The sequence below is a fragment of the Schistocerca nitens genome, chromosome 2, assembly GCF_023898315.1.
Source record: "Schistocerca nitens isolate TAMUIC-IGC-003100 chromosome 2, iqSchNite1.1, whole genome shotgun sequence".
In the NCBI taxonomy this organism is placed as follows: domain Eukaryota; kingdom Metazoa; phylum Arthropoda; class Insecta; order Orthoptera; family Acrididae; genus Schistocerca; species Schistocerca nitens.
In genome coordinates, this window is record NC_064615.1 from 27,102,201 (window position 1) to 28,255,633 (window position 1,153,433).

General features: G+C 42.6%; 2 protein-coding genes and 2 pseudogenes across 7 annotated transcripts; 1 reads left to right on the forward strand and 3 right to left on the reverse strand.

The window, feature by feature from the left end:
• Window positions 1–2,526: 2,526 nt before the first annotated feature.
• Window positions 2,527–136,588, reverse strand: LOC126235686 (uncharacterized). The gene is made up of 5 exons (XM_049944428.1): window positions 136,479–136,588; window positions 116,476–116,595; window positions 80,955–81,068; window positions 10,312–10,468; window positions 2,527–2,850 (listed from the first exon to the last, which is right to left on the reverse strand). The coding sequence occupies exons 2-5, from the start codon at window positions 116,536–116,538 to the stop codon at window positions 2,819–2,821; spliced, it is 366 nt and encodes a 121-aa protein (XP_049800385.1). The 5' UTR covers window positions 116,539–116,595; window positions 136,479–136,588; the 3' UTR covers window positions 2,527–2,818.
• Window positions 136,589–144,208: 7,620 nt separating this feature from the next.
• On the reverse strand, window positions 144,209–144,326 carry LOC126238688 (5S ribosomal RNA; annotated as a pseudogene).
• Window positions 144,327–199,322: 54,996 nt separating this feature from the next.
• Window positions 199,323–959,935, reverse strand: LOC126235685 (ankyrin repeat and fibronectin type-III domain-containing protein 1). 6 transcript variants are annotated; one of them, XM_049944424.1, is made up of 18 exons: window positions 959,562–959,935; window positions 646,850–646,943; window positions 408,179–408,286; window positions 390,873–390,951; window positions 373,100–373,203; window positions 331,946–332,254; window positions 323,978–324,091; window positions 305,634–305,822; window positions 295,500–295,725; window positions 295,015–295,147; window positions 276,887–277,000; window positions 267,002–267,214; window positions 266,576–266,742; window positions 265,323–265,541; window positions 258,197–258,452; window positions 254,267–254,834; window positions 205,943–206,274; window positions 199,324–200,033 (listed from the first exon to the last, which is right to left on the reverse strand). In XM_049944424.1, the coding sequence occupies exons 3-18, from the start codon at window positions 408,267–408,269 to the stop codon at window positions 199,698–199,700; spliced, it is 3,450 nt and encodes a 1,149-aa protein (XP_049800381.1). In that variant the 5' UTR covers window positions 408,270–408,286; window positions 646,850–646,943; window positions 959,562–959,935; the 3' UTR covers window positions 199,324–199,697. The 6 variants fall into 6 exon arrangements, with proteins under 6 accessions (XP_049800379.1, XP_049800381.1, XP_049800383.1 ...); XM_049944422.1 differs by lacking the exons at window positions 646,850–646,943; window positions 959,562–959,935 and adding an exon at window positions 462,513–462,604 and having other exon boundaries at window positions 199,323–200,033; XM_049944426.1 differs by lacking the exon at window positions 646,850–646,943.
• On the forward strand, window positions 394,304–394,421 carry LOC126238039 (5S ribosomal RNA; annotated as a pseudogene).
• Window positions 959,936–1,153,433: the final 193,498 nt, after the last annotated feature.

Here is a 1,153,433-nt window from a genome sequence, read left to right on the forward strand (position 1 = left end):
ACCCATTTGTATTTTTCTAGCACAATATGTTTGCTGCCTGTTTGGTCTGATTAGTTGTGGTAACTATTTCCACCATTTCATTGATTAATGGTTGATGTTTAAAAACTGTCTATTGGCTGCTAAATTATGTCTGCGGTAGAGTTCAATGTTATGTATAAGAGCAAAACTGTTTGCTGTCAAATTTAATTTACTGACCATGGTACACCATTGCAGTGTTAATGGTGACCCTCAGGTCTTTGTAAATCTCAGTAATCTAAGAAGTACTTTGATTCATTTACTTAGTTCCACCAGCTCTGTTCTTGAAACTGTTGTTGTTATTTAAAAGGGTTGTTTCCTGGACATATACTGTGAATGTGTACTACCACTATATGTGTTACACGAACTTTGGTTATTTTCGATAAAAATAAGTATTATTATGAATTTCTCAGAATGCTAATTGATGCATATTTATGATGTCTGTTTTTGGGTTGTAATGATTAAGTTTTGGAAATCTAACAGTTCACTGCCTTGTACTCAAGTAGTCTTGTATCCTAGCAAACCCACACAAAAGGCAAGGCAGCCAAATCTTGTCCCACTACCCTTTCACATATAGTAGAGCTTGCAAGGTTACAAGGGATACTGTAATAGTATAACTAATTTTCTGGCTGTGGTAATGTTTACTGTTGAAGAACAGTTGGTGTGTAGCAAGCACAAGTCAATATATTTATGGAGTCACCTTCTTGATAAAGAGAGGAGGCAGCTTATAACAGTTTCACATTGGATTACTTAGTTACATAATTGCCTATGTCTCAGTGCATAACTTGGTACATATGTTAATAATGTAAGGTGTGCTTGTCTTGCTAATCATTGGATTTGCTGGGTATCTGATCACTGAAATAGGAGTACTCCATAAATATAAGAGCTCTTCAAAATAGTTCAAAAACTCAAATTTAAAGCGTAGTAGCAGGGATAATATTTTGGACATTAAAAAACATGTTTTATATAAAAATTAAGTTGTAAGGATGTTTGAGAACCTCTGCATAATAAGTTATTGTCTTTTATTGTGAAGGTACTGTTCAGTTTTCGATTTATGTAGAGTATTCGTATGCCACACCTTTTAAGCAAAGACGTGATTAAACAAAAGAAGAGGGGTGAAACTGCCAAAAAATGGAGTGCCTTTAAATATGTAAATAATCTGACGATTGTCTACAAAATAATATAAGGTATTTAGTTTTACATATTATAATATTGTAACATTGTAAATGCATGATGGACATGTTTAGAAATAATACATTTGATTCATGTAGTGTCACGTGACTAGACACAGGACAGAGGATAGGGGACAAAGGTCGGGGTCTTTTGATCGTGGTCCGTCGGTGCGGTTAGGTCAGTGCCGCTAAGAGCTGCCGACATAGTATCACGTGGCCATCAGTTTGTTTTTTAGATGTGATTTAGTAAAATAAAAACATTTTCATTCTAAACTGTTGTCAGTGTAAATCATTTGTGAAAGATCGTGATTTAGACAAATACTTGAATTCATTCACTGCTGTACTTAGGCTGGCTATTTACTCAATATAGGGCGTGAATGCAACTGTGCACAACCAAACCCCTTTTGCAGACGAGTCATGATAAAAGGTTGTGTACAAGCCCGAGTGAAGTTGCAAGCTGCTTGCCCTTGGGAAAAAGAACCACTATAGTCTTTTCCCCCTTGTATTCAGTTATTTGCAGTTCCAGCACAGCAGGGCTGTGTTAGTTGATGCTACAAGACCAGATCAATCAATCATGCAAACTGTTGTCCCTGCAAAACTGAAAAGGCTGTTGCCCTTCTTCAGGAACTACATGTTTGTCTGGCCTCCAGACAGATACCCCTCAATTGTGATAGAATCTACAGTGAGACTATCAATAATGTTGAGGGATGCAAGCCACTCCACCATAGCAAGGACATCCGCCCCCCGGTAGCTGAGTGGTCAGCGCGACAGAATGTCAATCCTAAGGGCCCAGGTTCGATTCCCGGCTGGGTCAGAGATTTTCTCCGCTCAGGAACTGGGTGTTGTGTTGTCCTAAGCATCTTCATTTCATCCCCATCGACGCACAAGTCGCCGAAGTGGCGTCAAATCGAAAGACTTGCACCAGGTGAACGGTCTACCCGACGGGAGGCCCTAGTCACACGACATTTTTTTAAAATTTATAGCAAGGTCCATGATTTGTAGGGCTGGTAAAATATATTACTGTAAATTTGAACTCCCAGTCTTTATAATAAATGGTGATACTTATTTTACAAATGGATATTAGCTCACATGATGTTGGCAAAATCATATGACAGTAAGAAATTCAACTCTCAATATTTTTGTGACTAACATGCCGTAAGTGATTACTAATCATACTGCTGGACTCAGTGCAATGAAAGTAAATAAATGAGTAATGGGTTTAGGGGTAACGTAGTCTAATACACAGTTTCAAGTGTTTAGGTACATGTCGCATACATACAAAATACATAACTGTGTAATAATTACTATAACAAGTAGCATAATTACTGGGAAGAAAAATTATTAATCATCAATGGTGCAAGTCACAACAGATCGAATAGTTCCAAATCACTATTTCACAGCCTCCTCTCTGCAGTGTAGCAAACACCAACTGTCTTTATCACCAAGATTGACTCTCATATAACTATTGAAGCCCCAGGTGTGAGCAGCTAGAATAAATGATAGTTTATGTTGGAGTCTTGAAGAAGACGATGGAGAAGCTGATGTCTGTGTGTGCTCTCACCCGCTGCTGTACTCAGTTTCCCCCAACTGCTCAGACAGATTCAATGCCCCACTGATGGTCTCCACAGCCTTCAAGCAGCATCAGTTCCTCTTCGCTGCCCCCCTGAAAAACATTCTCATTGGTGGATTTTCATATAACACTTTTCCTTCATTACATATCTAGCAACATTCACGTTCTTACAAAATCTCTAGTAGTTTCATACTTTAACAAAAAGAAATCAAAATAGTGTTTGTCCATAGATAACTACCAGTAGTGTAAAGGTTTACTACAATAACAAAATACTCACACTGCAGATTTGCCCTGTAGAGACTCCACCATCAGATTTTCTTGTTGGTTTAAGTGAAGCTCACCCCACTATTTCTATAGATGTTTCATGAAAGACTCAAATCAAAGGAGAACAGCACTGGGTTAGGATCGAAGAAAAGCCATCAGACAAAAAACAAATCTCCCATGCCTTATCTTTCCAGTCTCCCACCACCTCCCAGAGCCCCACCGTCCAGCCACAGAGGATCATTCTCCTCATAACTCAGTACCACACAGGGCTGGAGCAACTGAATTACATTCTCCACCAGGGTTTTGAATACCTCTCGTCATGCCCTGAAATGAGAATTTCCCTTCCCACCCCTCCCACAGTGGTGTTCCGCCATCCACTAAACCTACATAATATACTCATCCATCCTTACACAACCCCTGCTCCCACTCCCTTACCTCATGCCTCACACCTCTGTAATAGACCTAGATGCAAGACCTGTCCCATACATCCTCCCACTACCACCTACTACAGTCTGGTCACAAACATCACCTATCCCATCAAAGCCAACACTACCTGTGAAACCATTCACGTGATCTACAAGCTAAGCTGTAACCACTGTGCTGCATTCTATGTGGGCAAGACAACCAACAAGCTATCTGTCCACATGAATGGCCACTGACAAACTGACCAAGAAACAAGTGCACCACCCTGTTGCTGAACACGCTGCATGATATCCTTCATTTCAATGACTGCTTCACAGACTGTGCCATATGGATCCTTCCCACCAACACCAGCTTTTCTGAATTGTGCAGATGGGAACTTTGCCTGCAATACATCCTACATTCCCGTAATCCTCCTGGCCTCAACCTTCGTTAGTTGCTGTCCTCTCCCATCCAGCCCCTTCCCTGCTCCCATTCCAGCACTATGCAGCCGTCATTCCATCAACACACCCAGTCTTTTTATTTCTCTCCTTTTCCACCACTCCCCCCCCCCCCCCTCCCCACCTCTCCCCTGCCCACTGGATACTATACCTACCCCTCCCCATCACAGCCTCCTCATTACCCCCACCCAGTCGCCACTCTCATCATGCATTGGTGCTGCTGCTCGCAGTGTGGTTTCAGTTTCCTGAGGGGTGTGTGTGTGTGTGTGTGTGTTGAAGAAGGCCTTAACGGATGAAAGCTATAACGGTGATAATCTTTTTGTTGTGTCTATCTATGACTCAGCATCTCCATAGATTTATCTTTAAAAATACTTTAGTAGTTCTTCAGTAATGATTTAGTTTCAAAATAGCTTTCCACCCACCATTTCACCCCCATAGATATTAAAATTTCCAATAATTCTGAAACACATGTTTCTTTTTTGGAGGTATGTACCGTCTGTGCAACTAAATGAAGGCAGTTTGTTTGTTGCCATACGCGTTTTGCTTCATTCATTTGGGAAGCATCATCAGTGGCAATTTCCAGCACTGTTAACACATGTGTGTTCCTGGAGATGTATTTGTTGTTCTTCATACTCCAGCTGGCCGATTTCCGGCACTGTTTCATACACACTTGTCACATGACATGTTTCACTTTCACTTCCCTTTGGTGATCAACGTATGTTGAATACCAAATGGAAGTGAAAAATGAGATGTGACAAGATGCGGCTGGGTAGGTTCGTTCTGTCGTCCTTTCGTCTCCGTACTCTCGTTCAGTCACTTTCATCGAACAGTTCATCCAACTCTATATTTCTTCCTTCCAACGTCCCTTCACTCTGCAGTAGTAGATACATGCTAGGCAGTGTAAAGCAGCATTGATGAAACCACTACCTAATACCTACGACACAGAGACTGTGTAACTCAAGTTGCAGATCAGTTCCTGTAACTTCATATTCAAACATTTCGGGTGTTCGGAGGATGAAGTTTAATTTCAGTAAGCATTTGAAAATTCTATTGAAACGGCTTTTTATTCTTAATAGAGCACATGAAATGGCTATCAAGTCCATATTTAATAAGGCAAAGGCTCAATCATTCCAAGTTCACAGTCTATACAACATATTTTCACACAAAAAAGCAGCCAGAAATTCTGCAAGTCTGACCCGATTAAATTTGCAATCTTACAGTCACTGACCCACCACTATTAGTGAATAGAACATTCGGTCATTTCAGAGGTCTTCTACGTCAGAAGTGCTCGCCAAAGTATTTCATGCCACGCGAAATTGTCTCTACGACCAAAAGATCACACGCTTATAAAACTTCAACTAACTAATTCAGAGACATCACACTTTCCTCAAAATGTTCATAACTTAAACTGCTTTAGTCATGACACGTTCTATCTGAAATGATCTCACTAACTCTTCATTTTCATACTATTTTCACTGAGCCATCTAGCATGGTGTTACTCGGAAGTAGGTTAGCGAGCAACTATCTCTATGCTCCTCTCCTCTTTGCCTATTTAACTACCTGCATGAGGGAACCACTTAGTTCTGATTGGCTACTGATCTGAACGACCAATCAGAATGATCCTTCTAGATCATTCTCGCTGCAAAACTTGCCTTAGCCAACCACTAATCACATAGTCATTTACGTCATTACAATTTCAATTCCTAATATATTTTTTAATAAAATAGAAGGAAGTGCACAATATTCTTTAAATTAATATAGAAACTTTTTCTGCTTCAGACTTTTGTTCTGGCTGCTCTCTTACAAAAGCAAGCACACATCGACATACGTCATCAGCCTCGTGGTTGCAACACAATATTCTCATGGTTCAATTTTATAATGTTTTACATAAAATGACATTAAGTTTTAACGTATGTCCTGCATACAGTCTCTCATGCATTCCCATTTATTGACACAAAAATATTAAGCAAATAATAATTTGGAATGATTTTTATACTACATAATGTAGAGTAATTAGAGTTTTGAAAAGAAAATTCCAATTAAGTGATTTTATATACTGTGAGCTTTGTTATGACTTCAGATGATAATAAAAGACATTTTGTTATTGTTCCTAGCTGAGTTTTGAAACATAAGTGTCAGTTTTAGGACATTAAGTAATTTTCTCAATCTCTGTAACTATAATAGATAAAAATCTGAAATTTTAACAGGATCACTTCCTTAAGAACAAAAGATTGCGTACCAAGTTTGAACAAAATTGGATGATAATTACAATGGTTTATTTAGATTCGTAGGGGGTATGAATTTGTGTACCAACTGAATGTTACTTGAGACCATTCTCACGGCTGGTAACATCAACTGCGCTGTGAGTCAGAACGAAGGAAAAATGTAGCCATCCTGAAGCCACCGTGCTACATGGCAGTGTGCCTTATTGTATCGAATGTTATTTCATAATAACTTACTATGTTACATAGTATGTATGAAACAGCGCCAGAAATCGGCCAGCTGGAGTATGAAGAACAACAAATACATCTCCAGGAGCATACACACGTGTTAACAGCGCTGTAAATTGCCACTGATGATGTTTCCCAAATAAATGAAGTGAAACGCACATGGCAACAAACAAACTGACTTCATTTAGTTGCACAGGTGGTACATACCTCCATGAATTTAAAGAAACTAAGGGAAAGACGGAAGACGGAAAACATAAAAATGACATGTTTCTTTATTTCTGACTGAGGTATCACATACCAGCTTTCGTAGATCTAGCTCAAAAATTGCTATAATAGTGATATATTTTCAGTAAAACATTTCATCCCCTATTTCACCTCATTAGGGGTGGAATTTTGAAAAATCCCTTCTAAAATAATGCCTACAGTATAAGATGAACACACACTGCAAATTTCAAAGTTTCTGTCCTTAGTGGTTTGTGCTGGGCAACTATGAATCAGAGAGTGAATGAGCGAGTTAGTCAGTTGGGACATTGCCTTTTGTATATAGAAATGAACTGAAAGTCTGCAAACTGAGATCTGTAGTTGTTGGGCATGTGACGGATGGTAAAGCACTGATAAATTCAGGGAAAGAACATCCACTACAATGATGCAAAACAGTTCCAGGAGACAAAATGGGGCAGAGAAATGAAAATCCCTTAGAAAGTCAGCCCCTAATAATGGTATGCTGACACCAGTGATGAAAAATTTCCAAGAAGCCTTCTCTGCTAACCCAAAGTGCCTAAATGTTCACTGTAGATAAGTTGATATAGTTGCTATTCCAGTGTTCTGGTGAAAAACTGAATGAATGCAGACTTCACTGCATCACATTTGTTGATGGCTGGGGAACAATATAACATCACTGATAAGTTTTGCATGCTCTTTGAGGTGGCACAGTAAACTGATGGGCTTTTAACTGTCATCAGAAATGTCATGATTATGTAAAATGCACTTGGTGACAGCAAACAACATGTTTGTTGTCCAGGGTGGAAGGGTGGCAGCTTATGGGATGAACTGAGCTGCACAGGGCTGCTATGAAATTTCTGAGGTCCAAGTAGCACTGTATTTGGTTGTAAAGTGGTGACAGATGAGCACTCGTGTGGAGGCCACAGCTTGTCTGTAAAATCTGGGAATGTGTCCATGCACCGCCCAACTGGATTGGCTGCGTATTATGATGCACCATCTGGTTGTAAGAAATTTGTGCAATAATGTTCTATCTTAACATGAGGTATGTAAAATGTTATTTATGCATGCAATGCATGCAGACAATGTAGGACTTTTCCATGTTGGATTTACAAGTGCTTCATAATGACAAGTAGTTGAAATTAACTAATCGCATGATTAAATAAAAATCATGTTACAACTACTACAGACCATGTTTACGTTTATGATTCAAGCATGTTCACCAACATAGTATATGATGTAGAGGTGCGACAAGATTGAAGATAATCAGTCCCTGTGTCTATGGTAAGTTGTTGACAAGCATCTTGTTTGGTTGTGACAGGGTGGCATTCATATCCAAAGTTACACAGAAGGTAAGTAACTGGTACATATTGAACATAATTGCTGATACCACCAGCAATGCACGAGAGAATGACCCTTCCACATTTAACCAAAGGCAAGAGTTGTTGCTGTCATTGTAAAGCAATGAACTCAACACCGAATAGCTCACTGTCCTGTAATTGCTAGTGTTTAGTTGTAGGGTTGCATGGTGGCTTCAGTGTTGTTGCAAGCAAGATGAGTCAAATAACCTACAATAGCTGTAGCTGGTAGCGTCACTAGATTCAGAGTCACCAGTGCAGTGTAGGCACACATAGTGATACTCCAGATAGAATGAAGTAGATCATAGATACCAAATATCTACAGGGTGTTTCAAAAATGACCGGTATATTTGAAACGGCAATAAAAACTAAATGAGCAGCGATAGAAATACATCGTTTGTTGCAATATGCTTGGGACAACAGTACATTTTCAGGCGGACAAACTTTCGAAATTACAGTAGTTACAATTTTCAACAACAGATGGCGCTGCAAGTGATGTGAAAGATATAGAAGACAACGCAGTCTGTGGGTGCGCCATTCTGTACGTCGTCTTTCTGCTGTAAGCGTGTGCTGTTCACAACGTGCAAGTGTGCTGTAGACAACATGGTTTATTCCTTAGAACAGAGGATTTTTCTGGTGTTGGAATTCCACCGCCTAGAACACAGTGTTGTTGCAACAAGACGAAGTTTTCAACGGAGGTTTAATGTAACCAAAGGACCGAAAAGTGATACAATAAAGGATCTGTTTGAAAAATTTCAACGGACTGGGAACGTGACGGATGAACGTGCTGGAAAGGTAGGGCGACCGCGTACGGCAACCACAGAGGGCAACGCGCAGCTAGTGCAGCAGGTGATCCAACAGCGGCCTCGGGTTTCTGTTCGCCGTGTTGCAGCTGCGGTCCAAATGACGCTAACGTCCACGTATCGTCTCATGCGCCAGAGTTTACACCTCTATCCACACAAAATTCAAACGCGGCAACCCCTCAGCGCCGCTACCATTGCTGCACGAGAGACATTCGCTAACGATATAGTGCACAGGATTGATGACGGTGATATGCATGTGGGCAGCATTTGGTTTACTGACGAAGCTTATTTTTACCTGGACGGCTTCGTCAATAAACAGAACTGGCGCATATGGGGAACCGAAAAGCCCCATGTTGCAGTCCCATCGTCCCTGCATCCTCAAAAAGTACTGGTCTGGGCCGCCATTTCTTCCAAAGGAATCATTGGCCCATTTTTCAGATCCGAAACGATTACTGCATCACGCTATCTGGACATTCTTCGTGAATTTGTGGCGGTACAAACTGCCTTAGACGACACTGCGAACACCTCGTGGTTTATGCAAGATGGTACCCGGCCACATCGCATGGCCGACGTCTTTAATTTCCTGAATGAATATTTCGATGATCGTGTGATTGCTTTGGGCTATCCGAAACATACAGGAGGCGGCATGGATTGGCCTCCCTATTCGCCAGACATGAACCCCTGTGACTTCTTTCTGTGGGGACACTTGAAAGACCAGGTGTACCGCCAGAATCCAGAAACAATTGAACAGCTGAAGCAGTACATCTCATCTGCATGTGAAGCCATTCCGCCAGACACGTTGTCAAAGGTTTCGGGTAATTTCATTCAGAGACTACGCCATATTATTGCTACGCATGGTGGATATGTGGAAAATATCGTACTATAGAGTTTCCCAGACCACAGCGCCATCTGTTGTTGAAAATTGTAACTACTGTAATTTCGAAAGTTTGTCTGCCTGAAAATGTACTGTTGTCCCAAGCATATTGCAACAAACGGTGTATTTCTATCGCTGCTCGTTTAGTTTTTATTGCCGTTTCAAATATACCGGTCATTTTTGAAACACCCTGTACATTGTATTAACTGATGGAGGCTCATACAAAACAAATGTTTACACAACAACAGGCTACGGCCGAGTGAGTCAGAGATTTGTCGGAGCACTTGACTGCTGCAAGATCACCACAGTCTTAATATACAAATGGGGACTCACATCCATATTGTAAGTGATGTTACAAAGTATTATAAAGAACTTGTACTGTTAAAGGTTCCACATTGCTTTACTTGAAAAGAGGGATTAATTACTTTTTGCTGTTCAGGTACAACATATCACTGTTGCCAATGCAAGCCAGAATCTATTGTTAACAGTATTTCTCTTTTCAATAGCATTAAATTCACAATTGTGAGAGATTATCACTTCTCAAAATTTGCAAAGCTAAAATTGATTCAGCTGTACTGAAGTAGCTGGGGATAGCTGAATTATATGTGCAGTACAATGCTGGATTGCTAACAATATGTCCCCTAACTAGACTTCTTATCAACAATAGTATACAAACATGTAATGGCAATAATGAAACAGACTGATGTTATCTTTGGAAACAAGTACCGTGTGTCTCTTCTTTTGCCTCAGAAATGTCTTCTTTTGATGTAGTATCTTCTTTTACCTTGGGAATACCTTCTTTTGACTTCTTGAAAGAAACAACAGGTAACTGGTACTCCTGGAGCCTTACAGATGGTCTGGGAGATGACTGTTTAACTAATGTCTGAAACAAATTATTTATATAATTAATGTATACGAGACTTCAGTGAAATGATCAAATAAATACAGAAAACTTAAAACTATAATGTAATACCCTTCTCTAGAATATTACTGTTAAGAAAAATAAGGCAATATGTCTTTTTTCCTAATAATACTATTCAAGTAAGCAGTTCAGTGTTCAGGTAGCAAACAAAAATAAGTAAAGGTGTCTGCAGTTTAGTGATATATATACATGATTGGTCAGGAGCAGAGGAATCCTCTGTGTGTGCAAGATCTGGTCATTCACAGAGGGTGGGATTACTGAGAGTTGGGAGCTCCAATGTTAGGCCCCTTAGAGACCCCTTAGTGATATGCCTGCTAAGGAGGGGAAGGAATCCCGAGTGCACTCTATGTGCATACTGGAAGGGGTCATTCCAAGTGAGGAACAGGTGCTTTCAGATGCCACGACAAGCAGAGGGTGCAGCCAGCTGTAGGTGGTGGCTCATATTGGTATTAACGATGTGTGTCGCTTTGGGTCAGAATGGATTCTCTCCGGTTTCAGGCAGCTAGCTGAAGTAGTAAGGACTGCCAGTCTTGCTTGCAAGATGAAGGCAAGTGGAGGGTCTGAATCAGAGACTCAGATGGTTCTGCAATGGCATAGGTTGCAGATTACTTGACTTGCACCATTGGGTAGCTGTTTTCCAGGTTCCGCTAAATAGGTCAGGAGTCCACAACACACAGGAAATGGCTATATGGGTAGCGGGGCTGTGTGAACAGAACCGGGCAGTTTTTTGAGGTTAGAGTGTCTCAGGCTATTGCAGAAAGGGCTTCAGTTTCAAAGGGCACAGAACAAACACAGGAAGAGGTAGACATAGGAACAATCAATATTGTAGTTGTAAACTGTTGTACCTGTGTTGGAAAAGAATCTGAGCTCTGAGCACTAAATGAAAACACTGAATCTCACATTGTTATAAGTATGGAAAGCTGGGTAAAGCCAGAAATAAGTTCAGCCAAAATTTTTACACAGGACCTAACTGTGTTCAGAAAGAATAGATTAAATATGGTTGGTAGTGGAGTGTTTATTGCTGTCAGAAGTAATTTACCTGTTATTGAAATTGAAGTAGATAGCTCCCATGATGAGTTTGGGTAGAGGTTATAGCTGACAACTGGAATAAATTAATAACTTGTTTCTTTTACCGACTTCCCGGACTCAGATGATACACTGCTGACAGTTCGAAGAAAACTTAAGTGTCATTCCAAATAGGTACCCAACTTATACAATTCTAGTTGGTGGTAAATTCAACTTACCCTCAATATGGTGGTGAAAATACATGTTTAAAGTCGCTGGTAGGCATAAAACATTGTCCGAAATTGTTCTGAATACCCTCTCAGAAAATAATTTTGAATGAAAAGTTCAAGCACCCAGTTGAAAAGTAAATGGATTTGAAAACATATTTGACCTCTTAGCAACAAATAATCCTGATAAAATAGCGGGCATCATGACAGATACAGGGATTAGTGACCACAAGATTGTTTTACCTACAGTGAATAGTGTAACATTCATACCCACCAAAAATAAACACAAAATAAATCTATTTAAAAAAGCTGCTAAAAATTCCCTTCCTAAGAGACAGCCTCCACTCTTTCCAGTCTGACTATGTAGGCACACTCCAGATGTGGTTTAAGTACACAAACCAGGTCAGAACACTATTGCAGAAGCAATGACAAAAGCATACTAAATCCCCAAATTGGTGGAGTTTTACAGAAGCTCAAAATTTAGCATGAACTTCAGTGTGAGATGCATCTGGTAGTTTCTACAGTGAAACTCTGTCATGAAATCTGGCAGAAAACCCAAAGAGATTCTGGTAGTAAGTAAAGAACATCAGCATCAAGATGCAATCGATACCTTCACTGCATGATAACAATGGTTATGTTATTGATGACAGTGCAAATAAAGCAGAGTTTCTAAATATGGTTTTCCAAAATTCCTTCACAAAAGAAGATGAAGTAAATATTCCAGAATTTGAATCAAGAACAACTGCCAACATGAGTAACTTAGTGATACGAGGGCATTTCAAAAAGTAATTATACAATGGCTCACAGTCCATAAATAGAACAATTATTTAGAAAATGTCAGTTACATCTTATTAACTGGATAATTTGTTATTTTTCGACATTATCACCCCTGTTATCCAAACATTTGTTAAGTCGGTGCACAAGCTTTTGTATCCCACAGTCATAGAAGGTTGCTGCCTGTTGTTGGAACCACATTTCAACTTCATCTTTGATCTCTTCATCGTTGTGGAATGATTTTCCACCAAGATGTGACTTCAGGTAACAGAAGACATGGAAGTCGGTGGGCGCAAGGTCTGGCCTGAATGGTGGATGGTCCAATACGTCCCATTTGAATTGTTTGAGTAGTGCTTTGGTTACGAGTACTGTGTGAGGCTGAGCATTGTCATGAAGCAAGTGGACTCCACTTGTCAGCATTCCCCAGCGTTTGTTTTGAATTGCCCTTTGAAGACGTTTCAAAGTCTGGCAATATGCAGCAGCATTAATTGTCATTCCAGTAGGCATAAACTCCAACAGAAGAATGCCTTGTCTGTCCCAAAAAACAGAAGCCATGATTTTCTTTGGTGAATTCGAATGGCGCCATTGCATTCATTGTTGCTTGGATTCAGGTGTATGGTGATAAACGCACGTCTCGTCACATGTCACAATGTGATCAAGGAACTCACTCATCACCTGCTTCAGCACAGCGTGTGAGGAAGTTGAGTGCAAAGCCCATACTTTTCTTTTTGTGTTCTTCCGTTAACAGTTTTGGAACCCAGCGCACATACAATTTCATGTACCTCAACTTGACAGTCACAACGTCATAAAGAGTTGTCATTGACATGTCCGGTATGATCTGATGCAATTCTTTCAATGTGAGACATCTATTCGCAAGAATTGCTCTCTCCGTTCTCTGAAGAAGGGCATCAAAGATCACAGATGGCCAACCTGTTCTTTGTTCGTCATGAACATTGGTCCTACCTTCAGAGAAATGACGACACCATTTCGTTACAACAATTTCGTTACATTTTGTCTATTCATAATGTTCCCATAAACAGAAACAATTTCTTTGTGAATATCCACTGGTCGCTGACTTTTTGCATGAATAAAACGTATGAGAGAGCGCACTTCGCATTTGGAGGGATTCTGAATCGGTGCAGCCATTTTAAACACAACCTACTCCAACCAGAAGTAACGTTCAACTGCCGAACGACCGCGAGGAGAAAGCTAACGGTTCAATTTTAACACCAGTGTTGCCAACTTGCTCGCCAAAACTCTTCTGTTACTCTGGCGTACAGTGTATCTTTACTTTCCGAAATACCCTCGTAGATATTCTCGGTGTATCAAAGCATCTTAAAGCACTTCAGAAGGGTAAGGCTTCTGGTCCAGATTGTATACCATCAGGATTCTTTCAGAGTATGCTGATACAATGACTCTGTACTTAGCAGTCATATGCATTCATTTGCTTCTAACAAGATCCGTTCCTAAAGACTAGAAAGTAGCACACCTCACATCAATACCAAGGGAAGGAAAGAAGAATAATCCGCAGAATTACAGATTCATATCTCTAATGCTGATTTTCAGCAGAGTTCTGGAACATATGTTGTGCTCAAACGTTATTAATCGCCTCAAAGAAAATGATTTATTGACAAATAACCAACATGAATTGAGAAAATATCAGTCTTGTGAAACACAACTAGCTCTTTATTCTCACGAAGTAATGAGTGCTATCAACAGGGGACATCAACTTGATTCCATATTTTTAGATTTCCAGAAGGCTTTGGGCACCATTCTTCACAAGTGACTTCTAATCAAATTGGGTGCCTATGGGGTATCATCTGAAAAGTTCAACTGGAACTACGATTTTCTCTTAGAAGTGTTACAGTTTGTAGTAACTGACAGTGAGTCATTGAGTAAAATAGAAGTAATATCTGGCATTCCCTAAGGAAATGTTGTAGGCACTCTGTTGTTCTTGATCTACATAAACAATTTAGGAGACAGTCTTAGCAGCCCACTTAGATTATTTGCAGATGATGCTGTCATTTACCATCATGTAAAATCATCAGATGATCAAAACAAATTGCAAAATGATTTAGACAAGATATCTGTATGGCAACTGACGCTGAATCATGAAACATGTGAACCAATCCACATCAGCGCTAAAAAGAATCTTCTAAATTTTGGTCACATGATAAACCACATAAATCTAAAGGCTATAAACTCAATTAAATACTTAAGAGTTATAGTTATGAGTACTTAAAGTGAAGGACGACATTGGTAATGTTGTTGGGAAACCAAGCCACGATTGCGATTTTTTGGCAGAATTCTTAGAAAATATATCAGATCCACCGAAGAGGCTGCTTACACTATGCTTGTTCAAGCTCTTCTGGAGTATTATTGTGCAGTGTGGTATCCACATCAGATAAGAGTGGCAGAAGATGTCAAAAATTTCAAAGAAGGGCAGCTCATTTTGTATTTTCATGAAATAAGGGAAAGAGTACCATGGATATGATACATGAATTCGGGTGGCAGTCATTAAAAAAAGGAGTTTTTCAAAGCAGCTGAACCTCCTCAAGAATTTTCAATCGCCAACTTTCTCCTCAGAGTTTGAAAATATTTTGTTGGTGCCCACTTACATAGGGAGAAATAATCATCATAATAAAATACGAGAGATCAGAGTTTGCACTGAAAGATTTAAGTTTTTGTTTTTTGTGCTCTTTTCAAGTTTGGAATGGTAAAGAAGTAGCTTAAAGATGGTTCGATGAACCCTCTGCCAGGCACTTAATTGTGAACTGCAAAGTAATCATGTATGTGCAGATGTAGAAAAGCTTGCAAGAGTGTTGCAGGATAGGTTATTCTATGGCTGTCAGGAAAAAAAATTGATATGCACCATTTCTGAGTTAATTAGTACTGAAGTTGCCAATCAGGCCACTGTATGTGCAGATTCAAGTGGTTCGCCATATACAATTACTATCAGTTATACTCACAGCATACATGATAACATGTGAGACTTCTCCAATTCAGCATGGGTTTGACCCTTACTACCATCCCATGTCCAGTTTTTGTTATCACTCTCTTGCTCAGCTTTAGGAAAGCAAACAAAGAGCATGTTTGGTGCCACTCTCTGGCATGCCCCTGGAATTTGCATGTGCAATGGTTTAATTGGCTAACTTCAACACTACTTAACTCAGAAATGGCGTACCATATTGAGTATTTTTCTTAAGAAGTATTTGTCAGCACAACCTACCGTATTTACTCGAATCTAAGCCGCACTCGAATCTAAGCCGCACCTGAAAAATGAGACTCGAAATAAAGGGAAAAAAATTTCCCGAATCTAAGCCGCACCTGAAATTTGTTACTCGAAATTCAAGGGGAGAGAAAAGTTTAAGGCCGCACCTCCAAATCGAAACAAAGTTGGTCCATTGTAATATGAGACACAATTTAGGTCGAATGAAAGACGATACAGCTACAGTAGTTTGGTTCGAGTCGACAGCTTAGCAGTTAAGCTTTACCAGGTAGCCATTGCTATGCGTCAGGCGCTCCGTCCGTATTTATACGGGTACCCTTCCTTTTTCACGTGCTTCGTCTGGTTTGAATCGATTGCTTATTTTGCTTTGGTCTGATAAGTGCCGTTTTCTTTGTTATAGGTGTTTACGTCACTCTAAGCTGAAAATGCATTACTGTACTGTGTAATGCATTGTTTGTCGCATTTTGATAGTGCGTGTTTACGGCCTGTCGCCGCTCGCGGCATGACTTGATTTTGTGCGCGCTACCGCCGCTTAAAAAAAAAAAAAAAAAAAAGAGGAATCGTCTCATTAGCGAAACAATGGCAAGAGACTGCTATTTGTTGTTACTTACACTGCTACTTTCTTTGATAATGATCAACAAGAACCAAATGCGTATGATAGAACATTCGTATAATAGAACATGTTCTGAACGAGAGTTTTGCGAAAATTTTCCTCCGTTTGAAAATCTTTGCGGCCGCTTCTTTAGTACATCAAATTCTGCACAGAAATTAGTCGTCTTACATTTAAAATCTAGTCAGTTGCCGTGCTTCATTTCTGACTGTATCACTATTAGGCATAAGAATAATACGAATATAAACATGACCGATACGTATATTCTTCCGCGTTTGCTGTTGTCTCACTCAAGTTTCGTAGTTTATTACGCAGACAGGATTTAAATGAGATAGCAGCAAACACGAAAGAATACATGGCAAAATGTTTATATTCGTATTATTCTTATGGTGAAGAGAATACTGCATGTGATTCACATTTCATCAGGTTCCTATTAGCAACCATCTCTTGTCACAGGTAGGAAAAAACTCGGAACGTAGAGTTGGCCATATTGACAAACATCCCTAACAGTCTTGCCAGTCGGATTTTCGTAGTACATTGAAATTCTGCTACATTCGAAGATGAACAATACGGAATTTGTATTTACTTCGTTGGATAATGTATGAAAATGCAGTGGTCGAAACGCGGGGTGGAGAAAAAAAAGCTCGTCTTCTACCTTTTTTTTAATTTATTTACTGATGCAGAGGTTTTGGCGCCAGTATTTATCTTTGTGCCCACATTGTGTAGCACTACATATATTCGAAGACAGAAGTTAGTTGTGGCGGCACCTATCAACATTTTTCAGAACTTCCGCTTGCTTTGCACTCGATTCTAAGCCGCAGGTGGTTTTTTGGATTACAAAAACCGGAAAAAAAGTGCGGCTTAGATTCGAGTAAATACGGTACCTTGCAACACCCTTACAAGCTTTTCACACTCATAAAAAAAATCTACTCACCAAGCGGTGGCAGAACACACACATAAAAGACCGTTGTGAATGGCAAGCTTTCAGAGCCAGTGGCTTCTTCTTCAGGCAGAAGGGTTGAAGGGGAAGGAAAGTCCTGAGGTCTGCTAGGAAAAGGGGTTGATTTTGGGAAAGTCACCCAGAATCACACGTCAGGGGAGACTTACTGTACAGGATGAGAAGGAAAGACCTGAAAGCTACTGCAGTTTTCTTAATCATTATGTGTCTGTGTGACAGCTATCCATCAGTTACAATTAATTGATTATATTTCCTTATTTTTGTTTCTTCTTTCTTTCCCAGAATTTACATTAACATAATACGTAGAGCAATGTATTTGTGGTAATGTACTTTTATACTGCTAATTCATCACTGTAATACATTAATAGATATCTACCTATAGATGTTTTATCCAGAAAAAAGTATCTCAATTTTCATATAAATTATGTATCTTGGAATTATTATTTATCTTATTCAAACTCACCAACCTGGGCCTGACACTGGCAAAACAAGGCTTTCCTGTCACAACAAAACAAAAACTATATGGGATATAGTGAAGACAGAGACAGGTGGGGCCAAGAATGAAGAGGAACAGATAGCTCTAAAAATGAAGGAGACACTGGTAACAAGTGCAGGTAGTGTTGCAAACTTCTTAAACAAGTACTTTGTGTCTGTTATTGACAGCTTGGGGTTATCAGGTTCAGTAAACAGTTCAATGATATATCTGAGAGCAGTCTCTATGGATAAATGGAAATGACAGTCACTTCTCCCAAAGAAGTTGCATCCATCATGAAATACCCAAAATTATTTGAAAAGATTCAAATTTCTTCTTAAGCATCTGACTGTAGATAATATATTGTTCAAGTCGCAGTTTGGGTTTCTAAAAAGAGTTCTAATATATAGAAGACTATTTACACATACAGTGAGAATGTACTTAATTCATTCAACATCCTCTTAAGTAAATTAGAATGTTATAGTGTCATGACAGTACTGTAAAATGGTCAAGTCTTACGTAACTAACAGGAAAGAAAGGATTCACTGCAAAATACCTGTGGAGTAAGCAATCAGTCTTCATCTTATTGGCCTCTCATTTGTTACATTGCCAGATGCTAAGTTTGCTTTGTTTGTTGATGATGTAACATTGCAATAAATAGCAAGTCAAATACAGATTTAGAAATGGCTGCTAAAAAAATTTTTACTGGCATTAATTAATGGTTTAAAGCAGATTCACAGTCATTAAACTTTGAAAAGTATTTAAGAAGAAATTAAAAGAATTTCTGAATGACAACTCCTTCTACTCCATAGCGGAATTTTTAGATATAAATTAAGAAAAAAAAGAAAAAAAATAAAGTTGTTATATTAACTTAAGTATGTTGTTAAATTAACCTAATTATGTCATGCATTGGAAAATTCGACTCGTTCCACATCATTACGAAATATCGTATTCATGATCCATGGAACTAATATTAATCTAATCTAATCTAATCTAATCTAACATGCAATTCAGAACCTGTAAGCTATTTCCATCCAGCATGTGCATAACATATGAAGACTTGCAGATAGAAGAGGTTGACAGTGTTAAATTTCTGGGACTACAACTCAACAATAAATTCAGTTGGAAAGGGCACACCAAAGAATTGCTGCTGTTCCAAAACAAATTTGTATTTGCAATATGAATGATGTCAGATGTAGGAGGTACAAATATAAAACAAACTTGCATACTTTGCTTACTTTCATTCTATTATGTCATATGGGATGATATTTTGTGGTTACTTGTCAAACCAAGAAAAAATTTTTAGAGTGCAAAAGCGTGTAATGAGACTCATTTGTGGTGTAAGTTCAAGAACATCATGTAGAAACCCATTTAAGGAACTGGCATTCTAACCACTGCTTCTCAGTCTATTTATTCCTTAAAGAAATCTTTTGCAAATAATATGTCTCTATTTCCAACCAATAGCTCAATACATAGTATCAGCACTAAGAATAAGAACAATCTACATGAAGACCTAGAGTCACTTACCTTGGTCAAGAATGGGTTCAATATTCAGGAACACACATTTTCAATAAATTGCTACCAACTATTAAATTCAGATAAAGCACAGTTTAAGCAGAGTTTGAAAGACTTTTGGGTGGGCAACTCTATGTACTCTATGGATGAATATCTTAATAGGGATTATTGAACCAACTTAGGTGAAAATGTATATTAGATTTCAGGTTAAACAGCATTTGGTCATAACAGCCAAGATTAGGTGCTTTGTGTATGATAAATTTATTAAAAGTGCGTAACTATTTTCATTCTGACAGTGTATTAATTCTGTAAATATTAGTAGTTCCAGTTTACTGTAATGTATTCACATATTTTGACAACCTTCTGACAAATAATCAGGAAAGTGAGTCTTATATTCATATGTTCTATTTTTTACATTATATGAAGGTAGTATCTAGTCCTGAAAGAACAGATACCACTGATGAACGTGCACCTTCTGTAAAGAGAAATGATAATTAAATTGACACCCTAGCTACAGATGGGAGTTATATAAATCATTGGGGACATGTTGAAAATGTGTACCCCAACTGGTACTCGAACCCAGGATATCCTGCTTACATGACAGACGCTATATCCATCTGAGCCACCGAGGGCACAGAGGATAATGTGCCTGCAGGCGCACTACAAATGTAGTGGTGTGGACATGTTGGGAATGTGGGTCTCATGGGGAGCATCCAAGGGATAGTCCCTGCAGGTGCACTATCGTCTGTGCCCTCGGTGGCTAAGATGGACAGAGCGTCTGCCATTTAAGCAGGTCCCAGGTTTGAGTCCTGGTCAGGACACACATTTTCAACGTGTCCCCAATGATGTATATCAATGCCTGTTTGCAGCTAGGGTGTCTATTTAATTATCATTTCATTTTATGTTATACTTATTGGTGTGCCAAGGGGACAGAAGATGAACACCTTTCTAGGGGGGGGGGGGGGGGGAATAAATAAATAAATAAATAAATAAAACCACCAAAGATAGAAAAGGACCATGAGTCCCAACAGTGGATAAAATCGAAGCTTACAAGCTCGATTCTACTATCATGTAGGAGCAAACTGGTTCCCCTATCATGTAGGGGCTAACTGACCCCTATCCCTCTAAAAAAAGAAACATAATGAAATGTTGTCAAAAAGAAGATACCACCCAAGATGGCACTAACTCTCTGCATGAATCTACCACTCTTAGGAAAGCACGTAGGCCTTTGGATTCTAGGAAGTCCATACCCAAATGCTTAAGCAAGCCAGAGACACTTGCAACTTCTGCATGTAGAAAACAGAAACAGAAATATTACTTCAGTACAATGAATGTCAACTCATTATTCAAAGTTGGTAAACACAAAATATGATGGATGACCACAACATAATCCTGACATTGAAAAATTGTTATCAGGATGAAGATGCAATGTACATTGAGAGGTTGTTGTTGTTGTGGTCTTCAGTCCTGAGACTGGTTTGATGTAGCTCTCCATGCTACGCTATCCTGTGCAAGCTTCTTCATCTCCCAGTACCTACTGCAACCTACATCCTTCTGAATCTGCTTAGTGTATTGATCTCTTGGTCTCCCTCTACGATTTTTACCCTCCACGCTGCCCTCCAATGCTAAATTTGTGATCCCTTGATGCCTCAAAACATGTCCTACCAACCGATCCCTTCTTCTAGTCAAGTTGTGCCACAAACTTCTCTTCTCCCCAATCCTATTCAATACCTCCTCATTAGTTACGTGATCTACCCACCTTATCTTCAGCATTCTTCTGTAGCACCACATTTCAAAAGCTTCTATTCTCTTCTTGTCCAAACTGGTTATCGTCCATGTTTCACTTCCATACATGGCTACACTCCATACAAATACTTTCAAAAACGACTTCCTGACACTTAAATCTATACTCGATGTTAACAAATTTCCCTTCTTCAGAAACGATTTCCTTGCCATTGCCAGTCTACATTTTATATCCTCTCTACTTCGACCATCATCAGTTATTTTACTCCCTAAATAGCAAAACTCCTTTACTACTTTAAGTGTCTCATTTCCTAATCTAATTCCCTCAGCATCACCCGATTTAATTTGACTACATTCCATTATCCTCGTTTTGCTTTTGTTGATGTTCATCTTATATCCTCCTTTCAAGACACTGTCCATTCCGTTCAACTGCTCTTCCAAGTCCTTTTCTGTCTCTGACAGAATTACAATTGTCATCGGCGAACCTCAAAGTTTTTACTTCTTCTCCATGAATTTTAATACCTACTCCGAATTTTTCTTTTGTTTCCTTTACTGCTTGCTCAATATACAGATTGAATAACATCGGGGAGAGGCTACAACCCTGTCTCACTCCTTTCCCAACCACTGCTTCCCTTTCATGCCCCTCGACTCTTATAACTGCCATCTGGTTTCTGTACAAATTGTAAATAGCCTTTCGCTCCCTGTATTTTGCCCCTGCCACCTTCAGAATTTGAAAGAGAGTATTCCAGTTAACGTTGTCAAAAGCTTTCTCTAAGTCTACAAATGCTAGAAACGTAGGTTTGCCTTTTCTTAATCTTTCTTCTAAGATAAGTCGTAAGGTTAGTATTGCCTCATGTGTTCCAACATTTCTACGGAATCCAAACTGATCATCCCCGAGGTCCGCTTCTACTAGTTTTTTCATTCGTCTGTAAAGAATTCGCGTTAGTATTTTGCAGCTGTGCCTTATTAAACTCATCGTTCTGTAATTTTCACATCTGTCAGCACCTGCTTTCTTTGGGATTGGAATTATTATATTCTTCTTGAAGTCTGTGGGTATTTCGCCTGTCTCATACATCTTGCTCACCAGATGGTAGAGTTTTGTCATGACTGGCTCTCCCAAGGCCATCAGTAGTTCTAATGGAATGTTGCCTACTCCCGGGGCCTTGTTTCGACTCAGGTCTTTCAGTGCTCTGTCAAACTCTTCACGCAGTATCTTATCTCCCATTTCATCTTCATCTACATCCTCTTCCATTTCCATAATACTGTCCTCAAGTACATCGCCCTTGTATAAACCCTCTATATACTCATTCCACCTTTCTGCCTTCCCTTCTTTGCTTAGAACTGGGTTGCCATCTGAGCTCGTGATATTCATACAAGTGGTTCTCTTCTCTCCAAAGGTCTCTTTAATTTTCCTGTAGGCAGTATCTATCTTGTCCCTAGTAAGACAAGCCTCTACATCCTTACATTTGTCCTCTAGCCATCCCTGCTTAGCCATTTTGCACTTCCTGTCGATCTCATTTTTGAGACGTTTGTATTCCTTTTTGCCTGCTTCATTTACTGCTTTTTTATACTTTCTCATTTCATCAATTAAATTCAATATTTCTTCTGTTACCTAAGGGTTTCTATTAGCCCTTGTCTTTTTACCTACTTGATCCTCTGCTGCCTTCACTACTTCATCCCTCAAAGCTACCCATTCTTCTTCTACTGTATTTCTTTCCCCCATTACTGTCAATTGTTCCCTTATGCTCTCCCTGAAACTCTCTACAACCTCTGGTTCTTTCAGTTTATCCAGGTCCCATCTCCTTAAATTCCCACCTTTTTGCAGTTTCTTCAGTTTCAATCTGCAGTTCATAACCAGTATATTGTGGTCAGAATCCACATCTGCCCCTGGAAATGTCTTACAATTTAAAACCTGGTTCCTAAATCTCTGTCTTACCATTATATAATCTATCTGATACCTTTTAGTATCTCCAGGATTCTTCCAGGTATACAACCTTCTTTTATGATTCTTGAACCAAGTGTTAGCTGTGATTAAGTTATGCTCTGTGCAAAATTCTACAAGGCAGCTTCCTCTTTCATTTCTTCCCCCCAATCCATATTCACCTACTACGTTTCCTTCCCTCCCTTTTCCTACTGACGAATTCCAGTCACCCATGAATATTAAATTTTCGTCTCCCTTCACTACCTGAATAATTTCTTTTATCTCGTCATACATTTCATCGATTTCTTCATCATCTGCAGAGCTAGTTGGCATATAAACTTGTACTACTGTAGTAGGCATGGGCTTTGTGTCTATCTTGGCCACAATAATGCGTTCACTATGCTGTTTGTAGTAGCTAACCCGCACTTTTTTTTTTATTCATTATTAAACCGACTCCTGCATTACCCCTATTTGATTTTGTATTTATAACCCTGTAATCACCTGACCAAAAGTCTTGTTCCTCCTGCCACCGAACTTCACTAATTCCCACTATATCTAACTTTAACCTATCCATTTCCCTTTTTAAATTTTCTAACCTACCTGCCCGATTAAGGGATCTGACATTCCACGTTACGATCCGTAGAACACCAGTTTTCTTTCTCCTGATAACGACGTCCTCTTGAGTAGTCCCTGCCCGGAGATCCGAATGGGGGACTATTTTACCTCCGGAATATTTTACCCAAGAGGACGCCATCATCATTTAATCATACAGTAAAGCTGCATGTCCTCGGGAAAAATTACGGCTGTAGTTTCCCCTTGCTTTCAGCCGTTCACAGTACCAGCACAGCAAGGCCGTTTTCGTTAATGTTACAAGGCCAGATCAGTCAATCATCCAGACTGTTGCCCCTGCAACTACTGAAAAGGCTGCTGCCTCTCTTCAGGAACCACATGTTTGTCTGTGCCTCTCAACAGATACTCCTCCATTGTGGTTGCACCTACAGTACGGCCATCTGTATCGCTGAGGCACGCAAGCCTCCCCACCAACGGCAAGGTCCATGGTTCATGGGGGGTTCATTGAGAGGTATAGGATATATAAAGGAAAGTGAGAAACGAAAATAGGCAAGAACATATCACTATTTGGGACAGCTTTCACTGTGATTAAGAATCAGTCTTTCACTTTTCACTGCAGTAACAAAGGCTACCGAGCAATGTATGTGCACATAATAAAAGGTGGCGACAGACATAACCCAGAGAAAGTTGAACAATTTTGGAACTTTTTAGAGGAAAATAAGGAGAAAATACTGATGAAGATTATTAATATTTTACTGTGTGACTGCTTTGCTGGAAATAAAAGCACAATATAGAAAGTAATGTACCAATTTGACTCTTTAAACAAAATGACTGTTTTGATGCTAATTTTTCTATGAAGATTTTAATGTCTTCATAGTCTTTTGAAAATATGCAATATTTGGTTTGATACACTGTAGTACTTCTAAGTTTCCTTATCTGTCTGAAGTTAACAAGAACATTTTGTAGGGTTGTAATTCAAAAACATCATGAGAATTTGATGTCAGGAACAGAGAAAGCTAACTAGGAACTTAATTTTGGAAAAATATAGTTTTGAAAAAATATTGTAGTAGTATATCATTCATGTCAGTGGGATATTTCCTATAAAAGTACTCATTTCATAGGTGGCACTTTATGTTCTTTGCAAGCAGTTTGTAATTTAGTTGTTTTGTACATATGCCTTTGGTTATGAAGAAAATCAAAAATGGGCAAGATGGAAGTCAGGTTTCTTGCACCAGACTCACAAGGAACCCCTAGAGTGCAAGGTCAGAAGTTCAGCTTTAAGTAAGGCTCATTTGAAAGCAGATGAATATTAGCTGTAATGATTCCTCATGTGCATCAGGAGGGTGAAGGAAGATAATTGTTTGTGAGATGCAGAGATCAACCCTCTATGGCATGTATTTATACAAAATGGACATCATCAACAATCAAGAAATAGATAGAAGCTGAAGCAATGAATTAAAATTTGTGCCACAGCCAGGACTTGAACCCAGGTCTCTTGCTTATTGTGCATATGTGCTAATCACTACCTCGCCACAACTTGGAGGCTGTCACAGCTGCATGGACTACCAAAATCAAATGCCCTCCCTAACACAAACTTCAGTTCACACGTTCAGCCCTTTTCCCCTCCTTTTCCTTTTTTGTTAGGGAAGGCATTGGATTACGGTACTACAAGCAGGTATGGTAGCCGTAGTGTTATGGTGTTGTAGTGGTTAGTACATCTACATAGTAAACATGAGACCTCAGCATAAGTCCCAGCAATTGGCACACATTTTAATTCAGCTGGGACTTGTATGTCTCCAAGAAAATGTAACTCCATCAGATTCAAGAAATGTTCAAAACAAACCTTTAGTTATGTAATTTGAAGGTGGAGGGGACAGGAAGGAAAGGAAAGGGAAGGAACTATTGACATAAGGGAAGGAACTATTGACATCAGATGCATCGGGACTTTTTGTGGAATGAGCAGCGGCAAGTGGAAATGTTTGCTAGATGGGGATTCGAACCCAAGATCTCCTGCTGACAAGGCAGTTGCGTTAACCATGCCCAGATTCAGTGTTTATCACAATTGCAGGGACTATCTCTGCACATCTGATCACTGAACCACATTCCCACCTAGTGTCATCTAGATGCAGCCCTGTCCACGTCCTCAAAACTTGCTACTTTACAATTCCCCCAGGAGATCGAATGTACTTTTGCATCCACACTGAAGGTGGTGGATACATTGCCCAGTGAGGTGAATCAATTATATGAATGCATTCAAACAAACCCTTAACTTGCACCATGAACACTGAACAGAAAATGGCATTCCAAAGTGATCACAAACACTCATACCATCAAGATTGAAGGTGAACTTCTTGAGAGTTACAAACCATGCAGGACATTCAGCAAAGTATCCACTGTTAAAGAGTGCACATGGAATCATATTGTGTAACAGGGTAATGAGAACACAAAGGTAATGAGAACTGATGGAATGTGATGGCATGCAACCAAATTTGAAACAGCGTGTTGCAGAGTTTATAGTGAAACTGGCAATCCTTTAAGTTATTACTCAGATTGTGCAATATGTTTTATAGGCACAGAAAATACAAACATCCAGAGGTTGACAGTCAATACAATTTCTATGGGTTTGTGACTTCATAGTCAATATATAAAACTACTGACAGTTTGGTCTGCAAATGATCTTCTTCAGGGTGTTTTTGTTTACTGCTGCATGATAAAACTTTGCTTGTTATATACCTGCAGATGTGACTGTTATCTAAATCTGATAGGCTGTTAAGGATGAAGGTGAGGTATGTTAGAAGTTTCTATTATTTCTTTTCATTCGTGGAAACCCAACGTTTTGACTGGTGTTCTCATTACTGTTTGTGATTGGTGGAAATCGGCGAATGGAAAACCAGATGCCAATTGTGATGTCATGCTGTTTTCCTGCTTTCTAGTGTTGGCTGAGGCATGCCAGTACTCTATGTATCTGCAGGACGTCTCCTGTGTACCTGTGTATTGTTTCACATGAACTGTCATCCCATAATTCTGTTACTGCTGGCAGCCAAAACGTCAGAAGTCAGTACCCATCTTCTCTGTTCATGTTGGCTGGTCACTTGGCTATTTCTATTGCCTCTCTAATCTTCCTCCTGAAGGTAAGAGGCTGTTTCGCCAATACATGAGCTTCACCAAAATTAATCTGTTTGCCAGACTCATCCTGGTGTTCTGCACCGCTGACTTGGTGTGTTGTCTTAGTCAGATATATCTTTTGTATTCAGATATCTGTGTGCTTATGGGTCACCCCGTCTCACCTACATACACTAATCCACATTCCCATCTGATTTTGTAAACTCCAGTAGCATGAAGTTTGTCAACTGCACCTTTGATTGTGTGAAGAACATCTTTTATTCTGTTACTGTTCCGAAAATTGGCTTGACGCCTGCTTGACAAAGAATTTTGCCCACCTGGTAAATGACACATTGAACATAAGGTAGAAGGGTGATATTTTGCGCTTCCATCTGCTCTCCTCTATTGCCTTCATTCTTTGTCACCATAGTTTTATCTATTAGTTTCACCCAATAACAACTGGCACCAAAAATTGACTTGAGATGTTTTAGTTCACCCTTTAGATGTTCCTTATCACTGATCCTATGAACCTTCTTGGTTAAAGTGTGCAGGGCAGATTTCTTCAGCTTAGATGATGATGATGATGAGAGGAGGCATATAGGCCTTGGGTTTCCATATACTCTATGACCCAGTTTACTGATCAAAATGTCTGGTTTCCACCACTGAAAATTAATAAAAACACTAAAAAGGAACATCCCTCCCCTTCATCCTTAACAGCCTACCAGAGTTAGATAATAGTCACATCTGCAGGTATATAAGAAACAAAGTTTTCTCATTCAGCAGTAAACAAAAACACCCTGAAGAAGGTCACTTGCAACAGTGACTGAAACATTGGTAGTTTTATATATTGACAATGCGATCACAAACGCAGAAAAATTTTACTGACTGTGACAATGGTCATGGAAGCCTAAGTTTATATTTATCCAGAGGTTGAATTTGTCCAGTGGTTACAGGTGGTATGAACTGCAATGTCACACACTTTTCAGAAGGGATAGCTTGCCTTAAGGGAGTATGGTTTTTTTACTCTGAATAGGAATCAAGCCAAAGCAAGTTATTTTGTCCAGGTACAGGCCAAATGCAGTGCTCATACCACAGTTATAGTTCTCTTATGCCCATTTTTCTACTGTTATTTGCTGTGATATAAATGTTCCCTACTGACCTTACAAGATCATTAACACGAAAAAGGATCATAGGGGGCACAGCACTTCCAACATCTTGCAGTGCAGTAAATAACTTTACAGCCAACTTACCATTCAGATTAACAGTAGGCATACTTGTATATGAAAGCATTAAGGCATTGATGCTAGTTGATCTTGATACAACTCCTTTGCTACCTCTTTCAGGGTTCCTTTCATATGCATTTCCTCTTCAGACCCCGATTGCTCACAGCTGAAAACAAATTCCTTACTGAATGATAGGAATAATTTGTTTATCTCATCTACACATTTTTGGGCATATTTCACAGTTCGCTGTGCATAAAAAAGTTGAAGCATTGTTTGAAATCTCACTATCTTACATCTTCTGATTCTGTAGCACTGTTTGAAGTTATGTAACCATCCACTGCTTCCCTTGAAACCACTGTAACCTACGTTGCATGCAATTTGATGTGCATAACATAGTAGGTATCTATCACTCAAATCCTGTAAATTCTGTAGTGCATCCCTGCAACATGCAAACACCAGTTTTTGTAACAAGTGTGCCTTGTCCTCCCTTGAATATCCATGGTTTTTCTTATGAAATGCATGGTCAAATAGCTGCAGATTTATTCAAAATCTGTTCATAATAGTTTTTTTTCTATGCTGCATATGATCTTCCATGTATATAATTATATTTAGTACCTGCTTCTTGGACAAAAACTGTCCTTTATTACATTTCACTTGAGATGGGATTTGCGGATTCCTGTCTGACAAGGACTCATCTTGCAGAAATGCTAATATTTCATCCACCACTTCTTTCTCACTCTATGAAATTACTTGGGTTCCTTCATGATGAAATGTCAACTTCAGCAACTGTTGTTGTAGATAATGTCATGTTTACTTTGTTTATAGTTGCCATTTCTCTGTTTTGTAAGAACACCATCAGCGCTGCATCACCGTTGTGAGTTACTCATTGACAAAAAAGTTCAACTACGCTCCATAGCCTCGTGCTGTGCTCATGATTGGGTACCTCCAGTTCCGCTCCCTGTTGCCAATACTGTGGTTGATGGTACACAATATGTGGGGTGTCGAAAGCCATCAACATAATTGGCCTTTCACAACCTCACCCTCAAGGTGTTCCTTGTCACAGTTATTGCATTCTGCCACGTTGTGCAGTAAAAGCAGTTCAAATGATTTTGCTCATCTGAAAAATGCATATATATTGACACAACTCTGTAATAATATATTTGACTGGCCTTAAAAATATGATGGACTGAAGTTCAGTTCTGTTTGTGATGCAGTGTGAAGCCTTGTAATTGTGACATTTTATTTTGACAAGGAAACATACTTCCATGTTTATGTGAAAATATACAGTGTATCATGAATGTACAACTCATATGTACTTTTAAGGAAATAAATCAAAGGATGTATAAATGTCTACATACCGCATCCATTTCTAGAATATCAGCTGCGCATACACTGTAGACAAATGAGAGTAAATATTTATTTACTTTGTACCAGCCAGCCGAAGTGGCCGTGCGGTTCTAGGCGCTGCAGTCTGGAACCACAAGACCGCTACGGTCGCAGGTTCGAATCCTGCCTCGGGCATAGATGTGTGTGATGTCCTTAGGTTAGTTAGGTTTAACTAGTTCTAAGTTCTAGGGGACTAATGACCTCAGAAGTTGAGTCCCATACTGTTCAGAGCCATTTGAACTTTGTACCATGTTTCACACCCATGCATGTTAGTTACTCTAAAATAGTGATTTATCAGCCAAATGAGTGCTCTGGAACAAATTGACAGTTTCCATCATTTCATAAATTGACAATGTATATTCATGTATTATCAGAGAGAGAGAAGTTACAATATTGCTGGCTACATCCAGGGATCTTTGGTGAAAAAAAATTGATGCTTTTGTTGGCTTATGTGTTTCAGAGAAGCAGAAATTGCTTACAATGTCTATGTTAACCCTTAACTCACGAGGTGTGGTCTCTCAGACCACGCAAAAATTTTCGATCTTGCTCTCCAAGTCCAGTTGTGATGGGATGCTTCTATACTCCCCCTACCCTCCTTAAATTGCCAAACCTATGATGTTTCATTGTTGGTTGCATTATTGTCTTCTGTTTTTATTGTTGACATGTGTTATTGATAGGTGTTGGAGTCTCCTAGATCGTGCCTCATGAACTACATACCTGTTTTCTTCAGCACGGTACTGTATAGCTCAAAGTATGTTTCCCAAGTTTGATGAAATTGTTGGTCAGTCTATGGAGGAAGGTGTCAGTGATGTAGATCACGAAATAAATGAAAAAGATGACAATTTCACATCAGCCAGTGATCACAGTGCTGCTATTGAACAAGAGTATCATTCACAGGAAGAGTTTCAGGAAAGCTGCGATGGTTATCCGCCTGTTTCTTCAATGAAATACTTAAAGTGTCGGTTAAAATCGAATGTGTTCTGAGTGGTGATAAAAATGTAGTTTCCAGCAATGAATGTCAATTTGACAGACTTTGTTTTTGTACCTGTCAGGTGGAATTTTTATGCGCAAATTTAAACCCTGGAATTGAGTTTTATTTGGAAATTTATTTGCTACAGAGATTGTATAATTTTTCAGATTGTAAAATTCAGTACTCTAATAGTCTATTTATGTGTTCTATTTTAAAGAACCACAAAAAATTATGTGATTTTGTGTGATTAATAGTAAGATGCTGCAGGCTTTGTTTAGTGCAATGAAATAAACTAGAAGCATTTCAACAACACTTAATTGTACAAATAAATGTTATATTGACTAAATTAAAAATTTCAAATTATTTTGCCTTAAATCTCGATTTAAACATAGGAGTCCCAGAGATCCCACCTCATGGTATACAGAAAAGCCACCTCACGAGTTAAGGGTTAAAGGCAGCATCAGCAAAGTTAGTTTCAAAAATGACAAAAGCTGTAATAAGAAAAGAATTAGATGATAGTGGGGTTCCAGGAGATGTGCTAGATCAATCTGTAGGTAGTTGAGAAGAAGTAAGGAATCCATACATGGCAGATATGTTGAGGACACTTTCCATTTAAATGAACAGTTTGAGTTAAAACCTAAAAGAAAATAGTACACAGATGGAATGAAGATTAGAACTAAAGTTAGATAAAACTAATAAACAACTCCAAAACAATATGAGCAGTTTCAGGTTTTCTGAGTAGAAAACAGTGATTAGTTTCAGGATTTCAAAATAAAATATAGTAACCAGTTTCAAGATTTCAAAATGTAAATTCATGATCAGTTAAGAAATAGTGAGAAACTTAGTAAAACTGACAGTTAGCTTGAAGTTAATAGTGAGAAAATTTCAGAACTGAAAACGTGTACTGAAACTGAATTTAGTAATACAACAGATAGGAAAAGTAAAAGTGACATCAAAGGTAGTTTTGTTGTTGAAGGAGAAAATTCAATTGAGGAAATCAGCAATATCCTAATTACACAAGATGAAGTTTCGAACTGTAATGAGTCATTAATAACATATAGTAACACCTTTGACATGATTTTATTTACTAGAGAATTAGTTATTGCCCAGAAGAATGAAGCGCTGAATGAAAATTATAAAGCAGTGGCTAAATGTAAAAAGCTTAGCAAGCAAATTTTGAAGAAGTTTGTGAAGACAGTGGTGGAAAGATTATGTTTATTTTCTGTTATGTTAAACTTGTGCCAATCTTAACTGACTTTGGAACATTCCATCTTTATAATGATTTGAAAGTGGTAGACATTTCAGTAAGGAAAAGGTTAAGCAAAGATGCAACTTATGTACATATTTGGAATGCTTCAAGGCAATTTATTAAGCAGCATCCATTTTGAGTGTCAGTGGTGCACTGTGTATCAGAAAACTAAAACAGATTAGATTAGATTAATACTAGTTCCATGTATCATGAATACGATGTTTCGTAATGATGTGGAACGAGTCAAATTTTCCAATACATGACATAATTAAGTTAATTTAACAACATACTTAAGTAAATATAGCAACTTTTTTGTGTTTTTTTATTTTTTTTATTTTTATTTTTTAAAAATCTTTTCGTTTTTTCCCCCTTTTTTCTTAATTTATATCTAAAAATTCCTCTATGGAGTAGAAGGAGTTGTCATTCAGAAATTCTTTTAATTTCTTCTTAAATACTTGTTGGTTATATGTCAGACTTTTGATACTATTTGGTAAGTGACCAAAGACTTTAGTGCCAGTATAATTCACCCATTTCTGTGCCAAAGTTAGATTTAATCTTGAATAGTGAAGATCATCCTTTCTCCTAGTATTGTAGTTATGCACACTGTTATTACTTTTGAATTGAGTTTGGTTGTTAATAACAAATTGGATAAGAGAGTATATATACTGAGAAGCTACTGTGAATATCCCTAGATCCTTAAATAAATGTCTGCAGGATGATCTTGGGTGGACTCCAGCTATTATTCTGATTACACACTTTTGTGCAATAAATACTTTATTCCTCAGTGATGAATTACCCCAAAATATGATGTCATATGAAAGCAATGAGTGAAAATAGGCATAGTAAGCTAATTTACTAAGATGTTTATCACCAAAATTTGCAATGACCCTTATTGCATAAGTAACTGAACTCAAACATTTCAGCAGATCATCAATGTGTTTCTTCCAATTAAATCTCTCATCAACGGACACACCTAAAAATTTGGAATATTCTACCTTAGCTATATGCTTCTGATTAAGGTCTATATTTATTAATGGCATCATACCATTCACTGTACAGAACTGTATGTACTGTGTCTTATCAAAATTCAGTGAGAGTCCGTTTACAAGGAACCACTTAGTAATTTTCTGAAAGACAGTATTGACAATTTCATCAGTTAATTCTTGTTTGTCAGGTGTGATTACTATACTTGTATCATCAGCAAAGAGAACTAACTTTGCCTCTTCATGAATATAGAATGGCAAGTCATTAATATATATTAAGAACAACAAAGGACCCAAGACTGACCCTTGTGGAACCCCATTCTTGGTAGGTTGGTTTGGGGAAGGAGACCAGACAGCGTGGTCATCGGTCTCATCGGATTAGGGAAGGACGGGGAAGGAAGTTGGCCGTGCCCATTCAGAGGAACCATCCCGGCATTTGCCTGGAGTGATTTAGGGAAATCACGGAAAACCTAAATCAGGATGGCCGGACGCGGGATTGAACCATCGTCCTCCCGAATGCGAGTCCAGTGTCTAACCTCGCGCGGTCCATTCTTGATAGTTCCGCAGTTTGAGGAATGTGCTGATCTTTGCATATTAGGAGAACTGCTTATTTCAACTTTCTGCACTCTTCCAGTTAGGTACGAATTAAACCATTTGTGCACTGTCCCACTCATGCCACAATACTTGAGCTTGTCTAGCAGAATTTAATGATTTACACAATCAAAAGCCTTTGAGAGATCACAAAAAATCCCAATGGGTGGTGTTCAGTTATTCAGATCATTCAAAATTTGATTGGTGAAAGCATATATGGCATTTTGTGTTGAAAAACCTTTCTGGAAACCAAACTGACATTTTGTTAGTACTTCATTTTTACAGATATGTGAAGCTACTCTTGAATACATTACTTTCTCAAAAAGTTTGGATAAAGATGTTAGAAGGGAGATTGGACGGTAATTGTTGACATCAGATCTATCCCCCTTTTTATGCAAAGGTATAACAATAGCATATTTCAGTCTATCAGGGAAAATGCCCTGTTCCAGAGAGCTATTACACAGGTGGCTGAGAATCTTACTTATCTGTTGAGAACAAGCTTTTAGTATTTTGCTGGAAATGCCATCAATTCCATGTGAGTTTTTGCTTTTAAGCAAGTTTATTATTTTCCTAATTTCAGAGGGAGAAGTGGGTGAGATTTCAATTGTATCAAATTGCATAGGTATGGCCTCTTCCATTAACAGCCTAGCATCTTCTAATGAACACCTGGATCCTACTACATCCACAACATTTAGAAAATGATTATTAAAAATATTTTCAACTTCTGACTTTTTGTTTGTAAAGTTTTCATTCAATTTGATGGTAATACTGTCTTCCTGTGCTCTTGGTTGACCTGTTTCTCTTTTAATAATATTCCAAATTGTTTTAATTTTATTATCAGAGTTGCTGATTTCAGACATGATACACATACTTCTGAATTTTTTAATAACTTTTCTTAATATAACACAGTAGTTTTTATAATGTTTGATAGTTTCTGGGTCACTACTCTTTCTTGCTGTCAGATACATTTCCCTTTTCCGGTTACAAGATATTTTTATACCCTTAGTAAGCCATGGTTTGTTACAAGGTTTCTTATGAGTATATTTAACTATTTTCTTGGGGAAGCAGTTTTCAAATGCATTTACAAAAATGTCATGAAATAAATTATATTTTAAATTGATATCAGGTTCACGGTACACCTCATCCCAGTCTAACCGCTGTAGGCTTTCCCTGAAATTTGCAATTGTAAAATCGTTGACTGAACGTACTACTTTGGAGGACTGTTTAGTATTGCTGAATGGAGCTATGTCATATATTGTAACTAGCTGTGCACCATGATCAGAAAGACCATTCTCAACAGGCTGAACATTTATCTGGTTAAACTTATCTTGGTCTATAAAGAAGTTATCTAGCAGTGAGCTGCTATCCTTTACCACCCGAGTAGGAAAATCAATAACGGGTGTCAAATTGAAAGAACCGAGTAATACTTCAAGGTCATTTTTCCTATTACCCTCTTTCAGAGAATCTACATTGAAGTCCCCACAAATAATAATTTGCTTCCCCCTGTCTGACAGATAGCACAACAAGGAGTCCAAATTTTTCAGAAATAGATGAAAATTTCCTGATGGGGACCTATATACAGTTACAATTATAATTGTGCCTTTATTTAATTTAAGTTCACAGGCACATGCTTCTATATGTTTCTCTACACAAAACTTTTTTCTTTCTATACTTTTTGCACAATGATAACTTTTGACATATATGGCAACTCCTCCTTTCTCCATATTTTCTCTCATTACATGTGCAGAGAGCTTATATCCACTTACATTTACCTTATCCATATCAGTAACAATGTGATGCTCAGACAGGCATAGTATATTTATTTCATCCTCAGCTTCTAAATCTTCTAAACAAACCAGAAGCTCATCTATTTTATTCTTTAAACTCCCAATATTTTGATAAATATACTTACATTATTTCCTGTTGAGATGTAGGCCGTGCCTGATATAGTCCCACCTACTGAGAGAATCAACAGGAACCACACCAATATGAGCCCCTGCACCCGACCCAAGCAGCCCTTCCAACTCCAAATTAACTCTCCCAACAGAAGAGTTCAAATGAGGCCGGTCACTGCGTCTCAGGACAGATACAAATTCAACATTGGTGTGTCTCGATGCCGACGCAATCTTTACCAGGTCACACTCTATGCTGTACCCAGGATCTCTGTCGATGCTGTTCCCTGGCCCTCCCACAATAACCACGGTGTCTTCCCTGGTAAATCCTTTACAGAGTGAACCTAAATCCTCTGTCACCTGATCAAGACTAGCACTTGGTTTGAAAAAATTTGTGATCTGGTATTCTGGTTCTAATTCCTCCTGCAGAAGTTGGCCTACACCTCTGGCATGCGAACTGCCTAACAACAAAACTTTCTTCCTTTTCGATGACTTCCCTACATTCATTTCCTATTGAAAGTTTGTTGTGTCCTGTCTACACCTACCTCTGCTTGAGGCTCATCAGTTTCTAACTGAAGCAACAGGTCAAACTTATTTTTGACATTCACCACAAAACTGTCAGACTTAGTTCTATGCCTGTTCCTTCTGTTACCTGTTGCCACTTCCCACCTCTCTTTGCCCTTCTCCCTCCTTAACCTGTCCAGATCTTCCCTTGCCTGATCTAGCTCAGCCTGAAGGGCAGCAATTTTCCCCTCCTGTTCCACTATCTTCCTATCTCTGCTGCAAATCCTACATAACCACTGATGAGCCTGATCCATTTCCCCGACACCCACGCCACTGCAGTCCCCCCAGTGAAAAAAACTACCGCATCCATCACACCAAACCCCGGAACTAACAATTCTATAGCAAGTCAGGCACTTCTCACTCATGGCAAAAATAATACTTAAGCTAGAATAAATCAATTAAATTACCGAAAATCAAAAAAGACGTTACAAGAATTAAGCCTATTCACAAATGTATATAAGCAAGTTTCTGATATAAAGTTACGCTGTTTTTCTGAAATCTGTATTAAAACAATGAAGTTATACGCTATTTACGGTAGTTTACTTATTTGTTACCGAGAAACTAGTTAAATTACTGTGAAACAAGAAACAAACACATTTACAAAATTTAAGCCTAAACGCGACTTCGCGAAGTTACGATCTTTTTGTGTTTTCTTATGTAAGTGGAAAAATGTGTGTTTGTGAAATGGCAGGACTGGTTCAAACACATTTTTCCAAAGAAGTGACTTTTCTTTTACCCCTCCTCTTCCCTCAAACATTTTCAAATGTGTAAGTTTTCAGTATTAATTGCAGTACACACTTCAAACAAACCTTGCACTTGGGTGCTCCTCTCAGCTTGGCACACCAAGCACTAATTGTGATCTGTCCTGTATGTGGTGCCTCCGGAGCCTCTCTCAGCTAGGTACCTTAAGTGGTGGTTTGTGTCACCTGGGCCTTAAAATGGCCCTGTGAAGTGCATGTACTATGAAACTGTGATAATGATAAAAAATATTAATATTCGAGTCCAAAGATGGTCATAAATTCTCTTCATAATTTGTGCACAGCAAACACAGGGCATTAAGCACATGCAGCACTATTACTGAAAGTTACATTCTTCAGTGCTGCACGTTTTCTCCAACTTATCTCTCCATATTTACTTGTTTTCTTCCATCATCAACCTGTCTTCTCTCCATCAGATAAGAAACATTTTTGTTAGATCATAAGCATGGTTAGAGCTAAAGTGTAATCACATAGTATGGGAAAAAATCATCTACATTTTATGTCTTTGTAAGAAAAGAATGTGTTCCTTATTATCTATGTATGAAAATATTGCTGCATGAAGTAAGAATTACTGTGTATTTCTTTATCTTTAGTGTGTGTGAAGCCAAGGAAGTTCATATGATGGAACATTGATTGTATCTGAAAATTACTAAGCTGTGTTCATTAAATATTAGCAATGTTAAGGAATAGGCATCATTTATTGTTGAAATGTAACTAGTTTTAAAGAAATATTTTACTTTTTTGAGACTATTTTGGGTCTTTTCTGAATTATTTACATGAAAAGTGGACGTCTTGAATTTTAAATCTTTTGACTACATAGCGGCAAAGATACATAAATTTTGGTGTGCATAGGAAACTACAGTAAATTTTTCAAGAAATATGGATATTTGCTGAGTTATTTGCTGAATTATGGGAAGTCAGACTTTTTAAAACTTCGCTATAATATTGTGGGTGTAGTCATCTGTTGAATATGGTTATTGCATTCAACTGAGGCATTTATGAGAAATCTTGTTGAGAATGGAGAGCTTAGAATTGTATTTTCTAAATTGTGTCAGCTCTGTTTATTATGCCTATGACAGCTTGGGATGAATCTTCTCATTAGTGGAAAGGATTTTGTTTTGAAGCCACATGACTGGGAAGATTTTGAGAACTATGTGTCATGAATATTTATCACATAAATTTGAAGAAAAGGTAAAATGGTAATGGGAAGGAACTTTTTGGAAGATGTAGTGTAGGACATAAATTAGTTATGAATACTACAGTCAGAGCAGTTACGTAACTGACATATAATTTTTATGGAGTACTTTGGAAATTATGTTAAAGCATTTTGTGGAGTTTGTCAAAATTTGTAAGGAGAGTGGGAGTAATAGGCGTATTTGAGTTAATGAAGAAGTTATAGTGATGATTTTGAGGATAATGATGATGAAGTTGATGTTGTGAAACTGATGGTGTGTTGGGGATTTCTCCTGCTCTGAATTGCAGTGTTTTGCGTTCATTGTATCAACATAGTATGTGTTTGGAACAAAAAGTAAGTTCATTTTGGGCTATCTATTGTGGTATTTTTGTCAGTCAATGCTATGATGACTTTGTGAAGTGGCAGTTGTGGATGTGATGGTTATGAAGTAGGGAGATTTGAGTTAAGAGCTCTGTAATGATATCATGTAGGTGGGATAGTGAAATCAATGTGGATAACTGCTAGATATGTTGAATAAAGTAGTACTGAAGCTGATTATGAATAAATATGTCGGTATGATGATAAATAATCACTTGCACTCCTGTCACTTACTATGAATACTTTAATTCACACAGCATATACACTATGCGTATATCACGGGTAGGGCAGCAATATTATTGGGGGGGGTTGAACCAGTGGTTCTATGTTCCCACAAAGCCTCCCCCCCCTCCCCCCATGATGCATTTTCTCGCTGGTGATGGCAAGGTCCTGGGCTGCCGTAAAGGGTGGCCAGCCTGTGAGATCAGCGGCAGTGTTGATGGGATGGTACGAGTGTCCATTGAGGTGTTGGTGGCAGGTGGTGCATTGTTCGGTGTTGGTGAGGCTGTCAGTCCACCAGTGGCAATGTCCAGTGTGGCTGTCATCATTATGAAGTGCTCCGAGACTGACATGAGCAGGTAGCCATCCAAAAGAGTGGATTTCAGACCTGCTGTGTTGATCATAGATGCATGGAATGCTCTAATGGCCTCAAGACCTTGCTGTAGCCTGACTGTCTATTGTTGAATTTGGCAACAACCCCAAGTAGTGAGTCCTGCAGTGTTATGGAAATGTCTTCTACGAGGTAGTCCCACAGGTCTAGGCCAACTGTAAATTGGCTTGAGGGACCTGGAGCTGGGGCCAGTGGAGGGAAAACACCAGGTGTGTCTGCTAAAGTCCACGCCAGTTTTACTCAGTTCAGTGATGCTGTTGTTCTTTCTCCAGCTTGCAAGATATCAAAAGAGTTTGGCCCTCATTTCAACATCTTGTACAGGCTACTGTATGCATGGTGGAGGGTGAGTTTGATGGCAACAGTTGTGAGCATGACATGTGTATACAATTAGAGGTCCTTGTGCACAAAGATGGTTGGTTTGGCGTGGGATGTGGACATGGTGGACGTGGTCCTCAGCACGTTTTACTAGGTCCGGCAGGTTGATGTCCATGGGGTCAGTGGTTTGTGACATAAACTCTACTGGGAAGGTGATAAGTTCCCCATGGAGCACCTCTGCCAGCAAGGTGTCCAGATCTTCTTTGTAAGCAGCTCGTATGTCCAGCTGCACCCAGGGGCATATGAGTGCTGTCTTAAGGGTGCGGTGTCACCATTCCAAAAGTCCGTTGGATTGAGGATGGTAGCCCGTGGAATGTGTGGCACCCACAGAGGCGGTAGAGCTTGGAGAACAGAGCCGATTCGAACTGCCAGCCTTGGTCAGTTGTCAGGGACTCTGTACAGCCAAAGCATGCAATCCATACAGTGATGAAAGCTTGGGAAATGGTGTCAGCTGAGATATCAGTCGAAGGTGAGGCCTCCACCTATCGTGTTGTCCCGTCTGTAGCTGACAAGATGTACTTATATCAGTTTGAATCTGGGAATGGCCCCACCAGGTCTATGTGGACATTTTGGAAACAGCCCTTTGGGATGGAGAATTTCCCGAAAGGCGTTTGGGTGTTATGTCCTGTGTTAGCCCATTGGCATTGGATGCAGGCTCTCGTCCACACAGCACAGTCCAGTTTAATGTTAATCCAAATGAAAGGTTACATTATGAGTTTCAGTGTTGGGCGTACTCCGAGGTGAGACAAGAAGGTCGAAAACTGCCTTCTTGAAGTTCTGTGGGATGACTGGTCATTGCCTACCACGGGATACATTGCACTAAACTAGTTTGCTTGTGGCTGCAATGCTGCAATGCTTGAGCTGGAGGCCCGTTGTGTGTCCAGATAGCAAGTTTTGAAGGTCAGTGTCCATTGCTTGTGCCTCCACTAGTTGGTTGAAGTCAGGGTGTGCCAATGTGGTGGCATGTTGTAAGAGGTTGTCATCTACCGAGTTTTCTGCTCCCCATACATAGTGGACTCCATAGTAAATTGTGAAATCAAGTCCAGGTGGCAGAATCATCCAGGGGAGGTATCAGCTGGCAGGCTTTTAGTAGCATAAGCCGGAGGGTGGTGGTCTGTGTAGATAGTAAGCGGCCAGCCCTTGATTTCATCTCTGAAGTACTGAACTGTGTCATATATCACCAAAAACTCACGATCAAAGGTTGACCACATTTTCTGGGAGTTGGTAACTTTCTGCGAGAAAAGTCATAGGGGTTGGGTTGCACCAGGGACTACCTGTTGTAGCACCACCCCAATAACCCGGTCGCTGGCATCAGCCATTATAACCATATGAGCATCCGGTGATGGGAGTGCCAGAGTGGTGGTCTGAATGAGCTTGGTTTTGATGTTTTTGAAAGCTGCTTGCATATCACCAATGAGCTTATGTTCATCCGATGTGTTCTTGCTGCCGAGTGACTCCATCAGCGGTAGAAGTGTTTCTGCAGCATGGGGGAGGTGTTGTCGGTGAAAATTAATTACCCCTAAAAAATGACACAACTCTTGATAGTCTGTTGGGGGTGGTAGGTTATGGATTTGGTCTATCTTTCCCGGGGTGGGGCAGAAGCCCAAAGCATCAACGAGGGGGGCCTATGAATGTAACACATTTTTGCCGGAGTTGGCATTTGTCCTTGTTGACCACAACACCATGCTCTGCTAGTTTGTCAAATATCACTTTGAGATATTTCTCATGATCTTGAGCTGTTTGTGAGAAGATAATCACATCATCCAAGTAACAATAGCAAAAGGGCATGGTAAAAAACAAGTCGTCAATGAACTGTTGCCAGATCTGGGCTGCTTTCTTTAGTCTGAAGGGCATAAAGAGGAATTCAAATAGGCCAAATGGTTTAATTATTGCCTCATAGGGATGTTCTCCATGGCCACTGGGATATGCAAATAAGCTCTTTTGCAGTCACTAATGCTAAAGATGATTGCACCAGCAAGTTCCTGGGAGAAGTCCTGAATATTGGGCACGGGGTAACAATAAATGATGGTGACCCCATTCAAATGTATATAGTCCCCACACAGGCATCACATTTTATCTTTTTTCATTCTCACAGTAACTGTTGAGCACCACACACTGTCTGATGGCCTCATGATGCCTTCGCATAACATTTCCTCGATCGCGGCCTTGACCGCCTTTGGTTTGTGAGAGGCGAGGCGGTGGGATAGGTGTCAGACCGGTGGACCAGGGTTAGTATTAATTTTGTTTAAAGTACCATCATGTATGATGTTAAACTTTTTATGGGGCTGATGTCGCATAGCACATGACGCACATGATCTGCTCACAGAGGCAATATCGCTGTGTACACTCGACCTGAGCAACATCACTGTTTTTGTGCGGCCCTCTCGCACGAGCATTGTCATCAGAACTAAGAGGCACTGGACTGACCTGTAGTTTTCAAGAGCCTGATGGCATCTCTGGAGGGTGGCTCTCATTGTTGCTGGTGCGATGACAGCTGTTGCTTTGTGATGTGCAGCTGTGCCATGAGCTCAGAGCAGTGGTCACAGAGTTGGTTGTTAGCTGCTCAGAGCTGACATTGGTGTAGCGGAGTTTGGTGTACTCAGTAGTCACAGTTTTAAGCTCCTTGAACAATGCCTGGGACTGAAGCATGAGGTCCAGTACTGTTTCAGAGGTAGGAGGAGCAGGCAGTGGAGTCTCGTCCACCGGTAGTTGGTCACTGTTTACTCCACTGATCATTGTGATGTAGTACTAAGACCCTACCCAGGTCCAGCAGAAGATAATAATGCCTCAAAAATCTGCGTCTAACACTGGGTCTATGGTGTCAGCCATGAAAAATGTCCACGGGTGAGGGGTGCGGTTGTCCAGTTGAACTGTGATAGTAACTGTGCCTATCACAGGAATCACTGAACAGTTCATGGCGCATAGTTGTATAGCAGATGGTGTACATTTTCCAGGTGCCAGCTGAGGTGGCAGTGTGCTAATGTTGGCACCCGTGTCGACTAGCTAGTGAGCTCTAAGATGGTTGTCATAGAGAAAGAGGCGTATGCCATTAGAATGCTGACATGGGATATGATGAGTGTTGTCATGTTTCGTAGTGAGGCAGCTTGAAGCAGGGGAGTGACCTGATGCACCTGTGTCAGGCCACTGTACTAGTTTGGGTAGCTGCAGGGTGGATGACAGCAGCGAGCATTGGCACTGAGCCAGCAGGAGTGGTGCAGCCAAGCAGGCACAGCGTCGTGGCTGGGTGAGTTGTTGTGATGGTTAGGCATGGGTCAATGGCCAGGTATGAATGTGGCAGGTGGTTGTTTACATTCCACTACAAATGTGGCACCAGGTTCTGTCATGGTACCTGATTGCTGGTGCTTCGCTGCAGCGGAGTCTTGGCGAGGCTGCTGCAGGTGCGGCATTGAAGGGCTCGTTATAGGTTGGAGCACCTTGGTGACTGTCAGTTGGCCAGATGCTATGCAGTGAGTGCTGCATGGTGGTCTCCATGGGTGCGGCCTGTGTGCAGGTTGGCCTGGACTGGCTGTAGATGCAACTGGTGTTGATGTCGGTGCCGGAACCGATGCGAATGTTCATCAAGGTGTGATGTTGCGCAAGGGCAAGCATCCAGTCGGCAAGGTGTAACTGGGTTTGTTCTTGTGTATTAGCATGGCCATCTGTACATTTTCTGGTAGCTTGAGAATCCATAGTGACCAGAGAGCCTGATCTGGCAAAAGGTTTGTGTCGATTTGGAGATGTAACATGTGCCAGAGTGCTGAAGGGGTATTGTCGGCCAGAGAAGTCTCAGTGATGGCTAGGTGGAGTTGTTGTTCAGTAAACACGACAGGCACTGTAGTATGGGTGTCTTTGCTGTCTTGTACCTGTCAGTGGTTGGTGTGTGCAATAGGAGGTCGCTGATAAGATCAGTGTTGGTGTGGAGGTGGTTTAAAAGCACCAGAAACTTGTCATGGTCATCTATGATCCCAGCCGACTGCATCATGCACTCACAGAATGCAAACAATACTTGTGGAGAATCAACTTGTAGCAAAGGCAGATGTAACTTGATGTATAGCCAGTGGTAATCCGGCTGGTGATGAGGGGTCAGGACCAGTATGAAGTTGTTGTAATTGTGTGAAGTACATGGTGCGTGTTTGTGAACATCATCTGGTGGTGCTGATAGAGGCGGCAGCTTGTGTCATGGAATGGTAGTCATGGTAGGTGTGTCGGTAATGTGGGTGTCATGAGTGATTATCATAGGATGTGAAACAATGGGAACATTGTTGACTATTCAAGAACCACAGTTACACTGGTTATATTGTCTGGGAATCGGCAAGAACACCAAATAGATGCACAAATAAATTGTCTGTAGTGATGCCAGGTGATGTATTCTTCGCAGCATGAATTCTGTATCCCATGCTGATTGGCAGTGTGCTGGTGTGGGTATAACTTGCTATTTTGTGGCGCAGCTGAAAAGAAAATAATGGGGTCGGCACTGTAGGTTGGTGGAGAGTGGGCATGGTAATTATGATAATGGTAATTATGATAAATAATCACTCACACTCCCATCACTTACTATGAATACTTTTATTCTCGCAGTGTATACACTATGCATGTAGTGTAGAGAGTGTACTACACATAACTCATCTGGCAAAGATACAGCTGTTCTTGCTGCAGTAGGGCAGTGATATTATTGGGGGCTAGAGCCAGTGGTTCTATGTCTCCACAAGTGCCACCAGAAAACAAAATGTCCAACATATTTAATGAATAATTTAAAGTAAAATTAACAATAAACGGAAATGGAGTCAAAAAACTAGAACAGTCATAAAAAAAAGGTATGGGAAGGAAGGGGGATGTAGCTATTAGAAAATGTTAGAAATCTTGCAGTTTAACTGAAATGGAGATACCATATTTTTGTGAAACTTGGCTGTTGGTTATATTTTGAAACAATCTCTGGAAAATTACTGTGGGATATAATTGAGAATTTATGTACAGATTAATGAAGATAGGATGATTCTTTATGATTTCCTAAGATGCTAAGTGAAATGTGCCTCTAGACTGCAAAGTTCAATGGGAGGTACCTACTCTATTTTTAAAAAAATTGAGCAAACATTTTGAACTGACAGTGGAAATACTCCTCTATCGACAAAAATAATCAATTTTTGAAAATATAGTGTAATTGGATACATAAAAAATCTACTCACCAAGCAGCAGCAGGAGAAAGCACATATAACATTACTGAAACTTTCAAGCTTTCAGAACCAATGGCTCCTTCTTCAGGTAAAAAGGTTGAAGGAGAAGGAAGAGGGGTGAATGGAAAGGATTGATGGGATTTAGAAATGGGGAAAATTCAAAAAAGGGATCCAGAACCCCAGCACAGGAGACTTAGTGGACAGGATGAGAAGGAAAGACTGTTTGTTGGGAACTGCAAGAGATGAGAGTTGGAAACCTGAGAACTTAAAACTGGAAGATAGAGTAATTCCCAATACAGAGATTACTGACAAAACTTCATGTATGAGGCAATAAGAGCAGAAAGTCAAGGCAGAAATGTAAGTGCATTGCATGTGGTAGAGATGGGGGAGGAGAAAAATAGACAGGTCAGAAAATAAAAGATACAGAAAAACAAAAGGGAATGAAGGAAGGAATACTTATTGACAAAGAATGCTGAAACCAAAGGCATTAACATAAATTACGGTCAGGTGAGAGAGCAGAACCAAGGACACATTGTAACACTAGTTCCAAACAACAGAGTTCTAAGAAATTGGTGTCTGGAGGAAGAATAGAGATGTACATGTGGTGAAACATGGACTGGGATCATGACTGTCATATTGTACAGCACACTCGGCAGCAGGATATTGTGTGTCACCAGTATACATCCTCTGCCTATGCCCATTCTCCCTAACTGATAACTTTGTGGTAGTCATGCCAATATAAAAGGCTGAACAGTGTTTATATAACAGCTGGTACATGACAGATGTCATTTTACAGATGGCTCTTCCTTTGATAGTATATATTTTGCCAGTTACAGAGCTGAAATAGATGGTGGTAGGAGTTTGTGTAGGGCAAGTCTTACATTGAGGACAGTTACAGGGGTAGGAGCCCTAGGGTAGGGAAATGGTGGCAGAAGGAGCATAAAGTCTGACAAGCATATTGTGGAAATTGGGAAGGTGAGAAAAAACTATTCTAGGAGTGGTGAACAAAATGCAGCAGATTAATATATTCAAGACCAGTCTATGACTTCCTAAACTCATGCCCTAAAATTTTGCCCACCACATGTCTTCTGGAGTCTTCCTCCAGACACAAGTTTCTGAGTATTCAGTAGGTGGGAACTGTCATTACAACACATCTTTGGTTCTTGCCACCTATTTGGCCTTGATTTATATTGATTTTATGGGAACAGGATATGAATAGTGGTATACAGAATAAACTGTCCCCACTAATATCTACACATACATATATTTCGATAATTATCATACACATGCACACAGCACAAGGTATAACAACAGACTGAATTAACAGAGCAACTCGGATGAGTGAGTCCCAAAGATTAAAGTTGTCTATGGTCGATATGACCTATTGACGCCACACAGCCTCCCCTCTTCCCCTCCCCCTCCCCCATTGCTGTATGGAGTACCGCATGTGAGCCTTGAGGGAAGACCATGTGGGCATCGACGCTGTTGGTGGTCGTATGAGCTGGTAGACACATGACTGGGACCTCCACCTGACCGAGGCGGGGTATGGAGGCAGAGCAATGGGAGGCAGTTCTACCTCGAAGTCGTTGAGCCATCAAGGATGGACGATGCGGCAACCAGCCCGAGAGCAGGTGGGCTGAATGGAGGATGGTGGGGTGTAGGTGTGGCAAGCCCAGATGCTAATCGAGCTGTCTGGCGAGATGAAGTCACAAATTGTTGTTGGGTCGCACTCATGAGGGAGGGTGAGGCTATGCACAACACTTGACGTTTAACTGGTCGCTGGGTGGCGGGGCCACTGTGTCTGTGAGCAGAATGAGAACTCGGTCGTCAAGAGTGACGATTGAAATGTCGTCCACATGGTGTGAAGGTATGTTGCAGAGCGGGAGAGGGTGTCTCCGTAATCAATGAGGTAGCAGCGAAACCCTCACACGGGGTGGAGGGAGATGTGTGAGAAACCCGCAAAAGGTGACGGGGAAGCATCAAGTGAACAAAACGGCATGGTGGCCTGAGGAAAAACATTGTCGGACTCCACAGTGGGAGGGAGATTGGCAGGAGAGTCATTAGGAGAATCAGACTGAGCTAGCAGAGGGATGTCGGGGTCCCCGAATGCTGGTTTGAGTCGGTGTAACAAAACAGTTTGCGGACTGTCTTTGACGATGATGTCGTAAGTTGTATCGCCCCACCAGAGGACTTTAAAGGGGCCAAGATAAGGTGGTTGCAGAGGTTGTCAGACCGAATCGTCTCTCAGCATTACAAGGGAGCAAGTGTTGGGAGCGGTTGGCACGTAAGTGTCCAGCGGGGAGTGGCTGATAGGTGGGTGCAGGCGTGCACGTTTGAAATGGGTGCGTATGCGACTTATGAAATCCGGGGAGGGCGGCGAGTCTTCATGTACTTGAGGCTGAATGTGTTCCCCTGGTAGGACAGAGTTCTCCCCAAAAACGAATTCTGAGATAGTTCCCTGTAAGTCAGGCTTGAAAGTTGAACAGAGGCCGAGCAATACCCATGGAAGTGCTTCAGACCAGAGGCAGTTGTGGCACCTGAGTGCGGTGCCACCGTTCCACTAACCCGTTGCTTTGTGGGTGGTAGGCTGTGGTGTGAATTTTCTTTATGCTGCAGAAGTTACATAAAATAGTGAACAGGGAAGACTCAAACAGCTGACCAAACCTAGCAGTCCATGAGGAGATAAAACCCTTGGCCACAGTCTCGGCAGTGATGTGCCTCTATACAGCGGGACATGTGGTCAATTGTGGATAGAATGTATCTGTGGCCCTCCAACGGTGGAAGAGGACTGATGAGATCGATGTGTACATGATGAAATCGTCCTGGAGGGATGTAAAACTTGCCTAGCGGTGGGGGGGTGTGGCGGCCGATTTTGTTGCGTTGGCAGGGGACGCAGCTGCATGCCCAGGTCTGACAGTCCTGTTTTATATTTTTCTAAACAAAACACTCAGAGACAAGCCACATTGTGGCACGGACGCCAGGCTGAGTGAGGTTATGCAGAGTGTCGAAGGCCTGGCGGCGCAGGGGAGGGGGGGGGGGGGGGGGGAGTAATGGGCATAAGGTATCAGTAGAAGAGTTGCAACACACCTCGTCCACAATGCTGGGGAATTATTTAGCTTTAGTTAACACAAGGGATGTTTGAGGGTCCGATTGGAGAGCTTGAGACTCCTAATCAGAGGCTCGTAGGGCGGCCAGGTTGGATAAGTCAATGATGTGTGAAATAGTATTGATCTGAGAAAAAAATCTGTGGCGATGTTGTCCCAGCATTTGATGTAGTGAACATCTGTTGTGAATTGGGAGACTAGATCAAAGTGATGGAAACACCAAGGGAGTGGGTCCTCGGCATCTGCGAGTAGTGGTTTGTGATCCGTGAGGATGAAGAACGAGTGACCCTCCATGTCAGGGCGGAAGTGTTTCACGGGCTCATAGACCACATCGAAAGCAGAGTATTACTTCTGAGCTGTTGATAGTTCTTTAGAGAAGAAATGAAGAGGGGAAACCGTGTCTGCCTTGCGTTGCTGTAGTACCGCTCCCACTGCGATGTCACTGGCGTCCGTAGTGATGAACAACTCGACGGAGGGGTCGGGGTGGAGGAGTGTCACAGCGTGAGCTAAAGAAGTCTCTAATGCATTGAAAGCCTCCAGCATAGGTGCAGTCCAACGAACGGGTTTGAGTCCTAAGTCTGTTTACCCGACAGCAAGTCTGTCAGTGGGGCCTGCACAGTGGCAGGGCAGGTGACGACGGTAGTAACTTATTGTGCCCAGAAAACGTCGGAGTTCTTTGTAACTAGCTGGGGGCAGCAGTGAAGTGATGACCTGCACGCAAGATTTGGGAGGCTGTATTCCGTCGGTGGAGACGGTGTAACCCAAGAAAGTCACAGAAGGCTGATGCAACTGGAATTTATCTTTGTTGACCTCGACACTGTTGGAGTTCGAGGTCTGGAGGACCACGGATAAATGATTTTCACATTCCTCAGCTGACTTGCTGAAAATCAGTATGTCATCCAGATATGCGAAGCAAAACTTGAACTGTTGTAAGATGGAGTCAATGAAACGCTGCCACATTTGTGCCATGTTTTTTAGGCCGAATGGCATGAAGTTGTATTGCAACAAACGAAGTGGTGTGATAATAACTGTTTTAGGGATGTCATCCGGCACTACGGGAATCCAGCGGTACGCACGTTTAGAGTCAATAGCAATGAAGATTGTAGCACCCAATAACATATGAGTGAAATTGTTTATGTTAGGCACAGGGTAATTGTCCATGACAGTACGAGCGTTTAAATGTCTGTAGTTGCCGCACATTCAGAAAGAACCGTCATGTTTGAGGACGAGGTGGATCGGTGAATACCAGTTGCTGCCTGACGGTTGCAGGATAACTGCCTCCAAAAGTTTGTTAATTTGCTGTCAGGCTGCATGCAACTTAATAGGGTTGAGGCATCTAACCTTGAGCCTAACAGGAGGACCAGCAGTGGCAACAATCTTGTGTGTCGTTCCGTCAGTGGTGTAAGAAACTGAGATCTGCACATGAGACTGATCAATGTCCTGATGCAAAGTTTTTGGACAGGTAGAGCGCAACGAGGTGTAGCCATTAGTGCGAGTGGGAAAAGGCAACATGAAAGTCACATGTCGAGAACGTGAGCGCGGTGTGCACTTGTTTGGAGAGGGCAGCTGCGCACGCAGCGTGGAGCAGGTCGGAATGTGCAGCAACTGTCTGTTGTCAACCTTGCACTTGGTACCGGGCACGTGGAACAGCGATGGTCACTGAGTCACATGGCTGGCGCACGAGAGAGGGGGACTGTTTATCAACACACAAGGCAGCTGTTCACACGGTGGGCACGGTCGTATTGCACGCATGACTATTATTAGAAGCACTGTCTGACACATATGGCAGTGAACGTGGCGGGTGCATTGAGGATGCGGAGTCTACCGAACGTGAATCGTCACACGCAATTAATGTTTTTGGACTAACACGATGAGCGTCTGCGCTGGTGTCTGATAGAGAAACACGATTAGGTGGCAGGACTGTGGACTGCAGTTTCAGCAGTGAGGTACAAGCCATGGTAAGCTCATTGTAAGTGTGTGCTATTCATTGTTTCAGCTCGTCATTTTCCCAGTGAAGTTGTGCCGCCGAGTCGCATTGTGACAGTAGGTTAGTGGCACAGGTCACAATGTCGCCCGCGAGGGTGAAGCACTCGCGTACCAACTCACATGTCGTGAGAGAAACAGAACGTGGAACATAAGTGCGGGAGCACAGTATCTGAGTGTTAGTGGGATGATGTAGCACTGAGCCCTGAACTATGTTTGGAGAGAATTTGTAATGGGACAAAAAATCCATACCGAGAACTCGTTCATCATGTCGGCAATGTGGAAAGTCCACGGAAAACACAGAGAAGGAGATAGGTGCACCGTAACTTTCACAGAGCCTGAGGTTTGTAACAGAGCCATTGATGTAGGTATGATAGACATGTCAGCACCAGTGCAGACTAGGAAAACGAGCCATGACGAAATGTCAGTCACGTACAAATGACTGCTCGGTCGGGCGGATGAGTGGACAGAGTGCAATGTATCTGGACACCTGTGAGGTTCCCCACAGGACCTTGCGTCTTAAGGTCCTGTGGTCAGCGTTTGGGTGCTGGCAAGGCAATCATCACTTCTTGGGATTATCACTGAAAATCTTGTGGTACCAGCAGTACGGATGAGCTGGATGCAGTGGTGGGGGTGACTGCGGCAGCAGAGGAGGCTTTTCCTTGTTGATTTGTTCCGGCACGTATACCGGCACGTACGGTGTGTGGGCTATCTGTGAGTGCTCGGATGATGGAGAGAGCGAGTGGATACTGCAAGGCAATGTAGAAGGCACGGAGGCGGAGCGAGCCCTGCCTCTGCCAGCAGACAGCTGGTAAGCAGGAGCAGTTGTGCCAACTAGCGGTGAGTGGTGAGCTGGTTGGTGTTGTCGTAGCAATGAATACATTTGGTCTGCGATGCAGAGACGAGAGCCGATTGACTCAAAGGAGTGCAGTGGCAGGTGGATCTGTAGGTCGGTAGGCAATCTGGCATACCACACTGCCCACAGAGTGACGTCCATCATGGTATGCTCACTCACAAGTAACTGAAGGTGGCGCCAGAGTTGTGATGGAGTTTGGTCCCCCAGGTGTTCCTCGTACAAGATATTGATGATTAATTCTTGTGGTGAGCAGATGAGTCGTTCCATGATTGTTTTCTTCGCGAACTCGTACTTCGGTGGAGGTGGTGGTGAGAGAAGTAGATCAGAAATTAAGCCTGAGTGATCATGGAGGTGTGTGACGAGACACAGGAATTTACAGTTGTGATGAAACTCGAAAAGATGCTTTGTCTTCATATAAAGGTGGCAGCTTCAGCAGATGACCTGGGGCAGGGAATGAAGGCGGCTTCGGTGTCTCCTGGAAAACTGGCTGGTCTGTGGCAGGAGAGGCCGTACAGTAGGCATGGGTGTGTTACTAGCAAGAACATCCATAGCAACGACGGGTTGCATTGTCCTCGACATGTCGCGAAAACACAACATGGCTGGCACAGTCGGTACCGTGTGAACAATTGGTTGCATGATACGTGTAGGGTCTCGTAAACTGGACCATAGGATACAGGTACTGATTTGAATTTGCCCACCTTGGAAATAACGCGGAAGACACATGGCAGACACATGCGGAGCTGGGCGAGAGGCGAGTGGCTGAGCGGTCAGAACTGGGGACTCCTGCGAGTGTGGGGCAAGGAGGGGGGGGGGGGGGGGTTAGTAACTCATGTGACAAAAGTATGAGTTCTCCACAAACGTTAAAAACATGTCCGGTGGGGTCGGACTATAGATTACCAGTGGAACTTGTGGAAGATCACTGCGATGTGGTAAGACACCCCTGGAAGACGAAATGCTGAAAGATGTACTCAAACCCATATGGTTGTAATGTTGAGCAACAGGTCGGGGGGGGGGGGGGGGGGGGTGAGCAAGGACAATTTTGCGCATGAAAATGTCCATCTTTAGTCTGCAAATGTGGCGAAACCGGAACAGGTCATGATTGGTAGTGGCCGGGGGCGTTTTGCACAAATGGCGGCATTGAACACAGCACGACAGTAAATGTTGTTGTGGCCTGTTGAGAGTCAAAGTACGTGTGGGAATGTAGATTGATTTGAACATTATACGATCAATCAGTAAGTACACAGTTCTGAATATTATCCACTTCACACTTCACATATTGGCGAGCACAGTCCGGTGAAACAAATCTGAGTGCATTGTTTGAGTTAACGGTGTAGCACTCGACCATTGTAGAACAACAAAGTTTGATGTTAACATGGTTGTAGATTGCGAATCACTATGGAGTAATGGAGAGCTGGCCATTGCCAAAGGATTGAAGGGGCCCGGAGATCATAGGTGGGCTTCCAAATCTTCGAACAAAGCATTGGCTGAGGTGGCCATGGTGGTGTGCGCATAACCTGTTGATTTACAACACCTGGTGCGGAAGATGTAGAAACTTTGGGGCCACCAGTATGGAAACAGGATATGAATAGCAGTATACAGAATAAACTGTCCCCACTAATATCTGCACATGCATATATTTCAACAATTATCATACACGTGCACACAGTACAAGGTATAAGAACACTGAATTAACATGGCAGCTCAGATGAGCGACCTGAGTCCCAAAGATTAATGTTGTCTATGGTCGATATGACCTATTGACACCACAATTTCTTCAGTCTTCTTATTTCTTCTGTTACTATTCCTTTCTTCACTCCCTTTTAGTTATCTATATTTTTTTCTGAACTATCTATTTATTCCCACTCCCTCCACTACCATGTCCAATGCACTTAGCTTTCCACTCTTAGTAACTCATACACAATGTTTGTCAGTAAGCTCTGTCTTGTGTATTACCCTATCTTCCACCTTTAAGCTCTCAGTTTTCAAATCTCATCCAGTGCAGTCCACAACAATCTGTCTTTCCTTCTTATCCTGTCCAGTAACTCTCCCCTGACCCACGCTTCTGGGCGGCTTTTCCCAACTGTCCCCATTTTCTAAACCTCACCAGTCCTTTTCCTTTATACCTCTTCCTTAACCTTCAACCTTCTGCCAGAAGAAGCCAATAGCTCTGAAAGCTTGCAAATTACAATACTTTTATACGTGTGTTCAACTGCCACTGCTTAGGGTACTCTGAAGTATTGATGTTTTGTTTTACCATTTTTGAATATGAGTTGGAAATTATATTTATGCTTTTATAGGGAATGAAGACAGAGTTTTCCAGATTCAAGATTTGATGTTAAGAAAACTTCTTGGGAATTAATGAAGAAGTGTGTATTTGTGTGTGTGTGTGTGTGTGTGTGTGTGTGTGTGTGTGTGTGTGTGTGTTAAATACTGTACTGTGTGAATTCCGAAGGAACCAAACTGCTAACGTCATTGGTCCCAGGACTCACACACTACTTAAGCTAACTTATGCTAAGAATAATGCACACACCCACACCTGAGGGAGGACTTGAACAACCGGTGGGAGGGCCCACACAATCCATGACATGGCACCTCTAACCGAGCAACGCAGGCCACTCCGCATGGCTCTGTGTGTGTGTGTGTGTGTGTGTGTGTGTGTGTGTGTGTGTGTGTGTGGCAGGGGGACTGAGAAAGCCAAATTTTTGAAAACCATACAATTTTAATCTGCACTTTCGTGACATATGTTAAAAGTAGTGTGCTCCTTTGCGAGAGTTTATTACCACCTTAGAAGAATGCAGGAATTAACTGAATTTTCTTAGTACTAATTTTTGCCATATATGCTCAGTAGTGCTTCTGAAGAAAGCAAATACTTTGGTGCCATTTTGGGATAAATTACTTCTGTTAAGATGTTGTTGTTGTGGTGGCCTTCAGTCCTGAGACTGGTTTGATGCAGCTCTCCAGGCTACTCTATGCTGTGCAAGCTTCTTCATCTCCCAGTACCTACTGCAACCTACATCCATCTGAATCTGTTTAGTGTATTCATCTCTTGGTCGCCCTCTATGATTTTACCCTCCACGCTGCCCTCCAATACTAAATTTTTGATCCCTTGATGCCTCAAAACATCTCCTACCAACCGATCCCTTCTTCTAGTCAAGTTGTGCCACAAACTTCTCTTCTCCGCAGTTCTATTCAATACCTCCTCATTATTTATGTGATCTACCTATCTAATCTTCATCAATCTTTTGTAGCACCACATTTCGAAAGCTTCTATTCTCTTCTTGTCCAAACTATTTATCGTCCATGTTTCACTTACATACATGGCTACATTCCATACAAATACTTTCAGAAACGACTTCCTGACACTTAAATCTATACTCGATGTTAACAAATTTCTCTTCTTCAGAAACGCTTTCCTTGCCATTGCCAGTCTACATTTTATATCCCCTCTACTTCGACCATCATCAGTTATTTTGCTCCCCAAATAGCAAAACTCCTTTACTACTTTTAAGTGTCTCATTTCCTAATCTAATTCCCTCAGCATCACCAAACTTAGTTCGAGTACATTCCATTATCCTCGTTTTGCATTGGTTGATGTTCATTTTATATCCTCCTTTCAAGACACTGTCCATTCCGTTCAACTGCTCTTCCAAGTCCTTTGCTGTCTCTGACAGAATTACAATGTCATCGGCGAACCTCAAAGGTTTTATTTCTTCTCCATGGATTTTAATACCTACTCCGAATTTTTCTTTTGTTTCCTTCACTGCTTGCTCAATATACAGATTGAATAACATCGGGGATAGGCTACAACCCTGTCTCACTCCCTTCCCAACCACTGCTTCCCTTTCATGCCCCTCGACACTTATAACTGCCATCTGGTTTCTGTACAAATTGTAAATAGCCTTTCGCTCCCTGTATTTTACCCCTACCACCTTCAGAATTTGAAAGAGAGTATTCCAGTCAACATTGACAAAAGCTTTCTCTAAGTCTACAAATGCTAGAAACGTAGGTTTGCCTTTCCTTAATCTTTCTTCTAAGATAAGTCGTAGGGTCAGTATTGCCTCACGTGTTCCAATATTTCTACGGAATCCAAGCTGATCTTCCCCAAGGTCGGCTTCTACCAGTTTTTCCATTCATCTCTAAAGAATTTGCGTTAGTATTTTGCATCCGTGAATTATTAAACTGATTGTTTGGTAATTTTCACATCTGTCAGCACCTGCTTTCTTTGGGATTGGAATTATTATATTCTTCTTGAAGTGTGAGGGTATGTCGCCTGTCTCATACATCTTGCACACTAGATGATAAGAGTTTTGTCAGGACTGGCTATCCCAAGGCCGTCAGTAGTTCTAATGGAATGTTGTCTACTCCCAGGGCCTTGTTTCGACTTAGGTCTTTCAGTGCCCTGTCAAACTCTTCACACAGTATCGTATCTCCCATTTCATCTTCATCTACATCCTCTTCCATTTCCATAATAATATTCCTCAAGTACATCGCCCTTGTATAGGCCCTCTATATACTCCTTCCACTTTTCTGCTTTCCCTTCTTTGCTTAGAATTGGGTTTCCATCTGAGCTCGTGATATTCATACAAGTGGTTCTCTTTTCTACAAAGGTCTCTTTTAATTTTCCTATAGGCAGTATCTATCTTACCCCTAGTGAGATAAGCCTCTACATCCTTACATTTGTCCTCTAGCCATCCCTGCTTAGCCATTTTGCACTTCCTGTTGATTTCATTTTTGAGACGTTTGTATTCCTTTTTGCCTGCTTCATTTACTGCATTTTTATATTTTCTCCTTTCATCAATTAAATTCAATATTTCTTCTGTTACCCAAGGATTTCTACTAGCCCTCGTCTTTTTACCTACTAGATCCTCTGCTGCCTTCACTACTTCATCCCTCAAAGCTACCCATTCTTCTTCTACTGTATTTCTTTCTCCAATTCCTGTCAATTGTTCCCTTATGCTCTCCCTGAAATTCTGTACAACCTCTGGTTCTTTCAGTTTATCCAGGTCCCATCTCCTTAAATTCCCACCTTTTTGCAGTTACTTCAGTTTTAATCTACAGTTCATAACCAACAGATTGTGGTCAGAGTCCACATCTGCCCCTGGAAATGTCTTACAATTTAAAACCTGGTTCCTAAATCTCTGTCTTACCATTATATAATCTATCTGATACCTTTTAGTATCTCCAGGGTTCTTCCACGTATACAACCCTCTTTTATGATTCTTGAACCACGTGTTAGCTATGATTAAGTTGTGCTCTGTGCTGAATTCTATCAGCCGCCTCCCTCTATCATTTCTTAGCCCCAATCCATATTCACCTACTACGTTTCCTTTTCTCCCTTTTCCTACTACCGAATTCCAGTCACCCATGACTATTAAATTTTGTCTCCCTTTACTATCTGAATAATTTCTTTTATTTCATCATACATTTCTGCAATTTCTTCATCATCTGCAGAGCTAGTTGGTATATAAACTTGTAGTACTGCAGTAGGAGTGGGCTTTGTGTCTATCTTGGCCACAATAATGCGTTCACTATGCTGTTTGTAGTAGCTTAGCCGCACTCCTATTTTTTTTATTCATTATTAAACCGACTCCTCCATTACCCCTATTTGATTTTGTATTTACAACCATGTATTCGCCTATCTGTTAAGATAAGATGAGATATTACTTGATGTGTTGCAAAACTTTGGCAACAAGTTTCAAGCTCTCACTTTACAAGCATATTTATACAACTTGTATGATTTAATATTTGTATATCATTCAATTTTTTTGACATGCATGATAAATAGTTAACTTTGACATTTTCCATATCATGGGGAGCAGAGAACTTTCTGTAACTTGTATCTAATGGGACTAATTATTCATCATATTTGTCATTTTTCTTTACTGTAGTGGATAGAGAGACCTTGCGTCTTAAGGTCCTGTGGTCAGCGTTTGGGTGCTGGCAAGGCAATCATCACTTCTTGGGATTATCACTGAAAATCTTGTGGTACCAGCAGTACGGATGAGCTGGATGCAGTGGTGGGGGTGACTGCGGCAGCAGAGGAGGCTTTTCCTTGTTGATTTGTTCCGGCACGTATACCGGCACGTACGGTGTGTGGGCTATCTGTGAGTGCTCGGATGATGGAGAGAGCGAGTGGATACTGCAAGGCAATGTAGAAGGCACGGAGGCGGAGCGAGCCCTGCCTCTGCCAGCAGACAGCTGGTAAGCAGGAGCAGTTGTGCCAACTAGCGGTGAGTGGTGAGCTGGTTGGTGTTGTCGTAGCAATGAATACATTTGGTCTGCGATGCAGAGACGAGAGCCGATTGACTCAAAGGAGTGCAGTGGCAGGTGGATCTGTAGGTCGGTAGGCAATCTGGCATACCACACTGCCCACAGAGTGACGTCCATCATGGTATGCTCACTCACAAGTAACTGAAGGTGGCGCCAGAGTTGTGATGGAGTTTGGTCCCCCAGGTGTTCCTCGTACAAGATATTGATGATTAATTCTTGTGGTGAGCAGATGAGTCGTTCCATGATTGTTTTCTTCGCGAACTCGTACTTCGGTGGAGGTGGTGGTGAGAGAAGTAGATCAGAAATTAAGCCTGAGTGATCATGGAGGTGTGTGACGAGACACAGGAATTTACAGTTGTGATGAAACTCGAAAAGATGCTTTGTCTTCATATAAAGGTGGCAGCTTCAGCAGATGACCTGGGGCAGGGAATGAAGGCGGCTTCGGTGTCTCCTGGAAAACTGGCTGGTCTGTGGCAGGAGAGGCCGTACAGTAGGCATGGGTGTGTTACTAGCAAGAACATCCATAGCAACGACGGGTTGCATTGTCCTCGACATGTCGCGAAAACACAACATGGCTGGCACAGTCGGTACCGTGTGAACAATTGGTTGCATGATACGTGTAGGGTCTCGTAAACTGGACCATAGGTTACAGGTACTGATTTGAATTTGCCCACCTTGGAAATAACGCGGAAGACACATGGCAGACACATGCGGAGCTGGGCGAGAGGCGAGTGGCTGAGCGGTCAGAACTGGGGACTCCTGCGAGTGTGGGGCAAGGAGGGGGGGGGGGGGGGGGTTAGTAACTCATGTGACAAAAGTATGAGTTCTCCACAAACGTTAAAAACATGTCCGGTGGGGTCGGACTATAGATTACCAGTGGAACTTGTGGAAGATCACTGCGATGTGGTAAGACACCCCTGGAAGACGAAATGCTGAAAGATGTACTCAAACCCATATGGTTGTAATGTTGAGCAACAGGTCGGGGGGGGGGGGGGGGGGGTGAGCAAGGACAATTTTGCGCATGAAAATGTCCATCTTTAGTCTGCAAATGTGGCGAAACCGGAACAGGTCATGATTGGTAGTGGCCGGGGGCGTTTTGCACAAATGGCGGCATTGAACACAGCACGACAGTAAATGTTGTTGTGGCCTGTTGAGAGTCAAAGTACGTGTGGGAATGTAGATTGATTTGAACATTATACGATCAATCAGTAAGTACACAGTTCTGAATATTATCCACTTCACACTTCACATATTGGCGAGCACAGTCCGGTGAAACAAATCTGAGTGCATTGTTTGAGTTAACGGTGTAGCACTCGACCATTGTAGAACAACAAAGTTTGATGTTAACATGGTTGTAGATTGCGAATCACTATGGAGTAATGGAGAGCTGGCCATTGCCAAAGGATTGAAGGGGCCCGGAGATCATAGGTGGGCTTCCAAATCTTCGAACAAAGCATTGGCTGAGGTGGCCATGGTGGTGTGCGCATAACCTGTTGATTTACAACACCTGGTGCGGAAGATGTAGAAACTTTGGGGCCACCAGTATGGAAACAGGATATGAATAGCAGTATACAGAATAAACTGTCCCCACTAATATCTGCACATGCATATATTTCAACAATTATCATACACGTGCACACAGTACAAGGTATAAGAACACTGAATTAACATGGCAGCTCAGATGAGCGACCTGAGTCCCAAAGATTAATGTTGTCTATGGTCGATATGACCTATTGACACCACAATTTCTTCAGTCTTCTTATTTCTTCTGTTACTATTCCTTTCTTCACTCCCTTTTAGTTATCTATATTTTTTTCTGAACTATCTATTTATTCCCACTCCCTCCACTACCATGTCCAATGCACTTAGCTTTCCACTCTTAGTAACTCATACACAATGTTTGTCAGTAAGCTCTGTCTTGTGTATTACCCTATCTTCCACCTTTAAGCTCTCAGTTTTCAAATCTCATCCAGTGCAGTCCACAACAATCTGTCTTTCCTTCTTATCCTGTCCAGTAACTCTCCCCTGACCCACGCTTCTGGGCGGCTTTTCCCAACTGTCCCCATTTTCTAAACCTCACCAGTCCTTTTCCTTTATACCTCTTCCTTAACCTTCAACCTTCTGCCAGAAGAAGCCAATAGCTCTGAAAGCTTGCAAATTACAATACTTTTATACGTGTGTTCAACTGCCACTGCTTAGGGTACTCTGAAGTATTGATGTTTTGTTTTACCATTTTTGAATATGAGTTGGAAATTATATTTATGCTTTTATAGGGAATGAAGACAGAGTTTTCCAGATTCAAGATTTGATGTTAAGAAAACTTCTTGGGAATTAATGAAGAAGTGTGTATTTGTGTGTGTGTGTGTGTGTGTGTGTGTGTGTGTGTGTGTGTGTGTGTGTGTTAAATACTGTACTGTGTGAATTCCGAAGGAACCAAACTGCTAACGTCATTGGTCCCAGGACTCACACACTACTTAAGCTAACTTATGCTAAGAATAATGCACACACCCACACCTGAGGGAGGACTTGAACAACCGGTGGGAGGGCCCACACAATCCATGACATGGCACCTCTAACCGAGCAACGCAGGCCACTCCGCATGGCTCTGTGTGTGTGTGTGTGTGTGTGTGTGTGTGTGTGTGTGTGTGTGGCAGGGGGACTGAGAAAGCCAAATTTTTGAAAACCATACAATTTTAATCTGCACTTTCGTGACATATGTTAAAAGTAGTGTGCTCCTTTGCGAGAGTTTATTACCACCTTAGAAGAATGCAGGAATTAACTGAATTTTCTTAGTACTAATTTTTGCCATATATGCTCAGTAGTGCTTCTGAAGAAAGCAAATACTTTGGTGCCATTTTGGGATAAATTACTTCTGTTAAGATGTTGTTGTTGTGGTGGCCTTCAGTCCTGAGACTGGTTTGATGCAGCTCTCCAGGCTACTCTATGCTGTGCAAGCTTCTTCATCTCCCAGTACCTACTGCAACCTACATCCATCTGAATCTGTTTAGTGTATTCATCTCTTGGTCGCCCTCTATGATTTTACCCTCCACGCTGCCCTCCAATACTAAATTTTTGATCCCTTGATGCCTCAAAACATCTCCTACCAACCGATCCCTTCTTCTAGTCAAGTTGTGCCACAAACTTCTCTTCTCCGCAGTTCTATTCAATACCTCCTCATTATTTATGTGATCTACCTATCTAATCTTCATCAATCTTTTGTAGCACCACATTTCGAAAGCTTCTATTCTCTTCTTGTCCAAACTATTTATCGTCCATGTTTCACTTACATACATGGCTACATTCCATACAAATACTTTCAGAAACGACTTCCTGACACTTAAATCTATACTCGATGTTAACAAATTTCTCTTCTTCAGAAATGCTTTCCTTGCCATTGCCAGTCTACATTTTATATCCCCTCTACTTCGACCATCATCAGTTATTTTGCTCCCCAAATAGCAAAACTCCTTTACTACTTTTAAGTGTCTCATTTCCTAATCTAATTCCCTCAGCATCACCAAACTTAGTTCGAGTACATTCCATTATCCTCGTTTTGCATTTGTTGATGTTCATTTTATATCCTCCTTTCAAGACACTGTCCATTCCGTTCAACTGCTCTTCCAAGTCCTTTGCTGTCTCTGACAGAATTACAATGTCATCGGCGAACCTCAAAGGTTTTATTTCTTCTCCATGGATTTTAATACCTACTCCGAATTTTTCTTTTGTTTCCTTCACTGCTTGCTCAATATACAGATTGAATAACATCGGGGATAGGCTACAACCCTGTCTCACTCCCTTCCCAACCACTGCTTCCCTTTCATGCCCCTTGACACTTATAACTGCCATCTGGTTTCTGTACAAATTGTAAATAGCCTTTCGCTCCCTGTATTTTACCCCTACCACCTTCAGAATTTGAAAGAGAGTATTCCAGTCAACATTGACAAAAGCTTTCTCTAAGTCTACAAATGCTAGAAACGTAGGTTTGCCTTTCCTTAATCTTTCTTCTAAGATAAGTCGTAGGGTCAGTATTGCCTCACGTGTTCCAATATTTCTACGGAATCCAAGCTGATCTTCCCCAAGGTCGGCTTCTACCAGTTTTTCCATTCATCTCTAAAGAATTTGCGTTAGTATTTTGCATCCGTGAATTATTAAACTGATTGTTTGGTAATTTTCACATCTGTCAGCACCTGCTTTCTTTGGGATTGGAATTATTATATTCTTCTTGAAGTGTGAGGGTATGTCGCCTGTCTCATACATCTTGCACACTAGATGATAAGAGTTTTGTCAGGACTGGCTATCCCAAGGCCGTCAGTAGTTCTAATGGAATGTTGTCTACTCCCAGGGCCTTGTTTCGACTTAGGTCTTTCAGTGCCCTGTCAAACTCTTCACACAGTATCGTATCTCCCATTTCATCTTCATCTACATCCTCTTCCATTTCCATAATAATATTCCTCAAGTACATCGCCCTTGTATAGGCCCTCTATATACTCCTTCCACTTTTCTGCTTTCCCTTCTTTGCTTAGAATTGGGTTTCCATCTGAGCTCGTGATATTCATACAAGTGGTTCTCTTTTCTACAAAGGTCTCTTTTAATTTTCCTATAGGCAGTATCTATCTTACCCCTAGTGAGATAAGCCTCTACATCCTTACATTTGTCCTCTAGCCATCCCTGCTTAGCCATTTTGCACTTCCTGTTGATTTCATTTTTGAGACGTTTGTATTCCTTTTTGCCTGCTTCATTTACTGCATTTTTATATTTTCTCCTTTCATCAATTAAATTCAATATTTCTTCTGTTACCCAAGGATTTCTACTAGCCCTCGTCTTTTTACCTACTAGATCCTCTGCTGCCTTCACTACTTCATCCCTCAAAGCTACCCATTCTTCTTCTACTGTATTTCTTTCTCCAATTCCTGTCAATTGTTCCCTTATGCTCTCCCTGAAATTCTGTACAACCTCTGGTTCTTTCAGTTTATCCAGGTCCCATCTCCTTAAATTCCCACCTTTTTGCAGTTACTTCAGTTTTAATCTACAGTTCATAACCAACAGATTGTGGTCAGAGTCCACATCTGCCCCTGGAAATGTCTTACAATTTAAAACCTGGTTCCTAAATCTCTGTCTTACCATTATATAATCTATCTGATACCTTTTAGTATCTCCAGGGTTCTTCCACGTATACAACCCTCTTTTATGATTCTTGAACCACGTGTTAGCTATGATTAAGTTGTGCTCTGTGCTGAATTCTATCAGCCGCCTCCCTCTATCATTTCTTAGCCCCAATCCATATTCACCTACTACGTTTCCTTTTCTCCCTTTTCCTACTACCGAATTCCAGTCACCCATGACTATTAAATTTTGTCTCCCTTTACTATCTGAATAATTTCTTTTATTTCATCATACATTTCTGCAATTTCTTCATCATCTGCAGAGCTAGTTGGTATATAAACTTGTAGTACTGCAGTAGGAGTGGGCTTTGTGTCTATCTTGGCCACAATAATGCGTTCACTATGCTGTTTGTAGTAGCTTAGCCGCACTCCTATTTTTTTTATTCATTATTAAACCGACTCCTCCATTACCCCTATTTGATTTTGTATTTACAACCATGTATTCGCCTATCTGTTAAGATAAGATGAGATATTACTTGATGTGTTGCAAAACTTTGGCAACAAGTTTCAAGCTCTCACTTTACAAGCATATTTATACAACTTGTATGATTTAATATTTGTATATCATTCAATTTTTTTGACATGCATGATAAATAGTTAACTTTGACATTTTCCATATCATGGGGAGCAGAGAACTTTCTGTAACTTGTATCTAATGGGACTAATTATTCATCATATTTGTCATTTTTCTTTACTGTAGTGGATAGAGAGACCTTGCGTCTTAAGGTCCTGTGGTCAGCGTTTGGGTGCTGGCAAGGCAATCATCACTTCTTGGGATTATCACTGAAAATCTTGTGGTACCAGCAGTACGGATGAGCTGGATGCAGTGGTGGGGGTGACTGCGGCAGCAGAGGAGGCTTTTCCTTGTTGATTTGTTCCGGCACGTATACCGGCACGTACGGTGTGTGGGCTATCTGTGAGTGCTCGGATGATGGAGAGAGCGAGTGGATACTGCAAGGCAATGTAGAAGGCACGGAGGCGGAGCGAGCCCTGCCTCTGCCAGCAGACAGCTGGTAAGCAGGAGCAGTTGTGCCAACTAGCGGTGAGTGGTGAGCTGGTTGGTGTTGTCGTAGCAATGAATACATTTGGTCTGCGATGCAGAGACGAGAGCCGATTGACTCAAAGGAGTGCAGTGGCAGGTGGATCTGTAGGTCGGTAGGCAATCTGGCATACCACACTGCCCACAGAGTGACGTCCATCATGGTATGCTCACTCACAAGTAACTGAAGGTGGCGCCAGAGTTGTGATGGAGTTTGGTCCCCCAGGTGTTCCTCGTACAAGATATTGATGATTAATTCTTGTGGTGAGCAGATGAGTCGTTCCATGATTGTTTTCTTCGCGAACTCGTACTTCGGTGGAGGTGGTGGTGAGAGAAGTAGATCAGAAATTAAGCCTGAGTGATCATGGAGGTGTGTGACGAGACACAGGAATTTACAGTTGTGATGAAACTCGAAAAGATGCTTTGTCTTCATATAAAGGTGGCAGCTTCAGCAGATGACCTGGGGCAGGGAATGAAGGCGGCTTCGGTGTCTCCTGGAAAACTGGCTGGTCTGTGGCAGGAGAGGCCGTACAGTAGGCATGGGTGTGTTACTAGCAAGAACATCCATAGCAACGACGGGTTGCATTGTCCTCGACATGTCGCGAAAACACAACATGGCTGGCACAGTCGGTACCGTGTGAACAATTGGTTGCATGATACGTGTAGGGTCTCGTAAACTGGACCATAGGTTACAGGTACTGATTTGAATTTGCCCACCTTGGAAATAACGCGGAAGACACATGGCAGACACATGCGGAGCTGGGCGAGAGGCGAGTGGCTGAGCGGTCAGAACTGGGGACTCCTGCGAGTGTGGGGCAAGGAGGGGGGGGGGGGGGGGTTAGTAACTCATGTGACAAAAGTATGAGTTCTCCACAAACGTTAAAAACATGTCCGGTGGGGTCGGACTATAGATTACCAGTGGAACTTGTGGAAGATCACTGCGATGTGGTAAGACACCCCTGGAAGACGAAATGCTGAAAGATGTACTCAAACCCATATGGTTGTAATGTTGAGCAACAGGTCGGGGGGGGGGGGGGGGGGTGAGCAAGGACAATTTTGCGCATGAAAATGTCCATCTTTAGTCTGCAAATGTGGCGAAACCGGAACAGGTCATGATTGGTAGTGGCCGGGGGCGTTTTGCACAAATGGCGGCATTGAACACAGCACGACAGTAAATGTTGTTGTGGCCTGTTGAGAGTCAAAGTACGTGTGGGAATGTAGATTGATTTGAACATTATACGATCAATCAGTAAGTACACAGTTCTGAATATTATCCACTTCACACTTCACATATTGGCGAGCACAGTCCGGTGAAACAAATCTGAGTGCATTGTTTGAGTTAACGGTGTAGCACTCGACGATTGTAGAACAACAAAGTTTGATGTTAACATGGTTGTAGATTGCGAATCACTATGGAGTAATGGAGAGCTGGCCATTGCCAAAGGATTGAAGGGGCCCGGAGATCATAGGTGGGCTTCCAAATCTTCGAACAAAGCATTGGCTGAGGTGGCCATGGTGGTGTGCGCATAACCTGTTTGATTTACAACACCTGGTGCGGAAGATGTAGAAACTTTGGGGCCACCAGTATGGAAACAGGATATGAATAGCAGTATACAGAATAAACTGTCCCCACTAATATCTGCACATGCATATATTTCAACAATTATCATACACGTGCACACAGTACAAGGTATAAGAACACTGAATTAACATGGCAGCTCAGATGAGCGACCTGAGTCCCAAAGATTAATGTTGTCTATGGTCGATATGACCTATTGACACCACAATTTCTTCAGTCTTCTTATTTCTTCTGTTACTATTCCTTTCTTCACTCCCTTTTAGTTATCTATATTTTTTTCTGAACTATCTATTTATTCCCACTCCCTCCACTACCATGTCCAATGCACTTAGCTTTCCACTCTTAGTAACTCATACACAATGTTTGTCAGTAAGCTCTGTCTTGTGTATTACCCTATCTTCCACCTTTAAGCTCTCAGTTTTCAAATCTCATCCAGTGCAGTCCACAACAATCTGTCTTTCCTTCTTATCCTGTCCAGTAACTCTCCCCTGACCCACGCTTCTGGGCGGCTTTTCCCAACTGTCCCCATTTTCTAAACCTCACCAGTCCTTTTCCTTTATACCTCTTCCTTAACCTTCAACCTTCTGCCAGAAGAAGCCAATAGCTCTGAAAGCTTGCAAATTACAATACTTTTATACGTGTGTTCAACTGCCACTGCTTAGGGTACTCTGAAGTATTGATGTTTTGTTTTACCATTTTTGAATATGAGTTGGAAATTATATTTATGCTTTTATAGGGAATGAAGACAGAGTTTTCCAGATTCAAGATTTGATGTTAAGAAAACTTCTTGGGAATTAATGAAGAAGTGTGTATTTGTGTGTGTGTGTGTGTGTGTGTGTGTGTGTGTGTGTGTGTGTGTGTGTGTGTGGCAGGGGGACTGAGAAAGCCAAATTTTTGAAAACCATACAATTTTAATCTGCACTTTCGTGACATATGTTAAAAGTAGTGTGCTCCTTTGCGAGAGTTTATTACCACCTTAGAAGAATGCAGGAATTAACTGAATTTTCTTAGTACTAATTTTTGCCATATATGCTCAGTAGTGCTTCTGAAGAAAGCAAATACTTTGGTGCCATTTTGGGATAAATTACTTCTGTTAAGATGTTGTTGTTGTGGTGGCCTTCAGTCCTGAGACTGGTTTGATGCAGCTCTCCAGGCTACTCTATGCTGTGCAAGCTTCTTCATCTCCCAGTACCTACTGCAACCTACATCCATCTGAATCTGTTTAGTGTATTCATCTCTTGGTCGCCCTCTATGATTTTACCCTCCACGCTGCCCTCCAATACTAAATTTTTGATCCCTTGATGCCTCAAAACATCTCCTACCAACCGATCCCTTCTTCTAGTCAAGTTGTGCCACAAACTTCTCTTCTCCGCAGTTCTATTCAATACCTCCTCATTATTTATGTGATCTACCTATCTAATCTTCATCAATCTTTTGTAGCACCACATTTCGAAAGCTTCTATTCTCTTCTTGTCCAAACTATTTATCGTCCATGTTTCACTTACATACATGGCTACATTCCATACAAATACTTTCAGAAACGACTTCCTGACACTTAAATCTATACTCGATGTTAACAAATTTCTCTTCTTCAGAAACGCTTTCCTTGCCATTGCCAGTCTACATTTTATATCCCCTCTACTTCGACCATCATCAGTTATTTTGCTCCCCAAATAGCAAAACTCCTTTACTACTTTTAAGTGTCTCATTTCCTAATCTAATTCCCTCAGCATCACCAAACTTAGTTCGAGTACATTCCATTATCCTCGTTTTGCATTGGTTGATGTTCATTTTATATCCTCCTTTCAAGACACTGTCCATTCCGTTCAACTGCTCTTCCAAGTCCTTTGCTGTCTCTGACAGAATTACAATGTCATCGGCGAACCTCAAAGGTTTTATTTCTTCTCCATGGATTTTAATACCTACTCCGAATTTTTCTTTTGTTTCCTTCACTGCTTGCTCAATATACAGATTGAATAACATCGGGGATAGGCTACAACCCTGTCTCACTCCCTTCCCAACCACTGCTTCCCTTTCATGCCCCTTGACACTTATAACTGCCATCTGGTTTCTGTACAAATTGTAAATAGCCTTTCGCTCCCTGTATTTTACCCCTACCACCTTCAGAATTTGAAAGAGAGTATTCCAGTCAACATTGACAAAAGCTTTCTCTAAGTCTACAAATGCTAGAAACGTAGGTTTGCCTTTCCTTAATCTTTCTTCTAAGATAAGTCGTAGGGTCAGTATTGCCTCACGTGTTCCAATATTTCTACGGAATCCAAGCTGATCTTCCCCAAGGTCGGCTTCTACCAGTTTTTCCATTCATCTCTAAAGAATTTGCGTTAGTATTTTGCATCCGTGAATTATTAAACTGATTGTTTGGTAATTTTCACATCTGTCAGCACCTGCTTTCTTTGGGATTGGAATTATTATATTCTTCTTGAAGTGTGAGGGTATGTCGCCTGTCTCATACATCTTGCACACTAGATGATAAGAGTTTTGTCAGGACTGGCTATCCCAAGGCCGTCAGTAGTTCTAATGGAATGTTGTCTACTCCCAGGGCCTTGTTTCGACTTAGGTCTTTCAGTGCCCTGTCAAACTCTTCACACAGTATCGTATCTCCCATTTCATCTTCATCTACATCCTCTTCCATTTCCATAATAATATTCCTCAAGTACATCGCCCTTGTATAGGCCCTCTATATACTCCTTCCACTTTTCTGCTTTCCCTTCTTTGCTTAGAATTGGGTTTCCATCTGAGCTCGTGATATTCATACAAGTGGTTCTCTTTTCTACAAAGGTCTCTTTTAATTTTCCTATAGGCAGTATCTATCTTACCCCTAGTGAGATAAGCCTCTACATCCTTACATTTGTCCTCTAGCCATCCCTGCTTAGCCATTTTGCACTTCCTGTTGATTTCATTTTTGAGACGTTTGTATTCCTTTTTGCCTGCTTCATTTACTGCATTTTTATATTTTCTCCTTTCATCAATTAAATTCAATATTTCTTCTGTTACCCAAGGATTTCTACTAGCCCTCGTCTTTTTACCTACTAGATCCTCTGCTGCCTTCACTACTTCATCCCTCAAAGCTACCCATTCTTCTTCTACTGTATTTCTTTCTCCAATTCCTGTCAATTGTTCCCTTATGCTCTCCCTGAAATTCTGTACAACCTCTGGTTCTTTCAGTTTATCCAGGTCCCATCTCCTTAAATTCCCACCTTTTTGCAGTTACTTCAGTTTTAATCTACAGTTCATAACCAACAGATTGTGGTCAGAGTCCACATCTGCCCCTGGAAATGTCTTACAATTTAAAACCTGGTTCCTAAATCTCTGTCTTACCATTATATAATCTATCTGATACCTTTTAGTATCTCCAGGGTTCTTCCACGTATACAACCCTCTTTTATGATTCTTGAACCACGTGTTAGCTATGATTAAGTTGTGCTCTGTGCTGAATTCTATCAGCCGCCTCCCTCTATCATTTCTTAGCCCCAATCCATATTCACCTACTACGTTTCCTTTTCTCCCTTTTCCTACTACCGAATTCCAGTCACCCATGACTATTAAATTTTGTCTCCCTTTACTATCTGAATAATTTCTTTTATTTCATCATACATTTCTGCAATTTCTTCATCATCTGCAGAGCTAGTTGGTATATAAACTTGTAGTACTGCAGTAGGAGTGGGCTTTGTGTCTATCTTGGCCACAATAATGCGTTCACTATGCTGTTTGTAGTAGCTTAGCCGCACTCCTATTTTTTTTTATTCATTATTAAACCGACTCCTCCATTACCCCTATTTGATTTTGTATTTACAACCATGTATTCGCCTATCTGTTAAGATAAGATGAGATATTACTTGATGTGTTGCAAAACTTTGGCAACAAGTTTCAAGCTCTCACTTTACAAGCATATTTATACAACTTGTATGATTTAATATTTGTATATCATTCAATTTTTTTGACATGCATGATAAATAGTTAACTTTGACATTTTCCATATCATGGGGAGCAGAGAACTTTCTGTAACTTGTATCTAATGGGACTAATTATTCATCATATTTGTCATTTTTCTTTACTGTAGTGGATAGAGAGACTTTTTGATATTTTTTTCTATTAGACTTAATAAGCAGTTTTTAAAAGTGTTCATGTTATGCTGTGAATCAGGCAGAATAAATTTTCTAACTTTTATCTTTTGTAGCTGTTTTACTATAAATTTATTAACAATGAGGCTATTTGACAGTTTATTTAATGCAGATGTAAAAATTAGATTGATCTTAAATTCTTGAATTACTAAGTAGCCACATTGCATAACAATATTATCAGTAAATTAGAATTGTGATTCTTTTGTGCTATGTCCTTTTGAATATGCATTATTTTGCTATACATGTGTTAGAATATGCTTGAACTTCCTCTGATTTGCTATACATTTTTCGCACCGGTATAAATATGTACAGTTAATTACTTGTCCATTTTTCTTTAGATGTAAGTTGTCTTGAGATTTTTCTTGTCTATGTCATACACGATCTTGATGAAAATTTACAAATAATTTGAAAAGTCTTTTATTTTTGAATCTATTGCAATCACTGACATATAGCGTTTATTATTACAATTTCATGATTTTCTCTAAAAGTTTTTAGTAATTCAGCTCACGTAATTATTTATTCAAGTTTTTCTAAATACAAGGCTGTTTTATGATTTCCTTTTTCATGAAAGGTATTTTGGATCAACTGTGTAAACTTTTGTTAAATAAAAAGCATATGCATTCTGCTGTTTTTGTATGTTTCATTTGAGGATAATTGTTTTTGCCATGTCTTATACATTTTTAGATCTTTGTCTTTTGTATCTTGAACACCCATACAGCAATAACAAATGGTTATGTACAGTTAATGATTGTGTAATCTGCTTTCACTTTTAATGCCACATTCATTCAAAGGAAAATTTTTCAGAAATCGGGTTTAAATTAAGAATTCTGTATTGCTCCATAATATTACTGCTAGATGTTTTTATGTATTTATAAACACAGTTTTCACTCCATTTAATATTAATGGACAGATTGCTTTGAAAAAATCTGATATCTATTTTTTTTTTCTTTGCATGAAATTCTTAATATCACAATAATTTGAGATGACTTTTACAGTGGAAAAAAAAAAACATTCTCAGGTTTATGTGAAAATGTGCTACTGATCATGAACACAGCAAGATAGAAAGGATGTATAAATGTCTACATACTGTGTTCATTTCTAAACTATTGGCCCGGCATACCCTATGGTGATGCACTTACTTGAATGTTAAGACGAAGACAAAAGTGTGGAATATCTTATGTTTTTATTACTGATTAGATCTCTGGTGTATTCTGTTTGTTTTTCCACAATTTTCTTCTTGCTTTATGTCATAAGGTGTATCCTGTGTTGTGTGTCACTTGTTTTATTCTGAGAAATTAATAATGTGTAACTAATACTATTCACACGTACAAAGAAAAAAAGACTCACAGAAATGTGTCTCTCCAATGTTTAAAGAAGATTCACAGCTATCTGCCACAAATTCTGAAAGTCATAACAATGCACAGCCCCAGTGTGACAAATCACGAAAAAGTAACATAAAATTTATTGTCCTTGCTGACAGTCATGGTCATGGGATTGCTACACCGATCAGTGACAGAATATCTGAAAAAGCAACAGCATTTGTTAAGCCTGATGCTCCCATGTCTGAAATAGGAAATCTCGTCCATCTGCCTGAAGTCGGCAAATTAACTCATAATGATTTTGTGTTGTTTGGAGAAGCAAGTGACGTATTTAAAAATGAAACTCCAAAAGCTACTGATGAATTAAAGAAGAGTTAGGACACTTGACTCATACAAATGTCCTGTTAATGACTACTCCATATCGATATGACCTACCACCATGCTCATGTGTAAACAGAGAGATAAGTGCTGCAAATGTGTTACTGTCACAGTGTTATGTACAGAATATGAAAACATAGAAGCCATTGATCTGAGTGGTATAGGACGTAGATTCCATACTAGACATGGACTACACCTAAACAGGCTAGGGAAGCAGCTTGTTGTGGAAAAAATAAACATATGTGTTGACAAGAAATCAGAGATAAGACGTACAGCATCAAAGAAAACAGATACATCACCACATATTCTCTGTTCGCTAAAACAGCACTCATCTCCCTGTTATGCAGAAGTGGTGCACATCACATTGGAAGAAAAGAAACAGACTCCATCAATGCAGAAGAAGACTCCAATGCAGAAGAAGACTCCAGGCTCCCATACAGATGGTTTTTAGGGACAGATCCTTACCAAGCAAGAATGAGGTCAGTGATACAATAAAAATGCCCTTAGGAATCTCAACTTTAAATGTAAATCCTGGTACTGGTAATCAAATAAATTACAGCAACAAACATCTTTCTGTTTGCCATCAAAATATTCAGTCAATAACAAAGTTTTAGATGTAGAGATCTTACTAATTGTAGAACTTAACCTTATTAATGTTCTGTGCATTACGTAACACTGGCTAAATAATGACCAAATTGACTCTTTTTCTACACCAGGATACACATCAGCAAATTATTTATGTAGAAACAGCTATAAAAATGGAGGTACCACAATTTTCATCAAGCATGGGTTGAAATATAAATCAATCAATAAGTTTCAACATCTCAGTGCAGAAAGGGACTTTGAGCTGCCACTCATTGAAGACAGCGAGGCAGTTGTAGCATGTATTTATCACTCCCCAAATGTAAATTTTGACTCATGTCTAAATAAGCTTGAATATGTACTAAACAAGTTTCATCTAGACAAAAATCAATAGTGCTTTGAGGAGGCTTCAACATTGATTTTCTTGGAACCAGTTAAAGAAAAGAACTATTGCTTAACCTCACGGATACTTTCAAGTTAAAACAGACTATGACAATCCCAACAAGAAGAACAAAAACTACTGCTACTGCCTTGGCTCAGATATTTGTGAATATAAGTTAGTGTAAATGTACAAGAACAAGCATTAGTGATCACGGAGCTCAAGTTGTCACCATCCAAAGCCACTTACTGCCCAATCAGAACTATAAAAGAACTATAACAGCAAGACAGTTTAATACATAAAATATAGAAACATTCAACTCCCTGTTATCAGGAGAAAGGTGGGAAGAAGACACCAGCAAAAAGTGTGAGAAATTCTCTAGCATCTTCATTGATTACTTTGAAATTGCATTCCATTTCAAAACACAAGAAATAAGAGGCACAACTAAAAAAGCAAAGCTATGGATAACAACAGGGATCAAAATATCAAGTGCGAGGAAAAGAGAATTACTCAATACAGGAAAAACAATAACTCTTCTAAACAGTTACATACATGAATACATTCAAATCTACAGAAGAGTGATATGACAGGCAAAAAAAAAAATAATAATAATAATAATAATAATATTAAAAAAAAATTTAAAAAAGGGGGCAAATGATAAGTACATAACAGAATCAGCAAATAAAAACCAAGCAGTATGGAAAGTCATAAAGAAGGAAGCAAATAAAGAGTCCCATAAATGGAAAATATCACTCTTAACCATGAGAACAAGAGTATAACTGATCCCCAACGCATCGCAAATCTTTTTAAATGGTGCTTTGCAGAGATCACAAATAATTTAATAGTCAGTGACAAAACAGAAACTAGAAAGAAACATAAAAGCAAAGTGCACTCATGTTCCTCTTCAATCTACATTGATGGAACAACCCCAGATGAAATCATCAGTGCCGGCCGCGGTGGTCTCGCGGTTCTAGGCGCGCAGTCCCGAACCGTGTGACTGCTACAGTCGCAGGTTCGAATCCTGCCTCGGGCATGGATGTGTGTGATGTCCTTAGGTTAGTTAGGTTTAAGTAGTTCTAAGTTCTAGGGGACTGATGACCACAGCAGTTGAGTCCCATAGTGCTCAGAGCCATTTGAACCATTTGAACCAAATCATCAGTGCTGAATCAGCTCATAGGAAAATGTCATCAGGGATTGATGGTATTCCTGATTACAGCATAAAGCAATGAATTAAAAATATATCACTTCCTCTTGCAGATATAGTAAATTCATCTTTTCTGACAGGCACATTTCCAGATAGTTTAAAACTTGCTAAAGTGGTCCCTATCCATAAGAAAGGAGACAAAACAAATATAGAAAATTACAGACCAGTTTCATTATTAAAAGGCTTCAGTAAAACCACAAAAAAAAGTAATGTGTAATAGGTTAATGAAATTCTTAGAGAGAAACAAAATTCTCACTGAGTCTTAGCATGGATTTATGAAAAATAAATCAACAACCAGTGCAATTTATGATTTTATAGAAAATGCCCTGCAAGCAATAGACAAAAAACAAAGAGCCTATGGCATTTTTTTAGACTTAAGTAAAGCCTTTGACATACTGGACCACAACATACAGTTGGAGAGCTCCAAGTATATGGCAGTAGAGGCACTGCACTAAAATGGTTCACATCATGCTTGGTGAACAGGAAACAAAAAATACAAATAAAACATGAACTAAAGGAAAACACCAGGACATGCTTCTCATATGCAGAAGTTTGAAATAAAGTAGACCCTCAGGGACCCATTCTTGAGCTAATTCTCTTTCTACTGTATATAAATGATCTACACCTGAACATGAGTCACTTTTTTTGCACATGACACAAGCATCCTAGTTACAGGAAATACCCTAAGTCAGCTTCAAACAGTTGTTAATAAGACTACAGAATAGCTAAATAGATGGTTTGAGGGGAATAAACTTATGATAAAAACAAACAAAAAAAACATTCCTAAATTGCCGTTTAAAAGGTGATGCATGCTGCATCAGTGTGAAAAATAAACTCTAACAAAATTTCATCTTCTCCGGAAACAAAGTGTTTAGGCTTATGGCTTCAAAATATCTTCAAATGCACACACATATAAACATAATTAATGGAACAGTAAAGAAAATATGTTACAGTCTGCGTTTACTCTCTGTCAAAGCGAGTTATAGCACTGTTCAAACTGCCTACTTTGCCCAATTCCACAGCATCCAACTGTACGGAATTATTTTCTTGGGTAATACACCACCTAGTTCAGTCATCTTCTTAACTCAAAAAAGAACTGTAAGAGCAATGCAACATGCTCAACAAACAGATTCTTGCTAACCCCCCCTTTCAAAAGTCATCAATTCTCCATCTTCCCTGTCTGTATATATTAGAAATCTGTAAATATGTTAGAAAGAATTTAAAAGATGTAAATGAGAATTTCAATATCCATGAACATGATACAAGACAAAAGGAAAAGTTTCATGTCCAGTCAATAAGGACATCAGCCTATAAAACCTCCACAGTAAACAGTGCTATACAAATTTACAATAGTCATCCGTATAAAGTAAAAGACATATCATCTTTCTTACTCTTTTGTAAAACCCTAAGGGTATTCTTATTGGATCATTGCTTCTATTCAGTAGCAGAATTTCTAGATCATTTAAGGTACAAAAGACTTGAAACAAAACAGTGTAGCTACTGCAAGAACCTTTGTGGATAAAGAAAAAATTCATGTATCTGCTGAAATAGTTACTGTATATATTTGTGTGTGTGTGTGTGTGTGTGTGTGTGTGTGTGTGTGTGTGTGTGTGTGTGTCACAATCTGGAAAGATTTATAGGATGAATCAATAAAAAAACCTTAATCATTGATAATCATTCCCACAAGTGGCAGTGCCGGCGAGTGCAGTGGACGTGTGATTTGTGGCTCATGGACAATTCACCAATACATGGCATCTTTCATGCCATGAGGAAAATTTGTCAGCCTGCTGTACATGCTGCGACAACCAAATCTATAGTTTCAACTCCTAGAACATTCATTTGCTACCTATGGAGCATAAGACTCTCAAACCTTGTTGTTATTTCTCATATCAAGCAAAACATGGCACAGATGTGCAAATACGCACACCTTAAGGACAATGTGCTTCGTCAAGGGCATAAGCCAATAGATCAAATTCAAAAAGGTTTGACAAGTGAAGTTATGAATGAAAAATTACTTTATGTATTTATCATCTCTGGCCACTAGTTCTCACATCTGAAGTGTCAGAGGAACACCGAAACAAGTGCAAATTAACAAATTGCCTTTCCCAGTGGGAAGTGTTGTCCAACAGCAGAACAGTAATTAAGTACAGGAATAAAATTTTGTTGGGACCAGCTGGGATGAGGGTAAGTGGAGCATGCCTGTTGAGTACGCAACAATGGCATAACTTGTGTCAACACTCAGAAGAGCCACAGTACAAGCAAGATCTCTACCTCAGACTTCGTGAAAGAGAACATCAGGAACACCCGATTCAGCATTTAGATGACAGTGTGGAACAGATACAACTCTTCAGTAATGGAGCTACATATACTAACTTCGTCTAAGGATGCCACAAGAGTGCCTTTCAGGCTGCAAACTTTGCATAACAGAAAGCTCTAAGGCTCTGAAGTTAAACATTAGGCTAGCCAAGAGCACTGACAGGCTCACAGAATGGGAGCACTTTCAGTCTTCAATACAGGGGTATCAGATCATCAACTGTTATAAAACCCTCATCTTCCTTTCCACTCATTCTCAGAGTCTGGTCACTCCATTTGCATTACTGATACCAACAGAATGCCAGCTCTAGTAGTTGTAGGACGATTTGGCGAATATGATGAAATGTTAACAGCCACCTCCAGCTTGGAGTCTACTGCTACGAACTAGTAACCATTCAGCTGTGAAGGGAACTTCAACTCTGCAAGCAGCATTCCTACTGGTCACACATGCGACTTTCTGAAGATGAGGGCTTCGCCGATCTTCCGTGGATGAGGAATGGGAACACCTCTTGGGCTGTCCTCTGTGTCACTGTTATGTCTCCTGCGTACATGCGAGCCTGACAACCGACAACAGGGGCATGCACATTTCTGGGGATGAGCCATAGCGCAGCTTCCCTCAGTAATAGTTCTGAGGCTCCGACAGACCCCACAGTCATTCCAGGCTGCAGTTGCATGCTGGCCACCATACCCTTCTACAGCTGGACCATGTCACTGATCTCAGACAGTGCAAGGATCAGACCAGCAAATTCCTCACAGGGTGCTGATGTGTTACCTGACACCTCTGTGCATTGCAGACATAGCCTGGCCTCCACCTGGCTGCACTGGGAAGAAGACAGACTGATTGTAAAACTCTAGTAAATAAATAATTGTTAATTAAATTATGTCTTGTTAGCAACCTGTGCACCATTGAACCACACCTCCACTCACTATCCTACACTCGTATAGGAGGTCATATGTGGCGGACTCCTACAATCCTGTTGTGCGAGGCTGTGATTTCTGATGCCCTACAAATTAGGCATCAGGTGTGCTGACTTCAGCTGGTGGCATCATTAAGGAGCCATTCCTGCACATTAACAGCCTTTGACATCTGTCCATATGCAGTTCAGTGAGTAACTAGTTTCTGCTGGCCATTTTTTTTCTTTTTTCTTTTGTTTTGGGACACTGTTGAGTCAGAAGGATCAGCATATGGACTTGAAAGTGACATTTTTAGACTACAAGAACCTGCAGACCAGTAATGGTTCTGAGGTAACTAGAGATGACTAGGTGCCAGTGATGTAATTTATCAGGGCACAAATTACCATGTCCTAAGGGAATGCCAGTAATGTGTGGAACTTGTAGATGTCTGACCATGAAGCACATCTGTGCAATGATCCCAAAGGAGCCATGATATGCAGAAAGATAAATACAATTGATTTTGCTTATTGATATTGTATCAGTATTCTAAGTTCCCATTTGTTCTGTAGTATAGTTCAAAATGAAAGATACGCAACAACTAGAAATGTGTGCAGCAACTTTTTAAATGGGGATATTGAAGTTTTGAAGGGTCAGGTAGCCACATAATTCAAGGATGAAGCAGAATGAAGTAAGGTTAGTGACGGGATGAGGAGGGAACTACAAGCTTTACATGTTGTGATTGGGTTGACCTAATAGCAGGGAGGGGATACCAAGACAGGAGTGAAAGTACTTGTCCCACCCATTGGTCTTATGGTAGGTAGTCTCATTATGCACTTTTCTGGGAAAACATCTGAGGATGTAATCTGCCTTACTAGGTGATGCGAGGAAAGAAACTCAGTTAGGGAATTGATCTGAAGTGACATATATGTCTACGCTTAATTTATGGTTAATGGGCAATGCAAAAATGTATGTCACATATCATGAAACCCTTAGTAAAACATAGATGTTTGAACAGGTGGCTGAAGTGCTTAACCAACAATAGATTGTGTTAGCTAAATTTCTCAGGGAAAATCTCATGGAATTAACACAGAAGCACATTGAACTAGTAGAGGCATCATCTGATAGAGTTCATAAAGTAAACTCATAGACTTACAGTTTGATGTACACTGCAGTGGCGGAGGGAATCCTCTAGTGGGAAGCAGAGGTTTTTTCTGAACAAAATTAGGATTTCTTTAAAACACCTAGATTTAACACGTGTAAGAATAAAATTCAAAATACATCAGAGTACTAAATTTTACCTTGTGATATTCCTGCTTGCTTCTCAACCTCATTAGTAGGATCTTCCTCATTCCCCATCAAGAAAAATATGAAACTGCAGGCACATAAATGAGTAAATAATTTTCAGCATTTATTCAGCTTTTAATGTAGCCATTGACAAATGGTTTCTCTCAGCTCATGAACTGTTTCTTATGATGCTGAAAATTCTTTCTGGAGCAGTACTGGAATGAGGTATAGAAAACATGAAACAGACATCTTTGAACAGGTTTTCACAGTTTCCATTATGACAAAAACATTTTATCCACTTATCATCAGACTTCAGCTTAAAACATTTCCTCTTCATCCTTGAAAATGTTGTTTAATTGTGCACATTCTTCAAACATCAAATCCTCGTCTGTATGACTTTCATATCGAGAAGCCACTTCTATGAACTCTGAAACTGATCACTGTTTCCCTGTTAACAAAAATGGTTTCAAAGCTTTGTACATGCTCAATCCAAATTCAAATTGTTTGTCAAGATAATCTACATGATGCTGTAAGTAATCAGCTGCTTCTGTTTTGAATGTTTTGACAAGATTATCATTTACTGACTTCAAGACTCAAGGTGTCACAGAGCCATCAAACTGATTTTCCTTTCTGTGTTTCAGAGAGATCTAGAGTGGTTCAAATGGTCAAATAATTCATTATAAGTGGGTCATCATACTGAAGTTTTTCATTTAATGACACAAAATAACTGTCAGTGTTCATCAGAAAGCCCAGGTAGGTCAAAGATAATTCATCTTCAAAAAAGTCTCTGAGAGGAAGTGCAATTTGATTGATTCAAAGTTTCTCTATGGCTGGAATGAGAGATGGCCAGTGTGTTGGTATGTGCTTTAAAATCTCCAGCCATTCAATGTCCATTCAAGCAAACTATTCCTTTAGTTCACTGACTTTTAATAGACTGATGGAATAGATTATATATCTTCATAAAAATGGCTTCTACATAAATTCAAACTGCAGTTTCAGCTTGCTTTGTGACAGTATTCAAAAGATGACACTAAGCTATATACCATTGCAACAAGTTTGGATTTTCTTTGTGTAGCTCAATGTATACCTTTTTATTCTTTCCACAATTAACAGAGGAACTGTCAGCAGAAAAACTGCTGATATTCTTCAGAATGCTTTGGTAAGCTTACTTTTGATTTCTGCTACAGTTGTGTCTGATGTTTCACTATCATTGTGATAAAATAAGAGATGTTTAGTACATACAACCTCTTCACATAAAAAATAATGTACTGCTTATTTAATGTGTTCTTTGTTGGATGCACCCAAAGTAACTGAATAAAAAACAGAACTGTCCAACTTCTTAACTGCTTGTTTTTTTAATGCAGGCTTAGTAGTGATAAAATCATTTTCATTATCTTTGTTTCTCAGATATTTTTTGAATCTGAAACAACTGCAAGAACAAACTGCTGCAGCAGTTCTCAGAAACATAACTACGGCTATGTTCAACTGAGTGAAACAAAAAGGATACCTCCACAGATACTACTTTTTCTTCCTCAACATTTGCTTCAGAGACAAAAGAAGTACTTACTTTCATTTTGTTTTTGAGGCCAACTGTTGAATAGAAGTTCTGTGTGTGTGCAGTGTTTGCAAGTTTTTTAACGTCATTTTTGCCTTCTTGAGAAAGACTAAAATCTGAAGAGCACAAAGTACTGTGAGCTTCATGATCATTTTTACCTTTTTGAAACTATGAGTAAACTTTACAACCATCACTCTTGATATTAAGTTTTCAACTTTTATTTCTCTTTTTGCACTGACACTTCTTTAGTTTCTGTGTCTGATCACAAATCCATATTTGTAAAAAAAATTATAAAGGAAACTAAACAACACTTTTTAGTTGTTATTTCAGAGAATGACTGAACACTGTTACAGCTCATTTCTGTCTCCTACTAAAAGACCATTGCTGCTGAGTCCTATTCATCAATTTAGCTCTCTTATCATAACTAAAGGTTGAACTTTAAATTTCGGTAACTTTTTCAAGATTGCCCTTCAGTTTTAAACCCATACTGAACAGTTTCAAGTGTAGACCATAATATTATAAGAAATATTGTCCACTTTTGAGTGATCAGGATTTTTACCTATCGCAACAAGGTTTACTGATCCTGACAAGGTTTAATTGGGAGATGGGTTTTCAAATGGAAATTAGGGGCAATCCCACTGAAATGGAGGTACCTGGAAACCCTGGTTACATTGGATGAGGATGAAAAATCCTAGTGATTTGTGGTCAGCTATCAGAATTGCCACACACTGGAAGAGATAGATATTGCGACTCAGAAAAGGAGTGACCATAGTATGTTCTCCTCTGACATCAAATGCTATATATGTTCACAAGGAGACCACTTGAAGAAGCAATGTCACCAACCACAGTGCTTTGAATATGGTGATACCGGGCTTAACGCACTAGACTCCAAAAATATAAAGCAGGATAAGCAGAATAAAAAGAAGCATTTGTTAAATCAAATGAGAGTGCCTTCACTGTCAAATATCTTCCCAATAAAATGGTACACTGCAAGGATATGTGCAGAGCCAGATTGTTGGACATGTGCAGAGATGGATTGTTGCTTGATTGGTACAGTAAACAATAAGGAACATAAATTCTTGGTAGACATGGATGCACATGCGTCAGTTGCTGGTCTGGACATATTAGGTGGGAAGAGATTTCAGTCTGTATGGTGTTGGTTAGGTTGTGGTTATAGTGGAGCAGTGCAGCATGGTCAGAGCACTGTTGAGTGATGAGCACAGCAGCACTGGCAAAACAAACCAGTACTGCTCAATGTTCATGATTATAATGGTGCTGCAAGCAGATTGGCATTGAGCGGAGTGGCACAGGGTGGTGATAAGCAAATCAAACATGTTTGTTTTTGAGAGCAGCAACCAGAGTGCTATGGTGAGTCTGGCTGCATTTGGGCAATGCCAGGAGCATTCAGCTGTTGTTGCTGGTAGCAGAGACAGTAGTGTTGCTGGTGGTTGTGTTTCTTTTGTTGTACTGTTGAGAAGCCTTGATAGTAGCTGTTTTTACTCGGCATACTTTATGGAACCAGCAAAACAAGCAACATCACAACTGATTCATTTTAGATGAGTTATCTGATGTGGTGGCAGCAGTACTACAAACTACAAGTACAGAATACATTTCCTTCGTCTCTTATTCCTTTTACTGTCTTAAAGTGATACGTGATAATAAAGCTGAAGTAGGATAGCATTTTATAAGAATATCTGAAATGGTAAGTGTCTCATAGTTATTCTAATTTATGTAGCATGCATGTCATTGTGCAGGTGTCACACACAAAGTCACAGCCATTTCTCACCAGATAGTTTAGAAGTAAACTCCTTAGTCATCTTCAACTAGCACAGTCACTATGTTGTTACAATATGAAAAGGAATGCTGCTACTCACCATATAGTGGAGATGCTGAATTTATATTGGGCACAACTAAAAGACTGTCACAATATAAGCTTTCAGCCAACAAGACCTTTGTCTCACACATTTGGCTGCAGCTGCTGGCTGCTGATGCCAGAGGCTGCAGTCATGTGTGTGAGTTGCGTCTGCTTGTGTGTGTGTGTGTGTGTGTGTGTGTGTGTGTGTGTGTGTGTGTGTGTGTTGTCTATTTTCAAGACAGGCCTCATCAGCTGAAAGCTTACATTATGATAGTATTTTTGCTGTGTCTATCTGCGACTCAGTATCTCTGCTATATGGTGAGTAGCAACTTTACTTTTCATAATATTGTTACATTCCATCCTAGATTTTTCATTAAGCTGTTAGTCAGTCAGCATTTTGTGTCTGTCAGTCTGTGTCCAGAAGTAAATATTTAAGTTTTACTTGTGTTGCTACTTACTGATGTTCACTAGACTAATAACAGCCTTTGTAGCTTACTGGCCTGGGACGCAAAACTGAAGCTATTCATGACAAAAAAGCTGATCATACAAAGTGCTTATGAACAATAAACATGAAAAAGTGGAAGCTAATGTCAACTGTGTCATGTACATCATTTTATAATGATTCAAAGTTACTAATAATCATGTAAAAAAGGTGAAGCGAATAAAAAAAAATGAGGCTCAAAAGATATATGCAACAAGACAGTAAGTTAAAAGTTGTGGCCATCTCTGAATGCCTGAATGTTCTTTCATTTTCAAAATAATTTATTTCAAAACTTGAGTTTGTTGAACAATAGAAAGATCAGTTTCATGCAAAGAAAATAATACCCAAAACCAATTGTGATTCTTAAAGGCACTAAAAATAACTTTAAAGTCATAAAAAGTTTGACAGGGAAAAATGTCAATTTCAATTGATTGCTGTAAGAGAAAGACAATGGTTGTGATACCCTGCTTAAGAGTGAAACTTTCTTGAGACCTGAAACAGTAAAATGCAGAGACTGTGGATATTCCTTGGGAGTGTAATGAAGTAACAGAATCAATTCATTCTCAAAACTTTCAAAATGACTCTCATATTAATTACATTAATTCTATAATGTAATACCTCGAGACGGTCAGCATCATGTCCCTTAAATTCAACTTGTGTTTCATACAGGTGTGTTTGTTGTACTATAACATGCAACACAGAATGTAAAATGTTGAAATTAACAGCACCAATCTGAAACACACAGAATGAAATTATTAGTTCTTGCCATGGCTCTTCACCATCACAAATGAATAGTATATTGTTATTTAACTGACATCTTAAAAAATACCTACCAAAAGTAGGCTACATCAATTAACGTAGGTTAATTCTTACAGAGTAGAAAACAGCAACCAGTCACTATTAATACTGCTATTTATTTAGGTAAATAGCGCCATTACCGGTTTCGAACTGGCAAGTTCATCATCAGATGGCTGTTCACATGATTTTCAAGACACACTTTTCATTATCGTCCGTTTTTGATTTTTATTATAATTATTCCACTGTGACGAAGTATTTTTCGACGGCAATAGCACACCAAAAATACTTCACCACAGTGGAATAATAAAAATCGAAAACAGATGATAATGTAAAGTGTGTCTTGAAAATCATGTGAACAGCCGTCTGATGATCAACTTGCCAGTTCGAAACCGGTAACTGCGCTATTTACCTAAATAAATAGCAGTATTAATAGTGGCTGGTTGCTGTTTTCTTCTCTGTAAGAATTAACCTACATTAATTGTACACACCCTCAGTCTCACCATGTCAGTTTTAGCCAAAATAGCATTAGCCTACATCATTTTTTACTTAAAAAGAGCTCTGCTATGTAGACAGTATGTTTATAACTTTCATTGACCCAGAGACAAGAAGAATTTTTCAAGTAGCAAGAGGAGCTAATTCCTGAAGGAATAAGTGATGATATACATTGTAGTTAGAAACTGAAAGAAATGTAAATCTCCACATCACATCAATGGTAGAAAAAAAATTACGGGTACATGAATAAAGTTTCATAATTAAAAAAGTGGTTTAGGTGATAATCAAACATGAATATGTTGCACAGTACATTACAATTAAGTGAGCAATGTTTTAAAATCACTGGCTGATACACAAGCATACTGAGATCTGTTCTCTGTTCATTAAAAATATATAACATCAAAACAATTTAAAGTCTGCTTGATTCATTTGTCATAAAGCTATGACAGTAGTGTAGTTAAACTTATCAAAGGTTAGCTCAAGAGTAAGAGCTGAAAATCTCAAAACAAAGGAAACTGACAATTTACTGTGTTTCATATCAGTATAGGTACTTTCGAGGAAAAGTCTGAGACAGAAATACTTTTATCATTATTATCATCATGAGAAGCCTGCCTACACTGTGAAGCTTTCTATGTGGGAATGACCAGCAACAAACTGTCCATTCGCATGAATGGACACAGGCAGACAGTGTTTGTTGGTAATGAGGATCACCCTGTGGCTAAACATGCCTTGGTGCACGGCCAGCACATCTTGGCACAGTGTTACACCGTCCAGGTTATCTGGATACTTCCCACTAACACCAACCTGTTGGAACTCCGGAGATGGGAACTTGCCCTTCAGTATATCCTCTCTTCTCGTTATCCGCCAGGCCTCAATCTCCGCTAATTTCAATTTGCCGCCGCTCATACCTCACCTGTCTTTCAACAACATCTTTGCCTCTGTACTTCCGCCTCGACTGACATCTCTGCCCAAACTCTTTGCCTTTACAAATGTCTGCTTGTGTCTGTGTATGTGCGGATGGATATGTGTGTGTGTGCGTGAGTGTATACCTGTCCTTTTTTCCCCCTAAGGTAAGTCTTTCCGCTCCCGAGATTGGAATGACTCCTTACCCTCTCCCTTAAAACCCACATCCTTTCGTCTTTCCCTCTCCTTCCCTCTTTCCTGATGAGGCAACAGTTTGTTGCGAAAGCTTGAATTTCGTGTGTATGTTTGACTATACATATATATAGACCTATATATCTGACGTCGATCTGTTGTAGAATTTTAGAACATGTTTTTTGTTCGCGTATCATGTCGTTTTTGGAAACCTAGAATCTACTCTGTAGGAATCAACATGGATTCCGGAAAAAGCGATCATGTGAGACCCAACTCGCTTTATTTGTTCATGAGACCCAAAAAATATTAGATACAGGCTCCCAGGTAGATGCTATTTTCCTTGACTTCCGGAAGGCGTTTGATACAGTTCCGCACTGTCACCTGATAAACAAAGTAAGAGCCTACGGAATATCAGACCAGCTGTGTGGCTGGATTGAAGAGTTTTTAGCCAACAGAACACAGCATGTTGTTATCAATGGAGAGACGTCTACAGACGTTAAAGTAACCTCTGTCGTGCCACAGGGGAGTGTTATAGGACCATTGCTTTTCATAATATATATAAATGACCTAGTAGATAGTGTCGGAAGTTCCATGCGGCTTTTTGCGGATGATACTGTAGTATACAGAGAAGTTGCAGCATTAGAAAATTGTAGCGAAATGCAGGAAGATCTACAGCGGATAGGCTCTTGGTGCAGGGAGTGGCAACTGACCCTTAACATAGACAAATGTAATGTATTGCGAATACATAAAAAGAAGGATCCTTTATTGTATGATTATATGATAGCGGAACAAACATTGGTAGCAGTTACTTCTGTAAAATATCTGGGAGTATGAGTGCGGAATGATTTGAAGTGGAATGATCATTTAAAATTAATTGTTGGTGAGGCGGGTACCAGGTTGAGATTCATTGGGAGAGTCCTTAGAAAATGTAGTCCATCAACAAAGGAGGTGGCTTACAAAACACTCGTTCGACCTATACTTGAGTATTGCTCATCAGTGTCGAATCCATACCAGATCAGGGTGACGGAGGAGATAGAGAAGACCCAAAGAAGAGTGGCGCGTTTCGTCACAGGGTTATTTGGTAATCGTGATAGCATTCCGGAGATGTTTAGCAAACTCAAGTGGCAGACTCTGCAAGAGAGGCGATCTGCATCGCGGTGTAGCTTGCTCGCCATGTTTCGAGAGGGTGCGTTTCTTGATGAGGTATCGAATATATTGCTTCCCCCTACTTACACCTCCCGAGAAGATCACGAATGTAAAATTAGAGAGATTCGAGCGCGCACGGAGGCTTTCAGACAGTCGTTCTTCCCGCGAACCATACGCGACTGTAACAGAAAAGGGAGGTAATGACAGTGGCACGTAAAGTGCCCTCCGCCACATGCCGTTGGGTGGCTTGCGGAGTATAAATGTAGATGTAGATCATTCATGGTCCAACTTCAACAGTCTGTGCAATGATATAAATGAAGAAGGGCAGTTTGATCCTCTCCCCGTGAGATAAATACATAGGAACAAGCAATATATGGGCTGATTCTTCTAGGAATCTGTGCTCTCACACCTTCACAGTAAACAACATTATTATGAAGACCTCTCTTGCAGTGTCTGCCACTGGAACTGGTTGAGCCTCTCTGAGATACTTTTGTCATTGCTAAATAAATCTGTAGATAAAGGCATTCCTCTTCTTTGGAACTGGTGTGAATCCCAGACAGATGAGCAATATTCAGGTATATGTCAAACAATGATTCTGTAAGCCACCTCCATTGCTGGTGAACTACACTTCTTGAGGATTCTTCCAATGAATCTCACTCTGGCATCTGCCTCACCTTTGATTAGTTTCATGTGGTTGTTCCACTTTAAATCACTCTGTGCAACTTCCCCTAAATATTTTACAGATATGAATGCTTCCAGTGCTTGCTCTGCAATTGTGTAATCACAATATAATGGATCTTTCGGTCTACTTATGCAAAATATGTTAAACCAATTTATGTTGAAGATCAGATGCTAATCTCTGAAACAAGTGGCAATACTCTGCAGTTTTTTTTCCGAATTTCACTGTAGATTTCTAGCATTGTCACTTAATGTGTAATAGGATCATCCACAGAAAGTCTCTTTAAACTTCCTACATTATCCACTTGATCATTTATTTATATTGTGAAAAGAAATGGCACTATAACAGGCCCTTGTGGTACACCCAAAGTTAATTTTAAATCTGAATATTTCTCTCCAATGAGGATGACATGATGTATTCTGTTTGCTAGAAACTCTTTAGTCCAATCACACAGCTGGTATGATAATCCATACGCTCATATTTTGTTCATTAGCCAACAGTGTTGAATTGTATCAAAGCCTTCCAGAAGTTAAGGAACGTGGTATCAATCTGGACAGCAGTATTGCTGCTTTCAGGGTGTTGTTAATGGATTTCACACAATCATCATTTTTGGAACCCATGTTGATCCCTACAGAGGAGATTTTCTGCCTCCAGAAATGTCATAATATGCAAGCATAAAACATGCTCCACAATCCTACAATAGACCAGCATCGGAGTTATAATCCTATAGATTTGTGTGTCTGTTCGAAAATCCTTCTTTAAAATGCAAATGACTGCAATTTCTTCCAATAAACAGGAACACTTCACTTATTCCGTGACCTATGGCACAATGCTGCTAGAAGACAATCAAATTTTTTCACTTATGCAGTCTAGAATCACAGCAGTTTTCAATCAGATCCAGTGGCCTTTCTTCTGTTGAATGATTTCAGTTGCTTATCTATCCTGTGGTCACTTATTTTGATATCTGTGATTTTGATGTTCATGCAATGATTTACAGGACATACCAAAGTGCAATCTTCCTCAGAGAAACAGTTTTGGAAAAGGAGATCCAGTATTTTGGCCTTTTCTCTGTCATCATCCATTTCAGTGAAATTATTGTCACAGAATGTCTGGACAAATGGCTTCAATCCTGATTTAACGTAAGACCAAAACATCTTAGGACATTTTGTTAAGCCATTGAACAAAATTTTAGTTTCAAATTCATTGAATAGTTCATGCACAGGCTGGTTTTTGCCTCATTCAATTTTCATATGTCCATCAGGTTTTGGCTACCTTTAAATCTGCAGTGAAGCTCTCTTTGCTTTGGTATCAGCTTGCAATATGACATCCAAAGGATGATGAGTGTTTTCCCTTTGCTCAGCATATGCCTGTCCAAAACATGTTATACAATACTCTTGAAACCTGTCACTTGGCACTCAACATTTTCAGTGCTGCAGATGAAATTTTCATGTTGACCCTCAGATAATTTAAAACCTGTTTTTTATCTCTCCTGTTAAGCAGAAACACTTTCCTATCTTGCTTTATATTCCTGTTTACAGCCATATGTATCATCCCTGATCTATACTGAGTTGGAAATTTTGGGCCTTTTGGCAAGCAGGAAATCTAAGATGCTACCTTCATGAGTCTGTTCTCTGATAAGCTGCTCACGATAATCTTGGGTAATTTATTTACTACAATTTCACATGAGTCCCTGTCCCTTACTGTCTCTCTTACTAGCTTGACTCTTCCAGTCTACAGCTGGGAATTTGAAATCTCCGCCAAATAGTGTAACATGACCGGAAAATTTACATGAATTTTTTTTTACAGTTTTAACTCAAATGTTACCCCGCTACTGTTCCTGTGGCAGTACGTTTATAAAAGCATACAAGGACCATGTTTGAGCCACCTTTAACATTTATCTTTACTCAAATTATTTTGCATTTAGAATCTGAACTGATCTCACTAGATATTGTATTTTTTCCTGCTATAAACATACCTTCACCGCTGGTCTTAAGCCTACCTTTTTGATATGTGTTACAATCAGAATTTAGAATTTGAGTACTATAAACACCTTGTTTCAGCCAAATATATGTCCCTAGTACTGAGTGGGTATTGTTATTGTTTATAAGTGATACACATTCTGGGACCTTTCCATAGATGCTAATGCAGTTACCTACTACAGTATTAACATTTTCTTTCTTTGCTATGTGATGATGAATGCTACTCTCTTCAGGTAATGGGGATAGTATTCTTCCCTGTTTGAAATCAGAACATATCCTGTCAAGCCTGTGGAGGGATCCCTCTATCGTAAAAAAAAAAAAAGAAAAAAGAAAAAAAACAATGCTTGCCACATGTATTTCGATACATTAGTAGCTGCTTCCTGCATATAGTGCAAACATGAGCCATTAAGAGCGAGTAGGGTTTCTCCAATTGATAGTGGAGTTTGAGAAATCCACATCCAGTATCATCACAGAATCATCTGAGCCTCTGGTTTAAGCTTCCCACTCAGCTCAAAACTAGAGGACTGCAATTGGTTCTGGAAATGATGCTACAAAATGCTATCTCCACTTATAAGCCACAACTAAAGCTAGTCATTTTCACCAAAGCTGCCAACCACCTGCAGAAATCAAGGACAGCCTCTGAACCCAGATGGCAGGCATCATATATTCCAACATGGGCCACAATTTGCAGTTGGGTGCACTCAGTTTGCTCAATCACTGCTGACAAAGACTCCTCCACATCACAGACAATGCATCCCCCCTCTACCCCTCCCCACCTCCCCCAGCAAGCAAACAGAGAGGACACTGTCCTTTTTCCCAACCTGCCCACTATTCCCTGAGGGTCTTCATCCTCCGCCTAATGCTGGAGCTCCCAATGCAATGACAAGGAGTCACACATTCTGTGATTGTCTGGGCCTCTCACGAAGAACAGCCACAGTCCCTACAAGCGAGGCACCTCTTTCAGCAGTAGGCAATACCTCAAATCTGTTTTTAATATGTAATAGGACATGTGTGCCACTAATATCCACTTTTGTCTTCTGCCCATAAATTCCCAATCCCTCCAGAAATATCAGTTCATATTGCAACTTCAGACTGTGTTACCATAAACGACCAATAAGCTAACACATTATGAGGTGAAAAGTTCTCCAAAATGGTAGCTAATGAACATTAAGTGTGGTCAACATGACCAATGGCAACAGTAAACCATGCTTGACCAGCAGTAGCTCATGCATAAGTTGAAGGGAATCAGTATGACTGCCATGAACAACTGTTTGGGCATGTAGCACTTAAATTAATTTCAATGTATTAACACTCATATTATAGTCATCTGTTTTTGTCACCTGTTTTTGATGCATAAGGGGACACCTGAGCTGCCAGTACACACTTCCACTTTCCACCTAGAGATTCACAACCCCACCACAGTTCTCTATTCACTGTCATGTAGGTGTTGACCAGCCAGGGTGAGGAATCAGAAGGTGTTGCACCATCAGGGATCCCAAATGACACTATATGCACACAAATGTCATAACAATATTTCCATGTTCCTCAGCTCCACCACACTCCAGGACATTGGCCTCCATCCTATTGACGGTGGCCAGTTTCCATCTGGTACAGACTGTGGCCAATTCCCCTGCAACTGTACACAAGAGGAACAGTCCCTGTCCTCCTTTAATCAATGTCTGCCTATACCACAAAACATATAACACTATTCCAAAGAGTTGCTGGATGCAGTTTAAATACTGCTGCTACTTTCCTGGTTTTTAGTACACTCAACAGTCAGCTTGAAATGCACCAAACTTCATGCAAAACCTTAGAATAGATTAGTGAAGTTTGTCAACACAGTTAAATACACAGATATAATTATTTCTTTCACAGAGGCATATATGAACAAAACCTAAACTAAATGCTGTGTACAAGTTGTGACATAGTCATGAAAAAGTTTCTGGCAATTCAGGAAAATATTTGCTTAATTATATGTCCAGCCTTGGTACCTGATTACAAATAAACTGTTTGATCAAAGATTGGAATTATAATAAAATACATATGCTGTACACAAACAGAAATTCCTAAAGCTGCAGGCACCTCCATTGGACTCCACAGCTGTGGCTACAATGACTATGTAGCAAAGAGAAGATGTAGTTCTGGAAAGAGTAATACACAAGCAGCAACAGCTTACACTTGAATATTCAACAGAAAGATCTTGCTATGGACAGTGTCTCAGATAAGCATAATTAGACCCCCATCCACCATAGTTTTAGCCTCAGGAGACAAACTGTAAAGTACCAAGATGGAATTGGAAAGTTGAAGAAGTCTTGAGGTCATATTTTCATTTCTTGCAGGCATATAACAGCTAATAATGGATCATATTATTTTTTATTTCTTCGTCCTTTTCTTTTTATACATGTACAAAGCCAAACATAAATTACTGAGTAGCTTTGTGGCAGAGATAATGTTTTGATACAAAGAAAAAGGAGAAAAGATATGCTCTTCTATTGCTTAACTTCTGTATATTCACCTTTTTTTTTTTTTTTTTTCTGTAAGTGATAGTGGGTGGATGAATGCCTACCCTATTGTACCAGTATTGTTTAAAAATGTGTATTCCAATCATATATTAAAAAGTGTTATAAAAGGTATTAGAAAGGCCAAAAAGGAAAAGAGATATGACGCACAATGGTTCAAATGTGAGGCACTGCATAACCCAACAATCTGAATATTGATCTTAAATATATTGACATTGAAGGTCTGTTGATATTAGTACCAGTTACAGTTCACCCACAATATGTATACAAATTTATAAATTACCTTCCAATTTCTTTCAATTATTATTTCGAATCATTTTTTTTAATTATTCAAGCAGCAATTATTAATTAGGTTCTAATTATTTTGCCTGCCTACTCATATAACACTATCCAATGGCGACTGTTTAAAGGATGATGCCAAGCGGAATACCTGTTGAGCAAGCACAATTGCCATATGCAACACCACCAGCGAACACAAACATACCTGTCACTGACAGCACGATGTGTTTGTCAACATCACTTGCAGATGAGGGATTACTTAGGCATCGACAATTTCTGGTGTTATCTCTGAATTATGAAGAACAAACCCCATGGTCTTTATCAGAGCATTTTCAAATGTTTTACCTAGAACTTGGACAGAAGCCCCAAAAATTAGATTTGTTGCTGGATACACACAGGGTGACATTCTGCTATGGGCTATGGACATGATGGAACATTGATACTACTATGAACAGTTTGAGAGAGCCTTTCTGGATAAATATTGGTCTGAGGCTGTACAAGAGAGGCTCAGACATGAAGTATTCAACCAAGCTCCATTAAATAGCAAACATGGAAGCTTAAGGGGCTATTCTGAAAAATATTTGAATAAAACCAGATACCAGATGAACCCGGTATCTCAAGCAGACATGCTGAAAATTTTACAGAGCTGTCTTGCTGCCCAGTACTGGACTCAATAGATTTGATATATGAAGAGAGACCAGTACAACCTATGCCTGTTAATACACAGATAGTGCCACAGAGATATATGGACCAACAAGTGAACAACAGATTTGTAGTACAACACAGATGGCAGCCCTACCCCACACAGACCTATTGTAATGGTAACAGTAATCACAAAGCTAATGGAAAAAGCCATAAATTCAAGGATGGATATAAAAGAAATGGGCAAACATTTAGCAAAAACAACCACAACATGCAAGTAGTGTATGGCCAGCCTGTACAGTGCGTGCAGACACAAGCTACCAGCAATAATCAGCCGATCATTCGGCAAACACAAAACAATAACAGACAGCTGGATAATCTACAGACAGCAGGCCTCAGCCAGAAAAGTAACGCACATATGATGAATAATGTGCAAAGGCAAAGAGACTTTTAGTCTAGAGCCTCACAGGATACTAATTGGGGTAATCAAACACCAAAAGTCCATATAGTAGAAATTACGCCTAACCCAGAGACCAATGCCATTGCAATGCAGGAAAACTTGAACCGGTCACAGCAGACTCCTGTTCTGTGACCTTGGAGGAGAGTGGAGGCAAGAGCTTGATGGACACTTGCTTTATCAGATACGGTCAAGGTAGGTATACCCTCTAAGTTGTATATATAATACGAGGGTAATCCCAAAAGTAAGGTGTCCTATTTTTTTATAAGTACATAGACTGTTTATTTCTACAATGGTTTACATCAGTTTACAGCTTGAACATTTAGCTATTTTTCGACATAATCACCATTTCTGTTGATGCATTTTTGTAAACGCTGTGGCAGTTTTTGTACGCCCATGTCATACCAGCTCGCCGCCATGCTGCGAAGAAGGATGCCGCTACTGACGTGATTGTTGCTTGGTCTCTGGTGTGAAGTGGAATGCCCAGCTTTCGTCACCCATGACAATTGAATCCAGAAAGTCGTCCTGTTCAGCTGCAAGGTGGTGAAGAAATGCTCGGGAAGCATCAACTCATTGCCGCATGTGGTCCTCAGTAAGCATGCGTGGCACCCATCTTGCGCACACCTTCTGGTAGTTCAATGTTTCCATTAAAATTCTGTGAGCTGTGCATCGGCAAACCTCAGGAACCATGTGCAGAGATCATTCAGGGTGATCCACCGATTTTCACACATGCTTTGCTCAACCTTCAACACTGTCTCCTCAGAAATTGACAGTCTCCTGCTCCTTTGTTCATCGTGAATTTCACTCCGACCAGCTGCAAACTCTCTACACCACTTATGAACATTTTTGACATCCATGCACGACTCACCATACACTCTCGTCAATTGGCAATGGATTTCAATCAGCACAGTGCCCTTTGCGTTCAAAAACCGAATAACTGCGTGCAATTCACACTTGGCGGTAACATCCAATGGGAGCTCCATTTTCAACGGCTGCCAAGCCAAGACTGAGCGCCTCAGCGTGGCGTGGGCATGTTTACACACAGTGCATGAAGCACTCTTTATAACAGTGTGACCAACTGCCACACAAACAGAATTCTGTACTTATAAAAAAATAGGAGACCTTACTTTTGGGATTACCCTCGTATTATTATTATTATTATTATTATTATTATTATTATTATTATATTAGATTTAGAATGCTGGAAAATTGCACTTCAGGATTTATGTTGTTAGTTGATAAGGATAATTTTTGTTAGTGTTTTTTTCTTATATATCAAATGTGTAAATGATAAAATGAGTGGATGAAACAAGGAAGAATTTTACTTTTATGTGTCTAGAGACGACAATACTGTAAACACAATGCTTCGTATTGTGTGTGCCCCAGTTGTAAACATATAAATGAACTTGTGAAACACACAGTAGTGCACAATGCAATACACAACTCGGCATGATGTAAGTGGTATCAGAGTGATGCAGCGCATGCACATTGGGGAACAAGCTACTCAACAAACTGCAAGTGCGTGTGTGCTAGACAGATACAGCTGGGAGTGTTGGAGCACCCAAAACAAACACATCATATGAGCTACAGCCTGTACTAGCATTTGTAAAGCCTATTGAATGAACAGGGGCATAGAAAATTAAGGGTGAGTCTATACTACAACTATGACTATCTACACAATACACACATACAAAGATAGGCTAAGAGATTATGTTCATGAAAGTGACCCTAAACTACAAGATATTTACTTAAGTTACACTACTATACACATTATATCTATATATGTATAATGTTTACAAATTTAATCATTGAAAGCACACACACTAATTATATTTGATGGACCAGAAAAGTCTTGCTGCAGATAAACAAGCAAGTACAATATAAGTGGCAAACTGAATAAGAGGTCGCACCACACCTATAATACACTTTATCTTTCAGATTTATAAGGCAAGTAGAGACACACACATGACATTAAATAAGTTTTGTGATAGCATGACTGAACACTGAAGTGAATGAATACACAGTTGAATATATGAAAAAGGTATTAGTAGCCATAGAGCCACTATACACTTATTTACTAAGATTTAGTTTTAAGTTAGTATTAAGTTTTTCTTCTAGGGAACGATGAGCTGACACGTCCTAAAGTGAAGAAAGATAAATGCTTGTGGATTGTTAGGTACCATATAAAAATAAGAAAGGACTGCACTGCAAGATAAATATAGTTATAAGTTTATGATACATCTGAATATGATAGTGTGAAAATATGTGGAAGAGAAAACAGTTGCAGTATGTCACATACCATGATGCTGAACTAAGGTTGGGCACTACCAAATAATTAAGGAGTTGAAACCTAACTACTATGAGTGTCGACTACCCATGAAAGTGTCAAACACCTGATTATATTGAAATTTGTATGCACGTTTGTTACTTATGCAAACACTGATTTACACTCATTGTACATAACATGTTGTATTGATGACACAACTCTGTACACCTCAGCATATGAAATGAATACCCTTTATACAATGAACGTAACAAGTAAATACTGAGCTGCACTTTTAAACACTGAGTAAGTATTTGATACAATTAGTATCATCAGAGTTGAGTTGTGTTTATAAACAACACAATTCAGTCTAGCAATGAGATGTAACTCAGCACGTAAATGCTTTCCGCAGAATTTCCTTAACCCACAGTGTGTAGCTCCTTCCTGGAGAACGCTAGAGAGATGAGGCCATCCATAGTTATCTGAGAGGTGCATAGTATCTATTGTAGCAACTATTTTTTACTTCTTTAATTCTTTGGAACTGATAAATATGCTCCAACAAGAAGTCACTGTGAATTGAAATGAAACGTATGTCAATTTATGCCATAAAGGAAAACAGAATCTATTATTGTATATATGTTATATGAAGAATGAGTAAAATGTGTACACACATATTTGGAATTGAACAATGTAACAAAATTATAATTTAACAAAGAGTACTGAAACAAAACGACAAGCAGACTATAATGTATATAAGCGACATTAATGACATGTCAGCAAATGAACAGATAAGTGTATTTTGTAATTGTATTTGTATTTTTTTATGTTATGTGTATAGTATGTGGAAAGAACACTACAGAAACTTTATTTAATACAACTGTATGAAAGACGCAAAAAAATAAAGTGCAAAAACATACAAAATCTGTCTGCTACGTGTTAAGTGTGCATGTGATATACTTGGGTGTGCATGTGATAAACTAAAGGTGGCAATACTTCGTGTAACATGAATTTTCGTAAAAGCAGCAAGAAACTTACTTTGTTGATGGGATGTCAGATGTACGGCTGGTGTCCCCACTGAATAATGAGAGTGAAGAGGTGAAATAAATTCCTCGGGCTGTTGATATGGAAACCAGTTGTCACCTCATCAAAGATTTCAGAAAGGATCATACCACTGAACACAAGATTCATGAATTTATGCAGTGAAAGCTACTGTAAATGCATAACACAGACACATTGGCATTGTATTGAACATGTGAGCACAAACTGGGATGATAACAATGTCAAGCTGCATGCTGTTCAGATACCGACTAACAAGAATGGGACTATGCTGTTACAGCAAGCACTTTGTTAGGAAAGAAAACTTATGTATGTATGTGTTAAAAGGAGCTGACATGCCCATATAAATTGAGAACCATACAGGATAACTCCGATGGCTGAAAATAAAGGTTATGCCCATACCAGCCAGGGTTATCAACACTCAAAAAGGGAAATAAGCTCAGACACTGTGCACCTCTGTATGATATCAGTGCGCTGTTGGGGGCAACTACAATGGATCATATTATTTTTTCTTTCTTTGTTCTTTTCTTTTTATACATATACAAAGCCAAACATAAATTAACAAGTATCTTTGTGGCAGAGATTATGTTTTGATATGGAAAAAGGAGGAGAGATACACTTTTCATTTGATTAAGCTTTCCGAATACCATTAGTAATGTTCCTGATCGTACCGTTCTAATAGGGGGTGACTTCAACTTCCCAGGTATAGATTGGGAGTGTTATGCCATCAAAACTGGTGCCAGAGACAGGGAATCATGTGGCATTGTTTTGGATGTTTTGTCCGAAAATTACCTTGAGCAGATAGTTAGAGAACCAACTCGTAAGGGTAACCTCTTTGACCTCCTGGCAACAAACAGACCTGAACTTATTGAATCTGTTAATGGAGAGGAAGGTATCAATGATCATAAGACTGTGACAGTGTCTATGACGACGGGTCCTACAAGGAATGTTAAGAAAGGTAGGACGATATATTTGCTCAGCAAGGGTGACAGGATACAAATTTCAGAATATCTCAGCAGTCAGCATCAAATACTCTGTGATAAGGATGAAGATATGGAGAACAAATGGAAAAAATTCAAAGGCATCATTCAATATGCCCTAGACAAGTAAGTTCCGAGTAAGGTTTTAAGAGATGGGAAAGATCCATCATGGTTTAATAGCCGTGTAAGTAAGACATTCTCAATCAACCTGAGTAAAAACTCTAAGAGATTTTGGTCGTGTGTAAAACCAGTAAGTGGGTCAAAATCATCTATTCATTCTCTCAGCGACCACATCGGCACAGAAAGGGAAGATAACAGAGAGAAGGCCGAAATATTGAATTCGGTCTTCCAAAGTTGTTTGACCGCGGAAGTTCGTAACACTGTCCCTCCTTTCATTTGTTGTGCAAATGTCAAAATGACAGATATTGAGATAATGATCATGTAATTGAAAAGCAGCTGTAATTGCTTAGTAGTGGAAACATTTTGGAACCAAATAAGATACCTATAAGATTCTATAAAGATTATGCGAAAGAACTGGCTCCCCTTCTAGCAGTAATTTATCATAGATCGCTTGAGCAACGAAAGGTACCTAATGACTGGAAAAAAGTGCAGGTCATTCCCGTTGTTAAGAAAGGCCGTAAGACAGATCCACACAATTATAGACCTATATCATTGACGTCAATTTGTTATAGAATTATGGACATGTTTTATGCTCAATAATTATGACATTCTTAGAAAATGAACAGCTCCCCTATAGAAATCAACATGGATTCTGCAAAGAGAGATCCTGCAAAACTCAGCCCACTCTGTTCCTCCATGAGATCCACAGTGCAGTGGACAATGGCTCTCAGGCTGATGCCATGTTCCTTGATTTCAGTAAGGCATTTGACACCATCCTGCATTAACCATTTAATGAAAAAAAAAACGAGCTTATGGAGTATCAGAGCAAGCCTGTGATTGGATTCAAACTAAATTGACAGTTGTAAAAGTAATATCTGGAGTACCACAGGGAAGTGGCCCTATCAGGACCGTTGCTGTTTACAATATATATAAATGATCTAGTAGAAAGTGTCTGATGCTGTTTAAGGCTATTCGCAGATGATGCAGTTGTTTATACCAAAGTAGCAATGCCAGAAGATAGTAATAATTTGCTGAACGACCAGCAGATAACTGACGAATGGTGCACACTCTGGCAGTTGACCCTGAAAGTAAATAAATCTAACATATTATGCATACATAGGAAAAGAAATCCACTAAGTACTTGTGGAGTATGATGTAGATGTAGATTTCCGTATCTTCACTTGTTTTTTCTATAAGTGGTAGTGGGCAGATGTATGACTAGCTCCATCATACCAGTATTGTTTAAAAATGTGTAAGCCAATTGTATATTAAAAAGTGTTATAAAAGTTTATTCATATATGCATTTACATCAATCACACCCATCTGTTCATCACACAATTGATGACAAACAGCTGGAGACAGTGTCTGCCATAAAATATCTATGTGTAGCTATCCAGAGTGACCTTAAGTGGAATGACCATATAAAACAAATAGTGGGAAAAGCAGAAACAGGACTCACATTCATTGGAAGAACCTTAAGGAAATGTAACTCATCCACAAAAGAAGTGGCTTATAAGGCACTTGTTCGTCCGATTCTTGAGTACTGTTCATCTATCTGGGATTCCTATCAGGTAGGGCTGATTGAGGAGATAGAGAAGATCCAACGAAGAGAGGTGTCTTTTGTCATGGGATCATTTAGCTGGTGATAGAGTGTTACAGAGATGCTAAACAAACTCCACTGGCAGACATTACAAGAGAGACGTTGTGCATCACAGAGAGATCTAGTGTTGAAATTTCATGACAGCACTTTTCAGGAGGAGTGAAACAACATATTACATTCCCCCCACATACATTTTACATATTGACCATGAGGAGAAAATTCGAGAAATTAGAGCCAATACAGAGGCTTACCGACAATCATTCTTCCCACGTACTATTCGCAAGTGGAACAGGGTTGGAGGCATCAGATAGTGGTACCGAAAGTACCCTCCGCCACACACCATTAGGTGGCTTGCGGAGTATGATGTAGATGTAGATTTCTGTATCTTCACTTGTTTTTTTTTTCTATAAGTGGTAGTGGGCAGATGTATGACTAGCTCCATCATACCAGTATTGTTTAAAAATGTGTAATCCAACTGTATATTAAAAAGTGTTATAAAAGTTTAATCATATATACATTTACATCAATCACACCCATCTGTTCATCATTTCACCCGTGCCAAGAATACTGCATCAAGAGGTTCAAAGCAGACAAGAGGAATTTGCATGTGTAGTGGAGGAGCGATCCTGCGCTGGTATTGTCATAATCAGCACTACGCACAGTGGTACCAATGTGAAGAAGTGCATAACCCAAAAATCTGAAGGTCTGCTGATATTAGTACCAGTTAAAGTTCATCAACAACATGTATACAAATTTATAAATTACCTTCCAATTTCTTTCAATTATTCTTTCCAATCATTTTTTTTAAATTATTCAAACAGCAATTATTAATCAGTCTCTATTAGTTGTTCCTCCCATAATGTGACACTATTCAAGCTGAGGATTTTGAATGTAGTAGCAGTTGAAGTTCTGATGCTATGAACATTCTACTGAGGGATAGCAACAGTTGCAATCACTTTGGCAGCTTCGGGAAACCTGGTTTCATATGTTTTGGCCTACAGCATTTAGAAGTAGGAGAATCTTGGACCATTATTTCTTCACATGTAGGGTTTCCCTCCCTGGGTCAGTCATGTATCCCTAAGGTAGAGGGTCAGTTGATGATTCATGCTGCTGAAGTACAGGTTGGTTGAGTGATGATTTTGCACAGAATTGTCATTGAGGACAATCTCAAAGCTGGTTAATAAGAAGAAAGTTAGAAAGTTTCTTTATTTTTCTTCTTTGCTCGTTTTTATTTGTTGGATGAGGACCCATAATTTTGCAGATCAGAGATAAACAAGAAATCTTCTTGGAAGTAGTTCCTCTTAAATTTCTAGTCTTCTGTTTGAGTCACAAGAGACTTCCCATGTGTGGATGAGGATTTGATAGTAAATTCTGCATGTACAATAGTCATAGATAAGGAAGCTACTTTAGTACTTGGGAAGCTTATACTTGTGGCACTGAATTGGAAGTCACAGGTTTGTGCCAATATCCTTTTTGTGTTGTGCTTCAGCCACAGTTGTGGTGTAACAGCCAGTTGATGGTACAGAAGACTTCCAGATGTCAAATATTTTCCAAGCTAAAGTAGAGAAACCCTTTCTTCAGCTAGATCTGCTGTGTAGCCGATTCGTTAAGGTACACAGGGCACTGCATAACAAAGCTGCATGGCCTCCTGAGCAGCATGTGCTATCTTCCTCATGTGCACCTCTGTTCACATATTTGGCTGCATTTTCACAGGACATGCAAGTGTAACTGAAATGTGACACTAGTAGGAATGTACCAAGTCTGACATTGATGATGTTACAAATAGCCTTGCTTTGTGAGCAGGGCTTCATTTAACTGAAAGTAAAAAAACAGGGTACAGGCAGGCACCAATTCATTGCCTATACTCTTCATAACGATGGACTGCTCTTACACCCTGATCAGAAAGGTGTGCAATGAGCCTGTAAATGAACAGGGTATTCATGGACGAGTACAGACCTCAATGGGTTTTTGTTTGAAATGAACTTTCTCTCTCGATTAGCAAAGCTCAGTTACAGAGGCAAGATCACAATTTCACTAGGCCTGCAACTACAGTCAGTCCTTGCTGACTCAGGAACAGAGTTACACTAATGAAACTCTGACCCACTACTAACGTGTTGAGGTGCAGCCTGTGGTCATCATAGCCATAGTGAAGAACGTTCCCTCTCCAAATATTCCAAGGATCTCGCTGAGACTTTCATCAACCAAAATTACCCTCCCAGAAACAGACCTCCTGTGATTAGTCTCTCCAGTCAGCTACCACCCCCTAAATACCAACTGTCCAGCATCAAATGAGCACTCCACCTGTGACTCACTACCAACCAGGACTGGAACAAATGAATTGTATTCTCTGTCAGGGATTTGATTATCTCTCATCTTGCCTTGAAATGAGAAATGTCCTCCCCACTCCTGCCACAATAATAGTCCATTGCCCACTGTACCTATACAACATCCTTGTCCATCCTTACTCCAGTGTTGCTCCCAACGCTTTGCCTCATGGCCCATATACCTGGAATAGACCTAGATGCAAAACCTGTCCCATACGTCCTCCCATTACTACCTACTCCATTCCTGTCACAGGCTTATCCTATCCCATCAAATGCAGAGATACCTGAGAAGCAGCCATGTAGTCTACAAACTAAGCTGCAACCAGTGCACCACAGTCTACATTGGTATGACAACTAACAAACTGTCTGTCCACATGAATGGCCACTGCCAAATTGTAGCCAAGAGACAGCTGGACCAACAAGTTGCTGAACATTCTGTACAACATTATGTGCTTTGCTGTAATGATTGTCTCAAAGCCTGTGCGGTCTGGATTCTTCCTGCCAACAACAGCTTTTCTGAACTGAACAGGTGGGAACATTCACATAGGGGCCACTGCTGTTGCATTGTCATCCTGGAGAGGGGTCAGTCAGCATGCAATTGGCTATGTCTTCGCACAGCCCTCTCTGCTCTGCCGTTCCTGACTGAAGTGCTGGCATTTGACTTTACACCATAACAATCCTGTCATTGGTTATTCAATCTTTTTCTCATGATCACCTCCCCCTTGGCAGTCCGCTCCCAGAGATCTGAATGTGAGACTAGTCTGGAATCCTTTGCCAATGGAGAGATCATCATGACTTTTTCATTTATAGGTGGTATGTCCTGTGAACACACATTAAGTGTCTTTAATGCAGTGGTTCCCATTTCTTCTGCATCCTCATGCCATTTATCACTGCTGATTCTTCTGCCCTTAGGAGCAGTTTTCCACCCTATGGGCAAGGGAGTGCCCTGAACTTCTGTCTGCTTGTCTGCCCTCTACGACAAGGCCATTCTTATTCGAAATCTAAGTGGTGCAGGAGTTCAGATCCTGGACCAAAGACAGTTTGATTACTAAAAAAGACAGTACTCTTAGACTACGGGCTGTATGGACAAGCTAGGTAGGACATTATATGTCAATAAAGATTCTGGTAAATTTATCCCAGTATTCTTTGACTTCCTTGTTATCCACTACAGATGTGGTGTCCACAAGTGGTTTTGGCATGGGCGACAGCTGTCAAAGGGAGGTATTGTTGGTAGTTGATGCACTTGACACAAAGAGATGTTATTTTTTATGAATTCCTCATTTCTGACCTGGCCTCACCTTCCTTTCCTAAATCCATCCCCAGTGATTCCAACATCATCACACCTATGGGACACAGCGCTGTACCTAACCTGAAAACCAATCCAGACCTTACCATTGATAGTGACCGGGCCAAATATCTCACGAAATAAGCGTCAAACAAAAAAACTACAAAGAACGAAATTTGTCTAGCTTGAAGGGGGAAATCAGATGGCACTATGGTTGGCCTGCTAGATGGCGCTGCCACAGGTCAAACGGATATCAACTGCATTTTTTAAAAATAGGAACCCCCATTTTTTATTACATATCACTGTAGTATGTAAAGAAATATGAATGTTTTAGTTGGACCACTTTTTTCGCTTTGTGATAGATGGCACTGTAATAGTCACAAACATATAAGTATGTGGTATCATGTAACATTCCACCAGTGTGGAAGGTATTTGCATCATGATACATTGCCGTATTAAAATGGACCGTTTACCAATTGCAGAAAAAGTCAATATCATGTTGGTGTATGGCTATTGTGATCAAAATACCCAACGGGCGGGTGCTATGTATGCTGCTTGGTATCTAGGATGACATCATCCAAGTGTCCAGACTGTTCACCACATAGTTACATTATTTAAGCAAACAGGAAATGTTCAGTCACATGTGAAATGTCAACCACGACCTGCAACAAATGATGATGCCCAATTAGGTGTTTTAGCTGCTGTCGTGGCTAATCCGCACATCAGTAGCAGACAAATTGCACAAGAATCGGGAATCTCAAAAACATCGGTGTTGAGAATGCTACATCAACATCGATTGCACCTGTACCATATTTCTATACACCAGGAATTGCTTGGCGATGACTTTGAACGTCATGTACAGTTCTGCCACTGGGCACAGGAGAAATTATGGGATGATGACAGATTTTTTGCATGCGTTCTATTTAGCGACGAAGCGTCATTCACCAACAGCGGTAATGTAAACCGGCATAATATGCACTATTGGGCAACAGAAAATCCATGATGGCTGCGACAAGTGGAACGTCAGAGACCTTGGCGGGTTAATGTATGGTGCGGCATTATGAGAGGAAGGATAATTGGCCCCCATTTTATCGATGGCAATGTAAATGGTGCAATGTATGCTGATTTCCTACGTAATGTTCTACCGATGTTACTACAAGATGTTTCACTGCATGACAGAATGGCAATGTACTTCCGTCACTGAAAATGATGTTGCAAAAGCCCTCAGAGAGTTAAAAAATTCATATTCAGCTGGAATTGGTGGTATCCCAGCAGCTGTAATCAAAAATTGTGAACACACAATTGCTGTAACTGTTCTTTCCAGGCAGGTATCTTCCCTGAAGCTCTGAAACTTTCTAAAGTAATTCCTGTCTTCAAAAAAGGTGATAGTAAAGATTTGAATAACTACAGGCCTATCTCAATCTCATCCTGCTTTTCTAAAGATTTTAAAAAATAATGTCCAAAAAAATGATGGACTTCATTGAAAAAAAAAAGATTTACTAAGTTTAGCTCAACATGGGTTCAGAAGCAACAGATCTACTGAAACTGCAGTATATGATTGCATAAATACGCTTTTAGAACTGTTAGATAGAAAACAACCCATAACAGGCATATTTCTGGATCTGTCAAAGGCTTTTGACACTGTTGACCACAAAATATTACTGGAAAAATTAGAACACTACGGTATCAGAGGAATTGCAAACAACTGGATTGCTACATTCCTAACCAATCAGATGCAGAGAGTCAGCATGAAATATACTAATAGACAAAGCAACTCAATAACCGAAATACTATCAAGTAATAAAACTGTTAAGCAAGGTGTCCCACAGGGCTCAGTATTGGGACCCCTACTTTAATGACTTGAGCCTGAATGTTGATGCACACAAAACAATAATATTTGCTGATGACACTACTGTACTCCTCAAAGGGGAGAATACAGAGGCTGTGCAAAAAGCTGTGAACTTGGCTAATGATCAACTCAGCAACTGGGCAAAAATCAACAGATTAACTATCAACACCAAAAAGACAGCTTCCGTGAACTTCCACACAACACAAAATGCAAATTCCTCTCAGCCATTTGTCACTATAAATAACCAGTCAATAGATACCAACACTGTTTTCAAATTCCTAGGTCTGTGGGTTCAAGATAACCTGAAATGGAATACACAAACAGGAAAGGTAAATGCCAGGATTTGTACTGGCTGTTATGCATTGAGTGTACTGAAAACATGTGCTAGCCTGAAAACATTAACCAGTGCATACTGCACTTACATACAAGCCCACCTAAAATATGGTGTAATATTCTGGGGAAATTCTCCAACTGCTCTGAGCACATTCAGAAACCAGAAGAGAGCAATGAGGATTATTACTGGGAGCAAACCCAGAGACTCCTGCAAACCCATCTTCAGAAAGTTGGAAATCCTTACACTGCCTTGCCTCTACATTCTTGAGACTCTAAAATTTTTCAGAAAACACATAGTGCCAACTGACCCCAGAGTCATAAAAAATAATGAAATACATGAACACAACACCCGGAAAAATGCAAACCTGCATGTTATGCATACAAACATTCAACTGTGTAAAAAGGGAGTTTTCCACATGGGCCTCCAGCTGTTCAACAATCTTCCCACTAGTATAAGTCCATCGAAGACAACATAAAATTTAGCAAAGTCGTGAAGTCATATTTGTTGTGTCACTGTTTTTACTCTGTAAATGAATACTTAGAACAGTAATCTTGCTGTTTGTGTTAAATTGAAAACATTGAGCAATATAATACATTAGGATACTATAGGCCTACATTAATGTATGTTAACAATGTTAAATGATATTTTCCGACATCTGCAACACACTGTGTACCATCAGATCACATGGAATAATAATAAATAAAAGAATGCAACATGACGGATGTCTGGCACATAGCTCATGTGCGGTTGAAGCGGTATTGAATAGCATATTTCATGACAGGTGGATTGGTTGTCAAAGCACCATACCATGGCCCGCACATTCACCGTATCTGATGTCCCTGGATTTCTTTCTGTGGGGAAAGTTGAAGGATATTTGCTATTGTGATCCACCGACAATGCCTGACAACATGCGTCAGCACATTGTCAATGCGTGTGCGAACATTACGGAAGGCAAACTACTTGCTGTTGAGAGGAATGTCGTTTACATCTACTGCCAAATGCATTGAGGTTGATGGACATAATTTTGAGCTTGTATTGCATTAATGTGGTTTTACAGGTAATCACGCTGTAACAGCATGCGTTCTCAGAAATGATAAGTTCACAAAGGTACATGTATCACATTGGAACAACCGAAACAAAATGTAGCCAACGTACCTATGTTCTTTATTTTAATTTAAAAAAACCTACCTGTTACCAACTGTTCAACTAAAATTGTGAGTCATTTGTTTGTGACTATTACAGCACCATCTACCACAAAGCGAAAAAAGTGGTCGAACTAAAACAATCATATTTCTTTACGTACTACACGAATATGTAATAAAAAATGGGGGTTTCTATTTTAAAAAATGCAGTTGATATCCGTTTGACCTATGGCTGCGCCATCTAGCGGGCCAACCATAGCGCCATCTTGTTTCCCCCTTCAAGCTAGGTAAATTTTGTTCTTTGTAGCTTTTTCGTTTGATGCTTATTTTGTGAGATATTTGGCCCGGTCACGATCAATGGACCATCCTGTATACAACCACTTGCTCACAGAAAGATCTGTACTTAAAGACTGGAAAATTGCTCAAGTCACACCAATACCCAAAAAGGGAAGTAGGAGTAATCCATTGAATTGCAGACCCATATTAACCTAACATTGATTTGCAGTAGGGTTTTGGAACATATACTGTATTCAAACATTATGAAGTACCTCGAAGAAAATGATTTACTGACACATAGTCAGCACTGATTCAGAAAATATCGTTCTTGCGAAACACAACTAGCTCTTTATCCTCATGAAGTAATGAGTGCTATTGACAGGGGATGTCAAACTGATTCCATATTTTTAGATTTCCAGAAGACTTTCGACACTGTTCCTCCCAGGTGTCTAACCAAACTGCGTGCCAATGGAATATTGCCTCAGTTGTGCAACTGTATTCATGATTTCCTGTCAGAAAGGTCACAGTTCATAGTAATGGATGGAACGTCATAGAGTAAAACAGAAATAATATCTGGCATTCCACAAGGCAGTGTTATAGGTCCTCTATTGTTTCTGATCTTTATTAATGACATAGGAAACAATCTGAGTATCTGTCTTAGATTGTTTGCAGATGATGCTGTCATTTACTGTCTTGTAGAGTCATCAGATGACTGAAACAATTTAGATAAGAAATCTGTATGGTGCGAAAAGTGGCAATTGACCCTGAATAATGAAAAGTGTGAAGCTATTCACATGAGTACTAAAAGAAATCCGTTAAATTTCAATTACACGATAAGTCACACAAATCTGAAGGCTGTAAATACAAGTAAATACTTAGGGATTACAATTACAGACACTGTAAATTGGAACAATCACATAGATAATGTTGTGGGTAGAGCCAACCAAAGATGGCAGTTAATTGGCAGAACGCTTAGAAGGTGCAACAGGTCTACTAAAGAGACAGCTTAAACCACATGTGTCCGCCCTATTCTGGAGTATTACTATGCGGTGTGGGGTCCGTATCAGATGCGACTGACGGATGACATCGCAAAAGTACAAAGAAGGACAGCTCGTTTTGTATTATCACAAAGTAGGGGAGATAGTGCCACAGACATGACACATGAATTGGAGTGGAAATCATTACAACAAAGGCATTTTTCGTTGTGACGGGATCCTCTCACGAAATTTCAATCACAGGTTTTCTCTTCTGATTCCGAAAACATTCTGTTGGCACCCACCTACATAGGGAGAAATGGTCATTATGATAAAATAAGAGAGACCAAGGCTCGCACAGAAAAATTTAAGTGGTTGTTTTCCCCGCGCACCCTTCAAGAGGGGAAAGGTAGAGAGACAGCTTGAAGGTGGTTCATTGAACCCTCTGCCAGGCACTTTATTGTGAATAGCAGAGCAATCACATAGATGTAGATGTAGACCATTATCCCATCCCAGAAGTCCAACAGGACCTCAAGCAGCTCCTCAGTGCCTTAGGTCCACCCCAAAATCTGACCCCTAAATCCATTGCTCTCCTCACTCCAGCAACCTCCACATCCTACCTTTTACCTACTCCTCAAACCCAAAGTAACATACTTCCCATTGATCATTCCATTGTGACTGGGTACAGCTCTCCCACAGAATTAAATTGTTCTTTTGTATGCTAACACCTCCAAAAAATTGTCCTCAACCTCCCATACTACAGTCAAGAGACTGATGACTTTCTTCAGTGCCTTTCCACAGTTCCTGCCATTACCTACGCTTCTAGCTGCTTACTGTACACATTATGTCCTTGTAAATCAATATTGCACATGCCATGGACTTGTGGCCTAGGAACACTGTATCTGCAAATGTCCTCCTAATTACAAGACCACCACATCTTTCCTAATCCTCCTCCCCAACCACACCCTGATGCACAATAACTTCACTTTCAAAGACCAAATCTTGAAACAAATTTGTGGCACTACCATGAGTACTCACATTGTACCATCCTTTGACAACTTATTTATGGATCATCTGGAGGAATCCTTTTGATCCAGTCAGCACTTAAAACTAGATGATTTATTGAAGACGTTTTGATGATATGGACTCAAGGCATGCACAACCTTTGCTCTTTCCTGCATAACCTCTACATCTGTTCCCAAATATGCTTCACCTGGTCCTTCTCAACTCAATCAGCTCCCTTCCTAAATGTAAGTCTCCAGCTCTTTGATGGCTGCATAAATAAGTTTCTTTAAAGCAAGCACACCAATCACCCGCAGTACTCCCACTTCGACAACTGTCACCTGTTCCATGTCATGTTCAATGTTGTCTACAAAGGTTTCTTTGGTGCTTCTAGTAAATAAAATCCTGGTGTCATTTGCAAATTGATATTGTTTTCTGTTTCCAGATATAGTTTTCTGCTTCCACTGTTGATATCTGCATCATTTACATATATGGAGACATGATTAGAACCAGTAAGAAACCTAAGGGGACTCTGTGTTTGAAGTATAATTAAATCCAGTTATGCACTGCTTCACTAATACCCTAGTTCTGAATCTCACTAACCAATTTATCATGACTGATAGTATCAAAGGCTTTTGATGAGTCCAGAAGAATGCTCTAGGTATGTTCCTACATATCTAGGTCCTGCAGAATTTCATATAGAGAAAAAGATCACTGTTTCAGTTGAGCAACTTTTTTTCTAAAACCATGTTGTGATTCTATCAGTATTTTACATTTATTTAAGAAATTTCATTCTTTTCTCAATAAGTTTTCCTAGAAATTTTGAAAGTACAAACAGTAGAGAAACAGGTCTACACTTATGCATCTCTTCTTGGCTTCCTTTTTTATGAAGTGGTTTCATTTTAGCAATTTTTAAGCATGTTGAGAAGTTGCCATTTGAGAAAGACAAGTTTACAAGATAATTCAGTGGTTCAGAGAAGAGATCAGAAATGGAGATAGCATGAACCCTATGTTGAGGATTTTTTACATTAGAAATCAAGACCCCACTGATATGTCAAGTGTTGTACTGGCTTCATTACAGATGTAGTTCCACAAGTATGATGAGTCTTAGAATGGTAGAAGTGCATTCACTTCCTATTCATCAACTCATTCCCTCTTACTCAAGCATGCAAGAGTTTAAACGTGTGACATAGCACGGAAACTGAGTGAACAATCTAGCTGTTATAGTGTAGTAGTTACAGGACAAAAATGATGAACTTTCAGGATCAGATGGCTTCTAACGAAGCTGTGTTTGGTAAATCTGTAGAAGTTTTAAGACAAAAATTAATTGATGCAGTGTACATAATTGCAAATTGCTCCATAAGATGAAAGGTGATACCTGGAAAAAAGTTTGATGCTATTACCCACCCTTCAGATGGAAAACATAATGTCCATCCAATGCAAAAGATAATAAATTTAGAGCAGAACTAATTTTTTTTATATCTAAATGTATATAAATACATCTAAAAACAAAGATGATGTGACTTACCAAATGAAAGTGCTGGCAGGTTGATAGACACACAAACATGCCTTCGCCCTAGCCAGATTACGCTCCCATATTTTATTTTCTCAGGCTTGTCTGACATTTGGCATTACCCCCAAAGGCCTCACACTTAAAGTTCCCATCTCTGGCTGCACCCCTTCTTTCCATCAGTCGCTATACCAGTTCCAAACTGAACAATCCATTGCCCTCACCCACCTAATCCTTCACCTACACATCAACTCAGCCAACGAACACACCCGTCAACTCCTATCCTTAATAAAAGTCCTCAATCTTTCCTCTCCCACATCCACACCGGCTGTTCAGAGCATACTCCTACAGGCCAACCGCAAATTAGAACAGCATGCCACCCTCCACCTCAAAAAACTACCCAATCTCCTGGTTTCCCACCTCTGGAAAGGCAACTCACTCACCCTTCACAACCTTTCCAGCAAACCTCAACCTCCTCTCATTGCACACAAACCCAGTCTCTCCCATCTACTCAATCTCTCACTTCCAGCTCCACTCCCCCCAAAACCTCAAAATTCCAATCAACACAATCTGGAACCACAACACCCTAATTCAGTAGTTAACCTTTCCTCCAAACCTCTCTCCCAATCCGAAACCTCTGTCCTATCCAAAGGCCTCACCTTCAGCCCCACTCCCAGATTCAACCAAACAGCCCTCGTCAAAGATTTACTGTCCTACACTCGTACTCTCTGCTGGAAATATCACTTTGCCATGAAGAAAAATGATCCTAATACTACTCCTAATGATCCAACTCCCCAAGACACTATCCAAATTGAACCCTGCCTGGAACAGTTCCGTCCTCCGTCACAGTGGGACCCACCTCCTCTTCCTCAGAATCACCCTCTCCAAACCTTCCAGGAATTTCTCACTTCCAGCCTTGCCTCTCATTCCTTCTTTAAAAACCTTAATCCTACTCCCAACATCACCACTGCTGAAGACCAAGCTATCCATGATCTGAAGGCTGACCGATCCATTGTCTTTCTTCCGGCGGACAAGGGTTCCACGACTGTGGTACTTGATCGTCGGGAGTACGTGGCTGAGGGACTGCGTCAGCTTTCAGACAACACCACATACAAAGTTTACCAAGGTAATCCCATTCCTGATGTCCAGGCGGAGCTTCAAGGAGTCCTCAGAACCTTAGGCCCCCTACAAAACCTTTTACCTGACTCCATCAACCTCCTGACCCCACCGACACCCCGCACCCCTACCTTCTACTTTCTACCCAAAATTAAGTAATATTAAATGGCTACACTATGATATTGCAATAGGAGGTGATTTGAATGCTGATTTTGATGTTACTAAATGTAAGGGTAGTGTTGCAGATCTGGAAAACTTACTAAGACAATACAATTTACATCATGTTAATAACAGGCCCACAAGAAACAAAGCATGTTTAGATAACATCTTTGTAAACTTCAAGACCACTGAAAACACATGCGAAGTTGTAGTGTTCCCATTCTCTGACCATGACTCCGTATCTCTAAATTATGCAAGTAAAATTCCCCTCAGTAGGAGCAATGCAAACAGACCTGTCCCAACAGTTGTGATTACTAGACCCATAACTGAGGATAAAATTAACACATTTCGTAATTCCCTTGCTGACAGAGACTGGTTTGGCCATTGTAGTGTCGATGGACATTACACATCAAGTAATGACCTGCCAGCCAAAATAATATTTGATAGATTTTTTAATGCATTCTTGACCCTATTTAACCACAGTATTCCCATAAAGAAAATCAAAATAATGGGCAGCAGCCATAAATCCAGATCTGAAAACAGACAAAATATATGGTACACTAAACAGCTGACAGATCTAGAGAAACAAGTTTTGTTACTGTACAACATATACAATAGTATGAAGTCTGACTGTGCCAAATCAGCCTATGTGGAATGCAGGAATGAATACAAAAAAGCCATCCTGCAAGCCAAAAAAACCTACAATGCCAACAGCATACATAATTCCACCAATAAATGCAAAACTGCTTGGAAAGTAATTAACAGTGCTGCCAGAGATACTAAAAAAGACAACATTAATATCCCACCACAAACACTCAATGAGTTTTTTATTAATTCTGTGAAAGAAATAGGAGACGCAATTATCAAACCAGACATTAGTCCATCAGAGTTACTCTCCCAAAACTGGGGTAGACAGTCACTAAATACAAGCATGGTAACCTTCTCCGAAGTATAGCCTAGATATGTACAAGGGGTCATAAAACAACTGAAATCATCTGATAGCTTAGATATATATGGCATATCATGCAACCTGCTAAAAAAAGTGTGTGACCGCATTCTCTACCCCTTAACCCATTGCATAAACAAGTGCTTACTTGAGGGATATTTTCCTGATGAGTTAAAACTGTCTAGGATCGTCCCAGTATACAAAAAGGGAGATAAAGACTCTCCATCTAGCTACAGGCCTATTTCAATAGTACCCGCATTCTCCAAGGTAATAGAATGCATCATGTACCAACAATGATCATCTCACTTTGAGAATCTAGGAATAATTAATGCTACACAATACGGGTTTAGGAAGAATCTGTCGGCCATTGATGCAATCAACACGGTAGTCAGTTACATCCTGAAAGTTTTTGAGAACAAAGGCTTTGCTCAGGTCTCATTCTGTGACCTAAGCAAGGCCTTCGACTGTGTTGAGCACATGCCACTACTAGAGAAACTAGAATTCTACGGCATCAAAGAAAACAGTCTCAGACTATTAAAAGCTTATCTCAACAACTGTAAACAGGTAGTTTGTGTTGGTAAGAAAATGTCAAACAGAAAATGTTGAAGTAGGTGTGCCTCAGGGATCTGTACTGGGGCCCTTCCTGTTTCTGATAATGATCAATGACTTCCCCTCGTTTATTAGATCCACCACTGTATTGTATGCAGATTATATGACTTTTCTCCATAGCAGTAACAATCTTAATGATCTTAAAACCTGTGCTGAAAATACACTCACTCATGCAGCATATTGGTTCAGAGCAAATGGTTTCCTGCTAAATGAAAATAAAACTCAGCAGATAATCTTCACTCTAAGAGACAAGCCACTATCTGATGACCCTAGTTCTGTTAAATTCCTGGGAGTTTATTTAGATGAAAAGTTATCCTGGGGCCAACATGTAAACTATATTAGTAGTAAACTATCTAGAGTAATTTATTTATTAAGACAACTCAGAAATTGTGTACCTGAGACATACATCAGATCATCTTATTTTGCATTTTTCCAGAGTATAATATCCTATGGCATTATCTTGTGGGGTAACTGTAGTCATATACATGACATCCTATTATTGCAGAAGAAAGCCATTAGGATAATAACAAATTCTTCACATAAGGCTCACTGCAAACCGTTATTTACTAAACAAAAAAGTATGACTGTAATAAACCTCTATATATACAATGTCTTAATCTTTACGAAGAAGAACCTACAAGATGTGAAACGTAGAGAAAATGTACACTGTTACAACACAAGAAGCATCAAACACATATACACACCTTACCACAGACTATCAAAATCAATAAATAGCTATGAAGTCACAGGCCACAAGCTATTTAATAAGCTGCCACATGCCATACAGGATCTTCCTGAACATACATTCAAAGAAAGACTGCATGAATGGTTTATTGCCCACCCATGAATTCTTCAACTGTAAAATGCAGTAATCCAACAGATGACCCACTGTACATTTATTGTAATATAAGCTAAAATATTTCTGTAGTCAATACCTTATCACGCTGTATTATAAACTGTAACTTCATTTGACGTTGTCAGTTGCTGTAGTGGCCTAAAGACAATAAAATCTTTATTATTATTATTATCATAAACCCAATCATCCCGGCCGCCCCATTGTAGCTGGTTACCAAGCCCCCACAGAACGTATCTCTGCCTACGTAGATCAACACCTTCAGCCCATTACATGCAGTCTCCCATCCTTCATCAAAGACACCAACCACTTTCTCGAACGCCTGGAATCCTTACCCAATCTGTTACCCCCGGAAACCATCCTTGTAACCATTGATGCCACTTCCTTATACACAAATATTCCGCACGTCCAGGGCCTCACTTCCTTTCCCGCCGATCACCTACCACCCTACCTAAAACCTCTTTCCTCATTATCTTACCTAGCTTCATCCTGACCCCACAACTTCTTCACTTTTGAAGGCCAGACATACCAACAATTAAAGGGAACAGCCATGGGTACCAGGATGGCCCCCTCGTACGCCAACCTATTCATGGGTCGCTTAGAGGAAGCCTTCTTGGTTACCCTGGTCTGCCAACCCAAAGTTTGGTACAGATTTATTGATGACATCTTCATGACCTGGACTCACGGTGAAGAAGAACTCCAGAATTTCCTCTCCAACCTCAACTCCTTTGGTTCCATCAGATTCACCTGGTCCTACTCCAAATCCCATGCCACATTCCTTGACGTTGACCTCCATCTGTACAATGGCCAGATTCACATGTCCGTCCACATCAAACCCACCAACAAGCAACAGTACCTCCATATGACAGCTGCCACCCATTCCACATCAAACGGTCCCTTCCCTACAGCGTAGGTCTTCATGGCAAACGAATCTGCTCCAGTCTGGAATCCCTGAACCATTACACCAACAACCTGAAAACAGCTTTCGCATCCCGCAACTACCCTCCCGATCTGGTACAGAAGCAAATAACCAGAGCCACTTCCTCATCCCCTCAAACCCAGAACCTCCCACAGAAGAACCACAATAGTGCCCCACTTGTGACAGGATACTTTCCGGGACTGGACCAGACTCTGAATGTGGCTCTCCAGCAGGGATACGACTTCCTCAAATCCTTCCCTGAAATGAGATCCATCCTTCATGAAATCCTCCCCACTCCACCAAGAGTGTCTTTCCGCCTTCCACCTAACTTTTGTAACCTCTTAGTTCATCCCTATGAAATCCCCAAACCACCTTCCCTACCCTCTGGCTCCTACCCTTGTAACCGCCCCCAGTGTAAAACCTGTCCCATGCACCCTCCCACCACCACCTACTCCAGTCCTGTAACCTGGAAGGTGTACACGATCAAAGGCAGAGCCACGTGTGAAAGCACCCACGTCATTTACCAACTGACCTGCCTACACTGTGAAGCTTTCTATGTGGGAATGACCAGCAACAAACTGTCCACAGGCAGACAGTATTTGTTGGTAATGAGGATCACCCTGTGGCTAAACTTGCCTTGGTGCACAGCCAGCACATCTTGGCGCAGTGTTACACCATCCGGGTTATCTGGATACTTCCCACTAACACCAACCTGTCAGAACTCTGGAGATTGGAACTTGCCCTTCAGTATATCCTCTCCTCTCGTTATCCTCCAGGCCTCAACCTCCGCTAATTTCAAGTTGCCGCCGCTCGTACCTCACCTGTCTTTCAACATCTTTGCCTCTGTACTTCCGCCTCGACTGACATCTCTGCCCGAACTCTTTGCCTTTAGAAATGTCAGCTTGTGTCTGTGTATGTGCGGATGGATATGTGTGTGTGTGCTAGTGTATAACCGTCCTTTTTTCCCCCCAAGGTAAGTCTTTCCGCTCCCGGGATTGGAATGACTCCTTACCCTCTCCCTTAAAACCCACATCCTTTCATCTTTCCCTCTTTCCTGACGAAGCAACCGTTGGTTGCGAAAGCTTGAATTTTGTGTGTATGTTTGTGTTTGTTTGTGTGTCTATCGACCTGCCAGCACTTTCGTTTGGTAAGTCACATCATCTTTGTTTTTAGATATATTTTTCTCACGTGGAATGTTTCCCTCTATTATATGTATATAAATACATGCATACATACATACAGACATACATACATACATACATACATACAGACATATACACAAACAGCATATACAACAGACTCTCGACTATGTGGCCTCATGTGGTGAAAGGTCAAGCCAGATACCAAATAGCTGCATAGACCAGAGTTCTATAAATTCTCACTTCCAGCCCCAGACATACCATTCAAAACACCCATTTTCATACCAAAACCCAGTTTTATTAAATCTTGAGTGGGTGTGTCATTTTTCATAACATGATTGTGTGTGCACCTCGCTTTGTACACATTAAAGAATAGTTGTAACTTACCAAACGAAAGCGTTGGTATGTTGATACACACACAAAATTCAAGCTTTCGCAACCCACGGTTGCTTTGAAAGCTTGAATTTTGTGTGTGTGTTTATGTTTGTTTGTGTGTCTATAAACATACCAACGCTTTCGTTTGGTAAGTTACATCATCTTTGTTTTTAGATATATTTTTCCCACGTGGAATGTTTCCCTCTATTATATTAAAGAATAGTTGTCTTCATATTACCGAGGTAAACATGTATGAACAAAATTACAGATTAATCTTAGTTTAATTAAACAAAGACAAAATAAACTAATATTATATGAGCTAAATCATCATTTACCATCCATTCTGTAACATCCTCTGGATCAACAGCCTCCTAGCCCCAGTACACTTTTAAGCACTGAAATGATATCATCATTTCCATCTTTGACTTTGTTTCATACATGGATTCAAAATTAAAATGTCCACCTTCATGGTCTAAAAACTTCTGAAGAGCTTACAAGTGATGTGTTTGGAATCTCTTCCCATACTTTGAAAACATGTAAAATGTTTTACTGTTTAAAAGTGTACAACATGTTGTGTGTGATGTTTAGTATGTGTGAGACTCTGCACAAAAGGACCATAAGGAAACTTAAAGTCAACAAAATGAAGCACTCTTACACAACAACATCACCACATTGAAATAGCATAACAAACACAAATGGTAGCAGATGAGTTATTTATAAACAAACCTATTGTTTTCAGAGTGACAGGCTTTCAGAACCATTTATAATGGATCAAATCAGAGTTTTCAGTTAAATAGGCAGTGTTGGAGACTAGAAAGTGAAGTCTCTGAGCTTACAGAAGAGATGAGTTCAGAGATGATGTCATAGGACCCACTGGCGATTTTCAAGTGAGTATATGGACCTAATTTCTGATCTGTAATTCAGAAATTATGTCTGCATGTTTCTTACAACAAAATCAGGTATGTTATTTACTGTAGGTGAGTTTTTTTTATTTTAGTAGCTTGAACAGCAATGAACTCCTTTCATATTGGAGAACATCATTCACACTCGGGCTTCAATGCATTGTTATGAAGAGATTGGCTTGACAGAATCAGCAAAATTCTTCTAGAAAAATTCTTCTAGCATGAATTCTGAACCAATTAAGATTATGTGTGAGTAGTTTCTGTGGTGGTACAAATGAACTACACAAGTAATATATTTCACAATTTCCTGCAGCTCATTTCCATCATATGGCCATGTACAGTGTGTCTAAGAGGTCCCCATACCCCAGGTCAAAACAGGTTATTGAATATTGGGGATTAGATCAGATTTACTTTCATTCCAATTGATCCACAGTGAGGAGGTCCTCCAGGATGTAGAACATGTCAGAAAAACAATAATACATAACAAATACTTACAACTAAAACAAATAAGCTAACGTACCTTCCACAGGTCCCAAGTGGAATGATCGTCAATTTTTTTTTTTTTTTTTTTTTTTTTAAATGAACACTGTATGAAAGGATCATGTTACAACATCTATTTATTAAGTTTGCATTAATGCACTGAATTTAAAATTTAAAAAATGCTTTTTTTTATTTATGAGGTAATAAACATATAATAGAACGACTACAATACTTATTTACAATGAACACATTACTGCACTGAAATGGTGCAGAAGTTAGATTGCACTTTTTATAGACACACACACATACACACACACACACACACACACAAATCAGTTAGTTCTACTGCGAAATTCATCAATGGAGTAGGAGGAGTTGGCCACCAATAAATCCTTTAGGCTTCTCTTAAACTGGATTTCATTGGTTGTACTTTGTATAAAAACTATGAATGCAGCAGGTCTGTACAGACACCATGATGCATTACATATAAATCTGTGCAACTCTAGGTCCCCCTTGACATATTATGGAGCATCTCATCTCAGGAGCTCTGCTTTGAAAGGCTCCCTCAGCACTTTTGTGCAATTCTTGATTAGTCTTGTACTGATGCTGAGCCACATGGGACTCAATTATTCCCCCTAAAGAGTTATCTGGCGTGGTAAGTCCTGGCTTCATGGAGGCCATTTCAATGAGGCTGAAGGTGTTGCAGAAGTATGCTCAATCCACTGGCCTTGGAATTTTTTATCGATGAATTCAGTCACTGGAATAGCAAAGTATACTGAAGCTCTGTCCTGTTGTAACCACACATGATCCATGACTCCTTTGTCTTTGAGCTGTGGGATTAACCATGTCTGCAGCATGTCCAGATAAGAATTTCCATTCCCACCTATCAAACAACATGATCTGAACAGGCATCATGATGATATCGTGGCCCATATTGTAATAAAAATCAGGTTCCATTCATCTAACAAGGATTTCTCTCAGATCATAGAGCCATATTCCTCCTATCAGTACTGCATTCACATTCATCAGAAAATAACATTGGTGAATGAAACATGATATTTGGGAATTGCGCCTACAAGCACAGCACACTGCAACTCGGAGAACAATGTTGTTGTCAGATAATTCACTGACAAACTTTGGGCTACATCCTTTCATTTTCAAATCTTTTTCAATGGGGTCTTGCGTTGTGGGCTATAGTATTTGAAGCTCAACTCCTCTTTTGGAAATGGTATCAAGCCAAGACTTCTCAGACGTGCTGTACAAGCTCCATTACTACTGTAATAGGACATGGAGCAATGAAATCATTTATTTACGATATATTTACTAAGTATTTAATGTGTGATAGCTCTCACACTGCTTCTGTATCTGTACTGCCCACACCAGCTAAAATCACTACACTCTGCAGTGGCCGTGTGTGTGTGTGTGTGTGTGTGTGTGTGTGTGTGTGTGGTTTTCTTCCTTTATCTGATGGATGACCTTGTCCAGTAGCTGAATAATATTGAATAGTATATTTTTAATGGACCTGTCTGCCACTCAATGCCTCTTCTATATAGTGAGTAGCAATCTATCTAAATTCATATTATCATATCATTTGCATATTATATTGCAGATGTTAAACCCAATCTTCATTACTTAGATTGCAGAATGAGTAATGTTGCTTCACACACATTTCTCCCATGAGACAAGCAACAAACTAGGTACTACAGTTACGTTGTGACTACTGATTAGTATTAAAGATGATGATAAATAAAATGGGTGTGTCACAAGTATGCATATATTTTTATCAGTTACATTTACACTACAATATGACAGGCATGGAACAAAATTCAATTTGTATTACCTCAGGAGTCCCCAGTGCAAAATCAATAAGTGCTGGTAATGGAACAAGTGCATCTGATGGCATTTTTGTTGATAAACTTTTCTGTACAGCTTGAAAAAATGTATCTCAAAGTTTTCATGTCTGTAAACAGTGAAAAATATTAGAAGCATTAAAAATTGCAATTAAGTAACAATTAAGATCTTCCATTATTTCTCTCTAAGATCTAATCATACTGCAGAAGGTTGTGTAAACTCTTAAGGCCAAGAAGAAAATGTAATCAACTTAAATCAAAATAAATAACTTGAATAAGAACATTAAAATGAATAAGAACTACCTTATTACAAATGAATGAACATAGTTTTGCTTTTTATTTTGCAAAAAGACTGAAGTCCCTGTCATCAACGAGAGTCATGTACTACATGTTTTCTAATATTTGTTGAAAAAAGACCTACAAACTATTTTAAATGTGTGGCTGGTATTGCTGTATTCATTATAAATAAAACTGAGATCAAAACAGAACTGTATTATTCCAAACCAAAACGACTTTTCAAGGCATAATTACTTTCAGCTACTGCTGCTAAAGAGTAACAGGCTTTCTAATTAATTTCATCAAAAACATATTTGAGCATTTTTTGTCTTTAAATTTAATACATTTGCTCCAGTGTTGTAACACCCCCCCCCCCCCCCACACACACACACAGTGGCTGGTCGCTCTCTCTCTCTCTCTCTCTCTCTCTCTCTCTCTCTATTTCTCTCTTTGTGTGTGTGTGTTTTGTTTACTTCAGATGAATATGAAGATAGTATCCATTCCTTCGGACATGTCCAAAAGAACAGATACCATTGGTGATCTTGCAGCTCTCAAAGAACGAAATTACACTGAAATCCAGACCTTTAGCAGCTTACAGGCATTGATAAATATCAATGGGGACAGTTGAAAATGTGTGCCCCAACCAGGACTCGAACACGGGATCTCCTGCTTGCATGCCAAACACTCTACCCGACTGTGTCCCTGCCCACTATACTCATTACTCGCAGCAGTCAATCTGCCAATTCCTGTGAGAGTTTGGGCAATGTGAGTGCATCCACACTGAAGAGCATTGGCCAGTAAGCCTTATCTATATGAAGATGGTATCTGTTCTTTCGGACATGTCCGAAGCGGTAGACTGACTGCCACAAAATTTAGTGCGTGGACAGTAAGTTGGAAATGTGGGTCTCATGGTGAGCGTACCAGAGATAAATCCCTGCAGTCGCACTGTCCTCTGTGTCCTCAGTGGCTCAAATGGGTAGGGCATCTGCCATGTAAACAGGAGATCCCGGGTTCGAGCCCCGGTCGGGTCACACATTTTCAACTGTCCCCATTGATATTTATCTATGCCTGTAAGCAGCTAAACGTCTGGATTTCAGTGTAATTTCATACTTCAGATGAAGGTCTTTTTGCGACAAGCTCATTTATTTAGCGGCTTTTTGTTGTGTCTGTCTGGGACTAAACATCCCCACTATATGGTATGTAGCAATCTATTTTTTTCATAATATTGTCATTATTCCATATCTGATTTTGCATAGTTTAATATTCAACTTTTTGTACTTGTTCCTGAATACTTCTTAACACCTCCTCCACATGGTGATGGGTCACTTCCACTCATTTCATTGTTGTAATCCATTATAGTGTTTAGTGCAATTCAGACTGTTTACCAGAAGATCTTGGTATAGAAGGAAATATAGTTATTAGGATAGAGGAGGGCAGAGAGAACAAGAGTGAATGCTACCTACTTTTGAAATAATCATTGCCAAAGAACATTTCTAAGACTGTGCTGTCCCATGTAAATTGGTATAGAAAAAGATCAAATAGGAAATATAGCAGTAATACAATTTTAGAGAAAGACAGGAGGTGATGTAGGGATCCTAATGTTGTCAGCAGTATTTTTAGAGAATATTATTTTGAAGTAATAGAAAAACTCAAAAAGAAAACAATATCTCACAAAAATCAAGAAATATAAATAATGTATCCAATGCATAGAATATATTTTTCTGCCACCAGCAAGTGAATCGGAGGTAGCAAGTATAATACACAGCCCAAATCCCAAAAACACAGAACATATTGATGGAATACAAACATGTGTAATAAAGTACTGCACTCATTGGCTAATGAGACAGCTGACTGATTTGATTAACCAACTTTGGAGAAAAAGAGTATAATTCTGCCCTCAGGATGTGAGAAATGTATTATAGGGTGTATATGTGGACAAGTAAAAAAAATTCCCAGATTTTTCCCAGATTTCCCGGTTAAAAATACACTTTCTCCCGGATGAAAACAGACTTTTTCCATGTTATTAAGTGATAGTATATTTTCCCTTGGAACTGTAAAACTTATCAATCCTTTGAATGGTTATGTTTTTATACGCGGGCATTGAATTTCCCGGCACTTTAGAAAACGAAACTCAGGGAAGAAAACTCCTTTTGGAAAGATTTTTGATGTGCAGCAACATGTCCACTGCATATTTTCTTATTACGAAAGTATAAATTTGAATTCCACCGAACACTGCATGTTACTTTCCGAAACATTGTAATCGAGATTGCAATGCACTTTTGTAAGCCAGTCATAGCTCATGTCATGTGATCCCGCCAGCCAATGATAGTGGATATTCAGACCACAGGACACGTGATGTAGTCAGCTAATAGCAACATCACTGTTAAGCAGCGCGCATACACAAACAGGAAAAGTTAATGTTTTAAATTAATATACATAGTTTTGCTACAAGAAAAGCAAAGCTTTCACATATAGTATTGGTCTCTAAGGTTAATAAGCTGACAGAGAAGCTAAGTTTTCACATATAATGTTGATATTTTTTGCGCATGTTACACTTTAAGAGATATCACACAAATGTGCCAGTAAAATTTTTAGCCAAGTCCAGTGACTTGTCCTCAAGTTTTCCACAACTAAATTGGCTACCGCAGAGGAGAGAGAGCTTCCCGTAGCACTACATCAATTTGCTCATAGTAATGACATGAATGTCTGATCTTCTGGGCTCAAAATACTTCTAAATGACTCGTCATCAAACACTCTGTGATTTAAGAAATTCATCGTACATTCTCGCACATAGTTCAACTTGCGTAAAAGGAAATTTACTTTTTTATTTATTTATTTTGAAAGCAACACTTTTCAAACCACCATACAAAATATCTTCCTGCGACCTGTTAGAAATAGGTTCATTTCAGCAGTCGTCAGAGAGCGCCAGATAACAGGTGCCACCGCACTTTGGCAGCTGCTATGACACAAGGAGCCCGTATGTTCATACGCATAAAACATTAAAAGATCTTACATTATGTCATAAAGGAAAAAAAATACATCAGAGGATACTCCAAGAGCATCAGAATTTTGTGAACCATACTAAAATGACATATTGAAAGTGCATACTTACAGAGCACATTCGTATGTCCAGATTCCCAATGAAGTAGGCCTCAACCTGATATTAAGCTTTTCAGTGTGGGTTTCGGGATGTAAATTTTCTGGGGGAAGAGGGAACAGTGCTGTCTGGCGGAGCATGCAGGGCCTAGAGGTAGCAGACAAGCTACCGGTAAAGGGTCAAGAGGCTGTGAGGGTGGGAAAGATGGGAAAAAAGGGAGTGGAAAGGAGAGTAGCAGAGAAAAGGAAAAGATTCATGGGTGCATTGGCAGAGAGCTGTGCACAATGAGGGTGAAGGGACATGAGTAGGGAGGAGGTAATAGGATGGAAGGGGCAAAAACTGTTGGGTGGAGGGTGTCATGTCAATAGTTTACCCATCTGCTCAGTTCAGAAAAGCTGGAAGTGAAAGGGACGATCCAGATGCCCCTGGTTGTGAAGCTACCACCGAAATTAAGTATGTGATGTTCAGCTGCATACTGTGTTACAGGGTGATCCACTTGGCTCTTGGCAACAGTTTGGCAGTGGCCATTCATCCTGTTGGATAGATGGTTGGTAGTCATACCAATATATAAAGCTGAGCAATGATCGCAGCGGAGCTGGTACACGACATGATTGCTTCATCAGGTGGCCCAGTCTCTGATGGGGCAGAATAAGCATGTGACAGAACTGGAATAGAAACTGTTGTATGGGTGGATTGAGCGTGTCTTGCACCTGGATCTCCACAAGGATATAAATCCCTGTGGCAAAAGATTGGGGATGGGAGGGGCATAGGCATGGACTAGGCTGTTGGCGAGGTAGAATAAATGATGGAACACCACTTTAGGAGGAGTGGGAAGGATTGTGAGTGGGATGCCCCTCATATTAAGCCATGGTACTAACTAGGTAAAAATGCATCTACTGTTGATGATAGTTGGTGAGATTAATTTGGATGTAGGTCTGGATGGAGCCCTCTTAGGGGAGGAGGTCGATGTTCAGAAAGGTGGAACACTAGGTTGGGGAGGACCAAGTTAAGGGGGTGGAAGAGAAGGTATGAGTTTGTGAAGGTATAAGGATAGGGTGTCTTGGCCATGAATTCAGATCATTAAGATATCATCAATGAATCTGGAACAATCTAGGGTTTGGGGCTTTGGGAGGATAGGAGGATTTCCTCTAGAAAGCCCATAAATAGGTTGCCATAGGAGGGTGCCACATTGGTGCCCATGGCTGTACCACATATTTGCAGTGTTCCTCCTTGCCAGCCCCTCATGGCACCCAGATGCTGTGTAGCCAATATTTTCAGCCTGCCACAACCCTGAAAAATCCCTGGCAGTACTCCACTATATCCAGAGCCAAAACAATCTCAGAACACTTTCCAATAAAATCCTCCACCCCACAGAAGTTTCAGTTCTATCCGAAGGCCTCATCTTCACCCGTCGCCCAAATTCAGCCATGTTGGACTTGTCAAAGCTCTACTCTCCTTTTCCCAGTTCCTGCAATGGAAACACTTCTTTGAAGCCAATCCTTCCAACTAAAGCCAAGCCAACCTAACTGCAATGTTGAACCTTGCCTCTCCCAGTTCATACCACCATCTAACTATTATTCTCCATCCTCCCTTCCACACCACCCCCTGGCTACCTTCCAGGAATTCTTTACTCCAACTTGGCTCTACTATCCCTCCTCAGGTTCCTTCCTAAGAACACCAACCTTTGAGCAGAAGAGAGGACAGCCATACACAGCCTCAAAACAAATCCTGACCTGTTGTTATGGTCTTCAGTCCAGAGACTGGTTTGATGCAGCTCTCCATGCTACTCTATCCTGTGCAAGCTTCTTCATCTCCCAGTACTTACTGCAACCTACATCCTTCTGAATCTGCTTAGTGTATTCATCTCTTGGTCTCCCTCTACGATTTTTACCCTCCACACTGCCCTCCATTGCTAAATTTGCGATCCCGTGATGCCTCAGAACAAGTCCTACCAACTGGTCCCTTCTTCTTGTCAAGTTGTGCCACAAACTCCTCCTCTCCCCAATTCTATTCAATACCTCCTCATTAGTTATGTGATCTACTCATCTAATCTTCAGCATTCTTCTGTAGCTCCAAATTTCGAAAGCTTATATTCTCTTTTTGTCCAAACTATTTATCGTCCATCGCCCATGTTTCACTTCCATACATGGCTACACTCCATACAAATACTTTCAGAAACAACTTCATTTCACTTAAATCTATACTCGATGTCAACAAATTTCTCTTCTTCAGAAAAACTTTCCTTGCCATTGCCAGTCTACATTTTATATCCTCTCTACTTTGACCAACATCAGTTATATTGCTCCCCAAATAGTAAAACTCCTTTACTACTTTAAGTGTCTCATTTCCTAATCTAATTCCCTCAGCATCACCCGATTTAATTCGACTACATTCCATTATCCTTGTTTTGGTTTTGTTGATGATCATCTTATATCCTCCTTTCAACACACTGTCCATTCCGTTCAACTGCTCTTCCAAGTCTTTTGCTGTCTCTGACAGAATTACAATGTCATCGGCGAACCTCAAAGTTTTTATTTCTTCTCCATGGATTTTAATACCTACTCCGAATCCTGATCTAAGAACCTATTTTCAGACAAAGGTCCCACCACTGTCATAATGAACTGCAGTGACTACCAGGTGGAATGCGCCTAACAATTGTCTCACCCCCTCCACCTATCAAATGTGCCACAGTGATCCCTTGCCAGAAGTCCGACATAACCTCCAGTCCCTGCGTATAGCTTTAGGCAGTTCCCAGAACCTTTCCAATGGATCCATTTCCCTCCTCGGCCCTATTACAACCAACACATCGATCTTCAAAGTGTTCCCCAAAGTCTACAAACCCAACAATCCTGGACACCCGATTGGAGCTGGTTATTGTGCTCCTACTGAAAGAATTTTGGCCATTAGTAACCAACGCCTCCATTCTATTGCCCAAAATATAGCCTTCCACATGAAAGATACCAACGACTTCCTTCGCCGACTCTCCACTAGCCCCCCCCCCCTCCCCTTACCCAATGGATACCTACTCATCTCCACTACTTGCCTGTACACCAACATCCCTCATGCTCATGGTCTTGCCACTGTTGAGCACTAACTCTCCCAACATCCTTCCGATTTCAAACCCAGCACCTCATTCCCCATACACATTACTAACTTTGTCCTGACACATAACTCTCCTTCGAAGGAGAGATACACAAACAAATCCCGTTCGGCACCTCCTATGCCAACCTGTTTATGGGCCGTATAGAGAACACCTTTCTAGCCCCCCCACAACCCCAAAAAGCTCTGACCTAATTCAAGATCATTGATGATATCCTCATGATCTGGACTCTGGGCTGAGACATTCTGTTCTCATACCTTCACAACCTCAACACCTTCTCTCCAATCCACTCCAATTGGTCCTTCTCAACCCAGAGTTGCACCTTCCTGGACATTGACCTCGTCCTCTTTGAGGACTCCATTGACACCTCTGTCTCCATTATACATTAAGACCACCAACAATACCTGCATTTTTGACAGTTGCTATCCCTTCCACACACACAAAAAAAAAAAAAAAAAAAATATCCTTCCATACAGCCTAAAGACCCGAGGAGTGTGTATCTACAGTGACAGCAGCTCCCTTGGCCAGCATTACTGATGGTCTCACAAAGGCCGTCACAGACAGGCACTACCCCAGACCTAGTTCACAATCAGATTTCCCATGCCATAACCCCATACACCTCAAAAACCTCCCTCCCCTACACAGAACCAGCTACAAAGGAGAATCCCCCTCGTCACCATACCATCCTGGACTGGTACACTGAACCACATCCTTCACCTGGGATTTGATTATTTATCATCATGATTTGACAAAAGGGGCATACTACTCAAGATATTTCCCACTCCTCCTAAAGTTGTGTTCCACTGCCAACTTAACCTCCACAAGATCCTTGTCCATCCCTATGCCACTTCCAGTCTCAACCCTCTGCCACACAGATCACATCCCTGTGGAAGATCCCGGTCTAAGACATGCCCAGTCCACCCACTCAACAGTTCCTATTCCAGTCCTGTCACAGGCTTATTCTATGCCGTCAGAGGACAGGCCACCTGAGAAAGCAGCCATGTTGTGTAAGAGCTCTGCTGCAATCATTGCTCAGATTTCTATGTTGGTATGACTACCACTAGGATGAATGGCCACTGCCAAACTGTGGCCGAGAGCCAAGTGGACTACCCTGATACACAATGCAGCTCAACGGAACAAGCTTGATTTCAGTGGCTACTTCAAAATCCAGGCTATCTGGATCCTCTCCTCCATCACCACTTTTCCTGAATGGAAGAGAAGGGAGTTATCCTTACAACACATTTTTGGCTTCAAAAATCATCCTGGCCTCAACTTAACACTCTGCCAGTGCACTCACCAATTCCTCCCCCCTCCCCCACACTCACGTCTCCATCCTCATTGTGTACTGGACTCTGCCAGTGCACCCTCCAATATTTTTGCCCTCTTTGTTCCTCTCCTTTCTGCTCCCTTTTCCCTTTCCCTCCCTCCCCCACAGCCTCCCAACACTGCACTGTATAGCCTTGTCTACCACCTGTAGCCTCTGCAGGCTCTGAAATGCAGCACTGTTTCCTCTTGTCCCCATCCACACCCTTTATTCCCCAACTTTCCCCACTCCACTAAGGATTGTTGCTCCTGTTGGACACATTTCAGTTTTAGTCTGGCCTGAGCAGCCAGAGATAGGGGTCGTGTAGATGAGAAGTATTTGCCTGTGTGAAAGCATCTGTGTTTCTCTTTTCTAAGTAAGTCATAGCTGTAAGATTAATGTGTAACTGTAAGGGTCTACAGGTTGCATGCAGCCGTACCGTAAGTAACACACTCACGCCAGCCGACCTATCTGGAATGCTGACTATTTGCTTGGTCAGTACACGTGTGTCCAGCCGCAGTGCGATTCAGGCAGTAAGCCACAGGCTGCCATCCATAGTGTGCTGTATTAACTAGTGTGGCCTCAAGCATGAAAATGTCTCTTTTCTTAGCTCACCATGGAGTGTTTCGATATGACCATAATTAGGATGTCAGGCACAGTGATGATGGGTGCACGTAGCATGTGTGTTTTATAATCAGCCTTTGTTAATAAATCTACTTTAACTTACTTATCGTGTACGCATATTGCCGTACCTCAAGGACCCACTGCTTACAAATCCTGAGAAATATTTTGTCTAATTATCATCTGGGGCAACAACACAAACAAACCCCTTGTATAAATGGTGTCAGCATGGGGATAATTATGGAAAATCTACAGTCCTGAAGAGGTGCAGCACAATGTGAACTTCGAGCAGCAGCTGCAGCGGCAGAACGAACATCTTCCGACAACGCGGGGACATCCAACGCTGGAATTCAGGTTGGTCTACTGCAGTTTGGACGACTGAAAGCAAGGGGAAACTACAGCCGTAATTTTTCCCGAGGGCATGCAGCTTTACTGTATGGTTAAATGATGATGGCGTTCTCTTGGGTAAAATATTCCGGAGGTAAAATAGTCCCCCATTTGGATCTCCGGGCAGGGACTACTCAGGAGGATGTTGTCATCAGGAGAAAGAAAACTGGCATTCTACGGGTCGGAGCATGGAATGTTAGATCCCTTATTAGGGCAGATAGATTAGAAAATTTAAAAAGGGAAATGGATAGGTTAAAGTTAGATATAGGGGAATTATTGAAGTTTGGTGACAGGAGGAACAAGACTTCTGGTCAGGTGATTACAGGGTTATAAATACAAAATCAAATAGGGGTAATGCAGGAGTAGGTTTAATAATGAATAAGAAAAAGAGGAATGCGGGTAAGCTACTACAAACAGTATAGTGAATGCATTATTGTGGCCAAGATAGATACGAAGACCACGCCTACCACAGTAGTACAAGTTTATATGCCAACTAGCTCTGCAGATGACGAAGAAATTGAGGAAATGTATGATGAGATAAAAGAAATTGTTCAGATAGTGAAGGGAGAAGAAAATTTAATGGTCATGGGTGACTGGAATTCGATAGTCGGAAAAGGAAGAGAAGGAAATGGTGAATATGGAATGGGGGTAAGAAATAAAAGAGGAAGCCGCCTGGTAGAATTTTGCACAGAGCACAACTTAATCATAGCTAACACTTGGTTCAAGAATCACGAAAGAAGGTTGTATACATGGAAGAAGCCTGGATATACTGACAGGTTTCAGATAGATTATATAATGGTAAGACAGAGATTTAGGAATCAGGTTTTAAATTGTAAGACATTTCCAGGGGTAGATGTGGACTCTGACCACAATCTATTGGCTATGAACTGTAGATTAAAACTGAAGAAACTGCAAAAAGGTGGGAATTTAAGGAGATGGGACCTGGATAAATTGAAAGAACCAGAGGTAGTAGAGAGTTTCAGGGAGAGCATTAGGGAACGATTGACAAGAATGGGGGAAAGAAATACAGCAGAAGAAGAATGGGTAGCTTTGAGCCATGAAATAGTGAAAGCAGCAGAGGATCAAGTAGGTAAAAAGATGAGGGCTAATAGAAATCCTTGGGTAACAGAAGAGATACTGAATTTAATTGATGGAAGAGAAAATACAAAAATGCCGTAAATGAAGCAGGCAAAAAGGAATACAAACGTCTCAAAACGAGATTGACAGGAAGTGCAAAATGGCTAAGCAAGGACGGCTAGAGGACAAATGTAAGGATGTAGAGGCATACATCACTAGGGGTAAGATACGAGGTGTGGCTAGAAAAAAACCGGACTAGTACTGGTGAAACAATAAAACGAATGCAATAAGGCTGAAAGTCGCGTGGCCTGTCACGTGACTCTCGCTCCGCCTACTGCTCGAGTTTCATCTGCCTCCTGCACTCAGTCTGCCTGTGGCGTCTGTTTTAAGTAGTTGACGTTTTGTCTGTGCGTCGGAAAATGTTGAGTGTACAGAAAGAACAGCGTGTTAACATCAAAACAGCATGTTAACATCAAATCTGCAAGTGAAACGTTTGTAATGTTACAACAAGTGTACGGCGATGATTGTTTATCACGAACACAAGTGTTTGAGTGGTTTAAACGATTTAAAGATGGCCGCGAAGACACCAGTGATGACACTCGCACTGCCAGACCATTGTCAGCAAAAACTGATGCAAACATTGAAAAAATCGGTAAACTTGTTTGACAAGATCGCCGTTTAACAATCAGAGCAGATTGTTAAACGGCGATCTTGTCGAACAAGTTTACCGCTTTTTTCAACGTTTGCATCAGTTTTTGCTGACAATGGTCTGCCAGTGTGAGTGTCATCACTGGTGTCTTCGCGGCCATCTTTAAATCGTTTAAACCACTCAAACACTTGTGTTCGCGATAAACAATCATCGCCGTACACTTGTTGTAACATTACAAATGTTTCACTTGCAGATTTTCCTAGTTTGAAACAAAATTTGATGTTAACACGCTGTTCTTTCTGTACACTCAACATTTTCCGACGCACAGACAAAACGTCAACTACTTAAAACAGACGCCACGGGCAGACTGAGTGCAGGAGGCAGATGAAACTCGAGCAGTAGGCGGAGCGAGAGTCACGTGACAGGCCACGCGACTTTCAGCCTTATTGCATTCGTTTTATTGTTTCACCAGTACTAGTCCGGTTTTTTTCTAGCCACACCTCGTAGATACTGCCTACAGGAAAATTAAAGAGACCTTTGTAGAAAAGAGAACCATTTGCATGAATATCAAGAGCTTTGATGGAAACCCAGTTGCCGGCCGAAGTGGCCGTGCGGTTAAAGGCGCTGCAGTCTGGAACCGCAAGACCGCTACGGTCGCAGGTTCGAATCCTGCCTCGGGCATGGATGTTTGTGATGTCCTTAGGTTAGTTAGGTTTAACTAGTTCTAAGTTCTAGGGGACTAATGACCTCAGCAGTTGAGTCCCATAGTGCTCAGAGCCATTTGAACCATTTTTTTGGAAACCCAGTTCTAAGCAAAGAAGGGAAAGCAGAAAGGTGGAAGGAGTATATAGAGGGTCTTGAGGACAATATTATGCAAATGGAAGAGGATGTAGATGAAGATGAAAGGGGAGATATGATACTGCGTGAAGAGTTTGACAGAGCACTGAAATATCTTAGTCGAAACAAGGCCCCGGGAGTAGACAACATTCCATTAGAACTACTGACAGCCTTGGGAGAGCCAGCCCTGACGAAACTCTACCATCTGGTGAGCAAGATGTATGACACAGGTGAAATACCCTGACTTCAAAAAAGAATATAATAATTCCAATACCAAAGAAAGTAGGTGTTGATGGATGTGAAAATTACAGAACTATCAGTTTAATAAGCCACAGCTGCAAAATACTAAAAGGAATTCTTTACAGACGAACGGAAAAACTGACAGAAGCCGACCTCAGGGAAGATCAGTATGGATTCCGTAGAAATGTTGGAACACATGAGGCAATACTGACCCTACGACTTATCTTTGAAAATAGATTAAGGAAAGGCAAACTTACGTTTCTACCATTTGTAGACTTAGAGAGAGCTTTTGACAATGTTAACTGGAATACTGTCTTCCAAATTCTGAAGGTGGCAGGAGTAAAATACAGGGAGTGAAAGGCTATTTACAATTTGTACAGAAACCAGATGGCAGTTATAAGAGTCAAGGGGCATGAAAGGGGAGCAGTGGTTGGGAATGGAATGAGACAGGGTTGTAGCCTATCCCCAAAGTTATTCAATCTGTATATTGAGCAAGCAGTAAAGGAAACAAAAGAAAAATTCAGACCAGGAATTAAAATCCATGGAGAAGAAATAAAAACTATGAGGTTCGCTGATGACATTGTAATTCTGTCAGAGACAGCAAAGGACCTGGAAGAACAGCTGAACGGAATGGACAGTGTCTTGAAAGGAGGATATAAGATGAACATCAACAAAAGAAAAACAAGGATAATGGAATGTAGTTGAATTAAATCAGGTGATGCTGCGGGTATTAGATTAGGAAATGAGACACTTACAGTAGTAAAGGAGTTTTGCTATTTGGGGGGCAAAACAACTGATGATGGTCGAAGTAGAGAGGATATAAAATGTAGACTGGCAATGGCATGGAAAGCGTTTCTGAAGAAGAGAAATTTGTTAACATCGAGTATAGATTTAGGTGTCAGGAAGTTGTTTCTGAAAGTATTTGTATGGAGTGTCGCCATGTGTGGAAGGGAAACATGGACAATAAGTAGTTTAGACAAGAAGAGAATAGAAGCTTTCGAAATGTGGTGCTACAGAAGAATGCTGAAGATTAGATGGGTAGATCACATAACTAATGAGGAGGTATTGAATAGAATTGGGGAGAAGAGAAATTTGTGGCACAACTTGACTAGAAGAAAGGATCAATTGGTAGGACATATTCTGAGGCATCAAGGGTCACCAATTTAGTATTGGAGGGCAGCTTGGAGGGTAAAAATCGAAGAGCAAGACCAAGAGATGAGTACACTAAACAGATTCAGACAGATGTAGGTTGCAGTAAGTACTGGGAGATGGGGAAGTTTGCACAGGGTAGAGTAGCATGGAGAGCTGCATCAAACCAGTCTCTGGACTAAAGACCACAACAACAACAACTCCAGTTTGGCTAGAATATGAAAGGCAGTGATGGATTTTTATTTTACATTTTAGTGTGTCACTGGCGTTAAATTAGACGAAATGTCACAATCCATTCAGAGTAACGTTGTCGATCTACAAACTGTTCCTAATGAACTGCAAGAAGAGATTCGGCAGTTAGAAGCAGAAAGAAGCAAGCATAAGATTCCGAAAGACTTGGCAAATGATAGTTCATGCAGTACAGGTACAACTACAATTAAGAATTTTTCATTATTGCCATCAGTTCCAGCGTTTAGCGTGAAACCTGAAGATGATGTGAAGGTGTTTTTTTTTGTAAACTTGAAGGTGCCGCCCTGTTGGGATCCTGGACTGATGCCGATAAGCTAGTGGTTGCCAAATTAAGAATTCTGGGAGCAGCACAAGATTTCATTATCGCGGAGCCTGCTTGTGTGAAAACAGAAGATTACAATGAGTTTAGAGCGATTGTTGTTCAGAGATTTAAACCGATAAACGTGATCAGATTTTACAGAGAGAAGCTTTACAGTTTGCAAATGTGACGAGACGAATCTATCGAGCAGTTTTCTGAGAGAATTCGAAACATCAACACTCAAACGTACGAGTGAGTAGAAGATGAAAATGAAAATTGCATTCAGTTGTTCGAAGCCGACCAGAGAGCCTTGGGCGCATTCATTCATAGGTTGCACGGAAAGGAAGTAAGCAAAGCTGTTCAATTGGCGCGATGTAAAATGTTTCAGGAAGCAGTAGAATCAGCTGTTGGTTTCATTGAAGTAGAGTTTTCAACACAACAGTACAATGCTACAGATGCAAAAAGCTGGGTCACAAGTGTAAGGATTGTAAAGAGAGCCAATCTGCTATCATTGCAGAATTCAGGGTCATGTTTTGAGAGATTGTCGCAACAAGAAGAAAGGTAATGCGAACAACTGACAATCTGCCAGAGCTTTAAACGAGTACGGGGACGTACGTGCCACCACTCCGTCCGCCCCTTGCCAAAGACAGTGATTCCTGTTAGTTCCAGCAAAAATCAGACAGAAAATGACTTCGTGACAGGTGCTCTATAGCGTGGGAGAAACATCAAACCACTTATTAACACAGGAGCACAGACCTCATTAATGTGATGTGGCATAATAAACGGGATAAACTGAAACCGCCACTATTAAAAGTGCGAGGGTTAAACGGAGGAAAGCCACGTAACTATGGAGAAGAATTAGACTTAGACTTAGAATTAGACTTAGAATTAATTCTTGGCCAAGGCCAAGATGGAGGTGAAAATAAAGATAAATACACAGCAGGGGTGCAAGTGGTTTCAAATAACTAAATGCGTTATGATGGTGTACTCGGATTTGATTTCTTGTCCACTAACGAGGCAGAGATATTTGCCGCAGTAAGAAAGAGCAGACTAGGCCATAGCTACTAGAACCTAGGAAATCATTCTTCAGATCGTACTCAAAGGAGTAGCAATACTGACGTCGTGGGAATTGACCACCCAAACAATGCAACATTCCAAACCGTCTGAGTCGATGTTCAAATTGATCAGCCTCGGCAAATTCCCATGGGAGCAGGAAAGACAATCTACGTTGAAGTTAAGTCACCCCGAAGCAAGGAAGAAACTTTGTTATTAACTGAGCAATCCGAGAAAAGTGAGTTACTGGATACAATGCATTGTTATGTTGCTAGAAGTGTAGGTGCCGCTACAATGGTGAGACAGAATGTCGCAAAAGTCCCAGTTACAATAATGAATATGAGCGATGAGGATGTTGTTTTGCCACAAGGAACAAATGTTTCACAAGTGTCGAGCACAAGTAATACGAACGTAATACAGTTTCCAGATGAGGTAACAAACGCTGCAGTTATAAACACAGATTTTCGTAACAGTGCCGCAAAATTACGAGGAAATGAAGTTAATAATGAACTGATGCGCAAGATTTGGAAGAAGATAAAACATTTGACAGCTGATGAACAGAAGATTTTAGAGCCTGTTTTGTTGGAGTATGCAGATTTACCCTTCACTCATTCAGTTCAGTACCGTATTCATACAGGGAACACAGTCCCAATCACACAGAAACCTTACCGAATACCATTTAGTCAAAGAGAGTTGGTAGAAGACATGATTAAAGAACAATTAGAAGCCAGAATTTTAAAACCAAGAGATCCTTTAGACCCACCGTGGTGTTCGCCTGTCGTAATTGTAAATAAGAAATCAATTTCTGGAGAACCACAGTTCCATTGTTGTGTGGATTACTGATCTTTGAATGCTGTGACCACACCCAACATTTACCCCTTACCAAATTTAGTGGAAATCTTGGATTACTTGGGCAGATGTTGAATTTTTTCAGTATGTGATTTAACAAGTGGTTATCACCAGTTAACAGTGCATCCAGATGATCAAGCAAAAACTTCATTTGTAACAGCAGCAGGAGTATACAAGTATCTTCGTATGCCGTTTGGACTTCGTAATGCTCCACCTACATTTCAATGCCTGATGGATTCAGTTTTACGAGGGCTTACCCCAGCACAAGCACTTATTTACCTTGATGATGTAATGATTTTTGGTGAAAACATGAAGCAGCATACTGAGAGACTACAAGCTGTTTTTGAGCGTATAAGAAGAGCAAACCTGTCTGTATCAATAGATAAATGTCATTTTGCACAAAGTAAAGTTAACTATCTTGGTCATGTTATAACCAGTGAAGGTGTTCGACCTAATCCAAAATTAATTGAAGATGTAAAGAATTTTCCTGAACCACAGAATTTGAAATAACTATAATCATTCTTTGGATTGTCAAATTTCTACAGACGATTTACAGACGGTTATGTGAATATAGCACGTTTAATGACACAGCTACTGAAGAAAGGAGCCACATTTAATTGGTCAACAGAATGCAAAAAGGCAATGGAAGAACTTAAAACTGCTCTAACCACAGCCCCAGTGTTTGCCTATCCAGATTTCAGTAAATCTTTTATTCTTTCAACAGATGCATCCAATTTTGCCATAGCTGCAATCTTGTCTCAAGAAGTTGATGGTCATGAACATCAAATCTCATTTGCTTCCAGACGATCAAACAAAGCAGAATGTAATTATACTACTACTGAGAAGGAGATTTGTGCTTTGGTTTTTAGTATAACACATAACAGATGTTTCTTAATGGGAAGAGAATTTACAGTTATTACAGATCATGCCGCACTTAAATGGTTACTGAGCTTAAAGTATCCAAGTTCCAGATTAACAAGATGGGCATTAAGACTGAGTGAGTACCAATTTAAGGTTATTCACCGACCTGGTAATCAACATGGGAATGCTGATGAAATGAGTCAAAAAGTCAATGTTTGTGTTACAATAAGTCAAGAAGAAGAGTTAAAGGCAGCTCAAAAAGAAGATCCACTATGCAAATTATGGAAAAATGATCAATGTTTTGTCAAAATAGATGGATTATTGTACAAAATCACTAGTAAAGGAAACTGCCTAGTTATTCCAGAAAACATGAAAGAGCAAATCATGAGAGAACAACACGATTCTTTATTATCAGAAGAGTGCGGTAAAAAAGCAACAAACATTAAAATAGCTCAAATATTTAGGTGGTCGAGTCGCAAAGCTGACGTTTTCGAGTTTGTTTCACAATGTGATTCCTGTAACAGACGGAATAATGTAGGAAAAAGTAGAGCACCATTGCAATAACTGCCAGAGACAAGTGAACCATTTGAACGAGTAGGACTAGATGTCGTAGGACCATTTAAAACTAAAGACGTCAACAAATATATATTGACAATGTTAGATCATTTCTCTACATACCTTCTCATGATACCAATACCTGATCAGATTGCTGAGACTATAGTTAAAGTTTTTGTAAAAGAATGGATTCTTAAGTTTGGATCACCATTAAGTATAATTAGTGATCAAGGAACGAATTTTATGAGTGAATTACTTAAACAGACCTGAAAGCTCATGCAAATAACTCAGTTAAGGACTACACCAGCACACCCGGATGGAAATGGAAGAGTCGAGCGAGTCCACAGAAATATTATTAAAATGGTTAGCCAATATTTGAGCAGCAAACACGACAACTGGGGTGTCTGTTTACCATACTTTGTAAGTTGTTACAATGCCAAAATGCACAGCTCAACTGGCCTAAGTCAATATGAGATCGTCTACAGAAGAAGAATGCATTCACCCTTGGACTTTGCACGATCAACTGCCGGAATCAGCAATGAACACTTAAGGGTTCTAACACACAAGCTAAAGGAAGCATTGACGCGAGTGAAACAGCGAAATCATCCACCCTTTCTTCAGCAAGCAAGACAACACGACTGCCAAGCAGCAGTTCCACAGTATCGGGTTGGAGATCTTGTGTATCTGAGCAACGTGGTGTTAAAGAAGAGTCAAGTCAAGAAGTTTAAGAAGTTTCGGAAAGAACCACATCCAATCTTGGAGGTGTTGTCGCCAGTTACTCTTAAGTTCCAATTGCTCTTTCATTTGATTGTCATCCATGTTAGTCATGCAAAGCCATTTGTGGATAGACTTCCTGTAGTATCGCAAGATGACGAGGATCGACCGAGAGGCAGACTTGCTGTTCTCAAACCCAGGAAGTGAGAATCGTGAGGTCACAGTCCAGACTTCGAGGCCGAGGCATCGCCATGTTCTGAGCAATCCTGTTCCAGACACCCCTACAATCTGCATAAATGTGTGTAGTGTTTGAGAATGCAATGCATGTGGTTATTTCAGCCATTTGCTTATGTGAATATGTTGTGAAAATTTAGTATTGAAGCTACTGGACAAGTGCACAGCGAAACTAAACCTTTTATTCCACAGGTTACTGCGATAAACTCATTTAGTTTATGTTCATTGTTAACTCTTGTATTTAGAACTAATTAACCATGTTCATTTTTATTCTAATGTTTGCTATGATAGCGTACTCTAATAATGCTGTAGTAATAGTATCACAGGGTACAGGTGGTTTGTTTGAACCACGATCAAACATGGTAGTTTCAACAAGTAATGCAGAACTTGTCCTCAAGTACAATCTGAGTGAAATCCAACAACAGTTCAATTCTGTAAAGAAGCAAATTGATCTAGTCCAGTACAGATTAAACTTACCTATCTAATGAAATTATCATATTAAAGAATATGCAAATAACCATTACTAACCACACAGTTTTCATTGAACAGATTGTAAAGCAATTTATCTCACATTTCCATGTAATTCGTAATGAAACGAATGCAAATATCCAGAACTATTCCAAGGATTAAATGCTGTGGGAGCACACTTAGATTTAAGCACTCTTTTGTTAAGGATTACTGATAGTTTATCAAATGCTAGAATTGATGCCCTTAACTTAAGAACAGCCTTAGAAAGTAGTTCAAATGATTGTCTGAGCAGTGTACTACTACATCCAGAACAATTTTTATAGATCCTACTATCAATTGAGCAGAAGCTAGATGCAACCTAAACTACGATTTACCCTGTTAACTCTTACAATTTATACAATTACCATAAGTTAACAACCACACACTCCTTAATGATTAAAGATGAATTAACTGTTATTGTTTCTCTACCCATTGCTAGATCAAAGCATAATTTTGAAATGTATAAGATTTATACTTACCCTGTGAAATGGAGACAGGCAGGTATTCATGTAAAGTATGTGCTGAATGATTACCTACTGATCAGCAGGGATCGAAGATATTTTGTGTTCCTAAATGAAAATTATTTGCATACGTGTAAACGTAGTCATAAGTTAATTTGCCCCGCATCAGCAGTATTCTTAGACAGTAGTGTGTACAGCTGTGAGAAAGAATTGTTTATGAATAGGGACAAGAAAAAATCGGTGTTATTTTATGGCCAAAATCGGTGTTATTTTTTGCACTTTTCGGTGTTATTTGTCGGAGTTATTTTATGGCAAGCTTTTTCTATTATCAGTTATCTAGTTTTGTCATATTTGACCATTTTTCAATGCTATGTAGAAAATGGAACTATTCCTAAGATAGGATGGGCCAAACATGAGGCAAGTGTAGAGAAACATTATTTTAACAAAAATTTTTGACACAAATAATTATTTAAAAACAAACACCAAAGGTAAAAATGAAAACAGCAGTATGATGCAGATATTTGAATGACATGTTTCCCGCTTCTTCATATTGTTCTTGAGCCATGGAGACCACAGAAGCCGGTCTCCACAGCTCAAGAATGATCTGAAGATCCGCTGGGAGAGTGAAACGTGTCATCAATTAAGTACCTGCAACAGAGACTATTATTTAAATTTTTAACATTTGTATATTGTTGCTGCACTTGGCCACAATGGTGTGGAGTGTTACACGTATTTTAAATACTGGGAAAAAATTATTTATCAATGATGTATCCAGAAGATTAAAAAATACACAGAACTTCCTTTTTTTCAGGTCCGCAATCAGTTTATGACACTCAATAATTTTTCTCGACTTAAATATGTATGTTAAATGATTAAAATTTCTTACGAAATAGCAATAATGAAACTTAGAAGAAAATCTTTTACTGTAAAGAAAAATCTCTGCCTTTGCAATGCTATTCTTAATAAATAAAACGTCTTGGCTGCATCCCCAAGAGATTTTTCTGTATGACTATCACCAAGAAAGCTTGGAGGTTATTTTGTAAGTATTCCTATGTAACAAAATATTTATAAACATTTACAAAAGGTATTTAACTTTGTTAAAAAGAAAACAAAATTTAATTTTCTTAATTTTTTTTTTTTTTAATGTTCACTCAGATGTTGCTTGGAAACAAATTTTATTATATGTTTCAGTACACGTTTTGAGTTTTAAATTCCATTCTACATCAGTAACACAGTATTTTAATAGAAATTGACGTACATATACAACTAGTAGTAAGACTCATTTATGTAATGCATTTTCAGCTGTAATTACCAAAATCTGGATAAACGGGATGAAAACAGACAAAACATCTGATATTCTTATCTTACTAATAACAATGAAGCGTAAATGTAAAATATCGGAACGCGGGAACTGCATTAGCTTCGAAACGATTGAAAAACGCGCCACAAACAAAACACGAGTCAACTGAAGTGTACCCCCACTCTTAGCTGTGCGCATCCGGGAATCTGGCAGCTTGGCAGCGTAAGAAAAATTTTTCAGGGTAGATGCTGGCTGCTTCCTCTCACTGTTCATGCACCAAACAGCCACACTCCAAGTAGCCAGAAGAAGGAGTAGGCGCTGCTTATACGCGATTTCAGTACTGCGCATGCGCGGCAAGCTTTCTGGTAACTGCTTAAACGAACTATATTTCAACGACATTTGAAAACAATCATATCGATATTAATTAAAATTTTCGTAAGTTAATTAGTGTAGAAAAATACGCACTCATTGGCAAGGTTTGGCAGTGGGCATACGCAAAACAGTTGTCCTGCAAATGAATGGTCTCTGTAAACTTGACTAATGGCTTCAACACAGTCATGTACAATATTAACTTGGTTTGCGTACTATCACGGAGTACACCTTTGTCTTTGTTTGGATGATTTGAGAAAGGGTTCTGACACGTGAAACCGATCATCAATTAAGCAAAAGTAACTGAATTTTGCAACTTTCGCTGTTATCTACATCAAAATGATTAACTAAAGTTGCTGTCCTTTTATTAATCCAGCGTGCTAGAAACCCAAAAGGATGACTTCTATAGCTGCTCGTTTCCGTCGTAGAAATTAACGCTGTCCTGTAAGATACCTGCCGCACCAACCATTCGGAACTCATCACATATTCGGAAGAAAACACCGAAATAGTTATTTCATTCTTCGACCTGTAATCAGACGGAAATGCGTCATTTATTGCAGAACATTGTGGTAGAGTTGTAAGCTCAATGACTGATAACGGTGTTAGCAGTTTTCGCGCTCACCCTCCTTCCAAATACTTGAATTACATTCATAACAAAAGACCCAGACTGTGTGGACAATATTACGATCGAAGAAAATATATATTAGCATGCAGTGGAACCACGAAACTATCCGTTACGTCATGGCTTACTCATTTGGCTACTGTCTTGTCTCAATGATCACATTTCATCAAGCCTTATATCGTTGCTGCGTTATTAACCGCATGTAATAAGCATTGGTGAAGTGTTTGTGATAGATTGTCATTGCGCCATTGCTTTGAAACGGCACACCGCGAAAGAAATAAATAATCAAAATTCACACAGAGGTCGATTGTACGCGCTCGCAAAAGTCGATAGTCGAAAGGTCCTAGTAACGTCACGACTGCAAAAAGTAGTGCGACAGTTGAACATCAAACGTCGTTAGATTTACGACGCTTCTTACAAAGACACGCAGAAATTTTCTTGAAAAACTCCAATTTTGCGTTACTTCCTTAAAAACCGCCGAATTCGCGTTACCTCCTTAAAAACATCTGAATTCGCTTTATTTCCTTAAAAACCACCAAATTCGCGTTATCGTTTAAACGAATTTTTCATGTCCTTATTTATGAATCATCCCCTAAGAGATGATTGCCCTAGAATTTTAATGCGTCTCTATCACCCATTTCTTAAACGATGTTCTGAAGGTATAATTTTCTCATTTAACTCCACCTTTGATGTCACATTTACATATAAAAACTATGATACACCTGAGCTACCCGTTACACTAAACTTCATTAATAGTGGATTCATCTTGAATGCCACACATTGTGAACTATTTGATATGCCTAGTGTATTGCCAACTACATTTCATGCAACTGGACATTTGCCGTCAATAAGAATGTTATCCGTTTATTACAATGATTCATACATATTAACATATGGAAAGCATTCCTTATCAAGTTTTTCTGAAGACAATGATTTAATTAAGGACATCCATGAAAATTTTATTTCTTCCAATAATGAGTTAAACTTCATTGAAGTAGCAAACAGAATTAAGTCCTTCAACTCATTCAGTAATGTTAACGCATACTTGGTTGTCAGTATTGTATTTTTATTTTTATTGCTTTTATTAATTTGTCTTTTATCAACAGCATTTGTCATGTATGAAATTGCCATCCGGAAGGCACGCTTCTCTGTACTGAACGCTACTGTGTCTGAAAATGAAATACATGTTTCAATGCCTTCTGATGTCACGAATGGTGAAATAGATTCATAACACCCAGGAGGTCGTTTTGACCCACCCATGGTTGTCTGGGGAAAGTGATGTAAGGATCTACTGGTTGCACACAGCCATACGGTACATAACACACGCTTGCCATCCAACCTATCTGGAATGCTGACTATTTGCTTGGTTAGTACACGTGTGTCCGGCTGCAGTGCAATTCAGGCAGTAAGCCACTGGCTGCCATCCATAGCGTGCTGTATTAACCAGTGTGGTCTCGGGTGTGAATATGTCTCTTTTCTTAGCTCACCAGGGAGTGTTTCGATAAGACCGTAAATAGGATGTCAGACACAGTGATGATGGGTGCGCGTAGCATGTGTGTTTTATAATCAGCCTTTGTTAATAAAACTACTTTAACTTACTTCTCGTGTTCGTGTATTGCCGTACCTCAAGGACTCACCGCTTACAAATCCTGACAAATATTTTGTCTAATTATCATCTGGGGCAACAACACAAACAACCCCCTTATATAACAATCTTTCCATTGTGCCTGTTGAAAGCAACATTAAGAGAGTGGTAGGAATTCAGTTGTTACGCAGGCAATAGTGAAGGTGACAAAGAATATTATTATAAAATTATCAGTAGCAAGACTGATGATCATCACTATATACTGGACACTTACAGAATACATTTTGTGTATAATTGCTAACATATTCAATTTTGTTTGCAGTTGGATATGAGTCTATGATTACTTTATCATCTACTAGGCTTGTTTTTTGCTTTTACTTCAACCGATAGAGGTACTTAAAGTACCCTCCACTACACACCGTCAGGTGGCTTGCGGAGTATGGATGTCGATGTAGATGTAGATTATTATATGTAAATTTAATCTCATAGAAAATTTCAGAAAAACTGGCATGACATCAGTCCATGACTTGATTTTCTAATTTATTTACTCTATAAGTGACACATAAATAACGTTCATTACTAAATTAAGATTCAATTTAAATGTCAACTTGCAAACAAAAATAACATTTATATTTTTAATTTAATTACTACTACTTGATGGATGAAATTTTATATAGAACAACGTACTCAACTACAATTTAAAGTATGTTGTAGAATTTTTTTCATTACTTGAACTTAAGTAAAAGTTTAAACTTGTTTAAGAACTATTTTGCAATAAAAAATCTGATTTATGGTATGAGATAAATATAAGCCTGTGACAGAATCCGCCACAGGACAGGTTTGGCAGTATTTTTCCAGACACTGTATTGCTCAGCATCAGTTGTAACCATTTTTCAGTTCTATTGAAGATTTTATTAGCAATCTGTGAAAGTTTGTATGGAGTTACATTGCTGAAATTATTGAGGGAAGAGCCAACCAGATGGGTATTCAAACTGGTATTTAGAATCTGTGATACTCGAGACATACTGTCAGACTTTCAGGAAAATATCATCCACATAGTTCATGAATACAGCAAGATATATGTGAGAACAATTGCACAATCAGCTTAACAGCCGTTACTAGAACATCCAAGTTGCTGGCAAGAGTAACACATAGAAGAATGGAATGGAATATTGAGGATTGGTTACGTGGCAATCAGTTTTGCTTTTGGAAAGGTAAAGGCTGCAGAGAGGAAATTTCACTTGGAAGCACTTACACATGCTTCTTACAGTCATGATCACCATGCAATTTCTATATTTTTGGAGCCCCGAAAAAAAAGATATTTGCATCCTTGAAAAAAGGCATTTGTTACCATTGACTTGCTTTGGATGAAGAGGTGCATGCCTGGGTACAACCATGATTCCATAAGCAACCACAAACATTTTTCCATGAAGGCAGTCACTGTCTTGTTTCTCAGTGGGATAATTATATTAAAAGTTATGTTGATTACTTAATTTGATACCCTTGCATGAGTCAGTGGATATCAGACCTAGATGAATGTGGAATGGCCCTTTTTTAATTACAGCAAAAAGTACTGAGGTATCCAATTTATTTGTGTGTCAATTTGTAGAAAACCCATTAATATTTTTGTTTTGTTAAAACGTTTAGTATCTTGGGAATTATTTAAGACCAAAACTAGGTTCCAGGTAGGTTGGAGAAATGTGATACACTCGTTTTCCAATGCCCTTGTAATTTTTCCAGAAACTGGAAAGTGATGTGCATTAATATTTTTTGTAATTCTGTTAGCTATGTGCCCCTCTTAACTTCACGAAAAAAAAAAAAAAATTGAAATCAAAAGCTTCATAAAGACCTGAGCTATAAGTATTTCGTATGTAAGGACCACTTTGCATGGAGAGTCTTTCAGACTCAAATTATCAGAACATCACTATATTGAGAACTGAATATAAAAAGAAGTTTTAATGGGAGCCAACAAAAATGTGCTAATGTTCTTATAAGGATAAGCAAGTGTACAAAGTTTCATAAAAACCTGAGATAATGGGTGACATGCTATGACCCGGTAAATGTTTTAATTTAGATTCTAGGTTGTCACAATCTGAAATAGTCGATGTTCCATATATTAAAGTGCTCTATAATTCTGCATGGTCGTAACTGTGTTCATAGATAAAGGACTGTGTACGTTGGCTGTCTATAAATAGAGTGGTGGGTCACTGGTTTCTGTTCAGTCAACAACTACAGAAAAGACAACTTCACTTTTTTCTGTTTCTGTCATAAACCTGATACTTAGTTACATGAAATTCTAAAGACCAAAACTGATGTAGTTCATTCGTTCTGTGAGGACAGATTAATAATGTGTCATTCATATATTGAGAAAAATATGTTGGCCTTAGGAAAATGAAGTTTAAAGCATGTTCATCAAAATCTTTCATGAGAAAGTTGTCAGTGGGTGGTGATAAAGGAGATCTCATAATTGTGCCGTAATTCTTTTAGTAATATTTACCATTTTACAGAAAATAACTGATTGTTAAAATGTTTTGAAAAATGTTTGATAATGCCAAGAGAAAAATATCTGGCTGGAAGATACAACATGGCTATTGTTCGCACTTTAATAAATTAAGATGCCAAGTGTAGGTTCAGCTTAGTGTCATTTGGGGTTAACTGTGTGCCCTTGGTTATAGCAGAGAATGCTTTAGTCAAGTACAGATGAAAGTGTTACAGAGGCTAAATGTAGTCACCAATATCTTATTAGGATGTTTCACCAGACTGTAAGTAGAAGTCTCAATAGCACTGATGAATACTATGCCACCTTAACATATTTTAGGGACATTATATAATCTTGGTTTTATTATGTTCATGACATATGGAGATTAACTTTTTGCACAAACGACACAGCTTGAACACCACTAAAGTTTTATCTAGCAAACTTATATTCAGTATTTCCATAATGCTATCAAGTGATACAGATAATTTCTTTCTGCAGCAACAAAATGCCCCTGGCATAAGTAATATATTTTTCTGTTTCTGAATAGGCTGTAAACAGTATGTGGGATACTATGTGGCAACCAAACTAGCATGAGAAAAGTTGTGTTTTATAAGTAAGATAGCTAACTTCAGTTCTTCCTGCAACAGTTTTGTAAAGAATTACTTACAGAATTTTATGCTAAAATTCGTAACTTTTTCAACTCTTCATCTTTCATTACAAAGTAGCATTTCAGAAACCCAGTGGTCACTCTCATAAATATTTCAGTATTCTTTTGTTTTTGTTCTCTTTATTCTGTGTAATCTGAGAACTGTGAAAAGGGAAACCATTAAAAAACTAGTATTCAATGAAAATCTTTTTTGTGGTATTGTTATATTTTAATATATTGACTATTTACATGTGACTAATGGTACTGGAAAATGATTTTTTGCAGGATGTGTCTTCCTCTCACAGCAAAAAAGCAGGCTGTTAAAAACAAATAATTTAAAGGCAAGGATCTGAATTAATGTGAAACCTTCAGAAGAAATGTAATATTTGAATATAACACAAACTTTTTATAGTGTTGGTTGATTTATGATGAGGTCTACATTACATTATCATTATATATCCTCTCAAATAATGTTATAATATCTTATGCACATTCTTGAAAAATTAACAGAATTACAGCGCACATATATGCACCAGTTATACAGAAATAGTGGATTGTTTTGTATTTTGAGCAATATTATTTTCATTGCTTTGGACATCAAATAGGTCACAACAAAATGGAGTGAGCCCAGTTTATATGAAAGTGAATTACAATTAAGACATTAGATCAAACTACAATACAGCATTTTATGATAAAGATTACATAAATAATACAAAGCATTAGGAACACAACAGCATTACTATCAAGTAATGGATTATTGAAATGTGTGAAAATAAATTGCACTTTTGATTACTGCCCAGTTATTGAAGAAAAATGAATTATCGAGCACAGCCATTTTAAACTTTTGATTAGATGTATTTAATTAATAGAATAATGACAGTCTCCATATACTGACATGTTTATGACACCAATATGCTAAATTAGGCCCTATACAAATTTAAAAGTGCATCATACCCAAAAGCTCAGTCATACATAAAAATGTACACAAGTTTGAAACTTCCTGATAGATTGCAACTGCGTGTTGGACAGAGACTAAAACCTGGGTCCTTGCCTTTTGCTTTAAAACTATGCTAAGAGTTTATATTTTTTAGGTGTATCTTAAATAGTACTACTACATTAATAACATTTAAATGCCTGTTGGAGATGAACTGAAAATATTTCTCTAAAAATAATTAATTCCTTTAAGCCTACATTTTTTTATATCTCTATGTAGGCAGTTTTTTGTGATCATGGAAATTACTATTCGTTTTGCTGTGAAAATTGTTTCTGGCACCAAAGAGGTGTAATGTAGCTTCTGGTATTATTACATAAAATAAGGGAAAGGCAATTGCTCACCTGCAGCAGACCAATGCATGGAGCACAGAAATGCATAACAGGTAATACCTGGGGTTTGCTAATATTGACGTTTAGACCTTGATCATGGAAGTAGTTATTTGACTTAAGCCATCATGTCTGCAACGTGGATGGTTGATGCCTCACTTGTCATCATCTTCCAGATACCATTGTTGTTGCTTTGTGGGCTTGTATAAAATGTGGGAAGAAAGAGATTTTGGCTCTTTTGAACCTATTGGCATACATTTTTTTTAACATTTCCACACAGCTGTACACTTATTTTTGACAACTACAGTGACGTACAAAAAGCTATTCTACAGTGGCTATTTTGTTATGTATGGACATTATAGTATGGTATAGGTTCACACACAGCTTAATTGCATCTGATAGGTCTTAAAACAGTTGTCCATATGTAGACAAACATTGCACTGATCACTTCGAAAGCAGGATTCTCTGCATTGTCCTCTTGTTACTATGTACCCATCATCTTATCATCTTCCGGTAGGGGTTGGTTTTTTGTTTTCTGTGGTATTTTTCTAGAAAATGGCCCCAGTCTCTTCAATGGAGTCACAGTTTCCTCATTAACTGAGTGTCCTGATCTGAAACTGCAACATTTTTCTTAAAGGGCACTGCCATGTTGAGACAAAAATCAGTGAACCTAATTCTTCTTTTTGTTGAAGCACTCCATCCTCAGGCCACAAGTGGCCCATCAGGGCCATCCGACCACTGTGTCATCCTCAGCTGAGGATGCGGATAGGAGGGTTGTGTGGTCAGCACACTGCTCTCCTGGTCATTATGATGGTTTTCTTTGCCCGGAGCTGCTACTACTCAGGTGAGTAGCTCCTCAATTGGCATCACAATTGGCATCACAAATGGCAACGGCACATGGCGGCCAGGATGGTCACCCATCCAAGTGCCAGCCATGCCCAACAGTGCTTAACTTCGGTGATCTGACAGGAACTGGTGTATCCACTGAGGCAAGGCTGTTGCCCTTCTTTTTGTTGAGTTTACCATATTTACATTACACTTGATTTGAGAATTTCCATTTGTAATATACAAAAATACAATTTTTATATTCCTTCATATACCTTCTCATGAATGGACATGATAAACATTGATCATGTGCATCAGCACCACCCATTCCTTTATTGTAATCAGTGATACACTTAGATTTTTGGCTTAGTCTTCCCATTCTTTCTCTGTACTTCATAGTCTGGTCTATAATGAATGGTTGTGGTTGGCAGCATATGCACTGATTTTTTTTCAATTCATTTGACTGCTAAAATTTTATTTGCTGATACAAAAACCAGTTCACCTCTTTGGGCACTGCATTCTTGAACCTGTGGCAGCCATACCACAGAACTGTGTGGATGCCAGCTCACCAGTATTCACCTGTCAGTGCAGATTTTACCGTAGGGCCAACATCTGGCATTGGTGCAGTGCTCATGGGCATGGGAGACACAGAAGCAAAGACCAGTGGAAGCTAGACCTCCTTGCCTTGTGGACATATACGCCAATTGCAGATTCTGTCAGCCACGAACCATGTGGGTTGAGTACAACACATGCTCCCCACCATTATGTATGTGAATTGGAACAGTTGCCAATCATTCACTCTGTCCTGTCATGTCTGCAAATTAAATGGTGCCCCCCTGAGACAAGAGGTAATTTATGTGTTTGGCTGCATGTGCATCATTTGTCTCTCTGTAGCTGCGGGACCATACTACACATTCAATTACTGAGGAGTGTGCACCCTCTGGGATCAGTGCTCAAGCTATATACTGAAGTCACACAACCACAGCATGTGACCATTTCAGACAGTACTTCTGCAAGTTCTTTAGTGTACCATTCATTGACAGTAAATGTATTATTATGTAATCATGTGTTTGATCAGTTACCATTGCCTCAGTCTACACCCTGAACTTAGTGCATGGAGGCAGCAGTATGAACTGACTCACTGCACGATGGACTTGAAAGCGGGAAAAACCACTGATTTCCTGCTTCACTGGTGACCCCGACATGATCTGTAGGCAAAACACATGGTGACGAACGTGATCAGCAGAGGTATGCAGAACTGTGAGTGGACTCGCGGGCAAATGTTTCTGTGCTTGCCTGTAGTCATGAGTGCATGTGGTTTGATGTTGAACGTTTATTCTTTTTGAGTGTGTGTTTTCTTTGTTTGTGTCATGTTGCCCTTAGTGTGTGTTGTCTCCTGTGTGTGAGAATTTAGCCATTGCATTATGATAACTATGGGGGAATTCCAGAAGGCAATAGAAGAGCTTTTGGCATGCAGTCAGCTCCTGGAGGGCGATCTACAGATAAGGCCTGCACACATAGACCTGGCTCACCTGGAACCATCTCATGGAAATTTGCATGCACAAAATAGCATCACAGTGATGCCACATGTTGTCACTGGGTCAACGACTAGTGCTGGATGCTTGCTAGTTAGGCTGCCCCCCCCCCCCCCCCCTTTGGCCCTGTGACCCACTCATGTGGATTAGCCAAGTGGAGACAGTTTTCCCAAGTAAGAATGTCACTTGCGAGCACTCCAAATCTGGTCTCGTCATGAGCCAGCTTGATAAAAACCACACAGCCGAAGTGCGGGACATAATCACTGCTCCACCGACACAGTCCTCGTATAAATGACTGAATGAAGAATTGATCCGATGGATTTCATCATCCAAAGAACAGCGGGTGCACCAGTTGCTGCACCAAGAGGAATGCAGTGCTGGACACCTTCTCAGTTTCTGCGGAGCCTCGCATAGTTTGACATGATCCCAGAAACACTGTTACACACTATTTGGATGGGCAGCAAGTGGTAATAGCTGAGCTGATAGATATGCAGCTGAACACCTTTGCAAACTTGGCTTATCAGGTACTTGATGCAATGACCACAGTGCCTAGTACCGCAGCCACGACATTCTGTGGCATTGTGCCCCCACTTCTGCGGTAACACGCACCTCCTGCAACCACTGACTAAGGCTTCAACGCACACCACCCAGTGTAGAACTTGTCTGTCCAGGTGCCAGCACTTAACCACACAGGTTGATTGGTTGGTGCACTCACTGACAGAGGGGAGCAAACATCACAGCAACTGCAGATCAGGCTAAAGGCCACCCGGCTTACACAATTGGCAGCAGCCATTCTAACGGTATCCTGCTGGCAGTGGAACAGTCATCGAGTAGTTACTTTTGTAGCCACACCCATTTCGGCAACAAAGCAACCAAGTGTTGTTCATCGTGCTCACACCCAAATGTCAGCTGCAATGAGGCCAAGATGCACTCAGCTACAGTGCAGTATTGAAGCTTCTGTTCATAGCAGAACAGGTTGGGGCATGAGATACCTGGTTAGCACTGGTTCAGATTCATCCATTTTCCCTTAGACAATGTTAGGAAACTGCAGTAAGGCTGAAACATTGTGTCTCATGGTGGCAAACAATTATGTCATATAAACATGTAGTACTCATCACCAGAATGTGGCTCTCAGATTGCACTGCACATTTGCTTGGAAATTCACTGCGGCTGATGTTAACTAGCCGATCCTGGGAGCAGATTTCTTCGGCCACTGCAAGCTGCTTGCGGACACTGCAAACAACCAAACTGTTCAACTCCACAATGAGTTTTAGGTTAGCGGTGGGGTGACATCAGGCAGTGATCTTCAGCATAAAACTCGTGGCATGCTCTGGACCATACAGAGACATCCTGGAGACATTTGTGGAGCTTACTCACCTGTCTGGGGCACTGAGGGATGTCAAATATATGATTCTCCACCACATTATCACTTCACTCAGCTGTCTCACTTTGTGCTGCCCACGTCACTTCACATTTGATAGGCTTGCAGTAGCAAAGGATGAGTTTGAGACCAGGCTGTGACAAGGCATTGTGCAACCATTGAGCAGTCTGTGGTCTTCCGCCGTATACTTAGTGCTGAAATAGGACAATTTGTTGTACCCATCTGTGGACTACTGCACAGTGGATTCAAGGACGATGCCAGACAGATACCAGGTGCTGCTCCTGCTGGATTTTAGTTATGCCTTGGCGGGCTCAACCATATTCAGTAAGATCAACTGTGCGAAGGCATACCCACAGATCTCTGTGGCACCTGAAGAAATACAAAAAATCATGACCTTCACCCCATTTGGGATCTGCAGTAGTATGTATATGATGGATGTTTGACCTTCGGAGTGCTGGCCATGCTTGTCATAGTTTCCTGGATGGGGTTTTTCAAGGCTTATAAGGTTGTTTTGCATACCTTGACGACATCCTTGTGTTTTTGAAGTTGCCTGGGCTCCACCACAGACACCTAATTACCACCTGTTTGCGCCTTAGCAAGGCTGGCATCTTTATAAACCCACTGAAATTCATATCAAGGTAATGGAAATTGAATGTCTAGTGCATCTAATCACCCCTGCTGTATCCAAGCCTTTACTGGACAAGGTGTATACGATCTTGAAACATGTCATGTCCACAGATCCACAAAGGCTTCCGCTGATACTTTGGTATGACCAGCTTTTATCGGTACTGTCTGCATAATGCTTCTGCAGTGCTGTAACCCCGACTGCAGTGCTATGTGGCCCCACTGACAAAGGAAGGTTTCTCATTACCTGAAGAGACACAATGGAACAAATCTCTGCTGAGTCCAAAGGAGCCCTGCTGAAATGACACTGCTCACCCACCCAATACTTGACTTGGAATTAGCAATAGTTGTGGACTCCAGCCAGACCACTATGGGTGCAGCACTCCAACAACGCATTGGCGGCAGCTGGCTGCCACTCGCTTTCTTTTTGCGCAAGTTATTGGTGTCACAGTACTCTTGGAGTGCGTATGACTGGTTTCTTTTTGTGCAAGTTATTGGCGTTGCATTGCTCATGGAGTGCATATGATAGCGATTTGCTTGTGGTGTACCATGCAGTTAAATACTTTCAATCATCAGTGAAAGCCCAACCTTTTATTATTTTCACACACCACAAGCTGGTAAATCAAGTGGTGCAGAGCAACAACGTCAACTGTACTCCACACGAACGACAGAACCTGGAGTATGTGTTGCAGTTAACCACGGTCATTCACCACATTTCCAAGATGGACAATTTTGTCACCGACTGCTTGTCCTGCAATTTTGCTGTTATCTCCCCCGCCCCCATCCCTCCACCCCCATGAGTTTTGAGAGCAGGAGAGTGATGAACAATTGGACAGCTTCCACCATGACATCTTCAGTGGCCTGTAACTGGAACTAGTGCTCATTCTTGGTTTCTCCCACAACATTTGGTGCAATGTTTTGACAAGTGCACACCACCCGTATTTCCCAGACAAATTCCAGCACATCACATTTGACTGTGTCCATGGGCTGTCACACCCTGGTGTAAACACCACTGTGACGCTCATGGCTGTGCATTTTGTCTGACTGGCACACTGGAAGGACTGCCACCAATGGGCACACACCTGTGCTGCATGTCAAAGTTGGGAGAAATACCTTTGAACCCATTGACACCTTCCCTGACGTGACATGGTGCTTCGCACACATCCGTGCATGCATTGTGGGCTCCCTTCCTCTGTTGCAAGGCAAGTAGTATCTACTGACAATTGTGGGTCATTTCACACACTGGCTAAGAGGCAACACCAATAGCGGGCATCATCACCGAGACCATCACCACTGCCTTCATCGACACCTACCCCAATCATTTAACAACAGACCATGGCAACCAGTTTTACAGCTCACTGTTTACACGTCATCTGATGGTGTGGCGTGTGACTACATCAAACAACCAGCTATCACCTAGTGTCTAATGGCATGGTCAAGCGGCTCCATCAGACGCTGAAAGCATCCCTGATATGTCATGACATCACCTGGATGGAGGCACTTCCACTCGTACTCCTTGACCTGCAGGTGTCACTGAAGGATGAGATCAACATTTCACCTGAGACCTTGTCCACAGTCAATCGCTCACCATCCCCAGTGAACTCATGGAGGAGGTACCACCACCAAACAACATCTTAGCCCCACCTCAGGCAGACTGTCTGCACAGTCACACAGCCGGCCTCTTGAGTGCACGCACTGCAGCACATGGCATGGGCAGAATATTTATTCGTGCTTATTTACAGCAATGCAAGTGTGTTATGTTGTGCATAGACGTAATGGAGCCATCACTTAGGCTGCCCAACTCGGGACTGCACTACGTGGTCACCAGCGATGAGAAAACTCTGCAGATTGAATGTAAAAGTAAGCCGACTAAGGTTTCGATTTTGAATGATTTCAAGTTGGCTTACGTTTACTTCTTCAACATGGTGGAGGATCTGTCAATGGACGACACTCCCCATGCAACCGTTCAGGCAGAGCCCACTCCCGTAGTTGCCAGCAATGTGCAGACGCCACCAGTTGTCACCACACAGCCACATAGTCAGATGCATCAGCCACCCCCACCACAGCAGCTAGTGGACTATGTCACACAAGTCGGCTACCACATCCATTTGAAACACCCGTGCTGCATCATAATGTGTCATACCACATAACGCAGCCAGCACGCACCCCACTTGCTATCTGCTATTGCAAAACTATCTCTGGTGGAGTGCCTCACCAGTTGCAGTCTTGTCTCCAGTCAAGCTCTCGATGGATGTCACCTCTCATCTCTGTGGCTGTTTGTCTGTTGCAACTTCTGGATCCACTGGCACGCCTCTGTGCTTCTAATGCGTCGAGCATTGAGGCTGGATTGACACCCCCAAGTGCCTCCACTTTGAGCTCCAGACACCATCTCCCACACTGCCAGGCTTGTCAGTCACAGTTCTGAGACAAGTGTTTGAGTCTCAATGGCACGCATTCACATGAGTGTAGACTCTCCGTGTCTCTGTGCTCCCACTGCTACAGGTGTCGAGGCCGCATCAAGTGCCATGCCAAAGTTCTGCATTAGGTAAATCAAGAACTCAGTGCCCTATGAGCAGAACATCTATGTGAACATTTTGTTTGGTGTCTTTTATTCGCATTTAACCAGATGCCATTGTTCTCCAAGGTTACATCTGTGCATTGAACATTTCCAGCCACACATCGCCACTGACAGCTCCCAGACATCACTGCCTGTCACTGCTGTCACTAGTGGGCCATGTGAGGACACACCCAGCCAGCCTTGCATAATGTCATGCACCAATGCACAGTCACTCCTGTCTGGCCCACCACTGTTGCATTCACACTGACATCAGCAGGAAGTGCACAAGGCCCGAACATATGTTGGCCACAGATGGATTCGCTTCTTGTGGTTGCAGAGCCATTGTCATTAGAGGTAGAAGTTGTAAAATCACTGTTTTTGGAATCTGTTTCTTCACTTAATTCATTTTTGTCAAGCAGTTAGAGTATTCTTTCAGCTTCAGTTTCATATAGATCAGATATCATGCATGCTACTGAAGCATTGAAATCGCAGCGAGCTTAACACCATAAAAATTGCCTGCTCAGGAAAACCACTGACCTTTTTCAACATAGAGAGCTTCTGCCATCTGTTGGCAGTGCATGTGAACTAATGTCAGAGTGGCCTGTAAAGCAGAACCCTGCTAAAGTGGCCCGTTAAGAGTCAGCTACATGGTGATGGAAATGTTGTTGTACATTAATACACATAAGTACAATGATGTATACATTGAGCATTCTAAGGCAATGAGTTAATTCCATGTCATGGTGCTAAGAAGCTTCATTACGGTGTATGGTAGTTGTACACCATACTACGTCCAAGTCAGAGTTCTGTTGCCTTAATTATTTGTTATATCACATACTTAACCCCCCACCCGTCCCCATAAAAAATTAACCTTGCCAGGATGTAATGGCTTGCATGCATCAATGATACAGTAGTCATACCTTATGTATAACCACAAGCTATCCGAGGAGAGGCCAGACAAAGCTGTGGTTACTGAAGAGGGGGAGTACCCTTGCCTTCAAGAGTAACAGTGGGTGACTGACTGGTCTTGTAACATTTATCAAAATGGCCTTTCATATTGGTACTGTGAACTGAAAACGAGGTGAAACTACAGCTATTATTTTCTATGAGCGCAAGCAGCTGTACTGTATGGCTAACATGATCACATCCTTTTGGGTAAAATATTCTGGAAATGAAACAGTGCTCCATTTTGATCGCTGGGTGGGATTATTTAGGAGGCTGTGGTCATCAGGAATAACAAAACTGATATTCTGTATGTAAAAGTTTGAAAGTTAGATCAAATAATAGGGTAGATAGTTTAAACAATTTAAAAATGGAAATGGATAGGTTGAAGTTAGATATGGTGGTAATTAGTGAAGTGCAGTTGCAGGAAGAATGGGACTTCTAGCCAGGTGGGAACAGGTTATAAATGCAAAATCAAATAGATGTCATGCAGGAGTACATCTGTTAATAAGAAAATAGAAATGCAGATATACTACTCTGAAGAACACAGTGAATGCATAATCATACCCAAGATGGACATGTCAACGCCCACCACTGTAGTACACATTCATATTCTTACTAGCCCTGCAGATGACGAAGAAATTGAAAGATTGCATGGTGAAATAAAATAGGTTGTTCGGATGGTTAATGGAAATGAAAATTTAATTGTAATGTAAGACAGGAATTCAATAGTAGTAAAAGGAGGAGAAGAAAATATTGTTGTAAAATATTAACTGGAGGATATGAATGAATGGTGGAAGCTACTTTGTACAAATTTGAACAGAGCGTAACTTCCCCATGCAAACATTTGGTTTAAGAATCATGAAAGAAGGCTGTATACATTGAAGAGCCCTGGGGACTATGGAGAGTTTCGGATTAAATTATATGACGGTAAAACAGAGATTTTGGAATCAGATTTTAAACTGCAAAACATTTCCAGGAGCAAATGTAGACTCTGATCATAACTTGTTGATTATTGACTGCAACTGAAAAATTACAGACAGGTAGGAAATCAATGATAAATTGAAGGAACTGGAGGTTTTTGAAATTTTCAAGATTACCATTAGGCAGTAATTGGTTGAAACAGGGGAAAGGAACACAATAAAAAATGAATGGGTAGCATTGAGAAATCTACAGCTTCCTCTATATTCTGCAAACCACTGTGACGTGCATGGCAGAGGGTATATCTTGTACCAGTTATAAAGCCTCTTCCTCCTTCCATTCATGTAGGGAGCACAGGAGAATGTGTGTACTGTAATTAATCTTGTCCTCACAATCCTTCAGGAGTGATATGTAAATGGTTAAGACGAACTCACAGTTAAAGTGAAAAAAATATTGGGCCAGACAGCAGTACATTAGTTCTTATGGGAAGTTCTATCGGTAACACAAATTTCGGTTAAGATGAATTACGAACTCATTTTTCAGTACCTGTAATTAAATTTCATTTTAATACAAACTTTTGTAGTTACATTTTCTTATACTAATTTTGGAAAAAAATTAACACTTAAAAATACTGTAACATCAAAGTTTAATGAGAGCCCATTTGCAGAGAACCACTTAATGGTTTTCTGAAAAACATCGTTTACAATTTCATCAGTTAATTCTTGTCTGTTGGGTGTGATAGCTATACTTGTATCATTGGCAAAAATTACCAGCTATGCATCTTTGTGAATATAGAATGGCAAGTCATTAACATATATTAAGAACAGCAGAGGACCCAAGACCGAACCTTGCGGCACCCCATTCTTGATTGTTCCCCAGTTTGAGAAATCACCAGTTTTTTCCATATTATGTGAACTGCTTATTTCTACTTTCTGCACTCTTCCAGTTAGGTATGATTTAAACAATTTGAGCGCTGTCCCATTCACACCACAGTACTTGAGCTTATCTAGAAGTATTCCGTGATTTACACAATCAAAAGCCTTTGAGAGATCACAAAAAATTGCAATGGGTGACTTCCGGTTACTTTTCTATAAGGCAGTCAGAAGAGAGATTGGGCGGTAGTTGTTGACATCAGACGTATCCTCTTTTTTATGCAGTGGTTTAACAATGGCATACTTCAGTCTATCTGGGAAAATACCCTGCTTCAGAGAGCTATTACATATGTGGCTAAGAATCCCAGTTATCTCTTGGGAACAAGCTTTTATTATCCTGCTGGAAATGCCATCAATTCCATGTGAGCTTTTATTCGTAAGAGAGTTTATTAGCGTCCTAATTTCAGAAGGAGAGGTGGGTGGAATTTCAGTTGTATCAATTGATGTGGGTAAGGCCTCTTCCATTAACTGACTTGCGTCTTCTAATGAAAATTTAGATCCTATTTTCTCTACAACATTTAAAAAATGATTATTCAAAATGTTTTCGACTTCTGGCTTGTTGTTTGTCAAGTTTGCATTCGCTTTGATGGTAATGCCATCATCCTGCACTCTTGGTTGCCATATCTCCCTTGTAATAATATTCCAAATTGTTTTGATTTTGTTATCAGAGGTATTAATCTCAGACATGATGCACATGTTTCTGGACTTTTTAATAACCTTTCTTAATGTAGCCCAGTAGTTTTTATAATATTTGGCTGTTTCTGGGTCATTACTCTTTCTTGTTGTTAGATACAGTTCCCTTTTGTGGTTACAAGATATTTTTATTCCTTTTGTAAGCCAAGGTTTTTTGCATGGTTTCTTATAATTATTTTTAATTACTTTCTTGGGGAAACAGTTCTCAAATTCTCTTACAAGTGTGTCATGAAATAAGTTATATTTTAAATTAGCATCGGGTTCCTCGTACACCTCATCCCAGTCTAACTGCTGAAGATTTTCTCTGAAATTTCTAATTGTTGAGTCATTAATTGAATGCTCAACTTTGGAGGGTAGTTTTGAATTACTGAATGGAGCTATGTCATATACTGTAACTAGCTGAGCACCATGATCAGAAAGGCCATTCTCAACAGGATAAGAATTTATGTTTTTAAACTTATCTTGGTCTATAAAAGTGTTATCTATCAATGTGCTGCTGTCCTTTACTACCCGAGTAGGAAAATTAATGTCAAATTGAAAGAACCGAGCAAGACTTCCAGGTCATTCTTCCTATTACACGCTTTTAGTGAATCAGCATTGAAGTCCCCACAAATAATAATTTGCTTTCCCCATCTGACAGATAGCACAACAAGGCATCCAGGTTTTTGCAGGAATAAATGAAAGTTTCCTGAAGGGGACCGATATACTGTTACAATTATAAAAGAGCACTCCTTCAGTTTAAGTTGACAGGCACATGCTTCTATTGCTCTAGACAAAACTTTTTTGTATCTAAGCTTTTTACACGGTGATAACTTTTGACATATGTAGCAACTCCTCCTCTCACCTTATTCTCTCTATTCGTATGTGTAGCTAGTTTATAACCACTGATATATACCTTTTCCATATCAGACACAATGTGATGCTCAGACAGGCATAGTATATCTATTACATTATCAGATTCAATGTCATCTAAACAAACCAGGAGCTCATCTACTTTATTCTTCAATCCCGGAATACTTTGGTCAAAAATGGTAACATTATTTTTTACTTTACTTTTGTGAGAATCTACTTTTTTCTTTAATCCACCAATATTTTGGTTAAATACAGTAACATTGTTATTTACTTTACTGTTCTGAGAATCTTGGGAGTTTTGGACCTCTTTAGCACCTGCCTGCCTGAACTTCTCATTGGTCACTGACATTAGTCTAAAAAAAGAGGTACATCCATGAGTACTAGTGTCCCCTCTTATGGATTTCACTAACAACCCTGCCAGTTTACCCTTCCCTTTCCTATTGAGGTGTAGGCCATGCTTTGTGAAATCCACCCTATCAGTAGCCTCGACAGGAACCAACACAACGTCTGACAGAGTGGCTGCCCTACGCAACTGATGCAACTCCATATTTACCATCTTGACAGAGCAGTTCAACTGGGGCTGATCATGCTGCACGAAAGTAGGCACCAGCCCAACATTGGTATGGGTCGTTGCAGAGGCTATTTTCACCAGGTCACACTCAATACTGTAGCCCTGATCCCTATCAATACTGTTTCCCACTCCACCCACTATCATCACATGATCCTGCTTTGAGAAACCCTTGCACAAGGAACCTATATCCTCTACCACCTAGCTAAGACATGCACTTAGCTTGAAAAAGTTTGTGGCCTGGTACCTGTCACCTAAATTTTCCTGCTTTTTCTGGCCCACACCTCTTCCATGGCTGCTACCTAGCAATCTTTACTTCTATCAGAACTTGACTTCGTTCTGTCCTACATATCCTAGAAAAGGTGCTGCTCCAACACCTATGACCACTGGTACATTACCACTCATGGCAGTGCCTCCCCCCCCCCCCCCCCCCTACAATTTCCTGCTATTAGCCCAGCCAGTTTACCCTTCCCATTCCTCTTGAGGTGTAGGCCATGTCTAGTATAATATCAAACTTGTATGTGTGAGAGAGATGGTGACTGGACATAGTTAAGTATAAAACCATAATATGTAAAAAAAAGTATGAGGTAATTATGTAAATGCTCATTATGTTGTCTTACTCTTCACTGAGAAAATGTGTGATTTGTAATTGTTAAGCTGAATCATACAGTTCATGGCTAGATGTTGCAATTATGATCAGTGGAATGGACAAACAACTATACTAACCTAGAAGAGTAATGGAATAACAGAATAACAGCATTTTTCTACTGGGAGAAGAGTCAGATTGTGTCTATGCATTAGTCATAACTACAATTACTCCAATGTACACATTCTGTTTGTATCCCACTGATAAGTATGTATTTTGATCTACTATCTTTGTTTCCTTACTGTATACAGGGTGTTACAAAAAGGTACGGCCAAACTTTCAGGAAACATTCCTCACACACAAAGAAAGAAAATATGTTATGTTGGCATGTGTCCAGAAACGCTTACTTTCCATGTTAGAGCTCATTTTATTACTTCTCTTAAAATCACATTAATCATGGAATGGAAACACACAGCAACAGAACATACCAGCATGACTTCAAACACTTTGTTACAGGAAATGTTCAAAATGTCCTCCGTTAGCGAGGATACATGCATCCACCCTCCGTCGCATGGAATCCCTGATGCGCTGATGCAGCCCTGGAGAATGGCGTATTGTATCACAGCCGTCCACAATACGAGCATCAAGAGTCTCTACATTTGGTACCGGGGTTGCGTAGACAAGAGCTGTCAAATGCCCCAATAAATGAAAGTCAAGAGGGTTGAGGTCAGGAGAGCATGGAGACCATGGAATTGGTCCGCCTCTACCCATCCATTGGTCACCGAATCTGTTGTTGAGAAGTGTACGAACACTTCAACTGAAATGTGCAGGAGCTCCATTGTGCATGAACCACATGTTGTGTTGTACTTGTAAAGGCACATGTTCTAGCAGCACAGGTAGAGTATCCCATATGAAATCATGATAATGTACAGTGATGATGATGATGATGATAAGTCCCATACTTCTTTACAGAGCATAGGGGAGCCACGCGGGAGATCCGCGCCGCCTTACTAGGCAAGGTCCTAGCGGAGTTGGTTTGCCATTGCCTTCCTCCGACCGTAATGGCAATGAATGATGATGATGAAGATATATAATCTTATGGTACATTTTTGTCATTTTATATATGGGTATTATTTGTTTAATTTGGAAAATGTACTATATTTCCTTTTTAGGTATTGTTTTATATTACTTGAGCTATACCTTTGATTTGATTTTAACCTACAAACTTATTCATAATCTTATGGTACATTTTTGTCATTTTATATATGTGTATTATATCTGTTGTAATGGAATACGAAATAAATAAATAAATAAAAAAAATAAAAATAAACACAACAACACCCAGTCATCTCGAGGCAGGAAAAATCCCTGACTCCGCCGGGAATCGAACCCGGGACCCCATGCTTGGGAAGCGTGAATGCTACCGCGAGACCGCGAGCTGCGTATTGTACATACTGACAAAACTAAAATGAGCTCTAACATGGAAATTAAGCGTTTCCGGACACATGTCCACATAACATCTTTTCTTTATTTGTGTGTGAGGAATGTTTCCTGAAAGTTTGGCTGTACCTTTTTGTAACACCCTGTATGTGATGCTTTTGGAGACATTATTGGTAAAATAGATAGTATTACCAAAGACTTTTTGTTGCCTTTTTAACAGACGGCAGGTCTACATGGAGTTAGTGCTATTTAGTTCTGATCTCATTTGTCAATGTAGAATACCCATCAGGGAAAATGTGGTGTGAGAACACTTCACAACTTACTTTAAAGTAAAATTCATCATTAGTGATTTAGAGGCTATAGTAGTAATGATGGAATGGTTGTCTGTCCATAATGGTAAAAAAAAAATCTTGTAAGCTGTTTATGGGTAAAAAAGAAAGATGCCAAATGCTTTTTCAAAATCTTTAGCATCATATTTACAACAGCATTGCTTTTACTCTAGTGATGAATATTTGAATGTGTAAAATTATTTAATGGCAACTATAATTGTATATGTATGATCTTGTCAACAGAGAGAGCTCTCAGACGTTCTGCTGTTTATTTTGAGAATGATCTCCACCTGTTATTTTAAACTCATTATTTAAACATTACTTTTCTAACTTGTTTTGTACTGGCCTGGAACTTGAACTCTGAAACTTGCCTTCCACAGACAATGCTCTTACCAGCGGAGTTATGCATACATGAATCAATACACAACCATACAGCTTTACTTCTGTTGCAAAGTAAAACATTCATTTTGGAAATAATTTTATGGATTTTTCCATATTTCATTTATTAACAGGCATCATGTGACATAAATATGCCACCTGCTAAAAAAAGTGAACCACCCAGAAGACACAGTCAAATGTCAATGCAGTTTCATACATGTGACACAATATCAGCAGGTATGTAAATTCTCTGTGATACATAGAATGGTCACCAGAGCACATTAGTTTTGCTCAGACTTAGTGTTGGCACTCCACCTGGTAGGACATACAAGTGGCCTAAACAGCAACAGATATTGAATTATCACTGTGAAGGAAATAGAAATGCCGCATTTTCGTGAGAGACAGTGCTATCAGCAACTGATGAAGTTTGAAAGGAGCCTCATTTTGGATCTCCTTATGTCTGGCTGATCATATCTTTCAATCTACAGAATTTGTGGGACATTTGAATGTGACAGTAGCTCGATGTTGACTGCATGGGATCTTAAGTGGTGACATACTTGTCATCAAGGTTCTGGTCAATTATGTCTGACCACAATGAGACACAACAACTTGGAATTACTGCATCTGGTATGATTTTAACTCCTGAAATGGCTGATATTTTTTCTCTGATATTTATCCTATCTTGAAACAGTTAGTTATGTAGCTTACATGCAGTATATACCTAAATATTTAAAAATATTATACATGCTGAATTTCATTCAGATTCATTGTTCAGATTGTTATTTTTAATGTGCTGCTTATTCTAATGTTTGTAGTTCTCATTAAAGTATTATTAATCAAAAGATATGAATAAATAGACATTTTACTGCAGTGCGGCATAGTAAATATTGTGTGAGCCAACACATTTGTGGGCTTAGTGACGCCACTCATTACAAATATGAATAATTAAACTTTTTACTATAGAGTGATGTAAATGCTGTATTGTGTGAGCTCTTACATATTTATGGGATTAGTGCCACCACTCATTATAAATACTGGCATTCCAGCTTTTTAGTAACATAGTTCAAATTGTATGAAACTAATTAACTTACAAGATAAATAACAGTAAAGTTCAGGACCTATTACATTTGACATTGCAGATTTTGTCGCTGTGCTTGTTTGATTCAAGTGTTTTCATTATACTTTTGTTTGCCTGAGCATAATGCACAACCACATTGTACGTGAAATACTGATTGTTCAATGTTTACTGTTCTAAATGCTTGAATTTGAAGAGTAAATTGCAGGTTTTTTGCAAAGTTCATTGTTAGGCACTCCAAGTGGAAGATTGAGCGTAGTTGTGCTTCACATTTTACAAAATTTTTTGATATACACTGATGCTGTTGTGTTCTCCTTTGGCATGTGAGAGTAAAGGGCAACAAGAAATAAACCAAGTGCAAATTGTGTAAACTGTGTGTAGTTCACACATTTATTTACTTTTATTTATCTACATAAGCCAACTTCCTGTTTTTCCTTTGTGTTTGAGTAAAATCATGTGTGTCTGATAAATTCCTCTTGACAACTAAAAACTTGATTGACATAACATTTAAATGTAGTTTTCGTGTTTATTGTATCAAAACATATGTGTGACATGATATATTACATATTTTTGTACATAGTGTGCCATGGAGAAAGTATTTAGTGCTATAGCTTTAGTTGTAATCAGTATTTGTGCTTTATAAATTTTAGCAGTAACATTCAAACACTGTAAAGTCCAGCATGGAATAACAGCGATGTTACAAAAGGATACATCACTACTCAGTATGTGAAGGAGGTGCTGAGTCACAAACAGGCACAGTGAAAAGACTGCTAAACATTCAAGCTTTCAGACAATAAAGTACTTCTTCAGAAATAGAAAACACACACACACATTCACACAAGCAAATTCTCTCTCTCTCTCTCTCTCTCTCTCTCACACACACACACACACACACACACACATGGCCACTATAAGGCCACTGTGGCCCACCTGTGACTGTGTCTGACATGAGTAGCAATCTGGGATGGGAGGTGGGGCTAAGGAGGGAGGAGGCATGGGGCAGAGAGGAGCATTGGTAGCTGCTTGAGAGAGTGTGTAGCAGTGTGGTGGTGACAGTATAGGTTTTCTAGGTGCCAAGTTGGATGGCTGTGTTGGGGGAGACGAAGGGGGGTGGAGAGGGTGTGGAGAGAGAGTAGAGAAGTAGAAAAGACTGTAACTGAGTTGAAATCGAAGGCATGTGTAGTGGTAGACTGGAGGCAGGGAAGTGGGTAGGTAGGTGGAGGACAGGGACTATCAAAGGTTAAGGTCAGTGGGTTATGGGAACAAAGGGCATGTTGTAGGAACAGTCCCCACGTGTGCAATTGAGAAAAGTTGATGTTGGTAGGAAGAATCTAGATAGTACAGGCTGTGATGTAGTCATTGAAGTGGAGCACACCACATTGGACAGCATGTTCAGCAGCTGTGTGGTCTAGCTATTTCTTGGCCACAGTTTGGCAGCGGCTGTTCATATGAACAGGCAAATTGTTGTTTGTCATGCCAATGTAGAAAGTAGCATAGTTTGTAGATCATGTGGCTGTTTTCAGAGGTAGACCTGTCTTTGATAGCATAGTATATGCCAGTGACAGAACTGGAGTGTTGGTGATGGGAGAATGTATGATACAGGTCTTTCATCTAGGGTTGTTGAAAAGATATGGGCCATGAGTTGAGGGGTTGGTAGCAGGACTAGAGTAGAGATGGACAACAATACTGCATAGGTTCGGTGAGCAGTGGAATACCAATGGGTAGAATATTCCTCATTTCAGGGCATGACAAGAGGTAATCAACCCTGGTGGAGAATGATGTGATTCAGTTGCTCCAGTCCTGGATTGTATTGAATCACCAGAGCTGTGTTTCTTTGTGGTCAGATAGTGGGCATGTGGGAGGTTACTGGAAAACAAGGCATGAGAGATCTGTCTCTGAACAAGTATGGGAAGCTAATTTCAGTCTGTAAAGGCCTTAGTGAGATCCTTGGCAACTACAGTTGCAGTGGCTAGGCTGAATGGAAGGGACTTCCTAGTATGGAATGGTTGTCAGCTCTCAAAGTGGAGGTATTGTTGGTGGTTGTTTGATGTGGTTGGAGGTACTGATGTTGCCATCCATGAGGTGGTGGTCAACATCAAGATAGGAGGCTTGTTAGGTTGAGGAGGACCAGGTAAAATGAATGGGAGAGAAGGTGTTGAGGGTCCAGAGGAATGTGGATAGAGTGTCCTCACCCTCGGTCCAGCCTGTATTCCAGAGTTTATCACTATGTATAAAGGTACATTATTGAGATTATTCAGAAGTTCCATGTATTGTGTATAATGTATTCTGTAACAAATTGATATTTATGATTTAGTTACTGTAGCACGCCTCGTAAGTAACATATGTGCTATATTTCATCTACATCTACATCATACCCACAAGCCACTTCGTGGTGTATGGCAGAGGGCACATCTGGTAACACTAACTAATCCCCCCCCAACCTGTTCCACACACAAATGGCATGGGGAAAGAGTGATTGTCAGTAAGTCTCTGTTGGCTCTAATTTCTCGAGTTTTCTCTTCATGGTCATTACACAAGGGAGGAAGTAATATGTTGTCCAACCCTTCCTGGAAAGCACTCTCTCAAAATTTCAATTGTAAACCTCTCCATGATGCGGAATGCCTCTCTTGTAATGTATGCTGATTGAGTTTGTTGAGAATCTCTCTAATGCTGTCGCACCAACTAAACAACCCTGTGATGAAACATGCCACACTTAATTGGATCTTCTCTATCTCTTCTATCAGTCCTACCTGGTAAGGATCCCATGTTGATGAACAATATTCAAGAATCGGTTGAACAAGCACCTTATATGAGAATTATTTCATGGATGAGTTATATTTTCCGAAGATTCTTCCTTTGAATCTCAGTATGGCACCTGATTTTTCCTATATTTGTTTCATCTGATCATTCCACTTAAGTCGCAATGGATGGTTACTCCTACATATTTTATGTTAGATACTGTTTCCAGCAGTTTCTCAACAATATAATTTTTTCTTTCATCAGGAGTGTATATTGTGTACAATACCCTAAATGAATGCAGTTTTCAAATTTATTAGCACCTGTAATCTCTAAAAACTTCAGGAAATTAGTAACTTTTATCCCAGAGCTTTCTATTGCTTTAATAAAAATTTCATTTTGTGTTCTAATTACTCCAGTTATTAAAGAAAAATAGTATTGCTTTTAGCTTAACAGGTCCAGAAATTAATAGCAAATCAGCAAGCTTATCTTAAAGATATTTATTTATTGTTCTGCAAAATATTACACCAGCCACAATGCAACACGACTGTGAACAGTGTTCTCAAGTGCAGGATGAGTTAGTTGATGTTCATAAGCAGCTGGAAACCACAACTAACTACTCTCAAATAGTCGGAAGCTGCTGCAAATGGGTGTGTTGGAAGAACTATCAAGAGTTGTTTGACAGAGATACCAAAGCTACCTCTACTCCTACCCTCTCTTGTGCTTCCTGTCTTCTGTACTGGAAGTATTGGATCTGTCACTACTCATACACTTTACTGTAAGTGGCATGTCAATGGTAGAGCTACGTGCTCATTACAGGGGGACATGAGCCAGGGACAACTAGAGTGCTGAAGCCATTCCAATGACTAGCAAGTTCGAGGTGCTGACTTGCATTGAAACCAAAATTGAGTCAGTGAGACTCACTTCACATGTTAGAAAACTTACTGTGTTGTGTTTCAAGAGGAGGCAAATGCAAAGGGTAGGGGTCTGTTAATCACTGGCAGCTCAAGTGTGTGGTGAATAATGGTACCCCTTAGGCACATGGCAACAAGGGTGTGGAATGAACACCAGGTGCCTCAGTGTGTGTACCTGAGAGCCTCATTCAACATGTTGAAGAGGTTATAGCAGCAGCCATGGCACATGCTGGAACAAACTATGCCTGTCTTTCTGGACATTGATGTCATACTTTGATCATTCCATTGACTAACAGAGAAGTCTGAGAAGACCAGCACTGCTTACGGAGTTTCAGTGAACTCATAATTTGCAGCATTATTCCTGGAACTGATCATGCCCCCTGACTCTGAATCGAGTGGAAGGAATGAGCCAGAGACTTCAGAGATTATTTGACGAGCTAGGTTGTGGCTTCCTAGACTTGTGCCATAAGTTTGAGAACTGTAGGGTCCCCCTGAATGGGTCATGTGTGCACTATGCGTCAGAGACCACTACCCAGGTAGCAGACTGTGTATGGGGTTCACACAAGGCTTTTTCATGTATTTTTTTTAGTTTCATCCAGTCAAGATATGATAGCTGTAGGGGACCTGGAAGTATCAGTTTAAAATCCAAAGAAATGCCAGGTACAGGAAAGAGCATTAAAATTCTAGTGATTAACAGCTGAAGTGTTCACAACATAGTTTGAAGCACTCCTAAAATGCAATGGAGCTCACAAAGTACTAGGTACAGAAAACTGTTTAACACCCAAAATTGAAGGCAGTGAGATTTTTGGGAAAAATTTAAGCCTAAATCAAAAGCATAGGCCAATGGTAAATGAAGATGGTGTATTTGTCACAGTAGACAAGAAACTCAAATCGACCAAGATAGAAACTGAAACTGCATGCATGTGCAATTGTTTAGGCAAGACTCGTATCAAAGTTCTGCATAAATTTATAATCAGCTCCTTCTATCAACCAACAAACTCACCTTGAGTTGTAATTGAAAATTGTAGAGAAAAGTTAACTAGTATGTAAGGTCTGCAGTCATGTTGTCATCATTGAAGAAATTTTAATTATCCAACAATCAATTGGAAAAATTTAATAACAGTTTTGTAAGTGGTGGACATGACAACACATCCTGCAAATCCGTACAAAATGTTTTCACTGATAACTACAGCTACATGTACATGACTACCCTGCAATTCACAGTAAAGTGCTTGTCAGAGAGTTCTTCGAATCTCCTTCAGACTATTTCTCTGCCATTCCACTCTATAACAGCATGTGGGAAAAATGAACCCTTAAATCTTTCTCTAGGAGCTCCAATTTCTCTTATTTTAGTATGATGATCATTTCTCCCTATGTAAGTTGGCGACAAAAAATATTTTCACATTCACAGGAGAAAGCTGATGATTGAAATTTTGTGAAAAGATGCCACAATGAAAAATGCCTTTGTTTTAATGATTGCCAACCCACCTTGCCTTCCATCCCTCTGACACACTCTCTCCCATTTTCCAATAATACAAATCGAACCACCCATTTTTGAACTTTTTCAATGTCCTCCATCAATTCTATCTGGTAATTATCCCATACAATACAGCAACATTCTAGCAGAGAATGAACAAGCATAGTGTAGACAGTCTCTTTAGTAGACCTGTTGCATGTTCTAAGTGTTCTGTCAATAAAACATAGTCTTTGGACCACCCACCCGAATATTTTCTATGTGATCATTCCAGCTTAAATTGTTTGTAATTGTAATCCCTTGGTATTTAGTCAAATTGGTGGCCTTTAAATTTGTGTGATTTATCTTGTACTCCAAATTTAACAGATTTCTTTTTGTACGAGTGTGTGTAATCTCTCGCTTTTCCTTATTGAGAGACAATTGCCACTTTTTGCACAATTCAATGGGGAACACCCAATTTTGCTTCTGTTTTACTCAATGACTTTCCATCGATTACTATGTTCTGTGACCCTTCTGAGAGGAAATCACAAATCCAGTTGCACATTTGAAGTGATACTCCATAGCACACAATTTGATTAGAAGACGCTTATGAGAAACAGTGTTAAAAGTGTTCTGGAAATCTAGAAATATGGAATCAATATGAGATCTCCTGTCTATAGCACTCATTACTTCATGCAGATAAAGAGCTAGTTGTGTTCCACAAGAATGATATGTTCTGAATCTGTGATGACTGTGTGTCAATAGACCGTTACCATTGAGGTGATTCATAATGTTCAACATAGAATATGTTGCAAAATCCTGCTGCAAATCAGTGTTAACTCTTTTGGTACAAATCTTTCATCTAGCAAACAATTGAATATGATTGCTAAGTATGGGGCTAGTTTCTCATGTTGGCAATTGTTCCCAATTCGAATTCTGGAATATTTGTGTCCTCTTCTTTTGAGAAGGGAGTTTGGAAAACTGTGTTTAATAACTCTGTTTTAGTGGTGCTGTCATTGGTAATATTACCATTGGTAATATAATGCAGGTATTGATAGTGTCTTGCCACTAGCATTCTTTACATACCACCCAAATCTCTTTTGATTTTTTGTCAGATTTTGAAAAAAAAGAGTTTTGTTGTGGAAGCTGTTAAAAGCGTCTCACATTGAAGTCTGTGCTGAGCTTCAGTAAAACATTGCCAATGTTGGAGATTTTGCATTCTTTTAAATTTGGCAAACTTGTTTTGTTGCATATGCAACAGTGTTCTGACCTGTTTTGTGTGCCATGGGCGATCAGCACCATCTATTATTAATTTATTTGAATAAATCTCTCAATTGTTTTAAGATAATATTTCTTTAAATTTAAGCCACATCTTGTCTGTATTTATGTAGTTAGTTGGGAAGGAATGGAGGGTCTCTCTTAGAAAGGTGTCAAGCAAATTTTTATCTGCTTTTTTAAATAGCTATAGTTTGCATTTACTTTTGGTGAACTTAGATGTTGCGGTGGTCAGTCTTACTACAAAGATCTTGTGATCACCAGTCCCTGTATCTGGCATAACATTCCCTGTTTGCTCAGGATTATTTGTTGCTAAGAGGTCAAGTATGTTTTCGCAACCATTTACACTTTGATTGGGCTTCTGAGCTAACTGCTCAAAATAATTTTTGGAGAAAACGTTTAACACAATTTCTGATGATGTTTTATACCTTCCGCTAGCTCTGAATACATATTTTTGCTGACAAATAGAGGTTAGTTGAAATCAATACCAACTATAATTGAATGAGTGGGGTAACTATTTGTGATGAGACTCAAGTTTTCTTTGAACTATTCAGCAACTGTTATCATCAGAGTCAGGGGGTCAGTAAAGGAAGCAATGTTCATCAGTGCTTTCTGTTAACATTTGGAGCTGTGGTTCTTTCCAAACACATAATCAATTATTCAAAATGACAGTCACAATTGCATTATTTATTTTGTTGCCAACTGGTTTCAACCCACGATGGGGTCATCTTCAGGGCAATTTACACCATTTGGTCACTCGCTGGAGTAGTCACCCTGCCTGTGCACGGTTGGTAACCGTGCACAGGCAGGGTGACGACTCCAGCGAGCGACCAAATGGTGTAAATTGTCGTGAAGATGACCCCTTCGCGGGTTGAAACCGGTTGGCAACAAAATAAATAATGCAATTGTGACGGTCATTTTGAATAATTGATTATAAGTAAAAACCAATCGTTGTTATCTCCACGCAACTATGTTGTCTAAAGATTTTTCCTAACACAGCTACAACAGTTTACGGCTACAATGCTGATTGTTACTATGTCAGTCCTCTTCCTGTGTTAGTCCTGCACCCTTTGAAACTGAGGCTCTTTCTGCACTACATTAGAACATATTGTCTGAAAGTCCACTAATGATGGAGATATATCGGTCTAATAGGAGCAAACACATTTGACCTCTCGGATGATGTCCACATGGGTACTGTTACCGGTGACTATGAGGCTATTGTAGATGATCATGATTACCAAAGTACAAATAGCAGCTAAAACAAGTAGAAGAATTTATATGTGCAGTAAACTAGATAAAGAGGCAGTGCTGTCATATCTCAAGAAGAAACTTAAAACATATAGCTATAGGCAGGAGCATGTAGAAGATTGTATGAATGCTTGGTGTCTGTTCTTTTGGACATGTAGCTGTGAAACATTGTGTGTGAATTAAAGGGGATCACTGCTATCAGCTGCAGCAGGAAATTTCACAGAATTAGCAGTGACAAGTAAAAATGTGTACCAGATCAGGATTTGAACCAAGGATCTCCTTATTACTAGGCAGTAGTTAATGCACCTGCCTAGTAAGCAGGAGATCCTGGATTTGAATCCCAGTCCAGTACACATTTTCTCTATTCGCTGCTGATTCTATGTAACATCCCACTGCAGCTGACAGCAGTGATCCCCTTTGAATTTACATAGCATGTAGAAGAACTGTGGCTCAGGTTTAGAAGAATATTTGACCATGCACTTGATACACTTGAATTTAGTAAAACAGTTCATGATTGGAGGGACCATCCATGGTATTCAGTCACTGTAAAGAAACTTCTCATTAGAAGCTGTAAAAGAAAGTATATCGCTATAGATAGGGAGATATTGGATGAAATGTGTTCAGCTTTTAAGAGAGAAATTTGTGAAGCATTTAATGACTACTGTAGCAGAACATTACTGAAAGATCTCTCTCAAAACCTGAAGAAATTCTGGTAGAATGCAAGGGCTGGTACCAAAGTTAGTGTACAGGCACCCTGGACAATACAGAGACTGAAACTGTGGGTGGCAAATCAGAAGCAGGGATGCCAAACTTATTTTTCAAAAGTTCCTTTCAAAAATGAAAATCCAGGGATATTGCCTCAATCTAAATCTACACCACTAGAAAGATGAGTGATGTGGAGATTAGTGTCAGTGTCATTGAGAAACAACTGAAATAGCTATAACTGAACAAAGCTCCAGGGTCTGATGGAATCCTTATCAGAATATATACGTAGATCCCTCCCACCTGTTGGAAGGAAAGGAAGTGTAGGTCACCCCTGTCTACAACAAGGCTAGCAGCAGTGATCTCCAAAACTATTCTCCAGTACCCTTTTTTCGTAGAATCTTAGAACATGTTCTGAGCTCAAGGATCAGAGTGACCACCTCCATGCCAACCCACATGGATTCTGAAAGCATCAGTTATGTGAAACCCAGCTTGCACTTTTCTCACATGACATTTTTAAAGCCATGGAGCAAGGCAGTTGCGTATGGGCAGTACTTACTGATTTCAGAAAGGCGTATGATTCACTATGACATCTGTGCTTATTATCAAAAGTATGTTAGTATGGGGTATAAAATGAAACTTATAACTGGACTGAGGATTTCTTGGTAGAGAGGATGAAGCATGTCATCTTGGATGGAGAGACATCGACAGAAATACTTTGGGTGTGCCCCAAGTATGTCTGTTGGGACCCTTGCAGTTAATGTTGTATATTTATAACACTGCAGACAGTATAAATAGTAACCTCAGACTTTTTGCAGATGATGCAGTTGGGCCATTCTATATCAACTGAACCTCTACGTGCAACCCACTGACTCAAATTTTCATGAAATTTGGTACACTTGGTTTGTTTACATATATAATGACTAGTTTAAACTGTCAGGCCTCTACCTTAAACCATTCCTGAACTAGATCAATCTGATTTACAGCCTAAAATGCTAAAAAAAAATCATCTGTGGGTGTCACAAATTCAATAAGTAGTTTGAAATTTATTTAATTTATTCCAAAATTGAGGTAGGCAAGATCTGAAATTTTCCATACCTACGTAAAACTTTCTGCAGAATTCAAATATTGTATCAGATATGCTGTAGTCACATTTTAAGTGTCATTTGAGCATTAACAATAGAAATGTCACTTTCTTTTAACTGTCCAAAACTTAAATTACAAGTTACTGTTTACAACTATAGTTATATTGTCTCAACATGATGGCTAGTATCATTGGAAAGAGAAAAAAAATCCCTTAAAATAGACTTAAAAATCTTTGGAGAAATGACAACAAGGACTGTGACAGAACTGAACATGGTAAATATATACACCATATGGTCAAAAGTAGCTGGACACCCCGAAAAACATACCTTTTCATATTAGGTGCATTGTGCTGCCACCTGCTGCCAGGTACTCTATACCAGTGACCTCAGTAGTCATTAGACATTGTGAGAGAACAGAATGCGGCACACCGCAGAACTCACAGACTTCAAACATGGTCAGGTGATTGGGTGTCACTTCTGCCATATGTCTGTACGTGAGATTTCCACACTCCTAAACATCCCTAGGTCCACTGTTTCCGATGTGATAGTGAAGAGGAAACAAGAAGGGACGTGTACAGCACAAAAGCATATGAGCCTACCTCATCTGTTGACTGACAGAGACTGCCGACAGTTGAAGAGGGTAATAATGTGTAATAAGCAGACATATATCCAGACCATCACACAGGAATTCCAAACTGCATAGGATCCACTGCAAGTACTATGAGAGTTAGGCGGGAGGTGAGAAAACTTGGATTTCATGGTCAAACAGCTGCTCATAACCGCACATCATGCCGGTAAATGCCAAATGGTGCTTCGCTTGGTGTAAGGAGCATAAACATTGAACAATTGAACAGTGGAAAAACATTACGTAGAGTGACAAATCGCAGTACACAATGCAGTGATCTGATGGCAGGGTATGGGTATGGGTATGGCGAATGCCCAGGGAATGTCAACTGCCAGCATGTGTAGTGGCAACAGTAAAATTCATAGGCAGTGGTATTATGGTGCAATTGTGTTTTTCATGGAGGGGGCTTGCACCCCTTGTTGTTTTGCATGGAACTATCACAGCACAGGCTGTGCACCTTCATGCTTTCCACTGTTGAAGAGCAATTCAGGGATGGCAATTGCATCATTCAACACAGTTGGGCAACTGTTCATAATGCACGGCCTGTGGCAAAGTGGTTACACAACAATAACATCCCTGTAATGGACTGGCCTGCACAGGGTTCTGACCTGAGTCCTATAGAACACCTGTGAGATGTTTTGGAATGCCTATTTCGTTCCAGGCCTCACTGACTGACATCAATACCTCTCCTCAGTGCAGCACTCTGTGAAGAATGGGTTACCATTCCCCAAGAAAACTTCCAGCACCTGATTGAACGTATGCCCATGGAGAGTGGAAGCTGTCATCAAGGCTAAGGATGGGCCAACACCCCATTGAATTCCAGCATTACTAATCATCTTGTGGTGCAGTTCTTCTTGTTGTCTCCGTGCTTGCTAAGAAAATGGGATGAGAAGTTCCGCCTTATGCAAGACACCTTTTTTCTTTTGTTTCACCCATACATGTTTCAGCACCTCTGTGCCATCATCAGTGGGTTTTATTCCGTTCGTAAATACATAACAAATAGAAAATAAATTATGTTTTCTGTTTGCAGATGACATGTTGTATATTGTGTAGCATAACAGCTACCAAAACAAGAGGACAATAATATAATGTAAGGTATGTTACTTTTCGCCAATTAAGTTATAAATGCAACCTTTACATAATGTTGTAAATGACAAAAATGTTAATATGTTAACAACAAATTTACAGTTAAAAATAAAAATAAAACCCACTGATGATGGCACAGAGGTGCTGAAACATGTATGGGTGAAACAAAAGAAAAAAGGTGTCTTGCATAAGGCGGAACTTCTCATCCCATCCAGCATTACTGATGGAGGGTGCCATGAACTTGTAAGTAATTTTCAGCCAGGTGTCCGAATACTTCTGATCATATATATACAGACACACACACACTATCAAATTTCCCTCCCACACCAGGTGTCACTAGTGATCATGCATCTTTTAAAATGTATGTCATAGCTAGTGTGGTTAGTGCACAATCTGATCATTATATTTCAATTACACTGGTAAGTTACAATTGAATACTTGTAAAGCAGCTTGGTAATTTACTGTTGTTCACTCCACCATAGAAATAAACTGTTGTAAAAATTTAACTTACTTGGAGGAGTATGACAAGTAGACCTGTAGATTGCACCAGTTACCCATCACACTACTTTGGTACTTTCCTGCAAGCAAAGTGCCATAAGACTATCTATTTGGCTGAAAGTAACGGTGAAGACTACATCCAATGAAGACAGTGATGTGACGACTACATCTGATGAAGATACGGCAGAAGGGGAAACAACAAAAGATAGGGAAGAACTGTATAACATTACTACAGTTTAACAGGTATGGATGGATCACCAGTGAAAATGCATTCTCCAGCTGTGCACCTAAATGAAAGTTATATGAAATGTAAAATAAAGGCAGCTAGGCGACATCTACAAAAGAAAGTGGCTTATCTGCTTCATGTTCAAGAAGAAGAAATACATAAAGACAGTAGGTCGGTGTCTGAAAGTATAGCAACTAAACATGAGGAAAAACAAAAGGTTAATGATTTAGATGGACTGGTTGAATTAATGAAAGAAAAATTACCAACTGTAAGTAGGTGGGAAAAAGATTCATATTCTTACTTTAGCTTCTCCATCATCAGAAGAGAAAAAATTCAAAGAACTTTTGATGTATCACAAAGAACAGTATTTGAAGCTAGGAACATTTGTAATATAAAAGAAATCTGTTCACTGCCGGACCCAAAGGAAGGGAGAAAGTTACCTGAAGAAGCTGTATTACTTGTAAGGAATTTTTATGAAAATGATAAGTATAACCGACTGATGCCTGTTGCAAAAGCATATGTCAGCATAAAAAACAATGTTCATGCTCAGAAACATTTAACACGTAGCAATTTTGAGGAGTTGTATGCAGAATTTAAGTAAATTCGTTCTGACATTAAACTAGGATTTTCAAAATTTTGTGTGTAGTTGCTGGTTCATCAGAAAATGCTGTCTGTGTATGCACTACACACCTGAATGTTGTCTTGCTTTTATGTGGCCTAAATTTAAATGTTAAGGATGATGTAAACTCTTTCATAGATAAAATTGTTTGTAGAGAAAAAGGTGGACTGCATGTTAAGAATTTATAATACATGTCCTCCTTCAACAAATTTAACAGATTACACAGAAACTAAATTTCAACTTGAGGAAGACAATGAAATAAATTTCCAGTAGTGGGTATCAGGTGGCAGATCTCAGCTTATTGATATGACCGTACCATTTAATGAATTTACTGACATGTTAGTAACTAAACTAGAAACTTTAGTACCACACAGATATATACAAAAAGTCAAGTTGCATATTTGAAAGAGAAAAAAAATAATATAAACTAAAATGAGGCGAAAGTATTAATGGATTTTGCTGAGAATTATGGTTTTGTGCTACAAGATGCAGCACAAAGTTACCATTAGACTCATATATTCTGCGCTACACATCCTGCTGTTATGTACTACAAAAATCATCACCCTTAAGAATTATGCTACTTATGATTATTTTGTATTTCTGATGATTTAAATCATGATGTTGCTTTTGTGTGTAACATTCAGTCAAAAATTGTAGAGTCAATCACATACCACAGCCCTAATAAAATAGAGCATTTTACAGATGGGCACAGTACTCAGTAACAAAAATTAAAAAAGTTTTTAAATTTCGTCATCACAAAGTTGATTTTGGAATACTGCCATGTGGTCTTTCTTCGCAACAAGCCTTGGATAATCACCTTGTGGCATTGGGAGCAATGTGAAATGGATGGTGACAAAGGCCAGTTTACAGAGGCCATTTAAGGAGCAAATTTCTGATCCTAAAAATATGTTCAATTTTTGCAGAGGAAAATTTTCTAAAAATCCATTTTTTTATTTAGAAGAAAAAGAAGTAAGTTCCAAAAGAAGTAATCTGCAACAGCGATTTACAAAATCAAGAACTGTGACTGGCATCAGAAGTATCCACCAATTTGTAGCTTTATCAACCAAGCAAAAAGAGCTAGCAGTTACAGTAACTATGCTTTACAATTTAACTTTTCTGATGTGCAAACACATATTGTAGATTCCTTGAAACTAAATTCATTTGTTTGCTGTAAATAAAATTCCAATTGGTATACTGCTCTTATAAAAATTATAAATTTAGATCAGGGAGATGCCAGAATTAGATTTATACATCCAGCAGTTCCAACAGTATCTTTTTACTTGCCATTTAATGTGTGCTGGATATTGTTTCAGAATATATTCTGTACTATAGAACAACCAACAACAATGACAGGCAGTCAATATCAAATTTCAGTAGAGTAGCAAAAATTGATAAATGAGAAATGGAGTAGTTTGTAGCTAATTTATTTTTTAGAATAATTTTTAGTATTAACTGTTTTTTTTAAATAATCAGTTGAATAAATTTCTATTCCTGCACTTTTACAAGTATTATTTGCAGTAAATTTTTGATTATGTGTGTAAACTTGGAATAATTTGTTAACATTCCCTAAATACTGTTTTTTATGACTATTAGTGTAGTTGCCATTTCCCCAAAGATTTTTTTAAGTCTGTTTTAAACGAAATTTTCTTCTCTTTCCATTAACATCAGCCAGAATATAGGGACACTGTAACTACAGTCTGCACACAGTAATATATAATTTACATTGTGGGCATTTAAAAGAAAGTGATATTTCTATTTTCAATGCTCAGATGCCCATTATAATGTGACTGCAACAAATCTGATAGAATATTTGAATTTGCAGAAAATTTTACATAGGTGCAGAAATTTTCAAATCTTTCCTGCTTCAATTTTAAGAGAAATTAAGTAAATTTAAAACTACTTATTGAATTTGTGACATCCGTGGATGATTTTATTATATATATATATATATATATATATATATATATATATATATATATATATATATATATTGAAAATTAGGCTGATCTAGTTCTGGGTCAGCTTTAGATAGAGGTCTGAAATTTTAAACCAGCCATTATATGTGTAAACAAACCATGTGTACCAAATTTCATAAAAATCCAAGTTGGTGAGCTGCATTTTGCAAATGATCATAGATTTGTGTGACCCATGGAAGACTGTCACAAGAATGCTGAAGAAATTGATCTGGCAGGCACTTGAAGACAGCTGCAAACTATCCTGAGAAACCCAAGTTGCAACATTTCAAGAAACAACTTGAAATAATCAGTTGAGGAATATATTACATATCACTCTCATAGGGACTGCGAGGACAAGAATAGATTACTTACAGCACACATGGAGGCATTAAACAGTCATCCTCCTCACACTCCATTTGTGAGTGGAAGAGAAAGTAGCCTTAATAACTGATACAATGGGAGGTACTCTCTGCCATGCATTTCCCAGTGGTTTGCAGAGTAGGTTTAGATGTAGAGTGAAGTTGAAATTTTGCCGTCCTTCTGGGGTAGAGCACTGTCATAGCTTTTTGGCAATTCCAGATTTTCAGAAGCTAGAGTTTATGGTCTATAGTGAACAAGAGAATCCATGGAAGTACCATGTCTTTGTGATTCTTTTCAAACATACATGTGAAAGAAGCCGTGAGAGGGACAGTCATCTTTGGCCATAGTTTTTAGTACTTGCCATTGGTAGTGGGGTATTAGGTTTTTAGAGCTAATAGAAGGCTAAAAAATTCTTTCATCAAAGAGGTGTACTTGACTACATTTAGTTAAACTGACAATAAAGCATGTTGTTTCAGAACAAACTCTTGTGTTTGCATTCATGTTACTGGGGCTTCTTGTTCTTTTAACTATTATCCTGGGACTTAATAACCCATGAATTCATGGACATTAATGGAATTCATTAAGATGTTAAGTGTAGACAGCAAGAAGTGATCAAATATGGGGTTTTGTTAGCACAATCTGACAGCCACAGGACTCGGTGCCTGACCAGTTAATCTTACCTTGCAGATCAAAGTGAGAGCCGCATCCCTTATTAAAATAATTTGATTGGCATAGCGAAACTAGTGACTAGAGTGGTAGAGTGCAGCCCTGGAGGTCTATGGTACAAGTGACAAATTTTCCTCATTCCAGTCCCTCCAGGATGGCATCTTGGTGCTGTACTAGCATCAGGTTTCACCTTTTCTGTTCTCTCATCATCATTCTGCACAAACACAACACCAAACTATATGCTCATCCATTACAGTCAGCTACACTCTGCCTGCTATCAGAGTTAGTAAGGGAGTTTTTTTGTGGATGTAAAAGATGGCTGGGGAATGGGCTCACCACACTCCCCCTCCTAGTGCTGCAGAAAACAAAAGGCTGCACTCTATCTGCTGTTAGGACAAAAGCCCAGTCAGGGTTGAGCACCACAGCCTTTACTTCCTTCCAAAATGCACACACAAATTTTGTTTATTGGCTTCAGTAGTCCATAATGCTCCTGTAGTAGGAATCTTGAGGATACGTTCACTTTGCCAAGTCCTGACATGGCCATCGATTATGAAGCACAATGGCACCTTTCCATGTTGTGTGTGTGAGTTGTGAATATTGACCTGCTTTATAGTCATATGGAATGATCTTATGGATGCTCTACGCCAAGAACATGGCAGATTTGAGTATAGTATAACTTACAATATTATAAAAGGATAGAGTGTTACTCACCACCTGTGTTGCAGACAGGCACAACAAAAAGAATTTTACAAAATGAACTTTCAGCCAAAGCCTTATTCAGAAAGAAAACACACATTCACACAAGAAAGCACACTAAGCACCAATTTAAACAAATTATGTAAACTAATAGAGGGAAACATTCCACGTGGGAAAAATATATCTAAAAACAAAGATGATTTGACTTACCAAACGAAAGCGCTGGCAGGTCGATAGACACAAAAACAAACACAAACATACACACAAAATTCAAGCTTTCGCAGACATGTCTGCTTGTGTCTGTATATGTGTGGATGGATATGTGTGTGTGTGCAAGTGTATACCCGTCCTTTTTTCCCCCTAAGGTAAGTCTTTCCGCTCCCGGGATTGGAATGACTCCTTACCCTCTCCCTTAAAACCCACATCCTTCCGTCTTTCCCTCTCCTTCCCTCTTTCCTGATGAGGCAACAGTTTGTTGCAAGAGCTTGAATTTTGTGTGTATGTTTGTGTTTGTTTTTGTGTCTATCGACCTGCCAGCGCTTTCGTTTGGTAAGTCAAATCATCTTTGTTTTTAGATAAATTATATAAACTGTTTGATACAATAATAATAATATGTTATTATTTTTGCAATTGTAGGCATCCATGGCTTATTAAAAGGGAGGGTGATAGCAGACTATATTAGGAAGGAAGAGAGAGGGCAGTAACAAACTGTGAACCCCACCTCCCAGACCCAGACCCTAGGTCCCTGCCTGCTCAGCCTCCCAACCACAAGTTCCTCAGTTTGTTCAAAAATTTTGTTTCATGCCCATTTTATCATACTTATGTTAGTAAAAATTGATGGGATACTGAGTCAAAAGCTTTTTGGGAGTCAAGAGATGCTGCATCCACCAGACTGTCTTTATTCATGGCTTGCAGAGTGTCATGTGAGGAACGTGCGAGTTGGGTTAAGAATGACTGGTGTTTTCAGAATCCATGCTGGTTGGCATGCAGATTGTTCTGTTCATGGTATCACATACTGGATGAGTTCAGTATATGTAATGAAATAATAAGCAACCAGTTGCAGCTAGTTTTTTTTATAGGAATATACAATAGATGGCAGTTGGTGAGATTGGATGGTGGTTTTATCAGTGCTTTCCTCCAATTACTGGGCACACTTTTTGAGCTAACTCATCTGTGAATTCTGTACAGAATGTGACAGAAATTCCATCAAGTTCAGGAGACTGATTTAATTTTAGCTGTTTCGCAACACCTGTGATGCTAATTTCTGTATCGCTCAGTGATTTGGGGATTAAATTATGGCAGTACTTCTGCATCTCCCTTTGTAAAGGAACATTAAATGCTTCTTCACAGAGACTGCATATCACGGAAGGTCTCTCCCACCATGAGCTGTTCTACTAGATACATATCTATCCAGTGCTTTGTCAGCTACTACAGGTTGAGTTACAATTCCTGCAATTGCTCCTGCCAAGTAATAAATATCTTGAGTTTCTCTGCGATATATGAGATGATTGCCTCTGCATCTAACTTACTAATTGTGTAAATGTTTCCACTTGTTTAAGTTGTCCTTTGTATTTTAGTAATCATTGTTGCTACAATTGTCTCATTATCACTGATACCTGTTTCAGTATGGACATACTGAAAGAGTTCATATCTGTTGATGCCATTATATCTAATAAACTGTATTTTCATCAAATATGGGCTTCTGAATTGTTTGTTCCAAGTATTTATGGCACTGGATGTATGCAATATAATGCAGTCGTGTGCATAGCACATTGTTTGAACCACATCAACATTGAAAGTTAACTCTTTTCTTAAAATGTGTGGAGGAAGGAAACATTCTTGATGATCAGACAAATGATTTAGGAGGAACTGAAAATATGAAAGTTTTATGCTACACATCTCCAAGAGTTTAAATGGTTTTGAGTTTGGGGAAAAAGTATGAGATGATACACAGATCACGGATGTGCAGACAACACAGGCAAAAATTACATGCCAGGGCTGGTAGCCAGAGGTTTCAAAAGCTCAAATAGGTGCCCTTGCTAGGTTATAGTGAAGAAATGAGATTGCCATAAAATGTTCACAGATTTTATGTTAGTAAACATGAGATTACTTGTATTTGTAAGTCCAGTGCAGGGGTCAGGAAATGTGAAATGAGATTTGGTTTATTTGAGGAAAGATCATGTAACCATCCCCCCACCCTCCACCCCTCAGGAACCACGGACCTTGCCATTGACGGGGAGGCTTGCATGCCTCAGCGATACAGATAGCCGTACCATAGGTGCAACCACAATGGAGGGGTATCTGTTGAGAGGCCAGACAAACGTGTGGTTTCTGAAGAGCGGCAGGAGCCTTTTCAGTAGTTGCAGGGGCAAAAGTCTGGATGATTGACTGATCTGGCCTTGTAACATTTACCAAAACAGCCTTGCTGTGCTGGTACTGTGAATGGGTGAAAGCAAGGGGAAACTACAGCCATAATTTTTCCTGAGGGCATGCAGCTTTACTGTATGGTTAAATGATGATGGTGTCCTCTTGGGTAAATTATCCCGGAGGTAAAATAGTCCCCCTTTCGGATCTCCAGGTGGGGACTACTCAAGAGGACGTCGTTATCAGGAGAAATAAAACTGGCGTTATATGGATCGGAGTGTGGAATGTCAGATCCCTTAATCAGGCAGGTAGGTTAGAAAATTTTAAAAGGGAAATTGATAGGTTTAAGGTTAGATATAGTGGGAATTAGTGAAGTTTGGTGGCAGGAGGAACAGGACTTCTAGTCAGGTGAATATAGGGTTATAAATACAAAATCAAATAGAGGTAATGCAGGAGTAGGTTTAATAATGAATAAAAAAATAGAAGCACCAGTAAGATACTATGAACAGCATAGTGAACGCATTATTGTGGCCAAAATAGACACAAAGCCAACGCCTATAACAGTAGTACAAGTTTATATGCCAACTAGCTCCGCAGATGACAAAGAGATTGAAGAAATGTATGATGAGATAAAAGAAATTATTCAGATAGTGAAGGGAGATGAAAATTTAATAGTCATGGGGGACTGGAATTCAATAATAGGAAAAGGAAGAGAAGATAAAGCTGTAGGTGAATATGGAATGGGAGTAAGGAATGAAAGAGGAAGCCATCTGGTAGAATTTTGTACAGAGCATAACTTAATCATTGCCAACAATTGATTTAAGAATCATGAAGGAAGGTTGTATACATGGAAGAGGCCTGGAGATACTGGAAGGTTTCAAATAGATTATATAATGATAAGACAGAGATTTAGAAACCAGGTTTTAAATTGTAAGACATTTCCAGGGGCAGATGTAGACTGGCCACAGTCTATTGGTTATGAACTGTAGATTGAAACTGAAGAAACTGCAAAAAGATGGGAATGTAAGGAGATAGGATCTGGATAAACTGAAAGAACCAAAGGTTGTAGAGAGTTTCAGAGAGACAATTAGGGCACGATCGACAAGAATGGGGGAAAGAAATAGTAGAAGAAGAATGGGTAGCTTTGAGTGATGAAATAGTGAAGGCAGCAGAGGACCAAGTATGTAAAAAGACAAGGGCTGGTAGAAATCCTTGGGTAACAGAAGAAATACTGAATTTAACTGATGAAAGGAGAAAATATAAAAATGCAGTAAATGAAGCAGGTGAAAAGGAATACAAGCATCTCAAAAATGAGATCAACAGGAAGTGCAAAATGGCTAAGCAGGGATGGGTAGAGGACAAATGTAAGAACGTAGAGGCATATAGGTTGGTAGGACACATTCTGAGGCATCAAGGGATCACCAATTTGGTATTGGAGGGAAGCGTGGAGGGTAAAAATCGTAGATGGGGACCAAGGGATGAATACACTAAGCAGATTCAGAAGGATGTAGGTTGCAGTAATTACTCGGAGATGAAGAAGCTTGTACAGGATAGAGTAGCATGGAGAGCTGCATCAAACCAGTCTCTGGACTGAAGGCCACCACCACCACCACAACAACAACAACAATATGTAACTATAATCTGACAAGCAGCCAAAACGTTGTTGCATAACCTCATCTTTGTCTATGGTTAGCTCACAGGCTACCATGACATCAGAAACTTCGTAGGGAACTAACTGTCAAAAGCATTGTATGTTGTATCTTTTGAATATGTAAATGGAGAGCCAGGAGAATTGATATGTTTGGTGGAATAATCACACATAATATGACTAATGGAACATACTATAGTTAGTCATATCACATGTGATGTGATTCTCATCTGAATGCTTCTGGTCAGAAAATAGCGGCAGGCCAACTGTCAAATAGTAGCATATCTATAAGTTTGTAGGCTTCCACAGCTAGTGTCGTTTAGAATAAAATTGTCTTGGGTATTAGGCAATGTCACCAATGGCCTTGCCACAGTGGTAACACCAGTTCCCGTCAGATCACCGAAGTTGAGCGCTGTTGGCCTGGGCTATCACTTGGATGGGTGACCGTTCGGTCTTCCGAGCACTGTTAGCAAGCGGGCTGCACTTAGCCCTTGTGAGGCAAACTGAGGAGTGACTTAATACAGAAATAGTGGGTCCTGTCTCATAAACTGACATACGGCCAGGAGAGCAGTGTGCTGACCTGCTGACCATATGCCCCTCCATATCTACATCCAGCGATGCCTGTGGGATGAGGATGACACGGCAGCCAGTTGGTACCATTGGGCCTTCATGGCCTGTTCGGGTGGAGTTTAGTTAGTTAATTAGGCCATGTCATTGTAAAACACAAAAGCAACTAAACTGACAACATTTCAAATGATTTGCTGCAGTCCTCTTCAGGGTGGGGGAAGAATGTTACAAAAAATAAACTGTTGGTATCACATTGATAGTCAGACAATTACAACACATTCTTTTCAGTTACATTTGTGTACCAAAATGAAAATGCACTTATCAGCACCTGAATTAATAATAGCTGTTATGTTGGAAAGAGACAGTTGTGTCACCACAACAAATGGGATAGTTCAGTGTGTCACATCTATATCCATATCTGCATACATACTCCACAAGCCACTTTACATTGTGTGGCAGAGGGTACCCTGTACAACTACTAATCATTTCCTCTCCTGTTCTACTTGCAAACAGACCAAGGGAAAAAATGACTGTGTGTATGTCTGTGTATTATCCCTGATTCCTCATATCTTATTTTCATACCAAGTGAGGTGCCACACTGGTTATCACACTGGACTCACATTCAGGGGGACAAAGGTTCAAACTCGCATCCAGCTCTCCTGCGCAGGAGAGCTTTTGTGAAGCTTCGAAGGTAGGAGACGAGGTAGTGGCAGAAGTAAAGCTGTGAGGACGGGGCGTGAGTCGTGCTTAGGAATCTCATACTTGCCCGTGAAAGGCAAAGGTCCCAAGTTCGAGTCTTGGAGACGAGGTACTGGCAGAAGTAAAGCTGTGAGGACGGGGCATGAGTCGTGCTTAGGAATCTCATACTTGCCCGTGAAAGGCAAAGGTCCCAAGTTCGAGTCTTGGTCCGGCACGCAGTTTTAATCTGCCAGGAAGTTTCATTATGGGTTTGTTTTCCCTATTCATCTGCATTAACTTACATGTTTTTACATTTAAAGCTAGCTGCTGTCTAAGTCATCTGTATTCTCCTACAGCCACTCAATTTCGACACCTTCCTGTACACCACAGCATAATCAGCAAACAGACAAAGATTGATGTCCACACTATCCAACAGATCATTTATATATATAGAAAATAATAGCAGTCCTATCAAACTTTCCTGGGTCACTCACAACAATACCCTTGTCTCAGATGAACACTCGCAATCAAGAACAACATACTATATTCCATTGGGTAGATCACATAACTAATGAGGAGGTATTGAATAGAATTGGAGAGAAGAGAAATTTGTGGCACAACTTGACTAGAAGAAGGGATTGGTTGATAGGGCATATTCTGAGGCATCAAGGGATCACCAATTTAGTATTGGAGGGCAGCGCGGAGGGTAAAAATCAAAGAGGGAGACCAAGAGATGAATAAACTAAACAAATTTAGAAGGATGTAGGTTGCAGTAGGTACTGGGAGATGAACAAGCTTGCACAGCATAGAGCAGCATGGAGAGCTGCATCAAACCAGTCTCTGGACTGAAGACCACAACAACAACAACAAGAAGTCTTCAAGCCATTTCCACATCTGTGAACCTATTCCATATGCTCATACTTTTATTAAGTGGGGCACAGTAGCAAATGCTTACCGAAAATCTAGAAATATGGTATCTGCCTATTGCCCTTCATCTGTAATTCGCAAGCAGCAATAAGGGCAAGCAGGATTTTACATGAACGATGTTTTCTAAGCCTGTGCTGATACGTGGACATAAGCTCCTTGTTCTCAAGAAAATTTATTATTTTTGAACTGAATGTTCAAATCTATGTTGGTGTGTAATTTTGCAGGTCCATTTTTTTACCCTTCTTATAGACAGGAGTCACCTGCAAATTTTTTTTCAGTCACTTGAGTTTGCACTGGGCAAGAGATTCATGATAAATGCAAGATAAGTAAGGGACTAATGCTGCAGAGAATTCTTTGTAAAACCAAAATGCGATTCCATCTGGACCTGGCAACTTAACCTCAACTCTTTCAGTTGTTTCTCTATGTCACACATGCTTATTACTATGCCATCCATATGGGAGTCTGTTCAGTGGTCAAACAATGGTATATTTGTACAGTTCTCCTTCATTGATGATTTCTTAAATGCAGAATTTAAAACTTTGGCCTTCATTTTGCCATCTTTAATTGCCATACCAGAGTGGTCAACAAGTGACTGGATGGAAACCATAAGACCCACTTACTAATTTTGCATAGGACCAGAGTTTTCTTCGATTTTCAGCCAGACTTTTTGTTAAGGTATGACTGTATTAGCTCTTGTATGCTTCACACATAGATATTTTCACAGATGAATGAATCTCTGCTAACCTTTCTCTGCTGTCATCTTCACATTCTCTTTTGAACCAAGAGTACAACAAGCCTTTGCTTCCTCAGCATTTTCCAAATTTCGCTGTTAAACCATGGTAGGTTTTTTCCGTCTTTAATCCACTTACTAGACCCATAGTTCATCGGACCGTGATTTACGATCTGCTTAAACTTTGCTCATAATTCCTCTACGTCCATCTTACTGGAACTAATTGAAGTCAGGCTGGTGTCAGGTGAGATGCTACCAACTGCTTTATCTGCTCTTTCTGGTAGATACTCTCTCCAAGCCTTCTTGACTGATTTATTAACTTTTCTGCTTATACTTGATATAATGACATCATGATCACTAATCCCCATTTCTACACTGACACTGTCGATAAGGTCCATTTCTGTAGCTGCAGAGTCTAAGATATTCTACATCTACATACATACTCCACATTCCACCATACGGTGCGTGGCGGAGGGTACCTCGTTCCACAACTAGCATCTTCTCTCCCTGTTCCACTGCCAAACAGAACGAGGGAAAAATGACTGCCTATATGTCTCTGTACGAGCCCTAATGTCTCTTATCTTATCTTTGTGGTCTTTCCACAAAATGTACGTTGGCGGCAGTAAAACTGTACTGCAGTCAGCCTCAAATGCTGGTTCTCTAAATTTCCTCAGTAGCGATTCACAAAAAGAACGCCTCCTTTCCTCTAGAGACTCCCACCCGAGTTCCTGAAGCATTTCTGTAACACTCACGTGATGATCAAACCTACCAGTAACAAATCTAGCAGCCCGTCTATGAATTGCTTCTATGTCCACCCTCAACGCTCGAGCAGTACTCAAGAATAGGTCATATTAGTGTTTTATAAGTGGTCTCCTTTACAGATGAACCACATCTTCCGAAAATTCTGCCAATGAACTGAAGACGACTATCCGCCTTCCCCACAACTGCCATTATATGCTTGTCCCACTTCATATCGCTCTGCAATGTTACGCCCAAATATTTAACCGACGTGACTCTGTCAAGCGCTACACTACTAATGGAGTATTCAAACATTACAGGATTCTTTTCCTATTCATCTGCATTAATTTACATGTATCTATATTTAGAGTTAGCTGCAATTCTTGACACCAATCACAAATCCTGTCCAAGTCATCTTGTATCCTCCTACAGTCACTCAACGAAGACACCTTCCTGTACACCACAGCATCATCAGCAAACAGCCGCACATTGCTATCCACCCTACCCAAAAGATCATTTATGTAGATAGAAAACAACAGTGGACCTACCACACTTCCCTGGGGCACTCCGGATGATACCCTCACCTCCATTGAACACTCACCATCGAGGACAACGTACTGGGTTCTATTACTTAAGAAGTCTTCGAGCCACTCGCATATTTAGGAACCAATTCCATATGCTCGTACCTTAGTTAGGAGTCTGCAGTGGGGTACCGACTCAAACGCTTTCCGGAAGTCAAGGAATATGGCATCCGTCTGATACCCTTCATCCATGGTTCGCAAGATATCATGTGAAAAAAGGGCGAGTTGCGTTTCGCAGGAGCAATGCTTTCTAAAGCCGTGCTGATGCATGGACAGGAACTTCTCTGTCTCAAAGAAATTCATCATATTCGAACTGAAAATATGATCGAGAATCCTGCAACAAACCGATGTTAAGGATATTGGTCTGTAATTTTGAGGATCCGTCCTTCTACCCTTCTTATATACAGGCGTCACCTGCGCTTTTTTCCAGTTGCTTGGGATTTTACGTTGGGCAAGAGATTTGCGATAAATGCAAGCTAAGTAAGGAGACAATGCAGTAGAGTACTCTCAGTAAAACCGAATTGGAATCCCTTCAGGACCTGGCAATTTATTTATTTTCAACCCATTCAGCTGCTTCACAACCCCAGGGATGTCCTCCATACGGGAATCTGTACGAGACTCAAACGGCAGTATGTTTGTACGATCCTCCTGCGTGAAAGATTTCTCAAATGCTAAATTTAAAATTTCAGCTTTCGTTTTGCTGTCTTCCATTGCCAGGCCAGACTGATCAGTGAGTGAATGGATGGAAGCCTTTGACCCACTTACCGGTTTTACGCAAGACCAGAATTTCCCTGGGTTTTCAGCAAGATCTTTTGCAAAGGTATGACGGTGGTAGTGGTTGAATGCTTTGCGCATCACTCTTTTTACAGCAGCACGAGTCTCTACTAACTTTTGCCTGTCCTCATTCTCCTGGTCTTTCTAGTACCACAAGTGCAACTGTCTTTGCTTCCTGAGCATTCTCCGAATTGCGCTGTTAAACCACAGTGGGTCTTTTCCGTCCGTAACCCACTTTTTCGGCACATACTTGTCCAATGTGTGATTTACAATGTGTTTAAAATTTGCCCATAATTCTTCCACATCCATTGTACTGGAAGTAAATGAAGTCGATTCATTTACTAAGTGGGACGCTAACAACTGCTTATCTGCTCTTTCTACTAAGAATACTCTCCTAGCCTTCTTGACCGACTTTTTAACTTTCATAACCATAGTCGTAATGACAACATCATGATCACAAATCCCTGTCTCAACACTCACACCGTCGATGAGGTCTAGTCTGTTCGTGGCTACCAGATCTAAAATATTTCCATTACGTGTTGGCTGCCAATTTAGCTGCTCAAGTCAGTTTTTGGATAATGTGTTCAAAAGTAATTCACACGACGGCTTGTCTGTACCACCTGTAATAAATCCATAGACATCCCAGTGTATAGTAGGTAGGTTGAAGTTGCCTCCGACTAATATAGCGTGATCCGGGTACTTCTGTGATACAGAGTGCAGACTCCCTTTGAATGATTCTAGAATTGTCACCATGGAACCTGGTGGCCGGTAATAACACCCAACAATTAACTTTATTTCTCCTAGCCCTGTTAAACGTGTCCAGATAACTTGCCATTGTGTGTGGGCTGCCGACCTAGGTGCTCAAGACAGTTTTCAGAAAACATGTTCAAAAGTATTTTGCAAGAGTGCCTGTCTCTACCCCATGCAATGAATCCACAGATGTCCTAGTCTGTACTTGGTAGGTTAAAGTCACCTCCCGACTATTATTGCATGATCTGTGTATTTACTCACTAATAACCAAAGATTTTCTTTGAATAAGTCTAGAATTGTCATGGCAGAATCAGGTGGTCAGCAAAAACATCCAGCAACTAACTTGGTTTTACTTAGATCTGTTATACGCAACCAGGTCACTTGACTGTCACAATCAACTTCAAACTCAATAGAGACAATATTTTGTCAACTCCAATGAACACTCCCCATTCTATGACATTTAATCTGTCTCTCCAATACACATTCCATGACTTGCTAAATATCTTGGAGCTTTCTACTTCAGGTTTCAGCCAGCTCTTGGCCCCAAAAATAATTTGAGTGTGAGAACTTTCCTGGAGGAGTAAATTTGGAAACTTTGTTATGAATACTTTGACAATTTACTCACAAAATTTTGACAGTAGAAGTGTCTTTCATCTGAATGTGGTCTGACTTTCTTTACTGCATATTGACTGGCGAGTGTTCATCAGAGTACCTCAAACTTCCACCCAGTCAGAAAATCCCCAGTTGCTCTGCACAAGTAGTCTGCTACCTCTTCCTTTGTGTAGTTCACCCCCCGATCTATTAAGGAGAGTCCTGCAAATCCCCACCCGATAACACCAGTCTATAAATCCCAGCCAAGACTGTCACAGAGTCATCTAAAACATCGTTGGACTTTTTGATGCAGCAAGAAGTCCGAGAATGTTTTGTAAAACAATGACGTCATGAAAGTTGCGAGCTCTGCTTGCACCACATGGTGCAAGGCCAGCAGCTTTCACCACCTCTGGCAGCTGTCTGTATGAACCAAGGATGGCCTCAGAACCCAAATGATAGCCATCATTGATGCTGACATGAGCCACAACTTGTAGACGACTGCACCCGGCCAACTCGATAATGACAGGCGAGGCCACCTCTACAACTGGTATGAGGCCTCACCAGCAGAGATACTCAGTGCATATTGGCTTCTTTTCTAGCCCTTAATGGTATGTTTCTAAGCGAATAATAATAGAAATGGGAAACTAATGTGTTTACCAAAACATGCTATCATAATAACAGACAGCAATGACTCTAAGGCTGCAATAGTAATTTTAAATATAACTTATAACATAATTATCTAAAAACAAAGATGATGTGACTTACCAAATGAAAGTGCTGGCAGGTCGACAGACACACAAACAAACACAAACATACACACAAAATTCAAGCTTTCGCAACAAACTGTTGCCTCATCAGGAAAGAGGGAAGGAGAGGGAAAGACGAAAGGATGTGGGTTTTAAGGGAGAGGGTAAGGAGTCATTCAAATCCCGGGAGTGGAAAGACTTACCTTAGGGGGAAAACAGGACGGGTATACACTCGCACACACACACATATCCATCCACGCATATACAGACACAAGCAGACATATTTAAAGACAAAGAGTTTGGGCAGAGATGTCAGTCGAGGCAGAAGTGCAGAGGCAAAGATGTTGTTGAATGACAGGTGAGCTATGAGTGGCGGCAACTTGAAATTAGCGGAGATTGAGGCCTGGTGGATAACGGGAAGATATGATATATTGAAGAGCAAGTTCCCATCTCCGGAGTTTGGATAGGTTGGTGTTAGTGGGAAGTATCCAGATAACCCAGACGGTGTAACACTGTGCCAAGATGTGCTGGCCGTGCACCAAGGCATGTTTAGCCACAGGGTGATCCTCATTACCAACAAACACTGTCTGCCTGTGTCCATTCATGCGAATGGACAGTTTGTTGCTGGTCATTCCCACATAGAATGCGCCACAGTGTAGGCAGGTCAGTTGGTAGATCACGTGGGTGCTTTCACACGTGGCTCTGCCTTTGATCATGTACACCTTCCGGGTTACAGGACTGGAGTAGGTGGTGGTGGGAGGGTGCATGGGACAGGTTTTACACCGGGGGCGGTTACAAGGGTAGGAGCCAGAGGGTAGGGAAGGTGGTTTGGGGATTTCATAGGGATGAACTAAGAGGTTACGAAGGTTAGGTGGACAGCGGAAAGACACTCTTGGTGGAGTGGGGAGGATTTCATGAAGGATGGATCTCATTTCACGGCAGGATTTGAGGAAGTCGTATCCCTGCTGGAGAGCCACATTCAGAATCTGATCCAGTCCCAGAAAGTATACTGTCACAAGTGGGGCACTTTTGTGGTTCTTCTGTGGGAGGTTCTGGGTTTGAGAGGATGAGGAAGTGGCTCTGGTTATTTGCTTCTGTACCAGGTCGGGAGGGTAGTTGCGGGATGCGAAAGCTGTTGTCAGGTTGTTGGTGTAATGCTTCAGGGATTCCGGACTGGAGCAGATTCGTTTGCCACGAAGACCTAGGCTGTAGGGAAGGGACCGTTTGATGTGGAATGGGTGGCAGTTGTCGTAATGGAGGTACTGTTGCTTGTTGGTGGGTTTGATGTGGACGGACGTGTGAAGCTGGCCATTGGACAGGTGGAGGTCAACATCAAGGAAAGTGGCATGGGATTTGGAGTAGGACCAGGTGAATCTGATGGAACCAAAGGAGTTGAGGTTGGAGAGGAAATTCTGGAGTTCTTTTTCAAAGGTTACAAACATAGTTATGCAGTCACCATGTAATTACCATAGAAATAACCAATGGGAACATTACATGGGTAGTGTATGCCCATTACAGCCACCAATATGTAGATCATGTCGGAGACCTAGCAGTGTATGCCAGAGTCAAAAAATTAGTGATACGTGCTGACATTATTTCGAGATACACCTTCTGGAACTCAAACAAAACAGATGACAGAGGATGCATAATTACTGACCGAATGTAAGAAACACAATTACATGTAATGAACACAGAGGGGTCTATACCAACATACACAGGGTTCAATGGTATGAGCAGACATATCGACTTTACTCTAGCACACAATGCAGCAACGGCATGCATAAGAAACTGGGCCATACACAGTAATACACAGGAGGGGAAAATTGCTGCCCTTCAGGCTGAGTTAGATGAGGCTAGGCGAGAAATGGGCAGGTTAAGGGGGGAGAAGGGTAAACAGGGGTGGGAAGTGGCAATAGGCATAAGGAACAGGCCAAGAAATTCTTCTGACTGCTTTGTTATTAATCTACAAAATAGGTTTGACCTGTTGCCTCAGTCAGAAACTGATGAGCCTCTCACAGAAGTAAATGTAGACAGGGCTCAACAAGCTTTCAGCAGCAAATTGAATAAGAATGTAGGGAAGTCTGCAAAGAGAAAGAAAGTCTTGTTGCTAGGTAGTTCACATGCTAGGGGTGTGGGCCAACTTCTGCAGGATGAATTAGGGTCAGAATACCAGGTCACAAGTTTTTTCAAACCTAGTGCTGGACTGGGGCAGGTTACAGAGGATTTAGGTTCACTATGTAGAGGCTTTACTAAGGAAGATACCGTGGTTATTGTGGGTGGGCAACAGTATTGACAGAGATCTGGGGTACAGCATAGAGTGTGACCTGGCAAAGATTGCATCAACATCGAGTCATACCGGTGTTGGGTTTGTGTCGGTTCTGGAGTGCCACAACCGACCTCATTTGAGCTCTTCTGTCAGGAGAGTTAATTTGGAGTTGGAACGGCTACTTGGATCTGGTGCAGGGTCACACATTGGTGTGGTTCCTGTTGATTCACTCTGTACGTGGGACTATACTAGACATGGTCTACACCTCAACAAGAAAGGGAAGGGTAAACTGGCTGGGCTGATAGCAGGAAATTTAAAGGGGGGGGGGGGGGAGGAACTACATCTCATGGTGGAAACTCTTTTTTAGTGTAAGATCAGTGTCCAGTGGGAAACTCAGCCAGGCAAGTACTAAAGATGTTAAAAAAGTTCAAGATACTCACAAAAGTAAAGTGAAAAATAATGTTAGTATATTTCATCAAAATATTGGGGGATTGAAGAATAAAATTGATGAGCTTCTACTTTGTTTAGAAGATACAGAAACTGAGAATGTAATAGATGTACTATGCCTGTCTGAGCATCACATTGTCACTGATATGCAAAAGGTTAGCATCAATGGGTACAAATTAGCTGCACATGTAAGTAGAGATAATATGATGAGAGGAGGAGTTGCCATATATGTCAAAAGCTTCCACAGTGTAAAAAATTTAGAAACTAAAAAATTTTGTGTAGAGCAACATATGGAAGCATGTGCCACTGAACTAAAACTAAATGATGGCACTTTCATAATTGTAACAGTGTATAGGTCCCCCTAGGGAATTTCCAGCTATTTCTAGAAAACTTGGATGCTTTATTGTGCTATCTGTCAGGCAGGGGGAAGCAAATTATCATTTGTGAGGATTTCAATGTTGATTCCCTGAAAGAGTTTAATAGGAAGAATGACCTAGTAGTATTACTCAGTTCTTTCAATTTGAGCTCCGTCATTGATTTTCCTACTTGGATAACAAAGAACAGCAGGACATTGATAGATAACTTTTTTATAGACCAAGATAAGTTTAAGGACATAAATGCTTATCCTGTTGAGAATGGTCTTTCAGATCATGGTGCACAGCTAGTTACAGTACATGACATAGCTCCATGCAGTATATCAAATCAAAATTTCAAAGCAGTGCATTCAATTAACAATATAAATATTGCAAACTTTAGGGAAAGCCTACAGCAGCTAGACTGGGATGAAGTGTATAAGGAACCTGATGCAAACTTGAAATATAACTTACTTCACGATACATTTTTAAGGGTATTTGAAAATTGTTTTCCCAAGAAAATAGTTAAACATAATTCCAAGAAAACATATAAAAAAACCTTGGCTAACTAAAGGAATAAGAATATCTTGCAACCATAAAAGAGAACTGTATCTAACAGCAAGAGGGAGTACTGACCCCGAAATTGTTCAATATTATAAAAACTGTTGTGCGGTACTAAGAAAAGTTATTAAAAAGTCCAGAAGCATGTGTATGATGTCTGAGATCAGTAACTCTGATAATAAAATTAAAGCAATTTGGAATATTATTGAAAAGGAAACAGGGCAACCAAGAGCACAGGAAGACTTTAGTGCCATAAAACTGAATAACAAGTCTACTAACAAACAATCAGAAACTGAAAATATTTTCAATAATCATTTTTTAAATGTTGTGGAGAAAATAGGATCTAGATCTTCACTAGAAGAGGCAAGGCTAATAATAGAAGAGACCATGCCTGTGCAGTTTGAAACAACTGTATTTCCACCAACCTCTCCCTCTGAAATCAGTAAAATAATAAACTCACTGAAAAGTAAAAGCTCTTACGGAATTGATGGTATTTCCAGCAAGGTACTTAAAGCTTGTTCCCCACAGATAAGTAGGATTCTCAGCCACGTATGTAATAGCTCTTTGGAGCAGGGTGTTTTCTCCGATAGACTGAAATATGCCATTGTAAAACCATTGCATAAAAAGGGGGATACGTCGGATGTCAACAACTACCACCCAATCTCTCTTCTGACAGCTCTATCAAAAATTTTTGAGAAAGTAATGTATTCATGAGTAGCCTCCCATATTTGTAAAAATAAAGTACTAACAAAATGTCAGTTTGGTTTTCAGAAAGGCTTTTCAACAGAAAATGCTATATATGCTTTCACTGATCAAATATTAAATGCTCTGAATAACCGGACATAACCCATTGGTATTTTTTGTGATCCCTCAAAGGCCTTTGATTGTGTAAATCATGGAATTCTTTTAGATAAGGTACATCATTATGGTTTGAGGGGGGCAGTGCACAAATGGTTTAATTCATACGTAACTGGAAGAATGCAGAAAGTTGAAATAAGTGGTTCATGTAATGTTAAAAGAACAGCTGATTCCTCAAACTGGGGGGCTATAAAGTACAGGGTCCCACAGGGTTCGGTCTTAGGTCCTTTACTGTTCTTGATATACATTAATGACTTACCATTCCACATTGATGAAGATGCAAAGTTAGTTCTTTTTGCTGATGATACAAGTATAGTAATAACATCCAAAAACCAAGAACTAAGTGATGTAATTGTAAATGATGTTTTTCACAAAATTATTAAGTCATTCTCAGCAAACAGACTCTCTTTAAATTTTGATAAAACACAGTATATACAGTTCTGTACAGTAAATGGCACAACTCCAGTAATAAATATAGACTTTGAACAGAAGTCTGTAGCTAAGGTAGAATTTTCAAAATTTTTAGGTGTGTCCATTGATGAGAGGTTAAACTGGAAGCAACACATTGATGGTCTGCTGAAACGTCTGAGTTCAGCTACGTATGCTATTAGGGTTATTGCAAATTTTGGTGATACGAAACTCAGTAAATTAGCTTACTATGCCTACTTTCATTCACTGCTTTTGTATGGCATCATATTCTGGGGTAATTCATCATTGAGTAGAAAAGTATTCATTGCTCAAAAACGTGTAATCAGAATAATTGCTGGAGCCCACCCACGGTCATCCTGCAGACATCTATTTAAGGATCTAGGGATCCTCACAGTAACCTCACAGTATATATATTCACTTATGAAATTTGTTGTTAATAATCCAACCCAGTTCAAAAGTAATAGCAGTGTGCATAGCTATAACACCAGGAGAAAGGATGATCTTCACTATACAGGGTTAAATCTGACTTTGGCACAGAAAGGGGTAAATTATGCTGCCACAAAAGTCTTTGGTCACCTACCAAACAGCATCAAAAGCCTGACAGATAGCCAACCAACATTTAAAAATTAATTAAAAGAATTTCTAGATGACAACTCCTTCTACTCATTGACTGAATTTTTAGATATAAATTAAGGAAAAAAAACCAACCTCAACATTAGTGTCATGCAATATTTTGTGTAATGTAATATCTTGTACAGACATCTTTTATTAACCTGACACGTTCCACATCATTACGAAGTGTCGTATTCATGATCTATGGAACAAGTATTAATCTAATCTATAACCAGTAGTGATGACAATGTCATAAAACACACATTAACACACATTTGGAACACAACTACCAAAACGTACACCAGACACTTATTGTCCCACAAAGCAGACTGGAAAAAGTAACAGGAATTATCTAACAACATGACTTAGAAAACATCAATGGATGTATTGATTACAGAGCACACAAACCAACACAGGTAATACAACATCCACAAAACACATCAATACCATTGACAAAAAACTCAAAACATTCACCAGCACCATGGCCCAATGAACTCATGAGGTGCAAACAAGATGCCATATGCAGACAAAAATTATATCAAAGGATGTACTAAATAGAGACTTGAAGCATATAGGCATGTATCTGGAAATTATTTGTAACAACATAAATAGAACAGAATACATGGGGGAACCATACAAAATACTGACACAGAAGATAAAGACCCCCCACTAATGCTGGGAATGCAAAGACAAGATGATGGCATGATGATGAGGGGATGGAGGAATACAGTGGAGATTCTGCTGTATAAACTGCTCCCTGATGATTCATTGATACAGACACCCAGTATCGTACAACACACACCATACAACTCTGCAACTGTCACCTGGTCTTTTGTGCTAGAAGAGGTTGCACTAGCAATCTCAGAGCTCAAAAACAGAAAAGTACCTGGAGCAGATGGTATGCACTCAGAAAGACTGAAAAAATAGGACCTCAGATCACCCCACTCCCAACAACATTACTGAGCAATGCCTTACCCCTGCACACGGTACCTACAGTATGGAAAACCTCCAAAGCAGTCATCATTAAGAAATCAGCAGACAGGGATCCAAAGACTCACAGGCAAATATTTCTAAAAAACACCCTAGCAAAGATTCAAGAGAAGCTACTGTGTAAGCACTTGCAAACCCACAGGGTTCTCAGGAGCATGAGCCAACACCAGTTTGGTTTCAGAACCAGCAAATCCATAGATGATGTCATCAACCATGCTCTAATCATAGTTAACACTATAACACAGAAGTACACGATGACAATAATGACTGACATTGCTGGGGCATTTGATAATCTCTGGTTTCCAAGGTTAAGACACCTGTAGGTACCACAATGAGTGTACAACAGTTTCCTAGATTACTGTAAAGACAGAGTAGTTAAATGACAGGAGGACAGCTGAAAAGTAATTAAAAGAATTACCAAAGACTGTCCTCGAGGGTCCATCTGGGGGGCCCATCTCCTGGGACCTAACAATCGAACCCATCCTACAACTTCTAGATGCAGATCACAGATCAGACAGAATTGTCACCAACACAGATGATGTAATAGTTGTAGTCATTGCAAACAACAGACCTCAGCTAGAAGAGGAAGCAGAATACTACAAACAATTACACAGTGGCGTCACAACAACAAACTCAGATTAGCTGAAAACAAAACAATGTACACTTTATGAAAGGATCACTCCAAAAGCATCTTTCAACAAAAGGGGGGGCAAACATCAAATGAGCACATGTTACATGCTTTCATGGGGTGCGCATAGATGAGAAATTAAAGTTCCGTGAACATATAATGCTAACAAAAGACAAAGCAGAAAAAAATACTATGCAAACTGGTAAGACTAAATTAAAAACATTACAGACTACCTCTACCAGTCATGTGGACATACCACTGTGCAGTCTTTGAACTAGTACTCAGCTTCACAGCTAGCATGTGGACACACAGACTGAACCAGTGAAGCATTAGCCAGAGGATGGGAGAGAAGTTTCCTACTTAGTCTGTCTGGAGCCTTCAGTACCAGCTCAGCAGATGGACTGTGTGTGGTACTCAGAATATGCCCATAGATATCACAATCAAATGCAGAGCTGCAAGGTACTTATTAAAGATGGGAAGACTAGATAAGGTACACACAATATCTGGTGTGCCAATACATATGACATGTAACATTAAAAGTTGGCAAAGTGAGTGGGATGTAAGTGATAAGAGACATGGGCTGCATGGCTTCCTCCCTCACATAGGGAGTGGTTGAGAATGAAACATATTGATCCCAGCTGTGGTATGGTAGATTTCTTAACTGGACACGGACCTTATCCCACACACTTAAACTGCAAGAGACTAAGACACAACATACATGCACGTGCAGGAAAGAAGGTTCCCCAGAACACACTGTCTTTCTCTGCAGACAATATGTGAACATTAGACATACACTCCAGACATACATAATGTATACACAGCAATAAGAGATTAAGAACAATGGGTACAGCTGAAATGGATTAACAAACAATATTTCAATAACAACAAATGAAGAATACCTGCAGACCTGACATAATTGACATGCCTATATGCAACGTAGACAAACTGTACGTGTCAGTCAAATAATAAGAATAGTGAATACTAGAGAAAATGTAGTATAAGGTTCTGACTATCTAGCCAAGTAAGCACCCAATGTTGTACACGGATAAGTACCTAATGTTAATGCACATGATTAGCAATACTATTTTTCTGCTACTAACTAAACTTTTTTTTCTTGTTGTGACTGGCAGTCAACAGCTTGAGGAAACCATTCCAAGGTGTTCACCAGAGCCATAATCAGTTATGACACTGGTAAATCTCTCCTCTATCCTATTACCATTTTACGTTACTCTTAAAACAACAAAATGTTATTTATATTTCAACCTCAAATTATTGTTATTTTAAGAAAGTATCAGTCTTCATCAAATGTTGCAGATAAAATGAAAAACTACAAAAAGACGACAAATGAAAACCTGTTTGAAGACATCAGGTAACAGGTTTGAACAGTTCTTGGGTACCCGACCGGGTAGCTTCGTAATTTCGCTACAATATTTCGGCAGACGTACACGCTGCCATTTTCAGGTGGTTCCTGATTAATGCTGTGCTGTTCCTCTCAGTGCACTATATATACTAGCCGTTACCCCCTCCAACATTCCTCTCCTGGTGTCTGCGTAACAGCTAGTATATATAGGGCACTGAGAGGAACAGCACAGCACTCGTCAGGAACCACTTGAAGATGGCAGTATGTACATGTGCCGAAATATTGTGGAGAAATTACGACGCTACCCGGTCGGATACCCGAGAACTGTTCAAATTGGAAATACACCGGGAAAACTTCAGATCGCACATCAGGTAACAGGTCTTTAAATTTGCAATTAATAAATAAATGTCTTCCTGAGGGGCTCTATGATGTGCCCAATGCTCCTGATGACTGGCCTGTCATCAGTTCTTGTACTGGCCACTGATTTGACTGTTGATTGCTGGAGGAGCAAGATGGTCAGTGTCAGCCAATGTGATCATGCCCATATCACTGAAGCCTGTTGCAAGGGATGGTTCATCTGTGAGGTAAAGCAAACAATGGGTCTTTCATATGTCACCATTTCAAGGATATAATGTGAGTACCTCAGTTCAGGGAATACTGCTATCCTGTGTTAACATTGCACTATGCACTTGAAAAATAAAATTCCAAAGAACACAGAACAATCCTCGAAAGAAAATGCCATTCGTAATCAGTACGTGAGTTGGAACATGAACAAAAATAAGACAGCATACACTTCTGTAGATATTGAAGGAAAAGTGAGAACAGTGCCTGACACTCCTGTAATAGCTGCACAAGATAAGGTTTTAAAAATGAGTCTGTGAAAAAGTAATCATGAAAAGGACTTAGAATGATCGAGTCTGGCGTTGTGGGATCCACTCATAAACTGTTGAAAATATAAAATCAGGCTAGCAGTCTTGTGAAGGAACAAATATTTGAAGAGACACAATAACATATGCTCATGTATCTCAGCAGACATACAGAGAGGCCTTACAAAACCAAATCTCTCCATTAAATGATACAGTCACCCATACACAGCAATAACAACAATTGCACCCAACACAATCTTAATACAATCAAGTGACTGCACCAGTGCATAAATTTAGAGAACCAGCTAAACTGAGTAACAAAGCTACTGCCTCCATCGAATATCTTATATGAGAATAAAATATAAGAAATCAGGTTGCAGACAAAGACATACAATCATTTTTCATCTGTTAACATGCACGAACAGAATGGCTAATACTGTACTAACTAGGACAATATTTCATATTTAAGTCAGTGGCAGTTTATAAACACTCACCCACAATTATCTAATAAATGGCTTATTTCACCAATGTCAGTTTTCACTAATGATTATGATATGACCTGTATAAAAAATCATGTGCAAAATTCCTCAGCAGTCAGCTGGGCAGCAACAAAAATGGAATCAGCAGACAGATAAACTAACCAGAAGGCACGTGTACTCACGAGTCTCTGTCATTTGATGTGAAGGCAGGACACCAGCTTATTTTACATACTTTCACCAACTTTTGTCATGTGGAAGTATCTACTGAAGTAATACTGCTCAAGTGAATGAAGTACATATTCAGCTGAATGGAGCATCAATAAAATTGTGTAAAGTAGATCACATCAGAAGGCTCCACAAAGGTTTTGGAATTCTTACACTCATTGCTTAGTACATGCAGTCTTTAACAGCATTAGTCACTTTCAAATGAACTCTGATTCTCACAACCATAATACAAGGTACCAATACACTTCTAACGTAGCCTTTGTTTTCTTGTCTGGGCTCAAGAATGTTTCTTTATTTTAGTAAAAGTTTTCAACAACCTCCCATCAGACAAAAAGCAAGGAATTGGTAGTTCTTATAAATCCAAAAAGAAAATAAAAAGGTTGCCTTCCCAGCCATTCCTTAAACAAATTATGTGATAGTATGGTTTCAATAATTGAAAATTTGTCTTAGCAGCATGGCAAGAAATGGGACTCATTGTAAACAGGCCTCTAGTCTTAAAAATGTAGATACTATTATCCTTGGACAATACAAGTCTAGTCAAGTAAATATTGACAAAGGTAGCAGACAAACAGCAGCTGCTTATTATTATTCTAGAACCAGCAGTTTCTTATCTCTCTTATTTATTTTCCCAGTGGAAACTTTTCTGCCAACTATAATATATTAATTTTGATATTCTGTTTAAGTTCAAATACAAGTATGAACAGTTTGATTATAGTTAACTGTTGTTAGAGGGAAATATGAATGAAGTTTACTCAGAATCACAAAGATTGCCAAGCAGATATTTGAAAAATGAGAACCTGTAGCTCAAACTTCAAAAGCTAATGTAAATAGCCAAAGGGTTTATTAATAACCATGTGACAGTACAATGACACTTCTAAATGGAGCAGGGTGGTTGGTGCATCATACTGTTTCTAGTGATAGTGACTGATTAAAATAAAAAAAAAAGTGTGACAGATGTTCAGTTACTAATCCAGTTGCCATCCACTTGCCAAAACTGCGCATCAATGCAAATAGAGGAGGAATTTCCTGTCTGCGAAGTTCCCAAAAGCGTACTGTGTGATTGAAGCAGTTTATATGTTGTACCAATGATTTTCAATGTTTATGCTAAGACTTTTTTTTAAAATAAATGTTGCAAAATAACAACAGCAGTTGTAGACATGCCAACAGGTGTTTAACATTGCACAACATGCTTTAGGTACAGAGAGAATTATAGGCATATATCAACTTACCCTTACCAAGGTTTATCAAAATATGAACTTTTTAGATATAAAGATGAAGTTTTCATTGTCAGTTGAAGGATGTAAAAGCACAAATTCACTTCAGAGCTGGTATGTTTATAAGAACACTGCTGTGAGATCACAAAAACTGAAGGAGCATGCCTTGAGGTATGTAACGTAGTAGAAGAAACAGAGCAGTTCTGAACACAAAAAGTAAAGTAAAAACTCAAATCTTACATATTAATGACACTGAATTAAACCGATCTTATACCAAGTGATGTGTAACATGCAGAACTTGCAATCAGGAAGAACAGGTTTATCTCCTCATCAGAATTCCAAACCCAAGATTTCCATTATTTCTCTAATTTGCTGAAGATAGTTTTTTTGAAAAGGTCTTGGCCTATTTGATGGCACTATCCCACACCACAAACCAACCAACAAACAAATCAGCCTTATTTAATCTGAACTTGTATTTTTCTAATTGTCACATTGTTGATGGGACATTAAACTCCTATCTTCCTTTCATTTTAAACAGGTCTTTGAGTGCTGTGCTGTATTAACTGATTTTGCGTAACACAGACTAGTAGTTCTGGCAGTATATACCTACTAGCAGAAAATATTTAAAATGTTTAGAAACTACAGAAACTTTGTAGAAACAGCTGTGAAGACATTGTAGAACTCATCTTAAAAGTTGATTTATTGCTGACAGCAATGCTTTAGAGTATCTAGTACTGCTGATATCTACGTACAGTTTGTAACAGTAATGGACACAACAAGAGCAGAAGTACATAGCACAATGACAGTAATTAACCTTATCTTAGATCCAAACTGTGTTTAGTGAGTTATTTATAAATGCGATAATAAACAGTCTGTTTCACCATGCTGCCCTAAAGATGATATCCTGGTCAGTTATGTTTGGAGGAAAGTATATCTTGAACTAGGAAAAAAAAAGAACAATGTTTAATTTCATGGATCAGCTGTCATGAAGAACTAAAACTATACTACAAACAGCACTATAGAATCCTAAATTCTGACATTACAAAAATGAAAGCCATAATCTATTAGAAATTTGGGGAATTGGGGGGGGGGCAGAGAGGAGGGGGGGATAATGCTCATAGTAAAGCAACCATTCCCACATCACATAAATAATTATTTTTGTTTGACAACAAAAAAATAAATGTGAAATGTACTTCAGTAAATGAACAATGATTGACTAAGTTTGATGTGTTACCTATCATGTGATGTCATTTTAAATATAAATATAGTAAAGCAAATTTCCTTGATTAATATCACAGAAGCATACTACAGTTAATGATAGCTAGTAGCTAGAGGTGCATTCAGAATCAGTTTAATGTATGACTCAAGAGTTCTACATTCTTGAATATTCTCACTCGTGGTCAAACACATGAAAACACATATTTCAATTTATGAACAAATGTCATCGATTTCCTCTGTTCATTATTCATGAGTTCAGTTCTAAGATAAGTGGCAGCCCATCAGTTCTACAAGGACACAAAATTAAAATGTTTCTATACACATTGTAATGTATGTTATAAGTGTAGCAAAGTAAGCAACTTTCAGTGTTTAACTGGTAACAGAAGAAAATTCAGTTAAGAATATGGTGCTTGCTGTGAACTGATACTAGAATCTGCAGTCATACATGAAATTATAATTCAAATAGTAATTCACAGGTCAACAATGTTAGTAATAATTACAGAACAGTGTATCCATGTAGAATGAAAATTTATAACTGTCCATTCTGACTGAAAGTGTTGAATGAAGGAAGCATTCACTTTTCTGCAAAAATATTTAAAAAATAAATAAATCGATTTTATTACTCATTTTTAAAAGTTTCTCCTCAAGAGACACACAGAGTTTCTAGAGATCTGATGAGATATTACATTTATTCTTACATACATATGTGTGTGGTTGTGTGAACCAATTCTCATAATAATCTGCACAATATATACAATTCTTAATGATGCACACTCCTGTAGGAAACTAACAGATGCTTTTGAGTGCAATTCATTTAAATTTATAAAATAATATATCTGTATTTATAATAATTTTTCAACATATACTATTTACAACAGAATAATTTTTTGCTATTAAACATTTATTTAAGTCATTCTCTCCACATTTGTAAGTATTTTCTTTCATTTTATAATTGGAAATATCACTGTCGCTCCTTTATGGATCATGAATTACTACTAGAGATAAGCGGTGTGCCTTGAACTTTGCTCCAATGCTGCCAAGACATCGTGTTTTTGACGAACATATAGTCTGCCTTTTTTCCATGGATTCTGCAATTGAAGTGGTTTGAAATCATCTCTTAAACACCTTTCCCTGGCACCTATAACGGCAACAAGACAAAAATTCTTTAGCTTGTCATTAGGGTATATAGGCCCATCTTTCCCTTTTAATACCACGGCCATATTTAACTGCTTCACGACCAAATCTACCACTTCACGTGCTGTTGTCCTTGGTGTAATGTGTATTTTTAGACTTGTTCCACTAGCAAGACCGGTTTCATATGCCGCATACACCTGTGAAGAAAGTTATTTAGTGAATAATTGTGGATGGTATGATGTCTACATTCACCTTCCAGACATTTAATTTAACAACAAATGTTTTACATTGCATGTAATAACAATATATGAAATTTTTCAGTAAAGCTACAAATGTTTATGAATATAAACAAAAATAAGAAAATGCAAACCATCACCTGTAGTTGACTGACCCAAAGCGCATATATGCACACATATAACAGCACAGAAATGTTACTCAGCTTTCAGACTACACACACACACACACACACACACACACACACACACACACAATTTAATGGACATTTAAACACATCAGTGTGTGTCCTCCATACATGAGTGGTTGGTTGCCTTTCCTCGTTTTTGTTTATTGTTTCTATTCTAGAATTTCCACTAGTGTAGAATATATGAATGTAGTCTACAAAACAGCTATTTAGTAAAGCTCACATGCTGCTGTTCATTAACAACAGAGCTACACAAGAAAACATCAAGTTTGACAAGGAACAAGACAATGGAAAAATTGACATTAACAGTATATACGAATCAAGTACTCAAATAAATAACAGTAATAACATGAACATCAAGCATGCTCTTACCACACATTTAATAAAGCTCCACTCAACTGAAAGTGATATGCAGAAATTTAGGTACCAGAAGTTATAAGGAAACATGAGCAAAGGCAATTATATCATAGCTCCACACCTCATTTGTTCTTCGAACACTCAGTCAGTAGTGGCATATGAAAAGAAAATGTATGAATAGTTGTGCTGTGTTCTTGTACGTGCAAAAGAAAGTAGACGTTTACTGGAATTATAAAATAATACCCTTGGCAAACAGTTACAATAGATATGGCATCATCATACCACTTAAGTGGAAGTTAAATACATATGGATAAAAACTAACAAAAAAAACTCTTATTACTTACTAATTTTTGAGCTAGCTGGCCTGCATCTGTTCTGTGTTACAACCATTATAATGATTCCCCAGATACTTAACTGTCTTTTCTTCTGCATTTGTGATAATGGTAAGTCCTCGTAGAATGTAAATAATTCAGGAGCAGAGATAACAACCCACTGAATAGTAGAGGCAATGAGTCATCGATAGACAGCATGTGTCCAAGAAAATGAAAAGGAAAACACTGGGAAAGATGTGAATGGACACCAAACAAAAGATAGAACAGGTAAAGGATGGACAGTGCAACTTTTAGGATGAAAGGGAGTATGTGTGTGTATGTGTATTGTAGCCTGAAAGAGTTATCATCCCCATTCTTGTTTATGTACCTGTCACAGATTCAACACATCTACTATTTGGTGAGTTGTTAATTTTAAGAGCTTCTGTTTTAGCCTGGATTTTACTTAATTGTAAGCCTTACTCATTTCTGTGACATTATATTCTGTGTTCTTCCCATACTTATTTTATTCTCATCACCTCTTCATGTTTTACACAAAGGCTCATTTTTCCTCTTTTTCCTGAGGAAAAAATACCTTGGCTATAAAAGGGTGAATTTCTGAAGTGTTGTGCATGGCTCTCGTGTCTTTTACACTGCTCATTTATAGTACTAGTCATTAACCTTTTGAGTGCAGTTTGCAGCCTTCACCTTTAGCTTTTACATATTGTAACTAATACACAGTATTTTATAAGCTGCATTTGCTACTATTTTAAGTAGAGAGATAATCTGAAATAAGCATTGCCATAATAAAAAAAAACTTCTATTGAATAAATGAATAACAAACTCACCACAAAGCAAATTCAAATTATAACATAGAAAAGCTAACCTTACCACAACAGTAATTTACTGTTGGCAGTTATCATCCTGGTTCAGATGAAGAGAAGTGCTGTCATTTTCCTGTCAACCACACAATTACAACACATTCACATTCTGTCTCTATCAGTCATGCAGCTACTTAAATGACAACGTCACAGTTCATCAAAGTTTCACAGAAATTTTCAGCATTTTTGGGATTCAATTTTTGAGCTCTTTTACATGATTTCATTTTAAAATTCAGCTATGAAGGCAAAGAGCAAGAAATGTATGGCCATCTCTTAAACTGCTCTAAGGCCCTGTTGCTGACAGGAGGAACATATTATCTAATTGCAGTAGGCTTGCTCGAAAATGAATTTTCCTTTTAATTTAGTCTGAAAAAAAAATTTATATTGATAATGGCAGTAAAAGTCTAAATGTAAGATCAAAATGAAAATGTGGGAATACTGTAATTGGAATTCATGTGTTCTCAATAAGACAAAATTTGCAGCACCCTTTTTCCTCATGACTGACAGTGAAAAATGTGTAAGGGATACGATAATGAAATTTACAACACACTAAAAATATTCACCAACTCAAAAGGAAGTAAGTTTACCTGGTACTGAAAGACAGAAGTAGAGTATACGGTGTGGGTCAATGAAGTTATTTTGGCGTTCAAGTAACAGAATGTGCGAAAGTAACAGAAAGCAATCAATTCTGTACAGACAAGTAATATAAAATTTTAATAACAAAATGTGTGTTTATATAAAGGAGACACATGAAGACTTTCAGATGGAGTGTGCTGCTATAGAGCTGTAAAAACTCGACAATGTTGATAAAAATGGGAAAGCACACAAGTACAATGCAGATGTGGTTGTAGAGAAGACTGGTGGATTCCAGTTGGACAGTAAGGAATACACTTTTGGGCCCACTGGTGTGGCCTTAATTGTATCAACAACAATGTCAGAATTAAACAACGGAAAGTCTAAGTTGGAATGTCCACAATGTAATGAAAAAAAAAAATAGATTGCTACTCACTGAAAAGATGACATGGTGAGTTGCAGACAGGCACAATGAAAAGACTGCTACATATAACATTTCGGACAAAGCATTTTTCAAAAAAAGAGAAACACACACACATTCACCAAACAAGCATACCTCATACATGCAACTGCTACCTCCAGCCAGACTGCAACAGAAATGCATTGAATGGGAGCAACAATCCAGAGTGGGGCAGAGAAGGAGGAGTATGGGTGGGGGATAAGGAATTGGCACTGTCTAGTATAGCATGCAGGGCTAGAGGTGGTGGACAGGCATAGCATTGGGAGGCTGTGGGTGAGATAGAGGAGGTGGAAAAAACAGGGAGCAGAAAGTAAAACAGCAGGAGAGGGAAAAGACCAGTGGATGAGTGCTTGGAGAGAGCAGCACACAAAGAGGGCAGTGGGGGCAGAAACAGTTGGGGGTAGGGTGTGAGGACAATACATCACCATAGGTTGAGACCGTGATAACTTCAGGAGTGGAGAATGTGTTGGAAGGATATCTCCCATCTGTGCAGTTCAGAAAAACCTGGTGGTGGAGGGGAGAATTCAGATATCCTGGATTGTGAATCAGGCACTGAAACTGACTATGTTATGTGCAGCTGCATGATGTGACACAGGGTGGTCAACTTTGCACTTGAACACATCTGTCAGTGGCCACTCACCCTTCTGGACTGCTGATTGATAGTCTTACCAATATAAAAAGCTGAACAATGGCTGCAGCAAAGCTGCTCTCTGGTGTTGCATGCACTATTTTTCCCCTTCTATGCTCCTCTCCTTTCCGCCAGCCATTTTGCTTCCCTCCTCTCCCTTCCCCACAGCCTCCTGATACTGCACTTGTCAGCCCTGTCCTGTCATCTCTCTTCCCTGTGTGCTCTGTCAGGCACCACCAATTCTTCTTCCCCCTTCTGTATCCTGCTATCCTTACCCCTTCTCCACCCTGCTCCAGACTGTTGCTCCTGTTCAACTTGTTTCTGTTGCAGGCTGGCTGGAAGGAATGGAGGTAGGAGTCATGTGAGTGTGAGGTGTGGTTGCTCGGGTCAATGTGTGTGCACTTCTATTGTTTGAAGAAGGTTTTGGCCAAAAGCTTATATGTAACAGTTTTTCATTGTGGCTGTATGCAACTTCATGTGTCATCTTTATGGTGAGCACAATTTATGAATGACTACACATTAAAAAAAGACATATGAATGCTAACTGAAAGTAAGTGGTCCCATCAGTAATTGAGTTCGCTGTAATTGCTTATTGTCACTTTATACCAGGAAGTAAATTGATACTAAATTATTACAGAGTACTCTTATTATGAACATCTTGAATTGTTTAGTTTGTTGTTATTACATACAGGTGAAACTTCCTTTTGTCTCTCAGATCAGAATGTAATCATTGACAGATAAATTAATAATGACCCTTAAAAGTAATAGCTCAGGTGAAGTTTAGACTCAAAGACTGTTCAAAAAAGATGTTAAATATGAATAGTTATATTTCAAAACTGTTGTTTAAATACTGAATACATTCACACAGTGACACTGAATTGTCCTGAATCTCTAACTTTTTGAAACATCGTATGTTGGAAGCCACTAAACTGATATGCCTCAACAGCAATTCTATCTACGGCAGTAATGTAAAGCCACAACAGATTTGTTTAGCTTACACCAAACACATTTTGTGATTACTGTTTTCTTTTTTCTTTCTTAAAAATATGAATATGTAGTGTAAAACAATCTGATCCCTTTATCTCACATTTTACATACGGAATCATCAAAATTAAAACCCAAGCACTGATGATATAACATACTTTAAATCAAGCATATAGATTGGACCTGCTTATTTTAGCTTAACGTGCGGTGCACTAGCTTGTGATAGCAGAAGATGAACCAGACCCAAACTGAATCTGCAAGGAGGATTAACTATCCTTGGTCTGGTATCCTTAGCAGCCTGAGAAGCTTTGGAGCTAGTTTTCCATACTTGTTTAGACAAATGCTGGGCTCATCTCAAACTCTTATGTTTGAAAATATGACAGATAAACAGTTAAAATACAATAACATACAGAACAAAGTTCACACAATTCACAGACAGGCTGTGCATATGGCTATCCTCTCATAGGTTAACCAATGATTGTGGCAACATGTAAAGCATCAAACCACAATTAAATAACGTAAAGTTGTTAAATCATGAAAACAGAGGACCCTACATAATAGGATAAAAGCTAGGAAAGAAAGAGAGAGACATATCCGAATAATTTATGAAAATAAATAGAACTGAGAAATGATAATGTTACAGTCTGGCTGGAATACGATCAATGGAGTGAGTGAAGACATTCACTCATCGCATAGTGAAAATATTGAGAAGCTGATAGGCAATGAATTGTTAAGCAGGAGTAACATAAGAATTGAGCAACATATTTACCCACTTGTGTGAGAGGCAGAGTACCAGCAGTCAGTCTCTCTCTCTCTCTCTCTCTCTCTCTCTCTCTGTGTGTGTGTGTGTGTGTGTGTGTGTGTGTGTGTGTGTGTGTGTGTGTCTGCATAAAAAGTAGTAGAAATTGATAAATTCGCAGACTATGGCACTCTACCAACACAGTTCAAATGGAAGGTAGGCTCTTGATCATCCTAACTTGAAGTACTGATTTTTGGGCTCTGTTTTGTGACATCTTTATTTCTGAATGACCCAAATTCTGGGATATGAATAAATTTCTGTGTAGCAACAACAAACACGTAATATACGTCATTACAGTGTTATACTTTATATAAAAGTAAACAATCTGCATTCATTGTAGATGGTAGAAGCAAATATCTGTACAATAATCTGCCATTAACAATACAGTTTATGGGATAAAATATCAGTTCAAAATATAGGCTATACACATTTATGGCCGACATTGTTTTATGTGATGTAGTGTAATGTGGTGACATCCATTTTTGTAAAGGATTAATCTAGGTTCACAGATATCAGTGCTGTTTTACCTTGTCACTTGAACTCTTCTGTATGCCTGTGCTGATATGAATACATTAATGTAAAGGCTTTGAAATTACATTCTTTTAATGTATATGTTATTTATGATACTTTTTATTAAATGTAATGAAAATCTATATTCAGCCATTGCATATCATGCTAGAGCAGGAAATACAAACCTGTATAATACCAGGAGCAGGAGTGGGCACAACTGCAGTGGAAGCAGCAGCTGATTCGTCCTCATCATCTTCGCCTTCACAGTGATCAGCAATAGTGGAAGGTGGTTTGGCTGGTGAGGAAGAAGATTCATCCCCAGATGACACAGAATGCATGCTGAGAAGGCTCCCACCATAAGCACCAGGTCGAACAGACAGAAGAGGGCTCGTTGAAGCAGATACTGATGCAGTGATAGTTGATGAGCGAGATCGGGTGTGTGTCTTCATGTGTGATGGCTGTGCATGCTGCAGGAGTGTGTCCTCACTGCGGGACGGAGGTAGCCGGTTTCCTACACCTGTATATGACAAACTGCTAAATGAAGTGACTGCTCTGTTACTCCAAAATTTTCAGTTATTATGCAAAATGATTATTAATTAGTAGCACGATTTGTCTGTACTATGATTGTTAGTAAGTTATGGGGTTCCTCTTGTATGTTCACAACAAATACATACAGATATAAGAGGCAATGACGAATATCAGGTCCCTAACCCAATCCTTACTGAGATGAAACTAAAGATTTAAAATCATAGTTATTTGCACACTCACTGGCATTTACATTATAAATTTTCATTATCAGTCTCAACAGTATCCAGGATTTGGACTTGAATTCTCATCTCTGCTTTCAATTGATGATGCACGGTAACTATGTTGTCCAAGTATCTGTCAAGGATCCATAGTAAATTCAAGGCTGCAGCTACCTCTCTTGTACTCATCAGTTCTTCCAAAAAGATTGCATCAAATACCCATCAAGACCGAAATGCTTTTTTTCTTTTTATATTTCATATACTTTGAATTGTAGTTATTAATAATGTTGTTTTCATTGTTTTTTGTTTTGCAGAATTTGAATGATCATGGGTGCCAAGAACGCAGAAGGAAGATATATGCAAATCAGTCACTGATTACTGCACAGTAAAACTGTTAGTTTCTATATCTACAAGTATTCTTTCTTTCACCACCTCAAGTGTAAATGTCATTAAATAGAAGGAGATATGAATAATCTCTCACCAGTGGAGAAACAACTGACTATTTTCAAAAACGATTCAAGTAATATGTTTTAATTCAACAGTTTTCTTCAGAAAAGCAGGTGTCAGCCATTGACAAAATATATATGATGTGAGCTCATGCCCTGAAAGCTGACAAGATTCATTTTTAGCTGCACATATTGCATGTCTGTTGGAGAGGAACAGCCCCTGTTGGAGGGAAGGGCATGGGAGCTGGGTAGGGGGAGGGTGGATGGAGAACACTCTTCCCATAACTTACTCATTGTTTCCCCAAAAGGAAGAACCATAGTTGAACATTACTTTCCAACAAGATTGAGCATACTCCAATAGAACCAGGCATTGTAGGAATATTACGAGTGAAACATTCTGTAATAGACAATTCATAGATGTAAGACTTACTGACCATGTAAAAGGTGATATTGCCAGGATGTTTGTTCGTACATGGCCAGAAATTGAATAACATCTGTAATGTTTTTTGATTATGAAAGAAGGCTAACTTTGATGTGGTTTGACTTCATAAATTAGGCATTTTAGAACTGTTTTCCAACAACTAGTTGTCTGTTATCCACAACTTCCACATCCTAATGGTTTGTAAAGCCAAAAGTGGATAACGGGGAACACTATATCCTGTGACTATGGTATCAATGAGTCACAGCTGGAATCAGGTAACTCATACAAATACCTGGGTGTAACACTTTGTACATTTATGAAATGGAATAATTACATATGATCAAACAATGGAAAATCCAGGATGGAATGTAACAATACCAGAGAAGGAAAGTTGCTGCTCACCATATAGCAGAGATGCTGAGTCGCGATAGGCACAACAAAAAGATTCACACAATTAGAGCTTTCCGCCATTAAGGCCTTTGTCAGCAGTAGACACACATGCACACACACACACACACACACACACACACACACACACACACACACACACACATGCAAACACAACGTGCACACACGTCTGCAGTCTCAGAGAGCTGAAAACACATTGCGAGCAGCAGCACCAGAGCATGATGGGAGTGGCGACTGGATGGGGGTAAGGAGGATAATGGGGTGGGGAGGGGGAGGGATAGTGTGGCGGGAATGACGGACAGTGAAGTGTTGCAGTTCAGACGGAGGGCAGGAGAGAAGGTGTGGAGGGGGGAGGGGGTAAGTAGCGGAAAGGAGAGAAATAAAAATAAAAAGAAATTAAAAGACTGGGTGTGGCAGTGAAATGACAGCTGTTTAGTGCTGGAATGGGAACAGGGACGGGGCTGGATGGGTGAGGACAGTGACTAATGAAAGTTCAGGCCAGGAGGGTTATGGGAACGTAGGATGTACTGCAGGGAAAGTTCCTACCTGCTCAATTCAGAAAAGCAGGTGTTGGTGGGAATTATCCATATGGCACAAGCTGTGAAGCAGTCATTGAGATGAGGGATATCATGTTTGGCAGCGTGATCAGCAACAGGGTGGTCCACTTGTTTTTTGGCCACAGTCTTTTAATTTATTTTTATTTTTCTCCTTTCCGCTACTTACCCCCTCCCCCCTCCGCACCTTCTCTCCTGTCCTCATCTAAACTGCAACACTTCACTGTCTGCCACTCCCACCATACTATCCCTTTCCCTCACTGCCCCAGCCTCCTCCTTACCCCCACCCAGTCGCCACTCCCATCATGCACTGGTGCTGCTGCTCGCAGTGTGGTTTCAGCTCTCTGAGACTGCAGACGTGTGTGCACGTAGCGCTTGCGTGTGTGTGTGTGTGTGTGTGTGTGTGTGTGTGTGTGTGTGTCTACTGCTGACAAAGGCCTTAATGGCTGAAAGCTATAATTGTGTCAATCTTTTTGTTGTGCCTATCGCGACTCAGCATCTCCAATAATAACATATGTTTAGTCATAGTTCAAAGCAGGTGGCAGACTTGGGTTTATTGATAGAGTGCTAAGGGAAATGCAACCAATCTAAAAAGGATATCGCTTGCGAACGACTCATGCGACCCATCCTGAAATATTGCCTAAGTTCGTGGGACCCGTACCAAATAGGATTAACAAGATATATTGAAAGTATACAGAGAAGGGCAGCACAAATGGTCACACATTTGTTTGACTCACAGGAGAGTGTCCTAGAGAGGTTGAAAGAACTGAACTGGCGAACTCTTGATGATATATGCAAATTGTCTGGAGAGCATCTACTAACGAAGTTTCAAAAACTCTAGGAATTTAGTACAACCCCCTACATATCACTTCCATAGGGATCATGAGGACAGGATTAGATTAATTACAGCACATGCAGAGGCATTTAAACAATCATTCTTCCCATGCTCCATATGTAAGTGGAACAGGAAAAAGCTCTAATAACTGGTAAAGTGGGACGTACCCTCTGCCATGCACTTCACATTGGTTTTCAGAGCATAGATGTAGATGAGGATGTAGATGTAGATTCTTCTTGATTTCTTAACTGCCTATTTTGATAACAGCTATGTAAACAAATGTGTTTACATGTCCTTAATCTCCTGCACATACTATGCAATATGGTTCAATGTGCAGAGAATGTTTTCAAAAATGCAATTTGAAGTGAAGAAACTATGCTACATTTCTGTGCAAAAAGTGAAGAAAACTTGCACAATAAACATATAACAGCAAAAGAACTGAATAAGGAATCAGTCACGTGAGCAGTGCTAGCTATCTTGAATGATCAGTTGCAAAAAGCGACCAAACCTTTATAGTTGTAGAGATCTTAGGTGAACATGCATAGCATACTGTACTTAAAGTCTTAGGTTATGAAGTAATGTCTAGGAAGATGGACCACTTACTCACCCCAGATGCACTGTACTCAGATTCATACCACAATATTATTGCACTTGGCTGTTATTGGATACTTGGGGTGGTGCTGCAGTAAACAAGTACACTGACAACTAAGGAAAATGTATCACTTGGTCAATGCTTTCTGGTCACTTATGCATATACTATCAATCCTGATTACTTGCTGACTGATGATAATCCGACTGAATCACCCTCAATCTCAGGTGCAATAATATTGTGTTTGACTGGTACTAATCAACCTGAAGATATATTCAATTACTTTCCTCAAAAAATACTTAAAAATTGAATGTTGGTGATATTGTAATAGATTAACACACAGTAAACATAGATAAAAAGTTAATTTTTTAAACATTTAATTATTTGTTTGTGAACTTCGTATTTCATTTGCAGCAGTGACATTTGTTACAGTAAAAAAAAAAAAAGAGGTGAGGCTTTCTATATATCCTTTATAAGAAAACTGTGTCATAAATTCCTCACTGTAAATCAGGAAATAAACAGAAAGTGCATTAAATTGTACAAATTATTACTTTTGATTAAACACATTACTGGCAGACAACATAAAACATAAATAACAAAATTACATAACATAACTGGTATATAAACACTGTTCAGCCTTTTACATCGGCATGACTACCACCCAGTTATCACTCAGGATTTATAGGCATCAGCAGAGGCTGTATACAGGCAACACACAATATCCTGTTGCAGAGCATGCTGTACAACAAGACAGTCACGACCCCGGTACCTGTTTCACCACAAGTGCCATTTGGATTCTTCCTCCAGACAGCAGTTGCTCAGAACTCCACAGGTGGGAACTAGCCCTACAACATGTCCTTGGTTCTCACCACCCACATGGCCCTAATTTACGTTAATTCCTTCCATCTTGGCATTTCTCCACAGTAACTACTCCTTTTTCCACTTCATTTTGGTTTTCTACATCTTTCATTTTCTGACCTTCTATTTTTCACCATCTCCCCCCCCCCCCCCCGCCCCCCCTCCCGTGTTACATGCAATGCATTTAGCTTTTCACTCTCAGTAACTTGTGCACGATGTTTTAGTAGTAATCTTTGTCTTGCATACTACCCTGTCTTCCACCTTTAAGCTCTCGGGTTTTCAAATCTAGTCCGGTGCAGTCCCAAACAATCAGTGTTTCCTTCTCATCCCATCTGGTAAGTCCCCCTGGCCCTGGATTCTGGGCAACTTTTCTGAACTGTACCCCTTTCCCTGCACCTCTCTTGTCCATTTCCTTCACCCATCTTCCTTCCCCTTCAACTCTTCTGCCAGATGGGGCCACTGACTCCAAAACTGGTAAAAGCTAAATTCTTTTGTGTGTTCCCCTGCTGCCACTTGGTAAGTAGATTTTTTTATCTACCCATTTACATTACATTGTCAATAATTGATTTTTATGATCATCTTTTTACTCAGAAATGTACTAAATAAGCAATCTTAACCAACTGTGAGTAATTCTGTGTGACAGTCCCTTTCTTAATTTCTGGCACACAGTGCGTGGATGTAGAGGAGTGAGGTTAAATGTATTTTCATAGTGAGCCAGTATCTGGTTGCAAGATGATGCAAAATGACTAAAAACATTCATTCAAATTTTCATCTCCACTTGTAGACTGACCTAAAGTGTATTGTTGAAATGGGCTGATGTCATACTTTCATCTCTGTCTCTGTCTGTCTGTCTGTCTCTCTCTCTCTCTCTCTCTCTCTCTCTGCACTTCATCTAACTGGGGTGAAATTACATTAGGTGTTACACAGGGTTCAATCTTGGGTCTCCTTCTGTTTTTGATATAAGTGAACAACATCCCTTCCTATCTGAAACAGGAACCTGAACTGACACATTTTTGCTAATGATACAGGCATCATTATTAAGCCATTAAAAGAAACTCCAATTGAAAATAATACAAAAAAAGGTCTTTGGAAAAGTCATTAATTGGTTTTCTGCAAATGGGCTTGCTCTAAACTTTGAAAAAACACAGTACATCCAATTTTCTGCTGCAAAAAGTACACTTTCTTCAATAAATATAACACATCAACAAAAGTCAGTAGACGGGGTAGAGCATACTAAGTTTTTGGGTGTACATACAGATGAGAATCTTAATTGGAAATTCATATTTTGGATCTTCTAAAGAGACTAGGTTCAGCAACTTTTGCAATCAGAATAATTGCCAATTTTGAGGATATATAAAATAGTAAGCTAACACTTTGCCTACTTTCACTCTCTGATGTCATACAGAATAATATTTTGGGGTAACTCAACATTTAGACAAAAAGTATTCACTGCTCAAAAGAAAGTGGTTAAAATAATGTGTGGGGTTCATAGTCGCACATATTATAGGCATCTTTTTAAAAGATTGGGAATTCTTACAATAGCCTCACAGTACATTTACTCACTAATGAAATTTGTTCTCAACAACATGGACCAGTTTAAAAACAACAGTGACATTCATCATTATAATACCAGAAAAAAGAAAGACTTACTATCCTTTACTCAACCTATCTTTGGTTAGGAAAGGGGTAAAATATGCTGCTATAAAAATTTTCGACAAATTACCAGATGAAATAAAATGTCTCACAGACAGCAGTAATAGCTTCAGAAATAAATCTTGAACAGGAATAAATAAATCTATAAATATAGTATATGCATTTTGTGCCATTTAAGGGAATAAGGCAATTAATACAAATATTAATCTTTAACTCTGTATTGTAATATATATATATATATATATATATATATATATATATATATATATATATATATATATATATATATATATATATATATATATATAACAGAGAGAAACATTCCACGTGGAAAAAATATATCTAAAAAGAAAGAAAGTGATGAGACTTACCAAACAAAAGCGCTGGCAGGTCGATAGACACACAAACAAACACAAACATACACACAAAATTCTAGCTTTCGCAACAAACGGTTGCTTCGTCAGGAAAGAGGGAAGGAGAGGGAAAGATGAAAGGAAGTGGGTTTTAAGGGAGAGGGTAAGGAGTCATTCCAATCCCGGGAGCGGAAAGACTTACCTTAGGGGGAAAAAAGGACGGGTATACACTCGCACACACACACATATCCATCCGCATATATGTGTCTGTGTATATGCGGATGGATATGTGTGTGTGTGCGAGTGTATACCCGTCCTTTTTTCCCCCTAAGGTAAGTCTTTCCGCTCCCGGGATTGGAATGACTCCTTACCCTCTCCCTTAAAACCCACTTCCTTTCATCTTTCCCTCTCCTTCCCTCTTTCCTGACGAAGCAACCGTTTGTTGCGAAAGCTAGAATTTTGTGTGTATGTTTGTGTTTGTTTGTGTGTCTATCGACCTGCCAGCGCTTTTGTTTGGTAAGTCTCATCACTTTCAATATGGGCAGACATGTTTACATATGTCTGCTTGTGTCTGTATATGTGCGGATGGATGTGTGTGTGTGTGCTAGTGTATACCTGTCCTTTTTTCCCCCTAAGGTAAGTCTTTCCGCTCCCGGGATTGGAATGACTCCTTACCCTCTCCCTTAAAACCCACATCCTTTCGTCTTTCCCTCTCCTTCCCTCTTTCCTGATGAGGCAACAGTTTGTTGCGAAAGCTTGAATTTCGTGTGTATGTTTGTGTGTCTATCGACCTGCCAGCACTTTCATTCGGCAAGTCACATCATCTGTGTCTCATACCTCACCTGTCATTCAACAACATCTTTGCCTCTGCACTTCCGCCTCAACTGACATCTCTGCCCAAACTCTTTGCCTTTTAATATGTCTGCTTGTGTCTGTATATGTGTGGATGGATATGTGTGTGTGTGTGCGAGTGTATACCAGTCCTTTTTTCCCCATAAGGTAAGTCTTTCCGCTCCCGGGATTGGAATGACTCCTTACCCTCTCCTTTAAAACCCACATCCTTTCGTCTTTCCCTCTCCTTCCCTCTTTCCTGACGAAGCAACCGTTGGTTGCGAAAGCTAGAATTTTGTGTGTATATTTGTGTTTGTTTGTGTGTCTATCAACGTGCCAGTGATTTCATTTGGTAAGTCACATCATCTTTGTTTTTAGATATATTTTTCCCATGTGGAATGATTCCCTCTATTATATTAATATCATTAATTTGAACCCAACAATTACGTTTGTTATTGTCACTGTTGCATTTCGAAATATTTTCTGTCGTCTTAATTTCTCTTTCTGTTTTTGCCAGTAGTTTCACTTTGTATTCACCTTCTCCTTTTTACCGTAATCTACTATACAATTTTATCCCGCCTATATATACTCAATAATACGTCACCCACTTCCAAACCATAACCAAAAAAAAAATTACTTTTTTTTCCGCTTTAAACACTACCGCTGCTATAAAATCCACCGTTTCTGGTTCACAAACAGTTCCTTTCACCTATTTAACAACCATTTCGGCTAGTTCTGATAACTTTTGCTTTATTTCCATTTCCGTTTTTCCCACATCATTGATCATTTTTAGCCGTGCGGTTAAAGGCGCTGCAGTCTGGAACCGCAAGACCGCTACAGTCTCAGGTTCGAATCCTGCCTCGGGCATGGATGTTTGTGTTGTCCTTAGGTTAGTTAGGTTTAACTAGTTCTAAGTTCTAGGGGACTAATGACCTCAGCAGTTGAGTCCCATAGTGCTCAGAGCCATTTGAACCATTTGATCATTTTTAGCAGCTTCCCACAGGTTTTAACATCATTATTTCTGCGCCAGACAATTGTTAGCCTCTTTCTCATAATCTGCCACCACAAAACCACTCCTTTTAATACATTTACACGTAGTTTTTTCGAAATTTTCCCGAATTTCTCCACCCTTTAACGTGTTTTGGCGGCAACACAACCACCTAACCTTTGTGCACATCGTGGTCTACCAACCCAAGTTCACCACAGGATCAACATAGCCCAGCTTTCACCAATACTTTTTCGCCTTTTCGCCTTTTTTCTAGTTCACCTTTATCTCTCCCCATATATTTTTATTTTCATTGTCATTTCAGCCTCATGTTACACTTTCCACCTTCTAATATCATGTCACCCTCACAACACCCCCACAACGACCCCATTAAGTTTTATTTACATTCCCTCCACAAACATGCCTTCACCCTAGCCAGATTACGCTCCCATATTTTATTTTCTCAGGCTTGTCTGACATTTGGCATTACCCCCAAAGGCCTCACACTTAAAGTTCCCATCTCTGGCTGCAACCCTTCTTTCCATCAGTCCCTATACCAGTTCCAAACTGAACAATCCATTGCCCTCACCCACCTAATCCTTCACCTACACATCAACTCAGCCAATGAACACACCCATCAACTCCTATCCTTAATAAAAGTCCTCAATCTTTCCTCTCCCACATCCACACCGGGTGTTCAGAGCATCCTCCTACAGGCCAACCGCAAATTAGAACAGCATGCCACCCTCCACCTCAAAAAACTATCCAATCTCCTGGTTTCCCACCTCAGGAAAGGCAACTCACTCACCCTTCACAACCTTTCCAGCAAACCTCAACCTCCTCTCATTGCACACAAACCCAGTCTCTCCCATCTACTCAATCTCCCACTTCCAGCTCCACTCCCTCCAAAACCTCAAAATTCCAATCAACACAAACTGGAACCACAACACCCTAATTCAGTAGTAAACCTTTCCTCCAAACCTCTCTCCCAAACCGAAACCTCTGTCCTATCCAAAGGCCTCACCTTCAGCCCCACTCCCAGATTCAATCAAACAGCCCTCGTCAAAGATTTACTGTCCTACACTCGGACTCTCTGCTGGAAATATCACTTTGCCACGAAGAAAAATGATTCTAATCGTACTCCTAATGATCCAACACCCCAAGACACTATCCAAATTGAAACCTGCCTGGAACAGTTCCGTCCTCCGTCACAGTGGGACCCACCTCCTCTTCCTCAAAATCACCCTCTCCAAACCTTCCAGGAATTTCTGACTTCCAGCCTAGCCTCTGAATCCTTCTTAAAAAAACTTAATCCTACTCCCAACATCACCACTGCTGAAGCCCAGGCTATCCGTGATCTGAAGGCTGACCGATCCATCGTCATTCTTCCGGCGGACAAGGGTTCCACGACCGTGGTACTTGATCGTCGGGAGTATGTGGCTGAGGGACTGCGTCAGCTTTCAGACAACACCACATACAAAAATAGCCAAGGTAATCCCATTCCTGATGTCCAGGCGGAGCTTCAAGGAATCCTCAGAAACTTAGGCCCCCAACAAAACCTTTCACCTGACTCCACCAACCTCCTAACCCCACCAACACCCCGCACCCCTACCTTCTACCTTCTTCCTAAAATTCACAAACCCAATCATCCCAGCCACCCCATTGTAGCTGGTTACCAAGCCCCCACAGAACGTATTTCTGCCTACGTAGATCAACACCTTCAACCCTTTACATGCAGTCTCCCATCCTTCATCAAAGACACCAACCACTTTCTCGAACACCTGGAATCCTTACCCAATCTGTTACCCCTGGAAACCATCCTTGTAACCATTGATGCCACTTCCTTATACACAAATATCCCGCACGTCCAGGGCCTCACTGCGATGGAGCACTTCCTTTCACGCCAATCACCTGCCACCCTACCTAAAACCTCTTTCCTCATTACCTTAGCCAGCTTCATCCTGACCCACAACTTCTTCACTTTTGAAGGCCAGACATACCAACAATTAAAGGGAACAGCCATGGGTACCAGGATGGCCCCCTTGTACGCCAACCTATTCCTGGGTCGCTTAGAGGAAGCCTTCTTGGTTACCCCGGCCTGCCAACCCAAAGTTTGGTACAGATTTATTGATGACATCTTCATGATCTGGACTCATAGTGAAGAAGAACTCCAGAATTTCCTCTCCAACCTCAACTCCTTTGGTTCCATCAGATTCACCTGGTCCTACTCCAAATCCCATGCCACTTTCCTTGACGTTGACCTCCACCCGTCCAATGGCCAGCTTCACACGTCCGTCCACATCAAACCCACCAACAAGCAACAGTACCTCCATTATGACAGCTGCCACCCATTCCACATCAAACGGTCCCTTCCCTACAGCCTAGGTCATCATGGCAAACGAATCTGCTCCAGTCCGGAATCCCTGAACCATTACACCAACAACCTGAAAACAGCTTTCGCATCCCGCAACTACCCTCCCGACCTGGTACAGAAGCAAATAACCAGAGCCACTTCCTCATCCTCTCAAACCCAGAAACTCCCACAGAAGAACCACAAAAGTGCCCCACTTGTGACAGGATACTTTCCGGGATTGGATCAGACTCTGAATGTGGCTCTCCAGCAGGGATACGACTTCCTCAAATCCTGCCTTGAAATGATATCCATCCTTCTTGAAATCCTCCCCACTCCACCAACAGTGTCTTTCCGCCGTCCACCTAACCTTCGTAACCTCTTAGTTCATCCCTATGAAATCCCCAAACCTTCTTCCCTACCCTCTGGCTCCTACCCTTGTAACCGCCCCCAGTGTAAAACCTGTCCCATGCACCCTCCCACCACCACCTACTCCAGTCCTGTAACCCGGAAGGTGTACACGATCAAAGGCAGAGCCATGTGTGAAAGCACCCATGTGATTTACCAACTGACCTGCCTACACTGTGACGCATTCTATGTGGGAATGACCTGCAACAAACTGTCCATTCGCATGAATGAACACAGGCAGACAGTGTTTGTTGGTAATGAGGATCACCCTGTGGCTAAACATGCCTTAGTGCACGGCCAGCACATCTTGGCACAGTGTTACACCGTCCGGGTTATTTGGATACTTCCCACTAACACCAACCTATCTGAACTCCGGAGATGGGAACTTGCTCTTCAATATATCCTCTCTTCCCGTTATCCACCAGGCCTCAATCTCCGCTAATTTCAAGTTGCCGCCACTCATACCTCACCTGTCATTCAACAACATTTTTGCCTCTGCACTTCCGCCTCAACTGACATCTCTGCCCAAACTCTTTGCCTTTTAATATGTCTGCTTGTGTCTCTATATGTGTGGATGGATATGTGTGTGTGTGCGAGTGTATACCAGTCCGTTTTTCCCCCTAAGTAAGTCTTTCCGCTCCCGGGATTGGCATGACTCCTTACCCTCTCCTTTAAAGCCCACATCCTTTCGTCTTTCCTTCTCCTTCCCTCTTTTCTGACGAAGCAACCGTTGGTTGCGAAAGCTAGAATTTTGTGTGTATATTTGTGTTTGTTTGTGTGACTGTGACCTGCCAGCACTTTCTTTTGGTAAGTCACAACATCTTTGTTATATATATATATATATATATATATATATATATATATATATATATATATATATATATGATATGAATATAACAGAGGGAAACATTCCACGTGGAAAAAATATATCTAAAAAGAAAGATGATGAGACTTACCAAACAAAAGCGCTGGCAGGTCGATAGACACACAAACAAACACAAATATACACACAAAATTCAAGCTTTCGCAACAAACTGTTGCCTCATCAGGAAAGAGGGAAGGAGAGGGAAAGACGAAAGGATGTGGGTTTTAAGGGAGAGGGTAAGGAGTCATTCCAATCCCGGGAGCGGAAAGACTTACCTTAGGGGGAAAAAAGGACAGGTATACACTCGCACACACACACATGTCCATCCACACATACAGACACAAGCAGACATATTTAAAGACAAAGAGTTCGGGCAGACAACTCTTTGTCTTTAAATATGTCTGCTTGTGTCTGTATGTGTGGATGGACATGTGTGTGTGTGCGAGTGTATACCTGTCCTTTTTTCCCCCTAAGGTAAGTCTTTCCGCTCCCGGGATTGGAATGACTCCTTACCCTCTCCCTTAAAACCCACATCCTTTCGTCTTTCCCTCTCCTTCCCTCTTTCCTGATGAGGCAACAGTTTGTTGCGAAAGCTTGAATTTTGTGTGTATATTTGTGTTTGTTTGTGTGTCTATCGACCTGCCAGCGCTTTTGTTTGGTAAGTCTCATCATCTTTCTTTTTATATATATATATATATATATATATATATATATATATATATATATATATATATATAGAGAGAGAGAGAGAGAGAGAGAGAGAGAGAGAGAGAGAGAGGGAAACATTCCACGTGGGAAAAATATATCTAAAAGGAAAGATGATGTGACTTACTATACGAAAGCACTGGCATGTCGATAGACACACAAACAAACACAATCATACACACAAAATTCTAGCTTTCGCAACCAACGGTTGCTTCATCAGGAAAGAGGGAAGGAGAGGGAAAGACGAAAAGATGTGGGTTTTAAGGGAGAGGGTAAGGAGTCATTCCAATCCCGGGAGCGGAAAGACTTAGCTTTGGGGGAAAACAGGACCGGTATACACTCGCACAAACACCAATATCCAACCACACATACACAGACACAAGCAGACATTTATAAAGGCAAAGAGATTCGGCAGAGATGTCAGTCGAGGCAGAAGTACAGAGGCAAAGATGTTGTTGAAGGCCAGCTGAGGTATGAGCGGCGGCAACTTGAAATTAGCGGAGGTTGAGGCCTGGCGGATAACGAGAAGAGAGGATATACTAAAAAGCTACTTCCCATCTCTGGAGTTATGACAGGTTGGTGTTAGTGGGAAGTATCCAGATAACCCGGATGGTGTAACACTGTGCCAAGATGTGCTGGCCGTGCACCAAGGCATGTTTAGCCACACGGTGATCCTCATTACCAACAAACACTGTCTGCCTGTGTCCATTCATATGAATGGACAGTTTGTTGCTGGTCATTCCCAAATAGAAAGCTTCACAGTGTAGGCAGGTCAGTTGGTAAATCACGTGGGTGCTTTCACACATGGCTCTGCCTTTGATCGTGGACACTTTCCGGGTTACAGGACTGGAGTAGGTGGTGGTGGGAGGGTGCATGGGACAGGTTTTACACTGGGGGCGGTTACAAGGGTAGGAGCCAGAGGGTAGGGAAGGTGGTTTGGGGATTTCATAGGGATGAACTAACAGGTTACGAAGGTTAGGTGGACGGCGGAAAGACACTCTTGGTGGAGTGGGGAGGATTTCATGAAGGATGGATCTCATTTCAGGGCAGGATTTGAGGAAGTCGTATCCCTGCTGGAGAGCCACATTCAGAGTCTGATCCAATCCCGGAAAATATCCTGCTCCAAGTGGGGCACGTTTGTGGTTCTTCTGTGGGAGGTTTTGGGTTTGAGGGGATGAGGAAGTGGCTCTGGTTATTTGCTTCTGTACCAGGTCGGGAGGGTAGTTGTGGGATGTGAAAGCTGTTTTCAGGTTGTTGGTGTAATGGTTCAGGGATTCCGGACTGGAGCAGATTCGTTTGCCACAAAGACCTAGGCTGTAGGGAAGGGACCGTTTGTTGTGGAATGGGTGGCAGCTGTCATAATGGAGGTACTGTTGCTTGTTGGTGGGTTTGATGTGGACGGATGTGTGAAGCTGGCCATTGGACTGATGGAGGTCATCGTCAAGGAAAGTGGCATGGGATTTGGAATAGGACCAGGTGAATCTGATGGAACCAAAGGAGTTGAGGTTGGAGAGGTAATTCTGGAGTTCTTCTTCACTGTGAGTCTAGATCATGAAGATCTCATCCATAAATCTGTACCAAACTTTGGGTTGGCAGGCCTGGGTAACCAAGAAGGCTTCCTCTAAGCGACCCAGGAATAGGTTGGCGTACGAGGGGGCCATCCTGGTACCCATGGCTGTTCCCTTTAATTGTTGGTATGTCTGGCCTTCAAAAGTGAAGAAGTTGTGGGTCAGGATGAAGCTGGCTAAGGTAATGAGGAAAGAGGTTCTAGGTAGGGTGGAACTGAGCGGCGTAAAAGGAAGTGCTCCATCGCAGTGAGGCCCTGGACGTGCGGAATATTTGTGTATGAGAAAGTGGTATCAATGGTTACAAGGATGGTTTCCGGGGGTAACAGATTGGGTAAGGATTCCAGGTGTTCGAGAAAGTGGTTGGTGTCTTTGACGAAAAATGGGAGACTGCATGTAATGGGTTGAATGTGTTGATCCACATATGCAGAGATACGTTCTGTGGGGGCTTGGTAACCAGCTACAATGGGGTGGCCGGGATGATTGGGTTTGTGAATTTTAGGAAGAAGGTAGAAGGTAGGGGTGCGAGGTGTCAGTGGGGTCAGGAGGTTGATGGAGTCAGGTGAAAGGTTTTGTAGGGGGCCTAAGGTTCTGAGGATTGCTTGAAGCTCTGCCTGGACATCAGGAATGGGATTACCTTGGCAAATTTTGAATGTGGTGTTGTCTGAAAGCTGACGCAGTCCCTCAGCCACATACTCCCGACGATTAAGTACCACGGTCGTGGAACCCTTGTCCGCCGGAAGAATGACGATGGTTCGGTCAGCCTTCAGATCACGGATAGCTTGGGCTTCAGCAGTGGTGATGTTGGGAGTAGGATTAAGTTTTTTTAAGAAGGATTGAGAAGCAAGGCTGGAAGTCAGATATTCCTGGAAGGTTTGGAGAGGGTGATTTTGAGGAAGAGGAGATGTGTCCCACTGTGATGGAGGATGGAACTGTTCCAGGCAGGTTTCAATTTGGATAGTGTCTTGGGGAGTTGGATCATTAGGAGTACGATTAGGATCATTTTTCTTCGTGGCAAAGTGATATTTCCAGCAGAGAGTACGAGTGTAGGACAGTAAATCTTTGACGAGGGCTGTTTCGTTGAATCTGGGAGTGGGGCTGAAGGTGAGGCCTTTGGATAGGACAGAGGTTTCGGTTTGGGAGAGAGGTTTGGAGGAAAGGTTAACTACTTAATTGGGGTGCTGTGGTTCCAGATTGTGTTGATTGGGATTTTGAGGTTTTGGAGGGAGTGGAGCTGGAAGTGGGAAATTGAGTAGATGGGAGAGACTGGGTTTGTGTGCAATGAGAGGAGGTTGAGGTTTGCTGGAAAGTTTGTGAAGGGTGAGTGAGTTGCCTTTCCTGAGGTGGGAAACCAGGAGATTGGATAGTTTTTTGAGGTGGAGGGTGGCATGCTGTTCTAATTTGCGGTTGGCCTGTAGGAGGATGCTCTGAACACCCGGTGTGGATGTGGGAGAGGAAAGATTGAGGACTTTTATTATGGATAGGAGTTGATGGGTGTGTTCATTGGCTGAGTTGATGTGTAGGTGAAGGATTAGGTGGGTGAGGGCAATGGATTGTTCAGTTTGGAACTGGTATAGGGACTGATGGAAAGAAGGGTTGCAGCCAGAGATGGGAACTTTAAGTGTGAGGCCTTTGGGGGTAATGCCAAATGTCAGACAAGCCTGAGAAAATAAAATATGGGAGCGTAATCTGGCTAGGGTGAAGGCATGTTTGTGGAGGGAATGTAAATAAAACTTAATGGGGTTCGTTGTGGGGGTGTTGTGAGGGTGACATGATATTAGAAGGTGGAAAGTGTAATATGAGGCTGAAATGACAATGAAAATAAAAATATATGGGGAGAGATAAAGGTGAACTAGAAAGCAACTGGAGATCTGGTGTGAAAAAAGGCGAAAAACTCTTGGTTAAAGCTGGGCTGTGTAGATCCTGTGGTGAACTGGGGTTGGTAGACAACGATGTGCATAAAGGTTAGGTGGTTGTGTTGCCGCCAAAACACGTTAAAGGGTGGAGAAATTCGGGAAAATTTCGAAAAAACTACGTGTAAATGTATTAAAAGGAGTGGTTTTGTGGTGGCAGATTTTGAGAATGAGGCTAACAATTGTCTGACGAAGAAATAATGACGTTAAAACCTGTGGGAAGCGGCTAAAAATGATCAATGATGTGGGAAAAACGGAAATGGAAATAAAGCGAAAGTTATTAGAACCAGCCGAAATGGTTGTTTAATAGGTGAAAGGAACTGTTTGTGAACTAGAAACGGTGGATTTTATAGTAGCGGTAGTGTTGAAAGCAGAAAAAAAAATTTTTTTTTTTGGTTATGGTTTGGAAGTGGGTTACGTATTATTGAGTATATATAGGCGGAATAAAATTGTATAGTAGATTACGGTAAAAAGGAGAAGGTGAATACAAAGTGAACCTACTGGCAAAAACAGAAAGTGAAAATAAGAAGACAGAAAAGATTTCGAAATGCAACAGTGACAATAACAAACGCAATTGTTGGGTTCAAATTAATGATATGAATATAATAGAGGGAAACATTCCACGCAGGAAAAATATAGCTAAAAACAAAGATGATGTGACTTACCATACGAAAGCGCTGGCAGGTCAATAGACACACAAACAAACACAAATATACACACAAAATTCTAGCTTTCGCAACCAACGGTTGCTTCATCAGGAAAGAGGGAAGGAGAGGGAAAGGCGAAAGGATGTGGGTTTTAAGGGAGAGGGTAAGGAGTCATTTCAAGCCCGGGAGTGTAAAGACTTACCTTAGGGGGAAAAAAGGACAGGTATACACTTGTACACACACCCATATCCAACCTCACATACACAGACACAAGCAGACATTTGTAAAGGCAAAGAGATTCGGCAGAGATGTCAGTCGAGGCAGAAGTACAGAGGCAAAGATGTTGTTGAAAGACAGGTGAGGTATGTGCGGCGGCAACTTGAAATTAGCGGAGGTTGAGGTCTGGCGGATAATGAGAAGAGAGGATATACTGAAGGGCAAGTTCCCATTTCCGGAGTTCTGACAGGTTGGTGTTAGTGGGAAGTATCCAGATAACCCAGACGGTGTAACACTGTGCCAAGATGTGCTGGCCGTGCACCAAGGCATGTTTAGCCACACGGTGATCCTCATTACCAACAAACACTGTCTGCCTGTGTCCATTCATGCGAATGGACAGTTTGTTGCTGGTCATTCCCACATAGAAAGCTTCATAGTGTAGGCAGGTCAGTTGGTAAATCACGTGGGTGCTTTCACACATGGCTCTGCCTTTGATCGTGTACACCTTCAGGGTTACGGGACCGGAGTAAGTGGTGGTGGGAGGCTGCATGGGACAGGTTGAAATGTCTGCTTGTGTCTGTGTATGTGCGGATGGATATGTGCGTGTGTGCGAATGTATACCTGTCCTTTTTCCCCCCTAAGGTAAGTCTTACCGCTCCCGGGGTTGGAATGACTCCTTACCCTCTCCCTTAAAACCCACATCCTTTCATCTTCCCCTCTCCTTCCCTCTTTTCTGACGAAGCAACCGTTGGTTTTGAAAGCTTGAATTTTGTGTGCATGTTTGTGTTTGTTTGTGTGTCTATCGACCTGCCAGCACTTTCGTTTGGTAAGTCACATCATCTTTGTTTTTAGATATATTTCTCCCACGTGGAAAGTTTCCCTATATATATATATATATATATATATAAAAACAAAGATGATGTGACTTACCAAACCTCTACAGAGGGAAAGATTCCATGTGGGAAAAATATATCTAAAAACAAAGATGATGTGACTTACCAAACGAAAGTGCTGGCAAAGTCGATAGACACACAAACATACACACAAAATTCAAGCTTTCGCAACCAACGGTTGCTTCGTCAGGAAAGAGGGAAGGAGAGGGAAAGACGAAAGGCTGAGGGTTTAAGAGAGAGGGTAAGGAGTCATTCCAATCCCGGGAGCGTAAAGACTTACCTTAGGTACCCCTAAGGTAAGTCTTTCCGCTCCCATATATATGTTGTGAATTGGCAGGAGCCAATTCATGGGGTTTGGATGAAGCCGAAAGGCACGCGTTTAAGCTCACGCAGGCTGGCGTGAGGTCTGGAACAGGTAAAGTAATTATACTATCAAGAAAAGTACGTAGCTGCTGGAATACTTAACTTTAATCCATAATTGGTGAACATTGGTCTGACAGTACATGCATCCCAAGATAAATAACAAATGATAATGGCGCCTTGCTAGGTCGTAGCAAATCACGTAGCTGAAGGCTATGCTAACTATCGTCTCGGCAAATGAGAGCGTAATTTGTCAGTGAACCATCGCTAGCAAAGTCGGCTGTACAACTGGGGCGAGTGCTAGGAAGTTTCTCTAGACCTGCCGTGTGGCGGCGCTCGGTCTGCAATCACTGACAGTGGCGACACGCGGGTCCGACGTATACTAGCGGACCGCGGCCGATTTAAAGGCTACCACCTAGCAAGTGTGGTGTCTGGCGGTGACACCACAATATATATATATATATATATGGCTGTAACCCTTCTCTCCATCAGTCCCGATATCAATCAGTTCCAAACTGAACAATCCATTGCCCTCACCCACCTAATCCTTCACCTACACATCAACTCAGCCAACGAACACACCCGTCAACTCCTATCCTTAATAAAAGTCCTCAATCTATCCTCTCCCACACCCACACTGGCTGTTCAGAGCATCCTCCTACAGGCCAACCGCAAATTAGAACAGCATGCCACCCTCCAACTCAAAAAACTATCCAATCTCCTGGTTTCCCACCTCCGGAAAGGCAAATCACTCGCCCTCCACAACCTTTCCAACAAACCTCAACCTCCTCTCATTGCACACAGACCCAGTCTCTCCCATCCACTCAATCTCTCACTTCCAGCTCCACTCCCCCCAAAACCTCAAAATTCTAGCCAACACAATCTGGAATCACAACACCCCAATTCAGTAGATAACCTTTCCTCCAAACCTCTCTTCAAATCCGAAACCTCTGTCCTATCCAAAGGCCTCACCTTCAGCCCCACTCCCAGATTCAACCAAACAGCCCTCATCAAAGATTTGCCGTCCTACACTTGTAGTCTCTGCTGGAAATATCACTTTGCCACAAAGAAAAATAATCCTAATCCTACTCCTAATGATCCAACTCCCCAAGACACTATCCAATTTGAACCCTGCCTGGAACAGTTCCGTCCTCCATCACAGCGGAACACATCTCCTCTTCCTCAAAATCACTCTCTCCAAACCTTCCAGGAATTTCTCACTTCCAGCCTTGCCTCTCAATCTTTCTTGAAAAACCTTAATCCTACTTCCAACATCACCACAGCTGAAGCCCAGGCTATCCATGATCTAAAAGCTGACCAATCCATCATCATTCTTCCGGACAACAAGGGTTCCACGACCGTGGTACTTGATCGTCGGGAGTATGTGGCTGAGGGACTGCGTCAGTTTTCAGACGACACTACATACAAAGTTTGCCTAGGTAATCCCATTCCTGATGTCCAGGCAGACCTTCAAGGAATCCTCAGAACCTTAGGCCCACTACAAAACCTTTCACCTGACTCCATCAACCTCCTGACCCCACCGACACCCCACACCCCTACCTTCTACTACTTCCGAAAATTCACAAACCCAAACATCCCTCACTGCGATGGAGCACTTCCTTTTACGCCGCTCACTTCCACCCTACCTAAAACCTCTTTCCTCATTACCTTAGCCAGCTTCATCCTTACTCACAACTTCTTCACTTTTGAAGGCCAGACATACCAACAATTAAAGGGAACAGCCATGGGTACCAGGATGGCCCCCTCGTACTTCAACCTATTTATGGGTTGCTTAGAGGAAGCCTTCTTGGTTACCCAGGGCTGCCAACCCAAAGTTTGGTACAGATTTATGGATGACATCTTCATGATCTAGACCCACAGTGAAGAAGAACTCCAGAATTTCCTCTCTAACCTCAACTCCTTTGGTTCCATCAGATTCATCTGGTCCTACTCCAAATCCCATGCCACTTTCCTCGACGTTGACCTCCATCTGTCCAATGGCCAGCTTCACACATCCGTCCACATCAAACCCACCAACAAGCAACAGTACCTCCTTTATGACAGCTGCCACCCATTCCATATCAAATGGTCCCTTCCCTACAGCTTAGGTCTTCGTGGCAAACGAATCTGCTCCAGTCCCGAATCCCTGAACCATTACACCAACAACCTGAAAACAGCTATCGCATCCCACAACTACCCTCCCAACCTGGTACAGAAGCAAATAACCAGAGCCACTTCCTCATCCTATCAAACCCAGAACCTCCCACAGAAGAACCCGAAAAGTGCCCCACTTGTGACAGGATACTTTCCAGGACTGGATCAGACTCTGAATGTGGCTCTCCAGCAAGGATATGACTTCCTCAAATCCTGCCCTGAAATGAGATCCATCCTTCATGAAATCCTCCCCACTCCACCAAGAGTGTCTTTCCGCCACCCACCTAACCTTCGTAACCTCTTGGTTCATCCCTATGAAATCCCCAAACCACTTTCCCTACCCTCTGGCTCCTACTCTTGTAATCGTCCCCAGTGTAAAACCTGTCCCATGCGCCCTTCCACCACCACCTACTCCAGTCCTGTAACCCAGAAGGTGTACACGATCAAAGGCAGAGCCACGTGTGAAAGCACCCATGTGATTTACCAACTGACCTGCCTACACTGTGAAGCCATCTATGTGGGAATGACCAGCAACAAAATGTCCATTCACATGAATGGACACAGGAAGACAGTGTTTGTTGGTAATGAGGATCACCCTGTGGCTAAACATGCCTTGGTGCACGGCCAGCACATCTTGGGACAGTGTTACACCATGTGGGTTATCTGGATACTTCCCACTGACACCAACCTATCAGAACTCTGGAGATGGGAACTTGCCCTTCAATATATCCTCTCTTCCCGTTATCCACCAGGCCTCAACCTCCACTAATTTCAAGTTGCCGCCCCTCGTACATCACGTGTCACTCAACATCATCTTTACCTCTGTACTTCCACCTCGACTGACATCTCTGCCCGAACTCTTTGCCTTTACATATGTCTGCTTGTGCCTGTATTCGTGTGGATGGATATATGTGTGTGTGTGTGTGTGTGTGTGTGTGTGTGTGTGTGTGTGTGTGTGTGTGTGTGTGTGTGTGTGTGCGCAAGTGTATACCTGTCACTTTCTCTCCCTAAGGTAAGTCTTTCTGCTCCCAGGACTGGAATGACTCCTTACCCTCTCCCTTAAAACCCACATCCTTTCGTCTTTCCCTCTCCTTCCCTCTTTCCTGATGAAGCAACCGTGCATTGCGAAAGCTTGAATTTGTGTGTGTGTTACTCTTTCTTGGATGGAAAGCACAGATATGAAGGGGTTACGGTGTATTTAGTGCACAATACAGGAATTCTCCCTAGTGGTGTAACTGAACTTAGGTTAAGTAGATGCATAGTTTTTTTCAGTAACTGTAAAATTTTACCATGAGTGAGAAGTGTGGGGTCTTGTCGTAGGTTTGTGAGTAGTGGGTTATGGTGTGGGATATGTTAAGTATTGAGATCCTCTCCTGGGAAAGCAGAATCTGTAGTAGAAATAAGTTGATAGAGGAGCAGGAGTGTAAGATCTGTACCCTTCAGGTACAGTTACATCGCACAAAGGAGGAACTAGATAGGTTGAGGAGGGTGATGGGTGGTGGGGAATGGGAACTGACAGTTGCTTGTGTGTAATAGATTTGACCAACTGTCAGAGATGAGCGGAGAGGGGTGTCATGTAGCTGTAGATGTAGGGAAGGGAACAAGCAGCAGTCCTCATCAGTTAGGAGGCCTAGGTCAGTTGCAAAGTCTAACAGAAAGAAGAAGGTTCTGCTGCTAGGTAGTTCGCACAGTAGAGGTGTGGGCCAACAGTTGCAGGAAGTGTTGGGGAGTGAGTACCAGGTCACCAGCATTATGAAGCCTAGTGCAGCGTTGCTCAGGTGACTGACAGCATAGGGGAGTTATGGAGGAATTTTACGAAGGAGGATCAGGTAGTGACAGTGGGTGGAGCAGGGAACAGTCTTGATAGGGGTGGGGGAATATGATGTAGGTGATGATCTGGTGAAGACAGCTACTACCACTGGTGGCACTAACGTGCATTTTGTGCAACTGTTCAGCATCATGATTGGCCTCATCTTAACGCAGCTGTTAAGAGCATTAACATGGGGCTGGAGAGGGCGCTGATGGCAGAGGGCATGGGTCGCATTTCGGTGGTGCCAGTTGGGTCTGTCAGAAGATAGGGTTTCACTAGGCATGGCTTGCACCTCAATAGATATGGGAAGGGGAGGCTGGCAAAGCTTATAGGTGACAGTGTAGTGGGTGGTTGTGGGATTACTCATGGAAAAATTTCTGTAGTAGTTGGTGTTAGAGTTGCACCTTTTTTAGATTGAAGTCAGCTGATAGGTATACCTGCTTAAAGGAAGGCCCTCTAACTAAGGGCTCACCTTCAGAGGATGTCATGTTTCCAAGCAGAGAAGGAATTAGCATATTTCTTCAAAATATAAGAGGTATTAGAGATAAAATTAGTGAAGTGCTTATAGATGATGACTCTGAAATTTTTGGTATATCGGAGCACCACTTAAATAATTTGACAATTCAGAGGCTTCCTTTACCAGGATACAGATTAGCTGGCTGTTTTTCGAGTAGTTTCTTGCAGGGTGGGGGAGTGGCTATGTACGTAAAAAAACAGTATTCCATTTTAGTCCATAGACGTATCCCGGCACTGCACTGAACAGGTATTTGAATGTTGCGCAGGGGCAGTTGAATTTAATGAAACTAAACTTACAATTGTTGTTGTTTATAGTTCCCCTAACTCTGAATTCAGAGTATTTCTGCTCAAGCTAGGGAAGATTCTTGATTCACTTTGTAGGAAATACCAGAAATTAATTATATGTGGTGACTTCAATATAAATTTTGCATGTGATGGTGCAAGAAAAAGGATGTTGGTATATCACCTAAATTCATATGATCTGATACAAACTATGTTTCTTCAACTGGGGTGCAGGGGAACAGCAGCACAGCCATAGACAATATTTTTATACATTCTTCATTACTAGGTGGGCATTCTGTTAGTAAAAGGGTGAATGGCCATGATGCACAAATTTTAACACTAAAAGGCTTTTGTACTCAAACAAATGTCACATATAATTACAAACTATGTAGGAAAGTTAATCCAACAGCAATAGAGAGTTTTTTAAATCTTGTCAAGGAACAAGAGTGGCAGGATGTTTATAGTGCCAATAACAGATTTGCTTTCCATTAGAACGTTCTAAACATTGTACTAGCAGTAGTAGGCAGCCCTGGTGGCTGACTAGTGGGATAAGGATATCATGTAGCACAAAGTGGAATTATATCAAAATGTTAGAAGTAGTCACAATCAAGCCCATTACAAACAGTACTGAAAGGTGTTTAAAAATGGTATGTGGTACAAAAGTAGAATAGCTAATTCACAGGATAAAATTAAAACCATGTGGTCAGTTGTGAAGGAAATGTCTGGTCCGCAGCACAAGGTCGACAATATAAATTCAGTTCATATTAAAAATATTTCTGTTACTGATAAATGAGATATATGCACAGTATTTTACAATCATTTTCTGAGCATTGCTGGTGAATTAAATAAACATTTAGTTTCTACAGGGAATCATATAGCTTTCTTGGCAAATGCCTCCCTGAGATTTATGTCTGAAATACTCCTCTGTGATACAGATAAGGGGGAGATTGAGTCAATAATTAAATCACTAAAAACTATGGACTCTCATGGATATGATGGAGTGCCTAGCAGAATATTAAAGTACTGTGCTGCACATATTAGCCCTGTATTTAGCCACATTTGTAATTTTTCCTTTAGGAATGGTCAATTTCCTGAATGATTAAAGTACTCAGTAGTAAAGCTGCTTTATAAAAAGGGAGAAAAGGATAATGTAGACAATTTTTGACCAATTTCTATGCCATCAGTGTTTGCTAAAGTTATTGAAAAAGCTGTGATATAAGGATAATTTATCATTTTTATCACACAATTTGCTATCAAATGTGCAGTTTGGCTTTAGAAGTTGTTTAACAACTGATAATGCTGTATTCTCTTTTCTCTGTGAGGTCCTGGATGGGTTAAACAAAAGGTTTTGAATGCTAGGCATATATTTTGATTTAATTAACGTGTTTGATTGTGTTGATCACAAAATATTGTTCCAGAGGTTGGACCATTACGTTATATGGGGAGTAGCTCACAACTGGTTCACCTCTTACTTTAGCAACAAACAGCAAAAGGTCATTATTCACAATGTTGAGACTGGCTGTGATGTGGGGTCTGTGTAGGGTACAGTCAAGTGGGGGGGGGGGGGGGGGGGGTCGTCCAGAGATATATTTCTGTTTGCTGATGACATTAGCTTGGTAGTAAAGATAGTGCAGTTCATGACCTAAGTTCATGGCTTGTAGAAAATAAACTAACGCTAAATCACAGTAAGACACAGTTTTTAACACAAAATTCAACAAAACCTGACGTTCTAATTTCACAGAATGGGCATATGTTTGGTGAAACTGAACAGTTCAAATTTCTAGGTGTTCAGATAGATAGTAAAGTGTTGTGGAAAGCCCACATTCAGGCTCTTGTTCAAAGACTTAATACTGCCATTTTTACTATTCGAACAGTATCTGAAGTGAGTGACTGTTCAACACAAAAATTAGTCTACTTTGCTTATTTTCATTCACTTATGTCATATGGTATTGTATTTTGGGGTAATTCTTCCCATTCTAAAAGGAAATCTTTGGCTCAGAAATGGACAGTTTGGGCAATAAGTGGTGTGGTTCACGAACCTCTTGTTGACCCCCTGTTCACGAGTCTGGGTATTTTGACATTAGCCTCTCAATTTATATATTCCTTACTGTCATTTCTTGTTAACAATATCAGCTTATTCCCAAGAATAAGCAGCTTTCACTCAGTTAATACTCAGCAGAAATCAAACCTGCATATGAATCACTTCCTTAACTCTCGTGCAGAAAGGTGTGCAGTATACTGCTGCATCCATTTTCAATATGCTGCCACTTGAATTTAAAAAAGCTTAGCTGTACTCCACACGCTTTCAAATCAAAACTGAAGAGTTTCCTCATGGGTCACTTCTTCTATTCTGCTGAGCAAATTAAGCTGATTATTGTTGTATTATTGATTGCATTTACTTAAACTTATGGATTGACTTTTCTCAGGTTCATAAACATTTTATTTTTATCTGTTATTACTTTTATGTCGTAATTTCATGTACTGACGTGTTCCATGACCTTGGAGATTTGCTCCTCAATTTGGTCCTATGGAAATTAATGTGTAAATAAATAAATAAATATAGTTGACCAGAACTTTGAGGATGTGTATGCCTGCCCTCATGCTGCTGTGCAGTCCACCATCAGACCATTCTAACATCTGAAAGCCCCACAAATCCACAGCTGGCCACATGAGACCCACAATAAAGCCCATATCAAACTCTGTCATGTGCTGATAATGCTGTGCCACATCAATACACTGCATCTCTGTGTCCTTCACAGTGATCACTAAACATCTGACACTGTTCACACCCTTTATATATTCCAGCATGCCTGGCAACAACACCAACGCTGAATAACACTAATGCACTCTGGTGGCCATCTTACCAGTCACAGAGGACTGCAACCTCAAATCATTTACATATCTGCTGAAGGTCTATAGGTTTACAAAGTCATGCTGTCATCCAGCCATGTCTTCTGTATACTTCACTTTTTTTGTCAGGCAGTGTACATGAAAACATTACATAATAGAGAATCTTAACACACCTTACCAATGATTATTAACCTGTACGTCTACATTAGAAACTGGAGGATAACTGTTCCTCTTCCATCTTAAATGTCGTTACTGTTTATGTTTTTATTTGAAATCAGTTTGGAAATTATTTTCAGACTAAACTCAAACTACATTCCTTTTACCTGAAATTAAATTAATGTAGTCAATTTCAAAGCTGACAAAACTAATATACGAGGACTATCCAGAAAGTAACAGATGTTTTGGTCTGTTGCAGTTGTGGGCAGGGCTACAGCTGCCATCTTGGTGCCATAACATTCCTACTTTCAGTACACATCCAGCAGTGATAGCATGTGGCCTGTGTCTCTGCTACTTTGCTTTCTGTGAAGTGTTAAAATGTTCGCTGGAATAGAAAATTTTGCCACTTGTGAGGTGCTTTCTGTGATTAGGTTTTTGTTAGCAAAAAACTGCAATTTATTGTGAACTTTATGATGCACGAGGAAAAGGAATAATGGGTCAAGTTGAGAGAGGCAATGGTGAACTGATTTTCAAAATGGCTGTACCAATGTTCAAGATGAGGACCGCAGTGGTAGGCCTAACCTCATGTGATTGACAAATTGGTGATGAAAACCAACAACAAAATTTTGTGGAAATTGTCATTTCACAGTTATGGAACTTTCATAACATTTTTCTCAAATTTCGCAGAATGTGGTGCATTAAATTGTGACAGAGAAGCTTGGTTACCACAAATTTTGTGCTAGATGGGTTCCCAAAATCCTAACAAAAGACCACAAAAATAGAGACTTGTTGCAGCGCTGACCTTCCTCAAAGATTATGAGAAAAATTGTAACAAATTTATCATGTATACTGTACCGGGATGAGACTTGGATGAAACACGTCAGTTGCGAAACAAACAGGCGATCAATGGAATGGAGACACATAGATTGTCCCAAGAAGTCAAGGAAGTGTTTGCAAATGCTGTCAACAAGAAAGATCATGGTTACTGCATTTTGGGACTCTTAAGGAATGGATTCTCATTGATGTCCTTGAACGTGCCACAAAAGTTCACTCTGAGAGTTATTGTTAAACATTGACAAAGTTAAGGCTGGTGATACAAAACAATCATTGGGGGAAACTTACCACATGAGAATGCACCCCCCCCCCCCCCCCCACACACACACACACATGGCCAATTGTACCTGAGAGCTCCTATTTTGGAGGGGAGGTGTTTGATCATCCATCATACAGCCTGGATTTCGTGCAGAGCAATTATCACCTCTTCGCATAATGAAGACATTGCTTGCTATACAGCACTTTGATACTGATGCCGAACTGCATGTAGTATTAAACCAGTGTTTGCAAATGCAAGCGACATATAACAGAGATAGTATTGAAAAAAGTGCCATGGTATGATAAGTGCCTCAATTTGAATGGAAAGTAAGTTGAAAAAAAACTTTAAAATGTATATAATAAAATTTGGTTTTCAGATACTGTTAATGTTTTATTTCAAAATGTCTTGTTACTTTCTGGACAGTCCTTGTATTTTTGTTGAGAAATGACTTTGTAGCACTCATAGATGGTTTTTTCAACAATTGTATCTATGTTTGCAGGGGAACAGAGGGTAGGGGGAGATGATAAATGTGGAAATAGGAAAGTTGGTAAGGTTGTGCAATCGTGACAGTGATGAGTGTGCCAGTAACGTGACAACAGAGAATGTTAAAAAGAATACTGAACAGGCCTCATGAATGTGAAGAAATGCTGTGCTCTATCAAACTGGATTCCTTGTATGTGGTGGGAATCTGATATTTTTCATTAAAATGCACTTCACTGACTGCGTAACAGCTGCTCAAAAATGTCTGTGTAGATGACAATCACTTGCAAAGGACTGTTACTGATCTCGCTGAGAAAACGGGACAAACCTGAACATTTGTTTATGTAGCTGCCTGCAGCAGCTTGTTTGGTGTAGAATGAGGTGAGGAAATTAAACTCATTGCTGAACTTATCTGTTGCAATCCCGCTTTCAGTGCTGTATTCAAAGATGTGCTCGTATTTTGCAGACATCTGTTACCTATGACTGCATATTTTTCCTAATATGAGGATGTGACGAACATTGCCTTCCAGTGATCTGAATGAATAGTTTTCAGTTGGACAATGTTTTAAGTATCCTTTTTGGGATCATTGACATGTCTATTCATACATCACAAATGTGAAGTGTTTCAAAATATTCATTTCTACTTATTAAAAAAATTAAAATGTTAGAATTACGTGATTTCCACCTAAAGCAGGACAGAAGTGCAGTTTAACATTGAGATGTCTCCTGAAACATCCTCGCTGTGTGCTGGAGCAAGATATGGTTTTGGGTTCAAGTACCAGTCTGGCACACAGTTTCATTCTATTAAGAAACTTCAATTTTTCACTCTGCTGCAGAGTGAAAGACTAATTCTAGAATTGCCTCCTCTTGCCAACTGGCATAGAGTTACTCCTGTTGCACAGTAGTGCCACTTTTAAGAGCTTCGTTTCTTTCAAAAGGTTTTCAGAATAACTGATGTGATGCATTTTTACAACTGGAAATGGATTGTCTATGTTCAGTAGCAGTTTTATCAGTGCCTCAAGACCATTTGCACAACCTGTTTGCTTCATGTGGTCCTCAAGTAGATACGTGCTTAAAGTAGTTTTTGTTTTCTAGAGAATTTAAGCCCTAGTTTTCTAAATTATTTATACAAAAAATTCATGTTCAGTAATTTTGGACCATTCTCAGTATCCTTCTCAACTGTGAACTTATTTTATTCTGGGTGTAAGTTATTTTGAAACGTGCCGAATTTCTCCAGCTCTTATTCCTCATATGTGAAAGGAAGACTCATATAGATAGTTAACATATTTTGATGGTCCAAAAAGAGCTCTCTAATCAAAGGTATCCATAAATACTTTTGCAGTCAAGGATGAGAGAGATGCCTCCATTGCCAAACAATCTAAATTGCCTCATAAAAACCTCTCTGCATTACAGATTAGAGGATGAAAAACAATTGAACATTTGTAGTCTGTCATAATTGATATTATGTCACTGTGTTATGCATTTCAAGCTCATTTTATGATAGCTTTGGTTTTATGTATGATTTACTGCACCTGTGTTGGCACTCAGTTAAGTGATATTATTGTCATGTTATGACAGGACACACTGTCCGCCCCTGGTAGCTGAGTGGTCAGCGCGACAGACTGTCAATCCAAAGGGCCCGGGTTTGATTCCCGGCTGGGTTGGAGATTTTCTCAGCTCAGGGACTGGGTGTTGTGTTGTCCTAATCATCATCATTTCATCCCCATCAACGCGCAAGTCGCCGAAGTTTGCGTCAAATCGAAAGACTTGCACCAGACGAACGGTCTACCCGAGGGGAGGCCCTAGTCACACGACATTTCATTTCACGGGATACACTGTTTTTCACTATTGTGATGTTATGACAGGACACACTGTTTTTCACTGTTCAGTGCACTCAAACATGGAGTAACCTACCTCCAGACTTCCACAGTTACTGCGGACCCAGAATTTACAACTGTTTGTAAATGTCAGTTTCTTGTTCATACTTTCATTTTATGCAGTGATAGTGGGCCTAAACTAACAAGTGTGTCATCAAAATCGTGTCACAGACTTCTAACAATTGATCTTTTATTGTACAAACTTCTTAATGGGAATATTAGTGAGAAATGTTGCTGCTTACGTGCAATAATATTAAATGTTTGACTGATTTGGAGCATCGTTTAACCAAAATATACTCCATGATGGCAAGTGTAAAAGTATAGTATATAGCTCCACGGAAAAGTCCAAATTTCAGTGGTAAAAAGAAAGTGCGTAAATTGTAAGGATGAGATATGAATGTGCATCCAGTTTAGAATTATTAAACATTATACTAAAAGTGGATATAAATAAAATTATGCCTAGGAAATGTAAGATGCTGGTTTAGCAAGAAGACTCAGCCTCCTCAGGAAAGTGGAAAATAGTGGTGAAAGGAAACTGCACTCAAAAAGTAAAAATCAGAAAGCAGTGTAACTTCAACGCATAAAAACTTTTTAAGTGAAAAATGCAGTCTGGTTTGTGGAAAATGAATCCCAGAAAGTAAGTAACCCACTGCTCACTGAAACTAGATCAAACATGGACAATACTTTGCCAACAAATGTGTTCAAAATTCCAAAAATAAATACACACACCTTCAGTGCCACAGACATATATTTGAAACATTTGCAACACAAAGACAATATTAGCCAGAGGAGAAGAATAACTTTAAATCCTATGAGTCCAATAAATGTGAGTAGCAAAAGAATCTGTATGTAAAGGTGACAGTCATGGTCATTAAATCTCTGCAGGGTTGATAGGACAATGTAATTTCAAGGCACATGATTTCATAAAGCCACAGGCCCTATTATGTGAAACAAAAAACCTAGCAAAATTTACCATTGTAGCTAGTTTGAAGAAGGACAATTTTGTTATGTTGCTGAGAGGATGGAATGATGTCAGAGGAAATGAGACATACAAGGATACCACAGAAATTAGGAAATGTTTAAATAAAGTAATCCACTTGTAGTCACTGTACCTACCCTGTATCGTCCTAATTTACCACCCTTGCCATGTGTGAACCACAAAATTAGTGTTGCAAATATATGTATCACTTCAGTAATGTCAATATTACAGACATAAGTACACTATGTGGTTAAAAATATCTGGACACCTGGCTGAAAATGGCTTACAAGTTCATGGCGCCCACCATTGGTAAAGCTGGAATTCAATATGGTGTTGCCCCACCCTTGATGACAGCTTCCACTCTCCCAGGCATATGTTCAATCAGGTGCTGGAAGATTTCTTGGGGAATGGCAGCCCATTCTTCATGGAGTGCTGCACTGAAGAGAAGTATCAATGTCAGTCAGTGTTTCAAAACATCCCAAAGGTGTTGTATAGGATTTAAGTCAGGACTCTGCGCAGGCCAGTCCATTACAGGGATGTTATTGTTGTGTAACCACTCTGCCACAGGTCAAGCAATATGAAAAGGTGCTCGATCGTGTTGAAAGATGCAGTCGCCATCCTCGAATTGCTCTTCAACAGTGGGAAGCAAGAAGTTGTTTAAAACATCAATGTAGATCTGTGCTGTGATAGTGTCATGCAAAACAACAAGGGGTGCAAGCCCCCTCCATGAAAAATATGATCACACCACCGCCACTGAATTTTACTGTTGGCACTACACGCGCTGGCAGATGACGTTCACCGGGCATTTGCCATACCCACACCCTGGCATTGGATTGCCACATTGTACACCATGATTCGTCACCCCACACAACGTTTTTCCACTGTTCAATTGTCCAATGTTTACCCTCCTTACACCAAGCGAGGTTTCGTTTGGCATTTACTGGCAAGATGTGTGGCTTATGAGCAGCTGCTCGACCTTGAAATCCAAATTTTCTCACCTCCCGGTTAACTGTCATAGTACTTGCATTGGATCCTGATGCAGTCTGGAATTCCTGTGTAATGCTCTGGATAGATGTCTGCTTATTACATATTACAACCCCCTTCAACTGTTGGCGATCTCTGTCAGCCAACAGATGAGGTCGGCCTGTACGCTTTTGTGCTGTACATGCCCCTTCATGTTTCCACTTCACTATAACACTGGAAGCAGTGGGCCTGGAGATGTTTAGGGTTGCAAACAGTAAAGTCATCAGCAAGACTCAAATTACCAAGTGGTTTCATTCGAAAGACAGAATAGAACAATAAAGTCATCAGACTGACAAGCAAGTCATTTTGGTCAAGATTTCTCCAAACATAACATTGGGGTTTTGCTATCTTTGTGAAAGATCAAATAAATTTCTACAATATCTATAAACACTATATTGACCCAACTGAAAAAATTTCACACTTGCTACTACTAAACTATCAGAACTTCATTTCATAATTACTAACATGCACAGACCACCTAAGTGGAAATTGTCAGTCCTCATGACCAAACTAAAGGTTCTAAATATGAAGCTAGTGCTTTTTGGTGACTTCAGTGTCGATTTTTCCGCAGAAAGCAGTGCTAGAAATGCTTTGATAAATTTTATCAACACATTCAATTTGTTCCCCACAATACACTGCCCATCATAACATACAAATTCCATCATTGACCAAATATTTGTTTCAGACACAAACTACAAATTCACAATCTGAACACTGAACATGTGTCACAGTGATCGTGAAGCGCTCTGCTGTGTATAGAGATGCCAAGAGGTAGTAGCACATGCATAAAATTAGTTGGAAAAACTTTTTCAGAAGATAACATAATTTTCAATTGCTTACTGACTAGGGAAAAGAACAAAGTTGATTGCATATACATGACTTTTCAGAACACCTTTATTTACTATCAGTTCCTCTTGAAATAAACATATTAAAATCTAATAACAATAAGCAGTGGATTACTAAAGGAATAAAAATGCCCATCAACAGAAACAGATTTCTGCAGTTTTGTTGTAAAAAGTACAAAGTTACCCAAGAATTTTCAAATTATTCTAAAGCCAGAAGAAGAATCTATGGCAGAGTAGCCAGACGCAAAAATTAAATGGAATGACAGTCTGATAAGAAACTCACCAAATAAATTAGATCCAGGTGGGGAGTTGTAAAGATGTGAAAAGTTCAATGAATACTTCGCATCACTAGCTGAAAATTTCACCCAAGTACATTCAAAGGACTGGTCCTGTATTTACCAGCAAGTCACTGATCTTGGCTGCCTCTATGTATGATTGTGGAACAAATCCAGATGATATTCTATGTAAAATTAAACTATTAAGCAATTAAATGTCAAGTGGCCTTGATGAAGTGTCTGACTTTACAATTTAAGCACATGTTTACCATGCAGCAAAAGAAAATAGCAAAAGTTTCACTGTTACTAAAAAAAAAAAAAATAAATAAATAAAACAACAAACTAGTGATCTGTGTCAAGTTAAGTTCCTTCTCAAAAGTTCTAGAAAAACTTTATGACACTTATAACTTTCATGAATAAATATTCACCTCTTACCATCCATCGACATGGCTTTAGAAAGTCTAAATCTATACAAACAACAATTTTTGAATTGTTAGAGTTTGCTTTAAATCACTCAATCAACATAAATTAGTTGCAACTATTTTCCTCGAACTTTCTAAGGCCTTCAATGTCTTGGACTGTAAAATTCTGCTTCAAAAATTTTAAAGACAAGGAGTAAGAGGTGTAGCACATAGTTGGCTGTGTTCATATCTAAAAAGCCTCGGGCAGAGAGTATCACTTCAATGTGAGTCCAGAACTGTGAATAAAGAAAGAAACAACCCTTTCCTTTCCAGCGAATTACCAACAAAATATTGTGTACCTTAGAGCTCATTCTTAGAACTGCAACTTTTCTGAATTTACATGGACGATGGAGGTTGAATATAAGAGACTCCAAAAGATTATCCTATTTGCATATAGTTTACTGGATCCAGCTCAGAAACCAAAAGACAACACCAGAAGGTTCTGTGAAAATGCTTTCAGAGTGGTTTGGCAAAATTTAACTCACTATAAATACTTGAAAACTGTGTGTGTCAACTTTCATTTACTTATACGATCAAGTTAAATGTCTAGTCAAGTAAGATCAAAAAGTGATACCCTCAAAAATGTAAGTGCAACAAAATTTTGGGGGGGTCTCTAGGTCAAAATAGAACATGATATAAAATAATATGTGTAGAAACTCTCATCAGTGCGCTATGGTCTAAGAACATTAAAGTCTACAACAAGCAAAGGAACAGCACTGCAGTCATACTATGCACAGTTCCATTCACTGCTCTGATATGAGATCATTTTCTGAGAACACACTACTCATAGCATTAATATTTTTAAAATGCAAAGAAACAGCTCTAAGGAAAATATGTGGCCTTAAAAAGATGCAGTCCTATAAATTTCACTTTACTGAGCTTGGTGTTCTGAATGCTTATTCATCTATGAATCTTATTCACTAGGGACTAACTCTTGAAAACAGGCAAACTGCTACAAAAAGAAAGTATACACAACTACTGTGCCAGAGGGAAATCAGATGAGATGCTGAGAACCATAAGGGTCTAAGGCACATTGTCATTAATTATGAGATTGTAGCATGTGTGCATGCTCCTGATTTTATGGTAAAAAAGCTTTATCTATATATCTGTGGACTCACACTGCATATATGAATATTCATGAAAAAGAGTCTCACAGATTTTTTGTATATTTGGTTTCATAGGGGCCTAAAGCACAGCAGAGCATAATTTTGTTGCTTTGCATTGCCCAGTTGTTATCTGGGGCTGACAATGTAATTTAGTGTCTACATCACGTACATAGTAGCAGTATTTCATAATCAGAGGTTACTTGGTATTTTTATCTTTACCTCAAGCCACAGAATGTATTTAATGAAAACGAAGATAATGAGGACCATGAAGTGCTGGAATAGGTCATAACTGAGTGTATGGTGCATTTAGTATTTGTTATTTACATTCTGATTCCCATCACTAGACCTATGTCATTAGCCTGCATACATAAATTTTGTGAATTTATATTACTAACCAATAGAATCCTACATATAAGTGAATGGAAAATCCAGGATTGAATAATGACAATATTATGAAAAGGATAGACAGCTAATCACCATATGGTGGAAATGCTGAGTTGCAGACAGGCATTATGAAAAGAGTATTAAACATGCAAGATTTTGGTCAGGAGGCCTTATACATGTAGAGCATTACGGGCAGGGCCTTGCAGCGAGCTTGGGATTTTGATGATCTAACATGCCAAATGGACAGTAATTGGCATGATATCCCTTGGGTCGACACTCAACAACTCACTCAATCAAAGCCAGGCAGAATAACTGCTTGCGTAATGGCCAGTGGTGGATGAACACATTATTATTGACTAGCTAAATTTCTGAAGTTCTTTCTCTTCAATAAATCATCTAATTTTTCTGAAATTGTAATCATTTGTATGTCCGTCCACGTACATCACACCCACCAATTTCTGTACCATTTGGATAATTCCTTCATGGTGTGTCATTCCTTTCTCTTTCTCTCTCCTCCCTCTCCCTCCCTCCCTCTCTCTCTCTCTCTCTCTCTCTCTCTCTCTCTCTCTCTCTCTCTCTCTCTCTCCCTCTCTCTCTCTTTCTGTCTTAAAGTGTATTACTATAATATTATTTTGATCTGTTCTTCAACAATTACTGATAAACTTAAATTATAAGAACATTTACCTAGTTGCTTTCACTTCTGTTTGCTAATACTAAATATAACTTTACCCTCATTTTGATCTGTCGAATATTGATGTACAATTTGTGCTGTTCAATAAAACTGGACCAATAAAAAATCAGTCAATCAAACAAACAAATTATATCAACATTTCAGAATAGTGGCTTACATGTTCATGAATTGTTAGCTATCTATAAACCCTTAGTGCTGTTTGAGTTTCTGAGAGTCATAAATCATCCTTGATTGTACATCTGCATATACAATCTGCAAACCACCATAAAGTGTGTGGCAGAGAGTATGTCATATTCTATCAGCAATTAGGATTTCTTCCTGTTTCAGTCATGTGTGGAGTGCAGGAAGAATGATTGTTTGAACACCTCCGTGAGTGCTGCAGTTATTCTAATTTTGTACTCACATCCCTTTTTGTGCGATACATAGAGGTTGTAGTATAATCTTATTTGTTAGTAGACTTTCTTGAGATAGTTTATATTTATCTTCAAAAGTCTGCCAGTTCAGTTTCTTCAGCATATATGTGACACACTCCCATGGGTCAAACAAACCTTTGACCATTTGTGCTGCTCTTCTTTATATATGTTCAATATCGCCTGTTACTTCTATTTGGTATGTGTCCCACATGTTGTTGTTGTTGTTGTGGTCTTCAGTCCTGAGACTGGCTTGATGCAGCTCTCCATGCTACTCTATCCTGTGCAAGCTTCTTCATCTCCCAGTACCTACTGCAACCTACATCCTTCTGAATCTGCTTAGTGTATTGATCTCTTGGTCTCCCTCTACGATTTTTACCCTCCACGCTGCCCTCCAATGCTAAATTTGTGATCCCTTGATGCCTCAAAACATGTCCTACCAACCGATCCCTTCTTCTAGTCAAGTTGTGCCACAAACTTCTCTTCTCCCCAATCCTATTCAATACCTCCTCATTAGTTACGTGATCTACCCACCTTATCTTCAGCATTCTTCTATAGCACCACATTTCGAAAGCTTCTATTCTCTTCTTGTCCAAACTGGTTATTGTCAATGTTTCACTTCCATACATGGCTACACTCCATACAAATACTTTCAGAAACGACTTCCTGACACTTAAATCTATACTCGATGTTAACAAATTTCTCTTCTTCAGAAACGATTTCCTTGCCATTGCCAGTCTACATTTTATATCCTCTCTACTTCGACCATCATCAGTTATTTTACTCCCTAAATAGCAAAACTCCTTTACTACTTTAAGTGTCTCATTTCCTAATCTAATCCCCTCAGCATCACCCGATTTAATTTGACTACATTCCATTATCCTCGTTTTGCTTTTGTTGATGTTCATCTTATATCCTCCTTTCAACACACTGTCCATTCCGTTCAACTGCTCTTCCAAGTCCTTTGCTGTCTCTGACAGAATTACAATGTCATCGGCGAACCTCAAAGTTTTTACTTCTTCTCCATGAATTTTAATACCTACTCTGAATTTGTCTTTTGTTTCCTTTACTGCTTGCTCAATATACAGATTGAATAACATCAGGGAGAGGCTACAACCCTGTCTCACTCCTTTCCCAACCACTGCTTCCCTTTCATGCCCCTCGACTCTTATAACTGCCATCTGGTTTCTGTACAAATTGTAAATAGCCTTTCGCTCCCTGTATTTTACCCCTGCCACCTTCAGAATTTGAAAGAGAGTATTCCAGTTAACGTTGTCAAAAGCTTTCTCTAAGTCTACAAATGCTAGAAACGTAGGTTTGCCTTTTCTTAATCTTTCTTCTAAGATAAGTCGTAAGGTTAGTATTGCCTCACGTGTTCCAACATTTCTACGGAATCCAAACTGATCTTCCCCGAGGTCGGCTTCTACGAGTTTTTCCATTCGTCTGTAAAGAATTCGCGTTAGTATTTTGCAGCTGTGACTTATTAAACTGATAGTTCGGTAATTTTCACATCTGTCAACACCTGCTTTCTTTGGGATTGGAATTATTATATTCTTCTTGAAGTCTGTGGGTATTTCGCCTGTCTCATACATCTTGCTCACCAGATGGTAGAGTTTTGTCATGACTGGCTCTCCCAAGGCCATCAGTAGTTCTAATGGAATGTTGTCTACTCCCGGGGCCTTGTTTCGACTCAGGTCTTTCAGTGCTCTGTCAAACTCTTCACGCAGTATCTTATCTCCCATTTCATCTTCATCTACATCCTCTTCCATTTCCATAATACTGTCCTCAAGTACATCGCCCTTGTATAAACCCTCTATATACTCCTTCCACCTTTCTGCCTTCCCTTCTTTGCTTAGAACTGGGTTGCCATCTGAGCTCTTGATATTCATACAAGTGGTTCTCTTCTCTCCAAAGGTCTCTTTAATTTTCCTGTAGGCAGTATCTATCTTACCCCTAGTGAGACAAGCCTCTACATCCTTACATTTGTCCTCTAGCCATCCCTGCTTAGCCATTTTGCACTTTCTGTCGATCTCACTTTTGAGACGTTTGTATTCCCTTTTGCCTGCTTCATGTACTGCATTTTTATATTTTCTCCTTTCATCAATTAAATTCAATATTTCTTCTGTTACCCAAGGATTTCTATTAGCCCTCATCTTTTTACCTACTTGATCCTCTGCTGCCTTCACTACTTCATCCCTCAGAGCTACCCATTCTTCTTCTACTGTATTTCTTTCCCCCATTCCTGTCAATTGTTCCCTTATGCTCTCCCTGAAACTCTGTACAACCTCTGGTTTAGTCAGTTTATCCAGGTCCCATCTCCTTAAATTCCCACCTTTTTGCAGTTTCTTCAGTTTCAATCTGCAGTTCATAACCAACAGATTGTGGTCAGAATCCACATCTGCCCCTGGAAATGTCTTACAATTTAAAACCTGGTTCCTAAATCTCTGTCTTACCATTATATAATCTATCTGATACCTATTAGTATCTCCAGGATTCTTCCAGGTATACAACCTTCTTTTATGATTCTTGAACCAAGTGTTAGCTATGATTAAGTTATGCTCTGTGCAAAATTCTACAAGGCGGCTTCCTCTTTCATTTCTTCCCCCCAATCCATATTCACCTACTATGTTTCCTTCTCTCCCTTTTCCTACTGACGAATTCCAGTCACCCATGACTATTAAATTTTCGTCTCCCTTCACTACCTGAATAATTTCTTTTGTCTCGTCATACATTTCATCAATTTCTTCATCATCTGCAGAGCTAGTTGGCATATAAACTTGTACTACTGTAGTAGGCATGGGCTTTGTGTCTATCTTGGCCACAATAATGCGTTCACTATGCTGTTTGTAGTAGCTAACCCGCACTCCTATTTTTTTTATTCATTATTAAACCTACTCCTGCATTACCCGTATTTGATTTTGTATTTATAACCCTGTAATCACCTGACCAAAAGTCTTGTTCCTCCTGCCACCGAACTTCACTAATTCCCACTATATCTAACTTTAACCTATCCATTTCCCTTTTTAAATTTTCTAACCTACCTGCCCGATTAAGGGATCTGACATTCCACGCTCCGATCCGTAGAATGCCAGTTTTCTTTCTCCTGATAATGACGTCCTCTTGAGTAGTCCCCGCCCGGAGATCCGAATGGGGGACTATTTTACCTCCGGAATATTTTACCCAAGAGGATGCCATCATCATTTAATCATACATTAAAGCTGCATGTCCTCGGGAAAAATTACGGCTGTAGTTTCCCCTTGCTTTCAGCCGTTCGCAGTACCAGCACAGCAAGGCCGTTTTGGTTAATGTTACAAGGCCAGATCAGTCAATCATCCAGACTGTTGCCCCTGCAACTACTGAAAAGGCTGCTGCCCCCCTTCAGGAACCACATGTTTGTCTGGCCTCTCAACAGATACCCCTCCGTTGTGGTTGCACCTACGGTACGGCCATGTGTATCGCTGAGGCACGCAAGCCTCCCCACCAACGGCAAGGTCCATGGTTCATGGGGGAATGCTAAACTCTTTAATTATGTTCCTTTGCTAAGAAAAACCCATTACAATTGCCCAATGTAATCCTCTTACCACTAAAAAGATGAGTGAAATCAGCATTAGCATCAGTGGAATTGAGGAACAGCTGAAATTGTTAAAATTGAACAAAGCTCCATGACTTGAAGATATCCCCATCAGATTCTATACTGAATTTGCAACTGAATTAACTCCTCTTCTAACTATAATCTATCATAGATCCCTCAAGCAAAATTGGTCATAAACGTCACAAGCTAGTTTATGGACAACTTCACCTTCACAACATTTATTTAAGTAACCAATTTGACGTATTGTAAATGTTTCATGTGTTTTGTTTATTATTTTGAGTTTAGTCATAATAAATCAAATTGTTATTTTGTACAGAACTTTCATTCTGTGAATCGGTAAAGCAACCCGTTCATTTCTCACTACGTTAATGAAACTTTCCTTTATCTAATTAATTTCTATTCAATTAAATTATTGCAGGTGCCAAACTCTTTTCTACTCCACTTGCCGGGTCAATTACAGTCAGTTCGTGTTTCTTCTTAATCCATGTGCAACAGCAAAAGTCGGAGTTAGAGCATCATTTTCATATGAAGATTCTAGAACAATTTAGTGTCCCACATACTAGAGCAATATTCTAGACTGGGTCACATGAGAGATTTGTAAGCAACTCCTTTGCAGACTGACTGCACTTCCCTGTTATTCTACCAATAAACCGAAGTCTACCAAGTGCTTCACCCGTGAGTGAGCCTACATGATAATTCCATTTCATAACCCTACAAAGTGTTACCCCCCTAGGTATTTGTATGAGTTGGCAGATTCCAGCCGCAACTCATTGATATTGAAGTCATAGTACAACACATTTTTTTGTTTTATAGGCACACAGTTTTACATTCCTGAACATTAAGCAAATTGCCAATCTTTGCATCACTTTGGAATTTTATCAACATCTGGCTGATTATATATGCAGTTTCTTTCAGACAACACTTCATTATAAACAGCTGCATCATCTGCAAAAAGTTTGACATTACTATTAATGGTGTCCACAATGTCAATAATATGCAACATGAACAAGAAGCTTCCCAACACACTTCTCTGGGACATGCCCAAAGTTACTACTACATCTGACGATGACTCACCTACCAAAAATTCCTCAAACCAGTCACAAATTTCGCTTCATATCCCAAATGATAAAACTTTTTACAATAAGCACAGGTGTGGTACTAAGTCAAACGCTTTTTGGAAATCAAGAAATACTGCATCTACCTGACCTCCTTGATCCAAATCCTTCAGTATGTTGTGTGAGTTGGGTTTCACATGATTGATGTTTCCAGAATCCATACTTGATGGCATGAAGGAGATCATTCTGTTCAAGATATCTCATTATGTTTGAGCTCAGAATACATTCTAAGATTCTACAACAAATTGGTGGCAAGGATATTGTACATTAGTCTTGTGGATCACTTCTGCTACCCTTCTTGCGGATGGTTGTGGCCTGTCCCTTCTTCTAACTGCTGGGCATGGTTTTTTGCTTGAGGGATCTATGATAGATTATAGTTAGAAGAGGAGTTAATTCAGTTGCAAATTCAGTATAGAATCTGATGGGGATATCTTCAAGTCATGGAGCTTTGTTCAATTTTAACAATTTCAGCTGTTCCTCAATTCCACTGATGCTAATGCTGATTTCACTCATCTTTTTAGTGGTAAGAGGATTACATTGGGCAATTGTAATGGGTTTTTCTTAGCAAAGGAACATAATTAAAGAGTTTAGCATTTCAGCTTTTGCTTTGCTGCCCTCGGGACTGGACACTAGGTTTGGTGCCACTAACAGCCTTTACACATGACCCGAATTTGTTTGGGTTTTGTGAAAGATTATTTGACAATATTCTGCTGCTGTAGTCATTGAAGGTTTTGTGCATTGTTGTCTTTCAGCATTCATTCAGCATCTCTCTATCTATAATCCTTACATAATGCTTTGTTTTACACCTATTATGCAGTAGTCTCTGTTTCAACAATACAAGGGAAAGACAGATTGCTACTTACATAAAGATGATACATGAAGTTGCAGATAGACACATTATCTTTTGGCCACAGCCTTTGTTAGAAAAGGAAACATGCACATATTCATTCACACAAGCAAGCACACCTTACGCACCCATGACTGCCATCTCCAGCATCCCAGTCCGAAAGCTAATGTGTAAGTTTCTTTTAGTTGTGCCTGTCTGCATCTTAATGTATCAGCTTTAGGGTAAGAAGCAATCTGTCTTTTCCTTATATTGTTAATATTCCTAACTGGAGTTTTCATTGTTTGTAGTCTCTGCTTCTTTAGAAGTTTCTTTACCATGACTGTATACCATGGAGGGTCTCTCCCGTTATGAACTATTCTACTGGGTACATATCTGTCCAGTGCATGGTCAACTTGAGAGGTGGCATGAGCCCCCTCTCATATTTCTATCTTAGTCTGAGTGATTCGATTTTCCTCTCTAATTGCTTGCGATGAAAAGTCGCTATTCGTTCACACGCGGACTTCCCCCGCAGCGTCTCTCGTCACCCGGGTGGTCCGGTGAGAGGTGGGTTCTGCTGAACTTGTAAGGGTTAAGCTGACAGGTGTGAGGGAATCGAGTGGATGCTTTCCAGATGCCGACATTGCCATAAGAATGGGAGCGACATGCCCGCAGGGGTCTGACGGAGCGGCTGGGCTAGAGATTCCATTACTTCGCAGAAACTTACTAAAACACTTTCTGGCGGGCTACAAGTGAGGCATGGAAATGACCTGTGTTCCCAGGCAGTGTTGGCAGGCAAATTCCTGCATTTTCTGTAAAATCATAACTGTGATTGGCTGGCTCAGGGGATAGCTCTGTGACGTAGCAAAATCGGCACAGAAATTGGCGCCAAGTATCTCCATTTGTGGAATAGTAGTGCTTCGGCAATAGAGTGGAATTTTCCGCCGGTTTTCGAGTTGCTGATTGGAACTTTTAACCACGGCCAGTGTCGTGGGGGCGGGAATGTTCTGTGTTCGGTTTGTACGGGTGCTCTTGTGGAGTAGTCGGCTCTCGCCTTTTGGTCATAGTAGATTACAAGACAGAGCTCTCGCTGCTCTGGACAGCCTGCCTTCCGTTGGCTGTCTAATATACTTTCATTTAATTGTAACTGTTTGACGAAGTTGCTGAAGTTTCGACTTCAACGCAACTTTCTGAGTACAGTTGGCAATTGAGCATTCTGCATACAAGCGGCCTATGTTTTCCGTCTTGAGCAGTTTTGGCTAAAGTTGACTGTATCGGAGTTACTGTGTGACTTCTCTTGTTAAAATCACTCACTGTACCATCAGTGCTTGTGTAGCGAGCCTTCTTCGTCTCCCTCAGAGGCGTATTTGTGTCGCTAGGAAGTCTTTAGTCTGGAACAACCAGACCAGGAGAATTTGTTTCGGGCTATACTCGCAACATTATCATCACCACGACGGGATGTCGAAGCAACCAGCCATCGCCTCTGGTACGCCAGATCGTGTCCTTGCAGTTAAGAAGACAGCTTGGTAACGTATGTCCGCAGCACCGGCAGTTTAGGGAATTTTGCTCTATGATAATCAGAGCTCAGTAGAGTTCACCTGTTCCCGTCTTTTCTTACGTGGTTCTGTCTTGGATGTTCATTGTCTGAGTTCTCACTACTGTAGCAGCAATTAATGTTGGGTTGGCTGGGTGTTTCTCTTAAGATTTGAGTTGCAAGGAATTGGCTCCACATACCACTTGGTCATAAATGTCACAAGCTAGTTTATGGACAACTTCACCTTCACAACATTTATTTAAGTAACCAATTTGACGTATTGTAAATGTTTCATGTGTTTTGTTTATTATTTTGAGTTTAGTCATAATAAATCAAATTGTTATTTTGTACAGAACTTTCATTCTGTGAATCGGTAAAGCAACCCTTTCATTTCTCACTACGTTAATGAAACTTTCCTTTATCTAATTAATTTCTATTCAATTAAATTATTGCAGGTGCCAAACTCTTTTCTACTCCACTTGCAGGGTCAATTACAGTCAGTTCGCGTTTCTTCTTAATCCATGTGCAACAGCAAAAGTCGGAGTTAGAAAGGGGGGGGGGGGCTTAGAGCATCATTTTCATATGAAGATTCTAGAAGAATTTAGTGTTAAATACACTGCTAGCCCCAGCACCTCGCAACCTGTTCTTTTAAAGCTGACACATGGTTCTTTTATGTGCTCCTGTCCTATGCTGAAAGTTTCAAGTTCGTAACTGAGCTCTAACACTAGTGATTTTTGATCTACTTTACTGAAAATATATATATATTTCTGCTTGCTTTAGTTGTCATTTGCACTTCAGAATCATTGTTTGCCACAACCACATCATGGTGACTGACGCCAGTTTCGATGTGGACATCTTCAAAGAGCTCGGGTCTGTTTGTTGCTATCCAGTCCAATATATTTCCATCATGAGTGGGGTTCTGAACTATTTGTTGTAGGTAGTTTACAGAGAAGGCATTTAATAATGTTTCACAGGCTGTCTTGTCACACCCACACCAACAAAACTGTAGCTTTCCCAGTTGATCGTTGGATGGTTAAAACCTTCATGCCTAAAACCAGGTCAACTTAATGACACAATTTTGATATACTACCTATTAGAGTATCATCGTTATCCAGTCTGCTTGCAACTTACAGTATTCTCACTAAATAAATAAAACCTTTTCTGTCTCATGATTTAACCTGCTATTATTGTCCCCTTGCACAAACCAATCCCAGTGCTGTCTATTATAGACTCATTTATTTGTTACTTTTACATGTCCATTTCTTATCATATTGTGCTCACTCTTTTAAATTGACATGATTATCACAAAGATTTTAGTAAGAGTGTCAGATTTTTAGGTACACTGTGCACACTAGTGCCACCCTATATTATGTTGCTGAAAATTCCGTGGAGCATAATGCCGTGACAGCCACGCTTATTTATAGCATTTGTGTTATTAGTTTCTCTTCTCTCAATATTATGTTTTCCAAACTTAGATTCAATTCTGTAGGGGAAAAAAAGTGCTCAGCCCTTGTCATCACTGCAGCTGTATGATTCTTTGCTCTCATGTCTGTTCTTTTCTTCCTTTATTCATGTAATCATTTTTCCTCTTATCTTCTCATATTTTTATCTGTCCATTAGCTCTCCACCCCTTTGCTTTATTCCTGTGGCTTTTTCTTAGTGTTTTTGTCTTCTAATATACTTTAATTGATGTTTTTCCTTTCCCTCCTTTGCTTATATTCATGTTCATTTTCATAGATGTGTGAAAGAACTTCTTCTACTTCTAGCAGCAGTTTATCATAAGATATTGGAATAACAATGTGACAGAAAAAAATGTGCAGGGCATTTCCAGTTTGAAGAAGACTGTCAGAGAGACATCTGTTGTAGAATTATGGAACACATTTTATGCTTCAATACTTTAATTTTATTGTTTAACAAAATTCTCCACTGTAGTGATCAGTAAGAGTTCAATAAACAGCTCTGTTCATCCATCCAGTTAGTAGTAGGTAATGGCAACCACATTTGAGCCATGGTCCTCAGCTGATCAAGGAGTGATACAGGACTGTTAATGTTCACAATAGGGTGGATAATGCCAAAGATCTCAGGATTTTTATAGATATTGATCTAATATGTAGAAAAATAACCATGCCAGAAAATTGAATCAAAATGTACAAAGATCTACAGAGGATTAGCTCTTGCTCAGAGACTGGCAGTTGATCCTCAACATAAATGAGTATAATACATTGCTCATATATTGAGGCACAGTATAATGTGTTTGTGTGTGTGTGTGGGGGGGGGGGGTGATAAACTGGATTAATGACACAAACTAGTTGCCTGAAAAGTAGATGCCATGGTAAAATTCATTGGAAGAATCATAAAGATTATAATCCAGTCATGAAAGAGATAGCTTATGAAACCCTCATTCAACCAATTCTTATTACTTTTTTGTCAGTCTATAACCCATACTAGGTCTTACTTAATATAAAAGATACAAATAAGAATGCCGATTTTCACCATGGGTTTGTTCAGGAAGAACTACCTTGAGTGGCAAGCACTACAAGAGAGATAGTGTGTACCATGGAGAGGCTTGCCACTGGAATTATGGGTGAATACATACTGACCTTATCATCTTCCCAGCAGACAAAGATTCCACCACTGTGTGATGAACTGGAGTTAGTACCTGGCAGAGGGCCCCTGCCCATTGTCTGACAGTTCCACCTACCAGCTCTGCCAGAGTGACTCCATCTCAGAAGTCCAACATAACCTCCACACCCTGCCAAAATCCTTAGGTCCTTCCCAGAACTTCTCCCCTGAATCCATCGCCCTACTCATCCCAACAACATCCCACACACCCACCTTCTACATGCTCCCCAGAAACCACAAGCCTAACAATCCTGGGCACCCCATTGTGGCTGGTTACAGTGCCCCCACCAAAAGAATATCGAGCCTTGTTCATCAACATATCCAACCAACTGTCCTCCCACATTAAAGATACTAACCACTTCCTGCACCGGCTCTCCACTATCACCACACCCTTACCTCCCAGTTCCCTAATCGACCTCCCTGTACACCAGTACCCTCAAGCCCATGGCCTTACTATGAGTGGACATTACCTCTCCCAATGTCTCGCAGATTCCAAACCCACCATTTCATTCCTTGTACACCTTGTTCCTTGTACATACAAACCCATAAGTACTTCACCTTTTTAGGGAAGGTATACAAACAAATTCATGGCACAGCCATGGGCACCCTAATGGCACCCTCCCTTGCCAACCTCTTCACAAGCCACCTAAAGGAAACATTCCTAGCATCCCAAAACCCCAAACCCTTGGTATGGTCCAGATTTATTGATGACATCTTTATAATCTGGACTGAAGGCCAGGACACCTTATCCTTTTCCCCCCACAATCTCAACACCTTCTCTCTCATCCACTTCACATGGTCCTCCTCCACCCATCATGCCACCTTTCTAAATGTCAATCTCCTCCTTTCAGATGGCTCCATTCGCACCTTGTTCCACATCAAACTCGCCAATCACCAATAGTATCTACACTCTGACAGCACCATCCCTTTCACACCAAAAAATCTTTCCCATACAGCCTGGCCACCTGTGGTAGATGCATCTGCAGCAATGAGAACTCCCTTGCCCAGTATGCTGAAGGCCTCAAAAAGGCTTTCACAGACAGGCAGTACTTTCCAGACCTACTTCACAAACATATCCTGTGTCATGTCCTCACATACACCTGATCCTTACATTCATCCCAAGAACCAAGCACAAAGAAGCATCCCTCATCCCTGAATGGAATGACTGAACCACATCCTTCATTGGGGCTTTGATTATCTATTATCATGCCGTGAAATGCGGGATATCCTACCAAAGATACTTCCAACCCTTTCCAATGTGGTGTTCTGCTACCTACCTATTCTCCGCAATATCCTAGTCCATCCCTATGCCATTCCCACCCCCAATCCCCTGCCACAGGGATCATAATCCTGTGGAAGACCTCCCACCCACTTAGCAACACCTACTCCAGTCACATCACAGGCTTATCCTACCCCATCAGAGACTGGGCCACCTGTGAAAGCTGCCATGTTATATGCAAGCCATGCTGCAACCACTGCACAGCATTTTACATTGGAATGACAACCAACCAGCTGTCAACTAGTGGCACAACATACAGCAGAGCACAACACAATGGATGCTTCACAACCCATATGATCTGGATCCTCTGCATCACCAGCAGCTTTTCTGAGCTGTGCAGATGGTAGCTAGCCTTGCAGCACATCCTTCACTCCTGTAATCTTACCGACGTAAACGTAACTCGCCTCCCCACTCCCCCCCACCCCCCTCCAAAATTGTGTGTGTGTGTGTGTGTGTGTGTGTGTGTGTGTGTGTGTGTGTGTACGTGTGTGTACCATCCCCTGCTCCAGTACCCCAGCCCAATTTGTGTCCCCACATCAGCTATTTGTGTGCTGTTATTTTATGCCCAAATCTACGAAATCACATGCCCAGCCTTCTGCCACCTGTCCTCTCTACCTGCACCCCTAGCTAGCCCACAAATGGATCCCTAATCTCCCACAAGCCACTAGGCACTCCCTCCAACACCCTCCCTGCCTCTTGCTTCTCTCCATCCCTCACCCCACCCCACACCACCACCTCACCCCAGTACACTCTCCGTGAGCCAGTAAGAGCTAGCATTCGACTCACCACAATATAAGGAGATAGGCATGTGCATGTGAGTGAGTGAATGAATGTGTGTGTGTGTGTGTGTGTGTGCTTTTTTTCCTATAGCTAGAAAAAGGAACTGCTTTCTGAAAGCTAGCCGAACTCCATAAGTTATGTTTGTCTCTCTACCAACGATGCAGTGCTTCTGCCTTTTGGTGAGTTGTCTCCTTTATTCCCAAATACCAGAACTTTCCACACATTATTACATTTAGATAAAAGTTAGGCAGCATACCTCATGAAACCACTGTGACAAGAAAACCAGGGAAATTCAAGTTCTTACATAGTCTTTTGGACAATCAGGGAAGTGAGGAAATGACAGTGGTACTAAAGAGTACTGTCCATTACACATTATAAGGTGGCATAGCAATTTCCAACTCCTCCCTCACTCCGTATGTAAGAATCTGAGTGATTTATCTTCCTTCTTCTTTCCTACCCCTTCCCCCACTCTGTCTATTCTAATTTTTTCTTTGTTCTGTCTCTCCTTTATATACTGAAAAAATGGATTTTTTATACTAAAAATCTTACAATTTATCTACCTAAGTGTGATGTGTGCATACTAACATTGTGCTAATACTTAATGATTTAGGAGCACAAACAGCTGCTTCTGTACTGCATTTTAGTTTTGTTAACTTTGTGTTTATACTGAGATTTTGTAATTTGAATTTCCTTTATTATCATTAATTGAGTGATATATATAGTAAAAGGAACACTTCATATCACAGATGCACTTAATTGAAGTATGCTTACTTGGAAGGGTGAAGCTAGCACCACTAGCTAATGTGTTGGTTGCACTGGAACTAGAGCAGTTGCTGATGTCACTACCAGCTGCTACAGTCACAACACTGCAATGAGAACGCTGCTGCTGTCCAGAACTAAGATGCTGTTCACTTTTACTAAGCTCTGTTCCTGCTAATAAGCAGGATGTTCCTGTAGCTGCATTCCCTGGTCCAGGCCAGCTTCCACGACTAGCACTTGACTTTACTAACTTTGGATCACGGGGTGGTAACTGCAGTAAACTACGTTTCAGGCTGCCTCCACCAGCACCACCAACAATACTGGCACCACTGCCACACCCTGTCTCATTGTCACCTCCACCACAGCTGTCTTCTGCACTCCCTGACGAGCGACGTGCAAGTAATGATCTGATGGGGATTCCTGGTGTCGCAGCATGAGGTCCGCCACCACGATCCCGAGCGAAAGTCAGTACATCCATGAGCCACCTAGCACCCTTCCATGCAAGATTCAGCTGTCCTTGGTACTCCTGCAGTTGTGCCAATCTGTCTTTAGCTGCTGCTACCTCTGATGATGAGAATGCCTATGAAAACATAAGGAAAATGTCACAATCTGGGTCTAAACTATTTTAAATATTATACTGCTGTAGGCTGTGAAACAATTATTCTGTAGAAACTGATATAAATAGACTCAGATTAATTTTCTTAGTTCTATTAGGTTACAAAAAGCACCATATATCCATATACAGACTGCAATCAGTAAACAAGGCAAAATTAATTTTCAGTAAGTTATAAAACTTAAGTCTGCTAATATCAGCCATAATGTGTACAGAAAATACTGAACTACCTACATATAAGATCTTACACTCAACATGAAAGACAGCTCACTTCACTTCTGAATTGTGTAACCCTGTATTGCAAATATACAGAGTTAATATTAATAGATAACAAATACCAATGAGTTTATAAGAAAGAACTATGTCTCATTGATAACAGCTTGTAAAGCACTGTGCGTGTCAGTACTATCCACTTAACAGCATGCAGAAAATAATCACTACATAATTGTTTTGAGCTGACCGGTAATTTTATGCTACTTAATTCTGCTATGTTAAACGATAGTTGAAAATGTGATGCTTGTATTATCCTTGGAATAATGGCATAATTTGTGAGAAATAAAGCCTGTGATGATAGTCTCTGACTTGAACAACAGAAGCTCGTAACATTTTAAAGGAATGTTTCTATTCATGTATTACATCTGTGACATCATCAGGAAAAAATATCTTAACATTTTCCCTTTCTCTGTTGCATGAGCAGTATAGTCATCAGATTTGTATCACTAACTCTTAATATGTTTCTAGCTACTCACAAGAGACCTCTGGTTTAAACAGCTCAAGACATCATTCTCATTTTTTATGTTCATTGATGAATGAGGAAGGAAGATTAAGATTTAACATCATGTTGACAATGACATCATTAGAGCAAAGTATATTCTTATATTGGACAGGGAAGAGGAAGAAACAAGTGGGGCAGTACTGTAGTAAGACACTGCATTTGCATTTGCATTCTGCAGGACAGTAATTCAGATCCCCATCTGGTATTTCAGACACAGATTTCCTGTCGTTTCCCCAAATCACCTAATGTAAAAGTTGGGACATTTCCTTTGAAACGAATAAGGCTGATATCTTTCTCTGTTCTTCCTAACACGTTTGTGCTCTGTCCCTTGTAACCTCATAACTGGCAGGATGTTAAACCTATGTCTTCATGGAGAACAAAACTGGTCATGTCCTCTGCCTTAATTGATTTAGAAAAATAATGGAACACATACATCTGGATGACCAGACAGGGAATTAAACCCATGTCTTTTAAAGTGTGTTCAGTGATGAGGTTATGTAAACTATATACTTGCATGTCACTAGTTAATTATTCTATAATTTACAGATAAAGCACCAAAGGCCACTTATTACTTCATGTATTGACTAGTTCTGCTCATGGAATAGAAACATTCTGACAACTATTGTCCTGGTGGCAACACATTAAAGGTTTAAAGTATCATTCAGCATCAGCATCAGTACCACTTTGTGTTGGCGATCAGATGAGTGAAACTAGTCAATACATCAAATAATACTGAACTGTACCAGTTAATCTGTTGTTGTGTGCCATGTAGATAATGCCTGTGTTTGCTGTCTGTTCATCATCATTACAATTAACAAGCATATAAACAGATACATAATTTCACTACAAATGAAGAAATGAGAATTCAGATACTTTCAGCAGTAAAGTTAAAACTCACCACATAGCTAGGTTTATGTGCCTATCTTTAACTCAGGACCTCAAGTATTCAGTGAGCTATTACCCTTACTGTTTAAATTGTTTATGTTCCACAACAGACACAAAAGAAAAATGGGTGGAAACAGTCCAGGCTGCTATATTCAAACAGACTGAAGCAATAAATGTCACGCATCACAAAAATTCAACAGGTAACTAAAACAGCACAGACCAGCCACTGTCCAAAATCTTAAGTAAGTATTGTCACTAATAACAAAATAAAGATAAGCCTATCAATACTACAAGAATAAAGAAGTAATTACATGCATTTTAAAGAATAACTGCAGATGATCATGATACAAACATAAAAATGTGTAACATATGACTTTGAATCCTGATTATGCCATTCAGTGATTGAGATCTACAGTAAAACCCTCTTTTTACACTTTTCAGTGTCCTGACCCAAAAAAGTATAAAGTGCAGGAAAGTAAGCACAGGAAAGCACAGAAAACACAACAAGCAAAAATGAATAAATTACTGTTACTGTCATTATCTTTATATTGTTCAAAATATAAAACTAAAACAATTTAAATTTTGTTTATTTGAAAAAAATCTAAAATAATTAATTGTTTTTGTGTTTTTCTAACAGCAATTAGCTCCGCTTGTCTCTATACAGTATACAAATCATCCATCACAATGGCAGTGGCCAAGTGCTGAAACACACAAGTGGGTTTCCCTCTTTGTTCTGATCGTGTCCAGTAGAGTAAATAAAATGGAAACAAAAGTCTTCCATGAAATCACACTAAAAAGATATTCGTGTTCTGATGTGAGACTTATTATTGAAAATCATTACAAAACTTATGGTAAATAAAACTTGAAACACTAAAGCTGGCAATCTGTGTAAACAGAGAATACCAGGCATGAAACTACAGCTTGCTGCTGAGAAGGTCACTCAGCTCAAGGATATCCTGGGTGAGAAAGAGGGTGGAAATTGTCATCATGTAATGAAGCATCTTGAGGAGGAATTATTACATCTGAAATCATGTCATATCATCATAGGCTGTGAGACTAGTACAGATTAGCATATAACATGTGGAAGTAACAACAAATCATGAAAACCCATGATAGTGACAGCCATCTTCAAAAGCAGTGTTTGTATGAATGGCTGCAAAATTAAATTAAAGCTGTTATAATACAACACAATGAGCACAAGGAAGGTTGCTGCTATTAGTCACCATCATCTGATCATTATAATCATTAAGGCAGGGACTCAACGTGCTTTCCCATCCTTTCAAACACTGTGAACTTATAATACAGGCAGCTGTAACCAAACAACCTGATAATCAAGAAATGCTATGTTACATGATCAATAATTCTGCATATAGTCTGCTTTTTCTGCTTTGCAGAAATTTGTCTAACAATCAATGTTAATGGTCATGATAATGTCAAAGAAAACTTAATATACTGGAAATGTTGTAGAATGGAATTGTTAATGATGGGAAAGCTCTGAACTGAGAGAATAAGACTTCTATTGGGACCGACAAAAAGAATGTGCGGGCATGTAAAAACAAGGTTTTACTGTGTTTGTTTTTCACTCAGCTGTAGTTTTTTTGTTAGTTCTTACTACAGTATGGCTTACATTTGAAACAAAAGTATAACTGTCTTTAAAAATGTAACATACCTCACGGTGAGTGTGGTGGGCTAATACTGTATCTAGCTCGAGTATACAAGACAGCCGAGAGTAGCGGGAGATGACCTCTCTCTGATATGTGCCAAGATGCACCATTTCAAAGACCTGAACAGGTAAAGATATCAAGTCACCTCGCTGCAGTAAGGTATCCCTCTGTCCTGGTACAGCACATGCTGTTTCTGCAGGTGGTACTATTATTAGGAAAGATACTTCTGAACTCAGATCAACAACCTCAGTGTCATACAATCTGTAAATTAAGAAACAATTTTCATTAAAATTAACAGCTATGACTGACATGGTACATTACAGTATCTACAAGGAACAAAATAACTATCATTTCTTTCTTTATTTCTGGGAGGAAACCAACACAATTTCAAATAAGTCAATATTTTTTTGAGGCTAGTATCCTAAACTTTTCATTTCAGTGCCTTTTGCTCACTTGGGTTTTTGGTGTAGTTTTAATGCCCCTTCAAACACTAAATAAATATTACGGTGAAACCAAGTATAAAAATTGCAATCTTTCAAAACACATGGTTTACATATTTTAGGAATGACTTTCCTTTTGTGAATCTACTAGCTGATACAATGCTACTCTTTAAAGCCAAGGTCTTCATAGCAGCAGCAAAAACAGTTAGTTTTGCATCCAATCACAATGTAAATTATTTTCAACTTAAACTGATGATATGCATCAGTTACTTTCCCCGTGATGTCTTCTTGAATATCCCATTGTCTTTTTGTGTTAGTTTGCCATAATAGTTTGGCAGTTATAATACTGTTAAATAACAGTTCACTTAGCTGACTGCAGCAGTCATGAGTGAAGTTCATACTCCCAGCATTGTGAGTAAAATCTTCCACGCTGGCTGTTAAAATACTTTTATTAAAAGTCACTACCAGTTTAAAAGTAGAGATGCATCATCAGGGGACAGATTTTTAAAAAGTTATCACCTGTCATCAGAAGAAGCAATGATGGAAATAAAAGAAAGGTTCAAGAGTAGAATTAAAATTCATGGTGAAATGATATCAATGATAAGATTCACTGATGACATTGCTATCCTCAGTGATACTGAAGAAGAATTACAATATCTGCTGAATGGAATGAACAGTCTACTGAGAACAGAATATGGATTGAGAGTAAACTGAAGTAAGATGAAAGTAATTAGAAGTAGTGGAAATGAGAACAGCGAGAAACTTAACATTAGGACTAATTGTCATGAACTACATGAAGTTAAGGAATTATGCTATCTAGGGAGTAAAATAATCCATGTCGAACAGGCAAGGAGGACATCAAAAGCAGACTAGCATTGGCAAAAAGGGTATTCCTGGCCAAAAGAATGTAAGTCTACTAGCATCGAGAATAGATCTTAATTTAAGGAAGAAATTTCAGAGAATGCACGTTTGGAGCACAGGATTGTATGGTAATGAAACGAACTGTAAGAAAACCAGAATGGAAGAGAATTGAAGGATTTGATATGTGTGCTTCAGAAGAATGTTGAAAATTAGGTAGATTGCTATAGTGAGGAATGATGAGGTTCTGCGCAGAATCAGAGAGGAAAGGAATGGAAAACACTGACAGAAGAAGGGGCAGAATGGTAGGACATCTGTTAAGAGGACATCTGTTAAGAGGACATCTGTTAAGACATCTGGGAATAACTTCCATGATACTAGAGAGAACAGAGACTAGAATACGTCCCACAAATAACTACAAGTTTGGTTGTAAACTTCTGGAGTCCAACATATCATTTCAATTTCTAGGGGTGAATGAACACCTGAAGTTTGAAGAAGGGGAGATAAAAAGGTACATTAATTTGTTGAGTGCATCAAATTTAAATTCAGTACTACTGTAATGCGAATCACATATAATTAGACTAACAGCTGCATTCACAAAGGTATTTAACAAGTGATTTTCCAACTTCCATATGTATCTTAAATGGGAAGAACTCCTAAAATATGGTACAATGTTAAATACCCACTGCCCTGCACTTCACAGTGGTTAGCAAAGATGGTATGTAGATGTATAACTGTGGACTGCAGCTCTAATGTCGGTTCTTCAGTTTATGAATGATTACAGACACTGGACAAATTTAGAGACGTTGTGTTACGATTATAACAGCCCACTATAGCCAGCACAAATGTGAAACAGAGATTTTTGGTGGAATTAATGGAGTACTTGGAAATAAAGGTAACATTGTTCTTGTCATCCCCGTTTAGTACATTTACAGAAGTGGTATTTGAGGAAGAATGTGCAATAATTCTATTGCCTCTGTCATAAAAATCATGAGAATAATGTAAGAGAGGTGATAGCAAATATACAGATAAACAGACAGTAATTTTTCTCTTGCTGAATATGAGAATGGACAAGGACAGCTAATAAAGGTGTGAAGCACTGTCCATCGTACACTCTGCAGTCACTGTACATCAACGTGCGTTCAAATGATGACATGACGATATCATCATATTATTGTACCAATAACTATGAGCTGCATTCAAGAAGTAGCTCAACCCTTTTTTTCTGAAAGCAGGTTGGTTTTACTCTGAATTCCAGTACACCGTATTATTCCCCACTCTTTTGACTACAAAACTCTATTTTTCAACATAGTCCCAATTCAATGTGATGGCCTTATGCCATCTTACTGGGAGGGCCCGCAGGCTTACGTGGTGCCACTCTACTGGTTGACGCCAGAGCCAATGTCTCGCAGCATCAGTAACCTACCCATCAACCGTGTACTGCTTTCTGCAGAGTGCATCCTTCATTGGGTCCAACAGATGGAAATCAGAAGGTGATAGGTCAGCAGTGTAGGGTTGATGAGGAAGAACAGTCCAATAAAGTTTTGTGAGCTCCTCTATGGATTGCCGTTTTGTTTCTGGCTCAAAGTGATGAAGCCATATTTCATCACCTGTGACATTGTACAACATAAAACTGTCATGATCAGCCTAGTAATGTGCAAGCAACAACACACAGATAATTCTGCATTGCTTTTGATGGTGTCCTGTTAGGCAGTGAGGAACCCAGCGAGCACACAGAGGGGGGGGGGCGCGAATGTGTCAGTACTACCAACGGAGATGTACAGATTGTGGAAAGGTGTTTTACTGTGATCCCCTGATCAACTCAAATGAAAGTGCCCGCATGTTCCAAGATTGCAGAAGTCACAGTTGTGTGCAGCCGGCTGGCACGCAGGAGATCGGACAGGTTTGTACAACCTGGTTGTGACAATTACAGGTACCTCTCCCAATGACTCACTGTGCTCCTGTTCACTGCTGAATCTCCGTAGATATTCTGAAAGTATCTATAAATATCTGCAATGCTCTGGTTTTCTGCCAAAAGGAAGTTAATGAAAGCCCTCTGCTTGGAACACACCTCTGTTATAGGCATCATTTTGAAGGCTACATGTAGTGCCATCACCTATCAGAACTTCATGAAACTACAGGGGCTGAAGTGAGAATATTCCTTGATGTCCCATGACAAATTCTGCATTTTTTCAACTGAAGCTGGCCAAGAAAAAATGTGTTGCATAACTTATTGAATGTCCTGCGTATAAAGAACGTCCGAGATCACATTGTGCAGCACCAGCAAAACAAAAGCTTACTTGTGAGTATAGTAACTGAATCACATTTACTTGATGCAGAAACAGAGTAACTCAGGCAAAGATGATGGCAGAATAGTAATTTTTTATCTGTCCAAATTTAATTGGTTACTTTCAATCCATGATGTAATTCAGGATTATTTTTTGAGGCAAATCACCAAGCTAAGCTCAAGTTTTGCAAGTGCAAAAACATGTAACGTGAATTATTTATGATATGAACTCAAGAACATCCTGCACAGACCTTTTTATGGTAGTATGGATACAAACTACTCCATTATATTTATTCCTTAATAAAATTTATATGTCTCTTTTTCAAACCAATAGCTCACTTTATTGAATCAAAATAAAAATAATCTTGTCAAAGATTCAAAGTCACTTACTTCAGTCCACAAAGGTTTTCATTATTCAGAAACACACATTTTCAATAACTTGTCAGCAGCCATAAAAAGTTTAACAAATGACAAATTTCACATTAAGAGGAGCCTAAGGGATTTATTTGTAGCCAACTCCTTCAACTCCATTGAAGAGTTTCTTAACAGAATCAACTGATACATGTACATTAGTAATAATGCAAGTGTTACATACAATCTGACCTCTGTACAAATTCACTGCAGGGATGTGATCATTGTAAATAAATGTTGTAAAATGAAATTTTTATTTTATGATGCATGGTTACAACAGTCCAACAGTCCTTGTATCACATGAAACTTAGTGTACTGAACATTTACATGGTTTGTGACAAGCTTGCTGCCACCTCCACATTCAAGAGGACCATTTCGCTTGTGATCTAAGGAAGGTAAATCAACATATTTGTTTTCCTTTGTACATATTTATTTGTGTTCCTATTTTCTGACATGTTCTGCATCCTGGAGGATGTCCTCACTGTGGTTCTATTGGAACAAAAAGTACATCTAATTTAGATGAGTCAACAGTGAAGTCTTGTAGCTGACATTTCTTTCTTTTTTGTGCATACTCACATTACAGGAAAACTGCACATCATCAGTGCAGTGGACATCTATCAGCCATATTCTTTCATTTCTATCAGCCAGAAAACTGGTCATGTTATATCATGTCTCCACCACTACCACAATATCAACTACAGTAATTAATAATAAAAATATATAATTTAATTTTGTGAAAAATTATGTTCAGCTCCTTGCAATAATTTGAGTTATTAATATTCTTCCCACGACATACCTCCCATCCCTCTTCTCTCTCTCTCTCTCTCTCTCTCTCTCTCTCTCTTTCTTTCTTTCTATCTCTCTCTAATATACAGTGTATGACAATTGTGTAACTGAGTTTGTCTCATTGATCCAATCAAAGCAAGAGTAGTGTCATTGTCCCTTATCCTTTTTTCATCCCCGAACCACCATTACCTCTCTTACTTTTTTAAAAAAATCTGCAGGACTGTACAAAACCTACAACCTAATATCAGTTCAGCACTAAGAGGAGTTTAAGTTTATACAAATGGAAACTGTATGACATAAAAACAACCATTATACTCACAGAAAAAGTGCTTAGGAAAATATAGACAAGATATTGATGTCTATAGCTCATGTTCATTATATTAACACTCGTACAGGATGCACATTCAACAGGTATCTCTAACAACACTGATTTGTCTCTGTGTGTTATGGTTGAGAAATAGTAATCAAACCTTTCTTACATAGTCTACTCATTGTCCAACAGTTCTTCTATTGGTCAGTGACTGTGTTCCCCACACTAGTGTTTACATTTCATTATTTACTTCAGGTTTTCAAGTTCATTATTTGTCACTGTGGTTCTGTGGTACAACCCCAAGTCTTGTTATCATTAAAATTAATACTGATAACTAAATACAAATGCAGTTTTTCATGACTTTTTAATATATGTACAAATAACTGTCTGATCAATGAGCAGCACTGGTACTTCCTTTGGTGTTTAAATACAGTGTGACTTTTCAGACCATTCAGAAATATTATGTGTAGAATAAGCAGACAAAAATTCCTCTTCTATTTTTTTGTTTGGCCAACAGTTTGGTCAATAACTGACCACAGTAGAAGCGACCTATGGAAACTGCTTGTCACTGGAATGAGCACCTTTGTATGGATATCAGAACAAACAGCCACATGGGAGACTTCCCGGTTCATGTAGACAATATGTGACAGATACATCCAAGGAGACATATGTCACATCTGCTTGATAACATTTAGCAAGCAGCTCTGCTGTCCAAGCCCAGAAGAAATACAGTATTTGCAAAGTTATGATCCTCTTTCACTTGATTCACTACCGAAACTTTTCATGAACTGGGCGACCAATGTGCTTCATTTGATGAAGCAGGTCCATAAATCCATACTACTACAATAAATGCAAAAGTAACACTGTCTGTTACATTGTGACAGCTAAACCGCTGAACCAGTTTTGATGAAATTTGGTGTGGAGATTAAACCCTGAGAAACAACACAGCCTACTTTAGAAAGTTGTGTCATCTTTCTGAGTATTATTGATATTTTCAAATAAGGTTTATGTGAGTGGGATGTAGACAATGCTTGTGTGGAGATCAATGGTTCCGAGTGTTTATAGGTTCCTCTGTGACAGTGTGAATCCAATGTTTACTCGTGTATGCAGTTTCTACAATTTTTGAATGAATTACTACACCACCTGGTGCAGCTGTCCAGTTTTTATTATGGAATATTGTGGAGATAAAATAATATCATCAGATGGTAAGCCCGAGAACCATGTTTAAAACTATTATGTCAGGAGAGCCTTAAGAATGATATTATTAATATTATTTATTTTGTGATACACTTTACAAAGGTAAGTCTGATTTAGCCCATAGTTCTCAGAGAGCTCAAGGTACGATAGTTATTCGAACTCAATAAACCTCAGAGTAATTTTAGTTTGACCAGAACTTGTATGCAGAATGTCATGTGGCCGTAACAGATGGGCTGGCATTAGAGCAGTCACATCCCATCACATTTTAGATGTTGAGCATCCCGATACAGCTTCCGGGACACATGATGACTCACAACGATGGCATCATTTAAATGCTGTACAACACACTGTGAGATGCTTTGCCTTAACATGCAGAATATGGAGGCTTTTAGTGATGCTGTATTTATTATGGCCCATTAACTAACTATGCTAGTGACTGACTGGTCATGTTAGGAAGATTCAGCATATGGAAAAATAAAAGAAACATATTCATTATGTAGCTGTATACTGTCATTACTTACATTTTTACGTACACACAAACACATCTCCACAATTGAAAATTATATATCTACACCACTATATCCCCAGATATTTATAAATTACAGTACTTTTATATTATTAATATTTATATTTGACTATTGCCAAAAGTTACTTGCATAACTTACAAAAATAGATCATGCAACATATATTATTAATACTTAAGAAACATGTGCCAGAGTCCACTTTGTATATTGGTCTCTATTACAATTTTAGCACACAGCCTACAGGAAAGTAGAAGATGAAGAAGTATATGTGGCTGATAAAAACATGTAACAGAAATGTTAAAGTTCCTTAAAACACACCTATGTGCCAGAGCATCTTGTGTACTAATCTCCATGTAAGAAAATAGTCTTCTTGCTGTGGCAGCAACAAGCTCAACGAAATACCTCTGTTGTTCAGTACCCTGCTCTTGTTCATCTCCAGTTCCTTCATCTCCTGATGTTGCACTCATTGTCTCACTTGAGCAACAGCTTTGAGCTTTATGCCTTGTGCTCTGATATTTGAGCCACTCCCACTCTTCCCTGTAAACAACCATGGCTGATAATTTAAAAGTGTTTAAAACCATAAACACACACAGATACACTCTTTAATTACTAAATTTACTCAAACAATGCTATAAATAGTTTACAGTGAACCACTCACAGTCATTTGATTGATTTGCTGAAGATGCCATTTAGTAAAAAAAAATCAAAGCAATTGTTTTAGATGCAATTTTGATGTTTCAAGTTGTTTCTGTTTACCTGTCACTTGGAATTATTTCATTAGCCCTACTTTACTTTTGTTGTTGTTGTCATCTTCAGTTGGAAGACTGATTTGATGCAGCTCTCCATAAATTCTTTTGAGCATGCTTACTGCATTCAGCTCTTGGTCTCTGTAGCTGTTTGTGCATAAGAATTAAAATTCAAAACTTGTGCTATGATGTTGAAACACTTATTGTGTACCTACCTATGCACTGTTTAATGAATTTAATATATAGTGAGATATTGTCTCTGCAGGTTTCATTTCTCAGGCCATCCAGGTTGTGTATTACACATTTGAATAGAGGGTATAGTTCATTTGGCTATTGAATTTATCAGTTCTACTCAAAATTTAAATAAAATTGATTGGACTATGCAGAAGAGCTATCTTGACAATCATTCTGCTTTCTAGAAGAACTTGGTTTGAAGATGAAAAAATTCTGGCTTTATCATAATACTGTATGTACTGATAACTGCTCACATCTTTGTCCTATATGTGAATTTCAAACTATTTTCTAGCATTTACAATAAAAAATTATTAAATTAAACTTCTTGTATGGTTAAACATTGAAACTTATGCATCGGTTCAAATAATTCCCTGAAATTAGATTTTGAATGAAGAGATGAATATTGTTTACTTTTATTTTTGGGCTGTGGATTTTATTTATGGTTGAATATCAAACTGAGATGTCAACAGTCCTCTTAATATATCCAATACGAGAGTCTACGTATCTCAGAAAGGATAAGTGAGTGTGTAACACCAAACTAAACTCATCTGCATGGGGAGAATATTAAAGGTAAAGTATTAAAATACTCACGATGAAACATGTGGATTATCCCTGATTTTACAGTGTGGTAAGACATTTGGTGTTTTTGTTGGCACAACAACTTGTAACAGGTCAACAGAACTTCTCATCTTCAAATAACCAAGGTATAATCCACGACTAAGCTTTATGCTGCTAACCTGATGATATGTGATCTGCTCCTGAAAAAACGAGAGAAGTTTTGTTAAAATAACTATAGGTAATACAAATAATTTAAAGATAAAGCATTTTTACTACCTCATTACCAAAGCATGGCCAAAGAGAATGCCTTGGAGATATTGACTAAGCCAAAGAGCTCTAAAAGGATTTGCCACATAATAAAGTAATCTAGTGAGGCATGATGAAAAAAGAAGAGCAGTAAAATATGTAATGCACAATGTGTTAAATCAATAAGCCATTAAAAACTAGTTATTTCTTTACCTGTATAGATGCCATCAGCAGTTCACCCACATTTGGTTCTTCATGAGTTGCTAACTTTTTCTGAACTTTACTCAGTGGCAACCATCTTGAGTTTAATACTGATACAGATTTTGGAGAACGGACATAGTTGACAGTGGATATCACCAAAGTTCCCTGAGAATCACGGATGGGTTTGTGGTACAGTTGTCCTAGGTCTTGTATACTTAGTGCTGTCTGATAAACAAAACATCCATTAATGATGAATGTAACACATCAATTGCGTGCATCTCATATAAAAAGCAAGAATGGTGATAGAACAACAGTAATTTTAATGGTTAACATTCCATGAGGCTGCAGCACACTTTTATTTATTTGTTGTCTGCCTTGTGACACATTTTTAGGCATCCTGCTTGTGCACTTCTGAATAGGACAGGTGTGGAAATAGGTTCCATGGTACCTTAGCATGGCTCTCTGATTTATAGGTCTTTTTGTATGGCTCTACTGTTTATAGGAAAAAATGAAACATATTACGGAATTGATCCTACTTTGTAGTTAACATACAGTTTTTGTGTACATCTTTTCCCAGTATTCAGATCTTAGCATGTATATTTTGCATTATTTTGTATATTCTGTCTACGTCAATCACTCTTAATATAAATGAAAATAATGACTGTTAAATTGTCATTAAAAGTCTTTCAACGAAACCTGCTAAACAGAAGCTATACCAGAAGACTGGAAAACAGTATTAACGCATCCTCTCCACAAAAAAAAAGAGATAAAACTGCCCCAGCAACTACAGAGGAATTTTCCTCCTGTCAGTGATTACAAAATTCTTTCAAAAAACATTACAAAACAGGTTGGAAAGCCAACTAGATGAGCAATTGGGAAAGCACCAAGGAAGATTAACAAAAGAACAACCCTGTGTGGCACAAATTTTAAATTTGATATTTATAATCAGGTACAGACGAAAGAGAACCAAAATACAAAGACAATGCACAATGACAGTGTAATTGCTGGGTCAGCAAACAAATCAAAAGCTATATGGAATGTAGTAAAAAAAGAAATAGGCCCAAGCAAAAATGTTAGAAATCCAGATGACTTTGTTTTAAAAGATGATCAAGGTGTGCTAGTCAGAAATCGTACTTTAGCAAATTACGTTAATGACTACTTCATAAGTAGTCCAATCAATCTGCATAAAAATTGTCCTAAGATTAGTAGAACATCAATCCCAGAAGAACAAAGTGTGAATTCATTATTGCTACCTCCCACAAACAAATTGAAAGTTAATCAAATAATAAAAACAATGAAGAATAAAATGTCCTCGGAGATTGATGAGATACCTTGCTCAGTCATGATGAGAAGTGCTAGTGTCATATCAGACCCACTCTCACACATCATAAACATATCATTTTCAGAAGGTGTCTTTCCACAACGATTAAAAATTGCAAAAGTAAAACCATTGTATAAAAAGGGCAATATACATGAAGTGGGAAACTATAGACCCATAGCTTTATTATCGGTATTTTCAAAAGTAATAGAGACAGTCATGAAAAACAGAATTACAAATTACCTCAAGAAATTCAATCTATTGTCTGTAAACCAACACGGCTTCCGCAAAGGAATGAGTACAGAGTCAGCCATCACCCAATTCATTGAAAATATTGTAACGGGGCTAGATAAGAACAACAGTACAATAGGAATAAATTTGGACCTCTCAAAGGCATTCGATACTGTCCAACATGATATCCTGCTAGACAAATTAGAATATGTCGGTATACGAGGAGTAGCTAAAAAGTGGTTTCAGTCATATCTCCATAATAGGAAACAGGTAGTAGAAATTGCAACAACAAACAGTAAAAACCAAAGTATTGTTTACAGATCGGATATTCAGACTGTGCCAATAGGGGTACCGCAGGGGAGTGTTCTAGGACCTCTCCTATTTCTTCTTTACATAAATGATATCAAGAGTCCAGTAAATGGTACTCATATAACCCTGTTTGCGGATGACACAAACGTAGTAACTGACATAAACCGGGTATTGCCAACATCTGCAACCAGAGTTATAGAATATTTGCAAAATTGGTTTGAAGTGAACAAATTAACCATAAATATCTCTAAAACTAATTATATCCATTACAGGAAAGCAAAGTCACACTCTGATCTAGATCTCAGAATACAAAATAAAGAAATTGTGAGAGTTGTTACCACAAAATTCTTAGGTGTACATATAGATGAAAATTTAGACAGGAAATCCCATATCCTGTATCTCTCACATAAGTTAAGCTCTGCTTGCTTTGCTTTACGCGTTATTAGCTTTGTATGTAGTAGGGAATGTAGCAGAGCTGTTTACTTTGCTTATATACATTCTGCTATTACCTATGGCCTCATCTTCTGGGGTCATGGTAAGAAAAATCTCAAAACCATCTTCACTCTACAAAAACGAGCTGTTAGAATAATTACCAACAGTTCAAGGCTAACTCCTTCAAAGCAATTATTCAAACAGCTGAATATTCTACCCCTACCGTGCCTCTATATACAGAAAAGCGTAATTAATGTAAAACGAAATATTAGCAATTTCCAATCCAACTCGGATCTACATACTTACAACACAAGAAAGTGCAATGACATTAATATAAAAAGAGTTAACAAGGCTTTGGCGCAGTAACAAACAAACATACAAGGAAGTAGATTGTATAACAAACTACCAGTAAAGATAAAAGAAATAAAAAAATTGTCTTCATTTAAAGAAGCAGTATTCAAATTTTTAATGACCAACTGCTATTATAGTGTAAAAGAATACCTGGAATAGCTCCATACTAAACAATTATATTTATGTACTCTGTGCCAATAGTAATTTTTATCTGACTGTTGCTATGATCTAAATAAATAATATGTACAAAAGTGCTAGAATTGTATGTGTTATATCTAAATATCAACTGTGTATTCCATGTAACAAGTCTTTCTCATACATCAATGTAAATAATCAAAGTTGTACATGCTATTTCAATGTGGTCTGATGTTAAGTAGTCTACTATGCACATCTGTATTTTGTACAGTATTGTTCACCCTATGTGTGTGTATATATACACTATGTATTTTTTTGACGAAATCCATGCAATGTAAATTGTCTCTGGATGAATAAACTACTACTACTACTATAACCTTTGTAGACTTCAAAAAATCATATTGACAACAAATCAGTTGCAATCACAAAAGGACAAACAAACTAATACAAAAAGCAAAATTAAATTTTTAGTTGAAACACCCAAAGTTTTTGAAATCAAACTTAGTGTAAGACTAGGCAGTGGAGTGTCCTCACTGCTGTTCAGTTGTGTATGACAAAAAGCAGCCAGGGAATGGAGGAAGAGAATAGAACAAGGAATTAAAAAAAAGTCATAATTAGGAGAAAAGGGGATGACCTGAGAACTGACTGTTTGGCTTGATATCTTATGTGAATCTGTAGAAGATTCAACACTGCAGATAAATCTTCTATAAGAGACAGCTGGAAAAGCAAGTCTTATGCATATGTTTTGAAAAACTAAGTATAGGAGAGACATGAAAGAGGTGCTGAAATACACTAAAACTAATTCTGGAAGAAAAAAAGGAACAAAATTTAAATATCTAATAATATGACTAAATGCATTGGACAAAGAAGCTAACTTAGCAAGCACAAGGAAAATAGAAGTGGGTTTCCAATCAACAAAAAACTTGTATAGTAAAATCTTTATCCATAAATCAAAAGCCCGGTACTACAATACTGCCTTAAGACCAGAATTCCTATACTCTTCAAAATTTCTTCTGTTAAATACAGCCAAACAGTTAGGTGAATTAGAAAAGAAGGAAAGGAAAATAATCACAAAAAACTTGGATACAAAATGTGGCAATGAGGAATGAAAATTAGGAAGTAATAAATAAGTTTGTGGAGGAATAGAATGTATATTAAACACAATGACAAAAAAAGAGCTATATTATGTGGAACCTAAAAAGGTTATATGAGAAAATAATAACAAAAAGAATTTTAACTTTTTTTTTTTACCAAAAAACCCAAAGATGCTAAACCAGGTCCACAGGAAATGGAAATAATGGAGTAAGAAATAGAAAACAAAAAGGTTCAGAGCAGAAGTAAGTAGTTTTAAGCACTCCTATCAGAAAACAAAGAAAAAGACATGTAAAATATGGATGTAAGAATGAAGAGAAAATGTAGGGAAAGAATGAAAAACTACTGGAAAGAAAAAAGGACAAAAGAAAGAAGACATCAGTTATTTCATGTAGGCCTCAGAAGGCCAAATCAATAAAATAAAATACTGTTCAACCTCTAGAAATAAAAAACTGTTTTATTTCGTATTTTGACACATAATTTTAATTTACTATGAATAATAGCATCTTTATGCAATTCACAAGTAAAAATTTAAAAAAATTATTTTTGTTTACAAAATTATGATTCTGTTTTTGAATTATTCACCCAAACAATGTTGTAACCAACATTTCTATCAAAAGTGAGTTAGAATTGTATCTGACAGCCAGCATCTGCTGGTTAAACCTTGAGTTATTTTGGACCCTACTGTTGAATTCAAATTTTTTGTTGCAACAAACATTGTACATGAAGGCATCTTAGGTGATGCACCAAATGTTGTGGTAGAGAATGGAGTGCAAAAATGATTCTATAACACTAATTTTATCTCGAAGCTCTTCCATTGGTCTGTGTTTGCATATGAAAAGAGAACAATATGGGATTGTGGGCTGTCTTTATGCCAAAAACTTTTGTTATTTATTGCCAAACTAGTTTCGGTGACAAATACTGCCATCATCATTGGAATCTTTGATTCTAAAACATGCAGGAATAGCATCCTTATAAAACACTGTGAAACATTATTACATGTGTACTATTTCTTTCCAAATATTGTTTTCTGTGAATAATTACATAATACCATACCACAGTATGGTTTTGTAATGGTTGCCACTGTTTTCATTATATTTTCTGCATTTTTTGTTGCCGTTTTTCTTGGCGTTCATCATGTCATCTGCAACTGTGTGAGTGGCTGTTGGTAAACAAATACAAAACATTAACTTATGTATGTTAGCATTATGCAGTTGGGATTGCGGTAGTGTTGTGGATACAGTTTTGGTGTGTACTAGGTTGTTATGTGTGTCCAAAAGTAGCTGCAAGCCATTCAACAAATGTGAATACATGGCAAACTATGTAAGAACCTAGTACACACCAAAACTGTATCCACAACACTACCACAATACCAACTGTATAACACTGACATACATAAGTTCACATCTTGTATTTGTTTACTAACAACCATTCACACAGTTGAAGATGACATGATGTATGGGAAAAAAGTGCCAGAAGCAGTGGCAACAATCACAAAACCATGCTTGGACATATAGTCAATAATGTATTATGAAATTCTTCACAGAAAACAATATTTGTAACAAAACAGTACATATGTAATAATGTTTTATAAGTTCGCTATTTCTACATGTTTTAGATTCAAAGAATCCATTGATGATGGTGATTTTTTTTCACTGAAACTAGTTTGGGAATAAACAACAAAACTGTTTTGTATCAAGGTGGGCCCACAGTCCCATATGGGTGATTTAATAAATTAAGGACATGTAAAGGTAACATCCAGGAGTGGAAGCACAATAAATACAAGACACTGATGGACAGTGGGTGCCTCATATATCGAGGCAATCTGATCCTGTTTCTGGAAAATTGCCACCTGAAGGGGTGAGTGGAACAATGTTGTGATTTCTGCCAGTGCCTGCCACAGGTATGTAAAGTTGAGTGTTGCACCGAAGTTTCGATTTTCTATTTTTATATGACATGGTTACAAGGAAAGTAATTCTTTATCTCAGCACCTGTCTTCCTGACCTTCATTGTAAACACACTTAGAATTCATGGTGTATGATCACAAAATTCAATTTTTAAAATCCAGTTTACAATCCTGCAGAAAGTTAAGCTATGTATCTATGACAGAAAAATATCTGTGGCAAAGAGCGTGCTACAGCTTATGGACTAATTAGGAAAACTATTATTGTTATGAAATGAGCTAAATTCCTAGTAAAATGATATACATTCATTGTTTAAAAGACTGGGAATAAGAGACAAATTATACGTTATGAATACACTTATTCTTGCCTCACTTGTATTGAAAATTTGCCTTCTTGCTCTTTATTGATGCAAACTTGTCAGTGACACGCTGACTGAAGCCTGCGATCGCCAGCATGAGATTTCTTTCAGTGGAAAGCATCAACAAGGCTGACAATGTTTCCTGGCTAATACATATGGATAAGAATGATTTTATTCTTTTCATACTTAAAAAGCACCTCTCTGCTTCATCCTATGTTATGGGTATTGTAAGAATCAGCTTCAGCAGTTTAGAACACTCAATGAACATCTTCCCTAGGTTGTTGGTTACTACAAACTACACTTCACTAATAGCACCAAACAATGATCTAAATTCTTGTGTTAGGTAGACAGAAGATTGTTCATCCAAAAACATACCCACTGAAAACACTTCCTTTAAGATACCTTCAGGAGACTTAGAACAGTACAAGGGAAACTTTTCTGGAAGAAACAATGATGAAGCTACAAGATGGCTTGAGAAACTTCATTGAGCAACCAGTAGAATCATAGCCACTGGTGATGCCAATTTCTTTATGGATATTAATAACATTTATTTAAAATGCTGAAATGGTCTTATGGGCAAAGCACATATTAGTGTCTCCATGCTGTAGCTCACCAATGAGAACTTTACCGATGAGTTCCAACCAATAATTAAAGCAACAACTGGAAATAACTTTTTATGACAAAGAGGCTGAAAATTATAGTTTCTCTTGTTACAGAGTCACCTTCCAATACGTGATTCATAGACCCAATGATGTCTTCCATGTAGTCATAAACTGTGTTTATGGATGGAGACTGAATATTCCACCTAGTAGGGCAAGATTGTGGCAAGCATTTTCTCACCACCACATCAAGGATCCTGGTCCACTGTGGGCTGTTTAAGAAGAATGCATATACTCCCCACAAACTGAAAAAAGTATTTTCACATTGTGGTTGACTAATGCTACCCTCCTCGTTATAAAATTAACTTGATTGGTGCAGCAATGCACATATTCTGTGTTAGGATAGAAAGTTTTCACAGCAGCGTGTATGCCACCAGAACAACCAGCCACAAAGAGTGCCCCATCATAGGCTTGTGCATTTAATTTTTGGGGAATCTCATTTACTTTTTGCTTGTCTAATTCTTCTAGCAAAATTGCAGGTAATGTTTGTGGATCATGTTTGGAAGAAGACAGGGAACTCGATCCTTTCTATTGGTTAACCTCTCAATGTGTAATGGTACACAACATCCATTTGAAATACATTTGATATATCACTACTTTCATTTGCAGTAACAGCTAAAAATTCTGGTTCCCTTATTTGCTTTAAAATTTCTTCTTGGCATATGTCCAATGTAATTGGCAAAAATTCATTTTGAATTGTTTTGGATGTTTCTTTGAAAACAGTTGCCTTATCCAAATGATCTGTGTCACATTCCATTCAGCACTAAAATTAATCAGTCCTGTGAAAATATCAAATGAATACAATTTCTTAAAATATTTAACTCACATCTCTCATGCCTAACTTCTTCATTATACTCCATAATTTTCCTTCTATATGTGCTACCCAATTATTCAGCTACATTTACTGCTCCAAAAAGTGCCAGTCTTAAACAATTTTGGATGTGAACAACTGAGCACTCATGCTTCTTCACTTTGATACTCAGATCATGTTTGTAGATAACTCTCTTTTTAGCCATGACAGTTCCCCAACAAACAACAAGAGTGGAGAGCAGAATAACATATTTTTAATTTCACATAAACAATCAGTGTATTCATAAACATCCATTTTAAATGCTCTCTTAAAATGTCAATTTTGCACATTATTTAAAAGTGGTAACTGTTGTCCTGGTCTCTTTACAGCAAGCTTCTCCTCATTAGAAAGTTGAGAAAGTCTGTATCCTAAACTTTTTATGCTGTTTGTTTTTACTCACATTCCACAACATAGAAATTATGTCATGATCTAGTCCTTACTGTCAAGAATGTATAAGACACAATAACATATAGAAAACTGCTGTATCAAGAAACAAAATACTCAATCACCTTGTAACACCACAGCATCTCTCCACAAGATTCTCAGGAAAAATATTGATACATATGATAAACATAAACACTTAGGATACTAGACCAAGGATTGCATAAAGGCTCAGTCAATATAACTGAGTAAGTCTGGCTACAATTTGATCCGGTAATGCCATTACACTAAAGGGAAAAACATCATAAGATCTTGCAACCAGAGGTTCATCAAAACAATGCAGAGAAGTTGCTGTTGCCAACTAATGCTTCACTTTTCTCTATCTTTTAAGATAAGCCTTCGTCAATAAAAAGCAAACTTTTGCCCATAATAGCATACTTTTGCTGACTAAAGGTGCCTAGAGAAAATATTTACTTTAAATGTATCAGTACACCCCGGCTAAAAAATGGGTTTCTATCAGCAACTATCAAGTGAATAGTGGATTAGTACATTGGTCTGACAAAACCCATTGACTGAATACTGAAAATATAAAGCTAAATGTACATGTTTAGTACATGTACATGTTTAGTGCAACTGCAACAGAATGGTGTTAAATTTTACAGTATCTTCTGTTGCTGCTCGTGCTCGTTTGCATTACAATAAATGTTATTTGACTGGATCTGTATCATTGTATTTTATGAATATAACAATATAAGCTTTCAATTCCTGTAATGTATAGCTCATAAAAACCAGTGTTTTTTAGAATTTCACAGCTGTAACTGCTGAGATGCAATGTCCAAGACAATTACAATGATGCCATTGTTTTCAAGGATAACGAATGCAATTGTGCAATAACTGTTATAAAAATATGCAGAATGGAGTGTCACCTCATATACACTGTCTGCATCAATAAATCCCAAATAGGTTAGTGTTAAACATTTTTTGTTCTCTTGTAAAATTTGCTTTTTGTTAGCTACAATGTTGTTTCAGCACACAATTTATTTCTTAAGTAACATTTGCATTTGATAATTAATGTAGATTTCAAATAAAGGTAAAAAATTGGTGGTAGTTGCATCATCAACTTCACGATTACATATCTTATACACTATGCACTCTACTACTGACAAATTATTAAATTTGATATGCTTTTTACTCAACATATCTCGGAAATCTTCCACTTTTCAAAGGCAATTTGTTGAGCTTTGTTTAGAATTGTGTATGAAATTGACATCTGGGCATAGATCTTTAAAACCTATAAGTATGAAATCATTGTATGAAATAATTCAGAGAAGGCCACACAATAAGGCCCACTGTAACAGCTTACTGCTTTGCCAGAAAGATGGCATCCCCACTGATGCTAATGTGTTGAAATCTACAACAATAATCTGGAAGAAAAATAATGTGGTGCAGCTTTTGGCAAATTTTACTATGACATAATGGCCATGAACAAGGCTCTCCTGCTTACAATAGTTTTGCTCCTGCTGTAAGCTCTTCTTCCAGCTGCTTCACACATTTCCCCTACCTGCTTATCTCTCCCACCACAGAAAAAGGTTTCTGTTGGTCTGCAAGCTTAAGACTCACTTTTCAATTATGTTTATCCTGGCTTCAATGATTGTTTATTACTTTTCCTTAGCTGAAAGGTAGCTGGAAAAACTGAACCATTAAACTTTCCAAACTAATTATAATCAAGCAAGTGCACCTTCATGTTTTATCAGTGAAATTGAGAACCTCCAGTGTTTAGGTGAAAATTCAAAAATCCAAAGCTTCTAAATTAAATATTTTAATTATTATGCTTTCAAAATGTAGGGCAGTCCAATACGATAATATTAAATCTTTACCTGCATTTGTGCAGCAGCCTGTAGCAGCTTTATCCTAAAGTGTACAGTAGAGGAACTCAGACTTTTCTCCATATCTTGTCGGAGAGATTTCACATCATCCCATGTACATGCCACCTAATGCCAATAAAGTGTATCTGCATTAACAACACTAACAAAAATTATCTTCACTAGCTATGATGACAACTCATACATATATGGATGAACATATTAAGCTTGCAAGCATACTGTATTATTGCATGGGAAGAATTTCAATCCACAATCAAATTTCACTCATAGGATACGGTTAGTCATACATACGTACATGAGGCTCGATCATTTTTAAAAACAAATGTAACATTACCGCTTCGTTTGTGCCATTCACCCTCTCACATAGTAACCAGCAGCATCAGTGTCAACAGGTGCCCTGCACAGCAAAGCCACAGGGGCCACCCCAATAGACGGCAGTTACAAAGTTCCGTGCACCCGATAGACCAGCAGGCAGCAAAATGTTTCCTGGAATGCTGGACCTGCAGATCTGCTTGCCTCTACAGGGCCACATCGCCACAGGATGTATTCTGGTGCCTTTGTGCTATTTAGGCTGGCATGACAGTCCATCCCTGATGAGCTCTCTGGGCCAAGTGCTGACTGCAATGGTGGTTCATCAATCAGAGTCTCACTAAGCAACCTTCAGGATCTTCAATGCCATATTCTAGCCAGCAACCTCCTCTGCATGGAGCAGCCTGTGCTGTCACCAGGCTTCACTGAGACATGGCCTCTGAACCAGGGACAACTGTGGACTTTGTACTGGCAATTGTAGAGCTTTGTATTATTAAATTTTTCATTCCAAAGTGAACTCAGAAATTAGCTTTGATATTTCCTGGGGCTGTCAGTCCAATAAACAGTTATTGTGCCATTCAAATGAAACTCTGGCACAACCATGTACTGCCAATGTAAAAATTTTATCCAAGGAGGAGATTTAAGTTCATGGGTTTACTAATAAATGTTGTTTATCTGGGCTGTGTTCTTATTGAGCCTCCAGCAGCATGATACATATGATGCTTTCATGTATCTTCCAAGTTTTGAAAGGACTGACATTTACTTTCTGTTCCAGAATGGCTGTGGCAAGGGACATTATCACCCAAGTTTTACTGCTTCTCCAGAATGTCCAACAAACTCAAGAAGTGCTGTTGGAGAAGATGGCTGCTATGACCACTACACCATCACAAATCTCCAGCCACCTGTCACACATTGATTAGCTGGTGAAAGGATTCCAAATGGAATCCCCGCCGTTCCAGTCATCTGGCTTAGTTTGAACAACGTTTCCTAGCGCTTGGTATCATACGTAATGTTCAGCATTTCACACTCTTTTTGGGTGCTAAACTGTAGCATTTTATTGCAGCGGCTCAACCCAGAGGTCGACTGAGTGCCCGCCACATGAATGATTGAAGTCGTGCTTACTAGTCTATTTAGACTCCCAGGTGTACATTGAAGCTGCCCGTCACTAGTTTTTCAGTTACAATAAGCTCAGTGGATAATTGTGTACGTAGTGGATAGCAAAGTTACAGGTCTGTCCAGAGAATGTTGTTTCCAGTATGCAAACGCCCAGTGCAAACAATCGGACACCATGTCTTTAGTTTGGGACATGATCCTTGTTCACTCAGCTCTTTAGTGATCACCCCGGACTTAAGAACTCCTCCTTGGATACATGACTTGCCATAAGTAGGGCTACTGAATAATGTATTAGATCCTTAGCAGTGCTGTGGGGTATCTCTCAGCTGTTTGCCACCTGCCCAATTTGCCAGACCCAGCACCAGTCTCGGCTACTGCACTGTCCCAAGTCACTCACCACAGGCAAAGACACTGTGGGTAGGCAATACTCTCAACAGCTGCTCTCCTGCAGTAATTGTTTTGTGAAACACCAGCATCAGCAAGAGCTACTATCACCGAGCCAAATGCTTCACCTGTGGAAAAACAGGGCACGAGAAGGCAGTTTGTCAGTGAATGTGGATTGAGGGTGCCTGGACCCTCTGGATTCCAGATCAGATGGAGTGCCTGGTGTATTCCCTCCTGAGTACTGCATGTCCGGGCCGTTCTCCCCATCTACAATTGCTGACCATGTCTGTCAATGCCATTTTCAAGTTGACAAAGACTCATCAATGACCAGGAAACATATCACCACTTGGGCTATCCTCCACTCCAGGAATTCTCTGAATAGCTCAAGAGCTACAGCAACATCATCAATACAGTCAATAGCCAGTTTAATGTCCAAGTCCAGTACCAAGCAGCTTCCAGAATGCCTCCTCATGGTTGATACAACAGGGATTACAAGCATTCTGAAGCTAAAGCTTTCTAACACCCTGGGGATGGAAGTCCACAATTCTACAAACAGAATCCAACAATTCATGGCCAGCTTATACCCGTGGGATTTTTGCTCCAAATATGAAACAGTTTTTTCACATCCATCTACTGGCACCACTGGATTTGAGACATATGTCACACTCGTCCCCTCCGTTGTGTGCAATGTTCTTTTGCATCAAGGATAAGCTTCAGAGTGAGCTCCAACGCCTGCAGGATGAGGGAATCTTGACCCCAGGCCTCGACAGCCTCCATTCAGCCTGAGATCTACTAGGAAGGTGGAAGAGTTGACAGACTTCATGGAAAAGGAGAACATGGAACTGATGGGACTTGGTGAAGTTAGATGGAAGGGAAGAAGAAGGAGGAAAATGAAAAGGCTACACACTCTACTGGAGTGGTGGACAAGAAGCCAAAAATGGAGTAGGTATCATAGTAAAACCAAACCTAGAGGAATGTGTGGAGGCAGTAGAATACACAAGTCATAGGGTGATGAGGATTTGGCTGAAGACAAGGAATGTAGTGAAGGGCTTCATCCAAGTATATGCACCACAAACAGGAAATGAAGAAGAGAACATAGAGGATTTTCTAGAGGTATTAGAGAGTACAATTACAGATGTGAAAGCAATAATAATGGTGACCTAAATGTGCAAGTAGGCAAAGAAAGGCTGGGGAAGGAGGAGATAATTGGCCCATATGAATATGGGAGGAAAAATGAGGATGGAGAGAAATTGGTTGATTTGTGTGAAAGAAACAGGCTGATTGTGGGTAACACATGTTGTTGTTGTGGTCGTCAGTCCTGAGACTGGTTTGATGCAGCTCTCCATGCTACTCTGTCCTGTGCAAGCTTCTTCATCTCCCAGTACCTACTGCAACCTACATTCTTCTGAATCTGCTTAGTGTATTCATCTCTTGGTCTCCCTCTACGATTTTTAGCCTCCACGCTGCCCTCCAATACTAATTTGGTGATCCCTTAATGCCTCAGGACATGTCCTACCAACTGATCCCCTCTTCTAATCAAGTTGTGCCACAAACTTCTCTTCTCCCCAATCCTATTCAATACCTCCTCATTAGTTATGTGATCTACCCATCTAATCTTCAGCATTCTTCTGTAGCACCACATTTCGAAAGCTTCTATTCTCTTCTTGTCCAAACTGGTTATTGTCAATGTTTCACTTCCATACATGGCTACACTCCATACAAATACTTTCAGAAACGACTTCCTGACACTTAAATCTATATTCGATGTTAACAAATTTCTCTTCTTCAGAAATGCTTTCCTTGCCATTGCCAGTCTACATTTTATATCCTCTCTACTTCGACCATCGTCAGTTATTTTGCTCCCCAAATAGCAAAACTCCTTTACTACTTTAAGTGTCTCATTTCCTAATCTAATTCCCTCAGCATCACCCGACTTAATTCGACTACATTCCATTATCCTCGTTTTGCTTCAGTTGATGTTCATCTTATATCCTCCTTTCAAGACACTGTCCATTCCGTTCAACTGCTCTTCCAAGTCCTTTGCTGTCTCTGACAGAATTACAATGTCATCGGCAAACCTCAAAATTTTTATTACTTCTCCATGGATTTTAATACCTACACCGGACTTTTCTTTTGTTTCTTTCACTGCTTGCTCAATATAAAGATTAAATAACATTGGGGATAGGCTACAACCCCGTCTCACTCCCTTCCCAACCATTGCTTCTCTTTCATGTCCCTCGACTCTTATAACTGCCATCTGGTTTCTGTACAAATTGTAAATAGCCTTTCGCTCCCTGTATTTTACCCCTGCCACCTTTAGAATTTGAAAGAGAGTATTCCAGTCAACATTGTCAAATGCTTTCTCTAAGTCTACAAATGCTAGAAACGTAGGTTTGCCTTTCCTTAATCTAGCTTCTAAGATAAGTCGTAGGGTCAGTATTGCCTCATGTGTTCCAATATTTCTACGGAATCCAAACTGATCTTCCCCGAGGTCGGCTTCAACTAGTTTTTCCATTCGTCTGTAAAGAATTCGTGTTAGTATTTTGCAGCTGTGGCTTATTAAACTGATAGTTCGATAATTTTCACATCTGTCAACACCTGCTTTCTTTGGGATTGGAATTATTATATTCTTCTTGAAGTCTGAAGGTATTTCGCCTGTCTCATACATCTTGCTCTCCAGATGGTAGAGTTTCGTCAGGACTGGCTCTCCCAAGGCCGTCAGTAGTTCTAATGGAATGTTGTCTACTCCTGGGGCCTTGTTTCGGCTCAGATCTTTCAGTGCTCTGTCAAACTCTTCACGCAGTATCATATCTCCCATTTCATCTTCATCTACATCCTCTTCCATTTCCATAATATTGTCCTCAAGTACATCGCACTTGTATAGACCCTCTATATACTCCTTCGAACTTTCTGCTTTCCCTTCTTTGCTTAGAACAGGGTTTCCATCTGAGCTTTTGATATTCATACAAGTGGTTCTCTTTTCTCCAAAGGTCTCTTTAATTTTCCTGTAGGCAGTATCTATCTTACCCCTAGTGAGATAAGCCTCTACAGCCTTACATTTGTCCTTTAGCAATCCCTGCTTAGCCATTTTGCACTTCCAGTCAATCTCATTTTTGAGACGTTTGTATTCCTTTTTGCCTGCTTCATTTACTGCATTTTTAGATTTCCTCCTTTCATCAATTAAATTCAATATTTCTTCTGTTACCCAAGGATTTCTACTAGCCCTTGTCTTTTTACCTACTTTATCCTCTGCTGCCTTCACTACTTCATCCCTCAAAGTTACCATTCTTCTTCTACTGTATTTCTTTCCCCCATTCCTGTCAATTGTTCCCTTATGCTCTCCCTGAAACTCTCTACAACCTCTGGTTCTTTCAGTTTATCCAGGTCCCACCTCCTTAAAATCCCACCTTTTTGTAGTTTATTTAGTTTTAATCTACAGTTCATAACCAATAGATTGTGGTCAGAGTCCACATCTGCCCCTGGAAATGTCTTACAATTTAAAACCAGGTTCCTAAATCTCTGTCTTACCATTATATAATCTATCTGAAACCTGTCAGTATCTCCGGGGTTCTCCATGTATACAACCTTCTTTCATGATTCTTGAACCAAGTGTTAGCTATGATTAAGTTGTGCTCTGTGCAAAATTCTACCAAGCGGCTTCCTCTCATTTCTTAGCCCCAATCCATATTCACCTACTACGTTTCCTTCTCTCCCTTTTCCTACTACCGAATTCCAGTCACCCATCACTATTAAATTTTCGTCTCCCTTCACTATCTGAATAATTTCTTTGATTTCATCATACATTTCTTCAATTTCTTCGTCATCTGCAGAGCTAGTTGGCATATAAACTTGTACTACTGTAGTAGGCATGGGCTTCGTGTCTATCTTGGTCACAATAATGCGTTCACTATGCTGTTTGTAGTAGCTTACCCCCACTCCTATTTTCCTATTCATTATTAAAGCTACTCCTGCATTACCCCTATTTGATTTTGTATTTATGATCCTGTATTCGCCTGCCCAAAAGTCTTGTTCCTCCCACCACCGAACTTCACTAATTCCCACTATATCTAACTTTAACCTATCCATTTCCATTTTTAAATTTTCTAACCTACCTGCCTGATTAAGGGATCTGACATTCCACGCTCCGATCCGTAGAACGCCAGTTTTCTTTCTCCTGATAATGACATCCTCTTGAGTAGTCCCCGCCCGGAGATCCAAATGGGGGACTATTTTACCTCTGGAATATTTTAGCCAAGAGGACGCCATCATCATTTAACCATACAGTAAAGCTGCATGCCCTCAGGAAAAATTACAGCTGTAGTTTCCCCTTGCTTTCAGCCGTTCGCAGTACCAGCACAGCAAGGCCGTTTTGGTTAGTGTTACAAGGCCAGATTAGTCAATCATCCAGACTGTTGCCCCTGCAACTACTGAAAAGGCTGCTGCCCCTCTTCAGGAACCACGCGTTTGTCTGGCCTCTCAACAGATACACCTCCTTTGTGGTTGCACCTACAGTACGGCTATCTGTATTGCTGAGGCACTCAAGCCTCCCCACCAACGGCAAAGGTCCATGATTCACGGGGGGAGGGTGTAACACAGAGCCCCATTTAATAAAAAAAAAAGGTAATAATAATAATAATATAAAAACACATAGCCCCGTTAAAAAAAATTAATAATAATAATAATAAAATGGGATCTGGATGGGGTGATAGATGAATGAAGATGGTCATCAATTACTTCCTGGTGGAAAAGAAGAATCAGAGACTGTTGACAGATGTAACTGCACTCCCAGGAGGGATTTTTGATGGAGACCATTGAGTGGTGGTGGCAAAGATGAGATTCAATGAATTGAAAGACATAAAGGTAGAAAGGGAAAGGAAAATAAAAGTATGGAAACTAAAGGATGGCACGGTACAAGAAAAGTTTAGGGAGTTACTTTAAGTGTAAAATCCGTAACACTGATTATGCAATGTGGAAGACGAATGGGGTAAGTTCAAAGAAGCGTTTGTAAGATCTGCTGAGAAGACCTGTGGCAGAGTGTCCAGAAGGATAAAGGAAACAGGGTGGAATGAGAGGGTGAACGAGGCAGTAAAAGAAAAGAAGAAAGCCTGGCATGAATGGAACAGAGATCAAACAGCTGAAAGTAAAAGGATATACCAGGACAGTCAAAATAAGTGTAAGAAATTGGTAGCAGAAGAAAAGAGGAAAAGCTGGGAAAAATTCACCCGAGAGTTGGAAAAAGATGTTACTAGTGGTAAGAAGAAGATATATGGAGTGGTGGTGGCAAAGATGAGATTCAATGAATTGAAAGACATAAAGGTAGAAAGGGAAAGGAAAATAAAAGTATGGAAACTAAAGGATGGCACAGTACAAGAAAAGTTTAGGGAGTTACTTTAAGTGTAAAATCCGTAACACTGATTATGCAATGTGGAAGACGAATGGGGTAAGTTCAAAGAAGCGTTTGTAAGATCTGCTGAGAAGACCTGTGGCAGAGTGTCCAGAAGGATAAAGGAAACAGGGTGGAATGAGAGGGTGAACGAGGCAGTAAAAGAAAAGAAGAAAGCCTGGCATGAATGGAACAGAGATCAAACAGCTGAAAGTAAAAGGATATACCAGGATAGTCAAAATAAGTGTAAGAAATTGGTAGCAGAAGAAAAGAGGAAAAGCTGGGAAAAATTCACCCGAGAGTTGGAAAAAGATGTTACTAGTGGTAAGAAGAAGATATATGGAGTGGTGGTGGCAAAGATGAGATTCAATGAATTGAAAGACATAAAGGTAGAAAGGGAAAGGAAAATAAAAGTATGGAAACTAAAGGATGGCACGGTACAAGAAAAGTTTAGGGAGTTACTTTAAGTGTAAAATCCGTAACACTGATTATGCAATGTGGAAGACGAATGGGGTAAGTTCAAAGAAGCGTTTGTAAGATCTGCTGAGAAGACCTGTGGCAGAGTGTCCAGAAGGATAAAGGAAACAGGGTGGAATGAGAGGGTGAACGAGGCAGTAAAAGAAAAGAAGAAAGCCTGGCATGAATGGAACAGAGATCAAACAGCTGAAAGTAAAAGGATATACCAGGACAGTCAAAATAAGTGTAAGAAATTGGTAGCAGAAGAAAAGAGGAAAAGCTGGGAAAAATTCACCCGAGAGTTGGAAAAAGATGTTACTAGTGGTAAGAAGAAGATATATGGAGTGGTGGTGGCAAAGATGAGATTCAATGAATTGAAAGACATAAAGGTAGAAAGGGAAAGGAAAATAAAAGTATGGAAACTAAAGGATGGCACAGTACAAGAAAAGTTTAGGGAGTTACTTTAAGTGTAAAATCCGTAACACTGATTATGCAATGTGGAAGACGAATGGGGTAAGTTCAAAGAAGCGTTTGTAAGATCTGCTGAGAAGACCTGTGGCAGAGTGTCCAGAAGGATAAAGGAAACAGGGTGGAATGAGAGGGTGAACGAGGCAGTAAAAGAAAAGAAGAAAGCCTGGCATGAATGGAACAGAGATCAAACAGCTGAAAGTAAAAGGATATACCAGGATAGTCAAAATAAGTGTAAGAAATTGGTAGCAGAAGAAAAGAGGAAAAGCTGGGAAAAATTCACCCGAGAGTTGGAAAAAGATGTTACTAGTGGTAAGAAGAAGATATATGGAGTGGTGGTGGCAAAGATGAGATTCAATGAATTGAAAGACATAAAGGTAGAAAGGGAAAGGAAAATAAAAGTATGGAAACTAAAGGATGGCACGGTACAAGAAAAGTTTAGGGAGTTACTTTAAGTGTAAAATCCGTAACACTGATTATGCAATGTGGAAGACGAATGGGGTAAGTTCAAAGAAGCGTTTGTAAGATCTGCTGAGAAGACCTGTGGCAGAGTGTCCAGAAGGATAAAGGAAACAGGGTGGAATGAGAGGGTGAACGAGGCAGTAAAAGAAAAGAAGAAAGCCTGGCATGAATGGAACAGAGATCAAACAGCTGAAAGTAAAAGGATATACCAGGACAGTCAAAATAAGTGTAAGAAATTGGTAGCAGAAGAAAAGAGGAAAAGCTGGGAAAAATTCACCCGAGAGTTGGAAAAAGATGTTACTAGTGGTAAGAAGAAGATATATGGAGTGGTGGTGGCAAAGATGAGATTCAATGAATTGAAAGACATAAAGGTAGAAAGGGAAAGGAAAATAAAAGTATGGAAACTAAAGGATGGCACAGTACAAGAAAAGTTTAGGGAGTTACTTTAAGTGTAAAATCCGTAACACTGATTATGCAATGTGGAAGACGAATGGGGTAAGTTCAAAGAAGCGTTTGTAAGATCTGCTGAGAAGACCTGTGGCAGAGTGTCCAGAAGGATAAAGGAAACAGGGTGGAATGAGAGGGTGAACGAGGCAGTAAAAGAAAAGAAGAAAGCCTGGCATGAATGGAACAGAGATCAAACAGCTGAAAGTAAAAGGATATACCAGGATAGTCAAAATAAGTGTAAGAAATTGGTAGCAGAAGAAAAGAGGAAAAGCTGGGAAAAATTCACCCGAGAGTTGGAAAAAGATGTTACTAGTGGTAAGAAGAAGATATATGGAGTGGTGGTGGCAAAGATGAGATTCAATGAATTGAAAGACATAAAGGTAGAAAGGGAAAGGAAAATAAAAGTATGGAAACTAAAGGATGGCACGGTACAAGAAAAGTTTAGGGAGTTACTTTAAGTGTAAAATCCGTAACACTGATTATGCAATGTGGAAGACGAATGGGGTAAGTTCAAAGAAGCGTTTGTAAGATCTGCTGAGAAGACCTGTGGCAGAGTGTCCAGAAGGATAAAGGAAACAGGGTGGAATGAGAGGGTGAACGAGGCAGTAAAAGAAAAGAAGAAAGCCTGGCATGAATGGAACAGAGATCAAACAGCTGAAAGTAAAAGGATATACCAGGACAGTCAAAATAAGTGTAAGAAATTGGTAGCAGAAGAAAAGAGGAAAAGCTGGGAAAAATTCACCCGAGAGTTGGAAAAAGATGTTACTAGTGGTAAGAAGAAGATATATGGAGTGGTGGTGGCAAAGATGAGATTCAATGAATTGAAAGACATAAAGGTAGAAAGGGAAAGGAAAATAAAAGTATGGAAACTAAAGGATGGCACAGTACAAGAAAAGTTTAGGGAGTTACTTTAAGTGTAAAATCCGTAACACTGATTATGCAATGTGGAAGACGAATGGGGTAAGTTCAAAGAAGCGTTTGTAAGATCTGCTGAGAAGACCTGTGGCAGAGTGTCCAGAAGGATAAAGGAAACAGGGTGGAATGAGAGGGTGAACGAGGCAGTAAAAGAAAAGAAGAAAGCCTGGCATGAATGGAACAGAGATCAAACAGCTGAAAGTAAAAGGATATACCAGGATAGTCAAAATAAGTGTAAGAAATTGGTAGCAGAAGAAAAGAGGAAAAGCTGGGAAAAATTCACCCGAGAGTTGGAAAAAGATGTTACTAGTGGTAAGAAGAAGATATATGGAGTGGTGGTGGCAAAGATGAGATTCAATGAATTGAAAGACATAAAGGTAGAAAGGGAAAGGAAAATAAAAGTATGGAAACTAAAGGATGGCACGGTACAAGAAAAGTTTAGGGAGTTACTTTAAGTGTAAAATCCGTAACACTGATTATGCAATGTGGAAGACGAATGGGGTAAGTTCAAAGAAGCGTTTGTAAGATCTGCTGAGAAGACCTGTGGCAGAGTGTCCAGAAGGATAAAGGAAACAGGGTGGAATGAGAGGGTGAACGAGGCAGTAAAAGAAAAGAAGAAAGCCTGGCATGAATGGAACAGAGATCAAACAGCTGAAAGTAAAAGGATATACCAGGACAGTCAAAATAAGTGTAAGAAATTGGTAGCAGAAGAAAAGAGGAAAAGCTGGGAAAAATTCACCCGAGAGTTGGAAAAAGATGTTACTAGTGGTAAGAAGAAGATATATGGAGTGGTGGTGGCAAAGATGAGATTCAATGAATTGAAAGACATAAAGGTAGAAAGGGAAAGGAAAATAAAAGTATGGAAACTAAAGGATGGCACAGTACAAGAAAAGTTTAGGGAGTTACTTTAAGTGTAAAATCCGTAACACTGATTATGCAATGTGGAAGACGAATGGGGTAAGTTCAAAGAAGCGTTTGTAAGATCTGCTGAGAAGACCTGTGGCAGAGTGTCCAGAAGGATAAAGGAAACAGGGTGGAATGAGAGGGTGAACGAGGCAGTAAAAGAAAAGAAGAAAGCCTGGCATGAATGGAACAGAGATCAAACAGCTGAAAGTAAAAGGATATACCAGGATAGTCAAAATAAGTGTAAGAAATTGGTAGCAGAAGAAAAGAGGAAAAGCTGGGAAAAATTCACCCGAGAGTTGGAAAAAGATGTTACTAGTGGTAAGAAGAAGATATATGGAGTGGTGGTGGCAAAGATGAGATTCAATGAATTGAAAGACATAAAGGTAGAAAGGGAAAGGAAAATAAAAGTATGGAAACTAAAGGATGGCACGGTACAAGAAAAGTTTAGGGAGTTACTTTAAGTGTAAAATCCGTAACACTGATTATGCAATGTGGAAGACGAATGGGGTAAGTTCAAAGAAGCGTTTGTAAGATCTGCTGAGAAGACCTGTGGCAGAGTGTCCAGAAGGATAAAGGAAACAGGGTGGAATGAGAGGGTGAACGAGGCAGTAAAAGAAAAGAAGAAAGCCTGGCATGAATGGAACAGAGATCAAACAGCTGAAAGTAAAAGGATATACCAGGACAGTCAAAATAAGTGTAAGAAATTGGTAGCAGAAGAAAAGAGGAAAAGCTGGGAAAAATTCACCCGAGAGTTGGAAAAAGATGTTACTAGTGGTAAGAAGAAGATATATGGAGTGGTGGTGGCAAAGATGAGATTCAATGAATTGAAAGACATAAAGGTAGAAAGGGAAAGGAAAATAAAAGTATGGAAACTAAAGGATGGCACAGTACAAGAAAAGTTTAGGGAGTTACTTTAAGTGTAAAATCCGTAACACTGATTATGCAATGTGGAAGACGAATGGGGTAAGTTCAAAGAAGCGTTTGTAAGATCTGCTGAGAAGACCTGTGGCAGAGTGTCCAGAAGGATAAAGGAAACAGGGTGGAATGAGAGGGTGAACGAGGCAGTAAAAGAAAAGAAGAAAGCCTGGCATGAATGGAACAGAGATCAAACAGCTGAAAGTAAAAGGATATACCAGGATAGTCAAAATAAGTGTAAGAAATTGGTAGCAGAAGAAAAGAGGAAAAGCTGGGAAAAATTCACCCGAGAGTTGGAAAAAGATGTTACTAGTGGTAAGAAGAAGATATATGGAGTGGTGGTGGCAAAGATGAGATTCAATGAATTGAAAGACATAAAGGTAGAAAGGGAAAGGAAAATAAAAGTATGGAAACTAAAGGATGGCACGGTACAAGAAAAGTTTAGGGAGTTACTTTAAGTGTAAAATCCGTAACACTGATTATGCAATGTGGAAGACGAATGGGGTAAGTTCAAAGAAGCGTTTGTAAGATCTGCTGAGAAGACCTGTGGCAGAGTGTCCAGAAGGGTAAAGGAAACAGGGTGGAATGAGAGGGTGAACGAGGCAGTAAAAGAAAAGAAGAAAGCCTGGCATGAATGGAACAGAGATCAAACAGCTGAAAGTAAAAGGATATACCAGGATAGTCAAAATAAGTGTAAGAAATTGGTAGCAGAAGAAAAGAGGAAAAGCTGGGAAAAATTCACCCAAGAGTAGGAAAAAGATGTTACTAGTGGTAAGAAGAAGATATATGGAATAACAAAGAGTATGAGGAAGGAAAATATGGAAAGAGTACTTTGATAAATAACAAAATGTGAGGAATGGCAGTGCAAAGGGAATGCGGCAGGCGGTCAGGGGTCTGGAAGAAGAGGAGGATGTAATGATGTTAGAAGTGGAACTAGCACTGAGAAAAATGATAACAGGAAAGGCACCTGGGATAGATGAAGTTACTGTGGATATGATAAAGGCAGCTGGACCAGTTGGGCTACAGTGGCTATATAGACTAATAAAATGCATTTGGACCCAAAAAATGTGTACCTGAAGAATGGGGGAAAGGAATAATAATCCCAGTTTTCAAGAAGGGTGACAGGAAAGTATGTGACAACTATTGAGGGATCACACTCATATCCCAAGTAGCACAAATAAAGGAGAGGATACTGGAAAGAAGAGTGAGTGAAAAAGTGGAAGGGCAATTAGAAGAGGAGCAATATTGCTTTCGGCATGGTAGATCAACAGTGGACTCAATCTTTATTATGAGACAGTTGATGGAAAGACTTTGAGAGTATGGGATAGATCTGGTGATGATATTTCTCAGCCTAGTGAATGCATATAACAGTGTTCCCAGGGAAAAGGTATGGACAACCTTGAAGAGAAATGAAGTTGGAATCCAAACACTTGAAGTCATCCAGGCAATATATGAAAAAAGCTCTAGTTGTGTGCCGACACCAATTGGAAGAACTGAATGGTTTAAGAATGTTACAGGACTAAGAAAGGAATTGTGATATCACCACTACTATTTATAATGGTGATGGATGAAATAGCCAAAGAGACGAAAGAAGCCCATAGAGGAAGGGAGATGAAGCTGTTACTATTTACTGATGATATTGTGGTGTGGGGAACAAGCAGTAAGGAGGTACAAAAACAAGTAGACATCCTAAATGATAAGGTTGAGAAATATCGAATGAAATTTAGTGTGGAGAAAAGCAAGACTATGATGGTAACCAGAGGGGATAGAGAGGGCAAGGACAAATTCATATTAAGGGGCGGGATATTGAAATAGTGGACAACTTTAAATATTTGGGAAGTCTTTTAATGGGGAATGCTTGTTTGGAGACAGAAATTAGCAAAGGAATACAACAGAGTAGTACATTTTACAGGTGTGTGAGGGGCTTGGTGTGGGGAAGGGAAGTGCCAATGAGGTGCAAGCTGGTGCTATACTAGACTTACTTCACACCCACACTAATTTACAGCTCAGAGACTTGGACTATGAGTAGAAGAGAGGAGAGTAGGATACAATCCAGTGAAATGAAGTTTCTGAGAAGTACGCTAGCAAAGACGAGGAGAGACAGAGTGAAAAATGAAGATATTAGGAAGGAAATTGGAGTGGAGAAGTTGACTGAGAAAATTGAAAAGAATAGATTAAAATGGTTGGGGCATGTGAAGAGGATGGGAGAGGGAAGAATATGCAGAAGAACAATGGAGTTCAAGATTGAGGGCAAGAGGCCAAGAGGAAGACTGAGAAAAAGATGGATTGATACAATAAAAATGAGTTTAATGAGGAGAAACCTGCTATGGAACCAAATTGTGGAAGAAGAATGTTGGAAAGACTGAGTTAAGTAGTGAAGTACCATTGACACCCCAACCCAACCAGATGTTGGATAGAGGGGTAAACGAAGAAGAAGAAGTCTGATCTATGGATTTCGCTTATAATTACAACAATGCTTAGCATTCACACAGTCAATCAACTACATGATCAAACAGCAATTGGCATTCACTCATTCGAATTTATTCAGCTTAGCTTGTATAGCCCCATCCCCTTTTGTCTGTGGGAGACTTCTTTTTATTTCTAGATGTGATGGGGATTCCCCTGGCAGAGACATCACACACTATGCATGCATTCAAACATCAGCTTATGGCATTCAAACATCAACTTTTGATTTGTTCAGATATCAACTTAGAATGTATTCAAAAATGTTCAAAAACCAACAGGGATGCATTTCAAAATCATATGAACAATCGCTAGATCAACGTGTGCTGGACGCTAGGCACTCTGTGAAACCAGGTTTTTTCCCCCTTGAGAACATGAACCCCAGTTTGCCCTCCCCCCCCCCCCCCCCTCCAGTCCAGGCCTGCCTCCATCATCATAGCAGAACAACCAAATGGTTCACTAAAGATTTGTGGAGACTTCATTCACTGGTGGCAAGATCTTCAGACAAACTGATTTGCATGACGCATATCTCCAACCCTCACCAGATGAGGTGCCCAAAAAACATCTTGGTCCTCAACATGCAATTTGGACTTTTCTGGCATAACTGACTCCCCTTTGGCATTGCCAGTGCATTAGCTACCTTTCAACACTATTTAGAGCACCTTACATGAGAGGTGCTAACAGTGGCCAACTACTTAGATGACAAACAATCCTGTTGGCAGAACATCTGCAACTGAGCATTATAGCAGTTGAAAATACCGCTTCAGTTGTAAATTACTTTATTTTCACATGACTAGTTTCAGACTCTTATAAGCCTATCCTCAGGAGTCGTAGCTGTGCTGTGGTCCCTGAGCGCCACATGTACGGGTGCGGTGTGCTCCCTATGAGTGCAGAACAGGAAAGCCTTGTCGCATGTGGGAGACCAATTCCACGTAACGTTTTTCGCTGGTAGCGCACCATGAAGAATGAATTTTCTGTAGTAGTTGACTTTTCGACTTTTCCAGGTATGGATTTTAGTTGTTTGGTGTTATTGGGCCACATCTGCGATGCACATGCCCCAAGTATTAAATTTATGGTATGAAAAACAGAATATGTCCTTGTTACCTGTGAGACTGGCCCACAGGAGCATGCCAAATAAGGAGTTAAGGTTGGTGGCTAAATCTTGAACATTATTACCAGTAACAATGTCATCTAAGTAGCAATCTCATCCTGGCTCTGCCTTCACTTAGACTTTTTGGGCACTCTTGGGATACTATTGGTTAATTGTTATTGATACAGGCAACAATTTTCCATATGTATCTCTACTGTCTTCGACATCCTCAGCTGAAACAGTCAAAGCATGGCCTCACATTTTTTCTGTTGAGGAGTTCCCAGATACCACTGTGACAAATAATGGCCCTCTGTTTTTCATGGACTGAATTTGGCATTTTTTGTTCAGAGAATGGCCAATGTCCAACTGCCTTGTGGAGAAGTTTGCCTGCATGTTCAAAAAAATGGACAAGCTGCACCAGCATTATGCATTGGATGAGGTACTCACATTGGTCTTAGTCTCCCAGCACTCCTACCCAAAAACTGCATGGCTAGGTGCATTGATCACAACTCTCAATTATTTTAGAATGAACTCGTGAACTGCAATTATGGTTCCACATAGGATACTTCAGAACAAATGACAATTTGTGCCAGACTGCGACTTTAACCTGGGTTTCCCATTTGCTGCAAGTGGTCACTTGAACCGAGCTCAGGTGACTGCTCATAACAAGGGAAATCCAAGTTCATGTGCCGATCTGGCACAAATTTTCATTTGGTCTGGAATATTAACAACTGTTGTGGAACCATAATCGAGATTTGCAAATCTCAGACATTGCATTGCAGTTCCTCAATTGTTCATCTGACTGTCCTTCACCCTCTTCCTGGAAAACAAACTGCCACCAATACTTCCTACAGCATGAGGCTAGGCACTTATCTTCACCAAGTGCTGCCAACACTGGATCTCAATGGTTGTAACATATCTGTTATATTGCATAATGGATGAAGTGCAACTCTACTGTGGCTCCAGATGACACAAACACATCAACCTGGTGTGTAATCACAGTGCACCAATGCCTCTGACAGGAAATCTTCCACAGCTTTTTGTTCCAGACGGACACCTTGACAGCCAGGATCCTCAACAGCAACCTCCAGTTGCCACTGTAAAAGGCCGTGCAGTCTCCAGATGCCGACAAAGTCAGCCCTTCCAAGACCCAGGTACCCATACCAACGGACATCAATAGTAAACCCCCCTCTCCCCAAGTTCACCAGTTCAGCAGGTCGCCAGTAAGGAGACCATCACTTCCTGAGACTTCAAGGTGGGCCACATCCTCTTTTTCATTAAGGGGAGAGGGATGCTATGTTGGGACCATTCACCCTCTCATACAGCAACCACTCATACACCAGCATCAAGCAGGTGGCCTAGACAGCAAAGCCAAAGGGGACACACCAGCCACAAAGGTTCTGCGTTGTTTACCTGGGCTGTGTTCTTATTGCACCTCCAGTTGCATGGCACGTAATAGTTATATTAACCTTATGTCATTTCTCATTGCTTTATTTATGACTGGGACAGTGCTTGTATAACAATAACTGCTTTGACAGCTAGTTACAAGGACCCAACCAGGTATTTAGGCAAACCCCTTCAGTGCTGTATTCATATTAGCGGTGACCAGATGCACTGCATATGTATCACTGATTAAGTGGGTGATGACATAAGACATATTATAATTTTCCACAGACAATGTTTAATATGTTATAAGGTGTAGTATTATAGAACAAGAGGATCAGTGTAGACCAAATCTAATTACATACATATTAGTTTCTCATATAAACAACCAGTATGCATCTGTGCAAAAACTTTTGTACACAAACTAAGATGTTCCACGTTGTAAAAGGTTATCATATGCCTGACACTGGAACATAAAACACACAGTATAAACCCAAATATCGTTAAATAATTCAAATGTATTAATTTCTGAGTGTCAGGCAGTTTGGTCCAACATTATAATTACAAAAAAGGCACATCATTAAGTAGGATACATTTCATATGAAAATCAGGAAATATTTATTTGTCATAAAGTCCAACAATTTTTGTGTTAACTGAGATCAGTACTATCTCTCTCTCTCTCTCTCTCTCTCTCTCACACACACACACACACACACACACACACACACACACTTTCCATCAAGCTCAGTATCTTCTGTACAACATTCACCACATGTCATTAACAGATCGTTTAAAATATTTGAAAGGGTTTACAACTTTATTCAGTGATATTATGTAAAATTAGAATATGCTAATGAGTAGTTGATGGCGTCACTCACACTTCAGGAGTGGCACTACAATATTTTGTTTCAAGAGTAAGAAGAGAAGGATCCACAGACTACATATAGCAAACTATTTCCATCGCTTCCTTGTTAGTGGAGAATCATATGAAATGTATAGTTCTTATGAATGTATGATCCTTAAAATTATGGAGGTTTCAGGCATTTCAGGAAAAACAGACAAAAGATTTCACATTTGTAGGAAAAACAGCTCATGTATCACATTATTCTCTGAATGCATTTAATGGGTCATAGACAACAAAGAAGGTGCTATTTACAGTTTGTGGTTCATGTCCACATCACATTAGGGGGAGAAAGTATAGTTATTAATCTAAAAACGAAAAGTGAAATTTGCTAAAGTTACTGACTGCAGATGATAACAAAACACACACTAGGATTCAACTAAGGCTACAGTATACACAAGGATGTTATAAATTATTAATATTGGATTATTTATTGTATTATTTACACACACAAAATTCTCAGTTCTTTCCAATATTGTATTGTGAAGCACATCAAGTTAAAACATTTTTAAATAAAGAACACTTACCTTCATAAGCCAATGGAAATCATTGTAGATGCAGCTTGGGTATGTTTCATCTACTTCAATAACAGGTAAGAAATCTTCATTTGTAACCAGCACCTTATCTTCATGATAAAGCAGACAGGCAAGGAATACACCCCTATGGAAAGGAATTCAGCATTTCAAAAACTTAATTTAGATATATTTTAGCAATTTTTTTTCCTCATGAGCTTCAGTTTGCATTACAACTGAAACTGCACAGAACAGATCTGGAACCGCTGAATTCGAATTATTTAAGCTAACACAAGGTTTTATATATGCTATCACAGTTCATTGTTATACAAATGAACTAATGGAAGCCACATGCTTGCAGTGACACTTATGAAAAAGTTTCTGTGATGCTCTGGGACATTTGACAAATGGATTTATTAGTTTCTATAAAGAAATCAAGTAAACAACATGTCAGGATATAGACATAAATGAATTTCAACTTCATGAGAACCTTTACATACCTCCTCAAATTTTTCTGGAATTTTGAAGCAACTGTGAAAAGTTGTTTAATAGTAGTTTTCTTTCTCTGGTTTCTTCTTTGTAACCCAGGTGTTTCACCTGGTTGGGTAGCAGCCTTTATCTCAGCAGCATGTTCAGGTCGAGTATTACGCATTTCTGCAAACAGATCATCCAGGAGCCGTAGCCTTCCTGCAAACCTGGGCTCTCGACCTTCCACATCTCGCCAACCTAATGACACAAGAGATGCAAATAAATTAGGTTAAATATCAAAATAATAACTTAGGCCATCAGTGAACCTAATAAACCCCCTTCAGTCCACAACAGGGAAATCAGGAAGTAATGGTAAACTTTCTTCTCTGTTGAGTGAATTAATATACTGTGGCATGATTGTTCTTGGTAAAACTGAGGACATGTCTCCAATCAATGAAACACAAAATCAAGTTACAAAGACAGCTAATAGTTAAAAGTGATAAGCCATATGAATTATGAGCGGTGTAGGGAGGGTACGAGGAATCAAGATTGACACTAACAGAAACATTGATGATAATGATGGAAGAATATACATGTGTCAATGAGGACACAGGCAGAACCTGCAAAAAGAGACAAGTGTAAGTACAACAAACTATTTATGATGTAAGTGCTAGGTGACAGGAGCAGAACTGACCAAAATTACATGTATCTGGAAATAAGGCTAAGTATAGCAGTTCTTTCAAGGTTACACATGTGAGCAGATAACTTAACTGTATTAGCACTGTTGCCCAAGACATCATCTGAACTAGTCTATACATACAATGATAATCTATTAATAAAAGCCTTGCTAATAAACATTTTCAACTATGAATGTAAACTTTTTCATCAACTTGGCTTTCGTCCACAGCAACATATACTTTTGCTACCGTAAGACTTGTAACTGCTACACTATACCTACTTCAGCAAAAGTAATCAATTTTTGAAAATATGATGTAATTGGATAGATAAAATATCCACTCACCACACAGCAGCAGGAGAAAACACATATAAAGGTTAACTACATGTGCGAGCTCTCAGAGCCAGTCGCTCCTTCCAGCAGAAGGGTTGAAGGGGAAGGAAGAGGAATGAACAAAAAGAACTTGCAAGGTTTAAGAAATGGAGAAAGTTCAGAAAAGTTGCCCAGAACCCCAGGTCAGGGGAGACTTATCAGACAGGATGAACCAGGGTTCTGGGTGACTTTTCTGAACTTTCACCATTTCCTAAATCTCACAGATAGTTTTCCTTCATCCCTCTTTCTTCCCCTTCATTCATTCATTCCAGTAGAAAGATCCACTGAATCTGACAACTTGCACATTTACTTAACTATACTTATTTTGTACTTAAACGAATTTTACTATCAAATGTTACATTAATACTACTCCAATCATGAACAAAATTAATTTGGGTATTCTTCTATACAAAATTTTATAATTCTTCATATAAATTGTGGTCCTGTGTTTGCAAATCATAAATGGTGATGTTAAATTTTGAACTGCCTTTGCAGTTTAAATAGTAGCTATAGATCACACAAATGCACACTCGCTCGTGCACACACACACACACACACACACACACAGAGAGAGAGAGAGAGAGAGAGAGAGAGAGAGAGAGAGAGAAAGAGAGAGAGAGAATGCCACACAGAAGGAGTAGCTAACACTTTCTAAGTATGAAGGGAATTAAGAAGAGTATAGACTAAGGCTCCACAGAAATGGCACAAACACTTTGTGGTGTAGCAAACACACCAGCCTGCAGTGTGTCCCCAAAGTTTTTACATGAACTTCTCTTCCCATTTTCTGGTGAACTGCTGGTGCCTCAAACAGAAGTGCGAAACATGGTGGGTATAAAGTATTTGAAAATACTGCTCACACATTTTTGGTGTCACTATGGCTGATGTGTGAGCAGGTATATAATTATAATGCAATAACAATCCTAATGATACAAAAATGTTTCATAGTAATCTGAGTCACTATTCCAATCCTTTCCATACAGCCAATCATAGTTATACCCAGAGAGTGCTGAATAAAAAATCTCTACTCTTTTCCCAGTGGCATAAAGATTTTTTATCTTTTTAGAGTACATTTACTTTTGTCAAAGCATTGTTCTACTTTTTTATCTGCAATTTCGTCTCATGAACATAGTTTGATCCATGTTTCATCTAATCACATAATAATGGCACAAGTCTAATCACATAATAATGGCACAAATACTTCAGACCATGCTCCAGTTTTTCGAAACACAATTTTTGGATGTCCCTTCTCAAACATTTATGGTTGTTAGTGAACACAGAAGACACTGCACACTAGTGTAGCGGACTTTTAATTTCGCCGCGCTACACTCGTTCCCTCAGATAAAAAATATCCCGGCGCAGCGGTATGAGCAGTCGACGGCAGAGAAAATACTAAAATTGTAACTCTTTTTTTTGTTTTCTATCCGTTTCTTGATTGTCTCTCGAGAGCGGAAGCTTAATGCAGACGTGATCTGATGCTGATGTAAAAAACTTAATAGCTAGTCTTGATCTGATTTTAATGTGTAGACGTATTGAGGAAGTTGTTATGAAATTTGGAGGAGGGAAGCAATGTAAAATAAATTACATTTAATATCAAGACGGTTTTGTGTACATTAGAAATTCCTGGACAATGAAACTTATTGCAAGATTTCGGTGCACACTATTCACGCAGAAATGAAGTAGGAGATTTTTGAAGACCTGGACGCCGCACGAAACAAGAAGACATGTTAACATGGTAAAGAATTAACTCTAAGCTACGCCATTTCCCCCTGTCAGTTACATTTTGTTATTCTCTGTCCTTTTCAATAATTTTTGTAGTGGAAATTGGTTTAACTTTTGCTCAAAAACGCCACAAGGACCACCCCAACAATAGCTTTTCCGAATCACGAAGTCCGATAGCTTTTCTATAATACGAAGTCCGATTTGCTTTTCATTCTTTCCCTTTTTCACGGTCATTTATGATTATAAAACCCCTTTTTTATTCGCCATTTCTTCCCACATTTTCAACCTTTTCTTTTTCTTTTCTTCTCTTCTTTGTTTTATTTTTTTATTAACCACTACACTAGGTTACCTGATGTGTACAGCTTTGTTCTTGATATTACATACTTATTCATATGTGTTGCAGAAATCTCAACAATACAATAAATATTAAAGTGCCTGTCTACTATCATTGTACACAGAATTTAATGAAACATTTCATCATACGAAGACTTAACTTGGTATCTGGAGCATGGGTGTATATATATATATATATATATATATATATATAACAGAGGGAAACATTCCACGTGGAAAAATATATCTAAAAAGAAAGATGATGAGACTTACCAAACAAAAGCGCTGGCAGGTCGATAGACACACAAACAAACACAAATATACACACAAAATTCAAGCTTTCGCAACAAACTGTTGCCTCATCAGGAAAGAGGGGAAGGAGAGGGAAAGACGAAAGGATGTGGGTTTTAAGGGAGAGGATAAGGAGTCATTCCAATCCCGGGAGTGGAAAGACTTACCTTAGGGGGAAAAAAGGACAGGTATACACTCGCGCACACACACACATATCCATCCACACATACAGACACAAGCAGACATATATGTCTGCTTGTGTCTGTATGTGTGGATGGATATGTGTGTGTGTGCGCGAGTGTATACCTGTCCTTTTTTCCCCCTAAGGTAAGTCTTTCCACTCCCGGGATTGGAATGACTCCTTATCCTCTCCCTTAAAACCCACATCCTTTCGTCTTTCCCTCTCCTTCCCCTCTTTCCTGATGAGGCAACAGTTTGTTGCGAAAGCTTGAATTTTGTGTGTATATTTGTGTTTGTTTGTGTGTCTATCGACCTGCCAGCGCTTTTGTTTGGTAAGTCTCATCATCTTTCTTTTTATATATATATATATATATATATATATATATATATATATATATATATATATATAAATAATAGAGGGAAACATTCCACGTAGGAAAAATGTATTAAAAACAAAGATGATGTGACTTACCAAATGAAAGTGCTGGCAGGTCGACAGACACACAAACAAACACAAACATACACACAAAATTCAAGCTTTCGCAACAAACTGTTGCCTCATCAGGAAAGAGGGAAGGAGAGGGAAAGACGAAAGGATGTGGGTTTTAAGGGAGAGGGTAAGGAGTCATTCCAAACCCTGGGAGCGGAAAGACCCACCTTAGGGGGAAAAAGGACGGGTATACACTCGCACACACACACATATCCATCCGCACATACAGAGACACAAGCAGACCAGTAAGAAAACTGCTAACAATCAAATGTGTATTGCACATGTTTGAAAAATTAAATAAAACCTTTACAAGAATTAGACTTAATGGCCACGTGTTTAACAAAATATTTTGCCATTTTGTAAATAATTACCAGCTTTCCAATTCACACCAACCAAACTGGTGGAAGTTGGTCTTAAAATATCACAGGGACAACTCCAAAACAGTCCCACCAAAACTTGCTTATGGAAGTGGTTGCTTATGATTTCTACAAACATAACATTTAGGGGCCATTTCAGTCAGCCAATAAGCAATAAAACGAATGCTGAAGATAAAGAAAACAAACCATGTGAACTTCAGTTTGTAGATGGAAAATAATACTGGAATATTAAACACTTACAGTAATTCTATGGACTGTGTAGGAAATACTATATTTTTAGGGACCAAAAGTAATTTTCAGTTAAAGTGAAATGAGGACACACATATACTACCAAGAGAATTCCATCAGCATTTATGCAGACACACATCTATTAGCAAGAGAATGTCATCAACATTTATGCCTTTATAGTCCTGTCATCAGTGTACTTCGCCAAATGTCTCATATTATACAGTATTTCCAAGAACACTTAATCCTTGGTTAAGGTATATGGCTGCAGTGTTCAAACCACAGAAAGGGGCAATAAGATGGTGGTGGTGGTTAGTGTTTAACGTCCCGTCGACAACGAGGTCATTAGAGACGGAGCGCAAGCTCGGGTTAGGGAAGGATTGGGAAGGAAATCGGCCGTGCCCTTTCAAAGGAACCATCCCGGCATTTGCCTGAAATGATTTAGGGAAATCACGGAAAACCTAAATCAGGATGGCCGGAGACGGGATTGAACCGTCGTCCTCCCGAATGCGAGTCCAGTGTGCTAACCACTGCGCCACCTCGCTCGGTAAAGGGGCCATAAGAATAATTACGAATGAAAACAACTGATTCAGTCAGTTTTTTTTAAAACAATCAACTCATCTGATTGTTTTAGGTAATGCATTTCAAACACCAGCTGTTTTATTTAACCTATATATCATCTACCAGTTTCAATCATAGACCACCACCACTGGATACAAGGTAGAACAGAGAGACATATTTTACTTTAAATAAAGTGACAATGGTCTACAACCAAAACCAGTAGATGATATATATGTTAAAAAAAAACAGCTAATGGTTAAAATGCATTTTATAATGTACTTAATGGCTGTTAGTTCTCACCTGATGAAAATATTAAAAAAATCATTCGATTGTAGTTTGACATAGCAGCTGAATAATTCAGTCATTGTTTTGAGTGAGCCGGCCGGAGTGGCCGTGCGGTTCTAGGCGCTACAGTCTGGAGCCGAGTGACCGCTACGGTCGCAGGTTCGAATCCTGCCTCGGGCATGGATGTGTGTGATGTCCTTAGGTTAGTTAGGTTTAATTAGTTCTAAGTTCTAGGCGACTGATGACCTCAGAAGTTAAGTCGCATAGTGCTCAGAGCCATTTGAACGATTTTTTGTTTTGAGTGAAACCAGTCTATAGGAGCAACCAAATGAAGACAATTGATTCAGTCAGTTGTAGTTTTCCATATTGATGGAACTATTAATTCATTCTTTTGAGTGAAACCAAATGAAAACAGTCAACACAGACCACTGCAGTTTCGCATGTTGACTGAATTATTTATTTTTTTCCCACGTAAAAGCAGTCTTTAGTCTGTTGGTTGAAGCATGTATTTATTCTTTCACCAGAGACCTATCATTAATGTTCTAGTTGACTGAGCAATCAATCCATTCTTCTGAATGAAACCAGTCTGCAGTACTTTCATTGGTTAAACCAAAGCAATGGTATACAAACAGGGTATACATAACCCCATGAAAGTACCCCTACCTGAGTAATATATGCAGACATTTCAGGGGTATGCCAGTTCTGACTCTGGCAGGCTAGTCGGGCCTGACTGACCACCAAGTCATCCTCTGCCAATGGCATCATCAGATGCGTTATGGAGGGGCTTGTGATCAGAACACCATTCTCTGATCGTTGTCAGGCTCCATTACCTTGGAACTGTTGCTAAATGGTTCAGCAGCTGCTCAGTTGGCCTTATAAGTCTGTGTGCACCCCATACCAGTCCTCCCAACAAGGTAAAATCCCTGGCAGTGTTGGGAATCTAACCTAGGAGCCCAAATGGCAGCCAACCACCCTCACAATTCTGCTACAAAATTGGATACAATAAGCATTATACATGCTGATTTAATTACATACTTAATAGACTGATTCTTCCTTATTATGTATTGCTGTGCACGAAGCTGTTCCATATGCAATAAAAATTTTATTCATTGATATATCATTGGTGATGTAAAGTTGAACACAGAAGTTGCCTTAGGGATAGTGAAGAAGAGAGGACCATTGAAAAATTTTAGAGACTGTATGCATTTTATTTTACTGAAAAGGTGTGATGATGACCATTACTTAAAAATCATTTGATTCAGCCATTTATTTGTGTGGAAGGTAAATATACCACTAATAAAAGAGAAAAACAACCAGTGAAGCACCCAGAAGATGTAGTTAGATGTAAATGTAACTTAATACATATACACACCACTGGTGGCAGGTAAATGATTAGAACAGAAGTTCTCTGTGAGAGGTAGAATGGCCATCTGAGTGCATTACTATTGTTCATATTTATGAGTGACCACTGTGACAGACACGGAGATGATGCATACCCATGTTAGACATCATTATCAGCTCCTGAAAGAGTTTGAAAGGGGCCTCACTGTGGGTCTTTATTTGCCTGGCTGGTCGAATCATACATTACCCAGATGTGTGGGATATGTGTTTGAATGTGGCAATCACCTGATCTTGAACTTAATGTGAATGTGGGGGCAGGCGGGAGGATCGATGTATTGTGCACCAAGCAAATCGTAATGCCTTCACATCTATGCCTGCCATCCAGCAACAAATCCATGATATTTCACACCATTACTCATAGACTAGTAGCAGCCAGACTAGGGAATTACCATCTCATGCGTAGGCTGCCATTAACACTACAACAAAAACGGCTGCTTTTCGATCAGTGCCATGACTGGGAACAGAGGACAGCTGATGAATGGTACTGCTTTGTGTTCAGCAATGAATCACAGCTCTGCACTACCTGGGAAGAGGTTCCAGTCTTCCAGTGTTTTGGAGATATACAGCACTGTTACTCCTAGTGTTATGGTATGGGTTGCCAGGTATGACATCAGGTCACAGCTCTTAGTGACCGAGTGAACTCTTGACGGCACTATGGTCTGTCATGGACATTCTGCATCCTCACCTGATACCTCTCATGCGACAGTATCACATTACCATTTTCACCAGAACAATATTCATCCGCATGTGTCACGTGTCTCTATGAACTGTTTGGTTGATGTTGAGGTACTCTCAAGGCCAGCAAAATCCCCAGATTTGTCCCCAATAGAATACGTGTGGGACCAGCTTGTGCATCAACTCCATCCTAGTGCCAGTATTCAGGATATCGAGGACCTGTAACAAGAGTTGTGGGCCAGGTTGCCTCAGAATACAATATGTCTACGACACCCTTCCCAATGAGTTAGTGCATGCATCCAGGCCGGAGGAGGTGCCATACAGATACCCTCTCAACCCATGATGTTTCATTTTGTTTCCTCTTTCCTTTCTGGGTGCTTCACTTTTTTGTCAGGCAATGTATATTATGCTGAGAATTACGTTACCAGCTGCATACATACAAATCACACCCATTCACAAAAACCTGTTTACATACTGCAACCTCTGAAAAGCAGCAGGTTTATCTTTACAGTGGCATGAAGAAGTACTGTTCACATTCACGTACAAGCTTAACTGTGAAATTGAAATACCAATCTGTAAACACTCTCTAACTACTTTCACATCCCTCTGGACTGCTGGGACTGACAATTGGAGCTGCCTAATCCCTGGCACATTCTGTTCCAAGCAGACACTTTTGAGTCCTTTGGCAGTGTTACATCATTATTGTTGACTGCACTTTGTTGTTACAGGTTATCACGTTTATTATTGATCCAGTAATTGCTTTTTATTGAATGTTAATAAATAGTTTCTAGAGACAAATAAATCTTCTACATCTGCTGTTATTTATTTCCATTTTGTTTTTATTTTGCATCCTATGTTGTTTTGGCTGTGGAGCTATTTTCAAACAGTATGTTTAAACCATTAACTACATATGTTTTGGGTTACTAAATTGTTTAATGCTACCAGACAATGCTAAATGGTGTAGTTATGTGCTACTGATTATATTGTACTGAATATCATGACTATAGCTTGCAAACTGTACCAACCATGGACTGCGCATAAAAATGACTATCACCAAAAACAGATGCAGTTAATGGGTTAAACATTTTACTTGAAAATGACTAACAGATGAAATGACATATTATGTAAAATAAAAATAAAATGAAAATAAATAGCTGCCAATGCAGGAAACTTATTTTTTCCATGAAGTTTATCACAGCTGTAGATTCTGTTTAAACTAAATTATTTGAAGTAGCTTTTAGTGCAGTTTTTGTCCATATTTATAAATAGGAGTTTCATATTCTGAAACTGTATTAATTAAAGAAATTCAAAGAAAATTAACAAATTATGACAAGTATTTATCATGAAAAAATACTTCTGACAAGTGATAATATATGCTTTAAAAAGCAAGTGATTAAGTCATCAAACACTAAAAAATTGTATCTTATATGTTTTCTGTTGACGTCACCTCACAATTGACTGAAAGAGAATGATCAGTGATGGGAGCAGGAAGTGAGAGACAGAGCTTCAACAAATTTAAATAAAAATGTAACTGTTTCTTTATTTAAACATAAATTTATAATGCAGCTCCAGTTATTGAGCTTTTAAAACCAACCAAAAATCCATGTTTAAACCCAGAAGTATGAAAAATTTGTACTTAAGCAAATAAATACATAAAATTTGAAAATACTTCAATTTTAGAAATATACTTTTTATTTGCCCTCCTTGAAATAAGTGGCTTTGTTTGCCTCCAAAAAAGTTGGCAATTCTAGTGTCAGTTCTGGAAAGGGGTCAAAAGGTATGTAAATGAAACCACTCACACCCAGAGACTGAGAGAAAACTCACCAGAGACTTATGTCAGTGTGTAGGCTATAAATAAGTGAAACCACTCAAACATTGAAAGTGACTGAAAACATTCATGTAACTAATGTGGCCACAGAGACTAGTTTTATTGAGTTGTTTCATTCAACTGAAAAAACAGACTTAACAACAAAACAAACAACTGGCCAATCAGTTGTTAAAACTAGCCATCACTACCATCTATGGCAATCTAACAACCCAACACACACTCATTAAGAAAACTGTTGGTAATTATTACACTAACAATACTGTCCACTGATCACTTGTAATTCAAAAGGCTGTAGGCCAACACACTGCAGCACATTGGTAAAATTCTGCACAAGCTGCCACTAGTTGGGGGCATCAGCATCTGATGTGAGGTACAAGGATGAGTGTGCAGTGAGTCCAGTGTGTGTACTGACCCATCATGAGATAGAATAAATAGTGTTAATATTAATTTTGAAACAAACCAGACTTGTAAATAATCATACATTTGTACATTCATTACCTTTTAGCTATGTGTTATTGTTGTATTAAGTTGACATGTCTAATGTCATTGTAAAATAATCTGTGGATGAATAAAAAAATTAACTAACTCCTCTTCCTGTGTAATATTGTGTCTGTCTTTGAAACAAGGCTGCAAAGGACAACTTGTAACAAGTTCATAGACATGCTAATTGATTTTTTGAATATTTTCTTCAGCTCAGCAACAATTTCCTCACTTTAACAGGAAACTTAAACTCTTAACTAACACTGTACTTACTTGATGGTACCACAGACGCTGGTGTTGACAGCCTGAAGTTACCATAGCCTTTAAGGTTCCCACAGGCAACTCTAAAGTAATATCGGCATCCCTGCGTAAGGTCACCAATATGACATTCCAATTGCTTCATATCAAGAATCTCCCTTTCACCCGCCAGCGGGCTAAAGTCTTCTGAGCAGCTCCACTGCACTGTTGACAGTGATAGTATCACTTGGTAAGTTAAAGTAATTTATTAAATATCAAAGACAATGATCAAACACAACAGTTATGTGAATCACTGATTAAAATTTTGTACTGGCAAACCCAAAAACTGCAGTCCCATACTTTTCAATATAGTTCCATTACAGGTTCCATTTTGTTAATGTGGGTGGCTAAATTATCATGGAAAAGAAGTTGGAATCACTCATCCATTAACTCACTGTATTCCATAGACAACATAATGAGTATACTGCAACACAGATTTCCAGTTAACAGAGGAAAATTAAAAACAAAAATGTCAGTGCATTAATTACAAAAGCAAAATAACACAAGCTCAACACAAAAGGACAAAGAGATACACAGATTCACAGCAAATCTCTGATTCCCTAGAAGAAGATCATAAATATCAAATAAAAATGCTGACAAATACTTAAGTCAACTCTGTCTACCCTTTTTTTCACCAGTCTTCAGACCGGTTTGATCTGGCCTACCATAAATTCCTCTCTTGAGCCAATCTGTTATCTAAGGACAGCACATGCAACCTATGTTCTCAGTTATTTGTTGGATGTATTCCAGTTTCTGTCTTTACCACTTACAGTAACATAGAGGTTATTCCTTGATGTCTTAACATGTGTTTTGTCATCCTGTATCTTCTTCTTATCAGTGTTTTCCATATGTTTCTTTCTTCACGGATGTTTTGAAACATGCACTTCCTTATTAACAGAAATTAAAGTGTTTCTCCTTGAGAAGGGTGTTCACTATCCAAGGCCAACAAACAATTCGTGTGTGAAGTAATTTTATTTATTGGTAGACACTATCTTTCATTTTAACCAGCTTAATTGTAATCTACAGGGGAAAGGATACAATGTTTTCAATGTTCAAAAACAAATTATGTCTTTTTGCTCTAGATTTTGACAGAGAAACTTTGATTAACATTCTAAGTCGGTTGAAACAACACCAATAAAATAATTCTGATATTGACATTGCTGTTTCAAAACAACAGTTTTAAAACTGAGGGAAGCTTTTCTCAACAGGTTTCCAAAACTGCTGGATAAAAAAATTATGGACCTGAAATTTTAATATCTTTATGCTGACATAGAAACACTGGAGAAAAACACATGTGAACTGAGTTTACAACACAAGTTGTCTATTTTGAAAGGCCTAGACAAGGAAGATATATTGATTTTTAATGCTTGGAACAGTATTCCTGACTCTCATAATCATCTGAAAAACTAGCATTTGACATTCTTTCCTTAGTCATGTCTACATATTCATATAGATAACAAGTTTTACAGCATGAATCTTATCAAGAGTAAACTGATAACCATGCTACTGATGAGAACCTGACATTGTACCCAAAATTAAGAATAACAACATACCCACTTTACTTATTTTTGAAGGAAATGCAAGGTCATTGTTCACATTATTGTTTGTCAGTCTTTGTCATGATTAATTTTAGGGATACCATACATTTTAATGTTATTAATAGATAATATCATGATTAAAGATGACATCAAGTCTTATTCAATGCATCTACAGTTTAACTAAGACTTAAAATTTTTAGTAAACTTTATTCATTTCAGGGATTGTTGTTGAGTGAAAAAAGATGTATTATCAAGTATTGAGAAAGGTATGTTGAGATGGTTCTGAACTATACAGAGGATGAATGAAAGCAGACAGAAGAAACATGTATACAAGATGATCATGAAAGGAAGAGTTGGAAGCGGTCAACCTCAGCGAACATACCTGTATCAGATTGAAGATAATTTTTGCTTAGCATAGCTTAGGAGTGCTCTAATTAAGTTAATGATAATGTACTTACCTATATAGTTCAATTTTTTTTAAGTGGCTCTCAAAAGAAATTTCAGTTGTTGTAGCATTGATATTTGGCTCTGTTGACAAATGAGTTTGTCAACCACTAATCTAGGCCTTCACAAACCAAGGTCTACCAAACATCCTACAACTGTGGTTGGGTATACATTGGAGAAACTGTATGCACTGCAGAAAAAGTGGTGCCGAGAACATAGATGCCACACTAAATTACATGAGACAACCAAACCAGCCTTGGCTGACCATAGTATTTCAGTCCTTCTGACGGCCATTGATTTTGCAATTTCTTCAAATATTTCCTGCAGCCATTTTGCCTTGGGTACCCTGCTCTTCACATTTCTTAAGTGACTTACATTGATGTATTCCTGTCTTACCTTGAACACTTTTATACTTTCTACTTTTGTTGATCAATTGCGGTAATTTTTCTGTTACCCACAGTTTCTTTGTAGATACTTTCCATGCGGTTATATTTCTCTGTTAAGCTTTTGTGACTGCTCTTTCTAAAGATGTTCATTGCTCTTCAACTAATTGCCTCCTGTGGTGTTTATTATTGCAGTATCTACAGCCTTAGAATACTTCAAACTCATCTCATCATTCCTCGTTACCATAGTATCCTTGTTCTTTATACATTGATTTTTCCAGACAATTCTCTTAACTTTAATCTTCAACATTACTAAATTGTGATTCAAGTCTAAATCTGCTCCTAGGTACACCTTACAATTCAATATCTGGTTTTGGAATCTCTGTCTCACCGTGATGTATTCCAGATTTGATCTTCCCATGTCTCTGGACCTTTTCCAAGTATACCTACTTTTCTTGTATTTACTATTTCTGCCTGAAATTTATTGCAGAAATTAGTCTTTCTCCTTTCTCATTACTATTACCAACCCCATATTCTTCTATAATTCTTCCTTCTATTTCCTCCCCTGCTACCATGTTCCAACACCCCTTTGTTATTAGATTATAATCATCCTTTACACACTGAATTGCCCAATCAGTGTCCTCATATACTTGCTGTACCTCTTCATCTTCTGCTTGTGATGTTGGTATGTTACCTGAACTACTGTTTTTGGTGTCAGTTTGCTGTTGATTCTGATGAGATCATACATATCACTCAACTGTTCACAGTAACTCACTCTCTGGTCTGCCTTCCTATTAGTAATTATTCCTACTCCTGTAATACCATTTTCTCTGCTGTTAACATTACCCAATATACATCTGACCAGAAATTCTTATCCTCTTTCTATTTCACTTCACTGACTTCCTCTATATCTAGATTCAGCCTTTGCATTTCTCTTTCCTACCATCTTCAGACTTCTGGCACTACACATTCTGACTCAAAGAATGTTACTTCAGTCATTTCTCATGGTCACCTCACTCTTGGCAGCTCCCTTACTTTCAAAGATCCAAATGAAAGCCTAATCCAGAATATTGCCAATGGAGACACCATCATGTCACTTTTTCAATTACAGGCCACATGCCATGTGGTACACATAGTGTGTCTTTAATGTGATGTTCTCCATTACCTTCTATATCCTCATGTTGTTGATCATTGGTGATTCTTCTCCCTTTGAGGGGACGTTTCCTACTCTTAGAGTAAGAGATTGCCATCAAATTCTGTCCTCTTCTCTGCCCTCTCTGAAAAGGCATTTGGCAGAATGAGGGTGACTCCTTATACCGGAAGTCTTTGGTTCTCACTGCTGCTGATTTTTATTCAAAATTTAAAAGGCAACTTGGATCAAATATGGGGACCATGATGTTTGGACCACTGGAGAAAGACACTACCCCCACACCATGGGCTTAACTTCTGGCTATCTTCTTCACCACTAAATATTTAATAATCTGCAATAGCTAAAATTAATACTTACCATTTGCTTCAATATAGTTATGAAGCACTGTATAAATTGAATACATATAGTATGTCTTAGTGCAATAATGATAATACTAATACAGAAGTTTACACATGTTCTATCCATTACAACTTCTGTCATTTTTTTTCTAGCTATTCTTCTATCTTGTATTTTCTTAGGAGCTAATGACAAAAATTCTTATTTCTATGGCATTCTTAAGTTTTTTTTTGTTGATGTTGTTCCTAACTTAGATGCAATAATTATTGCCGTTGGCGACATCAACTTTCTGTCTGTTTATCAGCGAGAGAGTAAATAACACATTCTTACTTCCTTTCATCCCTAAACCATTTTTAGTCATTTGCGTGCCATAAAGGATGATGACTTCTCAGCAGTTTCTCAAATTTAACAGTTGAGTCCAACTACATGTGAAATACAAAGACCACTTATGTCCCAAAATTCCAGCATTCACAATATAAGGGTGCCATTTATTTATGGTCTGTTTTATGTACTTTATTCTGAGATAGTAATATCTTAATACTTGGAATCAACATGATACCTTCCATGGCAAAAAAAAAAAGAATTCATATTTATGCTTGCACGATTGGGACATCTTATTTATACAGTAAAACTACACACATGCATGCTAATTTATGCTAAGAAAACCACTAACTGAATGGAAGGAATTTTGCAACAGGTTTTCTTTCAATCTGCTCTTGAGTCTTGGTGTTTCAAGACAAGGACGTTTGGGGTCTGTAAGTAGGGGACTGAAAATTTCCATGCCTTTCCGCATGGACCAGTCTTTATAAATGGAACATTGAAAGGACAACTTATTCTGTGATGTCACGATAAAAAATCTGTAGCCTCCAGAACTAATTCCTACAAGAATGTATCAGATCAACACCAGTCATAATGCAATGGATATCTGAAGTATCATTATGTGGAGATGATGCAATTATGTGTAAGGCAAAAGTTGTGGAATGAAGTCTTCTTGTAAGATCTAGGATATGGCAGGATCAACTTAATTTGCTATCAAAGTACATATCCAAGAACAAGTCCACTTGCTCTATCTGTTGTCCATTACATTTTATAACATTTCCTCTTGTTCTCTCTTTGTCACATAAAACGGTATATAAAAAGCTTTTCACATTCAGTGAGAATCAATTACAGCTAAACCAGTTGACAATACCATCAAACACACTGTTAACAGAGCTTTCTAGATTTTTTTCCCTGCTGTTTTATCCACTTTTAAAAAATTATAAACCTGCAAATATGGCAAACTTGCTCACTGTAGTAGAACTGAATGGGAGACCATTTATAAATGTAAGGAATAGTACCAGCTTATAGCATTCCAGTATTGACAGTGCCTCACTCAGATGAAGCTGGAATTCCATTACTGCTTCTTATCTGTTAGATAAGACTCAATATGTGTCCCCATTATTCTGCTTAACACACAGAATTCTGTTTTATTTACCAGACTTCTTGCATGGTTGACATAGCTGAAAGCCTCAAATAAGTCACATAGAATTCCGACTGGTGCCAATTTGTGAGGTTGTACAATTTATTCAGTGAAGTATAAATAGCATTGTCTATTGATAGTCCTTTGACTGAGAATGTTGTGGCTGTTCACGAGAACAACAATTCTATTCAATACCAGTTTCTCTACGAGCTTGGAAAAACTTGTTAGCAGCAGGACTGGGTGCTAGTTTGTTACATCAGTTTCTTCACCCTCCTTCAAAAGTAGTTTTACCTATGCATATTTTAACTGCAGTATGACAATACCTTGTTTCAGGAATTTGTTAAAGATCTGACACATGAATGTGCTAATACAATCATGACAGTGCCTAAGTTTCCTTGTGGACATGTTATATCCCAAAAAGAACTTCTTATTTTGATCTCTTTGTCTTCTTGATCTCACTAAGTGATGGACTGTCTCTGGGGCTGTTAGCTTTCTGCAGAAGGGCTATTGTATTACTGACTGAGTCTTTACAGCCGATTTCCTCTAAAACTGCTTCAAATGTGTATTAAAGAGCTTAGCAACTTCTTCAGTGATCTTTTACTATACTGTCATGAGCTGTGGTGTGTACATGCAGCATACTGGTTAGCATCACTAGCTGGCTTGCTGCAAGTCACCAGTTGAAACCTAAAAACCTGAATTATTTGTCATTTAGCATTTATCATTTCTGGGACATTCTTCAAATATCTTACATTTGAAATGTTTGTGTATTCTGGAATATTCAACGTTTGTATAAATATCAGCATTCAGGAATATCTGATGTTTGCACTCTGTCTACGTCATTCTTTTCTGGCTGTATATATTGGTATTCACGATGAATGTGCTATCATGTGATAAATGTGCTTTCAATGCAAGGTGTTGTATTTCAGTGGTGATCCTGCTTTTGAATTTGGACTTTATTCCAGTTATGAAGTGACATAGTTTCGTGGAGACACCGGGTACTTCAAAACATCTACATCACTGTGGCTCCAATTAGCCAATGTAAAAGCCATCACCTACACAGACAGGAATGCAACCATTACATCATTCCTAAGAGCCATATTTTCACGATGCAGATCGATCCAAAACAGTGGTAAGTCAGCTACACATTAGATCAGGCACTGATCAATGTTTTCCAGAGATGCTGATCAGGACCTGACAAAATGCTGAAAGGAGTCAACTGAGTCACCAAATACAATAGGTGGAACGGCATGATGAGTTTGACCAATGTATACTATTATTTGCATGGCACAGTCCAGAAGTGATTGAAGAATAATGACAAGAAACTGAAAAGGTGATACATATTCCAGACTGAGCTCAAGGAAATATTTGCTGACAATCAACAGTAAGCTCACTTAAGAGAAAAACTGAAGAACAGGTCCCAGTGTCATGGCGAAACAAGAGAGTCTTACGTACAGAATGTTTTGGCTCTCTGCAACATTGCAAATTCAACTGTGACACATGCCGACAAAATCTCACACTGATGAAAGGGCTCACAGAAGACTCATACCAATCTCCTCTGGTAAAGAATATCACAACAACAGAACAATTCATCAAATGGCGCCAGCTTATTGAGGAAATATAACAGAAAAAAACTGAAAAAAGGAGGTACAACTAACTGCCAAAAGTGGTTCCTATGGCAGTTGTGGAAGACCATTGTGACCTCGCTTCTCTCATATGCCAGGTAGAAAGACAAGAGATGCAGCATATTATGACAGCCAGAGCTATGAGACCAAGTACACAAGTGAGAGCATCCATGAATGTCAGCCTCACACTTCAGGTTATAATTAAGAATGTTGAAGAAGAGGTGTATCAATCTTTGGTACCAATCCCCACCACCAGTAGAATGCACCAGGAAGAAAGGGCTCAGCCAGCTTGGACTTATGCTGCTGCTATCAATCAGCAACCCGGTATCCGACCTATGTGGGTACAACCAACTCCTCTGCCAAATAAAATTCTCTGCATAAGAACAGACATTTGTAGAATGGAGGGCAGTACACCAGTCTGTTTTCAGAGTGGACGTCCTGACACATTTTGCACTACTGCAGAGAAAAAAGACGAGTGTTCGATGATTATTATGCCCCCAACACATGAACTTTCAGAACAGTCTTATTCAAGCCAGTCAGTTGAAGATGATTATCGTTGATCTGAGGGCTGAAGTTCATCACCACACCCTGGATGATGTTGTTCTTCAACATGCCACAGCCATTCCTTGTCACCCTACAGAAGCAGCAGCTGCTCGCCTAGCCGCCAAAATCAGGAAAACTGAGCAAGGCAACCTCTATGGAGGTGAGGCCACCAAGAAATCTACATGCTAATGACAATTGTACGCCCTTTGGGTGGTCAACAAGAATTTTGGACCACAAATGGTCATTAGCAGCCACAGCTCATCCCTAAAGGTATGTGTGTAAGAAGAGCCAAACTAGTCAAGGAAGGGCAGCTTAGTGTCGCTGAAGAAGAACTGCGCTCCACTACCTGCACAGACTGCGCTCCACTACCTGCACAGACAAGAAAAGGGAGGAAGCTGCTATCAAACTGCCAATAGGATTTGGTGTGACAGAAAAACAATGTTGATAATAGCCTTTATGCATCAATTTCCAAAAGCTTTCAAACCCTTAGTGGAGGCAGTCCATGATAAAACACTACCAATATTTGCAATCATCCACAATTAGCCAATGCTAATACAGGATGTCGCCAGCTGAATGATGGATACCCTGGGAGAAACTAGATAAGTTAGTGCATGATGACATCATTGAACCTTGACAGAGTCCTTGGTTCCTTCTCTTGGCCCTTGTGAACAAGAATGGTGGCACATGGTGTTTTTGCATTGGCTACCAACAACTGAACAAAATCACAAAGAAAGATGTCTAGCCATCACCTTGTACTGGTGACACGCTGGACTGCTTGAAAGGAGCAAAGTATTTCTCAACTATGGACATGCAAAGAGACTACTGGCAAATCAAGTTTGATGAGGCTGACCAGGAAAAGACTGGATTCATGATGCTTACGGTCTTTTTGCATTTAAAGTTATGATGTTTGGACTATGCAACACACCAGCCACCTTTGAACAATTGATAGTACCTTGCTTCAACACCTTGAATGGATGACATGCCTTTGCTGTGTAGATGACACGGTCATATTTTTGAAGACATTTGAAGAACATCTAAGCTGACTGACATCTGTTTTGAAGTGTGTTCAGATTGCTGGTCTGTGCCTGAACCCAAAAAAGTGCCATTTTGTTACCCAAAAAATAAAAATCTTGGGGCACCTACTGATTGAGAGTGGAGTTCATCCTGATCCAGATAATATAAGGGCAGTTACAGATTAACCAGCTCCTTAGCACATTCACGAAATGACAGGTTTTATCAAATAGTGCTCAGACCAGCAACAATTCATAAAAGACTTCTGTATAAAGGTACATCCCTTGCAAGAACTCCTGCAGGGAGACACCAAATCCTGGAATGAGGCACAAGATGAATCTTTCCTCGTCCTTAAGGGGATGTCTGCAGCTCGTGGTCTTGCAGTAGCGTTCTCGCTTCCCGTGCATGGGGTCCTGTGTTCAATTCCCGGCGGGGTCAGGGATTTTCCCAGCCTTGAGATGACTGGGTGTTATTGTGTTGTCTTTATCATCATAATTCATCCCCATCATCATCATTCATCCCCATTACAGTCGGAGGAAGGCAATGACAAACCACCTCCGCTAGGAACTTGCATAGTCGGTGGTGCGGGTCTCCCGCAACGTTCCCTGCGCTCGCCGGAGTATGGGACTTCATCATCATCATCAAGGGGATGCTAACAGCTGCTCCAATTCTAGCACTTTATGACAAGAATTCCAAGATAGAACTTCACATCAACACTAGTAGTTTTGAGATAGGGGCAATTCTAGTACAAATTCAGCAAGGCACTGAAAAGGTGATAGCTTATGCTTACAGAGTACTCTCCATGTAAGAAGAACTAGGCCTACTCTATAACCAAGAAAGACTGCCTTACAATTGTCTGGGCCACCAACAAGTTATGGCCATATTTATTTGGCAAAGCTTTGATCATTATGACAGATCATAATTTGTATGGTGGGAGAGTAGCCTGAGAAATCCGTCTGGTTGACTGCTGAGATGTCCATTGAGGTTTCAGGAGTATAACATCACAATGGCATAAAAAACCAGATGCAAACACAAGGATACTGACTGTCTTTCAAAGAATCCTTTGGCAGAACACAGCAGGATGGACAAAATATCAGTCATCCCTGCGTTAAACAACATTGCTGCTGAATAGAGGAAAGATACAGCATTGCTGAAAACCACAGACATAATTAAGAATGGGGAACTGACAAAAGGAGGATTACAACTAATTAATGTAACATTGTGTAATAGGAACTAATCTCAAGTGGGCCAAAGAGCTGCTCATCATCCCAGCTCATCTGTGGCCGATGATCCTGAAGTATTTCCACAAGACTCCAACATATGGTCAGCTGGGATTCATGAAGACTCACCACCAAACCAGTTAGAAACTATGTGAACCACTGTAAAGAATGCCAACTACAAATTCATGTGTTTCAGCTACCTCTGAGGCATCTGATGCCAAACCTGCCTGCAGCAGTAGCATTCCACCAAACTGTAATCAAATTCTTGGGGAGACGACCAAAGCTGACAAACAGAAATTGGTGGATAGTAGTCTCCTCTGATTATCTCACCAGCTATGCTGTCACCAAACCTAAGCCAACTGCTGAAGCTCCAGAAATTGCAAATTTCCTTGTATAAGACACGATTCATCCCAGGTGATGATCTCTGGCAGTGGCAAAGTTTTCTACTCGAGAGGTGTATCAGAGATAGTTCCACTCTGCAATATCACCCACAGGATGACAAGTGCCTATTGCCCACAGACGAATAGCTTCACTAAATGTTTTAATAACATGTTGGCAGATATGCTCTTGATGCATGTTGACATCAAACAGAGGATTTGGGATGCAATACTGCCTGTCAAGACGTTTGTATTCAACACAGCAAAGCAGGACACCGCAGGCTTCACACTGTTCTCTCTGTTCCATGGCTGCAAGGCCGAAACAACAATGGATACACTGTTCCTGTTTCAGTCGGATGATACTCAGGATGGCTACATGAAACATGTCATCACCGGGACCAAAGAAGCAAGGCAGCTGGCTCACATACAGACCATAGACAGGAGAAAGTGCTATAATGCCAGCCACCAGCCAGTGAGATATAGCCCAGGAGATGTGGTACGGATTTTTACACCTGCGCATAAAGTGGAACTATTGGAAAAGTTACTAAAGTACTACTTTGAACTGATTCATATCCTTCATCACTCGTCAGTCAGGGATTACGACCCCTCGTAAGAAAGCAAAAGCACAGACACTGTCTACATGTTCTATATGAAGCCCTACTACAATCCAGAGATACAAATCAATGCTGGACAGTTCAACAAAACTGAAGACCATCTCAGTGACCATGAAGCTTCAGTGGAAGGTGCCACTATCGATGCTCTTCATAGTGAAGACCACATAACAACATGACCAGAACTCGAGGACCCCCTAGCGTCATCATACAGAGGACTATTGTTAAGATTTAGATCCATGGTGCTGTAATCACCTCCAATGAGAACTTCTGAAACAGGAGGCTGCTGTTTCTCTACGAGAAGGAGACATGCCACGAGCTGTAGTGCTTGCAGTGTAGTGTAGCGGTTAGCATCACTTATGTCCTGTAGGTCATCAGTACAAAACTGATCACCATGAATTATTTGTTATTTAGCATTTATAACTTCTGGTAGGTTCTTAAAATTTCCAATGTTTGTAATGTCTGTACATTCTAGAATATTCTGTTTTTGTATAAATACCTGCACTCTCCATCCAGGAGGTTAGTTCTATTCTGAATGTTCATTGGCATTCGTAAGAAACGTGCTTCCAGTGCTAAGTATTGTATTTAATTGATGATTTTGCTTTCCAATTTGGTCTTAAGTATGGTTATGACAAGACAAAAAGGTGAATGGCCTTTCAGATTATGATGCACAAATTTTAACTTTAAAAGATTTTTGTGCTGCAACACGTGTTAAATATAGTCATCAGCTGTTCAGGAAAGCTGATCCAGTGGCTGTAGAGACCTTTTTAAACCTTATAAAGGAACAAGAGTGGCAAGATGTTTATAGCACTGATACAGTAGATGATAAATATAATGCTTTTCTCAAGACTTTTCTCATGCTCTTTGAAAGTTGCTTTCCGTTAGAACGTTTAAAACAGGGTACTAGCACAAACAGGCAGCCTGGGTGGCTGACTAGACGGATAAGAATATCTTGTAGAACAAAGTGGCAATTATATCAAAACGTTAGAAACAGTCAAAATCTAAATGCAGCAGCCCATTACAAACAGTATTGTAAGGTGCTTAAAAATGTTATTAGGAAGGCAAAAACTATGTGGTATGCAGATAGAATAGCTAAGTCTCAGGATAAAATTAAAACCATATGGTCAGTTGTAAAGGAAGTTGCTGGTCTGCAGAGACAGGTCGAGGATATAGAATCAGTGCGTAGTGGGAATGTCCACGTTACTGATAAGTCGAATATATGTACAGTATTTAATAATCACTTTCTGAATATAGCAGGTGAACTAAATAGAAACCCAGTCCCAACAGGGAATCATATAGCGCTCTTAGAAAAAAGTGTTCCGAGACTGTTACCTGAAATGCTCCTCCATGATACTGACAAGAGGGAGATTGAGTTAATAATTAAATCACTAAAGACCAAGAACTCTCATGGATATGACAGGGTATCTCGCAGAATACTGAAGTATTGTTCTATGTATGTTAGCCCAGTTCTCAGCCATATCTGTAATGTTTCCTTTAGGAGTGGTCGGTTTCCTGACCGATTAAAGTACTCGGTAGTGAAGCCACTTTATAAAAAGAGAGACATTGATAATGTTGACAATTTTAGACCTATTTCAATGCCATCGGTGTTTGCTAAAGTTATCGAGAAGGTTGTATATACAAGGTTACTAGAGCATTTAAATTCACATAATTTGATGTCAAATGTTCAGTTTGGTTTTAGAAATGGTTTAACAAGTGAAAATGCTATATTCTCATTTCTCTGTGAGGTTTTGGATGGATTAAATAAAAGGTTGCGAATGCTACGTGTTTTCTTTGATTTAACGAAGGCTTTTGACTGTGTTGACCACAAAATATTACTGCAGAAGTTGGACCATTATGGAGTAAGGGGAGTAGCTTACAATTGGTTCACCTCTTACTTTAAGAACAGAAAGCAGAGGATAATTCTCCGAAATATTGAGAGTGGTAGTGATGTTCAGTCCCAATGGGGCACTGTTAAGTGGGGCGTTCCCCAAGGGTTGGTGCTGGGGCCACTGCTGTTTCTTATTTATATAAATGATATGCCTTCTAGTATCACAGGTGATTCAAAAATATTTCTGTTTGCTGATGACACCAGCTTGATAGTGAAGGATCTTGCCCGTAATATTGAAACAGTAACAAATAATGTAGTTCATGAAATGAGTTCGTGGCTTGTGGAAAATAATTTGATGCTAAATCACAGTAAGACTCAGTTTTTACAGTTTCTAACTCACAATTCAACAAGAACCGATATTTTGATCAGACAGAATAGGCATATTATAAGCGAGACAGAACAGTTCATGTTCCTAGGCGTTCGGATAGATAGTAAGCTGTTGTGGAAAGCCCATGTCCAGGATCTTGTTCAGAAGCTAAATGCCGCTTTATTTACCATTAGAACAGTATCTGAAATAAGTGACACTTCAACACGAAAAGTAGTCTACTTCGCATATTTTCATACGCTTATGTCGTATGGTATTATTTTTTGGGATAATTCTTCTGATTCAAAAAGGGAATTTTTGGCTCAAAAACGGGCTGTTCGAGCTATATGTGGTGTAAGTTCGAGAACGTCTTGTCGACCCCTATTCAAAAATCTGGGAATTCAGACATTGCCCTCACAGTATGTATTTTCTTTAATGTCGTTTGTTGTTAGCAATATTAGCCTATTCCCAAGAGTTATCAGCTTTCACTCAGTTAATACTATGCAGAAATCAAATCTGCATGTAGAATGCACTTCCTTGACTCTTGTGCAGAAAGGAGTGCAGTATTCTGCTGCATCCATTTTCAATAAGCTACCACAAGAACTCAAAAATCTTAGGAGTAGCCCAAACTCTTTTAAGTCTAAACTGAAGAGTTTCCTCATGGCTCACTCCTTCTATTCTGTCGAGGAGCTCCTGGAAGAGCTAAAAAATTAAGCAAATTCCAGTGTTAGATTGTTGATTTTCTTCATTTAAACTTACGACTTGTCACTTGAATATGTTTTATTATATTTCATTTTATCTGTTTCTAATATCGTGTTATAATTTCATGTATTGACTCGTTCCATGACCATGGAGACTTCTCCTTAATTTGGTCCCACGGAACAATAAATAAATAAATAAATAAAAATAAAACAATATCTCCATAGTGACTTATTTCCATATCAGGTATACATTCCTCTTTTTCCCATTCCCTCTTTTTACAACTTGCCATGTGGTTGCTGCTTTCATGTTGGAGTTATAAATTTCAGAAGTAATGTACATTGTTTCAGATTTCTTAATACATTTTAAAATATTATAAAGCAAATTATACTTCTTTTTTATGGGATCATCAAAAAAGCGATTCATGCAACTTTCTTGTTTTCCACAAGAAATTCTGATCACTATAATAATTCAGGGTTTCCTTTTAGTGGCCTATAGATTGTTTCCTATGATTTTTCTCACACAGCTTCAAACAGTGACAAAAACTCATTACAAAACAGGTTAAATTTGTCATTAATACTCCTTTCCATATACATAGAGCTCCTACAGATCTGTTACAAATGAAGGTTTAAGGTATCTAGGGTATCATTATTGACTGGCCTGGAAGATTTAAAGGAATGTTTAGCTTTATCACACAGGCTGATGTCAATTAATGTAAGCATTTTCCTACCATAATCAGAAAGATTTTGCTTAAAGTGACACAGCTGCCCTGCCTCTTCTAATAAATGCACTGTCGGTTAGGCTTTTATAGTTACTTGTGATTCTACTGAGAAAGTTAACTACTGCAGTCAGGGTAAACAATTCCATCAAGTGCTCTAGTTCTGCCCCACTGTTATTTTTGGTTAAAAAGCTGATACTGAAATCACCCATGATCATTAAATCCTTGGATTTGGAGTACATTTGGCTCAAAAGTTGTCCCATCTGGTTTAGAAAAATAAAGATTTTCCCTGTTGAAGCCCTGTAAACTGGCAGCACTATAACTGACATACCATTTGTGGTTATTTCAGTTCCAAGGGTTTCAAAGTAGAGATCTACACAGTAGGTACTTATAATTAGGGCTTTAAATATTAGTATACAGAAATGATAGATTGCTACCTGGCATATTGAAGAGGCACTGAGTTGCAGAAAGGCACAATGAAAAAGACTGTTAAAATGTACTACTCAATACCTTCTCTGTATGGTGAGTGGCAACCTATCCTTTCCATATTGTTGTTATTTCATCCTGGACTTTACATAGTTTGATTTAAATATTACATTAATTTTAACATAAATTGTTTTCTTTCATGCCTTTATGCTAACCCATGGTCGCTTCATATAGAAATTGGTTTAGTAAAGTTAATGATTTAGACACTAAATATGCAGAAGTCTTCTGGAAATGCATAGTTTTAAAGAACATTGCATGTCATGTAATTCTAATGCTCTAGATCAGTGGTTCCCAACAGGTGGTCCACAGACCCCCAGGGGTCTGCGAGCTATGCCAAGATACTATTAGAATAAAAAATATATTAAATATATTTCATATGATAACAGATTTTTTTGTTTTGGCCGCTTCCTGCATGAGCAGAGCTTTAGCGAACGCTATCTTCTGCATCTAGCGTCTCTTTGCAGCTGACAACTGACAGTCATTTTACACAGAAACTCGCATTTCAGACGACAATCGGCCATTGTTAATTTGCTTTCACAGACCGTGTTGTTTACACATTCAATATTCTGTATTAAAACAGTAGTGTTTGTAATCCAAGCTACAGTTCGCGTAGTTAAAAATGGACCGTTGGTTAAAAAGTGGTTCGTTAAAACGAGAAAGGCCTACAGATGAAGAGGGAGATAATGCCTTTGATGTTCAAGCAAGGAAGTCAGTCAATCTCGAACCGAAGTTGTCAGTGTCCATTGAACCTAAATCGTCAGCGTCACTTGAACCTAACCCTTCCAAGAAAGTGTTAAGCTTGCTGGAAAAATTAGAAAATATAACTCTGATTACTTGGAAATCGGTTTTACATTCACTGGACCTGAGCAACAGCCTAAACCTCAAAGTGTAATTTGCTATGAAAGCCTTTCGAATGAATGTATGAAACCAGCAAAACTCTGGCGCCATCTTGAAACAAAGCACCCACAGTACAAAAGTAAGTCATTAGATTTTTTCAAAAATAAATTAGGAGAGTTGAAAACATCTCGTAAAACAATTACCAAACACTGTGCTGCAAATGTAAATGAAAATGCAACCCTTGCGTCTTACGAGGTGGCTCAACTCGTTGCTAAATGTGGGAAAAACCACACAATTGCTGAGGAACTTATACTGCCATCAGCAATAATACTATGCGAAAGAGAATGTTAGGTGATGCAGCTGCTAAGGTAATAGGAACTGTCCAACTCTCAAATAATACTGTTCAAAGACGAATTACTGATATGGCAGCTAACATCGAAGAAACATTGCTGGCTAGACTTTGCATGAGTGGCATGTACGCTCTACAATTGGATGAAAGTGCAGACATATCAAAAAAAGCTATATTGTTGGTTTTTGCACAATTCTTGTGGGAGGACCAAGTGTTTGAAGATTTTCTTTTTTCATGCGTACTACTGCATACAACAGCAGACGATATTTTTGGTGCATTAAATAATTATCTCAATGAACACGATGTCACCTTGAAAAAATATGTAGGCTTGTCGATGGATGGAGCAAAGTCAATGGCTGGCAAAAAAAAACAGGACTTCTAGCTTGTATCAAAGCAGTAGCCCCTGAGGTGAAATAGACTCACTGTTGGATCCATCGTGAAGCCTTAGTAACCAAAAGATTGCCTGAACCTTTGCAAAAGATACTTAACGAAGTACATTACATTAAAACTCGACATCTGAAATCCAGATTATTTTCTTTGTTGTGTAAAGAGATCAGCAGTGAGCATGAGCAACTTCTTATTCAAACGTAAGTAAGGTGGCTGTCTCGAAGTAGGATTTTGTAAAGATTTTTTGAACTTCAAGATGAGGTTCGCGTCTTCCTTCTTAACACAAAGTACGTGGATTTTCTCACTAACTTCTCTTGGCTTTGCTCAGTTGCGTACTTATCTGATGTGTTTGAACACTTGCATGTGTTAAGCTTGAGTTTGCAAGGAAAAAATGTAGACATGTTCAAAGTTGAGGATAAGATTAGTGCTATGGTCAAAAACTGTTAGCTCTGTGCGTCAGGGATAGAAAACGAGTCACTAACTAACTTTTCTATTTTAAAACAATTCTTGGAATCATCAGAGGAGGGTTTGCCTGACCAGGTCAAGATCAACGTAGCCGAGCATCTACGCAGCCTAGGCACCACTTGTAGAGAGTATTTCCCTGAACCTGACCCTGACGACAGATGGATTCGAAATCCTTTCAGCTGTGAATAAATAGACAAAATCCAAGGCCTCACTGAAGAAGACCAAGATCAACTTGTGGATCTGTCCAGCTGTGGTACGATGATAAACATTTTCATCGGTGATAAAATTACAGACTTCTGGGCATCAGCACGCAAGGACTGCAAGAAACTTGGAGATAAGGCAATGAAAAAGATCCTTCCATTTGCAACCACATATGGGTGTGAGCAAGCATTTTCTTCCATGTGTTTCATGAAAAACAAATATAGGAATCGGCTCGACATGCGGTCGGATTTCAGAGTGAATGTTTCAAGTTTGGAACCTAATATTTCAGAAATAATGGACTCAAAGGTCAGATTGAACTCTTCTCATTAACAACTGAAAATTAAAACTAACTGTATACTGATGGAGTACTCTGTTGTAACTGTATTTTTTTCACATAAATAATACCTTGTACGAAATTAGTGTTTTCTTGTGTTTCACGCATGTCTCACATGTCTACTCAACGCAATCTCAAGTGTCGTACACTTAAAAGACCAGTACACTCAGTTTTAATTTTTTCCTGTCATTTTCAGTTCATACTCAATTTTTATTTTTTAAGGAGTTTGTTATACTAAACATGCAGATCTGAAGACAAAGATTTTGAGCAATAATTAAAAAGTTAACAATAACAATGATGGCTAAATTGAAAACGTTTTATGCTCAAAATTTTTTCAATAATGAATATGTCAATGTTTTTTCTAAGTACCAAAAATAGAAAACGTATAAAAAGACTCTTGATTTGGCCTTTTTAGGTATTTGATACTGTGATGCTGGAAGAGGGGGACTTCGAGTAAATTTTGTTGGAAGCTCCTGGTCTAGATAAAACCCTGTCTGCATTACTTGAAAATGTAGCTTTGTGTGTCTGTTAACTCTTAAGGGGGATACTGTCTAAAGGTTAAGTTACAAGTTGTGTAGTGCCTGTCTACCACTCAGTGGCTAAAGCAGATGATGAATAAAACATTAAAAGCTAAGCTACAAGTGTCAAATCTTGCTTATAAATCTACCACACCTACTGCCTGACACTTCATCTATATGGTAAGTGGACATCTTTACCCATTCCACTGCACATGATTTGTATAATACACCCAACTGGTTGCAACAAGATTTTACTTCCTTTCCATTGTTTGTATTGCCCGGATTTCTAGTATTATATTAGTGAACTTATTTTGTGTACCATCAAACTGTTATTGTCATCAAACAAGATATTGGTAAGTAGAAGAAGATTGTATTAGTTGCTAGCATTTGTGATTTTGTAGATTAATAGCATGTGACAATAAAGTCTTTATAATAATTACCTTTAAATTTTGTACATATTGCAGAATCCTGCTGCTCTGGCTCTTGAAATCTAACTGTCACTGAATTAGTTCCTGTGACATCAACAGCGACTAAAAATGGTATGTCAGGCGGACCTGCAATGATTACAGATTGAAATGGGCATGCACACAAAAAAATCTATCATAGTAATATATTATCTATGGTCTAATATACTATTTTCTCATCAATAATTTAGAAGTAAAGGAAACCACTCACCGAATAGAAAAGCATTGAGTCATTAACAGCCAGTGTAGGTGCACAGGTGTGTGTGTGTGTGTGTGTGTGTGTGTGTGTGTGTGTGTGGTGTTTTACACACATCAAAAACAGTTTTGCATCTCCTCGGTTCTGAGAGTTTCGGAACCTGAACACAAAATTGGAATAGAGATCAACATAAACATCATTTCCACCCTTTTTATTGCTCGTCAAAACCATACATTGCACGGTGTACCATCATACAGCAAGACCTTCAGAGGTGGTGGTCCAGATTGCTGTACACACCGGTACCTCTAACATCCTGTAGCACATCCTCTTGCATTGATGCATGCCTGTATTCGTCATGGCATACTATCCACAAATTCATCATGGAACTGTTAGTCCTGATTGTCCCCCTCCTCAACAGTGATTCACCATAGACCCCTCAGAGTGGTTGGTGGGTCAGCTCATCCATAAACAGCCCTTTTCAATCTATCCCAGGCATGTTCAATAGGGTTCATGTCTGGGCAATATGCTGGCCACTCTAGTCGAGCAATGTCATTATCCTGAAGGAAGTCATTCACAAGATGTGCATGACGGGGGTGCGAAATGTTGTCCATGAAGACGAATGCCTCAGCAATATGCTGCTGATATGGTTGCACTATTGGTCAGAGGATGGCATTCACATATTGTACAGCTGTTACAGCACCTTCCATGACCACCAGCTGCATACATCGGCCCCACATAATGCCCCTCTAAAACAGCAGGGAACCTCCACCTTGCTGCACTCGCTGGACAGTGTGTCTAAGGTGTTCCACATCTCTGATGACTGTCTGGTTGAAAGGGTATGTGACACTCATTGGTGAAGAGAATATGATGTCATTCCTGAGCGGTCCATTCAGCTTGTTGTTGGGTCCATCTGTACCACGCTGCATGGTACCATGATTGCAAAGATGGACCTTGCCCTGGAGGTCAGGAGTGAAGTTACACATCATGCAGCCTATCGTGCTCAGTTTGAGTCATAACATGACTTGCTGTGGCTGCACGAAAAGCATTATTCAACAAGGTGGCATTGCTGTCAGGGTTCCTCTGAGCCATAATCCGTAGCTAGTGGTCATCCACTGCAGTAGTAGCCCTTTGGTGGCCTGAGCGAGGCATGTCATCGACAGTTCCGGTCTATCTGTATCTCCTCCATGTCCGAGCAACATCACTTTGGTTCACTCTAAGATGCCTGGACACTTCTCTTGTTGAGAGCCCTTCTGGTGGCACAAAGTAATAATGTGGGCCAGCCACAGTGGCCATGCAGTTCTAGGCGCTTCAGTCTGGAACCGCACGACCGCAACGGTCGCAGGTTCGAATCCTGCCTCGGAAATGGATGTGTGTGATGTCCTTAGGTTGGTTAGGTTTAATTAGTTCTAAGTTCTAGGGGACTGGTGACCTCAGATGTTAAGTCCCATAGTGCTCAGAGCCATTTGATTTAATAATGCGGACGTGATCAAACCGAAGTATTGACTGTCTAGGTGTGGTTGAACTACAGACAACACGAGCCGTATACCTCCTTCCTGGTGGAATGACTGGAACTGATCAACTGTTGGACCCCATCTGTCTAATAGGTGCTGCTCATGCATGGTTGTTTACATCTTTGGATGGGTTTAGTGACATCTCTGAACAGGCAAAGGTACTGTGTCTGCAATACAATATCCACAGTCAACATCTCTCTTCATGAGTTCTGGGAACGGGAGTGACGCAAAACTTTTTTTGATGTGTGTTTTATTTTAGTATGGTTAGGTCTACAAATGGATACTGTTTTCTAATAAACTTTTTCCTTACCATCTCTTTTCTTAGTTTTTCAGAGAGTGTATGTACTGATATGTATCTAGTCATTCTCGCCTGTGTGTGCTGATACGTGCCTAGCCATTTATCATCTGTGTGTGTAGATATATGTCTACTTGACAAGTTGACATGTCTCAGGGAGAACTTAAAGAAGACAGCAAGTCGTGCTGTCAAAATATCATGTGAGAGTGTTGCGAATTATTATTCATGTCAATGTATCATTGGGAAACCCTGAAGAATCACATGTGACTAGTTGTTTATCAATTTTCTCTTCTCTGCATTGGCTTTTTGGATGTGTTAGTTATCTTGTGTTGGTATATCACATTTGTTTGTGTTTATTATCCTGATGGTTTTCACGCATTGTTCTAAGTTGGTAGGATGATTGTTATGCTACTTTCAACACCTACTGTATTCTGTGTAATATGTTTTAAAATTCCTGCATGTCATGCCTATGTATATTGTGTCACAACATTTTTATATTCCTGATCCCTGGAATTTGTCCCTCTTGATTGTTGGTTGGCTTCAGTTTGGTTGGAGAGTTTGTACCATTTTATATGCTTTAAGGAGGCCCTGTATCTTAAGTATTTTTCCATTGTGTGTTAATTTATATGTGTAAGTCGGTACCATATATTTTGTTTTTGTGTGGTGTTGTCACTTTGTGTGTACGAGTTGTGTATATATGTGGGTTTAGGGCTTGTGATTTTTACTGGATTCTGGAGACGTTAAGTGGGTTGTGTTTTGTTTTGTCTTTGTGTTTTAATTTTTGAATGAGTCTTGAATGTGTGTGTTACACCCATACTTCCTACCAATTTGCATGATCGTATGCATTTCTTTTTCATAATTTCTCTTGTTGAGTGAAATCCTGTTTATTCTACAGAATATGTGCCTAAGTGCAGCCAGCTTCTGGTTGTGGGGATTGTTTGATGTTGTATGTTTTATTGGATCTTTGGCTGTACGTTTTTCCATAAATGCTGAAAGAACGTTTGCTATTTTCCTTCATTAATTTTATATTAAGAAAATTTATTTGATCTTCTTTATGTTCTGATGTGCTTTGTTGATTTCTGTGTTGAGTTCATCTGCTTTTCCATTTGGCTCACATAACATACAAATAATGTCATTGACATAACTTTGATCAGTGACTACCTTTTCAAACACACTCCTGGAAATGGAAAAAAGAACACATTGACACCGGTGTGTCAGACCCACCATACCTGCTCCAGACACTGCGAGAGGGCTGTACAAGCAATGATCACACGCACGGCACAGCGGACACACCAGGAACCGCGGTGTTGGCCGTCGAATGGCGCTAGCTGCGCAGCATTTGTGCACCGCCGCCGTCAGTGTCAGCCAGTTTGCCGTGGCATACGGAGCTCCATCGCAGTCTTTAACACTGGTAGCATGCCGCGACAGCGTGGACGTGAACTGTATGTGCAGTTGACGGACTTTGAGCGAGGGCGTATAGTGGGCATGCGGGAGGCCGGGTGGACGTACCGCCGAATTGCTCAACACGTGGGGCGTGAGGTCTCCACAGTACATCGATGTTGTCGCCAGTGGTCGGCGGAAGGTGCACGTGCCCGTTGACCTGGGACCGGACCGCAGCGACGCACGGATGCACGCCAAGACCGTAGTATCCTACGCAGTGCCGTAGGGGACCGCACCGCCACTTCCCAGCAAATTAGGGACACTGTTGCTCCTGGGGTATCGGCGAGGACCATTCGCAACCGTCTCCATGAAGCTGGGCTACAGTCCCGCACACCATTAGGCCGTCTTCCGCTCATGCCCCAACATCGTGCAGCCTGCCTCCAGTGGTGTCGCGACAGGCGTGAATGGAGGGACGAATGGAGACGTGTCGTCTTCAGCGATGAGAGTCGCTTCTGCCTTGGTGCCAATGATGGTCGTATGCGTGTTTGGCGCCGTGCAGGTGAGCGCCACAATCAGGACTGCATACGACCGAGGCACACAGGGCCAACACCCGGCATCATGGTGTGGGGAGCGATCTCCTACACTGGCCGTACACCACTGGTGATCATCGAGGGGACACTGAATAGTGCACGGTACATCCAAACCATCATCGAACCCATCGTTCTACCATTCCTAGACCGGCAAGGGAACTTGCTGTTCCAACAGGACAATGCACGTCCGCGTGTATCCCATGCCACCCAACGTGCTCTAGAAGGTGTAAGTCAACTACCCTGGCCAGCAAGATCTCCGGATCTGTCCCCCATTGAGCATGTTTGGGACTGGATGAAGCGTCGTCTCACGCGGTCTGCACGTCCAGCACGAACGCTGGTCCAACTGAGGCGCCAGGTGGAAATGGCATGGCAAGCCGTTCCACAGGACTACATCCAGCATCTCTACGATCGTCTCCATGGGAGAATAGCAGCCTGCATTGCTGCGAAAGGTGGATATACACTGTACTAGTGCCGACATTGTGCATGCTCTGTTGCCTGTGTCTATGTGCCTGTGGTTCTGTCAGTGTGATCATGTGATGTATCTGACCCCAGGAATGTGTCAATAAAGTTTCCCCTTCCTGGGACAATGAATTCACGGTGTTCTTATTTCAATTTCCAGGAGTGTATCTTGGTTTTCTAAACGACTTATAAAAATGTTGGCTAAGATTCCTGCTATTGGGGATCGCATGGCTAGCCCATCACTTTGCAGATAATATTTATCCTAAAACTGGAAGCAGTTTTGTTGAGTGATCAGTTTGTGGATACTTTTTATATCTGTTATTGCTTTCCTAGTAATGTTGTTGTGGGGATGTAAGATTCTCGCTACATCGAATGAAGTCGCAGATGCTGTGTGTGGTACGTCTATATTCTGTATGTGTTCTATTAGACCCATTTTGACAAAATCCTAAAACATAGATCAGTTGTTTCAGAAAAGTGAAATAGGACTCAGCAGAAAATAATGATACAAAAGTAGAAATTCTAGAAAGGCCAACATTTCAAAACAAGATTAGAAAGTTCGGGTGGTTTTCAGGAAAAGGCTGAAAGTACATCACAGTATGGACAGATAAAATCATAAAAACACACACTGAAAAAATGAAGAAATATTGGAAAGATTGAAAAACAGGAAATAAAACAAAATTCTGAGGAGGTTACCTCATGTGTCCTATCGCACTTAATGACAAACATTTCCAGGAAATGAACAACAGATGGGGAGTAATAATAGAAGCAGATAAACAAAAAATAACTTTTCTTTAGCAAAACACAGGTGACACGGATGTCAATGAAACTTTCTTTCAAGTATCCTGTTACACATTGCACAGTAATGTAAGTCAAAGGTTAACATCATCTTCTCCTTACAGGTTATGTTGTAAGAGGTTAAATAGGAACTTGCAAATATTATGCAAATCTTACTGACTAACTGGAATGAAAAAAGAGATAACTGGTATAAATAGCAGAAATAAAACGTATCACTTTTCTTCAAGACAATACACATGCTATGGCAATGGAAAAACTGAGGGATTATAAAAATAGAGTCCAGTTTTCTTGCAATTAGTCTCATCTCATTTACTCCAGTGTTAATATTTTTCACTACCTTTCTTATCAATATTATCTCATAATATATTATGAAAAGGATAGTTGCTACTCACTGTATAGCGGAGATTCTGAGTCGCAGATAGGCACAACAAAAAGACAGTTGGAAAGTGAGCTTTCAGCCAAGAAGACCTTTGTCATAAACAGACAATACACACACACACACACACACACACACACACACACACACACACACACTCAAACACAACTCACACACATCTAACCATAGTCTCTGGCAACTGAAGCCCAATCATAATATCTCATAATATTTACCACGCCCTATGTGGGTAGTGTTTCAGGGCAGCTCTTGATCCTCTATCCATGAAGACGTTTTTGGTTTGAAACTACAGGGATTGGGTTTGAAGATATGGCTGTCAAAGAAGCATCGTACCAATGAACTTCTTATGAGAAGTTGATGAAACAGCTGGGAAACACGTGCTGAAGTGACTGAAGCTGGCTAGAACATCCCTTCTAGATTGTTCAAGAACATTGGGGAATGTTACAGAATCTTCCAAAAGGTTCAAGAAGTTCTAGAATGTACCAGAATGTCACAGAACATTGAAGTATGTTCAAGAATGTTCTCAAATGCTCCATTATCCTGTTTAGTGGGGATATGTACCAGTTCGGAAAGGTATAGATAGATGATGATGATGAGACACATGTGTCAGTACACTTCTGGAAATGTATTAGAGTGGATCAAGGAAAGGTGAAAATGATAGAAAGTGAAATAAATTTAAGTAAGAGTGAATTGCTTAAGGTAGTGAACAGTGTTATTAAGTGAAATTTTAGTGTGGTAAGTAATATTAACATCTAACAGGATGCAGAAATGTGGAAAAAGGATGACATCTGGCCAGTGGTGAACTGGAAAGTAGGAAACAGAAAGAACAATGCAGAAATGAAACAGATGAGGAAAGAGGAGCATGTTTAGGTTCACAATGGGAGAAAATGAATAGACTGAAAGAAAAGTTGACTGAAGAACAATGAGGCGAAATCAGAGAAGGGGACTGAGTGAGAAACTCATAAATTATATATAGAGAATCTGATGAAGAAACAGGATTATGAAATCAAATAAATGAATAGGTGATGAGATCATAAGTGAATAAACATTAGTGTATGAGAAGAGCAAAGCAGAAAAAATAGAGATTACAGTTTGACAAGTGAAACTTTCTGTTATGATTCCACTAAAGAGTACAACAAACACAAAAATGCTGTCACTGACAAAATGGATCAAGTGTATTAGTTCTGCAGTACCAGGAAATTCAGGAAAAAGGAACAACCGGATTGTGCTGCATGAATGAAAAGATGATTAGTACCAATGGAAGTGCCTCCACCAGAATTATTTCAATACATGACTAGGCAAACTCCAGAACCAAAACATTTTCTACAAAATATGAGAGCATACAATGCCTGTTTTCAAATGACATAATTTGATGGTACTTCCATGAACTTCCAGTCCATCGATTCACTCCTGTGTTTTTGATTAAAGGACAAGTCTATCATAGAGTGGAATCACTGCATGATCTAATAAAATTTTCCAACTGTTTTTCACTGGTGACAAACGGATGGAAGGTGATGAATATCATGCAAATATAAGTGGATTGATATGGGAAATCAGTTAAGAACTGTAGAGGATTTATAATGAACAGCATCAGATAAAATAGTATCCAATGAGCATAAAGTTGTGATCTGAGCCAACAAAAGACCAGCAGGAGAATATAAATGTCAAATAAATGCACCTCAAGCAAAAGAAATTACCATTGTAAATGTGGGCAGTGAGTACACAAGCCATGACATAATTATTCATCAAACAAGAGAAGCATTACAATGTATCACAGAAACACATCATTCTTATGAAACATTTCAATATCTGTTAATTTTTATAAGAGGAAATAATTTTTAGCTCTTCAATTTGAAGCAAAGGAACTCAAATACAGGCACAGAAAACAAACAGAAAAGTTACTATGAAGGAATTTTATGTGTATTGCATATTTAACTTTTTAGAATGTTCTGGGATGTTCTAGAGTTTTTTTTAATGTTTTTGAATATTTATGAAAGCTTGACAATGTTGTCAGTGTTCTATACAGAAATGTCAGTGAGTCAAAGAGTAATTTTTTTTGCAAACTGGGGTACTGTTAGATACTTAAGCGGATTAAAGAGTACTTAAGTCTTTTTGAGCATTCAGGAATATTTTTGAGTGTGAAATACTAACATTTTAAAGATTTTTCTGAATTTTCATTTTTACAATGTTTCTGAGTAATCTAGAATTGTCTCAGAAAACAAATGAAAATAAAGACCAAGTGAAGCCAGAAAGTACTGTTATCTCTCAGTAAACACACCCTTCACTTCATAAGTAGATTGAAAGCATTAAAAAGTCATACTCACGAGCCTGGTCAAATCCAAGAAGCATCTTCTTCAGACCCTTAGCCCTGCGCTCCCATAGCATCAGCTGTTTATCTGTGGCTGCATCTCCGCCTCCACCACAACTAGTCACTGAAGCAGCTGCTGCTGTGTGCTGAATAACGCTACTGAAAGATGCCCGATGCATGTTGATGTTGTTATTATTGTTGTTGTTGCAGGATAGCAGATGATCATCTATGGGTGATATCGCTCCACCTCCCAGTTCTTGTACGCGGCGTTCAGCTTCTGCCAAAAGCTGCTTTAAATGTGAACCCAGTGACTCAGGGGTTTTGACTGAAAATAAAGCAAGTAGCTATCAACAATAGATGACAACACAGGTTTTACATAAAGTAATAAATATTTAATATCAGTTGTATAATAGTTAATATGTCATAAAATCACAATGATCATTCATCAGGCAATACAAATAAAAAGGATAACATCATATTAGCTTCAAACATATATCATTGTAACTATAAGAATGATTGTCAACTTTGGAGATATAGAAATCAATAAATTAACATATTTTGGACATTTTCATTCACTGATATCTTATAGGATAATATTATGGGGAGACTCCTCATTAGGCAAAATGTACTCATTGTACAAAAGCAAGTAAGTATTCAGATGCATCAAATAAGAAGCTGAGAATATTAATAACATCCACACTAATGGAATTTGTTATCAGTAGTAACACAAATATTCACTAGCACAACATCATACGAAAAAATAAACTGCATTATCATTTAATGATACAAAATTTGGCACAGAAATTGAATGAAATTAGCAGTCTAGACAGCAGTCTACCAATGGAAATAAAATGTCTGACAGACAGCAGAAGCAATTTCAAATGTAAATTAAAGATATTTCTCTTTAACAACAACTACACCTAAGAGGAATTCTTGAACAGAAACAGTCATTTATATAGGAGAAAACCCTGTGAATGACCAGCATATAACCATATAAACATTTTTTTGTTCATTTGATATGTTCCACATCACAATGATTATTGTGAATATGATATAACAATTATCATACACAAATTGTGAACTATATGTTAATGCTGTCTTTCTTTATACTGCTAAAGTAGATTTCTTTGTCTGAATGTTGGAAGCACTGAAATCAAGTCACACTTGTCATACAGTATGCACAAACATTAGAAATTAGCTGACACATAAAACTCTGGCTCATGTGAAAAAAGAACAATTACATTAACAGTGTTACTAACACATCTCTTAGAATTAAAAATAAGAAGAGAGCAATACATAAAATAAGGGAAAGGCAATGACTCACCTATAGCAGATCAACAAGTACAGCATACAAATATATAACAGAAAATAGCATTTACACTAGCTCTTTTTCTAACAATAGTACACACATTCACTCATAAACAACCACAAACACAGCCAATTGCACACTCCTGAGTCTTGCCATAGCCACAGTTTTGGTGTCTGTGTGGTTGTGTGTGTGAACGTCTCTACTCTTCCTAGCAGAAATAGAGCTAGTGTTCGAAAGCTAGAGTGAATGCTGTTTTATATATATATATATATATATATATATATATATATATATATATATGTTTCTGTTCTCCATGCATCAAAACACCGTAGATGTATGGTTGCCCTCCCCTTATTTTACATAAAACTGAGAAGAGAGCTAGTTTTTGGATTGTTAGTTTAATCCCACAAGCACCTATTTTTTAATAAAAAGCACTCATTATTGAACACAATATGTTGCAATTTTTTATCTTAAGTGGAATTGTAAAATGTAGATGGCAGAATATCATGCATCAGCATTACAAATTTTTGTTGATAAGTCTATTAGCATGGCACAGGGAAATATAAATAGTAAACATGCCATTGTCCTTAAAATGTCTATGGACGGATTCTTTCTTCCCAAAGTAGTGGCTTCTCTGTAATACCCTAAAAATACATATAATCTTCCTTGTTAATAATAAAAGCATTTAAATGCTAATGATTGTTAATTGATACTGTAACATATAAATGCAGTTTGTAATACATGTCTTTCTCTGTTATTATGCTTAATATCTCTTTCCAAAGGCCTGAAAGTTCTCTTTTGATAGGTTGTGTGCACAGAGTGTGTGTGTGTGTGTGTGTGTGTGTGTGTGTGTGTGAACAATATTGTGCGAACTATAGGCTACTAATTGTACTTGATAAATGAAAGGCAATAACTGAAAATTTATTTGAAATGATGATGGTAAGTGGGATTTTGTTGTCAGCAATTCAACTTTTATGCGGTGTGGATTCTCTTCTTCCTGCAGAGAAGGCCACATTTTGACCACAGTAAACATGAGTAAGTGCAGGTAACTTGCATAAATGGAATGTAAAGTTATTTATTAATTACATCGTAATGTGCAGTGCATTACTCTCCATAGTGAATTACACCTACATTACTCCATGTCTAGTACGTGTCATATCCTTTCCCTTTCAGTAAGTCTTCTGATTAACAGGAACACAATCACAATATATAAACTTCAGACAATGAAACATGTTTTTAACTCAGTATTATTGTGTATAATTTGTATAGTTCTACAAGCTTATCACCTATAATTCAAACCCTCACTCCATATACTGTCTAAAAAGATACTCATTTTTCACTTTCATTAATGATTAGGTTTAGCCTACTGCTTTCAGAAAAGTTAAGGTACACACAAAAATTATTCATCCAAGAGGAACAATGTTAAATGTCCTACCTGCCATTTAATCTACACAATTTTATATTCAGAAACCATTCAACACTGTTAAAAGTACAGTTTCCTTCAGGTTGTTTACTAACACAGATGTGTAGTTATATAGGTTATCTCTAAAATATAAGCAGTGCATTACCTACTGCTAACTGTATTTCACAAACACTGATACATGTTGCTGAAACAATCTCTTTTGTGCTGCACATGATGCTACACTTGTTGGCAATTACAGCTGATGTGCAGCTGTAAGTAGAAAGTGGAGCACTCCAGCCAAGCAGTATTGTTTTCACTTCCCCCCACTCCCTACTTCCACCTGCTCATTTCTTTCTCTCTCTCTTCCACTGTAAATTTCTCCTCTTCATCACTAATGAAATGCAAGCTTTGTATGAAAGAAAATCTATCTTAATAACCTTTCTAAAACTTTACTTTTTTCACCTGTACCTATCTAAATAAAATACTTAGCAAAAAAGAGATGTAACTTCCTAAATACTTTCTTTTATATATAGCTTAATAGATGACTGAAAGTCTAACACATTTCCTATGCCGTTAGTTACCACAGATAACAATGGCCATCATTCTTCATTTGACAGAAATGGTTTTCATAATGAATAATATTTTTATGAATAATTTGCTTCACCTTTTTGATGAAAATATCAAAAATATAAGAACTGGTTGAATCATTGCACTAGATGTGATTTTTTTAGATTTAAAAAATATGATAATCTGTAAAGCCACAATGGCACTAAGCTAGGTTGTTTGAATTTTCCTTTCCTTGACTGATATATAAAAAATGACTACCAGAAACACATAACAGGGTCTGATCTTCAAAAAGTATTAAGTCACTGTACAGTTGTACACTGATAACAAATTACGTGATGCGTGTAACGGAATCATGATGCTTCTCGGTTTGTGTTGACTCATAAAATCCACAGTTATCTTTGCCACAAAGAAAGATTGTAGGTAACATATATTTCATTTTATGTTTGAAAGTTGTAGGCCCATTAACAGAGCACTGTACAGTTATGTAATAAATTGAACTTACAAGCACACTGTGGTACAATGTTTGGCACAGCACTTCACAACATAATATTCATGTGTATATCATCACAATTTTCAGCTTGAGAGTCAATAAATAACCATCAAGGCATCTGACTTGTTGCTAATGTGTAACTACTTCTAGTTTGTTGTAATTATACTCTGTACAGGAAGTGCATTTCATAATGAGGAAGCACTGTTTTCATCAACTGTGCTTGTCCGAATGAAACTGAGACTAGAGATAGCTGTACTTATTTCTTTTATCCTCCTTTGACAAAAAAATAACATTATGTAAAGTTGTTCACACAGAGAAACCACAGAGATGTAGACTATTTCAAGATTTCAGTTATAAAAGAAATCCAGCTACAATAAAATGCTCATGAAAGCTGCAGTAAAATATAATAATTTAAAATATAATAAAAGCTGCTGTAAAATAAAAATGTTAGGATGCTTATGTATCAAGTTATCTATGAAAGGGCTGAGAATTAGTGGCTTATGTCATTATATTGCTGCTACTCTGAAAAAAGTTACTGCTCCTCCTATAGAACAGGAGCCAACAGAAAAGATATCTGCACTACTAAATATGCCTCCAAAACAAATATGTTTTGTCATGAAGGAACCAAATGTATTTTGTCATGAAGGAAGAGACCAAGAATGTTAATGGCAGAGGAGAAAGGAGCACAAATCGAAAGATTTGTCCATAATGGGCTGTTCATCACTGACTGACAGCACTGTCCCCTCCTAGAATCTCGAGCATAGAGCTTTTATTTGTTACAGAATTCTCATACACTTCTAGAAGTGAGTTGCTGTGGTTCTGCTAAGTTTAGACAGTTGTTGCATTATGTCACTGATCACAATGAGACAATACTGTGGCCTTAGTAATTGGTGTATAATATACATTCAGTTGATGAATGTAGAGCTTTGCATTCCACTTGCCCCCTCCCCACCCCTCTTCTGCCCCGGGGATAAATTTCTGTGGACACTCATGGCTGTGACTGATCAAGTAACACACAAAAATATTCAACTTACTGCTTACAATGGCTATTGGAGTTTAAACCAAATTTTGTCCATAAATGACTGTGTCTCATGGAATGTTACTTTGCTGAACCAGTAAATTGATAATGGTTTTCTAGAGTACAAAACAGATAAAACTCTTGGGTTCATTGTTCAGTGAATTAGTGGGGAATTAGAATGTTAAGACATTATGACAAGATATTATGTCTTTCAAAAGATTTATCCAACTGTGTATTACATGTTGCCTTGAACATAAACACGAGTTTAAAAATCAGTACGGACACACTCAGCCCTGTTTGGCAAAACTGTGATTAACACTACATAACAGGTTTTAAGTTGTTAAATGTCCTTCAGACAAAGAAGCATTTTTACAACACTGCTTCTCAGTACTAATGCACTCTTCACTCATTCTCCACACCCAAAGCTCTCATTTATGGCAGAATATGTATGTGAAATAATATGAAACCAATGGGTTAGAAGAATATAACAACTGACTGAAACTGTGCACTGATTCATGACACATGTGGACAGCTCAGGTGAAAGGATATCATCACTGGGAGTCAGGGTTGTTTTCACTCTCCCCATTCCCTACTTCCACCTGCTGAGTTGTTTATGTCTGTCACTGTACATCCATCACTTACGAAATTCAAGGTGGGCACCTATAAGTGAAAGAAAATGTATCTGAAATTACCTTTCTATAACTATTGAATTAAACTGTGCCTATCTGAATAAAATTCCTAGTAGAAAATGGATATAACTCCGTAATTATTATAATTTTTTCTTGCAGAAATAATGAAAAGTCTCTTATCTGAATAAATTAAGTCACTACAATTAATCTGACATTTGTTCGAAAGTTAGTTTGTGAGAGGTGAAGGTGTTTTTATGTAAATGAGACAACCCGAGTAAATCACTACAGAATTTCTTAGCCTTCTGAGGATTTAAGGCAGTTTTCTCAAGTCAGTTGTTTGGTGAAGTTCTGGCATAACATTTCTTTCCAGGTGATTGAGGTAGTAAACAGGACGACCTTAAGGTGAACTTGTTAATCTTTAGGAAGGAATCCTCCACTCTCAAGACGAAAGGAGTTACTGCTCTTACAGACTGAAAAGCACCATTAACGATTATTCTGACTGATAATGAGTCTCGAGTTGACAGGACTAACGGGCGCTCAATTAAGTTTGAAGTAGCAAATGTCTCTCTTCAGCTGTACAATTAGTTCCTTCCAGTACTAATGAATTGCTATTGGGCAAAATGAACAATTCTATCGAAAATAGCAGCCTTTATTTTTCTCTACTGAAGAACGTTATTAAATGTTACTTTAATTAGTGCATAATACCTCTGTCAGACCTGTCAGTACGGAAGCATGGAACACGTATAGCAAGCAAAGTATTTCCTATTCTGAAATTGCAGATGGTAACGATTATTCGAGGAGACATACCCTGAGGCATTAGACATTTAATCCTGTGCGGATTGTCTACCGCGCAGACACTGAAATAATTTCGGTTCTATGATTGAGAATTTTTATAGTACCGTATTTGTTTCTCAAAATATTTGCCTTTAAAATTTATACACTATAGTTTGCGATCGAACCAATTCTGAAAACTATTTTCCCACTCTGATAATGATAGGCCTACTGCAAAAACCTGGTTCTAGAAGAATTCAACAGCTTGTGGTGATCAAACATACATTTTGTTTGTCATTACAGACCAAAAGAAGTCGTTAGACGATAAATCATCTGAGTACTGTGAATGAGATATTAATTGATCTGCTTGATGTGGTGGACCAGGTGGTTTTGTCACGATGAAGATCCATGCGTCGGGCCTGGAAACCGAAATGTCGCGGGTTCGAATCCCGGCCAAAACACCGTTTCTTCGGTCTGCTATGAATGCAGCCTTAATTGCCAATGACGTGTAGATTTGCCAGAATGGCAAGTGGTTCGAATTCCACATTAAATTCCAGGTTCCTTTTATGCTGTAGGATTACGCGGGTAGATTAAAGATTAAAAATTTTAATAGCAGAACAATCATATGGAATGTATTGCAATCTTCGATATACGCGGAAGCCTCTGCCTCGCGATAACTCATATGTCGACCTTCTTCAACCATGACGCGCAATGCATCGATGTTTTCACGAAGCCACAACCGATTTCGATCAAACTTCACGAAATTCATCGTTGGCGGAAGCCCGACCGCGGCGAAATTCAACAAACTGATTGTGAACAGTCTTTTCTATCGGTGACTGATTATCAAAAGTGGATGAGGCGATTCGAGGCATTTTTGTCGAAATCTTACAAAATCAACCAACGAAAAAATACACGAGTAACTTTAAATTTTTCACAATACTATTTCCTTACACAGTCACTTTAAACAAACTCTATACTAAATCGCATAATTTAATTGGTTTTAAGTTTATGGTGTGTCGCCAGAAGGACTAGGTATTACAGTCTCTCCGCGCATTTTTGTAAATAACATTAAGAATCACTAGGTACACACTACACCGAGCACGAATCAACATTATTTCACAATAGTTACTTATTGTTACGGTGCACAATACTGTTACGTAGCTACAGTTAGCAACGAGAATAAACATTTCGGAGCGGCATGAAGTCGGACTTCACCATCAAAAGAGGAAGGAAGGAAGATTGGGATTGACTTACCGTCTACATCGAGGTCTTTGGAGACGGAGCACAAGCTCGGATTTTGTCAAGGATGAGGAAGGAAATCGGTCGTACCTTTTCAAAGGAACCATCCCGGCATTTGCACAGCGCGATTTAGAGACATCGCGTAAAACCTAAATCTGGATAACCGGACGTGAGTTTGAACCGTCGTCCTCCCGAATGCAAGTCCAGTCTGGTACCCACCGCGCCAGCTCGCTGGGAGATATAGAAGGGATCAAGTTAGAGAGTGTGCGATTAGTAGGGGAGAGTGAACTGCCTTGGTAGGCCTATGCTTTCAGACTTTTGCCTCTACCCAGCCCTATCAGTGTCGGATTAGCCACGTATGTAGCAGGAGTTAGCAAATGCTACGGGTCGCGCGCATTGGGATGAGCGGGGTGGGGGGCTCTGCAGTGTTCTCCCATACCGGTCCCAGACTTGTAAGGACTTCTGGTATAGGGCGTTCCATTCCTCCACCAGTGCAATTGACAACTGCTGGATAGTCGCTGGGCATGCAGACGTGCCGCAGTACGTTTCCCTAACGCATAGCACACGTGGTCGATAAGATTTAAGTTGGGTTCTACTCACCGAATATCCTCTTGTTTCAACAGCTCCTCCATCTGCACTGTTTCATGCGGTCGCGCACTGTCATCTACAAAAATGAAGTCAGGGCCGAATACACCCATCAAAAGATGCACATAGGCAAGGGATGTATAGAGAAGGAGTACAGTCACAATAACGTTGACCACTGAGTGCACCGGCTTCAAAGATTTGGGGGTCAGTACGCTCACGCAGCATGAGGATACGACCAGAATCACTACTCAGGCTGAATCTCCTCTCATCCGAGGAGCGCATGCGACTCCACCCTCAGTTGGTCAATGGGTGCACTCCCTATGCTCTTGGCACCGCTTCTAAGTGCGGGTGTCAGCGAAACACAACGTACTGGTCATCGGGCAGAGAGACCACCCCCATGCAGTCGCTGTGCCACTGTGGAGCGTGAGAGTTACGAGCCCCGCAGTCCTGTTGAAATGAAATGTGCTTTTGGCAGGGACTCTCGTCGTTTAGACCGGTCATCTGACGCAAGTCTTTTTAGTCGACGCTACTTCGGTGAGCTGCGTGTCTATGATGACGAGATGACAACATAACAACCAGTCCCCGAGTGTAGAAAATCGCCGGCCGAAGTGGCCGTGCGGTTTAAAGCGCTGCAGTCTGGAACCGCAAGACCGCTACGGTCGCAGGTTCGAATCCTGCCTCGGGCATGGATGTTTGTGATGTCCTTAGGTTAGTTAGGTTTAACTAGTTCTAAGTTCTAGGGGACTAATGACCTCAGCAGTTGAGTCCCATAGTGCTCAGAGCCATTTGAACCATTTTTTTTTTGTAGAAAATCACACACCCGGCCGGGAATCGAAGCTGGGCCCTTCGCATGGCATTCTGCCGCGCTAGCGGCCTCAGGTATGGAGGCGGACTGCAGTCCAGTTGAATCAGTTGCAATTGTACCCGCAATATGACTTGGGTCCCTTCTTGCCTGTTCAACTACACTACTGGCCATTAAAATTGCTACACGAAGAAGAAATGCAGATGATAAACGGGTATTCATTGGACAAATATGTTATACTAGAACTGACATGTGATTACATTTTCACGCAATTTGGCTGCATAGATCCTGAGAAATCAGTACCCAGAACAACCACCTCTGTCCGTAATAACGTCCTTGATACGCCTGGGCATTGAGTTAAACAGTGCTTGGAAGGCGTGTACAGGTACAGCTGCCCATGCAGCTTCAACACGATACCACAGTTCATCAAGAGTAGTGACTGGCGTATTGTGACGAGCCAGTTGCTCGGCCACGATTGACCAGACGTTTTCAATTGGTGAGAGATCTGGAGAATGTGCTGGCCAGGGCAGTAGTCGAACATTTTCTGTATCGAGAAAGGCCCGTACAGGACCTGCAATATGCGGTCGTGAATTATCCTGCTGAAATGTAGGGTTTCGCAGGGATCGAATGAAGGGTAGAGCTACGGGTCGAAACACATCTGAAATGTAACGTCCACTGTTCAAAGAGCCGTCAATGCGAACAAGAGGTGACCGAGACGTGTAACCAATGGCACCCCATACAATCGCGCCGGGTGATATGCCAGTATGGCGATGGCCAATACACGCTTCGAATGTGCGTTCACCGCGATGTCGCCAAACACGGATGTGACCATCGTGATGCTGTAAACAGAACGTGGATTCATCCGAAAAAATGACGTTTTCCCATTCGTGCACCCAGGTTCGTCGTTGAGTACACCATCGCAGGCGCTCTTGTCTGTGATGCAGCATCAAGGGTAACCGCAGCCGTGGTCTGCGAGCTCATAGTCCATGCTGCTGCAAACGACGTCGAACTGTTCGTGCAGATGGTTGTTGTCTTGCAAACGTGCCCCATCTGTTGACTCAGGGATCGAGACGTGGCTGCACGATCCGTTGCAGCCATGCGGATAAGATGCCAGTCATCTCGACTGCTAGTGATACGAGGCTGTTGGGATCCAGCACGGCGTTCCGTACTACCCTCCTGAACCTACCGATTTCATATTCTGCTAACAGTGATTGGATCTCGACCAACGCGAACAGAAATGTCGCGATACGATAAACCGCAATCGCGAGAGGCTACAATCCGACCTTTATCAAAGTCGGAAACGTGATGGTAAGCATTTCTCCTCCTTACACGAGGCATCACAACAACGTTACACCAGGCAATGCCGGTCAACTGCTGTTTGTGTAAGAAAAATCGGTTGGAAACTTTCCTCATGTCAGCACGTTGTAGGTGTCGCCACCGGCGCCAACCTTGTGTGAATGCTCTGAAAAGCTAATCATTTGCATATCACAGCATCTCTTTCCTGATGGTTAAATTTCGCGTCTGTAGCACGTCATCTTCGTGGTGTAGCAATTTTAATGGCCAGTAGTGTATTTAGCGATCATCTGCTGCTGCAGTTCTCCGTAGTCGACCGCCTCTTCTCCTTTGGGAAGTAGTACCTCTTGTTCGGAACGCTTCCCATGTAACTTAAACAACGCTGTGGGCAATATGCAGTGCATTCAAGTTCTAAGGCCTCCGATTTTTTTTCTCAGGACTGGAAAGAGATAGAAACATGCACATTGTTTTAAAATGAGGCCGCCTTCATTGTCAATACGTCCCAGAGATGGCAGCACCGTACGGCAGATGGAATTTTACCGCCAGTGGCGAGAATGAGAACTGTTTTAAATACTTAAAATGGCGACGTTTTCCTTACTTGAACAGCGTGCAATCATTCGTTTTCTGAATTTGCCTGGTGTGAAACCAATTGAAATTCATCGACAGTTGAAGGAGACATGTGGTGATGGAGTTATGGATGTGTCGAAAGTGCGTTCATGGGTGCGACAGTTTAATGAAGGCAGAACATCGTGTGACAACAAACCGACACAACCTCGGGCACGCACAAGCCGGTCTGACGACATGATCGAGAAAGTGGAGAGAATTGTTTTGGGGGATCGCCGAATGACTGTTGAACAGATCGCCTCCGGAGTTGGCATTTCTGTGGGTTCTGTGCACACAATCCTGCATGACGACCTGAAAATGCGAAAAGTGTCATCCAGGTGGGTGCCACGAATGCTGACAGACGACCACACGGCTGCCCGTGTGGCATGTTGCCAAGCAATGTTGACGCGCAACGACAGCACGAATGGGACTTTCTTTTCGTCGGTTGTGACAATGGATGAGACGTGGATGCCATTTTTCAATCCAGAAACAAAGCGCCAGTCAGCTCAATGGAAGCACACAGATTTACCGCCACCAAAAAAATTTCGGGTAACCGCCAGTGCTGAAAAAATGATGGTGTCCATGTTCTGGGACAGCGGGGGCGGAATCCTTACCGATTGCGTTCCAAAGGGCACTACGGTAACAGGTGCATCCTACGAAAATGTTTTGAAGAACAAATTCCTTCCTGCACTGCAACAAAAAGGTCCGGGAAGGGCTGCACGTGTGCTGTTTCACCAAGACAACGCACCCGCACATCGAGCTAACGTTACGCAACAGTTTCTTCGTGATAACAACTTTGAAGTGATTCCTCATGCTCCCTACTCACCTGACCTGGCTCCTAGTGACTTTTGGCTTTTTCCAACAATGAAAGACACTCTCCGTGGCTGCACATTCACCAGCCGTGCTGCTATTGCCTCAGCGATTTTCCAGTGGTCAAAACAGACTCCTAAAGAAGCCTTCGCCGCTGCCATGGAATCATGGCGTCAGCGTTGTGAAAAATGTGTACGTCTGCAGGGCGATTACGTCGAAAAGTAACGCCAGTTTCATCGATTTCGGGTGGGTAGTTAATCAGAAAAAAAATCGGCGGCCTTAGAACTTGAATGCACCTCGTACCACACTCCTGGACTACATACGTTACACTTCGCCCTGCTTCCTGTTTCCTGATGATTCTTTCCCGTGTGAAGTCATACGGGCCATGTTGTAATAAAGGACACTACCACAGCGCACCGTAACTGCTCACTGATTGATAAGCACCGTCTTTCTCCATAGCTACAACTGCCTCGTGTTGCGGGGCGAGCCGGCCGGAGTGGCCGAGCGGTTCTAGGCGCTTCAGCCTGGAACCGCGCGACCGCTACAGTCACAGGTTCGAATCCTGCCTCGGGCATGGATGTGTGTGATGTCCTTAGGTTAGTTAGGTTTAAGTAGTTCTAAGTTCTAGGGGACTGATGACCTCAGATGTTAAGTCCCATAGTGCTCAAAGCCATTTTTTTGCTGCGGGGCGAGCCCCATTTGCGCTTTAGTCACTCTGACCACTCGCCATGTGACGTCTTAGCTTTTGGTGCACGACTGGGAGTCCTCTGGCAACATGCTTCCGCACTTTCATTAATTTCTATCAACGTTGTTAGTATGTTACAAGGTGTATAACTTTGCTTCCGTCGTTGTTCCCCAACATTTCAGGCTTGAATGAAACAAATTCGCTACACATGTATCATTCAAAGTATTTTACATAGCTGGCCACTACTTTCTCCCATCTTTCGGGCAGTGTGCGAATCCTGCGTCGAAAAAATTGTTCATCGTTTGAGGCGGTCCACGAATCGATCCAATTTGTGACTTTTTCATGAGATCGGAAGTGTTGGTCAGCCAGGGCAGGCACCATTGATCTAAACAGGTGATAGTCAGAGGGAGTAATATCTGGATAACACCGCGGGTGGGGTAGGACTTCCCGTTTTAACGTTTCCAAGTTCGTTTTGACCTCTTTTGCAGCGTGAGCCGGCCGTATTGGCCGTGCGGTTAAAGGCGCTGCAGTCTGGAACCGCAAGACCGCTACGGTCGCAGGTTCGAATCCTGCCTGGGGCATGGATGTTTGTGATGTCCTTAGGTTAGTTAGGTTTAACTAGTTCTAAGTTCTAGGGGACTAATGACCTCAGCAGTTGAGTCCCATAGTGCTCAGAGCCATTTGAACCATTGTTTTTTTTTTACAGCGTGGGGTCGAGCGTTGTCATGCTGCAAAATCACTTTATCGTGCCTCTCGCTCTACTGCGGCCGTTTGTCTTTTAATGCTCTGCTCAAACGCATTAGTTGCGTTCGATAACGAGCACCCGTCATTGTTTCACTTGGTTTTAACACCTCATAGTACACGACGCCGAGCTGATCCCACCAGATGCAGAGCATGATCTTGGAGGCGTGAATATTCGGTCTGGCCGTCGACGTGGAAGAATGGCCGGGATGATCTTTTTGCGTTTAGGGCTATCGTAATGAACCCATTTTTCGTCACCGGTCACAGTGCGATGCAGAAATCCCTTCCGTTTTGCCTCTGAAGCAACTGTTCACAAACACACAAACGCCGTTCAACGTCTCTTGGTTTCAGCTCACACGGGACCCAAAAAAAGTTCCTTCTTTCTTAATCACGCCCATAGCCTTGAAACGTTTTGAAATGACTTGCTGTGTCACTCCCACTAATCGTGCCAACTCTTCTTGAGTTTGACGCTTGTCTTCACTCGGCAATGTCTCCAATTCTGCATCTTCGAAAACATTCTCTCTTCCACCACTATGCTGGTCTACGACGTTAAAATCACCGTTCTTGAAGCTTTGAAACCACTCACGATACGTTCTTTCACTAATAGCATCCTTACCATACGTACTTGAGAGCATTCGATGAGACTCAGCCGCTGTTTTCTTCATACTGAAACAAAACAGCAACACCTCCTGCATGCAGTTCAGAACTTGTAAGGGGTGTCCCAAGAGTATATGTCTAACATATGATGACAAGAAGATAGAAGAAGTGGACAGTGTTAAATTCTTGGGATTACAGCTTAATAATAAATTCAACTGGGAGGAGCACACCACAGAACTGCTGAAGCGTAATCTCTGTTTGCAATGCGAATTTTGTCAGACATAGGGGATATAAAAATGAAAAACCTGGCATACTATGCTTACTTTCATTCCATAATGTCATATGGGATTATTTTTTGGGGTAATTCATCAAGCCAAGCTAAAGTTTTCCGGACACAAAAACGTGCATTAAGAGTTATATGTGGTGTGAACTCAAGAACATCCTGCAGAAGCCTGTTTAGGAACTAGGGATACTAACTACTGCTTCCCAATATATTTATTCCTTAATGAAATTTGTCATTAAAAATATATCACTTTTTCAAACCAACAGCTCAATTCATGGAATCAATACTAGAAACAAGAATAATCTTCACAAGGATTTAAAGTCACTTAGTCTTGTACAAAAAGGTATGCATTATTCAGGAACACACATTTTCAATAACTTGCCAGCAGCCATAAAAAGCTTAACAACCAATGAAATTCAGTTTAAGAGAAGCCTAAAGGATTTATTGGTGGCCAACTCCTTCTACTCCGTTGATGAATTTCTTAGTAAAACCAACTGATTTGTATATAAGTACAACATAACTTCTCCACAATTTCAGTGCAGTAATGTGTTCATTGAAAATTTGTGTGTGTGTGTGTGTGTGTGTGTGTGTGTGTGTGTGTGTGTGTGTGTGTAAGTATAATCTAACTTCTGCACCATTTCAGTGCAGTAATGTGTTCATTGTAAATAAGTATTACAGTAGTTGTATTACATGTTTATTACCTTATAAATAAATAAAAAACTTTTTTACTTTAAATTCAGTGCATTAGTATTTGTAAAATGACTCTTAGTGTTCATTAAAAAATGACGATCATTCCACTTGGGACCTGTGGAATGGTACATTAGCTTATTTGTTTTAGTTGTAAATATTTGTCGTGTATTGTTGTTTTTCTGACATGTTCCACATCCTGGAGGACCTCCTCACTAAGGATCAATTGGAATGAAAGTAAATCTAATCTAATCTAAATGACGAGAATTAGGCTCGTAAACTGACATTATCAATCAAGATCAACTTTATGATGCAGACATAAATCGACAAATGCTTCAAGGAGGTTACGTTGACCGAGGTCCAAGCTAACTGCCTGACGTCTGCGATATGTTTCCTTCGACCGCTACTTACCGTTTTCGCCACCTATCGGCAAACGGCGGAAGCTAAGTTGTACACCTTGTATATTACTTCTTAAGTTCTGCAGAGCAGTGTATTCTAAAAATGTATAGCATTTTACTCACAATAGAAATTCTGCAATTGACGAGTTAACAATATATTCTAAATAACTTTAAAATATAATTGTGGGCAGAATTTAAGGATGAAATTAATTTTCGCATGAAGTGTCACTGCCAAGTAGAGTAGCTCGATGAAACCTGGACCGTACGTAGAAAGAACTGGTACAGTGTAGAACAGAAGGTAACTGAAGGAAATACGCTCTGAGAAAAAAAGAAATGACACTTTTATTGAGAGACAATAATTACTCTGGAGTCAGCGCGATTTATGATGGTCCCCTGGACATTACGACGGGACATGGTACTTAATGCGGTGCGTGATCATCAGGGACTGCAGTACATGCTCTGCGGCATGCCCTCATATTGGTCAGGAGGTTGTTATGGAGTTCCTGTGATAGGGCGTTCCATTCGTCTTCCAGCTTCGTTGAAAACTGCTGGATAGTCATTGGTGTATGTGCACATACGTCTCCCTAAGTCGCTGAATATCCTCTCGTTGCAAGAACCGCTCCACCTGGGCTGTTCGATGTGATCGTGCATTGATATCCATAAAGATGTAGTCAGAGTCGAATGCATCCCTAAAAAGACACTCATTGGGGGAGGAGTACACGTCACAATAACCTTGACCAGTGAGCGTACCGTGTTCAAAGATTTGGAGGTCGGCAGCCCATGCAACATTATGCCTCCCTACACCATAACACCTGGACCACCAAAACGACATGTGCGATAATGTTCCTGGGTGCACTGCGCGTTCCCACTTCTCGCCATATGAGAGTACGTCTAGCATCGTCGAGAATAGTCATTTTGGTGGTCCAGGTGTTATAGTGTGGAGGGGCATAACGTCACATTACAATAGCACCATCTAGTTTTCGTTCATAACCTTTGACTACGAGATAAATGGTTTAAAACTGAAGTTACAGAAAGTAACTTTGTGGGAAAATAAGATACAAAGATGAGCGAAATAAATAACATGAAAGATTTCGACTTAGTGGTTGAATACTGTACTCGAAAACTACAACCTGCCTAAGAAAGAGCATGCTACAAAACAAAATAAGAATTGTACATCTTATATGATCTACCTTGAAACCCAGCTCAGATGTGTACGATCCAATCTGATAAGAGATTATGGTACTAGAGTGTATACAAACTAGGTCCAAGTCTCATTTGCCCCGCAAGATACCTAATATCTCACGGAAACCTGCCGATATTCTATAGACCCCTCCAACTGTGTCGCTCCAGTAAAGACTGCTGAGAAAAAGTTCGGCTCGTAACAGCACGCACGGACACCACAAACTATTCTTTCCACGCTCTGTACGAGGACGAAACAGAAAGAAGTCTGAGTTTATGGTACAAAAGCAAAAGGCAAAAGTAATTCGCGGACTATAGACACAGATTTAATGTAATACGGTACGTAACTGATACGTATTTACAATCACTTTCTTAGTGCCCATTTATTGTACTAAAAAGTTATTCATTTGCCATAAATGCTGTAAAATTCGCTAATAATAACAACAGATTCTACATTAACAACTACCATCATGTAGGATCCACAATATACACCTAAAGGTCGATACCCAATTAACAGGTAACGAGTATAAACTGGTAACTACAAAAATACTGAAGTATGTTCCTCCTCAACAGTTATTACACTCTGTTCCTTTTTACAGAATTAAAACATGTAACACAAGGCAATATTAACCCATAATAACACAGTTTACATAGGTATAAAATGTCTCCAATGGTAAATGTCAAGCAGAAGCAGTCTCCACATTTTAGTATTCACTTTGTCGAATGATCTTCCTCTCACATCAAATTGTTGGAAACGCACCAGCCCTTCAAGATTTCACACTCTCCGCATCTGCAGCAACGTTACGGCAAATTACCGCCGAGAGTGGGTAGCGCTTTCCTTCAGATGTGTTGCAAGGAGCAATTTCTCGTGCGCCCTCTTCAAAGGGTGGATGGCTGCTCTCGGAATTTTGTTACTGCAGCGTGGGAGACGAAGAGAAAGTCGAGTAAACCATGAATGTTCCGTGCTTATGTTCGAACCATTACGATTTAAAGTGCAAGCAAAAGCTATTTGTGCTGTATTGAAGGATATTAGCCCTGAGAGGAAACTCGATACGTTCGAGAGAAGAAGACCATGTCTCGGTCTGATACTTATGTTGATCCGTCTTACGAGCTAGTTACGTGTCAACTCGAGCTAAGGAATATTTTTTTTAGGCAGCTTCTTAAAATACCAAACGGGCTCTCTAATAAGAGGTTCCTAGGTGAAATGGCTGGCGGAAATAGCTTTTCGGAACTTCTAGAACATTAGCCGTCAAACAAATACTCGTGCGTGTTCTTGAAATTTAACCGTAACAGAAAACATAAATTTTAGCGTCACAGGAGGGAAAGAACTTTATTTAACGCGCATGGAGGAACACAGTTAATCTTTTATGAAAATTAGAATTTCTTAGAATCTGCAAAGTTAACAGCAGCATGAGAACTGTCTCACAAATCTAGGAAGAATCGGTCTCTAAGAACAACAGTTACGGAAAGCCATAACCAACGAAAACACAGCGTCTCTGGCGGACGGCGTGTAAACTCTTTGACACTTGCCTTGTGTACATCAGCTGACTGAAGTATGTGACTCAAATGTGGCAGTATTTGTTAAGCTGATACATGTGGTCAGTAGACTGGAGATCAAAAACTTGGAAACTGGCATATACAACAGAAGTTCTTTGTATAATACGTGGGTAGAGGCATAGACACAAGGAGAGGTATTCGGGACGAATTAGTTGTTCACTACGAAACTTTAGAAACGACAAGCAACGCTAGCTGTAAAGTGGACCCTATTCCGCAAAATTGGTCCCTTCTGATTTAAAGCAGAAATTTCTGTCTGAAAGACGTTTCCAGACCATTGGGGCAGCCGCAGGTGAGTGTTTTGCAGACATTCCAGAATCAAAATTCAGTGATGGAATCCACTCAGTATAAAATCGTTGGACGGGTTGTGTTAATCCAAAAGTTGTACTTTTGGCCTAAAAATACAGTTTTACACTGGCGGACCGAGAAATTTTCCGGTTAGCCACGTAAACCTTATGGGGCGCCATTGACAATGACATTACTATTCTTTTAAAATTAATAATGGTAATTTCGTGTAGCTCAATGGCCAGTAGCAAGTCCTTCGACCGGGCACTCTTCGGTGGCTTGCGTGTTCTTAACCTAACGCAGTTATCCAATAGGGGAAGGAGGACCTACAGTCTAACGTGGACTCCGAAAATTTACAATTGGTTACCCGCAACACAATGGTAGCACAGAAACTGTCCGACGAAATTGTTTACAGTGAGCGTTTAAAGAAACGATGTTGTGGAAGTACGAAAATTTAACACGAAAATTTTGCACTATTTTCGTAAAGACTCATAACACAACAATAATGCCTCAAACCACCTCGTCCATTTTTGGTAACCGAACGCTCACAGAGAAGACTGTTTAAAATTGGTTTGCTTAATGTTGCCGTGGTCGAGATTTCTCTGGCGATGAATTTTGTGAAGGTTTACCATAACCGTTTGTGGCTTCATGAAAAGATCGATGCTGTGCGCAGCGTGATTGAAGAGGGTCTATAGGCCTATGCGTCTTATACAAAGTTGTGTGGATCTTGCCCTCACATGGAACCAGCCCGATTCGAAAAATGTGATGTCTGTGTTTTTGCTTTGCATTAAGCACTTATTTCTGTAAACGACGCCGTTGAACAGCTTTCAATTGCAAGTTGCTGTGGACGTCATTCTCGTCTGGAACTGGCCCGGTTCGAACCCTAGGTCGTAATTTTGTGATATTTAATTTATATAACGAACTTACCTTAATACTTCACGCCCTTACTAGTGTTCTGTTGTGAAAATTGCAGTAATGTTAACTTATCACTGTAGTGACTAATGGTGGATTCGTCTTTTAGTGTTTTTATTTTACAACTTACGTTTGTACATCGAGCGCTTTTTATTGTTTTCCCGTGGAAATTGCAGTTATGTTAATATGACGCTTTTGTAGCTACTGTTGGCTGTACGATCTTTGCTGCCCAAAGCCAAAAATAAATAATTAAATAAAAAATGCGACTAATCGGAGCCAGAGGCATAGTAAGACATGTCGAAGACGGCAATGCATTCCTTTGTTTAGCAATTTAGATCTGTTCTCGGTGGCCTTTGCGAAATTTAACCCAAGCTCAAATACAATGTTCAATGAATTCGGCCGAGGAAATAAAAATCTGTATACAGCATCTTCACATGAGACACAAATTGGGTATATTTGTTACTAAGCAGCAGTCTGCTGTTTGAGCGATCCAAGGTGAACCGAAGCCAAGGAAAATGGCTCCTTCGCGAAACATTTTCACGGAAATGTCACTTTCTTTATTGGTTACACTGGATATGACGCAATTGTTGCCACAGAGGATCGAAGAACAGTTAAGGCGAAATGCTTTACAACAGTTTGTTTGCCGCAAGTCATCGATGAAAACAGGAAAAAAGGAAAAGTCGCATCGTTCTTCATTATTGCAAAGGCGCCTGTCACAACTCATGAAACAGTAGATTATTTACTATTCAGATGATTTTCTTTTGTTCTGTAATGCGGCATGAAATACGCGTGGATAGCGATTTTCATCATTCACGAACCTGTTTAATTATTTCAGAACCATGTTTTTCCGTCAGAATGAGAAAACAGTTTTCAGAATTCGTCTAACTGTATCAATTTTAAATGCGAATATTTTGAGAAACAGTTTGCGTAAAAAGAACAACTTTTTCTTTCACTATTATTGGGAAACTTAGCAGGCATGCATGATTCAACGATCCTTTGGTTCAAAGAATGGTCTTGTTGCTATGCCTAATTGTTTAAACGGAATTTTGATGTTGTGGAATCTTGAATTTTAACTTCTGTGAACGAAATGGTTTTCTGTGGTTTATGTGAGTCAATCAATTAGCATTGGTCACGTACAGGTTATTCTAGAGGTTGAGAGTTCGCGCCATTTCGAGTCTCAGACTGGCTCCGTTTGAACAGGAGACGTGGCATCTCCAAATGGGTGAATACGCCAAACTGCCTTCTATCAGTAATTCTGATACATTGGTGTACAAAAAGCTTCAGGAATTTTTGTGCTTGTATGTTCTTCAGATGCATCAGAAATGCATAATGGAGGAGGAGTATCGGAAATCTACAGCTACCTTTTGAACACATGGGTAAGGAACGTCGTAACTAGTGAAAGTGAATACTGTATAAAAACAGGCTTGCTGTTCACATGTACATTGGTGGATATTATTGTCATGGGATGAATCTTGCAGAAGCGTTTGGAAAGATCAGATGATTGCCACTGAATTTACTCTAGCAGAAATATAGGTTGACGCTTACATAGAAGATCGCAACACACAGCCACTTTTTAAGATGCTGTTTATTCATTTAAATAGCGCCGTTACCGGTTTCGAAACGACATGTTCATCTTCATACGGTAGTTCACGTTTTACATTAGCTTTCGCCTTTTGTTTCCCCAAGTGACGAAATTTTGTTGGGGTTGTGGTGAGATAATGTCTTTTTAACAGTAATTGTGCCTCACAACGATTTTAAGTGATGTAAATATTATTACAGGGAAGATGTTTCCATTACTTAGAATGAAGAATCCGCGCCATTATATTCCGATACAGGCTGCTTGTGATCTTGCAGCAGCGAATACTGCATGTTGTTGTTGTGGTCTTCAGTCCTGAGACTGGTTTGATGCAGCTCTCCATGCTACTCTATCCTGCGCAAGCTCCTTCATCTCCCAGTACCTACTGCAGCCTACATCCTTCTGAATCTGTTTTAGTGTATCCATCTCTTGGTCTCCCTCTACGATTTTTACCCTCCACGCTGCCCTCCAATGCTAAATTTGTGATCCCTTGATGCATCAGAACATGTCCTACCAACCGATCCCTTCTTCTAGTCAAGTTGTGCCACAGACTTCTCTTCTCCCCAATCCTATTCAATACCTCCTCATTATGCATTGTATAATGCACCTTTTTTCATGTATATGTATGCACATAATGTAAAGCACCAGTCGGTTCGAAACCGGCAACGGCGCTATTTAAATAAATAAATAGCATTGTAAAAAGTGGCTGGTTGCTGTAATCCTCTGCGTAAAAGTCAACCTACATTTTGTACGTGCTCAAAGTGCCCGTTTTTGGCAAAATAGCATCTAGCAGAAATGTTGTTAGTTTTGACGTACAGAGAAGGAAAAAAAGGTCAGTGACAGGCAACAAAGCAAATACATAAATAACAACATGATTCACATTTTGGTCTATAAAAAAAGCTGATATTGCATCTGAGGAATTTTAGAAAACAGTCTAACCATCAGTAAAATCGAAGTGACTGATAAATATTTATTTCTACAGAGAAAAACGTTTTAGGTTCCCCAGTTTCTGTAGAAACGAAAAACTGCCATACGTTTCGCTCTCTGAGTACAAATACTGTAGTAGGGCAGTATGTTCAGAGAAAATGGTTTTATATGCGGCATGTAAACAACTGTGAAGCACAGACTGAACGTCTAGCCGCTGTCTTTCGTCAAACGGATGCCTCCTTTGCCTTCCCATCGTGCCCTACGACAGTGTCGGTAAAACCCGTTCGGAGCGCACTAGCCGGAACCTCGGCGTCGGCCGACCAGCTCTACTTGGGTCAGATGACCTCCCCTCCTGTTTCCTGCGACTTTCTAGTCGCCTCCTTCGGTAGTACCGGATACAGCCGGAGGGAGGGCACTGCTTCAGAACTCCTACTTAACCAGTTAACCGTATCCACTGACCAACTCTGTTTGTAATACAACTGCATATCCGACTAAAAGAAGACATCAGTTGATCGGGCACATACTGAGGCATCAAGCTATCGTTAATTTGGTAAACGAAGGAAGTGTTGGGGGTAGAAGGTTTAGAGCGAGACAAAGATTTCGAAGCTATAAGCAGGTTCGAATGGATGTAGGTTGCAGTCGCTTGTAGAGATGAAGTGGATAGCACACTGTGCACAAAGGTCGAGAGATGCATCAAAACATTCTTCGGGGTGAAGATCACAACAGCATCCATGTTGCAATAAATTTTGTCCGTATAGTGCCAAAGAAAATGGTATAGGCGTGCGTATTCAAATACAGAGGTATGTAAACAGGCAGAATACGGCGCTGCGGTCGGCTACGCCTGTATAAGACAACGAGTGTCTGGCGCAGTTGTTATATCGGTTACTGCTGCTACAATGGCAGGTTATCAAGATTTAAGTGAGTTTGAACGTGGTGTTATAGTCGGTGCACGAGCGATGGTACACAGCATCTCCGAGGTAGCGATGAGTGTACCGTGAATATCAGGAATTCGGTAAAACATCGATTCTTCGACATTGCTGCAGCTGGATCAAGTTCCTGCAAGAACGGGACCAACGACGACTGAAGAGAAATCTTCAACGGGACGGAAGTGCAACCATTTCGCAAGCTGCTGCAGATTTCAATGCGGGCCATCAACAAGTGTCAGCGTGCGAACCATTCAGCGAAACATTATCGATATGGGCTTTCGGAGGCGAAGGCCCACTCATGTACCCTTGATGACTGCACGATGCAAAGCCTTACGCCTCGCCTGGACCTGTCAACGCCGACATTGGACTGTTGACGACTGGAAACATGTTGCCTGGTCGGACAAATCTCTTTTCAAATTATATCGGGCGGATGGACGTGTACGGGTATGGAAACAACCTCATAAATCCATCGACACTGCATGTCAGCAGGGGACTGTTCAAGCTGGTGGCGGCTCTGCAATGGTGTGCGGCGTGTGCAGTTGGAGTGATGTGAGACCCCTGATATGTCTAGATACGACTCTGACAGGTGATGTAAGCATCCTGTCTGATCACCTGCATCCATTCATGTCCATTGTGCATTCCGACGGACTTGGGCAGTTCCAGCAGGACAACTCGACACCCCACACGTCCATAATTGCTACAGAGTGGCTCCAGAAACACTCTCCCGAGTTTAAAAACTCACCCTGGCCACCAAACTCCCCAGACATGAACATTATTGAGCATATCTGGGGTGCCTTGCAACGTGCTGTTTAGAAGAGATCTTCACCACCTCGTGCTCTTACGGATTTATGGACAGTCCTGCAGGATTCATGGTGTCAGTTCCCTCCAGCACTATTTCAGACATTAGTCGAGTTCATGCCACGTCGTGTTGCGGCACTTCTGCGTGCTCGTGGGGGACCTACACGATATTAGGCAGGTGTACCAGTTTCTTTGCCCTTCAGTGTAGATGGAAAGTTCCTATAATATCTCGAAACTATTACCTGTTGAGTTATGGGCCAGTCTGTCCTCTCATTTCCATCACCCTGTTACGTAGAAGTTGACACTATAGGCAGTACTTCCTGTGGTAACTACGTGTCCTGACATCCTACAGCGCTTCTTCGCTGTGAACCACGCACTCTTTCAGATACATCTGGCTTCATTAGGACTGCGCCACATGCTCCTGTAACGCTTGCACATTGTCGATGGGTTGGGTATACACCGACGCCTTTAAATGCCCCCACAGCCAGAAATCAAACGGATTCTGGTCACTCACGAAACGTTGCTGTGACGTTCTGTCGCACAATCCGTAGAAAATGGGGAGCTGCTCCGTTGTGCATAAACCACAATCGTATTTCTGCAAGGATACGATCTCTGTTGTTGAACTGAGCGAGGTGGCGCAGTGGTTAGACACTGGACTCGCATTCGGGAGGACGACGGTTCAATCCCGCGTCCGGCCATCCTGATTTAGGTTTTCCGTGATTTCCCTAAATCACTCCAGGCAAATGCCGGGATGGTTCCCTTCAAAGGGCACGGCCGACTTCCTTCCCCGTCCTTCCCTAATCCGATGAGACCGATGACCTCGCTGTCTGGTCTCCTTCCCCAAAAACAACCAACCAACCAATCTGTTGTTGAGTCGGCGTAAGTTCATACCTGACAGTTGCAGTGGTGTGAGTGCGATAGCTTCGCAGGCCTACCTCAACCGATAACATAACTCGTTTTTGTAAACGTCTCTATCGCAAGGGCTCAGTGTTGTCACAGCTCTGTGGTCGGCTACTGTTTCCGCCTACAGGTGTTAGCACTTTGCAATTGGAAACTGGCAACAGTACTGCGAACTGTCAAGGTTTTTGTTATTCCGTCTAGACTACAGTAGTGCTGGTAATGCATCCGCCATTCATTTGCAACAGTAAAACGACCTACACCACCGAATACTACACATTACTCGTAGCAAGTAAAACAGTACTCATCTTAACAAGTATTTGTTTCCGGTCATATAATTATGTAGGCACCTTTACTCCAGTTCTGATTAATACTATCTCCTGTAGGAATATGTGACTTTTTTTAAAACACCCTGTATTTGTCCAAAATTTCTTATATACTTTTTTGTGCACTGAACGTACTCAGAACTGCTTTTAGGGTGGTTAATAAAACAACGCTTCTTTTTTTGTTCATATATGACAGTAAAACCTCCAATTGGTTATAGCAACACGTTTTCCAATTATTGTGAATAATCTGTGCCTCTTTCCAGCCCTCTGGTGGATCGTAAGCAATTTCGTTACTTGCCCGTCAAACAAGTTATTTTCCATCGCAATATTATATATGTAGAACGGTGCACTTTAGCCGCAAACAAGTACCTAAAAAGTAATTAAGCTTGTGTGATACAGGACTTGTTAAATAGCCCAGTTATGAAACTGGTAAGGAGTATTAGGTGTTAGAGGGTATTAGGCATTCAGCTTTAATGGGAAGTATAACTGTCAGCACTTCATACAGAGATCATTCAGACGAAACATACTGGGTCGGCTAACGTCAAGTGGAAATAAGTATTTGCAGTTAGATTCATCATGAGCAAGAGGCCGTCGCCAAACCTGAACAATGTGTGGCCAGGATATTTCGGAATAGCCGTTCCGGTTGCTGTTCCATATTCTAATGGAGAAAAATCAGTCCGCATTCTTCTGTAAGCGTCCTTGTCCTTTTCAAATCCATTCAAATTGTACAACAGTTACAATAAAATTATTCTACAGGTACTCTGAAATACTGGTTTTCTAAAATCAGACAAGAGTTCTTCGAGAGAAGAACGCCGCCTTTCTTCCTATCATTTCCATTTAGTTTGTCTGAACGACGCATATGGAACTTAGTTTCATAATTTAAATTGAGGTTGATGTTTTGTAGTCTTGGCGTTTCTTGCTATCAGTTAGAATGTCACTTGGGCATGTACGCCGACGGTCCATAAAATATCGATACTGGATTAATAAAAGAAAGAGAAACGTTTTAATGTTTAGGTGCTCTACATAGCCCTCCCCCTCCCCCCACACTTGACTTGATGCCAAGAACGTCCATACAACCATGTGGAACGCCCAGAACAGTCCTTCTTTGGGGCAGAGTTCAATTCACGCGTCGCATTTGCTTGAATGTCGGTTATGCCGTCAAAGCGTTGACCCTTCAAGTGAACTTCTGCACTGTATTGCTTTGCGGTACGTTCATGTTAGTATCACCAAGTTCCGTCACCTGTGACGAATTTATCCAAGAAAGAATTGTCGACCATTTGCATTTTCCATCAAGTCGCGACAGGCGTCAACAAATCGTTGTTTTTGTTCGAAGGTCAAGGTACGAATATGCTGTTGTATCCACTTTTCTCTTCTTCCAAATCGTCTGGAGAACGTCTTGAATACTTGAGTTGTGAAGTTGCTCCATTGCGATTTGTGACCCTCAACGCTGACCCACCACAGTCGCAGTCACAGCTGACTGGTCGAACACTCATCTGTTATTTACAGTTTTCAGTTCATGCTGCCGCCTCGGTTACTGCGCTGATGTTTACAAATCAGAAATAAAATCAGTCTCGGAAATTTTTGGACGGACGATGTATAGCTCCACTGTCGTCTGAGTTTCATTTGCCACCAAAAAGAGGAAGGAGAAAAAGAATTCGTGTGAAAGCGGTGTAAGAAATTAAATCACTCTCTTTGTGGCCAGAGGTCAAACTGGCAAGAAGCCCTACGCCTGTGTAAGAATCTGTGTAACTCTAATCAGTTATCTACGAAGAAGAACATAAAAGCGGGAATCATGTAAATCTTTCGGACTTGGCCCCAGTACTTCATGGCAATACTTAATATTTCACACCACTTTTATTAGATACAGATTTTCAATGCTGCAACACAGGTTTAGTATTTCTATTTAACGAAAGAAAGAAAGCTATTAAGAAGAGGTAAAATACATTTACGTCAATACGCGCCATCGTTACTAAGAGAGAAAGAAATGTTATATTATTCGTTAAACCCAGCTTACCTTATTATTTGTTTCTGGAAATAGCAGTTCCACACTGTATTCTATTGTTTTTTATTTTATTTATCTATATTTCATTCTTTCAAAAATAAATAAATCAAACATAATATATTGTAGATGTGAAATTGCTATTTCCAAATACTTCACCAGCTACGGACCCACAAATAAACTTTTCTTTTGAAAATAATGGAAGAGGTAGTGATCTGCCTACACTCACTGCTAACGCTATCCATGCGATTCTTTCGTTCCATCTCCAATAATTATCAGCAAGAACTCATGTCATAGTATGTGCACAACCGTTCTACCTCTTCTCTTCATTACGGTATGCTGTTTACGAAACTTTTTCTCCTTGACGCGTTTCAGGAAGTCTTTATTCTTTAGCCGATCAGTCCTTTTGGGCTTTAGCAGTTTCCTTCAACAATACATTTCAGATGCTAATAATAGTTTCCTTTCAGTCTTCCCCATTATCCACGTTTCGCATCCACACAAAGATATGCTCCGAAAACAGCATTTCGTGGATATTTTTATAGTCTTAAAATTTATATTCTTTTTACGGCAAATCCTGTTGCGATAATACCTTCTACTAAGGGAGTGCAAAGTGACACCGAATGGATTAGCATCGCTTGAACAGCACAACAAAAACCATATTACCGCCAATTGTAATAATTATAATAATGATACCTACAAGAAGAAATGTATCTCAAAGCACACAAATCTAAGACGTTACAATATATCAAAACTTGAATACACAGCCGGCCGCTGGTGGCCGAGCGGTTCTGGCGTTACAGTCTGGAACCGCGCGACCGCTACGGTCGCAGGTTCGAATCCTGCCTCGGGCATGGATGTGTGTGTTGTCCTTAGGTTAGTTAGGTTTAAGTAGTTCTAAGTTCTAGGGGACTTATGACCTCAGCAGTTGAGTCCCATAGTGCTCAGAGCCATTTGAACCACTTGAATATACAGTGTTAATGTTCCACAATAATATTTATTTAATAGTTCGTTTTGAACCGGCTTTCGACTTCCTAGGCCATCATCTGGCAGTTCACAACGAAGTATTAAATAAATATTACTGTGTAATATTAGTACTGTGTATTCAACTTTTTAATATGTACGTGTTCCTCGAAGAACCAATGGAATATTTTATAAACATTACAATATAGCAATTAAACCACAATGCTTCTATGGATCAGAAATACTAATTTTGTACAGGAAAATATACTTCGAAAACAATGAGAAAAAGGAACCTAAAATAGCATAAAAATTCTAGACCCAAAACATGAAGAGGTAAACGAGAAATACCGACTCGCGCGCAAACAGGAAATCAAACAACGCACAAATATCCATAATGATGTGGAAAACTCGGATTAAGGTTCTGTAGACATATTAAGTGAATGAAACCTGTAAGACTTATAAAACAGTCGAACTCCTTGACAACAGGAGTAAAGCCAAAACGGACACGTTGGGATAGATTGGTGAGATCAAAACTGGCCTGAAATTGGCAGAAATTACTCCAGAAGATATGCTAAACCGCGAAATCTTCATGTCCAAAATTCACAAAATCCGTTTCACTAAAATTTATCTGGGTATGTGACGTCACTCTTAAAAGGTCTGCCTACGATAATAACGGAAGCTTCGATAATTTTACAGCACTATTACGTGGTCACACACCCAGAGGAATTTTACTGAAATGAAGCCATATGAAGCCAATTTATCAACTACGCCTGTTGTGTGATGCAGAATTTTAATAATGCAGGTCCCTAGAGCAGCAGTCAGTCACAATTTGGTTTTGATTCACTCTGTAGAGAAAACACAGTTATCGGTTTCGATATGATACATCATCTTCACACAGCTTTCATGTCTTTTGATAAAAGCGTGCAAGCTCTCTGTCGGACTTGTTAACTCGAAACCAATAACTGTGATTTTTCAATAAAGGAATACAAAACTGGGACTGGTTTCTGCAGTACATTAAAAATGTTCTGAATGAACTTTTCTCCCACATTGCAAGTTGTAAGCAACCGGAAATGCTCAGGACGTCGCATTACTTAGGACCACTCAAGATTTATTTATGCTCGTTATGGTTTGAAAATATCCGACTAAAATGTTTACTACCCATGCTTCTAGAAGTAACCTGGATTAGACTCACATCACCAGATAAATCAGACCATATTTTGTATTAACAAAAAAGAAGCAACAAAAATTAAACTACAGGAGAAACGTGATGCGCTGGAACAGGATCCGGATCTTCACTGGAATTCCGGTCTGTGTCTTTGGCAGTAAATGTTCTTCCTTCCGAGCTATCCGAATATGCCTAAAGAAATAGCTTACAGGTTTAATCAGTTATTGATTATCTACTGCTACGATCTCGATGGAGGCCTGCTTCTTACAATCAACATAGTTAAAATTCCCTTTACCAGTTATAAATTACACCAGCAGGAGAGTAAACAGCGTGCCTTCTTAGATACAATGATGTTAAAACTATCTTAAATTAATTAAGACTGTGATTTATGTCGCAGCGCAAGAATCTATATTCTCAATATGATGGAGATAAAAAAATGGCTCTGAGCACTATGGGACTCAACTGCTGAGGTCATTAGTCCCCTAGAACTTAGAACTAGTTAAACCTACCTAACCTAAGGACATCACAAACATCCATGCCCGAGGCAGGATTCGAACCTGCGACCGTAGCGGTCTTGCGGTTCCAGACTGCAGCGATGGAGATAATTCGAATGAGAAGTGAGTGACGTATTCCGCATATTGCATATTGTACAAATTCTCTTACCAAGAACTTGTCAATGTTCGACATAAAAATTTCTACGTAGAAACATTCAGTGTGGCAGTATGTGCTTTTAAAACCAATAATTACTTTTACTACGAGAGACCCAAAAGAAAGAAAAATAAATTAAAATTGCCGCAGTTAAATTTCCGCCGTATTTAATAAAGCATTCCGTTGGATTACAATTTAAGCAGAGTAAATTACATTGCGAATTTCATACAACTGCGTGCAAAGTCTTTCAGATTAAATTAATTTCACTTTGAAGGAAACCAAGCTCAATTCTTTATGTTTGACCTCTATATCGTTTCATTTACTTTACATTTTTTTCGCTTTCTTCTCCAACATTAGCTTTTAACCAGGATGAATTCATTATTTACAGATTATCTTCGGTCCGTCCAGCACAACGTCCAGTTAACAGACACGGATGTGCTGTATTCCCTGCCGGCCGGAGTGGCCGTGCGGTTCTAGGCGCTACAGTCTGGAGCCGAGAGACCGCTACGGTCGCAGGTCGAATCCTGCCTCGGGCATGGATGTGTGTGATGTCCTTAGGTTAGTTAGGTTTAATTAGTTCTAAGTTCTAGGCGACTGATGACCACAGCAGTTGAGTCCCATAGTGCTCAGAGCCATTTGAACCATTTTGAACTGATGACCTCAGAAGTTAAATCGCATAGTGCTCAGAGCCAGTTGAACCTGTATTCCCTAATAAAATGTATCCCTCATATAATCCAGCCTCCAGATTAAAATACTAGATTAGAGAAGTTATAAATGCCAAGTTCGCTGATAGTAACCTTTATTCTCGACAAACAGTTTCGGTAATCAGCGTTACCATTTTTAGATCTCGACAGGCAGGTCATAGCATATTTCTTAAAAATAACAAAAAAAAAATACTTTTTTTAGGTATTGGCAGGTACCTAACGGACTAAGAGACTGATGTATCGGCATGTCAAAACTAATGTCAATTACAACAGAGCATATCATTGTAGCCCGGATGCCGCTAAACGGAGGAATGCGGTGACTAACTGTGTATATAATTGTTTTAATTCTGACATGTAGATGCATCAGTCTTCTATTCTGTTACGTACCTGCCCATTCATGAGAAAGAGCATTTTTACTGCTATTTTAAGAAATACGCAATAACATGTCTGTCGAGCTCTGAAGATGGTAACATTGATTACCAAAACCGGTTATCGATAATAAAGGTTATTATTGGCCATTTAGTCAAAGAGGTTTATCTTCTCTGACGTATAATCACAGATCGCCTCTTGCGGCTCTAAATGAGTAAAATAAAAAAATAAGATACTAGAGCTTCTCGTTGGCAATTCCTTTCTCTAAGTTTTTACAACTCTAGGGAAAAAGAATCGATGACCCTTTTTGATTCGGGGTTTACATCAGACTTTCTTAGTAACTTAAAATTCCGGCAAGATAAGTCTCGACCTTCCATCTCTGACACCCAACGTCTTTTGCCTAGGTACTCTTTTCTGTTGCTAGCGTTTTTCTGTTCCCGTATCTGGGACAATGACATAAGGAACACCAGATATCAAAATTATGCTAGCGCTCGGTTCCCAGTTTACTTTGTTTTTGCGCCACGAAATGGCAATATTGGAACAAACAGTACTTGTGATACCTCATTATATCATATTGGAGACGATGTGATGCGGTTATTTTCTGCAGTTAGCTTCCGCTGTGAGTGCATCCCCAGAAACCCGCAGATAAACTGGAGTGGAAGACTTGCAGATGAGCCAGCCAGCTGTCTAGCGGCTTAACGAGCTCTAATTCAGTAATAGGTAGCTTGCATGACACGCATACGGTAGCATGTGAATTTTCTTGTCACTGAGAAAAACCTACAGCCGCGGCGACCTTAACAGGGGATTTGTCACATCGTGGCCCAAAGCTGTTGCCTTCAATGTTTATGGAGAGAAGAAAAACGTTTCCACGAGTCACAGAAGATTGTTATTTTCATTTCCGAGACAGCTAATTGGGGGTTTTTACAATATGACGTGTGGAATATGTGGTGTCCAAAGCTACCGCCTACGCTTTGCTTATAAGTGGGATCTTTATCAGATAGGGTTAACAGGGGACATCGAAAAAGTTAAAAGAAGAGCAGCTAGTTTTATATTGTGAAGTAGGCGATAGTGTGTCATGGATATTATACGCGATGTTGGGTGGCAGTCGCTGAAACAAAGACTTTCTTCGTTGCGGTGAGAGCTTTTTACAAAAGTCCCACCACCAACCATTTCCATTGAATGTGAAAAAATTTCGTCGACTCCCAAATATATAGGCAGAATTGACTATTGTAATAAAATAAGAGAAATCAGAGCTCTCAAAAAAATTGAGGTGTCCGTTTTTCCCACGTGCTTTTCGAGAGTGGAACGATAGAGAAATGGTCTAATAATAGTTCGGCGAACTCTCTGCCAAGTAGACAAATGCAAATTGCAAGGTAGTCATGTGTACGTAGATACAGATGTAGATGCAGTCGTAGAAGTAGAGGAGATAAAGTATTGGGAGACGAGCGAGCGAGCGAGCGAGAGAGAGAGAGAGAGAGAGAGAGAGAGAGAGAGACTTGGACGATACACTGGAGGTGTAGCCGGGAGACAATACGAGTGCAGCCTTTAACATGTTCAAACTTGGACAGACGGTAGCCATGCGACAGATGAAACAGTGAAAATGTTTGTACTGACACTCTGAGTACCATTGAAAATGATACTAATTTCTTTGAAAGAATGGTAACATGTCAGGAATCTTGGTTTCTCACTTACGATCCAGAACCGAAGTGCCAGTACATGATTTGGAAGGGCCCCACTTCAACAAGAGCGAAAAAAGTTCGAATGAGAAAATTTAGATTCAAAGCGATGACGATAGTTTTCTAGTTAGCGACGTGAAGCAATCGACAGTCATATTAGAGACACATATGCGCTAAGCTTCACAGGATTTTCAATGTCATTGCCATTTCGCGACCGATCGGACCTTACTTTCCGAACAACCCTCGTCAAGGCGGTGTACGAGTCAGAGCGTTGTCCTCATACATAACCCATAACTTGTTCTTCCAGAATTCTGGTCGTCTTTTCCTTATTTTCTCACAGAGTTGTCCACAGAGGTGAGGAATGACCTCAAGGTAGTAATGTTGATTAATAGTTTGGCCTTCAGGAATCCAGTGAAGATACACAGTTTCAAGAATATAGAAGAAAACTATCATCATCGCTTTGAATCTAAATTTTCTCATTCGAACTTTTTTCGCTCTCGGTGAAGTGGGGCCCTTCCAAATCATGTATTGGCACTTCGGTTCTGGATCGTAAGTGAGAAACCAAGATTCCTGACATGTTACTATTCTTTCCAAGAAATTAGTATCATTTTCAATGGTACTCAGAGTGTCAGTACAAACATTTTCACTGTTTCATCTGTCGCATGGCTACCGTCTGTCCAAGTTTGAACATGTTAAAGGCTGCACTCGTATTGTCTCCCGGCTACACCTCCAGTGTATCGTCCAAGTCTCTCTCTCTCTCTCTCTCTCTCGCTCGCTCGCTCGCTCGTCTCCCAATACTTTATCTCCTCTACTTCTACGACTGCATCTACATCTGTATCTACGTACACATGACTACCTTGCAATTTGCATTTGTCTACTTGGCAGAGAGTTCGCCGAACTATTATTAGACCATTTCTCTACCGTTCCACTCTCGAAAAGCACGTGGGAAAAACGGACACCTTAATTTTTTTGGGAGCTCTGATTTCTCTTATTTTATTACAATAGTCAATTCTGCCTATATATGTGGGAGTCGACTAAATTTTTGTGTGCATGCAGTGAGTACGTCAAGGTGTCTAGAACAATAGTGCTCCCGCCAAGTATGGGAAAGGTGCGAGGTTTCGCTTGATTTCATGCAACGCCACTTGGCGTACCTGTCATGCATTTCCTTCTTCATGACAGTTCTCGGCCACACACTGCAGTGGAAATGAGGACGGTTCTGCAGCGCTTTCGGCGGGAAGTCCATCACCCACCATAGAGCCCGAACTTGGCTCCTTCGGACAGTCATCTCTGTTCAGATGAACCGCTGGCTATGAAGACAGCATTTTGCCACAGGCAACAATTTGCAGACCAGAATGGAACTGGCGGGAAGCCAGGCGGCTGCCTTCTTTGACGAGTGTATTAGAAAGTTGATACAAAACCACGACAAAAATCGGAGAGAAGTAGCTGGAAGGTGTAGCAAACTGTTGAAAATAAAACAGTTTTGATTTTCACTGTGGTTTCCATTTAGCGACCTATCAGATCTTACTTTCCGAATATTCCTCCTATTTTAAGAGATTTCTAGCAAGGTACGGCAACCCAGTGTTAGATCACCCGCCTTATTCGCCTGATCCAGCACCGTGTGACTTTTGTCTGTTCTCTAAGATCAGATCTACATTAAAAGGAACAAGGTTTCACTCCGTTGCAGCAGTGACAGAATCATCAAGGAACTCACAGAGGAAGACTTCCAGCACAGTTTCGATCAACAGGGAAATTGCATGGAGCGGTGTAGGGATAGAGAATGGGAGTATATTAATGGTTGCAGTAACTAAATATGGATGTTCCTGAAATAAAATGTTTTACAGCGATAATCACGTTATATTTATAGCCACGCCTCGTATACGTGTGAATGTCAGTTTCTTAGTAATTATGTTGAAGCTATGTATTAAGGAGTAACGCAAATAAAATTTTAATATTACACATTTTTAAATCGCACTATAAAACATAAAATTATTTGTCCTAACCGCCATTCAGTTTTCTACCGCCATGCAGATAGTCCTGAAAATTTGTGCTCGCAAATTTTTAATGGCTATGGCAGCACTTGTAAAAAACGAAAAAAGTGGGTGCATGCAATATATGTATAACTGAGGATGAATAGTGCATCTCCTAACTGTTATCTAGTGTATGCACACCACGTTCACAACCAGAAATTCCGAGGACCATTGGTATGGGGTTAGAAATCTGTATGGCGCTAGGAGAAATTATTTTATACTTATACTTTTTAGTTCAGCTTTTTTACATATTTGCCCATGTTCGCTTACGTCACGTATACTGTACACATCTCCTCCCCTCCCTCTTACTCTGCCCATCTCCTCTTCTCTCCCCTCTCTGCTGTCATGCCCTTGCACTCACACATTCCACACTGCACCACACTCTGGTCTTGCAGGCAGCTTAACTGTCAACCGTTCTTAAACTTTTTGACCTTCTCCCTCACACCTACCGAGCAGACCGACAAGAAAGCAAGTTATTATTACGAGGGCTATTCGGACTATTCGGAAAGTGAGGAACGATCCGCCGCGAAATGGAAACCACTGTGAAAATCCGAAGAGGTTTTTCACAGACGTTTTGGGCAGTGTCTCTAATATGCCCGTCGATCGCATCAAGACGCTCTTTTCAGTTGTGAGTGCACTGTGAGCGAATAAAGGTGCCTAGAACAACAATGTCTCTCGCCAAGTAGGCGGGCCCACTGAGAGGCTTCGCCTTCATGAATGCAGCCCACCTGACAAAAAAAAAAAAAAAAAAAAAAAAGGTTCAAATGGCTCTGAGCACTATGGGACTTAACATGTGAGGTCATCAGTCCTCTAGAACTTAGAACTACTTAAACCTAACTAACCTAAGGACATCAGACACATCCATGTCCGAGGCAAGATTCGAACCTGTGACCGTAGCAGTTGCGCGGTTGCGGACTGAAGCGCCCTGAACTGCTCGACCACCGCGGCCGGCCACCTAACACAACTGCCACGCACTTCCTTCTTCATGGCAATTCTGAGCGTACTCTGCAGGGGCAGTGAAGACACTCCTGCAGCCTTTTCGATGGGAAGTGTTCGATCACCCACAACACAGCGCTAATTGGCTCGTCCTGAGTATCATCTCTGTTCACATGAAACGCTGGATACAAAAACAACACTTGGTCGCCAGCTACGCGCTATAGACCAGTGTAGAGAATTATCGGAAAGCACAGGCGGCTGCCTTCTATAACGATGGTCTTGGAAATTTGAAAAAACGCTGGGACAAATGTTTCAGTCGGAGCAGCGACTATGTAGAGAAGTACCTGGAAGGTGTAGCTAAATGTGCAAAGAAAATAGTTTTGATGTTCACTGTGGTTTCCATTTCGCGACCGATTGTTCCTTACTTTCCGAACAGTCCTCGTACATTGTCATCCTGTCCTGAGCTGTGTTTACAGTTTCTCATATGTAGCTCATCGGGAAGTTAATTTAAAATCAATTGAAAAATTCTTACCCAATAGACATATGGGCAAGAAACCGATCTAATAAAAACATATTAAAATGTTTTAATACAACAATAATATTATGTAGTTATTATTTTTAAGATCTTAGACATTTTTGGCTCATTACATGTGAAAGGGATCAGAACGCCATATCAGCGGGAGGTGCAGTAACAAACTGTGACCCCTACCCTTCCAAACCGAACCCTATTCCGCGCTGAGGCCCAGGATGTGAATAGCAGACTTCAGCGGAAATAGATTGCGGAGTTTTCGATAACTTATTGCACTCTCAAATTGCGCAATATCTTTTATTATGTTTATAGTGCTCGGGTAGCACCGGAAAACATGGCGAAAAAATCACTATAATTTGCTAATTAGATGCAGAACCATTTTAACTGAAACCAAATAAAGGTTATTTTATAATTCTGTTCTACTCATGTATTTTCTTCTTAATAATTAGTTTGTCCTTGTGGCTGGTTTATGTGTTTGTACATGTTCTGTTGTGACCGATCCTGTCCCATTAGAAAGCTCCCTGCATTTCACCTATACAATGAATGAGCTCTAAATATTCTAGGGTGAATTAGTCCGAGGATCTTTGAATGACTTGGAGGTTGATAGTCCTTGTTTCAGAAAATTTTGAATATAAATTAACGCTTGCAACTTTAATGTAATTCTACAGAGAGAACCAAACTGCAGTCTGATAGTGTGTGTTTAGTGAGACTGTTGATTACGGTGTTAATTACAGGTAGCGGGAAATAAATAGCTAGGATACAACATTGTTGATGATAATAGATCTTCGTTCATGATAGTATTCATATCTGTAATGACAGAACAGGTTTCATATACGCTCTGTTACGAAATCTTAAATGAGACAGATGGATTAAAAAATAAATAAAAAAAAGAGGAGAAGAAAATGACGATAAATCAGGTTCACTATACTGAAATTCGCCATTTTGTAAACATTTACTACACTGTCTGCCGATTATTGGCAAGGAACAGTCCGTTAGCTGGGAGCGTGTATACTCATAAACGCCATTTAACGTGTTGGGTGATTTTTGTTACACGTCTCTAATACAGTAGATTTTCTTATCCTTCAGATTGTTTATCTTTCCAGTGAATAAAAAAAGTAGCCAAAAACTGTCGGATACCCAATTCAGCGTGTCGAAGTGGAGGATACGATCCTTGGCTCGTCACAATGCAGGCCGTTGTTTTCCACTCAGCCTCATCAGATCCTGTGACACCTTGTCGTGCTGGTTAACTGTGATAGGTTTGAAAACACACCCACGATGGGCAATCCCCATCGTGTCTGCATGGCAAACTAACGTTGCTTTCACGTTCGTCCTGACCCATATTGCTTCGTAAGTCCGCGGTGATGAAGCTGTCATCCATTAACACTATTAGGGTTCTGAGTCATATCGGTAATCGTATCAATAAAACATCGTCTCGTCGTCTGTTATGACTTTTGACGTGAACTTAATGTTAGTGCTTTGTGCTACAGTGTCTACAATGAATAGTCGGCGAATTTGTGGACCAGAATTTACAAATGTAATCAGTCCAAAAAAATCAGCGTGAATAACGGTTGGTAAATGGATACAGAACATTGTAGCGTAGAGGAATATAATGTGACAACCCGTCTCCTTCCTTTGCATTAACCCCATCACCGTATTATTAAAACTTTATGAATGGTTGATAAGTGGAGGAATATAATGTGATAACCCGTCTCCTTACTTTTCAGTAACCCCATCATCGTATTATTAAAGCTTCATGGACGGTTTATAAGTGGACAAATTTTGTATCGTTGACCATTCAGTAATAAGTTATTTAATACACCTTAAAACCATTTTCCGGTGTGGATCACCCGATTAGTAAGAGATTTACCTATTTGAAAAAAAGAAAAAAAAAGTAGCTGAGGATAGTGGAGAAAGAGAAAGGGAGTGGGATAAAAACTGAAGCTTAGGTAAGATAGCTACAGAATATATCACTCGGCGAGTTGTGGAAAATGGGCGGAGTTGTCTAGCTACTGCATCATCCAAAACAAAAGTTTCCTACTGACGTACGTATTGTTTTACGACTTTTTTTTTCTCAGAACATAATCGATGTAGAAGTAAATTCAAACGTGCCCCAGAGAAGTGTGCTGGGACCATTGCTGTTCATGTGTATGTTAAATGCCTTGCATGCTATATTAATAGTAACATCAGACTTTTCGCAGACATTGCAGTTATATTCATTATAATGAAATACTGTATGAAAAAAGTTGCTCAGATATTCCGTCAGGTCTCAGTATGATTCAAAGTGGTGCAAAGATTGGCAACTTGCTGTAAATTTTCAGACATGTAAAATTTTGCACTTTACAAAATGAAAAAAAACGTAATATCCTATGGCCGCAATATCACTAAGTCACAGATGGAATCGGTCAACTCATGCAAATAAAGCAATTTGTCTTGATCTGAAATGGAACGATCACATAGGCCTAGTTGGAGGTAAAGCAGGTGGCAGTCTTCGTTTCATTGGTTAGAATACTTCGGAAATGCGGCCAGTCTACAAAATAGGTCGCTTACAAAAGACTCGTGCGATCCATGCTAGAATACTGCTCAAGTGAGTGGGACCAATACCGAATAGGCTAACAGGTGAAACTGAACGAATACAAAGAAGGGTATCAAGAATGCGCACAGGTTTAACCCATTAGTGTCTTGCGATGGATTGATGGAACACGCTACAGGACTGGATTTTTATTAATTTTCTGGGCAACGACGATCTTCTATAATCTTTTTTATACATGTTTAAGGTGGCCATCCTTAGTACTTGTGAGAAGCAGTCCACTACTGGGAAAAATTTGTAATTGAATTTAAACATTTTTTCTACAGCCTGAATCTAATCACACCATAGATTTACTGTAAGTATGTCAATTAAATATGTTAATCATTTCGGTTAGAAAACTGTAAATAGTTCCTTAATAATCACTTGTCATTTATTGAAAGGAGATTATATATATATATATATATATATATATATATATATATATATATATGTGTGTGTGTGTGTGTGTGTGTGTTTGTTTTGTTTTTCTTTTTTTTTAAGGGAGAGTAAGATTTTGGGGGCACTGGGACCCTGAGAGAAAATCGTGTCCCCCGAAATTGCACTCTCCCAAAGAAGAAGGAAATAAAGAAAGATAAAAGAAAGACTATTCATTTTTCCACAGAAAAGAAAAATCATGTGTTGCTGTATAAAGAGCATGACAACTCCGTTGTTTCTGCAGCATCAAATACAACGTATGTGAACCCAGCAACTAATGTTCAAAGATATTCTCAGTGGACAAGGAAACACAGTGAATTTCCTCGACCGTCGTTACTGACAGAACGCAACTAGCACTTGGGCGGATATGATCGAGTGGATCAAAATGTGAATCAGTACAGAATAAATATCCGTAGCAGAAAGCGGTACTGGATTCTGTTCAGGCGGTGATTCGTTATCATCGTATACAGTGCCTGGACATCCTACTGCAAAAATGAAATTTTTTAAAGAGAAATTCTTTTAAAGAGAAATTATACAGGTGTGCTTGAGAAGGACGAACACTGACAACAGAACTGTAGCAGATGAACTCCATATTGATGAACTGAACACATCTGATTGTGAAAATACAACTCAGAAGAAGATAATGTGTTGGAACAATCTGTTTGACATCAGCAGGTACCCCAGTACAAGAAACGTAATGTGGGACTATGTGTTGAATGGTATGCTGCTTATCAGAGCAAATAATTTGTTATTTTCGTTTTTGATTGGTAATGTGTACTCAATGTTTAGTTTATTTCATTCAGTACAAAATGTGTAACTTTTCCATATAAATTTATATTTTGCTCTCAGTAGTGCTTAGCGCTACCTTTATGACACTGCAAAGAATGGTAATAAATGCCTTTTCACTTTAAATGCCAATTTCTTAATGTAACAAACAAGATATATTGGGTATTAATGGGTTAAAAACCAATTTAAAGTAATGACTCTAAGAAAATACTACAAACACTTGCGTATCATTCCTGTAGAGCACAGGAAAGAAGAGTAGACTAATTAAAGACCACACAGAGACTTTGAGCAATCATTCTTCACGTGTTCCATATGTGAATGGAATGGGAAAAAGCCCTAATAACAGGTACAATGGAAAGTGTCCCCTGCCATACATTTTACAGCAGTTTTCAGAGTTTGGATGTAGACGCAGATATAGCAGTGAAAAAAATAAAAAATAAAAAAAAATAATGGACATGAATTCTCAAATTACTTTCAAAACAGAGCCGCACTGGTCCGTAATTACTAGAAACACATGATGCAAATTATCACAGCTATCAGAGACAGCAGTGATACCATCGAGCAATTTTTTTCCCCAAATTTTATTCGTTATTACCTTATATCTGGAGGCTAGGGAAGTGTTCAATAAGGCCCTCGTTATGCTACTAACGTTTAGAAAAGACTACACAAGATGACTCAGCTGCCCTTACCCATCTGTTTGCCTTCAAATACCACACACAAGATTTTCATACGCTCTTGGACACAACGTGCAAGCTATTAGTCCTATGAAAAAATGACAAGGGGCTTTTTACAGGAAATTTAATGTATTTAAATTTTGTACTGGGGGTACGATTTTGCTAGAGGCAATAGTTCTCGAGTTATTCAAGAAAAACGTACGAAAGTGAGCTTTAAACGCGTTTTTACTTTGAATAATTCGAAAACTGTGGCCTCTAGCGAAACGGATCCCAGTATAAAATTCAACTACGTTAAACTTCTTACAAGAAGGTTGAAAGGTGGCTACACTGAGTCACAGCGCCAGAGATTGCGCCAAAGAGTATTATTCAGCCGCCTCCACTGGCAGTGCTTATTGAGAAGTAGCAGTAGGCAGTTCTTGTCGAGAAGTCGTAGTAGGCAGTGCTTGTTGAGATGTGGTGCTGGAGAGTGCTTATTGAGAAGTAGCAGTAGGCAGTGTTTGTTGAGATGTGGTAGTGGAGAGTGCTTATTGAGAAGTAGCAGTAGGCAGTGCTTGTTGAGATGTAGCAGTGGAGTCATTGTAGAGAAGTTCCCATGGAGAGTGCATATTCAGATGTTGTCATATTGTTTTGATGGGCTAGACACTAGATATTGTTGGATTGGGGATGCTGTAATGATCAGAGTGTGCTTTTCGACAATATATATGAAGGTAAAAAATTCCTTTTTTTATTATTTCAATGTCTTAAACAATAATGCCTCTTGGTCACAGGTTCAGTCAACAAAGCATCTGGCTTGTGTTCTTGTATTAGACTGTATTTCTGGTTTCTATGTGCAATTATAGTATTCCTGTTTTTTTTACTTCAGTATAAATGGTGTTTAAAATATCTGGTCTTATTGAGGAAGAACCGTGCCAGATGTGTACGTTGAATCACACTTCCACACACAGAACAGCGACACTTGTGCCTTGTTGTTTCGTAGCTTTCATAGTTGCTGGGGACTTAATTAATTAATTGTGTTACCGGAAGTTTTCTTTCGTTCTTTGTTGTTATTCTGTGCAGTCAGATTGCGGAGTAATACTAGTCAGGGCCAACCGGTTACGAGACTTCGTAGCCGGACATACAGCTACTGAAAATTAAAATTATTTGCATAATCTACATTTAATTAAGCCCCCATGTAAGGTCCTTTTCATTTTTTCTGTAGAACTACTAGTCTGCGCATAGTGGGTGAGAGAATATGAAAATTTTACATGTTGTATTTGAAGGCACTGCGGGTTGCATGAAACCCATCGGTAGGGGCAGCTGAGTCACTCTGTATAGTAACAATTACTTCGCAGTTCCTGTGTTGGAAAGAAAGCAGAGGGAAAAGCGTTAACTGACAGGTGGTGGAAGCTACAAGCTGAGAGCACTCACACTGGTTTCCTTCCTGTGCCCCGAAAGCCACCAGCATCTTGGCGAGTTGTCGGTTGTTGTTGAGCACCGCCACGTCGAGGGGCGACAGGCCGTCGCTGTTGACACTGCAACAGAAACGTACCACGTCCGCATACAAACTTCGCAGCTCACAACGCATTAGGCACGAATATTCTGGTTGGTATCGTCGCAATCAGACGGGAGGGCCGTTCCAAAAGTAAATAACGTTTTCATCTGACGATGTTCGTGATGAAGAACGATTAGGTCAACTTTCAGAAGTTACTGACGAAATCGAATGAATGAGTGAGGATAAAATTCAACATTTACTGATGGGCTAAACTTAGGCTTTGCTGAAATTTAGCGATCAGTTCTTTATGAAACTTTTAGTGGTGATTTGGGCCAGGTGGATTTCTCGACTTTTGACAGTTGCATATTTTTCAGTTGATACGAAAAGGACGGTGAGAAGTTTTTGAACGATATTGTTACCAGAATGAGATTTTCACTCTGCAGCGGAGTGTGCGCTGGTATGAAACTTCCTGGCAGATTAAAACTGTGTGACCGACCGAGACTCGAACTCGGGACCTTTGCCTTTTCGCGGGCAAATGCTCTACCAACTGAGCTACCGAAGCACGACTCACGCCCGGTACTCACAGCTTTACTTCTACCAGTACCTCGTCTCCTACCTTCCAAACTTTACAGAAGCTCTCCTGCGAACCTTGCAGAACTAGCACTCCTGAAAGAAAGGAAGTTTCATATCAGCGCACACTCCGCTGCAGAGTGAAAATCTCATTCTGGAAACATCCCCCAGGCTGTGGCTAAGCCATGTCTCCGCAATATCCTTTCTTTCAGGAGTGTTAGTTCTGCAAGGTTCGCAGGAGAGCTTCTGTAAAGTTTGGAAGGTAGGAGACGAGGTACTGGCAGAAGTAAAGCTGTGAGTACCGGGCGTGAGTCGTGCTTCGGTAGTTCAGTTGGTAGAGCACTTGCCCACGAAAAGGCAGAGGTCCCGAGTTCGAGTCTCGGTCGGGCACACAGTTTTAATCTGCCAGGAAGTTTGATATTGTTACTGCTGAGGAAATCTATGTTTCGCATATAAGCCCAAGACCAAAGCAGCAGTCAATGGAACGGGATCGTCCACGATCTCCCATCAAACCAAAAAGTCCAAACAAACTCTGGGCACAAGAAAGATTATGGCCAAAGTTTTTTGGAATCGAAAGGAAGTTCTAGTCATCGACTTGATGCTTGGAGGAGAGACCATAATTTCAGCGGCCTACTGCCAAGCTGATCACCGATCAATGCAAACGGCGTGGGTTGTCGTCAAGTTGCATTGTTTCTCTTCACGATAACGTTCGCTCACATTCTGCGAAGGATTTGCTTCGGCAGTTGTAATGGGTAGTTTTTGAACCATGCGCCTTACATCCTGGCTTTAGCTCCTAATGATTACCATCTCTTCCCAATTAATGACTGTTTATAGAACTTGGTGGTAACTGAATAAGCAGCACGCATACGACAGCTTGCGAAACGCTACCACAAACATTTAAATTTGGACAGTGACTACGCAAACTAACAGCTAAGGTATCAAAATATGTCGTAAAATAAGTCTTCCCTCATTGTCTTGAACAAACATGTCTGGAGGAACATAGGTTCTTTACTGTTATAATGACCCTCGTAATTTGGAGTAATTATGATGCCACACTTTACCGTGTTTCGATGTCATACAAGATTAAGAATCTCTTACGTACCATATCACAATGAAAAGAATAATTCTAGCTGATAAAAATAAGTAAAATATTTTCTATTTCACAAGGCATACTAAAAGCCAATTATGTTCGTCTAAATTATGGTATCTGTAGCACGATGTCAAACAGGTGGCAACACTGGCAGTAACATCTACTGCAGTTTGAAATGTTTTCATAATTGTTCTTTTTGGTTTTCACCTTACGTGAAGTTGAAACGTCCCCTTTGAACTATTATACGAGACTGTGCTTAAACTGATACACAATACTTTTAGCGCAACGCAATCTGACTTTCAAAAATCCCTACAAAAGAATGGCCCTGACTAACATTAACCTATACCTTTCACAAATCACTTACCTCACAAAAATCTTCGTTACTCAAGCTACTGCAATACAGCGAGCGCCACTACTGCCAGCTAAATAAAAGATTCAAACTACTGAAGGCACTAACTACTGATATGCATAGTTAGCAAATGAAAGATTTTAATAGAGAACAAACAATGTATTTACCTTAATAGTCATAATATTTATAGCAGTTCATGACATGCAGTGTTACAAATTTCAAAACTCCGCCATCTCTCTCACCACATCCACCACTGATGGCGGCTCACCTCCAACTGCGCAACGCTACGCGCTGTTCACATCCAGCTGCCCAACACTACAATGGCAGACAACAATGCAAACTAGCCACAGACTGCACACAGCACAGCCAGTGATTTTCATACAGAGCGCTACGTAACGTTGCCAATAAGAAAACATAAACAGCCTACTTACAAAGTTGTTCAACATGCTCTCCTGTAAGCACTTGTGGATATTACTGGCATGTAGAATTCGTACTGGATACTTTGTAACTTTTGTGGTACTTTCATTACTTATGAAGTGCATTTTTTTTAACTTTTGTATTATATCTGAAAACGGCCGAAAATATTTTATCTCACTAATTTATCCATTAGCAGATGCTAGACATATTGATTTCTGAATTAGTATCTGAGCAAGATTAATCAAGACTCCAAAATTACCCGTCTCAGTCGACACACACGTTTTACCAAACGGTGGAAGCATGAAACATAACACTATAACATTTGGCGGGGAACAATGAGCAAATTGGCGTATCCGAATGGGTGAAACACTAAAACAAGCATAAAAACTTTACAGAAATGCGTTTCAGTATGTTGTACTCACACACTGTGAAGGCGCACTGCGGCTTACCTCAGAATCAGTGGCGCGAACTTAAAACAGGAATGCATATTCCAGCACTAACTGAACTACATTAGCACTCACCTTCGCACAAATGTATAACTGCCAGACTTTGGCTGTATTCGTGTCAATCGACTGGTTCGCTGAGCAGCCTATGTCGTTAAGGGTCGATGGTGTATAAACGTCGATTTTTAGGGAAGCTGTATTAGCAGTGTAGGGTAAATTATGTCTGTAGACAATATTGTGGCACAGTTTCATAATACTGCACAGCAGACCGTAATGGAACAGAAAATGTAAATAAAATTCTTGTGTCAATCTGCGGAACGTAAAATGTGGTTTAGTAAAACAGAAAAACACAATTTTACATCACTGTAATGCATTCCCACGCGCAAGTAATCCTAAACAGTGTTCTTATTTTCAGTTCAAATTACCGATGATTAATTTCCCCGGAAAAATAGCCAATACGGTGCGGGGTCCCTGAGAGCCGACGCGCACTGCACATTGCAGAGCAGCTGGTAATCTGCAGGTCAGCGCGTAGCACTCACACTGCACAGAAGGTCTTGCGTGAACACTGCAAACCTCTCGATGCACTTAAATTTCGAAACTTTTTATATACAAAAGCAGTGAAAGGTCTCTGTGGAGCAATAGAAGGTTCACACGCTGAGGCGTAACGCTTCATATCGCACCTTTACTAAGTAAGAGTAGCAACAGCTTCATACATGAGTCATGTTTCTCATGACAGATGCGCTCTGATCCAATGACTAACTGCATGCAGTTTCGACTGTGGCCAAAAGGTGTCAGTATCTTACGGACTATGAAATTATCAAGCAGTGGAAACTGTATATTGGGAAACAAAACTGTGTTTATTTCGATTATTAGCACTTTCATTAGTTACTGTTGATTTAATTTGTTTATTAGTGTGAATGATGGTATGAATGGAAAGTAAGATGATAAATGAATATCGTTGTGGCTATTGACTGATTATACGTTAGCGTGTGAGCTGTGTACTGAGAGTGAATCGTACTCGGGGAAAATTGTGAAGTGCAATTAGCAACTTCATCGGACTGGGGAATCAAGAAACATTTTACGATTACTCTGTTACTTAAAGAGGGTGTTATTTTTATAGCTGTCGGTTTCATTTAGTAAGTTGTTTATAAAAGCTTTTAAACTTGTGATTGCTCAAAAGTAAAAGAAGCGGGATTGCGCAGTTTAATATTAATATCGGATTGCCTACGATGTCTATCAGCAATCAGAGGACGCTACGTTCGCGCGTATTTTGTGGGCATAAGAATTGCTTTGTGAAGTCTAAAGAGCTCAGTTCGGATCTCAGACATGATCATGCCGGGCGTGGATATGTGGAGCCATGAGTAGATATGAAAATTTTTCGGAATAGTAGTTCGACCGTGAAGTTTCGCAAAGTGGACGCTAACATGTGGAAATACTAACATATGAAATTTCGATTTTAATATGTAACTTGTGACTATTGTACAAGGCGCGACTGCAAACTGAACATTAGTAGTGGTCGAATAGTATAATATTTGAGCGAGCATTCTGTCACAGACAATCCTTTCTCGTGTTAGATTTGGTTCGATATCATAAGCTAGCTATTACATTGAGAGTGACTGCGTGTGAATGACGAAACTGTAACTTAAGATTAGCACGGGCTTGGCGGTGTTTTGTATCAAACAATATACCGAAGTTTTTACTCCAAAACTGTCTTTCAATTAATCGCTCACCTAACCCGTTACTGAGAAATATTTTGATGCGACCAGTAGAGATGTTGGTTGGGAAAGGAGTGAGACAGGGTTGTAGCCTCTCCCCGATGTTATTCAATCTGTATATTGAGCAAGCAGTAAAGGAAACAAAAGAAAAATTCGGAGTAGGTATTAAAATTCATGGAGAAGAAGTAAAAACTTTGAGGTTCGCCGATGACATTGTAATTCTGTCAGAGACAGCAAAGGACTTGGAAGAGCAGTTGAACGGAATGGACAGTGTCTTGAAAGGAGGATATAAGATGAATATCAACAAAAGCAAAACGAGGATAATGGAATGTAGTCAAATTAAATCGGGTGATGCTGAGGGGATTAGATTAGGAAATGAGACACTTAAAGTAGTAAAGGAGTTTTGCTATTTAGGGAGTAAAATAACTGATGATGGTCGAAGTAGAGAGGATATAAAATGTAGACTGGCAATGGCAAGGAAATCGTTTCTGAAGAAGAGAAATTTGTTAACATCGAGTATTGATTTAAGTGTCAGGAAGTCGTTTCTAAAAATATTTGTATGGAGTGTAGCCATGTATGGAAGTGAAACATGGACGATAACCAGTTTGGACAAGAAGAGAATAGAAGCTTTCGAAATATGGTGCTACAGAAGAATGCTGAAGATAAGGTGGGTAGATCACGTAACTAATGAGGAGGTATTGAATAGGATTGGGGAGAAGAGAAGTTTGTGGCACAACTTGACTAGAAGAAGGGATCGGTTGGTAGGACATGTTTTAAGGCATCAAGGGATCACAAATTTAGCATTGGAGGGCAGCGTGGAGGGTAAAAATCGTAGAGGGAGACCAAGAGATGAATACACTAAGCAGATTCAGAAGGATGTAGGTTGCAGTAGGTACTGGGAGATGAAGAAGCTTGCACAGGATAGAGTAAAATGGAGAGCTGCATCAAACCAGTCTCAGGACTGAAGACCACAACAACAACAACACAGTAGAGATGTATAGTGCGGCTAGTTTCTTCATTTTTCTAACACGAAAGACGTGTGGACGCGACTGCAAAAGAAGAAATAACCGAAATATGAGTGTAACTGTTTTCTATCGGACGAGACACAAATAACCGCGCGGCAGCAACGCCCGTACCATGTGCTATAGGGATGAACCGCTTCTGATTCTGACTGGGTAGAAATCGGAAGCCTTCGGGCTTATAGTGTAATTGCTTCCCCACATACGAGGGGCCTTTGAAAAGTCCGTGCAAAAACAAAAACTACTTACGTGTTTGGGTAAACATTTTATATTTTTCGACGTAGTCTCCTTTTAGACTTACACACTTCGTCCAACGCTGTTCTAATTTGTTGATCCCTTCCGAATAATAGGAATTGTCCAAGTCTGCAAAATAGCTATTAGTTGCTGCAATCACCTCCTCGTTTGAATAAAACCTTTTCCCCGCCAGCCATTTCTTCAAATTGGGGAACAAATAGCAGTCCGAGGGAGCCAAGTCTGGAGAATAGGAGGGATGTGAAACGAGTTGGAATTAGATTTCCAATAATTTTGGGACCACAACTGCTGAGGTGTGTGCTGGTGCGTTGTCATGATGGAAAAGGACTTTTTTTGCAGTCCAATAGCCGGCGTTTTTCTTACAGCTCGGTTTTCAATCGGTCCAATAACGATGAATAATATGCACCTGTAATAGTTTTACCCTTTTCCAGATAGTCGACGAGGATTATCCCTTGCGAATCCCAAAAGACAGTCGCCATAACCTTTCTGGCCGAAGGAATGGTCTTGGTCTTTTTTGGCGCAGATTCTCCCTTGGTAACCCATTGTTTGGATTGTTGTTTGGTCTCAGGAGTATAGTAATGTACCCATGTTTCATCCACAGTGACGAAACGTCGCTTAAAGTCCTGCGGATTTTTCCTGAACAGCTGCAAACCCTCCTTGCAACACTTCACACGATTCCGTTTTTGGTCAAGCTTGAGCAATCGCGGAGCCCATCTTGCGGATAGCTTTCTCATGTCCAAATGTTTATGCAAAATATTATGTACCCGTTCATTCGAGATGCCCACAGCACTAGCAATCTCACGCACCTTCTGTCATCCATCACCATATCATCAATGATTTGTGGAGTCGTAACCTCCACAGGGCGTCCAGAACATTCAGCATCACTTGTGCCCCCATGGCCACTCCAAAAATTTTGAAACCACTTATAAACTGTTCTAATCGAACCTAGCTAGCACTCAAGCTTATTTCAAGGTGGATATTGAGTTTAGGTTCAGTTGAAAATTCAAGATTGAAAAATCAACCCGTTTGCAGTCCAATAGCCGGCGTTTTTCTTACAGCTCGGTTTTCAACCGGTCCAATAACGATGAGTAATATGCACCTGTAATAGTTTTACCCTTTTCCAGATAGTCGACGAGGATTATCCCTTGCGAATCCCAAAAGACAGTCGCCATAACCTTTCTGGCCGAAGGAATGGTCTTGGCCTTTTTTGGCGCAGATTCTCCCTTGGTAACCCATTGTTTGGATTGTTGTTTGGTCTCAGGAGTATAGTAATGTACCCATGTTTCATCCACAGTGACGAAACGTCGCTTAAAGTCCTGCGGATTCTTCCTGAACAGCTGCAAACCCTCCTTGCAACACTTCACACGATTCCGTTTTTGGTCAAGCTTGAGCAATCGCGGAGCCCATCTTGTGGATAGCTTTCTCATGTCCAAATGTTTATGCAAAATATTATGTACCCGTTCATTCGAGATGCCCACAGCACTAGCAATCTCACGCACCTTCTGTCATCCATCACCATATCATCAATGATTTGTGGAGTCGTAACCTCCACAGGGCGTCCAGAACATTCAGCATCACTTGTGCCCCCATGGCCACTCCAAAAATTTTGAAACCACTTATAAACTGTTCTAATCGAACCCAGCTAGCACTCAAGCTTATTTCAAGGTGGATATTGAGTTTAGGTTCAGTTGAAAATTCAAGATTGAAAACTCAACCCGTTACACAGCTTATTTCAAGGTGGATATTGAGTTTAGGTTCATTTGAAAATTCAAGATTGAAAAATCAACCTGTTACACAGTTTACATCAAGCTGTAAAAATTGAGCTTGAATTAAAATAATTTTCCCAAGCTTGAAATAAACTGTAATTTCCCTGGAAGGCTGTACAGCAGATGCGCGCGCAGCATAGCTTCCATAGACGTACACAGGAAGCGCCACAAGCGTTTATAAGCCTTGCACTGACTTTGCTAGGTTTACGGCCATTTTACCTTTGTGACGCGCGTTAATGATTGTTGACTGTTGTGGAGTTTGTTTTATACTGGAAAATAGTTCGTTAAGTGTGTGGTGTCTCCTGCCTTACTGCTACACCGGGTCTGAAGAGGATATTAGTGTATTACAGGTACGTTGGTGCATTTTTCTCTAGTGGTACGCTAATATTACAAATGTTAAATATTATTATGTAACGTCAAGAAATATCATATTCTTTTAGATAGAAAAATTGAGCCTGGATGAAAGTGAAATGGATTACCAGCTAAGAATACATATTACAAGTTGTTCAGCAAAAAGAGGTCATTTTAAACTAGCTCTCTAGTACGTGGCACCAATAAATTAAAACTTAATGTTATTTTACCTTTTTAAAATCTCGCCTTTTTTGTTGTTTTACATTTCAGTTCCACTGAACTGGTAATTTCTTAAATTCATTTCGATTTCATCTTTTATTTCATTTTTATTCAGGTTTACTCACCAAAAAATAATTATGGATAGAATAAAACGTCTACATTTTTCTAAACAGTAGTTTCTTTATAATTCAGATTAAATGGCCCTGAAACTGTTAGAAATAGTGATGTGTGGCTTCTTCATGAAGTCATCGCAAAATTACCCAAATGTCATCTTTACTTTAAAAATTTCAAGCAAAAAGTTATTTCAAATTACTTTTAAACTCTTTGGAATGAAGTCACCAGAAGCAGCTGCTTACTCAGTGACATTTATACTAGTTAATGATTCTTACTACATCAGTGAGTTTGAAGTTATTTTGCTAATCTGGGGCATAAATTATATTTAGGTAGATCAGTTTCAACTTTTTACATTTTTTATGTTTAAGTATGGCTAACATTTTCTTTTACCTGTTACAGGATCATTATACCGGCAGAAGTCAGCGATATTTGATCCTGCTCTGGTCTGTGTGCTAGGGCCGAAGGGGCTTCAGAATAATTAAATTTTAAAATAAAACAATTTTAAACACTTTGAAAATAGAAAAATTTAAACATACATGTCTTGATAATTTTTTTCTCACACCATTTCCATTCTGATATTTATTTAATTAATTAGGTTCAATAAATTCAGATTAATAATTATGTAGCTTAAAACAAGCTGTAAATACCAGGCTGTATTCCGCATGTGTAGATACAGCTGGAGCCAAACTTGATAAGTCAAGCTTGAAATATAGCTTGAACTCTGCCAACTCTGATGTTTGTTTCAAGCTTGAATCCAAATAACAGGCCTGAATATTCCAGCTTTGATCAAGCTTACATACTTGAACTTTACATCTGGAAACAAGTTTGAAACCGGCTTACTATGCTATCTGGGAAGGTGCAGAGTCACCGTAATGTTTATCAAGCTTCTCTTTAGTCTCCTGGGGCGTTTTGCCTTTCATAAAGTAATGTTTAATCACCATACGAAATTCTTTTTCGTCCATTTTTTGACAGTTACTCAACTTCCTTGATTCACACGAATGCCAAACACAAAGAAATAGACCAATGTGGCTGAAACCTAGTGTGCGTTCTTTCCAAAGATGCTACTAACTAAACACGACCTCGACACGCGCCGGTGGTGCCATCTCTCGGATTTTGCACGGACTTTTCAAACGCCCCTCGTATATCATAACCTCTGAGGTGCAGCTATACGGAATCGAAAAGCAGCTGCTTCTCCATCGTTGACCATGAGCTCGCCGTTCCGGTAATGTACAATACAGAGCGTTGCTATAGTTCGACAACTGCATTACCGCAGTGGTCACACCGGCTCCAATCAGATCATCGATGTTCAGCGCTCTCGGGTTTGGTTACCGCTTGGATGGGTGACCGTCGGGCATGCCGAGCGCTCTTGGCAAGCGCGATGCACTGAGCCCTTGTGAGGCTACATGAGGAGCCACATGATTGAGAATCAACGGTTCCTGTCACGAAAACTGATAAAGGCCGGGAGAGCTGGTGTTGACTGTCCAGTGAAGCGCATGGGCTGAGAATGGCAGTGTCGGTCTGTACCGTTGGGTCTTCCCGGCATGTCCGGACGGAGTTTTATTTTTTGCTTGTTTTGAGTCAATTCAAAGTTGTATATATTACAGCTGTGGCTCTGAAACACTTCACGGATTGAAAATAATATACCAGTAATTGTCGGATATAAACCTGAATTTTAGGCCTGAATGTGTTAATTCTAATTTTTAGTGAGGAAGGAGAGGAAGGGGGGATCCCGGCTTTGTTCAGTTTAAATGTGTCAGATTCACAAGAAATCCGCTCTTTGTTTACGAAAATCTGGCAACTCTGTGATGTCTGCTAACAGCCAACCCCATGATAGCTTGTATACTCATCATGTTTGAGGACCCACTGACTCACTCGATTGCCTTTCTTAGCTTCCTTTTTGAAGGCAGAGGGACTCCCAAGCTAGCACGCTAGCCCACTCGAACTCAATCAGTTTACCTAATCCAGCCCCAGCCTATTTACTGCATTGTCTGAGACATACATGATGTTCGTCCTCTTTCAGTCGAATACTGGCAGTTCTCCTTGTCTGTCCGATGTAAGCTAATCCGCATTCACAGCTGACATCACAAATTCCAGGCGCCTGCAGCCCATCGAATTTTTGATGGATTAAGCACTGCTACATTTTTGTTGCTCCTAAAATTTACCGGTTAATCTGTAGTCTACTCCTTCCTCCAAGCGCTTTCAGTTGTTAGTGGTTCAGAGAGTCGAACGCTTCGATAAAAGTTCTGTGCTTACCTCCGGAGTGAAAATAATTAATACCTTTTAACCTTTTAACGTTTCCCGAAATTTTCAAACGTATCATGTACACCAACTCTCAGCGTTCGTTCCCTTTTGCAGAACTGATGAAGACTCTGGACGTAATTCTTAGGTCATACAATTTTGTCCTCCTTGTAACTGTCTATACGCCTCCTTTTCAATAAGACTCAACTTTCCCTCGCTGTCTTTGAAACTTCAAATTTCGATTTTATGTATTGTCACTTTGCAGCTATGTTTGGGCATTTTCAGATAAACAATGGGGGAAGTTTGCTACGTGTTGCAGAATAAGTTTAAGAATAAACAAGTACGATTTAAGATCGTATATATTATGATTTTTCAGGTGCGATAATCAGTGTGCAGTAGTTCATGCTCACCACGGGTTATCCATTCTCGAAGGACTTTGAACGTACTGCTCTTTTGTAGTACTTCGTTGCGCAGCGAGATTGAGTCTCATGTTTCTCCGAATTAGATCAGGAACACTATTCTGTTAACTGCAATTTTTGACTCTACTTAGGATACAGTGTTGGTTAGGTGAGAACATTTAACATGGCAGCGCGTCAGCAATCGTGAATAATTTAATGATTAGAAAGAATCCGCCTCGATTGCAAATAGAAACCGGATGTTGACCTAGGTTTCGGCGCGGATAACCCCGCCTTCTTCGGAACACACTAAAACTACAAACTGCCGTATTAATGTTGGACCATGCCTCTTTAGGCAGTTTGTAGTTTGTGTTCCGAAGAAGGCGTGGTTATCCGCACCGAAACCTAGGTCAACATCCGGTTTCTATTTGCAATCGAGGCTGATTCTTTCTAATCATTGGTTAGGTGAGTTCATTCTTTACACTCGAATCTTGAACCAAGAGTCGCAAGTTAGTCCCCTCATCCATTCCCAAATGACACCTAGTAACCCCAAACGAGATGGTGTAGTGCTCGGCGGAATCATCGTTGACTCCCCTCCGGGTTGATTTAGGTTTACTGTTGCTATCCTGAATCACTTACGGTTAAGCCCGGGATACGTCCTTCAACATGTGTATGCGCCACTACCTCAGTCATTCTTGTTAGACTGCGCTAGTCCGATGTCTCTAATGATATCGAAGTTAACCTCTTACATACTTCCCCACTCCATCTTTCACCGTATTTTAATAAACGAACGTGCTTAGGGAAACAGGCCGTCATAGCATAAGGTCAATGTTTCGGACATTTACAACGGTAGAAAGCTATGCAAGTTAGAGATCGCAGAGAACACCCGGTTGACCCATAGGTTACTCCAATATGAAGATCATAACCCTTACTTCCAGACTGCTCACAAAAAGTTTTGCACCACCGTCATGACCCGGCGGGGTCAGGGATTTTCTCTGCCTCGTGATGGCTGGGTGTTGTGTGCTGTCCTTAGGTTAGTTAGGTTTAAGTAGTTCTAAGTTCTAGGGGACTTATGACCACAGCAGTTGAGTCCCATAGTGCTCAGAGCCATTTTTGAACCTGTTAAAACTCGCTAAAATGGAACATGCACCAGGCACAATCAAATTGGTAATAAAATTAAAACATCGTGGCTAATTTGATGCCGGCACGGTAGCTCAGCGTGTTCGGTCAGAGAGCCGGTTGGCCTCTGTAATAAAAAAAACTGAGCGGAAGGATCAACCACCGAACTTCAACAGGATGTCTTGCAACGTCCGCAGCGACCAAACACAACGATCAATAACGAACAAGACGCAAAAAAAGGGGTAGCGTCTTTGATTCATAATCAAAACGTCTTCGGTCCCGGGTTCGATCCCCGCCACTGCCTAAATTTTGATAAATAATCAGCACTGGCGGCCGAAGACTTCCGGCATAAGAAGTCAGTCTCATTCTGCCAACGGCCTTGTCAAAGAGGGCGGAGGAGCGGATAGAGGTTCAGGGCACTCTCTTGTCCTAGGGGTGGGAAATTGCCCCTAAAGGCGGAAGAATTAGCAATGATCAACGACATGAGGATGCAGAAGGCAATGGAAACCACTGAATTAAAGACACGTAACGTGTATCCACAGGGCATGTGGCCCGTAATTGAAGAAGTGTCATGATGATCTCTCCATTGGCAAAAGATTCCGGAATAGTCCCCCATTCGGATCTCCTGGAGGGGACTGCCAAGGGGGAGGTTACCATGAGAAAAAGATTGAATAATCAACGAAAGGATAACGTTCTACGAGTGGGGGCGTGGAATGTCAGAAGCTTGAACGTGGTAGGGAAACTAGAAAATCTGAAAAGGGAAATGCAAAGGCTCAATCTAGATAAAGTAGGGGTCAGTGAAGTGAAGTGGAAGGAAGACAAGGATTTCCGGTCAGATGAGTATCGGGTAATATCAACAGCAGCAGGAAATGGTATAACAGGTGTAGGATTCGTTATGAATAGGAAGGTAGGGCAGAGGGTGTGTTACTGTGAACAGTTCAGTGACCGGGTTGTTCTAATCAGAATCGACAGCAGACCAACACCGACAACGATAGTTCAGGTATACATGCCGACGTCGCAAGCTGAAGATGAACAGATAGAGAAAGTGTATGAGGATATTGAAAGGGTAATGCAGTATGTAAAGGGGGACGAAAATCTAATAGTCATGAGCGACTGGAATGCAGTTGTAGGGAAAGGAGTAGAAGAAAAGGTTACAGGAGAATATGGGCTTGGGACAAGGAATGAAAGAGGAGAAAGACTAATTGAGTTCTGTAACAAGTTTCAGCTAGTAATAGCGAATACCCTGTTCAAATATCACAAGAGGAGGAGGTATACTCGGAAAAGGTAGGGACATACGGGAAGATTTCAATTAGATTACATCATGGTCAGACAGAGATTCCGAAATCAGATACTGGATTGTAAGGCTATGGCAAAAAAGGCATTTCTGGCCAAGAGAAGTCTACTAATATCAAATGCCGGCCTTAATTTGAGGAAGAAATTTCTGAGGATGTACGTCTGGAGTACAGCATTGTATAGTAGTGAAACATGGACTGTGGGAAAACCGGAACAGAAGAGAATCGAAGCATTTGAGATGTGGTGCTATAGACGAATGTTGAAAATTAGGTGGACTGATAAGGTAAAGAATGAGGAGGTTCTACGCAGAATCGGAAAGGAAAGGAATATGTGAAAAACACTGATAAGGAGAAGGGACAGGATGATAGGACATCTGCTAAGACATGAGGGAATGACTTCCATGGTACTAGAGGGAGCTGTAGAGGGCAAAAACTGTAGAGGAAGACAAAGATTGGAATACGTCAAGCAAATAACTGAGGACGTAGGTTGCAAGTGCTACTCTCTCTGAGATGAAGAGGTTAGCACAGGAAAGGAATTCGTGGCGGGCCGCATCAAACCAGTCAGTAGACTGATGAAAAAAAAAAAAAAAAAAAAAAAAAACAAAAAACGCTACTTGCACATGTGACACGACGTTCATGTATCACTATGCCATAGTGTTTCATTTTTCTGCTTCTATTGCACGGGAGTACAGGGTGTGTTTGGTAGAGAGGAAATGTTTGGTTTTTTCTAGCTGGGAAGGTACGCTCCCGCTGTGGTTTCTAGTTCCTGCTTGTCGCCAGAAAACGACCAGTGAGTTTTGTTACGAGTGGCGAGCATCCTCTCAGGGAGTTGAGCTGTTCGTGTGAGTGGGACCGTGGACCACTCCGTGGCTAGAGCTGACACGCATCCTCGCTGAGGACAGAGGCTGGCGTGCTGCCACTACCGTCCCCGGAGGATAACTGAACCGGAGATTTTTGCTTTTTCTGTACCGATCTCAAAAGCCGGGACGGAGGGAGCCGCCCAAGCCATTGTGTTCGTCATGAAGGTGGCGTCCAGTCGGTGGGACATTGATACATTCCAATACCAACATTATGTTTGTTATGGTGCGTTTGGGTACATATAGTGAGAAGTATCTGACATGTTTCCTTGTTGTTGTTTTTTTGTGAAATAAACAATATTCTCGTTTGTTGCACTGGCAACAGCATAGAGTCGTTCCCTCCATGAGGCATGGGGAGCTTTCTTTGAAAGTTGAGGGCAGAGAAGAAGGTTTCTGGTCTATTCGTCTTTCGTCTCGCAGCCACCATCTGATGTTGACCGGTGCACTGTAGCTGATTTTTCGGAAATGTGTCCCAATTGAGGTAGCACAATCCTCATGAAACACACAGACTATGTTTGGGAGCACGATTTCAGAGCAGCATCTCCTACCTATTGCCCAGCCCTGGTGTCAACATTTTGGCGGTGGGTTCGTCTTTCACGACGGTAATGCACATGCCGACTACCTCGTGAACAGCTTCCTCCAGAAGGCACGAATCAGCCAAATTGAGAGGCCTACGGCATCAGCTGACATGAGCCCCACAGACTATGTTTAGGGGAACTCGGTTCCACAGCGGCATCCGAAGAACACTCCTCATACAACGGATGATGTCAGGAGGGACACTGTTAAAGACTGGAACAACCTCTCGATCACATTTTGGACATTATTCCTAGGTGAATCCAAGCACATTACAATGCATGGGATGAAACATGGTATTGAATTAACTTCTTGTGAACTCGGTCCACAGCCTGCATAGATTTCTAAACAGACATTTGACACTTGTGGTTGTCAATATTTTGTAAGGGGTAAGGGGTAGTCAAATGAAAACGAGACAGATGAAAAAAAGTTAGTAAACTGTTTATTATTTCAAAAATAATCGCCACAATTGTTAATACATTTATCCCACTGCGAGACGAGATGGCCGCCTTCATGGAAAAATGATTGCGGTTGCCAACTAAAACACGGTTCTACCCAGGCGTTCACCTCTTCGTTCGAAGCAAATCGGCGGTCACGACTGTATTCCTTCAGTGCTCCAAAAATGTGGAGGTGGGCGGGCATTTTGTTGGCAGGTTGTTTCGAGTATGCTGCAGAAGTTTCGCTGAGAAGCCCTTACACATCGTCCCTACAGTCCACAGTGATTTTCATATTTTTGGAGCTCTGAAGAAAGATTTCCTTGGCCGTCCATTTGCTTCGGACAAAGTGGTACAATCACGATCCGTAGGCAACCGCAAACATTTTTCAATGAAGGCATTGACCTCCTCGTCTCAGAGCGATAAATGTATTAACAGTTATGGCGAATACTTTTGAAATAATAAAAACTGGTTTTACTTTTTTCCACCTGTCTCGTTTTCATTTAACTGCCTCTTATATTTTGCTATTGCAATCTTCGCGTTACGCCATTGTAAATCACAGTTAATTGGTATTTATGTCTTTTCTTGACACGGCGCCAATTATTTAAGCTTGAGACCGCCGCAAACTGCAATAGGAAAATAAAGCCTTTCAGTCGTAAGTGGAACATGGTGTCATTTCAGCGGTATCGCATGTTACCCAGCAGGATACCTTCGTTTCAAAGATAATTATTGTTTTGTTTTGGTTTCTATTTCACTATTAAATTATTTTCCAGTTTCTGAAAGCTTATTTTTTCATTTCCTGTTCGCCTTGTAACTACGCCCACATTCGTTCGCTGAAGTGCAGGTGGTGCGAAATATTTTTTTATCATTTTATATGGACAGTGCTCTTAGCCTTAGGAATGAAAGAGATTTCGGGCAGAAGGTTCATCTAACCTTCTGACTGACAATGTTGCTCTCAAACAACATTGATTACCAATATCCATCGTAAGAGCACCAAGAGTCCTAATGCATTTCAACTGCTAGTGCCGCTGTCACCCACTAGACACCTATCTTTGTAGCAGCAGAGCTGTTGGCATTCTTTATTGCGAATGAGGGAAGATTTTCAAACAGTCTTCGTCAATTCAGTTTTATAAAGCATATGTAGGTACGTTTACTGAAAAGAAAGTAATATGTTTGCCACTGTAAGAACCTAATTACTAATTGGCACCATCCTATATATTTTCAAATAAATGGAAACATATATAGTTAGTTACATTCAGGAAGGTCCGTTTATTCGGAGAAAACCAGTAAATAATTTGTTTCTCAAAATTTTATAGCAGTGCCAAATAAAGGGTTTGTACGGGACCTAGCTCTATCTTCGTTTAAACGACAGAAGTGCAGAGTGGGCACCATCCATTCCTTTTGTTAGCAGTAAAACTTGTGTGTTGGTATAAAAAAGAAATTTGGTCGGTGTTATCTCAAGTATTATTCATTGGCATTGAAGGCTCGAACTTAAAAAGCGTCTTTTGACTTCCTGGTTTCCTATTTTCTATGGTCTGCGCCAGCGATGCCTTCCTCATCATAAATTTAAATCGTTCAGTGCCAGAACCCCAGCTTGCAGAAGAAGAATATGGAGTGGAAGAAGGGAAAGTTCGTGTCCTCTCAGTAGCTAGCGGTATGCTCGATGAAATATCGACCGTATTTGACGATTATGCCCCGCTTCAGTCTTGCGAGCTTCTCAGACAAGGGATTCGATTGTGAATGTTACCAGACGGTGTGTTTCATGGCTTTCGTTCACATGTGACTCCCCCCGCCCTCCCCCCTTTCTCATAGGAGCGGATGTACTGCCGTCGTAGCTTTGTAACTTCCACAACTCTTATCTTGCCGTCCTCTCACAGCTAAAGTTTACAAATTTACGTTTCGTTTCAATTATACCAATAATTGTCACTATCTTTCATGAAACTTTTGAACATCTTCAGTTAAAAAAAAAAAAAGTCGTGTGACTATGGCCTCCCGTCGGGTAGACCGTTCGCCTGGTGCAAGTCTTTCGATTTGACGCCACTTCGGCGACTTGCGTGTCGATGGGGATGAAATTATGATGATCGGGAGAACACAACACCCAGTCCCTGAGCGGAGAAAATCTCCAACTCAGCCGGGAATCGAACCCGGGCCCTTAAGATTGACATTCTGTCGCGCTGACCACTCAGCTTCAGTTTATATAAGCTTATGAATTTTTTCTAAAATTAATTCCGCAGCGTCACTACTCTAAACACAAAATCAGTATTATTTTTTAAGAAGTATGAGCTTTCGAAATTAACAATAACGCTAGTTTCAGTTTCTAAGTAGCTCTTCGAATTCTCGAAACCCGACAAGAAGAAACAGCATTGTAATGCAGCAATAATAAGTTTATATTAAATATAATGAATAAAGAAATATTAAAACTTGTTAAGTGATGTTAATAAAATACATGCTACGCAAAAACACACTGAAATATGGCGGAGAGTTGCGAATTCTCACCTGTTCACGTCTACGTCCGTCGATTCTAGGATGGTTCTTGCCCTGTCGATGTGTCCATGCTCCACGGCAGCAAACAAGGCTGAAAAATAGGAAGGTCTTGTAATATTTGGCGTATCAAGGATGCATAATTTAACGGACTACAGCTTTCCTGTAATACATTAATATCAAAAGGTATTCAGTCAATACATTCAAAAGACACTATTCAGAAGTAAGCAAAATGAACAAACAATAAAACAGAAAAATTATGGATTTGCATAAATGTGTTATGACAGAAGATCAAGAGTTTCAACTATAAAAATATTATATTCACATAGATTTACAATCAGTCCAAATGTGTTATCTAAACTTTCCTTTAAAAACATGCGGCACTAAAGGTTACGTATTAGGGTTTTCTTGAGGAATATGCCTCAGTAATTAGCAAGGTCAGGGCGACAGCCATCGAATTTAGGTTTTCCGCGTTTTCCCCACATTGTTTAAGGCAAATGCTGGGATGTTTCCCTAGGAATGGACTCGGCCAGTTTCCCGTGCTCCGTCTCTAAGACGCGCGTCGTCGACGGGACATCAAACCTCAATCGTTCTTAAGGAATTGGTTGTCACCGACTCCATGGTTAAGAGAAGAATTCAGAGGAAACAAGCACACAACTTGGACTTACTGGGAATCACGAAGTGCGCCAAAACTTGATTCGATTAGTTGATAATAGCTTGATATACCTTTCTGGAGCAACGTTTAGAAACGTTATTCCAGCCATACGACAAGCTTAGTCCGCTCAGATGCTACCGGACGGAGAAAGTGCACTGCAAAAATTTCGCTCACCTAAACAGCAGTAAAGCGCCACGTGTCTGGTAAACAAGCAGTCAGATAGGTTAGACACGCCACAGGGAGCGCAGCGATAAACAGGATTAGGAAATAGCGCAATAACTCTGATTTATGTCCGATGTGGGTACCTCCATCCCTTCATACTTGTTCCCACTGAGTCAATACGAACGATCATTCGTCAACATATTCATTCGCTTGAAATCCTAGAACGTACATAAGAAGCATATTCTGTTGTTGTGATTACAGCCAAAAATCTAGTGTGCCAGCAGTGGTATAATGACGCACTTCATGTCCTATCGCGGACAGATACAAAAGCATCACACACAAACGTCCAGCTCGATTCCTCTGTTTTGTAGATGTTGTTTTCCTCCTGCTAAGACGTCTGCAATACTCTATTACAAGGCGAGAAAAGAGTTGCACACCAAGCGAATCGAGGTTAACTGTCATTATAACTTTACGTGGATCGCCATCCTAAAAAGCAGGCAAAAATAGCTCGCACTGCCTTCTGTGTTCAGTTACACGGTCCATTCACATTCCAGTGGAATCCAATCTCACTCACATTAATATGACCACTGCCTATGTTCGAGGTCAACGTGTAACAACCACTCACAGACGGCAGATGGCAGCACTAGCAGCGGATGGTATATAAAGCGTGTTGAGCGGACGCGGAAAAAGTGCAGTAGCCGTCGTAATGCGGAAACGGAGCGATTTATCTGACACCCAAAATGCATTACGTTGGCTTTCGGGACAAGGATGGAAGCAGTGACGAAACGGATAAGTCTGTAAACTGTTTTCGTGCCGCCGTGCTTAAAGTAAATCGTGCATCTACATCTACATTTATACTCCGCAAGCCACCCAACGGTGTGTGGCGGAGGGCACTTTACGTGCCACTGTCATTACCTCCCTTTCCTGTTCCAGTCGCGTATGGTTCGCGGGAAGAACGACTGTCTGAAAGCCTCCGTGCGCGCTCTAATCTCTCTAATTTTACATTCGTGATCTCCTCGGGAGGTATAAGTAGGGGGAAGCAATATATTCGATACCTCATCCAGGAACGCACCCTCTCGAAACTTGGCGAGCAAGCTACACCGCGATGCAGAGCGCCTCTCTTGCAGAGTCTGCCACTTGAGTTTGTTAAACATCTCCGTAACGCTATCACGGTTACCAAATAACCCTGTGACGAAACGCGCCGCTCTTCTTTGGATCTTCTCTATCTCCTCCGTCAACCCGATCTGGTACGGATCCCACACTGATGAGCAATACTCAAGTATAGGTCGAACGAGTGTTTTGTAAGGCACCTCCTTTGTTGATGGACCACATTTTCTCTCTCCCAATGAATCTCAACCTGGTACCCGCCTTTCCAACAATTAATTTTATATGATCATTCCACTTCAAATCGTTCCGCACGCATACTCCCAGATATTTTACAGAAGTAACTGCTACCAGTGTTTGTTCCGCTATCATACAATAAAGGATCCTTCTTTCTATGTATTCGCAATACATTACATTTGTCTATGTTAAAGGTCAGTTGCCACTCCCTGCACCAAGTGCCTATGCGCTGCAGATCTTCCTGCATTTCGCTACAATTTTCTAATGCTGCAACTTCTCTGTATACTACAGCATCATCCGCGAAAAGCCGCATGGAACTTCCGACACTATCTACTAGGTCATTTATATATATTGTGAAAAGCAATGGTCCCATAACACTCCCCTGTGGCACGCCAGAGGTTACTTTAACGTCTGTAGACGTCTCTCCATTGATAACAACATGCTGTGTTCTGTTTGCTAAAAACTGCTAAAAACTGAATGGCGAAATGGCGCTATTCAAAACCGGTGCCAAGGAAACTGCGGTGCATCATGGGCCATAGGCGACAGGCATGACGACGGCTGCGGAAATGTGTGCGGGTGAATAGAGGTGCAATTGTTCAGCAAGTGACCGCCCAGATGAACCGAGGGGCTTCCAACAGTGTCTCTTCAACGACCGTTCAGCGAACGTTGCGTGTACGTCTTAGCAGGCGCCTGATTCGTGCACCCATTCTGACTGCTGTTCATCTCACGACGAAGGCTGGAGTTAGCACGCCAGTACCGCGATTGGGACGTCCACTGAGTGGCCACAGGTGGCCTTCTCAAATGAATCACGTTTCATGCTTCATCAGCGTCAAACGTCTGAAAGCAAACACCCTGCGACATTCGTCGGAAGGATCCAGGCCGGACAAGGGAGCGTTATGGTCTGGGGAATGTTTTCGTTGGCATTCATTGTGTGATCGTGTCATCTGGATCAACACAAGGCTGCATAAATCCTTGGGGACCGTGTCCATCGCTACATGCAATGTTTTTCCTCGGCACAATGGTATCTAGCAGCAGGACAATGCAACGTACCACACAGGTAGCAGTGTAAGTGAGTGGTTCGAAGAGCCCTAGCCACCAAACCCCGATTTAAAGCCAATCGAGATTCTGTGGGATAACGTCGATTGGGCTCGTCACCGCACTGGAGTTTGCATGGCTCCACTTCCCCACTGGCCCACTGGTACCTTTCAGAACCTCCCTGACTTTCTTCCTGCATCTCTTGCAGCAGGCCGTGCTGCAACAGGTTTTCGACAGGTGGTCATATTAATGTGATAACGGCCTTGCCGCAGTGGATACACCGGTTCCCGTCAGATCACCGCAGTCAAGCGCTGTCGGGCGTGGCCGGCACTTGGATGGGTGACCATCCGGGCCGCCAAGCGCTGTTGCCATTTTTCGGGGTGCACTCAGCCTCGTGATGCCAATTAAGAAGCTACTCGACCGAATAGTAGCAGCTCCGGTCAAAGAAAACCATCATAACCACTGGGAGAGCGGTGTGCTGGTCACACACCCTGAGGATGACACGGCGGTCGGATGGTCCCAATGGGCCACTTATGGGCTGAAGTCGGAGTGCTTCGTTTCCTTCATATTAATGTGATTGGACAGTATACAACATAGTACTTCTTCTCATTAGTCTTCTAACTGGCTCACTGTGGCCAGCCACGACTTCCTTGCTTTCTACATCTCATAGTAGCACTCACACCCAACATCCTCAATTATTTATTTCATGTATTTCAACTGCCATCTTACCCTACAGTTTTTGCCTTCTACGCTTCATTCTAGTACCATTTCCTACCATCAAGTCCCACATAGAGTTTCCCACGCATTCCCTTTTTGCCGATACTGCGGAGAAGCTGTTCATTTCTTACATCACCAGTCAACTTCGTTTTCAGTCTTTTCCTGTAATATAGTGTCTCAAACGCTTCGAATCTTTTCCAGTTTTCTCAAAGTTAATTATTCACTTCCATTGTTTCCTGTGCCCCAGACGTGAGTTCTCTGACATTTCTTCTTCAAATTAGATCTAGGTTTGATACTAGTAGATTTTTTTTTTACCGAGTAGGCCCCTAATGCTCCCTTTGGCAGTGACAGTCTGCTCCTTATATACCCCTCGCTGCATCTGTACCTCTAGTATCTCTACTGGCAGTCTACATCGACTGCCACATCGCAATTTTCCACACCGCCGGCAGTACTTGCTCATCGACGACTATAGAAGCAAGACCAGTCGACATCGTCCAGCCAACTAGTGTCACATTTGCCCGCAAATTACCATCTCTACTCTAGCTGCTAGTTGAAAGCCCTTCTCTAGCCGTAATGTTGGACATTACTGTTCACGCCAACCTTGCGTTTTCAGGATTGTGCTTTTAATTTGCACACCTCAAATTGCCTTTTATTTTCTAATCTGTTGTAGCGTATTTCCTATCTTTGCATTTCTTCTTCCAGCAAGCAGAAGCTTGCATTTACCATTTCCAGTTGAACTTTCTAGAAGATATCTAGGTTGTCTTTGCCTTGTACAAACTACAGAAAGTACTGCATATTCCAGAGCGGTGTATTTTAGTTTCGTGAGCTATTAACATCTTTTTCATTTGTTCCTCTAAGTAACAGTAAAATGATGGGGAGTCTTATGTTAGATAAACGAGTTAATATGAACCACACTAGGTGCTAACAAAAGGAGCAAGAAAAACTTTTGTGGAGAAAACAAATATGTGACCGTCGCATATAAATTTAAGAATGAGGAAGCCTTTTACGAAATTAATTGTTTGGAGTACAGTCGTACATGGAAGTGCAACTTGAACAGTAAACAGCGCGTACAACAGGAGAATAGAAGGCTTCGAACAGCAGTGTTATGGAAGAGTGCTGAAGATATTACGAGAAGACTGGATAACTAATGAAGAGGTAGGAGAAGAAATTAACGAGGCTAGATGACTAAAAGAGGGGAAAGGGTGAAAGGACTGCCCTCAGGCAGCATGGAATAGTTAACTGATAACGGAGACATGTGTGAGTCGTAAAGATTGTAGAGAAAGACCAAGGCAGTATCAGCAGGCAGATTCAGGTGGATGTAGGGGTGAATGAATTAACTATGAAACACTAGCATCTTTCAGTCTCTGAACTGAAAACCACTCGAACGACTAATGAGAAAGCTGATGAGGAATAGCTGAGGCAAAAGGCAGTTGGACAAATTGTTCAGTCGACGATAGCATACATCACCTATACGCTTCAGTGAACTGGAAATATGTTTCATGCATGTAGGTGGAAGATTAAAGTACAAAGCGAACTGGGTACCTCGACAGCAGTCATGGAGAGTCCAATGAAATCATCCACAAAATGAAATCAAGAAACAAAAATTACCTAAAGGTCTGTTCAAATGGCTCTGAGCACTATGGGACTTAACATCTGTGGTCCTCAGTCCCCTAGAACTTAGAACTACTTAAACCTAACTAACCTAAGGACGTCACACACATCCATGCCCGAGTCAGGATTCGAACCTGCGACCGTAGAGGTCGCACGATAGAGGTCTGCACTGTGGGTTATTGTTCTATACATTAACAGTGTAAGACGTTCCACTCCGGCCGTCGGAGCATGTCCTGAGCATCTTCTTCGCGGTAGTCGGACAATCCTTGAAACTTCTAGCCAGGGCTCGCAACTGAGACTTCGCCTTTATCGGGTTGTGTTCCTGACCGAGTGAGCTATCCTGTGTTAGCGAGCTCTGCAAAGACCTCTCTGCTACTGTACTTTGTAAACTCCACCGAAGCTTTCGTGGATACCCTGTTGGAATTGCTCCGTGTCGCGAAAGGTTTGGAAGCTTATCCAATGCATTCCTTATACCATGATCATTTGTGCCTTCCGTTACTTTTTGTACACAATATACACTCCTGGAAATGGGAAAAAGAACACATTGACACCGGTGTGTCAGACCCACCATACTTCCTCCGGACACTGCGAGAGGGCTGTACAAGCAATGATCACACGCACGGCACAGCGGACACACCAGGAACCGCGGTGTTGGCCGTCGAATGGCGCTAGCTGCGCAGCATTTGTGCACCGCCGCCGTCAGTGTCAGCCAGTTTGCCGTGGCATACGGAGCTCCATCGCAGTCTTTAACACTGGTAGCATGCCGCGACAGCGTGGACGTGAACCGTATGTGCAGTTGACGGACTTTGAGCGAGGGCGTATAGTGGGCATGCGGGAGGCCGGGTGGACGTACCGCCGAATTGCTCAACACGTGGGGCGTGAGGTCTCCACAGTACATCGATGTTGTCGCCAGTGGTCGGCGGAAGGTGCACGTGCCCGTCGACCTGGGACCGGACCGCAGCGACGCACGGATGCACGCCAAGACCGTAGGATCCTACGCAGTGCCGTAGGGGACCGCACCGCCACTTCCCAGCAAATTAGGGACACTGTTGCTCCTGGGGTATCGGCGAGGACCATTCGCAACCGTCTCCATGAAGCTGGGCTACGGTCCCGCACACCGTTAGGCCGTCTTCCGCTCACGCCCCAACATCGTGCAGCCCGCCTCCAGTGGTGTCGCGACAGGCGTGAATGGAGGGACGAATGGAGACGTGTCGTCTTCAGCGATGAGAGTCGCTTCTGCCTTGGTGCCAATGATGGTCGTATGCGTGTTTGGCGCCGTGCAGGTGAGCGCCACAATCAGGACTGCATACGACCGAGGCACACAGGGCCAACACCCGGCATCATGGTGTGGGGAGCGATCTCCTACACTGGCCGTACACCACTGGTGATCGTCGATGGGACACTGAATAGTGCACGGTACATCCAAACCGTCATCGAACCCATCGTTCTACCATTCCTAGACCGGCAAGGGAACTTGCTGTTCCAACAGGACAATGCACGTCCGCATGTATCCCGTGCCACCCAACGTGCTCTAGAAGGTGTAAGTCAACTACCCTGGCCAGCAAGATCTCCGGATCTGTCCCCCATTGAGCATGTTTGGGACTGGATGAAGCGTCGTCTCACGCGGTCTGCACGTCCAGCACGAACGCTGGTCCAACTGAGGCGCCAGGTGGAAATGGCATGGCAAACCGTTCCACAGGACTACATCCAGCATCTCTACGATCGTCTCCATGGGAGAATAGCAGCCTGCATTGCTGCGAAAGGTGGATGTACACTGTACTAGTGCCGACATTGTGCATGCTCTGTTGCCTGTGTCTATGTGCCTGTGGTTCTGTCAGTGTGATCATGTGATGTATCTGACCCCAGGAATGTGTCAATAAAGTTTACCCTTCCTGGGACAATGAATTCACGGTGTTCTTATTTCAATTTCCAGGAGTGTATAAGACAGTTATTGTAAAAATGAAGAAATAAAACAAAGGCGTATACATGGCCTCTGTAGACCTGCAGAAAATTTATCACAATGCCCCTAGAATAAAATTAAGGTAAGCAATGAGACGGTTTATGTGAGAGAAAAAAATTATGCAACAACACAAAGGTAATCACTAAAACAGGAAACAAGGTCACCCGAAGTATTTTCGTTGACGAAGGTCTAAAATAAGTGTGTGGAACATCACCTATCCTGTTTAACATTTATGTGGAACAGGTCCTGAGAGACTGGTACAAGAAATGCTCAGGTATGGGCATAAAGACTGGTGCGATATTCCTCACTCTCTTTTTTTTGCGGACGACCACGTAATAGTCTCACAAGATGAAGAAGACTTGGAATACATGCTGAGAAAGCTTAACGGGGACTATAGCAAATGCCGATCAGGAATAAATCTGAACAAGTCGGAGTGTATATGTATGGGACAGGATCTGGTGAAAACTGACAGACAGGAAGGAGAAATAAAATCCAGCATGTAATGGTACTTGAATTACATAACCAATACGGCACCTCACCTCAACCTCTCGATACCAGCAATATTCTACTATGTTTCTGTAAAATAGTTAACATATTTCTGTGACAACATTCAGATTTGATTTCATTAATGTAGGGGTACTTCGATATGTATATATTGCAATGATATTATTCTTATGTGTATTCTTTTTTTTGTCACTATGATCCTTGACGTACTTGTAACTCTGATTTTTGGGCGCGTAAGCGGTTATTAAGGAGTCAAGCTTTGGTCGTCATGTTAAAAAGACGCAAATTGTAGTCAGTTTATGAAATGTGAACTTTAACAGTGAGGAAGATATTTTCAAGTATGTTATATATTGTGAAATGGTGTTTTGGAACAAGTTACGTGACATTGCAACAAAAGTAATAAAAAAGAAGTGTAACTTAAATTCGGAGTGCTGATTACTTTTTTACATCACCATTTTCCTAACTTGCAAAAGTTTAATTTTCAAGAATGGTTTATGAAACACATCTATAAAACTTTTGAATATCGCAGAATAACACCTAGGCCTCTTTGCATCCGAGCTTGGAATCATCACTACCTAGATTTTCGACGATTGAGCCATGAGTTCACGAGACCAGCGTGGGAAACACGAAAAGATGAGTGCCTAGTTTATCCATTATTTCAAGAAATGACTTTATTAACTGTGCTCTAATGACACCTGTCACATATTATAACTTTGTTGTTGCCCTAAAATGCAATATTTAGCTGCGTGAGCAATACTACAATCATAATTAATTTCTGACCTTTGTTGTGGTAGGGTTGTTAGAAGCAGACGCTTCAGAAAATTTGGGAACAATGATAGATAACTTCGATACACGTGAGACGGATATTAGTTCCATAATAACAATGAGGCAGAGAGCTAGTAAGGCGTTGCATGGGATAATACGCAGTAACCATATTCGGCAGGAGACTAAGAAATGGATATTCCACAGTGTGGTGGAGAATGTGGTTCTATGTGGAGCTGAGATGCGGCCTCGAACAAGAATAGTTAGAAAATTAGAAAAGTGTAAATGGACTGTATGAGAAGATGTCTGCAATAAACGAGGCAAGTTACGATACGGAATGAGGGGGCATGGAGACGAATGGAGACAATGTCCTCCAAGAGAAGACGCTGGAGAGGAGGGCTTCAGTAGTAGGGTCACTTACAGATGATGCCTAACCGCTGGTGACTAACAAAGATCTTAAACTGGGAACCCTCGGAAAAAGAAGGCGAGGAAGACCAGAGCTAATATGGGAAAAATGTATACTGAAAGCAATGGAAGACAGAAATCTGAGAGCAGTTGACGGGAACTACAGAGACCTGTTGAGGTCTAGTCCTAGGGGCAAACACCGAGGAAGAAAAAAGTACGTTTTGTCTCAACTCTGTCTTCATGTTGTCGAGCTATTGCTGTCCAGAAAAGTAATCTATTTTAAAACATTATTTCGATCAGTCGTAAATATTAGACTGCAGGATGACTTTTTCTTCATCGTGCCCAGCACATGAACATGCCAGCAGGGGCTTTGATGAGGATCAACAAAAGAAGACCTAGGTAAACACCGCGTACCAGTAGTCAGTTTTGGAGGTTTAGAGTAGAGAAGGGATAGCTAGCCGCATTCGCCCCTCCGTCCCAGACTGACAAGACAAGTGTCATTCACGGGCCGTAGGTGCTATAGATACGCTGACCTCTGGCTACAGTCGCCCTGATAATGCGTCTACCCGGGAGACACAGCAGCAGCCATTCCTCCGTATGCCGTAATGCTCTGTGTATTACTGCAAACATTCCGTGCGGCGTCAAAGGTGATCCGCACAGAGAGAGCGCATATTGACTGTCGCCCACACTCCCCTCGGCCGCGGTGCGGTCACTGCGGCTGTTGGTTTCACAGTGGGATACGCCCGGTAATTGTAATTACAGTGCAGTTACTCACAGACATGCAGTTTCAGCTGTAATTAGCGTGTGGCAGAGAATATTGTTAGATATTCTAATGCCTTAATGTGGAACAGATTTACGCATGAAAAAATTAGTTCCTACACTACTGGCCATTACAATTGCTACACCACGAAGATGACGTGCTACAGACGCGAAATTTAACCGATAGGGAGAAGATGCTGTGATACGCAAATGATTAGCTTTTCAGAGCATTCACACAAGGTTGGCGCCGGTGCTGACATGAGGAAAGTTTTCCAACCGATTTCTCATACACAAACAGCAGTTTACTGGCGTGGCCTGGTGAAACGTTGTTGTGATGCCTCGTGTAAGGAGGAGAAATACGTACCATCGCGTTTCCGACTTTGATAAAGGTCGAATTGTAGCCTACCGCGATTGCGGTTTATCGTATCGCGACACTGCTGCTCGCATTGGTCGAGATATAATGACTGTTAGCAGAATATGGAATCGGTGGGTTCAGGAGGGTAATACGGAACGCCGTGCTGGATCCCAACGGTCTCGTATCACTAGCAGTCGAGATGACAGGCATCTTATCCGCATGGCTGTAACGGATCGTGCAGCCACGCCTCGATCCCTGAGTCAACAGATGGGGACGTTTGCAAGACAACAACCATCTGGGCGAACAGTTCGACGACGTTTGCAGAAGCACGGACTACCATGGCTGCGGTTACCCTCGACGCTGCATCACAGACAGGAGCGCCTGCGATGGTGTACTCAGCGACGAACCTGGTTGCACGAATGGCAAAACATCATTTTCTCGGATGAATCCAGGTTCTGTTTACAGCATCATGATGATCGCATCCGTGTTTGGCGACATCGCGGTGAACGCACATTGGAAGCGTGTATTCGTCATCGCCATACTGGCGTATCACCCGGCGTGATGGTATGGGAAGCCATTGGTTACACGTCTCTGTCACCTCTTGTTCGCACTGACGCTACTTTAAACAGTGGACGTTACATTTCGGATGTGTTACGACCCGTGGCTCTACCTTTCATTCGATCCCTGCGAAACCCTACATTTCAGCAGGATAATGCACGACCGCATGTTGCAGGTCCTGTACGGGCCTTTCTGGATACAGAAAATGTTCGACTGCTGCCCTGGCCAGCACATTCTCCAGATCTCTCACCAATTGAAAACATCTGGTCAATGGCGGCCGAGCAACAGGTTCGTCACATTACGCCAGTCACTACTCTTGATGAACTGTGGTATCGTGTTCAAGCTGCATGGGCAGCTGTAAATGTACACGCCATCCAAGGTCTGTTTGACTCAATGCCCAGGCGCACCAAGGCCGTTATTACGGCCAGTGGTGGTTGTTCTGGGTACTGATTTCTCAGGATCTATGCACCCAAATTGCGTGAAAATGTAATCATATGTCAGTTCTAGTATAATATATTTGTCCAATGAATACCCGTTTATCATCTGCATTTCTTCTTGGTGTGGCAATTTTAATGGCCAGTAGTGTATTTTGGCCATCAGGTGCAAATCTGGCTCTGTGACTGCAACAAAGACATACAAAAATGTTTCCATACGTAATGGATTAGGAACGGATCGTAGGCAGGAAATCCCCCACTAATGAGAAAGTTGATGCTATTATCAACTGCCACTTTCACACTTTGTTCAATATGAGCAGTGGAGATGTCGACAAGATGCTGTACAGCCCCAGATTTGCTCCTGGTGGCCAAAATTGGAACTTTTTTTTTTTTGTTTTTTTTTTTTTTTCTTTTTTGCGTGGATCGGTTCCGCCTTAACGCATTAGAATACCGCCCCGCCAACTCTCGCTGCCATAGGATAATTAAGGCCCACATTCCACCTTTGTGTGTAGCTGCACTGTAATTGTAACCACCCGGTATTACACTGGGCCACAGCCTCGTTACAAACAGTTTCTGTGTTTTCATTTCTACATGCAGCATACCGTAGCCAAGTTCTTTAATTTTGTCAATTCTAATTTCCGAAATGCTGAAGGAATTATTCTCTTGGACTAAGAAATATGGGAGTTTAGCTATAGGGTGGTCAGAAAAATGCTGAAACGCTTGTAAGGCAGTTGCAGGGTAGGTTGCGCTGAAAAATAGTTTTTAGTAGAAAAACATTCGGTACTTTGAACCGTTTCTAAGTAAATTAGTACCAAAGTTAGCCAATCAGGTCACTAAGCGCGCAAATTCAAGCGACCAGTCAGAGGCGGTGTAGCCAAACGTGTTCTTCGTTTGGTTGCCTGAAAATTTACTTGGGACAGTAAGAATGGAACCCGAGTCAAAGACTGCGAAGTTTACTGCGCCATCATCTGTGCTGTGTGAGCAACACACAGTAATTGCATCTCACGGGTTGCTTGAATTTGCGCGCGCAACGGCGTTATTGGCTAACTTCAATGCTAATTAACTCGGAAACGGCACAACGTATGGAGTTTTTCTCTTACCAGTTATATCTCAACAGAACCCATCCTGCAACAGCTCTGCAATCTTACCAGACTGTTTCTGATCACCCTGTACGTAAGAGCTGTCAAATGGTTGGTGAAATTATTTGTTTAAAAGTAAGAAATAAATTAGATCCGAGAAACATTTGAAGCGTGTTTCAATGATACTCGAAATCACGTACAACAAATGTGGTGCCGATTCAGAATTTAAAGTTCAATGTGTACCTTAGAATTTTGTGTAGTAGTAGAGGATACGTGTCTGGTGGAACTTCAAATTCTCAATCGGCGTATCATTTGCTGTGCTGTGCTGATTTCGTGCATCATTCATAGGCCTGTCAAATGTTTCTACAATCTTCTTTAATTCTTACTTTTAGACAAAACATTTCACAAACAATTCGACCATTTTTTCAAAACTTTCATTTTCAAATTTTGTTCTTAATTACCCTGATTACGTTCAAACTTTTTTTTTAACTAGATCTCGCACTGGTCAATTTGATACTCCATTTGTCGATTTTTCGCTCTTCATTTGGTTATGAAAATTCGTACAAAAACCTGTTGCGTAATTTATAGCGAGTCTTGTTTTCACTTCGCTGAAATACTTAACCGAAAAAAGGAAAAGAAAAAAAAGAAGAGAATTACTTACAAGGGCTGGAGGCGTATGTGATGAAAAGAAGCTGCAGAATATCACGGCTAGATAATGTACCAAATACAGTCACGAAAGGAAGATTGAAAATGACAGAAGATATGAAACAATAGATTGAAACAGGCTGCTGTGTTATAAAGAGTTCGGCGAGCCATGGGCAGAGGGCAGCTCTTATTCACCATACTCAAGGCATTGATGAATGTTGGTAGAAGACCTCCAGTGAGGCAGCAGTTACGCCTCATTTGTATTTGTGTTTCTTAAAAATGAACATGAACAGTCACAACCGCAAGATATTTTTTTTAATTTATATTTTTTTTATGAAGCTACCGGTTTCGGTCTGTTTGAGAGCATCTTCAGACCTACCACCATGATGGTAGACGGTGGCAGTGAACGGAGCACGCCCTTCACTCCATGAACGGTAACTGCTGTTTTTAAATAATAAAGAAAAACCTCTGCTATCCGAGAGAAATGTTCTCAAAATTACTTATTTGCGTTTTTCTTTGGTAAGTCAACAGTTCTGGTTGCTTCGTAGATTAGAAGGAGGAAATAGAGGCAACGAGATAACATTAAAAATGAAGAGCTATTAGGAGAAAAAGACAAAGGCACTTTATTGTTTCATTGCACCATTGCAGAACAAATCACTGGAAACAGTCACAGTAGTTGTTTATATAATTGTTCTGTTGTGCTAAACAGTGTTCTTCGTAGTGAGATGTGTTTTCATTTGGTATGTATTTTCCGCGAGCGACTGATTTCTGTACTGATAATTCTTTTCTACTGTTAATATTTGGTGCAAGCAACCACATATAAAAAGATACTTATAATCAGATGTTACCAACTGCTGGCCTGAGACACAATGATCCACATGAGATTGAATTTCTTGAAACCAGCCATAACACCAGTAACCGATACAGAAAAATGTATTCATTGTATTTTTTAATTATGTAGTAGTGGTATAACAACGAGGGAAGGAGAAAGAAAATTATAATGTCTCGTCCACGTCATGATCACTAGTTTCTTGGCTCAGTTGTTGAATGAGAGATATGATCGTCTCATTTTGGAAGAAATGTCCTACGAGTCTTGAAAGTGATTCAGTGAAACCATACAGAATCCAGATGAGGACACGGACGATCGAAAGTAAGAGCTCCACTACTCACAAACAGGGTTCTACTGTAGAGACCAGTGATCAGTATACCAAAAGGACTAGATTGGTGCGATGTATACTAACACATCGTGAACTAGTTAATTTTAAGGGAAAAGCAGAAAGGAGAAGTTGTAATGAAATACATGAGATTGAAATATGCAGCAGAGCTTAGATGTTTGATGCAGCGGAAATGATACACGACATCTGACCTGTAGAAAGGGTGAGCATTTAAAAAACACAGTTTTATTGACTGTTTGCATAGTCGTCTAACGCTGAACTCTTCATCACAGTAAGATTCATGTTGTCTGAGAATAATGTGGGCAATATCAGGTATCGTTATTTCTACGTAATGTCGGCAGCGTCTTTGATGTTCCGGATAAAGCAGATATCCCTGTATTAAACTGAACTGAAGAAAAACAAAATCAGCAAGCTTTAGCTCTCTTAAGTGGCAATGGCATTACATGCGAAAGGCAAAGTGGTAGATTCTAGTCCAGATCCGGAAAATGGGGAATTTCACTACAAAACACGCTCAGTTACAGAGTGAAATATTCAGTCAAGATACAGCATTTCGACTAAGCCATTCTGTACCATATTCTGTATCCCATGGTTATCGGTGCGGCAGGGTAAGAATGATAATTCTTGTTGAGTTTGGAAGATGGTAAAGCCGAACTAGACGATTGGAGCTTGGAATAGCATCACGAGGCGAACAGTTTTATGTACGTCAAAGTATGTGAAAGACCTTGTAGCTGATGTGGAATAGGATGATGATTTAAGAACTATAGCGTAGAGCCTCACCACAGCAGTAAGCGCAGAGTAATGTAGGGAGGAGGTGTGATCACATGTGCCCATTTCTAGACCGCCCCTGTTTCCGCTCTGACTCTTGCCTCTGCTCTCCACCCCAACTTCCTACCAATAAGGGGTGGGGGTGGGGGGTGCAGGAGGTGGAGGGAGAGGGAGAAGGGCATTAAAGCCAGCAGTCTGCAGCGGAAGCTTCGATTGGCCCTCGCCGCCCAAATTGAATTCTGAATCGGAAATTTATCGCCGCGAGTGGCAAATTGCAGGTATGGGAGGGGGGGAGGGGGTGAAATTCTGCGAAGCTGTATCGACGGGAGCGAACTGGGACCCGTATAAGCGATGGAGCGATAAAATGTAGATAGGTGTGCAGAAACGCGCCAACGCGTAAATATCTTTGCCGATTACTGCTTACCGGGAACTTATTGCCGTGACTGATAGACTGTTAATTAAATGACACTCGTGAACTACCGCATCAGACTGACGGAAGTAAATGAAGACACATTTGAAAAATTCAACAAAGAAAAACTATCATTAGGAAGTAGCAAATGAGGGGCACTTGCTGTCGCTTCCATAGCTAAATTGATTCCATGGGTAAAATTGCGAGACGAGGACAATATGGCGATGTTTGGCAATGAGAATTATGTTGTCGCTGCAATGAAGATCATAGTTGCTCCTCGATTTGAGGATACAGAAAAACAAAAGGTATGTGAAGCAGCAACAAAAGTAAATCGTGTGTACTGTAGATCATATCAGCAGGATTTATGTAACATGGGACGCTCGGGGGGTCTTGGCCCATATTTTTAGAAGTAATTCGTAATACGCTAATTTTAACTTCTTTTCTTATTTAAAGAAAAAAAAGTCCACAAGCATGTCCAGAGGAACGCACGATTCGGCAAAGAGATCCTTTGCTATATGACGTCATTCGGATGTGGTATGAAGAGTCATAGATCAGTACACCGCCCTCTTGGCCACTGCTTTCGACACTTTTTAGCCACTACTTCTGATTCAAGTAGCTCCTCAGGCTAAGATGACCCTATTCCAGTCTTCCCCCCAAGTAAGTCACTGGCAGTACCGGGAACCGAACCGCGGCCCTCCGCGATCACTCAGCTACGGAGGCGCACAATATTTTTTTCTTATATCCTCTGGCTTGTCCATTAGACGTCATTTATCGCCATCAGCAATTTGTCCTACACTGTTCAATACAGAGCTCCTCTACATTTAGGACAAGAGAGCATGTCAAGGTTTGCAAACTACTCTCTTGAAAATAGATCTGTACAGTGGCAATATTTCAAAATTCTAACGTACGTGAGTGGGGAGCACTGCTGCGACGTTTTAAGCAGATGAATAAAGACTGCAACTTCCTGAATTTGTATAGCCTTCCCTCCTGTCAACAATATTCCTTAACAAAGAGTCGGCCAACTCGAACAATGCGATTTTAGTCTTGTAGACGAGAGCATTGCCACAGATAGAATTACACTTGCTTCTATTTTTCTTTATTCTGTTGCATATGTGCTCCTAACTTAATAAATTTTGCCCTGCAGCTCGGATATTGTCAAATCATCTATGTTATGATCGCTCATGAAGGTCTCGCGAGCAGCAATAAGTTGCTTATTTTTGTAATCAGCATCACTGAAATCCCACAAACACCTATGCAAAGCATAGATATCCAAAAATCGAACATTATTCTCCGTTCCCCATTTCATATTTCAGTTTGTGTACACTCTACGAACACACGTAACCTCAAAACTCATGTAACTACTGTCGCCTAAGTTGGAACACGCCGAAAGTCTTTAGTTTCACAGAGTTGCGCAAAGATACGGCGCGATGCGCAGTGGGCGGTAGCGCAGTTGCCTGCAACCTAGTGTCGCGTAAACTAAGCTAGTCAGTGCGTCCACTTTTGTTTCTCAGTATCAAACAACAGAGCACCATACTGGTGCAGACTTAACAATCGCCAAAGGTATTATTAGTAATTATTACACATTTCTGATGCAAGAGAACGAGCTCGAAGCTTGCCACAGTATATTTATAATAATAACAGATTTTAAAAAATTGAATTTGCACCTACAGCGCTATTACTACACACTACAAAACTGTAACGTAAAAAAAAAAAAAAAAAAAAAAACATGAGCTACAGCAACTTTACACATAACTATTTTTCATATAACTTTCTTAATACTATAATTTTCAAACCAGACTAATCATCAGCAGATTCAGAGGAGAGAAGTAGATACAGATTCTGCGATCAGAAAAGGTGAAGATAAAATTCTAACTACAGAGGAGTCATAGATCACATGTGTTCTGTGATTAGCTATAGTGAAAAAGGCGCATATCGACAGGAAGAGAGGTAGTGAAGAAACTAATTCTGTGTGTTGTGTTTTGATCCTTACCATGTAAATGGATATTGATTTTGTTTATTTTGGTATCTAACTTCTTCTTGGCTGTTTTAGTGAGATTTAAGCCATCGACCAGAAACTCCATGCCTTCCTCCTGCAACTCTGTAAAATAAACGGAATAAAAGAAGCAAAACTGAAAAAGCACACGCATTAGCTGCAGCCGTACTATAGCTAGCTCTAAATGAAAACAATTATTCTACTTGGACATAAGAAAACGTCTACAAAAATGAATGTAACGCTTGCTGCATGTATCCTATAGCTATAGCATCTAATACTAAGACACACATAGCATTCTTTCATTGTGTACTGCCAGTCGCATTGCTAAAAACAAAGGAAATCACAAAGGATTAAAAACAAAAGAGGAGGGGAACACAAAGCAGGAGTTGCCGGTGCTGCCAGCAGAAAGCCGAAACATTCAGCGGATCTGAGCACGCGGTTTGCGCTGAGCCACAACAAAGCAATTACGTTTGGGAAAGCACGAAGCGAAATCCGATGGCCGTGCTACTCGGCCACCGGCTCTTTTTCAGCTGTGAGGAATGGGAAACATCGTCACCGCCAACAACCGAAAACAAGCCTTTCAATTTGCCAAACTTTTGTTGCGGGTTCACATTCAAGCGCTAGCGCCATATTCTCGTGCGTTTATAGCGTATGCAGGTGAGGCTAATTTTCGCTTCTCTGTGTAATTAGATATACTTCCCTTTCTCCCTCAAACATCTTATCATGCTGAGCTGCCCTTATTAACGGTGCTATGGAAGTAGCTATCTTTTTTGTCTTCTCGTATTTCATTAACTGCTATCACGACGAGTTAGCAGGAAGCATATAATCAATATTGCAGTCAGTGTCGATTTCGTTCTTAGAAGTGATGTGATAAAAATGAAACTGCAGTCAGGCTGGGCTCACTATTAACAGTGATAAGCAATCCAAACGGTTAATGTTCAGTAGGTATAAACTGTAAGTGTGGTCCATGGTGAAGTCTTTTGAAAAAGGTAACACTTCTGGTTTCGTTATACACTGGAAGTATGCTGTTAATAGAAAAGATATTTTAGCTATCATGCAGGAAAGCGTATTTCTCTTTGCTGTACCCAGGTCGCATATCAGGAAACAATCTTCAGGAATGTAGAGCGGAATCTCCAGTACACCGAAAAACGCAGACAGTTTTTTTTAGAAGAGGCTTATCTACACTTATAACAGTTCATCAAATTACGTTCCCGGTAATGTTAAGTGTCTTGTTAATATTAATTTTACGAGGCATGCCACAAATGTACGGACCGATCGCCTGCAAAATGTGGAAGCCTGCAGTGATTAGATTGTGTTTACCCAATAATGCGCGCTAGTGACGTTCCACACAGTGTTATTATTTTTCTTCGAGTGAAAGCGAGCTGAAAATAGCCGTGAATGGGAACAATTCTAAACCGAGTGATTAAGAAAACCGAAGCGACGGAGATGACTTTAATTCTCCCCTCCAAATCGTGACTGGTAAAAAATATGTTTCCCAATGAAACAATTCTACTGTTATCAGTCACTGTTTATTTATTTCCACAACGTGCTTCATCATCAGTTGTACTTATGTGGATTAATAAAGCATGTATGTGTCCGGTTACTGCTTGGAGCTCTTGCTAGTAGAGATAATGCAATTATAAACCTTCGAAACGCATTGTGGAAATAGGCAATGACTGGTGACAGCAAACTTTTTGTTTTACTATATATCAATAACATTCACGGTAAATCATAACCAAAAATTTTTGAAAGCAAAAATGCTTTTACTGAGTCAATATGGAGTAATCTAAGCAATAGTGTCGTGGTAACTGGGGTTTGGTAGGTTTGATGTGCCTGGAAACATCAGTAATGCAGTAGCTCGTGTTGCCAGTTTCGAGAGTCACAGCTGGTGTTTACAACGACTACATGGAAAGATGACATCTTTAGCTATGTCGATTCATGACAAGGGATTTATACAGATAGTTATTTCGATTGCCCAGACACGGAAACTTTTCTAATTTTTCTGGTGACTGTCACCTTTCCGTATACAGCAACAATTTGTTAACTTTAGAATACTTCCAGAAGTTCGAGCCGGTGGAATTCTATGTTGTTGTTGTTGTGGTCTTCAGTCCTGAGACTGGTTTGATGCAGCTCTCCATGCTACTCTATCCTGTGCAAGCTTCTTCATCTCCCAGTACCTACTGCAACCCACATCCTTCTGCATCTGCTTCGTGTATTCATCTCTTGGTCCCCCTCTACGATTTTTACCCTCCTCGCTGCCCTCCAATACTAAATTGGTGATCCCTTGATGTCTCAGAACATGTCCTACCAACGGATCCCTTCTCCTAGTCAAGTTGTGCCACAATCTCCTCTTCTCCAGAAGTCTATTCAATACCTCCTCATTAGTTATGTGATCTACCCATCTAATCTTCAGCATCCTTCTGTAGCACCACATTTCGAAAGCTTCTATACTCTTCTTGTCTAAACTATTTATCGTACACGTTTCACTTCCACACGTGGCTACACTCCATACAAATACTTTCAGAAACGACTTCCTGACGCTTAAATCTATACTCGATGTTAACAAATTTCTCTTCTTCAGAAACGATTTCCTTGTCATTGCCAGTCTACATTTTATATCCTCGCTACTTCGTCCATCTTCAGTTATTTTGGTCCCCAAATAGCAAACCTCATCTACTACTTTAATTGTCTCATTTCCTAATCTAATTCCTTCAGCATCACCCGACTTAATTCGACTACATTCCATATCCTCGTTTTGCTTTTGTTGATGTTCATCTTATATCCTCCTTTCAAGACACTGTCCATTCCGTTCAACTGCTCTTCCAAGTCCTTTGCTGTCTCTGACAGAATTACAATGTCATCGGCAAACCTCGAAGTTTTTATTTCTTCTCCATGGATTTTAATACCTACGCCAAATTTTTCTTTTGTGGAAATCTAAGCGTAGTAAATAAATAAATTTGTTCCTTTGTATCAATAGCAGGGCCTACCTGGAGACTAACGGTGGCCGCGTATTAAAACGACCACAATGTATGTGCAAGCTAACAATTATTGAACTATATGAAAAAAACGTAAATTAGATACAAACTACAGCGTGTACACACTTTATTCAACATGTAAACGTCACTGCAGATATTCGGATTTTAGTTGTGACATGTTCGATATGCCTGCCATGATTGGCCATGATATGGCGCAGATGAATAGCGGAATTCCGCATGACCCGCTGAAGTTTCGGAACATCGATGCTATCGATGGCTTTGGCGTTAGTGCTGTACACCTAGTCTTTAATACAGCCCCACAAAAAGCAGTCGCATGTGTTCAGTTCCGGAGAATACGGCGGCCAATCGAGGCCCATGCCAGTGGCCTCTGGGTACCCCAGAGCAAGAATGCCTTCCCCAAAGTGTGTTCCTCCAGGACATCAAACACACTCGTGCTTCTGTCTTGCATGAACCACATCTTGTCGAAATCAGGGTTACTTTGGATAATGGGGATGTAATCTTCTTCCAAAACCTTAGCGTACCGTTCGGTAGTTACCGTGCCATAGAGGAATATCGCACAGATTATTCCGTGACTGGACACTGCACACCACACAGTCACCCGTTGAGGGCGAAGAGACTTTTCTAAATCGAAATGCGCATTCTTAGTCCTCCAAATGCGCGAATTTTGCTTATTGACCAACCCATCCAAATGAAAAACAGACTAAACCAAACCATGTGCATACTAATTCCTTCACGCCCCGCGGCCAACGGTGCAATTTAAACGCCCTAACACAAACCGTTCAAAAGTTATGATGATTTCATTTCATGTAGTCCAATAATTGTTACCTTGTAGTTCACGTAGTACATTTCTATCTACATCTTCTGTAACCTCTTCCATATCAACTGGTCCTTTATGAGCTCTCCAGTTTCATGCCGCGTTTGCAAAATGATTACCTACAAATATTTGCCTGTGTTACTTGACGTCATAACTGGTTTTTAGTATTCATCATAGTGTTATATCATAATACTGCAAATTTATTTATCCGATGCAACACGCTGCAGCATTTAGAGCGCATATTTCTGCTGTAATTAACAGTTTCAGGTTCACAATCGTAAGTTTAATGCTATCTTTATATCATGGTAACTGAATTACTGTAACATTTCCGAGTGGCAGAAATGGTTTTATGTGTTTCATAACCCAATAACTGAATTACTGTATTATTTCCGATTGGCAGAAATGGTTTTACGTGCTTCATAACACAACAGGCATGAACAAAAATATTAAGATTAAATGGTACACTTAGGTTTAATAGTCGAGAGATTTTCATCTGAAGAAAAGACACAAAAATCCAAAATCGGTTCGAGGTACAAAGTAAACAACACACTATTTGCTGATTTTATTCTGTCCACTCCCCTCAAATAAGCTGTCGAATGTCGCTTTGATAAAGATAAACCTTATTCATCCTGAAACTTCCTGGCAGATTAAAACTGTGTGCCGGACCGAGACTCGAACCCGGGACCTTTGCCTTTCGCGGGCAAGTGCTCTTCCAACTGAGCAACCCAAGCACCATCCACGCCCCGTCCTCACAGCTTTACAGTACCTCGTCTCCTACCTTCCAAACTTTACAGAAGCTCTCCTGCGAATCTTGCAGAACTAGCACTCCTGAAAGAAAGGATATTGCGGAGACATGGCTTAGTCACAACCTGGGGAATGTTTCCAGAATGATATTCCTTATTCATCCTCATTTAGGATTAAACTAGCTGCTGAAAAGATGCGATATTGTTTAAGGAACGTAGAGTCACAGCCAACAAGCAACGAATTGGGCTGTGGATTTAAATTTTTTTTCCGACAAACGGAAAGTCAAATGTCTTTAATGCACGAAACTGAACTGTAAGACGGATCATACCCATATATGTCATTATTAGTAAAAAAAAAAAAAAAAAAAGGCGATTCAGTAAAAACTCTTCCATTTGGTCCGTGTTTGCGTAGAAGAACAACAGCATCAAAAATTGAGTCCGCCTTGATGCAAAACACCTTGTTATTCGTTTATTTCATTATTTTCCCAAACTAGTTTCAGCGACAAATATAACAATCATCAGTGGTTTTTTTAATCCTATTTATTGTGTGTTACAACATGTTTTTGAGAATTATTGTCGCTGTTTGCGACATATTTTCTGTGCTCTTTTTTTGCCATTTTTTCGTACAAAGCTACACTGCCGAAAATTACGTTGTTGGGCAACATCCTTTAAGGCTCGCGGTTTTTTCGACTTCTCAATACATGTCGGGTGCATTCTATGTGAAGCAGAAGCGTCTGATGGCAAAAGAACAGTTATCTGTTCTTTCTTCATTTTGTGTCCTGGGGCAGACTTTCTTTTGAGGAAGCTAAGGAGTATGTAGGCAACATCTTGAAATTAACTACGACATTATAAATTTGGTCCATGGTGTAGCCTTGAGTATAATCTTCAAACTTTGCTTTGAAAACATCAACCACGTCTGGGGCTGCAGAGAACTTTTCTCCACATATATTCAATTGGCGAATGCCGTATCTGTTTTTATGCCTGTCTATCCGTCCAGAGCTTCATCAAAAATCATTTCCTTACCCGCCTAACAACTCAGCTAACATTTTAGGTTTTTATTGCAGTACGAGGGCAGTCAAAGCCATGCCCTGTTCTCGTTGTTGAGTGAACAAAAAGAAAAAAGGCTTCGCCTACTATTTCAGAGTTGGATTTTTTCACAGTTCTTCTGCAAGTATTTTTCACAACTTGCTCTAGAAATTCTGATTTGAGTTTCACTCATTCAGAAAGGGCAGAAACACCAACAACGTAATTAGCAGGAATAGTTTCCAGTAAACTTCCTTTTTCAACCACTCGCAAGCATAATTGTCGGTAGTGTAGCTTTGCTTGGTCTGGTAAGCCAGTTGGTGGTGAAGCAACCCAAGATCAGATCTTCACTTCTTCCCGCTAACAGCTTATTCTTGGACAGCACAGTTTTCGCGATTTCCGGAGGCATTTCGGATAACCCGAGTTTCGGTCAACCCGAGTTCGGTTAACCGCGGTGTTGCTGTATCACCATCTGTAACACTCTTTGTCTTCTGAGGAATTTTAAAAAATAATATCACATACATTTTGCAAGAAATTTAAATGCTCGTGAAAAGGGGTGTAGCCTACACTGGTGTAAGGCTTATCAGTGCCCGATGTGAGTCGTTCAGTAAATGAGGCGGAAAATTTGAAGACCAAAGCTGGTCTCTCTCTCTCTCTTTTTTTCATTTTTCCTCTCTCTAGGTAGAGCGTGCCGTTCGCTTATTGATCCATGGTGCCGTCAGGGACTTGTCAGCCAAATATCAGAAGAACTGATATTGGGCAGAAGGAGCGCCAATTAGGAAAATTTGTGAAGGGGATTTCCGGTTCCAGCGTTTGCCTTATATCGAAGGTAAATCTCCTGGAAACCTTGATTAGAGTTGGTTATAATCGGGAAGGGAAAACTATTTTTAGCTTTGAGACAGCATATCGCAGACAAAAAAAAAAATGATAGCCTAGTGTATGTGAAAGCGTATTTATCAGTACTGCCTGCAGTGTAAACTTGACAATTTGCTCGACATGTGCAGTGTACCTACGTCGCTTCGCTGCCGGAAGGCAGTTTCTGTCTTTTATACTATATTTACGCAGCAACTGAGGTGAGATGATCGAGTCGGCAGCTTTTTTCTTCGCATTTTCAACTTATATAAGTGAAAAATTTCGATGCAAGCGCTGTACTGCTCTTTTATGAGGGTTCTCGAAAACTGTTAAAATATCTACATCTACATCTACATCTATACTCCGCGAGCCACCTTACGGTGTGTGGCGGAGGGTACTTATTGTACCACTATCTGATCCCCCCTTCCCTGTTCCATTCACGAATTGTGCGTGGGAAGAACGACTGCTTGTAAGTCTCCGTATTTGCTCTAATTTCTCGGATCTTTTCGTTGTGATCATTACGCGAGATATATGTGGGCGGTAGTAATATGTTGCCCATCTCTTCCCGGAATGTGCTCTCTCGTAATTTCGATAATAAACCTCTCCGTATTGCGTAACGCCTTTCTTGAAGTGTCCGCCACTGGAGCTTGTTCAGCATCTCCGTAACGCTCTCGCGCTGACTAAATGTCCCCATGACGAATCGCGCTGCTTTTCGCTGGATCATGTCTATCTCTTCTATTAATCCAACCTGGTAAGGGTCCCATACTGATGAGAAATACTCAAGAATCGGACGAACAAGCGTTTTGTAAGCTACTTCTTTCGTCGATGAGTCACATTTTCTTAGAATTCTTCCTATGAATCTCAACCTGGCGCCTGCTTTTCCCACTATTTGTTTTATGTGATCATTCCACTTCAGATCGCTCCGGATAGTAACTCCTAAGTATTTTACGGTCGTTACCGCTTCCAATGATTTACCACCTATGGCATAATCGTACTGGAATGGATTTCTGCCCCTATGTATGCGCATTATATTACATTTATCTACGTTTAGGGAAAGCTGCCAGCTGTCGCACCATTCATTAATCCTCTGCAGGTCTTCCTGGAGTACGTACGAGTCTTCTGATGTTGCTACTTTCTTGTAGACAACCGTGTCATCTGCAAATAGCCTCACGGAGCTACCGATGTTGTCAACTAAGTCATTTATGTATATTGTAAACAATAAAGGTCCTATCACGCTTCCTTGCGGTACTCCCGAAATTACCTCTACATCTGCAGATTTTGAACCGTTAAGAATGACATGTTGTGTTCTTTCTTCTAGGAAATCCTGAATCCAATCACAAACCTGGTCCGATATTCCGTAAGCTCGTATTTTTTTCACTAAACGTAAGTGCGGAACCGTATCAAATGCCTTCCTGAAGTCCAGGAATACGGCATCAATCTGCTCGCCAGTGTCTACGGCACTGTGAATTTCTTGGACAAATAGGGCGAGCTGAGTTTCACATGATCTCTGTTTGCGGAATCCATGTTGGTTATGATGAAGGAGATTTGTATTATCTAAGAACGTCATAATACGAGAACACAAAACATGTTCCATTATTCTACAACAGATTGACGTAAGCGAAATAGGCCTATAATTATTCGCATCTGATTTATGACCCTTCTTGAAAATGGGAACGACCTGCGCTTTCTTCCAGTCGCTAGGTACTTTACGTTCTTCCAGAGATCTACGATAAATTGCTGATAGAAAGGGGACAAGTTCTTTAGCATAATCACTGTAGAATCTTACGGGTATCTCGTCTGGTCCGGATGCTTTTCCGCTACTAAGTGATAGCAGTTGTTTTTCAATTCCGATATCGTTTATTTCAATATTTTCCATTTTGGCGTCCGTGCGACGGCTGAAGTCAGGGACCGTGTTACGATTTTCCGCAGTGAAACAGTTTCGGAACACTGAATTCAGTATTTCTGCCTTTCTTCGGTCGTCCTCTGTTTCGGTGCCATCGTGGTCAACGAGTGACTGAATAGGGGATTTAGATCCGCTTACAGATTTTACATATGACCAAAACTTTTTAGGGTTCTTGTTTAGATTGTTTGCCAATGTTTTATGTTCGAATTCGTTGAATGCTTCTCTCATTGCTCTCTTTACGCTCTTTTTCGCTTCGTTCAGCTTTTCCTTATCAGCTATGATTCGACTACTCTTAAACCTATGATGAAGCTTTCTTTGTTTCCGTAGTACCTTTCGTACATGATTGTTATACCACGGTGGATCTTTCCCCTCGCTTTGGACCTTAGTCCCATTAAAAATAAACAGGATCTTAGGGGTACAAGTGCAGAAATTGTGACTATTGGTACCTTGATATGTACCCATTCCATTGTGTTTGTTGTTTATTCTCTGCGTCTAACAGTCTTCCCGCAAACAAGCCACATAATTTGTTAGCTTATGTTTTCTACATGATCGTGACTGCAGCACAAAGTGTATTACGCCTCACGGTATACACTAACAGTTTTGCATCCACGTGTCCACACTTCATCTGACATGCTGCCTAAGGGAAAATAAGCGTTCTTATCACGTGTACTTACAGGCCTAACCAGCCTAAAAATATACTAGTCCTAATAGCTATAAATATTAGTCTGCAAATGAAGTAAATACTGATGTAGGTTGTTCAGTGCACTGTCCTCAGTCACCAATAAAAATATCTGCACCCTGTATGTGAAACACTGCAGTGTTTCTCCAAGAAAATAAAATTATGAATATCAGTCACAAAGTCACTTGTCGCAGACCTTGGCTGGATACCTAGATCTATCGGTGTCACATGGAACATTTCGTGTATTGTAACCTAGTTACTAATTTGACCAACTAAATCTTTCTCGAAATCGAGGTTTAGGTAGATTTATAATGAAGATGACACGATGTCTGGATATGAGGTTAGTCCGCGACGAATGCAACCAGATGGTTCAAATGGCTCTGAGCACTATGGGACTCAACTACTGAGGTCATTAGTCCCCTAGAACTTAGAACTAGTTAAACCTAACTAACCTAAGGACATCACAAACATCCATGCCCGAGGCAGGATTCGAACCTGCGACCGTAGCGGTCTTGCGGTTCCAGACTGCAGCGCCTTTAACCGCACGGCCACTTCGGCCGGCAATGCAACCAGACTAGGGTTACTTTGGCACTGCAAAATAGGTACTGTATAGCTCCACAACCGACTGGTAAGGAATCAATAATTCTAGAATCAGTCACTCAGAATCTGTGAAAGCCCCAGTCTTCTTCGTAACTGGTAACAGACGTCGGTGACATTATGTGGTGATATCGACTGTTGTGCAATTTTTGTAGCAAACATCAACATTTCTCTTAAGATAATTATCGTTGATTATAACTTTGGTGTGATGTGGCTTTCCGGTTTGAGAAAGAATTTGGAATTGTAGCGAGAAAACATTTCATTTCTTACAAATATCGTCACATGTATGTTTACAAAAATGGCTCTGAGCACTATGGGACTTAACACCTGTGGTCATCAGTCCCCTAGACCTTAGAACTACTTAAACATAACTAACCTAAGGACACCACACACATCCATGCCCGAGGCAGGATTCGAACCTGAGACCGTAGCAGTCGCGCGGTTCCGGACTGAGCGCCTAGAACCGTTAGAACACCGCGGCCGGCTGTATGTTTACAGCGCAGTTTTCTACTACGAGGGTCACTCCAAATGAAATGCACACTACATGTTTGAAAGTTTTACAGTGTGTAGATACATCAGATAGGCACAATATTTTCATTTCTCCACATAATTTCCATCCCTCTCAACTGCCTTACGCCATCTTGGAACCAGCGCCTGTATACCCGCACGGTAAAATTCTGGACCAACCTGTTGGAGCCACTGTTTGGCAGCGTGCACAAGGGAGTCATCATCTTCAAACCTTGTTCCACGAAGAGAGTCTTTCAGTTTCCCAAAGAGATGATAGTCACAGGGAGCCAGGTCAGGACTGTAAGGCGCGTGTTTCAATGTTGTCCATCCGAGTTTTGTAATCGCTTCCAAGGCTTTTTGACTGACATGTGGCCATGCATTGTCGTGCAACAGCAAAACATCCTGCTTTTGCCGATGTGGTCGAACACGACTCAGTCGAGCTTGAAGTTTCTTCAGTGTCGTCATCAGACTTTATGGTGGTTCCATTTGGTATGATGTCCACAAGCAAGATCCTTCGGAATCGAAAAACACCGTAGCCATAACTTTTCCAGCAGAAGATGTGGTTTTGAATTTTTTTTTTCTTGGGTGAATTTGCATGATGCCACTCCATTGATTGCCTCTTCGTCTCTCGTAAAAAATGATGGAGTCTTGTTTCATCACCTGTCAGAGTTCTTCCAAGTAATTCATCTCCACCATACTCGTACTGTTCCAAAAGTTCGCTGCATACCGTTTTTCTTGTTTCTTTGTGAGCCACTGTCAACATCCTGGGAACCCACCTGGCACAAACCTTTTTTAACGCCAACACGTTCAGTATTCTGCAAGCACTTCCTTCCCCTATCCCAACGTTGCGTGACAATTCGTTCACTGTGATGCGTCTGCCAGCAGTCACCAATTCGTTAACTCTCTGCACATTGTCTGGGATGTGTGCAGTACGAGGCCTGCCGCTGCGAGGACAATCCTCAATATTGCCGTACCCGCTTTCATCACGTAACCTGCTTGCCCACCGGCTAACTGTGTTGCGATCGACAGCAGCATCTCCATACACCTTTGTGGTTGTTTCCCACTGTCTCGTTTTCACAGCACGGGAATTCTATGACAGCACGTTGCTTCTGACGAACGTCAAGTGTAGCAGCCATTTTGAAGACATGCTGTGACGGCGCCACTCACGGGAACAGGTTGAACTAAGTGTGAAAAAAAGCGGGAAGGATGTATGTTCTACACACTGTAAAACTTTCACACATGCAAAATGAAAACTGTATTTTTACAAAAATAGTGTGCATTTCTTTTGGAATGACCCTCGTAGATCGAGAAAATTACTATCAGAATTAATACGCAAATGTGATTCAGAGATAACGTCTAATCTTGCAGACGCTTGGAAGAGAGATAAACAACATCCTCCTCTCCTGAAAAGTGGACTGGCCATTTTTTTATTGCAAGCTACTCACATTCTAAATGAAGAAGCAGCCATTTTCGGTTTCGGTCTGAAAGACTCTTGTGAGTTTTTAAAGTAGACATGTGACACATTAACGGCACGGCCCTACGTGTGGGCTGTACAATGACTGTTCGTCGACCGCCCGGATGAAATGCCAGAGCGAATCCGGAGTCTCCTCGCCTCGAGCAGTGGTGCGCCGATGTGCGACGGAATAACTTCCCGCTACAACAGGATGCGGCTTTGTGGCTACGGAGGCTGTCCTCGATTTCGCGTCTCCGGGCCTAATGGGGAAACATATGGCAACAAAGAAACAAAATAAGTCTGCTCCGGCGAATGCAAAGACACGAGCGCCCCTGTTCTCTAAAAGCAGACAGCGTACTTACGCAGGGTGAAAAGCATTTAAACCGACAAACTGTGGGAGGTTGCAGGGGACATCAAAACAAATATTTTCCCCTAATGTCATTTTTTCCTATGAGGAGTATTTAAACCGGTAGGGGAAGATTTCTATGGCGGCAAATGAATTACACCAACAAACACTTTTCCATTTTTTTATGACCAAGAGACACCACATAAACACAACCCAATTTCAATTACAGTAGATTTTCAAACATGCCTCCATTGACACGTAAACAAAGGTTACACCGTCGGATCATGTTCTGTCTGACACTGGCAAAAACCCCAGGAGTATCCTGAATTGTTCCTGCTGCTGCTGCTACAATCTGGGCAACCAGATCCTCTTCTGATGCAACAGGAGTTGCAGAAACAAGGTAGCGCATCTCTCTCCACACATAAAAGTCCAGAGGGGACATATCTGGGGATCGAGCAAGCCATAGTACAGGACTACCTCTGCCAATTCACGTTTCTGGGAACCGTCGGTCTAGGAATCGACGCACACGACGACTGAAACGTGCCGGCGCCCCGTCATGTTGGAACCACATGCGTAGCCTTGTAGGGAGCGGGACATTTTCCAGCAATTTTGGCAATGGTCTGGTGTGAAAATTGTAATAGTGCCTGCCATTTAATGGCGTAGGTAGCAGATACGGCCCAATTAAACAGCCCCAGCAACACCGACCCATACATTAACGAAGAACCGCACTTGATGAGCGCTAGTAAGTGTGGCATGTCGGTTATCCTCACTCGAAACATGCGAATTGTGCATGTTGAAGACTCCATCACGCCCGAACGTTGCTTCATCGGTAAACAACCCAGAGGATGGAAATGTAGGATGCATTTCACACTGTTCCAGGTACCACTGCGAAAACTATGCTCTGGGTGGATGATCAACTGGTTCCAGGTTGTGGACACGCTGTAAGTGAAATGGACGTAACAATTGCTCTCTAAGGACTGTTCTTACATTCGTCTGATTCGTCCCCATGTTACGCGCAGTTGTACGAGTGCTGATTGAAGGATCCCGCTCCACATGCTGCAAGGCAGCTTCCTCAAATTGCAGCGTTCTTACCGTGCGACGGCGTCCCTGTCCGGGTAACCTGCTAAATGACCTGATCTCACGCAGACGTTGGTACACAGCATCAAATGTCGTATGATGCGGGATACGGCGATTAGGATATTGTTGTTGATAAACCCGCTGTGCAGCTCGTCCGTTGTGGTGCGCTACGTAGTACGCACCAACCATACCAGTGTACTCTCTCCAGGTGTATCGCTCCATTAGAGACAATGCACTACTACACTGGTGGACAGCAGTTGCCCACAGCTGAAGAGCGTAATACGCCCTCTAACAACTGAAGATCGTAATACGGCCTCTAACAACTGAAGAGCGTAATACGGCCTCCACCGGTTTAAATAATCCTTAAAAAAATGACATTAGGAAAACATATTTGTTTTGATGTCCCCTACAACCTCCCAGAGTTTGTTGGTTTAAATACTTTTCACCCTGTAGACGATAGCTATAACAGACACTGAAAGGACGACGGTGCATTCTGCAACAACTTAAATTGCTATTTGTCCAGGGTACATTTTTGCCCCATGATGTTACATTTCTGTTGTTAAGAGGAGTTGTAAAATATTATCCCCGAGTAAGGGAGTACAGTAGTTTGACATGTTTCATTCCGAAGCATCAGTGCCCAGCCCTGCCTTCTTCGCCAGGCGTGATTTGGGTCGGCATGTGCCAACATAAAACGTGGTGCGTGTAATGTTACTCGATTTTACGGACAGTCTTAGTTACATCTGAGCAACATTTATATTTATGTTTCCAACGGAGCAGAGAACTTCGCGGAGCGCTGAAACTCTCTGTAGAGTGTTAGGAAACTAGCGAAAAAAAAAATCAGCTAACATCGTGAACCTAGAAACCTTGCCGGCGTGTCATAACGTCCATCTACGTATACAAAGTTTGGAAACTAAACGACAATGATGCTACATAATGAGACAAACATTTTTGGCGTTTCATTCAGTTTTCACAGCTTATAATTCAGTTATTCTCGTTCATACTCCTTTGAGATGATTTAATTACATACTGATATACAGTATGTATACTGATATACAGTATGGTTCGAAACAACACAGTATTTTATTTAATAGGGAGTACTGTCTGAAGCTGACAGTAACCAACGCTCGCACCTGATAAAAAGAGTGATGTGAACTTTCTTTCGATTTGCAACAGCGAGCAGGGTACGCTAAAATGAACAGTAATGCATGTTTGATAATCAACCTAATTCTAATTCGTTTCTCATTTATCATTCTATTTTTACAACGACTTCATAGCCATTTCTATGGAACATAATACACTTTACCATTCATCACTGGAAAATATCAGATGTGTTAAATCTGGACGTCATCTGGCAAACTCAGATGCGTCTCTTCGTCCCTGAGAATTCCGATACACGTACGTTCGCATGCCACAACTACGAGGGTTGGAACTTAAATAGTGGCAACTATTTATTCACAACCGATAGAAAAGAGTTACATGTTTGCATCTGTTACTATCCTTCAAAGTAGTCACCAGCGTTGCGTAGAACCCTTTGCCAGCGATGTGGAAGGAGTAGTACATCGTCAGCAGAGCCTGTTCTGTTGATGGTGAGAATGCAGCGGTCTACTGCATGTCGAATCTCTGGAACAGTTCTGAAGCTAATGCCACGAAATTGTTCCTTCATGTTCTAAATCAAATCAAAGTCACAAGGATCTAAGTCCGGGGTGTGGTACAGTACTTTCCAGTGCTATCGACCGAACAGAGCAGCCACAGCTTGCGCTGTACGCACCCGCGCATTGTCGTGAAAAATGGGTGGGTTGCGCAGAAAACGTCGCTGCTTCTTTCTCAGAGCTGGTCGCAGGTGATGCTCCAAAAACGAACAGTAATACTGTGAATTGGTGGTCTGCCGTGCAGAAACGTATGCGTTAGGATAACACCACCACAGTCGTACACGAAAATCACCATAACGTTAGACCGCTCCATTCGCAACATCAACAGAACAGGCTCTGCTAACGGTATACTACGCCTCCCACATCGCTGGCAACGGGTTCTACACAACGCTGGTGACTACTTTGAAGGACAGTAACAGGTGCACACATGTAAACCTTTTGTATCGGTTGCGAATAAATAGTTGCTACTGTTTAAGTTCCAACCCTCGTATTATGAAGTGGGGCATAAAAATATTTGATGTAGATTTCTCGCCTATATTGGGAGAAATCCCGGAATAAACTGAAACAGTTTGTGTAAATATCTGAACTGGCACTTTAATAAATCTCTTTCTTTCCTTTATATAGAGATCTTGTAATGAATATCTGTATTTCACTTCCATTAGGCTACATTTAGTGAAATTCAGATTACTTGCTACTCCATCTGTCCACGAACGTGTCTGTGAAATAGACCCCCTCCGTTCCATACTAATTTACAGAATGAGCAAATTTCATTCACTATCAGAGGGCCTTGGTTCGTATCCAGAAACGGAACTAAGAAGCCCGATGTCCTCTGTCAGTCGGCGGACAATTAATCCGTCTTTTGAACGACTGTCTGATATTTCCGCTAATGATCGCAAAAAGTTTAGTCTTTAGACTACCGGTTTCCGTCAGCAATGACCGTCTTCAGATCTGCTGCAAATAGTGAACAGATTACGTCTTAGAACAATAAAATATGACATAACGAAAAATTATTACTGTAATGGATATGAAGACATGCGCCTAAAATATGACAAAGTATACCTTTTTTATAACATTCCCTACAATTATAGAGCCATAGTGGTATCGTCACAAAAATATACACAAAATCAGCATACTGTCGTTGAATTATATTTGTTAACCTACCGCAAGCTGCACATAGTAGCTCGAAAAATAGCGCAGAAAAACCACTCACGGGCTCGGGCCGGCCAAAGATGATCGTTAACCAGCAGAAAGAAAAACAACCGCTTGTCTCCCACGGGGAACCACAAGGAGGCAGTGACGCCAAAATATCTGCACGGTAAATGTGAACCTGCGGTCCGAGACGAGCACATCCACCGACTGCCGAGCCAGGAAGATCCCGTTGTGTCAGCAAGTGAACCAAAACCAGACGATCAACACGCTTTTGCAGAGTATGTAGTGGAGCGGAGCAGGTCTCTTCCATAGGAACGCCAACAGAGCGGAACAGTAGTTCATTGAGGTGAAGCCACTGAAGATGCCTGATGACACCAGGCAAAAAAAATTTTTGGTAAATGAATCGCACGAATGCCCAGTTTTAGTAGTCGGCTAATCCCGAATGCTGAACACCGCAGCGCTCCACTACTTGTGGTGCTAAAGGAGATGATACGCCCTTGCTTTCTTCCGACCTTTGAATTGATTTACTAGCCAATTATAGGGGACATTAAACTTTAATATGGATTCTGAACTATGTTGAAGCTCGACAGTTTCCATACATGTTAGTCATTGGCAGAGGCGAGAGAAGCGACAGGGGACAGAAAAAAGTCATAAGATCAATTGAGAATTGAACTGGGAATCTTTAGATCACTACGCTGACATTTAACGGCAGAAAAAGATTTATATCGCTTTCGAAGCAAAATTATGATATTCATTGCTCAAAGAATCGCTTAGCGTAATCGAAAATGCCTGGTCGCAATGGTGGCCTAATTCAGCTGCCGTTGTAAGTCTAAAAGTTAACTGCTTATTTTTTCCATTTGCGTAGTATCAACCGTCATAGTGTTTTATTGTACAGGGTGTTAGAAAAAGTTACGGCCAAACTTTCAGGAAACATTCCTCACACACAAATAAAGAAAAGATGTTATGTGGACATGTGTCCAGAAACGCTTAATTTCCATGTTAGAGCTCATTTTAGTTTCGTCAGTATGTACTGTACTTCCTCGATTCACCGCCAGTTGGCCCAATTGAAAGAAGGAAATGTTGACTTCGGTGCTTGTGTTGACATGCGACTCATTGCTCTACAGTACTAGAACCAAGCACATCAGTACGTAGCATGAAGAGGTTAGTGTTCATCACGAACGTGGTTTTGCAGTCAGTGCAATGTTTACAAATGCAGAGTTGGCAGATGGCCATTTGATGTATGGATTAGCACGGGACAATAGCCGTGGCGCGGTACGTTTGTATCGAGACAGATTTCCAGAACGAAGGTGTCCCGACAGGAAGTAATTCGAAGCAATTGATCGGCGTCTTAGGGAGCACGGAACATTCCAGCCTATGACTCGCGACTGGGGAAGACCTAGAACGACGAGGACACCTGCAATGGACGAGGCAATTCTTCGTGCAGTTGACGATAACCCTAATGTCAGCGTCAGAGAAGTTGCTGCTGTACAAGGTAACGTTGACCACGTCACTGGATGGAGAGTGCTACGGGAGAACCAGTTGTTTCCGTACCATGTACAACGTGTGCAGGCACTATCAGCAGCTGATTGGCCTCCACGGGTACACTTCTGCGAATGGTTCATCCAACAATGTGTCAATCCTCATTTCAGTGCAAATGTTCTCTTTACGGATGAGGCTTCATTCCAACGTGATCAAATTGTAAATTTTCACAATCAACATGTGTGGGCTGACGAGAATCCGCACGCAATTGTGCAATCACGTCATCAACACAGATTTTCTGTGAACGTTTGGGCAGGCATTGTTGGTGATGTCTTGATTGGGCCCCATGTTCTTCCACCTACACTCAATGGTTTCATACGGGATACTCTACCTGTGCTGCTAGAACATGTGCCTTTACAAGTACGACACAACATGTGGTTCATGCACGATGGAGCTCCTGCGTACGCTTCTCAACAACAGACTCGGTGACCGATGGATTGGTAGAGGCGGACCAATTCCATGGCCTCTACGCTCTGCTGACCTCAACCCTCTTGACTTTCATTTATGGGGGCATTTGAAGGCTCTTATTTACGCAACCCCGGTACCAAATGTAGAGACTCTTCGTGCTCGTATTGTGGGCGGCTGTGACACAATACGCCATTCTCCAGGGCTGCATCAGCGCATCAGGGATTCCATGGGACGGAGGGTGGATGCATGTATCCTCGCTAACGGAGGACATTTTGAACATTTCCGGTAACAAAGTGTTTGAAGTCACGCTGGTACGTTCTGTTGCTGTGTGTTTCCATTCCACGATTAATGTGATTTGAAGATAAGTAATAAAATGAGCTCTAACATGGAAAGTAAGCGTTTCCGTCCACAATACGAGCACGAAGAGCCTCTACATTTGGTACCGGGGTTGCGTAGACAAGAGCTTTCAAATGCCCCCATAAATGAAAGTCAAGAGGGTTGAGGTCAGCAGAGCGTGGAGGCCATGGAATTGGTCCGCCCCTACCAATCCATCGGTCACCGAATCTGTTGTTGAGAAGCGTACGAAAACTTCGACTGAAATGTGCAGGAGCTACATCGTGCATGAACCACATGTTGTGTCGCACTTGTAAAGGCACATGTTCTAGCAGCACAGGCAGAGTATCCCGCATGAAATCATGATAACGTGCTCCATTGAGCGCAGTTGGAAAAAATGGGGCCCAATCAAGACATCACCAACAATGTCTGCCCAAACGTTCACAGAAAATCTGCGTCTCTGACGCTGACATTAGGGTTATCGTCAAATGCACGAAGAACTGCCTCGTCCTTTGCGGGTGTCCTCTTCGTTCTAGGTCTTCCCCAGTCGCGAGTCATAGGCTGGAATGTTCCGTGCTCCCTAAGACGCTGATCAATTGCTTCGAACGTCTTCCTGTCGGGACACCTTCGTTCTGGAAATCTGTCTCGATACAAACGTACCGCGCCACGGCTATTGTCCCGTGCTAATCCATACATCAAATGGCCATCTGCCAACTCCGCATTTGTAAACATTGCATTGACTGCAAAACCACGTTCGTGATAAACACTAACCTGTTGATGCTACGTACTGATGTGCTTGATGCTAGTACTGTAGAGCAATGAGTCACATGTCAGCACGAGCACCGAAGTCAACATTACCGTCCTTCAATTGGGCCAATTGGCGGTGAATCGAGGAAGTACAGTACATACTGACGAAACTAAAATGAGCTCTAACATGTGAATTAAGCGTTTCCGGACACATGTCCACATATCATCTTTTCTTTATTTGTGTGTGAGGAATGTTTCCTGAAAGTTTGGCCGTACCTTTTTGTAACACCCTGTATAGGATGTAAGGTGTGTTAAGTGCAGATATTTTTATATTGGCACCTTAATATGTACACACGTAAGGGTGTTGCTACAAACTTTACGGCCTGTTTTTTTTTTGTGCATGGCCACAAATGCACCACTAAGTCGACTACATCCTTCAGTATAGACTAACCGTTTTGCGTCCACGTGCCCACACTTCAACACCTGACCTGCTGCCCATGTGAATATCAGCATTAGCGGCTTGCTCTTGCCACGTCTGCTTGGAGGTACTAACCAACATAAAAACATACTATATGTCAGATAGCTGTAATTATTAGTTTGCATAGGAAGTAAATTGACACCCTTTATACAGAGTGATTCAAAAGTAACTCTACAAATTTCGTGGGTGCACTTTATGTATCAAAGTAAGAGTAAAATGTAAATGAAGTTTTGTCTGAAATTGCTTTATTTCCGAGTAATGATGCATTCCGCAGCTCGTGGTCTTGCAGTAGCGTTCTCGTTTTCCCTGCCTCGAGATCACTGGGTGTTGTTGTGTTGTCTTCATCATCATCATTCGTCCCCATTACGGTCGGAGGAAGGCAATGGAAAACCACCTCCACTAGGACCTTGCCTAGTCGGCGGTGCGGGTCTCCCGCATCGTTCCCTACGCTCCTCGGAGTATGGGACCTCATCAATGGTGCATAATCTCATTTGTGATAGGCATTACATCATGGGCCAGTAGAAGCTTTTGGCGTGTCGTGTTCGCCTGCACATCGAATGATGTTGCTTTGTATACTCCTCTACACTGCTCGGTTGATTCTGGCACGGGATGCCTGTGTTTATTTGACACGGGTATAGTCCGTTGTACAGTATGGCGCTGCTGTAATGTGGCGGCCCCAGATGAACTACGTACATTCATTCTGTCGGTAGTTCACAGACTGCTGTCGTTGCGTACAGTACGAAGGCGTACTCATATCGTGAATACGCGAATATACACGTCCTTTATGACACAGCAGAAGGCAAGGCACGAGCAGCAAGACGACGGCATATGCAATGTTTACAGATAGACCGTTTCCAAACCATCAGACTTTCACAGCTATGGACAGGCGTTTAAGGAAATACGGCATTCGTGATGCGCCACGGTTACGTCGCCCTCAACTGGATGGAGGGGGTGTTGAGAACACCTTGGAAATGGTAGATGGAGATCCGACCACCAGTACCTACCCTGTAAGTGCCACTGTATAGGTTCCTCAACCAAATGTATGGCGTTAGCTTCGGAGACAGCAAAATGGTTCAAATGGCTCTGAGCACTATGGGACTCAACTGCTGTGGTCATAAGTCCCCTAGAACTTAGAACTACTTAAACCTAACTAACCTAAGGACAGCACACAACACCCAGCCATCACGAGGCAGAGAAAATCCCTGACCCCGCCGGGAATCGAACCCGGGAACCCGGGCGTGGGAACCGAGAACGCTACCGCACGACCACGAGATGCGGGCAGGAGACAGCAATTCCACCCATTTCATATGCAGAAGGAGGAGGAACTTACAGAAGTAGACTACCTTAAGCGTTACTCGAGCACTGTGCTGTTGATCCACTGTTCACTTGTCGGGTACTGTTTACGGATGAGAGCCTCTTTCCCCGTGCGGATATCGTGAACGCTCATAAGGTGCACTTGTGGGCATTTCAGAATCCTCGTGTAACTACAATACAAGGATATCAACATCGTTTGGCAGTGATCATCTGGCGTGGTATAGAGAACAATCAGTTTCTCGGACCGCATGTTATTGTACACTGTCTGACTGGCAGAGTGTGTCAAGGTTTTGGAACATCAGTTGAGTGGTCTGTTTCATAATGTCCCACTCGCTACACGAACCAGCGTATCTTTTATGCACGACGGTGTCCCTGTACATTTCAGTCGGGAGGCAAGAGAGTATCCCGATAAGTGGATAGGTCGTTCAGGACCAGTTGCTTAGCCCGCCAGATCTCTAGATCTTAACCCCCTGGACTACCACCTTTGGCGCCGCCTCAAGGAGCTCGTGTATGGTGTTACAATTGAGAATGTAGCACAATTGCACCAGTGAACTGAAAATGGTCGTGAAACTGTACAGAATGTGATGAACAGAGCCCGCAACATTCAAAGAGCGAGGAGACGTCAAGGACATCATCGTCTTCGTCTACATGGACATAATTTTGAACATGTTCTGGGGTAAATGTACAGTATGTAACTGGGTTGAATTTAGGGTCGCTTAGTGTAGTTGCTTTCTGAGAAGAATTAATTTTGTGTTGTTTGTGTTTCTCTTGTGATCCCTACTCTGCTGCATAACTCTGAAATAAAGAAATTTCAGAAAAAAACTTTATTTAACATTTTATACTTGTTTGGATGCAATAATTACTCCCACGAAGCGTGTACAGCTAGTTAAAACTGTGTGCCGGACCGAGACTCAAACTCAGGACCTTTGCCTTTCGCGGGCAAGTGCTCTACCAACTGAGCTACCCAAGCACGACTCACGACCCGTCCTCACAGCTTTAATTCCTCCCGTACCTCGTCTCCTACCTTCCAAACTTCGCAGAAGCTGTTCTGTGAACCATACAAAACTAGCGCTCCTGGAAGAATGGATATTGCGGAGACATGGCTTAGCCACAGCCTGTGGGATACTTCCAGAATGAGATTTTCACTCTGCAGCGGAGTGTGCGCTGATATGAAACTTCCTGGCAGATTAAAACTGTGTGCCGGACCGGCGCACACTCCGCTGCAGAGTGAAAATCTCATTCTGTTTCCAGCTACTTTTGAATCACCCCGTATTTTCTTTGGAACACTGTATTAGTTGCTGCGCGGAGAGAAGATAAAAGCCGAGCTTGTTTCAAAATGGTTGCTGACGGTCTGGATGGCAGTAGTAGTAAACAGCGCAACGAGCCGCGACAGCGATCAACAACATCCCGTACTGTGGCTGTGCCTGGGGTGCGCGGCCCACATGGAGTTCCTCCTGTTGTCGCCGGCCCGGCCCTTGACGTGGGCGGCGTCCGGCAGCTTGGGCCACAGGTAGGGCGACGACAGCCTCTTGCTGATGTGCGACGGCAGCGTCCGGAAGCTGCGGCTGTGGACGGCGTCGCCGAGGCTGTGGTTGTGGTTGCCGCGCAGCACGACCGCCTCGTGCGCCAGCTCCTCCAGCTCGGACAGCGACGACGAGCGGCGCACGGCGGAGCGCTGCGGCGGCGCCGCCTCCCGCGCCGCCCCCGCCGCCGCCCCCGCGTGGCGGCGCTGGCGCAGCTGCTGCTGCTCGCTGAGCAGGCCCAGCACGGACACGACCTTGGGCGGCGGGGGCGGCTGCGCGCTCAGCAGCTTCTCGGCGCACGCGTCCGGGGGCGGCGTGCGCAGCACGGGCACGCGGACCGCCTGCGGGGGCGGCGCCGGGGGCGGCGCCGCGTCCGTCTTGAAGCGGAGACGCAGCAGCCGCGCGCGCCGCAGTGACGCGCTCAGCCCCGAGTTCCGCTTGCGCTGCGAGAGCTCCATCTCAGGCGCCCGGCGAAGTCGTCAGCCGTTGTCGTAGGTCCGGCACGCGCTCATAGTCTCCACTTCTTCACTCGTCGCGCGTACGAACGAAACCACTGTGCGAGGACGTCGAACTCGGATTCCCGTTTACTTGCACTCTCTTATCACGTCAACGTTATCACTCGATGCACAAACTCGCTTACAACAATCCGACAGTAGATGCGGAGAACAGTTTAAGGAAAACCTAAAGAAGAACAAACAAACTCAAAGTAACTCAACGAGGGAAGCAGATACAATATACAGGGTAAAATTACTAAATAAGCAGCAACCAGTCGCAAAATCATGTTTTCTTTATTTACTTTTGCAAACCGATTTCAACTGATTAACAGCCATCATCGGTGCTTTCAACGTATATGGTCCCTGAGTAGTAACACAGCCTAAAGCACAGGTCAAACATAAAGTCTATGTTTGATCTGTGCTTTAGACAGTGTTACTACTCAGGGACCATATACGTTGAAAGCACCGATGATGACTGTTAATCAGTAGAAATCGATTTGCAAAAGTAAATAAAGAAAACATGATTTTGCGACTGGTTGCTGCTTATTTAGTAATTTTATGGTTTACGGTCGCTGCACAACTTGGGAACCACATGGAGCCTACCATTCAGATATACAGGGTAAACTAGAACTCCACCGACAAACTTTCAGAAGTGATAATATGGAGAAATGAGAAAAGAATGTCTAGTAAGCAAGGGATCTAAAATGCGTACGTTAATAACTATAAGCATTTGTTCACCTCCTTCATTGAATAAGTGTTCATAGATCTCAAGAGAAGCATTTAAGAACGCAAGCTTACATCTACATCATGCGCCACACGCCACCTAATGTGTGGCGTAGATTACTCTTCTGGTACCACTGATTCCCCCCCCCCTCCTCCCCCTTCCCTGTTCCACTCGCGAATAGAGCATGGCAAGAATGACTGTGGGTAAGCCTCTGTACTGGCTCTAATTTCTCGGATTTTCTCGTCGCCGTCATTTCGCGAGATGTATGTGGGATGAAGTACTATGTTCTCCGACTCTTCCCGGAAAGTACTCCCTCAAAATTTCAAGAATAAACCTCACAGTGATGCACAACGACTCTCTTGTAACGTCTGCCACAGGAGAATGTTGAGAATCTCTGTAACAACTCTCGCACCTTCCTGTGACGAAAGGCGCTGCTCTCCGTTCGATGTTCTGTTTCTTCCATCAGTCCCACCTGGTAACGATCCCACACTGATGATGATGATGATGTTGGTTTCCGGGGCGCTGAACATCGTGATCCCCAGCGCCCGTATAATTTCCAAATCTTTCCATTTCCAGTCTCGGCACTTCTCGAATGACGATGAGATGATGAGGACGACACGGACACACAGTCTCCGGGCGGAGAACCCCACACTAATCAACAGTATTCAAGAAACTGTTGAAAAAACGCCATACAAGCCACTTCGTCCTTGGATGAGTTGGATAATTTATTGAACTTTTCTTCTTGTTGGGCCCATACTAGCTCCTCCCAAAATATGCAAAGACCCAGAAGAAGGCCGCTGCAACCGTGGCCGAAATGTTGGTTTTTTTCTGCAGCAGCAGTAGTTTTATACATTATGACGCGGTACCATACCCAGAAAACTAGATGAAGTAGATGAGGTGTATTTCACAGTATCGATGATGAACAAGTGCAAGTATGCGTTTTAGACCCCATGTTTACTGGACTTTTTTTTCTTTTTTTGGAGCGTATTACCACCTCTGCGAGTTTGTCGGTGGAGTTCTGGTTCACCCTGTGGATTATATTTAATGTATAAAATAGTCTAGATCATGCGCTACGACTGATTTCTGTCAAATTAGGTCTTCTTCAGATTTAGGACTAAAAAACAGAGAACTATTGCTATCACGACGTCAGCTGGTGTGCACAGTGAGTTGTAACATCGCACGCCAGCCACATAACGTACAGTAATTCGAAGCCAATCTTAAAATTGAAAATTGTCATTAAACTCCTGACATTAAAACCGATCGATATTCATTATACTGAGTCAAATCGTGTACTCAGGTTCGTAACCGCTGATTGTAAGGATGGACATTACTAAGGAAGGGCACGCTCTGTTCTGTAGGATTTCCCAGAAGTAGCAACTCTAAACTGTAAGATGTGACAATGTATAAAGTTGTAAAGGGCGACAACGAAAACTGGACCTGAAATAATGTGCTAAACACGCTTTATTATCTATCAAAAGGTACTCTTCAGAATGTTGAACAGCCGTTGTATAATGTTGAGATGTATAAGCTTGCACCCATCTTAACTTTATACAACGGCTGTTCAACGATCTGTAGAGTACCTTTTGATGGATAGTAAAGCGTGTTTACCGAGATCTAGTGTCTACAGGGTGATTATTATTAACGTTTAAAAAAAACCCTGAAGCGACTTTATATGATGCTGAGACATGTGGTCTAATATCAGACACGTGGGAACGTAAATGTCGGAAAATACCTCAAAAGTGGATGAAAATGTTGAACGTGTGAAGTCACCAGGTGACGTGCACTGCACGTTCAGCGGTTGGACTTGTGGATCATGCGGTCGCCGGTGTGGGGCAGTGCTACACATCGCTCCTCTAGGCTTCGTTCTTTCATTAACCGATGTGATACGGTAGCTGTCGCGGCAGTGGTAATACAATACTACAACGAATCGGTTTACATTTAACGACCTTGCCGACATGCAGCTCTATTGTGGTGCTGCTAATTCCAATACGCTTGCAATAAGAAGGATTTACGCAGATCCTTTCTCACAGCTTCTTTTACCTTCTCGTGTATCGTTTGGTACTGCGGATCATCGAATGCGTGAAACAGGGATCATGCGCGTAAGTAATTACTGAAGGCGGAAAAATGCATTGGGGGAAGGTAATACAGTGTTCAGACAGGCTGTGTTCTGAAGTCTAGGGTAATTATCAGACAAGATCTAACGTGTGAAATAATTTCTACGTTGTTAATAATTGTTTTATGGGTTTTTATGTTAACAATCAAGAAGTATGTTTTGCAAATACGTACAGTAGCTTAAAACCTTGTTTCGAGAGTTTAAACGTAGAAGCTTCCCCACTCATACTGTATTTGAAGCTGCTCCCGTCGCATGTATATGTTTATCATTAATTTCAATCTTACATGGTCTCGGACGTACCGGTATAAGAGACCAAATGGAGGGAGCTACGTTGGCGCGATACAACAGGACCCTGACACGGAAACGAGTACACGGCAAGCCGCTGGCCAGTGGCGTACTTCGTTGTCAACGGTGTGGCGTGCGTGGAACGGAAAGGCTTAAAAGCCTACAACAAGGCTAAAATGCACAAGTTGTGCGCCTCGTACTGAATTTAGTGAATGGTTTCGTGCGCGATAGCAAGAGGACACTACTTTTACTTCTGTTGTTATCTTTACCGACAAAGTGACATTTAATGAAGAAGCAGTGGTTAGAAAAGGAGTGAGGCACGGTTGTAGCCTCTCCCCGATGTTATTCAACCTGTATATTGAGCAAGCAGTAAAGGAAACAAAAGAAAAATTCGGAGTAGGAATTAAAATCCATGGTGAAGAAATAAAAACTTTAAGATTCGCCGATGACATTGTAATTCTGTCAGAGACAGCAAAGAACTTGGAAGAGCAGTTGAACGGAATTGACAGTGTCTTGAAAGGAGGATATAAGATGAACATCAACAAAAGCAAAACGAGGATAATGGAATATAGTCGGCCGGCCGGTGTGGCCAAGCGGTTCTAGGCGCTACAGTTTGGAACCGCGTGACCGCTACGGTCGCAGGTTCGAATCCTGCCTCGGGCATGGATGTGTGTGATGTCCTTAGGTTAGTTAGGTTTAAGTAGTTCCAGGTTCTATGGGACTGATGACCACAGATGTTGTGTCCCATAGTGCTCAGAGTCATTTTTTGGAATATAGTCGAGTTAACTCGGGTGATGCTGAGGGAATTAGATTGGGAAATGAGACACTTGAAGTAGTAAAGGAGTTTTGCTATTTGGGAAGCATAATAACTGATGATGGTCGAAGTAGAGAGGATATAAAATGTAGACTGTCAATGGCAAGGAAAGTGTTTCTGAAGAGGAGAAATTTGTTAACATCGAGTATAGATTTAAGCGTCAGGAAGTCGTTTCTGAAAAGTATTTCTATGGAGTGTAGCCATGTATGGAAGTGAAACATGGACGATAAGTAGTTTGGACAAGAAGAGAATAGAAGCTTTCGAAATGTGGTGCTGCAGAAGAATGCTGAAGATTAGATGGGTAGGTCACATAACTAATGAGGAGATATTGTATAGAATTGGGGAGAAGAGGAGCTAGTGGCACAACTTGACTAGAGGAAGGGATCGGTTGGTGGGACATGTTCTGAAGCATCAAGGCATCACCAATTTAGTATTGGAGGGCAGCGTGGAGGATAAAAATCGTAGAGGGAGACCAAGACATGAATACATTAAGCAGATTCAGAAGGATGTAGGCTGCAGCACGTACTGGGAGATGAAGCAGCTTGCACAGGATAGAGTAGTATGGAGAGCTGCATCAAACCAGTCTCAGGACTGAAGACCACAACAACACCAACAATGAAGAAGGAATCTTCAATACCAAAAGTAACATTTATTGGTCCGATGCTAACCCCCATAAAATGTATGAGCACGGCTGGAAAGACAAATTTAAGATTAATACTTGGGTGGGAATTTTAGGCAGCCAAATAATATGAACGAACAGGTTACCTGATAAAGCAAATGACCCTAATTACTCACTCTTTTTAAGGAAGGTTCTGCTAGAGCTACTTGAAGATGTTTCTCTGAAAGTAAGAGAAAACATGGGGCTACATCAGGATACAGCTCCCCCGCACTATGCCATCGCAACAAGAAACTGCTTAAACCAGGTGTATCCAGATAGGTGGATTGGGAAATGCGGGCCAGTCTAGATTCCAGCAAGATCCCCGAATTTAAACCCACATTTATTTTTATTTATTTATTTATTTATTTTTTGTGGTTGGTGTGAAGGAGATAGTTTACAGCACACCAGCAGTGTCCCAAATGAACTAACAGCCCGCGTAGCCAAATGACCGCTGTAGAGATCCAAAATACGGAGGGTGTTTTCGAGCGCGTGCTTGAAAGGATGACAGAGCGAAGCAGTACTTGTACTCAAGCACACAATACAAATTTCAAACGCCTTTTAAATGTGATCTGTTGCAAACGTAGAAGTTACAGAATTATTGTCCTAGCTGTACTCAAGTAAATGTTGTTTTGTTTTGTGTTTCTTTCCTTTTGCCCAATTTTTTTTATCTTATCTCAAAGCAGACACATAATTGTCAAACCGAATGGAAAAACGTACTGCCTCCAAGACGCAAGACTCGAACCCTGAGCCCCACGCGTTGAAGTCGTGCATGTAGTTTGGAAGGACGTGTGACAGACCAATGGGCTCAAGCGCTGCACGTGCGGCAAGGTGCATCATCTGGTGACGTCACACGGTCAACATTTATCATCCCCCTTTAGTGTACTTCCTGACATTTGTGACCTATGTCTTACATGAAATTACTTACCTTAGCGACAAGTATGTTGCATCGTGGGTTTTTAAACGCTAATAAGAATCACCCAGTATATAGGCTGAACGGGGTTTCATCTCATGAAAAGAAAAACTGACGATTAAGATGTTCCTGTACAAATTCGTTCAGAAGCATCTAGTAGAACTGAAAAGCGTAAACTGGTCCAGATGTTCAGAGCCACGTATAACAGCAAATTAGTGAGGATGAAGATGCACATCTTTTTCGTAATGTTCTGACACAACGATACTTTAATTGTACAGCTAAAATTGTTACGATTTTGTCAAAATTTTCTACGTTTATTTTTGACATTATCACTACTTTCTAACGTTACGCTTAATTTCGGATCTAATTTTTTATTTGTATCAGACTGCCGCGAAAATTTGAAAACAGTTTTTGACCCAGTGCAACGTCGTGGCTAATACAAAAACCTACCTCACAGGAAACGTGCGCTGATTTCAGAAGATCTATCGTTACTATCCGTGAATGTGATACTGACTTTCAACAATCATAGTTCCGAGGATTTTTCACAAAACTGTTGACTTTGCGTACCTACAAAGCAGCGTTAACATACAGCAAAAGTATACAATCTGCTACAAAATTTGATTGGTCCTTGTTATCATAATTATGTTGTGGGAGATTTACTCACTACTGCATTAGAGAGGAAGCCTACAAGTTCTTGACAAATGGGGAGCTCTCAATTTTACTTCAGTACATAATTGCAATTATACAGTCTTTTGTTACAACTGTTCTAAAAACTAACTTCGAAAAGAAAAAAATCATTTAATTTCAAATTTGACTGCGAGAACCAGAAACAACATAACTATCCGAGGAATAAATCTACTGACAAAATATTTGTACCAGTTCTCTTATGTATCTTAGAGACAGTCAGTGGTGTTCTTACTTTCAGTACTTTAGTTTCAACGACGGACACAGCCAACGAAATTTTTTGAATGGTAACAACATCTTGCTCCTACACTTCTAAGTGGTATGATACGTCACTGTCGTTTTTAATTTTAAAATCTGCTACATTTTAGCAAAGTACGTCTAGATAAACATTTGCTAGGTTTTAATATATTTACTTCAAAAGGGCTATACACTCCATAAATGCCGCGCACAGGTTACTACAAAATAAAAGAATATTTTAATGCAACCAACAATAGCCAGTACTTGTTATCATTTCTTACTTTCCGAATAAACACCTCACAGCGGTACTGCAAAGAACGGAATATTACTCACTTTCACTTTATTTTTATTTATTATTGGGTTTCTCAAGCCGGTAACACTGAACAGGGAAAAAAAGGACGTTTCTAACGTCATATCCTTAGTGGAAAATCCGGTGAAGCTGTGTCGACGCGTGAGGACTAGTTCCTCGTTTCTGCGTAATGTTTTCGGGTGATGCAAGAAGCGCGGCCCCACCGCATGATCTTTCCACAGAAGTAGTGCGTCTGCTGTCCTAAGAGCGGGTTGCTATTGGCAGCGTGTGACGGCAAACGCAACTCCACGTGCCCCCTTCCAGTCGGGTCGGCATTTGAACGCTGTTTCCACTTCCCCTGCGATTTGGTTGTGTTTGCGTCTGTTCCAGGAAATATGCACAATACAGCAGCTGGCAGATTTCCGAATTCTGACCTCGAAAGATGGAGAAACAATCTGGAGAGAACTGCGTCAGAACAAGCACAATGCAGAAGAGATTCGTGCACCCTAGCACCGCTCAAAATGTCGATTTCCCCCTCAGTCAGTAAAAGAAGTAATCAACAGTTAGCAAAGGAAGTAATCAAGGAACATTAGTCGAAAATTATGTGTCAGTCCGTCAGCTGCTATAAATACAGGGTGACAATTATTGAACTACATGAAATAAAATCGTAATAACTTCTGAACGGTTTGCGTTAGGACGTTCAAACTGCACATTTGGTCGTGGAGCATGATGGGAATTAGTATGCGCATGCTCACACGCCTTGTTGTTGTCGGCCATTTGCACGTGGAAATATCAGGGTACAGCGCTGGTGAAAGCCTACTATGCGAGCAATAACTTCGGTCAAAGGAAATCTGCGACCGAAAATTTGGAAATTTGTGGTAAAGTCTTATGGGACGAAACTGCCGAGGTCATTGGTCCCTAAGCCTACACACTACTTAACCTAACTTAAACTAACTTACGCTACGGACAACACACACACCCATGCCCGAGGGAGGACTCGAAACTCCGACGGGGGGAGCCTCACGGACCGTGACAAGGCGCCTTAGACCTCGCGGCTACCACGAACGGCTATTTGCGACCGACTTCAAGCTGAAGACAAACGGTTCAAGTGTCCCAACAATGAAGAATTTGATTCGCAACTTTGAGAGAACGGGTGGTGTTCGTAATAACAGTGCTGGCAACGTCGCCTGAAAACATCGAAAAGACACGCGCTCTGTTCCAAACCAGCACTAGAAAACTGATCAGACGAGCTGCACAACACATGAGAATCAACCGGCAGACACTGCAACAAACTGTTGTTGAATACCTGCATATCTTCCCACACAAAATTCAAAGCCATCAGCTATTAAACCCCAGGGCCATGGAACAGTACTTGTGTTTCGCCAACACTATTGTCCACGTAACTGACGAACAGGACTTCGATGTGAATATAGTTGTTTTAGCGACGAAGCCCACTTTCATTTCTATGGGTTCGTCAATAAGCAAAATGTCGCATTTGGGAACTGAAAGTCCGCATTTCGTGATCGAGAAGTCTCTTCATCCTCAACGGGTGACTGTGTGGTGTGCAGTGTCCAGTACGGAATAATCGACGCAATGTTCCTTAATGGCACGGTGAGTACCAAACGGTACGTGAAGGTATTACAAGATGATTTCATCCCCATTATCGAAAGTGACCCTGATTTCGACAAGATGTGGTTCACGCAAGACGGTGCTCGACCTCATCGAAGCCCGAGAGTGTGTGATGTCCTGGAGGAGCGCTTTGGGGACCGCATTCTGTCTCTGGGGTACCCAGGGGCCACTGGCATGAGCCTCGATTTGCCGCCATATTCTCCGGATCTGAACACATACGACTCCTTTTGTGGGGCTATATTAAAGCCAAGGTGTACAGCAATAACGCCAAAACCATTGTTGAACTGGAAACAGCCATTCAGGAGGTCATCGACAACATCGATGTTCCGATACTTCAGCGAGTCATGCAGAATTTCGCTATTCGTCTGCGCCACATCATCGCCAATAACGGCAGGCATATCGAACATGTCACACAACCCAAATACGAATATCTGCAGTGACGATAACGTATTGAATAAAGTATGTGCATGCCGTAGTTTGAAACTAATTTACGTTTTTTTTCATGTAGTTCAATAATTGTCATCATGTATGTTTGTAGGGTTCTGTGCCTTAATCTACAACAACGGAACTCTTATAGAATTGTTCTGTTGTCAGCATGTCTGCCTGTTTGTCCATCTGTCCGACTGTTAATAACACTTTCTCTCTGGAGTGGATTGACGTATCAAGTTAAAATTTATGTCGCATATTAAGGTGTAAGGTCCCATGGCGGTGTAAAAAATTTTTGCTTCTAATTCACTTCAGTCAAAAGGTACGGCCATTTACTTCACACATTTTGATACTCGAAAACTTAGTCATCAAAACCTATTGGGTGCTGCCAGTTGACCTAGAATCATGAAATTTGGCAAGAAGCAATGTTTCACAGTACAAGCAAAGGAGAAATACGAAAATTGTTAATTTGTAATTAGATAACGCGATAAAATATTTTTTTGTTATTTTTTGTACGTCTTTCTGTTTGTCTGTCCGCCTGTTAAGACCTTTTTCTCTGGTACAGTTTGGCATATCGAGTTCACATGTATGTCACATAGTAAGATCTATGATCCCTTGGCGTTATAAAATTGTAAACTAAGTCAATGCAATCAAAAGACACGGCCATTTATGTGACATATTTTGATACCTTAAAACTCACTTATCAATACCTATAGGATGCTTCCCATTATCTTAAAATCATGAAATTTGGCAGTAAGCAAGGTTTCACAGTCCAAGTAAAGTAAAAAATCTGAAACTTCTAGATTTTTAATTATAATTCCCCAAAAAAAAAAAAAATCTTTTGCCATTTGAACATACGTTGCATTCATCATCCGTCAAAAGCTTAACAGATAACATTACTGCATACAAACATATAATGTCAGTTGCAATCATATTTTATTAAGTAAGTAATTTTTCTTTATTAAATCTTCTCGCTCTACATATATAAACTGACTGCCCTGTTCGTTTCTTTTCGTATGTCCGGGCTGGTCTGAGGAACTACTGTAGAGAGTCTGATACGGTCTTGGACTGGTCTGAGGAACTACTGTAGAGAGTCTGATACGGTCTTGGACTAGTCTGAGGAACTACTGTAGAGAGTCTGATACGATCTTGGAATTTCCGGGCCCAATACTTCGCCAGTGTCGATATCGATAACAGGCAAAAATCGTTGAGATTCTCGAGTCCCAGGATGGATGAACAATACAGACGTTTTGTACAGAACCTTAATTGCGCGAGTTCTGCTCGCACTTGGCCAATTATTTTTTTATTGCTACCAGTTACAGTTGTTGCTAATCATCATTAGGCATCTGATTACAGACACCAAACTTTTGTAGAAATATGACATACCAGTTGATGTGCTGGCGCTTTCAGTAGCGTAAACAGTGGGCAAGGAATTAATCAGCGCGGACTTCGATTTGATTGCATCCTTTGCCTAGTTGTGCAGGGTTATTCACAAGTAACTCCACGGTTTCAGAAGAGGATTCGGCGAAAACTACAAGAAGTACGGAAAAAGGGCACATATTATTGGAAAGACCATTTCTCTAGTTTTTGATTCGTAAAATGCGCTGTGTCATAGTTGCAGTAGGGGATGGGGAGGGGAGGGGGGTAGGAGAGCCAGAACGAATAAACAAATTATCCGCTCCGTATTTTTTTGCCTCGAATTAGTTCGCGCCTACAGATAGGCAACACAATTAACAGGTTTGCAAAGTGGGCCGCTGTCACGACGTCGCGGGCAATTTTCGTCAGCGACTTCAGTGAGTTACAAGCACGTTTTGACGCTTGTTGCTCCACAAACAGTAACTACATTGACCCCTTGTGAGTTAAAAACTTGCATAGGTGCTCCACCCACCGGTCTGTGTCTATTCTCTGTATGTTTCTGAGTTTTAGTGCACACAACTTCTGAAACGCTGGAGGCACTTATGAATAACCCTGTACGATGGCGGTTAAGTGCTTATATGCATGAATGCCAGGTTTATCATAGAGGGACGAGAATAAGGTGCTTTGTTGTGCTGAAATCGGTAGCAAATAAGGCAAGATTTTTAAATACATCTGAAGGATTCATTCTCATCGACAGAATCCACGCATATATATATATATATATATATATATATATATATATATATATATATATATATATATATATATATGTGTGTGTGTGTGTGTGTGTGTGTGTGTCCGACCATAGTTGAGGAGATATGACGTCATAAACAATGAGATGCACAAAACCTCCCGCATCATGCATGACGTTTAAATTTATTACTTATGTGCTACTAAGTCTATTCGCAACAAATATCGCATACAGTATCCATATACGCTGCTAAATGCACGTACGAAATTATATCACGATACGGGACATTCTTCATGAGATATAACGTCATAAACCCAGAGATGCGTGAAAAAATGCCTCGTCATGCATTACGTTTTAATCCAATTATTCTTTAGGCTACTATAAATTCCGGCAATCGAGTCAGCTTGAGAAAATCTTTGACACCTGCCAGCGCTTTTGAGAGCTATCAAGTGCCAAGCATAAACGGCTGTAGGCGAACAATAGTCGTCTACAATGCTGTGAAGAGACGTTGCCATAGAGACGTTTACAAAATCTCGCTGCAGACACGCGAAACAGATTTATTTACTTATGTGTAAATGATGCATACTTCTTTGTACGACCGTTTCATAATTTCAAAGGTATTTTCACAAATACACGGAAATGAAATTAAAAAAATGTTCAAATGTGTGTGAAATCTTATGGGACTTAACTGCTGAGGTCATCAGTCCCTAAGCTTACACACTACTCAACCAAATTATTCTAAGGACAAACACAGACACCCATGCCCGAGGGAGGACTCGAACCTCCGCCGGGATCAGCCGCACAGTCCATGACTGCAGCGCCTTAGGGAAATGAAATGTTTTAGATATTACGAGGCTAAGTAAGATCCGATCGGGCGCGAAATGGAAACCACAGTGAGAACCCTAGGAATCTTTGCACAGATGTGTTGAGCAATGTCTCCAGTATGCCTGTTGTCCGCTCTTTTTAGTTCTAAACGCACAGTGAGCTCGTAAAGATCGCTAGAAAATAATGTCTCTCGCTAAGTATGAGGGCATGAAGCATAATTGTCATGCATTTCATTCTTCATGATAATTCTCTGCTGCACTCTGCAGGGGCAATGAAGATTGTGCTCCAGTATTTTCGATGAAAGTGTTTCATCAGCCCCAATACAGTCCGCAATTGACTCTCTCTGGGTTTCAACTCTGTTCATATGAACCGCTGCCTATGACGACAACGTTGTCGCATAGACAATGAGCTGTAGAGCAGCCTAGAGGATTGGCGGAAAACACAGGCGGCTGCCTTATATGACCAGGGTACTGGAAACTTGGTACAACGCTGCGACAAGTGTCTAAGTCAGAGCGACGACAGATCTAGGGGGCGCAGTGGCTAACACACTGGACTCACATTCGGGAGGACGGCAGTTCTAACCCGCGTACGGCCGTCGAGATTTAGGTTTTCCGTGATTTCCCTAAATAGCTCCAGGTAAATGCCGGCATGGATCCCTCGGAAGTGCACAGCAGACTGCCTTCCTCTTCTTGACACAATCAGAGTTAGTGCTCCGTCTCTAATGACCTCGATGTTGACGGGACGTTAAACCCAATCTTACTTCTTTTTCAGAGCGGGGAATATGTAGAGAAGTGGCTGGAAGGTGTAGTTAACTCTTTCAAATGAAACATCTTTGATTTTCACAGTGGCTTCCATTTTGCGGCCGATCGGATCTTACTTTCCCGTACACAACAAACACAGTTCGTTTTTTTGTTTCCGTTTCTAATAGAAAACTGCCAAAATCAAAACCCGGGCAATGCCGGGTTTGCCGCCCGCTGGTGGCCGAGCGGTTCTAGGCGCTTCAGTGTGGAGCCGCGCGACCGCTACGGTCGCAGGTTCGAATCCTGCCTCGGGCATGGATGTGTGTGATGTCCTTAGGTTAGTTAGGTTTAAGTAGTTCTAAGTTCTAGGGGACTGATGACCTCAGATGTTAAGTCCCATAGTGCTCAGAGCCATTTGAACCATTTTTTGAATGCCGGGTTTGTCAGCTGGTAACTAACTTAACCCGTGTCCGCTGGTAACTAACTAAACCCGTGGGCTTACTTTCTTGGAAACATCATCCTACTTTGACGAGAAGGTAGGTTTGTGAAGGTCTAGGGAAAGATATTGAAATATGTCATTTCTGTGTTCATCTGGCCATGTATCTACATCTACATTTATACTCCGCAAGCCACCCAATGTTGTGTGGCGGAGGGCACTTTACGTGCCACTGTCATTACCTCCCTTTCCTGTTCCACTCGCGTATGGTTCGCGGGAAGAACGACTGCCGCAAAGCCTCCGTGCGCGCTCGAATTTCTCTAATTTTACATTCGTGATCTCCTCGGGAGGTATAAGTAGGGGGAAGCAATACATTCGACACCTCATCCAGAAACGCACCCTCTCGAAACCTGGACACCAAGCTACACCGCGATGCAGAGCGCCTCTCTTGCAGAGTCTGTCAATTGAGTTTGCTTAACATCTCCGTAACGCTATCACGCTTACCAAATAACCCTGTGACGAAACGCGCCGCTCTTCTTTGGATCTTCTCTATCTCCTCTGTCAACCCGACCTGGTACGGATCCCACACTGATGAGCAATACTCAAGTATAGGTCGAACGAGTGTTTTGAAAGCCACCTCCTTTGTTGATGGACTACATTTTCTAAGGACTCTCCCAATGAATCTCAACCTGGCACCCGCCTTACCAACAATTAATTTTATATGATCATTCCACTTCAAATCGTTCCGTACGCATACTCCCAGATATTTTACAGAAGTAACTGCTACCAGTGTTTGTTCCGCTATCATATAATCACACGATAAAGGATCCTTCTTTCTATGTGTTCGCAATACATTACATTTGTCTATGTTAAGGGTCAGTTGCTACTCCCTGCACCAAGTGCCTATCCGCTGCAGATCTTCCTGCATTTCGCTGCAGTTTTCTAATGCTGCAATTTCTCTGTATACTACAGCATCATCCGCGAAAAGCCGCATGGAACTTCCGACACTATCTACTAGGTCATTTATATATATTGTGAAAAGCAATGGTCCCATAACGCTCCCCTGTGGCACGCCAGAGGTTACTTTACCGTCTGTAGGCGTCTCTCCATTGAGAACATCATGCTGTGTTCTGTCTGCTAAATACTCTACAATCCAGCCACACAGCTGGTCTGATATTCCGTAGGCTCTTACTTTGTTTATCAGGCGACAGTGCGGAACTGTATCGAACGCCTTCCGGAAGTCAAGGTAAATGGCATCTACCTGGGAGCCTGTATCTAATATTTTCTGGGTCTCACGAACAAATAAGGCGAGTTGAGTCTCACACGATCGCTGTTTCCGGAATCCATGTTGATTCCTACAGAGTAGATTCTGGGTTTCCAGAAATGACATGATACGCGAGCAAAAAACATGTTCTAAAATTCTACAACAGATCGATGTCAGAAAAAAATGGTTCAAATGGCTCTGAGCACTATGGGACTTAACATCTGTGGTCATCAGTCCCCTAGAAGTTAGAACTACTTAAACCTAACTAACCTAAGGACATCACACACATTCATGCCCGAGGCAGGATTCGAACCTGCGACCGTAGCAGTCGCGCGGTTCCGGACTGAGCGCCTAGAACCGCGAAAACACCGCGGCCAGCTCGATGTCAAAGATATAGGCCTGCAGTTTTGCGCATCTGCTCGACGACCCTTCTTGAAAACTGGGACTACCTGTGCTCTTTTCCAATCATTTGGAACCTTCCGTTCCTCTAGAGACTTGCGGTACACGGCTGCTAGAAGAGGGGCAAGTTCTTTCGGGTACTCTGTGTAGAATCGAATTGGTATCCCGTCAGGTCCACTGGACCTTCCTCTGTTGAGTGATTTCAGTTGCTTTTCTATTCCTTGGACACTTATTTCGATGTCAGCCATTTTTTTCGTTCGTAATCCACTCGTATGAGTGGATATGTTAGAGTGTGTGTGTGTGTTTCAGTGTTCGCGGTCATGTTCACATGTTACAGAGTACTCAGCTGAGACTGTGATGACAAAGGCGCCGGCATGGGCAAGAAAAGCAGAAATATGAACGGCTGCGGAGGAAAGGAAACCGATGTTCCGAAAGGCCGGACGGAGAAGAACGTCCGCTCACTTTCGAGAAGGCCCTAGCAAAGCGAGTTCATTTAAAGACGGGAGGAGGCCCGTAGAGTTACTGAGGAGTGGCACACAAGAGGCAATCTCATTCCTTTTGCCCCCTCAGACACTCGAGTATCTTAAAAGGCGGCGGAGGGCTCTCAGAAAGATTCGCGGTCGCCGGCGAGCGCCGATGACGCTGCCGTCGACGACGCACTGCGCCGCCCCGCCCTTCTTGTGTTTGCGGCTCCTCAAATTAAATCCGCCGAGTTGTTGACTGGATTTGGCCGCGGCGCAGTGCAGCGTCGGGTGCCCCGCCCGTTCGCCTCTGGTTACCATAAATGCATATTCATCGCAGGTCTTCGTGGCGACCTCGTGCACAATCAATGCTTTGTGGCGCGCCGGTGACTACTGACGCGGCCGCTGCTTGTTATCCAATTAACACCGGCGGCTTATTTGTACTTCTGATTGAATGAACGGCAATGCAGTCTACACAACTAGTCCCAAACTCACTTCTTCAGCCACCTCGCCTTCCCTTGCTTCGTAATCGTATTCCATCGACCGGTAAGTTTAAATGCGATGAATATTCCTTACGTACGTCTCAAACGGAGAGGCCTTCCTGCTAAGGACTACCATATGACAATAAAATAAACCGTTAAGGTTCGTCTTCAGCAGTGTACTTCGCTATTTAATGAGCTACGTACACATGGGAAACTACACTGTGCAACACAATTACGGTTAAAAGGTTGAATTCCTGTTGGTGGTGATTCGAGGGCTATTCAGAAAGTAGGGACCGTTTCCTTCTGACGCCGCTAGACGCGCGCCGATAGCGTATACAGGGTGTTACAAAAAGGTACGGCCGAACTTTCAGGAAACATTCCTCACACACAAATAAAGAAAAGATGTTATGTGGACATGTGTCCGGAAACGCTTAATTTCCCTGTTAGAGCTCATTTTAGTTTCGTACACCTACGTTCAATGGAGCACGTTATCATGATTTCATACGGGATACTCTACCTGTGCTGCTACAACATGTGCCTTTACAAGTACGACACGACATGTGGTTCCTGCACATTTCAGTCGAAGTGTTCGTACGTTTCTCAACAACAGATTCGGTGACCGATGGATTGGTAGAAGCGGACCAATTCCATGGCCTCCACGCTCTCCTGACCTCAACCATCTTGACTTTAATTTATGGGGGCATTTGAAAGCTCTTGTCTACGCAACCCCGGTACCAAATGTAGAGTCTCTTCGTGCTCGTATTGTGGGCGGCTGTGACACAATACGCCATTCTCCAGGGCTGCATCAGCGCATCAGGGATTCCATGGGACGGAGGGTGGATGCATGTATCCTCGCTAACGGTGGACGTTTTGAACATTTGCTGTAACAAAGTGTTTGAAGTCACGCTGGTACATTTTGTTGCTGTGTGTTTCCATTCCCTGATTAATGAGATTTGAAGAGAAGTAATAAAATGAGCTCTAACATGGAAAGTAAGCGTCCACATAACATATTTTCTTTCTTTGTGTGTGAGGAATGTTTCCTGAAAGTTTGGCCGTACCTTTTTGTAATACCCTGTATTTTGGTATGTGCATGCTCGGCAGCTCAGTCGGTATCCATCCGTGACAGCGGAAGGTACTCTGCGCGTCTGGTTTTTCTCGATATTCGAATTTAAAATTTGCGCTGCAATCGAATATTCCGCCAGTTGTGAGGTGCGGTCTGTCATACGGTTTTTGTTGGAAAAAAACCTAAAACCTATAAAAAATTATCGTGAACTGTGCGAATCAACGTAATGAGTGAATGTTCCGTCCGGAAATGGTGCATTAGGTTGAAAAAGGGCCGAACCAACTTTCATGACGAAGAGAAGAGTGGACGCCCGAGCATTGTGACTGACGATCTTGTCGCTAAAGTTGACGAAACGATTCGTGAAAACCGTCGCTTCACAATAACGGAGCTTTCGCTTTCTTTCCCACACGTTTCACGACCTTTGTTGTTTGAAATTGTCACTCAGAAGCTAGGCTACCACAAATTTTGTGCACGATGGGTGCCCAAAATGCTTACAGAGCACCGTAAAGAACAGCGAATGGGGACAACGTTGACATTTCGGGAGGCCTACCATAAACATGGTGATTCGTTACTGGATCGAATAGTAACCGGTGACGAGACTTGGGTGAAACAAGTCAATTGCGAGGCAAAATTACAGTCCATGGATTGGGTTCACACAAGCCCCCCCCCCCCCCCCCAAAAAAAAAAAACTAAGAAAATATTTGCAAACCTTGTTAGCAAGGAAGTTGTTGGCGACAGTGTTATGGGATAGGTAAGGTGTGCTTCTTATTGATGTTCTCGAACGTGGAACAACCATAAATTCTACCCGGTACTGTCAAACTTTGCACAGCCTAAGATGAGCAGTTCAAAACAAACGACGAGGAAAGCTGACGTCCAAAATTTTGTTTTTGCACGACAATGCCCGACCTCACACGGCAAACCGCACTAAAGAACTCCTTAATTCATTCAAATGGGAAAGTCTCTCTGATCCTCCCTACAGCCCCGATCTTGAATCAAGCGACTTCCACTTGTTTCCCAAGATGAAGAACTGGCTTGCAATGGGCTTTGATGACGAAGCGGAACTCCAGGCGGGCGTGACTCACTGGCTGAAGTCTTCAGGCGGCAGAATTTTACGACGAAGGTCTTTCAAAGCTTGTCCACCACTATGATACGTACCTCAGTGTGTTTGGTGACCGTGAGGAAAAGTAGTATGTCAGTCGCTCTTTCAGATGTATATAATAAAATGTATTTCTTGTACTTAGTTTTTTTCATGCCAAAACGTTCCCTACTTTCTGAATAGTCCTCGTAGTGTTCCTAATTTGTGGCTGCTAGTCTTCTGCTGAAGAAGGCTCAGAAGAATGATACGAAAAATAGACTTTTTCGAAACCCCGTAATTATTTCCCGTTGCGATCTTTAAGTTTGAAATTTCGCTCAAAGGTGTCTACAACCTTTCTCTGTAACGATGAAAAACCGTGGTTCTCTGTGACGTCACCCTCGGGCTCGGGGATACATCAAGCAGCAGGATGTCAGCACACGCGAGAAAGGGTGACATTTCAGAAATGCCTGTGAGGTATAGGGTGGGTTAAAGACGTCAGACTGGCACCAAATTTCACCACAATTCCGCCCAAGGCCACCGTGGACGCGTCACACGTGAGAAGGTCGTCGCACCCCCTCTTGCCCACATTTTACCACTACTTTTGACGCCACTGCGACGGAGGTTAGAACCGCCACGCCCAGAGTTGAAAACATGCGGTTTTCTCACAGTGGCCGAGGAAAATGTTTCAGACACACAGCCGCTCAGAATCTGCACAAAAAGGCCTCAGGGGTGACATAAAGGACGTCAACGAAACCACCCCTTCCATTGAGACAGTGATTCCCACACATTTTGCGGTCGAAAACGACGGTTCGCAGTACTTTGAGCACCAAGACGACGGTCTTGACAGTCTTTGACACTGCTGACACTCCACAGACTCTTTAACCCTTCTCTAAGGACATCGTGGACTGGTAACCTCATTGTACGTGAGCGCACCTCCTTGGAGTGCAGTGCGATTGCAAATTTTGCTCTGTTAGACAGTGTGGAACCACAAGGAAATGTTCAAAACCATTCGACGAAATTTGAGCGTGATCCGAAGCAGCAAAGGGTGGTTACGCTTTTCCAGCCCTCCTGGTTTTGGCCCCTCCTGTGGCATGATTGCGGAGCGGTGCGACATTGACACATCCGTGAATAAGTAGGCGAAGGTTCATCTAAGACATACCAGTTCGGCAATACTGTCAGTGCCACTCTCCCACATTTGTTGAGCGCTCTAAATATGTACCTGTACAGAGAGAACAGGTGAGAGAGTCCTGGCCGCCTGTAAGTAGGCATGCCGGAAGAGAGAGATGTCATGTGGTTCCCCACCTGCAGGCACCTAGGACCTGGTCCCCTTGGAACGTCGTATATGTTGTAGAACTGGTATGAGGCGGTCATATGACTCTCCACCACTCATGGCGGTGAAGTGCTGTGTATGTGCCAGTCGGTTGTATGGAATGCACACGGTAAAATTGGTAGCATGGAGACGTGGCCAAATCCAGAGAGTAGCTCACTCCGTCGATGAAGTTATCTGATTTGTTGGTGTATCAAAGCGGACTGTCCAATCTGATTACAATGTATGATGTACTAGTCTCAGCCACGTAAAAGGGCGTAAGAACAGTCGTTAAAACCGACGGGGACGAGAGACGAGTGTCACGCCTTGTTAATGACTATCGGTTTCAAATCCAGTTGAAATTGCAGGTCCATCTCAACCAATTCCCGAGTAAACGTTGCGAAAGGAAACTGCATGCAGTGGACATTTGGAGTCGAGTACCTAAAAGAGCCATTACTTGCAGCGACTCATAACGTCTTCACTGGGCCAAACAACGCAGAAACTGGACAGTTGCTGAATGCAGAGTGGCCCGACGAGTCACGATTTTGACACGGTGTCGAGTGCACCGACAGTCCAATGAGGCATTTAAGCTGGAGTGCGAGGAGGGTGTGATCCAGCCCTGTCATGGTTCTGTTACGTCTTTCTTTTTTTTTTTTTTACCTTAACTTGGGCCTTCTCATTCAAGTTACCGTGAACATGAACTAGTATGTTTACTTCAACGTTCTCGGTGATCCAGTGCTACACTTCCCGCTACATCTTCATGGTGAATTGGCTTTGTTGTGCCCTGTATTCGAAAATGACAACAAAAATGGTTCAAATGGCTCTAAGCACTATGGGACTCAAGTTCTAAGGTCATCAGTACCCTATAACTTAGAACTACTTAAACCTAACTAACCTAAGGACATCACACACATCCATACCCGAGGCAGGTTTCGAACCTGCGACCGTAGCGGTCGCGCGGTTCCACACTGTAGCGCCTAGAACCGCTCGGCCACCACGGCCGGCCGAAAATGACAACAGACAGGTTCACAGTCATATGTTTCTGTTTTGACATAGGTGGGCACTAGCGCTCATCGACTGGCCTACTAAATCACCCGATGTCAGTCCTTGCGGAAATGCTCGGGTATTTGTAACTCCAGATGAAAAATGGCAGCTGACATCTCCGCAATCTGCTAGTTCTATGGAATCCTCAATGAGTGGTTTCAGCTGGATATGGTGTACCTGTAGACGCTCTTTTTCGTGGAATTGAGACTATCACCAAGACCGGAGGCAATGTCACAAGATATCAGCGCGATGTCTCTTCGAGGGGTACTAATATTTTATTCGGAGTGGCCAGGTAAGCTGTGCCACCAGCTACTCACTTGTGGGACTCCGCACCGGATTTTTGTCTCCAATCCAGCACAATCATCATTTCGCGACCTCTTCGCACTACGGTTTCCAGCTGCTTCCTGCGGTCTTGCTACTACCTGTTTCTTCACTGCACTTTTACTGCAGCACCTGTCCTAATCCAAGCAACAGAGCGCATCGGCAATGCAGAACTGCAAATATTACTGTAGATGAACTTGAACTCTTCAACGAACTGACAAAAAAATTACAGTATACCAACCGCTTGCTAGGGTTGTCTGGTGATAGGGATCCATCTCAAGATCTCGGGTCTAGTGAAGCAGGGGATACAACCCATCGGCTTTGACCAATGACGTCAGAATTGGCCAGAGAGCATTTATTACACAGACGAAAGAGCTGACAAGACTGTTCAGAAACAAAGGAATACTAGAGACGACAAATATAGTTGATATATATCAACGCAAGTAGTATTTTCACGTTAAAGATATCGCGTGTTTGTATCATATTATTTCTGTGGAAAAGCACGAGATACAAATTTTACATGTGTTGTTTCTTTCGTTTCCGCTACCACTAATAATCTGTTCTTACGTAGATAGTAGTACTACCTATGGCAGAAGGAGCTACGTGTATAATATTTGTATCCCATACTTTAGTTGACCTACGTATATGTACACTGTTAATGAAAACGTGGAAATGGACGTACATTACATTTGCAACCTGTACCTCAGTTGAATTACGCGAAGAGGCAATAAGACGACACAGGAAGAGTTAAATAATAAGTAAATAAGTAAAGGAGATAAGAAGATATGAAAATAAATTTCTCAAATGACTTGGATTAGTAAAGAATAAAACATTAATCCTGGTCGCTTTACAATGACTCTTTTGTTCACACTGTTACGTGTCCTCACCTTCCTTCGAAAAAACGGATAGGTCGTACTTGTCGTACAGACTTTCGAAGCAAATTTACTCGTGTTATCAAGGACATCTAATGAAAACAGGCTTCGTGCAACTACAATGTTGTTTCCGAAGATTCGGTGGGAAACTGACTTGGGGTACAACTATACTAAGGTGAAAAAACTCGAGGGGTACCTCCTAACATGGTGTCGGTCCTCCTTTTGCCCGTCTTGGTGCTGCAACTCGACGTTATATGGACTGAACAAGACGTTGGAAGCCCCCTGCGTAAATATTGAGTCACGCTGCCTCAGTAGCCGTCCACGGCTGCGAAAGTGTTACCAGTGCAAGATTTTGTGTTCGATGGAATTCATGTCGGGCGATATGGGAGGCCAAATCATTCGCTCGAATTGTCCAGAACGTTCTTCAAACCAATCGCTAACAATTGTCGTCCGGTGACATGGCGCATTGTCATCCATAAAAATTCCGTCTTTTTTTCGGAACATGAAGTCCATGAATGGATGAAAATGGTCTCCAAGTAACCGAACATGACTATTTCCAGTCGATGATCGGTTCTGTTGGACCAGAAGAGCCAGTGCAGTCCGCGTAAACGCTGCCCACATCATTATGGGGCCACCACCAGCTCGCACATTGCCTATTTACATCTACATCTATACGGATAGCCTGCAAATCACGTTCAAGTGCCTGGCAGAGGGTTCATCGAACCGCCTTCACAATTATCTATTATTCCAATCTCGTATAGCGCGCGAAAAGAATGAACATCTATATCTTTCCGTACGAGCTCTCATTTCCCTTATTTCATCGTGCTGATCGTTTCTACCTATGTAGGTCGGTGTCAACAAAATATCATTCGGAGGAGAAATTGGTGATTGGAATTTCGTGATAAGATGCCGACGCAACGAAAAACGCCTTTCTTTTAATGATTTCCAGCCCAAATGCTGTATCATTTCTGTGACACTCTCTCTCATATTTCGCGATAGTACAAAACGTGCTGCCTTTCTTTGAACTTTTTCGATGTACTCCGTCACTCCTATCTGGTAAGGATCCCACACCGCGCAGCAGTATTCTAAAAGAGCGTAGTGTAGGCAGTCTCCTTAGTAGGTCTGTTACATTTGCTAAGTGTCCTGCCAATAAAACGAAGTCTTTGGTTAGCCTTCCCTACAACATTTTCTACATGTTCCTTCCAATTTAACTTGTTCGTAATTGCACTTCCTAGGTATTTAGTTGAATTTACGGCCTTGAGATTGGACTGATGTTTAACCGGTGTTTCACGGATTCCTTTCAGCACTCATGTCGGTGACCTCACAGTTTTCGTTATTTAGGGTCATTCACCAATTTTCGCACCATACACATATCTTTTCTAAATCGTTTTGCAATTTGTTTTTATCTTCTGGGAGTTCATTAGTCGATAAACGTCAGCGTCATCTGCACAACAACCTAAGACGGCTGCTCAGATTGTCTGCAAAATCGTTTATATAGATAAGGAACAGCAAAGGGCCTATAACACTACCTTGGGGAACGCCAGAAATCACTTCTGTTTTACTCGATGACCTTCCGTCAATTACAACGAACTGTGACCTCTTTGTGGCCGTGCGGTTCTAGGCGCTTCAGTCTGAAACCGCGTGACCGCTACGGTCGCAGGTTCGAAGGGCATGGATGTGTGTGATGTCCTTAGGTTAGTTAGATTTAAGTAGCTCTAAGTTCTAGGGGACTGATGACCTCAGCAGTTAAGTCCCATAGTGCTCAGCGCCATTTTTTGTGACCTCTCTGACAGGAAATCACAAATCCAGTCACATAACTAAGACGATATTCCATAAGCACACAATTTCCCTAAGAGCCGCTTGTGTGGTACAGTGTCAAAAGCCTTCCGGAAATCCAGAAATACGGGATCGGTCTGAAAGCCCTTGTCAATAGCACTCAACACTTCTAGTGAATAAAGAGCTAGTTGTGTTGCACAGGAACGATGTTTTCTAAACCCATGCTGACTGTGTGTCAATAGACCGTTTTCTTCGAGGTACTATGTTGACAACTTGGCCTCATGGTTTCGTGAGGTCTACGCCAAAATCGAACCCTACCATCAGCTCTTACCAACTGAAATCGAGACTCATCTGACCAGGCCACTGGTTTCTAGTCGTTTATGGTCCAACTGATATGGCGGCAAACCCAGGGGAGGCGCTGCATAGAATGTCATACTTTTAGCAAAGGCACTCGCGTCGGCCGTCTGCTGCTATAGCCCATTAAAGCCAAATTTCGGCGTATTGTCCTGACGCATACGTTCGTCGTACATGCCACATTGATTTCTGCTGTTATTTCGCGCAGTGTTATTTGTCTGTTAACACTGGCAACACTACGCAAACGCCGCTGATTTCGGCCGTTAAGTGAATACCGTCGACCACTGCGTTGTCCATGGTGAGAGACAGTGACTGAAATTTGATACTCTCGGCGTTCTCTTAGACACTGTGTGCCTTGGAATATTGAATTCCCTAAAGATTTTCAAAATGAAAAAATCGTTCAAATGGCTCTGAGCACTGTAGCATTTAACATCTACATCTACATTTACACCTACATCTACATACATACTCCGCAATCTACCATACGGTGCGTGGCGGAGGGTACCTCGTACCACAACTAGCATCTTCTCTTCCTGTTCCACTCCCAACCAGAACGAGGGAAAAATGACTGCCTATATGCCTCTGTACGAGCCCTAATCTCTCTTATCTTATCTTTGTGGTCTTTCCACGAAATGTAAGTTGGCGGAAGAAAAACTGTACTGCAGTCAGCCTCAAATCCTGGTTCTCTAAATTTCCTCAGTAGCGATTCACGGAAAGAACGCTTTCTTTCCTCTAGAGACTCCCACCTGAGTTCCTGAAGCATTTCCGTAACACTCGCGTGATGATCTAACCTACCAGTAACAAATCTAGCAGCCCGCCTCTGAATTGCTTCTATGTCCTCCCTCAATCCGACCTGACAGGGATGGCTGGCTCAAATGGCTCTGAGCACTATGCGACTTAAGTTCTGAGGTCATCAGTCGCCTAGAACTTAGAACTACTTAAACCTAACTAACCTAAGGACATCACACACATCCATGCCCGAGGCAGGATTCGAAACTGCGACCGTAGCGGTCACAGGTTCCAGACTGAAGCGCCTTTAACTCCACGGCCACAACTGACAGGGATCCCAAACGCTCGAGCAGTACTCAAGAATAGGTCCTATTAGTGTTTTATAAGCGGTCTCCTTTACAGATGAACCACATCTTCCCAAAATTCTACCAATGAACCGAAGACGACCATCCGCCTTCCCCACAACTGGCATTACATGCTTGTCCCACTTCATATCGCTCTGCAATGTTACGCCCAAATATTTAATCTACGTGACTGTGTCAAGCGCTACACTACTAACGAAGTATTCAAACATTACGGGATTCTTTTTCCTATTGATCTGCATTAATTTACATTTATCTATATTTAGAGTTAGCTGCCATTCTTTACACCAATCACAAATCCTGTCCAAGTCATCTTGTATCCTCCTACAGTCACTCGACGACGACACCTTCCCGTACACCACAGCATCATCAGCAAACAGCCGCAAATTGCTATCCATCCTATCCAAAAGATCATTTATGTAGATAGAAAACATCTGAGGTCATCACTTCCCTAGACTTAGAACTACTTAAACCTAACTCTCCTAAGGACATCACACACATCCATGCCCGTGGCAGGACTCGAACCTGCTACCGTAGCAGCAGTGCGGTTCCAGACTGAAGCGCCTAGAACCGCTCGGCAACAACGGCCGGCTCAAAATGAAATGTCCCACGCGTCTAGCTTCAATTACCATTACGTGTTCAAAGTCGGTTAGTTCTCGTCGTGAGGCCATAATCACATCGGACAGCTTGTCACATGAATCACCATAGTACGCAAATGACAGCTCCGCCAACGCACTGCCCTTTTATATGTTCTGTACGCAATCATACCGCCATCTGTATATGCCTATATCGCTACCGCGTGACTTTTGTCATTCTGTGTAAAAATATTTCTTTGCTGGAAATTAATTTTAATGCGTACCACGCTCCTGGCGCGCGGTCGGCAGTCAGTGGTTCTTCGTGACAAATTCCCAGCACTCTTGTTCGGAGCTGTTTTCAGATAATAAGCCTTAAAATTTTCTCTGCTCCGCTGGCAGATGTCTTGGTCGCTATGCCAGCGCCGATTTCGTCGAACACCGACAATCGTAAAAGTTCCGTTCCTCGATTTCTAGAAAAATATGCGTTTTCGGACACAATGTACGATGATTACAAATTGCTCAGTTTTCGGTCATCCGTAGATGCCATCAATTTTGAGTCGACTGAGCGCCAGGAACTTTAGGAATGGTTTTCTCAAAAACACGAGGTGATGAACCAAAATATCTCCAAGCCTTTCATTTTCGGTTGTATACAATGTGAGCAGAATCGGTAGGCCGTGTCTGAGGTCTTCCCCTTGCTCACCAAAATTCCCAGTTAAGGCGCTAGCTTTTCTCGGCTGCCGCGCTCCTAATGCGAGAGTGCATTGTCCAGAGGCTATGCTGTTCTCACCTTCGTGGACATGGGAACAGAGCTGCTAAGCGATCGGAGAGGCCTTACCCAAAGCTTTATTGCTATACCCTATTTCTATTTATTTATTTATTTTCCCACAGTTTAGAGCGCTGGTGTTGGAGATCTTGCAATGTGCATTTCCTTAACACCAGATTGTGCACAAACGTGCTGGTGTGTCTTAATCGATAGTGACGTTTTGAGCCCCTAGCATTCTCCCTCGCCTCAAGATGACCTATTGCCTTCACTGGATCTCATATGACCCGTCGTCCAATAGGAGTGTTGGCTGTGCGCTGCCTCATTCCACTTCGAGCAATTGCTTCCGTCTTCGTTAGTCTTCCGCAGTCGTAGGCCCCAAGAATGACTGCAGTTCATTTTGCCTGATAAGCGCAACTCCAGTAGCGCTCTTGCATGAACCGCTGAAAACAGATCCATTACCAGTATCCTCTTCCTCTAACGTAACGCAGATACATCGCTGCAAAAAATCTCGTTGCTCTGTAACAATTGTCAAGTGGTGTACATCGTGAAAAGAGGCTCATCAAAAGACATCAGAAATTCATTACAACAACAACTTCAGGAGATGGAACTACCTACACGGCGCACTAGTCAACTTCCGATGTTTCAAGTAGAAAGGAATGAGGAACACAAAGTAGGGTAAACAAAGACAGGCGGTCGAGGGGGAAGAGAAACGTTGTATACGGGGAGGGGTCCCCCATTCTCTAGAGGAGGAGGAGGAGAAAGGATTGTCAGCGCGCGTCCCCCACCCCCGCATCCATTCACGCAGAGCCGCCACCGGGGAGGATTCTAATCCCGCGCGGAGATCTTGCAGAAAACGGGCAAGGCCGCGGTATAAACAGAACAGAGGCTATTCTGGGCAGTTCCTTGCGGAGCACTTTGCGCGTGGCCCTCGCCGGGCCTGTACTCATTACGGCGCTACAGCGCCGGCGAGAGCGGCAAGTTTTAATTGGCAGCCGGCGGCTGGCCGGGCGCCAGGGTTCCGTAGACTGGACTACCCGGCGCGACCCGACCGCGCTCTACCGGACTCTACCGCGGCGCGTCGGTTCCCCGCTAAACGAGTGCTGCGCCGCCTCTAATTAACCGCACGCCGCTTCTTTCCGAGACCACTTCATTTATATCGGCAATTTGTTAATTGTGGCAATTCGCGGCGATCGAGCGTAATTAGCTTCGCGCCGGATTCGGCGGATGTTGCATGCTCCGGGAACATTACAGGTCACGCGTTTCGTAGATTGCGGAAGATAATCATTATCGAAAGTCTGCAAGTCGCGTGCTATAAGCTCATGACGCCAATGAAAACAACTGTTGGAATTATTAGAGCTAATGCGTTGTAATTGCTGAGTGAATGTGGAACCAATATCATCAAAGTCTTTTATCTTGGCTAGACACTCTTGGAGATGACTTGCAGTTGACTGAAGCTGATATGCACTTCGTGTATAAGAAAATGACAATTTTTGATTCTGAAAACGTACGGTTGGAACACAGCCGTCTGCTCGGTCTGGTGCCGTCTGAAGAGTCCTGCTACGTTTGTGTACAGGCGAAGATGGAAACTGGACTCTGCCTGCATTTGGTTTGTCGTAAACTGTACGTAATTAACACTTGAAAATCCTGTACAGGCCGAGATCTGCTAACTGACACGCATAAACTTTTCTCTAATAATTACAACCAAATAAAAGCAAAAGGATAAAAGACCTCACTTTGGAGAGTGCGCAAAATAAGATTTGACATCGAAAAATGTTTCATACACCTCAAGATAAACAAACAAACTTACGTCACCTGTCCCACGTCTAGATAATGTAAGTTGGGTTGCCCGTCTTAAGGCCCATGAAAGCCACTGAAAAAAGAAAAAAAAAAAAAAACGCATCACGATGGAATTATCCGAATGTCACGAAAATTGGTAGATGTGATGTCCATGTACAGACAAACAAATGATTACAATTTTAGAAACACTGGATGATTCATTCAAGAGAAAGATTTCCACAAATAGAGCAAATCAATAACGCTTTGGTCCATCTATGGCTCTTATGCAAGCATTTGCTCGTCCTGGCATTGACTGAGACATTTGATGGACAACCTGGTGAGGGATATCGCGCCAACTTATCACCAGTTGGCCGGCCGCTGTGGCCGAGCGGTTCTAGGCGCTTCAGTCCGGAACCGCGCTGCTGCTACGGTCGCAGGTTCGAATCCTGCCTCGGGCATGGATGTGTGTGACGTCCTTAGGTTAGTTGGGTTTAAGTAGTTCGAAGTCTAGGGGACTGATGACCTCAGATGTTAAGTCCCATATTCCTTAGAGACATTTATGACCAGTTGGCTCTTTAGATCGTCAAAAATCTCGAGCTGGAAGGAGGGCCCTGCTCATAATGCTACAAACGCTCTCAATTTGGGTGAGATCCGGTGGTCTTGCTGGACAAAATGGGGAGGTTTGGCAAGCACGAAGACAAGAAACAGAAACTCTCGCCTTGTGCGGCACGGAATCTCATTGACTGGAGTAGGATTGTCTTCAGGGACGAGTCCCACTTCGAACTGAGGCCAGACGACCAGCGAAGACGTGTGTGGAGACGCTCGAACAGCGGTGGAACATCAACCTGACTGTCGTTCACCAGATGGCCCTACAACCATGAGTGATAGTCTGGGGTTCAATTTGTTTTATAGCAAGCCCCATTTGATTGTTATCCGCAGTACCCTTACGGTACAACGTCCGTCAACGACATTCTACATCCCATTTTATTGCCATGCATGATAAGCCATCATGGCCTAACATTTCAGCAAGATAACACCCGCCCGCAAGTCTCAGTGCGAGCACACAGACAGACCCTTTTCACAGTTAAGCACGTTGAGAGGGGCCTAATCACCGAATGCTGGTCGAAACGCCTTCTGGATCGGCAGGTCGTTCGGTGTGTTCCGTCAAACAATATTGGGAGCAGTGGACACGGGATGGTACCCACGTGCGACGTACTGCGTCTGGAGCGACCAGGAAGACGACAAGGCGAGAAGATTGAAGGGTTGTGCGGCAAGCGGTCAGGGATGGCTCTAAGCACTATAGGATTTAACAAAAAAAAAAAATGGTTCAAATGGCTCTGAGCACTATGGAACTTAACTTCTGAGGTCATCAGTCCCCTAGAACTTTGAACTACTTAAACCTAACTAACCTACAGACATCACACACATCCATGCCCGAGGCAGGATTCGAGTCTGCGACCGTAGCAGCAGCGCGATTCCGGACTGAAGCGCCCAGAACCGCTTGGCCACAGCGGCCGGCTGCGGTCAGGGATCCTATAGTGAATCGCTCCGTGCTACAAATAGATGTACTGGTGCCGGTTGTCCCACAAATCATTTCCAGACGCCCTGCGCTTGTGGATTTGCAATCCAGGCGTCCTAGTCGTGTGCTTCCGTTAAAAGCGAAACCGGCGACTCCGCCTGCAGCGTTGCCAAGCTAGAACGACGTGGACTCCCACAGATTGGCAAAGTGGTCTTTAGTGGTGATTCCTGATTGGTTTTGGAGACTGATGGTAACCAACATATGGGTGTGGAGGCTGCCTGGTGAATGATGAAGTTCCACCGACGCTGTCACGCACCACGCTATCCACATACCTGGTGTAACGGTACGGGGCGCCATAGCTTACAATAGCTGGTGCCCTCTAATTGTGGCACGTGGAACTTTAACGGGCCAGCGTTATGTTGATGACATCCTTTGATCCCATGTGGGACTTTTCTTACGTTCTCAAATGGTTCAAATGGCTCTGAGCACTATGGGACTTAACGTCTGAGGTCATCAGTCCCCTAGAGCTTAGAACTACTTAAACCTAACTAACCTAAGGACATCACACACATCCATGCCCGAGGCAGGATTCGAACCTGCGACCGTAGCGGTCGCGCGGTTCCAGACTGAAGCGCTTAGAACCGCTCGGCCACCAGCGGCCGGCCCTTACATTCTCTACCAGGGGCATTTTTCCAGCAGGATAATGCTCGTCACGTACAGCTCGAGTTGCTCAAGACTTCCTACGACATGTTCCGACTCTTCCATGCCCGGCCTGCTCCCGGGACTTGTCCCTCAATAGAGCACTTTTGGGATCAACTGAAACGCCAGAGGCCGGCGTGGAGGTGGTTGTTCAAGATTTGTGTGACATTCTGCGTTGAGACAATATCAAACGTCTAATGAACTTGATGCCGCACCGTGTTGCTCCATGTATTGCAGCAAAAGGTGGACCAACGCGTTATTGATGGTTGCACTGCATGTGTCTACTTGTACACACTGTCTATTTGTCTGAATCTGCGATCAAGTGAATCTCTCTCATCTGTATCATTATGTCTAATATATTTCTTTTCGATCCGATGTTCCCCTCTTGAAGCGCTACTTTCAGTGTTCCTGTGTGTATTTCATACACCTTAAGTTAGGCAACCCAACTTACAGCATCCACAGTCGTACTATGAAAAGGTTTACTGATGAAAGAGTTGGTCGATATACACCTCGTGTACGGATTTTCCGAATGTAGTGGAACAACGCTATGCTGAGAAGTGCCCGCAGTGACGGCAATTACATCACAGCACTTCCGCGGACAGTGGTTGTTGTACATCGCGTGTCGTACGTTTTGGTCATTGTATATTACATGCTTCTGCTCTCCGGTGAAGATATTTTTACAGAATCAAGGGTAACCGCATAACAAACCGAATAAATCGTAATTACATCATTAGTCTGCGACGAACCGGTGGAGACAGTGGGTCCCTTATGTCAAAACACTAGGTAGGTATCCCCGAACAACCTCTGAAAGTTTGTCGGTAGATTTCTGGTTTATCCTGCATACCGTGGAATTAATATGCACTTAAGTACTTTCAGGGATTGCAATTTTACGTTGTTTTTATGTAAATGTACTCGGAGATGTTTTACAAAAGTGAACTGCTAAAGGCTGCTTGAAAACGTTTTCTCGTCCGCAGTTTAAAAAAAAAATGGTTCAAATGGCTCTGAGCACTATGAGACTTAACTCCTGAGGCCATCAGTCCCCTAGAACTCAGAACTACTTAAACCTAACTAACCTAAGGACATCACACACATCCATGCCCAAGACAGGATTCGAACCTGCGACCGCAGCGGTCGCGCGGTTCCAGACTGTAGCGCCTAGAACCGCTCGGCCACCCCGGCCGGCCAGCAGTTAAAAGAAGTTAACAATTCTCGTGGTTAAAAAATAGAAAGATGAAAGAGAGATCTCGAGCTTCAATGGAAGGTGGTTCCAACTGCGTTCCTAATGGATGACTGACAGCAGCACCACCACTACGAATCATCTCATACGATGGATAGAGGTAATCAGTTTTTCTTGAGAGCAGTATTGTTAAAATATTGATAATCGGTGTTGATAAAGATCAATCATAGGGTTAATCAGCATAAAAAGCATCTTACAGACAGTTTTCCACGCACGAATTGCACAAACTACGGTTCTGAATAGGTGTTTCACGTAGTGCACGAGTGGTAGCGATTACTCCCAAACGAATTAATTTCTTTTGTAATTCTGCAGGCTTTCGTGGCCGTTGTCAACGAAGTTAAAATCTTCTGTGTTATTAGGCCGCGTCATATTTCTGCTAAAATGATCGACGTTTCGACCCCTTTGCTAGGATCTTCCTCAGGATCTTAGAACACTCTAGCAGTAGTGGACACCATAAGATCCTGAGGAAGATTCCAGCGGATCATTTTAGTAGAAATATGCCGCGGCCTAATAATCCAGAAGATTTCTGCCTAAATTCAGGCCCTTTATGAGAGCTGACAGCATTTAGTTGAGGGTAGAGGAGCTTATGGCGTGAATTTATGCCACCTTGTGATGCGTGTGTGGTTTCCATTTCACTGTCTCTCGGATAAGCCGACCGACAGAACCGCTATTAGCACCGGCAGCTACAGGTAACCACTGTAGGGCGGCACGTCAACAGCGGGAGCAGTACGTACTCGTAGGCGCGGCCAGTACCTCTGCGACGGCGGCCGAGCGTGGCCCAGGCTACGCCGACCGTGTTCCGGCGGCGTGGGCGGTGCGGGCCCGGCGGCGCGGGCTGCATTGCGGCGAACACTGTGCGTGCACACAGTGCAGCCGCCGAAGCGGACTTCCTGGAGCGCCGGGCCGGCGGTCCGCCTATCTGCGAGTCGCGAATCGGCCGCTCACGCTAACATCCGCCATCCTCCGGCAGCAGATTGCCTTCCGCCATTCTCAGCATCTGTTAACTACCGTCCAGCTCCAGGCTCCAGTCCATCGCTCTCGATCGAAAGTATAATTCTATGTACCGACTTGACAGAAAATCCTAAGAAGTTCTGGTCTTACGTTAAATCAGTGAGTGGCTCGAAACAGCATATCCAGACACTCTGTGATGATGATGGCATTGAAATAGAGGATGACACGCGCAAAGCTGACGTACTAAACACCTTTTTCCAAAGCTGTTTCACGGAGGGAGACTGCACTGCAGTTCCTTCTCTAAATCCTCGCACGAACGAAAAAATGGCTGACATCGATATAAGTGTCCAAGGAATAGAAAAGCAACTGAAATCACTCGACAGAGGAAGATCCACTGGACCTGACGGGATACCAATTCGATTCTACACAGAGTACTTCAAAGAACTTGCCCCCCTTCTAACAGCCGTGTACCGCAAGTCTCTAGAGGAACGGAAGGTTCCAAATGATTGGAAAAGAGCACAGGTAGTCCCAGTTTTCAAGAAGGGTCGTCGAGCAGATGCGAAAAACTATAGGCCTGTATCTCTGACATCGATCTGTTGTAGAATTTTAGAACATGTTTTTTGCTCGCGTATCACATCATTCCTGGAAACCCAGAATCTACTCTGTAGGAATCAAAATGGATTCCGGATACAGCGATCGTGTGAGACCCAACTCGCCTTATTTGTTCATGAAACCCAGAAAATATTAGATACAGGCTCCCAGGTAGATGCCATTTACCTTGACGTCCGGAAAGCGTTCGATACAGTTGCGCACTGTCGCTTGATAAACAAAGCAACAGCCTACGGAATATCAGACCAGCCGTGTGGCTGGACTGAAGAGTTTTTAGCAAACAGAACACAGCATGTTGTTCTCAATGGAGAGACGTCTACAGACGTTAAAGTAACCTCTGGCGTGCCACAGGGGAGTGTTATGGGACCATTGCTTTAAAAATATATATAAATGACCTAGTAGATAGTGCCGGAAGTTCCATGCGGCTTTTCGCGGATGATGCTGTAGTATACAGAGAAGTTGCAGCATTAGAAAATTGCAGCGAAATGCAGGACGATCTGCAGCGGATAGGCACTTGGTGCAGGGAGTGGCAACTGACCCTTAACATAGACAAATGTAACGTATTGCGAGTACATAGAAAGAAGGATCATTTACTGTATGATTATATGATAGCGGAACAAACACTGGTAGCAGTTACTTCTGTAAAATATCTGGGAGTATGCGTACGGAACGATTTGAAGTGGAATGATCATATAAAATTAATTGTTGGTAAGGCGGGTGCCAGGTTGAGATTCATTGGGAGAGTCCTTAGAAAATGTAGTCCATCAACAAAGGAGGTGGCTTACAAAAAACCCGTTCGACCTATACTTGAGTATTGCTCATCAGTGTGGGATTCGTAACAGGTCGGATTGACAGAGGAGATAGAGAAGATCCAAAGAAGAGCGGCGCGTTTCGTCACAGGGTTATTTGGTAAGCGTGATAGCGTTACGGAGATGTTTAGCAAACTCAAGTGGGATACTCTGCAAGAGAGGCGCTCTGCATCGCAGTGTAGCTTGCTGTCCAGGTTTCGAGAGGGTGCGTTTCTGGATGAGGTATCGAATATATTGCTTACCCCTACTTATACCTCCCGAGGAGATCACGAATGTAAAATTAGAGAGATTCGAGCGCGCACGGAGGCTTTGCGGCAGTCGTTCTTCTCGCGAACCGTACGCGAGTGGAACAGGAAAGGGAGGTAATGACAGTGGCACGTAAAGTGCCCTCCGCCACACACCGTTGGGTGGCTTGCGGAGTATAAATGTAGATGTATATGTAGATCTGAATCGAGCCGGTCGGTTTATGTATGAGAATGAAGACTTTCTCCGCGAATTGCACTGAGGGGCTCTTGTCCCATTATCATCCGTGTCACAGCGTCGTCTTCTACATATGCACGCCAGAAATCACCTTACAGTGTGTGACCCTTCTCTGTCCCATTCTCAAACGTTGCATGGGAAGAATGGCTGTGTATAAACTTCTGTACGGGCTCTAATTTCTCTGATTTTCTGGTCGTGCTTATTATGCGAGATGTGCACTGCCGGAAAAAAATGCAATACCCTTCAGGACAGGTGAATCGTGGCGGCTGGCGCTAGGGCGTTCCAGTTTCATCGCTGATACGGATATTCGGCTGTCGTGCTATCTTTGACTGCTCCCCCGGCGGGTTTTCCGGGTGAACGTGTAACGAGTGAGTCTCCGGTCGGCGTTCAACGATCCAACTTGTGATGAAAACAGGCCCGCGTCCCTAACCGGTGCGCATGGGCCTCGCCGTGCTCGCCGCCCTTGTTTTTTGGCACGCGCCGGTCATTGGACGCCATGACGGGCAAAATTGTGGTGGGTTCGTCGTCTCACGCTGATCAGCTTCCCAGCTCGTAATTTGCAAGCTCCAAGTTACGTATGACTTTTATTCTGTGTTTAACTAAGAAGATTGTTGAAACTTATTGTGGCATGGGTAGCTGCCGGAGATGGTTCTGAACCTGGTTCCACAGTGGCTATTTTAAGGAGGCTGATGTTCATCATTCCGTTTTCGATCATCCGTGGTGTGTGTGTGTTTTAAGTGGTTTTCATGCAAATTTTAACTTTTTTTAAGACAATCGCTTTGGGACTGGCTGCGGTTGTGTACGTGCCCGGCAGCCGTAGCGGCCGGAGTGGCCGTGCGGTTCTAGGCGCTACAGTCTGGACTAAGCACTTAAGCAATTCTCCTAACTGATACATGAGTGCAAAATGTGCGATTTATAGGTCCGCAACAAAATGTTATAACACATCTAGCACATGCTCAGTTTTCTTTTCCATTCTGTTTGATGACGATCAGTTGGCTTTAGGGAAGGTAAAGGCACCAAAGAGTCAGTTCCGATGTTGCGGTTGGTAATGGAAGGAAGGCTGAAGAAAAATCATAACAAGTTCATAGGATTTGTCGACCTGGATAAAGCGTTCGACAGTGACATGATGTTCGAAATTCTGAGGAAAGTAGGTGTAAGCTATTGGGAGAAACTGGTAATATACAACATCTACAAGAGCCAAGAAGGAATTAATAAGAGTGGAAGACCAAGAACGAAGTGCTCGGATTAAAAAGAGTGTACGATATGGATACAGTCTTTCGGTCCTACTGTACAATCTGTACATCGAAGACGCACTGAAGGAAATAAAAGAAAGATTCACGAGTGGAATTAAAATTCAAGGTGAACGGATATCAGTGATAAGATACGCTGGTGACAGTGTTATCCTCAGTGAAAGGGAAGAAGATTTACAATGTCTGCTAAATGGAATGCAGAGTCTAATGGGTACAGAATATGGTTTGAGAGTAGAACGAAGAAAGACGGATGTAATGGGAAGTGACGGATGTAATGGGAAGTAGCAGAAATGAGAACAGCGAAACATCGGGACTGAAGATCACGAATTAGATGGAGTTACGGAATTCTGCTGGTACAGAGGCAGCAAAATAGGCCATTATGGACATAAAAAGCAGACTAACAGTGTCAAAAAGGGCATTTCTGTCCAAGAGAAGTGTACTACTATAAAACGTAGTTCTTAATTTGAGGAAGAAATTTCTGAGAATGTATGTCTGGAGCACAACATTGTGTGGTAGTGAAACACGGGGTGTGGGAAAACCGGAACAGAAGACAACAGAAGCATTTGAGATGCGGTGCTAAAGACGAATGTTGAAAATTAGGTGAACTGATAAGTAATGAGGAGATCCTGCATAGAAGCAGAGAGCAAAGGAATATATGGAAGAAGAAGGGACAGTATGATGGGACATCTGTTAAGACATCAGGGAGTGGCTTGCATGGTACTGGAGCTCTAGAGCGTAAAAACTATTGAGGAAAACATAGATTGGAATACAGGCAGTAAATAATTGAGGACGTCGGTTGCAAGTGCTACTCTGAGATGAAGAGGTAGTCACAGCAGAGGATGTCATGGTGAGCCGCATCAAGTTTGTATTATAGCGGATCCACTTTCTGTTTTCTCCATAAGACAATATGTCACAGTGTACTGAATTTCACAATGGCCTCTGAAAGCCCATCACTCTGCCTATGCCAGCATGGGGCCTGTCAGTGTCTGAAGTAGTATTTTCGGACCTGTTCCTACGGAAGTTTGCTGTAGAACGCTAACCTGCAAGAGTTAGTGAGGAGCAAGAGCTGGACTGAGCCCGTGGGAGAGATTAACGACTGTTGGAAGTCCAGTGCTTTAGCCAGCATCGAAGACGTTTTTGGTGTGTATCCAATAAGGGCTGCTTCCTAAGGAGCAAAAAGAGAATAGATGTCACATTTCTTAGACTGATATGTACAATAATCACGTACGAGCAAAAAGAGAACAGATGTCACACAGTGCCCGCATCTCGTGGTCGTGCGGTAGCGTTCTCGCTTCCCACGCCCGGGTTCGATTCCCGGCGGGGTCAGGGATTCTCTCTGCCTCGTGATGGCTGGGTGTTGTGTGCCGTCCTTAGGTTACTTAGGTTTAAGTAGTTCTAAGTTCTAGGGGACTTATGACCACAGCAGTTGAGTCCCATAGTGCTCAGAGCCATTTGAACCATTTTTTTTTTGTCACACAGTTCTTACACTGATGTGTACAGTAATCACGTACCTGCCCTCTAACTCCCTCCTCCCTGTACCCCTCCCCCTTCCTCAAAAGATCGAATTGTATCAGGAAGAGAGGGAAGGTACTGAAATAAAAGACGACCAAATATAAAAAAATGGTTCAAATGGCTTTGAGCGCTATGGGACTTACCTTCTGAGGTTGTCAGTCCCCTAGAACTAAGAACTACTAAACCTAACTAACCTAAGGACATCACACACATCCATGCCCGAGGCAAGATTCGAACCTGCGACGTAGCGGTCGCGCGGTTTCAGACTGTAGCGCCTAGAACCGCTCGGCCACTCCGGCCGGCGACCAAATACAGGATAAGTAACTGATAACCATATGCACATGTTGTAAAACAGGGGTCAGTGCCACAGGAGAGGAAGAAAATATTGATAATCTCGGCAGCCGAGCGATTCACTGGCCGCGCTCTGCCTTACACGGCGTTCAGAGCGAACAGTCCAAACATCTCGGTCGGCTGGTGAAGCAACTTTGCGCCAGAGCAAACATTCGCTTTGCCCCAGAACTCTTGGCCCCTAACGACTCGAATCTCAGCTGCGCAGCTGTGTCCTAACACGTTTCGACACGGAGAGCACACGCGAAGAAAGCAGCCACTCGTGACGAAGCGTGCGGCTAACCGCAGGAAGTGCTGCTCCGCGCGTCCTGTACACTCCAGGACGTCCTGCTCTCAGACAGAAGAGTTGCAACATCCAGAAGCGGAGACCAAACATACCAGTTCCAAGGTAGCGCTTTGAAGCCGAAAATGTAATTTTCCGAAAACACAGAAGAAAAAGACTTTATTTTTTTATTCTAAATTGCCCACATAAACGGCAGAACCTACGACACACATTTTATCAAGTACGCGTTAGGTTATCGATATCGAAAGAGTTAAGAGATTTGCAGCCTGAAGCACTATCTGTCGTTGCTACGAGTGCATAGGATTCCTGGCCCACTGTTGTTGTTGTTGTAGTCTTCAGTCCAGAGACTGGTTTGATGCAACTCTCCATGCTACTCTATCCTGTGCAAGCTTCTTCATCTCCCAGTACTTACTGCAGCCTACATCCTTCTGAATCTGCATAGTGTATTCATCTCTTGGTCTCCCTCTACGATTTTTACCCTGCCCGCTGCCCTCCAATACTAAATTGGTGATCCCTTGATGCCTCAGAACATGTCCTACCAACCGTTCCCTCCTTCTAGTCAAGTTATGCCACAAACTCCTCTTCTCCCCAGTTCTATTCAATACCTCCTCATCAGTTATGTGATCTACCCATCTAATCTTCAGCATTCTTCCGTAGCACCACATTTCGAAAGCTTCTATTCTCTTCTTGTCCAAACTATTTATCGTCCATGTTTCACTTCCATACATGGCTACACTCCATACAAATACTTTCAGAAACGACTTCCTGACACTTAAATCTATACTCGATGTTAAGAAATTTCTCTTCTTCAGAAACGCCTTCCTTGCCATTGCCAGTCTACATTTTATATCCTCTCTACTTCGACCATCATGAGTTATTTTGCTCCCCAAATAGTAAATCTCCTTTACTACTTTAAGTGTCTCATTTCCTAATCTAATTCCCTCAGCATCCCCCGACTTAATTCGACTACATTCCACTATCGACGTTTTGCTTTTGTTGATGCTCATCTTATATTCTCCTTTCAAGACACTATCCATTCCGTTCAACTGCTCTTCCAAGTCCTTTGCTGTCTCTGACAGAACTACAATGTCATCGGCGAACCTCAAAGTTTTTATTTCTTCTCCATGGATTTTAATACCTACTCCGAATTTTTCTTTTGTTTCCTTTACTGCTTGCTCAATATACAGATTGAATAACATCGGGGAGAGGCTACAACCCTGTCTCACTCCCTTCCCTTTCATGCCCCTCGACTCTTTATAACTGCAATCTGGTTTCTGTACAAATTGTAAATAGCCCTTCGCTCCCTGTATTTTACCCCTGCCACCTTCAGAATTTGAAAGAGAGTATTCCAGTCAACATTGTCAAAAGCTTTATCTAAGTCTACAAATGCTAGACACGTAGGTTTGCCTTTCCTTAATCAAGTACATCGCCCTTCTATAGACCCTCTATATACTCCTTCCACCTTTCTGCTTCCCCTTCTCTGCTTAGAACTGGGTTTCCAAATGAGCTCTTGATGTTCATACAAGTGGTTCTCTTTTCTCCAATGGCCTCTTTAATTTTCCTGTAGGCAGTATCTATCTTACCCCACTGTTAAGTGTAATGAAGCCTGTTGGCTGTTAGGTACGGTAACGTTCTAATATGAAATAATATGAAGCTATCTTCAACCCGAGGCTGTGGGTATGTTTTAAGATTCGTGGTACGAAAGGCAAGGTTTCGCTTTCGTATCCCGGTTTTAATGTGTCAGAAAGTTTGGAAACAGCTTATAGTCCGTTGCAGAGTGGAAGATTAATTTTTCGGAAGTACCCTGTCACTTGATTTCGTGAACCTTGTGAATTGTTAATTAAATCACTAATGACTACTAGCAACATAGTACACGCATTTCATGTTGTGCTGTAGAGCGCCTGTCTGATTCATACTAGTTGGTGATAGCTCTTGAAGAGCTCGGTTACAGAAAAGTCGAAGCGGACTTCAGCGTCATCCTGTACCACCGACAAATATGGCAACCATACTGGCGCCTCTTACGGTTATCTCGTTCCCAAGACGAGAAAAACAAACATAAAAAGGTTCGATGTCTTGCGACCTCGCCCCGGTATTATGTGAGCTGCAAGCGTATACACGACGTCAGACGCAATCTTGTTAGACGAAGAGAAAATCCTACAAAAGTAAGATTATTTTTGACAATAGTCCTTGGCATATTTGAAATATGCAATTTCCGTCTCTTGTCCGCATTATTTATTTCAGTGCATCTACATGCAGGAGTGTGACGAAGCATGTTGTAAATATTATTCTAGTTTGACGTTTGGTGCATGCCGCCTTCATGGGGCTGCAATTGTGATGACCATTGCGGCATTTAATTCTTCCTAGTATAACGTTTCCAAATTTGGACATTAAAACTTCATGATTTTTGTATCTTATTACTAAAATGTCAGAAGTGTACAGTAATTATTTTTCATCAGAGACATAGTTTGAACAATGTAGCTATCATCCCTGACAACTGCAATTATATGTAATAATATCTTTTCTTGTTCTATAACAAAGCGGTCGTGATAGACGCTACGACTTCTGTCTGACTTTTGTTTTTACTGTTCATGGAGAAAGCGTCATTTACGTTGAGGAGGTGTGTTTGTTGTAATTGAACATTTATGAAATGTTAGCCATGTCATTATTTAAAGTAACCTTCCGATCCCTCGTGTCATCGATTTGGACATTTAAACAGTGTCTTGCAATTTGTAGCTGCCGCGCCGCCAGGAAACAGAACATCGCCGGTGTGCAGCAATCAGCCGCCATTACATGGCAATTTCAAATATTACAAAATGTTTCTTGTCTGTTTCCATAGCAGCAGCCTCAAAACAATTTAAAGCGTTTCATTTAATAAAATCTTGCATAGAAATGAGTTTATTTTATTACAGTGTCAATATTTACAATATTTTAGACCCAAGTTAGATACGGCAATTTTGGCCCTGACTACGTACAAAAGAACCTTAAAATATAGGAATTATTTAGACGCCTCATATGATGAAAGTGAACGCACCAACAGAAAGTAAATGCATAGCCAGTACTCTATTCCCTTTACACATTTTTATTTCATTGGCTTGCCTACGGAGTCTGACCTCTGTTATATGCCAGTTTACGTGCTTTATAGGCAGGCTTGGTGTCGGAATATCAATTCACGGGCCCGTAAGCAAGAATAAAATGAAATACTAGGCGTCATCCGAAACATTGTCACCTACATGACGTGTGAAATTGGGTCTGCTATTGACACGCATTCAGCGGACGTGCCGCTCTAATTAAATGAAACAAGTATGAACGCGACCTGAATTCACCGTAGTTTATATGCGCCGCCGGTAGCGTTGTTAATCACACGATGGCCCGGTGACACTTGAGAGCGAACGTTCCATTTGGTGCGGCAGGATTTCGTTCCGGTGTCACACGTGGCCGGCACCGACGTGCCGGAATTTTCCCATCAGCACAGGCTTTTGCGGATAGCGGGCGAAGCTCGGGTTTCGCAGACGACTAATTGCAGAACGAAGACTCGCAAGTGTCTGGGACGGTGGCGGGTCTCTGGGACAGACTGCAGACGACCTCCAGTAATTGGTCAGTGGTGGCACGGAAGCTGTACAAATTCGCCTCATTTAGCACGTTGCTCGAGAGATTTCGGACGGAGGAGCCGTTGTGCCACAGTCGAGAACCGTCACCTTGTTCACGGCGCTGGGAACTAGAAGTAGCTGGCGGATTAAACTGAACACAGAAGACACAATGGTTCAAATGGCTCTGAGCACTATGGGACTTAACTTCTGAGGTCATCAGTCCCCTAGAACTTAGAACTACTTAAACCTAACTAACTTAAGGACATCACACACATCCATGCCCGAGGCAGGATTCGAATCTGTGACCGTAGTGGTCGCGCGCTGCCAGACCGTAGCGCCTAGAACCGCTCGGCCACCCCGGCCGGCTCACAGAGGACAGTTTGCTTCATTACAGCCTAAAATATCCAGGAGACGACGATACCTTTCTAGCGTGGCTACACATTAATGACATCTAACTTGCATTTTGAAACTGTCTCAGACCAAACCATGAGGATCAAAATGGAAACTGAAAGGGGTTTTTGCCCACCACTTTTGAACATTTTACCACCATGCAAAGAACGTAGGGTCTGCCAGTTGTCGCACGTTCACCCATACAAAGCTGTATCTGAAAGCGTAGCACTAAGAATATGGAACATCTTTTTTACAAAACTCAGCTGTGAAAAAAGGTATTCGTCTCGCTAGAGAAGTTTTATTTGCCCAGATCGCAGTAAGAACATGTATAGACACGCAGTTACGGCAAATTAAATTGTCATCTTCAAATCATCTACGTACATCAACCATTGTGCCACTCAATGTAGTGCACAGTTATCTAGTCATTAACACATCTGGAAGAAACTCGCTGAAGAAGACGTACCAATGTAACGTCACGTATCGTATAATAAACACATACCTGCGATAAGCACTCACTAAAGTTTATAATAAAATACATTTCGTTCACAAAGTACCGCTTGCCGTGTCTGTACTGACAGATGACGACACATTGCCAAACAGTCTCCAGTAAGAAGATTACATTTAACAAATTCAGAGGTCGCTCTCTGGTAACCATAACTCAGCTGTCTTAAAGACAGTCGTACATTCGACGAGCAACAGGGGCATGACATGGCAGCTTGTAAGTTAAAAAAAGGGAGAGGCTGAACTGTGGTGCTAGCACAGAACCTTCTTCACGTCTCACAGTCTAGCACCTCCACCAACAGCCACAGCACCATTCCATGATTTTGTGCTTTGTTTCCGTAAGAATTGCAGTATTGAAACTTCGTGGCAGATTAAAACTGTGTGCCCGACCGAGACTCGAACTCGGGACCTTTGCCTCTCGCGGGCAAGTGCTCTACCATCTGAGCTACCGAAGCACGACTCACGCCCGGTCCTCGGAAGTTTCATATCAGCGCACACTCCGCTGCAGAGTGAAAATCTCATTCTGGAAACATCCCCCAGGCTGTGGCAAAGCCATGTCTCCGCAGTATCCTTTCTTTCAGGAGTGCTAGTTCTGCAAGGTTCGCAGGAGAGCTTCTGTAAAGTTTGGAAGGTAGGAGACGAGATACTGGCAGAAGTAAAACTATGAGGACCGGGCGTGAGTTGTGCTTCGGTAGCTCAGATGGTAGAGCACTGTCCCACAAAAGGCAAAGGTCCCGAGTTCGGGTCTCGGTCGGGCACACAGTTTTAATCTGGCAGGAAGTTTCATATGAGCGCACACTCCGCTGCAGAGTGAAAATCTCATTCTGGAATTACAGTTATGTCAGGATTTCAATGAACGATGAAAGACGGTGTTCGGAATCGGTACTGGAATCTTTCTTCCCTAGTCAGATAAACTCCAGTGATGATAATTCTCCCACTACTCGGTTTAAAATTAGCTACCTTCGAGTTGGACACTAACCATTGCAGAGATGACAGCGTTCTTCACAGGAGTGGTTGGTTGCTCATTGTCTAAAACGAAGACAACAGAAACAGCTAAAAGCAGAAAAACGAATAAATAATAAATGAAGAGCTCTCACCTTGCAGGGCGGTGTTTTTGTTTGTTTGTGTATGCCTTCTAAGAAGATTGTCATGCATTAATTATTAATTAACTACTCTGCAAGCATGAGAGAACAGAGCTACAGCGGTTAGTGAGGTGTGTATGACAGCTGCAAAAGATGGGAACAAATGGAAAGAACGGCTACAAGACTGGAAAGAACCAGTACTATGAAAAGCACATGCTAAAAAATTGAAACAAAAGGGGTTGAACGAACAAAGAGACGGTGGTGTCATACTACGTTTGGTTTCGTTTATAAAGTAGGGAGAAAAGTCAGTTCAACGAACAAGCCAACATGGGCAACAGTCCTGTGGGGCCTACAGTGATGTGATGGCAGAAGATATGTTGTTGTTGTTGTGGTCTTCAGTCCTGAGACTGGTTTGATGCAGCTCTCCATGCTACTCTATCCTGCCTAAGCTTCTTCATCTCCCATTACCTACTACAACCTACATCCTTCTGAATCTGCTTGGTATACTCATCTCTTGGTCTCCCTCTACGATTTTTACCCTCCACGTTGCCCTCCAATGCTAAATTTGTGATCCCTTAATGCCTCAGAACATGTCCTACCAACCGGTCCCTTCTTCTTGTCAAGTTGTGCCACAAACTCCTCTTCTCCCCAATTCTGTTCAATACCTCCTCATTAGTTATGTGATCTACCCATCTAATCTTCAGCATTCTTCCGTAGCACCACATTTCGAAAGCTTCTATTCTTGTCTAAACTATTTATCGCCCATGTTTCACTTCCATACATGGCTACACACCATATAAATACTTTCAGAAACGACTTCCTGACACTTAAATCTATACTCGATGTTAACAAATTTCTCTTCTTCAGAAACGATTTTCTTCCCATTGCCAGTCTACATTTTATATCCTCTCTACTTCGACCATCATCAGTTATTTTGCTCCCTAAATAGCAAAACTCCTTTACTACTTTAAGTGTCTAATTTCCTAATCTAATACCCTCAACATCACCCGACTTAATTCGACTACATTCCATTATCCTCGTTTTGCTTTTGTTGATGTTCATCTTATATCCTCCCTTCAAGACACTATCAATTCCGTTCAACTGCTCTTCCAAGTCCTTTGCTGTCTCTGACAGAATTACAATGTCATCGGCGAACATCAAAGTTTTTATTTCTTCTCCATGGATTTTAATACCTACTCTGAATTTTTCTTTTGTTTCCTTCACTGCTTGCTCAATATACAGATTGAATAACATCGGGGAGAGGCTACAACCCTGTCTCACTCCCTTCCCAACCACTGCTTCCCTTTCATGCCCCTCAACTCTTATAACTGCCATTTGGTTTGTATACAAATTGTAATTAGCCTTTCGCTCCCTGTATTTTACCCCTGCCACCTTCAGAATTTGAAAGAGAGTATTCCAGTCAACACTATCAAAAGCTTTCTGTAAGTCTACAAATGCTAGACACGTAGGTTTGCCTTTCCTTAATCTAGCTTCTAAGATAAGCCATAGCGTCAGTATTGCCTCACGTGTTCCAATATTTCTACGGAATCCAAACTGATCTTCCCAAAGGTCGGCTTCTACTAGTTTTTCCATTCGTCTGTAAAGAATTCGCGTTAGTATTTTGCAGCCGTGACTTATTAAACTGATAGTTCGGTAATTTTCACATCTGTCAACACCTGCTTTCTTTGGGATTGGAATTATATATATGAAGTTACAACAAAGTATGTCTTACTCTGAAGCGGAGTGTGGAGTGTTGCCAAACTTCTCTACAGGTTAAAGGTGTGCACCGGACTGGGACTTGAGCCACGAACCTTACTTTCCATTCCTGGTGTACAGGTAATTTTAGATAACAGGAGAATCGTTTTTGACAGCATTGAAATCCATCATTTATGAATGTTAATGAAGCTGTATACTTCACATAACTGACACTGTCAAAGCAATTTGTAAGTTGTTTATTGCTTCTAAAAGGCAGTGGTCTGAGTTCGACTCTCAGTTAGATTTACAGTTTTAATCAGTCAGGAAATTTAATACTGCTGGTGAGTTAATAGCTCATGATTATGTGTCGATGCCTGAAAGTTGATCAACTGACTCAGTGGTTCGTACTAAGATAATGGTAGTGGTATTGTATTTCCATATCCACATCAACTATGCAATCGACAACGTGAAGTGCTGCGGATGTTTTTTCGGGTATCACTTTCAGTTCCGCCTTCCCTTTTCCAATAGCAATTTATTATTAATTATATCTTTTACAGAAAATTATTTTGTCTAGTTGTTTCGATCACTTCCTTTGTGTGTATGTAGTTCATGGTAATTTTTGTTTGATTACTTTTCTACATATATCGCAACCATTTGTTCTCAGTCACACACACACACACACACACACACACACACACACACACTAGATATATTATTCTTCCTTCGTGTGTGTGTTTGGACTATATATCTCTGTGTTGTCAGACTGGCGCCACTAACTTGTAGAGTGGTGTTCGTGGATTCGAGTTAATGATCCTGATAAAGATTAACAAATAACCCAGCTGTACTGTTACACACGTACTGCTTTACGGCCGTTTTCGTTCGTTAAAATCTTCACGTTGCCTAGTTGTGCTAAAGTTATGACATAAATGTAATAGGTACTCTTACGTTACGGAAATAGGTGTGGTTTATAGTTTACACCATATCTTGTTTGTCTTCCATGCATGATGAACAATATGAGACAATAAAAAAGAAAGGACGATTAAGATTTGACATTCTGTCGACGAAAAGGTCATTACATACGCAACAGAAGCTCGTATTGATGAAGGAGGGAAAGAGAAACACGACATATCCCTTTTAAAGGAGCCATCCCGTTACTTGCCTTAAGCTAATTAGGAAAACAGCAAAAGACTTCAGTGTGGTTGGGCGGACAGGGATTTGAATCGCTGTCCTATTGAAAGCGAGTCCGTTGAGTTAGCCATTGCGCCTCTTCGTTCTGGGAAGCAAGACGAAACAGACAAGGTATGTTTATTGGCAACCTACAAGTGAAACGTATGGAACGCTGTCTGTACAATGATACGAATTCACAAGTCACTTGTCAAGCTGGCTGAATCAATAAGGCCAAGACCAAAAGGCCCCAAGGCCCTCTCCTAGTTTTTAACTCAGTTTTATTTGTGAAGCTTCCAAAACGGATTCTGCCGTCAATCTGGAAGGTTAATAGTATGCTTTCAGACGTTACGCTGAGAAAATATAAGAGATCACAAGGTGGTAGGTATTAAATACTATAAGAAAGATAACGTACATTTTGGACCAATGATGAAGCGTGCAGAGGGTAAGTATAGTTTAGAATGGGATTCTACATGAAAATCGTTTCTTTCGCGGTCAACGATAAAATCAACACCTGATATTGCGACCGGTTTTTACTGCTAGGTGACCGAAGCGTCTTACATTTCCTTCTTCTTTCCCAAATGCCTGATGGCGATAAAAACATTCAAATAACGATATCACGAAGTATGATCGCACATACACTGACTGGATAGCGATGTAACCGGCTTGTACCGTTCCCCCATATAAATGGCTTGATTCAAGAAAAAGGCTATGGAATTGAGTAGTTCGTCGCGATTATCATTTTTTTAATGAAGTGTGTCACAAAATGTGAGTGTCCTTTTTGTGACGTCAAACGAGCAAATAAATAATTACATCCCATTTGATACACCGAGGCTGACAGTGTTGTGTGCCTATAGTCCCAGTTAGAATACGGGACAGGTCATTGTTCGTCACCCACCAGGACGCACCTTTTCAGGTGCCGGAAGAAGCGATCTCTCGACCTGCCAATCGGAACGACAAACGCGCGGTGGCCCCGATAATCGATTGCGGTCAGTCCGCATTACGCGAGCGACAAAAGGGAGCCGTCCAGGATCCAATTAATCCCACGGCTATCAGAACCGGCGAGCCGATAGTGACGGTCGAGCTAATGCGGTGACAATGGAATCTATTGCGATAAAATCGCCAATCAGCCGCGCGGGCTCAGCCGCTGCGGAAAAGTGCATCCTTTTTGTAGCAGTTGGATGACGTATCGTGGCTTTAATCCCCAAAGAAAGAGCGTTTTCTCGGACGAAGGGCTTTCTGTCAACATGACTTAAAGACCGTGTTTGTCTTGGATTTACTGTCTAGTCCGCAGATCGTCAGTTTCGATGAAACGTAGGCTTACTTTCTCAGTACAGAATATAAAATCTGAATATAAATCCGCATTTTCAGGCGTTATGCTCTTCGATTTGCTACGAACTTCAGACTGAAAACTGAAGATGTATTAATTACATGTGCTCGTAAATCACATGATAACCGAATGTAAAATATGATAAAATTTTAGAAGGAAGGTCAGCGTTGGCCGTAATATTGATGGTTTATTGACAGCAAAATCGATTTTCAGTCACATAGTGATGATCTTCAGTGCTGTAGTGTACAAATTAAACTTATAGGCACTGGTGTCAAGTTATTATCAGTAACCAAAGCTATGAAACGATCACAATAACTGAACTGTTTCAATTATTGTGATCGTTTCATAGCTTTGGTTACTGATAATTTAATTTAATTTGTACACTGCAGCACTGAAGAGGATCACTATGTGATTTAAAATCGATTTTGCTGTCAATAAACCATCAATATTACTGCCAACGCTGACCTTCCTTCTAATTTCACGTATATGGTCGTTGTGCACACAGCACTCTATGGAGTCGACAGTTGATAAAATTTTGTTAGGAACTGTTTCACCGACAGCAGGCATTTTCGGCATCCCCGAAATTAAACTCTTCTGATATCTTCTCGAAGGGCACCACAACCTCGAAAAGTAGCATATTTATATTTTGCACCAGACTGTTACTTTAATTTAAGAATTTATTTAGGGTTTGCTAGTCAGTTATGAGCACGTGCTCACTCTTACAGGGTTTTTCAAAAATGACCGGTATATTTGAAACGGCAACAAAAACCAAACGAGCAGCGATAGAAATACACCGTTTGTTGCAATATGCTTGGGACAAAAGTACATTTTCAGGCGGACAAACTTTCGAAATTACAGTAGTTACAGTTTTCAACAACAGATGGCGCTGCAATTGATGTGAAAGATATAGAAGACAACGCAGTCTCTGGGTGCGCCATTCTGTACGTCGTCTTTCTGCTGTAAGCGTGTGCTGTTCACAACGTGCAAGTGTGCTGTGGACAACATGGTTTATTCCTTAGAATAGAGGACTTTTCTGGTGTTGGAATTCCACCGCCTAGAACACAGTGTTGTTGCAACAAGACGAAGTTTTCAACGGAGGTTTAATGTAACCAAAGGACCGAAAAGCGATACAATAAAGGATCTGTTTGAAAAATTTCAACGGACTGGGAACGTGACGGATGAACGTGCTGGAAAGGTAGGGCGACCGCGTACGGCAACCACAGAGGGCAACGCGCAGCTAGTGCAGCAGGTGATCCAACAGCGGCCTCGGGTTTCCGTTCGCCGTGTTGCAGCTGCGGTCCAAAGGACGCCAACGTCCACGTATCGTCTCATGCGCCAGAGTTTACACCTCTATCCATACAAAATCCAAACGCGGCAACCCCTCAGCGCCGCTACCATTGCTGCACGAGAGACATTCGCTAACGATATAGTGCACAGGATTGATGACGGCGATATGCAGGTGGGCAGCATTTGGTTTACTGACGAAGCTTATTTTTACCTGGACGGCTTCGTCAATAAACAGAACTGGCGCATATGGGGAACCGAAAAGCCCCATATTGCAGTCCCATCGTCCCTGCATCCTCAAAAAGTACTGGCCTGGGCCGCTATGTCTTCCAGAGGAATCATTGGCCCATTTTTCAGATCCGAAACGATTACTGCATCACGCTATCTGGACATTCTTCGTGAATTTGTGGCGGTACAAACTGCCTTAGACGACACTGCGAACACCTCGTGGTTTATGCAAGATGGTGCCCGGCCACATCGCACGGCCGACGTCTTTAATTTCCTGAATGAATATTTCGATGATCGTGTGATTGCTTTGGGCTATCCGAAACATACAGGAGGCGGCGTGGATTGGCCTCCCTATTCGCTAGACATGAACCCCTGTGACTTCTTTCTGTGGGGACACTTGAAAAACCAGGTGTACAGCCAGAATCCAGAAACAATTGAACAGCTGAAGCAGTACATCTCATCTGCATGTGAAGCCATTCCACCAGACACGTTGTCAAAGGTTTCGGGTAATTTCATTCAGAGACTACGCCATATTATTGCTACGCATGGTGGATATGTGGAAAATATCGTACTATAGAGTTTCCCAGACCGCAGCGCCATCTGTTGTTGAAAATTGTAACTACTGTAACTTCGAAAGTTTGTCTGCCTGAAAATGTACTGTTGTCCCAAGCATATTGCAACAAACGGTGTATTTCTATCGCTGCTCGTTTAGTTTTTATTGCCGTTTCAAATATACCGGTCATTTTTGAAACACCCTGTATGTGCACAATAGACGTGTGTGTGAGGATGGTGGGGGGAGGGGGGGGGGCTTCGTGGATATCTCTTCTATGACTGCGCACAATGCCTAGCCATGCGCGCCATTGATTGCTGCTTTATACTGCTTACGAAGATGATGAGTACACTTCGATTGTGCAACCGAGAATGAGCACACGCTCGAAAGTGGGAAGTAGAGCTTAGCAGGGTACACATTTAGAATAAAAGTCTGGTGAAAACGATGTTCTTGTTAAAAAGATACTTGCTGACTTGTGAGGGAAAAGCTATGGCTAGACAAAAGTTGTAGTGTGAGTCATGTCTTCTGCACACGGTGGGAGCATGGACACTGGGCATGGCCACAACGGGAAAACTGAGTGCCTCTGAATTGTAGACCTACGGTCACGCTCTCTGAATCTCTTAGAACGATGAAGTTCCTAAGCATAAAAAGTGAGGTCCTTTTTAAAGTGTTAGAGACTATAAAATACCATCAACAAAAGTCAGAAAAATGTATGAGGGAAGTGAGAGTTGTGTGAAAGTGGGGAGGGAACCTACTGCATGGTTCAAGCTGGAAAATGGGCTGCGACAGGGAAGTGCACTTTCGCCTTTATTGTTTATTATTGTTATGGATGAAATCCTACAGCAGGTATCAGATGCAATTGGAGATCATAAAATGAAAGCAGTGCTTTTTGCCGATGACCTGATGTTATGGGGAAATTGCGAGAAGGAGGTGCAAGAGCAGTTAGATGTATGGGAGGCAACGGCAGCACAATATGGAATGCATTTCTCTGCAAAGAAAAGTGAAATAATTGTCACAACAAGGAAGAAGAATAGGCCAAATGGGGATATAACTTGTGGAGGGGAAAAACTACAAGTGGTAGAGAACTTCAAGTACCTGAGAAGCATTATTGAAAGTAAGGGGGGAAACGCAATGGAAATAAATGAAAGGTGCAGAAAAGCAGGGCAGTTCTACAAATGCATTAGGGGGCTTATTTGGAGCAAGGAGGTGCCACAGAAATCCAAGGGAATTATATACCGAACCTACTTTGTCCCCATATTGACATACGGAAGTGAGACATGGGTAATGCACAAAAGCGACAAAAGTAGAATACAGGCTAGTGAAATGAAGTTCCAGAGGAGCAGGTTGAATGTAACAAGACGAGACAGATTGCGAAATGTGTATGTGAGGGAAAGACTAAAGGAGGAACCAGTACAGGACAGGATAGAAAAATCAAGACTGCAATGGTATGGACACATGAAGAGAATGGATGAGGGAAGAATTCCAAAGAGGATGTTTGATCTGCAACTGGAGGGGAAGAGGCCCAGAGGAAGACCAAGAGATAGATGGGTGAAGGGAGTGAAGGAATGTGTGACGAGAAGAGGAGAGAACTGGACGAAGGTGGAAGAGGGGGAATGGTGGAAAGACAGAACACGATGGAGAGGCTTGTGTTCCCGACAGACCCAGCCAGTGGCTGGAAACTGTCCAAGATGATGATGATGAAAAGGATACTTGGATTTCTCAAGCAGGTGTTGAAGCAGTATGAGAGATACAGACAGTATTTTAAGGCAATACTTTCGGCAGGTGTGGAGTTAGGAGGAAAAGAATTCTATTTTTCAGATTTCAGGCTTCAGCGAATGACCTGTTCCGTAAGGCAATGGCCGTAGACAAAACTCCCATGTCGACCGCCAAAGTCTGTAACACATCATTTCCTGGCCACACTTGTGTACTGCCCCAGTGATTATTATCTACGTCCGCAGCTCGTGGTCGTGCGGTAGCGTTCTCGCTTCCCACGCCCGGGTTCCCGGGTTCGATTCCCGGCGGGGCCAGGGATTTTCTCTGCCTCGTGATGACTGGGTGTTGTGTGATGTCCTTAGGTTGGTTAGGTTTAAGTAGTTCTAAGTTCTAGGGGACTGATGACCATACATGTTAAGTCCCATAGTGCTCAGAGCCATTTGAACCATTTTATTGTCTACGAAAGGGTCGGTTTCTGGGGGGAAGAAGTCTTTCTTCTTGATCGGCCGGTCTTTCCCTAATCCCTTAAATGGGTAGTGGTCTGGGCATAAAGGCCTGCTCAAAGTCTAGTCATTACCAATTGCGAGTCTGCGTCTTCCAACACACTTCCCAAAGAAACTACTAGGAGTCTTTACGGAAAGCGACACCTTACAAAAGCGCTGTAAGGGCTAGGAGGGAATGGGGAATGAAAATGTCTATATTCTGCTCATGATTCTGATTGGCTGGTAGGCCTAGATTCATATAATCATAAAAAATGAATGTACTTATATATGTATGTATGCATGTTCCGCATTTCCTCCTTAACCACTGGACCCATTTCAACCACACTTGGTGCACATATCACTTACTGTTTGGAAAGTATCGCTGTGAGGGTAAGTACCACCTGTCTATCAAAGGGGTGGGGATAGGCTGAAAAGCAGTGTAGTCCACGACGCAAGAAAACGCATACTTCAGTCAACCAGAATGAGAGCACTTAGAAATTTTTCCTCACTAACAACACCAACAAAATAATGAAAGGTAAAGTTTATTAAAAATGGTTCAAATGGTTCTGAGCACCATGGGACTTCTGAGGTCATCAGTCCTCTGGCCGAGCGGTTCTAGGCGCTACAGTTTGGAACCGCGCGACCGCTACGGTCGCAGGTTCGAATCCTGCCTCCGGCATGGATGTGTGTGATGTCCTTAGGTTAGTTAGGTTTAAGTAGTTCTAAGTTCTAGGGGACTGATGACCTGAGCAGTTAAGTCCCACAGTGCTCAGAGCCATTTGAACCATTTTTTCATCAGTCCTCTAGAACTTAGAACTACTTAAACATAACTAACCAAAGGACATCACACACATCCATGCCCGAGGCAGGATTCGAACCTGCGACGGTAGCGGTCGCGCGGTTCCAGACTGTAGCGCCTAGAACCGCTCGGCCACTTCGGCCGGCGAAAAAGGTTTATCGCTTGCTATATTTTCGCTGTTTACGAAGTAAAACAGCTGCATAAATCACGACTTTTTACGTTATTACTTCTTTACTACTAACCGTTTACGCGACACGTTTTGTAGACAGTATAACATGTACCACTGAATGAACCAGCAAATTTATATCACTGTACGTCACAACAATGAGATGCGTGAGAAACTGGCGCATCACGCATGTCGTTTTATTTTATTACTTCTTTACTACGAAGTCTATTTACAACGCATTATGCAGACATAGACCACATATACCATTGGATGCGCGTGCCAAATTATATCACTGTATGGCACACAGTTCAGAAGATATGACGTCGTATACATTGCTTGAAAATGAAACTGCAGGGCGAAATTTGCTAGAGATGCAGGTTAAATATGTGTACAAATACTTGTGAGATACGTTAAAAACATGTGAAATATATCTGGTATGTGCAAAGCAACGGGTAAAAAAGTTCATTCTAAACTTATGGTACGATTTCAGCCAAATTTGGTACACATATTTGTTACGATCCTGAAAGAAGTACCTAGAGAGGAAGGGTGGGGAGGGGGGGGGGGGAAAGCAGGTAAGAAACGTCAGAGCTATTGGGGTGAGCGTTATGACGTGGAGAGAGAAGGGGGCAGCGACGGGAAAGGAGTAGGCGGACACAGACAAAGGGGACGAGTTGGACAGGGAGTGGGAGATAGGGAACTGGACAGAGTGTAGGGGACATGGGCAGAGAAAGAGGGGGGGGGGGGGGAGGAAATGGACAGAGATAGGACAGGAGGAGATGGATTAGTAGAAGGCTGGAATAATTACATACCCGGTTAAAGCCGGGTAGTAGTGTTAAATAATTTCGTCGAGCGATCTGGAGGTCGCAAAAATGACCTCTCGCACCGCAGTCCTCGTGCGGTGTACAAGTTGTGCGCTCTCTGACACGGAGTTGGTGTATTCCAGAAGTCGGGAGAAGCTGATTCTTCGCGATCAACCGCATTATTCTTGCAGCACGGAAAGGTGAGAGACTGCACGAATGCGTTCCCATGCGCGAGTGTGTGCTTCGGTCTAAACGAATCCGGTTTTCTACAAGAGTGTCGGCGCTTAGCGACTGTGCGGGTGTTCAGAAGGCGGAGACCTCGTTCTAGGTTGTGGACGCAACCAGCTAGCTGGACGCTGGTGTTTAGTGGATGGGCTTGGTTTTGATCGTATCCGACGATTTACATCGGTTGCTGACGAAATCTGAGTGTGGTGTTGGATCACTCTTTCCCCACGATCTTACATTGTATTCATTTTTTGTTGTCCAGAAGATTATCGGCAGTAGCCAGTTGGAGCAACACCGACTCAAGGGAAGGCCTCGGCGCTTGTTCGTGACGTCACGTCAGCTAGGCACGGCGAACGCCAGGGTCTGTTGCAGGCATACTCATAATGGTGGTGTCTCCCTCTCTGACACAGGAAAATGTGAAACTATTGGCGGTAGTTGACCAACACACATTGTTCTGAGATATTTCTGCAATCAATTAATTGTGCAATTCATTACACTTCTTAACAAATAGTGTACTCCTGAACTTAAATTTCCACATGTTTTAAGGATTGACATACAAAAACAACTTCATGGTCCAGCAGCAACTGAATTCGTGCTTCTTTACCTTATTTGTAAATCTGAGGAAGTTACGTTTGTACTGGGTTGCTTTTACAAGGAACTGTGAACATATTGGTGCTCTTCTTTAGGTATCTTGGTTGACTATGGGGTGAGGAGCACTGAATGTTAATGAAATATCTTGCGATTGTACACGTTGGGGGAGGGGGTGGGGGACAGAAGAAGAGGCAAAAGAGAGATACTTGTTTTATCAAATAAAATTTTTTCATCTTATAAAGTTTCTCCTTTCAGTTGCAAGAGGGGAATATTTATCTTTTCTAATGTGCATGTTTAAAAACGTTTAAGCTCAGCAGTATTTTCGATGTATGAAGCTATTTTGTTTCCTGTTTAGAATTCCTTTCGTTGAAAACGACCGTAATCTAATGACTGGCAACAGTTGGACGTTTACACATGTAAATTAGTTCACATTTCCAGTGACAATGTCAAACGAAAATAATAAATAAAAGAAACGAGTTCATTGTAAGCGGGTTGGGGTAAGTTTCGATAACAAAATGGATCAAGTAAATATAGTTTATTGAATGGAAAATTTCCGCAGCTTGCAACGGGGCAAAGCTTCTTCTCATATTGATCTACGTTTGTTTCGACAGGATTCAGTAATACAGAACTATGATCTTCATTTGTAGCTTTACGATAGTAAGAAAATCTTTCATCTAAATAAAACTGCAGAATCCAAAACAATACCAAACAGTTTATCCAAACATAAGAGATTTATAGTGATAAGCATGCCCAGGCGTTTCTGCCTGCAACAGACCTGGCGTTCGCCGTGACTAATTGACGTGACGTCACCAACAAGCGCCGAGGCCTTCCTTTGAGTCGGTGCTGGTTGGAGGCGATGTATGAACCGCCAGCGCCATACATTTCCAGTCGACAGGTCGGATCTCGAAATATTTCTGCCAATAGTTGCTACAGAGCGTTAATTACTGATTTTGTATTACTGGTGAGTTTAACACTGTCTTGCCGGTCACAGAAAGGCTGTCGACCCGTATTGAAACTGCTTTTACATGTGTAGCATTGCAAAGAATCGATCCGGGTCCGCTAATAGAACGTTTCTGATTAAATCCGTGAATCCGTACGAATCTGGCGCACTGCACATTACCGGGAGTACATTGTGTATGTTCAGTCCCGGCTGCGAGTGTGACTTCTCGCGACGCAACGGAGGCTTCGAGACAAGGACGAAAGGACGTTTCACATCTGGTAACGAACCGACGCTTGAAGAACGACTGTCTGTGTCTAAAATTAAACCATATACTATTTGAAACGCGAATGCACTCAAATTATCCTTATTACTTTACATTTCCTTAAATAATGCACTTGTGTGGCTCAGCTGAATTGTCTCATTACCACATACCAAAAAATGTAGCGCTCAGTCATCAATCGGTCTTAGGATTTGTTTCTGTCACATATCGCTTATTCTCCGTCTGGTAACGAAATGTGTATTTCGAAAATGTCGAACTACGTCGTAGTCTGGAGTCCAAGGTTCGAAGAAGACAAGGACATACCAAACATAGCACTCCACGCGTAACAAAAAAGGAGAGTGTGTGATGATACCAACCTTCGGATGGATGACAGCGTTAAGCACCACAACAAAAATACTCTGGAAATTTGTACTATTTATTTTGACTTCTTTACATCATTAGTGGGAAAATAATCACTATGGTTAACGATAGGAGGATAAATTTTTAATCTGTTGCCCTTCCTCTTATCATGGACCTCATTAACACTGTCGTGGAGGACGCTGTTCCTGACGGAAACAAACAGGAATAATGACTGTGTATTTACTGAAATTTTCCCGGGGGCTAGAATGTTGCGTCACCTTTCGGCCGTGCACCCGCGATAGTATCATTATTGTTCTCGATATTTCAAGCGCCAACCGTAGAGCCATCTTGAAGGTTAATCGGTGACAGAAAAAAAGTGCTCTCGACACAATGCTGAGGAGTAAAATTTTTCCCCTCCGCGCATTTACTCCACAGCATTTATTTCTGCCAGCGATTCTCTTTGAAGATGACAGTTATCAGCCGAAATATCGGAAGAAGAAAAGTAATGCTATCCCGGATGCACACTCGAAAGATGATGGAATGATCACTGTGTAGTTGATGTGCTTGTGAAAAAGAATAGTAAAAACAGCATGAATTTATTTTTTCGACTAACACGCCGACCGAGGTGGTGAAGTGGTTTTAGTCCCCGAACTCACATTCGGGAGGTGCGGAGTTCAGAAACCGACCTCGACCATCCAGGTATGTTTCCTGTGCTTTTTTTCTTGATTAAGGCAAATGTCGGGATGGTTTCATATGAAAAATTCTCGGCCACTTTCTCTCCCGATCCTTGCCCCATCAGACCTTGTTTTCCATCTGCGACAACATAAAAATCAGTTTGCCCATCGTTAGGCATTAGTGTATATAATTAGACACTTACTTTTTTTGATTTTTCTTCCGCATTACAGCCGTATATAATGTTGGAGAAAATACTGCACAAATTAATTCTCACTACACAAGCAAATTCACCTGTGAAACAGTCTCCACCTCCGAGAGAGATCTCTCTCCCTGCTCCCCGTCCCCGCCATATTGATTATAAATCTTTTTCTCTGTAACAAAACAGGATACTGTATTACAGGATGACGACTATCCTAGCTGAAAAGACGCGAAATTCTGTTCGAGTAACTCGTCAAAAAACCTGTTAACACCTCGTCTTTTACATATACTGATACTACCAGTTCGCATATGGAGTACAAAAACGTGACTGAAATATTGCATCCAAATAGTTCCATGGTAAAGCGCCAGTGCAGAATCTATCATATCTTTTCTATAGATATTAAAGAAGCAGGTCACGTTACTTCGCTACATAACTACTTAAATTTTTGAATTTAAGAACGTTCCAGCAATTGCCCTAGGATGAGAAGTTGTGTGACTTACGTAGTCATCGTAGGGTTTTTTCTAGTTTCCTGAGTGGTGATTATCCCACAAACCTAATAGCACTGAGGCTATTTCAGAAGAGGAATGACTCAAATAAGCCTTCACCTCCGTGTTTGACGGGTTTCCTGCTCTGTGTGGTTGCGTTGGACACGGAGAATAAGCTGGTTCGATCCAAATAGTGGGAACAAAAATCATCACCAGAATTTCAGCAGCAAGAGGTTCAGAGATAATATGTTCATCAGCATGTGCGCCATTGCCTTGGGGCGAATGTATCTCTGCAGCTTTGAATAGGAACTTTATTCACAGCTACAATCGCCACTGATAGACCTAGCTACAACTGGCAGTGTGTCATGGTGTGGGGGCATGTAACACAGTCGAATGTGTTTCGGCGTCGAATAGGGGCTCTAACTTTACTAGCCCCCTCGTGTTCTTCGAAAGGACTGAATTATGTATTGACTACGACAATTCGAGTGCGCTGATCTAATTCGAGTTGACTTTTAACCCAAAAAGCTTCTGTGAGTTACACAATGCGGTAAGTTTTAAACAACCCCAGCAGAAGCGTGGTTTACGATTCTCCCACGGTTAATTCCATGTTGCATAAATCAGTTGCTCGATTTCAACTGAAATGCTGTAAAACGATTTATTCATTTCCACCTGTAGGTCTCGCTATATGTTTATGGACACCTCTGTGGAATATACACATACAGGACGCCCAGTGACTGCTAAATTAGTGGGGATTCTATTGTGTAGTTAGTAAAATACGAGAATAAGTTTCCGTAAGGCTCATACTGTTTCTAATTACAAGGTGAGAGGTGATTAACAACTACGAAACAGCAAACCAACAATTTATCTACACTATTTGTAACAAGTACCAACTTGGTATGGAAAGAGATACGCGTCAACGTCAAATAAATGAAAATTTTGGGCAAAATAGGAATGGAGTGGTCTCTTTTTATCAGCAGTATATTCTCTTTCGGTGAAAACTGAACATCACAATTATTCAGTGCAGGAGAAAACACTAATAGGAGACTTGATCATACGTCTTTCAGTGCCCTGTGAGAGTGTGCTAGTATTTCTGTATGGCCGACGAGCATAACAGTTTACGATGGCCTATCCTTGATGTAAGCAATAGCAAACATATGGAGATGAGGTCGCCTGTGAGAACGGAGTACCGCCTTAAAGATTCCTTGCTACACGTCTATACGTGCTTAACACTTTTATACTTGGTTGCCGACCGCGCAATCCATCCCAGCCATCTAGGACACACTGACCCCAATCCATTCCAACCATTTACGCAATCCATCATAATCACCTACGTAAAGCTATGATAGAAGCAGTTCACAGCTGCCTTCTTTTGACATATGAGTCAGTGCATTCATTGACCATAAACGCGACGTACTATGTTATACAGATGGCGAGTCAGGAGGAAAGGCACATGCTTTGAGGGGTGATTCTGAACAAAAAAAAACTTCATATCGGCATATGCCTATTCCGAATGGTTTCCGAGAAAGAACACATTTAATGTTCACTGTTATTTATTTTCTGTGTTATTCAAACATTGTCCTTATTTACAATGAACCACAGTACTGTAGATAAAATTCAGACGAGCAGTTTGTTACGGGACACTTGCGGTCTTTCAAGTCGCGAAACTACCTCAAATGGGCCTTAAAAAACTACCAAAGCTACAGTGCATGAGCGTCGCGCGAGGTTTTCAATATTCTCGTGTCCTCTTTGCGCAGAGTGTTGGTCCTAGAGAAAAAAAATGCGAGAACCTTTCCCCTAGAAAATTTATTGTAGTTTAATTTTGTACTGCGACACCTTTTAATGGAAGGTGCGGTTTACGAGTTTTTCAAGAAAAATAGACTACAAATGAGATATTAAACGTGTTTTATCTCGGAAACCATTCGGTATAGGGCATGTTTTTTTATTCAGAATCACTAACACCATCAACCTTCAAAGTATGTACCTTTCCTCCTGACTCACCCTGTAGATGCACAGCTAACACACATTGGGTGTCTGTGTGGAAGGTATCGAAAATAAATCACAGTATTACTCGAAAACTATTTATTCTGTACACCTATAGCTTCCAAGATACACTGCCAAACGTTTTTTCCTGAATGTCATATCCTCAATAGATTTCAGCAGGAGACACCCTGGTGGCACGACAGATATCCAGCCAATATTCCATCTTGTTCCATGTAGCTTGGAGCATGCTTTTTGTGGCTGTTGCCATAACAAAGCATTAATCTTGTAGATTATGTTTCTCACGTAACCCCATTAGAAAAATCCAATGAGATTAAGTCTAGAAATCCAGCAATTGTCCCATCTCTACCAATCCACCTCCCGGGAATTTCTTTATTTAGGAATTCCCCGATGTTGAGGCCGAAATTTGGCGGAGCGTCATCTTGCTGGAAGATTGTTCCATGTGGTAGTTGTGGGAGGGCGTCCTGTTCCAGCTCATACAGGTATGGAATTCCAGTCACTGTCGGTTCATAGAAGAAGAACGGTCCGATCACCATGTTACGCATTAGGCCGGCCCTCACGTTGACTTTCGGGGTGAGATGTAGATTTTCATTGCCCCATATTCTAAGTTGAGTATGTTTACAGCTCCTCTAACACGAAACGTCGCTTCTTCAGAGAAACACACTTGTTGGAGGTAGTCGTGTGACCTGCCAATCCGTTCTAGTATTTCTAGTGCGAAGTTCATACGTAATTAGGTCTTGTTGTGTGAATCATTTGCATCATGCTCCTCGACGGAGCCTTTTATGCAAGACGATATGGACTATTGGACGTGGAATCCGTAACTGTGCAAGCTAGCTGCACGAAGAGATACACGCGTCCTTCGTTAAAATTCTATTCTAATGCGACTGACGAATTCCTTAGAGGTCCGTGGCTTTCCAGAAGATTTTACACGTAACAAATTGCCTGTTGTTCTCAGTTCATTGACCTCGAATCGAATGCTTTTTCTCGTAAACGATTGAAGCCCATATGGGATTTTAAAAGCTCGTTGTATGGACGTGACAGATGGCAGCTCTGCGAGACATATACACAGTGAATCTGCTCTTTCACTGTCGCCATTTCAACTTCGCGTGATAAAAACAAACGACAAGCGTAACCTTGCCAACCACGCAAAATCAAACTTCCAGAGATTCTATTTGTAGTGGTGTACATAAATTAGTTTGCGAGATATTAAATTTTCATTTTGGATACCTCTCAAACAGACATCGCTTCTCCCGGACAGTCGCAGAAAGAATCCTTCTTCGCCCTAATCAGAGAATCTCAGTCTTCGAACGAAACTTTTCGGCTGTTAACGGTAGTACACAATTTGGAATACCTGGAAGGAGAGATCCAGTTCCGTCATCCTACAGATAATGATGGGAAACCTCCGGAGAACTATACTCAGGACTGAGAGATGGGAATTATTTTATTTCTGCAACAATGTTGTCAACAGTCTCAGAACAAAATTTAAAACATTCATTGTAAGCAGTCACCAAGACAATGAGTCACGAAGCTCCTACCGTTTTTCCGCATCTTTGCCACTGCATCGTCGCAGATCGGCTGGGATGTGTAAGCACACTGCGAAACGATTAGGTATTGTGTATATGGAATGGAGAACTACATTCAAAGTGCAAATGATGTCATATTTCGAAGCTTAGTACGGCGCTGTAAATATCGAAAGGCTTTTTGTAATGTGGGACGAAATAATTTCTTTTTCCCTTTCTAGCTATTGTTGTATCGATAACACAGAGATGTATGCAAATTCACGCTTTTTCTTCAAAGCGAAATGGAATAGTCTGTTCTGACAGTTTTGTATAAGACGTCACAAGCAGGGAAAGTGCAAGGGAAGTTCACTGCCACCCCTGATGTTAATTTACTAAATGAAAATGGCACGAGGAAATTGAAGGGTTTTTGTTATTTATCAAGGACAGAAAATTATCACAATACAATTCATTGATGATGCAGCATTGTAGCCTAAAATGAACAGGATGTGGGTTTTGTGCTAAATGTAATGGAGCATGTGCTAGTTGTAGGTTAGCATATGCAAATAATAAGCAGAAAGCGTCACAGATGAACATGCTGAAGGACTCAGTATTAAAGTCGCGAAAGAGAATTTGGAAGGGATGTAAGTACGTTTTGATACCTGGGTATCAGAACAGACAAATATGACAGGTACACACAAAGGGCACGAGTAAGGTGAAGGCCAAAACATCTTTTATAAGAATATATTTGGCTAATGCCGTGCCTAGTTTTGAATGTTTAGAAAGAATCTGAAATCCGTAGACAAACTCGCGAAACGAAGTACAAACACCACAAAACATCAGAAAGTACGGTAAGCACGCGGATATCCGCATAATCAGTTCCTTTTCAAGGTCACAATTCATTTCTCGTGTTAAAGAGTTCTCGAGGGTACGGTTACCGTATGTCTCGGCTACTGTGAACAGTATACATTACATTGCACTCAGATCTTATTGTTATATGTTAACATTAGCAGGAGGTGGGATATTGATTTACTTCAGTTTTCCTATTCGTATTGGAAAAATCGTCGCCCTGTTTAGTGACTGCGAAATACGGAAGTAACAGCATTAAAAATAGCAATTTCTCAGTTGACATCAAGCCGTTCTGTTGTTACTGCAAGCCAGTCGCTTGGAGCGCTGACATCGCTGCAGCTGTCAAAACGTTGCATTTTGTTGCCCTGTAGAGTTTCACGATTGTTCAACTTAGACTGTGGTGAAAATGTGTGTTGAGTGCGTGTTGCGTGTGTGCGCATGTATGTCGGTGTGAGTGTGCATCGTACGACGACGAGGAAAAGAATGTTTGTTATTTACAGTTTAAAAAGTGAAACAAATAAGCTACTCGCGGAAATATAATTTCTGTTGGTAATTAAGGCGAAGTTTTGTAAAAATGCTGCAAAATGCTAGAATATATCGGATTTGTTTTTATTCTCTAGTTATATCAGTTATAACACGAGAATCCGAAATATGATTACGTAATAGAATTGAGAGCCAACAAACATTTTTCGCCAGCCCATGCTTATAGATCTAGTTTGGATATTACTCTCCAAGTAATTTAACTGACTGGGTTTCGACGTCCTATACATGACATGTAAACAATGACAGTCTGTATTACTTGCTTGTATGAAGGTTATCATCCAGACGCCACATGGTCAATTTCATGGGCGGCGAACGAATATTAAAATTTCGCCATTGGGGTTTCGCTGCATTAGTAAAATCCTCAGTTGGCCTACAAGTTCATTTTAAATGTGATGGTAAATTTAAAGAAAAAAAAATGTTAAAATGTGTGTGAAATCCGATGGGGCTTAACTGCTAAGGTCATCAGTCCCTAAGCTTACACACTACTTAACATAAATTATCCTAAGGACAAATACACACACCCATGCCCGAGGGAGGACTCGAACCTCCGCCGGGACCAGCCGCACAGTCCATGACTGCAGCGCAATAGACCGCTCGCCTAATCCCGCGCGGCCATTTAAAGAAAAATTATGACAGTATGCAAGCAATACTGTCGTATCTCAACGCAGTAATATTTAAGACCGCCATACGATTCTAACATTGTGGTTAATTCAGTGGGAGAGATGCGTCTCTTTACAACGAAATTCCGGGCGTAACTAATGTGTGGTTGAAACTTCCTGGCAGATTAAAACTGTGTGCCCGACCGAGACTCGAACTCGGGACCTTTGCCTTTCGCGGGCAAGTGCTCTTACCTTCTGAGCTACCGAAGCACGACTCACGCCCGGTCCTCACAGCTTTACTTCTGCCAGTATCTCGTCTTCTGATGTAACTAAATCAGTAATTCACCCGAAGGTTGGATTGAACAGTACAGTACTTCACCAGAAATGGTCCTATTGAAAGTGCTATGCCCTTTCTTCCTTCGGCCATACTGTTATAGGGGATAACATTTTAGCGCGCAATTCGAAGCAGAGTAGCTCGAATACTCTCTCGACGTTCAATAGGGATCGAAACCGAAATATTTTACTTGGATCTTTTATTGACTGGTTTACCGGATAGTACCCGATAATCAGACTTTCAACTTTGTAACTTATCGAAAGAGTTCATGCAAAGTTTTTATTCTACAATCTTCCACACACTTGAAAACTTGGCCTCGATGAACTGCACTGGGAAAAGCATTATTCTTATCCTACCTACTGCTTTCATAACGTACAGAGTGTTTCTCAATTTATGTTACACTCTTCTAGAGATCGCAAAGACGACTTAGTAGATCAAGCTTTACATTGGAACCCATATCCGGAAACGTCATCCGACGACAGTTCAGAGCGCCAAAGTTACGGGCGCCAGCGCCTATAATTATATGTATATACAGAGTGAGAGCGTGATAAGGCTACAAACTTTCTAGGATGATGGAGTAGAATAAATTTATCAATTTGAAGTAAGGATCCCTGTACCGGAAACGAACGAGTCGAAAGTTGTAAGCGAAAACCGTTCTGATACTTCTGACAGTGGATACATGTACCGGTACTGTTGTTGCTAAGATTGTAGGGTAGGCAACTTTCAGAGATGGTAGTATGGACTAAGCAAGGAAAAAATGTCCAGTAAACACGGGCTCTAAAATTGATGCCAGAGGGGCTTTGAGCACTTGTTCATCTCCGCTACTGTGAAACACGTCTCCTCTATTGAGCAAATGATCATAGCTTCTCACGTACGCAGATATGCTAGAAATTTTGTATCGTCATCACGGAATCACCGTCTATATACATACATTTACAGGCGCCGGCGCCTACAACTTCGATGTTCTGTAGCGCCGTTGGATGACGTTTCCGGACATGGGTTTCTATGTGAAACTTGATCTACTAAGTCCCCTATGCTATCTCTAGAAGTGCGTAAGACTTATTATGAAAGACACTGTACAGTCTGCAAATCTGCCTACGGCGCAAACCGCGGTAGTATACAAAAATTTGCGACATGTCCATTTAAGAAGGTAAAGGATGTAACTAGGCTGTTAAGGTTTATATGTTGGTAATGTGAAACGTCACGTAGAGCTCTGTATGAAAATCACTGACTGTGCTGTGTGCAGTCTGTGGCTGGTTTGCATTGTTGGAATATTCGCTATTGTAGTGTTGGGCAGTTGGGTGTGAACAGCGCGCAGCGTTACGCAGTTGGAGGTGAGCCGCCAGCAGTGGTGGATGTGGGGGGAGAGATAGCAGAATTTTAAGAGCGGTCGATCTGGACGTGTGTCCGCCAGATAGGGTTAATTTGTAACACTGGATATCATGAACTGACAGATATATGATGACTTTTGAACATTATTAAGGTAAATATATTGTTTGTTCTCTATCAGAATCTTTCATTTGCTGAGTATGCCGATCAGTAGTTAGTACCTTCAGCAGTTAGAATCTTTTATTTAGCTGGCAGTAGTGGCGCTCGCTGTATTGCAGTAGTTTGAGTAACGAAGATTTTTGTGAGGTTAGTGATTCATGAAAGGTGTAGGTTATTGTTAGTCACGGCCATTCTTTTGTCAGATTGCGTTGCGCAAAAAATATTGTGTGTCAGTTTAGTGTTGATCAGAATAAGTAAAGACAGTAATGTCTGAGTACGTTCAGTTTTGCTCAGCTGTTTGAAAATCAAATAACGTAGAGGCTTATCAGCACAGTAATTCATTAATTTTTCTAAGGGGACGTTTCAAGGATTGTTTACTGGGAATGGTCCTATTAGGGGTACTATGCCCTTAGAACTAATTTGCGTAGCCAGATATAGGAGGGATACATTTTAATCATGGTCTCGGAAGCACAGTGCAACATAACATTTTTCACGTTAAAAATTTCATTCATAATAAACACCTACACTACTTTATTTTTATTAAATACGATCGAATTCTACCATGAATAATGACCATCCTTGTATCCCATAAAGTTATTCAGCTATGCATTGCGCCATTACAATGCCGAATGAAGCTCTTAAGACGCTGCATTCTTAACACAGCTACCTGTGTCTAACAATCATGTGCTGTAAACATCAAACCAATTTGAGTTCAAAGTAAAAGAAGAGTGTTGGTACAGCCGGTTTGGTGTTTACACGACATAATTCTTAGAAAAAGGCAGCTGTAGTAAGAATGTAGCATTTTTAAAGTATCATTGGTCATTGCAGTTACGCACTGCATAGCTGAATAACGTTTTGGAGACCCGAAGGTTGTCCGGTTCATGAACGAAATCGATCATCTTTAGTAAAAAAAATAAACCAGTACAGCTGTGTATTATTAATGAAAACTCAGCCTTCATCAAAGCTTTTCAGCATCGGCTACATAAAGTATTTATCACATTATCAAAAAATTGCTAGAGATAAAAGAAGCGATAACATTCATAAAAGATCTTGGTAAGTGCGACTAGGTCCGAGAGTTTCATACAAACTGAATTATATAAATAGATGTGTGACGTAAGTGGCCGATTATATTGATATCATCGACGTAGAAGCTTAAATTTTTTACAGAGTGACCGTGGACTTTAATACGTGACATAAATTTCAACTTGATTCGTCAGTTCGTTTCTGAGAAAAAGGGGTCATAACAGACGGACAGACAGTCAGATAATATGTCAGAAAATACAATTTTGTCTTCGTGTGGTAGAACTACAACTTAATTGTTTTCGCATTTTTTCCTTATTTCTAGTGTGAAATGTTGCTTCTTGCCAAACTTAATTAGTCTAGTACAACGGGTAGTACTACATAGGTTTTAATGCATGAGTTTGCGAGTATCGAAAAATGTGACATAAAGGTATCTTTTGATTGCATTGACATAGAAACATATTTTTTACACCGCAGAGGGACCATAGATCGTAGTGTACTAAGCCCAACTTGATGCGTCTACCCGTTTCCCATCAAAAAGGTTCTTAACAGTCGGACGGACAGACTGACAGACAATAAATGATCCTGTAAGTATTCCGTTCTTATTCAGTGCGATACGAAACCCTAAAAATCCTAGCAACTTTAGATTCATTGTCTGACACTTACAGAGTCACTCCTTGAAATAAATAGACTGGTGTAGTAACTGAGGGTACCGGTATTGAAATAATATGATGCAGAAAACAACATAACCACCTATGCTCAAAAGAAAGGAGGACAAACGAACTAAGGCCAATAAATAGAGACGGGATATTTCAAAACGTGATCTTCAGCCTTGTACAGAGAACAGTTATTAAACTTAGTACGTTCCTGTGAGGTAGGTGCGCATGAATCATTCGACCAGATAACATCCTAACAAAAAAAGAAGTATACATACGTCAAGGAGGAAGACACCGATCTTCACGTCATCCGTAACCACACATACTTGAACGGCGAGTTTAATATTTTGATCAATATGAAAATAAGTATTGAACCACTAGTGCGACACTTCGTGAGAGTGGATTTTTTCACTGTAGTCCCAAAACGTAAACAATGAATGAATGGACGATAACGGTGCATTCAGTGCACACACTGTCAGCGACGCACGATAAAGCGTCCTGGGTTCCATTCCCGAGACGCGTCTAACCGGCAGCTGATGAACACGGGGTGAGGGTGAGCGTCGCGCAGCCCAGATTGCAGCTGCCGTGTCCCCGACGCACTCCACCAACGCGCGTGTACGCACAGATAACACCACGACGGCCGCACGTGCCGAGCCCGCTGTGCGGCAGCGAGCTACTGACGGTGGGGGGGTCATCAGCTGCTCGCCTCTAGCATCGCATGCTGACGCTCGTCGCCGCCGTACGAATGGCCGTGCGCTTACGGTAGGAGAGAGCGGTACGGGGAGTGGGGTAATGCAACGACAGGAGCAGGGGCAAGGCAGTGGCCCCCAGGAAGGGGGGGGGACCACACTAGAGCGCGGGCAGCTGCTGAAACTCGCTCGGCGCTCACCGGAACACCTGGTCCCGCCTGGCTGCCTCACGGGCCGCTTCCTCCCTGCAATTACTGGGGGAGCGGAGGGCAGCGCTCGGGTAGCGAGCTGCAGGGCTCTGCTGTGCGCATCGCAATCCAAGGAGGCGTTGTGCTACAGGTGCTGCCAACATCCTAGGTTAAGCACTTTCGAGGTTGGCAAATACACACTAAGACAAAAAAAGGTCGCACCACGAAGAAATTACACGAATGGGACGAAAATCGGTCGGTGTGATGTAGAGTTTTGGAACACGTATTATGTTCGAGTATAATGACTTTTCTGGAGACTAAAAATCTACTCTGTAGGAATCAGCATGGGTTTCGAAAAAGACGATCGTGTGAAACCCAGCTCGCGCTATTCGTCCACGAGACTCAGAGGGCCATAGACACGGGTTCACAGGTAGATGCCGTGTTTCTTGACTTCCGCAAGGCGTTCGATACAGTTCCCCACAGTCGTTTAATGAACAAAGTAAGAGCAAATGGACTATCAGACTAATTGTGTGATTGGATTGAAGAGTTCCTAGATAACAGAACGCAGCATCTCATTCTCAATGGAGAGAAGGCTTCCGAAGTAAGAGTGATTTCAGGTGTGCCGCAGGGGAGTGTCGTAGGACCGTTGCTATTCACAGTATACATAAATGACCTTGTGGATGACATCGGAAGTTCACTGAGACTTTTTGCGGATGATGCTGTGGTATATCGAGAGGTTGTAACAATAGAAAATTGTACTGAAATGCAGGAGGATCTGCAGCGAATTGACTCATGGTGCAGGGAGTGGCAATTGAATCTCAATGTAGACAATGTAATGTGCTGCGAATACATAGAAAGAAAGATCCCTTATCATTTAGCTACAATACAGCAGGTCAGCAACTGGAAGCAGTTAATTCCATAAATTATCTGGGAGTACGCATTAGGAGTGATTTAAAATGGAATGATCATATAAAGTTGATTGTCGGTAAAGCAGATGCCAGACTGAGATTCATTGGAAGAATCCTAAGGAACGGCAATCCGAAAACAAAGGAAGTAGGTTACAGTACGCTTCTTCGCCCACTGCTTGAATACTGCTCAGCAGTGTGGGATCCGTACCAGATAGGGTTGATAGAAGAGATAGAGAAGATCCAACGGAGAGCAGCGCGCTTCGTTACAGAATCATTTAGTATTCGCGAAAGCGTTACGGAGGTGATAGATAAACTCCAGTGGAAGACTCTGCAGGAGAGACGCTCAGTAGCTCGGTACGGGCTTTTGTTGAAGTTTCGAGAACATACCTTCACCGAGCAGTCAAGCAGTATATTGCTCCCTCCTACGTATATCTCGCGAAGAGACCATGAGGATGAAATCAGAGAGATTAGAGCCCACACAGAGGCATGCCGACAATCCTTCTTTCCACGAACAATACGAGACTGGAACGGAAGGGAGAACCGATAGGGGTACTCAAGGTACCCTCCGGCACACCCCGTCAGGTGGCTTGCGGAGTATGGATGTAGATGTAAATACACAGAATGACAAAAGACCACAATTTCGGAAAAATTTGACGATTTATTCAAGAGAAGGAGCTTCACGAATTGAGTAAGTCAATAACCTGTTGGTCCACTTCCAGCCCTTATGCAAGCAGTTATTGGGCTTTGCATTGATTGATAGAGCTGTTGGATGTCTCCCTGAAGGATATGATGCCAAATTCTATCCAGTTGGTGCGCGAGATGGATGGAAGGCTCTGTCCATGACACTCGAAACGTTCTCAAATGAGGAGAGATCTGGAGACCTTGCTGGCCAAGGTAGGGACCGGCAAGCGCGAAGAAAAGCAGTAGGAACTCTCGCCGTGTGCGGCCGGGCGTTATCTTGTTGAAATGTAAACCCAAGATGGCTTGAATGCTTCTAACTGCTGTAAATACCCACGACTAATCACTGTTTCGTAATGTATGTTATCTGAGAAAAGCTCGTAATGACTTCATTAGCCGGCCGCTGTCGCCGCGCGGTTCTAGGCGCTTCAGTCTGGAACCGCGTGACCGCTACGGTCGCAGGTTCGAATCCTGCCTCGGGCATGGATGTGTGTGATGTCCTTAGGTTAGTTAGGTTTCAGTAGTTCTAAGTTCTAGGGGACTGATGACCTCAGAAGTTAAGTCCCATAGTGCTCAGAGCCATCTGAACTATTTTTGAATGTACGGTGTCGACGTTGTCCTTCGGTTTAAAAGTACAAAAGATTTAGATCTGTTGGATATGACGGATATTGTCGCACTAGCTAAGAAGAATAAAACTAAAAAGAACCAAACAAACATTTAAAAGTATCCAAGAAATAAGTCTCCGTCGCTGTAAGAACTGAAACTGTAGACGATTAAGGGTATTTAGAAAGGCATTTTTTATACTTTGAGACAGACGGATCGAAATAATTCGTGGAAATTTTTGTTCGGAACAGTTACCTTGGTGAGCAAGACGTGGTTTTAATACACAGCAGTGAAAGTTACTTTCGTTCTTCCGCAAAATCTGATATCTGCAAGAAAATCAGTATCGAAAATCCACACGAGTGTAGAAGAACTGTAGCGTCTCAATCTTATTATGCAGCAGTGCGCCTGCAAGGGAATGGCAACAAACAAGGGAACCTGTTCCGTCTTTGTGGATCCCCCCGTCTCGGTGGGCAGACCCACTTCCTTCCGGTAGGGGATAATGAGCGGTTCGTCTGCATCGCCCCGCGCTGCGCCGCGCCAGTAACGACGGGGTCCTTGAGCAAAGGTTGTCGCCGAGGGTCGGCCGAAGGAAAGCACCGGCGCCGTAGCCGTCGGTGTCTGGTGGCACTGGATATGCGGCAAGACACTCTCACGGGCATAACTTAAAGGGATTCTTTAGACGGATGATTATTAAGGATCCAGGCCAGACAGTAAAAGTATTCTCGTCCGAGGAGTCATATTGCAATGCTGGGAAAGAAGTCTGTCACTTTATAACGATGGAATCATAGAGATCACGTTTCGACAATTGCTGTTCATCACTACCATCCATTTCGTACCTCCCGCTAATAAAAGCCTCCTCGGTCAGTTTGAACCTACCGATACCGGACGTCGTCTTTGACCAGTTGCCAGGTTGTTAAGGCCTGTGACGTCATACACGCGTAAACAGATATAGAAGAGCACAGTGACGATATTTAATTTGCTTCCATATTATTTCTGAAACGTAAGTTGTGGTGGCACACTGATCTGCAACGCACTTCGAGGCCTAAGTTAGATTGCAAGTTTAGAGTTTTGTTGTGAGTTGCAAAAATGGTTCAAATGGCTCTGAGCACTATGGGACTTAACTGCAGTGGTCATCAGTCCCCTAGAACTTAGAACTACTTAAACCTAACTAACCTAAGAACATCACACACATCCGTGCCCGAGGCAGGATTCGAACCTGCGACCGTAGCGGTCGCGCGGCTGCAGACTGTAGCGCCTTGAACCGCTCGGACACTCCGGCCGGCTTGTGAGTTGCAGAAGCAGACGAATGCGAATATGAATTCTTAAACATAGTGACAAACAGATCAATAGGGTGGTCAGTTGTCTAGATACGGCTAAAAGGTGACAGGTTCGGAGTAGACGAAAACAACTAATGTGATTTCATCAGCCTCACTCTAATTATTATTATGGCGCAAATTTTACGCATATTGCATTTCGATTAGTGATTTACGCGCACCATTTTGATAATGTGATGGATTTAAACCAGGTGGTTGATATCGGTAGGCTCAGTACGTGTGCCTCCTCTACGCTTGGTATTATGGTCTTGTTATTACGTGGAATGAATTGTGAGAGCCAGTGCGCATGGGGATTGTAGAGTATGAATAGTTTCAGTTATACAGGGTGTTACAAAAAGGTACGGCCAAACTTTCAGGAAACATTCCTCACACACAAATAAAGAAAAGATGTTATGTGGACATGTGTCCGGAAACGCTTACTTTCCCTGTTAGAGCTCATTTTAGTTTCGTCAGTATGTACTGTACTTCCTCGATTCACCGCCAGTTGGCCCAATTGAAGGAAGGTAATGTTGACTTCGGTGCTTGTGTTGACATGCGACTCATTGCTCTACAGTTTGGGCAGGCATTGTGGGTGATGTCTTGATTGGGCCCCATGTTCTTCCACCTACGCTCAATGGAGCACGTTATCATGATTTCATACGGGATACTCTACCTGTGCTGCTACAACATGTGCCTTTATAAGTACGACACAACATGTGGTTCATGCACGATGGAGCTCCTGCACATTTTAGTCGAAGTGTTCGTACGCTTTTCAAAAACAGATTCGGTGACCGATGGATTGGTAGAGGCGGATCAGTTCCATGGCCTCCGCGCTCTCCTGACCTCAACCCTCTTGACTTTCATTTATGGGGGCATTGGAAAGCTCTTGTCTACGCAACCCCGGTACCAAATGTAGAGACTCTTCGTGCTCATATTGTGGACGGCTGTGATACAATACGCCATTCTCCAGGGCTGCATCAGCGCATCAGGGATTCCATGCGACGGAGGGTGGATGCATGTATCCTCGCTAACGGAGGACATTTTGAACATTTCCTGCAACAAAGTGTTTGAAGTCACGCTGGTACGTTCTGTTGCTTTTGTGTTTCCATTCCATGATTAATGTGATTTGAAGAGAAGTAATAAAATGAGCTTTAACATGGAAAGTAAGCGTTTCCGGACACATGTCCACATAACATATTTTCTTTCTTTCTGTGTGAGGAATGTTTCCTGAAAGTTTGGCCGTACCTTTTTGTAACACCCTGTAGATATGGGTTGCATTGGACAGCAGTGCGAGAGGCACAGTTCGCCATGTCGCATGACACTTGACGTCCTCGGACGTTGTGCTGCCTGTCAGCCTGAAAGTCGAGAGAATGCTGCTCAAAATATTCCTCCTGCTTATAAAGACAATGTTGCACATGTTGCCCTCTAACCTATGTAATCCACAACGAGGCCATAGGCAAACTTTTCTTCAGTATACGCGATTTCCGACGTTGTCGTGTTGTCAATTTATTACGTGTTTAGATCTCCTTCAACTTGAAAGTTCACAAATTTTTGACGTGCGGTACAGTTGGATGAGACCAGTTATTGATGATCGAATGTTTTGTACAGAATAGTATCTTCTGCAGAATGATGTAGAGACAATCTCCATCGTTTTGCATGGATTTCCCATCCGATTAAGAGGGCTGCAGGGATGGTTCTGTTGAAACAGACACGCCCAGTTTCCTTCCACATCTTTATCCTATCCGAGCTTTTACTCTGTCAGTAAAGGCGTCGTCTCCAACGTCAGTGGAGCACCTCCTGTTAACCTTTTCACCGTATGGAGTAAATGCAACACGCTGCGATTTAACGCGATGTTTTATAGTTTGCAATTATTTCTGGTCTCATGTTCTTGTAAACCCGCGGAAATGTTGGAACACGTGAGGCAATGCTGACCCTACAACTTATCTTAGAAAATAGATTAAGGAAAGGCAAACCTACATTTCTAACATTTGTAGACTTAGAGAAAGCTTTTGACAATGTTGACTGGAATACTCTCTTTCAAATTCTAAAGGTGGCAGGGGTAAAATACAGGGAGCGAAAGGCTACTTACAATTTGTGCAGAAGCCAGATGGCAGTTATAAGAGTCGAGGGGCATGAAAGGGAAGCAGCGGTTGGGAAGGGAGTGAGACAGGGTTGTAGCCTGTCCCCGATGTTATTCAATCTGTATAGTGAGCAAGCAGTAAAGGAAACAAAAGAAAAATTCGGAGTAGGTATTAAAGTACATGGAGAAGAAATAAAAACGTTGAGGTTCGCCGATGACATTGTAATTCTGTCAGAGACAGCAAAGGACTTGGAAGAGCAGTCGAACGGAATGGACAGTGTCTTGAAAGGCCCTAAAAATTACATTAATGGTTACAAAAATTTTCTAAACGAAACAAAAAGTAACAACTGGATATAAAAAAATTCTATGATAAGTGTACTCATGTATTATATCACATGCTGACAAAGTGCAATGAATAAAGCCAAGCGGCTCCTCTCATATGAAATCTTCTTCTTAAGAACAAAACATCACAAGCGATAGCTTAATACTGTAGCAACACACAAATTCAGGTGTCAAGTTTAAATGCCAAGTGTAGTACCCCATTGACATAAAGCTTTTGTCGAAGTAAAACTTGACTTATACACAATAAAACACGACGATGGCATCTGGATTGTAACAGTATGCGTATGGCAAATAGCAATAGTCAATTGCCGAAATGCACCGGTTATATTGCTAAGGAGTGTTTAATGGAAATAAAAAGAAGCACTTTTGATCTGATAGAATTACATTTGCCTGGAGATATATGTCTCAACTCTATCTTCTATAAGGGCAGAAGCTGAAGAAATGAATTAAAATTTATCACAGGCGGGACTTGAACCAGCCTCTCCTGCTTGGTAAGCTCCGCTCCTCACAGTCCTACAGTGGCGTGGTGGTTAGTACATATGCCTAGTAATGCCGGCTCGGTAGCTGAGCGTGTTCGATCAGAGAGTTTCTCGCCCTCTGTAGTAACAAACTGAGTAAAGGAATCAACGATAAACTTGAACGGATGTTTTGTGACGTCCGCCCAGACCAAACGCAACGAACAATACCTCACAAAATGGGAAAAAAAGTAACCAGGAGACCTGGGCTCAAGTCCTAGTTGTAGCATAAATTTTAATTCATTCTTTCGGCTTGTATCCTCATCGAAGATGAAGTTGAGACTCGTAAGTCTCCAGGAAAATGTAATTCATCATATAAATAGATCAGGATTTCCAAAAAAAAAAAAAAAAAAAAAATGGCTCTGAGCACTATGGGACTCAACTGCTGAGGTCATTAGTCCCCTAGAACTTAGAACTAGTTAAACCTAACTAACCTAAGGACATCACAAACATCCATGCCCGAGGCAGGATTCGAACCTGCGACCGTAGCGGTCTTGCGGTTCCAGACTGCAGCGCTATTCCAAAATACACTCCTGGAAATGGAAGAAAGAACACATTGACACCGGTGTGTCAGACCCACCATACTTGCTCCGGACACTGCGAGAGGGCTGTACAAGCAATGATCACACGCACGGCACAGCGGACACACCAGGAACCGCGGTGTTGGCCGTCGAATGGCGCTAGCTGCGCAGCATTTGTGCACCGCCGCCGTCAGTGTCAGCCAGTTTGCCGTGGCATACGGAGCTCCATCGCAGTCTTTAAAACTGGTAGCATGCCGCGACAGCGTGGACGTGAACCGTATGTGCAGTTGACGGACTTTGAGCGAGGGCGTATAGTGGGCATGCGGGAGGCCGGGTGGACGTACCGCCGAATTGCTCAACACCTGCGGCGTGAGGTCTCCACAGTACATCGATGTTGTCGCCAGTGGTCGGCGGAAGGTGCACGTGCCCGTCGACCTGGGACCGGACCGCAGCGACGCACGGATGCACGCCAAGACCGTAGGATCCTACGCAGTGCCGTAGGGGACCGCACCGCCACTTCCCAGCAAATTAGGGACACTGTTGCTCCTGGGGTATCGGCGAGGACCATTCGCAACCGTCTCCATGAAGCTGGGCTACGGTCCCGCACACCGTTAGGCCGTCTTCCGCTCACGCCCCAACATCGTGCAGCCCGCCTCCAGTGGTGTCGCGACAGGCGTGAATGGAGGGACGAATGGAGACGTGTCGTCTTCAGCGATGAGAGTCGCTTCTGCCTTGGTGCCAGTGATGGTCGTATGCGTGTTTGGCGCCGTGCAGGTGAGCACCACAATCAGGATTGCATACGACCGAGGCACACAGGGCCAACACCCGGCATCATGGTGTGGGGAGCGATCTCCTACACTGGCCGTACACCACTGGTGATCGTCGAGGGGACACTGAATAGTGCACGGTACATCCAAACCGTCATCGAACCCATCGTTCTACCATTCCTAGACCGGCAAGGGAACTTGCTGTTCCAACAGGACAATGCACGTCCGTATGTATCCCGTGCCACCCAACGTGCTCTAGAAGGTGTAAGTCAACTACCCTGGCCAGCAAGATCTCCGGATCTGTCCCCCATTGAGCATGTTTGGGACTGGATGAAGCGTCGTCTCACGCGGTCTGCACGTCCAGCACGAACGCTGGTCCAACTGAGGCGCCAGGTGGAAATGGCATGGCAAGCCGTTCCACAGGACTACATCCAGCATCTCTACGATCGTCTCCATGGGAGAATAGCAGCCTGCATTGCTGCGAAAGGTGGATATACACTGTACTAGTGCCGACATTGTGCATGCTCTGTTGCCTGTGTCTATGTGCCTGTGGTTCTGTCAGTGTGATCATGTGATGTATCTGACCCCAGGAATGTGTCAATAAAGTTTCCCCTTCCTGGGACAATGAATTCACGGTGTTCTTATTTCAATTTCCAGGAGTGTATTTTCCGTTCTACTTTTTCTAATCGTCTGATACGTGTATGCCCTAGGATTAGTGTGGTCTCTGCTGTATATAGTGCCTCGGGGAGCACCACCGTGTCGTAATGGCGTAATTTGGCTTTTTGTGAGATAGACTTCTTGTTGTAATGATTCCACACTGTAGCAACACACAAATTCAGGTGTGAAGTTTAAATGCCAAGTGTAGTATCCCATTGACATAAGGCTATTGTCGAAGTAAAACTTGACTTATACGCAATAAAACACGACGATGGCATCTGGATTGTAACAGTATGCGTATGGCAAATAGCAATAGTCAACTGCCGAAATGCACCGGTTATATTGCTAAGGAGTGTTTAATGGAAATAAAAAGAAGCACTTTTGATCTGATAGAATTACATTGGCTGGAGATATATGAGTCTCAACTCTATCTTCTATAAGGACAGAAGCTGAAAAAATGAATTAAACTTTGTCACAGGCGGGACTTGAACCTGCCTCTCCTGCTTGGTAAGCTCCGCTCCTCACAGTCCTATAGTGGCGTGGTGGTTAGTACATATGCCTAGTAATGCCGGCTCGGTAGCTCAGCGTGTTCGGTCAGTTAGCTTCTCGCCCTCTGTAGTAACAAACTGAGTAAAGGAATCAACGATAAACTTGAACAGATGTTTTGTGACGTCCGCCCAGACCAAACGCAACGAACAATACCTAACAAAATGGGAAAAAAGTAACCAGAAGACCTGGGCTCAAGTCCTAGTTGTAGCATAAATTTTAATTCATTCTTTCGGCTTCTGTCCTCATCGAAGATGAAGTTGAGACTCGTAAGTCTCCAGGAAAATGTAATTCATCAGATAAATAGATCAGGATTTCCCAATTATGTAGAAATTTGTGGCGCTATTCCAATATAGGAGAGCCTCGACAATACTAACAATTTAACAAGGGGAAAATGGGCTGAAGGTGTGAAGTTGGTGTTAGGGAGGGCGCCGGCCGGAGTGGCCAACCGGTTCTAGGCTTTTCAGTCTGGAACCGCGCAACCACTACGGTCGCAGGTTCGAATCCTGGCTCGGGCATGGATGTGTGTGATGTCCTTAGGTTAGTTAGGTTTAAGTAGTTCTAAGTTCTAGGGGACTGATGACCTCAGAAGTTAAGTCCCATAGTGCTCAGAGCCATTTGAACCATTTTAGGGAGGGCGTTGGACTAGCTAGTCCATGCAGTCATGATATTCACAGTGCCGCGATGGTGTAGTGGTTAGCGCGTCTACTTCATAAGCGGGAGCTCTGGCTTTATGTTACAGGTGTGGTACCAATTTTAATTAATGCTTCAGCTTCTGTCCTTATCAAAGAAGCACCTTTATTGTGTCAAAAATGTAGGAAGTCCATTGTTTTTCTGCTCGATCTGTGAAGGTTTTGACGCTAGTGATGTTCACAAACGTTGTTCGAAGTGCCATGTGATGAATAGTGGTTTGTCTGGAAGTAGAAAAATCCTTACGCAGCTGGTGTGTTCCATCATCAACAGAGATTTCCCATAAATGTGTAAACTGATATTGTTACGAGCACCTGATTGAGCCACATCTTCTGCCTAACACGCTTGATGGAGAAAATTACTTTCTCTTTGTTCGTGAATTACTGCCGGAAATGTTGAGGGATGTCCCATTAGCAATCAGGTAATGGTTATGATTCCAGTATGATGTACCCCCACCACACCCTACCGTTGATGTTAGAACATACTTACAGACCGTTTTCTCTAATTGTCGGATTGGAAGGGCTAGGCCAGACAATACCGCGTCACCACGTCCTCCCACTTGCTGCCAATATTTTCTTTAAGAACTTTATAAATGTAACTGCTTACAGCCTCAGATATTTGAAGTAAAGCGTCTTGAGCCTTCAGCTGTACATGTGCAACTTTATTTCTCAACCGATTTCACATGCTACAAGCGTTAGCACTGGAGGGAGGTTTGTACAGTGAAATATCGTAACGACGTTAACACCAAATACTCGTAGTACGTGATCATATGCTCTACGATGGACGCTCAGTAAGTAATGCTACGTATTTTTTCTGAAAGCAGGTTGGTTTTATTCAGGATTCCATAACACCATGTTATTCCCCATTTTTTTTTGCTACAAAACCGTATTTTTCAATATAATTTCCGCTTAATGAGACGTCATTATACCACGTTACTCTTATGCCCGCATGGTACCATTCTACTGGTCCACGGTGGAGCCAACGTCTTGCTACATCGATAACATCCCCCGTCATCCAAGCACTGCTTCCCGCGAAGTGCAGCCATCGTTGGACCAAACAGATGGAAGTCGGATGGTGCGAGATCGGGGCTGTAGGGTGCATGAGGAAGAACAGCCTAATGAGGTTTTGTGAGCTCCTCTAGGGTGCGCATACTTGTATGATATGGGGCCTTGCGTTGTCGTGGAGTAGAATAAATTCGTTTGCATTTTTGTAGCGACGAACACGCTCAAGTCGTTTCTTCAGTTTCCTGTGAGTGTGTGCGGCCGACCGGCACATAGGAGATCGGACAGGATTGGCGACCTCGTTGCGATGATGGCAGACGCCTCGCTCTACGACTCACCGTGCTTTTGTTCACTGCTAAGTCTCCGTAGACATTCTGCAAGCGCCTATGAATACCTGCGATGCTCTGGTTTCCCGCTTGGAACACATATCCGTTACAGACGCCATTTTGAAGGCTACGTACAGATCCGCCACCTGTCGGAACTTCATGAGACTGTAGATGCTGAAGCGGGAATGTTCCACAGTGTCCCACAGCAAATTCCGCCTTTTTTTAACAGAAACTGGCCGAGAAAAAGATGGCTGCATTACTTATGGAGAGTCCCTCGTATATAAATAAGTGTCATGATGAAGTGCATATAAACGATAGAATTAATTTTCATGCTAGTGTATAAGAAACTATCAGCCTCGATTGCGGCAATGAAACCAACCTTTACCTATGTTTCAGCCCAAGTAATTGAGCCTCCTTCAGAAGATACACCCGATTCTGTAATATGTCTACGAGGGCATGGTCTATAAATAAAACTAAAACAGCCTTAATAGGCGTAATCACATTTTAAAAATGCGGTGCAATGTTGAAACTAATTTTCATGCGCTTCATCATGACTTTTATTTAGACAGAACCCATGATCACTCCCTGTCTGATGTTATACACTCCTGGAAATGGAAAAAAGAACACATTGAGGCCGGTGTGTCAGACCCACCATACTTGCTCCGGACACTGCGAGAGGGCTGTACAAGCAATGATCACACGCACGGCACAGCGGACACACCAGGAACCGCGGTGTTGGCCGTCGAATGGCGCTAGCTGCGCAGCATTTGTGCACCGCCGCCGTCAGTGTCAGCCAGTTTGCCGTGGCATACGGAGCTCCATCGCAGTCTTTAACACTGGTAGCATGCCGCGACAGCGTGGACGTGAACCGTATGTGCAGTTGACGGACTCTGAGCGAGGGCGTATAGTGGGCATGCGGGAGGCCGGGTGGACGTACCACCGAGTTGCTCAACACGTGGGGCGTGAGGTCTCCACAGTACATCGATGTTGTCGCCAGTGGTCGGCGGAAGGTGCACGTGCCCGTCGACCTGGGACCGGACCGCAGCGACGCACGGATGCACGCCAAGACCGTAGGATCCTACGCAGTGCCGTAGGGGACCGCACCGCCACTTCCCAGCAAATTGGGGACACTGTTGCTCCTGGGGTATCGGCGAGGACCATTCGCAACCGTCTCCATGAAGCTGGGCTACGGTCCCGCACACCGTTAGGCCGTCTTCCGCTCACGCCCCAACATCGTGCAGCCCGCCTCCAGTGGTGTCGCGACAGGCGTGAATGGAGGGACGAATGGAGACGTGTCGTCTTCAGCGATGAGAGTCGCTTCTGCCTTGGTGCCAATGATGGTCGTATGCGTGTTTGGCGCCGTGCAGGTGAGCGCCACAATCAGGACTGCATACGACCGAGGCACACAGGGCCAACACCCGGCATCATGGTGTGGGGAGCGATCTCCTACACTGGCCGTACACCACTGGTGATCGTCGAGGGGACACTGAATAGTGCACGGTACATCCAAACCGTCATCGAACCCATCGTTCTACCATTCCTAGACCGGCAAGGGAACTTGCTGTTCCAACAGGACAATGCACGTCCGCATGTATCCCGTGCCACCCAACGTACTCTAGAAGGTGTAAGTCAACTACACTGGCCAGCAAGATCTCCGGATCTGTCCCCCATTGAGCATGTTTGGGACTGGATGAAGCGTCGTCTCACGCGGTCTGCACGTCCAGCACGAACGCTGGTCCAACTGAGGCGCCAGGTGGAAATGGCATGGCAAGCCGTTCCACAGGACTACATCCAGCATCTCTACGATCGTCTCCATGGGAGAATAGCAGCCTGCATTGCTGCGAAAGGTGGATATACACTGTACTAGTGCCGACATTGTGCATGCTCTGTTGCGTGTGTCTATGTGCCTGTGGTTCTGTCAGTGTGATCATGTGATGTATCTGACCCCAGGAATGTGTCAATAAAGTTTCCCCTTCCTGGGACAATGAATTCACGGTGTTCTTATTTCAATTTCCAGGAATGTATAAATAAAACTAAAACAGCCTTAATAGGCGTAATCACATTTTAAAAATGCGGTGCAATGTTGAAACTAATTTTCATGCACTTCATCATGACATTAATTTAGACAGAACCCATGATCACTCCCTGTCTGATGTTATATGTCGTTTTGATTTTTCACTGTACAGATGTTCCTCCAGTGATGTTACTTATGTAAGTGAAACCAGCCGAGAAATAAAATTGTAACGAACAGCTGAAGGCTCAATAGCCTTTACTTCAAAAGTATTTTCTTTGCTTGTGCTTCAGCGGAACTACTTGTGGCGGCCGTGGAGTAGCTGCCTCGTATCCAGAGGGCGGTCTTTCTTCGGCCCAGATGGACGAGGGCCGGCGAGATTCAATTACTAATCCTTTCGGGGCACGTCGCGCGCCCAACCCCGCGCGTTCCCGATTCGTCAGGCAGCGCCCGGACTGGCCAGAATACGCCACAACGCTGGCGGCTGCCAGGTTACGGGAGCCGGGAACGTGATCCGCCGGAGTATCGAAAACGAAATCCAATTTAGACTACCTTTTGTTAGTCTGTTGTGTTCCTTGGTATCTTTTCTGCTCCATAGACAAGCAATTTTATTTGAAAAGTATTGAGCGAAATGACAGCAGTAATCTGTTCTTCGCCGGCCGGAGTGGCCGAGCGGTTCTAGGCGCTTCACTCTGGAGCCGCGCGACCGCTACGGTCGCAGGTTCGAATCCTGCCTCGGGCATGGCTGTGTGTGATGTCCTTAGGTTAGTTAGGTTTAAGTAGTTCTAAGTTCTAGGGGACTGATGACCTCAGAAGTTAAGTCCCATAGCGCTCAGAGCCATTTTTTGAACCTGTTCTTCAAATAACTTACGGGAATGCAGCCTGGGGACGTCGTTGACAACCGCCGATTTTGTCAGAGGAGCACACCCTGCCATTTTCAAGGTGTTATTACAGCAAGGGAGCGCTGCGCAAGGGAATTTAAAACCTCTGTTTGCAGAGAAACTCCGGAAAGATCTCTCTCTCTCTCTCTCTCTCTCTCTCTCTCACACACACACACACACACACACACACACACATGCACACAGGCGCGAGCGCGCGCGCGCGCGTGTGTGCGCGCATTGTAAACGCCAGCGCCATCACAAACCAAAGATCACCAACGTCAGAAGTTATCGACAGTGAAATTAATAATCAACGGTTGAGGTAGCATTAACTCGGTCTGCTGTTTTTTGACAAGGGAGAGAGCAGGATTCCTTGGAGCATCTGAAGAAACACCAGCATCTCTATTTATAAGGTTACTTGCTAATTTAATTTCAACTGCTTCCTCTATAACAATTTGCCGATAACTGGAAGTGCATGCCAGAATCTCCATGTAGTTACATTCTGTAGGATTACTGGTGCCACCGAGCGAGGTGGCGCAGTGGTTAGCACACTGGACTCGCATTCGGAAGGACGACGGTTCAATCCCGCTTCCGGCCATCCTGATTTAGGTTTTCCGTGATTTCCCTAAATCGCTCCAGGCAAATGCCGGGATGGTTCCTTTGAAAGGGCACGGCCGACTTCCTTCCCCATCCTTCCCTAATCCTATGAGACCGATAACCTCGCTGTTTGGTCTCTTCCCTCAACCAACCAACCAACCATTACTGGTGCCAAGAGAATGTTCTGCAATGGCGGATATGCTCGGCTATTATAAGCGTGTGTGACACTTATGCTCAGTACATCGGTCTCCGCAGTCGTGATGGTCTGACGAATGTATGACATGCCACAACCTCAAGGAATACAGCAGAAACTCGCCTTACGCAAACCAAGGTCATCCAAGCTAAAAGGGTCCTTATCTTAGATGGTGGTCGAACAACACACTTGACATCATATTTCCGCAAAACACAACCAATCCTGTTCGAAATTCTCCCTGCGTAAGGCCGCAGACTTCGGTGCCACCTCGGCGTTATCATCACTCACCCAGCGCTCAGTTGGTGGATAATAGGTATGATCTGTCTTTCGATATAACTACTCTGACGAAAGGTGATCTCGAAGTGGTCTGACTCAGCTGAGCCGGCCGCTGTGGACGAGTGGTTCTAGGCGCTTCAGTCTGGAACCGCGCGACCGCTACGGTCGCAGGTTCGAATTCTGCCTCGGGCATGGATGTGTGTGATGTTCAAAAAATGTGTGAAATCTTATGGGACTTAACTGCTAAGGTCATCAGTCCCTAAGCTTACACACTACTTAACCTAAAGTATTCTAAGGACAAACACACACATCCATGCCCGAGGGAGGACTCGAACGTCCGCCAGGACCAGCCGCACACAGTCCATGACTGCAGCGCATTAGAAGTCCATGACTGCAGGGCATTAGACTGCTCGGCTAATCCCGCGCGGCTGTGTGTGATGTCCTTAGGTTAGTTAGGTTAAAGTAGTTCTAAGTTCTAGGGGACTGATGACCTCAGATGTTTGCCCGTAGTGCTCAGAGCAATTTGAACCATTTGACTCAGCTGACAAACTTTCAGGATCCGACATGACGTGGGCGCTGAGAATCAAGGTAAGAAGTATCCCTTGAAGACTAAGCAGGGTGTTGACAACTATCAGACTGTTGATACAAGTCAGTGTGAGTAGACTTCTTATAAACGGCATGTTCCAACCATCCATCGGCCTTCCTCCTAACCAAAACATCAAGGAAGGGAAGACAGTAATTCCTTTCCCACCTTGATCGTGAAACAAGTACTCGAGTCGATTGAATTCAGGTGTTCTAAAAAGTCGTACAAATTCTCACTGCCACGAGGCCAAAGCACAAAGGTATCGTCTACAAAACTGAATTGAAAAACGCAGGTTTGAGAGCAGTCAGAGTCGCCAAGGCACGACCATCGAGGTCTTCCATAAACAATAATAGGTGACAACACGCTTCCTATCACAGCTCCAACTGTCTGCGCTGGTTGCACTGGTTTGTGATGGCGGTATTGTTTACAATATGTGTGTGTGTGTGTGTGTGTGTGTGTGTGGTGTCTTTCCGGAGTTTCCCTGCGAACGGAGGTTTTAATTCCCTGGCACAGCGCTTACTTGCTGCAGTTATGCCTTGTAGAGAAGGACGACTGACTGCATTCCCATAACTTATTTCAACATTTTATACGCCAGGTGAAACTTTCTTCTCCAATTATTTTTCCATTAGCATGCATGATTCTGCTTCAGCACAAAACAATTAATTTTCTGTCCTACTCTGTGTGCGTAATAACTTGCACTGCTGGTAACGTAGAGACTGGCAGCACGAAACAGAGTGAATCACCGTGGACATCACTAAGGGAACAGGTAATAAAAATAAGTCCAGAGCGTGGCGAAGTCGTCCTAGGCGTATACGATAGTCCAGGTAGTAATCCAAATCACAAACGTAAATCAGGCGAGTTCAAGACTCTACTATTCAATGGCGATTCAGAGAGTAGCGACAGACTGGCTAACAGGCACCGGGCTGCGATATTTGGCGGTTAACAGTGGTCAGTGGGCGGCGCCAACTGACGTGCTGCCGCGACTGCTGCGCCTCTGGCGGGCGCTACCGGCAGCTGCAATGTGGAGCAGGAGTACTTCTGACCTGTTCTTCCTACGGATAGTCGGGCTGGGCGGACCGTCAGATACTAAAATTAATATGTCACTCTCCGCATAAAGTGTAGTTATGTTCTTTTATTTTAGATCAATAGCTAGGCAGATTGAGCACTCTCGAAGCAAAACATGTCCAGAGTATCTACAAGGACCCACCCCTGAACTGAGAGAGTTCCGCGATCGAACTGACACGTCTGTCCCTCCCCTCGCTCCTGGTTTCCAGTACTTGGACAACATTGCACACACAGAACTCAATGCCCCTATCACTACACAGGATCTCATTGCTACACTCCGCACAAAACGCAACACCGCTCCTGGTCACGATCGTGTCACCTACCGTCACCTTCGTGAAGCTCCTGTCTCTTTCCTCTCCACCCTGGCCAGGCTCTACAATGTAGTCCTGTCCACCGGTTACTACCCCGACTTGTGGAAAACCTCCCGTATCCTCATGTTCCTTAAACCTGGCAAACCGCCGTCCACCATCTCCTCCTACCGTCCCATCAGCTTTACCTCGGTCTTCAGCAAGGTCCTGGAATCTATCCTCACCCGTCGCATCCACCAGCATCTCCGCCAGCACCGCCTCCTTCCCGTTACCCAGTGTGGCTTTCGGCCGTCCTTCTCTTCCGACGACGTTCTCCTTCACCTCACATCTCCTTTCGGAACAGCTTAATTCCCGTCGCTCCGCAATCTTCCTCTCCCTGGACCTCGAACGTGCATATGACCGCGTATGGCATTCCGGTCTCCTCTTCAAGCTCCAAACCTTCGCCGTTCCCATTAACTACGTCCATCTGATCGGTTTCTTTCTCTCCCGCCGTCCTTCCTATGTCACCATCCATAACACAGATTCCTACACCTTTTTCCCCTCCGCCGGTGTGCCCCAAGGCTCCGTCCTCTCCCCCCTTCTGTACCTTTTGTACACGGCGGACATGCCGCCACCGTCAGCCCCCGTCCACCTTCTCCACTTTGCCGATGACACCGCCTTCCTTGCCCTTGCACCCACCCTACAGCGCTCCCAACACCTTCTCCAATCCCATCTTGACCGGTTCACCGCCTGGTGCAACCAGTGGTTGCTCAAGGTCAATCCCTCCAAAACCCAGGCGATCATTGTAGGCAAAACCACCCCTTCCTTCCGCCTCCTTGATTTCTATATCACCATCTATGGCCGTCCTATCGCCCTCACTCCCACCCTTAAGTACCTTGGCGTCAACGTCGACCGTCGCCTCTCCTGGACTCCCCACCTCCGGACAATCCTTGCCAAGGCACGCTCCCGACTCAGTCTCCTCAAGCTCCTCTCCGGCCGTACGTGGGGTCTGGACCCCTCCACCATTCTCCACACCTATAAATCCCTCATCCGCCCTATCCTTTGTTATGCCCATCCGGCTTGGATCTCCGCCCCCCCCTACCTTTTATAAATCCCTCCAAATCCTTGAACGTCATGCTCTCCGCCTTGCCTATCGCATCCGTCTCCCCTCCCCCACGCGGATCCTGTACGATCTCATCCCCTTCCCCCACCTCCTCCTTTTCCTTGAAAGGATACGGATCCTGTACACCTCCCGCAAACTCGATCCTCCTCACCCGCTCGTCTCCCCGATCCTCTCCCACCCCTGCCCGCTGCCGCGCCTGTATTCGCACATCCCACCCGGTCTCCATCTCTCCACCCTCCTTACCCTTTCCCAAGGTGGCTTCCGCCAGCTCCCCCTCCCTGATGATGCCCTCCCCTCCATCTACCCCTCCTACCAACTTTGATCCTCCCTCCCGCTTCCTGTTTCTGTTCCCTTGGGCACCCTCGACCCTCCTCCCCTTCTCCTCACTCCTCCCCCAGGCCTCCCCTCCCCTGTCCTTCTACTCCTCCTCCCATCTCCTCAGCCATTGGCATCTCTGTTCTCCCCTCTCCACCCTCTCCGCCCGCCCTCACCCTTCTTCCCCTCTTGGCAGGTCCCCGGACTCGCACACGCTACGTGGACTTTCGCGCGCCGGAGATCATCGCCATCTGTGTCTCGTGTGTGTGACCTCGTTTGTGTTTTTAGTGTCCGCCGTCACGCTTCTACGTTCACTTGTGCCATCGGATTCATCAGTGTTATGTGCGCCGTGCCAACGTGTTTTCAGTGTCTTTCTCGTCGAGTGTGAACGGCTCCGTGTTTTTCGTGTGTCTGTGCCTACTATTTTTTGCCCGTCACTATGTTCATTTTCATTCTCCATTATTGTACTGTGATTGTCAACTCTATGGCTGAGGAGCGGCGTAGCATGCCGCTGCCAGCCTACCTGATTGTTCAGGTGTTAAAATAACAATAAAGTAAAAAAAAACTGAGAGAGTGCACCAGAAACAAACTACCGACCTGTCACAGAGCGAGGTGAAGCTGTGGAAAGGTACTGGACTCGTCTTCCGGCGACAGAGGTTCTTGGTGCGACAACTTCGATTTTCCCTAAATTTCTTTAGACAAATCACAGAACTCACAGGGTGGTTCCCTTGCCCATCCTTCCCAAGACGCAGTCGTTGTATGATGTTACACGCTATTCTCCTTACCAACCTCTCATTTACACGCAGTTAAACACTAATATTCTTTCCATCATTCCTTGTCAACCTCTTATTTATTTTTATATTAATTACTTACGAGATTCTGGGGGGGGGGGGAGGAGGGTGCTATGCGAGCCAAACCTACTTCGGTGGGGGAGGGCTATGCGATCCAACCTACTTCGTCAATATAATAATGCATGATCTTATGTAACTTTTTTAGATTACAGAAAGTCACTACATCTCTTTTATTTTCGACCACGAATGTGCTTATTTTCTGATATGTAGTATGTTATTCATGTTTTGGATATTTACACAATATCTTCCATACGTAAAGTTAGTTAAGTTTATTTATCAATATTTAAATACTTACCCCGGGTTATATTACGAAAATTAGTTTTCTCATAAATGCCATAACAAAATCTAAAATACAACTTTGTTTCCAACTGTATTTTATAAAGCCAAAATACTGTGATTTATTAAAACTGTTAATTTTTGGTTATTTTTCCTATGTATATTGTGGTGATTTTATGACGTAAACATCTGTATTTCTGAAAAACAATTAACTAATCTTGTCAATTTCGTAGATATCTTTTACCTCCACAATAATTTTAAAATATCTTAATGTGTAAAACACGTTACATAACATGGATTTATACTTAACCTTCAAAAGCAGAAATAACTTTTATTTTGTATCACAGACAGTTCAGGAAGCTTCGAGGACATTATCTCTTTGAGATATAGTGTAAATTGGCACCAGAGTCACTCAAGATTCTTTGATTTATGCGTGGTATAACAAAGAATTATTACGCAGTAAGTTTTTATCACGAAAAATATGACTTTATTCCATGTAAAAAATGTTAGTGATGTGTTTACTGCATCTGACGATATGGAAACAAAAAAGTGGATATGCCAAAAATAAAGCGTTACACTTCAGTCTCATGTGAAAAACAACGCTGGGCTATGATAAATTTTTTGTTAAGGTTATCCTCGAAACAAGTACCTTGTACGCTTACGCCAGCTGCAAGATAAGTAAAAGATCTATTAAAAAAGTTTCCTATTAACTGCTCACTACAGCTATGGCTGTAGCAGTGGTAGACACTGAATTCGGCATCTGTGATGGTACGCACCGGTACGCTGTACCGATACCTCTGGGAAAAGAAACCAACAACAGAACCGTAGATTCTGAGATGTGGTACGATAGAACTTTTGCGGCAGTTGAAGCAATGTAAAACAATTGTTGTATTCACACTTTTAAAATGCTCTGAAACGATTTATGAAAATGTCAAAAGCACTTCCTGGAAGGTCACAGCACCGGAACGTGTTTTTTTTTTTTTTTTTTTTTTTTTTTTTTTTTACGAATCCGGCACTGATTTGTGCTAATATATTTTATCACGGAGTACAGGGGCGCCTTGTATCATGCAACAAGCCAGTAGATAGTTTACAGAATGCTGATTAGGAAGTTCATAAACAAAAGAAACTGAAGAATTAATGAAATGCGAAAAAATTTGTGATAGAGTATGCGAATAAACAACACATTATAGAGAAAACTTCTCATATACTACAAGAAAGTCCTGTAAGGGACACGAGTCTGCCCTTCGATAAATCCTTGAAGATTTTTTTTTTCTATTCTGTCGGAAGCGTACTGAAAATTAAATCTGCTGAATAATGTACAAGTTTCTGTATAATACTTACGGAAGTCTCATCTGAAAGTAAAAACGAAATACGGAAGGGAGGCTAGACACGGGACACCGCTCAGCTGGACAGACTGGAAATACCCTTTATCAATTTTTTGTTCCTTCGTTCCTGTGGCGTGTTAATATTGCAGCAGTACGAACAATGACGTCACGTGGCCCTAGGCTGCCGTGTCAACTCCCTTTCCATTGAGTGTGCCTTTGCCAACTTCCGTGTTTGTTTCGGACTCAGTGTCACAGCGTTAATTAAAATTTGAAATCGTGAATTGTGTCACATTTTTAAATACGTATATAAATATCGTACGTTTGTCTGACAAGAAATGAATGTCCTTTGTAGTAAAACACATTATTGTCAATACGTCTGTGATATTAACGCGCAGTGTATTTATTTATCCCAGAACGTGAATTGTTGCGCTTACGAAAATACGAATGTGTTATTAGGAGTGGCGTTGTAATCATGGATGGTTACACCAACCCAAGTGCCCACTAAGACACTCCAAACAATACTGTGGCGCGAATAAGACAACTATCTTGTGTTTAGGAAACGCAGTTTTCAGATTCCCGTTCGGCCAATCTGATTTGGGTTTACAGCGATTTGAATAAACTGCTTTCTGTAACTGTCAAGATAGATTCGTTTGGCAAGGCCACGGAGAATCGTGATCCGAAACTTTATCCACCAGCTGTTGCTCCTACTCTCATGATTTAGGTACCTCTTGTAACGTCACGGAAAGAGAACAGTTATCTCCTCAGGATCTCAGTAACATGTGCTGTACAGTTAATGCTTATGACTTTTTTCTCCCTTGTTATTACAGGACATCTCTTGTTAGGCCACAGAGTAAAAAAGGGGAAGAAATCAAAATTTTCTGAAGTTCACAGCCATAGGCGACACCAAGCCGCGAGCTATGCAGCAGAAAGAAGCAACCAACACTGTAAGTCGGTCGCAGACAAGAGCACACATTGCTACATCGGCACCAATCGCCGGCACAAGTTACACATTCAGCAGGACGTCCACAGAGAGAGAGAGAGAGAGAGAGAGAGAGAGGTTCGTTAGCTCGTGTTACGTGGAGGAACGAGCTATATTTCGGATGCAATAACGCCAGTCAGAGACATGACAGTGCAGTTAAGAGCCCGTAACAAATTGTTAAGCAAACACAGCGGAACGAGGACCGCTGACCACTAGTAAACAAGCAGACCACATTCAGTCATAACGGACAGATCCTCATCATTTTCTCTGCCCCATCTCCATCTCTGAATTCAGCTGGTCATTAGGATCGATGGTGTTCGTACTGAAGCACTGGATTCAATGATTAGTACGATGTAGCGACTTCCATGCATTAGATTTTTCAGTACTTCTTCGGACGCTTGCCGTTCCCGAGATGACAAACATCCAAATAACCGCAACCTGCGGCTTATCGGATTTCGCATTGGCTGCCTACCCCCAAATAGGGGTAATGCAGGAGTAGGTTTAATAATGAATAGGAAAATAGGAATGCGGGTAAGCTACCACAAACAGCTTAGTGAACGCATTATTGTGGCCAAGATAGATACGAAGCCCACACATACTACAGTAGTACAAGTTTATATGCCAACTAGCTCTGCAGATGACGAAGAAATTGAAGAAATGTATGATGAAATAAAAGAAATTATTCAGATAGTGAAGGGAGACGAAAATTTAATAGTCATGGGTGACTGGAATTCGAGTGTAGGAAAAAGGAGAGAAGCAAACATAGTAGGTGAATATGGATTGGGGCTAAGAAATGAAAGAGGAAGCCGCCTGGTAGAATTTTGCACAGAGCACAACTTAATCATAGCTAACACTTGGTTTAAGAATCATGATAGAAGGTTGTATACATGGAAGAACCCTGGAGATACTAAAAGGTATCAGATAGATTATATAATGGTAAGACAGAGATTTAGGAACCAGGTTTTAAATTGTAAGACATTTCCAGGGGCAGATGTGAACTCTGACCACAATCTATTGGTTATGACCTGTAGATTAAAACTGAAGAAACTGCAAAAAGGTGGGAATTTAAGGAGATGGGACCTGAAAGAACCAGAGGTTGTACAGAGTTTCAGGGAGAGCATAAGGGAACAATTGACAGGAATGGGGAAAGAAATACAGTAGAAGAAGAATGGGTAGCTTTGAGGGATGAAGTAGTGAAGGCAGCAGAGGATCAAGTAGGTAAAAAGACGACGGCTAGTAGAAATCCTTGGGTAACAGAAGAAATATTGAATTTAATTGATGAAAGGAGAAAATATAAAAATGCAGTAAATGAAGCAGGCAAAAAGGAATACAAACGTCTCAAAAATGAGATCGACAGGAAGTGCAAAATGGCTAAGCAGGGATGGCTAAAGGACAAATGTAAGGATGTACAGGCTTATCTCACTAGGGGTAAGATAGATACTGCCTACAGGAAAATTAAAGAGACCTTTGGAGATAAGAGAACCACTTGTATGAACATCAAGAGCTCAGATGGAAACCCAGTTCTAAGCAAAGAAGGGAAAGCAGAAAGGTGGAAGGAGTATACAGAGTGTCTATACAAGGGCGATGTACTTGAGGACAATATTATGGAAATGGAAGAGGATGTAGATGAAGATGAAATGGGAGATACGATACTGCGTGAAGAGTTTGACAGAGCACTGAAAGACCTGATTCGAAACAAGGCCCCCGGAGTAGACAACATTCCATTGGAACTACTGACGGCCTTGGGAGAGCCAGTCCTGACGAAACTCTACTATCTGGTGAGCAAGATGTATGAAACAGGCGAAATACCCTCAGACTTCAAGAAGAATATAATAATTTCAATCCCAAAGAAAGCAGGTGTTGACAGATGTGAGAATTACTGAACAATCAGTTTAATAAGCCACAGCTGCAAAATACTAACACGAATCCTTTACAGACGAATGGACAAACTAGTAGAAGCCGACCTCGGGGAAGATCAGTTTGGATTCCGTAGAAATACTGGAACACGTGAGGCAATACTGACCCTACGACTTATCTTAGAAGAAAGATTAAGGAAAGGCAAACCAACGTTTCTAGCATTTGTAGACTTAGAGAAAGCTTTTGACAATGTGGATTGGAATACTCTCTTTCAAATTCTAAAGGTGGCAGGGGTAAAATACAGGGAGCAAAAGGCTATTTACAATTTGTACAGAAACCAGATGGCAGTTATAAGAGTCGAGGGACATGAAAGGGAAGCAGTGGTTGGGAAGGGAGTAAGACAGGGTTGTAGCCTCTCCCCGATGTTATTCAATCTGTATATTGAGCAAGCAGTAAAGGAAACAAAATAAAAATTCGGAATATGTATTAAAATCCATGGAGAAGAAATAAAAACCTTGAGGTTCGCCGATGACATTGTAATTCTGTCAGAGACAGCAAAGGACTTGAAAGAGCAGTTGAACGGAATGGATGGTGTCTTGAAGGGAGGATATAAGATGAACATCAACAAAAGCAAAACGACGATAATGGAATGTAGTCGAATTAAGTCGGGTGATGTTGAGGGTATTAGATTAGGAAATGAGACACTTAAAGTAGTAAAGGAGTTTTGCTATTTGGGGAGCAAAATAACTGATGATGGTAGAAGTAGAGAGGATATAAAATGTAGACTGGCAATGGCAAGGAAAGCGTTCTGAAGAAGAGAAATTTGTTAACATCGAAAATAGATTTAAGTGACAGGAAGTCATTTCTGAAAGTATTTGTATGGAGTGTAGCCATGTATGGAAGTGAAAGATGGACGGTAAATAGTTTGGACAAGAAGAGAATAGAAGCTTTCGAAATGTGGTGCTATAGAAGAATGCTGAAGATTAGATGGGTAGATCACATAACTAATGAGGAGGTACTGAATAGGATTGGGGAGAAGAGGAGTTTGTGGCACAACTTGACTAGAAGAAGGGATCAGTTGGTAGGACATGTTCTGAGGCATCAAGGGATCACCAATTTAGTATTGGAGGGCAGCGTGGAGGGTAAAAATCGTAGGGGGAGACCAAGAGATGAATACACTAAGCAGATTCAGAAGGATGTAGGTTGCAGTAGGTACTGGGAGATGAAGAAGCTTGCACAGGATAGAGTAGCATGGAGAGCTGCATCAAACCAGTCTCAGGACTGAAGACCACAACAACAACAGCCTACCATATCGCTGATGAAGAGACTGGGGGTGTCACAAAACCAGTACGTGTTTCAGTGCTTATCGCACTATCATCATCGTCACTGCTGGGTGAGAGGAACATCCGGTGTCTCTGTTCCTAATAATAGCTGCAGGCACTTCCGGGTGTCACAACCTGCCTGTCTGTTGGGGCCAGGACCAGCCAACTACATGACTTCTGATAGCGCAGCAGATCCTGATGGATAACCGCAGGTTATCGACATCTTCTGGAACGAGGTCAAGGACGTTGTAATGCAGTGTGTGTGTGTGTGTGGGGGGGGGGGGGGGCTAATCTCTTGTTACGGCTTTGGCTGCCATATTACATCCCACAAGACTGCCCGAACTGCTGGCGTAGCGGCCTTGGCTACCAGCACAGCCGAGCCGACAACAGATGTCAGCAGAATTCCTCCATTTCACAGACAAGGGGCGTCAGCCGTGGCTGACGACAAGACGCACAAATGTAAATCTGAATCTACATCTACATCTACATGACTACTCTGCAATTCATATTTAAGTGCTTGGCAGAGGGTTCATCGCATCACAATCACACTATCTCTCTACCATTCCACTCCCGAACAGCGCGCGGGAAAAACGAACACCTAAACCTTTCTGTTCGAGCTCTCTTATTTTATTTTGATGATCATTCCTACCTATGTAGGTTGGGCTCAACAAAATATTTCCGCATTCGGAAGAGAAAGTTGGTGACTGAAATTTCGTAAATAGATCTCGCCGCGACGAAAAACGTCTTTGCTTTAATGACTTCCATCCCAACTCGCGTATCATATCTGCCACACTCTCTCCCCTATTACGTGATAATACAAAACGAGCTGCCCTTTTTTGCACCCTTTCGATGTCCTCCGCCAATCCCACCTGGTAAGGATCCCACACCGCGCAGCAATATTCTAACAGAGGACGAACGAGTGTAGTGTAAGCTGTCTCTTTAGTGGACTTATTGCATCTTCGAAGTGTCCTGCCAATGAAACGCAACCTTTGGCTCGCCTTCCCCACAATATTATCTATGTGGTCTTTCCAACTGATGTTGTTCGTGATTTTATCACCCAGGTACTTAGTTGAATTGACAGCTTTGAGAATTGTACTATTTATCGAGTAATCGAATTCCAACGGATTTCTTTTGGAACTCATGTGGATCAGCTCACACTTTTCGTTATTTAGCGTCAACTGCCACCTGCCACACCATATAGCAATCTTTTCTAAATCGCTTTGCAACTGATACTGGTCTTCGGATGACCTTACTAGACGGTAAATTACAGCATCATCTGCGAACAACCTAAGAGAACTGCTCAGATTGTCACCCAGGTTATTTATATAGATCAGGAACAGCAGAGGTCCCAGGACGATTCCCTGGGGAACACCTGATATCACTTCAGTTTTACTCGATGATTCGCCGTCTATTACTACGAACTGCGACCTTCCTGACAGGAAATCACGAATCCAGTCGCACAACTGAGACGATACCCCATAGGCCCGCAGCTTGATTAGAAGTCGCTTGTGAGGAACGGTGTCAAAAGCTTTCCGGAAATCTAGAAATACGGAATCAACTTGAGATCCCCTGTCGATAGCGGCCATTACTTCGTGCGAATAAAGAGCTAGCTGCGTTGCACAAGAACGATGTTTTCTGAAACCATGCTGATTACGTATCAATAGATCGTTCCCTTCGAGGTGATTCATAATGTTTGAATACAGTATATGCTCCAAAACCCTACTGCAAACCGACGTCAATGATATAGGTCTGTAGTTCGATGGATTACTCCTACTACCCTTCTTAAACACTGGTGCGACCTGCGCAATTTTCCAATCTATAGGTACAGATTTATCGGTGAGCGAGGGGTTGTATATTATTGCTAAGTAGGGAGCTATTGTATCAGCGTAATCTGAAAGGAACCTAATCGGTATACAATCTGGACCTGAAGACTTGCCTGCATCAAGCGACTTGTGTTGCTTCGCAACCCCTAAGGTATCTACTTCTAAGAAACTCATGGTAGCAGCTGTTCGTGTTTCAAATTCTGGAATATTCCATTCGTCTTCCCTGGTGAAGGAATTTCGGAAAACTGCGTTCAATAACTCCGCTTTAGCGGCACAGTCGTCGGTAACAGTACCATCGGCACTGCGCAGCGAAGGTATTGACTGCTTCTTGCCGCTTGTGTACTTTACATACGACCAGAATTTCTTCAGATTTTCTACCAAATTTCGAGTATTAACTTGCTAATCGTATTTTATTAGCGCCAAAAGACGCTCTACACGTTCCGCAACAGCGTCCTGACAACAAAGAGTTGTCTTCACTCGGCATCGCTACTGCATGCAAAATATGTATCTCACATCACAGCTTTGCAGATACATTACTGGCTATGTGTTAGAGAATTACATCGTGTACGGCTGGGTGCTAATTTTAAATGGTTTCTTTCTTAAACACTAGTACACATTTCAAGCATGTACTCATTCCAAAGTGTACGATGGATATGAAGACATCATCCTAGCAAGTAGCATAAAACAGAAACTGCATGACATGCTCAGTGATGCATGTCATGGTCGTCAGTGGACACGATCTCCGAACAGATATTCTCAAATCACACATACACAACTGTTGTCATCATTGGACAAGACCTTGTAAAAGATACCTACATCACATGTATACGGCAGTTGTGTATGTGTGGTTCTTAGGTATCTGTTATGAGGTTTTTTGTGCTACTCAGAAGGACGATGTGTCCACATCCATCATGCACTTCAGACTAAGGACAGGTTCAAAACCAACATGTAGTCACTTAAATTAGCCTATGTGAAGGACTGTGGGAACGCTACCGATCACTGTAGTGTCACTTTCGAGTGGAGCTGTACACACAAGTAACTCCAGATGGTGATGCAGCGCTCCTAGGAAAAACACACACCATATCGATTAGATGTATATGATGCCATAAGTATCTGAGGATGCAGTCAAAAGCAAATACGAGGGCGGTTCAGAAAGTAACCTCCGATTGGTCACAGTGTGGGTTGTGGGGGGAGTAGCGACGCCATCTGTGCGTTCACGCACTCAACAGGTCAGTCGGCATCAAGCCGTGGTCGAGTGAACGTCGTACCTGCGCTAGTTTAGTTTTTGTGGCAGTTTGAAATGTGTGCTGCAATAGAAAACCCCGCCAAATGTGAAGTGCGTGCTGTCATAAGGTTTTTTACAGCCAAAGGATATTCTGCAGCAGCTATTCATCGTGAGCTTTGTGCCGTGTACGGACCAAGAGTTATGAGTGAAGGAGTTGTCCGTGAATGGGTACGTTTATTTAAAAGTGGACGAGAAAACGTTCATGATGAAGAGAGGAGTGGTAGACCATCATTGGTGACTGACGAACTCGTTCAGACAGTTGATGCAAAAGTTCGTGAAAATCGACGTTTCTCAATGTCGGAGTTGTCTACTGGTTTTCCACAGATTTCTAAGACTCTCTTGTACGAGATAGTGACAGCAAGATTGGGTTACCGTAAGTTCTGTGCACGATGGGTGCCCAAAATTCTTACCGACCACCACAAAACTCAAAGAATGGCCTCTGCATTAGACTTTCTGTCACGTTATGAGGACGAAGGAGAACCATTGTTAAACAGAATCGTGACCGGTGACGAAACCTGGATTAAGTACGTGAACCCTGAGACAAAAGAACAATCAAAGATGCGGGCACATTCAAATTCGCCTACCAAACCAAGAAAAGCCTCGCAAGATTTTTCTGCCAGAAAACTGATGGCAACGGTGTTTTGGGATGCCAAAGGGGTGTTGTTGGTTGAATTCATGGAACGTGGTACGACCATTAATCAAGACGTGTACTGTGAAACAATAAAAAAGTTACGACGGGCTATACAGAACAAACGCCGTGGTATGCTGACTTCCGGTATCGTTTTTTTGCACGATAACGCCCGTCCTCACTCTGCTCGCAGAACAACGGCCCTTCTTGAGTCCTTCAAGTGGGACGTTATCAACCATCCACCTTACAGCCCAGACCTGGCGCCAAGTGATTATCACCTCTTCATGCATTTGAAGAAATGGCTCGGGTCACAGCGGTTTGATGACGACGAAGAGCTCAAAGATGCGGTCACAGGCTGGCTCCAGGCACAAGCGGGTGATTTTTATGCAGAAGGAATTTCAAAGCTTGTGAAGAGATACGATAAGTGCCTCAATCGCTATGGAGACTATGTAGAAAAATAGTGCAAAGATGTAGTTGTAAGATGTATATATTAAAATATATTTATTTAACTTGGTGTATTTTTTTAAATCAACCGGAGGTTACTTTCTGAACGGCCCTCGTATATTCCTAACTAGCTGTTACCCGTGGAAGCACTCGCGTATCAGTTGTTATTTTACGATGAGTGATGGTGAGTGAGTAACCTACTGTGCATGCAACGACGGCGACTCCCATCACTTACCTGCCAATTCGAGTAAGCGCAGTTCGTGATGTGCTCCCCCCCCCCCCCCTGCTGCCCCATACACGACGCAGTGACATGAGCAGCGTCGTAGCCGAGCAGTGCATGTGGAGGGGCATGGTTAGGAATGTGCACGTATGCATCATGCAACGAATTAATTATTTGATATGGTTTAGGTTCACTGATGTTAAAAAGAAAGATGTTCCTTTCCCTACTTTACCCTCTATTAGGCGGCTGAGTTTTTCTTCTATCTAAAGTAGCTTATGTTCATCGTGAGGGTTCAAGTTATCTCCAATTTAAATTTAATCGAAATCGGTTCAGTAATTTAGTCACAGAAAGGTAACAGACAGAGTTACTTTCGCATTCGATAATAGTGACATGGAAGTATGGATTAAACACATTGAGGATTGTACAAGTATTGTATTCATTACATTGAATCATATTATGTTGAACATATCAACAAATAAAAGCATTTTCACAAATATGATGAGATAGCTTTTCCCTAATTCATGAAATATTTAATACATTTGTCACTGAGTTAAAAAAAGTTATGGCACCGTTTATTGGTTCTTTGGTGTAGTATGCCGCTATGATCGTGTCACTCAGGTAAACCTATCTAATACTAAGATGAGGAGACGATTTTGGATGAAACTTCATATGACGATTCTTTTTCCTTCGTGTTCCGATTTTGGCGAAATAAAGCCCATATGTTGCTCCAAACTACGGTTAAATTTCCTGTGAAAACCTCATGAAAATTACTTTAGTATTTATGGAGATTAGCGTGTTCAAACAGACAGATATGACGCTCCTACAGTTTTTTTATTAGTATACACCTTAGCTAGTAGTGTTCAATAAACCACTCATTTAAACTGTCTTGTGGAACGATGTCGTCCTGTAAATTTATCGAACAGAAGAACTTAATCAGAGTATGTTGTAGCATAGATTTGATTAGAAACTTGATTTTTTTCCACCTTAAGCATTTTCATTTAAATGTTTACTCAAAATTTTTATTATTCACAGTTTCAATTGTCTTGAATGGGTACGCAACTGATTCCCGGTTCCACTGTTATGAATTGTAATCAGACTTAAAAGTACAGAAAACACCAAATTCAAAAAAATGTTCAAATGTGTGTGAAATCTTGTGGGACTTACCTGCTAAGGTCATCAGTCCCTAAGCTTACACACTACTTAGCCTAAATTATCCTAACGACAAACACACACACCCATGCCCGAGGGACGACTCGAACATCCGCCGGGACCAGCCGCACCAAATTCAAAATTACTAATAAAGATAAAATAAGTTAAAGGATATAAATTTTAATTTTTTATATTCATTAGAAATATTGCATTTTCTCTTTTCTGTATTTTTTGTTCTGATGATGACGCATAAGAGCCGAACTAGATAAACTGTGGTATATCCATTCAAGACAGTCAAGGTAGCTGGTGTGCCTGAATTTGATATTGTCGCATTTCAAATTCGAGGAGAGTGAGACATACAAATTCGTGATAGTATTAACCTAAGTCTTCCAAGTTGTGAAAACCAGAGTGTTTGAGTTCATGTATCGACATAGGTAATACAACAAGCAGACAGTTCACATATCCAATGTGACAGATCAGTTGACACAATTAGCCCTATTCAGACAATGTTTGACAAACATGGTCAAGACATCCTCCCGTCCCAACATCCGGTTCAAAATGGCTCTGAGCACTATGGGACTCAACTGCTGAGGTCATTAGTCCCCTAGAACTTAGAACTAGTTAAACATAACTAACCTAAGGACATCACAAACATCCATGCCCGAGGCAGGATTCGAACCTGCGACCGTAGCGGTCTTGCGGTTCCAGACTGCAGCGCCTTTAACCGCACGGCCACTTCGGCCGGCTCCCAACATCCGGACTTCAAAATTGTCGGTCATCTGTAGCGGACTTTAGGGCACGGAATCAGGTGGAATTTTTCCTTCATCCTCATCACTGATACAATTTGAAATTGTGCTGCACAAAGAGTGACACAAAATTGTTTGGAGTAGAATACACTTGTGAGCGCCCAATAGCAGTTGTACCTAACATAAATGCTTTTTAGTGTCTCCCATATTCTGACAGTTTCTGCGGCCTGCGAATTTGATGATACTGAGATACAACAAATGGTATAAATTAGTGCATAAACAGAAGTACAACTTCGAACAGCCAAGATCGCTGCTGTACACCATTTATTGTGGTGACAGGTTTCAACAAACTACGTTGCCATTATGAAATCTTCTGCAACGTAGTTCGCTGAAACTTGTCATCACAATAAATTCTGTACAACAGCAGTCTTGGCTACTTGAAGTTGTACTTCTGTTTCTGAATCTAGACCCACCCCTAAGGTGACAATGTCCAGCACGTACGATAACAGCTAACGATATGATTGCGACTGTCGTACTGTTGAGCATCAGGCGGCTCCCAGAGGTCTGGCGAACGATGGTTCGCCTGCAGCCACTCTTCCTCCACTCGGCATTTAGGTCGGCTTGCAGTGTCGCGGGGTCATCCTGATAACAACGGCTGCTGGGCAACCGAGAGCTGCTGCAGTCGCGCCGTTGCACAATCCTGGCTCCCTACTTCACTCAGACGACGATCCGGCACAGTGCGCTAGCGTTGTGCCCGGTATCGGGAAGTCACAGTGGTGAAACGGACACAAGAACGCCAGGGCTTCGGAATTCGTTCCGACAGGCACTCGGCGCAAAATTAAAGACTGAGCTTCACAAGCCTTGAATTAAGTGCGCCTTGAATATTAGCTTAGTTGAGCCTCCAGACTAAACCACATTGTCAAACTCAACGAATATAACTATATGGATTAATTTTCGAGACCAATTGATTCCTTATGATGACGGATGCTTCTTGGCCTGCACCATTCTTTTTGTGACCTCACTGCAATGATACATGGATTCTTTCATGTCTGCTGTCGGATTTTTTTAGTCCTTATGTTTAATTACACTACTGGCCATTAAAATTGCGACACCACGAAGATGACGTGCTACAGACGCGAAATTTAACCGACAGGAGGAAGGTGCTGTGATATGCAAATGATTAGCTTCTCAGAGCGTTCGCACAAGGTTGGCGCCGGTGGCCACACCTACAACGTGCTGACAAGAGGAAAGTTTCCAACCGATTTCTCATACACAAACGGCAGTTGACCGGCGTTGCCTGTGATGCCTCGTGTAAGGCGGAGAAATGCGTACCATCAAGTTTCAGACTTTGATAAAGGTCGGATTGTAGCCTATCGCGATTGCGGTTTATCGTATCGTGCCATTGCTGCTCGCCTTGGTCGATATCCAATGACTGTTAGCAGAATATGGAATCGTTGGGTTCAGGAGGGTAATACGAATGCCGTGCCGGATCCCAACGACCTCCTATCACTAGCAGTCGAGATGACAGGCATCTTATCCGCATGGCTGTAACGGATCGTGCAGCCACGTCTCGATCCGTGAGTCAACAGATGGGGACGTTTGCAAGACAAGAACCATCTGCACGAACAGTTCAACGACGTTTGCAGCAGCATAGACTATCAGCTCGGAGACCGTGGCTGCGGTTACCCTTGACGCTGCATCACAGACAGGAGCGCCTGCGATGGTGTACTCAACGACGAACCTGGGTGCACGGATGGCGAAACATCATTTTTTTTAGCAGTCCAGGTTCTGTTTACAGCATCAAGATGGTCGCATCCGTGTTTGGCGACATCGCGGTGAACGCACATTGGAAGCGTGTATTCGTCATCGCCATATTGGCGTATCACCCGGCGTGATGGTATGGGGTGCCATTGGTTACACGTCTCGGTCACCTCTTTTCGCATTGACCGCACTTTGAACAGTGGACGTTACATTTCAGATGTGTTATGACCCGTGGCTCTACCCTTCATTCGATCCCTGCGAAATCCTACATTTCGGCAGGATAATGCACGACCGCATGTTGCAGGTCCTGTACGGGGATTTCTGGATACAGAAAACGTTCGACTGCTACCCTGGCCAGCACATTCTCCAGATCTCTCACCAATTGAAAACCTCTGGTCAATGGTGGCCGAGCAACTGGCTCGTCACAGTACGCCAGTCACTACTCTTGATGAACTGTGGTATTGTGTTGAAGCTGGATGGGCAGCTGTACCTGTACAACCATACAAGCTCTGACTCAATGCCCAGGCGTATCAAGGCCGTTATTACGGCCAGAGGTGGTTGTTGTGGGTACTGATTTCTGAGGATCTATGCATCCAAATTGCATGAAAATGTAATTACATGTCAGTTCTAGTATAATATGTTTGTCCAATGAATACCCGTTTATCATGTGCATTTTTTCTTGGTGTAGCAATTTTAATGGCCAGTAGTGTATATCCTTGATTTCGTTAATGCTTTCATACGTAAACTTGAATAAAGTCAAATTTACTTCCTCAGTAATCTGACCTTTCCGGAGGTGAAATGATATCCGCCCAACTTCTTTGCAGTTTTTCTGTATATATTATTGCAGCCTAAAATTTAGTACTGTGCTATACTTGTCACATTTATTTATCTTCCCGTGCTTTATTTGCCGGGTAACGGTACCCTTTTTAATGAAACTCGAGTAATCGCTTAGTTCCTGTGTCGTTCAATAATATCTTACTAACACTTCAAGCTTTTCGATAAAATTCTTCTGGGTTATAGACCGACCTCATATTATAAAACGTTGAAGCAAAGTTTCGGCTACCTTCATCAAGCTGTGTATTACTGTATTACATATCCTGTTGCAGGACATTTATAATACTGGCCAATGTGTTAGCTCATTATTAGAGAATGTAACGCAATCTCCAATCCACAAGAATTCTGTGTAAAATATCTCCGGCTGCGAAAATCCACTTACATAACTCACGCCTTATTAGAGTTCAAATGTTTGAGAATATCAATTGTTGTATCAGAATAACGGCGCCGCAATGAATCACTTCATTATTTCATTCAGAAATCAACATTTAGGCAGTGCAGTTTGGGAACAAATTAAGACTCTCGCATTGTTGTGCTGATCCACGATATGATGGAAGCGGTTTGCAGTTATCCTGGCGGTTGAGAACTGTCAAGTGTGAACATTTAACGTGTGCATTCCATTGTTAAGAACAGACAGAATTAATAACAGTTATTTTTCATTCAGAAATACAAGGTTATTATAAATAACTGAAGCGATTTCACAGATTTCGTGTCGTTAAATCATTTGAATACTGCCAGAGGTGCTCACACACATAGAAAAACCCAAACAGCTTTTTTTTTTTTGACATATTACAAGTGCTCCATATGTGCCTCGCCTACTAATTCTGCAGATATCAAGCCGATAACCAAAGTCTTTCCAAGTTAAATGCAGCATGTCCCTATCAATCTGTTGAAAAACACTATTAATGCGAGCTCGCAGGTCTGGTGGCTTTGTCGATAGAGGAAGTGTAAACACTGAATCTTTCACGTAACTCCACAGAAAAAAAATCGTCGCACTGTTGCAACAGATTGATGTGAATGCATTTCAAGCACAGTGTTGTGTCGATTCCCTAAGGTCTCGACACAATGAGTGGCTAGGTGCACGCGAAACTAAGCAGACGGGCGTAAATTCTGAAACAGGAGACTGGATGAAAACTATAAAGAAAAGAAGAGAGATTTTAATATACTTAACTTTAATGTAGTCTTGTTCTTGTTGAAATACATCTCTTGCATAGTAGTAAGCAATTAGCAATGATACACATGGCGCCTTGCTAGGTAGTAGCGATGGACTAGCTGAAGGCTATTTAATCTGTCTCTCGGCAAATGAGAGGAAGACGTGATACGTCTTGTCGCAAGCTATGTCGTCCGTACAACTGGGGCGAGGTCATGTCCGTGTCTTGTGACCTGCCATGTGGTGGCGCTAGGATTGCGAGTACACAGTGGCGACACGCGGGTCCGACATGTACTACAGGACCGCGGCCGATTTAAGTTACCACCTAGCAAGTGTGGTGTCTAGCGGTGACACCACACACAGTACACGCGTTCTCAGCACCTGTCGCCATCTTGCCTAACTGCTCGCTGCTGCAGTCCCGTAGCAGAAATCTGAAGCGCGACTGCAACAATACAAAACTCTTTGAGTTCGAAATAAGTGTTGAGTTTGTGAAAGTATATCAATTATCGTAACTACAGTGAATTTATGAAATCTCTGCAATGATTTATAATAATCTTGTATAGAGATTTTGTACCTTATTATACACTAACAGTTCGACGTGATACATCATCATAACTTCAAATACAAGCGGCTTATTAATTAATTCATGTTGTTCATATTATCCACAGTGAGTAAGGTGACACAGACCACACACTTCTATCGATTAGAATTTCAGCACTGTAAAAACACCATGTAAGAAGCCTTCAGATCGGCATATATTGTAGCCTGCTACATGCTTGGGTATGCGAAGGACCAGCGTTTCAGCACAAACGCACAAAATAGATAGGAGTAACGTCAGCGACGTACTGTGTGGTGTCACCGCCAGACACCACACTTGCTAGGTGGTAGCTTAAATCGGCCGCGGTCCATTAGTACATGTCGGACCCGCGTGTCGCCACTGTCAGGATCGCAGACCGAGCGCCACCACAAGGCAGGTCTCGAGAGACGTACTAGCACTCGCCCCAGTTGTACGACGACTTTGCTAGCGACTACACTGACGAATCCTTTCTCTCATTGGCCGAGAGAGAGTTAGAATAGCCTTCAGCTAAGTTAATGGCTACGACCTAGCAAGGCGCCATTAACCATTTGTAACGTTGCATGTACCTCTAGAGTCTCACTTGTATCATCCAGAATGCTGTATACCAAAGAACAATATAAAAGTTAAGTGTTCTAGTAGCTACGTTCTTTTCTTTATCACATTCATTACGAATCCTGTTCCAGACTTAACGCCAGACGGCGTGAGTTGACGCGTGCCCTTTCGGCTACTTCACTGTGGACTGGCTGCCTTAACAGTCCACTACATACTGTATATTACGCATCGGATTTCTAATTCAGATTTCGCACTTGAATCTTCGTTGTTTGTGAGAAAGTAGACTGTCCAATCACAAGCCCGAAGAACTGCCTGCCTTTTGCATGCCGGACCGCAGCCAGATCTGCCGGAAGAGAGTCATTGAGAGTTTGTCCGCCGCGATAGCTGAGTGGTCAGCGTGACGGATTGCCTTCCTGCGGGCCCGGGTTCGATTCCCGGCTGGGTCGGAGATTTTCTCCGCTCAGGGACTAGATGTTGTGTTGTCTTCGTCATCATTTCATCCCCACCCGGCGCGCAGGTCGCCCAATGTGGCGTCGAATGTAATAAGACCTGCACCAAGGCGGCCGGACCTGCCCCGTACGGGGCCTCCCGGCCAATGACCCCAAACGCTTATTTTCATTGAGAGATTGGAAGGTACCGACAGGGGTGTGGAACCATGAAGGCTCCATTGCTGTGCGTCCACATGCGCTAGGTTTCTAGTTTGAGAATTCACAGCGCGAACAGCCCGACCGAGGTGGTACAACAGATTCTCGATTGGGCTGCAATCCAGGAAGTCTGGTGGTCAGCGGAGTACAGCGAACTCACCCTATCACTCTTCGAACCACACACCTACACTGCGAACTGTGTGGAAGGAGGCATTGTCCTGCTGATAGATAACATCGTGCCGAGGAGAAAACAAACTGGATATAGGGGCGAACATGGTCTCCACGGAGAGTGCATCCGTTAGTCTTCCACGATGACGATTGTCACCCAGGGAATGCCACGAAAACATTCCCCAGACCGTAACGCTCTCTCGATACTCGCAAGGTGTTTGCTTTCAGACGTTTCACGACGTATACGCCAACGGCCGCCAGTCCGATGGGGCATAAAACACGGTTCATCTGATGACGTCACCCCTCGCCACACAGTGGACGTACAGCTGCGGTACTGGCGTGCAAATTCGAGCCTCCATCGCCGATGACCAGCAATCAGCATAGGTGCAGAAAGCAGGCGCCTACTGTGGGGACAAGCGCGCAGCAACGTTCACAGAACAGTCACTGACGAGACACTGTTGGTGGCCCCTTGGTCCATCTGGGCGGTCAGTTGCTCAACAGTTGCACGTCTGTTGGCCCGTAGACATCCTGCAGCTGTCGTTTACCCCTGTCATCCATGGCTCGTGGTGCACAAGGGTTGGCTCAGCTCCGGTTTTGGATAGTGCCATTTTACCATGCACGGTGTACTTTACCATGGCGGTATACGAAGATTTTATAAACTTAGCCGTTTCAGAAATGCCTCCACCTCTTGTCCGAAAGGCAGTGATTATGCCCTTTAGAACGTCAGATAAATCGCTCTATTTCAGCAATACGACAACGAAAGCACTGTTTTCCTCGTCCCCCTACACTCTTTATAGGCCCTCCACTGCTAGTGCTGCCACCGAACATCTGTGAGTGGTTATTGCACAATGACGTCAAACACAGGCGAGTTCTCAATAATATGACTGAACCGTATATTATGCCTCATGTAAGAAGGCCGGCCGTGGTGGCCAAGCGGTTAAAGGCGGCACGGTCTGGAACAGCGCGGCCGCTACGGTCGCAGGTTCGAATCCTGCCTCGGGCCTGGATGTGTGTGATGTCCTTAGGTTAGTTGAGTTTAAGTAGTTCTAAGTTCTAGGGGACTGATGACCTTAGAAGTTAAGTCCCATAGTGCTCAGAGCCATTTGAACCATTTTTTTTCATGTAAGAAGAAGAAATATCTATCAGGAAATTTCGGGATTCGACAGCGGCAGGATCGCCATCTATCGAGACTGCGGCTTATCGTTCCGCTAAGTTACAAGACAAACATCCACATAGACAATGCGACGACGTCTGGAGCATGACACCTTGTCAACACGATGACCACTGTCGCGGCTTCTCTACACAAGTCAGCACAAAGACACACGCCGACAATGAATCATCCAACGACACTGTAGTGGCACCATGACGTCTTTTCAGACAACTGCCCTGCGCAGAGCGCGCAGTGGGGCCAAATCTCAAAAATCTGGTCAAAAGTCGTAAACGTTATACATTCGACAGACAACCCTGTTGGAAGAACATCCGCAACTGAGCATTATAGCAGAGGTTGAAAATGCCTCTTCAGTTGTAAATTACTTTATTTTCACACGACCGGTTTCGGACTGTTTTAAGCCCATCCTCAGGTGTCGTAGCTGTGCTGTGGTCCCCGAGCGCCGCGTGCACCAGGCGCTGTACTGCCTATGAGCAAGACGTCGCTTGACAGTGCCACTGGGAAAGTATCGTCATCATACACCAAGACAACGCTTTCACTTGCAAAAAACATACTCGGCTCCGAAAGTTCCAGAAGCCAGCGATTAGTAAGGAGTACAATATCGATAACTTACGACATCATCGACAACACATTTGAAGAGCTACTTTAATGAAAATTAGCAGAAGCTAGATGTCGAAAGTAGACAATGTCGGGGAAAGCGGGTTACTGGCATCATGCCTCTCGAAACCGTATCCAAATGACAGGCGGTCAGTCTCAACTGGGCCAGAACATGTAGTGTTTCCATTTTCTCTGCTATGCTACACAAGCGCAACGAGTAAAATTTCGTTACTTACATTCTTTCATGGTTTATTTTTTTATTTACATGTCAAGTTCCGTAGAAACAAATTGAGGAGCAAATCTCCATGCTCATGGAACGTGTCAGTACATGAAATTAAATCATAGAAGTCTTAACAGATAAAAATAAAATGTTTATGAACCCAGAAAAAGTGAGGCAATAAGTTTAAGTAAACGCGGTCAAAGATATAAAATAAGAATCAGCTTACTTTTTCAAGGAACTCCTCAATAGAACAGAAGGAGTGACCTATGAAGAAACTCTTCAGTTTCGATTTGAAAGCGCGTGGACGTGGATTACTGCTAAGATTTTTGAATTATTGTGGTAGCTTATTAAAAATGGATGCAGCAGTTACTGCACACCTTTCTGCGCAAGGCTGGATTTCTGCTGAGTATTAACTGAGTGAAAGATGCTTATTCTTGAGAATAATCTTATATTGTTAACAAGAAACGACAGTACAGAATGTATATATTGGGACGTCAATGTCAGAATTACCATAGTGAACAGGGGTCGACAAGAGGTTCGTGAACTTACACCACTTATGAATGTAACTCCATCTTCTGGCTGGTGTATGGGGCTACGGATGATCAATATCCAATAAAACAGTACTAACTGCCGTTATTTAGGTTTATTTCTAGGCCACCAGTTTCGACGATACATTACGTCATCCTCAGGCCTGCTTCAATCGAGTAACCTTCGTGTTACAAAATACAGCAGGACATTCAGGTCTCGTAACGATTATTACGGGCATGCGTGCTCGCTGGAGAATAACGGCGATTGGCACTGTTTTATTGGGCACACCACTTAGTGCCCGAACGCCAGTTTCTGAGCCAAAAATATCCTTGTAGAATGGGAAAAGTTGCCCCAAAGTATAATACCATACGACATAAGCGATTAAAAATAAGTAAAGTAGATTCAGTTTCGTGTCGAAAGATCACTTACTTCAGATACTGTTCGAATAGCAAAAATGGCAGCATTAAGTCTTTCAACAAGATCCTGAACGTGGGCAATTTTAATGACCAGCCGTGTACTTAAAGGAAGCAGGATTCAAATCTACGTCCTACGATCCAGATTTAGTTTTGTTATTTCCTTAACCCATTTTGAGGTGAATGGGACAGCCGTTCCTTAACAAAGCCATGGACCATTTCCTGCCCCGTCGTTGTCCAATTCGGACGTGTAATCCCTCTGTTGGTTTGACTTCATCGGGAGAGTAAATTCCAGTCTGTCTTCTTTCCTTCCTTCATCTCCACCCAGGATTATGTGCTGCCTAGAACAAAATGCAATTGGACAGCCGAGTCACATTACTGTGACCACCGCCTATGTTCGATGTCAACATGCAGTAATCAGTCACAGGCGGCATGTGGCAGCACTGGTAGGGAGAGTACGTAAAGCAGTGGAGCGTAAGCGGATAACAGTGCAGTAGATGTCGTAAAGCGACCAAAATGCGATTTACCTGTCGTCCAAAACGCCGTGATCATTGGCTCTCTGGACAAAGGTAGAAGCATTTCCGAACACGCTAGGCCTGTAAACTATTCGCGTGCCGCCGTGGTTAAAGTAAGTCGTGGAAGGCAAAATGGCGCTGTCCAAAACCGACGCCGAGGCAACAGTGCAGCACCTCGGGCCTTAGATGAGAGGAGTTAGGGCCATCTGCGGAGATGTGTACGGGCGAATAGACCTGCAGCTGTCGGCTAACTGACCGCAGAGATGAACCAAGGCGCTACCAACTGTGTCTCTTCAACGAAAGCTGCTGCGTGTGGGACACAGCTGGTTCACGCCCACATGCTAATTGCCCTTCATCGTGGACAGAGACTGGAATTTGAGCGCCACTACCAACCCGGACTTGCGCTGAGTGGCGGCAGATGTCGTTTTTCGACGAATCACACTTTATGCTCCATCAGAAAGACGTCCTCGTCGTGTACCCCGTGAATCGGCTGCAAGCAAACACACTGCAACAGTTGTCGCAAGAGTCCAGGTCGGAAGGCATTCCGTTGTCATTTTGGAATACGCAATGGATCAAGAAGTATGCACCTGTCGTTGGGGACGTAGACCACACACCTACATGCAGTTCCATCCTTTTGACAGGAGATCTTGGGAACGACGGCCGTTTACTGTTGTGAGAAAATGAAACGCCTACACCCGTCCTTCTCATTCTATTTATTTTGTAGCTACCAGGTTCGGCACTTCAGTGCACCTCTTCAGGCTGTAGTTGGTGCTGAAGGGGTTGACACGATTCCTATATACAGGGTGGTCCATTGATCGTGAATGGGCCAAATATCTCACGAAATAAGCGTCAAACGCTTTTGGAATACGCAATGGATCAAGAAGTATGCACCTGTCGTTGGGGACGTAGACCACACACCTACATGCAGTTCCATCCTTTTGACAGGAGATCTTGGGAACGACGGCCGTTTACTGTTGTGAGAAAATGAAACGCCTACACCCGTCCTTCTCATTTTATTTATTTTGTAGCTACCAGGTTCGGCACTTCAGTGCACCCTCTTCAGGCTGTAGTTGGTGCTGAAGGGGTTGACACGATTTCCTATATACAGGGTGGTCCATTGATCGTGACCGGGCCAAATATCTCACGAAATAAGCGTCAAACGAAAAAAACTACAAAGAGCGAAACTTGTCTAGCTTCAAGGGGGAAACCAGATGGCACTATGGTTGGCCCGCTAGATGGCGCTGCCATAGGTCAAACGGATATCAACTACGTTTTTTTTAAATAGGAACCCTCCTTCTTTGTTACATATTCGTGTAGTACGTAAAGAAATATGAATATTTTAGTTGGACCACTTTTTTCGCTTTGTGATAGATGGCGCTGTAATAGTCTCAAACATATGGCTCACAATTTTAAACGAACAGTTGGTAACAGGTAGGTTTTTTTAAATTAAAATACAGAACGTAGCTTCGTTTGAACATTTTATTTCGAATGTTCCAATGTGATACATGTAACTTTGTGAACTTATCATTTCTGAGAACGCATGCTGTTACAGCGTGATTACCTGTAAATACCACATTAATGCAATAAATGCTCAAAATGATGTCCGTCAACCTCAATGCATTTGGCAATACGTGTAACGACATTGCTCCCAACAGGCTCCCGTAATGTTAGCACATGCATTGACAATGCGCTGACGCACGTTGTCAGGCGTTGTCGGTGGATCACGATGGCAAATATCCTTCAACTTTCCCCACATAAAGAAATCTGGGGACGTCAGATCCGGTGAACGTGCGGGCCATGATATGGTGCTTCGACGACCAATCCACCTGTCATGAAATATGCTATTCAATACCGCTTCAACCGCACTGGAGCTATGTGCCGGACATCCATCATGTTCGCAGTACATCGCCATTCTGCCATGCAGTGAAACATCTTGTAGTAACATTGGTAGAACATTACATAGGAAATCAGCATACATTGCACCATTTAGATTGCCATCGATAAAATGGGGGCCAATTATCCTTCCTCCCAAAATGCCGCACCATACATTAACCCGCCAAGGTCGCTGATGTTCCACTTGTCGCAGCCATGGCGGATTTTCCGTTGCCCACTAGTGCATATTATGCCGGTTTACGTTACCGCTGTTGGTGAATGACGCTTCGTCGCTAAATAGATCGCGTGCAAAAAATCTGTCATCGTCCCATAATTTCTCTTGTGCCCAGTGGCAGAACTGTACCCGACTTTCAAAGTCGTCGGCATGCAATTCCTGGTGTATAGAAATATGCTACGGGTGCAATCGATGTTGATGTAGCATTCTCAACACCGACGTTTCTGAGATTCCCGATTCTCGCACAATTTGTCTGCTACTGATGGGCGGATTAGCCGCGACAGCAGCTAAAACACCTACTTGGGCATCATCATTGGTTGCAGGTAGTGGTTGACGTTTCACAGGTGGCTGAACATTTCCTGTTTCCTTAAATAACGTAAATGTCCGGCGAACGGTCCGGACACTTGGATGATGTCGTCCAGGATACCGAGCAGCATACATAGCACACGCTTGTTGGGCATTTTGATCACAATAGCCATACATCAACACGATGTCGACCTTTTACGCAATTGGTAAACGGTCCATTTTAACCCGGGTAATGTATCACGATGCAAATACCGTCCGCACTGGCGGAATGTTACGTGATACCACGTACTTATGTTTGTGACTATTACAGCGCTATCACAAAGCGAAAAAATGGTCCAACTAAAACTTTCATATTTCTTTACGTACTACACGAATATGCAATAAAATGGGGGTTTCTATTTTAAAAAACGCAGTTGATATCCGTTTGACCTATGGCAGCGCCATCTAGCAGGCCAACCATAGTGCCATCTGGTTTCCCCCTTCAAGCTAGACAAGTTTCGTTCTTTGTAGTTTTTTCGTTTGACGCTTATTTCGTGAGATATTTGGCCCGGTCACTATCAATGGACCAGCCTGTATACTGCAGCATCAACTACAGTCTGAAGATGGCGCACTGAAGCGCCGCCGGCCGTTGTGGCCGAGCGGTTCTAGGCGCTTGAGTCTGGAACAGCGCGACCGCTACGGTCGCAGGTTCGAATCCTGTCTCGGGCATGGATGTGTGTGATGTCCTTAGGTTAGTTAGGTTTAAGTATTTCTAAGTTCTAGGGGACTGATGACCTCAGATGTTAAGTCCCATAGTGCTCAGAGCCATTTGAACCATTTTTGAACTGAAGTGCCGAAACTGGTAGCTACATAATAAAATCATAACGACAGCTGTAGGGCTTTCATTTTCTCACAATATATGCAGTTTGTTTTCCTCGGCACGATGGCATCTGCCAGCAGAACAATGCAACGTGACACGCAATTCGCAGTGTACGTGTCTGGTTCGAAGAGCACCAGGATGAATTTACTGTACTCCCCTCCCCTGGCCAGCAGATTAAAACCCAGTCGAGAATCTATAGGACCACCTCGACTCTTTGACTGGTGATCACATTAATATGGCAACAGTGTATAAGGACGCCAGTGTTCTGCTGTTAAGAACAGAGTAAATGTTTATTGTTCGGGATAAGACGGAGGGGCTGAGAGTGTGAGCCCTTGAGGTTGTGCGCCATCTCCTCGATGGAGAAGCCAGGTGTTGGCGCGGGCCCGCATGCACTGCTATCAGCTGAGCGCGGGCCGTGCGGGCGTCTGACCTCGGAGGCTTCTCGACCTGCACGGCACGCGTGCGCTGACCGCCGCCATTACTCCAAATGGCCACTTTGCGGCTGCGACACTTCACGAGCGATTTCCGCCCCAGCGGCTGCGCACTGGCCGCCTCTTAAGGACAAGATGCGACGGGCAGTTTCCAGACCACAGGAGCCGTTCTTTCGGCGCGCCGGCCCTGCAACGGGCGAACCCAGTCCGTTGAAACCCTGGCAACTATTTTTATGACCGCCTAATAGGAGTGAAGTTTACAGCGCGTGGCTCGTAGAGTATGTAACGTGGTGTGGGCTGCTGAAGTGCAGCGTGTTACAAAAAGATTCATTCGATTTCACAGTACCATGTCTTCTGCACCAATGAAATCAGAAAATAGGGGTAAATTTTAACCTACGCGTTGCAACTACGAGGAGCGTTCAGTAACTAATGCAAGACATCTTTTTCTCGGCCAGTTTTGGTTGGAAAAATGCAGAATTTGTTATGGGTCATCGTGGAATATTTTCGCTTCAGACCCTATGTTGTAGTTGTGGTCTTCAGTCCAGAGACTGGTTTGATGCATCTGTATAGTGTATTCATCTCTTGGTCTCCCTCTACGATTTTTACCCTCCACGCTGCCCTCCAGTACTAAATTGGTGATCCCTTGAAACCTCAGAATGCCGGCCACGGTGGTCTAGCGGTTCTAGGCGCTCAGTCCGGAACCGCGCGACTGCTGCGGTCGCAGGTTCGAATCCTGCCTCGGACATGGATGTGTGTGATGTCCTTAGGTTAGTTAGGTTTAAGTAGTTCTACGTTCTAGGGGACTGATGACCACAGATGTTAAGTCCCATAGTGCTCAGAGCCATTTGAACCATTTGAAACCTCAGAATATACCCAACCAACCGATCCCTTCCTCTAGGGAAGTTGTGTCACAAACTCCTCTTCTCTCCAATTCTATTCAGTACCTCCTCATTAGTTATGTGATCTACCCATCTAATCTTCAGCATTCTTCTGTAGCACCACATTTCGAAAGCTTCTATTCTCTTCTTGTCTAAACTATTTATCGTCCACGTTTCACTTCCATCCATAGCTACACTCTATACACTTCCTGACGCTTAATTCTATACTCGATGTTAACAAATTTCTCTTCTTCAGAAACGCTTTGCCATTGCCAGTTTACATTTTATATCCTCTCTACTTCGACCATCATCAGTTATTTTGCTACCCAAATAGCAAAATTCATTTACTACTTTAAGCATCTCATTTCCTAATCTAATTGCCGCTGCATACCCGATTTAATTCGACTACATTCCATTATCGTCGTTTTGCTTTTGTTATATCCTCCTTTCAAGATACTGTCCATTTCGTTCAGCTGCCCTTCCAGGCCCTTTGCTGTCTCTGACAGAATTACAAAGTTTTTATTTCTTCTCCAAGGATTTTAATTCCTACTATGAATTTTCCTTTTGTTTCCTTTACTGCTTGTTCAATATACAGATTGAATAACATCGGGGATAGGCTACAACCCCGTCTCACTCCCTTCCCAACCACTGCTTCCCTTTCATGTCCCTCGACTCTTATAACTGCCATCTGGTTTCTGTACACATTGTAAATAGCCTTTCGCTCCCTGTATTTTACCGCTGCCACCCTCAGAATTTGAAAGAAATTATTCCAGTAAACATTGTCAAAAGCTTTCTCTAAGTCTACAAATGCCAGAAACGTAGGTTTGCCTTTCCTTAATCTATTTTCTAAGATAAGTCGTAGGGTCAGTATTAGCTCACGTGTTCCAACATTTCTACGGAATCCAAACTGATCTTCTCCGAGGTCGGCTTCTACCAGTTTTTCCATTCGTCTGTAAAGAATTCGTGTTAGTATTTTGCAGCCCTGGCTTATTAAACTGATAGTTCGGTAATTTTCACATCTGTCAACACCTGCTTTCTTTGGGATTGGAATTCTTATATTCTTCTTGAAGTCTGATGGTATTTCGCCTGTCTCATACATCTTGCCCACCAGATGGTAGAGTTTTGTCAGGACTGGCTCTCCCAAGTTCTAATGGAATGTTGTCTACTCCCGGGGCCTTGTTTCGGCTTACGCCTTTCATTATTAAACCTACTCCTGCATTACCCCTATTTGATTTTGTATTTATAACCCTGCATTCACCTGACCAAAAGTCTTGTTCCTCCTGCCACCGAACTTCACTAATTCCCACTATATCCAACTTCCTGTTCGATTAAGTCATCTGACATCCCAAGCTCCGATCCGTAGAACGCCAGTTTTCTTTCTCCTGATAACAACGTCCTCTTGAGTACTCCCCTCCCAGAGATTCGAATGGGGGACTATTTTCTCCGGAATGTTTTACCCAAGAGGACGCCATCATCATTTAACCATACAGTAAAGCTGCATGCCCTCGGGAAAAATTACGGCCGTAGTTTCCCCTTGCTTTCAGCCGTTCGCAGTACCAGCACAGCAAGGCCGTTTTGGTTATGTTACAAGGCCAGATCAGTCAATCATCCAGACTGTTGCCCCCGCAACTACTGAAAAGGCTGCTGCCCCTCTTCAGGAACCACACGTGTGTCTGGCCTCTCAACAGATACCCCTCCGTTGTGGTTGCACCTGCGATTCGGCTATCTGTATCGCTGAGGCACGCAAGCCTCCCCACCAACGGCAAGGTCCATGGTTCATGGGGGGGTCAGACCCTATAGTCTCATGAAATTCCAATAGATAGCGGCGCTATACGTAGTCTTCAAAATGGCATCTGTAGCGGATTTGCATTCGAGGCAGAGAGCTGTCATTGAGTTTCTTTAGATGGAAAACCTGATGTCTGAGGAGACCTGGAAGTGAACAAAAGCACGGTAAGTCGTCGGTGAGGCTTCTGCCATAGCAAACCTGTCGGATCACACTGATGCCCGCCAGCAGCACACGGCTGTGACTCCTGCAATGTTGCAAAGTGCGGGTACTGTATGTAGTGGGACGCGAAATTGAAGCGTCACCCATCCACCAGTGTCAGCCCAGTTTGCAGGTGAATATAAGTTTAATTTAGTTTTGTTCGTGTATTTTTTGTAATATTTGTAATGGGTGTGAATTGTCTAAAGTTTTTGTATTTATTTTTTTATGTTTCATGTACGGAGAGGGCGGCGCAACGAACGGAGACAGCATCTTCGCTGCCGGGACCAGAGAGAAAATTGCTGGCCACTATACGTCGCGGGTCGACAGTCAAAGAGCAACAGAAGATTTTGAAACCGATTTGTTGCGTCGTGCTTCTAAAAATTGAAAATGAATAATTTGTAATGTTTTGTACAACAATGATATCATAGGAAGTTTAATCTTATTGAAAATGTTAGGTTTGTCTCGTCAAGGCTCAGGTTCACGTCTGTATGTAGGAAGATAATAAACTAGTGGATGCTATTAAAGTTGAAATACGTGTTCCGAGGATTTATTTATGAAGAATTATGTGAATGAATTAATAATATATTTGACAAGATTATTGAATTTTGACAGCGTTCATCGCGACTTTGAATCTCAAAAAGTTTATTCAATGCTGTCCTAATATCGATTAAATCAGACAACGTTTATCAATATAATTTCTGAGGAGAAACAAACGACATCTAAATAGAAAAAGTGTACGCAAACCAATTGGCCCGAGTGACGTAATTCTGCGCATACGACTCAAATGATGTTTTACAGTTTCGTTCAAGAACCATTCTGAGACAATTTAAAAAGAATATAAATAATTTTGAAGTGGGTTGTAACTGACGTAGGTGACGAAGTCTACACATGGTCATATGTCGAAAGAAAATCATTTATAAGAAACTTACGTCGTTACACTACAGTACTCTCATTCGAGGTGATCGAATGATCACATTCGAACAACTCGCGGCACAACTGAACGTCTCTCTTGAACGTGTTGACACCCTTTGTGGTACCCAAAGGTGTGTTCTTCTTTATCCACCCTACAGCCCGGATGTCGCACCTTGAGACTTCCATCTGTTTGGCCCAATGAAGGATGCACTCTGCGGGGGGAGTATGTGGTGATGGGCAGGTTACTGATGCAGCGAGACATTGGCTCCGACTTCGACCAGTAGAGCAGTACTATGCGGGCACACATGCCCTCCCAGTAAGATGGCGCAAAGTTGTCGCATTGAAATATTGAGAAATACAGTATTGAAGCCAAAATAGTTGGCAATAATACAGGGTACTGGAATCCTCAATAGAACCAACCTGATCTCAGAGAAAAACTGTTCCATTACTTATTGAATGCCCATCGTAAAAGTTTACCGTGGCGCCAGTTGCCATGACTGCCGGTAGTGGTCTCCCTGCTGCAGATAGCTCACTCGTTCATTAGCCAGTGTGCATCGAGATGCCGACAACGCAGCAACAAAAGGTAAGGTGGCCACCAGTCCGGTTACCCCTTTTTTTTTTTGGAACAGTCGCGATTTTTGTAGCTCTGTGCCGAATTTTTTCCAAAGGTAAATACGGACACCGATTTGTCTCGGACTTAACAATTATGATATGGGTATATTTTATCATTAGGTTATTTATCTTGGTGAAACTGTTTGACAAAGAGATTCTCCTCTGGTTTATCTCAAATCAGATATATGTACGGGAGGACACTAAAAGAACTTCTCTAGTTATCAAAAATGTGTCATATTTGCAGTTTGCAGAAAAAGAAATGAGTATCTCTGTGTCAAACACTTTGTAACCAGTAAGAGAGTCAATGAATTGGATGTTAACAATACTTTCCCAACTGAATGATGGGTCGAAACGATTTCTCATGTCAGGCAGAATCAAGTGGCATTCTCAAGTTTGTGGAGCCACTCTTTTGCCTTCCCTTCCTGGCATTAATCCTACTACGGGAATGTATAATCATTGTATTAGTGGCAAAAACACACGAATGTTAGTGAGCAGAGTGAATTATGATAAAACTAGTGAAGAACTGTTGAAGAATACAGACATGCTGAAGAAAATTCACAGCACTCATGAATGCAATTGATCTGCTCGCACTCCTTTACCTTAGAACGTACTAACATGGTATAAACTGAATTACGTCTGTAACAAATTAAGGTCATAATCTATATTTATTCCATTACTTAAGGGTTATTTTTTGCAATACAAAATTTGTCCCGATTTTGTGTCTACAAAATATGGTTACCTTACAAAAGGATTTTTTTTTTCTCAGTTACAACTACGCAGGGTAATTTCACACTTAAGTTCGGCACTTCACTAGTTTGGTGTAAGGGGAGTACGGATGTTGCATTGCACGACTGGCCTCCAAAGTCGCCAGATCTAAGGATACGTCTGTTTTTTTATGTGTGCGTGAGAGCGGCGGTGGGGGAGGAGGATGAGGGAGAGCTTTGAAAGATTGTCCCTCCCCTTCCGACTGGCTCAGGAAATCGTGGGACGAGTCTGACTATCGTCTGGATTTTTATCTTGGCGTCCGGTGGACGACACACTGAACATTTGTGAAAGGTAATCGAAAACTTTGGCCCCAAACGTAATTGTGAAAATTACTGCAACGTTGTGTGTGTATGTGCATGTAAAGTCGTGTGGTTCACTTGAAAATAAAAGCTTTCTGGTCGCTGGTGTAAGTAGAAAGCTACCTGAGGTAGCGTTCTCGCTTCCCGCGCACTGGGTCCCGGGTTGGATTCCCGGTGGGGTCAGGGATTTTCTCTGCCTCGAGATGACTGGGTGTTGTGTGTCCTTCATCATTACTTCATCATCACTGACTCGCAAGTCGCCGAAGTGGCGTCAACTAAAAAGGACTTGCAATACAGCGGCCGAACTCCCCGCATGGAGGGCCTCCCGGGCAACAATGCCATACGATCATTTTCGTTTCATTTACCTCAGGTTTCATTCTTCGCTCACGTAGATGACATGGTTTTGTAAAATCGGATGACTCTTTTTGAAGCACCTCGTACTGTAGTTAAGAAACAAAACAATACTGTGTGACCTGTCTATAATTTGCAACTGTGACTCTGTCCCTGGTCGTGCAGACCTGCTGCTATTATAGTATTCGAGTGCTACCAGTTTCTTTTCATCTATAATTCGCTGTCACACAATTCTAAAATTGTTCCTGGATACTAAATAATTCTTTGAACATTATCAGGCGTTTTCTTTTTTTTCTAAAAATGAATGTTTTCTTCTGTTGGGTCGGTCTGGTTCGTCTCTAGTCTAGAAAAATCGATGTTTTCCCACAGAGCACTCTTGTGACTGGTGATTGTGTATTATCGTCACTCGTCACTCTGAGAACGCCACTGAGACTGTACAATAACATGCGTCTTTAAGTGGTTTTGTTACCGGATGAAAATAGAAATAAACACGACACTAAGTACGAAGCATATGTTGAACAGTACGGAAAACTATCAAAAACATTTTTTTAGATCATCAGTCTTCTGACTGTTTGATAGCGTCCGCCTATACTTCCTCCGTAGTACCAACGTCTTCCTCTCAAAGTATCACTTACTGCCAACGTCCTCGATTAATTGTTAAATATTCCAATCTCTGTCGTCCACCACACTCCTTGCTCTCTACGGCTTCCTCTAGTACCACGGAATGTATTTCCTGATGCATTAACACTTGCACAATGTACTGTCTCTTGTTCAACTCAGTGTTTTTCAAATGTCATTTTCCTCGCCGATTCTGTAGTAGTACCTCCTCATATCTTATCAGGCCACTTAGATTTCAGCTGTCTTCTCTTCTACCACATTTCAATCACTTCTCCTTTTTTTCCGTAGTCCATTATTCAGATCCAAACATCGACAATAATTCTCCAATAAACACGTTATAAAATAAAAATGAACAAAAATAAAACAAGGTTAATTTAAAGTTCCAGAATTATACCGAACGTTTCTGACGGAATTAGATTAGGATATCTGACACTGTAGGTAGTAGATGAGTTTTGCTATTTACGCAGCAAAATTAGCCACTCCGGCCCAATAGAGAGGATATAAAATGGCAGAGTGGCTACAGCAGTTCTGAAAAAGAGAAAATTTCCGTCGACAAATATAATTTTGAGTGTTACGATGGTATTGCTGAAGGTATTAATCTTGTACGGTACTGAAACGCAGACGATAAATGAGACAAGTACACAACACGACCCTTTGAAATGTGGCGCTACAGAAGAGTGCTCAAGGTGGGAAGAGTAGGTCAGGTAACTAGTGAAGAGGTACTGAATAGAAATGGGGAAGACAGAAATTTTTGTCTCAACTTGACTCAAAGAATGGATGGGTTGATAGGAGACGTTCTGAGGTATTGAGGGACCGTGAATTTGATAACGGAAGGAAACGTGAGGGATAAAACTGAAAAGGGACATCAAGACCTGACAACAGTAAGCAGCTTCAGATGAATGTAGGTTGCATTAGTTATGCAGAAGTGAAGAGAAAAGACTGGCTGCATCAAACCAATTTTCGGAGTGAAGACGATAACAATGTACAGCTCCGTGCCTAGCGCCAAAGCGTCACGGAACGATGTATAAAGAGACGGAGGGAGACATGAACATTAAGAGAGGCCAGTATCGTAGGGCCTCCGCGGCAGATAAGATCCCGGTTCATTTAATCGTCGGAAATTTCGAGCCCGAAGTTCCATCGCAGAATTGCTGGGAAAGCGCCGTCGCTCGTGAGCGCCTGCAACGAGGCACTCTCGGGTCGTATGCTGGCTCCGTAACTGCGCGCGTTCGGTTCCACTGTTCGTTCGCCGCTGCGCGTAATACAATTCCGCGAGCAGGGAGCGTCTGGAAACCGCCGCAGTAGCGGATATTCCGCCCCCGCGGTGCCCCGAGGCGACCAGGCGCTAGAATTCCATACCCGCCGCACCTCTGAACATCGTGGCTAATCCAATCAGTGCAGGCGTGGGGAGGAGAACTCTAATACGGTGGTGCCGCCTCGGAGCAAGGAATAAAAAAAGAAAAAAAATATCAGTATTTCACCCTAAAAGGAACATGATGTTCTGTCGGATTTCAGCAGAATTCTTTCTGATCATTTTTATATACACTACTGGCCATTAAAATTGCCACACCAAGAAGAAATGCAGATGATAAACGGGTATTCATTGGACAAACATACTAGAACTGACGTGTAATTACATTTTCATGCAATTTGGGTGCATAGCTCCTGAGAAATCAGTACCCAGGAAAACCACCTCTGGCCATAATAACGGCCTTGATACGACTGGGCATTGAGTCAAACAGAGCTTGGATGGCGTGTACAGGTACAGCTAGCTGCCCATGCAGCCTCAACACGATACCACAGTTCATCAAGAGTAGTGACGGGCGTATTGTGACGAGCCAGTTGCTCGACAACCATTGACCAGACGTTTTCAATTGGTGAGAGATATGGAGAATGTGCTGGCCAGGGCAGGAGTCGAACATTTTCTGTATCCAGAAAGGCCCGTACAGGACCTGCAACATGCGGTCGTGCACTATCCTCCTGAAATGTAGGGTTTCGCAGGGATCGAATGAAGGGTAGAGCCACGGGTCGTAACACATCTGAAATGTAACGTCCACTGTTCAAAGTGCCGTCAATGCGAACAAGAGGTGACCAAGACGTGTAACCAATGGCAACCCATACCATCACGCCTGGTGATACGCCAGTACGGCGATGACGAATACACGCTTCCAATGTGCGTTCACCGCGATGTCGCCAAACACGGATGCTACCATCATGATCCTGTAAACAGAACCTGGATTCATCCGAAAAAACGACGTTTTGCCATTCGTGCACCCAGGTTCGTCGCTGAGTACACCATCGCAGGCGCTCCTGTCTGTGATGCAGCGTCAAGGGTAGCCGCAGCCATGGTCTCCGACCTGATAGTCCATGCTGCTGCAAACGTCGTCGAACTGTTCGTGCAGATGGTTATTGTCTTGCAAATGTCCCCATCTGTTGACTCAGGGATCGAGACGTGGCTGCACGATCCGTTACAGCCATGCGGATAACATGCCTGTAATCACGACTGCTAGTGATACGAGGCCGTTGGGATCCAGCACGGCGTTCCGTATTACCCTCCTGAACCCACCGATTCCATATTCTGCTAACAGTCATTGGATCTCGACCAAGGCGAGCAGCAATGGCACGATACGATAAACCGTAATCGCGATAGGCTACAATCCGACCTTTATCAAAGTCTGAAACGTGATGGTACGCATTTCTCCTCCTTACACGAGGCATCACAGGCAACGCGGTCAACTGCCGTTTGTGTATGAGAAATCGGTTGGAAACTTTCCTCATGTCAGCACGTTGTAGGTGTCGCCACTCGCGCCAACATTGTGTGAATGCTCTGAAAAGCTAATCATTTTCATATCACAGCGTCTTCTTCCTGTCGGTTAAATTTCGCGTCTGTAGTACGTCATCTTCGTGGTGTAGCAATTTTAATGGCCAGTAGTGTAGTAATCACCATTTGAAAATCACATAACTATCAGTTTAATAAGTAACGGTTGCAAAATACTAATTCGAATTCTTTACAAACTGGTAGAAGCCGACCTCGGGGAACATCAGTTTGGACTCCGTAGAAATGTTGGAACATGCGAGGCAATACTGACCCTACGACTCATCTTAGAAGATAGGTTAAGGAAAGGCAAACCTACGTTTATAGCATTTTTAGACTTAGACAAAGCTTTTGACAATATTGACTGGAATACTCTCTTTCAAATTCTGAAGGCGGCAGGGGTAAAATTTGTACAGAAACCAAATGGCAGTTATAAGAGTCGAGGGGCACGAAAGGGAAGCAGTGAATGAGAAGGATGTGAGACAGGGTTGTAGCCTGTCCCCGATGCTCTTCAATCTGTATATTGAGCAAGCAGTAAAGGAAACAAAAGAAAAATTTGGAGGAGGAATCAAAATCCAAGGAGAAGAAATAAAAACTTTGAGGTTTGCCGACGACATTGTAACTCTTGTCAGAGACAGCAAAAGACCTGGAAGAGCAGGTCAACGGAATGGATAGTGTCTTGAAAGGAGGATATAAAATGAACATCAACAAACGCAAAACGAGGGTAATGGAATGTAGCCGAATTAAATCAGGTGATGATCAGGGAATTAAGCTTGGAAATGAGACACTTAAAGTAGTAGATGAGTTTTGCTATTTGGGAAGCTATGTATGTTGTGGAACATGGACAATAAATAGTTTAGACAAAAAGAGAATAGAAGCTTTCGAAGCGTAATGCTACAGAAGACTGCCGAATATTAGATCAGTAGATCATGTAACTAATGTGGGGGTACTGAATAGAATTGGGGAGAAAAGGAATTTGTGGCACAACTTGACTAGAAGGAGGTATTGGTTGGTACGACAAGTTCTGAGGCATCGAGGGATCACCAATTTAGTATTGGAGGGAAATGTGTAGGGTAAAAATCGTAGAGGGAAACCAAGAGACGAATACACTAAGCAGATTCAGAAGGATGTGGGTTGCAGTAGGTACTGGGAGATGAAGAAGCTTGCACAGTATAGAGTAGCATGGAGAGCTGCACCAAACCAGTCTCTGGACTGAAGACCACAACGACGACAATCACCGCTAGCCTATAACAGGGATGACCGCAGTGCGTCTCGAGAGCAGCAAACGGCTCTTGCCACACTTTAATGCTGCTATTGTCGTGTTGGGAATGTTGTACACGAGCAGGGTGTACAAAAATCACGATTTTTTTTTGGGAATTTCCTTGAGACTAAAACATCCGCTCATTTCCATATTTGTTGTTGTTGTGGTTATCAGTCTTGAAAGTGCTTCGATGCAGCTCTACACACTACTGTGTGCAAGCCGCTTCGCCTCTGCGTAACAACTGTAATCTATACCCATTTCACTCTTGGTCGCTCTCTACAGTGTTCACCCTCCACTCTTCCTTCCGTTATCAGATTGGTAACTGCTTTACGCCTCAGAACGTATCCTATAAACTGATCCCTTATTTTGGTCAAATTGTTCCACAAATATCTGATAAACAGAAGGCCGAAATTCTAAACATAGCTTTGAAAAACTCGTTTACGGTAGAGGACTGCAGCACCATTCCCCCTTTCAATTATCGAACAAACGCAAGGATGGCTGACGTAGTGTTTAGTGTATCTGGGATTATAAAACAGTTAAGATCCTTAGACGCCAGGAAGGCATCTGGCCCAGACGTTATCCCCGTAAGATTTTATGTTGACTATGCTACAAATATAGCACCATTCTTATCCATCATCTATCAGAGATCACTGGAACAGCGGAAAGTTCCACGGGACGGACATCGATTTGTTGTAGAATCCTGGAAGATATTTTGTGTTCAGACATAATGACCTTTCTAGACTCTGAGAAACTCATCTGCAAAAACCAGCACGGTTTTAGGAAACAGCGGTCATGCGAGACACAGCTGGCCCTCTTTGTGCATGATATACAACAGGCTCTAGATACCGGCTCCTCAACTTTCGAAAGGCGTTCGACTCAGTTCCGCACTGTCGCTTGCTCCAAAACGTATGCGCTTACCGTCTGTCCGGTGACACGTGCGGTTGGATACAAAGTTTTCTAACAGACAGAGAGCAGTATGTCGTCCTGAATGAGGAGACTTCAACAGAAAAAAGGGTAACGTTCGGTGTGCCCCAGGGCAGCTTAATAGGTCCGTTGCTTTTTACGAGTTACCTAAACGATTTGGTTGATGGTATTGACAGCGGCTTTAAACTGTTTTCCGATGATGCTGTAGTCTACAGGAAAGTAGTATCACACGAAAGTTGTGAAGAAATCAATGAGGATATGCAGAAAATAAATGCGTGGTGTAATGACTGGCAGTTATCTCTCAATATTAGTAAGTGTAACCTACTGCGCATAACAAAGCGAAAATCGCCATTAATGTACGAGTGCAAAATAAATGCCCAGTTTTTGGAAGCGGTAACATCCGTCAAGTATCTGGGTGTGACTATTCGAAATGATCTCAAATGGAACGATCAGATTACACAAGTGACGGGTAAGGTAAAACGTAGAATGCGGTTTATTGGTAGAACCCTGAAGCAATGCCAACAAAGGAAATTGCTTACAATACGTTAGTTCGTCCAGTCTTATTGTTCGTCTGTATGGAACCCTTACCAATTGGGTCTGATTCAAGAGATTGGGAAGGTCCAAAGAAGAGCGGCAAGATTTGTGACTAGCACATTTAGCCATCGCGAGAGCGTTACAAATCTCATAGAAAGTTTGAAGTGGGACACACTTGCAGATAGACGATGAGCTAACCGAAAGGGGCTGCTCACCTAATTCCAAAATCCGATCTTCGCCGAGGATGTAGAGCATATATTATTGCCACCAATTTACAAATCGCGCAATGATCACCATTCAAAGATAAGGGAAATTAGAGATCGTAAAGTCGCGCGATCTGGGAGTGGAACGGGGGGGGGGGGGGGGAAGAATATGACGTGAATAGTGCCCTCCGCCACACACCGCTTGCTGGCTAGCGAAGTATAGATGTAGATGTTTTATGTTCGAGGGACCTGCGATAGTTTATAGTAAGAACAGGGACTAATTCAGTGTAGAATCTGACAGGAATCCCATCGGGCTTTTAACGATTTCAGCTGTTCCTTAACACCAATGACAGTAATGCTTATTTAACACATCTTTTCAGTGGCACGAGGGTTAAATTGGGGCAGTTCTTCTCGGGTTTCGTTTGTAAAGAAATATTCGAAAACAGAGTCAAGCATTTCAGCTTTTGCTTTGCTACAATCAGTTTCAGTTCCTGTGGCATGCGCTGGGGAGTGGACGCTAACTTTGGTGCCATTAACAGCCTTTACGTACGACCAGAATTCGTGATTTCATGTCAGAAAGGTCACAGTTCGTAACTGACGGTGAGTGAAATTTGGTGTTCTCTAAGGAAGTGTCATACGACCTCTGTTGCTTCTGAGCTAGATAAACGATTTAGGAGACAATCTGAGTAGTGTTCCGACATTGTTTGCCGTTATGTAAAGTGATCAACTGATCAAAACGAAATTCCAAATGATTTAGGCAAGATAACTGTTGGTGTAAAAAGTGTATGGTGTAAAAAGTGACAGTTGCCTTTAAAATGGTGGCTCTGAGCACTATGGGACTCAACTGCTGAGGTCATTAGTCCCCTAGAACTTAGAACTAGTTAAACCTAACTAACCTAAGGACATCACAAACATCCATGCCCGAGGCAGGATTCGAACCTGCGACCGTAGCGGTCTTGCGGTTCCAGACTGCAGCGCCTTTAACCGCACGGCCACTTCGGCCGGCAGTTGCCTTTAAATCGTGAATAGTCATCTACATGAACACTAAGAAGAATCCGATAAATTTCAGTTACACGATACACGACACAAATCTAACGGCTGTAAACTCAACTAAATGCTTAGGGATTGCAATTACGAACAACACAAATTCGAATTATCATGTAATTGACGTGGAAAAAGCAAACCAAAGGTTGCGATTTATTGCCAGAACACGGAGAAAATGTGACCAGTTTACTAAAGAGACTGCTTACACCACACTTGTACACCCTCTTCTAGATTAATGCTGTGCGGTGTGCGATCCATATCAGATACGAGTGACGGAGGAAATCGAGAAAGTTCAAAGAAGGGCAACTCGTTTTGCATTATCTCGGAACAGGGGACAGAATGCCACGAACATGATACACGAATTAGCGCTGCAGTCAATAAAACAAAGGCGTTATTCGCTGCGGCAGAACCTACTGCTGAAATTTCAATCACCAACTTACTCCTCAGGATTTGAAAAATATTTTGTTGACGGCCCCCTGTACAGGGAGAAATGATTATCATAATAAATAAGAGAATTCAGAGCTTGGCACGAAAATATTTAAGCGTTCGTTTTTCCTGCGCGCTGTTTCAGAGTGGAACGGTAGAAATGTAGCTAAAATGTCGTCTGTTGAACGTTCTGCCCGGCACGCAACAGTGATAATATGAATGCAGGTTGTCTTTTCTTTCGGACGTGTCCAAAAGAACAGACACCACGCGAAATCCGCAGCTATGATACATTATACGAGGGTTGTCCAGAAAGTAAATTCCGATCGGTCGCTAAATGGTAACCACAGTAAAATTCAGAAACATTTTATTTTCAAGAGTTAACTTCCTTTTCCAGATACTTCTCTACATAGTCGTCACTCCGACTTAGACATTTGTCGGAGCGTTATTCCAAATTTCCAACACCTTCGTCATAGAAGGCAGCCGCCTTTGCTTTCCGATAATTCTCTACGCCGGTATATAGCGCGTAGCCTGCGCCCAAGTGTAGTCTTCGTATCCAGCGTTTCATGTGAACAGAGATGATACTCAGGACGAGCCAATTAGGGCTGTGTTGTTTGTAATCGAACACTTCCCATCGAAAAGGCTGCAGGAGCGTCTTCACTGCCCCTGCCGAGTGCGGCCGAGAATCGCCAAGGAAGTGCGTGGCAGTTGTGTTAGGTGGGCTGCATTCATTAAGGCGAAGCCTCTCAGCGGGCCCTCCTACTTGGCGGGAGACACCGTTGTTGTAGGCACCTTTACTCGCTCACAGTGTGCTCAGAACTAAAAAGAGCGTCTTGATGCAATCGACGGTCATACTAGAGAGACTGCTCAATACATCTGTGCAAAGCTTCATCGAGCTTTCACTGTCGTTTCCGTTTAATGGCCGACCCCGGAACTTACTTTCTGGACAACCCTCGCATGTAAATTGAAGGTGGATAGGGGAGAAAGGAAAGGGAGTTTTGGTGTCAGCTGCATCGGGAATTGGCGCGGAATCAGCGACGACGAATGAAAACGTGTGTCGGACCGGGATTCGAACAGGGGATCTCTTGCTTACTAGGCAGTTGCCTTCAACCGCTTGCGCCTCCCGGACACAGTGTTTATTGCAACTGCGCGGACTGTCTCGGCTCGGCACTCAGCCGACCCGCACTTCCACCGAGTGCCAACTATTCACAGTCTCTCCTCCAGGAGGTGAGACATAATTGTGCATCTGCACTGAAGAAGGTGGATTCGTTGCCCATCGAGGCGTATCAATTATTTCGCGCAAACTCCCGATGCGGCTGACATCAATAGTTCTTTTCCTTTCCTTGCTCTCTCCCATCACTCCCTCCACTTTCAATTTACGTACACTGTGTGATCAAAAGTATCCGGACGCCAACAAAAACATACGTTTTAGACGCATTGTGCTGCCACCTACTGCCAGGTACTCCATATCAGCGACCTCAGTAGTCATTAAACATCGTGAGACAGCAGAATGGGGCTCTCTGCGAAACTCACGGACTTCGAACGTGGTCAGGTGATTGGATTTCCACACTCCTAAACATCCCTATGTCCAGTGTTTCTGATGTGATAGTGAAGTGGAAACGCGAAGGGACACGTATTGCACAAAAGCGTTCAGACCGACCTCGTCTGTTGACTGACAGAGACCGCCGGCAGTTGAAGAGGGTTGTAATGTGTAATAGGCAGACATTTATCCAGGCCGTCACCCAGGAATTCCAAACTGCATCACTATCCACTGCACTTACTATGACAATTAGGTGGGACGTGAGAAAACTTGAATTTCGTTGTCGAGCGGCTCTTCATAAACCACACATCACGCCGGTAAATGCCAAACGACGCCTCGCTTGGTTTAAGGGGCGTAAACATTGGACGATTGAACAGTGGAACAACATTGTGTGGAGTAACGATTCACGGTACACAATGTGGCGATCCGATGGCAGAGTGTGGGTAAAGCGAATGCCCAGTGCACGTCATCTCATAGCGTGTGTAGTGCCAACAGTAAAATCCGGAGGCGGTGGTGTTGTGGTATGCTCGATTTTTTCATGGAGGGGGCTTGCACGCATTGTTGTTTTGCGTGGCACTACCACAGCACAGGCCTACATTGATGTTTTAAGCACCTTCTTGCTTCCCACTGTTGAAGAGCAATTCGGGAACGGCGATTGCATCTTTGAAGACGATCGAGCACGTGTTCATAATGCACGGCCTGTGGCGGAGTGGTTACACGACAGTAACGGCCATGAAAGTCTCTTCGGATTTGCTGCCGGATCCTAAAATCTACTTGACTCGCTGAGAACTCAGCCACACTCATCAGCAGAAGCAGCATTCTCATGAAGATGGCGACCAGTTGGATCGCCGAAATACCCAGTGAAGTTGATTTTAGGACCCGGCAGCAAATCCGAAGAGACTTTCAATACTAATTACGCCGGGAAAGCCTACATAATCACAACAACAGCCATGTAATGGACTTGCTTGCACAGAGTCCCGACCTGAATCCTATATAATGTTGTGTCTAATTCATACAGCATAGACACAATGAGGTAGCTAGGTGCACGCTAAACTAACGCAGACGGGCTTGAAGTCTGAAACAGGATACTGGTTGAAAACTATAAAGAAAAGAATGGAGCTTCTCAGATACTTAACTTTAATGAATCCTTGGAATACATCTCTCTCGAATATTCGTTAGCTATAAGCACTGATACAAATGGCGCCTTGCTAGGTAGTAGCTATGGACTAAGCTGAAGGCTATTCAATCTGTCTCTCGGCAAATGAGAGGAAGGCTTCGTACGTCTGGTCGCAAGCTATGTCTTCCGTACAACTGGGGGCGAGGTCTAGTCCGTGTCTTGTGACCTGCCATGTGGTGGCGCTAGGTTTGCGATTACACAGTGGCGACACGCGGGTCCGACATGTACTACAGGACCGCGGCCGATTTAAGTTACCACCTAGCAAGTGTGGTGTCTAGCGGTGACACCACATAGAACACCCTTGGTATAATTTGGATCGCCGACTTCGTGCCAGGCCTCACCGACCGGCATCGATACCTCTCCTCAGTGCAGCACTCCTTGAAGAAGGGCTGCCATTCCTCAAGAAACCTCCCAGCGTCTGATTGAACGTGTGCCTGGGAGAGTGGAAGCTGTCATCGAGGCTGAGGGTGGGCCAACACCATACTGAATTCCAGCATTGCCGATGGAGGGCGCCACGAACTTTAAAACATTTCCAACCAGGTGTTCGGATACTTTCGAACACGTACTGTATAACTTAACTGTGAAGTGAAGAGTAGTAATGCAGATGTAGATGTACATAGATGTAAAATTTCTTTTGGTTTTGTGAAAGATCATTTGACAATACCAGGTGTACCGGTATGAAATGAACGTTAAGATACAAATGTGTCGATAGGGAAGATTTGTTGCGAATGAGCCTTAATTATTTTTGTTTGGTTGGTATGACATATGTCAAAGATATTTAGTATACATCAAGTCATGGAACAAACAACATCATACGAGGGCAGTTCAATAAGTAATGCAACACTTTTTTTTTCTCGGCCAATTTTGGTTGAAAAAACCGGAAATTTCTTGTGGAATATTTTCAAACATTCCCGCTTCGTCTCGTATAGTTTCATTGACTTCCGACAGGTGGCAGTGCTGTACGGAGCTGTTAAAATGGCGTCTGTAACGGATATGCGTTGCAAACAACGGGCAGTGATCGAGTTTCTTTTGGCGGAAAACCAGGGCATCTCAGATATTCATAGGCGCTTGCAGAATGTCTACGGTGATCTGGCAGTGGACAAAAGCACGGTGAGTCGTTGGGCAAAGCGTGTGTCATCATCGCCGCAAGGTCAAGCAAGACTGTCTGATCTCCCGCGTGCGGGCCGGCCGTGCACAGCTGTGACTCCTGCAATGGCGGAGCGTGCGAACACACTCGTTCGAGATGATCGACGGATCACCATCAAACAACTCAGTGCTCAACTTGACATCTCTGTTGGTAGTGCTGTCACAATTGTTCACCAGTTGGGATATTCAAAGGTTTGTTCCCGCTGGGTCCCTCGTTGTCTAACCGAACACCATAAAGAGCAAAGGAGAACCATCTGTGCGGAATTTCTTGCTCGTCATGTGGCTGAGGATGACAATTTCTTGTCAAAGATTGTTACAGGCGATGAAACATGGGTTCATCACTTCGAACCTGAAACAAAACGGCAATCAATGGAGTGGCGCCACACCCGCTCCCCTACCAAGAAAAAGTTTAAAGCCATACCCTCAGCCGGTAAAGTCATGGTTACAGTCTTCTGGGACGCTGAAGGGGTTATTCTGTTCGATGTCCTTCCCCATGGTCAAACGATCAACTCTGAAGTGTATTGCGCTACTCTTCAGAAATTGAAGAAACGACTTCAGCGTGTTCGTAGGCACAAAAATGTGAACGAACTTCTCCTTCTTCATGACAACGCAAGACCTCACACAAGTCTTCGCACCCGAGAGGAGCTCACAAAACTTCAGTGGACTGTTCTTCCTCATGCACCCTACAGCCCCGATCTCGCACCGTCGGATTTCCATATGTTTGGCCCAATGAAGGACGCAATCCGTGGGAGGCACTACGCGGATGATGAAGAAGTTATTGATGCAGTACGACGTTGGCTCCGACATCGACCAGTGGAATGGTACCGTGCAGGCATACAGGCCCTCATTTCAAGGTGGCGTGAGGCCGTAGCATTGAATGGAGATTACGTTGAAAAATAGTAGCTAAAAGATTGGGGAATAACCTGGTGTATTTCAATGCTGAATAAAACAACCCCTGTTTCAGAAAAAAAATGTGTTGCATTACTTATTGAACTGCCCTCGTATGCTTTCATTGTGTTAACAATGTCGAATTTTGTACCAGAAAGTGATGATTTGCGGATAGCATTAATTTTTTTGTTTTCATTTGAAAAAAAAAGTGCTGCAGAGTCGCATCGAATGCTTGTCGAGGCACATGGTGATCATGCTCTATCAGAAGCAACATGCAAAAGATGGTTTCAACGGTTCAGAAATAATGATTTTGATGTAAGAAATGAAGAACGTGGAAGACCACCAAAAAAGTTCGAAGACGCCGAATTGCGAGCAATATTGGATGAAGATGATACTTTGAGTCAGAAGCAAATGGCAGCAATGCTAAAAGTTGCACAACAAACAATTTCTGACCGTTTGAAAGCTATGGGAAAGATCCTAAAGTATGGAAAATGGGTGCCACATGAATTGAATGAAAGCCAGATGGAAAACCGAAAAACCATTTGTCAAATTTTGCTTCAAAGACATGAAAGAAAATCAGTTTTGCATCGAAATGATACAGGCGATGAAAAATGGTTTTATTTTAAGAATCATAAACAGGAAAAATCATGGGTTAATCCGGGACAATCATCAACATCGACTGCGAAACCAGATCGATTCGGCAAGAAGACAATGCTCTGTATTTGGTGGGATCAGAAAGATGTGGTGTATCATGAGCTTCTAAAACCCGGTGAAACTGTGGATACTAATCGCTACAGACAACAAACGATCAATTTGAACTATGCATTGATCGAAAAAAGACCAGAATGGGCCAGAAGACATGGCAAAGTAATTTTTTTACACGACAATGCACCTGCACACAAAGCAAAACTGGTTCAGGATACAATCAAAACACTTGGCTGGGAGCTGGTACCCCACCCGCCGTATTCACCAGACTTGGCCCCCTCCGACTAGCATTTGTTTTCATGAATGGGACACGCATTGGGAGAGGATCACATCGATTCTTATGAAGAAGTCGAAAATTGGGCGTCTGATTGGTTTGCTTCAAAAGACGAACATTTCTATTGGCGTTGGTCCACATATTGCCAGAAAGGTGGTCCAAATGTATAGAAAGCAGTGGCCAGTACTTTGAATAAAATGTTTTTACTTTTCAGTTCAAAATTAGCGTTTCATTTTCACCAAAAAAAAAAAAACCGCTCATTTCATACCGGTACACCTGGTATTCTGCTAAGGTAATCGCATTGCTCTCTTGGCAGCCAAAAACATTCGCGTTCTTGTCGTGGAGCTCTTTCCTCCGTGCTCGTATATGGTAACGAAATTGTATGGTTCTAGCGTTTTCTTCATAAGTGGTTTGAGGGGTCTGTGTGTCTCCTCCCGCTCGTATGGCTTCCACCGCACGGTGCAGACCTCGGCCAGCGTAGCAGGGCGGACGGGCTGAGCGCCGTAAGCGTGGCGTGCTGCTGATAGCAGGGAGCTCCGTGCTCCAGTTCCAGCGCGCCTGCTCCCCAGGGCATCGCACAGCCACTTCGCTGGTGCGCCGCGACGCAGGCTGTGGCGCGGCGAGGGGGGGGGGGGGGGGGAGGTGGAGGTCCGAGGTTATCAGCGCTGGAGTCTTCCCCTCCCCTCTCAGCTGACTGCGCAAGCACGAGCGCCACAGCTCGCAGAGGGCGCTCCAGACTACACAAAATGAGTGCCGCGTTGTTTACATTCGCGTCTCCTGCCGTGTGCCGTGCGTTACTCACAGCACTCCCTCATAGGTCGTTTCACTCAGATCCATATAAAGATAACTGTCGTGAACCGAAGTTTTGTTGCGACAATTACTTCTCCCAAGTCAATACGTGCACAGCTTCCCTCTGGTCAAAAGACTACTATGTGATTTCATACTAAGTTAACATCTTCAAAGATTTCCAGAATGAATCTATCACTCCGCTGCGGAGGGGTGCGCTGATTTGAAATTTTCTGTCAACCTGAAATTATGTGTCTAACCGGGGCTCGAAGCCGAAACTTTATTTCAATACGGACTCAGCTATCGCCGGCCGAGGTGGCCGAGCGGTTCTAGGCGCTACAGTCTGGAACCGCGCGACCGCCACGGTCGCGGGTTCGAATCCTGCCTCGGGCATGGATGTGTGTGATGTCCTTAGGTTAGTTAGGTTTAAGTAGTTCTAAGTTCTAGGGGACTCATGACCTCAGAAGTTAAGTCCCATAGTGCTCAGAGCCATTTTGAACCATTTTTTGGACTCGGCTTTCTAACGACACCACCACTTCCAAAGTACGTTAGAAATCAGGTTAATAATGTTGCTCACGCAGCATATATTCGCTTCATCGGGCAACTACACAGTTTTTGACTGTGGATGGTATCGTCAGAATGGAAATAATGAAGTCACTGTAAAAAAAGGCATTAATTTGGCACTTATCTTGAATGCATTCCCACGTAGATTTCGTCGAAGTTGTTATGGCTCATCTTGTTGATTCTAGGGTGCTTCCACTTTGACTGCTAGAAGGTCCAGATCTGTATTTTTAGCAATATTTGAAGACATAACAAATGCGTTTTTCAGGAAATTCTTAATGATCAAACAATCCCAGATCAGAACAATGGTATGGTAGAAGTAATTTTTGACTTGGTGTTCACGATCCACATTTTTATTAAACTTCTTGTAAATTCACATATACTTCTTCTTAATTGTCACATCATCAAGAAAACAGTTTTGTACCAATCTTCATGTACTTAATTTCCACTTTAATCAAACACAAGATATGACTGCTCTTTTACAAAGCGAAATAAAAACTTAACTTCTGTCAAAGTGAAACAAAGACTGCTCTGAGCGCATTCGCGCCAAAACGGTTACAAGTAAGTCAAAAACTATGACAGTCTCACAGAAATGAATACACACAAGAACCATATCACTGTAATATGTCGATACATACCTATACATTAATAAAAGCAAATGTGAATTTTGTCACAAAAATATGTCTGTTACTTCGCAGAAAAGTAGTATGATATTACTGGTATTGAGAACTGGGGTTGGAGTGCCGTAATCGTCACGTAAATAGAGAACCATTACAACTTCTAACAGTACCTCCTGCCCACTTTGAAAACTTCATGTACCTTCCGGTACTATCACTATTGGAACAAAGAATAGTGCAGAGAAATGGCTTCGCCACAGCCTAAGGGGAGCAGAAGTAGAGTCGTGAGGGCGGATCGCGTGGGGATAGCTTTGACAACGGTAGGCAATGTTCCGGATTCGAGTTCCGGTCTGGCACACAGATTTAATTTACCAGTAAGTGTCATAGAAGAAAACGTCTGTAACAGGATCTATGGCCGAAAGCATGTTCTTTTCCGACAATTGGTTCACTGTCGATGGAGAACATTTGACTTCTTATTACAACTAATTCTTTCAGCAATATAAGATCATCTTCAAATCTGTGAAAGATTGACACGTATCTGAAAAAAAATTCCCTGAGGACGAGTAAGACTCTCGCACCGGGGAGCAGCGTGCGAACTTGAAACTTCCTGGCAGATTAAAACTGTGTGCCCGACCGAGACTCGAACTCGGGACCCTTGCCTTTCGCGGGCAAGTGCTCTACCAACTGAGCTCCCGAAGCACGACTCACGCCCGGTACTCACAGCTTTAATTCTGCCAGTACCTCGTCTCCTACCTTCCAAACTTTACAGAAGCTCTCCTGCGAACCTTGCAGAACTAGCACTCCTGAAAGAAAGGATATTGCGGAGACATGGCTTAGCCACAGCCTGGGGGATGTTTCCAGAATGAGATTTTCACTCTGCAGCGGAGTGTGCGCTGATATGAAACTTCCTGGCAGATTAAAACTGTGTGCCCGACCGAGACTCGAACTCGGGACCTTTGCCTTTCGCGGGCAAGTGCTCTACCAACTGAGCTCCCGAAGCACGACTCACGCCCGGTACTCACAGCTTTAATTCTGCCAGTAACTCGTCTCCTACCTTCCAAACTTTACAGAAGCTCTCCTGCGAACCTTGCAGAACTAGCACTCCTGAAAGAAAGGATATTGCGGAGACATGGCTTAGCCACAGCCTGGGGGATGTTTCCAGAATGGTAGAGCACTTGCCCGCGAAAGGCAAAGGTCCCGAGTTCGAGTCTCGGTCGGGCACACAGTTTTAATCTGCCAGTTAGTTTCATATCAGCGCACACTCCGCTGGAGAGTGAATATCTCATTCAGCGTGCAAACTTAATTAAATATCTCCATCCTGCGAATCGACAGTCTCAACCATTTTTGCCTCTTAGCAGTGTCGGTACTGGCAAGATACTGGTCCCGGGAATTACAAGAATGTATCAAAATCTCTGTAGTACTACCTCAGACAAGGCCGGACACACAAAAAGAAGGGAGCAAGAGACTTCACTTATAATGAAGTATTTTTTATTTACTAACTAAAACATGATAACTTACGTTTTATGCATGCATGCAGTAATGTTCGTCTATTATGCTTCTGACGGATGATGAATTCAGTGTATGTTTAAATGGCAAAAAACTGTATACCTTATGACAAGTGCGTTTGCGAGTTACAAAGTATGTGACATAAATGGCCTAATATTTTCATCGCATTGACTTAGAAGCTTAAATTTTTTACCCCGCGAAGGGGCCATATACCTTAATATGTGACATAAATGTGAAATTGATACGCTAACCTGTTCCAGACAAAAAGGGGTCTTAACAGACGAACAGATAGACACATGGATGAAAAATGAAAAAAATATATCAGAGGTTGAAAATACCGCTTCAGTTGTAAATTACTCTATTTTCACACGACCGGTTTCGGACTGTTATAAGCCCATCCTCAGGTGTCGTAGCTGTGCTGGGCTCCCCGAGCGCCGCGTGTACCAGGAAATACTATCGGTCGCTCCAGAGATGGTACGACAGTGCACTTATCGATACGCGCTGCTGCTGCCGCTCACGGGCAAGTAAGGCAGGAAGTTAGTGACGCCAGTAAGTGGAATAAGAAAACTACGTGGCAGTACCGTAATACAAGATGACAATCAATAAACGGCACGAACACGAGACTGGTACACCCGGCGCTCGGGGAGCCCAGCACAGCTACGACACCTGAGGATGGGCTTATAACAGTCCGAAACCGGTCGTGTGAAAATAAAGTAATTTACAACTGAAGAGATACTTTCAACTTCTGCTATAATGTTCAGTTGCGGATGTTCTGTCAACAGGATTGTCTTTAAAAAAAATACATATTTTTTCGTGTGATATAATAACATATTCACAATTTTCGGATTTTTTTTTCCTTTATTTGTAGTGTGAAAATTTGCTTCTTGCCAAATTTCATAATACTAGATCAACCAGAAATTACTCCACAGCTTTTAATGAGTAAGTTTTCGAGTTTCAAAATATGTGACATAAATGGCCGCATCTTTTGGACTGCATTCGCTCAGAAGCTTAAATCTTTTACTTTGCCAAGGGAAGATAGACCATAATATGTGAGATCAATTTGAACTTGACACGTCCACCAGTTCCTGACAAAAGGGTTCATAACAGACGGACAAGCAGATAGACGGAAAAAAAGTGATCCTATAAGGGTTCCGTTTCTACAGATTGAGGCTCGGAACCCTAAAAATTGGATGATATTGCTGAAACAAATTAATATTGTTAACTGTACTCCTGAACCTGGTCACTTTTTACTTTGGCTGACAACCACGCGCACCATCCGGAACTATACATTTTATTATGTGACCGTGCTGTCCATGGAATAAACACTTTATATGTGTTCTTGGAAACGGTTAACAGTTGAGTGGAAACCGGGTGTATAAATAAAGCTGCGACACTGACAGCTGGAGAGTTTGAATTCGATAAAATTAACTGTCAACAGTTGAAGAAGAACGCCAGTGATTTAAGGATTTGGCAAGCACTGTTATATTAAAGATATATGTAATGAGAAAATTATACTGTGATTTTTGATTTTTAATAAATATGTTCCCAACTAAATTATCATGTTTAGCCTTCGCCACATACAGAATTATTGGTAGTAACTGACTCGTGAAAATGTACAATAACAAAAGCAAAAGTGTTGTCGTAAACGAATCGGTTGCGAGAAAAATGCCACTGTGTCCTTACGAACCACCACCATCTTCAATTATTATCATAATTAGTACAAAAGTATTAGAATTATAAGCTTTTCAGATTAATCGCTGTCTAATTGAGCTCAAATTTCATCTATATCGTCCTAAAATTGCATAAATACAATACCCAACCCCATCGTTATTTTTTTATCTGCTCTAATATGCAAGCAAAGTCTGTTAGTATAATTTACTGTTCACTTCTATAGCCAGCTTAATTGTGTCCAGATGCCTTATCTAATCAGAATCTGTCCCTACCTCTACTAAAGATTTTCAGACAATTTTCTTCTCATATCTTCTTGGTATTTCTTCGCTTTGTATTATACGAGCGAAATATCAAATTTTATTGACAGAAAAACCTATGTTTTGGGGATCTAAATGCATTTACATTTCGACGTAGATGCCTCTATAATCGTACCGCTTTGTCTAAACTGTTTCTTCTGTTCAGCTTTGATCCCTGTAACTGGATTGGGAATACCTAAAACACCTGTCTACTGCTCCTTTAGACCTTCTCACTGGAACTGTGAAAGAAAATTCTAGCGGCGAATTTGTTTAAATATGAGGGTAGTTGGAAGTCATAGGTTGCTAAATCTTGAGAATGTGGATGGACAGTCCTATAACTAGTACATGAAATTTTCCAGCTGCCGAATTCGATGTTTGGGCAGACACACTATCATAATTTCTTTTTTAAAACATAGGCTTCTCCCCGCATATTTTTTCATCCAGACTTCGCCAGCTATTGTTTCAAGTTACACACGGTAACCACCAATAGGAATCCCGCCATGAACTACACAGCTCTTACGGAGTACGTACACAGATGTAGAAAACGCTGTCCTATAACTATTGTCGTAAATGAAATAAAACTCGCCTTCGCTGATGCGGAACCATCTACTTCCAGTCAGTGCTTTTATTAATTTAACGTCGGTGGCGTGGCGTGCTGGACGATATCTATGTTATCATATCTACGTCCACAGCAGACTGGTCAAACATTTCTGCATCTGCTTTGCGCCAGCAGAAAAATGGAGCTCTAATCTTTTCGAAGCTGTCTGTCAATTATTTCTTCTTGTTCACTGAAGAGCCAAAGAAACTGGTACACTTGTCTAATATCGTCTAGGGCCCCCAACGAGCACGCAGAAGTGCCACAACACGGCGTGGCGTGGACTCGACTAATGTCTGAAGTAGTGCTGGAGGGAACTGACACCATGAAACCTGCAGGGGTGTCCATAAATCCGTAAGAGTACGAGAGATCTCGTTTGAACAGCACGTTGCAAGGCATCCCTGATATGCCCAGTAATGTTCATATGTGGGGAATCTGGTGGCCAGCGGAGGTGTTTACACTCAAAAGAGTGTTCCTGGAGCCACTCTGTAGCAATTCTGGTCGTGTGGGGCATCTCATTGTCCTGCTGGAATTGCCCAAGCCCGTCGGAATGCATAGTGGACATGAATGGTTGCAGGTAATCAAACAGGATGCTTACGTACGTGTCACCTGCCAGAGTCGTATCTAGACGCATCAAGGGTTCCATATCACTCCGACTGCACACACCTCACACCATTACCAGCTGGAACAGTCCCCTGCTGACATGCACGGATTCATGTGGTTGGCTTCACAACTGTACACGTCCGTCAGCTCGATACAATTTGAAACGGGACTCGTCTGACCAGGCAACATGTTTCCAGTCACCAACAGTTCAATGTCGGTGTTGACGGGCCCAGGCGAGGCGTATGGCTTTATGTCGTGCAATCATCAAGTGTACAGGACGGGGCCTTCGGCTCCGAGAGCCCACTTCGATGATGTTCCGATGAATGGTTCACACGCTGACGCTTGTTGATTGCCCGGCATTGAAATATGCAGCAATTTGCGGAAGGGTTGCATTTGTGTCACGTTGAACGATTCTCTTCAGTCGTCGTTGGTCTCGTTCCTGCAGGATCTATTTCCAACCGCAGCGATGTCGGGAATTTGATGTCTTACAGGATTCCTGATATTCACAATATTCTCGGAAATCGTCGTACGGGAATATCCCCTCTTCATCGCTGCCTCGGAGATACTATGACCCATCGTTCGTTCCCGACTATAAGACCACGTTCAAACTCACTTAAATCTTGATAACCTGCCATTGTAGCAGCAGTAACTGATATAACAACTGAGCCAGACACTTGTCTTGTATAGGTGTTGCCGACCGAAGCGCCTTATTCTGCCTGTTTACATAGCTCTATATTTGAGTACGCATGTTTATACCAGTTTCTCTGACGCTTCAGTGTATAACGAACCTCACTCTTTGTCATAATACGCTATACCATCAACTAGCTTCTGTATCTTAAACCGACAATCGGTCAGTCCTGTAACGTGCACTTTTTGGATGTTTTCCGCAATGACTGCAGTCTGGGCTAGTGCTTCACGACAGCTTTCTTCAAGAAAAGTACCGCGACGTTTGAAGTCAGCTGCCCATTTCTTAATAGCAAGAAGATAAAAGAACAGGCCCCTTACGAAGCTCCATCAGATTTAGATACATAACCGCCAGCGATAAACCGAGTCTTATAGCGGCAACCTATTTCAATTCATCCATTTGGTCAAAACACACAAAACACGAATTTTTTAAAAAGTTTCATGAATAAAAGAATACCAGAGATAGAGTTTACAGCTGGCTTACGTTACTCCGGAATACGAAGCAACATTACATTGATATCAACACCGTTCCTGAGCCAGATCGAGGCGTTTTCACCTGGTATGCATCCTCTTGATTTGAAATTGTATCGGGTGAGTAGATAGTATATTTTTCACTCTTTAAAGTAGTGTCTTCAGTATAAGCAATATTAGTTTCCAAGGCAGCTTTCCGAATCTCGGTCTACCATTTATTTGTCTTCAAGAAGCGCTGCGCAATATTTATTTTATCCCCTACGGCGAGGTTAAGAGATATGCGAAAAAGCTGACTGTAACGGACAGCCGGCATGAGTGGCCGAGCGGTTCTACGCGCTACAGTCTGAAAGCGCGCCACCGCTACGCTCGCAGGTTCGAATTCTGCCTCGGGCATGGATGTGTGTGATGTCCTTAGGTTAGTTAGGTTTAAGTAGTTCTAAGTTCTAGGGGACTGATGACCACAGCAATTAAGTCCCATTGTGCTCAGAGCCATTTGAACCATTTTTGTAACGGTCAATGCGGTATAAATCGCACGCGCCAAGTTCCTCCCGCCTACCCCGTTTGGGGCTTCCCAGTGAGCCAGATTCAGGATTCTCCAGTAGCCGTTCCTTATCGGGTGGGCAGGAAGGAGCACCGACCACGGTGAGTTTCCTGTCCACTTTCTTTCCTTATACCGTTCGCGGAACATTGACGGCGTCACTGTCGTAACAAAAGCGGGCTCAAGCTTTCCAAACATACATCCGTCCCCTAGCCGGTGCCAAACGATTTCGGCCGCCCTGCTGACAAGGCTACGAATAAATATTCTGTGCAGTCTGCTGGGACTACCGTTGAAAGCTGTACGGACAATCGACAAAGAATGACATAACATCACCTAGATGACAGTATATGGATAGACGCTGGTGATAGATACAGGAATCAATGACAGAAGCAATGCAGAAAAGTATTTTCACATTTCGCTACCTTTTTACACGGCCCAGTCACATTAATGTTCCATGTGAGTGTGCAATAAAAATTCATGAACGACAGGTGGCAGCACTAGCAGTGGAGAATATACGAGGGTGAGTCAAATGAAAACCTTAAATTTGTAATAACAAATCGAAATTTCGCGCCGTTATCCTGTAAGTTGGTAAGCGTGCTACAAACAGCGTGCAGAATGGCCTGTAGGTGACAGCATAGTGCAGATGCACACTTACCGTCGCAGCATCAGTGTAAAGATGGCCGTCCCACGTGTGACTTACACCAGGAAAGAACAGCTTTCTGTTATTCAGTTTCTGCGTAGTGAAGGTGTGAAACCTATTGAAATTCATCGACGAATGAAGGTTCAGTACGGTGATGCATGTTTGTCACAGCAGCAAGTCTACGAATGGAGTAGGAAGTTCGCAAATGGTGTGACTTCAGTGGAAGATGCTCCTCGTCCAGGTCAGGCACAACGAGTTGTGACTCCACAGAACATTGCAGCAGTTGAAGCCATAGTGAAGGAAAACCGCCGAGTGACACTGAATGACATTGCAGCATGTTTACAGATTAGTCATACGTCAGCACACGACATCGTGCATGATGTGCTCCAGTTTCACAAAGTGTCCACAGGATGGGTGCCACGGCAGATGACTCCTGAAATGAGAGAACGGCGTGTTGATGCTTGTGAAGAACTTCTTTGGCGCCTTGAACGAGAAGGTGATGGCTTCCTTGCAAGAATCGTTACTGGGGACGAAACCTGGGTTCACTTCCACCAACCGGAAACGAGGAGAGCGAGCAAGGAATGCCGCCATTCCTCATCACCAAAACCAAAGAAGTTTCGAACAGAACCATTAGCAGGGAAGGTTATGCTGACTCTCTTTTGGGACGAAAAAGGCGTCATTTTGGAGCATTACATGACTAGAGGAACAACTGTCACCAGTGCATCATACACAGATCTAAAAAATCATCTGCGGCCTGCAGTCGAATCAAAGCGACGTGGATTGCTGTCAGCAGGTGTCCTTTTCCAACATGACAATGCAAGGCCCCACACTGCCCGTATAACAGTTGCAACAATCACAGACCTGCATATTGAGTGTGCTCCTCACCCGCCATACTCACCAGACCTTCCATATGTTTGGACCACTCAAAGACGCAATGGGAGGAAAGAAGTTCCGTTCTGGTGAAGAGGTACGCCACGCGGTGCATGAGTGGTTGCGCGGACTACCAAAAGAATTTTTTTCTAAAGGAATTCATGCACTTTGTAAGCGCTGGAGGACTTGCATTGAGCGTGGGGGAGATTATGTTCAAAAGTGATACAGCTTTGTACCACTTCTGCACAATAAATAATGTTTAAAAAAATATTTAGGGTTTTCATTTGACTCACCCTCGTATAAATCGTGTCGGTGGGACGAGGAAAACAGTGCAGTAGATGTTGTGCGGAAGCGGAGCGATTTATCTATCGTCCAAAATGGCATGAGCATTGGTTTTCGCCCATGGTGCAGCCCTTTCTTAAACGACTTAGTTGTAGTCCCCGTTGATATTTATCGACGTCTGTAGGCAGCTAAAGGTCTGAATTTCATTATAGTTGTGACTGTTCGTGTGCCGCCAAGGTTAAAGTTTACCGTAGATGGCAAAATGGCGCTATCCAAATCTGACTGTGGAGAAACTGCGGTGCACCAGGGCCATAGATGATCGGGGTGGACGACGGCTGTGGTCATTCGTACACTTTAAATCATTAGGTGACTAATAAAAACACATTGGCAGTAGCACTATTCACTTCTTGCCGATAGTCTTTTTCAGTGCTGAGCAGTGAAGATAAGTTTTTCTTCTATAGTTTCAATTATTTAGGGTCATTTTTAACAGATGTTATTTGACCAACCGTTCCTTATAAAATTTTAATCCTCTACTTCATGAATTCTTTTCTCTACCTTGTAAATTCTTTTAAATTGCAATTGCTCGTAGCAATAAATTTTAAGAGAAAATGTGAAGCAGTAATGAAAATAGAAAGTTTCTCAACATTTCTCTAGAAGACAGTCACCAAAAGATATTGCTAGTTGCGCTTAAAATTTTCTTTCACAGAGATCAGTTACCTCACAATATAATTTCATAGGCCATTACTGTACGAAAAGTTTTTGGTCTCCGATAATAGTAATGACACGAATTCTAAAGTAACGAGTACTAAAGAAAGGTGGCGTACTGGTTTCCTTATGCAGCTAAAATTATTGAAGACTCAACCCGAGTCATTACATAGTAGCTACGAAATACAATTAGCACTCTTCCTACACAAATTTTGTGTTATTATCATAACGTAAGAGAGAGATCTCTTCCAGAAAAGCTGTTAATAACTCTTTTATAGGTCTGCTGCTGTGTTTCAATTAGGATACATTGCAGAACCTCTGGTCTTGAGTTATTTGCAAAAATAAATAAATCTGTCTGTTATACACTAACGGAAAAAATCGCAACACCAAGGAGGAGTCGTGCGACATAAACGAAAGTTCAAGACGTGTCATCTGAAAGATGATGTCTATTCGAATTTCGCGCCTGTCGCTAAAGATTGGTGTAGCGCTACTCTGAGGAAGTAAATCAGGTTTGCTTTAAATACTCGCTGTAACGGTTTTGACAGTCAGTTGCCTTTGAGATAGAACGTGATGAGTCGATGTTAGTGAAGAATGCCTTTAAGGCGACGAAGACGCTAACCACCGAATGTTTTTGTAACATAAAGCAAACGTTATTAACATTCTACAAGATTATTCTTGAAGCCAACATATTTGCGGCACTCTGCCCTTTGAGGGCTCCGATTATTAGAGTATAAAATTGTAACGTGTAACATGGCTGTTTGTAACGCATCTATGTCGATGCATGAGTCGAGTTTCGAAGTCGAGGAGTTCGTTCACACATGAAGGACCTTCTTCTTCAGTACGATAATGCCAGACCACACACAAACGTTTCGACATCTGCAACGGTCTGAAGCCTTGGACTCACTGTCATCGATCATCCCCCATACAGTCCCGACTCAGCAGAATCCGATTTTTGTCTGTTTCCCAAACTTACAGAACACGTTCGATGACTTCACTTTGACAGTGAAATGTGTTCGTCTCCAGGGTCACTATGTTGAAGAATAAAAACGTAGACATGAAGAATAAGGACGTAGATTGTTAATAATGTTTTGAAAGACATCATGCTTACACCAGTGACTGTTAAACTTTTTATTTCCACTATTGAAATTTCGGTCTTACGCCATTATCAAGTACTGATGTTTTGGCTTTAAGCCAGGTCGACTTTATACAGGCTGACACATTTATATTTCGTTGTCATTTGCTGCTAAGTAGAGCGAGCACACACGTCCATATATCGTAAAACAGCACAGTCTGTACATACACATGTTCGTTCCACCATCACTAGTAACTTTTGCACTAAACCACAGCTTTGACATGGCTTAAAGCCAAAACATCTGCACTTGATAATAGCCTAAGGCTGAAATTGCAATAGTGGAAAAGAAAGTTTTACAGTCACTGGCGTAAACATCGTGTCTTTCAAAATAATTTTACGTGACTGTGAATCCCAGTTATGAAAAGCAATTAGCAACGTTTGTTTTATTTAAAAAGCTTTAAAAGGTTTCACAAAAAATTCAGAGGCATTACTTTTCAGGACGCTCTTTACATTTGTGGATTTACTTTTCTTAGTATACCGTGTGTGTATGTGCGTGTGTGTGTGCGTTGTGTTCCTCCAAAAAATCGTAACACAACACACACATATGTAATACTAACAAATGTAAATCCCCCTGATGATGGAGGTTTAAACCTTGAGGTCGTGTAATAGGGCTAAGAGAAACTAGATATTCCTCCTGCGATACTACAAAAATGTAGCCACTGTACATTACTACTGGCAGCCGTGGTCACGAGAAACACGATTGCAAGAAGACCAGGTCCTGGACAGCCACGTGGCTGAGAGGGAAGACCATCGTTTTTGCCATGTTGCCCTCGCGCGTCGTACTGCATCTGCGACAGCGTTTTTTAAGCAGCATATGGGACCACAGTGACACAACGAAGTTACAAATCGGTTACTTCAAGTACAGTTCCGAGCCAGACGCCCTGTAGCATGTCTTCTACTGACCCCACACCACGGCAATAAGAGACTTCGGTGCCGTCAAGCGAGAGCTAACTGGACGGCAGGGTGGAGGTCTGTCGAGTTTTCTGAAGAAAGCTGGTTCTGCCTCTGTGCCAGTGATGGCCGTGCATTGGTTGGAAGGAGACCAATTGGCCTGCCACCAACCTGTCTGTGTGATGGACACACTGGACCTACACCTGGAATTATGGTCTGGGGTGCGATTTCGTAGGACAGCAGGAGCACTGTCGTGGTTATCCCACGCACCCTGGCTGCAAATTTATTGACTGCACATTTACGAGGTGTGGCTAGAAAAAAACCGGACTAGTACTGGTGAAACAATAAAACGAATGCAATAAGGCTGAAAGTCGCGTGGCCTGTCACGTGACTCTCGCTCCGCCTACTGCTCGAGTTTCATCTGCCTCCTGCACTCAGTCTGCCCGTGGCGTCTGTTTTAAGTAGTTGACGTTTTGTCTGTGCGTCGGAAAATGTTGAGTGTACAGAAAGAACAGCGTGTTAACATCAAATTTTGTTTCAAACTAGGAAAATCTGCAAGTGAAACGTTTGTAATGTTACAGCAAGTGTACGGCGATGATTGTTTATCGCGAACACAAGTGTTTGAGTGGTTTAAACGATTTAAAGATGGCCGCGAAGACACCAGTGACGACACTCGCACTGGCAGACCATTGTCAGCAAAAACTGATGCAAACATTGAAAAACTCGGTAAACTTGTTCGACACTTTCCTTGTCAACTCCTGTTAACTCAGACACTGCTCTGATTGTTAAACGGCGATCTTGTCGAACAAGTTTACCGATTTTTTCAATGTTTGCATCAGTTTTTGCTGACAATGGTCTGCCAGTGCGAGTGTCATCACTGGTGTCTTCGCGGCCATCTTTAAATCGTTTAAACCACTCAAACACTTGTGTTCGCGATAAACAACATCGCCGTACACTTGTTGTAACATTACAAACGTTTCACTTGCAGATTTTCCTAGTTTGAAACAAAATTTGATGTTAACACGCTGTTCTTTCTCTACATTCAACATTTTCCGACGCACAGACAAAACGTCAACTACTTAAAACAGACGCCACGGGCAGACTGAGTGCAGGAGGCAGATGAAACTCGAGCAGTAGGCGGAGCGAGAGTCACGTGACAGGCCACGCGACTTTCAGCCTTATTGCATTCGTTTTATTGTTTCACCAGTACTAGTCCGGTTTTTTTCTAGCCACACCTCGTATACGTCAATCTGGGGATTCGACCTGTTGTGCTGCCGTTCATGAGCAGCATTCCAGGATAACGCTCGCCAACATACCGCTGTTGTAACCCAACATGCCCTACAGAACTTCGACATGTTGCCGTGGCCTGCACAATCATCAAATCTCTCTCCAGTCGAGCACATATTGCACATCGTTGTACGGCAACGTCAGCGTCTTCCACGAGCAACCTTATGAGGAGGTTTACTATCTTTGGCCCGAAGAAATCATGCTCTTTGAGATTTTTTTTTCTCGGGATGTGTTATAGATATCAATGTCAAATTTGGTCAAAATGTTTATTGATATTTTCTCTACAAACTGGAATTTTCTCGACCGGAAATGTCGAAGAGGAAAGGCAGAAACGCCGTCGGAACGAAACAAAATTTCGATGTAGACCTCCACGCGCGGTATGTCACAGGTCAGCCGGCTCGTCTGAAATCAAAATTGAGTTGACGTTAGCAAGTATATAAGATTCTTTAGGAGTTGTACCTCGCTTAAGTTATTTGGACCATAGGAAACAAAATGGCGGCCATTTGAAAACAAATAGGGTTTTTTTCATCGATTTTTCGACTTCGTCGGCCAAGTAAAAATATTAAAGTTGATGGATCGGAATAAAAGTGGTACAACTCTTAGACATTTTAGTTCGCTTCGTCGGATACAAAGAATCATGTCAATCGGTTCAGTAGATTTGAAGTTACCATACCTCCAGATAAAAAAAAAAAGGTCATTTCCAGGAAAACGCGTTTGAAGTTTGGACTACATGTAAATGCAATATTATGCCACTTACGTTGAATCTGCTGTTCCGGGTCCATAAACTATTCCTTCCTCTTCCTCACAGAGGGCGTTCTGCTCGATCTGGGCCATCCTGCGCTGCTCCAGAGCCGCTCGTACGGCCGGTGACAAGCGGTTTTCGGCCGCTTGAATCCGGTGGTCGTCCGAAAGCTTGGCGAAATGCGTCGAATAGAATCCCAGGGTGACGTCCATCGTTGTCATTGCCTTCAGAATTGCTGAATACCCTTCATTGAAACTGCTCACTGCCAGGAAAGTCGCAATCTCCACTGTCTTCGCACCAGAATGCAAATGCTTGGGGGCTAACTTCCAAACACACGCGTTCTAACTTTGATTTGAGTTTTGTGTATTTCCTCCCAAGCACCAGTACAATAACTTGTCCTCCGAAAGAAAAAAAAAAACTTGTGCGTGCGACATCCGGCACCTGTACAACACAGTGCATGGGTATTTGCATAGTTGCATTCTGTCTGTTACGCTGGATATTAATGTGTGCTGAAATGTCATTAGTGTACACTATTTCTTGGTGTTGCGATTTTTTTCTGTCATTGTAGCTTGAGTGATAAGTTACGAGAACCAAAGCTGAACCAGAAACTGACACTTGCGGAAATCCACGAATAATTTCTTCCGAATCGGAATATCTCCTCTCCATATTTTCATGTACACTACTGGCCATTAAAATTGCTACACCACGTAGATGACGTGTTACTGACGCGAAATTTAACCGACAGGGAGAAGATACTGTGATGTGCAAATGATTAGCTTTTCAGAGCATTCACACAAGGTTGGCGCCGGTGGGGACACCTACAACGTGCTAACATGAGGGATGTTTCGAGCTGATTTTTCATACACAAACAACAGTTGACCGGTGTTGCTTGGTGAAACGTTGTTGTGATGCCTCGTGTAAGGAGGAGAAATGCGTACCATCACCTTTCCGACTTTGATAAAAATCGCATTGTAGCCTATCGCGATAGCTGTTTATCGTATCGAGACATTGCTGCTCGCGTTGGTCGAGATCCAATGACTGTTAGCAGAATATGGAATCGATGGGTTCAGGAGGGTAATACGGAACGCCGTGCTGGATTCCAACGGCTTCGTATCACCAGCAGTTGAGATGACAGGCATCTTACCCGCATGGCTATAACGGATCGTGCAGCCACGTCTCGATCCCTGAGTCAACAGATGGGGACGTTTGCAAGACAACAACCGTCTGCACGAACAGTTCGACGACGTTTGCACCAGCATGGACTATCAGCTCGGAGACCATGACTGCGGTTACCCTTGACGCTGCATCGCAGACAAGAGCGCTTGCGATGGTGTACTCAACGACGAAGCTGGGTGCAAGAATGGCCAAACGTCATTTTTTCAGATGAATTCAGGTTCTGTTTACAGAATCATCATGGTCGCATCCGTATTTGGCTACATCGCCGTGAACGCACATTGGAAGCGTGTATTCGTCATCGCCATACTGGCGTATCACCCGGCGTGATGGTATGGGGTGCCATTGGTTACACGTCTCGGTCACCTCTTGTTCGCACTGACGGCACATTGAACAGTGGACGGTACATTGCAGATGTGTTACGACCCGTGGCTCTACCCTTCATTCGATCCCTGCGAAACCCTACATTGCAGCAGGATAATGCACGACCGCATGTTGCAGGTCATGTACGGGTCTTTCTGGATACAGAAAATGTTCGACTGCTGTCCTGGCCAGCACATTCTCCAGGTCTCTCACCAATTGAAAACGTCTGGTCAATGGTGGCCGAGCAACTGGCTCGTCACAGTACGACAGTCACTACTCTTGATGAACTGTGTTATCGTGCTGAAGCTGCATGGGTAGCTGTACCTGTACACGCCATCCAACCTCTGTTTGACTCAATGCCCAGGCGTATCAAGGCCGTTATTACGGTCAGAGGTGGTTGTTCTGGGTACTGATTTCTCAGGATCTATGCACCCAAATTGCGTGAAAATGTAATCACATGTTAGTTCTGGTATAATATATTTGTCCAGTGAATACCCGTTTCTCGTGTGTATCTCTTCTTGGTGTAGCAATGTTAATGGCCAGAAGTATATATTGGAGAAGCTTTTCCATTTTGTCCTTAATTCCTATGTGATTATACTTTTAGGTACGCTACCAACTTTTAGGTACGCTACTAACTAAATCATTGTCTCCGTTTAAGATTCGTATTATGGGGCGTTTTTTTATTCACTTTTTTGCCAAAGGTCATCAAGCTTTGGAAAGCTCTAATGCAGACTTCCGTATTTTCCTTTCGTCTGACGTCACCAGGAACCTTCGAACCAGTGCACAGATTGATGACTCCACTGAAATCGAATAAAACACTTCGGCTGAAGGCGGGAACTGGCGGGGCGCCGCCCCTGGCCGCCTGCTGCAGTCCAGCCTGTTATCTGCAGTCACAATTTAAACGAGGCGAGCTGCGGCCGCCAGCCTGCCACGGACGTTTCAATCAGCGAGCAAGCTGACGCCCTGATAGGTCGCGCTATTGACGCGTGTGCCACTGTGCGCCGCTGACGTACAGATTTGACGCATTCACCGGCCGCTGCGCAAATCATATGAGGCCCTTTTGTTGTGGCTTATCTGGCGGAATGTGACTGCAGCTGTGAAATAATTACAGCAACCTCGGAACCCCCTCCACTCCCCACCTCTCTTCCTGAGTCCAGTGCAAATGTGTGGAATTCGAAGCAACGTGGGCTGTTGGTAGTCACAAAACTAATAAACACAAGATTGGCGGGCTCTGTCAGAAACTGAAAAATTAATGATAGTCGGTACAGTACTGTGTATCAACAGTCACATTTATCTTGCAATGCCATCCACTAACGGTTCTCCCTCTTCGAAAGCATATCGAAATGCAGTTAACAATTTATGAGACCAGTTGATAGATCATTTCATGGCAAAGGTATCTTGACAGTTCCACTTCCGTTATTTAAATCAAAGACATTTAAACTCTGAATTAGAACAAGACGTACACATACTCAACGCTCTTGGTGTAAAGACTGCAGCTGATTCTTAATATAAGGAAACATATGTATCACGGATAAATGGCAAAAAAATGCCCTTTGTTATTGACTATATCACCGGTGATCAATCAGTGGGACAAGTCAAAATAGTCAAATATGTAAGTGCATCAAACTCGAGCGGTTTATCGTGGACCGATCTATTACATGTGGTTGTGGGGTAAGGAAATCCGCGGTTGAGATTCACTGGAAGAATACGAAGGTTGTGTAATTTATCTGCTCAGCAAGTTCCTTATAAAGTGTCGTCCACAGGTTTGTTAAGGTTTATTTGAGAGTATGGTACCCTTATCGTGACTAACGAAAGACAAAAGGAAGGCTTACAAAGGAGTTACTGGATTCGCCACGTATTTTTTATCAAGTAAAAGTGTGTCCAATAGTTCATAAAGTCCATTGTGATACCTTAAAATAAAGTGATATGCATCAGGTAAAGATTTACTTCTCAAGTTGCGTTGAGTACAAGACTTTGAAAAAAAAAATGGAAATGCTTAGGCTTCAGCGGCCGTAGTCAGTTAGCACACAAGTTTTCCGCACGTACAGCCATTGTACAAGTGTGGCTGAGAATTCTGACATTTTGAACACGGCACGTTAATGCGTGATCCTCAAGTAAATGTGGTTAGCACGTGCGTAGAAAACTGATTCCGCTAATTCTGCCCTCGCTTAGACGTAGTGACTGAACTGTTTCATACCGCATGAAAATCATGCGGATTGCGGCGAGACATAACTATTGTCTGTGGTATATGGTTCAAATGGCTCTGAGCACTATGGGACTTCTGAGGTCATCAGTCCCCTAGAACTTAGAACTACTTAAACCTAACTAACCTAAGGACATCACACACATCCACGCCCGAGGCAGGATTCGACCCTGCGACCGTAGCGGTCGCGCGGTTCCAGACTGAAGCGCCTAGAACCGCTAGCCCTTCCGGCCGGCGTCTGTGGTATACATGTATCGACATCGGCGTGGTGCAGCAATATTTGGACGATACCACACCTACCATACATGAAATGCGTATCCGAATAGTCCTCTTTACTGTAATGTTCCATGTTAACGCCAGCACTCGTACAACACTACTGACTCTCCGCAAACAATTGACATGAATGGCATTCTTCCTGCGCACTGTACTGTCGTATCCATTCTGTTTACAACACCACGTCTCCCAAAACGTGAAAAAAGATTGCAGCACGGACCACCATGCGCTATTTACACAGAATTTACGGACCTATGTTTACTGAGACTGTTTTGCCTCTAACATCGTGTACTTTCAGCTGTATGCGTTTAAGCCACTAATTATGGTACACACAGTGTATCAACTGATCGTAAACCCATAGAAAATGTGACAGGAATCAACGTCACCGAAATTTAATCGCTCTATGGAATCTAATTATCAATGGCTGCTTGGTCCCTTTCATCCCTAAACCAACCAACCAACCAACCAATGGCTGGCTTCAGCTGGTTGTATCAGTCCTAAGGAATCTTGTGTACTCTCGTCATTGCCGAGCTGACAACATTACCTAGGCTACAGGTGTGTTACAGGTATTAGCGTCATGTATCCAGTAGGAGACCAATTTTTTGTCCGTTGTCCATCCATTGTGTATGCATATCTATATATTCTATAATATTGTATAACAATGACAATAGTACTCGATTACGAGCAACTACAGAGAGTGTGCTGATTGTAAAAAACACAATCTCTGGAAATTTATTAATGACGTTCCCTCGCACCTGGGAAACGCATGTGTTTCACTTTCTGTGTCTGCGTACGAAACTGAGGAGGCAATGTGCGTATCCTGTGCTGGAAGCAATGGGCGGGTGTTCGCGTGGTGGTGTTGTCGATGGCGGTGTAGATTCTACGAGGCCGCCGGCGGTTCGCGGTGACGCAGCCCTCTCGGGAGCAAGATGTGGATAGCGAGGCCCCGAGTTTTGACGAGAGCTGCCGCATTCGTGCCTCTGCAAATCCCCTACAAGCGCCCGATCTGCCTCTCCGCATGCCGTGCAAGCGAATCCTATTTCGCCTGCCTCTGCTGGCTAAGCCAAGACGCCCGTCGTCGAAGAGGCACCAGTCACGCTGAGGCAGATGAAAGCGCAGACGCTGACAGGTACTGCTATTTCCCCCCAAGGCAGAGCGCTGGGTTGTGACAGATACGCCGTCTGGAATCGGAGATCACATCCGACATTTTTCTCGTGCTCGTAAGCGCTGTTGTAGGTTTGTTACGCTTATTCAGGATGTTTCAAATAAGATGTTTCACTAAGTGAAAGGACTGCTCTTTTAGATGCGTAAACTTAGGAAACGTTACTCTTTCTTTGGAGTTATGAACACAGTTTATTTAGTTATTTTCCAAAGAGTTACATCAACGAGTCATAATCTTTCAGACACTGCACTGTTTTTCCATTATGCAACTGACGTATTTAAACCAACTGTGTACAAATCAATTTAAATCAAATTTATGTCACTTTTAGTTAAGGAGCTAGAAACGTTCAATGTTTTACAGAGACACAATGCCATCAATAGTATTCGGAACCTGGCTGAAAATGACTTTCAAGTTCGTGACGCCCTCCATCGGTAATGCTGGAGTTCAGTATGGTGTTGGCCCACCCTTAGCCTTGATGACAGCTTCCTCTCTCGCAGGCATACATTCACTCAGGTGCTGGGAGGTTTCTTGGGGAATGGCAGACCATTCTTCAAGAAGTGCTGATCTGAGGATAGGTGTCGATGTTGGTCGGTGAGGCCTGGCACGAAGTTGGCGTTCGAAAACATCCCAAAGGTGCTGTATAGGATTCAGGTCAGGACTCTGTGCAGGCCAGTCCATTACAGGGACGTTACTGTCTTATAAGCGCTCCGCGACAGGCCGTGCATTATGAACAGGTGCTCGAGCGTGTTGAAAGATGCGATCGCCATCCCCGAATTGCTCTTCAACAGTGGGAAGCAAGAAGGTGCTTCAAATATAAATGTAGGCCTGTACTGTGATAGTGACACCCAAAACTGCAAGGAGTGCAAGCCCCTCCATGAAAAACACGACGACACCATAACACTACCGCCTCCGAATTTTACTGTTGGCACTACACATGCTGGCAGATGACGTTCATCAGGCATTCGCCATACCCACACCCTGCCATCGGTTCGCCACGTTGTGTACCGTGATTCGTCACTCCACACAACGTTTTTACACTGTTCATTTGTACAATGTTTACGCTCCTTACACCAAGCGAGGTGTCGTTTGGCATTTACCGGTGTGATTTGTGGTTTATGAGCAGCCGCTCGACCATGACATCCAAGTTTTCTCACTTCCCGCCTTTCATAGTACTTGCAGTGGATCCTGATGCAGTTTGGAATTCCTGTGTGATTATCTGGATAGATGTCTACCTGTTACACATTACGACCCTCTTCAAATGTCGGCGGTCTCTGTCAGTCAACAGACGAGATCGGCCTGTACGCTTTTGTGCTATACGTGTCCCTTCCCGTTTCCACTTCACTATCACATCGGAAACAGTGCACCTAGGGATGTTTAGGAGTGTAGAGATCTCGCGTACAGACGTATGTCACAAGTGACACCCAATCACCCGATCACGTTCGAAGCCCGTGAGTTTCGCAGAGAGCCCCATTCTGCTGTATCCAGATGACTAATGACTACTGAAGTCGCTAATATGGAGTACCTGGTAGTAGGTGGCAGCACAAAGCACCTAATATGAAAAAGGTATGTGTTTGGGGGTGTCCGGAACTTTTGATCTCATAGTGTAGATACAACATACTGCACATAATTAGCTGTGTTCAGATCGAAGTTTTATGACGGAATGTTCATTTAAGTGAGGTTTTCAAACAGGTTTCCATTTTCCTGAATGCACAACTGAGTTCGACTTCTAAACGATTTCCGGATGAGATGTAAAGTAGCTAGTGTCACGGAGCGACAAGCTTCCTTGATGTGCTGTTTGAACTCATGGCCAGCTGGACTGTGTCTTTAGAGTACGTAGCCATATACAGGGCAGGTGAGAATGCACAAACAAAAGAGGTTCACTCTGCCACGGACATGGACGTGGAATAAATGCGGCATACTCGTGGACGTGGAATAAATGTGGCATACTCATGGACGTGAAATAAATGTGGCATACTCATGAATGTGGAATAAATGTGGCATACTCAAACATAAAAGCTTTTCATGAAATAATAGGCCTAAACAATAACGATCATGAAAGCAGACCAGCCATAGCCCTAACTAACGAGGGAAACTAGTGAGCTGGGCCAACTCTAGCAGGATTTGGTCCAATAACAAAAATCTGCAACAAGTAATTAATACACAAACGAAAGTTCACTCAAACAGCAATACAATTAAAGACAAACAAAAGTTAACAGTGTTTCATCAGAACATAAGAGGCCTATACTGCAAGCTAGATCAGTTCACAGCAAATATAGAAGACACAAAAGGTATAAACAGTGCCCACATTCTGTGTCTAACAGAACACCACATCACTGCTGGTATTGAAGTGGTCCCTATTCCTAACTATGTTTAGGCAACGTCTTATTGCAGGAACTATATGGACAAAGGAGGAGTAGCTGTATATGTAAAAAACAATGTCTTGTTCACGGCAATAGATGTAAAAAGATTCTGCTTTGAGCTACATTTTTAAGTATGTGCTATAGAGGGGCCAGACACTGTCTCCAGATTAACAGTTGTGGCAGTTTACAGGGCACCATCTGGTAATTTTAAAGTGTTTGTTAAACAATTAGATACTCTTTTGTTGTACTCAAGTAGAAAAAATAGGGGCATGGTAGTTGTTGGGGATTTTAACATAGATTTCTTGGTTAATTCTCCCTGCAAGGTGGAGTTTGAAAATCTCATGTGCACGTACAACCTTGTTCCCGTGGTTAGCTCGCCCACCAGAACCACAACCTCTTCCAGTACTCTCATTGATAACGTTTTTGTTGATCAGAGGAAAGTCAACCATATTAATATTGAAATGGTTATAAATGGTCTGTCTGACCATGACGGACAACGAGTTACTTTCAACAGCTTGGAAATTCCTCTGAGTGACACCTCACTTAGATGGAAAACAGTAAGGAAAATAAGTGAGGAAGCTATTCAAACGTTCAGATCACGTCTTCAGCATATTGACTGGACACCTGTTTATCTAGCAGAAACTGCTAATTCAAAATACAATTTATTCACAAATGAGATAGCAGGTACCTTTGAAAGTGTATTTCCAAAAAAGTCATACAGAGTCCAACCTGCCAGGTCTGCAAAAAAACCATGGCTCACTAAGGGCATCATAGCTTCCTGTCAGAGAAAAAGACAACTCTACATAGCATCAAAGACTTCTAACAACCCTGCTCAGCTAAAACATTATAAACTCTACTGTAAAATTCTTGCCAAAGTAATTAAAAACTCTAAAAGTATGTGTATAGCATCTGAAATTACTAATTCTGAAAATAAAATTAAAACAATCTGGAATGTGATAAAGAGAGTAACAGGGACTGTAAACTACACCAAAGACAAAAATATTGTTTTAACTGTTGACAACTCAGAGATAACTAATAGTGAGGAAATTGCTGAAATCTTTAACCAACATTTTTTAACTGTCCCAACACAGATAGGTTGCCATGGTTCTGTAGATAAAGCTGCCTGTATAATGAAAAATAATTTTCCAGAACCTTTCAGTCAAATAAGTGTGCTTCCCATTACTGCCACTGAAATCAAAAAAATCATACAGTCTTTGAAAAATAAACATTCTGCTGGTATCGACGATATTTCAAGCAAGCTGTTGAAGGCTTGCTGTAGTGAAGTGACCGAAGTTTTGTCTCACATCTGCAACACATCCATGCAACAAGGAGTGTTTCCAGACAGAATGAAATACTCTGTTGTCAGGCCCCTGTACAAAGCAGGGGATGCTACAAATGTGTCAAACTATCGCCCTATCTCTCTATTACCAACATTTTCAAAAGTCCTAGAAAAAGCTCTGTACAACAGGATTGTGGCACACCTTGGTGACCTGAACATCATTAACAGTCAGCAGTTTGGTTTTCAAAAGGGAGTTTCAATAGATAACGCATTTTTCTCATTCACAAATGATGTTCTAGAGTCTATAAACAGCAAGAGGCTGCCAACTGGTGTCTTATGCGACCTATCAAAGGCGTTCGACTGTGTAGATCACCAGATACTCTTAAAGAAGGCCTGTCATTATGGAATTACAGGACCTGTAGGGAACTGGTTAAAATCGTACCTCGAAAATAGGAAGCAGAAGATTATTCTAGATGTTTCAGATAGTGTATCACAATATATAGTGGACTCTGAGTGGGGAATTGTGCAGCATGGAGTGCCACAGGGATCAGTGCTTGGACCCTTGCTGTTCCTCATATATGTTAATGACCTACCTTTATCCATCAATAAGCAGTGTAAATTTACAATGTTCGCTGATGATACGAGCATTGTGGTGGATAATGTGTCAACTACTGACTTAGAATCCGAGGTCAATGATATCCTTAAAGAAGTTCTGGGTTGGTTTAGTATTAACTCCCTTTCAATAAACCTGAAAAAAAAACAATTTTATCCAGTTCCAGACAACCCACAAAAACCCAAAAGAAATAGTTATCACACAGAATGATCAGATGATAAAGCAAGTGTACTTATCAAAATTCCTAGGCGTATATGTGGACAGTAAGCTGAACTGGGAACATCACGTTCTACAAACACTAAAACGGCTGACGTCGGCAACATTTGCTTTACGAATTTTGTCACGCTTCAATGACATCACCATCTCAAAGTCAGCTTACTTTGGCTATTTTCATTCAGTCATGTGTTATGGCATCATCTTCTGGGGCAATACACCTGCCGCAAAGAAAATCCTCACAGCACAAAAAAGAGCAATAAGAATCATTTGTGGTGTACCCCCACGAACCTCATGTCGAAATCTTTTTAAACGACTTGAAATACTGACAGCAACATCTCAGTACATATATTCACTGATGTGCTTCATAATAAATAACCCCACTCTGTATGAAACGAATTGCCTACATCATGAACATAACACCAGAAGAAAAGAGGATTTCCACTGTGAGTTAAAGAACTTGACACTTATTCAGAAAGGGGTAAAGTACGCTGGAACGAAAATTTTCAATTCCCTACCCAACAGCATCAAAAGTATAAGGAGTAGTACATCAGTATTTAAACGTAGCTTGAAAAATTATTTACTTGAGACCTCACTTTATTCACTAGAGGAATTCTTTCAGAGGAATAAGTGAAACCCAGATTGGAAAGATGTTTTTAAATTTTTTGACACTGTTTACTGTTAAACTAATGTAATAATGCCCTAATGTAAAAATTCCTCTTTTTCTCATTTCCATTTTTGGGTCACTTTTAAACCCAAAGTGGGAAGTTTTGATTACTGTTCAAAGTTAAAATAGATGCAATAATGCCCTAAATATGAAACTGCTATCTTCACATTTATGTTGACTAGTTTTTAAGCTAATAAGCATGACTTTTGTGCACTGTTATTAATACTATAACAATGTCTTTATTCTATGTATTTTATTATGTACATTGACACGTTCCACATCTGAGTGACTTGCTCACATGTACAGATCTATGGAACAAGTATATAAATAAATAAAAATAAAATAAAATAAATAAATATCCAGCGAGTACATTGGCAAGCCGCTGGTGCTCGGCGAATGCCGACACGATGGCAGTGAAGCGGCCATAGTTTGTACCCTGAGATGTCCTGGACGAAGGGCTCCGTCCGTCGTTTATTCAGGATAACGGGCACTCATTTGAACGCTCCATTTAAATGAACATTCCGCCACCGCAAGATTCATCTGCACACAGCCGATTATGTACAGCACGCTGCATCCAGCCCTAACACTGTGAATGTTTCTATCTCCCTGTCTGAAATTGATAGAAGCTTGATTTAAACTGATTTGTACACAGCTGGATAAAATACATGAGCTACAGGACAGAAAAAATAAAAAGATTATAAATCGCTGCTGTAACTCTCTGTAAAATGACTGAATAAACCACTAGTATGTTTGTAACTCCGGAGAAATAATAACGTTCTTACTTTTACCTACCTGAGTAACTATTCTTTTCACTTGTTAATTTATAAGCTACAAAGGAAAAACACCTCCGTCTATACTAAGAGTAATACCAAATTTTCAGTTAGCTGAGTAGTCCATACATATTATGAAAGTGGAAATACTGATGGTATCATTTTTTTTTAATTTTTGACTCATTCACTTTCTTATGATACAGTCGTAACTGGTTACAGCCTTCAAAGGCCATCTTCACATCCCGTGGTCAGCATTTTATGAACAAGTGTTCACGCGTTTCTGAACACTTGTTCATCAATTGCCACGCATAGTGTTTGAAGATGGCCTTTGAAGGCCGAAACTAGTTAAGACTGAATCATAAAAAAGTGAATGAGTCCAAAACAAAAAAATAATACCTCATACGTAATTTCAAACATTTATGAGACCTTTGCTTGATGAAAACCCCAACAAAATGATTTAATAAAATTTAAAAAGAACTCTTGTTGCATTTTCGCTGTTCATGCAGTAAAGCTGCTGCATCATGCATGTCGTTTTAATTTATCACTTCTTTACTAGTAAGTCAATTTAAAATACATTTTGCAGACAGTACTCCCATATACCATTGAATGTATCTTTGTACGACACACCATTCAGGGTGCATGAGATCATTAACATCGAGCTGCGAGAAAACAAAACTGCAGGACGGAATACTCAATATGACCAAGTAGTGGTAATTAATAGTTACTTCATGTTATTCAAATTTAGTTTATGTACATAAACTGTCTTACAATATAAACCTCGTCCATTTTCTCGAACTGAGCATGATCTACAAGAACTTCTTTTCTTTGTTCAGAAAGCATCATTTTATACGTTAGATGTGCCGTTCGTTTCAAATCTTAAATGAAATACTAAGGTTCCCATTTTAAAAAAAATTACTTTAATCTCCAAATTACCTTAAAAATCACGTTCAACGTCACGGGCATTAGTAGCAATGCGTGACCCTTTTTGCCACCTACAAATTCTCTCTGAAATATTTTGCTGTATATCATCGGTGTCCCGAGTTATTCCCCATTATGCATTAAAATGGTCCACCCTATATATACTCCTATGTGTAAAACTCTTTTGATGGCTACTGTTAATTTATTTTAATACTTAATCACTATCCAGGGGACGTGTAACGATTATATTGACATATACACATTCTTGACAGGTTACCGAGTCTGTGACGGCATTACAAGAAAACTGGACACGAAGATGAATGTATGCTGTAAATGATGATCAATTATTAAAATAAATATACAGCAGTCTTCGAAAAAGTTACAAAAATGAAAAGCAGCACAACTCGCTATTAGCCCATAAACGAAATTTGCCATGGCCAAAAACTGCACAAATCGTGCACTTTTTGATCGCAGGGACGTAAGAGTGACGTTACTGTGTGCACTGTTTTCGATTGACGGAGCGCAAATGTATTCTCATGTTGGAGGTGGAACAAACAAGAACGCAACCATTTTTATTACATAGGGCGAACTTTGAAGGTTTTGCCTGTTGACTACAGCATCAACAATTTTCCAACCATCACTCTTGCTCTGGAATACACCGCATGACTTAATTATTGTTGTCCACCCTCCACAGCCTCATAATACACAGCTTTGTTGTGTCCATCTGATCCCGAGAATCTGTCATATTCGCCCTATCAGTGCCACTCGACAAGAGCATGAGCGCGCTCAGTTCTGACGTCACGGCTAGCGTTACACTCCCACGTGTTTCCGCCGGCGAGTAGAAACCAACCGCGGCACCACCGTTGCAAGACTTCATATTCGCGGAACTGTAGCGGGAAGGAAGGAAGGAAGCCAGAGGTGTCCGAGCAGGCAATGCCTTACGGCTCTTTCTCTCTTCTCTTCCGCCTTCCTTCTTTCATTCAGTGGTCTGACGAGCGATATGTGGAATTCCAGTTGCTATGTGCCTTCCCCCTCCCAAAATTTACACATACCGTCATTGTCAAACACGTCTAGAATGTCATCGAAAACTTCATATTCTACAGTAGCAGCACTACTTCCGCAGTAGTATGGTATCGCCTATCTCATTTTCAGTCATACATCGAAGACTTGCAGAATACCCGCTATGGTCAACTGCAACATTTTTGCCGGCCAAGCCTTGGTTGGTGCGCTCTGATAGAGACCGGATTATATGCATTTGCTTATGTATTTGTATATTTGGCTCTCTTTCACCTGTTATTGCATATTTTAACTTATGGTTTTCGGTAGAAGGACCATTAAGGACAGGAAATGATGTATTTATACGTTTAATCAACACTCAAAACTTTACTTTACTTGTAGCTACTATAGAATGTGCGGTGTCAGGAAGCCGCTGCATAAATATGGTTTTCAAAAAATCGTCCTTGACTTGCGTACTAGCTGCAGTTCGCATCTCACGTAAGAGCTGAGTTGGCTTCTTATCACCTAATTCCACTTCTGTTAATAATTTCGTTACTTTGCTGTTTTCTGATTCTTCAAATTCCTGAATTAGTCTTGTTTTAAGGTCTGTGAACGGAGTTGTAGACAATGGTCGAGTCAAAAAGTCGCAAATTAATTCTGCAACTTCCGCTTCCAGTGACGCAACAACATGATTGAATTTCGTGGTTTCGTTAATAATACCCAACTTGGTAAACTGTGCTTCAACTTGAAGGAACCATAATACCTTTATGTGTTTTTTTTTTTTTTTTTTTTTTTTTTCCAGACGGGCGGATCTTCACTGAAACACGTACAATGTCCACTTCGTTCCGTACTGAAGCGGGCTTTGGATTTGCGTCGTTGCTGTCGCCGATCATTTTTACACTTCACTAACCAAAAAATGCGTTCCGTTTCTTATTAATCACGTCGGGGTCACCAGTATGGTTTATGGTTTACAGCAGAAGGACCATAAAGGACAAGAAATGATGTACTTATACATTTAATGAACACTCAACACATTGTAGATCTGAACAAGATCAGAGATGATAACAGTTTCTAAGTAATAAGAATGTAAACAAAGTTCAGAGAGATAATTTACAAATATTAGCACTCGTGTCCGCCACAAACTAAAAACTAGTGATGACGCGTATTTTCGCTCTTTGTTTACAATATTTTAAAAATCTAGATATGCGGGCTCTGGCTCGATTTCGTTCCGATGTCTCACAGAGTGAAGGCGACCTACAACTGCGTGGGACCGCTAACCAAGAGGCAACTGGCTAGCGAAATGAGTGATTACTGAACCAGAAGAGGCAGGCAGAGTCAATGCGCCTGCCGCCGCCGCCGACACCACTTAATCCCCTCCCCCCGTCATACCGCACGCGTCGGCAACAATTAAATTAAACTACACAAGTTGTTAGTCGCTCGTTCATTGTTTCCGTGTAGTTTTCTTTTTATCTGTACGTAGTTTAATGTGTTTAAATGTAGTGTGTAACATGTTGTGCACCATACCGCCCGAAAAATGAAATGTCTTTTCGTGGATTGTCGACCATCCTGGAACATTTTCATATGACGGAAATATTTTATATTGTCGAGTTTGCGAGAAAAACATTTCGTGCAAAAAGAAAGTGTTTCAAATAGACCAACTAGTCTTCATATTGTAGGAATGCAAAAGAAAGGTCCACGACAACAACTTTTGACAGCAGCAAATAGCTGTAGCAGGGATTTAACCTCCAAAGGCAACTGAAAAAATCGCTTTAGTATGGGCCTATGAGGAGCATTTATTGCAAGTAATATTCCTCTTCACGAACTTACAAACCATATCGTCAAAGGTTTGATGCGCAAATATTGATTAAATCAAAAACCAGGTGAATCAACACTGCGTAAAAATTACATCTCGACAATTTGGCTGCATGTTCTGGAAGAAATACACAATGAACAAACTGCCGACACTTGTGGCCCTTACATTGAAAATTTAATTGTTGGTTCGTTAAAACAACAGCATTATTCTTCCCATGTAGTGGCCTGCGAAGAACTTAAAAAGAAAAATGAGTCTAAGATCGCCAGATTTGTGGTTCAAATGGTTCAAATGGCTCTGAGCACTATGGGACTCAACATCTGTGGTCATAAGTCCCCTAGAACTTAGAACTACTCGTACTTAAACCTAACTAACCTAAGGACATCACACACATCCATGCCCGAGGCAGGATTCGAACCTGCGACCGTAGGAGTCGCGCGGTTCCTGACTGAGCGCCTAGAACCGCTAGACCACCGCGGCCGGCACCAGATTTGTGAATGAGGGCATTAGAAAAATATTTCCAGAACCTTCTGCAGATGAAAAGGTGTTCGTGTTTCTCTCAGATGCTGCTTGCTGTGTGATCAAAGCAGAAAAAGCTCTCCGAGTATTTTATCCCAGTTTGATTCACGTGACGTGCTTTTCTCACGGAGTGGATCGCCTGGCTGAATAAAGAGTTTCTTAAGGCACCTGCTCGAGACCTACAGAGAAAAACTACCGAATGTGCCTTTACCACCCGAAACAGTGGTAACTCGTTGGGGCACGTGGGTCGAAGCTGTGCTGATTTACAACGAGCATTTCGAGGCTATCAGAGACGTAGTAAACGACTTTGTTAGTGGAGACACCTTGACAATTTAATGATTCCATTATTAAAAACAACACTGCTGTGATTAGCAATCATTTCCCTATATACCTGGCGTTGAATGAATCTATTCAGTTAATGAATGAAATTAATCTAGTGAACTCCTGCAGATGAAAAGGTGTTCGTGTTTCTCTCAGATGCTGCTTGCTGTGTGATCAAAGCAGAAAAAGCTCTCCGAGTATTTTATCCCAGTTTGATTCACGTGACGTGCTTTTCTCACGGAGTGGATCGCCTGGCTGAATAAAGAGTTTCTTAAGGCACCTGCTCGAGACCTACAGAGAAAAACTACCGAATGTGCCTTTACCACCCGAAACAGTGGTAACTCGTTGGGGCACGTGAAAACTTAAAGAAACGTACGAAAATATTTTGAACAATTAGCCAGGCTTTGAGAATCTTTGTCCCAAATTAATGTTTTTATTAATGAGACGCTTAACTTCTTCCATAAACTATAAATATCAGCAAAGCACCCAAATTCAGATACTGTCCAGTCACCTCAGTGGATGTAGAACGGTCCTTCTCTGCTTGTAAAAATGTCTCGAGTGGTCGAAGACACAATATTACTACAGATACATTTGGAACAATACCTGATCGTTTATGTTTACAATAGTAGCAAAATGTAAAATAATTTGTAAACGATGCTTTAGTTCTATAATATTAACTAAACGCTGGTTTGTTCAAAAAATTCCTGATTGTATGTTTTCTTTTAATTAAAATATTAGGGAGTTCTTGTGCGTGCCCTTCCGCGTGCGACATATCTCGAAATTGAACCTGTGCGTATCGATTGTCTCCCGGCGACTATCTCGCATTGCATTCGCTTGTTACTGACAACAATAGCAAAGAAGGCACAATATTTGAAACACGGCTTGCGTCTTCTCTTTGATTTTTTTTTCGAAAACCTCATAACAAAACGTACGCTGCCCGACCTCAACCACTTAGTATACAGATAACGAGATCATCACTCTAAATGTCCCGATTTTTCATGCGGCCGGTGTTCTTCCTCGCAATCGATATCCACAGGTCCAAATTCGAGATATATCGCACACAGTAACTACTACGTTTTTTAATATTTGAAAGTTTCGATACTTTCCATGCATATTTTAAGCTTTTAGTGTGCATATTTGCATGCATATTTTTAGCTTTTTCTGTTGCATATAATCTGGTCTCTACTGATAATTCCGTAACCGCTTAAATTTTACGCTCCCCAGCATCGCCGCGTAAATGCACTGTGCCACTACCCGTATTACAAGTAACGTCAGCGGATTCCTTCGTGATTACGGTGTAATACCGACTGTTTTTTGACGTAACATACAGCACGCAGAGAAGCGTCACGCTACTTAAAAGGATTCGGTACTTGGTGACCATTTGACGCATATATTTTGGTGTCGTAGATTTCTCTGTTACGATGCTGGAGAACTTTTTTAGTTTCTTGGAAGGCTGGAGGTGTGACGTGAAGTCGTTTGGTCCATAACGCATTCTACACACGCCCTTCGTTAAGGATACGTTAAAACGTTTTCCACCCTCAGCCCATCTTCCGAAGTTAAGCTGCAGAGTCGTAAAACCACTGGGAAGTTCCGAGCGTCACAGGCGCCGTAAAACCCTTCTACGCTCTTGAATTAATTAATGTGTTTTCTTGAGGAGCTTCGAGCTTAATGAATGAACTGGTATGGGAGGTACTTTGTACTGGTCGTGATAACACCACCGAGTCAGAGAATGGACTGTGCAGAAGAAAAATGCAAATATTGTTTGCACCTGAACTTTGTTCTTTAGATTAGTGTGGAACTATCAGGATGAAATACAGTTGCTGATAACAGATGGAGACTGTCTCTCTATTTAATTACACCTTCTTGAGCTGCGGGTCACAAGTGTTTAAATTTTCACTGCCTTTGGTCGAACGCCGCACGATCAATTGAAAACTTCTCGGCAACCGTCAAGCGGCAATTAATAGTGGTTTCTTTATCCCATTTTGTGTAGGAGTTGAAATTTTACAGTAACAGCACCTATCATGGTTTTGTGGTGGTATTGCCGTCACTTTGGATTGTCGTCTCAGTTTGCTCAATTCCTCTTTTGTCCTCTTCATTATTGTCTGGAGTAGCAACCAGTAGGCATTGGACAGCGATGCGAAAACCGTTTTAATAAAAAAATGTGGCATATTCATGCGCTATATTGTGACATGTTAATAAAAAAGGCACACATCATCTACTATTTTTGACGGTATTAATTATACATCGTGGAGCAATGGCTTAGCCACAGCCGTTTTGAAGAACTGTCCGTCAACGGCAAGGTTCCTGCTTCGAATCCCAATGTGACACTTTTCCTCTTAGGAAGATTCAAAGGGCCATTCTGTTTGATGGTCTGTGCTATGGTGCTTAAGTTCCCACAAAAAATTATAGATCTATGCGAAGAAGCAGGAGCCGGTGCTCTTCACCCCAACTAAAAAAGATGAAAGGGCTGCACCGCAATGTTGGGCTCAATAAATAGTGCCAGTGCATGTCATAAGCACGATAAACAATGAGGAGGTGAGATGCAATGCACATCAGCGACACACCCTTAGTGAAACAGCAAAGCAAATCACCTCTCACCGTATGTTGTGTGAAATGTGTTCATGAGAGAACACACTACAAGAACAGTTTCAGTACTAACAGCTTCAAACCAGCAAAAGCACCTACATCAGTAAAATTATACTTGCAACTAACTGAAATCTCACACCATCATCAATAGGTCTATTTGATGCCGAAGCTGCGAGGCAGCATCGAGCAATCTTCGGTTGTGCATATTATGAAGTACAAGTACTATAGTGTTTTATATTACATATTTATGTGTGCTTTTCACATTCTTGTCGTAGTTTGTTGACCTCCCTGCTTATCTTGCAGAAGGCGCAGAACAGTAACCATCTGTTGTTCACTTGTCGTGGCAACAGTGATGATTTTCTGCATATCGCTATTAATTTAGGGTCTTTCCTAACTATTCTTTACTAATAGACATACTTTTAGTTACAGTACAACACTTGTTATTGCGGTAACTGTGTAACGATTAGGCAAACAAGCGGCCACTGAGCAGATGCGGATCATGTCTGGAATTATTAATACTTCAAATAGCGACTGTCTTCCTCAATACACAAATTTTCACCGTTTCTTGTCAAGTCTGAGTAAACCATTATGGACCAAGTACGTTTCGCTGCTCATTAAGAGAGTAAACATCCGCACGTTTTCGAACAAATGGCGCGAATCAGTTTGCATTTGTAAAATATCTTTACCTCGAATTTTGTGGATAATCCCATGTGCTTCCTGTAACACAAGGAAAACTTCATGCTCAGATTTTTTTTTTTTTTTGGGGGGGGTGATCCTTTTTAATTCGGCTTCACTTCATTCTTTACACATTCTGACTAAATTATTTAAGATATAATTATATCTATCTAAATCTTCTTAGAGTCTCAAGATTGCTCCTTGAATAAAGTATCTCATGTAACACTTTTCAGAAGTCTGTTTTGTAGACCACTGTATTTAAAATTGCTTTAATTTTACTTTGTAAACGGTCGCTGACCACGCAGCCATGTTTAAAACTTTAATACCACTGTATTTATTTGAGCTTCCCAGTACATCTTCATTTCTCATTTTATTTCTGAAAATTTTGAATGTTCTCCTGTTGTATTATATTTCATATGTTTCCAGTTCATGCTTCTGCCACTATCTTTCACTCCCGTAATATACCTTGATCCAGAATTGCTGCTACAGAAAATTGTTCCAGGAAATTGTGCCAAAACTGGATACATTCCTTACTGAAAAAGCGTTTTTTTTTTCACATTAGCAAGCCATCACGCTACAGAGAAAAAAAAAAAAGAAGCAGATCGCTTCCCTTAAAATCTAATCGCATGTAGACTAAATTATGAATGAGACAAAATAATGTGCAGTTACGCTGTAACAGAATTCGGTTGTAGCATCTGTGACTGAAGTTCGAGCGGATATAAAACGTTCAAATAAAAGACGTTTGCCAGTCTGAAGGACTTCGTTCTCACACTGTCGATGCGACCGTTATTCTTGTACAGATTTAATTTGGATAACTGCCAAAAGACACGAGAAATGATGGAGGAAAAACGACTATCTCCTGGGAATATCTCCAGGAGAAACGTTGCTCGCCAGCATTTAAGGCATGATGCCATTTTCGAAGTTCTCAGACAAATGTCAGAAGCGAAAGCAGAGAGAGAGACTCGGTACATTCGCGAATGTGACGGGATATCTTTTGGTGCTACTTCTCGCCGTCGTGATGGTATTTGTCTTTCGTTGAGTGTAGCTAACTATACAGAGTAATGGTATCGGCTGCTATCTACGGAGTGAAGTGGTAATAATGCTGCGTGCAAAAGCTGCTTTCTTCTTTCTAAATGGCAGAAGAAGCTTTATCGCTTCCACATCATTCTTAAGGAAGATTCTCAATTACTCTCAGATGTAGGACTGTGTGGAGCTATTAACTTTGAACAGTAAGGGCTAGAGCCAGTGAAATACGACCCAGACGTCGGCTACAGAAACGTTTAGTTTCCGCCTTTAGCCTCCTGATGTAATTGAACTAAATTGCAGCAGCGGAAATATCATTACTGATGCTAACAGTGTAGTTATCTTAATATATGTGAGACCCCGTATACTCTACAGCTAAAGACGCACATAACTTGCTGCCAGCCCCTACTCGCATACAAGTATGCAGCACGCACAGCTCTCCCGTCACGAAAGATGCCTATCCACTGAGGGAAAACCGCCACACGAGGCCGGTTCACCATTCGTGAATCGATCTACGAGGGCTATTCCGAAAGTAAGGTCCGATCGGTCACGAAATGGAAACGACTATGAAAATCCGATAAAGCTTTGCACAGATGTGTTGGGTAGTGTCTCTAGTATAACCCCAGTTAGCATCACGTCGCTCTTCTCATTTCTGAGCTCGCAGTGAGTGCGTAAAGATGTCTAGAAAATAGTGTCTGCCGCCAAGTACGGGGGCCTGGTGAGAAATTTCCCCTGAAGCTATGCAGCTAACATTACATAACTGTCGTGCTGTTTCGTCTTCAAGACAATTCTCAGCCGCATTCTGCAGGGGCAATGAAGATGCTCCTGCATCGTTTTCAAATGGAAATGTGAGATTACCCACAATACAGCCCGTAATTGTCTCCCTCTGAGTTTCAGCTCAGGTCACATGAACCGCTGGTTATGAAGACAACATTTCGGCACAAGACAACGAGCCGTAGGCCAGCGTAGAGAATTGGCGGAGAGCACTGGCGGCTGCCTTCTATAGCGAGGGTATGGGAAAGTTGGTACAACGCTACGATACACGTCTAAGTCGGGTCGGCGACTATGGAGATAAGTAGCTGCAAGGTGTATGTAACTGTTGCAAATAAAACATTTTTGATTTTTACCGTGGTTTCCATTTCGCGACCTATCGGACTTTACTTTCGGAATAGCCCTCGTACTTAATTGCCGGGACGGTTTATTTTCATTGCCTGATTTAGTCCTCAATGAAAAGATATACTGCTTCGATACAATGTAGAATACACAATGACTCACTTATCTTCCGTTGTTTACTTTCATGCGACAATCACTGATTTTCTCTAAAAGGTGTAATACAGAGAAGAGTATTTCTTAGCGAACAAAACTACAGGGTGATCAAAAAGTCAGTATAAATTTGAAAACTGAATAAATAATGGAATAATGTAGATGGAGAGGTACAAATTGACACACATGCTTGGAATGACATGGCGTTTTATTAGAACCAAAAAAATACAAATGTTCAAAAAATGTCCGACAGATGGCGCTTCATCTGATCAGAATAGCAATAATTAGCATAGTAAAGTAAGACAAAGCAAAGATGATGTTCCTTACAGGAAATTCTCAATACGTCCATCATTCCTCAACAATAGCTGTAGTCGAGGAATAATGTTGTGAACAGCACTGTAAAGCATGTCCAGAGTTATGGTGAGGCATTGGCGTTGGATGTTGTCTTTCAGCAGCCCTAGAGACGTTGGTCGATCACGATACACTTGCGACTTCAGGTAACCCCAAAGCCAATAATCGCACGGACTGAGGTCTGGGGACCTGGGAGGCCAAGCATGACGAAAGTGGCAGCTGAGCACACGATCATCACCAAACGACGCGCGCATGAGATCTTTCACGTGTCTAGCAGTATAGGGTGGAGCGCCATCCTGCATAAACATCGTATATTCCAGCAGGTGTTTATCAGCCAGGCTGGGGATGATGCGATTCTGTAACATATCGGCGTACCTCTCACCTGTCACGGTAGCAGTTACAAAACCAGAATCACGCATTTGCTCGAAGAAAAAAGGCCCGATAATGGTAGATGTGGTAAATTCAACCCATACCATGACTTTCTCGTGGTGCAGTGGAGTTTCCATGACAGTTCTAGGATTTTCGGTAGCTCAAATTCTGCAGTTGTGGGTGTTGACAGACCCTCGGAGCGTGAAATGAGCTTCGTCGGTATACAACATGTTACTCAACCAATCGTCATCTTCCGCCACGCCCGCACCGCAAATGCCCTCTGCTTCACTAAATCGCCAGGTAACAGTTGATAATGCCAATGGACTTTGTACGGATACCATCAGAGGGTACGCCTAAGTGCCAACCAAACAGTAGTGTATGGAATGCCGGTGCGACGTGCGAATGCACGAGCGCTGACTTCCCCCTGAATAGACGAACCCACAACAGTCTCCATTTCTTCCTGAACTGTCTCAGCAGCATTACGCCTTGCGCTCGGTCGGCCACTACGGGGTCTATCGTCTAAACAACTCGTGGCTTCGAAATTCGAAATCATTCTCGCCACAGCTGCATTTGTCAATGGACCTTTATCAACTAGCACATTCCCCATTCTGATAATACAGCTTCACTAAAAGCGCCTTTTCAAGCAACGTCAACATGCTGCGACTGCTGGCGCATCTGATTCTCTCTCTCTCATTACAGCTCCTTTTATACACGATTGTCAGGCGCTGTCAATCACGTTTTGCTGTCCAGCGCCATCTGTCGGGCATTTTATGAACTTTGTTTTTTTTTTTTGTTGTTCTAATAAAACCCCATGTCATTCCAAGCATGTCTGTCAATTTTTACCTCTCTATCTACGTTATTCCGTGGTTTATTAAGTTTTCAAATTTATACTGACTTTTTGATCACCCGATATATAACTGAAGTTATATGACTCAAAAATTTTCTTAATTACTCTTGTGTACTGCTGCTAGTAATCACGGCATCCCTTTGCTGAGAAAGAATAATAGATGCCTGAAGGGAATTCCTTGAGTTCATATACTACATGTTAGCCCGCCCGGTTAGCCGCGCGGTCTAACGCGCTGCTTCCCGAAGAATCCGCCCGGCGGATTAATGTCGAGGTCCTATGTGCCGGCCAGGCTGTGGATGGTTTTTAAGGCGGTTTTCCATCTGCCTCGACGAATGCGGGCTGGTTCCCCTCATTCCGCCGCAGTTACACCATGTCGGCGATTGCTGCACAAACACTGTCTTCACGTACGCGTACACCATAATTACTCTACACCACGCAAACATTTGGGACTACACTCGTCTGGTATGAGACGCTCCCACCGCATGGTAACCCTGGGTACGGTAGGAGGGGGGGGGGGAGGGGGGGCGGTGGAGCGGGTCGCTGCTGCGGCCTGTTGTGGGGTTGTGAACCACTGAGGGCTACGGCGGGACGAAGCCTTACAATATACACACATGTTAGCCAGTTTTGATGTTACGTTTATCTTTGACCCCATTTCGGAAGCTCCTTACAAGGGAACCTCCCCATCGCACCCCCCTCAGATTTAGTTATAAGTTGGCACAGTGGATAGGCTTTGAAAAACTGAAAACATATCAATCAAGAAAATAGGAAGAAGTTGTGTGAAACAGTGAAAAAAATTAATAAAATATACAAACTGAGTAGTCCATGCATAAGATAGGCTATATCAAGGAGATCGTGAGCTCGGGAGCGCCGTGGTCCCGTGGTTAGCGTGAGTAGCTGCAGAACGAGAGGTCCTTGGTTGAAGTCTTCCCTCGACTGAAAATTTTACTTTCTTTATTTTCCCAAAGTTATGATCTGTCCGTTCGTTCACTGACGCCTCTGTTCACTGCAATAAGTTTAGTGTCTGTGTTTTGCGACCGCACCGCAAAACCGTGCGATTAGCAGACGAAAGGACGTGCCCCTCCAATGGGAATCGAAAACTTTTGATCGCAAGGTCATAGGTCAACCGATTCCTCCGCATGAAAACACGTCTGATATATTCTATACGACACTGGTGACGGCATGTGCATCACATGACAGGAAAATGTTGTCGACCCACCTAACTTGTACACTTGGCGAATGGGTAAAAAGATTCTTCTACCTTGCCCGATTTAGGTTTTCTTATGGATGTGATAATCACTCCCAAAAAAAGTGATGAAAACATAAGAGTTTGTCACATAAACTGAAAATAAAAAATTAAACTTTTTACTCGAGGGAAGACTTGAACCTAGGACCTCTCGTTCCGTAGCTACTCTCGCTAACCACGGGAGCACGGCGCTCCTTGACTCCCAGTGTCCTTGATGTTGCCTATCTTCGCATGGACTACTCAGTTTGTATATTTTACTAATTTTTTTCATAGTTCCACACAACTTCTTCCTGTTTTCTCGATTGATCTGTGTTCAGTTTTTCAAGGCCTATCCACTGTGCCAACTTATAACTAAATCTGAGGGGGGTGCGATGGGGAGGTTCCCTTGTTAGTACTGACGCCTTTCTTTGATTGACTATCAATCCATTTTCCGTATTCAGTGGATTGTTCACCCCACGTAACAGGTCCTGTAACTCTTCCACACACTATCAAACAACAACTTCCGCAAATCTGATCGTTTATAGACTTACGAAAAGCAGTTCGTTTACGAAACCTTTGTTCGACCAGTTCTTGAGCACAGTTCGTTTGAAACACTTACTATATCGGAATAACGCAAGAGATAGGAGTGCTGCGCGCTCCTTCATGGGTTTCATTAGTCAGTGCAACAGCATCACAGAGCTCAAAAGACTCGAACAGCAGACGCTTCAAGAAAGCCTCGGTAACTCTATACCCAAAATTTCGAGATTCTACGTTTTGTTAAGAGCTACTAACGTTTTACTTCTTCAAACTTACGTCTCCCATAACTGCGATAAGGAAAAAAAAATGGAGAAATTGGGATGTTTGCAGGGGGTGTTCTATGTTTGTGCTCTATGAAATATCAGTTCAATGAAAACAAGAATGTACGAGAAGAAAATCAGAAAATCATCCTATTCTGCCAACGACTATGTTGCTGGTAGAATACTGTAAGTATGAATGTAAATGCTGCACCTCCTCTTGCAAGAGTAAAACCACTTGTTTCTATTTCAAAATACGATTCACTGCAGCAGCTAAAGATGAAAAGTAAATTCAAATAATTTTCAAGAAAATTATACATTTTTTTTCTTTTTTTTTTTTTAGCCTCTTAGGAGAGATAGGATTTTACTGATCAGCACAATAGAACGTTACTGATGAATTACCATGGAGCTAATCGTTTTAGGAACTCACAATTACTTCGTCTCCATAACGAAAGGAATCACTTCTAACTGCAGGAAATGTCTTTCAAAGATTCCGGTAATATGTTCCCAAAAACAATTTTTATGACTTCGCGTCTTTTGAACAGTGTCAGTGATGTGTCGTACACCCAAACTGTAAATCTTCGCATCCATTAAGCGCTCACGTGAAATTCTCTATGGTAATAAAAGAGAGTTCTCTCCTTTCTTATGGCTGAAGAGTTTAATAGCAACTTTCCTCGCTAGTCTTCTCCGCGTCCTACAGCGAACTTTCCACCCTAAAAATCTTCTCACTCTTCCTGTTCTTACGCAAGCAGTAGAAATATCTTCTGCCGCTAAGGTAGTGCCACTAGCTGAAAAACAATGCAATGTATTTCTCACTGAAAGCTACAATTAACAAATGTGAAAGAATTTGAATAGGAAAAGGCTACGTCTTGTTATGCTCCTCTCCGTGTTATCGCAAGAGAAAACGCTTTGGAAAAACACCTACTCACAACTCATTCACTAAATTCCTCAGTATATTTTCATTCCATCGTTACCACTACATCATACGTGTTTCGCTTTATTGCGGTAAAGCATCATCTTTCGTCTGTAATTAATGATATTTACAGCATGATTTCTTTTTAAGATCAGAAACAATTCGTTAACAGTTTGTTGGTTTTTACTTATGGTGATTTCTGCTTGGTTTGTCGACTGGATCAGGAAATGCCGTCTGCTAGCACGTTTTTGGGGTCTTTCTTCATTAGACTCTGATACTTGTCTAAATTTTGGTTGCTATGTACGAAAAATGTGTTGTGTCGCCCTTTGCGACTTCATTTTGCCAACGTTTCAATTATGTTGAAAACTTACGTACAAGGGAATACCTACAATTGCATTATAGAACTGCAGAACATCAAAGAAATTACACGAATCCTTTAGAGGAAGATCACCTAAAAATAAAATGGGAACCAGGCTTACTACATACCAATGGCAGGCGCAGTGGCACAACACTTCTGCTCACTGTTTTCAGACATGAAAGTCGCCAGGTACATAGTAATGAAGCGAAACATGCCAGCTTATGCAAGCCAACCATTTAGAGATTTGCAGAGAAAATTACACACTGGAACATCGCCTTAAGTGAAAATAAATTCGTGTGGCTCAATGGCCTTTTACAGATGTTTCAATTGGACACCACTTCAGCGACCTGAGTGTCTCTAACCCACCCCAGTGACCCCACTAGGGGTGGGGGGGGGGGGAGGAGGAGACCTACAGTTTAACGTGGACGGGAAACCACGTGTCGTTTCAGAAGAATCTTCACCATCATTGAGAGGTGAATGCTAGGATGAAAGCAAACTGATAAAATTCTGGTGAGGATTCCATCCATTTCCAGGCACGCGCTTTACCATTGGATCACCAGGCCCGACCGATCGGCTTAAGCGGTACGCTTTTATAGCACAGCGGAATGCTGCTTTGAAAACGCTCACTGTAATTAACCGAACTACGGTCGGTAGCTTCTCTATTAATACTCTACTGGCCATTAAAATTGCTACACCACGAAGATGACGTCCTACAGACGCGAAATTTAACCGACAGGAATAAGATGCTGTGATATGCTAATGATCAGCTTTTCAGAGCATTCGCACAAGGTTGGCGCCGGTGGCGACACCTACAACGTGCTGACATGAAGGAAGTTTCCAACCGATTTCTCATACACAAACAGCAGTTGACCGGCGTTGCCTGGTGAAACGTTGTTGTGATGCCTCGTGTAAGGACGAGAAATGCGTACCATCACGTTTCCGACTTTGATAAACGTCGGATTGCAGCCTATCGCGATTTCGGTTTATCGTATCGCGACATTGTTGCTCGCGTTGGTCGAGATCCAATGACTGTTAGCAGAATATGGAATCTGTGGGTTCAGGAGGGTAATACGGAACGAACGCCGTGCTGGATCCCAACGGCCTAGTATCACTAGCAGTCGAGATGACAGGCATCTTATGCTAATGGCTGCAACGGATGGTGCAGATGGGGACGTTTGCAAGGCAACAACCATCTGCACGAACAGTTCGACGACATTTGCAGCAGCATGGACTATCAGCTCAGAGACCATGGCTGCGGTTACCCTTGACGCTGCATCACAGACAGGAGTGCCTGCGATGGTGTACTCGACGACGAACCTGGGTGCACGAATGGAAAAGCGTCATTCTTTCGGATGAATCCAGGTTCTGTTTACAGCATCATGATGGTCGCATCCGTGATGATGGCGACATCGCGGTGAACGCACATTGGAAGCGTGTGTTCGTCACCACCATACTGGCGTATCTCACGGCGTGATGGTATGGGAAGCCATTGGTTACACGTCTCGGTCACCTCTTGTTCGCAATGACGTTACATTTCAGATGTGTTACGCCCCGTGGCTCTACCCTTCATTCGATCTCTGCCTCAATCTGTAATAAGGAATCCTTCTGGGATCGCTTTGTCGTCCGTCGGTCCGACTGTCGGACTCTTTTTCTCAGGAACGTGTAGGCGTACCAAGTTCAAATTTATGTTACATATTAAGGTCTATTTTCCTTTGTCGGTGTAAAATTTGAAACTTCCAAGTCTATGCAATTTAAAGATACGCCCATGTGCGTCACATATTTTGTTACTCGAAAACCCATCCATCAAAATCTATAGAATATTTACCGTTGACCTACAATCGTGGAAGTCGGTAGGAAGGAATGTTTAACAGTACAAGTAAAGTAAACAATCTGGAACTTGTTAAATTGTAATTACATCACATACAAAATATGTTTTTGCCGTTTGAACATACGAGGGCAGTTCAATAAGTAATGCAACACATTTTTTTTCTGAAACAGGGGTTGTTTTATTCAGCATTGAAATACACCAGGTTATTCCCCAATCTTTTAGCTACACAACACTATTTTTCAACGTAATCTCCATTCAATGCTACGGCCTTACGCCACCTTGAAATGAGGGCCTGTATGCCTGCACGGTACCATTCCACTGGTCGATGTCGGAGCCAACGTCGTACTGCATCAATAACTTCTTCATCATCCGCGTAGTGCCTCCCACGGATTGCGTCCTTCATTGGGCCAAACATATGGAAATCCGACGGTGCGAGAACGGGGCTGTAGGGTGCATGAGGAAGAACAGTCCACTGAAGTTTTGTGAGCTCCTCTCGGGTGCGAAGACTTGTGTGAGGTCTTGCGTTGTCATGAAGAAGGAGAAGTTCGTTCAGATTTTTGTGCCTACGAACACGCTGAAGTCGTTTCTTCAATTTCTGAAGAGTAGCACAATACACTTCAGAGTTGATCGTTTGACCATGGGGATGGACATCGAACAGAATAACCCCTTCAGCGTCCCAGAATACTGTAACCATGACTTTACCGGCTGAGGGTATGGCTTTAAACTTTTTCTTGGTAGGGGAGTGGGTGTGGCGCCACTCCATTGATTGCCGTTTTGTTTCAGGTTCGAAGTGATGAACCCATGTTTCATCGCCTGTAACAATCTTTGACAAGAAATTGTCAGCCTCAGCCACATGACGAGCAAGCAATTCCGCACAGATGGTTCTCCTTTGCTCTTTATGGTGTTCGGTTAGACAACGAGGGACCCAGCGGGAACAAACCTTTGAATATCCCAACTGGTGAACAATTGTGACAGCACTACCAACAGAGATGTCAAGTTGAGCACTGAGTTGTTTGATGGTGATCTGTCGATCATCTCGAACGAGTGTGTTCGCAACGCTCCGCCATTGCAGGAGTCACAGCTGTGCACGGCCGGCCCGCACGCGGGAGATCAGACAGTCTTGCTTGACCTTGCGGCGATGATGACACACGCTTTGCCCAACGACTCACCGTGCTTTTGTCCACTGCCAGATCACCGTAGACATTCTGCAAGCGCCTATGAATATCTGAGATGCCCTGGTTTTCCGCCAAAAGAAACTCGATCACTGCCCGTTGTTTGCAACGCACATCCGTTACAGACGCCATTTTAACAGCTCCGTACAGCGCTGCCACCTGTCGGAAGTCAATGAAACTATACGAGACGAAGCGGGAATGTTTGAAAATATTCCACAAGAAATTTCCGGTTTTTTCAACCAAAATTGGCCGAGAAAAAAAAAAGTGTTGCATTACTTATTGAACTGCCCTCGTACATTGCATTCATTACCTGTCAAAATCTCAATAGACGAACATTACTGCATGGAAACGTAAAATGTAAGTAGCAGTCATGTTTCGGTAAGTAAATAAAAAAACGTTTTATTAAATGTTCTCTCTCTACATATATAAACTGAGGTAGCCAGATCGCTTCTTTTTGTATGCCAGGTGTACTCCGAGGAAGTACTGTAGAAATTTTGATACGGTCTTTTAATTCCCAGGATCATTATCCTGCCAGTGTCAGTGCCGATAACAGGCAAAAATCGTTGAGATTCTCGATTCCGACGATGGATGAACTTAATATATTCACTTTTAAGTTTGTACGAAACCCACAGTGTGTGAGTCCTGCTCGCACCAGGACCATTTATCGATGTATGGGATGTGTTTAAAAGCTTTGCATTAAACATCTACAGAAGATAGGTCAAGTCGTGAGAAACACCTTTTGTTGGAGACAAAATTTTTACTGACGCTTCCCGGCGATTCTGGCTGGCTATTCTGTAGTATTCGCTGGCCCTCGGAAGGCGAGATTGCACAGAACTGGCATGGTCTATAAACCTGGTGTGCTGCACACTACCGGCCCCAGTCAATCGATAGAGCGATTTTTAAAAGAAAATATTAAAAATGAGAGTCCCTAAGTGGAGGAAGTTATTTTACAAGCGGATCAGAAACTTCAATTCTGCTGGGCCTACTCCTTTTCGTACGGAGCAGATGAGTGGATTTTAGATAACACACTTTGCATACGTAGGTCGTCGAGTGCCTAAGCCCTGCCTCCTCTCAGGGGCATAACTGGTATTAAACAGACACCTAGCGTCGCGGGAAATGTCAGAGAACGTTTTGTCTCTTAACAAAGGCGCATAAATATCCTTGGCGTGAATTCACGCCCGGAAACAGACGTTCGCTGTGTACATAACACTGGAACCGTGTTACGGTACCTATCGTATTTAAATTATCCTCGTTATTGTGATGTAACATGTAAATTGTTTTCTTGCAAAAAACATTCTCGTGGTGAAAACCTTTTTTGTTATGAGCCTTTGAAATTGTTCATTACATTTCAATGAAACCCCGTCCTGGGTTGGGTGATTTCAGGCATAAAAGCTACAATAACGGCCGGTTTATTCTTCATAGATCAACTTTGCACGAACTAACGTCATTTTTTTCAGGAAATAAGGAAGGTAGGAAGAATATGGTTTAGCATTTTGTGAAGGACGAGGTCACTAGAGACGAAGCATAATCTCGGAGGGGGGATATAAAGGTGTAAGTAGGCTGTTTAGGTTTTTTTATTGGTAACGCCACCTCTGTATAGAAAATCACTGGCTGTGCGGTGTGCAGTCTGTGGCTGCTTTGCATTGTTGTAATACTCGCCATTGTAGTGTTAGGCAGCTGGCTGTGAACAGCGCATAGCGTTGGGCAGTTGGAGGTGAGCCGCCAGCAGTGGTGGATGTGGGGAGAGAGATGGCGGAGTTTTGTAATTTGTCATGAACTGCTATATATATGATGATATCAAGGTAAATACATTCTTTGTTCTCTATTAATATCTTTCATTTGCTAACTATCCCTATCAGTAGTTAGTGCCTTCCATAGTTTGAATCTTTTATTTAGCTGGCAGTAGTGGCGCTCGCTGTATTGCAGTAGCTTGAGCAGCGAAGATTTTTGTGAGGTAAGTGATTTGTGAAAGGTATAGTTTAATGTTAGTCAGGGCCATTCTTTTGTAGGGAATTTTGAAAGTCAGACTGCGTTACGCTAACAAAATATTGTGTGTCAGTATAAGCACAGTCCTGTAAAATTATTAAAAGGGGACGTTTCATATGTCGACCCTTAGCCTAGGATACCTCACTGGAATCTTCTGATTTTTTCTTGTAGTTTGTGTAATTAGTGTAGATTTTGTTTATTGCTAGCGCGTAATTGTAGAGAGAATCTCCTTTGTAGTTGCAGTCTTTCATTGTTATACAGTAAAACAGGTGTGGCACGCATGTAGATTTGCACCAAGTATTTCGCAGCTGCAATTAACTAGATATTATTTTCAGTGTTATGTTAATGTGTTTTCTTATTTTTGCTCTTCAAATTGTGCTTTTCTGTGTTGTCGTGTGAAATACTGTGTCAATAATGGCGTGTGAAAAACGTAATACTAGGCTCCAAACTAAATTGAGAAATGACAGTGAAGACGAAAGCAGTGTGTTAGCGCCGCAGAGTAATGAATTAACTAATGTTCAAAGTAGTAATTTGGTAATTGCGCATAGGGAAATGGAGCGGGCGGCAAACAATGGTGTAGACAGTGAAACAATTAGAGAACAGGGAAGCATTATCGATCGATCAGTCGGCAACAGCTCGCCTCAGGAATCTGAAATGACAGGAAACAATCTCGCAAATATTGTAGACTCAGGTTTTGGGTCCTCACCGTTTTCTCAAATGAGTCAAGACACATTTTCTGCTTGTCAAAATGTGAATGTTGCCGGTGCAACTTCACTGCCGAATAGCACTGAGGAACATGTTTCAGACACCAGTGCACTGTTATTACAATTAATGCAACAAATGGGACAAAAGCTTCAAAAGTTAGACATAATGGAACAAAATCTTCAAAAGTTAGACACAGTGGAACAAAATCTTAAAAAGTTAGACACAACACTTGAACAAAATCAGAAACAAATAGGACAAAATCTTCAAAAGTTAGACTCATTGGAGCAAACTCTTGAACAAACACGCGAGGATTTAACTACTGAGTTACATCACATTGAATCGAAATGTCAAAAAGTCTGTAGTGACGTAAAAACACAAATTTGTGAGCATTTCCAACCTATTTTTTCGCGTCATGAAAATGCACTACAGAATCACGAAGCAGCCATAAAAGAACTGCAAACTACTGTTCATGAAAATCATGAGACCTTGCAAGCTAAATTTGACTCAGTTGCATCTACCGATTCGGTTACGCAACTTGCAAAAACTCAGGAAAACTTGAAGGACACAGTAGATTCGATTTCAACACAAATGGACACTCTGAAACTTGGTTCAGAAAAACACACTGAGGAAATGTGTTCACTATCGGAGAAAGTAGCCGAACTTTCGGATCAGGTCACTAACTTATCTACAAAGGTAGATGATGATCTGAATGACACAAGACCTGTAGCCTTCACTGACACAGAAGAGTATGAACAAATTAGAAAATTCAAACAAAATCAAAATCAAATCAATACACAGTACAAAAGAGAAATCCGGGAAGTACAAGATCAGTTGACGCAGGTAATACAAGAATTACATATTTCAGAGGACACTCGCGCTCCAATACGGGAAGAGGGACATAGAAATACGGAAAAGCCACAAAATAATAACACAGGGCATTTCGGAAGTTATGAAAGAAATTGGCAATGTGCACCGAATTTTGAGATGGAACCGCCGACACGACGTAACAATGACCGACATGCGACTCGCCGACACGATGATTTTGACTATAAGCTGTTCATTACTACACGTAAATTCAAAACGTTTAAGAATTCTGGCAACGACATTCATCCACAAGCGTGGCTCCATCAATTCTCTCATTGTTTTCCCCCCAACTGGTCATTGGAGCACAGGTTAGAATTTATGTGTGGCTACTTGGAGAATGAACCAGCTGTAAGAATGCGATCGGTCATTCACGATTGCCACAGTGAAGGAGAGTTTTACCATGCCTTCCTGTCAGCATATTGGTCTCAAGCCACACAAGACCGAGTAAAACATGGCATCATAATGATGAAACATTTCGAACAATCTGAATTCTCCAGTATTATGAAATATTTTGAAGACATGTTACACAAGAATCAGTATCTTTCAAACCCATACAGCCCCTCAGAACTCATCCGCATTTGCTTAATCAAACTGCCTGAACATTTACGACATATTATTTTAGCAGGACGTTGCAAAGACGACATTGAAGCTTTTCAGGGACTCTTACAAGAATTAGAAATTGACACAGACAGTCGCCGGATGCGAAAACAGGAAAACAGTCACTACAGATCACATCCGTCGCAATTCCGCGATGAAAGAAATAATAACTGGACGCGACAAGGCTATTCTCACAACACAAATCGTGACCAAAACAGACACCACCCATATGACAACCACTGGCAGAGTAATAATAGTTACAGAGAAAGATTGCATTTCTGTAGCAATGAATATGACAGAGATTACCATAGAAACAGACAATATGGGTACCAAAACAATTATTATCAAGGGAGGCAGAATAACTTCAGACGCAACAGTTCGGCGCACAGTTACGATTCAGGGAGAAATTCTCCACCACGTGACGGACAAGGAAGAAATCATGAAAACTACCGACAAAACGACAGACCTGAATTTCATCAGAACTGGCGGGATTCTAACAGAGCTGGGCCCTCTCGAGGAGGTGAATTTGTAGCAGTTAGGTCTCCTAATCCCAATAACGGCGCGCGCCAACAAAGAGACAGACAATGACTCGCACAGCAGGCAGCTGCGTGCGCCCGCTGGCTCCGAGAAAAATAACATAAGACGCTAACCTTGAGAAAAATTCCAGTATTCTTTACCGACGTATACCGCATGATAATTGCATTCAAGTTCAAACTCTGAGTACTAGGAAGAGTAAAGGTTTACACCACATTTCACATGTAAAACCGTTTATTGAGAGATGATGTGCTTTTTAACTTAGTCTTTGCTATAAAATTTTTCATTTCACGTTACTAGTATGCTTTGTCAGATTTAGAATCTGTTAACATGCAACAATGTTTGAAGTTAAATATCCAATCAAGAACCAAGAGAACTTATTTAAACAGAAATTACGAATGCATTGTTATTGTGAACAGACGACACAGTGTTATTGTGTGTGTACATTCTTGCTTGTTAGTTGCACGATTACGTAACGACTATAAGGCTCACATGCTTAGAACATTTACCAGTACTGTTAATGAGATTTTAATGCAACATTTTGGTTTACTCGAAAATCCATTCTGGATTTAAAGTACTTTCCGTGAGATACCAGATGACACAGTGGTTAGTTTATGTGACAGCTACACGATTTTTATCACGACGCTACTAATGAGTGAAATTCACAATGTTGCTTTTGCGGTGTATCTGTTTTACATCTGCACAATTTTTCTGAATTCTTCTGGAAAGTGAAACATGTTTTAGTATTTAACTTTTGTGGTATAGCAACAATGAGACAGCCTTTTTCATGGCACAACAATACGTTACAGTACAGTACTTTCTTCATCACAACAATAAGCGTAATAACTACGATATCTATACACAAAGCATTTCACTTTTGTTTATCATGAGGTAAGTACATTGACTTCTGCAGAACTTAGCTTTCGGAGGACGATAACTACGAGACTTCCACAGAGATTATGTTGCGACATGACACACAGTTTAGCGCTACAGGACACGTATTTGAGTGATTAATTTTGTACTTAAAACATTTATTTTTAAAGATTTTTAAATTGCAAAGAAAGTTTTCCGTGATACATTTCATTCCATTGCTGTAATCTGTAACACCTGAGGGTATAATTACATTAATCCTCAGGGGGGTACACGCTTACTTTGTGTACCATGTGTGTGGCAACCACAAGGATCCCTAGCTAATATGGTATTTGCTTATACAACTTTACACATCGGTACCATATTTCTCCAACACATAAATTACACAGCTATCTGATTATTTGACAGAGAAATAAACATTCTTTTTACTACGTCAGTGACAGATGTTTACGCAATTACACAGTTGGATAACTTCACACTTACGAAATTGTATGTTGTTTGTACTTTGTGAACTGTTCATATTTTTTCAGAACCATTGTGATACTATGTGAGCTTTGAATGATATATTTGGTAAGGGAGCATGATTTTAAAGTACGTTTGAGGTAGATGACACTTTTGACATGAGCAGAGAATTTTTTTTAAGTTTTGATATTATTGGAGGAAGCTACGACGATTTTGAGAGTTGACTGAGGTGTTATGATGTTATTTTTACGACGACTATGTGTATTATGTTGTTGCGGTATGTTTATGATCAATAAGCTGATGCTATATAAGGAATGTGATTACGTGTTTATATGTATATGAATAATGAATAGAAGTTAGGGACTATGGGTTGTGAAAAAGGTTGTTGGAAACTAAGAATCGTACTTTAAGAGTTATGAAATGTGTGTATATGCGTGAATGTATCACAATGCTGGCGAAAATTTTTTGGACGCTGTTATATTTATAGGATTTTGTTTCTACAGATTTGTAACCCAGATTCTTGACCTGTGAAATATTTTTATATGAGACTGTCACTGTAGCGGAAACTGGTGTCATAAATATTTCCGTACGAAAGTTAAGTGACCACCCGCACGTAATGCGTTGTGAGCGGCCAGGTGTGCCAGCCGCCTTGAGAAAAAGCCATTAGTGTGTGGCGCAGGTGGTAGAAAAAAAAAAGGGGGGGCCATTATCCTCGCTATTGACATTCGTTTGTAGAAAGCATGCCGGCCGAAGTGGCCGTGCGGTTAAAGGCGCTGCAGTCTGGAACCGCAAGACCGCTACGGTCGCAGGTTCGAATCCTGCCTCGGGCATGGATGTTTGTGATGTCCTTAGGTTAGTTAGGTTTAACTAGTTCTAAGTTCTAGGGGACTAATGACCTCAGCAGTTGAGTCCCATAGTGCTCAGAGCCATTTGAACCATTTTTGTAGAAAGCATCGTAAATACGACACGCTAATAATAGCTTGGAAACATTCTTACATCTGCACACCTGATTAGGACAAGTGTCTATCTACGAGAATTGAGAGAAATGCCATATGGCTTGCTTTATGTATTTATTTACTCATTTTGTTTAATATCTAGTTTCTAGCTGCACTGCAGCACTGGTTAAAATAAAATTTTATAGATGTACTAATATAAATATTTTCTGTCTCCAGATCCAGTAAATAATAGTTTTGTGATATTTCCAAAAAATGAGGGAGCATAAAAAGACATTTCCCTTCACAGGAATTGCATAAACAATTTCTTTACGATTTGGTAACTTATCTGCTAGTGTAAGTTCTCGTGATGCATCACTCTAGTGTTAAGATGTGACATAGGTATTAGACATGGCCATTTTTAGTGTAATATTTTTTCTGCTTGAGCTATGTCATGTTTAGGTATAAGTTGCTGCTGTTTGCCAGGCATAGTGTTATTGAATTTGACTTTGTACTATTCTGTTAAGCCAGTTTTACTAATTATTTATTTTTATTGTTTGCTGCACATTGCCTTAGATTAGTTGTAATATTACAATTGCTTTGCTAATTTCTTAATGCTGCTTGCTTCGCAAATCTGCATTTTTTTTCATTGCTGTTTATATTAATTGTTTTATGTAATGCTGCATTGCCTCGTCCCTTGGTATATATATCTGAGCTCAGTAGATTTAAGTTAGCTTAAGAGGGGGTAGACTATATAAGAAACTAACTATGATGAATTTATAAGAAATGCATTGAGAAGCTATCAGAAAATGGTTTGGCAAAAAAAAAAGGGATACTGTACAGTGGAGAAAAACTATTTTTGACAGAGGATGTGAACAGAATACAGAAAACAGGCTTAGATAGGACTTTTGGGAATAATGATGAACGAAGGGAGATCTCCATGCAAAATACTGCAGTAAAACAAACCCTGTCCTTTCCTTTTGTGTTATCCCACTATGTGTTTGTGTACCCTTGTGTATTTGTTTTCTTCCTGTCCCTGTGTAGTTTCATAGAATTTCTTCTTCTTCTAATACTAAGCTACATTCACTATGATGAGGAATACTGTTATCCTCAAATATAATTGGCATTAATAATATGTTATTTACCTTGTAAATATGCTTAGACATTATTTATTTTGTTTTATTTTAATGCTCATGTGTGAAGTTGATGTTTCGAAAGTTATTCTGAACTTTTATGTATCTACTTATCTCATAATTCCTGTATCATTGATGTATATGTTTATTTCTATTCTGTTGTAAAGCCCCTATTACCACAAATGTTATCTGTATTGTTATGTTCTTTACTGATGTGTTTTGTACCTTTGTTATTGTGTTCTTATGTTATAAAATTGTAATTGACACCAGTTCATCAAATTAAGCAACTTGTAAGTTACATTTCACTGCACACGTTTTTGTTGGTCATAGTGTATGGACAATATGTGAGAAGTAGGGACTGATAGTGTTTGCACGTGTGTTAATAATTCAGCAAGGGACTGGATAACAGCATTGCTGGTTCTAAGGACAATTCCAAAAACTTTGTGAGTGCACAAGTGGTGGTTATGGACTTGCTATATTATCCGCAAGACTCTTCAATGGTGATTGTGCACCTGCACAGTCACAACAGATGGCTGCTGGCCATCTCTACAAGGACTGCAGTGGGTCTGCACCTCTGGTGGCCCACCAGTACCGTAATCTCTACAAGGACTACAGTGGGTCTGCGTCTTTGCTGACTCACCAGTACCATTATTTCTACAAGGACTGCAGTGGGTCTGCGCCTCTGGTGGCCCACCAATACCGTAATCTCTACCAGGACTACAGTGGGTCTGCTCTGTGATGACCTACCCACCAATACTCTTCAAAATTTCGACTGACTCCGCTGTGGGTTTACTCTGTTGTGGCCCATTACCTGTCTGCATGTAGAGTCAGCACTGTCTTTTCGTTGGAAGGACAACAATACTTCTTCAATACTGCATGGAAATCCACTACTTCCGCGTGCATTTTCTTTTACTGCTCAGACTTTGAGAAAAAGACTGATATTTTACTGTGATGAACGATTAGGACTGTCTTTATGGACTGTGAGAAAATTTTAGCTTTTGACCAACATTGTATCAATAAGTGTGTGCATTTGATTTCTTTGTTATTGTAATTATGAAAAATTTTTTCAAATCTGTATTGGGCACTGCCCAAACCAATTTGTAAAATTTTTTGTGGGGAGCATGGGGGCTATGTAAGTAGGCTGTTTAGGTTTTTTTATTGGTAACGCCACCTCTGTATAGAAAATCACTGGCTGTGCGGTGTGCAGTCTGTGGCTGCTTTGCATTGTTGTAATACTCGTCATTGTAGTGTTAGGCAGCTGGCTGTGAACAGCGCATAGCGTTGGGCAGTTGGAGGTGAGCCGCCAGCAGTGGTGGATGTGGGGAGAGAGATGGCGGAGTTTTGTAATTTGTCATGAACTGCTATATATATGATGATATCAAGGTAAATACATTCTTTGTTCTCTATTAATATCTTTCATTTGCTAACTATCCCTATCAGTAGTTAGTGCCTTCCATAGTTTGAATCTTTTATTTAGCTGGCAGTAGTGGCGCTCGCTGTATTGCAGTAGCTTGAGCAGCGAAGATTTTTGTGAGGTAAGTGATTTGTGAAAGGTATAGTTTAATGTTAGTCAGGGCCATTCTTTTGTAGGGAATTTTGAAAGTCAGATTGCGTTGCGCTAACAAAATATTGTGTGTCAGTATAAGCACAGTCCTGTAAAATTATTAAAAGGGGACGTTTCAAAGGGAAAGAAGTCGAACGTGGTCTTTTGAATGGAACCATCACGGATTTTACCATAAGTAGTTTATCACGGTGGCACAACTGGGATTCGAAGCCCCGTTCTCTCGAATAGGCCCTAAGAGCTCGGAAAAGTAGGGTGGTATGGAACGGAGTGAAGCCATGTTCCAATGTACTGGAACACAAAGCAAGTTTGTGTGAAACATGGTGTTTCCATATTAAGTTGTTGCTGGGCATGTTTACAGATATGAAATGCTAGATATTTAATCACATCTTTTAGTCGGCCCAGTAGATAGTTATTTACGTTTTCATTTTCTAGTATTACTGTGCTTGACCACGCAAGGCGCTCATTGTGGACGAATACTGGAAAAAAATGTAAAAAAAAGGAAGCAAGAAATCAGCGCATGCCATGGCCAGCAGTATTTCAGACCTGAATATATTGCTGCATGCTGGTATGCTCTAGGTGGGTTTGTTTAGTTTGATTTACTAATTTCTATGTTACGTGGACTATAATTGGTATGTCTCGCTCTGATGTAGACCATAACTGTTTTACAATTATAGTATACTTTCTCCGTGAAAAGAAAGACAACATAATGACAGTTTATGTGAATGGCTTACAATGATTTATTTTTCACTAAATTCAATGCCTCTTTCTCCCTCCCTCCCTCCCTCTCTCTCTCTCTCTCTCTCTCTCTCTCTCTCTTCTCTTCTCTTCTCTCTCTATCTATTTTACACACTCAGAAATTCGTCTAGGAATTAGACAGAGTTGATCATCACTTATGCTTTTTATGTATCTCAGTAACTATTTTTCAGTTTTGCACTACGGCCAAATGAAGGACAGTTTCCTCCGAGTGTTGCAATCCATTCGTTTACGTTACTGTTATTTTTGAATTGTGATTGTTGACTGCATATTTCATGAAAGAGGAAGTATACAGTGAAGTTGTTGTACTTATTCCCAATTGCTTGAAAATTTTTCTCTCAGAGCTTCTGCAGCGCACACTATTTAATATTATCCACATTACACTCTTCTGGCAAAGAATACTTGCTTCCTCAATGACTAGTTGCCCCAGAATATGACTCCATACAACATTAGGTGTACTACTTGGCCGCCTACTTAGAGGTTCACAGCACTTAGAGGAACTTTGCGAGAAAAATAACGTTATCTCCTTTAGGGTCCACAGGTGCCATCATCAACTGCATATCTAACCAAAAGAATGCAGAAAGGTGTACTTAATAATTCAACCACTGTGGCCGGGGGAGAAATCACGTGTGGGGTTCCCCGATGCTCAAATGTACTGCTCCACACACACATACACACACACACACACACACACACACACACACAGAGATGACACTAGTATTGTAATAAACCGAAGCATATGAACAGAAACAGAAGAAATGGTAACTAGGGTTCTTAAAAGTATCATTGACTGGTTTTTTTTCCGAATTTTAAAAAGACACAACATATTCAGTTCTGCACATGTAGGAGTACTACACCAATGACAACTGCAACACATGGTGGGGAAGTGATATATAGGTGGAAACTTCAAAATTCTTAGGTGTTTTTATTGAAGAGAATATAAAGTGGAAAAAGCATATTATGGATCTCCTAAGAACCTTAGTTCAGCCACATTTACAATTAGAATCACTGCATATCTTGGGGACAGGCGAATTAGCAAATCAACATATTTTCCATATTTTCATCAATAATGTCGTATGGCATAATGTTCTTGGATAACTCACAAAAAGGTGGTGTGAAAATAACATGTGGTGCTCTGCCACGATCATCTTGCAGACATCTGTTTAAGAAGTCGGCCTTTTTGCCTACTGCTTCACAGTACTCATGAAGTGTGTTGTAAATAATCCACAGAAGTTCAAAAGGAACAACGATGTACGTAATTACAATATCAGAAGAAACACTGTAGTTCATTATTCAATATTACGTACGTCTTTAGCACAAAAAGGAATGCACACTTCTGCAACCAAAATTTTTGATCACTTACTCATTTATATAAAATGTCTGATAGTCAGCAAAGTAAGATTTGAAAACAAAGTGCAGAAGTTTCTGTTTGACCGCTCCTACTCCGTAAATGAATTTCTGTTATTGTAATGCGTAAATGGTGGTTGGTAGAAATTATTAACTCATATACGTATATTTTTTTCTTTAAAAAATGGCTATAAATGGGTATATTTACCAATTACTTTACGATGTGAATGCAAGATGACTCGTTCCACAGCATTAAAATTTATCAAGCAAAATGAACCAATGGAACATGAAACTGATTAACTATCTATCACATTTACGATGTACAGCTCGTCTTGGTAGTCGTAATTAGTACTAAACTTAATTGCTACAACGTTTGGGTATGCTAGTCGATTTCTCTCACATGCACAAATGTTTTGTCATATTATATTTGTGTCACGTAAATTCTTGCATGATTCGTTAAAATTTCATCGCTACCGACACACAAGTTTATGATTGAGTTATGAAAACGATATGTGTCGTTGTCGCACTTTCGTTGCTTGCTCTTCTAATGCTATATTTGATTTGTACAAAAGATACCGCGAAGTGGGGAAAATACAGGGCAGTGGAACGGAAAAAAAGGATAAAAACTGTCTCCGAGTTTCGTTCTGGCAGAGGCAAATTCACACTCCGTGAGATACCGACTCGACGGTGTTTGTCGCTGCTTTCCGCTCTATTTACTCGCAGACTTTCGCTCTCGCCGGGTGTGTGGAGTCGCAAGACGGTGCTGCGGTTTCCACAACAGCGAATTCGGGCGTAGAATGTGGAACCAAACACGACCAGCACTAAAGTTACGCACGGAGAGGCCTCCAAAGATATTCTCACAGAGATGACCGCTCTCAAAGGTGTTTCCACTTTTTTTTCTTATACTTTTTGTAGCTGTAGGAATCAAATTTCGTTTGCAGTACAAACTCACGAAATGAAAGCACGATTTTTGTCCCTCTCCCGAGTGAAAACTCTGCCGAACCGAGATGTAGGTTACTCCGAACGCTGGAACCAATAATTACTTTGAGAAAATCAAGTACTCGGGTCGGGAACATACTTGATGGCATCCATGTTGAGCGACACGCTGAACGTGAATATTTCTCAATTTCTTCGCAAAAATTTGAGCATAAATATTGTGATACCGAAAAGAAAGAGCCTGTATTATGGGCTGTTGTGCTCACAAACACTGTATAGGTATCTGTCACTAGTAAGGTCATTTTCTGAGTTAGTTTCATTCGCAGTGGTGACTAGCTTCTCTCTTTCTAGGAACAGACAGAGAGAGATCATTTTACGAAAATTAGTGGAATGATGAGTTTCTTCCTTCAACGTGCGTCGTCAGCAAGGAATTAAGCCCCAATATTCTTTGGTTTCTTCAATGTGGTCACTGTCGATTTATTTTGCCACTCCTTTCGAAAGAGACCAAACTCTACTCGTGTAATAATCTCGCAAGGATAGGAGTGGTGGGGTGGTTATGATGCTTAAGGAGAAAAAGACGATGTTAGTGATTATATGTTTGTTTGGAAGCACTACTGCTGGGTTGTTAGAGCCTGTACTAAAATCATTTATGAGGCTTGTGGCGTTAAAAGAGGTAAAACAGTAAAAATTCAACAATAATCTAATCATATTATAAACTGAAGTCCCTCGCCTCATTTTTCGGTCCGTATGTGTAGGATAATCTAATTAAGCTACTATAACTGCTAAGTAATTATGACTTTACAATATTTGTATTGTTATCTGTTCCACTTTTAATTGGCGTTTGGAATGACATCTCGCGGCAGTGATGGGAGATACGCGTTGGTCAGCTACAACGGAGGCGGTATTTGGCGGGAAAAAGCAGTAAAGTATGCAGCACCACAACTCCAAAGAGCAGCAAAGTTTGATCGGAATCTATACACATCCCAACATAGCTTCAAATGTTATAAATTATAGTCCCCTGCCTCGTTTTTCTGTCTGCATGTAAAGACCAGTCTCAATAACTACGGCACGTGTTTTGATACGACTTTCTTTAATAGACAGCCTGATTCACAACGAAGATTTGTGTGCGCAATTGATAACCGCTACGCTGTAGGAGCCAGGCCGAAGGCACTTCAAGGGAAACTCCCTATCGCACATTCCTCAAACTTATGGTAAGAAGGTCCACTATATAGACCGTTGAAAACTGAACACAGATCAAGCATGAAAACAGGAAGAAGGTGCCTCGTTCTGTTTATTTTTTTTTTTTTTTTCACAACGTCATGAACTGCTATCCGCTCATTGAAATGTTTGTTCTCTTTCTGTAGTCTTGGCAGTTCTCTAACTATGTGTTGGGCATTGAATATGAGTGTATGGGACGCATACATTACCGTAACAAGTAAATGTGATGAATAGTGAGAGCAGGCGAGACACAATATGGAGGTCTCACATATATGAAAACAAACAACAGGACTTCCAGAACGGAACGCAACTTCATAAACGTTAAAAACATATGTTTTGTTTTGACAGAGCACAGAGAAACTGTGTGATCGTGAAACAGTTGCGTTCATTCGTTGCAGCTTATGACACACTATTATGTTTTCATGATTTCCTCGGGAGTGATCACATTCACATTCATACGAACACCTAAATCGGGCAAGGCGGCATATCTCACTCACTTACCAGGCGTACAAATTTGGTGCGTCGATAAGAGATTCCTATCATTCGGTTGACTTGTCGCCTTGGCATCAAACGTGCGCGGTTTCGATTCGAAAGCCACTTCCTTTCGGTTGCTAATAGAGCAGTTGTGCAGAATCAACTGTCATTACAGGTTCCTACCTTACACCTCGCTGTTGCAAATGGACGTTAAACCATATTAGATGTTTTCATAAAGATGTCAAATTATTATTATTGTAATAAATGAGAAGCAGCAGTTTCCTTTTGTTCTACAATATTACTTTTATTGTGTTAACCGGTTTTCGGCTTACAAGGTCTTCTTCAGACATTTACTGAGTATTGTCACCAAAGAAGTTACAATGTTTGTAAACAACATAGGAAGTGAAGTAACACATCTAGACTGAAGCAGAAACATACAGTAAGTAATATCTTAGTAAGTGTGGTGGTAATACAAAGAAAAAGTAAATAATTGGACAGTAAATAAATAACAATGGAGTAGACAGGAAAAATTTTAACACAAAATAGGAACAGCATGGCTACATAACAGTTTCTGTTAATAAACAAAACTAATTAAATGAAATAAAATTGGTACTTGACAAGGCTACATCAGGAGGTATAAAACATGGAGAGTGATACACGAACCAATTAAAAGAAGAAACAATTATCAATGAAACTACAGAATACATAAGGAACTTTAGCAAGATCAACAAGATAAACATAAATAAATAAATGCAAGAAAATAGAGGCGTTTGAGAGAACATTCAGAGAATGCAATCTTTGAGAGTGCGGTGGTTCTGCATTTTAACTTTATATGGAATGCATAGACAACGTCGATAAAACAAAACAACTTAATGAATAAAGGAAAATGTATGTAAGGACAGAGAGTTCCTGAGCATGTACTGAATGAGGGTTACAACTACCAGCCAGTGTCCCATGCACTTCACTTAGCAAACAAAGGGCAGAAAGTCAACCTGCTGGAAGCCCTGTCAATTAACAAACATCTTGCTCACAGTCCAAATCTAATCCTAAATGACCAGACACAGCTCAACACTTCCCCTCTCCTAAACTTTATACAATCATCTCTGTTGTTCATTACTACCCACACTGTCTGTTCCTACATATTCCCATTTGCCTATATTCATTAAGTCCTTTTGTTTTATCGAAGTTCTCTATGTATTCCTTATAATGTTAAAATGCAGAACCACCACACTCTCAAAGATTGCATTTACTGTATGTTCCTTCAAACGCCTCTATTTTCCTGCATTTATTTATTTCTGTTTATCTTATTGACTCGTGGTCGTGCGGTAGCGTTCTCGCTTCCCACGCCCGGGTTCCCGGGTTCGATTCCCGGCGGGGTCAGGGATTTTCTCTGCCTCGTGATGGCTGGGTGTTGTGTGATGTCCTTAGGTTAGTTAGGTTTAAGTAGTTCTAAGTTCTAGGGGACTGATGACCATAGATGTTAAGTCCCATAGTGCTCAGAGCCATTTGAACCATTTTATCTTATTGATCTTGCCTAAGTTCCTTATGTATTCTGTATTTACATTGATAATTGTTTCTGCTTTTAATTGGTTCGTGTATCACTCTCCATGTTTTATACCTCCTGATGTAGCCCTGTCAAGTACTAATTTTTTTTAAATTTTATTATTTTTGTTTATTAATAGAAATTGTTATGTAGGCATGCTGTTCCTATTTTGTGTTAAAGTTTTTCCTGTCTACTCCTTTGTTATTTATTTACTGTTCAATTTTTTACTTTTTCATTGCATTATCACCAAACTTTCTAAGATGTTACTTACTGTATGTTTATGCTTCAGTCTAGACGTGTTACTTCTCTTCCAATGTTGTCTGCAAGCATTGTAGCTTCTTTGGTGACAATACTAAGTAAATGCCTGAAGATGGCCTTGTAAACCGAAAACCGGCTAACACAATGAAAGTAATATTGGAGAACAAAAGCAAACTGGTGCTTTTCATTTATAATAATTTTGTTCTACCAAGAACCGACGGAAGATTCTGTTAACATATTATTATTGTTATTAGGAACGACTGAACCGTAGCATATTACGCAAAGGTATTATGTTTCAAACTATGGAGTTTCTAAGCAGTGCTAATTTTTCCCATGGATTCTTTCTCTTCCTTCAGTCCCCTTTGTCCCTGATCTGGCGGTGATTTTATTCTCTACCAGTGCTTCCCATTGCCTAGTTTTTTGTCTGCATTAGTTTCTCTTGAAAATGTCTGCCATACTTGTATGAGCCTTTTATAAATTCTAAGACCTAATATTCAGAAAATAGTGCGACCAATGATCCTAACGCGAAAGGTGAATAATATTAAAAGTATGCAACCTATGATGAGGTAGTTCGTAAAGGGCCATGGGAATGCGTCATGAAGCTTCCGCGTAAAGTGTTAAGCACTGCGTAACTTAACGTTTAGTGCTTTCCTCGTGATAAAACAGAGTTAATATAGTATATTACTAAAGACTAACTAACAGAGGCAAAATTCACCTCGGCTGTGAAGGTTTTAATCGCATGCTAGTGCGCCAGTGTTGGGCAGATTGAATTCTACGTGAGGAAGTTATTTTCCTCGCCTGGGTTTGAGCGGAAGAAACGGACGAAGCGTGGCCGCGGAAAGGTCCTGACTATCAGGCTAGTACGCGTCCGCCTCTGCAGTTAAATTCAAACACTCTAACGAGGGCCTGTATGAGGGACTGCCGATAGTAATCCATTTGTATAATGGGTAAATTAACCTCAGCGGTCGTGTGTTGACAGCTGTTCTTGAACATCAGATTTCATTCTCCTACTCCTCTTTCCTTCATTTCCATACGAAACCGTGACTAAGTACAATACTGGCCATTAAAATTGCTACACCACGAAGATCACGTGGTACAGACGCTAAATTTAACCGACAGGAAGAAGATGCTGTGATGTGCAAATGATTAGCTTTTCAGAGCATTCACACAAGGTTGAAGCCGGTGGCGACACCTACAACGTGCTGACTCGAGGAAAGTTTCCAACCGATTTCTCATACACAAACAGCAGCTGACCGCGTTGCCTGGTGAAACGTTGTTCTGATGCCTCGTGTAAGGAGGAGAAACGCGTACCATCACGTTTCCGACTTTGATAAAGGTCGGATTGTAGCCTATCGCTATTGCGGTTTATCGTATCGCGACATTGCTGCTCGCATTGCTCGAGATCCGATGACTATTAGCAGAATATAGAATCTGTGGGTTCAGGAGGGTAATACGGAACGCCGTGCTGGATCCCAACGGCCTCGTATCACTAGCAGTCGAGCTGACAGGCATCTTATCCGGATGGCTGTAACGGATCGTGCAGCCACGTCTCGATCCCTGAGTCAACAGATGGGGACGTTTGCAAGACAACAACCATCTGCACGAACAGTCCGACGACGTTTGCAGCAGCATGGACTATCAGCTCGGAGACCATGGCTGCGGTTACCCTTGACGCTGCATCACAGACAGGAGCGCCTGCGATGGTGTACTCAACGGCGAACCTGGGTGCACGAATGGCAAAACGTCATTTTTTCGGATGAATCCAGGTTCTGTTTACAGCATCATGATGGTCGCATCCGTGTTTGGCGTCATCGCGGTGAACGCACATTGGAAGCGTGTATTCGTCATCGCCGTACTGGCGTATCACCAGGCGTGATGGTATGGGTTGCCATTGGTTACACGTCTTGGTCACCTCTTGTTCGCATTGACGGCACTTTGAACAGTGGATGTTACATTTCAGATGTGTTGCGACCCGTGGCTCTACCCTTCATTCGATCCCTGCAAAACCCTCCATTTTAGCAGGATAATGAACGACCGCATGTTGCAGATCCTGTACGGGCCTTTCTGGATACAGAAAATGTTCTTCTGCTGCCCTGGCCAGCACATTCTCAAGATCTCCCACCAATTCAAAACATCTGGTCAGCGGTGGCCGAGAAATTGGCTCGTCACAATACGTCAGTCACTACTCTTGATGAACTGTGTTATCGTGTGGAAGCTGCATGGGCAGCTGTACCTGTACACGCCATCCAAGCTCTGTTTGACTCAATGCGCAGGTGTATCAAGGCCGTTATTACGGCCAGAGGTGGTTGTTCTGGGTACGGATTTCTCAGGATCTATGCACCCAAATTGTGTGAAAATGTAATCACATGTCAGTTCTAGTATAATATATTTGTCCAATGAATACCCGTTTATCATCTGCATTTCTTCTTGGTGTAGCAGTTTTAATGGCCAGTAGTGTATGTATAACACTACGCTGTACAAGTAATCGTTCAAGTCTTCCAAATAACACACAAGGTGGGCCTAAACTCTGCCGACAAAATTGCGGTGCGATTTCAGGGATATTTTCTGAGTATTTTTTTGTAACGGCCCTGTGGTCTCCAGTGGATCGTTACAGAGTAATTCAATTCGTTTGATTCCTTAGCCCCGTTTATCCTTGCATCCATATTATTCTGAGAATATCTGCAAAAAGTGCAAATATCGACGGTACACGCTGCGTGTCATGTTTGGAAACGAATTGTTCCATTCATTCGTGGTAGCTACTCGCTATTGACAACAGTATTGTCCAATTTACTGTTTGGTCCCAAGCTTGCATTCGGTACTGGTCGGTTCTGTTCCTGTCTCGGGTTCGTTTTTTCAGCACTGTCATTTGCATGTTGACAGAGATAGACAGAAGTCTAGATGGGTTTACTCATGAAGAGTTGTCCTGAAATGCGCCTCCGTGCATGGACTCTCTGTAGTAATAAAGTAAGTTCCGTATGCGATGACTGGCTGGGAATCCGTCAAGAGGAATGTTCAGCCGCCTGTTCACTAGCTCCTTCAACTAACACCACTTGCGTTCCCACAGGGGACAGGGAACCTACAGTTTAAAGCAGAATCTGAACCACGTTCCTTCGTGGCATTTCTTCACGCCATTGGTAGGTGAAGGCTAGCGTAAAGGCATAATTAAAAATTCCACTGTCTGACCGGGGTTCGAGACTGCGATGGGAAGAACCGACCGCTTAAAACTAATACCGGTCTTTTGGTTCCGAATTACAGATATTTTTCGGTATTTGTTTGGTCTCGGTTGCAACAGGTGTTTTTTTGTTTTTTAACAGTAATAATTTTTTAGTAATGATAATGTTTTAATAATAATAATAATTTGAAATTGTAAGACATTTCCAGGGGCAGATGTGGACTCTGACCAGAATTTATTGGTTATGAACTGCAGATTAAACTAAAAAAATTGCAGGAAAGGTGGGGAATTAAGGAGATGAGACCTGGATAAGTTGAAACAACCAGAGGTTGTCGAGAGTTTCAGAGCAAGCATTAGGCAACGAATGACTAGAACAGGGGAAAGACATAGAGTAGAAAACGAATGGGTAGCTTTAAGTGATAAAATTGTGAAGGCAGCAGAGGATCGAGTTGGTAAAAAACAAGGCCTAGTATAAACCCTTGGATAACACAAGAGATATTGAATTTATGGAAAAAAATATAAAACTGCAGCAAAATGTTGCAGTCTAAAGGGAATACAAACGTCTGAAAGATGACACTGACAGGAAGTGCAAAATCGCTAAGCAGGAATGGCTAGAGGACAAGTGTAAGGATACAGAAGCATTTATCATGAGGGGGGACCGACTGCAGGAAAATTAATGGAGCGTTTGGAGAAAGGAGAACCACCTGTATGGATATCAAGATCTCAGATGGAAAACCAGTCCTAAGCAAAGAAGGGAAAGGTGAAAGATGGAAGAATGTTATAGAAACGAAAGAGGTCGGAGATGAACAGGAGATGGGAGACATGCTACTGTGAGAAGAATTTGACGGAGCACTGAAATACCTTAGTCGAAACAAGGCCCGCGGAGTTGATGACATTCCGTCTGGCGTCTTAATAAACTTAGAAGAGCCAGCCACGACAAAACTCTTCCATCTGTTGTTTAATATATATAAGACAGGCGAAATATCATTAGACTTCTCGGAGAATGTAGTAATTCCGATTCAAAAGAAGACAGGTGCTGACAGATGCGAATATTATCGAACTATCAGTTTTAATAAGTTGTGGTTGCAAAATACTAATACGAATGCTTTACAGAAGAATGGAAAAACTGGTAGAAACAGACCTGGGGGAAGATCAGTTTGGATTCCAGAGAAATGTGTGCACTCGCGAAGCAATATTGATCCTACGACTTATCCTAGAAAACAGGTTAAGGAAAGGCAAGCCTACGTTTATAGCATTTGTAGTCTTGAAGAACGCTTTTGACAGTGTTGACTGGAAAAGTCTCTTTGAAATTCTGAAAGTAGAAGGGGTAAAATACAGGGGGCGAAAGGCTATTTACAACTTGTACAGAAATCTGACGGCAGTTATAAGAGTCGAGTGGCATGAAAGAAGGGAGTGAGACGGCGTTGTAGTCTGTCCCCGGTGTTATTCCATCTGTGCAATGTACAAACAGCAAAGGAAACCAAAAACTGATTTCGAGTAGGAATTAAAGTTCAAGGAGAACTGTCAGAGACAGCAAATGACTTGGAAGATCAGTTGAATGGAATGGATGGTGGGGGGTATAAGAGGGACATAAAAAGAACAAAACGAGGATAGTGGAATGTCGTTGAATTAAATCCGGTGATGCTGAAGGAATTAGTTTAGGAAACGAAACACTTAAAGAAGTAGATGAGTTTTGCTACTTGGGTAACAAAATAACTGATGATGGTCGAAGGTGAGAGGATATAAAGTGTAGGCTTGGAATGGCAACTTTCTGAAGTAAAGAAATTTGTTAACATCGAATATAGATTTAAGAGGTAGGAAGTCTTTTCTGAAAGTATTCGTATGGAGTGTAGCCATGTATGGAAATGAGACATGGACGATAAACAGTTTAGACAAGAACAGAAGAGATGCTTTTGAAATGTGGTGCTACAGATGAATACTGAAGATAAGATGGGTAGATCACGTAACTAATGAAGAAGTACTGAATAGAATTGAGAAGAAAAGAAATTTGTGGCATGACTTGACTAGAAGAAGGGATCGACTGAGACATCAAGCAATCACCAATTTAGTACTGGAGGAAGTGTGTGTCTGTGTGTGTGTGGGGGGGGGGGGGGAGGGGGGTTAAAAATCGTAGTGGGAGACCAGGAGGTGAGTACAGTAAGCAGATTCAGAAGGGTGAAGGTTGCAGTAGTTATTCGGAGGTGAAGATGCCTGCACAGGATAGAGTAGCATGGAGAGCTGCATCAAATCAAGGACCACAACAACAATAATAACTGAGTAAAAAAACCGAAAAGTCAGTTAGCCATAGCAGCAGTGCTAAAATTTTTCGTTTTTTAATTAACGTTTTTCAATAGAAGAGTAATTTTAATTTGTAAAATTTGCATTGATTTGAAATATTGCGTTATCATAGGAAGCCGGCCGCGGTAGCCGAGCGGTTCTAGGCGCTTCAGCCCGGAACCTCGCGACTGCTACGGTCGCAGGTTCGAATCCTGCCTCGGGCATGGATGTGTGTGATGTCCTTAGGTTAGTTAGGTTTAAGTAGTTCTAACTTCAGAAGTTAAGTCCCATAGTGCTCAGAGCCATTTGAACCATATTGTAGGAAGTGGGGAAAGGATTCAGCGTTATTTTAATAATAATGGCGAAAGAAAGGAGCAACAAACAGCAAACAACACATGGCACAAGAATTGGTACAACACTGCCGAGACTACAATACCCCTGCTGCCGTGTGTTGTAGCTTAAGATAGACGCATACGAGTACGTGCCGTGTACAAGAGTTGCCCCCTATCTGGTCGGCAGGACAGTTTCTCACAGGTCGTTGTATTACAGAATGGTACCAACCCCAGTTTGGAAATATTTTTACGAAGTAACGTAGAAATGACATACAATGCTTCATTTGCTATAAAAGATTAAAAATTTGTCTTCCATTTCTAAGAAATAACAAAAGAGGATGGAATTTATGGCAACACTAATAAATTAAAAACTTAACAATAGTTCATTGATAGTATATACAAAAAACGAAAGTAGCTAAGATGCTACCTGTGCCTGCATAATATGCCTTTATCCGCTTGTAGCACTTGAAAATAGGCACTTTAACACAAAAAACAGAATTCTACAATTTCACTTTTCACCCCTTAGCACTGACATTGGTAATATCCCAGCAGTGGTATGATACCCAATACAACACTATTTTTGAGCAGAATTTCAAAAAATTGGAATCAATGGAAGAATAATGGCGATTTTTAGTACTGTTCAACCACTTATCACTTTTCGAGAAAAGCAGCGAACGGTGGCCGGATTAAGTTTTCTGTTGTTTGCCTATTTAATTTAATATTTTGATTCTATGCATCTTGAAACTAGGATTCAACATCTTTCAGTCTTTAATCTAGTTCTACGTTTAATACGGTAAATGATAGGAATAAAAAAAAACCTACAATCGGTTATTTCAGAAATCTGTTATTTTGAACAGTTTTTAACAGTCCGGTTAAACTGGCGTGGAAAGAAACCGATATAAGCGAAAACTGGTTTTTGCAATAACCACCATCCCTGTCGCACCAAATCAGTGCACGCTCGCGCTCTACCACTAGAGCACCAGGTCCGACACTGAATGCCATGGAAGAGCGGCCACGGCAGCAGCATCTCAGTACTTTTGCATCTGTTTTCTTGTACTGCACAGGATAGCGCAGCCAGTCTTCTCCTTACCAATGGGCAGCGCCATTTTGTTTTGCTTCTGCTCTTCTAGTGGGTGTTATGCTACTGTGACGTGGGGATTTAAATGTGTAACAAGACTGTACGTATTTACTTGCAACCACATTAAAATATATATATATAAGAGAAAGTCGCGTTAGTTACATTTTTTATAACTCAAGAAAGGCTGGACCGATTTGGCTGAAAATTGGTGGAGAGGTAGCTTAGAACCAGGAGACGGATATAGGATACTTTTTATCCCGTTCGACCGCTATAAAACGTGGTACAACAAAAATGCATCTGACATGGAATAACAAAACGCAAATGACAGCTAAACGTTTATGGTTAAGTTGTTCTAGCACTATAAAATGTAGTATAACAAAAACGCATCTGGCATGGAATAACAAAACGCAAATGACAGCTAAACGTCTATGGTTAAGTTGTTCTTGCGCGCCTGATAATAAAACAAAAAATGTCATGTATCACAGGGCACTTAATAGAAGAATGGAATCTATGCACCAAGAGACAAAGAATAAAGAATCATCAAAATACTTAATTTTTTATTTGTAGCCGGCCCGTGTGGCCGAGCGGTTCTAGGCGCTTCAGTCTGGAACCGCGCGACCGCTACGGTCGCAGGTTCGAATCCTGCCTCGGGAATGGATGATATGCATGTCTGTGATGTCCTTAGGTTAGTTAGGTTTAAGTAGTTCTAAGTTCTAGGGGACTGATGACCAAAGAAGTTAAGTCCCATAGTGCTCAGAGCCATTTGAACCTTGTTAACCAATCGGGGCGCTAGGTGGTCAGTTCGCTTTTCCCCCGTGTATGCGGATAGAGCACACATACTCTTTCTTCCTTCCTCGCAATACTTGAAACTGGAATAAAAGGTGTTTACTTCGCAATTCCTACTGAGTAATCAAGCGTGTCTTTAATGAGTATAGTTCCTGTGGACGATGTTTACATCTTACTGTAAGCCAGCGACTTAATAAAAATTCAGAACTCTAAGTCTTGTGAATTATTTGAGACGGGCATTATTCAACAACATTTTCCATTAATTCTGTTGAAAAACAATGTTGATGCTTGCGCTGCCTTGGCGTGATTACACCTAATTTGGCTTTTAATGTGAATTTGTGTCTCCATGAACGTAATGTTGGGTTATTTCCGATGGAGAATTTGTTCATATGTGGAAGGATCAATATCGGCCTTTCATTGAGTCATTCGTGGATATAAGCCGAATGTCAAGTTACTTTCCCACTCTTTTAACAGTATTACGCGGTTTGAAAGCATCTTGGGTTCTTTACCGCTTTTATGAATGTGTTATATTTGTACAAACACATGGTCCGATTGTGGACATCTTTACATACGGTTCAGGAATTTGCGTGTTTATTTTGAACAGTAATTGAAACAGATTTGAAATTTCTAATGCACTCTTTTCTCCTGGTATAATTCTTTCAGATTACGAACTCTCAGAGTCGGTGGAGAAAAAGGCGCATTCATACTTATAGTTTGTATTAGGACGGTTGAAGAGGTTGGATACAATTTTATCTTACTTTAACAAGCGTTAAAGAGACCGTTATGTATTCCGTTGCGCTATGAATGTTCTCTCACTAACGCATATTTCGTTAACTGTAGTAAAGTTCGCATTGCTTCTTCATTTAAGTGTCAAATGTTTGCAAAAGGGCAATAGTACCGGAGACATGATTTATGTGCACTCTTAGGTAGCATGGTACTTACAAGTATAAATCATCCCTTGCTTTAGCAATATATCTCAAGAATATCCATGTTAACAATAATAATTGCAATTTCTTCTGGAAAATTTTTTTTGTCACAACTATTCTTCACTGTAACATCGTAACTATCATAAATATACACTAGTGGCCATTAAAATTGCTACACCACGAAGATGACGTGCTACAGACGTGAAATTTACCCGACATGAAGAAGATGCTGTGATACGCAAATGATTAGCTTTTCAGAACATTCACACAAGGTTGGCGCCGGTGGCGACGCCTACAACGTGCTGACATGAGGAACGTTTCCAACCGATTTCTCATACACAAACAGCAGTTGACCGGCGTTGCCTGGTGAAACATTGTTGTGATTCCTCGTGTGAGGAGGAGAAATACTTACCATCACGTTTCCGTCTTTGATAAAGGTCGGATTGTAGCCTATCGCGATTGCGGTTTATCGTATCGCGAAATTGCTGCTTGCGTTGGTCGAGATCCAATGACTGTTAGCGAATATGGAATCGGTGGGTTCAGGAGGGTAATACGGAACGGTGCTGGATCCCAACGGTCTCGTATCACTAGCAGTCGAGATGACAGGCATCTTATCCGCATGGCTATAACGGATCGTGCAGCCACGTCTCGATCCCTGAGTCAACAGATGGCGACGTTTGCAAGACAACAACCATCTGCACGAACAGTTCGACGACATTTGCAGCAGCTTGGACTGTCAGTTAGGAGACCATGGCTGCGGTTACCCTTGACGCTGCATCACAGACAGGAGCGCCTGCGATGGTGTACTCAACGACGAACCTGGGTGCACGAATGGCAAAACGTCTTTTTTTCGGATGAATCCGGGTTTTGTTTACAGGATCATGATGGTAGCATCCGTGTTTGGCGACATCGCGGTGAACGCACATTGGAAGCGTGTATTCGTCATCGCCATACTGGCGTATCACCCGGCGTGATGGTATGGGGTGCCATTGATTACACGTCTCGGTCACCTCTTGTTCGCATTGACGGCACTTTGAACAGTGGACGTTACATTTCAGATGTGTTACGACCCGTGGCTCTACCCTTCATTCGATCCCTGCGAAACCCTACATTTCAGCAGGATAATGCACGACGGCATGTTGCAGGCCCTGTACGGGCCTTTCTGGATACAGAAAATGTTCGACTGCTGCCCTGGCCAGCTACGGTCGCAGGTTCGAATCCTGCCTCGGGCATGGATGTGTGTGATGTTCTTAGTTAGGTTTAAATAGTTCTTAGTTCTAGGGGACTCATGACATCAGAAGTTAAGACCCATAGTGCTCAGAGCCATTTGAACAATTTTGAACTACTCTTGGTGAACTGTGGTATCGTGTTGAAGCTGCATGGGCAGCTGTACCTGCACACGCCATCCAAGCTCTGTTTCACTCAACGCCCAGGCGTATCAAGGCCGTTATTACGGCCAGAGGTGTTTGTTCTTGACGTTGATTTCTCAGGATCTGTGCACCCAAATTGCGTGAAAATGTAATCACATGTCAGTTGTAGTATAATATACAGGGTGATTCAAAAAGAATACCACAACTTTAGGAATTTAAAACTCTGCAACGACAAAAGGCAGAGCTAAGCACTATCTGTCGGCGAATTAAGGGAGCTATAAACTTTCATTTAGTTGTACATTTGTTCGCTTGAGGCGCTTTTGACTAGGCGTCAGCGTCAGTTGATGCTAAGATGGCGACCGCTCAACATAAAGCTTTTTGTGTTATTGAGTACGGCAGAAGTGAATCGACGACAGTTGTTCAGCGTGCATTTCGAACGAAGTATGGTGTTAAACCTCCTGATAGGTGGTGTATTAAACGTTGGTATAAACAGTTTACAGAGAATGGGTGTTTGTGCAAAGGGAAAAGTTCTGGACGGCCGAGAACGAGTGATGAAAATGTAGCACGCATCCAGCAAGCATTTGTTCGCAGCCCAGGAAAATCGACTCGCAGAGCTAGCAGAGAGCTGCAAATTCCACAATCAACTGTATGGAGAGTCCTACGAAAAAGGTTAGTTATGAAACCTTATCGTCTGATATTGGTTCAAGCACTGTCTGCAGCTGATAAGATTAAAAGAACCGATTTCTGTGATTTTATCCTTGCTCAAATGGAAACAGATGAATCTTTCGTTTCAAAGATTGTGTTTAGTGATGAAGCAACTTTCCACACTAACGGGAAAGTCAACCGTCACAATGTCTGTATATGGGGCACTGAGAATCCGCGGGAAACAACTCAGTATGAACGTGACTCGCCTAAGGTGAACGTTTTCTGTGCCATTTCAGCCAATAAAGTTTTTGGTCCCTTTTTCTTCGAAGGTGCTACTGTAACTGGACTACAGTATCTGGAGATGTTAGAGAATTGGCTGTTGCCTCAGCTCGAACAAGAAGCACAACAATTCATATTTCAGCAGGATGGAGCGCCACCACATTGGCACTTATCTGTCCGTAACTACCTGAACGTCAACTACCCGAGGCGATGGATCGGCCGCCAGGCAGCCCGTGACAGAGCACTTCATCACTGGCCTCCAAGAAGCCCTGATCTTACCCCCTGCGATTTTTTCTTATGGGGGTATGTTAAGGATATGGTGTTTCGGCCACTTCTCCCAGCCACCATTGATGATTTGAAACGAGGAATAACAGCAGCTATCCAAACTGTTACGCCTGATATGCTACAGAGAGTGTGGAACGAGTTGGAGTATCGGGTTGATATTGCTCGAGTGTCTGGAGGGGGCCATATTGAACATCTCTGAACTTGTTTTTGAGTGAAAAAAACCTTTTTAAATACTCTTTGTAATGATGTATAACAGAAGGTTATATTATGTTTATTTCATTAAATACACATTTTTAAAGTTGTGGTATTCTTTTTGAATCACCCTGTATTTTTCCAATGAATACCAGTTTATCATCTGCATTTCTTCTTGGTGTAGCAATTTTAATTGCCAGTAATGTAAATAAAAGGGCCATCTCTTTTTGTTTCTTATTGGCTATAGCTGTATGTACGTCGAAAGTCATAAACCGTACTGGACAATGTCTGCCCGGATGTTTACTCACTGCGACAGTTTTATGCACACCCGAGGCGCAGAGCGAGCGCCGTTTTCCCAGTGAGATGCAGCGACAAACAAACATGTTCTCCAGCGCGGCACCGGACGTCACAACAACAGAGGCCGAAACAAAACACGGTTGTATTCAGCTCGTCCAAGCGACGTATGTCTCGCGACGGGGACAGAGCTGAGCCATGTTTCGGAGCGGAGTCAGAAAGAGGGCAACTTAATGGGTTACTCAGAGCGAATGGAAAATGGAGTACTAACTGAAACCTTTCACAATCAGTGTTAGTCTTATTTGTGAAGAAAGATAAAAATCTGTGCGGAACAAAATACCTTTGAAATGCTTCATAAGATGAAGAAATAAGTTTTTCCTATAGAAGCAATAACATCTCTTCAAATGTCAGATGCGTAAACCATTCCGTCGTAGCGGACTGACATCCTGCGTCATCTATATTCAAACCCTTCTGTTAGAACAGTCTTTTAGACCTCATAATGAACAAGCTTGTGATATCTGTACCCGTTTTAAAACACTGTATTAGTTTGCAGTCCACGTTACTGTTTCTTATACAGCCCGGTCTAGAATGTCTAGGAATTCTGACATTGCCCTCACAGTATATATTTTCTTTAATGTCGTTTGTTGTTAGCAATATTAACTTATTCCCAAGAGTTAGCAGCCTTCACTCAGTTAATACTAGGCAGAAATGAAATCTGCATGTGGAATGCACTTCCTTGACTCTTGCGCAGAAAGGAGTGCAGTATTCTGCTGCAGCCATTTTCAAGAAGGTACCACAAGAACTCAAAAATCTTAGCAGTAGCCCAAACACTTTTAAGTCTAAACTGAAGAGTTTCCTTCTATTCTGTTGAGGAGCTCCTGGAAGAGCTGAAAAATTAAGCAAATTCCAGTGTTACATTGTTGATTTTCTTTTTTTAAAACTTACACCTTGTCGCCTGAATATGTTTCTTATATTTCATTTTATCTGTTTCTAATATCGTGTTATAATTTCATGTATTGACTGGTTCCATGACGATGCAGACTTCTCCTTCATTTGGTCCCACGGAACAATAAATAAATAAATAAATGTGCGTTGTCCATGCTACTACTGTAGTACTTAGCACATGTCGAAGACTCGCTCAAGTGCTAACAACTAATATTACTGCAAAACAAGGTACAAAGTGCTCCAGTGCATAGAATGATATTCCACAAGATGTTTTATGATAACTGACACCAGTGGAAACCAGTTATGCGTACATGAGAAATAGTGATCTAGGCTGTTTACACTGCAATACTTTCATTACAATTGTTGTTCCTCTAGACACTGTGCCTAAATTGTAAACAATTTGTTAGGGGTAACTAACTTCCATTTAGTAACAAACGTCGCGCACTTTCTGAACTCTCGCATCTCATTGTGAAATGCTAGTCCAGAGCACTCATTTGCTTACTGCAGCAACTGTGGTAGTCATATCCATAGGTCTTTGAAAAAATTTAGTGTTTTCGTGCAGTGAGAGCAAATTGCCCTGGATGTCTACGACTTGTATCGCCAGAAAGGCACAACTTAGTTCGTCTATTATTCCAGTTACTCGATGCAACAGACTGTACTGGCAAAAGGGTTTGCTCTTGCAATACACACCATTGTTGTGCCAGGCACACACTTGGCTCGGAAGAGGAATTTTGCCGTTTGTGTGGGCTTGCGTTTAAGATCAGTGACGTTCAGCAGTTTTTCAGCGTGACACGGAGGTGGTTTGAATATGGAAAAAATATTGCGAATAATGACGGTTGTGCGTTTACATGCTTATGGCGATCGTGAGAACAAGAGTTCAGGCTTTCATAAGGAATGGATAAAACTGATTTCGTTGTACTTATGGATGACTTCGTTTTAAAAGTGACCCAAGAACATACACTGATTTCTCCAGACTGCCTGGAAGTGTGCACCTTCGAACAAAAATCATCTTTATGCGAACGTAAATTTATCGTGGCAATGTTCTCGGATAAATGTTTTTCTGGTTTTATGCAGCGTCATTTTTGTTTGTAAATTCTTGTTTCCAAGAACTTCCTCTGTCGTTATGGACAGGAGTTAACCGTCGTTCTAATAGGCTGTGTTGTACAGCCGTATGTAGTTGGGCGAATTACGTCATGCCAAGTCAGTTAACTCCTGAAGATGACGGCCAGGGGAAGTGATGAAATCTTGAGTTGGGAAACAAATCTGACGCGGCAAGATATCCGAGAAACATTTATCCACAACTGTCCTGACTTATCTGAAATACGTAACTCACCACTAAGTAAGGATATTTCTCCAGGGAGATTCAAATATGCAATTGTTCAAATGGCTCTGAGCACTATGGGACTTGATATCTGAGGTCATCAGTCCCCTATAACTAAGAACTATTTAAACCTAACTAACCTAAGGACATCACACACATCCATACCAGAGGCAGGATTCGAACCTGCGACCGTAGAGTACGCGCAGTTCCAGACTGAAGCGCCTAGAACCGCGCGGCCACACCGGCCGGCATGTAATTGTTAAACCCCTCTATAAGAAAAGTGATAGGAAACAGGCCTGTTTCACTACCGACATCGTTTTCCAAAATGTATTCTACAATAGTATCCCACCTGACTAACAATGATATCGTAAGTAAATCATAGTTTGAATTTCAGAACTGCTGCTCTATCGAGACTGCAATTTAAAAGTTCGCTCGACAAATTTTACAAGCATTAAGTAACAAAATACCACCGGGTGGTATTTTACGTGACCTGTCTAATGTATTTAACTGTGTGGACAGATTCCGAGATAATGAGACGCTAAACTCCCACAATTTTATGGAACTTCGCTGCTGCAGCGCTGACAAGCGGTTGGCAAGTACAAACATAAAGTGAAATGATTCTCTGTTGTATATATAGAGTGCAGAAGCGCGTTAAAAATGCAAATTTGGTGCTGTATCGGAGTTTTTGTGGAGCTATAAATTGTAGAGCAGTCAAAAATACTATCCGGAAATATCAAAAAAATGGCTCTGAGCACTATGGGACTCAACATCTTAGGTCATAAGTCCCCTAGAACTTAGAACTACTTAAACCTAACTAACCTAAGGACATCACACACACCCATGCCCGAGGCAGGATTCGAACCTGCGACCGTAGCAGTCCCGCGGTTCCGGACTGCAGCGCCAGAACCGCTAGACCATCGGAAATATCATTTCTTCGATTTGTATAGGATGCTGAGAGGCAACTGAAAAATGTTGCGAATAACAAAAGCTTATTTTAGGGTGGTTAGTTACATTTTCAGGCATGAGAGAAAATGTTGAACGTTTCCAAACACTCAGAATGTCTTCAGAACGCTGTGTGTTGGAGAGACACGCGAAATCTTATCCAGCTTTTCGTGATTCTACTACTGTGTAACTATCTGAACGTTTCCCGATTGCAGGTAAGCATATCAGTCTTCAACTAATGGCTTGGTTCAAATGGCTCTGAGCACTATGGGACTCAACTGCTGAGGTCATTAGTCCCCTAGAACTTAGAACTAGTTAAACCTAACTAACCTAAGGACATCACAAACATCCATGCCCGAGGCAGGATTCGAACCTGCGACCGTAGCGGCCTTGAGTCTTCAACTATTTCAGCTTTTCGTGACGCTACTGTGTAACTATCTGAACGTTTTCTGATAGCAGATAAGCATATCAGTCGCCAACTTTTTAAGTAACTGGTTTCATATTTCACATAAAAGTATAAATACGAGGGTAATCCCAAAAGTAAGGCCTCCTATTTTTTTGTAAGTACGTAGACCTGTTTATTTCTACAGTGGTTTACATCAGTTTACAGCTTGAACATTTAGCTATTTTTCGACATAATCACCATTTCTGTCGATGCATTTTTGTAGACGCTGTGGCAGTTTTTGTATGCCCATGTCATACCAGCTCGCTATTCAGAAAGTTATGAACCTCTTCTTTCACCTCGTCGTCGGAGCTGAATCGCTTTCCGGCCAAATGTTCTTTTAATCTAGGGAACAGGTCACTGGGCGCCAGTCAGGACTATAGGGTGGGAGGGTGATTGTTCTCCACTGAAACTGACGCAGGAGGGCAACGGCTTGCCGAGCGATGTGTGGGGAACCGTTGTCATGGAGAATGTGTACGCCCTTGCTCAAGATTAACTCTTCTCCGGTTCTGAATTGCCCGTTTGAGTTTTTTTCAGAGTCTCACAGTACCTGTCAGCGTTAGCTGTGGTCCCAGCGATCCAGCTCATTCGACAAGGTGAAAGAAGAGTTTCACAACTTCCTAAACAGCATGGCGGCGAGCTAGTATGACATGGGCATACAAAAACTACCACAGCATCTACAGAAATGCATCGACAGAAATGGTGATTATGTCGAAAAACAGGTAAATGTCCAAGCTGTAAACTGATGTAAACCATTGTATGTACTTACAAAAAAATAGACCTTACTTTTGGGATTACCCTCGTACATGGATATTTTTGTTGTACAAGGCTATTTTTGTTGCTACCTACTAGACTGGGTAAGGAATTACGTAGCTCCTTTTGCAAGCTATTAATGTGGTTTATGAAAGCAAATGGGACGTGCAGACCGAGGCTCGGCCTGTCTCGGCTTCTTTCTGTCCTTGGAAGTACTCGGTGTACGGCGCCACATTTCATCCAGCATTGCCGTGTGGCGTATTTTGGTCGGTACAACTCTCTTTAGCTCGGCAAAATTGTAGTGTCAGGCCTGTTTACCCTTCGCTATTTGTTTTTAGTACGAAATACATTCACAGGTCCAAAGGCTACTTGGGCAAAAAGAGACCATCTAGCGATCTATCGGCATAAGGCTTTAAAACTGAATGGGAATGGCAGAAGAGAGGGTTGAGAATTTCAGTATCTGTTATGCAGTCGCATAATCGATGACGACTGCAAATTTGCTATGAAACGACATTACAATACAATATAGAAACAATTTAAACATTCAGTTGGCGATCAAGTAGCAAAAAAATTACAACTATCGACAGACGTGATTCATTGTTCCGTACGTTAAGAAGCACTTTGTGCTAAATTTGTAGGCATGGAGCCCGTGAAGAATTTGGTGGTATAAGTAGTAAAATTTCTGAAGGCGCATACAGTATTCCACTGCTAGTTGCAACAGTTTTCGATGGAAATGACGGTGTGTATGAAGAATTATTATTTTCGATTATTCGCCAGCCGCGGTGGCCGAGCGGTTCTAGGCGCTACAGTCTGGAACCGCGCAACCGCTACGGGCGCAGGTTCGAATCCTGCCTCGGGCATTGATGTTTGTGATGTCCTTAGGTTAGTTACGTTTAATTAGTTCTAAGTTCTAGGCGACTGATGACCTCAGAAATTAAGTCGCATAGTGCTCAGAGCCATTTGAGCCATTATTACGATCGTACGCATCGGTGGCGCCTTGAAAGAGGGAGGGAGGTGAGAGACATCAAGATAGTGTTATGCCCCCTCAGCACCGAACTCTGCATCCGAGCTTGTCGCAAAGGCTGTGTTTAATTTGCACACACAATTTTATAAAATGAGCAGCCACAGCCATTCAAGTTCATGGTAAAATGAACTTGAATAAAATCGCAAACAACTCTCAATTGGTGAATAAATCATCAGTTAACAGCCGCTTACGGTTTTATTCAAGCTTAGTTTACCACGTGTAATAGTTGTCTCTATGCGAACTTTTTATACGTCCCTCGAAAGGTGGTCATATGTTATACTGCTCGAAGGCGTGTCCCGATGGTTATGTTTAACAAGGCGCAACGGTTGCTGAGTTTGGCTGTCGTGCCTGCAGCGATAACGCGAAACCGAACGCTGGTAGGGGGTACGGGTCGAAAGGGGGTGGGGGGGGGGGGAGGGAGTGGGTGGGCGCTTGAGTGTGTCCGCCGGAGGCGGCGCGCCGGTTCGGGTTTCCATTGTCGCCAGCCGCCGCTGCCGCCAGAAATCCTCTGCAGACTGGCGCCAGCGCGCCGCCGAACTGGAGGTAACCCGAGTGCTTCGGGAAGTATCTGCGCGCGCCTATGATGTAACTCGAGGTTTCCCGTCCCATTTCATTTCACAGGACGCGGCGCCGCCAAGGTGAGCGCAGGCGCGCCAGATGGCGCCAGTAATGATACTGCGCCAGTGGAGGGGCAAGAACTGTTGCCAGCTCCCTCCCTCTGCTTCCTCGCTCCATCCGCCCAGTGGAACCTACCTGCTGCCTGTGTTTCCGAGCGTTCGGCCGTGTTAATGGAGACGTTGGCAAATGTTTGGAGAAGTTAAGACGAGATTGTGCAAGAGAATAGCAGAGCGCCATCTGTGAGAGAGCTCACAAGGATGGTGATATAAGTCAATACGGTTTTCATGTGATGCGTGTAACTTAGGTTTCTGTAGAGGCAATTACGTCGTCCCGTTTCCACCAAGTACGCTTAATGGCAAAGTTGGAAACGCTTCGTATCTTCTGACCTCCAATGTACGTTAACCGACTTTGAATCTTCAGAAAGGCACAACTACAAGACGCCTGTGTGAGAAATGAATTTGGACTTAGCGAATCTTCAGTTTAAGTCATGAGAATTATTTCGTGTATTGTTAACTAGTGTTTCAAACTAATTAACACGGAAACACTGAGCGAGGTAGAGCAGTGGTTAGCTTGCTGGACTCGCATTCGGGAGGACGACTGTTCAAATCCTTGTCCGGCCATCCTGATTTAGGTCTCCCGTGATTTCCCTAAATCGCTTCAGGCAAATGCCGGGATGGTTCCTTTGAAAGGGCACAGTCGATTTTCTTCCCCATCCTTCCCTAATTCGATGGGTCCGGTGACCTCGCTGTTTGGTCCCCTCCCCCAAAATAAACCAACAAAGCAACACAGAAAGCGTGGAGCCGCATACGCAGGGCTCGTGTTTATGTACCTTCTTCCGCTTTGATTGTGCAAGTGTTCATACACGCAAGTACTAAGGAGTAAATGGAGAATTTTACTTTCATTATACAGGATGTAACAAGACGATGCAGGCAAACCATGTAGAATTGTACAGAATGTCTTACGTAATACACTTGTGGGGCGGCAGATAATTTATATGATTGCTATATATATGTTTGAATGTAAAATCAGTTCCTATTATTTAGAATGTTATTTATGCTGTCTTTCGCCGTTCTCAACACTGGGTCTCTAATTACACTTTAGCAACCAGAAAGTGATTTAACAAAACGTGAAGCCTGTAATTAGAATTCCTAGTGCCCACTTCATCTGAGAATACAATTATAGCTGCAGCTTATAGCTCTGAGGAATTAGGAGATTGTCCAGGATTTATAATCAAAAACGATATTCCAAAATAGTTGAGCATATTATGAAAGTCACAGATGAAAAACACAAGTATCCATACAACCTAACTAACAGAGCAGTTCAGAGTCTAATGCGCTGATGCAACTATAAATGTCCGAATTAAATGTTAAAATGAATGCTCGCCATAATTTGATGATTAGTTTCATCAAACACCACGCTAAATAATTGGTAGAATGTCTGTCCCGCGACGGCACGTGAAAATACGACAATACGCAAACTGAAGCTAGATAATGAAAATCATCCCAGAATTAACATTTCACTTGAAAATGATTTCCTGGTTACGCGCATCTCGAGTAACTGAATACGGCATCCGAGGCTGTTTGTAGCAGTGATACCGACGCGACGCGACTCCCGACACAGATGGCGTGTTATTCAGCGTCTGGAGAGAACTGGGGCCTTGCTTCCTCGCGCAGCGCTCTTATATATAAAGCCGTGGTGCGGACGGCTAAGGGAACGCCTGATCAAATCGGCTCTCCCGACTAGCCGCTGGGCTAGTAAGGCACCACTGTAAGTTACATAATAAATCATAGCTTCTCTTGCTGATGGCCGATGAAGCTCTTAATTTAAATGTGCATTCAGCACGCAGGTAAGTATTGATAATAAAATTTTGACGTGGCTAAGTTAGATATTTTGGGCGAGAGAATTAATTTAATTACACTGCACGCAGTAGATGAGCTCTGAACTGGTTCTTTGGAGATACGCTATCGCTATAATTTTATAGGTATTCAAATAAAACTTTTCACATCTTCATAGTTATAGCGGATCTCCAACCTATTTAAATCTAAACATCCTAGCTTTATTTATTAGCCTACTTAATCTATCTTGCTTCCTTAAGTTTTGAGACGAAAACCAGAAAATCATGAATTTCCACTAAAATCTTAATTTGTGAAATCCAAAGTACTGTTTTTATTAAATCATTATGAAATATGAATCTAAATATAAATTTTGAAGTCTCTAGCTCTTTTCTGTTGCGCCAATGAATTTTTACAGAAAAACGTCCAAATTTCGAAAATGGCTAAAGTTATCGAACTGATATTCAACACACATTAATTTAGTATTACTCCTGACATGCTAGAAAAGTTTTAGATTATTTGCTTGATTTTTAAAGTATTGCGCAACATTTATGACGTCAGAGCTAGTTACAGCGGACTTGCTGGCACACAATGGAAAGACTGATGTGAATTTTATACAGTGTGAGTAGGCTGCTTCCCAACACACTGACAATGCGAACAAAGCCGGAAGCGTCACCAACGGCGCTGCAGAGGTTTGAAGTTACAGGGGACGTTTGCCACCGCCGGCAGGTGAAGTTTAAAGTGATTGCTGTCTCAAAAAATCTACAGATACCAGTCACTGAATGCTGGTCCCTTGTTATGACTGGATCACAGGCGAGACTCTTCCTACACGTCGGTCAGGGGGCCTGAATATGGCTGCTCAGTAAAAGAACGATTTGGAGATTTAGACGATTGAAAGGTGTTTTGATTTGGCAGCCGAGGTCCCGCAACAATCTGTAAAAAGATGGACATGCAGAGATTTTAAGGATATAGATTCCCACACACTGACTAGAGAAATGCAGGAACCAGAAGGGGAGGCGGAAACGAAATGAAACTTCACGAGTTGAGAGGGTATGCGATGTTACAAAATCGAGTCAGTTTTACAAAGAGCTTGGCAGTGTAACCCCACTTAGCCGTAAGATTCACTTGGTTAGGGTGTCATAACATCATTGTATCATCATCTAGGCAAACTGGACTGGCCCACATCTGTTGTAGCTCAGTCTCTGTTGATCCATTATGGAACGGGGGCATCAGCTGGTTAAGAAATTGTCAATATTAATGAAATTCTCCAACAGCCGTGTAACTAAGATGTTATTTTGTTTTTTTGACGACAGCCAGTTTCGTCATTGCACTATGCCATCTTCAAGCCCCCTATGCATCACTCAAAATAAACGATAGTGTCATACAGTGCCATTTATCCCTTTGAGCTGCTACCAAGTGGCTTGGCTCTGAGCACTATGGGACTTAACATCTACGGTCATCAGCCCCTAGAACTTAGAACTACTTAAACCTAACTAACCTAAGGACATCACACACACCCATGCCCGAGGCAGGATTCGAACCTGCGACCGCAGCGGTCGCGCGGTTCCAGACTGTAGCGCCTTTAACCGCTTGGCCACCCCGGCCGGCTGCTACCAAGTCTTCGAGTGAAGTGATACGGTTTGAATTCACGAAACTCAGGGATAAAACGGACTGTATGGCATTATCGTTTATTTTGAGAGATGCGTATGGGGTCTGACAATGGCATAGTGGAACTGCGGAACTCTTTGTCGTCAAAATCAAATAACATCTTATTTACACGGCTGTTGGAGAATTTCATTAATATTGACAAGTATTATTGTAAATGGTCCTTGATAGCCTGGATGCTGGTCCTGGGACGGAATTGGCGTCTGAGCTGGTTTTATACCTACTCTGTTGGGGACAGATCTGAGGCTTTTGCTGGCCACGGAAGTTACTCGACATCGCGCAGCCATTTCATAGACATATGTTACATTTGTAGACAATCCTGTTGAAAAATAGCACTACGATGCTGTCACTTGTGTGGTAACACATGAGGACGCAGGATGTCCGTGACGAATCATTGTACCGTCAGAGTTCCCGCAACTGCATCAGCCGTGATATGAAGTCGCACCCGATGGCTTACCATACACCACCTACATAGAGACGCCGCAAGCCGACGTAAGCGGAGGGTACATTGTACTACCGCTAGTCTCTTCGTTCCCTGTCCCACTCGCAAGTGGAGCGAAAGAAAAACGTCTGTCTGTACGCATCCATATGAGCCCTAATTTCTCGAATCTTATCTTCGTGGTCCTCAAGCGCAATGTATGATGGCGGCAATAGAATCGTTCGGCAGCCAGCTTCAAATGCATGTTCCCTAAATTTTCTCAAAAACGTTTCTCGAAAACATCTCTCGAGGGATTCCATTTAAGTTCCCGAAGCATCACCGTAGCAGTTAACGTGTTGTTCGGACCTACTGGTAACGAATCTAGCAGTTCCGTTTCTGAATTGCTTCGATGTTTTCCTTCAATCCGACATGGTACGGATCCGAAACACTCGAGCAGTGCTCAAGAATAGGTCGCACCAGTGGCTCATATGCGGTCTCTTTTACGGGTGAACCACTCTTTCCTAAACGAAGCCAATAACAGTTTTTACATGCTCGTTCCATTTCGTAACGCTTTGCAACGTTACGCCCAGATATTTAAACGACTTGACTACGTCAAGCAGGACACCAGTAATACTGTAACCGAACATTACAGGTTTGTTCTTCCTACTCATCCACATTAACTTACATTCTTACACATTTAGAACTAGCTGTCATCCATCACACCAACTAGAAATTTTGCGCAAGTCGTTTTGTATGTTCCTATAGTCACACGACAACATGCACCACGGCACCATCAGGAAACAACCGCAGATTGCTGCCCACCCTCTTCACCAAATCATTTATGTATATAGAGAACAACAGTCGTCCTATCACACTTCACTGGGGCATTCCTGGCGATACCCTTGTTTCTGATGACTCTTTGCCGTGGAGGACAACATACTGGGTTCTATTACTTAAGAAGTTTTCGAGCCCCTCGCATATCTCTGAACTTATTCCGTATGCTCGTAACTTCATTAACAGCCTGAAATGGGGCACCGTGTCAAATGGCTTACGGAAATCTAGAAAGAGGCATCTACCTGTTGCCGTTCATCCATAGTTCGCAGTATACCACTTGGGGAAAGGGCAGACTGAATTTTGCACTAGGAATGCTTTCTAAAACCATGCTGATTGGTGGACATAAGCTTCTCAGTCTCAAGAAAGTTCGAAATCTTAGAACTGAGATTAGGTTCAAGGATTCTTGAGCGAACCGAAGTTAGGGATACTGGTCTGTAATTGTATCGGTCCGTTCTTTTACCCGTCTTAGATAATGGAGCCACCTGCGCTTTTTTCAAGTCGATTGGGACTTTGTGCTGGGCGAGAGATTTAAGACAAATGCAAGCTACGTAAGGGGCCAATGCCGCAGAGTAGTCTTTATAAAACCGAATTGGGTTTCCATCCGACCTGGTGATCTATTTGCTTTCAAATCTTTCAGTTCTCTACGCCAGGGATGCCTTTCGCCATGTCGTCCGTACAGGAATCTCTCCGACGGTCAAATTACGGTATGTTTGTACGATTCTACTTGTTGTTGTTGTGGTCTTCAGTACTGAGACTGGTTTGATGCAGCTCTCCATGCTACTCTATCCTGTGCAAGCTTCTTCATCTCCCAGTACCTACTGCAGCCTACATCCTTCTGAATCTGCTTAGTGTATTCATCTCTTGGTCTGCCTCTACGATTTTTACCCTCCACGCTGCCCTTCAGTACTAAATTGGTGAGCCCTTGATGCCTCAGAACATGTCCTACCAACCGATCCCTTCTTCTAGTCAAATTGTGCCACAAACTCCTCTTCTCCCCAATTCTATTTAATACCTCCTCATTAGTTATGTGATCTACCCATCTAATCTTCAGCATTCTTCTGTAGCACCACATTTCGAAAGCTTCTATTCTCTTCTTGTCTAAACTATTTATCGTCCATGTTTCACTTACATACGTGGCTACACTCCATACGATTCTACTGTGTGAACGAATTGTGGAACGCGAAATTTAAAACTTCCCCATGGCGCCAGGAGTAATACAATGACATCCATCATTTACACGTCTAACTATAAACAATACGTGATTAAAAATTCAGTTCACAGTTACAGTTATCTCCGTGCATCTCCAGAGGATCATACACTCCTGGAAATGGAAAAAAGAACACATTGACACCGGTGTGTCAGACCCACCATACTTGCTCCGGACACTGCGAGAGGGCTGTACAAGCAATGATCACACGCACGGCACAGCGGACACACCAGGAACCGCGGTGTTGGCCGTCGAATGGCGCTAGCTGCGCAGCATTTGTGCACCGCCGCCGTCAGTGTCAGCCAGTTTGCCGTGGCATACGGAGCTCCATCGCAGTCTTTAACACTGGTAGCATGCCGCGACAGCGTGGACGTGAACCGTATGTGCAGTTGACGGACTTTGACCGAGGGCGTATAGTGGGCATGCGGGAGGCCGGGTGGACGTACCGCCGAATTGCTCAACACGTGGGGCGTGAGGTCTCCACAGTACATCGATGTTGTCGCCAGTGGTCGGCGGAAGGTGCACGTGCCCGTCGACCTGGGACCGGACCGCAGCGACGCACGGATGCACGCCAAGACCGTAGGATCCTACGCAGTGCCGTAGGGGACCGCACCGCCACTTCCCAGCAAATTAGGGACACTGTTGCTCCTGGGGTATCGGCGAGGACCATTCGCAACCGTCTCCATGAAGCTGGGCTACGGTCCCGCACACCGTTAGGCCGTCTTCCGCTCACGCCCCAACATCGTGCAGCCCGCCTCCAGTGGTGTCGCGACAGGCGTGAATGGAGGGACGAATGGAGACGTGTCGTCTTCAGCGATGAGAGTCGCTTCTGCCTTGGTGCCAATGATGGTCGTATGCGTGTTTGGCGCCGTGCAGGTGAGCGCCACAATCAGGACTGCATACGACCGAGGCACACAGGGACAACACCCGGCATCATGGTGTTGGGAGCGATCTCCTACACTGGCCGTACACCACTGGTGATCGTCGAGGGGACACTGAATAGTGCACGGTACATCCAAACCGTCATCGAACCCATCGTTCTACCATTCCTAGACCGGCAAGGGAACTTGCTGTTCCAACAGGACAATGCACGTCCGCATGTATCCCGTGCCACCCAACGTGCTCTAGAAGGTGTAAGTCAACTACCCTGGCCAGCAAGATCTCCGGATCTGTCCCCCATTGAGCATGTTTGGGACTGGATGAAGCGTCGTCTCACGCGGTCTGCACGTCCAGCACGAACGCTGGTCCAACTGAGGCGCCAGGTGGAAATGGCATGGCAAGCCGTTCCACAGGACTACATCCAGCATCTCTACGATCGTCTCCATGGGAGAATAGCAGCCTGCATTGCTGCGAAAGGTGGATATACACTGTACTAGTGCCGACATTGTGCATGCTCTGTTGCCTGTGTCTATGTGCCTGTGGTTCTGTCAGTGTGATCATGTGATGTATCTGACCCCAGGAATGTGTCAATAAAGTTTCCCCTTCCTGGGACAATGAATTCACGGTGTTCTTATTTCAATTTCGAGGAGTGTACGATGGGAACTGAGGTCGCCGCCATACTTGCCGACAACAGTCGTCCAGGGCAGTGCAGAACCGCGATACATTACTGAACACATACGACGCCATTCATCAACAGTTCTTGCCTCCCGGTCAAGGCTCCACTAAATACGCAGCGGCTTGAGTTGTGTGTGGGATAGTAATTCCCTAGGATGGCTGTCGCTAGTCTTTGACCAATGGTGTGCTGTGACACCATTACTTGTTGTTGTATGGGGGGCGGGGGGGGGGGGCGAATTTGCCTTGTTATTGTCAGACATGGTCGACCGCAACCTTGGGACGAATATGCCTGTACACGTTCCCATGAAGTCCAACAACGGGCCACTGTGACTCCCGAACGGCCCACAAATCTACATACGTGCACAATTCAACCAGCTGGCCAAATGAGAGCCACAGTAAGGCCCGCTTCAGACTCTTGTTAGTTGCTGGCGACGTTGCCTCATATGAGTAGGTGGCATCTCCGTGTCCTTCACAGCAATCACTCAACGTCTGACTTGTTCACAACATTCATATACCCTACCAGATACGGTAAAAACACATAACACGAACAGCATTCACACACTCCAGTTGCCGAGCTACCTTTCACAGATCTTTGCAGCTCTATAGTCATTTACACACTCAGCGACAGTTTGTACGTATAAGGGGTTGGAACGGTTTCCGATCATGTCTTCTGTGTGCTTCACCGTTTGTGACAGACAGTGTATATGCCCCTATAAAGCTGCTACATATATAATATTTTTTACTGATCATCTGGGAGATACACATGACAGAAAATAACATGAAAGCATTTTTCATATATTGTTATACCAGTTTTAAAAAAAATGAAATGAGTACTCACATAATATCAACATAATGATTGCTCAAAAGGAAAGTTCCTTAACGTCAGATACATGAAGAGAAGGTAAGTCTCCATCACATTGAACCCGCTGGACCTAAGGAGAGGCATCACAATAAATAAAACTCAACATAACAAAAAAAATTAAAATTGAAACAATAAAAGTATTTCGAGACAGATCTAAAAAATGCAGCTGTTATCTGTTAGCACATGGATATTCAGTATAGCAAATCACAGTAAAAACGCACGTGTAACAACGTAAAACCGGCTTTTTTTTCTTTATTGGGGGGGGGGGGTTGGCAGCAGCGAAATGTGCTGCTCTGCAGCATACAGAAAAGTTAAAAAACGTATTGAGAATATCAACAAACAAGAAAAACAGGCGATAAAACGGTGATATTGAAAAAACTGTAAAATGGCGGAGAGTTGTGGAATTCAAAATATAGAAACACTGTGGTGACAAAATGGATGAAGATACACAAGAAGGAAACAGGCACAATTAAAAAAAACACGGCGACAGTCTGGTTTCTGTTTCCACGAGACTAAAAACACAACTAGCGACGGTATGGTAGCTGTTCGCAACACTGACAGGGGACGTGCAACACTGAACACTCATTTATAACAGCACTATACAGGTGACATGGCGGCAGATTGGGGGGGGGGGCGGACCTGGACCTAAGAGGGAGAGAAAGGGGGGAGGAGAGAAAAGAAAAAAAGGGGGAGCCAATGGAGGGAGGGGACATAGAAAAGTGGGGGGGTGGACGCGAGAAGGAATGGGAAAGGCAGGGGAGGGGAGAGCAAAAAAATAACTTGGGGGAGAGAAGGGAGACAGCGAGAGGGTAGGTGGGGAAAAAACAGGATGGAAGAGGGGGGGAGGGGAAGAGGGAGCCCGGGGAAAGGACAGAGGGAGGTAGGGGGAGGTGAGGATCAGAGTGCATAGGAGGGATAAATGGAGGGAGAGAGGGCATCATCTGGGAGGGAGACTCGGTGGAAGCCACCTTGGGAAAGGAGATGAAGGGTGTAGAGGTGAAGGGTAGGGGGGACACGACGGTGAAGGCGTGGCAGAGGGCAGGGGCTGGAGAGGAGAGGAGAGGAGCAACCAGAGGATGAGGGGGATCAAGGCAGTGGGGGGTGTAGAGGACGCGGATATGTTCGAGGAAAAGGAGCAGATGGGGGAAAGGAATGAGATTGTAGAGGAGCCACATAGGGGATGGGAGGCATATACGTAGGTGAGGTGGAGTGCATAGTGCTCGAGGATCTGGAGGGACTTATAGAATTTTTTTGGGGGGGGGAGATATCCAGGTGGGACTGGCATAACAGAGGATGGGATGGATTAAGGATTTGTAGGTGTGGAGGATGGTATAGGGTTTCAGCCCCCATGTCCAGCCAGAGAGGACTTTGAGGTGGTTGTGGGCTTTGGATTGGATAGAGCGGAGATGAGGGATCCGGGTGAGGCGATGGTCAATGGTGAGGCCAAGGTAGGTGAGGGTGGGGGAGAGGCGGACAGGACGGGCGCAAATGGTAGGGGAGAAACCAAGGAGCCGGAAGGAGCGAGTGGTACGACCTGGGTCTTGGAAGGATTGATTTTCTGGAGCCACTGGTTACACCATGCAGCAAAAAGGTCAAGGTGAATCTGGAGAAGGCGTTGGGACCATCGTAGTATAGGAGCGAGAGCAAGGAAGGCGGTGTCATCAGCATACTGCAGTTGGTGTACTGGAGGGGAGGTTGGGGCGTATCTGCCGTGTACAGGAGGTAGAGGAGAGGGGAGAGGACAGAGCCCTGGGGCACACCTGCGGAGGTGTAGAAGGTGCGGGAATCGGCGTTATGGATGGTAACGTAGGATGGGCGGCGGGAGTCAAACCGGCTGGTTCCATATTCATATTCAATGCAGAAGCCAGCCAAGTAAGGGAGAGAGGAGGCTTTAGACGCTGACGGGAGCCTCAGATGATGTCTACACGGGTCAGACGAAGACAATGTTCCCTGTAACACCGACTTCACGATTGGCGTGGAGTGCCAACGTGACAGATATGAGCAGTTTCACAAATATCAGAGAGTTATATGCACTTGATTGTTATCTCGTGGAGCCCATACTACAACGCCACCTGGGAGAAAAGAGTTATTACGTGTTGCTAGAAGGGTGTCTCAAATTCAGTTTGCTCATGAGAGTACATTCATTAAGAAGTATAAGCGAATGAAAAACAGCACTTGTAAATGGTACCTTTTTTCCTTTTCTTGTTCCTTGGTTCCGCATCGGCGCAGGGCTGACAATGCTATTTCCTGATTCTGTACGGTTAGTTTAAGAGGTGGCCGATTGCCCGTCCTGTCGCCATTTTTGCCAATTACTCGGTGCGGCCTTCCAAGTCTGGAACAACTATTTTTTTACCTATTTTAAACCACCACACAACTAGAAAACTTCAGTGAAGACTACGGTGTCAGAATCAATGCACGTCATTAAAAAAATAGTTTATAATTAAACTGACCACGAGTATCGGTAGGAATTGATTCGGTACTTTCTAAAACGTAGGACTTAGATCGTTATTGCAATATTTCGGGTGTACTGTATAAGAGCCATTTCGTGATTTGTTGGAGTGATAAACATTTATCCGTCTTTTTTCTTGTTTTTCAGGTACAGCTATGTCCTTGCTTGTAATGCTTCGGAAAAAAAGTTCGAGAGGAAAGGAAGCCGACGGGCGTGAGAGTTGTAATTACCGACAAGAAAACAGCAGGAAGTAACGAATTATCAGCTGGAGGCTGACTATTTTTTTTTTTTTTTTCGTACCAGCGCTCTTACCTATAAGCCATGCCGGTGGCCGTGGAAGCCCAGCTTGCCTTGGAAGCTTCTCAGTTTTCGCAGTGCTGCTTTCTAAATTGCTCTTTGACAACATATAGATGGATGTGGACGAACAGGTGATGACAGGACGACAATATGCTTCAGGAATACCACGAACAGCCCCTACTAGTTAGCGAAATTTGGACAGAGCGTTTATCAGTTGCGTAGATGGTTCGTGACAATGAAAACCCTGATTGACAGGGTTTGGTTACAACATTTACATTCATAAACCAGAACAGTGGCGAACTGTTAACAGTAAGTCCATTTTACGCGTGTATGCCATAATTAATATAATGTACAGGAAAGTAAAATGAGGTAAAGAGTTACTGGTAAAGAATTAGTACATAAATAATTACACTTATAAAATAAGGATATAATAACAATAAACGACTCCAGCAAACAGTCACTAATGTATGGTGCAAAACAATTCTAAAAGTCCAGAATAAAATTCTTTTATTTGCGTCTGTGATCACATTATATAACAGCTAATCTAAGGACCAATTAACTTTGTGATCATAGACGGAAATAAAAGAATTTTATTATACACTTTCTGCATCACTGTTCTATTCGCGGCTATGTCGCAGCTTGTAAAAATAAAGCACAGAGACAAACAGTCCTCATTATCTACGAAGTCAAAATAAATCGAGAAAAAGGACTTCCTGTTGACACGAATATGAGAAGCCGGTTTTCAATTTATCTTTAGAATTATGTCATGAACAGAATTTTTGTCCAGGATTGTCCATGACTGTAGCTTATAAGTCACAGATGTCTTTGCTGTTCAAACCTCATCTTTAGTCATAATAACATATTTTCCTGTTCGAATCCCACGTTTTTCGGAGGTAGAACGTTGTTTCCAATGAATACATTAACATTTTGGAATGTTCCTTATATTTCATTTTCTCACTAAGCAATAAATGAGGAACACAGATGTTAGTTTTACAAGAAAAGCGTGTCAAAGAAAATTAACGAATACATACAGGATGTTTATGGTTACTTTCAAAAGATTATCTTCTGTACTAGTGAAAAACTTCCGATTCACATTTACGCGTCAAGAAATTCAACATGTCAATGATTGTGCTGCCTTGTCAAAATGACACCATTGAACTTATTAGGTTGCAATGCAGAAGAAAACGATGAAGTAAAATAAAATTACTCAGAGAAGTGGAGGTTGAATACTATTATTTTTGTACCTTTGTTTTCTAAGTCATAGTGTACGAGAGTCGCAAGACGTAATCTGCTTAACGAATTTACTCAATAAAAATTAGCAATTTTAATGAGAACGGTTGTCAAAATTTTTGTTTACAATTCCTTGAACGCTCCTTGCACTTACGTCTATCAACTATGTTTTGACTTCACATAAATCTGTGACGAAGCTTTCCTTGCTTTCGTAGCAACTTTCTAACATGACTACAGATCCACGCTAGGTCTTTGTCGTCCCTCATAACCTCTCTCCGCACATATTGGTACAAAGCGTATAGTATAGAGTGTATTGTACAATACTTTTGAATTTTATCGAATTGTGCTCTACACCTTCGTCCTCAACACTGAATATTTGATGTCGATTAATGAGGTACTACGCGTCTTGTATCCTGTCAGTCTGGCGAAGCAAAAGTATCTTCCTGCCTTTCTTAATTTTCCTTATAACAGACGCAACCATGGCTGTCGCACAGTTGAATGATCACTGATGCCATGCTATACGTTAGCTGACCTTAAATGTTCGTGTCTGTTTAACTGTCGAAGCTCTAAGAAGTTTCCCTAACCAAGCAGTTTCTCTACCTGCTCGAAATAATTTTCAGAACAGATACAACAGTCTCGTACGATGCCCTGTGTCTAATGAGACTTTCAATTTCTTGACTCTCCCATTCTGCAAATGACAAATACAAGTCTCTCTCTATTTCAGTGGCTTGATACGGAAACTTGCCATCGACATTCTTCAACTTTTCTCCGAAATGCTCAGCCACTACAAGTCCAGACGCAGATCGCATAAGGAAGCATCAGATAACTACACTCCTGGAAATGGAAAAAAGAACACATTGACACCGGTGTGTCAGACCCACCATACTTGCTCCGGACACTGCGAGAGGGCTGTACAAGCAATGATCACACGCACGGCACAGCGGACACACCAGGAACCGCGCTGTTGGCCGTCGAATGGCGCTAGCTGCGCAGCATTTGTGCACCGCCGCCGTCAGTGTCAGCCAAATTGCCGTGGCATACGGAGCTCCATCGCAGTCTTTAACACTGGTAGCATGCCGCGACAGCGTGGACGTGAACCGTATGTGCAGTTGACGGACTTTGACCGAGGGCGTATAGTGGGCATGCGGGAGGCCGGGTGGACGTACCGCCGAATTGCTCAACACGTGGGGCGTGAGGTCTCCACAGTACATCGATGTTGTCGCCAGTGGTCGGCGGAAGGTGCACGTGCCCGTCGACCTGGGACCGGACCTCAGCGACGCACGGATGCACGCCAAGACCGTAGGATCCTACGCAGTGCCGTAGGGGACCGCACCGCCACTTCCCAGCAAATTAGGGACACTGTTGCTCCTGGGGTATCGGCGAGGACCATTCGCAACCGTCTCCATGAAGCTGGGCTACGGTCCCGCACACCGTTAGGCCGTCTTCCGCTCACTCCCCAACATCGTGCAGCCCGCCTCCAGTGGTGTCGCGACAGGCGTGAATGGAGGGACGAATGGAGACGTGTCGTCTTCAGCGATGAGAGTCGCTTCTGCCTTGGTGCCAATGATGGTCGTATGCGTGTTTGGCGCCGTGCAGGTGAGCGCCACAATCAGGACTGCCTACGACCGAGGCACACAGGGCCAACACCCGGCATCATGGTGTGGGGAGCGATCTCCTACACTGGCCGTACACCACTGGTGATCGTCGAGGGGACACTGAATAGTGCACGGTACATCCAAACCGTCATCGAACCCATCGTTCTACCATTCCTAGACCGGACAGGACAATGCACGTCCGCATGTATCCCGTGCCACCGAACGTGCTCTAGAAGGTGTAAGTCAACTACCCTGGCCAGCAAGATCTCCGGATCTGTCCCCCATTGAGCATGTTTGGGACTGGATGAAGCGTCGTCTCACGCGGTCTGCACGTCCAGCACGAACGCTGGTCCAACTGAGGCGCCAGGTGGAAATGGCATGGCAAGCCGTTCCACAGGACTACATCCAACATCTCTACGATCGTCTCCATGGGAGAATAGCAGCCTGCATTGCTGCGAAAGGTGGATATACACTGAACTAGTGCCGACATTGTGCATGCTCTGTTGCCTGTGTCTATGTGCCTGTGGTTCTGTCAGTGTGATCATGTGATGTATCTGACCCCAGGAATGTGTCAATAAAGTTTCCCCTTCCTGGGACAATCAATTCACGGTGTTCTTATTTCAATTTCCAGGAGTGTATTTTTGACCCACCTCTTATAGTCAGCTTCACATAATTACGATAGTGGAATGTTCTCGGTGATTAACGTACAGATGTAATGGACCGGTTGACGTTATAATCTGAAAGTACGGCTGGCTCGCTTGCGATGTCCACAAGAATTTTCGTATGTGCGAAGTGCTGAAATTATCGTTCTGAACCGTTTGCACATCGGCTTAAGCCAAATTCATGAACGATAAATCAAGAGATAATCTTTAGAGCAGCTATCGGCCTGGGACCTGCGCGTTTCTCTCTCTAGCTGTGCATGGTAATAGAGGAACAAATCCGCTGCTCAACATGACGACAACGCTTGATTGAATTATTTGTCCGCTACATTCGCAAAATATTGTGAAATGTATTGCAATACTGACGTAAAAACAAAAATACACAACAAGAAAATATAGTTTCTAAAAGATTATGCATCCATTTGCGATGGAAATCATAAAAAGAAAACATGTTGTTGTTGTGGTCATCATTCCAGTCCGAAGATTGGTTTGACGGAGCTCTCGATGTTGATTTATCCTGTACAAGCCTCTTCATTTCCGAAGAACTACTGCAAACTACATCCTTCTGAATCTGCTTACTACATTCATCTCCTGGTCTGGCTTTACAATTTTTGCCCCACACACTTCCCGCCAGTACTAAACTGGTGATCCCTTGATGTCTCAGAACGTGTCTTATCAACTGATCCCTTCTGTTTGTCAAGTTCTGTCACAAATTTCCTTTCTTCCCTCTTCTATTCAATATGTCCTCATTAGTTACATGATCTACCCATCCAATCTTCAGCTTCCTTCTGTAGCGCTACTACATCTCAAAAACATGTGTTCTCTTCTTGTCTGAACTGTTTATCATGCAGGTTTCCCTTTCTTACAAAGCTACACTCCAGACAAGTGCCTTCAGAAAATATTTTCTAGCACTTAAATCTATATTCGATGTTAACAAATTTCTCTTAATCAGAAATGCTTTTCTTGCCATTACCAGTATACATTTTATATGTTCTCTACTTTAGCCAGCATCAGTTACTTTACTGGCCAATTACTAATACTCATCTACTACTTTTAATGTCTCGTTTGCTAATGTGATCCCCTCAGCATCGCCTGATTTAATTCGACTACATTCCATTATCCTTTTTTTATGTTCATATTATATCCTCAAAGCGCTGTCCATTCCTTTCATCGTCTCTTTCAAGTTCTTTGCTGTCTCTGACAGAAAAACCATGTCATAGACAAATCGCAGAGCTTTTATTCCTTATCCCTGAACTTTAATTCGGTTTCCAAATTTTTCTTTGGTTCCCTTTACTGCTTGCTAAATGTACAGACTGACTAATACTGGGGATAAGGTACAACCCTGTCTCGTTCCTTTTTCAACTACTCTTCCCTTTCGTGCGCCTTGACTCTTATAACTGCCATTCAGTTTCTGTACAAGCTGTAAATAGCCTTTCATGCCCTGTACTTTACACCTGCTACTTTCAGAATTTCAAAAAGTGTTTTTCAGTCAGGCTCGTCATATGCTTTCTATAAGTCAACAAATGGTATCAACGTAGGTTTGCCCTTCTTTAACCAATTTTTTAAAAGAAATCGTAGGGTCGGTATAGCCTTGCGTGTTTCCTGAATTATTCACATTCGTCAAGCTATTGTACAGTGCACGCAGAAGGGTACTTCGTACTGATATTGTTCCATTCGCGTATGGAGCAAGGGCATAAGATGTATATGCCTCAGTATGCACCGTAATTTCTCTTATACTCATGAGTGCTACGCGATGTACTGCGTACGACGGTGGCACCAGAACTGTTACACAGTCTTTGTCAAATATCGTTTCTCTCGGTGTTTAGAGAAAAGTCGTTGCTTTTCCTCCCGAAGATTCCCCTTAAAGCGGGGATTTGAGTATCCTTTCACAACCTCTGTAGCGATCCGTTAGGATCCTGGCAGCGCATACCTCAATTCCTGCTAGCACGTCTACTTGACAAATATCCCAAACGTTGCAGCAGTACTCTACGATCGGTCACAGCAGCGCCACTCTCTTTACTGATGCACCCCAATTTCCCACACACAAAATGTTAAATTCTCCTTTCCTGCAGCTTTTAGCGTGGTTATGTAAGGTGCAGTGCTCCTCTGCAAATAATGATAATATAAGCCAGCACCTCCAGCCTACGTTCATAAATTTAGCGAATGTTAAATTCAGTTATTAAGGAAGAGAGGGGAGTGTCTTTGTACTAGTCAGTCCTTTTACAGTTTGTCTGTTCGTTTTATCATTACAAGTACCGCAGAACCATGACGCAACGTTTCTTGTAACAAGGCGCAATGCAAGTCGGTTTCAGGTGGCGTAATTCCATGACATAGCAGGATCCAGAATGGTCTTGCGGAACAATACTTCTACCGAGACGCACTGAGAACAAAATGTGAGCGAATAACCCTCTGGGGTTTTGCCTGTGACGCTTCCTTGCTCTTGTGTTTTGCATAATATCACACAAGAATAAATACCGACCGTGAAATCCTCCAGAGTACGACAACACAATTGTAGTGAGAAAAAGTGAAATACGTTTCTTGCATATAGCATTACATTAACTGTAGGGGGCAAGACACCGCCACCCGTTGCCTGCCCCGTGGAATTCTTTTGACTGTATTATGCTAAAACGAAGCTCTCTCATGGGGCAACCGTTGGAGCAGGTGGGTGCCGGCCGGTGTGGCAGAGCGGTTCTAGGCGCTACAGTCTGGAACCACGCGACCGCTACGGTCGCAGGTTCGAATCCTGCCTCAGGCATGGATGTGTGTGATGTCCTTAGGTTAGTTAGGTATAAGTAGTTCTAAGTTCTAGGGGACTGATGACCTCAGATGTTAAGTCCCATGGTGCTCAGAGCCATTTGCACCATTTGAGCAGGTGGGTGAGACAGAAACGGAGCGACGGTCAGGTGACCTTCAAAGCGGCACTATAGCGTGCCTCATATGTATGTGCTACAAAAATGGGTCAAATGGCTCTGAGCACTATGGGACTTAACATCTGGGGTCATCAGTCCCCTAGAACTTAGAACTGCTTATACTTAAATAACCTAAGGACATCATACACATCCATTCCCGAAGCGGGATTCTAACCTGCGACCGTAGCGATCACGCGGTTCCAGACTGAAGCGCCTAGAACCGCTCGGCTACACCGGCCTGCTGTATGTGCTTCTCACTTTTAATTAGCAGCAGAGCTAAATGAGTTCCCTTTGAGATATTGCAAACTGATCTTGTGGAGCGTTCATTTCATTTTATATCGCTTTTTAATATAGCACAAGCATAAGCTGTTGTAAATCTGAAGGTCTGAACGCCACACTGCTTTTCTAGGTATGGTCCTATTGCTGGTGGTATGTCCTCTTCCTCCAACCTTTGAACTAACTTTGCCTCGAAGTTTCCCGCAGCGGCATCGTTACACAAAATCTTCTCGGTGGTGAGGCCGAGTCAGATCGGAGTTAAAAGTCGAGCTTTCGAAGATTTGCCAGTCTTCTTTGTCAGGAGACGACTGTGCCGGGAGGGAAGACTACTTCCTTCAAAGTGACGTTCGAGCTTGTCCTTGGTCAGGCGCCGTCGCTTGGAGTGCTAACTTATACCAGCGGTGACGTCACGTGGAGGGTGCGAGGCCAACGAGATAGACAGCCCGTGGAGCGTACGTCACAGCACGTGACACTGTAGATCTTAAGCCTAGTTTACACGACGACATTGAGTTGCGCCACTCGTTGCGTGGAATGAGTTGCATGCAAATGGTTTCATGTTTGACTGTAGACACGGCGAAACCAGTATACACTTCAGTTTCGTCGTTTTGTGGGTTCCTGAGTCCTGTCTGAAATGAAAGTTTTGGCAGCTGCACGTCGCACGAGTTGTGATAGAGTTAAATCTTGTTCGTGGAATGGCTGCATAAGAAAAAATAAGAAACGTATTTAGATTCGTGACTGGATAAAGAAAAGACGTCAGCTCGGCTGCTCAGCATCCTTGCTGAAATAATTTATAATGGAAGACCCAAGAAGTTCTTTTATTATCTTAGAATGTCACCAGAACTGTTCACGTTTCTGCTAAATAGAGTTAATTATGCGATAAGGAATAAAGGTACTGTAATGCATGAAGCACTGTCGCCAGAGCTGAAATTACATATGTTGCGTGCATTACAATCGAGAACACTCGGCATGCTATAAGATGCGATTTTAGTTGGTGATGACGCTTTTTCATTAACACCAATAATTGTTAACAGTAATAATTATTAACACTAACAGCAGTGATTATTCGAAGCCGGCCGCATTAAGAAGAGAATTGTTTGCAAACTACTCTCTTGAAGATAGACCTGTACAGTGGCAATATTTCAAAGTTGAAACATATGTGAATTGGACGTTTTAAGTCGGTAAATATTGAGTAAAGAATGCAGCTTCCTCATTTGTGTAGCGTTCCCTCCTGTCAACAATATTCCTTAAAAAAAAATTGTCGGCGAACTGGAACGATGGGATTTTACTCTTATAGACGAGAGTATTTCCACAGCTAGACTTACATTTGCTTGTATTTTTCCTAATTCAGTTGGGTATGTGCTCCTAATTCAGTACATTTTGCCCTGCAGCTCACATATTGTCAAACTATCTATGTTCTGATCGCAAGAGAAGGTCTCAGGAGCAGCAATATGTTGCTTATTTTTGTAATCAGCATCACTGAAACCCCACAAACACCTATGCAAATCATAGATATCCAAAAAGCGAACATTATTCTCCGTTACACACTTCATATTTCAGTTTGTATACACTTTACGAACACACATAACCTCAAAACTCACGCAACTAGTGTCGCCAAAGTTGGAACACGCCGGAAGTGTTTAGTTTCACCGACGAGTTGCGCAAAACGCGCGGCGCGCATGGGCAATAGCCGGTAGCGCAGTTGCCTGCAACCTACTGTGGTCGTGTAAACTAGGCATTACGAGTGCCTGCAGCCGTTTCCGCCGGGAGCGAGTAACTATTTCAGACGAGCTTAATCATTCTTCACTGTGCGTTAAAATACATTCGAGCTCACGAAAGCACACGGAAAAGTTACGACCTTTAGTGGGTGCCACTTCAGTTACATATTAATTTCCAGAGGGCCCTGCAAGCAGGCCGGCCGGAGTGGCCGAGCGGTTCTAGGCGCTTCAGTCTGGAACCGCGCGACCGCTACGGTCGCAGGTTCGAATCCTGCCTCGGGCATGGATGTGTGTGATGTCCTTAGGTTAGTTAGGTTTAATTAGTTCTAAGTTCTAGGGGACTGATGACCTCAGATGTCAAGTCCCATAGTGCTTACAGTCATTTGAACCATTTGAAAACGAAGACATAAATAGATAGTAGTAAGTTATTTTTGGATGAAAATACCACACACATTATTGCAGTATGTACTAATATCAAGATCGACGAAGTTCGTCGTAGCTTTTATAGCGAAAAGAATGCAAAAAGACACGTTATATAGTCAAAGCTTTCATTGGATTGTAATATCTGCCTGGATTTCTAAGATTATCTAGAAAGAGTTCATCACAGTTTTGGGATAACTGAAAGAACAACAGCCTTGAATCTGCTAGTTGTGCATGAGTGAAGACCGGTTCACGTTACACTTGAGATGTGTGAGGTTTGATAGTATCTTTGATGTGCTCACAGAGAGAACGATAAGTTGGCTGTTATCAGAGAGGTACTGGAGCTATTTACGACAACTGCCAAAAATATTAACCCCTAATGTATACCTTACTGTATTCGTGTATTAAGTGTATTATATTCGGATTTAAATAAAACACTCCTAAAATCATTCATATACCCTGTTCGCAGTGTCCAAATATACCGTTTATGTTGCGGATGACACCTCCCATTCGCACGATGAGTTGTCGCGTGAGTAACGGAAATTATACCGTCATGTTAGTGAAGTAAATGCTTTCTTTTTCTTTTTTTCCAAGAACGTATGCTTCTAGTTGTCTTACCGTCTCAAAAACAACAAAATTTTCTGATATTCAGCGCTACGCATTACATGTCACTCACTACTGACTGTATGTCATATGACGTTTTAACAACAACTATCTGCAGTATTATCTAGCGGTGTCTGTCATAATATATATTTTCCTGAGTGCTTCATGCAACAGTTTTATTTTGTCGGGTTTTATGCGTATACGCTGCTGTCTGTCTCATGTAGTTTTCATCTCAGTGTCCACAGTCGGATTAGCATGGAGAGCTGCATCAAACCAGTCTCAGGGCTGAAGTCCACAACAACAATATGCAGTCGAGACAGACATGGTGGCAACTAGCATTGAGTGTATCTTTCGCAAATCGAGACAGGTAATTAAGTGTGTCTTTCTGCAAGAGGTGAAAGAGGTGAAGGTTCACGGGACACAGTCAGACGTTTCACATATAAATCTTTCATTATAGTCAAGAACTTACTTCTTATCTTTGATGTGGCCCTTTTCCCCGTGGGAGAAAAACCTGTAGAAAGCTCACTTTTGTCCCTGTGCCAGGAAAAAGGGATTATGGATACAAACAATTTCCCACAAGAGTGGCGCACTTGTTGGGTGACAGGAAACAGTGGATTCACGCTAGAAGAGGAACTGAAGGCGGGAAAAAGCCAATGTCACCACGTTTCTTGGTAGTATTCTTAAGAGACCTACTCAATTCGGGAGAAGCGTGCCCGAATTCCATTCCCTTTTAGACATTTTGCATTGTCATATGCAACAATTAGGCTCTTTTGTCATCCACGTCACAGCGAATAGCAGTTCTTAGCAAGGGGTTTGTGTGAGTTAAATGCTATTAGAGCGAAAATGAACTAATTGGCAAGTTACTACGAAAGCAGTGTGTGCTGCATATCAAATTGAATCGAATCCTTGCTGACAAACAAAAGTTTAATTTCATTAACGTAGCTGTCATACTTTGCAAGAAAAATTTCACCCGACAGGAAAACCCAAGACGTTTTAGAACTACGCGAAATAAATGGGACAAGATAAATAAATGGGACAGATATTCGTTGATCATGGCGGCAAACAGAATGGCTAAAATAGTGGCTGAAATATTATACGGAATGCGTGAAAACTTCCAATAACACTCTGACAGATGGTTGCTACAACTGAGCGTCTCAGATATTTGTTAAGTACCGGTGTTGCAAGAAGATTTGCAGGAGAGATGCACAGAAGTACAGACCTTTCTGATATCAGTATGTTGTAAAATTACTATTAGTGTTGCGGTCTCCAGTTCGAAGAGTAGCTTGGTACAGTTCTCCACGCTACTCTGTAATGTGAAAGCCTCTTCATCTCCGAATAATTACTGCAGCTTACATCAACTTGAACCATTCCATAGCTCTCTCCCCCCCCCCCCCCCCCCTCGCCCCTCCCTCCACCGCTCTCCAATTTTTATCCGCCACACGTCTTTTCATTCTGAACCTGACGATTTTTTATGCATCCCATCAGCCGACCACTGCTTAACGTCAAGTTGTGCCAAAAATTCCTTTTTTCCGCAGCTGAATTCGGTACCTTCCCATTACTCGATCTGCACAACTTATCTTCAGCGCTCTTCTGCAGCACAAAATTTAAAAAATTTCTGTCCTCTTCTTGTCTGAAGTGAATATCGTCCACATTTCAGTACTGTACAAAGCTACACTCCAAATACTTTCAGACAAGAGTTCCTAACATCTAAATTTGTATTGGAGGCAAAGAAATTCCCCCTCTTCTGCAATGCTTTCTGTGCTACAACTATTCTGCATTTTATATCCTCTCTACTTCATCCATTGTCAGTTAGTTTGCTGCCCAGATTGCAAATCTCATTTACTACTTTCAGTGCCTCATTCACAATCGTATTCCTTCGCCGTCGTCTGTATCGAGATGCCAGTATAGCAGGAGTCTTAAGATGCAAGCGACTACACAGCTGGCTGGACACTTGGCTCCGATGGAAGACGACAGGTGGCTGCGGAAGCTACTGGCAGGAGACTCGCCACAGGCAGGAGACTCCTCCTAGGCCAAGGAAGAGGTGGATGGATGGCCTCCTTGAAGACCTGCGGCAGTCAGCGAAAGCTTTGGACGGGAGGCGGATGGCAGCGATGGATAGAAAACAGTGGAGGAGGAAACTTGTAGTAGCGCGCGGGCCTTTGGGCCTGATCGTGTAAAAGAGAAGGAGATGAAACATATTGTGTGTGTGTGCATGTTATGAATGTTTTTCGATATCGAACAATTCCTCTAAAGAAATCAATTCGCATCCACAAGCGTCGGTTTGGTGATCGATTCTTTCACATAAACCAGGTGTCTAGTTGGCGGTTTTCAGGTTTCGGTATCGTACCCAGCTTTCGATATTTTACCTAGTAAAAAAAACTTCGCTAACAGAAACCAGTCCTCATTCTTGTGAAGAAAACATCAGAAGCGGAAGTAGCGTCGTGCGTAGGACAAAGAAGGGTGTCAGACCTGATGGTATTTACGACATACATAAACGTTTTTAGTTACCTAAGACTGATCGCATGCTGATCCTATATCCTCCTACGTCGACATATTTGCCTTCTTACAAGGGAACCTCCCCATCGCACCCGCCTCAGATTTAGTTATAAGTTGGCACAGTGGATAGGCCTTGATAAACTGAACACAGATCAATCGAGAAAACAGGAAGAAGTTGTGTGGAACTGTGAAAAAATAAGCAAAATATACAAACTGAGTAGTCCACGGGTCGCATAGGCAACATCATGGACAAAATGAGCTCAGGAGCGTCGTGGTCCCGTGGTAGCGTGAGCAGCTGCTGAACGAGAGGTCCTTGGTTCAAGTCTTACATCGAGTGAAAATTTCATTTTCTTTATTTTTGCATAGTTATTATCTGTCCGTTCGTTCATTGACGTCTTTGTTCACTGTAATAAGTTTAGTGTCTGTGTTTTGCGACCGCATCGCAAAACCGTGCGATTAGTAGACGAAAGGACGTGCCTCTCCAATGGGAACCGAAAACATTTGATCGCAAGGTCATAGGTCAACCGATTCCTCCACAGGAAAACACATCTGATATATTCTATACGACACTGGTGACGGCATGTGCGTCACATGACAGGAATATGTTGTCGACCCACCTAACTTGTACACTTGGCGAATGGGTAAAAAGATTCTTCTACCTTGCCCGATTTAGGTTTTCTTGTGGATGTGATAATCACTCCCAAAAAAGTGATGAAAACATAAGAGTTTGTCACATAAACTGAAAATAAAAAATTAAAGTTTTCATTCGGTGGAAGATTCGAACCAAGGACCTTTCGTTCGGCAGCTGCTCACGTTACCACGAGACCACGGCGCTCCTGCGGTCCCAGTGTCCTTGATGTTACCTATCTTCCCATGAACTACTCAGTTTGTATATTTTGCTTCTTTTTTCACAGTTCCACACAACATCTTCCTGTTTTCTCAATTGATCTGTGTTCAGTTTTTCAAGGCCTATCCACTGTGCCAACTTATAACTAAATCTGAGGGGGGTGCGATGGGGAGGTTCCCTTGTTAGTGACATTCAGTCGTAGATTTTGTTTTCGCTTAGCATGAGCGCTTGGGTTAAACGCAGTCGTCGAGTGACTGCGACATTAGACAAGCAGTAAAGTTCGGGTGATGTGTGTGCCGGCATTATTCGGACACACTTGCTAATTTGATTTCAGTATAATTATTCGCGTCGCGTTCTGATTGCTTTTAAGGTTTCAGAGTGGAACGGGTCAGTGCTGTATCGTGCCCTGCGGAATATTGCTAAAACCGACTGTATTTAAAAGTTTTTCACTTTCAACATTTTGTTGACGATTCCAAAAGGTCGAAAACAAGGAAATACACGATAATAATCGTCCAAGACCATACGTTTCTCTTTAGACTTCTCGGCCAAAGTGCTAACGCAAAGATAAACTTGAATGGGCGCGAAAAATTGGATCTTTGACCGCGTATTCAAATTTAGCGTTTAAATCTTTGTCCGTACCTCGTGGTCTAGTGTTTAGCGTCCATGCCTCTAGATCACGAGGTCCCGCATTCGATCCCCCCCCGCCCCAGGTCGGAGACATTTTTCTCTTGATGACTGGGTGTTGGTGTTCTCCTAATCATTTCATATCGAGTTCATGATACAGACGCGTAAGTCACCGAAGAGGCGTCAAATATAAAGACTTGCGCTAGGCGGCAGAAACAGTCTTATTTCATTTTATCCAATATTTCCTCTCATTGAATATCTGAAGAGTGAGACATAATAAACCAGTTAACGAACAGAATCGTGGGTAGGCTGTTGCATGTGTCTCCATGTCTGGGATGGGGAGACTCATGCGTTTGTGCGCTGTAATTCAGAGGTAAGCGTGACTTTACACCGTTGCATGCGCACCCTTGCCTCTTCGTGCAACGGCCACATGCACCAACTGCGGACGGAAAGTTGCACTGGTACAAACGGACCTTTATCCTGTCTTCTGTAGCCAAGCAGCGAGTAGCCCGCTGATTATTTTAGGCGCCTCTGTTTCTCTTGACCGATGTCGAAGTAACCCAGCCGGCCGCGATGGCCGAGCGGTTCTAGGCGCTTCAGTCCGGAACCGCGCGACTGCTACGGTCGCAGGTTCGAATCCTGCCTCGGGCATGGATGCGTGTGATGTTCTTAGGTTAGTTAGATTTAAGTAGTTCTAAGTTCTAGGGGACTGATGACCTCAGATGTTATGTCCCATAGTGCTTACAGCCATTTCAACCATTTGAGCCAAGTAACCGAGTCCAGTACATTACAATAATTTCCCTACTCTCTGACCCAGCATTCATTGTACTGTTCACACGATGTGTCTAAAACTATGTTTGACGCAACAGTCTTATGGTTTATGATACGGTACGTCAAACATGTCAGCCTATGTCGCGACACAAAGAAAGAAACATGTTATTTCCTCCAGTGGAGCATCATAGTGTGACTCTGATATACTACGACCCTGCACCTCGCACTATTAGCTGGCTTGCGGATTACAGAAAGGTCATGCAGCGTAAAAGTAACCTAATGGAAAGCAGGATGTCTGCAAACAAAAATTACTATCGCTTTTTACACGCAAAGCATGCATATTTGCACTCGTTCTGACACTACGCCTGAGAGCAGAAGACATCGATCCACACGCCAGAGTATATACGAGTATTTAATCATTTCTACGGAACGACAGCAATCCGACAAAATTCAGTAACCCTGCTGGAGAATAAATCATTTTCTTCGTTAGTTTGATATATGGAAGACGACAGGTGGCTCTGTCGGGAGGAAAGGTAGGTTTGATTTATCTGTTATACCGGAGCGCCACGCTGTGCAGGGTGAAGATCGGGGATTCCCCCGGCAGTTCACGTGCGCGGCGAGACACCGGCCGTAAATCGCGAGACGAGAAAGCGACCCGCCCGGCTCTTGATGCGGGGGTGGAGAGGCGGTGTGGGGGCGGAAGAGAGGAGGTGGGGGGAAAGAGGAGGAGGGGGGGGCGGCAGAAACTGGGCCGCCGCCAGACGTCGATGCGGATAGCTCCGCAGCGGCAATTAGTCGGCCCGGACACGACCTGCCGCAGGGCACGAGCGTGCGACCGCAGATAAGAAGTCGCCGTGAGGCACGGCCGCCCACTAACGGGACCCAACGAGACCGCCGACTAAAGCACTGGGCGGCTCTCCGTCATCGCGGACAAAACACCGCACTTTATGACTCGATATTCCAACACTTGTAACCAGAGCACGCTAGAAAGCAGCACTCCCACCCGCATTGCTGTAACTATTACTACACCTATCTTTGTTCTACTGTGTTGTGAATACACGGTGGCGCACGAAATGTGTTACCAATTGTTTATTTCACAATTTACGACGCACATTAGATATCCCGCTGGGATCTCTACAGCAGTACCAGCAGAGCTTGGAAAAACAAATGAGTTACGACATGACGTGTAATTCACGATACTGCCGCTAGGAGACTAGCAAGCAGTAGAGTTGGGCAACACGATTCTTTTTCCCGATTCGATTCCTGCGATTCAATCTCACATTGCGAATCGATTCCTACGATTCGTTCACGATTCATTCTAGTCTGCGATGGCACGATTCTTACGGAATGCAAAAAGTTTTACATCTTACTCATAGATGGCAGGACATGTCTGAAATTGTCAATGGAGTTAGAATCGAACTGTGTCATGATAAGATATGCCAGAAGTAGTTTATTTATGAGTAAACATGCATACGACGTTACAAGTGTGATTCTCGATTTATACGTGTAATGCCTTAATTGATGAAAGGTCACGTTTGATTTGATTGCATCTATTGTTTTATTTCAGTACGCCAGGAAAGAGGAGTCGATTTGTGCGAAAGGTGGTGCAAAATTACGTGGTATGCCAGTTTGGTTGTGTGGCTTGAACGTACCTAACTACAGACGTCTGTTTTATAGTAACAAAATCTAGCAGTGAGGCAGACGTGATTTGGCTCATATCATCCTATGTTTTTCTGTGCTAAGATGTCTTTCCAAGTCCACATCACCCTTGTAATTGATAACGCAGCTGACAGCCCTCCCACACAGTAAATTTAGCTTAACTTTCATTTCTTCTAACTACAAAGCATAGGTATTTTGCTTTTAATTTGTCTGAGAACTTGCCGCTGCCACTACTGTTTACGTGAGAAGACGACATACTTCTAAACAGTAAGATTCAATCGTATACAGCGACATTATTTCACTAAAATTTAATATGAATCTGAACACCATAACATTCGAAAACTCGAACTTGAAATTACTAATTAAAAAGCTTTTGTTTAAAGATAAACTTACAAATCAAAATCCGTATCTAAATATAAAATTTTATCCAAACTGTTAAAGCCGCTCCCAAGAAACACGAAATTCGCGTTTTTATTTAAAAAATTCTTTTGGGTAAAATCGCGTGCTGTCACATAAAGACAGATAAACATAAAAACCAAAACCTTAGCTACATTCAATACGTACTAACAAAGTTTTACGAGATGGCGTTATAAAAACATGTGAAATAGCGTTTTTATAATATAAAATTGCGTTTTTACGAATGGAACTATGTAGGTGAACTCAAAAAGCAAAAACCAGTCTAAATACAAAATTTCATCCAAATCGTTAGGGCCGTTTTCGAGATACGCGAAATATAATACATAATCGTGTGTATAGAAGTTGTGTGTGTTTTGCATTGCATCTGCAACAAATAAGAGGTACGTATTTATTCATCATTCTTGGATTTCTTGATTTTAATCGTCTGTCTTGGGAGCTGTGTACCCGCTGTACATCGTTTCTGTCATCGCTAGTTCGTGTATTACTCGCGCAAACTAAGCTGACGTCGGCGCGGTGGCTGATGGTAGCTGTAGTAAATGGGAAATGCGTTTACGCACGTTCCCGTCAGCCACCACCAAGTGTCAGCTTGGTTTTCACGAGTAATATTACGGCCCAAGTGTCATCTTGGTTTTCACGAGTAATATTACGGCCCACGGACTTCGTTTGTTCGTTCCGAGCTTCCTTTGTTCACACGCATCCTCCACTTGACTGCCATCTGGCGGTCATAATCATTAGGCACGACTCGGCATGATTCGGAAGTTGCCTTCGAAAAATAGCGTACTAAGAATCGATGAATCGTTGGAACTTGGAATCGTCACGACTCGGAAACACGCAATCGTTCTTACTACTCTTTTGAACGACGATTCGTCCGTATCACGATTCGATTCTTACGATTCTTTATTTAGAGTCGTTCAAATGAACGACTCATTCACGAATCGCCACAACTCTAGTAAGCAGCAATGGCTGACAATGGAAGACTGGCGACACAGAAAGATCGGCAATTGTGTTACTTTTTCATGAAACGAAAAGCCTTGTTGTGACTCAGAGGCGTTTTCGACAACAGTTTAACACACGATGCGTCCCTTGCAAGAAGTCCATCCACAGGTCGTAGGATAAATTTGTACAGGAAGGAACAGTATTGGAAGCGAAGCGACCTCGGCCTTAGCCTGTTTCTTCGCCGGAGAATATTGAAGCGGTACGAGTTGCTGTACAGAGAAGTCCCAGTGCAACTGGGAATATCCAGACGCTCCGTTCAACGCATTCTTAAAAGTGACCTCCATATGTACCCATACAAGATGACCTGTGCACAGAACCTCACTGAAGAACGCAAGCAGCAGAGACTACTGTTTGCTCAGTGGGCGGAGGATAGGGTAGAAACTCTCAACAACGTTTGGTTTTCAGACGAGACTCATTTTCATTTAGACGGTGTGGTTAACAAACAAAATGTACGCTTTTGGGCCACTGAAAACCCACAAGTGCGTCATGAACAGCGTGGGCAGCAATTTCCAGTCACGGACTTATTGGACGCTTTTTCCTTGAAGAAACTGTGAACAGCGAGCGTTATTTGAGCATGCTTCGCAATAGCTTCATTCCACAGCTTCTTGCTACTGCCTTGCCCTTCAACACGCAGTGGTTCATGCAAGATGGAGCAAGGCCACATACTGCAAACACTGTGTTGGAATTTTTACACGAGCATTTCGACATGCGGATCATTTCACTCAGGTTTCCAGGTCGCTTCAATGACGGACAAAATTGGTCCCCCAATAGTCCAGACCTCAATCCATGTGATTTTATTCTTTGGGGGTTCTTGTTGTTGGCCGGCCGGAGTGGCCGTGCGGTTCTAGGCGCTACAGTCTGGAGCCGAGCGACCGCTACGGTCGCAGGTTCGAATCCTGCCTCGGGCATGGATGTGTGTGATGTCCTTAGGTTCGTTAGGTTTGATTAGTTCTAAGTTCTAGGCGACTGATGACCTCAGAAGTTAAGTCGCATAGTGCTCAGAGCCATTTTTGTTGTTGCTGAAAAATTTTCCCGAAACCTCCACGTGATTTAATGGAGTTCAGAAGACTTATTCTTCAAGCTTGCAGTGAAATTACGGAAGACATGTGCCGTAGTGTAATCACTAACTTCAGTGTTCGTTTGAAGGAAGTTAGGAAACGAAATGGTAGACATATTGAGCATGTGCTGAGTTCGAACAAATCTCCATGACGGCTCTTCATTGTAGTATATGTTCCTTTCAGATTATATTGACAATAAAGCTTATATTCAAAAACAAAATTGTAACACATTTCGTGCGCCACCCTGTAGATCTTTTGTGTTGCGAATAGATCTTTTTTTAACATAGATGGCTGATGAGATCAGTTGACTCTCCTCGTAGCGTTGGTGCTCTTCTGGAACTGTTGGCTGAATGTTAACTGAAAAGTATCACTCCAGTTGCCGATTACGTTGTAGTTTTATTCACGCAAACGTTTTCGACTCAACTATGAGTTAAGGTGCCTATCGGGAACAGAAGTACCGCGTGATTATAATTAAAGTGCAGCTATTCACGGAGGTCCAGCATGGGCAAGGATACTTGGTAGATATGCTAAAGGGTTACTGCATAGCCGATTTACACTGGCAAAAAATTAGTTCCAATTGTGACCACCAGGTACAAATCTAGCGCTGTACATTGTTTGCATGACGGTATGAGATTCACGCTGTCATTTGATGAGCCAGAACGTGAGTGAACTGTATGGCTATCAAGAAGAGGGACCGAGTGTTGTTACTGAAACTGTTTTATGTGAACGGCAGTAATTACAGCCGACAAAAAAGACTGAGGAGAGGGCCTACGCCAACAAAAGGTTTAAAGAAGATGATAATGAAATCTGAAAAGACGAAGAGCTTGGTGTGGCAACTAGGAGAGGTGGGCGTCATATGAAATTACACTACTAACCATTAAAATTGCTACACCACGAAGATGACGTGCTACAGACGCGAAATTTAACCGACAGGAAGAAGATGCTGTGATATGCAAATGATTAGCTTTTCAGAGCATTCACACAAGGTTGGTGCCGGTGGCGACACCTAAAACGTGCTTAGGAAAGTTTCCAATTGATTTCTCATACACCAACAGCAGTTGACCGGCGTTGCCTGGTGAAACGTTGTTGTGATACCTCGTGTAAGGGGGGGAAATGCGTACCATCACGTTTTCGACTTTGATAAAGGTCGGATTGTAGCCTATCGCGATTGCGGTTTATCGTATCGCGACATTGCTGCTCACGTTAGTCGAGATCCAATGACTGTTAGCAGCATATGGAAACGGTGGGTTCAGAAGGGTAATACGGAACGCCATGCTGGATCCCAACGGCCTCGTATCACTAGCAGTTGAGATGACAGGCATCTCATCCGCATGGCTGTAACGGATCGTGCAGCCACGTCTCGATCACTGAGTCAACATCTGCACGAACAATTCGACGACGTTTGCAGCAGCGTGGATTATCTGCTCGGAGACCATGGCTGCGGTTACCCTTGACGCTGCATCACAGACTGGAGCGCCTGCGATGGTGTACTCTAACGACGAACCTGGGTGCACGAATGGCAAAACGTCATTTTTTCGAATGAATCCAGGTTTTGTTTACAGCCTCACGGTGGTCGCATCCGTGTTTGGCGACATCGCGGTGAACGCACATTGGAAGCGTGTATTCGTCATCGCCATACTGGCGTATCACCCGGAGTGATGGTATGGTGGCCATTGGTTACGCTTCTCGGTCACCTCTTGTTCGCATTGACGGCACTTTGAACAGTGGACGTTGCATTTCAGATGTGTTACGACCAGTGGCTCTACCCTTCATTCGATCCCTGCGAAACCCTACATTTCAGCAGGATAATGCACGACCGCATGTTGCAGGTCCTGTACGGGTCTTTCTGGATACAGAAAATGTTCGACTGTTGCCCTGGCCAGCACTTTCTCCAGATCTCTCACCATCTGGAAGACTCTGCAGGAGAGACGCTCAGTAGCTCGGTACGGGCTTTTGTTAAAGTTTCGAGAACATACCTTCACCGAAGAGTCCAGCAGTATATTGCTCCCTCCTAAGTACATCTCGCGAAGAGACCATTGTTGTGGCGTAGTAAGACAACCACACCACTTGGAAGTAGCCGAAAGGCACGCGTTAACTCACGCAGGCTAGTAGATAGGTCTGAAACAGGATACGTAATGAATACTATAAAGAAAAGTACGTAGCTCCTGGAATACTTAACTTTAATCCATCCTTGTGGTACATCGCTCTTGACGATAGAAGTGAGACTTTTTAGATACAAGCTATGTAATGCTAATGGCGCCTTGCTAGGTCGTAGCCATTGACTTAGCTGAAGGCTATTCTATCGGCTCTGCAAATGAGCGAGGCTTCGTCAGTGTGCATCGCTAGCTACGTCGTCCGTACGACTGGGGCGAGTGCTAGTCCGTCTCTCGAGACCTGCCGTGTGGTGGCGCTCGGTCTGCGATCACTGACAGTGGCGACACGCGGGTCCGACATGTACTAATGGACCGCGGCCGATTTAAAGCTACCACCTAGCAAGTGTGGTGTCTGGCAGTGACACCACAGCCATGACGATAAAATCAGAGCGATTAGAGCCCACACTGAAGCATACCGACAATCCTTCTTTCCACGAACAATACGAGTATAGATGTAGATGTAGATGTAGATGTAGATCTGGTCAATGGTGGCCGAGCAACTGGCTCGTCACAATACGCCAGTCACTACTCTTGATGAACTGTGGTATCGTATTGAAGCTGCATGGGCAGCTGTACCTGTACCTGCCATCCAAACTCTGTTTGGCTCAATGCCCAGGCGTGTCAAGGCCGTTATTACGGCCAGAGGTGGTTGTTCTGGGTACTGATATCTCAAAATCTATGCACCCAAATTGCGTGAAAATGTAATCACATGTCAGTTCTAGTATGATATATTTGTCCAATGAATATCCGTTTATCATCTGCATTTCTTCTTGGTGTAGCAATTTTAATGGCCAGTAGTGTATTTTATGGGAACGGCAGTAATTACAGCTGACAGAAAGATCTAAAGAGAAGCCGACGCCAACAAAAGGTTTAAACAAGATGATAATGAAATTCGGAAACACGAATGAGCTAGGTGTGGCATCAGGAAGAGGCAGGCGTTCTATCCCGGTGGAAGTTATTTACAAAGTTGTTGTTGCTGTAGCTGACCGTGCAGTACGTCCCCCAGATAATGCTAGTGCCCTTGCAGAGTCACGAGAATTGAGCATCCCACAGTCAATATTATGGAAAGTTTTGCGGGCTATTTTACACTGGTACCCATACAAATCCACACAGCACAGCAACTGAAGCTTTACAATGCACAGCAACGTTCTGAATTTGCCCTTCAGTTTCTGGCGCGGATCGAAGTTGATGACATGTGACTGGGCAATATTCTATGGGGCGAAGAGACACATTTTACACTACAGGGTGCAGTTCAACAGAAGAACTGCCGAATTTGGGGTACTGTTAAACAACGTTTTGTGCATGGAGAGCCACTGCACTCGCCTTACATGACTGTGTGGTGTGTATAGACCAACACCTTTATCCTCGGTCCGTTCTCCATTGAAAAGAAAACACCAAGAGGTTCTGTCAGGTGTACCGTGACGTCTGCACACTATAGAGACCTTCTTGTAGAACATGTGAATTGTGCTGTGGAAGAATGTAACTGTTTGGAAACCACTGCTTTGATGCAAGATGGGGCAACAGCTCATGTCTCTCACTCTGTGAAAGATCTCCTTAATGCAACCTTCCACGAATGTGTTATCTCGAGTTGTTTTCCAGATGCATGGTCTGCAAGATCATCTGATCTGAATCCATGTGACTTTTCGCTCTACAGGTACCTGAGAGAACGCATTTACCAGAGACACGTTCGGACTGTAGGTGATCTGCAGTCTATTATACAGCAACATGTGTCTCAAATTCCATCAGCACTGTGAACAACTGTTGATCACATCGTTTTATGGATGCAGTATCTCATCGACATCTCACAGTCAACAGACAGTGTAATTGGGGGATAATAATATAATCAACATATGCCTTTCTCACTTGTTTTACCTTTTCTACCCACGCCCCGTTCCTAATTCACGACATTATTGGAACTACTTATAAGTAGTGGAGCAAAGCCACCATCACTGCATTTTGTTAGTGTGGGTTGCCTACATCATGGGCAGTTATGCATTCAGGGGCAAACCTATTGCTCTCCTTTGATAGACATGTCAATCAAAGAGGAACAATAGGTTAATGACATGATGCGCTGATGGTGGCTTTGCTTCACTACTCTTACATACATCTTTTTCTGCATTCACAGCGCCAGATTTGCATCTGCTAGGCCACAATTGGAACTTTTTTTTTTCCAGCATAAATGGGTTCCACATTAGCGCATTAGCGTATCTTTCAAATTTTACTGCTATATGATAGTTAAAGCTCACACTGAACCTCCGTGAGTGCCTGCACTTTAATTATAAATATAGAGTACAATAATACAGAAAGCTGCAACTAGTAACTTTTTCGAAGTGCTGCATTCGTTTATTTCCATAAATTATTTTTCGAACCTTTTCGTTCTCATCTTCAGATGGAAACATAGCAGTTACTTGTTTATTTCCTTAGCGTGACTGTGGCTACGGCACCTTTGACAGATAAAAGGACTTTAATGCATTGGCACGACTAACAGTTAAAAAATATAAATATTAATGTTCCCCCCCCCCCAAAAATTAATGTTTCCAGCTTAATCAGAACAATCGGTGTACATTAACATTCATTGTGCAAAGTGGATTATCTGTGGCCATTTGTAAATCACAGTGAAAGCTGTCAGATGCATACGAAATATGCTCCCGCCCACACTGTCGTATAAGTAACCCAACTCGATTTTAGACACATTCCGCCGTATACATTTAGCCGTATATCTGTTACTCATGGCGAAAGATTAAAGCATTTTTATCTATCTTCTTGTCACAAAGCCGTTACCCAGCGACTTTCAGGTCTGCGGAAATACACAAGTAACTTCCAAATCCCCCATAGGAAGATGGTACTGAAAAATTTCGAAATCTAATTTATGGAAATAAGGGAATATTTCAGAAAAGTGATTAGTTGCAGTTTTCTGTACACAGTCACGGATTTTGGAACATCCGTAATGAATAAGCTTAGCAAAAGTAGCGCTAATCAATAATATTTTACCCAGAAGATTGGCACATTGTTGCATAACGAGCTAAGAAGAAAAAACGTAACAACACATGGTATGCGTATACACAGCATGTCGTTCCAGAAGACGATGTCATTCGGCCAGGGATGAGCTCAGAAATTTGTGTAAAAGATACAGGATGAATTTCATGTAACTATATACAAACATCCATCACTAACAATTAGATGTGAGTCACTGACAATTAGATGTTAGTTATTGCAGTGGGATTGTAAGAAAATAATTGAAAACTGGATAAAAGATCGATGGCAGAGGTCTATCCTGTAGCAGTGCCGCAATGTGATCTGTGCACCTCATCCAGAAGACTTTTTTACTATCATCTTCAAATCTTTTTATGATGACATCGTCGCTGGGATTTAGTTTTCACAATACTGATAGTAATATAAAGTTTTCATGATTCGATTGAAACATAATTTTATCAACGTATGACGCGCTTCAGTGCCTTACAAATCGTTATCAAACATAAAATGATTTGCTACGAATAACACCTAAATGTGAACTTTATTTTGTGCCAGGCTCTCAACAAATACACCCAGGAGACATGTGCTGAGGGATCCCAAACTAATTTGTGTGTATTAACGTCTCCACAAATCAGAAATGGTTCGTCGAGCTGTACATGAAGTTATCGACAGACTAGCTTTTTAAAATGTCGCTGGGAGCAGACATGGGTTGGATGTGGACGTAGCTTGCTTCCTACTGCAGCAACTGCCGCATCGCCAGCTGAGAAACACCCGAATACGAACAACTATGATCATCATATATGAATATAATATCGTCTGTGAACAGAAAGAGGAGGTACGAGATACTATCATAAATTTATGGCGAGGGCTGCACAATCATACAACAGGGTGTATAAAATCAGGCTACTGCTGGAGTAATAATTTTCAAAAATCGTGTATACGAATAAGGTATGTAGCAGGCAGGTCCCCAAGTGATCGAAGCATTTTGCTCCTTTTGACTTGCTAGGTTTAGGCTGAGACAGCCTATTACGGTTTTGCTAGCTTCTTCTTGGGCTTTCTAAGAGCTTCTTTCTGGATATTTGTAATTTAGGCTCTGCCATGGAGTCCCGGTCACCGTAATTCGCAGAACACATTCTTTCAATTTAACTTGTCTTTCTCATTACATATCACACTTAAGATACTGGAAGCGTGGCATCGGCTCCAATATTATCGCATTGAGACAATCTTTATTGAGGCAATCTTTAATGGATTGCGATAGTTTCCAAAGAATGCTAGTACGTACTTTCAGCTTTTAGCGGCTCAAATATTAAAAATATAATTGTGGCTGAACCATTTTAGTTTGTGTACCGACATTTGCTGTTTAGCTTCATTTTCCAGAATAGTTACTTGATTATTAGCACTGAGCAGAATGTTTAAATATTCGTAATTTCCTATTTCTGTTGACAGAATGGCGTCTTCTTCCTTCAACGTTCTTGTCAAATTATCGACACTGATATTAAATGACATTGGAAATGTACTAAACTTTGCTAAATACTCTGGTCTTTATTTCAGCTAACATCTTTCTTCCTATGTCGATAGCGTTTTTATGTTGGCGCAGATACTTAAAGTGACTTATATTAAAAGTACCTTCTTTTCCGCACGCATATTTTATTTTTAGGGAGGAGGGGAGGTATCTATCACTACTTCCAACCAACGACACAATTTGCGAATGACAGGAGCAAGGAAGATTAGAACTTAAGGTCCCGTTATCGAGGATTTCATTGCAGGCGAAACACAAGCTCGCACAAGAAAAAGGCGATGAGGGTAACGGGCCGTCTGTTTTTTCAAGGGAACTGCGCTGAATCGTGGAAAAAGGACGTCGGTCCAAAATATGCGAAAACAACCTGTTCCTGTCACGGAGCACCCGTGTCAGTAAATGGCTAAAATGGCTCCATGATTTGCAGTATTTCATTTAATTACTGACCGAAGCTAAAAATGCTGCCACAATCTACTCATTAGGAGGTATATAACCTTACGTTAAAGGTTTAATACAATAAGTACAAGTATTAAAGTTAGTATCAATTAGGGTCTGAGGCAGCGTAACTGATGGTGCCCAAATTAACCAGACTATATTTGTTCAGTATTTTGGAATGAGAGCACGTAGTAGCTTCCAAGAAATTTTACACATAATAAATCAAATCTTCTCGCTGACACCCCCAACACACTAATGAGATACAAAAGTTTTTAATTTACTTCATTTGCCGTTGATGCAGTGAAGCTACAGCGTCAGGCATGTTACTTTAACTTATTACTTCTTTGCTACTGAGTCTATCCGCGACATATGAAGGGGTTATGACTTTTTTGGTTTACTTGTTGTGGTTTTAACTTTTTCATTGGTCTGTGTATGAATGACCCGAAGTAATAAACCAACATAGTTTCACATCTGCAACCATAAAGGTGATTAATTTCGCATACTTAACACATTAATTAATTTGTAAAGTAATTAGACATTTGAAAGTGTTTTCTAAATACGTTTGAAAGTGTATTCTATATGGGTGTTCGAATATTTAAATAATTATTGCGTGGGGGGGGGTTGCTGGTTTTTCACCCTGTATCGTTGCCTGGAAAGAAGATGGCCGAAAAGCGACGAATCAATAATCACATCGTAGCTGCGATTGTAATAAATCATCAGTTTTAATTAATGTGTTTATTGCGTGTTAGCTGATGTTACCATAAGCGTGTATTGTTCTTTCCAGGGTAAACCACGCATAAAAAAATGTTCTGGTATTCAAATCTTGCCATGCTGGAGTTGAAGTGCGAACTTTCAAAGATCAACACTGGATCAAGGGCACTGGATCAAGGGAGGGGGGGGGGGGCGTGGGTGAATGACGGGGGGGGGGGGGGGAGTCCTCACCTCCACAAGCAAATTCCGAACACTACGGCGTCACTCCTGCAATAGTGCAACAGTATACCGGCGGTCAGCTTCTGAAGAATACTGTGCTAAATAATTTCGAAAGCTGGATTTAACTCATACGACAAACTCGGTGTGAAATTTTTAAAAGTAAAAACCTGAAGCTGTTGAAACCATATTAAGCTGACAATACAGTATTTATGGGAGAATTTTATGTCAGGCCACACATGAAGCAGGCAAAAAGGAATACAAACGTCTCAAAAATGAGATCGACAGGAAGTGCAAAATGGCTAAGCAAGCATGGCTAGAGGACAAATGTAAGGATGTAGAGGCTTGTCTCACTTGGGGCAAGATAGATACTGCCTAAAGGAAAATTAAAGAGACCTTTGGAGGGAAGAGAACCACTTGTATGAATATCAAGAGCTCAGATGGCAACCCAGTTCTAAGCAAAGAAGGGAAGGCAGAAAGGTGGAAGCAGTATATAGAGGGTTTATACAAGGGCGATGTACTTGAGGACAATATTATGGAAATGGAAGAGGATGTAGATGAAGATGAAATGGGAGATAAGATACTGCGTGAAGAGTTTGACTGAGCACTGAAAGACCTGAGTCGAAACAAGGCCCCGGGAGTGGACAACATTCCATTAGAACTACTGATGGTCTTGGGAGAGCCAGTCATGACAAAACTCTACCATCTCGTGAGCAAGATGTATGAGACACGCGAAATACCCACAGACTTCAAGAAGAATATAATAATTCCAATCCCAAAGAAAGCAGGTGTTGACAGATGTGAAAATTACCGAACTATCAGTTTAATAAGTCACAGCTGCAAAATACTAACGCGAATTCTTTACAGACGAATGGAAAAACTGGTAGAAGCGGACCTCGGGGAAGATCAGTTTGGATTCCGTAGAAATGTTGGAACACGTGAGGCAATACTAACCTTACGACTTATCTTAGAAGAAAGATTAAGAAAAGGCAAACCTACGTTTGTAGCATTTGTAGACTTAGAGAAAGCTTTTGACAACGTTAACTGGAATACTCTCTTTCAAATTCTGAAGGTGGCAGGGGTAAAATACAGGGAGCGAAAGGCTATTTACAATTTGTACAGAAACCAGATGGCAGTTATAAGAGTCGAGGGGCATGAAAGGGAAGCAGTGGTTGGGAAAGGAGTGAGACAGGGATGTAGCCTCTCCCCGATGTTATTCAATCTGTATATTGAGCAAGCAGTAAAGGAAACAAAAGAAAAATTCGGAGTAGGTATTAAAATTCATGGAGAAGAAGTAAAAACTTTGAGGTTCGCCGATGACATTGTAATTCTGTCAGAGACAGCAAAGGACTTGGAAGAGCAGATGAACGGAATGGACAGTGTCTTGAAAGGAGGATATAAGATGAACATCAACAAAAGCAAAACGAGGATAATGGAATGTAGTTGAATTAAATCGGGTGATGCTGAGGGGATTAGATTAGGAAATGAGACCCTTAAAGTAGTAAAGGAGTTTTGCTATTTAGGGAGTAAAATAACTGATGATGGTCGAAGTAGAGAGGATATAAAATGTAGACTGGCAATGGCAAGGAAATCGTTTCTGAAGAAGAGGAATTTGTTAACATCTAGTATAGATTTAAGTGTCAGGAAGTCGTTTCTGAAAGTATTTGTATGGAGTGTAGCCATGTATGGAAGTGAAACATGGACGATAACCAGTTTGGACAAGAAGAGAATAGAAGCTTTCGAAAAGTGGTGCTACAGAAGAATGCTGAAGATAAGTTGGGTAGATCACGTAACTAATGAGGAGGTATTGAATAGGATTGGGGAGAAGAGAAGTTTGTGACACAACTTGACTAGAAGAAGGGATCGGTTGGTAGGACATGTTTTGAGGCATCAAGGGATCAGAAATTTAGCATTGGAGGGCAGCGTGGAGGGTAAAATCGTAGAGGGAGACCAAGAGATGAATACACTAAGCAGATTCAGAAGGATGTAGGTTGCAGTAGGTACTGGGAGATGAAGAAGCTTGCACAGGATAGAGTAGCATGGAGAGCTGCATCAAACCAGTCTCAGGACTGAGGACCACAACAACAACAACAACACATGGAAGTTGATATTACTTTTTATTTCTGAGTTTATAATGAGTCATAGAACACGGGACACATGATTGAGCCGGCCGGAGTGGCCGTGCGGTTCTAGGCGCTACAGTCTGGAACCGAGCGACCGCTACGGTCGCAGGTTCGAACCCTGTCTCGGGCATGGATGTGTGTGACGTCCTTAGGTTAGTTAGGTTTAAGTAGTTCTAAGTTCTAGGAGACCGATGACCTCAGAAGTTAAGTCCCATAGTGCTCAGAACCATTTGAACCACATGATTGACAAACGTGGCGACTTGTAGTTGAATCAGTTATTTAAAGCAGAGAGTAGTTACGGGCAACCTTCTGATCCATCGGGATCACGGAAAATAGTTGCAACGACGAGAAGTTGATACTAAACTAAATGAATTATTGAAAGTAGCAGAAAACACTTCATCGTAAAACATGCCAGGAGAAAATATATTAGAGGACAACTAAACACTATTCGCGCAACAGAATTAAACGGTCACTTTTTTTTGAAACAGCTCTCTTGTACCATCTGTCGGTCACCCGCTTACTCAACAAGCCCATATTGAAATGTATTGCTCTTCTTTAGATAGTCCCTTCCTCCCCCCCCCTCTCCCCCCGTTAATCCTACAGTACCTTGTGGGGAATGTTGGAGAATCAGTCGAATGAAGATTCTTGATGGTACCGCTTTCGTGGGTATAATATATTTCGTTCAGATTCTTTCACTGGAACTATGTCAGGCAGATGTCCTTCCTACAACAAGTTTCACGTGGACGTTCCATTTTCAGTCGTTACGAACGCATACTGCTGAATATTTTACGGGTTTCCATCTTTCCTGTGATCACTGTAAATGATCATTTTGCTTGATGTAATATTCTGCGACGAGGCTCATAGATAGTCTAACACTATGGAATATGTAAGTACTGCGAGCTCTTTTCAATGGACTGCATAGTATTAATACATTCAGCTGTGTGTACTGGTGGGCACGAGAGAAGGACGAAGATGTACATAGATATTAAAACACACTTCACCGAAAACCTTCATACATTGTGATTGAAATATAAAATTATTCGGTCATTATACGATGCGATGGTCTAAAACTGGAAGACGAAGCTAATAACCAACATACTTCATCGCCGCCTGCCTTCGCTTCTCCAGTGACGCATGCTTGCTTGCAAGTTTTAATGAGTCAGATGGGAGCAGCTGGGATCAAATGACAATTAGCGCACATTCAGAGCATCATCAACAGACCGCTGCCTTAGTCAATACGACCCCTTGCACAGTCTTCTTCTCTCTGTTCAGTTTATTTTTTTTTTCTCAGCGAAAAACGGAGTATTATATTACTAATTGAATATGCTTAGTAATAAGACATGTATTGCTCTCTCATTAAAAACAAGACCGGGCTGTATACGCGGACAGGAAAAGAAATTCCCAGATTTTTCAGGATTTCTCGGTTAAAAATACACTTTTTCCTGGGTAGAAATTCATTTTTCCCCGGGTGAAACTAGATTTTTTCCACGTTAAGTGGCAGTATACTTTCCTTCGGAACAGTAAAACTTTTCGATTCTTTGAATAGTGAAGGTTTTATACACCGGCCTAGAACTTCTCGACACTTTAGTAAACGAAACGAAGCAAAAAAACAATACATTTTTAAAATATTTTGTGGGCGGCAACATTTACTGTGCATATTTTCATATTACGAAAGTATAAGCACAAATTCCACCACATACATCACAGTGGCTTCTGAAGCAGTGAAATCTAGATTGCGACGCGCTTCTGTCAGCCAATTATAGCTCTTTTCACGCGATTTCGCCAGTTAATGACAGTAGCGATTCAGAGCGATATGACATGTGATGTAGTCAGCCAATAGCAACTTCATTGTTCAGTAGAGCGACCACACAAAGAAGAAAATTTAATGGTACAAAGTAATATGCATACATGTAGATGTAGATGTACATTTAGCTACAAGTAACTCTTAAGCTTACACATATAATATTTTTACCCAAAAAGTTTTTGCTGTTTTTTTTTTTCCAAGGGCGTAGTTAGGCAGAGATTGAATTGCAGCAACTGAATGTTTCTGGTTGGTTGGTTTTCGGGGGAAGAGACCAAACAGCGAGGTCATCGGTCTCATCGGATTAGGGAAGGAAGTCGGCCGTGCCCTTTCAGAGGAACCATCCCGGCATTTGCCTGGAGCGATTTAGGGAAATCACGGAAAACCTAAATCAGGATGGCCGGACGCGGGATTGAACCGTCGTCCTCCCGAATGCGAGTCCAGTGTGCTAACCACTGCGCCACCTCGCTCGGTGAATGTTTCTGGCGAGTACGATCCTAAGTTTCGCTGTTGTCCGCCGAACATTTTGTAGTTACCTGCCTGTATACATCTTCCGACAAGCACTACTTTTGCATAAAAAGCCAGTTACGTGTGAAGTTGCTACAGAACTCATTTCACCCTTTTTTAACGTTTTTCCAACGATATTGCATAATTTATAATCTATGAAAGACTTAAATATGTCAAAATAATCTTCAGACTTGGTCAAACACAAATGTGCCAGTAAAATTTCAAGTAATGGCATAAATGACTGGTCTTTTGGGCCCGAAATTTTTCTAAATGGTTGGTCCTCAGTGTTAAGTTTTGAATGAGAGTCTAACGCTCCGTTATTTAAGAAATTCATCGCACATTCTCTCACGTAACATAACTCATCTTGCTTAAAAGGAAATTTGCTAGGCCCACGAGAAAGACGCATCGAAAGCAGTTTGAAGCATTGCGTAGCCTTGACACATTTTGGTGTCGGCAGACGCTTGTGTGTGCACTGTGTTGTAAATGGCTCATTTTGTTTGCAACTGAAGTTTTATTTCAGTTGAATGTTGGGCTCTATAAGGTTCCCTTTCTGTGCAGCGACCGTGGAATATAAAATTATAAAGAATGTAGCAACCAGTCGCGGAAACATAATTTATTTATCTTGTTGCAAATCGATTTCGACTGATATCAGTCATCATCGGTGGTACGACAAATACAGGGCATAAGCAAAAACTACTTTAACAAACGAAAAAGTGACAATGAGACATAGTTACAGCAATTACAACAAATACAGATGTATGAAATTAAAACTGAAAGTCATAACATACCATGTAAGGCTTGTTGGCTTGTATTGGTTAGAAAAATAGTATGTTATGACTTTGAATTTTAATTTCAGACATCTGTATATGTTGTAATTGATGTAACTATGTTTTATTGTCATTTTTCGTTTGTTAAAGTAGTTGTTGCTTATGCCCTGTCTCTTGCATTTGTTCTATTACCGATGATGACTGATACCAGTCGAAATCGATTTCCAACAAGATAAATAAATTATGTTTCCGCGACTGGTTGCTACATTCTTTATAATTTTATTTCGGTGTTATTCTCACGTTTATGTTTTATTGCTGCAGTATTGTCCTGCAGTAGAGGGCTAAAGTACACTCCTGGAAATGGAAAAAAGAACACATTGACACCGGTTTGTCAGACCCACCATACTTGCTCCGGACACTGCGAGAGGGCTGTACAAGCAATGATCACACGCACGGCACAGCGGAACCGCGGTGTTGGCCGTCGAATGGCGCTAGCTGCGCAGCATTTGTGCACCGCCGCCGTCAGTGTCAGCCAGTTTGCCGTGGCATACGGAGCTCCATCGCAGTCTTTAACACTGGTAGCATGCCGCGACAGCGTGGACGTGAACCGTATGTGCAGTTGACGGACTTTGAGCGAGGGCGTATAGTGGGCATGCGGGAGGCCGGGTGGACGTACCGCCGAATTGCTCAACACGTGGGGCGTGAGGTCTCCACAGTACATCGACGTTGTCGCCAGTGGTCGGCGGAAGGTGCACGTGCCCGTCGACCTGGGACCGGACCGCAGCGACGCACGGATGCACGCCAAGACCGTAGGATCCTACTCAGTGCCGTAGGGGACCGCACCGCCACTTCCCAGCAAATTAGGGACACTGTTGCTCCTGGGGTATCGGCGAGGACCATTCGCAACCGTCTCCATGAAGCTGGGCTACGGTCCCGCACACCGTTAGGCCGTCTTCCGCTCACGCCCCAACATCGTGCAGCCCGCCTCCAGTGGTGTCGCGACAGGCGTGAATGGAGGGACGAATGGAGACGTGTCGTCTTCAGCGATGAGAGTCGCTTCTGCCTTGGTGCCAATGATGGTCGTATGCGTGTTTGGCGCCGTGCAGGTGAGCGCCACAATCAGGACTGCCTACGACCGAGGCACACAGGGCCAACACCCGGCATCATGGTGTGGGGAGCGATCTCCTACACTGGCCGTACACCACTGGTGATCGTCGAGGGGACACTGAATAGTGCACGGTACATCCAAACCGTCATCGAACCCATCGTTCTACCATTCCTAGACCGGCAAGGGAACTTGCTGTTCCAACAGGACAATGCACGTCCGCATGTATCCCGTGCCACCCAACGTGCTCTAGAAGGTGTAAGTCAACTACCCTGGCCAGCAAGATCTCCGGATCTGTCCCCCATTGAGCATGTTTGGGACTGGATGAAGCGTCGTCTCACGCGGTCTGCACGTCCAGCACGAACGCTGGTCCAACTGAGGCGCCAGGTGGAAATGGCATGGCAAGCCGTTCCACAGGACTACATCCAGCATCTCTACGATCGTCTCCATGGGAGAATAGCAGCTTGCATTGCTGCGAAAGGTGGATATACACTGTACTAGTGCCGACATTGTGCATGCTCTGTTGCCTGTGTCTTATGTGCCTGTGGTTCTGTCAGTGTGATCATGTGATGTATCTGACCCCAGGAATGTGTCAATAAAGTTTCCCCTTCCTGGGACAATAAATTCACGGTGTTCTTATTTCAATTTCCAGGAGTGTAGTATTCTTCGTCACAGTATCAGTCAAAACTACAAAATTTTAACTCAAATCTAAAGCGATGAAATATTAGCGATGAAATATTCCCGGAATTCTAAAAAGTTCCAGAGTTTTTCACGGATGTCTCCTGGATGAAAAATTTTCCGGTTTTTTCCCGAATTTCCCGGTTGCCCCGAGGCGTATATATCCTGAAGACAGAAGCCGGAAAGAAAAGATAGTCGTACGCGGTTAGAATACACGGAATAGATTATCAAAGGCACTGGAAATACACAGTCGGCACAGCATTTTAGAGGTTTCTAATTCACTCAAAATGTATTGTTGCATCAGTGCGTATGGAGTACATGAAATGATTACATTTACAGATCAACAGCAGAAGCGCTTCTGAAGTACCAGTTATCGACCCATGCTGAAACATCCATATAAGTATACAGGGTGTTACAAAAAGGTACGGCCAAACTTTCAGGAAACATTCCTCACACAAAAAGAAATAAAATATGTTATGTGGACATGTGTCCGGAAACGCTTACCTTCCATGTTAGAGCTCATTTTATTACTTCTCTTCAAATCACATTAATCATGGAATGGAAACACACAGTAACAGAACGTACCAGCGTGACTTCAAACACTTTGTTGCAGGAAATGTTCAAAACGTCCTCCGTTAGCGAGGATACATGCATCCACCCTCCGTCGCATGGAATCCCTGATGGGCTGATGCAGCCCTGGAGAATGGCGTATTGTATCACAGCCGTCCACAATACGAGCACGAAGAGTCTCTACATTTGGTACCGGGGTTGCGTAGACAAGAGCTTTCATTATGCCCCCATCAATGAAAGTCAAGAGGGTTGAGGTCAGGAGAGCGTGGAGGCCATGGAATTGGTCCGCCTCTACCAATCCATCGATCACCGAATCTGTTGCTGAGAAGCGTACGAACACTTCGACTGAAATGTGCAGGAGCTCCATCGTGCATGAACCACATCTTGTATCGTACTTGTAAAGGCACATGTTCTAGCAGCACAGGTAGAGTATCCCGTAAGAAATCATGATAATGTGCTCCATTGAGCGTAGGTGGACGAAACTAAAACGAGCTCTGACATGGAAATTAAGCGTTTCCGGACACATGTCCACATAACATCTTTTGTTTTGATTGTAGAATGAAGGCTTTCACGACCGGATGACGTAGCTGTTGATATACTTTTCGGGATGTGAGGTCGTGGTCCAAGAACTTTTCTGGTCCTTACGTTTCGTCCAGGCTGCGCTGGACTTCCTCGGAGGCGCTGCTCGGCTGAGTCTTGCCGACTGACTGGTCGGGTGTCTGAGAGCGACTTATATATTGTAAGAAAGAGGGCCGTGGTTCAGGTGACACATGATGAGCAGTGATAATCCTCTGTGCCCTTGGTGGCTCAGATGGACAGCCGGCACGGTAGCTCAGCGTGTTCGGTCAGAGGGTTAGCTGCCCTCTGTAATAAAAAAACTGAGTTAATGGATCAACAACGAACGAAAACGGATGTCTTACGACGTCCGCCCCGAGCAGGTGCAACGAACAACAGCGAACAAAATGAGACTTAAAAAAAAAAATAATGGATAGAGCGCCTGCCATGTAAGTAGGAGATCCCGGGTTCGAGTCCCGATCGGGGCACATATTTTCAACTGTCCCCGTCGATATGTATCAACGCCCGTCAGCAACTGAAGGTATTAATATTGTTGTTGTTGTTGTTGTGGTCTTCAGTCCTGAGGCTGGTTTGATGCAGCTCTCCATGCTACTCTATCCTGTGCAAGCTTCTTCATCTCCCAGTACTTACTGCAACCTACATCCTTCTGAATCTGCTTAGTGTATTCATCTCTTGGTCTCCATCTACGATTTTACCCTCCACGCTGCCCTCCAATGCTAAATTTGTGATCCCTTGATGCCTCAGAAGATGTTCTACCAACCGGTCCCTTCTTCCTGTCAAGTTGTGCCACAAACTCCTCTTCTCCCCAATTCTATTCAATACTTCCTCATTAGTTATGTGATCTACCCATCTAATCTTCAGCATTCTTCTGTAGCACCACATTTCGAAAGCTTCTATTCTCTTCTTGTCCAAACTATTTATCGTCCATGTTTCACTTGCATACATGGCTACACTCCATGCAAATATTAATACAATACTCCGTACAAATATTAATATACAATTCTAATTTCATATTAATATGTGGTGTACACTGAATGGACGGCAGTGCAGGCGCTGAGTCAGGCATCCAATCGATCGTACGTGTGTCGAATACTGTCTTGGGATACGTTATTCCACACATGCTCGACCTGTTTACACAGTTCTGTAAGAGTTGTTGGTTGATGAGTCGCATGAGTCACTTCTCGTCCCATCACATCCCACACGTGCTCGATTACAGACAATCCTGTTGGAACAGCACATCACAACGTCAAAAGAACAGGTTAAACAACCTTCTGCGTGTACCGAGCGCTGGTTAGCGCCCCTCCAGAAACACTAAAAGTGTTCAATAGTTGTGGCTTATCGCACTCTAGACAATAAGGACTGCGGTGGAGCCAGTGCGTCTTGGGCGATTGCCCTCTACGATACAGTGCTCACCAGGTGTGCACCATACGTGCAAACGACCACCACTTGCGGGCAAGCAGAATCTGCTTTGATTGCTGATATCCACGGCACACCATTCCAGCTGATCCTCTGGCGGCCCCAGTCGAGCAGTGTACGTCGATGCTGCGGCGTGAGTGGAGGTTGACTAGTATTTCTAAATTCCTGAATTTCTCTGAACATTTTTGTACTCTCTTCTTGATCGATCATCTCAAGTGTTTCTTTTGTTGCCCGTGGTGTCCTCGCAGTTGCCTTTCCGGTATCTACTTTTTCTCTCCAACTTCTGGCACTGGTCTTTTTAGAGATGTCCATTCCTTTTCAACTGAACTGCCTTCTGGCCTATTCATTATCGCAGTATTTGTAACCTCAGAAAACGTAAAGCGCGTACTTCCTACTTGGTACTTCTGTATCCCACTTCTTTGCGCGTTGATTCTTGCTGACTAGTCTCTTAAACTTCAGCCCACTCTTCATCATTACTGAACTGTGTCCGCCACCGGTGGATGCGTGGTCAGCGCGATAGACTGTCAATCCTAAGGGCCCGGGTTCGATTCCCGGCTGGGCAGGAGATTTTCTCCGCTCAGGGACTGGGTGTTGTGTTGTCCTAATCATCATCATTTCATCCCCATCGACGCGCAAGTCGCCGAAGTGGCGTCAAATCGAAAGACTTGCACCAGGCGAGCGGTCTACCCGACGGGAGGCCCTCGTCACACGTCATTATTATTATTACTGAGTTGTGCTGTGATTCTATATTTGCTCTTGGGTACGCCTTGAAATCCAGTATCTCATTTGGAAATTTCTGTCTGACCGTGATGTAATAAAATTGAAATCTACTGGCCTTCTGCAAGCCTACCTCTTCTCTTGTGATTCTTGAACAGACGCTATTACTAATTGATTTTTTTTTTTTTTTTTTTTTGTAGAACTCAACTAGTCTTTCTCCTTTCTCATTCCTACTACCAAGTCCAAATTTTTCTGGGACCCCTTATTCTATACACTCCTCTTCAACAGCATTGCTAGCCCCCATGTCCATTAGATTTTCATCTCGCTCTATGTATTCAGCCTTTAAAGCAACACATTTTTCCTAACAGGGGATGACAGGGGAAACCTTGGTTGTAGAAATCTGCATTCTAGCTGGTGACGAGAAGTTCCACTTTGAAATTTACGTCGTCTTCATCCTCCACATGCCTGCTAGGCCTTAGTTACTTCATCTGAGAATAGAAGCAGAAGTCACCGAGTGCTACGGCAGGAGAATAAGGTGGATGAGGCAAAATGCCATAGAAGGGTCGAGGAGCATGTGTTATTGTATTCTGTGCATAATGAACTCGAACGTTGTGTGGAAGCAAATACACTCCTGGAAATGGAAAAAAGAACACATTGACACCGGTGTGTCAGACCCACCATACTCGCTCCGGACACTGCGAGAGGGCTGTACAAGCAATGATCACGGTGTTGGCCGTCGAATGGCGCTAGCTGCGCAGCATTTGTGCACCGCCGCCGTCAGTGTCAGCCAGTTTGCCGTGGCATACGGAGCTCCATCGCAGTCTTTAACACTGGTAGCATGCCGCGACAGCGTGGACGTGAACCGTATGTGCAGTTGACGGACTTTGAGCGAGGGCGTATAGTGGGCATGCGGGAGGCCGGGTGGACGTACCGCCGCATTGCTCAACACGTGGGGCGTGAGGTCTCCACAGTACATCGATGTTGTCGCCAGTGGTCGGCGGAAGGTGCACGTGCCCGTCGACCTGGGACCGGACCGCAGCGACGCACGGATGCACGCCAAGACCGTAGGATCCTACGCAGTGCCGTAGGGGACCGCACCGCCACTTCCCAGCAAATTAGGGACACTGTTGCTCCTGGGGTATCGGCGAGGACCATTCGCAACCGCCTCCATGAAGCTGGGCTACGGTCCCGCACACCGTTAGGCCGTCTTCCGCTCACGCCCCAACATCGTGCAGCCCGCCTCCAGTGGTGTCGCGACAGGCGTGAATGGAGGGACGAATGGAGACGTGTCGTCTTCAGTGATGAGAGTCGCTTCTGCCTTGGTGCCAATGATGGTCGTATGCGTGTTTGGCGCCGTGCAGGTGAGCACCACAATCAGGACTGCATACGACCGAGGCACACAGGGCCAACACCAGGCATCATGGTGTGGGGAGCGATCTCCTACACTGGCCGTACACCACTGGTGATCGTCGAGGGGACACTGAATAGTGCACCGTCATCGAACCCATCGTTCTACCATTCCTAGACCGGCAAGGAAACTTGCTGTTCCAACAGGACAATGTACGTCCGCATGTATCCCGTGCCACCCAAGTGCTCTAGAAGGTGTAAGTCAACTACCCTGGCCAGCAAGATCTCCGGATCTGTCCCCCATTGAGCATGTTTGGGACTGGATGAAGCGTCGTCTCACGCGGTCTGCACGTCCAGCACGAACGCTGGTCCAACTGAGGCGCCAGGTGGAAATGGCATGGCAAGCCGTTCCACAGGACTACATCCAGCATCTCTACGATCGTCTCCATGGGAGAATAGCAGCCTGCATTGCTGCGAAAGGTGGATATACACTGTACTAGTGCCGACATTGTGCATGCTCTGTTGCCTGTGTCTATGTGCCTGTGGTTCTGTCAGTGTGATCATGTGATGTATCTGACCCCAGGAATGTGTCAATAAAGTTTCCCCTTCCTGGGACAATGAATTCACGGTGTTCTTATTTCAATTTCCAGGAGTGTACATGGCCGTTCAACAGTCGCTCGCGACGCTTCGTCCTGAAAGCATCCAGTAAAGTTGTCACGAGACTCCAGTGCACGCTATTGCGACAATTTGCCCTTTACGAACATAATCTTTTGTTAGTAGACAATGGTGGTGCGAAAAAACTGCCCGATGGTTGTTGGGTCTTCGTCTTTTTCATCGGCGATGAATCCACATGTTTCCACTGCTAGTTTCGCTCCTTCTTCTCGGACTGATAGTGATGTAGCCGATACTGGTGAGCCGGCCGGACTGGCCGAGCGGTTCTAGGCGCTACAGTCTGGAACCGCGCGACCACTACGGTCGCAGGTCGAATCCTACCACGGACATGGATGTGTGTGATGTCCTTAGGTTAGTTAGGTTTAAGTAGTTTTAAGTTCTAGGGGACTGATGACCTCAGAAGTTAAGTCCCATAGTGCTTAGAGCCATTTGAACCATTTTTTTCGTTACTGGTGATAATGCTGATAAAGAAGTTAACTCAGCTGGGCTGTGTGCTGATATTTATTCAGATGGTCAGTATACCCTGACTAATGCGCACTACGATACATGGTATGACGTTAGCATTAACACACCGTTTGTTACGAAATACTGTGTTTGTTTGCGTTTAATCTGTTCGATGGTCGAAGGGATTCAGACGCAAGGGCGACGGAATTCCTGGTGCAGGAACTGCAGACTGAGAAAATGGTCGTTATTGTTAAGCAACCGACAGCGACGCGCCAGGAGAAGAAGTCGTCGGTAGTGTGATCGCATTATTCAGATCCGAACTGATGTCCTTTTTGTTTAATGAGAAAATCGTGTGTATGGTTCCTTGAAAGGAAATATTTGTACCTTGGTAATTATATACATCAGTGTCCAAACAGATATGCAATAAAGTAATATGGTAAATCTGTTGTTGAAAAAGTCTATAACTGTGTTTGGGGTTGTTTCCAAGGCATTATCGTTGAACTGTTCTACGGAAACGTATTACCAGGAAGAGAAGCTTCAATGATGCTTCAACTGAATTAAACTATAACGAAATATGCCATATTTTTGAAAGTAATAGCTACGTGGACAGAAAGTTTATGAGCAGTGTTATGCTATTTCTGAGGTGAAGAAATTTGACATAATATTTATGCGACGTTGTGAAGAATAGTACTTGCGTGTACTCTTGCCGTTTAGATGAAATGTGTTTGAAAATGTTGTGAAGTCGCGTATTGACCAGGCAGTTTACAGTGGCAGTTGCAATATTTACATATTCCTTATGGATTTCGACATCTTAGAGGTCAGAGGTGTGCGTGCGCGTGGTCCCACACGTAATAACCGGTTCGCAACAATTCGGTTGACACGTCGTGGTTCACAGGCCATCTAAGCTGTTTTGTGGTTGCTGTACGATCTGCACTGCTGCCCTGACAATACGATCAGCCTGGCGGGCGCCTGTGCTGCTTGGACGCTCAGAACCTCGTCTATGGGTGTGAGAATGTTCACGTGCACAACTGACGCAACACATCCAACTTGGGTGGCAGTTCTCCGAAAGGATCATTCCGCCATTCGTAAGGCCACAATTTGACCGCTTCAATCGCTCAGTTGGTTGTAGGAAGCGCGAGTGAGTCTCCGTGCCATGGTTGTCTGCTTGCCTCACACGTTTCCACCACAGTGAGCCTTCTTTCTGTGAGTATTCCCTATTTAACAAACACTCTGCCACTAGCTATTTGTTGGCGGACGAATTTGAAACCATTATCATTACATCTACACTACTGGCCATTAAAATTGCTACACCAAGAAGAATTGCAGATGATAAACGGGTATTCATTGGACAAATATATTATACTAGAACTGACATGTGATTACATTTTCACGTGATTTGGGTGCACAGATCCTGAGAAATCAGTACCCAGAACAACCAACTACCTCTGGCCGTAATAACGGCCTTGATACGCCTGGGCATTGATTCAAACAGCGCTTGGATGGCGTGTACAGGTACAGCTGCCCATGCAGCTTCAACACGATACCACAGTTCATCGGGCAGCCACGTCTGGATCCCAGAGTCAAAAGCCAGTTGCTCGGCCACCATTGACCAGACGTTTTCAATTGGTGAGAGATCTGGAGAATGTGCTTGCCAGGGCAGCAGTCGAACATTTTCCGTATCCAGAAAGGCCCGTACAGGACCTGCAACATGCGGTCGTGCATTATCCTGATGAAATGTAGGGTTTCGCAGGGATCGAATGAAGGGTAGAGCCACGGCTCGTAACTCATCTGAAATGTAACGTCCACTGTTCAGAGTGCCGTCAGTGCGAACAAGAGGTGACCGAGACGTGTAACCAATGGCACCCCATACCATCACGCCGGGTGATACGCCAGTATGGCGATTACGAATACACGCTTCCAGTGTGCGTTCACCGCGATGTCGCCAAACACGGATGCGACCATCATGATGCTGTAACAGAACCTGGATTCATTCGAACGAATGACGTTTTGCCATTCGTGCACCCAGGTTCGTCGTTGCGTAAACCATCGCAGGCTCTCCTGTCTGTGATGCAGCGACAAGGGTAACCGCAGCTGTGGTCTCCCAGCTGATAGTCCATGCTGTCGAACTGTTCGTGTAGATGGTTGTTGTCTTGCAAACGTCCCCATCTGTTGACTCAGGGATCCAGACGTGGCTGCACGATCCGTTACAGCCATGCGGATAAGATGTCATCTCGACTGCTAATGATACGAGGCCGTTGGGATCCAGCATGGCGTTCTGTATTACCCTCCTGAACCCACCTATTCCATATTCTGCGAACAGTCATTGGATCTCGACCAACGCGAACAGAAATGTCGCGACACGATAAACCGCAATCGCGATATGCTACAATCCGACCTTTATCAATTTCGGAAACGTGATGGTACGCATTTCTCCTCCTTATACGAGGCATCACAACAACGTTTCACCAGGCAGTGCCGGTCAACTGCTGTTTGTGTATGAGAAATCGGTTGGAAACTTTCCTCATGTCAGCACGTTGTAGGTGTCGCCACCGGCGCCAACCTTGTGTGAATGCTCTGAAAAGCTAATCATTTGCATATCACGGCATCTTCTTCCTGTCGGTTAAATTTCGCGTCTGTAGCACGTCATCTTCGTGGTGCAGCAATTTTAATGGCCAGTAGTGTAGTATACACCAAGTGGCACACGCTGTCATCGGATCAAAATCGACGTTGTCTTTCCAGGTGAACTATTTTTTTTCCGGCGGTGTAATATGGAGGTCATTTCTGAAAGTATTTGTAAGGAGTGTAGCCATGTATGGAAGTGAAACATGGACGATAAACAATTTGGACAAGAAGAGAATAGAAGCTTTTGAAATGTCGTGCTACAGAAGAATGCTGAAGATTAGATGGGTAGATCACATAACTAATGAGGAGGTATTAAATAGAATTGGGGAGAAGAGGAGTTTGTGGCACAACTTGACCAGAAGAAGGGATCGGTTGGTAGGACATGTTCTGAGGCATCAAGGGATCACCAATTTAGTATTGGAGGGCAGCGTGGAGGGTAAAAATCGTAGAGGGAGACCAAGAGATGAATACACTAAGCAGATGCAGAAGGATGTAGGTTGCGGTAGGTACTGAGAGATGAAGAAGCTTGCACAGGATAGAGTAGCATGGAGAGCTGCATCAAACCAGTCTCAGGACAAAACCACAACAACAACAACAACAACAACAATATGGAATGAAGTGAAAAGATTAACACAGGACAGTAAGAAATAGTGTACGGTATCAGACAAATGGAATGAGTGATAAATGGAAAATTAAAGGTATGTTTCAGATTGTCATAGATCATAAACAAAAGGATTAGTTACGGGTTTATGTGGAGAAAACATAAGAACCCAGTTTCTTTTGTTCTTTCTTTTGTAGCGACGACACCATCGTCGTAGTAAATGAGTTCCAATAAATATTCCTTAAAAGTCAATAGTTACACGAAAATGAAATCGACTTGCGTGACTCAAGGAGGTACGAAGTAAACCAAATACTGCTGCCACATATTTCTGCATTAAGCATCTGCTTGCACGAGAGAGTAGGCATTTAGAGACTCTACGACGGCAGTCATCTAATGTTCAAAAATGCCACAAAATGATACATTTTATTTCATTTGCTCATATATATATATATATATAGCAAGAGACGCTCTTGCCTTAGGAACTTTAAATCAAAAGAGGAAGTGCGACAGCAAGTGTACACTTTCTGCAAGCTGTGGTGAGACATTCACTTCTCTCAAGCACAGTCGTTAATAACGCACATTATTCCGCGGAGCGAAAGGTCAGCTCGCATGAAATAAAATGTGGAAAAGTCCCTTTAATAAGCTCTTCATTAAAAAGGCAATTTATTACGTCCTGGCTTCTCCGCAGACGCAGCCAAATTGTGTGGGATATCTCGTGTGTAAGGCCACTTGCGTCTGGCGAATTAAACTGCGCGCTCTTGAATTTATTGTTGTCATAATGAAAGAAAAATTAAGGCAAAAAGGATATTCCAGGCAGAAAATAACCACAAGTTAAAACACCGTACGTAGAAATGAAGTCACAAACGACAATCGAACAGTAACTAGGTTTTATTTTTTTGAAATAGCATTTTGTTCTGCGCTAGTTCACATGCGTTATCAAGTTACATCGGTTGACTAAATGTACTCCCGTATAGGTTTTATGCAAATTGGCATTAGAACGTAAAGAGAATTTCTGCCGTTACCTACAGTTCAAGACGATCGATACTATTCAGACGCAGAAAATACTCCCATCTGACAGTCCGGTCGTAAAACGCCTTTTACGAGCACCCTAGTACAAAGGATGCAATGCCGGATATGGCGAAGTACAGGAGCTTCGTTACCAAGTGGATTACAGCAGTATTAACGCCGGAAAACCGGAGCGACTGAATTAAATCAGAAATTGCAGAGGCAACAATGTCACTAGGACGAGTGAAGAAAAGGAGTACTACAGCATGTCAAAAAATAAGGAAGATACTAGTAATTCTGGCCTGGCTGAAATGAAGTAAATTGAGCCCACATCCCCCACGCCACGTCATGGTGTATTGCAGAGGGTTCTTTCATTACCGCTTTAACTTCTCTCCTATGCTAGTCACAAATGGTTCGCGGGAAGAATGATTGTTGGGAAGCTTCCGAGTGTGCTCGAATAGCTCTTAATTTTACCTTCATGGTCTTTATGCGAGGTGTGAAGAAATATACACATCATGACAAAAAAAGTACCTCAAAGGACTTATCCGGACGGGACGGAAATCGGTAGATGTGATTTACACTACTGGCCATTAAAATTGCTACACCATGAAGAAATTCAGATGATGAACGGGTATTCATTGGACAAATCTGTTACACTAGAACTGACATGTTATTACATTTTCACGCGCAATTTGGGTGCATAGATACTGAGAAATCAGTACCCAGAACAATCACCTCCCGCCGTAATAACGGCCTTGATAGGCCTGGGCATTGAGTCAAACAGAGCTTGGATGGCGTGTACAGGTACAGCTGCCCATGCAGCTTCAACACGATACCACAGTTCATCAAGAGTAGTGACTGGCGTATTGTGACGAGCCAGTTGCTCGGCCACCATTGACCAGACGTTTTCAGTTGGTGAGAGATCTGGAGAATGTGCTGGCCAGGGCAGCAGTCGAACATTTTCTGTATCCAGAATGGCCCGTACAGGACCTACAACATGCGGTCGCGCATTATCCTCCTGAATTGTAGGGTTTCGCAGGGATCGAATAAAAGGTAGAGCCACGGGTCGCAACACATCTGAAATGTAACGTCCACTGTTCAAAGGGCCGCCAATGCGAACAAGAGGTGACCGAGACGTGTAACCAATGGCACCCCATACCATCACGCCGGGTGATACGCCAGTATGGCGATTACGAATACACGCTTCCAACGTGCGTTCACCGCGATGTCGCCAAACACGGATGCGACCATCATGATGCTGTAAACAGAACCTCGATTCATCCGAAAAAATGACGTTTTGCCATTCTTGCACCCAGGTTCGTCGTTGAGTACACCGTCGCAGGCGCTCCTGTCTGTGATGCAGCGTCAACGGTTACCGCAGCCATGGTCTCCGAGGTGACAGTCCATGCTGCTGCAAACATCGTCGAACTGTTCGTGCATCTGCACGAACAGTGATACATTTAGTCAACCGATGTTGTTGTCTTGCAAACGTCACCGTCTGTTGACTAAGGGATCGAGACGTGGCTGCACGATCCGTTACAGCCATGTGGATAAGATGCCTGTCATCCCGAATGCTAGTGATACGAGGCCGTTGGGATCCAGCACCGTTCCGTATCAACCTCCTGAACCCACCGATTCCATATTCTGCTAACAGTCATTGGATCACCAACGCGAGCAGCAATGTCGCGATACGATAAACCGTAACCGCGATAGGCTACAATCCGACCTTTATCAAGTCGGAAACGTGATGGTACGCATTTCTCCTCCTTACACGAGGTATCACAACAACGTTTCACCAGGCAACGCCGGTCAACTGCTGTTTGTGTATGAGAAATCGGTTGGAAACTTTCCTCATGTCAGCACGTTGTAGGTGTCGCCACCGGCGCCAACCTTGTGTGAATGCTCTGAAAAGCTAATCATTTGCATATCACAGCATCTTCTTCGGTTAAATTTCACGTTTGTAGCAATTCGTGGTGTAGCAATTTTAATGGCCAGTAGTGTATTAAAGTCTAAGGTCCGTTCGTTATGTAAAAAGGTGAAGCTTCTAAATCAGTGCAGTCAGAAGATACGGCCAGTTTTGTCACATATTTTGATGCTCGCAAACTGACTCACCAAACCCTGTATGGCACTTTCCATTGAACTACAACCATGAAATTGGGCAGAAAGCAGGCTTTCGCGGTAAAACTAATGGAAAAAATTCCGAAAATTATGAATATGCAATTATATCATGAGAATTTTTTTTTTTTTTTTACATTTGCTATCAGACTGTCTGTTTGACCGTCTCTTAAGACCCTTCTTTCTCAGGAACGGGTAGATGTATCAAGTTTAAATTCATGTCGCATACTAAGGTGTTTGGTCCCTCGGCGGTGAAATTGACGTAAGCTTCTAAGGCAACGCAATCAAAAGACAGGGCCATTTGTGTCACATATTTTGACACTCGCAAACTCACTCATCGAAACCTGTAAGGTGCTTTCCATTGAGCTAGAATCATGAAACTTGGCAAGCGGTAAGATCTCACAGAAAACGTAAACGAAAAATTGTTAATTTATAATTATATCTTACGAAAAAAAATATTTTTAATCGTTTGTTGTCCGATTCTCTGTCAGTCTGTTGAGACCCCTTTTCCTCAGGTGTGGTTAGACGTATCAAGTGGAAATTTATGTCACATATTAAGATCTACGGTCCCTTGGTGGTATAAAAAATGTTTAGGACCTAACTCAACGCAGTCAAAAGTACAGCCATTTATGTCACATATTTGGATATTCCTAAACTATTCCTTAAAACCTATAGGGTACTTCCCGTTGACCTAGAATCACAGAGAAAGTACAGAAAAAACTTTCTTTTCTCATTTATTATTCGGCTTCAAACTTAAAACTGAAACATGCGCCGGCCGCTGTGGCCGAGCGGTTCTAGGCGCCTCAGTCCGAAACAGCGCTGCTGCTTCGGTCGCAGGCTCGAAACCTGCCTCGGGCATGGATGTGTGTGGTGTCCTTAGGTTAGTTAGGTTTAAATAGTTCTAAGTCTAGAGAACTGATGACCTCAGATTTTAAATCCCATAATGCTCAGAGCCATTTGAGAGATTCTCGAGTGCCGGGATGGATGGTTCAAATGGCTCTGAGCACTATGGGAGTTAACATCTGTGGTCATCAGTCCCCTAGAACTTAGAACTACCTAAACCTAACTAGCCTAAGGACATCACACACATCCATGCCCGAGGCAGGATTCGAACCTGCGACCGTAGCAGTCGCGCGGTTCCGGACTGCGCGCCTAGAACCGCTAGACCACCGCGGCCGGCCCGGGATGGATGAACGTAACCCATGGGTGGGCGTCCTTCTCGCAAGTGGCCATTTTTTAAAAATTTTTTCAAGAAAATACTTTTTTGACTTACCGCGGACTAAACTTAGCAGTAAGCAGCAAGTATTGAAGCTTGAATGTTGACGAGTTATAGAGAATACGATTTTTAACGCTTTTTTCACATGTGTCTTGAAATTTAACAATGCAATCGGTACTTGTACGAAAGCAATCGACAGGTCTTTTTGAATCCTATAACTTTCTTAAAATTTTTCTATTGGAGCTATAGTTCTTTATTTATTTAAGAAAAACTGTTTTTGCAAATTTGTGGTTTTTGTCCATATTCGTCATCGTGGATCGAGTTTCCTGAAAAAGAAATTCTATTTAAAATTTTATTTCCTATACGCTTAATTTTATTTTGTTTCCCGCTAACAATTTTTGCAAATTTAACGTTAGGCCGTCACAGAATGCTTTGGATTACAGTAGCATACAATGCTGGATTACTTCCATGGTCCAAACAACACAGAAACTCGATAGAGCTGACCAGAGGTGCGCAGTGTTGTCCGACAAGTCGTGATTTCGCTTCTTATCAAATGATGGCAGCCTTAGAGTGTACCGACTGCCAAATAAGACGTCTAACCCCCAGTTAACACGTAGTCGAGGCCGGAGAGGTAACAGAGATAACATTGTGCCACACGGAAACAGAGAGCATCCGAATAACAGTGATCAACAAGAGCATTATGACCACCTACCTAATAGTCGGCTCATCCACTTTTGGGACGGATAACAGCGGCGACGCGTCGTGGCCTGGAAGCAGTGAGGCCTTGGTAGGTCGCTGGAGCGAGTGGACAGCACATCTGCACACGCAAGTCGCCTAATTCCCGTAAATTCCGTTGAGAGTGGCGATGAGCTTTGACGCCACGTTCAATCAGGTCCAAGATGTGATCGATAGGGTTAAGATCTGGCGACTTGGGGGGGGGGGGAGGGGGGCAGCACATCAAATTGACCTCTCCACTGTCTACCTCGAACCACCCCATCAAACTCCTGGTCTTGTGACATGGCGCAATATCCTGTTGAAAAATTCCACTGCTGTCGGGAAACATGATCGTTGTGAAGGGGTGTACGCGGTCTACAACCAGTTTACGATACTCCTTGGCCGTCATGGTGCCTTGTACGAGCTCCACTGGACCCACGGCTGCCGCCATCTTCTCTCCGTCCCGCAGTACAGGAGTCAAGGAGCTGTTCCCCTGGAAAACGACTCGTTCGCGCACTCCCATCAGATTGATGAAGAAGGTATCGGGGTTCATCAGACCATGCAACGTTCTGACACTGCACCAACGTCCAATGCCGATTTTTCACTTGCTCATTTCAGTATATGTCGTGTTGGTAACATTGGGACACGCATGGGTCGTCGGCTGCGGAGGCCCATCTTTAGGAGTGTTCGTTGCATTATGTCTTCAGACACACTTGTACCCTGCCCAGTATTAAAATCAAAGTTAGTTGGGCCACAGTTCGCCGTCTGTCATATTTTGCCGATCTTCAGAGCTTGCGACGTCCGACATCTGTAAAGAGGGTTGACCGCGCAATCCCACGGCGTCTGGACGTGGTTTCCACCTTGGTTCCGCCGCCTGTTGACGACATCCACCACAGCACTCCACGAACACCCGACAAGTCTTGCAGTTTCCGAAATGCTCGTGCAGAGCATGCGGGTCATCACAATCTGCCCTCTGTCGGACTAAGAACGCCAAAGAACTAGTGTAGGCTTGCGTATTCAAATACAGAGATACGTAAAGAGGCAGAATACGGCGCTGCGGTCGGCAAAGCCTATATAAGACAACAAGTGTCTGGCGTAGCTTTTAGATCAGTTACTGCCGCTCCAAACACAGGATATTCTTAATCTTGCATTTTAGTAGCTCGATCGAAGGTAAGCGGGAACAACAAATCGCCATCGTTATCATCATTATGTCCGCAGCTCGTGGTCTCGCGGTCGCGTTCTCGCTTCCCGAGCACGGGGTCCCGGGTTCGATTCCCGGCGGGGTCAGGGATTTTCAGCTGCCTCGATATTGTTCAAATGGCTCTGAGCACTATGGGACTTAACTGCTGTGGCCATGACTCCCTTAGAACGTAGAACTACTTAAAAAACCTAACTAACCTAAGGACGTCACACACATCCATGCCCGAGGCAGGATTCGAACCTGCGACCGTAACCTCCATATGACTGGGTGTTTGTGTTGTCCTCATCATTTCATCATTATTCACGAAAGTGGCGAGGTTGGGCTGAGCAAAGCGCCCCACAAACCAAACATCATCATCATTATCATCCTCTCTTTCTCTCTGCGTCAACAAAGACAGCGAAATGAAAGTGTTAGTCTTCCTAGTCTACGCTAACCAGCAATTTATGACGTAGATTGCTGCCTACACTAAAGAAATTTTTAGAAAATGGTCAGATGAAGATTTTAACTAACGCACGCGACTACTGCAACAGCTTTCACACTCCGTTATTGGGTCTCTAGGTGCAGGGCGGTATTTAGTCGGTCGCACCAACATGACGGCGTAACGAAAATTATTAGTGATGCTGCGTAGGAATATGTTGTAGGAACTACATCCCACCGTAGACAACATCAAGAAATAGTTTTGGTCAGACTGTTACGCCTTCAGAGATCTCCAAATTCCTCTATCTACCTTTCTGTGGTCTTCCTTTTCCCAGCAACATACATCATTTCTTGGAATCTATTACCATCCGTGATTTAGCCATTTTACATGATGTGCTTGAATCTTTTCCCAGATACTCTTCACACCTAAATCTGACTCTTATATCTTCCTTTTTAAGATACATCAGCTCTTTTGCAATCTAATGTCGACTTTAGAAACCACATTTCTGCTGCCTGGCTTCTTCTGTTTCTGCAGTTTTCCAACAATCTATAACCACAGAAAATGTTAATAATATTAATCTCAGGTATGAAACAGATGGGTGACAAACGGCTGACCAAACATGACAGTGGGGATTATTCTTGAAGATTCCCCAGACTCCAGTGGAAATATTCTGATGCGTGTAATGGAGGAATTTCTAGGGGAAGTTTGAATGACAGTCAAACATTAATACGATCACGTCGAAGAAAGCTGCCAGTGGAATATTCCCGACATATACTGCAGAGGGACGTGTGCACCCAGAATCAATGTATAGCGGAATGAAAGCACAGAGAGGGGCGGATTAAAGGAGGGTAGACGATCAGCGAGTAATCCGAGCAGCTAGAATGCCGTGACTCAGCTGACGGAGCAATGGACGCTTCAACAGCGAGAAGACGGTGGACACATGAGAACTGAAAACTAAATAGCAATTTTCAGTATTCATTGGTAAAGCACTGAACAAGGACTGTCCGTCTCTGTCTCAAAGAGTTACAGGAATTTCAGTGAATAGCAGCAACAAGTTACTGATTGGTACTTGTCTCTTGTACCTCGAAACTAACTCTTTAATTATTTTTCTATTAAACACTGACCTACAGAATTTTCCCTGACAGAGACAACTCAAACTTAACATATTCATTTATTACCCACAGTATACAAGCCCAACGCAATATGACTGCTATACATTGACAATATGGCTTCCAATCATTAACACATAAAAACAGCCCTGAATTGCAAAAAATCCTAACAACAATACAAATCCAAACAATACCAAATTAAAGAAATACGAAGCTACCTCCAACTCCGTTAATTGCCTAAACTCATTTCAATCACGAAACCAGATAGTGGAAACCCCATTCTTTTTCGTAAGTCACTTATCTCACAGAAAATCTTCATAACACTAACTACAACAATTACAGCAAGCAGCAACAGCCAACTAAATAAAAGGATTCTAATTACTATAGAACCTAACTACTAGGAGGCATATGGTTAGCAAAAGAAAGATTTTGTTGAAGAGCAAACAATGTATTTAGAAAATTTTACCTTATTCATGTGACATCCAGTTCCAAAAATCATGTAGTTGGCAATAATTCCACTACCCAAACATTACCAACCATACATCCATTATCATACCTTTCCTTGCATATTTTCGTATAAGAAATTTCATCTCACTTTACATTGCGTGTCCTACCGACACAGAGTCTCCACTAAGAAAAACACGCCCATACACTTCTCTATCCACTCGCTAACTGCTAGTCCGCCCAACCACAGAGTCTCTTGCCGAGGGCGCAGAGCGCTGTCAGCGATATTAACACAGTCTGTAACGCTGCCAACATGCAAACGGGCTACTTACAACATGACTGATAGTGAATTATATCGAAGTGCTGATGATTTATGATTTAGGCCTAGCGGCCAGTAGTTACGAGACCGAGTGGCAGTGAAAGCACTTGTCTCTGATAAAAGGTTCTTCCTACCGATTATTGAAAGCATCTGACATTCTGTTAAGAGGTTTTGGTCTGACACATCAATAAATAACTGTGTTGGTTAGAACAATACACGAACTGGCTAAAAGTGTTAACTTGCTATTTTAGCGCCGACCGCGGTGGCCAAGCGGTTGTCGACACTTCAGTCCGGAACCGCGCGACTACTACGGTCGCAAGTTCGAATCCTGCCTCGGGCATGGATGTGTGTGATGTCCTTAGGTTTTTGTTGTTGTGGTCTTCAGTCCTGAGACTGGTTTGATGCAGCTCTCCATGCTGCTCTATCCTGTGCAACTGCTTCATCTCCCAGTACGTACTGCAGCCTACATCCTTCTAAATTTGTTTACTGTATTCATCTCTTGGTCTCCCTCTACCATTTTTACCCCCCACGCTGCCCTCCAATACTAAGTTGGCGATCCCTCGATGTCTCAGAACATGTCCTACCAACCGATCCCTTCTTCTAGTCAAGTTGTGCCATAAACTCCTCCGCAGTTCTATTCAATACCTCTTTATTAGTTATGTGATCTACCCACCTAATCTTCAGCATTCTTCTGTAGCACCACATTTCGAAAGCTTCTATTCTCTTCTTGTCCAAACTACTTATCGTCCACGTTTCACATCCATACCTGGCTACACCCCATACAAATACTTTTAGAAACGACTTCCTGACAAATCTATACTCGATGTTAACAAACTTCTCTTCTTCGGAAACGCTTTCCTTGCCATTGCCAGTCTACATTTTATATCCTCTCTACTTCGACCATCATCAGTTATTTTGCTCCCCAAATAGCAAAGTCCGCAGCTCGTGGTCGTGCGGTAGCGTTCTCGCTTCCCACGCCCGGGTTCCCTGGTTCGATTCCCGGCGGGGTCAGGGATTTTCTCTGCCTCGTGATGACTGGGTGTTGTGTGCTGTCCTTAGGTTAGTTAGGTTTAAGTAGTTCTAAGTTCTAGGGGACTGATGACCATAGATGTGAAGTTCCATAGTGCTCAGAGCCATTTTGAACCAAATAGCAAAACTCCTTTACTACTTTAAGTGTCTCATTTCCCAATCTAACTCCCTCAGCATCACCCGAGGTAACTCGACTACATTCCATTATCCTCGTTTTGCTTTTGTTGATGTTCATCTTATATACACCTTTCAAGTCCTCTGCTGTCTCTGATAGAATTACAATGTCATCGGCGAACCTCAAAGTTTTTATTTCTTCTCTATGGATTTTAATACCTACTCGGAATTTTTCGTTTGTTCCCTTTACTACTTGCTCAATATACAGATTGAATAACATCGGGGAGAGGCTGCAACCCTGTCTCACTCCCTTCCCAACCACTGCTTCCCTTTCATGTCCCTCGATTCTTATAACTGTCATCTGCTTTCTGTACAAATTGTAAACAGCCTTTCGCTCCCTGTATTTTACTCCTGCCACCTTCAGAATTTAGAAGAGAGTATTCCAGTCAACATTGTCAAAAGCTTTCTCTCAGTCTACAAATGCTAGAAACGTAGGTTTGCCTCTTCTTAATCTAGCTTCTATGATAAGTCGTAGGGTCAGTATTGCCTCACGTTAGTCCTTACGTTAGTTAGGTGTAACTAGTTCTAAGTTCTAGGGGACTGATGACCTCAAATGTTAAGTCCCATAGTGCTCAGAGCTATTTGAACCACTTGCTATTTTAGCGGGTCAGTCCTGCCAACTCTACAGAATTATAAACGTGTTGCAACCGAGCCAACTGCAGCTCTTCGGTCTCCACTATAAAGCTTGACAAAGAATCGGTTTGTTTATAAATAAATAAATCTTCCGCTGCCAGTCACGATTTTTCTTTATTTTACTATTCGCACGACGCGTTTCGAGAAATAATTCCCATTTTCAAGTGCGTTTTTTGTGTGTATTAAGCCATTTCTTTTGATGTTGTGAGTGTGTGTGAGTCTGCTTCATTTTGTTGACTTTTGCTGTAATGCATAAAAATCATGTGTGTGATGTTAAGTGTGTGTGCGACTCTACACAAATGGACCATTAGAAAACTGTAAGTACAAATTCTTCTAAATTGTAGCCACTAACCTCACAAAAAGAATTGATACCCAACTAAAAAGTCGCGTGTTTCTTATGCATTACAGCAAAAGTCAACAAAATGAAGCAGACTCACACACACTGACAACATCAAAAGAAATGGCTTAATACACACAAAAAAACGCACTTGAAAATGGGAATTATTTCTCGAAACGCATCGTGCGAATAGTAAAATAAAGAAAAATCGTGACTGGTAGCAGAAGATTTATTTATTTATAAACAAACCTATTGTTTCTACAGTCGCAGGCTTTCAAAAACCATTTATAATGGATCAAACTTGACAAAGAAGCTAATTAAATCCAAACTATTACTAACGTCCTGGCTGCACCACGCAAATAACACCGAAGCAAAATAAATAAATAAATAAATTTATAGGGAATCTGTACCAGGAGGCGAAACACAAATTTCGAGGACCAGTCTTTTGAGAATGGAGCTGGAGTGATTTTATTACTCCAGCGGCTGCCACTAGAGGGAAAACTGGCTCCGAGCAATCTCTGTCGCCCGACGGCAAACAGCTGAAGCTTTTCCCTCACGGTCCTTCGGGCTACGAGAAGGCAGACATAAAACTTTTATACCGCTAGAGGATCTGGGACAGACGGCTGGTCATAAAAAAAAATAGGAATCCTTGCGGCGCGTAACGGTGAGGGGATCGATGGGATGCAGGCGCAATTAATGACGTGGCGTAGCGCAGCACGGGGGCCCCCGCGTGAGGGATGGGTTGGCGGTGACCGCTGGCGCCACTGATTGCGGGCCGGGTCCCAGATACAATCTGCACGCCGCGCCCTGGCCCCGGGCAATAAATCCGCCAGCGCGCCGGGCACTGGCGCCAGTGGCGACGGCTGCAGCGGGCGCGGGGCACGCGCCGTGTGTGGCGCCAGCAGCCGCTAAAGGCCTGCGGCGAAGCCGTACACATTCCCCCTCACCCACAGGGGCCAGAAATCTGCATCTGTATCCAGCGAATAACAATTTCTTTCAATAACCGTCAGTGTTTCGACTGCTCTGCTGTCCTTTCCTCTTCCTATCTGGTGCCCATTTTGTAATCGGCGATGTTTGGAATTCGAAATACGGCTGCAGTTGTACAGAGTAGGGGTAGTCAGCGAGCGAGGTTGCACAGTGGATAGCACGCAGGTCTCGCAAACGCGAGGACAACGGTTCAAACCCAGATTTATCTTTTCTACATCTACATGAGACCGAGAGGAAGCGCAAAATGGCAAAGAAGGATGGCTAGAGGACAAATGTAAGGATGTAGAGGCGTATATCACAAGGGGTAAGATAGATACTGCCTACAGGAAAATTAAAGAGACCTTTGGAGAAAAGAGAGCCACTTGCATGAATGTCAAGTGCTCAGATTGAAACCCAGGTCTAAGCAAAGAAAGGAAAGCAGAAAGGTGGAAGGAGTATATAGAGGGTCTATACAAGGGCGATGTTCTTGAGGACAATATTATGGAAATGGAAGAGCCAGCCGGCGTGGCCGAGCGGTCCTAGCCGCTTCAGTTTGGAAACGCGCGACCGCTACGGTCGCAGGTTCGAATCCTTCCTAGGGCATGGATGTGTGTGATGTCCTTAGGTTAGTTAGCTTTAAGTAGTTCTAAGTTCTAGGAGACTGATGACCTTAGATGTTAAGTCCCATAGTGCTCAGAGCCATTTGAACCATCTTTGAAATGGAAGAGGAAGTAGATGAAGATGAAATGGGAGATATGATACTGCGTGAAGAGTTTGATAGAGCACTGAAAGACCTAAGTCCAAACAAGGCCCCGGGAGTAGACAACATTCCATTAGAACCACTGACAGCCTTGGGAGAGCCAGCCCTGACAAAACTGTGTTACCTGGTGAACAAGATGTAAGAGACAGGCGAAATACCCTCAGACTTCAAGAAGAATATAATAATTCCAATCCCAAAGAAAGCAGGTGTTGACAGATGTGAAAATTACCGAACTATCAGTTTAATAAGCCACGGCTGCAAAATAATAACATGAATACTATACAGACTAATGGAAAAACTGGTAGAAGCCGACCTCGGGGAAGATCAGTTTGGATTCCATAGAATTGTTGGAACACGTGAGGCTATACTGACCTTACTACTTATCTTAGACCGAGCGAGGTGGCACAGTGGTTAGATACTGGACTCGCATTCGGGAGGACGACGGTTCAATCCCGCGTCCGGCAATCCTGATTTAGGTTTTCCGTGATTTCCCTAAATCACTCGAGGCAAATTCCGGGATGGTTCCTCTGAAAGGGCACGGCCGACTTCCTTCCCCATTCCTTCCCTAATTCGATGAGACCGACGACCACGCTGTCTGGTCTCCTTCCCCAAGCCAACCAACCAACTTATCTTAGAAAATAGATCAAGGAAAGGCAAACCTAGATTTCTAGCATTTGTAGACTTAGAGAAAGCTTTTGACAATGTTGACTGGAATACTCTCTTTCAAATTCTGAAGGTGGCAGGGGTAAAATATAGGGAGCGAAAGGCTATTTACAATTTGTATAGAAACCAAATGGCAGTTATACGAGTTGAGGGGCATGAAAGGGAAGCAGTGGTTGGTAAGGGAGTGAGACAGGGTTGTAGCCTCTCCCCGATGTTTTTCAATCTGTATATTGAGCAAGCAGTAAAGAAAACGAAAGAAAAATTCGGAGTAGGTATTAAAATCCATGGAGAAGAAATAAAAACTTTGAGGTTCGCCGATGACATTGTAATTCTGTCAGAGACAACAAAGGACTTGGAAGAGCACTTGAACGGAATGGACAGTGTCTTGAAAGGAGTATATAAGATGAACATCAACAAAAGCAAAACGAGGGTAATGGAATGTAGTCGAATTAAGTCGGGTGATGCTGAGGGAATTAGATTAGGAAATGAGACACTTAAAATAGTAAAGGAGTTTTCCTATTTGGGGAGCAAATTAACTCATGGTGGTCGAAGTAGAGAGGATATAAAATGTAGACTGGCAATGGCAAGGAAATCGTTTCTGAAGAAGAGAAATTTGTTAACATCGAGTATAGATTTAAGTGTCAGGAAGTCGTTTCTGAAAGTATTTGTATGGAGTGTAGCCGTGTATGGAAGTGAAACATGGACGATAAATAGTTTGGACAAGAAGAGAATAGAAGCTTTCGAAATGTGGTGCTACAGAAGAATGTTGAAGATTAGGTGGGTAGATCACGTAACTAATGAGGAGGTATTGAATAGGACTGGGGAGAAGAGAAATTTGTGGCACAACTTGACTTGAAGAAGGGATCGGTTGGTAGGACATGTTCTGAGGCATCAAGGGATCACAAATTTAGCATTGGAGGGCAGCGTGGAGGGTAAAAATCGTAGAGGGAGAGCAAGAGAAGAATACACTAAGCAGATTCAGATGGATATAGGTTGCAGTAAGTACTGGGAGATAAAGAAGCTTGCACAGGATGGAGTAGCATGGAGAGCTGCATCAAACTAGTCTCTGGACTGAAGACCAGAACAACAAACAACATCTTCATCTACATACATACGCCGCAAGGCACTGCATGGTGCGTAGCGAAGAATACTCTGTACCACTACTAGTCATTTCCTTTCCTGTTCCACTCACGAGGGAAAAACGACTATCTATATGCCTCCATATAATCCCTAATTTCTCGTATCTTATCTTCGTGGTCCTTACACGTAACGTATGTTGGTGGAAGTAGAAACATTCTGCAGTGAGCATCAAATGCCGATTCTCTAAATTTTTTCTCCGTAGTATTCTCGTAAAGAACGTCGCCTTCCCTACAGTGATTCCCATTTGCATTCCCGAAACATCTCCGCAATACTTGCGTGTTGTTCATTCACACCTACCGGTAACTAATCTAGCAGCGCGCCTCTGAACTGCTTCGATGTCTTCCTTTAATGCGATGTCGTTCAGATCAAAAATCAAAATGGTTCAAATGGCTCTGAGCACTATGGGACTCAACTGCTGAGGTCATTAGTCCCCTAGAACTTAGAACTAGTTAAACCTAACTAACCTAAGGACATCACACACATCCATGCCCGAGGCAGGATTCGAACCTGCGACCGTAGCGGTCTCGCGGTTCCAGACTGCAGCGCCAGAACCGCGCGGCCACTTCGGCCGGCTGTCGTTCAGATCCAAAAGACTTGAGCAGTACTCGAGAATACGTCGCACTAGCGTCGAACATGCGGTATTCTTTACAGATGAACCATATTTTCCTAAAATTCTGCCAGTAAACCGAAGTCGACCATCCACCTCCCCTTCCACAATCCTCACGTGCTCGATCCATTTCAAATCTCTTTTACCTTGCCGTACACCACAGCATCATCAGCAATCATCCGCAGATTGCTTCCCGCCTTGCCCCCCAGATCATTTATATTTTCCGTGATTTCCCGTAGATCGCTCCAGACAAATACCAGGATGGTTCCTCTCCGAGCGTGTGCGCCGTCTCTAATGACCTCGATTTTGAGGAGACAACGTTCTCATCGAAGGACCCTAATCTCCCTTCCTTCCAGGGTAATCATGAAGTTTTAATTACACTCCTGGAAATGGAAAAAAGAACACATTGACACCGGTGTGTCAGACCCACCATACTTGCTCCGGACACTGCGAGAGGGCTGTACAAGCAATGATCACGCGCACGGCACAGCGGACACACCAGGAACCGCGGTGTTGGCCGTCGAATGGCGCTAGCTGCGCAGCATTTGTGCACCGCCGCCGTCAGTGTCAGCCAGTTTGCCGTGGCATACGGAGCTCCATCGCAGTCTTTAACACTGGTAGCATGCCGCGACAGCGTGGACGTGAACCGTATGTGCAGTTGACGGACTTTGAGCGAGGGCGTATAGTAGGCATGCGGGAGGCCGGGTGGACGTACCGCCGAATTGCTCAACACGTGGGGCGTGAGGTCTCCACAGTACATCGATGTTGTCGCCAGTGGTCGGCGGAAGGTGCACGTGCCCGTCGACCTGGGACCGGACCGCAGCGACGCACGGATGCACGCCAAGACCGTAGGATCCTACGCAGTGCCGTAGGGGACCGCACCGCCACTTCCCAGCAAATTAGGGACACTGTTGCTCCTGGGGTATCGGCGAGGACCATTCGCAACCGTCTCCATGAAGCTGGGCTACGGTCCCGCACACCGTTAGGCCGTCTTCCGCTCACGCCCCAACATCGTGCAGCCCGCCTCCAGTGGAGTCGCGACAGGCGTGAATGGAGGGACGAATGGAGACGTGTCGTCTTCAGCGATGAGAGTCGCTTCTGCCTTGGTGCCAATGATGGTCGTATGCGTGTTTGGCGCCGTGCAGGTGAGCGCCACAATCAGGACTGCATACGACCGAGGCACACAGGGCCAACACCCGGCATCATGGTGTGGGGAGCGATCTCCTACACTGGCCGTACACCACTGGTGATCGTCGAGGGGACACTGAATAGTGCACTGTACATCCAAACCGTCATCGAACCCATCGTTCTACCATTCCTAGACCGGCAAGGGAACGTGCTGTTCCAACAGGACAATGCACGTCCGCATGTATCCCGTGCCACCCAACGTGCTCTAGAAGGTGTAAGTCAACTACCCTGGCCAGCAAGATCTCCGGATCTGTCCCCCATTGAGCATGTTTGGGACTGGATGAAGCGTCGTCTCACGCGGTCTGCACGTCCAGCACGAACGCTGGTCCAACTGAGGCGCCAGGTGGAAATGGCATGGCAAGCCGTTCCACAGGACTACATCCAGCATCTCTACGATCGTCTCCATGGGAGAATAGCAGCCTGCATTGCTGCGAAAGGTGGATATACACTGTACTAGTGCCGACATTGTGCATGCTCTGTTGCCCGTGTCTATGTGCCTGTGGTTCTGTCAGTGTGATCATGTGATGTATCGGACCCCAGGAATGTGTCAATAAAGTTTTCCCTTCCTGGGACAATGAATTCACGGTGTTCTTATTTCAATTTCCAGGAGTATATATATATATATATATATATATATATATATATATATATATATATATATATATATATCAGTTCATGATATCCAGTCTTACAAATTTACTGTCTCTGTACAGATCATCTGCTCTCAAAACTCCGCCATCTCACTCCCCACATCCACCACTGCTGGCGGCTCACCTCGAACTGCGCAACGCTACGCGCTGTTAACTGCCAACTGCCCAACACTACAATAGCGCATATTACAACAATGCCACCCAGCCACAGACTGCACACAGCACAGCCAGTGATTTTCATACAGTGCGCTACGTGGCGTTACCAATATAAAAACCTAAACAGCCTAGTTACATACTGAACGGAGTATTCTTTGCAGACTGTTCGACATCCGGCCCTTTGGAAAGTCGTGGTTCTATTTAGCTAAATATCAGATAAATTAATGGTGGGGCGATCGGGGGATTCCAAATGGATGCTAATGCCTTCAGTACTCCCATGCACTATACAACCAAGGGAACCATACCAAAGGCATTGGTCGGAACCCGGAGATTGCAACCGTACTACAAATTGTGGGGCAACGCCTGTCGACGAAGACGTTGCTCCTGACACTAAATCTAATGCTGTAAGAGTGCGAAAGTGTAACTAACAAAATTCTGTACAAATAAAATAAAAGATTTCGAAGTGACTGCGAGAGTTTTCATGCTTACGTCTGATGATTTTGACTACTCGTACTAACGGGTGTTCATTTCTTACTCTGCGTCCATATTATTCTAAAGCAGTAGATTTCGAACACTTCCAGATACACGCCAAAGCACGATTATGAGTGCAGTACGTAGTTGATGACGTAGTCAGGACGGAGGACTGCTGTTCCTCTACATGCAGTGAGAACACTGAAGCTTCTTGTTGTCTATGAACGCCTGCACGCTTAATGAATAGCACGCATATTAGACCAGCATCGCTAATTAGCCATGTGAGCATCATTTGTAGAGTACGAACCACTGTCGGTCGGCAATAGCCAACTAGATTTGTGGGGCGTGTTTGCTTTCGAAGTTACTAATTAAACACGTCAATGCCGGCTGATGATACTTGATGCAGCAAGAGGCACATGTGTGGACTAACGAACGGGGACCAAAAGAGGTGGGAGCGACGGACGGCAAACACAAACACTGCAAAACGCACGCGCCCGCGGCTCGGGGGACGTTGAGTGTTGTACGAAGCGTTGTTTGGGCAGCGGGATCGCATAATGCATGAAGCTCCACAAAAGATCGTTGATTAGAGCTTCATTGGTTCCGACACAGAAATTACCATCAGCGACACGTTAGCCTATATGAATGAAACATGACGCTAACGAATTTTCTATGTATGCAGCTGTACGCGTGCGTTCGACACAGTAAGATTGTACGCAATAATAACAGTAATAATGATGATAAAAATAATAAACACAGGGTACGCTTCACAGAAACACGGGGGAGCTGATAGCGGAAAACTTTGGAAAACGAGAGGAAATAAGTATTTTAAAAAACTTGGGACCAAAGTATTTAGTCGATTAGTTCAGGATAAGAAGCAACCAAGAGACGTAAAGGTAAACACTCATAGTGGCATTAAAAAGTGTGTAACACCATAGCTCTACTGATTTATTTTGTCATTTGTTTTATTTAATGTTATATGGTTGAGTTTGTGTAAATGTTGTTGGATTGAATCCATACCATGAGAGTGTTTATTCTTTTCTCTGTTATAAACTTTGATGTCTTTTAGAATGTGGGAAATTTGACGTATGTAATATGTACGATATGAGCAAATGATATGTTTGGCTTTCTCACTTAATGTCTTTGGTTATCTTTGCGATTGAATAATTTTGTTTAAATACTTTTTTGTAGAAGTACCAATATGTGCAAATGTTCTGCTTTAATTAATATGTTTGGCTGTTGTTATGTAAACTGATGACCTTCACTTAGGGTTCTTAGCTATTTTGTATGTGAAAGGTGTTGTGGTTCCCCTCGGGAACGGAAGCATGCAGCGCGCGCAAAATGTGGTGGGCATGGATAGAAAAGGTGGAATTGAGAATCAGTCGGGGACGAGCTACCAAATTATCAACTGCTCATGTAAAACTTGTATATTGTGCTGGTTCCGAGAGAGGCTTTTCCTGACGATTTCAAATGCCTCGGATGGATGGATAAAGAGCTGGAACTATTCTGGAATTGGTATCTATCATCATCATCATCATCATCATTTAAGACTGATTATGCCTTTCAGCGTTCAGTCTGGAGCATAGCCCCCTTATAAAATTCCTCCATGATCCCCTATTCAGTGCTAACATTGGTGCTTCTTCTGATGTTAAACGTATATATCGCCACCAAGAAATGGCAGAGTCCAGCAATTCTACCCGCAAATCCACCTACCAACATGCAATCGCCACCACATTGCGCAATCACTGTAATGGAACACTATAGTAATGTGCAGTGAAGGATCAGCTCATTGGATGTTTTTGTGTGCTCAAATATAAGGTAAAATTTGACTGAACTCTTGTACCTACCGTGATCTATTGTCAGTCACTTATCCACTTAGGGTCCCTCCCACGCTAAAGTGTTTACCGAGTGTTCTTTATTGAAGGCATATTAAAATTAATATGGCATTAGAGTGTGCTAAAATTAATACTGTTTGTTGAAAGGATCTTACAAATATCTCAAATTTGTGTTTCACTGCAGTAAAAGTTCAGAACTGCACCTGTTGAGAGTTATATGTTCATGCTTGCTAAGTACTTGTTTCTCTAGTGTATTGAAAGTGTGTTTAGTTTGCTCTGCTACAGTCGTCAAGATTAAGGACCCCCCTCCATTGGAAGTAGTTCAAATGCACAAAGTTACTTAATTATAGAAAGTTTTAATTACTCTTGCTATTCAAGTGAAATTCTGTACAATATTGGGCTCCTATTGTGTATTAAAAGTGCATATTAATGGCGTAACAGGACCAACAGTATGTCTATTGTGCTCATGCTAGGTAACGATTACTAGAAAGACCACTATTTATGAAAACAATTTCTTTATTCAAAAGAGAGTGAGAAGTAACCTGTTACTGAATTCCATTTAACTTTCATTCTAAATAGAAAAGTATTTAGCTGAGAGAGACTTAACCTATGACCAGTTCATTATTTTGCAGTGAACAACATTTACAATTTTTTGTGAGATAGAAAAATGCTTGAAAAGTAATACTGAACATATGTCCAATTTATGATTCTACAGTGAATATTAATAGTAATCTTATAAAGACCATTCAGTTTGAATAAGCCCTGAAAGTAATAGTGTGTATTGTTATCTGTTATATTTATGCAAATAGTTAGTTCTGCTCTATCACCTCCAACCTTACCGTGTACATATGCAGGTGTCAGAGTTCATTGCACTCTCGAGTGACAAAAGTATAGGCAGTGTTTGTCCATTTAAGTTGTACACATCTATTTTCTAGAACAAGAATGTTACCCATTCTTATGCCTTATTAGGCTGGCGACCGTTTTCTTTATTCTTTGAACTGTGTAGCTAGGTAAAATATTGTTTGTTACTGTTTAAATATTTACGTAATTCTGACTTTCAATTCCGATGAGCCACCTCCGTTAGGTACAACACGGTCAACATAAAAAATTCCACTGCTCTGTTGCTTTATACTGTAATTGCCTGAATAAAAATAATTTCATTATACGAACTGCATCCGGCTTAGAGGTTATGGTATAGTTGTAGCAGACGGAAGTGTTAAAAGTGGAGCTAAAAATTTATAGCCATAATAATTGAAACCAGATAGAAATACAGCTGAGTTTTATGAAAACAAGTGTACAGCGCAATATACACAATGAAATCAACCGCGAAATAAAAACTATTCTGTAACTGTGGATCTGAAAAACGTGTGAAAATTTCTAACTTCGATAAAACGAAGCCATACAGAATGGGTGATCAAAAAGTTTTCGTGCTAAGGCAGGACAGTCAGAATCGGTATACTAATCAGGATGAAACGCCGTTGTCACTGAGGGAATCATCTCACAGACGCACCAAGTTGAAGATACCCGTTTGATAAGGCACTGCGCGAAGAAGTCCGTAACTACTTGCTGCACATTCTCGTCCGATACAAACTGTCGACCGTTCAAAGCCTGTTTTAAGAGACCGAAGGTGTCATAATGGCATGCGGAGGGATTAGGACTATAGAGAGCTTGCACGAATGTCACCCGCATGAGTTGGCGTAACTTCTGCGTTACATTTGCGATATGGGAACGTGCGTGACCATGCAGCAGCCGGATCTTGCCGCACCAACCCACAACGGCGGTTTCCGACAGACATGCTGCCCCACACATATTCTTCATTCTCCGATGAATTTCTACTGGTGTTTGTCCTCCGGCAGCCAAGGAAAAAATGAGAGCACATTGGTCCTGTTTGAAAGCGTTATGTAATAACATCGCCATGGTTCACGTTTCCGCATTTACCGCACGCGCCTCGGAAAGACACGAATGCCTACACGTCGGTGCTTATATACCCGCGTCGTAGCCGGCGCTACGTCGCATGTATGCTGCAGCAACGCCCTCAGACAGAAACTTGTTAATCGTCCTGACAGACGACAAAGTACAACCAGAACCCAGAAACAACGGGCATTATTGCCACCGTTGTGAGGTGTCCTACCTTGATGCCGCTGCATCTCATTAAAGTAGCTTCTCAAAAAATCCCTGACAGTACTGGCAGTCGAACCCAGGATCCCTGCATGGCAAATACGCTGGTCGCTGAGCCGTAGAAACGAACAACAGAAATATTACATTAGCTCTTACTATCCTTCCAGTTGACGCATGTCCTGGTATTTGGTTTCGTCTTCTATCAGCATAAATGACGACACGTACCGGGTCTTTCACTTCCGGCATTCACTGATAAATGTGAAAAACGTCAAATTGCACCATGGTGTGCCGTGCCCACGTGAAAGCTGTAGGATCTCAGAAAACTGGCTGGGTAAGGCTGTTCAAAGGCTGGAGGAAGAAAAATTCTTACCATCTCAATAGGAAGATGCGTAACAAAGCATTGTGGTTTTCAAACCAAATTTCGGATTCAGGACAACATTACCTCAACACGGAAACTCACAATACCGTTGATGTCTGAAAAGAAAAACTGAACGGCATATTCGGTAAATAGACATAGATCTGTAGTTAAGCCGGCTAGGTCGCATAAAAAGTCAGGTGAAGTAGGACTTTATTGATCATTTAGTATGGATGACCCGTTTCCATCTTCAGAAATCAAAATGCAAAGGCACTGCAAGGACAACAGTATTACCAGTTGTGTACGTAACATGAAGGGACAGACTACATATGCAGTCTTCACCGTGGAAGTATTGAAAAACATTGCTCAAGCAGTCTTTTCCCATAAACAGAACAATCTGGTAGTTTGGAGGCACTTTTAGGCAAGTGTAGTAGTTGTGGACCTTAATGGTGACTACTGTTCAAGAACTTACGTCTGTATCAATTGAAGGGCTAGGCAGTAAAAAATGGTAAGGGACAAATCAATAGTTCTGAGAAAACGCACCACAAATATTTTAATAAAATCCCATAAATCAGATACCTGAAATACATACAAAATCACATTTTTTTCAGGCACATCATTGCTTTATTCCACAGCGCCAGTAGCTACTTATTTTTAGCATGTAATATCACATGGAAAATTTTTTTCAATGTTTCAGAAACACATATTGAACATTATTTATTTGAAACATTGTAGTCTCACACTTATTTCACTTTTTTTTTGCATGAAAACATTTTATTCTCAATGCAATTACTTGAATTTATTATTTTACTTAACACATTGTTTTCTCAGTACATGATTCTTCGCCTTCTTGTTGCTGAAGCACAGTACCTTCGAGTGAGTTGTGCCAATCACGGTGTACAGGAGGTATCCATTTTAAGCTTGAGGGAATGTCTCTTAGCTTGTCTCCTTCAATAGGAGAGGCCCAGAATATTTCGGTTTAAGCTCTGTCATGAAAGAATTGTTTGCTGGTCTTCCACGTTTTGACAAGGCAACAGATTCTAGGCAACCATTGTATGTATCACTAAACATTAATGTTGGGGAGGGGTAAGTAGTGTTAAGGATAATCCTTAACATTATGGGCATCACATTGCCAAGTAAATTCATGTAAATAATGTTAAGGGACGCAACTTAACACTGATTACTTGCAGAAATAAACATTTTTTTTTCCTTTATTGATTTTCGATTCCCTCCGAAGGGGGTGGACTGGAAAAATAAACGTTCATATTTACCTGATTATCAACAACTCTGGAAGTGCTTTATCTTCAGGAACGTATTCCGAGTCTTTATCAGAGTCATAAGTGTCCAGGTCATCTCCAACAGTTTTTCACACGAACATTGGACTCTTCATTCTCACTTGTCGCCATGTTTCAGGCACATACCATTGTTTACTTGCACACAAATCGAAAAAGCGCCAACAGCGAAAATCTGAAAGTTGACAAAGTGGTGCCATCTATCGGTTTTTCATGGAACTTTTTACTAATATGAATGAAACATGCCATCTCTGACATATTACAATTAATATCTCTGTTTCTCGCAGACTGTCCCTTACCTTCGAATCCTGCCTCGGGCATGGATGTGTGTGATGTCCTTAGGTTAGTTAGGTTTAAGTAGTTCTAAGTTCTAGGGGACTGATGACCACAGCAGTTGAGTCCCATAGTGCTCAGAGCCGTTTGAACCATTTGTCCCTTACCATTGTTTTCCGCCGAGCCCTCTCAGGTTTGTTGTACATCGATCAAATGTTTGCACATCTACGAGTGCATACATATTCTGCAAACCACCGAACGGTGCGTGGTGGAGGGTACGCTGTACTACTACTAGTCATTTCCTTTCCTGTTCCACTCGAAAATAGTCCAAGAGAAAACCGACTGTCTATATGCCTCGGTACGAACTCTAATTCTTGCTAACTTCGTAGTCATTGCGCGAAATGTTTACTGACGGCAGTAGAATCGTTCCGAAGTCAGCTTCAAAACGCCGGTTCTCTAAATTTTCTCACATAGTATTCCTCGAAAAGATCGTCGCATTCCCGCCAAGGATTCCCATTTGAGTTCCTGAAGCATCACCGCAATACTAGCGTGTTGTTCGAACCGACACATCAGCCAAAAGTGAAACATCCTATGGTTGTGAAATGCGCATCAACTTTTTTGCACTCTGTGGTGATATGTCCAGCAGCGATTGTACTTTACTTGTTACGTGGGAGGTAACTGGTGATATACATACACGGAGTCCGGATGGAGCCGTTTACCAGTTTGTTTTGAGAAGCGAGACACGTCTTACAAACAATGCGACAGCGGCGGGGTGGAGTGAAATACGATTGTGTCGCTGCGACTCCCGTACGAGCCGTTAGCGTCTTCGTAGAAGCGAGGACTCTAAATTGCGGAACGTCAGACGGCGTTACTCTGCTGCTGAACTGTCGCCAATCCAGTTGGCTCTAGGCCATCGCTGTCTCTGTTACAAGCGCGTACTGTCCGCTGCTTGGCAGCTCCGAGAAGCGGCAAACTCGACAGCTGAGGCGATTGGCATTTGGAACAGTAAGCATCAAGCCAACATTGAAGTCCGTAAAGGGGAAACGTCACCACGGGTTCCACAGTCACGTGGGGCCGGAAATGACGGTGGCGTTGTTGAATTAATGGCATCTCGGCACTGCCATGCCGCTGTTTGAAGAAAATGTAGGCGATACAATTCCAGTTGCGCGGGCTAGAATTCGATCTAGCTTCTTTCGCTTACGAGTTTGGGCGTTTTATTTCCTTGGTTGGAGCTAGGAGGATGAGATATGTGACTACTGATTGTCAGACAGGGCATGATAAGTTGGAATCCTGCAATAGACTAGTTTTGATTTATCGAGTTAGTCATTAATTTGCGATGTGAGTATAATGAAGAAGTGGTATTTATTGAAATTTAGTGGAGCTGCTAAATTTCTTTATTTTATAATATAATGGAACAGGAGGCGACCGAGAAGACAGACGACTGAAACTGAACACGTTCTTATTTATAAGGGCGATCTAAAGTTTACTTTCGAAAGTCACATTATCCCCCAGCCTACATGTCAGTGCTTATATACCAGCATCGGAGTCGCGCTGGGTTGAACATACGCTGCAGCAACGCCGTCAGACAGTAACTCTTTGATCGTCCCTTATACATTTACATTTTCATTTATACCGTGCAAAGAAGCGTACGAAGTATTGTGGAAGGTACTCTCTGCTTTACTGTCTAGTTTGCGAATGTCGCGAGAAAAGAACGATTTATAATAATAGTAATAATAATAATAATAATAATAAACGACATAAAAGTTTTCTGAGTTTGGTACCGCGTCATAATGTAAAAACTACTGCTGCTATAGAAAAGCCAACGTTTCGGCCACGATTGCAGCGGCCTTCTTCTGGGTCTAATGGTGCGTTCTAGCTATGCAGTGTCCTTTATATTTTGTTGTTAGTGTTCACTGCGCATGCCATCACGTCATAATTTTAAAAAGGTAGTTAGTTTATAGGTCACTTAAGGAAGAAGGAGAGGAAACTTTATTTTAACAGGTTATTGTGGTGGAGGGAGAACGTGACCTCTGTTGTCTATTGGCTCTTGTGTTATGTACCATCATTGGTGGTCACCGTCGAATGAGAAGTTTGCTGCTGTTTACCAACTGCTGGACGTCGGCAGTTACTCGCCGGTGGTGCTTGTGCCTCGTGTTGACAGTGCGGTCTGTTGGGCTCTGATTGCTGGCCGCCAAGATGGGGCAAGCCCGAGTCCGTCCTCCCTGTTCATGTTGTTAGGGTGTTTAAGTATTTCGATGGCCTCTCTGATTTTGCGTTTCGTCATAATTGACTGCTTGGCCAACACACCGGCTTCGCTGAATTTTATTTCTTTTCCGCAGTCATGGTGATGTTCTGCCACTGCGGATTTGTTGTGTTGCCCTAGATGAATATAACGCTCGTGCTCCCGTATGCTACGCAATAATAATAATAATAATAATAATAAAGTTTCGAATTCAGTTTTCAGAGAAACGTGAATTTATTTGGAGAAATGTAATATAACGAATAAGAACAACGATAATTTTCTTGATACTTGGCATCTCTTTTCTGTCAGTGTCTTCCCTGTTTCAGGAGAAAACTTAGTCGCAGTATTTGCTTTCAAAATTGATCCAAGGAGGACGTCTGAAATTTTGGATCTGACAGGCGTTTTATTAGGTTTTGTAACTGAAAGCAGTTACTCACATTGAGAAGTACTTCCAAACACGGAAATATATTCAGATGTCAATTATCGAGTGTTTATAAACTGGGCAGGCAAATATTTATAAAATTCAGGTATGCCAACTTAGTAAAGTTGAGAAAACGTAAAACTGGGGACGCTCGAACCACAGGACAAGCGTTAAGTAAGAGAGATTTTTTGAAATTCTCTTTATCTTGTTATGAATATAGAAACGTCGCATTTTACAGAATCCCTTCCAATTGGTTTTCAGTTATGTGTGCTGTGATTGTTGGTTAGTCTGGGTACTACGATGTGGCCATCATAATACAGTTCGAAATTCTATCTAAAACCATTATGAAGTAACTTTCTTCTTAATCTGGCAACTGGAGCCAAGTATAAATCAACTTTTTTGTAGTGTTTACTTTTTGTGTATTCCAATTCCGGCCTGTCAAGCCAGTTACAATAGGACGTTACATTGCTGAACTGTTTATCCACTTTTAACTGTTAATTCTTTAGTGTTTATTTGTCCAATGGAGTTTCATGTCTTGTCTTATGACGTTATCTGAATGCAAGAAGCCGGCCAGGGTGGCCGAGCGGTTCTAGGCGCTACAGTCTGGAACCGCGCGACCGCTACGGTCGCAGGTTCGAATCCTGCCTCGGGCATGGATGTGTGTGACGTCCTTAGGTTAGTTAGGTTTAAGTAGTTCTAAGTTCTAGGCGACTGATGACCTCAGTAGTTAAGTCCCATAGTGCTTAGAGCCATTTGAACCATTTTTTTTTGAATGCAAGAAAAATGTTATCGAAATAACCCGTTGCCTTCAAACTGTTAATTTCGATCACTGAAATTCCCAAGTCTTTATCTTGAACAAGTACTGTGACACAGGTGAGCAATATCTGGTCTGTGTGGCCCTTAACAACTCATTTTGTACTTTTTTTATAAATGACCATTAATAATTATTTTTATGTGTAGGACAGATCATGGAATATAAGAATCTTTTTTAAAAATATTGCAGTAAATTTTTTCAAAAAGTAATTTTTTTGGTTACTTCGCATGTGTGTAAAACTGCGTGTATTTTGTCTCATTTACCAATAATTAACAAAAATGTCAACAAATAGAAACGTTGTACTAGTGAACAAAAACTTGCCAAGAAAACAAACAAAAAGAAGTGTAAGAAATAAAATGCCGGAAGCTTACAACAATATGTTCCCACAGTAAAAATGAGTGTACTTCAGTCGGACGTGGAATGAACGGAAGAAGTTTTTATCTTTTTTCAGGCACAAGTTCACTTTGCATTCTTCACACGTCACGTTTCTATATCCTTTGCAGTTCAGAAGTTGACATGTTGTCCTCTTCGTGTTCCAAACTAGCCAGTACGCACTGATTTGTCGGAAAATGTATATGCTAAGTACGAAGTTGCATTCACAAAATACAAAATATAGTAGAATACGAACTCAGTTTATTATTTATTCTTTAACATAGGATTATAGAGCCCATCTGTTAGAAGTAATTGTTCGGTACATGGACCTAGGTTACGACACCTCCAAGGATGTCTTCATCAAAATGGAATTTGAGAAATCGTAAAATTACATTTTGAGAAAGCAATGGTCAGAGTTAAGGGCAGGTCAAATAAGACACGTTCTAGCCTTTCGAACGTGTTTTATTTTTGACTTGAGCGTATCTACCCTTAATTCTGACCATTGCTTTCTCGCAATGTAATTTTACGATTTCTCAAATTCCATCCTGATGACTTCCTTAGAGGTGTCGAAACCTATGTTAATGTACCGAACAGTTATTTGCAACCGGTGAGTTGTATAATTGCTTTGTTAAAACTTGTATATCGTTGCTGAGAAACAACAATGTTTAAAATTTTCAGTTTAATATTTTACGTACTACCATACAATGAGGACATAATGAACCAGAACAGCGAAGGTATGCAAAAGGATACGTGAAGTCATGTGATGTCGAAACTAGCGCCACGACTATCGCATTGTTAAACTCTGACAGCAGAGAAATTCATGAATACAAACTCTGCTTTGGCGATGTGCGAAGCGGCGCACTAAAGGGTTAAGGTGATGGTGAGCTCAGCCTGAGTGCCACGATCTTTTTCTGGAAGTCATTTTGTACGTAAGTGATTCGGCGAAATAGTAGATCCATAATTTTTTCTTTTGATTTGTCACTCATTATCTTCTATTTGTTGTTTTTGGCAATAACCGTTATCGTTACACTCTTACCATGGATTGCATCACATTCTGATGAGCACTTCATATAAATAAAACTTGTGCATTTCCAAGTCCTGTCTCACGTCCTCAGGTTTCTTCCTAAAACTATTAAGCATCTCAGTACTGGATGTGACTTTTCAAGCTCCCCCGACTGATCTGCTTCCATTCCCTCAATATCTGCTCGATACAACTGTACGTAGGCTATTTAGATTTTTATGTTGGTAACGCCATGTAGCGCTCTATATGAAAATCACTGACTGTGCTGTTTGAAGGCTGTGGTTGGTTTGCATTGTTGGAGTAATATTCGCCATTGTAGTGATGGGCTATTGGCTGTTAACAGCGCGTAGCGTTGCTAAATACATTGTTTGTTCTGTATCAAAATCTTTAATTTGCTAACGATGCCTATCAGTAGTTAGTGCCTTCAGTAGTTAGAATCTTATTTAGCTGGCAGTATTGGCGCTCGCTGTATTGCAGTAGTTCGAGTAACGAAGATTTTTGTGAGGTAAGTGATTTGTGAAAGGTATAGGTTAATGTTAATCAGGGCCATTATTTGTAGAGATTAATGAAAGTCAGATAGCGTTGCGCTAAAAATATTGTGTGCCAGTTTAGTGTTGATCAGAATAGGTAAAGAGCGAAATGTCTGAGTACGTTCAGTTCTGCTCAGCTATTTGAAAATCAGATAATGTAAGAGGTTTATCAGCACAGTAATTCATCAAGTTTTCTAAGGGGACGTTTCGCAACTGTTGGACATCTTCAGGTGGTGGTAGTTGCTGTCATCACCACTGCAGTACGCGACGGATGATATTCGCGCGGCTCCGTTAAAATTTTTCAGTTTTTTTTTCCTTTATTGGAGATGGGTTGTCAGAGGTACAATATTCCGCTCTTCAGCCAAGCGAATTAAAAAAAATTGTAGTGAGAATCGGAAACATAATAAGAGCTGTTCCTCTATTTTAAATTAAAAATTCAAGAACTGTCAGTTAAAACAACCAATATACACTCCTGGAAATTGAAATAAGAACACCGTGAATTCATTGTCCCAGGAAGGGGAAACTTTATTGACACATTCCTGGGGTCAGATAGATCACATGATCACACTGACAGAACCACAGGCACATAGACACAGGCAACAGAGCATGCACAATGTCGGCACTAGTACAGTGTATATCCACCTTTCGCAGCAATGCAGGCTGCTATTCTCCCATGGAGACGATCGTAGAGATGCTGGATGTAGTCCTGTGGAACGGCTTGCCATGCCATTTCCACCTGGCGCCTCAGTTGGACCAGCGTTCGTGCTGGACGTGCAGACCGCGTGAGACGACGCTTCATCCAGTCCCAAACATGCTCAATGGGGGACAGATCCGGCGATATTGCTGGCCAGGGTAGTTGACTTACACCTTCTAGAGCACGTTGGGTGGCACGGGATACATGCGGACGTGCATTGTCCTGTTGGAACAGCAAGTTCCCTTGCCGGTCTAGGAATGGTAGAACGATGGGTTCGATGACGGTTTGGACATACCGTGCACTATTCAGTGTCCCCTCGACGATCACCAGTGGTGTACGGCCAGTGTAGGAGATCGCTCCCCACACCATGATGCCGGGTGTTGGCCCTGTGTGCCTCGGTCGTATGCAGTCCTGATTGTGGCGCTCACCTGCACGGCGCCAAACACGCATACGACCATCATTGGCACCAAGGCAGAAGCGACTCTCATCGCTGAAGACGACACGTCTCCATTCGTCCCTCCATTCACGCCTGTCGCGACACCACTGGAGGCGGGCTGCACGATGTTGGGGCGTGAACGGAAGACGGCCTAATGGTGTGCGGGACCGTAGCCCAGCTTCATGGAGACGGTTGCGAATGGTCCTCGCCGATACCCCAGGAGCAACAGTGTCCCTAATTTGCTGGGAAGTGGCGGTGCGGTCCCCTACGGCACTGCGTAGGATCCTACGGTCTTGGCGTGCATCCGTGCGTCGCTGCGGTCCGGTCCCAGGTCGACGGGCACGTGCACCTTCCGCCGACCACTGGCGACAACATCGAAGTAATGTGGAGACCTCACGCCCCACGTGTTGAGCAATTCGGCGGTACGTCCACCCGGCCTCCCGCATGCCCACTATACGCCCTCGCTCAAAGTCCGTCAACTGCACATACGGTTCACGTCCACGCTGTCGCGGCATGCTACCAGTGTTAAAGACTGCGATGGAGCTCCGTATGCCACGGCAAACTGGCTGACACTGACGGCGGCGGTGCACAAATGCTGCGCAGCTAGCGCCATTCGACGGCCAACACCGCGGTTCCTGGTGTTTCCGCTGTGCCGTGCGTGTGATCATTGCTTGTACAGCCCTCTCGCAGTGTCCGGAGCAAGTATGGTGGGTCTGACACACCGGTGTCAATGTGTTCTTTTTTCCATTTCCAGGAGTGTATATACATTTTAACATCGCAGGAATGCGAAATTCTTCTGATAATGAAAACAATGAAGCACGTCAGTTTCACCTAGAATCTGAAGGACCTGCTCGGGGTGAGAGGTTTTGTCAGAGGAAAGTTAGGCGCTATTGGGCTCGTCTAGCGCTTGCATGGGTTCTGTTGGCAAGCGAGGCGCACTCAGCCCTTGTGAGGACAATTGAGGAGCTACGTGATGGAGACGTAGCGGCACCGGTCACGAAAACTGACAACGGCAAGGAGAACAATATACTGACCACATGGCCCTCCATATCCGCATCCAGTAGCGCCTAAGGGTTGAGTATGACACGCCGGCCGGTAGGTACCGTTCGCCCTTCAACGCCTATTCGGACGGTGTTTTTTTCGTTTTATACTTTTAAATCACTTCCTTTTCTAATGGGTGATTTTTCTTGGCAAACTTCTCCGTGCAAATGGGATTGAATTCAGGGCATATTTCTTTTCCCAGACCATGCTTTTAATTATTCAGCAAGTAATGAAGTTTGAAGTGACCTCGACGTTTCCGAAGATATGATCACACCACATCACGTCTCATGGATAAAGTGTGCCATGTCTAACACTCCCTGCAGTGAAATGCTAGAACTGTTCACAGCACTGTTTCGTTTTTTCGTGACTTCAGTTCCCGTGCGACAGGACTGCTCTGCTCTTCTCCTCCCCTTTGCTGTCGTCTCTTATTGCCAGCCTGATGCCTCCGTCACCAGTACAATGGTTTCTGGGACTTGGAGGGGTCGCCGCCATGAAACGGGATCAGTGTTCCCGTCGTTTCGGATTTGACGCTCCATATTCTAAACGACGTCCTTGGACGAGGCATAAAGGACACCGTGTTCCCTCTGTTAGCGCCGCTCTACTTTTCTGCCACCGGGAGCTCAAACAGCTGGTGGTGTCTACGAGCACGGCAACCAACAACAAAATACGACACTCGACGGAAACGTACGAGCGACTTTATTTCGTTTCTGTATATCGCTTCTCATAAAAAAATGTAGTAGTGTTTTGGGGTGAATTCCACACTAAGCTCCCTGGAAAACATACGAGTAGCCCACTTACAAACATAGCCAATTCTGTTTTCCAGAGCTGTTCAGGAGAGGGGAAAAGTCTTACTTAGATACAGGGTGATTATGATTAAAGTTAAAATTTCAAACCACTGTAGGAATAACGCCACTGGTCAGAATGTATGGCAGAACAAAAAGAAATAGTTACGAAATGTAGCAACAGATGGTGCTGTAAGCATCATAATTTAATAGTGATCGACTAAAAATGGCAAATTAACTTACAACAATGCCTAAGGTGTAGGTTTGACGTTATACAAACTGTACTACTTAGTGTGTATAGGTGTACATGTGTGATACTGTTAGTTACGTAAGCCCATCCACCACAGAAAGTCCTATCACATCGGATGGGTTGTTGTTGTTGTTGTTGTTGTTGCGGTCTTCAGTCCTGAGACTGGTTTGATGCAGCTCTCCATGCTACTCTATCCTGTGCAAGCTTCTGCAGCTCCCAGTACCTACTGCAGCCTACATCCTTCTGAATCTGCTTAGTGTATTCATCTCTTGGTCTCCCTCTACGATTTTTACCCTCCACGCTGCCCTCCAATGCTAAATTTGTGATCCCTTGATGTCTCAGAACATGTCCTACCAACCGGTCCCTTCTTCTTGTCAAGTTGTGCCACAAACTCCTCTTCTCCCCAATTCTATTCAAAACCTCTTCATTAGTTATGTGATCTACCCATCTAATCTTCAGCATTCTTCTGTAGCACCACATTTCGAAAGCTTCTGTTCTCTTCTTGTCTAAACTACTTATCGTCCACGCTTCACTTCCATACATGGCTACACTCCATACAAATACTTTCAGAAACGACTTCCTAACAGTTAAATCAATACTCGATGTTAACAAATTTCTCTTCTTCAGAAACGCTTTCCTTGCCATTGCCAGTCTACATTTTATTCCTCTCTACTTCGACCATCATCAGTTATTTTGCTCCCCAAATAGCAAATCTCCTTTACTACTTTAAGTGTCTCATTTCCTAATCTAATTCCCTCAGCATCACCCTACTTAATTCGATTACATTCCATTATCCTCGTTTTGCTTTTGTTGATGTTCATCTTATACCCTCCTTTCAAGACACTGTCCATTCCGTTCAACTGCTCTTCCAAGTCCTTTGCTGTCTCTGACAGAATTACAATGTCATCGGCGAACCTCAAAGTTTTTATTTCTTCTACATGGATTTTAATACCTACTCCGAACTTTTCTTTAGTTTCCTTTATTGCTTGCTCAATATACAGATTAAATATCATAGGGGATAGGCTACAACCCTGTCTCACTCCCTTCCCAACCACTGCTTCCATTTTATGCCCCTCGACGCTTATAACTGCCGTCTGCTTTCTGTACAAATTGTAAATAGCCTTTCGCTCCCTGTACTTTACCCCTGGCACCTTCACAATTTGAAAGAGAGTATTCCAATCAAAAATCGGTTTGTGATTGTCCTGAGGCCAAAAACCGCATAAAGAGCATGAATCACATCGGTTTTGAATTATCCTGAGGCCAAAACTGCATAAAAAGCATGAATCAAAATCAAATCGGATTATTAACTTCCGTGTGACAGACGCAAAAGATGTTCAATATGCTGCCCACCGTTTTCTGCAACAAGTTGAGATCGTGAAACAGCATGTCCCACAACTGATCGAAGTGTTTCCGTGGTCACGTTGAGAATGTGTTGCGCAATGCGTACCTTCAATGCAGCTAAGTCTGCAATTGAAACACTGAACACGACATCTTTTGATAGCCCCAAAACCATATGTCGCACGGGTTTAAGATCAGGTGATTGGGACGGCCAGGCTGTAAAAAATGATAGCATCCACACATCCACGCTATTGGAGAGCTGGAATCACGTGGTTGCGCAAAAGACACTCATAGCGCTTACCAGTCACGGTACAGGTAACAGGACCGGAAGCACCTGTCTCTTCGAAAAATATGGCCCTTTGATAAATGATGCCGTAAACCCGCACCAGACAGTGACCTTTTGAGGATGAAATAGTACTGGTTGATTTGCGTGTGGATTTTCTGTTCCCAATATTCGACAATTATGTGTATTGACATATCTTGTCAGATGGAGCCGGCCGGAGTGGCCGAGCGGTTCTACGCGCTTCAGTCTGGAACCGCGGGACCGCAACGGTCGCAGGTTCGAATCCTGCGTCGGGCATGGATGTGTGTGATGTCCTTAGGTTAGTCAGGTTTAAGTAGTTCTAAGTTCTAGGGGACTGATGACCTCAGATGTTAAGTCCCATAGTCCTGAGATCCATTTGAACCATTTTGTCTGATGGAACTGGGCTTCGTCTGTTCACAAAATCCTCCACGGCCAATCATTGTCCACTTCCACACGAGCAAGAAATTCTAAAGTAAAGGCCAAGAAGAAACAAATCGTGCGTATGGGTAATTTTGAATGGATAGCAAAGAAGGATGTTTCGTAGGACTTTAAGCACTGTGTTCAGTTTTCGGGCAATTGTCCGTGCACTGCACGTTTGCACACCACCACTCGTCTCCTTCTACATTGCTGTGGTTACTGCTTTCACTGACGTCGAATCAATTCGTTTCCTCCCTCCACCAGGTAGCACACCAAAAGAACCCGTCTTTTCGAATTTCCGAATCATTTTCTCCAGACCCACGGCAGTCTTTGGACCAAAGCCCTTTAGTGTCCGGAACTTTTGCAGAGCGACGTGTGCACAGTCACCATTCTTGTAATGCAGCTTTACAAGCCGAGCGCGGTCCTGCGTCGATACATTCATGGCGAACGTCGCAGACGCGAAAGGAGGAAAAGCCGTGTACCCAGCGTGTTTATGCCAGCTTCAGTGGGTCGTGTACATGACAGGTGTTATTCATTTACGTATTCTGACACATACAGCGCCATCTATTGATCAATTTTCACGCTATTTTGTTTTCTGCCGTACGTTTTCCCCCTTTTCCGACAATATTCCGTTGAAATTTGACGTCATTCGGGCCGGTGGTAGTATTTCTACAACGTTTTGAAAGTTAAACTTTAATTATAATAACCATGCATATTCCACGCAATTAAAGAGTTGAATATTTTTCTACGGATGAATAGCATCTTCAAAACCATGCTTATACAAGAAAATTCTCATACTTTCAACAAAATCCTAGAAAATTCCATTACGGAGTTGGTCATGTAAGTAACAGAGGCTGCAAAATGCTTAATGCAGTGTGGAACATTTTATTCGTAACAAGTGCACTCAGTAAAGATAAAGTATCGGTTTCACTCGAGAATAATAAACAAATCATCAATAAAGTGATGTTCATTAGATAAAAATTTAATGTAAAGAGTTTTAATTTGGTGACCTTTTGAGTTTTTGCAGCAGTTTCAGTCCGGTATATGGTTTCCATGAAGACAATCACAATTATTAGCATCCACACAAAAATCTGGTGTGGCATAGTTCATGTGTATACGGCTTTTTTCAGTTTTGACTCAGTTATCTCCAAAAAATTTCTCAAGTAATTTCTTTGATCCTGATTTTTAAAGGATTTACTTTGATGCCATGTGCCAGTGCAGTAGAGGTGATTGTCTGTTGGACGTTTACTTTCCTTTATTTGGACAATATCCCTCTGGTGTAAGACTTTGGTGTTCTCTCCTAACATTGATGATGTTAGGCTGCCACGTAAGTGCAAGCTTTTTCATTTGCGACATCTCACAGTGAAATACAGGTGGATCTTTTACATACATTTTAGCTCCTCCTGCTTTCCAGTCAACATTTTTCCAGGCTTTCCGGAGGAGTTTCATTCTCCTGCGCTTCTCAAAAGTGTTACGATGTTATTCCAGCAGCACAAATGTTTCCATTTCCTTCATGTATCTTCCAGTTGTTTCAAAATCCTCAATAAAAAACATCAGTACGTTTGGGAAAGTTTACGACAAGCACGCAATGTAATTAGCGTAGTATTTTAAAAGAAACATTGGTAACTACTGCGAATATTGCACAGAATGAGCTCTCGCAACACAATATTAACAACAGCTATTTACCATCTGCTTGCACGACCACTTGCGTTAGTAACATGGTTGTATCAAAGCTTTTGTTACTTTTGGAGTTGGTTGATTTTCTTATCAAGGCGTTTTGGGGTTGGGCGTTTTGTAACTGAAGGATTTTACAGTGCTAAACTAACACTTTTATAGCTGCTTGTGTAAGAAAGGAAGTATTTCATATTTTAGATACTGCATCGTTTATGCCATCAACCAAAACATTAACTTCGAAAAATATGGAGTTTTCAAATTGGGCTTGTTGTAACGCCGGAAATGCATATCCTCGTATTTCCATCTATTGTACTATAATTTTTTTTCCTTATTTTGTTACCTGAATATGTGACGTTTCTGTGTCTTTGTATATTGTAATTGTTTTACAATTTGTATATATATGCATTTATGTTGATGTAGAATTGGTTTGTTGTGTAAATATTATTTGTATTTTTACGCTGGGTCTGGCCTAGGGAAACTATGCTATCGAACAAATACATCGATAGGTCTTGTGGAGAACCAAAGTGTTTAGGATCTTTGGTAGTGTTAACTCTGCCGCGTGGAGCGCGGGCAGAGCAGAGAGGGTCTGGCGGGGGTGGTGCAGTGGAGCAGGTGTGTTGTGTGACGCTCCCGCGAGTTGCCGCGCTTTCGGGGTTGGGCAGCATGTAATTGCGCTCGACTTGCTATGATAGTTTCTGACACGGTGTCGCGTACGGGAAGCATTAGCTGGCGCACATCAAGAGCCCGTTTCGCCTGGTGACCGTGTCGAGAAGAAGGCGCGCCAACATCCAGCTTCTGCAACAGCGACGGCCGACAATGAGTGACTGTCGCCACCTCCTCGATCGACGGCTTCAAACCTTCAATCAGCCAACAAGGAAGACTGGAAGCACGTAAAGTTTTAGAACTGTATGGCAGACCTCAGCTTTTCAAACTTTTAAAATTGTTGCATCACAAAATTACAGCAACTTAGCATGAACCTTTGTTGCTCATTGTCCCAATTGCATTGCCAAGCAGGGTCCCTTCCTGTTCCGAAATGAGCCCGAGTGTCGTTGAAATTCAAACGCCAGCATCATTCGATTTCACTGCTTTAATTTCAAAGTTCAGTTAAGGTATTCATAGCTGGCTACAATATTTAGATTGCACATGCACAAATTAAGAGTGTGAGTTTTGTTACCGTATTTTAGTTACCTGTGACTGCAGCTCAGCTTGGTACGTACTAAATTTTACTATTGTTAATTGTTCAGAATCATTTAATTCAAGTTCAAAGTTAAATCTCTTATTTCTAAATTGCGTAGATTCAAGTAGCTTTTGAAATGATTGTTGAGGTAGTCCAAGACTAACCGTATTTTACTGAATTTCGATGTGCTTCAGAAAGAAAGCTCACTATTAACTTCAATCACTAAATTAACTTTCGATTTTCCGGTTTTATTAATTCTTTTACTAAATTAAGTCAGAGTGTAGCGAAATTTGTTACTTCTGACAAACTTTCAGTTTTCACACTACACGTGTCAACCTTCAGTTGCCACGCTTCTAGTGCTAATTATATGTGTAATAACCTTTCTTTTTTCAGTTACTATAGTAATTGTCCTTAGGACTGGCGACCGTAATTTCCCCTAAATCTCAGATATCTAATTACCGCTAGTTAATTGTTAACGTAACGGCCGCACATTTACTTTCTTTATTAACTTTACCCCTTTTCAAAATTAATTTCCAGCAGTTTCATTGGCATTTTTCCTTTCATTTAGATGTAACCCTTTCCTCCCTCTTTGGTGACGATTGCTTTTCCCAAATCTCCATTAGGTACACGCGGTTTAATTTTTCACTGTCATTAAGGTCGATATGTGAGGGGGAGGTTACATAGTCACATAGAGAAAACGTGAGCAACAATTACGTAATCGGTACCTCATCTCCATTTATTTGTGCATTTCTTATTCCTGAAGAAATTATGGCGGAAGACTGTTGCCACACCAAGAATGGGTTTACTGGTAATATTCTGAGAGCGTGCGTTCTAAAAAGAGCCGGACACAGTTCTTTCCATACGCAGTTTTTACTGGCGTTGGACAATAAACACCGCGAGAAATACGTGCCTGAACATAAATGCAGATGTTAGCTGAGCACGCAGGTTGCGCTGTTGATTTAACAACGAACGGCACCTGTGCAGTGTCCTCGATACATTAGAAGTGGCAGTCGTGGTGAGAGCAACGCTCTACGTAATATGGTGAGCTCATTGTGCCGGTGCTAAGAGAGTTCTAACGTTGGCGAAGCGCTGGTGCTCGTGGATGCTGCCGCAATCAAGGTAGTCCAAGTGGTCGGTGTTTCAGGAGGCGCCGTATCGAAGAGTTATACCGCATACAGGGAAAACGGAGAAACGTCAGGAGCTAAAACATAACGCCGACGAAAGTGTGTGCTGAGTGATCGCGACCGACGGTCATTGAAGAGGATTGTGACGAAAAATGAGGAGACGACGGCTGCAAAGTCACTGCCGAACCAAATGTCGGACTCGCACAGAAAGACCACTAAGCAAGCTCCAGGTCTGCCGGTCTAGCCGCGTGGTCTGACGCACTGCTTCCCGAGCGGGATGGCGTGCCGGTCCCCGGCACGAATCCACCCGGTGGATTAGTGTCGAGGTCCGGTGTGCTGGCCTGCCTGTGGATGGTTTTTACGACGGTTTTCCATCTACCTCGGCGAATGCGGGCTGGTTCCCCTTATTCCGCCTTAGTTACAATATGTCGGCGATTGTTGCGCAAACACTGTCTCCACGTACGCGTACACCGTAATTACTCTACCAGGCAAACATGTGGGGTTACACTCGTCTGGTATGAGACGATCCCGGGAGGGGGGAGGGGGGGGGGGGGCAAACCGCACAATACAATAACATTGGTCCGGTGTGGTGGGTGGACTGCTATGGCCTGTTGTTGGGGTTGTGAACACTGAGGGCTACGGTGGGACGAAGCCTTTTCGTCGTTTCTAGGTCCCCGGTTTAATACACAATAAACAAGGGAGCTCCGTAAACAGGGAATTGCTTGGCGAACCGGAATTCGAAAACCACTCATCAGTGAAGCAAATTGCCGTAACATGAAAACATAGTGCTGGAGCCATAAAACCTCCGCTATGAAGCAATGGGAGAAAGTCTTTTGGTCTGGTGAATCTTGTTTCATACTGTTTCCGAGTTCCGGCCGAGTTTTCGTTTGATTTGGGGAGTCATATCGTGGTATACCATGGGCCCCATTTTTACTCCTCAAGATCGCACCACTGCTAAGGATTATGTGACCATTCTGGCTAACCAGAACTGTCCCAGGGTCCAATGTTCGTTCTCCGGTGCTGATGTTGTGTTTCAAGAGAACAGTGCCCCTGTTCACACAGGTCGCATCGTCCAGGTCTGCCTTTCGAGCACGAGAATGAATCATCGCATTCTCCCTGGCGACTGTAGTCCTCAGATCTCAATATTATTCTGCCTTTGTGTTCTGCTTTGGAGGGAAGAGTGCATGATCGCTATTTATCTCCATCATCATTTACTGGTTCAAATGGCTCTGAGCACTATGGGACTTAACTTCTGAGGTCATCAGTCCACTAGAACTTACAACTACTTAAACCTAACTAACCTAAGGACATCACACACATCAATGCCCGAGGCAGGACTCCAACCTGTGATTGTAGCGGTTCCGCGATTCTAGACTGTGGCGCCTAGAACCGCTTGGCCACCTCGGCCGGCCATCATTTCCTGAATTGCCACTATTTTGCAGGAAGAATGGTACAATATTCCCTTGAAAACAACACAGGACCTGTATTACCACGTTACAGGAATGCCAATGAGTTCTGCATGCCAATGGATTTCCAAAACTGTATTAGTCATGGTAACATGTTGTGTTTTTGCTGTTCCCATATTTTTGTCGACCCGTGTACGTATCACAGAAGGACAACGAGAAGGAAACCACAGGAATTAGAGCTGGTACTGAGGCTTACCAACCATCAGTCTCACATCGGTCTTCTCATGCACCATTCATGAGTGGAACAGTGGTGTAAGTTAACTGTAGTAGTACGAAAGCACCCTCTGCGACACACCATAAGGTGCCTCGCGAATAAGGATGCAGGTATAACTAAGTATTCATCATAGCACTTTTGCACACAAAATTTGAGGCAAGCAATATTAATCAACACGAATATTTTATAATACATAAAGACGTACAAATAGACAAATAACAACATTTTAAAGTTTTAAAACATGCTTGCACGACACGGCCAATTTCGGTAATAGGACGTACTGTCAGATAGTAATGATATTATTAATATGTAAGTTAGACTAGCAGTTAGGGAGACAGCAATATCAACAATGTTTTTGTGATTGCTAGCTTTAGTAAAATTTAGTCGCGAGGGGCACTTGGTTACTATTTTTGTTTGCTTTTTTGCGCCACAACTGGAATCTGCGATCGGTTCGAACAAACAGGAACTCTTATTTATCGGACCAAGCCTGTTATATACCCTCGTATTTCGACGCCATTTAACGAGTGCACTTCCGCTAACATTGAAGCTCAGGAATAACAATGGACTCGTACGTGGAAGGAACAGGGATCAAGATCCCATTCTGCAATACTGATCGTGAGACTTCCTGGCAGGTTGAAACTGTGTGCCGGTCCGAGACTCAAACTCGGGACCTTCGCCTTTGGCGGGCAAGTGCTCTACCGACTGAGCTACCCGAGCACGACTCACGACTCCCTCTGATACTTTCACTTCCGCCACTATGTCGTCTCCTTCCTTCCAAATAACACAGAAGTTCTCCTGCGAAACTTGCAAGACCAGCAGTCCTGGAAGACAGCACGCTGGAACGAATTGCTTCAGAAAATCTTACGTTTTCTTGTTGTTTTTTTTGTAATTTTTATTTTATTCATTATACGTTCCGCATCTGAACATCATTCATTCAGCCCAATTGCAACAAATAAAGTTGAAGAATAATTTTTTGAACTGATTACAGTTCAATATATTGATTGAAAACAGTTACGGGTAATCCGGACTCCACACTTACATCCGCCAAAATATCTCACGTTCATCTAAGGTAACCAGTACCTGAAATTAAATCGCAGGTGTTCCCCCTAATATCATCCTCTTGAAGTATACTGGTGCTGCTTTAGGATGAGTGCTTTCGATGTCGCCAATATCTGGAACGTCTTTCTTCTTCTTCTTGCATTATGGCCTCTGTATGACCACGGGTAGCCCCTTCGTGGACTGCATTTTCCTCTTCTTCTCCCAGAACCTCTTCATTCTTTCTCTTCTTCTCCCCCGCTCGTCTTCCGAGATCTTCAGTTTCCGTTTCTCCTGTCGGCTCCACTGATGACACTCAAATCTTTTCCTGTATTCTTCTCTGTCATTGATCTCCGGCATATTGGTCAGTGTATATTTGTTCCTCCAATTTTCCTTTCCTTCGACCTTGATCCCCAATTCCAACCAGTCCTTCCGAAGTTCAACAACCCACTTGGTTCCTGTCTTTCCCCTTGTCCTCCCTGTTGTTTCCCACACTCTCTTCGTCATTCTGTCCGTACTCATCCTAACTACATGTCCAGCAAACCTTACCCTTTTGAGTCTGATTTCCCCGGATATTGTTCTCATGTTCCGGTACAATTCTCCCCTACGTCTTCGCATACACATCTCTCCACCTCTTTTGGGACCTAGTATTTTTCTCAGTATTTTTCTTTCTTCCTCTAGTTGTTCTGCCCCATTTCTTCCTAGTGTCATCGTCTCAGCAGCATATAATACTGCATTCCTCATCGTTGCCTTGTAGTGGCGTATCTTTGCCTCTATGGATATATTCTTTTTATTGTATATGTCTCTTGTCATGCAGAAGGCTGACCTCATCTTCCTTATCCTCTCTGTTATTCCCTCCTTGCTCCTGTTCCTTCCTGTTATAAATTCTCCCAGATATTTAAATTTGTCCACCATTTGCACAGTGCCTTCCGGTGTTTCCCAGTCTGCAGTGGTATTTAATGTCTTTGTCTTTTTATAGGCGATCCTCAGTCCCACCTTTCTGGCTACCTTACTTAAGTTGTCGAGTTGTGTCTTTGCGTCTTCTTCCGTCTCACTTACTATTGCTAAGTCGTCTGCAAAGGCTAGGCAGTCCACTTGAGCCCTGTTGTCCTTTTTGTCCCCCACATGGGTCTTTGGTATTCCCATTACCTCGTTTATTGCTCTCTACTGCCTGATCACTTCGTACAGTACTTTGCTGAACAACAATGGTGACAATCCATCTCCCCGTTTAACACCAGTCTTGATCTCAAATTCGTCTGACAGTGCTCCTCTGAATCTCACACTTGCATTTGTGTCTGTCAGAATTTCTTTTATGAGTTCATGTGTAGTTCCATGAAGTCCTCTGTTCTTCAGGATCCTAACAAAATCTGTCTGTCGATGGAGTCATATGCCTTTGTGAAGTCCACGAAGGTTATTACTGTCTTTTTGTTTTTTAAGGCCCTATGTTCTATCAGTTGCTTCAGGAAAAATATCTGTTCTATACAGCCTCTTCCCTACCTGAATCCCGCTTGGTTGTCGCCAACTGTACTTTCTACCTGTTCTTCTACTCTCCTGAGCAATAGTTTTGACAGCACTTTGTATCCGACCTCTAGTAGCGATATTCCTCTGTAGTTGTTTGCATATCTCTTGTCCCCCTTCTTGTGTATTGGTACTACAATTGCATTCTTCCATCCTTCTGGCAACTTCTCTGTTCTGCAGATCTGGTGAATTATGTTGGTCATGTTGTCTACGAGGTGTGGCTAGAAAAAAACGGGACTAGTACTGGTGAAACAATAAAACGAATGCAATAAGGCTCAATCGGTTAACTTGTTCGACAAGATCGCCTTTTAACAATCAGAGCAGTGTCTGAGTTAACAGGAGTTGACAAGGAAAGTGTCGAACAAGTTTACCGATTTTTTCAATGTTTGCATCAGTTTTTGCTGACAATGGTCTGCCAGTGCGAGTGTCATCACTGGTGTCTTCGCGGCCATCTTTAAATCGTTTAAACCACTCAAACACTTGTGTTCGCGATAAACAATCATCGCCGTACACTTGTTGTAACATTACAAACGTTTCACTTGCAGATTTCCCTAGTTTGAAACAAAATTTGATGTTAACACGCTGTTCTTTCTGTACACTCAACATTTTCCGGCGCACAGACAAAACGTCAACTACTTAAAACAGACGCCACGGGCAGACTGAGTGCAGGAGGCAGATGAAACTCGAGCAGTAGGCGGAGCGAGAGTCACGTGACAGGCCACGCGACTTTCAGCCTTATTGCATTCGTTTTATTGTTTCACCAGTACTAGTCCGGTTTTTTTCTAGCCACACCTCGTATTGCTTTGTTGCCTCCCCACTTTATCATCTCCGCTGCTACACCATCTTCTCCAGTTGCCTTATTATTCTTTAGATCGCTTATGGCATGTGCGACTTTGTCCCTGGTTGGAGGGCGTGGTTCTCTCTCTTCTGTGTCAGACGTCTTTGCCATGGTGCAATGTAATCAGCTGCAGAGCAGTCACGCCCGAGGTGAGGCGTGAACACTGACCTTCACGTCACAGAGGGCTGCCATTAGTCCGAGAGCGCCGAGGTCGGCAAATTGCTCCCTGCCGTTGCTGCTCCCAGAAAGCGACTGTAGTTACCTGGTGCACTCCGACAGCGTGACATACGGGCGTGGAGCATGCCAGGCATACTGCAGTCACGCTGCAGTCCGTCCCCCAGTGTAGCTGCTTTGTGCACGGCCTTACAGCTCCCCATTTCATTTTGTGTTTCTGCGTTTGTAACGAACGCCAGTGGCTTCGTCACGGTGCAAGTGAATGAGGCAGAAGGATAAATTATGAACACCTACAGTGGTCATCATTACACACTTGTTAAAATACACTCCTGGAAATTGAAATAAGAACACCGTGAATTCATTGTCCCAGGAAGGGGAAACTTTATTGACATTCCTGGGGTCAGATACATCACATGATCACACTGACAGAACCACAGGCACATAGACACAGGCAACAGAGCATGCACAATGTCGGCACTAGTACAGTGTATATCCACCTTTCGCAGCAATGCAGGCTGCTATTCTCCCATGGAGACGATCGTAGAGATGCTGGATGTAGTCCTGTGGAACGGCTTGCCATGCCATTTCCACCTGGCGCCTCAGTTGGACCAGCGTTCGTGCTGGACGTGCAGACCGCGTGAGACGACGCTTCGTCCAGTCCCAAACATGCTCAATGGGGGACAGATCCGGAGATCTTGCTGGCCAGGGTAGTTGACTTACACCTTCTAGAGCACGTTGGGTGGCACGGGATACATGCGGACGTGCATTGTCCTGTTGGAACAGCAAGTTCCCTTGCCGGTCTAGGAATGGTAGAACGATGGGTTCGATGACGGTTTGGATGTACCGTGCACTATTCCGTGTCCCCTCGACGATCACCAGTGGTGTACGGCCAGTGTAGGAGATCGCTCCCCACACCATGATGCCGGGTGTTGGCCCTGTGTGCCTCGGTCGTATGCAGTCCTGATTGTGGCGCTCACCTGCACGGCGCCAAACACGCATACGACCATCATTGGCACCAAGGCAGAAGCGACTCTCATCGCTGAAGACGACACGTCTCCATTCGTCCCTCCATTCACGCCTGTCGCGACACCACTGGAGGCGGGCTGCACGATGTTGGGGCGTGAGCGGAAGACGGCCTAACGGTGTGCGGGACCGTAGCCCAGCTTCATGGAGACGGTTGCGAATGGTCCTCGCCGATACCCCAGGAGCAACAGTGTCCCTAATTTGCTGGGAAGTGGCGGTGCGGTCCCCTACGGCACTGCGTAGGATCCTACGGTCTTGGCGTGCATCCGTGCGTCGCTGCGGTCCGGTCCCAGGTCGACGGGCACGTGCACCTTCCGCCGACCACTGGCGACAACATCGATGTACTGTGGAGACCTCACGCCCCACGTGTTGAGCAATTCGGCGGTACGTCCACCCGGCCTCCCGCATGCCCACTATACGCCCTCGCTCAAAGTCCGTCAACTGCACATACGGTTCACGTCCACGCTGTCGCGGCATGCTACCAGTGTTAAAGACTGCGATGGAGCTCCGTATGCCACGGCAAACTGGCTGACACTGACGGCGGCGGTGCACAAATGCTGCGCAGCTAGCGCCATTCGACGGCCAACACCGCGGTTCCTGGTGTGTCCGCTGTGCCGTGCGTGTGATCATTGCTTGTACAGCCCTCTCGCAGTGTCCGGAGCAAGTATGGTGGGTCTGACACACCGGTGTCAATGTGTTCTTTTTTCCATTTCCAGGAGTGTATATGTACAAGACAAAACTAGAAACAAATCACTGACTTACAAAGAATATTACATTTACTGATTACGTGATGTTGTGACGGTACATTAAATATGTAGCCATAAGGCAAATACGAAGATCAGCTTCAACTCCATAGTAATAAAACCACAAAATATCGGGCTGATTCTCTTTAGAAAGTGCTTCACAAATGCAATTAATCATTTGACGTTGTGCTGATGTCTCTTGAGCTGATGAAAATTTAGGATAAGAGAAGACAGTAGATGTTGTTGTCGACACATGATGATGATATTTGGTTTGAGGGGCGCTCAAATGCGTGGTTATCAGAGACTGTACAAACTCCCAATCTGTACTCTGTCCAGTCTCGCCACTTTCCCGAACGATGATGAAATGATGAGGACAACACAAACACCCAGTCCCCGGGCGGCGAAAATCCCGGCAGTAGATGCAGGCGCGGAATAAATGCGCAGCGGTGCGGGGAAGACCAGCACTGAAATAGCTACAAAACTATCTCTAAAATGATGTAGAAAAGAGGGATTTATGGTGGTATAAAAGACAAACACGGCGTTTCATTTGGGTATCGACCAAACGCTCTCATAGAAACCAATGAATTAAGTCAAATATAAGGAGTAAGTGAAATGATGGGAAACGATGGAAGATAAGGTTGGACGGAAATTTTTTGTTGACTCCCTCCTACGCACGGAGAAATGAGCATCGAAATAAAGTAATAGATCAGAGCTCGTATGGGAAGATTCGTGTGTTCGTTCCACCCACGTGCTATTCAGGAATGGAACAGTCAAGAATTGGTCTAAAAATTGTTGTGTGAACCTATCGGCACAGAGTTAATTATGATTTGCAGAGTAATCTTATGTTTTTGACCAAACACTTCAGAGCAGAATTATACACTGAAAAGCCAAATAAACTGGTACACCTTCCTAATGTCGTGTAGGGCCCCCCGCGAACACGCGGAAGTGCAGCAACACTTTGTGGCACGGCTTCGATTAATGTCTGAAGTAGCGCTGGAGGGAACACACCATGAATCCTGCAAGGCTGTCCGTAAATCCGTAAGAGGGGTGAAGATCTCTTCTGAACAACACACTGCAAGGCATCTCAGATATATTTGTGTCTGGGGAGCTCGATGACCAGTGGATCTGTTTAAACTCAGAACAGTGTTCCTGAAGCCACTCTGTAGCAATTCGGGACATGTGGGGTGTCACATTGCTCTGCTGGAATTTCCGAAGCCCGTTGGAATGCACAATGGACATGAATGGATGCAAGTGATCTGACAGGATGTTTACGCACCTGGCACCTGTCAGAGTCGTTTCTAGGCCTATCAGGGGTCACTTCAACTGTACACGCCCCGCACCATTACAGAGCCTCCAACAGGTTGAACAGTCCCCTGCTGACATGCAGGGTCCATGGATTCATGAAGTTGTCTCCATACCCATACACGTCCATCCTCTCGATACAATTTGAAACGATACTCGTCCCACCAGGCAATATGTTTCCAGTCATCGACAGTCCAACGTCGGTGTTGACTGGCGCGGGCGAGGCGTAAAGCTTTGTGTCGTGCAGTCATCAGGGGTTCACGAATGGGCCTTCAGCTCCAAAAGCCCATATCGATGATTTTTCGTTGAATAGTTCGCACGCTGACGCCTGTTCATAGCCCAGCACTGAAATCTGCAGGAGTATGCGGAGGTGTTGCACATCTGTCACGTTGAATGATCCTCTTCGGTCGTCGTCGTCCCATTCTTGCAGGATCTTTTTCGGTCGCAGCGATGTTGGAGATATGATGTTTTATCGGATTGCTGATATTCACGGTGCACTCGCGAAATGGTCGTACGGGAAAATCCCCACTTCATTGCTACGGCGGATATGCTGTTTTCCATCGCACGTGCGCCGACTATAACACCACGTTCAAACTCACTTAAATCTTCATAACCTGCCTTTGTGCCGGCCAGTGTGGCTGAGCGGTTCTAGGCGCTTCAGTCCCGAACCGCGCGACCGCTACGGTCGCAGGTTCGAATCCTGCCTCGGGCATGGATGTGTGTGATGTCCTTAGGTTAGTTAGGTTTAAGTAGTTCTACGTTCTAGGGGACTGATGACCTCAGATGTTAAGTTCCATTGTGCTCAGAGCCATTTGAACCATTTGAACCTGCCACTGTAGCAGCAGTAACCGATCTAACAACTGCGCCAGACACTTGTTGTCTTATATAGGCGTTGTCGACCGCAGCGCCGTATTCTGCCTGTTTGCATATCTCTGTATTTGAATACGCATGCTTCTACCAGTTTCTTTGGGCTTCAGTGTAATTGCTTTTGTTAATTGAAATTATCACCAATTCACCTAAGGTCCAAAGCAAATAATCTTATCGACATAAAAAACAATTATTGTGCACTTTAATTTCCTTCGTCTAATTCGTGCATTTAGGTCTTCTAATCTAGTGATCACAAATGAGGCGCTTATTGCATTACTTCAATTGTATGTACAGTTTTATGCTCTTAAGTGCACTATTTATAATTGAAAAATAGGATTACATACACAAGCTTCCGAAGCAGAATACCAGAGTAAAATGGACCAGTGCACAATTTTACTGTCCAATATGGAGCTGCCGCGCTGGATTAGCCGAGCGGTCTGCGGCGCTGCAGTCATGGACTGTGCGGCTGGTCCCGGCGGAGGTTAGAGTCCTCCCTCGGGCATGGGTGTGTGTGTTTGTCCTTAGGATAATTTAGGTTAAGTAGTATGTAAGCTTAAGGACTAATGACCTTGGCTCCAATATGGAGCTAACAAATAGTTGGCTTGACCAACGTTCACAGTTCTAACCTTGTCCTCTGTTTCTAATGTCGTCATTCAAAGAGTGTTAAACCTAATCTTCAATGTCTTAAGTATGTTCGCTATAGACTATATATGTTTCCTGAAGGCACAGGGCCCAACATTTGCGTCAACAAATAAACATAATCCAGTATCTCATTTCGCAAAACGTAATGTCTTTCATTTGCTGTGTTTATCGTCGGTTGTTATTATCTTGTCAACAAGTTCCTTGTATAAAATGGTTCAAATGGCTCTGAGCACTAAGGAACTTAACATCTATGGTCATCAGTCCCCTAGAACTACTTAAACCTAACTAACCTAAGGACAGCACACAACACCCAGCCATCACGAGGCAGAGAAAATCCCTGACCCCGCCGGGAATCGAACCCGGGAACCCGGGCGTGGGAAGCGAGAACGCTACCGCACGACGACTGGATGAGTCTTCCAATCCATATGTGGCATACAGCAAACCAGTGCTTAACAGTATTGGTTAAAAACAGTCTTGGTTGCAATTTTATTTTTTTTATTTTTCAACTACGCGTTTCGCCTTATTTAGGCATCTTCAGGTTATCTTAATTTGGTATTTCTTAGAAGGATCCATTAGTCAGTGTAGCCAATCGTCGAATATATCAGGCTAACATCGCCTTCGTTGAACTCAGAAAAAACTTTTTTTAGATGGACGCAAGTGACACCAAGATCTGCGTTCACAGGATACTGTTCTAGAAAATTTTGAACAGATTATTTTGATACCTATTTTAGTCAGTATTTCAAATCGTCGAATATTTTAAATGGTCATATATTTCACTAAGAATCAAAAAAGAAGGAAAAGTCGGGACACAACATTGATTACAAATTTGGAACTGTGTAAGCCCGATGCGTCTTACTCTTTGATGAAGCGTACGTCGAATGCACGGAGAATGTTTCCAACAAACGTATATATTGTTAAAATGTTCAATGATGATATCGCACGGGAACAACACGCTGCTGAATTTTGAGCGTGGTGTAACGTTGTTACAGACTCAATTTTCTTTGTGGCACAAATAGACAGCCGTTTCTCAGCGCTGTGTTTTGGTACATGCCAGTGACTGAGGGCTTCCCGTCGCAGACTGCGCAACCGCAGCAAGGGCGCTTACTCGTCCGCGGAAGGCCCCGGGCCAGCGCCCTGCGTGAAGTACACTTCCGCCCATTCGGAGTAGCCGGCGTGAAATACGAGCGCACAGCATGCCACGGTCGTTGCAGTTAAGCCGCCTGTAATCTCCTGCAGGCAGAATCGCGGAGCAGCTAGCGCACACGCTCCCACGAGAGTGACTCAGTTTGCAGAAGTAACTGTCTCTGACATTGTCACCGGTTAATGCAATAATTGCACCAATGAACTCATCCGTCACTCTTTGGTAGAATAATTTCACATTAAAATCGTAACTACTAAATAACTTCACCAGTCAACATGTTAATCCCTCCCATCAAATAACACCCGATGTACACTACTGGCCATTAAAATTGCTACACCAAGATGATATGGAGACGATAAACGGGTATTCATTGGACAAATATATTATACTAGAACTGACATGTGATTACATTTTCTCGCAATTTGGGTGCATAGATCCTGAAGAATCAGTACCCAGAACAACCACCTCTGGCCGTAATAACAGCCATGATACGCCTGGGCATTGAGTCAAATAGAGCTTGGATGGCGTGTACAGGTACAGCTGGCCATGCAGCTTCATCACGATACCACAGTTCATCAAGAATAGTGACTGGCGTATTGTGACGAGCCAGTTGCTCGGCCACCATTGACCAGGCGTTTTCAATTGGGCAGAAATCTGGAGAACGTGCTGGCCAGGGCAACAGTCGAACATTTTCTGTGTCCAGAAAGGCCCGTACAGGACCTGCAACATGGGGTCGTGCATTATCCTGCTGAAATGTAGGGATTCGCAGGGATCGAATGAAGGGTAGAGCCACGGATCGTAACACGTCTGAAATGTAACGTCCACTGTTCAAAGTGCTGTCAATGCGAACAAGAGCTGCAATGGCACCCCATACCATCACGCGGGTGATACGCCAGTATGGCGATGACGAATACACGCTTCCAATGTGCGTTCACCGCGATGTCGCCAAACACGGGTGTGACCATCATGATGTTGTAAACAGAACCTGGATTCATCCGAAACAATGACGTTTTGCCATTCGTGCACCCACGTTCGTCGTTGAGTACAAAATCGCAGGCGCTCCTGTCTGTGATGCAGCGTCAAGAGTAACCACAGCCATGGTCTCCGAGCTGACAGTCCATGGTGCTGCAAACGTCGTCGAACTGTTCGTGCAGATGGTTGTCGTCTTGCAGACGTCCGCATCTGTTCACTCAGGGATCGAGACGTGGCTGCACGATCCATTACAGCCATTAGGTTAAGTTGGCTGTCATCTCTACTGCTAGTGATACGAGGCCGTTGGGATCCAGCACAGCGTTCCGTATTACCCTCCTGAAGCCACCGATTCCATATTCTGCTAACAGTCATTGGATCTCGACCAACGCGAGCAGCAACGTCGGCGATATTATAAACCGCAATCGCGATAGGCTACAGTCCGACCTTTACCAAAGTCGGAAACGTGATGGTACGCATTTCTCCTCCTTACACGAGGTATCACAACAATGTTTCACCAGGCAACGCCGGTCAACTGCTGTTTGTGTATGAGAAATCGGTTGGAAACTTTCCTCGTGTCAGCACGTTGTAGGTGTCGCCACCGGCACCAACCTTTTGTGAATGCTCTGAAAAGCTAATCATTTGCATATCACAGCATCTTCTTCCTGTCGGTTAAATTTCGCGTCTGTAGCACGTCATGTTCGTGGTGTAGCAGTTTTAATGGCCAGTAGTGTAGATGTTTCAGACCAGCGCTGACGGAAATTATGGCTTTGAAGTGTTGTTTATGTGCCTGTCGGCTGTATGGAAGCAGCGCAGTAAGATGGATGGACGAGGAAATGTGACAGACAGGAGTTACAATGTCTGGACCTGCCGATAACCACAATGTGAATGAATTAGCCCAATTTGTTGGTGTTTCACCGCAGACCGTCGAACATCTCTACAAGCAGGCGGTTTTTTTTTAAAATGTTGTCCTAAAGTGCTACCAGCTGGGTCACTGGAATTCCTATGTGACAAGTTAATAAGGAATGTGGGCTCTGGGTCACTTTCCCCTTATGTTGTATTGGCCCTTGGCACCTTGTCCCTGTCACAGTTTTGCGATGTTTGTGATCCTGTGTACTCGAAACGTCTAGATGTAGGCCTCAGGGCATCGATTTGCCCCAGAGCTTCTGCGTGGTCTGGATAATAGGCTCCTTGATCTCCTTGATTGTTTGTTGATTTATTTCCTGGTCTAAATCCAGAATTCTTGCCCACCTGGGGGCAGCGACGATGAGACGTAGGCTCTTGTGTTGCAATGTCTGGATAGTTCTTAAGTTTGATACACAAGTTGTCCACTGCATAAAGCAACCATGTCGAACCGTCGGGAGGGCTGCTGCTCTGTGCAATGAGTTTTGTATGTACTTGCATGTTGGAGCTGGCCAGTAGAGGATACAGCTGGTGAATGAGGCGAACGATCTTCACCATCTTTTCCTGGTTGGTTCAAATGGCTCTGATCACTATGGGACTCAACTGCTGAGGTCATTAGTCCCCTAGAACTTAGAACTAGTTAAACCTAACTAAGGACATCACAAACATCCATGCCCGAGGCAGGATTCGAACCTGCGACCGTAGCGGTCTTGCGGTTCCAGACTGCAGCGCCTTTAACCGCACGGCCACTTCGGCCGGCCCATCTTTTCCTGACTGTGATGTTCAAACAACTATTTGTTGTCCAAGATAACCCTAGATATTTGATGTGGTCGCTCCATGCAATAGCCACGTCTTGTAGTGTTGGTTGATCTGGCAGCTCCAGTCGATGGCATGTAAAACTGCTCGACTTTTGTCTGCGTTGAGAGTGATAGCATTAGCCTTCTCTCATTGTTCCATTATCGTAAGTCGGTGTTGAAGGAGCCCGACAACAGCAGTCACTCGCCAGCTGCTAGTTAAGAGAGCAGTGTCATACGCAAATTGGGCGAGAATATGGCAGCACTAGTAAGTTATTGACGTAAATGACGAACAGTGTAGGACACATCACCGATCCCTGCGGGATACCATCCCTGAGTCGTTTAGTGCCAGATCGTTCACCACCAGTTCACTGTCCTGAAGGAAGCTAGCTAGGTTCAAATTGGTTCAAATGGCTCTGAGCACTATGAGACTTGACTGCTATGGTCATCAGTCCCCTAGAATTTAGAAATACTTAAACCTAACTAACCTAAGGACACCACACACATCCATGCCCGAGGCAGGATTCGAACCTGCGACCGTAGCGGTCACGCGGTTCCAGACTGTAGCGCCTACAACCGTTCGGCCAGCCCGGCCGGCTGAAGCTCGCTAGGAGTTGGATACAATAATCCGGAAGGTCCTGCATGTCCTTTAGTTTGGCCAGTAGTTTCTCTTTCCAGACGCGATCGTGTGTCTTCTACACGTCTAAAGATATTGCTGCTGTGTAGCTGGAGACGTTTACATTAAAATGAATGTGACAGAAGTGGAAGTTCGGAGTGCAGAATAAAGTCAGAGTTTTGGTGCCGATCGGGCGACGCATGAGCATTTACACTGAGGCGCCAAAGAGACTGGTAAAGGCATGCGTATGCAAAACATACAGAATACGGCGCTGCCGTCGACAACGCCTATGTACGAGGGCAGTTCAATAAGTAATGCAACACATTTTTTTTCTGAAACAGGGGTTGTTTTATTCAGCATTGAAATACACCAGGTTACTCCCCAATCTTTTAGCTACACAACACTATTTTTCAACGTAATCTCCATTCAATGCTACGGCCTTACGCCACCTTGAAATGAGGGCCTGTATGCCTGCACGGTACCATTCCACTGGTCGATGTCGGAGCCAACGTCGTACTGCATCAATAACTTCTTCATCATCCGCATAGTGCGTCCCACGGATTGCGTCCTTCATTGGGCCAAACATATGGAAATCCGACGGTGCGAGATCGGGGCTGTAGGGTGCATGAGGAAGAACAGTCCACTGAAGTTTTGTGAGCTCCTCTCGGGTGCGAAGACTTGTGTGAGGTCTTGCGTTGTCATGAAGAAGGAGAAGTTCGTTCTGATTTTTGTGCCTACGAACACGCTGAAGTCGTTTCTTCAATTTCTGAGGAGTAGCACAATACACTTCAGAGTTGATCGTTTGACCATGGGGAAGGACATCGAACAGAATAACCCCTTCAGCGTCCCAGAAGACTGTAACCATGACTTTACCGGCTGAGGGTATGGCTTTAAACTTTTTCTTGGTAGGGGAGTGGGTGTGGCGCCACTCCGTTGATTCCCGTTTTGTTTCAGTTTGGAAGTGATAAACCCATGTTTCATCGCCTGTAACAATCTTTGACAAGAAATTGTCACCCTCAGCCACATGACGAGCAAGCAATTCCGCACAGATGGTTCTCCTTTGCTCTTTATGGTGTTCGGTTAGACAACGAGGGACCCAGCAGGAGCAAACCTTTGAATATCCCAACTGGTGAACAATTGTGACAGCACTACCGACAGAGATGTCAAGTTGAGCACTGAGTTGTTTGATGGTGATCCGTCGATCATCTCGAACGAGTGTGTTCGCACGCTCCGCCATTGCAGGGGTCACAGCTGTGCACGGCCGGCCCGCACGCGGGAGATCAGACAGTCTTGCTTGACCTTGCGGCGATGATGACACACGCTTTGCCCAACGACTCACCGTGCTTTTGTCCACTGCCAGATCACCGTAGACATTCTGCAAGCGCCTATGAATATCTGAGATGCCCTGGTTTTCCGCCAAAAGAAACTCGATCACTGCCCGTTGTTTGCAACGCACATCCGTTACAGACGCCATTTTAACAGCTCCGTACAGCGCTGCCACCCGTCGGAAGTCAATGAAACTATACGAGACGAAGCGGGAATGTTTGAAAATATTCCACAAGAAATTTCCGGTTTTTTCAACCAAAATTGGCCGAGAAAAAAATGTGTTGCGTTACTTATTGAACTGCCCTCGCAAGACAACACGCGTCTGGCGCAGTTGTTAGATTGGTTACTCTTGCTACAATGGCAGTGGATCAAGATTTAAGTGATTTTGAATGTGGTGTTATGGTCGGCGCACAAGCGATGGGGCAAAGCATCACCGACGAAGCAGTGCAATGGAGATTTTGCCGTACGACTCGCGAGTGTACCGTGAGTATCAGGAATCCGGTAAAACATCATATCTCAGACATCACTGCGGCCGAAAAAGATCGTGCAAGAACGGGGCCAACGACGACTGAAGAGAATCATTCAAAGTGACAGAAGTGCAACCCCTCGCATATTCCTGCACATTTCAGTGCTGGAGTACCAAAAAACGCCAGCCTGCGAACTATTCAACAGACATAATTGATATGGACTTTCGGAGCTGAAGCCCCACTCGTATACCTTTGATGACTGCACGACACAAAGCTTTACGCCTCGCCTGCGCCCGTCAGCATCGACATTGGTCTGTTGATGACCGGAAAAATTTCCCTGGTCGGGCGAGTCTCGTTTCAAACTTGTATCGAGCGGATGGACGAGTACGGGTATGGAGACAACCTCATGAATCCATGGACCCTGCATGTCAGCAGGGGACTGTTCAAGCTGGTGGAGGCTCTGTAATGGTATGGGGCGTGTGCAGTTGTAGTGATACGGGACCCCAGATACGTCTAGATACGACTCTGACGGTTGACACGTACGTAAGCATCCTATCTGATCAGCTGCATTCATTCATGTCCATTGTGCATTCCTACGGGCTCTGTAGAAATGGTGGAACACGTGAGGCAATACTAACCTTACGACTTATCCTAGAAGAAAGATTAAGAAAAGGCAAACCTACGTTTCTAGCATTTGTAGACTTAGAAAAAGCTTTTGACAACGTTAACTGGAATACTCTCTTTCAAATTCTGAAGGTGGCAGGGGTAAAATACAGGGAGCGAAAGGCTATTTACAATTTGTACAGAAACCAGATGGCAGTTATAAGAGTCGAGGGGCATGAAAGGGAAGCAGTGGTTGGGAAAGGAGTGAGACAGGGTTGTAGCCTCTCCCCGATGTTGTTCAATCTGTATATTGAGCAAGCAGTAAAGGAAACAAAAGAAAAATTCGGAGTAGGTATTAAAATTCATGGAGAAGAAGTAAAAACTTTGAGGTTCGCCGATGACATTGTAATTCTGTCAGAGACAGCAAAGTCCTTGGAAGAGCAGTTGAACGGAATGGACAGTGTCTTGAAAGGAGGATATAAGATGAACATCAACAAAAGCAAAACAAGGATAATGGAATGTAGTCAAATTAAATCGGGTGATGCTGAGGGGATTAGATTAGGAAATGAGACACTTAAAGTAGTAAAGGAGTTTTGCTACTTGGGGAGTAAAATAACTGATGATGGTCGAAGTAGAGAGGATATAAAGTGTAGACTGGCAATGGCAAGGAAAGCGTTTCTGAAGAAGAGAAATTTGTGAACATCGAGTATAGATTTAAGTGTCAGGAAGTCGTTTCTGAAAGTATTTGTATGGAGTGTAGCCATGTATGGAAGTGAAACATGGACGATAACCAGTTTGGACAAGAAGAGAATAGAAGCTTTCGAAATATGGTGCTACAGAAGAATGCTGAAGATAAGGTGGGTAGATCACGTAACTAATGAGGAGGTACTGAATAGGATTGGGGAGAAGAGAAGTTTGTGGCACAACTTGACTAGAAGAAGGGATCGGTTGGTAGGACATGTTTTGAGGCATCAAGGGATCACAAATTTAGCATTGGAGGGCAGCGTGGAGGGTAAAAATCGTAGAGGGAGACCAAGAGATGAATACACTAAGCAGATTCAGAAGGATGTAGGTTGCAGTAGGTACTGGGAGATGAAGAAGCTTGCACAGGATAGAGCAGCATGGAGAGCTGCATCAAACCAGTCTCAGGACTGAAGACCACAACAACAACAACACGGGCTTCGGAAATTCCAGCAGAACAATGCGACCCTCCACATGTCCCGAATTGCTACAGAGTGACTCCAGGAACACTCTTCTGAGTTTAAACACTTCCATTGGCCATCAAACTCCCCAGACATGAACATATCCAAGATGCCTTGTAACGAGCTGTTCAGAAGAGATATCCACCCAGTCGTACTCTTACGGATTTATGGACAGTCCTACAGGATTCATGGCGTCAGTTGCCTCCAGCACTGCTTCAGACAATAGCAGAGTCGTTGCTACGTCGTGTTGTGGAGCTTCTGCGTCCTCGCGGGGGCCCTACACGATATTAGATAGGTGTACAAGTTTCTTTGGCTCTTCACTATATGTTAACATTGTTTCCTGGCAGATCTTGCTGAAGCGGAAAAGTGTAGATAACGGTAATCGAAGGGTTGTGTGGTCGAATCCATACGCAGTTTTTACGTTGCTGATATTGCAAATAAACGGAATTAATGGTCAGTATATTTTATTAATAATTTCGTTAAAGCTATGAAAAGAAAATGAAAAGGAAAATTTCCGACTGAAAATAAATTTCAAGGAAAGGATTCCAAGGCACATCCGAGAACTTTGGATATAAAATTAGATACTCTTATCGTTTTTGTGATATCGAGCAAAGATCGCGGTGCCACACCGAAACTGGTAAAGCGAATTGATACCACAGACATTATCGAACGCTCACTGCAGTCCACAACGGCGTATGGGAGGCGCTCCTGAAGACCACGCCTCTTCCCCAGCACTGCAGCGCCCAAACAGTGACGTCAAGACGGTGTCGAGCACTCAAAGAGCTCTGCCGCAGTTTGAGACCTCAGCTACAGCGGTCAACATCATCACGTAAGACAGTGACAGTTAATGTTTCTGATTAAATGTTCTTTCATCAGTGCTGCATTTTGTATTGCAAGAGAACAGTTTGTTAACGTGCACATCACGTGATGCATTCATGGTAAATGACGTAAATTATCACTTAATCCTGTGACTAAGGACTGTGACGAAGTTAAGTAAATCTTTTATTCATTTATGTAATAAAGTGAGCCAATATTGGGTGTTCTTGTTTGATATGCCTTCTTCCAGGACAGTCTAGGAACCCACAGTTGTGGCCAGACAACTGTAGTTTCACCTGGTCACAATAATTTTACGGTTAATTATTACACGTGCTGGGGTAGTATTTATCGTAAAAACGTGGAAAGCAGTAATTTTCTCGGCATCTGCATAGTTTATAAACGCCCCATTTTTTGCAACTACACTGTTGTTTTAAAGTTTGTATAGAAAAGCAAAATTGATTTACTTTCACAATTCGTTGTCTCTCGTTGCACAGTTTGACAGAAAACCACGTGTAACGCGTCGTTTCGCCAAATACTGGTGAGGATGGATACTGATGTACAGTGGAATGTATTCTGATGCAGTCTCCTTGGGATGCGATTTGTTTTTCTCCCTGGATGGTTTCCCATTTCGCCAAGCATAAACGACATGTTACTAACAGAGAAGTGTAAACACACGTCAGCTTGTTGACGAAAGTGAGAACGACGTAGGTTAGAATAACCTCCTTTGTGAGAACATGTGACGATGACTTTATTCATCAGCGATTGCCTAGAAAGCTTATAGACATAGGAGGTTGTCTCCAACTTTATATCTCCATTAACAACTTTGCATCTCCAGGTTGCCTTCTACTGCAATGCACGGAGTTCACCGCGGTCAAATGCGCGGTTGGTTGACGACGGTTTGTTGACAAGCGAATAACGTTGGTGCACCCCACAGAGGTTTTAAATGCTTTTTATATTTAACCAGGGCCACGGGACCTTGCTTATCTTGATTTTTGACTGAGACTGGTGCACTCGGCCTTGAGAGTTTCTAGGAAAACTTCCCAACCTTACTTCCACTCCAGTGCTGGGCAGAAGCACCTGTAGAAATGAGCGGTAGTTCCGTACGTAAACACCAGAGGCTCTGCGGTAGCGGATACTGCATAGCCGTGCCTGGGTGTTGCCCCTTGCTGCTCTTTCACCCGACCCACAGCGGTGGAACGGCTTCATTCACAAATTACAGGTCGCTGCCCCGCGCAGCAGAGATAACCTGCTTTTGTCTGCTGCAGATATTAAAAGCCTTTGTGCCTCGTTCTGCAAATACACGAGGAACAGAAAATAGCTCGAACGCAGCATGCTGCTGAAGGGGAAACGGGTAATCTGTCAGTTCTGCAGTGGCTCTCAGTCACGAAAGAAAAGGCGAAGGCACAGCCGCATGGTCGACGGTATGGTTGCAGCTGATGCAGCCCAGCGATATTCTACTAGTCTAACTGAGGAAGAATGCCTGTTCATCGCTACTGTGTTGCAGTGTGCCGGCCGCGGTGGTCTAGCGGTCCTGGCGCTACAGTCCGGAACCGCGGGACTGCTACGGTCGCAGGTTCGAATCCTGCCTCGGGCATGGGTGTGTGTGATGTCCTTAGGTTAGTTAGGTTTAAGTAGTTCTAAGTTCTAGGGGACTTATGACCTAATATGTTGAGTCCCATAGTGCTCAGAGCCATGTGAACCATTTTTTTTTTTTTTTGTGTTGCAGTGCTAACAACATCTATGCTGCTACATCAGCATTCACACTCCGCAAGTCATGGTGTGTGGCAGATGGTACTTCGTGTACCACTGTCAGTTCCCTCTACTTTTTCCAGACGCGAAAGGTGCGCGAGAAAAACGATTTTTGGTTGGCCTCGGTGTGAGTTCTAATCTCTCAAACCTTAATTTCATTCAGCGCAATCGACGTCTTTAGAAAGCGTGCAACTGCGTCATTGACGATTCAAATAATAAATCACAGAACCAGTTACAGAACTTGTGCAGTGTTTCATTATTTAAACCTCCATAGTCTTGCGAGATATGCGCATGGGGACGCAATATAATAGTTGACTTTTCTAGGAACCAACATTCACGGCCGGCCGCAGTAGCCGAGCGGTTCTAGCTGCTTCAGTCTGGAGCCGCGCGACCGCAGGTTCAAGTAGTTCTAAGTTCTAGGAGACTGATGACCTCAGATGTTAAATTTCATAGTGCTAAGAGCCATTTGAATATTCACGGAATTTTTACACTATCCCACAAATCATGCATAACATCTCTCTTGTAGTCTCTCTAGTAGCGCCAACCAATGAAGGTGGATGAGCACCGCCCTGGCCCCTTGGCATTTACAAAACGAATCTTTAGCGAAACGTACTCCTCTTCTTTAGATCTTCCCTATTTAATCTACCAATCCGGTCTGGTATGGGTCTCAGATAATCGAGCAGTACTCAAGTATCGGCCGAACAAGATCTTTGTATGAACTCCACTTCTTCTGATGCTTCGGCTGTACATCGTTCAGCCATCTTCACAGTGAGCCGACCGACTGACACTCCAGCACTCGCTCTGTCCTTTTAAACTTGTGGACTGCGTCACTGCTCAAGCGGCCACGGATACTCAGGCGCCAGAGACGTTGATCGACGGCGAAGAGGTACAACATATGCGTGTACTAGATCTGCGGCTGCGCAGTCGATCCATGCTGGTATATCGATATGTCACTGCGAACTGTACTGTGGCGACGTCTTTGTAAGTTTATTGCAGAAAGTGCGAGAGCCCATGATTTATAAAAGCTGAAGCCTCTGTCTCTGCCCGCCGGAATGGCCGAGCGGTTCTAGGCGCTGCAGTCTGGAACCGCGCGACCACTACGGTCGCAGGTTCGAATCCTGCCTCGGGCATGGATGTGTGTGATATTCTTAGGTTAGTTAGGTTTAAGTAGTTCTAACAAGGGAACCTCCCCATCGCACCCCCCTCAGATTTAGTTATAAGTTGGCACAGTGGATAGGCCTTGAAAAACTGAACACAGATCAACTGAGAAAACAGGAAGAAGTTGTGTGGAACTGTGAAAAAATAAGCAAAATATACAAACTGAGTAGTTCATGGGAAGATAGGTAACATCAAGGACACTGGGAACGCAGGAGCGCCGTGGTCTCGTGGTAACGTGAGCAGCTGCGGAACGAAAGGTCCTTGGTTCAAATATTCCACCGAATGAAAACTTTAATTTTTTATTTTCAGTTTATTTGACAAACTCTTATGTTTTCATCACTTTTTTGGGAGTGATTATCACATCCACAAGAAAACCTAAATCGGGCAAGGTAGAAGAATCTTTTTACCCATTCGCCAAGTGTACAAGTTTGGGTCGACAACATATTCCTGTCATGTGACGCACATGCCGTCACCAGTGTCGTATATAATATATCAGATGTGTTTTCCTGTGGAGGAATCGGTTGACCTATGACCTTGCGATCAAATGTTTTCGGTTCCGATTGGAGAGACACGTCCTTTCGTCTACTAAACGCACGGTTTTGTGATGTGGTCGCAAAACACAGACACTAAACTTATTACAGTGAACAGAGACGTCAATGAACGAACGGACAGATAATAACTATGCAAAAATAAAGAAAGTAAAATTTTCACTCGTGGGAAGACTTGAACCAAGGACCTCTCCTTCACCAGCTGCTCACGCTACCACGGGACCACGGCGCTCCTAAACTCTTCTCCTTGATGTTGCCTATGTGGCCCATGGACTACTCAGTTTGTATATTTTGCTTATTTTTTCACAGTTCCACACAACTTCTTCCTGTTTTCTCAATTGATCCGTGTTCAGTTTATCAAGACCTATCCACTGTGCCAAGTTATAACTAAATCTGAGGGGGGTGCGATGGGGAGGTTCCCTTGTAAGTTCTAGGGGACTGATGACCTCAGAAGTTAAGTCAGAGCCATTTGAACCATTTTGAACCTCTATCTCTATTAATTTAACTCTTCGCCAACCGAAAGAAGCCATTGGAATTCGGTTGTTTCTATTTACTTAAAAAAAAGCAATAGGAAGAAAGAATATAAAGTCTGTGTAATATATAGGGATCTTTTTTTTTCAGAGTTGGCACCCATGACGTGTGGAGTGCTCCGTAGCGTTCGAATTAAGACAACGCCTCAGTCAGTTACGAAACATCTTCGCAGTGTGCCCTCCGTTTACTGCACCTAAGGCAGGTTTGCGACTCGTTTAATGTCCTTTTCTTCATTTTGCGTAACGAAGTAACGAATCGGCGGCAAGTATCCATCGCCAACTTGTGTAGATCTAAGGATCCGACGTAACGAATAGTCGAATGTCTAAGCAAGGCCCCACCGACTCCCACAACGGAAGTGGAAGTGTGAGACCGTCTGATACTTAAGGAAGTGTGACAACAATGTTGACTCCGGAACACTGCGAATATTGTGTGTAGGCTGCACGCGAATTTCTTAAACGTTTTCAAACAGAGGGTGAATCTTTCCTCTCCTCGCTTGAGACTGGGGACATAACGTGGGTGTGTCTCTACACTCCTGAATCAGAAAGACAGTCTCTGGCATCATACCCATTCTCTATCCTCCAAAATATTCAAAGTTCTTTCTTCAGAGAGAAAAATCGTTGTCAGTGTTTTGGAACCGCAAAGTTGGTTGATTTCATGACCAATGGAACCACCGTCAATGCTGCTATATACTGTGAGAACCTACAGAAAAGAATCAAAGACAAAAGGAGGGGAATGCTGACTCCCGATGTGTCACTCCTTCATGACAACGCCAGACCCTATACCACTTGGCTCCTCATTACGTAATCGTGTCTTTTGGACGGGACATTGCGAGTCACCATCCCAAACCTACTCCCCTGACCTGGCTTCATTGGATTACTATCTTTTCAGTAAACTGAAGGAATTTTTGGGTGGACAGCGCTTGTTGAGAGATGAGATGACGAAGTGGTTTGAGGAGGTGAAGCAAACGGTGCACGACGAAGGTGTAAAAAAGCTGGTGCCCAGGCTTCAAAAGACCATTGATCTCAAAGACTATTATGTGGAGAAATAATTTACATATTTTGGGACATATCTTGTAAATTTAATTAAAATACATTCATTTTTCGATTCTTATTTTCTAGATGCCATCGTGCCACGTGTCTTTTTGTTCTACAAGTGAAATCCGTCTCTTCGGATCCAGTCGTTAATCTCAGAGGCGTCTCAGAACGACTTTGTGCACTTGTCGTACTGTCAGAGTGAATAAAGATATAAACATCGTCTGGCTAAGTGAACCCAAGCACTGGACGGCTAGTCACTATATTCAGAGTCACGACCGAATCAGTACGACCAGACGTACACGATAGTTAAATTTCGCATTACCTCTGCGCTCTTCACAGGCTGTTGTGCCACGAGTCTACCACGTGCACTTCTGTTGCCCCCCCCCTCTCCCCCCCCCCTTCTATTAAGATCGACATTTCTGTCGTAAAGAAAAGCAGCAGCAGTTTTCAAATGATAGTTTTCAAAATTTTCCGGCACAATTACACACAGTTTCAATAAGATAAAACAATTTCGGCAGCCACTGGCCATCTTCAGATCATAAGGCGGATGCAGCAGTTCACTCCAACCACTGAGAAAACCTTGTTTGACGGCCTCCGTCGGAATTTGTATAATGCGGTATACCTGTAAGCACGCACGGAAATGATCGAAAGATCACACCTAATAATGGGAAAAAAGCCCTCGAGGATAAGACTTACATCATTGATCGGGAGGTTCCGAGCTTCGATTCTCGGCCGGGTCAGAGATTTTATACGCTCTGGAACTGGGTGTTTGTGGTGTTCTAATCATTTCATCTCCTCTTCACGGACGCGCAGCTCACTTAAGGGGCTCCGGAACGCCCTATACTTGCAATGTTAAAATAACGCTTATAAATTACATCTTTCCTCACAAAGTATTTGAGGTAGGAAGTTGAACTTTTTACAGATTATTTATTGGAATATGGGCTACAACGTAACACAGGGATTTTACAAAATTTTAGTTCAGTTATTAAAGATGATTTTTTTTCAATTGTAATGAAAATTCACATTTTTTTGCAATTTTTTATTTATATATTCAAAAATATACAGTTTTTTGGAAAAAGGCTGTGTTAAATTATGCAGAACGTACTGTGTAACATTTACTGAAAGTTTGAAACAAATATGTTTGGAAGATCCTTAGAAAACATGTAATTAGTATGAGAAAATAAAAGTTTTGGGAATCGAGCGACAAAGATTGGATTAACTTTTTAGTGCATTCCTGGTCCATAGGATGGATTATCTTCATCCTCTGCAAACTCCTCCTCCAGCTTCCTCTTGTTCCTCCTCCTGTTTACTCTTGCTTGTATTTCTAGACTCTTTACAGCCCTGTCTGCAGCCCGAAGGCGTTCCTTGTCTACAGCAAGTACCATGTTAGAACCTATCTTCATTCCCATATTTCTAAATACCTTGCACCTTACAATGTTGCCATCATTGAAAGTCGCAACAGCATCATACACACCAAAGTGAAGTGTTTCTATTCCAACAAATACAGTGTTGGGGATTCTCGACCATATAACACTATTTACACTTTCATTGGGGTTTTGAGTTTTTCCGTGAATACACTTTTTCAACAGTTCAGGTGCTGCTAAGTCTCTGAAAATAGGTTTTATCACCTCCATTATTGCATGAGGCAGACTATGCTTATGAGTGTACACTTCACCAGTTAGCAATCCTTTGTTATATTTACACCAACTGTCTTCTTCTTTGGGACACAAGCTATGTTGGGGATTTTCATCGTCTTTATTGTTTACAGTAATAACACATACCTTTGGCTTTCCAACATTTATCCTTTTCTTAAAAGCCTTCAGAGGATTTCTAATAACTTTACTTTTACTCATTATTCTACTTCAACAAAACAGAGACTCAATAAACAGAATTAATTACGAATATTTTCGAGATAACGACAGAGTAAATAAACATGAAACAATCGACAATCACACCAGCGAGATATATTGAACCATCACAGGTTAGCCACAACACATACTTTATCTCACATCACTAAAATGTACCTGATGAACACGGACGTTAATAATAACACCATTTGACAGCAGTTTAACAGTGCCACAGTGGGTCACGCCCATGTAGAACACATTTCAAAAAAAAATTAAAAATAGTTGTAGTCTTCTTCGAAATTGAAGAAATTATATATCTATTAAAAGGTAATAGTCTGCAGACTCAGAAAACGCAAAAAAGTAAAAATTGAACTTTTCATGATTTTGAGCCTTTCCAGAGCCCCTTAAGTGGCGTCAGCCAGAAAGCTGTGGTGGCCGGTCGTCAGCTTGGGCCTACATAGGTCATAACGGTGGAGCATTGCCCGCGAAAGGCAGAGGTTCGGGTTCGAGTCCCAGACTGGCATACAGTCTCGATGTGGCAGAAAGTTTGGAAAGCCAAACATCCTCACGACACCGTCTCTCCGGATCACTAATACCACGATCATTTCATTTTAGTAGGGTAACACAAGATCGCATGCTGGTCGTGCTGTCCTGATCTACCTCTCTCTACACAGAGGGGGTGAGTTGCTGCCCAGACCAGCACTTTCTCCACATCTCTCATCCACTGAAAACATCCGACCATGGACTATCGAGAGAATGGTACGCCAGTATGGTTGATAGCTTGTGTCAGACTTGAAACAGAATGGAGTGTCGTACACATATACAGGGTGTTTCAAAAATGACCGGTATATTTGAAACGGCAATAAAAACTAAACGAGCAGCGATAGAAATACACCGTTTGTTGCAATATGCTTGGGACAACAGTACATTTTCAGGCAGACAAACTTTCGAAATTACAGTAGTTACAATTTTCAACAACAGATGGCGCTGCAAGTGATGTGAAAGATATAGAAGACAACGCAGTCTGTGGGTGCGCCATTCTGTACGTCGTCTTTCTGCTGTAAGCGTGTGCTGTTCACAACGTGCAAGTGTGCTGTGGACAACATGGTTTATTCCTTAGAACAGAGGATTTTTCTGGTGTTGGAATTCCACCGCCTCGAACACAGTGTTGTTGCAACAAGACGAAGTTTTCAACGGAGGTTTAATGTAACCAAAGGACCGAAAAGCGATACAACAAAGGATCTGTTTGAAAAATTTCAACGGACTGGGAACGTGACCGATGAACGTGCTGGAAAGGTAGGGCGACCGCGTACGGCAACCACAGAGGGCAATGCGCAGCTAGTGCAGCAGGTGATCCAACAGCGGCCTCGGGTTTCCGTTCGCCGTGTTGCAGCTGCGGTCCAAATGACGCCAACGTCCACGTATCGTCTCATGCGCCAGAGTTTACACCTCTATCCATACAAAATTCAAACGCGGCAACCCCTCAGCGCCGCTACCATTGCTGCACGAGAGACATTCGCTAACGATATAGTGCACAGGACTGATGACGGCGATATGCATGTGGGCAGCATTTGGTTTACTGACGAAGCTTATTTTTACCTGGACGGCTTCGTCAATAAACAGAACTGGCGCATATGGGGAACCGAAAAGCCCCATGTTGCAGTCAAATGGTTCAAATGGCTCTGAGCACTATGGGACTCAACTGCTGAGGTCATAAGTCCCCTAGAACTTAGAACTACTTAAACCTAACTAACCTAAGGACAACACACACATCCATGCCCGAGGCAGGATTCGAACCTGCGACCGTAGCGGTCGCGCGGTTCCAGACTGTAGCGCCAGAACCGCTCGGCCACCAGCGGCCGGCCATGTTGCAGTCCCATCGTCCCTGCATCCTCAAAAAGTACTGGTCTGGGCCGCCATTTCTTCCAAAGGAATCATTGGCCCATTTTTCAGATCCGAAACGATTACTGCATCACGCTATCTGGACATTCTTCGTGAATTTGTGGCGGTACAAACTGCCTTAGACGACACTGCGAACACCTCGTGGTTTATGCAAGATGGTGCCCGGCCACATCGCACGGCCGACGTCTTTAATTTCCTGAATGAATATTTCGATGATCGTGTGATTGCTTTGGGCTATCCGAAACATACAGGAGGCGGCGTGGATTGGCCTCCCTATTCGCCAGACATGAACCCCTGTGACTTCTTTCTGTGGGGACACCTGAAAGACCAGGTGTGCCGCCAGAATCCAGAAACAATTGAACAGCTGAGGCAGTACATCTCATCTGCATGTGAAGCCATTCCGCCAGACACGTTGTCAAAGGTTTCGGGTAATTTCATTCAGAGACTACGCCATATTATTGCTACGCATGGTGGATATGTGGAAAATATCGTACTATAGAGTTTCCCAGACCGCAGCGCCATCTGTTGTTGACAATTGTAACTACTGTAATTTCGAAAGTTTGCCTGAAAATGTACTGTTGTCCCAAGCATATTGCAACAAACGGTGTATTTCTATCGCTGCTCGTTTAGTTTTTATTGCCGTTTCAAATATACCGGTCATTTTTGAAACACCCTGTATGTTCTCCATGCTCAGTTAGACTTCACCCTCAGCCTGGAAAGTTAAGCTCGTGTATCGGTTGGCCGCTGAAGCACCATGGGACAGGTGCGCGTAACTGGTGAGGAAGGAGCAGTGATGCGTTACGCAACGCGTGTGACGCCATCCTCATTGTCCATGCGAGGCACGCGAGCCGAAATCAGAAGGTGGTCCTAAGTATGTCCTCGTAACAGAGGCGCACTTCCTCTCTAGAAGCGCGGACGTTTGCGTGCGCGCGGTCTTTCTCATTATCAAATCGGTAGTTTAAATTGTTGCTTTTCTTTTACATTGGGTTGCTATCATAAAATTTTAGTATTGCTCACTGGTTCGAGACTTCGGGGATGCGTTCCAAAGATGATCCATCAGCGTGCACAGATCTGAAAAGAATTTGGCGAAGGTCGTAAATGTTGACGCCAAACTGTATCTAGGTCTGTTGTTGCATTTAATGAGAAAGTTAGCACACACAAGTACGTCAATCGACAAACGGATAGCTCCTACAAAATCAACCTTGTCCACCTCCATCTATCGAAAATGCAACAACTTGGTCCATTCAGTTACTGAAAACAGAGAGAGAAAATATGGAAACGAATCAAGTCATGGAACCTGAAAGCAGTTTGTAACTCAGAATAAATTAAAAACATCATCCGACAAATACTGTTCATTCTCAGCAATGTCCCCCCCCCCCCCCCCCAGCTCTTACCCCAGGAGCGTCCTAGTGGACATCATCTACATTGGGCGTTTTCGATCTGTTTATAGCGTGACTTGGATAACACGAGTGATAGTTTATAGTGCAGCTGACACTGAACTTTGTTTCTCAAGGTCATCTGATGACAGCAATAGCCGAAACGTAGTAGTAAGTGAAAATACATCAAGCTATATCCAATAATTAACACTGATTATTTTTATTACTAAGTTGAATTTCATATCAGTCGAGCTAGAGTTATGTTTTTTAGAAATTTATTGTCTTTATCGATAAATGTGTCAACAGCATGGCGCTGGTGACCGTTGATATTTAGGAGCATGGAAATGAAAACATAGGATGGTCTGAACTAGAACACAGATTTTAGTAACCCGATCCTATCGAAATACACTAAAGCGACCATCCATCCGGCAGGCACATCACTACGATCAACTGCTTCTTCTGTGATTGTGTTAACATTATTGTCGAGACGTCTGTAAATCAAGCCACCTCACTGATATGTCTTGATTATCTAGAATTCTCGGTTAATAATATCTGTAATAACAATAACAGGCTTTCTAGATAATTATCCATAGTACGGAATAAAGACAAGTCGTTATTTAACGTTGTTACCAAAAATCTCGAGATGTGCTTGACCATGTACTTCAGATTACTACACGATACTCTAACGAACATTCATACGGAAATCTAAGACGTTGTTAGCAAAAGTCAAATTCTCGAAAAACTCCTGATCGACTTACAACTTTCTGCGCGATACTCGGATAAATACTGAAACGGACAAGGCCATATGCTGTTTTAAACAATAATACACAAGTTTTCTGTTGAAACCAACTGCGAGAAAGAGAATGCTGTGCTGTTCTCTATTGTGAAAATATGTGGTTCCATTATTTTATCTCACAATTCGTTTTAACTACGGTAGGCAAACCTACGTTTCTAGCATTTGTAGACTTAGAGAAAGCTTTTGACAATGTTGACTGGAATACTCTCTTTCAAATCCTGAAGGTGGCAGGGGTAAAGTACAGAGAGCGAAAGGCTATTGACAATTTGTACAGAAAGCAGATGGCAGTTGTAAAAGTCGAGAGACATGAAAGGGAAGCAGTGGTTGGGAACGTAGTGAGACAGGGTTGTAGCCTCTCTCCGATGTTATTCAATCTGCCTATTGAGCAAGCAGTAAATGAAACAAAAGAAAAGTTCGGAGTAGGTATTAAAATCCATGGAGAAGAAATAAAAACAATGAGGTTCGCCGATGACAGTGTAATTCTGTCAGAAACAGCAAAGGACTTGGAAGGGCAGTTGAACGGAATGGACAGTGTCTTGAGAGATGGGTATAAGATGAACATCAACAAAAGCAAAACAAGGATAATGGAATGTAGTCGAATTAAGTCGGGTGATGCTGAGGGAATTAGATTAGGAAATGAGACACTTAAAGTAGTAAAGGAGTTTTGGTATTTGGGGAGCAAAATAACTGATGATGGTCGAAGTAGAGAGGATATAAAATGTAGACTGCCAATGGCAAGGAAATCGTTTCTGAAGAAGAGAAATTTGTTAACATCGAGTATTGATTTAACTGTTAGGAAGCCGTTTCTGAAAGTATTTGTATGGAGTGTAGCCATGTATGGAAGTGAAGGTGATTAGACAAGAAGAGAACAGAAGCTTTCGAAATGTGGTGCTACAGAAGAATGCTGAAGATTAGATGGATAGATCACATAACTAATGAGGAGGTATTAACTAGAATAGGGGAGAAGAGGAGTTTGTGGCACAACTTGGCTAGAAGAAGGGATCGGTTGGTAGGACATGTTCTGAGGCATCAAGAGATCACCAATTTAGTATTGGGGGGGGGGGGGGCGGCAGCGTAGAGGGTAAAAGTCGTAGAGGGAGACCAAGAGATGCATACACTAAGCAGATTCAGAAGGATGTAGGCTGCAGTAGGTACTGGGAGATGAAGAAGCTTGCACAGGATAGAGTAGCATGGAGAGCTGCATCAAACCAGTCTCAGGACTGAAGACCACAACAACAACATCACAGCAGCCACTAGACAAACTTTTTCTCCCATGGATATTCTTTCTACTACATATTTATTTAAATAGAAATTGTATACACAACAACGTGCTGTTTTGTTTTCTTCCTCGCAGTCGGTTTTTGATAGGAAACAGTAAAGATGTATTTATAGCTTTTCGGCTTACTATTAAAATACTACTACGGAATCTGAATTCGCAATAACAATAAACAAGGCACAAGGTAATGGAGAGGGGGGGGGGAGTGGACGTGGTCGGACAGAAGGGATTGAGAGGGGGGGGGGGCGTGGACATAGAGAGGGGGAAGGAGGAATTGTAGAGAGAGAGGAGGGAAGGAGGAGACGGATTGAGAGAGGAGGTGGAAAGAGATTAGTATATATACCCAATTTACACACATATTTAGCAGTTGCGAGACATTGCCGGGTTCGCTAGTAGCAATATGTTTTTCTTTAGTACTGGAGTAAGGTACCCTCCGCGGAGTATTTCTGTAGATGTAATCTTTGTTTTATACGAAGCAGACTGTGTTACTGAAAGCGTAACACGGCTCTCGCGAATACCAACTGAATGTGGATGACTAAAAGTACTTCCTCTGCCACATAGTTAGCAAATTACGCTCTCATATAGGTGATTCAGTTCCTATCCAACACGTAATGTTTGGCGCACGCAAGCGTTTGTCAACTGATAGTGGATCTGTAACCCGAACGGAAGCCGGTGAAACGAAAAAAACTGTGTAGCAATTTCAGAATGAATTTACACTCTGCAGTGGAGTGTGCGCTCATTCGAATGCTTCCTGCAGTAATGAGATATCCCCATCAACATTTTTTTGTATCCCGATATCGATCGCTTCTACCAGGCAACGGAACTGAGATCCCAATAGACGACGGATTCCGTAATTTAATAAGCATTCCTGGGGTAGAGAAACAACTGAAACATTTGAAAGCAAATAAATCACCAAGTCCGGGTCGAATCTCAATTCGATTTTGCAAAGAGTACAAGGAAATCGTTTCTGAAGAAGAGAAATTTGTTAACATCTAGTATAGATTTAAGTGTCAGGAAGTCGTTTCTGAAAGTATTTGTATGGAGTGTAGCCATGTATGGATGTGAAACATGGACGATAACCAGTTTGGACAAGAAGAGAATAGAAGCTTTCGAAATGTGGTGCTACAGAAGAATGCTGAAGATAAGGTGGGTAGATCACGTAACTAATGAGGAGGTATTGAATAGGATTGGGGAGAAGAGAAGTTTGTGGCACAACTTGACTAGAAGAAGGGATCGGTTGGTAGGACATGTTTTGAGGCATCAAGGGATCACAAATTTAGCATTGGAGGGCAGCGTGGAGGGTAAAAATCGTAGAGGGAGACCAAGAGATGAATACACTAAGCAGATTCAGAAGGATGTAGGTTGCAGTAGGTACTGGGAGATGAAGAAGCTTGCACATGATAGAGTAGCATGGAGAGCTGCATCAAACCAGTCTCAGGACTGAAGACCACAACAACAACAAATACCACTATACAGATTTGGCCCCTTACCTAGTTTGCATTTATCATGCATCTCTCGCCCGGCACAAAGTCCCAAGCGAGTGGAAAAAGAGCGCAGGTGCCTCCAGTCTATAAGAAGGGTAAAAGAATGGATCCGCAACATTAGACCAATTCTACGATACTGTAGAATCCTTGAACATGTACTCATTTCGAATATAATAAACGTTCTTGGTACTGGTACGCTTATGTCAACGAATCAGCATGGTTTTAAAAATCACCGCCCGTGTGAAACTCAGCTTGCTCTTTTCTCACATGATGTAATGCGAACTGTTGATGAAGGTCAACAGACAGACGCCATTGTAGGCTGTTAACGAAGGTACGAGCATATGGAATAAGTTCACAGATACGTGAGTGGCACGAAGACTTCTTAAGTAACAGAACACAGTACACCGCCCTCGACAGCGAGTATTCGTCGGTGACAAGGGTTTCGCAAGGGGGTGCCCCAGGGAAGTGTGATAGCACCGCTATTGTTCTCTACACACACAAATGGTTTGGCGGACAAGGTTGGCAGCAATCTGCGGTTGGCTGCTGACGATGCCATGGTGTACGGTAAGGTGTCGAAGTTGAGTGGCTGTAGGAAGGTACACGACGTCGTAGACAATATTTCGAGTTAGTGTGATGAATGACAGCTAGCCCGAAATGTGAAAAAAAAGTAGGAAGATCAAACCTGTAATGTTCGGTTACCCTATTACTAGTGTCCTACCTGCCACAGCAAGTCGTTTAAATATCTGGGTTAATGTTGCAAAGCGATATGAGGTGGGGAAGTGTGGTAGGGAGAACTGTGGCAGGAAGGGCGAATGGTCGACTTCGGTTTATTGCAAGAATTTTAGGAAAGAGTGGTTCACCTGTAAAGGAGACCGCATATACGACGCTGGTGCGACCTATTCTTCTTCAGTATTGCTCGAGTGTTCGGGATCCGTACTAGGTCGGATTGAAGGAAGACATCGAAGCAATTCAGAGGCGGGCTGCTGGATTCGTTACCGGTAGGTCCGAACAACAAGTTAAGTGCTACGGACAACACGTATTACGGAGATCCTTCGGGAATTCTAATGGGAATCCCTGAACGGGAGGTGGAGTTCTTTTCGAGAAACGCTATTGAGAAAATTTAGAGAAGCTGACTGCCGAACGATTCTACTGCCACCAACATACATTGCGCCTAACGCCTACGGAGATAAGATCCGGGAAATTAGGGCTCATACAGAGGCATACATACGTTCGTTTTTCCCTCGCTCTATTTGCGAGTGGAACAGGAAAAGAAATGACAAGTGGTGGTACAGGGTGCCCACCGCCACGCACCTTACTGTGGCTTGCAAAGTATCTGTGTAGCTTTAGATGTAAAGGTAGAATTGGGTACTACAAACTTGGTAGGAATGGCAGTCATTACCTGTGGGACACTCGTGTGGCGGTAGCGTCGATGACGTTTATATAACTGGATCTGCTTTCCCGCGCGGCGCGCCAGTGGCAGGTTAGGCAAACAGGTATTAATTCCCGACGACGCATGTTTATTACAAATTGTGCACTCCTGCGGAACAGCGCACGCGGTGTCGCGAGTGTTTACGAACTGTTAATTACCGGGGGACCGCCGAAGTGATACAAGGCCGGGCGACACGCGCTGCCGTAACTCCATTCCGCACACCCACGCCCTATTCCCATGGTCACCCCACGATTCGGCAGCGAAGCGACGCACCTGAGCTGGAGGCAACTTTTCGTTGCATCCTAATATCACATGTTGCGTCCCAGCTAATAAAAAAGATTCAACACCCTAGATCACATAAAATATCTCTTTATTTGAGACAGACAGTTTCGACAGACTTTGCTGTCATCTTCAGGTCTTAAAAATCTTCTTGTTGTGAAGTGTGTTCATTTTACTTTGAACCTTACTCCAAGTAGTCATGTGGACAAAAATCAACACATTATAAAAGGTTTGCCACAATTAAAATATTTATACGAGGGTCATTCAATAATTAAAGGGACAAATTGGTGTGGGGAAGAACTGTTAATAGGGCAAGTTTGGTACTTTTATGGCTTTAGGTTGGCATCACCCTGATGAGCCCTGACCAGTTGATGTATCAACATTGTTTTGTTTATAACCTCAAAAATACGTTTCAAGATGGCGAGTTTGCTCCACGTTAGTTCAACAACGTTGTGTTATTCGTTTTTTGGTTGTTGAAGGTGAGAAACTAGTGAATATATATTGTAGAATGTCAAAAGTTGCTGGTGAAGTTTGTATGAACTGTGCAAGTTTTTACAAGTGGGTGGAGCAGTTCAAAAGTGGTCGCGACTCAGTGACTGACGGACACGGTTCTGGCCGACCAGTTGCAGTTTCAACTCCCTCACTTGAAAGCCGAATTTATGACATTATGTGTGCCGACCGCCGTGTGACTGCGGAAATGATAGTTGATAAGGTTCAAGTTAGTACTGGTACAGTTCATAACATTATCTGTAACAGGCTGAAGTATCGCAGTAGATGTGCAAGATGGGTCCCTAAGGAGTTTACGCGGCTACATAACGAAACAAGGTTGAGAGTTTCAACAGCGCTAAAGGAACGTAATGAAAGAGAAGGTGAGCACTTCCTCAAAAAAAATTTTAACTTGTGATGAAACTTGGGTTCTCTATTATGAGCCAGAATGTAAAAGACAAAGCATGGAGTGGAAGCACACCAACTCACCTGTCAAGAAAAAATTAAAAACCGAAGCATCAGCAGGAAAAGTCATGTTGACGGTGTTTTGGAATGCTGAAGCTCAATTTTTTGTGATTATCTCGAAGAGCAGCGTACAATGAACAGCCAGTAGAACTAGGATTTGCTTTTGAACAAGGTGAAGTCAGCCATGACAGAAAGATCGTGGATCTCAGAGGAGAGGTGTGATTCTCCAGCAAGAAACGCACATCCTCGTATTGCTCAACTAACCCGTGAAACCGTCGACAAACTTGGGCCGGGAAGTAACACCACATCCCCCTTACAGTCCAGATTTACCACCTAGTGGTTTCCGTTTGTTTGGTGCACTGAAGGAGGTTTCAGGACAGCGAGGACGTGAGAAAGTTTGTGGGAAATTGGTTCAAACACCAACATAAAAAGTTCTTTGCAGCCGCAATAAAAAAGCTTGTAGCCCACTGGAACAAGTGCATAAATGTTCAAGGGAATTATGTAGAAAAAAATATTGTTTTGTAAAAATAAACGTTTTCTTCTGCAGACCGATAACAGAATAACAAGATTTCCGATTTGAATAAGTACCACATCAGCTGCGTAAAAAACAATTTTTAACGCAACTAGTGTGCTACTTCTTCACATCGGCATTCTCCAAAAGCAGTTGCTGAAAATGATGAGAAAAAAATGTAAATGACAGGATTGGCCTATGTTTGGGCGGAGACGTGTGAGGGAAAATGTTGACGTAATCGGCGAACGGTGCTGCTAACACAAACTGCAACGTTTAATTTCACCATTTAATTTTGGCACTGCAACTGCTAGTTCGCTGGCGTTTGCAGTAATGAAATAAACAGGGAAATCGACATGAAGTGTTCCAGACAAATCCGATATCCGACGAAACCGAACGACGGACCTAACGGACACCTTTTATCGTGGCACCATTGTTAGCAAAGTGGCTATCGTTTAGAAAGAGTTAACGAGCACAGTTTTTCTGCCATTTTTTGTTCTAAGGGGGATAAGCAGGCTGCTTGCTTGTTGATGTATAGAATATCTAATAATAAATCACTACTTAAATATACAGCTCTAAAATCATATTTATAATGTGCAGCCGATATTTTTACAGGCTGGTACATCGACATTTTCTCCGCCCCTATACCGTTACATCGATAAAAATTTTTGATATATTGTGGGTCGTTAAAGTATTTTGTTTTAATATCGATATATCGGATTCCCGATATTTTTAATAATATCAATAGTCTCAAAATGGCTCTGAGCACTATGGGACTTAACATCTGAGATCATCAGTCCCCGAGAACTTAGAACTACTTAAACCTAACTAACCTAAAGACATCAAACACATCCATGCCCGAGGCAGGATTCGAACCTACGACCGTAGCGGTCGCGCGGTTCAAGACTGAAGCGCCTAGAACCGCTCGGCCTCACAGGCCGGCTCCAACAGTCTCAGTTTGGCACTCAGACGGCGACGTTGCGAACTGTTACCTCTCTGCTTAGAACACATCACGTACGTGCATTCATACTTGCACATCTCTAAAGGATTGGACAAGAAATCAGCTGTGGCCTGTCCGAAGCAACCATCCATTACTTTATCTTGAGTGATTTAGGGAGACCCCAGCAAATCGTAAATCTGATCCACGGCTCTGAACTAGGAAACCTGGCGACTCACGTGATCTGGCTGACCACTGCGGCACGTTGGTAGGTAGGTAGTTTATTGTCCTCTGAACGGCGAGGTCTGTGGAGACGGAATTTTAGTTAGGAAAGAAACAGGGGAGGGAATGGGCTTTAAGTTTATTTGAGGCACCATCCAGACATTCGACAGAAATGGTTTTGGAGAAACTGTCGAAAACTTAAAGCAGTGTGGCCGGGCGGGAGTTTGAAACCTGCTCCTCTGCCGGCCGGGGTGGCCGAGCGGTTCTAGGCGCTACAATCTGGAACCGCGCGACCGCTACTGGCGCAGGTTCGAATCCTGCCTCGGGCATGGATGTGTGTGATGTCCTTAGGTTAGTTAGGTTTAAGTAGTTCTAAGTTCTAGGGGACTGATGACCTCAGAAGTTAAGTAGTTAAGTCCCATAGTGCTCAGAGCCATTTGAATCAGCCTGCTCCTCCCGAATAAAAATTGACTATCTGGATCACACTACAGCCTCGGTATGTGGGCTGCAAGAACGGTAAAAAAATACTACTTTTTAGCAAACCTGAGGCAGTAAAATAATACTGTCTGAAGAGGGAAGAACATGAAAACAATGAATATTATTTTTGTTCCGTCTACAAGATTAGTAATGGCCCAAGAGGTCAAAATCAGCTGTGTTAGACTTTTTCGGCCTAATAACCAAAGCCAAATAAAGGAAACATGACTTCACTGAATAATGGAAATTGTATAATCATTGTACTGTACTGGTGAAATATTAAAAATAGTGTTTGACCGGTATGTGAACAATGTTTATGCAATCATCATTATTAACAGAGGTCATTTTTCCTTGATTTGGCTACAATTATTGGACTAAAATCTTAACTTCTGACATTGCTGATTTTGGCCTCTATGACCATTATTAAGTGATTTTGTAAACAGAAGGGAAAAAATCTTCGTTAGATGTATGCTCTTCTCTCTTTAGCCACCATTCTTCCAGTCTAATTCATTGTTGTGTATATTCTGAGCTCATTTTTAAGAAATTTCTTTTCTTTTAAAACATACTCTTCCTATAAATTATGCTACCTGAATCATCTTCCCTTTCATTCTCATCTATCGCGTCGGGCTCTGCGCTGCTGGCTCGCTCCCTACTTCGTCGATAGCTGACAACATTTGTTTCTTTTATGACTTGCTCTAACCCATGCCGGAATTGCTGTGTTTTGCGGTAATCCGATTACATTATGATTTACTTGAATTACAACCAAAACGTCACAGAAAGAGAGATCAACATTCTGGAGTTAACAAATACAGTGCTATGAAGCAACAGCTTAAGACAGACGTATCTTCAAATTTTCAAATGTTACCTAGACTGGACATATTTGTGTATCACGTACATTGATTATTTTCGCCACTGGCACATTGAAGTTTGGCAAATTTACGCTTCTATACAACATGTCATTGCTACTTATTCTTTTCCTTCATTATTCATTTTAAATTAATAATAATGATTTACTTTATAAGAAATTCTGTATACTTCTTTGCGTGAGGTGTAAACACAAGTAATGCGAGTATACAATGTGTAACAGTGATGAATATGACCCGTATTATTCACCACATGGCACACATCTTACATCAAACCATTACATTAAGTCATTTTTACACTGTATATAAGTTCGTCAGGACTTTCCTTGATTGGGGGTAGAGTTGGGGAAGGGGGCATCAGTCTTTCTTGTGGGTTGACACGGTCACCTACGACTTCTTCAAGGTTCTTAACACATGAATACAAAAAAACTCTCCTTGCAATGAACGAGCAGTTTGAGACCTATAACTGTCAACCAAAAAGCGTCAGGAGAGCAACTTCGCTTAGGCCGGTATTACACTATCAAATTTCTTTGTCCAATATCTTTGTCAAAGATATTTGATAGTGTAATAGGGACTTTGTCAAATGTCGTCCAATATTTGATCAAATCTAGGGCCTCGCTGTATATTTGATCAAAGAAACCGCTTGTCTTCTGTTCACTGTAATGTGACATGTTACCACATGGAGCGCTAGCATAGCTGCAGCGTTCTGTCGTCTGTAGTGTTTTTATAACCATTGCCGGTAAATACAATTGGTGTGTGCCGACAACTACAAAATTAACAAAGATGTCTGAAGCTGATGCGGCGCTTTACAACGTGAGGCACCCTGAATACAAAATAGATTAAGAAGATTGGAGACCTGACCTGACCTGACCTAACGTAACCTAACATAACATAACCCTCTCCTGTGTCAAGGAATCGGAGTGTTACAGTGAGCCTGTCTTCTGAAGATGTAGCAGTTCTTAAGTGAATATTGTGCTTTGTGATATGAGGATACACTTCATTGAGCACATACAGAAATGTATGCTCATCCATTCTTAAGTAATTGATGTACGACTTGACGTCTTCCACTGTAAGCTCGCGTAACAAGTTTTGTTGAATGCTTTTATCGTGTCGTCGTAAAACCCACGGCTTCACCCAGATTAGATTAGTTTTTCGTTCCATAGATCCGTGCTGAGGAGATCCTCGTGGATGTGGAACATGTCGATTTTTTTTAAGCTGAAACAACAATACTAATAGTATGAATAAATACAATACGTCATTTGTTTCTATTAAAAATTTCGCCAATGGAGTAGAAGGAGTTGGCCAGTAGTAAGTCTTTCCGGCTCCTTTTAAACTGATCTTTATTTCTAACAAAATTTTTTATGTTTCCTGGCAAATTATTGAAGATGAGTGTTCCTGAGTAGTGGACCCCTTTTTGAACTAAAGTAAGTGCTTTTAAGTCCTTGTGCAGATCATTTTTGTTCCTGGTATTGTATCTATGAACTGAGTTGTTTGTTGGAAAAAGAGATATATTATTTACAACAAATTTCATTAAGAAGTAAATATACTGAGAGGCAGTAGTTAGTATACCCAGTTCTTTGAAGAGGTTTCTGCAGGACGTCCGTGAATTTACTCCACAAATAATACGTATTACACGCTTTTGGACTCTGAAAACTTTTGTTTCACTTCAAGATTTATCCCAAAATATTATCCCATATGACATTATGGAATGAAAGTAGGCAAAGTATGCAAGCTTTTTCATTTTTATGTTGCCTATGTCTGCTAACACTCGAATTGCAAATACAGATTTGTTAAGGCCTTTCTTCAGTTCTGTGGTGTGCTCCCCCCAACTGAATTTATTATCAAGTTGTAATCCCAGGACTTTTAAGACTGTCAACCTCGTATGTATGGTTCCATTTTTTCCCCCACTTCTTTTCCGCATGTGCACACAATGCAATTGGGGTACGTACAACTGCTGCGGTTAATAACAAGTTGTTGTCAGCCATCTTGAACTTTGACGAAACATTTGATGACAGTGTAATACCCCTTCTAGCGCTACGTCAAAGATCTTTGTCAAATATATTGGACGGAATATTGGATCACATCTATGATCAAATCTTTGACAAAGAAATTTGATAGTGTAATACCGGCCTTACGTGAATGCGGCTGTGAGTCGTCATAGACGGTGAACGAACACCGCCATTAGGTGGTGCGCTGTGACGTCACGACAGGCATCGCCAGGTGCCAGCGCAGGCAACACGCCGTCATGTACACTGCTTACGTAACCGTTGCTCAACGGCCACCCGGGTTTCGCAGTGCATGAATAAAAATACAAGGACACCCGAGCAGGTCAAGGACTCTGGCTGTTGTAACGCAGAGCCACTAAGAGGAAAGATGAACTTCATGCTTAAGAGGAGATGGGAGGTTCAGAGCGCCGCAAAATGTGGTACTGTTGGCACTCATTATTAAAGAGTGTTTCTATACAAAGTGATAATAATAATAAACATAATAATAATAATAATAATGAAGTCACCCAAGCAATTAATTCTACTCACAATTGGAAAGCCCCTGGAAATGATAAAATAGCAAATTTCTGGTTAAAGAAGTTCACCTCAACACATTCACATCTAACTAAATTATTTAACAGTTACGTTGCAGACCCATACACATTCCCTGATACACTTACACATGGAATAACTTATCTGAAACCTAAAGATCAAGCAGACACAGCGAACCCAGCTAAATATCGCCCCATAACATGCCTACCAACAATATACAAAATATTAACTTCAATCATTAAACAGAAATTAATGACACATACAACACAGAACAAAATTATAAATGAACAACAAAAAGGCTGTTGCAAAGGAGCACAAGGATGTAAAGAGCAACTGATAATAGATGCAGAGGTGACATATCAAGCTAAAACTAAACAAAGGTCGCTACACTACGCATACATTGATTACCAAAAAGCTTTTGATAGTGTACCCCACTCATGGTTACTACAAATATTGGAAATATACAAAATAGATCCTAAATTGATACAGTTCCTAAACATAGTAATGAAAAATTGGAAAACCACACTTAATATCCAAACAAATTCAAATAATATCACATCACAGCCAATACAGATTAAGCGTGGAATATACCAAGGAGACTCATTAAGTCCTTTCTGGTTCTGCCTTGCTCTGAACCCACTATCCAACATGCTAAATAATACAAATTATGGATACAATATTACTGGAACATACCCACACAAAATCACACATTTGCTATACATGGATGATCTAAAACTACTGGCAGCAACAAATCAACAACTCAACCAATTACTAAAGATAACAGAAGTATTCAGCAATGATATAAGTATGGCTTTTGGAACAGACAAATGTAAGAAAAATAGCATAGTCAAGGGAAAACACACTAAACAAGAAGATTACATATTGGATAACCACAGCGACTGCATAGAAGCGATGGAAAAAACGGATGCCTATAAATATCTAGGATACAGACAAAAAATAGGAATAGATAATACAAATATTAAAGAAGAACTAAAAGAAAAATATAGACAAACACTAACAAAAATACTGAAAACAGAATTGACAGCAAGAAACAAGACAAAAGCTATAAATACTTATGCCATACCAATATTGAGCTACTCATTTGGAGTAGTGAAATGGAGTAACACAGACCTAGAAGCACTCAATACACTTACACGATCACAATGCCACAAATATAGAATACATCACATACATTCAGCAACAGAAAGATTCACATTAAGCAGAAAGGAAGGAGGAAGGGGATTTATCGATATAAAAAACCTACATTATGGACAGGTAGACAATTTAAGAAAATTCTTTATAGAACGAGCAGAAACTAGCAAAATACACAAAGCAATCACTCATATAAATACATCGGCTACACCACTACAATTTCATAACCACCTCTACAACCCTTTAGACCACATAACATCAACAGATACGAAGAAAGTAAATTGGAAAAAGAAAACACTTCATGGCAAGCACCCGTATCATCTAACACAGCCACACATCGATCAAGACGCATCCAACACATGGCTAAGAAAAGGCAATATATACAGTGAGACAGAAGGATTCATGATTGCAATACAGGATCAAACAATAAACACCAGGTATTACAGCAAGCATATTATTAAAGATCCCAATACCACAACAGATAAATGCAGACTTTGTAAACAACAAATAGAAACAGTAGATCACATCACAAGCGGATGTACAATACTAGCAAATACAGAATACCCCAGAAGACATGACAATGTCGCAAAAATAATACATCAACAGCTTGCCTTACAACATAAACTTTTAAAACAACAAGTTCCTACATACAAGTATGCACCACAAAATGTACTGGAGAATGATGAATACAAATTATACTGGAACAGAACCATTATAACAGATAAAACAACGCCACATAACAAACCTGACATCATACTCACCAATAAAAAGAAGAAATTAACACAACTAATCGAAATATCCATACCCAATACAACAAATATGCAAAAGAAAACAGGAGAAAAAATTGAAAAATACATCCAACTGGCTGAGGAAGTCAAAGACATGTGGCATCAGGATAAAGTTGACATCATACCAATTATACTATCAACTACAGGAGTCATACCACACAATATCCACCAGTACATCAATGCAATACAGCTACATCCAAACATATATATACAACTACAGAAATCCGTAATTATTGATACATGTTCAATTACCCGAAAGTTCCTAAATGCAATATAACACATACCGTACAGTTAATAGGAAGTGACGCTTGATCAAGGTCCGCGTCACTTTCCATTCTCAACCAGACTTAACGTCTGAGAAAGTAAAGAAATAATAATAATACACCGTTTTCCACAGGATATGTAGATTAAAAATACAAGCAGAGCCAAGACAGACATGAAAAACAGACTTTCGCAGCTTTTAAAGCCTTCTTAATCCAAAGTGCTCTATTAGTGTTAAATGTTATAACTAAATACGAATTTAAAAGAAGAAAACACATTAACCAGGTTTCGATAGTTCTAAGACTATCTTCATCAGAATGGTGAAAGTTACATGAAATCACATAACAACTTCAAAATTTTCAACAACAGTGCTATCGTCAAATGACATATTTGTGTTCCATGAGTCAAGAATAAAAGTTCTCACGCCTCTTGCGCTGTGTATGTGTCGGTTTCATCCGGCTATAGCTGTTAACTTGTGCCGCCGCTTGCAATCATGGCTTTATCATTCTTTGATAACTATCCGTCTCATTGTTTCATGGGAGGGTGGAGAAAAATGAAAAATGGAGGAAGGGAACTAAGAAAAAATTTTTACAATATAAAACCGTGGAATTGTATCTATTAGTCACCAAAATAATGTTGCTGAAATGATCGTATGGCACCTATTGGCCGGGATATCCCCTTCGGTGTTCGGCCGCCGTATTGCAAGTCTAAAAGTTGACGCCACTTCGGCGAAATGTGGGTCAATGATGACGAAAGACACACAACACTCAGTCCCCTGCCGGGAATCGAACCCGGGTCCCTGTGCCTGGTAGGCGGTAACGCTACCGGTGAGCTACGGAGGCGGACATAATATTAATACTTTCTAGTACGAGGTCAGTTCAATAAGTAATGCAACACATTTTTTTTCTCGGCCTATTTTCGTTGAAAAACCGGAAATTTCTTGTGGAATATTTTCAAACATTCCCGCTTCGTCTCGTATAGTTTCATTGACTTCCGACAGGTGGCAGCGCTGTACGGAGCTGTTAAAATGGCGTCTGTAACGGATGTGCGTTGCAAACAACGGGCAGTGATCGAGTTTCTTTTGGCGGAAAACCAGGGCATCTCAGATATTCATAGGCGCTTGCAGAATGTCTACGGTGATCTGGCAGTGGACAAAAGCACGGTGAGTCGTTGGGCAAAGCGTGTGTCATCATCGCCGCAAGGTCAAGCAAGACTGTCTGATCTCCCGCGTGCGGGCCGGCCGTGCACAGCTGTGACTCCTGCAATGGCGGAGCGTGCGAACACACTCGTTCGAGATGATCGACGGATCACCATCAAACAACTCAGTGCTCAACTTGACATCTCTGTTGGTAGTGCTGTCACAATTGTTCACCAGTTGGGATATTCAAAGGTTTGTTCCCGCTGGGTCCCTCGTTGTCTAACCGAACACCATAAACAGCAAAGGAGAACCATCTGTGCGGAATTTCTTGCTCGCCATGTGACTGAGGGTGACAATTTCTTGTCAAAGATTGTTACAGGTGATGAAACATGGGTTCATCACTTCGAACCTGAAACAAAACGGCAATCAATGTAGTGGCGCCACACCCACTCCCCTACCAAGAAAAAGTTTAAAGCCATACCCTCAGCCGGTAAAGTCATGGTTACAGTCTTCTGGGACGCTGAAGGGGTTATTCTGTTCGATGTCCTTCCCCATGGTCAAACGATCAACTCTGAAGTGTATTGTGCTACTCTTCAGAAATTGAAGAAACGACTTCAGCGTGTTCGTAGGCACAAAAATCAGAACGAACTTCTCCTTCTTCATGACAACGCAAGACCTCACACAAGTCTTCGCACCCGAGAGGAGCTCACAAAACTTCAGTGGACTGTTCTTCCTCATGCACCCTACAGCCCCGATCTCGCACCGTCGGATTTCCGTATGTTTGGCCCAATGAAGGACGCAATCCGTGGGACGCACTATGCGGATGATGAAGAAGTTATTGATGCAGTACGACGTTGGCTCCGACATCGACCAGTGGAATGGTACCGTGCAGGCATACAGGCCCTCATTTCAAGGTGGCGTAAGGCCGTAGCATTGAATGGAGATTACGTTGAAAAATAGTGTTGTGTAGCTAAAAGATTGGGGAATAACCTGGTGTATTTCAATGCTGAATAAAACAACCCCTGTTTCAGAAAAAAAATGTGTTACATTACTTATTGAACTGCCCTCGTATGTAGCTCTACCTATGATGAGTATGTATAGTTCGTAGGATATTTGTACAAATCACTTCGCTGTCAGGCAGGTACCGTTCAGATATACACGAATATTTCCTATGCTGTCCGATCAAAATTATCCGGATGTAATACGGCGTTGACCCGCCATTATGAAAGGAGTTTGGGAGTATTGTGCTGTCAGTGGAGAATCACAACAGACAGCTCAGTGTCTGCGGATGTTGATCAGTTCCTGGAGTGACTTTAGTAACAAGTCCATCAGCGAGATTTGGACTCTTCTGCAGCCAACCGAATCGACTATCGGTGACGTGACTATGAAGTGGAAACTCGAAGGAGCAACGACAGTTTTACCGAGACCAGGCATTCCTCGTGTAATGACGGACAGAAAACGTCGATTATTGCGGAGGGTCGTAGTAAAAAGTCGCACGAAATCAGCGGAAGGAACCACTGTTGAGCTTCAGAGCGCTAGCAGCAGTCCAGGTAGCGGAATGGCTGTGCGTAGGGGGGTAAAACGGTTGGGGTGTCATAGGCGAGCAGCCGCTCACAAGCCACGCATTTCATCTACATCGACAGCTACATCTACATGGATACTTTGCAAATCACATTTAAGTGTCTGGCAGAGGGTTCATCGAACCACCTTCACAATTCTCTATTATTCCAATCTCATATAGCGCGCGGAAAGAATGAACACCTATATCTTTCCGTACGAGCTCTGACTTCCCTTGTTTTATCTTGGTGATCGTTCCTCCCTATGTAGGCCGGTGTCAACAAAATATTGTCGCATTCGGAGGAGAAAGCTGGTGATTGGAGTTTCGTGAGAAGATACCGTCGCAACGAAAAACGCCTTTCCTTTAATGATTTCCAGCCCAAATCCTGTTCCATTTCAGTGACACTCTCTCCCATATTTCGCGATATTACAAAATGTGCTGCGTTTCTTTGAACTTTTTCGATGTAGTCCGTCAGTCCTATGCCACACCGCGCAGCAGTATTCTAAAAGAGGACGGACAAGCGTAGTGTAGGCAGTCTCCTTAGTAGGTCTGTTACATTTTCCAAGTCTCAGTCTCTGATTAGCCTTCCCCACAATATTTTCTAGGTGTTCCTTCCAATTTAAGTTGTTCGTAATTGTAATACCTAGGTATTTAGTTGAATTTACGGCTTTTAGATTAGACTGGTTTATCGTTTAACCGAAGTTTAAGGAGTTCCTTTTAGTACTCATGTGGATGACCTCACAATTTTCGTTATTTAGGATATACAGCCACTTTTCGCACCATTCAGATATTTTTCTAAATCGTTTTGCCGATTGTTTTGATCTTATGATGACTTTTGTGGTGTCACCGCCAGACACCACACTTGCTAGGTGGTAGCCTTTAAATCGGCCGCGGTCCGTTAGTATACGTCGGACCCGCGTGTCGCCACTATCAGTGATTGCAGACCGAGCGCCGCCACACGGCAGGTCTAGAGAGACTTCCTAGCACTCGCCCCAGTTGTACAACCGACTTTGCTAGCGATGGTTCACTGACAAAATACGCTCTCAGTTGCCGAGACGATAGCATAGACTTCAGCTACGTCATTTGCTACGACCTAGCAAGGCGCCATTATCAGTTACTATTGATATTGATTCATGTACCGTCAAGACCGACGTTCTTCATTAACGGATTAAAGTTAAGTATTCCACCAGCTACGTCCGTTTTTCTAAATTCTAATTTCCTTGTCCTGTTCCAGACCTCACGCCAGCCTACGTGAGCTAAAACGCGTGCCTTTCGGCCTCCTCTAGTAACACGGTGTTGGCTCTCCTGCCAACCAAAACAACTTTATTAGTCGATAAACGACAGCGTCATCTGCAAAGAACCCAAGACGGCTGCTCAGATTGTCTCCCAAATCGTTTCTATAGATAAGGAACTGCAAAGGGCCTATAACACCACCATGGGGAACGCCTGAAATCACTTCTGTTTTACTCGATGACTTTCCATCAGTTACTACGCACTGTGACCTCTCTGACAGGAAATCACAAATCCAGTCACACAACTGAGATGATATTCCATAAGCATGCATTTTACTACGAGCCGCTTGTGTGGTACAGTGACAAAAGCCTTTCGGAAATCCAGGAATACGGAATCGATCTAAAATCCCTTGTCAATAGCACTCACCACTTCATGTGAATTAAGAGCTGGTTGTGTTTCACTTCTATGGTCACTACTAAGCTACGTTTGAGGTGGCGTAAAGAGAGGTGCAAATGAACAGTGGGTGAATGGGAACGAATAATTCGGAGTTATGAATTACACTACAGCTGGGACAATCTGATGGCATGGTTTGCGTTTGACATATGACTGGAGAACTTTACCTACCATCACTTACAGTACCAGCAGTGAAATACTGACGAGGTGGTGTTACGATATGGGAGTATTTTTCGTGCTTAAGATGTGCTCACCATATTGTGCTTAAGAAAACACTAAATGAGGGAGTAAATCAACATATTTCACAATATTGTGAACTGCGTGCAGTAGAGGAACAGTCGAAGACGGTGACTGAATTAGCATGACAATCTCTTTGTCATACGGAAGCATCTGTGAAGCTACGGGTACCCCTGAAATGGACTGACCTGGTCAGAGTCCGACCTGAACGCATCGGAACACATTCACGATGAGCTAGAGGGTCGATTCCACTCCAGTCCCCAACGTCCAACATCATTTCTTTTGATCGGCTCTGGAGGCAGAACGGCTGCCGCTCTTCCTCACAGATTCATACACCCTACTGAAAGAGTCCCCAGCACAGTTCAAGCCATCTTTAATGTCCACTAACAGGTGTCAGCACACTTTTAATAAGATAGTGTACGTGCACACTTTTGGTGGTTCCTGGCATTGGCTGGTAGCTCTAGAAACATAATTGCGATTTGGAGATATAATGCTACTGGAATATTTTAAAATCCAGACATATCTGGCGTTTTGATTTGCAACAAGAATAACAGCGAAAGGTGGAATACGATGGTCACTTCGAAAGAAATGAACACTATTTTTCTAAAATTCAGGTTTTCATTCTGCACGTGTGAAAGTTTTACAGTGTGAAGATACATCCTTTCCTGTTCCCGTGAGTGGTGCCGTCACAGCATGTCTTCAAGATGGCTGCTACACTTGACGTTCGTCAGAAGCAACTTGCTGTCATAGAATTCCTGTGCTGTGAAAACGAGACAGTAGGAAACATTCACAAGAGTTTGAAAAAGGTGTATGGAGATGCCGCTGTCGATTGCAGTATAGTTAGTCGGTGGGCAAGCAGGTTACGTGATGAATGCGGGCATGGCTATATTGAGGATTGTCCTCGCAGCGGCAGGCCTCGTACTGCACACACTCCAGACGTGCAGAGAGTTAACGAATTGGTGAGTGCTGAGAGACGCATCACAGTGAACGAATTGTCACGTTACTTTGGGATCGGGGAAGGAAGTCTTTGCAGAATACTGAATGTGTTGGCGTTAAAAATGGTTTGTGCCAGGTGGGTTCCCAGGATGTTGACAGTGGCTCACAAAGATACAAAAAAAAAAAAAAAAAAAACGGTATGCAGCGAAGTTTTGGAGCAGTATGAGAATGGTGGAGATGAATTTCTTGAAAGAACTGTGACAGGTGATGAAACATGGCCCCATTATTTTTCACCAGAGACGAAGAGGCAATCAATGGAGTGGCAACATGCAAATTCACCCAAAAAAAAAATTCAAAACCACGCCTTCTGCTGGAAAAGTTATGGCTACGGTGTTTTTCGATTCTGAAGGACTCTTGCTTGAGGACATCATGCCACATGGAACCACCATAAATTCTGATGCATATAGGACGATACTGAAGAAACTTCAAGCTCGACTGAGTCGTGTTTGACCACATCGGCAAAAGCAGGATGTTTTGCTGTTGCACGATAATGTACGGCCACATGTCAGTCAAAAAAACCATGGAAGCGATCACAAAACTCGGATGGACAACACTGAAACACCTGCCTTACAGTCCTGACCTGGCTCCATATGACTATCATCTCTTTGGAAAACTGAAAGACTCTCTTCGTGGAACAAGGTTTGAAGATGATGACTCCCTTGTGCACGCTGCCAAACAGAGGCTCCAACAGGTTGGACCAGAATTTTACTGTGCGGGTATACAGGCGCTGGTTTCGAGATGGCGTACGGCAGTTGAGAGGGATGTGGAGAAATGAAAATATTGTTCCTAAAGGATGTATCTACACACTGTAAAATTTTCAAACATGTAGAAGTAAAGATGGATTTTATAAAACATACTGTGCATTTCTTCGGGAGTGACCTTCGTAGATTTGGAATTCTACGGGAAATAATGCTGGGTGCTCCAATATTTGTTATACGCTCTCGCTTTCTTCAAACTGAATTGATACTTGTTGTGTACATAGTTCCGCGTAGTCAGCGCGTACACAACTCTCCCACTAGAGCGCGCCCCGCTAAGCACAACAGCGCAGGCGCAGCGCTCGTCCGTCTCTGCACTACGAGATGGCGCTGTCTTAGAGACGGACCAAATTCTGCTTCCGCCGATCCGCGTATTAATATATAACGCAGCGAATGACATTGCTGCTAACGTAGAACCTTTTCTCCTCGCGGATCACACTCGCGCAGTGATACCTGAACGCGCGAGGTTTTATAACGAGTGTACAGACCTCCGATTAGTCAGTCTGCATTTGTCTGTACCAGTCTATAGCCAAGTTTCAGTCTGCGCCTAATAATATTATCATATTCCTGTATATAGCCATGAATATAAATGTATAGACACTTTGTCAAGTATCAGAGATACGTGAGAATAAGATTAACGTGCCAAGACCACAGGAACTTCAGATTGTCAATTGTAAACAGCATCCAGAACTAAGTTAAGTTATTTTTATGCTTGTTATTATTTTAATAAATGTGTGTGAAAATTAATAAAGTTCTGTTTAAAGTTGGTCACCGTAAATCTGCTACTCTAAGCGCGCAAGTGGCATTTCTATCGTCTGACTAACGGCAGAAGATATACACGCCACGATAAGACCACGAGACATATTGCTGACACTCGCCTACTTCGATAGAGCGACAAGTCAAATAATCTGATGGTGTGTGTACCGAAGGTCTTACAGTACGCACACCACAATACTACTGTCTGTGTGGCGGGGGAGGGTTTGAGTTCGAAAACTAATTTCTTTTGCTTGTAGAAGATTGAAAGGAAGAGGTGAGGGGCAGGGAGCGAAACCCGTACTCCTCTGCGCTAGAGGGGCAAAAGACAGAAGTGATCATGGCAGCCAGCAGCCAGAGAATCGAAAGGCTTTTGGCTTAAAGGGTTGAGAAATTTTGTCTATTGGAAGGCTTTAATTACTCTTGTCGGTCACACGTAGTACATCCCGGCGGTTCCATCGTGTGCACAGGAGACGTACGTGGACAGCAGGCAGGCTCCGCCAGTGGCGAGGCAGAATGAGCCGGCGCAGCCCCGCGCCAGATGAGCTTCGAGCCCTCTGCCGCACTGGCCTGCGGCTGACAGCAATCGCCAGTCCGCTGTCAAAGACTGCGGCTGTTCGCGGGCGATGCGTATTTACGCAGATTTCAAGCGATCCGTGCCAGCGTATCGACCGTGCGGCCATCACACAGTCCCTCCCTCACTCTCCCCCATCCTCGCTCTCTTCTCTCTCACACACACTCACACGCACGCACAAATCCATCTGGCTACCAAGCGACGCGTTGAAGGCTTGACGTACCGTACCTCCCTCTTCCAGCGATCCAATCAACACGTCTGCATTTGACGCAACCCTCTGAAGCAAACGATCGTCGCTTCTACTGCGCGTTTGCCAATCACAGGCGAAATACTGTAGGACAACTGGAGGGATACCGTTTCTTAGCTCCACTAATCGAAAGCGACCTCAAGTGGATGCCGATCGCGTCAAAGACTATCGTTGAACATGTAAAGACGTTTCCATCTTTCAGCGGCACTTTGCGAACACTGTTGAAAACAGTCTCGTCGGCTTCCATCAGGATTTCTCTGCGTCAGTTGCGACCTGCAGCATCAAAGCTTTATATCCGATGCCATCTCTCTCTAAATCCAAATTCGCAGAACCCTGCATACCTTTCAGAAGCAGCACTCCTGGAGGAAAGGATTTTGCACAGAGTTGGCTTAACCACAGCCTAGATAGTCTCCACAGTGAAGCTTTCACACGCAACGAAATGAGCGCTGGAGTGAAATTTCCTGGCATATTAAAACGTTGTACCGGACCGCAACTCGAAACCAGAAGCTTGCTTCTCGCGAGCAGGGCTCGTACAGAGCTTGAAACGTCCCCTTAGAAAAAATTATGAATGACAGTGCTGGAAAACCTCTACGTTATTTGATTTTGAAACAGCTGAGCAGAACTGTACGTACTCAGACATTTCTCTCTTTACTTATTCTGATCAACACTAAACTGACACACAATATTTTTAGCGCAACGCAATCTGACTTTCAATAATCCCTACAAAAGAATGGCCCTGACTAACAATAACCTATACCCTTCATGAATCACTTACCTCACAAAAATCATCGTTACTCGAACTACTGCAATACAGCGAGCGCCAATACTGCTAGCTAAATAAAAGATTCTAACTACTGAAGGCACTAACTACTAATAGTCATATAGTTAGCAAAAGAAAGATTTTGATAGAGAACAATGTATTTACCTTAATAGTGTTCAAAAGTCATAATATATATGTATAATTTTTGACATCCAGTTTGGCAAATTTCCTTTTTCTGAAAACTCTCTCTCCCCACATCCACCACTGCTGGCGTCTCACCTCCAACTGCGCAACGCTACGCGCTGTTCACATCCAACTGCCCAACACTACAATGGCGAATATTCCAACAATGCCAACCAGCCACAGACTGCTCACAGCACAGTCAGTGATTTTCATACAGTTCGCTACGTGGCGTTACCAACATAAAAACCTAAACAGCCTACTTACAAGCTTTCCTGCTCTGAGAGTGAGAGGTAAGGTGTTGGATTCGACTCCCGATCATGCACGCTGTTTCAGTCTGCAAGGAATTTTCTGGCAGAATCCGCTGTGGAAACTATCAAGGAAATATCTATTCAAAGACGACTGGATCATAACTGATGACATTGCTGTAAATCTTAAAAAGCAAAGTAATTTCAGGAAACAACGGTTTTTGCTTGGTGACAGAAAAGCATATGAATAAATCCGATAGCTATGGGCTAGCAGTCGTCTTAACCAACTAAGACATCCGAAAACGTCTCCAAATCCGACTCATACAAAGGAATGTCACTTAAGTCTACTTATTTTTCTGAACAAACGATTAGATGTGTTCTCCATTATTAAACACCACTATCATAGTTATGTGTTTTGAAAGAAGTAAGTTGAACTCTAATGCCGGCTAGCTCAAGAAGCCAGAAGGCAACTTTTACGTTGAGTAAATTCACTATGCTGTTGGAGAGAGAAGTCGCTAGTGTCTCCTGAGATAAATTACTTTTGAATACATTGTGGGAGCAAGCAGTGATCAATGTTGTTACTAATATTTACTATCAAAAACAGTCTTGATCACAAATTATTTATTCCGGTGACCGGTTTCGACCACAACCAGGATGTTCTTGCTCATTTGTCTGAAGATGACCACAGTTGCGGTCCAAACCGGTCACCGAAATAAATAATTTGTGATCAAGACCGTTTTTGATAGTAAATCTCCTGACATAGTCCTCTCCCTGCTGTCGTGTCGGGAAGAGGGGGCGTGAGGGGGAAGGATGTGTGCGTATACTACTTCGCAGAACATTACTGAGTCAAGGGAAACGTTAGAGTAACATCTAATGTGGGGAAGTCGTAAGAACTAATATACTATTTACGAATAGGCTTCTTATGGAGTATTGTATGCAACTGTAAATACTGCAACAAGTCTCATCTTTATATTGCTATTTCAGCAGCTGTGGTGTAGATTCTGTTGGCACAATGGTAGAATCTCCTGCTGATCAAGTCGGTGGGACTATTTCTTTTAAATGTCTTAATTGTTTGTGCATACTTTAAACACAGCCTTCTACGCTTACTTCTGTCATGAAACTTTGTGTCGGTCGCTCCAACGTTTTTAACGGAAGATTTGTAGATGTTTCTTGCTAATATATTTTGTTTAAATCTTATGTGACTGGTGCTCAGCAGCTTGTAAGTATTTGTTAAAAGACTTCTTGTTAACTCTATGAGATGTATGTAAAATGCTCCATTGCCAGAATGGCTTTCGACCACAGAAGGCATCTCAGTGGCTTATATTATGTACCTCTACGTCAAACGACCTGCTTCTCAATTATACATTCTCTATGATGTCAAAATCAGAGTTGATCTCACAATACACAGGTAGTCGTGCGTAAAGTGTGGAACGATGACATTTCCTGACCACATTATATCCTAAGATTGTTCAATGTGACCGGGAAATGCTGTTGCACATTTGATAGCTGTAATTACTACTAACGCCGACCTGTGCGCTTTGAGATATACGTTGATTTTGACGTCACAGAGAATCTATAATTGACGCACACGTCATCTGATGCAGAGATGCAAAATATATGCAATGAAGATGGGCTCTATGGGCAAATATCGGTCTGGTAAATATTTTCAATGCATATGATTGTAGAAATAAGATGTCTTTTAATAAATATTTTGTTTCATTAGGTACGATATCAGTTAATTGGACTGAATTCCCATTGATAGGCAGGTAATCTCAGAACAGAACGTGTATTTTGTTTTACAATCTGACAAAATGGTTCAAATGGCTCTGAGCACTATGGGACTTAACATCTGAGGTCATCAGTTCCCTAGAACTTAGAACTACTTAAACAACCTAAGGACATCACACACATCCGTGTCCGAGGTAGGATTCGAACCTGAGACAGTAGCGGTCGCACGGTTCCAGACCGAAGCGCCTAGAACCGCTCGACCACACCGGCCGGCAACAATCTGACCACATTGTAGCAGGCTTAAGGGTATTTGTATTGACAATTTGTTACGGTTAGGGCTTGGTAATCCGGTCGGTAAGGCCGAGCGGTTCTAGGCGCTTCAGTCTGGAACCGCGCGACCGCTACGGTCTCAGGTTCGAATCCTGCCTCGGACATGGATGTGTGTGATGTCCTTAGGTTGTTTAAGTAGTTCTAAGTTCTAGGGGTCTGATGAGCTCAGACCTTGGTAGTCTCTTCTGTCACTTACTCGCTAACTGTCACGAACCCCCAGTGCTGCCACATGCCCATGACTGTCACTACTCATTTCAAACATTCGCGTTATTCTGTAGATTAGATTAGTTTTTCGTCCCATAGATCCGTGTTGAGGAGATCCTCGTGGATGTGGAACATGTCACTTTTTTTTTAAAGCTGAAATAACAATACTAACAGTATGAACATATACATCATTTGTTTCTATTAAAAAATTCGTCAATGGAGTAGAAGGAGTTGGCCATTAATAAGTCTTTCAGGCTCCTTTTAAACTGATCTTTATTTGTAACTATTTTTTTATGTTTGCTGACAAATTATTGAAGATGAGTGTTCCTGAGTAGTGGACCCCTTTTTGAACTAAAGTAAGTGCTTTTAAGTCCTTGTGCAGATCATTTTTGTTCCTGGTATTGTATGTATGAACTGAGCTGTTTGTTGGAAAAAGAGATATTATTTAGGACAAATTTCATTAAGGAGTAAATATACTGAGAGGCAGTAGTTAGTATACCCAGTTCTTTGAAGAGGTTTCTACAGGACGTCCGTGAATTTACTCCACAAATAATAAGTATTACACGCTTTTGGACACTGAAAACTTTTGTTTGACTTGAAGAGTTACCCCAAAATATTATACCATATGACATTGTGGAATGAAAGTAGGTAAAGTATGCAAGATTTTTCATTTTTATGTCGCCTATGTCTGCTAACACTCGAACTGCAAATACAGATTTGTTAAGGCGTTTCTGCAGTTCTATGGTATCCTCCTCCCAACTGAATTTATTATCAAGTTGTAATCCCAGGAATTTAAGACTGTTAACCTCTTCTATCTGCTCTTCTTCATACTTTATGCATATGCTGGGTGGAAACCTCTTACAGGTTGTGAATTGAATGTAGTGAGTCTTTTCGAAGTTTAATGTCAGTGAGTTGGCTTTAAACCATTCATTAATATCCATGAAAATATCATTAGCAGATCTTTCTAGAACTACACTCGACATACTATTTATTGCAATACGTGTGTCATCTGCCAAGAAAACGAACTCTGCTTCTGGCAGTGTAACTGATGAGAGATCATTAATGTACACAAGAAACAGCAATGGACCTAAGGTGGATCCTTGTGGGACACCACATGTAATTTCTTACCATTCTGATGATGACTGATGACTTAATTCACTAGTCCCTTGCATTGACACCCTTTGTTTCTTGTTAGCGAGGTATGACTTGAACCATTTTGCAGCACTGCCCGTGACACCATAGAATTCTAATTTATTTAAAAGGATGTTGTGGTTTACACAATCGAATGCCTTTGACAAATCACAGAAAATACCTGCTGCTTGTAACTTGTTATTTAATGAATTGAGTAAATTTTCACTGTAGGTGTAAATAGCCTTTTCGATATTAGAATCCTTCAGAAATCCAAACTGTGTTCTTGATAATATGTTATTTGTGGTCAGATGGTTGAGAAGCTGCCTGTACATTACTTTTTCTAAAATTTTTGAGAATGCTGGCAAAAGGGAAATCGGTCTGTACTTTGATGGTATCTCTTTATCCCCTTTCTTGAATAGAGGCTTAACATCTGCATATTTTAGCCAGTCAGGAGATGTACCAGCTATAATTGACTGGTTACACAAGTAACTTAGAATTGTACTAAACTCACATGAACATGCCTTAATTAACTTTGTTGATACTTCATCGTAACCACTAGAATGCTTTGTTTTTAAAGGTTTTATAATGGAAGTTATTTCTTTTGGTGAAGTGAGTGACACATTCATGTACCTGAAGCTATTTGTAAAGGCTAGTTTCAGATATTCAAGGGCATTATTTACTGATCCTGACAATCCCATTCTATCAGTAACGGATATAAAGTACTTGTTAAATAGATTTGCCACACTATGCCCATCGGTTACTAATGTGTCATCTACCCTTAGTGCTATTTGCTCCTGTCCTTTCTGGTTCTACCAGTCTCCTCTTTCACTATATCCCATATTGTTTTTATTTTGTTCCCTGACATTGCTATCTTCTTCTCGTAGTGCATTTGTTTAGATGTCTGAAATACTTTTTTAATGTTTTACAGTATGCCTTGTATTTAGCTAAATCATCAGCATTGGAGCTATTCTTGGTCGACAGATACATTTTCCTATTTGTCTTATAGGAAATCTTTATTCCTTGTGTGATCCATGGTTTTGTTATAGACTTCTGTTTAATTTGAGTAACTTTTAGAGGAAAACAGTTTTCAAACATGGTACTGACATTGTTCATGAATGTGTTATATTTTTCATTCATGTCATGAGCACTATAAACATCTTTCTAGTCTTTCCAGTTCATATCTTTGAGCAGTTTTCTAAAACACTCAATTTTTGGTTGATTGAATACTCTCCTGTACTCAGATTTAGCAGCCTTGATAATCTATGTCACCCTATATACAAAGAGTTTCGAGGAGTGGGTATGGCGGTGGGCGGGGGGTGGGGTGGGGTGGGGGGGGGGGGGAACAAAGCTGTCGTTCCGTAATGCAGAAATGGGGCGATTTATCAGGCGTCCACAGGGGCATGTTCTTTGGCTTTCGGGCCACGGGTGGAAGCGCGCATGCGACCGCACGCCAGGCTGCTACGGCGTTCGACGTTGCTCAAACTAGTGGTTTTCTGAATACATCAAAATAAGCATTCAGGTTAAACTCATTCATTTCGTTCAGCGTTAATCACGATTGCCGTTTTCTGTGTACGTAAATCTCCATTTCCTCGAGCAGGTTCAATAATTCCTCAGAAAAATACGTGGAGGCCATAGAGAAAGACGAGTAATATGCAACCGCCTTCACAATTCTCTATTATTCCAACCTCGTACAGCGCGGGAAAAAACTAACACCTATATCTTTACGTGCGAGCTTTGATTTCCATTATTTTATTATGGTGATCGTTTCTCCCTATGTAAGTCGGCTTCAACAAAATATTTTCGCATTCGGAGGAGAAAATTGGTGATTGAAATTTCGTGAGAAGATTCCGCCGCACCGAAAAACGCATTTGTTTTAATGACGTCCAACCCAAATCCTGTATCATTTCAGTGACACTCTCTCCCTTATTTCGCGAGAATACAAAACGTGCTGCTCTTCGTTGAAGTTTCTCGATATACTTCGTTAATCCTATCTCGTAAGGATCCCAGACCGCGCAGCAGTACTCCAAAAGAGGACGGACAAGCGTAGTGTAGGCAGTCTCCTTAGTAGGTCTGTTACATTTTCCAAGTGTCCTGCCAATAAAACGCAGTTTTTGGTTTGCCTGCTCCACAACATTTTCTACGTTTTCTATCCATTTTAAATTGCTCCTAACTGTAATCCCTAGGTATTTAGTAGAATTTATGGCCTTTATATTACACTCCCCCCCCCCCCCTGAACCATGGACCTTGCCGTTGGTGGGGAGGCTTGCGTGCCTCAGCGATACAGATGGCCGTACCGTAGGTGCAACCACAACGGAGGGGTATCTGTTGAGAGGCCAGACAAACATGTGGTTCCTGAAGAGGGGCAGCAGCCTTTTCAGTAGTTGCAGGGGCAACAGTCTGGATGATTGACTGATCTGGCCTTGTAACATTAACCAAAATGGCCTTGCTGTGCTGGTACTGCGAACGGCTGAAAGCAAGGGGAAACTACAGCCGTAATTTTTCCCGAGGACATGCAGCTCTACTGTATGATTAAATGATGATGGCGTCCTCTTGGGTAAAATATTCCGGAGGTAAAATAGTCCCCCATTCGGATCTCCGGGTGGGGACTACTCAAGAGGACGTCGTTATCAGGAGAAAGAAAACTGGCGTTCTACGGATCGGAGCGTGGAATGTCAGATCACTTAATCGGGCAGGTAGGTTAGAAAATTTGAAAAGGGAAATGGATAGGTTAAAGTTAGATATAGTGGGAATTAGTGAAGTTCGGTGGCAGGAGGAACAAGACTTTTGGTCAGGTGATTACAGGGTTATAAATACAAAATCAAATAGGGGTAATGCAGGAGTAGGTTTAATAATGAATAAAAAAATAGGAGTGCGGGTTAGCTACTACAAACAGCATAGTGAACGCATTATTGTGGCCAAGATAGACACAAAGCCCATGCCTACTACAGTAGTACAAGTTTATATGCCAACTAGCTCTGCAGATGATGAAGAAATAGATGAAATGTATGACGAGATAAAAGAAATTATTCAGGTAGTGAAGGGAGACGAAAATTTAATAGTCATGGGTGACTGGAATTCGTCAGTAGGAAAAGGGAGAGAAGGAAACATAGTAGGTGAATATGGATTGGGGGGAAGAAATGAAAGAGGAAGCCGCCTTGTAGAATTTTGCACAGAGCATAACTTAATCATAGCTAACACTTGGTTCCAGAATCATGAAAGGAGGCTGTATACATGGAAGAAGCCTGGAGATACTGACAGGTTTCAGATAGATTATATAATGGTAAGACAGAGATTTAGGAACCAGGTTTTAAATTGTAAGACATTTCCAGGGGCAGATGTGGATTCTGACCACAATCTATTGGTTATGAACTGCAGATTGAAACTGAAGAAACTGCAAAAAGGTGGGAATTTAAGGAGATGGGACCTGGATAAACTGAAAGAACCAGAGGTTGTAGAGAGTTTCAGGGAGAGCATAAGGGAACAATTGACAGGAATGGGGGAAAGAAATACAGTAGAAGAAGAATGGGTAGCTCTGAGGGATGAAGTGGTGAAGGCAGCAGACGATCAAGTAGGTAAAAAGACGAGGGCTAATAGAAATCCTTGGGTAACAGAAGAAATATTGAATTTAATTGATGAAAGGAGAAAATATAAAAATGCAGTAAATGAAGCAGGCAAAAAGGAATACAAACGTCTCAAAAATGAAATCTACAGGAAGTGCAAAATGGCTAAGCAGGGATGGCTAGAGGACAAATGTAAGGATGTAGAGGCTTGTCTCACTAGGGGTAAGATAGATACTGCCTACAGGAAAATTAAAGAGACCTTTGGAGAGAAGAGAACCACATGTATGAATATCAAGAGCTCAGATGTAAACCCAGTTCTAAGCAAAGAAGGGAAGGCAGAAAGGTGGAAGGAGTATATAGAGGGTTTATACAAGGGAGATGTACTTGAGGACAATATTATGGAAATGGAAGAGGATGTAGATGAAGACGAAATGGGAGATAAGATACTGCGTGAAGAGTTTGACAGAGCACTGAAAGACCTGAGTCGAAACAAGGCCCCGGGAGTAGACAACATTCCACTAGAACTACTGATGGCCTCGGGAGAGCCAGTCATGACAAAACTCTACCATCTGGTGAGCACGATGTATGAGACAGGCGAAATACCCTCAGACTTCAAGAAGAATATAATAATTCCAGTCCCAAAGAAAGCAGGTGTTGACAGATGTGAAAATTACCGAACTATCAGTTTAATAAGTCACAGCTGCAAAATACTAACGCGAATTATTTACAGACGAATGGAAAAACTGGTAGAAGCCGACCTCGGGGAAGATCAGTTTGGATTCCGTAGAAATGTTGGAACACGTGAGGCAATACTGACCTTACGACTTATCTTGGAAGAAAGATTAAGAAAAGGCAAACCTACGTTTCTAGCATTTGTAGACTTAGAGAAAGCTTTTGACAATGTTGACTGGAACACTCTCTTTCAAATTCTGAAGGTGGCAGGGGTAAAATACAGGGAGCGAAAGGCTATTTACAATTTGTACAGAAACCAGATGGCAGTTATAAGAGTCGAGGGGCATGAAAGGGAAGCAGTGGTTGGGAAGGGAGTGAGACAGGGTTGTAGCCTCTCCCCGATGTTATTCAATCTGTATATTGAGCAAGCAGTAAAGGAAACAAAAGAAAAATTCGGAGTAGGTATTAAAATTCATGGAGAAGAAGTAAAAACTTTGAGGTTCGCCGATGAAATTGTAATTCTGTCAGAGACAGCAAAGGACTTGGAAGAGCAGTTGAACGGAATGGACAGTGTCTTGAAAGGAGGATATAAGATGAACATCAACAAAAGCAAAACGAGGATAATGGAATGTAGTCAAATTAAATCGGGTGATGCTGAGGGAATTAGATTAGGAAATGAGACACTTAAAGTAGTAAAGGAGTTTTGCTATTTAGGGAGTAAAATAACTGATGATGGTCGAAGTAGAGAGGATATAAAATGTAGATTGGCAATGGCAAGGAAAGCGTTTCTCAAGAAGAGAAATTTGTTAACATCGAGTATAGATTTAAGTGTCAGGAAGTCGTTTCTGAAAGTATTTGTATGGAGTGTAGCCATGTATGGAAGTGAAACATGGACGATAACTAGTTTGGACAAGAAGAGAATAGAAGCTTTCGAAATGTGGTGCTACAGAAAAATGCTGAAGATAAGGTGGGTAGATCACGTAACTAATGAGGAGGTATTGAATAGGATTGGGGAGAAGAGAAGTTTGTGGCACAACTTGACTAGAAGAAGGGATCGGTTGGTAGGACATGTTTTGAGGCATCAAGGTATCACAAAGTTAGCATTGGAGGGCAGCGTGGAGGGTAAAAATCGTAGAGGGAGACCAAGAGATGAATACACTAAGCAGATTCAGAAGGATGTAGGTTGCAGTAGGTACTGGGAGATGAAGAAGCTTGCACAGGATAGAGTAGCATGGAGAGCTGCATCAAACCAGTCTCAGGACTGAAGACCACAACAACAACAACATATTACACTCACTGATCGTGTTACCAAAGCTTCACGGATTCCTTTTAGCATCATGTGGATGACCTCAAACTTTTTATTATTTAGGGTCAATTGCCAATTTTCGCGGCGTTCAGATACCTTGTCTAAATCGTTTTGAAAATTTTTATGATCTTCTGATGAGTTTACTAGACAAACGCGTCATCTGCAAACAACCTACGACGACCGCTCAGATTGTCTCTTAAATCTTTTATATACATATGGAACAGCAGAGGGGCCTATAAAACTACCTTGGGATGACTTTCCGTCAGTTACTACGAACTGTGAACTCTCTGGCAGGAAATCGTGAACCCAGTGACATAACTGAAATGGTATTCCATAAGCACACACTTTCACTACAAGCCGCTTGTGTGCTACAGTGTCAAAAGCCTTCTGGAAATCTAGAAACACGGAATCAATTTGAAATCCTTTGTCAATAGCACTCAACACTTCGTGTGTATAAAGAGCTAATTGTGTCTCACAAGAACGATGTTTTCTAAATCCGTGTTGACTGTGTGTAAATAGACGGTTTTCTTCGAGGTAATTCATAATGTTCGAACACAATATATGTTCCAAAATCCTGCTGCTTATGGACGCTAATGATATGGGCCTGTAATTTAGTGGATTACTCCTACTACATTTCTTGAATATTGGTGCGATCTGTGCAGCTTTCCAGTCTTTGGATACAGATCTTTCGTCGAGCGAGCGGTTGTATATGACTGCTAAGTATGGAGCTAATGCATCAGCATACTCTGAAAGGAACCTGACTGGTATACATTCTGGACTAGAAGACTTGATTTTATCTAGTGATTTAAGTTGCTTCACTAGTCGGAGGATATCTACTTCTAAGTTGCTCATGTTGGCAGCTGTTCTTGATTCGAATTCTGGTATATTTACTTCGTATTCTTTGGTGAAAGAATTTGGGAAGGCTGTGTTTAGTAACTCTGTTTTCGCAGCACTTCCGTCGATAGTATTTCTTTTGCTATCGCGCAGAGAAGGCATTGACTGTATCTTAACAACAAGCTCTATTAAAAGCGTGACAGTTATTTTCATAGGACGTAAGTCATAACACAAAAAAAACACCAAATAACCCAATGCAGCTTCACAAAGATTACAATGCAATATGGCGTATGCTCAATTCTGTTCATCACGGAAAACGTATTCTTGTATCGCGATGGTTCACTTTTCGCGGCATGTTTGCAAAATTTGACGTACCTGATTCTGAAGTTCACAAAATGATTCGAAACGTTGATGACGTCATGAAGCTCGTCGTGTTTAACGTTGACGTTCGCATTCGTGTCCCGTATGAGCCGTATGAGAATGGCCTTAGCGGCATCGGGTTTCCAGGCAGGTCGCTTTCCACTGGCTCAGCGGAAGTGCAACGAAGTAGAAGCGTCACTTGTCGTGCGTCACAGCTGAATTCGTGACGGCATGTGCAGCCCTTGTGGGTCACCAGAACAACTTTTCGTTGCGGCGTTTTGCCTTGGTAGTTATGTGTTTGCTTTAGGATTTCTTGTCTATCGATCTCTTCTAGCAAATGTCTTGATTTATTAAGAACGAGAACGTTTATAGGTAAAAACATTAAACCAAAAATTATTCCACTCCCAGGAGACAGGTGATAATGACCTGTGTTCAGTGAAGAGGAGGGTCCAAGTGCTTCTTCAGGTATGCCATATCCAGAGGAAGCTATTTATTTGTGATTAGATGACGCAGAGCTACTAACTTTCGGGGAAGATGGTACGTTCCACGCGCTGTTCCCAATAGTCCCAGACGTTTTCTAAGGGGTTAACACTGGGTGATTTAGAACGTCAGTCGATACGCAATAGGGTTCTTCAGTGTTCACCAAAGCAGGAAGGTATGTGTCCAGCCCTGTGGACACACTTTGTCCTCTTGGAAGATTGGAATGTCCACAGCATGCTCATCATGAAGATGTAGAAGAAAGGACAGTTCTTGGTCACCGATATTGTTTTTCAATCATCACAGGATCATCTCCAGCCACTACTACGTAGCAGGAAATATAGGATTAGATGGTTCACTTGAAGAAGCGAGAGACAATATTACAAATGTCATTCCACAAAACTTAAAGCAAATAGAAGTAACACCAACATCCTTCACTGAAATTAATACAATTCTAAAAAACAAAAGCTCGGGGGAGGGGGGGTTAATGGAATTTCAAACAGAATTCTGAAAAGTTGTTACAACTTAACAAGCAATGTCCACATTGATACCTGAAATGCATCACTGACACAGCAAATTTTCCCAGACAGGTTAAAATATGCAATTGTTACACAACTTGATACGAAAGGTGACAAAACAGACTTAAGCATTTATCGTCCAATTCCCTTACTCAGATCTTTTTCCAAAATATTCAAAAGTCGCATACTTATGTGGAAACAATTTACTCATCATATCACAGGCTGGATTCCAGGAGGGTTGCTCGACTGAGAACGCTATATATAGACATTCACTCATCAAATGAAACAAGCCTTAAATAATATTATGTCGCCATATAGTATTTTTTGTGACCGTACCAAGTCGTTAGATTGCGTGCATCATGTTACACTCTTAGAAAAACACAAGTTTCATGGAACTTTATGCACAGCTGTTTTGATTCATATCTATAAAAAAGAATGCAAAAGTTGTGCTGAATAATTTAGGCGACGTTGGGAAAATCAAAAATTTTAGTGACTCAAAAAAATTACAAAGGGACTTCCACAGGGCTCAACTTTGGGTCCACTGCTGTTCCTTATACAGGGTGATTCAAAAAGAATACCACAACTTTAAAAATGTGTATTTAATGAAAGAAACATAATATAACCTTCTGTTATACATCATTACAAAGAGTATTTAAAAAGGTTTTTTTTTCACTCAAAAACAAGTTCAGAGATGTTCAATATGGCCCCCTCCAGACACTCGAGCAATATCAACCTGATACTCCAACTCGTTCCACACTCTCTGTAGCATATCAGGCGTAACAGTTTGGATAGCTGCTGTTATTTCTCGTTTCAAATCATCAATGGTGGCTGGGAGAGGTGGCCGAAACACCATATCCTTAACATACCCCCATAAGAAAAAATCGCAGGGGGTAAGAGCAGGGCTTCTTGGAGGCCAGTGATGAAGTGCTCTGTCACGAGCTGCCTGGCGGCCGATCCATCGCCTCGGGTAGTTGACTTTCAGTTAGTTACGGACAGATAAATGCCAATGTGGTGGCGCTCCATCCTGCTGAAATATGAATTGTTGTGCTTCTTGTTCGAGCTGAGGGAACAGCCAATTCTCTAACATCTCCAGATACTGTAGTCCAGTTACAGTAGCACCTTCGAAGAAAAAGGGACCAAAAACTTTATTGGCTGAAATACCAACGTTTAATACACCACCTATCAGGAGTTTTAACACCATACTTCGTTCGAAATGCACGCTGAACAACTGTCGTCGATTCACTTCTGCCGTACTCAATAACACAAAAAGCTTTCTGTTGAGCGGTCGCCATCTTAGCATCAACTGACGCTGACGCCTAGTCAACAGCGCCTCAAGCGAACAAATGTAGAACTAAATGAAACTTTATAGCTCCCTTAATTCGCCGACAGATAGTGCTTAGCTCTGCCTTTTGTCGTTGCAGCGTTTTAAATTCCTAAAGTTGTGGTATTCTTTTTGAATCACCCTGTATATGTGAAAGACCTTCCACGTAACATTCAACATGCAAAACTAGTATTGTTTGCAGACGATACTAGTGTTATAACTAACCCCATTAGAGAGAAAGCAACAGAAGAGATAGTAAACGATACTTTACAAAGACTTATTGAGTGGTTCTCTGAAAATGGACTGCCCACAAATTTTAGGAAAAAAACACACTACATTCTTTTCTGTACAACAAATAGTCATACCATAAATTGCTGTAGCACGTGAGCAGGAGTCAGTAAACGAGGTAGATTGCTCCAAATTTACTTGTGTATATATTGACGAAAACTTCAAATGGAAGAAGTGTATTACTGAGCGTCTCAAACAATTCGGCTACGTTTGTTCTTTGTACAACTGCTAATCTTTAAAACAAACAATTCAACCTCCTAGCATATTTTACATATTACCACTCAATAATGCCTTACGGAATAATTTTATGGGGTAGTTCATCACATAGAAAGAAAGCACTGATTGCACAAAAGCGAGCAGTAAGGATAATATGTGGTGTTCACCCACAAGCGTCATTTAGGTACCTCTTCAAGAAGCTAGACACTTCAACTGGGCCGTCACAATATATATTTTTGCTTAGGAAATTCGTAATAAATAAACCACCACAATTTGGGAAGAACAGTGATGTCCATACTTCCAAGACTAGATGGAAAAATGACCTTTATTACCTATTTTTGAAGCAGCGAATGGCCCAGAAAGGAGTTAAACAAGCATCGTTTATCCAATAACATAAAATTTCCAACATAGCGAAGCAAGTTTTAAATCTGATTTTAAATCGTTTCTCTGACAGCTTCTACTATTTCATTGACAAATTTCTGCTTAAAATCTGTTAACCAATTTTTATAAAAATTAAGTGTAGTTGCATGTGTAGGACTAAATATAACGTGTTCATTACTGTTAAAACTAATCATACAAATATATTCCGTAAATTGAATCGATCCACATCATTTCGACGAAAGAATCATTCAAATGATCTACAGGACATATAACTAACTAACCACATCCTCCACACATTACAAGTTAAACTCCTCATTGGTCGGATGGTGAACTCAACGCCTTCCATCATTTGGAAAGAGACAAAATTGTGACTCGTCGGACCACACATCCAGTCAGCTACTCACCAACTTATGTGATGTTTGGCTCACTGAGCTTTACGTGGCACTTTCTTTCCTTTTCTTGTTTTTCATTTTTTACTTGACCAGAAATGTGCATTGGTTGCAGACACCTTGATAATGTTCGTTGGGGAACTGATCAAGATGGAACTGGGTTATCTGTCATCACGTCGAGTGGACTCTGACATTCGGGCGTTCACCCGTGACTATTTCGTTATTAATTATGGTAGGAGAAGTTGAAGAAGCACTTTTTCCGTTGGGTTTGAAACTGATTGCCCATGACAATCTGTGATACTAGTCATTGGTCCCTGTCGAGTGGGGTCTTTTTTATGACTACTGTTCTTACGCCATGTGACGTGGCTCCAAGTGGTGCATCGTTCATTGAAGACTCATTGGACAATCTGCGTTGATATACCAGCAACTACGGACACTTCTTTCACGGAACGGTGATGGGCACGATAGCTCCTTTCTGTTATTCTGTCAGGTCTCCCAGTCGACACGTCTTACTATGATGACACCATACAACCGACTAGCACATCACTTCACTTGCAAGAGTTACGTCAGCGAGAGAGAGGCTTACATGACCGACCGGTACGAGGTCTACAGTATACATACTGCTCCAAAACGACCACTGCTATCATTCAAGAGGTTGACTAATAGTTTGTCGGGTGAGCTCATTTGAATGCCATTTAGTTGGTGACTTTGTACCTCCTGTTCCCTACATTCGTACAACAGGTGTCTTAGTCGTCCAGCGGGCGAGACCTTTCTTCCAAAGAAAGGAATGAAGAAAGATTAGGCTCTACAGGCCCATCTATGACGAGACAAAAATAAAAAAAAAGAGTTCAGATGGCTCTGAGCACTATGGGACTTAACATCTGAGGTCATCAGTCCCCTAGAACTTAGAACTACTTAAACCTAACTAACCTAAGGACATGACACACATCCATGCCCGAGGCAGGATTCTAACCTGCGACCGTAGCGGTCGCGTGGTTCCGGACCGTAGCGCGTAGAACCGCTCGGCCACTCCGGCCGGCTATGACGAGATCATTAGCTTGAATTGGACAGGGGAGGAAATTAATCATCTCCTTTTGAAAGGAACATTCTATATTCTTCGCGATTGAGGGAAACTACAGAAACCACGAATTTGGCTGGCCGCAAGAAGGTGGACGGGGATCAGAAAATTAGCCCCTGCCGGACTCGATTAAGTTTGTGTAACCGCTACTGCTCATTGTTTGGCACGTTGATTCGAATTTGTCGTTCTACTAATGATGAAGTCGGTAAACATGGAACATTAATTATCTTGGGCGAGAAACGTAAAAGGAAATAGGCTGCAGGACTTCAGACCCGTTGCTTCCGAATGTTCTTTATCCTTTTAGCCATCTTGCCCCGTCCGTTTGAAGGAGTACACTGCTATTTGCCTTTTCTTCCGAACATCTTTTTCTTGTTTGGCAAATATTTCACCAGTGTGAAAAATAAAGTAAATTAACAGGTTAACTATTATTTCTTGTCTAGATGTGTAGTATACTTTAAAAAACATGACATTTGTTTAATTTTTTCGTTCATGAAAAATTTACAAAATACTTAAATGGGTAAAATTCTTCTAACATTTTCTTCAACGGATTGTTGATGTGCAGCAATGAGGAATGGCAATAGGAGCTGTCTTTGGGCGGCGTTGAAGATCCACTTTTTCTACATATTGGATAGAAACATCAAATGAAAGGATTACACATTTTGCATTATTTCCTCATAATTCACAAATTCCCATTGCACTGAGCTCATTATTATTTAGTTCTGGGAACGGAGACAAAATTCTCGGCTTTTGCGCGTTAAATGACAAAGCCAAGTTCCTTGATCTCAGTCCAAATGTGTCTGTACACTTGAATTATGTAGGCCGTGTTGCGTGCGTAGGAAAAGGGTGTGCCAAAGGCTACTTCTGTGGAAGAATTATGTCCGAAGTGGATCACTTACAAGGTTCATGTGCGTTCCATTATTCATTATTCTCCGAGCGAGTGTAATCTTTGCCAATTTGAGGCTGGGAGGTGAGGCAGGGAATTTTAACTGCTTCTGCACGTGGCTACTGCTTATAATAGATGGAAAAAAATCACACATATGCTCACTTATGCTGAAGGAACCTTATGATGGTCGGTTTGAGGAAGGTTTTCATCGGACACTAGTCTTTTTAACCACATTGTTTCTCCAAGAAAAATATCTCGATTTTTATGGAGTTGATACAAATTTTATTCGTCTTACAACCCGTTAACAAACGCGAGGGAAAAGAAGTACCCTATTTTCTGCTAAGCTTTTTAGCCACGAACCTCCGCTAGACGAAATATTCTACGAAATGCGACTAAAATTTTTCCTTCTTAACGCATGCTCCAATATGAATTTAATATTCATGTATGTCGTTGTGTTCTCCCTGTCAGTAAGAACTTCCGCTGTCTTTTTCTGTTGCCTAATCTCTCTCGTACCTCTTTATTACCTTTCCACTTAATTTGTAACATTCTTAAGGTAATAAAATTGTCAAAGAGCAAATTCGTGGACAATTTTATGTTGTACATCGTACTGGATGTTAAGCTAGTTGTCTCTGGAAATAACTGTTGTGACTGCCTGGACTTCAAGAAGTTTTCTCATCATTTATAAATACGGGAGTCGTTCTGAAGGAAAGAATGATTGCGTCTAGAGCCTAAGCATCTGTTTCGTACCTGCCGATAACTGTACGGTATAGTGGGCTGTTCGTACCATGGAGCCATTCCTATGCTGTTATTAAGCCATGATAATAAACGTGGCGATTGCGAATTCTTATATTTGCCGCTTTGTTGACGAAAAGCTCCTGTGAGCTCATTAGCTCCGACCTTAAAGTTTATATCGGTCAAGGCTCACGCGATTTTTTATTTACTGACTACAGCAAATAAACACAGCAAAAACAAAGAGTATGGTCATCAGTACAAGATGCAGACCGTCCAGTATTAAAATAGGACAATCTACCATTAGCCAAGTAAGTGTATTTAAACATCTTCGAAGCACAATAACTGAAGACGTGAGATGTCACCAGGAGGCATTCAACAGAAAGAGGAGACTCTTATGTGGCAAATTAGATAAAGAACTAAAGAAAAGGCTTGGCAAATGTTTTGTCTGGAGTGTGGCACTATATGGGCCAGAAACATGGACGCTGAGACGAGAGGACGAAAAAAGGTTAGAAGCATTTGAGCTGTGGATCTGGCGGAGAATGGAGAGAATAAGATGTATAGAAAGAGTGAGTAATGCAAGAGCATTGGAAAGGGTTGGTGAGAGAAGATGTCTGCTGAAGGTTGTAAGAGAAAGCAAAAAGAACTGGTTGGGACAATCATTGAGAAGGGAGTGCTTGCTAGCAGATGCTTTGGAAGGATTGGTTTGTGGAAGAAGACTGAGAGGAAGAAGGAGATACAAGATAATAGACGACATAAAGGGAAGAGGAAATTATGCAGACCTGAAGAGGATGGCAGAAGACCGGAGAGCCTGGAGAACTACCACGTGGAAACCTGCCTTTTGGCAGAACACTGATGATGATGATGATGATGATGATGACTACAGTGGTTAAGACTTCTCAGTTGCTATCAATAGCCGTACAGAATTTGAAACAGGGTCCAAAAACACACATGTCAACATTGCATTACAAAAATAAGTAAACACGAAACTGCATTACATAAATTAAAAGTTATACCAAAATGTTTCTTGGCCGATGGTTGGATCAGAGTACGGTAGGAGTAATCCTGGAGGTTCCTACCAGATTGGGGCTAGCCAGTGGAAGGCCGTAAAAATGAAAAGTGCGAGGCCTTCCATACGATTACTAAAAAAGTACGTTGAATTTCACAAATTTGAAGATTTGGGGTTTATTGTTCGCCCATGCTATTAGACATTGGAACTGTCGAGAAATAGTACGGAAGAGGTTCTATAAATGTTCTGCCAACCACTTAAATGTGGATGCAGAACAGTTATGTAGATGTAGATGAAGACAGTTAGATGCGCCTGTGGAAGCTAATACGATTTCCCTAGTAGGGTAATCTCAAAGATTACTACCCACTGGCTGCAGATCGCCATACATAGAGCGACACTACTTAATTATTTAATAATTTCAACATTTTTTAAAATGATTCTTGATAGCTTTTTACTATTGTAAAGTGCTCTTGTGTATTATTTTGCAACTTAATTTAAATCGTATACAAATCGTATTGTGTTTTGGTCCACAGGACTTTCACTGGCTCGGTCCACTCAGTTCTCTTGTAGATACCCTAGGGGAAGTTCATTGTTACCATACTACGGAACCATTTGCCAAGAAAAATTATGCTATCAATAAAAATTATGCTATTAATTTTATATTTACATAGTTTAGTTAGATTTAGTATAGTTAAAACGTCTGTTTAGTTTGTTAATGTAATGTCGACAGGTGTGTTTCCTTCCTGTTTCTTATTTTGTAGGGCTACTGCTAATGACTGGAAACTCGAAACCAGTATAACGAATAAATAAAATAAAAAAATTGTCTTCATTGTCATTGTGGTTTTGTTCTTGTGGAAACGTGTCAGAGAATATTTATTCCTCATGGTAATGTAACTTACACTGTACTGGACGGCGAATGTTTATCTAAAGACGAAATAACATCGGATGCGCCAGAGGAAACTGTAATACGTGTTTTTTAGTAAGTACCGTTTTGAAATTAAAAAAGACGTGTTAAGATATCTCAATAATTTTATTTTTACATGAAAACCTGTACCTAAATCTACGCACTGATGCCATTACAGTCTAATTCTTCATTGTTTACGTTGTGCACTGAGTGTTTTAAGATGCCACCGATAATCGTGAGTTCCGCTGACTGTGAAGTACGGGCTTTTAGAAGATTTATTAGTGCTAAAGGCCTAAAAGCGATCGATATTCATCGTGAGATCTGTGCAGTTTACGGAGGAAACATTATGAGTGATGGAATGGTAAGAAAGTGGGTGAGAGCATTTAAAGATGACCGCACAAATGCGCATGATGAACAACGGAGTGGGCGTCCTTCGGTCGTTAATGAAAGTTTGGTGCAGGAAGTGGACAATAAGTTGAGAGAAAACAGACGCTTTACGATTTCCTCCTTGCGGGATGACTTTCCTAATGTTTCTCGTAGTGTTTTGTATGGCATTGTGACCGAGCACTTGAAGTACCGAAAATTGTGCGCAAGTTGGATACCGAAAATGTTGACGGATGTGAACAGTGCATTGACTTTCCTTGAGCGGTACCACAACGACGGTAATGATTTCTTAAGCCAAATTGTTACGGGCGATGAAATATGGGTGGCCTACGTCACACCAGAATCAAAGCAACAGTCCATGGAAGTTGAGCAAGGGCATCGTTTTGCTGCAAGACAATGCCCGTCCGCAAGTGGCGAATCAGACCAAAGATCTCATCACATCTTTTCGATGGGAAACTCTAGATCATCCTCCGTACAGCCCCGATCTTGCGTCCAGTGACTACCATCTGTTCCTGCACTTGAAGAAGCACCTTGGCGGTCAGCGTCTTCAAGACGATGACGAAGTCAAAACAGTGGTGATGCAGTGGTTAACAAGTCAGGAGGCAGACTTCTATGAGGAGGGTATTCAAAAACTGGTACAACGTTATGACAAGTGCCTCAATATTGACGGAAATTATGTAGAAAAGTATATTAAGGTGCAGGCTATCATGTAAAAATAATATTATTGAGATATCTTAGAACGTCTTTTTTTAATTTCAAAACGGTACCTACTTAAAAAAAAACACGCCTCGTAGGACAGCTGATGTTCTGAGAGAGGTTCAAGGGTACAGTAACACTGATCAATGATGATGGTGATGTTTACGCCAAAGAATCGTCGCTACATTTGTAAGTAAATACTCGATGTAGTGCGTGGTAACTCCCTTTAAATGTTGGCAAATACAAGAGGGCGCTCATTAAACAGAAAGGATTAAGCGATTAAGGTTTGGAGCCTCCCACAAGTTTCTGATATGTATAGGTGTATTGCATCATAGGGAAGACAAAAGGAAAACCTCGTATATTTGTTGTACACGATCTGGGAAAGTGCACTGCATTTGTAAAGAAAACGGCGTAAAAGACGCAACGTGACCAATGCTAGAGTAGTGTTCCAACGTTTGGCGTCCTTAACATAGACGTGACAGCGGATACAGAATGGATTTAGAGGCACGCTGCCAGGATCGTTACACCGCAGTACAGTCAGTCACATGATATCTTACGAACCATGGATGAAGGGTATCGGAAGGATGCCATATTCCTTGACTTCCGGAAAGCGTTTGATTCGGTACCCCACTGCAGACTCCTAACTAAGGTACGAGCATATGGGATTGGTTCCCAAGTATGTGAGTGGCTCGAAGAACCCAGTACGTTGTCCTAGATGGTGAGTGTTCATCGGAAGTGAGGGTATCATCTGGAGTGCCCCAGGGAAGTGTGGTAGGTCCGCTGTTGTTTTCTATCTACAGAAATGAGCTTTTGGATAGGGTGGATAGCAATGTGCGGCTGTTTGCTGACGATGCTGTGATGTACGGGAAGGTGTCGTCATTAGGTGGCTGTAGGAGGATACAAGATGACTTGCACAGGATTTGTGATTGGTGTAAAGAATGGCGGATAGTCGTCTTCGGTTCATTGGTAGAATTATTTTGGGAAGATGTGGTTCATCTGTAAAGGAGACCGCTTATAAAACAGTAATACGACCTGTTCTTGATTACTGCTCGAGCGTTTGGGATCCCTATCAGGTCGGATTGAGGGAGGACATAGAAGCAATTCAGAATCGGGCTACTAGATTTGTTACTGGTAGGTTTGATCATCACGCGAGTGTTACGGAAATGCTTCAGGAACTCGGGTGGGAGTCTCTAGAGGAAAGGAGGCGTTCTTTTCGTGAATCGCTACTGAGGAAATTTAGAGAACCAGCATTTGAGGCTGACTCCAGTACAATTTTACTGCCGCCAAGTTATATTTCGCGGAAAGACCACGAAGATAAGATAAGAGAGATTAGGGCTCGTACAGAGGCATATAGGCAGTCATTTTTCCCTCGTTCTGTTTGGGAGTGGAACAGGGAGAGAAGATGCTAGTTGTGGTACCAGGTACCCTCCGCCACGCACCGTATGGTGGATTGCGGAGTATGTATGTAGATGTAGATGAAGAGAATTTTTTTGAAATTCGCTCCTTCCATTGTGTTTTGCAACGTTGCTCGTGGAAGAAATACTGACGTTTCCCAGAGAGAAGTCACTCCTATCAGAGCTTGTTTCCTTAAATTCTTGGATATCCGGTGTGTACCAATCCGGAGAGATTCTCGAGGAATGTTGCTCATTCTCGCTACGCTGTCACACATTTTCATTACCGCACTGAGAGACGTCGCCAACGACTTTTGACCCAACCGTCTGGACCTGAGCAGTGCCACTGGCCGGTGTTTGCTCGCCGGCCACCCGCGGCTGCAGCAGGCCACCGCGGCGGCCTCGGCAGCCCTTTAGGTGGGCGGCAATTGTTTCATTATGCCATCAGCGCTCACGCGATTGCAGACACCGCTGCGCCAACGCACCGTCCGCTGGAGTCTGCTGCTGCTGCGCAGAAAAGTCGCTCCTGTTCTAACAACCACGTGGAGCTTAAATATTTTTAAAAATCACTTTTCACGTGAAAGAGTTAGTTTACTATTTTAGTTAATGTACGGCAAAACTACAGAAAAATGAGACTTACGTAAGACTGAATAATAAGATATAAAAGACGTGATTAATACCACAGTGCCATCAGTGCTGTTAAGTTCATGGAAGCTACGGAAGGGCCTTTGCAACGCCCTTTATAAAGTATTATATCATCGGGCCTGTGTCTGGTTTGATGCGACCCGCCACGACTTCCTCTTTTGATCTCAAAGTATCACTTACAACCAAATTTCTCAATTATTTATTGGCCATACTCCACTTTCTGACTTCCTCTACAATTTTTACCCTCTAAATCTCCCTTCAGTACAATGGAATTTGTGGTGTCACCGCCAGACACCACACTTGCTAGGTGGTAGCTTAAATCGGCCGCGGTCCATTAGTACATGTCGGACCCGCGTGTCGCCACTGTCAGGATCGCAGACCGAGCGCCACCACAAGGCAGGTCTCGAGAGACGTAATAGCACTCGCCCCAGTTGTACGACGACGTTGCTAGCGACTACACTGACGAAGCCTTTTCTCTCATTTGCCGAGAGACAGTTAGAATAGCCTTCAGCTAAGTTAATGGCTACGACCTAGCAAGGCGCCATTTGTAACATTGCATGTACCTCAAGATAGAGTCTCACTTGTATCATCAAGAATGCTGTATACCAAAGGATAGATAAAAGTTAAGTGTTCTAGTAGCTACGTTCTTTTCTTTATCACATTCAATACGAATCCTGTTCCAGACTTAACGCCTGACGGCGTGAGTTGACGCGTGCCCTTTCGGCTACTTCACTGTGGACTGGCTGCCTTGTCAGTCCACTACAGAATTTATTCGCCTTAGTGTACTCTGCAGCCGAGTACTGTGCACCAGCGTGGTTAACCAGCAAGCTTATAAACAAGGTGGACACCCAGCTCAACGCTGCTATGAGAACCATAACTGGATGCACAAAGACTACCCCACTATTTTGGCTTCCAACAGTCATATAGCTCCACCCTCCCTACGAAGACAGGAAGCTCTGATGAAGGAATACACAAAAAATAAGGAATAACCCCCTACTTCCCATCCATGAATATGTCCCAAATTTGGAAAGAACACGACTCCGCTCCAGGAATCCCCCTTTAAGACTGGCCCAACAACTGTCAGCTGACAACTTCAGCATGAACACTAAATGGCACGAGAGCTGGAGTGATAGTGCCTCCCCTGACAACCGTGAACTTATCTGTCCATCAGAGAAACCTAAGGGCTTTGAACTTCCACGACAGCTATGGAAAAGCCTAAACAGAATCCGAACAGTACATGGACTATGTGCACACAATCTACACAAGTGGGGAAAGCTTCCCGGCTATAGCTGTGACTGTGGGGCACCTAATCAAACAATACAGCACATCGCCCAGGACTGTGAATTAAGGGCCTACCAGGGTAGTCGGGCTGACTTCTTCAACGCCACACCGCCCTGCCTCGAATGGATCGCCAATTTGGACGTCAGATTTTGAAGACTTGTGTAGCGCAAAATAAATGCTGTGGCGTTAGTTTTTATTGTGTTTATGTATTATATTTTATCTGAATATGTATCCTTCACTTATGTATTCTATAGTGTATTTTATCATATAATTTCATAATGTAATAAGTGTAAGTGTGTAGCGCCATACGCTACATAAATATTAATAAATATTCCCTGATGCCTTAACAAATTTTGTGTCATCCTGTCCCTTGTTCTTGTCAGTATTTTTCCACAGATTTCTTCCCTCGTAGATTTTGCAGAAAACATCCTGGTTTCTTACCAGTCCGCCTAATTTTCTACATCCTTCTGTAGCACTACATCTCCGACGATTCTAATGTCTTCCGACCCCCCCCCCCCCCCCCTGTCCATGATGCACGTCACTACAAGGCTGTTCTTCAAACGTACATTCGTAGAAATTTCTTCCTCAAATTAGTCCTCGTCTATACATTACCCGTCTTTCGCTGTAGCTTACTTTTCTGGATTTTCGAATATATTGCACAATTTTACAATGTGCAACGCTTTCACTAGGTCGACAAATTCCAGGAAAGCCTATTGATTATTCTTAAGTCTTGCTTCCATTATAAAGTACAACTTTATAACTGCCTCTCTGGTGCCTTTATCTTTCCTAGAATCAATTTGACCGCCATCTGACAGACATATCCTATCATTCCGTTAAATCTTCGTACTAGGTATTTACTAATACGGTGTTCAGCTGTCTGTTCCGTGAGATAACTAAAGAAAGATGAATGTAATGAAATTTATCAAAATTGGGAATCACGAAGTAAACAAAGTGAAGGAATTCTGCCATCTAGAAAACAAAATCGCACATAACGCACGAAGCTAAGAGAACATAAAAAACAGACTAGCTCAGAGAAAGGGGGGATTCCTCGCCACTGGGTGTTGTGTGATGTCCTTAGGTTAGTTAGGTTTAAGTAGTTCTAAGTTCTAGGGGACTGATGACCATAGCTGTTAAGTCCCATAGTGCTCGGAGCCATTTGAACCATTTTTGATTCCTCGCCAAAAGTTGTCTACTAATATCAAACATCGGCCTTAATTCGAGGAAGAAACGTCTCAGCATGTGCGTTTGGAGCAAAACAAAGTACGGTAGTGAATCATTCATTAACTGCCGGCCGGTGTGGCTAAGCGGTTCTAGGCGCTACAGTCTGGAACCACGCGACCGCTACGGTCGCAGGTTCGAATCCTGCCTCGGGCATGGATATGTGTGATGTCCTTACGTTAGTTAGGTTTAAGTAGTTTTAAGTTCTAGGGGACTGATGACCTCAATTGTTAAGTCCCATAGTGCTCAGAGCCATTTTTGTACCATTCATTAACTTTGGGAAAACCGGAATGCTACTGAGGGATGTTGAAAATAAGGTGGACTGATAAACAGTGTGGCGATTCTGCTTAAAAACGGGCAGAAGGGGTACATAGAGAAAACATGTGAAGAACTGAAACTTCCTAGTAGATGAAATTTAAGCGCCTGACTGGGAATCGAACCTGGGTCTTTCGCCTTTAGCAGGGAAGTGCTCTACCGAATGAACTAACTACGTACGCCTCAATTCGCGTCCTCATAGCTGTACTTCCGCCACAACCTCATCTCGCACCTGTTTTAGTTCTTCTGCATAACTTGCGCGACTAACACTCCTCGATGAAAAGATGTTGCGGACGGATGGGGTATTCGCAATTCCATTTAAAAACGCGGAATCTTTGCAACACTTTAAATCTCTTACTGTTACACTAGATACGGAATCAATTGCAGAATTTAGTTCTCAAATGCTAAATACAGGGCGTCTGCCGATCACAAACGTCAACTGTCACGCCGTTCTTAACGGAACAAAATCGACAGTGTAAGAGGACAGTTACTGTTTACAGAATGAGATTTTCACTCTGCAGCGGAGTGTACGCTGATATGAAACTTCCTGGCAGATTAAAACTGTGTGCCGGACCGAGACTCGATGCTCCACCATCTGAGCTACCCAAGCACGCCTCACGACCCGTGTCCTTACAGCTTCAATTCTGCCAGTACTTCGATTCCTACCTTCCAAACTTCACAGAAGCTCTTCTGTGAAGCACGAGCCCGCGAAAGGCAAAGGTCCCGAGTTCAAGTCTCTGTCCGGAACACAGTTTTAATTTGGCAGGAAGTTTCAGTTACTTTTTTCACTGTACATAAATGACCTAGTGGAAAGCCTCGATAGCGCTTTAACACTGTTCGTAGAAGATGCGGTTAAGAAAGTGGTAACGCCAAAAGACAATACTACTTTGCAGAATGACCAGCAGAGGAGAGATGAATGTTGCAGACTCTGGAATTTGACCCTGAACATAAATCAACGTAACATAACGCGCATACATAGGGAAAAACTATACTTTTGATGACAAATTGCTGGAAACAGTATATAGTATAAAACGTCTAGGAGTAACCATCGAGAGCAACGGGGCATGTACACTAAATTCCCACGGATTCCCTTGAACGACACAATAGGGCCATTACTTATTATAGGGGCACTGCTGGAGGTGTTGTTTATCCATAATAACTCATTAAAGGTAACGCCTTGTATTCATAATCACTCATTAAAGGTAATGTCTTGTTGATGCTGTCATTCATCTATGTCTCCCTCTCTGTCTCTTCATCTCAACCATTCCTTTGTAACTGTTACCCATAATTCTTCTATTCACACTTAGGACTATGGTTGTTCAGGGCCTCTTGATTTCTTCCCAATGTTTTCTCTGCGAGGATTTTCTTTATGAAGTCGGTGCGCTACTATAGTTTTTTGAGTGGCGTTAAACTCCTGCTCCTATCGATTTCTTCTCCAGTCACCCCCCCCCCCTCCCCCCTCTTGCCGCCTTCTGACTCGCAGTTTGCAAAAGTTTTTGTGAGAATCCTCTTGGTCAAGTGGAAAATGCATGAGCCCCTCACGTGGCAGTCCCTGTCCGACTTCGAAAATAAAAAAATAAAAAATAACACAAATTCCTATGAATTTGTATTAGCAGTTTTAAGCGAACTGTAGGTCTGCACTGTCCGCCTACGAGCAAACTCGTTCTGTTGCAAGTAAGCACGTCAAAGTTGTGCTAATCTATACAGTAGTTGAGAGTCTCAGGAGATATCTCTGCTCGGCACTTGGAGCCTTAATGTGAAAACGGCTGCCTGTGGAAGGGGAAGGCTCGAAGGTGGCTTCACTGAACCCAGAACAAGCGCACGTGCAGAACACGTGCGAAGGGCTGCTGATGTGTCTACCGCTACGGGAACAGAGGATTCGTGGTCTGCCACCCCACATATTCACTCATCCGCTCATCTGGCAGGCACTGTGAGCACCAGAGACTTGAACCTCACACTGGACTTTCGATTCCTCGGCAGGAGTGGTTATACAACGATCTTTGAGAACTCGCTGGTAAGTTGCGGCTGGTGAACATAAACAATGGCTGGCTGTGACTGTGTGGGAAAAGACACTGAAGGCAGTCATTATTCTTTTTACAAAGATAGGCCGCAGAAGGTTGCAAAACTGACATTCTACAGCTGCTGTAAGATATAAATTTTTTCTTCATCAAGAATATTTTCCTTGGCTGCTACTATGCTGTGTCGGTATCAAACTATGAAGAAACTGTATGACCACCCATTGATCTAAAAAAGTAGAATCGCAATAAGTTGTCACATTATTTACCGAACACAGTTTTTGCGCGGGCACCTATCAAGACGTAAATGATATTGAGAAGAGTTCAGAAATTCAATCCTACACATGTTCCGACGTCTTAACGGAATCCAAATAAACTGACGAAATAAATTAACCATGCATAGGAAATAAGGTTTTCTCGACACTATAAAAACTTCTCGAGTTCTAACTGCCTTAGTTTGCAGGTTGTCAGCGACGTTTCAAGAAAAATGCCTGCCATTTCGCAAGAACTCGCGAAAAAAGTTCCTGCGCAGTTCACTGACCTAACACTAGAAAAATAAAGGTCAAAAAGTGTACATGACAAAAGCATGTCGCTCTAATCACCGCGGGAAATGGAATCATCGAATGATGATTTTATTTCATTATTGCATTATTGCAGTCATGCATTGAAGGCCTATAACTGCAGAAAAATTCAATTTTGTATCACTATAAAACAGCTATCAGTACGTTTTAGAAATGATGCTGTTGCGTCCCACGTCACGAAGACTTACGTCCTCGTGTTCGCATGGTGTTTATGGTTGTACTTTACATAGACACGAAGCCAATTTTTTTTTTGTAGCCTTATGTACACACATCAAAAAAAGTTTTGCATCACCTCGGTTCCCAGAACTCCTGAAGATAGACGTTGACTGTGGATATTGTATCACAGACACGGCCCCTTTGACTGTTAAGAGATGTCACTAAACCCGTCCAAAGACGTAAACAACCTTGTATGGTTCAAATGGCTCTGAGCACTATGGGACTTAACTTCTGTGGTCATCAGTCCCCTAGAACTTACTACTTAAACCTAATTAACCTAAGGACATCAAACACATCCATGCCCGAGGCAGGATTCGAACCTGCGACCGTAGCGATCGCGCGGTTCCAGATGTAGCGCCTAGAGCCGCTCGGCCACAACCATGTATGAGCAGCGCCTATTAGACGGAGGGAGTACGACAGCAGATCACTTACAGTCATTCCACCAGGAAGGAGGTACACGGCCCGTGTCGTGTGTAGTTCAACCACGCCTAGAAGGTCAATACCGCGGTTCGATCGCGTCCGCACTGTTACTTTGTGCCAGGAAGGGCTCTCAACAACGGAAGTGTCCAGGCGTCTCCGAGTCAACCAAAACGATGTTTTTCGGACATGGAGGAGATACAGAGAGATGGCTCGCTCAGCCCGCCCAATGCCTACTACTGCAGTGGATGACCGCTACCTAGGGATTATGGCTCTGAGGAACCCTGACAACAAAGCCACAATGTTGAATAATGCTTTTTGTGCAGCCACAGGACGTCGTGTTACGACTCAAACTGTGCGCAGTAGGCTGCATGGCTCAAAAAATGGTTCAAATGGCTCTGAGCACTATGGGACTCAACTGCTGTGGTCATCAGTCCCCTAGAACTTAGAACTACTTAAACCTAATTAACCTAAGGACATCACACACATCCATGCCCGAGGCAGGATTCAAACCTGCGGCTGAAGCAGTCGCCCGGTTCCGGACTGCGCGCCTAGAACCGCGAGACCACCGCGGCCGGCTAGGCTGCATGATGCGCAACTTCACTCTCGACGTCCATGACGAAGTCCATCTTTGCAACCACGACACCTTGCAGCGTGGTACAGATAGGCCCAACAACATGCTGAATGGACCGCTTAGGATTGGCATCACGTACTCTTCACCGATGAGTGTCGCATATACCTTCAACCAGACAATCGTCGGTGACGTTTTCGAGGCAACCCGGCCAGGCTGAACGCCTTAGACACACTGTCCAGAGAGTGCAGCAAGGTGGAGGTTCCCTGCTGTTTTTTGGGTGGCATTATGTTGGGCCGACATAAGCCGCTGGTGGTCATGGAAGACGTCGTAACGGCTGTACGATACGTGAATGCCATCCTCCGACCGATAGTGCAACCATATCGGCAGCGTATCGGCGAGGCATTGGTCTTCATGGACGACAATTCGCGCCCCCATCGTGCACATCTTGTGAATGACTTCCTTCAGGATAACGACATCGCTCGACTAGGGAGGCCAGCATGTTTTCCAGACATGAACCCTATCGAACATGCCTGGGTTGTTTATGGACGACGTGACCCACCAATCACTCTGAGGGATCTACGCCGCATTGCCGTTGAGGAGTGGAACAATCTGGACCAACAGTGCCTTGATTAACTTGTGGATAGTATGCCACGGCGAATACAGGCATGCATCAATGCAAGAGGACGTGCTACTGGGTATTACACTCCTGGAAATGGAAAAAAGAACACATTGACACCGGTGTGTCAGACCCACCATACTTGCTCCGGACACTGCGAGAGGGCTGTACAAGCAATGATCACACGCACGGCACAGCGGGCACACCAGGAACCGCGGGGTTGGCCGTCGAATGGCGCTAGCTGCGCAGCATTTGTGCACCGCCGCCGTCAGTGTCAGCCAGTTTGCCGTGGCATACGGAGCTCCATCGCAGTCTTTAACACTGGTAGCATGCCGCGACAGCGTGGACGTGAACCGTATGTGCAGTTGACGGACTTTGAGCGAGGGCGTATAGTGGGCATGCGGGAGGCCGGGTGGACGTACCGCCGAATTGCTCAACACGTGGGGCGTGAGGTCTCCACAGTACATCGATGTTGTCGCCAGTGGTCGGCGGAAGGTGCACGTGCCCGTCGCCCTGGGACCGGACCGCAGCGACGCACGGATGCACGCCAAGACCGTAGGATCCTACGCAGTGCCGCAGGGGACCGCACCGCCACTTCCCAGCAAATTAGGGACACTGTTGCTCCTGGGGTATCGGCGAGGACCATTCGCAACCGTCTCCATGAAGCTGGGCTACGGTCCCGCACACCGTTAGGCCGTCTTCCGCTCACGCCCCAACATCGTGCAGCCCGCCTCCAGTGGTGTCGCGACAGGCGTGAATGGAGGGACGAATGGAGACGTGTCGTCTTCAGCGATGAGAGTCGCTTCTGCCTTGGTGCCAATGATGGTCGTATGCGTGTTTGGCGCCGTGCAGGGGAGCGCCACAATCAGGACTGCATACGACCGAGGCACACAGGGCCAACACCCGGCATCATGGTGTGGGGAGCGATCTCCTACACTGGCCGTACACCACTGGTGATCGTCGAGGGGACACTGAATAGTGCACGGTACATCCAAACCGTCATCGAACCCATCGTTCTACCATTCCTAGACCGGCAAGGGAACTTGCTGTTCCAACAGGACAATGCACGTCCGCATGTATCCCGTGCCACCCAACGTGCTCTAGAAGGTGTAAGTCAACTACCCTGGCCAGCAAGATCTCCGGATCTGTCCCCCATTGAGCATGTTTGGGACTGGATGAAGCGTCGTCTCACGCGGTCTGCACGTCCAGCACGAACGCTGGTCCAACTGAGGCGCCAGGTGGAAATGGCATGGCAAGCCGTTCCACAGGACTACATCCAGCATCTCTACGATCGTCTCCATGGGAGAATAGCAGCCTGCATTGCTGCGAAAGGTGGATATACACTGTACTAGTGCCGACATTGTGCATGCTCTGTTGCTTGTGTCTATGTGCCTGTGGTTCTGTCAGTGTGATCACGTGATTTATCTGACCCCAGGAATGTGTCAATAAAGTTTCCCCTTCCTGGGACAATGAATTCACGGTGTTCTTATTTCAATTTCCAGGAGTGTAGATGTACCGTTGTGTACAGCAATCTGGACCGCTACCTCTGAAGGTCTCGCTGTATGGTGGTACAAAATGCAATGTGTGGTTTTGGTGAGCTATAAAAAGGGAGGAAATGATATTTCTGTTGATCTCTATGCCAATTTTCTGTACACGTTCCGGAACTCTCGGAACCGAGGTGATGCAAAACTTTTTTTGATGTATGTATGTCAGCTTTCAATCTCTGAACTACCTTTTATAGTGTATGTAGAAATATAAGATACAAATCGTATAACGTATCTTCATATTTTGTCTACGCTGTCCTATGCGACAAGCAAGCACAGTTGCTATATGTACGCAAGTCAGTAGTAACAATATAGTCCGAATATCTTCCCTACAGAACTGAAGTTTGATTGTGGAACCACTCTTGAGATAAACCAGTGTGCCACATCCTTCTAAACTGGTCGTAGGTTGTGTTCCAAAAATGAACAGCATAGAGACAGAAGTTATGACACTTTCTGCAGGACCTGACCATCATTTTGCACGAAAATGCTCAAGCACGTACAGTGCAAGCTGTTAATGATTTATTTGATTGATGGGGCTGCTAAGTGATATACCGCCTACTGCACTCCCCTGACTTAAGTCCGCGTGTGTTCAAATCGATTTGTAAACTGAAGGAAGCACCTCATGGCATTCGCTTCAGAACTGCTACAAATTCGTCGGGCAATAGACCGCGCCGCTCGAACTGTCATCACATCTGGCACTGCTAACAGTATCCTGCGACTTCCACATCGCTGGCAACGGGTTATACACAATGCTGGTGACTTCCTTGGAGGTCAGTAAAACTTTGACACACGTATCTAATTTGTACGAGCTGTAAATAAATAGTTTCCACTATTAAAGTTCCAACCTTCGTACTTGCTCCGTGAAGATGCACTACTTGGAGATGAACTGCAGGCAGGGGTGTTTGATTTAAATGCAAAAAGTTTATTACACTTCGCAGTTCAATCTCCGACCTCGCATCCGTCAGGTCCTCCACCTTGAAACTGTATTTTGAAGCGCAACACACAGCTACCTCCTTCGACTACCGGCGTTTGAGATGTTTGATCTAGACATTAAATTTAACCTAGGGCACAAAGTGTTACGGTGTGTGTGACATAACACGACAGATAAATGAGCCTGTGACCACTGCAGACAGTGCCACAGGTTACCTCAAAGTTGTAACACACACAAACATGCCATCCTAAGCAACATAATTTCACCTGATGATGGGGGTTCAAGCTTCTGAAATATGTCGTGGAAATAAATAAAATTTGACTGACACTAAGCTTGTTGTTTCATTTGATATGTATCAGAAAATTGTACTCCCTTGAACATTGGAAGTTCCGGTCTAGAATGAAACGTTTTGGCTTTGGAACAAGCGTTAGTTACACAGTTATTTAGATAAAATCATCTGGTTTTCTGTTTCGTCAAAGGCTTGCTTTTCTTCAGTTCACAAATATCTAATTACACTTTTCTGAAATTCTAGACATTCGAATTGAACCTCTACGGACCATGTATTAAGAATCAAAATTATTTTCCTTGTTCTGGTTTAGTTTCCCAGTCGGTTTTGACGTAATGCCAGCAACTCTTAAGCGTGTCGGAAGAAACCTCTTTTTTTTCCTCCGACAGACCTGTGCCGCATTCCAAAATTGTTCTGCCACCCTAAATCCCTGGTAGTCGTACACCGTAAGTTCACCCCTGTGCCCAACTCACCTGTTTTCTGCCACAGCAGCCTTTCGCAGATTCCTTCGTGGATTATTGATAATATCTGCGACGTGCTTTCTTTCGGAGATATTACATTCCATATCCTCTTACTGAAATTATTGTTGTCCACTTTGTATACGTAACCATAGAACAGAATCTTCTCTTTTTTAAAATAACATGCCTGCGAAACAGCAACTGTGTAAATTTGAAGAGGTTGAAAAATCAGCCAACCAGTTGCAAACAATGGTTTATTAGCCATTGACCTACGTTTCGCCTAGTTCAAGAGCTAATAAACCTTTCGATTGTGGGCATTTGCTAGTGAGCATTCATTCTGAAGTACGATAAATGTAATCTGGCTGTTATCTAAAGCCAAGGCTTGGAGTAATTCTTGTTTTGTCAATTTTGTATATGACAGGAGCCGCTCCGCTTCAACTAATCTAATGTACCATCGTGTGATATAACAAGTTCCACAACTTCTGAAGAATATATTTTTACAAATATTGAAAGCTACGCCAAGGGCTAATAAACCTTTGTTTGCATCTGGTTGGTTGATTTTTCTACCTCTTTTCTTTTTACCTAATGTTATTTAGTTCTTCATTGCACCTTAGTTGCACTTGTTTATAAATGGTTCAAATGGCTCTGCGCACTATGCGAATTAACTTCTAAGGCATCAGTCGCCTAGAACTTAGAACTACTTAAAGGTAACTAACCTAAGGACATCACACACATCCATGCCCGAGGCAGGATTCGAACCTGCGACCGTAGCGGTCGCTCGGTTCCAGACTGTAGCGCCTAGAACCGCACGGCCACTCCGGCCGGCACTTGTTTATAAAGCCGTCTATTGTCCATCACTTCACTCACTAGCCACACCATGTTTTAAAATTTACAATGTTAAAAAAAAATTGTCTAAAAGTACAAGAGAATGTAAATCTGAAGTTCCCTCCAATCGCTAACCTGTTCTTAAGCGGAGGGGAGGGGGGGGGGGGGGGGAGAAACCCCACACAGAATAGCCTATCCTTGAATCCGAACAGGAAATTTTAATCAACAATCCCCTTCTATTCATTCTTGCATAACCTTTCTCACCCTGAACGTACATCTCTCGTAATGGTCACAACGGCAAAAGCGGAGGAATTCGAGCTCATGCGCACGCTTCCTGACAGTTGCATCATTGGCGAATAGATCAAGACAGAGGACAGCAATAAATGACAGTGGTTCAAGTTATCTCCGTAAATAAACTACAAGATAGCTCTCGTAGTATGTATGTATATGTGGTGTCACCGCCAGACACCACACTTGCTAGGTGGTAGCTTAAATCGGCCGCGGTCCATTAGTACATGTCGGACCCGCGTGTCGCCACTGTCAGGATCGCAGATCGAGCGCCACCACACGGCAGGTCTCGAGAGACTGACTAGCACTCGCCCCAGTTGTACGACGACTTTGCTAGCGACTACACTGACGAAGCCTTTCTCTCATTTGCCGAGAGACAGTTGGAATAGCCTTCAGCTAAGTCCATGGCTACGACCTAGCAAGGCGCCATTTGTAACATTGCATGTATCTAAAGAGTCTCACTTGTATCGCCACAATCTCCAGATGTCTCATCAAGAACGATGTATACAAAGGAAGGATTAAAAGTTAAGTATTTCAGTAGCTACGTACTTTTCTTTATAGCATTCATTACGTATCCTGTTTCAGACCTCACTCCATCCTTCGTGAGTTAGCGCGTGCATCTTGGCCGCCTCTTTCAATTAGTGTGTGTAGTGTTGGCAAGTCTGCCGACACTACAGTATATGCACGCAAACGGAAAGACTTTAGGTAACAGAACTGCTGTAATGATACTGTAGATGACAAAAACATGTGTGAGAGATTTCCTCGTATTCGCGGCTCCATGAAATAAATGTACACGCATAAAACACCGGCGAGACAGGCTGCTAAATTTTTCCCGCTGCCGGACGTTCGCGGAATTTTTTATTAGCCGTCCTGAATGTCAGACTGGCCGCTGCTCGTCCATCACGCGTTGCCGCGAATGTCCTGCGGTGTGCCGGCAGGCTGCTGTTGTGCGATGAAAGTCTTTAATAAACTACAGTACGTCGCTTACACTGTGCTCACCGGTAAAACCGAGAAAAGTGCTGGTGCCAGTGAAGTGTGCACTGTACACTTTGCTATGCCTTTTTATAAAAACTTTTTAGTTGGTGACAAATCTAACTTCTTGTATCTTATGCGAATGCTTCCGTTCAAACTATAAACAAATAATCCGGCTGTCACGGGTGTCTGACTCTTCCCATATTTGTGTTCATTATATCGGTTATTTAAGGGCCATACACCTCTGTGACCAATCTAAATTGTATTCTAATAAACACTTTAGTCCATATCCGTATTTGGTAGACAGTAAACAGCCCCATATGTTGAGTGCTTTTACATTATAGCTGATTTAAGAAATGCAAATAAATCCTCACATAATACACTGAAAATAACTCTAATACACAAACACGAGCTCAGTTACCGCCGGCTAGTGTGGCCGAGCGGTTCTAGGTGCTTCAGTCTGTAACCGCGCGGCCGCTACGGTCGCAGGTTCGAATCCTACCTCCATGGATGTGTGTGATGTCCTTACGTTAGTTAGGTTTAAGTAGTTCTAAGCTCCAGGGGACTGATAACCCCAGATGTTAAGTGCCATAGTGCTCAGAGCCATTTGAACCATTTTTTACCCGCGCCCCCTCGTCCCTTTTTCACCAGAACGCAGTTTATCCCTTAATATGGCTCCACTGCACTTACAGGTGGTACACACATTTAATACTCATTCTTAACCCACTTCATGTAACAGTAGACAGTAATTTTACACCATTAAAAAAAAAGTGTGTGTGAAATCTTACGGCACTTAACTGCTAAGGTCATCAGTCCCTAAGCTTACGCACTACTTAACCTAAATTATCCTAAGGACAAACACACACACCCATGCCCAAGGGAGGACTTGAACCTCCGCTGGGACCAGCCGCACAGTTACACCATTAAAATACCGTTTTTAATGATGTGCTATTTTTTCCATTCCCTGCAACGCGGAAACTCTTAGCCACGGAGAAAAAATGAATAGGACCATTTTTGTAGTAAATGTAATGTTGTGTAATTTTGTACTGGGAAACATTTCTGTTAGAAGAAGCTGTTTTCGAGTTATTCAAGAAAAATGTTAAAAAATGACCTTTAAGCACAGCCCCACCGCCACGACCACACCCTATCAGTGAGGCTTTTTGTACGTTGATCACGATACTCGCCGCTACTACTGTACAAAAATTTGCGATTTCACGATTTTTCCCCAGACTTTCCTTCGTTTACTACATTAATGAGGCACGTAAGTCTGAGACCATTAGTGCCGTCATTCTTCGTGTTCATCAGTTACCTACTAGTTTCATTTGGCGTTGGTTCAACATACTAGAGCAAAGTTATATGATGGGTCACAAGAGTATTTTGTATGTAATCTCTTTTGTAGACCGAAGTGTATCACCTGCTATACCTATAATGCCGTGCATGTGATCATAAAAAAAAAATTAAAAAAAACCACTATGAGCTGCACATAAAATATTTAACAGGCAGACCGGTATTCCATGTTTTCATTCCGTGACAACAGTTTCCAATATGGCAAGGAACTGTGGCCGTTTAACGTTTGGCAGCTGTAACATGTACGCACTTCGACCTGCTTACTGCAGAGATGAACATCAGTATTGAGATCATAGAGTTTTTATCACTGACCCCACACCATTTGGTATGAACGTGCACAAGATATACCTCTTACGATAGGCTCTATGCTGGAATACAGTTCTGACGACGAAATATTTTTACATGTTCCTCGTAGTGTATAGCAAGCTGTCTTTCCACAAATACAAGCTGCCGAACACGAACCATACCAGACTGTCACTCAAGTATTAGTTTTGATGGACAAACCCGGTTTGAGTTTTATCTCACTTCAAAACACCCAAATGTGCACTTATCTTGTTAATTGTCCAGTCTAACCTTAAAGACGTGACGTATCCCTCTAAATCGCGGATAAACTATTTAAAAAGTGGAACTACCAAGGGATTGCGCCTACCCGTTACCACCGATTTCCTCCAAGCTTATAGTGTACACAGGACTTGACCAGAAATGAAAGCGACAGGACTGGCTGGGAGCTCCAAATGGCCAAGCGGTTAGAAAAAAATAGCGGTTTTGGCGCGGTCGGGCAGGACATGAGCCATTTGTGTTAGCGCAGTTTCCAGTAAGCGGTTGGCACAGAGGAAAGAGCACAGAATGGGAAACCGAGGGTCGTGGGGTCGGGGCATTACGTGTAAACATTTTGTTTCTTTTTATTTTCAATTTTTACGTTACTTAAATTGCAATTAAACCGAAATAATGCTCAGTACAAGGCAATTATTAATATTTTCTTGAAAGGCATGAGAAGGAAAGGGGAAAGAAAAATTTGGAATTGTAAGTAAGTTTTCAGGTAGGAATTGTAAGGCGTACACGAGAACTTCATTTATGAAAGTAGATACTTTTATTACTGTATAGTTGATAATTTCCACGTGTTAGCGTTTTCACCAACGGTCGACGGGCCGATTTTACCTGCACCAGGAATCTGTGGTTGGCGCACAGCTGTCAAGGGCTGCCCGAAGGTCAAAATGAAAGTAATGGAATATGAAGTCCTGTGCGCTTTAATTACAGTCCATTGTTGGAAAATAATTTGCAGAGTCCTCGCGGACGTTATAAACACAGCCCTTTCATTCATATTTTTCTGCTATACCAAAATCTTCCTTTGACTTTTCTCTTCATGCTTTTTTATGAAACTAATAATAAATACAATATAATGAGCCTAATTTAGATCTATTTGCAATGTAAAACAAAAATTGAAAATAAAGAAAAGACTTTTCGCACAAGGACTCGACCCCACGATCTTCAAATAATCATTCTGTGCTCCTATCGCTGTGTCAACCGCAGCATGGAAACAAGGCTAACATTATCGCTCATGCCACGCCCGACCCGCGCCAAAATGGCTATTTTCAGGGTTCCGTACTTCAATTGGTAGAAGCGGAACCTCACTTCTCACGAGTGGGTTGATGTATTGTTACATACTAAGGTCTACGCTCCCTTGACGGTGTAAATAATTGAAGCTTCCAAGTTAATGCACTCAAAAGAAGCGGCCATTTACATCATCATCCTTTAAGACTGAATATGCCTTTCAGCGTTCAGTCTGGAGCATAGCCCCCTTATAAAATTCCTCCATGATCCCCTATTCAGTGCTAACATTGGTGCCTCTTCTGATGTTAAACCTATTACTTCAAAATCATTCTTAACCGAATCGAGGTACCTTCTCCTTGGTCTACCCCGACTCCTCCTACCCTCTACTGCTGAACCCATGAATCTCTTGGGTAACCTTGCTTCTCCCATGCGTGTAACATGACCCCACCATCTAAGCCTGTTCGCCCTGACTGCTACATCTATAGAGTTCATTCCCAGTTTTTCTTTGAATTCCTCATTGTGGACACCCTCCTGCCATTGTTCCCATCTACTAGTACCTGCAATCATCCTAGCTACTTTCATATCCGTAACCTCAACCTCATTGATAAGGTAACCTGACAACACCCAGATTTCACTCCCATGCAACAAAGTTGGTCGAAAGATTGAACGGTGCACAGATAACTTAGTCTTGGTACTGACTTCCTTCTTGCAGAAGAGACTAGATCGTAGCTGAGCGCTCACTGCATTAGCTTTGCTACACCTCGCTTCCATTTACGTAAAGATATTTTTATATTGACAAACTGACGCATCGAAAACATATAGGGTACAGGAAACACTCTGAAAATGGTTAATTTTTGTCATTTTTTATCTGTTTGTCTGTGTGTACGTCTGTTAATCGTCGAGATTCTCGATTCTCAGGATGGATAAACTACCCATATAGACTTATAAGCAAAAATATTATGACCACTGCCCACGGTGACTTTTGATGCCGCGTGGTGGCGTTGCGGTCACGTGACGCGGTAACAAACAAATGTAAACGGAGCAGATACGGACGGGCGATCACCTTAGCGAAGATATGGGCTGCAAATGGGGAAACACAGTGAGATAATCGCCTCTGACAAAGGACAGATTATTATTGCACAGTGCCTGGAACGAGCATCTCGAAAATGTTGAATCTGGTCGAATGCTCACGTGCTACTATCGTGACCTCTTACGGAAAGACGTAGAAAGGCAGTAAAAGTATCACTAGGCGCTAATGGTTGGACATCCACGACTCTTCACAAAATGTGGGGTTCTCTGAACTTGTTTGCTCCATACAGTAGGATAGATGGTGACCTGTGGCATCTCTTCCCAAAGAGCACAAAGCTGGCACAAGCAAAAGTGTTTCGGAGGACACTGTTGATCGTACATTGTTGAACATGGTGCTCCGCAACAGACCAACCCTAAGCGTTGACATGTTGACCCAACGACATCGTGAATTACGATTGCAGACGGCACGGGACCATCGGGATTCGACCGTCTGTCAGTGAAAACGTGTCGGTTCTACGTTAGGTCTCCGGTCGTCTCCACAAACGCTGTTACCGAGGTGAACGGCGGGTCGAAACGTGCAGCGCGCCACGGACGCGGGCTTCCGGGAGCAGTAATCTGCTACGGGAGAGATTCTCCTGCACTTGCTTGGGACCTGTGGTAGTAATCGAAGGCAAGTTAACTGCTGCGGACCACCTCATAACCTTCATGTTGGATGTCTCCCCCGACGGCGATGCCGTCTTTCAGCAGTGTAATTGTCCCTGTCTCGGAGCCAGAACCATGCTACAGTGATATGAGGAGTACTATAGTGTACTCACTTTGATGTCTCTGCGACCAGATTCGCCTGACTTAAATCCTACGGAACCCATATGGGTCGCTATCGGGCGCTATCACTACGATGCGAATCAGCGGCCCGTTATTTACGTGAATTACATGACCTGTGCGTTGAAAAAAGTGGTTCAAATGGCTAAGAGCACTATGGGACTTAACATCTGTGGTCATCAGTCCCCTAGAACTTAGAACTACTTAAACCTAACTAACCTAAGGACATCACACACATCCACGCCCGAGGCCGGATTCGAACCTTGCGAACGTAGCGGTCACGCGGTTCCAGACTGAAGCGCCTAGAACCGCAAGGCCACACCGGCCGGCTGAGCGTTGAAAACTAATGCCACATACCCCACAAACCTATCAACAAACAGTAGGACGTGTGATACGCAGTATTTAGTTCTAAAGGAGGGTAACAAGCTGTTGAGCACGTGGTCATAATAGACCACTGGCCATTAAAATTGCTACACCAAGGAGAAATGCAGACGATAAACGGATATTCATTGGACAAATATATTATTTCTAGAACTGACATGTGATTACATTTTCACGCGCAATTTGGGTGCATAGATCCTGAGAAATCAGTACCCAGAACAACCACCTCTGGCCGTAATAACTCCCTTCATACGCCTGGGCATTGAGTCAAACAGAGCTTGGATGGCGTGTACAGGTACAACTGCCCATGCACCTTCAACACGATACCACAGTTCATCAAGAGTAGTGACTGGCGTATTGTCACGAGCCAGTTGCTCGGCCACCATTGACCAGACGTTTTAAATTGGTGAGAGACCTAGAGAATGTACTGGCCAGGTCAGCAGTCGAACATTTTCTGTATCCAGAAAGGCCCGTAAAGGACCTGCAACATGCGGTCGTGCATTATCCTGCTGAAATGTAGGGTTTCGCAGGGATTGAATGAAGGGTAGAGCCACGGATCGTAACACATCTGAAATGTAACGTCCACTGTTCAAAGTGCCGTCAATGCGAACAAGAGGTGACCGAGACGTGTAACCAATGGCAACCCATACCACCAAGCCGGGTGATACGCCAGACGATATGACGAATACACGCTTCCGATGTGCGTTCACCGCGATGTCGCCAAACACGGATGTGACCATCATGATGCTGTAAACAGAACCTGGATTCATCCGAAAAAATGACGTTTTGCCATTCGTGCACCCAGGTTCGTCGTTGAGTACACCATCGCAGGCGTACCTGTCTGTGATGCAGCGTCAAGGGTACCCGCAGCCATGGTCTCCGAGCTGATAGTTCATGCTGCTGCGAACGTCGTCGAACTGTTCGTGCAGATGGTTGTTGTCTTGCAAACGTCACTATCTGTTGACTGAGGGACCGAGACGTGGCTGCACGATGCGTTACAGCCATGCGGATAAGATGCCTGTCATCTCGACTGCTAGTGATACGAGGCCGTTGGGGTCCAGCACGGCGTTCCGTATTACCCTCCTGAAGCCACCGATTCCATATTCTGCTAACAGTCATTGGATCTCGACCAACGGGAGCACCAATGTCGCGATAGGCTACAATCCGACCTTTATCAAAGTCGGATACGTGATGGTACACATTTCTCCTCCTTACACGAGGCATCACAACAACGTTTCACCAGGCAACGCCGGTGAACTGTGTGGTGTCACCGCCAGACACCACACTTGCTAGGTGGTAGCCTTTAAATCGGCCGCGGTCCGTTAGTATACGTCGGACCCGCGTGTCGCCACTATCAGTGATTGCAGACCGAGCGCCGCCACACGGCAGGTCTAGAGAGACTTCCTAGCACTCGCCCCAGTTGTACAACCGACTTTGCTAGCGATGGTTCACTGACAAAATACGCTCTCATTTGCCGAGACGATAGTTAGCATAGCCTTCAGCTACGTCAATTGCTACGACCTAGCAAGGCGCCATTATCAGTTACCATTGATATTGTGAATCATGTACCGGCAAGACCGACGTTCACCATTTGTGGATTAAAAGTTAAGTATTCCACCAGCTACGTCCGTTTTTTCTAAATTCTAATTTCCTTGACCTGTTCCAGACCTCACGCGTGCCTGCGTGAGCTCAAACGCGTGCCTTTCGGCTTCCTCTTGTATCCCGGTGTTGGCTCTCCTGCCAACCCACAACAAACTGCTGTTTGTGTATGAGAAATCGGTTGGAAACTTTCCTCACGTCAGCACGTCGTAGGTGTCGCCACCGGCGCTAACCTTGTGTGAATGCTCTGAAAAGCTAATCATTTGCGTATCACAGCATCTTCTACCTGTCGGTTAAATGTCGCGTCTTTAGCACGTCATCTTCGTGGTGTAGCAGTTTCAGTGGCCAATAGTGTATTTTGGCTCTCAGTGTACATAATTAAGTTTGGAGAGAACCCTTCGAGGGCGAGTACTACTTGCACTTTTTTTTTTCTAAACACTTGGCCGTCTGAAGTTCTCTCTTCTTTCGCTGTCGTTTCTGGCCAAGCCCTTCATATACCGTAAATCTGGACGAAATGGCGCGACTGCGAGCAGGCGGGGTCCCCCCTGTCGGCGCGCTCACATCGCGGCCCCCACGCCTCCCGCCTGCCCCACAGTTGGGCAGGGCGGCGTTGTCCTCCAGCCGGCCACAGCTCGGCTTAGCGACCAGAGGCCGCCGGGCCGGTCGCGGGCTGCAAAAAGAAAGGACAAGAGGCGGCCAGGCGCGCGGGTCAGCCGGCCGGGTTCATTGTTCTCCATCGGCGTCTGCGACACGCTCGCAGCGGCACCTCAGCCTGGCCCAGGGCGCCCCGCTGCCCTTGCCGCAGACGTCTCTTTCTCCGTCCCTTCAACGCACTCGGTCGTATAGCTGCGATTCGTCACGCAGTGCATGTCAACGATCAGGCACTTTCGTTTCCAGTTTTTTTTTTTACCAAGCTCAAAGCAATGCAACGCTACTGCTGAAATGATAGCGGAATTCCTACCCGATTCTCTTCTCTGGCAGTACACAAATTGGTACGAATGCAAAGATTCCTGACATTTTAATGTTATCCGTGTCATCGAATGTGCATTTTCGGTGGTTAAACGGGCTACATACATACTTTAATTAAAACTTCTGAATGATAAAACCATTTTAAATCCCCGTTATACACTGTAAAATTGTTATAACACTACTGGCCATTAACATTGCTACACCACGAAGATGACGTGCAACAGACACGAAATTTAACCGACAGGAAGAAGATGCTGTGATATGCAAATGATTAGCTTTTCAGAGCATTCACACAAGGTTGGCGCCGGTGGCGACACCTACAACGTGCTGACATGAGGAAAGTTTCCAAACGATTTCTCATACACAATCAGCAGTTGACCGGCATTGCCTGGTGAAACGTTGATGTGATGCCTCGTGTAAGGAGGAGAAATACGTACTATCACGATTCCGACTTTGATAAAGGCCGGATTGTAGCCTATTGCGATTGCGGTTTATCGTATCGCGACATTGCTGCTCGCGTTGGTCGAGATCCAATGACTGTTAGCAGAATATGGAATCGGTGGCTTCAGGAGGGTAATACGGAACGCCGTGCTGGATCCCAACGGCCTCGTATCACGAGCAGTCGAGATGACAGGCATCTTATCCGCATGGCTGTAACGGATCGTGCAGCCACGTCTCGATCCCTGAGTCAACAGATGGAGACATTTGCAAGACAACAACCGTCTGCACGAACAGTTCGACGACGTTTGCAGCAGCATGGACTATCAGCTCGGACACCACGGCTGCGGTTACCATTGACGCTGCATCAGAGACAGGAGCGCCTGCGATGGTGCACTCATCGACGAACCTGGGTGCACGAATAGCAAAACGTCATTTTTTCGGATGAATCCAGGTTCTGTTTACAGCATCATGATGGTCGCATCCGTGTTTGGCGACATCTCGGTGAACGCTCATCGGAAGCGTGTATTCGTCATCGCCATACTGGCGTATCACCCGGCGTGGTGGTATAGGGTGCCATTGGTTATACGTCTCGGTCACCTCTTGTTCGCATTGACGGCACTTTGAACAGTGGACGTTACATTTCAGATGTGTTACGATCCGTGGCTCTACCCTTCATTCGATCCCTGCGAAACCCTACATTTCAGCAGGATAATGCACGACCGCATGCTGCAGTCTTGTACGATCCTTTCTGGATACAGAAAATGTTCTCCTTTCTGGATACAGAAAATGTTCGGTTGTTGCCCTGGCCAGCACATTCTCCATATCTATCACCAATTGAAAACGTCTGGTCAATGGTCGCCGAGCAACTGGCTCGTCACAATACGCCAGTCACTACTCTTGATGAACTGTGGTATCGTGATGAAGCTGCATGGGCAGTTGTACACGCCATCCAAGCTCTGTTTGACTCAATGCCCAGGCGTAAGAAGGGAGTTATTACGGCCAGAGGTGGTTGTTCTGGGTACTCATTTCTCAGAATCTATGCACCCAAATTGCGTGAAAATGTAATCACATGCCGGCCGAAGTGGCCGTGCGGCTCTAGGCGCTGCAGTCGGGAGCCGTGAGACCGCTACGGTCGCAGGTTCGAATCCTGCCTCGGGCATGGATGTGTGTGATGTCCTTAGGTTAGTTAGGTTTAACTAGTTCTAAGTTCTAGGGGACTAATGACCTCAGAAGTTGACTCCCATAGTGCTCAGAGCCATTTGAACCATTTTGACCCATTTGTAATCACATGTTAGTTCTAGTATAATATATTTGTCAAATGAATACCCGTTTATCATCTGCATTTCTTCTTGGTGTAGCAATTTTAATGGCCGATAGTCTATAAGGTGTCCCTCATTGCGTTATGTATTATTTTACATTACTACCCAGTTGCGATCTGTGGCCATTTTCAAATGCTGTTGCGTTAATGAATATGGCCGCAGGCTGAAATTGGCCAGTAATTAAAGTCAACACGTGATGCAACAAAGGTCATTTTGTATTAAGAATTTGACAGCCTATGGGTGATATTTAAGGTGGTTTTATTCCTCAGAAATTAGGCCGAGGCTGTGGACTCACACATGAAAAAACTAATTTAGTTATAAGAATCAGCCATACACATTATTCTTCTCTTCCAACAATAATGCGTTTCGACAATGCAAACTCTGATCACCACGATTTGTCACACAGGCTAGGCCGTTATAAATTTTCTTTCATTGTTTTAAATTTTATGATATAAAGATAAGTTTTTAGTTGTGTAGTTTGCCCTAGAAATGAAAAATACGTGGGAGCTTACTTGATTAAAGACCAGTCCCGCGACCTTAATATTCAGTAAAGTTTTTACGGACTCCATCCATGGGGAATAGGTCTGATATTGAGTGGAAAATACGGTATACCACAGGCTATTGTTCGAAGTCCATTGTTTTTCATGATATATGACATGTAATAAATTATACACAGAAACTTCAAGGCGATGTTGATTGTTTCTTGAGAAACAGACTGAGAATAGGAACCTAAGACTATGTCTGAAATGTTGTACGAGGAGACTAAATAACATCCAAGTTACAGAGGTCAATGCCGGCCACATCGACATACGACTATAGTGTTGCTGCGACGCCATCTAACAACGCGTCAGGCCATTGTGAGGAGTTTGGACTTGCCATCCGTCGTCCGTCATCAAACCTGGTCCTCTCAGCAACCCTACAATATCGCAGCTCTGTGGCGTCCTTGGATCACGTTTCCAGACGTGTGTTGCTATACTAAAGCCACTCTCTACAAATTCTCGACGGTTGTCGGTACCATTTTATCTCATTCTGTTCATCAATAATGTTCAAATGTGTGTGAATTCCTAAGGGACCAAACTGCTGAGGTCATCGGTCCCTAGACTTACACACTACTTAACTAACTTATGCTAAGAACAACACACACACCCATGCCCGAGCGAGGACTCGAACCTCCGACGGGAGGGGGGCGCGCAATCCGTGACATCGCGCCTCTGACCGCACGGCCACTCCGCGCGGCTGTTGTTTGGGGCCAATGGCATGCACGCTACAGGGCGTCTGGCTCTGAACTGTCCTTGAAGTAATCGCTTTGTAAGTTCGTTGGGTTAGCGTTCATCAAGATTCTGCATCTGACATGACAGCAGACAAAAAATATTATATTGAGAAAATAGATAAGTGTAAATGGGAAATATATGAAATGAAATGTAAATTATTTAGCAGATCAGTGGGTAACAATAGACAGTTGTTCACAGTTACAGGCAACGAAATGGCGCTTAGCTTCAACAAACTCCAGTGGATACAGTACCCGATAGAGAACTCTTGCAAAATATAAGTTTTATCGAAACAACGTGAACAAGAAAGCGAGGCCGACAATTTAAAATTCTTAGAATTTAAGACAGATTAGAAGTCATCTTGGAAGTATTAGATTCAGGATATTGCGTAGAAGCAAAATGCTGTTACGTTTACTATAAGAATAATCTCAAATGTCTCTAACGTGAAAAGCGATAGCTTCTTTACTTTGAACGCTTTCACTCTGTCTTGTTTAACAGCGTCAGAATTTGTGGCAATTATGTGCGTTCACAGATAATATTCATAGCCGAAAAAAAATGGTAGTCAGAAAGGTATGCGGTATCAGTTGGCGAACCTCATGCAGGCCATCGTTGAAACACCGCAGAATTCTGAGTGCGATCCCCTCAGGGAATTTGTGATGAATAATGTGGACTCAAACACTCACATCAACTGGGATTAAGGTGTGCAGTTTCATTGGATAGGCTTCCAGCAAAACTGAAACATCTGAGTGATAAAACACCAGATTATGAATTCTAAGCTGAAAAACACCTTTGCGACTTGCGCTGGACCGTATTACTTATTGTAAGTACTTTTAAAAATATTTGCTTTTTATATTTTTTCATTCTTTTTTGGATTTTCAATGTCCTTATAAGCCGTCTGTGTCAACGGCCTTGCCTGATTCCCACCAGATCAGCGAAATGACGCGCTGTCGGGCTTGGCTAGCACTGGGGTGGGTCACCGTCCGGGTATGACGTGTGCTGTTGACAAGCGGGGTGCAGTCAGCTCTTATGAGGCCAACTGAGGAGCTACTTGACTGGGAATTAGCCGATCTGGTCAGGAAAACTGACAACGGCCGGGAGAGCGTTGTGCTGACCACATGCCCCTCCGCATCCGCATCCGGTGACGCTTAAGGGCTGAGGATGACACGGCGGCCAGTCGGTACCGTTGGGCCTTCAAAGTTTGTTGCGACAGTGTTTGTTTATGAGCTATCTGTGAATTACGTACCGCCTCGTTCTACGGTGAGTAAGCTTTTGCTCACAAGGTTGCACGCAACTTGGCAAATCAAAATTTAAAAATGATAAAGTGAAGAGGATCAAACTGGCAATCGCCTGCCATTGTTAAGGGGCTCCGGAAAGGCTCAAAATCATGAAAAGTTCAATTTTTACTTTTTTGCGTTTTCTCAATCTGCAGACTATTACCTTTTAATAGATATATAATTTATTCAATTCCGAAGACTACAACTATTTTTAAATTTTTTTTGAAATGTGTTCTACATGGGCGTGACCCACTGTGGCGCTGTTAAACTGCTGTCAAATGGTGTTATTATTAACGTCCGTGTTCATCAGGTACGTTTTAGTGATGTGAGATAAAGTATGTGTTGTGACTAACCTGTGATGGTTCAATATATATCGCTGGTGTGATTGTCGATTCTTTCATGTTTATTTACTCTGTCGTTATCTCGAAAATATTCGTAATTAATTCTGTTTCTTGAGTCTCTGTTTTCTTGAAGTATAATAATGAGTAAAAGTAAAGTTATTAGAAATACTCTGAAGGCTTTTAAGAAAAGGAGAAATGTTGGAAAGCCAAAGGTATGTGTTATTACTGTAAACAATAAGGACGATGAAAATCCCCAACATAGCTTGTGTCCCAAAGAAGAAGACAGTCGGTGTAAATATAACAAAGGATTGCTAACTGGTGAAGTGTACACTCATAAGCATAGTCTGCCTCATGCAATAATGGAGGTGATAAAACCTATTTTCAGAGACTTAGCAGCACCTGAACTGTTGAAAAAGTGTATTCACGGAAAAACTCAAAACCCCAATGAAAGTGTAAACAGTGTTATATGGTCGAGAATCCCCAACACTGTATTTGTTGGAATAGAAACACTTCACTTTGGTGTGTATGATGCTGTTGCGACTTTCAATGATGGCAACATTGTAAGGTGCAAGGTATTTAGAAATATGGGAATGAAGATAGGTTCTAACATGGTACGAGCGATGCTTGTTTTAGACAAGGAACGCCTTCGGGCTGCAGACAGGGCTGTAAAGAGTCTAGAAATACAAGCAAGAGTAAACAGGAGGAGGAACAAGAGAAAGCTGGAGGAGGAGTTTGCAGAGGATGAAGATAATCCATCCTATGGACCTGGAATGCACTAAAAAGTTAATCCAATCTTTGTCGCTCGATTCCCAAAACTTTTATTTTCTCATACTAATTACATGTTTTCTAAGGATCTTCCAAACATATTTGTTTCAAACTTTCAGTAAATGTTACACAGTACCTTCTGCATACTTTAACACAGCCTTTTTCCAAAAAAAACTGTATATTTTTGAATATATAAATAAAAAATTGCAAAAAAAATGTTGTGCATTTTCATTACAATTGAAAAAAAATCATCTTTAATAACTGAACTAAAATTTTGTAAAATCCCTGTGTTAAGTTGTAGCCCATACTCCAATAAATAATCTGTAAAGAGTTCAACTTCCTACCTCAAATACTTTGTGAGGAAAGATGTAATTTATAAGCGTTATTTTAACATTGCAAGTATAGGGCGTTCCGGAGCCCCTTAAGTGACTGTCTCGCCGTGAGGTTGGCGACGTCGATATGAACACATTGCTGGCAGTGATATCAGTGGTAGGGAGTGCTTTAAAGTGGAGTGACCACATAAAACTAATCCCAGGAAAGGCAAGCGCCAGACTGAGATTCGTTGGGAGAAGGGATATGTGGTCCGTCATCAAAGGAGGTAGTTTTTAAAAGCCTAACTTCGACCAATATTTGAATATTGCTTGTCAGTATGGGAACTGCACCAGATACGATCGATACAGCGAATGCAGAAGATCCAAAGATGAGGAGTGCATCTCGTTACTGGTTCATTTAATTCACTCGAAAGCCTGATGGAGGTGATCAGTCGACTGCAGTGTGAGAGGCCAGAAGAGAGACGTTCCGCACAACCGTGTGGTTTGCTGTTGTAGTTACGAGAGCGTAAGTTCCTAGAAGAGCCAACAAAATTATTGCTTCCATTCGCCACTGGAACAGGAAAGGGACCAAGTGACAATGGTACAGAAACCACCCTACGCCACATACCGCAAGGTGGCTCGCTGAGGATGGATGTAGATTCAGTTGTAGATATACAGATCGTCGTCACATTCAGGCAATAAGTGCGTTTTGCCAACTGTGTCCGCTTCAGACTCGCGACCACGTGAGAAACAGCCCAGCTCGAAGCTAATGTCTTTATTGGCTAAGAAGCCAAAAACCAAGTAGTCAACTTATAAATATTGTTACAGTCGTTAAGAATATTTTATAATTTATGTGTATGACTTACAGGGAAGTGATAGGGCTGTGTTGAGCGGTGAGTGATCATAATTTTAAAACTTTTATTTAACAATATGGCAGACATTTTGTATTACAAACAGAGTGTAAAATATTTATAGGAGCAATGCGTTAAAATCCAACAAGTGGCTCAATAACGACAGAACGCGAGAACCGATTAAATCAGTCCCAGTTCGGGTGGTCGGTGCTACTCCAGGGTTCCCTCTCATATTCCTCGCTCGGTCGTCCTGTCAGTTCTGCCCCACGTGTCCGGCTGGCCTCGCATGCACACACACACACACGTGTCAGCACTCGCGTCACTGCACCTCTCGCTGACAGCGCCCTCATGCAGTCGTGATGCTGCGGCCGCAGCTCTGTTCGCGCGGCTTTCTGAACTGCTGCGGCTGTGTGACGTGACGGCCCACACTCGCATTTATAATAGAGTTGCCACAAAACCTGAAATTTCCTGCTAGCGTTACATCAAATAGGAGTCACCGAGAAATCCGACAGATGACAGGGTTCAGATTAAGGACACTTCCGTTTAAAATGCATATTTGACCCATCAGCTGTTTTTATTTTACACCCAGACATCGACCGCTATCGATCTTGGACCATTTTCACCGCTCTGTATACATCTAGTTGTAACCTCCCCCTCACTTATCGACCTTAATGACAGTGAAAAATTAAACCGCGTGTACCTAATGGAAATTTGGAAAAAAGCAATCGTCACCGAAGTTAATCTGTCGGTAAAGAGGGAGGAAAGGGTTACATCTTTATGAAAGGAAAAATGCCAATGTAACTGGTGGAAATTAATTTTGAAAAGGGGTAAAGTTAATAAAGAAAGTAAATGTGCGGCCGTTACGTTAACAATTAACTAGTGGTAATTAGATATTTGAGATTTGGGGGAAATTACGGTCGCCAGTCCTATGGACAATTACTATAGTAACTGAAAAAGAAAGGTTATTACACATATAATTAGCACTAGAAGCGTGGCAACTGAAGGTTGACACGTGTTGTGTGAAAACTGAAACTTTGTCAGAAGTAATAAATTTCGCTGCACTCTGACTTAATTTAGCAAAAGAATTAACAAAACCGGAAAATCGAAAGTTAATTTAGTGACTGAAGTTAATAGTGAGCTTTCTTTCTGAAGCACATCGAAATTCTGTAAAACACGGTTAGTCTTGGACTACCTCAACAATCATTTCAAAAGCAACTTCAATCTACGCAATTTAGAAATAAGAGATTTAACTTTGAACTTGAATTAAATGATTCTGAACAATTAACAATAGTAAAATTTAGTACGTACCAAGATGAGCTGCTGTCACAGGTAAGCTAAAATACGGTAACAAAACTCGCACTCTTAATTTGTGCTTGTGTAATCTAAATATTGTAGCCAGCTATGAATACTTAAACTGAACTTTGAAATTAAAGCAGTGAAATGGAATGAGACTACTTTAATGCTGGCGTCTGAATTTCAACGACACTCGGGTTCATTTCCGAAAAGGAAGGGACCCTGCTTGGTAATGCAGTTGGGACAATGAGCAACAAAGGTTCATGCTACGTTGCTGTAATTTTGTGATTCGAACAGTTTGAAAAGCTGAGGTCTGCCATACAGTTCTAAAACTTTACGTGCTTCCAGTCTTCCCTGTTGGTTGATTGAAGGTTTGAAGTCGTCGGTCGACGAGGTGGCGACAGTCACTCATTGTCGGCCGTCGCTGTTGCAGAAGCTGGATGTTGGCGCGCCTTCTTCTCGACACTGTCACCAGGCGAAACGGGCTCTTGATGTGCGCCAGCTAATGCTTCCCGTCCGCGACACCGTGTCAGAAACTAACATAGCAAGTCGAGCGCAATTAAATGCTGCCAAACCCCGAACGCGCGGCAACTATCGCGGGAGCGTCACACAACACACCTGCTCAACCGCACTACTCCAGTCAGACTCCCTCTGCCCGCGCTCGACGCGACAGAGTTAACACTACCAAAGATCCTAAACACTTTCGTTCTCCACATGACCTATCGATGTATTTGTTCGATAGTATAGTTTTCCCTAGGCCAGACCTAGCGTATAATACAAATAATATTTACAAAACAAACCAATTATACATCGACATAAATGTATATATATATATATATATATATATATATATATATATAAATAGTAAAACAATTACAGTATATAAAGACACAGAAATGTCATATCTTGAGGTAACAAAACAAGGAAAAACAATTCTAGTACAATAGATGGAAATAGGAGGATATGCATTTCCGGCGTTACATAGTGTTCGTATGTTTGCTTTTAAAGCCCTGTGTCATATATTTACATTCATGGCATGCACCACACATTTTAAGTAATGACTAAAGTAATATGGTGGCTTAAACCGTTTTAACGCTTCATTCGTGGAGATGGTTCAAGACCGAAACCGGTAGATGTTTGGGTGTAAAATAAAAACAGCTGATGGTTCAAATATGCATTTTGTACATTACTTAACGGCTGCTGACAGTAACCGTCCAAAAATATTTAAAGACACTTCGACTGTCAGAACTTTACCAGCAAACAGTCGAAGTATTCATTATAAAGTTCCCTAATTTGCTGTCCTCAAGGAAATTCCTGACGCTCGAATTATTTTTGGGACCGAGAGCTGGCTGAAATCCGAAGTGGAAAGCTATGAGATATTTAGCGATCCGTGAAACATACACCGGAATTGACTCATATGGGTCTGAGCACTATGGGTTAACTTCTGAGGTCATCAGTCCCCTAGAACTCAGAACTACTTAAACCTAACCAACCTAAGGACATCATACACATCCATGCCCGAGGCAGGATTCGAACCTGCGACCGTAGCGGTCACGCGGTTCCAGACTGAAGCGCCTAGAACCGCTCGGCCACTCCGGCCGGCTACACCGGAAAGACGGACAAGAGGTTATAGGAGGGGGAGTGTTCATTGCACTTGACAAAAATATTCTCTCTGTTGAGGTCGAAGTGGAGCGTGACAGTGAAGTCATCTGGTCACGTATAACAGTTATTTATTTATCTCATTAACAGTTCAGAATAAACCACCGCCTTGAAATGTAAGGTGGGTCGGATGCTTCTGAATCTAAAAGCAAAGACATCTCATTGTTAATATTTTATTGCTATACAGTTGTTAATGCTTTTTTAAAAATAATATAAAGAACATAAGCTAAAATTCATGTATCCCATGTATCAAGTGCTCAATCAGCATTGAATCTGTATAATCTGTGTAAACATACATTAGCAGAATCCATTTCAAATGAGAATAGCTCGAGATTGTACCGAGACCTTCTCATCTGAAATAGGTAGAAATAGGTCATTATGAACAAACATGCTACTTAGACTATATTAAACATCCAAATACACCATATCACTTCCCTCTACATTCACCAAATTATTTTCACCACACTCATTGTTTTACAATTTTTTTCTTTGACATTTGCATTATATAAATTATATTCTCATCAACCAGGTCACGTATAACAGGTGTGGGCGAAAACAAGTTATTTGTGGTTTTCTATCCGCTGTGACAATTCTAAAGCCATTCCAGAAAGTTTACGGTCAGTAGTGCGGAAATACCCAGGTCATGAAATACTAGTTGGAGGCGACCTTAACCTACCAAATGTAGACTGGAATGTCTATGGAATCATTGCAGACAGTTATACGAAAGACTTTTGAACATGTTTTCTTCAAACAGTCGCGGGCAGCTAGCTTGGTAGCCACAGTCAATGCAAATATCTTGGGTCTTGTAGCTAGAAATAGGCCGGACCTGATCGTCAATGTCGGTATAAAAACGAGGATTAGCACCTACGATGTCATTATAGCAGCTATGGTTACGAAAGTTAATAAATCAGTCAAGAAGGCTAGCAGAGTGTTTCTGCTAGACAGAGTAGATCAGCAGTTGTCAGTATCTTACGTAGACAGTGAACCGACATCACTTTGTTTCAGTAAGATGGACGTAGAGGAATTGTGGGCAAAATTTAAGCAAATCATAAATCGTGGTCTGGAGAGTTATGTGTATAGTAAGTGGATAGAGGATGGAAAAGACTCACCATGGTTTAATAACGAAATTCGGAATGTGCTGAGGAAGCAGAGACCGTTGCACTCTCGGTTCAAAAGAGAACGCACAAATGAAGACAAACGAAGGTTAGTAATGATTCGTGTGTTTGTGAAAATATCTATACGAGAAGCTTACAAAACTACCCACCGTCACACCTTAGCAAGAGATCTGGCAGACCAACCCGAGAAAATTCCGGTCCTACGTGAAATCACTAAGCGGGTCCATGCCTTCCATTCAGTTCTTCGTCGATCGGTCTGGCGCGACAGTTGAAGTTAGCAAAACGAAGCCGAAGTTTTGAATTTGTTTCGTTCACACAGGAGAATAGTACAAACATACCGTCTTTTGGCCATAGGACAGCCTCCCGTATGGTCGACATAGTAATTAGCATCTCTGGCATGGAGAAACAACTGAAGGATTTTAAAGCAAATAAGTCACCAGGTCCGAGTGGAATCCCAATTTGGTTTTAGAAAGAGTACTCTACGGCATTGGCCCCTTACCTAGCTTGCATTTATCGTGAATCTTTCGCCCAGCACCAAGTCCCAAGCGACTGCAAAAAAGCACAGGCGACTCCAGTATAAAAAAGGATAAAAGAACCGATCCGCAAAAACTTCGGTTTGCTGAAGAAGCGTTGAACATATTCCCATTTCGAATATAATAACCTTTCTCGAGTATGAGAAGCTTATGTCCACAAGTCAGCGTGGTTTAAGAAAGCAACGATCGTGCGATACTCAGCTTGCCCGTTTTTCACATACTATAATGCGAATTATGGATGAAGAGCGACAGACAGAGTCCATATTTCTAGATTTCCGGAAAACATTTGACACGGTGCCCCGTTGCAGGCTGTTAATGAAGGTATGAGCACGTCCTCTAACATCCCTAGCCACCAAGGCGCTCTTGGACTATTTGGTTGGGTCGTTTTGAACCACCCCTCTCCCAAATGTCCCTTACCTGAGGCCTTCCGATTATCATCTTTTCACCTCCTTGAAGATGCACATGAGTGGGATTAAATTTTCAACGGACGAGCTGTTGCAGAAAGAGGTCGTGAAGTGGGGAAGGAGTGTGCAGCACAGTTCTTCGAGGAGGCCATAAAGAAGCTTATGCCGTAACTCACCATATGAATTGAACGCGATGGCGATTATGTAGATACTTGACTAACAAGTGCATCAAAAATACCCTGTAATTTTTTCAAATACAATTTTTCTAAAAGTAATGTAAAAAAATCTAGTACACTTACTTTCTGAGCATGCCCCGTGATGCCAAGTTGCACCTTCGTTCGCAATCCAGGTTTAATATAGGTCCCTCTATGATTCATTGGTTAAGTCAGTTCAAAGGTCAGAGGAAGGCAAGAGGCACTGCGATGTTCAAACTAACCTTCGGATTGAGTACTGGTTCTTTATTTTTTTTATTTACGAAGAAGGTTAAAGCACCGATTACTGAAAATTCACCATTCTAACCTACCAACGATAAAAAGGACTCTAACCTCTTGCCCTACCTCTTTGTGCGCCTCCTGTCCTACAGTTTAAAGGCCCTGACATCTTTTACTCTGTTCGATGAGTTAGCACTGTGTCGTAGAGCAAACTAACACAAATTCCGGTGCATGGTTACCCCGACGTTACACGAGCGCGCTATTGGCGCCCGAGGTCTATTTGCTTTGATCACATTGGCTCTGTCTGCAACTGTTTGTTCAAGCGTAAGTGGTTGTTATGCGAAGAGACCCATGGGACCTGAAAGCCTTGTCGAAATTTCCGATGTGTTTCCCTAAAACGTAAACGAATAGGTGCACTGTTTGATGGGGAAAATTCAGTGTCTTGTGCCGTACTGAAAAGACAAGAAGAACAAAGACGTCAAAAACAATATCCGTTGTACAGACATGTAGCGGTATGTCCATCTAACTCAGGCGCCGTGCACGAGAGAAAATGCAAGATATGAAACGGTACGGCAGTCGACAAGTAGCTTTTGACATAGCTTCACACAATAAGTTACAAAAGCTACAATGACATTTTTCGGAAACTTCTTTCTGACGTAACGTTCAGAGGGAATTTCATTTCTTGGTGCGTATCTATGAAAATGTCAGATACTTGTGCGCCTTTCAGTTACGTTATAAGAATATTATAAACAACTACAGTAAATGTCATTAATATGTGGTCCTACACATTGTTTGACACATTCTATGATCACATTAATTACATGAAGTTCTTAAACATATAACGGTTTCGAAATAAGGCACATTCATCTCGGAAGGTTGTGTATACAACCACGTTGACCCAAGAGTGCTACATGGAGCCATGTGTAACCACATCTTAGACTTGTGTTGGATGCAAAATTCCTACTACGTTGCACATTTACCCTGCTGTCTGCTGTTTCGGCAACAACTAATTTCATTAATCGAAAAGATAGGGGCAGCTCACCACACATACAATTCAGCGTATAAAGCGCTTACACACACGCAGATCATAGAGAGCGCTGTGCATTTTAGATATATTCCATTGGTCGTTCGACTCTTGAACCCAAACTCGTTTCCAGTTTCTTTTAATCACAAAGGATTGGTGAATTGAACACGCTGAAAAGTGCCACACTTCTCTTACAATGCCTTGCATAGATCTGCAAACGACCTAACTACTGCTAATTCGTGTACCAAGTTTCTTAACTATAGTCCTAATATTCTCGTTCTAATCCAGCCACCTGCGTAACCAATACCATACAAACGTCTATTTCGACATTTTGGAAATAATTGTGCAATATTGCCACTCCATAACCTGCTCTATACAAACATCTATTTTAAGACACTGTTTGGAAGCGAATATGAGACCGTGTCGCGATGTAACTAAATAAAAAAGGACCCTGCCTATATGAGAATTGGGCTTTTCTGCACTCGAGCTCAGTTCACCATTTTTTTTACGATCGCATACTGCCAAATAAGGTAACGCAAAGCCTGGTTGCTGGTTGTAGCTAGCAGACAGCGTTACGAATTTCCTATTCTAATTTTTGCGCCATTTGTACTTTTGCTTTACAGTACTGTGTTAAAGAGTAGCGTTAACGATTACCACTGTATTCCAATACTTCAGACCCTCTCGCCTCGCTGTTACATCTACGACAATACTCCTCAAGCCCCAATGAAGTGTGTGGTGGAGGGTATTTCGTTTACAATGATCATCTCCCTAGCTCTTTCGGGGTCATACATAAATGGCGCCTAGGTGCAACGACTGCCGGTCGATTTTCCCTGATTTTAGCATAATCGTAATTTCGTGATTATATATATATATATATATATATATATATAATGTTTTTTCTTATAGGGCTTTAACAGGTATAATTGCAAATATTTCTGTTGGTGATTGAGGACGGTGTACTGAACAACGTTACACACCTACATCTAAATCCATACTCCGCAAGCCACCTGACGGCGTGTGGCGGAGGGTACCTTGAGTACCTCTATCGGTTCTCCCTTCTATTCCAGTCTCGTATTGTTCGTGGAAAGAAGGATTGTCGGTATGCCTCTGTGTGGGCTCTAATCTCTCTGATTTTATCCTCATGGTCTCTTCGCGAGATATACGTAGGTGGGAACAATACACTGCTTGACTCCTCGGTGAAGGTATGTTCTCGAAACTTCAACAAAAGCCCGTACCGAGCTACTGAGCGTCTTTGCTACAGTCTTCCACTGGAGTTTCTCTATCATCTCCGTAACGCTTTCGCGATTACTAAATGATCGCGAAATGAAGCGCGCTGCTCTCCGTTGGATCTTCTCTATCTCTTCTATCAACCGTATCTGGTACGGATCCCACACCAGTGAGCAGTATTCAAGCAGTGGGCGAACAAGTGTACTGTAACCTACTTCCTTTGTTTTCGGATTGCATTTCTTTAGGATTCTTCCAATGAATCTCAGTCTGGCATCTGCTTTACCGACGATCAACTTTATATGATCATTCCATTTTAAATCACTCCTAATGCCTACTCCCAGATAATTTATGGAATTAAACACAGTATTTACTCATAAGTCATCTGCAAAGCAAAAATTATGGTCATTACAAATATTATGATTTTAGGTTAGTATCTCCAAGTACCTGTATCAAGCCATTAATGCTATTTTCCCCTGGGCACCATGTCACGTGTTAAAATGTGGGCGTGTGCACACAAGACGGTTAGTCTATACTGACAGGCGTAGTCTGCTTAGTGGTGAAGTACGACCATGCAGTAAACATCAAGCCATGAACTTTGTGACGTGTTTGCGGGAAGATTGTTAGAACAAAAAAAAAAAAAAAAAACAGTCAACACATTGATGTGTGTACATAATAAGGTACGACATATAAAAATATTTGCACTTACATCCTATATGTACAGGGTGAACGTAAATAAAACCGAGAAACTGCAGGGAGGGATTCTTGTCTGGAAATGGAGAGAAAAAGGTCCTGTGAAATGGACGGTGTGCGTACAACGACAACAAGTCGCCCAGGAACACATTACAGAGCTGCATCACACCCACGTCAAAACAGATGTTCAGAGTGGCGTCCACGGGACTTCAGGTGACAGTGATAGCAGCGATCATCATGTAGGATCCACATAAGCGGACTCTGGCTTACACAACGTCGGTGGGCCACCTGTCTGGAGCTTCTACTAGGATCCGTCTCGATATCCTTTAGAACCCTGCCATCCAAATCTGTTGTACGCACAGTCCGCCTCCTCCCTGCTCTTTCGTATGTCTGGAAGGACCATCGATCACACAAACGTCCAAAACGGGCTTGTAGTGTTCCGTGATGTGGTCGGTGTCTGTGAGGGTACTTGTTTTGGTATAGCCGTGCGGCCTCTCGACCGTTTCCATGTGCTTGGCCGTATACAGACACCATCTCGTCTTATTCCCGACACGAATAACGGGCTATTCTGCTGCTTAGCGTAAGCTGCGTCAATCACACAGCCTGCAGCACACAAGGAACACATGGCACATGGTCAGAGGAACTTTCTTTCGTCAGCGCCATCTTCCATGGCAACGATACATTTCCTGTCACATGTTCATACGGATATTTTTCCTCGATTTCCTGTCCGGGATTGACTCCTACTATTTGTTGGCTACATTAATGTTCACTGTATATACGAGGTGCGGCTAGGAAAAAACCGGACTGATGCTGGAAAAAACATTTATTTACAATTATTTACAATTTCATGTTATCTCCTTCAATGTACTCTCCTCCTCGGTCTCTACACCGCTCCATACGAATTTTCCACTGTTCATAGCAATGCTGCAGATCATTTTCGGTAAGTCCATACATTACTTCCGTCGCTTTTTCTTTTACTGCTTCAACAGTCTCAAATCTAGTTCCTTTCAAAGATGACTTGACTTTAGGGAAAAGAAAAAAGTCACAGGGGGCCAAATCAGGTGAGTAGGGTGGATGATCTAAGATGGGAATGTTGTGTTTTACCAAAAAAATCTTCACTGACAACGCACTGTGAGCTGGGGCATTGTCTTGGTGAAGGATCCATGACTTTTTTCTCCACAAATCGTTCCGTTTTCTCCGTACTCGCTCACGTAGGGTAGCCAGGACGCTAATGTAGTAATGCTGATTCACTGTTTGTCCCTCTGGTACCCAATCAATGTGCACAATCCCTTTGATGTCAAAAAAAAAAACAATCATCATTGCCTTGAATTTCGATTTTGACATTCGTGCTTCTTTTTGTCGTGGAGAACCAGGAGTTTTCCAATGCATCGATTGGCGTTTAGTTTCGGGATCGGAAGTAAAAAACCACGATTCATCGCAAGTAATAACATTTTGTAAGAAGGTGGGATCACTTTCAATGTTTTCCAGGATGTCAGAACAAATCATTCTTCGGCGTTCCTTCTGTTCAATTGTGAGACACTTTGGAACCATTTTTGAACACACTTTGTTCATGTTGAAACTTTCATGAAGAATCTGCCTAACACTTTCCTTGTCAACTCCTGTTAACTCAGACACTGCTCTGATTGTTAAACGGCGATCTTGTCGAACAAGATTACCGATTTTTTCAATGTTTGCATCAGTTTTTGCTGACAATGGTCTGTCAGTGCGAGTGTCATCACTGGTGTCTTCGCAGCCATCTTTAAATCGTTTAAACCACTCAAACACTTGTGTTCGCGATAAACAAACATCGCCGTACACTTGATGTAACATTACAAACGTTTCACTTGCAGATTTTCCTAGTTTGAAAAAAAATTTGATGTTAACACGCTGTTCTTTCTGTACACTCAACATTTTCCGACGCACAGACAAAACGTCAACTACTTAAAAGAGACGCCACGGGCAGACTGAGTGCAGGAGGCAGATGAAACTCGAGCAGTAGGCGGAGCGAGAGTCACGTGACAGGCCACGCGACTTTCAGCCTTATTGCATTCGTTTTATTGTTTCACCAGTACTAGTCCGGTTTTTTTCTAGCCACACCTGGTATACAGGGTGTAAATTTTATGTTGACAAACAACAATAGCTCGAAAAATAAGCTTCACACGAAAAAACGTGTAGAATCTAAAGTTGATTATTTTCCAGGGGGACATCTGCTGGTGCTAAAATTAGCTCGAACCCCGGCCCCTTCGGGGGTGGGGCGGGAGGCAACTTTAAAATTTCAAATGGGAACCCCCATTTTATATTACAGAATCAGATTCTACATAAAAAACTACGTACATTTTATGTTAAACATTTGTTTTGATTCTTGGTAGTTGGCGCTGTAATTCAAGATAATCCATGTTCTCATTTTTGCGTGGAAAATGGTTACGGGTAAATAAAAAATGAATTCACTTGTTAGTAAGCAGGATGCTTGGTTAGTTAGTTGGCTAGTCAGATGATTTCTTTGATAATTAAAAGTTGTTTGGCCTCATGACCACGAAACAAACAAAACTTATCCGAATCTGCGGAACAAATTAATACAATACTTTGGTCAACATTTGTAAAACACTAATTTCTCTCTCTCAGACCCCACCCTATGGGGAGAGAGGGAGAGTTTTAGTTTTAGCGAATCAAAATCTACCCAGTAAATAAGTATTTTTATTTATCCGTAACCATTTTCCAAGCAAAACTGATAACATGGATTTTCTTGAATTACAGCGCCAACTACCAAGAATCAAAATATATGTTTGAGACAGAATATACGTAGTTTTCTTATGTAGAATCTGATTCTGCAATAAAAAAATTGGGGTTCCCATTTGGAGGCTGGGGCGGCGGGCTAATTTTAGCACCAGCAGATGTCCCCTTTGAAAATAATCAACTTCAGATTCTACACTTTTCTTCGTGTGAATCTTATTTTTCGAGTTATTCTAGTTTGTCAACTGAAAATTTACGCCCTGTATTGTCGGAGTATTTTGGTGAATCGATCGACCGTATACAGTCGCTGGTTACAGAGTAACTGAATTTAAAAATATTTTACGGTCGTGGTGTTGTACAGCGTTAATGAATGTTAAGAACTGTACTATGCAGTGCTCAGCTGTTTCGGTATCTTTTACTACAGACGATCGATTTCGGTGTAGGATGAGATCGTCATCGAGTCCCATGTACGTCAGTTAACTGTTAGTCCAGTTACGAAAATGCATAACTCAGATGCTTTTGGACCCGATGGTAGTCTGGTTCTAGGCGCTTCAGTCTGGGACCGCGCGACCGGTACGCTCGCAGTTTCGAATGCTGCCTCGGCCATGGATGTGTGTGATGTTCTTAGGTTAGTCAGGGGTTGTTTTATTCAGCATTGAAATACACCAGGTTATTCCCCAATCTTTTAGCTACACAACACTATTTTTCAACGTAATCTCCATTCAATGGTACGGCCTTACGCCACCTTGAAATGAGGGCCTGTATGCCTGCACGGTACCATTCCACTGGTCGATGTCGGAGCCAACGTCGTACTGCATCAATAACTTCTTCATCATCCACGTAGTTCCTCCCACGGATTGCGTCCTTCATTGGGCCAAACATATGGAAATCCGACGGTGCGAGATCGGGGCTGTAGGGTGCATGAGGAAGAACAGTCCACTGAAGTTTTGTGAGCTCCTCTCGGGTGCGAAGACTTGTGTGAGGTCTTGCGTTGTCATGAAGAAGGAGAAGTTCGTTCTGATTTTTGTGCCTACGAACACGCTGAAGTCGTTTCTTCAATTTCTGAAGAGTAGCACAATACACTTCAGAGTTGATCGTTTGACCATGGGGAAGGACATCGAACAGAATAACCCCTTCAGCGTCCCAGATGACTGTAACCATGACTTTACCGGCTGAGGGTATGGCTTTAAACTTTTTCTTGGTAGGGGAGTGGGTGTGGCGCCACTCCATTGATTGCCCTTTTGTTTCAGGTTCGAAGTGATGAACCCATGTCTCATCGCCAGTAACAATCTTTGACAAGAAATTGTTACCCTCAGCCACATGACGAGCAAGCAATTCCGCACAGATGGTTCTCCTTTGCTCTTTATGGTGTTCGGTTAGACAACGAGGGACCCAGCGGGAACAAACCTTTGAATATCCCAACTGGTGAACAATTGTGACAGCACTACCAACACAGATGTCAAGTTGAGCACTGAGTTGTTTGATGGTGATCCGTCGATCATCTCGAACGAGTGGGTTCGCACGCTCCGCCATTGCAGGAGTCACAGCTGTGCACGGCCGGCCCGCACGCGGGAGATCAGACAGTCTTGCTTGACCTTGCGGCGATGATGACACACGCTTTGCCCAACGACTCACCGTGCTTTTGTCCACTGCCAGATCACCGTAGACATTCTGCAAGCGCCTATGAATATCTGAGATGCCCTGGTTTTCCGCCAAAAGAAACTCGATCACTGCCCGTTGTTTGCAACGCACATCCGTTACAGACGCCATTTTAACAGCTCCGTACAGCGCTGCCACCTGTCGGAAGTCAATGAAACTATACGAGACGAAGCGGGAATGTTTGAAAATATTCCACAAGAAATTTCCGGTTTTTTTCAACCAAAATTGGCCGAGAAAAAAAATGTGTTGCATTACTTGTTGAACTGCCCTCGTAGTTCTAAGTTCTAGGAGACTGATGACCTCAGATGTGAAGTCCCATAGTGCTCAGAGCCATTTGAACCATTTTCAACAGTGCAACGGTACGTGCTGTGAGTTTTGTTTGGAAACAGACTTGTTCCACTGTCTCATGGGACTTGCTGTTGACAGCAGTATTGCCCACCAACATTGTTGCTAACTTCACTCTCTGCCCTCAAGCTTGCATTTAGTACAGCTCTATTCTGCCTTGGTTATATTTTCCGACAATATTAGCTGTACGGTGACAGTGATACACAGCAGTACAGGCAAGATCATTGACTAAGAAGATCATTTCCGTGGAGATTTCTTATTTATATGAGGAATGTTCCACACTTTTTCTCTCAAAGCAGGCTGGATTTGTTCAGAATTCCAATGAGCGTATTTTTCCCCACTCTTTTCGCTACAAATTCCAATATTTCAACATAACCTCCATTCAGTGGGACAGCCCTCGCCATCTTACTGGGAGGGGTCGTATGACCACTGAAACGCGTATGTATTCAGTACAGCGATGGCGAGGCATGACAGAATCTCTGACCAGAGAGATATTTATCGTTGCTAGTCTGCGCTTGACCGCGCGAGAGTTCAGTGCAGTTGCGGTCGAGTTGCGAGAGAGTTCAGTTGGACGTAGCGAGTCACGAGAGCATGTAGTAGCGCGCGAGAGACAGTCGGAGTTGTGTGTGAGGAGTCGGCGGGCGTCGACATGGCGCTCTGGTCAAGATTCAGGACGAGGTATATTTTTTAAATAAGGTAATGAAGCAGCATTGCGCACATCTGATAATGTAATGTATCTTAACTGTAATTAATTTGTTCAAGAATCGCCCCAATAATAATTTTATTTTCAAACCAAGCTTTTTAACAAAACAAACATTTTATTGAAAGAAAATTTCCCATGCATTTCCTTAAAGAAAAAATTTACTTAAGTTCAAAGAATATTTGCGATGCATTTCCTCCAAGCTATGGCGAAAATAAGAGCAGATGCAGTTTTACTGAGGTAAGAATTTGAGTTTAATTAGGGCCTAAGATCGACATTTCGGTCTATTTGCGTTTTCATTGTCATTGAGATTTCATTATCATTGAATTGTCTTTAATTTTTTTGTGGGGAGCTTACACTTGGCTCAGATTGCTATTTCTGATTAAATTGTGATTGTCCATAAATTATTTTAATGCTGGGAGGTTACACCACATGGGAGCAGTCTACTGGTTGAGCCAACGTCTTGCTGTTGTCTACGTACTACTTCTCCCGGAGCGAATATTCCGTGGGCCAAACAGATGGGAGTCGGAAGGCGCGAGAACCGGCCTGTAGAGCTGGGTACCCCAAATCGCGAGCAAGTGTGTCAGCACCACCAATAAAGACGTCCAATTGAGCAGCGAGATGTTTGATAGTGATTCGTCAATCACCTCGAATGAGAGTTGGTTGGTTCTGAGCACTATGGGACTTAACATCAATGGTCATCAGTCCCCTAGAACTTAGAACTACTTAAACCTAACTAACCTAAGGACATCACACAATACCCAGTCATCACGAGGCAGAGAAAATCTCTGACCCCGCCGGGAATCGAACCCGGGAATCGAATGAGAGTGTCCGCATGTTGCAATACTGCAGGAATCACAGTTCCGAGCGGCCGGCCAGTCTGCGGGAAATCAGGCAGGGTTGCCCGACCTTGTTGCGATGACGACGTCCAGTGACTCACCGTGCTTTTGTTCACTGCCAGCTCTCCGTAGGCATTCCTAAAGTGCCTAGGAATACGAGGGTAATCCCAAAAGTAACGTTTCCTATTTTTTTATAAGTACAGAACTCTGTTTGAGTTGCAGTTGGCCACACTGTTATGAAGAGTGTTTCACGCGCTGTGTGTAAACATGCGCACGCCGCGCTGAGGCGCTCAGTCTTGGCTTGGCAGCCGTTGAGAATGGAGCTCCTGTTGGATGTTACCGCCAAGTGTGAATTGCGCGCAGTTATTCGGTTTTTGAACGAAAGGGCACTGCACGGATTGAAATCCATAGCCAATTGACGGAAGTGTATGGCGAGTCGTGCATGGATGTCAAAAATCCTTCTTCGCCAAAGCCGCGTAAATTCAAACAAACACAGGCTGCCGGTAAAGTCATGACAACCGTTTTTGGGATCGGAAAGGGGAATTTTTGGTCAACTTTATGCCCACTGGGACCACAATTATCGCTGACAGGTACTGTGAGACTCTGAAAAAACTCAAACGGGCAATTCAGAGCCGGAGAAGAGGAATGTTGACCAAGGGCGTACACATTCTCCGTGACAACGTTCGCCCACACATCGCTCGGCAAACCGTTGCTCTCCTGCAACAATTTCAGTGGAAGATCATCACCCTCGTACCCTACAGTCCTGAATTGGCGCACAGTGACTATCACCTGTTCCCTAGGTTAAAAGAACATTTAGCCGGAAAGCGATTCAGCTCCGACGACACGATGAAAGAAGAGGTTCATAGCTTTCAGAACCAGATGGCGGCAAGCAGGTATGAGATGGGCATACAGAAACTGCCACAGCGTCTACAGCAAAGGATCTACTGAAATGGTGATTATGTCGAAAAATAGCTAAATGTTCTAGCTGTAAACTGATGTAAATCATTGTAGAAATAAACAGGTCTATGTACGTATATAAAAATAGGAGACCTTACTTTTGGGATACTTAGTTTTCCGCCAAAAGAAACTCAATGGGAACTCTCTGCCTGGAATGCCACCTCCATTACAGACGCCATTTTGAAGGGTTCGTACATAGCCGCCACCTGTCGGAATTTCATGGAAATACAGTGACTGACTCGGGGATATTCCACAATGTCCCATAGCAAATTCCGAATTTTTCCAATGGAAACTAGCCGAGAAAAATGTGCTGCATTATTTATTGAACCCCCCCCCCCCCCTCGTATATTGAAGCGGAGAGAAAGTTGAGAGAAACCTTCAGCTTTAACCTTAGCAGTGAAATCTGTAGTTGATCAGCTAAATGGCCTAATTAGGCAGTCTTCTTTGATGGTGACGGAGCCTCTTAGGCGTCGGGTTGTTAGCCGCGCAGCGTAGTGGGATCTGAGGCAGTGTGGTGCGGTGCTCCGGGTACCGCGTGAGGAACCAGGAGGCCGTTAAGACCCCCGGGGCCGGTAATCTCATCAAGGCGTTACTGAGGACGGGAAACTGCAGTTACCGCCTACCTGCCGCCGGCATCCCCCTACCGAGTGACGTCGCCCGGCGCCGATTATTACTGCGCCACCAGCGAGCTCTAACTACCCAGGCGTGTGCGTGTGTGTGTGTGTGTGTGTGTGTGTGTGCGTGCGTGCGTGCGTGCGTGTGTGAGCAAACTCGGCTACTGCCAGCTCGAGAGGGTGACGAGCCAATGTAGTTACCCTCTGCCATGCACTTCACAGTGATTTACAGAGTATAGATTACGCATAGTTGTACACTGGCGCAAAAAAAGAAGAAAATCGCAACACCCAAGAAGGAGTTATGCAACACAAACGAAAGTTATATTGGAACAGATAAGCCGCCGGTCACAAATATTAAGTCAAAATTGACCTGGTTTCGACGCTACTGTGAGCGTCGTTTTCAGAATTAGACTAACTGTTCTAAAACATATTAGGTGTATAGTACATTAGTAAAATTAAAGTTTGTACTGACTGGAAAAGATGCAGTACTTACTAGCCACATATTAAAAAAGATCTAAGCCGGAAAGGCGACGTCATGAACAGTTGTGAGATGGCGAGCCGCTAAGGGCTGCTCGTACTGTGAACAAGGGTTGCAACGAGACTTAGGTGCCCACTTTAGAAAGTGTGGGGAAGTAAACATGGTGTTGCTACGAGTGCCATCTAATAGCCGCAGAAACAACTAGGCTACTGTACATTCAAAATTAGGCACATGAAATTGTGTTGCAGCTGATTCAGGCGTAACGTAAGCATTAATAATAACAGGATGAAGTTACATATTTATCTGCTTTAAATAGAGATACATTTTTAACGTTAAAAACGTTAGTTATGACATACAAGAAAACAGCAAAGATGTGACAGGAAAACAACATTTCGGTAAACTGCATCAGGAAATCTGGCAAAGATCAAGCAATGGCTCTATACAGTCAAAAAAGTTTTTATTTCGCAGCTGCAGCTGCAGCTGTTCGTTGAGAATGAGGCCATCATGACGAGAGAGATGTTTGAAAATCTCCAATTCCTCTAAGACATCTAACCTACGCCCCTTCTTTTCGGTATGCAGAATATTGTTATCGCCTATGGCTTTAGGCACGTGTCCAGTAATTAAGAGATGATCGGCAAAGGATGAATTTAGGGGACTGCTACCGTTCTTTCTCAAAAGATGTTCTTTATATCAGATGGTGAAAGCACGTCCGATTTGCCCTATATAATAGGAGGAGCAGGTATCGCAGATGAACTTATAAACGCCAGAACTTTCTGTAGGGGAGCGAATGGATTTCAAATTATGAATAAAGTTTCTCTTTAGATTATTATTAGTAGGGAAGGCAACATTGCAGTTGTATTTGTTGCGAAGCATGCGCTGAATCTGATAGGAAATGGGTCCTGTGAAAGGAATAGAAAAACGTTTTTTTGGGTTAATTTCAGTGCATGAGGTGTTGAGCGTGGTAGTTCTTGCAGTTTTCTTTTTTAGGATATCGTCCACTATGTTAGGCGTATATTCATTATTAACTGCTATGGTTTTAAGTAAATTAATCTCCTCATTAAACTTTTCTGTTGAAAGTGGTATGGAGGTGGCTCGGTGGACGGCAGAGTGAAAAAATAAATAGGCGTGTTTCTACATCTCGAAGGTAATGTTTATTCATGTTTCACTCCAGACGCATAACATTCGAGTTAGTGGCGCCACGACGAGGATGCAAATCAGGTTTGCTTTAAACAGATGCATAACAGTCAGCTACCTTTGAGAATGGACGTGGTGAGTTGATGTTGGTTAAGAATGCCTTTGAAGCGATAAAGACGCCACTATCAACACCTCACTGAATCTGAGCGAGGTCATGCAGTAGGGCTGCGAGAAGCTGGATGTTCCTTCTGCGATGTTGCAGGAAGACTTGACAGGAATGTAGTCATTGTACAAGATTGCTGGCAGTGGTGGCAATGGAATGTACGGTCGCAAGATGGCCAGGCTTCGGACGGGTACTTGGCGTTGGCGATGAGGAAGGCCATCGTGTCCGGAGTGTGGATCTGGTGCATCGTGCTGCATCTGCAGCAGCAATTTGAGCAGCAGTAGGCACTTGTAACGAACTGTTACAAATCAGTCGCTTCAAAGACAGCTCCCTGTAGCGTGCGTTCCACTGACCCTGAACCACCGCCATTTGAGACTTCAGTGGTACCAAGCAAGCGCTCATTGGAGGCAGGGTGGAGGTCTGTTGTGTTTGCTGATGAAAACTGATTCTGCCTCGGCGCTAGTGATAACCGTGTACTGGTTAGAATGCCAGGTGACCGCCTACAACCAACCTGACTGCGTGCTAGACCCGCTGGGATTACGCCTGGAATTCATCTGGGGTTTGGTTTCGTATGACAGTAGAAGCACTATCGTGGTTATCCCACGCACCCTCACAGCAGGTCTGTACGTCAGTGTGTTGATCAGACTTGTTGTACTGCCATTCATGAACATCACTCCAGGGAGTGTTTTGCGGCAGAGTAACTCTCGCCCACATACCGCTATTGTAACCCAACATGACGGTTGTCCTTATTTCCAGTTTGCTGCAAATCTTCAGATAACCGACTAATCGGCAACAGAGGAGCTTCCATTGTGGCATATCCGTGAATCACAACTATTTTGACCGATCTTGGCCTCGGGCGCTATTGCAGAATGTTCCGAGTCCGGTGAAGTGGGCACCCTACTTTCGAGAAATATACATTTTTTTCAGAGTTCTTGATACATATGTTTTACTTCTAGAATGCAATGTACAAAATTTGAATACTTATGCAGCATTTAGCGAATACAAAAAACAGTTTTAGTCGGGGAAACATTAATTTCGAAAAAAAATTATTTGCCAACTGGCGAAAAAAATTATGACTTTTTTGCTAGCAGAAGAGCCAACACCGTGTTACTAGTGGAGGCCGAAATGCACGAGTTTTGGCTCACGCAGGCTGGCGTGAGGAGGGAAGAACCATACTGACGTGAGGTCTGGAACATGACAAGGAATGAGAATTCAGAAAGCGGACTGTGGAGTCACCGCCAGACACCACACTTGCTAGGTGGTAGCATTTAAATCGGCCGCGGTCCGTTAGTATACGTCGGACCCGCGTGTCGCCACTATCAGTGATTGCAGACCGAGCGCCGACACACGCCAGGTCTTGTCTACAGAGACTCCTTGGCACTCGCCCCAGCTGTACAGCCGACTTCGCTAGCGATGGTTCACTGTCTACATACGCTCTCATTTGCCGAGACGACAGTTTAGCGTAGCCTTCAGCTACGTCATTTGCTACGACCTAGCAAGGCGCCATATTCAGTTACCAACAGATAATATTGTGAATCATGTACCGTCAAGAGCGACGTTCATCATTAATGGATTAAAGTTAAGTATCAAACTAATTACGTCCGCTTTCTGAACTCTCATTCTTTGTCATGTTCCAGACCTCACGTCAGTATAGTTCTTCCCTCCTCACGCCAGCCTGAGTGAGCTAAAACATTTCGGCCTCCACTAGTAACAGGGTGTTGGCTCTTCTGCCAACACAACACGGACGTAATTAGTTTCATACTTAACTTTAATCCTATCAGGATGAACGTCGCTCTTGACGGTACATGATTCACAATATTATCTGTTCAGAAAATTCTTGAAGTAATTATAGTAACTGAATATGGCGCCTTGCTAGGTCGTAGCAAATGACGTAGCTGAAGGCTATGCTAAACTGTCGTCTCTGCAAATGAGAGCGTATGTAGTCAGTGAACCATCGCTAGCAAAGTCGGCTGTACAACTGGGGTGAGTGCTAGGGAGTCTCTCTAGACTAGACCTGCCGTATGGCGGCGCTCGGTCTGCAATCACTGATAGTGGCGACACGCGGGTCCGACGTATACTAACGGACCGCGGCCGATTTAAAGGATACCACCTAGCAAGTGTGGTGTCTGGCGGTGACACCACAATGACCATAGTTCCGAATAGCTCCCTAAGAATTACGCGGAAAAAAACAATGACTTTTTTCTGCAATATTTCAATAATGAGGGCTGTCCATTAAAAATGTGCAAATATGTGCAAGAAAATACATTTGAACTCGTAGCAAGAGAGCAATTTACGAAAGCGAAACCACGCAGAGGAAATTTTGTACGTAAAGCTTCCGGATAGCATCGGTAATAGTTTAGTTTCGAGTCGATCTACGTCATTAGATCAGTCATGTCACCTGACATCTAGGCAGGATCACTGTCATGTGTTAAACAGGCCACACAAACAGTATCTGAAAAACGTGTCATTGTCCGATTGAGTTTTAGCGTCAACTGTTACGGAACGTACACTGCTGGCCACCGTAAATGCAACACCAAGAAAGACAAGAGGTAGCACAACAAAATTTATTTTGCAGATAACATGTTGACCAAGTATCAAATGATTACGTTTACAGACCTCTCTGACATGTGGTTCCTGCCAGAATCAGTAGCCAGAGTAGCCGCCATTGTTGGAGATCACCGCTGTCACACGTATCGGCATTGAGTCAAAGAGACGTTGGATGTGTTCCTGGGGTACAGCAGCCCAAGCAGCTTCCACACGTTGCCAAATATCATCTGGTGTGGCAGCTGGGAATGTAATCTGGGGCCGGCCGAAGTGGCCGTGCGGTTAAAGGCGCTGCAGTCTGGAACCGCGAGACCGCTACGGTCGCAGGTTCGAATCCTGCCTCGGGCATGGATGTTTGTGATGTCCTTAGGTTAGTTAGGTTTAACTAGTTCTAAGTTCTAGGGGACTAATGACCTCAGCAGTTGAGTCCCATAGTGCTCAGAGCCATTTGAACCATTTTTTGTAATCTGGGTCACTCGTTGAGCAACCATGGACCACATGTTTTCTATCGGCGAAAGATCCGGACAGCGAGCCGGCCAGGGAAGCAATTCAATCTGGTTATTGACGAAGAACCTTTGGACAATGCGTGCCACGTGTGGTCGCGCATTATCCTGTTGAAATATGGCTGTGGCCGAGCCCTGAAGGTAAGGAAGGACAACTGGCTCCAGCACCTCGGACATGTAGCGCCGGCTATTTAAAGTACCGGCAATGCGTACTAGAGGCGTGCGAGAGTAATATCCAATACCGCCCCATACCATAATACCCGGTGCAAGATCAGTGTGGCGGTGCATAATGCAGCTGTCCAGCATCCTCTCTCCACGGTGTCTCCACACTCGAATCCGACCATCGTGGTGCTGCAGACAGAAGCGTGCCTCGTCAGTAAAGACAACGTCATTCCATTCTGCCGTCCACATCCGTCTGTCATCACACCATTGGCGACGGAGACGTCTGTGGTTCTGCGTCAATGGTAGACGAAGCAATGGATGTCTTGCGGACAGACCACTCTGCTGTAAACGGCGTCGAATGGTACGCGCAGACACTGGATGATGCGTTACAGACGGAATGTGCTGTGCTATGGTTCGGGATGTCACTGAGCGATCCGTCACTGCCATACGCACAATTTGCCTACCAGCACGTGCAGTGGTGCACCGAGGTGAATGCGATCGACCACGTCGGTCCGTCGTACCCTCCTGCATCCAACGGTCACATGTCTGCATTACAGTTGTTTGGTTTCGTCCAACACGACTAGCGATTTGTCTGTATGATAATCCACAATCTCGGTAAGCCACTATCCTTCCTCTGTCGAACTCGGATACTTGATCAAACGATGTTCGCTGTTGTCTACGAGGCATAACTGATCGTCTTGTGAAACAACCACAAGGTAAACACACGTGCCGAACGTACACTCGTCGAAATCGCCAAGCCTTAAATGGCGCTATGAGGTGGCGCCACAGGCGCGCGTGATGTGCGTCTGCGCTGAAACTTTAATCAGTTGCATATCTCATCGCTGCAAACCCATGGTGTAAATTTCACTTGATTCGGATGCTTCCTTCAGGGTGTTGCATTTACGGTGGCCAGCAGTGTATAATATCGAACGTATCACATCTTCTCATGACACTATTAATTCCGTTAAAGCCGGCCGCGGTGGTCTCGCGGTTCTAGGCGCGCAGTCCGGAACCGCGCGACTGCTACGGTCGCAGGTTCGAATCCTGTCTCGGGCATGGATGTGTGTGATGTGCTTAGGTTAGTTAGGTTTAACTAGTTCTAAGTTCTAGGGGACTGATGACCTAAGATGTTAAGTCCCATAGTGCTCAGAGCCATTTGAACCAATTCCGTTAAACTGCTCTTCCAGGTCCTTGGCTGTCTCTGACAGAATTACGGTATCATCTGCAAACCGCGAAGTCTTTATTTTTCTCCCAGGCCTTTACTTCCCTTTCCAAATTTTTCCCGCGTAGCCTGCCTGCAGGCACCTATAACTCCGTCACAGTTTGTCTCTGCACAAATACATATTTCAAGTGCTCAACAAAGGTGAGTGTGTGGCACCGAGGGTGTTGTCGAATTGCACAGTCTTAAAGGACGTTGCCGTTTTATTCACTCGTGTGTCAGTAACGCACCCTCCCCCCACCCCACCCCCATACCTCCCCCCTCCCGTGATCACGTCGCAAGAGGGCTGAACAATCACGAGCATCCTCTGCTGCCTCGGATCACGTTCTAATTTCGTTGAACTGTTTTGAACCAACGCTAGTTCAAATGGTTCAAATGGCTCTGAGCACTATGCGACTGACTCAACATCTTTGGTCATCAGTCCCCTAGAACTTAGAACTACTTAAACCTAACTAACCTAAGGACATCACACACATCCATGCCCGAGGCAGGATTCGAACCTGCGACCGTAGCAGCAGCGCGGTTCCAGACTGAAGCGCCTAGAACGGCTCGGCCACCCCGGCCGGCCCGAACGCAGAGCAAAAATTGTGGTTGCGCAGCACTCCAAAGTTGTGCAGTCACCTTCAGTGGGGTTGCTGGCCAACTATATTTTTAGAGTCGAATCGTCAACGGGGTGTCGGCAGTGTCAAAGATGTCAAGAACTTCGCCCTGTCGCTCATCGCATTGTAAACTGTCGTTCTCGACCGCGGAATGTGTGGGAATCAACCCCTCAAGGAAGGGATTGGTTCCTTTGACGCCGTTTATGCCACCGCCTGAGAGGCCTTTCCGGATCGAATCTGAGCAGCGATGTATATGAAATGTCTTCCTCGGCCTCCAGTAAGAAAACCGTCGCGGTTCTGACCGCCACTGCAGATGCGTCAAAAGAAGTGAAATGTGGGTAAGAAGGGGTGTGACAATCTTCCCATTCTGTGACACGTCCACAGTGGTATTGGGCACAATTATGGTGAAATTTGGTACCAATGTGACGTCATTAACCTACCTTACAGCGGACACCGTGACGTTTGATCATCGCCGAGCCCGAGGGTGACCGGACACGGCGCCACGCTTTTGCACGCCTGCAGAGGAAGGTTGTGGGTGCCTTTGACCCAAATTCCAAACTTCTACGTAGCAATGGGAGACAGTTGCCGGGTTTCGTAAAAGCGACCCCTTAATTGTGTTTATCAGTGCATATTTAGGCAGCGGACTGCATCTATCATGCTGCTGTAAGCGTTTACGAGACTAGTGCGTCCGTGCGTCCCTGTATGGACACGATGCTGGCCTGCTGGCCCAGCGCGTGCTGCAGGTGGAGCCCTCTGCAGACCGGAAGCACGCCCACGCGAGCGTAACTTCCGGCCGCGCCCGCTTCGCACGGCCGGCGCTGTTTGTTTCTCACCGCGACAACTCTCTCAGCCGTGCCCGTTCTTATCGCGTAACGGAACGCGGCTCAGCCCGTTCATCCAGGTCGTGGCTCGCGGTTCTCCGTTGTGAATTTACGTGGATAGTCAACGACCGAGGAACTACACTACTGGCCATTAAAATTGCTACACCACGAAGATGACGTGCTACAGAGGCGAAATTTAACCGACAGGAAGAAGATGCTGTGATATGCAAATCATAAGCTTTTCAGAGCATTCACACAAGGCTGGCGCCGAAGGTGACACCTACAACGTGCTGACATGAGGAAAGTTTACAACCGATTTCTCATACACAAACAGCAGTTGACCGGTGTTGCCTGGTGAAACGTTGTTGTGATGCCTCGTGTAAGGAGGAGAAATGCGTACCATCACGTATCCGACTTTGATAAAGGTCGGATTGTAGCCTATCGCGATTGCGGTTTATCGTATCGCGACATTGCTGCTCGCGTTGCTCGAGATCAAAAATGACTGTTAGCAGAATATGGAATCGGTGGGTTCAGGAGGGTAATACGGAACGCCGTGCTGGATCCCAACGGCCTCGTATCACTAGCGGTGGAGATGACAGGCATCTTATCCGCATGGCTGTAACGGATCGTGCAGCCACGTCTCGATCCCTGAGTCAACACATGGGGACGTTTGCAAGACAACAACCATCTGCACGAACAGTTCGACAACGTTTCCAGCAGTATGGACCATCAGCTCGGAGACCGTGGCTACGGTTACCCTTGACGCTGCATCACAGACAGGAGCGCCTGTGATGGTGTACTCACCGACGAACCTGGGTGCACGAATGGCAAAATGTAATTTTTTCGGGTGAATCCAGGATCTGTTTACAGCATCATGATGGTTCCATCCGTGTTTGGCGATATCGCGGTGAACGCACATTGGAAGCGTGTATTCGTCATCGCCATACTGGCGTATCACGCGGCGTGATGGTATGGGGTGCCGTCGGTTACACGTCTCGGTCACCTCTTATTCGCATTGACGGCACTTTGAACAGTGGACATTACATTTCAGATGTATTACGACCCGTGGCCCTACCCTTCATTCGATCCATGCGAAACCCTACATGTCAGCAGGATAATGTACGACCGCATGTTGCAGGTCCTGTACGGGCCTTTCTGGATACAGAAAATGTTCGACGCCTGCCCTGGCCAGCACATTCTCCAGATCTCTCACCAATTGAAAACGTCTGGTCATTGGTGGCCAGAGGTGGTTGTTCTGGGTACTGATTTCTCAGGATCTATGCACCAAAATTGCGTGAAAATGTAATCACATGTCAGTTCTAGTATAATATATTTGTCCAATGAATACCCGTTTATCGTCTGCATTTCATCTTGGTGTAGCAATTTTAATGGCCAGTAGTGTAAGTCTAAGATAAAGAAAGACCGTTAGAATACGTTGAGCATACGTCGCACATCTATGCGGTACAGGAAAACTGTGCTAGTGTTTAACATGTGACTGAGATAACAAACAGCCATACGAAGATCTTGATCAAATGTTGCTTGAGTACGGGGTGCAGCAAATATTTCTGTACCACAAAGAAAAAATATGTGGAGAAAAATGGGTCTTGTACCACGTCTTCGAACGCTAAGGAAAGATTGACGAAATAATAACCAACGGCCTTGCCCCAGTGGTAAGACCGGCTGCCGTCAGATCACTGAAGTTAAGCGCTGTCGGGCTTGGCTACCACTAAGATGCGTGGCGGTCCGAGTCTGCCGAAAGCTGTTGGTAAGCGGTGTTCACTCAGCCCTTGTGAGGCCAGTTCGGAGCTGCCGGATTGAGAAGTAGCGGCTCCGGTCAAGAAAACTGACAAAGGCTGGGAGAGCCGGTGTGCTGACCTCATGCCGCTCCATATCCGCATCCAGTGACGACCGGTGAGAATGACGCGGCGGTCAGTCTCTGTCGTTGGACCTTCCGAGGCCTGTTCGGACGAGTATAATAATGATAATAATAATAATAATAATAATAATAATAATAATAACGATATAATAATTATAATAATAATGCAGTGCACACCAACAGACCAATAAGGGGTCAGCGAGTGGAGCGTAGAAGGTTTGGAATGCAAATTCGTCATGGATTAAAGTTCTCTCAGAAGTTGCACAGGGGCCAGTCCAGGGCCCACTTTTATTCTCTTTGCAATTCTATGGCATTTCATCGGTTTTATGGTCCTCTAAATATACGAGAGTAATCCCGAAAGTAAGGTCCCCTATTTTTTTTATAAGTGCATAGACCTGTTTATTTCTACAATGGTTTACTTTAGTATACAGCTTAAACATTTAGCTATTTTTCGACATAATCACCATATCTGTCGATGCATTTTTGTAGACGCTGTGGCAGTTTTCGTACGCCCATGTCGTACCAGTTCGCCGCCATGCTGTTCAGAAAGTTATGAACCTCTTCTTTCTCCTCGTCGTCGGAGCTGAATCGCTGGCACCACAATTAACGCTAACAGGTGCTGTGAGACTCTGAAAAAACTCAAACGGGCAATTCAGACCGGAGAAGAGGAATGTTGAGCAAGGGCGTACACATTCTCTATGACAACGCTCGCCCACACATCGCTCGGCAAACCGTTGCTCTCCTGCAACGTTTTCAGTGGAACATAATCACCCACCCACCCTATAGTCCTGACGTGGCGCCCAGTGACTATCACTTGTTCTCTAGGTTAAAAGAACATTTGGCCGAAAAGCGATTCAGCTACGACGACGACATGAAAGAAGAGGTTCATAACTTTCTGAACAGCATGACGACGAGCTGGTATGACATGGGCGTACGAAAACTGTCACAGCGTCTACAAATATGCACCGATAGAAATGGCAATTATGTCGAAAAATAGCTAAATGTTCAAGCTGTAAACTGATGTAAACCATTGTAGAAATAAACAGGTCTATGTACTTGCAAAAAAAAGTAGACCTTACTTTTGGGATTAACCTCGTAATTTTTATACCAATGATGTACAGCTTTAACTAACTGGCATGCCTGGATGTATCAGTGCTTCTGTCGTGCAGATTAATTTTTAATTGTAATCTTCTTCCAGACAGGAGAAAAATTTGCTACTTAAATTAGCGACCGAGCCCCAAGCTATTTTCTTATCCCATCAGCATATATTTAGATGTGAATTCCACGAACAGTTGCCCCCTTTCTTCTCTGCGATATCTTAATAGTGGCTCAAATGGCTCTGAGCACTATGGGACTTAACATCTCAGGTCATCAGTCCCCTAGAACTTTTTTTTTTTTTTTTTTTTTGGTTATCAGTCTACTGACTGGTTTGATGCGGCCCGCCACGAATTCCTTTCCTGTGCTAACCTCTTCATCTCAGAGCAGCACTTGCAACCTACGTCCTCAATTATTTGCTTGACGTATTCCAATCTCTGTCTTCCTCTACAGTTTTTGCCCTCTACAGCTCCCTCTAGTACCATGGAAGTCATTCCCTCATGTCTCAGCAGATGTCCTATCATCCTGTCCCTTCTCCTTATCAGTGTTTTCCACATATTCCTTTCCTCTACGATTCTGCATAGAACCACCTCATTCCTTACCTTATCAGTCCACCTAATTTTCAACATTCGTCTATAGCACCACATCTCACATGCTTCGATTCTCTTCTGTTCCGGTTTTCCCACAGTCCATGTTTCACTACCATACAATGCTGTACTCCAGACGTACATCCTCAGAAATTTATTCCTCAAATTAAGGCCGGTATTTGATATTAGTAGACTTCTCTTGGCCAGAAATGCCTTTTTTTCCATAGCGAGTCTGCTTTTGATGTCCTCCTTGCTCCGTCCGTCATTGGTTATTTTACTGCCTAGGTAGCAGTATTCCTTAACTTCATTGACTTCGTGACCATCAATCCCGATGTTAAGTTTCTCGCTGTTCTCATTTCTACTACTTCTCATTACCTCCGTCTTTCTCCGATTTACTCTCAAACCATACTGTGTACTCATTAGACTGTTCATTCCGTTCAGCAGATCATTTAATTCTTCTTCACTTTCACTCAGGATAGCAATGTCATCAGCGAATCGTATCATTGATATCCTTTCACCTTGTATTTTAATTCCACTCCTGAACCTTTCTTTTATTTCCATCATTGCTTCCTCGATGTACAGATTGAAGAGTAGGGGCGAAAGGCTACAGCCTTGTTTTACACCCTTCTTAATACGAGCACTTCGTTCTTCATCGTCCACTCTTATTATTCCCTCTTGGTTGTTGTACATATTGTATATGACCAGTCTCTCCCTATAACTTACCCCTACTTTTTTCAGAATCTCGAACAGCTTGCACCATTTTATATTGTCGAACGCTTTTTCCAGGTCGACAAATCCTATGAAAGTGTCTTGATTTTTCTTTAGCCTTGCTTCCATTATTAGCCGTAACGTCAGAATTGCCTCTCTCGTCCCTTTACTTTTCCTAAAGCCAAACTGATCGTCACCCAGCGCATTCTCAATTTTCTTTTCCATTCTTCTGTATATTATTCTTGTAAGCAGCTTCGATGCATGAGCTGTTAAGCTGATTGTTCGATAATTCTCGCACTTGTCAGCTCTTGCCGTCTTCAGAATTGTGTGGATGATGCTTTTCCGAAAGTCAGATGGTATATCGCCAGACTCATATATTCTACACACCAACGTGAATAGTCGTTTTGTTGCCACTTCCCCCAATTATTTTAGAAATTCTGATGGAATGTTATCTATCCCTTCTGCCTTATCTGACCGTAAGTCCTCCAAAGCTCTTTTAAATTCCGATTCTCATACTAGATCCCCTATCTCTTCTAAATCGACTCCTGTTTCTTCTTCTATCACATCAGACAAATCTTCACCCTCATAGAGGCTTTCAATGTATTCTTTCCACCTATCTGCTCTCTCCTCTGCATTTAACAGTGGAATTCCCGTTGCAATCCTAATGTTACCACCGTTGCTTTTAATGTCACCAAAGGTTGTTTTGACTTTCCTGTATGCTGAGTCTGTCCTTCCGACAATCATATCTTTTTCGATGTCTTCACATTTTTCCTGCAGCCATTTCGTCTTAGATTCCCTGCACTTCCTATTTATTTCATTCCTCAGCGACTTGTATTTCTGTATTCCTGATTTTCCCGGAACATGTTTGTACTTCCACCTTTCATCAATCAACTGAAGTATTTCTTCTGTTACCCATGGTTTCTTCGCAGCTACCTTCTTTGTACCTATTACGTAAACCTAACTAACCTAAGGACATCACACACATCCATGCCCGAGGCAGGATTCGAGCCTGCGACCGTAGCGGTCGCGCGGTTCCAGGCTGAAGCGCCTAGAACCGCTCGGTCACACCGGCCGGTTCCTAACAGTGAAACAGAAAATGACGAAGAACGTGTTTGTAACTCTGGATGAGCACTTCATCAAATAGAACACTTTTGCAACTTACAGAAAAACTTTCGCTCACTTCTATGCCCTCCGTAACTTTAGCAGTATATTTCCACACGATGCACTTCACACAAGTACCGGAATAAGTGGGACAGAGGAATGAACATTTGTACCTCAGATATCGTACTCAAGTCCAATTAACTAATTAAATTTAATAGACAAAGTGTCCCTATTTCGTGAGATTTCGATTTAAGGATTTTAGATTATTAGGGCGTAAGAAAGAGTACTAATAATGTGGATGAACTCAGAGGTGGATCCCCGTCCGATGCGAGAGACGTGAGACGCCGCAGCCAGCAACATTGGAATTCAATGCCCGCCGTAGAAGGCGACGCCCAAGCCTATTGCTGTTGCTGGCCGTGCAAGACGGCGCTAGTGTGCGTGTACGTCTGGGTTCGTTGCCTCTTCGATTGGCAAGGGTAGACAAATGTCGCACTTCGTGGTCCACTTTTGTATCCGATCAGGCGCCTGTAGGACGTTGCATTGGTAAGCGGGCCTCTTCGAAACAGACGACCACATTTACACGTCCTGCAGCCATTATGTACTTGTAAACCCGTTGTCTAGATGTAGAGTCTTTGACTAGGAAGCAAAACACCCTCGCTCTCGTGTTCAGACACCACCACTGCTTAGATTTTGAATAAAAATCTGAAATGGCGGTCAAGAACATCCGGCACAAGAAGTTACCCTTCTCTGCCAATTGCTTTGTTAGAGAAGACGGAGGAGCAGTAAGAGGTTCAGCGCATTCTTTTGCCCTAGGGGTGGGAATCTACCCCTAAAAGGCGGAAGATCAGCAATGATCAATGGCATGAGGATGCAGAAGGCAATGGAAACCGCTGCTTTAAAGACATATTCTGTAATTAACAAATATGTCGTGCGTAAAGGATTGATTGTTAAGGGCTAAGACCGATTATAAACAAAAAATTACTGATGCACTAATTCAGTCACTTTTAATTTTAAACACCACTGCGCGTTTCTATGTCGTGCCATCACCGCCAGCTGGATTAAGATGCTTTTAAATTGTTGAATTTGTTTGCGACCTACAAATGTGTTTATTTGGCAGACAGCGCTGTGGCAGGGAGGTACTGTGTCGCCGTGCACTAGAGGAGAAACGTGTCTTGTGTGTTGCTACTGGTGATCTACCGACACACGGCAAAGACACAGGGCATCAGTTCGAAAACATAAACAATATCACCAAAATATAGTATATATAGCATATATTTAAAAAATGGTTCAAATGGCTCTCAGCACTATGGGACTTAACTTCTGAGGTCATCAGTCACCTAGAACTTAGAACTACTTAAACCTAACTAACATAAGGACATCACACACATCCATGCCCGAGGCAGGATTCGAACCTGCGACCGTAGCGGTCACGCGGTTCCAGACTGTAGCGCCTAGAACCGCTCGGCCACTCCGGCCCGCCATATATTACAGACAGACCATCAATAGATCAGTATGAAGAAAATGAGATTTTCTTCCATAACAAGCACATTGTCAGCAACTACAGAATGAAAAAGATTTCTTTAGAAGTTTTAAATTGCATTAATGTGAGACCACTAAACTGTAAACAACTGTTACACAGCCCACTTCGAATTGGATTTTCAGGAAACAATGTTTGTGAATTGTGAAGCAGATGATGCAATCGTATAAACTGGCCAAAGTCAACATATTCAAATTACCGTGTTTCATCACAGTTCATTTTTTACATTGAATTAGTTAATTTGACGTTACTGTACTATTATATATAATTAAGAATGCATAACATTACCATAGTTCATACTCTGGTAGCAAGTCTTGCCATGTCTAGAATCTTTGTGAAAGCGAACATGTTTGAACTGTGAGGCTTCCGAAGCAGTTTAACACTCAATAGTGTATACAGCAAGTAAATTCAGCCAGATATACACTAAGTACAGCTTGCGTGGTCTAGGTAGGGACAGCGTCACTGACTAATAATCAAAACGTCCTATGTCTCGCATTCGAACCAAGCACCCATTTACATTTAGAATGAAAATCGTCAGTAATGTTAATCGAATATTGTCGGTGCAAGGAGTTTCCTTAGTTCTGTCAACGGCATTGTCAAAGAGGGTGAATGTGTGGACAGTTACAGGCCTTCCCTTAGAGGTTGGACAACTGCTCCTAAATAGCAGAACATAGAATGATGATCAGCAGCATGAGGATGCAGAAGGCAAAATGGAAAGCACTGCATTAAAGACGCAGAAAGTGTATCTACAAGTGGTCTGTAACTGAAGAAGTATCATGCTGATCTCTCTATTGGCAGTAGACTTCTGATTAGTTCATCATTCAGATCTCCGGGAGAGAGCTGCCAAGAGGGAGGCAAAAATAAGTAAAACAATGAATCACTAAAGAAAGGGTAACATTCCGAAAGTCGGAATCCATGAGACACTGTGGGACGCACACATTAATGTGACCAGCTGCCTAAAGCCTGAATAACCACCTTTTGCAACGCGGACATGCAGGAAGAGTGTCATTCAAGTTCTGCAAGGTACCGACAGGGATTTAGAGCCTCACTGAATCCAATGCCGCAGCCAGCCCAATAGAGGTGGTCCCACAAATTCTCGATTGGGTTTAAATACGGTGAGTTTGGTGGAATGTGGTAAACTCATCGTGGTGCTCTTAGAACCTCGCACTTACTCTGCGAGCTGTTTGTTGCATTAACCTGCCGGTAGATGAGACCGTACGGAGGAAAAACAAACTGGAAGTCTGGATGGACATGGTCCCCAAGGATAGATGCATACTTGTATTGATCCATTGCGCCTTCCAGAATGACGGTATCCCCCAGGGAATGCCTCGAAAATATTCCACAGACTACAACGCTCCTTCCTATGGCCTGGACTCATTGTTGGTCCAACGGCCATCTGTCCACTAGACTATAAAAAGTGATTCATCTGAAAAGGCATCCTGTCATCATCCAACGGACGTCTAGTTGCGGTACTGGTGTATAAATTCGAGGCCTCGTCACCGCTGAACAATAGTCAGCATAACTGCACGAATGAGGCGCCTGATGCAGAGGACCATAAGCAACAATGTTCTCTAAACGGTCATTGAGGAAACACTGTTGCTAGCCCAGTGGTACATCAGGGCAGTCAGTTGCTCAAGAACTGCACTTCTATTCGCCAGTACGTATCTCCGCAGTCATCGTTCACCGCTGTCATCTAAGGCCCATGGTGCATCACGCATGCCTCGGCGCCGGTTTTGGATAGCGCCTTTTCGCCATGCACGGTATACATGCAAACTGTTAACAGACTTAGCCGCCGTTTCAGAAACGTTTTCAATCTTGGACGTCAGATAAATCGCTCCTTTCACGTATTACAACAACGACTACACCGTTCAAACAGAATTCGGGCTGGCAGCCGGTCCTTCAGCACATCCCACGGTAGTTGAACTGTACACCTGTCAGTCATCCTCATGTGAGCCGCTGAAGACTGACAAACACGTCTTCCGTTGCGCAATATACAGAGTGCTCCATTGATCGTGACCGGGCCAAATATCTCAAGAAATCAGCATCAAACGAAAAAACTACAAACAACGAAACTCGTCTAGTTTGAAGGGGGAAACCAGATGGCGCTATGGTTGGCCCAATAGATGGCGCTGCCATATATCAAACGGATATCAACTGCGTTTTTTAGAGTAGGAACCCCCATTTTTATTACATATCCGTGTAGTACCTAAAGAAATATGAATGTTTTAGTTGGACCACTTTTTTCGCTTTGTGATAGATGGCGCTGTTACAGTCACAAACATGTGGCTCACAATTTTAGACGAAGAGTTGGTAACAGGTAGGTTTTTTAAATTAAAATACAGAACGTAGGTACGTTTGAACATTTTATTTCGGTTGTTCCAATGTGATACATGTACCTTTGTGAACTTATCATTTCTGAGAACGCATGACGTTACAGCGTGATTACCTGTAAGTAGCACATTAATACAATAAATGCTCAAAATGATGTCCGTCAACCTCAATGCATTTGGCAATACTTATAACGACATTCCTCTCAACAGCGAGTAGTTCGCCTTCCGTAATGTTCGCACATGCATTGACAATGCGCTGACGCACGTTGTCAGGCGTTGTCGGTGGATCACGATAGCAAATATCCTTCAACTTTCCCCACAGAAAGAAATCCGGGGACGTCAGATCCGGTGAACGTGCGGGCCATGGTATGGTGTTTCGACGACCAATCCACCTGTCACGAAATATGCTATTCAATACCGCTTTAACCGCACGCGAGCTATGTGGCGGACATCCATCATTTTGGAAGTACATCGCCATTCTGTCACACAGTGAAACATCTTGTGGTAACATCGGTAGAACATTACATAGGAAATCAGCATACATTGCACCATTTAGATTGCCATCGATAAAATGGGGGCCAATTATCCTTCCTCCCAAAATGCCGCACCATACAGTAACCCGCCAAGGTCGCTGATCTTCCACTTGTCGCAGCCATCGTGGATTTTCCGTTGCCCAATAGTGCATATTATGACATGAAACTTCCTGGCAGATTAAAACTGTGTGCCCGACCGAGACTCGAACTCGGGACCTTTGCCTTTCGCGGGCAAGTGCTCTACCATCTGAGCTACCGAAGCACGACTCACGCCCGGTACTCACAGCTTTACTTCTGCCAGTATCTCGTCTCCTACCTTCCAAACTTTACAGAAGCTCTTCTGCGAACCTTGCAGAACTAGCACTCCTGAAAGAAAGGATATAGCGGAGACATGGCTTAATCTGCCAGGAAGTTTCATATCAGCGCACACTCCGCTGCAGAGTGAAAATCTCATTCTGGAAACATCCCCCAGGCTGTGGCTAAGCCATGTCTCCGCTATATCCTTTCTTTCAGGAGTGCTAGTTCTGAAAGGTTCGCAGAAGAGCTTCTGTAAAGTTTGGAAGGTAGGAGACGAGATACTGGCAGAAGTAAAGCTGTGAGTACCGGGCGTGAGTCGTGCTTCGGTAGCTCAGATGGTAGAGCACTTGCCCGCGAAAGGCAAAGGTCCCGAGTTCGAGTCTCGGTCGGGCACACAGTTTTAATCTGCCAGGAAGTTTCATATCAGCGCACACTCCGCTGCAGAGTGAAAATCTCATTCTGGAAACATCCCCCAGGCTGTGGCTAAGCCATGTCTCCGCTATATCCTTTCTTTCAGGAGTGCTAGTTCTGCAAGGTTCGCAGAAGAGCTTCTGTAAAGTTTGGAAGGTTGGAGACGAGATACTGGCAGAAGTAAAGCTGTGAGTACCGGGCGTGAGTCGTGCTTCGGTAGCTCAGATGGTAGAGCACTTGCCCGCGAAAGGCAAAGGTCCCGAGTTCGAGTCTCGGTCGGGCACACAGTTTTAATCTGCCAGGAAGTTTCATATCAGCGCACACTCCGCTGCAGAGTGAAAATCTCATTCTGGAAACATCCCCCAGGCTGTGGCTAAGCCATGTCTCCGCTATATCCTTTCTTTCAGGAGTGCTAGTTCTGCAAGGTTCGCAGAAGAGCTTCTGTAAAGTTTGGAAGGTAGGAGACGAGATACTGGCAGAAGTAAAGCTGTGAGTACCGGGCGTGAGTCGTGCTTCGGTAGCTCAGATGGTAGAGCACTTGCCCGCGAAAGGCAAAGGTCCCGAGTTCGAGTCTCGGTCGGGCACACAGTTTTAATCTGCCAGGAAGTTTCATATCAGCGCACACTCCGCTGCAGAGTGAAAATCTCATTCTGGAAACATCCCCCAGGCTGTGGCTAAGCCATGTCTCCGCTATATCCTTTCTTTCAGGAGTGCTAGTTCTGCAAGGTTCGCAGAAGAGCTTCTGTAAAGTTTGGAAGGTAGGAGACGAGATACTGGCAGAAGTAAAGCTGTGAGTACCGGGCGTGAGTCGTGCTTCGGTAGCTCAGATGGTAGAGCACTTGCCCGCGAAAGGCAAAGGTCCCGAGTTCGAGTCTCGGTCGGGCACACAGTTTTAATCTGCCAGGAAGTTTCATATCAGCGCACACTCCGCTGCAGAGTGAAAATCTCATTCTGGAAACATCCCCCAGGCTGTGGCTAAGCCATGTCTCCGCTATATCCTTTCTTTCAGGAGTGCTAGTTCTGCAAGGTTCGCAGAAGAGCTTCTGTAAAGTTTGGAAGGTAGGAGACGAGATACTGGCAGAAGTAAAGCTGTGAGTACCGGGCGTGAGTCGTGCTTCGGTAGCTCAGATGGTAGAGCACTTGCCCGCGAAAGGCAAAGGTCCCGAGTTCGAGTCTCGGTCGGGCACACAGTTTTAATCTGCCAGGAAGTTTCATATCAGCGCACACTCCGCTGCAGAGTGAAAATCTCATTCTGGGAACATATTATGACAGTTTACGGTACCGCTGTTGGTGAATGACGCTTCGTCGCTAAATAGAACGTGGGCAAAAAATCTGTCATAGTCCCTTAATTTCTCTTGTGCCCAGTCGTAGAAGTGTACACGACGTTCAAAGTCGTCGGCATGCAATTCCTGGTTCATAGAAATATGGTACGGGTGCAACTGATGTTGACGTAGCATTCTCAACACCGACGTTTTTGAGATTCTTGATTCTCGCGCAGTTTGTCTGCTACTGATGTGCGGATTAGCCGCGACAGCAGCTAAAACATCTACTTGGGCATCACCTTTTGTTGCAGGTAGTGGTTGACGTTTCACATGTGGCTGAACACTTCCTGTTTGCTTAAATAAAGTAACTATCCGGCGAACGGTCCGAACACTTGGATGATGTCGTCCACGATACCGATCAGCATACATAGCACACGCCCGTTGGGCATTTTGATCACAATATCGACCTTTTCCGCAAAACGGTACATTTTAGCACGGGTAATGTATCACGAAGCAAATACCATCCGCACTGGCGGAATGTTACGTGATACCACGTACTTATACGTTTGTGACTATTACAGCGCCATCTATCACAAAGCGAAAAAAGTGGTCCAACTAAAACATTCATATGTACACGAATATGTAACAAAAATGATGGTTCCTATTTTTAAAAAAACGCACTTGATATCCGTTTGGCCTGTGGCAGCGCCATCTAGCGGGCCAACCATAGCGCCATTTGGTTTCCCCCTTCAAGCTAGACAAGTTTCGTTGTTTGTAGTTTTTTCGTTTGATGCTTATTTCGTGTGATATTTGGCCCGGTCACGATCAATGGACCACCCTGTATAGCACGCTGTGAGTACTCCGAGCATGCATCAAATTCGCGTTGACAGAAGGACCACAATTTTCCGCCACAGCGCCCTCGGTGGTGGAACCGTGATAGTGCGTGGAATCCTATCACCTCCACGATTCGCTGTAATCGAAGACGACAGAGTGAGTCGACGGCCGCGGCGAGCGGTAATGCAGAGGACAGCTGCGTTAGGCGGTTCCAGCAGCTTGGGCGCTGCCGCCGGGAAGTATAGCCCTCCTGTCAACTTTCCGCGCCGGAGTGGCCGCGCGGTTTGAGGCGCCATGTCACGGATTGCGCTGCGCCTCCCGCCGGAGGTTCGAGTTCTCCCTCGGACATGGATGTGTGTGTGTGTCTTGTTCTTAGCATGATACAGTTTAAGTAATGTGTAAGTCTAGGGACCGATAATCGGAGCAGTTTGGTCCCTTAGGAATTCGCACACTTTTTGTTTTGTTTTTTTGTTTCCACATCACAACCCACCACCTTATACATTAGTGGGTCTTAAATCTACATTACATTTTATTAGTGTTAGCAGCATTTTTACTTCTATTTCTAGGTGTTAGTGAGCTTACTTGCTACAGGAAATGATGAGTTAGTTTCTTAATGGGTAAGATCTAATGTCTAGTCTTAACTAACTAATCTAAGGGCTACTTCATGCAGCGTTACAGGCGTGCCAGTTGTTGTATATAAACCTACTGTGTGGCCGCGCCCTGCCCACTGAGCTAATCCCAGTGGGCATGCCCCTGGCACCGGGCTGGCCTTTTAGAAGATCGCTGCAGGTTCTGTTTGGGGTGTTCTTTCTACTGTCTACTTGAAAAGTTAAATAACTACTAGGTCACTATCTGAGCGCAGTTGTCAAATTCGGGTGTTGGCGCTCCCTCCCCCTGTTCCAGAGCGTGGCGGATTCCTACCGTCACGGCGATTGGCCAGTCCACGCCCCGGCAGAATGGGATGGGTCGCCTTAAGTCATGTCATATCTGGTGGTTCATGTATTTTCCCTTCGATATTCTCGCAGGACCTTTGCTGATACCTCGCTGGCAAGGCGGTTTATTACACTCCTGGAAATGGAAAAAAGAACACATTGACACCGGTGTGTCAGACCCACCATACTTGCTCCGGACACTGCGAGAGGGCTGTACAAGCAATGATCACACGCACGGCACAGCGGACACACCAGGAACCGCGGTGTTGGCCGTCGAATGGCGCTAGCTGCGCAGCATTTGTGCACCGCCGCCGTCAGTGTCAGCCAGTTTGCCGTGGCATACGGAGCTCCATCGCAGTCTTTAACACTGGTAGCATGCCGCGACAGCGTGGACGTGAACCGTATGTGCAGTTGACGGACTTTGAGCGAGGGCGTATAGTGGGCATGCGGGAGGCCGGGTGGACGTACCGCCGAATTGCTCAACACGTGGGGCGTGAGGTCTCCACAGTACATCGATGTTGTCGCCAGTGGTCGGCGGAAGGTGCACGTGCCCGTCGACCTGGGACCGGACCGCAGCGACGCACGGATGCACGCCAAGACCGTAGGATCCTACGCAGTGCCATAGGGGACCGCACCGCCACTTCCCAGCAAATTAGGGACACTGTTGCTCCTGGGGTATCGGGGAGGACCATTCGCAACCGTCTCCATGAAGCTGGGCTACGGTCCCGCACACCGTTAGGCCGTCTTCCGCTCACGCCCCAACATCGTGCAGCCCGCCTCCAGTGGTGTCGCGACAGGCGTGAATGGAGGGACGAATGGAGACGTGTCGTCTTCAGCGATGAGAGTCGCTTCTGCCTTGGTGCCAATGATGGTCGTATGCGTGTTTGGCGCCGTGCAGGTGAGCGCCACAATCAGGACTGCATACGACCGAGGCACACAGGGCCAACACCCGGCATCATGGTGTGGGGAGCGATCTCCTACACTGGCCGTACACCACTGGTGATCGTCGAGGGGACACTGAATAGTGCACGGTACATCCAAACCGTCATCGAACCCATCGTTCTACCATTCCTAGACCGGCAAGGAAACTTGCTGTTCCAACAGGGTCCGCATGTATCCCGTGCCACCCAACGTGCTCTAGAAGGTGTAAGTCAACTACCCTGGCCAGCAAGATCTCCGGATCTGTCCCCCATTGAGCATGTTTGGGACTGGATGAAGCGTCGTCTCACGCGGTCTGCACGTCCAGCACGAACGCTGGTCCAACTGAGGCGCCAGGTGGAAATGGCATGGCAAGCCGTTCCACAGGACTACATCCAGCATCTCTACGATCGTCTCCATGGGAGAATAGCAGCCTGCATTGCTGCGAAAGGTGGATATACACTGTACTAGTGCCGACATTGTGCATGTTCTGTTGCCTGTGTCTATGTGCCTGTGGTTCTGTCAGTGTGATCATGTGATGTATCTGACCCCAGGAATGTGTCAATAAAGTTTCCCCTTCCTGGGACAATGAATTCACGGTGTTCTTATTTCAATTTCCAGGAGTGTATGTCGAATGTGGTAGGGCCTCTGATTAACTGATATGTGTCGTTGTTTGGTAGCTGGTTTCTTAGATGACTGGCTACGTCATCGAAGATAGGGCACTCGTAGAGCACGTGATCCGGAGTACCCTGTTCGGCTCCGCAGTCACACGAGGGGGTAGCCCTTTTCCCGGTCCTTTTCACGGTCCATGATCCGTGAGGAAGTGCAACAGTCCCTTACTCGGTTGGAAATGCGAAAGTTGGAGGCGTTCTTTGATGTTTGGGAGCAGTTGGTAAGCCCTTCGGCCTGTTGCCTCTGCGTCCCAGAGTTCTTGCCATAGCTCTTCCCCTCTCCTTTTAATTGCAAACTTGTCCCCCACTCGCACTCCCAAGATGCTCTCAGTCTTTTCTACATCTCCCCTTTTCACCCAATACCAGGCTGCCTGTTCCCGGATTTTGATGTCTAGTGGACACACCCCCATGAGTGTTAGTAGTGCCCCTCCTGGAGATGTTCTGTATGCTCCAGTGGAGCGTAGGAGCATGTTGCGTTGCACCCTCCTCACAGCCATAGCGGACACGACCCTCGTAAGACTGTGTGCCCACACTCCAGATCCGTAACCCACGATGGAAACAAGAATGGTATTATGATACAACTCTGTGAGTTCTGGTGGAAGATGAAATCTGCTGTGTCCTATCATGATCAAACTATTTAGGGCTTCTAATGATATTTGTGTTGCTGTTTCAATATGTTTGGCAAAGTTCCACCTTTCATCAATTATCACTCCTAGATACCGGGCCTCACGACGCCGAATCACCGGTAAGCCCTCGATTCTTACAGTTGTATTCCTGGCCAATTGGCCTTTCAGTAACAGATATGTCGACTTGTTAGGCGCAATAGCCATTCTCGTGTTCTGGCACCACTGTGTGAGAATTGTTAGTGTCCTATTGATTTTGGGTTCAAGGTCTTCGCGACTCCGGCCGCCAACCAGCAGAAGGAGGTCGTCTGCGTAAGCAATCGCCTCTAGCACATCCACACTGTTCTCCAAGCTCTCCAGGAGAGGCTCCATATTTATATCCCAAAAGAGTGGCCCCAGGACAGAGCCCTGTAGACACCCCTTCGTGATTTTCTTACCAATTCGCCCGCTAGGGGACGATAGCCAGACCTCTCTTTCCATATTTGAACATATATCTGTCAACTTCATTTTGAAGCAGGCGCGGAATGACTCACAGCGCGCTATATATTGCAGAACGGAAGACGTTTTCGGCGGTTTTCAATAGCTCACTTGAGGATGACTGGCAGGTGCCCAGCTGAAATATCGTGGGATGTATTGAACGATGATCGCCTGCAAGCGCAAAATTTTCTTCGACATTCAATACGCCTGGAAAACTTTTAAAGATTGGACTTTTTCCTGCGTCCCCCCTGGAACGGTTTATACTACACTCCTGGAAATTGAAATAAGAACACCGTGAATTCATTGTCCCAGGAAGGGGAAACTTTATTGACACATTCCTGGGGTCAGATACATCACATGATCACACTGACAGAACCACAGGCACATAGACACAGGCAACAGAGCATACACAATGTCGGCACTAGTACAGTGTATATCCACCTTTCGCAGCAATGCAGGCTACTATTCTCCCATGGAGACGATCGTAGAGGTGCTGGATGTAGTCCTGTGGAACGGCTTGCCATGCCATTTCCACCTGGCGCCTCAGTTGGACCAGCGTTCGTGCTGGACGTGCAGACCGCGTGAGACGACGCTTCATCCAGTCCCAAACATGCTCAATGGGGGACAGATCCGGAGATCTTGCTGGCCAGGGTAGTTGACTTACACCTTCTAGAGCACGTTGGGTGGCACGGGATACATGCGGACGTGCATTGTCCTGTTGGAACAGCAAGTTCCCTTGCCGGTCTAGGAATGGTAGAACGATGGGTTCGATGACGGTTTGGATGTACCGTGCACTATTCAGTGTCCCCTCGACGATCACCAGTGGTTTACGTCCAGTGTAGGAGATCGCTCCCCACACCATGATGCCGGGTGTTGGCCCTGTGTGCCTCGGTCGTATGCAGTCCTGATTGTGGCGCTCACCTGCACGGCGCCAAACACGCATACGACCATCATTGGCACCAAGGCAGAAGCGACTCTCATCGCTGAAGACGACACGTCTCCATTCGTCCCTCCATTCACGCCTGTCGCGACACCACTGGAGGCGGGCTGCACGATGTTGGGGCGTGAGCGGAAGACGGCCTAACGGTGTGCGGGACCGTAGCCCAGCTTCATGGAGACGGTTGCGAATGGTCCTCCCCGATACCCCAGGAGCAACAGTGTCCCTAATTTGCTGGGCAGTGGCGGTGCGGTCCCCTACGGCACTGTGTAGGATCCTACGGTCTTGGCGTGCATCCGTGCGTCGCTGCGGTCCGGTCCCAGGTCGACGGGCACGTGTACCTTCCGCCGACCACTGGCGACAACATCGATGTACTGTGGAGACCTCACGCCCCACGTGTTGAGCAATTCGGCGGTACGTCCACCCGGCCTCCCGCATGCCCACTATACGCCCTCGCTCAAAGTCCGTCAACTGCACATACGGTTCACGTCCACGCTGTCGCGGCATGCTACCAGTGTTAAAGACTGCGATGGAGCTCCGTATGCCACGGCAAACTGGCTGACACTGACGGCGGCGGTGCACAAATGCTGCGCAGCTAGCGCCATTCGACGGCCAACACCGCGGTTCCTGGTGTGTCCGCTGTGCCGTGCGTGTGATCATTGCTTGTACAGCCCTCTCGCAGTGTCCGGAGCAAGTATGGTGGGTCTGACACACCGGTGTCAATGTGTTCTTTTTTCCATTTCCAGGAGTGTATAACCTACACCGCTAGGGTTGCCAAATGCGGGTTTGAGTGGTTATTGCACGTTGACGTCGGACGTACGCGGTGCTCACTTTAATGTGTCTGGACCGTGTAATATACTAATGATGCATCAGGATCTTCAGAATGGTAAGTATTCACTAGCGCTGAGCCAAAGACACAGCTATCACCCACTTGTTGCCACTTTCACTGGGGAGCCCTTACATATGCTCCTTAAAGTCCCGATCCCTCCCCACGCATTTTACATATTTTTAGAACCCTGCAGAAAGGCATTCTTGGGATGGCTACAGTTATGGTTCCGCAGGCAACCCCAAACATTTTTCTATGAAGGCAATGACCGTGCTGTCTCGCAGTGGGAATTAAAAGTTACGGCAAATACTTTCGAAATAATAAGCAGTTTACTTTTTTGCTTCTATTTGTTTGTGAGAGCTGTCATTTGCCTTATCTGCCCTGTCTCCTTGGTGGTGGTGGTGGTGGTGGGGGAGGGGGGTAATTTTTTGCCTTGGAAGACTGTCCTTGAAGTTTACTACGTATGTTCTGGTGAAATATGGGGTATTTTTCCATGAGTGTCTACCAAGGAGTGTAAGGATTTTTAAATATTCATGTTATATTAATGGAAATTTGTCACACGTATATGGTTGGAGACCGCGGACGTTATATAAGTTAATTTTTGACGGTGTACAGCAACCAGCCTCAAATTGGTTTCAAGTTACTCTATTCAAAAAGTACCGTTACCGGCTTCCATTTTTTTGCAAGTCATCATCGGACGGTTTTTTCACCCTTTTGTCAATACAGATTATACACTCCTGGAAATTGAAATAAGAACACCGTGAATTCATTGTCCCAGGAAGGGGAAACTTTATTGACACATTCCTGGGGTCAGATACATCACATGATCACACTGACAGAACCACAGGCACATAGACACAGGCAACAGAGCATGCACAATGTCGGCACTAGTACAGTGTATATCCACCTTTCGCAGCAATGCAGGCTGCTATTCTCCCATGGAGACGATCGTAGAGATGCTGGATGTAGTCCTGTGGAACGGCTTGCCATGCCATTTCCACCTGGCGCCACAGTTGGACCAGCGTTCGTGCTGGACGTGCAGACCGTGTGAGACGACGCTTCATCCAGTCCCAAACATGCTCAATGGGGGACAGATCCGGAGATCTTGCTGGCCAGGGTAGTTGACTTACACCTTCTAGAGCACATTGGGTGGCACGGGATACATGCGGACGTGCATTGTCCTGTTGGAACAGCAAGTTCCCTTGCCGGTCTAGGAATGGTAGAACGATGGGTTCGATGACGGTTTGGATGTACCGTGCACTATTCAGTGTCCCCTCGACGATCACCAGTGGTGTACGGCCAGTGTAGGAGATCGCTCCCCACACCATGATGCCGGGTGTTGGCCCTGTGTGCCTCGGTCGTATGCAGTCCTGATTGTGGCGCTCACCTGCACGGCGCCAAACACGCATACGACCATCATTGGCACCAAGGCAGAAGCGACTCTCATCGCTGAAGACGACACGTCTCCATTCGTCCCTCCATTCACGCCTGTCGCGACACCACTGGAGGCGGGCTGCACGATGTTGGGGCGTGAGCGGAAGACGGCCTAACGGTGTGCGGGACCGTAGCCCAGCTTCATGGAGACGGTTGCGAATGGTCCTCGCCGATACCCCAGGAGCAACAGTGTCCCTAATTTGCTGGGAAGTGGCGGTGCGGTCCCCTACGGCACTGCGTAGGATCCTACGGTCTTGGCGTGCATCCGTGCGTCGCTGCGGTCCGGTCCCAGGTCGACGGGCACGTGTACCTTCCGCCGACCACTGGCGACAACATCAATGTACTGTGGAGACCTCACGCCCCACGTGTTGAGCAATTCGGCGGTACGTCCACCTGGCCTCCCGCATGCCCACTATACGCCCTTGCTCAAAGTCCGTCAACTGCACATACGGTTCACGTCCACGCTGTCGCGGCATGCTACCAGTGTTAAAGACTGCGATGGAGCTCCGTATGCCACGGCAAACTGGCTGACACTGACGGCGGCGGTGCACAAATGCTGCGCAGCTAGCGCCATTCGACGGCCAACACCGCGGTTCCCGGTGTGTCCGCTGTGCCGTGCGTGTGATCATTGCTTGTACAGCCCTCTCGCAGTGTCCGGAGCAAGTATGGTGGGTCTGACACACCGGTGTCAATGTGTTCTTTTTTCCATTTCCAGGAGTGTACATTGGTTTTCTGTGATTTGCCCTAGTATAAACAATAATTTAAAAATTACAAACGTGTAACAACATGGCTGCGCTACATATTTGTGTTGGAATGCAACTTTCGTGAAATGTTCATGTGGCTCATTTGTATTAGCGGTTTCCTTGCAATGAAACATTCTCAAGGATGTTTGTATTTTCATGGTAACAAACGCTGCACTGCGTTGTAAACCAGTTTCGTTCGGTCACGAAACAAATTTTCTATGTGCGCCATATTCTGGTTTATACCATACCAAAACAAATACACAGTTTGCAAGACACATGATTGCCAAAGATACTACAATAGAATGACACGAAGATAGGGCCTTTTTTTGGGGGGTGGGGTGCGGAGGGTGGAAGAAACGTAAATTACTGTTATATTAGAATTGAAATAGTGTTCCACGTTAAATATACGGCATTAAATACAGACAGAAACGACAAATACATGGGATTTTGTGAATTATATCACTACAAACTTACTTTATTCAACGATAGAGATAAAAGTGTGGGCACGAAGCGTGTGAATTCTTATGTGCTATTTGAGGAGCCGGCCGGTGTGGCCGAGCGGTTCTAGGCGCTTCAGTCTGGAAGCGCGCGACCGCTACGGTCGCAGGTTCGAATCCTGCCTGGGGCATGGATGTGTCCTTAGGTTAGTTAGGTTTAAGTAGTTCTAAGTTGTAGGGGACTGATGACCTCAGATGTTGAGTCCCATAGTGCTCAGAGCCAGCTATTTGAGGACAGTGAAACTACCACTAGGCGGTAGGTGGTTGGAAGTCCACGACTCTTCACAGAACGTGCAGTTCGGAGGCTTGTCTGATCTGTAAAGTAGGGTAGATCGTGATCTGTGGCATCTCTGCCGAAAGAGCACAACGCTGTCGCACGCGCAAGAGTTTCGGAGCACACCGTTCATCATACATTCTTGAACATAGAACTCCACATCAGACTACCTCTACGTTCACATGCTGACCCAATGACATCATCGATTACGATTCCAGAGAGCACGGGAACATCGGGATTCGATCGTCGATCAATGGAAACGTTTCGGCTCTTCGGGTGAATCACATATGTGCGATACTAAGTCGATGGTCGTCTTTCACAAACGCCGTCATCGAGGTGAACGGCGGTTCGAAACATGCAACTAACCACGGATGTAGGCTGGTGGGAGCAGCATTATGCTACGGGAGACATTCTCCTGCGCTTTGTAAGGGGTCCGCAGGCCCTTACTACTAAGTTTGCGCTCACACAGGTCGACAGGGCAACTATCGAGTAGTGTGTGTGCAGGTCGCGAGAGCTAGAGGGGGTTCACCGGAGTGCCGAGTGCGGCTTGGGTAGATTCCCGCGAGGCGGGAAGAACTGGGCGGAGAGCAGTTAGAGTTGAGAGTGCGGAGTCAGGGTGTGGTAGGTTCCCGCGAGGCGGGCAGAGCTGTGCAGAAGCCAGCAGTTGAATTAATGCAAATTACCGGCAAAGGGAGCGGCCAGCGCCGTGGTTTAACCCCTTTGTGTTAGTATTATACGGGAAAGTGAGAAAGTTAATTGTAGAGTGATTTCAGTGATATTAAGTGCCGCTATTGAACTTCCGCGTCTACCGCGCCGGCATTATTTGGATTACAGTGATTGGATGTTGCGTGTGACGATTAAGAATAACTAGAGAAACCTGTGCTGAGATTAGCCGTCATTAACAGTGTATTGACGAAGGCAGTGGCTGTCTCCTTATTTTGTGCTTTTGCTAAGAATATAGATCTTGTTTGTGAAACTGTGTTGTGTCCTTCTTACCACCAAACAGTACGTATTAAAATATTGACGAAGGACAATACGGAATGTAACATCTCCTGAGCAGTCCAATCCGATTGCCAGCCCATTAGGTACACGGTCACATTAATCAATTATCTAATTTTGGGCTGCCATTCAGATCCCGAATGAGCATGGGGCCTGTGTTAGTAATCGAAGACACGGTAACAGCTGTAAACCACTTCAATCCCTTTATGCCTGATGTCTTCCCCGTTGGTAATGTCACCTTTTAGCAGCATAACTGTCCCTGTCTCGGAGCCATAACAGTACTACAATGGTTTGAGGAGCGTTATAGTGAACTCACGTGATGTCACGGCGGTCAAATTCGCCTGACGTAACTCCAGTGGAACCCATTTGGGTCGCTATCGGGCGCTATTACCGCGTACGCAAATCAGCGATCCATTGTTTACGTGAATTAAATGACCTGTGTGTAGACATACAATACCACATATCTCCACAAACTTACCAACCAACTTCGGAGCCGGCCGCTGTGGCCGAGCGGTTCTAGGCACTTCAGTCCGGATCCGCGCTGCTGCTGCGGTCGCAGGTTCGAATCCTGCCTCGGGCATGGATGTGTGTGATGTCCTTAGGTTAGTTAGGTTTAAGTGGTTCTAAGTTCTAGGGGACTGATGACCTCAGAAGTTAAGTCCCATAGTGCTCAGAGCATTTGAACCATTTTTTTGAACTGTCGGATGCGTGATACACAGAATCAGTGATGCATTTCGTTCCAAAGATGGACAAACAAGCTGTTAAGCAGATGGTCATGAAGCTTTGGGTTACCAGTGTATACACACAGTTATTCGTCACATACATGTATTATGTCACTCACAACAGAGTATATCATTGTAGCCAAGGCACCGCTATACTGGGAAATCGCTAACTGCGAAGGATAGACGTTGACAACTCGACCGACAAGTGTCACTAGTGTAACACGTATTTCATACTTAAAATCATTTATGCTAGCTAAACCGTGGGCGAAAATAAATCTAAAAACATATTTACAAAATTATTGCCATTTAATAATTAAGGCAGACTCTAAAAAATTATTCTTATATCGTTAATTACGTAAAGTACCAATGTAAAAGTTAAATTTATATTTGGCACACTTACTGCAAAGTGATATACAGTAGAATAGACTGCCTAGCATCGGATTAAAAAAATTACAAAACTGGTTGTGGGTAATAAACATTATTATCGGACTGGAAAAGGAAGCTTATCTTCTCTATGTATTATCACAGGTCGCCCCCTTGCTTCTCAAAATGAGGAAACTGAAAAATAATATTTAATAAATTGTAGCACAACTTGCGGGTTTTAATAAATTGTAACACAACTTGCGGGAAAATAATATTTAATAAATTGTAACACAACTTGCGAGGAAGCTTATCTTCCCTATGTATTATCAGAGATCGCCCCCTTGCTTCTCAAAATGAGGAAACTGAAAAATAATATTTAATAAATTTTAACACAACTTGCGGGATAGTTACTGTATGTTATACAGGTTCCCAAATGCTAAACTGAGACATGGCCGGGGCCATTGCTAACGTGGGAACTGCAGTGAGGAGCTACTCGCGCGCTTGTAGTTCATTTCTCTATGGCCTGCCTTACACCACACACTGCAGAACTTCGTGCCGGCGTAAGCAGCGTTAGGTTACCCGGTCCTGTGCGGATTAGGTCAGGAAACGCGACGCTGCGGCGGTTCCCGGCGGTCTGCGCTGCTGACAGTTGAGCAGCGCTTCCCTCGCAAGTTAGGCCCTTCCTCTCACCACCAGCAACCTGAGCGCACTACATCTATCTCCCTCCCTCTTAAGTCTAGCAGCTTCCAGGAGGAAGAAATGTCCGATTCCGACGTTCCTCCAGGGACTGCTAGAGCGTACGCCCCAATATAATATTCGCCTCCTGCTTCTACGATAAGTTACATTTCTCGTCATTTTTTCCTGCATAGGCATTCCTATCGTATCGTTGAGGCCGTATAGAAGCAAACTTGGCGTAAATGCATCCACTTTGCGCACCAGTCTGGAAACAAAGTACACAACAATTAACGCTTGCACACCAAGCCACGCCATTTGTGAAGAGCCCATCTACCATCACGTACTGAGTCTTCACGAAATATAACTGAAAGACACTTATGTTATATTACCCGGTTTCATGGCAAAACTGCGAGAAGTAATGCAGCGCTTCTTGACATCAGTGCTTGGTTCGGCTAGCCCACCTGAACCGTTTTCAAAACGGATGTAGAACAATATCACTCGCAGCCGTATGCGGCAGTACGCTATATCATAATCTGATTCAACCTTTCTTTTTGAATCATCTCTGTTCTGACTGGTTTGATACGGCCCGCCATGAATTCCTCTCAGGTGCCCACCTCTTCATCTCAGAGTAGTACTTGGAACTCTCAGTTACTTCCAGGATCTTTTCCAATCTCTGTTATCTTCTTCAGTTTTCACCTTCTTCATATCCCTTCAATACTACGGAAGTTTTTCGTTGATGCCGTAACATGTATCATCCTGTCCCTCCTTCTTGTTAGTGTTTTCCATACATTCCCTTCCTCGCCGTTACTGCCGAAAACCTCCTCATTCCTCACCTTTTCCTTCTACCTAATTTTTAACATTCTTCTGTCGCGGCCGAAAACCTCCTCATTCCTCACCTTTTCCTCCTACCTAATTTTTAACATTCTTCTGTCGCGCCACATTTCAAATGCTTCGATTCTCTTCGTTGCCGGTTTTCCCACCTTCCATGTTTCACTACCACACAGTTCCGAGCTCCAACGTACATTCGTAGAAATTTCTTCCTCAAATTACGGCCTACTTTTGGGTCTAGTAGACTTCTATTGGCCAGGAAAATCCTTTTTGCCACTGTAAATCTGCTTTTTACGTCCTTCGTGCTCCAACCGTCATGGATTATTTGACCGCCTAGCTAGCAGAATTTCTTAACCTCAACTACTTCGTGGTTACCAAACCTGATGTTAAGTTTCTCGCTGCTCTCATTTCTGACCCTTCTAATTACTTTTGTCTTTCTTCGAGTCACTCTCAATCCATATTCTGCAGTCATTAGGCTGTCCATTCCATTAAGCAAATCCTATAATTCTTCTTCGCTTTCACTGAGTCATTAGCGAATCTTACCGTTGATATTCTTTCACTTTCAATTCTAATTCCACTCTTGAATCACTCTTTTATTTCCGTCACTGCTTCTTCGATGTACTGATTGAATAGTTGCGGCGAAAGACTACATATCTGTCTTACACCCTTTTTAATCTGAGCACATCGTTCTTGGTCTTGGTCTCATTGTTCTCTCTTGCTTATTGTACATATTCTATATTATCCGTCTTTCCGCAAAGCTGTCGCCTATTTTTCTCACAATTTCGAACTTCTTGCGCCATTTGACATTGTCAATTGCTTCTTAAAGGATGACAAATCCTACGAACGTATGTTGATTTTTCTTTAGTCTCGCTTTCATTATCAACCGCAATGTCAGAATTGCCTCTCTGGTGCCTTTACCAAATTGATCGTCATCTAACAGATCCTCAATTTTGTTTTCCATTCTTGTGTATACTGTCCTTGTCGGCAACTTGGATCCATGGCCTGTTAATCTTATTGTACGATAATTCTCGCACTTTTCGGCTCTTGCAATCTTCCGAATTTTTGTAGAATACCATATCTGGGAACAGTACCCAAAAAAAATTGGCAGACGCATGAGATCCAAAAAACATTATTTTACGTTTTCAGATCTAGGCGGGAAACTAAGGCACAAGGAGAAAGCTGTGGTGAATAAATATAACGAAGCGAGTGTATACAGTATTCATGCAATGATTGCCCTATAGAAACATATGCCGGCCGAAGTGGCCGTGCGGTTAAAGGCGCTTCAGTCTGGAACCGCGTGACCGCTACGGTCGCAGGTTCGAATCCTGCCTCGGGCATGGATGTGTGTGATGTCCTTAGGTTAGTTAGGTTTAATTAGTTCTAAGTTCTAGGCGACTGATGACCTCAGAAGTTAAGTCGCATAGTGCTCAGAGCCATTTGAACCATTTGAACCGCTACGGTCGCAGGTTCGAATCCTGCCTCGGGCATGGATGTTTGTGATGTCCTTAGGTTAGTTAGGTTTAACTAGTTCTAAGTTCTAGGGGACTAATGACCTCAGCAGTTGAGTCCCATAGTGCTTAAAATATATATATATATATATATATATATATATATATATATATATATATATAGGACAAACCGGTGGGTCATTTAGAATAAGGTTTCAGGAACACCTTAACTTAAATAATCCCCGCTCTGCATTGACAGCGCATTTACATGACGAGAGACACACCCCACAAGCCCTTCAAAAAAATTAAAAATACTACACAAAAAAGAAAAAACCATATTCTGAATATATTAGAGGAAGTGAAAATGTTTAGACGTAAAAAAGAAAACGCACATTTCACGTTGAATAGCCAGCTGGAATTACAACACCATAGCAATATGGATAATTTTGATTGTTTGTATGACTAGGTGTTAGTTCAAACGGTTCAAAAGGCTCTAAGCCCTACGGGACTTACCATCTGAGGTCATCAGTCCCCTAGAACTTAGAACTACTTAAACCTAACTAACCTAAGGACATCACACACATACATGCCCGAGGCAGGATTCGAGCCTGCGACCGTAACGGCAGCTCGGTTCCGGACTGAAGCGCCTAGAACCGCTGGGCCACAGCGGCAGGCAGGTGTTAGTATGTAATAAAATTCCGTACTATTCTCGCTTGAAAAGGTAGCGACCCAGCTCTCCTAGTCATAAGTACGTGACGTCATAATACCCACATGGATAGCTTCTGTTCCAGCAGCCAGCTAGTGTCTCTTTGCCGTTCGAGCGGGCCGCTTTCACCTTGCCCTGCACTGAACTGCCCTGCTGTCATACTGGTAAGACGCTGCCAACTGATAGTTTCCGCATAGTAATTTGCATGTGCCGCGACTACTCATGTTAGCAGTGACTGTTCTTTGTCGCCAATCCAGCCTCTTTTGTAAAAAAAAAAAAAAAAACAACGCTGAGTACAAAATATTTCCTTTTTCTTTTTAGAAGCAGTCAAATTTTGGAAAATGGGGCACTTCTACATTTGAAACGACCGCTTCGAAAAATTATAAATGACTGTGCTGATAAACCTCTTACGTTATTTGATTTTCAAACAGCTGAGCAAAAGTGAACGTACTCTGACACTTCTCTCTTTACTTATTCTGATCATCACTAAACTGACACACAATATTTTTAGCGCAACGCAATCTGACTTTCAATAATCCCTACAAAAGTATGGCCCTGACTAACTATAACCTATACCTTTCATGAATCACTTACCTGACAAAAGTCTTCGTTACCCGAACTACTGCAATACAGCGAGAGCCAATACTGCCAGCTAAATAAAAGATTGTTACTACTGAAGGTACCAACAACTGATAGGCATATTTAGCAAATGAAGGATTTTGATAGAGAACGAACAATGTATTTACTTTAATAGTGTTTTTATATATATATATCAGTTCATGACATCCAGTCTTACAAATTTACTCTTTCTTATGGACACACGTCCAGATCATCCGTTCTCAAAACTCCGCCATCTCTCTCCGCACATCCACTACGGCTGGCGGCTCACCTCCAACTGCGCAACGCCACGCGCTGTTCACATCCAACTGCCCAACACTACAATAGCAAATATTTCAACAATGCAAACGAGCCACAGATTCCACACAGCACAGTCAGTGATTTTCATACAGAGCGCTACGTGGCGTTACCAACATAAAAAGCTAAACAGCCTACTTACATAGCAAACAGCCTACTTACACATTACCTCTCGCTCGCCATGGTATTGACGATATTCTCTGAATAGTAAATTTTGACTAGGAACGATGGGTATACCTATGATCTTTTAACTATGTGAGTATACTTTAGACATTGCTTTACTAATTTATTGTACTTTGCTTTTTAGCAGATCATCCGATGATGCGGCTTAAGGCCGCGAAACCGGTCGAGTTTTAATAAACAACAATTTTACCAGCTGTAAGCGGGTTTCTTCCTAACATAATTCCTCAGTTGGTTCTGTATCTCAATAGTCTGGATTGTGGACTGGACCCACTGTAACCTGTTGCTACTTACAAGGGAACCTCCCCATCGTACCCCTCTCAGATTTAGTTATAAGTTGGCACAGTGGATAGGCCTTGAAAAACTGAACACAGATTAATCGAGAAAACAGGAAGAAGTTGTGTGAAACTATGAAAAAAATTAATAAAATGTACAAACTGAGTAGTCCACGTGTAAAGTATGCAACATTAAGGAGTGCGTAAGCTGTGGTGCACCGTGGTCCTGTGGTTAGCGTGAGTAGCTGCGGTATGAGAGGTCCTTGGTTCAAGTCTTCCCTCGACTGAAAATTTTACTTTCTTTATTTTCGCAAAGTTATGATCTGTCTGTTCTTTCATTGACGTCTCTGTTCACTGTAATAAGTTTAGTGTCTGTTTTTTGCGACCGCACCGCAAAACCGTGTGATTAGTAGACGAAAGGACGTGCCTCTCCAATGGGAACCGAAAACATTTGATCGCAAGGTCATAGGTCAACCGATTCCTCCACAGGAAAACACGTCTGATATATTCTATACGACACTGGTGACGGCATGTGCGTCACATGACAGGAATATGTTGTCGGCCCACCTAACTTGTACACTTGGCGAATGGGTAAAAAGATTCTTCTACGTTGCCCGATTTAGGTTTTCTTGTGGATGTGATAATCACTCCCAAAAAAGTGATGAAAACATAAGAGTTTGTCACATAAACTGAAAATAAAAAATTAAACTTTTCACTCGAGGGAAGACTTGAACCTAGGACCTCTCGATCCGTAGCTGCTCTCGCTAACCACGGGACCACGACGCTGCTTGTCTCACATTGTCCTTGATGTTGCCTATCTTGGCATGGACTCCTCAGTTTGTATATTTTACTAATTTTTTTCATAGGTCCACACAACTTCTTCCTGTTTTCTCGATTTATCTGTGTTCAGTTTTTCAAGGCCTATCCACTGCGCCAACTTATAACTAAATCTGAGGGGGGTGCGATGGGGAGGTTCCCTTGTTACTGCAGAAGGTTTGAAACATCTTGTATAGAGTGGCAGAGTGTAGTGTGTAGGAGAACTACTGTAAGACACCAGATAAGGTTGAAATATTGGGAAATAAATTGTTCTGAAATGCAATCCTAAAGTGTTAGCACCATTATTCACTTCCTACGAAGGCAACTTTTCCTACCCGTTCGTAATGCTGTGCGCTACGCAGCGTATGACACTTACTGTCTCTCACTCTGTAAAGGTAACTTAGAGGACCTCAGCTTACATTGTCGTTTACGTCCCGATTGCGTCAAGTTTGCCACATCTTCTTCTTGAACTGGCGACAGGATGTGTCCGGGACGGGACAATTAGGCTTCGAGTGGCCAAGAAAGCCTCAAAAACTGTGAAATAAAAGTCGGTTTACTCGTTGAAGAATTTTTTTTTTACTGTGTAGTATGGGCCGAAGAGATCATCCTTGATGACTTATTCTACTAGGATGGGATGTAAAGATAAAAGGAAAACACTATTTGTTAGACATTTAGTTAGGCTTGGGCACTCAATGGGTCCTTTAGCCTGCTGTCTTTGGTGATGTCTATCTGCTGTGAAGGGTGAGATGTGTCTAGGCTGTTATGTGTGACTGCTTCCTCGTGTTATGACAGATTGCCTATGGGGGGTGAAACGCTATTGATTTCGGTACTCGATACTTGTGCCATCTTGCAGGGTTTCCCGTTCCTACCAATTCTCATTGTCGAACTTCGTCCCTAGGGCCTCGATTTTGTCAAAAACTCGTAGAGCCTTGTCATGGACCTTATCTTGTATAGTGGTCTCATAGAGTGCGTTGCGGATGTCGACGTTTCTTGTCCACCATGGAGCTCCTGTGATACATCGATAGCAAATGTTTTGCAGCGCTTGGAGTTTGTTATAGTTGGAGACGCACGTAGTTCCCCACGAGGAGGAGCCATATAACATTGTGGGTTCCACCGTTGCCTTATATAATTGGAGGCCAGTCTTAGGGTTGAGATCCTTACTCTTCAGGAACGGAATCAATGACCTGGCCATCTTCTGGGCTGCCGTCTTCTTGTCGTCAATATGCTTCGTAAAGAGCAATTTTTTTTTGTCAGAGTAGACACCGAGGTACATCACTCCCGGCGACCATGGGATAAATTGATCAGCTATTTGGAGTCTGTCGTTCAGAACTGGTTTCCTCCGTGTGAACATAACGGCTGCCGTCTTCGTCGGGTTGATCGTTATCTTATTTTGCAGCGCCCAGCGTTCCATTACAGCAAGTTGCCGTAGCATCCTAGCGATTAGCTGGTTCAAGTGGCGTCCAGTTGTCAGAAAGGCCGTATCGTCCGAGTAAAAATTCGCCGTAACAAGGGGTACTGTTGGGATGTCATTTACATATAAGTTGAAAAGCAGAGGCGAAATGACAGAGCCCTGCGGAATTCCTGCGGAGATCAGTTTCATTTCGGAGTTTTTATCGTCGACTCGGACATACAATTTCCTGTCCGACAGAAAGCTGTCTGAGTCCAATGTAAGAAACCGCAATAGGGGTAATGTGATACAGTTTGACGATAAGGTTGGGCCGCCACACCTTATCGTAAGCTTTTTCGATGTCAAGGAATACACCAATCGTGAAGTGCTGCTTGTTGTATGCTTCTTGTATCCGTTCGCTGATCCGTGGAAGTTGAAGTTGGGCAGATAACGTGTCCTAGAAACCGAATCGTTCGGGTCGTATAACATCATGCGCTGTATGCGTGTCATGGAGCCTCTTCAACAGCACTCTCTCGAGCACCTTGCCAAGGGTCGACAAGGGGCTAATTGGTTGGTTCAAATGGCTCTGAGCACTATGGGACTCAACTGCTGAGGTCATCAGTCCCCTAGAACTTAGAACTAGTTAAACCTAACTAACCTAAGGACATCACAAACATCCATGCCCGAGGCAGGATTCGAACCTGCGACCGTAGCGGTCTCGCGGTTCCAGACTGCAGCGCCTTTAACCGCACGGCCACTTCGGCCGGCAAGGGGCTAATTGGCCGGTAACTGTTGGGTTCTGCTAGGTCTTTACCTGGCTTTGGTAGTGGAACTATTCGAGCCGTCTTCCATGCCGTAGGAAAATATCCCTGCAGAAGACAGCTGTTGAAAATTCGGGTAAGGAGCGCTGTTGGCTTTCTGGGCAACTGTTTCAAATTGGTGTTGCTTATGGAGTCGTTGGCCTGGCGCGTTATTCCGAGTCTTCCGGATAATTTTACGGATCTCTGCTGGTGTGGTGAGTTGCGGGCGGGTCTGCACGGGCGCAGCACGAAAAGCAGTCCGTTCTGCTGTAACGACGGCTTCCTGTTCTTGCAGGCGGTCGTCGTTGAAGTGGTCCTAAGGTCCCGGATTGCGATTCAGCGACGGGCCGCGGCTGGCGGTGGCGGCGCCGGCGGCGGTTGCGGCACGCGCCGGCCGCCAGGAAGCGGCGTGTCTGCCGGCCCCCTCCTCCTCCTCCCCCTCCTCCTCCTCCTCATCGGCATGCAGCGCCCAACGCGCAGGCGCAGCCGCGCCGGCGTCCCCGGCATTGCAATACCTGCGGCTGCAGCGCGGCGCGGCCCGCACCACGCGCCTCCTTGCGGCTCCTCGGTGCTGCTCGGGCACCGGGCTCGGCCGCGCGCTTCCTCTACGTCGGCGGAACCGCGCGTAGGGGGAGGTAGCGGAGTATCGCACAAGCAGGCTTTTTTGAGTGACAGACAATTCGGCTTTCGGTCGGGGCGGTCTGCGTCTGACGCAATCGCCCTGGCCGCCGAGGTCTGCGACTCAGCCCGGCACAAGTATGTCGTCGGCATCATGGTGGATATCAGTGGCGCCTTCGACAACCTGTGGTGGCCCTCACTCATCTCCTGCTTGCGCGAGAGGGACTGTCCAGGGCTGCTATATGGCTGTCTGAGGAGCTATTGTGCAGACAGGGAGGTCTGGCTATCGGCCCCTAGCGGCGAAGTCAGTAAGACGGTAACCAAAGGATGTCCTCAGGGCTCTGTCCTAGGACCTCTCTTTTGGGACATCAACACGGAGCCGCTACTGGAAGATCTGAATAGTCACGATGTGCTAGAGGTCATAGCATACGCAGACGACCTCCTCCTGCTGGTCGGCGGCCGCAGCCGCGAGAACCTAGAGCCCAAAGTGGAGAGAGCCATAACTATACTTATTACATGGCGCCTAATAAATCAACATATCTCTTACTCAAAGGCCAACTTGTCAGAAATCCTACAGTGAGAATCTATGGCTCACCAGTTCTGGCGCCGCGAGGCCCGATATCTAGGTGTAGTCATCGACGAGAAGTGGAACTTCGGATCACGTATTGATACCGTATCTCAAAGGTCTTCTGTACTGCTAAACAACCTCATTGGGATAGGCCACAAACGCTTTCATCTTCCACCCAATCCAATTAAACTGTACCACAACAGTATTCTAACATCAATAGTAGGATACGGATCAGGAGTCTGGGCACACACTCACGAGGGTCATGCCTGCTATGGCCGTAAGAAGAGTGCAGCGTAACATGCTCCTACGTTCAGCAGGGGCCTACAGGACAACACCTGGGGGAGCGCTTCTTGTGCTAATGGGGATCTGTCCACTGGACATCAAAATCCGTGAGCAGGCCGCCTGGTACTGGGTGAAGAAGGAGAAAAGGGATAAGATAATGGAGATACTGGGGGTTTATGCTGGGGATAAAACTGCAATTAAAAAGAGAGGGATAGAACTATGGCAGGAACAGTGGAACAACTAGGATACGGGGCGCAGAACGTATGAGCTGTCACCGGTTTTGAGCATATACAGTCAACTACACTGTCGGGAAAGAATCCCAGACCCACAAAAACTAATGTACAATAATGAAATTTTGGAAGTACACTATGTGATCAAAAGTATCCGGACACCTGGCTGAAAATGACTTACACGTTCCTGGTGCCCTCCACCGGCAATGCTGGAATTTAATATGGTCTAGACCCACCGTTAACGTTGATGACAGCTTCCACTCTCGCAGGCATACATTCAATCAAGTGCTGGAAGGTTTGTTTGGGAATGGCAGCCCATTCTTCACGGAGTGCTGCACTGAGGAAAGATATCTATGTCGGTCGGTGAGGCCTGGCACGAAGTCGGCGTTCCAAAACATCCCGAAGGTGTTCTATAGTACTCAGGTCAGGACTCGGCAGCCGCCCGCAGTAGCCGCGCGGTTAGAGGTGCGGCCTCTCCCGCCGGAGGTTCGAGTCCTCCCTCGGGCATTGGTGTGTGTGTTGTTCTTAGCGTAAGTTAGTTTAAGCAGTGTTTAAGTCTAGGGACAGATGACCTCAGCAGTTTGGTCCCATACGAATTCACACACATTTGAATATGCAGGACTCTGTGCAGGCCAGTCCATCACAGGGATGTTATTCTCGTGTGACAACTCCGCCACAGGCCGTACATTATGAACAGGTGCTCGATCGTGTTGAAAGATGCAGTCCTCATCCCCGAATTCGTCTTCAACAGTAGGAAGCAAGAAGGTGCTTAAAACATCAATGTAGTCCTGTGCTGTGATAGTGCCACGCAAAACCACATGGGGTTCAAGCCCCCCTCCATGACAAACACGACCACACCACAACACCACCGCCTCCGTATTGTACTGTTGGCACTACACACACTGGCAGATGACGTTCACCGGGCATTCGCCATATTCACACCCTGCCATCGGATCGCCACATTGTCTATCGTGATTCGTCACTCCACACAACGTTTTTCCACTGTTCAATCGTCCAATCCTTACTCTCATCACATCAAACGAGGCGTCGTTTGGCATTTACCGGCGTGATGTGTGGCTTATCAGCAGCCGCTCGACCATGAAATCCAAGTTTCCTCACCTCATGCTTAACTGTCGTAGTACTTGCAGTTGATCCTGTTGCAGTTTGGAATTCCTGTGTGATGGTCTGGATAGATGTCTCCCTATTACACATTACGACTCTGTTCAACTGTCGGCGGTCTCTGTCAGTCAACAGACGAGGTCGGCCTGTACGCTTTCGTGCTGTACGTGTCCCTTAACGTTTCTGTTTCACTATCACAACGGAAACAGTGCACCTAGGGATGTTTAGGAGTGAGGAAACCTCGCGTACAGACGTATGACACAAGTGACACCCAGTCACCTGACCGCGTTCGAAGTCCGTGAGTTCCGCGGAGCGCCCGATTCCGCTCTCTCACGATGTCTAGTGGCTACTGAGGTCGCTGATATGGAGCACCTGGCAGTAGGTGGCAGCACAATGTATCTAATGTAAAAAAAACATATGTTTTAGGGTGTGTCCGGATACTTTTGATCAGATAGTGTACATTTGTCTAGGTACCATATTTAAGTGATTGCTAGACCACACGTTAATGTAAGCTGGAGATAAATCATTGCAAATGTGAAATGCTGTACCTTAATAACAGGTGTAGCCGACAGAATTTTGAATGCAAGCATGCAAATGCGCATGCGTTGTGTTGTAAAGGTGCCGAACGACAATTTGTGTCCCTGCTGCAATTGGTAGGTCAGTACAAAGACGGTTAACGCTGTTCGTTGATGATGCTGAAGTTGTCTTCCGGTGATGTCCCATATATGCTCGACTGGAGACAGATCTGGCGCATCGAACACGCCAAGGAAACATGCTGACACTCCGAAGGGCATGGTGGGTTAGTACAGCGGTATGTGGGCGAGCGTTATTCTGTTGGAAAGCACCTCTTGGAATGCTGTTGATGAATGACAGCACAACAGGTCGAATCATCAGACTGACGTACAAATTTGCGGTCTGGGTGCGTGGGATAGCCACGAGAGTGCTCCTACTGCTATTGGAAACCGCACTCCAGACCATAACTCCAAGTGTTGCTCCAGTGTGTCTAGCACACAGACAGGCTGGTTGCAGCCCTTCGGCTGGCTCTTTCTAACCAACAAAGGGCCGTCGCTGGCAACGAGGCAGAATCCATGGCATCTAGATCAACTTTCTCATAAAATTCGCCATGAAACTGAAAAATCCATTCTAGTGTTAAATTTACTGTGCAAACATAGTACTCAAAACGCCGAGAAAAGTTAGAAATGCAGAAAATGGCTCTGAGCACTACGGGACTCAACAGCTGTGGTCATCAGTCCCCTAGAACTTAGAACTACTTAAACCTAACTAACCTAAGGACATCACACACATCCATGCCCGAGGCAGGACTCGAACCTGCGACCGCAGCAGTCGCACGGCTCCGGACTGCGCGCCTAGAACCGTGAGACCACCGCGGCCGGCAGAAATGCAGAATTAAGTCGTTTCTTATACTGACGTGATTCGAACCGACCACACACTGAACTAGCACCCCTGCGGTACTACAACTAGTAACGGCAGTTGGGCATTACCGCCATAATGAAGTTGGGAAGGGTACCGTGAGAAAACACGCTCAAGAACACTGGGCTGCGCTTGGTCGCTTCGAGTCACTGGGGCGCTGTTAAAATAAAGCGCACGGACGCGTGCTTCCTCTGCCAGCTACTTCTTCCGGCTTTTGTCTTCATGCTTCGTTCAAGGAGGAGGCAACTACACTGACAGTTCTAGAGAGGCATAATCGGAAAGTCCAACAGTCAATCAGTCACAGTTATTTCTCATGAACTGACATACACTGCAGCAGGAGCAATGGAAGTCAAATGCAGAAAGTGTTTAACACGAAATGTGGGCATGTCGGGTGGCTGGAAGGGAGACGCTTACAATCATTCAAGGTCGGCCTGCGCCCGATGAACCTACCACCTTAGTACTTCGTCACGCTTCGTTTCGATAGCAACCCGTAAAGTGACAGAAATAAAATATTGGCCAAAGCCCAGCGATTATTTGTCAACAGTTAACATTATGTGCTTGTAAGAAAGTATTGTTTTTGGAGGATCGTAAAACGGTGCAGAGAGACTTGAACAAAATTCCACTAGGTGGACAACTAGCAGATAAAGCCCATTAAGAAAGAGGAAGAAGACGATAATAATCGATTAGCAGATCAGGAATTGACATCCTGAACACACCGTATCTCGAAGCAATGCCAGGAAGCGATATAGAGTGGGACAAGCGCGAAAAAATGCAAATGGGAAACTTAGATTTACTGCAAACGTTCTGAAAAAGTGCAGAGCACATGAAAGGAAGGTAGTGCACAAGAGGCTGCTACGATTGTACTCGAGGAAAATCTCTGCTACCACTATCGTATACCTCACTGGGCTACCACTACAAAAGGCTGCTAGGATTGTATTCGAGGAGAGACTGTACTACCACTATCGTATATCTCACGTAGAGACCATAAGAATACGACAAGATTTATCTACATACAGGTTCCACAAGCATTGTACATGGCGCAGGGCACCACGTACCACAATTAGTAACTTCCTTTCATGTTCCACTCACAAACGGAGCGAGATAAAAACGACTATCTACATGCCTTCGTACAAGTCCTAATTTCTCTTGTCTTCACAGTTCTTGCGTGAAACGTACGTTGGTGGTAGTAGAATCTTCTGCAGCCAGCCGCAACTAACTGTTCTCTAAATTTTCTCAATAGTTTCACGGAAGGAACATCTTTCCTCCAGTGATTTTCTCTTGAGTTCACAGAGCATCTCTGCACTACTCGAGTGTCGATCAAACCTACAAGTAACCTAGCGGCACGCCTCTGAAGTACTTCGATGTCTTACTTGAATTCGACCTGGTGGGGATCCCAAACACTCGAACGGCGCGCACTAGTTTTCCTAACATTTTCTCCACAGCCTAACGCCGACCTTACGCGCTTGTTCCATTTTAAATATTATGCCTAGATATTTAATGTCGGGGCTGCGTCAAGCAGCACATCACAAGCACTGAATCAGAACAGGTTCTTTTACCTTATTCACCAGCATTAACTTACATTTTCATACACTTAGAACAAGCACATTCATCAAACCAAACAGTAATTCTGTGTAATAAGTTATTCTGGATCCTGATACAGCCACTCAACGACGACACCTTCCAAGTACACTGCAAAAGAAAAGTCGCAGATGGAACTCAACCTACCCATCAGACCATTTATGTATGTAGATACGGCTCCCTATTACTAAATGTTGACACGTGTGATGCAAAATCTGGGTTTGAATCTTATACGTTTTCGTTCCCATCGGATTAAGAATGAAAGTGATTAAATTCAGTCGAGACTGATAATGCAGTGTGAAATAAGATATGAAGAGAAATGAAAATTAGAGCATAAACAAATAAAGTTATCACGAAATTAACTACGTAATTAGAACATTTAAATACATAAAGACTTTTAATATGCAAAAGATAGTCTTGTGGCTTGGAGGGCCCATCAAAAAGTAATAGTACAAATTACCACGTTTCCATCCTTGCTCGGTTTCAGATTTTATTTCGTGCAATACCAGTCACTTTTATTAACTTTTGTACTACGCATTTCGGTGGATTATACCTCAAGAGGGATTTAGTTAAATTTATTTATTTTTCTTTACTGTTTGTACAAATCTCCGTGTCACCAGCTAATTATAGTGGCCTATAGCAATATACCACTACACCTCCGATCCCTTAAGAAATCGAACTTCCAAATTAAAAAGTGTGATTATTTTACAAAAGCATTATTGTGTTAAGTATTTGAATTTAGGCATGTAAGCGAGAAACAAAATTTGGGAAAGATTTGAAATTATGTTTAAAGTTCGTTGAAAGTCGCTAAGTGCTTTCATAACGAAACATTGGATGAAAACAGTCTGGATAATTTGCGTTCCATTTTAAGCAAAAGCTAGTGTTATACGCTTTCAGATGTTAATACGTCATATCTCCTGAACTGTCTGTTGCACAAGAACATAATTTTTAGGCTACGTTCGGTGTCGCATGTGGATACCATCAAACTGTGTGTGGTCAACAGTAAAGACCGTCATGACTGATGCTGGTTGGTTCAAATGGCTCTGAGCACTATGGGACTTAACATCTATGGTCATCAGTTCCCTAGAACTAAGAACTACTGAAACCTAACTAACCTAAGGACATCACACAACACCCAGTCATCACGAGGCAGAGAAGACTGATGCTGTAATTTTACGTCATCATCAATGACAATGTAGTAAGCGATAAACTTTTTTTCGTTCATTTTGTGGGGTGTATGAGCGGAGAGAGGTTTTTTTTTTTTTAAGTCACTGAGTGCTCTCATCCTCTAATACTTGAAGAATATATAGTTCGGGTATTCGTGCCCCGTCAGCTTCGCTACCTCAGGACAAACACACACAGTTTCTAGAACGAAATTTTCACTCTGCAGCGGACTGTGCGTTGATATGAAACTTCCTGGCAGATTAAAACTGTGTGCCGGACCGAGACTCGAACTCGGGACCTTTGCCTTTAACGGGCAAGTGCTCTACCATCTGGAAGGTAGAAGGTAGGAGACGAGGCACTGGCGGAGGTAAAGCTGTATGGAGGGATCGCGGGTCGTGCTTAGGTAGCTCAGTCGGTAGACCACTTGCCCGCGAAAGACAAAGGTCCCGAGTTCGAGTTTCGTTCCGGCACACAGTTTTAATCTGCCAGGAAGTTTCACTAACAGTTTCTAACTGTAATACTTCTCTTACTGCGTTTAAGTTTTAACATAAGATTTTACCTCTTAACGAGCAGACTATGACTGCATTTTAAGTTTTTAAATTCGGTCAACAATCACCCGGAATACTGAAGAAGGAGTTTTTGTTGCCTTCGGATTCTGTTAGATAGGCAGCTTGCAGCTAGTACTGGGTTCCGGGATGGCGCTCTAGTAATATTATTCTAACGAGTAACTGATACAGAGATAACTTGTGGTTTGTAGCATACCGGTAGGTTTTCGCACTGATGAAGGTGACTGTATACGCAAGATATGCTTATTTCAGTGTAAAAGATTGAAGTGTAGTAACGCTGTGCCCAGTGAAAGAGAGTGCCACAGGTAGGGTTGTTCGAATATTACTCATACGAGCAAGTATAGATAATTCTTTTAGATGCCTGTGGTACAGGTACGTAGACCAAGTAATTGATAATTTCACAGTATTGTAAAAGAAACGCCAAAAGGTCGCTATGACAACGTATGAACTGAAAGAAAATAATAACCTCTCATTACAAGAGCAAAGAGAATGAAAATGTGAGATATTCTCTGTAGTCTACAGGAAACACAAGTGCGGTAGGAAAAACTACGTACCAAGGGCTGTCTATAATGAACGTACACAGCGTCTCCCAGTTCCGTTAGGACTGTAGCTGTGAAAAATAAAAGTCACGGCTTATGTTCACAAAATCACTGTATTTATTCGAAATAGTCTCACCCTGAATCAATACACAACTAAAAGCGTTTTGGAAGTGTTTCGAAACAGACACTATAGTCCTTTTGGAAATTGAATTTAGTACTGCGGTACAGCCTTTTGGGTGTCCTCAATTGCATCGTAATTGTGCCCATTCATTGCCAACTTCAATTTGGGTGATGATAACAAGTCGGCTGCAGCCAAATCCGGAGAATACGGCGGATGATTTATTTGCTGACCAAAACACGCACACACGGTCCTCACTCACCAGCAATCTGCAACTCGGTATTCGGGTCAAATTCAATGACTTCACAAAGATGGGGGACTCAAAAAAACTTCATGTTGCCCCGCTGCTCCACCGCCATTTCCCGACAAGCGTCAAACATATACTTCACATTGCACTCAGGGCGCCTGGTGCACTTTGCCCTTCTAGATGGCTGTTGTTGAAACTTGGAGGATCGTAAAGCCACAACTCGCCACGTGATAACATTTCAGTTTGGGGTTTCACACAAGTAGTCCTAACGGAGTGGGAGATACTGTGTAAGGACGTATCCAGTTACATCGACAAGCCAGAATCCAGTTTCTCGACATGTCAACTTCTGCACGCCAGAGAATTCGCCTTTCCGAGAAACAGAACTGTTTTGTAGGAAACCAAATATAAAAGAGTGATAGACATTAATGTTTGCTCAAAGTAATTCTGTGTGCGTGTTACAAGAAAGTTACGCCAAAGCGTTTTTCTTGAAATGTTTGTTCTCTACTGCATACGTTGACGTTTGCTTTTAGACTCGCCATCGTTCCTGCGAACATGGCATAGTTCTCATTTTTGGCATTGTACTATAACTAAGCACTTGTACGTTAAAGAAACGCTTGTTGATATGGAAAAGGTATTCAGTATCACGCAATAATGTCGGTATCAATACTTTTTTGCCAATATTATGAAGTATCTTAAGGGAGGTAATTTTCTATCGTAAAATGTTCTTCTATTTTTAAATAAATATTTTATTGACTTATTTAGCAATTAGATAATTTCTTCCCTTGTGCATTATCAAGTTAACACAATAAAAATTGTTATGGTTATAGCATGTCATGATACACGCAGCAGCGTGTGGGAAAAACACATAATGGGGCGTCTGATACGAGTTTCGCACATCCATAGCAAAGAATGACACTTCACAAATGTGAACTCCATGTTCAAAACGAAAAAAAATGCAACCATTTTGTGGGTTTTATCAGTATATAAAACATTGCAGTATGTTATCGTAAGTAATAATAAGGCATTGATATCGATGAATTTTTGGTAGTCCGCAGCTCGTGGTCGTGCGGTAGCGTTCTCGCTTCCCGCGCCCGGGTTCCCGGGTTCGATTCCCGGCGGGGCCAGGGATTTTCTCTGCCTCGTGATAACTGGGTGTTGTGTGATGTCCTTAGGTTAGTTAGGTTTAAGTAGTTCTAAGTTCTAGGGGACTGATGACCATAGCTGTTAGGTCCCATAATGCTCAGAGCCATTTGAACCATTTTTTGAATTTTTGGTGCCCAACGCCTTCTGTTCCATCCACGAGTTTCTCAACAAGTGCAGTAGACCATTTTAATGAAAATTTATTGTACTTTAATTTTTGACAATACTTGGTTGTAACAGCCAAGTAACTACCAACTGGCCGGCTGGTGTGGTCGAGTGGTTCTAGGCGCTTCAGTTTGGAACCGCGCGACCGCTACGATCGCAGGTTCGAATCCTGCCTCGGGCATGGATGTGTGTTATGTCCTTAGGTTAGTTAGGTTTAAGTAGTTCTAAGTTCTAGGGGACTGATGACCTCAGATGTTAAGTCCCATAGTGCTCAGAGCCATTTTTTGAACTATCTACAGTGAGAATGATGGATGTATGGAAAGCAGATGTAAGCCTTAAGTCTGTAAATAGTGGAAGTTTAATTTTAAATCTTGTACATAATCTGGCTGTTCTTAACTGAGGATCACTGAAATGAATAATTTACTTTAATTTTTGACAATACTTGGTTGTAATGGCCAAGAAACTAGTAAATGTCTGTGTGGTGTCACCGCCAGACACCACACTTGCTAGGTGGTAGTCTTTAAATCGGCCGCGGTCCGTTAGTATACGTCGGACCCGCGTGTCGCCACTGTCAGTGATTGCAGACCGAGCGCCACCATACGGCAGGCCTAGAGAGACTTCCTAGCACTCGCCCCAGTTGTACAGCCGACGTTCATAGCAATGGTTCACTGACAAATACGTTCTCATTTGCCGAGACGATAGTTAGCATAGCCTTCAGCTACGTCATTTGCTACGACCTAGCAAGGCGCCATAGCACTTGATATTATTTTATATTGTGGTAATAACATGTACCGTCAAGAGAGATGTTCTACAATTATGGATTAAAGTTAAGTATTACAAGATTTTCGTACTTTATTGCAATTCTCAAGACATTGTCCTGTTCCAGACCTCACGCCAATCTGCGTGAGCTTAACGCGTGCCTTTCGGCTTCCTCTCATTGTGACTTGGCTGTCTTGCCAAGTCACAACAGTCTGAATGATGGATTTAATGAAAGCAGATGTAAGCGTTAAACCTGTAAATATTAGAAGTTTAAATTTAATTCATGTACATAATTTTACTGTTTATCGACTGAGGATCATTAAAATTAATGAAACTCAGGTTTTTCTAATTACATTTTTGTAATGTGTTTATCTGAGATGTTCCACACACAGGAGGATTGCCTCTTTTATGGGTCTATGGAATGAATAATTAACCTAATCTAATCTACGTGAAATCAGATAATTGGTTTTCAGGCCAAGAGTGCAAGCATTTCCGAAGCGGCTATCTTTGTAAACTACTCGCGTGCCGCAGAGGTTAAAGTACACATTGCAGGAAAACAGCGCTATCCAAAACCAGCGTCGAGGCAACTGTGGTAAACCACGGACCATAGATGACAGGGATGTACGATGGCTGCGGAGATGTGTACGGGCGAATACATGTGCAACGGTTGAGCAGCCTAACACCCACATGAAGAAAGGGGACAACAGTGACGTCACAGATCGTTCAGCGAACGTTGCTGGCTGTGGGACTCCGCAGCAGGCGCCTGGCTCATTCACCCATACTGACGGCTGTCCATCGGCGACGAAAGCTGGAATCTGCACGGCAAGGCCGCAACCTGACCTCCAGTGAATGGCGGCAGGTGACTTTTCCAGTTGAACCGCGTTTGTGCTCCATCGAACGGATCGCCGTTGAATCGTCGGAAGCGTTCAGGTCGGGGGAGGGAGCGTTATGGCCTGGGGAATGTTTACATGGCATTCACAGATTGATCCCGTCATTCCGTTCAGTCTGGAACCGCGCGACCGCTACGGTCGCACGTTCGAATCCTGCCTCGGGCATTGATGTGTGTGATGTCCTTAGTTTAGTTAGGTTTAAGCAGTTCTAAGTTCTAGGGTACTGATGACCTCAGAAGTTAAGTCCCATAGTGCTCAGAGCCATTTGAACCGTCATTCCGGAAAGCACATCGGATCAATACAATTATGTATCTACCGTTGGAGACCAAGTCCACTCCTAGATGCTGTATGTTTTTCCTTCACACGGTAGCATCAACCGGCACGACAGTGCAACGTGTGACACAACTTGCAGCGTACGTGCGTGGTTCGAAGAGCACCATGATGGGTTTACCGTGCTCTCCTGCCCACCAAACTCCCCGAATTCAAACCCAGTCGAGAATCTGTGGGGTCACCTCGCTCGTGCTGTACCGTGGATTCTCGACCGAGAAACCCAGCGCAGCTAGGCACAGCACTGGAGTCGTCATGGCTCCAGATCCCTGTCGGCGCCTTCCAGAACCTGACTCTGTTCCTGCACGTATCGCAGCGGCCTGCGTTGCAAAAGATGGTCATTCACGCTTTTGACGGGTGGTCACGTTCATGTGACTCGACAATGTAAAATCACTGGACTAGACTGAAGTACAGACCTGTGTTCCTAGGTACACTAGCTTCTAGGTACAACATTCTCTCCTAACATAGATTCTGTTAATTTAAGTAAATCTATCTGGTGGTGCAATTCCCCGAACTATGCAGGGGAAAGATTAATAAATTTGAATAATATTTCAAACAGAGTCGCATTGTATTTCCCTCTGAGACCGAGGATCACCGTATCAGAATGTTTAGAAAGTTTTACCGGGTGATCAAAAAGTCAGTTTAAATTTGAAAACTTAATAAACCACGGAATAATGTAGATAGAGAGGTAAAAATTGACACACATGCTTGGAATGACATGGGGTTTTATCAGAACAAAAAAAAAACTTCATAAAATGTCCGACAGATGGCGCTGGACAGCAAAACGTCAGTGACTGCGCATGACAATCGTGTATAAAAGGAGCTGTAATGAGAGAGAGAATCAGATGCGCCAGCAGTCGCAGCATGTTGACGTTACCTGAAAAGGCGCTTTTAGTGAAGCTGTATTATCAGAATGGGGAATGTGCTAGTTCAGCGTTACGATACTATCGCCATAGAAAGGGGATTCGAACGGGTAAAGGTCCGTTGACAAATGCAGCTGTGGCGGGAATGATTTCGAAGTTCGAAGCCACGGGTTGTTTAGACGATAGACCCCGTAGTGGCCGACCGAGCACAAGCCGTAATGCTGCGGAGACAGTTCAGGAAGAAATGGAGACTGCAGTGGGTTCGTCTATGCACGGGGAAGTCAGCGCTCGTGCAGTCGCACGTCGCCCCGACATTCCATACACTACTGTTTGGCTGGCACTTAGGCGTACTCTCCGATGCTATCCGTACAAAATCCATCGGCATCATGAACTGTTACCCGGCGATTTAGTGAAGCGGAGGGCATTTGCGGTGTGGGCGTTTAGAAAGATGGCGGAAGATGACGATTGGTTGAGTAACGTGTTGTGGACTGACGAAGCTCATTTCACGCTCCGAGGGTCTGTCAACGCCCACAAGTGCAGAATCTGGGCTAGCGAAAATCCTAGAACTATCGTGGAAATTCCACTGCACTACGAGAAAGTCACGGTATGGGTTGGATTTACCACATCTACCGTTATCGGGCCTTTTTCGTCGAGGAAATGCGTGATTCTGGTTTTGTAAGTGCTACAGTGACGGGTGAGAGGTACGCCGGTATCTTACAGAATCGCATCATACCCAGCCTGGCTGATAAACACCTGCTGGACCGTATGATGTTTATGCGGGATGGCACTCCACCCCATAATGCTAGACGCTTGAAAGATCTCATGCGCGCGTCGTTTGGTGATGATCGTGTGCTCAGCCGCCACTTTCGTCATGCCTGGCCTCCCAGGTCCCCAGACCTCAGTCCGTGCGATTATTGGCTTTGGCTTTACCTGAAGTCGCAAGTGTATCGTGATCGACCGACGTCTCTAGGATGCTGAAACACAACATCCGACGCCAATGCCTCACCATAACTCCGGACATGCTTCACAGTGCTGTCCACAACATTATTCCTCGACTATAGCTATTGTTGAGGAATGATGGTGGACATATTGAGCATTTCCTGTAGAGAACATCATCTTTGCTTTGTCTTACTTTGTTATGCTAATTATTGCTATTCTGATCAGATGAAGCGCCATCTGTATTTTTTTTGGTCATTCCAAGCATGTGTGCCAATTTGTACCCCTCTATCTACATTATTCCGTGATTTATTCAGTTTTCAAATTTATACTGAGTGTTTGATCACCCGGTATATTCAGAAATCTTCATTTCAATTGCTACATCGTAATTTGTACCATAAGGTGGAAATATGAACAAACAGCATGTCGTCATAAAATTTCGATGTCGCCACCATGCAACAACATGCTGTACATGGTGACATCAGGGCACGGATGAACGTGCAGAAACAAAAGATCTGTTTCAGAGTGCGCAGACAGCACAGACCGGTCGCTGAATGGAGTCTGCATGGGGTGACCCTCGCAATTGCCCCACGCCCGCCGGTGATGGCGCTTTATAAAGCGCAATAACCTAGCTAGCGGCGTCATCCGCTGTGTGAGCTTTTCTGTTTTTATTCGCGCCAGTGGGAGCGCGGCGCGGCATGGAGAAATTAAAAAGGGGTCCGCCACGCGTGTACAGGTCGGCCATTATGGTGGGTCCTGACCGGTGGGGTGTGGCGGGGGGTGGGGGGGGGGTGTTCCTGGGGGGGGGGGGGCGGACGACAGGGCGCCAGCGCGGCTCGCTTTCAGCCGACCGTCGGGCCTCATTTGCAGGAATTCCGAACGGATCGCCGGGCGCCGCTGTTTGCTTTTAGTGGTTCTCGCGCCGCGTGTTTCAGCGCGCATTTCCCAGCCCCGCCGTTTGAATAGGGCTGGATTCGAGGCACTCGTACGCGCCCCGGAAACGGTGTTAGTAGCAAAATGCTACGTCTGGTTGCCCTACGGCAGTCGCGTCCACTCCCGATTACGTGAAGCGTGCTTCGAGAGCTTGTTTCAATACCTAACATTCAGTTATACGAAAGGTTATACACTACCTCGGGTTGTACTTTATTATTCAAAAAATGTGTCAAATGGCTCTGAGCACTATGGGACTTAACATCGGAGGTCATCAGTACCCTAGAACTTAGAACTAATTAAACCTAACTAATCAAAGAACAGTACACACATCAATGCCCGAGGCAGGATTCGAACCTGCGACCGTAGCGTACTTTATTATTGTTCATTATGCTTACAACAGACATGATCGACTTCGAAATGAACGTTCCCAATCCTGCCTCCTGACTTCCGTACTACGGAAGGCTGTGAAACTGTTACAGCTGTGGTCAAATTCTCGAATGTCGGAGGTCGAACATGTTTTACGAGGGTCATCATAAGTAAGTTTCCGTATTTTATTTCTCTGAAAAACACGCTGATCAGCCACAACATTATGATCACCGACATAGTATCGATATAAACGCATCCAGGCGATGGCAGAGTCAGCTAGTCAGACACACGCAAGTTGCCTGTAGTGTCAGTGAGCGGCTGTAGAGTCTGAAAGGCGGACGGTCTATCTGAGTTTGACCGAGGGCAGATTGAGTGTTGGCCCGGAGGCTCAGCACGAGCATTTCTGAAACTGTGCGACTCGTCGGGTGTTCGAGGATTGCTGTGGTGAGTGTCTTCAACACGTGGCGAAACCAAGATGAAACCACGTCCAGACGCCGCGGGGTTGTAGGACGTCGTAGGTTGCACAGACTGTTAAAACTAGACAGGTGGTGAACTGTGGCGGAACTAACATCAGCCTTTAATCCAGAATGAGATTTTCACTCTGCAGCGGAGTGTGCGTTGAAACTTCCTGGTAGATTAAAACTGTGTGCCGGACCGAGACTGGAACTCGGGACCGGTGCCTTTCGCAGGCAAGTGCTTTACCATCTGAGCTACCCAAGCAGCCACACGCCCCGTGCTGCAAACTTTACAGAAGCTCTCCTGCGAACCTTGCAGAGGTACTGGCAGAAGTAATGCTGTGAGGACGGGGCGTGAGTCGTGCTTGGGTAGCTTAGATGGTACAGCACTTGCCCGGGAAAGGCAAAGGTCCCGAGTTCGAGTCTCGGTACGGGCACACAGTTTTAATCTGCCAGGAAGTTTCATCAGCCTTTAATGCTGGGCAGAGTACAAGTTTATCTGAGCAGACAGTGCACCAAACACTCCTAACGATGTTGTTGTTGTTGTGGTCTTCAGTCCTGAGACTGGTTTGATGCAGCTCTCCATGCTACTCTATCCTGTGCAAGCTTCGTCATCTCCCAGTACCTACTGCAACCTACATCCTTCTGAATCTGCTTAGTGTATTGATCTCTTGGTCTCCCTCTACGATTTTTACCCTCCACGCTGCCCTCCAATGCTAAATTTGTGATCCCTTGATGCCTCAAAACATGTCCTACCAACCGATCCCTTCTTCTAGTCAAGTTGTGCCACAAACTTCTCTTCTCCCCAATCCTATTCAATACCTCCTCATTAGTTACGTGATCTACCCATCTAATCTTCAGCATTCTTCTGTAGCACCACATTTCAAAAGCTTCTATTCTCTTCTTGTCCAAACCGGTTATCGTCCATGTTTCACTTCCATACATGGCTACACTCCATACAAATACTTTCAGAAACGACTTCCTGACACTTAAATCTATACCAGATGTTAACAAATTTCTCTTCTTCAGAAACGATTTCCTTGCCATTGCCAGTCTACATTTTATATCCTCTCTACTTCGACCATCATCAGTTATTTTACTCCCTAAATAGCAAAACTCCTTTACTACTTTAAGTGTCTCATTTCCTAATCTAATCCCCTCAGCATCACCCGATTTAATTTGACTACATTCCATTATCCTCGTTTTGCTTTTGTTGATGTTCATCTTATATCCCCCTTTCAAGACACTGTCCATTCCGTTCACCTGCTCTTCCAAGTCCTTTGCTGTCTCTGACAGAATTACAATGTCATCGTCGAACCTCAAAGTTTTTACTTCTTCTCCATGAATTTTAATACCTATTCCGAATTTTTCTTTTGTTTCCTTTACTGCTTGCTCAAGATACAGATTGAATAACATCGGGGAGAGGCTACAACCCTGTCTCACTCCCTTCCCAACCACTGCTTCTCTTTCATGCCCCTCGACTCTTATAACTGCCATCTGGTTTCTGTACAAATTGTAAATAGCCTTTCGCTCCCTGTATTTTACCCCTGCCACCTTCAGAATTTGAAAGAGAGTATTCCAGTTAACGTTGTCAAAAGCTTTCTCTAAGTCTACAAATGCTAGAAACGTAGGTTTGCCTTTTCTTAATCTTTCTTCTAAGATAAGTCGTAAGGTTAGTATTGCCTCACGTGTTCCAACATTTCTACGGAATCCGAACTGATCTTCCCCGAGGTCCGCTTCTACCTGTTTTTCCATTCGTCTGTAAAGAATTCGTGTTAGTATTTTGCAGCCGTGACTTATTAAACTGATAGTTCGGTAATTTTCACATCTGTCAACACCTGCTTTCTTTGGGATTGGAATTATTATATTCTTCTTGAAGTCTGAGGGTATTTCGCCTGTCTCATACATCTTGCTCACCAGATGGTAGAGTTTTGTCATGACTGGCTCTCCCAAGGCCATCAGTAGTTCTAATGGAATGTTGTCTACTCCCGGGGCCTTGTTTCGACTCAGGTCTTTCAGTTCTCTGTCAAACTCTTCACGCAGTATCGTATCTCCCATTTCATCTTCATCTACATCCTCTTCCATTTCCATAATACTGTCCTCAAGTACATCGCCCTTGTATAAACCCTCTATATACTCCTTCCACCTTTCTGCCTTCCCTTCTTTCCTAACGATAGGCCTACGCATCTGACGACCCATGCATGTGCCTATATTAAAACGACGACATCGGCAACTGAGACTGAAATAGCACGTGACTATCGACGCTGGACGCTGGTGCAGTGGCAGGGGAACGGCTCCTCGCTACCTGTACTGTGGGACAGAAACACGCAGGCGGCGGCTCCAGTACACTCTGAGGAACATTCATGTGGGCACTCGTGGACCCAGAGGACCTCCTGCAAGGCATCTTCGTCGCCAAAGACTACTGTACACTGGTTGCAGACCACGTATACAACTTCATGACGATCATGTTTCCAGAAGGCAGTGTCATTTTTCATCAAGATAATGCGGCATGTCACAAGGTCATTAGTGCGATGCAATGGTTCTAGCAACACAGTTGCGAGTTCCAGTTGATGTGCTGGTCCCCCAGATCATCAGATCTGAACCCGATCGAACACATCTGCGATGTGACTGAACGTGGCGTCAGAGCTCATCGCCCCGCCCCCCTCCCCTGCCCCGAATTCACGGGAATCAGGTGACTCGTGTGTGCAGATGTGGTGCCAATTCACTACAGCTACCTAGCAAGGTGTCACTGCTTCCATGCCACGAAGCGACGCTGCAATTATGCGTGTCAAAGGTGGACATACAGGCTGTGAGGCAGGTGATCGCAGTGTAAACCTGTGCTCTCGACGTTTGACGGCTGGGAAGCTCGATTCGTATGTGCTGACAGTCACACTGGCTTACTATGTACGAGGTGTGGCTAGAAAAAAACCGGACTAGTACTGGTGAAACAATAAAACGAATGCAATAAGGCTGAAAGTCGCGTGGCCTGTCACGTGACTCTCGCTCCGCCTACTGCTCGAGTTTCATCTGCCTCCTGCACTCAGTCTGCCCGTGGCGTCTGTTTTAAGTAGTTGACGTTTTGTCTGTGCGTCGGAAAATGTTGAGTGTACAGAAAGAACAGCGTGTTAACATCAAATTAGGAAAATCTGCAAGTGAAACGTTTGTAATGTTACAACAAGTGTACGGCGATGATTGTTTATCGCGAACACAAGTGTTTGAGTGGTTTAAACGATTTAAAGATGGCCGCGAAGACACCAGTGATGACACTCGCACTGGCAGACCATTGTCAGCAAAAACTGATGCAAACATTGAAAAAATTGGTAAACTTGTTCGACAAGATCGCCGTTTAACAATCAGAGCAGTGTCTGAGTTTACAGGAGTTTCCAGGATGTCAGAACAAATCATTCTTCGGCGTTCCTTCTGTTCAATTGTGAGACACTTTGGAACCATTTTTGAACACACTTTGTTCATGTTGAAACTTCCATGAAGAATCTGCCTAACACTTTCCTTGTCAACTCCTGTTAACTCAGACACTGCTCTGATTGTTAAACGGCGATCTTGTCGAACAAGTTTACCGATTTTTTTCAATGTTTGCATCAGTTTTTGCTGACAATGGTCTGCCAGTGCGAGTGTCATCACTGGTGTCTTCGCGGCCATCTTTAAATCGTTTAAACCACTCAAACACTTGTGTTCGCGGTAAACAATCATCGCCGTACACTTGTTGTAACATTACAAACGTTTCACTTGCAGATTTTCCTAGTTTGAAACAAAATTTGATGTTAACACGCTGTTCTTTCTGTACACTCAACATTTTCCGACGCACAGACAAAACGTCAACTACTTAAAACAGACGCCACGGGCAGATGAAACTCGAGCAGTATGCGGAGCGAGAGTCACGTGACAGGCCACGCGACTTTCAGCCTTATTGCATTCGTTTTATTGTTTCACCAGTACTAGTCCGATTTTTTTCTAGCCACACCTCGTATACCGCAGTATGCTGCCAGCTGACATGGAGTTACCACTACAAAGTGCGATTCTAATCTGCGCTCTATCTTTTTGTTTTTTTGACAGCGAAGCAACTGTTCGCTGTCGATATCCATCCGGAGAACACCTGCCTATGGGGACGGGTGCATGAGTAATGAAAGTGTTCGACTTCGGCGAGTACAGTTTGGGGGAAGCGCGCGAAGATGTGCACTACGAACAGCGCACCCGGGAAGCCTACTGCAGCGAATGTAATGATGCGGTCATTGCAGTTGGCAGTGTTGTGGAGGAACATCGTCGTGTTGTCGTTGATAACATCCTGATCCAGCTACCTTCTGGGCCTGCAGTTGGACGCTCATCCACGGCAAAGATCCTGACAGCCCATCTTCGCTATCGCAGAGTCCGTGCATGGTGAGTGCCACGTTTGCTGAGTGATGTCCACAAGCACCAACGGATGAATTCAGCCAGAATGTTTCTGGAAGTGCACCAGAGAGAGAGAGAGAGAGAGAGAGAGAGAGAGAACGGCTTGTCCTTGCGAATGAGACCTCCTGCGACAAAACGTCTAGTGTGGTAGAACCTGGCGAAAGTGCGCCAAAAAATGCAAATGTCACACATTCAGCGAAAGTTATTATTCCATTCGTCTGTCGGGACTGTTACAGGTTATGATCGTTCACTACCAGCCTCGAAACACCACAATGAATGCAGAGAGGTAATCTCTTGCCATGAAAAGGAAACATCTTGGAATTGTGCCCCGCCAATTTCTCTTCCTTCATGACAATACCCAGCTTCATACAGTGCGGATTACCCAGGTGGAGGTCGGATGATTCAATTGGGAGGTGTTCCTGGTTCTCCATATTCACTAGATCTTGCCCCAAGTGATTTTCACACGTTCTCCTAAGGTCATCTTGGAGGTAAGCTCTCCAATACTGATGAGGGAGTCACATCAACACAGAACCGTAGTACAGCACTAATTTGAACTTTATATATGTATACGTGTGTGTGTGTGTGTGTGTGTGTGTGTGTGTGTGTGTGTGTGTGTGTGTGTGTGTGTGTGTGCGTGCGTGCGTGCGTGCGTCGCAATCTGGACTGCCTTTTATTAAAATATCTTTTGGTGCGGCTACTACACATCAGAGCCATTAACTACTCACCATCGCCTACACACTTCATCTTCGGATCTATGTGGGGAAACAATCATCTCTATCGACCGAAATAGGTCTACACATGGATAGCCGCTAACCGCCGATATCCTGCTGTATCAGTTTAACACGTTGTTGAAACCACGCACAGTTATGTGAAAACTTTTTTTAAATTTAATAACATATATGAAATATAAACTGACCGTGAAGTATGCCAAAACTCAAACTTTGTATCACCAAACTATCATGTTCGATGAGGTTCCCAAGTCTTCGTCATAGGAAGGTACGTCCACGTGTCTTTTTTTTTCATGGGCGTACTGACCTCCGAACCTTTCAACACTGTACACTAACCAGTTAACATCATTGTGCCTCTGTACCTCTTCCCCATGTACATATTTTCATTGGTGCATTCGGCCCTGACTTCATTTTACGGATGAAAATGTACGACCGCATCGAACGACACAGGCGGAGGAGCTGTTGAAACGAGAGGATATGAGAGAATTGGGTGGCCTACCAGTTCCCCCGACTTATATCCAACCGAGCATATTTGGGTGCACTGGAGAGGCGTATAGCAGCATGTCAACAAGCACCAACGGCCATCCGGCAGTTATCAACTCCGCGGCTGGAGGAATGGAACGCCCCACCACAAGAACTGCTCAACAACTTTGTGGCCAGCATGGGAGCACGTCGCAGAGTCATGGTGATCACACGCGTCATTAAGAACCATGTCCCATGTAAGGGAACCATCATAAATCGCTTTGATTTCAGTGTAATCATCGCCTTTGAATAAAAGTGTCAAATCTGTTGGTCGGATTGCGTATTTGTTTCAGTTACCTTCTTTGCTGTACTGTAGCTGTTCTTTCCACGTATGTTCCAAGCTTCCTAGAGCTATTTTACTTGTCAGTGACGCATCGTGCTAAATTTGCTATAGTAATATTAATATTAAAAGACTAATGCACTAATGTAATAAGAACAAAAAAAAAACAATAAATATGCAAGAACCGATTGACTGCAAAGAGCATGTTGTAAGCCCTAAAAACGTCTGGCTGCCTCCCTCAGAGGCTATTAAAAGAAAATAAACCATCGAAGGTACGACGACTTAACTGACTCACTCTCGGAGGCTCCTACGACGTAAACAACTGGATTTCGGTTGACTACTCTGTGGACTAGACGTGAATCATTGACTGGTGTAGACAATCCTACAGTATCGGAGATGGAATAGTGTACGTGTGAATTTTTCCAGTTAAGTTGTCATTGCCGAAATATAAAATTACAATTATTGAACCAACTTGTTCCTCATTACTTTTTTGTCGAAGACGTTCGCGATATACACTCCTGGAAATTGAAATAAGAACACCGTGAATTCATTGTCCCAGGAAGGGGAAACTTTATTGACACATTCCTGGGGTCAGATACATCACATGATCACACTGACAGAACCACAGGCACATAGACACAGGCAACAGAGCATGCACAATGTCGGCACTAGTACAGTGTATATCCACCTTTCGCAGCAATGCAGGCTGCTATTCTCCCATGGAGACGATCGTAGAGATGCTGGATGTAGTCCTGTGGAACGGCTTGCCATGCCATTTCCACCTGGCGCCTCAATTGGACCAGCGTTCGTGCTGGACGTGCAGACCGCGTGAGACGACGCTTCATCCAGTCCCAAACATGCTCAATGGGGGACAGATCCGGAGATCTTGCTGGCCGGGGTAGTTGACTTACACCTTCTAGAGCACGTTGGGTGGCACGGGATACATGCGGACGTGCATTGTCCTGTTGGAACAGCACGTTCCCTTGCCGGTCTAGGAATGGTAGAACGATGGGTTCGATGACGGTTTGGATGTACCGTGCACTATTCAGTGTCCCCTCGACGATCACCAGTGGTGTACGGCCAGTGTAGGAGATCGCTCCCCACACCATGATGCCGGGTGTTGGCCCTGTGTGCCTCGGTCGTATGCAGTCCTGATTGTGGCGCTCACCTGCACGGCGCCAAACACGCATACGACCATCATTGGCACCAAGGCAGAAGCGACTCTCATCGCTGAAGACGACACGTCTCCATTCGTCCCTCCATTCACGCCTGTCGCGACACCACTGGAGGCGGGCTGCACGATGTTGGGGCGTGAGCGGAAGACGGCCTAACGGTGTGCGGGACCGTAGCCCAGCTTCATGGAGACGGTTGCGAATGGTCCTCGCCGATACCCCAGGAGCAACAGTGTCCCTAATTTGCTGGGAAGTGGCGGTGCGGTCCCCTACGGCACTGCGTAGGATCCTACGGTCTTGGCGTGCATCCGTGCGTCGCTGCGGTCCGGTCCCAGGTCGACGGGCACGTGCACCTTCCGCCGACCACTGGCGACAACATCGATGTACTGTGGAGACCTCACGCCCCACGTGTTGAGCAATTCGGCGGTACGTCCTCCCGTCCTCCCGCATGCCCACTATACGCCCTCGCTCAAAGTCCGTCAGCTGCACATACGGTTCACGTCCACGCTGTCGCGGCATGCTACCAGTGTTAAAGACTGCGATGGAGCTCCGTATGCCACGGCAAACTGGCTGACACTGACGGCGGCGGTGCACAAATGCTGCGCAGCTAGCGCCATTCGACGGCCAACACCGCGGTTCCTGGTGTGTCCGCTGTGCCGTGCGTGTGATCATTGCTTGTACAGCCCTCTCGCAGTGTCCGGAGCAAGTATGGTGGGTCTGACACACCGGTGTCAATGTGTTCTTTTTTCCATTTCCAGGAGTGTAAGTGAGCGGAGTCATGAGCGAATGAAAATATTCCCCATTCCGAGACCGAGACCGCTTCATGCAATAGGAGGGCCGGTACCCGATGGTGACACACAGAGATGGAGAGGATTGCTGTGCCGAAGGGAGCGCACCCCTGTGACTACTGCGAATGGAATAATTTGACGTGCCACGCAACTGAGATGTTATGGCCGTGTACTGGTCTTCGAGGTGACAGTCGGTCGTAGGATGGACAAGACGTTCGACATCAGCACATTCAATTAAATTCGGATGATGGGTTCTTTGCGTAAGGGACACTTCATCTCCGAGGATGCGAATGCATTGGACTTCTCATATGATACTGTACCATACATGTGCCGCAGATTCCTCGATTCACGAAAAACTACTGACAAGACGGCCGTTTACAGCTCGGCAACACCCTCATTTTTTATATAAGGTGCGACAGCTAGTATGGACTCAGTTTAGAGATAAGGGAAACAATTTATCTAGCTGCAGTGAACGCTCTTCCTGTCACACATGCGTCTGAGAACATGGCTATCTCCACCGGTGGAAGGTTATCTTTTCTGTTGCAACTGGTCATTTCGGACTCGAGACATTATCCATTATTACAACCGCGCGCATGACGTAGTTTGGAAAGGCAGCAGTTGGATTCTGGTCGTGACAACCATTTTACTGAGTAGGTGAGGAATGTAAATAGTGCTTCAGAGTTTCCTAGATCCCTCCCCAAACTCGAATGAAAGAGAATGCAATGTTTGTTTAGGGTGCCCTGATCAAACAACTACGTGATCAGAGAACTGTAAGGATTGTCGGTTTGTTTTTCGCTTTCGTTTAGTGAAAATATTTGTTCTTTTAGTGGGAGACAAACTATTTTTACTCCGCATCTATTTTCCATTCTGTGCGTAAACATTCAGTTTTAACATCATATGAAAAGTGTAGTGATAACACCTTTTAATTGATCACAGCTATGTGACAATTGTGTCAGTGGTCTCGACCGTGTAACGACATTAGCTGTTGAGATTTTTTTGTGTGTCTGTGTAATACCCCACGGCATGGAAAAGAAGCATAATTCGACCCATCCCTAAGATCGAAAACCCGCAACTGCCTAGTGATTACCGACCAATTAGCATAGTGCCTGCTGTTTCCAAAGCACTTGAATATATTGTTCATGACCAATTCACTGAACACTTTCATGAATTCAGCCTATATGACAAATTTCAATCCGGTTTCCGTAAACATCACAGCACAAACACTGCTCTAATTAAAGTAACTGATGACCTGAAATATGCCATCGACAATCGAACAATATTGACGCTACTGGACTTCAGCGAAGCTTTTGACACTGTTAACTTTGACATATTGCTCAGAAAAATGCAACAGCTTAATTTCTCTGATAGTGCAATGAGATGGTTTGAAAGCTACTTAAAAGACAGACAGCAATGTGTTGTCTGCGTAAATGAAAAATCTTCCTGGAACCATGTTTCCTCGGGAGTGCCACAAGGATCAGTCTTAGGACCACTTTTGTTTTTTTTTTTTATATGTCAACGATATTTCGTCGGTTCTGTCCTCCTGTAAATATCATTTCTATGCCGACGACCTCCAGCTCTTCCTAAGCGTCAGACCTGAAGATGTAAACACTGCAATCGCTCAGATGAATGATGATCTGTCTTCAGTAGTGACATGGGCGAAAAACCTGGGGCTTAAACTAAATGCAAAAAAAGACGCAAGTAATCTTAATAGCCCATCAGAAATTAATAAGTTCAGATTTTCGCGAACGGCTGCCTCCTATTCTGCTCGACGGTACTCAAATACCATATCAGAAAACAGTGAAGAACTTGGGTGTAACTTTGGATGAGCATCTCAACTGGGCGGAGAATACAGTCGCAGTGTGCCGAAAGACGTCTGCTTGTCTCTATGCTCTCAAAAAGTTTCGGAACATATTTCCACAGGACTTGAAACGCCAGCTCGTGCAAGCACTCGTTCTACCGAACCTCCTTATTGTGATGTGATTCAACAAGGCATGAGTAGTGAAAACAAAAGACGGTTAGAGCTAACCATGAATGCCTGTGGGCGTTACACCTGTAACATTCGCCGATATGATCATGTTGGTGCCTCATACTCCCAGGCTAGGGTGGCTGCGGCCGGACAAATTGCGTGACTACCACACTCTATGTCTACTTCACCGACTCCTCGTCGCACAAGCACCCCAGTACCTTGCTTCAGAGATTAAAAACCTGTCATGCCATCATAATCGAAACACGTGGTCACTGTTATTTGGTATCCTAACTGTGCCCACTCACAAAACAAAAACTTTTGCAAACTCCTCCTCAGTTGCCGCTGTCCGCCTCTGGAACAAACTGCCCCTTACCTTGCGCAAAATTCAATCTCCTGCTGCTTTTAAGAAGAAGTTGAAGCATTTCCTACTATCATCCTCATAAAGTTCTCCACAAAATTAATGTACAAGGCCAATGCTCTCATCTGTCAAATAGCCAAGCTAGCGTCTCCTATCTTGCTCCTGAGATGCCTTCCTCTTCATCTATCTCTATTAGCCACGCAATCTTCTTTTCCTTTATATTTCCTTAATTATGTTTCATCATGTCTCTCTATTCTTCTCCTCCCTTCACCATCAGTCTCCCTCATACTCCCTGTTGCCAGCACTCCTATCTAAAATCTGTCTCTTCAATAATGTCTAATTATAACAGTACTTGTGAATATAAACTCTATATGTATGTATTTTTCCAGGTGTACCTTACTAATTGTTTATTTCACTTTTTGTACTAGATGTAGTTTAACATGCCTACTAGAATATAAGAATGTAAAATAAGTAGAATGCCTGGTTAGATGTAAGAGAGGGCCTGATGGCCCTAATATTGCCAGGTTAAATAAATCAATAAATAAAAATAAGTAAATAAAAATAATCGCCGTGCTTTACTGATGAGCTGCTTGTGATTTTGGGGGCATCACAACAACAGTGAGAAACAATCGCAAACCAAAATTCTTCCGATCTCCCATTAACTATGAACACTTCACGCTATTTGGCTTGCGTCTCTGGCATATACGAAAACGTGTAAACAAGGTAAACAATAACATATGCCACGTCCTCTATGTTCCATATTGACGATAGATGTGCTGAACCCATCGTCCAAAGCCTGAGGCAGTTCTTAGCTGAAATCTGAATTTTTCCTGGCGTAGACAACGTTCAAAGAACTTAAGGAAATTCAGCCGGGAGACATCTTCGACAACCGCCGCTGTTTCGGCAGGTGCACACACTATCATTTTCAAGGCAAAACTGCAGCAAGTAAGTGCTATGCAAAAGGAGTTTAAAACCTCGGGTTGCAGAGCAATTCCGGAAAGATAAGGTACACTAACACGTGCTGTTTTACTGTAAAGACTAGGGCCATCACACAACCAAAGATGACCGACGTCGGAAGTTATCGTTAGTGAAAATTACTAACCTACCGCGGAGGTGTCATAAACGTTGTCACTCTGTTATTTTTGACAAGGGAGAGAGCAGGATCCCACGTAAAATTTATGTAAAAATCTCCAACTCCACTTATAAAGTAAATTGCTAATTTAATATCAATTGTATCCTTACTAACACTATCCCAATAACTGGAAGTGCATGCCAAAATCTCCATGTTGTTACATTCCGTATGAAGACTGATACCAAGACAATGTTCTACAATAGAAGAATTACTTCACCGTCTTTCCTAAATCAGAACCTGGGTTCCATCTCTAACGACCTTACAATCAACGGGACGTCATACTCTAATCTTTCTTTCTTCTTTGCCTTCCTGACGCGAAGCACACTTTTGAAACCGATTTCTAGAAAGTTATTTTCTTTCCCTATAAAGAATGTTACCGATTAAGGAAAGAGTCACAGACGTTACAGCCTGATTGGTGGACATATGAGGTGGGGCACCTCGGATCCAACAAACGGCAGTATGTCGGAGATGAATAATTCATGAGAAGTACACGGGATGATGCTTCCAGATGCATAGGGAATCATGCGAAAGACGGAATATCGAGATACAGCACAGGAGAAATAACTTCGATGCCTCCGTGAATACATCACCCGCATATATCGTGTCTTCGTTAAAAGTCAGACAGCCTGTCATAAGATTTCGTGCGTCATCCAGACAAGCATTTCTGCCACGTGTCGATAACGATAGAATGCAATGTGAACCGTACGCGTATCAATCGACTTTTTATTTGAGTTCTGACAAGGAATCGAGAATTTCAAATACTCTGGTAGACACGTATGTCATTACTCTTTACACGGTTCTAGGCGCTACAGTCTGGAACCGGGCGACCGCTACGGTCGCAGGTTCGAATCCTGCCTCGGGCATGGATGTGTGTGATGTCCTTAGGTTAGTTAGGTGTAATTAGTTCTAAGTTCTAGGCGACTGATGACCTCAGAAGTTAAGTCGCATAGTACTCAGAACCATTTGAACCAACTCTTTACACTCGCCAATATCTGCACAGTGTCCACTTACAGCCAGTGGCTGAATTCTCACATTGTCTTCTTCCTCTAGTATTAAGGCAATGGTTCTCCACTGTTCCTTATTTCGAGCCCGTAACTCGATCATCCGTTTTCGTAATGCATCTTTCAGTCTGAATGATTAATGCTGCTACACAACCTACTGATAGATGCGTCGGTCAAGGAGACGAAGCCAGACTTTCGTATTCCGATGACGACACTCATATAAATTAAGTATCTGATTATCCTTCGACATAAAGCTTCCGTCTACCACCGCCTCTCTCCTGTTCTACAAGTTTCTTAAAAACTTCCCAGCATTTCTAAGCATGGGTGTTTCCAGTGAAAGAGAAAGTCTGGGTTCGTATCCCGGTATGACAAAATGCTTTAATTCGTCACGAAGCTTGAATAATGTTTTTCGTTTTCCGGCCTTTCGTTTTATACACTTTTAACAAAACGAAACTGTATGCTAAACGCCATGATTAGCTCTTGGATGTTACTCTCTGCGATACTTTGCAGCTTTTACGATTTTTAATACATCATTCATGTCAAGCATGACGAGGACGAAAACATCGCATAAGTTAATGATTTTTCATGGTTTCGCAGTCCTCTATTTTGAGACCGAGTAGTGGGTGCCATTACGTCTGGTGATTGACGTCGGCGGCGGCTGCCAACAGCAGACGTAATTGTTTGTTTTTCACAGTCAGCTACCATGAAGAAGACTCCGCTTTTTATTCACGTCTGGAGAGGATGTAATGTGATACTTCGTGACGCCAGTACTTCAAGCCTTCCATGACAAACACAAATACTTTCTGAGAAACCTGATCCTTTAGCGAATGCGATATTATTTTTGTCCATAGCTCGACTCTTAAGCGTTAAATGATTACAAAATGTGATTCTTGAGTTTCTCCCGGCGTATTTGATAGTCAAAATATTCACGGGTGTACTGCCGGTCTACAGTGTCCAACGGGCAGAGAGGGAGAGAGCATTTGGACACTGTAGACCGGCAGTACACCCGTGGATATTTTGATGATTGCAAAATGTTTGCAAAAATTCTATTTAAAATTAAAATCCTCTCTTCTTGGAACAATGAAACTAGCTCCATCCTACAGTTACGAGAGTATTATTAAAGTTCTACAGAAGATGAAAGCTGATAATGCCGTTATTTTCTGTACTGTTCCAGATATTTAGTTCAGTTTTGTTGTCTAGATTCATTCTTAGAATGAGTAATATTATTTTTAACTTCAGTACTGTGCCTTATACACACATCAAAAAACGTTTTGCATCACCCCGGTTCCGAGAGTTCCGGAACCTGTACAGAAAATTGGAATACAGATCAATATAAACATCATTTCCGCCCTTTGTATTCCTCATGAAAAACATTCATTGCATGTTGTATCACCATACAGCGAGACCTTCAGAGGTGGTGGTCCAGACTGCTGTACACACCGGTACATCTAATACCCAGTAGCACGTCTTCTTGCACTGATGCATGCCTGTATTCGTCGTGGCATACTATCCACAAGTTCATCAAGGCACTGTTGATCCAGATTGTCCCACTCCTCAACTGCGATTCGGCGTAGATCCCTCAGAGTGGTTGGTGGGTCACGTCGTCCATAAACAGCCCTTTTCAATCTATCCCAGGCATAGTCGATAGGGTTCATGTCTGGAGAACATGCTGGCCACTCTAGTCGAGCGATGTCGTTATCCTGAAGGAAGACATTCACAAGATGTGCGCGACGGGGGCGCGAACTGTCGTCCATGAAGACAAATGACTCGCCAATATGCTGCGGATATGGTTGCACTATCGGTCGGAGGATGGCATTCACGTATCGCACAGCCCTTAAGGTGCATTTCATGACCACCAGTGGCATACGTCGGCCCCACATAATGCCACCCCAAAACTGCAGGGAACCTCTACCTTGCTGCACTCGCTGGACAGCCAGCCATTGTGGCCGAGCGGTTCTAGGCGCTTCAGTCTGGAACCGCGCGACCGCTACGGTCGCAGGTTCGAATCCCGCCTCGGGCATGGATGTGTGTGATGTCCTTAGGTTAGTTAGGTTTAAGTAGTTCTAAGTTCTAGGGGACTGATGACCTCAGATGTTTTCTATAGTGCTCAGAGCCATTTGAACCATTTGAACTCGCTGGACAGTGTGTGTAAGGCGTTCAGCCTGACCGGGTTGCCTCCAAACACGTCTCCGACAATTGTCTGGTTGAAGGCATATGCGACACCCATCGGTGAAGAGAACGTGATATCAATCCTGAGCGATCCGTTAGGCATGTTGTTGGCTCCATCTGTTCCGCGCTGCATGTTTTCAGTAATGAAACTAATGAGGATTTATTAGTAGAAACAATCGGCGAAGAGACAATCTGATGATGACCCAAAAGTGTGAAAAGCATAATTGATATTCGACAGCTTTTCAACCAATACTGTTGTTGTTATGAAAGAATTCAAAACCCGTTGCTAGCCAAAACGACAGGAGCAAAAAAATATAGATATACGGGTAGAAAGAAGTCTAAGAGCTCGTACACACGGGCATACAGAAGAGAATGATTTAATCGCTCAGGTACAACGAACCAGACCTGAATTGTGTATCAGTAAAGAGAAGGAGCAGCACTGTGATAATCACGAACCAGACAGAAAAAATAGAATCATAGGTAAGGGAGTGAAGTCGTAACACGACACGCGGTAAAAAACGTTATGGACGAGTGGGAAGAAAAAAATATATAGAGAGCGTCGTGCAACAACAGAATCTGCGAAATAGGTGGGATAAAGTAGCCTGGTGCGATTTTTTTCTTGCATCTGTTCCATTTTCATGAGATTCCTTGATTCGTGAGTAATACATTTAAAAATTTTAAACTGCCAGTACACCGCCTTCACGCACATCTCAATATCCTCATTAAGACAGCCTCACTTTGAATCACGCGGTATTGATTCGTGTCATTATCCTGTTCACTCGCCACATGTGGCATACAACGACTGTATCTGCTGAACAAGAACACAACTTCTGAGGCAGCCATTGTTATAAACTCGTACCGTAGCTTCAGCTATCAAAGCAAAATACGGCACTGAAAGCTCGGAAGTACAAAGCTTATTTTACAGAGCGCAACGCATTAGGCATCTGAACGCGGTGTCCGCTGCATGTGGCCGTCCGCCGCTTCTTGTTACGAGCACCTCTGTAGTTATTACGGGGCACCAGTAGCTGGTTATCTCAGAGGCACGCCGCTCATGCAAATAATGTAACCGGACGAGGAAATGGGGTCAGTTTAATTCCGAACGCGCCCTTGTCATGCCGTAAGTCATCCCGGCCGTATTGTCCGCCTAATTACCGCATAGTGCAGAAAATCGATTATCGGTGCGATTAGCAACACAAATTCTGTTTTGACAGGTAATTGGTACGCATCGGAGTAGATACGGCTGCTATGTTAAGGCACCAAGTTCTGTGGGCTATGTAGTCAGGCCTGTTCGCTAGCCGCATTCAGCTAAAGAGACCTGCAGCCCATATACAGGACGAGTACAGTTGGGCAGTTGTTTCCCTTTACTGCAAGAAATATATAATAAATTAATTAATTTGGTATAACACTACATTTTAACCTAATTCCCGTCAACTGGTGACACATCGGTTACGAATGAGTCACGTTGGTATTCTGCTCAGCTAAAAACTCTTCCAAACAGTGACTCCCTCCATTTTGTCGATCTGAGGGCCAGCGTGCAAATCATCTCCGGGTCCTTAAGACAGTTTCTTCTTTACAGGTTTTTGAATCTTCTCAACAGGAACTGAAGCTCACTCGTTGTAATATTGTCAAACCATAACAGCAAGGTGCCCTACGGCAGTCTGTTAACGAAGGTACGAACATACGAGGGCAGTTCAATAAGTAATACAACACATTTTTTTTCTGAAACAAGGGTTGTTTTATTCAGCATTGAAATACACCAGGTTATTCCCCAATCTTTTAGCTACACAACACTATTTTTCAACGTAATCTCCATTCAATGCTACGGCCTTACGCCACCTTGAAATGAGGGCCTGTATGCCTGCACGGTACCATTCCACTGGTCGATGTCGGAGCCAACGTCGTACTGCATCAATAACTTCTTCATCATCCGCGTAGTGCCTCCCACGGATTGCGTCCTTCATTGGGCCAAACATATGGAAATCCGACGGTGCGAGATCGGGGCTGTAGGGTGCATGAGGAAGAACAGTCCACTGAAGTTTTGTGAGCTCCTCTCGGGTGCGAAGACTTGTGTGAGGTCTTGCGTTGTCATGAGGAGAAGTTCGTTCAGATTTTTGTGCCTACGAACACGCTGAAGTCGTTTCTTCAATTTCTGAAGAGTAGCACAATACACTTCAGAGTTGATCGTTTGACCATGGGGAAGGACATCGAACAGAATAACCCCTTCAGCGTCCCAGAAGACTGTAACCATGACTTTACCGGCTGAGGGTATGGCTTTAAACTTTTTCTTGATAGGGGAGTGGGTGTGGCGCCACTCCATTGATTGCCGTTTTGTTTCAGGTTCGAAGTGATGAACCCATGTTTCATCGCCTGTAACAATCTTTGACAAGAAATTGTCACCCTCAGCCACATGACGAGCAAGCAATTCCGCACAGATGGTTCTCCTTTGCTCTTTATGGCGTTCGGTTAGACAACGAGGGACCCAGCGGGAACAAACCTTTGAATATCCCAACTGGTGAATAATTGTGACAGCACTACCAACAGAGATGTCAAGTTGAGCACTGAGTTGTTTGATGGTGATCCGTCGATCATCTCGAACGAGTGTGTTCACACACTCCGCCATTGCAGGAGTCACAGATGTGCACGGCCGGCCCGCACGCGGGAGATCAGACAGTCTTGCTTGACCTTGCGGCGATGATGACACACGCTTTGCCCAACGACTCACCGTGCTTTTGTCCACTGCCAGATCACCGTAGACATTCTGCAAGCGCCTATGAATATCTGAGATTCCCTGGTTTTCCGCCAAAAGAAACTCGATCACTGCCCGTTGTTTGCAACGCACATCCGTTACAGACGCCATTTTAACAGCTCCGTACAGCGCTGCCACCTGTCGGAAGTCAATGAAACTATACGAGACGAAGCGGGAATGTTTGAAAATATTCCACAATAAATTTCCGGTTTTTTCAACCAAAATTGGCCGAGAAAAAAAATGTGTTGCATTACTTATTGAACTGCCCTCGTACGTAATAATTTCACAGATAGGTTAGTGGATCGAAGACTTCTTCAGTAATAGACCCCAGTACGTTGTCGTCAACGGCGAGCGTTCATCAGAGACAAAAATATCGTCAGGAGTATGCCAGAGAAGTCTGATGGGATCGTTGTTGTTTTCTATATACGTAAATGATTTGGCGAACAGGATGGGCAGCAATCCGCGGTTGTTTGCTGATGAGTTGTGGTGCACGGTAAGGTGTGGAAGTTGAGTGAGTGTAGGAAGGCACAAGATAATTTTAGACAAAATTTCCTGTTGGTGTGATGAATGGCAGGTAGCTCTAAATGTGGAAAAGTAAGCTAATGTGGGTAAGTAGGAAGAACAAACCTGTAATGTTCGGAGACAGTATTACTAGTGTCCCGCTTGACACAGGCAAATCGTTTAAATTCTGGGTTTAACGTTGCAAAGTGAGAACTGTGAGAGGGGAGGTGAATGGTCGACTTCGGTTTATTGGGGAAATTTTAGGAAAGAGTGGTTCACCTGTAAAGGAGAGCGCATATAGGATGCTGGTGCGTACTATTCTTGAGTACTGCTCGACCGTTTGGGATCCGTGCCAAGTCGGATTGAAGGAAGACATCGAAGCCTTACCGTGCACCACAATTCATCATCAAACAACCGCAGATTGGTGCCCATCGCCGGCCGGGGTGGCCGAGCGCTTCTAGGCGCTGCAGTCTGGAACCGCGCGACCGCTACGGTCGCAGGTTCGAATCCTGTCTCGGGCATATATGTGTGAGCATATGGACTACCAGACCAATTGTGTGATTGGATTGAAGAGTTCCTTGATAACAGAACGCAGCATGTCATTCTCAATGGAGAGAAGTCTTCCGAAGTAAGAGTGATTTCAGGTGTGCCGCAGGGGAGTGTCGTAGGACCGTTGCTATTCACTATATACATAAATGACCCTGTGGATGACATCGGAAGTTCACTGAGGCTTTTCGCGGATGATGCTGTGGTATGTCGAGAGGTTGTAACAATGGAAAATTGTACTGAAATGCATGAGGATCTGCAGCGAATTGACGCACGGTGCAGGGAATGGCAATTGAATCTCAATGTAGACAAGTGTAATGTGCTGCGAATACATAGAAAGAAAGATCCATTATCATTTAGCTACAATATAGCAGGTCAGCACCTGGAAGCAGTTAATTCCATAAATTATCTGGGAGTACACATTAGGAGTGATTTAAAATGGAATGATCATATAAAGTTGATCGCCGGTAAAGCAGATGCCGGACTGAGATTCATTGTTAGAATCCTAAGGAAATGCAATCCGAAAACAAAGGAAGTAGGTTACAGTACGCTTGTTCGCCCACTGCTTGAATACTGCTCGGCAGTGTGGAATCCATACCAGATAGGGTTGAAGAAGAGATAGAGAAGATCCAACGGAGAGCAGCGCGCTTCGTTACAGGATCATTTAGTAATCACGAAAGCGTTACGGAGATGATAGATAACTTGAGTGGAAGACTCTGCAGGAGAGACGCTCAGTAGCTCGGTACGGGCTTTTGTTGAAGTTTCGAGAACATACCTTCACCAAGGAGTCAAGCAGTATATTGCTCCCTTCTACGTATATCTCGCGAAGAGACCATGAGGATAAAATCAGAGAGATTAGAGCCCACACAGAGGCATACCGACAATCCTTCTTTCCACGAGCAATACGAGACTGGAATAGAAGGGAGAACCGATAGACGTATTCAAGGTACCCTCCGCCACACACCGTCAGGTGGCTTGCGGAGTATGGATGTAGATGTAGATGTAGAATTCATAGGGCGGGCTGCTAGATTTATTATGGTAGGTTACGGGGATGTGTCGGAAACTCAAATGGTGATTCCTGGAGGGAAGATGACGTTCTTTTCGAGAAACACACCTGATAAAATTTAGAGAACCGGCATTTGAAGCTGACTGACGAACGATTTTACTGCCGCCAACATGCATTGCGCGTAAGGACCACGAAAATAAGATACGAGAAATTATGGCTCAGACCGAGGTATAAAGACAGTAGTTTTTTTCCTTCGCTCTGTTTGCGAGTGGAACAGGAAAGGAAATGACTAGAGCGGTACCCTCCGTCACGCACCTTACGTGGCTTGCGGAGTATCGATGTAGATGTGAATGTAAAATATTTATGTTCTTCCTCTGAGCTTTTTCATTTCGAATTCAATGGTGGTCGCTGTAGAAGAATCTTCTTAAAGTTATGCTTCAGAGCTTTCATAAAAGACATTTTGTTGTAAATAACTACCACGAGCTGCTAAGAAGTTTTTGTTTGTATTATTCTGCCACTAGCTCCAACCTTGAGGACATTATCCAACTTTTAAAGTGTGATTGCCAAAAGTCTACAGTTTTAAATAGCAATCCATAATTATGATCCGCCCGAATAGCCGCGCGCGTTAACACGCTGCCAGGCGCCCAAATGACGAAGGCCGCTGTGGCAGCCAGCCAGGATGTAGGTTTTAGGCGGTTTTCCTCAATCGAATAGATGAATACCGGGCTTGTAGCTACATCCCGCCACAGTTACGTGATTCGCAAGCATTTCGAAAGCGTTATCCCAGTGTCGCATGGGATAATTGCAGACGCAGGCAGTTGTGGTACACAAATCCACCTGGGGGGGGGGAGGGAGAGGTGGGGATGGGTGGGAAGGGGGGGGGGGAAGGAGGGGAGAGGAGAGGTGTCGACAGGAACGGCTTCGGGTCAACCTCTACATCCAAAATTGCCAAATCTAGAATAACACGCGGACCCTATGAAGACACGCGATAAGGCCAGGAAAAAGGAAGACTGCTCGTATTTGCGGCCACAGCTCATGACCCGATGTCGCCAAATTTGAAACAGAAGATGTCGTGGCATACGCCGCAACCTATGAAACTGTTAACTGAAAACTCAACTGCTATCCTCGAAACCACAACTGAAACTACAACTCTGAAACCGCTCTATTGTTTGCTCGGAAACTTTCGTGACTGCATGCCTGAATAAAATATTATCAGCTTTCAAGGTGCACCGTTCGAATAAAACACAGCAGATACCACTCGTGGCATCTCTGAACTATGAGTGAGACTTTTTACGATCTTGCATTAATTAAATTATCAATATAACAAGATACTCTGTGACAAACATGCTGAATATTGTATGCACTGTGTGTGCCAGAGAAACCCACGGTCTGAAGATAGAACATAAATTCCTTTCGCAGCAAGCAACCAACATTCTTATACCTGTGGTTATAAAAAACGTAGACAAGTTATTAGTAAAAATCAGTATTTTACTGTCATCACCATAGTCATGCATTTCCTTCAGCCACCGTTGATAAAATTCATACATGCTATAAGAGTGGATGTACGTATGCCTAAGTACGTATGTAGGTATGAGTGTATGTTCCACATCTCCTCCTAAAGCACTGGATCGATTTGAACCGAACTTGATGCTGTCTGGGGAGAATCGCTGTGGTGCTAAGAGCCATCAAAGGGGTGAAGGTGGGGGTGAAAAAGAAATGTAGCCCCCGACATCGAATAACCAGACTTCATTCAGCCAGTTTTTGAGAGTGAGAGCACTTAGTGATTTAATACAAAATTTCGAACATTTACGCCGACCGCTGCGATCGAGCGGTTCTAGGCGCTTCAGTCCGGATCCGCGCTCCTGCTACGGTCGCAGGTTCGACTCCTGCCTAGGGCATGGAAGTTTGTGATGTCCTTAGGTTAGTTAGGTTAAAGTAGTTCTAAGACTAGGGGACTGATTACCTCACATGTTGTTCCATAGTGCTTAGAGCCATTTCAACCATCAAACATTAACGAAACTTTTCCTCACTGACAACCCCCACGAAAGGGTGAAAGGAAAAAAGGTTAGCGGTTACTACATTTTTCGCTGTTCATTCAGTAAAACTGCGGCATCAGACACGGCGCTTTAATTTGTTATTTCTTTGCAACTAACCGTATTCGTGACACATTCTGCAGACAGTATTCAAATATACCACAAAATGTACGTGCAAAATTATATCATTGTACGACAGACACTTCGTAAACAATGAGGTTGGTGAAAAAAATGCCGCATCGTGCAAGACGTTTAAATTTGTTACTTCAATGCCAGAATGAGATTTGCACTCTGCAGCGGAGTGTGCGCTGATATGAAACTTCCTGGCAGATTAAAACTTTGTGCCGGACCGAGACTCGAACTCGGGACCTTTGCCTTCTGCGGGCAAGTGGTCTACCAGCTGAGCTAACCAAGCACGACTCACGACCCGTCCTCACAGCTTTAATTCCACCAGTATCCCGTCTGCTGTCTTCCAAACTTCACAGAAGCTCTCCTGCGGACCCTGTAGAGCACTTGCCCGCGAAAGGCGAAGGTCCCGAGTTCGAGTTCGGTCCGGCACACAGTTTTAATCTGCCAGGAAGTTTCGTTTGTTACTTCATTGCTATTAAGTACATTCGCAACACATTTCGCAGACGGTATCCATATGCCGCTAAATGTACTTACAAAATTATACCATTGTACGACACATAGTCCAGGATATATGATATTATAAACATTGAGATGCGAGAAAACCAAACTGCAGGAAGAAATTCGCTTGATATTCAGGTTAACTATGTGTACAAATGCGTGTGAAGTGTGTTAAATTATAAAAATGTGTTAAATTGTAAAACAGTAAGTGACATGCATATGCTAGCAAACCAATTGGTAAAAAGCTTCTCCTAAACATCTGAATCGATTTCAACCAAGCTTGGTACTGGTATTACTTACTATCTGAAAAAATACTGTATGGGAAGAACCTGCAGCCGTATGTTGGGATAGAAGTGATAACCTGGTTAGACACTGGGGGGAGGAGGGGATGGACAGACAGAGAGGGCAGAGGAGCAGATGGTCACAGATAGGAGGAACAGGAGGTGTTAGCGAGAGAGGAGAGAAGGAGCTGGGCAAAGAAACGAAAGAGGAAATGGACGGAGAGAAGGGGAAGAGAATGATAGAGAGGAGGGAGGAGTAAATGGGCAGGAGTATGAGGAGGTAGACTGGAAGAAGTTTGGAATAAATACGAGTACATGCCCAAAAAACGCTGGATACTCAGCTAGTGTTGTCATAAAATCTTCCACACTGGAATAAGTCGTCACGCCTACGTGGTCCTTACAACAGAGCACACGTGCCTCCTTCAGATGCACACCGTGATGTGCATTCTTCTCATGCCACCTATTGTTATTCGTTTCGAGAATTTTCAAACACACGGTGCCTCTTGCTGCATATTTTTTCATAGCTTCTCCTTTCTCTGAGTAGATACTTGGCATTCACGACGCCCCTCTCTATTATTCGGGGGACCTCACGTCTCGCGTTACGTTGGCATTACGTCAGTGCGTCGAAGTGGCATCGCCATGAAAAACATCTGAGTGTCAGAACAAAAAAATGTATCGCTTCTCAAGAGTATTAGCGACAGCGGAGAGATGACGCGTCCGAAGACAGCACGCTCCGCAACAAGCATACGAGTACATCGGACTCGTGGTAGTAGGGAATCGTCATCCATATTTTGAGTTCATTCTTATAATAGCCTTTTGGAGAACACCGAAAGTTGCCGTTAAGAACTTCTGTTCCCATACAGATTGTTTCAAAATGACTCTTCTTAACAGTTTCAGACTATGCTTACCGAATGGAATCGGTATCTCTGACCTTAATGACAGTTGCTCACTGGCGGGTCCAAAGTTTCACCCTTGTGCTGAACCTCTTGCTGTCCAGAATTTCACTCTCTCCTAACGGAAATGAAAGACAGCCATCACTAGGAACAAACATATTGCGCTGAGGGACTTCACCCCGTCTAAAGGGCCGAAAGAAATCCTGCACTTTTCGGCAGATTATTTGCGCAAAAGTCTTTGTGAAATTCTAGGAATATGTGCTAGTGACATACGAACCCATATCACTTCCTTTAATTAGAATTATTTTGACAGCGGGACTTCTCGAATGCGCCTCATTGACTGGATCAGCACACGAACTCAGCATCTGCTAATTCTATGAAGCGCCGGCCGTTGTGGCCGAGCGGTTCTAGGCGCTACAGTCCGGAACCGCGCAACCGCTACGGTCGCAGGTTCGAATGCTGCCTCGGGCATGCATGTGTGTGCTGTCCTTGGGTTAGTTAGGTTTAAGTAGTTCTCAGTTCTAGGGGACTGATGACCTCAGAAGTTAAGTCCCATAGTGCTCAGAGCCATTTGGACCATTTGAATTCAATGAAGCGATGGAAACATGGTAGTCATCTTTGAATAATTGCTGAAACCTTGTCTAGAAGAGTAAACGTACTTTCCAGTCCCGATAAGCACAAATGTTTCATGAAAAAACACTGGGAAAGTGTTCACATGGAACGGGAGTTTATAATCTAATACCGATATCATTACAGGCAGCAACTCGGCTAAGCTAGAGTGTGCCACGCTGAAACATCCTTCCCATCGTCGATGGGAGTGATTTAGGGAAATCTGGTTAGCAGAAGACTGCTTGATGGCTCTCCAACCCGAATACGAATGTAGCGTTTCAACGAAGTCTTTCTTGCCGGCTCAGGGAAGGTGTTTGGACAGATCGCAATGACACGATTGTTTCTAAGCTTTGCTAGACTGTTCGCAAACAGTATATCAAGTTCATTCATTCCTGAACTAAGTTTAAAAGAATTTTTATACGACTTACCCTCTTTCTTCTCCTCCATCACTTAACCGTGACCGTGGCTTCGCACACGGCAAAAACCTTACGCAATCCTAGGCCAAGGACCGAGTGAGGTAACGCGATGTTCAAATCAACTGGACCCATTTTTGGGATGAGCAAGGCTCAAAATTCACAACTGACCTCCTAATTTGTGCACTTTTTCCGGTGGAAAGGTGAACCCGATTTCCTGCCCCATTCTTGCCCCGAGCGAATTTGTGTGCCACCAGTAATGTTAGAATGTTAAATAAACGCCACCGATCTTGCTCTTTTTTATTCGGGTTGGCGCCTCCAGGCATGCAATAATAAAATCCATCTTTTGTAATGGATGGTATAGAAAAAAAGTGTATTGGAATACAAGTAAAGCCGACAGACGCTTAGTATGCGGTTCAGAACCTTCGACTGATATACTTCGGGCCAGTCGAAAGACTGTGGAATTGAATGGGGAAGAGAGCGCTATTGCTTAACTGTGACCTCACTGAAATTCTCGGGAAGTCTGGAACAATATTTTTGCTATGAAACTCCTGTAACTTCTGTATTTTTATGTGTTTGGAAAATCAGTACAAGACTGAACTATGAAAAGACAGGTTTGTTATCGATCCACTAATATTCAGACGGGCAACTGTCTTCTACAAACGGTTTCGCTTAATAAATCGTGCGTCTGTTCAGGTTGAAAAGAATCCGCTCGCATTCATATACCAATAAACAAGTTTCTAAAATTGCAACACCAGCAACTTTTCCCCATATCAAAAGGGATACGAGTGCTGTTTTTTTGACTCTCCCTAACTTGCATTTTGAATCTGTTAAAACGGGAATCTAATAAACAAGGTTTAGCGAACAACTGAATTTCCAACATGAATTCGCTCTCTCTCTCTCTCTCTCTCTCTCTCTCTCTCTCTCTCTCTCTCTCTCTCTCTCTCTGAACAGACGTAAATGAAACGTTTTGCTGAATCATTATTTACTTACAGACGGCGCAAATCATTTATGGGCAGGTTCAACAGGGACTATGTTGACAAGGTAATTCATAGCTCGTAATCTATGAGCATTGACAAGGGAAACTTGGATTCTCTGTTTAACGTGAACTGATCGTCAGAAACAATATTTGAACAACATATCTGTTACGGAAATAGCAGTTAATAAGCCCTTGTCAGTCGTGCAGAGCATCACAGTTCACAACACAAAATTGTAATTGCAGCTGTGCGACTAACGAACTGTTAGCATCCGAAGTTGTGAAAAGTACCGATGAATTCCAAACATTACGTTAAGCGCTAGAGAGCAACCACCATTCTGCTGTTTATCGAGAACACACAGTAGGAAGCCACAAGTATAGTTGATTGATTCTTTTATGTCTACTTCAGAAATCTATAATTGTGAGACGCGATCTTAGTTCGTTTCGTAAGCCTCTTCCATTGCATAGAGTCTTAATGTGCTTGGACGCCGCTAATGTTAAAGAAATAGGTCAAGATAAAGTGCAGTTTTCGGCATATTTCTCCGCGATATCTTTCCTTGCAGGAATGCTGCCCAAGAAGGAGAGCAGCAAAGTTTCTGTGAAGTCAAACGGGCAAACTTTAGAAGCTGTGCAGTTCGCTCTGTGAGAGCACCGCACACGAAGGCAAGGTGCCGGGCTCGGGTCTCAGGGCACCAAACGGATTAATCTCTCAGGACGTTTTGTACAGTCTGTACTGCAGTGGTTCCCAACATGGGGGTAATTACCCCTGAGGGGTAAAATGAAATTTTCTGAGGGGTAAAGACAAAAGTGTTTGATTGTGTCTGGATCAAGAGTCTAAATTTTTAAAAGATCTTTACTATTACCACTATTTCGTAAGACTGAAATACTGACTACATAACTTACCAATAACAACATTTTTTTTCCACTAAATGATTGAATGTGGCTGAGATCGTAAAACAAATGTATGAACATCCTCCTCACGCGGTCAATCCACTACACACACACTGTTTGCACTTGGCACCATGCATTTATGACAGTAAAACCGAGGCACATACACCATAAATGTTTAAATACGTCATGAAAATGCCTTCTCCGAGTTGTAGGTCCCACAACTACTTCGTTATTCACTTTGCACCGGTAAACGAACTAACTGACAGTACAATACAACAGTAACAATGTGATGACTGTTACACTGCTGTAAGGCCTACGCTTTGCTTTTAATTTTCGTATTGATTAACTAGGATCACGTAACAACCTCAATTCCTCTTCTTTTTTCATTTTCTATTTTTTCCGTAGTCCTTCATCTTCTCCCCATGCTGTCTTTTCCTTTCTTCTGTCCACGTTGTTCCCGATTTATTATTTCTTTTGCGTTGAAAGCCTTCTAACGTTAATATTTTATTCTTGAAAGGATTTCTGTCTAATATTGTTTCCTCCTAGTAATCCACTAAATTACAGGCCCACACCATTAACGCCGATATACAGCAAGATTTTGGAACATATATTGTGTTCGAACACTATGAATTACCTCGGAGAAAACGGTCCATTGACACACAGTCAACATGGATTTAGAAAACATGGTTATTGTGAAAACACAACTGGCTCTTTATTCGCATGAAGTGTTGGATGCTGCCGGCCGGTGTGGCCGTGCGGTTAAAGGCGCTTCAGTCTGGAACCGCGTGACCGCTACGGTCGCAGGTTCGAATCCTGCTTCGGGCATGGATGTGTGTGATGTCCTTAGGTTAGTTAGGTTTAATTAGTTCTAAGTTCTAGGCGACTGATGACCTCAGCAGTTGAGTCGCATAGTGCTCAGAGCCATTTGAACCATTTGTTGGATGCTACTGACAAGGGATATCAGATTGATTCAATATTTTTGGATTTGCAGAAGGCTTTTGACACCGGACCACACAAGCGGCTTATAGTGAACTTGCGTTCTTATGGAATATCGTTTCAGTTACGTGACTGGATTCGAGATTTCCTGTCAGAGAGGTCACAGTTCGTAGTAATTGACGGAAAGTGATCGAGTAAAACAGAAGTAATTTCTGGCGTTCCCCAAGGAAGTGTTATAGGTCCTTTGCTGTTCCTTATCTATATAAACGATTTGGGAGACAATCTGAGCAGCCGTCTTAGGTTGTTTGCAGATGACGCTGACGTTCATCGACTAATGAACTCATCAGAAGATCAAAACAAATTGCAAAACTATTTATAAAAGATATCTGAATGTTGCGAAAATTGGTGAATGACCCTAAATAACGAAAAGTGTGAGGTCATCGACATGAGTGCTAAAATTCACAATAGAGAATTGTGAAGGTGGTTCGATGAACCCTCTGCCAGGCACTTGAATGTGATTCGCTGAGTATCCATGTAGATGTGGATGTAGAACTCTGCCGCCCTGGTCCTGAAGGTCCAAAGGTTGCCTGTCACAAGCCAGGATAAAAGAGGAGTGATGAGTAGTAACACCTCATAAAAACCGTGGTTCACCTGGCCGTTCTGATAGTACCACATAAGGCCCCCTTGACAGGATTACGGTGAAGACCTCAACGGCAGCGAAGACGGAAGAGATGGACTTCGGTACGGCGGAGCTCTTCAAATGGTTCAAATGGCTCTGAGCACTATGGGACTCAACTTCTGAGGTCATTAGTCCCCTAGAACTTAGAACTAGTTAAACCTAACTAACCTAAGGACATCACACACATCCATGCCCGAGGCAGGATTCGAACCTGCGACCGTAGCGGCCTCGCGGTTCCAGACTGCAGCGCCTATAACCGCACGCGGAGCTCTTGTCCAAGGCTAAAGTGGACAGAGGGCATGACGGTTCCACATGTTAATGGCGGTACCCCGATGGCGTCTGTTCCACATGTTAGTGGTGGCTGAATCAGTAATATTCCATGCTAACAACCTAGTCTTATGAATAGTCTTCACGGGTTTGCCGCCGGATGACGGGAGTCCAAATTCCACGGATTGTCGTCAGTCGTACCTAGCCACCAGCAAGGTTCAACCACCTGAAGATGTCTGACAGTTGCTCAGTTGCTCCGAGCAACTATTGTGGAATTTGCACAATGTCATAAGGCGGCAAACCCCTGAACACTATTTACAACATATCCGCCGGGAAAGCTTGAAGAGTGAAACCTGGTCGTATATGGGGAATTCAAGGATCACCCTAGATTTCCTACTCTCTTCACTTTACAACTTGATATCGCCTACACAATATTATTATTATTACCATTGTTACTGTCAACATAATTATTAATGCCAGTGGTACTTTCTCGTAGTTCAGAAGTAAGGATCCAGCAGGTAAGTGATTTACACACAGCAGACATAAGTATAGTTAACACATTTTAAATTTGTTGATTTTAAATAAGGGAGCAGGGTGTGGGTGAAGCAGCTGCCGCTAGGGCAGTGTTCGATTTGTGCTCTTACCAGTGGGGGTTAGTATAATTATATATGTTAGTAGCTTGGACCGTGGCGTTACCCATGGTGAAACCGTTATTTATAAATAGATGTTAATGCCGAAACTCACTATTCACGCGTAAGCACTATCAGAAAAGCCATCCCTTGTTATATCTTTAAAAGTACATTATAGGTAAAGCTTATTTACAAAAGTATCTACATACAGATATACGAGGGGAATTCAAAAAGTAAAGGCACATTTGTGAAAAGCTGTACTTATTCTGATGATAGGAAACTGAAACATGCGTTATTTTTCTACGTAACTTCTCTGGACTTCAATGCAGTTTTCCCGACGTTTTACGGGTTTTTTTACTTCATCAGAAAATACGTTTATCGGTTGCATCTGTAACCAATTTTACACCGCAGCAATGGCGTCTTCATCACTTTCAAATCTTCTTCCCTGTAGTGCTTCCGTTAATGGTCCAAACATGTGAAAATCGCTTGGAGCCAGGGCTGGACTGTATGGTGGATGTTCCAGCACCTCGAATCTCAACTCCTTTATTGCGTCGGCTGTCCGTTTGGCAGAATGTGGGCGAGCGTTATCTTGCTGCAGGATGACACCTCTTCACAGTTTTCCACGACGTTTGGGTCTGATTGCAGGTTTTAGTTTCGTACGCAACACATCACCTGGCTCTAAAGCCTCGTTTACGCTGGGGCGACGTCTTGCAACATTGTGGCATGCCACGGTAATGTGGCGTGCGTCGTCTTGTCGTTTAGTTCTAAATGTTTTGAAATGCTTACTTACTACATAACACTTTTTCAAAATTAATAAGCATACATATTAATAGTATTAATAGTAAGACTGTATTAAAAACTTTCAGTGTTCGGCTCCACAAATTTAAATTATATGTGAAGTTTTACTCCAGTGCGTGGGAAATAAACATCCCAGGTTGTGATGCATAAACTAAAACCAGAGAAGGGAATGGTCTGATGCAGAGGGGGGAAATCCCCCCATCCCCCCCTGCAAATCGCACACTGCGCTAGGGAGATGAATGGTGCAATGGAAACACGTCAGAAAACCATTGCCTACCCTCAATATGAACAGTGAAAATCGCTTTGCTTTCTGAGAGGGAGTTACAGGTAGGTCCCGCGATGCACTGAAAATTACTTCATCACTCTATAAAAAAAGAGTTTTAGAAACAAGCGTTACCAATTATCTCACTGTATCTTTTCTTCGTGGTTTCATAGAACTTCTAAAAACTAAATCTCAGTCATCTTTAGTTATTTTGAAAATGGAAGTGTTCAAAGAAAATTCTTTTTCATTCTAAAGTTTAGCTATCGCTAATGTTGATAATGTTGGGAGGACGAGAAAAGGAGAGGGCGAATCGTTAATACCTGACAAAACTCAGGGGCAATGGTTTCAGAAAGGTTGGGAATCACTGGTGTAGTGGAACGTTACGCAGACGCTGTCGGGAAATTACTAATTCCAGGCTGCAATTGCCCACAACAGCCCACATTCGACGTCCACGTGGCAACCTAGTTTTGCTGGTTGAAGTGGTGCTAATTTCTTCTTCTTCCTATTTACTTACTATCTAAAAAAAAACTAAGTGGAATAATTTTCTACCTGCTTCCTTCCTTGCTCTCCAATTTCACTTTAAAAAATCGTTTAAGGGCAACTAAGGGCCACGTCAAGCTAACTACTCGTATTTATTTCTCTTCTCCTTCGCCCTTGTCCAAATCTCTTTCAGCTCCTCAGAATGAGCTCTTTCCGTCTCATCTGGCAATTTGATTCCAGTTGATTTTCTGATTGTTTTTATCTTCCTGAAAACTTTTGAATTTCTTGACTTCTAGTCTGAATTTTGTCTCTGTCGAGCAAGGTCTCCTGTGCAATCTGTATTTCTGCTTAGCCCTTTCTTGTCTTCTCCCCCATTTTCTTAGTCTGTTTTCCTGTTTTGGAAGAATGTGTGTCTTTTCGTTGTTAATCTCTCCATATTCATTCTCTCTAGATGGCCATAAAGTGTAACATGTCTTTTTCTAAACTATCTGTTGGTTCAGGGCAGAATGAGTATATTTCCACATTTAGCCTCAAAACACAATTGACATCTTTGCACTTGATTAGACATAATATTCTTCGCTAAATTCTTCTTTGTTTCTTTTCTTAATCTTCTAATATAATTTTGTGTCAGGATAAAAGTAATGTTTCTAACCTGTAGAGGACGTCTGGTTTCACAACTGTACGTATTACAACGACCTTTTTAGAAAGACTAGTTTTACTGTACATATTTCTCACTTTCATTTACACTGTTTTCAATTTTTCAGTTCTGATTTTAATTACGTCTTTTTCACTTTTCAGGTTTGTATTTTCACCCATATATTTAAAGTTGTCTGTTTTCTTGAGGTTGCAATACTTGGTTTTCAAAATTTTTTCATTGATGATGTATTGCGCCTTTTGAAAATATAACGGAGTCCACAGATTACCTCTGCTTCCGGTAATGGGTAGTGCGAGTAGGAAATCTGTGCAGAATGTTGCTGACAGATGCGAACTGTGTGTCGATCTGAGACTCGAAACGCGAACCTTGGTTTTCACGGGCAAAGCTCTTACCGTCTGAACGATCCATCCTCGCAGTTTGATTTTTTCAGTAACGCCTTCCTACTTTCTAATTTTCACAGTCTTCCTACATAGCTTGCAGGACAAGCACAGCTGTAGATGGACGTGTGAGGACGGGTCCGCGAGTGGTACTCGCCTGGTACAGTCGGTAGGAACACTGACGCCGGAAGGCAATGAATTTCAATCCATCAGGAGATTTTAAAACGACGTACATCTAATCTACACCATACTCAACAAGCCACCTAGTGGTGTGTGGCGGAAGGTACTTTCGTAACCACTATCTAATCCCTCCAACCCTGTTCCACTCGCTAATGGTGCGTCGCAAGAATGATTGTAGGTAAGTCTCTGTGTTGGCTCTATTTCTCGAATTTTCTCCTAGCGGTCAGTACGCGAGATGTATATGGAGGGAAATAATATGTTGTCCGACTCGTCCTGAAAAGTGCTGTCCCGAAATATCAGTAGTAAATATCTCCGTGACGCACAACGTCTCTCTTGCAACGTCCGCCTGTGGAGTTTGCTTAGCATCTCCGTAACGGTCTCTCTCCAGCTAAACGATCCCGCGACGAAACGCGCTGCTCTTCGTTGAATCTCCTCTAACTCCTCTATCAGTCCTACCTGATAGGGATCCCACATAGACGAACAATACTCAAGAATCAGGGAACAAGCGCCTAATAAGCCACTTCTTTCGTGGATGAGTTATATTTCCTTAAGATTCAAAATGGCTCTAAGCACTATGGGACTTAACATCTACCGAGCGAGGTGGAGCAGTGGTTAGCACACTGGACTCGCATTCGGGAGGACGACGGTTAAATCCCGTCTCCAGCCATCCTGATTTAGGTTTTCCGTGATTTCCCTAAATCGTTTCAGGCAAATGCCGGGATGGTTCCTTTGAAAGGGCACGGCCCATTTCCTTCCCAATCCTTCCCTAACCCGAGCTTGCGCTCCGTCTCTAATGACCACGTTGTCGATGGGACGTTAAACATTCACCACCACCACCACCACTTACCATCTGAGGTCATCAGTCTCCTAGACTTGGAAATGCTTAAATGTAACTAACCTAAGAACATTACACACATCCATGCCCGAGGCAGGCTTCGAACCTGCGACCGTAGCAGCAGCGCGGTTCCGGATTGAAGCGCCTAGAACCCCTCGGCCATAGCGGCCGGCTCATTAAGATCTCAGTCTTTCATTATCTTTTCCCGCTATCTGTTTTATGTGGTCATTCCACTTGAGGTCTACATCTGCATCTACATTTATACTCCGCAAGCCACCCAACAGTGTGTGGCGGAGGGCACTTTACGTGCCACTGTTATTACCTCCCTTTCCTGTTCCGGTCGCGTATGGTACGCGGGAAGAAAGACTGCCGGAAAGCCTCCGTGCGCGCTCGAATCTCTCTAATTTTACATTCGTGACCACCTCGGGAGGTACAAGTAGGGGAAACAATATATTCGATACCTCATCCAGAAACGCGCCCTCTCGAAACCTGGACAGCAAGCTACACCACAATGCAGAGCGCCTCTCTTGCAGTCTGCCACTTGAGTTTGCTAAACATCTCCGTAAGGCTGTCACGGTTACCAAATAACTCTGTAACGAAACGCGCCGCTCTTCTTTGGATCTTCTCTATCTCCTCTGTCAACCCGACTTGGTACGGATCCCACACTGATGAGAAATACTCAAGTACAGGTCGAACGAGTGTTTTGTAAGCCATCTTCTTTGTTGATGAACTACACTTTCTAAGGACTCTCCCAATGAATCCCATCCTGGCACCCGCCTTACCAACAATTAATTTTATATGATCATTCCACTTCAAATCGTTCCGTACGCATACTCCTAGATATTTTACAGAAGTAACTGCTACCAGTGTTCGTTCCGCTATCATACAATAAAGGATCCTTCTGTCTATGTATTCGCAATACATTACATTTGTCTATGTTAAGGGTCAGTTGCCACTCCCTGCACCAAGTGCCTATCCACTGCAGATCTTCCTGCATTTCACTGGAATTTTCTAATGCTGCAACTTCTCTGTATACTACAGCATCATCCGCGAAAAGCCGCATGGAACTTCGACACTACCTACTAGGTCATTTATATATATTGTGAAAAGCAATCGTCCCATAACACTCCCCTGTGGCACGCCAGAGGTTACTTCAACGTCTGTAGGCGTCCCTCCATTGAGAACAACATGCTGTGTTCTGTTGGCTAAAAACTCTTCAATCCAGCCACACAGCTGGTCTGATATTCCGTAAGCTCTTACTTTATCACGAGACAGTGCGGAACTGTATCGAACGCCTTCCGGAAGTCAAGGAAAATAGCATCTACCTGGGAGCCTGTATCTAATATTTTCTGTGTCTCATGAACAAATAAAGCGAGTTGGGTCTCACACGATCGCTGTTTCCGGAATCCATGTTGATTGCTACAGAGTAGATTCTGGGTTTCCAGAAATGACATGATACTCGAGCAAAAAACATGTTCTAAAATTCTACAACAAATCGATGTCAGAGATATAGACCTATAGTTTTGAGCATCTGCTCGACGACCCTTCTTGAAAACTGGAACTACCTGTGATCGTTTCCAATCATTTGGAACTTTCCGTTCCTCTAGAGACTTGCGGTACACGGCTGTTAGAAGGGGGGCAAGTTCTTTCCCGTACTCGGTGTATAATCGAATTGGTATCCCGTGAGGTCCAGTGGACTTTCCTCTGTTGAGTGATTTCAGTTGCTCTGGATAGTTACGCCTAGATATTTTACGGAAGACGCTGTCTCCTGCTGTTTGTCATCAGTAGTGTAGCTTGCAGTAATGGAGTTCTTTTCCTATGTATGCGCAATATGTAACATTTATTTACGTTTAGGGTCACCTGCCAGAGCTCGCACCATTCATAAATTCTCTGCAGATCGTTCTGCAAATTATTACTATCTTCTGGTGTTGCTACTTTGGTACAGACAACTGCATCATTTGCGAATAGCCTTAAAGAGCACCCGACGCTTTTTACTGGATCATTGATATATATTGTGAACACTTCCCTGCGGTACTCCAAATATTATCTTTACATAAGTCGATTTTGTTCCGTTAAGAGCGACGTGTTGAGTTCTATTTGCAAGAAAGTCTTTAATCTAATTGCAAGTCTGCTCCGGTACTCCGTAAGCTCGTATTATTTTCATTAAACGTCAATGTGGGACGGTGTCAGATGCCTTACTGAAATCAAGGAACACAGCATGAGCCTGAGCGCCGTTGTCCACTGCACAGTGGATCTCATGGAGGAACAGAGCGATCTGAGTTTCGCAGGATCACTGTTTGCGAAATCCTTGTTGATTTTTAAAGAGGACATGTTCATTTTCCAAAATCATCATAATTCTTGGGGATAAAACATGTCCTGCAAGTCTACAACAGATTGACGTCAACGATATAGGTCTATGTGTGGATCCGTGTTACGGTCTTTCTTAGAAACGGGAATGACCTGCGCTTTTGCCAATCGTTACGTACCTTTCGTTGCTCAAGCGATAGTTGACAAATTACTGCTACAAGGAGAGCAAGTTCTTTCGCGTAATCTTTATAGAATCTTGTAAGTATCTCGTTTAGTCTGACTCCTTTCCACTACTAAGCGTTTGTAACTGCTCTTCAATTCCGCGATCGGTTATCTCAAGATCTGCCATTTCGACGTTCGTACGGCGATTGAAAGAAGGGACAGTGTTACGATCTTCCGCGGTGAAACAACTTCGGAAGACCGAATACAGTATTTCGGCCTTCTCTCTGTTATCTTCCGTTTCGGTGCGGGTGTGGTAGCTGAGAGAATGAATTGATGATTTTGATCCACTTGCTGTTTTTACCTACGACCCAAGTCTGCTAGGATTTTTACTCAAATTTGTTGACAACATCTTACTTTCAAAATAGGGCGAATAATTACGGCCGGCCGGTGTGGCCGAGCGGTTCTAGGCTCTACAGTCTGGAACCGCGTGACCGCTACGGTAGCAGGTTCGAATCCTGCCTCGGGCATGGATGTGTGTGATGTCCTTAGGTTAGTTAGGTTTAAGTAGTTCTAAGTTCTAGGGGACTGATGACCTCAGCAGTTAAGTCCCATAGTGCTCAGAGCCATTTGAACCATTTTTGAATAATTACGGAAATAAACCCGACACTGTGGGTAAGTAATCTTATCTCAATAAACTGTCGGCCCTGCAAGATATGCAGGAGAGCTGTGTTGTCTGGAAAAAAGTAGGAGTGAAGTTCTGCCAGAATGTGAGGATGGATCCGTTGGTCTTGTGTCCATAGAGCAGTCGGTGAGACCAGTACGTCAAAGGCAGTCTGTCGAACTTTCAAAATAGAGCACACTCCGCCAGATACTGGGAGATTCGTTCTGGAAACAGTCTAATAGATTGTTGGCACGGCACTTCTCTGTTACATCCTTTGATAATGCCGACGGTTTCTAACAAGGCTGCTACAGATATTTTTCGAGGTTATAAGTTGTTATAAATTTCTCCTTGTTGTCCCTGTGCCGCACGTGGCAGTTACGTTCGAAGTACGCAGTAACTAGACCTTGCGAGCTGGAGGACCACCCACGCGCCTTTGGCAGGACTCGACGGCTCTTAAGAGGTTGCCGGTGCAGGCAGCTTTAGCACCGGAAGTAGTTTTACGACTCTTCTAAGTAGATTGAGTAGCAGCACATCACACCAGTAATGCTGAGCGAAGTGCCTCACAGTCAACATTACCAGCGCCTGCACGACGGTGCACGGTGCCAGTATGTTCCAAAAAGCCACGCGCCAAAATGTGGTTTTTCAGGGGTTCATACTCGGGTTCTATTGAACACAGAGATGAGGGATCAAATGTTTTTGATAGCTCTTGGACTAGCGAAGATTTGTAATCCTATCGGAAGAACGGACCGAGTGTAGCGCTCGTAAAGTACAGAGTCAAAAAATTTAAACATTACACACTTTCTCCAGCCCAGGCCGATTGAGGAAATCGGTTGGTTCTTTTGCATTACGTGTTATCTAGGGTGGACATAACGCGGCTTATACACTACTGGCCATTTCTACACCGAGAAGAAATGCAGATGATAAACGGGTATTCATTGGAAAAATATATTATACTAGAACTGACATGTGACTACATTTTCACGCAATTTGGGTGCATAGATACTGAGAAATCAGTACCCAGAACATCCATCTCTGGCCGTAATAATGGCCTTGATAAGCCTGGGGGTTGAGTCAAACAGAGCTTGGATGGCGTGTACAGGTACAGTTGCCCATGCAGCTTCAACACGATACCACAGTTCATCAAGAGTAGTGACTGGCGTATTGTGAAGAGCCAGTTGCTCGGCCACCATTGACCAGACGTTTTCAGTTGGTGAGAGGTCTGGAGAATGTGCTGCCCAGGGCAGCAGTCGAACATTTTCTGTATCCTGAAAGGCCCGTACAGGACCTGCAACATGCGGTCGTGCATTATCCTGCTGAAATGTAGGGTTTCGCAGGGATCGAATGAAGGGTAGTGCCACGGGTCGTAACACATCTGAAATGTAACGTCCACTGTTCAAAGTGCCGTCAGTGCGAACAAGAGGTGACCGAGACGTGTAACCAATGAGATCCAATACCATCACACCGGGTGGTACGCCAGTATGGCGATGACGAATATACGCATCCAATGTGCGCTCACCGCGATGTCGCCAAACACGGATGCGACCATCATGATGCTGTAAACAGAACCTGCATTCATCCGAAAAAATTACGTTTTGTCATTCGTACCCGTGGTCTAGGGGTAGCGTCTTTGATTCATAATCAAAACGTCTTCGGTCGCGGGTTCGATCCCCGCCACTGCCTAAATTTTGATAAATAATCAGCATTGGCGGCCGAAGACTTCCGGCATAAGAAGTCAGCCTCATTCTGCCAACGGCCTTGTCAAAGAGGGCGGAGGAGCGCATAAAGGTTCAGGGCACTCTCTTGTCCTAGGGGTGGGAAATTGCCCCTAAAGGCGGAAGAATCAGCAATGATCAACGACATGAGGATGCAGAAGGCAATGGAAACCATTGCATTAAAGACACGTAACGTGTATCCACAGGACATGTGGCCTGTAATTGAAGAAGTGTCATGATGATCTCTCCATTGGCAAAAGATTCCGGAATAGTCCCCCATTCGGATCTCCGGGAGGGGACTGCCAAGGGGGAGGTTACCTTGAGAAAAAGATTGAATAATCTACGAAAGGATAACGTTCTACGAGTTGGGGCGTTGAATGTCAGAAGCTTGAACGTGGTAGGGAAACTAGAAAATCTGAAAAGGGAAATGCAAAAGCTCAATCTAGATATAGTAGGGGTCAGTGAAGTGAAGTGGAAGGAAGACAAGGATTTCTGGTCAGATGAGTATCGGGTAATATCAACAGCAGCAGAAAATGGTATAACAGGTGTAGGATTCGTTATGAATAGGAAGTAGGGGGGCAGAGGGTGTGTTACTGTGAACAGTTCAGTGACCGGGTTGTTCTAATCAGAATCGACAGCAGACCAACACCGACAACGATAGTTCAGGTATACATGCCGATGTCGCAAGCTGAAGATGAACAGATAGAGAAAGTGTATGAGGATATTGGAAGGGTAATGCAGTATGTAAAGGGGGACGAAAATCTAATAGTCATGGGCGACTGGAATGCAGTAGTAGGGGAAGGAGTAGAAGAAAAGGTTACAGGAGAATATGGGCTTGGGACAAGGAATGAAAGAGGAGAAAGTCTAATTGGGTTCTGTAACAAGTTTCAGCTAGTAATAGCGAATACCCTGTTCAAGAATCACAAGAGGAGGAGGTATACTTGGAAAAGGCCGGGAGATACGGGAAGATTTCAATTAGATTACATCATGGTCAGACAGAGATTCCGAAATCAGATACTGGATTGTAAGGCGTACCCAGGAGCAGATATAGACTCAGATCACAATATAGTAGTGATGAAGAGTAGGCTGAAGTTCAAGACATTAGTCAGGAAGAATCAATACGCAAAAAAGTGGGATACGGAAGTACTAAGAAATGACGAGATACGTTTGAAGTTCTCTAACGCTATAGATACAGCAATACGGAATAGCGCAGTAGGCAGTACAGTTGAAGAGGAATGGACATCTCTAAAAAGGGCCATCACAGAAGTTGGGAAGGAAAACATAGGTACAAAGAAGGTAGCTGCGAAGAAACCATGGGTAACAGAAGAAATACTTCAGTTGATTGATGAAAGGAGGATGTACAAACATGTTCCGGGAAAATCAGGAATACAGAAATACAAGTCGCTGAAGAATGAAATAAATAGGAAGTGCAGGGAAGCTAAGACGAAATGGCTGCAAGAAAAATGTGAAGACATCGAAAAAGATATGATTGTCGGAAGGACAGACTCAGCATACAGGAAAGTCAAAACAACCTTTGGTGACATTAAAAGCAACGGTGGTAACATTAAGATTGCAACGGGAATTCCACTGTTAAATGCAGAGGAGAGAGCAGATAGGTGGAAAGAATACATTGAAAGCCTCTATGAGGGTGAAGATTTGTCTGATGTGATAGAAGAAGAAACAGGAGTCGATTTAGAAGAGATAGGGGATCCAGTATTAGAATCGGAATTTAAAAGAGCTTTGGAGGACGTACGGTCAAATAAGGCAGAAGGGATAGATAACATTCCATCAGAATTTCTAAAATCATTGGGGGAAGTGGCAACAAAACGACTATTCACGTTGGTGTGTAGAATATATGAGTCTGGTGATATACCATCAGACTTTCGGAAAAGCATCATCCACACAATTCCGAAGACGGCAAGAGCTGACAAGTGCGAGAATTATCGCACAATCAGCTTAACAGCTTATCCATCGAAGCTGCTTACAAGAATAATATACAGAAGAATGGAAAAGAAAATTGAGAATGCGCTAGTTTGGCTTTAGGAAAAGTAAAGGGACGAGAGAGGCAATTCTGACGTTACGGCTAATAATGGAAGCAAGGCTAAAGAAAAATCAAGACACTTTCATAGGATTTGTCGACCTGGAAAAAGCGTTCGACAATATAAAATGGTGCAAGCTGTTCGAGATTCTGAAAAAAGTAGGGGTAAGCTATAGGGAGAGACGGGTCATATACAATATGTACAACAACCAAGAGGGAATAATAAGAGTGGACGATCAAGAACGAAGTGCTCGTATTAAGAAGGGTGTAAGACAAGGCTGTAGCCTTTCGCCCCTACTCTTCAATCTGTACATCGAGGAAGCAATGATGGAAATAAAAGAAAGGTTCAGGAGTGAAATTAAATTACAAGGTGAAAGGATATCAATGATAGATTCGCTGATGACATTGCTATCCTGAGTGAAAGTGAAGAAGAATTAAATGATCTGCTGAACGGAATGAACAGTCTAATGAGTACACAGTATGGTTTGAGAGTAAATCGGAGAAAGACGAAGGTAATGAGAAAGGCAGAAATGAGAACAGCGAGAAACTTAACATCAGGATTGATGGTCACAAAGTCAATGAAGTTAAGGAATTCTGCTACCCAGGCAGTAAAATAACCAATGACGGACGGAGCAAGGAGGACATCAAAAGCAGACTCGCTATGGCAAAAAAGGCATTTCTGGCCAACAGAAGTCTACTAATATCAAATACCGGCCTTAATTTGAGGAAGAAATTTCTGAGGATGTACGTCTGGAGTACAGCATTGTATGGTAGTGAAACATGTACTGTGGGCAAACCGGAACAGAAGAGAATCGAAGCATTTGAGAAGTGGTGCTATAGACGAATGTTGAAAATTAGGTGGACTGATAAGGTAAGGAATGAGGAGGTTCTACGCAGAATCGGAGAGGAAAGGAATATGTGGAAAACACTGATAAGGAGAAGGGACAGGATGATAGGACATCTGCTAAGACATGAGGGAATGACTTCCATGGTACTAGAGGGAGCTGTAGAGGGCAAAAACTGTAGAGGAAGACAGAGATTGGAATATGTCAAGCAAATAATTGAGGACGTAGGTTGCATATGCTACTCTGAGATGAAGAGGTTAGCACAGGAAAGGAATTCGTGGCAGGCCGCATCAAACCAGTCAGTAGACCAAAAAAAAAAATTCGTGCACCCATGTTCGTAGCCGGCGCTCCTGTCTGTGATGCAGCGTCAAGGGTAACCACAGCCATGGTCTCCGAGCTGATAGTCCATGCATGCTGCTGCAAACGTCGTCGAACTGCTCGTGCAGATGGTTGTTGTCTTGCAAACGTCCCCACCTATTGACTCAGGGATCGAGACGTGGCTGCACGATCCCTTACAGCCATGCGGAGAAGATACCTGGCTTCTCGACTGCTAGTGATACGAGGCCGTTGAGATCGAGCACGGTGTTCCGTATTACCCTCCTGAACCCACCGATTCCATATTCTGCTAACAGTCAGTGGATCTCGACCAACCCGAGCAGCAGTGTCGCGATACGATAAACAGCAATCGCGATAGGCTACAATCCGACCTTTATCAGAGTCGGAAACATGATGGTCCGCATTTGTCCTCCTTAGACGAGGCATCACAACAACGTTTCACCAGGCAACGCCAGTCAACTGCTGTTTGTGTATGGGAAATCGGTTGGAAACTTTCCTAATGTCAGCACGTTGTAGGTGTCACCTTCGGCGCCAGACTTGTGTGAATGCTCTGAAAAGCTAATCATTTGCATATGACAGCATCTTCTTCCTGTCGGTTAAATTTCGCGTCTGTAGCACGTCATCTTCGTGGTGTAGCAATTTTGATGGCCAGTAGTGTAGAAGCACCATTTGTTCATGGGCAGTTCCTAAGAAAATCCCAAAAAACCATAATTTTTTCAGTAAGAAAAGTACCAGCTGTGGGGGAGGGCCGGTGGGGAGACGCTCTCTTCTATAATTTATATTCATGGCAGATCGTCGAAATTTTTATAGAATTTTCTTATGACGATATTCACGGAGAACTTCAAAACTTTTTTCGATATCGTTATCCGTTACCGATACCCAGAGGCTCAAATTTACCGTACTTGTGCTCGTAAAATAAGCACGTAATATCCGGTATGAGACGTAAATGTATTTTTAACTAATGTAGTGAACACATGGCAAGAGTTGTGTAGTCATTATAAGGGTTCTGAGATTGCTAAACTAAGTTTTCAGTAAGCATTTTGTCACCAATAGAACCCTCTCACGCCCTGTCTGTGTATAATGGGCACTTTACGACTGTACAAATATGCCCAAAGTGCTACTACAGTGACAAAAACCCGGGCTAAAAAGGGTCGCAGCATGTCTGAAAAGAACTTAAAATTCCTGCCAAAAATTATGTACAACTGGAAAGACTGCAAATTCAGTAAGATATCTCTAATAATATTTTCACTATTTTAAGACACGAATCATAAGGCAGGCAGTATAAAGACTTAGTTGTCTGTGAACGTAAATAAAAGTAATGTACTGTGCAACTGTAGGCGAAGAGATCCACTACTGGTCGGTTACACTACAAATGAATGGAAACAGTAACTGTCGCAAAATACCTAGGAGCGACCTGAAGTGGAATGACCTCAAAAAACAAACTGTACCTAAAGCAGATGCCATACAAAGATTCGTTGGGATACTCATAAGAAAATGTAATTCATCCGCGAAAGGAGAGACTTACAAAATACTCACACGTCAATTTTTGAGTACTGTTCGTCAGCCATGGCCCTTACCAGGCCAGGTTAATAGAAAGCAGAGAGAAAATCCAACGAAGAGTGTTCTGTCACGTCTCGGGATCGTGTAGCAAGCGCGGGAGCGTGACGGAGATGCTCACAAATTCCAGCGGCAGATGCTGGAAGAGAACCGTTGTGAATCACGAAGAGGTTCACTGCTGAAATTTCTAGAGCGTACGTTCTCCCGGCCACGTACGTCTCGTAAAATGATCGCAATTAGAAAATCGGGGAAATTGGAGCTCATACTAAGGTTTACCGACAATCGTTCTCCTCATACACATTCCCCGAATAAAACAGACAAGGGCGGGAGATAGTGGTCTTAGAAGTACAGTCTGATACATACTGTGAAGTGGCTTATGCTGTATAGACTGTGGAGTTACTGGACTCTTATTTCAGGAGAGAGAGGTTCAAATCCTAGTCCCATCATCAAGATTTAGTTGAACATAAAGTACTTCAGACTAATACCGGCACTGTTCCCTTAACAGGCCAAGGCGAATTTCAGCTTCTCCAGTAGGAATACCGTCCCTAACAACTTCTTCGTAACTTCAGAATTATGTCGTCCGCTGTATGCACAGCAGGACGACATAATTCTGAAGTTACGAAGAAGTTGTCATACTTCGCAGGACAGCAGAGAATACAGGTTGTCGCACACCTTTTGGGTCAAATAGAAAAAGTGATTGTAGGTCCAACCAGTGGTCGACAATCCATATTTGCTGCGTTATCGACTTACACAGCGAACACCGCGTAACAATAACGTAACTCATAGTAAAACAATAGCGTAGCTCACAGTAATTGTTCAAAGCGACGACCGAACAGATGAATGCGCTTGCTAGGGTCCAAGCTGCCTTTCTCCTGGTACAACAGACACCAGGGATCTTTGAGAGGGTGCGGGCAGAACTTCATTATCTGTTGCCACGCATGCACTGAGACTGTGGGTCGTCTCTTTGAACAATTACTTTGAGCTACGTTGTTGTTAGGCGGTTGAGCCGTAGCTGGCTCATGTTACGCGTTGGGTTAAACCTTGGTTGCTATTCTGTGTTTGGTATCCCGCGGTTATCGCGATTATGCTGTTATCCTCTCTCTCCGCGAGTGGCAGCAGCGGTGTGTATCGATATTCAGTTCTTGTACTAACTGGTCTGGCGCTTATAGTTTCCGGCTGTGCTGTGTACGAGGAGTTGGTCGGTTGGCGTGGAGCAGCGAGGAAATTTCCGCGGTGCGCAGTTTGGCCGGGGGATGCTGGCGGCGTCTACGCGAGGTCGGAGTGTGTGGTGCTGTTCCGATTGCTACGAGGTCCATGGCTCACCTAGCCGATTTTTAAATTAAGGTTGATTTGCCCTTGAGGCGTAAGATTGTTTGAGCCTTCAGCCTAATTTAAAGAACTGTTCTATGTAAGGGTTTTGGCCTTCTAAAAATTTATTTTGGTTTGAGTCTTAAGAGATAGGCCTTCAGCTGATTTTTAAAAAATTAAAGTTGCTTTGCTCTTAAGGTGTGAGATCGTTTGGGCATTGAGCCTAATTGAAAGAACTGATTTAAGATAAGGCCTTCTGCCATTTAAATTTCTGATTTTGATTTGAGTTTTAAGTTATTGGCTTTTAGCCGATTTTAAATTAAAGTGGTCTTGGCCTTAAGGCATGAGATTGTACGCCGTATTCAGCCGGTTATTAAGTTCCAAAAATTAATGCTGCGTTTTTTTTTATTTTCCTGGCTGTTGTAACGTTTGGTCAAATAAATAAAGTTGTACGTTCGAGTGTAACTGACAGCCGCTTATTTTGGCCCCTTTCCACAATTTAAGCTACCTGTCCTGTCCTGCGGGTTTAGCAGGGCGTCTCAGCGGCGTACTCTGTGTGTGTCCATAAAACAATAAATATGCACTTCCAACAATTGATTTACACTCTCAGTATAATCGTTTAAGACCCAATATCACCTGTTTGAATCTCGTTTTGTATTTCAATAAGATTGTATGACTTCTAAACGTATTTTACCCTTTTGGTTCATGGTGGCTCCTTATACATTCATTTTATTACTGGCGCCACAGCAGTATTAATTCGATATAAGCTTAAATATCGAATTTTGTGTTGACTGATTATCAGATAGACCGAAAGTAGTACTACTTATGGGTTTGTCTATTGCCAGCTCATGTTGTTACATAGAATTGACTCTCTATAAAAATTACGAGCTGTGATGTAGCACCGTCACGAAATATGCTTTTCACTCAAAACATCTACAGGGTGAACCAGAAATCCGCCGACAAAATTTCGGACGTTGTTTGGGGATACTTCCGGAGTATATTGGTATAAGGGACGGATCTTTGGTGGCTCGATACAGAGTAATAATGTAATTATGATTTTTTCGGTTTGTTACCTCCAGTCACCTTTGTTTCCAACAGTGAAAAGCCTGTAATTCGCCATCACTAAAATGCGCGACACATATCACAGAGTAATGCAATAAGGCTCACGCAGATCTGAAAGTACTGTGACGTGGACCTTCGCTGCGGAAGCGGCTCACCACAGCGTTGACCTTCCGCTATTTCATTGCATTCAGAGAACCAGTAGACGAGGTGCATAGCTCGCAACCTCCTGTTAGCACACATATCCATGTCTCTGTGTTTCGGTCTTAACGTACAACCATCAACGCCGGAAAAACAAAGCCTAAATATAACTGATGAGTACTGAAAGCGCGGTTGAGAGGGATGAGTAGAGTGGGTATTATAGTTAAGAGCAAGTTCGGAAACAAACAAGACACACAGTGTATATTGTAGGCATTTACACTTTTCTGGGGTTATTTTCTGTGACATGGAAAAACGAAGATGAATGGGGTTCAGACATCAAACGAAATGCAAGTAGTCTGAAACGAGACAATGGAGATCTCAGTCCCTTGTACTAAAATACAAGGAAAATAGCTCTGAACGACATCCGAAATTTTGTCGGTGGAGTTATGGTTCACTCTACATAATTTTACTCCATAAGCGTACAGATGAAAACGTTTACTCGCAATTTTTTGGTATATAACTGTCTGGAACCGCAAGACCGCTACGGTCGCAGGTTCGAATCCTGCCTCGGGCATGGATGTTTGTGATGTCCTTAGGTTAGTTAGGTTTAACTAGTTCTAAGTTCTAGGGGACTAATGACCTCAGCAGTTGAGTCCCATAGTGCTCAGAGCCATTTTTGGAATATAACTGCCATTTGCCTAAGCAAGGCAGCCAAAGAGCAAAATTTTATACTGTGAAAACTGAAATGTAGAACACTAATGAATATATCAGGCATATGGGGAACATCTGCTCGATATAGTCCAACAACGGATTTTCATAACTAGCTACACATTTTCCGTTGTGAAGGCAGAGCTGGCCCTAGACTTTCGTAAAGGAATACAAGCAATCACTGAATACTAACAATCATTCCCCCACGACCCATTTCTGAACAAAGTGAAAGGAAACATCAGTGTTCTACGCAAAGTATTTTGCACTGATTTGCATGACATACTTTTCAATCCTTAATTCCGTTTCGTCGACTTTTTTTGAGGGGGGGAGAGATGTGTGGGGGGGGGGGGGGGAGAAACCACGTCCAAGATCAGTAATCTTTCGAACAGAATGCATAAATACTGTCTTAAAATAATTAGCATTAGTGATGTGTTAATATTTCAGGTGATAGATGAGGCAGCCAAGCCGCCCAACGTTAGTCGAATTCACCTGAAAGTATTTTTAATTCCTCGCTTTTCTGTTTTGTGTTTTTTACCTGGTAAATTCATAAACAAGAGAGGGTTGAGAGAGAGAGAATCTGAATTAATGCGCCGCATTAAAACGTGCTTTACAGCTGGCGCCATTAGTTGGGTAACAAATAGCCTTCTTGTTTAGGGATTTAATTAACTTTGGGAACAAATGTATAATGGCCTGAATCGCTGTTGCCATTTGACAGTGGAGATGGAAAAATAATGCCGCTAATTTAGCGTCCTTACGCAGCCTGAATATAACAAGCGCCTGAGAGGTTGTGTTGCTCAGCAAGTACAGTAAGCACTCGCAACACACACTCGTTGCGCTCATGTGGAAGATGCAGATGGTGGCTGTGTGAGGCACTCCACTGTAATTAACTTCATATTTCACAGAGTTCGTTGGAAGCAACTTGCCCGAACCGGCGAAAACATGCGGTCCTCTCTCGTGAAAATAACAGCACATTTTTCTATAGTTAAAGAAGCAGATTAATTCAAGAAATATTCAGCCGTGGTGCAAAATATAGAAAAGAATGTATTTTTGGAAATTAATTTGCTGTCTAAAGTGTAGCAACTAGTACAATATTAATAACGATGGAAGGAAGATTACCGTTTAGCATACCGTCGATGACGAGGTAATTAGAGACAGAGCACAATATCGGACTGTTTTGTTAAGGCTGGAATTACACTATCAGATTTTCTTAGACAAAGAAATGTCATCAAATATTCATCACAGTTTCTTTCACAAAGATATTTGACGTGGCACAAATAGGGATATTATACTGTCATCAAATTTCCTTTGATAAAGATCTTTGACGTCACGGTTTCTTCGGAGTGGCCGCCGGAAACTTATTACTGTGCTCTGAAGTTGCATGTAGCAGAGTTGCACCACATTTACATTTTGAAGAGGAGCAAAGGAAAAGAAAAAGGCAACATATTTGCGTGAAGCTCTGGGTTTCACGGCGAGATGATACAAGCATCCCACAAAATATATTACGGTAGCTGCCACAAAATATGTTACGGTAGCTGCAAGTGGTGGACGGAAAGTCGTATGAAAAGTTACTTGCGAATGGACGAGATTACATTTCAATATGTGTTCTAGAAAGTGGCTCTTCTTATTACGAAGCATAACGGTCGCCTCAGAAGTGCTAAATCAGCAAAAGACAGATCTAACGAGACGCTGCGATTTCTTGCAAGAGGAGAAAGCTACTCTAGTTTACAGTATACCACTCGAATACAGCAGGGTACATTAATGAAAATAATACCAGAAACGTGTGAAGATATTTATAAAGCACTGAAGGAAGAATATGTGAAGCAAATAACTGTTTACTACATACTGCAGCCATTAAGAAATACTTTTATTTCTGTGAAAGCTGTAGAATTTCCCCTTTATATCCTCTGGGGTACATCCTGGCAGTACTTTATGGCTAATCGCCTCTACATTTTTTTATAGCTCTCGCTTCTTCTTGTTCTATTTTTGTATTCCCGCGAGTTACGCAGTGCCTCATCTGCCTCGTTCATTTCTATCAGTTTCGCCGGAGAAGAGAAGCACCATGTAAATTTCAAAGCCGAGGCGATAAACATCAAATGTCAGGCAGCAGCGGCAATGGTCGCGCTCCAAGCGTTTATATTTCTTCATACATTAATCTAAAGACGAACGCTTTCTTTGAACAAATATAAGGTGAGGCGCTAGATTTGGTCAAAGAAAATTCGGCCAAAGCCTAACTTTTACAAATTTCTTATTTCGCTATCAAATTTTATTTCATAAAGAAACTTCGTCAAAGAAAATTTAGTAGTGTAATACAGCCTAAGGACGGCGAAGGCAATCGAGCGCGCCCTTTCAGAGGAACGCCCCCCAGCATTTACCTGGAGAGATAGGCGAAATCATGGTAAACAAAATCTAGATGGCGAAAGACGGCTTTGAACAGTGGTCATTCCGAATGCGAGCCCATTGTGCTAACCACCCACCACCCATAGCCATGAGTACAGCATTAGAACAGAAATACAAATGCCGCAGGAAACTGCAACAAGATGTAGATTTAAAATAAGCTGATGAACAAAATTCTTAGACAGTTCCACAAGACGGTTCATTTTAGCACCAGTATTTTACGAAGGACTTGGAACAATTACAGTGTCCGCGGTACATTTCGGGCAATGACCGAAACGAGACTCTACAGAAGGCCACAGAAAAGCGTCATTCCCTGTCATCACCTTCTGAAAGTATCGGGCCAAACTGCTAATAGTAATAAGTACCTTGCCCCATGGAGGATTCATTCCTTGTGATGTATGTATGCACCTGAAGAATTTAGGAAATTTGAATATAATGGGTAACTTGCTCTGTTATACAACGGAATAAACAGCAGTTTCCGTAGCCGAGCTCGCCACCAAACGGTTGTATGACGTTGCTCGACTAGGAGGTAGCCACTTCGAATCCAGGTTATGGACCATTGCGTAATTTCAGGATTTTACGTATGTAAAAGCTAAGTTGTTGACTTGACTAGTGCCTTCCATGTAAGCCACGCACGGTCGTGGCGCTTGAAACACTTGTCGGTGCTCCAACGCCATCCAGCGGGTGCCATGTCTTCCGCAGCGCAGACAGTTCGGCTTGACACTACAGCTCGAACCTTATGCCTGTCGGGTTTCTTGTCTACATTAAGTTCCTAATTGATGAAGCTTAAGCTTAAACTGAGGACACGCGACTGGTTCGTTAAAGTCAGTTGTACCTATGTACTCTACGGACTATTGTTTTATTGTAATGTCCATCATAAGACTCTTGTAATGACTACAATATTTAAAAAGTTTTGTTTATTTTTCATATCATTAGAGGATGGGATAATCCCGAAACGCGTCATTATAACAAACAATAAATAAATTCACAAAAAACAGTGAATAATTTTGAGCAACCTTACACTCTATTTCATAATAAAGGAATTTTCATTGACAGTATTTGGTCGGAAAGGGGTCAGAATGTGGTAGCTTGCATTTCCTGGGAACCTTTGTGCAAATGACCTGGTTCAAACACCCGGTTTCTCCGTAGTGTCACACGGAGTGAGATTGTATGACGCTGTTAATGGTGACTCATGCGCCGGGTGGGGTCGCTAAACTTGGCTACCCACGGTGCCATCCGAGAGGAGCGGTGCTCGCACTAGCTTTCATCCTCTGTCTTCTCTCTCAAACAACATGTAGGTGATACCAGACTAAGCACGCACTCGTCACAGTATCTTACAATGGAGAGACAAACTTACGATACAGCAGTCACATTTCACAAAGGAAAGTGTCATTGTTCGCATCGCGAGAAATAGGCGGCTGAATTACCGGTGGTGGGCGGGGTCTCTCCCTCAAAAATAACATATCACTTTACTTTTGTAATGGAATTAGATTCTATTTCTTATACAAAAAAATGGCTCTGAGCACTATGGGACTTAACTTCTGAGGTCATCAGTCCCCTAGAACTTAGAACTACTTAAACCTAACTAACCTAAGGACGTCACACACATCCACGTCCGAGGCAGGATTCGAACCTGCGACCGTAGCGTATTTCTTATACAATTTTCCTTTTGGGGACCATCGTTACCGTATCACGGTAGACTTGCATCTTTATTCATCAGATACATGAAATGATCGCAGTTGCGAATGTGGACGACTGCCAGTTGTACAGGGTGATTCAAAAAGAATACCACAACCTTAAAAATGTGTATTTAATGAAAGAAACATAATATAACCTTCTGTTATACATCATTACAAAGAGTATTTAAAAAGGTTTTTTTTTCACTCAAAAACAAGTTCCGAGATGTTCAATATGGCCCCCTCCAGACACACGAGCAATATCAACCCGATACTCCAACTCGTTCCACACTCTCTGTAGCATATCAGGCGTAACAGTTTGGATAGCTGCTGTTATTTCTCGTTTCAAATCATCGATGGTGGCTGGGAGAGGTGGCCGAAACACCATATCCTTAACATACCCCCATAAGAAAAAATCGCAGGGGGTAAGATCAGGGCTTCTTGGAGGCCAGTGATGAAGTGCTCTGTCACGGGCTGCCTGGCTGCCGATCCATCGCCTCGGGTAGTTGACGTTCACGTAGTTACGGACAGATAAGTGCCAATGTGGTGGCGCTCCATTCTGCTGAAATATGAATTGTTGTGCTTCTTGTTCGAGCTGAGGGAACAGCCAATTCTCTAACATCTCCAGATACTGTAGTCCAGTTACAGTAGCACCTTCGAAGAAAAAGGGACCAAAAACTTTATTGGCTGAAATGGCACAGAAAACGTTCACCTTAGGCGAGTCACGTTCATACTGAGTTGTTTCCCGCGGATTCTCAGTGCCCCATATACAAACATTGTGACGGTTGACTTTCCCGTTAGTGTGGAAAGTTGTTTCATCACTAAACACAATCTTTGAAACGAAAGATTCATCTGTTTCCATTTGAGCAAGGATAAAATCACAGAAATCGATTCTTTTAATCTTATCAGCTGCAGACAGTGCTTGAACCAATTTCAGACGATAAGGTTTCATAACTAACCTTTTTCGTAGGACTCTCCATACAGTTGATTGTGGAATTTGCAGCTCTCTGCTAGCTCTGCGAGTCGATTTTCCTGGGCTGCGAACAAATGCTTGCTGGATGCGTGCTACATTTTCATCACTCGTTCTCAGCCGTCCAGAACTTTTCCCTTTGCACAAACACCCATTCTCTGTAAACTGTTTATACCAACGTTTAATACACCACCTATCAGGAGGTTTAACACCATACTTCGTTCGAAATGCACGCCGAACAACTGTCGTCGATTCACTTCTGCCGTACTCAATAACACAAGAAGCTTTCTGTTGAGCGGTCGCCATCTTAGCATCAACTGACGCTGACGCCTAGTCCACAGCGCCTCAAGCGAACAAATGTACAACTAAATGAAACTTTATAGCTCCCTTAATTCGCCGACAGATAGTGCTTAGCTCTGCCTTTTGTCGTTGCAGAGTTTTAAATTCCTAAAGTTGTGGTATTCTTTTTGAATCACCCTGTATATTGGAATGACGACAATCAAAATTTGCGACAGACCGGACCTCGAACCCGGATCCCACGCTTATCGCGAGCAGGGGCCTTACCAGTAAGTTACTCGCGGCCTGCCAGTTTCCATTGTCGTCATTCCAGTATGCTGTATTCATTGTTGACATATGGAAGTTCAGGTCTGGCCGTGAGTCTGCTCGAATAGCCTACTGGTAGGCGCCCGCTCGCAATAAAGTGGCGAGATATCCAGGCTCAAGTCCAGGTCCAGCACAAATTTTCATCTTTGTTGACCCATTATGGACCGTGGGACAAAGGCTGGCATGTATTTCTGATGGAATAATTTACCAACAGCCGTAAGTATTGTAGAAATTTATTTTATAAACTTCTTGTGTGCTACCAGTTTCGGCATTACATTGATGTCATCTTCAGGCCCCACACGTCATAGTCGTAAAATCGCTACAGACGGAAGGAGCCATAAAACTGGATCCGTTTCGCCTGGCCACCAAGAGCTGTTGCATAACGATTTGATTCACGGATCCAGTTCAAAAATGGTTCAAATGGCTCTGAGCACTATGCGACTTAACTTCTGAGGTCACCAGTCGCCTAGAACTTAGAACTAATTAAACCTAACTAACCTAAGGACATCACACACATCCATGCGCGAGGCAGTATTCGAACCTGCGACCGTAGCGGTCGCTCGGCTCCAGACTGAAGCGCCTAGAACCGCACGGCCACTCCGGCCGGCACGGATCCAGTTATATGGCTCCTTCCGTGTATAGCGATTTTACGACGATGGCGTGTGGGGCCTGAAGATAACATCAAGGTAATGCCGTAACTGGTAGAACATAAGAAGTTTATAAAATAAATTTCTACAATACATACGGCTGCTGGTAAATTATTGCATCGAGAAAGACAAATTTTCCTTGTCGTCATTCCATTACACAGGTGATGGTTGTCCATATTCGTAGCTGCGAATACATATCATGTATTTCACAATGGCTGTAGTCGCCGCAGCGCCTGTTCCTTCGGTCATTCATGCATGTTTAAAGGAACTTGGCGTCGTATCTCTGAACAAACCAGGCACTGCAATATCGTATTCAGCATGTCATGTTAGTTGTTACGCAGCATGTTCAGGGACGAATAAAGTATCAATCGATTTCTTGACAGTAGCGGACTTCCTGTTTGTTTACTGCAAGCGTAAATACAGAGAAGGAGAAGAACATGACTTTTTCTGGTACTGGTTACGCTTATTGCGTCCCAGCCTAGACAGTACGCCAAGCGAAACTTACGAGCTTAAAGCACTGCTGTTGGCAATCAGAGAGGAGGTATCACTGTGCAGAAATTAGAAAACGTAGTATGGCAAGGAAAGCGTTTCTGAACAAGAGGAATTTGTTAACATCGAGTATAGGTTTTAGTATCAGAAAATCTTTTCTGAAAGTATTTGTATGGATTGTAGCCATGTATGGAAGTGAAACATGGACGATAACTAGTTTAGACAAAAAGAGAATAGAAGCTTTCGAAATGTGGTGCTATAGAAGAATGCTGAAAATTAGACGGGTCGGTCACGTATGTAATGAGGTACTGAACAGAATTGGGGAGAAGAGGAATTTGTGGCAGAACTTGACTAGAAGAAGAGGTAGGTTGGTAGGACATGTTCTGAGGCATCAAGGGAGGAAGCTTGGTGGGTAAAAATCGTAGAGGAAGACCAAGAGATGAATACTAAGCAGATTCAGAAGGATGTAGGTTGCAGCAGTTATTCGGAGGTGAAGAGGCTTGATAGAGTAGCTTGGAGGGCTGCATCAAACCAGTGCTGAAGACCACAACAACAACAACAACAACAACAACAAGACAACAGTATGGGCTTGGGTGATGGAGCACCATGTGCTAGAAATATTTTCAGATTTCGAAGTCACAAAGAACACAATATACACTCCTAGAAATTGAAATAAGAACACCGTGAATTCATTGTCCCAGGAAGGGGAAACTTTATTGACACATTCCTGGGGTCAGATACATGATCACACTGACAGAACCACAGGCACATAGACACAGGCAACAGAGCATGCACAATGTCGGCACTAGTACAGTGTATACCCACCTTTCGCAGCAATGCAGGCTGCTATTCTCCCATGGAGACGATTGTAGAGATGCTGGATGTAGTCCTGTGGAACGCCTTAACATGCCATTTCCACCTGGCGCCTCAGTTGGACCAGCGTTCGTGCTGGACGTGCAGACCGCATGAGACGACGCTTCATCCAGTCCCAAACATGCTCAATGGGGGACAGATCCGGAGATCTTGCTGGCCAGGGTAGTTGACTTACACCTTCTAGAGCACGTTGGGTGGCACGGGATACATGCGGACGTGCATTGTCCTGTTGGAACAGCAAGTTCCCTTGCCGGTCTAGGAATGGTAGAACGATGGGTTCGATGACGGTTTGGATGTACCGTGCACTATTCAGTGTCCCCTCGACGATTACCAGTGGTGTACGGCCAGTGTAGGAGATCGCTCCCCACACCATGATGCCAGGTGTTGGCCCTGTGTGCCTCGGTCGTATGCAGTCCTGATTGTGGCGCTCACCTGCACGGCGCCAAACACGCATACGACCATCATTGGCACCAAGGCAGAAGCGACTCTCATCGCTGAAGACGACACGTCTCCATTCGTCCCTCCATTCACGCCTGTCGCGACACCACTGAAGGCGGGCTGCACGATGTTGGGGCGTGAGCGGAAGACGGCCTAACGGTGTGCGGGACCGTAGCCCAGCTTCATGGAGACGGTTGCGAATGGTCCTCGCCGATACCCCAGGAGCAACAGTGTCCCTAATTTGCTGGGAAGTGGCGGTGCGGTCCCCTACGGCACTGCGTAGGATCCTACGGTCTTGGCGTGCATCCGTGCGTCGCTGCGGTCCGGTCCCAGGTCGACGGGCACGTGCACCTTCCGCCGACCACTGGCGACAACATCGATGTACTGTGGAGACCTCACGCCCCACGTGTGAGCAATTCGGCGGTACGTCCACCCGGCCTCCCGCATGCCCACTATACGCCCTCGCTCAAAGTCCGTCAACTGCACATACGGTTCACGTCCACGCTGTCGCGGCATGTTACCAGTGTAAAGACTGCGATGGGGCTCCGTATGCCACGGCAAACTGGCTGACACTGACGGCGGCGGTGCACAAATGCTGCGCAGCTAGCGCCATTCGACAGCCAACACCGCGGTTCCTGGTGTGTCCGCTGTGCCGTGCGTGTGATCATTGCTTGTACAGCCCTCTCGCAGTGTCCGGAGCAAGTATGGTGGGTCTGACACCGGTGTCAATGTGTTCTTTTTTCCATTTCCAGGAGTGTAGATTTCCACCTTCTACGATTAAATGGTCACCCTGTCACAGTGCAACTGTGAACTGCCTCGCAAGAGAAGCACTGGGATGCCCAGTTTGTAAGTATTCCTCGTACAATGGAATGATTAAGACACTTCGGCTGTTTAGCGTAAAAATTTCGAATTTAATTTATTTTTGCGACTTGTTCCCGCGTTGCATTTCTCTGTCTTCACTCCCACAGACTGACGTGTAGGAAGAATCCATCCTCAGTTGATGAACGAAGGGATCATGTTGTTGAAAGTGAGGTCTGCGGATACCAGTTACTGAATACTGGCCCCTATTTCTATTGCATGACACAGAATTCTTCCTAAATGTCGGTCAGGGGGCATGAAGATGGCGTAGTGAAACGCCGAAACATTCGAAATATAGACAGATGAAGGTGTTTTTGATTTTACATTTTATTTTGCTAAACGTGTAGGTAGTGTACACGCAACGTGATTTGGAACCTTAGTTTAAGGTCAGACTCTTGAGACGTCAGACCACGTCACGGTTCGAGTGAGGCCGAGGTACTGACGTTATCTATACCTGCAGCTATTCTCTGCCAAGCCACCTCGCGGAAGATCATTCGGTACCACTTTCATTCCCTCCCTTTACTGTGTCACTCGCGAAAGATTCATGGAAGGACGACTGTCCGTAAGCCTTCCTAAGTTTTTGATTTTTCTCTCGGAATTTCAGTAGTATAATTCTCCGTGATCCACAACATGACTCATGTAACGTCCGCCACCTGAATTGCAGAGCTTCTCCGTAATGCTCTCGTGTCGACCACAAGACCTCGTGACGATATGTGCCACTTTTCGTTGGACGTTCCCTATATTTTCTACACTACTGCCCATTAAAATTGCTATACCACGAAGATGACGTGCTACAGACGCGAAATTTAACCGACAGGTAGAAGATGCTGTGATATGCAAATTATTAGCTTTTCAGAGCATTCACACAAGGTTGGCGCCGGTGGCGACACCTACAACGTGCTGACATTAGGAAAGTTTCCAAACCATTTCTCATACACAAACAGCAGTTGACGGGCGTTGCCTGGTGAAACGTTGTTGTGATGCCTCGTGTAAGGAGGAGAAATGCGTACCATCACGTTACCGACTTTAATAAAGGTCGGATTGTAGCCTATCGCGATTGCGGTTTATCGTACTGCGACACTGCTGCTCGCGTTGGTCGAGATCCAATGACTGTTAGCATAATATGGAATCGGTGGATTCAGGAGGGTAATACGGCTGCTGGATCCCAACGCCTCATATCACAAGCAGTCGAGATGACAGGCATCTTATCCGCATGGCTGTAACGGATGGTGCAGCCACGTCTCGATCCGTGAGTCAACAGATGGGGACGTTTGCAAGACAACAACCATCTGCACGAACAGTTGGGCGACGTTTGCAGCAGCATGGGATATCAGCTCGGAGACAATGGCTGCGGTTACCCTTGACGCTCCACCACAGACAGACGCGCCTGTGATGGTGTACTCAACGACGACCGTGGGTGCACGAATGGCAAAACGTAATGAATCCAGGTTCTGTTTACAGCATCATGATGGTTGCATCCGTGTTTGGCGACATCGCGGTGAACGCACATTGGAAGCGTGCATTCGTCATCGCCATACGGGCGTATCACCCGGCGTGATGGTATAGGGTGCCATTGGTTACACGTCTCGGTCACCTCTTGTTCGCATTGACGGCACTTTGAACAGTGGACGTTACATTTCAGATGTGTTACGACTCGTGGCTCTACCCTTCATACGATCCCTGCGAAACCTTACATTTCAGCAGGATATTGCACGACCGCATGTTGCAGGTCCTGTACGGGCCTTTTTGGATACAGAAAATGTTCGACTGCTGCCCTGGCCAGCACATTCGCCAGATCTCTCACCAATTGAAAACGTCTGGTCAATGGTGGCCGAGCAACTGGCTCGTCACAATACGCCAGTCACTATTCTTGATGAACTGTGGTATCGTGTTGAAGCTGCACGGGCAGCTGCACCTGTACACGTCATCCAAGATCTGTTTGACTCAATGCCCAGGCGTATCAAGGCCGTTATTACGGCCAGAGGTGGTTGTTCTGGGTACTGATTTCTCAGGATCTATGCACCTAAACTGCGTCAAAATGTAATAATATGTCAGTTCTAGTATAATATATTTGTCCAATGAATACACGTTTATCATCTGCATTTCTTCTTGGTGTAGCAATTTTAATTGTCAGTAGTGTCTTAATCCGGCCTGGTCACACTACTAAGCAGTACTCAGGAATAGGTCGAACGGGTATCTGTAAGCCATTTCTTTCGTCGATGAATTACATTTCCTGAAAAATCTTAACCTAGCAGCTGCTTTTTCAGTAACTACTCTTTAGGCCACTCGAGAAGGTAACTCACAAATATTTTACATTAGCTACCGTTGAGAGTGAATTATTGCCAATAGCATAATGTCACAGTAATGGATCTCTTTGCCTATTTATTTATGAGAGGTTATGTTTATTCACGTTCGGGCTCTACTTCCTGTTCCGATGTTCGATTCTGTACAGGTATTTTCGGGTTCGCCAGTCTTCCTATCGACAACAGTTCGTCTGCGAAAAGCCTCACTGAGCTTCGGACGTTAACCACTGGTATATTTATACATACTGTAAACAATAAGGGCCGTATAACCATTAATTACGATACACTCAAAATTAGGCTATCTGGTTAGTTTATACAAAATAGAAGTTCGTAAATGATAACACGGAACTGAATCACGTAATGTAACTGCTCGCGGTGAGCGTGACTTATTTCAAAAGGGTCAGTTTACTTCATCCCTATTTTGGACCAGAAAAATACAGTACAGTGTGCAAATTCCTAAAATGATTACAGGTATTTAACATTAATAAACGGGGGCAAATATTACTAGGGAAGCGAGCGAGTGGTTTGCGAAACTGAATCAAGGGACATGGGAGTAATCACGACCTCTATATGAGAGCCAAACGATCAGATAACACGAACACATGTGACTACGTCGTCGGCAAATGTCAGCTGCATATTTCAACACCCGACATATACCACAGACACAAGACAGGTTTCCATGCCATTAACTTTAGCGTGGATACTGTGTTAAAAAAGGAGGTAGTGTGGTGAACACTTCTGTGACTGTCTTAATAGAGCAAACCGTTGATGCTAACGTCAACATTGATGGAGCTACTTCTTGTTTAACGTTACTCCTTCAAACTATCATTTGACTTAAAAACTGTAAATGACGGACGTTCTATGTGTGTCAAACATGGCACCCCATTGTATAATGTGGTGATTTCAAACGTGAGTCACGTAAAACACGTGAAGGGCTTATTTCAATAGTGGTACAAGTCCATTACCTCCACTTTTCTGTCTATAATGCTTCTGACATGCTTTCAGAAAGAAAGGTTCATCTCTAGCAAGAAGCTATATGCTTGAATATTTCTGATATCTCAACTGCAGATTTTTCAGCGCTCATTTAACTTTAGGACTCTGTATCTCAGAATGAACAAAAGTGGACTTTTACCACTATTGACATAAGCCCTTCATATCACTGTATACCGTATCTAGCTGTATGTTGTGCTGGCTGTATGCAATATCTCGAAACGCCTGTTAAAATGTAAATACTGCTGAATAACGAGTGATTAGATATTGTCAGTGACATTCTTAATGTATTACAGAGTCTGTCTACTTCCCTGGTAACTCCTCTTCATAGTACGTTCCATGTATCAAGATGTTTTGCACACTAAATATTATTTTACTCAAAATGAACTACTGTGTGAAGTCTCCAGGTGATTAACCATTTACAAATAAAATTTTATCCTGCAATAATTATATTTATAATTTGTTGACAAATATTTTCGATTGCCACTCGATCAATATTGTGCAAAAACGTGCACGGGGTCTGAGAGAAAAGGTGGGTGGGTGGAGCAAGAAATCGACTAATAGTAGTTTCGCTCAAGATTGATATGTTTGTGGGTAGAGAAAACAAAGTACAATTTCTAACACAATGAAAACTTGTCGTTATTAACAACCAAACATACTACTGCTATATCACCTTGCAATCGGTGTCTTCTAACATAATGCACGTCACAGACATAGTGTACTTCGTGTGAGACTTGTACATATTATTTTGCAATTAGGTATGTAGCATCCAGATAAATGAGTATAATTCCTTTATTCACATATTTCGTAGTTTTTGACACTGACTGTTAAGCACTAGGAAAAAGAAACATATCATGAACGGGGGGTCTAATTTAAAACCTAGAGCCATCTGACATTTTCAGCTGCAAAGAGAGTAGCAGCTAACGACAGAAAAGTTTTGAGATTTCATGTAAATAGCGTTGGGCACTCTTACTACTACCCAGTATCCATTAGATGTTCTGACTTCCCTCAAAGATACACTTGTGTGGCGATGCAGAATGTGAGTACAGTTCGCTATCATCACAATCTTCTTTTCTGAGAGAGGTGGGGGGAAGTGAACAGTTGCCCTACGCTACCTCTCTTAGGGTACGCCCTTTCGCTTGTGTTGTTTCCACACTTTGTTCTGTATTACAGAGGGGCATGTAGGACGTCTTTCATGAAGTCACCTGCGTCAAGAAGAGATGAGAGATTTGACACGTGCGAATAACAGACGCTGTTAACAGTGCACTATGTACGTTGCCGCCGCGCACCGAAGTACATCAGTCACTGCACATTGGCTACAATTATGACAATCTACAGCGAGTATCGTACTTCCAAAACGCACACTGGCGTCTCGTAATATCTGCAGCTCATGTCTGACTGGAAAAATATCGAATAATCGAATAAGCTTGCTGTGAATGCATGACTAACGATACAAAATAATCCGGTTGTTGATCAGCTGAGCATCGATTATTGTTTTATTTGAAGGCTTTGTTTTGTGTGTATGCAACTAATGTTGACGAGACTGGTACAGTAAGAAATATGCATAATTTAGTATGTCCAATCTGCAGAGGTTATTGCTTCTTCTGGGGAAAGAGTATTTTTTATTTAATCTCATTTGATCTTGCTTATAGCCCAGTAAAAATGATGCCTTTCTATTCTTTGTGCATTTGCTCTCATAAAATAGTTTCTACATTACGAATTGTTTATAAACATAAATGTATTGTGCAGCGTTTATAGAATCCGAAACGAGAACGATTTCGGCCTGTGAGTAGTGTCGGAATATGCCGCGTAATTTCAAAGTTGTTGAGACGCGGATTCGCTTAATCTTGATACAAAGGAGACCGAGCGCTGCAACATTCTGGAAGCAAAAAGACTCACTGCTTTCCTCTGTGTAGGAACCACCTGTCTTGCCGGTATGCCCTTCTGAGCAGTCAGCAGGTCCCACACAGTGGGAGCCCTGTTTCCTTTAAGCTTCCCTCCCTTTTGCAGCTGCTTTCCACCTGTGACAGCGAGTAGTGGGGCGATATTGGCGGCGAGTGTTGGCAACCCTGCGCGGCAGTTTAACTTTTGTTTGTCACACCTGTGCGCCGCAGCTCCAGTGTTTTCCACTCCGCTTTTCAAATCTGCTCTGCTCTACATGACCACATGCACAACATACAAGGCCAACGAAACAAGTACGAGCTGCCAACTCACATATTCAGCACCAAAACAGCTCACACAGTAGACTACCTGCGCCTGCAGCGGTGAACATGCAACGTCCTAGCTTTTCGCCAAGACACTGTTCGTATGTGAATCAAAACTTACAAAATAAAATGATAATCTGGTACGCGACGAGTGCCGTCAGCCATACACGATATTTCAAATGGGTGAACTTACCTTGATGCAGAAGTTCCAGAGAAGCCTCTTTACAGCGTGCAGTATGCAATCACATTTTTGACAGTGCACTTTGTGTGGGAATACTCCAGATTTAGAAGTATAGAAGGGAGGAAGTCATGCGTGAAATTACCACACTATCTTCAACATTGGTTACGATCAACACGCACTTCTGTTTGTATTTCACGGAACACTTTGCAGCTACACATGTTTGCGCTGGTCGGTATCACTCGTTTGTCTTCGGCAGATCGACGCTGTCAATCGGGCTCCGAAGCTGTGTGACCGCGCGACTGTCGGGATAAGAATTAAGCCGTCCCGTACACACACACGTACACAAACACAGACACGGACAATATACAACTCGACGGAGGTGGCCACCGGAGGCGGTCAACTGGCTGGCGCGCGTCGGTTCGCCTTCATTGTCCCCTCCCTCCCTCCCGCGCTCGCGTTCCCCCCTCCCTCACCCCCACCCCCCCGCCCCCACCACCTTGGTGAGGAATCCGGTCTCCCCACTACACCGGCAGACACCCGTCAGCCGGGGCCCCTGCTGCTTGTTTCGTCTGTCTGCAGACGGGTCCCGCCGACCCTCCAATTACAGACCTGGTAGGTAGATGGGATCTTAGCGAGACTGTTTTGTCTGGATCAGGTATGATGCCGGTGCAAAAATACAGACCGTTACCTACGCTATAAGACGACGCGACTGACCGACCTTGACAGTGAACTTCACTTGTGCTCCGTTCGAACCTGAAGCACCACACGGTGAACCAGTCACTTCCTGGGACTAAATCTTATCGCTGTCAACGTCGAGCAAGGTCGAAGAGCCGAGGCGAGTAACATCTGCCACAATTTTTACGGACAAGACGGCCACCCGACTGGCCCGTGAGAAGAGTGACCGAGGAGAAAGAAAGAGAGAGAAGGAGAGAGAGAGAGAGAGAGAGAGAGAGAGAGAGGGAGCTAATACCGGTTTGGGTGGCAGAGGCTGCAGCCGCCAGCGCCTATCTGTGAAGAATGTAGCCTCGAGCCGGGTTCAGCTTGTGTCCCGACGTCCACGTGAGGAACGCCCAAGGTTCCTCAAAGTTTAAAGACCTCTCGGCAACTGGAGACAGAATATGTAACAGTTCACGAAAGTCGTTGCCACGGAATGAGGCAGGATGAAGGTCAGTAACCGGAATAGGACCACACAAATCGACAACCTGCTGAACTGTGTGCATATGCTTGCATATGATGACTGCTTATTAAATGTATAGCCTTCGACCAACGTTAAACTTATCATTCATCGAGGAGATTTCGTTCTTTTTGCAGTTACTAGGGAAAATACAGACATTCACTTCTGTATAACGAGTAATCATACCGACCATTAATGTAGCTCATGAACATAAGTCAACAAAGGGGACTGAATGCTCCAAATTTTTGCGTGTACGGACTATTGGAAACTTGAACTGGAGGCTGCACATTACTCAGCTGCTCATATAATTAAGTTCAACTAATTTTGTAATTCGTGTAACTACTAGTCCTGCAGACAAACCAGTCAGACTCCTATAATGTTTTGCATATTTCCACTTAGACTGAAGGTAGTGAAATTCGTCATAAATAATAATCATCACAATCTGGGAAGAATACAAATTTCCATTCACACAACACACGAAGGAAAAAAAATTATCCTCATTACCCGTTATTAAACCTGTCAGTGGCTCAAAAGAGTCTTCAATATCAATTAATAAAATTTTTTGTTCATTTGTCCCGTGACATAATAAAATGTCTGACAGCAAAGCAAGTTTTGAAACTAACCTAGAATCATTTACTCTGGACAACAACTTCTATGCCACAGACGTATTCTGATTTAAAAACTAGTAGATTGTTTCATTAATGTTATAAATAATCGTGTGTAAATATCCTGTAAACTGTCTCGTTCCACATCATTTAGATAAATAAAAATCTTTCAAATTATTTATGGGACTAACTAGTCTAAAAATTTTGGCGATTAAAAGCTGATGCACGCGTGAGATGATTCGTCAGATAATTCAGACTGCAGCCAGACTCATGGACTGACATTATCTTGCGATCTAATTTACACTCTGTGATCAAAAGTATCCGGACACTTGGCTGAAAATGACTTACAAGTTCGTGGCGCCCTCCATAGGTAATGCTGGAATTCAGTATGGTGTTGGCCCACCCGTAGCCTTGATGACAGCTTCCACTCTCGCAGGTATACGTTCAATCAGGTGCTGGAAGTTTTCTTGGGGAATGGCTGCCCGTTCTTCAAGGAGTGCTGCACTGAGGAGAGGTATCGATGTCGGTCGGTGAGGCCTGGTACGAAATCGCCGTTCCAAAACTTCCGAAAGGTCTTCTATAGGATTCAAGTCAGGACTCTGTGCAGGCCAATCCATTAAAGGGATGTTATTCACATGTAACCAGTCTGCCACAGGCCGTGCATTATGAACAGGTGCTCGATCGTGTTGAAAGTTGCAATCGCCATTCCCGAACTGCTCTTCAACAGTGGGAAGCAAGAAGGTGCTTAAAACATCAATGGAGGCTTGTGCTGTGATAGTGCCACGCAAAACAACTAGGGGTGTAATATCCCTCCATGAAAAACACGACCACACCATAACACCACCGCCTCAGAATTTTACTGTTGGCACTACACACGATGGCAGATGACGTTCATCGGGCATTCACATTCACATTAACATTGCAAGATCACAGGTTAATGTGAGAGATAAGTTATTGTAAATGTGGATGCTGGTACATTAATAATCGTTGTAACCGCCATAATGTTGAGTGCAAGCACGGAAACTTGCTTGCAGTGTGTTGTACAGGTGGAATTCCATGCCTGTTCTACTTGGTCGGTCAATGCAGAATGGTCAAACCTGTTTGTGAGATGATGCTAGAGCTGTCCCATGTGTGCTCGATTGCAGACAGTTCTGGTGATAGAGCAGGCCAAGGCAACAAGTCGTCATTTTGTGCTTTCTACTCCATGCACAGCCATTGTCGGTCAGTTTGGCTGTAGCTCTGAAGATGATCATGTGATGATCGAAACCGGTCACCTTGCAATAAATGTATCTTGTGATCTCGACTGCTGTAATTATTTTCAGAAATTATACACTACCGGCCATTAAAATTGCTAACCACGAAGATGACGTGCTACAGACGCGAAATGTAACCGACAGGAAGATGCTGTGATATGCAGATGATTAGCTTTTCAGAGCATTCACACAAGGTTGGCGCCGGTGGCGACACCTACAACGTGCTGACATGAGGAAAGTTTCCAACTGATTTCCCATACACAAACAGGAGTTGACCGGCGTTGCCTGGTGAAACGTTGTTGTGATGCCTCGTGTAAGGAGGAAAAATGCGTACCATCACGTTTCCGACTTTGATAAAGGTCCGATTGTAGCCTATCGCGATTGCTATTTGTCGTATCGCGACATTGCTGCTCGCGTTGCTCGAGATACAATGACTGTTAGCAGAATATGGAATCGGTGGGTTCAGGAGGGTAATACGGAACGCCGTGCTGGATCCCAACGGCCTCGTATCACTAGCAGTCGAGATGACAGGCATTTTATCCGCTTGGCTGTAACGGATGGTGCAGCCACGTCTCGATCCCTGAGTCAACAGATGGGGACGTTTGCAAGACAACAACCGTCTGCACGAACAGTTCGACGACCTTTGCAGCAGCATGGACTATCAGCTCGGAGACCATGGCTGCGGTTACCCTTGACGCTGCATCACAGACAGGAGCGCCTGCGATGGAGTACTCAACGACGAACCTGGATACACGACTGGCAAAACGTCATTTTTTCGGATGAATCCAGGTTCTGTTTACAGCATCATGATGGTCACATCCGTGTTTGGCGATATCTCAGTGAACGCACATTGGAAGCGTGTATTCGTCATCGCCATACTGGCGTATCACCTTGCGTGATGGTATGGGGTGCCATTGGTTACACGTCTCGGTCACCTCTTGTTCGCACTGACGGCACTTTGAACAGTGGACGTTACATTTCAGATGTGTTACGACCCGTGGCTCTACCCTTCATTCGATCCCTGCGTAACCTTACATTTCAGAAGGATAATGCACGACCGCATGTTGCAGGTCCTGTACGGGCCTTTCTGGATATAGAAAATGTTCGACTGTTGCCCTGGCAAGCACATTCTCCAGATATCTCACCAACTGAAAACGTCTGGTCAATGGTGGCCGAGCAACTGGTTCGTAACAATACTCTTGATGAACTGCGGTATCGTGTTGAAGCTGCACGGGCAGCTGTACCTGTACACTCCATCCAAGCTCTGTTTCACTCAATACCCAGGCGTATCAAGGTCATTATTACGGCTAGAGGTGGTTGTTGCGGGTACTGATTTCTCAGGATCTATGCACCCAAATTGCGTGAAATTGCGTGAATCGCATGTCAGTTCTAGTATAATATATTTCGCCAATGAATACCCGTTTATCATCTGCATTTCTTCTTGCTGTCGCAATTTGAATGGCCAGTAGTGTATTTAATTATATTTTCATCGCTGATGTCTCCAACAATCTTTTCAAAAATACCACGTCGACACACTATAGAGCAGATCGGGTTATAACAGTGGTGTGTGTGCGTGCGTTATTCTGTTGGAAAACTCTCGCTGGAATGCCTTTCATGAATGGCTGCACAGTAAGTTGAATCACCAGACTGACGTATAAATTTGCAGCCAGGGTGCGTGGAATAACCATGAGAGTGCTTCTGCTGTCATAAGAAATTGCACCACAGACCGTAATTCCAGGTGTAGGTCCCGTGTGTCTGATACACAGACCAGGTGGCCATTACTGGCACCGAGGCAGAACCAGCACAACAGACCTCCACCCTGCTCTCTAATGAGCTCTCGCTTCACACCACAGATGTCGCAAATAGCGGTGGTGTGGGGTCAGTGGAATGCATGTTACAGGATGTTCGACTCGGAGTGTCCTTGAAGTAGCCGAATTGTAACAGGTCGTTGTGTCACAGTGGTAGCAACTGCTGCTCAAATTGAACAGACGTCTGAAGATGAACCTATGGGTTTGAAACCGGTAACGGCGCTGTTTGTCTAAACAAATAGCATTATCAAAAGTGGCTGCTCGTTGTTTTCTTCTTTGCAAGAAACAACCTGTATTTTGTTGACAGCCACGGTCTCAAAATGTCGGTTTTCGAAGAAATAGCAAGTGCTAATATACAAGAGCGTATTTTTAGTTACTTCATATTATAAATTTGGTTAAATTCAATGACAAGAACATGAACACTGTAACGGAAAACAATTTATATAGTAGACAGCAGTTTCTAGAGGTACATTACCATTATGTAGTACATCCGAAAGCACAACAGTCAGCGTGATGAGATTAATATTTACAAAATTGACGGTTGGCGCTTCCCTCTCCAGAGATCTACAGATGTCCGAAAGAATAGCAAGACAACCCAAGCACATTGGAAGTTGCGGCCGATATTGGATGCGAGCTCGGATGGCCTACAAAGCTCAGGCGGGTGCTTGCGATAAGCAGAATATGCGGGTTCGAATCTCAGAGCTAGCGGGCTGGCACAGTCAGCTGTTCAGCGGTTCAAATACCCCTCTAGGCATCCGGATTTAAGTTTTCCGTGGTTTTCCTGAATAGTTTTAGGATAACGCTGGGACGGTTCCTTCGAAAGGGCACGGCTGATTTCTTTCTCCAGTCCAAGGTTGTGCTCTGTATGCAATGATCTAGTCGGTAATGTGACGCTAGAACCTAACCTTCCTTTCTTTCGAATTTCATTGTGGCATTGTCTCAGCTCACCTATACCCAGAGGCTGCTCTCTTACGTGTATGCTGGGCGAATGTATCTAAAATGTGCCTCATATACAATAACGCCACAAGTACAAATCACGTTTCCTTTCGCCAGAGACAGAATGCATGCATCGGTTATGAGTGAAAGGGTACAGTACCGCCAGACATTGAAAATAGGTACAAAATACTTCATTATTCTTGTCAGAACAACACATTTTTTGTGTAAAAATAACTCAATTTCAATTAATGCAGCGAAGCCGGATACCAGTGTGGGAAAGAATGACAATTTATTTATTTAATTGATCGCATGTGCACTCCCACAAAGTAAATCCCTACATCCAGTTTGGTGAGATCTGTGAAATGAATGAATGTATGGTCGTCTGCTAACCGCAGATAGTGAATGTGGATATATGATCATCTTTGAGTCGATCCTTTGGCCACCTTTGGTGGGACCAAAGAGATGAAAGGTACCAGAGCTTTGAGCGCCTGAAATGTGGCTGACCAATACGATAGCAAGGTGCTTCCCCCACCTCGACAGAGGTGCGAGATGACCTACAGAACGGCCATATTTCAGCACTCTGCCGCTGGATCTTGTGCTGATAAGACCTGTTTTAGTTGTGCTCCGTAATGACGAAAGAGTGGAGACATGGTATGCATGTGGAATATTTAAGAGTAGTTTGAACTAATAATTTCTCTATCTCAGGAACTTTTGTGGGGAGAATTAAATGTCAGGCAGGTAACATTAATGGGATTGTAGTAATCTTCGGAAGTGACCAACGGTCACAATGAAACCACGTGTAGCAATAAGTTGAAATACTTCCGTGTGCTTAAGTTAAGCTGAATTACTAGCGTGTGTACAATAAGTTGAAATATTTAAGAAATAGCGTTTGTACCATAAGCTGAAATATTTAAGAAACGGCGTGTGCAGGACTTGAAATTAGAGACGAGTACTTCCACGTGCTGAGTACTGTGTGAGTCTCAATCTGTGTATGAGACAAAGGATAAAGAGAAGTACTCGTCAATGGTATCAGTTGTGGACTCGCGTGTGTGATGAATATGTTCTTAATGTTATTCCGTGTGACGCTAGATTTAAACTCTGAGAGAGAATCAAAAGTGCACTGTAGCGTTAAATAAATTACGAGACCATAATATAGAGATTCACTAATGTAAAGCCATGCTCACTGGGCGGAATTTCTCATATGTTATTGTTGTAGGTTATAGAATTTGTGTGTTTAGGTTAGAGAATTTATCGGAATAAATAAGATAGTGAAAAGAAAAAGATTGGTGGCCTTTTCCATTGAATTGTATGTTGTCATAATGTCCCGAATTTATAATGTGTGCGCCATTCATATTCAGTGGGATGGCCACGTGTTAATAAAAGCCGTTAAATAAAAGACAAAAAGAAAATGTGGTATTGCCAGTGCGTAGTGTACAGTCAGAGTTCTGTAAATCACTGATAGTCAGATATGCGTTTCCGTTGCGTAGTAATCATATAGGAGGATAACCTGTAACTAAGTGTGAGTACTAGAGTTCATGTTACTCGTCAAATAAGAATGAATCCACTCGCTTGGCAGACCACTCATCTTGCAGGCCTGACTGCTTGATGCCACAGTATGAGCAAGGCATGTGGGTGCCTCTCATGAGAAGCACTGAATTAGATCGTGCCAAGTACAGAGCTATCTTTAAGCTTAATGAATATCATATTTTTTAGTCTCTTTTTATAATGCACGAACGGTACTAGAATTGAGAGTTGCCTTACTGTAATATGTAATCGGCTTTTGCAAATATGACAGCATTTCAAACACTCAAAGCCGTTACACAGCACCTATGTGACATTTCGTATAAAAATCAACGAAAACGCTATTCCACCTGTAAATATTGAAAAATTTTAATGCAGTATATAATTTTGGCTTCCCCACGTTCGATGCAAAAAGTTGCTGTGCACCATTATTATTTTTAAGTTCTCAGGTCCCATTCATGACCAAAGTGTGCCTAAAAACTGGTCCTACACGCTATCACGTTCTGTGTTTCACACCAAATGAACACGGAGTACGCCTAGGTATTTTTTATGCTGTTGACACAAAGCACTCAGAAGGTACTGTTCGTAAGCTGTCTTTGATTCAGAGGGGCAGACTGCCGTGTGGAAATGTACACTGCTTTGATCTTAACGTTCAAGGTTAGCTGCAGTATCTGCGAAACTAAGTAGACCCTGCTCAATATGAAGTGGGCGAGAGGACGGGTTTTCAACCACTCCATGAACCATTTCCTTGAGGTAAATGGCATCGACCTGGATACGTCGACGTAGATGTTACGGCAGTTCAGTAAATCCTTCTTTTTTTTAATATAAAAGGATGTGGTTGAAAGTATTCAGCCTGAAACTGAGATGGAATTCATATGAATGAAATTTTGCTTCTATTACAAAGGTACAAGATCTGCAATAATGGAAGTCTGGTGTCAACTTGTTCCACTCAATAGTTTTTATCATACGGCTTTTTAAACTAGTGATGTCTTGTCTGTCTCGTTTAAATGCTGAACTAGAATACAATGCCGTCGCGAAATTGTACGTTTTTGATCGTTAACGAAGATCCATCAAAGTTGGCGAAAGCATATGAGGAGTCTGTTCCTTCGTTTTTAATAGTTTACTTGGCATTGCACCAAAAAAGGCGAAGTCAGTTTCCTTTATCGAGAAGACTGTGACAGACGTTTCCTGATATCCAAAACAGGTTCCTCTTATTGAATATCTTGTGGAGAATGGAACAGATATTTAGGTAAAGAGAAGCAAAGATTATAAAAGTTAAGAGCAATAAATAAAGATCTTTAAGGCATGTATGTTCATCTATATCCTACATAGGGAGAAATAATCATCACGATAAAATAAGAAGAATCAGGGCTCGCACAGAAAAATTTAAATGCTGGTTTTTCCCGCGTGTCGTTAGAGAGTGAAACGGTAGAGACACAGCTTGAATCCTCTGCTAGGCACTTTATTGTGAATAGCAGAGTAATCACGTAGATGTAGAATTACTGGCAAGGGCATAGCAAAAATGTGTGTTTGGCGTATTTGGCAGGAGTTCCCTTCTGGTGGGTGGGGGGGGGGGGTGTTCGACCGCCTGGTGCATGTCTTTTTATGTGGCGCCGTTTAGGTGACTTGCACGATGACGGTTGAGTTTAGACTTTTTCTGCTGATCTACGTCACGCGCTCTCCGAAAGCCAATGAGTGTTCATTAGTGTTCTGAGCGTTTTGCTGTGAATGTTGTAAGCAGTGCGAGCGTTATAAGTGATCGTATCGGGGAATTTAGTGAATTGTTGTGTAATTTGTTGCGAACTATCTTGGTTGATGGCGGTGGTCAGCGACAAATTCTACACAAGCAAGAGAGAGAGAGACATTATTTGCGGAATACACGCTTTCGCCAACTGCAAAGTACCTATAGGAGCGTACCGCGAAAGTCGCTTGGAACCGGCAACCAATGCAATCCTAGTCCTGATTTCGACCTGCGCGAACCTTCATCTGACGTGGATCGCACTGTAGTAACGCTGTCTAAGTGAAGTCGCTTAGAAAATGAACTTCATGAATGTGTTTTAAGTGTACTTCTGCTGGTGACAAACTGTTGAGGCGTCGATGCAAGCAAATGATGAGCGGAAATTACGACGTGTGCGGCCCATCGTACCCAAGTGTGAAGGTAGATTGGTCACAGAATACTATCAAGCAGTTAACTACTCAAGTGTTTTGATATAGACGTCGCAGGTGACCTTTTGGTCGTGGCTTGTTATTTAGTGGAATTTGATCAGCTTGGAGAATATCTAATGAATCATTTAGGGCTTTTCCAAACTATCCTGGCGAGGTGTGATAAGTCCTGTATGGCAAAGACCATTAATCGAGTGCCCGCAACATAGATTAGCTGTGTTCTGGGATTTGTACAAAATAAACTCTTAAGTGAGTGAAGTTTCCGCGTGTGGCTTCTGTGCAAATGGTATCGCCACACTCGTGTTTGTGCAAAGTCTGTGAATGCCGATAAACACCATCTTTGATGCAGCTTCTATGTAACTAAGATTGTGCAACCAGTCATTTTGAGGACACTGGACCTCCACAAGGTAACATTTACCAGCATTTGTTTCTGTTTATTTGTGGGTGTACTGAAATTCCCCAAGGGCGGTTGCGTTGAAAACTTAATTAGGCAGAATTCACATTTCGGAGTGAATCGTGTCCAACAGCACGTTGTTTGTTCGTGTTTGAGGTTCCAAGTTATCTCACGGTCTGCCATTGTATTTCGCTGCGTTCGACAGCAATACAACAGTTAAATTCAGAGGAAGAATTAATTCGGCTGCAAGAGGTTATTAGAAATGTTTCGAGCTGTCTGCTTAATTTTATCTGGGTGATCTTCACTGGTTAAATATGAAAAGAATTGAACAACGCAATTCTGTAATGTAAGACAGTTCCGGAAGAGATTTAACATATTGTTCTTCGAGTATGAGAAAGTCAAGAATTTTCAACTTTTATATTACACTCTCTGAGTGGTCAAACAAGTACATGACCTTTCGTATTACATTCACTTCTTGTGTAAGCATCTTCTTCCCACAGTAGTTGTGTAGGTTCGGAATACACAGTCCGTGCCGACTTTCTGTGTTCATCACTGGTCCGACTCTGTATCGCTCCCGAGTCCAGAGCCAATGACGTCATCTCGATGTACCAGTCCCACAGTGCACAACAACATTTCGGTTGCCGTGACAACTAGGAGTTCTGCTTTCCTTGCTGTAGGCCATCACACTGCAGCATACGTGGTGACTTGCCATGCGTGAACAGCTGTACTGTCCCCTATGGTTACGTCTGTGTTGTAGAAGTATTACCGCACCAAACACGACGTAAATGTCAATCATGTATTTTAGTTCATTAGATTGATTGAAAACATACGTTATGTGGTTTAATTTTGTAAAAACGGTTTTTGTATAAGAAACATGTACAAGGCTATAAACTTTCGGCAACGGTTTTTGTAAGACAATAAATAGTTTACGCTTATGTTCTCCTTAAATTCCCACGATCACTGGCTGTGTTCTCTGCCTGATCCGATCTGCATAAATTTTTGCGTTCCTGTATGGCTATCATAAAGCACTCACTTTTTTAGACTTATCAATATTATCGTTATACTGTGTGGCATGTTACGACTGACGTACACGACAAAAAAAAAAAAAAATAGCCGGCCGTGTGGCCAAGCGGTTTTAGGCGCTTCAATCCTGAAACGCGCTGCTGCTACGGTCGCAGGTTCGAATCCTGCCTCTGGCATGGATGTGTGTGATGTCCTTCGGTTAGTTAGGTTTAAGTAGTTGTAAGTCTAGGGGACTGATGACCTCAGATGTTGAGTCCCACAGTGCTTAGAGCCATTTGAGCCATTCGGAACAAAAAAATAAGTGAAACAACGACGCACCACGAAGGAATTATCCGAATGGGACGGAAATCGGAAGATGTGTTGTACATGCACAGACAAACAAACGATTACAATTTCAGGAAAAGTAATTCAAGAGAAAGACCTTCACAAACAGAGCAGGTCAATAACACTTCGGCCCATCTATTGCATTTTTGCAAGCAGTTACTCAGCTTGGCACTGACTGATTAAGTTGTTGCTTGTCCCCCTGAGAGATATCGTGCCAAATTGTCTCCAGTTGGTGACTTAGATCGTCAAAAATGCCCAATACGTTCTCAACTGGGGAGAGATCCTGTTACGTTGCTGGCCAAGGTGGGGTTTGGCAAGCATGAAGACGAGTAGTAGAACCTCTCGTCACTTGCGGACGAACATTATCTTGTTGAAGTGTAAGACCAAGATGGTTTGACACGTAGGGAAACAAAACGAGGTGTAGTATACCGTCGACGTACTGCTGTGTTGTAAGGGCGCCGCAGATGACAGCCAAAGGGATCGTGCTATGAAATAAAAAGGCAAACCAGATCATCACTCCTGGTTGTCGGCTCGTATAGCGGGAGACGGTCAGGTTGACATCCCACTGCTGTGCGGGACGTCGCGCTGGTCAATCAGTCCAAAGCGGGAGTCGTTGCTAAAGACGGTTCTACTACAGTCAATGAGATTCCAGGTCGAAGGCGTGCCTGGAAACGCCCCGAACGGCGGCGGGATACCAACCTGACTGTCGCCTGCCATTCGGCCCTACAAGAGATGGTCTGGGGTGCCACTTCTGTTCATAGCAGGTCCCCTCTGGTTGTCATCCGCTCCACCCTTAGAGCACAGTGGTACGTCAACGTGTTCTACCCCCCGTCCTGTCGCCCTTCGTGGCAAGCCATCCTGGAGTTACATTTCAGCAACATAATGCCAGCCCACATACCACAACTATTTCTGCTGCTTGTCTTCATGCTTGCCGAACCCTACCCTGATCAGCAAGATCGACGGAGCTCTCCCCAACTGAGAACGTTTGGAACGTTATGGGCAATTCCCTCCGACCAGCTCGGGGTTTTGACGATCTAACGCCCCAACTGGACAGAATTTGGCAGGATATCCGCCTGGAGGACATCCCACAGCTGTGTCAACCAATACCAAGCCGAATAACTGCTTGCATAACGGCCAGAGGTGGATCAATACGGTGCTGCCTTGCTCCATTTGTGAAGCTCATCCTCTAGACTAAAGAAAGCGATTTTCTGATGTAATCATTTGTTTAAGATGTAACACGTCAGCCTCAGTTGCACATTTTAACATTTAAGAACTGTTAATGTTTAGCAGCCCTGTCAGTAACTGTGATAACTGAACATGTAACAGGTCAGCCTCAGTTGCAAATAGAAACCAATCTTTACCCAGGTTTCAGCCAACATAATTTGGCCTTCTTCAGAAACCAGTGACACTAAACTACTGCATGCGGAAATTTGTCCATGTCAAGTATAAAACTGTAGTTTCGTAGTAACCAACCAGTAATAAATCTACATTACTTAGATGAAGAAAAACAGCAGGCCCCACTGTGAGTGTAACGGCCCCTTAGAAAATTTATGATTGACTGTGCTGGTGAACTTCTACGTTATTTGATACAAAGACAGCTGAGTAAAACCGAACGTTCTCAGACAGTTTTATCTTTACTTATTCTCATCATCACTAAACTGACACACAATATTTTTAGCGCAACGCAATCTGACTTTCAAAAATCCCTACAAAAGAATGGCCGTGACTAACAATAACCCGGTTCTAAGCGCTTCAGTCTGGAACCGCGCGACCGCTACGGTCGCACGTTTGAATCCTGCCTGAGGCATGGATGTGTGTGATGTCCTTAGGTTAGTTAGGTTTAAGTAGTTCTAAGTTCTAGGGAACTGAACACCTCAGATGTTAAGTCCCATAGTGCTCAGAGCCATTTAAACCATTTAACTATAACTATAACTATTACTCGAGTTACTGCAATAAAGCGAGCGCCAATACTGCCAGCTAAATAAAAGATTCTAACTACTGAAGGCACTAACTACGGATAGGCATAGTTAGAAAATGAAGGATTTTGATAGAGAACAAACAATGTACACTCCTGGAAATTGAAATAAGAACACCGTGAATTCATTGTCCCAGGAAGGGGAAACTTTATTGACACATTCCTGGGGTCAGATACATCACATGATCACACTGACAGAACCACAGGCACATAGACACAGGCAACAGAGCATGCACAATGTCGGCACTAGTACAGTGTATATCCACCTTTCGCAGCAATGCAGGCTGCTATTCTCCCATTGAGACGATCGTAGAGATGCTGGATGTAGTCCTGTGGAACGGCTTGCCATGCCATTTCCACCTGGCGCCTCAGTTGGACCAGCGTTCGTGCTGGACGTGCAGACCGCGTGAGACGACGCTTCATCCAGTCCCAAACATGCTCAATGGGGGACAGATCCGGAGATCTAGCTGGCCAGGGTAGTTGACTTACACCTTCTAGAGCACGTTGGGTGGCACGGGATACATGCGGACGTGCATTGTCCTGTTGGAACAGCAAGTTCCCTTGCCGGTCTAGGAATGGTAGAACGATGGGTTCGATGACGGTTTGGATGTACCGTGCACTATTCAGTGTCCCCTCGACGATCACCAGTGGTGTACGGCCAGTGTAGGAGATCGCTCCCCACACCATGATGCCGGGTGTTGGCCCTGTGTGCCTCGGTCGTATGCAGTCCTGATTGTGGCGCTCACCTGCGCGGCGCCAAACACGCATACGACCATCATTGGCACCAAGGCAGAAGCGACTCTCATCGCTGAAGACGACACGTCTCCATTCGTCCCTCCATTCACGCCTGTCGCGACACCACTGGAGGCGGGCTGCACGATGTTGGGGCGTGAGCGGAAGACGGCCTAACGGTGTGCGGGACCGTAGCCCAGCTTCATGGAGACGGTTGCGAATGGTCCTCGCCGATACCCCAGGAGCAACAGTGTCCCTAATTTGCTGGGAAGTGGCGGTGCGGTCCCCTACGGCACTGCGTAGGATCCTACGGTCTTGGCGTGCATCCGTGCGTCGCTGCGGTCCGGTCCCAGGTCGACGGGCACGTGCACCTTCCGCCGACCACTGGCGACAACATCGATGTACTGTGGAGACCTCACGCCCCACGTGTTGAGCAATTCGGCGGTACGTCCACCCGGCCTCCCGCATGCCCACTATACGCCCTCGCTCAAAGTCCGTTAACTGTACATACGGTTCACGTCCACGCTGTCGCGGCATGCTACCAGTGTTAAAGACTGCGATGGAGCTCCGTATGCCACGGCAAACTGGCTGACACTGACGGCGGCGGTGCACAAATGCTGTGCAGCTAGCGCCATTCGACGGCCAACACCGCGGTTCCTGGTGTGTCCGCTGTGCCGTGCGTGTGATCATTGCTTGTACAGCCCTCTCGCAGTGTCCGGAGCAAGTATGGTGGGTCTGACACACCGGTGTCAATGTGTTCTTTTTTCCATTTCCAGGAGTGTATTTACCTTAATAATGTTCAAAAGTCATCATACATATATCTATCAATTCATGACATCCATCTTTACAAATTTCCTTTTTCGGGTGGACGCGCGTCCAGATCGTCCGCTTACAGTAACCTCTCAAAATTCCGCCATCTCTCTCTCTCCACATCCACCACTGCTGGTGGCTCACCTCCAACTGCACAACGCTACACGCTGTTCACATCCAACTGCCCAACACTACACTAGTGAATATTCCAACAATGAGTCCAACCAGCCACAGACTGCACACAGCACAGTCAGTGATTTTCATACAGAGCGGTACGTGGCGTTACCAACATAGAAACGTAAACAGCTTACTTGTACGCGGACGAGGTCGGTAGGCCGCGAGACCTGCGGCGGAACTGGCTTCTGAAGAAGGCCAAATTATTTTGGCTGAAACCTGCGTAAAAATTGGTTTCCATTTGCAACTGAGGCTGACGTGTTACATGTTCAATTACCACAGTTGCTGACAGGGCTGCAGAACGTTAAAAATTCTGAAATGTTAAAAATTCTTAAATCATTTGTTTGTCTGTACACGTACATCACATCTATCGATTTCCGTCCCATTCGGGTAATTCCTTCGGGGTGCGTCTTTTTTTGCGTTAGAATGTATATTCGTTAATCCTCTTCAATTGAATACGTATATACTTTAAATTATTGCCGTCTTTAAATAGCCATCTGTCACGGTCCGCGCGGCTCCCCACGCCGGAGGTTCGAGTCTTCCTCGGGGGTTGGGGGTTGTGTGGGGGAAGAGACCAAACAGCGAGGTCATCGGTCTCATCGGATTAGAGAAGGAAGTCGGCCGTGCCCTTTCAAAGGAACCAACCCGGCATTTGCCTGGAGAGATTTAGGGAAATCACGGAAAAACTAAATCAGGATGGCCGGACGCGGGATTGAACCGTCGTCCTCCCGATTGCAAGTCCAGTGTCCTGACCACTGCGCTACCTCGCTCGGTGTCTTCCTCGGGCATGGGTGTGAGTGTTATCCATAGCGTAAGTTAAAGTTAGATTAAGTAGTGTGTAAGCTCAGGGACTGATTACCTAAACAGTTTGGTCCCATACGATCTTACCACAAAATTTACAATTTAAATTGCCATCATTATAAATAACATATTTTACTTTGCTTTGCTATCTGACGCTGAGGGCAGCACCTCAGACAAACTAGTGCCCCTTACTGGTACAGTTGCTTCATGGTGATGTCACCTTACTAGCACAACCACTCTGCCTCTGAAAGTTATGTACTCAACACGTGCTTCAGTTCATTTGAACAACGTGATGGACTTCGTATGTGTCCATTATGTTGTAAGCGAAGCTTGCAGTTGTTCATAGGGCATGTCATTGTTGTAAAATGTTTTTATTTCATGACACTGTATTCCTTATTTCCAGAATATCTGATGATTGGTTAACCCGAAACGCATTGTAATAAAGCCATTTGTTCACCAACTGATGACATGTCAGTGAGTGACCTATTCAGCTTTTATGCAGAACTCTTTAACTTACCCATTATGGCCGCGTCCTTCTTACATAACTTCCTGTCGCATGATAACTCGAAAGAAATGAAGCTTACAGCTTATCAGCCCTCTCGTCGATATGTCATTAGAGGCTCAGTACAAGCTCACAATGTATTAGAGTAGCCTTCAACGACCGTGTTTAAGAAACCGTTCAGTCATTCGCTTGAAGTAATGTAGAGAAACCAAGGGAAAGACTGAACCGAGCCGCTTGGATAGTGATTTGAAGCCAGTACTCCCGGAATAAGTGTCCAGTGGCTGCACCGCTCTGATGATCTGCTCGACAGTAAAACTCAACCCCTTTCTCTACATCCCTCCAACACGATAATTCACCAGTGTTTCACCCTAAAACGCTCTGATTAAGGGGGTGTCATTTTTTATTACCTTGAAAATCCGTACAATCACAGCACATGTAAAGCTACGAGGGTGCATTGAATGTAAAGAAGACTGTTGGCCCTACAAGTAAATATTCGCGCTTTCTCTATAACCCTCAAACGTCAAAATTCACCAGTGTTTTACCCTAAAACGCTCTGATTAAGGGGGTGTCATTTTTTATTACCTTGAAAATCCGTACAATCACAGCACACGTAAAGCTACGAGGATGCATTGAAGCCGGCCGAAGTGGCCGTGCGGTTAAAGGCGCTGCAGTCTGGAACCGCAAGACCGCTACGGTCGCAGGTTCGAATCCTGCCTCGGGCATGGATGTGTGTGATGTCCTTAGGTTAGTTAGGTTTAACTAGTTCTAAGTTCTAGGGGACTAATGACCTCAGCAGTTGAGTCCCATAGTGCTCAGAGTCATTTGAACCATTTTTTTTGATGCATTGAATGTAAACAAAACTCTTGGGCCTACAAGTAAATATTCGCGCTTATATCGGCATTAGGTGGGGCTGTGAAGGGTTTGCGAAGGAGTCGAGTCAGGCTTTTTGCTTCTGATATTAGTCATTATCACGGTGTCCGAGCAAGAGGTATCTCTCTCTGTTGTACAGAGCATAAGTACCAAGTATCGCGCTAGGAAAGATGTCAAACCAATAGAAATCTCAGGAGGGTGACTGACCAATTCAGGACACACACACACACACACACAGAGCATAAGTATCAAGTATCGCGCTAGGAAAGATGTCAAAGCAATCGAAATCTCAGGAGGGTGACTGACCAATTCAGGACACACACACACACACACACACACAGAGCATAAGTATCAAGTATCGCGCTAGGAAAGATGTCAAAGCAATCGAAATCTCAGGAGGGTGACTGACCAATTCAGGACACACACACACACACACACACACACACACACACTCACACACAGACAGAGAGAGAGAGAGAGCACAAGCCATTCGTGGAGGGTCGTAAGCACGTTGAGAACGAGGGCCATCCCGTATCAGCATTACAGGCAACAGAGTTCGTCTTGTTCAACAACTTCTGGGTGGTGACAGTTGTTTAACGGTCGCCGAGACTGCAGATGAGGTCGGGAAAACTGAGGTCAGCAGCTTTGCCATAATCACAGACGAGTTACGGTTTTGGAAAGTATTATCCAGATCGGTACTTCACCTTTTTGAGAACTGCTCACAAAACTGAGCTGTTTGCAAGCGTGTGGGCTCTCGCACATTATCGGGTATTATGTGTTGTGACTTGGCAAGACAGCCAAGCCACTAGGAGAGGAAGCCGAAAGGCACGCGTTTAAGCTCACGCAGGCTGGCGTCAGGTCTGGAACAGGTCAGGGATATTAGACTAGCAAAAATAGTACGTATCCGTTGGAATAATTAACTTTAATCCATAATTGGTGAACATCGGTCGGACGGTACATGCATCACAAGATAAATAGCAAATGATAATGGCGCATTGCTAGGTCGTAGTAAATGACGTAGCTGAAGGCTATGCTAACTATCGTCTCGGCAAATGAGAACGTAATTTGTCAGTGAACCATCGCTAGCAATGTCGGCTGTACAACTGGGGCGAGTGCTAGGAAGTCTCTCTAGACCTGCCGTGTGTCGGCGCTCGGTCTGCAATGACTGACAGTGGCGACACGCGGGTCCGACGTATACTACCGGACCGCGGCAGATTTAAAGGCTACCACCTAGCAAGTGTGGTGTCTGGCGGTGACACCACATTATGAATCGTGGGTGTATCATTACACCACTGAATGAAAAGTAGCAAGCGGCGTGTAACGAAAAGAGAGGGCTCAGACCGGTGAAAGGCAGCTCACGCCTGCCAACTGGTAGCGTCACGGCAACTGTTTTTTTTTTTTTTTTCCCGACAAGCGCGTCTTACTGCATATCGACATTTTGCACGGGCGCCGGAGTCAGGTTAGAGAGGTATATCAGCGCAAACGACGTTACTTGCCAATGAGAGAAGTGATTCTGCTGGAAGACAACGTGTGACCCCCCCACCCCATACAGCAATTCTGACTAAACGAAGATTGGAGCAACTTGGCTGAGAAACGCTTGAACATCCTCCCCATAAACCATACGTATTTCCCTGAAATTTTCATGCCTCGGTCCAGTGAAAGAACTTTTGGTAGGTCACAGGTTCAACGATGGCGCTGGGCTTGAAGCCTGCAGACATGGCCAACTTCACTCTGTACGAGGACAGTCTATTAAAATTACGTACGAGCCGGGAAAAGTGCAAAAACGCGCTGCTATGTAGGCATTGACCTATACTTGTACTTTTTATTATCAGTGAATAAATAAATTACGTCTCGTTTACGTTTGATTCACCCTTGTAAGAAAATATGATGTTAGCTAATCTGTGGCAAACGAAAAACTCGTACAAGGTCATTCCATTTATGTCCAAGCATCATTTGACAGCCGAATTCTTCTCAATTCTTTACTGCAGTCTTTTTAAGGACACACTAATTGGTTATCATTAACGTTCGCCCTGATTAATGTAACTGTATGTAAAACTAGTTAACGCAAGAAGAGATTCCGCGATATGCGTATTACGGACTTTTTGGTGAAAGACAAAGAACCACAAGTCAACTGAAATTCATTTAAATGCGTTTTTATATTATACAATGTAGAATATTAGGGGTATAAGTGGAAATATTTTTATGGGTGACTGAGGACAGTGTACTGAGTAACGTTATCAGTATTTACTTCATTTGCAGACTATTAGTTCTAGTTATTAGCAAGGTATGTTTTTAAGTTGGTTAGACCTCCAAGTACATGTGGCAAGAGCATGCCATTAACACTTATCTTTCCCTAGGCAGTAGGTCAGGTGTTGAAGTGTGGACGCCTGGAACCAAAACGGTTAGTCTATTTCCACAGGTGTAGTTCACTTAGGGGTGCAACTACGACCGTGCAGAAAACACCAGGCATAAAATTACGTGATATACATGTCGGAAGACGGTTAGACGCAGAGAAAAAAACAACTAATATACTGAAGTGGACACACATTGAGGTACCAATGGTCACAATCCTGCACTTATATCCCTAACAACCAGTATGCCTGGCTTTGTTGGCATAGTGTCCGACTATGTTGTGTACCAAAAGGCGAAGTCAAAAAGTGTAATATAGTATGTTGAGTGGCTGGATTAAGCTTTTCCATGGGGATGTTTAAAATCTTTTTTTCAGAAAGTTTGAACGCTTTTCTCACAAATCTTGTCTTCCAGTAGATCAACAATCAGGAATCACTTAACTTCAGATCGCATGCTTAATATGGCAAGCGTTTGGAAACGATTTGTTAACCATTCGGTCGTCAGAGAACGTGTTTGGGAGAATGAGCTGAAACGGGCAATCCTTGTTCAGTAAAAGCAGGTAAAGCTATCGCTTGTCGCTTTGTAAGGGGCTTATCACACGTTGGCAACACCAGTAACTCTCTGCTTCGTGTCCAAACTGAGTAGTGATTGTGCTGTCTCCAAATTGTGAGGCTCTCAACAGCTGTGAAAAACAGTACCTAGTATGGCACGTACTGGTAGCAATGAGTAATGAAAATAATTTGTTTCATGATCTGGACATAAGTGAGTCTGGTACGCAAACCACAAATAGCTTAATTTTTAAGCTAGTTAGGAAGTAAACATCCGCCGGCCGTTGGGGCCGAGCGATTCTAGGTGCTTTAGTTCGGAACCGCGCTGCTGCTACGGTCGCAGGTTAGAATCCTGCTTCGGGCATGGATGTGTGTTTTGTCCTTAGGTTAGTTAGGTTTAAGTAGTTCTAAGTCTAGGTGACTGATGACCTCAGATGTTAAGTCCCATAGCGCTCAGAGACATTTTGAAGCAAACATTTAATTGTAAGGGGGCGTGTATTACATTATTCAAGTAATATATAAAAAAGAGGAAGCCGGTTGTTTACAATAAGTATCTACAAAAGAGTGCGTCAATTTCATTCAATTTTATGCTCATTTTCAGTTAGTTTTACTAACTGACAAGTCATCTTCGGCAAACATGAGCTGGTTTTTATATGAACAACTTCCGTTAATTGTTTATTTTCATCATCACAAGTGGTGTTCCATCACGTAAAGGTATGATGCGTGCTGTGAATTACGTGTTAGAGTGAATTAACTATGACAGAATTTTTATGAAGAGCTGCCAATCAGTCAATGGAGAGCCAATGGCAACGCTTTTTTATGTACCACCAACAACTCTGCGTGAGGAATTTGTTGATTAAATGTTTTTGCGATCTGTTGTTCCACATATGGCAGTTGCAACCAATATTTCGACTGATGAGACCACCTACATGCAGCTTTCATTATACGGTACTTAAAGGAACCTGGCTCTCCATGAGAAGATATCTAGACTGAAATTCGCCCACTACAAAAGGTGCTCTTGATGTACTGACATGTCTTTCCGCGTTAAAACACTGTACCGGACCGTGACTATCCAAATGTGACCGGTACCCGACAGCTGAATTTCCAGTGTCTGTTGTTGTGGTCGTCAGTCCTGAGACTGGTTTGATGCAGCTCTCCATGCTACTCTATCCTGTGCAAGCTTCTTCATCTCCCAGTACCTACTGCAACCTACATCCTTCTCAATCTGCTTAGTGTGTTCATCTCTTGGTCTCCCTCTACGATTTTTACCCTCCACGCTACCCTCCAGTACTAAATTGGTGATCCCTTGATGCCTCAGAACATGTCCTACCAACCGATCCCTTCTTCTAGTCAAGTTGTGCCACAAACTCCTCTTCTCCCCCATTCTGTTCAATACCTCATCATTACTTATGTGATCTACCCATCTAATCTTCAGCATTCTTCTGTAACACCATAATTCGAAAGCTTCTATTCTCTTCTTGTCCAAACTATTTATCGTCCATGTTTCACATGGCTACACTCCATACATATACTTTCAGAAACGACTTCCTGACACCTAAATCCATATTCGATGTTAACAAATTTCTCTTCTTCAGATACGCTTTCCTGGCCATTACCAGTCTACAATTTATATCCTCTCTACTTCGACCATCATCAGTTATTTTGCTCCCGAAATAGCAAAACTCCTTTACTACTTTAAGTGTCTCATTTCCTAATGTAATACCCTCAACATCACCCGACTTAATTCGACTACATTCCATTATCCTCGTTTTGATTTTGTTGATGCTCATCTTATACCCTCCTTTCAAGACACTGTCCATTCCGTTCAACTGCTCTTCCAAGTCCTTTGCTGTGTCTGACAGAATTACAATGTCATCGGCGAACCTCAAAGTTTTAATTTCTTCTCCATGGATTTTAATACCTACTCCGAACTTTTCTTTTGTTTCCTTTACTGCTTGCTCAATATGCAGATTGAATAGCATCGGGGATAGGCTACAACACTGTCTCACTCCCTTCCCAACCACTGCTTCCCTTTCATGCCCCTCGACTCTTATAACTGCCATCTGGTTCTGTACAAACTGTAAATAGCCTTTCGCTCCCTGTATTTTACCCCTGCCACCTTCAGAATTTGAAAGAGAGTATTCCAGTCAACATTGTCAAAAGCTTTCTCCAAGTCTCTGTGTCTGTTGCGTGATAGTTTTCAGTTACAAGGCAATGTAACAGTTGTAGCGGTAGCGAGATTATATTCAGAACGTCTGTACAAAAATTAAGGCTGAAGCGCACAAATAGGCTAGGTGCTTACTTGAACAACGATGCCGTCGTTGCTGGGAAAGTCAAACTATGGAAAACCAATGAATTTATTAGAGGTCAAACGTTCATCTTCCTGTTTACGAAGCTAGTGTATCATATTGTTTAGTATAAATCAGTAAGCTTCGTCGGTTATCGCACTGTATGAGAATTATATGACCCGTTTACGTGAAAAAAATTTCAGTTAAACAAACGGTACCAACTGTTCCAGTCGGAACGAATGCTCCGGATAATTAATTGCCATTCATGAGTGGAGCGAGTAAAGTACACAAGGTTTTGTCATTGTACGACAGAGTGCTTTGAATTACTTCGTGCCGACTCATGTTTAGACTGACCTTGGGGCCTGCCTTTACTTGAGTGGACTCTGTGAGTCACGCCTGCTTCCTCTATACCAGAGCTTTGTCTTCGCGCCTGGTGAATGTATCGGTTGTATCCGTTCTTCACTAGTAGCAAACTGTGAACTTTTTACCAAAATCTCTATCGTACCAGGTAAAGCAACCTGAGGAATGACACCAGTTTAAATGATTATACGAAACTAGCCACATATACAGCTAACACAGTAAGAGCTGACAAACAAATTCTCAATTGTTTCCTCCTCTCTTCGACAGACATACGCACACACAGATACAAGTACACGAGTACCAAAATCCACTTCGGAAAGATTTACGTTTCGGAATCGACACTGGCAAACAAATTAACATAATAAATAACATAAAGTTCCTCTATTTTACGTCACATTTTTTGTCATCAGACTACCGGTTTCGGTCTATAATGACCATCTTCAGATCTGTTCTATAAAAACATGTCCTAATGTAATGCAGCCGTAGTGGCATCATCGAAAGTTAAACACAAAATTAGCACAGGCATCGTCAAATATATATAAATAGCAGCATATACAATAGTCATCTTACGAGCAGCACTACTGCTCAAAACAAGTTCAGAAGTAACTGTTGGCCACTCAATTGTAACAGGAAATGTACGGAAGTAGCTAGGAATCGCATAGCACATTTCGCAAATTGCTGTACTGGGCGCTATGTAGTGCAGTTACTGCCAATATTAGTAGCTTTCTGTACTATTCCGTTCGTTAGCTTATGGATCGAAAGAAGAAGCAATGGTTCAAATGGCTCGGAGCACTATGGGACTCAACTGCTGAGGTCATTAGTCCCCTAGAACTTAGAACTAGTTAAACCTAACTAACCTAAGGACATCACACACATCCATGCCCGAGGCAGGATTCGAACCTGCGACCGTAGCGGTGTCGCGGTTCCAGACTGCAGCGCCAGAACCGCGCGGCCACTCGGCCGGCCAAGAAGCAATGCATGTGTCCCACAGTACTGGCTTTCTGTCTCTTATCTTAGCGATACACAGACGAAACAGGGTAATGTTTTTCTTCCTCGAATCTGCAAATACTTGTATAATGCATCGACCAGCAACGGCGCATGACGGAGGGTACGCACGACGGTGGATACCCTGCACCACTACTAATAATTTCCTTTCCTATTCCAATCGCAAATGGATCGCTGGGAAAGCAGGTATCTGTATGCCTCTGTACGATCCCTGATTTCTCTCGTCTTCCTCGTCCTTACATGAAATGTACGTTGGCGGCAATAGAATCGTTCAGCAGTGATCTGCTAATGCCTGTCCTCTAAACTTTCTCAACAGTGTTTCGCGTAAAGAACCTTGTCTTCCCTCCAGCGATTTCCATTTGAGTTCATGCAGCATTCCGTAACACTGAAGTGTTGATCGAATCTACCGCAACAAATCTAGCAGCTCGCTTCTGAAGTGCTTCGATGTGTTCCTTTAATCCGACACGGTGGGGATTTGAAACACTCTAGCAGTACTAAAGAATCGGTCGTACAAGTGTTCTAAACACGGCCTCCTTTGGATACGAGCTACACTTTCCTGAAACTCTCCCAATGAAACACAGTCGACGATTCGTCTCCTCTACTACCGTCCTTATGCGCTCGTTCCATTTCAAATTGCGTTTTAACTTTACTCACAGACATTTAATCGACGTGATTATGTGGAGCATCACGCCACTGTTTCTTGTTTATATAAATGATATGCCTTCTAGTATTACAGGTGATTCAAAAATATTTCTGTTTGCTGATGACACCACCTTGGTAGTGAAGGATCTTGTGTGTAATATTGAAACATTATCAAATAATGTAGTTCATGATATAAGTTCGTGGCTTGTGGAAAATAATTTGATGCTAAATCACAGTAAGACTCAGTTTTTACAGTTTCTAACTCACAATTCAACAAGAACTGACATTTTAATCAGACAGAATGGGCATGTTATAAGCGAGACGGAACAGTTCAAGTTCCTAGGCGTACGGATAGATAGTAAGCTGTTGTGGAAAGCCCATGTTCAGGATCGTGTTCAGAAACTAAATGACGCTTTATTTACCATTAGAACAGTATCTGAAATAAGTGACATTTCAACACGAAAATTAGTATACTTCGCATATTTTCATACGCTTATGTCATATGGTATTATTTTTTGGGGTAATTATTCTGATTCAAAAAGGGTATTTTTGGCTATGTATGGTGTAAGTTCGAAAACCTCTTGTCGACCCCTATTCAATAGTCTGGGAATTTTGACATTGCCCTCACAGTATGTATTTTCTTTAATGTCGTTTGTTGTTAGCAATATTAGCTTATTCCCAAGAGTTAGCAGCTTTCACTCAGTTAATACTAGGCAGAAATCAAATCTGCATGTGGAATGTACTTCCTTGACTCTTGTGCAGAAAGGAGTGCAGTATTCTGCTGCATCCATTTTCAATAAGCTACCACAAGAACTCAAAAATCTTAGCAGTAGCCCAAACACTTTTAAGTCTAAACTGAAGAGTTTCCTCATGGCTCACTCCTTCTATTCTGTCGAGGAGCTCCTGGAAGAGCTAAAAAATTAAGCAAATTCCAGTGTTACATTCTTGATTTTCTTTATTTAAACTAACGACTTGTCGCCTGAATATGTTTCTTATATTTCATTTTATCTGTTTCTACAATCGTGTTATAATTTCATGTATTGACTCGTTCCATGACCATGGAGACTTCTCCTGAATGTGGTCCCACGGAACAATAAATAAATAAATAAATAAATAAATAAATAAATAAACTAATACTGTATGCGAAAATTACAGGACTGTCTTTCCTACTTACAGTTTTCAACATATAGAAATTCTGTGTTAGTCACACTTCTACAGCCAGTCAACGATGATACTTTGCGTATCATCAGCAAACAGTCTCAGATTACTGCTCACCCATCAGTCAGACCATTTATGTATGTGGAGAACAGGTGCCGTCCTATCACACTATCCTGGGGCTTTCCTGACGATACCGTTGTCTGTGAATAACAATCGTCGCCAACGGCAACGTGCTGGACTCTATTACTTAAGAATTCTTCGAAGTATGGGAACCTGTACAGTATGCTCGGTCCTTCGTAATCTGCAGTGGGACACCGTATGAAATGGCTTTCCGGAAGTCTAGGAATATGAAATCTGCGTGTTCCCCTTGATCCATGGTTCGCAGGATATCTTGTGAGAAAAGGATAAGCTGAGCTTCGCAGGAGCGATGCTTTCTAAAGCCCGTGATGATTTGTGGACAGAAAATTTTCTGCCAAAAGGAAATTTATTCTATTCGAACTTGGAATACGTTCAAGAAGACTGGAACATTCCGATGTTAAGGATAAGGGTCTGTTAATTTAGGGTCCTTTTTTCCCTTCGTACATACACCAGTCACCTGCGCTTTTTTCCAGTTACTTGGGACTTCGCGCTAGGTGAGAGATCCGCTACAAATGAAAACTACAGTGAAGAGCCAAAGGAACTGGTACACTTGCCTAATATCGTCTAGGGCCCTCGCGAGGACGCAGAAGTGCCGCAACGCGGCGTGGCATGGACTCGATTAATGCCTGAAGTAGTGGTGGAGGGAACTGATACCATGAATCCTGCACGGCTGTACATAAATCTGTAGAGTAGGAGAGGGTGGAGATTTCTGAACAGCGACTTGCGAGGCATCCCAGATAGGCTCCAAAATGTTCACATCTGGGGAGTTTGTTGACCAGCGGAAGTGTTTAAACTCAGAAGAGTGTTCTTAGCGCCACTATGTAGCAACTCTGGACGAGTGGGATGTCGCATTGTCCTGCTGGATTTGCCCACGAACGTCGGAATTCACAATGGACATGAATGGATGCAGGTGATCAGACAGGATGCATACGTACGTGTCACCTGTCAGAGTCGTATCCAGCTGTATCTGAGGTCCCATATCACCCCAAATTCACACGCCCCACACCATTACAGAGCCTTCACCAGTTCGAACAGTCCCTTGTCTCCACGCCCATACACATCCATCCGCTCAATACAATTTGGAACGAGACTCGTCCGACGAGAAAACATGTTTCTAGTCAGTAACAGTCCAATATCGGTGTTGATGGGCCCAGGCGAGGCGTAAAGCTTTGTGTCGTTCAGTCATCAAGGTTACACGGACAGGCCTTCGGCTCCGTAGCCCATATCGATGATGTTTCGTTGAACGGTTCGCGCGCTGACACTTGTTCATGGCCCAGCGTTGAAATCTGCAGCAGTTTGCTGAAGGGTTATACTTCTGTCACGTTGAACGATCCTTTTCAGTTGTCGTTGGTCCCGTTCTTGCAGGGTCTTTTCCTAGATCCAACGATGTCGGAGATTTGATGTTTTACCGGATTCGTGACATTCACGGTACACTCGTGAAATGGTCGTACGGGAAAATCCCCACTTCAACGCTACCTCGGAGGTGCTGTGTCCCATAGCTCGTACGCCGACTATAACACCACGTTGAAACTCACTTAAATCTTGATAACCTGCCATTGTAGCAGCAATAACCGATCTAACAACTGCGCCAGACACTTGTTGTCTTATTTGGGCGTTGCCGACCGCAGCTCCATGTTCTGTCTGTTTACGTATCTCTGCATTTGAATACGCATGCCTATACCAGTTTCTTTTGCGCTTCAGGATCAGTTTAAGGGGCTCTAAAACCGAATTCGGATTCCGTCCGCTTCGGGTGTCATTCGTTTTCGACTCTCTCATTTGCTTCCAACGCCAGGGATGTCTGTTTCTATGTACTCCATACGGGAGCCCGTGAGATGGTCAAACGACGATACGCCAGTACGATCCTGCTGCGTGAACGATTTCCTAAACGTGAAACTTGGAACTTCAGCTTTCGTTTTGCTCTCTTCTATTGCTATACCAGACTGGTCGACGTGTGCGTGGGCAGAAACCTTTGGCCCGCTAAGTGATTTTAAGTAGGACCAGAATTTTCTCGGGTTCCGTAAAATGCACCAGCGACCTGTCTCAAGAAGAAAAGTGCATTCTCATTTAAGTTCCTTGATCATCTTCAATAAATTGGCGTTTGGGTTATATCGACCTGTTACAATCTTCTCAGCGCATTTCTACATCTGTTTCAAGTCTGTTAAAACTAAAATCTTAAGGTAGTGTTGGCTGCGAGTCTCCCTAGAGTTATATACTTATATGGATATGGTGTCTGTTCTTCCGGATATGTCCTTCTTCTGTGCGGATGCACACATATTACCCGAACTCTTACGGGACTTGGTAAGAATGTCTTCCACGAGTAATGAGTGTGTTTGGTAGGGACACTACGAATGTAGTGTGTGGACATATAAGGTGAGAATGTGGGTGTCGCGGAAGGTGTGCGCGAGATAGTACCTGCAGTCGCACTATCCTCTGTGCCCTCGGTGGCTCAGATGGATGGAGCGTCTGCCATGTAAGCAGGAGATCCCGGGTTGGAATCCCGGTCGGGGCACACATTTTCACCTGTCCCCGTCAGTAGCTGAAGGTATTAATATATAATTCTAATTCCCTAGAGTTAGGTTTTCTTCTTCGCTCACATTGACACAATTTTTTTCGCGAAGTTCGGGAGTTGTGTTGTCAGTGGAGATGTTGGGTGTAGGTGAATGTCCTTTTTTATGACTATCCGAGGGAAGGAAGAGAGCAAAACCTGGTCCCTCCACATAACCGGCTCTTTTAGAATAGTCGCCTTTGGACGGATGTATTGCAGTGTCACATGTCCTCACAGGACGTGGCGCTGCGGGTAAATTAGGAATTGAACTCAGGACATTGTTGCAAGTCTAACGTTGAGAAACTGTCCGCCATCAACTCTCCTCCATTTTCCGGTCTAATACTGATCACGGAAATCCCTACCGACCATATTTCGAACACGCTATCTCTGGGTCGAGAACCATCGCCCTCAGCTACGGTAGCGGATGTCTTCCGTCAAGTCTTAGCAAGAACTGGAAACATTCAAGGAATTTTGAAGAAAACGTTGGGATTACACTGATAAATTACAACATATACGAAATGACTGATTGATAAATAGGAGTTTTCATTGATAAATGCCATTGTGTCACATTTACTCTTTGGAAAGGAATGTGACGCCTACGTCTCTCCAGTAGGCAATTTAGTTTCTCCCGCAGGTATGTTACGAGCTTTCTGTCTGAGTGGCAGTTCAGGAAGATGAGCTCGTTACACCCCCCCCCCCCCCTAGTTTATCTCTATGACGCAAGATAGAGGCTAAAAGCGTATGTTGTAGCAGGCTGTTCCCTCTCCCTTTGGGAATATGGACGTCTTAACACTTTGCGTGTTCCTCAGCTGTTTGTTCATTCTTTTCCAGAGCTTGCATACATTCAATGATTTTCGTCTATTATTGTTACTAATAGTATCTAAAGTAAATAACAGATCAGTCATACGTAGAGTTTGCAGACAGTAATGCTATCCTGCATTAATCCCCCATTCGCATCCTCAGGAGAGGGCCATGAGAAAAAGATTGAATCACCAAAGTAATATTCTACGAGTCGCAGCGTAGAATGTGGTACGGTAGCTAGAAGATGAAAATGCAAATGCAAAGACTCAACCTAGATGTAGTAGGCGTCAGTGAAGTGAAATGAAGATCGGGATTTGTGGACAGATGAGTATAGGTTCGTACTGACAGGAACAGAAAATGTTGTAAGGGGAATAGGATTCGTTATGAATAGGAAGATAAGGTAGAATGGAGCAAATGCAAAGACTCAACCTAGATGTAGTAGGCGTCAGTGAAGTGAAATGAAGATCGGGATTTGTGGACAGATGAGTATAGGTTCGTACTGACAGGAACAGAAAATGTTGTAAGGGGAATAGGATTCGTTATGAATAGGAAGATAAGGTAGAATGGAGCGTTCTTCTCATGGAACCTACAGTAATTCAACCCCAACAAAAACAGTTCAGGTATACATTCTGAAGTCACAAGCAAAACTTGAAAGAGATAGTTTTATGAGAACACTGAACTAGTAATACAGTATGTAAAGGCATACGAAAATCTATTAATCATGGGGTACTGGAATGCTGCAAAGGAATTAGAAGAAAGTGGAGAATAGGAACGAGGGAGGAGAAAGACTGAGTCCTGCAATAGCTTTCAGGTAGTAATAGCGAATACTCGGTTCAAAAACCTAAAGTGCAGGTGATGGAAACGGCCTGGCGACATGGGAATTAAATCATGATACGGCAGAAATTCCGAAATAAGATAGTGGATTGTAAGGGGTACTCAGGAGCAGATATAGATTCAGACCACAATACAGTAACCATTACAAATAGACTGAAGTTTAACAGAATCGTCCAGGAGAATCAATATGAAAAGAAGTGGGGCATTGAACTACTGAGGAATGATGAGGTGCGTTTGAAGTTATTTAAGGCGGTAGGTACTCCGATAATGAATACCACAGTATGGAGATCAATTGAAGAGGAATAAACATGTCTAGAAGAAATGCACTTACAGAAGTTGGACAGACAAGTATAGGTACAAAGATGGAAAATGCGAAGAAAATTCGGGTAACAAGATTAATACTTCAATTGATAGACGAAAGATGTAATTCTAAAAACGTATGGGGTAAGACAGGAATAATGTAAATCGCTTTGGAATGAAAAGAATTGGAAGTGCAAAGAAGCTAAGGAGAAACAGATGCAGGAAAAATGTGAGGAAATCGAAAAAGAAATGGTTATCTGAAGGACAGACTCACGATATACAAAAGTCAAAACAACCTTCGATGAAACTAAAAGCAAAGATATCACCACGAAAGTGTGCAATTCCACTCTTAGAGGAGGGAGTGGATAGGTGGAGAGACTACATAGAAGGCCTCTACGAGGGTGAGGAATTGTCTGATGACATAATAGAAGAAGAAATAGGAGTCTATGTGGAAGACATAGTGGATCCAGTATTAGGGTCCGAATTTAACAGAGCTTTGGAAGACATGCAATCAAATACGGCTTAAGGCATAGATAACACTCCTTCAGAGTTTCTGAAATCGTTGGGGGAAGTGTTAATCAAACGACTATTAAAGCAGATTTGTGGAATTTATGAGACTGGAAACACATCATTAGATTTTCAGAAAAATGTCGTTGTCATCATTCGTATGCTAGCCAGATTCATAAGTGAGGGCACCATCGCGCAATCAACTTAACAGCTCATGCATTCAAGTTGCCGACAAGAATAATATACAGAGGAATGAAAAAGAAATTGAGACTTCATAGATGACTTTTAGTTTGGGTTTAAGAAAGGTGAAACCACCAGAGAGGCTGTCCTGACGTTGCGCTTGATAACGGGAGCAAGACTGGAGAAAAATCGAGAGACCTTCGTAGGATCTGTTGGTGTAGAAAAAGTGTCTAACAACGAAAAAAAAAAAAAAGAAAAAAAGATGAGTGTGAGTAGAACACGCGCACTGTGTATTCCGTATAAACTTAGTTATGTGTTGTGACGGTACGTGACAGTAATTGACATTTTAAAAAGGAAAAAGGTTTTTGCTTGTGTGACGTGTGAACTACAAATTATTTCAAGACTGCGCACGTGTGCGCGATGTATAGTAAATATTAAAAAGTGTAATTATTGCCACCAAAGCTCACAAACAGCGATCTGATTAACAAACAATATTTTTTGTCTATAATCTCTGTGTAATGGAAATGAACATGACCAGAGACTATTGTTTTATTGAACTTTCTCTCCTATTTTGTTTCGTCTAGCGGAAGGCCGCCATTGTATAGCAGACTGGTATTTAATGTAAGTTTGGCTGTAATTTAGCAAAATATACTTATAGTTGTTATGAGAAAGTGTGTATTATTGATTTAGTGGGCACCTCTCAGTAATCATCAGTTATAATTAACAAATTTATTTTCAGAACTTCCTGTTGCAGGGAGCTCATCTCCCCTAGCAGCATTTAGTCGGCCATTAAGCTGACGATATTTTATAATTAGAAATTCATGTCATAATATTAAATGTAAATGTGAGAGATTTCTTTATTTTGATCTTCCAATAGTTTCAGAGTTAACAGAATAAAAATTGATTTCATTTATTAACATTTAGAATACTGAATGAGTTCGGTATGTTTTAAGTTTGGCCGCTTAACGGCAAATGAGATTCTCTCCAGTTTTGCCTTGCAAATAACGAATAATAAATAATAAAAAATATTCCATTCAACGAGCATAACAGTATCTCAGTTACTTTATGGAGTTTGGTGCATAATGACCAGTAGCCCCTGAGAACCAAATTAATTATTACAGGTTGCGTAAAAGAACGCACAATTTTTTTTTTCAAAATAGCAGCGCTCACGGTAACTATCTATTAGAAAGGCGGTGAGTCGCGCGTTGTGTTTAAAATATTATTCCGTACGTACTTCGGAATAGCCGAGGTCCGTACGTATGTTATCGTGGTACTGGGTTATTTCAAAGTCTCATGCTAGCTCACAATATTTAACAAAGTAAATGATATTGCAGTATTTAATAGATATTTATTTTTTATTAAGTACCGCGATAAGTGAAAGAAAGAACCAAAAATACCCGTGTACCGCGATAGTGTATAGAAGGCCATTCATCCCGGGAATCAAGAATCTCGACGATATTTGCCTGTTATCGATACCGACACTGTCAAGATATTGGTCCAGGCAATTTCAGGCCTTTCGAGAACATTTTAATTTTATGCTTTAAGTGCGTATTTTGTGTAATTTCGCATTTGCTACAGTATTTTTTTATTTTATGAATTTTGAGTTATATTAACAGGCCGTTCTGACTGGCAACCGCGTTTATGTCTCATATTTTGATTCTCTGAAACTTAACTCATTAAAACCTGTAGCGCACTTCCCGTTGGTCTAGAATCATGAAATTTGGTAACAAGGAACTTTTACAGTGCATGTAAAGGAAGAATTACGAAATTTGCACCGCCAAGAGACCATAGACGTAAGTATGTGATGTAAATCTATCTGTTCCTGTTAAAAAAGAGGTCGCAAGAGACGGATAGACAGACAGTCGGATAATAAATGAGAAAATATATTTTTTTTTCGTGTGATATAATTACAGATTAACGATTTTCGGATTTTTTTCCCTTATTTGTACTGCTTCTTCCAAATTTCATGATTCTAGGTCAACGGGACTTTGCGAGTGTCAAAATATGATATAATGACCGTATCTTTTGATTACATTGACTCAAGAGCATAAAATTTTTACATTGCCAAGTGGCTAGAGACATTAGTATGTGACAAATATGAACACGATACGTCTTTCCGTTCCTGGGAAAAAAGGGTTCTTAACATAGTGACTGCAGACAGACGGATAACAAATGATAAAAAATATTTTTGTATGATATAATTACAACTAACAATTTTCAGCTTTTTCCTTTAATTGTACCGTGAAACCTTACTTGCTGCCAAACTCAGTGTTTCTACATCAACTAGAAGTACCGCATAGGTTTTGATAAGTGACTTTGGAAGTATCAAAATACAGGGTGTTCGGAAATTCCCATTACAAACTGCTACGACTTGTAGAAGAGAGTGAGTACGTAGTATTTTGAATAATAACCCAAGTCCGGAAATGTACCATTTCCATTCTACGACGGTTTCAGTTCAGATATTTAACTCATCCACCTCTGCTTGAGGAATTCAATTAGGCATGAAGATTAGGGGGTGACGCAGCACAGTTATTGTGTAACAATACGAAGGGGAGCGTAACGAAACATCAATGTATCACTCAAGCACACTAGTTTCTGTTATCACTTAAACATTTCGTGTTTACGTTATTCCAAAACAAAAAACAACCCAGCATAACGTACGTACAGAACAGTACTGGTGCATTACAACAGTGGCTCCATGTTCTCACCAGTAACTTTTAACAGACACTGTGTGTACGAAAAATTTTCTGGTACGCACGATGTTCGTCTATCTCTACAGGAGTCTCGCAAATTAACCTTTGCGTACGATCCTACATGAAGTGGACAATAGGAGTTAAATCCAATGACTGCGGCGGCCACGCGCTTGGACCACCATTTTGTATGTTGAGATGTTTCCCAACCGCATGTGGGAAGCGAGATGGTGCACCATCATAATGAAACCACATTTCCTGGCGGACATCCAGTGTCACAGCTTCCAAAAACGGGTCCAATACGTTTTGTAGGAAGACTGAACATGCAGGTCCAGTTAGGTAGGAGGTATGGCCCAATCACATGACCATCCAGAATACCTGCCCAGAAGTTAATACCAAACCAGTGCTGAAATCCTTGAACATGTGTGGCAGGAGGGTTTTCGTCTGCCCAGATATCGCTGTTTCGCGAATACAAAGCAGCATTCCTGGCCCAAAGAGTCTTCTAGCATCAGATGTTGGCCTTAATATAAGTATAAGGAAGAAATTTCTGAAAATGTTCCTTCTGAGTACAGCATTGTATGGAAGTGAATCACTGACAGCAGGAATACCGGAAGGGAAGGCAATCAGCGCGTTTGAGATGTGGGGCTAGAACAGGACTAGCAACATAAAGAACGAAGAGCTTCTCCGCTGAATCGGTAAAAATTATCTGGAGAATGTGAAAAAGAAGGGACAAGTTGATAGGATACCTTACTAACCTGAGGACATCACACACATCCATGCCCGAGGCAGGATTCGAACCTGCGACCGTATCGGTCGCGCGATTCCAGAATGAAGCGGCTAGAACATCTCGGCCACACCGGTCAGCAAAACAATATTACATCGCCTCTACAACCGAGGTAGTCTTAGCATTAGCGAGAGTTCTGGTGTGATAGCACACCATTCCATGGGCAGCTCGTCTATAACTGAGAAGTTGTTACGTTCGGCGTAACGGGCAACGTATTGTCTGGAAGTTTGTATAAAGAAAAAATGATTATTATCGTTAATTAAACGTTTATGTGCACTTTTCCTTACAGCCAACGAAATTTTTTTTAAATGACATCGTCGTCACCACACTAATAGCTGCTGCACCAACGTTTTACTTGACAACAACTCGCCATGTTTCCCGATAAATCCATTAACTAGAGCCAGTCGTGGAAATGTGCAGAATTAACTTTTTTACGGCCTAGTGACTAGGCTGTTAAGTGCGGCTTCTTCTGACTGAACAAGTTCGTCAAATGCACACTACATCAGTGTCATACGTGACACGTGTTTGCATTTGGGAATATGGAAAACCATCAGCTGTATTTTGGAATGACGACAGTGAAAATTTGTGCCGGATCGGGACTCGAACATGGATTTCCGGCTCATAGCGAGCGGTCGCCTTACCATTAGGCTATCCGGACACGACTCACGGTCAGACCCGAAGTTTCACACGTCGTCAACCAAGTGTTTACAACCTGCACTCGTACATTGATTACATATATTCCCGTACAAGGGAGACATTTTAGTTGAAAATCGCTTCCCGGCGTCGCTGGATAAATATGACACTGCAGCACCGGTGCTGTTCAGTGGTACGATGCATGCGTGCATGCCCGAATGAAATTTGCATCGTTCTTCTGAACAACAGAGGCACTACGTTATCGTAGATATCCATGTCACGCGAAGCCCAGTGGTGTTTAAAGCAATCTTTGGTTTGGTGACAGCTTTACTTGGAGATTTAAAAACTATTAATTCTGAACATTTTCACATGCGACTATAAAACAAAAGACTGGTGCAGCTAAATGGTATTATTGAAAGTGATGTCATGCGATAAATTGCCTTTAGGAGTTCTTTGAGTGAATGGAAAGGTTTATTGTGTCTATTTTTAGAGGCAGGCTACTTGTTCTGGCTACGCATGCTGTGGCTCAGTTTGGTTAAGTGGAAAAGAAAGAAAAGAGAAAACACACATTTCTAATTATATGGACACACGAACTACCCTGCTTCCCCCCTCTGACTATGTCCAAGCCTTCTTCGCCCTCTCTTTGTTCATCTCCTCCTCCCCACCCCTCTCGCTCTCTTCTCCTTCCCTCTCTCTCCCCATCTTCTGCTGTCCTGTCTCCCTCCCGCTACCTCTACCCATCACCGCCTCCTCCCTCTCTCCATTTCCTCATGCCCCTCTCTCTGTCAATATCCTCTTTTCCGCTTTCTATGTTTATTTTCTTCCATCTATTTCCTTCCACCCCTTTTTCCATCTCCTGTTCCCGTTTCTCTGTAACCATTAGCCTTGTAGTAGTATTCTAATCATAAGCCGATAAGCCATAAATACAACTTTCTTGTTTGCTAACAACGTTTTAGCCCAAAAGTCCGTCTGAATGTTTATTACACCATTGCTTAAAAACTGGAAGTATGAAAACACGCACGTATTCGAATTTAATGTGTGTCGAAATTTCATAGCAGTCGGTGAAGAGCTTTCGGAGATATGTGATTCTGAACAAACGAACCTTTATATTTTTGTTTGTGTAGATGAGCCAAAGCACTATGCTCAGTTGCTCAGTAGCTTATTGCTCCTGCCTTGGAACGCAATACACCAGCGAGTGTGAGTGGCATGTATCAAACAAGTGCTCAGTAAGTTTTCTGTGACACACGGCATCTCACATATCTACGCATTGGCTGCACAATTCCCGTAAATTACGGGCCGTTGGTTTGAGGGTGCGCAGCTGGCGCCCGACTGCGCACCAGAAGTGTTCCATCGGGTTCAAATCAGGTGAATTTGATGGCCAAAGCATCACTACCATCCTCCTCATGCCAAGGAAGCACGATTCTTGCCTTGTGCCGTGGACGGTTATCCTAGTGGAAGATGCCTTCGCCTTGGGTAAGACATTAAGAAAGATGTAGATAGTCCGCAATAATGTTCACGTAATCGGTACCTGTCATGTTGCCTTCGATTACTGCCACGGTTAACATGAAGTCTAGGTGAATGTTCCCCATAGGATGATATCCCTCCCTTCCCCCCTCAAGCTGGGCCTTGCGTCCGTGGCGCGGCGCATGTTCGAGAAGCTGTTCGCCTGGATAACGGCGTAACTGGACAGGGCGATCGACCTGTTGTATCAGGAACGTGTTTCATCCGACCAGGCGACATGTTACCATTGATCCACCGTCCAACCCCAACTGATTCCACGTTCTTAGCAAGTGTAATTGGCGATACCATTGGGTCACACGTAGCCCCGTGGGAGTCTGTCCTCAGGTCTGCCACAGACCTCAGCCTATCCTGCTTTACAGAGACGGAAAGCTAGCGACCATCACATAGTGTGGGACGTGGACGTCTAACACCTTATCGCGAACGTAGCCTCCCCATACTTCAGCTACTTTCCACAGATGTTCGCGACGGTGGCACACGGAAAGCTTCGCAGATCCCGAAATAGTAGTTCCCAGACGCCCCGTCGCAACAATCTGCTCTTTCTGAAAGTCGTTTATGTCACTGTATTTCGCCATTTTCGGCCCGTATTGTCGCAAAAATGATTATCCACTCATTTCCGCTCCACTTATTTCTGCTCCGCACTTGGGCGCAGCGCTACCATGCAACATTCATCTTTTTCATTTTTGCTTTGTTTTTGCTTGATCCCCCTCGTCCCATGTGGGAGGCTGAGGGGTGTGGATAAAGAGATAGGGGTCTGTAAGGTGGGGAAACTATGGAGATGATAGATAGGAGGTGAAGTAGATAGTGGAAATACAGACAGAAAAGACAGAGAATGAGAAGGAGTAATGGTATATAGGGAGGGTAGTGGTAAGGTGCGTGGGGAGGAGAAGGGAGAGAGGAGCCGTGATGTGGAGTGGGATAGGTGGCGATGAGTTAAAGTTAGTAGGAGAGAGAAATATCGGGGCGGATATCATGGAGTTTGTGTAGGTGTAAGGATGGAGAGATGTGCTTGCGAAGACGCGGCAGCTTGTCAGGGTTGGTGATCACAGGCGAGACAACGGGGTTATTGGAATACAGTTCGCAGATAGTATAGGAGATGCGGAGGTCTTTGATGTAGGTGACGAGGGGGCGGCATTCAGTATCGTGCTCGGCAGTGGTCATTATATTTCAGGTCACTAGTCGAGACGAGAACAGCCCAAGTAACGTATATTTTGAAGATGTACTCTTTGAAATTGGTGGCACCAATAGACAACCGCGATCACGAGGCAGGAAGAATGTGTTTTTATGTTCCGTCGACGAGGAGGTCGTTAGAGGTGGGGAAAAAAAATGGAAATGAGCGTTTGGCGTCATTGGCCGGAAGGCCCTTTACGGGGCAGGTCCGGCCGCCTTGGTGCAGGTCTCATTACATTCGACGCCACACTGGGCGACCTGCGCGCCGTATGGTGATGAAATGATGATGAAGGCAACACAACACTCAGTCCCTGAGCGGAGAAAATCCCCGATCGAGCCGCGAATCGAACCCGGGCCTCTGAGGACGGCAATCTGTTACGCTGACCACTTTTTTTTAAAATTATTAATCTCATTTTGTTCGTTTTTGTTCGTTGTATCTGCTCGGGGCGGACGTCGCAAGACACCCGTTTCAGTTCGTCGTTGATCTATTAACTTAGTTTCTTTACTACAGAAGGCAACTAACCCTCTGACCGAACACGCTGAGTTACCACTCAGCTATCGGGGCGGACACAGTGTAGGATAAACACGGAGAGGGAAATCAACGTGTCCTTTAGAGATACCATCTCCGATCCGCCGTAATTCATTCGGAGAACTCACGGAACACTTTCATCTCCCGATTAAAAAAAAGAAAATGAAAGGAAGATTAGTTTTGACCGTCCCGTCGACTACGAGGTCATTGGAGAGGGAGCACAAGCATGGGGTACGGCAGGATGGGGAAGGAAATCACCCTTACTCCTTCAATGAAACCATCCCTGTCATTTTTCTGGAGGCATTTAGAGAAATCATGGAAAATCTAAATCTTGGTGACCGGATAGGGAATTGAATCATCGTTCTTCCGAATCGAGTCCAATGTCCTAGCCACTATGTAACTTCGCTCGGACCTGAGTAAAAGTCCAGTCTGTTTACTTCTGTACCTCATGGTCGCTGGTGGGAGCATGAGAAAAGGAATAAGCGGTAGTGATCTGTTTCTACAGAACAGAATAGTTCTGCCCGCAATGGGAAGAGGGCCCTCCAGGAGGATGGCTTTTTTTGAAAAGTGTGTTGACTTTGGTTTATAAACTACTCTGCGAATGTTCGTTTCGCGTACAACCTGAAACGTGATATCTACGTACAGTAACCGCTCCTGGATATGTAATGATCAATATATTCCGAAACGCGTCATACTAGCAATAAAGGCATTCCTTGTCTGATGTTTAACTTTTATCACTGCGACCCAGTCAGCCTGAATGGATGACAGCTGATTATTAAAATAATCGCTACCTGGCTCCTGCATAACTTTGTCTCATTCACGATGTATTATTGAACTTAAACCATTTTCGAAAATCTTGGAATCCCTGGGACCGATATTTTGCCAGTATCAATGTCGATAACAGGCGGAAACGGTCGAGATGCTCTATTTTCGGAATTAGTGAACCGTCTGTATACATCATTATGTTTGTACGGAACCCTGAATGCGGGGAGTCTCACTCGCACCTGGCCATTATTCAGAAGTTCGGTAAATAAATCGTTGCGTCTCACCATCACGTAATTTGTGTTAAAACATGGCGTTTCATCGGAAAGTCAGTATGGGAGAAACCCATTCCTGCTGCTGTTTACTTTCACTTATGGAGTTTCATCGGAGAGTCTATATGGGAGAAACCCATTCCTGTTGCTGTTTACTTTCACTGATGGAGTTTCATCGGAGAGTCTATATGGGAGAAACCCATTCCTGTTGCTGTTTACTTTCACGTATGGAGTTTCATCGGAGACTCTGTATGGGAGAAACCCATTCCTGCCGCTGTTTACTTTCACTGTGGAGAGCCCTACTGATCTCAAGAGCGGCGTTAAGAAGTTAACCACAGATTAGAACTCGAGCACAGTAACCGATAATTTTCATCCCTCATCCACCACGCTATACAGGCTTACTGAGTCATATTTCAGATCTCTTTGCCGTATCCCAATGGGGATTTATGACACATTCGGATGATGAATCGTTCCGACTGAGAGGCCAGGTAGATCCCCTGACAATGGGGAATGAACTACAGTATGTGCTCAAAGCAGTTCACTCTTCTAGTGACATAACATTACATAAAATTTATTGTTTAGCTGATTCGAAAATAACGTTCTTCACGAATTTCCTCACTTCTTCATTTACGTTGCAGTAATTACTGAAATCCAGTTCTGTGTCGACAAATCTTTTATAGGCGGAGTGTTAGGGGGTTACCAAGAGACTTCTTGTGACCACCCGAGCGGGGCAACAGGGTAAAGTGTTTACAGGATTACAGTCCCAAGAGGCGGAGCAACATGTACTTAGGCTGAAAAGTCCACAGAAAGCCGCTTAGGACGCACTTAGTGTTCCAGGAGCCCAGGGCAACTTCTGAACGACACGCACGACTGCTTTATAGGGGCCTCCTTCTTCCATCCACAGGAACTCCACTCTGAGACTTCATATGTCTTATCTTTAACATCCACATTACGACATAACAACCTGCCTATATTGGAACTTTGTGAATGCAGAACGCTCGATTTCGGACTGTCCGATTTTGCTGCTGTTGCAGACATTGTGTGTTCTGTCCAGTATGCGAAATCACAAATCCAGTAGCATTATTCTTGGCGTCGGGGCACTTTCCATAGATTATAACTATAGAAACAGACAATTTTCTACAGTTAATACGTTTTCTGTACTTGAAAGTATTGTGTCCTGACATGGGTGGGAGAGGGAGAAAAGGGGTTACTGGTCAGTCTGCGCTCCCGAGCTTTACAGAGCAGAAGGCGGAAGGACAATTCACAGTGAAGGCGTTTGATTTTTTTCTTCTATCTGTGCGAACACTGGTGCAGGCATTTACTAGAAAATCTGGTGGCGCGACTTGGTAGGGAACTCGTTTTGGAGATTCTTGGACAAACAGGGTTTTGAAATAGTTGTTTATTCCAGACAGGACTAACTAATACACTGGAGGCTAGTTGTAGGGTTAGAAAAAGCATGAATAACACTGTTGCAACAGAAGCCAGTGCACAAGTCCCAGGAGTGGATGCTAACCAAAGTAGCAAACACTAGCAGAATCGTAAGGCAACAACTTAGTTGCAAAACAAAATATATTGAATGTGACACTGTTCACTGAGGCACTCCAAGAGAGAGAGCAGACTTACGCGGAGCTGGACCGAGGCTGGAGTCGACGGACGCGGGTTCGGCGCCCGGATCGTCTGACTGAGAACTCCGCCAAAATGCGGAATCTAGGGGTTTTAAAGAGTCGCGTGGGGGCACTGTTTTTCCCACTTAAAGCCACCCAGCCAATCCCGCAGGTCTCTTGCAGGCGCATGCCAATCACGGTTTAGTTAGGTCCCCGCTACTGCTCCTAAGGTTGGGATGTTAATGCGGTTGCACTAACTAAGTCCGTATTTGGTAACAATATTGTTCAGATGAAAGCTAAACGTAGCTGCTCTGACAAATAAGGCTTGGAACGTAATTGTTATACGTTATTTAGCCCCGCCTCTCGGGCTACCCGGAGTAGGGAATGCTAGGTCAACAGTTTTTTGGCGTTTTTGCTCTCTTTATAACACTTGTGAGCCTACTGATGTTGCTGTTTAAGGGCTGGTATCAAGCTGGCTTTATCGCTAATACGTCCCTGTTGGTTACAAAGTTCTACGCTGGCAACCTACCACAGCGTCTAGACGACATATGAAGTTACATGTTCCAACATTCTGCGTGGTGTCTGTTGTTCTATGTCGTGTCTCCCTACCACTTTCGCGCAACGACGCTCTGAGCGTGTTCTTTTAGGGAATTTACTAGTTTGAACCTGGGACGTGTTGCTGGTAAGGAGACGCCAGACCACACATGACATGTAGAGTTCAGAAGAGTTCAGTGAGACTAGCGATGATATAACCAAATACTTAATTATTTCAGCGTCAGCTCCACTGCACTCCCTGTAAAAGAATCTTAATACTAACTAAATTTAGTGGAAGGGGTTCAAGGCTTTCCTATTTTTAGTTAGCTGGTAAAATAACGTCGAAAAAGCAGTTAAGTTTACCATTGGAAATTTTATTCTACTCACAAAACATTGTTTATAAATTGCACTATTGATAAAAGGAAACGTTTTAATACAGAATGATAAAAACCAACTGCGTTCAACAAAAATGTGAACGAATATTCCCTGAGTTGGTTTCCAAGTTCTACAATGGATCGAAGGATGACCTATGCCATATCACATCTATAATCTAGGTTTAAATTAAGTTTCACAAAAGAGAAAACTATCAAAATGGTCTACAGTGACCCTCAATTATCTTTAATTAATTATCTAACTTGTCGTAAATTACAGTGGCTGATGTGGCTTCTCAATAATTGTATAACAGGGAAATCACTGCGTTTCGGATTTTAACTTATGTCGCAAATGTGAATACCATGAGATTTAATTGACGATCGACACTAGTATTACGTAAAAAGGGGATGTAACAGATGAGACTTCTGCAGTTATGAGTGAAGCCTTATGCGCTCAAAAATGCGGCATCGCGTGCATTCATTACCATGTCGGTGTTCGTCAGAGGGCGGCGGCCGGCGCAGCTCCATACAGCTCGCCGTCTCTGGACCAACTCTCTTCTAACTTCTCCTTACTACAATTTACCGAAGTTGGTTTAAAAAAAACTATCTGGCTGTTTTTTCATCTGACCAATCAGGGTCTCAATGTTAACCTTAAGCTCTGGCTACAAAAATTCTGTCTATCCAATGAGAAACGTTATACTTTTCGCGGTGGGGCAATGTTTTTAACGTTTGCAACGTAACAGAGACGCAAAAAAGTCTCACGCTAAAACTTGCAGCTGGTGTGACCCTTTTAGTGTTATCGAAAGACCTATACTGTTCTTCTGGAGGGCTCTATCTTTTAACATGGACTGGGGGGTGGTCCTGGCGGTTAGCTGCCGACGTGGGTGTCCATCCCTTATCGTAGGGCCTTCTAGCTTAACACGTTTCTGCTCTCGGCTTCTGTTCTCGTTTCTCCCCTCGGAACTGCGTCTGTCTCACGGTGGGAAGGTATGACATGCATTTAGGCATTCTTGTGTTAGTCTGTGGTATTCCACTTGCTCACTCGTTACTCGTATTACTTTGGTTAATTTAATGTCACGATTTATTCGGAGCTATGTGACATACTACTGGATTTGCTTATCATGTCAGGGTTTTCATGGAAGGTGTTGGATTTGCCTGACACCTTGCAATGTTAATTGCTTGAAGAGTAACTAGCGCCCTGGGACCGCGTCTGGGGGCGTCTGCATTTTCGCAAGGCTCTCCCCTTACGGTTTATTTCATGTAACAATATCTCTCCTAGTTTCGTCTGCCCTCAGCATCGTCTCTACTTCCGCGCCTTGGAGCGCCTGTCCTCCTTTCTCACAGCTTTAAGATAACACTACAGCAGCAAGGAATAATCAATATACTACAGTACATGTGTTGGGCAGTCACGTGACTTGCAGGCTTGAATAAAAACTTTGCCGGAGCTTAAGCCACACTGCTCAGTCGGCTTTTATGTGCGAGTCTAGTCTCATATTTGTCTATTGGCCCCGTAGACGGCGCTTGACACTAAGATACCCGTATTGTGTTCAAGTGCGTGACATTTACGTGACATTAAGGTATCATCCGTTTGGCCATCGAACCGTTAGATTAAGCTAACCTTCTGGAGGAGAATAGAGTGGAGCTCAAATTGAGTAATACAATTTTTTTGCGCTCACTTGTCAGGATGCAAAACTGTGGCTTTAATATTGACGTTTAAACTGCCTTCGCCTACGAACAGCGTCATTCAGTTTCATTTCATCAAAGAGTCACTCAACAGCATATGCGATATTTCACCAACACAATACGTTGATCGTAGTGTCCTGTAACTTTTAAAAAGTTTCGGTTGACAAGTGTATTACAGAGTGAAGTATTGCCTTTTGAGTCAGAATCACATGTTGTGCGAGGTTGCAAATGTTGCAAGAAGGCTGTAACGTTCTGGCAGATTAAAACTGTGAACCGGACCGGTATTAGGACCCGCGGCCTTGCCCTTTTGCGCCTGCAGATGTTCTACTTACTAGGCTATCTAAGAGTGATCAGCGTCTTACCCTCATAGCTGTACTTCCACCGGTTCACGTCTGCTGCCTTTAAAACTATTTAGTTATTCCCTCAGTACCTGCGAGACAGGATCTATATCACGAAACCGCTGTCCCTGAATACAGTAACAGTTGCAGGCAGCCTATGTACCGGATTCCATGTGGCCCAAAGATTGACTTTCGATATTTCACATAATTATCGGTCGAATTTAATCTATTCAAAAAGTGTAATGTTATGTTATGTTAAACGTTTAACGCAATAAAACAACTAGTATAGTTCGAAACTGTGTGTTTATCTTGAGACTGTCGGTGCACAAGTACCTGGACTTTGTTCATCCAGAAATTGAGAATAAGAGGACTTAGTATTTTCAGACAAACTTACACATAATTTCAAACATTTACGTCATTTTTCTCGTTGACTCTCCCCACAAAATGATGAAACGAAAAAAACTTTTTCACTTACAACGTTTTCGCTGTTCGTGCAGTTCAAAAATGGCTCTGTGCACTATGGGACCTAACATCTGAGCTCATCAGTCCCCTATAACTTAGAACTACTTAAACCTACCTAACCTAAGGACATCACATACATCCATGCCCGAGGCAGGAGTCGAATCTGCGACCGTAGCAGCCACGGCGGTTCCGGACTGAAGCGCGGCCGGCCGTGCAGTAAATTTCAGCATCTGACATGACGTTTTAGTACTAATCCTATTATGAACAAAATTTGCAGACAGTATTTAAATATATCACTGAATGTACATAAACAATTATATCATTGTGCGACTCACAGTTTAGGAGATATGACGCCATAAATAGTGAGATGCGCGAGAAACCAGCTTTTGCTTCAAGTTGAGCGAAATCACCCAGGCGATAGTCTTCCACTGTTCTATTATGAGAGTACTTAGCGACTTCGAAAAGCTTTAAACATAATATCAAACCCTTCCTATAATTTTTCTCTTACATGGTAAAATTGAAATACGGGGTAAGTCACTAACTATTGCTACCAACAATAACTCCGAAAGTATGATAGGAGCTGAAAAGTTTGTGGGACAAAAGTTGCATGGGTCAACGGGGGCCATAATATGACGTTGGTTTCTTGTGGCTAGGTGGGGTCGCATCAGAGATATGAAGGTCAACGTTGTATTTTTAAATGGGATGCTATAGTTTCGTACTTATTTTCTGATAGCGGCTATAGAGACGAATCCAGCGATGTGTGACAGTAAGGTCTTTGAAGGTCAACGAACGTCAAAAAGGTGGCATGAACGTCCATTTACAGAAGGCGTTCGAAGTGGTATCAGTGCAGTGCTGGAATCTTCTTATGATCTACTGAGTGGTATTCCTTATCACTTCGGCACTTATCGAAGCACATGCTCTGACAATTCTCTGACGCATAACTTCAGGTGTAGTTGTAACGTCTTTGTAAACAATGTCTTTTACGAAACCTCCCAAGAAAAAATCCAGAGACGTCAAGTATGGCGAACGAGCCGCCACGACACATCTCCTGAACGTCCAATCCACATATATTTGGGAATTGTCTCTGCAACTCATTTATAGCCATCAGCGAAAAATGTGCCAGACACCCGTCGTGTTGATACCACATTCTGTTCCTTTTTCCTAAAGGTGTTTCTTCTAATAACAGATCTAATGTTTCTTGCTGGAATGTGGTGTACTTCCTACAATTAAGATTTCATTCGATGAAATAGGGGCCTATAATTCTGTCCTCCAGAATCCTACACCATACATTCACCGACCACAGTTTTTGGTGTGCAACTTGCCGCAGCCAACATGGATTTTCAGTTGCCCAATAATGTATGTTATGCAAATTAACATTTCCATGGATCGTGAATTTAGCCTCCTCAGTAAATAAAATCAAATTAATAAATGTGTCAGCCCTCTGAATCTGAAGTTGAGCCCATCGTCAGAATTCAATGCGACGCGTACATTCCGTACCATTTAATTCTTGGTGGAGACTGATGTGATAAGGATGATATTTACGGCGATGCAGAACACGAACAACACTACTCTGGCTCATGGCAGATTTCCTCACGATTTGACACGAACTAACACAAGGATCTTGAACCACAGTGGCAGGAGTACTGATTTCTGCTTCCTCGTTAGTAACTTTCCTTTGCCGGATATATTTCCGAAGCTTTAAAAATCCACTTCTTCTCAGTTTGTCATACACATATTTATATGTACGACGTGCAGGGTGAGTACGTTGAGGATATCTTTCAGCGTGTAAGTCTGTAGCTCTCACTGAATTTCGTTGGCATTTCTCTGTAAATATGAAGCATATCGACTTGTTCTTCGAAGACATTCACTTGATTCGACGATACTAGTCTTACCGTTCCTATTAGTGTTGTATAGCAAAACCGTCGAATGGTGTTTACAGGTCGATGGCACTTTAGAGGGATTCGTCGAATATTTACTATTTGCACGATATGCGAGGGAGAATTGTCAGAGCACGTGCTTCGATAAGTGGCGATGTGATAAGGAATACCACTCAGTCCATGATAAGAAGATTGCAGCACTGCATTGATACCAATGGTCACCACTTCGAACACCTTCTGTAAATGGACGTTCATGCCACCTTTGTGACCTTCGTTGACCTTCAAAGACCTTACTCTTACATATCATTGGATTCGTCTCGATAGCCGCTATCAGTAAATAAGTACCAAACTATAGCATGGCATTTAGAAAAACAAAGTTGACCTTCATATCTATGGTCCGACACCACCTAGCAACAAAAACCAACGTCATATTACGGCCCCCGTTGACCAATGCAACATTTCTCCCACAAACTTTTGAGCTGCTATCATACTTTCGGAACTATTCCAGATGGCAATAGTTAGTGATTCACCCTGTATAGGCGCCAATCGGAAAGTTTCCGTTTGACGGCGTTGTTGCAGCGTGTAAGCAACGTAGCACAACTCTGATGCGGGTATATGAGCACCGACATGTAGGCTAGGCGTTCAGTAAGTAACGAGACACACGCTACGGCGAAGTTACTACCAAATGCGTCGAAACAGAAACAACGATCTGTTATTCTTTTCTTGGTAGCGGAACTACAAACACGGGTAGACATCAATCGGTGAGTGTAGAATGTGTATGGGACAGCGTATCTGTCCAAAACCATCGTTGTGCTCTAGGGGGTGCTGCGTCCCCATCTCGCAGAAGTTACGCCAACTCGAATGGGAGACACTCGAGCACCCGCACTATAATTCTCGTCTCCACACGCGTTTCGTTCCTTAATAAGGGCCTTTCCCATATGTCAACGATTCCTGTGCAGCAGGCTGTTAAGGACTTCTTCACGCAGCGCGCTACGGTGTTTTACCGAAGAGGTATCTCCAGCCAGATGCGCCGGTGGGATGACTGCCTCAGAGCACACGGCAATTTTGCTGATTGGCATACCGATTCTGGACCGTATGGTCTTCGAACGGAAAATTTTTGCTAGCCCCTTGCATTTATAACATTAACTCGTTTGTCAAGCAATCAGATCTTTGAAGCTGTTTTAGACGTACAATTTCGACTCTTTAAAGAACCAGGTGTTTTCTGGTAACTCTCGAAATAGCTGCCTTGTGTATTACAGTTTCACAAGGAGAGAGCTGTTACAAGCATAACTTAAACGAGAAGGGCGTATGAGTGCGTAAAATGAATTTTATCGACTTCTTATAGGAAGAATAATGAAATCTGTGAAGAAACTTCATCGCTGGGTGGAGTGAAATTATTTACGTTTACCACAGCAGCAGGTGCTTCTCCCGTGACTAAAGTAAACGGGAAGAAAAGGAAGGATTTTACAGTTTAGTCCCTTTGGTTTGCAGGTGAAAGGGTGACTATAAGGTTGAAACGAGGGTAATTATTGAAAGAGTTTCGCAGACAGGACTGATAATCAGTTATGTTACAAGGGATGAAAACCCGAACAATACCAGGAAACTGTCAGCGACTGTTAGCTCTCCTGAAGGATGCAAAACGGAGGCAAACTAAAACCATGATCATTGGTCAAAGAATGAACTCTTTCCTCTCAAATAAGAACCCAGCCTTATTTCGCCGGCCGTTGTGGCCGTGCGGTTCTCGGCGCTTCAGTCTGGAACCGCGCGACCGCTGTGGTCGCAGGTTCGAATCCTGCCTCGGGCATTGATGTGTGTGATGTCCTTAGGTTAGTTAGGTTTAATTAGTTCTAAGTTCTAGGGTACTGATGATCTCAAAAGTTAAGTCGCATAGTGCTCAGAGCCATTCGAGCCTTAATTCGACGAACGTTAGAAAGCACCAATATACCAATGACTACGAAGTGTGTTCAAAAGGTAAAGGCCATTTTTTAAATTTTTTTATTTTTATTTATTGGAAAGGATTCTTTTATTCGTGTAAATCAATATGTCCTTCAAAAGAGTCCCCATTAGATACGAAGGGCGTTCAGTAAGTAATGCAACACATTTGTTTTCTGAAAGCGCGTTGGTTTTATTAAGGATTCCAGTACATCACGTTTTCCCCCGCTCTTTTGACCACAGAACCCTGTTTTCCAACTTAATCTTCGTTCATTGCGACAGCCTTACGCCATCTTACTGGGAGGACCTGTATGCCCGAATGGCAGCGCTCCACTGGTCGACGTCAGAGCCAACGTCGCGCTCCATCAGTAACCTCTCATCATCCACGTACTGCTGCCCTCGGAGTGCATCCTTCATTGGGCCAAACAGGTGGAAGCGAAAGGTGCGAAAACGTGGTTAGAAATGTGAGATGGGTCTGTGTAGGAATGTTTAAATACGCAGTCCTGTTCGAGCTGGGAGACGTCCTTTGTCAGTACCTCTTCGTTTTTCACTCTGTACATTGTAATGATCCCGATAGGAGGGAAAAGAAGTATGGAAGTATACGATACTGAGGATAAATTACGATTTTTCAGTAAATTAAACTCAAATTAGTTAAATTTCGTATGGGTGCAATTATGATGCAATGTTTTTCAATGTCATTAATATATAATATTTCGATCCAAGAGAGATTGCAAAAGCAAGGTACATTTATTTAAACAGTTTTAACACGAATATTTCATTAGGAACTGTTTATGTTTTGCTCAGATAGGCTTATTCAAAGTGTCAACATATGTGACTACGAAATTGCTTGTTATAAGATTTAGCCAGGAAAACCTGATTATTCACTACACTTAGTATGAAAAACAAATAAGTTTAATAATACTTTTGTACTATATACTCACGTAATTTGCACTTTTTAACCCCAATATTATGCAAATGAGAAAGGTCATATTCAACACCTTGTAATCCAGCTATTTCACTTGGTTGACACTTGTAATTATTTGTAAAATGCACCATTTATGGTTTTAATCTAAACATCTGAGCAGCAGAATCATTTGTAACTATTTCATGTAAATAATTCATTTAGTAACAATTTAATTGACCCTAAAAAAAGAGATAATTTGTTGATCTTTTTGGAAGGTTATAAATACGAGCACTGTCAAAGACCGGCAGGCAAAAAATGGTTCAAATGGTTCTGAGCACTATGGGACTTAACTGCTGAGGTCATCAGTCCCCTAGAACTTAGAACTACCTAAATAACCTAAGGACATCACCCACATCCATGCCCGAGGCAGGATTCGAACCTGCGACCGTAGCGGTCCCGCGGTTCCAGACTGCAGCGCCTAGAACCGCACGGCCACTTCGGCCGGCGACCGGCAGGCAGTTGAGTCATTGTAGTTGTGGAAGTCACGTCGGTCAGTGTTTTTAGAGCCGGCTAATTCCATTGTATGTAAACATGTGTGGATCGCAGAACCAAAGAGGTTGATGCACAAGATGTAACTGTTTTGTCAGAGACGCCATGTAAACTTTACGTGTGTTTTTTAAAGAAGAATAAAAACGTATGATGACTTTTATAAAACTACTAGATGTCTCCAGCCTTACGTTTTTTAAAAATCAGGACCTCTTATAAATATATAATACCCTAGACAACAAAAGTGAAGAGCCATAAACTTTATCTTTGAAACAGTATTATTCACCGTTGTGACGACCACCCTGCGAATATCTTTGAAACGTTTTAATGAGAAGTTATATTGTCCTAAAGCATGTGACATTTTATTTATTAACATAAAACTGAATTTTCATCATATTAAGGCAGAGGGCCGTTACAACATCTACCTCGTTCATTCCGTCCTCCATGTCCACATTTCAAAAGCGTCCAGCCTGCCCTGTCTTTCTTCCTCAGTGTCCACGTTTCAGCACCATGCAGGAGGACACTCCATACACACCATTTTAATGGTCTTTCCTGCAAATCTGTGGCCATACTGAACGAGAAAATTCTCCTTTTCATATTTCTTTCTTTTTGTCATCAGTCCTCTGACGGTTTGATGCGGCCCGCCACGAATTTCTCTCCTGTGCCAACCTCAAAATTTTCACTTCAGAGCAGCACTTGCTACTACGTCCTCAATTATTCACTGGGTGTATTCGAATCCCTTTCTTCCTCTACAGTTTTTATTCCCTACAGCTCCCTCTAGTATCATAGAAGTTATTCCCTGATCTCTTAACGTCCTACCGTCTTGTCCCTTCTTCTTGTTAGTGTTTTCCGTATGTTCCTTTTGTCGCCAATTCTGTGGAGAACTCATCATTCCTTACCTTAACCGTCCACCTAATTTTCAACATTCTTTTGTAGCATCACATCTAAAAGGCTTCGATTCTCTTCTGTTCCGCTTTCCCCACCGTCCATGTTTCGCTACCATACAATTATGTGCTCCAAACGCACATTTTCAGAAATTTCTGCTTCAAATTTAAATCCATGTTTGACAATAATAGACTTTTCTTCGCCAGGAATGCCCTTTTTGCCAGTGCTACTCTGCGTCTTACGTCCTGCTTGCTCCGTCCGTCATCGGTTATTTTCCTGCTAAGGTAGCAGAATTCCTTAACTTCGTCTACTTCGGGGCACCAACCATGATGTTAAGTTTCTTACTGTTCTCATCTCTGCTAGTTCTTATGACTTTCGCTTTTCTTCGACTTACTCTCAATTCGTATCCTGTACTCGTTTGGCTGTACATTCCATACAACAAATTCTGTGATTCTTCTTCACTTTCACTGAGGGTAGCCATGTCATCAGAGAATCTTATCATTGATATCCTTTCACTTTGAATTTTAATCCAACTCTTGAACCTTACTTTTATTTCCAACTCTTGAACCTTACTTTTATTCCCATCATTGCTTCTTTTATGTACAGAACGAACGGTGGGAGTGAAAGAATACACCCCCGTCTTACACTCTTTTTAATCCGAGCACATCGTTCTTGGTCTTTCACTTTTGCTCTTCCCTCTTGTTTCTTGTACATATTTTGTATTACACGTCTTTCCCATAGCTTATTCGTATTTTTCTCAGAATTTTGAACATCTTGCACGATTTTACATTGTCGAATTCTTACAGGTCGACAAATTCTAGGAACGTTTCTTCGTTCTTCTTGAGTCTTGCTTCCATTATCAACAGAAACGTGAGAACTGCCTCTCGTTGCCTTCTTACCTTTCATAAAGCCGAACTGATAGTCCTCTAACAAATCAATTTTATTTTCCATTGTTTTGTATATTATTCTTGTCAGAAACTTGGATGAATAAGCTGCTATGCAGATTGTGTGATAATTATCGCACTTATCGGCTCTTACAATCTTCGGAATTGTGTTTATGACGTTTTTCCGAAAGTCTGATGGTATATTGCCAGTATCATACACTCTACACACCAACTTGAATAATTGTTTTGTTGCAACTTCCTCAATGATTATAAATTCTGATGAAATGTTGTATATCACTTCTGTCTTATTTTCCAAAGCTCTTTCAAATTATGATTCTAATACCGGTTTCCCTATCTCTGATATATCGCTGCCACTTTCTTCTTCTATCACGTCATCAGACAAGTTCTCCCCCTCACATAGTCCTTCAAAGTACTCTTTCCACCTACCCGCTCTCTTCTCTTCATTTAACAGTTAAATTCCCATCGCAATCTCAACGTTAGCGCCATTGCTTTCAGTTTCACGGAAGGTTGTTTTGAGTGCTGAGTTAGTCCTGACGTCAATCATTTCGTTTTCGATTTCTTCACGTTTTTCATGCAGCCATTTCGCCTTAGGTTCTCTGCAATTCAGATTTATTTCATTCGTAAGTGACTCTTATTTCTGTATTGCGAATGTAATGGAACGTTTTTATAGTTCCTTCTTTCGTAAATCAAACGAAGTATTTCTACAGTCGCCCATGGTTTCTTCGCAGTTACCTCCAGTTTACTCCCAACTTTCAAGATTCCACATTTTAGAGATCTCGATTCCGTTTCAACTGAACTGCCTACTGAGTTATTCGTTATCGCTGTATCTATAACCTCAAAGAACTTCAGGTGATCTAAAGCTACTAATTGCTACCGAAATCTCGCAAAGCCACCAAATTTCCGGTGTGTTGCTTACTACATTTAACCCGCTGTTCCAGATATCCTCACCGAGTTTCTATGGGATTAAACGGTCTAGTCGAAGGAGAAAGGAAGATTAGAACTTAACGTGCCGTCGACAAGGCGGCCATTAGAAAGGAGCCCAAGTTCCTACTATGAAAGGATATCGGACACGCCCTTTGCCTGGAGCAATTTAGGGAAATCACGGAAAACCTAAATCTGGACGGCCATATGGGAGTGGTCCACTCGAGGTACGATGGTGCACCTAAGACACTACACCAGAAACAAAGGTTCTCGGAACAACGAAATGTCCACAGAATACTCATTGTGAAGATGTACAACTGAGTACAACATTTATTCACCGAGAATGCTGAAACGCACAGTGCGACCTAACATCCCAAAGAAGTTCGGGCTCACATGCGTTTCCCCTTCATCGAAATGTCTTGGCTCAAACTCGTCTAGGGGCTGAACCACACGTGTCGCATTATACGCGCTAATTAGACACTTGTGACCCTTTGTTTAAATTGTCTCGCCGATAGCAAGTTTGCGAAATTGTATGATACATACAATGTTAATATAACATATAACACCACCAATAATAATGTTGTTGTTGTTGTTGTGGTCTTCAGTCCTGAGACTGGTTTGATGCAGCTCTCCATGCTACTCTATCCTGTGCAAGCTTCTTCATCTCCCAGTACCTACTGCAACCTACATCCTTCTGAATCTGCTTAGTGTATTCATCTCTTGGTCTCCCTCTACGATTTTTACCCTCCACGCTGCCCTCCAATGCTAAATTTGTGATCCCTTGATGCCTCAAAACATGTCCTACCAACCGATCCCTTCTTCTAGTCAAGTTGTGCCACAAACTTCTCTTCTCCCCAATCCTATTCAATACCTCCTCATTAGTTACGTGATCTACCCACCTTATCTTCAGCATTATTCTGTAGCACCACATATCGAAAGCTTCTATTCTCTTCTTGTCCAAACTGGTTATCGTCCATGTTTCACTTCCATACATGGCTACACTCCATACAAATACTTTCAGAAACGACTTCCTGACACCTAAATCTATACTCGATGTTAACAAATTTCTCTTCTTCAGAAACGATTTCCATGCCATTGCCAGTCTACATTTTATATCCTCTCTACTTCGACCATCATCAGTCATTTTATTCCCTAAATATCAAAACTCCTTTACTACTTTAAGTGTCTCATTTCCTAATCTAATCCCCTCAGCATCACCCGATTTAATTTGACTACATTCCATTATCCTCTTTTACTTTTGTTGATGTTGATCTTATATCCTCCTTTCAAGACACTGTCCATTCCGTTCAACTGCTCTTCCAAGTCCTTTGCTGTCTCTGACAGAATTACAATGTCATCGGCGAACCTCAAAGTTTTTACTTCTTCTCCATGAATTTTAATACTACTCCGAATTTTTCTTTTGTTTCCTTTACTGCTTGCTCAATATACAATATGAATAACATCGGGGAGAGGCTACAACCCTGTCTCACTCCTTTCCCAACCACTGCTTCCCTTTCATGCCCCTCGACTCTTGTAACTGCCATCTGGTTTCTGTACAAATTGTAAATAGCCTTTCGCTCCCTGTATTTTACCCCTGCCACCTTCAGAATTTGAAAGAGAGTATTCCAGTTAACGTTGTCAAAAGCTTTCTCTAAGTCTACAAATGCTAGAAACGTAGGTTTGCCTTTTCTTAATCTTTCTTCTAAGATAAGTCGTAAGGTTAGTATTGCCTCACGTGTTCCAACATTTCTACGGAATCCAAACTGATCTTCCCCGAGGTCCGCTTCTACCAGTTTTTCCATTCGTCTGTAAAGAATTCGCGTTAGTATTTTGCAGCTGTGACTTATTAAACTGATAGTTCGGTAATTTTCACATCTGTCAACACCTGCTTTCTTTGGGATTGGAATTATTATATTCTTCTTGAAGTCTGTGGGTATTTCGCCTGTCTCATACATCTTGCTCACCAGTAGTTCTAATGGAATGTTGTCTACTCCCGGGGACTTGTTTCGACTCAGGTCTTTCAGTGCTCTGTCAAACTCTTCACGCAGTATCTTATCTCCCATTTCATCTTCATCTACCTCCTCTTCCATTTCAATATCGGGAGCTAAATTAACGATCCACACAACGCCAAATTTTCTACGTCGTTTCACTTCCTTGCTACCTAAGGACCGACTGTCAGCTTTGTCATCTCCACCAACACTGTCCCTCTGCCCACCCCGGCCGCATTACCTGCGCGCCCAGCATCCTCGCTCAAGTGTCTAGTGTGGTTCCGTTTCCTGAAGCTGTCCATCTGATTGGCCACAGCTCATTCTACATTATCTTACATTTTAACATACTTAAATAACCGAAGCTTGGCCACTTTCACGTTCTAAGTAAAGTAACAATAATATCCATTACATAATAAACGGTAAATTCTTTTACGTAAAACCAATATAAGTTCCTTCTTAACTTTGAATGTCACGGCCAGTAGCCTTGAACCAATGTGCTTTCTGATAAATAAATAAAGAACAAAAGCACCATAATGCACTAAACGTTACAACAAATATTCTATTACATAATGATTCAATTACGTGTCGTGCTGTCATTGTTCAATGTGTTTTGTGTGGAGGAAATGATGATCTAATGCTTAACTGAAAATACTGATAATTTAAATTTACTGTATCTTTTAAAGAAATGAGGTTAGAGAGTTGATATTTACAATATTTGTTATTTTAGTAATGCGTATCTGTATAAAATGTCCACCGTTAAGGTCGACCGAAATGTTCAGATTTTAGCATTGAGGTCTTTGTTACAGAACTTGTTAATTTCACTTTAACAGTAAATCCTAAACTATTATAGATATGATCAATATTCAAGTTTTACTGGAATCACCATGAAAATTTATGAAGGATTGTAACGCCAGAAATGCATATCCTCCTATTTCCATCGATTGTACTATAAATTTTTTCCTTATTTGTTACCTAAAGATACGACATATCTGTGTCTTTATATATAGTAATTGTTTTACTATATATATATATATATATATATATATATATATATATATATATATATTTATGAATTTATGTCGATGTATAATTGGTTTGTTTTGTAAATATTATTTGTATTTTTACGCTGGGTCTTGCCTAGGGAAAACTATGCTATCGAACGATTACATCGATAGGTCGTGTGGAGAACCAAAGTGCTTAGGATCTTTGCTAGTGTTAACTATGCCGCGTGGAGCGCGGGCAGAGCAGAGAGAGTCTGGCTGAAGTATGGCGGTGGAGTAGGTGTGTTGTCTTACGCTCCCGCGAGTTGCCGCGCTTTCGGGGTTTGGCAGCATGTAATTGCGCTCGACTGGCTATGATAGTTTCTGACACGGTGTCGCGGACGGGAAGCATTAGCTGGCGCACATCAAGAGCCCGTTTCGCCTGGTGACCGTGTCGAGAAGAAGGCGCGCCAGCATCCAGCTTCTGCAACAGCGACGGCCGACAATGAGTGACTGCCGCCAACTCCCCGATCGACGGCTTCAAACCTTCAACCAACAAGGAAGACTGGAAGCACGTAAAGTTTGAGAACTGTATGGCAGACCTCAGCTTTTCAAACTGTTCCATTTTCATAATTAAATTACAGCAACTTAGCATGAACATTTGTTGCTCATTGTCCCAATCATTACCAAGCAGGGTCCCTTCCTTTCCCGGAATGAACCCGAGTGTCGTTGAAATTCAAACGCCAGCATAATTCCATTTCACTGCTTTAATTTCAAAGTTCAGTTAAAGTATTCATAGCTGGCTACAATATTTAGATTACACCAGCAGAAATTAAGAGTGCGAGTTTTGTTACCATATTTTAGCTTACCTGTGACTGCAGCTCAGCTTGGTACGTACTAAATTTTACTATTGTTAATTGTTCAGAATCATTTAATTCGAGTTCAAAGTTAAATCTCTTATTTCTAAATTGCGTAGATTCAAGTAGCTTTTGAAATGATTGTTGAGGTAGCCCAAGACTAACCTTATTTTACTGAATTTCGTAATGCTTCAGAAACAAAGCTCACTATTAATTTCAGTCACTAAATTAATTTCCAATTTTCCGGTTTTATTAATTATTTTGCTAAATTAAGTCAGAGTGTAGCGAAATTTATTACTTCTGACAAACATTCAGTTTTCACACAACACGTGTCAACCTTCAGTTTCCACGCTTTTAGTGCTAATTATATGTGCATTAATCTTTCATTTTCAGTTATTACAGTAGTTGTCCATACGACTGGCGACCGAAATTTTCCCCAAATCTCAAATATCTAATTAACGCCAATTAATTGTTAACGTAACGATCGCACATTTACTTTATTTATTAATTTTATCCTTTTCTCAAAATGAATTTCCACCAATTTCATTTGCAATTTTCCTTTCATTTAGATGTAACCCTTTCCTCCCTCTTTACCGACAAATTAACTTCGGTGACGATTGCTTTTCCTAAATTTCCATTAGGTACACGCGGTTTAATTTTTCACTGTCATTAAGGTCGATAAGTGAGGGGGAGGTTACAGGATGATAGATTAAAATTACTGTGGCTTCATTCCCTGAATTACTACAGAATTAAATAGTTTTCATAAATGTTTCCCTTTATGGCCGATCTTTGGTCCGCCATATTTAACACTAAAAAAATGGCTCTCAGCACTATGGGACTTAGCTTCTGAGGTCATCAGTCCCCTAGAAATTAGAACTACTTAAACCTAACTAACCTAAGGACATCACACACATCCATGCCCGAGGCAGGATTCGAACCTGCGACCGCAGCGGCCGCGCGGTTCCAGACTGTAGCGCCTAGAACCGCTGGGCCACTCCGGCCGGCCACATTTAACACTGCTACGTCTCCCTGGCCGCAAACAGCTTCTACGGTGTTTCCGTATGACGTAGGTTCTCGTCTCTCTCACTCGCACACTATAGCGCTTAGGCCTCATTCAGCACTATAGGTGCCTATGAGTTTCCCCATCTCATAGGGAATATTTGCTCTCTGTAGCACACGCTCCTGGATGACAGGTTTCGTTTCACAATTCCTGAAGGCTGTCTCTTTCGGCGATATACTTAAATGAGAGCGAAATGCTCGTTAAGTCACAGCAGTGTAGGGAAAAACGCCCCGAAAACGCCACAGACCCACACACACCATCCACACACACTCTGTGGATCGTCGGTGTACTCTACGTGTGGTATAAAATCGTGACTTGTCAGACCATGCTACAAGCCTCCAGTTACTGTCCAGTTTCAGTGTTGTTTGGCATACCGGGGGCGAGCACTTTTGGGCTCCACTTTGAGCAATGGCCTTTTGCGGAGTAACGGACTCCCAACGCCTGTTGGCAGATGCCTGTGCAATGTTTGCTCGGAAGCTCGTTGAGCGGGCCAGCACTCATTGACAGCACCAGTTTCCGTCGAGTTTGGAACCGACTGTTCTTGGAGGGCGTACACTCGATTTCTTTGCCTGTCGGTTGCGATGTTTTTAAGAGCGCTGTGTTACGTAGCTGCGAGTAGTACACCATTCCTTGTAGACACGTTGGTCAGTCCGCTTTGATAAACCAATGAAACAGTCAACTTCAAACACCGTCAGATCACGGGCGCGTACAAACACGGTAGCACATCCCTGCCATTCCGTCGCGTCTCCACGTCGACACATATTGCTCCGTTGAGTGCTTCCAACCGACTGGTGTACAGGATATTGCAGCGCCTGTCTTATTACGATATAAAGGTCCTTCGGACATGAGCTTACATATCCGAAGGGGGCACAGTGCCGACTACAGTGCAATGTTGTATTTATCCGCCAACACCGGTCAAGCGACTTGCATGTAAAATGTCTCCTCTGTACGGGATTATACATAATGGGTTTACGAGTATAGGTTGTAGGCAGATGGAAGTTTGGGTCTGGCCGTGAGTCCGCCATGTTGTTGTGGTCTTCAGTCCTGAGACTGGTTTGATGCACCTCTCCATGCTACTCTATCCTGTGCAAGCTTCTTCATCTCCCAGTAACTACTGCAGCCTATATCCTTCTGAATCTTCTTAGTGCATTCATCTCTTGGTCTTCCTCTACGATTTTTACCTTCCTCGCTGCCCTCCAGTACTAAATTGGTGATCTCTTGATGCCTCAGAACATGTCCTACCAACCGATCCCTTCTTCTACTCAAGTTGTGCCACAAACTCCTCCCCATTTCTATTCAATAACTCCTCATTAGTTATGTGATCTACCCATCTAATCTTCAGCATTCTTCTGTTGCACCACATTTCGAAAGCTTCTATTCTCTTCTTATCCACACTATTTATCGTCCACGTTTTACTTACATACATGGCTACACTCCATACAAATACTTTCAGAAACGACTTCCTGACACTTAAATCTATACTCGATGTTAACAAATTTCTCTTCTTCAGAAACTCTTTCCATGCCATTGCCAGTCTACATTTTATATCCTCTCTATTTCGACCATCATCAGTTATTTTGCTCCCCAAATAGCATAACTCCTTTACTACTTTAAGAGTCTCACTTTCTAACCTAATTCCCTCAGCATCACCCGACTTAATTCGACTACATTCCATTATCCTCCTTTTGCTTTTGTTGATGTTCATCTTATATCCTCCTTTCAAGACACTGTCCATTCCGTTCAACTGCTCTTCCAAGTCCTTTGCTGTCTCTGACAGAATTAAAATGTCATCGGCGAACCTCATAGTTTTTATTTCTTCTCCATGGATTTTAATACCTACTCCGAATTCTTCTTTTGTTTCCTTTATTGCTTGCTCAATATACAGATTGAATAACATCGGGGACAGGCTACAACCCTGTCTCACTCCCTTCCCAACCACAGCTTCCCTGTACCTCGACCCTTATAACTGCCATCTGGTTTCTGTACAAATTGTGAGTAGCATTTCGCTCCCTGTATTTTACGCCTGCCATCTTCAGAATTTGAAAGAGAGTATTCCAGTCAACATTGTCAAAAGCTTTCTCTAAGTCTACAAATGCTAGGAACGTATGTTTCCCTTTCCTTAATCTTTCTTCTAAGATAAGTAGTAAGGTCAGTTTGCCTCACGTGTTCCAATATTTCTACGGAATCAAAACTGATCTTCCTCGAGGTCGGCTTCTACCAGTTTTTCCATTCGTCTGTAAAGAATTCGCGTTAGTATTTTGCAGCTGTGACTTATTAAACTGATAGTTCGGTAATTTTACATCTGTCAACACCTGCTTTCTTTGGGATTGGAGTCTGTCATAATAACGTGGAATTTAGTTTTTGAAATCCCTTCGTATTTAAGTCTGACCAGTTCGAAGGAATTACTGCAACTCACTGGTTATTCATTGCAAGCTAGACTAAGGTCGCGAATTTCTGAGGGTACACAATAAGTCGGGTGTATACCTCTGAAAAAATGAGCATAACAGATAATTTTAAGCCGACAAACAAAAATCGAAAAATATTACGTTTCACGTAAATGAAACAAAGTTGCACCAGTTTCTTCGACTGTTCGCACGCGCCATTGGCGAACTGCACAGGAGAGAGAGGGAAACAACGAAAGCCGGTACCAGAAACAAGACTAATGTAAGATCAAGACACGTTATAGGGTTTGGCGACCTGGAAAAAGCGCTCGTCAATCTCAAATGGTGCAAGATGTTCGAAATTCTCTGAAAATTGGTGGTAATCTGTAGGGAAAGACGGGTGATATAGAATATGTATGAGAGATAAGAGCGAACAATAAGAGTGGAAGGCCAAAAACGAATTGCTGAGATTGAAACTGTTGCAAGACTGAGACATTGTCTTTCAGCCCTATTGTTTCATCTGTATATCGAAGAAGCAATGACGGAACTAAAAGAAAGGTTCAAAAGTAGAATTAAAATTCAAGGTGGAAGGGTATCAATGATAAGATTCGCTGATGACATTGCTATCCTGAGTGAAAGTGAAGAAGAATTACAGGATCTGCAGAATGGGATGAACAGTCTAATGGGTACAGAATATGAACGGAGAGTAAATCGAAGAAAGGCGAAAGTAATGAGAGGTAGCAAAATGAAACTTAACATCAGGATTGGTAATCGGAAAGTAGATGAAGTTAAGGAAATCTGCTACCTAGGTAATGAAATAACCCATGATGGACGGAGCACGAACGTCATAAACAGCAGACTATCACTGGCAAAAGTGGAATTCCTGGCCAAAAGAAGTCCACTAGCATCAAACGTAAACCTTAGTTTGAGGAAAAAATTTCTGAGAATGTAAGTTTGGAGCACAGCATTGTATGGTAGCGAAACACGGACCGCGGGAAAACCGGAAGACAAGAGAATCGAAGCATTTGAGATGTGGTGCTACAGATCAATAGTGAAAGTAAGGTAGAAAAATGGTTCAAATGGCTCTGAGCACTGTGGGACTTAACATCCGAGGTCATCAGTCCCCTAGAACTTAGAACTACTTAAACCTAACTAACCTAAGGACATCACACACATCCATGCCCGAGGCAGGATTCGAACCTGCGACTGTAGCGGTCGCGCGGTTCCAGACTGAAACGCCTAGAACCGCTCGGCCACACCGGCCGGCAAAGTAAGGTAGACTGGTAAAGTAACTAACGAGGAGAATCTCCGGAGAACAGGTAGGGAAAAGAAGACACGGAAAACTCTGACAAGAAGAAGGGACAGGATGATAGAGCATGTATGAACACATCACGGAATAACTTCCATGGTACTTGAAGGAGCTGCAGAAGGTTAATATTGTAGAGGAAAACGGAGATTGGAGTAAATCCAGCAAATAACTCTGAGATGAAGAGGTTGGCACAAAAAGGAATTCGTGGCATTACTCTCCGCCCCACACCGAAAGATGGGTCGTTGACGAGGCAGATGTCGATTATTTTGACCCGAAGGGTTTGCCTTGAATTCCCTTAGAGTCGAACATTCCAGCTTAAACCTGTGGCGTTACAACTGCCATATAAATCAGAACAGCCGCTTCATGCGGAAGTACACTACTGGCCATTAAAATTTGTACACCACGAAGATGACTTGCTACAGACGCGAAATTTAACCGACAGGAAGAAGATGCTGTGATATGCAAATGATTAGCTTTTCAGAGCATTCACACAAGGTTGGCGCCGGTGGCGACACCTACAACGTGCTGACGTGAGGAAAATTTCCAACCAATTTCTCATACACAGACAGCAGTTGACCGGCGTTGCCTGGTGAAACGTTGTTGTGATGCCTCGTGTAAGGAGGAGAAATGCATACCACCTCGTTTCCCACTTTGATAAAGGTCGGATGGTAGCCTATCGCGATTGCGGTTTATCGTATCGCTACATTGCTGCTTGCATTGGTCGAGATCCAATGACTGTTAGCAGAATATGGAATCGGTGGGTTCAGGTGGGTAATACGGAACGCCGTGCTCGACCCCAACGGCCTCGTATCACTAGCATTCGAGATGACAGGCATTTATCCGCATGGCTGTAAAAGATCGTGCAGCCACGTCTCGATCCTTGAGTCAACAGATGGGGACGTTTGCAAGACAACAACCATCTGCACGAACAGTTCGACGACGTTTGTAGCAGCATGGCCCATCAGCTTGGGGACCGTGTCTGCGGTTACCCTTGACGCTGCATCACAGACAGGAGCGCCTGCGATGGTGTTCTCAACGACGAACCTGGGTGCACGAATGGCAAAACGTCATTTTTTCGGATGAATCCAGGTTCTGTTTACAGCTACATGATGGTCGCATCCGTATTTGGCGACATCGCGGTGAACGCACATTGGAAGCGTGTATTCGTCATCGCCATGCTGGCGTATCAGCCGGCGTGTCTGTATGGGGTGCCATTGGTTACACGTCTCGGTCACCTCTTGTTCACAATGACGGCACTTTGAACAGTGGACGTTACATTTCAGATGTGTTACGACCCGTGGCTCTACCCTTCATTCGATCCCTGCGGAACCCTACATTTCAGCAGGATAATGCACGACCGCATGTTGCAGGTCCTGTACGGGCCTTTCTGGATACAGAAAATGTTCGACTGCTGCCCTAGCCAGCACATTCTCCAGATCTCTCACCAACTGAAAACGTCTGGTCAATGGTGGCCGATCAACCGGCTCGTCACAATACACCAGTCACTACTCTTGATGAACTGTGGTATCGCGTTGAAGCTGCATGGGCAGCTATACCTGTACACGCCCCCCAAGCTCTGTTTGACTCAATGCCCAGATGCCCAGGCGTATCAAGGCCGTTATTACGGCCAGAGGTGGTTGTTCTGGGTACTGATTTCTCAGGATCTATGCACCCAAATTGCGTGAAAATGTAACCACATGTCATTTCTAGTATGATATATTTGTCCAATGAATACCCGTTTATCATCTGCATTTCTTCTTGGTGTAGCAATTTCAATGGCCAGTAGTGTACAATCCGCGAATACTGTAGTGCGAGAACTTGTTCATCTGTGCCGCATCACTTCTTTTGACACCACATGAGCTGCCTCTTACGACACACGAACGCCGTCGTCATTCTCCGCTAGAAATTGGCCGGATAGTTTACCTGGCGAAGCCTTCATTCCTTGTGGTGTACCCCATGCCGCTACCTCCGGGCGTATGAATATGATCAAAGCGTAACGGGGAAGCGCTCCAGCCAAGTCTGCAGCAAAAATGATGAAATTTTAATGTTGTTGTGCGCACCGCTGGCCTGACGCTTAAATACAAGAAGTGGAATGTACAAAACTGGCGACAACCACCTTAGCTACCATAGCTCTCTACGTGGAACAGGCCCAAAAGCTTCACTTCTTCTTCAGTATATATCACTGGACAGGTAATCCTTTCCCAGTTATAGAACCTTAATAAGAACTAATAAGCTCTTGTCTGTTGTAGGCGAATAATTTGAAACAAGTGCTGATATCCCAGATTTATTTCCCGCTTCTTCGTTACTTCACATTCCAAGATCTATGAAATAATTTGAAGCACACAACAGTTACGTAGAACTACTAATGTTCGTGTTCCTGTAGACGACGAAATAATAGTAACATATAAATGTAAGTTGAAATTATATCAACTTCGCACAACAAATTTTAAGTGCAGATTGGTTCAATGCAGTGCACTTAGCTAAAAGTAAAACCTTAGTACCTTTGCTTATGTAGTTACAACTCTTCAATAATCATATCATACAGATTTCTGAGATTAAAATTTTGTGGCGATATATGGCTGAATCATACCGATAAGTTGCAGTACTAGGATACTGCAGTTTCACGACGAAAGACATTGGTTGTAAAACGGATATATGACCCATAGCTGAATACTGGCGCTCTGCATTCTTGAAATGTCTGACACCCGTAGGAACAATATTTCAAGGAAGCGTAGTGAAAAATTTCCAAGGACAGATTTACACGGCTAGATCTACGAATATTCTTAAGCCTCTGCCTATCTCACCGGCAAAGATCGTGAAAGCAAAACACGCTACAAAACAAATGAACACCATACAGCCACAACAACACGTAATGGCAGCGAAAACTCAGCCCATGTTTTGAGAAACCGAATAAAGTGCAGTGCCCAGCGCCCGTAGGTTAAGAAGTAAGCCTATTTACTTCGCCAACAACACAGGAGAACGCACCACAACTTCAAAACTGTAAGTTACACACAAAAAAACGTGATACAGACTCATTTCCGTTCGTAAATGCATAACAAACAGGAAATAAATTACGTTTTGCTGTTTGCAGATGACAATTGTATATTCTGTAGCAGAATAGCTACCAAAATACGCAACTTTTTACGCTCATGTCTTATTACGGTTCTGGAGGACGACAACCTCCTCTATAAAAATCAACATCGATTCTGCAAACAGAGATCTTGCGAAACCTAGTTCGCCCTGTTCCTCCATGAAAACTATAGCGCTGCAGACGTCAGTATCAGGTTGATGCTGTGTACTCGAACTTCATGAATGTGTTTCACACTGGCCGCACGTGAAAAAAATACAAATTTACTGAGTATCAGAACCAGATTTTCGAATTGATTCAGGACTTCTTTGCAGAAGTGAATATAATATGTTACACACAGAAACGAAACGAAATCCACAATCGTACAACGACACTATTGATGATGAATTACAACGTCAGATACCCGAAACTCATTTGAGTGGAATGGCAACATATACAAACTGGTAGGAAAAGCAGATGCGAGAGAGATTCATAAGAAGAATCTTAATGAAATATATCTGATCCACGAAGGAAGTGGTTTACAAAGCCCTTGTTCGACCGATTCTTGAGTACTGTTCATCAACCTGGGACTCTTATCAGATAGCCTGATGGAAGGACAGAGAAGATCCAACGAAGAGCGGCGCGTTTTGCCACAGAACGGTTTAACTGCACGTGAGCGTCACAGTGATGCTCAAACTCCAGCGGCAGAGGCTACCAGAGGTCTACTATTGAATTTTCGAGAGGGTACTTTCCGGGAAGAGTCGGCCAACAGATTACTTCCTCCCATACACGTCTCGCGAAATTACAACAACGAGAAAATCAGAAATTTGACGTAATCATTGATCCCACGCACCATTCGCGTGTGGAACAGGGAAGGTTGGCTCTGTTAGTGGTACCAGAAGTACGCTCCGCCACGCACAGTCCGACGTCTTGCTGCCATGGACTCCAGGAAGCATTTAAAGTGCTGGCAGGCATCATGATTCATGACCGCTCAACCGTCACACACAGTATATATGTATATATATTTTTATTACGAGTGGAATATGAACGTGTGGAAAATTATGTAACTGAATAATACTCATTCAATTATGTTATTATTTCTTAAAAAGATGATAATTATGCAAAACAGAGACAATATTTGTCTCACACTCTTTGTTAATCTATGTCATTCTTTTCTTTTGCTTTGTACCCTTTTGTCGTCTTCTGATTTACGTCGCCGACGCAAGACGCGCAGCCATTGTTAGTTGCGATTATACAGCGACTTCGTCTGTACTTCTGGTCGAAATATCCTGGATTTGTGTTAAACTAATTTGCAAAACAGTATTAATAATTTTTTTGGTGGCATCAATTTAAATGATTAATTATTTATTGATCAAAGGAAAATCTTAATTAAAAAAGAAATCCTCTATCTTTTGTTGGCCGCCATCTTAACTTTTATCTCAGCGGCAAATTTAAATTACTTGAATCTGCAAAGAATACTCCGATGTGTAAGAAATAAATGTGCACCGGTTGTACTGAATTCTATTTATAAAAGAAAATTGATCGAATCAGACTGCATTTTCTAAGAACAGTACTGATGGTATTTATTGATGAACAAGATTTCATTGCTAATGTATGAGGCCAAAATTAAACTACGCACGAATCACGGAGAAAAATATTTCTGGTAGCATATGTCAGTGTTGTGTGCGGGTGGTGTTCTGTGGTTCCTTTTCATGATCAATTTACTAAGAATAATTAAATCCATCGAAGACAAAAATTATAAAAGCTCTGATGTACCATCTGTAATGTTAGTGATATTAACACAATTTACAGTCAACATTATTACACTACGTCATGTGGAATTCTTGTACAATTTGAACAAAATAATTATCCGGGAGAAGTTGTAGTATGAATAATGCATTATACATGTGTATAATATTGTCAGTACCATTTACAAAATCAAATCAATGCAACTGCTAAATACAGAGTGAATTCAAACCGCAGAATACCATATAGTATCATATCATCCATATTCGTTGCATTTGTCCATGTTGATGATACGCAAAAACCGCCACAACACCTCACGGAGATATGTTGCAGCTGGCTTCGCTGGCGACCCAGATGTGCCTTACGAGATTGTAATCAAGTAAACGGGGGGAAATCGGGGGTACAGCGTACATTCTGGGCGTTCGGACTGGGGATAAGAGGGCGATTAGGAGAAGAGGTGAAGAGCTGTGGCAGGAGTCATGGCAAGCCGATGACACTGGCCGAAGAACATTGGAACTACCAGACGTGAAAGAACGGTTAGGTATGAGATACTTTGAGCCAACACGGGGACTGTTCTGTTTCTTCACTGGTCATGGATCCTATCCGATATATCAGTGTCGGTTTGGGAGGAGGGCTACGCCCTCGTGTGACTGTGGTATAGCGGAGGGTACTCCCGACAATGTGGTTTAGGAGTGCCCCCTTTACAATGATGTGGCAGCCGCGCTACGACTTCAACCACCAAACAACGACACGTACACATTACTGAGACGAGACAACACATTGCGAACACTAAACAATCTAGCAAACCAGGTATCACGAAAAGTTCTATCGGAATATCTGAGAGACAATCGTGAGTGCAAACAAATAATCAAATGTGTCCCACTACACCAATACCGTACAGCCTGTGCGTGGATAGGTCGACTACCATAACAGTTGGATCCGCCACGTGCAGGGGTAGGGTGAGTGGGGTGCAACAATACCGAATCAAGACAAACACCGAAATTGACGTAGGTTAGATTCTTAGTGTGGTGAGCGTACTGTAAGACCTTCGGTACACACACCATCAGATTATTTGACTCGTCGCTCTAACGAAGTAGGCGAGTGTCAGCAATATGTCTCGTGGTCGTATCGTGGCGTGTTTATCTTCTGCCGTTAGGTCAGACGATAGAAACGCCACTTGCACGCTTACAGTAGCAGATTGACGGTGACCAACTTTAAACTGAACTTGATTAATTCTCACACACATTTATTGAAATAATAACAAGTATAAACCTTACTTAACTTGATTCTGGATGCTATTTACAATTGACAATCTGAAGTTCCTTTGGTCTTGGTACGTTAATCTTATTCTCACATATCTCTGATACTTGACAAAAGTGTCTATACATTTATCTTCATGGCTATGTACAGGAATATGGTAATGTTATTAGGCGCAGACTGAAACTTGACTATAGACTGGTACAGACAAATGCAGACTAATGCAGACTGACTAATCGGAGGTCTGTACACTCGTTATAATACCACGCGCGTTCAGGTATCACTACCCGAGAGTGATCCGCGAGGAGAAAAGGTTCTACGTTAGCAGCAATCTCATTGGCTGCGTGGCATATTAATACGCGGATCAGCGGAAGCAGAATTTGGTCCGTCTCTAAGGCAGCGCCATCTCGTAGTGCGGAGACGGACGAGCGCTGCGCCTGCGCTGTTGTGCTTAGCGGGACGCACTCCAGTGGGAAAGTTGTGTACGCGCTGACTACGCGGAACTATGTACACAACACTTACAAGGGAACCTCCCCATCGCACCCCCCTCGGATTTAGTTATAAGTTGGCACAGGGATAGGCCTTGAAAAACTGTACACAGATCAATCGAGAAAACAGGAAGAAGTTGTGTGGAACTATGAAAAGAATAAGCAAAATATACAAACTGAGTAGTCGATGCGCAAGCTAGGCAACATTAAGGAGCGTGTTAGCTTACGAGAGCCGTGGTCCCGTGGTTAGCGTGAGCAGCTGCGGAACGACAGGTCCTGGATTCAAATCTTCTCTCGAGTGAGAAGTTTAATTTTTTATTTTCAGATAATTATCAAAGTTCAGGCACTCACACATAATCAACTTCGCTCTCCAAAATTCCAGGACATGTTCGGATTTGCTTGGACATATACAGGATTTGACGGTCTACGCACGGAAACATTTGAAAACGTAAAAAAAACATATGTTTTGACAGAGCACAGGGAAAACTGTGCGACTGTGAAACTGTTGCATTCATTTGATGCAGTTTATGTGACAAACTCTTATGTTTTCATCACTTTTTTGGGAGTGATTATCACATCCACAAGAAAACCTAAATCGGGTAAGTTAGAAGAATCTTTTTACCCATTCGCCAAGTGTGCAAATTAGGTGGGTCGACAACATATTCCTGTCATCTGACGCACATGCCGTCACCAGTGTCGTAAAGAATATATCAGACGTGTTTTCCTGTGGAGGAATTGGTTGACCTATGACCTTGCGATCAAATGTTTTCGGTTCCCATTGGAGAGGCACGTCCTTTCGTCTACTAATCGCACGGTTTTGCGGTGCGGTCGCAAAACACAGACACTAAACTTATTACAGTGAACAGAGACGTCAATGAATGAACGGACAGATCGTAACTTTGCGAAAATAAAGAAAGTAAAATTTTCACTCGTGGAAGGATTCGAACCAAGGACCTTTAGTTCTGCAGTTGCTCACTCTAACCACGAAACCATGGCGCTCATCAGCTATCATTGTCCTTTATGTTGCCTATGTGGCCCATGGACTACTCCGTTTGTATATTTTGCTTATTTTTTCATAGTTCCACACAACGTCTTCCTGTTTTCTCGATTGGTCTGTGTTCAGTTTTTCAAGGCCTATCCACTGTGTCAATTTATAACTAAATCTGAGGGGGGTGCGATGGGGAGGTTCCCTTGTTAGTAAGTAGGACTTAGAACTAGGAAACAAAAAACAGGAACTTACAGCGATATTCAGTTATCCCTGACCTGCCTAGTGTCAGGGGCACTCTCATCGCGATTAACTCGGTGGGCAAGACCACGCATTAGGTTTATGCGCTTGACTGACACACCTGTGACGCTGCAGGCAGTGTAGAGGTTAGTCACTAAGTACTCCATTAGAATAAGTAGAGTAATATTAATGGTAAACAAATTGCCCACTGTAACACTACTGTAGCTCACCTGTAAACCTTGTAAATTAGCTGATAACAATATTGTAACAATTAAAAAAATCAGGGGGACACCCTCGCTCCCATGGAGTGTTCCGTAAAGCGCTGGGTGAAAGCTCGAGTGCGGTGTTTTGGTACACTGTGTGAGACGCCAACTGGTCTCTCGACATGCCTTTTTGGCTGTCGCAATGATCAGCTTCGGTCGGACCTCCCGGAAGTCAGACCGCTCCCCACTGCTTCAAATGCCGTAATGAGAACTGTTGTGCGACAGAATAACAATACGGAAAAGAGAGATCCTAGCAAATGAGTCCCTCGGTAGCACCTAACTGATTAAACGCAAAATCGGTCTAAAGTAACCCCAATTTACACTCCTGGAAATGGAAAAAAGAACACATTGACACCGGTGTGTCAGACCCACCATACTTGCTCCGGACACTGCGAGAGGGCTGTACAAGCAATGATCACACGCACGGCACAGCGGACACACCAGGAACCGCGGTGTTGGCCGTCGAATGGCGCTAGCTGCGCAGCATTTGTGCACCGCCGCCGTCAGTGTCAGCCAGTTTGCCGTGGCATACGGAGCTCCATCGCAGTCTTTAACACTGGTAGCATGCCGCGACAGCGTGGACGTGAACCGTATGTGCAGTTGACGGACTTTGAGCGAGGGCGTATAGTGGGCATGCGGGAGGCTGGGTGGACGTACCGCCGAATTGCTCAACGCGTGGGGCGTGAGGTCTCCACAGTACATCGATGTTGTCGCCAGTGGTCGGCGGAAGGTGCACGTGCCCGTCGACCTGGGACCGGACCGCAGCGACGCACGGATGCACGCCAAGACCGTAGGATCCTACGCAGTGCCGTAGGGGACCGCACCGCCACTTCCCAGCAAATTAGGGACACTGTTGCTCCTGGGGTATCGGCGAGGACCATTCGCAACCGTCTCCATGAAGCTGGGCTACGGTCCCGCACACCGTTAGGCCGTCTTCCGCTCACGCCCCAACATCGTGCAGCCCGCCTCCAGTGGTGTCGCGACAGGCGTGAATGGAGGGACGAATGGAGACGTGTCGTCTTCAGCGATGAGAGTCGCTTCTGCCTTGGCGCCAGTGATGGTCGTATGCGTGTTTGGCGCCGTGCAGGTGAGCGCCACAATCAGGACTGCATACGACCGAGGCACACAGGGCCAACACCCGGCATCATGGTGTGGGGAGCGATCTCCTACACTGGCCGTACACCACTGGTGATCGTCGAGGGGACACTGAATAGTGCACGGTACATCCAAACCGTCATCGAACCCATCGTTCTACCATTCCTAGACCGGCAAGGAAACGTGCTGTTCCAACAGGACAATGCACGTCCGCATGTATCCCGTGCCACCCAACGTGCTCTAGAAGGTGTAAGTCAACTACCCTGGCCAGCAAGATCTCCGGATCTGTCCCCCATTGAGCATGTTTGGGACTGGATGAAGCGTCGTCTCACGCGGTCTGCACGTCCAGCACGAACGCTGGTCCAACTGAGGCGCCAGGTGGAAATGGCATGGCAAGGCGTTCCACAGGACTACATCCAGCATCTCTACGATCGTCTCCATGGGAGAATAGCAGCCTGCATTGCTGCGAAAGGTGGATATACACTGTACTAGTGCCGACATTGTGCATGCTCTGTTGCCTGTGTCTATGTGCCTGTGGTTCTATCAGTGTGATCATGTGATGTATCTGACCCCAGGAATGTGTCAATAAAGTTTCCCCTTCCTGGGACAATGAATTCACGGTGTTCTTATTTCAATTTCCAGGAGTGTATTATAATATTCTCAACCCTCACGTACATGAACATGAATTAATGAATGTTGCTGAGATCGATGACGCATAGAGAACACGGAAGCAAACATTTACAGACATTGAACAAATCTGAACTAACTGTTGAATAACTTGGCAAAGTACGCATGGGGTAGGTGAATGGAATGACCATCATCTGAAAAGCCACTTACGGAAAGACAAGGCCGCGATGGATGCGCAGTGACTGCTCCGATCTCTCCAGAAGGGCATACGATTGCCGCATGTAAACAAGCTTAACTATCCTGGTCACTTAAGAACAGAGGCAGCAGAACTTACTCAAGCAAAACAATGCACCTACAAACAGTTAATAATTTTCATACGTCGGTCTGCTATGCTGCAAGTTCTCACCATACTTTGCATGCTGGGTGATCGGAAGCTGTGAGTGTTGTGGTCTGGTGCCCCAGCAAAACATCAGCCGCAGGAATTTGCGACGTCCTCATCGACAACAAGTGTCTTCTTCCCAAGCCGAAGTCGCAGGCACGACTCTGTCCTAGGCTCGACTGTCTATGAGCGTATTCTAACCTCCAATGTGTGCTAAACAGAACGCTCTGCGAAGCCCGCGTAATTCTCCTTCTGCAGTGAAAAAAGCCCCCATAAACGCTGGCCTATGGTATTATCCTTAACAAATTAACCATCACCTTGGGAAAAGTTTTATTACGTTAACCAATCCACTGTCTTTCCGCATATGCCGTTATAAACAATTAAGTGAGAATCTCTCACTCTTCAGTTAAGTCCTTATTACAGCCTAAAACGAAGCCTCCTCTCAATAGTTTCTCGACATGAAGCTGTTCATCCCACATGGAGCGCCTCTGATATGACGGCACACCTCCCTTACAAAGAGAAAGAATTTCTAAACGAGACTCAGGGCACTCATTCCAATGGGACAATGGACATCACTATCTATGACCGGTATCCTACTCCACTACCTTCTAGGAAACGGGAGAAAAGAAAAAAAAGTTCTTTGTCAGTGTGCTTTGATAGGATGACTCGACTTGTAAAACCGGAATATCCTGCACAGATCTAGTAGATTATCATCATGACCCAAAACACAAAATCTTTAGTTAAAACTCTGACCCCATATCGCTCAGGGCACGGCTAGTGGAAAAACTTGCCCATGCCGACAGTCAAATACCAGCCTAGACAATGCATGGCCTGGACGGGAAGCGCCTCCTCAAGCTTTCTCTATTGAAAGCCAGGCTGTGACTCTCTGGGAGGATCATAGGGGGCCCAAGTCACTGCCCTAGACCTCATCTCTTCTTGGACGTTCATGACCCAGAAAAACAGTGCAGCTACAGAAGCATTCAGCGTGCAACCTCCCACGAACTTATAGGAAATATTAAGATAGAGAGATATCAGCTTAATCCTTGCAAACAATCGGTACTCGTTGCCTGCAGGTTTCTGTAGGCTAAAGAATGTGTGCACGTGCTCAGATGGTAGGTCTTTTTATAGTTTTAGTATCAGACGCTTTATTACATCGTGTTTCTTTCCCCAATGTGTTTGTCGCCGAACCCTGGCCTGGTGGCATGCGTACTGCATCGTAACGTGTGGTTTTCGATGTCCGAGTACCCAACTTCAGTCGTGATAGTTGGTGATTGGTGGCGTGTGTGTGGCGCTAATCAATGACAGACAGGTCAAGACAGCACAAGCAGCATGCGGTCTTATATTGGCAAACCTCTCTCTGCTGCCACATAAAGTGAACGCCCAACAATTGCAAGTTGTTTCCCAGTTCTGGATCAGAGTGGAGTAGCATAAGTGCAATGCTTGTTATAAAACAAAACTTTGATCAAACAAGACGACTGAGTGCAATGCGCGTTCTTTTCTCTAAATTCTTAATATAAGTGATGTTGGATTTGGCCACTGTGCACAACGATAACGCCGTCACTGTAGAACAATACGCTTAAGTGTGCACCAAGTTGTATTTATTATTAGTGGGTCGCCTAACCTTGGAAAAGTTGTAAACAATGTAAAGGATCTTAGAATCTAAGTCAACACCGGCGTTTTTTCCTAATGACTGACAAAAATCACAGTAAAATTTATTAGAGGACAAAGTTCTCTAAAATTGAAATCAAATTACAAAATGAATAAAAACACTGTGAGGAGGTATCCGGAAGGGTGGGGGACTATATGGAGAGAGCGCAACTAGTTCAGCTCATTTCGGCAGCTCACGAAATCAAAATTAATATACACTCCTGGAAATTGAAATAAGAACACCGTGAATTCATTGTCCCAGGAAGGGGAAACTTTATTGACACATTCCTGGGGTCAGATACATCACATGATCACACTGACAGAACCACAGGCACATAGACACAGGCAACAGAGCATACACAATGTCGGCACTAGTACAGTGTATATCCACCTTTCGCAGCAATGCAGGCTGCTATTCTCCCATGGAGACGATCGTAGAGATGCTGGATGTAGTCCTGTGGAACGGCTTGCCATGCCATTTCCACCTGGCGCCTCAGTTGGACCAGCGTTCGTGCTGGACGTGCAGACCGCGTGAGACGACGCTTCATCCAGTCCCAAACATGCTCAATGGGGGACAGATCCGGAGATCTTGCTGGCCAGGGTAGTTGACTTACACCTTCTAGAGCACGTTGGGTGGCACGGGATACATGCGAACGTGCATTGTCCTGTTGGAACAGCAAGTTCCCTTGCCGGTCTAGGAATGGTAGAACGATGGGTTCGATGACGGTTTGGATGTACCGTGCACTATTCAGTGTCCCCTCGACGATCACCAGTGGTGTACGGCCAGTGTAGGAGATCGCTCCCCACACCATGATGCCGGGTGTTGGCCCTGTGTGCCTCGGTCGTATGCAGTCCTGATTGTGGCGCTCACCTGCACGGCGCCAAACACGCATACGACCATCATTGGCACCAAGGCAGAAGCGACTCTCATCGCTGAAGACGACACGTCTCCATTCTTCCCTCCATTCACGCCTGTCGCGACACCACTGGAGGCGGGCTGCACGATGTTGGGGCGTGAGCGGAAGACGGCCTAACGGTGTGCGGGACCGTAGCCCAGCTTCATGGAGACGGTTGCGAATGGTCCTCGCCGATACCCCAGGAGCAACAGTGTCCCTAATTTGCTGGGAAGTGGCGGTGCGGTCCCCTACGGCACTGCGTAGGATCCTACGGTCTTGGCGTGCATCCGTACGTCGCTGCGGTCCGGTCCCAGGTCGACGGGCACGTGCACCTTCCGCCGACCACTGGCGACAACATCGATGTACTGTGGAGACCTCACGCCCCACGTGTTGAGCTATTCGGCGGTATGTCCACCCGGCCTCCCGCATGCCCACTATACGCCCTCGCTCAAAGTCCGTCAACTGCACATACGGTTCACGTCCACGCTGTCGCGGCATGCTACCAGTGTTAAAGACTGCGATGGAGCTCCGTATGCCACGGCAAACTGGCTGACACTGACGGCGGCGGTGCACAAATGCTGCGCAGCTAGCGCCATTCGACGGCCAACACCGCGGTTCCTGGTGTGTCCGCTGTGCCGTGCGTGTGATCATTGCTTGTACAGCCCTCTCGCAGTGTCCGGAGCAAGGATGGTGGGTCTGACACACCGGTGTCAATGTGTTCTTTTTTCCATTTCCAGGAGTGTATATGAAGATAGTAACTGTTCTCGAAAGAACAGATACCATTGATGACAGTGCAGCTTCTCTAGAATTAATGATAATTAATTGAAACCCTTAGCTGCCGACAGGTGTTGTTGATATACATGGATGGGGACAGCTGAAAATGTGTGCCCCGACCGGGACTCTAACCCGGGATCTCCCGCTTACATGGCAGACGCTCTATCCATTTTTTTTTTTTAATTTCGTTGTTGATCGCTGTGGTTGGTCGTTGCGGACGTCACATGACATCCGTTCAAGTTTGTTTTGTCGATCCTGCTACTCAGTTTTTTATTACAGAAGCCAACCAGCTCTCTGACCGAACACGCTAAGCTACCGTGCCGGCGATCCATTTGAGCCACCGAGGACGTAGATGAATAGCGCGACTTCAGGGACTTTTCCCTTGCACGCCTCCCGTGAGACCCACATTCCCAACTGTCCGCAATCTACATACGTAATGTACCTAATAGATATTTGCCCATCTACTCATTACTCGCGCACACTAAGATGACGATTCCCGTTAGAGTTCGGGCAACCTTTGCGCATTTGCACAGACGAAGGTCAATGGCTGGGTAGTCTATAACTATAAATATGAAGATAGTAGCTGTTCTCGAAAGAACAGATACAATTGATGACCGTAAAGCTTCTCTAGTCTCTACTACATACAGTCATAACTTGGTAAAATTTCGTTTCTGTTTCCTTCCTTGCTTTTCTTCCACTTCTTCTGCATATACCCTGATATTTAGGATTCTCAGTGCCTTTGTCACGGTTAAAATTAATATCACATCCTAGATAACTGAAGTGGGAGACTTGTTCTGATATTTTCTCATTTATTATTATTTTAGATCTAACTACATTCTTCGCTTTTAAAGCCATTTTCTTCGTCTTATTTGTAGTGATAGTTAAGTTCAGTATATTGCGTTTTGACTCAGTCTATATACTGGTGTTTGTAAATTATCTTTTGTTTCCTATGTAATTATCCGTCATTGGCATATAGGAGAGTATTCAATGGTATGCTACATCCTATTTTAATTCATGACTGTATATAACTAGGTTGTCAATAAGTAAGTTAAATGAAATGGATGATAGACTACATACTAGTCCAACAATTATATTTATCAACATTTCACATGACGTGTATGGAAAGATTACCACTGGATGGGAGATTACAGAGATTAGCATCAAACCAATCGAAAAATTGAAGACTTAAAAATCGTTACTTTCGGCAGTTTCAACAGAGATCAGAGTCTCCGAGAAGTTCAGAGCTCCCTCTTTCTTTACAAATGGGAACTACCCATCAAGTATTGCACGTTTGTAACGATTAAAGGTGTAATTTGGTAGCAGACAACGAAAACCAACGTTTTAAATTCTCAAAGGTATATCCATAGGGCAATGGGTCTTCTGAAATGATCTTACGATGGTAATTTTCTTAACAAATCCATACCCCCTTCTGACAATCGGTGTGAGAATTTAGAGAGGAAGATGAAGAAATGTACTGTTCCGTGCATCAGAGGGATTCTTCCTGACGATGATGGGATTCAGTAAATCAGAAGGGCGAAATTGATAAATGGGCTCATCTAGTTGAAACTGAGTGGCAATTTACTCTGACTGTAGGGTAAATCAGTGGACCGTGTCAAATGTACTGAAACTGTTACATGTTGGACGACGGGTGACTAATACGAAGAACCAAGTGTCTGAACTAAACTCTTCAGAACAGAAACGAAGCGTACGCCAATCAGCACCGAACAGGTTTAAATGAACTCGTCGGAAACTGATAATGACGAAACTGACTAAGTATATGACAAAACAGAGACATTTTAAGATATATTTAAGGGTATGCAGCGTCATTGTCTTGGATGACGAATGCTACAGGAGAGTGAAAGGAACAATTTACAGGGAATACGAACCGGAGGTAGGGAACGAGAGGGAGAGAGGTTTCTAAAGTTGTCGAATAACTTTGAACTCTTATGAATTCATAGGAAAAGTAGATGCAGTTAAAAAGCCTGGAAACATGTGTGAGTTCATAAAGTTTAGAAAAAGACGCAGAAAGGAGGTGCTGCATTTCAGCGAATATGCATATAAGGAATAAATCCACGTGACACAATATTATTGTACAACTGTAGGTTGAAATTCTAAAGAAAAATTTTGAACTGTCAGCAAACGAATAAGTGGAATACTCCAAATTGAGGACGGGATTAGGAGAAACGGAATTCTCCGAGTCACCGAGAAAGTGTTTGCGTAAAAGCCCCGAGAGGAGTTTTGTGCAAAAGTAGTGAAATGTAAAAATAAGAAAGAAAATGAAGGCTAGCCTCCCGGCACAGGTACAACGAAATCACATATGAAAAATACTGCAAACAGCTTATTTCCGAATCAAGAAAACGTAAGAATTAATAATATCAGGAACCAATAGCACCTTAGAAATAGAATAAACTGGCAGCGTAAAGAAATTGAATCAGATTTAGTTTGAGAGATTTGCAAATAATTTTAGAAAGGGTGTTTTTTGTAATAACTGACACAGTGTGGAAGTACTCGCAGAGACTACTTAAGCCGTAATAGTGTTTCAAATATATTTAAATTAAGCACAAATCGTGTCTAGATTCAGTTGTCTATTATTCTTCTTCTGTCATTCTTCGAGATTTCCATTTTATCTTCATTTTAAAAAAGTTCTGCCGCAGTACTCGAGTTTGAAGGCAAAGCCTTGATTTCTCCTGGGGGTTGCTACCGCTCCTGTTAAGAGCTTATGAATATTTATCTACGTATTTATAAGCGTTTTGCGCCCCTCCAGAGAGAGAGAGAAATTCTCGGTCGTCTTCATAATTACCCCGAAAGAGATCTGGCGTGATCTGATTGGCTCTTATCGTAAGCGGCTCTGCAGGATTCCGTGACACGATGCGGCATTGAGCTCTGTCTGCAGGCACGGAGGCGCGTCGGGGGAGTTGCCGTCAACTCGATAGCGGGACGTGGGATTTCGGGGGGTAGGGTGGGCTAACGAGGCTATCAGCCGATCCCCAATTATGGCTGACAACACGCCGCAGGTCAACACTTGCGGCCGTGTCTGGCGCCGTGATGCAACCACCGCGTCGCCGAGAGCGTCACGTGACGGAACAACCCCTGGGCAGAGAGCGGGTTCCTCATGCACTCTTAACAGTAGGCAGCTGCCTGGCTGTCACGATTTCAAAGAACCTTTTGATACACTTTTCTTTCTAGACCTGTGTGACGACCCACGAGATCCTATATGGTGATACTGGAATCAAGTAAAAACAGAATAACTTGCCGCAATGGACCATGGAATGTTTCCATTAGAAACTAATCACCACATGTGTTGAGACATTTAACTCACCGGGAGACGAGAAGATCAATTCCTGAAACTTCCTGGCAGATCAAAACTGTGTGCCGGACCGAGACTCGAACTCGGGACCTTTGTCTTTCGCGGGCAAGTGCTCTACCCACTGAGCTACCCAAGCACCACTCATGACCCACCCTCACAGCTTCAGTTCTGCCAGTACCTCGTCTCCTACATTCCAAACTTGACAGAAGCTCTTCTGCGAACCTTGCAGAACCAGCACTCCTGGAAGAAAGGATATACCAGAGACATGGTTTAGCCACAGCCTGGGGGATGTTTCCAGAATGAGATATTCACTCTGCAGCGGAGTGGCTAAGCCATGTCTCCGCAATATCCTTTCTTCCAGGAGTGCTAGTTCTGCATGGTTCGCAGGAGAGCTTCTGTGAAGTTCGGAAGGTAGGATACGAAGTACTGGGAGAAGTAAAGCTGTGAGGACGGGTCGTGAGTCGTGCTTGGGTAGCTCAGTTGGCAGAGCACTTGCCCGCGAGTGGCAAAGGTCCCGAGTTCGAGTCTCGGTCCGGCTCACCGCTTTGATCTGCCAGGAAGTTTCATATCAGCGCACACTCCACTGCAGAGTGAAAATCTCATTCTGAGATCAGTTCCTGTTTCGTAAAACGTAGTCGGGCGCCGACAGAACCACGACCTCGCCTACTCTTCCACTTCCGACGTCCACGCATACCTTGCTTCAGGTCACCAAAAATGTGAAAATCACACTGTGAAATATATTAGCTGTACAGAAGATGTTGAAGCGAAATGGCTGAAGCGTAACCTTCATCAGAAAGGCAGTAGGGGAGGGGAGGGGAGGGGATGTGGCGTTATAGTGCAACAAGGTGATGGCATCTGACAGCATTCCGACAGTCGGAGGGCAAATGGGAAAGCCAACAGTCAAAACATCCATTTCCCCCGCCAAACAAATCTAAGGCTGATGAACATCTTCTTCGGCTGCAGGGCCACTCAGCTTGTCGTGTTTCTCCAGCCACAATCGATGCGCAGTGAGCGGTATTAAGACATTTTGTAGAAACTGCGACGCGCGATATAGTCACAAGGCCCAGGAACTTTGACGGACGGAATCATCCAGTTGCACGATAACGCACGACCCACTCTGCCAATCGGACGAAGGCTAAGCTTCAGCGATTTCGTCAGCCCTATCTGGTAAGGATCATACACCGCACGGCAGTACTCCAGAAGAGGACAAGCGTAGTGTAGGCAGTCTTATTAGTAAACCTGTTGCGTTTTCTAAGTTCTATCAATGAAACGCAATCATTGATTGGCTTTCCCCACCATGTTACCTACGTGATCGTTACAGATTAAGTTACTCGTAATTGTTATTCCTACGTATTGACAGCCTTTATATTTTTGTGATTCGTCAGTTAACCGAAATGTAACAGATTCCCTTTAATACTACATCGACATCTACATGGTTACTCTGCACTTCACACTTAAGTGCCTGGCAGAGGGTTCATCGAACCATTTTCATACTACTTCTCTACCATTCCACTCTCGAATGGCGCGTGGGAAAAAGGAACACCTAAATCTTTTCGTTCGAGCTCTGATTTCTCTTATTTTATTATGATGATCATTTCTCCCTACGTAGGTGGGTGTCAACAAAATATTTACGCATTCGGAAGAGAAATTTCGTAAATAGATCTCGCCGCAAAGAAAACCGCCTTTGTTTCAGTGAGTGCCACCGCAACTCGCGTATCATATCAGTGACACTCTCACGCCTATTGCGCGATAACACGAAGCGAGCTGCCCTTCTTTGCACTTTTTCGATGTCCTCCGTCAATCCTACCTGGTAAGGATCCTATACTGCGCAACAATATTCCAGCAGAGGACGGACAAGTGTAATGTAGGCTGTCTCTTTAGTGGGTTTGTCGCGTCTTCTAAGTGTTCTGTCAAAAAAAAAAACAGTCTTTGTTTCGCCTTCCCCACAATATTATCTATGTGGTCTTTCCAAATTAAGTTGCTCGTAATTGTAATTCCTAGGTATTTAGTCGAATTGACAGCCCCTCCTAGATTTGTGCGATTTATTGTATACCCATGTGGATGACCTCGCACTTTTCTCTGTTTAGCGCTAATTGCCACTTTTCGCGCCATACAGAAATTCTCTTTAAATCATTTTGCAATTGGAATTGATCGTCTGACGATTTTACTAGACGGTAAATTACAGCGTCATCTGCAAACAATCTAAGGGGGTTGCTCAGATTATCACCTGGATCATTTATGTAAATCAGGAACAGCAGAGGGCCTACGAGACTACCTTGCGGAACGCCAGATATCACTTCTGTTCTACTCGATGATTTACTGTCTATCACTACGAACCGTGACCTCTCTGAGAGGAAATCACGAATCCAATCACACAACTGAGACGGTACTCCAAATGCACGCAATTTCATTAATAGTCGCTTGTGAGGAAAGGTATCAAAAGCCTTCTGGAAATCTACTCATCTGGATGACCTCACACTTCTCATTATTTAGGGTCAATTCCCAATTTCCGCACCATAAAGATATATGTCTAAAACATGTTGTCATTGGCTTTGATCTTCTGACGAGTTTACAAGACGGTAAATGATAGCGTCTGCAGACAGTCCTATATATGGCTGTCAGATTTTGTCTTAGATCATCAGAAACAGCAGGGACCCTGTAACTCCTCTTTGGGGAACAAAAGGTATCAGATAGATTATATAATGGTAAGACAGAGATTTAGGAACCAGGTTTTAATTTGTAAGACATTTCCAGGGGCAGATGTGGACTCTGACCACAATCTATTGGTTATAACCTGTAGATTAAAACTGGGAATTTAAGGAGATGGGACCTGGATAAACTGAAAGAACCAGAGGTTGTACAGAGTCTCAGGGAGAGCATAAGGGAACAATTGACAGGAATGGGGGAAAGAAATACAGTAGAAGAAGAATGGGTAGCTTTGAAGGATGAAGTAGTGAAGGCAACAGAGGATTAAGTAGGTAAAAAGACGAGGGCTAGTAGAAATCCCTGGGTAACAGCCGAAATATTGAATTTAATTGATGAAAGGAGAAAATATAAAAATGCAGTAAATGAAGCAGGCAAAAGGGAATACAAACGTCTCAAAAATTATATCGACAGGAAGTGCAAAATGGCTAAGCAGGGATGGCTAGAGGACAAATGTAAGGATGTAGAGGATTATCTCACTAGGGGTAAGATAGATACTGCCTACAGGAAAATTAAAGAGACCTTTCGAGATAAGAGAACCACTTGCATGAACATCAAGAGCTCATTTGGAAACCCGGTTCTAAGCAAAGAAGGGAAAGCAGAAAGGTGGAAGGAGTATATAGAGGGTCTATACAAGGGCGATGTACTTGAGGACAATATTATGGAAATGGAAGAGTATGTAGATGAAGATGAAATGGGAGATACGATACTGCGTGAAGAGTTTGACAGAGCACTGAAAGACCTGAGTCGAAACAAGGCCCCCGGAGTAGACAACATTCCATTGGAACTACTGACGGCCTTGGGAGAGCCAGTCATGACAAAACTATACCATCTGGTGAGCAAGATGTATGAAACAGGCGAAATACCCTCAGACTTCAAGAAGAATATAATAATTCCAATGCCAAAGAAAGCAGGTGTTGACAGATGTGAAAATTACCGAACTATCAGTTTAATAAGCCACAGCTGCAAAATACTAACACGAATTCTTTACAGACGAATGGAAAAACTAGTAGAAGCCGACCTCGGGGAAGATCAGTTTGGATTCCGTAGAAATACTGGAACACGTGAGGCAATACTGACCTTACGACTTATCTTAGAAGAAAGATTAAGGAAAGGCAAACCTACGTTTCTAGCATTTGTAGACTTAGAGAAAGCTTTTGACAATGTTGACTGGAATACTCTCTTTCAAATTCTATAGGTGGCAGGGGTAAAATACAGGGAGCGAAAAGCTATTCAGAATTTGTACAGAAAACCAGATGGCAGTTATAAGAGTCGAGGGACATGAAAGGGAAGCAGTGGTTGGGAAGGGAGTAAGACAGGGTTGTAGCCTCTCCCCGATGTTATTGAATCTGTATATTGAGCAAGCAGTAAAGGAAACTAAAGAAAATTCGGAGTAGGTATTAAAATCCATGGAGAAGAAATAGAAACTTTGAAGTTCGCCGATGACATTGTAATTCTGTCAGAGACAGCAAAGGACTTGGAAGAGCAGTTGAATGGAATGGACAGTGTCTTCAAAGGAGGATATAAGATGAACATCAACAAAAGCAAAACGAGGATAATGAAATGTAGTCGAATTAAGTCGGGTGATGCTGATGGAATTAGATTAGCAAATGAGACACTTTAAGTAGTAAACGAGTTTGGCTATTTGGGGAGCAAAATAACTGATGATGGTCGAAGTAGAGCGGATGTAAAATGTAGACTGGCAATGGCAAGGAAAGCGTTTCTGAAGAAGAGAAATTTGTTAACATCGAGTATAGATTTAAGTGTCAGGAAGTCATTTCTGAAAGTATTTGTATGGAGTGTAGCCATGTATGGAAGTGAAACATGGACGATAAATAGTTTGGACAAGAAGAGAATAGAAGCTTTCGAAATGTGGTGCTATAGAAGAATGCTGAAGATTAGATGGGTAGGTCACATAACTAATGAGGAGGTATTGAATAGGATTGGGGAGAAGAGAAGTTTGTGGCACAACTTGACCAGAAGAAGGTATTGGTTGATAGGACACGTTCTGAGGCGTCAAGGGATCACCAATTTAGTATTGGAGGGCAGCGTGGATGGTAAAAATCGTAGAGGGAGACCAAGAGATGAATACACTAAGCAGATTCAGAAGGATGTAGGTTGCAGTAGGTACTGGGAGATGAAGCTTGCACAGGATAGAGAAGCATGGAGAGCTGCATCAAACCAGTCTCAGGACTGAAGACCACAACAACAACAACATCAACTCTGAAAGGAATATATTTGGTATACTATCTGGACCAGACGACTTGTCTTTTTAAGATGGTTTGCTACACTGAGGATATCTACTTCTCATGTTAGCAACAATTTTGAATTTTGGAACATTTACTCCGTATTACGTAGTGAATGAATTTCTTGAAACTGTATTTAGTAACTCCTCTTTAGTGGCTCTGTCATCTGTAACATTACCGTGTAGTGAAGGTATTGATTTTGTCTTACCGATGGTGTACTTTACTTGCAACCAGAATATCTTTGGATTTTCTGCGAGATTTCGAGATGAGTTTCATTGTGGAAACGACTGAAATCCGCACGAAATTTCGAGCGTCTGTGAAACTTCGCCAGTCTGGAGGCTTTTGTGTTCTTTCAAATTCGGCACGCTTTTTTCGCTGCTTCCTTACCAGTGTACTGACCTGTTTTTAGTACCGTGGAAGGTAAGTTCCGTCTTTTATTAGTTTATTTGGTATAAATCTCTCAGAAGGTGTCCAAACTATTTGTTTCTACTTTTAAGCCACACCTCGTCTATGTGTACTTAGTTCGGAGGGAATGGAGTGTTCTTTTAGAAAGGCGTCAAACGAATCTCACCTTTTTTTAAAAATATTTTGAGTTTATTTTTTATGAGTTTGGGTATTTAGTCTCGCTACAACGACCGAGTGGTCGCTAATACCTGTATCCATCACAGCGTTCCGTATTTGCTCAGGATTATTTGCTGCTAAGAGTTCGACCATGTTTTCGCAACATTTTACGCTTCTAGAGGGCTCCCGAGCTAATTGTTCAAAATAACTTTCGCAGAAAGCATTTAGTACGATTTCGGACAATGGTTTATGCTTACCTCTGATTTTAAACACGTACTTTCGCCACTATCGACGGGAGATTAAAGTCACCACCAAGTGTAATTGCATAAGTGGGTGCTTATTGAGGGAAATAGGGTTCAAGTCTTCTTCGAAGTTTTCGACAACTGTTTCATCTGAGTTGGTAGGTCGGTAAAAGGGACCAGTTATTAATTCCGATTTCTGTCTCGAGTCGCGTAAACATCTTTCTTGTGAACAGAGATACATTTGCTCTTTCTGCTTGTTTGCCATCGCCCACTTATCAGTCTAGACACTTGTTTTGTCGACGTTCTCTGAACGTCGTCTGTTGTCTTCACTTTCTCAGTGTTAATTATTTATTATGTCTCTCTGTGTTAAATGCTATATATTTCTATGTTTTGTTTTACTTTTAAAGGATCGCACCTATGTCATTAATATGTTGTTCCTCATGTACAATTTCCCTGCCCGTTAAAGGCCATCTCTGTGACCAGCTCCCTCCCTACTGAAGCACTACCTCTTCACACGCTTCACTAGTCTACATGCGTGTACCCACACTTGCGCTACAGTCGTCATTCCATACGTAATTTATGTCATCGTTTTAAAATTTGGACAGATTGTTGTCCAACATTATATATTTTACAATCCTGCCTTCTTTCGATGATGTTCGTTGTTACTTTCTCTTTCGTACAACATATTCCATTTGTATGTGCGGCTGACATATTTGATCGTTGTTTAATCTACGTGTCATACTTATTTCTGCGCATAAGAAACGTCCTCTCCACTGATGAATGCAGCCAAATTAACCCCCGAGAGGCGTTGTAGTGCGCGGCAGACAATATAAGGTAACAGCCTCGACTTTGGCAATGAAGTGTTCGCACTTGTTGAGAGGCTGTCGGACGTTTCCCATCAGAACGAATAATTTCGTTTCTCCCAGCGTCTGGCAGCGAGCAGGTTTCACCAGCTCGCGAACTTCAGACTGGCTGCCACAGAAAGTTTCGACGCGTGGAGCCGTCAGCGCTCATCGTAGTTTATGGCTTTCGGCTGTCAGCTCGTACAGCGCCTGCGCATTAGGCAGCAAAGAGGCAGGAGGAGATGTCCACTCGCCGAGGTCTACCTACCAGGGTTGGAGCGTCGGCAGCTGTGGTTCCTGTGCATCCCCTTTTACTCCGCCGTGGAGAACTTGTGCCATGAACTGAAGAGGCTCTGTCGCAATTACTAGCCAGGTTGTTACACAAGGCTAATAATTATTCAAAAAGATTAACCGTGGCTTGCAAGCTAATGCAAGAGCTGTCAAATGAGTCTAAAAGTAGCACAGAATCAGAAGTGATGCAAGAAGAGGGCTTTTGTTTATGCATAGCAGAGCAACAAAAAAAAAAATGGCTCTGAGCACTATGCGACTTAACTTCTGAGGTCATCAGTCGCCTAGAACTTAGAACTAACTAAACCTAACTAACCTAAGGACATCACACACATCCATGCCCGAGGAAGGATTCGAATCTGCGACCGAATCGGTCGCTCGGTTCCAGACTGTAGCGCGTAGAACCGCACGGCCATTCCGGCCGGCAGCAGACCAACAAGAACTTAACCAGAATCAGAGGTGGACTGGAACTGATAAGTTTCCTGGTAGGAGAAAGGAGGGGGGAGGGGAGGAAGCAATAGAACTCACAAAATAAAGCTCAAAACAACGTTCAGTAATCACCCAACATATTAATATTACACTGCTGGAAATGGAAAAAAGAACACATTGACACCGGTGTGTCAGACCCACCATACTTGCTCCGGACACTGCGAGAGGGCTGTACAAGCAATGATCACACGCACGGCACAGCGGACACACCAGGAACCGCGGTGTTGGCCGTCGAATGGCGCTAGCTGCGCAGCATTTGTGCACCGCCGCCGTCAGTGTCAGCCAGTTTGCCGTGGCATACGGAGCTCCATCGCAGTCTTTAACACTGGTAGCATGCCGCGACAGCGTGGACGTGAACCGTATGTGCAGTTGACGGACTTTGAGCGAGGGCGTATAGTGGGCATGCGGGAGGCCGGGTGGACGTACCGCCGAATTGCTACACACGTGGGGCGTGAGGTCTCCACAGTACATTGATGTTGTCGCCAGTGGTCGGCGGAAGGTGCACGTGCCCGTCGACCTGGGACCGGACCGCAGCGACGCACGGATGCACGCCAAGACCGTAGGATCCTACGCAGTGCCGTAGGGGACCGCACCGCCACTTCCCAGCAAATTAGGGACACTGTTGCTCCTGGGGTATCGGCGAGGACCATTCGCAACCGTCTCCATGAAGCTGGGCTACGGTCCCGCACACCGTTAGGCCGTCTTCCGCTCACGCCCCAACATCGTGCAGCCCGCCTCCAGTGGTGTCGCGACAGGCGTGAATGGAGGGACGAATGGAGACGTGTCGTCTTCAGCGATGAGAGTCGCTTCTGCCTTGGTGCCAATGATGGTCGTATGCGTGTTTGGCGCCGTGCAGGTGAGCGCCACAATCAGGACTGCATACGACCGAGGCACACAGGGCCAACACCCGGCATCATGGTGTGGGGAGCGATCTCCTACACTGGCCGTACACCACTGGTGATCGTCGAGGGGACACTGAATAGTGCACGGTACATCCAAACCGTCATTGAACCCATCGTTCTACCATTCCTAGACCGGCAAGGGACCTTGCTGTTCCAACAGGACAATGCACGTCCGCATGTATCCCGTGCCACCCAACGTGCTCTAGAAGGTGTAAGTCAACTACCCTGGCCAGCAAGATCTCCGGATCTGTCCCCCATTGAGCATGTTTGGGACTGGATGAAGCGTCGTCTCACGCGGTCTGCACGTCCAGCACGAACGCTGGTCCAGCTGAGGCGCCAGGTGGAAATGGCATGGCAAGCCGTTCCACAGGACTACATCCAGCATCTCTACGATCGTCTCCATGGGAGAATAGCAGCCTGCATTGCTGCGAAAGGTGGATATACACTGTACTAGTGCCGACATTGTGCATGCTCTGTTGCCTGTGTCTATGTGCCTGTGGTTCTGTCAGTGTGATCATGTGATGTATCTGACCCCAGGAATGTGTCAATAAAGTTTCCCCTTCCTGGGACAATGAATTCACGGTGTTCTTATTTCAATTTCCAGGAGTGTACTTTACAACAGGTTGCTGCAAAACAAGTGCTCCGATACATACAAATACACTACTGGACATTGAAATTGCTACACCAAGAAGAAATGCAGATGATAAACGGGTATTCATTGGACAGATATATTATACTAGAACTGATATGTGATTACATTTTCACGCAGTTTGGGTGCATAGATCCTGAGAAATCAGTACCCAGAACAACCACCTCTGGCCGTAATAACGGCCTTGATACGCCTGGGCATTGAGTCAAACAGAGCTTGGTTGGCGTGTACAGGTACAGCTGACCGTGCAGCTTCAACACGATACCACAGTTCATCAAGAGTAGTGACTGGCGTATTGTGACGAGCCAGTTGCTCGGTCACCATTGACGAGACGTTTTCAGTTGGTGACAGATCTGGAGAATGTGCTGGCCAGGGCAGCAGTCGAACATATTCTGTATCCAGAAAGGTCCGTACAGGACCTGCAACATGCGGTCCTGCATTAACCTGCTGAAATGTAGGGTTTTGTAGGGATCGAATGAAGGGTAGAGCCACGAGTCGTAACACATCTGTAATGTAACGTCCACTGTTCAAAGTGCCGTCACTGCGAACAAGACGTGACCGAGACGTGTAACCAATGGCACCCCATACCATCCCGCCGGGTGATACGCCAGTATGGCGATGACGAATACACGCTTCCAATGTGCGTTCACAGCGATGTCGCCAAATACGGATGCGACCATCATGATGCTTTAAACAGAACCTGGGTTCATCCGAAAAAATTACGTTTTGCCATTCGTGCACCCAGGTTCGTCGTTGAGTACATCATCGCAGGCGCTCCTGTCTGTGATGCAGCGTCAAGGGTAACCGCAGCCACGGTCTCCGAGCTGATAATCCACGCTGCTGCAAACGTCGTCGAACTGTTCGTGTAGATGGTTGTTGTCTTGCAAACGTCCCCATCTGTTGACTCAGAGATCGAGACGTGGCTGCACGATCCGTTACAACCATGCGGATAAGATGCCTGTCATCTCGACTTCTAGTGATACGAGGCCGTTGGGAACCAGCACGGCGTTCCGCATCACCCTCCTGAACCCACCGATTCCATATTCTGCTAACAGTCATTGGATCTCGACTAACGCGAGCAGCAATGTCGCGATACGATAAACCGCGATCGCGATAGGCTGCAATACACCCTTTATCAAAGTCGGAAACGTGATGGTACGCATTTCTCCTCCTTACACGAGGCAACGTTTCACCAGGCAACGCCCGTCAACTGCTGCTTGTGTATGAGAAATTGGTTGGAAAGTTTCCTCATGTCAGCATGTTGTAGGTGTCGCCACTGGCGCCCACCTTGTGTGAATGCTCTGAAAAGCTAATCATTTGTATATCACAGCATCTTCTTCCAGTCGGTTAAATTTCGCGTCTGTAGCACGTCATCTTCGTGGTGTAGCTATTTTAATGGCCAGTAGTGAACTTTCTGTTTTCACAGTTACAGTAATTTTTGACATTTCCTGACAACACAAGAAAAAACATCACGACTTGAGGGTATAACGCTACTGGAAGCTTTTAGGACCCAGAGCCATCTGGCTCTTTGATTGCAGGGACAACAGCAAGGAACGGCAAAATATTTGGCTATTTCACAACAAATAGCCCCAGCAACAATTCGAGCGTCACAGAGTGGCAGTATGTTCAAGAGCGTACCACAGGGAGAAAGTGGTGGAGAAGTCTTCAGATTATTCGGATGGGATAGTAAAATCGTCGATTCATCGTTCCGAAAATACGTCTGGCAGAATGACCTTCATGACAAAATTGATATAAAAGAGCTTTGTACCCACAAAAACAAAGTTTTTACTTGTTATTACGTATTTTTGTAATTTACTCTAACTAATTCGAAGAGCGGTCTACCCATGACTGTAATGTTCCCACATGTTATTATTCGCATGTAGTTCGGCTGGCTATCGGTGGTAGCTAGGGCCACCCGTCGGGTAGATCGTTCTACGTGTGCAAGTCTTTCGATTTGACGCCACTTCGGCGACTTGCGCGTCGATGGGGAAGAAATGATGATGATTAGGACAACACAACACCCAGCCGGAAATCGAACCCAGGCCCTTAGGATTGAGATTCTGTCGCACTGACCTCTTAGCTACCGAGGGGGACTATCCAGTTGTTGAAGGAATAAGAAAGCAACAGGCAGTGATACAGATGTGCGCATTTGTATTACTACGTACCGCAGTGCTGTGTAGTTATCGAAAAGAATTGTGTCAAATTCCGTCAGCATACAGAGCTGATGTTGTGATTAATACTATCTGAACAGAAGCTGAGAGGTTGTAAATCAGAATCGAAAACGAAGCCACGCATCCACGTCGGTAGTAGAAACACTATCTAGAATTTCAGTGTGAAAAGCTGAAGTTGTATCATGTGGAGCATATTGGGCCATATTTCGAATTTTTGTGGGGTATTGGATGACAATCGAATTCAAAATATAACGATAGTGACCCATAATAGCGTATTGTGGTAAATTAAATCCAGTAATTGAAATGCTAATGAGGTCATCCTATGCTGGACGCCAGAAACGTAATGAATTACAAATTGACGGATTGATATGCAAACGGGGACGGAGGCCAAAATATCGTAAATTAAATAAAAAAAATGATACATGGAAACATTCACTTTAATTGCCATCATCATTTACAAATCAACAATACAAATAAGATTTCAGAGGCGATTTGGCTGAATACTGACACGACTCAGTAATTGGGAAAGTAAGGGGGGATGGGCGTAAGTACTTCATCTCTCCACTTCCAAGCGCGGGCGGCTGATGCGATGTCAGCACGACGCTTCGATTTAATTCGTGTTGTGTAACTGTCATTGTGATTGACAATTGGCAGCCTTCATGCCCCGCGTCCCACGGCTCCGAGGCGGCAATCGCTGCCAGGTTGACGCCTTACTTCTTTGGCTGGTTGACAGCTGTACCCAACCATCTACGCATACGCTGCCGGCGTTGTCCTCCTGCACGGTGATTGTTGTTGGCGTTGGTTACCTCGCGGAGACAGTATCAACCTAACAACTAAACGCTGAGGTCAGATGAGGGATACACAGTTGGATACTTAGTCTCAATCATCGGGCCATAAGGAAGTAGTAGATATGACATGGAAATGAGAAATTTGCAAATCGATAATAGACATCGGAATGTAAGTAGGAATCCGACTCAAAGCCTGAAAAATGAGTCTATAGTAGGCTGGCATATCTCTAGAAGGCAAAATGAGAACACTTCGTGCGAATCCGCACGCAGATAACGTCTTCTCAGGCATTTTTTTGAGTCTTTCCTTCACTAATCGACAGCTCATTGCGTCCCTGATTCTGCGGCTCCCACACACTGTTCTTCAGGGCGTTAGATTTAGTGTCGTGAGGTCTTTGTGATGGTGTGCTCAATTTGCAGTCTCGCCCAGTGAACGATCGACAATGCATAACGACACTTACCATTCTTCCTGGTGGGTAATTAAACTTCCGCTCGTGAGAGTCGCAAAGTGTCAGTTACCCATTTAGGTGATCCTGGGTCTCTTGTTTCGTGACTGGGAGTAAGAAATTACTAGCGAATACTCAAGTGGACGAATAATGCACATTAAGTTAGCACCACAAAACAGAAAAAAAATTTAAAATGTGTCCAATCGTTCTACGCCACATCACATATTGTTTGACCTTTCAGTAACTGAAAACCTGATAGATCACTTAGAGGAGTGTAATGGATGAATTGCATCTGAGATGCCAGGATATGTCTCAGATAAATATTGTCTTCTGCTAGCAATGAGTTGATACAAGTTCGTCAAGTGCTGCTACATTTTTCGAACATGTGTTTCGAATGTACATAAAAGTGGAGGTTTTATCACCCTGAACGTGAGATTGAAAGTATTGTCTTCGTAGCTGGTCAAAATCCTGGTTTAAGTTTCAGGTCGTTACCACTGCGTTATAGCTAACACTTTGCGGGCCGACTCAAATATTCACTCGTGTTTTCTATACGCTGTCTGTAGATGCATACTTCTGTGGTATATTTTAATTACTTCGTTTGTCTAGATATTTACACCAGTAGTCAATGTACCAAATTTGATTGCCTTCATATACTTTTTTGCTTATTTGGCATTTAGATCGTATTTCGATATTTCAGGTAGTAACTATTTTCATTCTCAAGTTTCTCCTGCTTTTGGAGATGGTCCAACTCAGGAGACGGAAGGAAATGAACGAACCTAAAATACAGTTTTGAATATGGCCGTTACTCAGCAACCGTACAGTAATTTCAACACAGGAGCCAACCGGCTGCACGTAAACTGTAGGTACATTGACCTGGGTTTTGACACCTGCTAGGAGTGTCTTCATCAAAATGAAATGTTGCTAAATCGTAAACTTACATTGATAAAAAGCAATAGTCAGAATCTGGAGCAGCTACGCTCGATTCAGAAATAAAATAAAACGTTCCACCCTTTGCGACGTGTGCTCAGATGGGAACATCTGACGTTGGCTCTTTAATCCTATGTTGAATCTGAAATACTTTCGGAAGTTTCTGACGATGATTTTTCACATGTTCCTAGTGAGAATGGCATTGCCAAGAACACGACAGCGTACACACCACAACGGTCTGTTACATTTGTCGTATTGCAAACTTGCCCCCCTTCTTGCAGCGGTGTACCGTAGGTCTCTAGAAGAGCGTAGCGTTACAAAAGTTTAGAAAAGGGCACAGGTCATCCCCGTTTTCAAGAAGGGACGTCGAACAGATGTGCAGAACTGTAGACCTATATCTGTAACGTCGGTCAGTTGTAGAATTTTGGAACACGTATTATGTTCGAGTATAATGACTTTTCTGGAGACTACAAATCTACTCTGTAGGAATCAGAATGGGTTTCGATAAAGACAATCGTGTGAAACCCAGCTCGCGCTATTCGTCCACGAGACTCAGGGGGCCATAGACACGGGGTCCCGGGTAGATGCCGTGTGTCTTGACTTCCGCAAGGACATATGGACTATCAGACCAATTGTGTGATTGGATTGAAGAGTTCCTAGTTAACAGAAGGCAGCCTGTCATTCTCAATGGAGAGAAGTCTTCCGAAGTAAGAGTGACTTCAGGTGTGCCGCAGGGGCATGTCGTAGGACCGTTGCTATTCACAATATATATAAATGAGCTAGTGGATAACATCGGAAGTTCACTGAGGCTTTTTGCGGAAGATGCTGTAGTATATCGAGAGTTTGTAACAATGGAAAATTGTATTGAAATGCAGGAGGATCTACAACGAATTGATGCATGGTGCAGGGAATGGCTATTGAATCTCAGTGTAGACAAGTGTAATGTGCTGCGAGTACATAGAAAGAAAGATCCTTTATCAATTAGCTACAATATAGCAGGTCAGCAACTGGAAGCGGTAAATTCCATAAATTATCTGGAAGTGCGCATTAGGAGTGATTTAAAATGGAAAGATCATAAAAAGTTGATCGTCGGTAAAGCAGATGCCAGACAGATTCATTGGAAGAATCCTAAGGAAATTCAATCCGAAAACAAAGGAAGTAGGTTACAGTACACAGAGAAGATCCAACGGAGGGCAGCGCGCTTCGTTACAGAATCATTTAGGAATCGCGAAAGCGTTACGGAGATGACGAACTCCAGTGGAAGACTCTTCAAGAGAGACACTCAGTAGCTCGGTACGGGCTTTTGTTGAAGTTTCGAGAACATACCTTTACCGAGGAGTCAAGCAGTATATTGCTCCCTCCTACGTATATCTTGCGAAGAGACCATGAGGATAAAATCAGAGTGATTAGAGCCCACACAGAGACATACCTACAATCTTCCTTTCCACGAACAATACGAGACTGAAATAGAAGGAAGAACCGATAGAGGTACTCTAGGTACCCTCCGCCACACACCGTCAGGTGGCTTGCATAGCATGGATGTAGATGTAGATGCCATAACCATACTCTCATATTCATAGCACATTAAGTAATTCATAAAACAAAAGTGTTTGCTACAATATACTGCACCTATCCAATATTCCCTTTATTTACTATTTACAGACTGGAAGATAGGCCGTGGTCTCACAATTCCAGCGACGTATAGCCTTTTACGTTCGTCTGAGACAGAAGAATGATGTTGCTGAAGAAAACCAAGCTCATCTGCAGGACGACTGTTGCTAGCGAAACGTACGTATAAAATAAGAAGCAGTGCAATATTAGTATTATATTTCCAAATTATTAATATTCGACTGTATTACTTTGATGTCTCGTAAATTAGCAGACTTAAAATGTTGTACTAATACAAATATTATCGCCGTTACACGAACGTTGTATTTTCTTCCAGAACAATACTTTAGAATTATAATGAAACGATATACGAGACAAATGCAGGTCGCTGAGTAATTTATTACGCTATATGAAATCGATGAAACGTGGGGAACAATTATAGACTTGAGAAAGTTCTTACTGTCCCCCAATGCACTATAAAATGTATACCGAGTGGTTATAATGAAAGTGCATCTATTCACAGAGGACTATTGTGGGCTTTTATTATCGTGCGGCATCGCAACTTGATAGACATTCTAATTTGTTAATGCAGAACCGACTTACACTGAAAAAAGTTCCAATTTCGGCCATCAAGTGCAAATCTGGGGCTGTGAATACAAGGAAGGCGTATAGAAATGTTTCCAGATGTAATGAATTAGAAACGGGACGTAGACAGGAAAGGTGAAACATGTGAAAAAGGTATAGTATTGACTTTATTATTAACCGTCGCTTACACAATTTGATCAATATGAGCACCAGAGACCTCGACGAGATTCTGCATCCGTGACGCGTCGTGATCAACAGTTGCTCGCAGCATTCCGGTGGAATCTGAGCAACCTGTTCCTGTGCAGTGGCTTTCAGATCAGGTGGAGACCGAACATGTCCCAGGTTAACGCGTTCTTTCAGATATCCCCGGAGCCAGGATGGCTCAAATGGCTCTGAGCACTATGGGACTCAACTGCTGAGGTCATTAGTCCCCTAGAACTTAGAACTAGTTACACCTACTAACCTAAGGACATCACAAACATCCATGCCCGAGGCAGGATTCGAACCTGCGACCGTAGCGGTCTTGCTGTTTCAGACTGCAGCGCCTTTAACCGCACGGCCACTTCGGCCGGCCCGGAGCCAGCAGTCACATGGAATCAGATATGGTGAACTTCCGGACCACGCATCTGGAAAACCTCTGGATATAACATATTCGTGGAAGTTGCAGATGTTTCACTGAGCGAGCGGCACGAGTTGTTGCCCAATCGTGCATCAAAGCAGTGGTTTCCACACAGTTGCGCTCTTCCGAATCAGGAACTAGAAGTTCAATAAGGAAGTCTCGATAATGTTAGGACCTCACAGTACGCCTGACAGGCCCTTTGGGTGTGTTCTCTTCAAAGAAGAATGGACCGGGAATAAAGGTGATTGATAATCCATACCACACAGTCACATTCGGCGAGTGTAATGGCTCATCGTGCACAACACTCCGTTTATCAGTATACCAGATTACGCTTTGCTGTGTGTTCACTGCAGCCTTTAGTGTAAAATGTACCTCTTCACTCCATGAAACATTTCCCGGCCTCTTGTCATCAACTTCGATCAACGTAAGAAATCGAAGAGCAAATTCAGAACATTACTGTTGATCAGGAGGTTTTAGTTGCTGCACTGTCTGGACCTTGTTCAGGCACCGCTTTAAAGTAGACAGCAGAACTTTCCATGCTGTTCCAGTTGTCATACTAATGTCATTTTTGAGACCTGAGTTTCTCCTGGCGTATACAACTTTCAAATAACTTCCGGGAATTCAGCCAGGTAACACTTTCAGCGACCGCCGATATTTCGGCGAGAGAACACCCCGCCATTTTCAACGCAAACTGCAACGGACAGGCGGCGTACATGCAAATTTAATACCTCGGTTCTCGGACAGAAGCAGGAAAGATAACACACACACACACACACACACACACACACACACACACACACACACACACACACACACACTGAACACTAGTGCCACCAAAGATGACCAAAGTCAGAGCTATCGATAGTGAGACTATGAATTCGCAGGTGAGGCAGCATTGACTCTGTTCCTCTGTTTTTTGACAAGGGAGGGAGTCGGATTCCAAATAGAGTTTGAACAGAAACCTCCATCCCTGTTAACGAGGTTGCTCGCTAATTTAATCTCAACTGCCTCCCTAATGACACTGTCCCAACAGCTGAAAGTGTTACCTGGCTGAATTCCCGGAAGTTATTTGAAAGTTGTATACGCCAGGAGAAACTCAGGTCTCATATTGTTTACCTCTACGGGGAGGAAATGTATCGGTGTTTACGTAAGTTGGATAAACGTCGTAGCTATCGAGTTAGACTGCAATGTGCTTTGTCGTTTTTATTGAGGTGTCGTGATGAAAATCATGTCCCAACATTTGCTAAGGTTGTGCACCATATTAATTCTCCTGCCGCCAATCGTATCAAGCAACGTACTGGCTTGGCTCTTGTTCGCGAAAGGATTCGTTTTACTCGTCGACGTTTGGATTCTGTTTCCAAAGAATTGTATCGTTTTCATTTAATGGTTGCATCTGAAGTGTCTGATTTCACTTGGGATTGGTTGGACGGTGCCTCATGGACCCAAGCTGACTGGGAGTACAACTCCGTTACTGCCCGGCATTTGGCAAAGTTTGAACGTTTTCATCGCGCGGAGTCGGATGTTATATCTCGACGTTCTGTGATAAATCTCACAGAGAAATCTTTTGACGACGCAACCTTATCCGTGCTAGGGAAGGGCTTAAATTTTGCACCCACTCCGAAGAATTTGCCGGTAGTTGATTTTATTAGTTCAATTGAACAGGCAGTTTGCAAACTACCTCCTGACGCTGCAGAGGAAGTTAGGAAGGAGGCACGCCGTGTTTTGACTAGGGCTCGTCCACCCAAGAGTAATGTAACAGCAGCAGAGAGGGCTGCTTTACGCTCTCTCAAAGTTGATCCCAGTATTGTTATTTTACCTGCTGACAAGGGCAATGCCACCGTTGTTTTAAATAAACATGCTTATGTAAAAAAGATGCAACGTTTACTATCTGATCCAGCGTATCGCAGAATCGATGCTGACCCCACGAAAAGTGTTGAGAGAAAGACCAACAGCCTCCTGAAGAAAAGCGGTTTGTCGCAGGACACAATCAAGAGGCTTAACACCTATACTGCCGTTCCCCCTAGGTTATATGGCCTTCCAAAGGTTCATAAGGAAGGGGTTCCTTTCCGTCCTGTAGTGAGTAACATCGGCGCTCCGACATATCGTGTATCCAAGCATCTTGCTTCTCTGTTGAGTCCACAGGTAGGACGGTGTGAACATCATATCAGGAACTCAGCTGATTTTTTACGTCGTTTGGAGGGACTGAGGCTGAATGACTCTGATATTTTAGTGAGTTTCGATGTGGTCTCTTTCTTCACTCGTGTTCCTCTGTCTGATTCGTTGCGGTTAATTGAAGCCAGGTTTGGTGCTGATTTAATTAATCTCTTTAGGCATGTGTTGACATCCACTTACTTTTTATTTAATGACCAGTATTACGAGCAGACAGATGGAGTTGCGATGGGTAGTCCGTTGTCTCCTGTGATCGCAAATTTGTTTATGGAAGACTTCGAGGAACGTGCATTGGAGTCGGCGCCTTTAAAACCCGCCTGTTTCTTTAGATACGTTGACGATACCTTCGTTGTTTGGCCTCACGGTAGGGAGAATTTGAATGTCTTTCTAGAACATCTGAACTCGATCCACCCGAACATTCGTTTTACGATGGAGGTGGAAGAGGATGGTTGCCTTCCCTTTCTCGACGTGTTGGTTAGGAGGAAGGATGATGGATCATTGGGACATGCAGTCTACAGGAAACGTACTCACACCGACTTGTACTTACAAGCTAATAGTTGTCACCATTCGGCTCAGCGTGAAGGGGTACTTCGTACCTTGGTACACAGGGCACATGTCGTTTCTGACGCTGAGACTTTGCCAGCTGAGCTGTCCCATCTTGAAGTTACATTTCGTCAAAATGGTTATAGTGATAGACAGATTGAACGTGCGTTGCGCTATCGACCAACTGTACATCGGGTGATTGATGATAATTCTGAGTCAACACCTAAGTCTACTGCCTTTTTGCCTTACGTAGGAAACACGTCCAATACGATCGGTCGTATTTTACGGAAATACTATGTGAAATGTGTTTTCCGACCTCCATCTAAAATTAGAGCACTTTTGAGTTCCGTTAAGGATGATCTTGGACTGCGTAAGGCGGGTGTATATCGTATTCCTTGTAGCTGCGGCATGGCATATATTGGTCAAACTATCAGGACCGTGGAGGACAGATGTACTGAGCATAAACGGCACACACGATTACAGCTGCCAAATAGATCTGCTATTGCCGAACATTGCTTGGATACTGGTCACCCCATGTTATATAATAACACCGAGATATTGGCATGCACGTCCAGCTATTGGGACAGTGTCATTAGGGAGGCAGTTGAGATTAAATTAGCGAGCAACCTCGTTAAAAGGGATGGAGGTTTCTGTTTGTTTGGAATCCGGCTCTTTCCCTTGTCAAAAAACAGAGTAACAGAGTCAATGCTGCCTCACCTGCGAATTCATAGTCTCACTATCGATAGCTCTGACTTTGGTCATCTTTGGTGGCACTAGTGTTAATTGTGTGTGTGTGTGTGTGTGTGTGTGTGTGTGTGTGTGTGTGTGTGTGTGTTATCTTTCCTGCTTCTGTCCGAAAACCGAGGTATTAAATTTGCATGTACGCCGCCTGTCCGTTGCAGTTTGCCTTGAAAATGGCGGGGTGTTCTCCCGCCGAAATATCGGCGGTCGCTGAAAGTGTTACCTGGCTGAATTCCCGGAAGTTATTTGATAATGTCATTTTTGTTCTCGAATTTCACTGACATCATCTTTGCGCTCTTCTAGCTAACCACTGGATGTCACACCGTTATACATACATTGTCGATTTTACATCGACAAATTTGTACCTGGTGGGCAAAATTACAACTAATGTTTTTTCAACGTAAATGGGTTTCGTATTAACACATTAGTGTGTCTATCAAGTTTCGCTGCCAACGATAATTACAGCCCACAATGGAACTGTGTGAGTAGCTGCACATTCATTATAGCTACCCAGTATGAGTAAATGTATCTGAAATCACTTCTGAAAAGGAAGTGAACTAACAGTACCTCCAAAATCTGCTTTTTAATTTTAAGGAGCAACGAAGACTGCAAAATATGGTACAGATCGGTGTTGATGTTATTATGAAGAGTACACAGGGATGAAGATTATGTAAAAAATCTTACTGGTACGAAAAGTGACAAGGGTATGTAGAAAATCTATTTTTTTAATCTGTGCTCCCTTGAATTTAAGCAGACACGGTATTCAAAAGCGTTGTTTCTGTCTCTTCAAGCAAATTTAGTTTGTTTCCTCTGTCATCTTTTCTTTTTTAGTGTTATTGTACAAAACTGAACGAAGAACGTAAAAACTTCATAACAATTGCGGCAGTTACTTCCGAAATATTTAGTGATTCTCGATTTGCAGATGAGTGTACCGTTTCGAATATTCACTTTAATGATTTTAGTGCGCCACATTAGGTTTTTCGCAGTGTTTATCCCTCATTATTTCACTGAAGTAGTGTAAGTGGTAGTTGTGCAGTTTAGATTCAGATCGGCAGATAACTTAAAACCAATGTTTAATCCTTACGTATGTATACGCACCATTTTGTCGCCAGTCAACAGTATGATGTAAATTCTGTACAGTTTCCAGAGTAAGGTATTTCTAAAGCATTGCCATTAACGCAAAAACTTTTGGTTAAATGATTTTGGGTCGTGGATGTCAAATTAATAGTTGATGACTCGCAACGTGACAGACAGTTCATGAATACAGATTGTCCGGGTAATAATGCGTTGTAACACGTCGCTCCTCTGAGGCCTCTCTCCGGCCTGATAAAGCAATTACTCCGACCCGAATTGCGTCGCAGTTGCGATTGCTACAGCGGAATGGCGCTCCCCGTCTTGCCAAGGCCCCTTCCGATTAGACCACCCGTCGCACGCAGAAGTTGGGGATGCAGCATACTCGAATTCAGTGAGGCGTTTTATTTACATAGGCTAGGCATACAGCCTTCTTAATTCACGAATTTATATCACTGACAATATACTTAGATTAGATCATTACAATCTTTGTTGTACATAAACATAAAACAACAACAATAATAATTTTTTCAAGTTGAAAGTGGTTTTGGTAACCTCTGTTGGAGATCACAAATTGATTGTTGAGATCAAGACGTATTTGTAGCAATATTCTGCAACAATAGTAAAGAAGTACTAGGATACTTACATGAAGTCTCAGCCAAAACATGTCTACAGATGTCATATGAGAAAACGCAATACATGGAAAGAAAGAACAACAACAACCAAACCGTGTACACAAAATACGGAAAGGTTAACAGGCTGGAATATTTCAAAAATATTTTGAAAAATATAAAAAGAAGATGATCAAAAAAGACATCCGAAAAAAACGAACAAAAGAATTTCAGGAATCATACAAACCGACATGGAAACAGTACAATAAAAGAAACATTTCAAGACATTCCAGGCTCAAGAACTACAATAGAGATGTACTAGCAGAAGCACTCTACGCTTCAGAAACGACCACGATCGGAACATCAGGGATCACAGAAACAGAAAAAAATAGAACGTTCGTGGATGAAGAGACCAACCAAAGAATTGTACGAACGCACAGACTCATAGACATGATCACAAAACGGCGACTAACATTCTATGGACACATATATAGAATGAACAACAGACACTCAAAGGTTTTTGAGGTAGTTAACAGTTCAATCAAAAAGCCAGTTGGTTTTAAAAAAATAAAAGAAGACCTAAAACGAGCAGGGATCAGTAGGGAAATGATAAAGAAAAGAGACAAATTCAGGAATAAAATTATGAACACGAAATTTGAAGACAAAGAAACTAAGGGAACAGGAACCCAGCCAAAGACTGAAGAGGTTTCGAGAAGGGAAAAAGAAGAAAAAAATGAATATTCATATAATATTCAAGTTAATGACTGTCCTGGGGGCAAAAATACGTAATAGTAATAATAGTAGTAATAATAATTATGATAATTATAATATGGGACTGTAGCTCCGCCTTGTTGCAAAACACTTTCGTTTTATTTCTTCTTCAAGTAGTTTCAGTGAAATATCGCCATCATCAATGGGTTTCTTTATTCTAAAACATGCAAAATTAGCATCCTTACAAAACATTACGAAAAACATTGTTACATATGTACTGTTTGATCCCGGATGCTGTATTGTGTGAATGATCATATAATACCTTTTTGCTTTTGAGGCACTTCATAATTTCTGGGTCTGTTGCCGTTTTCGCCGACATATAGCATGTCATCTGCAACGGTATGAGTAGCTATTATTGAAAAATATGAAATCGTGAACTTACATACGTCAGTGATGCACCACTGAGAATTGCGGTAATTCTGTGAGTACAATTTTGTAGGGCAATCGGTTTTAACGTAATATTATATAATGGCCGTCGGATGGTCGGATTCTGAGTGCTCTAAATCAAGGAAAAAACATATGAACTCGACGTTACGCCATCTTGCTGTTCGTGCATGTCGCGAGATGTATCGCGTATCGCGGGAAGGTTTTGAAAGCTGTAGCGGGAATACTGAAGACTTCTGTTCCTCATTTAGGTTTCTGTGTATGATGGGGGAGTGATCGTGCGTGTGCGTGTGCGTATTTTGTTTCTGTTCTGCGTACTGTGTCAGTTCTCTTTCAAGCAGACACGGACCACTAGAAAGAGTTTTTCAAGTTACAATGATGATGATGATAGCAGTGTGTAATAATGTATATATGGAATTTAAGAGATGTTAATCTTATTAACAGTAAGCAATTTAATTACATTCTTGTCGAAGGTGAGTAGTGACAGAAACGTGTGACAACAGTTCAGAAGGAATCAATGTGCACAAGAAGTTCTCTGGTTAGAGTGAAACAGTATGAGTCATTGTCAATTACCGCCTTATAAACACTGTTCACAATTCTTTTGCTGTAATTTTCAGTCTCGGATAGCGAAAATCGTAGTATAGCAGGTTTCGATTTCTTCCCATGTCATCAGATGATCTGAGTTAGTAACTCGTCAAAGTACGACTCCCAGATTTCAGGAGTTCCGAGATCTTGAAATTTGTTACGCTGGATTTGCGTCAGGCTCGAATATTTACTCCTTCGGCAAAGCATCATAAGGCAGCTACTACCTGAATCAGCACGACGGACTTACTCATTCGAATCCCAGGGACTGGAAATTGTTGAGGTACTATTAAAATTAAATCAGACTAGGAATGCTGTGATAAGCAATGCCCAAAGACACGCTATTTAATGTAGTATAGGCATCCAAACGCAACGTAAAGAGAACACCACTACGAAATATAAATACAGTGTCATTTATTCCCCTTGCAGCTACTGTGTACGCCATCCGCCGAGTATGTAAAAATAACGTCTACTGTTGCACAGTGTGATATAACTTTTGTTTTCCGTCATTGTAGCAATTCAATTCGTGGCGACAGTTTCTTTTTCCTCATCGTCGTCACAAATACCTAAGTAGCGGCACGCAACACCTCACCTCTGTTTCAAAAGACACATAAACACATTAACCATCGCTCCAGTATCATATGACAGTCTCTGTCTCGAAGATTCTCATCTACCAAAGACACTCCCCCGCTAAGGAGCCACTGTTTCACTCCTTGTCTCGTTCGTGTGAACCTCATGCATTTGAAGTGTACGTCTATTGCTGCCACGATTCAGTCATTAAGAATACAAAAATGGATTTATACTGGTGACTGCTTAGCTCCCACATCTTACAGAGAACATATAAATTCTATTCTTATTATATAGGTCCATCACCATTTTTACGCAGTTCGTAACTCAATGAAAATGTCACGAATTCTTAATTAAAGCAGTCTTTGTGTTATTGAAAACACAACGAACACAGTAGCCTATTAAGGAATGCTCGACGAAACCAAGTTTTTCTGGAAAACCCATCGAAATTCGTAAAACATTTTTTGACTGTGGTAACAAAGTATTTCATCCTGGCTGTGGACCCGTAACATTAATCTATGTTGCTGTGGCTTCCTGCTTTCAAACAACATTCTCATTGTTACGATTTCCTGAGCAGTTCCCGGACTATTTGGACTGTGCGTTTTCCAATAAGCGAGAGAAATTGGAACAGCTCCTCTGACAATGGCTCATTTTCCGCTGTCAGCACATGACACGGTTCAGCATTAGCAAGAGCTGACACTCTCCGTGTCGTCTGTGTACCGCAGTGGAGTCCGAAATACGAGGTAATGGAGTTGTTTCCTGCATTTGGAAAAAGTTTGCTTTTTAGATTTATTTCGGAAGATATTTCTGCTTTCAGCGTCGATTATTTTGGAAATTAGCCTTAAACAATACCCATAGATGATAAGGAAATGTAAACCATATTCAAGTCAAAATACCAATACTAACTGTGTTTTGTAGAAATAGGCTTGTTTCCTGAATAAATTCGCTGAGAGATCTGTCAGGTAGCATGAGCTTGAAATGTTCAAGATTCAGGCTAGACTGTAGGACTTTCGACAACGTAAGTTCTCGTTCTTAGTAATAAAAAGTCAATGAAAGAAATATATCCATCAAGCTAAATGTCGGGAGACAGTTCTATTTCATGAGGAAACATCATATTCACCGTTGGTAAGTGGCACGAAGATCTATTAAAACAAAACAACAATCAAGCAATAGAACCTTGGAAATCTGGAATATCGTGTCAAGGTGGAATTTAGCTTTTTACTGGTTTAGAACTTCACCATTGAATTATATTCATCAGATTACCATTCTAGAGCCAGTGTCAGATTTCCGTGAAAATATTATATTTCCATTAAAGCATTTAGTAGTTACACTTAGAATCATTTGTGTGTTGTCTTTTTAAGGATATTCTCTTCTTTTTACTCTCCCGTTGTGAAGGTAACTGGTTTAGTTGCTCTTCCTCATAGGGCCGCGCTGGTACTTCAATATAGTTACCCAACAAAATTAGGGAGAACTCAAATTAGGGTGACCATTCAGAGACTGGAACAGATCCCATAGTTTAGGGCTCCCACAGTATGGAAAGCAGAGAATGTGACTATAGTAGTTTTCCTTCTTTTTCATTTAGTTTCTCTTCCTTCCCCTTTTACCAGTTGACGTTTTTATCTTTCCAAGGTTGCCTTCATGAATGTTGTAACGTCCTATGCAGGAGAATTTATAAAGTCCTGGCCTCTTCATTTTATCAGACAGTGAGCCTGCAAGTTTGTCACAGTAGGTTTGATTGCTGTAGAAGAATGAACCCACTAGCAAGTTTTCTCCTTCAGCAGTCAACTTGAACTCTGAATTTCTCATGGCATATGCAACATGGACTGCATTCTACCAGAGCGCGCACGCTCACCTGTCGCAACACGCTTTCATCAAGACAGTTAACTGAACATGCCAGTTGTGGCCTTCACATAACTCGCTAACAGTGTGGAGTGTTCATATTCGCAACTTTCAGATCACTTCTGACCACGTTTCTCTCCCCCCCCCCCCCTCTCTCTCTCTCTCTCTCTCTCTCTCTCTCTCTCTCTCTCTCTCTCTCACGGCTATGCTGAATTATGTTGAGAGCAGAAATATGTTTATTGTTGTTGTTGTTGTTGTGGTCTTCAGTCCTGAGACTGGTTTGATGCAGCTCTCCATGCTACTCTATCCTGTGCAAGCTTCATCTTCCAGTACCTACTGCAACCTACATCCTTCTGAATCTGCTTAGTGTATTCATCTCTTGGTCTCCCTCTACGATTTGTACCCTCCACGCTGCCCTCCAATGCTAAATTTGTGATCCCTTGATTCCTCAGAACATGTCCTACCAACCGATCCCTTCGTCTAGTCAAGTTGTGCCACAAACTTCTCTTCTCGCCAATCCTATTCAATACCTCCTCATTAGTTACGTGATCTACCCACCTTATCCACAGCATTCTTCTGTAGCACCACATTTCGAAAGCTTCTATTCTCTTCTTGTCCAAACTGGTTATCGTCCATGTTTCACTTCCATACATGGCTACACTCCATACAAATACTTTCAGAAACGACTTCCTGACACTTAAATCTATACTCGATGTTAACAAATTTCTCTTCAGAAACGATTTCCTTGCCATTGCCAGTCTACATTTTATATCCTCTCTACTTCGACCATCATCAGTTATTTTGCTCCCTAAATAGCGAAACTCCTTTACTACTTTAAGTGTCTCATTTCCTAATCTAATCCCCTCAGAATCACCCGATTTAATTTGACTACATTCCATTATCCTCGTTTTGCTTTTGTTGATGTTCATCTTATATCCTCCTTTCAAGACACCATCCATTCCGTTCAACTGCTCTTCCAAGTCCTTTACTGTCTCTGACAGAATTACAATGTCATCGGCGAACCTCAAAGTTTTAATTTCTTCTCCATGGATTTTAATACCTACTCCGAATTTTTGTTTTGTTTCCTTTACTGCTTGCTCAATATACAGATTGAATAACATCGGGGACAGGCTACAACCCTGTCTCACTCCTTTCCTAACCACTGCTTCCCTTTCATGTCCCTCGACTATTATAATTGCCATCTGGTTTCTGTGCAAATTGTAAATACCCTTTCGCTCCTTGTATTTTACCCCTGCCACCTTCAGAATTTGAAAGAGAGTATTCCAGTTAACGTTGTCAAAAGCTTTCTCTAAGTCTACAAATGCTAGAAACGTAGGTTTGCCTTTCCTGAATCTTTCTTCTAAGATAAGTCGTAAGGTTAGTATTGCCTCACTTGTTCCAACATTTCTACGGAATCCAAACTGATCTTCCCCGAGGTCCGCTTCTACCAGTTTCCATTCGTCTGTAAAGAATTCACGTTAGTATTTTGCAGCTGTGACTTATTAAACTGATAGTTCGGTAATTTTCACATCTGTCAACACCTGCAAAATTTATTGTGCTGTAGCAACAAATTACGACCGTTGACACACACTGATCAACATTTTCAACGTCTCCCGCACAGTGCAATTTCTCGCGGACTCTGTTGACTGCTTTCCTAGCAACTGCTGTCCACCACTCCTTCATTGTCTGCGTCTTCTAATCTCTTTCTCCCTCTCGCATACTCGCCATTTATTTAGACACAAGAGCGATCGCGTTGACAGAGAATCTGAGCCCATAGCGCCCTGCATTTCTCTCTCCCCATCGTTCTTCATTTTATAACATCCTGAAACAATGTTGCGAATCGTACATGCAACATTTATATCAGTTACTCGTCGACGTTCTTTCTTTCCTTCAGTCGCACAATCATGACAACATCTGCATTTGCAGTACCTGTCGCAAGTTATCCCACCTTTTCGCTGCACCGCCTGCTGGATGTATTTAAGATATGCAGGTGAACCGGAATTCCATCGACAAACTTTCAGAGGTTGTTCAGGGATACTTTCAGAGTCTCCGGCTGCTCGTAATCACGATTTATTCGGTTTCTTAGCGCAGTCACTCTAGCTTTTTGTGAAAATACCTTCACAATGGGGAGAAGCCTGTTATATACCATAGCTCAAACAAACAACACAGAGTAATGCAAAAATCTCAGACAAAACCTGTACACTTTTTTCACTTTGCGTTCCATCTGTTCTGCCAGGGTACAACACAGACCTTAACAAATGCAGAACTGTTCCATTACAGGTATTGATCAAAATTTCGACCACCACGTTTACGGCACAGTGTGCAGCCACGCTCTAAGAACTCCAGGAATTTGGCGTACTACTTCCTCGGCTGTGATATTCCAAGCAAACAGGTCCTTGCGAGTATCGACCGGAGTCTCGTAAACTAGACTCTTCATATTCCAGCAGAAGTAGCGTAGTGACGTCGTGTGTGGGGACCGACCTGGCTAAGGAACAGGAAGACCGTGGCCAACCCACTGCCGTCGAAACGAAACGCAGTAACTTTGTAACTAGCAGCCGGAGATGGTGGGTCTCTTACAGCAAAATACTCAGGAGCCACCCCAGAACAACCTCTGAAAGTCTGTCGATGGAGTTCTCGTTAATCCTGTGCATTTACCAGGAACGGATTACACAAAATAAGGAAACTATGTTGTCTTCTGTCGTTGTTTCATATTATTCCGATCGCATACAGATGTGCGAATATGAACACTGAATAACAAAAACGCATTTTACCCGTGTGACATAGCATTCGCCACAAGGTTATATGATTTACCAATAGATGAACTGGAGGGAGTAAGAGAAAAAAAACTCGCGGTGTTTTAATAACGGCTAATTAACGTGGCCCAGCATGCCAGAACTACAAAAAATACGCTGTTTAATTTTTCAACGAAACTTTTCTGTACAAAATTATATTCACGGTGTTGCAGTACGATTTAATTGCTTAATTAAAGCAAAATAGATTTCCAAAAGCGAACAGTGAACAACATGCAGTTCCCATCCGTGCAACACGTAACTGTTTTCAGAACGGACCCTTCCGATCGAAGTGTTACTGATATGCCTTCTGATATGTATAGCTTAATATTAGCCACTTCCAGGAGTTTCAAATAAAACTTTGAGGTTCGCCGATGACATTGCAATTCTGTCAGAGACAGCAAAGGACCTGGAAGAGCAGCTGAACGGAATGGACAGTTTCTTGAAAGGAGGATATAAGATGAACACCAACAAAAGCAAAACGAGGATAATTGAATGTAGTCGAATTAAATCGGGTGATGCTGCGGGAATTAGATTAGGAAATGAGACGCTTAAAGTAATAAATAAATTTTGCTATTTGGGGAGCAAAATAACTGACGATGGTCGAAGTGGAGAGGATATAAAACGTAAACTGGCAATGACAAGGAAAGCGTTTCTGAAGAAGAAAAATTTATTAACATAGAGTATAGATTTAAGTGTCAGGAAGTCTTTTGTGAAAGTATTTGTATGGAGTGTAGCCATGTATGGAAGTGAAACGCGGACGATAAATAGTTTAGACAAGAAGAGAATAGACGCTTTCGAAATGTGGTGCTACAGAAGAATGCTGAAGATTAGATGGGTAGATCACATAACTATTGAGAAGGTATTGAATAGAATTGGGGAGAAGAGGAGTTTGTGGCACAACTTGACTAGAAGAAGGGATCGGTTGGTAGGACATGTTCTGAGGCATCAAGGGATCACCAATTTAGTATTGGAGGGCAGCGCGGAGGGTAGAAATCGTAGAGGGAGACCAAGAGATGAATACACTGAACAGATTCAGAAGGATGTAGGTTGCAGTAGGTAATGGGAGGTGAAGAAGCTTGCACATGATAGAGTAGCATGGAGAGCTGCATCAAACCAGTCTCTGGACTGAAGACAACAACAACGAATCATTGATATTCTTTCGCCATGAATTTCAGTTCCACTCCTGAACCTTTCTTTTGATTAACATCAAAATTAGTGATCACGAAGTAGACGAATTTAAGGAATTCTGCTACCTTGGAAGTAAAATAATCTGTGACGGACGAAGCAATGACTTGAAAAGCAGACTAGCAGAAACAAAGAGGGATATATGGCCAAGAGATGTCTGCTATTATCAAACATAGTCCGTAATTTCAAGAAGAAATTTCTAATGATGTATGTTCGGAGCAAAGCATTGTATGATAGTTAACATGGAGTGTGGGAAAACCGGGACAGAATAGAATCCAAGCAGGTTATATGTAGTGCTCCAGAAGAATGTCCAAAATTTGGGCAGACTAATCAGAAAGGAATCAGGTGGTTCTCTACAGAATTGGTAAAGTAAGGACCATAGGTAAAACACGGACAAGAAGAAGGGACAGGATAATAGGACATATGTTATGGCATCAGTGATTAACTTCTACGATCCTAGAGGGAGCTGTAGAGGGTAAAAACTGTAGAGGAAGGCAGAGATTAGAATACATTCAGCAAATAATTCAGGATGTAGGGTGCAAGCGCTACTACGAAGTGAAGAGGTTGGCGCAGAAGAGGAATTTGTGGCGGGCTACACCAAAACATTCAGAAGACTGTTGGAATGTTTGTTGGCTTTACTGAAAATTTGTCGTGTAGTAGGCCTCCTTCTTCACTGCGCCGTGGGAGAAACAGACCTTATTGGTTAACATGATAAAATCCGCAAGAACAGGAAATTGTTAAACTTGTTTATTAATTTTTCAGTGGTCTTCTGCAACTGGCTGGCAAGATTTCGGCGCTGTCAGGACTGGCTAAAACTTAGGTCACAACACACTTGCTTCGGAGGGGTTCGAGGACACCTCCCCTTTAGGCAGCAGTAGAACGTACTTGCCCTAAGTTGTTGCAGAGAGAGAGAGAGAGAGAGAGAGAGAGAGAGAGAGAGAGAGAGAGAGATATCTCCAACTTAGAACAGAGTACAAAGGCTGACCTAAACTTAAAATTTTCGGCCACTGTTGCAGCCATATTTCTACCCTCGCACCGCTTAAGAACGGTAAGCATGCGCCATAATTGCAACCAACGAGATGAAGCGAGTACAAAGTCAGTTAATATGCATCAGGGCTACATTTTGCAGATCTAATTTTTACATCCAGCTAGCTGCACCCATTATGCACTTACGACTGTTGGCGTTCTTTCGCGTTTTCTCAGCATTATTTCTTTAAAACACTATCCTTTTCGGCAATCACTGACAGTATTCGTCACACATTTCCACATGGTCGTGAGGCAGAACGCCTCTCCTGCAGCGTGTGCCACTGGAGTTGATTGATAATCTGTGTATCATATTCTTTCGTTCTAAATTAACCTGTAACGAAACACGTTGCGCTTCTTTAGGTCTTCTGTATTTCCTGTATCAATCCTACCTGTTACGGACCCCATGCTACGAGATATATTCAAGTATTGGTTGAACAAGGGATTTCTAAACTACCTTCTTCGTTGGAGGACTACATTTCATGAGGATTTTTCCAGTGAATCTCAGTCTATCATCTGCCTTTCCTGCTATTATTTGTATAGGGTCATTCTACTTCAACTCGCTCCGTACCCATCCAGTGATTAAATCAATGTGCCAAAAAAAAAGGACATCCGAAATACTTGTAGTGGCAGTAGTGGTAGCAGGTGCAGTTGTTGCTTTATTTCATTATTTCTCTGCAATAGAGTAACTATGAAATCAACCGTGATGGAAAAGATGCTCAACTGACTTTGAAAGTGAGTTAGGCAGAACAGAACTGCATCTGATATTGCCTGCCGTATAGCTTAAAAAGACTCGGGAACGATACAGATATCTGTTAAAGACAGGTTTTGCTTGTAATATAACGAAGAAACTTACGAAATATCAGAAATATTGATGCGATTACACCGTGGATGTAAGTTTGCTGATCATAAGAAACAGGAGTAATTTATCGGAACATCCTCCCCTGGGGATCGCCGAGGGCGTCTACGAATTCTGTCTGTTTAAATAAAAGCTTTGCGAAGGCGATACTCAACGGCCAACTTCTGGAAGAGCTCTTTTATTGAACAGAGTACCCCAGTGCCGAGCCCTAGTCCAAACAGATGTGATCAATAGGGGTCTGCCGGAAGGATCAGCGGGCCGGGTTCCTGCGAGGGTGACTGAGAGCCAGTAACAGAGTGGTATCTAGTAAGTTCACAAGTTACAAGTCCTAGTGAGGAACCACAGTACCCACCAGATGGAGATGGGAAACGTGCATCTCCCTCAGAATCTCTCTAAGCATAAAGTTTGCTGTTTCCCACATAACGTAGGCAAATTTTAGTCAGAACATACGAATGAATTCCATTTGTCTTTGTAAAAGGGAATTTTAAACTTTGAGGTCTCATGTTGGATTGTATGTTAAAATTTCCTTGTTTCTATTGTAATGGTGCTGTCAGACTAATGTATCTTGTGAACTAGGAGATGCAATAAACATTTGCGGACTCAAATTTATCAACTATTACTTATAAGAGTACTATGCTTGGATGCATATTTTTTCTCTGTTGGAAGTTGGACGCTGTGGCCGAGCGGTTCTAGGCGCTTCAGTCCGGAACCACGCTGCTGCTGCTGCTACGGTCCTGCCTCGGGCATGGATGTGTGTGATGTTCTTAGCTTGGTTAGGTTTAAGTAGTTCTAAGTCCCGTAGTGCTTGAAGCCATTTGAACCATTTTTTGGAAGTTGGAAACTTATTTTGTGACGAAAATTTTCGGTTGTTGTCTTCCTATGACATTTTCGTGAGCCCGCGGCTTTCTATATACAGTAAATAAAAAAAAAATTATTTCAAGCATAAGCATAAATGATTTCAAGCATACCTTATGGTGTTTGTATTTCTAATATAAATTAACACATAATAATTGTCAGTTCTGATGTAGTATGAGGTACAATTTTGACTTATTTAAAATCATACTGGCCCACTGTGCGATCCATATAGCATCTATGTAATTACTGGACAGTAGGTTCAACAATCAGAATATGATTGTATCATGTTTAACAGAATGGTTCCGGGAACAATGTTTGTAATCATCAGTGATTCAGAAGTATCCTGCGAAGTAAATGTGATTGATACTGTCATAACGAATTGATTCAATTGGAGTTTGCGATTTAGGGTCCCATAAAAGTAAACTTCTCTTTTTGGATTGCACAGTCAAATTTTTTTCCACGAGGATAACCGGTTTCAATTACGGATCATCTCCAGATCAATAACAGTTGTAGAGCAAGCACCGAGGATGTGCTCATCGTTCACGAGTTACTGTACACAGAGATCAAAGTGCTTATTTATTTCGTACCTTAACGAAAGATAAATGCCATGTATAGTAGCTGAAACTAACCCGTTACACTTAAATACTTACTCTTCCAAAGATCTGTAAGCAAGCGAAACTATTTACCATCATAGAAAATGTGCGACAGCGTAAGACTTCATTGATTGCATTGATCTGCTTCTGTGTGTGTGTGTGTGTGTGTGTGTGTGTGTTTGCTCGCGCGAAAGGATGTTCCCCATTTGTATCTAAGTAATAATTTGAACACATCAAAACGTCAACCATTGAGAGGCACAAATGAGTTCATTAGAGACTGCCCAGAGAAGACACTTTAAGCACACCCACATCTGTACATACCCACACAACAATGCACAAAGAAATGGCACGGAAAAAACTAAAGCAAAATATGTACTGTTTCGCCCGCATCTCGTGGTCGTGCGGTAGCGTTCTCGCTTCCCACGCCCGGGTTCCCGGGTTAGATTCCTGGCGGGGTCAGGGATTTTCTCTGCCTCGTGATGGCTGGGTGTTGTGTGCTGTCCTTAGGTTAGTTAGGTTTAAGTAGTTCTAAGTTCTAGGGGACTTATGACCACAGCAGTTGAGTCCCATAGTGCTCAGAGCCATTTGAACCATTTTATGTACTGTTTCAAAAATTCATTTACTGATGGTTATTGTGATGTCAGTGTTACCTGTATTATCTGAAAATAAAATAAATGTTCTCTGTGAAAATTACTGTTAGAATTTACTGTCACTGATTTGACCGAAGACCTATTCGTAGGCTGTTTCGTGTCTTTTGGTAAGTGTGGCAGTGAGTTTTTTGTATGTATTTAACCATTAAATCATGAACACAAACTCACTACACTAATATGTAGTTGGTGGAATACGTAAATTAAAAGTTCCGCTTTTATGTGGAAGTGTGTATTTATTTATATTCTACACCTCTACCGGAGCTGTAGCGGACTGCGCATGTTAATACGATATAACAGTGCCTGTTTAATTTTGAATTACGATGCGATGATCCTATTGACTTACATGCATGTCCAAAGGAACATTGCATCGTACACCAGAATTGCACAGGCAGTGCAATATTGTATTTACTCGCCGATACCGGGCAATCTACTTTCAAGTAAAACGTCTTTATGGGAATATTCGTAATGGATGTACGAGTACAGGCGGTAGACACATGGTTGACGACATGTGGAAATTTGTGTCTGGCCGTGAGTCGTGCTCGGCTAGCCTAATGGTTTGCCGGCACGGTAGCCCAGGGTGTTCGGTCAGAGGGTTCAGCCACTGAGTGAACGAATCAACGATGAACCCGAACGGGTGTCATCAGACGTCCGCCACGAACAAATTCGAGGAACAATATAGAACAAAATAGGAAAAAAAAGGGTAAGATGACCGCTCGCTATAAGCGGATTTCGAGTATCGGTCCGGCAGGCATTTTTACTGTCATCATTCCGTTATATAGCTGACGGTTGTCCATAATCGCAATTGCGAATACATTTCTTGCACATGTTTGACTTGGCAGCCACATGTCCTCGGCTGACGACGCATCAGAAACGGATAACACGACTCGGGGCGATCGTAATATGTACAGCGAACCATTTTTTATTGATAGCTTCCCTGAAACAGTCGTCCGCAATTACTGTTCACTCAAATTCGTAACTCATTCAATATCCATAAAAATTACCAGTTGCCGATGGGGATCTATGAGACTGGGCCCTTCAAATCATTGCAGATTTCAAGTTTTCCTCGACCTGGTTAAGCAAACTAAAGAAATCATACAATATCGGAAGTAGGAAAACAACGAAGTTTACGTCAAGTAAAAGTGTAGGGGAGACGCTATTAATTCACAGCTGACGTGAAGAGGAATCTTACTGCTATACCCGCATCTGATGTGTCTGACGCTGACCAGTCAGGTCTCGTAAAAGAATTGCGAGAAAACTGCACTTTATTATTTATTCAAAATAATAATGATGCGCTTATGTCTCTGCGGATATTATCACTACACGGCTCTATGCTCCCTCGTCAAAGTCAATTATGCGCTAGACAGGAAGGGTTATACAAACGCTGTCATTAGCAGTTCTTCGTGCGACAAAAACGAGTAACTGCAACGATTGAAAAAAAAAATAATTTCAATGCGTATTAGCAGCTAAAATTTTGACAGCGTATTTCTTTCGTTGTATTGTCCCTGCATATATAATTTCTGGGAGAATTTCGAACATGTCGGATTGGACCATTACATTATCAGTTATTCAGAAACAGAGAGACTTACAGGAAGAAATGGATCTGTGAAAGCAAATTCTACGGTTCCTAAGCTTCCGCTTGAAAAGGAATAAATTTTGTTGTTACGGTACACGCAGTTTTGTTTGGAATGATACCTTCATTGACATAAGAGTCCGAAGAGTTAGATTTAATGATATTTAAAGCCTTATGCTCTGGACTGGTAAAAATGTTGACTGAAATATTGTATAAACAGAGCAAGGTGGAGACTGGACGATTTGCAGCAATTTGTCCGCGATCAAACCTGTGGAGAGTCATTAAAATTTGGAATGAATTCCTGTAGCGGTGTTTAAAGACTAGTGCCTCTGGACATTACTTATTTTTCTTCTTACAAGGGGAGGGTATGACGTTCGGGTCAGGGATTTACTCCAAACTTTGTACACTTTTAGTAGTCCATTAAGACAACACAATGTGCAAGTAGGAAGGCTTACTGCTTAGGCGACTTTGAGAAAATCGCATCAGAGATGTACCGGTGCGTTGTGACCCTGAGAAAGAGGTGATGTGATTAGCGTTCAAGCTCGTTAATCAGTGGATCGCTGGGTCGAATCCCGATCATTTTTTCCCTTTAATTTATATCATTTTCAACACTAGTCACTCTTTCGTACATATTACATTCGAAACGTAAAACGAGTGAAAATTCACTTGTATTTGCATGAACTTTTATTGAATTTCCACTGTTATTTCGCTGTTTACTATTTTTTATTATTGCAATAAATATTATGCGACTCTTATTCCTAGAGACCAGTTAAAAACTTTACCAAGCTCCTTCAAACTTTTTCACAGTTGATTGGCAACGAACGAGGAATTGTTTCTAGTGAAAATCTACTAAAATACATTCAGTCGTACATCACCAGTTTTCGGCACAGATATTTACGGTGAATCTTGCATTATGAAGATCCAACGGAGAGCAGCGCGCTTCGTTACAGGATCATTTAGTAATCGCGAAAGCGTTACGGAGTGATAGATAAACTCCAGTGGAAGACTCTGCACGAGAGACGCTCAGTAGCTCGGTACGGGCTTTTGTTGAAGTTTCGAGAACATACCTTCACCGAAGAGTCAAGCAGTATATTGCTCCCTCCTACGTATATCTCGCGAAGAGACCATGAGGACAAAATCAGAGAGATTAGAGCCCACACAGAAGCATACCGACAATCCTTATTTCCACGAACAGTACGAGACTGGAATAGAAGGGAGAACCGATAGAGGTACTCAAGGTACCCTCCGCCACACACCGTCAGGTGGCTTGCGGAGTATGGATGTAGATGTAGATGCACGGATTGAATTCAAGTTGTCGAAGATAGAGAAATTTCGCAAAATGTCCTCGAGCTTTGTTTTGCCTTAGAAACTCTGAAGATTCCTTGCGCATGTCGGAAAATTGCGTTCATTCTATGTACCATCTCCCGTTTTAATTTACGGTTTCCGTGTCTAAATGAAAAAAATCATCCTGGAACTTGTAATGTCGAAAGAACATCCGACTACTAATCGTACATTACCTTCATAACACGTTTCTTGTAGTGGCCATTTCCGCAGCAGCTGTATATAAATTGCAGTTGTTTCAAAGAAAAAGCCTTCTTTGCATGATGGACATCGAAATTTTTATTTTTATTTATGCACCCAGACGCGGTTTCGCTTTTTTCACAAGGCATCTTCAGTGGGTGTCAGGTAACTCCTAATTCACTGAATCTAAGCAAACTGCTTTTTCTCATGTGGCAACCGGGTGGACATCTCAGGAGTTCACTGTTTACGTTACACGTCACTATAACTGCCATCTTTTTAATAAGATGGCAGTTACAGTGATGTGTAACGTAAACAGTGAACTGAAAGTGAACTGTAAGATGTCCACCTGGTTGTCAGATGAGAAAAAGCAGTTTGCTCAGACGCAATGAATTCGAAGTTACCTGATACCCACTGAAGATGCCTTGTGGAAATGGCTCTGAGCACTATGGGACTTAACATCTGTGGTCATCACTCCCCTATAACGTAGAACTACTTAAACCTAACTAACCTAAGGACAGCACACACATCCATGCTCGAGGCAGGATTCGAACCTGCGACCGTAGCAGTCGCGCGGTTCCGCACTGAGCGCCTAGAACCGCTAGACCACCGCGGCCGGCGCCTTGTGAAAAAGGCGAAACGCGTCTGGGTGCATAAATAAAAATAAATATTTCGATGTCCATCATGCAAAAAAGGCATTTTCTTTGAAACAATTGCAGTTTATATTACCTTCATATTTTGGCGTGATGTTACTCACTGTATTACTGAATAAAGCTATTTACACGTCTGTTTATGATGTTTGACTTGGACTTTAGAAGGCTGTCCCTCGTCCTTGAAACCAGTGTCTGCATACCGAAGCGTCCTGGTACAACGCAGTTCTCGGTACCTTGCATATATAAGGGATTTCGGAAATCACGACAGGCATATATTATCATGAAAACTTTGTGCGTTTAGTCATTTACTTGTCGATAGTTACAGTATTTGTTGTGATAGTAAAAATCAGCAAACTACTAAATAAAATTGGAAATTCAATAAAAGTTCAAGCAAATACACGTGTCCTTCCATCATGTTACCTACGGCTCCAGGCACTATGGGACTGAACATCTGTGGTCATCAGTCCCCTAGACTAAAAACTACTTAAACCTAATTAACCTAAGGACATGACATACATCCATGCGCGAGGCAGGATTCGAACCTGCGACCGTAGCAGCAGCGCGGTTCCGGACTGAAGCGCCTAGAACCGCTCGGCCACAGCGGCCGGCCCATCATGTTACCTTTCAGATGTAATATGTGTGAAATATGACTAGTGTTGAAAAAAATATAAATTAAAAGAAACAAGCGGTACTCGAACCAGCGATCCATCGATTAATGGTTCAAATGGCTCTGAGCACTATGGGACTCAACTGCTGTGGTCATAAGTCCCCTAGAACTCAGAACTACTTAAACCTAACTAACCTAAGGACAGCACACAACACCCAGCCATCACGAGGCAGAGAAAATCCCTGACCCCGCCGGGAATCGAACCCGGGAACCCGGGCGTGGGAAGCGAGAACGCTACCGCACGACCACGAGATGCGGGCATCGATTAAGGAGCTTGAACGCTAACAGCATGCTTGACACCATCTCGTGCTCAAGGTCGCAACAAACTTGTACACCGCTGACGCGTTCAACTTCTCTTACGATCTTCTCGAAACGGCCTAAGTAGTACTAATGGACTACTAAAAGTGTACCGTGTTCGAAGTAATCCATGATCCGAACGTCGTGGCCTCCCCTTGCCATGATCGGTGCTTACTTTGCGCTACAAAATGCAATTACCGCAGTGAGGAAAAGTGTAAGCAGTCTCTCTGATTAGCATCCAGTTTCCGGACGAAGCGGGCTGAGAGCGCAGCGCATCTGCCCCCTGATTATTGTTTTCGTGGCTCCGTAGTTCATCCCAACTGGGCAAACTTGGCGCGCTAACCGCGCGTGCCGGTGGCTGCTGCAACATATTCCCCAGCAGTTGCTGCAGCAGAGCAGATTACTAGCGGCTAGGCGGGGGCCGCGGGGGTTAACTACACTGCCGGCCGATTTATGGCGTACTTTGCTTACGGGATCCAGAGTTCCCGAACTAGGAGCGCCGCGCCGCTGAACTTGCGAAGTCGGCCGGTGCGGAAGTAAGGGGGGCTACACGCACCGAGTCGGGTGAATGGTCACGAAAGGACACGCTAATCCGCGACCGCCTACGAGGCGAATTACTCAGGCTCTCAGCTGGCTGTACCGCGGAGGGAGCGCCATCCACGGCACAGAATGTCTCAAGACGTAGATCTCTGGAAGAACGTAAAGTACCTAGTGACTGGAAGAAAGCGCAGGTCGTTCCCATTTTCAAGAAGGGTCATAAATCAGATGCGAATAATTATAGGCCTATTTCGCTTACGTCAATCTGTTGTAGAATAATGGAACATGTTTTATGTTCTCGTATTATGACGTTCTTAGATAATACAAATCTCCTTCATCATAACCAACATGGATTCCGCAAACAGAGATCATGTGAAACTCAGCTCGCCCTATTTGTCCAAGAAATTCACAGTGCCGTAGACACTGGCGAGCAGATTGATGCCGTATTCCTGGACTTCAGGAAGGCATTTGATACGGTTCCGCACTTACGTTTAGTGAAAAAAATACGAGCTTACGGAATATCGGACCAGGTTTGTGATTGGATTCAGGATTTCCTAGAAGAAAGAACACAACATGTCATTCTTAACGGTTCAAAATCTGCAGATGTAGAGGTAATTTCGGGAGTACCGCAACGAAGCGTGATAGGACCTTTATTGTTTACAATATACATAAATGACTTAGTTGACAACATCGGTAGCTCCGTGAGGCTATTTGCAGATGACACGGTTGTCTACAAGAAAGTAGCAACATCAGAAGACTCGTACGTACTCCAGGAAGACCTGCAGAGGATTAATGAATGGTGCGACAGCTGGCAGCTTTCCCTAAACGTAGATAAATGTAATATAATGCGCATACATAGGGGCAGAAATCCATTCCAGTACGATTATGCCATAGGTGGTAAATCATTGGAAGCGGTAACGACCGTAAAATACTTAGGAGTTACTATCCGGAGCGATCTGAAGTGGAATGATCACATAAAACAAATAGTGGGAAAAGCAGGCGCCAAGTTGAGATTCACAGGAAGAATTCTAAGAAAATGTGACTCATCGACGAAAGAAGTAGCTTACAAAACGCTTGTTCGTCCGATTCTTGAGTATTGCTCATCAGTATGGGACCCTTACCAGGTTGGATTAATAGAAGAGATAGACATGATCCAGCGAAAAGCAGCGCGATTCGTCATGGGGACATTTAGTCAGCGCGAGAGCGTTACGGAGATGCTGAACAAGCTCCAGTGGCGGACACTTCAAGAAAGGCGTTACGCAATACGGAGAGGTTTATTATCGAAATTACGAGAGAGCACATTCCGGGAAGAGATGGGCAACATATTACTACCGCCCACATATATCTCGCGTAATGATCACAACGAAAAGATCCGAGAAATTAGAGCAAATACGGAGACTTACAAGCTGTCGTTCTTCCCACGCACAATTCGTGAATGGAACAGGGAAGGGGGGATCAGATAGTGGTACAATAAGTACCCTCCGCCACACACCGTAAGGTGGCTCGCGGAGTATAGATGTAGATGTAGAAGACGAATGCAAAGCAGACAACATTTGCGCGGCTGTTCTCAGCTCGCCGAGGCTGGGACGTCCACGTCCACTGCCTTTGCCAACTGCCAACAGCAAATGGATACGAATGTTGTAGTATAACAAAAAAAAAGTATTTTTCATGTAGCGGTGGAAAAGCGCAATTCCCTGAAAGAAAGAGGTAAAACTAGAAAACTTCGCAAAACAATAAATAAATAAACAAAAATAAAAAGTAAACATCGCCTCAGTAAATCATCGAGCTAATATAAAATGTGTTTCTATTATTCACAAACGACGTTCACACTTAACAATAATAAAAGCAAGCACTTTGCCTTTGTTAATAATTGGCAACCAATGCTGTACAATCGCAATAAAGTCATGAGATGTTCAATCGACTCTTATTAGAACATGTTACGCGTTTCGGGATTATACCCATCTTCAGACATCACAAACTTAAACTCCTTCCTAACCAACCAGGCGTACAGCCTTGAAAACTCAAAGTGTCCAATAACATATGACTATAACTGCGACACAAGCGCTCTTGAAGCTCTGCTTAAACTTGTGTCACAATTATAGTCATATGTTATTGGACACTTTGAGTTGTCAAGGCTGTACGCATGGTTGGTTAGGAAGGAGTTTAAGTTTGTGATGTCTGAAGATGGGTATAGTCCCGAAAAGCGTAACATGTTCTAATAATAGTCAATTGAACATCTCATGACTGTATTGCGATTGTACAGCATTGGTTGCCAATTATTAACATAAAAATGATCGCAGGCCTCAGACGGAATTTTATGTCCTGTCTATCTCACTTTGTCTTTGATTATGATAAGGTCGTTCTGTTGAGTACAAAATATTAGCAAAAATTATGTAGAATTTTTTTATGTTTGTGCATTTAAAGTATCTTCTTGTATTTGTTGTGGTCTTCAGTCCTGAGACTGGTTTGATACAGCTCTCCATGCTACTCTATCCTGTGCAAGGTTCTTCATCTCCCAGTACCTACTGCTACCTACATCCTTCTGAATCTGCTTAGTGTATTCATCTCTTGGTCTCCCTCTACGATTTTTACCCTCCACGCTGCCCTCCAATACTAAATTGGTGATCCCTTGATGCGTCAGAATGCGCCCTACTAACCGATCCCTTCTTCTTGTCAAGTTGTGCCACAAATGTCTCTTGTCTCCAATTCTGTTCAATACCTCGTCATTAGTTATGTGATCTACCCATCTAATCTTCAGCATTCTTCTGTAGCACCACATTTCGAAAGCTTCTATTGTCTTCTTGTCTAAACTATTTATCGCCATGTTTCACTTGCATACATGGCTACACTCCATACAAATACTTTCAGAAACGACTTCCTGACATTTACATCTAAACTCGATGTTAACAAATTTCTCTTCTTCAGAAACGCTTTCCTTTCCATTGCCAGTCTACATTTTATATCCTCCCTATTTCGACCATCATCAGTTATTTTGCTCCCCAAATAGCAAAACTCCTTTACTACCTTACGTGTCTCATTTCCTAATCTAATTCCCTGAGCATCACCCGACATAATTCGACTACATTCCATTATCCTCGTTTTGCTTTTGATGATGTTCATCTTATATCCTCATTTCGAGACACTGTCCATTCCGTTCAACTGCTCTTCCAAATCCTTCGCTGTCTGAGAGAATTACAATGTCATCGGCGAACCTCAAAGTTTTTATTTCTTCTCCATGGATTTTAATACCTATTCCGAACTTTACTTTCGTTTCCTTTACTGCTTGCTCAATATACAGATTGAATAACATCGGGGAGAGGCTACAACCCTGTCTCACTCCCTTCCCAGCCACTGCTTCCCTTTCATGTCCCTCGACTCTTATAACTGCCATCTGGTTTCTGTACAAACTTAGAACTACTTAAACCCAACTAACCTACGGACATGACACACATCCACGACCGAGGCAAGATTCGAACCTGCGACCGTAGCAGCCGCGTGGTTCCGGACTGAAGCGCCTAGAACCGCTCTGCCACCGCGGCCGGCCTCTATTATTCACCAACAACTTTCACAGTTAGCAATAATAACAGGAAGCACTCTTGCCTTTCATCATGATAAGGTCGTTCTGTTGAGTACAAAATATTAACAAAAATTATGTGAACTTTCTTCTACGTTTGTGCATGTAAAGTACGTCTGCACCAAAAGTAATTGCTATGATTACATAAAACCGCACAAGTTTTCTATCAACTAATTTTTATTACTTTCAAGATGCAATGTATATTTTGTATGGATGGAAAACGCATAATGGACTTACACAGGTCGGTGGCTCTCACTTTCTCTCTCATACATTCCATTATGTTTCTATCCGTACCAGTGTTACCTGTACTACCGGTAATCCAACAGTTTACTACGTCGTTTATGTACTGGACCAAAACTACCGAACAGTGCTTTTGCTAGAGCGCAACTCTAGCGGACACACATGAATGTGCATGGAATGACTTACCTGAGCTGTGTGCGTGTTACAATCGATTAGTGCTGCTCATGGAACTTCTCTGCTCTATTCCAGGCGACGGGACGACAGGTGTCTCGCGAGAGGGGGAGGAAGTCGCTCTCAGAGTTCACTTAACCTCATGCACCCTCATTCAGAGTCTGTGGTGGTCTGCTTTTCGATAAATTCCCTACGGTCACTCACCGATTCGTCGTGTTGTCGGTGGCTGTGAAAACAGGGGTGGGTGCGGCAGTTTAGTTACTGCTTCCACCGGCTTGTGTGACAGCGGGTTCGCGTCTTCGGAGTCTACAGGTTTCTTATTTCTTCCGCTCTGGTTGTTGTGTATGCTCGCTGTTACGAGTAATTTACGGCCAAACGCAGGCACAACTCTGTTACGTGTAGGTAACGGGCCTAGAAGGACGTTGGAATTAGCGAAATGGTACATTCGTTAAGCTAAATTCAGTTTACTTTCTCGCGTCTTCAGTCACGGTTAAGTTTACCTTAGGTGTTTATGTGGATCAGCATACAATGTTAACAGTTTAAGCCCGAGTTGTTTTGAGCCTACTAGTTAAGGACAAACAGAATTTTAATGTTCTTCTACGTCTAAATGGATCCTCTGCAAATCACACTTAGTGCCTGCCAGAGGGTTGATCGAAGCACTGTCACAATAACTCTCCATTATTACAATTTCGAACAGCACGCGGAAGAAAACGAATACCTATATCTTCCCGTGCGACATCTGATTACCCTTGTATTCATGATCGTTTCCCCTTATGCAGGTTGGCCTCAACAAAATGTTTTTGCATTTGAAGGAAAAAGTTGGTGATTGAAATTTCGTGACAAAATCCTGCCGCAATGAGAAACGCCTTTGTTTTAATGATATTCACCGCAAATCCCTTATCCTGTTAGTGACATTCTCTCCCCCTATTCCTCGATAATACAAACGTGTTGCTCTTCTTAGAAATTTCTCGATGTACTCCGTCAATCCTATGCGGAAGGGTCTCCACCGCACCACACTACTGCAGAAGAGGACGGACAAACATAGTGTAGGCAATCTCTTTAGTAGATCTGTTGCATCTTCTACGTGTTCTGGCAATAAGACGCAGTCTTTGGTTCGACTTCCCCACAAAATTATCTGTGTGTCCTTTCCCATTCAAGCTATTTGTAATTGTGATTCCTAGGTATTTAGTTGAATTTACAGCCTTTAGATTTGATTGATTTATTGTATAACCGAAGTTTAATGGATTTATGTTAGCATTCATGTGGACGAACTCTCACTTCTCATTATGTAGGGTCAACTTTCAGTTTTCCCGTCATACAGACATCTAAATATTTTTCAGGTTGTTTTGATTTTCTGATGACTTCACTAGACGATAAAGAACAGCGTCATCTGCAAACAACCTGAGACGGCTGCTCAGATTGTCTGTTAAATTGTTTATATAGATAAAGAACAGCACATTGTTTTGTTGAAGTCTCCTTCCTGTACTCATCTATTTATAAAAAAAGTATTATTTTTGAATTATGTGCTTTCCTTTAAGGGCCCCAAAAAAATTAATACCGCCAACCGTTTTGCATTGTTTTGCTTCAAATTGCTACAGTAATTTCTTTAATTCAAGGTTAGTGTGCCGAGGTATGAAAAGTTCAATTGCTTAGTTAAACTTTTAAGGATGCAAGATCTGCTGGTTCACAGTTTGTGGTTACCTGGTTTTAATGTTTCTTTGTGTGTGTTTCAGTTTTGAAGTGATGAAGCGATGTCGGAGCAAGCTCAAGCTGGTAGTCTTATGTTAATGCAGCAGATGTTTAGTTCTTTCGTGAGTTACTGATTGGAAACTGATAAGCTGGTCAACATTGATTCTACTACTGTTTATTTTATCTGAGAGTCATGTGTACAACCTTTAAAGGTTTTGGCAAACGTCGTCGTCATTGTAATCAATAACTGTTTTATAGTGGCTGTTATAACTCCCCTTTTGACTTCTTTATTTCCTCAGTGTTAAAATGCCGTTGAGACGCAAGTGTTATTAACAAAACGTAACATCGTCTGAACAGGACTTAAGGGCGGAACGGTACCGACCGACCATCGTGTTATCCTCAGCCCATGGGTAACTAGCAGACCTGGGGGGGGGGGGGGGGGGGGGGGGGGCATGTGGTCAGCACATCGCTCTCCCGTTGACTGTCAGTTTTTCGTGACCGGACCCGCTACTTCTGAATCACGCAGCTCCTCAATTTGCCTCACAAGGGCTGAGTGCATCGCGCTTGTCAACAGCGCTCACCTGGCCCTGATGATCACAAATCCAAGTGCTGGCGGAGTCCGACTGTGCTTTATTTCGGTGATCATACGGGGATCGGTGTTACCACTGTGACAAGGCCATTGGCTAAGCTTTTTCTTTTTTTTTTTAATTTTGGCTCAGTGCCTCGTCACTGTCAGATCCAAGACCCCTACCATTTCATTACCTGTATCTGTCATCCAAGCTCAGTTTGACTATGCCCAGCCGTTTAAGTTCCGTTGTTGCTGTCAGAAGTGGCAGCTCTTATCGTAAATTTCGTGCCCTGTATACACCCAAAGCACTGAAAAAGTAAATTATGTACTTTTCTAGTACACTATATACGCACGATAGGTAAAATTTACATTATTAGCTACTTGTCCTGATGTTTCTATTTTACGCTGTAGTAGTTTTTGAGACTGGCTGGTAACACGAGAATTTGGGTTTAACGCTGAAGGAAGCTTTTTGAACGAAGGTGAGCCATGGCGGCCCTCTGGATATCGACCCTTACTCTCTGCGTTGATCTGAATCACAGTTGGATATTTGGTGAACTAGTTTTATGGCAACTTTGGTGTGGTTCTGACACGAGCGTCTGCGGTGTCCGTAATTTAATATTTACTGATGCTTGCTCTGAGCTGCAGGTATCTACACTAAATTTGATGGCCTGTGCTCCTTGCTTCGCACGCCAGAAGTTTGGCTGTATTCTGTCTGTCCCTCCGACAGCTAGCGAGTGGTTACACTTGCGTGTGTGTGTGTGTGTGTTGGGGTTTATGGGCGCTCAACATCGAGGTCATCAGCGCCCTGACACACATGAAAAGGAACGAATGTGGAGAGACCTAATAAAACTGAAAAAACACACTCAAAGAAAGCAGAAAAAGAGGGAAAATACTACAGAAGAATGTAAAACCTAAGGAAAGGGAAAATATAGCAACAAGAATGACACAGGAAATTGTCATTGGCTGGCCACTTACATAAAATATGGGCGAGCTTGTCACACAGTGAGCAAATTAAAATCCTCCCCCTAAAATCTTTGTAAAAACATTTGACATGGCACAGAACTTTAAAACTTTATCCACATTCGTCCGAGTGTTGCCTAAAAGAGTTGGCAGGTCCGCTGGCAAGTCAGCCGCGGCCCGCTGGTCAGAAAATAAAACGCAATCCAGTAAAACGTGGCGCACAGTGATCTGGACGCCGCAAGCACCACACAATGGAGGGTCTTCTCGCCGGAGCAGGAAGCCATGCGTCATAGGGCTGTGGCCTATTCGAAGCCGAGTGAGGAGAACCTCGTCCCGTCGATGGGGCTGAAAGGAAGTACACCACACACGCGTTGTGGGCTTGACTAGACGGAGCTTATTGTCAGTCACTTCCAGCCACTCGTCCTCCCACCGACACATGACTCGGGAGCTCAACAGCGAGGTGAGTGCGTGCACGGGGATAGCACACTGTGATACGTGTGGATCAAGACACGCCTCCTTGGCTGCGAGATCTGCCCTTTCATTCCCAGCAATGCCAACATGCCCCGGAACCCAGCAGAAAGCGACAACCTTCCCCAGTCGCTGTAGTCGGAGGAGGGCATCCTGGATGGTTTGGACTACTTTATCTGCCGGATACAAATGGTGCAATGATTGAAGGGCACTGAGGGAATCGGAACAGACAAGAAATTTAGGAGTGGAAGAACGTCTCATCTGCTCCAGCGCCCGCAAGATCGCAGACAATTCTGCATCAAAGACCGTAAAAGTCTGAGGCAGTCGGACCTTAAGGACACGATCCGGAAAAACAACTGAGCAACCAACGGAATCCCCACACACTTGCGTGATATTAGCTGTGTCTACCGTTAAGTGAGACGGTGTTACTGGAGCTCATTCCATGGTCAGAATTCATACGAAAGGTAAGTTTTATTCGTTTTGTTCTCCTATTGAAGTGTTTAACACAATTTTGGAGTGTTTACTTTAATAGCTTCTGATCTCCAAGCGTTACTAAATTCTGTGTTAAAGAAAAGGGTTTTGTATATTACCATACCTTCGGATTGTGTGTTAGACTAGTATATTTGTCTACTGTTACTGTACTTTTATATTTCTAAAAGGACAATTTCGCCCGTGGTATACACTGAGAGTATGGGGGTCTCTTGTCCCCGTTAATTTCGATTGTTGTTCAGAATTATTTTAATAAGCAGGGGTTGTGATGTCATTTAGCTGGCTCGAGTTCTTGCCTTTTCTTGCCATCGTCTTGTTCTTTCTAGGGGCAGATTATCATCGGTATGGTTGCCGCCCCTTCGGGGCTTGTTATCTGTTGTTAAAAAGGGAATTGTCATTATTCGTTCGACCTTTTATTGATTGCTAAAACTTATTATCTTGCTTATGTGAACTGAAGTAATGAAGTGTTACGTATTGATCTCTTCCCCACCAAGGGGTGGTTGTTTAAGTCATTCAAAAAAATTTTGAAACTCCAAATGAAATAATTGTTTTTCTGTCTGAGAGATTTATACAGTCGCATTGTTATTTTAAATTCATAAACTTAGTTTGAGTTTAGAAAATCTTTATATTTTCATTAATTCTCAAAGTTTTATAAATGAATGACTTTGTGTGCAATAAATCATGAATGACGATCAGAAACCTTGTGGTCCAGTCTTTCCACTAAAATCCTTATTGGTGATTTTGGTGAGTCGAGATTTCCCCATTACACGAGGGGGACCTGTTATTTTCAGTTGCATAGAGAATACCGTCGAAATAGTTCTGGGGTTTCAAGACAAATTGCTCCGTGTGCACTTTCTGCTAGCCAACATCTGCTTCCTGTCCAGTGCCTAGCGGTGAACCAAATCTGACGGAGGTTGCAGCCATGGCAACAGTCCAGACGGCAGCCTCGGAGACTGGTGGTGGGGTCGAGGGTTGTGGACGAGGGTAGAGGAAGGGAGGGGAGGGGGGAGGGACAGCGACGGGGTCGGGTTTCGCGTCGGCCGCCATCCGTCAACTGGACGGCGGGGGTATGGGACGCGGCGTGCCACGGCGAGACGGCGACGGCGACGGCGTTCTGTAACGTGAGGCCGGTCACCGCGGATCACTAACTCCAGTCTCACCCCTAACGCGCGCCCAACATGTTTACGGAGTAACGCCACGCTTGTCCTACTTCTTCGGTGGCGAAACCCCTACAGCGAAGTAGCCTACGCGTTTGACGTGTCAGATGCTAGCATGCGTTGATATGTCGATAGTGACGTAAGTAAACACAAACTGTCTCAGTTACGCATCTCTCAGTGGTGAGCAAGATGTATGAGACAGGCGAAATTCCCTCAGACTTCAAGAAGAATATAGTAATTCCAATCCCAAAGAAAGCAGGTGTTGACAGATGTGAAAATTTCCGAACTATCAGTTTAATCTGTCACAGCTGCAAAATACTAACGCGAATTCTTTACAGACGAATGGAAAAACTGGTAGAAGCCGACCTCGGGGAAGAGCAGTTTGGATTCCGTAGAAATGTTGGAACACGTGAGGCAATACTGACCCCACGACTTATCTTAGAAGAAAGATTAAGGAAAGGCATACCTACGTTTCTAGCATTTGTAGACTTAGAGAAAGCTTTTGACAATGTTGACTGGAATAGTCTATTTCAAATTCTGAAGGTGGCAGGGGTAAAATACAGGGAGCGAAAGGCTATTTCCAATTTGTACAGAAACCAGATGGCAGTTATAAGAGTCGAGGGACATGAAAGGGAAGGAGTGCTTGGGAAGGGAGTGAGACAGGGTTGTAGACTCTCCCCGATGTTATTCAATCTGTATATTGAGCAAGCAGTAAAGGAAACAAAAGAAAAATTCGGAGTAGGCATTAAAATCCATGGAGAAGAAATTAAAACTTTGAGGTTCGCCGATGACATTGTAATTCTGTCAAAGACAGCAAAGGACTTGGAAGAGCAGTTGAACGGAATGGACAGTGTCTTGAAAGGAGGGTATAAGATGAACATCAACAAAAGCAAAACGAGGATAATGGAATGTAGTCGAGTTAACTCGGGTGATGCTGAAGCAATTAGATTAGGAAATGAGACACTTGAAGTAGTAAAGGAGTTTTGCTCTTTGGGGAGCAAAATAGCTGATGATGGTCGAAGTAGAGAGGATATAAAATGTAGACTGGCAATGGCAAGGAAAGCGTTTCTGAAGAAGAGAAATTTGTTAACATCGAGTATAGATTTAAGTGTCAGGAAGTCGTTTCTGAAAGTATTTGTATGGAGTGTAGTCATGTATGGAAGTGCAACATGGACGATAAATAGTTTGGACAAGAAGAGAATAGAAGCTTTCGAAATGTGGTGCTACAGAAGAATGCTGAAGATTAGATGGGTAGATCACATAACTAATGACGAGGTATTGAACAGAATTGGAGACAAGAGACATTTGTGGCACAACTTGACTAGAAGAAGGGATCGGTTGGTAGGACATGTTTTGAGGCATCAAGGGATCACAAATTTAGCATTGGAGGGCAGCGTGGAGGGTAAAAATCGTAGAGGGAGACCAAGAGATGAATACACTAAGCAGATTCAGAAGGATGTAGGTTGCAGTAGGTACTGGGAGATGAAGAAGCTTGCACAGGATAGAGTAGCATGGAGAGCTGCATCAAACCAGTCTCAGGACTGAAGACCACAACAACAACAGTGTCCAGTGTAACGTGCAAAACTAAAAACCCGAAACATTATTCCTTTAATTTCTTCGTCTCAGTTTCACGAACATTTTTGTTGTTGAACTTTCGGTGCGATATGAAGATCACCTTTTACTTCCTCGGGCTGAGTCTCAAATGAAACCCAAGCATTTAATCAGATGCATGATTTATTATCACACCCGTCTTCGTTAAGTAGCCATCATCACATTTTTTGTGTATAGCAATACGTGGTATCCTTTTATGATTATTGACCATTTGATAATGTGACTTTTGTAAGCATACAAGGAACTCCGTTATTAGGAGGTCGCGAAACACCAATCATGTTCACGCAATTCGACGCTACACGTATTATCTATCTTGCAACCACAATATGGACTGATGATGACAACAGAGGGGCGGGATTGAAGTTATCCAATGGTGAGCACTGAGGGAGGTTGTGGAGCGTAGTGGAACTATTTGGCCGACGACCAACTAACTCTCAGTAGAGCTAGTGGTGTTGATACAAAGCAGGGCAATGGCAAGGATGAACACAGCATCAATTTGACATTCGGTCGGAAAGGAACCCAAGGAATCTCACAGTGAGAAAGAAGTGGCACATGAAATATTAGCGTTTCTGCAATGTGAGTCAATGGGAAGTGTGATGTATATGCACGACTGTGCGGACAATGAATATGAGGAGAACAGTGATGACAATACGTGTTTAACTAGTGCAGGTGATATAGTAACAATTGTCGAGACATGCAGCTTATCGTCCTTGTCCGATAGGGAGCCAAAAAACATCAAACCAGTGAAACGCAATTAAGAACAATCGTTGTCCAAGGAGCAGGTACTAAACTTAATTATGTAGATGGAAGATTATCCGCAGCATTGTAAGAAAAATATTCGAATAAATCAGCTGCAATATGACAGTATAGTGCATAAGACGAACTACTGATATTAAAGTGTGGACAAGCCGCACTTGTTACGAAAACTGAGGTTTCAAGGATACTCGATACAAGTGTGACCTACGACATGCATATCAAATTGCGCGCGACATAGATTACAGTGATTTCGCGGGAAGCAGTGAATGGTTGCGTAACTTCAAACACTGGTACAGAATTGGAAGCTGAAACATAAGGAAATTTAAAAAAAAAAGTGTCAATTTGATGATGCACAGCAAACTGCGGAATCGGCACGAAAAGTTGTAGACGAGATAAACAGTCTTATCCCATGACAGTAAGGAATTTTTTTCATCTCCGACCAACTGGGATTTGAAGAAGAAATGTATGCGAAAAGAACTCTGGAACTTAAAATGGGTCAAATGGCTCTGAGCACTATGGGACTCAACTGCTGAGGTCATTAGTCCCCTAGAACTTAGAACTAGTTAAACCTAACTAACCTAAGGACATCACACACATCCATGCCCGAGGCAGGATTCGAACCTGCGACCGTAGCGGTCTCGCGGTTCCAGACTGCAGCGCAAGAACGCCGACTGTTAATCTGGATGGTAAATTGGCTGGGAAGTTATTTATTGTACTGCGAGAAGTTAGAGGTGCTCTGCCCGCTTCTATTCTTTCTCGTGTGCGTGACGTTGCGAGGGCAGTAGGGAATATTTACGTCACTGCAAGCAAGAGTGGGAAAATGTGTGTAAGAGAACTACAACTATGTTATGAGGACTGCTTTTAGTGGCAAGCTGATCAAAATATCTTGCTTTTGCTTGATTCCTGGTCTACGTGTAAAAATCACACTCAGGGCAAACTGTCCCTCCTGACGAGTGTGTGACATTGCAGTTCATGCCACCTGGAATCACTGCTCAAATTCTGGGTGTTTAGTTTTTTCGTGCCTATAACACGTATTATCGCACTAGCTGCTGCTGCGCCTGAAAGGATAGCCAGTTTACGATAAACTCCACGACAGACTGTTTCGCATTCGGTTGCGTACCGTCACCTATCAGTTGGATACATATCTAAACGTCCTCCACGGTTAGAAACTCCCAAGAAGTCCCCCTTCGATCTTGATGGTGGGAACCTTTGTGATCTCTGTGGCGCGCCACTTTTCATTCGGTATTCATGATGCGAGTTAATGGTCTGTTTTGAACATTTCGTGAATGTCGACGAAGTCCATTTTGTGAAGTGTAAGATATACAATGCATAGAAGATTGACCTCTGCAACTCCCGGACACTCATCTTTTTGTTGCCCTCATAATGTACAGTGGGAGTCATTAGCAGTTAATACTATTCCTGTCATAATTGTTAACCACACTTTCAATTAAGCCTTATTAAAGACTGGACTGGAGACCTTGCACCCAAGCTGTGTCGTGTTAGACATCACTAGACGAATGTTTTACCTAGGTTTTGCCGTCTTTTGTGACTTACACCATCCCATCGAAATTGTCCAGTCACAGAGAAGTGTCCATCGCTTCGCCGTTATGGTTGGTTGAAGTCACCCAGGGGACACCTTCACAATACACTAGTAGACAGTGTCGGAAGTTCCGTGCGGCTTTTCGCGGATGATGCTGTAGTATACAGAGAAGTTGCCGCATTAGAAAGTTGCAGCGAAATGCAGGAAGATCTGCAGCGGATAGGCACTTGGTGTAGGGAGTTGCAACTGACCCTTAACATAGACAAATGTAATGTATTGCGAATACATAGAAAGAAGGAGCCTTTATTGTATGATTATATGATAGCGGAACAAACACTGGTAGCAGTTACTTCTGTAAAATATCTGGGAGTATGCGTGCGGAACGATTTGAAGTGGAATGATCATATAAAATTAATTGTTGGTAAGACGGGTGCTAGGTTGACATTCAATGGGAGAGTCCTTAGAAAATGTAGTCCATCAACAAAGGAGGTGGTTTACAAAACACTCGTTCGACCTATACTTGAGTATTGCTCATCAGTGTGGGATCCGTACCAGATCGAGTTGACGGAGGAGATAGAGAAGATCTAAAGAAGAGCGGCGCGTTTCGTCACAGGGTTATTTGGTAAGCATGATAGCGTTACGCAGATGTTTAGCAAACTCAAGTGGCAGACTCTGCAAGAGAGGCGCTCTGCATCGCGGTGTAGCTTGGTGTCCAGGTTTCGAGAGGGTGCGTTTCTGGATGAGGTATCGAATATATTGCTTACCCCTACTTATACCTCCCGAGGAGGTCACGAATGTAAAATTAGAGAGATTCGAGCGCTCACGGAGGCTTTCCGGTAGTCGTTATTCCCGCGAACCGTTCGCGACTGGAACAGGAAAGGGAGGTAATGACAGTGGCACGTAAAGTGCCCTCCGCCACACACCGTTGGGTGGCTTCCGGAGTATAAATATAGATGTAGATGTAGAAATAATATGTCTCAATGTCTGTGGAGCAAATGCAGCCAGTGCTTCCTTAAGAACCGAAAACAGAGAAGACAGTGACATTTCACACTGTAGTCTGAATTTAAGTCGGTGCTCCAACACCCCAGAGATGTTCCAGTGGTTTCAGGTCGGTACTCTTGGCAGGCTAGTCCAGTTCAGGAATGTTATTCTGCACAATGCACTGACTCACAGATGCTGCTTTACGAGATGATGCCTTATCTTCTACAAACTGTTCCACTACTGTAAGCATTATACAATGCTGTAGAACGTCTTCATATCAATCCTCAATTAGCATTTTCTTATGCGCAACACGGGACACAGCCTAACCACAAATCGCGAACCTCTCCTGCCGCTCCCTCCCTAAAGGGAAACACCACTTCTTCCATATTTCACTGCTGGAACTAAACGTAATAGTAGGCAACGTTTTCCAGGCATTCGCGAAACCCAAACTCTTCCATTGTATTGCCGCAGTGTGAAGTGTGATTCACCGCTCCAGAACACTCGTTTCCAGCCATCCACTGTCCAGTGCCGTCGCTGATTAAGCCACCTCAAGCGTCGCTTCGCACTGACTGCATAAATGTGTGGCTTACGAGGAGCTGCTCGACCAGCGTTCCCCGTTCTACAATAAATTCCTTTATTTCAGTCTATGATCACAAACTTGCTAGGTCCTCAGACAACCGGTTTCTGTCAGCAGTGACCATCTTCAGATCTGTTTTAAAAACATGTCCCACTATAACGGAGCCATAGTGGCATCGCCAAAAGATAAAAACAAAATCAGCATCATGTCCCAGCTTGTGGTACCCCATTCTTTTCAACTCCTTACTCTCAGATACTGAACTGGCTGTGTTAATGGAAGAACTTCCGCTGATTTCATTCGATTTTTGTGATCACCGTCCGCAGTGCTCGACTATCTCTTTCTGTAGTAGTAGCAACAGCTTTTATTCATCCGTAGATCTCTCTTTACAAGGATATAGGACATATTTACAAGTTTAGACCAATTTAAAATAAACTAATTCGTATGCACATACATTTACAGAACTCTAGTTACAATCATTAGATTTACTTCTGGTATACAATACTTTTTTTTTTAGAAATAACTTATTTAATAACAAGTTTCCATTTGCTATCCTGAAAAACTGGGTCGGCATCCTTCTATAATGAGTGAGATGTTGAGCTCAGAAAGAGCTGTTAGTATTGTGGTATGCATAGCTTGGGGTAAGTTTTTCTAGAAAAGAAAAAAAGAAACATACTGTGAAGCTGCTACGTGGAATTTTGCATGTTTTATAATTACTATCATTTATTTGTATAAATTTTCTTTTTACCAAACCCCTACTCTGTTTTAACCAGTAATTCCTCAATGTATGAACTGTATTGTATAACATGTACTTTTTAGCTGCCTTCTTAAATAAACGTATTTTTGCAATTTGTTTAATCTCGTTTTGCAATTTATTGTACAGTTTTATTCCTTGAAATAAATGCTGTTTTGAGTTTTATGTTTACTTTTTCTTGGTAAATGTATGTTGAGTCTAGCTCTTCTTCCATGATCATGGACAGAGGTGTTTGTGCAGTAATTACCAATGTTATTTTTCATGTGTACAACTGATAGTAAATGTATTCACATGGAGCAGTTAAAATCCCCAGTGATTTGAACAGATCTTTACAATGAGCTCGACTAGTATTTTTGGTTATTATTCTTATGGCTCTTTTCTGGAGTTTCAAAATTGTGTTCATATTTTGCGCATTTGTTCACCAAGAAGGAATGCCATAGCTAAGAAGTGAGTGTACATATGAATAGTATGTAACTAAAAGACACTGCATGTTACACACTGATTATAGGATTCTAAGGGCATAACATGCTGATGACATTCTGTTTGCATATACCTTTGTGTTTTGACACCACTTCAACTGAGAATCAATATTCATTCCTAGAAATTTTGCATTTGTTTCACCGTCTACAGAGGTGCCATCTACATTTAATTTAACATTGCCGTTTTCTCTCTTCAAACTGAAATTCATGGCATTAGTTTTCTTTATGTTCAATGTCACTTTATTGCTTACTGAGCAATCGTAAACTTCCTTGAGAGTTTCCTTTGGTTGCTCTGCAAGGAGTACTCTAGTTTTCTCATAGACTATAATATTACTACCATACTGGGAAAGTCATTGATGTATATCAGGAATAGTATTGGTCCAAATATGTTACCTTTTGGAACCTCTATATTAATGTATTTTGGTTCTGATAAGTGTTTTACTAAATGTTTATATCTATTTGAAGTGCGTGTTATCCACATCCGCTAGGTATGACCGAAACCAGTCATTAGTTACCCCTCTTGTTCCTAAAACTTCTAATTTATTTGATAGAATCTAGTGGTCAACTGTATCAAAGGCCTTAGAAAGATCCAAAAACTATGCCTGTGACACACTCATCTTTATCAAGAGCATCAAGTACAACTTTTGTGAATTCTACTATGGCTGACACCGTATTTTTGCCACTTCGGAAACCAAACTGTGATTCGCTTAAAAGATTATATTTATTCAGGTAGTAAATTAATCTGTCTTTCATAATTGCTTCTATTATTTTTGGGAATGCTGACAGAAGGGAAATGGACCGGTAATTTTCTATGTCTTTCGCATTACGTTTCTTAAGCAAAGGTACAACTCTTGCCTGTTTTAACTGCTCTGTAAATGTCCCTGATGTGAAGCATTCATTTATTATATTTGTTAAGGGGCCTTGTATAATCCCTATGCATTATTTCAGTAAACACATTGGTACTTCATCTAAGCCTACTGACTTTATTTTTTAGTTTCTGAACAGTTTTACTGATTTCATTCTCTGTGGTTGGAAGTACGAGGGTTGTTTGAAAAGTTCTGGGAACGGAATAGAAAAAAGTACTTACATCACTGAATTTTTATTTTTTTATTTTTCAGTGTAGTCTCCTAGTAGATTAATGCACTTAGTCCAGCGATGTTCCAGTGCTTGGCTGCCATCTCGAAAAGAAGTTTCTTCCAGGCCTGCAAAATAGTTGTCAACTCCGGGTATGAGTTCTTCGTTTGAAGTGAATCTTCGCCCACCAAGAAAAATTTTCAGTTTTGGGAAGAGATTGAAGTCTGACGGAGCCATATAAGGTGAATAACGCGGATATGACAACAATTCATACCGTAGTTCGTGTAATTTTGACATGGCGACAGCACATGTGTGCGGCGCGCGTCAGGAGTCGTGGCACTCATCTTGCAAATAATTTTTTTGGTTTCTAATTCTTCAGTTAAAATGTGATATACCCTTTCAGATGACATCTGACAAGCGTGAGCAATTTCGCGCACTTTGAATGTGCATTTTGTGCACTTTTGCAATGATTTCTGGAGTAGTGACACGTCTTGGCCGACCACTGCGCGGATCATCATCTAAGCTCTCCCAACCAAATTTAAATTCATTTTTCCACTTGGCAACAGTTGAATATGAAGGAGCGGAGTCCCCCAGTGTATTCTGGAAATCGGCATGAATGTCCTTCGCTTTCATAACTTTCTTTACGAAGTTCTTAACCACTGCTAGAATCTCGATTTTTTTCCATCTTCGCAAATCACTACGCGGGAACAACAACAGAGCCACACTTGTACTGACCTCTCGTGATGATTCCGAGAACTTTTCAAAGCACCCTCGTAACTTCATTTTATTTAGTACAACATTATTTAGAGGTGTTATATTTATTTTGGGGAATTTTTGCTGTAACTTCTCTGCAATACTTGAAAAATGCTAAGTGTTGTGGAGAGCTTATAACCTTATCCCCCTTCCTTACAATGCGTTATTCTACGTTTGATTGCCGAAATGGCCGACCACTGTGGCCGAGCGGTTCTAGGCGCTTCAGTCCGGAACCACGCTGCTGCTACGGTCGCAGGTTCGAATCTTGCTTCGGGCACGGCTGATGAGCCATTTGAACCATTTTGCCGACATGAAGTCGGTCTGTTCTTGGTCTGGCTGCGAGTGTTCCTTTGCGTTTCTGCTTCACAATCACATCATCAACGTTCGACATGGGTAGCTTTAGAAGCGTTGAAATGTCCCTGATGGATTTATTACTCGTATGACATCCAGTGACTAGTCCATGTTCGAAGCCACTGTACCCCCCTCAACCCTCAATGCTGCGTTACTGCTTCTCTACTGCAACACGATAATCCCCACCTCCTTTTATACTGTTGAATCCGCCTCTCGTGGCTTCTAACGTTTAATTGTGCATTACTTGTGTGTGTCAGTATACTTCTGATCAGAGTGTCTATGACGACAGTAACTATTCACAACTTCACTGTATCAAGTATGATGAACTTGAGAACTGACTATGTTATGCGACTTAGTTGCCATTTCTGTTCCTCACATTAGTGTGTACATCATGATTCGAGCCCACTACGGCGCTAAATATTGGACACTGTAAGTATGAGAAATTACAATTTTAACTCTGATTAACATTGCTATTTTTACTCACATCTGACTCGTGTAGAATATACCAGTACGTTTGATACTGACTACAAAAGTCCATTTGAGTAACTTTGGTTATTTAAGCAGATCTGATTAGTACTGAATATACAAACACAACGAACTGGACAATGAAAGACTATGCTTCTAACTGTAGCGAGTATCTAAACGCAATTTACAGTTAATTAAAGAAAAATGCACACGTGGTTAACACCTCTGACTACATAAGAGCAACACACTATCTGCTCTATTGCTCTGTGCCTAACCAACATTTCAATATTTTGACAGCCCTGTGAACATAGCGGACAGTCAGCACTTATTGGGACATGGGTCACAGTGCACTTCACACTGTAACAGAGCGATGCAGGTCTTGTAAGTAGTCATTGAGCAATGACTAACTTAGCCCTGATCATCTGGTAACCAAAACTGTCTTATCTTCCAGCGCAGATTATGTTGTGCTACCTCTCTGGACGTAACAACTTAATATTCAGACACAGGCTCTCTTTTAATGAAAAGGAATTGAAGTTGCCGATATAAGCAGCACATAATGAGCGTGAGCAGAACAACTCGAGAGATGTACATCATTTGCACGCCGCAAAATTTATACTCTACATTAATGAACTAAAGGCACCCACGTCCAACTCATCATGCACGTTTCTTGCCCCAGGACAAAGCAATCAAGAAGAAGGGAAATCTATAACGAAAACTCACGTCGTCTCTTTTCACTTAGACTGTCGAGTCTTAAAAATCGAATTAACAACAGGAGTTACACGATACATAATGTACAGATAATTCTAATAAGTGACCCATCAAACTCTATTTCCTTCTACACACACTCGCCATGGTAGCCTCGATTTTCCGCAGTTTACAGTATAAAAATCATCTCGAAATTTACTCAATAAACGTAACTACCGATAGAAAATGAGAGAGGATTCTTACCTCGTAAACGCCGCTGAGGTTATGACCCAATTAATCACTGTCTGACAGCACAAAGGCCTTTGAGATCAGCAGCCACTACGTGGTACGGAAAATCTCGAGTTTCCGACAATTTACCCTCCAAGTCGTTAAGGGTTCACCACTCATTTCAGCGTAACAAATTCCCAAATAGTTATGAAATACGCAGCCAAGAAGCAACCACAATATCGGATTATGAACGCATAAGAAGGAACATTTCAAGAAACTTGGAACGTTCATTTGAAAGCATTACACGTGCCGAAAGGTATCATAAGGAAACATTACGAGGACAAGTATTCATGTATTAAAACAGCAAGGTAATATTAATGCTACTAGTAAGCGGAAGTCAGTGTGGGCTTTAAAGAAACCGAATTGTAGAGATTTTTACTACACTGGTGTGGAAAACTTGAGGACGGAAAGTAACTTACGAGTGCTCTGTCACAGCCAAGTAACATATCCCGATGAAACTTGGATCATAGACAGAAACGCCATAGTACGGAAAGTAACAAAGAAATAAGCAACGACCGAACAGAAATGAAAGTTTTACTGAAAGACAATAATTACACTTAAGTCACCATGCTTGTTGTTGGTCCCCTGGACATTACAAAAGGCGAGACACGAGAGGGTGAGAGATAACCACTGAAGTCAATACAAGTTCTGTAACTTGCTGCTATTCTGCCCTCAAGATTGGTGATTTCTCGTGTTAGGACGTTCCATTCCTCCACATGCGCGGTTGACAATTGGTGGATGGCAGTTTGTGCATGTTATGGTGGGCATGCTGCAGTTAGCGTCTCTAACGCATCTCGCCCATGATCGGTGGGAATTAACTCTGAGGGACGGAATACCTGTACCATTAACGTCAAGAATCACTACCCATATTGAACCCGCCCTCATCCTACACCTCATCCCTCGTCTGTCTAGTCCCTGTGCTCTCGGCAGCTTTGCAAACGGTGCAGCCGATGTGCGGCTGTCCCAAGCACAAGTGTCTCAGTGAGTCTGTATCGACGGCTCTTGGTTCACTCGTTACCGCTATGTCCGTCAGTGAGCCTAAGGTACCCGACTTGACAGTGGTCGCAGATTGTGCTCAACTCGACAGTCATTTGTCTTACAGATTACGTGGCATTTCTGACTACACGAAAGCCCGAATTTGCGTGAGAAATAAATATTTTCGATACATGGTTAGTCTCTCTCTGCTCTCGCAAACCAGAGAGGCATGCGGCTTGAGATAAAGTACACACGGATACTAAACAATAACACGAAAAGCTATCTGCTCACATAGCAGGGGCCTTTCAGTATGTAACTTGACACTGACACTTACGAATTTTAGTTTTACATCTTTTATGTTTTATTTCTTGAGACAGTTTTTCTGCTCCCTTTACCTGTAAATGGTATTAAGAAACAAATTAATGGTATTAAGAAAACAGATTAATGGTATTTCTCTTTCACAGTCCAGCTCCACGGCTGAGTGGTCAGCGCGGCAGAATGCCATGTGAAGGGATCGGGTTCGATTCCCAGCCAGGTCGGAGACTTTCTCCACTAGGGGACTGGGTGTCGTATTGTCTTCATTATTTCATCCTCATCGACACTCAAGTTGTAGAAGTGATGTCAACTAAAAAGACTTGCATCAGACAACTGATCTACTCATCGGGGGCCCATAGCCACACCCACACTTCATTTCAGTTTGTTCCATTTCTCTTTTACACTGATTGCAATGTTTCCACAACTGTGTCCAAACTTCGTTCTACGAATAATTGGTTACCACTGTATGTGTGTATACGCCATTTTTAAAAATTCTTAAGAGCTCTTGGCGGTCCCCTTCAAAAGAATGTTTAACCTTAAAAAACGCAGATCAACCTTGGTTCGCACTATAAAATGATCTAAGGTAGATACTAGCAGGAGTTATTCGTCAACTCAATTGGATCTTTGTCCCATTTGGTTTTTAACTGAATATATTGTCTTCTGTGAAGTTTGCAAGGTAGGAGGAGAGATACTGTCGGAAGTAACGCTGTGAGAACGAGTCTCGAGTCGTGCTTGGATAGCTTCGTTGGTAAGGCAATTTCCCGCGAAAGACAAAGATCCCGACTTCGAGTCTCGGTCTGACACACTGTTTAAATCTGTCAGGTAGTTTCATATCAGCGCACACCCTGATGCAGGGTGAAAATTTCATTCTGCACATTGGTACAGCTTCCTTGCGGTATTGAGTTGTTGCTATAGTCTAATTTTGACACTGAGTCCCCCTAACGTAAAAACTGACTAAACTATCGATGATATTACTGGTGTTGTTTTCCAATACAGTAACTCTTTCTTCGGGGTTTACTTCATTTGCAAGTGCGGTGTATGTAATGAACGTAGAAGTCACGCAGAATTTGTTGCGGGCTGCCATTCTTGTCATTACGTATCTCGCATGTTGCGTAAGACATACCATTAATGTTTCTTTTGTTTTCGTCGAATATTTTCCCACGACTATCATATACTAGTGTTACTCATACTTTTTATGTAAAGTATTAGTAATTGGTGCACATAAATTTCAAAAGAATGATATACTTATAGCTCTCACATTGCGTATTACCGTTGTCAGTAGTGTTCTGTGATTACTGTCATTAATGTTTTTCGATGATCCACTACTTAGGATGTCATATAAAGGATTTCTTTCCTCTCCCGACCTCGAAATTTCCTTCTCCTCCACATTTGTAACACCGTTAGTTACCGTTTATGTTATTAATATTACAGTAGTATATTTTCTACTGCAAATGTATTTATCGCAATTTTGGTTTTTTAAAAAATACTTTGAATGCATTGTCATGGGAGTCAAACATTTTTCACGCACAATAACGCATATTGTGAAGTATTATCGTGTTACATTATATGTATAGGGAGGAATTATAATACTCGTAGCAGGAATAATTGCTTAAAATTGAAATAATACTGGAAATCATACTCAATGTACACCGTTCACTTCATCCATCTGGTGGCCGAACGTGTTTACGTTCGGCACAGCGGAAGCCAGTTTGGCGTCTGATGATATGTTAATTTTGACGAGATACTGTGTAGCCACAAAGTATGCAATTTAACTCATGCCCCACTGCAATTACCCTAAACGTTTTTATTTTGTAAAGGTTTGTTCATGCGTTCTAATGTTAGACCCACGCACTACAGATCAAATGCCGTTAAAGCGAAACATATAATAAAGAATATAATAAAAAGATTTTAGCGGCTAAGACAAGAGTGTGTTATTGAACCAAATTGAGTCTCAGTTCCTATGAAAGACTGCGTCAAGTAATTATCAGACAGTTGGTAATTCAAAAATTATATAATATGTGTGCTTTGAGCTTGTAGCCAAAGACGTGTTATGATCCCTCATATCTCTAACCAAATAGATCACTATATGATTTAAGAATCACACCTCTACATACTGTTGCAAATGGGGAGCCTCTCGCTGTTGTATGTTCCACGCTATTACTAATATACCAGAACATTGTGAAGTGGCTCTTGCCTGGTTAGACGAAGAGAAACTAATGCCTGGGCAGACAATGAAAAGAAGGTTTAGTGAAATTAATATAACTTCAGTTCTTCTTCTTCACAGCGTAATTACACAACACTAGAACTACACAATTAAGTGTCTGTCTTTGAAGTCCAGTGGACTGTCGGCCGGGAAAAAACAATCACAATTACTGGAGTGAAAGTTCTGGCTTACGTGGAATTGATTACCTAATCACACGAACTCAGCATTGGACGAAACTACCGGAGTCCCTGAAGTCAGCACTGTTGGCCAAGTCTCGGTGTAGCTCGAGGTCGACTACTGGTGGCTCCACGTGGATTCGGAGGCAAAAATTAGGGTCGAGAGACGGATGACAGGTCGGGAGATGATTCCAGGAGAGATTCTGACTGAGAAACCGTGGCAGCAGTCAGTGTAAAGCTCGTCTTGAAGAACTGACTAGCTGTAGCCACACGCCGGCCTAGAAGGTGCTCAGGTGCCAGGATACAGTGAGACCTATTTTCGAGTGCATGATAGTGCGGGACCAAGTAGGTCCAGGCTGACTACTCTCTCTCAAAACAATCCCGCTTCCCCCCCCCCCCCTTCCCCCCACCCCGCCGGCGAGACGTGCACTCGGTACTGCAGTGATGGTGGTCGCTTTTGAAGCCCCTCCGACTTTTGACATAGTACACCCGTGGTGCAGGGCTGTTAGGCTGGAAGGCTGCAAGTCCCGACAGCACGTTGTAGGCGGAAATCACGTCTTTCAGAACAGCAATCGCCTGTAACCTTAATCCATGCAAAGAGTGGTGTATTTAGTACTAATGGTTCGCAATACTATGACTAATTCAATTAACCTTATTTTGCCTTGTCTAAGCACAGATCTGACGGAGCCTGTAGCAACAGGTGTGGACGAGATAGTGGCACAGCAGCATTTAACTGTGATACTTAAGGTTAGAAACGAAATGACGTATGTTGAATGAAATGATGCAAATATACATATAGTTCTCAGAACAGTGCAGATTATTCACGAAGCCCACATGGGCTCTCATTGTAGTTAACACAAAGTCATTTTTTCTGAAAGAGTAACGAAATTACGTATTCTCGATACAGGACTTCTAACAATGCAAATCGTTTATAAGCCAGGAGAGGACAGTAAGCTTGTATCTACGACACGACTGGTAACAAGTTACTCTACTCTATAATTAGTTTCCATTTCACGAGAAGTGAAAACTGTGAACCTTCGTTTCACCAAGCTCAAGGACATCGCTGCAAAACGACTGTGCATATGCGAAGGATGCACAACTGAAATAACCCATAAGTCACCTATTAGATACCAGGACAAGTAATTGGAAAGATCTCACCCATGATCTTCATCATTGTAGAAATTCAGAACCAGCTCACAACACCACCCAGTAAACCAAGAAGCAGAAGCGCAGACCGCATCCAACACACAAAAACAAGGAACACATTGGCGAAAACATTAGGAATTATACTGGCATATGGTTCCAAGCCCGAAAAGCGTTTCCCATTGGCTGATGGCTTTAACAGCGCAGCGAAGATACAGTCTCCAATGGACATTCAAAGAGATGGGTCAAAGAGATTGTTTCTACCAGTCGAAGCTGGGGTAAAAAGACACACAGGAAGTATTACGAAGAAAAACTCGCTATTTAAGAAAATCGGAAATATTAGAGGGAGGGGGGGGGGGGAATGAACGTACTAATGAAACGGGAGCTTTCACGTTGAAAATTAGAATATCTATTAAGATTATTATGGTGTGTTATAACAACACGCTGCAGTGAAGTTTTTAATTGTGCTTTTTTTTGTTCACAAACCCATTTTATTTCAACTTTCTTCGTTCGTGTTCACCTGCTGAGATATTTTCATTTATTGTTTCGACTCAAAAAGCTGGTACATTTTGTCCACGTGAAGTCGTTCGTTCTTCTAAGTGACCATAGACCACAAGATGTGATTGCGCGTTGTGTGTAACTTTCTCTGTATACTTGTAATAATGCTTTTTGGTATTTTTTTGAAAAGCAGAATCTGTTTTTGATAAATCAGCAGTTGTCTTGTGACAGCCAGAGCGAGAGCACCAGCAGCAGCGAGTACTGTTTGTATAAAGCGTTTATTTTGCATTTTGTTTACGACCTTCCACTAAGGAAGGGATTCTGTTAGTGTTTATCTGCTCTGCATAGTAACTAACAGTTCTTGATAAAACTTTACGTAGTTTTCGTGTTAGATTTCTTAGTGTTTTCTTGATCGTTTAGAACAGAAAGCGCCCTAAAACCGTCTTTTGTTTGTTTCGCGGCCGTTAGCCACTAGTCACTTGAATCAGCAGTTGTCTTGTGACAGCCATAGCGAGAGCACCAGCAGCAGCGAGTACTGTTTGTATAAAGCGTTTATTTTGCATTTTGTTTACGACCTTCCACTAAGGAAGGGATTCTATTTGTGTTTATCTGCTCTGCATAGAAACTAACAGTTCTTGATCGTTAGGAGAGAAATTTATTTTGTACTTATTTGCTGCGCTTAGCTTTTAAATAGTTTTTCTGGGAAAACCTAGCGTAGTTTTCGCGTCTCGTATTTCAGTGAGTGTTTCTTGATTATCAGAGTAGCTCATCAGAAGATTATCTTGGGAATTTGTCACCGTATAGAGTAGGGTAAACATAGTCATGTGTAGGGACTGTGGTTGTTGTGAGCGGACGCAAGGAGAATTGGCCACTCTTCGGGGGCAGGTGGAGGCTTTGTCTGTTAGGCTCATCGAGCTCGAGGCGCAGGCGTCGGCTCGTAGTGGCGTTGGGGCAACTGTGGTGAGACCTATGCCTACTTCGGTGGCCTTGGAATCACATGGAACCCCTGATGTCGCTGCGTCTTCCGGCAGTGAGCATCTTACCGGTCAGCCATCACTCCAGGGTGAATGGCGGACAGTGGTGGGCTCGCGTGTGCCTGGCCGAAAGGCGAAGGTGGGATCTGGCCGCGTGACAGCTGCCTTACCCCTTTCCAACAGGTACGGGGTGCTTCCTAGTGGTGATGACATCGTTTCCGAGCCACCACAGGATGCCTCGCCTGTTGGGCCAGTGGCCGATTCTCCGGCAAGGTCCCGACAGTCACAGAGGGCGGGCCTATTAGTTATAGGGAGCTCCAACGTTAGGCGGGTTATGGAGCCCCTCAGGAAAATAGCGGGTAGGTCGGGGAAGAATGCCAGTGTGCACTCGGTGTGCTTGCCGGGGGGTCTCGTCCGTAATGTGGAGGAGGCCCTTCCGGCAGCTATTGAACGCACTGGGTGTGACCGGCTGCAGATAGTAGCACATGTCGGAACGAATGACGCCTGCCGCTTGGGTTCTGAGGCCATCCTTGGTTCCTTCCGGCGGCTGGCTGATTTGGTGAAGACAACCAGCATCGCACGCGGAGTGCAAGCTGAGCTTAATATCTGCAGCATAGAGCCCAGAGTCGATCGCGGTCCTCTGGTTTGGAGCCGTGTGGAGGGTCTAAACCAGAGGCTCAGACGACTCTGCGACTATAATGGTTGCAAATTCATCGACCTCCATTATTGGGTGGAGAACTGTAGGGCCCCCCTAGACAGGTCAGGCGTGCACTACACACCGGAAGCAGCTACTAGGGTAGCAGAGTACGTGTGGCGTGCACACGAGGGTTTTTTAGGTTAGAGGGACCCCCCCCTTGGGCGAAACGATAAAATACCTGACGGCTTACCAGAGAGAACATCAGCATCGTTGATAAAGAACGTCCGTCCTCAGAGACCAAAAACAGGAAAAGTTAACGTAATATTGGTAAACTGCAGGAGTATCCAGGGCAAGGTTCCTGAATTAGTATCGCTTATTGAAGGAAATAGTGCGCATATAGTATTAGGAACGGAAAGTTGGTTAAAACCGGAAGTGAACAGTAACGAAATCCTAGACACAGAATGGAATATATACCGCAAGGATAGGATAAACGCCAATGGTGGAGGAGTATTTATAGCAGTAAAGAATTCAATAATATCCAGTGAAGTTATTAGCGAATGCGAATGTGAAATAATCTGGGTTAAGTTAAGTATCAAAGGTGGGTCAGATATGATAGTCGGATGCTTCTATAGACCACCTGCATCAGCAACCGTAGTAGTTGAGCGCCTCAGAGAGAACCTGCAGAACGTCGTGAAGAAGTTTCGTGATCATACTATTGTAATAGGGGGAGACTTCAATCTACCAGGTATAGAATGGGATAGTCACACAATCAGAACTGGAGCCAGGGACAGAGACTCTTGTGACATTACCCTGACTGCCTTGTCCGAGAATTACTTCGAGCAGATAGTTAGAGAACCAACTCGTGAAGCTAACGTTTTAGACCTCATAGCAACAAATAGACCGGAACTTTTCGACTCCGTGAATGTAGAAGAGGGTATCAGTGATCATAAGTCAGTGGTTGCATCAATGACTACAAGTGTAATAAGAAATGCCAAGAAAGGAAGGAAAATATATTTGCTTAACAAGAGTTATAGGGCACAAATCGCAGAATATCTGAGTGACCACCATCAAACGTTCATTTCTGAGGAAGAGGATGTGGAACAAAAATGGAAAAAATTCAGAAACATCGTCCAGTACGCCTTAGATAAGTTCGTACCGACTAAGGTCCAAAGCGAGGGGAAAGATCCACCGTGGTATAACAATCATGTACGAAAGGTACTACGGAAACAAAGAAAGCTTCATCATAGGTTTAAGAGTAGTCGAATCATAGCTGATAAGGAAAAGCTGAACGAAGCGAAAAAGAGCGTAAAGAGAGCAATGAGAGAAGCATTCAACGAATTCGAACATAAAACATTGGCAAACAATCTAAACAAGAACCCTAAAAAGTTTTGGTCATATGTAAAATCGGTAAGCGGATCTAAATCCCCTATTCAGTCACTCGTTGACCACGATGGCACCGAAACAGAGGACGACCGAAGAAAGGCAGAAATACTGAATTCAGTGTTCCGAAACTGTTTCACTGCGGAAAATCGTAACACGGTCCCTGACTTCAGCCGTCGCACGGACGCCAAAATGGAAAATATTGAAATAAACGATATCGGAATTGAAAAACAACTGCTATCACTTAGTAGCGGAAAAGCATCCGGACCAGACGAGATACCCGTAAGATTCTACAGTGATTATGCTAAAGAACTTGCCCCCTTTCTATCAGCAATTTATCGTAGATCTCTGGAAGAACGTAAAGTACCTAGCGACTGGAAGAAAGCGCAGGTCGTTCCCATTTTCAAGAAGGGTCATAAATCAGATGCGAATAATTATAGGCCTATTTCGCTTACGTCAATCTGTTGTAGAATAATGGAACATGTTTTATGTTCTCGTATTATGACGTTCTTAGATAATACAAATCTCCTTCATCATAACCAACATGGATTCCGCAAACAGAGATCATGTGAAACTCAGCTCGCCCTATTTGTCCAAGAAATTCACAGTGCCGTAGACACTGGCGAGCAGATTGATGCCGTATTCCTGGACTTCAGGAAGGCATTTGATACGGTTCCGCACTTACGTTTAGTGAAGAAAATACGAGCTTACGGAATATCGGACCAGGTTTGTGATTGGATTCAGGATTTCCTAGAAGAAAGAACACAACATGTCATTCTTAACGGTTCAAAATCTGCAGATGTAGAGGTAATTTCGGGAGTACCTCAAGGAAGCGTGATAGGACCTTTATTGTTTACAATATACATAAATGACTTAGTTGACAACATCGGTAGCTCCGTGAGGCTATTTGCAGATGACACGGTTGTCTACAAGAAAGTAGCAACATCAGAAGACTCGTACGTACTCCAGGAAGACCTGCAGAGGATTAATGAATGGTGCGACAGCTTTCCCTAAACGTAGATAAATGTAATATAATGCGCATACATAGGGGCAGAAATCCATTCCAGTACGATTATGCCATAGGTGGTAAATCATTGGAAGCGGTAACGACCGTAAAATACTTAGGAGTTACTATCCGGAGCGATCTGAAGTGGAATGATCACATAAAACAAATAGTGGGAAAAGCAGGCGCCAGGTTGAGATTCATAGGAAGAATTCTAAGAAAATGTGACTCATCGACGAAAGAAGTAGCTTACAAAACGCTTGTTCGTCCGATTCTTGAGTATTGCTCATCAGTATGGGACCCTTACCAGGTTGGATTAATAGAAGAGATAGACATGATCCAGCGAAAAGCAGCGCGATTCGTCATGGGGACATTTAGTCAGCGCGAGAGCGTTACGGAGATGCTGAACAAGCTCCAGTGGCGGACACTTCAAGAAAGGCGTTACGCAATACGGAGAGGTTTATTATCGAAATTACGAGAGAGCACATTCCGGGAAGAGATGGGCAACATATTACTACCGCCCACATATATCTCGCGTAATGATCACAACGAAAAGATCCGAGAAATTAGAGCAAATACGGAGACTTACAAGCAGTCGTTCTTCCCACGCACAATTCGTGAATGGAACAGGGAAGGGGGGATCAGATAGTGGTACAATAAGTACCCTCCGCCACACACCGTAAGGTGGCTCGCGGAGTATAGATGTAGATGTAGATATGGAGTATGCAATACGGGTCATACGAAGATGACAAAAGTAATGCGCTATTTCCTGATGTGTCGGACTACCTCTTGCACGACGCGGCGTGGACTCAACAAGTCGTTGAAAGTCCCATGCAAAAACACTGCCTTTGTAGACGTCCATAACTGCGAAAGTGTTACCGGTGCAGGATTTTGTGCACGAACTGACTTCTCGATTATGGCGCATTAATGTTCGATTGGACTCACATTAGGTGACCTGGGTGGCCGAATCATTTTCTCGAATTTTTCAGAATGTTCTTCAAACCTCTGGCGGACAACTGTGATCACTGACATGGCGCGTTGTCATCCGCGAAACTTCCATCGTTGTTTGGAAACGAAGTCAATGAATGGCTGCAATTGGTCTCCAAGTAGCCGAACATAACCGTTTCCAGGCAATGATCGTTTCAGTTGGACAAGAGGACCTAGTCCACTTCACGTAAACACAGTCTACACTGTTATGGAGCCATCACCAGCTTGCACGGTGCCTTGTTGACAACTTCAGTCCATGGCTTCGTGGGGTCTGCGCCTCATCTGACCCTACCATCAGCTCTTACCAAGTGAAATCGGGGCTCATGTGACCAGGTCACAGTTTTCCAGCCGTCTAGAGTCCAAACGATATGGTGTCGAGCCCAGGAGAGGCGCTACGGAAGACGTCGTGCTGTTGGCAAAGACACTCGCGTCGGTCTTCTGCTGCCCAATAACGTCAAATTTCGCCGCACTGTCGTAAGGGATACGTTAGTCGTACGTCTCATCTTGATTTATGCAGTTATTTCTTTCAGTGTTGTTTGTCAGGTTTGACAATTTGTAACGCCGGAAATGCATATCCTCCTATTTCCATCTATTGTACTATAAATTTTTTTCTTCTTTTGTTACCTGAATATACGACATTTCTGTGTCTTTACATATTGTAATTGTTTTACAATTTATATATATATATATATATATATATATATATATATATATATATATATATATTATGTCGAGGTGTAATTAGTTTGTTTTGTAAATATTATTTGCATTTTTTCGCTCGGTCTGGCCTAGGGAAAACTATGCTATCGAACGATTACATCGATAGGTCTTGTGGAGAACCGAAGTGTTTAGGATCTTTGGTAGTGTTAACTCTGCCGCGTGGAGCGCGGGCAGGGATAGTCTGGATGGAGTAGGGCGGTGGAGCAGGTGTGTTGTGTGACGCTCCCGCGAGTTGCCGCGCTTTCGGGGTTTGGCAGCATGTAATTGCGCTCGACTGGCTATGATAGTTTCTGATACGGTGTCGCGGACGGGAAGCATTAGCTGGCACACATCAAGAGCCCGTTTCGCCTGGTGACCCTGTCGAGAAGAAGGCGCGCCAACATCCAGCTTCTGCAACAGCGACGGCCGACAATAAGTGATTGTCGCCACCTCCTCGATCGGCGACTTCAAACCTTCAATCAACCAACAAGGAAGACTGGTAGCACGTAAAGTTTTAGCACTGTATAGCAGACCTCAGCTTTTTAAACTGTTCCATTTGCATCACAAAAATACAGCAACTTAGCATGAACCTTTGTTGCTCATTGTCCTAATTGCATTAGCAAGCAGGGCCCCTTCCTTTCCCGACATGAACCAGAGTGTCGTTGAAATTCAAACGCCAGCATTAAAGTAATATCATTCCATTTCCCTACTTCAGTTTCAAAGTTCAGTTAAAGTATTCATAGCTGGCTACGATATTTAGATTACACAAGCACGAATTAAGAGTGCGAGTTTTGTTACCATATTTTAGCTTACCTGTGACTGCAGCTCGGCTTGGTACGAACTAAATTTTACTATTGTTAATTGTTCAAAATAATTTAATTCAAAATGAAAGTTAATTCTCTTATTTCTAAATTGCGTAAATTCAAATAGCCCAAGACTAACCTTATTTTATTTAATTTCGTAGTGCATCAGAAGCAAAGTTCACTATTAATTTCAGTCACTAAATTGACTTTCAATTTTCCGGTTTCATTAATTCTTTTGTAAATTAAGTCGGACTGTAGCGAAATTTGTTACTTGTGACAAACATTCAGTTTTCACACCACACTTGTCAACCTTCAGTCGCCCCGCTTTTAGTGCTAATAATATGTGCATTAACCTTTCTTTTTCAGTTGTTATAGTAGTTGTCCATAGGACTGAAGACTGTAATTTTTTCCAAATCTCAAATATCTATTTAACGCCAGTTAATTGTTAACGTAACGACCACACGTTTACTTTCTTATTAACTTGACCCTTTTTCAAAATTAATTTCCACCAATTTCATTTGCATTTTTCCTTTCATTTAAATGTAACCCTTCCTCCCTCTTTACCGACAGATTTTCAGTGACGATTGCTTTTCCCAAAGTTCCATTAGGTACACGCGGTTTAATTTTTCACTGTTATTAACGTCTCTAAGTAAGGGGAAGGTTACAAACTTTACAGAAACGCCGCTGCACTGTCGTTAACTGAAGGCCGCCGGCCACTGCGATGTCCGTGGTGAGAGATAATGCCTCAGATTTGATATTCTCGTCACCTCTCGAATGTTAATTCGAGAGGGTGTGTGTATCTCGAATATTGATTTCCCTAAGGAGTTCCGAAATGGAATGTCTCATGCATCTACCTTCAACAACTATTGCGCGTCTGTTGATTCCTGTGGTGCGGCCAGGACGTCGGAAACCTTTTTTCACGTGAACCACCTGAGAGCCAATCAGATCTCCCCCAAAGCACTGCCCTTTTATGCTTTGTGTACGCGATACTACCGGCATCTGTAGATGTGCATATTGCTGTCCCATGACACAGGTGTTATTTCCGTCAAGGAAATAGATGAAACTCTAAAATGTGTAGCAGTTTGATGGGTAACTATCTTTCAAGGACTTCCGTAGAGGAAGTGTCTCTGTTGGCATGTGTCTAATTGTTTTCCTACTCCAGCTATTCTGAAACGTTGTGAACTAACTTCGTGACTTCCTGTAAAGAACAAGAATTGTTACTCTAAGTTCTTTCTTGTTAATTTGTTTCCAAGATGCTGTTTGTGAAAGAAACGCAACGGCGAGATTGCAACGCGAAAAAAAAAAAAGAAAAAGAAAGAAAATGCCGAGATGCACTGTCCCCCTTGGCGAGAGGGGCTTAACTTCGTGGCCGCCGGCGCGGCCGATGACAAAATGATGCGATGCGACGCCTTGCGGCGGCTATTATTCTGGGAGCGGCTGGGCTGGATTAATGGCGCGGCCTCGCCGCTGCACCCACTTTGTCCCGGCTGCCGCCTAACAAATGAAGCTCGCCTCGTAGCTAGACGGGTGGCGGCACCACGCCCATCCACCGGAGCGACGAAGTGCGGGCAGAAGCAGCGGCGACACGATCCACCCCCTCCCCACCTCGAGTAAGGGGACATTTGTAAACGTTGGCGGCGATGACTGAGCAATGTCCTCATTCCGGGTGCTGTACAAGCTCCGTAACACACACGCTGGAGCGACTTCGCGATCTGTGGCAGTGGTCGGTGAGCCGTAAGACCCGCGGGCGCTTACCAACAATTCGGCACGTTGAACTTGTTCGAAAACTTTCTCAGCATGTTATAGTCTTAGGTGGAGATTTCAGTTTACCAGACATAGACCGGGACACCCAGATGTTTAGGACGGGTGGTAGGGACAGAGCATCGAGTGACATTATACTGAGTGCACTATCCGAAAATTACCTCGGGCAATTAAACAGAGAACCGACTCGTGGAGATAACATCTTGGACCTACTGATAAACAGACTCGAACTTTTCGACTCTGTAAGTGCAGAACAGGGAATCAGTGATCATAAGGCCGTTTCAGCATCCCTGAATATGGAAGTTAATAGGAATATAAAAAAGGGAGGAACGTTTATCTGTTTAGCAAGAGTAATAGAAGGCAGATTTCAGACTACCTAACAGATCAAAACGAAAATTTCTGTTACGACACTGACAATGTTGAGTATTTATGGAAAAAGTTCAAGGCAATCGTAAAATGCGTTTTAGACAGGTACGTGCCGAGTAAAACTGTGAGGGACGGGAAAAACCCACCGCGGTTCAACAACAAAGTTAGGAAACTACTGCGAAAGCAAAGAGAGCTTCACTGCAAATTTAAACACAGCCAAAACCTCTCAGACAAACAGAAGCTAAACGATGTCAAAGTTAGCGTAAGGATGGCTATGCGTGAAGCGTTCAGTGAATTCGAAAGTAAAATTCTATGTACCGACTTGACAGAAAATCCTAGGAAGTTCTGGTCTTACGTTAAATCAGTAAGTGGCTGGAAACAGCATATCCAGACACCCCGGGAAGACCGCACTGCAGTTCCTTCTCTAAATCCTCGCACAAACTAAAAAATGGCTGACTTCGAAATAAGTGTCCAAGGAATAGAAGAGCAACTGGAATCACTCAACAGAGGAAAGTCCACTGGACCTGACGGGATACCAATTCGATTATACACAGAGTACGCGAAAGAACTGGCCCCCTTCTAACAGCCGTGTACCGCAAGTCTCTAGAGGAACGGAAGGTTCCAAATGATTGGAAAAGAGCACAGGTAGTCCCAGTCTTCAAGAAGGGTCGTCGAGCAGATGCGCAAAACTATAGACCTATATCTCTGACGTCGATCTGTTGTAGAATTTTGGAACAGGTTTTTTCTCGCGTATCCTGTCATTTTTGGAAACCCAGAATCTACTCTGTAGGAATCAACATGGATCCCGGAAACAGCGATCGTGTGAGACACAACTCGCTTTATTTATTCAGGAGACCCAGAAAATATTAGATACAGGCTCCCAGGTAGATGCTATTTTCCTTGACTTCCGGAAGGCGTTCGATACAGTTCCTCACTGTCGCCTGATAAAGTAAGAGCCTACGGAATATCAGACCAGCTGTATGGCTGGATTGAAGAGTTTTTAGCAAACAGAACACAGCATGTTGTTCTCAATGGAGAGACGTCTACAGACAAAGTAACCTCTGGCGTGCCACAGGGGAGTGTTATGGGACCAATTGCTTTTCACAATATACACTCCTGGAAATGGAAAAAAGAACACATTGACACCGGTGTGTCAGACCCACCATACTTGCTCCGGACACTGCGAGAGGGCTGTACAAGCAATGATCACACGCACGGCACAGCGGACACACCAGGAACCGCGGTGTTGGCCGTCGAATGGCGCTAGCTGCGCAGCATTTGTGCACCGCCGCCGTCAGTGTCAGCCAGTTTGCCGTGGCATACGGAGCACCATCGCAGTCTTTAACACTGGTAGCATGCCGCGACAGCGTGGACGTGAACCTTATGTGCAGTTGACGGACTTTGAGCGAGGGCGTATAGTGGGCATGCGGGAGGTCGGGTGGACGTACCGCCGAATTGCTCAACACGTGGGGCGTGAGGTCTCCACAGTACATCGATGTTGTCGCCAGTGGTCGGCGGAAGGTGCACGTGCCCGTCGACCTGGGACCGGACCGCAGCGACGCACGGATGCACGCCAAGACCGTAGGATCCTACGCAGTGCCGTAGGGGACCGCACCGCCACTTCCCAGCAAATTAGGGACACTGTTGCTCCTGGGGTATCGGCGAGGACCATTCGCAACCGTCTCCATGAAGCTGGGCTACGGTCCCGCACACCGTTAGGCCGTCTTCCGCTCACGCCCCAACATCGTGCAGCCCGCCTCCAGTGGTGTCGCGACAGGCGTGAATGGAGGGACGAATGGAGACGTGTCGTCTTCAGCGATGAGAGTCGCTTCTGCCTTGGTGCCAATGATGGTCGTATGCGTGTTTGGCGCCGTGCAGGTGAGCGCCACAATCAGGACTGCATACGACCGAGGCACACAGGGCCAACATCCGGCATCATGGTGTGGGGAGCGATCTCCTACACTGGCCGTACACCACTGGTGATCGTCGAGGGGACACTGAATAGTGCACGGTACATCCAAACCGTCATCGAACCCATCGTTCTACCATTCCTAGACCGGCAAGGGAACTTGCTGTTCCAACAGGACAATGCACGTCCGCATGTATCCCGTGCCACCCAACGTGCTCTAGAAGGTGTAAGTCAACTACCCTGGCCAGCAAGATCTCCGGATCTGTCCCCCATTGAGCATGTTTGGGACTGGATGAAGCGTCGTCTCACGCGGTCTGCACGTCCAGCACGAACGCTGGTCCAACTGAGGCGCCAGGTGGAAATGGCATGGCAAGCCGTTCCACAGGACTACATCCAGCATCTCTACGATCGTCTCCATGGGAGAATAGCAGCCTGCATTGCTGCGAAAGGTGGATATACACTGTACTAGTGCCGACATTGTGCATGCTCTGTTGCCTGTGTCTATGTGCCTGTGGTTCTGTCAGTGTGATCATGTGATGTATCTGACCCCAGGAATGTGTCAATAAAGTTTCCCCTTCCTGGGACAATGAATTCACGGTGTTCTTATTTCAATTTCCAGGAGTGTATATAAATGACCTAGTAGATAGTGTCGGAAGTTCGATGCGGCTTTTGGCCGGCCGCAGTGGTCTAGCGGTTCTAGGCGCTCAGTCCGGAACCGCGCGACTGCTACGGTCGCAGGTTCGAATCGTGCCTCGGGCATGGATGTGTGTGATATCCTAAGGTTAGTTAGGTTTAAGTAGTTCTAAGTTCTAGGGGACTGATGACCACTGTTGTTAAGTACCATAGTGCTCAGAGCCATTTGAACCATTTGAACCAATCCATGCGGTTTTTCGCGGATGATGCTGTAGTATACAGAGAAGTTGCAGCATTAGAGAATTGTAGCGGTATGAAGGAAGATCTGCGGCGGACAGGCACTTGGTGCAGGGAGTGGCAACTGACCCTTAACATAGACAAATGTAATGTATTGCGAATACATAGAAAGAAGGAGCCTTTATTGTATGATTATATGATAGCGGAACAAACACTGGTAGCAGTTGTCTGTAAAATATCTGGGAGTATGCGTGCGGAACGATTTGAAGTGGAATGATCACATAAAATTAATTGTTGGTAAGGCGGGTACCAGGTTGAGATTGATTGGGAGAGTGCTAAGAAAATGTAGTCCATCAACAAAGGAAGTGGCTTACAAAACACTCGTTCGACCTATACTTGAGTATTGCTCATCAGTGTGGGATCCGTACCAGATCGAGTTGACGGAGGAGATAGAGAAGATCCAAAGAAGAGCGGCACGTTTCGTCACAGGGTTATTTGGTAAGCGTGATAGCGTTACGGAGATGTTTAGCAAACTCAAGTGGCAGACTCTGAAAGAGAGGCGCTCTGCATCGCGGTGTAGCTTGCTCGCCAGGTTTCGAGAGGGTGCTTTTCTGGATGAGGTATCCAATATATTGCTTCCCCCTACTTATACCTCCCGAGGAGGTCACGAATGTAAAATTAGAGAGATTCGAGCGCGCACGGAGGCTTTCAGACAGTCGTTCTTCCCGCGAACCATACGCGACTGGAACAGAAAAGGGATGTAATGACAGTGGCACGTAAAGTGCCCTCCGCCACACACCTTTGGGTGGCTTGCGGAGTATAAATGTAGATGTAGAAAGCAACTAACGAATTATTTCTGCTGAATAAAATGCCATCAGCAACTTCGTATTTTAAAAACTACGACTGATTTCGTCCCACAAGGACATCATCCAGTGGTATATCGCCCGTGCAGAGAGAAAACTCTTGAGTCGTTCTGTATTCTCTGGCCGTGGCTATTAGAATAGAAAGTGCATCTTGTGCTGACGTATTATTCAGAATCAATGCTGATGTTGCGGACCTGCATCCACATGCTGAACAAGGAGGTACTTATAGCTTCTACAGCATTTTACAGCATCTGGAGAGGAAACGACAGGCACAGGAATGTATCTCATGGCTTAGTTCCTGTATAACTAAAATCAGCAAGGAAAAAAATCTGCTTTGTTTAAAGAATTTCAACAAGCTGTCCTCTTTTTTTTAAATTATTCTGGGAAGTATTCAATCTACAATACATGACGTACCGAGGTGAGGTGTGAGAGGAAAAAACCGTTAAGGAGGGAAAAGAAATCTGCAGAGGAAAAAAAGAAACTTGCAGAGTGCCCTACCAGTTCTGATCGCTCCAATTCCCCTCTGTATGACCGATCGAACATGGAGCACTCAGACAATCCCAAGAATTACCTGTTGAAATTTATACAAATGAAGAAGATGAAAAAATCTCCTGTAAATAACAGCAATATTCCTTAAGGGAACCTTTCCACTAGGGCATGTTTAACGCATCGGAAGTTAAACGAAAAGTCGAAGCTTTTTAAATAAAACGTGAGAAATGTTCTACATCTTTATACTTAATATCTGCACACTTGCAGTACTGTGCCGCAAGAGACCTCCGAAATACAGCGCCTAACGTGGTGATGTGTAGCTTAACTCTGTAGGTGCTTGAGGAACAGCGTGTGTAATCGATGTTAGATTTCGAAGAATTCGTCCACATATGAAGCACCTTCTTACTCAGCATGACACACACACACGAGCTCTGCGACATTTGGAACAGTCCGATGCCTTGGATTCATTGTCATCGATTATTCTCCGTACAGTTCCGGCTTGCCCCCATCGGACTATTATCTGTTCCCAAAACGTGAAGAACATCTTCAAGGACCTCAATTTGATGATTATGAAGCGATGCATGTAGACCTCAGGTTGTTGCTCCGTATCGTTCGGGGAAATGTATTCGTCGCCAGGATGACTAGTTGGTAAACAAATACGTAGACATGGAGAATACAGATCTAGTCTGTTAATAACGTTTTAGTTAAAAAGCTTGATGAGTTTTCACATAAAAATTCGGAGACTTTTTTTTCAGCACGCCCTCGTGTAAGTATGCTTACATCCGAATTGTTTCCATGTGATTATAACGTATTTCCATTTGTCAAGGATCGGATCGTACAGTTACGACGACCTGCAAAAATGTGGGAGGCGTTGGCAGACGAACCATTTCGTCCCATACAGACATCTCACAATGGAGAACACTTCAAAATCCCCCGAATTGTGTCTGGTCGATCAATTTTTATTTTTACTACTACTACTACTACTACTACTACTACTACTACTACTAGTAGTACTAGTACTAGTAGTAGTAGTAGTAGTAGTAGCAGCAGCAGCTTTATTCATCCGTAGATCACTTTTTACAAGGATATAGGACATGTCAAAGTATTTACAAGTTCACACCACTTTAAAATAAGCTAATTCGTATACACATGTATTTACAGACTTCTAGTTAGAGATTTACTTCAGGTATACAATCCTTTTTTTACAATAACTTATGAAATAATGTAATGCCGTACTGTTTACTCATATCGCACCATCAGTCACTGCATACATTATACACACATTGTTTCATAATACTTCACACACACACACACACACACACACACACACACACACACACACACAGGTGATCTCTGGGCCATTTTCTGTACCGCAACTTCGCATTTGCTATCGTGAAAAACTGAGTCAACATCCCTCCATAATGAGTAAGATGTTGAGGTCAGAAAGAGGAAGAGGTGCTAGTATTGTGCTATGCGTAGCTTGGGGCAAGCATTTGTAGAAAAGAAAAAGTGAAGGTGTTATGTGGAATGTTGGATGTTTTACAATAATAATAATAATAATAATAATAATAATAAATTATTATTATTATTATCTGTGTAACCTTTTTGTCAAACCCCTACTCTGTTTTATCTAAGTAATCCTTCAACGTATAAAATGTATTGCATAACAGGTACTTTTTAGCCGTCTTTTTAAATAAGTGTATTTTTGCAATTTCTTTAATCTCTTTTGGTAATGTATTGTGCAGTTTTATTCCTTGGTAGCAAACGCTGTTTTGAGCTTTATGTTTATTTCATCTTGGTAAATGTAAGTCGAGTCTAGCTCTTATTCCGTGGACGTGGACAGAGCTGTTTGTGCAGTATTTACCAATGTTATTTTTGATGTGTACAACTGACTGGTAAATATATTCACACGGAGTAGTTAAAATCCCTAGCGTTTTGAAAAGATCTTTACAATGACCTCGACTACTATTTTTGGTTATTTTTCTTGTGGCTCTTTTCTGGAGTTAGAGAATCCTGTTCATATTTTGTGCCTTTGTTTCCCAAGAAAGAATACCATAGCTAAGAATTGAGTGTACATATGAATAATATGTAACCAAACGACAGTGCATGTAACACACTGATGATAGGATTGTAAGGGCGTAACATGCTGATGACATTCGGTTTGAAAGTACCTTTGTGTGTTCGCACCACTTCAACTGAGAATCAATATTCGCTCCTAGAAATTTTGCATTTGTTGCACAGCCTATTGAGGAGCCATCTCCATTTAACATTGTCATTTTTCCTCTCAAAACTGATGTGACTACATCCGTCTGCTTATATCGACTTGAACCAAGGCTCATCAGCGCTTGCACAATCTTTCCATTCTTGGAGCGTCCAGCAGTGGTCCCGCGCTAACGTCAGTACCCATTAACGCGCGGTGAACGGAGGCATATGTGTAAAGCAGTGGCTTCTGAACACCTTACAGAGGACAGCGTTTCCGGTTTCAAGGAAATAACAGAGACGACTTTTGTACACGAGGCCTCACCCAACTCCTACTCACGTGGCTGTAGTCACACTGCGATATTGTTAATTTTGGTAATTTGTAAGTCTATCGTTGGTGGACAAAATTAGAAAGTACCAGAACTTAACAAAACTTTGTCGTCCTCCTCTTCTTGTCGTTTCATCAGAATCTGTTTCAAGCAATTTATGAGTTAAACGGGGCCATTCGAAATTTCACAGGTGTTTAATGGAATGCTCCACCAGTGATAATGACAAGGAGGTGACAGCTACTCGCACTTTCTACGTATGGACGCTATCCAGCAAGTAATGCTGCCACTGAAATAAATTCACTCCCTCGTATACGTATTGTTCGTGATTAGTGAAGCCTTTCCACGAATATCCATTTAAAAAAAATGGTTCAAATGGCTCTTAGAACTACTTAAACCTAACTAACCTAAGGACAGCACACAACACCCAGCCATCACGAGGCAGAGAAAATCCCTGACCCCGCCGGGAATCGAACCCGGGAACCCGGGCGTGGGAAATATCCATTTATTTCATGCTCATAAGAAGAGGGGGGCCGATAACCGGATCCATCTGTTGTGTGTAAATATGTATTTACGTGTGTGTGTGTGTGTGTGTGTGTGTGTGTGTCTGTGTGTGTGTGTGTGTGTAGGAGGGGGGGGGGGGCGAGGGATATCTATTGTTTCTGTGAAAGTCACAGCGTAAGGAAATTCACAGGTGCGCAACCCCTCGTCAGAGGCAACACACACATCGATAACACTGAACGAACGAGAAGGGCAAAGGAGACAATGAGTGACACACGTAATAACATTTAAAAAGTGTTCCGTTGATCTTGATCACCCCAAATAACATTTTGTCCAGAGGCAAAATAAAAAAAAAGGCTTTCCATTTCATGGCTTGATTCATAACGTGCGTTTCGCCTACTACAAAGCATTTTCAGATTGACCAGTATAGTGTTGGTTGTAGGGTTTTGACTGTCACGAATATGGCACCGGCAAAAATAAATTGCCCTCGTCATATATCGGGTGCCTCTCCTAAGAGAGGACAGGCGCATTTCCTCTGTTGTTTTGGCAGATATTTGCAATTTCGTATCTGCTTTGAGTGCTCATCACGTCTTTCATGCGACGCCAAGTGTCAACAGAAAGCTTCGATTTGTTTTCCATTACGAGGAGAATTGTTTTTAAACAGGAATTTTCCGTGCTCATTCGATTCGATGGAGCGCACCCAAATTAATGTAGACCGATGTCCGTTTTATCGATATGTATTAACAGGGGCAGTAAAAACACGACAAACAGCTACCCAGCAGCGACACAGTAGTGCTCCACGCGTGGCGGTGGAAGTAAGCGCGGACCAGCGCAGTGCCGTCACTGCTGGAATCCTGATTAGTGTTCGTGTTTTACTGTCGCTGTAAATACACATCGATAACACGAATATCGCCGTAGACTATTCTAGGTCCGTTCTGTCGAATGCGCACGTAAAATTCCGCTTCAAAAATCATTTTGTCTGCAACAGGATACACCGTTGGAAGTCGCTTGAAAGACGTGGTGAGCAGTAAGTGTCTGGGCTGACTCCATTTACACAGTGCAAAAAACGAAATTACAAATATCTGTTCAAACACAAGAGAAAATGTGCCTGATGATTCTTAAAAGGGAGATCCTGTATAGAAAATAAATCGAAACAAAAGTGTGCTCATTTCAGAAGCTAAAATGTTAGCACTTCGATAACCTTGCAGGTCTGTGTATCATAGGCCAGTGGATACAAGGCAGGATCAGGTTTGTACACAATCCGTCACATGGTACACGCGCTGGAGGCTCCGTTCTTCGTTCACCGGACTGATACACCATCAGTTCCGCAACAAGGACTGTCGGTTTCATCAGATAAAAAGAAAATATCCCAAACAAATGTCCAGCTACCAGGCGTACACTAACCAGCATGACTGCCTTTCTTATAACTGCCTTCGTTGCGTACAGATGAACAGCAGTGCTCAGCATTTTTGTCTCGAATAGCACCCTACATTCTTACCCGGTAATCCACTTCCTGTCCTCAAGATGTGTTCAGAAACGTATCTCAATTTACCATTCACTTAACCATGACTATTAAAAAGGTAACACGAAAATGGCTCTCTTCTGTATTAGTATACAGTGCAGGTACCTCGGTAACGTGACTCATTCACTTGGTGAAGTTGACGGTAAAAAATAAAAATAAAAATAAAGGAGGAAACAAGGAAATTGCACACCCATCATTCAGTCAACCCTCTCCAGTGAACGCTTGTGTAACATCAATCTACACCAATTAATACGAGGTGGAAATGTTCTGCTGGTGTACACTCCACCCTCCGAAGACGATTGACGTAATGACCGGTGTGCATTTTCGTTGTGTTTCCATTTGTTTGCTACCTAACTCCAGCAAGTGGGCGAGTGAACGTTGCCTCAGAAACATGCACTGAGTGCTACTACAGGGAGTCAAAGTAAATTTGCCCTTATGGTTCTATTATCTCCATATTTACGTTAATGATTCATTGATAACTTTCTGAGCTGGTCTTGAGGGCAATAAGCGGATTACGAAACGAAAAATATAGGGTGTCATTTGACAAACAAGTACTGGTGTTCATATCTTCATAACGAAAAGTAGCAAGAAAGGCAATAGTGTTGGTTAATGTCCTTCTGGTAGCTAAACATTATTTGCTTGAAAAATTTTTTTTCTTTCTGGATAAAAATTATTTCGTGAGGATGAAAGGGACATTCTTTGCAGCTGTGAACACGTTAATGGAACAAGATTCTTATGTTGGATATTATAAATCAGTCACTGTTTAAGCACTTTCAGATAACGCACCAGCAAAGAGAATAGTTCGGAATCCCAATCACGACAGAAATGTATTATCTAATGCCAACATAATGTCCACATTGAAACTGATGGACGGAAAGTTGTACTAAGAATGATTACCGGAGTACAAAACGGAACTACATTCAGTGCATCGACATCTACATCCACATGGATACTCCGCAAATCACACTGAAGCGACTGACAGACGGTTCATCGAAACACCTTCAAAATAATTCTCTGTTATTCCAATCTCGAACAGCAAGCGTAAAAAACGAACACATATACAGGGTGTTACAAAAAAGTACGGCCAAACTTTCAGGAAACATTCCTCACACACAAATAAAGGAAAGATGTTATGTGGACATGTGTCCGGAAACGCTTAATTTCCATGTTAGAGGTCATTTTAGTTTCGTCAGTATGTACCGTACTTCCTCGATTCACCGCCAGTTCGCCCAATTGAAGGAAGGTAATGTTGACTTCGGTGCTTGTGTTGACATGCGACTCATTGCTCTACAGTACTAGCATCAAGCACATCAGTACGTAGCATCAACAGGTTAGTGTTCATCACGAACGTGGTTTTGCAGTCAGTGCAATGTTTACAAATACGGAGTTGGCAGATGCCCATTTGATGTATGGATTAGCGCGGGGCAATAGCCGTGGCGCGGTACGTTTGTATCGAGACAGATTTCCAGAACGAAGGTGTCCCGACAGGAAGACGTTCGAAGCAATTGATCGGCGCCTTAGGGAGCACGGAATATTTCCAGCCTATGACTCGCGACTGGGGAAGACCTAGAACGACGAGGACACCTGCAATGGATGAGGCAATTCTTCGTACAGTTGACGATAACCCTAATGTCAGCGTCAGAGAAGTTGCTGCTGTACAAGGTAACGTTGACCACGTCACTGTATGGAGAGTGCTACGCGAGAACCAGTTGTTTCCGTACCATGTACAGCGTGTGCAGGCACTATCAGCAGCTGATTGGTCTCCACGGGTACACTTCTGCGAATGGTTCATCCAACAATGTGTCAATCCTCATTTCAGTGCAAATGTTCTCTATACGGATGAGGCTTCATTCCGACGTGATGAAACTTGTGTGGGCTGACGAGAATCCGCAAGCAATTGTGCAATCACGTCATCAACACAGATTTTCTGTGAACGTTTGGGCTGGCATTGTTGGTGATGTCTTGATTGGGCCCCATGTTCTTCCACCTACGCTCAATGGAGCACGTTATCATGATTTCATACGGGATACTCTACCTGTGCTGCTAGAACATGTGCCTTTACAAGTACGACACAACATGTGGTTCATGCACGATGGAGCTCCTGCACATTTCAGTCGAAGTGTTCGTACGCTTCTCAATAACAGATTCGGTGACCGATGGATTGGTAGAGGCGGACCAATTCCATGGCCTCCACGCTCTCCTGATCTCAACCCTCTTGACTTTCATTTATGGGGGCATTTGAAAGCTCTTGTCTACGCAACCCCGGTACCAAATGTAGAGACTCTTCGTGCTCGTATTGTGGACGGCTGTCATACAATACGCCATTCTCCAGGGCTGCATCAGCGCATTAGAGTTCCATGCGACGGAGGGTGGATGCATGTAACCTCGCTAACGGAGGACATTTTGAACATTTGCTGTAACAAAGTGTTTGAAGTCACGGTGGTACGTTCTGTTGCTGTGTGTTTCCATTCCATGATTAATGTGATTTGAAGAGAAGCAATAAAATGAGCTCTAACATGGAAAGTAAGCGTTTCCGGACACATGTCCGCATAACATATTTTCTTTCTTTGTGTGTGAGGAATGTTTCCTGAAAGTTTGGCCGTACCTTTTTGTAACACCCTGTATCTTTCCGTGCGACCTCTGATTTTCCTTATTTTATTATGATGATCATTTCTCTCTATGTAGGTCGGCGTCAACAAAATAGTTCCTGATTGAAATTTCGTGAGAAGATTTCACCGCAATGAAAGACGTCTTTGTTTTAATGATGTCCACCCCAAATCGTGTATCATGTCAGTGACACTCTCCCCCCACAATTCTCGACAACACAAAACGTGCTGCCCATCTTTGAAATTTCTCGACGTACTCCGTTAATTCTATCTGTTAAGGATCCCAGACCTCGTAGCAGCACTCCAAAGGAAGACAGACAAGCGTATTGTAGGCAGCCACTTTAGTAGATGGGCAGCATCTTTTAAGTGTTCTGACAATAAAACGCAGTCTTTCGTTCGCCTTCCCACAACATTTTCTGTGTGTTATTTCCAATTTAAGTTGTTCATAATTATAATTGAAAAGCGATTTAGTTGAATTTACAGCCTGTAGATTTGACTAATTATCGTGTAACCGAAGGTTTACGGATTCCTTTTGGCACTTATGTGAATGACCTCACACTTTTCATTGTTTAGGGTCAACTGCTTATTTTCGCACCATACAGATATATTTTCTAAATTGTTTTCGATTTGGGAACACCACAAACCACTTCTGTTTTACCCGATGAATTCCCGTCAATTATTACGAACCGCGGCGCCTGACAGGGACTCACGAATCCAATCGCGCAAGTGAGACAATATTCCACAAGTACGCAGTTTCACTACAAGCTGGGTGTGAGGTACAGTGTCAAAAGCTTTCTGGAAGTATCTAAATACGGCATCAATTTGAAATGCCTTGCCAGTAGAATGCAACACTTCGTGTGACTAAAGAGTTAGTAGTGTTTCACAAGAACGATGCCTTATAAATCCTTGTTGACTGTGTGTCAATAGACCGCTCTCTTGGAGGTAATTCATAATGTTCGAGGGCAGTTCAATAAGTAATGCAACACATTTTTTTTTCTCGGCCAATTTTGGTTGAAAAAACCGGAAATTTCTTGTGGAATATTTTCAAACATTCCCGCTTCGTCTCGTATAGTTTCATTGACTTCCGACAGGTGGCAGCGCTGTACGGAGCTGTTAAAATGGCGTCTGTAACGGATGTGCGTTGCAAACAACGGGCAGTGATCGAGTTTCTTTTGGCGGAAAACCAGGGGATCTCAGATATTCATAGGCGCTTGCAGAATGTCTACGGTGATCTGGCAGTGGACAAAAGCACGGTGAGTCGTTGGGCAAAGCGTGTGTCATCATCGCCGCAAGGTCAACCAAGACTGTCTGATCTCCCGCGTGCGGGCCGGCCGTGCACAGCTGTGACTCCTGCAATGGCGGAGCGTGCGAACACACTCGTTCGAGATGATCGACGGATCACCATCAAACAACTCAGTGCTCAACTTGACATCTCTGTTGGTAGTGCTGTCACAATTGTTCACCAGTTGGGATATTCAAAGGTTTGTTCCCGCTGGGTCCCTCGTTGTCTAACCGAACACCATAAAGAGCAAAGGAGAACCATCTGTGCGGAATTGCTTGCTCGTCATGTGGCTGAGGGTGACAATTTCTTGTCAAAGATTGTTACAGGCGATGAAACATGGGTTCATCACTTCGAACCTGAAACAAAACGGCAATCAATGGAGTGGCGCCACACCCACTCCCCTACCAAGAAAAAGTTTAAAGCCATACCCTCAGCCGGTAAAGTCATGGTTACAGTCTTCTGGGACGCTGAAGGGGTTATTCTGTTCGATGTCCTTCCCCATGGTCAAACGATCAACTCTGAAGTGTATTGTGCTACTCTTCAGAAATTGAAGAAACGACTTCAGCGTGTTCGTAGGCACAAAAATCTGAATGAACTTCTCCTTCTTCATGACAACGCAAGACCTCACACAAGTCTTCGCACCCGAGAGGAGCTCACAAAACTTCAGTGGACTGTTCTTCCTCATGCACCCTACAGCCCCGATCTCGCACCGTCGGATTTCCATATGTTTGGCCCAATGAAGGACGCAATCCGTGGGAGGCACTACGCGGATGATGAAGAAGTTATTGATGCAGTACGACGTTGGCTCCGACATCGACCAGTGGAATGGTACCGTGCAGGCACACAGGCCCTCATTTCAAGGTGGCGTAAGGCCGTAGCATTGAATGGAGATTACGTTGAAAAATAGTGTTGTGTAGTTAAAAGATTGGGGAATAACATGGTGTATTTCAATGCTGAATAAAACAACCCCTGTTTCAGAAAAAAAATGTGTTGCATTACTTATTGAACTGCCCTCGTATATGTTCCAAAATCCTGCTGGAAATCGACGTTAATCATATGAGTCTGTAATTCAGTGGATTATTCCTAGTGTCTTTCGTGAATATTGGTGTTACCTGTGAAACTTTCCAGTGTTTGGGTATGGATCTTTCGTCGAGCTAGCGGTTTTGTATGATTGTTAAAGTATGGAGCTATTGCATCAGAGTATCTGAACGGAACCTAATTGGTACACAGTCTGGACCGGAACACTTGCTTGTTTTAACAATATGCCGTCCGGCGACACCACAGTGGTGTCGTCTGCTCAGTACCGCTCAGTGGCCGGCGACAGCACTTTAGTATCTTTTGCATTCTGTTGATGTTTTGTTTAGGGAGCAATAAGTTACACATGTCAACCTGTGCCCTCTCATCTTGGCGGACGAAAGAGACAATAGGATTATTTACGATGAATACGCGGACGTCTTGTCTGACGTTCCGGACGACTTGGCCGATTAGGAAGAAGACATTGGGCATCAAAAAAATGAAAGTGAATCAGAATCGTAGGAAGATAGTGAAATACGTCCAAGGAGAATTCGGCGGACGCTACGGTTGCCAAATGATTCGGCTGAATCAGACGAAGAAGACAGTGCACAGTGGTCAGACTTTGATTTACCGAGGACCAATAATAAATTCGGAGGATCCCCGGGTCCAAACATATTTCCTAAAGATACACAGAGCGTCGAGAATATTGTAGAATTATATATTTGGAACGATCTATACGAATATATTAGCAACGAAACCATCAAGTACTACAGTCAAAATCGCAATAGAAGGAAACTGGATTTAAAAAATGCCAAATTTGTCAACGTTACGGGACCCGAAATTATAAAATGGTTTGGGTTTGCTATCCTTATGGCCACTGTAAAAAAAAAGCAACCATCGACGATTTTTAGTCAGCGAATCCGTTGATAGACACGCCGATATTTCGCAAAACGATGTCCCACTACAGATTCAGACAAATATGATCATTTTTACATTTTTCCGACAGCAACAATAAACCGGATAATGCCGACCGGCTTGTCAAAGTGGAATTCGTAATTGATTATTTTTTCCAAAAAGTTTAAAGAAACGTTTAATCTAAGTCAAAACGTGTCAGTTGATAAAGGAATGATACCGTGGCGTGGACGGTTAAATTTTAAAGTTTACATTCCGTCAAAAATTACGAAATACAGCATACTTCTGATGGAAAGTGGCATCACTTCTGCATGGATAATTATGACAGTGTAGAACTTGCAGATAAGTTACTTGGATAAGAAAATTCGAGTTTGTGGAACGATACGGCAAAATAGAGGATTTCTGGAAAATTAAAGCGCGCGAAAGTCAGTGTGTGTGAATCTTGTCATCAACGGAAAGGAGACAAGCGGCCGGCGACAAGCCAAGTAATCCGAATTAGCGCTGCTGGCGTCAAGCTAATAAATTTGTAGCTGACGTGCGGACGGCAAAGTGTTAAGTGATTTAAGTTGTTTCACAACTATGAGTATATCTGCTTCTAAGTTTCTCATGTTGGCAGCTGTTCTAGATTCGAATTCTGGAAAATTTACTTCGTCTTCTTTGCTGAAGGATTTTCGAAGGGCTGTGTTTAGTAATGCTTTAGCAACGCTGTCATCGATAGTATTTCCATTGCTATCGCGCAGAGAAGGCACTGATAGTGTGTTGCCGCTAGCATACTTATATACGACTAGAATCTCTTTGGATTTTCTTCATGGTTTCGAGACAGTTTCGTTGTGGAAAATTTTATAAACATATCGGATTGAAGCCCGTGCTAAATTTCGAGTTTCTGTAAAAGCCAGTCTGGCATATTTTGCGTTCATTTAAATTTGGCGTGCTTTTTTTGTGTAAACTAGGTGGAGAGGCAGAACTACCACATATCAATGAGGAACTTGACACGTTTGGCACCAGGCATGAGCATGTAAAAGAACTGCGGTACAAGTTTAAGGGATTAGTTGTCTAAACGCTCGAGTGATGTGTAAAAGATAGAATGTTTCATGGTGGGAGGGATCCTTCAGGCTGAACTGTGTAATGAAACAACGTAACGGAGGCTATTGCACAACATGGGTATAACAAAGCAAGGCGTTTCGGATAGACAAATACTAAATTCAAGAAGGGTAATGCGTGAATTCCTTGGTGATGATCGTAGCAGAATCGAAAAATCTCTTACAAAATCCCAAGAAATTGTGGTCGTATGTAAGGGCTGTAAATGGCACCAATGTTAGGATGGATGAATGACGTAGGAACTGAAACTGAGTAAGAAATGCTAGTCTCCGTTTACAAATGATAATTAAGAAAGAAGGCTTCTGGAGTACTGTACCGGTTTAATTCTCACCAATGAGAAATTGAGTGATACCAATACTAATTTCAGTGACGATGAGAAACCACCGATACAGATAAAACTAGGCACCAGAGCCTGATGGAAACCCTGTCAGTTTCTACGAATTTGCGGCTGAGTTAAATCCTCTTTTACTCGTAATTTGCCGTAGAAACCCGAACAAAAAACTGTGTCCAGTAGCCAACAGTCAGAAGAAATTCACACACTTCTGTGAGAATGGTAGGCGATGTGATGCACAAAATTATCGTCCACCATCGGCGACGTTTTGTAAAATCTTGGAACATACTCTGAATTAAAAGATAATGACGTAGGAGCGGCGTTCCATAAATAACACTTTTCCTTCTGAAAGCAGGTTCGTTTTATTCACGATTCCAGTAATCAGGTCTTCAATACACCATATTATTTCCCACTCTTTGAGCTACGAAACCCTATTTTTCAGCATAATCTCCCTTCAATGCGACGGCCTTACGCCACCTTACAGAGAGGACCTGGACGCCCGCATGGTAACACTCTACTAGTCGACGTCAGACCCAACGTGTTGCTGCGCCAGTAACCTCTCCATCATCCGCATACTGCCTCTCGCAGAGTGCAGCCTTCATTGGACCAAGCAGATGGAGTCGCAAGATCCGAGATCGCGGCGGAAGGGTGGATGAGGAAAAAAGTGTCCAATGAAGTTTAGTGAGCTGCTCTCGGATGGGCAGACTTTTGTAACGTCTTGCGCTCTCATCTAAAAAGATAAGCTGATTTGTATTTTTGTGCGATGAACACGCTGAAATCCAACATTGCAGTAGTCACAGCTGTGAGCAGCCGTACGGCACGCGGGAGATAGGAGAAGTTTGCGCGCCCTTTTTCCGATGATGAGAGACTCTTCGCCAAACGAGTCACCGTGCTTTTGTTTACCGCCAAGTCTCCGTAGACATTCTGCAAGCACCTGTGAATATCTGCAGTGCTCCGGGTTTCCGCCATATGCCGTCAGTGTGAAGGCTACGTATAGCGCTAACACCTATGAGAACTTCATGAAACTAGAATATTCCACAATCGCCCACATAAATTCTGCATTGTTTTCAGCCGAAACTGGCCGAGGAAAAAAGTGTGTTATGCTAGTTACTGAACGCCGGCTCGTAAGTAACACTCTGACCTCCTTCAAGCCAGCAACGGTCATTCAGTGCCCAAGTCATACATTTCCCAGGGGCAATTCGAAAGCCCTGCGTCAAGGCTATGTATGAGGGCTATCCACAAAGTACACTACGTTTTCGTTTGTGTCCGTTAGGGGCGGGCCTAGCGCGGCCATCTTGGTGTCATGGCATTCCGCCGCTCAGTCGGCATCCTGCCGTGCTAAAGTGCGCGTCATTTATGTTGGCGGCCGAGTTTAGGTTCGTTCTGCGCATCTGACATCAAAAAATACAGTCAGCCAATGAACAGAGAACGACGTTGCCAGATCTCGACTGCAGAGCAGAGCACGGACGAGTGTCTTCAGTTTTAGAAACGTTCAGTCATAAATAAAGTAACAGAACAAAAGCTATGTCTTGATAGCAGACTTTGTTTTTTGAAAGTTTGGAAAAACCATTCTTTATACCAATTGCTTCATTTTCTATTAATTAATTAAACCAAACAAGCAATAAGACTCTTAATTCAGGTGATAGCAAGAAAAGGTGTTTGTATCAATTTCACGAACCACTTTTTCGCAATAAAGAACAGCAGTAATTGTTTATTTTCTATTGTACTTCGACGAAGTGCGAGTTATTCATAGGTATATCAACAGTGTTTGTCAGAATTTTGCGTAGCTGTTAGAGTCCTTATGGAGAGACATCTAACAACGAGCTGCGCTAGCGTAGCGGTTAAGGCGTTGGGTTAGTAAGCGAAAGGTATAGAGTTCAAATCTTGTGCGGTGATTAATATTTTCTTTATTTAAAAACAATATCGAAGTGTCTTACTTCACGAATTTTATTCGTTTGAATGCAATTTTTTGAAATTTCTAGTGCTTTGTCTCTTCATTAACCCTTTCGCTGCTGCAGTCACGTGCTCCCCGCATTCCGCGCTGTGCGCGACTTTGTCATCACTACACTGCTCGCCTGTGCAGACACATGATGTTCCCACTGCTTTGACACACTTATCATTCGATTTCACAAAAACTATTTGGCCCAAAAATTAGATTTTTACACATCTTCTTGACTGATACCTTGCCGGCCGCGGTGGTCTCGCGGTTCTAGGCGCGCAGTCCGGAACCGTGCGACTACTACGGTCGCAGGTTCGAATCCTGCCTCGGGCATGGATGTGTGTGATGTCCTTAGGTTAGGTTTAAGTAGTTCTAAGTTCTAGGGGACTGATGACCATAGCAGTTGAGTCCCATAGTGCTCAGAGCCATTTGAACCATTTTTGACTGATACCTTCCTCCCATAAATGACTTAATTTTGTTTCGATGTTCAACCCAGTTATTGTGCAGCATTAAATGTAGTAAACCATTGCACGAAATTTTGAAGAGTTTGCAGAGGTAAAAGTCCATAGCGTATACTTTCCGTATGGTCGATTTTAGTTGCCACAATGTTGAGAATGAAATGTGGACAAGGTACCTAAATTTCATATAAAATTTACTGTATAACAATATCTCATTTAATTTAAGTACCACATAGGTGTCGTATGTAATATTGAGAAATATTCCGTCTTTCGCGACTGTAATAAAAGTTTTATTTACACCGGGCGCGTTTGGCTTTATTTTAAAGCACTTCAATCAGTCAAAGGAAGTGGGGGGAAGGTATCAGTCAAGAAGATGTGTAAAAATCTAATTTTTGGGCCAAATAGTTTTTGTGGAATCGAATGATAAGTGTGTCAAAGCAGTCGGAAACACCATGTGTCAGCACAGGCGAGCAGTGCAGTGACAAAATCGCGCGCAGCGCGGAATGCGGGGAGCACTTCTCTGTAGCAGCGAAAGGGTTAATGCGGACGTGGTGGCTTTACTTCATTAACTGCGCGCTCCCCCCTAAACGTGAGCTTGCGAACTATACTATACTATGGCGCTGCTTCTCTTTGCGCGTGCGTCGTGCGCAACTGGCACCGCAGCAATCTCCCGCGTCTGGGCGGGCATGCGCGAGCCGCCAAGATAAAATAATTCAACTATAGTGAGAGGTTCGTGCTGTACTCCGTTGAGTTACTGTGACAGTTTGAAATGTCAGCGTTAATTGAAAATGCCGCGAAGTGTGAAGTGCGTGCTGTAATAAGGTTTCTGACTGCAAAAAACTGTACACCGATAGAAATCTATAGGCAGCTTTGTGAAGTGTATGGGGACAACATAATCACTGAAGGTGGAGTGCGTCAATGGGTCATAAAATTTAAAAATGGCCGAACTAACGTTCACGACGAAGAGCGAAGTGGAAGACCCAGCATAGTGACTGCCGAACTTGTCGAAAAAGTCGATGCCGCGGTCCGTGAAAACCGTAATTTCACAATAACGGAACTCTCTAGGAGTTCTCCACAAATTTCACGAAGTTTGTTGCACGAAATCATTACCGAAAAGCTTGGTTACCACAAGTTTTGTGCAAGATGGATACCAAAAATCTTGACAGAGATTCACAAAAATTAGCGAATGGCTGCAACGTTAACGTTTTTGGACGCTTACGAGAAAGATGGCGACTCATTACTCGATCGCATCGTTACTGGTGACGAAACATGGGTTAAGCATGTGAACTGCGAGACAAAATTGCAGTCAATGCAGTGGGGGCACACAAATTCCCCCCAAAAACCCAAGAAATGCATGCAGACAATGTCGGCAAGGAAGGTGATGGCGACTGTCTTTTGGGATAGAAAAGGTGTGATTTTTGTGGATTTCCTGGAAAGAGACACTACAATAAACTCTCAAAGGTATTGCCAAACTCTGCACAACCTCAGAAGAGCAATACAAAACAAGCACAGTGGAAAGTTGGGCTCAAAGACCTTGCTGAATCACGACAACACCCCGGCCCACACGGCAAATTCCACTCGTGAAGTTCTCGAATCTTATAAGTGGGAGTTGTTTCCTCATCCGCCGTACAGTCCCGACCTGGCACCGAGCGACTTCCACTTATTCCCAGCAATGAAGAAGTGGTTGGCTATGCAGCGTTTTGATGACGACGCGCAGCTTCAAGAAGAGGTAACCACGTGGTTGAAGGCGCAGGCGGCCGAATTTTACGACGAAGGAATTTCCAAGCTCGTCCATCGCTACGATAAGTGCCTTAATTTAAATGGCAACTATGTAGAAAAGTAGTATTTAAGTGTGGCTTTCATCTGTATATTATAAAAAAAAATTCCAATACTTTATTTTTAATTCCAAAACGTAATGTACTTTGTGGATAGCCCTCGTAAAAGCAGTATTTCTGTACTTCCGAAGAGCATCTGACTCAGAACCGCATCCCCGCTAAGTAACGGAAGTACGATCCTAGGGGACAAAAATGGTTCAAATGGCTCTAAGCACTATGGGGCTTAACATCTGAGGTCATCAGTCCCCTAGACTTAGAACTACTTAAACCTAGCTAACCTAAGGACATCACACACAACCATGCCCGAGGCAGGATTCGAACCTGCGACCGTAGCAGCAGCGCGGTTCGGGACTGAAACGCCTAGAATCGCTTGGCTAAAGCGGCCGGACCCTAGGAGACATATCAAGGGAAATTTATGACACTATAAGGCTTTCTTTTGAAGGAGTCATTGAAAGATGAAGTAACATCAGTCACATTGAAAGATGAAGTAACATCAGTCATGCTGTTCATGGTGTATATTAATTAACTTGTCAGAACATATCAATAGTAACCCCAGACGTTTTGCAGACGACGCTGTTAATTGTAATGAAGTAGCAGCTGAAAAAGCTGCGCAGAATGTTCACTCAGATCTTGAGAAAGTTTCTAAGTCGCGTAGCGGTTAGAAAGTACTTTAAATGTTCAGAGATATGATACTGTACGCTTAACAAAATTTTAAAATATGGTATCCTATAAGTACAATATCTGTGAGTCGTAACTAGAATAAGTCAACTTATATACAGGGTGTTTCAAAAATGACCGGTATATTTGAAACGGCAATAAAAACTAAAAGAGCAGCGATAGAAATACACCGTTTGTTGCAATATGCTTGGGACAACAGTACATTTTCAGGCAGACAAACTTTCGAAATTACAGTAGTTACAATTTCCAACAACAGATGGCGCTGCGGTCTGGGAAACACTATAGTACGATATTTTCCACATATCCACCATGCGTAGCAATAATATGGCGTAGTCTCTGAATGAAATTACCCGAAACCTTTGACAACGTGTCTGGCGGAATGGCTTCACATGCAGATGAGATGTACTGCTTCAGCTGTTCAATTGTTTCTGGATTCTGGCGGTACACCTGGTCTTTCAAGTGTCCCCACAGAAAGAAGTCACAGGGGTTCATGTCTGGCGAATAGGGAGGCCAATCCACGCCGCCTCCTGTATGTTTCGGATAGCCCAAAGCAATCACACGATCATCGAAATATTCATTCAGGAAATTAAAGACGTCGGCCGTGCGATGTGGCCGGGCACCATCTTGCATAAACCACGAGGTGTTCGCAGTGTCGTCTAAGGCAGTTTGTACCGCCACAAATTCACGAAGAATGTCCAGATAGCGTGATGCAGTAATCGTTTCGGATCTGAAAAATGGGCCAATGATTCCTTTGGAAGACATGGCGGCCCAGACCAGTACTTTTTGAGGATGCAGGGACGATGGGACTGCAACATGGGGCTTTTCGGTTCCCCATATGCGCCAGTTCTGTTTATTGACGAAGCCGTCCAGGTAAAAATAAGCTTCGTCAGTAAACCAAATGCTGCCCACATGCATATCGCCGTCATCAATCCTGTGCACTATATCGTTAGCGAATGTCTCTCGTGCAGCAATGGTAGCGGCGCTGAGGGGTTGCCGCGTTTGAATTTTGTATGGATAGAGGTGTAAACTCTGGCGCATGAGACGATACGTGGACGTTGGCGTCATTTGGACCGCAGCTGCAACACGGCGAACGGAAACCCGAGGCCGCTGTTGGATCACCTGCTGCACTAGCTGCGCGTTGCCCTCTGTGGTTGCTGTACGCGGTCGCCCTACCTTTCCAGCACGTTCATCCGTCACGTTCCCAGTCCGTTGAAATTTTTCAAACAGATCCTTTATTGTATCGCTTTTCAGTCCTTTGGTTACATTAAACCACCGTTGAAAACTTCGTCTTGTTGCAACAACACTGTGTTCTAGGCGGTGGAATTCCAACACCAGAAAAATCCTCTGTTCTAAGGAATAAACCATGTTGTCTACAGCACACTTGCACGTTGTGAACAGCACACGCTTACAGCAGACAGACGACGTACAGAATGGCGCACCCACAGACTGCGTTGTCTTCTATATCTTTCACATCACTTGCAGCGCCATCTGTTGTAATTTCGAAAGTTTGTCCGCCTGAAAATGTACTGTTGTCCCAAGCATATAGCAACAAACGGTGTGTTTCTATCGCTGCTCGTTTAGTTTTGATTGCCGTTTCAAATATACCGGTCATTTTTGAAACACCCTGTAAATACCAGTCTATAATAATCTGGGGAGATATGAAGTGGAATTTACATCCACAGCGACACCACGCAAGTCACCGTATGGTGTATAGCAGCTTGTACCACCACTAGTCATTTCCTTCCCTGTTCCACTTGCAAATGGAGTGAGGGGAAGAACGATTGTCTCCCTCCCTCCGTAGGAGCCTTAATTTCTCTTTTCTTGTATTCGCGGTCTTCACGTTAAGTGTGGTGGTGGTGGTGGAATTATTCGGTCGTCAGCTGCAAATGCCTATTTTCTAAACTTCGTCAATAGTGTTTCGCGAGAAAAATGTATTCTTCTCTCCAAAAACTCACATTTTTCTTGAAGCAATTACGTGACATTCTCTTGTTGATTGAAATTACCGGCAACTAAATTATCAGCACGTCTCTGAATTGTTTCGATGCCTTCCTTTATTCCGACGTGCTGAGGATCCCAAATACCTGAGCAGTACTCTAGAACAGGTCGCACTTGCGTTCTATAAGCGTGCTCTTTGGAGTTAAAATAAACTTTACTAAAATTCTCCCACTGAATTGAAGTTGATGATGCGCCTCGCTGCTACCGTCCTTTGTGTTTCGTTCCATTTCATACTGCTTTGCAAATTTACTGTTAGACATTTAACCGACATGACTGTGTCAAACTGCGCACAACTACTACTGTGTTAGAACATTACAGAATTGTTTTTCCTACATATCAATTGTAACTTACATTTTTCTGCGTTTAGAGCAAGCTGCTCTAAATTCTAAGCCATCCTGTAGCATTCTACAGTCACTGAACTACGATACTGTCCCGTATACAAGAACGTAATCGGTGAACAGTCTCAGATTGATGCTCACCCTGTCCGTGTGTGTGTAGAGGACGCTTCGACGATACCAGTACCCTTATCTCTGATGAACACTTGCCGTCGAGGACAACCTACTGGGTTCTGTTACTTATGAAGTCTTCGAGCAGTCACATATCTCGGAATCTGTTCCGTGTGCTCGTACCTTTCCTAACAGTATACAGAGGAGCAAAATGTCAAACGCTCTCCAGTTTTCCATGTAAATTCACATCTAGAGAGAGAAATTCCACATAACACGCGTGTCCGTACTTTAATGAGAAAAACAATGTTTCTAACTAGAAATGACAATCAGTAGCTAAAGATACGGTACAATGAACGTATCAGACAGAGTAGGAAACTAATCACTACACATTTGTCACACACTGAAAGTAAGTAGCTATTCCACAAATATGTTGCAAGATACGACATTATCGGAGCAAATAATCCCAACAAATATTTCAACGCAACAAACACATCACAAACAGGACTAGCGAAGAACAACAACTGACAGACGACCAAAGATATAGAAACAACAATACAACGTTAAGGCTTTTGACACTGTACCACACATGCGGCTCGTAGTGAAATTGCGTGCTTATGGAATATCGTCTCAGTTATGTGACTGGATTTGTGATTTACTGTCAGAGAGGTCACAGTTCGTAGTAACTGACGGAAAGTCATCGAGTAAAACAGAAGTGATTTCTGGCGTTCCCCAAGGTAGTGTTATAGACCCTTTGATGTTCCTTATCTATATAAACGAATTTGGAGACAATCTGAGCAGCAGTCTTCGGTTGTTTGCAGATGACACTGTCGTTTATCGACTAATAAAGTCATCAGAAGATAAAAAAAACTACAAAACGAAGTATAAAAGATATCTGAATGGTGAGAAAATTGGCAGTTGACCCTAAATAACGAAAAGTGTGACGTCATCCACATGAGTGCTAAAAGGAATTCACTAAACTTCGGTTACACGATAAATCAGTAAATTCAACTAAATACCTAGGTATTACAATTACGAACAACTTAAACTGGAAGGAACACACAGAAAATGTTGCGTGAAAGGCTAACCAAAGACTGCGTTTTATTTGCAGGACACTTAGAAAATGTAACAGACCTACCAAGGAGACTGCCTACACTACGCTTGTCCGTCTTCTTTTAGAATAGTGCTGCGCGGTGTGGGATCCTTACCAGACAGGACTGACGGAGTACATCGAAAAAGTTCAAAGAAAGGCAGCACCTTTTGTATTATCGTGAAATATGGGAGAGAGTGTCACAGAAATGATACAGTATTTGGGATGGACATAATTAAAAGAAAGACATTTTTCGTTGCGATGGAATCTTCTCACCAAATTCCAATCACCAACTTTCTCCTCCGAATGCGAAAATATTTTGTTGATACCGACCTACATAGGGAGGAATTATCACCCCGATAAATTAATGGAAATCAGAGCTCTTACGGAAAGATATAGGTGTTCATTCTTTCAGCGCGCTATACGAGATTTGGAATAATAGCGAATTGTGAAGGTTGTTCGATGAACCCTCTGCCAGGCACTTGAATGTGATTTGCAGCGTATCCATGTAGACGTAGATGTTAAAGCCAGCCAAATATGTGATATAGCTAGAATGTAGACACGACGCGGAATTGTTTCTTGTACGAGGCCCTTGCATTCCGGCGAGTCGCAGACTACCTAAAAATCTCCAAAAGTAAAATCTAGAACCCTAGTTTCTTTCTCAGTATCCTTGACTCTCCTTACGATGCGCATGTATTGTGTGCGGGAAGAGTAAGGCAGAGTGAAGAGGCAGGTGCGTTGGTAGGGGTGGGTCTCTACTCCGCGACTTGCTAAGGTCGCATCGCAGATGTGGGCACCCAGGCGGTCTTGGTTTGTGTTCCAGATGACGAGGCTGAAATAACGACCTCGAAAACTCGCGGTCTGCAGTGGAGGATCAACAGAGTGTGCATATCTGCAGCAGCGAACCCTTTTGGAGTATGTCGCCTGTACCTCGGGGAACCAGCGAAATATCCAACTGAAAATTTCATGCTCACGACACGAACAGAGTCCGCATTGCCGACAGTGCTGTGAATAAGTATTTCCCGTGTTGTCATACTGCAGTATACGAGGTGTGGCTAGAAAAAAACCGGACTAGTACTGGTGAAACAATAAAACGAATGCAATAAGGCTGAAAGTCGCGTGGCCTGTCACGTGACTCTCGCTCCGCCTACTGCTCGAGTTTCATCTGCCTCCTGCACTCAGTCTGCCCGTGGCGTATGTTTTAAGTAGTTGACGCTTTGTCTGTGCGTCGGAAAATGTTGAGTGTACAGAAAGAACAGCGTGTTAACATCAAATTTTGTTTCAAACTAGGAAAATCTGCAAGTGAAACGTTTGTAATGTTACAACAAGTGTACGGCGATGATTGTTTATCGCGAACACAAGTGTTTGAGTGGTTTAAACGATTTAAAGATGGCCGCGAAGACACCAGTGATGACACTCGCACTGGCAGACCATTGTCAGCAAAAACTGATGCAAACATTGAAAAAATCGGTAAACTTGTTCGACACTTTCCTTGTCAACTCCTGTTAACTCAGACACTGCTCTGATTGTTAAACGGCGATCTTGTGTTCGCGATAAACAATCATCGCCGTACACTTGTTGTAACATTACAAACGTTTCACTTGCAGATTTTCCTAGTTTGAAACAAAATTTGATGTTAACACGCTGTTCTTTCTGTACACTCAACATTTTCCGACGCACAGACAAAACGTCAACTACTTAAAACAGACGCCACGGGCAGACTGAGTGCAGGAGGCAGATGAAACTCGAGCAGTAGGCGGAGCGAGAGTCACGTGACAGGCCACGCGACTTTCAGCCTTATTGCATTCGTTTTATTGTTTCACCAGTACTACTCCGGTTTTTTTCTAGCCACACCTCGTAAGAGAAAGCGAATAAAATGATCGGTAATCCTTACTATCCTTTTCCCGTGTCTCCACAGGGTTGTCATTTCAGATTTCGCATTGTTTGTGGTGGTGAGTCACTGGGTGACCTTTCTTTCCCACGGGGATGGAATTAGTATACACATCTACCTGCTGGCAGCGTTCTCATGTGTGTGAGAAGGTTTTCTAAATGTTTGGGAATCGTGTAACTGAGGCGAGAGCCAGCCAGGGCCTGGCCCCTTGTATTTATCTAGTCGGATGTGGGGAAGCATCTAGAAACGACATGAAGGCTAGCCGGCACACCGGCCATCGTCGTTAATTCGTCGGAGGGATTCGATTGGATCCGTCGTACCTCCACGCTCCCCGGAAGAAAGCACTTTAATGCTATCGGCTGCCGGGCGGGACTTAATAAAATCATCACTGTAGCCTACATAGTCGCAGCGGGAGAGTTAGCAGCGGTATTGGTATCTAAACATTGTTAGTTATTTTGCCGTCTCGGTTGCACACTTACTTTGTGGTATGACTAGTTTCGATAAAAGCTTGTCACTCTCAGATGTAATTGCGTAAGCAACCCGCAGTGTCCTTGTAGAACTACACATCAGAATACCGTACCCTGGAGTGTAGTTTCTTAAGAATACAACGGGTTGCTTGCGCATCTACATGCATCTCACGATTATATTATTGTGGTCTTCAGTCCTGAGACTGGTTTGATGCAGCTCTCCATGCTACTCTATCCTGTGCAAGCCCCTTCATCTCCCAGTACCTACTGCAACCTACAGCCTTCTGAATCTGCTTAGTATATTCATCTGTTGTCTCCCTCTACGATTTTTACGCTCCACGCTGCCCTCCAATACTAAATTTGAGATCCCTTGATGCCTCAGAACATGTCCTACCAACCGGTCCCTTCTTCTTGTCAAGTTGTGCCACAAACTCCTCTTTTCCCCAATTTTATTCAATACCTCCTCATTAGTTATGTGATCTAAGCATCTAATCTTCAGCATTCTTCTGTAGCACCATATTTCGGAAGCTTCTATTCTCTTCTTGTCCAAACTATTTATCGTCCATGTTTCACTTACATGGCTACACTCCATACAAATACTTTCAGAAACGACTTCCTGACAAATCTATACTCGATGTTAACAAATTTCTCTTCTTCAGAAACGCTTTCCTTGCCATTGCCAGTCTACATTTTATATCCTCTCTACTTCGACCATCATCAGTTATTTTACTCCCTAAATAGCAAAACTCCTTTACTACTTTAAGTGTCTCATTTCCTAATCTAATTCCCTCCGCATCACCCGACTTAAGTCGACTACATTCCATTATCCTCGTTTTGCTTTTGTTGATGTTCATCTTATATCCTACTTTCAAGAAACTGTCCATTCCGTTGAACTGCTCTTCCAGCTCCTTTGCTATCTCTGACAGAAGTACAATGTCATCAGCGAACCTTAAAGCTTTTATTTCTTCTCATTGGATTTTAATACCTACTCCGAATTTTTCTTTTGTTTGCTTCACTGCTTGCTCAATATACAGATTGAATAACATTGGGGAGAGGCTACAACCCTGTCTCACTCCCTTCCCAACCGCTGCTTCCCTTTCATGCCCCTCTACTCTTCTAACTACCATCTGGTTTCTGTACAAATTGTAAATAGCCTTTCGCTCCCTGTATTTTACCCCTGGCACCTTCAGAATTTGAAAGACAGTATTCCAGTCAACATTGTCAAAAGCTTTCTCTAAGTCTACAAATACCAGAAACGTAGGTTTGCCTTTCCTTAATCTTTCTTCTAAGATAAGTCGTAGAGTCAGTATTGCCTCACGTGTTCCAATATTTCTACGGAATCCAAACTGATCTTCCCCGAGGTCGGCTTCTACCAGTTTTTCCATTCGTCTGTAAAGAACTGCTGTTAGTATTTTGCAGCTGCAACTTATTAAACTGATAGTTCGGTAATTTTCACATCTGTTAACGCCTGCTTTCTTTGTGATTGGAATTATTATATTCTTCTTGAAGTCTGAGGGTATTTCACCTGTCTAATACATCTTGCTCACCAGATGGTTGAGTATTGTCAGGACTGGCTCTCCCAAGGCAGTCAATAGTTGTAACGCAATGTTGTCTACTCCCGGGGCCTTGTTTGGACTAATCAACAGTATTTTGAAGTGTAGTTCCATTTCGACGCAAAGGGTTGCTCTCGGAAACGCGTACATCTGAGGATGACCAACTTTGATCGAAACTATTCATACCACAAAGTAAACGTGCAACTGAGGAGGCAATGTAAACGATATAGTTTGAATTGTTTAATAATTATGAAAAAAAACTTTTCTTCAGTTTTAGTTAATCAAGAAGGTGCACGGAACTTAATCGCATTTGCAGATACGGACAACCATAAGCCGTATAACGGGATGTCAATGAAAATTTGTGCTGGACCAGGACTCGAACCCAAATTCCCCGCTTTAAGCAAGCTGTGACCTTAATCTCTTCGGCTATCCGTGCACGACTCACGTCTCTACTCAAACTTTCTCATGTCATCGATCATGTGTCACGACTTGCACTCGTACACATTATGTCATTCCCTTAGAATGCGAGGACATTTTAATAAATACAATACGCACTGCTTGTCAGAAGAAACATTGTATCTTACTTCTTAACAACACAGGCAATGCAATATCTTACTTACCGATACCAAGCACTGGCTTTCAATGAAAATGTCTTCACCTGTATGGGAGTTATGTAATGTTTACGAGCGCAAGTTGTGACACATGAACAACTACGTAAGGAAGATTTGTTATGTCCAGCCTTTTAGCTGGTCACGGGGACGACGGCCGTTTACTATTGCGAGAAAATGAAACGCCCACAGCCATCCTTATGATTTTATTTTGTTGCCACCAGTTGCGGCTCTTCAGTGCGCCATCTTCAGGCTGGCAGTTGATGCGGAAGAGGTTGCTACGATCCCTACATACACTCCTGGAAATGGAAAAAAGAACACATTGACACCGGTGTGTCAGACCCACCATACTTGCTCCGGACACTGCGAGAGGGCTGTACAAGCAATGATCACACGCACGGCACAGCGGACACACCAGGAACCGCGGTGTTGGTCGTCGAATGGCGCTAGCTGCGCAGCATTTGTGCACCGCCGCCGTCAGTGTCAGCCAGTTTGCCGTGGCATACGGAGCTCCATCGCAGTCTTTAACACTGGTAGCATGCCGCGACAGCGTGGACGTGAACCGTATGTGCAGTTGACGGACTTTGAGCGAGGGCGTATAGTGGGCATGCGGGAAGCCGGGTGGACGTACCGCCGAATTGCTCAACACGTGGGGCGTGAGGTCTCCACAGTACATCGATGTTGTCGCCAGTGGTCGGCGGAAGGTGCACGTGCCCGTCGACCTGGGACCGGACCGCAGCGACGCACGGATGCACGCCAAGATCGTAGGATCCTACGCAGTGCCGTAGGGGACCGCACCGCCACTTCCCAGCAAATTAGGGACACTGTTGCTCCTGGGGTATCGGCGAGGACCATTCGCAACCGTCTCCATGAAGCTGGGCTACGGTCCCGCACACCGTTAGGCCGTCTTCCGCTCACGCCCCAACATCGTGCAGCCCGCCTCCAGTGGTGTCGCGACAGGCGTGAATGGAGGGACGAATGGAGACGTGTCGTCTTCAGCGATGAGAGTCGCTTCTGCCTTGGTGCCAATGATGGTCGTATGCGTGTTTGGCGCCGTGCAGGTGAGCGCCACAATCAGGACTGCATACGACCGAGGCACACAGGGCCAACACCCGGCATCATGGTGTGGGGAGCGATCTCCTACACTGGCCGTACACCACTGGTGATCGTCGAGGGGACACTGAATAGTGCACGGTACATCCAAACCGTCATCGAACCGATCGTTCTACCATTCCTAGACCGGCAAGGGAACTTGCTGTTCCAACAGGACAATGCACGTCCGCATGTATCCCGTGCCACCCAACGTGCTCTAGAAGGTGTAAGTCAACTACCCTGGCCAGCAAGATCTCCGGATGTGTCCCCCATTGAGCATGTTTGGGACTGGATGAAGCGTCGTCTCACGCGGTCTGCACGTCCAGCACGAACGCTGGTCCAACTGAGGCGCCAGGTGGAAATGGCATGGCAAGCCGTTCCACAGGACTACATCCAGCATCTCTACGATCGTCTCCATGGGAGAATAGCAGCCTGCATTGCTGCGAAAGGTGGATATACACTGTACTAGTGCCGACATTGTGCATGCTCTGTTGCCTGTGTCTATGTGCCTGTGGTTCTGTCAGTGTGATCATGTGATGTATCTGACCCCAGGAATGTGTCAATAAAGTTTTCCCTTCCTGGGACAATGAATTCACGGTGTTCTTATTTCAATTTCCAGGAGTGTATATCGCATCAGTGGCCAGCATAACTGGATACGCAAATAATCTGTCAGCACTCTAACCATCAACTGCCAACTGAGTTGGTGCAGTTAATCGTTACAGTGCTGGCATCTAAGTTTTCAGATTATCTACGTATCCAGTTATGCTGACCACCGATGCGATGTATATATAGGGATCGCATCAACTCCTTCAGCATTAACTACAGCCTGAAGATGGCGCAATGAAGCACCGAAACTGGTTGCAACAAAATGCAATCATAAGGACGCCTGTAGGCGTTTTATTTCTTCGCAGTAAGGAAGGCTTGGCCTGGCCGTGAGACGTGCACAGATAGGGAAAGCGTCCAAGGCGAGCTATCGTGTAAAGCGGGAAATCCGGTTTCGCGTCCCGGTGCGGTACAAATTTTCATTGTCATTCCATTATACAGCTGTTGATTGTCGGCATTCACAATCGCGAATACATCACATGTATTTCATGGCGGCTGTAGTAGCCGCAGAGCCTGTTCGTTCGCACTTGCGTACCTGCTCGAAGGAACATTGTGAGTCCGAAAGAACATTACATCGTACTTCTTAGCTATACAGACACTGCAACAATGTAGTCAAGAACGGTTTTTCGGCTTCTTAGGCCCGGTAATAGATGAGTGCAACCACAGTGAAAATAATCTTAGTATAATTGGCTCCACCAGTCCCGTTAATTAACGCGGAAACTGTAAGTTTCATTCGTCGCAGTTAGTTGGTATGAATATTTGAATATTTAGGTAGGGTATAAACCCGTGGAATAAAGTGCCAGATGGCAGATGAAGGGCGTACACACTAGCCTAATGTGAGGAAGAACCTGCTGAACCAACTTCTAACACAGGAGAAGCATCGGTTACTTGTGCGGGAGACGTACCGGATGATCAAAAACTCAGTATGAATTTGAAAACTGAATAAATCACGGAATAATGTAGATAGAGGGGTACAAATTGACACGCATGCTTGGAATGACATGGGGTTTTATTAGAACAAAAAAAAAAATACAAAAGTTCAAAAAATGTCTGACGGATGGCGCTTCATCTGAAAAGAATAGCAATAATTAGCATAAAGTAAGACAAAGGAAAGATGATGTTCTTTACAGGAAATGCTCGATATGTCCACCATCATTCCTCAACAATAGCTGTAGTCGAGGAATAATGTTGTGATCAGCACTGTAAAGCATGTTCGGAGTTATGGTGAGGCATTGGCGTCGGATGTTGTCTTTCAGCATCCCTAGAGATGTCGGTGGATCACGATACACTTGCGACTTCAGGTAACCCCAAAGTCAATAATCGCACGGACTGAGGTCTGGGGACCTGGGAGGCCAAGCATGACGAAAGTGGCGGCTGAGCACACGAACATCAACAAACGACGCGCGCAAGAGATCTTTCACATGTCTAGCAATATGGGGTGGAGCGCCGTCCTGCATTAACATCGTACGTTCCAGCAGGTGTTTATCAGCCAGGCTGGGTATGATGCGATTCTGTAACATACCGGCGTACCTCTCACCCGTCACTGTAGCGTTTACAAAACCAGAATCACGCATTTCCTCGAAGAAAAAAGGCCCGATAACGGTAGATGTAAATCCAACCCATACCGTGAATTTCCCGTCGTGCAATGGAGTTTCCACGACGGTTCTAGGATTTTCGGTAGCCAAATTCTGCAGATGTGGGCGTCGACAGACCCTCGGAGCGTGAAATGAGCTTCGTCGGTCCACAACACGTTACTCAACCAACCATCATCTTCCGCCATCTTTTGAAACGCACACACCGCAAATGCCCTCCGCTTCACTAAATCGCCAGGTAACAGTTGATGATGCAGATGGATTTTGTACGGATAGCATCGGAGGGAACGCCTAATTGCCAACCAAACAGTAGTGTATGGAATGCCGGTGCGACGTGCGACTGCATAGGTGCACCCGCTACAGTCACCATTTCTTCCTGCACTGTCTCAGCAGCATTACGCCTTGTGCTCGGTCGGATACTACGGGGTCTATTGTCTAAACAACCCGTGGCTTCGAACGTCGAAATCATTCTCGCCACAGCTGCATTTGTCAACGGACCTTTACCCGTTCGAATCCCCTTCCTACGGCGATAGGATCGTAACGCTGAACTAGCACATTCCCCATTATGATAATACAGCTTTACTAAAAGCGCCTTTTCAGGTAAGGTCAACATGCTGCGACTGATGGCGCATCTGATTCTCTCTCTCTCTTTACAGCTCCTTTTATACACGATTGTCATGCACAGTCACTGACGTTTTGCTGTCCAGCGCCATCTGTCGGACATTTCGTGAACTTATTTTTTTTTGTTCTAATAAAACCTCATGTCATTCCAAGCATGTGTGTCAATTTTTACCTCTCTATCTACATTATTCCGTGGTTTATTAAGTTTTTGGATCACCCGGTATTTCCTATTAACAACAGCACGAAGTCACGCGCATGTGGACTAGTTAGTGAAATCGCTAGGTTTATCTGCGTCTAATATCAGCAAACCAGGGTGCTATATTCCCCTCTCCTTCCGTCGCCCTTCCCCCCGCTCTCATGTTCCATTCACAACTGACGAACGACTGTCGATAAGCTTCCGTATGACCTCTAAATTCACTCTCATCGTGACATCAATGTTGAAACAAATCATACTTTCAACATACACTATCTCAGTTTCAAGAGTAGACCTCACCGTGATGCACAACGCCTCTTTTGTAGCGCCTGCTATTGGAGTTGCCGAGCATATCCACAGCACTTTCGTGCCAACTATACGAACCTGTGACGAAACGCGCAAATCTTCGTGCGATTTCCTCCCTCCTGTTAATACAGCATGATAAAAGTCCCAGGCTGATGAACACCACTCAAAAATCGGTCGAAGAACAATCTTTTAAGTCACTTCTTCCTTGAAATGTGTTTCAGTAGATTGGTTCCTATCTTTGAACCACGTTGCAGCCGACAGTGGTGTACAACCTCAGAAAACATGCAGGATGTGGAATGTGGTAAACCCCACAAACGATTTCCACATGAGACCCACTGCTATGAACTATTTTCATGTTCAGTGTACGTGCAGACTTGTGTATTTTCAATTACTCTTTGAGGACTCTTTGAAATGATTGCCCGTGTTTGGACTTCAGTAGCTTGTTTAATTTCGCTGTCTCGCCTCAACCCTCAAGGTAATTTGTTATGACGAACTATCAGTTAACGAGACTCCTTTTGTTTTACTTCCAGTACATACATTTCCATTATATCTTATAATCGGCGATGTCATAATTGGCTATACAAGTAGTTATATAAATAACTGACAATATTCTACAGTGATATTAATCACGAGTGTTAATACTGACCCTAGCAGAGTTTAAGAACATGTCGGATATATTCTGCAAGTCCCACTCGATTAATGCCCGAGATACCGGAAAACGTTTAGAGAACAGGTCGCACCAGTCTTGTATAGGGTTTCTTTAACGGGTTCAGTGCACATTTTAGGGTTCCGTGCCTCAAACGATAAAAAACGGAACCCTTATAGGATTGCTTTGTTGTCGGTCTGTTCGTCCGTCCGCCTAAAACCCTTTTTCTCAGAAACGAGTAAATTTATTGAGCTGAAATTTATACATACACTCAGATCCACAGGACTTGGAGGTGTAATAAATTGAAGCTTCTAAGTCCATGCAACCAGTAGCTAAGATTATTTAGGTCACATATTTTTATACTCTCGAACTCACTCATCAACCCCCACGGGATACTCCCCAGTCGGATAGAATCGGGAATGTGGCAAGATGCAAGGTTTCATAGTAGAAGTAAAGGAAACAACTCCGAAACAAGTTGGATGTGAAGCGCCGTAGCTAAGTACAGTAATCGCTCATGGATATCTGATGACGGCTAAATTACGAAATACGCCATATGGGCAATGAAGCCATTTATTGCCTGGTGTTTGACATTTATCATTGCGGTGTAGCCAGCCTGAATGGAGAACGGATAGCTGTTACAATAATGGTCGCCTCCGTCCTGCACCTTCTTTGCGTTATTGAAATTAAAACATTTTCGAAAATGTTGGAATCCCTGGGACATATCTTGCCTGTATCAGTGTCGATAATGGCAAAAATGGTTTAGGTTCTCGACTCCCGGAATGGATAAAAAGTCTGTATACAAAGTTTGTGCGGAACCCTCAGTGCACGAGTCCTGTCGCACATGGCTAATTTTTTCAGAATCCCCTTACAGCTCTTTCAGACTACGTATTTCACGAGTTAGCTCCATTTTGATATCACTTCGTAGTACTGCCATCAATCAAGACGATTTGATATTCAAAAATATTTAGCATATAGGGTGTCATCTGCTACTAACTGTTTGTTAAAGAGCTGCATATTATTCTGACTACAGATTGAATTCTGTAGATGGTTCTAGCACGTTATACTTATTTATGCAGAAAATCTTTTCACGCCTGAATTCAGAGCAAGGTTTCAGTTATGCGTAGTTTTCTCAACAGAAAACAAATCTGCTTTACCAATACTGGATTTTCTCTCTTTGACTTTGCAAACTAACACGTCTTCATTAAGTTGTTCTCGGTTACAAGCAGACTTTTTCAGGGCTCCACCCGAGTTACCGATATTCTACGTTCGTTACTCCATTAACTGATAATTTACTTCAGTAGCTGCAAGATGGTTGGTTGGTTTTGGGGAAGGAGACCAGACAGCGTGGTCATCGGTCTCATCGGATTAGGGAAGGATGGGGAAGGAAGTCGGCCGTGCCCTTTCAGAGGAACCATCCCGGCATTTGCCTGGAGTGATTTAGGGAAATCACGGAAAACCTAAATCAGGATGGCCGGACGCGGGATTGAACCGTCGTCCTCCCGAATGCGAGTCCAGTGTCTAACCACTGCGCCACCCCGCTCGGTGTGTAGTAGCTGCAAGAAATTTTGTCTGTACTGATAGCGTCTCGCACACAGCGAACGTTATCGCTCATTATTTATTTATTTTATTTTACTGTTTATTTAGCCTGACCGGATTATGGCCTAAGGCCCTCTCTTACAACCGGCCAGGAATTAAATTTCAAAATATGTACATATCCTAGTGATAATGCTCATACAGTAAAAGTGACTGGCATTAATAATAAAAGAAATAATAATATAGTAATAATGGTATTAACGTAGCACATTTTAAACTGTGACTAGAAGTAAGAAGAATAATGGAGGAAATGACTGAAAACAGTGACAGTATCTATTAAGAAGAAACAGTCTTTCAATGAGGGCTGAGACATGAGGGAAGGGGAGGGCAAAGTCGAGAGTCATGGTGTGTGAACAAGAGAGAACTGTGGGGGCAGGGAGGGTAGAGAGAGGGGGGGAGACGGTGGCGAGAGGGGGGAGACAGGGGGGAGGGAGAGGGGGAGGGAGAGGGGGAGGGAGAGGGAGAGGGGGAGGGAGAGGGGGAGGGGGAGGGAGAGGGAGAGGGGGAGGGAGAGGGAGAGGGGGAGGGAGAGGGGGAGGGGAGAGGGGGAGGGGGAGGGAGAGGGAGAGGGGGGGAGAGGGGGAGGGTGAGGGGGAGGGTGAGGGGGAGGGTGAGGGTGAGGGGGAGGGTGAGGGGGAGGGTGAGGGGGAGGGTGAGGGGGAGGGTGAGGGGGAGGGTGAGGGGGAGGCAGAGGGGGAGGGGGAGGGGGAGGGGGAGGGGGAGGGGGAGGGAGAAGGGCAGGGAGAAGGGCAGGGAGAATGGGAGAGGGGGAGGGAGAAGGGGAGAGGGGGAGGGAGAAGGGGAGAAGGGGAGGGAGAAGGGGAGGGAGAAGGGGAGGGAGAAGGGGAGGGAGGAGAGGGGGAGGGAGAAGGGGAGGGAGAAGGGGAGAAGGGGAGGGAGAAGGGGAGGGAGAAGGGGAGAAGGGGAGGGAGAAGGGGAGAAGGGGAGGGAGAAGGGGAGGGATAAGGGGAGGGAGAAGGGGAGGGATAAGGGGAGGGATAAGGGGAGAGGGGGAGGGAAGGGTAGGGATGGGTAGGGAGAGGGGGAGGGAGAGAGAGAGAGGGTGTGGGGGAGGGAGAGAGAGGGTGTGGGGGAGGGAGGGGGAGAGAGGGGGGAGAGAGGGGTAGAGAGGGGGAGAGGGGGGGAGAGGGGGGGAGAGGGGGGGAGAGGGGGGAGAGGGGGGGAGAGGGGGGAGAGAGGGGGAGGGAGGGGAGAGGGGGGAGGGAGGGGAGAGGGGGGGAGGGAGGGGAGAGGGGGGAGGGAGGGGGTGGGTGATGGGTGGAGGGAGAGGGGGAGAGAGAGGGGGAGAGAGAGGGGGGAGAGAGAGGGGGGAGAGAGAGGGGGGAGAGAGAGGGGGAGAGAGAGGGGGAGAGAGAGGGGGAGAGAGAGGGGGAGAGAGAGGGGGAGAGAGAGGGGGAGAGAGAGGGGGAGAGAGAGAGGGGGAGAGAGAGGGGGAGAGAGGTGGGGAGGGAGAGGGGGAGAGAGGGGGGAGGGAGAGGGGGGAGAGAGGGGGGCAGGAGAGGGGGGAGAGGGGGAGGGAGAGGGGGGAGGGAGAGGGGGAGGGGGAGGGGGAGGGGGAGGGAGAGAGGGGGAGAGAGGGGGAGGGAGAGGGGGAGGGAGAGAGGGGGAGAGAGAAGGGGGAGGGATAGGGGGTGAGAGAGGGGGAGGGGGAGAGAGCAGTTGTGATAAGTGTACCTTTAGCTGTCTTTTGAAGTATGAAAGGAATTTAATTTCTCTGTTATTTTAAGATAGATCATTTCAAAGTCGGGTTTCTGATACACAAAATGATTTGAGAAGCTGGCTGTTGTATATAGTGGTATAGAACGGATTTTACTTTGTTAAGAACGATTAATTCTGTTGTGCTGTTCAGATAGTAGTGTAAGAGTAGGAGATAAGTAACAGGGAGTGTAACGACTGAGTTAGAGATGGAGAAAACACATGGTTTGATAGCCTCTACACTTATCAGTATGTAGCTGTGATAATTGTTTGCAGTTAGAAGTGTTATTGTCGAAGTAGCGAACTTCACGAATATGTTGCACACGAGCATCCAACGTTAGTTTTCATACCGTAAGCCCTCCTCTAAGATAAGGATCACCATAATCATGGGCGGGTAGTGTTAGTAATTCTATGACTTTCTTTGTAAGCCCGAGAGGAAATACTTCTTTACATTTCCGTAGTGAATGAAATGCCGTTGATACCTTCTTTTAGACTGCAGTTATATGTTCAGTCCAGGCTAAATGAACGTTCACAAGTTATGCGACATTTGTCTGACTACAATGCGAAACTGAAACCCATAAACTAACTAAAAACTGTTATTAGTAATACGTTTTGATACATCGTCTGAATCTTTTGAGGCAAGCATTTCAGTTACATTACGGAACTGAAGCCAGTCAATTCCTGCCTTTCACTCGCCTTATGCGTAATCATATCCGTCTGTTACTTACCAATAAAAACGTAAAAACTTCCTATGGTTAAAGAATTAGAAAAATTTGCCTAACACGCGTTTGTCTTGTGGACTTCACGTACGCCTTACAAGCTGTACTGCCTCTCACTTAGTACGGATGAACATGTAGACAGTGCAGAAGGGAAGAACACTGTGTAACGTCTTTTCAAAAACGCCGTTAGATACAAAACTTGTGAAAGACGGATTCTGTCAACAGTGTTCACTGAAGGATTGTGCTTCCGCAATGCTTAAGCATTGTTTGAAAGGTTGTTTGAATGGTTTTGCGTCTTATGAAAATGAGAAGGTGACCGACCACCTGCACGATGGTGATTCACAGCTTTTATTAAGACAACACTCTGATGATCCTGTGAGCTTTTTAATGCCCGATGAACCGTGTCAGGCAACTCAAGACTTAGCAATTGTCAGTTCCGACAATTATAGCGTGATATTTGAGTCAAATTGTTAAGATTAAGGAATCCAAGTTATTTGAGAATATTTTATGAGAGAGCGAAATCTGAGGTTCCTATCAAATATCGTTACCCAATACAAAATAGTATATCAGTCGAAAGACAGACCTAAGACAACAACGCTACGTATAGTAGTTTTTCATCCATAAATTATTTCTTATGAAATAAATAATATTAATTCCTTCGCAGGAATGTGTATCCCGTGAAGTTATCTGCATGAAGAAGGTATTCTGTCACCTTCCGGGCCCCACTGGCAACGATCCACACTACATACGGATGATGCAAGGTGCTGATGTATCCACAAAACAGAAACTGGGTTTTGTGTTTCCAAACCAATAATTATCCTGCCGTTGTGTCCGCTGTTTCCCAATATTCCCGTTCTATACCCAACGGTATTATTCACTAGACTTGCAGGAGCAGTTAAAGGGAATAGATATCTTGAAAGAGGCTCTAAGATGACTGTCAACAAAATTGAAGCAATAGCAATGGAACGTAGTCGAATTAAATCAGGTTTTGTTGATAAAATTAGATAAGGAAATGAGACGGTAATAGGGCAGATCAGTTTCCCTATTTGAGCAGCTAAATTACTGACTGTGGCTGAAATAAAGGCGACATAAAATGACGACTGGAAGTACCAAGAAAACTATTTCTAAGAAAGATGGATTTGTTGAGACGGCGTATCAGTTTGAGTGTTAGGAAGTCTTTTGTGAATGTATCTGTCTGGAGTGTTGTATAGGACAAAAGTGAAAGTGGATGATAAGTGGTTAACACAAGAAGGGAAGCTTTTGAAATGGGACGATACGGAAGAATGTTGAAAATTAGATGAGCTGATCGAGCAACGGATGAGAACGTACTGAATCGCATTAGGGGAAAACAGTGACAACTTGGCAAAGAAGGACAGACCGGTAACACAGGCTCTGAAGCATCAGTCAGTCATCAGCTTGGTGATGGAAGGTGGAGGGTGGTAAAACCTGGAGAGGAAGGCTAGGGACTGAATGCAGTAAGCAACTTAAAATGAAGGTAGATTTCAGTAGTTACGAGGAGATGAAGCTTGGACAGAACAGACTAACGTGGACAGCCGAATCAAACCAGTACTCGGGCTGAGAAACAAAAACAAGTACACTAGAACACTACTTAGATTATGAATATTCAATCATTTTGCCCTTTGAATCTTCCTATCTGATTCCTATACTTTCGGACCAAGGAACCGCCTCGATGGCTTGAGAGTTTGGAACGAAATCAACCTATGTTTTTCTTCCCAAAAACCCGTTACCAAAGACAAGGAAACTTTACGAGCCCGTGCATCAACCCAGTAAAATGCAGCCATTATGTTAAACACCGCAATCCTAATACTAAACAAACAGGCTAATCTAAAGCATCCATGCAAGTCGAGTAACAGACAGTTGGCAAAAAACTGTGGGTATTTAACAATGATGCTTTTCGAATATGAAACTGTTTCAACCACCCTGATCCATAAACCGTAAAAGTTTGTTTCTTAAGTTGTAGTAAGGTGAACTTACGGTGTCCGTGGCTCTTCCGTTGCGCAATGCTGTTGGCAACTTTTGCTGTTGGTTGTAGCCAGGCAGGTGATGGTATATAGTAGCCAATGAGAATAACTAAATCCAACTACTTCTTTCGGTGGAATATACGAATTACTATAATTTTCGAAACGGAAGTGCAAGATTAACTTGCCTGTTCCTAATTTTAAGGTAGGTTACTGATTTTGGTACTTATCTGCTCATATTAAAACTTTTTTCCTAATATGTCGTGATTTCCAACGTTGTGGCTGGGTTAGGATCTAACAGGCTGACAGCAATGCTTATATTACTGTGAATGAAACGAGTAACAACCACATTTAAAGTCATGATTATAGGTTAATGGTGCACCCCAGCCCCCTTGCTCCCATCGGAACCTTAGCTATGGTGACAGATTGACCTGTAGCGTAACACAAGGTCTAGGTTAGGTCAGAACGTGATATTTTGGTTGAGAGTTGGCTAATACGAGAGTGGACAGAATAACACGACTATGGTGACAATCTGTAGCGTAGCTTGAAGTCTTCGTTCATTTGTCTCCTGCTAGTGTGCCTTCCTTCTGCATCAGCTGTTTCCATGGATGTGGTTGGCTTAGGACGGAATAGCGCAACATGGCAGCTAACTTCATTCACAAAGAGTAGGAAACTACGAAACAGCAAAGATATTGATTACCCATAACCAACTCGTAATTCGTCGAGTTCACTTACAATCTTTTACCACACGAATCGTTCCAATAGCAAAACGCAGACACCGTAAGTGCACTTTTACCGTAAGATGCAGTCAAGCCTTTGGCATGAAAATGCCTCACGAGCATCCTTAATTAAACCCAAAGGGAACAGTGTTCTGTCTACATTCAGGTCACGGGAAGAGAACTGAGAAAGAACTGAAGGAATTTCACAGCTTTACTAGAACAGTCATACAGGCATTCCTTTGGAGCGACTAACGCTAATCGCGTAAGATCCAAAACAAGACTGACCAGAATTTCAGCCAGTTCGTTCTCAGTCTGGTCAGCGATAGCAACGCCTCGCGAAGTAACTTTGTAGCTTAAAAAAAAAAAATATGGTAAATTAGCTTTCACGATCCGAAGAATTTGTAGTTACGTATTATTACGTGTCATGCTGTTGATATTACTAAGGTAACAATGTAGGTCACAGCAATTACTACTAATCCACGATTTGTTTTGTAGCTAGCTACTAAATCACAATAAAAAATCGGCACCAGCAACCATTTGTTCAGGTTTATTTTCATTTTACGGACAACATTTTAACTTTGGCAGACCCAATTACATTTTATCATATGATTCGTAAGATTCGTTGACTTTAGATCCCTTAAGGAGAATACTGGTAAGAGTGCAGCAACATTACTTATTGCCACAAGCAGGATTACAACAGCCCACTTTCTGCACCATTCGTGGATGAAGCAAGAAAGTCATAGGGTGGGGAGTGTGGGGTAAAATGGTAATTGTGCACTAAGAACCTCCCTCCGCGCACCACAACGTAGCTTGCGGAATATGCATGCAGACAGAGAACCATAAGTTGCACCCACGCACAAGAAATAAAGCCCAACTTAACCACATTTCTTCCTTCGTAATGAACCTTTCAATGAAATTGCCGCCATTAAATTTTTTTAATATTCACTTATCTCACTATCGCGATTTCGAGTTTATACCCATTGTCAGGGACAAATGAGAAACACTCATTAAACATCCGACATGTCTGAATGACATGTCGTCGAAATATTACGAGACTTATGTTGTCATGTACACAAGTCGCTGCATTATGTTGGTACATTGTTGGTGCCTGCCACAGCACTGTATTTGCTACTATTAACACAACACAATGCGTTCGTTATATTTTTTTTCGTTGTACATGATGGCTGCAGTAATACTTATTTTTGATTCGCACTCAGATCTCATACTGCGACGTCTGGTGCATATGACCCTTGATGTGTTTTAATATTTTGACAACGAGATATCATCATAAACTAATCTATGCCGTATTCTGAGGCAATCAGCATAGGTTCTAAAAACACTGATATTCCAAATACGTATACGTTAGGCATCACAAGGAAATCTTAACACTCCAGGGGCTTCGGTATTTCCAGATCGGCTTAAGACAAAACACACTGGAGAATATTGAAGCACGTGTTCATACTTCCAAACAAAACTGTGCGCTGTGTCGAACCGGATTAGGATTCAATCCCGGACGACTGCTTTTCACGACCAACGTTTTTACCAATTCAGCTGCGCCAGCATTACCCACAACCAGCATCTCAGCTTCCGTATTCCAATTAATCCTTTTGGAAGCTGTGGGGGCGGGTTGTGTGTAATGTCTGGATATCTTGGTTAGGTCATTGTCTATAGAAAGCAACAGCAGTCCGTCAGAACTTCGATGTGACTCAACAGTCTTTTAAGAAATGTTTACGCCAATGACTGCTAAACTTTTTAGTTCCACTATCGCAATTTCGGCATTAGGCCATTATCAAGTGCAGGTGTTTTGGCTTTAAGCCATGTCTACTTTATACAAGGCAAAACATCTGCACTTAATGGCCTAAGACCGAAATTGCAATAGTGGATATAAAAAGTTTAAGTTATTAGCGTAAACATGTCTTACAAGAAATTTCACATGACTGTGAGACCCAGTTATGAAAAGTTAATTGTCTGAGCAGTGTACACATCGTTTCAGAGAGAAAGATTCATTCTGGATGCGTTCGAATGACATTTCTTGTCAGACTCGCAATTGGTTTGAAGCCGCCTTGAGAGACACAGCGTACGACATTTCCTGGATAGTCATCTGCAAACTAATACTATCGTCTGTGCCTCATTATCGACGTACCTATTTAGATTAATGCCCCAGGTGGTGGTAGGTACCATTTATTGCAGTCTTTCGGCATACGGTGAAATTTGCAGTAATCGTTGACAAAGCAACGGAGTAAAATGTCAGTTATGTGACACAAGCATTTAAGATTAAATATTCAGCAATGTGAAGTGCAATTACGACAAACTCAGTTGCTGGCAAAGCGAATGACAGTCTTCTGCTTACTGATTAACTTCCCGTAGCTGGGGTTAAAAGATCTGTAGTTTTTTCTTTTAAAGACACCGTGGTCAGACTAATTTATAAAATTAACTGTCGCACTTTCTGCTGTGTGACGGTTATTAAATGGACTACTGCATGTCAAAAAATATTGTACTGTGTAGCTGTCACATCCGTATGCTGGGTATCTAACGTTATCTTTTATGTACAAGATAACATTAAATAAACAGCGTACGGATGTGAAAACATATACACACATCAAAAATACACAGCATACGGACGTGACATAAATACACATCACAAATTTTTATAAGTTTCAACGTACTTAAACAATTTCACAATACTTCACTTCATAACGGCCGCAGCTGCAGTAGTGGTTTTCATAAATAATTTTACAGTCAAAAGCGACCACGGTATTTACGTTTTTGTTAGTGTAATGAGAAACTATAGTCATCTACGAAAGATTACTTAAACTTACACGTTCAATACCAATCAAGTGTACAGGGTCGAAGATGGTCGGTCCACAAACATTGATGTTACAGCACCACAAGCGCTTTCTTGCCTGATGGCAGAAGAGTATCTTGCGGAAACCGCGTTGAAAATTTCAAGAACAGGGAACCAGGATTAAATTTTAGCTTTCAGCCTACCGGACAGCTAAGGTAAAACTAGTCAAACATCAGCATGCAAAGTGGCATATGAATAATCTTTGTTGCCTCCCCCCCCCCCGTACACACACCACACACACACACACCCTCTCTCTCTCTCTCTCTCTCTCTCTCTCTCTCTCTCTCTCTCTCTCGTTTGGGAAGGAGTCTAAATACGTGGTGCAATAAAAACTACCCTCTGCGATGCACTGTAGATTCATAGAGTACAAGTATGCTTAAAAATAAATCTGACGAACCCTTCTACCTTCTAATTACTTGAGTACGGAACTTCGCAAAAGTTAGTAAGAATCTAAACATACGGAAGAGAAAGGGGTATTACTGGGAGTTCCAAACCCACGACGCGTACAAACACGACATACTTTCGTTGAGAATTTTCATTATAACAGAGTTAGATAAATTATCGAGATTACTATAATAAATGAAATATGTAGGAATATTTATTTAACATTGTGTGTTCAAATACCGTTTCAGTACGAGAGAAAAACTGTATACCCATGCGGCGACGAACGCAGCGTTCCGCTTAGCTTGGCCTGACTACCAGTTTGCTGCGGCTAGAACAGGTCTAGTTCTTTGGATGGACGCCCGGCGGCGCCTCTACCTGCGCAGCGACACCTTCTGAACTTCTAATTCAGGAAAGTGGGGTATAAGAAGTGTAGCCAGGGCACACTGTGCTATACTTCTGTTCTGCTTCGGCATCGGAAGAGATCTGTACAGTAAGTGTCGTGTTGGTGTTTATGCTTGCTTTTAG

Coding starts and splice junctions, on each gene's coding strand:
- LOC126235686 (XM_049944428.1), bottom strand. CDS start 116,538: ATGCCATCAGATGCACTTGTTCCATTACCAGCACTTATTGATTTTGCA. Junction 81,069..116,475: donor TTGCACTGGGGACTCCTGAG/GTAATACAAATT, acceptor TGTGTGTTTCAG/ATTGGTGCTGTTAATTTCAA. Junction 2,851..10,311: donor GGCAAAAGAAGAGACACACG/GTACTTGTTTCC, acceptor AATGTTTTTCAG/GGGGGCAGCGAAGAGGAACT.
- LOC126235685 (XM_049944422.1), bottom strand. CDS start 462,600: ATGCAGCCCGCGCCGCCGGGCCCGCACCGCCCACGCCGCCGGAACACG. Junction 254,835..258,196: donor CCCACCACACTCACCGTGAG/GTATGTTACATT, acceptor ATGTTTTCATAG/GCATTCTCATCATCAGAGGT. Junction 206,275..254,266: donor TGCTAGCTTCACCCTTCCAA/GTAAGCATACTT, acceptor TGTCATATACAG/GTGTAGGAAACCGGCTACCT.